This window comes from Cheilinus undulatus, linkage group 18 (assembly GCF_018320785.1).
Source record: "Cheilinus undulatus linkage group 18, ASM1832078v1, whole genome shotgun sequence".
In the NCBI taxonomy this organism is placed as follows: domain Eukaryota; kingdom Metazoa; phylum Chordata; class Actinopteri; order Labriformes; family Labridae; genus Cheilinus; species Cheilinus undulatus.
Genome location: NC_054882.1, coordinates 6,510,119 through 7,557,082, shown reverse-complemented (window position 1 = coordinate 7,557,082; position 1,046,964 = coordinate 6,510,119). Strand labels below are relative to the sequence as shown.

Here is a 1,046,964-nt window from a genome sequence, read left to right as displayed (position 1 = left end):
ACATCCTAGTTTTATTTTTGACGCTAACATTATTTTACTTTGCACACAGAAAGAGACTTACTTCACAAAAACCAAAAGCTACCAGTGTCAAAATGATTACACCCCTATAGCAGTGGTTCTTAACCTGGGGGTCAAGACCCCCTTTGGGGTCACGAGACATTGAGAGGGGTCACCAGTCCCCAGTCCCCAGTCTCTGTCACCTTTATTTCTATAGGTCATGGGCTGAAAAGTTTGAGAACCCATGTCCTATAGAACTATTAATAACTATTAATATTAACCTATAGAACCCCAACGGGATAAGCAGTATAGAAAATGGATGGATGGACATACTCTGTAATAAAATAGCTTCTGATTCATTTTTTTAACATTGTTTTGTAAACTGCAAACTTTTTGAATGGATACCTGTAATTTAAGCAATCATATTTCCGCTCCTATTCGGTAAAATTCTGGGTATTGTAGACAAACAAGTTTTAAAAGTACTAAAATAAAACGGTATAATAGTACCTCAAAGAACTTTATGAATCAATATGTCCTAAAGATAATTCACAAAGTTAAAACATGAAAAAACAACTTCAAATCTAGAACGAACGGCTTACAGAAATCAGATTCAAACTTTAATCAGAGTCTTGTGCACACTGTTAAAAACACATGACTCTTACTGGTGACGTCTGGAACTAAAGTGCATGCTACAGCTGGGCACTTCAAACATCATTATTTATGGCTTGCAAGAATGTTTGCATGAAATTTAATTATTTTGATAATATAACCCCAAAGTCACTTGACTATTTCGGCTGCTAACATTTCCAAAATTTTGTTAAATATAACATTTAACTTGTTTTTATCAGTAAGGATAAGCAAGGAAAACGTAGTTATGACGGTCTATGTGCATTTAGAGCGACTCAGAGTGCTTTACAGTGACAGGAGGACCATTAAAAAGAAAGGAAATGAAATTAAGATTTAAAAGTCTCCAAAGAAATTACAAAAAAAGGAAAAAAGGTAGAAGAAAGAAGGAATTACAATAATACAACAAAACATTTAGACACGAAATAGAACCGGTCACTTTAAAGGTGAATAAGTGTGTTAAATGAATAGTTAAGCAGCAGTAGAGGAAAATGTTTTAACACCTTAAATAGTTTAAAGACTTTTTAATCTAAGTTTCTGAAACACTAATGCCTCCATGAGGATGAACCTTTTACATGTTAGTGGTTTTATCTCCTCTATTCTGGTGCCATCTTCAGGTAAAACCGGCAGATTATGTCACACTGCCATCAAGCCTGCAGCAGCTCATATTCAAATGGTGCAGAAGAAAGGAGACAGGTGATTGATTTGTGTTTATTCTGTCATACTGAGACACACAAGCCGGGTTTGATGGCACTCTGTAGGTTCTTTACAACTTGACTGTTGTTTAGAGGAGATTTACACCTGAAGTTCTCATTAATGATCCATAATCAGGGGGGATTTTTTTAAATCTGGAGATCCCAGGCAGAGACTCGTCACTATGTACACTAAATGGACAAAAGTATTTGGCCACACCTGTTAATTATGGAATTCAGGTGTGTCAATCAGACCTGTAGCCACAGGTGTATAAAATCAAACACCTATCCATGCAATATTAATTTGCAAACATTTGTGATAAAAAAAAAATGTGTCTTTCTGAAGAGCTCAGTGACTGCAAGTGTGGTTCTGTGATAGATGCCACCTCTGCAATTAGATGGTAGGGCTAATAAAAAAAAAATGATGATGCAAATTTCAAATCACAGAAAGTGCAGTGTTTCTTTAACCAGAAATTTGTGTCAAAATACCAGTTTACAACTTTTTTGCAGTGGCAGAGATGATGTGCATTTTTTTGAAATAGTCTACAAAAATCCTTCTTTCTTCATTTATGCACATTTCTTATTAAATATGAGAATGACAAAAATTGTCACTTCCTTCAGTGCAACAGTTCCCCTTCGATTTGTAATACAAATCAACATCAATACAATTAGACATATTTCAAAATTGTTCAGCCCCTGTTTAATCTATCTTGTGTTGTTTTTAATTTAGAATGATTTATTGCTTCTGTTTGTTTGGAAAATAAATAGGATTATAAACACAAGAAATACTCAAATCACAATATCGGAGAAAAAAAATGAAATTAGACTATTTTAGCAAATTGTTCAGCCCTATAAGATGGTCAGTGATATTAGAAAGTGGAAGCGTTTAGGAACAACAGCAACTCAGCCACGAAGCGGAAGACCACGTAAAATCACAGAGTGGGGTCAACAACTGCTAAGGATCATGGGGTGTAAAAGTCACAAACACTCTGCTGATTCTATAAAACTGTGCAGAGCGAGCTTAATGGAAAGGGTGTCCATGGCCAAGCCGCTGCATGCAAGCCTCACATCACCAAGTATAAGAAAATAAATGATTTTTGCTGACTGTGGTGTGGAGAAGTATGATATTTTTTAAACAAGACTTTAAATCTGGATCCCACAAATGTCCAAGAAACTCCTCCACAGCTGTCAAACACCAACTGAATTCTATTAGCCATTATCAAGGCATCCTTCACTCTAAGGTCTTTTTTATTGCTTTGTGTTTCAAAACTCATTTGATGTAACGGTCAGCTGCAGCGTCCAATCAATAGCTGATAACCTCTGAAGGGGGCTTGCCAGAAAGTAAGACTTCCTTGACTGCAGCGCTCCTGTACCCTCCCCCACGTTCTTTGATGGGTGCTTCTCAATACTATATTGTGTCTCCTTGATCCTCTCACTTGTGTCTATTCATCGAGTCTTTGCTCCTCCCAGTGAGGATTTAGGAGAGCTGCAGGAAAAGAAATGCTTGCTTTCACAACTCCAGTCAAAACATGATGACATTGAGGAATGAAAATCTCTTCAGCTTTCTTCATAATATTCAAATCAGTGTCATCTTGTGTAACAAAGCCTTTAAATGCACGCTATTGGCTAATCACACTCATGCCGCCATATTTAAACTGCTCTAACCTGGCTGTGCTTTGCTGCTCCCTCTGAGCCACTTTTTGTAACCCTCCTCCACCCCAGCTCCTTCTTCCTAGATCAGCCGCATAAAAAAAACAGCAACAGGTGCTGTTATTTAGGTAAAATAGGTTATTTTTGTCTAAGATTATAACTTGTTTGACGATCTAAAGCATTTAAGTCTGACACAAATAGGCAAAACATACTAGTAATCAGCACTGTATTTGTGCCCGGACGAAAGGATAAGCACTCTGTAAAGAGACCACTATATGCTATAGCCTACAATAGCGATGCGTTACATAACGTACCACTGGGTCCTTAGCTGCCCACCACAACAAAAACAGCATCGCCATTTTTAATGACCCCAAGTCTCTGGACATGAACGCTCCAGGTAGTGACAATGCTAATGCCACCCTTCAATGAAGCTCCAACCCACCCAACTATGTCATCTTTTTGGTCAGCAGTGGTTTTGGCTGTGGAACCCACTTTTGCCCAGTCTCTTTCTCATTGTTGAATCATGAACACTGATCTTAACTGAGTCAAATGAGGCCAGCAGGTCATTAGACATTGTTCTGGGTTCTTCCGTGACCTCCTAGATGAGTCATTTATGCACTCTTGGTGAATTTTGGTAGGCTGGGGACTCCTGAGAAGGTTCACCACTGTTTGAAGTTTTCCCTTTTGTGGTTAATGGCTCTCAAACATGGTTTGCTGGAGTCCTAAAGTATTAAAAATTGATTTATAACCCTTTACACACTGATAGTCAGTGACTTTGTTTCTCATCTGTTCTTGAAAATGGTATTTTGTATTTACCTGGGTTATCTTTGTCTGATATTAAAATTTAATTGGTGACTTGAAACATTTAATTTTAACAAATATGCAAAAAAGAGAAATTAATTGATTTTTTCCACATAACTGTGCTTTATAGCAGTGGTTTTCAACCTTTTAAAAATAGGTGCCAGAGACCCAGGACCCCAGAGGTTGCCCATAAGGAGGGATAAGAGGATAGGTTAACGGGACCCTGCAAAACCATGGAGGTCAGCAAAATCATGGTCCATTGTGAAGTTAAGCTGTGAAAACCGCATTTTATGTTTGACCTAAATAACAACCACTCTTATCAATGATTGATTTGTGTGGTAAATAGCCTTCTTAAAATGAAAATAACTTGTTAAAAAAATATTTAAAATTGGTGAGAAATTGCTTAAATTGGTTAATAATTGCACAAAAAGGTGGGAAATGTGTTGAAATTGGATTTTTAAAGAACATCAATGGGTTTAAGTGGCAAAAAATAACCAAAAATGGATTAAATTGGCAAAAAAATGGGTGGACTGGGATGAAACAGTGATATAAACTGGGAAAAAAGGGGATAACTGTGGTTAACATGGGCAAAAAGGGGTGCAAAAAGTGGTTAATAGGGCAATAATGAGGCAACAAGAGGCAGAAAGTGGTTCAGAAGTGGCAAAAACGGGCAGAAAAAACTGGCGGAAAGGGTATAAAATTCTCACAAATAGGTTTTGAGTGACAAAAATGTGCTAAAACTGGCAAAATTGGTTGTTAAAAAGTGATGAAAATGTGCTTAAAATTGGTGTAAAGTGGCAACAGTGTAATTTAAAAAAATATTCTTAGTTTTTTTGAAGGCATCTGGTGACCCCTTCTTAGTGTCTCGCGACCCCAAGGTTGAGAACCACTGCTTTATAGAGTGTGCCATGACAGCATTTCCTGATGATAGCTCTGTAAAAATCAGCTCTAATGCCACTTCTTTTGGTAAACATTGGTAAATGTCTATGTCTCTAAAATGTTGCTCCATCAGAAGATTCCCCTGACTTCTGGAGGAATATTTAAGGCTAAGTCAGCTCCTCTTTGACACCTTATTTGGCCTGTGTTTCAGAGAACCAGGTTAACTGTTAACCCCAGTCTGTGTCCACAGTGTCCCACTCTCACTATCACAGCTGGACATCTCCCTCATGTTTCAGAGAGGGTTAACTTCTATACCTAACAATCCTCTCTGCTTTGGGACGTCCTTCAAGATGGCGGACTCGCAGCAATTTCCGTGTGAAGGGAGGATCGATGGTCGAGGAAACGTCAAATAAGCGAGCGGAGATGTACCCCTGGAGGCTGGCGGCATCTCTGTGCAGCAGCAAACACGTGTGGATTTTCAGTCGCTCCTTTAACATGGCAGAGGAGGCGAAGAAGCTGGCCGCTTACGCTGCTGTGGACAACCACGTCCAGGTACAGGATTATCCACACTGTTGGCTAACATGGCTGTGTGTCTACACACTGTTTAAATTTGTTATTACAGTGAAGTTAAAACAATGTCAAAGGTCTTTTTTTTAGCCATTTCCACAGATGCTGCATGCTAACAGAGTTAGCTTCTTTACTCAGATATAGACAGTGCAAGCTAGCTTTAACGGCCATTAACGGCTATGGGGAGAGTTTACTCGGTGTTAGACATGCTTGTCCCGGAATAGTTAGCCAACTTTGTTGGGCATTAAGAGCTAAAAGTGCTAACCGTATGTTCTAAATGTGTTAGCTGTTAGCATAACTGTCTGAGAGGAGTTTGAGCTGATAGGGGTTGGTAGGTCGGCTAGCTCGATTTAAACGAGCTTACTCCTATTAGAAACCGGATTACAGAGCTACATAATGCTGCTGTAAGGGATGGTATTAGTATTAAAGACGGTTTTATTTTGTTCCTTACAATCCAGACACGATGGAGCAGGAGGTTAAATTACATTTTCTGATACTTGACTTCAGATATCAACTATAGTCAGCTATAGTCACAGTTTTACAGTATGCACTTTTTAGTGGGGCTGCCAGAGTTAATGCATTAATCATAATTAATTAAGGCCTGTCATATTTCTTTATGAATCATAATTAAGGACCGTTATAAGTGCATTAATTTATTAACTGCAGTAAATATCCTAATATAATAACTCTGTTAGGGTTGTTGTAATACCAAAATTTAAACTTGGATGGAAAACTAGTAAAACTCCTTGTGACCCATTATTGTTTACCTAAATTGAACACAAATATTCCTAGAATTTTGGAGTTTGCTTGCACTTTCTGGCAGTCATTCCTAGAGCTGGGCAATTAATAAAAGTGCAATATTTTTTTAACCTTAAATTTGTGTCAAAATATGACTTTAAAACTTTTTTTTTTTTGCAGCAGAGATGTCTTGCCTTACATATCATGCAATCATTCACCTAACATTTTTTTTTCTACAAAAAATAAACATTTTATTTCTTTTTAACACCTGGTATCTGGAGTTTAGCCTAATCCAAACCTTGATACCCAAGCACCATTTGTAATTTACATTTTCTTTGTATTTGTTCATAATATGCTGCTTTAATTCAGTTTCCTCTCTGTCTCTCAGAACAACCAGGTGGTTGGTGTGGGCAGTGGCTCAACTATTGTCTATGCTGTGGACAGATTAGGTAAGTTAATAGATCTCAGTTTTTGGTTTTATGCACATGGCAGCTGATGAATCAGAAACTACATAGTTCCAGCTGATTCTTTTAATGTCCAGGACCATGTTATGTGAAAGTGAAATTAAGATCAGCTGCTTGTTTTGTTTAAATTTGGTTCAAGAGATTCCTCCTCTCAGATGGCGAGAAAGTACATGACTGTTATGCTAAAGTAAAAGTACCGTTACTCATGTTAAAGTTTACTTAGGTAAAAGTATTAGTTTATAAATCTATTCAAGTAAAAGTAAAAAGTATTCCATTCAAAATGTACTTTAAGTACTGAGTAACTACTGAGGAGTTGTACAGTAAAATATGATCTTTCCTTGTTGACATAAAAAACAAGAGAAAAGATTTCCAACCAGGTTGTTCAGCTAAAGTCACACCTCAAAATGAAGTAAAAAAAAAAAACGTGTTGATTTAAAAGTGATTTAAAAGAGCTGCAGTAACTCTTGAAAATCTGTGGTAAGGCTGGTCTCCTCTGAAAGAACAAAGCAGAGAGTCAACCTCATTGTAAGACGATGCATACTGATGCACTATGTACCGTTTAGGGACACCTTAAGTCATAGGCAGGAACTCTAGCCCAGTGCATAACTTCACCCATGGTGCAAATGTGGCTAACAGCAGAAAACGACAACAGTCCACCAGAACCATGACCAAAAAAACCCCAGCAGGGCTAATGTACAACAGGCAACATCCAAACACAGCTAAACACATCTATACACTCTTGGCCAAGGGTATAATGGGGAACGCTGCACGCTCATCTCCTCAGATTTGAAATCTCAGTGGGCGGAGCCTAAATCAAGTGACTCCACAGAGTTGAACTAACATAGGTGGATTAACACTGTCGAATACCTCCCAAAAGTGAAGACCATTTCACTTGGAATGGAGTTAAAATTACACTTTGGGGGTTAAAATCCGGACCCTGAGATGTCAACACTCTAGTTTTTGCTGTGTGCAACAGCAAAGCAGTATAGTACAGTTAAAAGTACAGTTACACTGGTTAAACCTTACCTAAGTAGAAGTAAAAATACAGATTTTTTATTTTCCTCAAAAAAGTACAAGTACATAAAAAACTCCACAATTGCAGTAATTTGAGTAAATGTAATCAGTTACTTCTCATCCCTGGCTCCGGTTTACATTAAACCAGCTATGCATAAGTCCAGGTGTAGCCTAGTTTGGTCATAAGGTCTTACTTCGGAGGTTGTTCATGCTCTATTGTCATTTTAGGTGTTACACCAGGTGAGATAGTGAAAACGTAGGCTTAAGTTATAATTCACATATTATACCAGCCTCCTTGATGAAATGGATTGATTGTCTTGGTAATAGTTTTAAAAGGTGGGATAGCTAGTAGGATAACAGGGAGCTGCGAATTTTACTGGCTGTTTGGTGACTGTCTGCAGTGCATTATTATTTGTTATCAATCAAAATGGCTTGACATATTGTGCTTATACTTTGATTGCTGTGTAAGGATTTAGCAGAATTTATTTAGCTCTTGGTTTATTCACATACAATCTAGCATGAGGAGCAGCAACCCTGCTTCAAAATATTCTTTTCACTGATTGGACAAATGAAGCAGAAATGTCGCATCTGTGACAATATTTTTGTTCGTTTGGACGCTTTTCTCTGCAAGGTCAACATAAGTCATAATGTAGTGTATAGAGTGGCCCTTATGCCATAACTTGAGATATAACTTGCTGGTGTACAAGGCTGCAGAATAATAAGTGCAAAGGAAAACACATAAATTGGATGTAGTTTAATCCCTAACTGAGAAATAAAGCTCCCAGCAGCTATGTAGAACAAACCGTAAATCTAAGTTGTCAGCAGCAGTGCTGCATGTTTTAAGTTAAATTATTGACATGCACAGCAGAAGCAGCCACATTAGGACGTTGCATACCATTGCTCCACACTTTAAGTCCTTCTTTATCTGTGTTTGTTACAGCCGAGAGAGTTCGTCAAGAGAAACTCAACATTGTGTGTGTGCCAACTTCCTTCCAGGTTGGTTTAAAACATTAAGTTTACTCACAGACCATCAGTGCAGAATTTTTTTATCCTGGTGTCTTACTGCTACAACAGTGTTTGGAAACAGCCTATGCTGCAACTCTGTGGCTTTAGATGCAATATATTACCACACATCATGTTTTTGTTTTTCTAAACGCATAAGTGACACATTCATTCAATGTGGATTGCAGAAGAAGATGCACAAGTCCTAATTTTCTAGCATTAAAATGACAGTGTTCATGTATTACACATCTACAGCCCCTCTCCTCAGAATTGCATTGAAATTCTAAAATGCTAATCCATCACTGCTTCTCCCGCTGATTTTATAATGGTCACATTATCTCCCGTCTCTGGGCTCGTCCTCCCACAGGCTCGTCAGCTGATTCTGCAGCACGGCCTCACGCTGTCAGATCTGGACAGACACCCTGAGGTAAGATGAGCTCTTTACAAATGAATCTGAAAGCCACAGATGAGAGCGCCGCGGAGATATGCCAGAGCTCAAACCCTGTCGGCTTGATTGCGAATGCTGTAAATATGAAGCCGCTGCATCTGCAAAGGAAACCCTGAGTGGAGAGTGCTGCAGTCTTAAAAAATGCTCACATCTTTTTCTTGAGCTGTTTGTCCTTACTTTCTTGCACACAGCTGGATGTAGCGATTGATGGGGCGGATGAAGTGGATGCAGATCTCACGCTGATCAAAGGTGGAGGGTGAGTATTGAACTATTTCTAAACTGCAGAAGTGAAACGGGGAGTCTGATGAGTTCTTGTCTCAAACTTGTTTTCTTTGTCTCACAGAGGCTGTCTGACTCAGGAGAAGATCATAGCCGGCTGTGCTAAACATTTTGTTGTCATTGCAGACTACAGGTTTGTACTTTACTGGAGGAAGGTAGAGAATTTTAAGTTTCATTTTCTTGTGTGGATGAGAAAGATCTTTTTTTCCTGCTTCAAAGAAGGTTCAAATATCCAAATTTCATCAGACTTAAGAAGTCTTTTGTTTATTGTGCAATTTACCCTGTAAAAATAGCAGTTACAAGCTGTTGAAACTGTAAGGAGCAAAGGTTTGTGCATATGATTAGCTTGTTGACACTGCAAACAAGGACTCTCAGGGTATTACTGAGCACAGCAGGAAACTAGTTTGTCTTTAAAGGAGCTGTTTATTATTGTAACCCTGCTTTCACACAGCTAGGGGCCACATGGAAATAATTACATTTCTCTTTACTTCTGTGAATGTTACATTTGAGACATTTGGAAGGTCATGAATCATTGTAATATTTTCAGTAGCTTGTTTACTTTACAGTTGGGCACAACCAACGAAATCAAGCAGAACAGATCCCTTCAGATTGTATTTGTCAGAGTAAATTGTGGAGTTTAATCTGCATTAAAATGTGTATCCAGATTTGGCTCATTCTCCGTTTTCTCCTCCAGGAAGGACTCAAAGGCTCTGGGCCAGCAGTGGAAGAAGGGAGTTCCCATTGAAGTAATCCCCATGGCGTATGTTCCCGTGTCCCGGATGATCGCCAAACGCTTCGGTGGGGAAGCCAACTTACGGATGGCCGTCAGTAAGGCAGTAAGTTGAAGCTTGACTTTATTTTATTTGGCTGTCTTCGGTACAGCTCTTTGTTTGTCAGTGCTGCATTTCTAATATTTATCTTTTCACTTGCCACTCTGCTTCGTGTTGCTTCAAGGCATTATTCTGATTTTTTGTTTGTACACATTTCAGGTAGATTCCTAAGGTAATTTTTCCTCAGGCTTGTGCCAGTTTTCAGATCCATGTTGCAATCAATAGGCAATAACTTTCATGTTAACACAATCACATTACAGCGTTTTGAGCTAGGATCAGAGCAGCTAAACCAGCACAGGCACATTGCACATATACAGGCACAGCACTGTGCCTGTCAATGTTACTTCTCCTTCACTGGCCAATCAAAATATAGGAGGGGCAGGACTTCTGATAATGCTGGAAGGGAAGCTGATCTGACTCGTCTTATCAAGGGTAAAGTTAGAGTTAGGGTTAAATTTTCCAGGTTTAGAGCTGCTGCTAACGCCAGGACAGCGTTTATCAACACTGTTTGCATTTTCATTGGTGATTTCCTTAAATAACGAAAGCACACACCTATTTAAAACTAACCTAACGGTCACTACAGAGGAAAAGCAGAAGTCAAATTTAAAACTGGGAAGAAAAAACATCAAAGAGAAGCGCTATAATAGGGTTGCTGGTGCTGCCAGCTCTAAGAGGAGTTAGCAGACACAGACCCTACAGACAAAAACATTTAATGATGTCTCCTGGAACAAAATATGTAAAGCACCTTTATAAGGCCTTTGGCTGCTAACTCTGAAAGTAAACTTAACTTTTGCTGGTTCATAAGAAAGCTTCACAGGGCTCCTTAAAGGAAATAGTAGCTGAAGTGTATTGTTAAACAAGAATATCCAGTCAGTGACAGAAGAGTGTTTCTTTTCCATCTCTGTTTACATTGTCCTTTTTGACAGTTAAGCCTGGAAACTGTTTGTCTGCTAATAAGTGGACCAGTAAGTCTTCTTTGAAGGTCTAATCGTCACAGTCACGTGTGTTCAGTTCACATAAATCAGGCTAATTACAGATTGGCCCTTTAACTCTAAAAACCTTTGGCAAGACATTAGGAAAGAAGGAAATTAGTATCTAAGAGACTAAAACTTCTCTCCATTTCAGTTTGAAATAAAACAATTCTTCTGTTGTAATTATGGAGAGATTTGTTTTCCCACTCTTAATCGGTTGCAGTAGAAAACAAAGCAACTAAAAGAAGAATTTTTATACCTTAAATGATTTGTCTTTCACTTCACACCTTCATGGTCAAGCTATTAGATCGTTACCACATCAGTTTTAAACTTTGATACCAGTGATAGTATAGGGAATACGATTCTGTATACTTATTTAGGTATTAAGGATTAAAGACTAGGATTTCAAGCCTTTGTTTATGAAAAATATATAGGTAATTGGTTGGACTCATAAATCTCACGCCAGCTAATTTGATAAACAAATTTAGCTGTTTATGAACAAAAAAACTTTTAAACTGCGTAAATAACACTGGAAATGCTTTGGTAATTTCTGCCATTTAGCCTTGTTAGGACTTTTCCTGCAGTGTTTTTTTTTACTTTTGGATGCAGTTAATCATTAAAATGACAGCAGTTGTTTTACACACAACAGATCAACATTGGTCATTGATATCTGTGCTAGCCACATTACTTGGCTGATGGATGATGTTTGTAAACATAACTGATACTGATGTTAAACTGATGCATCACTTATTCAGATGCTGACTCTCTTTATTTTCAGGCAAAAGGAAATTAGTTTTGCAGGAAAAGCACAGACAACATAAAAAAGGACAACAAGAGTAAAATAAGACTCAATTAAAAAGGCTAAAGGAGAGACATAATGAAAACAATAAACACAAAACCAACAATAAAATCAGTAGAGGTCACACATAAATGTAAATTAGGACCATGTCATGCAAAGTTCAATGTGTAAGATTTCAAATGAGCAATAATAGTCCAGAAAAAGTAACCTGTGGGTTGATTGCTGTTGTTTAAATTAAATGCACTGGGGATAAATGAAACCCTTACTTTTTAATCACAGGAGCCCTAAAACCACCACCTGAAGGTCAAAGTTCAAACTCACTGTGAAGCAGATGACTTTGACAAGAAGTGACCCCTTAAAAATACTGATCTGTTTTCAACATGAGAGGAAAATGCCAACATTTTGGGTGCTGTACACCAAAAGAAGCAATGAAAAAGCACCAGCATTAGCATCGTAAATTGGCTAAAATATAATCCCAGACATCAGAATTGGTATTGGCCCTGGTTTTCACAATAATTGCATTTGTAGAAATTGTATCATACCTTGGCATACGACCACAATTAAAACTCAAAGGTGATTTAATACTGAAGATCCAGAGATCTAAGTTGTGTCTTTTGTTATTCAGGGTCCTGTGGTCACTGACAACAGCAACTTTATACTAGACTGGAAGTTTGAGCATGCTCAGAACTGGAGGGAAGTCAACACGGCAATCAAGATGATCCCAGGTGAGAAACCAACAGGTTATAACGTCAGAAGAGAGTAGTTAGAGATGGTGGTGCATATACTCATCGCCTCAATCAATCTAAGAAGACTTTAGAAACTGTCGACTGTGCTTTAGCTCTTAAAATTTTTAAACTTTTAAATGACAGCAAAATCATCATCCCTAAAGCTAGATTTTCCCTTTCGGGTCCATGAAATGGTGCCTGTGTCTGTGTTTGTCCTTAGGTGTGGTGGAGACAGGCCTCTTTGTTGGCATGGCTGAGCGAGCGTACTTCGGGATGGAAGATGGAAGCGTGAAGTTTCGGGATCCTCCTGTGAACTGAGGAATCTTCTTCATCCTCCATCATCTCTCCTCTGGAGCGACCTCACTTTTTCCGCAAGTGCCGTCTTTATGATTTGCACCCGATCTCAGACTGTGTTTGGACGGAGCTGCACCTCCTGCAGAACTGGACAGAAGTGTAGCAGGGAAGTTTTTACACATCTCAAATCCAGATTCAACAGACGGCTGCTCGGTTTCTCTCATCCTGCAGGTGGTGCTTCTGATTTAGTGAGTTTTTAAAGTGCCTGATGAGAGAAATCAAGTGTGTCCAGTATATAACTTTTTTTTAATTACTTTGAATTGTTGCTCAGTTTGGCTGCCTGGTCTCACTGGGAGTGTTGGCTCGTCCTGTAATTAGAGGACTAGACTGAATGTGGTTCTCTATCACTGCGGTGCTGCTGAATGAAACTAAGGTGTGCCTTGAGATTTTATTTTCTATCTTACTAAACAAAATAATGCCATTAAAGTCACGTTTAGAAAGCTCATAACCATCCATCACAGTATTTTCATCTGAAGTCCACTCATGGAGTGAGGGCTGAAAGCGTGAGCTGATATGCCTTCAAGTCTTTTTGTTTAATTAGACCACAGAAGGGGGAGTAGTACGAGGAGTATACAGAACTTTTTCAGGAAATTAATTTCTCTAATTAATATGCTAATTTAAACAGCAAGAAGCCCAAAAAATTAATGAGATCCTTGACAATGTAGGGAAACCCTGTGGTGCAGGTGTGGAGCGTCTATAATTTGGTTTTGTGTGAAGAGGACACGGACCCTGATAATGCTGCTCTACAAGCAGCTATAGTTTAAATTCCTCTAGGGTGGCACAATACTACAGTTACAACCAAGATGTGTACTTCAAACAATATCAATACCTGTTTTGATGCCAAGACAAAAAATTACAATTTCATAAGAATTATCCGTCCAGGTACAAGTTGCTGGCTCGCTCCTTTCTGGGTGAAAATCTTCCATCAAAATGAATGGCGGTAAATAGGAACGATGAGGTCTTTAGTGATTTATAAGCGTAAAAAAGATCAGATTTGCTCTACTGCAGTAAACTTTAGCTAAAGTTACTGTACATTTACTTGAGTACAATGGTCTTGTACTTTTAAACATCTGTCCTTTACACTCTTTTGTCATTTAATGAGGAAAAAAATCTCACATTCTGACTTCTAAAATGTTTAAAGCACAAATGCAACAGAACAGTGTCTAATTGTGTTGCCAACACTGTTTTCTTATCTGCCGTCATTCAGTCTCAGGGCTTGTTTTCACCCAAAAGGGGGCGTGGCCACTTTGGAGAGCATGACTTGATGTTGAACTGCTCTAATCTGTGTTGGGTCTGTTCTTTTTTAAATCCAAAAATTGCAGCTAAACTCCTGCACACTACAAGCACCTAGATGTTCCCTGTATGTTTGTGCTTTCTCTTTAGCTTATGGCAGCTTCTGATTACAAGTATGACTGAAGATTCATAGTTTTCAAAACTTCAGTACTGTTTAACACTATTGATCATAAAATAACAAAGATTGTGTTGCTTTAAACCACACTGTATCAACAATTTGAACTACCTTAAGCGGGGCGTACACAGTGATTTCAAGCCGATAAACAGTGTGGTGAAATTTCAGCCCACAACAACTCTCAGGATGCATGTATTGAAAGTTGCACTGACTTCAAAACCAGGTCAGATTTGCCTTCAAATCTCAGTGTAGGCCCAGGTTTGGTGTCTTATGGCATCAGTAAAAGACATATCAATACATGGCAGGAAAAATCAAACATGGAAAAATAAGCACCTTCTTGAATCCAATTCAAACATGCACAAAACTCATGAAAACTTCCTGAACTTTCTGGGCAAGCTGCATTTGTAAACACAGACTTTCTTTTTACCTTGGCTTTTTCCTACCAGAATTGGGTTGAGCTGATGAATGAATGCTGCAGGAAATGTTTTGGAAAATTCACTGCAGTCTTGTGCATGTGTGAAAACACCATCAGTGACATAATAAAATCACTTTTTTTCTTTACAAAGATCTGCTCTTGTGAAGTGTTCTGACATTGGTACGGGTCAAATAGATGTTAAATATTGTGCTCATTTCTGAGTTTTAATCTGATAGATATCCTGTCAACTAGAGCTGTCTGATAATCTTGTGACTGCAGCTTTAAATGTGTCCATGTAATTGTCATGTTATTGAGTTTCTACTGCAGTTATCTTTGGCTGTTTCATTTTAGCTTATAATATCCACTGTTGCTCTGTACTGCACCTATAATCTCAAACTGTATAAAAGAGTGCTTCATGGGCTAAATATTGAGTATGCTTGGGGTGCTACATGGGATTCATGTAGTCGGTGAATTATCAGGACAAAAAATTCCAAGGCACTCTCTACAAAAAGTTAGAAACAGTCCCCAGATTAGACTTTCTGATGGGAGCTCGAGGTTAAAATGTGTCAGGCATTTAAATTATTTTGAAAGAATGCTTTGGAGTCTTTCTTGGTAATTCAGCTCCTGTATTTGTCTGAGTGAAGACTGAGGTTTATTGAAGTTACACTAATCAATTCATAGAGTTAAGGTCCAAAGCTGCTTACTGTTTGGAAAAAAAAAAGGTCTGAATGTGTGCACTTTGCATGTACCTCCTTCCAATGTGTTGCTTCATTTTGTGCCTGCATGTTACATGCATGACAGTCTGTTCTTTCTTACATAAGCCGTCTGCTCAAACAGAGCTGTGTGCCATTTAAGATGCTGCACCTCTGCCGTCAAAGGCCACAACAAATAAAAAACTGATGTAGCTCAAATCTGAGTTAAAAGTCCGACAAGTACATTTATGTGCCTTTTAATTCCAGAGCAATAAAGAAAGACATTTCAAATCCTAGTGTAGCAAAATTAATGTAAATTTAGCTCAATATCTCTTCTACGTGTTGCTAAAAGCTGTAGCTTTCAAATTCAGAAAGAACTTAACAACATAGATGTAGAAAAATCTGTAATTTTAGACAAAAGATCAATCTCAAATGTGTTGTTTTTTCATTCTAGTGTAGCTTTAAACAAATTAAATAGTGCCACCAGAGTATTTCTTTCTCAAAAAGTAACTGGAGCTTATCATTTATTATCGTAGAGATTCTAATAATCCTGTTGTCTGTTTACTCAAAGTTCAAGTTACTTTAATTTCCAGATCTACTGCACTATCATTTTTAAATTACTGTTAGCCTTTCATATTCATATACCTTTTTAAATTAAGCTATTTGCTTTGACTTTACTCACAAAGCCTTAAAGATGGTTTTATTTTTGCATCTTTTATGATTTTTATCTATGTATACCTGAACGACTCTTTAAAGTACATCCAGGCAGGAAAATAACTGCAATCAAGCTGTCAGATTAGTCCTTGTTCTGCTGTTATTTGGTACAGATTATAGTTTAATGCAGTTCTACTCTCAGAAATAGAGTGTAATCAACCTCAGTGGTGTAAAAACAAAGTTTACTGAACTGTGAATGTGTTTGGCTCTATGACAATTCATACGTCACGTTGGTTATTTTTTGCACCAGCGTTTCTTTATTTCCCCGCTCTTTCTTTTACCAAATGACTGTGATAAAGATTTTGCTGTGAAGGTACTATTTTCTTTGTGAACCAATAAAGGACCAAAATGATAAAAGCATGACTCCTAGTTTTTTTCTGATGATTCGGTGAAACTTCATTCTCGTCATTTTGTCAAGAATTTGTGGATCTCACCTCAGAGCTTGAGCTTTCAGTTGACGAGGAAATGGAAAAAAAAAGTGTTTGCATAGCTAATTTCAAGTGGCTAGGTGTTTGAAAAAGCATTGCTAAAGCTGATGGGGATTCAGTTTAATACTTTAATGCTCAGTTACATGCATGGAAACTCTGAAATTTTGACTTTGTCTTTTTTTTAACACAATATTTGAGCCCTAAAGAAAGGATAAGCACTCAACAGAGAAATCCGTAACCCCAGTTAAATCCTTACTATTTGCCTCCACAAGTCAACTGTGCAGTCCAATAGGCAGCAAAAAGCCAACTGGTGTTTTGTTTAGTTAGTCCCACGACACCTCCAAAAACTGAACAGTGATCTCCAGCGTCCCAGAGCCACCACCGTCCATGCTAGCTCACACCACGCCAACATGGAGACATCATTATCTTACCTCCCTTACCAGATGGTCTTAACAGCCCAACAGCAATTCCACCTTCAACAGACCCAGGCTAGGTACATGTAAACTCCAGGTAGTGACAATGCTGATACTACCTTCCCTAACACCACTCATAATTGCAACTACAAGACAACGGTTTTGACACATGAAATGGCAAAAGTGGGCAAGAGAAAATGAGAAAAGCTGTGAAAAAGGAACAGTTTAGTAATAGGGTTGAGAGGCAGGGGCCCTGACAGGGACCAGCGCTTAGCCCCACCTGATGTAGCTTAAGGCTCTACCTCCCACTTCTCCCCCATTTTCATGAGGGACAAGAAAAAAGACAAGTATAGAAAAGGAGAGAACAGAGTAGTTAGGGGTTTTCCTCAAGCTGGCATTATTCCTCTTGATGCAAATCCACTGACTGTCCTGAAGTGCTCCATCTGACATCTCTTTAGTTGTCTTTCACAAAGTCTCTCTCTCTCTGCACTCCCGGCTTTCTGAAACAGCTAACCTTGCAAAAACCCACTACATCCAACTTCTACTGAATGAACCCTAGCTTTCCATCCTCACTGTTGGGCTTTTGCTCCTAAATCTGCATATCTAAGCTTTTCCTTTCGAAAGCTTCCTCCACAGAATCCTCCCAGGGAACTGTCAGTTCTTTAAGATACAGATGCATCTGAGAAAATTAGAATATATTTTTTATTTCAACAAGTCAAATTTCCATACAGAGCCATCTCATACAAAGTGAAATATATGAAGACTTTGTTTTAATGTTGATAATTACAGCCTATAGGTCACAAAAATAAAAAAAATCAACTTTCTCATATTAGAATTTCACAGAACATCAGTCCAAAAAGGATTTAAAATACAGAAATGCTCACCTAAAATATAAAAATTAAAAAAAAATAATTATTAAAAATATATATAATAAATAAACATAAATATAAAAAATATGCACGTAGTAATTGGTTGGAGCTCCTTTTGCACAAATTACTGCATCACTGTGATGTGGCATGGAGCCATTCAGCCTGGGACACCTATAGGGTGTTATGAATCCCAGGTTGCTCTCATAGCAGCCTTCAGCTCATCTGTATTGTTGAGTCTGGTTCTCTCATCTTTCCTCGACATTTCTTCAGAGATTCTCCATGGGGTTCAGATCAGACCAGTTGGCTAGCCAATCAAACACAGCAATACCATTGTGAGCAAACCACTTTCTGGTGCCCCTGTGGGCAGGTACCAAGTCCTGTTGGAAAAGGAAATCAGTATCTCCATAAAGCTTGTCATCAGATGGAAGCATGAGGGGCTCTAAAATCTCCTGGTAGACGGCTGACAGGGTTGACTCTGGACTTGATAAAGCCCAGTGGACCAGCAGCAGCAGATGACATGGGGCCCTAAACCATCACTGACTATGAAAACTGAAAACAGTGAACTTCAAGCACCTTGGATCCTGAGCCAATCCAAGACCTTGATTTGCAAATGAAATCGGAAATTTAGTTTCATCAGAAAAGAACCACTGAGCAAAGGTTCAGTTCTCTTCTCCTTGGCCCATGAAGCACATGACACTGTCTGTGGTTTAGGACTGGCTCAAAACTAGAAACACGATAACATTCTGTGGCTCACCCTCCTTGAGAAGGGGATCAATGATTGTCTTCTGGACAGGAGTCAAGTCAGCAGTCTTCCCCATGATTGCAGTTGTGAGTTCTGAACCAGAGTGAGAAAAAAGAAGGCTGAGGAAAGTTGCAAACTGGACTTTGCCCATGTTTTGAGATATGGCACTTTGGATTTTAATGAGCTGTGAGAAAAACCTTGGAATATTTCACTTTGCATGACATGAATCTAGAATACATGGAAATGTAACTGTATGAACTAAATCACAGGGGAAAAATGAACTTTTACTTGATGTTCAAATTTTCTGAGATGTACTACACTGACAGATCATAGCACCATGTCAGGCCTCAAACTCGTCGTAACTATCACCTGTGGCACAACCAGTTTCCCTCCCACAGCTACTTGCATCTCCCACTGACTGACACAAGCTTATCTAATGAGAGATCTAGTTGATCTGGTTTCTTTCAAAACTATCTGTAGCCTTAAATGAGGTTACTCCTACAGCTGAAATTAAACCGTCTGCTTGTCTATGCTGGGGTAATATGTACCTGCTAAGCATGACTAAAAATGGTCAGATATTTACAGAAATGCCATAAAAAAAACAAAACGATTCACTAAAGCACTGTGGCTGAGGTTTACTGTGCAGTTCTTATTTGAGGTCACTTGGTGGCGCCAGAATTACAAGCAGCTTGGTTCTACTGCAGAAGGCATTCCCGTTAAAGCAAACTGTAGGCTTCATATTAACGTATATATTACTTTTAATCTATGTAAATATACCCTACACGTATTGAACAGCTGCATGCATTACTACAAATGTAATCTATGTTTTTAAATGGCTGTCATGCTATTTGTATTCATAAAAACACAAGTAGGCTACTTTGAAGTTTCCTGATAGTTTTACATGTATTTCCTACTTTAAAAGTAATTTCTTTAAGTTTAAATATTCTTTTACAAGCATATTGTGTCATTGTGTTATGTCATAATCCTCTGTTTGTTTATCTGAAACTCAGAAAACTCGTGATCAGGAACAGGAAACGTACCTTTCATTACAGTGAAGCCACGTTGGTGCTTTCACATCGACTGTCTTGACAACCGCTTATGAATGACAGCTGACACGTCGAATCTGGTGCTTATTTTGAGTCAGCGGAGGCAAATCTGACCAATGGCGTTGCTGCTCATCAGTTTTGTCTCTCTGATTGGGCAGACGACGACACATCCCACCAATCATATATCAGTCACAGGATTCGCCATCGGGGACTTTTTTGCGTCACCTTTTGCTCTCGCTTTCTGCCAGCCATCAGTGCGCTTGCGTCGTCATGACAGGCAGCCGATCAGCCAATGAAGTGCACTGTTTGGGGGGTTGGAACGCTCTGCGCCCGCCTCTTTGAGTGACTGATATCTGATGCAATCATATTCTGTTTAGTATGCGAGTAGACATGATTGACAACTGATAGGCCAATAGGATTTAGATACATCAATTTTTAACGAGTGTAGGGATTTCACTGCCCAATCCTAGTGTAGAAACAAGGCGGGACTTAGCGTTACCAAGGCAAGTCTTGAGTGAAGTATAAAGGGAATAACATGGTGTCCCAGTGGCTGTTTATGTTTACTTAAAGAACGGTTTTGAAAGGGCGTATTACAAGATACAACAGACTTTTCTTTACAGCTTGAGTTTTTTTGCACTTTAAGTTTTTTTATGTTAAGATTTACAAGGCCATTGGCATGTAAATCTCATATTTCACTAATGTGCCAGTCTTACAAATGGAAAGGGGGCTTCACTTTGGAAACGTGAGCATTTCCCTGGTGCTCCTGCTATTGCTGAAAGCCCTCATCGGATTCGGGACCTCGCAAACTCTGGGCTCCACCGTCGGGAGGGAGCCGCTGTCCGCCGCCGCCACCCGGGGTTCAGGTTCGACCTCGGGGGAAGATGGTGCAGGAGTCATGGAGCGGGGCTTGGAGAACCTAGGCGCCCCGGTCATATACGCAGACGTTACCGTGGAAGACGACGAGAATGGGTCGGCGGGAGAAACTGACGAATCGTACGGTGAAAGTAACGGAAACGTCCAACCGAAGAGGTAAGGATTATCCAAGTATATTTGGCAGCTAACCGTTAGACACCCCTTTTGAGACGCCGAAAGTGTGACACGTAGCTACTTTGACATGTTCGACTTCAAAAATGTTCAAATGAAGGTATTTTATGCATGCATTGGATTTAATGTATTGTAGCTTGCTAGCTTCATATCTAGTTTTAAGCCAGTTAACGTCCAGTCTCGTGCACTTCAAAGCATGCTAAGTATCCCTCCGCCTTAGCGCTGCACTCAAACTTGTTGTGGTTTCAGTTGCACGAGTTCGCCCAGACTTATAGACCGTGTGAAAAGACATTATTAAAAGACAGTGTTTGTATTTCTACTGTACTTATTTCCAAAAAAAATACCAAATTGACCAAGTTAAAGCAATGCCAGCTCGCTGTAAGAGCCATAATCATGATAAACACCGACAGCGTCAAAGAGCAAGTAGGTCGATACTTGGTGCAGTTTCAACAAGTTTGACGTGTGGTATACAAGAAATAGCCGCATTCTTCTTTCTCATATGCGCTCTTTTCACAGATATATATTACTTTTTTGTTTTAAGTTGTAGTCTATGGCATGTCAGGGCGAACACCCTCCTGCTCAGAGAGCATAAAGTTCCAGGGATGTGGCGAGTCCTCGTGCGCAGGCTGTGAGAGGTTGTTTCCAAAGTTTGCACAGTGAAGATGGGGCGTGCACTGAAGCGGCATGCTTTGGGTTTTGTATGGGTTTTGTTGGAAATATGATTTTCATAAACGCAGTGGAAATCCAGATTCATTTCCTGTCACTTAAACGTGTAATCCCTGCGGACATTGGTCCAGATTAGTCCCCAGATATGCGTAATTATAATGCATTTGATTCCCTTCTTGATCAATGCACATGTTTATGTTAAAAAGAGGCAAGGCCAGCAACCAGTCTGATTTAATACTGATCTGTGTGTGTGTGTGTGTTTTAATCAGATCTTAAGTATTAAGCCCTAACTGTTCAGTTAACTTTCTTTCCATTTTCTAAAATCACATTAAAGGAGTCATTCATAATCACTCCATAGCAGAGATACCATCTTCATGGCTTATCTCTTGTCAGCAGCTCGGCCACTTATAAGCAAGGAAAAGTGAAGTTAATATAAAAGTGGAAGTCTGTTTAATTAATTAACCACAGTTAAGTTTGCAGAAAAGAGGAGTGATAATGTTTATGATAGTTAAGCTGTGGCTGAGTTGCCCTGCAGCTCAAGAATACAAGTGTAAGGCTTCATATTTTACAGTGCTGATATCCGTCAGCGCATAACAAAATAGAAGTTTGTCAAGTTGGTTAGTTTTGGTAAGATTAATATATTAGTTAGGGAATTAGCCTTGGACTTAAGTGAAAAAGTTGTTATAAACCAAAAGTAAACATATAATGTGTGCTCTTGTCCTTTACCAAGATTACTAATCAAACATAACAAGTGCATGTTTTGTCTTATGACGGACTCGCATGCTAAAGGGCATGTCACTCAGCTGAGAAAATCCCCAGGATCCTGCCGGTCAAAAGTTTACAACTTCCCACAGTCCACAGGTTTAGCGAACAGTGTTGTACCTGGCTGCTGCTGCTGCTTTAACTGGGTTGCAGTTCTTGGTGCAGTGGGTAGGGCATTGATTTTGTCTTCCTTGGTAAACAGTGGCTCTGACGCCCACCTTAGATGTTTGGCGCAGCGTGTTTTTATGATGCTACCTCTCCCTGCAATGCTATTCTTTTTTTTACACAGAACTTTGCACATACTTTTAGCCATGAAGCAGCCTCTTGAAACATTTTGAATTCAGTGCCTTTTCTTTGTCGACACATAACATGTCTTTCACTCAATTATTCTCTGTGTAGTTTCATAAATGTGCAGTCTGCTTTTCAGGAGAAAGTCAGATCAAAGTCAGTCAAGAAATTGGAAACACTGTTCGAGTTGAGCCTTTTGAAGGAGTTTGGTGCAGTTTTTTATCCAAATAGTGAAACTTGCCACAGCTGTACCAAATCCTGTGGCTGCATTGCCAGTATAAATGCAGTGTTTTGCATCATGAGGCTCTTTTAACATGCTGACAACCATAAAAAGGATCATATATTAAGTTATGTTATTAGGATATCACAGAAACCCTCTTAAGTAAACCTAACTGTAATTAATTCTCCTTACAAGAGAAGAATCTGTGTGCACACCTCTGCACAAACAGGCGAGAAGAGTGTTGCTGTTTGCTCTCTGTGCACCACCAAGGACACAAACTTATCAGGATACAAATGATGATGAAATGACTCATGGTGAAGGTCTTCAAGAAGTATAAGGCTTCTTCTTCTTGTCATCTGCTGCACAGTAGTGAAAGGAAATTGAAAGTAATTGGCAGAGCAGTTTGCTCTGGCAGAAAAGGTCTATTCCCTTGCCTGGCATCTCTGCTGCTGCAGGAAAACTCCTGAGTGACATCCTGCTGCTGGTCACACCCTGTCGCTGCTCCTTTTTTTTCCTTCATGCATCTTCCTTACAGTACCTGTCTGAGGCACCCTCCTTTAGTTTAATTTCCTTTTCTAACTTTATCACTGTCGGTATCTTTCTTTTCTCTTCTCTCATGATCTCTCATACTTGCCACCACTTATTGGCTTTGAGTCCTCTTTTGACGACCTTTCTCTGGGTAATATGATGACAATACTCTCCTTTAGCATTACAAGTAGCATATTATTTCTTTTCTTCTGTGGCACATAAAAAGTAAATTTTGTGTAATTGTGTAATACATTAATGTTAGTTTGTCTTTTTCCAGTGTTGTCAATGCTGCATAATAACAAGCCTTTAAACTGACATCAGTGTCAGTAATGAAAGAGAATTAACTAAGTAGCCTGTGAGGCATCAACAGCAAGAATGAGCAAGTGAATCATTGATTAAAAAGCCTGTCTGTAAAACAAGGAACATATGTACAACATGACAGATGATATAAGAAAATAATGAACTTGAGAAAAGTGTTTTCAGATGTCAAAACACAGCAAGACCTGCGTTGACACCCTGTCTGCACGTCTTTGTTAAGGTCTGTCTCTCCCTTGGAATTATTCTCTTTGTCTTTCAGTCTCTTTTCTCTCATTTGCTTCTCCCCTAATGCCCTCCCTTACCTTCACACATGCATGCTACTTTTAATGTCACCCCTGGAGTATAAACTCTACTCCATGCTCTGTTTCCATCCATCTGTCGAGAGAATTGACGCTGAACTTTGAAAATGTCACAAGAGATGAGGCATGATATAGGTGTTTCCTAACAGACAGGTCTATCTTATTTCCCACACCATCAGCAGAAGAGAAAGTGTATTTATGATGTCAGATACTGGGGGGGACAATGCATCACATTGTTTTTAGTGGAAATCGAATTATACTGATAGCTTTTTTTTTTATATATATATATATATATATATATTTTGGGGCGGGGGGGGCTTTTCATGCCTTTATTAGAGAGAGGAGGATAGACTTGGGAACAGGGAAGAGAGTGGGTAGAGACATGTGGTAAAGGGCCACAGGCCGGATTCAAACCCAGGCCGCCCGTGTAAATGGTGGGCGCCTTAAACCACTCGACCATCTGCGCGCCCAATAGCTCTTTGATACTGTGATCATAAAGATGTAAGTCCTACACACTGTATGTCTGATGATATATTGTTTCTGATTATCAACATCCTAGCTCCTGCACACTATCTCAATTGTACTAATCTGTTGGAAAACTTGTGGGAAAGTGAGTGGACCAGGCTAGGAGTGAGAGGTTTTCTATTTTTCAAAAGTTCCATCCACTTTTAAAAAAAATGTTTCCTTCATATTTGTGCAATTATAATTATATTGGTGCAATAATGATTTATTTAGCATTAGGGATGCATGATATCGGATTTTTACTGATATTCCAATTTCTGCGTAGCCAGTAACAATGCCAGTTTACAGTTATATGAATGTATTTCTTTTTTTTCTTTTTCTTTTTTTTTCAAGATTTATTTTTGGCATTTTTGCCTTTATTTGATAGGACAGTGGATAGAGTTGGAAACAGGGAAGAGAGCGGGGAGAGACATGCAGGAAATAGTGCCATTTGAACCCAGGTCGCCTGCGTATATGGCGCGCCATATGAATGTATTTCTGACCTAAAACTTAAGCCGTATAAACACACTTTAAAGTTTAAGGAATGAGGATAAACAAACAAAAAAACTTTAGCTGATGTAGGTGTGTTGGTTCCGCCTTAAATTCAACAAACTTATTTGTACATTTGCTGGTATTTACTGCCAATTTATTGGTTGGTTGTGAATTTTCATGTCTGCCAATTTGAACATCTGTCAATTCCAACAACATGTTGATAATATTGCGCACTATTTTGCATTTATTTTATTTAAGAAACATTTTTACGATTGGAAAAAAATCAAGCAATATTGATACATTCCACTGCAATGAACATAGAAGCCCTTGACATCCAGTACAAGGTAATTTATCAAACACTGCAGGCAAACTCATACACACTCTCTAAATTGCACAATACACTACATTTAAAAAGGGGATGGAACTGGTGGAGAATAAGTATTTCCCTATTTCTTGCCAGACCCTAAATTTGTCCAAATTTTGCTGACATATTTTGAAGCAGTTGAACATCAAAATAATACAGATTTTATTATTTTTAAATGCATAATATGTAAGAGTAAAGACAGTTTGATCAGCCTCAATGTACCGAGATGTTGCCACGGTTCTTTTTAGTGGATGGGAGTTTTATTGGACTTAGAAATTAAAAACAAAAAATAGACATATATTGGTTGTCTTGAGTCTCTGTTGTTGCTTCCATGCTATCAAACTGGCATCAATATTAGTATGTATTTTTACTAGTATTGTATCAAAATTTTGTTGCTGGTATTTTGATAGCTGTTTGTTATGCCTTTACAGAGAAAAATTACTCACAAATACATATTGTGTATCACCATTCAGCTAAAAAAAATATCAAGGTAGGATTCTGGCCCACGTTGCCTTTCCCTATTAGAAACAAATGGCCGTGAACTTTGACTTCAAATGGGATAAACTGATACAAAACCCAGCTATGCCTATTGTTAAAACTGTGAACACTTTGTAGGAAGTAGCTGCCTCTACTTCTAACATTAAAACGCCAGCTTTTTGAAGCATGCCATCTCTGTCCTTTCAGTACTTCAGCTGCTGTTGCTGTTGTCCAACTCAAACCGACCAGGTCCTGTGATAAGAAGTGCTACCCTGTGATGATAATAACCCACCCATTTGCCAGAGAAACAACTTCACAGACATGTTAAAATAGGTATTATTAAAAGAAGAAGAATCAAACAAATAAAGCACTTATCTCACTTCTGATAGATCCTTATAATCTCTTTGTAATTTCAGTTTGTTGACAATATCCTAACTCTCACAGTCTGCATCTCTTTGTGTTTTAAAGAGAATGGACTGCCAGTAAAATACCTTTATTTTCTTCCAAATTAGATTTTGGAGTGAACACTTCAAACAAACACTCTTGAAAACATTTCATGCGGACAGCTTGAAAAACAGTCTATGCTCAGATGTCAACATTTTTAACTTTCTGTCAGTCGCTGTTGTTTTTTCCCCGCTCTTCTCTCTCCTCCGCCCCCTTCATTCTGTCATCTATAAATATTCTAGATGTTCTCTTTGATCGTGAATCAGATTGAGACAGGAGCCGCTCTCATGTTGGCTGACGGCTGTCACCTCACCTTTATACTGCCATCTATATGTTAGGAACTCCACTCTGGAGACTTGATGTTTACATCTGTCTCCGCGCATGTGAAGGTGCTGCCAAGTTTGATGCCTTCGCCAGTGAGCGCTCCACCGGGGCCTCCAGCACCTTTGGGAGCACTTGGAGGTGAGAGGAGAGAGGACAGCAGCTTTGTTTGAACTTGCTACCCCCGCCACCACCCTACCCCCTACCCTGTGAACTCCCGCTCCCCCTCTACGCTCCATACACCCCCCTCAGGGCTCAGTAGCGGCAACAGCTCTTCTGGGCCGCCGTGCTCGCCGGCTGGCTCCCACCAGCCTACTGCTTAGCAACAGCCAATCGGCCAGGCTGGGTGACTTGCTGGCCAATTGCGTCGTAGAGAAGGGCTAGTGCTCAGAATTTGAGTCCGCCGCATGGGTCTGGCTATAGTAAGTTGGAAGAGGAGGAGATCTTTTTTTTCCTTTTTTTAATGAAGGGGAGAGTTCATTTCCTGGTTGGGTTTTTTTTTCTTTACTTTGTTTCAGTAGTCTACTCTCTGTAACCAGGGAGATGTTGTGGGTTTTATTAATAGAACCTGTCCCCAAAATAACAGGTCAAGATGAAGAGGATTGAACTCCCACTGGGAAGTTGAAATTCAGCTCTTCAAACTCTGTTCTTGAAACTCAGCTCAAATGCAGCAGTAGTTTTACAGTGGAGAGGTCTTGAAAAGGAGCTGCAAAGCTCAGTGGCCCTTCAAACAAGTTTATATAATCCATTTTCATCTGTTTTAGTGCATTTTCTTCTCATTATATAATCAAGTTTTCATTAGTCTCTGGTTATAGTTGGCTCATAATTTCTTCTGTTGTAGCTCTCTGTAAAAAGGCCATTTTGAACTTTAGATGTACAACAAAAGTTGCTTGAAGACTCTGCAGCAGTTAATGTTTTGGGGATATCCTGACTTTTACTGTCTTTCAGCGTTGTGCATTATATTGAGTTTTAAAGGTAAATATTTTTAATAGATTAAAAAGAGACTCACAGTACTGCACATGTTGATTGAAAGACAGTCTTCTTGAAAAGTTTAGTACAAATTTTATTTAAGAAGAATGTATATTATTAGCAGGGCTGCCAGCATTAAGGCATCAATCACAATCACAACAAGGCCCATAATTAGTTGCATGCTTTATTGTTCCTTGCAGCACACTTTGGTTTAACTACTGCAGCATCTCTGTGCAGCCACTGTGATGTAAAATAAGTCAACCACTGCTCCTTAATGTCTTATTTCAGTTTTAAAAAACTCAGTGAACAAGACAAACTTTATCTGCAGCATGTGTTTTCACCACTTTCACTTCCTTTCCTGTGGCTAAGATCATGCTGTCATCCTCAATATACCCAGTGGTCTTTAAAAATAAAAGCACAACTGTATCCAGACAGGTCAGTTTCCCTTAAGCCAGCCCTGCACTGAAACAGTTTTTTAATGTGAGAAACTCCATGGGGACGTATAATTACAGACATAACTGTTTTTTTCTTATTGTTGATGGTGTGCAACGAGATGATAAACATAGCACACCACACACAAACAGATTCTGTTCACCAAACATTAGAGCCATGCCTCTTAAAGCTCTAAATCTCATGCTGTCAATTAATCAGCAAGTTGTTCCTACCTATCTGAACTTTATGCTCCACTTTAACTGTCATTGTCTTGGCTGTGTTTGTTGTGCTTCCTTCTTTGGTCAGTTTGCTTTCTGATTGGTTATTCAATTCAACAAGCTTTATTGGCATGGAAGCTTTTGTTTGTATTGACAAAGCATTCCTCCTTTCCACAAAACAATCCTTCTCATCCTGGCTGTCCTTGGTGTTCCCCCTGCACAGCAGAGTTTCTGATCATAAACACTGACTGAACATGTCTTATTTTTACTCTTGAATTGGAGCTGTTCAGGTCATCTTCAGAGCAGATAAGGGGGTAAAAACCCCTCTCACACTACGGGAATATCTGACAAGATGACCTTTAGAACCTTCAAATAATCAGGCCTTTGTTGACCGTAGTTGGAAAGGTGGAATCAAGCAAACAGTGGGCACAGTTATCTTGTAGTATATACCTAGCTTTAGTTTTAAGACAGCAGAAAAATCCAAAATAAAACAAACAGCTTTAAATGCAAATAGTGGAATTTTAAAATACAACACAAAGGAGGTGCAATTACTACAAAAATTGTGTGATTTATTACAATTAAAGAATAATCCCTTGGCAGCCCCAATTATTATTAAAATTCAAATTATTTTAATACGTGTTTTGATACCACAGATCATTAGAACAAATAAGACTTTATCATTTTAAATCTCATAGTATTGAATTGCTTGGAAAGTGTTGAAAATTTTAACACACAGAAATGTTGCCAATGTTTTTGTACAAATCAGACACTGTGAGTTTTTCTGCAATTTTTGAAAATTAAAAACAACAAAATGTCCTACATTTGGTGTTTACGACTTGTTTTGTTGCTGTTGTATCAAATGGGTACTAAAAATTATATATATTTTTTTACCAGTCATATCAGAGATGATACTTTAGGTATTGTGACAAACATTTATTATTTCATGACAGAAGAAAGTTTTGAAATGTGATATTTTAGATCATATCACCCAACCCAAGTGTCACTTAAACCAGCTTTTTGACTTTCCTTGCACTTGATCAACACTGTGACTCATAAAGAGCCCATCCGTCTCATTCAATGAAGTGTTTGTTTCATAACCACATGTAGTGACAGAAATAGTAACCAGTTCTTCACTAATGTGATGCTAAACAACACTGGTTCTGAATATTATTACCAAGAGGAGTGAATTTTTTAGGTCAGTGGCTATTTTGGTAAGCCGGCAGGACCCATCCTGCAGCACTGCAGTATGGGTGGGGCAGAGGCAAAAAGGTGGGATGCTCAGAGGGAGGGAGGGAGGGAGGGAGAGAAGGATGAAAACAAGGAGTTAGCTTCTAGTTAGTAGGACCATGCTGTCTTGTTTTCACTCTCGATGGCTGTTCACTGCTTAGCAACAACGAATCAGATCCCTAGATCAGAACTGCAGGACAGCCAATCAGCAGGCAGGAGCGTGGCGCCATAGAGTTTGGATTTTACCACGTGTGAGAAGATAAGAGTTGAGAGGGGAGCGCAGTTATGCAGGAGGAGAGAGAGAGCGATGGCTTTTAAATAGTGTGTCTGTGTTTTTATGCCCGCACTAGAAGTTTTTTCTACAACCACACCCTTTGCTCTCTGCTGCAGTGACCCCACTGGATGATTTTTAAAGCAGACTGCAATGTTTGCACGTCTGTCACTTATTAAGCACACTTCAGCTGTGGTGCCAGAGCAATAAAAATGATAATTTGTTTTTCTCACAGATAAGGAGGGCAGTTATATAAACCTTCAGCTCCAATTAAGCTTCTGTTATGTCATCTGTGATTATTAATGTCCCTTTAGGATTAGTGTCATTTCACAGCCATGCTAGTTGATTCTCTTTTTTTTTTAACTTAGGCATTTAATCTAGTCTTATTATAAGTGTGTATTCATATGTGACATGTTAGTCAGGTCTGGTTTCATGCTATGCTTCTGCCTGCAGGTACTTAAGTCTTTAAATATCCTGCAGTGAATCATGGGATTAGCGAAATTGGAGACTGAAAAGACTCAAGTATTTACAAGTGCATCTTTTCCTTTAGGGTGTCTTTTATTTTTCACTGGAGCCCGTTTGTTGCTGGTGTTTTTTTCTCTTTTTACATTTCCTCAGTTTTGCTCTAATTTTGATTAAATAAAATCACATCTTTAAAAGACTGGCCTCCTTAGCTCCCCATAAGAATGTGCCCAGTTTTAGGGAATGCACTTGACTCTGGTGCAGCTGGTGGAGCTGGGTGCGGCCGGCTCAGAGCTGCAACCATAACTTTCTCTCCACGTGCTCCCCATGCTCTCGTATTTTTGTTCTGCCTCTCGGTGGCTGTGCAGCAGGCTGACTGGCAGCTGCGCGGCAGCAGAACTCCACACTCCAGCGTGCATCCAGGCTGCTCGCTGTTGCATGGTTACAGGCACTTCCACCCTGCCATTGGCTCTGAGTGTGCAGAGCTGCCTGTGCATTGGCTGAGCAAGGAGAAAAACACAGCTTTCATTGGCCTCTGAGATGTTGGAGCTTGTTGTAATTGGTGCAGCTCTACGGCTCCCGCTCCTTGGAGACTCTGGCTGTGTAAACATCCTGGTTGTTTCTTTCAATGGAGTGTGTTTACCAGCTCAGTTTTTGCCGGTGTGTGCAGACTGAGGCTGAGTGTCTCTGAGGAGAAGGGAGTCTGGTGAGAGGGAGGATAATTGGCTCTCTGCTCCACCATACGCTTTGTGATTGAAGAAGCACCCTGCACCATTATGACACTTTGACAGCATTACAGGCGAGGACACTAACAACCCTCAGTCTTTTGGCAGCATTACCACTCTTCTTCTTTCTCCCTCTTCATTCTCCACTCCGACGTCTTCTTCAGCGTCTCTGCCGCCTGCATCTGTCACATCAGCAGAAGCAGCAGCCCCACAGGCTATGTGTTATCCCTTCGGTGACAAGCGGAGGAGCCGCGTCTCGGGCTCAGACATGGAAAATAAATTGCCCAGAGTTCTAAATGATACAGTAGGGCTGTTTGTTTTGTTTGAGTTGTTTTTATTGTTCAGTTTAGCACTATTTTTGTAGCCTCCCCCTCCTCTTCTCATTCTCTCCATTACCATCACGCTACCTTAGTTGTAGAGTTAAGTGCCCCCCTCCCATCAAAACCCCCTCCCAACTCCTTCTATTCTTTATCTGGAGTACAAAGAGTCACAAAAGCTTTTGATCTTCCTTTCAGAATAAGATTCTTCTATCTCTTCTATCTCACCCTCGTCTCATCTCTGAAGTTGAACTCGATGCTCTCACTGACTTCGTCCTCACTTCTACATTCACAGCATGACTTGGAGGGGGGGGCGGGGCTGGCCCTGCAAAGGCCGCCAAAGCTTCCACCCTCTCAGAGAGCCTACTGCTTAGCAACAACCAATCAGCCTAATATTTTTGGCAGGGTCTCACAGCCAATCGAGGGGGTGAGAGAAAGGTTTTAGCGCTCTGTTTTTATTGGTGGCTGTGTGAAAAACAATGTTTTTCTTAGTACTCTACTCTTTAAGGCTATAGTGGCAATGCTGATAAAGCCAAGAACAGATTTAGGGAGATAATCTGGGCTTTGATGGAGCTGAAAGACGCATGGCTCATTACTGTTAAGTGATCTTATTTGCATTTTTATGCAATCTTGCCACTTTAGCTGAGCTGAAACAACTCGCAAGGTCCTGCACAGGACTTGTAACTGTGGAAGCCCAGTTAGGCAACTGAAAAAATTAGTCAGGTTATTATTTTAAAAACACTAAACATTGAGACAAAATTAGGATGTAGTAAGTCTAAATGATGATGTGGTAAGTCATGTTCATGAGATAAAAACCAAAAGATATGAAAAGTGAAAATTATGACATGGAAAGTGAAAATCAGTGGAAAAAGTCCAAATTTTGAGTCATAAATTTGAGTCAAGGAGTCAAAATTATGAGATGGAAGGTTAACGTTATGAGAAAGGATTGGAATTTTAACATGTTGTAGTCAGAGCTGAGAAAAAATGGCAAAACTATGAGATGAAATTTTGAAATAATGAGAAGAGTTAGAATTGTGAGATGTAATAGTCATAATTATGAGTTAACTGCAAGATTAAAAGTTATAATTTTGATTTTTTTATCTCATAATATTGAGTTTTTTATCTTATGCTTTTGACTTTGATCTCTTATTTTGAACTTTTTATTTCATAACTAAGATTTTTAATCCAATTATTTGGATCTTTTTCTACAGTGAGCATCCATATGTAACTCCCTGTGAATGTGTGAAACATCAGTAAAACCTTCCTAAAATTGATCTGCACCCCCGAAACAATCCATTTCCTAGTTGTCCTAAAGCTTTTACATCCTCAAACATGCTCTCTCCCCTCTTGAGTGAAGAGTTCGATAGGTGAGATCAATAAGGGATTATAGCTAGTCAGTAGCAATTTACCTGCTCCATGTAAGTGATGGATAGTGCAGAGCTACCAAGAATCACTCAGCTTAGTTGACAACTGTCACATTTCACTTAAATGAAGATGGAAGATGACAAGCTCTCATTCCAGACTGAGATGGGAAAGTGAAGTATCACACTATCTCTTTTTCCCTTTACAACTGCTGTCTAGTTACCCTCTAGGGAGGCAGTTAAAACCTCACATGGCCCAGTGGACAACAGAGGGAAGCTCTTTTGGTCCCAGCTGTGTGGATGTGAAGCAGTGGGCGTTCGGAGATAGCGTATGTGCTCAGCCGACCCTCACCGGTTAAATAAAGCTAAAAGCCCCGTTGACAGCATCTCCCCTAGACAGATACAAATCAATAGTCAGAGGGTAACCACTGCTAGGACTTAGCTCATGACTGACAGGCAATGCGGCAGAAACCCTCAAGAGTTAACTAAGGGTGGGGCTTGAATGTCTCCATTAATTCAAGTCAGTTGGACTTTTTAAGCCTGGAGTAACTACACGAATGGAAGAACAGTTAACCAATCTATCTGTGTGTGAAACAAGGAAAGAATAAAACTCAGATGAAGGATTTGCACTTTACTACTAATGGAGAAAAAAACCTTCATCACCCCCATCCATCACTGCAGTAGTTTGAGAAATCTTTTCTCAGGGGTAAAGCTCGTAGGTGCTGTGAGAAAACCTAAGCCCATTCATCATCTAAGGGAAAACATTGTCACCACCTGCATCTTATTTTACCCCCTGTATCTTATTTTTAGCTCCTCACTGAGTCTCTGCTAACTATACATCTCAATGAAATATGTTGAAATACATCCTTAATAATTTACTATGACACTTTTCAAAGTGTTCAAATTATTTTGTGCATTTCTTTGGTATCCAAACATAAATATTTGAGGCACCATAGTAGTGATGAGCAATTTGGCCCCCCCCCCCAAAAAAAATCAGACTTCTTTATTTCTGTTTATTACTATCAGTATTTACTCTGTCAGGGTAAGGCGGGAGTCTTTGCCCCAAGTAAGGTAGTATCATGATAATGGACCATGAGATTAAGAGACAGATTGGTGGTGTCAGCAATGTTACAGATATAATAAACTGTTGTGGCAGAGAAGGAGCTTTTTTTGGAAGGTGAAGCTTTCAATTTCCCATTTGTCCCTATCTATGGTCAGGAGCAGTTGAACTGAATTTCCTCAGGATGGACAGCCTTACCCCCAAATTCCATAAGTTCCCATTTTTTTTGCAATTTTTGCATTTCCACTGCACATGCTCAGGTCCTTCTCCAACTTCTCCAGCTTCTCCAGCGTGTCCCTGAAGCACTGCTCCACTCTGCTCTGCTACATATACACGCCAGGTCTGTTTTCAGTGCTGGCCATGGCCAATCCATGTCAGTCCACAAAGAGCAGATCAATCCAAAAAACAGGAAAAACAAAACTGTGAATCATCAGATCCGCTTCAAAATACGACAAATGCACGGACTCCTGTTGGTAAATCATAAAATGTCTCATCTTGTTATGTCTCATCCTGTGACAAGTCACCAGTCAGTTGGTTGGTCACAGAGCTACTGCAGCGCCATTGACAAAGAAAAGTTAACTTTCAAGGTGAAAAAAAAAAACAGAATTTAACACCACAAATCCTTTGTAAAACATAAACCTTTAACCTCCTAATGTACCAACCCATGGCTGAAGCAAGAACAATCATGGAAAATGATCAAAACGAATGGGAAATCAACAACCAAAAAAGGGTGAAATTATCTGTCCTTTTCATACTCTTCCAACGTGAACCCATAGTTCTCCCATGATCTTGTGATCTCAAGTTTTCAGTTGCTCAGGGCTACGCTCCAGGCACGCTTCTAGTAGGCGATGGCCAACTGGAAGTTGTGGGCACTGTCGTTGGAGCAAAGTGCTGTGCACCTGGGATGCAGCCCAGACGGAGTATGTGGAATTTGGGGGTTAAAGATGGTTTGAGGAGCTTGGACATCTGAACTGAGCTGACAGTAGAGCTGCTACTTTTTTGCACCAAAAAGAGCCAGTTTAGGTGGTTTGGGCATCTGATCAATATGCTTCCTTGTCACCTCCGTATGAAGGTCTACCAGGAAAATCCAAATGGGAGGAGACCAACAGGTAGACCCAGAACTTGTTGGAGGAATTGTATATATTATAGATCCTCCCCCAGGAGGAGTTAGAAAGGTCACTGGTGAGAGGGATGTTCATTGAAACTCTCATTTATATTCTATAACGATCCAAGTTCACTTTGATAATGCTTTCACTACTATATTATTAAGAAATGGTTTAAATGGTTTAAATGGATGTAGATATGGTTATGGACTGATTTTTTTTTTCAGATGTATTTTTTACTTCTGCAGTGTAGGTTTGTCCTGATTAAGTCAAAATCTTCAAAGTTTATCACTATTAGGATAATTGGCTTTATCACTTTCCAGTGATAATAATGATGTATCCCCCTTCCCTACATCAAAGTCCTTATTACTAGTGATTACAAAATGTCTTTTATTTTATCCAACAGGTTTAATAAGAGGATTTAATTAGTGTTTTGCTTAAATTGCAAAAACCTGTTAAAGTCTCCAAAGGATTTGGTTGTTTTCTTTACAAAGCTGATATGCTCTTTCTGTGAGCTGTCGTCGTGGGCAGTGGAGCCAGTATTTGTGAATAATCTGCCAATATTTGAGCGCCTAGAAGACAGCCAAGACTAATCTGAAATGTCACTGGACAAACCCATCAACTCTAAATAAAAGATGTTCTTTGTGTCCATATAAAACATGGTTTTACATGTAAATGGGCTTAATTTCATGGCAGTGATAACAGTTTTAAGAATGAGAAAAGTAACAGTTGTGTTTTTTTAAATACTTGAAGGAGATCAGTCCTTTCTGACTGCCACTTTTATTTTTTTTATTTTGATTAAGAGTCTGGTCTTAAGTTGAGTCCAGAGCGGTTCAAATGTGCGCCTTTGTGAGGCCATATCAATTTTAAACTCTACTAGAAATTATTTGCATCTGTTGATGTTACACATTTTTACCTATTACTTGCTGTTTATGCAGAGTATACAGTTGTATCCCAAGTGTTTTCATCCAGCATATCAGCCTCATTTGCAGCATAATTTACCCCCTTCCTGATGTATTCCTGTTTTCGTTCACTAACAACAGATAATCAAGGGCCTCACACATGTTCATACAACATTTTTAATAGGAATAAAAAAGTGGGGTGTCTGGTTTGGTTTCAACAATCTCCAGGCCTGGTCCCATCTTTAATCAACATGCCAACCCAGACTGGCTGACAGGATGGGGTTTGTCGTGGCGCAGGTGTGCGGTTGGCTGCAGTAGAAGGTCACCTTCATTATTAAACAAGGGTGAGGACATGGGAGAGAAAGAAAACATCTGCACACCACTGTGCAATTCTTCACCCTTAATGTCTTGTCAGTGATCGAGCTGAACTTAAATCCCTACTGGGAAAGAAAGCTTTGAAGGACAATGCTGGTGTAATGTGTTTCATGTAAAAATTAACTTGCAGAGACTCACTTCTGCCTTGACAAGTGAAAAACACCCTTGTCAACCTTAGAGGACGTAAAGCTGCATTTAATATCCACAAATCATCATTGTATTGAGTGCTGAAGTGTCTGTATTCTGTCCTCAGGTCTCTTGTGATCATCAGCACCCTGGATGGGAGGATCTCTGCTCTGGATCCTCACAATCAGGGCAGGAAGCAGTGGGACCTCGATGTTGGCTCAGGGTGCCTGGTGTCCTCTAGCCTCAGCAAACCTGAGGTACAAATACGCATATTTCTCCTGGTTTATATATTTCTAAAAGGAGGGGGAAACAAATTCCTGGTTATTTACTTCTGCACTTGTATATATAAGAACAGTAATAGGTACAGAGACTTTTTCAGGTTGTTTTACAAGACGATGGTAGCAGCTAATTCAGACAAATTTGATGACCTCAGTATCACCAAACAAAGACATTACTGAACATTAATTTCAAAAGATAGCTATATTTATACACTAAAGTTTTATTAAACATTGGTCTATAATAGATTTCAGATACTTACCAGGCCAGCAGATAGTGTAAAAGAATGTTTTGAATCAATATCAGTAAGCCCTTAGTTTATACAGTTCTGACATACAGGTTTTTTACAAATTGAAGATACATTATATAGTAGAAATTTTAGAGTGGAATGTCTGTATTAGTTCAAAAAGTGACTATTTCTTTGTATATGTTTTTATTTGAGGCCTTACAATATTTCAAATATTTCCTAAAGTCTTCAAAGACAGAGAAATTCTTCATTTCTAGAATTGTAACGGGACATGTCTTGCTATTGAAGTTGCCATCAGTTGTGAGTTCCATCAGCCAAATTCACCTCCCTAACATGAAAACTCCCCACACTCAGCATGTCCAGCGAGCTGACACCAGCACTGCCCACTTCCACGGCAAATCTGTGCAATCCCAGAATGCACATGTGCTCTGGGATCTAAAGACGTGATTGTGTTGACAAAATGCCAGTTTTGTAAATACGCCATTTTATTTGCTGTTTTTGTTTAACAGTCTTCCATCAGAACAAGTTAACAGTGGACAGCACTGGTCTGTACTCGTCATATTGTTTTGATTGGGAGCCCCCTGGTCACAGAATTTTATTTAGTGTGCGTTCGACTTGAGAAAATCTTTTGAAATCCACATTATATTTAGAGAATCAGATGTTCATGTGGTAAAAAATCTAGATGTTTTGTTCCTTTTTCTGTTTTTCTCTTTTCTGTTTTCAGCCTATCACTTCACAAAATTCTTCAGCAGTACTTTTATTAAGTCATCTAAGCAACAGTGCTCTAAAAGCTTTACTCTCTGCATAACATAAAACATGAAACTATCCCGGTTAAGTGACCAGCACATCTTTTCATCTGTCTGGAGCATACTTTTCTCTTCCAAAATAAAAGCAAATTTTTTTAGAACAGGGAATATCGTAATTGTAAGATGTACAAAAGACTAAACAAGAGCAGAGAAATACGAGAGGGCTGTAAAAATGTCTGTTTACCTTCACTTGGTAACTGAAAAAACCTGTAATTTAAGCAACAATATTGATTACCATTGAGTAAAATGCATAGATGAGGACTAATACTGAACATTTGATGTTTTTCTGTGACTTGGTCCCTTTTTTAACCAAAAAAAAAAAATACAAATGCTAGTCTGTGGAGCTCAAAAGTTTAAACAGCCCGGATTGGCAGGTTTAGAATATAAGAAAGCCCTTTCAGTTGTCTTCAAATACACAAAAAGGTCATCCACAGCCACTTAAAGAGTTCAAACTGACTTTTTCAGCTGATTAAAATCTATTCATTGATGAAAAAGTGAATTTCCTTCGGTCCTGACATGTCAGTGTAAGGTTAAGGATGCAGGCTCGCCTGAGTCTTTGCCTCAGAAAAAAACCCTTTCCCTCTTGGCTTTCCATCTATAGACTGTAAGCCCAGCAATTGAACTCTGTGCACTTTGAACAGCCAGCCAGGGGTTGCTGTTGCTTACATTTATTTCATACACACAATACACAGCAGACATACTGCACTCCCCCACAGAAATCTGTGAGTAGCTATATCGCCTGGAGGATTAGCCTCTTTGTCGACTGTATTGGTTTACACATACAAACACAGTAAGACCCCCGTCTGTACGTGTATACAGAAGCTTTAACCGCCCACACCGACATGCTGAAAGTGAAGTGTAGCCCACAGCGAGACCGGAGTCTCGCTCTCTGAGATGCAGACTAGAGAATATCTCATGGTTCACTTTGATGTGGACTCGCTCTGTGGTTGTGAGAGTTTAGCCTCAGGGAAAAAGCCTCTGATATTAACAAGGGTCTGGGTGGCTGCTGAGATCAGATTAATGTTCATCTGCGGCTGTGGGGAAGGCAAGTTCGAGGGTAATGAACTCTCTGCTTTAGAAGTCAAGTGCTAGAATAAAAAAGCATCAACCAGAACTAGTTCATGGAGTTTAATACCTTCTGACAGGTGTTTTTCCCCTCAAAAGGGGCTTGTTATGTAGTTTTTGGTTCCCACAGAGGAATATGATGCACTCAATCCAGCAGTGGGTAACAGATGAAAAAGCCAATCCCAGTTGGCTGTATTAACACTCACCACTTGAAGGAAAGCACAAATTAGATGAAAAATTCAATTCTTCTAGAGTCCACATATTGTAACCATGATGTTACTTGCATCCTTTTAGCATTAAAACCTCCCATAAAAGTGGGTGAAGTGTTACCCTAGTGTGTGCTAATTAGCATGAAAAATCTGAAGCCTGGAAGTTCCCTGATTAGCAATCCGACAATTAAGAGGAGGGAAGTAATCAATGAAATCAGCTGCTCTAGTGTGGGTTTGAAATGAAATACCAAAAATCTTGTTCTTTGTGATTGCACATGGGTGCTTCTGTTTCTGTGTTCAGGAATTTGAACATTCAGCAATTCATCATTCATTCTTTTCTCTTCTTTTTCTCTTGTCCTCAGAGATTATTATGTGGGAAACCCCTAAAGGTACCTCACAGCACTTAAAGCTTGAGATTGTGTGAAGAGAGATGGGCTTTTCCCTGGCTGCACAGGAATATAGATTTGACCTTGAATATAAAGTGGCACAAGTTATAGCTTTGGTGATTTCCATGCCTTCAGTTGAAGGATTAGATGATTCTCTATGGTAAGATCAAAGTCTTCTATCCACTGAATAAAAATAAAGTTTTCCCAAGCAGTAAATGCGCCTTCCTCCTTTTATGTCTTTTGTTTTTTCTCTGTTACAAACGCAGCATACAAGGAGATATTCACATTCATAAGCTTGCCTTATAATAAGTGGAAGTGTAAGAACTTGCACAAATTAAAAAAATAAGGAAGGGTGAGATGCTTCTTTAGGCATTGAGCTAATTTGAATTACTTACCCAATACAAACCACTATCATCACTTACAAAGATGCTAATTGTGAAGATTTATTTGTCATTGCTTTCTTTGGTGTAAGACCACCATCACATTTGTCAACATTTTCTGTCACATGTGAACATGAAATCAGAGATTTTGTCCAACAGGCAATTAACTACCTTTGTTAATAAAAAAAGAAAACTCTACTTTGAATCAGTATCTAGATATATGCAATGCAAGCATAGCATTACATTGATAAAACACAACAGATACACATCAGCCACTGACATCTGTTCATCCCACATTACTTGCAGATGTCAACCTGTCAACAGGGCTGATATCAGCCACTATCAATATTGACCTAATACACAGTTCATCCCTAATTACTTTCATAAAATGTAATTATAATTGCTATAATATTGCTGTCTCAGTGTGCAGTTTTACTGTGTTCAATCTGTTTTTGAGGATAGGGATGCACAGCATTATTGGCATGGTGTCTATATCAGTAGATATAAGGATAGTGGTAGATATCAGAATTTCTGCCAGTATTTACAACCAATATAACACTCAGCAGTGGTCGCCCCCACATGACACTCGGTCACCCCAGATGATTTTTTTCAAGTTCTGTCAAATATTACAGGCTAACGGTTAGCAACAGAAACCAAGCTAGCTACTTCTTATGACATGTCACTATCAAATTTATCATCAAAATAAAGATTTGCAGATAAAACTTATTATTCACAGTTTTGGGGAGGTCGCCCCACATGATATCCAAAAGTGGCAAGTACATTACAGCAGTTAAAAAACAGATTTATTTGCAAATATGAGAGAGACTTCCTAACCTCCCAGATGTTTTGCTGGGTCCCTCAGATTTGTCTGGCTGATGCAATATCCTGTGCTTGAGGTGGTTTTTAAAATAAAAGTCCCAAAATTGTGTTTTCTTGATGGTCGCCCCGGATGATATTTCATAAAATGAACATATTCGGACAACATTCGCTTGTATATTATGATGGAAATGTATGTGCAAATGCTTCATAATTTTGTCAATGAATGCAAATTATCGTAGAAATTATGCCAAGTAGGGCAAGGGATATATTTGAATTGATTTAAAGTGATTTTAAACTGGTTGTCCAAATAGAAGTCAAGGCTGGATGGTCGCCCCACATGATGTTTTGACACTTTAGATAGCAGAAAAATGAACAATAACTAAAATGTTTGGAGAAGTTAGAGAGGGTCTATATATGGAGAAGGTATAAGACATACATGTTATCTTTTTATGTCTTTTGAATTTTTTTTTCAACGGAAAAAATTCAGTTGGACAAAAAAAATAAAGTAGGCGTCACATCATTGACCCCTAATAAGCTCAGATGTTGTTCCTTGAACTGGCAATATGAAACGACAACTCCAGCTGGAGCTGTAGGAGTTAAACTTGCGGCCAGTTCGGAAAACACTAATTTAGCTGGATTTGACTGGACAGCATCATTGCAACCAATCATCAAACATTGGGAATGACAAAGGCTCTTGTAGTTTGACATAATCAGCGATGTGTCCCGGGCCCTTTATGACCTCGATTTGACAAGACTTGCATGTCAGAATTTTTCTTCCATCTTCTATGTAGTTGACACCCTGGCCTAACATCAACAATGTGCACCATGATGCCTGCCAGTAGGGTAGTATTTGCTCCCCGTCTTTGTATCATCATTTACCAGAGTGACATTATTTAGATCTCCCCACTAAGTTGTTTTCTTCTCTCTCTCCCTGGGGATCTTCTGTTAAGAGTCAGGCTGGCATTGCTAACTAACTGAACTAAATTGCATTTTATCATTACATGCCTGGAGTTCTATTTAAAGGATCATAAGAGCACCTCTGTTGAAGCTATGATCAATACTTCCTGACCTGCCCCCCTGACAACTTCAAACTCTTGCACTGTCGCAAAGACAGTCATGATGACAGCATAACTTGACTGGTCAAGATTGCTCTTATAGTGTTGCCAGTCTGTTAGCCAAACAGGAAAAAAAAAACTGTTGCATAGTTCGACGTAGTGTCATCATAAAAGACAAAAAATGTTTTGTCCTATCTGGCAATTGATTAAGCCTGCAATTAAAAGAAAATTAAATGTATTTAGTTTAGAGACTTTAACTGTGTTTAACAGATATTATTTACAAATTTCAACCTTACATTTTTAATAAGGAAATTAAATAAGTTCTCCATACATGTTTTCAAGTGCCTAGGTGTAACTTTTTATTCAGAATAAAAACAGCAGAGCAGCACCACAATGCAGTTTTTCTGTGTTTCTATTTTCACTTCTTCAAAGTCTCTCTGAGGACAGGTGTGTGAGACTTCACAGGAAGTGTCTAGAAATCCACAGACAAACACACATGTAACATCGTCCTGTCATCCTGCCGTGTGCTCATGTTGTGACAGCCGATGCTGACTGTGATTGTGTGTTTTGGACTCCTATCTGTGTGTTTTCACCTGTTGGCTTTCATTTGGCTGACAGAGCGGAAAGAGGAGAGATGCCTGTCAGCGCTGAACCCACTGACTGGCTGTGACGTCACGCGTGATAATCCCCAGAGACTGCATGTGTTTATGCATTCATGTGTCTTGTGTGTTTTTATTGTGCTCATGTATTTGATGTGATTTTAAATGTAGATGCCCTGTCTGCCCTCTAACCTGGGATGACTGTCTACCCTGTGTTATTTTGTCTGTGTTGGTGGTGGGGGTGCTGCCACTGGCTACTACCACCACCACCACCACCAAAACAACCCACTCCTACACCCCACCCCACCCCACCCCGATGCCTCCTTAGTGCTTAGCAACAGTTTCATTGGTGCTTGCCGGGTCCCTGAGACACGAGTCTGCTCGGTGATTAGAGGCTGGGGGGTTCTGCCGTCATGTCATTGGCTGGCCTTGACATGCTGAGGAGGAAGCAACCAGTCACCTGCTGCTTCCTGGGGAGGGTGCATGCATGTTTTCTTTTTTTTATTAGTGAAATGAAGGACAGCAGAGCTACAAACAGCATTGTCTGCAGAAAAAGAAGCCATCACTTCAAAAAGCCAAGAGTGGCTGTGGGATGTCAGAGGGGGGTGAAGGGTGGGGGTTAGAAAGAGGAAGTCAAGCCAACGTGGCGTGAGTCATGCTGGGGGGCTGAAGCAATGAAGGGCGGGTTGGCGATCAGGGGTGGTGAGGTAATGCCTCAGACCAGAGATGATGTCATCACAGAAGAGACAATACACACATGCACACACCTCTGCTGGCATGCAGCATGTATGAATGAGAGAATTTGATAGATCACTACACAATGACTAACGATTGATCGCCTCGCTGTGACTAATGTGACAAGCAATAACTCTTCCAGCGCAGCGGAGGAAATGAAAAAAGCCAGATGGGCGATATTTTTGGCAGAAAGTCGATCTTTCGCCCTGTCTGCTCGGATACTGTTGTGATTTGTTATGGTTTTTTTCCCCTCTCTGTTTATGTTTTGTTTTGCTCAAACCACCGGTCTCATGCTGTCTGCCGCCTTTAAGTGGAGCATCAGCCTTGTGGGCAAACAGTGGCACATTAGGGGTGGGTGGGAGCTGACACTGTTTGACAGGATTGCTGGAGCGTCAGCAGCCGCGCACACAAACACAGGCACATATTTCTAGAACTGTCCAACCCCCACCTCCACCCCACTCCCTCTGAACCTACACCCCCTCCATCTACACATTACCCCAAAGTGGAATACAATGACATGATTACTAATCACATAATCATCAATTGCCACAGCTCATTTGGATGAATGCCTCCATTTGAAAGATGTAATGTGCCATAACAAGTCTAATAAATACGCTCTGACATTTATAACAGGGTAATGCAGATTTAGTGATGATATTTTTAAGTGCAACAACAGTTATGTGCAACCAAAATGTGAACTTTCACAGTGAAGACATTGACTGAATGCTCCCTGCAGTCAACAGATGAATATCTCAGAATTACTGAATGACTCCCCTCCCAGAGAGAGAGAAACACATCCTCACATTCAAAAGAAGAGAGGGTAAGACATGAATGAGTCCTCTGTAAAATTAATCGGCAAAGGGAATTCATCGTAGGAAAGAAAAACGCTGGGAGAGGGGAAATGTTTTTGCTGAGAGGACAGTTTTTAAACCCCCTTAAATATTTTTTAGGATGGGGTCTTCTTTGAATATTTTATGCTATTTTCCCTAAAATTAAGAAATGTGAAGTCTAATCCTTTTGATGCTTTGTTATTTATTTTTGCCCTTATTTTTTAAATGTAACAGTAAAAGAACCTCACAAATGACCTCATTAATGTAATGCAAAGACCATTTTTATACCAAAGGCATAAAGGGGGAAGGGAGATTGTTTATAATTTTATACAAACCTCCTTAAAGGATACTTTTAATTGGCTTTAATGAGGGTTTATTTTTAACATAATTAAGACAGGGCACTGATATCTTCACCTTAGTTCATAAAAAACACTTTTTTCTCCAACCTTGTTTGTTTCTAAAAGCTGTGCAGCAAATAATTTGAATATTCCAATTGGCAGAAAAACAGATTTACATTTTAACTGAGTGTTTTTTGGAACAATAGCTTGAAGGATTTCTGTAAGCTTTGTGGCACAGATACTCTCAGATATAAATTTTGTAAATCACCCAGCTTGCATAAATCAGAGTCTCATTGGAAACTAATATATTCCTGGAAACATTCTGCAGGTCTGATGCCAAAAAACATAAAAATAGTGACACTATGGGGTAAGGATTATTGGAACTGTCTCTCATTTAACCCTACGTACAACTCCAGTATATCTGACAGTGTAATTGGATAAATGTAGAATCAAGTGGAGAAGGAACAGCATTTCTTCAAAAATCAACCAATGAATTCTCTCACATTTACAGTATTTCAAGATACCCTTGCTTATATCAGTGTTTCCCCACACATAGATGATACCACTGTGAATCTAAAGGTATATACACACAACCACAAAAGGACAACTTCTTTTCTATCTATCCAAGGGATATGGCAGATATTAGCTGAAAAGTTAAATATTTGTATTAGTAGATAGGACCATTTCCGATGTCTCATGTTAAAACTGAAACTTCTGCCTTCATTTTAATAATTCCCTGCAGCCCCTTTCTGCCGAAGCTGACCTGCAATTGTAGGTTAGGATGATCGTTGTGATGAACATCATCATCAAAAAGCTTCCACACATGCAAATCACCTGATGTGATAACAAGTTAGTCATCCCACAGAAAAAAAGATGCTTTAAAGTAATTGAAACTAAGGTGTGATGACAGTTTGAAGGCCCTGTAATTAAGTTCAAATGGGTAATCATTAACCAGCCATCTGTTCCAGTTTTAGGGAGCAGAGTTGATGCAATGATCATGGTTAAAACTGGACACCACTCTGTTTTTCATAAGTCTACTTTAATTTTTAACCTCTTTGGTCAGAATTGACTTCATTAATATCATTCTCAATTCCTGGATATAGTCTGTTTTAATAAACTATTAATACAATTTTACAGCTTGTCCAAAATACAGTTTTATTTCATGTAACACCCTCATGAAACTGCCCTCTGGCAGTGAGAAATGATTTCCTCCTGCTGCACACTTGTAGAAGTTGACAGTCTCAGTTGCTACCTATGTGTTGTAGTCAGTTGTATTCTTTTATCTTTTAATGTATGAAAGTTGTTGGTTTATTGGATGTGCTAAACAATTAGGAGACAGGCCAGGGTTATACATCTATAGGATGCCTTTAGAGAAAACAAAACCTAGAGCAAATAGTGGATTAAAGCTATCCAGATTTTTTTTTAGACTTTTATCTTAGTAGCAGTGTAAGGAGACGTATGCTCCTCAGTTTTTTACCCATCAGTAAAACTTATCTGACTGACTTATCTGTGTTTAGTGATTTAAATTGATGTCCCAGGCTTTTATAAAGTTCCATTTTGACAAAAACTGTAGAGATCAGTAACCACTGCCATGGTTCTATGCCTTTTTTAGCCCTCAGTCCTGGAATGAAAGCTTTGAACTGAACATAGAAAGCTATCTAGGAAGTGACATGGATTGATTTCTCTTTAAACACCAAAAATTAAGCTGCATAAATAATGCAAACTTAAAATGATTTTTGGCCACTTTTTTGGTTTACTTTATAATAATTGAGATCTTTGCAGGCAGGGAAATTCAGTAAGATCACCAAGGGCAGAAATCAGATGAATAAAACACGGTGTATATGTACTGTATGTTTGTTGTCAGGTTGAACAGCTGATAGAGGAAGTCGGGTGACAAAGCCCTGAGCTGGATCAGTCTCAGATTAAGGCATCAGGAGCTCGATGACTCATCCACAGCTCTGAGAAGTTCCCTTCTGCTGTAAACCTCTTTGAACCCCCTTAGCCATTCCACCATGGTGTGATGTGATGGTCAGATTGTTAACCCCTCCTCCTTTCACTTGCTAAATTTATCCTCATCTTGTCTTTAAACCTAACCCCTCCTCCCCCCAAAAAAGATGACATCACCTCTGCTCTTGGCTCTGCTTTCGAGTAAATCACCCTGTCACACGTTTCTGCCTCCTGGCATTTTTAATCCACCACTAAGCTATTACACTGACTTCTTTTATAGTCCGACAGAGGGCCCAAACCAAAGTGATTTATAGGATACAGGTTCAATACTACCAGGATCTAATGTCTCCATCCCTTTGTATCTGTCATAAGAACAGGATTTTAAACCAGCCTTTGCTTAATATCTTTTTTAGAAAGAATGAGTCACAACTTGGACCACAAATAAACTCTTTCTTTTCATGACAGCCTTTGTAAATTAAGGACTAAAGTGCCAGAAGAAAACAGTCACAACCCCTGATGAGCTAAAGCTATGGAGGCTAAATCAGGATTAGTCTGAGATTTTAACAATGATGTCATTCTTGCTGCACCCCCCTGCAGTGAGCACCCAATAACACGCACGCACATCTACAGTTCCACACATATCTACAGATCCAGGTTAATTACTTAGGCTCTTAGTTGTGTAATGGTCCCAAGCCTGTGGATTCAGTCCAAGTGTGCGGGGGCTGAAGCTGCTGCTGCTGTGTGGGCCGATGTGTGTCGGCCAGTGTTGTCTGTGTGGGCTGATGTCTTTGTGCTTGAACCCTTGTCTGTCTGAGCTGAAAATCACTTTTACAAACTGTAACAGAAAATACAGTAGGTTTGGTAAGTGTTTGAGGTTATTGCATCAGGCAGGAGTAATGCAGGTAGGAAATAACACTATTTTATTTATTGACACCAGAGCAGAGTGCTATGATATAATTTCACTTTTTGCAGGTGTTGCAGTATTACCTCACTGTGTTATCAGGGCTTGTTAACTTTAGGAGGAGGAGTTAAGAGCACACAACAAAACAAAAAGGTTTATCTGAAAAGAGGTGGATTCAAAGTATATCACCCATATTATCAATAATTCAGTGACATTATCCTCCAGTCAACATCCTCTTTGGCCAGTTACCAAAATTTTGGTGTATAAAGTATATTTCAGACTGGATGCATGGCAGTCCCATCTTGGGAGCCTCATAGTTTGGTTTTTGCTTTGGCTTTCAGACTGCCTGCTGCTTGAGTGCTGCATCTCATATGCCTTATAAGCATATGATGAATGCCTATTTTTTCTTGAGACATGCATGTCTCTCAACCTAAGTAGACAGGGAGATGATAGAGAGTAATATTTAACTTGTTTTTCCAAATATGTATGTCCATGTTGGTAGATTATGTTTGCAATGTGTTTCTTGATGAGCCAGATGAAGGTCTCCAACTTTTGGGAGTGTTTTCTTTTTCCACACGGGTCGAATATATCACGAGGAAGATAAACATAGTACTAGTACACTTAAGGTTTAACATATCTTTGGAGAAACTCATCTCATTTGTACAGAATGCTTTTATTCTGAATTCTCCTGTCTGAATGGATCAAGTCACTAGTAGGGAGATTTATTGAGGTGAAATTTTAGAAGAAAGAAAAAGCTCTGACAGCAAGGGGATGCAGCCAACAGCAGCACACACATCAGGTATGAAAGCCACAATGGTGCAAGCCAGAGTGGACATACTCCCAGTCTGATATTAGTCTAAGACATGGATGCTTTTAAATACCTGTTTTTCCATCCGAAAAAGGGGGCTTGGTCCCATTTACCGCGTGCAGCTGCCACTGTCACATATTGCACAAGACCTAATGCGATTGAAAATTCTCCCCATTTACATTGTATTGCAAGCCACTTCTGCACTCAGAAGGTGTTGAAATGCATTACAACGCAGACCAAACCAGTGGGGGGTTCGTGCCACTTTTAAACTGCCTTCTCCCTTGTTAGTTCATAATCCTGGATTTAAAGAAAACAGAGAGTGAGACTGTCAGAATTTTAAATACTTTTCAGCACCACATGTTCAAATAGTTTACAATCTCAGTTATTTCAGTGTTTGATAGTGTCAAAAGATAATTAAGGTTTAGGAAAACTTCAGGTCATCAGTTATGTTTTTAACCAAAAGCTGCCTTGAGCAATAACAGTGTAATACAAATACACTGTCAAATAACATCTTGGCAGTGTGCTTTCCCTTTTTTTCTGTAATTAAAGAGAAGAAATCAAAGGCCACCAGATGCCTAGTGGTAAGGTCACACCCAGTGTTCATGCTTGAAGCAGACAGCCTGGGTTCCAGTTGGACTTGCAGCTTCTTCCTGGCATGATTTCTCACAGTCTTTCCTTGATAAAAGTCCAAAAATAAACCTAATATAAAAAAAAAGAGCAAAAGGGGAAAGATCAATACTGGGTGCCAAGGACTTGTATTTTTGTTGGCATGGTATTAAAACTGTTAACAGCTACAACAGATTTAAATAAGTAAAACCAAAGTTTGAAATAGATAATATTTTCCGCACTGTTAATCAGCTAAAATCTCTTCAGTTGAATGAGAGGAAACACTCATTTTGCAAAACATTCATACTGTTGAAGGTAAACGTACAGTTCAACCTTAAAGCTAATCTTTGTAGATCAAATGTGCCTAATTATCAGCAAATTTTTTCTTGGCCCTTTTTTTTCCAAAAGAAGTTTACATAAGTACACCTCAGGCTCTGAGTGATCAAAATAAACTTGTTTAGCAACCAGGTGACAGGATATTTTCTTATGAGGATAAGATAACAGCAAATCAAGACAAGATATCAGGATAAAAGTGTCTGCGTAACAAAGCAAAGTTCCTGGCAACCCTTTCTGGTGGAGATGTTATAATAGGTAAATTTAAAATCTAGATTCGTTGCACATGTAAAAAAAACATTGTAAATATAAAACATACTTAAGTAGAGCTTGTTACCTCTGTTTTAAGTGAGAATATCCCACTCTTTCCTCTTTGTTAAGCTTGAAGTATTAAAAAAAACAAATAAAAATTTCAAAAACGAACTAACATTAGTTTTTTTCCTGTAGGTGTTTGGTGATAAGATGGTCATTCCTTCACTGGACGGTGCCTTGTTCCAGTGGAACCGGGACAGGGAGAGTATGGAGGCAGTGCCTTTCAGTGTGGAGTCCCTGCTGGAGTCGTCCTACCGGATCGGGGAGGATACAGTTCTGGTTGGGGGCAAATCCCTCACTACATATGGCCTTGGGGCGTACAGTGGCAAGGTCAGTGAAAACCCTGAGATTAAAGCTGAGGAGTGTTACAGAGTTAATGAACTGAATGTCTTGTTTCCCTCTTTTAAAGTTACAGTTATCATACCAAGTAATTCAAAAGTGGTCAACATGATACCAACTTGTTCTCACTCCTTTATGCAGGTATAATAAGTTTCTTTGTAATTTCCTGCTGTTTTTTTTTTTTTTTTCCAGCTTCGGTACATCTGCTCTGCAGTGGGCTGCAGTCGCTGGGGGGATGACGAGACGGAGGCAGAAGACGTGCTCCTGCTGCAGAGGAGTCAAAAGACCGTGCGAGCCATCAGGCCACGATCAGGAACAGAGAAGTGAGTTTTATTCAATCAATCAGTCAAGTCTGTCATTGACATTCAGTCGACCAGTCAGTCAGTGTGAGTCAAGGAGCAGCTGCTTGTTTTGTATTTCAGAGAGCATTAAAGCTGCTCAAATGGCTTTGCTTTCCATTAACTTTCAAGCCACAAGCAGTTTACATTAGCATACTTTCTTTTATCACACTGACTAGACAGATAATTTTAATTGAATTTTTTATCAGGGCGCTGGATAGCCTTCTGGTTGTGTCGCAGGCCATGTGTACAGAGGCTAGAGTCCTTAAAGTGGGATGCACGGCTACAGTTCCAACCCTCTGCGGTTTACTGAGGACCATTCCACACTCACCTAGTCCTGTTTATAACTTGTGCCGTTTACCTTAAGTTTCTACAACATTTAAAGCAACTATTAAGATACAAGAAGAAATTATAATTTATTTATTAAGATAATATTTACAAAGCATTGTTGTTAACACATCTTTAGGTTTTCCCTCATCTCTGATTCTAAATTAGTAAACATTTTAGGTAGCATTTTTCTGCCAAAATATTCTTTTCAGTTGAAAAGGATTTTTTTTTTATTACCTTTTGAACAGGTGCAACACAGTAGAGGTACAAAGGAATTTGTTTTGCCCTAGAGTTACTTTATAAAATATAAAAGATGAAAGTGGAAAGAAATATATTCAAACTATACCAGATATAAGGAGACACTTTATGGGTAGTCTTGTACTGTGTATTTTTCACATTACACACACCTGGAAGATTATTCACATTCTATTATTGCTCTGTCTCTACTTTTACTCTTGCTCTTGGTGCTAGGTGGAACTTCAGTGTCGGAAACTTTGAGCTGAAGCTCGTTCCTGAGACACAGTCAGGAATCAACTTTCTGGAGGGAGAAGTTGTAAAAGGCGAAGGCTGGAGGGATGGTCAGAGAGTCATCACAGAGGAACCAAAGGACACTGACAGCTCAGAGAACCGGCAGAACCAGAACACTAACCTGGACCTCATCATCAAAGTCTCTGTTCCTGATTGGAAAGTCATGGCCTTCAGCAGCGAGCCTGATGGACAGCTGGTCTGGGAGCGTCAGGTAAAGCACTGAGAATGTTTTTGGATTGTTTTAACTTTGATTCTAGTGGAGAGACTCATTCTGTCCCCCCTGTGCTGTGTAGTTCTGCACCCCAATTGCTTCGGCTTGGCTTGTGGGTGGAGGTAAAGTCACACCAATCACGCTGTTTGACGACAACGCCTACAGCAAGTCAGACAATGAAGAGGAGGATGTTGACGATGAAGATCCAAAGAGGGCCAGAGGAACTGACGAGTCCAGTGTTTACCTTGGTAAACTACAGCTGCATAAATTTATTTCTAGTTATTAGTTATATGTGACTGTAATCATTGTACCACAGAATCTAAAGCATTGACTTCATCTGTCAATCAGGGATGTTCCAGGGACAGCTCTACCTCCAATCCTCTGTGAGGATCACTGAAAAGTTCCCCTCCCAAGCTATCGCATCAGAAAAGGACATCATTCCACTACCCACTGTCAAATGGAAGCCTTTAATCCGTAAGTCCTCACCTCCTTTAGTCATTCAGTTTTGAGACCGATTACCTAGTTTGCGAGGGCAATCTTAAGGGTGAGGAGTGATCAAAGACTTGCTTCTTTATTATTGCTTTGAACACAAGGGGAAACTGTTTCTTGTTTTCTAGAAGTGATTGTTAATTAGTGGCCTGTTGGGCTTGTTCCGCGTAGCTCAGGGCTTCCTCGTCTTTCCCTTTAATGTGTGACTATGCTGTGATTGTTATTCCTCCTCTATTGATCTCCACTGAGATCAAAGCACTTATTCATCTTGTCCTTGACACAGATTCTCCATCTCGGACACCAGCGCTGGTTGGCTCTGATGAATTTGACAAGTGTTTGAATAATGACAAATTCTCCCATGATGAATACAGCAACGGGGCCTTGTCAATCCTCCAGTATCCATACGGTAGGAAACTGTCCATAGCCTGTTGAAGAACACATTTAATTCTGAAATGCATGAACAAGGGACAGTTAACTGAGCCTAAGGGATGAATTTCTGTGTGTCCTGTCTGTAGACAACGGCTACTACTTCCCATACAGCAAGCATTACCGGGAGAAACGTGAAAGTGCCGTAAGCCTGTTAAATGGAAACGGGGCAGGAGGTGAGAGTCGAAGAAAAAAGGACCCCGTGCTGCTTCTGCCCTGGTGGAAGGAGATTGTGGGCACAATCTTCTTTTGCATCGCTGCCACCACCTACATCGTCCGCAAGTTCTTCCACCCCCCTGCCCCTGTGACATATGTGAGGGTAAGAGCACAGACGCAGCCTGCAGCTAGAGTAACAAAACACTGACACTGACTGCTGGTGGCCTCTCTTGTCATATGATGTTAACATTACAGCTGTTATCTCTGCTTAACTCTGCTTTTCTTTAACATGAGTAGACCCCATATGTAGTCACAGTCATCGCTCACCCTGCAGGTTCTAATGAAGAGTCAGGGAAATCTGCTTTCTCTTACCATAACCCTGAAATTTTTACCAGATTTGCTCCATTTTTAAAGTTTTAGTCTCCAAGTATCTCTTTTCTTTGCTTTAAGAGGGCCAGTCTCTGCTTTTTTTGTGTTTATTGATTATCAAACGTGCTTAATTTTTTGTTTTATCTTTCTTTTTGTGCTTGATAAATATTTGTATTTTATTGCTTCTCCTAGCCTCCCTTCCCGCCTTTCTTTTAGTTGGAAACAGTTGTTGTTTGTTTTTATACCTCTCAGGACAGTTTGTTTTGTGCTGCCTAAACTCATAAGGCATTAATAAATAGCAACTTTCAGACAAGAATAAATCATATCTAATGGCCTTTGCACATCAGACATTTATTTTTTTGTGAGATTAATTCACACTTTGTAAGTTTTTGTTTATTAACCCTTTAGCCAGTAAATACAAGCTTTCACAACAGCAATGTACTTTTAAACTTTTAAATTTATGGCTTTTGCTTATTTTCTGGGCACACAGGTTTTTTAACCAATCAAAATGCTTGTTGTTGCCAATGGTGAAAGAGTTGGAGTAGACGTAATAGAGGTGCATAAACTTCTTCCTCTCAATGACTCCTTATGATGTTTTCTTCCTTTTTCATGTAACTATATGTCTCTAGCCATTGCTGTTATTTCTGTTTTTATATGATTTTTTAAAGGCTAGTGAAGCTAGCAGGCAGTCTAGCACATGTTCAATAATATCAATGAGTCAAATGCACTCTGCTGGAGCTGTTTCCAAACTAATAACAGAGTCCCCTCTTATCCCAGACGTGTGGCAAAACACTGCTGTAGGTCAGTCAGCTTCCTGATATTGCTCCTCTGCCCAGTCTTGTAATACAAACATGTGAGCCCCCCCACTTGCAGCAAGCCTGGAGTGGGCCCCTAGTATTATTATTATCATCATTTAATTTGTGGATTAAATGAAAATGACCCTCTATTCTTCAGTCAGCCTGGCTAAAGAGAGGGAGCCAAGTAATTGTGACAGAAAAATAACTGATCAAGAGAAAAAATAAAACCTGCAGACTTTTGTTGTGAGATTTTTTTCAACTTTTTCCTACTTCTGTGTCCTGTCATGAACATAATTTAGAATTCATTGGAAAAAGTCAATGAATTTGTTAAAGCAAGATTGTTTTGATAGGTGAGACAATATCTTTTTACTGACATAGACACCAATAGAAGGGCAACCCTGTTCAGTTTTTTTGTAAATATTCAGCATGCCATCAAAGTTAATCTTACCCTCATTTAATCCTCATCTATGTAACATTTTAAGCTCTTCATTGTGTTTACCCTGTCCTCCTTCTGTCCCCAAAGCAACGGAAGGAGTCTGAAACACAGTGCCAGACAGACTCCAAGTTTGACCTTGAGGTTGTGGAATCCAAAGAGCCAGTTGCTATGGAGACCCGTTCCAGCGAATATGTGTCCAGGTAGGACTTTAACACACTGTGAAGGTCTGAGTAAATGATTTAGAGTCATGACTCAGGAGAACTCCACGTAACACTCAGTACTGTGCAGAGAAGTGCCATCCTCACTCCTGAAAGTCACATGCCAGTCTCACTCATTCAAGGTGTAGCTGCAGACTCGGCACTGTTACCATGGTGACCACTGGTCTTCCAGCTTTCCTGCCTGGATAGGACCAGGCAGAGATGGGAGATAGGAGCTGTACGAGTGTATGATTGGATAACTCAGCTGTTTGCCATCAAATGAAAATGACCTTGGCCCCCGCAGACCCCACCCTACTCAGCAGCATCTGCCACAGGGTCGCAGTGTCATTTTACATCACTGTCAGCACATTGTCAGAAAGTTTTTTGTTATGTTAGACATCCCCAAATCTGATCAGTGGACATAATTTATGAGCTGCCACTGACCTCCTGCAGTCTGATCGATGGAGTTTGCATGTTAACGTTTGTTGGATGAAAATTATGCCCTTTCCCCACCCAAAACATGAGCAGGAATGTGATTAAACTGTTTTTTTTCCCCTCTGTTGTCATCGCTCGCATGTTCTTTTCTTTTGATCCACCCTAAAATGACAAACATCCACCCGCCCCTCTCCGATAAAGCTGCAGCTGCGATCCATACAAATTACTTTTGCCGAAAAAGTTTCCAAAAATAAACTGTTGGCTGTTGCAGCAGCTGAAGCAGATATGAGCTAACTCAGAAGTGTCAGGAGTGAAATGCAGATCAGGTTACAAGGCTTAAATAACATGTACACACAACTCTTGATGAGACAGATTCCAGAGACTGAGAGGTTATGAAACCCCTTTTCAAGGTCATTGTTTTGTTTGAATGAACAATGCTGTGGAAAAGAATCTTTTCCCTCCTGATTTCTCAATTTCTTTTTTTTGCATATTTTTCACACTTAGATTTAATTAAAAGGAATTTTAATATTAGACAAAGATAAACTGAGTAAAACAAAAATATGATTTCATTTATTAAAGGAAAAGCCAACCAAACCTACCTAGCACTGTATGTTAAATCATGGATTAACTGTGATTAACCACTTTTTGGAAAGCTAAGTTCAGTTTCACTTTCCACACTCTGGCTTGATTACTACTAGACCTGCTAAATCCAGAAATCCTTTAAGTAGAACCTGTCTCACAAAGTGAAGTAGGCTAAAAGATCTCAAAAACCAACACACCATGCCATGATCTTAAGAAATTCTACAAGAGATAAGAAACCAAATCACTGACATCTATCAGTCTGGAAAGAGTTACAAAGCCACTTCTAACACTTTGGGACTCCAGCGAATCATAGTGAGAGCCATTATCTACAAATGGAGAAAACTTGGAACTGTGATGAACCATCTCAGGAGTGGCCAGCCAACCACAGTGACTCAAATAGCACATCAAAGACTCATACAGGAGGTCACAAAAGAACCCCAGACAACATCTAAAGACCTGCAAGCCTCACTTAACTCAGTCAAGGTCAGTGTTCATAATTTAACCATAACTGGACAAAATGGCATAACTGAGAGAACTCCAAGGCCAAGACCACTGCTGACAAAAAAAGAACACAAAGGCTCATCTCACATTTGCCAAGAAACGTCTTGCTGATCCCCAAGACTTTTGGAGAAATATTCTGTGGACTGATGAGACAGCAGTTGAACTTTTTGTATGGTGTGCAGCCCGTTACATCTGGAGTAAAACTAACACCGCATTTCATAAAAAGAACATCATGCCAACAGTCAAATATGGTGGTGGTAGCGTGATGGTCTGGGGCTGGTTTTCTGCTTCAGGACCTTAATGACTTTCTGTAATTGATGGTACCATGATTTCTACTCTCTACTAGAAAATCCTGAAGGAGAATGTCCGGCCATCAGTTTGTGACCTTAAGCTCAAGCACACTTGGGTTGTTCAGCAAGACAACGTGCTGAATACTAAATATGCTTTAGTGGCTGAATTAAAACGAATCTTCAAAGAAGAGTGGGCCAATATTCCTCCCCAGGGATGTGTAAGACTCGCTGCTTGATATTACAAACACTTGCTTGCAGATGTTGTCATGAAGGGTGGCACAACCAGTTATTAGGTTTACTTTTTCACACAGGTCTGGATGTCTTTTTTCCCTTAATTAATGAAATGATAACTAATATTAAGATTCTTTCAATGATTTAAAACATTTAAGTGTGACAAATATGCAAAAAGAATTAAGAAATCAGGAAGGGGACATACTGTCAACAAACGGCAAAAGAGAGGGTCACAGCATTTTAAATTCACATGAGCATTGTGGGATGTCTGGCATTCTGTGTCGCTGACGTGGTTTCTTGTCTTGTTCTCCGTTATAAAGCCAAGTCACACATATATAATGTCAGGGCCACACAATATGACAGCCAACGCTGTAACTATTGGACAGTGATTGATATCTCTCCCCCACAGACAGTGAGAGCTTATCATTAAGCTTTGAGTCATGTAGTGTCGAGTCAGATTTGTTTGGGTTTTTTGGACAGCTCAGATTTAGTTATCTCTGACTTTGATAAGGACTGAATTGTACCGGCATTTCTCTGAGCTCTGTTGAAAGTGTCAGATCTTTATCGATTCCTCTGACAGTCAGAGTCTATAGCTGCTTTGCTCCTTGAAAGCAGGAAAATGTATTGGGTTTTTGGAGCAAACATCTAAATTTTAAAGAGATGTTGATATGTATTAGGACTGTGCAAATCAAAACATGCCTTTTTTCTGTTCAGCATGGGACTTCTAAGTAGAGTCTGTCTTAGCCAAGCAATTTTCTGACAGCATGAGATTAGTTTGAATTCATGAGACTGTTGAGCTGCGTGTTGGTTACCTGCCAGCTCAGCCCCAGCCAGCTCTGACAGGGATTTGGCTTCTTATTACCCTTTAACCACTTAATAAGGCTCCCTGACCAAAATGAACAGTGTGAATCCTGCTCTTTGAAATCATCAGGGATGTTTGAGACAGAAAAAAATGTCTGTACTACCTCTGAGAGCTCTTTATTTCTGCATTATCACAACCAAAGCATTTTCTCCCCAGGTACCTGACCGACTTTGAGCCAGTGCAGTGCCTCGGCCGCGGGGGGTTCGGTGTTGTGTTTGAAGCCCGCAACAAAGTGGACGACTGCAACTACGCCATCAAACGAATTCGTCTGCCCAACAGGTAGCTCAGTTCACCGCTCACACCACAGACTTCCTTGCTTGAGGCTATTAGCTCTTCCTTTTCCTCTGTTTCATATGGAGATGTTAAACTGAGTTATGTAAGAGGAAATCTGCTCAGCTAAATACAGAAAACAACACAGATAGAGCTGACATTTTAGTATAAATATCAGCTATGCATTTCTGTTTATTTTGACAGGCATGGAAATTTAATGTTGAGCTACAGCAGATCTGCATACATTTATATTTCAGCAGGTTGGTGCATAATAAAGTAGCCTGTAATTCATTTTTCATAGCCAGTGTTTTATCGAAGCACTTAATGATGTATTATCATTGGACATGTTCTGAGCAGTGTGTGGCACTTGCACATTGTGTTTTATACCCTTTATACTGGGGTTTAAGCTGCAGCCATCTTTGTGAATGAAACAGTACATATTAAAAGTGATGCATTATGGTATACAAAAGTGGGTAAATAATAATTCTGTTTGTTTCCCTCTGTGAAACAAAAGTTTGGACAGCCCTGATGTTAAGAGGAAAAATCACTTTAATAACTTCTAACGGTGGAAACGCTTTATTTAAAACTTCTGGAATCTAGCAGGGTGCAAATTTAGGTGCTGAATTCTTAGTCAACATCTTTGTCTAATGTTTTGAATTGTCCAGGGAGTTGGCACGGGAAAAGGTGATGCGAGAGGTGAAGGCTCTTGCCAAGCTGGAGCACCCAGGGATTATCCGCTACTTCAACGCCTGGCAGGAGAGCCCACCTGAAGGCTGGCAGGAGGAGATGGACCAGAGGTGGCTTAAAGATGCAAGGTTAGCTTCAAAACTCTCTCATCCTTTACAGCTGAGTAAGTTGAGATTCAAACTACTACTACCAGGAATCAGTTGTTTTTAGAGACTGCATTCATGCAGAAATGTAAGACGTCTGCTTTGGGGGAAATTAGTACATTTCTGACCTTTATTACGGCACTCATTTAATGTGACTCAGTTCACTTCACTGGTTGATTGAAACAGATGTCCAAATGTCTACAGAGGGAAAGTGCATGTCTGCAAATGCATGTTTTTAGACGGTGACTGAAAGAAGGTCTGGTACTGTAACTATTTTTTTGTTTCATCTGGTAAATCCGAGCAAAAATATGTAAGACAAAAATAGCAGAGAATTAAATAAATCTCATGCTTGTCTTGTTTGAAGGCAAACATGCATCCAGTCTGAGCAGTCTTTACTCATATGCTCGTGCAAAAGACACGCCTGTACCTGGGATTTCTTGAGTTGCATTCAGTAGTTGTTAAAAATCAATTGATTTCAAGAATGCTTGACAATCAGTTTATCCATCTGATCATTTTACCTGCTGAAAAAATGATAGTGATAAAACTAACAAGTTCAGGGCAATATTCAAGATTTAGGAGTGTTTTTTACATGTTTTTTAATTTCCTCAACTAAGCAATTCCTTGAGTAAAAAACCTGCAGATTATCAGTTACAAAATAATCTCAAATAAGCTGCAACTCTGATTGTAGCACTCTGATGTGGGCAAGTCTTGTTAACTTTGATGGCATACCTTGACTCTTTTCTAAGTTATTGGCATTATACTTTATTTCACTGTTTCAAAGTTGCTGTAAGTTTGTTATCAACAGCCTTTTTGTCATTCTTTCAGTACCACTGACTGGCCAATGAGCTTCCTTGACCACATGGAGGCACTGTCAGTCAAAGTTCCAGTGTCCAGCTCAGTGTTGCCTGTAGCTGGGCCTGCAGGAGACGCTCTGGAAGTTTCTGTAGACACTCAGGCTCTTCTCTCCAGCAGTACCGGGGGTGCTGCAGGTTTTGGTATTGACATCAGAGACCTGTCCTTCCAGCCGATGCCGGGCCACGACAGCCTGATGTCTGAGAGGGACAGCCAGGCTGACCCCGACGCCTCGGACACCCCCCACTCCTTCGAGCTGTGCCCACCGCGTGGCCCCAGCGACTGCACTTCTTCTTCCTTTGACATCGTGTTCGAGGACTCAGGCTGTGACCGAGATGCTGATGCAGACACAGATTCAGCTTCCGGTGCAGCCAACCCAAACTCTACGACAGAGAAGAACAGCTCATCTTCTTCGCACACCAAACGACTGGAATCCATCCAGCCCTCTTCTTCCTCTCCTCCTCGGCCAACCTCACTCGCTCTGTCTCTCCCTACAACTCCACCTACTCAGCGGGTGCAGCCGTCGCCCAAGGTCAGGCAGTAATTTACTCAGCCAGATGTAATTAACTGGTGTGACTGACTTTTTCACCTTGCTCCAGTTGATTTTAAGTTATGGATGATACTTAATTTTTAATGATAATTATTCTTACAGTAGAACTTACAGCCTTGTCCTAATGATACAGGCTTAACATGGATGGGTTTACTTATTTTTTCAAATCAAATGTTGTTATAACTAGCCAGTGTTAATTTTTCAGCTTAAATACAGTTAGTCTTAGTCTTCACATTAAATTGTTATATAGTTTTATTCACATTTTAGTCATTTTCAACCTTCATAATTCTAGAGAAGTTTTAGTTGATGAAAACTTTAAAACATTTTAGTCAAGTTTCAGTCAGTGAAAGTCTTTATATTTAAGTTATTGCTTTTAGTCGTTATATTTATTTTCTTTGACTAATTAAATCAGCCAAATGGTTAAAAATAGTATAAATATAGATCACTTATACCAATGCGCTATCAATACTTTAACTGATTAAAAATACACTGGAGAAAATACTGATGTATCTTATTTGCACAGGAGAAAAATATCATGGTTTTTACATTTTTCAACACTCCAGCACTTACACTGTATTTTCATTTTAGTCCCATTGACAAAAACTAAACCTCTACAACAAAACTGAGAATTTAACTCCATTATTTTTAACTCTTTGAAAGTGTCTATATCAGTCCACGCTACAAATAGTTATAACTACAGGTTGACCAGTGTTAGATTTTCAGGGCCTATATCGATTGTTAGTAGTTCATGAGGCTAATTACCAATATTTGGGACTGGTATGCATTTATAGTGACGTACAAAATGTACTTAACATGGCAAAAGTAAAATTGCATGACTAAAAAAACAAAAGAAAAGAAATATCTCTATTAGCAGGAGAAATGGCACAAAGCAACACAGTCAAAGCAGGAAAACAGGAAGTGATGCCATATGCTCCCAGTGTTGTTGGTACCCAGGTTTAAGTGTTGATTGGTTAAGACTCATCTGGCATCTAGCCAAGTCATACGTAGCTCAGGTTTTGATTAATTAACTTGATTAATAATCCATCAAATAAATTGCTGATACTGATAATTGACCAAATGCCAGATATCAGTAAAAATCAAACCAATAATCTCTCTAGTTAAAACTACCCAACTTCACTCATGAGGCAAAAGGTTCTCACATCAAAAACATTAACGGTCCACCAGACACATGAGCAAAGGAATCCCAGCAGGCATCACTATACAGCAGGCAACATCCAAATATATCTAAAATACAGTTTAGCATTATGCCCAAGGGCATGATTGGGAAAGCTTGGATATTAACGAGTTGACTGGAAATTTTGACATTAAACCTCCAGGATTAAGAGTACATTTTTTTATGGAATAACTCTCTTGGTGTTAAATTTAGTCTTTAGTCTGTCAACTCTTACACTGAAAATCTAACACATTTGATTTTGCTGTATACTTTTATTTAACGTTTTTATCACTAAAGATGGGAAAAAGTAGTCATCTCTCATTTTTAGTCTTCGTTTTAGTCCACAAAATCGGTGCTGTAAAGTTAAATTGTGTTCCTACTGTTGTGGCCTCTATTGAAAAATAAGGATTCTCTGAAATAATGAAAATATTCATTATTAAAGGGGGTTATGTATTTTTAATTCCTGCCTTTTGGCTCACAATGACACTTTCGTCATTTAGCAAAATTGTAATTGTGTTGTTAATTAAATGTAATTTAATTTTCAATGTGTGTACTAAAAACTGCTCCCATTTGTCTGCAGGTGTACCTGTACATCCAGATGCAGCTGTGTAGAAAAGAGAACTTGAAGGACTGGATGGCTCAGCGCTGCCTTCCTGAACAGAGAGAGCACAACCAGTGTCTGGACATTTTCCTCCAGATTGCTGAGGCCGTCGATTTTCTGCACAGCAAAGGTCTAATGCACAGGGATCTCAAGGTGAGTGTCCGCTCTTGGGTGAAAATGTGTGTTTGATTGGTAAATCTAGAGTGAAAAATTAGCTGATAGTGTCAACAGATTTATGACTTTCTGTTGCTCTCAGTCATTAGTGCCATTAGAAAACAGTGTTGATTTACTGTGTCAGTCCAAAGGCAAAACTGGCTTTAACAATACGAGTGAACATGTTACAGTGCCTATCAACAACATGAATTTGTAGCATAGCAGAAGTTCTACCAAAAGTAAAGCGCCTGAGTATGTTTGGGGTTTACAGAGCTGTAAAACATGTTTTTAATTGTTCAGTACACAACCTGTTAGCTGCATGCTTACTTAGCTTACTTCTGTCATCAGATTCTTACCTGGTGCTTGTAAACTGGGAAAGGACAGTAGTCCAGTTAAACTACCTAATAAAGTTAAACATGCATCGAAGAGTTCTAATTGTCAGCTGGATGTTTGCTAAATAAAACTGTCACCATCTCATCCCTGTAGCCCTCCAACATCTTCTTCACGATGGATGACGTGGTAAAGGTCGGAGACTTCGGCCTGGTGACGGCCATGGATCAGGAGGAAGACGAGGATGAGCCCAGCGCCCTGACTCCCGCCCCCCTCCTGACCCGACACACGGGCCAGGTTGGCACTAAGCTCTACATGAGCCCAGAGCAGGTGAGCACCCAATGCCCAGTGATAAAAACACATCTATAACAGAAAAAATAAAGAGTGCAGTTTAATAAAGGCATTTTATTTAATCAGGTATTTTGATTTTATCCCATCAAACTATAAAAACACTGAAATATAATTCCTCAAGTGTTTGAAGTGTGCTGCTTCCTTTCCTTGGGATAAATAATAAAAATACCCTTATCTTAATGGGCTGTTGTGATTTGATGCTTTTAAGACGGTGTTGAATGACTTGAAGGCAGGCACATCCCTCTGTAGATGTTTGAACAAAGATATCTATGGTTGTGGGTGATCTTAACACGTAGTTGCTGTTTGAATTTGCTTTTTTCGATGTTTTATTATTTTGAATTTTGTATTATGTTTGTATGCATGGCTGCCCATTTGTCAGAAACGTTCTAACTTACATTTCTTGGTTGAATAAATACAAAATAAAATACTGTTTTCCTGTCTCGGCAGCTCTCTGGGAACTCGTATTCCCACAAAGTGGACATTTACTCCCTGGGTCTGATCCTGTTTGAGCTTCTGTATCCTTTCAGGACACAGATGGAGAGAGTGAGGGTAAGTCAGGATACTCTTCAACTGATAATCCTGTCTTATTTTTGCTCCATTTTCTCTCTCCTTTTATTTAATTGTCATAGTAAATAAGGCTTTACCCTCAATGGTTTTGAGTCTGAATACAGACATAAATACAGTGTATAACTCTCAACAGAGCAGTCAACAAACCCTGTTAGTTTATTTAAAAAAGCAGGCCAGAACCTGACTCTAGTGGACAGCTTAGACCAGGGGTGCTCAACTGGTGGAATGGGCCCAAAAGGAGGTTAAAGAAGAAAATTTGGGTGTTTTGCAAAGGTGTGCCTTTAAAAACTGGTATTAAGTGTATGGTAAATTGAAGGTCTCAGCAGACTTGCATCCATAAATTTTTTATGTTGTTTTTCCATCATCACAAATATGTTTTGGGTTTTTTTAGTTTCAGGGAAACAAAACTGGTTTAATGTGTCATTCCTCAAAATATTTAAGAAACAACCAAAATGTATGCCTTTTCACGGGTAACAGAATAAAATGCAGTCATACACTCATGCATGTCAGTTTAGGGTTTGCACCATGCATGTCAATTTTTTTGTAAACAAGTTTAAGTTGATTTAAGTTTTTAGAAATATGGGTCACAATAGGCTCTTTGCAGTCACATGATTCTGATGATATGTCCGGGGTGAAGAGAAGTAGGACCGTCATAAGGAATAAATGGGAACAAAGGAAAAAAATACTTTGTGTGCTATCAGCAGTAAGTAAAAGACCATGGAGAGAAAGTAGTTAAAGGTAGAACCAGTTCCCGTTTAAAAATGCATTAAAATTTCACATAAGATTTTCATCATGGAAGAGTTATGATCTCCGACAAATGCAAAAAAAGGCAAGTTTTATCTATATTTATTTGCTCTTATATAATTTTCCTGCATGTGTGACATCAGGATATTCACAAGAAGCAGAAGTGTCACAATAACAGTGATTTGAAATAAATTATGGACAAAGACACAATCCTTCCTAATTCCAAGTAGGAACAGACAGGAAAACTGTAGATAAATAACTCTGTAGATCCAAGACATTCCCTGGTGTTGTAAATGTTCAAGGCAATGCATACTGAACAGTTGTCTTTTTCAAATAACAGAAAATCTTTTTTAAAAAGTGAGATGGGGTATGATAAAAGCCAAGGTAAGCAAAGAAAAAAAACATGAAAGGAAGGCTGGAGGTGAAAAGAATTCACCAAAGAAAAGCATCTTTTGAGAATAAATGTGTTGTAAACAACTTTCACCCAGCATGAACTATAAAAACTGAGAGGTGATTTAGAATTTCAGAGCATTTCCAACTTACTGAACACAGTCACTACTTATAATTAGGATGATTAAAATGAAATAGTTGTTCAAAAATCTAGCTTTTGTTATAATTCCTGCTGCTGCTCTTTGTTAAAGCTTTCAAAGAAATACTTTCTAATTAAGCTGTAAATCTGTTCTTTTATTCTTTTGATGTTCCGTTTTGTCTGACAACTGTTGGGGAAACTGTAGTTTGAAGTCAGATCACTTCTATTATTCAAATGTTAAATATTCTCGGTTCAAACAGTCGATTGTCTTTGCCCTGTTGTGTCTGTGAACCATCAGGACTTCTTTGTCTCGGGAACAAAGGGCTCTGATTAACCATTAACACGGCTCCGCTCACAGGTGTTTACATATTCTTTTGCAGACGCTGACAGAGGTGAGAGCGCTGCGTTTCCCAGAGGTGTTCTCCAAAAACAACGTTCAGGAGGTGAGTGGCCGACTGCTGCCATCTAGTGGCTGTGAGCCCAAACTACACCTTAACCAGGAAAATAAAAAAAAGGTGTAGTTAATCCTGAGAACAAGCTGCAGGAAAAGAACAGAACTGGAAAATAAAGAAAAATCAGCTGAAAGATATATAAACCTCAAAATAGAAACACCATTATTATCTGAGACAGCTGAGACATTTGATTTGTGCACTTAATCCTGTTCGAATTAAATTACTCTAAGTGTTTTGTGTGTTATAATGTTAAAAGTCTCATCAATATCTGCTCCATATTACACCAGTCAAGTGTTTGTGTTGGGTTGGTTACATTACCTTGTCTATCTGTTGACTTTGTAATGAGATTAACATAATCTCGTAGCATAATCTGTAATTCTCCAGCACTGGAAATACCCGCTGACTGTCATCCTCCTCGCCACCCACTTTACTGGTTGTTTACAGCTCTCAATATTGTTCTTTGAATTGGGCTGAGTGTTTATGTAATTTAATTACATAAATTATCTTTATTTGTAGAGCAAAGAGGCAACTTAACAAAAAGCAAAACATAGACAACCAAAGAACAAAGACAGTACGATCAGTTTAAACATCTTATACAGTTTCTACATACAAATGTAGAATTCATACAGAGAGGTTTTGATTTTCCCTACATAAAGTGTTGTGTTTTGTATTTGTGGTACATTTGATGAAGCAGGATTTGGTGCTGACAGCAATAAGCAGGCAGAACTTTTGTCTGTGCTAAGAAAGCGGCTCCAATTAATGCTATTCTTATGATTTATCTGTCTGTCTAAACAGATATCTGCATGTAAACTTGAGCTACAAATCTGCTGTGTGTACGGCCAGTCGTCAGTTAAATTCCCTAACTAGCTGAAACACGTTAGAAGAAGCGAAACAAACTCCGTACAACAAACAAACACCAGAACATTTAAAAGTTGGTTTCTCCTTCAAGTGTAGAAATCACATGAGAATTCTTCTTCAGGCTTAGACCTCTGAAGTAAGCATGAGTAAAGCTGCAGTATTTGACATACTCACCTATTTACAATGTTTTACACATTTATTTCAGCATGGATTCAATGCACACATTGGGTCTGTGATGTCAGGTGGTGATGTCTTCAGTGTCAAGATGGGATGTATGTCCAGTTCAACCTGGGAAGTCTTATATAAGGCTGTACCTTTGTTGAATTTATGAAGTTATGATACCAATCCCTGTTCAGAAAAGTCATTATTTTTATGTTTAACTCAGTGGCTGTTGATATAGGCTGCTTATAGCTGTTGGGCCTGGGCGATACGCCATATATCTTCCATCCATCCATTTTCTATACCGCTTATCGATAACCGTTTGGGGCCGCGGGGGGCTGGAGCCTATCCCAGCTTTCATTGGGTGAGACTGGTCACCAGTCAATCATAGGGCTGATATTTAGAGACAGACAACTGGGCACACTCGCATTCACACCTATTCTCCAGTTAACCCAATGAGCATGTTTTTGGTGGTGGGAGGAAACCACCAGAAGTACCTGGAGAGAACCCACACATGCACCGGGAGAACATGCAAACTCCACACAGAAAGGCCCTGACCAGGAAGCAAACCAGGGACCCTCTTGCTGTGAGGCAACAGCGCTAACCCCTGTGCCACTGTGCAGCCCCCTAAATATCTTACCACAGTATTTTTTTCCCTCTTAAGGGATACATAACTGTATTATATCACATTGTTAAAAAATTTAAAGACATTATGCATTTAAATGCATATTCAGGGGTTACAACCAGGGCTGAACGAGTTGTGAAAATTATCTAATTGTAATTTCTTTCCCCAAATATTGCAACAACAGTTTAATATGCAATCATTTTTTAAGTTCCTTGTTTTATGCATTTCTCAACACACAAGTGAAAAACCATTCTAGATTTTAACAAATACAATATCTGATCGATCAAACTAAGTCTGAACATTTTTTTTAAATGTTGAAATGAAATAATTTTGACTCATTGCAAATTCTTTATGAAGTGCATCAAAGGGAATGAAGATTTTTGTCTCTCAATTTTAAGGAAAAACATACAAATCAAGGAAAATTTGATTTTTTTTTTGCAAACTATTCGAAAAATAGACACTTGAATGTTTGCATGATTTATAGAGCATATACCTCTCTGCATCAAAAATGTATTAATCTGGTATTTTGACACACCTTTCAGGTCAAAGAATTATTATCCTCTGCGATTTGAAAATTGCAGTAGAAAATACTGCAGTATAATCTGATTTTTGATTAATTGCCCAGCCCTACTTTCAATTCCCTTTCCCCCCCTAAAAACAAACATCTGATGGCATACTTAAGTAATATCTGAGCATAAATCACAGAAAATTGATCTCTCTATGTTCACTCCTTCAGAACTGAATCAGTAGTTTAAGTTTTACTCCATGTTTAGTGAGTAGTAGTAGCAGTGTGAGCGAGTTTATACTACTGCAGAGTCTGCAGCTTCTTCTCTGACCTTGTTTGTCACACCAGCCCACTTCTTTGCATTATCATTTTTTGCTGCTGTAAATTTTGGAAGCTCCTTTGTAGGGCTAATAAAGGAATGTCTTATCTAATCATGGACTTAAAACAAGCAAACCATCATTTTAAACATGCCTTTAAACAGTTACTTAAGACGTTACAATGGTTGCTGCAGCACTCTGCTTAAGGCAAACCATCTTAAGCTCAGCTCATATTGAAGCTGACAGAGATGCTATACAAAGCCAACACTTGCATCATGTTACTGTTATTACAAAAATCAAGCTTTAAGAGGATGAACACACCTTTACCTTATTACTGAGCAGAGGTGGAGAAAGTACCACACTATTGTACTCAAATAAAAGTACATTTGCTCTGGTTAAAATTCAATTGAGTACAAGTAAAAGTACTGGTCTATAACTTTTCTCAACTAAAAAGTATGTAATTTAAAATTTACTCTGTACTCAGTAGATACTTTGATAGCCAAAGAGCTTTCACAATGAAATATGGCCTGTCAATGGCCTGTGACAGGCCATGGCCTGTGTGATTTAAAGCTTTTAAATTGCTAAAAATCCTGTCTTTCTCATTTAACAACATTCATATTGATGGAGTGGTTTCAACCAGAGAGGCAGAAGGATTATAAATAACAGAAGGTTAGGTGTTTGATCATGGTTTCCTCACTTTGCATACTAAAAACATCTGGAATTATTCTTAGATTGAGATCTGTGGTATGCTTAGTCAGTTTACGGGTTTCTTATAGGGGGAAAAAGAGGTTTATGAATATAGACAGACATTATTATACAGTCTAAATAAACTACTTTACAAATATTCATTTCTTGTTATTCACTCAGCTGTAGCACTGAGCTACAAAACAAAATATTTTGTCCTTTGTGTTGGTACTGAAAAGTAGGCGACCCTACCGCTGATATAGGAGTTAACTGTATAGAGTTTGAGCTCCAATTAGCGCTGGCTCTGCTGTGTTACATGACTGTTATGTAAAGCAAATGAATTGAACCGAATGATGTGATTTATAGCATTAGAATTATTGTAGCATGACAGTGCTCTGAAAGACTTCCCATTTCTGTGTGTTTTCTCTCTGTTCAGCTGAGCATGGTGCGCAGCATGCTGTCCTGGAGCCCCAGCGAGCGTCCTGAGGCGGTCGATATCACAGGGACTCCCCTCTTCCAGGAGCTGGAGCTGCCCTTCCGAATGGCTGTGAGGCAGCGCTCCCGCACCTACAGCGCCTCGTCTATGGGCCGCCCTTCACGCCAGACATCCTCAACCTGACGCAATACCTTACCCCCATATCCCCTTTCCCCCCCATCTTTGGTCTGCAGTTAAAGAGAAACACCTCAGCCCCACGGCATCTCTCACTGCCTCAGACAGAATCACTTTAAGCACCAAGTTGAAGAAATGTGCAGGGATTTATCTCGAAACTCTGCACAGTTACTCTTCTTGGCAAACGCCCATGCCGTTACATATTCACACATCATTATGCTGCCCACGCTCCCAATTTAAATCACAAGAATATTTTATAAGCGACAGGCGTTCTGTAATGTCCAGGACCAGACTTGGCTCAAGTGCTTCTTTCATATAATCATCAGTCTCTGAGAACCAGATGGGTAGTGTTTACTGAACATAATAACTAATTAAATCTGAAGTGTTTACCTGTGATTTTCTAAAACAACAAACTGCATTATCTGGTACCCTGAGATGCACACTAAGAGCTTTTTTGGCTATGATTTGATCCCAGTCTGGTCTCCGCACGCCTTCATTCAGCCAGTGTTCACTCACCCACGCTACACCTCAGGTATCAAAACCAAGAGGACACTCCAAAGGGGCCTTTGATGCTTGATCATCCTATCTACTAGTGACTATTTCTGATCACTGGTACGAGCACTATCTGGTGTTTTGACACCCAATATGCCTGATTTGGGAGACCAAAAAAAGACCATCTTTTTTTCCTATGTGTTTTTTAATGAGAGATGGTGATGTATTGAGTAGAAAGAGTTTATGAATCCAGTTAATCAGACGTGATTTGCCTTTAGAAATGGGCCTTTAGGTCCCCTCTGAATGAATGCTGAGCCTCCGTCTTTTTGCATGTACCTGATAGGAAAGTGAAGGGATGAGTGTGAGTTTGATATCTTAAAGCCAGTACTTGGAAGCAGTTTTTTCTGTGTGTAAATCCACACAGTGACTCCGAGGTGCTCAATCACTCTCAAACACCTCCTCTTTGTACATAACTGAGGGGAAAATCTGTTTATATCTTTGCTCTTTTAAGTAAATTTGATCAAACCTTGTACATAGTGTAAGGCGCCATTGCTTGTAAAAGGCTTTTTCATGAGGCGACTGTAAGATAGTGTCATATACTGTGGGCGAGGGAACAAAGAGGAGACGATCTCTGCCATTAACGGATAGCTGAATGTTACAGTGTGACCTCCAGAGACATAATGATGGTGGTCACCTCTTCTAGCTGTTTGAAATCATTCTCAGTGTTTGTTTTTACACGTTTTGGGTTACCAGGTAGAAGAGGTGTGCCCTGCTTTAAGCACCAGACAACCCACAGGACCAGAGTGCCATTTGAAAGTCAGCTAAGTGTACTTTTCTGTAACTAATAACTCACCTCACACCTCTTTGGAATCGTGCTACTGTGCTCCAACCCCGTCCAGATGATGTTTCTAATAAAGCAACAGTAATCCTGAGGTCTGCCGCTCTCCCGCGACGCAGGAGAAATAGCATTTAGTCAAGAAGACAACACTGTTTTGTCCCCTCGACAGTGGGGACCTGGACCTGATGTTGGCATTGTTTTCTGTACATAGGAAGTGCTAGGAGAGTCCCACGACCTCTTTGTAACTACCCACTCAAACTGCTAATTGTAACGTGCTTTAAATGATTGTACTTTTCTAAGGATCTTTTCTCTTTTTTGATAAGCGCAGTTTTTTGATTATTCTGCAGGGTTTTTTGATTACTGTTAAGTCTGAACTGTGTCTGATATAGGAAGTCTAACTGATGTTTGTCCATCCATCTGCTCCACCTGCAGAGAAAGAGCCATTCTTGTTGTAAAATGTTTCATTTCTTTCTTTAGAGACTGTGTTTACACCGTGTTAATCTGGCAAATTGGAAGGTTTCCTTCCATAATGACATATCCTGAAGTTTATTGGAATTTAATGCAACAAAATTGAACAAAAGTTATTTGCATAAGTCACTGAAATGTAAGGATTAGGGCTGTCCCTGTTAGAGGGAATCAAGCAATATCAATACTTTTTTGATACCACAGTGACCAAAATAGTCAACCTAAAGGCATCAATTTCTTGTTTTTGGCAAACTTCGGCACGTTTTTTAAATTGCACAGCCGACATTGAGTTCTGCAAGTTTTGATGGAGCCATTCCTCTCTGATGCTTCTGTCTCATGATGTAGATGTTTTCTTTAAAAGTTTTGGTTCTTTAAGATGCTTCATTCATTAAAAAAGCAAATATTGAAGGATTTAACATGTGATATAAAAGAAGCATTGATTTATCAGAAATTTTGACAACCGTAGTAAATGTTTTTTTTATTGCAAATTCCAGTTATAGGTTCCTTAAATGTAAGGATTAGGGTTGTTATGATACAAGAATATTATACAAATATACTAGAAGGAATCAACCAATGTCGACGCTGTCTTTGATACCACAATAGTTATCCTAAAGGCACAAAAAATGTATAGATTCTCGTTTTTTATCATTTTGAATTGCATGTAGACTCCTGCTCATTTTCTGAATTGCATGTCTTAAATAGAGTAAGGTTTCTGCTATTTTTGATGATCCATGCCTCTCCGATGCTATAAAATAGACGTGACTTTTCGAGTCTTGATATTTTTAGATGCTAACGATCAGTTAAATTGCAGAGATTTCACAATTTGAATGTATTATCAACAACAGTAGAAGATGTCAACCAGATGTTTGACTCAGAAAATAAGGGCTGATTTCCTTAGTGGTATATCCTCATACTTTGGGGAAAAATTCATGCCACAAAATAAGAAAAAGTTGTTTTTAGAATTTATAAATCTAGTCACAGGATGCTGAAATGTAAGAATTAATGTCACAATACCAGTCTTAAACTCAGTACAGTGGTAGTAAAATTTTTGATAATTGATCTTGTTGCAATTTCTTTTCCTAGCATTGCGTCTGCAATTTAATATGCAATTATTTAGAAATTCCTAATCTTAAGTAATTTTCAACCAACACATTAATAAGCAATTACATATTATGACAAACACAAATTTGTTAGGTTAAACTGGGCCGAATGATTTTGAAAGAAATTTTAATTGTGATTATTTTGAGTCATTGAAAATTCAATATGAATTGTTGTCTTGAAGGGAATGACCATTTTTGTAGTTCTCATTCTAAGAAAAACATCTACAAAGATGAGGACATTTCTATTTTTGTTGATTATTTTAAAAAGACGGCCGAATTATTGCATGATATGTTGGAAAGTGGATGCTTTAAGGAATAACTACAGATCCCTGGCCACAACATGATCAAAATGAGCAAGCAAGAGAGACTCAAAATCCCCTTTTTGGTTGCAAAAAGGGATTTTTAAGCACATTAAATCCAACTTTTGCATGTTGCAGACAGACAGGAAGAAGGTGAAAGATGCTCTAAATTGAACAAATACATCCACATTGTGTCGGTACTGGATCATTTTGTGCAATTTAAGCACTGTGCATGAGTTTGCCTGCAGTTTTTATTAGGTCAGTTCCTCTGCAATTCATCTGTCTTATGAAACAGAAGCAGCATCTTACAGTGCTGGTGCTTTTTTGTACCTTTAATCAAAATATAAAGGGTTGAATCATAAAAAAACATGATGGTATCATAAAAAGTATCAAAGCATCAAAAATGTTGACAACCCTTGTAAGAATTAAGAACCTTTTTGTCCAATATTTGAAAAATGAACAAAAAATATAACAAAAAGTCTTGTTTTTGTTTTAAACAGAAGGGAGATTTGACATCTTAAATCTGCAGAAGCTATTGCCAGCTTTGTATAAGATGAAGATCATATGTTTATTATTTAAGGTTCCGTTCACTCTAACCAAGAAGATGTGATTACGCTGTTGATTTTTTCATGCTTTGTATCGCTGTGTTCCACTCCTGCTCTGGTAGCTCTTCCTGACGATCGTTCTTTAAAATCACACCCTCTTCTCGTTCTCCGATGCCTCAGTCCGGACTTGTAGTCGTTCTCGTGCACAGATCCCCATCCTCTGTCCATGTTGAATTGTAAATATGTTTATTTGCTTTATTTATGTTCTGACGATGTGATCAATCCTTTTTGGGTTGGTGTTATTATGAATGCGCTTCATGCGACTGGAGCGCGTTGGAATATGATGACTTCTTACAAGTCTAAATTTAATAAACCCTTCTATACCCTTTGTACAGTTTGGTGTCCTCTGTGTGAAGTCTGTGGGCTGGTGTTGGGTGGTTAGATTATTCAGATAGTATTATAAAGAAGAAGAAAACATATTTTATTTAACACCCAGGGGAAATTCACATATTTTCACTCTTTTATTGAACATGTTACTCACACACAGGCCACAGCACACATACAGCAGGGGATCCTTTGGACACGCACCAATTAAGAGAGTCAGAGTGAGCGTGTAAGAGCACCCAGAGCAGTTCAGGGTTTGCTGCTTTGCTCAAGGGACACCAGGGAAGGAAGTGGCCCCTCTCAGGGCTCTCTACAGACACCAGCTGTCAGCCAAACGGCCAACTACTCACTAAATTACAGCCTGCTGCTTTTTTTTTCTCTAGTTGACCCACTAAGATGGTTTGACAAGGTACAACTCCCTTTACTATTTATTTTAGATATATTTCAATAGTTTAAGATAAAGTATTTTACAACCCCAATATTAAAAAAGTTGGGACGCTCTCACAAACCCATATTTTGTTCAAAACAGAACAGCATATCAGATGTCGAAACTGAGACGTTTCGATAACTTGTGAGAAATATTAGCTCATTTTGAATTTGATGGCGGCAACACATATCAAAAAAGTAGGGACGGGGCAACAAAAGGCCAAAAAAGTAAGTGGTACTAATGAAAAACAGCTAGGGTAGCATTTTGCAACTAACCAGGTTAATTGGCAACAGGTCAGTCATATGACTGGGTACAAAATTAGCATTTTAGGGAGACAGGGTTGCTCAGAAGTAAAGATGGGCAGAGGTTCACCAATTTTTTAATCAGCATCTAAAACTGTCCAACAGTTTAGAAATGTTGATTTTGAGTATGATTATGTGATGATTATGTTTTTGTTTTTTTGCTACTTATTTTTTATCTTCACAAATTCCCAACCCACTCGAAACAGCTTTGAGAACCATTTTTGGGTCCTGACCCACCAGTTGAGAACCACCAATCTAGTCAAACAATTCAGAGAGTATGAAGAAATCCCGCTGCAAAAGGGACAAGACCACAGGTCAACATTAGATGCTGGTTATCCTCGAGTCCTAAGGCGTTCGATTCTGTTCTGGAAATCACTGCATGGGCTTAGGAACACTTCCAGAAATTACTGTCATTGTCTATCCAGAAATGACGGTTAAAACTGTATAATCCAAAGAAGAAGCCATTTGTAAACCTGATCCCAAAACACCATCATCTTCTCTGGGCCAAAGCTCATTTGAAATGGACTGAGGCAAAATGGAAAACTGTTCTGTGGTCACATTAATCAAAATTGAATGTTCTTTTTGGAAACTGTGGACGCCATGTCCTGTAGACTAGGGTGGAGAGGAACCATGCAGCTTGTTATCAGTTCACAGTTTAAGACCCTCATCTCTGACGGTATGGGGTTGCATTAGTGCCTACGGCATGGGCAGCTTTCACATCTGGAAAGCTGAAAAGTAGATAGAGGTCAGACAGTGAAGAGACACGTTTGTATTCCCTGCACTACACCTCTACCCAACCCAAACTGTTGCTTCAATATTCCTCTCATTGTGGGGATGAACTGTTGGATACTCCTGGGCGAGCACCACCTCTTATTATTCCTGCCTCATTTTGTTTTATAACATTCTTAATATTTCTATCAAAAGTCGTGCCTCTGCTTCAACCAGTCCCAGATCCCTGTGTTAAACAAGCAACCCTCTGGTTTCTAAACTGACAGAGTGATCTCCTGCAGCCTCAAAAGTCACAGCATTACCAGATTATTATCAAACAGCCAGAGAGTCTAAACATTAGTGACTAAGGATATATTTCTTATTTGAAAGTCTGTTGTAATGAATAATTTACTCTGGTTTTGTGCTTCTTACTGCAGTATGTTTTATTCATATTCTGTATTTAAATACACTCTTTAATTAGATGAACTACTTTTTAAGAGAGGCCTGTGTAAAAGGAACTTAGCACATACTCTTTCATACAGACATTTATAATACCCTCTCACTTTAAGGAAACATGCATGTGTAACTGTGAGCACATATAAATACAGTCTTCACTGTTTAAGAAATCCAAGTGTCACATGTGTTGTACAGTCTGTTAAAACATTTTTTATTTTGATTAATCTGAAAATATCTGGAGTAAATCTCAATCTCCTGTTTTGTCTCATGTTAAAGTTGCTAATTAGTCACCCACGAGGTTGGACCAAACTTTTCCAGACTTTGGCTGCACTACCGGAAAGGGAGTGAACATTAATTTTCAGAACTGCAGCAGATTTTCTGAGTTAAAGAGCTGGAAATTCATTCTAATCTTTTTCTCTTTCTTCAAATTTTGCCTTTAATATATATATTTTTAATAAAGATGAGTGAGGAGGACATTCCAGTTACAATGCAGTCATAGGCACGCAAAGCAACGGAGGACCAGATAACTGTCATGGATGATTTACTGAACAAAGGGGAGCCCCAAATCTGTGATTTACTCCTCGGTTTGGAGCTACGATGTCACCTGTTTTGTTGCTCTGATTGGCCGATAAAGATGTGACAGACAGAACGTTCATCCAATCGCCCTCTGAGTTTTTTTTTCCAAAGGCTCTTCCCTTTCCCAAACATTGTCTATGGGAGGTTTACCAGGTGGATGTTTGAAACAAATCCTTCCGGCATGTCAGGTTAGTAAAACTGTGACATGAAAAAAAGTGAGGCAGAACAAAAGGGCAGATGAGAGCTGCTCGCCTAATAACCAAGTAAAACAGAATATTTCTAAACAAGTGATTTAAAAGCATACAGTGAAGAAGAAATGAAAATAAATCCTAACCCCTCTAACTGAACCTAACAACAAAAGAGCAGCGCCCCTAAATTTTTACTTGACCTTGTAAACTCAGTCAAGTGCCTCAGTACAGAGAAACACACAAAAAATTTCACAAACCATGACAAAGAAATCTAGAGCCACAGAGGCGAGCTGAACACCAACGAAGCTGAGCTCCAGATGTTGGCATTCCAGACTTTTAAATGTGTCGCTGTCCACTGATTGGCTGATTGTTTGACTGCAGCTGCACATCAGTCAGCTTCACCTGCAGCTGCTGCACAGGTGGAGGAAGAATCACACACTCAAACACACACACACACACACTCCTAAAGAGAGGTCAGTGACCTACAGGAGAGGGGGTGCATCCATATCAACTTCATTGATAACATCAGTGCTCCTAACTGTGACTTCTTGTCAGTGAAATTGCTTCTTTTGTTCACTTTTGTAAACCACTATCATTCATGCATGGGCAGGTCTGTCATTAGGAAGGGGAAGTTAATAGCCCCGGGGCCTCCTGCTTCATGAGGCCTCCAAATATAGTCATTACATTTAATATTTTCATTTTCTCAGTTTATTTTCTTATGATGTGCAGTGTTGCATATCATTATGCAACACTAAAAACCATGCAGTGTTACATATATAAACTGCTGTAATTATCTAAAATAACAGGCAAACTCATTCTTAATGTCTAACTGTAGAAATAGGAAAACTCCACAGTGTGTCATAATGATCCATTTTTTTCCAAATATTGCCAAGAGAGTACAGTATCTTTGGTTGAAAATATGAATGAAGATCATTAGAGTACTTTTTAATACCACTGATCCTTTGACTAATGTAGATTCATCATTTAGAAACATTTCAGAGAGTAGAAATTTCAACATTTCCAAAGCTTATGTAGATATTAGACTGTGCAGCAGTTTATCTAAGTTTGCCAAACAGGATTCAAAGTGCTTTGACTTTTACTAATCATCATGGGCGTAGTACGGGGGGAAAGGGTGCTGATTACCTGGGCCCACAGTAGAGAGGGGCCCTTGGGAAGCCTGCAATGAAAAGTGTGTTTTTTTTCTTCATAATTAGTGTCATTATTGAATCAAAAGTACCTAAATAATTGGTCAACAGACTGAATTTTTTAAAATTACAGTGAAATAAAATACTGGGGGGGCCCTTAAAAATGTCCAAATGGTGTAGTCCAGCGATGCAAATTAATGCAAGTAAATTTAATTTAACTATAGTAGAAATATTGCTAATACATCGGGAAATTATGGTTCAGAAATAAATTCAAATGCAAAGATATTTGTAAAAATGATACAACATTTGTTGGTTGGTAAAGGGGGGTCCTGTGCATTATTCTTTCTGGGGGCCAAAACCCCTAGCTACGCCCCTGCTATCATATCGAAGTTTAACATTAATTGTGACTGTCATTTGCATTTTTTACAGGGGAAAAAATCCATTTATTTATCATACATCAACATCAAAGTAAGAAACAAAATCAATCTTTATTTCTGGTCCAAGTCTTCAAGCCCTAGACTTTATCTTGTGGTTTTCTGTTATTTCTTTTTTTAACTGAACATAAATATTTAAAAAATATTTTTAATAGCTCTGACTGCTTGTAGTCTTCTCTGTCTTTGTCTGAGAACTCCAAATGACTAAAACCACCCCTGAATGTAGGATGTGGCTGAAGAAAAGACTGGTGAGTTTCCTTCCCTTTCTCACCTGCCTTGCTCTCATTCCCTCATCTCTGATTGGATGTTGTTCTCCCTCCTCATTAACCTGATTGAGCTCACCTGTGGAGTTTTTATATCAAGACTCCTCTCCCTTTGTCTCACTTTTCCTTCTCTGTACTCAGTGGATGTTCAATGATGGTAAGTGGAGAGAGTCTTACTTTACGTCTTACTCAGTTTTGCTTTACATAAGGACTTTATCACAGTTTCTTTAGGCTAGAAAGGGGATTTTGGTCTGACTTATCAAAGTGTTGCTACTCTGTTTGTGATCTTGTCAGAGGTGAAATGTCTCATATATAATATTGTCCATTCTCTATTTTAAGGACTTCCTGAATTTGGAATATAAAGTATAAATCATAGTCAGAATGCATTTAGTTGGCTGCATAGTTAAGAAAAGTATAATCAAACAGCTGGCATCTAACACACTAAACAAGGTCGACTTGGACAAAGATAGCAAAGACAAAAAAAGTATGAAGTTCCCTTCTAGACTTTGTGCATTCTGACCTGCAGCCTGTGCACAATAACCAATCCTTGAATCTGCATCTCCATGCTAAAGATGAACATCATAGTTAGGAGTTAGCCTAAATGCTTGAGTAATTTATTTAAGCTGGCTCAGTGAATGTAAACCCTTTATATATAAAGTTCAGCACCGTATGTGTACTTTATATCCTGTCATAAAAATTAAATTGAGGATTTAACTGACCTATTTTTAAAGTTATATTTTTGTCTTTTCTTGCAGATATGGAACAGCCCAGGCGTTTCCCCCTCTAACTAAAATTCTCAGTATGGAAAATTAAACCATATTTAAATGATCTGAAGTTTTGCTGCTGTTTTTAAAGCATGCTCACCTCAATTCCTGCAATAATCATTAATCCTAATCTACATTAATTCAGCTACTATATTAAAAGTAAAAAAATATATATTTTGTTTGCAATTTGATTATTCATCCCTGCATCAACGTAAAGCCTTTAAGGGCTGATATCAAGGCCTCGTGAAGTTGTTTAAAGCTCCTTTGAGGAATTTGGGTTTGAATTTTGGCGCCCCCTGTGGACAAAATAGTGTATCTCTGTGCTGATAGTCTGGTGCACACATAAGCTTTGCCCTCTGACTGAAAATAAGAATCTTGCTGCAGCTTTGTCATCACGGGCCTATCACTGTTACCTGCTGTGGGAAAAATAGCCATTCCAGCAGTGTGCTTTACTGTAAATGGTCTTGTCCTGCACATTCCCCATAGCAACGTTACAGGTATAAAACTGATGGTCAAGTGTGGCACAACTGAGTCATGAATATCACTTTAAGTCTCTTCAAAACGTTTAAAAATGAGCTTAGTGGCTTTACTAGTAAATGCTTGAAAATGTACATGTCGACTACCTTTGTATGTCTGGTTATTTTAAGAATATGAAGAAATCCTGTCCAATTCTATGGCGGCCCCAAGCAGGAGATGAATGGATACATCAAACCTTATTCCATTCTGTCATTTTATTTTATTCCATTTGATAAAATGTTCACTTTGAGGTTCTGGGAAAACAACTGAAATTCCCTCATTAGGGTGGAAAATGTAAATAAAATATGAGGAGGATGTCCTTAGTACAGAAAGGCGTTACATTCACATGTTAACTTATGATTTCCTTTTTTAACTGAGTAAGCGATGTCACCATCTTGAAACTGAATTTATTTTTTAATGAGTTGCTTACTAACATAAACCCCATGTAATTTTGAGGGATTCCACTAATTCAAATAGATAATTGTAACTCACAAAACCCGGATAAAAAACCTCAGGAAAAACTATTTTCTCATGAGAATGCAAAATGCATCAGCATTTAAGGGCTTCTGTACACTAAACAGAAAACTGATGAATAATATAAAAATTGAAAATTTTAACTCAGAAACTGGGAAAAAAATCCTTCTTAAATATTTTTTTGTCAATATAACATACAAACATAATATAAAATTATAAATATAGAAAACTAACTCAGAAAATTTTAACAAAAATGAACAAGGGAAAAAGTGATCATACAAATGCTTCTGTTACTCAAATGGATAAAAGACAAAAATTGTAAAAACAAAAAATTAAAAGTTGGAAAGCTGGAAAAAAATTATAAGAAAATATTTTCTAATCTGAATGCAATACACTTCTGCATCTGAAGGCTACCATACAAATAATCAGAAAACCAGTGAGACTTAAATTGCCAAAATAAAAATCACTAAAAATCTGAATAAAACCCCAGTAAAAACAGAACTTTTTTTTAATTAGAATACACTCCTGCATCTTGGGACTACTGTACAACAAAATTTAGGTAAAGCAGAATTATTTTGTACACCATTGTGATATGCTTCTGAATCCATTTTCTTCTGTGCATATTTACAGCACACTAAGACAAAAAAAAAGAATTAAAACAGATAAAATCCGAAAAAAACCCCCCTGAAATAAAGCTTATTTTTTATGTTAATGCAGGATGCTTCTGCATCTTAGGGCTACTGTACTTTTTAACAAAATAGATAAATGTAACAGATAACTAATGAATGACTAAAATTGCAAAATAAAAAATTGTCACTCTTAAATCTGGGGGGCAAAAACCCTCTGGAAAAAAAAAATTCTGTCACCTGAATGCAATACACCTTTGCATCTTCGGGCTACCACACATATCTCAAGAGAGCAGATTAACAAAAATGGAAAAAGTAAAAAAATTTAAATTTTGGGAAAAGCTATATTCTCATGAGAAATAATATGCTTCTGCATCAGAGGACCACTGTACAAATCACCAAAAAAGCGATTAAAAAAGACTGCTAAAACTGTGAGTCAGATAATCTGAAAAAACCTCAGGCAAAGCAGAATTCTTTTTATAACACTGCAATACGCTCCTGAATTAGTAGCAACTTTACGCATTAACGGAACACTAAGACTAATAAAAAAAATTTTAAATCCAGAAAATCTGGAAAAAAAAAAACAGGAAAAGCATCTTTCTTTATCAATGCAATAGCGTCTGCATCTTCGGGCTGCCGTCCTTTTTGACAGAAAACCAGTGAAAGACTAATTCAGACAAATGTTAAACAAACGGCTTTACGGGGAAGGGTTTCGGTGTTTTTCAAAATAAAAGTTTAAAGACTTGCGCGCTTCGCCTCCCCCGGTTGCGCATTTCCGTTGCCATGACGTCACTTCTGGATGTCAATATGCGGCTTGGTGCGGCGCTGGGAAACGGAACCACTGGAAAGATGTAAACCAAGTCACCAGCGAAGACCAGCCTACGAGAAGACACCAAACGTTCCTCCAGGGACAGCGTACCTTTGGGCCGGGTAACGGAACCACACTAACGGCTAGCTCTCTGGGTCTCTGTCCCCGAAGCAGCGGAGCTACTGCCTCCAGCAGCCATCTTTTGTGAGAGAATGTACGGGGCGACACGGCGGGCCTGCTCGGGCTCTGGCCGGGGCCGGAGCCTCTTGATGCTGACAACCGCGCTGCTGCTCTCGGTTATCGGGCTGCTGTCCGGGCTGCCCGGCTTCACCGAGGCGAAGGAGTGCGACAAACCGTGTATGAACGGGCAATGCAACCCCGCTACTGGCAACTGTGTGTGCTTTCCCGGCTGGGTTGGGGACCAATGCCAGCACTGCGGAGGGCGATTCAGGTACAGTGAACACAGGGGCAGAATAAAGCTGCTTTTATCGCTCACAGAGGCTCTGCTGGAGCTCTACGTCTGCCCTGCTTTGTGGCAAATGTTTGCTGATTCACAGCCAGTTTATTACACACTGTAGTAACGTTACACACCTGAGGTGTTTGGGTACTGGTGTGTTATTGTTACCTCTACTACTACTGCTACTAACATTACCATAAGGGCACAGTTCAATGCTTCAGATGGTGCCAATGTTTGTGTACATACTGCAGAGTGCAAACGTGTAATCTGGAATATGATACCAAGGTTTATGTGGTTAAGGAGCTATAGCTCATATCTACAAGTGTCAGCATGCTGTCATTCATACATCAGCATATAAACACACTATTTAAAATAAATAATTGACTTAGCTAAGGTATGTTTGACCATGCTGAGGCTGTAGTAAGGACTGTCATGCTACCAGAATTTAAAAGTTCAGCATAATGTTAGCAGAAATCAAGCAATAGTTACCACAGCAACAAGCACTGAAATCCAAGGGGATCACTTTTGTTTTAAATGAGCAATAAAGGCAGGAAAACTCATGCACATGGTCTAGATTGCACAAATACAGCGTCTACTTTGGAGAATTGTCAACTTGCAAGAGTTTGCTTGCAGCTTAAAGAGGTGCCATTTGAGACCAGATGCAGTGTCACGAACAATTTGGAGAATATTTAAGATAAGAAATGAACCTTTATTGACCCCCTGTTAGGGGGAAGTTGGTTATTACAACAGGAGAGGGAAATGTAATTGGTGATATATAAAAATAAGAGAGAAAAATGAGTTCAATACAAGATGACACAAATTAGCAATAATAATGGCAGTATTTGAATATTTACATGTGCAAACCTTTGCTTCGTGGAAGGGCCAAGCCCAGATTATTAGTGAAACCACACACCATGTGCATGGTATGGACGTGACTGATATATCTATTCTACCCTTGGTCTGAGCTGGGCTTGAGGATGATGTGCAGCTGATGGAGGAGACTGGAGTTTGAAGTTTCTGTATGAAAACTTTAAAAAGGTCAGTGTAGGCCTTATCATTTCTAAGAAGCAGTTAAATTTGAAACTTTTTCCAGCTGCTTTTGTGAGCAGTGCGTGCTGTGCTTTATGAGATAATCCATGAGAAACTCAAGGCTATCCTGAGAGGATACCTTTGTTATAACAGGACTGTACAGCAAAGCATGCTTGTGTTTATATCTGCCATGAAGTTTCACTGCCACTCTATGATGGTGATGACAAGTGGTCATCATGATGTTTGAAGAAAATAGATGTAATCATTTAAAGAATTAACGGCATGATTTTATAACAAGAGTGGCACGTATCACCTTTCAAAATGAGGTTTATATTCCTCTTTATCACATTTATAAAACATTTCTAAACCAGCAGTCGGCAACTTGACAGCATGGTGCTGGCGACTACATCACACGGCTTGATTCAAGCTGCAACAGCTCGGCTTAAATCTTTGGTTTGGTCTGGATAGATGTGAAAGAGAGATGTCTATCTTATATGAGGGATGGTTTATTTAACTGGCTTATTGACTATAGACACCTCCTGTTTGCACCGATATGTTTGAGGTTTAGGCAGGATCAACAGACCTACACCAGCTGATTTTTTTTTTCTTTTTCCATCCTCAGATTTTAGGTCTGAACTACATTCATGCATCAGTATCTGCTAAAATAAAATTGCAAATATCAACATCTTGAAAATATTTACAGAACTCCAACATTGTGCTTCCCTGGAATATTTAAAGTAGCATGAAAATGGGTGTTTTACACTTGAATCGTGCCAGAGAAAACTCCTGTCCACTGTCTAACTTGCAATAGATGAATGCAAAAAAAGGTCTAGTATTGAAATGTTGCAAATAAAATCCCTTTCTATTGCAGGTTGGACAGTGTGCAGGAGGTTTTGTTTTGTTTGTTTTCCACGGAAGTACCAGTCTTAAGAAATGATGTGCAAAGCAATTTTTTTTGATTGTGCAACAAAAACTTAACTAGAGTTGCTATGAAATGATATCTTGCTCTACACCTTGAAATCAAAGCAAATGTGGACAATTTGACAAACATTTATGCAGTACTCTCAATTTTTTACCAGTGTTTTAAATGTAGTGACTCTACAAACTCAAATTTCATAATTATTACTCTTGTTTTGAAAGGGAAGGGGAGATTTTAAATTTGAAATAAAAATCTTTCAATCAGCAGTATTAAAAGAACATCATGTAGCCGTTATTGTCATACAAATCTTCTTCTGTGTTGTCTGCATTGTTACGTCCGTAAGACCTCTATCTTAAAAGATAACTTAATTGAAGAGTGTCTGACATTATTTCTCAGTTTCAGACGGTTCTAGCAGCATCTACTCGATGCATAGTTGTGATCATCCCCTTCACATCGTGCAGACAGCACTGCCATTGATGTAAACAAAGGAGGTCAAGCTTGCCGTCTCGGACACTTTAAGCAGTTTCAACATCAATATTGTTTTCTGCATGTTCTCTAAAAACCAGTTACAGCAGATCACATGTATGCAAATGCTGATAAATAGGTGTTAAATATAGAAATAGAAAGGGCAGTCAGGATTAATGCAATACCTTCCTGTTGTCAAGCCAACCACAGGAAATGGTAACCACAGCAACTGCTGTGTTTACAACTTTTTTTCTATCATAATGGTATTCCCTCATAATTTGCAGTTTAGTGTTTGTATTAAACGCTAAATAGATTATTAAAAATGTAAGTGAAGAGTGAGATCTCTGGACATCTGCTGGTTCATCTGTGCTGCAAAGTTTCAGTCTATTTTTATAAGATGAGACGGTTGCTGTGGCTGCAAGAAGTGTAACGTTGCCCTTTTTGTAACATCTCAACCCAAATGGAAGTGGTGAATCAGAAATGTTTGACAATGCAATGTGCAGAATCTGTGCTTGAAAAGTCCATTTAATAAGTTGTTAGAAATCTGGCTGCAGGGTCAACGTAGCCGCCGTCTCAGCACCAAGTCGTGGAGCAGCAACGGGGATGGATCATGCCAGTGTCAGAATGACTTCAGTGAAGAAGCCTTTGTGCAAATTCCTGAATACATAAGAAAGATTGAAGTTATGAATGTGTTTTAGCAGCTAAAGGCTCATGAAATTTTACATTTACTGAGAATCACAGATAGTTTAGTGATCATGATTGTCCAAAAGCACCATAATTTCATAAAGACAGATGCGTGGGAGAGGACTGAGACCATCAACAGCTGCAAGAAAATTCCTGCATAATCTTTAAATTTTCCTGACACTTCAGCAACATTTCACTACCAAAACAAAGCCAATGCTTTCATGCACTTAGTATTGTGTGTTTAGGACTTTTAGGTTTGTTGATGTGGTATTGAATAGGGCTGGGAAATTAATCTCAAATTAGATTAAATCGCAATTTTACCTGATGCAATTTTCAAATTGCAGAAGTTGCAATTTTTCTTTAACTTAGAATTTGTGTCAAAATACCATTTTAAAACCTTCATTGCAGCAGAGATGTTGTGCATAACATATCCTGCAATCATTCGAGTGCCATTCTTTTAGTATAGTCGACAAAAAAAATCCTACTCTCTTCAATACAATAATTCATATCCAACTTGCAATACAAGTAAAAATAATCACAAGTTATTTTTTCAAAATATTTCAGCCTTACTTTAATCACATATTGTGTTGGTTGTAATATAGAATGATTTATTGCTTGTATTTGTTGGAAAATACATAAAATGAGGAACTTAAGAAATAAATGGATATCAAATTGCTATCACAATACTGGGGGAAAATTTGCAATAAGATTATTTTCCCAAATTGTCCTAGTATTTATAACTGTTGTAAATCCTGGATGGCAAAAAGAGCTTGGGACCAAAGCAACTGCTGTGGAACACTATGTGTAGCTACAGCACTGAGCATCTTTCACAACCTGCATCACCTGACAACAGCAAATAAAATGGACATATTAATTGTAGATGCAATTTTCATCCAGCACCTGGACAACTATTTAAATCACTGAAACCAGAAAAAGTCCAAGGCATTGTGCTTTGGGGATGTGTACATACCTTTATATCTGTGGTGAAATATCTTTTTGTCCTTATTTAGGGAGGACAGTGGATAGAGTCCCGATACATGGGGCACAACCAAAATGCTAGACCATCTCTGCCCTGGAGAATCCCTCTCTTTTCACAGCTGTCCACAAAAACATAGAGAGTATTTTATTTATGATGTGTTGGGTCAATAATGCTGCAAAACGTGATTATATTTTTGGTTAGTGTTCGGCTTAGGCCTGCCACTCACTGGACGATTTTTTTTAATCTGAAATGATTTTAAAACCATGAGAGACCACAGACTTAAGAACGATTTCCAAAGTTTGCTCCTTAAACCTCTGAATGCACACACTAGACGACTCAGTCAGACTGTTAGATCACTGGAGACCACACACCTGCCGACCTGCCTATGACCTCGCGTGATCACATGACTTCAGAAAAAGAAAAAAAACACAGATGTCTGTCGATACCGTCTTGCTGTCACAGGTGAAGCAAAAATCATAAAACAAGGGAAAGACTGGGGATGAAATCATGGCTGAAATTAAGGTACAGATGTGTTTATGGTTGTGAGCGGTGAAAGTAGTATGATCCGGCTGTGACGCTACCCCGTCTGCTCACTTTCATTGGTTGTTGAGGGAACTCTGCCAGAGGCACTACGACCTAGAATCGTAAATGTCAGATGTGCATGATATTTGCGGTTCGGGATCTTGGAGGCTATGACGCGATTTGGAGCAGTAAAACAATCGTGTTGACACCACACACGTGAGGATTATTCAGACAAATAGTCATTTGTGATGAGGCTCCTCTTGGGATACGCCCCCATGATCGCTGGGGGAGGCAAATCTTGCCCTGAATTGGGCTTAAAATACTGTACTGGCCGGCCTTAATCAGATAGGAACTTTAACGGTTTTTAACATCATCATTCATCATAATAATAATAATAACTTTATTTGTATAGCACCTTTTAAAAAGAGAGGTTTACAAAGTGCTTTGAAAATAGAATTACAATTAAGACAAGGCATCAAAACACAAGGGAAGAATATAATAGGAAGGACAAAACCCCAACAACAGAAGATCCCATGAAAACCTAACCCCAGTATCATAATCATCCTGGTTGACAAATTACAAAGCCCAGGAACATGTCAAACAAAAAGACACCATAACACCTAGGTATGCATGTTCCAAAAATCATGAAAATAAAACATCCTAAAAATATACAGGGGCATCTGTGGCTGTCAACCTCTCTATGTAGAAAGGGTGGTTCCATTTATTTGTGATGACACGTACAACGGTTTTAGTTTCATTTTTACCAGTATCAAATAAACATATAATATCTGGTGTCAAGCTCAAGGCACAAAGCAATTTCTAGTTTGAGTGTAACACAAAGCTCATTCCTAAAGCAATAAAATCAAGAAATGATAAGCATACTGTGCCATAGTCCTGCCACAAATGAATGCATGGGAAATCCCTTTACTGCATTAGCCCTAATTATAGCCCTGATAATATTGGTCATGCACCCACAAGGTGATCCCTCTGGCTGGATTAGTATGGCTGATTTGTTGGCATTGTTGGCAAGTTTCTGTGAATTCAGCCCAGAGTTGTTGTTTGTTATCCAGCTCTACAGGACTGTGAGTGGGGAAGTGTTCGACTATCTCTGGAGGGGTTTGGCCCTCTGTTCAGATAACTGGATAACTTTTTGTACAGCTGAGCAACAAGGTGAGGCTATAGGTGAAGCTCGTGGCAACACTGCAGCGGTAAAGGGAAGGTAGTCACCCAGAAAAACCAACAACAAACTCGCCCTCATTCGACCCCTTTCTGCACACAGCTCTCTGTGCAGCAGCCAATTTAAACAAAGAATAGTGTCAGCACACGCTGTGTGATTGCAAACACAGTATGCATTATAAGGTGTCAAACATCAATATTTTCTCATTTTCAGATCTCATTTATGCTCATTAAAAAAGTCTTAACTTCACTGCAGTTTTTATAAGGTTCCCTTTGTTCCTCTTGGTCATGTCCCGCAGCACTCATGAAACCATAAATTGGAATTTATCAGGAACAATCACATAGTTTGTCAGGTTAATGTTCTCTCTACAAATCACACTATAATGGCAGAAACAAACAGTTCATTAGAAAAAATCTTTTTGTCCAACTTAGTTTTCCCTGTTTGGGCCAAATTTGAGCTCAAACAGTAATGTGATGCATCTGCTTGTCTCCTTTTCTGTGTGTTTTGCAGGTTGTTCCAACATTGTGATGAGCTAGCAAATCTGTTCAGCTGTAGCTGTGTCTTATAGCCAGGTACTAGCTGAGTATGTTTAAGAAGAAACAGAGCAGTTTTACCCTTTAACTTTTAATATACCCTATTATGCTTAAATAAGCTACAGTTAAGGCAGCAACACTGTGAAAGGATGAGGGTTGTAGTCATAGGTGAAGTGATCAAGGAATAGGTGGGCTGGATGGAGGGTTGGACAATAAAGGGATAATGGTGAGGGTAAAGGGAGGGATGTGGGGAAGGGTCATAGAATGGAGGAATGAAGGGCTGATTGGATGAAAGCAAGGGTTAAAGGACTAATTGATAAATGAAGTGGGGAAGAGCAGTAGGATGGAGGGGTGAAGAGATAATGGTTAGGGTTTATGGGATGACAAATTAAGAGTTAGGGCTCTTGGCAAAAGTGATGAAAAGGTGAGGGTTTTGCTCTGTGGGAGGGTGGATGGAGAGATGAAGGTTAGGGCTGTGGAATAGAGGGATGGAGAGATGAGGGTTGGGGTTCTTGAGATGGATGAAGAGATGAGGGTTAGGGTTCTTGGGATAAGGGGATGAATAAATGAGGGTTAGGTTTCTTGGGATAGAAGGATAAAGAGATGAGGGTTAGGGTTCTTGGGATAGAGGGATGAAGAGATGAGGGTTAGGGTTCTTGGGATAGAGGGATGAAGAGATCAGGGTTAGGGCTGTGGAATAGAGGGATAAAGAGATGAGGGTTAGGGTTCTTGGGATAGAGGGATGAAGAGATCAGGGTTAGGGCTGTGGGACAAAGAAATGAATAAAGAAATGACTGAAGAAGCACAAGATAGCAGGATGTAGAGATTGGGGAAATGGTAACAGGATAGTGGGATGTAGAGGATAGGGTAATGGTTGTGGGATAGTGTGATGTAGAGATTAGGGTAATGATAGTGGGATGTAGAGATAAGGTTGATGATAGTGGGATGTAGAGATTAGGGCAATGACAGTGGGATGTAGAGATAAGGTTGATGATAGTGGGATGTAGAGATTAGGGCAATGACAGTGGGATGTAGAGATGAATAAATGAAATTAAGTGTCAAGTGATGTCTGATGATGAGATCAGGGTACAGACCAAGGGATGAATGGATTTAAGTAAGGATACTGAATGTGATTGAGGGATGGTCTGTATTCCTGAACCAAAGTTAAAATATTTCAGTGATTGATGGTATCATGAAGTAATGGCACTTTAAAAACTATATCCATTTATCATGACAGGTGCGTAGGAGGAAATGAATCCAACAAAAGCTGCTGGCGAACTCCTGCTCAGTTTTTAAAAATGCTTCTGCACTGTACAGAAGTTTGCTTATAAATGCTCTTCATCAATAAAAAGTAGTTAGCCAGTATTAGGTGCCAAGGATTTCTGACTTTGTCAATATAGTATTGGAAGAGGTATCATACTGGTCAGTTCTTTCTAAAGGTACCACATTGAAGTTTAAAATCCTGGTATTGTGAGAATCCTTGTGCCAAAAGCTAAAAGGGCTGCAGCTCTCTGCATCCTCAGACAGTGGTCCAGGTCAAAGAAAGGGAAGCATGCCATGATGAACACATTAGCACGGCTGATTTTAGAGCACATCTGAACGGGTGAAATGGAGGCTGAAAGGAGGCTGAGCTTCTTGAGTTTCACAACAGCAGGGCTGAGTGCTCTCTGGATAAAATAGCTCGTCTGGGTTGTGGTTTAAATCCGGGGGGCCGTTGCACTCAAATATTAATTGAAACAGTCCATCACTGGCCAGGAGCTCCTGGCTAAAGATTCTTAGCTTGGAAGTCTGGGGTTCAGGTGGAGCAAAGAAGACACTAAGAGCTGCTTTCAATTATTATTTTTGTTTATGATTGACCCATGATGAATAAATAAACTAGTATGCTAGTGTCAAATGAGTGGAATCTTTGGTAAAATAGTATTTCAGTCAAAAAATGAGAAGAAGCTTATGCCAAGAAAAGCTGCAAAGCTGCACATTTAATCAGATTGAAAACAGACAAATCAGTGCTGATTGACTGTAGATTAGGTCGGCAGAGTTCAGTGAAGAATCATTTAGGGTTTTAACAACACCAGAATGTTAACATATGATGTGATACAAGGTAAAATTAAACTATATCAATACCCGTTTCAATGCCATAGCGACTAAAATAGAAGTCATGTAGAATTCAGACAGCGTGCATGAGTTTACAGGCAGTTTTTCATAGCATCATTCCTCTCCTTTGCACCTTTTTTATTAAATAGATGTAATATTTTGAAGAGCGTTGCTAATTTTTCAGTATAATCAACCACTAAGAAAAAGATTTGACCATTTTCAAGTGTGTGGTTTTGAGAAAGTATCAAAGAATTGACAATATTGGCAACCACAGTTTGTAGATTAATTGTAAGGCTGAAGGTAGGGGTGTAAGAAATTGTCAGCTCTTCTTCCTCACTCTCTCCTCAGATATAAAAATTTCTGCCGATATTTACATCTGATATTTTGGCTGTGTATTTAAGCATATATAAACTGTAAATTTTTTCCATATATGCTAATAACTTAGTGGATTTTTAGGCTGAATCAACAGACCTATGTCAGTTGAGGTCTTTTTCTTTATTTAGCTCCATTCTTTAAACTTTAAATTCTTTAAAAATCCTTAAACCCTAAAGTGTGTTCAAAAGATATGTATATATATATATTTCTTTTAAAGATGCAGTGGATAGATTAAGAAACAAGGATGAGAATGGGGGGGACACAGGTGGCAAAGGACAACAGGCTACATAGTGCGCGCCATTAACCACTCGACCATCTATGTGCCCCCTGAAAAGCACACTTTAATTTCGATATTGATATTGGCTAAAATGTAGTTGTAAATATCGGCAAAATTCCAATCCTGCAGCCCTACTCCGGAACCATAAGATGGATCTCTGTGGAGTAAATTGTGACCTGAAGCTTACCCTTTTGCTGATTTTCAGATTTCAGACTTGGTGTTTATATCGCTTTCAAAACATTTTTAATCAAGGCACAAAGTGCTCTGTTTATTCTGAGCCTTGATACTGCAAATCCACTGTGCTAATCCATGATAATTTGACTATTTATTGCTTTTTTTCAGGTTGAAAAACTGAGTAGTGTTGCTATCAGTCCTTGATTTGTCAAGTGACGTAACAGATGTCAACTTCCTGTAAGCCTGGTGGCCAATCACAATGCTCCATTTTCTTCTTCTGTTGTTTTCTTGGTGGTAGCGACCAATTAAGGCCAGCCAAAGATAGGATAGTTATCTACCAGTTTGGAAAGGAAAGAAAAAATAGTCCTCTATGGTCCAAATAATGAAAAGTTGAAGTTTGAACTTCTTAAATGGGATTATGTGCATTTCATGCACTGGAATACCATGTGTGCAAAATGTGAATTGATTTTACAGTTATAAATGACTGTGATAGTTTCTGTTGGAAGCAGTGTTGTAGTCAAGTCATCAAACCTCAAGTCCGAGTCGAGTCCAGAGTCCCTAGTGTTCTTTCACTTGGTCGTTGTGGTCACATAACTTCAGATGCATCCATCTTGCAGTACACATGTTCTGAAGGTCTTGGCTGTCGTAATAAAATTGCTGTCCATGAATTGGTTTTGCATTGTTGCATAAAATATACAGGCAGACTAAAAAATAGTAAAAGATGGCTTGGGCTTCCAATGGTTTTAAAAGGGATAAAATAATGGTCAGCAAATATACCTGGGAGTCTGTAAAAGTGCCTTGTTGGTAGAGCTGCACGATCAATATAATCACAAATGCAATGTCAGATAGTGCAATTACATAACGCCATAAAAGACCGTTTCTAATTTATTAATGTCTTTTTTAACACTAAATTTGCATCTCTGCCTCTACAGGTGTCTGACAGCTGTCCTGAGTTTCATCTCACTACATGAATTTGATGTAATTGTGTTTTTAATGTGCACATTTCTTCATCGTATTTGTTATAAGTTCAGGCACAACCTATTAACAAAATATTTCCTGTTGATGAAAGATACAGAAATATATTGATAATTTGTTTACATTATGATATTTTCCTTCATAATGTACAAGGAAAGTAAGGCATTTGTCAGAGGGCTTCCTTGTTGGGTTAAGGCTACACAGGGGTCTTTCTCCTGGGCAGTGTTTTAGCACCCTTATGGGCTGAATGCAGAGGGTGAACGTCCCTGTGGGGTTTATTAAATTTGAACTTTCCCTGCTTGGCTTGTCCTCTATCCCAGCTACTTTTATAAAGCACACTAGGATGTAGTTTTCTGCAGTCTTAACTTTCTTATGGGAAAATGGAGTGTGGTCTGCGGTGCTGTTTGTCTGCAGGAGTGATGGCCTGTCCCTGAACTTGACCAATAACCCAGCAGGACGCTGACTTTCCAGTATTTTCTCTCAAACTTGTGCTGCAGAGTGCAGCATTATCAGTGATGCTGTAGCTACATCACCGGGACAGTCTCATTATCATTACTTTGATAAACTTTCTGCTCTCAGATCTGCACAGATCCAGGCCTGTGTTGTTTTGTTAGCACGGTCAAAGGGCTGATGGTTTTTTTCAGGGGGAGCCTGAGGTCTGCGGCCGTGTTTAGCATACAGACAATGCTACCATACAAGGCTGCCTGAAGGCTGGTAAAAAGCAGCTTTTTGTGGCAGGGCAGTGCCAACATGGAGACTCGGCTTACCATGAAGGCCAAAATCAACAGAAAAAAGGAGGGTGAAGAAAAAAAGTAGTGTGTTTGTTGTTGTTTTATGACCTTTAGAGGAGATTTAGTGTTTCATCTGAAGAATTTGAGCTTGAGGAGATTTTGCAGTGGCTGGGCACGGTGGTTTGAATTTGCTACAACAAAACAGTATCACAAATATGCAAAAAGGAAACTTTCTACTTGTATTCACATCACATGAAATTGACACAGTTTCTTTCTCTAATGATATGAAGAAACACAGCTGTTGGTTGCTGTTTGTTAAGGTTTTATCCATCCATCCCTGAAATATCTGCCTCCATCTCTGCCTCCATCTCTGCAAGTTTGAATGGAGTTCAGTTGGTGGCATTCATTATTAAACTACAAATTCACAACCTCTTACGAGTTGTTTCTGTCTCTCTTAAAGCTGCCAAATTACCCAAACTTTCAATATTAAAAGTTTTGAAATGATTTGAACTATCTTTTTTGGATCAATGGTATTGATAGCCATGGCAAAGTGCAGAGAAATTACAGATCTTCAGCGACATTTTAACCCAAAAGTAGCTGTAAACAAGCGAGAGGACATGAGGTTATTCAAACTCGCAGGTCTGTCGTGTGAATTCAGAGGATTTTTGTGTCCTTTTGGTGTTGAATGTCTCTTGCAAACAGATAAAATGCTTAGGTGGTGACACTGCTTGAAATGGACTAAATTAAAGAAACGCTTAGGTTGATTGCACTGAGTCGGTGCAGTTGAGACTGTGTAGCGGTTTGCTAGCAATTTTAGTAAACTATAATCCTGCATGGGACTCTTTTCTTAATCTCACTCTCGCTGGATTTCTGACCATCCCTACCCACTCTGGACTGCACTTGCAACAGGTGTGTAATATCTTGCCCGCATCCCGCACCAAATCTGAAAATCCATGTCAAATATTCAGAATAACAGACGATGCATTCAATTAAAGGAAATATTGATATGAAACCTTAAGAAAGCAACCACAGCCTCGTCAATGCATAACAGTGCCATGCATGGATAGATAAAACAGCTGAGGGGCTCAGACTGAGGTCCTGGATCTGAGTACACTTGAGACCAAAGTCTGGTTTGATTTGGTCAGTGTGAATGCAAACGACGGCTCTTATACTTTGCACAAAGTTGAAAAAAGTAAGCTTTATGTGACTGCATGCATATTCAGGCAAAAATCAATACAACTGTTCCTCTTCTATGCACATATTCCTAAAATATTTCTTGCAGCAAAATCACTGCTTGCTGTCTGAACCTTTTAAAAACATAGGCAGCGATCTGTTTGAAACTCGCTAATGTTTTTGTTTTTGTTGAGTTTACCTGCAGTTTTTGGTTATTAAAAACAAATTATCTACTGTAAGGTACCTAGGACTTCTGTTCATGTATGAAGCATCAAAGTTTAAAGCAAAAGTTGTTGATTTTAAATGTCATGGGAGTGAGAGAAGGGAAAGCACAGGCATCAAAGACCTTGATCTTAACTGGGCATATATTCAGCGTGTACCGAGCATAATTGACCATAGAACATTGATTAAATGTCCATTGACCTCTTTTGAACTGAGGCTGAGGCTGAATAAATCTCAGAGATGGATTTCTACAAGCCTGGGCACCAAGTCAACAAAAGTTTGTAAGTTCTGATGCCACTTAATGTAAAAAAAAAATACACCAATCTATGCTTTATGTCATAACTTTATACCTTTTTGATGACAGTTGATGGGAGGTCTTTGTAGAAAATCTTTACAGAGTTAGACTTGAACTGTACAGCTTCAGAGGCGTGCTGTTTACTCATGTAAGGCCTAAAACTGTAAAATAACACTCAGAAGTTTTTTTGCCCATGTTCATTTTTCGTTTAACTTTGTCACACTGTTCCTTGTAACGTTGATGATTTCAGCCTCAGGGCTGTGCTGTATCTAATGCTGAGGCTCTGATTAAATTATAACCACATAATACAAAAGCCTGCTCTCTGCTTGTTGGCATCGAGTGTCCAAAAGACACGCGACTGGAGTTTTTTATGCGTATGAGAGGAAGCTTTCATGAAAACAAATTGTTTTTGAGCAGGATCTTAATTCCGAGCCAGATTTTTTTTGTGCTGGAGTCAGAGTGGTGAATACATTTTTTGTCCATTTCACTCTGTGCCTCCATAGTCATGGGCTTTCTTGTCCCAGTATCTTTGAAAGATAGGCACTTGGCTAGAATAAAACTTTATTTGTTATGTTTCATGCCAACAACCTTCCAGAGTTCACTTCACTGACTAACGCTGTGACTAAATGTTAGTCAACTATGAGGAAGGCTGGGTTAAGAGTAGCTAAAAACTGTTCCTTGGTGATAAAAGTCTGAAAAAAGTAAGTTTAGTTTTTGTCAAGGAGGCTTAAACAAGACTAGAATGTTAGTGCTTGGCATTTAAAATCCATGACATCTCTTTACTGTTCATATGATGTATGTCAGAATTTTCTTCAGTGCATTTCATGTACTAAGGGTGCATTTATATGAGTGGTTTGTTTTGAAATTCACAGTTAGGCTGATTAAATCACTTTGAACAGAATAAACTCTGTCACTAAAAACAATGATGACTATGTGAGGACTTCTTATCAACTAAAACTGGACTAAAATGTTTTTGAGTCTCTGTCAACTAAAGCTAAAGGTTAAAAATGACCAAAATCTGAGTAAAACTAAAGAGCAGCTTAATCTTAAGACTAAGGCTGATTATAATATAGCTGCCAAATGAATGCTGATACCTTCTGAGTGAAGCTGACAGCTGAGTCAAATTCAACCACCTAAATTATCAATATTAGGGCTGACACCTTTCACTCAGGTTGATCCGTTGGTTTTCTCAACCAGCCAAGATCCTGCTTGCCCCTATGTCACGTGCATGTGAGAATGAAAACGGTGGTCAAACTGATTGAGAGTTGTGCAGCAGGAGACAGAGAGGAGCAATGCAGTGCTGGGAAATCCAAGTAGAGAGCCACATGAAGTGACAGAACATGTTCTGATTCTACACTACGTTATATTAACAACATATCTTGAACTCCTCACCAAGATGCAGGATGTAAATATTGGCAGTGCCTTCCGCATTCTGTTTAATTCAACGGTCAGAAAATACAAGTACTAAGTCCCTTTATCATCTCATTAAGATGTACACATGAGCGTTAGTGTCTGTTCTAGAGAGCAGAGGAGAGGAAGGATGATTTCTCCTGGTCATTCAGTCTTGACCAGCTGACTTTTTTCACTTCTGTAAATAAATGCTCCATTCTGTCTGATATTTACTCATAAATGACACAGCTCAGACTGGAACAAGTGATCCTGTTAATAGTTTTAGTTATGAATTAATGCAAACAATAATCTGGGGATGTTTTCAAGACTTACAGCCCTACAAAATATTTATCAAAAAACTTCAAAACTGCACTTTAAAGTGGTTGTGTATTGTTTTATCTGAAAAATCCATAAAATACACTTTATTGAATTTACCAAACGTCAGATTGTTCGGGTAGTTGGCCAAACTCTTCAGAAATTTGCGTGCATGGCAGCCAGGCTTGATTTTAATTTAGTCATCCATGCTAACAAGTTAGGACTTTCAATTTGCCTTAGTGAGCGACACTGCTCAAACTGTGAGAATAAAAGCGTTGCACAACACTACATTCTAACTTAACACAATCACCCGCCACTTGCAAGTCGGTTACAAGGGCGACAATGCTCCCCACTTTGATAAAAACAAACTGCATTAGCACTGTTGCAGGAGTGGCGTGTTTTAGCACTATTCTGATGTAAAAAACACGTGAATGGAGTTATTCAGAGGCTGTGTCAGGTTATACTCACATATAACTGAAGCAATGACGGACCATGTTAGGAACAGGAATGGGGTTGTGAACCTACTGAAAGGCCGTGGCGCTGTTAACTTTAGCCTCATTCTGCAAACCAATGTTGCATGTTATGGTGTGGCGTTTTACCACTGCAGTGTTTAGTAAGTATACAGAGCATATTCATTTAATGTCTAGTGACTAAACACAGTTATATTTTGCATTAAATCAGATGGGAAATTATACACCCAGGAGCAAAAATAGACTGGAAAATGAAGACTGTGAAGTCATATTCACCTTGTTTTACCAGATATGTAGTTTCACATCAGTAAAGATTTGATAAACACAGATTAATTGAGGTAAAACTTACAATCAAAGTCAGGGTTGTGACTGCAGGGAGACGCAGCCAACACGCAGGAAACATACACCTAGTATGAAAGTTGTGATGCAACGAGCCGAAGCGGATACATCACAACTGTCATGCAGCAAACAAGCACCCAGTCTGAAAGAAACTTGATTCAAGGAAACTTCTCCAGCATTTCATGCAACCAATAAGTAACTTTGCTCCAATTAGTGACCAGTTTGTGGCTGATTTTCCAGCCTACATTGCCTTTTTTTTTAGAGTCCCTCTAATAAAAAAAAAGGGTTTTGAAAATATTTGGCTAACATTGACCTTTTACGGATAATATTGGTTTTACTTTTCTGACATGCTTTTAATAATAGCTGCTTTGAAGCAACCATTTAAACCAGACAACAAGCACTGACTTCAGAAAGTGGCGTCACTGATAATAATTCAAAATCTAACAGAATTACTAGCTCCTGCTAGGCAGAAAGCAGCTTTCCCAGAAGTCCACCAAGTCATATGAACAGTTTGCATAAGCGAAGTCTTTTTGATTCCAGTTCGGAATAAAAACATTGTGTTGCAAATAGACTCTTTGCATTTTCCCACTCTGAAATAGGTATCAGATTAAAAAATCCCAGTTCAGTTGGGGTCACGTTTGCACCTTTTTAGCCATTAGTACCCCCACATTATCACACCAGAATGGAATAACTTTGACTCAATATTTCATGCATATGAAGTGTTACTGGTACATGAGATCACAGCAAACAGGAACTCAATTTTCAAAGTAATCTCTGCACAGAAATTGGCAGTTTCATCATTACTGCAATTGGACCATTCAGAGTCAATAAGAAACATTGTTCTGTATAAACAAGCCATGCTTTCTCATTGAGGACCTGAATATTCTTTTTAATTTAATTAAGCTTTGTTTTTTGCACAATATCCAATTTTGTGCAGCATTTAGATGCAGTCAAATGAAACTACATTATCTACCAGCTACTCTTAGCTTATTTGGTGCCAATTTAGAGAGGAAACTAGAGTTTTTTTATTTATTTTAAATGTAGGAGAAATATTTTTACTTTGCAAAGCTGATGGATCGTCAAGCTCAGATGTAGGATGTGGGCATCATATCTTTATTCAAAGAAGAGAAAATAATTGCTCTGAAAGATGGTTTTACTCTTCTAGCGGGGCTCAGCATGAGTTTATATCACACATTGGATATTTTTCTCCCATTATGAAGGCCATAGCACCACAGTCTTTATATACAGTTGATGGTTTTGTACTTTGGGAGCCAGATCTTTGGATAAAATCCTGTCCAGGGTGTAGGATCTGCTTTGGTATTAATTGCTTTCATATATTTCAGACAGTAAAATCCACGTAGACTTATGATACATGTAGTGAGACTATATCTGCTCATTGGTATTTTCAGTCTCACAATTCTCCATCTTGCTGGTTCTGTAGTGCCTTTCTTTTGTGTATATATTCTTGTGTTATATTCCATATTCATCCTCAGGCTCTCTGGAACCTGTTTGAAGGCCGACCTCACTTTTCTGAAGGCCCCGCTGAGCGAGCAGCCTGCCTGCCCTCTGCAGAGACTAATGGTCCCAACTGCTGCTGTTCCACCAAGCTATTTCATTCTTTCTACTGCTTACTGATGCACAGACAAATTTGTCTAAGTCCTTCTCCAATATGTGTAGCTGCACTTTAACTGTTAGGGGCTACCGCCTGGATTTAAGACTTAAATTCGCCCAAAAAATGTCAGTCATAGAGAAAGCATGGCTTTAAAAATGCTCTTAGCATGTTTCTGAGGCTTGTTTTCAGAGGACTGTGCTTCCTTTCTGCAGATGAGGAGAAACTAAAGGCCCTCAGGGGAGATGAGGTGCATTTTGACACTGATTTGTGCATTAAAAATGGTCTTACTGAAGTGCAGCTGCAACTTGAGTGAAACACAGAGTTGTGAAATCACAGCTACTTTGGAAACAAGCCAGCGATAATAATTTATGAAATATTTATAACACAATATAACAGACTTATTGCTTCATCTGAGCAAATGGCGTTTGCAGATTTATTGATAGCAGTGTTTATTTCAGGGTGGATGAGAAGCTCAGAGTAGAGATGCTGCTCCTTCACATCAATAGGAGCTGGTTTAGGTGGTTAAGACTCCTGATAAGAATGACTCCAGGGTGCCTCCCTGGGCACGTCCCACTGGAATGAGACTCCAGGGTGGACCCGGAACTTGCTGGAGGGATTATATTTTGCCTCTGGCTTTTGAATCCAAGGGAATAGCTGGAAAATGTCACTGGGGAGTCGTGATGTGTGTGATCAGCTGTATAATTCAACACCTGCAGCCTGTTGCACCAGCTATGGAATAATTCTCCCTGAAGTTATGGCCTAATGTCCACACCAAACCCTACGTTCAAACAAGTTGAGTTGACACTTAAGTTGTGCCATTGTAAGAAATGTAAGGTTGATCTTACCTAGTAGAGCTGTACATCCAAATTACAACAAACTGCTGGTAAAATCATCAGCTCCTTGTCATCCTTAGAAAGTAGGTACTCAATTTAAGTAGGGGTTACAGTGTAGGCTTAAATTCTACCAGCTGGTGCAACACCTTAAATGTTAGTTCAGCGTAAACTCTGTTGTAAAGAAGAACTTGCGGTCAAACTAGGCTTTGTTTTGATTTATCCACAGCTGGTGCAACCCAAGGTAGTCAGTACCAGAATACTGGTGAGTTATCCATCCATCATCCATCCATCTTCTTCTGCTTATCTGGGGTCGGGTTGTGGTGGCAACAGGTGAAGCAAGTCGACCAATATGTCCCTCTCCCCAGCAACTTTTTCCAGCTCCTCCTGAGGGATTCCGAGGCGCTCCCAGGCCAGATGGGATATATAATCCCTCCATCGAGTTCTGGGTCTGGTTAGGGGTCTCCTCCTGGACATGCCCGGAAGACCTCCACAGGGAGGCAGCCAAGAGGCATCCTGATCAGATGCCCAAACCATTTCAACTGGTTCCTTTTGATGTGAAGGAGCAGCGGCTCTACTTCGAGATCCTCCTCCTCTCTCTAAGGCTGAGCCCAGACATCCTCCTGAGGAATCTCATTTGGACTGCTTGCACCTGCGATCTCATTCCTTTGGTTATTACCCAGAGTTCATGACCATAGGTGAGGGTTGGAATAAAGATCGTCCTGTAAATCAAAAAGCGAATTTCTGTCTACTTATGTGCAACGTCACATGAAACGATCAAATTATGACCACCACTCTGAGCTGTTCTGTTTTACAACATAACAATGACTGTTCTATATTCTATAATTGATTTAAATCCCCTTCAGCAGCTTGTAGAAGTCCTCTCAGTCCATCTGAGGGAAGAAGCTTGTCTCTGAAGCATTTACTCTGTCTGAGCACGCTCTCTCTCTCTCTCCTCTCCTCTCTGGGCGTCTCTCTGTTGTCGCCTTTGAATGAGAAATCGTGTTTGCTCTGCTCTCATGTGGCACCACTTTGCCATTTACAGACCACTTGGCTGGGATGCAGAGACTCTGTTTGCATGAGAGGAGGCCGTTGTTAAACAACGCTGTGTATGAGATATGCCTCCAGTAAGGGGAAGTGGAGACCCCTGCTGTATTACTCTTTATCTCAGGAGATGCTGACGTCAACTGATAATATTAAAACTTAACATTTTAGTAGTAATAGGAAACTTTCACAGGTTTGCCTGCAGATCCTGCTGTCAAAAACATTTACTAGACTGTGACCCTGTGAAGCTGAAGTTTATGGCTTCAGACTTGCACCAGTTGAACTTTGGATCTGGAGTTTCAGTGTCATATAACTATTTTTATAGCTATGATGATTCTCGAGCATGCCTCTGCCTATGATTCACCAAACAATGGCACCATTGTTTTTGGCAAGAACATAAAGGAAGCCAGGGGTCAGGTTGGGTCACTTTGGTCAGAAATACAATGAAGGGCATCTTGACATAAGCAACCAAATGTTATTAATGTTTAGATTGTTAAGAATAAAAATATCTCAACCATTGAACTATAAAGTAAAAAAAAAAAAAAAGCTCATGGTGACCCTTGAAGATAAAGTCAGTCTCATATTGGGGTTCAAGAAATAATTCAGAGGCCAAATGCACTTAATAGTGTTTCCTAAATCACATTAAACAATAAAATTTGCTCTTTCTAATAGTTGTTGATTAAGTCATGGTTGTTAAAGAGTAGCTCTATACAAAACAAAACATGCACGTGTGAATGAAGCCTGTGCAGAAGCGCAAACAGCTGTAGTTTTCCTAGAAACTTTTTTTCTGAGTTTGGCTGCTCTGGGAGTCAAATTCACACTGATTCATAAAATCTGTATTCTAGAAAAGGGGTGTCAAACTCAAGGCCCGGGGGCCAAATCCGGCTCGTGGTACAGTTGCCCCTGGCCCGCAAGATCATATCATATTTTTAGTATAACTTAAAAATGTAAACCTAACACAGCTCTTTCCTTCAACACGGCGGTGTATTTACATATGATGTACTTCTCACTAATCCCTGCTTGCATTAATGCTGATACTCCACACTGCTGCTGGCAACCTCCTCCACCCCAGCCTCCTCCTTTATAGCACAAAGCTTATTGCATCCTCATATTCAGATTCATGCTACTATGAATGAATTGCTTTGAACAAATTTAATAGTTCTCAGTACACATTGTCATTAATGTGTCCATCCATATTGAGGTTTCTAAACACTCCCTTGAAAGTCAAAGCATGCTGCTTGACTAACCCAGGGAACATCTTTTGAGCAGAGCCTTCTCCGCCAATAAAAACTGTATATCCATTTTGTAACAAAATGGTACAATGTATGACGAGAATGTTCCTGACTGAAATAAGAAAGCATCCTTTATCCTTAAACCTACTCCTAAGCTCCGCTGTATATAAAACAGGAACTCTAGGTTGATGAATTATTTTTGGCTCATGTCTCTGTCTGTCTTAGAGGTTTTATTTGTACCACTGTAGTAGTAGTTGTCATGCACCATCATGGAGCTGGCAGACTTCTGTGTTTGGAGCGGAGGTGTGTTGGGTTTAACAGAGTCGGGACTCGGAAGCTTCAGGTCTTCAGAGGGAGCTCTGCTTCTCTGTGAGCTCAGAGTCCCAGCAGACTGGGCTGTATTAGCACTGAGACATCTGTAATTACGGTGCTAGTGTACTTGTTAGCTAACCGCTGAGACCTGCCATGAGAAAAGGGATGAGTAAAACCGCTCTGAACACACCTACAGGGCAAACATTTAGCCTAACATTAAACAGTCTCTTCTGTGGTAATAAGTGGTCAACATGGACAAATATCACATGCAAACAATCAGTTCGCTCCAAATTTTCTATCTTTTTTGTGGCATATGTATCATTTCCTAAATCACTGACTCATAGACAAGTCAGCTGATCCACAGTCCATGCATACAGAGATAGCAGCAGAGCATTGTTGCAGAGTAGAGTCATATGTTTGGTCTGTAAAAGTTCTCTTAACAACACCCTTGGCCTTGGACGTTGAGCCGCCCTGCCCACACAGCTGGGACTGCTGATCTGTTTTCTGCAGCTATGGCAGCAGGCTGAAACTCTCAGAAGAGGGAAGTTTTTGCATGTCTGTTGCTTAGATGCACATAAAAATGTTATTGTGAAATACACAAGTTCTGCTCTGAGGTGCTGTTAAACACTGGAAGTGGACTGATTGAAGCATAAAACTACATTTGGTTAAATTTTAATCCACATGGAGTTAAGAAGAATTTCCCAGAATCAACAAGGCAAACCATGAAGAAAAAGCATAGGTGGAGAATTTCTAGATATTTTATTTAAAAAAAGGAAAACTTTTGACTTCAAATGTCTGAAAAATATTTTTATTCATGCAAATTAGGGATGTAGGAAACACTCAATATGTGATACAATACAAATCACGATACTGAGGTAATAATACATTTTTTTTTGTACAACCCTGTACCATCAGAGATGCAGAGTTTTGAAATGTGTGCTGATAACAGGCTGGATGGTCTCTCTCCTCTTTAGTTGCAGAACACAGTGTCTGTGGTTTCTGAGAGAAATTTCAAATTTTGATTCATCTGACCACAGAACAGTTTTCCATTTTGCCTCAGTCCATTTTAAAAGGGCTTTGACCAGAGGAACACTTCAGCTTTTGAGGATCGTGTTCACATATGGCTTCATCTTTGCATTAAAACAGCTTTCACTTGAATTTATGAATGGAACAGCCAATTGTGTTGACAGACAGTGATTTCAATAAACCTTCTGGGGCCTTGAGTCATGCAGGTGCCCATGGATATTAGCAAAGACATGGTGAATCCTACATTTAAGCAATCATTATCTTTTATTTAGAGCCTAAAAAAACCCAACAAACAGCAAAAAAAAATGTACATTTTATGTATTCAGCCTGTTTAAAACTTTTCTTTTTATTTATTTATTTAATCTTTATTTAGACCCAAAAATCATTTAGGGCGAGTGCTCATTAATAATGACGTTGAGCAATAAAAAAATAGAATGCATGATAAACTAGAAATATTTACAATACGTCAAACATGCCTCAAAATATAAAAGAACAGTAATATGTCAAAGACATAAAACCAAACAGAAATGAAAGCACAAAGTCATTTAAACAAGTGCAATCAGAGGCTAGGAAGCTAACAGTTAGGGAAGCGTCCCAATAAGAGCTTTTTAAATAAACATGCAGTGCTTAACATATTTATTAGACCACCTGTCATATTTGTCTCTAAGACCATCCAGCATCATGAAGCGCTTTAATGCGGACTCTTTCATTTTCAGTGAGCTCTCCACATTTTATCATTTTGAACAGGAATGAGGGATTTCAAACTGAATTACCCAAATTTGAGCCAGCTCACTGGGCTTCTCTGGGAAGTCAGAAATTAATCAAGCATAACATTCAATCACTAAAACTGATTTTTCTGTTCAAGAATGCAAGTAAAAACCTAATTTGACATATTAATCAAGAAATAATAATGTGCTTTACTATTTTTCATTTTTTTTATAAATCAGTAAATCTGAAAATTCATGGATAACAATAATAATTATATTTTAGCATTAAAAATATCATTTTGGTTAAAGAGCTTCTACATATTGGTGTATTAACCATTGCAGAAACATAAAAAATGATTTTGATAATTACCAGTTTTGTTAATTTAGGGCAGCTGTGGTATAAACCTTACACTGGTTAGGGTTAGGGTGGTCTAATAAATTTGTTAAGCACTGTATATGTATGCAAATACTTGAAATAGTTTGAGCCTTTTATTTTGTAATAATACCCCATTTCTACCATTAATATGTTTATTTGGGAGTTTTGCACAGAAACTGCTGAAACAGTTACATCAGTATCTTAACATCTTCATATACCTGTATAAGAATATATATATATATATATATATTAAAAAAAATCTCTGTAAAAGGTCAAATAACATCTTATCCACAATGTAAACATCCAAGTCTATACAATTTCTTACTGCACCGAATTGTACTCCCATTAATAGTTTTTAATTTTTTTGCAAAGAACACACACACACCCACACCCACACACACACAAATTAAACTACTATATAAAACTGAATAGAAAAGAGGAAAGTTAGAGGGGGAAGCAGCAGAGAAGTAGGAAAAAGAAAGAATGAAGTGAAGGAACGTAAGGAGTGAATGAGTGAATGAGTGGGGGGGACTTTATGGGATTAACAGGGATTTAAAGAATTAAAATAGGCCATGAAAGAGTCCCATTTCTTGTGAAAATTATTCACATTACCTCTGACAGAGTATCTGTTTCTTTCCAATTTCAAAAGACATCCCTCCTCCGAGCCACTGAACACTGGAGGGAGATATAGTAGATTTCCATTGTAAAAGAAGGTGGCGTCTTGCTACCAAGGAAGTAAAAGCCAAAACTTCTAGTTGTCTGTGACTGAATTGAGTATAGTTTTCCGGGACCCCAAAAATAGTGGTATGGGGAGAAATATTTACATAGATCGAGAGTATTTTTGACATTGAATCAAAATAATTTTTCCAGAAGTTAATCAAACAGGGACAAGAAAAAAACGTGGGTTAAATTACAGGGAGAGTGGTGGCATTTATCACAGCTATCTGTGACGTCAGGATATATTTGAGACAATCTCGCTTTAGAGTAGTGAATTCTTGACAGCACTTTGAACTGTATGAGTGTGAGACGTGCACATATCGAGCTTGTGTGAAGGGTATCGAGGGCAGCATCCCACCAATCATCCTCAAATGTCAGACCAAGTTCATCTTCCCAAGCCCCTCTTACCCTAGTAGTAGTAGTAGTAGAGTATCATCAGAAATTAATAAATGTCTGTAAATCCTAGAAATTTGTGATTTTTTTAAAGGGATTAAGTTGTAAAAGTTCTTCCCACATTTGAGTTGGAGGCATTTGTGGAAACATTGGGAATAGGGAGTTTACACAGTTCCGAATTTGAAAATACCTGAAAAGGTGGGAGGATGGGAGATGAAATCCAGCCAGCAACTCAGCAGAACTATAGAAAACATTATTTTTGTATAAATCTTTAAAAGATTCCAGCCCTTTATTGTGCCAGGTAGAGAAGGATGAGTCTGAAAGTGAAAGTTTGAATAAGTGATTTCTTGATACAGGAGTTAAGATAGACGTAAGATTTAGACATTTCTAAAAAGGCTGACCACAGAACAGTTATCCATTTCACACCTATGGCATCTCCTTTTCATCTCCTGGAAAGCCATCAAATTCATGAAAATATGGGTTTGCAAAATTTGCAAATTGTCATACTCTGTTTTTATTCACATTTGACAAAGCGGCCCAACTTTTTGGAATAGGGGATTGTATCTTAACAGCTTTATCTGATATTCCTTGCTAAAACAGTTTCTCTCCTCCAGGTTTTTTTTCTCCTGGCTGTTCAGGGAACTTTAAACCTCCTCCTGTTTCAGCAGAGCAGTAAATCTCTGCAGTTCTTTTTAACAGTCTGTCAGTGAGACTGAGAGGCTGTTTTGAAACAGTGACTGGGCGTGTTAGCAGCAGAGTCATTGCACCTTGAGACCTACATCAGTAATGATACAATCTGACTGCAGCTAAGTGTCCCCTGTGTAACTCAGCTCCTCTCTTCTGCTGTGTCATCACGCTAGAATTGATCAGGCCGGGCGTCACCGCACCGTGCTATTAGAGTGTTAACGGCTGCCCGTCGTGTTGTCAGCCTAGGATAATAATTTGTTGTGAGGTTTAATCATTCTCTGCTGTTCTGTTTGCTGCTCAGTCGACTCCAGGACCGAGAGGAGCTGCAGGAGAGCTCCACAGTGAAGTGTCAGGAGTTAGTGTTTACCTGTTCTCGCTCTGCTGACTCATCCTTTACTAAATGGCTTGTGTGTAATCATTGATTCTGTCACTACAGAACAATATAACCACAACCTGGATATTTCAACCAGTATTTTCACAGATCCATGCCTTAAAGGGGAGCACATGCAAGTATTAAAAATGCAGTGCAAATCCCTAGTTTAGGAGGCATTGCCCCATGTACATTGGCTGCCTGGGTTCAAGTCCAGCCTGTGGCTTCTTTCCTGCATGTACACGCTGAACATATCTGAGCTAAAAATTTCCCTCTGGTTTGTTTGAAAATGTATAATCTGGTGACTTTCCTCTTTGTTGTGGTCTGGTTTTTGTTCTGCTGCTGTCTCAGCCAAGACTCTCTTGCTATGAGATTTTATCTCTTTATGGGAATACTCCTGAAAAAATAAAGGCTGAATAAATAAAATATATAAAATAATCACTGCCATGATCGCAGGGGGATTCAGTGGTGCCATCAGGTCTTTGTTATTAGTAGCCTCTACATCACATCACATCACATCACATCACATCACATCACATCACATCACACAGACAGATAAGAAGTTCAGATCACTGTTTCCAGGAATACAGCTCGTTCAGTAAAAAATTGCAACATTAAATCATTGTTCTCTTCCTTTCTTCCAGGTTGACGGGGCCCTCTGGTTTTCTGACTGATGGTCCAGGAAACTACAAGTACAAGACAAAGTGCACCTGGCTGATCGAGGGACAGTAAGTAGAGAGCAGATCCGACATCAGGAGAGAAATAGTACGACAGGACGTCTAGTTTCGCATTTACATCTTTGTCCACATGAATATGTATAAGAGCATGCCATGTCAACAGAAGTCTTTGCAGGTGAAGCCTCTCACTCACAGACACCAATGATATCTGTCACGTGCAAAAATTCTCCCCTCAGTCCTCTGCAGTGGCCACAAGCGGTCCCATCAACCTAATCTGGGTCTCATTTGTGCCTTCAGAGTGATGTGTAAAGCAACAGTGACCTCTGTAGGCTGTTGTGTCTCTTTATTACCATCAAGGGAGAGCAGCTGTGTTTATGTGAAAAGCCCTGTTTAGACCAAAGATTCGACGAGGTGATTTTAGAATATCACCTGCAGCAGTCTGCCGTTAGACATTGTCGCTAGAATCACCACATCTGGTGATGTTGCCTGCATTTCAGTTCGTCACATCGCAGACCGCTGGTTGCAGCACGTTAAAAGCAGATAAATGTGAAATGGAAAACAGAAGTCTTGTTTTGAATACATTTTGAGTAAATAATTGTTTAACCTCCTGAGACCTGAGCTTTTGTTTGGAATGCATTTTTATTTTCTCCCACTTAATTGGAATAATTTGGACCTCATAAGTTTAAAAGCTCAGCCTTTGTAAATTTTCCCATAAAAACACCCCTCAATTTCTTTAAATAATCCTCTAATTTTTCAATGAAACTTCATCATAAAGCTTACATTTTAATGTTTACATCCCTGAAAAAATTCTCAAAGCAAATTCCCCAAAACGTACTATGATATTCCTCAAGATTCCATGAAATATTATGGAAAATTCCCAAGATTAAAAAATAAATGTCCCAAGTTTCCATGAGCATACCTAAATATCTCCAAGAGAAGTTTCCCTGAATAAGTTGAATGAAACAGCCCAAAAAATTCCCCAAAATTACAAGTACATTATATATAATCAAACAAAATGAATGGAAATAAATATAGCGATCCCAAACATCCAAAAACAAATAAAACATTTTCACGCAAATACTCAAAAATTTCAACACAAAACACTTCCAATGAAGCTCTCAAAAATATACATTTTTCCATGAAAATTCTGGAAAATTTCCAAGATATATTCCAAATTTATCAATGAAAATTCCTGACAATTTGATAGCATATTCTCCCAGTATTTTAAATAAATAACTTAAACTTCAATGGACAGTACAGACAGTTTTCTCAAAATTCTAAAGGTAGAAATTACTACAATGTTGTCGGAAAGCCAGAATGTTATGTCCTCATATGTGCATGCAGGGTCTCAGGAGGTTAAGAGGAATATTTATATTCATGCTATGAATATTAGAAAAGATTTAATGTTTAAAGGCACTTTATGGGCTGATACAGTGCCTAAAAATGTATTCACCCCCTTGGATGTTTTACCCTTTTGTTGATTCATAAGTTAATCATAGTCAATATAATTTGGCTTTTTTACAAAAAAAAAAAAAATTCAACAGCCTCTTTAATGTCAAAGTGAAAACAAATTTCTACAAAGTAATGTTAATTAAATAAAAATATGTTATGTTAAAAAAGTGATCGTGAAATAGGGATCCCTGGAGTGCATTGAGTGTGTCTCAGTTATTGTAGTATAAACACCTGTGTCTGGAAGTTCCAGTCACTGGTTAATCCGTATTCCTGGATACCATTACACCATGAAGACAAAAGAACGCTCCAAGCAATTTGGGGAAATTGTTTTTGAGAAGTATTAGTCAGGGGATGGATTTCCAAGGCACTGAACATCCCCCAGAGTTCAGTTAAATCCATCATCAAGAAGTGGAATAGTGAAAGAGGCCATGAGGACACCTATGACTACTCTGAAGCAGTTACAAGCTTCAGCAGCTGAGATGGAGGGACCCTGCTTACAACTGTTGCCCAGGTTCTTCACCAGTCAAAGCTTTATAGAAGAATGGCAAAGAAAACAACACTGTTGAAGAAAACTCAGATTAAATCTGTACTAGCCAAAGGGCATGTGGGAGACTCCATGGTCAAGTGAAAGAAAGTTCTTTGGTCAAAATGGTACTTTACGGCCATCAGACAAGAGCCATCCCCACTGTGAAGTGCCGTGGTGGTAGCATCATGCTGTGGGGATGCTTCTCAGTAGCCGGCCCTGAAAGGCTTGCAAAGGTAGGGGGGTACAATGAATACAGCAAATAAAGGAAAATCCTGGAGGATATTTATTTTCCAGCATCTACTAAACACTGACTTGAAGATAAGATAAAGATAGGATATTCCTTTATTAGTCCTACAAGGGTAAATTCCAAGTTGAAGGGGTTGTATATTAATGCAGTCACTTATTTAACATCACACATTTTTTATTTAATCTAGAGATTTTTTTGTAGAAATCTGTTTGTACTTTGACACCAAGGAGGTTTTATGTATTTTTGGGGAGTCAAAAAAGCCAAATTATGTTGACCATGATTTATTTATGAAATCACTTAAAGGGTAAAACATCTGAAGGGGTGAATACTTTTTCTAGGCATTACACATGAGAAAATCAAGGCCAATATGTGTTGTATGTGGACAATAAATTAATCTAACGGCTGTCATCATTATAACAAGACTGAGCTAGTGAAGCTTTTTTGTTCTTAAATGTGCCTTGAAAGGTGCTGCAACACAACGATGGTGATGACAAGGAAGGTTTCGTGATTAATCTCTCTTTCGTGCACTAGTTTATAATATAAATGTTAAATCATGATGGTCAAAACACAGAGAAATCTCTGCATTCAAAAATACCCACCAATGTGTAGACAAGGCCTCAGACAACCCTCTCTCATCGACTCTCACTGATTCAGTCAGCTTCAGCATGAAGAAAAAGGCCATGCAAGGACTTCTAGACCCTGAGACAGATGATGGATGGATTATAAAAACAGAGGTTGCAGCTCAATATTCAAAGCATGCACATAATGATGGTCATATCTGCTTCGCTGAGATCCAGAGGAATTTACAGTATCTAGAAGATGATGGATGAAGATGAATGTCTAAGTAACTGCTAGAAATCCAATACTCCTCCTCTGTTGTTTTAGTCAGCATAACCAGGCCACGGAGGATCGATTCACAGCCGTGATTCCTCGTTTCTGAGGCCGTCAGCTCATCCCAACCATGACCTCTTTGATTACATTTGCATTTCAGGCATTTAGCCAACACTCTCATTCAGGGGGATTAACCACAAGCGACTTGGTCGGGGCTCAGGAGGTCAGACTCGTGTTTCTCTTTGACAGGAAGTGCCGATGATACAGGGTTTTGACCTTCTGACTTTCCTTTTTCCTGAACGGCTACAGTAATCACCGGGATAACCATTCATCTACTACTTTCATTACATGTTAATGGCACTTTTATGCGCTGTCTTGAGACCTCGATGTGTTCTTAGCTAGAGGTTAATACAGTGATACGTACAGTGTGTGCATCAAAGTGACAAGAAGACTTAAAGGAGGATTCATAGGCTTGGGCGTATATTCATTTTGAATCCTTCTGCAGAGGCCAAACCTTCTGACGGGCGGGAAATGATTTTAAAAAAATTGGCTGCCGTGCCCATAGGGATGGTGGCTGCTGGTTCAGAGGAGGACATTTATTTGTAACGTCCATGTAGATTTGACTCCTGGTTCTCTAGTCACAAGCCTTCTTTTATAATTGAACCTTGGGGCTGTCGCTGCTCACTTTATTAGTCTGCTAATAGAGAAAAAAAGTTGGCACTTCACTCTAATAAATGAAAACATTAAGAAAATGTGACTTTTGTAGATCATTTCCTGCAAATCTTGTGGTTTAGTTGTAGAACCGATAAAAGGCCTTTCTGTTCCCCCTCCATCCCCTTCAAATAACTTCATTTTGGGATGATAACAAAGTTAAGACAAGACGAAGCCTGAAGACTCATGAATTTCATCATAGAAAAATGACTACCAGTAAATAAGTTTGTTTCCTTCTGCTCTCTGTCTGCTGTAAGAACAAGAAGCTTTAGACATTTATTTATTACATTTTGAATTCTGTTTAAAACAAAACAGTTTCCCAGCAAAATATGGTTTTATTTCTGAACTCTAATGCAATTTAAAAGACACGTTTGCCACCAGAAATGCTATTAAATCTACTTTAAGGTGGGGAATGTTTTCTGTTGTTTAGAGTTGATACTGACGTCCATCCAGGATGATCTGATCACAAGAAGGGTTGTCACAGTGCCAGATTTTTAAACTTCTGTCACACTTTGATAGCATGGCAATGAAAATGTAAGTCCCAGGAACCCATTATTTAGTAATTCCTCATTTTAAATTATGAAAGCATGTAAAAAAAAAATCCAATCGCCCTGTCCAAATTGCACAAAAATATTGGAAACTTTCTGATATCTAGGTATTTTGTTGTGTAATTAAAAGAAGTCAACAGAAAATAAACGATAAAGTCAGCTGACTGATTAAATATTGTCTTGAAGGGAGCTGCTTTCCAATTTTCTATCTTGGATAAGTCTAACCTTGAAAAGCAGATGAATTGTCCAGATTCCATGCCTGTCATCAGGTGGATCTACCTTTGAGAGCTTCAAGCTGATACGGTTGTTCTTGATCCAGAAATGACAAAACCAATCATTTTAAGTCGATATGTTACAGACACATCATGTGATTCCTCTGCGGAAGACCTCAGAAATCCAGCAGTCGAAACATGTCGAAGCACCTAAAACTCTGTCAGTCAATATAAATTAACACATTTTGTGAGGACAGTACAAACATATTTAGATTAATTCTGGTTCTATATGCTCTGTATTTTTGAGGAACAGGGACCCATAATGGAACATTTATGCCTGCAAACACTTGGAAAATTGTAAAACCTTTAATAACAGCAAAACATTCAGAGTAACATGCAAAACATGTGAGCTTGTTAATAGGGGTGGGACGAGACACTTATCTCAGGAGACGAGACGAAACGAGGAGATTTAGGTCCACGAGACGAGATGAGATTTTACACTTTTTTTGAATTTGGAAAAAAAAAAACATGGGTGGAAAATATGTCCTTTAAACAACTGAAAGTCATAATTGCAATGCATTCAGGTCTATTCAAAAAGGTTTGAACTAAGTACTGAGTAGGCTATCAACGCTTCCAAACAGTATGTCTTGTCTACCTTTGATTCAAACTGTACATTTTCATGCCCTTCAAATCAAACCTTTCATTTTAACAGCCTACAGAATCATTAATTTACTACACTATGCTCTCGTCACTACAATTACAGTAACTATTTTTATATAATATTTAATTATATATAATAAAAGCTTTTAGATTATTTTGAAAGTATTTTAAGCACTATTTTCAACAGGCCTAAATCTAAAGAGCTGCATCAGTAAAATCAAACTATTTCTCATCCTCTTTAAGGACATCCATATTTAAAACAATCAAAAGAAATATTTCTGTCAATAACACATTTGCTGTTATTAAAGAAATAGACTATTTTATAGTTTTGTGGTCTTTTTTCTCATATGAGCTGTAACAGTGTTGGACACCACACACATAGATGAGCATGTGTTAATGTGTGTGCATTGGTGAGTAAGTGTGTGTGTGTCTCTGCTCTGTCCGACAGCAAGCATGGCGCGTTTAACTGGGGCTAAAACTTCATTTTTTTTGGAGCTAACAGTGGACTCTATGGCGCTCAAACAGAGTTTTTTTTGCTAAGTTTACCGCTGCAGTCACGCTATAAGCTTCTGACTGATTATACGCACAGCCAACAGCTGGTGGATGTGTGACTGACAGACGGTGAGACGAGAAGGAGACATGAGGAAGCAGCGACTGTTTCAAAGTTACAAAGTCACAAATAGTGACACTAAAAGTGAGTCTGCGCGCATACACGAGCTAGATATACACTGCACAGGTTACAAGCAGCAGAATCTCATCAACTCGGACTGTAATGATCATCCACGTAGCGCACGCGGAGGGGGTGGGGGTTGGAGCGGGGATCTTAATGGGTCATGGATCAGCTCCGTTTCTTCATTAGCTCAATCACGAACAGTTTTAAAGTCTCCATGGCATCTTTGTGATCTTTTATAATTTCCAGTTTGGTATTTTTTTCTGTAAGGAGAGCTGCTGCTCCTTCTGTCCGCACAATATTGATCTTGCGAGATTGATTTTTCCGCAGCGAGAAATTTCGTGGCATTTTGATCTCGCGAGATCTCGTCACACCCCTACTTGTTAATGTTTGGTGTTAGATGTGGTCAAGGCAGCTCATAAAGGGGGAAAGGGTTAGCTTACTAGGGCGTTGAGTCATGCATGGGCCCATGTAGAGTCAATTGAAGCAATTATTGCCTTTTATTTAACCCTCTAAGACTCATGTTGTGATATACAACAAGAAGAGGCAGGGTCCATTAAAAGTTATATAACTTTTGAACCATAAGTCATAGTCACTCTTTTACCCCCTGTACGCCCTCTGTTTCACCATTCTAATGACGCTATCCACGCCTTTGTAGCCCTTATGGTAGCTTTTCTAGCAAGCGTGGAACTTGGTTGGCTTTTCAGTGTCTTTAAAGAATAAATCCATACCAGTAACTTAGTAACTTGCTTAAAAATTCATTTTCAATTGTTTCTTCTGCTAGCTTGGCATTAGCCACCATGCTGCATCCCCAAAACAGATGTCACATGGGCTGTGACAACCGATGGCAGGCTGTTCCGTCGTCACGTCATGGTTTGCCAAACAGTACACTTTAAAACTGAAGAAGAGGACCTGAGTGGCTCATAATAGAGAGGAAAAAGAAACAGAAAGCCTGTGATGTGTCCCTTTGTGTCACTGCAGACAGGAACTGCTTTGAATAATGGCTCATAATCAACCATTATAAAACAGGGCATGGTCTGTTTTTTGCAAATATGTAAATATTTTGAAGACTTTTTTGTCACAGAATGATTATTTTTTAACTTGTTAGCCCCCCAAAAACAGGGGAACAAGTCTGTGCAAAAAATAAAAAAAGTCTTAGTCATTATTGTTTACTTGCTTACTGTGTCATTCATACAAATCTTTGAGTTTTAATTTGCGTTTAGTTTTTCTTTTGCCTTGATAGTCCCATAACTTTTTTTTAAAATTCCAATTTATTACTTCATTACTGCAGCCCACATATTCTTAAAGCCAAGATTGTCCCCAAAAAAAGGACATGTAGAGCTTGACTGTGCACCACAAGGCTGATGTTTTACAAGTTTTTTTTAAGACAAAAGGTCAAGGAGAGACAAAATGGTTGAAAAATAGCTTTGGGCTCAGAGGGTTAAAACCTAAATATCCATTACTATTTATTGAAGCAACATAAAGTATTGTGTTTTCCTGCCTGTTTTCAAAATGAAACTCTTGTACTTGAAAGTTTAAGCCTTTATTTTAATAATATGACCCCAATTCCGACCACAGAACAGTTTTCCATTCTGCCTCAGTTCATTTAAATGAGCTTTGGTCCAAGGAAGACAGTGGTGTTTCTGGATTTTGCTCACATATGGCGTCTTCTTTGCATGATACAGCTCTAACTGGCGTTTGTGGATTGCACAGTGAACTGTGTTGACGGACAATGGTTTCTGGAAGTGTTCATGAGCCCATACAGTCATTTTCAGTACGGCATCATGCCTGTTTTTAATGAGGGGCCTCCTAAGGGCCAAAAGGTCATGAACATACTGTATTGAGCTTCAGCCTTGTCAGTTGTGCACAGAGGTTTCATCAGATTCTCTGATATTATTGACTGTAGATTGTAGGATATTCAGAGTCTTCACAATTTTATACTGAGGAACAATTTTCTGAACTTGTTTCTCAAAGTGTTGGCTGCAGTTTTCTGCAGATTGGTAAACCTCTGCCCATCCTTACTTCTGAGAGACTCAGCCTCTCTAAAATGCTCTTTTTATACCCAGTCATGCTACCATCACATTCAGTTAGGTGCAAAATGATCCTCCAGCTGTTTCAATTACCGCCACTTACTTTTCCAGCCTTTTCTTGCCTTGTCACTATTTTTTTAGATGTTTTGCTGCCATAAAATTCAAAATTCATGAAATGTCTCAGTTTGAACATCAGATATGTTGTTTATGTTCTATTGTGAATAAAGAATAGGTTTATGCTATTTGCAGATGGTTGCATTATGTTTCTATTTACATTTTACACAGTGCCCCAACTTTTTTGGTATTGAGGTTGTAATCGTCTATCAACATTTTAAAAATCACGCCAGTTCTGCTGAAGAATGTGGTCACATATGTCTCGAACTACCTCTTAATATGGTCAAAGACATCAAACCTCCATGTGTCTGAAACCACACCAGTGTTTCAGGGCTGTTGATTTAGATGTAAACAAACCGCTGTTAATCATTCAGCTTTTACGCTCTTAAAATCCCATTTATTCCTCTCTTGCAGGGTGTTGCATTTTCCTCTCAGCCCCTTCAGCTTAAACAATAACTTTTCAAACCTTTGTCCTTGTCTGGTGAGAGTTAAAGGAAAAAAAACGACCTTAAAATAAGAGCAATGCTATTTTTGGAAAAATTAATTGGCATTAAAGTGAGAAGCCATCTTTGAGTTTGACTTTTAATCTGCAGGGTGAAACAGCCGTCTCATTTGTTAAACTTCAAACAACAATGCACAACTGTTTGAATTCTTCTTAATCTTTGTGTAAGACCGTTTTAAGCTGCTCTCTCTGGAGGGAAGTTAATGTTGCTTTATGTTTTTTCACAAAATCAGTTGTTGCAAAGGGAGCATCAGTTTGAGTTGAGCATAGAAATATGCAGCATGTGTTCTCTGGGCTCGTTTGTTTCTGTCTAAATGATGGACTGCTGTTTAAAAAGTACTGCAATGCTTGACTGGAACAGTTAGATAATAACTTTGGATGCTTGAAGCTGTTAAACATAAACAAGAGAGCTAAATCAATGATGTTGTCTGAGTTTAAAAACACATAGTTCCTAATATTAGCACACCATGTAATCTGCAGTCTCATATAGATAAAATAATAACACATGTTGACTTAGATATTGTTGTGAAAGGATGTGAATTGTGAGTTTTAAAGTATAATATTGGTTCTTGTGTGTTTTTCCAGGCCAAACACAATACTCCGATTACGGTTCAACCACTTTGCCACTGAGTGCAGCTGGGACCATCTTTATGTGTACGACGGAGACTCCATCTACGCCCCGCTGCTTGCTGCTTTTAGGCAAGTCTACACTTCCAGAAGGATTTTATGCCTCACTCTTCCAAAGCTTAATCAAAATCATGACGAATATTCCTCTTAAAGCCTCAGATCTGAAGCATGATCTAAAATTTGATTTTGTGGGCATAGAAACTGATAAGATGATTTAATAGCTGTCGTAAAATCTCACTTAAGATTTACAAACCATTACGACATCCTTTTGCATCCAAGGACAGCTTCAGAAATGTGCTAGAGAAGATGTAAAAATACAACACTGGAATAAGATTTTGTTCTTGTTGCAGTGGTTTGATTGTTCCAGAGCGCTATGGGAATGAGACGGTTCCTGAGGTGGTGTCTCAGTCCGGCTACGCCCTGCTGCACTTTTTCAGTGATGCTGCATACAACCTGACTGGTTTCAACATCTCCTACAGGTGAACGAAGTATTCTTTTTTCACAGTTACTTGCATTTTTGTCTTGGGGTTTAAAAAGTTACCTCAATAAAGGGGATTTCATTTTTAAAATTTTCTGTGTTTGTTTAATTTTAATGCTGCATGATTTGGTAAAAACCTGGGATTGCGATTATACTAAGCTATCAGTTTTGCAGTTGCCATAACAATATAATACGTAAACTGTATCACAAGTCAATGGTCTTGGTTATCAATGAAAATGCAGAGAAAAATCAAAGTTTTTTTTTTTTCTTAACTCAAAACATACAAATATTGAGTGTATAAAAATACAAAACTGCAAGTTTTTCCAGTACTGTTTTCAACATAACTCAATATTTCCAAAAAATAAAAGCTTTTCTTAAAATTCTAAAAGTGAAGTAGTGGTAGACACAAAGTCCTTCCTGCAGGCAGTTTTGTACCCTTTAAGTACTGCTTAGTACAAAAACAACTGCAGTCTTTATGCCATGTAATTCTGCAGCCTGACACTGCATTTGCAATTGAGATTGCAAATAGAGTAATAGTGCAGCAATACTTAGTTACATTGTCATATTATATACTATAAAACGTTGTAAAAACTGGACTCTAAATCAGAAATAAGAAGTTGCTGGTTTGAAACTGACAGAAACTCCAATGTTTGAGCTCTACTTTTAATACCTGTTTTTTTTTTACCCGAAAGTTGGATGTGTCTTTCATAAACCATTTAGGAAAGTATTCTAATTGCAATTTTTTTCCCCCAGTATTGCAATTGCAATTTGATATGTGATTATTTCTTACGTCCCATATATTACGTTTTTTTAACCATCAAACACAAGCTATAAATTATAACCAGTACAATATTAGATAAAACTAGGGCTAAACGATTTTGAAAAATGTCTAATTGTGATTATTGTGACTAGTATTGCAAATTGGATAGGAACTGATGTATTGAAGAGAGTTATAATTTTTATGTCATTCTTAAATTTAGTAAGAGAAACATACAAAAAAGTAGGATTTTTGTGGACTATTTAAAAAAAAGTCTGTGGATGACTGCATATCTGATTCATAACCTCTGCTGCAAAAAGAGATTAAGCGGTATTTTGACACAAATTTCTGGTTAAAGAATTATAGCAGATTCTGCGATTTGCAAATCGCAGCAGGCCATATTGCGATTTAATCTAATTTGTGACTAATTTCCCAGCCCTAGTCCTTTTTACCATTACATCCAATTTCCCTGTGTAAACCTCAAATTCCACATACTACTTCAAGTCCTGCACAATTAATCTTATTGCTATTGCAATTGCAATTGCATAAAGGCTGCAGGTTTTTTGTATTAAATAGTAGTTAAAGGTTTACAAGAAATGCATGCAAGAGGGCCTCTAAGTTTACAATAGTACCATTGCACTTACAGTTTGTAAAAGTACCTTAGTTTAAATTTTTTTTAAACATCACATTATTTTGAAAGCAGCTCTGGAATAACTTTAAGTGTTGTAGACTCAAGACTGTAAATCACACTACTGTATAAACATTACGTCCCATCCTGTGGCACAACTCTCAGAAGTTAATTTTTGTGGGGGAACACCACAGGATTTTATTGGATGCTGCACTTCCTTTCTAGAAATCCTAAATGTTTGGACTTCCTATTGTACTCAATCATGGTAGAAGCAAAAAACAGAGATGGACTAGTGGGTGAGCATTCACGCCATTGGTTGGAACAAAACCCACAAAAACAATGTGGACATGGAGTATGTGGAATTTAGAGGTAAAATATGGAAAAACATGTTGTCGTTGCTACAACTTCAACCTCCACTATTACTTACTGCAAGCAACCTTGTACTGTCTAAAAAATATTGCTGTTATGTTTTGTGTTTGCAAGCCCCTGTTTCACTGCCACCAATGAGCCTGAATTAGGGCTGCTCGATAATGCCAAAGATCACAATCCAAGTTATTTTGATTCATATTGGGATCAAGATTATTAAAAACCATTGCTCATTGATTGTAAAGCTTCTGAATTTCATGCAATTATTAAACTTAAACTATCTTAGAACTTAGAAAACGAGCTATTAATTAGTATGAAAACATTGATATTCAAAGTAGGGATATATAATAACTAGGAAACAATTTAAAAGAATAGTTTAAAGCACAGCAAACACTGAAACATTCACCACACAGCTACACAGGAACTGATCAATTTGGACTTTACAGAACATAATTGAAACTGTGAACTAGAAAGACAATTTAAACATTCTCCCCTCTGGGAGATCCCAAAACTAACTGCAGCTTATATTCCAGTTAGATTCATTTTCCAGATTTTATAACTTGATTTTGAAGCCTGACAGCTCCTTCACATCAGCTATCTCCTCATCTTCTCCACCTGAGTGTGTACTGCTGCCATGCCTCAGGGTTTGCATCCCTCGGGGTCCCCACATGCATTCATGATGGTGTCACTCGCTTCATAAAAAGTATCTTCTGCTCATGCTTTGATGCTGAGCCTGGAGCTGAACACCTCCAGCACAGACTCATCATTTCTGTTTTACCAGCTCTTCACATTTATTTCGGTGAAGGACCCACTTCACACCTTTCCTTGGGACATGATGACGCATACAAAGCTATCACTTTCTGCATGATTCAGCCTGTGTGCCGCGCTGGCTCGGCTGCTTGACAGCGGCATTTAGAGGATCATGTTGGGCTTCGTTTGCTGCAGTATGTCGGTGTTGCATCATTACACCATCATTTACCAGGGGGGCACTTTGGCTGCTGATATTAAAAAATGTACTTTTTTTAGGGGATGCTGACATGAACACTTTTTAGAAGCAAAGGAAGATCCCATGGAAGATCTGTAATATGGTTAGTCTGATTTTCTGCTGCTGAGAACAACTTATTAATGTGTTGTCCGTCACATCAGGTTTATCCCCATGTCTCTTAAGTTGCATCAATGCTCCCCTAACCCATGTCTTTAACTTCCAATTCAATCCCTCTGGATAAGGATGCATGGAGAGGTACAAAGGAAACCAGACAAGGAAAGTGAAAGAATCAAGGACATGAGATGAAACTTAGAAGATCACCACTGTCAAGCAAAACTCCATGGCTATATTTCATGTTGTTTTTAGTGTTGGCAGTGGGCCAACAATGGGCCTTGGTACAAAATGTACCAAGGCTCCCTGGCTGTAGCTTGGATACCTCTGGGTTAGACTACAACAGTAATGTTAATATTAGAAAAAGACATATCGAGTGAAGACAAAATGCAGTTTTCAAATGAGTTTGTTTACTGAAGGGAGAAGCCATCCAAACCTAACTGGCCCTGTGTGAAAAAGCAATCCCCCTTATGTTAAATCGTGAATTAAATGTGATAAATATCATTTTTTGGAAGGCTGTTTCTCCTGCCACACTCTAGTGAACTACCGTGAGAACCATTATTCACAAATGGGGAAAACTTGGAACAGTGGTGAACCTTCCCAGGAGTGGCTGGCCTACCAAAACAAAAGCGCATTGACGACTCATCCAGGAGGTCACAAAAGAACCTAGAACAAAACCAAAGACCTTAATAAGTCTTGGGTCTCTAGCTAACCACAGTGAGAACTATTATCCACAAAGTAGGAAAACTTGAAACAGTGGTGAACCTTCCCAGGAGTTGCCGGCCCACCAAAATGACTCCAAGAGCACATTGACAACTCATCCAGGAGGTTACAAAAAGAACCCAGAACAACAATTTAAGACTTTTCCAAGCCTTTGGGACTCTTGAAAACTACAGTGAGAACCATAATCTACAAAGTAGGAAAACTTGGAACAGTGGTGAACCTTTACATGAGTGGCCATCCTGCCAAAATGACTCCAAGAGCGTATTGACTACTCATCCAGAAGGTCACGAAAGAACCACAAACAACATCTAAAGACTTATCTAAGGCTTTGGGGCTCTTGCAAACTACCATGAAAACCATTATCCACAAATGGGGAAAACTTGGAACAGTGGTGAACCTTCCCAGGAGTGGCTGGCCTACCAAAACAAAAGCGCATCAACGACTCATCCAGGAGGTCACAAAAGAACTGTGAACAAAACCAAAGACCCTAATAAGTCTTTTGGAATCCAGCAAACCACAGTGAGAACCATTATCCACAAAGTAGGAAAACTTGGAACAGTGGTGAACCTTTACAGGAGTGGCCAGCCCACCAAAATGACTCTAAGAGTGCATTGGTGACTCATCCAGGAGGTCACGAAAGAACCCAGAACAACTCCTAAAGCCCTTTCTTAGTCTTTGGGACTCCAACAAACCACAGCGAGAACCATTATCCACAAGTGGGGAAAACTTGGAACAGTGGTGAATCATCCCAGCAGTTGCTGGCCTACCAAAATTACTCCAAGAGTGCATTGACTACTCATCCAGGAGGTCACAAAAGAACCGTGAACAACAACTATAGACCTGCTGGCCTTACTTGACTCCTTTAAGGTCAGCATTCGTGATTCGGCAAAAAAATGGCATCCATAGGAGAGTTCCAAGACCAAAACCACTGCTGCACAGGGTGGATCAATCAGTTTTTAGGTTACTTTTTTACATAGGGCCAGGAAGGTTTGGATGGCTCTTTTCTATGATGGATGAAATCATCATTTAAAAAACAGCGTTTTCTATTTACTCAGGTTATCTTTGTGTAATGTTAAAATTTGGTGGATGATCTGAAACATTTAAGTGTGACAAATATGAAAAAAAGAAATCAGGAAGGGGACAAATACTTTTCACGGCTCTATTTTTCTCCATCTCATCAGTTCTGGGTCGAGTGTTTGGATATCCCTTGTGCACTTTACTGTACGTGCTTAGGATTTTTATGAGGGTGATCTCAGGCTACTGTAGTATTGGCAGTCTTAAAAACACATGAATTATAAATTGCTTACAACATGCTACAGGGCTGAGTCAAAACTTAAGTGTCTTACAGAAAATGTAAGCAACGTTGGGCTCAAAAATGAACTCTGTGTGCTTTCTAAAGTTACACGAAGCTGCAGTTTAATGAAAAATCAAACAGCCATGCATTTTTAGTTTTTATCTCCTGGTTTTGACCACCCTTTCCTTCTTTCTCAGCTTCACTTTAGACATGTTGTACATTTCCTGTGAGCTGAAAATGTCATTAGTTTTATCTGACATCAACTTTACAGAGAGCAGTTTTATTATTAGAAGCTACAGCAAACCTTTATTTCATGATTTAAATGCAAAACAGGTATTAATTCGTATGTTTATACAACAAAAACAGCTCTGTCACAGAAAAATGTTGTCAACTAATTCCTAAAAAACTCCTCACAAGTCACAAAGAGCCAAAATGCTTCTTATTTTCAAGGAAAAATATTCAAAAAGCCCCAAAGAAGAGCCTGTCCCCTCCAAACATCTGCAAAGGACACAGTGGACCCCTTCCTTTTCTCTTGCTTATTGGCACTGTCGCCATAGCGATGGGATTGAAGTTGAACTGCGAGAGTAAGAGCCGGATGAAAGCGAGGTGCCCCCGGGCCCCCGAGTCTTTGGTGTCTGGAAGAGGTGGAGGAGCCGAAACATCAAACCATCAGTCTGGTGAAGGAACATGAAAGAAAAGATGAGGGCCCTTTGTGTCGTCTGTCTGTTCCGAGAGATCAGGAGGAAAAAAGTACTCCTCACTGTCTTAAGTCTTCCCTGAACAAACTGAAAAACTTCTGACATGGACTTATTTACTCCCAACCAACAACATGTCTAATACTCACAGTTTTCAGTCCTCCATGTATAACTGGTGATGCTGCAGCATTTTACCAGTCCAGGGCCGTAAACTAATTCTTTAAAAAGTACAAAATTAGCAACAGATTAATCTGCTTAGCAGTTTTACATGAATATTTGTATCTTAAGAGTTGAAAAATGCACTCAAATATATAAAAATATAAAAATGTGAACTTATCCTTGATGATTTCAGATATCCTTGTTAAGTCACGAAATCTGGAAAAGTAAGGAGTAAAAATGTTAAGATAAGTCAGGAATGTGGGAAAAGAATTTAGTTTGTGTTTTAATTTTGAATTTTCAATGTAGCATCTCACAATTATGACTCAAACTTTTGACTTTTTAATTTCATACTTTGAGCATTTCAACTCATAATTTTGACTTCTCATATATTTTGAGCTTTAAGATTCAAAATTCTAATTTTGAAGTGATATTATGACCTTTTTAACCATTTTTTTGTATTTTACCTCATATTTTTAACTTTGAATCATATTTTGACTTTTAATTTCATGATTGCAAATCTTATTTCATATTTTGACCTTTTAAACTCATGATTTTAGCTTTCTGATTTATTTGCCTTTAAAAAACATTGTTTTTCAATTTGAATTTCATGTTTTGACCCTTTTTGAACTAATAAATTACTTTTCTTAGATTGTGAGCCTTTAAAATTATCTTTTTAACTTTTTCAATGTCAAAATAGTTTATCATCAGTGCTGATTTTTTTTTTCATTTTTTATTACTGGTGAAGCAAGGTTGACAGTTAATGATAAAAAAGGTGACCCTGTTAGGCCGTCAGATTAGTCCTGAATCCAGAATCCAGCCCCTGCTGTGATTGAGTTTGACACCCCTGGTCTAACAGCAGTTACAAGTTGCAATATTGTCCATTAGAATTGCAATCAGCCGTTATTACCAAATCGTGCAGCACTTTCAAGTTCAAGCATAAATAAAGAAACAAATTTCAGTATTTAGAAAACACTTAAAATGTAAGGAATGGGGACGAAAAATAAGATAAAAAAAACTTTAGCTAACGTAGCTCTGTTGTTCTAAAACCACACAAGCGCATTCAACATTTGGCTGATACAGTTTGACATGTGAATCTGATAAATTGGTAGTAGCTCTGGGCATAATTATTCCAATAATGTGCATCCTTCACGTCAGGATCAGCTTGTTTAGCCTGCTCTGCCATGTCTCTGCATGGATGATTGGAAGAAAATGGATGCATAAGTAATTATTCTGCTGAGCCTGGTTATAAGGGCCAGTGTTGGCTCATGAAATGTACAATGTCAGTTTTAATGAGGAAAACACGTTTAAAATGGTCATTTGGACTTCATTCCACTGTGATTTTCAGTTCTGTGTAGTTGTTGAAACCTTTTAGCACTTTCAGTGACGTAAACAGAGTAAAAACACCACCAGAGCATTTTTTTCTCATGGTAATGTTTTCATCATGCGTCACCATAGGTCCAGATGTTGTGTCTTATTTCCTCTTTGCAAACTGTATGAACAATACTGTTTTCTGCATCTAGTATTGAACAAAAATCAATGTGCTTTTCCCTTTTGACTTTGTAAAGCTGCTGATGGTTAAACATTAAATGAGCTATCCAACAGTCGGTTACGCGGTTGTTTTTCAAGACCTCCAAATGAGAAAGAGCAGCTGTTTCTAATGTAAATTCTTATCCAAAATATCTATTTTAACTCTGGTTTTCCTGCTGTTTTTTTAATATTGTGTTATTTATTTTTACCCTCTTAAAAGGGGCCTCCAAGCAAAAGCTTTTCATGTTTCTACCTGTATGATCGGAGTTACAAATGTCTCAAATCTCTTGACTCTTTTGCATTTATGCCTCCATCTGACCAAGCCCTGACCCTGAGAAAAGGAGGTTTTATTGCTGCCAAAAAGAATGTCACTTTGTTGCTCAGAGAAAAGCTAATTGTGGGACCTAAAGGACCTGTTTAGAGACATTTGGAGCGTCAGTATTGCTGTTTTATTGCAGATTGGGTGTTTACCATCTGCTCCTCTGTGCCTGTGGTGACTTTATGTCCACCGTTACCTCAGCCTGCAGCTCAGTGCTGCGTCAGTGCAGGTGGTCCTTTGAGATGACGGACATGTGGCAGGGCAGCCGCTTGACCGAGGGAGGACGACGGCATTAACTACTCTTTTCTGCTGTCTGGAGTAAAAATGAAGCATATTTTATCTCAAAGCTGGCAGACAGCTGTGGCTCTGCTCGCACAAAAGCAGATGTAGCTTTATCATTGAAAATTGTTCTGATGTTTTATTCAGAGTGTTTGTCCCATTTCAGCTGCACCTAAATCCTCATTTTCTCCTTCTATGTGTTCCCTCCCTCCCAGAGTGAATACATGTCCCAACAACTGCTCCGGCCGTGGCGAGTGTCGTGTGAGGAACACCACCGGTGCCGTGTACTGCGAGTGTGAAGCCAACTGGAAAGGGGAAGCCTGCGATGTCCCCTCCTGCCTGGGTAACTGCGGCTTCCCTGAAAGAGGTCGCTGTCAGGGCAAGACCTGCGTCTGCAAGACTGGATGGCAAGGTGGGCTGATTCTGGCAGAGACGTGACCTCATTATCTCACACACGCTCAAACACAATGTCATCGGCGCAGGTTTAGCTTGCTCCAACATGCCAGCCCTTACCTCAGTGACTTCAGAGAGATTTCACTACGTTCTCTGTGCAGGAGAGAGACTGGCTCTTGTCCCAGTGTAGGGTGGATTAATCATAAAATTAGCTACTGAGGTTCACTTCTAACTCTCAAAATTATTAAAGTAGGTCATTCCCAGGAATACCGTGTGCCTCCTTTCTTATTTTAGAACTTTTTTTATGGAGCAAGAAACCAACAACTCCTTTTATGCCTTTGCAAAGCTGCTGCAAAGCTGTTTGATGATGAAATTTAGTATTAAGTGAGATTAGATCTTAAACAAAGAAAGAATATAAGACCAAAGCCTGTTCCCTGGCCCTGCATTATTGCATATATCTGTTTCCTGTCTGTAATGTACTTACAATCAAAATAGTGAAACTAATTGGCATGTCATGATGATGTACAGGAAATACATTGCTGAGATAAGCCTGATACTTCTGGGTCTAATCTATTCTGTAGCATTTAATATACGTTTTCAGAGCCCCGCACTTTTGCAGGAGCCTGATTTGCACCTAGGTATGAGTACCAAAATCCAGTACCAATGTGGCATTGGCACCAACAAATCCAAAACATACCAAAATGAATCAAAACACTGATTTTAGTGCTTCAATTCTGTACCTGGCCACCCCAACAAGACCCCCTACCAGTCAGAATAAGACATGGAATTAACGTCATTTATACCATGGTCTTGGTGAATACTCAATCCTGGTTGGCTCTGAGAGTGCCGTTGGTGTCCATTAACTTCTGATATGTGGACTCCTATCGAACTTCTCAAGTAGTTCCGGTCAAAAAAATCTTTACACTGCTCCAAATTAATTCACAGCATCGTCGGAGTACAGAGTACAGTGTCGCCAGCCTAAGGAGCCTAAAGACATCAACCGTCACTTTACTGACAAAAATATAATAACAGACTGCTGCGTTTCGGACAGTTCAGGTCTCCACATCGTCCATTACTTCCTGATTATTAGACACCTCATCAGGCATTAACCCTTACTTATGTACCAGTCTAGTTTTAATTCTAGCAGAGCATAAGTGTCTTTTATTTTGCTGTCCAGAGCGATGCCTTTGCCCTACTCGCGTGCTTCCCATGCATTATCAGCATCTTTTTGAGATTATTTAAGTCAACAATACCGAGACGGCTTTTATTCATTTGATGCACCCCTAGGGGGGCACAGCGCCCTGTCTGTTCTGATGTGTCAAAATGTGAAATGCACGTTTTCTAAAAGTCATGATTAGAAACATAATGACGTGTTTTAGGGCCACCCTAGAAGACTTAAAATAAGGGGGTAGCATTCAGTTTTGAGAAGAAAAGTCCTATTGAAAAAAAAAAATAAAAAAAATAATGTACAATATTATAAATGTGTGTATTTACTAGAAAAAAACTCTGAATTTCAGAGTTAAAAAAGTTTATTCATAAGAAAAAGTGAAAATTTCTTAATTTAAAAAGTCAAAGATTTTGACATTGAAACTCATAAATTTAAAGTTTTTAGCATCATAAATTTACAACAGTGTAAAGTAAAAAAATACAAGAAACCACGCTGAAACAGTTGTTTTACTCTCAACTTTTCAACTTAATATTTTAAAGAATTTAACATTTTGGTTCACGTACATTTACAACATTTAAAGTAAAAAAAGAAATCTATTATTTCTCATGAATTAATTACTTCAAACTAGTGAATTTAATGTTTTTCTTTCCCCCTGAAAATCACTAGATCTAACTTGTCATGCTAGATCGACTGTTTCAAATATCCATTGCATATATATATTTCACATTCAAGTGGTAAAGCTCCCATAGAAAGCTTATGGGAAGGGCAGAACTTTTCCAAAAATTCTCAGAAGGTGATTTAAGGAATGTTCTGTCTGTCACATTGATGGTGGGCCAATCAGAGTTAGAAGACAAAATGACGTATGCATGTACAGCTCCTGAGCTCTACAGGCTACCACTACGATATTGTGAATAGCGGACCTCCTCTGTGAATAACATTTGTGCCAAGGCCAGTTGGAAGACGTGGAAAACATATCAGCCAAGATAAGCTTTCAATGTGATTCTTAGTACTTGTTTTAGAAGAAAATATGGTCCAGTCCCGATTAAATTGCCACCTTCCTACAGCTACATGATCACAAACCCATGTTGAAGCAGATCAGGAAAAAAGGGTGAATCATATTTTCCAACAGGGAAAGCTTTCAGTGTTGCTCTCTGCCCTTGTTTTGATAAAGGAATGTGGTCTAGTTCTGACAAAACCGCCGCCGTGGCTAAGTCTGAGCTAATCACTTCACTAGCAGCCGCTCACACAACAACTAACTACTGGAAAACAAACAAAACCAAAGTTTCAGTTACAAACAAGTAGTTAAAATGTGAAATAAAATGTGCAAGTTTTGGTAGGACTGACACATGTATAAGAATATAAAAAAGTTTATATCATTTGATTGAATATGTTCAGTGGTTTTTATTTTAAGATTACATTGTTGCTCATCTTGATGTCAAAGTTGCCTTTTCTAAAAGTATTTTTATTGTCGTTGGCCATTATAATATTTTTTCTTTTTTCACCTTGAAGTATTGAATCAGGTAGACTGATGAAAAACTGAAGATACAGATGAATTAGTCAAATTCAGTTGCTGACATCTGAAAATGTCAGAGCTGCATTTCCTTACACATCCCAGTGCCTTGTCTGATTCAGTGGACATACCTCTCATCTCCGCTCTGATGTCTCTTTTTTTTTTGCCTAAATTGCTGTACGGATATGCTGCTCATTTTTTATTAACTACAACTCAAATATAATATGTTTGCTTATAGTCACCATGATTTCTTGCATGCCAGCCATGCCTAAACATAGCATCCAGTTTTTATTGAGTCACCAATTGGCAGAGAAAGATACTAAAAAATAAAAGACCAAATTAATTTTCAGTTTCAAAATAGAATCAGTGTTCTTTTTGCGCCACGTGCTGTATGAGGAGCTGTCACTCTCACTCCCTCTCCCCTCCCTTGTCTTCATGTGATCCTCACTGACACCTGACTGCACCCTCTGGCCATGTCTGCACGCTAGGGAGGGAGCAAGCAGTATCTGACTCTGATTGACACTTTATATTTATTGTCCATGATGTGAAAAAAATAGAGTTCTTAGGATACCATATAGATGAGAACAAGCTGTAGTCAAAGGCAACGCCAACATCTCCTGCCTGTTGAAAAACCATTATATCCTCTCAGCATAGGTTATTTTATCCTTTGGGCTGCACGGTAGATGTGGGAGTAGAAAAAGTGTTGCTGTTGGTGTCTCAAATACGATTAAAAACAACCCTCCATAGCAGCAGGGTGGACTCCGTTGCCTTCATGTGAGATAAACAGTCATCCCTCAGTTTATGACACGAGTGGCTACTGGGATGAGCACCAGAATTTGGAACCAGTGTGGCACCAATGCCAACACATCTGATTCCTACCAAACCAAATCAACATGACCCCCTGCAACTCCAAATGAAAGGCCCCAAACACCATCTAGAATCAATGTAATATGAAGGCGTATACTGTATTTTTTTTATTGTTTTTAGATTACTTTTGGGCTTTTTATGCCTTTATTGACAGATGAGGACAGTGGACAGAATCAGAAACAGGGATGAGAGAGCTGGGGAGAGACATGCTGGAAAGTACCACAGGTTGGATTTGAACCCAGGCTGGTTGTGTTCATGGGATATGCCAGAAACCACTAGGCCACCTGTGCCCTGCCTATACTCTTTTTATTTCAGCAGAGCATGAGTGTCCTTTATACATTTTGCTTCCAATTTATGTCTCCACTCTGCTTATCTCTGCTTGTCTAGTGGGAATAGCACATTTATAATTTATAAGTCAGTAAAAAATAAGTCATTAGAAAAGGTAGTTAAGATTATAGGGTAGATTTGTTTCTAAGACATAAAATTTGTTGGAGGCAAACTAAATAAAGATAAACTACACTCCTGAAAGTCTTAATTATTTTCCAATATGACAGAGCTGCTGTAACTCTTGAAAATCTGTGGAGAGGTGGGTCTCCTCTTGCAAAAACAGCCTCAAAGCAAGGCAATGCAAACTAATGAAGAACGTTCTCTATTAGGCCTGGCAGGGCTCCATGCTGGTTCCGGTTCCTGAACTTGATTTTGAACCAGCCTGCACGCTCAAAACCGAAAAAAACATCGGTTCTGAACCTGAAAAGATGGTTCTTTCTTGGGAACCGTAACATCATCAGTGGTCTTAATAAGAGCAGAAAATGGAGAAAAAGAGGTCTGCTGGTGAGACAAAATGTTTGGTAGTGACCTGGGCATCGGCAGAATTCCAGGGGAAGCTGGAGAGTAGTGCAAGAAAGAGCAAGTTATATGCTAGCTTGCAGAGGAGATAGCAAAGGCTGGGTTCACCTGAACACCAGATCAAATAATTAATTAACTCAAGAAACTGAAGAAGGAATACCGGGACGTCAAGAAAGACTTGGTGATACATGTCCATCATGTCCTCCCACTTTGGTTCCACTTAAACTTAAGCTGGTTCACCAGAAAGCACCAAGGTTCTGTGACTCCAGAATAGGGCCAGAGCCAGAACCAAAACCGTGTCCGTCTGAAAACATCCTACCCAACTTGGGGTCCATGACCCCCCAGGGGAGGCACCAAAGATCTTAGGGGGTGGTACAAGGCTTTGTCTGCTCTGAGGCTGCCAAAATTAAATTGCAAATAGTGACTAAAACCATGATAAAGCAGTTCTTAAGTAGTTTATAGAAGGTCTTTTGATAGAAAATGCATAGGCCTTTTTTTAGGGTTTTATCAGTGAAACAGTTAAAATCTATGTTGATTTTTGATGGCAGTGTGTCACTTTTTCTTCTCTCTTGGGTCTTGGGGGGCTACGCTTTTCTTCAGTACATGTAGGGGGGGCTCCAAGGAAAAATGGTTGGGAAACACTGCTTTAGGATCACCTAAAGTCATCAGGGGGGGAATTCTAACTCAGTGGGTAACTTTGTCCAGGGTGCAAATATGTCTCACATTAAAAACAACAACAATCCACTGGAAACGTGTCTAGAAGAATCCCAGCAGGAAGTTTTTGCTGTCTTGGGATGTGATGTGGAATCATTCTCTCACTGTGTGCTACTCTGTAATCAACAGATGTGGAAAAAGTACAAGAGTAGTGTACTTAAGTAAACATGCAGTGATTGTGGTTAAAACTTAAGTAGAAGTAAACTTACTGATTTCAAAATCTACTCAAAAATAATACAAGCATTCAAATAAATCAGTTACAGTAATCAGTTACTTTCCACCTCTGCTGTTAAAGATCTGCTTTTTAAAGAATTGATCTAGCACCATTATCTTCAAAAACCCAAACAATGCCCAACCCTAGCTTCCAAGTTTGGTCTTCTTCTTTCTTCCTCTTGGCAGTTTTGCAAACAGGGGGTATTCTTTATAATATAAAATAGATGTACCAGTTCTGTCTCTTTTATTTGTGTCCTAGTTTGGCTTCAAAAATCAACATTGCCTTTGAAAATGGTCATATATAATGGGAAGGTCCATTAGCAAACAGGTAGTGTCACTCATCTTGTATCCAGCCTGTAGAAAGTAAAAGAATTCCAATATGACCTCCTCAGAGTGGCTGAAAGTGCTTCAGGATGCAGCTCATATAATTAACTAAAAACACATAATTAAAAGGCAGAAAAAACTATGTTTAGCTTTTAATGAATGAGGCAGAGATACTTGACTTGGCCTCCTGCTTTCTCATGACATAACCTCACTGTGTAGCAGCAAAGGATGTTTTCCATACATGAGGCAATGCTAATACTAGTCTCAAACACAAACTTTTATGGAGGTATGTGTGAGAAGATTCTAATTTTAGGTGAGGGTTAAACCATCTCTTGGTGTACAAACCACTAAGAAAACTTCCCACACCAAAACATGATGTCAGAGTTGTCTCATGTCAGATCATGTGATAAAAATGAGTCAGAGATCAAATGATGGAAAAGATGAAGAAGAGGTTGTTTAATGTACCTTTTCTGAGGGGATTTTTTAAAACCCTGCACAGACAGAAAGCGTTCTCAGGTATTTGCAGTGCAGATTTTAACTGAGCAGCTGAAACGCAGCATTCGGAGGGTTAGTTAAGAGAGAGTTGCTGACTTTAGCCATCCAGATTTTATATGTTTATCTAGTGATTCAACCCAGTGCCTCTTCAGCCTCCACCACTATCACTGCCTCTGCCCCCACATCATCCATCTGCTCTAACCTGATGGACTTCAAACAAAGATTCTGCAGGCTCAGCTTCCTCATCTTTTTTGGTTGACTCATGACTATGGAGCCTTTTTTATATTTGCTGATGACCTGACACTACTGTATCCATTTGAATCAGACCATATGGGCGTTTTAGCCGCTCTATTAGCTCTTAAACGGCTCCTCTGTGCCATGCTTCATGAGCAGAGACAACGGCTTAATTTAACTGCACTTTTATCAGCAGCTCAGTGTGTTCACCATCTAATTACCAAAGCTGAGGGAGCTGAGAAACAGACCGATGTTTTTTTAGCCTTTATTACCTTGTCATGGTGTGTTAGCTAAGGAATAGCACACTTAGTGTACCCAGCGCTGCCAGCCTCCAAATGAACCCATTTTCTCCACCAAGCGGGGCAGAGACAGATGTCTGTTTAGTCAAGCCAGCCTTGCATTTAATCGTCCTTTCAAGGATGCGTAGCCTTCCACAAATTACAACTTTAAGGAAGGTTAAGGCAGCATTTGTTTTTATTTATGGAGATGCAACCAAGAGGAGGGATCATTTTTTTCAAAGGGGTGAAGTTGAAGTAAATCACCCCTCTGGGATTTCCTTTAGCTGCTGAATAAAACAAACAGAGGAATGGGTTAAATGGCCTTGACTATTGTGCTGAATCACAGCATTTCCTTCCCTGTTCAGTAGCAGCTCCGATAATGATCAATCAGAAAGTCCCCATGCAGTTAACATCCTCTCACTGCTATCAGTTAAAGAGATAGCACTAATTGGTTGTTAAATGTTTGATTCCTGCTGTCTTCTATCAGGTAGGATTGTTGATTATGATCAGCAAACTGCATCACAACCTGTGTGATTCAGAAGACTGACAGGACATGGCTGCAATTTCTATTTCTGACTCAGCTGCTGTTGCCAAAATCCACTCGTAAATCTTTTCCCTTCTTTGAGTAGTGTTTCCGCTTCAAGCTGCCATTATTGTTCATGTTCGGTAACAAGGGAAGGCAGCTCGGGCTGGTGCCAACTGTCTTTAAAGAGCCATTACACTCGTCCCCAAAAATTTTCCGAAAGAGAGAGGGAATTTCCAGTTTTTATGTCTCTGTCTCTGTTGATAGTCAGGGTCGGGGGCTTTTATTTATGTGTCTTTCTGTCTTTCTGAGCCGTTTTTTTCACTGTGACATCTCAAGAACTAGGGGTTAACCGACTGGTTTTCAGTGCAGGGCAAGACAAATATAATTTTACCATTGTGATATACTGCAATGTCAGTGACTTGAAGCCCATCCCACCATTATTGATTTCTCTGACTTAAACATGACTAAAAATGTTACTTGACTAACTTTTTCCATGAGAAAGATAAGACTAAGACTAGCTAAAAGTAGATCTTTGATAATAGAAACTCACATAATCAGATAGGGTGGGATATTGTTTTTTTTCTGATACGATGCTAGATCAATACATTTTATATGGTGCTGGTGCCCTAAACGCTGCCTGAAGCAATACTTCTGAGAGAAAATAATATGTGCTAAAAGTCAAGTGTATCATAAATGATTTGCAGAAATATCTTAATGCCAGTCAAACATGGGAAAAAAAGAAGAGGAAACAAGTGTAACTTAACACATAAATCATGCAAATTCCATGATGTATTTCTTGCCTTTCAATGGATGCAGGGGTTGTGTTAGAGTACAGGGTATCGAAACAAAGTATCCATATCTGTGTTGTAATTCTGTCTGGTAGGTATTGGATGTGTTGGTACTGGTGCCATTTCAGTACCGGATTTCGATACTCATCCCTTCAATCTAATTAAGTTTAGTAAGTTTAGTTAGCAATCCAAGAGCATGTAAACAGTAGCTGAAGTTTTAACAGAGCAAAGAGAGGCTAATGCCACTGCTACTGATAGATACCTCAGATGAACCATCCTCAAAAATACTTAAATGTCCCTTTAAACTCAAGATAAAGATACAGGCTGTTCGTGTTGAAGTGACACTGCTGCCTTTGTCAAAGTGTCAACTCCCTCAGCATGTTTAATTTAGCGGTCAGCAAGTTGAAGTATTAAGTCCCTTTATCATCTCATTAACATGTACAAGTCAGCGTTAGTGTCTGTTATGTAAAGACAGAGAGCAGAAGAGAGAAAAGACAATATCTTCTGGTCATTGAGTCTTGATGAAGGGACTTTTCACCTCACCTTCATAAATAAATGCTGCACGCTGTCTGATATATGGTCATAAATGGCACGGCGTAGGCTGGAACATGTGAGTCCTGTTGCTAGTTATTATTATACAAACAATTGTCTGAGTATATTTGGTAGGCTACATGATACTTAAGAGTTATTGTGCTGTGATCACGGAAATGATATGGCTAAAGGCAGGTGCATAATGATTGTCATTTATTTTAATACAACATAAGATAAGAAGATAAGATGAGAATAACTGATAATGCCTCATAAAGATTGTTATGCTAATTTTTAAGATAAGATAAGATAAGGTTTTCCCCTCTCTCTCTCCCTCTCCTTGGTTGACTACAGGTGTGATTAAAATCATCTCTGTGTGATGCAGACTACAGGGATACAGCTGCTGTCACAAATACACTGTCATGACTCTCGAGGCAGACACTCGGTTACATGAGGCTAATGTTTGGTGAATGATGCCCCACTATGGGCATCTTTTCGAAGTACTTGTTAATGTAACTTTGAACAACATTGTAAATGGTCAAAGACTTTAATAGAACACATTTGCGAGCAATTAAATGGTTAAACGTACAATGAAACATTGCTACACTGAGAGAGAGAATACGCATCTTTGGTCTCTCCACCTTTTCTTTCAAAATAAGGATCCAAATAGATAAAAAACCTGTTTGATTCAAAACTTCAGTGATATACATAATAATGTAAAGCAAAATGCCCTTTATGTGACAACAGAAAAAATAATGAAAAGTAAAATAAGAATTTTATGTTGTAAAGTACCACAGTCTCTCTTAATCCCCCCAAATTAAGCACAACTCCATTAAGTCATCAGCTTTTCTCTCAACACTGATAACCTTACTTTTAAAAAACTGACTCTAAATGACTCCACACCTGCAGAATAACTTGGCTATCTTAAGGCTTTTAAATGTCTTAACCTCTCTGCCCTTTCCTTAACCTCGCTTTTATAATTCAGGAGATAAAATCAATAAGGATCATGTTTTTTTTTCACATCCACAGTTGGCCTATTGAAAGAAAATGGTTCCAGTATATGAGACACTTTGTCTGGCTTCAGGACATTAAAGTGAATTAATGAAGCCTTCCCACAGGAACTTTCAGATAAGCAGTGAACTTTTGCAGATTTATGAGGAGTTCTCTCTCTCTTAGGGCACTCTGTTTTTATATTTGCCTGAAAGTTTGAGGCTTGTTTATCGTGTTTATCAAATAAGTGCAGTAAATTAATCACTGAGCCTCCTGTGGATCTGTGACTCTGTGGTTTCCTTCCCCCTCCTCAGGTCCAGACTGCTCTGTCTCAGTGCCTGCCAATTCCTCCTTCTGGACACGGGAGGAGTACACGGAGGCCGGGCTGGCCAGGGCTTCCCACAAGGCCGTGGTGGACCAGGGCATCATGTGGGTCATCGGAGGCTACGTCTTCAACTCCTCCGACTATCACATGGTCAAAGCGTAAGTCCTATCTCTATCTCTCTCTCTCTCCCCTGTGAGCTTCTCCTCTGTGATTTCAGGCATTTGGCTGCTTCAGTCATCCAAAAGAGCTGCAAGACTGGAGTCTTGCTGTTGCTATGCGACTGCAGAGACTATATCTTTGAAAATAGTCTTGTGTTTTTTCCCCAAAAATTCAACATTGTTAAGTTACATGCCTGTTTAACAAAGTGCTAAATAAGACACATAAAGTTTGAATAATCTGATGACAACACCATGCTGACGGGAGGTTGCACCCTTTGTACAGAGTCGTTCGTCCAAGTCCGACCCCCAGCTCCTTTCCCCCACTCTCTACCCCACTCTGTCCCCCTGATTTCTTAAGACCAAAACACATCAGTGCTGAACTGTTGGGTTGAGTCATTTGAAGTGTTTCAATGGATGAAACCCATCCCAGCACTTGGCCCAAATGCTACCAGCCCCACCCCTTTCTGGGGAAAACATTCCATAATAATTAACAACAGTGAATCGAAAAGATTGGGTCAATAGGGATTTAAAAGTTAAAAAACGAAATAGTTAAACAGTTATTATGAGCCAAATTCCAATGGCTAGTGAGGTAAGCTTGTGTAGGACTTTTATGTCATAATCTAGCCTCACATAATTATTTGTGTTGGATTTTATCATTTAAATGTGGTTATTAAGTTAGTGAATGTGTGAAAAAGCTGTTAACAAGCAGACAGCTCCTGCTGTCACTGAGTGAGCCTAGCTTAAAGTCATTAACAACACAGCACCGGTCCAAAATTTGCTATATGTCAGATTTAGATGGACCGCTGTGTTGAGAGAAACAGCTGTGATTGACATACTGTATCCTGCCTGAACTAATGCTAAGCTTAATTGGATCGGCATTGGATGGCACCAATATCTTGGGCTTTACTCCGTCCACTGTCCTTTTAAAATCAAGGCAAAAGCCTGGAAATAAATCTTTTAAAGGACTATATAAGATGAAATAACAAAGATACATCCTAAAGGAAATTCTTGGCAGGTTTACACCAACATTACAGTGCTAAAAGAGTATTACAAATCATCAAAGCGTATAAAAAAACTAACTGCACACCCAAAGAGTATTGTAAGAATGTTTAAAAGATGCTTAAATGGACTCCTTATCAAAGACAACTCCAATGAAGTAACTAGAGCCCTGCAGATTTGAGTCATATATTTAACCAAATGCTGCTTTGAACAAAAGGGAGGGAGAGCACTGTCAAAGATGCACAAATATGTTGGCATATTTGTGCATTTTAGACAATGTGCAAGAGACTGCATGCAGTTTTTCTTCAACAAATAGTAACAATATTGTTTAATTTGTGCTGGTATAATGTCTAGGTTTAATGTAGTGGTGTTGTGACAGCTGTGTAGCCAAAGTCAGAGCTGGTTGTCAGTGCTGTGAGGAGGAAGCGAGAGGACTCCCTGTCTATTAAAACGTCAACATGAAGAGAACATCACTTTGCACAGACAGCTCTGTGTCATGCAGAAAGTGAAGGATATATTTAAACCATAAAACTGAAATTGAAATTACAGGATAGGATGGAACTCATCACCCTGAACTCCACCCAGGAAGGTTACACTTTTTCCTTTAGCTCATATTTTGTTTTTATAGGTTTCGAGCAGGCCGATGACCTTTTATTCCTGTGAACAGGCTTTGATATCACACTTCCTCACTGCGTGTCACCTTGCCAGAGTTGAGCTCCATGCAAATGTAATTCTGACCCCTTAAATGTAGTTAACTTGTTGTAGCCTGTTCCTGATACGAGAGCAGTGTTAGCAGGCATTTCAGAGCTATGATGTGTTGCCAACAATTTGTTCCATTATTATGTGGAAACTTTGGTTTATAGATTTGGGTGTGGAGACTTTAGAATAATCAGAGCCAAACAGCTCAGAGTTTAGATTAGCCAAACTTAGAAAAAACAAAGCTGCAGCACTCAAAGACTTGCAGCTCAAAAAGCCAGGTCAGATTACACAATATTCTTGCAATCACAGAGCCGGAGATTCTTGCAATGGCTTCACCGACAGGCATGTCAGATTACATAGCTGGATGGGACTTAACATAATGACAGGAAAGAACTGGGGGTGGGCTAGACCCGTGGTTCCCAGCCTGGGCTCCAGGCACCTTTAGTGGGGTGCAGGTCTGTCTGCTCTAATGAGTAAAAAATTAAAGATATGCATATATTAAAAAAACAAAAACAAAACATGATTAGAAACATAATGGTGGTGTATTAGAGCAACCAGGATATTACAAAACAGCTTAACTTTTTATAAAAAAGAAGAAATGGAAATATATGTTATATATTTGCATAAAAAAGGACACAGAATTTCAGTTTAAAAAGTTATAAATTTAAGGAAAAAATCCTCAAAATTTTACGAATAAAACTTTAGGATTTGTTTGTCCATCCAACATTATGATGAGTGATAAGCTAGCTTGATGCTAATGCTAATGGCAGTTACTCACTTGGTTGTTGTAGTGCATCTGCTATTTCTTTCTCTTGCATGCGGAGCTCTCTGTTCTCTTATTGGTCAACTTTATTTATGGCAGAGGCAGGACAAAAATCAAACATGTTAGACTTCACCCTGGAGATCGTGAAGTTTCTCAGATGTGTCTTCGAACATTGTTTACTGTGACACCACACGAGATGAAACTACAGATTTTCAGGTTCCACAGGCCCTCAAAACCTATAACTGTCAGGTCTGGTTGTTATCGATACTGTGTTGTCTGACCCAGCTTTAGGTGTGATGTGGGGCGTAAAGAGCACTTTAAGTAGTCAAGACAACTAAACTTTTTAACCTTAGTTGTGTTACTTGGAACTACTAAAATGTGAAAATGATGTCACAGTAATCTTGGCCATTGGATGTCAGTGAGTCATTTTGTACGTGCACTCCTGCATATTTCATAATCCCCTGAGGACGGTGTTGTCATATACAACAAGAAAAGACCTGTGTTATTAAGTTATTTAACCTTTAAACTATAAATCATTGACACTTACTTGTTGTTCCCTCTAAAAAGACCTCCTTTGTGTCATTCTAATGACGCTATCCAGGCCTTTGTAGCTCTTAAAGAACATTTTCTAGTGATCCTGGAACTTGGCTGACTTTCCAGAGTTTTTAAAGATAAAATAAACACCAGTAACTCCTATATTGAACTTCTTTTTATCCATTTATAATCCTATTTCAATCGTCACATCAGCTAGCTTGGTTAGCCTGCTGCCATATTGTCTGTTTGTATCCCAGAATGCATTGTGAGGAGTTGTAACAACCAAGGTTATTATAGTTAACTAAAACTAACTATATAACTGAAACTACAATGTGAAAATCATTTTAGTTAGCTGAAACAAAATTAAAAACTAATCTTTACCAAAAAAAGGAAACTAACTTAAACTGTATAGTGTGCTCAAAAAACTAACTAAAATAAAATAAAAATAGAGACAAAATGTCCTTAGTTTTAGTCTTTGACAACGCCATTCTGACTGGCATTGGCACCCACTTCTGGGTAGTGCAAATGTCCTGGTTTGATTGGTTAAGACTTCATACAGTGGTAGATTTATGTCTGGAGTTGTATTCAAACATCATCTTTAAATAAATAAAGTGATAAGTAAAAAGTAGCCTGTTCAAAAATGGTTTTAAAAATATATGATGTTGACTCAGCCCAAAAAAAACGAAAGCACTAAAAATAATAAAAACTAAACTAACACAAAGCATTTTTGTAAAATAAAAACTAAACTAAACCAACAAACCACTAGTAAAAACTAATTAAACTGTACTTAAATTAAGCATAGAAAGTGAAAACAAAATAAAATTGAAAACTAATAAAAAAAATCCAAAACTATTACAACCTTGGTGACAACCAATGGTAGACTGTTCTGCCGTCGTGTCATGAGCTGCTGCACAGCATAGATTTAGAAACTGATGAAGACGGCAAAAGCGCATGGACTTCTTTTTGTAAAAGTGTGAAAATTTTAAAGACTATATGTCACAGAATTATTATTGTTTTTATTTTTTAATTCTTTAGTCCCAAAGAGATGAGAGAACATGCATATTCTTTTTTTGCACCTTTAGTCGTAATGTTTACTGTATTTAATACAGAAAAATTGTTGAGTTTTACTTATTGATTAGTTTTTTCTTCCGTCTTTATAGTCCCATGAATTTTTTTAAAATTCAAGTGACCTTGCTGCAACAGACATTCTTAAGGCCCAGGTTGCCCTGAGGAAAAGGATGTTTGGAGCTTGAAGGTGCACCACAGGGTTGATGTTTAACAAGCATTTTAAGGCCAAAAGTCCAGTCGAGACACAATGGTAAAAAAACAGCTGAGAGCTCTATGGGTTAATTGTGTTACTTGCATAAAGAATGCAATTAACCTGAAACTACAGAAAACTGTAAATGCTGACACATTAATTGAGATCATGAGATGTCAGTGAGTCATTTTGTACATGCTGTGATGATTTAGTTTTGACTATTGTTGAATATGAACCCAGGAGCAGAACCGGAGACAGATGAGGCAGTTTTAAAGGTTTTATTGGAGGGAAACACAGGAGTAGGGAGGGGGGAATCCGAGGTCCAAGGGTGTAAGGGGAACCCAGGTAGACGAGAGGGCTGCAGGTGTGAGGGTAGACGATGGAGGCTGTGAGAGAGTCTGGTGAGAGAGTGTGGCAGCGTGGCAGAGATTGGGCAGAGCACTGAGGGCACGTGGAGGCACTGGAAAAAGCTAGGCGAGAGCAGGGTTAGACACAGGTCACAGGGGAGCATCAAAATCTCAAAATTCTTCAAATAGAATTTATAAAAAAAAGTCACTAGAGAGCCAAGATGCCACGTCGGAGCCGGAATACTCTGGCGCCGCAGTGACCTCTGAGCAGAGCTTAAGAGTGTGTGGTGATTGCATGTGATTAGGTGCAGGTGTGGAAGTGCCAGGGAAGCCAGTGCCGGTGAACGCCCAACCTCTGTGAAGAGAACAGAAACACACTCCAAACAGGAAACAGTCCACAGGAAATTTACCAAAATAAATCCAGCAAAGTGCAATCACCCCACATGCGCTCCTACACATTTGTTAATGTATAACAACATCATAAACTTTTCCTTTTTACTTCATTTGATTCACAGATCAAAACAGACAATATTTACTTGCCATTGTAATTATGAACAGGAGTTTGTTTGATAATATTTCATGTCCATCACATATCCAAACATGTTTTCTTTCATGCTCTCCTGAAAATGTTCAGATCTCTGCCCTGAAAGTTTCACTGAGTTGGTCTTGTGTTCCTCACAGAAGGAAGTGCCCCTTTCAGACAGGAGTGGCATGGGATAAAGAATTAACAAGGGTGCTGGCAAGAGACATGTTTGTATAAAGTCTGGGTCCAAAATTTGGGAGTTTCCCCAGACACATTTACAAAATTTTTAGGAATGTTTTGTATTTCATCAAAATGGCTCAAGATATGAGGCTGTAATCAGGAGCTGCTAAGCAAGAAAATTTCTAAAATGATGGTATTTTGTTTTAACTAGTTTAAGTAAGTCACTTATCTTAACACACATCAGTCATAATCTCTTTTTGCTTAGCAGTGTGATATCTCAGTGAATTATCAGAGAAAAGAGGGAAGTTACACCGTCTGTGAATCTTACTCACTGCCGTTTTAGAGGCTGTTTGTTTTTTCCATTTTAGGTTTTAATTTTAACTTCCTCCCTGTAGTCTAAACTGTAAATCTGCACCTCATGACCTTTCCTAGCCACAAAGCCTCCCTAGCATTATGTAATGTTAAGAGTTGAGAGGGCAGAAATGAGAAAAATCCAGCAACATTGATGCCTATGAAGTTCTGAGCTGAGGTTTCCTCTCCTACCGTTTTTCCCTGCAGGCTCTGTTTTGTTCAATGAAGTGGGTTTACCTTGTCTTGTCAAATTTAACTGATGAAGGGAATCTTGATGGAAGAGTCTTTTCGTATTTTGACTTGTGAAAATGGTCAGAGAAGAGGAAGTACTTTAAAATATTCTGCTAGTAAGCAAAAACCCTTTGGAAAGATCTTCCTGTTTAGGCCTAACACCTTTTGTTTTTTCTTCTCTCCAGGTATAACCTCAGCAGGAAAAGCTGGCTGACCTTGGACCCTTCTGTCAACACAGTCACACCACGATACGGCCACTCGCTTGCACTACATGAGGTATGTGCAGGGAGAAATTAAACTTGACCCAAGCATGAAGACAAGGGCTCAATCCCTGTCTTACGGCTATGTTACCCTTCAAATGGAAATTTCCTATCGGAATACTTCAAACCAGAGTTATGAAAAAATGCCTGAAGGCCTTGTGAATCAATGACAAGATCACAAAAATCTGATATCATAATCTGAAGTTGTTTCAATGCATTATGATCCTCTTGATTTCTTAACAAGAATTTTTAAACTTCTTTGGTATTGCTGTTGCGTTATGCAATGCTGTCAACAAGAACTGATGATTTATCAGGAGTGTATTAAGCTGGGTGTACTCGGTGCAGATTTCATCTGATGGGGACACAATTTTTTAAAAGATATGATTTTGGCCTCTTTATTGATAGAGGAGGACAGTGGATAGAATTCAAAACAGGGATGAGAGAGTAGTGGAGAGACATGTGGGAAAGGTGCAAAAGGCCAGATGTGAACCCGGGCTGCCTGCGTACATGGGGTGCAACGTAACCATTTTGCCATCTGTACCAGATGCCATCTACACCGCTTATCCTGTTCAAGGTCGTGGGGGGCTTGAACCTCCTTGGACTGGTCGCCAGTCAATCGCAGGGCTGACATATAGAGACAAACAACCAGGCATGCTCCCACTCACACCTACGGCCAATTTAGAGTCACTAGTTGACCTAACAAGCATGTCTTTGGTGGTGGGAGGAAGCTGAAGTACCTGGAGAGAACCCATGCATGCACAGGGAGAACATGCAAACACCACAGAGAAGCAAACCAGGAACCTTCTTGCTGCGAGGCAACAGTACTAACCCCTACGCCGCCATGTAACCCGCCATCTGTACCTCAGACATGAATTTTGAGTTGCAAAACTCATTCAGAAGTCACGCCAACTTTCAGCTGGATTGTGCGTCATTTGTTGTGCAGTGCACTAGGGATAGGAATTGAGAACCAGTTCCATTTGGTTCAATTGATTGACATCACTGGACAGCCACAGAAACAGGCTAAAGCAGTTGAAAGTGTGGCTTCATTTCTAAAAGGAAGATGCAAGCAGTGCAACATCTGTCAAAAAGTGATTTCATGCAAGGCATGCATCTTTGTGCACAAGAGCTGTTCACTGTTTTTATATACCTATAGAGGGATCCAGAGACTAGTTTTATACAGGGATGCGCAATATTGGATTATTTATTTATTTTTAATTGCAAGACAAAACAATGCAGACAATGACCAAGACATATAACGGTACAGAATAGACATTTACAATTTTTGGGTGAGAAAAGAAAAACGAAGGAAAAAAAACAGATCTAAAGCTGTACTCTGTGTGTGTTCGGGTTTGTGAGTGTGTACATGCAGGGTTTCCTTTATAAAAAAGATCATAAAGTTTGTCAAGGTAGTTACAGGTGAAAAGGAAAGAAGGTGAAGAGATAAAGGGAGATTAGGAGCAGAGAGGTTGCAGCTATGATGATTTTTCAGATGATGGAAATAGTGATCAGGGGGAGTGCAGCCCCACCTTTCTCAGCAGCCGAGCCAGACTGAAGCACCATCAGAGTTTATCAGATTGAAATTACAAAATCATATATAAGAATATTGTATTTTTGCTGATATCGAAACTCGTACTTAAATATGTTTTTCAGACCTAAAACTTCTGTCCTTTTAACACACTTTAAGGTTTGAGGATGAACAAAGAAACAGAATTTAGTCCTTAAAACACACTTTTAACTTTAATAAAATGAGAATAATAAAGATAAATATCTCAACTGACATGGGTCTGTTGGTCAGGACTAAAACTAATTTATTATTATTATTATTTATTAGTACATGGCTAAGATTTGCAGTCCATAACTGCTGATTTTCACAGCCAAAATATCAGAGGGAAATATTGGCAGAAATGTTGAGATGCTGGTATTTGCCTCCATAAGCTAATACCTGCCAACACTGATATTAGGCCAGTAATAACGTGCATCCCTAGTTTTATATTTATTTTAAGGTTTTATTTTTTAAAGAAAATGAGCAGTAGTATTGTATTTCTAATTCAGGTTCAGAGATTGAAGATTCAGAGATGTTTAAACTGAGGCATTTCCAACCAAAAAGATAATTTTGTATATTTTAGCATGATCCCCTCCCCAACACTTAATGTTGAACATTTTTAGTCATTAAAGCTGGTAATTATAGCCAATATTGAAATGGTCATGTCATTGACTTTCAGTGAAGGTGGCATACAAGGTGTTCACTGTTCAGAGAGAAAGAGGCTCAATAACATTTGAGTTAACAGTGAAAATAGTCTACTTTTTTCCAAAAAGAAAATTCACAGTAAGGAATTGATGATGGCATCAATATCAATAAAATTTAATCAATTCCCATCACAACAGCTGACCTCGGTCCAACCCACTCCTGACTCATCGGATGGATTTCTGGCATATCAACATCTTCTTATGTTGTACGACTGCGCACACTCCCACTGTGAGAGAAAAGCCATGGGCAAAACCCTAATTTTTTGGGCATTGTTTCCTTTATAAACTTGCATCTTAAATCACACTGAAAACAGCAGGCATGCCTTTTAAATGTGCCTCTCCGACTGTAATAAAGGAAATAAACAAGCAGGAAAAAGGCCTAGTTTTAGACCTCCAGCTGACACGGATGGTGATAATGGTTGTGTGTGAGAAAGAGAGATGACAAGATAGAGACACACACAAGATATGACTAGATACACCTTCAACCTCAGTATGTGAGACTTTTGCAAAGGAAGCTCCACAGATTTTTGTCACAGTCTGCAACAACTTCACTGATACAGTGTGAGCACATGGGTCATGCATGATGGCCATGCATCGTGAATGATTCAGTCGCACAGTATGAGCTCATAGTTCACCATGACTGCTGAGGGACAACTTGAAATCACAGTTTATGCCAGGCTTTAGGGGAAGAATTCCCCACTGCCCCTTTGGAGTTTTTCCACTATGACATTTGGCCACTGAGCAAAATTAAGCCGAGCTGATTTCCATCACCAGTTTGGCTGTGCCAAAAAACACCGGGAATGATCAGACCCTGGAGCAAGGCCCAAGCGAGCAAGCCCTGCCTCCAAGCAAGCCATGTTGACCTACAAGCGATTCACAGGGTGCAATTTGCTTCTGATAACCCCCCTCTGATGGTTAAGTTTCACCCCTGGTGGGATCAGTCTTGGTGACAAAGTCATTATACTATATGCATGATCCAAATTCATTAAGAGAAACAAGATAACAACTTTAAACAGCAAATATTTGCCCAAATCAAGTGCATTTGTGAGTTAATCAGACACAGCATCTGTGTCTGCCTTCAAGTCATTTAACTTCCTCTTGTCCAAAGAGAGCAGATCATTAAGCTTCTGGTCTTTATGCAGTTCCTTTAGCAGCAAATTTAAAAGCCTTTTTCCACAGTTTAGTTATGAGTTTCTGGATCAGACAGCAGGACAAGATTCTGGGACTGAATCCTGTCAATTCAAGTCCAGTAAGCATTGACTGAACCACATTTAATGTGCTGTGTGCAAACAGCTCTGCTGTAGCCCTGAATCCTCTACTAATGTTGCTTTCTATTTCAGAGTTGGCGTTCATATTGTTCTTTACATGCTTCAATTAGAGCAGTGACAGCTGTTTTGATTGCTGCTGAAATGTGCGGCTCTTTGCAATGTGCATTCCTCTGCAGGCCAGATTGTTTGAGTAAAGCGTATGTTAGCAGCTCAGCACCAGCAGACTTCAGTACAGGTTAACATCCACATGCCAGTGCTGCATGCACTGTCCCAGTTGATTTGCACATTTAAGCTGACACAGTCTGCATAGAACTTTACCTTAACTGTCTAGATCAAAAAGCCCCAAAATGCTGCTCTGATGAGATGCAGTCTGTCCATGGTGCTGGTTTGTATTTAAGCTGTAGAGCTCCATTAACTGAAGCTACAGCCCAATTTTATCAGCATGTTGATCCTCTATTAATGAAAATATTCATAATTAGATTAACCAAGGAGTATTTCTGCCAGGTGATGCACAGCCTTAATGAAGAGTCCACATCATGACTTTCTATCACAATCAAAGTCCACTTTAAATGCATCTGTGTCTTCTGTCAGCACTACAGGATTTGCACAGGGCCTCTAAAGTGGACAAGAAACAGATGACAACTAAATTAAATGGAGGCAAAGCAGGAATATTATCAATCTTTTGCCCTTTATTTATGTTTTCAACAGTGTCTGTTTTTTTTCCTGCAGCTAATATATATAAAATCTCTGGCTTTTTGATTTGCTGCAGGGAAATAGTTAAGCAGTTTCTCCTCAGCCAGAAAGACCGTTAGGATCCGCTGATGGAATAATAAATTAGAGTGAGGAGGATTCAGAGGAAGACGCAGTGTGTCCGCTCTGTGGTTTGAGAGTGCAGAAGGAGCCGCAGAGTGTTTGTGATGCACAAATTGCATCAGAGTGTCTGAATGCGCCCCTGAAGTCAGCACAGGCTGGCAAGACAAATCTGAAATCAGATCGGTGTCAATGCACGACAGATAGAGCTGATGGAGGTCTTTCAGCAGCAGTTAATGCGCCGTTTGAAGCACACACAGCCTCAGTGGTTTATAATTCCAGAGCTGATATATTCATATCAGTCCTTCCTTGAAATGAACTCCCATGCATTTTGTCCATTAGAGACACTTTCTGCAAGTTTCTTAGGTCTAGCCATTCCAAATGCACTGAATGCTAAATTAAGGGGTCTGATTATGGCATGCGTGTACATGCATTGAACATATAATCAGAAGAAAAGGCTGTTCCATCATCTGAAGCTCAAAAAAGGGAAAAAACTGCCTACTTTATCAAAACTCTCTGTTGCTTTGCTGCTATGGTGTAATGTGCAGGAGTAAAGTTTATCCAATCTTTACTTTGGTGTGCTATCATAGAAATAGAGAGGCAATAATATCAGGAGACTTTATTCAGTCTGACCTCCAGACAGACTCCTCTTCAGGTTGTTCAGTGGGGAAATCTTTTCACTGGAATGAAAAAGGTCCGGGGAGTAAAATTAACTGCTGTTATTATTCAAAACTGAAAGGCAGATGAAGGTTAATGATGTGTCAGGTGTTTTTCTTAGATTTTTAAAAACTGTAATCCTGTTTCTTTTCGATCTTCTCTTAACACGATGGCCCAAGATCACCTAAGTAAAATGGTGGCAGACTTGCTCAGTCTTACCAGGGAATAAAATGTCAAACAGTTCTGAATTACCCTCTCATATGCTATTTACCTATCTTTATCTGGATTTATTACTCAAAGTTGAATCGTATTTTTGCATTGAAATTTTTCTGACTCCACAGTGCAGTCAATGATTATATTAACCCTGCTCTCAACCTTTTTTAAAGGTGAGATAACGGTTGGCATGATCTTATTTCAGGGGAAGATTTACATGTACGGAGGAAAGATTGACTCCACAGGGAACGTGTCCAGCCAGCTTTGGGTTTTCCACATCCAGAACCAGACGTGGGTCCTCCTGAGCCCCCGATCCAAGGACCAGTATGCCGTGGTGGGTCATTCAGCCCACATTGTTCCTCCCCTCCAGGAGGGGGACAGTCCCGTCATGTTGGTCCTGTTTGGACACTGTCCTCTGTATGGCTACATCAGCCTGGTGCAGGAGTACAACATTGGTGAGTTTATGGAGCTATTTTTGATGAGCCAGAAGCTGGAGGTCCATGTGGTGTTGCAGAGCGACAAGTTTAGTCTTCATATTCGCCATGTGTCTAATAATCCTGTAGCTGTTCCCTTGCTCTGCATAATAACTTCGCCTGGGTGTTGGAGCCTAAATATATCAGTTTATAACAACAGAAAATTAACACCGGCCACCAAGATGAAGCTAACGAGTTTTGGACTCCATGGTGTGTTCATTAAATCCACCCACCTCGTTGGCGGGGAGCCAGACTTAATTTGGAGGCCTTATTGTCTTCTAAAAGCCAATCTGTGTGAGGAAATGGGATGAATTAACCTGCAGCTGCAGCCAATGGACAAGAGTGTAACTCCTGTTTGCTCACAATTAAGAATGATTTTGGTTATTTCATTTTCTGATGATCTCAAATAAAATTTGATGATACTTTTAGGAGCAATAATGTGAAGATCTCTCACCTATAAAATGCAGTGTAAACTCAGACCAGATGTAATTACTGCCAACATCCCTACAGGGGCCAAACCCTCCATTAAAACACCCTGAGACTGTAGTTTCCTTTACCTTCTTATTGTCTTTTCAGTTTAATCAGAACGTATCAGCTAGCTTTTTTCTGTTACTGACTAGTATTTCTGTGACCCTGCAGTTAAAAACTCATGGAGCCTGGTGAGCACGGAGGGTGCACTAGTCCAGGGCGGCTACGGCCACAGTAGCGTGTTCGACCCCGGCACCAGAGCCATCTACATCCACGGAGGCTACAAGGCCTTCAGCGCCAACAAGTATGGCCTGGCTGGAGACCTGTACAAGTTCGACGTGGACAAGAGGAAATGGTAATGTTGTTTCCCAAACTCACACAGAGACTAATAAATCAAGATACAACACAACAGGATTTATTTACAGAAATTAAATTTCTCTACATCAACAAAGGAATTAATCAGTAAGAAGCCTTGGGGTAAATTAAGACCAACATTAATAACAATCCTGACTGTGATAATTGAACCTTAGGAAGAAAAATAAACACAATACAGTCTATCAAAAATAGGAGACAATTATGTAATACAAAGCTACAGATTCTACCTCTTCTATACATTGGTGTTATGGATGTTTAGAAACAGGCATGGAAATAATTACATATTCTTGTGCTGCTGTCAGGGATGTAGCTAGGGATTTTGGGCCCATAGAAGGAATTTACACAGGGCCCCCTTTAACAAGCTTGAGACAAGCAACATATGTTGAGTCTTTTTTTACAAATATCTATGCATTTTAATGTATTTTTGAAACACAATTTCCCCATTTGTGAGCAACATTTTTACTATGGTTAAATTAAATTTACTTGCAATATTTTTCAGCACTGTACTATACCATCTGGACATTTCTAAGGGAAAAGCAGTATTGTATTTTACTCTATTTTATGCGGATTTCAGTCTGTTGACTGATTCGCTTAGTCCAGTGTTACTCAACCCTGCTTAACCAAAGAGCCAAATTGTTGAAAAATGCATTTGCAAGAGCCACAATGTAATACCTCTGTCCCACTGGCCTAAAAACCCGTTTAAACACGCAAACAATCTGCTCCTGTCGGCAGTGGGAAAGGCTCTAATCGGCATTCAGACCGACGTCGACTGACCCTGCAATGGACACGGGTTTTTATCGGCATGCCTCTGATCGGCTCCAGTGGGTACGTCACACCCAGGTGAACGTGGGATGACTTTGGCGTAACGTGCCTACATCATAATATCGCTCCCGTAACTTGGGACGACAAAAAGACGCCGGCAGCTGAGGGACGAGCACTGTTGTTTTTTGGACTTTGAAATTCCATCCGCCTTCCTGTCATCAGCGCTCGAATGTCGTTCAGTCTGCTCTGAGTTTGTATATTTTGAAAGAGGGACAAAAGTACAAAGTACGTCCATGGCTTCCATGCTCCTTTCCATTGTTGACCTTGCGGTGTTTCGGCGTGCTGATGATGATGTCATCACTGTTATGACCTCTGCCATGACCATCTGCTGGCGATCAGACCCAGGTCTGCTGGCAATGGGAAAGGAATCACTTACCATTTGTTAGCGGGTTTACTCACATTTAAAAACCCGCTTTTACATGCTAATTTTAGAGGGAAAGCGGTATTAGTGGTGAAAAGTGGCAATCAAGATAGGTTAAAGGTAGAAAAATGATCAAATAGTGACAAACACCGAGAGAAAACGTGGCAAAAATGGGAAGAAAAAGTGGCATAAATGGACAGAAAGTGGCAAAAATTGGAGCGAAGTGACCAAAAAATGAGATAACAATGGCAAAAATGGTCCCAAAGTGGCAAAAACGTGGCAAAGATGAGTGAAAAGTGACTACACTGGGCAAAAATCAGAAAAAAAGGTGGAAAAAAGGGCATGAAGTGGCATTTAATTGCAAAAGGCAGCTTAAATAGGCAAGAACTGATAAAAAAAAAAAGGCAAAAACAGGCAAAAAAGCAGGATAAAAGTGTCAAAAATGGGCTTAGCCACTCTTTGTTAGGTAGGATGTGGCAGATAAAGGAGTGTAGCCAGGGCTAACCTATTAAGAAGTGGGTACTTCTTTTCCACTCCATTCCTGCTAGCAGTGTGTGCATTATTTACCACAGATGATGGCTACTGATGGTTACTGCTAGCCAAGGAAAGTATCACTGCAAACATGAGTAAATCCTGTACGACAGATCAGGTACAGGTGTTGTCTTTAAGGTCGTGATCAACAGCTGCAGTCTCTGATCACAACCTGAACCTTTGTGTGTAATTCCTGTATAAACTACAGGTATTTCCACAGGCTGCAATTCATACAGTGATCTGTAACAGTACAACATATGTGTAGTGGAGGGGATGGGTGGAGTGTGATGGGTTGGTCATTGGGGGGCCTCCAAGCCTTATAGTCCAGGAGCCTCCCAATGACCAAATCCAGGCCTGCCGGGATATGTATTATACTATGCTACATTTAAAATAGCATCTGCTACTGATTAAAACAGATCAAGAAGACCTAATCGCAAAGAGAGGAGGTCCAAGCTCTCCCTAAACCACATGAAACTGGTCATCTGTTTGCCTACACTACCACATGATGATCAGCAGCACTAGTCTAGAGATTGATTCTCCATAATAACCTCGTATTGCTGTTGCATTGCCCTTAATTATAACTGAATTACATAACTCCTTTTGATCTGCAGAGTCCCTTTCTTTCTTTAAGAGAAATGATTATTTAAATTTATTTAACCAGGAAAACCTCATTGAGATTAAGAATCTTATTTACAAGTGTCTCCTGGCTGAGACAGACAGCAGCACAATTAACAGAGTTGCAGACACGAAACATTAAACATAAAAAGACACTACAAACACAGAACAGAAGAACGTCAATCAAAACATCTTAGTGTGGATGTGTTATGGGCTTTACACCATAAGAAGTAATGAAAGTAAACATAAGCAGTTGGCTAAAATGTTACCTTAAACAGCTATATCTGTATCTGTCAAAGCCCGGATTTTCACAATCTGTGATTTTATCAAAATTTACCACTCAGTAAATAAAGTGATTATTTTTTCCTTTGACCTAAAGATTTTTGTACTAGTAGTTTAACTTTTGTTTAAGTAAATAACAATCAAAGCAACAGTACTTGAGTGGAATATTCTTGTACTGGGAGATGGGGTTTCCCTTTGCAGCAATGCCATCTTGGGGTTGATGTAGAGGCGACTACTTAGACCAGAGATGCTCAACGTGTGGCTCTTGAGCCACATGTGGCTCTTTTATGATGATTGGTGTCTCTGAATATGAAAACCATAAAAAAGGGAAACTTTGACCTCAGAAATTAATCATCGCAAGTCATATAAATTAGTTCGTTTCCCACAGTCATACATTTGGCTTTAATTGTCAACCAGTAGTTTTTGTCTGTGTATTTCCATTGCCCTTATTTGCAATTTTTGCCTCTTTTTTCCATTTTTGCCACTTCTAATCCATTTGTACTGCTCCAAGCCCATTTTTGCCATTTTTTGCCCATTTTTGACCTTTTTCACCAGTTTTTTCCTCTTTTATCCTGCTTTTTGCATTTTTTCCCCTTTCATTGCTATTTTTTGCCACTTTTCATCCATTTAAGCTGCCTTTTGCCTTTAAATGCCGTATTTCCCACACATTTTTTTCGCTTCTTTTTATGACTTTTATCCCATTTTTCACCAGCTTTTACCCCTTTTTATCCTGCGTTTTGCATTTTTTTTCTTTTTTTGCTACTTTTTACGCGTTTAAGCTGCCTTTTGCTTTTAAATACCAACTTTTTCCCCTATTTTTGCCTATTTTCCCTCTTTTGTGCTGCTTTTTGCCTGTTTTAGGCACTTTTCAGTCATATTAGCCATGGTTTGGCAGTTTTTTTAATCAATTTTTGCCACCTTTAACTCTTTTTGGGTCACTTCTCACCCATTTTTGCCACTTTCGGCCCTTTTTTGCCACTGTATAACTACTTTGCCCCTTTTCCCCCATTTTTCCCACCTTTAACTTATTTTTATTGCCACTTTTACCCATTTTTACCTCCTTTCACCACTTAGATTGTGGCTCTTGCAAAGCTATTTTTCAACAACTTGGCTCTTTGGTTGAGTAGGGTTGAGTTACACTGACTTAGACTTTTACCTGCTGATACTAGAAATCAATCCACCGATTACCTACAGGGACTTACGTACACTGATTCATGTAGATGAGGAAAAAAAATGCATGCACACAGATGATAAAACAATATAAAAGATAACTTTTTTAACAAACCCATCAACAGTGTCCCCAAGTCATAATAAACTGCAGCAAAAATAAAGTTAGTATTTCATGCAAGAGCTCAACAGTTAAAACAGCCTTTGAAAGTGCTGTTTTGTTTATAAGATTTACTTAATTTACTGTAAATTTAGACCTATTTTAGTAGAATAAGGGGTTGCAAACACAAATGATGAGTCATTTTTTCTCCTACAACGCTCAAAGTAAAAGTCAAATCATCACTTTTTGTCTCTGCAGGACCATTTTAAGAGACAGCGGCTTCTTCCGGTACCTCCACACCGCGGAGATCGTGAGCGGGATGATGCTGGTGTTCGGGGGAAACACGCACAACGACACATCCATGAGCCACGGCGCCAAATGCTTCTCCTCCGACTTCCTGGCCTACAGTCTAGGTCAGTAACACAGAAACACTCACACATGGCCACAGAACAACAACAGCAGCTCTGGCAGTCTGCTTTCCCAGACTCAGTCTGTGTTTGTCTGCTAAGCATGCATCAGATTTCATTTTTTTTGTCCGCACCAAGCTGCTCTGCATTCAGACAATAACTCAGACTCACACCTGGGAGCTGCTCAGTACAACTGCAGAGTGTTGTTGTCGGACACAGAGAGACTCTGCAGGAGCAACAGAAGGCCAAATGTCACAGTTCCACTTCTCCTTTTGATACCTAAAACTATGAATAATGTGCTCTCTGCAGCGTAGTGGTTCTGCATGTTAATATTTTCATATGTGACTTATTTATCTCTGTGAAAAATGAAGCTGAGAATCTTGGACTTTCTGTGTTGCCTCTGCAGGTTGAAGGATTTTCTTTAAACCATGTAGAATTGTCCGCTCTGACTCCAGGATGAGCTGACTAAATTTTTGAGGTCACAGACAAGGTCACTGAGCCTCGTGGTCACCTCTTGCTTGTGAATGCGTTATCTTTGCAATGCAAACTTTTCCCAGATATCCAGTAGACATTGCAATGAGTTTCAACAGTTGAAAGTTTCTTTTATCACCAGAAACGCTGTTAGCCTGTGTGTTCAGTTATCTCTCTGATTTCCAGAGCGTTAAAGCATCTTGACTGCTCCCCAGGGGCCTCGTTGCTCCATACTCCCGAATACTAAAACAAACAGAAAAACAATCCCAAAACGAGCATCCCCTGGAGCAGCAGTTCACACCCCACTCCTGGAGGATTTCTAGGCGACGGTAAACACAGAGTGATCAAAGTTTAATATTGTAAGCACTAAACTGATCAGCAGGATTCACACAGGCGCCTTTGGGGACGTTTGATCTAAAGCCTCTAATGTTTATTGTCTTTGCAGTCTCCTTAAACTAGGAAGGAAACTTTAATCAAGACACTTGACCCTAAATTTGTTTGGCATAACTAGAAAGGCAGCTTCTTCATGAGTGTCTTTACTGAAGATTGTAGGAATGAAGTGTATATCCCACAGAGATGCTACCATTTGGCTGTGCGGTGTTGTTTTAAAGCACTGAGTTTGGAATTTCTGGTAGCCATCTGTTTTTTTTTGGAGCCATGAGTAAAAACATTTGGATGATGGATTAAAACTTTAGAAGACTAAGAGGCTGAAAACACTACCTGACTCAGATTATCAAGATGCATTTTTGTATCGCTCAGTAATTTTGATAGAAAATGAGTATATGGGATGGAAAATAGGGTAAATATTCAGCCCCTTTAAAATGACTGACCTAATTCAACAGATTGGTGCTAGTAGTCTCACAGTTAGTGAAATGGGGATCACCTGAGTGCAGTGAATGTGCCTCAAGGAATAATAGTCCAAAGCACCGTTACTCGACCTTGCTCAACATAAAGAGCCAAATTGTTGAAAAATGCCTTTGCAAGAGTCACAACGTAAGTGGTGAAAAGTGGCAAAAATGCGTAAAAGTGGAAATAAAATTAAGTTAAAGGTGGCAAAAAGGTCAAAAAGAAGCAAAAATAGGCAAAAAGGGGCAAAGTGGGCATAAAATGGCAAAAACTGGGTGAAAATTATAAAATGGGCAGAAAAAAGTGCTGGTGGCAAAAATAGCTGAGAAGTTACCAAAAAATAAGTAACAGGTAGCAAAACAGTCAAAAAACAGCAAAAACATAGCAAAAATTAGTGTGAAAGTGACTTAAACAGGCAAGAAGATAGTAAAAATGGGCAAAAGCAGTAAAGAATAGCAAAAATGCTGAAAAGAGTGGCATTTAATGGCAAAATTCATCTTAAATGGATGAAAAGTTGCAAGAAAATGGTTAAAAGGGAAAAAAATTGCAAATAGCAAAAAGCGGGATAGAAGTGGTAAAAATAGGCAAAAAGTGGCAAAAAGATGTGGCAAAAGTGGGCTTAAAGCAGCGAAAGGGGATTTAAAGTGGCAAAAAAAATGAAGAATTGGAAAAAAAATGCAAATAAGGGCAATGGAAATATACAGACAACAAAAATAAAAGTTGACAATTAAAGCCAATTGTAGAAGTGTGGGAAACAAACTGATTAATGTGACTTGCAATGGGTGGTTTCTGAAGTCAAAGTTTATCGTTTTTAGGTTTTCTGAGGGAAAAATATTTTAAATTAAGACATAAAAGAGCCACAAATCCTCACACAAGAGCTCAAGAGCCACATGCACTGGTCTAAAGACACCTGTACCTGGAAGGTCCAGTCACTGGTTTATCATTATTCCTGGCAACCATTACACCATGAAGACAAAAGAACACTCCAAGCAACTCAGAGAAAGGGTAATTGAATAGAATAAGTCGGGGGATGGCTAAAGCAACTGAACATCCCCCAGAGTTCAGTTAAATGCATCATCAAGAAATGGAAAGACTACGGCACGTGTGTAAATCTGCCTAGATCAGGACATCCTCACAAACTGAGTGAGCATGCAAGAAGAAGACAGGTGAGAGAGGCCACTAACACACCTATGACTACTCTGAAGGAGTTCAGCAGCTGAGATAAGAGAGCCTCTGCAGACAACAACTGTTAGCTGGATTCTTCATCAGTCAAAAGTAAAAGTAAAGGGTAAAATGAATGCTGCAAAGTACAGAAAAACCCTGGAGGACAATCTTAACCTGTCTGCAAGAGAACTACTTGAAAAGTTTTGTTTATGCTTGATTCCCGTGCAGCCTGACAGAGCTGGAGCAGTTTTAGAAAAGAGGAGTTGCAGGGTCCAGATGTGCAAATCCTTTTCACACAGACTCAGTGCTGTGAAAGGTGCATCTGCTAAATACTTACTTGAAGGGTGTGAATACTTATGCAATTGCTTGTTTTACATGACGTTTTTATTTAATTGGCATTACTTTGTAGATTTTCGTTTTCAATTTGACAATAAAGAGATTTTTTTGGTCAAAAATGCCAAATTATGTTGAACATGATTGATTTATAAAATCAATTTAAGGGTTAAACATTCAGGAGGATGGATACTTTTTAAAGACACTGTATTTATTGGTTGAATATAGATGCCTTTAGTGCTCTGTTTTTTTTTTTTTTTTTTTGCTATTATCCCATTTAAATTTCTCTGATATGTCCTTAAAAGGGTTCACATAGCTTTGTCAGACAATAAACTGGCATCCTCATTATGTAAACCACCTTCAAACATCATTGTAAACTGAGCCGGCCTCCTTCTGCAGCGCTGTCATAAACCGCTCATTAATGGGAGGTTTCAGTGTTCGTGGATTGGAGGGAGAAATCCCAGCTGGCCGTGAATTCGCTCCAGGACATTCTGTTTTTCTGTGTCATTAGAAAGAAGATCGACAGGCAGAGAAATAACAATTACAGGGGCATGAGCATCCCCTCTTCTCCTCCTTTTTATGCAACTGGACTGGTTTTTGTTCTTGAATATTGCATGTTGGGTTTGACATGTCTTGAGCAAAGCTCATTGTTTCCAGGTCATGGGAGCGGTGGGTGCAGCAGGACATGCAGAAGCATCACTTTAATTAATTCTCAGCGTAGCATCCCGTTCATACATTAAAAGTACCACATGGCCTCTCTCGATTGGCATAATGAAACTAAACTCATCTGGTCACAGCGGGCAGCATATTGTTTTCATAATTTCCCTGGAGAGTTTGTTTTTGAGCCAAACTTTGGAAATTAAAAACTTCATATTCAGTCGTTTTTTTCCTCCCTTAGCTGTGACCTCTCTCTCCTTTCTGCCACTCATCCTCCTCTGTTTGGGTTTGTAACTGGACAAAAAAAGGGCTACTAGACTATTTTTCAACCCCCCACCACCAGCAGCAGCAGCAGCCAGCTGCAGGGTCGCTGTCAGCAGCAGCAGCTCTGTAATTGTTAGGTAATTACAGCAGAGATGAGTTCTACGTCATGGACTAATCGCCCCCTCCTTAATAAGCTGAACTCAATTAGAGAGCTGAATTTAAAGGCCGTCCGCTGTCCTGACATTGGTAGACAGTGTCATCATAAATCCCCACTTTGAGGAGCAGTGCACCACACTACATGCATTGCCAGCTATCCCCACTAGATGGCGGTGTCGACCTATAAATGTACCGCTCTTTCTCATATGTCACCCTCTCCTCTGGGAGAGCATGATGACTTGCACTGCATTGTGCTGAGTGAAGGTGATGTACTGCAGTCACTGTGCTGTGCTCCAGCAGCTTTGACTTTCAGGCTCACACGGCAGCTCTTTCTGTTGCTGTTTGTTTCTTTCTTTGTTTGTGCAGACTCGTGACGGGTGTACTCTGTCAAACGCTGCTGCTGCTGCATTTAATAAACAAGCCTGGACAAATCCATCACCCCAGTCCTTCATCCTTTTACCTAGAAGGATTTCATGACGATTTAGAGGTCAAGACATCCAGACAGCTCGGGTAAAACAGGACAAAATTTTGTCAAAATGAGGGCATCATGACATCGGGGTTGATTTCATCACAGTTGGGTTTGAAAGTGGTTAAGTAACCCAAGCCAGTGCTTCTGAACGCATGGGTACAGACCACCTAAATGGGCTAGTGTTAATTTGAATATTCACAAATAAGGTTGGGCGATAAGAACTATCTCACTGTAGAAGTTGACTCAACATAACAGCAGCCACAGTCTGCAGTTTTGGCACATTTTTACTCAGTCATTTCCTGGATGAATGCTTGCATTCAGCAGACATCTGGGTGTATGAGATGTTAGTACCATCTTGGCTCACAACTAGGGCTGGGCAATTAATTGAAAATTAGATTAAATCGCAATATGGCCTGCTGCAATTTTCAAATCACAGAAGGTGCAATATTTCTTTGACCTGAAATTTCTGTTAAATAGTAGTTTAAAACCTTTTTTTTTGCAGCAGAGATGTTTTGCATTACATATCATGCAATCATCGGGCAATATTTTTTAGAATAGTCTGCAAAAATCCCACTTTTCTGTTTATTTTTCTTATTAAATATGAGATTTACATAAAAATTATAGCTCCCTTCAATCCATCAATTCATATCACATTTGCAATACAAGTCAAAATCAACACAATTAGATATTTTTTGCAGTTGTTCAGCTCTAGTTTTAGCTAATATTGTGTTGGTTATAGTACAGAATGATAATTGCTTGTGTTTGTTAGAATAAAACATAATATAAGGAACTAAAGAAATAATTGCATATCAAATTGCAGTTGCAATACTGGGGGAAAATATCACAATTAGATTGTTGTCCCAAATTGTTCAGCCCTACTCACAACCCCTGAACCTGCAATTTCCAAGGGATCCACCTTTGCAGCTCTCCATTCCTGATTTAAACTTCAGAGCTGAGACTTCCCTCTCTAATCAGTGCTCATGCTTCTACAATATGCATTTTGATCCATGCCAGGCATGTGCAAGAAGCACCAATCCTCTTACATCCACCCTCGATACTGTCGGTGTTCGTCAATGGGAAGCAGCTAAGCAAGGAATCAACCTCAGACAGGAAGTCTGTAAAGTGAAATCTGTCTGTGAAGTCTGTCTGTTGTTTTCCTTATACTCATCTTAACTGACGTAGTTGTGATCCAGCTTCTTCCTGCTGCGCTGCTCTCTGCTTCAGAAACAGACCGAGTTGGCAAGGGTGGTTGCTGCCAGACGGTGCAAAACCATGGCACTGATGGATCACGACACACATGCATGGTGTAGATCGATCATGGCAGATCCCGATCCTGTGAATTTAGGGAACAATGCAGATGGATCACAGTGCAGGAAGATCACGGCATACATGGATCCTGCAGATTTAAGGGGATGGAGTTAGTTAATTTGCGGTAAACACTGATCCTGGGGAATTTAGGGGACAGTGCAGATGGATCACAGCACACAAGGATCATAGTGCACAGGGATCCTGGGGGTTTTAGGACGCCATGCAGATTGATCTCAACAGTGTTCCTGGCAGACACGGGCCTGGAGGTTTAAGGGCCCAGTGCAGATGGATCATGGGCCAAGATGATCCTTAAAGTTTTAGGGCACAGTGCACATTTTCATGGTGCACACGGATCCTGGGGGTTTAGGGGCACAGAACTGATGGATCATGGAAGACACAGATCACAGCACACAAGGATTTCAGTACACAGGGATCCTGGGGGCTTTGAGGGCAGATGGATCGTGACTAGGGCTGAACAATTACTATGGCGATTTGAAATGCGATTATTCCTTAAGTTCCTCATCTTATGTATTTTCCAACAAATACAAGCAATTAAAACATTCTATTCTACAACCAACACAATATTGGACTAAACAAGGGCTGAACAATTTTCAGAAAACACCTAATTGTGATGATTTTGACTTGTATTGCTAACTGGATATGAATTGTTGTATTGTCATTATCATATTTGATAAGAAAAAAGCATAAAAATGAATAAAGTAGGATTTCCTTCGGCTATTCGAAAAAAAGGCACTTGAATGATTGCAGAATTTTTTTAATGTTTAACACCTCTGCTGCTCCTGCAAAAAATGTTTAAACTGGTATTTTAACATAAATTTCAGGTTGAAGAAATATTGCACCTTCTGTGATTTGAAAATTACAGCAGGCCATATTGCGATTTAATATAATTTTTGATTACTTGCCCAGCCCTAAACATGACACAGATCCTGGCAGAAACAGAGCCTGGGGGTTCAAAAGCACAGTGCAGACAGATAATGGCACAAATGGATCACAGCACACACGGATCCTATGGGTTTTAGTGCATGGTGCAGGTAGATTATGGGGCACACAGGTCATATGGTGAAGATGGAAAACCACAGACATTAAAACCACACACACATGATTCCTGGAGGTTTTAGGGCACAGTGCAGTTAAATCATGGCACACACGGATCATAGTACAGCTGGATCTGGGACGTTTAAGGGCATGGTGCAGTTGGATCACTGCACATGTGAATCCTTGAGTTTTTGGGGCATACTGTAGTTGAATCACAGCACCCATGAATTGAGTGGGTTTTAAGGTTGAAGTGCCACAAAAGAGAGTGCCAAAACCAAAACTTTCAAACTGATTTCTTTACTCTTTTGTTGCATAATCATCAAAAGGCTGTCCAGGATAGTGTCCCAACAAAGGGCAATGAATAACAACAAGCGTATTTCTCCCAACCATTTAAACTGAAAAGCTATATAACTGATTACATTTTGGTTTTTTTTAGCAGACATAAAGGATCTTTTTAGTTCTAAATCAAAATTTTGAATGTAACTCATTCTGCATTTAAAAACTCTTCTGCTAAGACCAATAGTTACAACTCCTTTCAGATGACAGAAATACAGAATAGATACAGATTCACTTTACTATTTTACAGTCTTGTTTAGTAGAATAGTCCTCAAACTTGCAGCATTGTAGCTCATGTTGAAACCAATAAAAATAGATGAAACATTCATTATTTTAAAGATTTTGCAACATTTGCACAGCCTTCTTCTTGAGATGCTGTTATGTGAGGCAAACACTCCTTTTGTTTTATGCATCACTGCTCACTTTTTAGGTTTATATCAATATTTAACATTTCTTGATCAATACTGAGCCATACTTAGAGATGAAGAGCAATTATACTCAAAGTGAATATTAGCTTTAATTCACATTTTAGTTCCCCTCTTCCTGCTGTTTTGCATGTTTTACAAACACCTACGTCTGCAATGTGCACCTCTTGAATCCAAAATAAATCCCAAAAGCATTTTCACCGCTAAATTGGCACAAATTAATCAGAGGGTGGCTGAAAGAAGGCTTTAGCTTCATCTAATTGTATCATAATGTTGTGAAAGCATGGCCATTACACCCAGGCACCCATCCAAGGGGTAAAATGTGTGCAAGCTAACGGAGGAAGCATTGCTTGTTTATGTAAAATAGTTCTCCCTTTTATTAGAATATGCAGACGTATGTTTGCTGTTCATATTGCAATAAAATGATATTGGACAGCTGTATTGCTCATCCTGATTTTCTTTCACTCTAGTCTTGGGAAACACATGCTACCATTATTGAAGTTTTTCCCTAAATGCACTGAATCTAGTAAAAAGAGGATAAAAAACCCTTCATACAAAGTCCTTATTATTAACAGTACGTCCAGTAAAGACCCTGTTCATTTATAGGAAATGACAGCCCTGTCTGAATCTTTTTAGATTTCACAGAAAAAAAAACAAAACTTTGATTGTGGTCGATACAAACTTCTGGATGTATCATCTCGTCTCCATTGCGGCTCAAGGCCCTCAGAGTCACGGTCAAGGTCACTCCAGCGGCTGACTCGCTGATTGACATGAGGTTATGAGCTGTCAAAGGTCTCGCTAACCACCCGTGGCATGTCGGCTGAATTTGCTGAAGACATGTATGATTTAATGTGTGGGGTCAGCAGAGTGACCTTATGGTGTCTTCTTTCTTTTACAGCGTGTGATGAGTGGACCGTGCTGCCTCGACCGGACCTCTACCATGACGTCAATCGCTTCGGGCACTCGACGGTCTTCAGTGACAGGTGATCATTCATACAGCAATCCACTGAACGGCTTAATGAATACTGTAATAAGACGGGTAAAATACTGAACATCTCAAATGAACCATTTTGACGCAATCGCAAACATCTGATTGGACATATTCATTGCATTTTTTATTCACTTATTCAAGATTTTGAAGTAGGGTGAGGCACATGAATCAGTCTTTTAGGAGGACATATCAAATATGTTATGCCTGAATCAGCACAGAAGCTAAGTTCACTCTTAGTCATTTATGGCAAAAAGATTTAACTCACTTGTGCCTAATTTTTAGTCAATCATGGGAATTATTCAGGACTTATTTTGTACCAATTTTAGAGCAGGTTTAGTGCAACTTTAAGAAACTAGCATTGATAAACTAGATCTTAAGATAATTCAGTCACTAAATAATGTGTCACACCCCTAAACCATGCAAATATGCAGGATGAGCCCACAAAAGAGCATTGTTTGCATGACTGTGCCAAGCTTGGTAGCTTTAGCTTGTGGAAAACAACTTTGCAATAAGTGCAGAAGAACATTGCAAGCAGAGAGGCAAGTAAAAGGACAGGTTAGTATTGCTCTCATTTAACTTATCTACACTACCGCTCAAAAGTTTGGGATCACTTGGAGTTTTTCTGTTTTCCATGGAAAAACTTATTAAATTATTCAGAATAGGAAATACAGCAAATAACTGGACATGCTGAAAAAAAAACACCTTCTGCAGACCTGAGGCATTCTAACTGTCAGTTTTTTAAGATAATCTTATGAGATTTCACCCCATGCTTCCTGGAGAATCTCCCACATGATGGATTGGCTGGATGGCTGGATGTCTTCCTTCATACCATACAGTGAATCCGCTCCCACAACAGCTCAGTAGGGTTGAGATCTGAAGACTGACTCCACAGTCAGAATTCTGGCCAACTGCTTAGTCTTTAAAGACCCCGTAAATTAAAAATAAATCTGTATTTAGGTTTGTGGTATGATAGATCACTGTGTGTCAAATTTCAGTCAAATAAAGCATCTCCAAGTTTATTAAAATAAGCTTCAAATCATGAAAAATGAGGCAGTAAAATCTGCTCCAGGATGGTGTGGGCATGTCTGTTGAATGAGCTGAAGCCACGCCCACTCAGGAGGAATATGATCCTCTCAGGTTTTAAAAATATTACAGTCTGAATGGAGGAAAGCACTCATGCCATTAGCCTGTCTCTTGACCTTTTGTTGACCTTAAAAAAGAGACAAAGTCTGTTCAAATCTCTGCTATGATGCTTTAAATGATCCATGGACCACTGTGGCTCCACTGAAATGAACTGCTCAGTGATTTTAGATTGTGGCAATCTGTGATGAGGAGAAGCCCAAAGATAAGTTTAATGAGTTTAATAAGCCCTCACACAGTAGGTATGAGCAGCTATCCTTTATTTAGAGCCACAGATAAAGACATACAGGCGGGGTAGTCTGCAGCATTAACCCCCTCACTCATGGTGTCATACTTGGAAAAATATTTTCCCCTAAAAACATGAACCAATAAACAAAACACGCATAACCATAACTTTGCAGTGAAACATGAACATTATAGAACGGTGCAAGAGTGAATTCCTTTGCACAAAATGAACCCAGAAGTCCCTGCTCCAGGTGACTGCTTCCTTCCACAATATTGTAGTGTTAGAGGGGTGGGGTCCTTCCCTACTGTGGGCTCATGACATCGTGAGCCCACATATTGGCCCCGCCCACATGACACCAAGCCAGGAAAGAGGTGAAATGGCCTAAATCCAGAATTCAGTCACATGTAGATCTCAGAGTTTTCACATCTTTACAGCAACCATATTCCAACATATCTAGAGCGTTAAGACAAAAACTTTGGATTTCACTTTACATGGTCTTTAAATATTTTGTAGCCATTTTGGAGGTGTGTTTGGGGTCATTATCCTGTTGTAGGATAAAATTGGCTCCAAGCAAGTGCTGTCCACAGGGTATGGCATGGCATTGCAAAATCTTGTGATAGCTTGCCTCCCCCAAGGTCCTTTCCACTCTTTAAAAATCTCCTATTCTACCTCCAAAGCCCCCCAGACCATCACACTGTCCCCACCTCTCTGACTGATGGTTTTAAGCTCTGTTTAAGCATCTTTTCATTTGTTCTGCATCTCACAAATGTTCTTCTGTTTGATCAAAATACCTCAAACTTGGACTCATCAATGAACAACACCTTCTTCCGGTCTTCCAGTGTCCAGTCTTTTTGCTCCCGTATTAGTAAAATGTTTTTTAGCTGTGAAACATGATGGATTAGCAGCCATACTAGGAGATCGATGCAGAGGACTAACAGTTGCTGATAACTGTAAACTGCATGAAAATGTTTTTCTTTGGAAAACAATTGAATTTGCCATCCCAAACTTTTGAGCAGAAGTGTATGTCCCTTGTGGGGAAGCAGGGAGCTGCTGATCCCGGCTATCATTGGGCGAGTAGGAGGATACATCCCGATTAGGATTATTTGTCTCAGTTCAGTAATTAGATCCAGCCTTGTAGCTCCTAAGCAGCTCTTTATTTGCTACCTTTTTGCCTTATTTTATAACTTAAAAAAAGGAAACCATCTTTTAAACAGGAGCTGACTTGCACCGCTCAAAAGGAGCCAGCTCTTAAAACCAGCTCGTCTGTGAATGACACATAAGGACACCTTTGTAAGATTTCACCAGTATCCCACAAGATTTATTTGCTAGACAGTGTACTGACATATCCTGCTTGGTTATGACGGAGAAAAGTTGTCAAAGATGCACTGGTAACCGCTTAGCTTGTGGCTAATTTGCCCCTATTCATCTACACTGATACTGCACACAGCATGTAGGGTTAACAGGCCATAGAAAGAGATCAGTGTTGTTGCGGAAGAGAAGGGAAAGAGCATCCACTACAATCCAGGCACTTCCTCTCTGGATGCCCAAAACGGATTGTGCATGTATTAACAACCTGAAACAGTCACTGATTCTGTTTCTTCCTCTTTTAGTTTTATGAAGTTGACTTACCCAGTGCTTTGGGATGACAATAATAGTTGAACAAAGTTTTTCCAACCTGTAAACAACCTTTTTCAGGTAGCTGGAGCACAATAAGCAAATTTTGTGCCCAAATATGACAAAAGCTACGTGTACATGAAATGCTAGGGCATTAGCAGCATGCTACCTTGCAGCTAAACATCTGCCGTCCAAAAAATTAGTCACACAGCTGCAGATCCGTAAACTCCAAAGATTCATTCCAAATCATTCAAAAATAAAGAAGTTTCACGCTTTAATGCAGGGATTTTTGTAAAATGTTGGTACGCCTAAGGACAGACTGTGAACTCTGTCAAGAATCAAACCAGAAGCACATAAAGAAAGAAAACAAAGATCAGTCCTCATAAAAATGGGTGACAAATCCTAGGAAAAATCTGAATAGCAGCTAGAACAAGTGCAGATGCTTCCAGACGGGGCACAACGGGTCGCTGAATAGTGTGATGAGTTTGAAGATTATATGAATCATACGCTGTGGCCTTCACAGTCACCGAGTCTGAACCGCAGTGAGCACAGGGAGAATGACAGATATGAGTACTCTTCACCATCACTGCCATCAATATGTTGAATGAGGGAGTATCCTTCAGAATAATGACATTGTATACCTTCTATTGGGTTCAGAGTGCCTCTATAGATATGGTATACCTTCTTACTTTTTATTCAGCATCCATCTAAGGTGAAAAAGAAAGATGCCAATCTTAGATGGGATGACTGCAGAGCACTGAAACATCATCTGAGACTCCCTGTTTTAGCCTGATTTCTCTGGGTAACCTCTTTTCTTTAATGCATGTAAACCACAGTGACAGGTTTTATCTCCACCAGGGCCCACACATGTTTAATTATGCTCTCATGGTATTTAAAGGCATGTCAAAATAGAATATCTTATGCAAGCAAACATGCTCTATATGCATCTTCAACTGTCAGAAATACACGCAGGGACAACCTTTTTCATATGCATTACACAAAGTTTTACATTATGGGATTTTTAGATTTTCTGTTGGGAAATTACCTTTCATGGTTCTTTTATTCATGATCACATCTCTGCTATTTGAACATGCTGGAGTAAGAACAATCTGCAAACTGCACACATTCAGGAGAGACTGTTTGAAGGAAGAAGTAAAAATATGTTAAACTATAGATATCCACTGCTTTGGTAGGCAAAATGAAAGGCTCATTATGGTTGTCTGAAGTGGGGAATTTAAGCCTTTTGCTTGCAGAAGAACCACAAAGATGAGAACAGAACTGCTTTTTTTTCAAGTGCCGACTGAAGTTTCACACGGCAAGACTTTCAAAGATATTCAAATACAAATGTTCTTTGCATCAAAAACTTCAGATCTGAATCATTTGTTTGAAGTGAAGCAAACAAAACACATCAGTGCTAGAATAACACCTTAGAATAGAACAGAACAAATATCATTTGTGCATGGAAACTGAAGACGACAAAATAGATGGTTCAGGGAGGAGACAGCAAACAGATGACAGAGTATACACAACAAGATTCGAATCATTTTGATTTTGTGCCTGAATCAGTCAGCAAAGGCGCAATTATCAGATGATTCTAATGATGATCTTTTCAGATTTTCTCCAATCTGCTCTGAAGATGATCAGATACTTGAAATCGTAAATATTCAAGATGTTCAGCGTCTACAGAATCCTGTGGTGTGTGGGGGCGACTCTGACGACAGTCGAACAGGCCCTCTGTGGATTGTCTCATAAAACAGAACAGCCAATCAGGAAGCAAGCTGTCTGAAGGAGGAAGCACAACAAACACCGCCACTGCAACAATAGTAAACCCGAAGCATAAAGTTAGATAGTTGTCAGAAATAGAGGAGCAACTTGTTGACAAGAAGAGGAGTTGGACTGGAATTGCTATTGCAATGGACGTAGCAGGTAGCTAACAGCTAGCCACATTAGTTTGTTTAAGCTAAAGTCACTATTGGTGCACAAGTTTAGCTCAGTTGGTGTAGGAAGTGCTCATGCACTGAGGATAAAATCCTCCAATCGTGGGATTTATTCACTTTCTTAACGCATGTTTGGCGCATATCTTTCCCTATTCCCTCTCCCCTTATGTCCTGCCTCTCTTCAGCTGTAGCAAATAAATAACCCGACATCCCAGATCAACTGTTTCAAATATCCATTGCAGATATATTTACATTCATCAAGAAGAGCAGAAAAGTGTTTGGGAAAGGCAGGGCTTTTCAGAAGAATCTCGGAATCCAATCCAATCCACTTTATTTATATGGCACATTTTATAAACTGAATGTTTCCAAATTGCTGCACAAAACATCATTTAAAAACAAAACAATTGGTATACCAGTGCTCAAGATAAAACCAATAAAACCAAGAAAATATTTAAAACAATAGATGGTAGCTAAAGACAATAAATATAAATACAATGTATAAAAAAAGATAAAAACAATAGAAATAAATAAAATGATAAAAGACACAGGGGAGCACACAACTCACGTGGTGTTAAAAGCTAAAGAATAAAAATGGGTCTTAAGACGAGACTTAAAACACTCCACTGTGGGGGCTGTTCGGACGTTGGGGGGGCAGAGCGTTCCATAGTTTAGGGCCGGCCACAGAAAATGCCCGGTCCCCCCTGGTTTTAAGTCTTGTCTTAGGCACCACAAGCTGGAGCTGGCCCTCGGGCCTCAAAGCACGTGCTGGTGTATAAATTTGGATGAGGTCCGAGATGTACTGTGGGGCCTGTCCATTCAAAGCTTTAAAAATAAACAATAAAATCTTAAAATCAATTCTAAAATTAACAGGAAGCCAGTGCAAAGACGCAAGAATTGGGGTGATATGTGATTGGAGGAATGTTCTGTCCATCACTTTCATGATAGGCCAATCAGAGCGACAAGACTAAATGAGCTGACAGGTTACCGCTGCCCTAGATTATTAGTGGCGGAGCTTCTTGGGGAATAACTGTGTTTATGATTGTGAGCGCCAAAGTTCGTAACATCTAGCCCAATCTGCTGGATCTCATTGGTTGTTGTGGATGTGCTGTTGGAGGCACACTGAGGATTTCAGACGGATATATGTTTGCTACAAGCCTCCACTTGGGGTACACCCCCATGGTCGTCAGGGGGTCCAATCTGGCCTTGAATGGGGGATAAAATCATGTTGCATGTGGCCAGTCTTAGGCTGTAAATTGTCTGTTACTGGGTCTATGCTTTTTGAATGGTAGAATTGAAGAGTGCAGTTTATGACTTGATAATTGGCCCTAGTTACCAAAATCTATTTGCATGGGCTCAATTTTGAAGAAAACAACTTTTAAATGTCATGTATTTTTTAAAGTAGAGATTAGTTTCTTCTGAAAATAATCCTTGTTGTGTTCATATGTGACATTTTATTATTGTAATTCAACTTGAATAGATTATAGAGAAGGTGCTGCAATCAGAGGCGATGACTCACCTTTAAGTATTCTCTGCACCACCAGCAGAGCAAGACTCTCAGATCCATATTAAATTATACATCCTGTTGTAGCGATCGCATCAAATATTAACATGAATCACCAGCCCTGTTTGAGTCAATTCTCACTGATGACTCCTGCTCCTCTGAAGCAATTAGGAGTTTGTTCATGCATTCATTATTTCATTGATCAAATACAAATTTAACACGATTGCTGACTGCAGGACAGAATCCAAGGCAGTGGCATTTAAGAAAGAAAAGCACTTCACATGCTAAAAAGCAGAATGAGGAAATGTACAATGGTGAGGAAAAAGTGAAGTCCTGAGGCTTTAAATAAGTAAACGTATAATGTAATAGACACCCCCTGCTGTAACCCCAGTTTAGAATTGATTTTTGTAGGTTTTACTCCTCACTTTCAAGGTACTCCAAGGTCTGGCTGCAGCATGGATCTGTGAGAGTTATTTCTGCCCAAAGTGCATCTACACTCCACCTCAGATCCTGCTACAAAACCCCGCTAGCAGTCCCCCAGTCTAGACTTCAAACTGAAGCCAAGAGTGCTCTACATTTACTGCCAAGGCCTCCCAAAGTCTGGAACAGTCTTCTTTTTCAAATTCCTCCTGCTTCCTTGCTTTAAAAATGTCTTTTTAAAACTCCTTTTCGGCTTCTTTGGGTTGCTCTTGTTTCAGGATATTTGGGTTTTGAGGTATGAAGATATCCAACTCAACATATTGTAACAAATTAAACAAAAAAGATCATTGTGGACACCAGTTCCAAAACCCTAACCCCAAATCTGAAAAAAGTTATTTCTCAACAATGCTAATTTCTGTTTAAATCTAATATTAAGGTGGGATTGAAACAATAACAAAGACTGAATATAGGATAAAACCAAAAAGACTATTTGAATTATTTAAAAACCAAAATAAACGTAGATATCAGACACACATTTAAAATTAAGAAGGTTAAGGAGGTAGCCACATGCAGCATGTTTTATTGGCTCCTAAGTATAAAGTCAAGCAAGACCAAGGTCATGTCTCATGTAATAACAAGCAAGTCTCATATCAAGTACTAAGTTAAGGCAGGTAAGTCCTGTGACAACTCCTGAGTCAAGTCACAAGTAAGAACAAGCAAGTCCTCAGGCAAGTCCAGGGTCAGGTCCCAAGACAGGCAGGTTTGAGTTAAGTCCCAGATGAAGACAGGCAAGACCCAAGTGAAGTCCCAAGTTGACAGTTAAATCTTGTCAAGTCAAAAGTAAAGACAGGCAAGTCCCAAGTATAAAGACAAGCAAATTCCAAGTCAAGTCCCAATTATAGATAGGCAAGTCCTGAGTCAACTTCCAGGTAAAAATAGGGGTTCTAAGTTCCAAGTAAAGCCAGGCAGGTTTGAGTCAAGTCTCAAGGATAAAAGTAGTCAAATTTCAAATCTCAAGTTCCAAGTAAATATTGGCAGGTCCTGTATTGAGTCTCTGTAAAGACAGGAAAGACCCTTGTGAAGACAGTTGAGTCTGAAGTTAAGTCAAAGGTAAAGACAGACGAGATCCAAACTTCTACACTTTGAATTCAGAGCTCTGAACTAGTCATCATCACTGGTCATCAAATTAAGTTACTCTACCTGTTTCCCTTAGCTTCAGCAAAGTTAACTTTAGCACCATAGATTCCAGCATCAGAAATGTAGCATTAGTAAAGCTAGCATTATCTAAAACATTACCCTGCAATTGATACAACCTTGATTCACTGTACTCTCTGCAGCTTCAAACGTGGAACAAATTGATTAATTTGAACTATTTGTGACATTTTGTTAGGAAGATAGTTTTAAACCTCAAGTAATTTTAAGTCATAACTAAGGCTCAAATCCAAGTGAAGTCACGAGTCTTTGGTGTTAAAGTCTAAATCTGTTCTAAAATTGTCAATTAAAGTCCAAAGCCATTAAAGTTTTGACATGAGTCACATAACTTGGACTCAGCTAAGACTCAGAAAAATGTTGCTTGTTTAACAGGAAGATATTCTTTTTTTTTGAACGTATCTAAATTAGCAGACCTTAGCTTTTTGTATCCTAAAAAATTGTGGATTGAGATACCTTTTAATAGGAAGTTTGAATTTTTGCAGTGTATCTGTACTTAGCTTAACAGAAATGCTAATAAAACTTAATTACCTTGCATAACTTTAATCTCTTAGAACAACTATTCTCTCATAAATTTAGCAGGTTTATTGCATTTACACATCTTAAAGCACCAATTTGGTCCCACTTGGTTGAATTTGGACGTTACACTGAAGAAATAGCCTCCTTTAAGCATGCTTTTTAAAGAGTAATGAGGCCATTATTTCTGCACAAAGGGATTTGCCGTAGAGTCTATTAAAGTTTTGCTTTAATGCATGAAATAGAATAGAATTTCTTTTATCACTTTTGTACCAGAGTGAAGGCAATAATCTCAAAGATACGTCTGTGAAAGACTGGATTAATGAAAGAAAAGTGAGAAAATGTACTTCTCTCTCAGTTATGTAAATCAACATTTTTTAAGTACACATCCTTTGCTCAAACAACGTAATGTGCATCCCATACTCAATCCCTCAGTCTTCTCCTCCTGATCTTATTGAAAAGGGAAAAGTGTGCCCTCTTTGGTCTCAAGGGACTTCTGATCAGACTTCTGCACATTACCCATCCACCCCGCACTGACTCTGCTACAAATGCTCACATATATACACCCACACACTAATCCCAGCTGCTGAACAGAGGCCAGAGCAGAAAGATGTTCAGAAATGCCCTAAACTGTCAGCCAAACCCACACACACAGCAGGGGGTCTGTCAGGTCCATCCGCTCAGGAAGAGAGGGCTTGTCTGGGATTTAGCAGACTTGTGAGAGGGGGGGCTGAAACCAAGAGAAGAAGAAGAACACTTGGACTAAGCTTCTCTGGCTCTTATTGTGCACAAAAGGTCAAAACTGGGGAGGATTTTGGGGCAGAAATCATCCCCTCTTACCTCCTGAATCCCTTCCCTTTTTCCTCCTTGATACCCCTCTTACATCTTCTTTCCTCTCCTCCTGCAGTGTGATGTACGTGTTTGGCGGCTTCAACAGCATGCTGCTCAGTGACGTCCTCATGTATAACTCGCCCAGCTGCTCGGCCTTCTCCAGCCCGGCATCCTGCAGCCAGGCCTGGCCGGGGATCCACTGCGTCTGGAACAGCACCCAGGGGTCCTGCCTGCCCTGGGAGAGCAACGCAAACGGGACTGAACAGCAGATACCGGCGTCCTGTAACACACGATCATGTAGGTGGCAACACAAGCACACCAAAAGCATCCAATACTGCACATCTTGCCATGTAAAATTCATCCAACAACACAGTTTTAGAGTAGTTTTGTCTTGAGTGCTGCATGTCTTCTCTACATTGAAAACATGGATGTCCAACCATGCAGTCTAGTATATCAGAGAGAAAGACAAAACAATGCCAAAGGAGGATTTTATGTGCGAAGGAAGTTCTAAAAGTAGAAAATTTGGCATCATGTAGCTTTAGAAACTTCCCAGATAATAGTTATGTCCACTTAAATTTCTTCTAAGCTACCAAATATTGGTATATCATTATTCTCTGCCTTTTCCTTGATAATCAAGCAAGTGGACTCATGAGAAGTATGCCTGACCATTACACCAACAGGCTGTGATGACACTATATTCAAATACTTGTACTTTATTATGGAGTTCGCTCCCTTTTGCAGCTCCACACTTCTTGGAAGGCTTTCCACAAGATTTTGGAGTCTCTGGGAATTTGTCTAGCTTGCAATCTCCATTCCAGTTCATCCCAAAGGTGCTTGATGGGGTTGAGGTCAGGGCTCTCTGTGGGCCAGTCAAGTTCTTCCACACTGAACTCATCAAACCATGACTTTATAGTCCTTATAATCATGTTGGAATAGAAAAGGGCCTTCCCCAAATTGTTGACACAAATTTGGAAGCTTAGCATTGTCAAAGAATGTCTTGGTGTGCTGAGGCATTAAGATTGGCCTTCACCAGAGATAAGGGGCCAAGCCCTGAAGCCCCACACAGCCCCATATCATTATCCCTCCTCCACCAAACTTCCCAAAAGTCAGGCAGGTGATGTTTTCCCAGCATCCACCAAACCCGGTGACTTTTCAAGGTCTTCAAAGATAAAATCCACACCAGTTACTCTGATATTAACATCTTTTTATGAAATTTTTAATCCACTTTCTATTGCTTTTGCCGTTAGCTTTGAACGCTAACCACCATATTTTGTCCCAGAATGCTTTGTGACGGGCTGTTGATCAATGGCAGGCTCTTCTGTCGTTGAATCCTGCTGTGTTGAATAGCACAGATCTTGGTGTTGCTGGCCTGAATAGCTCATAATGTAGAGAAAGAGATGTTGAGAAACTGTGATGTGGCCCTCTGTGCCACTGCAGACAGGAACAACTGATTAAAAACAGCCAATACAAAGAAGTGCAAGGACTTTTTTTGTAAATGTGTGCATATTTCAAAGAATTTTTGTGACAGAGTGATTATTTTTTCACTTTTTGGTCCCCAAGAGATGAGAGAACAAGTTTGGGCAAAAAGAACAGTCTTAATCATTATTGTTCACTGTGTGTCTTCATAGTCCCATGACCTTTATAAAATTCAAGTGGCTTTACTGCACACATATTCTTAAAGCCCAGGTTCTCCTGAGGGAAAAAGGATTTTTTGAGCTTGATTATGCACCACAGGGTTGATGTTTTACAATCTTTTAAGACAGTGAGTCCAGGAGAGACAAAATGGTAAAAATAGCAAAAAATCTGGCAAACATATTTTGATCATATTTTGTGGCTGAGTAGAAGCGGTCAGGATGAGGGTCAGCACCTCCAAGTTTGAAGCCACGGTTCTCTTACAGAAAACGGTTGATTTCTGCCTCCAGGTGGGGAGAGTGTCTTTGCCCCAAGTGAAGGAGTTCAAGTACCTCAGGATCTTGTTCATGAGTGAGGGTAGAAGGGACCGCAGACGTTGTGCCGCACTGCTGTGGTGAAGAGGGAGCTGAGCCAGAAGGCTCTTGATTTACCGGTCAATCCCAACCCTCACCTATGGTCATGAACTCTGAGTAATGACCAAATAAGATGGCGATTCCTCAGGAGGGTGGCTGGGCTTAGCCTTAGAGATAGGGTGAGGTGCTCAGACATCCGGAAGGATCTCAAAGTAGAGCTGCTGCTCCTTCCCATTTTCCAGGCATGTCCAACTGGAAGTAGACCCCGGGGTAGACCCAGAACTCACTGGAGGGATTATATATCTTATCTGGCCTGGGAATGCCTCAGAATCCTCCAGGAGGAGCTGGAAAATGTTGCTGGGGAGAGAGTTTTCTGGGTTGCTTAGCCTGCTGCCACAGTGACCCGACCCTGGATGAGCAGACAAAAATGAATGGATATTTTGAAGGCAGCAGTGTCTGCTTTAAGTTTCAATCTCTCTGTAAACGGTGGCTTATGTGGGCTCCTCCAGTTGCACAGAATATGTCTGGCTGCTACCATTCAACCCTTTATTATTAGAGCTGACTCTGCTTTCCTTAATAGTCAACTTTGAAGAAAAATCTTTCCTTTTTTCTTTCAACAGGCAAACATATCGCTCACCTTAGGTCTTAGAAAAATGTAAAATTTCCTGCTTCTTGCTCTTAATGGCCTCCTTTGACGCCTACCCTGCAGCAGCGTTTATATGCCTTGAAATAACACTGCAGAAACCATCTATCTTATAAGTTATGGCCATGTTTGCTTTTGTTGGTTACATAGAGGCATCAGTATTAATTTCAGTCAGGTTCATGACCAGCTAAAACTCCTTTAAGGGATTTAGGATGATGAAACATGCAGGAGATCAGTGATAAAAATAGATTTACGACATTGATTAATCCAAACTCTTTTTAAAGCAGTCTTTGTATGATAGTGGAGAGTGTACTGGTGTGTTAGTGAGCATGTGTGTGCTCCTTAAGTGTTGCTGTGTCCTACAAACACACCTTAAAATGAGTGCGTCCCAGTTCTTAAGTTTTACTGCCCTCTATATGAGCGTTAGTCTTTGTGTTTCAGCTAGGACAGAATAAAATAATCATCAGGGACAGGTCATCAGGTCTCTCCACCTCCAGCTGTGATTTCTGTTCTGTTTACCTTTTGTGATTTGTTAAAAAAAAAAAAATCTGCTTTTCCCCAACCAGCTCGCTCTCATTTTCTAGTGTCAGCGTCTGCACAAACGTTAGCAGATAGAATATCATTCGGGCACATTTAATACCAGCGAGGCCTCTTTTCTCTGCTGCTGTCTGGCAGTTTCTCTGCCCCAGATTTCCCCAGAAGATACTGAATGTCCAGGAAGTGGTAACTGATCTCTGGTTCACAGAAAAGTTAGAAATACTGGAATTGCAGTCTGAGTACAGAGAGAAAAATATGAAAGAGCCTCGTATTCACCAGACGCTCCAATTATTTTCTAACTGCTGTTCGTGTTGTCACAAAATGCTCTTTGTTTCTGGTACAGGAGTATTCATGTTCTTCCAAATGTTGCAGATGCCGATAACGAGAGGTGCGACCAGTACACAGACTGCTATAGCTGCACAGCGAACACCAACGGCTGCCAGTGGTGCACGGGCCAGTGTGTCTCTCTGGGAAGCAACTGCACGTCTGCCACGGTGAGAAAAACGGACCCCACTGCTGACGGTGCTAACCCTGCTAACTCCAACCCTGCAGAAACATCACAGCTGTGTCCACAACTATCAGTTAAAGCTCAGCTGGCTGCTGTTTACAGATTATTAGTCATGAATACAACAAGTGCCACCCTCTGAAACTGTGAAAAAGCAAAACTTAGGAGGAAAAAGGGGGATTTTGCCCAGAAAATCTACATTTATTTACATTATCTGGTGCATTACTATTCAAGTTCTAATTTTCTTTGACAAACCACACAAGTATGTAACTTCTCTCACTATGTAAACAGGAGTTTTATCTAATGTCTATTATCAGGGATTAATAATCCGTTTTGGGCATTTTGAAGTGACTGCATTTTAGCATGCAGGTCTTCATGATGCATTAACAGCACATCTTCAGCTATGACCTAATATCAGAACTCACTTGCGCACTTCTTATTCAAATAACAGCCTATACATAATTTCTGTGGCTCTCTTATTGTGGCTTGGTATCTCTACATGGTGATCTAAGAGGCTAGTGGTGCATCTTTAACAGCTTTTCTCCCTTGCTTTGTTGTCAAAATCCTTTCAAATAACATGTGAAGTTGCTATTTAGCAAATAAACCTTATCAGGTAGATTGAAATGAAAACTCAGTTCAGGATGACAAGTAACACGGGAGTCTTCATGTGCCATTCTCAGACCAGCTTTTTATGTGCAGCAGTTACATTTATATCTATTTTAGTCATTATTTTAAAGATATAAAAAGGCCAGTTGATAGCAAATAAGGGGCTATTTGGGGGCCAAAAGACTGGTGCTGGTGACTAAAAGTCTGGATCTCTTAAAAAAAAGCTGCAACTCCCATTATTGCAAGCAAGACTTGATGGGCATAAATGATAAGATAAGATAAACTTTATTGTCACACAGAGTGAGAAATTTGTCTTGGGCTTTTCACCTGTGCTGCAGCCATAGACAGCCATCAGCATCATACAGATTACACATGAAAATCACTTTGATGTAAGACAGTGAGTATCAATAAAAATCTAATGTAGGTTAAAATATGCTCAGTGATTGGGTGTGCTTAAAGGGCTTGGTTATGGCTCATTAGTGCTGCTATTTGCTGCTGTTATCCATTAGGGTGTTATAAATCATGATATCTTTATTTTGGTTGCCAATGTTTACTATTTATAGTTTTGTCCAATTTAATCCTTTAAAAAACAGCATAAAAACTTGTCTGTTTACAGTGTGAATATGGTAGCACTGCCTTGTGCTGGAACTGAGAAAAATAATACAGTCTAGCACAAGCTTCATTCTCTGTTGAGGGCCATAGTTCACTGAATTTAAATAATTTTTCGGGAGCCGGTTAAAAATGGGCTGCAGGCCACATTTGGCCCCTGGGCCATAGTTTGGACAGCCTTGGTGTAGAGCAGGGGTGTCAAACTCAAGGCCCGGGGGCCAAATCCGGCCTGTAGCACAGTTGCACCCAGCCCACAAGATCATATTTTTATTAAAACTGGTCGAGTGGTGTAAGGTCTGAAGATTTCCTCCAGTATAAAAACGTAAACTTAACCCTGATTACTCAAAATATCCTTAAGTCATAAAAGTTTTTAAGTGTAAAGAGCACAAATAATTAGAAAAAGCCAAATGTGGCAAAAGAAATTAATTTTAGTTTTCATGTCATATTTTCAATTTTACATCTCACAGTTATGACTTAAGCTCACGTTTGTGACTTTTATTAAATATTTTGACCTTTAAGATTCACAATTTTAAAATTAAGGTAATCTTTTGACCTTTTTAAACACATTATTTCAAATTGTATGTCATATTGGTATGTCATATTTATTTTGGCAGCCCCCCAGGGAGGGGGCACCAAAGATTTTAGGGTGGACGTGAGGATCTGTTTGCTGTGAGGCTGCCAAAATAAAATTTGCGAATACTGACTAAAACCATGATAATAACTAGTTATTAAGTAGTTTATACAAAGGTCTTTTGGTAAGAAAGCATGCATATGCCTTTTTAGGGTTTTATCATTGAAACAATTAAATTCTATGTTGATTTTTGGTGGGAGTGTGTCACTTTTTCTTCTCTCGTGGGTCATGGGGGCTCTGCTTTTCTTAGGTACATGTAATTAATTTTTTCATTCATAGTTTTTTCAAACTATAGTTGTAAATTGTTCTTTCCCCTTTTACCAACAACCAATCCAACATTAAATATCACAGTTTTAGAAACAACCAATCCAACATTAAATATCACAGTTTTAGAAACCTCTACACCCCCTTTATGTTCTGCTGCCTTTTACTCATAATAACATTTTGTTCCACTTGATCAGATGTCTTTCATGGATAGAAAAAAATAATAATTGGCTTCTCTTAATGTATTATTTTCTGGTTTCTTTTCCCAGGGAGCCATAGGGGAGTATGAGGCATGCCCCAAGGACAACCCATCATACGTGTGCAACAAGAAAACCAGCTGCAAGAGCTGCGCGGTGGACCAGAACTGTCAGTGGGAACCCAGAAACCAGGAGTGCATCTCACTGCCAGGTAGCTGGGGAAAAAGCACCTTTATATTACTAAAACGGGCATCACATTCACAAGCTTCATAAAAAACTAACACTGTGCAGGAAAAAAGGTCAGTTTGAATGTTTTTGACAGCCTTGGTTGGGGTTGTAAAGATGGTAGTTGCCTTTTACACCAGCATTGTGTAAGTTTTAGTGCTAGTTCTGGTATAAAGTACCCGACATTGGAGTAAAGTATGTAAGCTGGTCATGACCCCCCTCGCTCTATTTGAACATTTTAAAAAAAGGCAAATTCAAACAAAAGAAAGAAGGGTATGTTCAATGATTTCTCAAGAATAAATAAAGCTTAAATGGATGATTGTTTTTGTTTTCACTTAAATATCAGTCTTTTCCATCCTCTCTTTGCTCCAGAAAACGTGTGCGGTGAAAGCTGGCATCTGGTCGGTAACTCCTGCCTGAAGTTCATCACAGCAAAAGACTCATATGACAACGCCAAGCTGGCCTGCAGGAGCCACAACGCCGTCCTGGCCTCACTGACCACGCAGAAGAAGGTCGACTTTGTCCTGAAGGAGCTGCAGATTATGAGCGTCGTGGTGAGTATTAGAGAGGGGTTATCACCTCGAAGCAGAGCTGCATGCTTACAGATGAGAAAAGGAAAATTAGAATAAAGCATCCAAGACGTGGTCAAGAAAGAGAACGACAAAAATCATTATTTACTCTCTTATTTATGCTCTAAAACTTAACTGTTTTAAGATTTTGCACTTGTCTTAATGTCCTCTGGCTCCATCCTATGTGTGTGTGATTTTTGCACCACTGAGCGTGAAGCAAATCTTCCACTAACAGAATCTTTCCTGAGAGCTCAGACCCCTCTTACTCGCTCCATTAGAGCACACACACGGAAATCTATCCCAACAATCGACTAGCCATCACAAGCTGCTGTTTATATCATCAGATGCAGGTCACATATCTGCAGATGGATGTGAAGATAGAGAGGGGATGTACAGTGTTGGCTTTAATCATCGCGTCAAGTTAAGACATGGAAAATACCCGTGCTGAATATAGAAATCAAAGCTCAGATCTGCAAACGCTGCCTTTACATAAAGAGAACGTCTAAACAGGCTTTGATCTCAAATGCTGTATTTGTGGTTGTAATATTGACGTGTAAGCTCGTATTTAACTGTACGCTGACCTGCAAATGTCCTGTTTCATAAACAGTCTAAATTTAGCCTCCAGTAAATCCGTGGTCCGACTCTGGACTTGGCTCTTAATCACAGCGAGTTCACTTTGGAGGCTGACAAAAAAATCATCCGTTTTTTTAAGCTTTAGTTTTATTTCTCATTTTGCAGAACCTGTGAGAATAGGCAGCTACTGCCAGTGTCACTTACCTGATTTTTATATTAAGGAGATTTTATGTAGAGAACAACGGTGTTTTTAAATTTTAATTGGATTTTTTGTGATTCACACTTGTGTAGATACTGTATTTCATTGCAGAAATCCTACATATTGTATCTTTAAGCTAATAATGCTGCTTCTGATCTCATGCCAATAATATCATACATCCCTACCCAGAATGTTCAGTTCTCTCTAAATTTAGATCCTGGTTTCTGTGCTTGGAAAGCAGAGAGTTCCTTAAAGGTTCCTAGTTTCTGAGGAAGGCTCCTGTTGTTGAAAAGCACCTGTATCATCACTTTTAGTAACCCACTGCATTTATTTGGATTCACTTTCGGCATTATTTTATAATACAGTATATTTTGGGAAAAGGACAACACAAAGCAAAGTCACTTTCAATATTGTTTTGGCTTTACATGATTACCATTCACTAAAATCTTTAAGGCAACTGAGATTAAACTGGTGGCAAAATTTGGAACAAGCTGTTTGTTTATTCTATGTTTTTGGTCTATATGTTCTGTCGAAGTTCTGTACTTTTCAACTTTTTTTCTCTCCCTGCTCTTTTGCAGAAGCAAAAATTTACATTCAAACAACAACTCTGTATCTACAGGTTATATTGCTTTGACAAAATGGTCTTTGTTGTCCTCATTTTGTGCAGTATTTTCCCATTTTTGATGCCTTTTAACCCATTTTTGCACTTTAATCCCATTCATAAAAACTTTTTCAACACCTTTTCTGCCCATTTTTTTAACCCATTTTAAAAACACTATCCAAATTTTGATGCCAACTATGACCCCTTTTCATAACACTCGGGTTTTCACCATTTTTAACCTATTTTTGCAACATTCTTACACTCTTCAAGATTTTTTCTTTACATTTTTGCAACTTTTTGCCGTTTTTTGACGTCCCTTAACCCATATTTGCCACTTTTTAATCCCGTCTCACAAAATTTTCAGCCCATTTTTGCCACTTTTATCTGCCATTATTATGAATATGTGCACCTTTTTCCCATTTTTGATGCCTTTTAACCAATTTTTGCACTTTAATCACAATTTTAGAAAACAAAACATTTTTAAACATCTTTTTTGCCCATATTCCTACTTTTGATTGATACTTTTGATTTTATTACACCCATTTTTTCCACTTTTCTAACTGTCATTGACACTTTGACCCATTTTTGCTATTTTCTGCCTGTTTTTTAGCCTCTGTTAACCATTTTTTTGCCACTTTAAGTCATTTTTTTTTTTTTTTAAATTTTTTTTTAATTTGATTATTTATTTGATTAGGAAAGTGCACATAAATCAACATTTTCGCAAAACACGATAATGTAAATATGCAGGAATTAGCACAATAGCTAAATTTCATCCGTTGTCCTAAGGCAGGTAAGTACAGAAAGAGCAAAAAACAGATTAAAATAGCATGATTCACAAGACAGTACACAGATATCACACAGTTTTAACAAACAAGACGGACGCAATTTGTACACAACAAATAACTCACAAAAAGAAAGCTATCTAAAAGCAAGAGGCATAAAAGCCCTCAGCAGCAAGCAGTGGAAGAGGAGATATACATTATGAATGATTACACGATTGGTTTGTTTTCAGCCAATGTTTAATGTTTAAAAAAAGGGGTTTACATTTTTAAGATGACTATGGCATAAATAAGTCAATATTTATTGCTTTAATAAGTTGTTATTATTCAGGTAAAAAGTGAAATATGGTTCTCAGAGATTGCTGAGCTCCATGGGCCCCACATTTGGCTGGCCTCAGAAAGCCCCCCCAAACACTGATAAGTTTATCTTAAATCTGTTGCAGTTGTCAAGTCTTTTCTCAAAATGTCCACATCAGCCTCCACAAAGTGTAGCATTTTTCTGTACTTCAATAAAGTTCACATCCTCAAACTCTGTGAATTAAAATGCTCTTTACAGAGAAGTCCTCATTCCTCCGACTGATGAGGAAAGAGGGTTCAAGGAGCCCTTATATCAGCCCAATCAAAGCAAGATCTGTCTAAATATTTTACAATGCATCTACACTTGAGTTCACTGGAGAGCGTTATGTAATCCTGAATGTATCTGAAGCACTTTGAGTGTTCAGGTCTGACGACCCGGTCTACACTTAAACAGGGTGTCATCTCCAGCTGCAGCCCTGCTTTACTTTCTCTACAGATTATCCAGCATGCACAAACGCTGCCTTCCCTTTCCAAAGCCATCCATGCATAAATGTAAGCCACTTAGGATACTACAAAGTGCTCTAGGGCCACTGCATAGCATATGAAATGTTAAAGTTAAAAAGACTAAAACATTGAGTCTAAATCACAAAGCTGGGCTGGAATTGAGAAGCGGTTTCCATCCATACTAATGAAGTTGTTTAGATTTCCCTTGCTGGTTTAAATCCAATTCTGCTCCAGCCTCATGTAATCTTTGTGCTTAAAGGTAAAAAAGAAATAAAACCAAACTCCTCTGGAGTAACATTGGTATTCAATCTGTCCAGTTCAATGATAAAAATCCTGTACAGGCGCTGAGACTCTGAAACATGCTTCACAAGTCTTCCCTGCCGTGTTTTATCGACACTGTTTGTGCTGTTAAGGAGTTCCATTTCCAGACAGGTTCAATCAATCCTAAAAAATGCAATTAAATCTCGATGGAACAGTCATTCGACCCATGTCTGCGGGAGATCGAGCTCTCTTTGTTTACTACTACTGCAACAGCGTGGCCATTGATTAGAGATGGGGTGGATAACAGAGCCTCCCAAGAGGAGTGAAGTAAAGCTGCTTTTATAGCTGCTCAGCCAGTCTGAGGGAGTTTATGTCACTACAGATGAAATATTGAACCCTAGATTGTTCTTTTCGTTACTTACAACCCACATAGTTTTTCTTTTATTACAAGAAAATAGCCATCCTAACATGTTTCTGCAACCCCTGAAGGCCAAAAGATGATCACCAATATTTAATGGTTTTGTTTTCATCATTAGGGATGCTGATTTACAGAGTAGAGAAGAAAGAGGCAGAAACAAAAGTCTTTTGACTTTGAGAAACTGTTGTTTATTTGCAGTACAAGGCCACAGTGACACCCTGGGTTGGACTTAGGAAGATCAACGTGTCGTACTGGTGCTGGGAGGACATGTCGCCCTTCACCAACACCACCCTGCAGTGGCTGCCTGGCGAGCCAAGCGACGCCGGATTCTGCGGATACCTGGCCGAGCCTGCGTCCAGCGGACTGAAAGCACAAACCTGCATCAACCCAGTGAACGGCAGCCTCTGTGAACGACCAGGTGGGTTCACTTTAGTCAACAATTAATGATGGATAGGTAGAGAGAATGATGACAAATACAACCACATATAAGCTGGTAGCAATCCACTCACAGTAGCGTACAAGTGTGTTTGGAAAAGTTGTATTTTGTACCAGTTCTGTACTCTGGTGTTGTATGCTGAACTGATTTGATAAATTAATAGAAATGACTAACATACATTCTTAAAAGGGATACACAGATGCATCAGATTACCAGCAGTATCAGTTAATTTTGGCCCTTTTTGGCAAATAATGTGAACTTAAACTGATATTAGTAGCAGATGTTTATCCATCATTTTAATACTGGCATCTGTTTCCCTAATGGCTGATTAGAGGTGGGTAGACCTGTAAAAACCATTGAAAGGGTGGGTTAACTGGTTTTAAAAACAACATAGTGGACAGTAAACCAGTACAAATATCATCCAATTGGGAGGTAAAGCAGTATAATTATCATCCAAGTGGATGGAAAACCAGTATAAATACCATCTGAATTGATTGTGCACTTATATTAACACCATCCTAGTGGATGGTAAACTGGTATATATACCATCCTTGTGGAAGGTAAACTGGTATTGATACCATCCTAGTGAACGGTAAACTGGTATTGATACCATCCTAGTGGACGGTAAACTGGTGTTGATACCATCCTAGTGGATGGTAAACTGGTATATATACCATCCTTGTGGAAGGTAACCAGTGTAAATACCATCCAAATAGAAGGTAAACTGTATTTATACCATTGAGGTGGACAGTACCCAGTATAAATACCATTCAAGCAGATTGTAAACTGATATTGAAACCACCCTAGTGGATGATAAACTTTGTAAATACCATTAAGGTGGACAATAACCAGTTTAAATACCATCCAAGCGTACAGTTAAGCTTTATAGGTACCGCTCTTACGGATGGTAAACAGGTAAAGATACCATTGAAGCTGACAGTAACCATTATAAATACCATCTTTATGGATGGTAAACATCCAAATGAACAGTAATCTATATTAATACCATCCAAAGGAAAGTGAACACCCAAATGGATGGAAAACCAGTATAAATACCATTTAAATGGAATTTAAACTGGTATTAATGTCATCCTTTTGGATGATGAACTGGTATTAATACCATCGTAGAAGAATGGTAAGCAGATGAAAATACCATTGAAGTGGACAGTAAACCAGTATACCATCAAACTGGGCAATCAACCAGTATGAAAACCGCTGTGCGCTGCTATGGTTTGACTTGTCTTAAGGCCCAGCTCTTCAGTAATTCCTGTTATAGTTGCTTAAACATGTTTGAAGTTGTGTTTTAACTCATGAATAACTTGTTTTTTAAGTTTATGATAATTCAAAGTAGAGAAAGTTGAGTTAAGCAAAGTTGGAGAAGCAGCTAAAAACTCTATAACTCTGTACAGTTTTTCAGCTAAAGCTCAGTTAAACCAATAAAAAAACACACTAGTTTTTTATAGTGAGTGTCTCACAAAAATGTCTGTACTTGTTTGTGACTGCTTTTATTGTGAATGTCCACATCAGGAAATGTGGTGGGGACTTATAGAACAATTTTTCTGTGATTTTATGCTCAGATATAAGTTGAGTATGCTATCACAGACTGTTTTAGAGGTGGAGGGGGTGTTATAACACCTGAATTTGCATTAGAAAAAGTATTTCTGGGGAGCAGGTGGCCTAGTTGTTAAAGGCGCTCCCGGGTTCAAATCAGGCCTGAGGCCCTCTACTGCATGTCTCTCCCCCACTCTTGACCCTGTTTCTGACTCTGTCCACCGTCCTCCTCTGTCTAATAAAGGCACAAAAAATGTCCAAAAATAAATCCAAAAAAGAAAAGAAAAATGGTTTTTTTTTTTTTTTTTGCTGTATTGTGATGAAATGCTGTCACTGTAAAGAGTAAAATAAATACTGTTATATAAGGTTTGTGATATAGATATTCATTCCGAAAACTTGTATCTGTTTTTGTGGTCAAAGGTGAAAGAAAATGTGGGCAAAATAAGTGATGAAAAAGACCCTAGGCAATAGTATCAGCCGTCAGCTAATTTATCATTTCAAACAGCAGCATTGGCCCTTATTTTCACAATTCTGAAGTTTAAAATAAGCTTGAGGTCCATTATTTCAGCTGCATCATCTCCGAGTTTTATCAGAATGTTCAGGATGAACTTTACAACCTTTTTGTATCACTTATCAAAACAGAAAAGATTTTTAGAACATTTTATCGATCATAGTTTGTGAAAAGTCAAACCACCAGAGGAGGTTTGACTCCCACAGAAGCATCCATGCTGTTAATTGAATGCCTTTTAACCCCAATCCCATGGGCTTTAAACTAACTTGCTTATTATTTCTCCTCAGCCAACCACAGCGCCAAGCAGTGCCGGACGCCGTGCGCCATGAGAGCCACTTGCAGCGAGTGCACCAGCAGCAGCTCCGAGTGCATGTGGTGCAGCAACATGAAGCAGTGCGTCGACTCCAACGCCTACGTGGCGTCCTTCCCCTTCGGACAGTGTATGGAGTGGTACACCATGAACATTTGTCCACGTAAGACAACTTAAACTCATCCCTTTTATTACTAATTTACGAGAGGTCACAATGAATATTCAGCCTGAAAATAATTTCCTGTTATTTCATCACTAAATGTAATTCAGAAATGTAATTTATGCCCATCAGTCTCTTTCCTAACAGTGTGTGGAGTGAAATTAGAAAACACAAATTTGAACCCAGGAGTGAAGTCAAAAGAAGTGATTTATAACAGCCTGAAGCCAGACACCGGATGCAGACATGACCCTGTCCTTCCATTATTACTTTCCTGCCATTGAGTGCATCATTACATTAGGGGGTTAAGGTGTTCCCTTTCAAACCATTTAATTACTTATCAGGTCATAAAGTTAGAAATGTTTTTAAATTGAGACAGAGTTACAAATTAACTTTTTAAATATTTAATGACGTTGGATGATTTCTGGAGTTGCTGCCCTAGGCCCTCTAAATAAGCTTTTAAACAGCTAGAACTTCACTTTGTGGGATCTTATTGTAACAGCACATGAATGCATCTATGCCATTTAATATCCTAAAGAGTTGATATTTTATTATGCAAGGGTCAACGACATATAGGGCTTAATTCACTGTGGTTGCACCACCTGAAATTTGCAGTTTATTTCAAATTAAACAGGCAAAGACATTGACACATGTTTTACTTTTATTACAGTTAAAACTGGATTTTTTTAAAATAAAGAATTTATGCCAAATTAAATTTTGCAGTTTTAACTTGGTTATACCACCTGACATGGAGCGTGTGCCTGCTCATCTAAGCAAAACTGACATTAATAAAAAAAATTTAGAAAATATATGATACCTCATTTACCCACTAAGAAGTAAAATCAACATTTTAAGAGCTTTAAATATTATTATTTATTGTATATTGTGACACTTTTTTGCATTTTCACCACCTGAAACACCGGTTGCCCCACCTGACATTTGAAATTAACTTCAGATTAAATAGGCAAATACTTTGCCACATGTTGTTGCTTTATTCTTGTTGTATTGTGGACACAAATATTTAAGAAATAAAATCAAGAGTGTAATGGTACAATACAATTTTGGCAGTTTTACATTGGCTGTACCACCTGACAATGAAGGTGTACCTGCTCACCTATGCTGAAATAAATATTTTATTTTTGCCTAAAAAGAATCTACAAAACATTTCACTATGCTGCACATGTCTGCTGGAGGAAAATAAATTATGCAAAAGTCTGTTTCACCTCATTTTAAAGATAAAATACCCAAGATTACAGTTGTGCACCCGATCGTTTAAGAACCTGCAAATTCCAGAACAAACATTTTTTGATGATCTTACTAGCTTTATATTGATACATTTTAACAACATTGGTGTATTTCAAAGATTTCAATCATCTAATCATGTTACAGTGATCTAATTTGAATTTCACATAACCAAGATTAATTTTTTCCTTTTTTTTTTTTTCCAAAAGGTTTATTTTGGGCATTCTTGTGCCTTTATTCGATAAAGGAGGATAGTGGATAGTGGACAGTGGTAAAGGGCCTCAGGCTGGATTCAAACCATCCGCGTACTTAACCACTCGGCCACCTGCGCCCTGAGATTAAGTTTTTTACATATATAAACCTATAAATCATTACGCGTTATGCCACTACTTGCCTTTGGTTCATAAGTAAGAACCGCACCAGGGTTTGTTTGGAAGCGAACCCTGTTTTTAAGCATACCAGTGTCTGCTTATTTGGTTCCCACCAGAGTTTGTGTGAGCTTTACACCACTCCAAATGAACTGGACATCTGGAAAAACAGACCAGAGTTTGTTTAAAGCGGACCAAACAGCTCTGGTGTGAATGTGCTCTTAAAGCCATTGGTTTTTAAACTTCCAAGGTTTTTTTTTTAAATTGTATGTCTGTCTGCTACAAAAGCTGAGAAATGAATATTTTAGTAAATGCTGTTCTGTTTTTCAGAAAACCCTCAGGTTTTGGAGGTTGTTTTCAAACAATACTGTTTTTTTTCTTATTAGGCAGCTTTAGGTCTGAGCGGGTCGTTTTTCTACTTTTCCAATAAGGAAGAAAATTACATGAAGTTCTCTGCTCGAGAATATTGGTGCGAAACAAAGTTAAAAAGATATTGTTGAATGAAGCCATTTGTCCCTTTTCATCCTTCAGTGCTAGCTGGAACTCAAGGATTGGGAAATGTGGCATTACCTTATTTTCTCTGTTGAGCTGACAAGACACTGTTTTAAACTCTTCTTTCTCAGTCGTGTCTTTTCATCAGATGGCTTATCGAAATTATCTCGCCTCGGTGTCAGAACCTTTCTGCTCAGTTTGCATCTGAAAACCTTGGAGCAGCTTCTCTAGAGTTGAAACTCATTGATTATACATAAATGTCAACTTTTAAGCTTGCTAAAATCTCCATGCACATCTCCACCAAGTTCTTTCTGGATGTATTGCAAGAAAAATTCTGTTTTTGATGTAGAAAATGCTCAGTCCAACACAGGCAGCGCCCTATTTTCTCTGATGAAACTGCAGCGACATCATGTGTGACTGCTACACCCTGTCTAGAGGCTGGACTGTCAATGAAAGGAGGCACACTCAAAGCAAAAACACATCATTCTCCACAGTTAATATCCTCCGCCGCTTGGGCATATAGTCCCCTTCATCACACTTAAAAACGCGCTAAAAGGCCACATTTTTAACGAAGTGTGGCTCTGTGGAGCAGGACTTCCTAAACGTTTGTTTTCTTAACCTTCATTAAGTGGAGCACATTAAACAGGGGCCCCTCCACTAGATGAGATGGGGATTAATAATCTGGTTTAGTTTGATAACTTAGTCTCCAGCTGCTGCTCTGTTTTTGTACGGCACAGCAGAGAACAATTTTCATTTATTTAACCTGGCAGGTCAATTAGGTACAAGTTGTTGCTTACAGCCATATGTAGAGAAAAAACCCCTCGAGGGTGAGAGTTAGGAATTAAAATAAAGGCAAATATCTATGGAGAGCAGGTGGAAGGAACCAGCAGAGAAGAAATTAACTAAATGAACTGTTGAGCCTTGAAGAGACGCTGTGGGGGTTATTGATGTAAACAATAGAAGAGGCTACACCTTATTTATCAACACCCAATTACACTTACTGTTTCCATCACTCATTTAATCATTGTGCTGTGTTTACATTTCTACCCATACTATATGTATGTGAAACAGAAATGCTAAGTTACAGGGAAAACATTTTGATTTCTGCAGAAACACCTTTACAAAAAGGCTCATGATAGTGGGTATGTTACAGGAAATCTTTATGCACTTTATTCACAGAGCTAAATGAAGGATTGCACTGGGTCTCCAACAGAATTATCACACTTCACAGTAATAATAATACAGAACAGAAATACCCTTCATTAATCCTAAACTTTTTTCTGTGTCTCTGTTTTTGCTGCAGCGGAGAACTGCTCCGGTTACAGAACATGCGGCACGTGTCTGGACCAGCCGGGCTGCGGCTGGTGCACTGACCCCAGCAACACGGGCAAAGGTCAGTGCATCGAGGGCTCGTATCGGGGGCCCTTCCAGACCTCGGTCCCGGCCCCGTCCACCCTCCCTGGCCTGCCAGCGAGCCCCCAGCCTGCCCTCAACGCCAGCATGTGCCCCGGAGAGGCCAAATATAACTGGTCATTTATCCACTGTCCAGGTACAGATGACTTCTAATTAAGGAGTCTAAATACTTTTTTAAAAATGTGGATATATTGTACAAAGTCTGAATGTACAGAAAAACTGATATAATCTCACTTTTATTGGGAGTACAGAGTTTAAATCTGTTATTAAGAAACCCTGCTTCTTTTCTGTTTTCTAGCATTTGGAGGATTAAAAGATGAAAGCTTGAATTTTCTGTAATCATGCTATGATCTTATGCTTCAAATAGGCAGAATTTCATGTGTGGAGGGGATGCCAGGAATGAAACTGATTCATATAGTTTGTATCACATGTTAAGACCATATAAAAGGCAAGATCAATATTAAAGATATTATTTAAAATGTCCCTAAATCAAACCAGTTAATTGTTTAATCTCCAGACCATCTTTGGTGTTCAAAACTAACAGGAAGACTCAATCTTAATCAGAAACTCACAGACAATTTCCATGCAATGGCGGGCATTGTCGTGACTAAATAAAAATGGAAAGACATAAGAACTACAGTATATGTGGGAACATAAACAGAAACACACAAGGAACACTGGAAAAACAGGGAAGTTAAACTAGGCATGAGACACGAGAACTACAAAATAAAACAGGAAACACAGAAAACTCAACAAGAGAATGATTAAAAAGAAATAGAAGACCAGGGAAAAAATGGCAAAATTACTCATTTTATACTGGAGACTAAAGATTAGGAAAGACTCCAGAGAAACACAAGGGAAATGGAAACACAAAGGTGTTAAATGATAACAACAACAGAATAATTCAAAGGAAACACAAGGGCACATGCAGGGAAAGATGACAAAACACATTAAAATCTGGAGACCAAAGCATAGGAAATACTCAAGAAGCACAAGGAGAATGGGAACACAAGGTTAAATGAAAAACACTAGAATTTAATGTGGGAATGTAATACAGAAACACAAGGAACGGGAATGAGACATGAGAAATAAAGCCTACAAAATAAAACAGGAAACGCAGGAACCTCAACAAGAGAATAACACAAAAACACAAGGAAGGAAAGATGGCAAAATAATGCAGTAAAAACTGGAGACTAAAACTTAGGAATAAATCCAAAGAAACACATGGAAAATGGAAGCACACTGGGGTTAAATAACAAAATAAAAACAGAACACACTATACTAAATATGGGAATATAATAGAGAAACACAAGGAAGACAAGGAGGACAAATCAACAGGAAGACACTTAAGAGAAAACAACTCAAACTCAGAGACACTTTTGTTTGATTGATCCATATAGTGAAATCTGACAGAAATATCTACCACACATGGGGAGAATCACAGTAAAAATATTTGTCACCTAAGGACAAAATTTGTAGCACAGACAGACAATTCAGCTCCCAAACAGATCCTAGACCGCACATCACTCCTTACTAACAGATTAAACACAATTTCACTCCTGTTATTTCCTGAGGCTGTCTTATAAAGAAGATATTTCACCAGAGTGTGATGCTCATACTGGATGTGCTTTGTTTCCTCCCTGGCAGCGTGTCAGTGTAACGGTCACAGCCAGTGTGTCAACGAGAGCGTATGTGAGAAGTGCGAGGACCTGACGACGGGCCGGCACTGCGAGAGCTGCATCTCTGGCTTCTACGGAGATCCGACCAACGGGGGCAGCTGCCAGCGTGAGTATCGCCACGGGGCAGAATCCAGGCCAGCTGCGCCAGGCTTCATTTAACTTGTCACTGTTTTACTGTTCGGTTTTATGTGGGCCGTTTTCTTGATTCCTGGCTGCACGGTAAAACGACCTCTTGGGATATTAAAGATTTACTCCCCTCAGCGGCTAATGCTGACAGTCAGTCAATCAGACAACAAATCAGTCATCTGTTCCTTCTGTAGCTTATTTAGCTCAACGATATATTTACACGCTGTCGTCTTTGAAAAAATCCTCCCTATTTTAGAGCTCTTATTGCAAACACTCCAATGGAATATATATTAGTCTTTGCTATGTCAGTGACAGTCAATCAATAAACAAACTTCCCTGCTCGTCTTCACCCTAACAGAATAATGCATTCACAGTTTATGCTTCTATTTTTCCTGCTTTTACAGCAAAGTGCTCCTCAGGCTCATTCAGACATGTTTAACTGCACAGACAGATCATAGAATAAAATGCACAATCAATACTTCAAACAGGAGATGATAAAATAACTTCAAATCAGGATTGTGTGGCTTGTTTGTTCCACAGCTTTCTTTATGTTTCACAGCTCAGTGATCTTTATACTCAATTAACTGATTCTTTGCAACAGGTAGGAGACATTCATGCAGGTGTTGTAAATCTGGTCTACAATAATGAACAAACTGAAGAGGCATTTGGCATCTGTTATTGGCTGCAGAAGTGGCCTCATGGGATTTCGGAAGTCACCTCCAGAGGGGACAAAGCCAGAGCTCATTTGGGAGATGCAGCTTTCAATTTAGGTTCATGTTTTTGCTCTGGAGTGGCTCTGCAGCACACCAAGTCTTTATGTTTTCTTTTTTTAACTTAAACATCGTTTCCTATATTTAACAACAAATTAATTTAACAGGAGTTGGGTCCTCTGACTTTATTTGACTTGCTTTAATTTATATAATTGATGTGATTCTTTGAAAAGCCTAGGCTTAGTCAAAGAATAAAGACAAAGCTACAATAGGATGTACAGAGATAACTCCAAAGTCTTTTAGAATATGCCTCACGTCTGAGGTTAGTTATTTTACAGTAGTTGTTGCTGCTTAATGTTAATGCACTTATAACGCTGAGGCCCTGTGGAAGATCTTTAGAATATTTCAGGCAAGTCAAGGGAGGCAGCTGGCAACCGAGGAAGGGTAACTAATGAGAGTTTGTGGTTGATTTCCTCATTTTGCATAAAAGGGATATTTCAGTATTTTTGAAGGCACCTAGCTGTAGAAGTGGCATTTGCCTCCAGTGATTTCAGTGAGCATTGCTCCTATAAGAAGGACTTGCTGGCTAGGAAGCTAGGCTATACAGTGATAGATACAGTTTCTCTGCAGGATTTGATGAGTTTCGGATCAAAGAATTGCCCCGAAACAATGCTGGCTCAAATGTACACACTATTGAAAACTTTTGAAGCATTTTATTTTTTACTCTCTCTATTTTGCAATGCAGGCTTTGGCTACAGTATGTGCTCTTTCATTATAAAATAGTGAAAAAAGACAGGCTCTCTGGGTATAAAATAAAACACTTTAAAAATGTGTGATAGTGTGTACGTTTGGGCCAACATTGTTTTATGGCCCATTTTTACCCAAAATTCACACAATTCTGCAGAGAAGCTGTTCCCATCTGTTACGCCGTATTGCCTGGCTTCCTGGTCACTACAACCAGTGAGTCCTACTTAAAGGAGCAATGGTCACTGAGATCACTGAGGCTAATGCCACTGCGACTGCTAGGCACCTCATATGACCCAACTTCAAAAATGCTGAAATATCCCTTTAAAAAGAAATACACACTGTCGCTATTCTTGGAGAAAAAAGCTTAGCTTCTCCCTTCAATAAAATGCACAAAAGTCATATTTACAAGGACAACAACTTCTGCAATAATGACTGTAGTAAAAAGCATCTAATTGAGTAAATAAAACCCTTATGAGAAGGTTGTTGTAATAAAAAAAAATGAGTCAACTCCAGTGATTAAATGCACTTTTCTGCACCCTGAAGAAGGAAAACCTTATTATTTATGAGGTAGGTGATGAATCATAGCACCCGTCTTCATGCTAAATAAATCTGGGGTTTGAAGCTCTCTTTTAGGAGTTTAGTGAAGGCAGGATGTTCTGACCCTTTTGTGACTTTCATGTTTTGTGTGTTCCCTTCAGCCTGCAAGTGTAACGGCCACGCAAGCATGTGCAACCCCAACAACGGAAAGTGTTTCTGCACCACCAAGGGCATCAAAGGAGATCGCTGCCACCTGTGAGTGTTTCATCCTTTTGCTATCATCTCAACAGCTCCATATTTTCTCTGTGCGCCTACTTCCTCACCTCCAACTTTTTCTATTAACCTTAATTTATCCAGGCTTTTATAGGTGTCCAAAGATGGTCCTTTGTCTTCTGAGAGGCGTTACTAACTTTACAGGGAACCTTCTGTAATATTTAGACTTTTGTTGTGTTTTAATAGGGTTGTAATGATATATGAAAATTTAAAGTTTTAGTTTAGCTTGAAGGCGTAGTCCCATGTATAACTCATGTGTGTATGATATGTGAATGCAACTGTGCCTGAGTACAGGGAACTCTAAACCAAATAGAGCTGTAACAGAAACATCTTCCATCGAGGCAACTGTACCTGGGCATGATATGAAACAAACATACCTAATGTTAAAGAAACAGATATTTTATCATGTTAAAACTTGTATTTTGCCAGGGGGATATGGCCTAAAATTGCTATCACATTTTTTTTTCCCTTTAGGGTAATGGCATTATGTTGCAGTATTACACTAATAAAGAGATAGTGTATTCAAATCCACATTCTGGTGCTAGAACCCCTCTTTTCCTTCTAAAAAAGCCAGTTATAGCACATTGAAGTCATCTCTGAGTTTCATTTCTCTCCTGCTGAGGTGTGTCAAGCTGCTACTGACTGTACCATACCTTCCAAAGTGGGCTGTCACAATAAAAGCATGCACAACTACAGACTTTCATTGTGAAGAACTGGACAGAAAGCTAATTAAGCTTAACTTTACCAGTTGCACCAGTGAGTTTCCGCAGCTTCAGAGTTTCCTGCTGCCTCTCTGACCTTATTTAACAACACAGCCCCTTTCTTTGAATCATCATTGACTTAAAACAAGCAAGTCATAAGTTAAAACACACCTTTTTAAGGTTTTTATAAGCTCTTATGACATGAATCATCGAAGCGCTAGGCTAAAAACAAACCAAGACGGGATAACGTAGCACGTATTGTGTGTTAAAGCCTGAGACAGACCAACAGAGACGCTGTGCAAAACGAATACACTCACTGTATGTTGCTGTTATTACAGACATCAAACTTGGAGAGGGCAGCACATAGACATTGAATCTGCTACTGTGGTACATGCTGATGACGTTCAGTTTGTTTGCAGGCTGATTGTGACCATAGAGGGAAACCTGCTGGAGGGCAAAGGACGCTGGTTCAGAATCCTTTGGACAACACAGATTAACTGTTGTTGCTAACTGCTAATACGCCTGGTGTCATGCGTCGATGAAGATTGGCGTTTCATGCCCAACTCCTGACTTTCTGCTGCTTGAATAAACATGAAATAATCCAGTATGTTTGCTTTTAGCCTGCTGGTTATGGAGAAACACTTTAATCCATGTTTCCGGTCTGAGTACCAGCTTGTTTTGGTCTGAGGAGAGACATGTGCTGGTGCTGTGTTGTCCAGCTCTCCAACTGCTGCCATCTGCTGGCTTTTTTGTCATCTGGGGGATGTATGCTTTAAAACCACTGCATTACAGCCATATTGATTCTGTAAAATCCGTATCGATTGGTGTATCAACAATACAATAGGCCTAATCCATGACCCCACTGAGATGCTTATGCCAATGCAGTACGCGATATTAACAATACCGTTACATCTCTAGCAGTAAAGTATGCTGTCTTCTACTGAAAGGTCTGAGTTTGAACCACATGTTGATGTGCTCTGCTGTGCCAGTGGGGTTTGTTTGTGAATTAAAGGGATGTATTAATACTAAGTGAGACTTCACATGGCAGCCTTTGCCATTAGTATGATACGACCTGTGGTGTTAAAAGCACTTTGACTAGTCAGATGATAAGAAAAGTGCTCCTCAAGCTTGATTCTGTTTACCATGCAAGGGCTGGCATCAACACAGGATTTATATTTTTATTATTTGATGATTTTTCAGAAAAGGCACACGCTTCTGTGTTCATTTTCAGTCTCAGTTACAAAAGGGCAAGGTAACTTCATTTACTGAAAACTGAATAATATCAGCAGATCATTGCTGTTTTATTTTAATGCTTGAAATTTGATCTCAGTCTCTGTGTGTGCTCTTTTTATTTCAGAAGTCAAAAATATGCACAAGTGTGCCGCCATGTAAAATTCAAGGCTCTTTTTTTGTAATTAACATCATTTAACAAGTCGTGCAAGGCCACATGTAAATGTGTCGAGACTAGGAAAAGACTCAGTACCCTCTACGTCCTCTTTTTTGGCTCACTGTGGAAAGCAGCTGTTCATTAGTGCCGGCAGCACTTATCTTAACCCTGGCCTTCATTACCGCAGGGCTTCCCAAAGCCCATTAAGAAACTTGAGATACAGTTTTAGAAAAGAGTGGTCATCAGTATGAAAATGAGGCTCTTTTTCTCTCTTTGTGACGTCTTTTAGCTTCTTGAGGCCATCTTGGATTCGTCGTTTAATTCTGATGTTATTTCTGAAACTAGAGACGACTGTCATGAACGTTTGAGTCACAGATTTCCTCCTGCTTCATCAGCCATAAAATCATCCTAACTCCCCCTTCCTCTCCTCTCTCCCTTCCCGTAATATTTCGCTTCATTTCCGTTCATATAGCCTTCATTTCTCTCTTTCAGGTGCGAAGTGGAGAACCGCTACCAAGGCAACCCCCTCAAAGGAACATGCTACTGTAAGTGGAATTCCAATTACCAACTTCAGTGAAACGGTGTGTGTGGGATCACATTAAGAAACCAGTGTGAGGCCTCACTCTTCTCACTTGTTCGGGTCAATGCCAAGACAGTAACATGGCTTTTAAATCAAAGTAGGTCTCAAGTAGTTTGATGTTTAAAGAAATAACAGCCAGAGGAGAGAGTGTTTTTCAAACAGGTGGGAAAAAAAATCGAAAGTGAGACGAAGATGAAAGTGAATACAGGAGGATGTTGGCGGAGCTTTTGAGGAACTGTCTTTATCTTTCTTCTCCCTGCCGCCGTGACAGTCTTTCTGCCAGGAACAAATAGCAGTACAGAGGTCTGTACTGCAGATTGGAAACTGATTAATTTTCTAGTCAAGCTTTTACCTTTTCATCAAGTAGGAAGAAAATGTGCAGCTCCAAGGAAAAGTACAAATCAATGTCCCCCATTTTACATGAAATTGACCCTTCAATCATTCAAGAGTTTGATCAAATTGATACATTTGTTTTATCCAAGGGAGACCAGGCCAAGACAGCACACAGTAACAATTAGAAGAAGGTAACAAAGATGACAAACATGAGAGACATAGAAAGATTAAAACCAGCTGAATGCCGGAGTCAAATTTTTCAGTTAAATGGACTACTAGCATGACTTTAAAGTGATCCATTGGGTCTGGATTTTCAAATGTAGGGTACTCTGCAAATGATTCAAAGACAATGGAGCAAGAAAAGCAAAGACTTTTAATCTGCTCAGAGCAAACCCTTCTGGAATTCATGATCATTCTGGAAAATCATCTTATTTTGAATTTTTCCCCAGTATTCTAATTTATCATGCAATAATTTTTAAGTTCCTCATCCTAGAAACAGAAGAACACCCCTAGAAATAAATGATTCTGAATTATTATCAGCACAATGTCAGATAGATTAAATGTAAACTGTTCTTTTCTGTAGAGCAGGCCTATATAATAGGATGAAAATAGATGATGAATGAATCAGTGTGAATTACATACTTTTATTTCTATACTTCTGTCATAGTGGTAAATTTATGGATTTGTTTAAAGGGATATTTCAGTGTTTTTATTTGTTTTTTCTTTCTTGTTGATCTTAAGGTTAAGTGTAGTTTGTGTTGTATTTCTCTGTAAATACCTGTTTAAATTCCCAAAATATCACCTTTTGGTTGTTTGAACATGTATGAATGGGGTAAAATATTTATTTTTATAAACCTATCTGTGATTATTTTCATTACAGATTAATAAACAGTTCTATTTTTGTACTAAGAAGCTAATATAAGAGGTTATATCTTGAATCAGAAAGATTTTTGGCACCACTTAAAGGTTGTTGCTCTAAGTAGCTTATCTATTGTGTAGACGGATATTAGTGTTGAAATCAAATTGAACTGTTATAATGTATTAAGAAGGGGTGGGACTAAATAGGTTTGCACTTCTTCCCACTCCTTTTTGAACATGTAATTTTGATAATTTAGTGTTCTTGTAATTGTTTTGTTTCATCTCTCTCTTCAAAATTTGCATTTGTCTTCTGAAGGTGCGTGACCATTTTTCATTGTTATGCTTTTTACATGTTCGAAACAAACTTCACTAACTAACTAACTAGCCTGCAGTGATTTCAGTGAGCATTAAAGGAGCAATGCTCACTGAAATCACTGGAGGCTAATGCCCCTACTACTGCAAGGTTCCTCAAAAATTCTGAAATATCCCTTTAACTCAAAGGGTTTAAAGCAATCATCAGAATCAAACAAAGCTCTGCTAAACAAGTGTGGTTTAACCTTCAATATGAAGGTCAGTAGCAAATCACACAACTAAAGTGCAGATTGCAGAAATAATAAAGAACCAGTCTGTAGCTCAAGGTTATAATAGTTTTGGATTTTTCATTAGTTTTAATTTTCAGTTTAGTTTTAATACGTTTTTACTGCTGTTTTTTCATTTTAGTTTTTATTTTGCAAAAATGGTTCAGTTTACTTGAGTTTTTATTAGTTTTAGTGTGTTTTTAAAATTTTATCACTTTGAAAATGCGTCCCAATTATGGCTGAAAGATTTTGATGAAATATTTAATTGTGATTATTTTTAACCAAAGCAGATGGATATGCCAGACTCCATGTCTGTCATAAGCCAAATCCATCTGTGCACCAGTTTACATCGTTTGTGCTGAACCGAAAACAGGTCTGGCTAATCAGCTTTGTTTGAGGAGAATGAGGCGGTAGCTAAATGTGGAGTTTGTTGTTCTGTAAGCCGAAAGCAATGGCCAACGGGGCACCACCCTAGAAAAGGGAAAAACAGCCAAAATTAAGCAAAAATCAGTCCCACAGTTGGGTTTAATAAAGTTTATCATTATTGTTTAATAAATATTGGTATTTAAATGAATTGAAGGTTGGAGAATGAGCCAATTATTGCACTAAAACTTAAGCTGAAGCTGGAAAACAGAGCAACAGTGGATGGCAGCTGATCTGCTGCTTGGATGGCAGTGGGATGGCCCCTAAAACAAGTCACAGTGTGTTTTATTACCTGTGGATCCCCCACAGAGCCTCCTTAGGTCTCCTCCTATCAGAGCAAGAGTGTGCCCTGCTGCAAAGGACCCTGGGATAATGAGTCTCAGTTTTTGTATGAAGTTTTCCTCCAAAACTACAAAAACAAGCCTCTGCAGTGCTAACTGGGCCTTTCTCAAATGTGATTCCCACCATGTCTTTGGCAAAAATTAAACCTACTTTTTGACAGAGTTTTATCACCCAGGATCTGTTTTTAGCTAGCTTTGGTCCAGTCTTCCTCATTGTAAAAAGAGGTTTCCAACAGCAGTAATTCAGCTTTATGCTCAGTAGATCCCCATAATAAAGAGCTGTTACTAACCCAGAGGTTAAAATGCTTCTCTTCGGTAGGTATTATTTCCCCACGCTGGTTGGACCAGCCAGCGTGAAATGCTGGAATATGGTAGAATTATGACCAGTAAGCATGAAAGAATAAGCTCCCCTGTGCAAATCAATTAATCCTTAAAGAGAATAAAAAATGTATGCCAGGACACTTTAAAGTGCTTTAATATTCCATGTTGCATTCACTCATGCATGCACTGATGAGAGGATGGTGTGGTTGGGGGTTGGGATCAAATCTCAAACCTCCAACCTCCTTATTGAGAGGTGATTAGTTTCACCACTGAGCTGCCTCACTTTATAGACAGTGCTGTGCAACTGTAGCTTAGTGCGGGCTTTAACTCACCCATTTCATCACAGAGAACTCGCTGAAGTCTGTACATCCGTCCCTCAAAGTCAATCGAATTTTTAAATAGAAGAAAAATGAGGAACTGAGTAATTTCCTGCCCTGAGCGCTGTGTGAAAACACACCCTGGTTTGACTTTCAAACTACTCTAATCGAGCTATTCTTCTTCTTCTTCTTTTTTTGTAATCCCCACCATGCTCCCTCACTGCTGGCTCCATCACCACAAACAGACACGCTCCTCATCGACTACCAGTTCACCTTCAGTCTGTCGCAGGAGGACGACCGCTACTACACCGCCATCAACTTCGTGGCCACACCTGAGGAGGTATGTCTCTGACAGTGAACGCCCCATTGTCACAGCAGCTGTCACTTTTATTAGGATTAGAGATTGTACAGTCAGCAGCAGATGATGAAGTTTATTGGATAAGAAGTTACTTAAAAAGACATTTTAGAAGTTTGAAGAGATTTTCAGGCTCCCTCTGTGTTCTGTAGATATCGGTCAAATGCAGATGTATTGATAGAACATATTTTAAAACTGAAGTGCCATTTCAAGAGCACAGACAAAAAGTATAATCAAGGAAAAGCAAATATCAATCTGAGCCTAAAGCCAGGGAATGGAGCAGCATTTATTAGAAAACAGACAATATAAAGATTGGCTTATTATGCAAGTTTATAATCTTTAAGGCTATTCAAGCTCTAATGCTCATCCTCAACTTCTGTTAGATGAGTCAACACATTTCTATATACAGCAAGTAAATAAGTATGTTATCTGCATAACAACGTAGAGCAAAGCAAATTTTAAAACTGAAATGCCATCAAAGAACACCTTTAAAGAGAAAAAGCATAATGAAAAGAAACAACTACCAAACCCGGCCTAAAACCAGGGAATAAAAGTGTTTTAAGACTAGATTAGCAAACAAATGTAGAGGTGAGCATGATATACCAGAATTTAGAAAATGTAATGCCATCCAAGCTCAAATGACCATGAAACGGGTCAAACTGAGTCAATAATTTTTGTTCAAAGTAGGTAATTTAGTATGTCATCTTCGTAACAACTGAACTAGATGCAGTATTTCCAAAGAATGGAGCATATAAAGCACATTTTAAAACTGAAATACCATGAAAAGAGCACAATAAAACAATAAAACCACTTTCAAAGACAAAACACATTATGAAGGGAAACGACTACCAAACTGAGCTCAACATGATAAGCTGAACTAGATGCAGTATTTTTAGAAAATGGAGTCTTAAGAGGCATGTAAAGCACATTTTAAAACTGAAATACCATGAAAAGAGCACAATAAAACAATAAAACCATTTTCAAAGGTGAAACTTTATGAATGGAAAACAACTACCAAACTGAGCTTAACGCCAAGGAATAAGAGTGTTTTAAATTTAAGGCCATCCAAGCTCAAATGCCCATGAGATACCTAAACTTAGTCAACATATTTCTGTTGAAAGCAGGTAAATTAGTATGTCATCTTTGTAAAAACTGAACAAGATGCTGTTTTTTCAATGAGTTGAGCCTTAAGGGGCATATGAAGCACATTTTAAAATTGATGTGCCATAAAAAGTGCACGATAAAACAATGAGACCACTTTCAAAATCAGAAACATTAAGAAAGCAAGGTGACTACCAAACCCAGCCTAAAACCAAGGAATAAGAGTGTTTTAAGACTGGATTAGCAGACAATGTACAAAATGTACAAAATACAAGTAATAAATAAAGTAAGACTGGTATTGATTCAGTTTAGATTTTGTGAACTTTAACAGACAAACCTCAAAGTCAGAGCAAAGGTGGCCTTGTTATTGGGTCATGTCCTATGTAAGGAGGCCGTAGTCCTACAAGTGGGCTCAACCTGGTTTCCTACAGTGTCCACTGTCCGGTGGAGTGAGGGCATAAAGCTCCAAAAATAAATCTTAGGGGGAAAACGCTCGAAGCCAATCTGCCACTGATGAGCTCAAACTGATATCAACGATCCAACACTGACGTTTAATCTGAAGCACAATGCAGGTAGCATACAAACAGCACACAGTTGGTCACACAGATGTTCTCCAGCCGTGCAAAGCTTGTCCAGTTATGTTTACCTGGCTGCAGCATCTGGAGCCCAAACAAGGATCTGATTTAAATGATCCAGATGGCGTCCCTTCCCCCTGACAAAGATTTTTCCAAATGGAAGAAAACGTAGAAGTTGATCTCTCTGGAAGCCGGAGAGGTCTGTAAAAAATAAATGAGTTATAAATTCACTGGGAAGGACATTTGGCTATGTCTCTTTATTGTGCTGAAACTCAGCTTGTTAGGGTAAATGATTACAAAATAAAAACTGTAGTTTCTGGTTAAAAAAGTCATATTATCAAGGAAGTTGCAAGAATAAATCCAGGAAAAAGGCAGAGGACAAGGGAAAATGTGAAATGTAAATGTGAGCAATAATTTTGTTTTTCTATTTATTTAGTGCTCAGTGACCAATTATCCTTTTACTCACTATGTAATGACTTTTTATTTATTTATCTTATGTGCAACAACTATTTTCTTTCAGATTTGGTGCAATAACTGCCTCCAAATCTGGCATTTAGCCATTTTGCTGCTTCATTTTACCAAATATGCCTTCTAAAAATGCGTTTCTGTTTATTGAAACTTAGCTAACATAACTTTATTTCAGGTTTGCTGCTAGCTTAGTGGTTATGTCTGCATGATGCACCTTTGAAATAAGACGGTTTTGGAAATGTATCCCTGTTGGAAATTTCACTGTCAACTGTAAGAGATGCTATTAGAAAGTGGAAGCGTTTAGGAACAACAGCAGCTCAGCCTCAAAGCAGAAGATAATGTAAAATCACAGAGCGAGGTCACGTCTGCATTAAAAGTCGCCAATGCTCTGCAGATCTCACAGCTGAAGAGTTCTGAATTTCCACTGGCTTTAATGTAAGCTAAAAAACTGTGTGGCAGGAGCTTAATGAATGGGTTTCCATGGCTGAGCATCATTATGCAAGCCTCACATCATTAAGTCCAATGGAGTGATATGAAGCACACTGGACTTTGGAGTAGTGGAAGTGTATTCTATGATGAATCACACTACTCTGATTTGCAGTCTTAGTTTGATGGATGCTGGGAGAACATTACCTGCCTGACTGCATTGTGCCAACTGTGGAGTTTGGTGAAGAAGTGATAATGGTATGGGGCTGTTTTTCAGGGTTTGGTTTAGGCCCTTTATATCCAGTGAAGGCCAATCTTTATGCTTCAGCATAGCAAGACATTTGGACAATGGACAACTTTGTGGCAATAGTTTGGAAAGGCCCTTTTCTATTCCAACATGACTGCCCCAGTGCACAAAGGAAGGACTGTAAAGACATGGTTTGATGTGTTTGGAGTGGAAGAACTTGACTGTCCTGCACAGAGCCCTGACCTTAGCCCCATCAAGCACCTTTAGGATGATCTGGAATGGAGAATGTGAGCCAGGCCTTCTGGTCCAAATCAGTGCCTGACCTCATAAATGCTCTACAGAATGAAAGTGCACAAATCTACAGAAACATTTCAAAATCTTAAAGCCTCCCAAGAACAGTGGAGGCTGTTACCGCTGCTAAAGGAGCCAGCTCCATATAAGAGTACATGTATTTGGCCTAATACTTTTGTCTGTATAGTTTAACTAAATTTTATTTAGTTATTATGATGATATATTTAGGTTTTTTTTTATACTTTTGCTCTTATTTTTTAAGTTTACTGAATGTTGACCTGCTATCAGTGTTTGTCTTTGATAAATGCATGTGAAGCAGATGTTTGAAAACCAGTGAGTTATCATATTTTATAATCATCTCAGTATTAATCACAATAATCATGAAAATGATTCTTGCCATAATCATGCACCCCTATCCTTTCTTCCAGTTAGTCACAACAAGTTAAAAGTTACTCGCTCCTATGTGTAGAAATGAAAACTTTTAAATGTAACAACAAAAATACAAAGAAGTTAATGCATTGGACATATTTGATATGCCAACATATTGAGTATTTTCACAATTGTGCACCTTAACCAACGCCGATGAGTGCCTTTGAGTCAGTGTATCATCACTAATAAGGTCTTGATGTATGCCTACTTGACTCTATCAAAGCTAATAAGACTTAATAACTGTGCTTACAGCATTTTTATAAATATCATTTTCCTCATTGACTCTTGTTGATTTTGCTAATTCAGCTTCCATTAGCCGTGCAAATTTGCTTTAGTCTCCAGCGCAGTAACTGTTTGTACAGCTGCGAGTTGATGATTGGAGGCTCAGCATTTACAGCAAGGCAGAGAGGCCCTGCTGCTTCTTCTTTTTAAAAATCTAATTCATCATCTCCAACTGCTATTTTGTAAGCTTTCTGATAAAAGCGATTAATTTCATTTCTGTTTCCTCTTCAGCCAAACCGGGATCTAGACATGTTCATAAATGCCTCGAAGAACTTCAACCTGAACATAACCTGGGCTACGAGCTTCACAGGTAGGTCTCAACAAATGCCGAAGCAGCGCCAGCCCCAATACATGATATGATAATGTATAAGTATGTAAAAATAACCAAGACTCAGGTAGCCAAAAGCTACTCTAGATGCAGTTTTTTGAATTGGAAAACTTTGACATTGACACTTGAGCATTTAGTTCTGCTTCATAGATGAAGAGAAGAGTGGCAGCAGGTGCAACACTTAAAAGTAAACTTCCTGTTATCGCTACTCCAGGTGTGCAGGTTGGATCCAGCAAGGTTATCAGGAAGTTTGAGAAATGTTTGACATCTTAAAGTGTAGTAATCCTACACAGAAAGGGCTGTCATGTTGCATTTGTTGCATCTTTCATGAATGAATAAGATGTGACTGGTGAAAACAGTTCTTTTTACATCAAAAATATAAAGCATACACCCATTTAATGCCAATCTTCCTCCCTCCTGTTTCTCTTTGTTTCCCTCTCCATCAACCTCCTCCTTTGTATTCTCGTCTCTTTTTCCCACTCTTCATTTCTGCCCCTCTTCTCTTTTCTCCTCTCCATCACTCAGCGGGCACACAGACCGGGGAGGAGATTCCCATCGTCTCTCGGAGCAACATCAAGGAGTTCAAAGACAGCTTCTCCAACGAGAACTTTGACTTCCGCAACAGCCCGAACATCACATTCTTCGTCTACGTCAGCAACTTCACATGGCCCATAAAGATTCAAGTAAGCCTTTTTTACAGCACAGCAGTCCATGTTAGAATACAAACAACACACAAGTTAACCATTAGGCATTAGAGTCAAGCTGCACTTGATGTAACTGTGCATTTAGCTGCTTTTTTTCCAATATTTGCCTGTTCCTCACTAAAAAATGCACCTATTTATAGGAAAAAGAAGATGACATTTGTCATTGATGTCAAAGAAAGGCCTTTCACAGTGGAGTCACTAGATAAGAGGATTGAAATCATTAAAAGGAACACTGCATGATCAGACAAGTTCATCTCGTTGGATAGATATTTGTATCGCTCATATGCATATTGAACTAAAAAACTCAGTAGATATCTGCATTTTGAGTAATTTGAGTTTATAAATTCACCAGGAGTCCGCCATGTTTTGGTCCACACTGGTAGTGTGGCGTCACAGTGCCACAGTGCTCCTTGCCGTTCCTATGCAGTAACGCTGTTTCAGGCTGGCAGCCAGTGTTAGGGCTGCATCTCAGAGACACTGTACATCTCATGCATGGATAATTTTAAGATTTGAGGTCTCTTCTTGTTTTTTTTCTTGCACCACGAGCAGTTATCGTTCAAACTAGATAGGAAAATGATAAATACAGAGCCATATTTACCTTGTTTTAGCAAATATTTCTTTTCGTAATCAGATTCTTGATGAATTGGATGAAGGCCAAAAGATAAAGCGCGTCTGTTTAATAAAGTTGTTCCCAAACTTCTACTCTTTATGAAGCTTTCTGTTTCGTTTGTGCATAATACTTTTATTTTGAAAAGCTACCGGCACGCTTCCACACTGAATCCAGTCACTTGTCGGGAGGTTCATAGATGTAAAACTTAGGAGGAATGACAGAGCTTTACAGCAAGGAGACAAAGCCAACACACAGCAACCTCGTGCCTGGTATGGAAGCTGTTATGGCTGCAAGCAGGGAAACATACTGCCAGTCTGGAAAACTGATTACTGCATGGGAACAACGAGGAGCGCTCAGACTGACGTCACACACTACCAGAGGGGACCAAAACATGGCAGCTTCCTGGTAAGTTTATAAGCTCAAATTTACCCAAAATGCAGATATCTAGTGAGTTTTTTTTAGTTCAATATACATATGAGAGATACAAATATCTATTCAACAAGTTGGACTTGTCTGATCATGCAGGGTTCCTTGTAAAGGAGAGGAACTGATAGTGATGCCTGGAAACTTGTGAATGAAATATGACAGACAGGGATTCCTAAAATAACTCATCATTAGATGGAGGGAAATCTGATAGAAATTTCTACCGTAGTACTCCAACAAAACTTCCACCTCACTGTGTTTATGGTTTCTTGGCTGGAAGTTTAGCGTGCAGCTTTAAAGCCAAGTGATGTTGCTTCTTTAAGGCAAACACATGAACATTTCAAGAGCAGCATGACTTAATCAGAGCATAAAATGTGATAAAAGCATGATTTACTCGAGTAGAACATCTAAATATTTACCGACTGTGGCAGCGCTCCTTATGCCGAGAGTGTAAAAGCGTCTACAAAATGGCACATCTCGTCCTGCAATGTTCCCTTCTGTGTGTGCAAATAAATAAACACTGACACATGCACTTATAGCTTCACATGCTTCAGATCAAAGTGCAGCTCATTTTCACTGTGACTGCTTAGCTTGTCCGTTTAAAAAGCCACTTGTCTTCTCTATAAACCATAATGTTCGCTGGTAAAACGTCAAAATGTAAATGTTGGCAGTCGCCAGAGAAATGTGGTCAGTTAGAGGGAGAAAAAGTTTCCTGCATTTGGTGAGCAGGAGCTTTTCACCAGTGTTGATGTGGCTCTTTGGCAGCAGCAGTGAATAGAGGTCTGTATTTTCTGCCTGGTAGGCAGCACTGTGTGTTTATGCAGCCGAGCTGAGATGCACTTGTTGAACTGCTGTCGTGTGGATGGCTGGTGGAAAAAGAACTGTCCTTCAGAGCTTCTCAGGCTGTAAGTCAGAGGTAGAACCATGCCAGCGCTATGTTGGTGTTAAATGTGGGTAATTACTCTGTATGGATAAGGATTATCTGATTTTTTAGAATGCCTTTTCACCTGTAGGAATTGGGCATGTGGCAATTACTCTGTTTCGTCGACCACAAACTGAATTTACATTATGAACTAAAGTGTGCATCAAGTGCAAGTGTCCAACACATCTATGCAACTGCACAAGTTTTAGTAACACTAACCACAAAAAATGGCAAATGTAACACTGTAAATTTAGTTTGGCAACAAACCTGATATAAATGAGCTAAACCAGTGCTTTTATTGATAAGGCCCACATAAGGAATTTTGTTGTTCTCAGTAGCAGCTTGACACACTTCAGCAGAAGAGAAATGAAACTTAGGACTACAGGTTCAGTTCTAAGGAAGTGAACACAGAGAGACTTTACAGTTTTCTTATGCTCAGACATGACCTTAATATGCCATCACTGGGTTGTTTTGGGGGAGAAGGCGATTGTAACCCATGAATATGCATTTTAGACATATTATCTCTTTAAATTCTGTAATACTGTGATATAGTACTTGCACTGTAAAGGGCAAAAAAATATGGTGAAAGGAAATTTAGGCCACATCTCGCAGATCTTGCTCAGTCTTAGAGATAGGGTGAGAAGCTTGGACATCCAAGTGGATCAGAATAGAGCAACTGCTCCTTCACAGGGAGCAGCTTAGCAACATCTCTGCAGAGGTCTTATGGGTTTGTCCAGCTGGAAAATGTTGCTGTGGAGAGTTATGACTGAGTTAGTCTGCTGCCACTGTGACCAGCCGCTGGATAAGCAGAAAACTAATGGATGGATGGTTGGATGGATGGACGGATGTTGGATGGATGATTGGATGAATGGATGGATGGCTGGATTGATGGATGGAAGGATGGATGGATAAACGGATGGATGGATGGTTGGATAGATGAATGGATGAATAAATAGAGGGATGGATGGATGGATGAATGATGGATGAATGGATGGATAATTGCATGGATGGGTGGATGAATTATGCCAAAAATCATAAACAGAATTATTTTATTGGTATTAGAATTAAACACGATGACTCATTGATTATACAACATCTGAATAAAATACATCTATTTACTTAAACACTGTTTACACTTTGAAATCCAGCAGTAAATGAATATTAATTGAAGAAGCACAAGAAGCACAAAAAGAAGAACACATTATGAAATTCAAATGTAAGATAGCTATGAATAAACAAAACTACTGTCAAGGCCAAATTACCACATGACGAAACCTGTGGAAAAAATCGGCATAACAGCTTTTTTTTAATCACAATTATTTTTTTTTTATGAACTTTAAAAAGAGTCTTGACTGAAACTGACACCTGGTTAGCTGCCCGGCACTAGTACTGTCTGGTTTTGCAGAGCTTTGTCAGAGCTTCTTCACAGCACTGTTGTAGATTCTCTGCATGAAAGGTCAGTAAACATCCACATAGCTTGTTCTTTTAATTCTTACACATGTGCAATGGTGAATCCAAGCAGGTTTCAGAGTTTAGACCAACATGAACATGCATGTGTATTTAGTCATTAACAGTTTTTGCACCATAACAGAGTGTGGAGTAAACTGGGCGTCCATGCAAGCTTTGATGCAGTAAATGAATGCACTGACAGGACTGGCTGCTCTGGTTTAGGAGCATGAGGTGCTACAGGCCCGTCTGTCTCTGCCTTTGTGCCTCCCTGATCACTTTCTGGAAGTGATTTGACTGGTTGCCCTGTGCTGCCTCCTTCCCCCCTGCCCTCCTCCTGAAGGAGAGGAAAATCCTGCCTACATCTTCCTTGTCCTGCCTTGAGAGCTTTTAGCCTCTCAGCTCCAGAGCTCCAGCTGCTGCCTGTCAGGCTCTGGAGCCCCCCCTTTCAGCTTCCTTTAGCCCACCTCACCTTCTGCATGGGTGGGTGGGATCACATAGAAGATCAGCCCTGTTCTTGAACCTAAAGCACGCAGGTCTGCTAGCGGGTCATTTTTCTTCCTCGTGCTCATGGAGCTTTACCTTCAGCAGCGAGGTAAAATCTTCCACTTGTTTCTCTTTTTCCTGCCACTGCTCCTCGTCTCAGAATCATTTTTTAACATTCTCTCTTAGAAGCAGGTTTCTTTTTTGCCTTTTTCTCACTCTCTTTGCCTTCAGTGGTCTGCTGCAGTGTGGCATTGGGATGTTGATGTGTGTACGTGGAATCGTAGGCGGTTGGTCCTCCAGTGTTGGCAGGCAGGGATCGGAGTTGTTGGAAAACGGTTCATAAACAGCAGCCGAGAAAGAGCAAGGGCAAAGTGGAATGTTAAGTTGAAACACATGCTGCATTCAGAGTGGGCTGTGTGAGCAAGCTAAGCCCTCTCTCTCTCAGCTTTAGTGGAGCTATACAGAGCTCTCTTACTTTCTCTCTCGCTCAGTCACCTGAAGGTTGCTTCTGTTTGCCTTCATGTGGTTGTAAGTAGTGTTCAGAACGGCGTGCATACAGGTTTGAGTTTGTCCATATGTGTAGACTCCACTTGTTGCATTAAATATCCCCTTAGAATTAACAGTACATGACAGATGGGCTGCCCTTTTACAATATTTTTCTACTCCTAACCATTCAAAGTGTTAAATGCTGCATTTTACAGTCAATCCCTGGATAGCTCAGGCTTTCATGCAAAGTGCCTGACTTCCCATCTGATATTAATTTAATTGCATTCATGCAGGAGAAATCAGGGGTTCATTGTTTGCCCAAGGACGTTTCAACATGTGAGCAACAGCCTTCCTTGCAGAAGTGTTGTGCTACTCCTAGGGATGGGAATCAAAACACAGTTCACGGTTTTTCAAGGTCCAAAAATGAATGTTTTCGCTTACTGACACTGCAATGGAGTCTCCTGGGTTCTGTGACACATCATTTTATCATAGCATTGGTGCAAACCATGCACCAGTTCTTACAAATGACAACACAAGCTCAAGCACATCAGCATCATATTAAAGAAAGACCCAGAAACCAAAAAATATCCAGCTGCATCATGGGGTAGCATGGACTCATCACACTGGCTGTATCTACTGTAGGACATTTATCCTCCTCATTTGCCAAGATTGACTGTGAAAAGCACTCCCAAGCTTTGTAGCACATCCCATTAGTGGAAAATATCAATTCAGCACATCAGATTTTTTGTGAAAGGTTTGAACGTTTATGTTATCGTATCACCCAAAAAAAGGCACCTGAAAGTACCTGACTCAGAGTGCAAAGACCATTACTAAACACTCTTGCCAACATATGCATTTAAAAATCATGGAATGAAACCTCCATATTACCCATAATGAGCATAAAGGGCTACTAATCAATAAGTTACTGCAAATGTTAGGGTTATGTAATTCAGAGAAGTCACAACTTGGTCTGTACCTGTTTCATCCTGTGTTATTTAGACCTACTTGTGATAGTTGGCACAGCCTCCACTGGTGGATTAAATATTGAAAAAAAAGGGGCAAACATAAAATAACATGCAAAATACAAAGCAACATGAAATGACCTGCCTAACATCTCTTGATTTGAAATAAAAGAAATACAATGTCAAAATGCATGCACATGCCTCAAATTTCTGAGTTATGAAGCCTGCGTGATACCATCAGTTAATTGCCAGTGCAGTGATTACTCGCAGATTACCAGGGCTGCCGCTGGCCAAAGTGAGGCCCTAAGCAGACTCTGATATGAGGGCCCCCAACACTGCCCTACTCTGCTCCACTTACATGCCTGGCATTATACTATACTCCGTGTTTATGGAAAACTTTATTAAAATGAAAAAGAAATAGATTGTTTTCGTCTTGGTGGATTATGGAAGACCTTAAGGGACTACGGAGTAGCTCATGTGAACACATAATAGGATGTTGTAAAGGAGCCTGAGCAGAACACTTAATGTATTAGCATTGGTAATATCTGCTTTCTGCTTTTTTAAAAAACAGCACAGAGAAGTTAAAGAGAGGGATAAGAATCGAGAGGTCTCTTAGCTCTGCTGCTTTTGCTGCTGAATGTAACTTTTCTTCTTTGTGTGTTTTGTTGTGCCTGCTTTTTCTTCTTCTACTTTAGTTGTTTGATTTGGGTTAGCAAATAATGTGAATGTTTCTGCCACCTTGATTGGCAGGTAAATACCTTAATACTGTTACAGCCCCAGCAAAATATTACTGGCTAGTGTTGCATTGTTGCACATTGATGCTGCTAGTGTTGGGGGTTATACTTTAGTTTAGAGTTCAGTATGGTTATGGCAATGGCTTTGGGATAAACCTGTTCATAAATGTTGAGTTTCATAGATAGAGAGCTGAGCAGGTGCATGTATATTTTCAGCTATCTTGTCTTGGATCCACAAGGAGTTTCAATATGGAGATCAATATCTATGAAGAATTCATGAACCCTGTCCCTAAATACTCCATACTGGTCTTTGTTCTGAGTTCACTTTTCAGGGTTTTTGAGTTGAGTTGAATGGGGTCAAACAGTTCAGCATCATCTCAGCTCTTTGAATGCAGATCAGTTTGAATCCTATATGTGTATCTGATAAAACAAGCAGCGATTTTAGAAAGCACAGATTGCAGATAAAAACACTCTGATAAAATCATTTTGACCCACCAGAAATGAGATCTTGTACCTTGGTCAAAGTGAATTCTGTGACGACTTCATCAGCTCCCATCATCAAAGTGAAATCAATTTCAGTGAGATAAGTCAGCGTGGAGTTCTCCACCTCCTCTTTTTTCCTCTTTTTTATCATTCCTGATGAAGAATAGATCAGAATTTAATGATGTTTGTAATGAAACGCAAATCCCAGACTAATTACATTAAAGAGCTGTGATCTCCTGTTCCCTGCCTTAGTGAACATGTCATGATATGGTAGAGATTAGAACAGCCTCCGATTTAATACCCTGCCGTGAAGTAGCAGCAGCTGTAGCTATCAGCCGGCTGGGCTGTGTGGACTCATGTAGTGTTTATCTGGGCCATGCATGGCTGCCTGATGGCTGCGTCGTGATACTGATTACAGAGAGGTTCAGAGAACAGAAAGTCAGCCTGTTTTCAGCTCGCAGCAGTGACAGGTACAACCTGCAGCCGCATACTTCATATTCAGACGACAAAGCCAATTTTTAGAGACACAACAAAGATGCATCAGTTAATTTAGTGGATTTATTTATCATCACACAGTCTATACATGTATTTATATGTTTATCAATTTACCCATACATCTCTTAATCCATTAATAAGTCATGTAATCATTCAAACTCTGTTTCCTTATATCAAGATATCAATCAGTCTTTATTTGTAAAGCACTAATTCATAACCAAAATTATCTCAAGACACTTAACAAAGAGGGCAGCTCTAAAACCGTACTGTTTGATTTATCCAACACTCATCAACATAAGCTCAGTACTAGCAGTAATCTCGAGCAGAACATCCATCCATCCATCCATCCATCCATATAACCATGCATCAATCCATTCATCCATTTATCCATCCATCCATCCATCCATATAACCATGCATCCATCCATATAACCATGCATCTATCCTTATAGCATGCATGCATGCATGCATGCATCCATCCATCCACCCACCCACCCATCCATCCATCCATCCATCCATTCAGAAATAAGTCCGTTTACTATACATTCATTTGTCGATTAACATATCCATCCAGACAGCCATTTTTTATTATTATTATGTCTGTATATTCTCATTTTCATTTATCCCACTGTTTATGGATTTGGGCTGCATGGTGATGCAGGGATTAGTGCTGTTGCCTCACAGCAGTAAGGTCCCTGGTTTGCTTCCCGGTCAGGGCCTTTCTGTGCAGCGTTTGCATGTTCTCCCTGCTGGGATTCCTCCCACCACTAAAAACATGCTGGTTACGTAAATTAGTGACTCTAAATTGGCTGTAGGTGTGAGTGTGAATGTGCCTGGTTGTCTGTCTCTATATGTCAGCCCTGTGATTGAGTGGCAAACTCTCGCCAAATGATAGCTAGGATAGGCCCCCCACGACCCCCAACAGGATAAGCGGTATAGAAAATGGATGGATGGATCTGTATATCCATTTATGCATCTAAAAATCCAACCATTTGTCCATTAAACCATCCATGAGAATATAACATTTGATAGATAAAAACATTTATGTATTAAAACACGATTAAATGAACACAAATATATATTCAATAATGCATGCAAATACCCAAAAAACTAAATAAAGGTTTTGGAGGGTAGTACGGACTTAAATCTGATTGAGATGCTGTGGCATGACCTTAAACTCTACACTGTGGCTGAATTAAAACAGTCCTGCAAAGAGAGTGGGCCAAAATTTGTGAAAGACTCATTGACAGTCATTACAGACGCTTGCAGTTGTTGCCACCAAGCGTGCCACAACCAGTTGTTATGTTTTCTTTTTCCACATAGGGCCAGATGGGCTTGGATCGCTTTTTCCCCTGAATAAATGAAATTTTCTATTTACACAGGGTAACTTTGTCGAAGATCATAATTTGTTTGATGATCTGAAACATTTAACTGTGACAAATATGCAAAAAATAGGACAGAAATATATGGCCAAAAAAATCTCAATTGCCCCATTGTGGTTGGCTCCCATTAGCTGCTTGGGACTGATCTCACTGTTAAAGGCTAAAAATGTGGTATATTTTGAATAAAATAACAAATTTTCAACAGTAAAATGTTAAAGAGAGCAAATTGTTTATTAATTTTCATTTATTTGAAAGTCTGGACCCAGAGCGTCTGTCTTGAAAAAGCTGGCCCTTGCACAAATGTAGTTGATGACCCTTTTTCTAGATCTGTCTGGCTGCCATCATGGCAGAGGAAAAGTCAATTCTGGGGCCAACATTAGTGGAATAAATCATCTTGGAACAATGAAAGATTCCATAAAAATATGTGCATTGCTCCTGAGGTTGCTGAGGAGATATAGTCTGTTCTTATTACCAGTGTACTGTTTTTAAAGAATGACTAAAAGCATTCAAAATAGATGCTTAAAAATTCATAACAATGCTAATTTTTACATTTTCAGGGTAAAAACGTTCCAGTTTTACCTGTTGTTCTAGTTAATTTGTGACTTTCCTTTCTCTGGATCATGATAAACCTGAAAGGAGCACATCCCCCCTCATGCATACCAATTTTTCATATTCATATTCCAGCCTGAGCGTGCTTAACATTCAGTTTCTCTCTGTCCTTTCCTTTTTGTCAAACCTGTTGAGCCCACTCCTTTTGCTGATAACGACGCTTTCCTTCAAAACTCCAACATAGTTCAAGCGGCTGTCAGAAGCCATTAAAGGCGGAATATCTCCAGTCTTAATGCCCGCCGGCAGCCTGACAGGCCCTGCTGCGAGATACTTTGTGGCCCCTTAAGAGTCACCCTCTGCTGGGCACGTAACGAGAGCGTCACCCGAGCCCCCCGCCTCCGCCATCAGCCTGCCTCTCGGTGACAAAACACAGCGCACGGCTGACACGAGAGATTAGCCGCTACAATAACTGTTATCACACATCTTCTCAGTGAGACGGCCTGCTTGTGCTTTAAAATGGAGTTGTGCGGCGATGACATGAAACCGACACTCCTATCTGAGCTGGTTCTTGTGTTGACAAAGTGAGCTTCGTCACTGATGGGGGATCTTATTTGATTAGAAAGGAACATTTAGTACCTTTAATCACTTGAAGACGGCTTTGTCAGGCAGAGCAATGCCAGCTTTAAGTGCATCAGCTGACGAGGCATCTTTGATAAATCTAAGCTTTGCTTTTCAATTGCTGCCACTCATAGTTTCAGACATTATCATATAGTTTTTCTTAAAGCCTTTTTTCTACCTCTCATTTAAATTCTTGAGCACAGGGAGTGGAATATATCCAACAAAAGAGTTTCTCTTAACTGTAAGACCGACTGATTTCTAGGAACCTCACAATAAAGTCTATTTCTCTGTATTGCTTTGGGAAGATTAAGAGAGGACTTTTTATACTTTAATCCTCCTTGTCTTGAAGAAGCACCAAAAGATGCTGAATATTTAAAAAGTTCAGCACCTTCTTTTGAAGATTCTGCACCTGCAATAATAAAAAGTCTGAAAAAAAATTAAGAAAGAAGGAATATTTGTGTTGAGATTTTATCTTTACATTGCTACTGCTACATTTTCTATGCCCTGCAGTTGACAAAAACACCAAAGTGATGAGTAGATAAATTATGTTATTACATAATCTTGGAATCATTTAATGCAATACTGTGCAAACATGCAGAAATTGCTGCGTCAAGCCACATAAAAATTTTTTAAGACATAATCTTGGTCTCTGGGTACATTTTAAATTTTCATTTCATGATAAAATCTTAATGTAATTTTTTTTCAATTGCTAAAAATGGGGAAAAAAATTGCAGAAGACAAATGACCATGCAAATCAGGCAAAGAAAGCTGGTAAGAAACTGTGTTTTAAGGAGACTCTGATAAAAGAAATTAATATCACCCTCAAAAAGTGTTTCATTTCTACAAACATAAGAAAATACCTCATTATTAAGGCGGTCAAAATCCATTACATTACTCTTTATCAATTAAGGTTCACAATTAGTGCACTAGATTTTTGAAAATTGCTATTAATCCCATGCTTTATTGTCCCTTTGAATAAACTTTGCAAAAGCAATTTCAGTGTAATCTCATAATCTCAACTTTTTTCTTATAATTTAGCATTTTTTCCTCGTATTTCTGATTTCCATCTCATTGTTTTGATTTTTATCTCATAAGTTCAACTGTAATCTCATAATTTTGACCTTTCATCTCATAGTTTTGACTTTTATCTAATTTTGACTTTTTCTCATAGTTTTAAGTCTTATCTAATAATTTTGACTTTTTTCATAATCTTGACTGTTTTCTCATATTTCTGACTTCTATCTCATAATTATGACTTTTATCTCATAATTTGGACTTTTTATCTTATAATTTTGACTTGATTATGACTTTTTGTTTTTCTTTTTTTCTTTTTTTTTTTTTTTTTTTTAAATTGCTTCACTTTCACATTTTCTTTCTTAAGTGGCGGTAATGGGCTTCCATAAGACTGTGCACCACAGGGTTGATGTGTTACAAGCTTTTTAAGACAATAAAGTCACGGTGAGACAAAATGGTTAAAAAATAGGTGAAGGTGGGAGCGCAGATAGTCAAGTGGTTTAAGGCGCTACCCATATCCGCAGGCGACCTGGGTTCGAATTCGGCCTGTGGCCCTTTACCGCATGTCTCTCCCCACTCTCTTCCCTGTTTCCGAATCTATCCACTGTCCTTCCTCTATCAAATAAAGGCATTAAAAAGCCCAAAAATAAATCTTAAAAAAAAAACAAATGGGTGAAGGCTTGAGGGGTTAACCGGTTTTTACATATATATATATATATATATATATATATATACACACACCACCCAAAATAAGGTTTATGCCACAGCTGGTCTAAATTAACAGCACTGGAAAAAATTGGTAAAACCAACATCATTTTTAATGTTTCTGCAGTGGTTAAAACACCAAAATGTATAAGCTCTTTAAATGAAATGATATTTTTAATGCTAAAATATCATTATTATTGTTATACATGAATTTTCAAATTGACTGATTTACAAAAAAACTGAGAAAATAGTAAAGCACATTATTTTTTCTTGATTAATATGTCAAATTATAGTTATTTACTTGCATTCCTGAACAGAAAAATTAGTTTTAGTGGTTGAATGTTATGCTTGATTATTTTCTGACTTCTCAGAAAAGCCCAGTGAGCCGGCTCAAATTTGGGTATAAAAAGGTGAATTCAGTTTGAAATTCCTCATTCCTGTTCAAAATGGTAAAACGTGGAGAGCTGACTGAAAATAAAGAGTCCGCATTAAAGCACTTCATAACTCTGGATGGTCTCTGAGACTGGTGGTCTAATAAATTTGTTAAGCACTGTATATATATATAAGGTTTTACAGTTTATAGCTCTGTCTTAAAACTTTTGATGGATTTTAGTTGTGTTTTTCCAAAACTGTTGGATGCTTCATTTGCATTCCTCTCTTGCATTCCCCCCTACGTTTAAAGGGGGAGCTTTGGAGGCTTCAAAAATACAGCTGCTCTTTGTGTTTTTAGCCACTAAATCACAGGTTCTTTTACTTCCAAAAAGATGAGTTCAGTCAAGTAAAACCTCATTAAATGAACACTGTAGGGTAATTCTGTGACTCACTCTTGTATTTACAGTCGGCCTAACTATTCCTGCATCGCTCGTTGGTCAAGGCCACAGATGTAAAACAAACCTGCAGAAAAACACAAGTAAAGAGGTTCAACTGACAAACTGTTTTTTTGACTCGGGGTCATTTTCTGCTCATGTTCGTCAACTTTAGGGGGCAGCATAAGCTGTTTACTCACTGAAATCTACACTGCCAACATGTTTTGCAAAGTTTTCTCCAGGCCTGTTGGCACCCTGAACTTCTCTTCAATGTTCAACAGTCTGGAGGAAAATTATCACATGGAGGATTCGGCGCTCAACAGTAATCAACAGCAACACATTAGCAAGCCAGATGGTGCTGACTACACAAGTAAATTAGACCTCAGGCCTTCCACAAAGCACACATAGACATGCACGCTCACCGCTGCCATCTCCACACAGAGACCCGTGTCTTTGGCCTTGTGTTGCTCCAGCCCAAAGTCACTGTGGATTAATAAACACTCTGACCCATCAAGTTTCTCCACGCTTGTATTGTAATTCTTGATCAGTATTCATGGACTAATCTGACACGCACACAGCTGGGTTTTCCATCTTTTGTCTTTTTTCCCTGCTCTCCTTTTTTTCCACTGGAATTGTATGCAAATCCCCGCTTTGCTGAGGAATAATAATCAGGAGTGGTGATAAGTTCTGGTCCAAGGTGTCACCTCAGAGGGGAGTGTGGGCTTATTCCTGCTGCAGGCTTGGGCGCAGTACTGCCATGTTACCAGAGAGAGGCAGTGTTGTGCTGCTGCCAGTGTGTATTTGCATTAGGAGGCACTGTAAGGAGAGACTGTAGGCATAAAGGTAGAAAAAAAGGAGGTAAAAGAGGAGGTGGGGGATTGGTGCGACAATGCCAATGTTACCCCTGGCAACCTTGATTAAGACAGCATGTCGTTAGTACAATTGCTCTTGTGATGATTACACGGTGAATTTTTCTGCCCACATGTCCAGGAATGAGGTTTTTTCTTCTTGTGCAGGCTGTGGGCAGCTGAGAGGACCGGCTGCTGGCTTGCTGTTGCTCTGACAGCGAGCAGTCTGGAGCTTGGGAGAGTAGACAGACTGGGAACCTCCCAGTACTTGTGAGTGAAGAGTTAGGATACCACAAGGAGTAGAAATCCCTTGGAAATCCTTAATCTTTGAGGCTGGACATAACTGAATCTGCACAAAATATGCATTAGAAACAGAGATCTGAGGAATATCCTCAAAAGTTGTAAAAGACAGAGAAATACTTCATTTTTTGGAACTTGTCTTATCCACAATGATAGACACAACATCAATTATCAATCAATAAATCTTTTTTTCCCTTGTTTCTACTTCAGACTCAGTGTTATCCCAAGATACTCTACAAAGAGGGCAGGTCTAGACCTTTGTCTTATTGTAAATAAGAACAGCCCAACATTAATCTACCATGAGCACAGCACTTTGCAACATTTAGGAAAGTTACAGTGGCAAAGAACGGCTTCCTTTAACAGGCAAACCCCACAGCAGATCAAGACTCGTGTTAAACAGCCCTCTGAGGAAGCTGTGCTGGGATTGTAAAGGGAGAGAGAGATGCAAAACAAGAGGGAGATACAGAGAGAAACAAAAGCAGGAAGAGAGAGGAGGGAGCTGCAGAAATGAGAAGAGGAAGATGCAGAAGATAGAAGAAGAGGGCAAGAAGAGGGAGATGCAGAAGAGAGAGGAGAGGGCAATGCAGAAGAGAGAATGGGGTGACGCAGAAGACGGAAAAGGGAGACGCAGAAGACAGAGAAGAGGGAGATGCAGAAAAGGGAGATGCAAAAGACAGAGAAGAGGGAGATGCAGAAAAGGGAGACGCAGAAGACGGAGAAGAGGGAGACGCAGAAGATAGAGAAGAGGGAGACGCAGAAGATAGAGATGAGGGAGATGCAGAACGGGGAGACGCAGAAGATAGAGATGAGGGAGATGCAGAACGAGGAGACGCAGAAGATAGATATGAGGGAGATGCAGAAGACAGTGAAGAGGGAGATACAGAAGAGAAAAGAGGGGGCAACATAAGAGAGAATCAAGAGATGCAGAAATGAGAGAAGAGGAAGATGCAGAGAGAGAAGAGGGGTATGCAGAAGACAGAAGAGGGAGAAACATAAGAGAGAATAGAAAGATGCCAAAAAGAGAGAAGAGGGGGATGCGGAAGAGAGTTAAGATGTGGATGTGTAAGAGAGAAGAAGGAGATGGGGAAGAGAGGAGAGGGCAATCCAGAAAAAGAAGAGAGATGCAGGAAGTGAGAAGAGGGCAATTTGATGAGAGGGGAGGGAGATGCTGAATGGAGAAGATGGAGATGCAGAAAGAGAGAAGAGGCATGTGCAGAAATATAAAAGGAGATACAGAATGAGAGAAAACAAGTAGAACAACAGCAGTGATTAAGATTTGTCCATGCCTATCCTTGAATCCATAATTTTCTTATTTTTTTTTTTTTAATCTGGTATAATGCATGGTAACAATATGTCATTTTCATCAGGGGTCGGGGGTTGAAGTGAAGTGAATCACTTCTATGATTCCCCAATACTGCTGTCATCATCTTTTGTTTTTATTTAGTTTCCTGGTTGGAAAATTCAATTTGTGCTTTAAACAAAAGAAGTGTCTTAAATATAAACATACTTTCTGCAGAACACATGCATTGTGTGCGTTTTGCACCTTTGTAAGCAGAGGCAGCTTTATTCTCCTGCTCATTTGTGTGCCCTTCAAGGTCGACTCTGCTGTAAAGCTTGCATGTTTATGAGTGTGTAATTATACTGACCTGGTCTTTAGAAATCTTACATAATGGCATATCCTACCTCTGATTGTCATCCTTTCTCTCTTCCAGATTGCCTTCTCGCAGCACAGTAACTTCATGGATCTGGTGCAGTTCTTCGTCACGTTCTTCAGGTGAGCCTCCCCTCCCTCCTCCTCCTCCTCCTTCTCCACCACCTCCTCCCTTCTGTCACTTCGCTTACTCCAAACCACACATGTGTTAGTGTTAAAGCAGCAGCAGTCACGTTCAATATCCCTGTGTGAGCCTACGTGTGAGTGTGATGCAGTGTGAACTGCAGTGATGGATCATCGAGGCGGCTCCGTTGTGCCTGTGCACCAGTCATTACTATGAAGAAGCGCTGCAGCTCAATGGTTTATCGGAGCTGGTTAGCGGTCAGCACACACACAAAATGACTCCCAGTGTCTTGTTTATTTACTCACATCGTGCACACACAATCACAGACCCTGACTTCATGGCATCTCTGCCAACCCACAAGAAAACAAAGAAAACAGAGATGTATAAACCATGCAACAGCTCGGGAAACATGCATATAAACTAACTTAGCTCAGATGAGCATAACAATAGATATTATAAAAATGAAAACAATCCTTATATATACCGCTGTCAGATAGATTTTATGCTGATTTGTCTGCTAGAGCATTCTGTTGTCTCTGATTAACTGGTTGCTGCTTTAGTAACAGACACTTGATACGCACATAAATTAGGGCTGTCAGCATTGCTACATTAATGCTGACTTTGTGAACAGAGAGCCGGCTTGTCCTGGATGACCTGAGTGGTCTGGATGGTTCATGGTGTATCAGAAAAAAACTATTTTTCACCAAAAAATTGGCATGGAATGGATTTTTTCAGCACCATTATGATTGGTCAAAGCTCCTGCTTTGTGTTGCACATACCAATACCCATAACCGATGCCTCTTTTTGCATAGAAGAGTGATATGTGACAGACAACAGCATGGTTTGAGTCAGCAATGAGGTAAAACATTTGTCCAGTTCTCTCCAGGTTTAATGTGTGTAATAACAGCAACATGCAGCAAGCGTGCTCACTTTGCACAGCGTCCTGCCAGGGGCTTTAACACAAGCTGTGTGGTGAGTCATATAACAGCTTAAACAACTGGTAACAGGTGTGATGTAGCTGCTTGTTTTAAGCCTGTGATGTGTCAAAGAAGCAGGCTGTGGTGTTAAACAAGGTTTAAGAAGCAGCTGTAAATGCAGTAGCTCCGTACACTAATGGAAATAAGAACACACCTCCCACTAAATACAGGAAGTTTTGAGCAGTGTCAGGTGAATTTGCTCAATCTTCTGGCCACTGGGTCAGGTAAAAAGAAGCAACATAACAGTGTGATTTGGGGCAGAAGTTCCTGAATCTGCTTGCTCCTACCGACTTTATAAGCAGAGCGGATCGGAGCACTCTCACTCACCAAAGAGCCCCTCCTCCTCCTCGTTGTGTCAGAGCTAGTATCAAATGTGTATAGTCTGTAGCATGCTGGGTTGACTTGACTCAAGAGTGTATTGCTGCAGCCTATAGACCTAACCTCTCAGACCGCATAGCTCCATAGCTCAGTGTTTTACATTGCAAACTTTGTTGCAGGGGATTCAGGGTTTGACTCCTGGTCAGGGCTCAATGAGTATCCAACGTGGGCAAGGTTCTTAACACCAGGAACAACTGTCCCAGATGTATGTCGCAACCTGTTCCCAACCTGGACCCCCTTTTGGGGGTGTCGCCAGAGATTTTAGGGGGACGGAGGCTCTGTCTGCCTTGAGGCTGCTAAATTTGAAAACCTTTGTGTGGGGCTGTTTTATATAGATTTGAACAAAATTTGATGTTAATTTTAACATCCATGTATGACCTTTTGTTTGTGTTGGTCCTCAGCTCCTCTATGATACAAGTAAGAGGGGCTCATAGGAATATAGGTTTGGGAACCACTGCTCTAGCCTGATACCCTGAAAGCAATGAAGCAGCAATCCCAACAGCTTTGTGATTTTCAAAACAAAAGCTTGCTTTAGATCCTTGGATTTCGACACTCAATCCATTTTTTTGTTGCAAAGGTTAAAAAAACTGTCTTTATATATTTATTATGTATCTGATATTTCACATTAAACTGAGAGAATTAGCACATATTGTACTGTGGTTGTAATTATTCTATTTTGTTTGTTTTATAGACTTAAATTGATTTAAGATTGCTTACAGACTGACACTTAAAGGTCTGGTTGCAGTTAAATCTGTATTTTGATGACCTGGCTGAAATTTAGACACTCACTGGCCTCATAATTGTAAGAATAGTATTTTATTCTCTTTGTGAGCAAGAAGGCGAGCATGCTGGAACTTCTTTCAATGTTTAAAAGAATAATAGAAGTCTTGGATATTAAACTATGCCACATTAAATTCTGGCTGGTAGATTTTCTAACCCACCAACCACAGGGGCAGCAAGGTTAAAAAGTTAGTTTCCCATCCCCCTCCACCTTTCAGAAAATGTGTGCTGAAACAAGCCACTTTCTCAGATATTCCCCTCATGATGTCATGTGGGGAGTTAGCCCTTCCCACAGTTTCAGTTGGCCCTCCCTGCTTGGAAGTAAGTTCCACCCTCCTGTCCTGATCTTTCTCTCAGCCCAGAGCCACATCCATCTCCTGAGAGGGGCGTGGTCAGGGGTGGAGTCAGACAGCTCAGTAACATTTAAAGCTACAGGCATTGACGCAAGTCGTTCAGAGCAGGGCTGAAACAGAGGGGTTTTTAAGAGATGCAAAAATCCAATACCAGAGTGTTTTTTCCAAAACAGACCTCACAGGCATGTTTTGGGGACCTCTGAGACCAATATACACATGTTTCAAGGGGTGAAATATGTCCCCTTTAAATCCATGGTAAATGCTGTTTCCAACAAGTTTTTCACAATAAAAGTCTGTAGTTGTTATTGTAGTTATTTTATTTTTTCTCCTTCCTCTCTCTTATCCCATCTCTCTCGGGATCTTTTTGTAAACAACTACATCAGGAAATGTGTCGTAGCTTGACACATCTCAGCAGGAGATAAATGAAACTTGTGGTCACAGAAATGATCACAGAGAGACTTATAGAATAATTTTTTCTGATCTGAGCCACAGACGTGAGTTCAGCATGCCATCACAGGCTTGTTTTAGAGAATGCATTCAAATGCTGGCTCTTTTAATGTTGTAACACTGTGATTTGATACTGTTAACGTAAAGGGCAAAGGCATTGCTGTGATGTGAATTCTATTTTGTTTTCTATTTCTGCTGATTCAACATGGAGTCAAATCTTCCATTTAATCTAAAGGAGATAGAAGTGGATTTCTCTTCTATCACATGCATTTCAGCATGATTCATCCTGACATACAGCTCTTGGTGTCTTTTAAAAACATAAAAATCCTGAGTAGAATTTAAAAGCACGCTCTTAAAGGCTTGTTGGCAGAGCTGCTTTTGCTAACCTGGCAGAGCTGCTCACACGTGCACATGAGCCGAGCTGTGATGAATCCTCGGGCCTGCATGCTTCTTCTTCAGGATCTGCTGTAATGTGTTATCGATTCAAAAATAAGTGGGGACGAAAGTTTGGTTGACACGTGTGTTTCATATACCTGACTACATGTGTGCTTTTTTTATCCTCTTGTGTACATGTGTTTGTGCCTACAACCCAGGAGAGAATTAAATACTTTTTCATGTTTCTGAGGATGAAATGGCTACTCTCCTTCATGTTGCTTTATTGATCCAGCAGACATGCACAGGTTTGAAAGGTATTTTCTTTTCTTACCCACCTTTCGCCAACACAGTCATGTTCAGTAACTGTATGTCTCCGCATCGACTGAACAAATCACCCGACACTGAGGTTTATTTTGGAAGGTATTCAGCATCAAAGCTGCAGGACTACAAGTGGAGCTACACGGCTCACTCTTTGCATACAAATGCCGACCCTGCAGTTAGCCGCTCGTCATGCTCTATGTTTATATACACGCGTCAGCATTTGTGTGTTTATGTGTCAGCATTCAACCCATGCAGCCTGAGCCTGCTGTGTGCAGGAATCACAGAAATCTATACACAAGACAACCTCTCTCTCACCTTACTGTGTCATTCACTCCATCCATGTACCTCTCCATAATCCTCCCTCTTTCCTTCTTTCTTTTTCCTTCCTTTTTATCTTTAGCTGTCTTCTTTTGATGTCTGTTCCTCTTAAGTTTTTCTTTTCATTTTCTCTCCTTGCTCCATTCGTTTTGACCCACAGCTTTCTTTTTCTCGTTCTATGCACCACATCCCTCACTTCACCTTCATACTCCCTATTCTTTCTTTCTTTCTTTGTTTCTTTCTTTCTTTCTAAGTCAAATACGCATGTGGAGGTTTCTGTGTGACTTTGTACCATTCATTTTGTAGAGCCTTTATGAGGTCAGGCACTGATGTTGGACAACACGGCCTAGTTCGCAATCTCTGTTCCCTATCATCCCAAATTGCTTGTTGGGGTTAAGGACAGGCCTCTGTGCAGGACAGTCAAGTTCTTCCACTCCAAACTCATCAGACCATGTCTTTATAGTCCTGGCTTTGTGCTCTGGGGCACAGTCATGTTGGAATAAAAAAGAGCCTTCCCCAAACTTTTGCCACACAGTTGGAAGCATAGCACTGTCCAAAATGTCTTGGTATGATGAAGCATAAAGAAGACAAAAGGCCTAACCCAAACCCTGAAAAACAGCCCCATACAATTATCCCTCCTCCACCAAACTTCTTCTTTTGCAGCTGCAGCCTCCACTCTTCTTGGAAGGCTTTCCACAAGATTGTTTCTGTGGGAATGTATGCCCATTTCTTTGGTAGAACATTAATGAGGTCAGGCGCTGAAGTTTGACCAGAAGGCCTGGCTCGCAGTTTCCATTCCAGTTCATCCCAAAGGTGCTTGATGGGGTTGAGGTCAGGGCTCTGTGCAGGCAAGTCAAGTTATTCCATGCCAAACTCATCAAATCATGTCTATATAGTCCTTGTTGCCACAAAGTTGGAATAAAGCATAGCATTGTCCAAAACATCTTGGATCTTACTGCCAAACAGAGAAGCGTGATTCTTCACTCCACAGAACATTTTCACTCCTCCACAGTCCAGTGTCAGTGTGCTTTACACCTCTTCAACCAACGCTTGGGATTGGACTTGGTGATTTGAGGCTTGCATGCAGCTGCTCAGCCATAGAAACCTATTTAATGAAGCTCCCGCTGCACAGTTATTGTTTACATTAATGCCAGTTGGAAGTTCAGAACTCTTCAGCTATGGAATCAGCAGAGAGTTGCTGACTTTCCTGCACCATGCACTTTAGCAGTTGTTGACCCCACTCTGTGATTTTACGTGGTCTTCCACTTCATAGCTGAGTTGCTCTTATTCCTAAATGCTTCCACTTTCTGATGATATCATTTAGAGTTGACAGTGAAATATCCAGCAATGACTGTATTATTGCAAAGGTGGCATCCATCACAGTACCACGCTTGAAGTCACTGAGGTCTTCAGAACAACCCATTTAGGATCACAAATGTTTGCAAATGGAGACTGCATGGTTTGAGGCTTATTTTTTAAACCTGTGGTAACAGGTCTGATTGAAACACCTGGATTCAATAATTAACAGGTGTGGCCAAATACTTTTGTCCATATAGTCTATTACATATACCACTGCTAGTGCTAAAAATATATTTAAATTGTCTTTCATTATGTCATTTAGAGCAGCACTATCACATTTTAACTATCCACATTATAACTATCAAAATACCTCAAAGTTCACTCCTCTGTGCCTTCTGTGTTTGCACGCTGCCCTGCAGTCTCATGCCCTTATATAGGCAAAAAAGGGGTCTTTCTCTATGCTAACTAGGAGAAATATGCACATGCTTTCAGGTTAAGAGCACCTGGAATTTGTTAGCATAAGAGCAAAAGTATGAAGAGCTCATTAGTCATGAATCCAGGGAGCCACTTGGTATTTTTTTACAATAAAATAATTTGTGTTTCTATTATCTTTTAGGGGTTAAAATGAGTTTGGAAATATTTGAAAAAATCCAATATCGTGCAACCTCAGGGGTGTAACTAGGAATTTTGGGCCCACAGAAAGAATATTGCACAGAGCCCCCTTTAACCGGCCAGCCAAGCAACAAATGTTGCGCCATCTTTCTACATATCTACGCATTTCACTGTTTTCTGAACCGTAATCTCTGATATATTAGCTGTATTTTTACTATGGCTAAATTAAATTTACTTGCATTATTTTGCAGCACTGGACTACACCATTTGGACATTTTTAAGGAAAGAGTAGGAGCCCCCCAGTATTTTATTTCACTCTTTTTGATACAAATTTCAGTCTGTTGACAAATTTATTTAGTTGCTTTTGATTCAATAATGACACTAATCAGTACCCTTTCCCCCTGTTCTGTGCCCATGTGCAACCCTAATTTCTTTTTTTAAACATCATTTTCTGTCCCTAATTTGCTCTTTCCTCCTCTCTCTTTTCATCTCTTGGTCTCAGGCTCCCCTTTCTCTTTCTTGCCCCCTTGATTCCTTTACTCTTTCTGTTTCCATCTCCTCATTTCCTCCCTCCTAGCTCAGTTTTTCTTCCTCCCACCATCCCCTCTGTCTTGCTCTGAATCCCACTGCTCATTTTTTTTTTTTTTTTATTTGCCTGCCACTGATTCAGCACAGACCCCAAAGTTAGCGAGCTCGCAGCCTCATCCCTGTTTGCTTCTGCGTCTTTGGGCGCTGCATTGTTTGTGTTGCGGGGGAGGAGAAGGATGCTAATTAACGTGGAAATTGTTTGCTCTTCTCCACTCTGACTTTCTCTCTATCATAATCTCACTCTTTATTCGCTCTTTACCTTGTGGGGACAGATGACGGTGGTGCCATCCCGTTATCTGCAGCTCCAGCAAAGATCCCCTCAAGCCCCCTTGAGATGCACTAAACATCAGCACTAACAACAATAAGATGCATTCATATATTCATGTCCATCTGTCCAGCAGCTCCTCACCTTACATATTATATTGAATCATTGCTTTTAAGTGTGAATTTCCACCCTTGTTTAAATTCAAGTGCAGTCCTGAAATGACAGCAAATATTTATGGAAAACATTTCATGATTTACAAATTGAATGTCATGTCTACTTGTGCAAATTTAATGTTGTCTTCCAAGGCCTGGAAAAAGCCCTGGAGAAGGTGAAATTTCCCAAACATTTTTGGAAATGCAATGAAAATGTATTCTTGAGTTGTTTTTTCTTTCACTGAAGCTGTCATGTTTTTAATTTAAAAGTTGGCTGCTGCCAAAGCAAGCACCCTTTGAAGTAAAAATGACCTGAATGACAAATTTTCTTGGCTACATAAGTCCAAACTGCTGGATGCAGAGAGCTGAAAGAGCCATCATAAAATGCAACTATTTAACATAGCACGCTGGGACGTATTTGTCATGGAAATATTAATGCAGTTGTGGCTATTTTTGAAGTTGGACTTCATACTTCATATGGCTTAATTCACTCTCTCAGCTGAAGAGCTATGAGGAAGAAAAAGTTTGTTCTGGAAGTTTATCTTGTTTATGTTCAGTGTGGGCTCAGCAAAGGTGCAAATAAAAAGTGACTCATCTTATAGAGGTCACATCTTTGTCCATCTTATAGAATAGGAAATGTTGAAATAGACACATAAAGGACTAGGGATGGCTCAATCATGTTTTCTGCTGTGACTTATGTTGATAATCTCTGAGTTAAATCGGCTGATACCAGCATGGATCATACCTCCAGTTTTGATATAGCAGCTGGTCAGTCTACTTAGCTTTGTAGTGCACTGGACCTCCTACAGGTGGCAGTGTAACCTTGCAGAAGGAGTCATCCTTATTCAGTCAATAACATAATTTTACTTCTTCACCCAACAGAGCAGTCCAAACACCTCCCAAAGAGCAATACAACACGCATCCTAGCCAGCATGTCCATGTGGGCCCCATATGTGGGCTGCAACATGGGTCCCATTTGGGTTTGTCCATGGTGGCCCACCTGTGATCGCCCACATGAACTGCAAGCGTGGATCAGCCCACGTGAGATCCATATAGGCCCCCTCTAGAGAGCCCTGCGATTGCCCCTCTTTATTACAAGTAGGATCTATCTTGGATCTCTTGAGATCTATCAAATCACTCAACAATTAGACACTGATGGTTGCTATGGAGAATTTGGCCATCAGTGTTAGATAACCCCATTCATATGCATTAACACACCACTGCCAGTGGGATCAAACCCACAACCTTCTGATTGCGAGATGACCAACTTTACCTACTTAGCCACAGTTGCCTCTCAAATACATGTCACTATATATCAATTTTGATAGTTAAATCAATTTTATCCCGTTGCTTTTGAAATGGTTTGGAATTTTTGGCATACTATTTTCATGGTGATTTTACCATGACTGCCTTGAGTGAATTAGGATTACTGAGTTGCTGCAGCAGAGTTGACAGATGTTGATTAAGTTTACAGTTGAAGGAGCTGCATTTCAGTTTAATTTGATTAACAGTGCAATGCAATAGACTTGGTAACTTGAGCTTGTAGCATTTTTCAAGTCGTCTGACTTCTCGAAGCTCATTTTAGTCTTACCCTTTTGCACCCATTCACTCCATATTCACACACTTCAAAGGCTGCCATCGGAATTAACTAATCTCATTCATACGAGGTCTTTTCCACATAACCGTTATGGCCATCAATGCTTCGAGGTCACTTTAACGTATGCATTTACCAGGGGGCAGTTAACAAAAAACCAGCAGATGCCAGTGGTTGGAAAACTGCATGATGGACCGCGCACTTTACTCAACCAAAACAAGGTAGAGGGGAAACTCATGCAGGGTAACATGGACTATAGTTTCACCAACTGTAGGATTAAGTAAATCAAGATCCTGAATTACGCTGGGTTTCATCAAAGCCCCCAAACTCAGGAGTTTGGCATGAGGCTTGCAAGCTGTGCAGTAAACAAGGTAAAACACAGCAGCAACACTGCACACAACACCAGACTAATTAGCAGTTTGCGACAGCAGCTAGGCTTACCAGGCTAGTCTGTGCTGTCCCCGATCAGCAGTAAAAACACTATTAAGTCCGAATCTCCCTCAACTTCTAAACAAGATCAGGAGGTTTTAAGCAGCATCTCGATTCATTACAGAAACAGAGGTGCAATCTTATGCAGATGTAAAGCAAAAAAATAAAAAATATTCTTATAAATACAAGTGGGCTTATAATAAAGTGAAACTGGAATATAATCATGAACAGTATGAAAAACAGCAGCAAAATGGACAACAGAGTGGGACATTTTAAGTCTAAAATGTTAATTGTTTTAAAGTTGAAGAGCCTTAAAACCATATCTTTTCTGTTATCCTCTACAATACAGAACAGCAGCTGTGGTGAATTCAGTGCAATTCGTGTTTCTTACGTCTTGCCTATCATCCCAAATCTACAAGTTTGTTGATGTGTATCATATCATGAGGCTATGAAAAATACCCATTCCTAACTCATCTGCATCTGTGCATATTTGCATGCAGCTGCAACTGACACAGCAGTGCAACCTTCCAGTTGAGAGATGACCAACTGCCTACTGATCCACAACTGCCCTGATGGTTGGAATAACTACACTACAATGCTGAAACAATGCTTTTCCCATTCCACCGGAGTGTTAACCACTAGAGAGACTGGGTTTGATGATCATTAAGAAGCATTGACTTCTATCTACCAGTCACATATCTTTAATAAAAACTGTCTCATAATGATCGGTTGCTGGTCTGTCGGGGCATCTCTTTAATCGACTTTAACGTCCTAGTCAGCCAAGTGTTGATACTTGAGTGAAATAGCTCTTTCTGCAGAATTAACCACTTTACAGCAGTGTGGGCAAAACAAGAAAGACGTGTTCTGCTGTAACTATAATCCTGTAAAGGCAAGGTCAAGAGTGGATGATGAAACTGTCAAGTTTTCAGACACCATTTGACTTCTCTGACCTGCGGAGGGATTCTGCCTCTTTGTTGTGGGCACCGAGTTTATTTCTAGGTTTTATTTTTGATGGATACGTCAAAGTAACGGAGGAAAAACAGTTTCTGAAGCACTCTTCTAGAACACTGACCACGCTTTGGGCCGCTTGGCTGTTTACTTCTTTAAAAAGTTGACTTAACCTTCTAATAGTCGGCCCGGTGCTGAAGCCTGATGTCCCAGAAAATTCTGCTTCCCCTGAGATTGTACCTCACAGGCACATCTGTGCTGCTCTACTGCTAATATTAAAATAACTCCTGCTTTCTGATGGGCACTTTCATCCAGCACGAATCCTTACATATATTTTTAGTGTGCTGGTGGTCCCACCGGGAGGTGTACCCCTGAGGCAGTCAGAGTTTTGCACCAAAACGTCTGACTAGTCAAAGATGCTGGAGTCTGTTTCTTCACACTGTTAAAAAATAAGTTGGATTCATGTCTGTTTTGTTACAATAATTCCTTCAAACCGACCCTGAAGTGATATCTTTGTTGAACAACTGCATTGTAAGACGCTGCGCTGTTCTGCTTCTATGCAGCGATGTTTTCTCAAAGTTCACCTGGAGGCTTCAGCTCACTCTTCCACTCCTAAAATAGACCTAATATTATTTTTGAAAAACACCTTATCAGGACTTAACACTGCAGGCTTGAGCTCAAACATTTTAGTGCGCATTTACACATAAGCTGAGGGTTGCATTTGCTTTGTTTCTCACCACATTACTCTTATTTAGAAATAGAAGGGAAGTAGCCTGCTACAGATGTCACAGTGGGTGAAACCAACAGGCCCACACTCAAACTTTTGAAGTATTTGTGGGTTTAGAAGTGATTGAAAGCCAAGTCTTTGCAATATCAAAGCTCTCTAAAGATCAGCATGGGTTGTGGTGTCTTCACAAAGTTATAGAGCTATGTTAACCTATACACAAAGTTATTAGCGCTCATATTTGCTGCACAACCTCAGAGCTTTAGAAATCCTGATTTTTTTAGGTACTTTTAGGACATTCAGACCTCAAAATTAACTTGAATTTCCTCTCATGCATGCACCTCGTAAAACAAGAAATGCCCCATTTGACTTTGGTAAAGGGGAGCAGTGCATCAAAGCAGTGGAGTGGTAGAAAACATGAGAGTATAAAGTGGCTCCAACTTAGGTCGGCTGTGTTATGGAGTTGGCCCCTCTTTTGCAGCTGTAACAGCTTCCACTCTTCTTGGAAGGCTTTCCAAAAGATTTTATAGTGTTTCTGTGAGAATTTAAGCCTGTTCATTCAGTAGAGCATTTAGGAGGCACTGATGTTGGACAGGGAGGTCTGGCTCACAGTTCGAGTTCATCCCAAAGGTGCTCGATGGGGTTAAGGTTAGGGCTTTGTGCGAGCCCGTCAAGTTTTTCCATACAGAACTAATGAAACCATGTCTTAATAGTCCTTATAGTCATGTTGGGATAGAAAAAAAGCTTCCTCAAACTGTTGCCACAAAGTTGGAAGCACAGCATTGTCAAAAATGTCTTGGAGCTGACTGCTAAACAGAGAAGTGTGATTCTTCACTCCACAGAAGATGTTTCCACTGCCCCACAACCCGGAGTCAGTGTGCTCTACACCACTCCATACAACACTTGGCATTGGACTTGGTGATATGAGGCTGCTCAGCCATGGAAACCCACTTAAGGAAGCTCCTGTTGCAGTTTTAGTGCTTACATAAATGCCAGTGCAAGTTCAGAACTCTTCAGCTATGCAACACACCATGCACCTTAGCAGTCATTGATCCTGTGATTTTACTTGATCTTGTGCTTTGTGGCTGAGTAGCTGTTGTTCCTAAACTCTTCCGCTTTCCAATAATATCACTTACAGTCGACTGTGGGATATCAAGCAGGGATATTTACATCAGTGATTCTCAAATGGTGTGGCGAGGCACACTGGTGTGCCTTGAGGCAAGTCGAGGTGTGCCTTGGGAATTTGTACAACCGTGCATGATTACAATGACTCTGCAAGTATCAAAAAACCAGACAACCTCAGAGCAGAGCAGAGCAGAGCAACCTCAACATTTTCTGTAGTAGTTAAGGTACTTTCTTACTGAATGAAAAAAATTGATTTAAAAATAACTTTTAACAAGCAAAAATTTTTGGATTTGATGTAGTAGACTGCTTTACACAAGAACAGTGAATAAGGCTGATATGGCTGAAAAGTATGCTGCATAAATACATTTTAGCAGGTATTTTTTTGTGATTCACTTGTTCCTAAATGGTGTTGTGTTGGAGATTTTAACAGCTATGCGTTCTTGCTACAACTATCATCAACTAAAGATACTGTAAGAAAATTTAAGAGGTGATTTTGCATGGATATAAAGATGGTGTGCCTTGATATTTTGGTGCGAATCTCAGGTGTGCCTCGGGCCAAAAACATTTGAAAATCCCTGATTTACATGATATTTGGAAGAGGAAATTCTAATGATCCAGCACCATGACAATATCTTTTTTCAATAATAACTTCTTCTTACACATGCAAGAGCAAAATTGTAGTAACAGAAATGTTGTGCCACCTTGCCTTTTTACATCTGCAACAGAGATGATTTTGGTTCTGACCAAACAGGCTGCAGAAAAGCAAGTAGTTTTATTATTTGATAGTCAAGAGCCAAAATAATGTCATAGCGTGGGTGTGGAGTTGGTTTGGGGTGCGTGTTTTAAGTACAACTTTTGTTTTAAATGGCCTAACCTGTGCTTAAAGTATTATGTAGGGCAGTTAACTGCCTTTAACTCAGACTGTGTTTTGATTTTAGAGTGTCAAATGAGCTTTTCTGCTTTCCTGATTTTTTCCCTTTGGAGATGAAGGAAGAAAATTAGGAAAGAAAACACTCCCCATTTTTCTAGGCTTCTCCTCTGCCCACCTCCCGTTTTGTAATTTCTCCCTGGAAACTCCTGTAATTGTCTTTATAAATCTGCTAATTCTGTATGTTTTTCTGAGGATATCATAACCACAGCCACATGAAATCTAAACCCCTTTGTCCTCATGACCTGGCAACCCACAAAATGATTCAAGAGATAAGCTGAACTCTGCACGAGTGGACAGGGAGATGAACGCTGCAGGAAGGGAGAACTTAGGAAGCTGCAACCAGCTTCTAGATTGTTTTATTCAGCTTGCTAAGTAATGGACTTGTTCTTCCATGCACCCTTTTCAACTTCACTCTTCTAAGGTCTTTGCACAAGCCTGCAAAAAATGATATATGAATAAACTTTTACTACATACATTAGCTCACCTTGAATTTAGCACTCTTTATACGATAGTGCTGACTGGAAACAGTCAGCATAAACTTAGTTTGAACAGATTTGGCTGTTTGCGGTCAACATGAGGAACATTTCAGAAGCAGTGCATGTGTAATAAAGGCTTCTGATGGCTTAAAAATCACCCTCGGTGGCTGTTTGGTTGTGGATCTGAGGTATTGCTTTCACACAGGAATGAAATGCATGGCCAAATAATGAGAAGTCTTTCCTGACTGTGTGAGAAATGTGAGATTAACTTGATCACCCTGACACACCGGGCTAACAGGCGGTCATTGGTCATCTTCCAACAGTTGGTGAGCATCTGTGGCTCTAGTTTTTGCTGTGTGTCCCGTACATTTGGCAGCAGTAAGCCCTTGTTTGCAGCTTTTCAGCCAATTGAGCATGTTGAAGCAGCAGCAGAGCCCATCAGCGGGAGAAATCACTCTGATTGGTTGTTCAGCCAAGCGAATCAGTGCATGAGAAGAGAAACGGAAGTGGGGAAAGCAAGCAAATAACTAGTCATTTCTTCATCCATAACTTACACGCCCAAGGGTGATACTGCGAGTGTTTGCATCCTTTTATCAGTCGTATTGCTCTGAAATGAAGCTGCATAACAGAGCTGTCTGAACAGAGAGCAGGAGTGGTGAGAAAAGGTTGGAAATTTTGCTTTATTTTAACAAAGGTTTGATTATCTACAGTTCAAGGTTTTCAGGTGTGCTTTTTACATCGCAGGCACACTTTGTACTTCAATTTCTTCTCACTCAGATTCAAAAATTACATATAAAACTGACAGAACTTTCCTAGTCTTGAGTGCTGTTATACACGATATACTAGCTGCGTGCCCATCAACAATAATTGCTCCCATTCATCCATTTCTATGCAACTTGCTATTTTAATGGGAGCAATTAAGTTGACTCTAAGACACTTTAAAATGTGGGCTGCAGGAGCTGGGATTGAACCGTCAGCGTTAGGACTGAAAGGCAGCCAACTCTATCACAGCCTCTCCATGCATCATGACAGTGGCCCATCGTTTGAGTCTTTGATGAGAGCCTTTATGCAGATTTTTCTGCTGCAGATGTAAGAGACATAATGGGACAAAAACAGATGTTCTCCTTCACTAATATCCCTTTGTTTCAACATTTTAAGGCTGAAACTCCACAGTAACCTCAATGCATGTTAAAGGACTTATTTATACAGTCAGCATATCCCATTATAAATCTAAAATCAGATACTGATTGATCCTTTTACTAAATAATCACTGTGCATGCAAAAAGAATAACTGCACACCATATCTCTGTCTGGACAAACCAATATCCAGTTGCTCAAACTGCCTATAGAAGTGGTTTGGGATGCCTTCATCCAGATTGGATTGGTTGTATAGATGCAACAACTAATGGCAGGCATTAAAATCCACCTGTTGACTGATGTGATCTGCTGTATCCTGATAGTACCACTGCATTACCAAAAAAGTTTGGGCACTGTCCATCCAGGTATTTTGTACAATGCTTATCCCATTTGGGGTCGTGAAGGAGCTTGGGCTTATCCTGGCTGTCACTGGGCAAGAGGCGGGGCACACCCTGGACTGGTCGACAGTCAATCTCAGGCCAATTTAGAGTCAGCAATTCTTTTAATGAGCATGTCTTTGGTCTGTGGGAGTAAGGCGGAAACTTCCAGCAGTGCTAACCGACAGTGTTAACCACCGTGTAGCCCAGTGTGGGCCCTGTGCAAAATGTAAATAAGAGAAGAATGCATTAATTGGCAAATCTTATTAACCCTTATTTTAACCCCAAACTAACAAGATGTAAATTCAGCCATAATTTATTTACGATAACCCAGCATAAATGGCAACAATTTAAACAAGGCTGGATGCAAACTAAAGAGGGGACTAAAGCGCCCCAAAATAAGAACAATGCAAAAACACAAAAATGATCAATATTTACAGTGTTTCAATAACCAATTATCCAAAATGCCAGTAAAAAAATTCTCTGGATAGCTAACGTTTTGGAGGTCGGGAACAGACAAAGTGCTGCTGTCCGAGACGCTGCTGATCGACTGAAGGCCACCGTATTCAAAAAAGCCAAGGAACCAATCAGGATCTTGCAAGCCACTGCCACCACCCCCACTCCAACAGCCAATCACCTACTACCACTAGGAAATAAAGATCCCGACAGACAGCACACTCACTCACAAACACACAGTATAAACAGAGCTGTACACACAGACAGAGGACTCACTCTCACAAAAAAACAGAAAACAAACAAAGATCAACACTCGAACAGATCACTCACTACAAGGAAAACACGAAGAACAGCAGCAATACAAATACCATCCAGTACGAGACATTCCACCATTTCATGAAAAATATGAGCTTGTTTTGAATTTGATGGCAGCAACACATCTCAAAACAGTAGGGACAGGGCAACAGAAGGCTGGAAGAGTAATAGGTAGTCTGGTACGACTAATTAGGTTAATTGGCAACAGGTCAGCCACATGACTTGATATAAAAAGAGTGTTTCAGAGAGACAGAGTCCCTGAGAAGTAAAGATGGGCAGAGGTTCATCAGTCTGCAAAAGAAAAAGCATCTGAAGGAATTTGTAGAAAAAATTTCCTTATTGTCAAATTGCAAAGGCTTTGAATATTGAACCACCTAAAGTACATAACATCAAAAGATTCAGGGAATCTGGAGAAATCTCTGCACACAAGGGGCAAGGCTGAAGATCAGTATTAGCGGCTGTGATCTTTTGGCTCTCAGGCAGCACTGCATTAAAAAACGGTCATGATTCTATACTTGAAATCACTGCACTGGCTCAGGGGCACTTGCTGAAATTGATAGCTGCCAACTAGGTCTGCAGTGCAAACCACAAATGCAAGTTAATCTGTAGCATGCAAAGAAGAAGCCATAAGTGAACACAATCTTTACAAGCTGCCATCTTCCTTGGGCCAAAGCTCATTTAGAATGGACTGAGGGCAAAATGGAAAACTGTTCTGTGGTCAGATTAATGAAAATTTGAAATTCTTTTGGAAACCAGGGACTCAGTGTCTTGAGGACTAAAGGACAGAGGGACAATGCAGCTTATCAGTGCACAGTTCTAAAGCCTGAATCTCTGATGATATGGGGTTGCATTAGTGCCTATGGCGTGGGCAGCTTACCTGGAAAGGCTTTATCAATGCTGAAAAGTGGATAGAGATATCAGAGCAATATATGCTCCTATCCAGACAAAGCCTCTTTCCAGGGCGGCCTTTTCTTCTCATTCAAGGAGAATGAGGAGGAACAGTTACAACAAAAGTTATGTTTTGTGTTAAATTTGGTTAGCAGTAAAGAGTTGGTTCTTTTTTCCAGTAAGAAATGACTTTGTATTTTTAATATACAGTACACATAAATTAAAAGCCTGTTTATGCAATAGAAGATTTCAAAAGTTCAAAAACATTTCCCTGACAGCTGGATGAAATCACACCTATGGCTTTATGTGTTTATGCTGCACAATCCTCCCCCACTCTGTCCCGCTGTCAATCACCCATCAGCCGTCCTGTCACTGCAGCCGGTGACGCTGATGCAGGCCGGCGTTTGTGTATCAACACAAAAGTGTGTGCGAGGAAGCGGAGTGCTCAATACCACCTATCACAGTTAGGGTCACTGTCACTTTCATTTCAAAAGTGATGGATCGCTTTCCGAACGGGAAGACAGAAAAGCTCTCGGCTCGATGGAGGAGCCGCTGAGAACAAATATCACAGGGAAATAATGGGGAATGATCTGTCGTTAGTAAACTGGCTGCAATTTAAATTGGCATTTGGAATTGATTGTATTGAGCTGAAACAAAAGCAGCCACTCATGCAGGCTGTGGTTTAAAGCTTCAAAGATACAGTAGAGAGAAAGATGAGCCAATGTACTTTCTGAATCTGATATGAAGGACAATCGCCGAGCTCCAGCTGAGTGGCCAGCTGCCTCCTATGTTTGAGTGTTGCAGAGTGTATGCATGTTCAATGTGTGAGAGAGTTTCAGTGCCAGTGTCTGAACCTGCAGATGTGTTGAAGAGGCAGAGTAGTGAGATGATGATAACAACAAAATTATTTATGAACTGTTTCAGGCCACTTCCAGCTGCCAAAACATGCACGAGTGGCCACTACGCTCCCAGTAGTGTCTCTGTGTGTGCATGTGCGGATGGTAGTGGACCAAAACAGCAGCGTGAGCGGCCAAACTTTCTTCTTTTCCTCATTATATACATGATAATAAATAAACAGTGTAAATATGTGTAAATGGATGCTGCTGAATCCTCACAGGGCAAAAAACAGAATCAAGAGAAGTGCTGCTCTCCAATCAACATGGCCAGATGCAAAAATTACAACTGCAGGGACGCTGAGGAAAGCTGACTCCGTCTGCCAAGAACATCCGAACGAGATTAATATTTAACTGGAGTGCTGTCCTGATTTTGACTCAAGACCAGTCCTTTTAGGACGTACCTGCTTTACCGTGCTGCAGGGTCAATTCCACTGCTTTTATAGAGTGTGAGTTTAAAGGGACAGTACAACATGTATGAGAATTTGCGTTCAATAGAAGTCGTGTTCAGTAGCATCTATCGTCACAGTCTGGTCTTTACATCACATAGTTATTGTAAGATTTTTAAAAGGAGACAATACACAATTAGAAGGGCCACATGCTAAAATACTAATATTAGGTATTTGTTTTTTAGAATAAAGTGCAGCAGGGTTAAGGGTACAGGAAGACTAACTGCTAGCACTGACTACTGCAATTCTAAAAAGAACTCAGATGAGTTTTTTTAAAGATTAAGTAAACTCTTAGAGCACACTCACACTAAGGCTGGTTGCCATGTATCATGGTAACGCCAGGGATGGAAATAAGCTGATTACATTTACCCAGATAACTGTGATTTGTTTTTGTTTTTTTGTACTTGTACTTTTTTGAGTACATTTTTAAAATCAGTACTTTTACTTCTACTAAAAGGTTGCATATTACACAAAATCACTTTTTCAGGCTTTTCTAACAAAAATATGTGCCCTTGGCCTGTCCACAGTCCCCCCAAGAATCAGAACCCCCTTCTCCACCTTTCAAAAAATGTGTGCTGAAACAAAGCAACTCAGATTTTCCCCTCATGATGTCATGTGGGGAGTTAGCCCCGCCCCCAGGTTCCGTTAGCCCTTCTTGTTTGGAATATGGTTGCGCCCTCCTCTCCTGATCCTTCTCTTGGGAGAGCCACACCCATTAAGCCACATCCATTTCCTGAGAGGGGTGGAGTCAGACAGCTCATTAACATTTAAAGCTACAGACACAGAAATAGCTTGTTCTGAGCAGGTCTGAAACAGAGGGGTTTTTAAGACGTGCAAAAATCCAACACTGGAGTGTTTTTCAGCAACAGACTTCACAGGCATGTTTTGGGGACCTCTGAGGCCAGTATAAACTTGTTTATACACGGATCCCTGCTGGGGCTCTTGTTTCTGGTGAAATGATGTTTCAAATTCAGATATATATGCACCTTGAGTGAAGTTATCCACTGAGGTAGAGTTCCCCCCTTTGACTGCTCTTACAGCAGTGGTTCTCACTATTTTTAATTAAAAGTGGAAAAGTTTAGACATGAAATGAAAAAAAAATGTTACAGAACGAAGAGATGAAGGCATTTCTTTCAAAATAAAATACTTTTTGACACAGTTTTTGTTTCCAGGCACACATCTGCAACCCACTGTAAATGGCTTCATGACCCACTTTTGGGTCCTGACCCACCAGTTGGGAACCAAGGTCCTACAGGACACATAGAGCATGTTCTTCATTGGTATGGATTTTCTTGATATGAGGTTAACACTGAGTTACTGCAGCTCTGTCATATTGTAAAGTATAGAACACTTGAGTTTAACAAGACTTTATTTTACAAATCTTTAAGGAAAGACAAATGTGCAGTGTCTTTGGTGATTAAGCTTAATTGTGATGACTTTATGTCCTTTCAGAGTAGTGAGGCAAACAGCTTGAATAGAATACCCCCCTATGGAATCTAGACACTGCTGATGTTGATGACTGATGCAAGATCAGATGAGGAGTAGACTTCTGAAAAGCTGGACAGGGAAACCAATAAGGTAGCTTGGAGGAGGAGATGGAGGTATGCAGAATGTTGAACAGAAGACCTAAGAGGATCTGGACTAGCTGCTGATGAACTGAATGGAGATGGCTGGGGTGGAGGAATACAATACAGTACAATACAATACAAGAACTTTATTTATCCCCAAAGGGAAATTCAGTTGTCTGGGAGTCTCATCTGTTTACTTTAGAATTATACAGTCTAATTGCTGATGGTATGAAAGATTTTCTAAATCTTTCTGTCCTGCAGCGCAGGGATAGGAAGGTTGCAGCATTGACACTGAAATGACAGGAAAAGGGACGGCAGATTTAAAATGTGACCATTGCATGATGATTGGTGAAACAAAGCTGTGGCAGAATCGAATTAGCTTGGTGCTTAAGAGAGTGAACGTTCATAACCAGCTGATCACTAGAGCAGGAGCTCATCTGCATATACAGACACACCTGAGAAAGGCTGTTCAGAGCTGGTTTATAACTTCCTCTGCTGCTTGATCCTTAAAATATTTTGACCAAAGCAGCACAGATGTTTCATTTAGACCACAGGGACTGTGTTAAAAGGTGGAAAAGGGGGTGGTATGTCACCTTTAATCATCAGATGTTTATACGCTGATCATTTTTTAAGAAAACTTCCCTTCCAGAGCTATCAGTGCAGGCCTAGTTTAAGATACATTTTTCCGACATTTAGGAAAACAGGATTTAAAGGAAGCTACTGGGAGGATGAGAGTTGATACAGAGAGTAATGTGACAGTTGGAGGTGGAGGCAGAAGGGAGCGACATTAAGAGTTTGCATGCTGACACAAAAGACCCAGGAGTGACTGCACTAATCACCTCTCTGCTTTAACAAGGTGAACAGTTCAGAACAAGGTCACTAAGAGGAATAACACCTCTGTCGGCTCTCTGCTGCTGCATGCTGATGGTGGCTGCTCTCATGGTGGTACTCTGGATCTGATAGCCATCATTAACCATTGTACTACTCAATCTGACTGGCTAATGATGCTACTCTGACACTTGAAATCAAAACCAAACACATAAAAGATGAAATTATAAATAAATCAGAGAAGACTTTGTCTCCTGTTGACTCCAGAAGGCTTCAAATGTCGACTGAAAACTTTGATGTTCGTCTGAGTTGAACTTGTCTGTCTCTTGGATGTGAATTTTTAAGTCCCTGTGATGGCAGCGGGGTGATTCATTCATATCATCAAATCCCAGCTGCCAACACACCCACCCAGACTTGGCCCAGGGCGGGCAGCCTGCTGGTGCCCCTCCTCCTAATGCCTCCGCCCCAGCCAAATGATGTCTCCCCTCTGTTCCAGCAGCCGGCAAAGCAATATAAACCGCTAATCATTTTAAGTACACAAGCGTGATAACACGCCGCAAAGCGAGCTGAATTATGATTTCTAAATGTGTTTCAAATGTTAATAATTCATCTCAAAGCAGATGACGTTTCTGAAAAGTGAAGAGGCTGACTCATATGAGCTCTGTGTGAGGCTATGGTCATTAATGTTACATACTTGAACAAAAATGTTTATGACAACTTGTTTTTAATGGATACGCTTTACTCATCCACATTTAAATATAAAAAAACTTCATAAAAAGACCAAAACCAAGGCTGTTTTTATCTGCCAGTCAAGGCAAACCTTCTGACATCTCTTTTCCAAAATTTACAAATGCATCAGTAAGGCACTGCTGTTTATACAACCCCAATTCCAAAAAAGTTGGGGCACTGAGCAAAACATAAATAAAAACAGAATGCAATGATATAACATAGAACATAAACAGCCTATCAGATGTTGAGACTGAACACTTGTTAGCTCATTTTGAATTTGACCGCAGCAACACATCTGAAAAAAGTAGGGACCTTTTACCATTATGTAGCATCCTCTCTTCTTTTAACAAAAGTCTGGGAAATGAGGAGACCAGTTGCTTCACTTTTAGGAGAGGAATGTTGTCCCATTCTTGTCTGAGGTAGGATTCCACCTGCTCAACAGTCTTGGGTCTTGTTTTTTTGTTTTTATGCGGAACCAGATGTTTCCTATAGTGCCCAACAGCATGGTTCCAGAAATAAAAATCCCATTCATTTCTCCATAGTGGTTATGATTATTAGCCAGATTATTGGAAGTAATCAATCCAGACTGGCAAGAGCTTCCTGAATGTGAAACGATGGTATAAGCTCTTGTAGAAGGCAAAAGTTCACAAGATATCGACCTTGTTTTAAGAAAAACAGTTTATTTACAATCTCAGCCAAAAGCACAAAAATACCCACAATCCCTGAGTGTCAAAGTGATGTCTCTGATTGGGGGGGTTGCCGGTTATCATGGAAATGTCTACCAAGCCCATGAATGAAGGCTTTTCGCTGTTGATGTCAACAACAAATGTTTCTGTATGAAGCGATGAATACTCAAAAAACAATATATTACAACATTATAATTTCAAATGTAAACACTACAATAAAGGTAGGGGTAGATTTAAGTTGATGATAGGGTTTGAATGCTTAAAAGCTATAAATAACTTAAAATAAAGGAATCACAATGGATTGTGGGATAAGTAATTCCTTTCTCCTTGTAAGGAATTATGTACACACAGTCTTTGCCTTTTTCTGAGTTCTCAAATGTCGCTTTAGAATCATTTGATTATATTATGGACTGTAGATGGTGGGATATTCCAAATTTTCGCACTTAATATTGAGGAACATTTTTCTGAAATTGCTCCACAATTTCTATACAGTTTTTGGCAGATTGATGAACCTCTGCCCATGTTTACTCTAAAATGCTCCTTTTAAACCCAGTCATGTAACTGACATGTCACCAATTAGCCCAATTAGAAAATTGTATTGACAATTCTGTTGCATTAAAACGTTGTTGTAGTACTCGCTGTGCTAAAATACTTAATAAAGTACTACCCTAAACACTGACAGGAGATGTTTATCCGTCATTTTCCCGTTTTTTTGGAAAACAGCCTTTGTACCTCTGCAGTGCAAATTGAGAAGATTGAAATATCAAAGCAGCAGAAGTCTGAACAGTTTTGTTCCTTCCAAACAAAGAAAGTTTTTTTCAGCTTCACAAATGTTAATTTTTCTCATAATCTTCCCAATTTTTTTTGTCTATTTTGATTCTGTAAAAAATTAAAATTTAAAATTTAAAATTAAAATTTGTGGGATTTGGATTTAATTTGGAAGACCGAGCGTGAAACCTTGATGCTTTTCAAATATGAATCAGAAAAATTAAATTAGAGAAACTTTTTCTCTCCCTACTTCAGCTTGAGAAGCTCTTGGACTTGTTTCAAGGTAGTTTAACAAAAGATCTTTTTCACAGCTTTGTGCTCAAAAGACTGCAGCTAGGACAACTCTTTCTAGTTATATTATTCAAATGTAAAAGTAAAGACTCTAAATGGAAACCCAGCTGCTTTCTCACGTGTATGTACATACAGGTAGCACATGATTTCTCTCAGCACTCTGTTATGTTTGCCCTCAGCTCGCTGCATGTGGTGTTGACTGACAGCAGAGGCTCTATCTCCCCCCCCGTATTTACCTGAGACACCTGAGAGAGAGAGAGAGAGAGAGAGAGAGAGAGACAGAGAGAGAGAGAGAGAGAGAGAGAGAGACAGAGAGAGCGAGAGAGAGAGCAGATTGAAACTCAGACCTGGGATGTGTCCCTAAGGGGGCTCCACAGGCACTCAGCAGGGGCTGCCAACAGTGATGAGTGTGAATCCCCGCTCTTTCCTCTTCCCTGGGCTCTATGGTTCCTCCCCTCACTCCCATCCCCTCTGTGTGTCTCTCTCAATTCAGTTCAATTCAGTTCTAATTCAAACAGCCCTATCAGTGTTTCCCTTGATAAGTTACTAAAATCCAAAACTCAATCTACTAATATTAAAAAAAATCAAATTAGAAATTAAAAATAAAATTCTAAACAGAGCTTTGCAGGATCAAAGCTTTATAATTGTGTATTTCTAGAGCTGTCAGCATTAAAACATTAATCACCATGGTGTTTTGGACCTGAATTAACATTTTCTTTTGGAAACCACATCACCACACCATACTGCCTTTGATTTTTTTTTCTTTTCAAAAAACTGGCAGCTCAGGGGACAAATAATTTTTTAATCCAAACAGGAATGGGAGTTCTCAAAGCTTAAGCCAAAAGAAATTGCAAAGCAAAAACATAACAATGAAAAGCTTCTTTAGACTAGCTTTATCGTTGACCTTAACCGGGTTATTTATACTAAGAAAGTATCTATGGTATAAGGACCAACAACACCAGTGTCATCTGATGCCTGTCCAAATGATTTCATTATTTTCTATGACCAAACCCACAGTGGCAGCAGCCTGGATGCGATACGCTGCAGTATTTCATTGTTCTATTCCCAGAATGGCCTGCTGCAACTGGTGGAGTGTTTCCTGAGAAAACAGCTGATTTTCACATCTCGGCTGCAGAGTAGCAGTTCTGTTTGAGAGCACAGAAGAAGAGATTTAGTGCCATCTTCCATTCAAGGTGTAGAATAAGAGTGAGGCCTCGGCCTCTGGTGAAGTACCACTGCTCTTGAGATGGGGAGGCGAGCCCCGGACACTGGCCCAGCAGTGGCTGGAGGAGAGTTGGCTGGTAATGCATTACTGCAGGTGTGTGCTAAACGGAGCGCTTAAGGCACATCAAATGACACAATGCACAGGCCTACATGCTGTCACAGTAGTCCGGATCACTGAATATCAGTGGGTCATTTTGTGCATGCACTCCTGCATAATGTTTAGCAGTGTTTACCTGTATTTGGCAGAATGAGCACTTTGAAACTGTCTCCTAAAAGCCATAGTTTCAGACCACACTGTTGTTGCAGTGCATAAAAAAAAACTACAAGCCAGCATCATAAAATGCATCTCTTTAAATTAACTTGATTCACAAGTAAATATAATGGTAAGAATGGCTTTGTATTAGCAGTATGGAGTTTAAACATAAACCAAATAGAGTCAGGAACACTTTTATCATACATATAACCATTTTATTGTAAACTGGATATACAGTTTTACTTTATGGAGAAGGCTCTGCTAAAAAAGATGCTGGGTTAGTTGAGCAGCATGCTTTGACTTTCCAGGGAGCGCATGGCTAGAAACCCCAATATGGAGGGATACATTATTGGCAATGTGTACTGAATACAATGAAATTAGTTCAAAAGCAATAAATCTGTAGTAGCATGAATCCTAATATGAGGGTGCAACAGGCTTTTTGCTATAAAGGAGGAGGCTAGGGTGGAGAAGGTTAAGTTTTGCAAGCAGCAGCATGGTGCAAGCAGGTGTTAGAAGTACACCATATTTAAATACATTGCCGTGTTTGAGATCAGCTGGCTGTGAGCTGATCATGGAGCGTACGATTACCATGTCCTGCATGAACTAATGCTGATCTTCATAAATGTGCAGTACACAATCAACAGATCAGCAATTCCATCAATTTCTTTTTGAGTTTTTGCAGCTTTCATATTTTCATGTCAACATGGAGATTAGGAAAGTGTCTGTGCATGGTGAGTGATGAATGCTAGCATGGATGGAGGTGGCTCTGGGATGCTGGAGATCACTGTTCAGCCTGTTGAAGGTGTTGTGGGACAAACTGAGTGAAACGTTTGGGGAAGTGCCGTGTTTTTGCTGTCTATCGATCTGCATGGTTGATCTGTCGTTGCTAACGTCAAAGGCATAACTGATGATTGCTTCATCCTTTCAGTAGAGCACAAGTTTCTTGAGTTTTCTTCACTTTTTTAGGGACATTCCTTTAACATCCCCTCCCCTTCATCGTCTCCTCTTTCTCTCACCCGGTCTCCTCTACTTTCCTACTCCATTTTTCCCTCCGCCTCTGTTGCATTCTTAAACACCCCCTCTTTGCATCTGACCTAGCTGTCAGGTCACCAGTGAGGAGCCGCAGATAGGAGCACGAGGAAGATGGAGCAGATCGACAGAGTGCAAGAAGAGCCTCGCGGCTAAAACCTTTCCCCATGATAGGTCCACCAGGAGCTGAGAGCTGCTCTGCACCCGATTAATAAGTAATGACTCAGATCAGTCGGTTTGACTCAGAGCCTCCACTCTCTGCTCCTCCTCTTCCTCACCTGTAACAAGTAGGGAGGAGAACATCGTGAACAGAGCCATAAGGCACTCCAGGGGAGTCCCAGGAGGGAGGCGAAGTCTTTTCTTCCCATCCCATCAACTTCATGTCCATACAGCCTTGAAGTGTACATGTATTTAAAGGCTAATACTCTCTCAGGTTTGTATAAGCTTTAAAGAGAGGCCCCCTTTCTGATTCCTGATGTTTTTGCATATTTATCACACTTTAAATGTTTCAGATCATCAAACTTATTTTTATATTTCACAGAGACAACCTAAGTAAATAGAAAATGCAGTGTCTGAATGATTATTTAATTTAAGGGGGAGAAAAATCCAAACCTGTCTAGCCCTGTGTGAAAAAGAAATTGTCCTCTGAACCTAATAACTGGTTGTGCCACCCTTGGCAGCAATAACTGAAATCAAGCATTTGTGATAACTGCTGATGAGCCTTTCTCATCGCTGTGGAGGAATTTTGGCCCACTCTTCTTTGCGGAATTGTTTTAACTCACCATATTGGAGGGTTTTCCTGAATGAACTGCCTGTTTAGGGTCACATCACAGCATCTCAGTTGGATTTAAGTCCGGACTCTGGCCACTCCTTAATTTTGTTTATTTTGAGCCATTCAGGGGTGGACTTGCTGCTTTGCTTTGAGTCATTGTCCTGCTGCATAATCCAAGAGCGCTTTGGCTTGAGGGTATGAACTGATGGCCGGACGTTGGCCTTCAGGATGTTCTGGTAGACAGCAGAATTCATTGTTCCATCAATCACTTCAAGTGGTCCAGGTCCTGAAGCAGCAAAGCAGCCCCAGACCATCACACTGCCACCACCATGTTTGACTGTTGGCATGATGATCTTTTTATCAAATGCAGTGTTATGTTTACTCCAGAATTAATGGGCCAAACCTTCCAGACGGTTCAACTTTGGTCTCGTCAGTCCACAGAATATTTCTCCAAAAGTCTTGGGGATCATCAAGATGTTTCTTGGCAAATGTGAGACGAGCCTTTGTGGTCTTTTTTTGTCAGCAGTGGTTTTGGCCTTGGACTCTCCCATAGGTGCCATTTTTGCCCAGTGTCTTTCTTATGGTTGGGTCATGAACTCTGACCTTAACTGAAGCCAGTGAGGCCTGCAGTTCTTTGGATGTGGTTCTGGGTTCTTTTGTGACCTCCTGGATGAGTCGTCATTGCGGCCGACCACTCCTGGGAAGGTTCACCACTGGTCCCAGTTTTCTCCATTTGTGGATAATGGCTCTGGCTATGGTTTGCTGGAGTTCCAAAGCCTTGGAAATGGCCTAACCTTTTCTGGACTGATAGGTTTCAATCACTTTGTTTCTCATGTGTTCTTGAATGTCTTTGGATCGTGGCATGATGCGTTTCTTTCTGAGATCTTGTAGCCTACTTCACTTTGTCTGACAGATTCTGTTTAAGTGATTTCTTCATTCACAAATCTGGTGGTGATCAGGCCTGGGGGTGGCCAGTGATATTGAACTCAGCTTTCCAAAAACTGTGGTTTATTACAGTTAACTCATGATTTAACAAGGGGGTACTTTGAATATGTGGTCCTGATTAAAATACAAATTCTGTCACACTCCTGCTAATAATCAAGTCCAGTCATAAGAATAGGACTTAAGGAGAACTAACAGACTTTTCAACCAAATAAAACAGAATTCCTTTGGTCTAAAATTCAAATAAGTAACAACAGAATCAACTTTGAGAAACATATTGACACTTGAAATCGCAGAATATTTCAATATCTGCTGCTCTCTGTCTCACAGAAACCAGCAAAACAAAAGAGGAGGGGTCGTAGAAATGTCAAGAAAGAAGGGAGAGGCGTTGTCTCTGCAGTGAGCCGATTTTTAGTTCTGTAAATTGCTCTTAAAGTCACACAGTAAGCCTTGAAAATTACTTTAATGATTTCACATTTTTGAATAAAGGCCAATGTGCAACCCAGAGAGAGTTGCACTTTTAATTAGCCACAGGTTTTCATCTTTACAAGTATTAAGGGTGGAAATGATAACCATCAGGGTCAAATTTAATTACTAGTCTGGTATTAACATCCGTTAATTTGAAATGAGGGATGTGAGAAGGGCTTTGTTAAACTGTTCACAAGTCCGGCTGGACAACTCTCAACACACTGAGAGAAAACCTGTTAGAAAAACCTGCTACCTGTTAGAACAATTTCTGTCTGCAGAATAAAAAGGACTCACATTTCCCACCATGCTGGCAGAGAGAAAACAAGCAAAAAGCTGAAGAGATTATACAGGAATTTGTATTCTGCTTTGAGCTAAAGCCTGCTTCTATTTCAGATGGGTTACTCTTCTTGGCACCTACCACCCGTAGTGATTCAGGGCTATCTGGACAAGTGCAGAGCAGAGCCGGACTTCTAAGGCAACTAACTGCTGGTTAGAGTGTGGTTCAGTAGACAAACTTATCAAACCCGCCGAAAATAGAATGACGTTTGGCCGCTACACAGGTTTAATTTTCCAACCTTGGAGTGAAAGCCCGCAGCCGGGCGAGGAAGAGAGGCAGGCTGCTGGATTAGTATTCAGCTGGCTGCAGACAACAGAGCCGCTCTGTTGGTGTTTGCCCTGTGGCTGTTGTCTTGCTGTCAGGTTAGCCAATGACACGTCAGAGCTCACCTCTCTGGCCTCAGCTGCAGCTCGTGGCTATACAGTAATACACTCTCTCTGCGGTCCGCTCTCCAGCCTGCCACAGAAGCAGACAGCCAGCATCACTCTTTCACTGGATTTAGTCACGAAAGCTTTGTTTGACAGTCAGAGCTTTATTCCCAACATTTCTCCATAAAGGTGGGAATTTAAGTGAACTGAGTACTGATAGACCAAGTTAGTTAAACGTCAAGCTGAGTACAGCCTTCCTTTATTGGACTCTGCCTCTTAATGAACTAGGCTTTTTCATCTACTTTATCAGACATCATCAAACAATTCAAGTCTGGGTGATGTTTGCTCAGCTGTGATGCTCTGTATGTGCTGTAGACAAGGCCGACAGTAACATAAACTTTGTATAGTGATGCAGCCTGTGAGAAAAAATATCTGATGAAACATTTAAACCACTCCAAGCATTGTTTTCTCCACTATGGCTAATGGACCTCACTCATATAGCCCCTTTCAGTTCTTGTGACTTGTAGACATACTGCACACATGCATTTACTGACTTAATACCATGCACAGCTACTGTTTAGCTAATTCAATATTCACACAAATCTATACTCTGCAGAGATGTAAGGGCTTCTATATCCTGAATGGTTAAAAGGAGCTAAGAATCGAACTCCAGACCTCACAGTTGGAGGGCAACCCACTCCACGGTTGGAGGTATGCCTGCTGTTTCACCTGCATTCACCAGGTTGTGTCATGAGTGTTTCTATAAACATGCATGCACATAGCATGTGCTACTGAAGGATATTACAAAAAGGAAAACAGGAAAGGTCAAGGCTTATGCAATCACATGTTGTGTGGGATGTAAACTACAGCCATAGTAACATTCAAGGAGGTGATTATGGGCATCATTCATCATTACCACTCTTCTCAAAGCAACAAAAAAATATTTTATTTATTCATACTGTAATATAAATATAGCCTTTTAAAATATGCAAACCCCTTTTCTCAAAACAGATTTAGCTTTTCATTGGTGAGGTTAACAATGTGGAAGGGCGCAGTGATACAAACGTTAAGGAAAGTAATGTTAGACTACAGAGCTAAGCCACGATGTGGCTTTAATGGCATGTTGGTTTTAATGGCATGTAAGGGGAAAAAGGCAAAACAATGGGTTTAAAGAGGCAACAAGAAGGGGGGAAATAAAGGCAAGGGCAACAAAAATTGGAAAAAAGTAGCAAAAAGAACTGGAAAAATGGGTTAAAAGCAGCAATATTTGATTTAGAGTGTCAAATAAGGGCAAAAAAAGTAACAATTCAATCAAAGTGGCAAAAAGAAACAGAAAAATGGGTAGAAAGCAGCATGATTGTGTTAAAATTGGCGAAAAACCCTAGGAGAAATGGGTGAAAAGCAGCAACAATTGGTTTAAAGTGGCAAATAAGGGCAAAAAGCAGCATCAAATGGTTAAAAGTGACAAAAAACAGATAAATAGCAGCAACTGTTGGTTTAAATCAGCAAAACAATGGGTTCAACATTGCAAACAGAAGGGGTAAATAAAGGCAAAGGCAGCAACAATTGGAAACAAGTAGCTAAAAAAAAGCAAGGGGTAAAAAGCAGCAGCAGTTGGTTTAAAAAGGCAAATAAGGACAAAAGCAGCAACAATTTGTTATAAATGGCAAAATGGATTAAAGCAGCAAAATCAGCAGGTATAATTGTGTTTAACTGATCATAACTAAGTGACTTGTTTTAGTATAAATATACATTTTGCATCCTTTGCTTCCTTTTCTTATTTCAGCATGACGAATGGCATTTCTGATGATATCACCATCTGATCAGTGATTCATCCATTTATGATGTTTGTAGCATGTATTTGATAGACAACCGCTGCTTAAATTATAATAAATCTTACTGTTTTGATCCCATTTGCAGCAGCACTACATCCACTTTAGAACTACTGAAGTATTTTAAAGTGTTGTGCCCTTTGTGTTTGCACACTGCCCTGCAGTCTCATGCCCTTATTTGGGCATAAGGGAGGCATTTCGTCTTGTTACTTCTGAGATCAGACCTCACTTTATATTAACACCACCACTGCATTCGCTGATGATGTCGTAACAGCAGCTGATGAAAACAGTGTCTAGTTTAAATGTTTTTTATTGACATAATCAGATTTTCAGTCATGTGCATTAGTTTCAGGCGTGTAAGGCCCTAAGGATCCATCATGGAGTCTGATGTGCCACAAGCTGGAGCTGGAGAGGGGGGAGGCAGCCAAGCCCGACGGTATCTATTTTGTCTGGGCCTTTTCATCCTGGTACACCAGGAGACTGCAGGCGCTCAGCTGAAAGTCACAAGATCACATGGTCACACCAACCGGTGTGACAGGCATGTTTATCTCTGTGGATAATTATGTACTGGGTTTGAGTTTTTCTTTAAAACTACTTGCTGATTTTATCCGTGTTGTTGCACACCTCTTCTGCCTCTACCAGCTGGGTCGATAAGGACTGACGAGTTTTACAAATGCCAGGAGTTTACAGCTATGATGTTCTAGATCAATCATATATAAATGGATGCTGTGAACATTTTCACATGTAGGAAGATCCATGCTGTTTGTGTTCTTCATCAGTATTATGAGATTAAAACAGGGTTGAGATCTATTCGTTAATTGAGAAAAATAAATGCTGTCAAAATAAGTGTTAAAAAATGCCTGTTTGCAAACATAATTTTGGCCACAGATATCAGATTCTGAGCTGCATGTTTTTAAGACTTAATGTTCACTAATGAGCTGTCAGAGTGAAAATAATTTCTGCTTATTATTCTGTGTCTGGCTTTATTTTTTAGGAATAAATTAAAACACAAGCAATCAGCATAAAAATAAACAAACTTCACATAGTCAAATCCAAACACAGCTTGTGTTGTGCGTCTACCGACACGTGCACGGCGCCATGATGCAGATAACATGACATTATTTCAGACTGCAGCAGGAGTAACAGTTGGTGGCAGAAGTGAGATAATGAAACAAGCAGAAGTAACGACCAGCAGCCAAAGTAAACACAGCAGCTTGCAAAAATTCAATAAAAAGATTCACAAATGCTTTATGAGGGAGGAAATGCATCCAGTGTGTTTGTTAGGGCTTGAGGAAGTCGGCAATAATCTCAAATGTAGAAAACAACCACAGCCCCACTGACACTTAAAAAATCTCAGCATCACATCAAATCTAAATGGTTGTAAAAAGTGGGTCAGCGCTGATTTTTAAGTGTCCCTGGAAGAAAAAGTTGTAGCAAAAAGTCCATGATGTATGGAAGCCCGAAGTGCACATGCATGTATTTAATTTTACTTCCTCTTTATCATCTGGCTGTTTTTGCCTGGGATAACAAAGCTGTTTTCTTCATAAAAGTGGGGACATCTATTGACAAATTACTAACATTTCAACTCTACCCCAGGAAACTGAGTAAAAGAAAATACAGGATTGAGGACAGAGGACTGAGATTTGAGGACAGATGAGCAAAGACAGCAGGCTTCCTGGAACTCTACCATTGCCTTGCAATTTTAACTTAAAAAGAGCGCTGTATAATAAGCCAAAGTGGCCCAATTAGAATTACATTTGTATTAATATATGTTTGCTGTACTAAGAGACACTGGATTTTTTTTACAAGCATCCATTTTACTTGACATTACCAAGTCAAAATGGTTTCATTTATTTTTTCCATACAAATATTAAATGAAAGAGATAATTTCTTAAGTGAAGTTAGTTTAGTTTATTTGTGTCATCACTGTTTTCTTTGCCTTTTCTGACAGCTTTCTGATAAGCCACAGCCACCTTCCTGTGTTAGTACCACATAAAACCAGGTGCTGGAAAAATATAGTTCTACATTAAGGTAATGGTCAAATTAAATCTTTGATTTAGAAAAACTGACAATATTCTTAAAACATCACCGTCCCTTGGTCTACCTGTGAAGGTGAGCGTAAAGTGTGGCATTCAGGGGAGTTCCAGGAAAATACTTCATTTTATTTTGGAAAATATATTTTTAAAAGAGCAACATCATGCATTCCCATAGTAAAGTGAGTATTGCATGATGTGTATGAGTGAAGTTAAACCTAATCCAACATAACTCTACAGAAAAGTAGTGTACCTGTGTGGAGGCCAGCTGAGACAGAGAGCATGTGAGTGAGTTCAGGAGCTTAAATAACCTCTGCGCACTGGGCCCAGGTGGGAGACATTACTCTGATTAGTGAGCTGCACTGACAGCCACAAGTAGCAGACACCTCCAAGCTGACATGATGCCATGAACATTACAGGTTACTACTTCAGATCCACTATTTCACAGCAGAATGCCTTTTAAACAAACTAACACTTGATATGAAAGACTCTGTGAGGAGTTTAGATTTGTTTAAATGACTTTTAATGACATAAAAATACAAATAAATCTTGCAGCAATACAATTTGCAAAGTCTGTAATACAGTTTCATGCCTGCAACCACAGGGAAGGTGTCAGATGAAAGATTAGGGCAATTATGAAACAATCTGAGTTTCATGAAGCATCAAAACCTGCACCGGTATTATGAATTTTGCACATCAAATGATTTCCTGCATAAAAAAGAGCATGCTCAAATGTGATTGGTCAATAGTCAGTCAGCTCTACACAAGCCAGAATTCATTCAGCACAGAGATATTTACATATTCTTATGAAAAAAAATTCTTCATATCTTGCACTAATCTGCAGAATTACTATATGGACAAAAGTATTTGGACGTCTGACCATTACACCAGTAGAGACTGTAATGACGTTGCATTTAAATACATGTACTTTAATGTGGAATTGGTCCTCTTTTTGCACCTATAACATCCTCATCTCTTCTTGGAAGGCTTTCCACAAGATTGGAAGTGTTTTTGTGGGAATTTGAACCCATTCTTTCTTGTTCTCAACCTGAGGGTCAGGACCCCCTTGGGTTGCAAGACTCTTAGAGGGGGTCACCATATGCCTTCCAAAAACAAAGAATATTTTAAATTATTTCTGGCATATTGTACCTATTTTTTTATAAGAATCATGCATACAATTAGTTAAATTTATTTGAGGAAATTTACACTCTAATCAAAGTAATATAACAAAAAACTTCTTGAAACGTAAGTCTGCACATGACTGCTCTTGAATGTGCATGGCTGCGTTCAACTATGCTGCAACCACCAGTCTCTGGCACCTTTATTTTGGGGGTCAGGGGCTGAAAAGTTAGAGAACCCCTGCTGTAAAGCATTTATGGCCTGACTTGCAATCATCTTTGGGGTGAACTGAAATAGCTCTTGGCTCCTGGGGTAAAGGTCAGGGCTCTGTGCAGGCCAGGCGAGTTCTTCCAGACCAAACTCATCAAACCACAGCTTTATAGTGCTGACTTTGTGCACTGGGGCACGGTCATGTTAGAATACAAATGGGCCTTCTTCAAACTGTTGCCACACAGTTGGGAGCATAGCATTGTCCAAAATGTCCTGGTTTGCCCTTCAGATAAGGGGCCTAGTCCAAACCCTGAAAAACACTCCCATACCGTTAGCCCTCCTCCAGAAAACTCTGATCTAAGCCGTCAAACCCAGACTCGCCCATCTGACTGCCAACAGACAAGTGTGACTGGTCACTCTACAGAGCTCATTTCCACTGCTCCACAGTCCAGTGTCGGTGTTCTGTACACCACTCCATCAGAGGCTTGTCATCGGAAGTTTAGAGCTCTTCAGCTATGGAATCAGAAGAGCGTTGGTGACTTTAACGCACCATACGCCATAGCGGTCGTTGACCCGCTCTGTGATTTTACATGATCTTCTGTTTTTTGGCTGAGTTGCTGTTGTTCCTAAACACTTCCACCTTCTAAAAATATCACTTTAAGTTCACTGTGGAATATCCAGCACAAACTGTCTTATTGCAAAGGTGGCATCCATCACGGTACCACACCTGAAGTCACTGAGCTCTTCAGGACAACCCATATAGCATCACAAATATTTGCAGTTAACATGTAATACAGTTTTGTGTCAATAAAGACAAAAATCAGCTATCAGGAAGCTCAGTAGTTGTTGCTCTTTCCCCTTGAGTGCAGTCTATCATTGTTTTATATTGAGATAAAACTGATTTTGTAAGTCTTTATTACCACTGAGTTCCCTGTGCTTGTGGGATTTTATTCAGTCACATTTCATGGCAAGTTTCAGATATCAGAGCTGACAAAAACAGATATCATACTTTGTCTCTGCGTTTTTTTACAAAGTTGATTTCAGCTTTTATGTGTCTCCCCTCAGGCATTTTTTTTTTTTTGCAGTAAATGCAGCCTGACTTGTACAAGCCATCAGAGGACTAGCAACGGCTGGTTGAAGCAGCATCAAAAGACACAATGTGATCAATAAAAAGGTAGATTTTAATGGAGGCTGATCTCTACGCAGCAAGTGTTTGGTGCTGTTGCCCTCCAGGCTACCTGCAGATACACGAACACCGACGTCAACTAAGTGCCAGGAGTTTTAACGGGAGGCCTTAAGTCAAAAATATTGCTAAGATGAATCAGAAGTGCATTGGAACTGAGACTGATTCAGTTCCCCACCAAGTGCATTCAGTTTTGGGGTAGTAAAGGTGCTGTAATGTTTCATAGGTTCATGCTGTATGTGCTGATGGGATGCCGATCGACTATGTTGTTTCCGTCCCACTCTAGAGGGGTTGAAAATGTCCCTTTAAACAGGAAGGTAAGGTGTGGTTGTTGCTATTCAGTGAGGCTTTTTCAGGTTTTTTTGAGGAGTTAGAGGTGTGACCAGGTTTCTCCATGTTCCTCATTCAGCCTTTTGTGTTCTGGTCTCTGTCTTTAGAGACATTTTCGTCTGCAAATCCTCCTCATGAGAGCACAAATGCACAAATTAGTAAGAGTAGAATCAGATCAGCGCACAATAATGACAGAATCAGGAGCTAAACACATGATTTGAGCATCAGGAGGAATGGAGTAACTACATTAGAGACAGCGTTATGGATTCTCATGGATGTATTAATCAAAGCTGCTCACACTCACTTCTGATAATGTGACCTCCCTGGAGCATCGACTCAGACTGCCGGCAGAGGCTCATCTGTTCACTTTGTCCTCAAAGTGCGGGGTCGTCTCTTCAAAACACTTGTTTTTCTTTCAAAATAAAAGCTTTCCGTGTTTTGAATACACATTTTTCTCCCTTATATCTTGAAAACAGAGCTTGTTTGGATTTGATGGCATACATTTGTTTACCAGTGGTCTTACTTTTCTGCCATTATTAGAATAATACTCATTTAAAAATGCTTACTTTGAGCATGTGACCTTTTGAAGGCCACTCTTCTATCTCCAATGAGATCTTGAAATCAGATATAAAGTTTTCATTTGTCACTATTACCTGTCTAAGACCAAGAGCCAGGTGACCTGACAAGGTTTTCAAACCCATGATCTACTAAAACACGGTCATCGTTCTAAATCACTGAACCGTTGAGCTCAGTTCAGTAAACGGCCAGCAATTATCACCTTCAAGCTCCCACAGCCAATCACAGCTCTTTCTCTCAACATGGTGTATTTAAATATGATCTACTTCTCACTACTCCCTGCTTGCATTAATGCTGATGCACCACGCTGCTGCTGCTGGCAAAGCTTAACCTCCTCCACCCCAGCCTCCTCCTTTATAGCATAAAGCTTGTTGCACCCTCACATTTAGGTTCACTACACTCTAAACCTGAATTAGTTGACATTGTATGGATTAATAACTTTTGAACAAAGTTTATTGTTTTCAGTGCACATTGTCATAAATGTATCTGTCTATTTGGGGGTTTATAGCCATGCACTTCTTGGAAAGTCAAAGAATGCTGCTTGACTAACCCAGGGAACATCTTTAGAGCAGAGCCTTCTCTGCCACATAAAACTGTACATCTATTTTTTAATAAAATGATAAAAAAGTATGACAAGAGTGTTCCCAACTGAATAGTGATTATAGTCATTTAGGATGTAGTTAAATTATTTTACATCAGTTTGAGAGAAGGTAGCTTAGCTATGGTTCTCTGCTCTATCCACTGTCCTAATTCTCTCTGGTAAAGGCAGAAAAGCCTCAAAACAAATATTAGAATAATAGAGCTTTAATTTTGAACCTCAATCACATCATGATTAATACCGTAACGCTGACAGCCATAAAGATGAAAAATACTTTTATTAATGTTAGCCGACAATGCTGTGTGTATGTTGTGTCTAAGCTGTAATGCAGCCAATCACCACTAAGTGGGGCTGTAGCCCTGGTTAATGGAGCTTTTCTCTTTGCTCTGCTGCATTGGTGTAAACCAGCATAGTGCATGGATGGATGAGTGCTTTGGCAGTATATAAGTCCAGAAAATGGAAATAAGGTTATAAGTTACCATTTAATTATTATAGTAGCATCATTCAGCACAGGCATAAGCTTGTTTATAACCAGATAATATGAACCTTCTAAATCTGAATTTGGGAATTTAATTGTAAAGTGGGAAGCAGGGTATCCATTGAAATTTCTAGAATTTAATGGAATTTTCAGGGAATTTGTTGGCATATTTTGGGGAATTTTCCATCATTTTTCATTGAATCTTGGGGGATATATTTGCAAATTTTTGGGAATTTGCTTTGACAATTTTTCAGGAATGTAAACAGGGAAAACATTACAATAATATGTTATTCAGAACTTTTCACAGTCAAAGGCCAAGCTTTTAAATTTATGAGCTGTTATGTATTGCAGGTCTTTTGTTGATAGTTTGAGTGTTTGAATGGTACATGTTCACTTTTACTTGGTGATGTGTGTTCGTGCTGTGTCAGAGAAAGCCCATACTGAGCAGGCAGGTAGCCGAACTTCACATAGCAGTGTAATAGACTGTATGCAATATGGTTCAAGACAATCTTCAGAATGGTAGTTTTCTCAGCGTTTTTCTCCTTCACTTATCTGAATTTATATTTATGTTTAGGCATCGGGGAAATTAGGTTGAGGCACGTCTCTAGTGATGACTTTATGCACCATGGCTTTGCCCACAAAGATTTTCAGAACTTGCATGCTGCAAATTGTCAAAATGAATAACCAGCAGGTGGTGAGACAGTCTGCTTGAAAGCCAAAATTCAAAGTAGCTACAGCTCAGACTGAGAGCTTCCAGTTATTTAAATTAATAGGAAAAATGGCGGTAAAATATATTCATTATATGCTGCTCCAGCTTTTTTTCTGCACATGGCCCTGAGTTTTGACGTAAGCATGACTCTGAAGTGTGATGAGTGAGCTGTTCGGATCGCTAGCGTTTAAAATCTTCAAAAATAACTGAGGCCAATTGAGAGAAATTACTCTCTGTGCTTGTTCTTGCCATAATTTTTGTTGCAAATCTGATGTTTTCTGTCTTTATTTCTTGACTTTTCCACAGTTCTATCTTTAGCTGATCTCCTCTCTGCCTTTTACTCTTCGTCCTTCACCATTACTGTCTCCTTCCCTCATTCCTGTTGTTCCTCCTCTTCTCGTCTTTTGTCTCTCTTCTCTTCCCTCCCACCCCGCTGAGCTGTGAGGCCTTTGATGCGGTGCTGATATCTATTCACGCGGGTCGTTCATCAGCACCGTGTCGCTCTTTAAGCAGCGAGCAGGAAGCCAGATCAATAAGATGGCTGAACGGATGGCTCGCTTAAAGAGTCCTCTTCAGCCCGGAGAGATAAGGGAAATTTTTTGAATGGATTGCACTTTAAAGAGCCACACAAGGGCGGGCGGGGGCGGGTAGTATATGGGCGATGAATAAAGATCTGAACGCGTCACAGTCAGTATTAAAATGGGCGAAGGCATGCAGAATGAAAATGAAAAGGTGGTAAAACTTTTGAGAGAAATCAGTGAGAGGTCTGGCTTGGAGACCTATAAGTCTGCAGGATTTATGTCTTAAATTGAAGTTCTGATTAAATCCATGTTCAACCCCTAAAGAGGAACAATGGTTACATATCTCTGTGATACTACAGCAGAAAAACTCAGCTTGAATTCAGTGTGTTTTATAATTCAAAGCCAACAGTTTTCAGCTTCAGTGTGGTTACATGTTCACAAAAATCAATCAGACAGATGCTTGTTACACAACGGGTCAATCCAGGTAATCTTCCATTGAATGCTCCTGTAACAAGAAAAAGCAACAAATACTGAGGTGAACTCCAGCAAGCTTTGTTTGACTTGAGCCTACAAGAACATTACCATCGACTACACAGCAAAAAGTCCATGTTGAGTGTAATACTTTTCAGATTGTTATAGCTCCACATATGTTAAAGCAGGGGTGTCCAATCTATGGCCTGGGGGCTAAATATGGCACACTGTCCAATTCTATAAATAGAATAAGATATGGCCAACATTTGAAGCTTTTGCTTGACTGTACTGTACTTCATAGTTTCATCATAAGATAGTGCTACCATGCTTATTATGTAAACAAACATCTTGACAAGAAGAATTTATTGATGTGTACATGGTAAACTCCCTTTAAAGGTTATGGCAGCGTATAGCAGTACCTATGATATTCTGGGGGCAGAGCCAGTGGTTGCTAGGGCCAAAAGCGTCCCCTGAAATCTGATTGGTATCCCCAAAAACCTGGGGAGTTTTGTCTATTTGCCTTGTCAGCCATTAAATTGAGCATTTATCATTAGTTAGGTCAAGCTCTGCTTCAATCAACTGATCCAATGCAAGCCCTCATCGGCTGACTGCCAGCTGATTTGCTCCAAGCACGCTATTGGCCAATCCCTCCTTTATTCTACCTCTGACTTAAATGTCATATACCTCACGTCCTTCAACCACGGGCTGATAAGGACCATCAATTCTGCAGCAAGCCAGAATAAATGTTCAACAGTTTCACTGTCTACTCAGTCTTTTTCTGTGGGCATTTAGCATCTTTTGAACATTTTTTGTTGTTTTATCTATTTATTTGATTGCACATTTGTTATTTTTCTGAAAGACCATGGTACAGCTGTCACAGGGAAAGACTAAAAATATAGGATTGTGCATGTGAGGTTGGAAACCAGTGGAAGGCTTAAACCTCATCATATCTAGCCTTACAACAAAGAATGCAATCGAAAACATGATGAAAGTAGTTCTTCTGGACAGCTTGCCATGCTAGATCCTTGTGGACATTGGTTGATATCTTACTGTTAATCAGGGGTGGAAAGTAACTAATTACATTTACTCAAAAGTCCATCCTGCCACCATGTATGTTGTAGAATCCCTTTTTAAGATGCCAGCAATGATGCAGCTCAGTGGATTAAATGGACTGGTGCTGCACAGATAAGAGACTTTTATTGCCTTTGCCTCTCATCTCACTGAGTCTTACTTAGGTTCTTCTGTAAGGTGAGCCATAACAGACCGTTTGTTGACTTGATTTTGATTATTTCCAACTTTTATTTAGGAAAAATGTGAACAAACTGCCCCACCATGGAAAGAAGTTTGGATTTTACAACATCATATGACATCATAAAGCTGATACGACACTGTCCCGTATCCGAGCACTGTTGCATTCACATCTCATCCGAACCGTGCCAGAGTCCGCTTGAATCGCAGCCGAGACCACCTCCCCAAGTGGGCCAGGCTTGGTGCCAGGGTGCGGTTTGTTTGCATTCAAACTGACCAAAACGAACTGGACTTTGGGCTTAAGTGCACTTGGATCCAGGACTGTGCCCCTTGTGTGAAAGCCACCTAAGAACTCTGCCCAAATGCATGATGGGGGCACCATACATAACACCACTCTCACCAATTGCAAATTAAAGAAATACAGTTAACAGATACGGTTAATGTAATGTATAAGTTGATGAATTTTATCCTTTAGTTTATTTCTATTTATCTTAGACTGTGAGACATTAAGAAATTCCGATCTCTCCTTGGCTTGGTGTAAAACTTTGTCTATTTTTCCTTATTTGACATTTTAGTTGAGCGTCCCACAGCTTAGTCTCTGAGTTTTTGGAAAGAGTTGTATTTTTGTGTTACCTGTCAAAACGGAGCCATCCTAGAAATCACAAACCTCCAATGTGCAAATTTCTATTTTTACATTGGCTTTTTTTTTTCCTTGAGGAAAATCGGAGATGATGTTTGGATCACTGGGGTTTAGGCGTCTTTCCATCATTCGGCTGATAGTTTGCTCATCATCAGCCAGCTGCCAACACTGATGTGAGCTGAAATGTGGGGAAGTTTGGGCCAGAGAGCCGCAAGAGCGCTGTCAGGAAACCAGGGGAAGGCACGACAGGCAGGAAATGAAGTTCAGATATCGTGTGGGATGTATTCGCCATACGCATAGAAACGCACATGCTGGCTCTGTCTTAGTCTTTATTTCTCTGGTTTTCTTCCCGGTCTCCTTCACAGAATCCTAAGTGCAAGTGTGAAAGCAGCCAGAGGGAGTGAAGGGAGCCAGGAAACGCACACAAATACACACACGGTGACACTGCTAACAAACCACCTCGCCAAGACATGTCACTCCTACCTTCATCACCTAGAGGCAATTTTATGTAGAGTGCAAAGAACACTCAGAGATTTTTCCCTCACTCTGTATATTTTATTTGCACAAATGTGGGAAATGCTGAAAATGGAGGAGGAGAAAACATTAAGTACTCAAGTGATAAATAAAATCCCACATTTCTTGACCAGAGAATGCAGAGGAAGGCACAGAAAACATCAAACTGACCGGAGAAGAAGAATAAAGACAGTAATAAATGTTCAAAAGCCACAACAGAAGTCTAAACTAAGTTGGATGCATGTAATTATGTTCACACAGGAAACACTTCTTTGTCTGATTCACAGCTCTTTAAAGCAATTTTGCATGAAGTGTGAAGTTTGCCCCCTTTTTCCTGCATAATTCCACTTCTCTGTTTCACACTTGCACCTTTTATCTTGTGACCTGGCAACATCCTCGACACTTTAACGTGCTGTAACTCTGAAAATATTTGGATACATTTGCTCCCATTTTCTATCCAAGCAGGATGAGGTTTCTAATCTTTGCCTGAAGTGCACAAAAAAAGGATTGCATTGAGGTAGCACCTGTGGCTCAGAGGTAGTCCTGCAGTTCTACACTGAAGTCAGAATTAGTCCTCTTACTTCAACTAGACTCCCACTCCTGCAATAGGTCTGTCCAGTCCTGACTTTATCCCGCATGGATTTTGACATTTTTTGTTAAATGTTCAGAGACGTTGCATTAAATTAAAGAACGTTAATATTGATATGTTCACTTAAGCACCACCCTGATCCAGCTTCCTCTCTGAATGAAGGAAATGCTAAGGCATGGATCATCAAGTCCATTTGCACAAGGGCCAGCTTTAGTCTTGAGACTGAGATCTATCCCTATCATCTATCATGCAGCAGGCCACAAGGAGATCGGCCTGCCACCAGAACTGGCTGGGCCCCTGAAAACCCAGAGAATGGGCCCTCCTCAGATGTTATTTAGCACCAATATTAACTCTTTTTGACCATTTTTAACCCCTTTTTCATTGCTTCATTTGGCCATTTCTGCAACAATTTTGCCACTTTTAACCCGTTTTTGTAACTTTCCCACCAATTATTACCACTGTGCTCTACTTTTAAACCCCTTTTCACTACTTTGCAAGGCTATTTTTGCTTTATTTTTACCACTTTTAACCAATTTTTGATCATTTTTGTCCTTTTTTGCTTCTGTAAGACACTTTTTCCATTCTTTTACCCCTTCTAACCTCTTTTCCTGCATGTTTTATACACTTTGTGCCACTCTTTTATCCATTTTTGCCACTTTTTAATCCACTTTTGATACTTTTTGTCCCTCTTTTACCAATTTTTGTAACATATTAACCTGTTTTCATTACCCTCTTTGCACCATTTTTGCCACCCTTAATCCATTTTTGATACCCTTTGCCTCTCTTTTACCACATTTTGCCACATAACCTATTTTCACCACTGTTCTTGCCAATTTGTGTCCCTGTGTGGCACTCCACAACCCATTTTGACACTTAGCACCCATTTTTGCCACTCTCTTACCCCCTCTCACCACGTAATCTGGCCATTTCTGCAACATTTTGCCATTTTTTAAAATATTTGCTGATAATGGCTGACAAGTTAATTTCCTTAGAAACAGAACATCTAAAACTATTTCTGTATTCATTTTTTTTTTTTTGGGTGGATTTATCAGCTGCTGACATTTAAAGCCAAAAGATACTCTTAGAACCACATCATCTTTTCATCATAATGGTCTTCTTGGGGGCCGTACAGGAAGCTTTGGGATCCTGATGTGGCCCTCGGGCCACCAGTTGATGATTAGTGCTCGAAGGAAACAATCACATCCTTGTCAAGTGAAAAGGTGCCACACATGCATTAAAACAGCAGCTGGGAGTATCAGAATGATTTATGTCTTGGCCGGTTAATAGCAATGCCAAAGTTATATTTTTAGAAATTATTTAAATGTCATTTGTTTTAAAGTCTTATAGAGGTTGAATTGTTTCCTGATCTCTGGAAAGTTTGTGGGTCATAAAAACTGCAGCACACTTCCATGAGCTCTCACAGACAGTAGGCTAATCTTTACTCTATTAATGCCAAGCTGTTACCGCCATCATCATTAGATGCTTTAGGCAATAAGACCAGTTTGCATGGAGAGGGGTGTTTTTTCCCCTGGTAACTGCACATGAGCTTAGGGTCCAGGCGCACTGGTGCGTATGTGCGGTGATAAGCCAACAATATAACAATGGGAGCATTAAAGCTGCACCTTTTAAGTTTCAGTGCACACACTTTTTTGTGTTTCAACAAATTCCAGCTGTTTTCCAGCTCTGTCTCTTACTCTTATGAGCTCGAAGCAAATGAAATGCATTCACCTCAGGTGTGACGTCAATCCCAGCTCTGACGTCAGGTAGATGGAACTCAGCAGAAGTGACAACATTTTGGGATTTTATAGAAAATCTGTACATATGTATGATTCCTCTACAGATCATACTTCAACATTCAAATGTCTTAATATATACCCATTCAGATATCACTTATAAACATTAGAAGACAGAGGGGTTCAAGTCATGGCTGCAGAGCACTCGATGCGTCACCTGACCTCATCATCTCTATTTATTGGAGCAGTTTATAAAACTTTGACTCTTGTGGAGTTCTGACTGGTTTGTCAGGGTCGAAATAAAGGTTCAGACCTTTAGCTCATTAAATAATAATACACATAGATGATAGCTGGAATCACCTCTCCTGTCAGGTGCTATCAAACCTAAACGTACATAATTATGCATGATTCAAGGACGTAAAATCAGTGCTAATGGGGATTTATTTATGCATGACAGAAAGTGATGCACATAGTCATGAATGTCCTGGGTACAAATATGACCTGAGATGTTCCCAGGAGGCTCCGTTTCTGTCATATCCGCTCCTCTATTATTAGTCCCGTACTTTTGACTCATCTGTTCCTCTCCCTGTCTGTCCACAGCTGCTTCCTGTCTCTGCTCCTGGTGGCCGCCGTGGTTTGGAAGATCAAACAGAGCTGCTGGGCGTCACGGCGACGAGAGGTAAGTCTTATGCATCAGTATTTCAGATGCAGCTGGTTCTTCTGGTTAGAGACGTGCACAGCAAAGGTTCCTGGTTTGAATCCCTGCTGGACAAGGCACCTGGTTTGCTTGTTTTCCCTGTGGATGTACTCTTTCTTCTCCTCTGCAGTCCAAAGATGATCTCATCATGAGAGTGTGAGAGTGTTTGTTTGTTCGTCTCTGTACGTGAGCGCTGTGATTGACTGGTGATGAGTCCAGGGTGTAACCTGCCTCTCATCAAATGATGGCTGAGATCAGCTCCAGCCCCCTTTTGAGCCCACATGGGATTGGTGCTGTAGATGAAAGATGGAAGGATACCTGTGTATACACACCATGCACATGAACATACTGCACATCCATGCATGCATGCATATATGAAATACATGCATAAATAAGGAGAAAAGAGGCCACAATGTGGATAACTAAAGAACAATGAAGAAACATTCACCTTTAGATATTTATCTAAACCTTTAAACATAGACAGCTGAGCTTTTTTCTTCTGTTTTAAATGTTTATTCTAAGCTTATCTGAGCCACTACTGTCTGTAGTCTTATCTAGGACAACCTTATCTTTGTTTAGCTAATATCTGTGCAGGCATTATGTAGGTCTTTAACAGGTGATGCATCTGTCCTATTAATAATTACTGCACTTTAGTGTAGGAAGGGTAGCCTAAAAGTGCAGCAAGAACAAAGGAAGATGGATGGGAAAACACTTAAATACTGGAGTTAAGAAAAAAAAAATCAAGCTTAGATTTGTTCAGTGTTGTCCTGTTAGCACTAGTTAAGGAGCAGACATTTTTTCTGACAGAGTACCACCATTTAGATGTTTTAAGGGTTTAAGGCACCAAATATGTTACATTATGTATGTTTTTTTTCATTTTAAGATTCATTTTAGGGCTTTTATGCCTTTATAAAGAGTCAAGAAACACATTTAAATCCTTATCTGGTTCAACTATTCTGATTTATATTCAACTAATGTAACACACTGACATTAATTGTTCTATTTATGATGTTAGTAAACTAATAGTTGATCAGCACAAAATATACATGTGTTGATTTCACACAAACTGTCCAAATTAAGTCAGCTTTGAAATACTTCTAAAGTCCTCTAGGTGGCAGTAGTTAAACAACAGCTGCAGGGAAACAAAAAGAAGAAGACTAAGAAACCAAACAGTGTACAAAATGTGTCAAACAATGAATAAAATATTGTAGCATGTTGGTGGATATGTGGGTTTCCTCATCAGGCTCTTGAGTAGTGTTTGGATGTGTTTATATGGATGTTGCCTGATGTACAGTAGTGTTGGTTTTGCACCATGTGTGAAATTGTCCACTCAGTCAGGGACTGCCTGCCTGTGGAAACAAAGAATGCTGGGTTATCCCGTTTGAGGTGAACCAGTCGAAGTTTATTTATTTTGGTATCCAAATTGCTGTAATAATCACGTTTAGCGTCTCGTTTCTGTGCAAAGTCCCATTTAGCTAGAACGGACTGGAAGTTGCTCCCATATTTCACGCAAAGAATCATGGGGGCTAGGAATAAGGTGCATATTAAAACTCTTATTCCCCCTTATATTACAGCCTCACTTTCTTCCAAAGAACATTTCTGAATATTGACTGGCAGCAGATTATTTTTTGCTTTGAAAAAGTTTAATTCTACAAGGTCGATTTTTTTGGTACAGAAATGTTGCCGATGTATTCTGTAATTCACACAGTGCTCTCTGTCTTTTTCTAAGAGAATTATGTGAATGAAATATGACCAAAAATCTGTAATTTTTTGTTTTAAAGCTTTTTAATGGAGATTCTACTGGATTAAAGCACGGTATCAAAAACACCAAAGTATCAGAATTTGCTGATTTGCTGAAATTTATGCACATATAAATCATACTCAAATGAGCATATATTCATAAAATGTCTTTTCTTGTGAGAATCAGTTTTTATAGAAGCACACTGACAGAAGAGATGATACAGCTCCTGTTTTTCACCCATAACCATGTGTAATTTTGATAGATCTTTCTCTATGTATTTGGATTTTCAAATAATTCATTACTGCTAAAGATAGTGAGGTAATAATCAAAATAGTGGCCATTATAAATCCACAGATGAAGTGCATTCAAGTATAAACCTGTCAGGTTGTTGGTACACATCAGAGCAGCCACAGGGTCTCTGATGCTCGACATTTCCACATTTCATTTGGGAAAACACAATTTCATTTTCAGCTGTCAGCCACTGAAAATGGATAACCGAGGTGCTGTGACCATAATGAATTGTTCTTATAGCACAGCGCCGAGTCAACTCCGAAAAAAAGAGAAAAACTAAAAGTCAATAATGTTTTTGAAAGGACTGAGCAGAGGATGCCAAAGTAATCTGCCAAACTCAGAGAAGCTCTGCAGGATCCACTGCGGTTTAAAATGACAGAGAATTTTGAGGATTCTGAAGAACTGTGGAAAAGAAAAATAAAGTACAAACAGGACTTTAATTCTGGTTTTGTTGGAGGTAAAATCTCGTGGTTCAAGTTGACTTGAGTTATTTCTGTGACTCCGGGAGGAACTATGAAAATATGGTGATGCACTGCAGATATTTTCAGCTCCAGTGACGTTAAAGTGACTTTTTTATAAAAGGGACATTGAAAGTGGTGGAGGGTGGAAAGCAGGCATCCCCACAAAGCTCCTCTGTGAGTGTTAGGTGCCTTTCTCAAATGTCAACAGTGTGAGTGGAGTAAAATTTTACTCTTCATAAGGATTAGATGATTTTAAAATATCTGAATTGGCAATTAATAACAAAGTCAAAGCATTCACATGGCCTTTATGAATCTGAAACCGTGTTTTTATCCTGCCTGTAATATGGCACAACTGCCAGATGTCAGCTCCAATGCATCTGAAACTGTTTGCACACTCCTGTTGAATTAAAAAAAGAAGAAAGCAGTCTGCCAGTGATATAAGTGAGTTTCTAAGAGACTGACTTCACTTCTCTTAACTTAGGGACTCCCAAAGTGGAGCCCACGGTCCTTAGAGGAGGCCTGCAGCGCTGACAGAAGGGGCTCAGAATGGCTGAATAAGAACAGTCTGCACCGTTTTGCACCACTAACAAAGCATGGCAAATTTTGTGAGATGACTTCCAGGTAAATAGATGTGGGCTTAAAAAATCTTGCCATCTGCCAAAGGAGACCTGGGACAGAAAGTTTAGGAACCTCTGTCGTAACCCCAAAAAACAATCTCTTTTACTAAACATAACTGAGTAAATTGTCTGTTAAACATTCTGTTGAAGTTTATTCACCAAGCATACAAGTGTGGGTAAGGAGTTTTTATGGACTATATTCAAGGACATTTCAGGGGCTTCAGATTTACAATTTTGCTTGAAATGATACATTTATGTCGGTGGTAGACCCCTGGTTGTCTGACTGAAGGTGACAAAATTGTTTATAGCAGTGGTTCTCACCTGGTCTTGTGTCAGAGTCTATCACCAACTCCTTAGCCACAAATCACAACTCTAACTTCTCTACTTTTTCAATCATAGCCACATGTTTTGAGACACTTTGGACTTGAGACTTATAGAGAAACTTGTTGACTGATACCTGGCTGTTCATTTATGGCTGATTGGTGGACAAGTGGACTTAAGATGGACAAAGAAAAAAACCTCCTTACAATGAAGACAGAATATTTAGAGCTCCCCCTGCTGTCTGGCTGCAGTATAGGCCATAAACAGCCATCCCTCCATCTTCTTCCATTTATCCAGGGGTGGGTAATGGTGGCAACAGGCTGAGCAAGTCAACCCAGACATCCCTCTCCTCAGCGACACTTCCAACTCCTTCTGAGGGATCCAGAGGCGTTCGGAGAACAGACAGGATATGTAGCTGCTACTGAGCTGGTCTTTATTATCATAGGCCAGAACAGAGAGTGTGATTTAGACCTGCCCTCTTTGTAAACTGTCTGGAGATAACTAAGGTTATGATTTGGTGCTGTACAAAGACAGGTTGATTGAGTCCGATGATTGATAGTCCCTCCAGCGCATTCCGGGTCATCCCTGATGTCCCCCCCACCCAGCTGGATGTGCCTGGAAGACCTCCATAGGGATGCACCCAGGAGGCCTACTGATGCCCAGACAACCTCAAAAGGCTCCTTTCAATACTCCAAGTTCCCTTAGGATGTCTGAACTTTCTCCATATATCTAAGGCTGAGCCCAGTCAACTTCCAGAGAAACTCATTTCAGCTGATTGTATCCGCGATGTCAATCTTTCAGTCATTACCCAGAGTTCATCACCAGTAAGGGTTGAAACGAAGATCGACTGGTGAATCAAAAGCTTTGTTTTCCAGTTCAGCTCTGACACCACATCGGCCCGGCAAAACTGATGATGTTACAACAATCTTACTTGTCATAAACCCAGCATCCTCCATATAAACAGATGGTAAATGGACCACAGGCAACATCATTCATATCATTATGAGCTAATCACTTCCATACCCATTTACATGCCACTGATGCAGCAGTGGGAGCAATTGGGGTTCAGTGTCTTGCCCAGGGACACATTGATATGTGACTGCTGGAGCCAGGCATTGAACCCACAACCTTTCAATTGAGAGTCAACCAGCTCTACCTACTGAGCCACAGTCACCCCAGATGGGGCATAAGTCCAGCCTTGGGTACAATTAGTCCCAGAAGTATCTGGACAGCAACACAGATCTTATTGTGGAAATAGAAGCAAAAGTTTTGATATGGCTGCTCTGCCATTATTATTTTTGCTATATCTGATTAATTTTTCGGCCTAATTATGGCCTCATTCACTATTATCGATACTCTTGCATTTCATACTGATAGCCAGTCAGCTGCAAGACTTGAACTCAGCTCCAGATCTTTAATCTGCTTCATCTGTCTTTGGGCTATCTTGGCTTTTAAAGGAAGCAGACAGAGTAGCACTGTCCATTTTTATATACAGATTGTTTTGGGCTAATCATGGCAGGACTCCTACGTTTGCATACTGAATGCTGACTTCAGAGAAGAAGATAACGAAATGTTTTTTCATATTCTGTGTCTGAACCAGCGTTTGAAGGAGTAGCTGACAGACTGTGCCCATTCTGGTGTATTTCTCTCTGTGCTTCTCTGGGAAATTCAAACTAATGTGATTAATGTGAACATGAGCTTTCAGCTTTCAGTTTGTGCTTTTCCCTCTCGCTGTGCCAGCTGAAGTGCCTTTCGGCTGTAACCTCGCCCATGAGGGCTGTCATCACCCTCACCTTTGGATCCCTCTTAACTCCCCCCTCTCCTCCCCCGTCCTCCCCTCTCACCTGCTCCCACTCCGCCCTCTCTCCATCACACAGCCACTGCTGTCCAGCTGGACCCTCTCCAGGCTAACCTTTAAACAAAATTAACACTGGACCTTTTTTAAGAGGATTTTGGGCTACAGGAAGCGGTTGGAGCCAATATTAAATCCTCCAACACCTGGGAAGCTTTTGGAGACCAACAGGGTTTACTATAATGCCTTTAGTGGAATCAGCTTAGTCTCCCTGTGAGTGAATGGGAAAAATTTCCCTTCTCTGTGTGAAAATAGATATTAAAGACATCAAATAACACACTTTCTTTATTCTCAAATTTCTCATGTGAATTTATGGGGAATTTGGGATTTTTTTGGTGGAAATTGATATGCTTTCATGATTTAGAGCTGGCATATTTCTCATCACACTTTCAGAGCATCCACAGTAAAAATACAGCCCTAAAGGTCATCTCTGCTGGAGCTTATTACAACCATTATAAAGATTTATTTTCAGGCTGTAGCATGCATGTACAGAGGAAAGGGTGAAACTCAGGTTAGGTAGATCTAAGAACATCTTTTTTGACATTGCATGACCCCAAAGTTCAATGGAGAACTGTTGAGTAATGTCACATGTCACTTTGGTGGTTTCACCTGTCATGCCATTAAAATCATAAAATTGTTGGATACAATTTAACTAATAAATCTTATGGGTTCTTGTTGGCCTGGCGGTTATATTGAACCACATGTTCGGGGAATATACTCCTCTCTGTTTAAAGAACTTTATTAAACCTCTTGGTGCAATAGTATGTGACAGTATTTGCGGTTCGGAGTAAAAAATACCTGCTCATGCTTCATGTGAGAGTTTGTCAAAGTCATTCAACTTGTCTGGGAGCCATTCCTCATCACTGTTCACCACAGTATGAAACTAGAAAAGCACCCAGAAAATGCAGACTTCCACCATTGGCCCTATCTCCCAATAGTGAAGAGTCCTTTAAAAACATTCCTGAATCCAGACAGTGATCTGGATCAGCTGATTACTCCCTCCCTGGTGGGGTGGAGACACGGTGAGGCAAAGCATTGGCTTTTCCACGTGAGAAAGTCATAATGGAAGCGTTGTCTGCCGGTGCCAACAGATGCACTGACAGTCTCACCCATGGTTTTTTGAAAATTCTGAAATAGCCCCTCCCCTTAAAGAACTAAACATACTAAGTTATCTCAGCTTAACATGATCATTGCATTGAATAGTGCAAATGACTAATTTGATTTAGTAATGTCAACGTTTTTTGATGAAACATAAAAGAATAAGGAATGACTGCTAAAAAGTTTAAGTAGAAACAAAATCCGGGTTTACAGTGTAGTCTACTAAGTCTTGAGCACTAAGAACTTCCTTACCTAAGCACTCTACACAAAGGAATTTTAGTTAATTGAACTGAAGTGCAATTGTTCTTTACCTAAAAAGCCTTTTTAAGTACAACGTAAAAATCTCTATTTTACTCAACTTTTTTAAGTGAGGTTAACTAATTGGATTTTACAGTGTACTAGTAGTAAACATGGGCAAGCCCAGGGGCCAACATGGAACCCATGGACAAACCCACATGGACATGCTGGCTGGGCTTGTATGGCATGAAATGATGGAAAAGACATTTAAGACTGTGGCAGAACAAGTACAGTACAATGAATTGATAAGAGTATTACAGATACATCTGCATTAAAAATGCTATTTGAAACATGGCTAAACATTTGAATATTTGAGGGTGAGGATCTTCTAATACCCATGTTTTCAACAGCCCTCGAAGAACTCCTTACAAAAAGGGTTCTCTGTATTGAAACAGTTCTTACAGGAACCCTTAGTCTTACAAAGAACCGTTGAAGAACACTTTTTTCAAAAAAAGTTTTTTCAGACGCAAATGGTTCTGGTTAGAACTTCTGCCCTACAAGAAGAACCCTTTTGGAACTCTTATTTCTAAAAGTGTACTATCAAGCACAGCTGTCTATCTATCAGAGTTCATTACTTTGGATAAAGGCTAATAAAAGTGTTGTAGTACTTGAGACTGGTCTCGAGATCATATTTTATTTTTAAAGATTTGTTTTTGGGCCTTTATTGGATAGAGGAGGGCAGTGGATAGACTCAGAAACAGGGACAGGAGTGGGGAAGAGATATGGGGCAAAGGGCCTCAGGCTGGATTTGAACCTGGGCTGCCCGCATACATGATGTGTGCTTTAACCACTCAACTACCAGCGCACCCTTGCAATCACATTTTTAATGTCTCAGACTCAAGAGCATTTTTACTTGGTCTTGTCTCGGTCTCAGACTGGCCGGACCCCATCAAGACTGGTCGAGACCAGCACTGATCTGCTATTCTTCGACTTCAATAATGTGATAATAAGGAGAAGCACTTGCTAAAACAACAAACACCTACACCTGCAAAAACTTGGACATTAGTCCATCTTATTTCTAGTCAGAAATACCTCTGAACACTTACTTCAGGCTTCATTCACTTGACAAGTCTAGATAAACGTGTCATTTTTGGATAATTAGAATAATTCCAGACTTGTCAGTGGTTTTTGAATACATACAAGGATTTATTTTTTTCAAGAAGTTCTTTGAACAGATTTGTTAAGATTTGAGATTTTTGCATGTTTTGCTTTGAAAGAGTTGTGGACACCTTGTTTTTATCTGTCAAATTTATTAAAAAGATAACTAAAGTTAAAGAAAGAACGCTCTTTAACTGTTCAACCTTGTTATGGATTTTTTTTTTTCTAAGATTTATTTTTGGTTTTATTTGATAGGAGAGTGGATAGAGTTGGAAACAGGGAAAGACATACAGGAAATAGTGCCACGGGCCGGATTCGAACCTGGGTTGCCTGCGTACATAGTGCACACCTTAACCACTCGACTACTGGCGTGCCCAAGAATTTTTAAAATTGATTTTTATGGTCTTGGTCTTGTCTCGGTCTCAGCTCGTCTTGGTCTCAGTCTTGATTCAGTCTTGACCCCCAAACGTCTTGGTCTTGTTTTGATCTCGGATGGTGAGGTCTCGAGTACAACACTACTAAATAACAATGTATTATTGCACCATCCAGTCACTTACTTGAATTTAAAAAGGTAAACAACAATATTTAAATGTCAAACACTCCTCCTTCATCTTCAGCTCCCTTCCCCTCTTCTGCTTCCACACCTCCTCCTCCTGTTTCACTCTCAGGTTTCTGTGAGTCAGTGAAAACAGCGGACATGTGCTGATAGACATCTAAAAGACTCTGCGATTAAATTTCAAGTGAAGATATGCATCTCAAAGTGAATTCAGTTTTCTGTTCTTAGACTAAAATACCTTTTTTGTTTGGATAGTATGTTGGTTCTTCTTCAGCTGCATCCTTGTGACAAAACTCTGCCATTATGCTTCAAGACATAACATTCCTCAGTGGGCAGAGCTAATGGTTGGAGAAGGAAGGATTCAAATGTTTGAAAATCTGAGTGAAACATTAACAGGTGAAACATCATGTTATAAATGTAAACTTGGAGCTGAAAACAACAAACCCGGAGAGTTTGTCTTCTATCTGTATTCTGTATATATGGGACTGCTCCTCATAAGGGTTGAAAGGCCAGATGTGCAGAGTTTAAATTCACAACAGATTAAAGAACATTCTCAAACTCTCCTGTAGAAGTCGATTTGTAACACTCAAGAACACCAGCTAAGTCTGAGCGGATGTAGGTAAATTGATGTCTAAACAACTCTACGTCCACATGTAAAAAGAACTAAAGCAAAGACTCTCGACTGAGTTGTTGCATCACATTTCCAAATTGCCGTAAGACAGTCACGATGATGCACTGACTCATGCATCTTTTGAAAACGTCGGGTACTTTCTGTAAAGAATCATAAGAGCAAGACACGCCAGTTAGAGATGGATAGAGTCGTTTCTGTCAATCACAAACGCAGATGCTGCTGTTACTGCGGCTTCAGGCTGTACGTTCACCTCTGAATATGCTGTGGATCTCTTTAGTATGCAGTCTGAATGCCAACCAATCGTCTGAAACACTGAGGTGAAGATTAAATAAACACAAAAAGGTGTGTCTGCGTGGTGTGTTTTTTTAGTGAAAACAGATTGATCATAGATGTGTTTGTATGGAGAGTTCTAGCTGTCATTTAAACAGCAGGAGGTAATCATAATGACCCTCTGTTTTCAGAAGAATTAGACTAAAATGAAGTCTGAGAACAATGTGGAAAAGATTCTTTGTTTGGCATTTTTGTCGTTCTTTAAGATGGGTGCAATTTTTTTTCCCATTTAGACCTGGAAGCCAACTCCGGCCTGAGATATACACTCACCGGCCACTTTATTAGGTACACCTTGCTAGTACCGGTTCAGACTCCCTTGTTTGTGCCTTTAGAACCGCCTTAATTCTTTGTAGCATAGATTCAACAAGTTTTTGGGGATATTCCCCAGAAATATGTCCACATACGGACATGATAGCATCACCGATTGCTGCAGATTTGTAACCTGTACATCCATAATGAGAATATCCCGTTCCACCACATCCCAAAGCTGCTCTACTGGATTGCGATACGGTGACTGTGGAGGCTATTAGGTATATGTAACATAAATCGATACTCAGTTTAAGCACAGGGCTTCTTTAAGGGATGGGAGAATACTAATACATTGTTAGTCCAGTTGTAAGCACCTGTTAGTGCTCATATAGTTAAAGTAGGGCGGTGGCTCCTAAAGAAATATTCAGCAGTAGATTTTGGCATCTTAAGTTTCTTTTTCTACACTGATAAGTGAAATCGTGTCACTACAGAAAGAGACCTTTATAATGTTGAGTATTTCCAGTATTGTTGTTTGGAAAAAGAAGCCTATAAATGTGCCTTTTTAAAGGAAACAGCAGAAACACAACACCAACCAAACAATACCACACATCAAAAACTGGTTTGTGTTTTGCTGCCAAACCTGTGTAGATAACCCATTTCTATTTTCACTTTCGCCATAATTACCTTGTCTTACTCATGCAGAAATGCACACAGCTTCTCAGAGCAGACCTGACTTGGAACACACACACTTTGTAAACACACAGTGACACATAATTTCCAGAAAACAGAGAGCTAATCATGTTTGTCCATGAGGTCGGTTCTTCTCGTTACAACCGTCTGCTTCCTCGACACCGCGACCGCTCTGTTCTTTTCAGCGCTGTCCCTCCGGGCTTCGTTCCCACATTCATCCCCTATTCCTCTGTGTTACGCGGCGCTTGCATCAGCTGCACCACGACACACATTTGCAACTTATTATGCCCATGTTCACCTCACTTAAGCCTGTTGTTGGGAGAAGTGGTGGCCATTGCATTTTATGTGGTCATTGCAGAGTCGGAGGACTAAGGGCTGTGGCCTTGAGCGTTGTACCTGCTTGACATCTGACTGAAAGGAGTTGAAGCTTTTTGTGTTGTCACAGTCAGTTTAAGGATAAAAGTGTTTGCTTAAGCTGTAAAATGGTAGTTTCACTTTGTGCTTTTGTGAGAAATAGAGAAGAAATAAGGCTCATAATGTGTTTTATTTTGCAGATTCAGCTTGCATAGTTACATCAGCAAGCACTGTGCAGGTTTACATGTTGTCCAATATACACCTATATGGTAACAAAGGTTGTCTGGTGCAGTGCTCAGACTTTTTTTTTAGCACTTAATCTCTTTTCTTTAGTTTCAGGGAGAACAGCGTGAATACAATTTGAAAAATGTGTGCCATAAAGGCATTCAAAGTGCACTGGAAAATTAAGAAATCCAGTTCTTGTCACTACACTTTTGCACCTAACCCCAGGTTTTCATAAATTACAGATTTAAAATGTCTTAAACCCTGCTCAGAATAAAGATTTGCGATGCAGCAAGACCGTTTTAGAATGTCAGGCAGCTGTGTCAACTTGCATCAGGTTGGCTGGTAGTGTTTCCTGCGATTCAGATCATCACATCACCTAAAGCTGGCTTTTGGATGTTGCAGGCAGAAGAATGTGAGTTGGGAAATGGAAATCTTGTTATGGCAGGATATAAACGGCAACAAATATTTGCTCAAAGTGGAATATTTTCTTACTTAAAACCAAGCTGTAAGTGTTGTTAATTATCACATCTTTCCTTTTCTTAAATAAAATCCCAGAATACCTTTAACTATTGTGCTTTCGGACTAAAAGTCAAAGGAAACAGTGAATAAACATGTTCTGATGCTTCCTATTATGCAATACCATGTTAATATTATTTAACACATGTTCCTGCCTGGTATTTGTGTTGCTTTTGTTGATTTGACAATCAACAGAATGCCTTTGGGCATTAGACACTTGCACCATAGGTGAAGTTGCTCGCTCATTTAGTCCTGCCTATAGTGAACAAATTCCAAGCTACATGTATGAATTGGCTAACAACAAGACTGAACATTTGAATGTTGTTAAAAATGTAGTTGTGATAACTGAGAAACCCATAATGGCTGTTTAGCTACATTTTTCTGAAGTGATAGAACATATTTATAGTTTTATGTGAGCAGTAATCAATCACTTTAAAGACCCTGTAAAGTAAAAATAAATCTGTATTTAGGTTTGTTGTATGATAGATTACTGTGTTATGAACCCCAGGTCAAATTTCAGTCAAATAAAGCATCTCCAAGTTTGTTAAAATAAGCTTCAAATCATGGAAAATGAGGCAGTAAAATCTGCTCCAGGATGGTGTGGGCGTGTCTGTTGAATGAGCTGAAACCACGCTCACTCAGGAAGAACATGATCCTCTCAGGTTTTAAAAATGTTACAATCTGAATGGAGGAAAGCACTAACGCCATTAGCCTGTCTCTTGACCTTTTGTTGACCTTTAAGACCCTGTAAAGTGAAATCCAAAGTTTTTGTCTTAACAATCTAGAAATGTTGGAATATGGTTTCTGTAAACATGTGAAAATACTGAGATCTACATGAGACTGAATTCTGGATTTAGGCCATTTCATCTCTTTCCTGGCTTGGTTTCATGTGGGCGGGGCCGATATGTGGGCTCACGATGTCATGAGCCCACAGTAGAGAATGACCCCGCCCCTCTAACACTACAATATTGTGGAAGGAAGCAGTCACCTGGAGCAGGGACTTCTGGGTTAATTTTGTGCAAAGGAATTCAGTCTTGTACTCTTGTACCGTTCAATAATGTTCATGTTTCATTGCAAAGTTATAGTTATTCATGTTTTTTTTTTTTATTGGTTCATGATTTTAGGGGAAAATATTTTTCCAAGTATGACACCATGAGTGAGGGAGTTAATGCTGCAGACTACCCGTGTCCTGAGTGGGCGTGGCTTCAGCTCATTCAACAGACATGCCCACACCATCCTGGAGCAGATTTTACTGCCTCATTTTCTATGATTTGAAGCTTAATTTTATAAACTTGGAGATGCTTTATGTGACTGAAATCTGACCTGGGGGTTCATAACACAGTGATATATCTACTCGCGGTGTCATACTTTGAAAAATACTTTCCCCTAAAAACATGAACCAATAAACAAAACATGCAGAACTATAACTTTGCAATGAAACATGAACATTATAGAATGGTACAAGAGTGAATTCCTTTGCACAAAATGAGCCCAGAAGTCTCTGCTCCAGGTGACTGCTTCCTTCCACAATATTGTAGTGTTGGGGGGGGGTCATTCCCTACTGTGGGCTCATCACATCCTGAGCCCAGATATTGGCCCCGCCTACATGAAACCAAGACAGGAAAGAGATGAAATGGCCTTAATCCAGAATTCAGTCACATGTAGATCTCAGAGTTTTCACATATTTACAGCAACCATTTTCCAACAAATCTAGAGTGTTAAGACAAAAACTTTGGATTTCATTTTACAGGATCTTTAAATACAGATTCCTTTGACATTAGACCAAAAGTACAATGCCCAAGGGCATGCTGGGAGAACTTTGCCCATCCCTCACCCATCTGTGTTACTGCAGGCAGGTCAGTCGGCACTGTGGAGAAAGAAAGCTGAGAAAAATCCTGTATGTCAGGGCAAAAGTCACTTTAAAGAAGTTTTTTTATTTGGTCTCAAAAATGTAAAAATAAAAATTGAGAAGTATTCACTATGTGTTTCTCATTCATGCGTGTCTCCAGTGTGTTACTTCTCTAAAGATCTGGTTAGAGCAGGTTCTCAGGGGATCCTGATGCCATGCAGATTAAGAGATGATTGTCAGATAATTGAAATACAGTTATGAAAATACTTTGAATTTAAAGTTACTACAACTAAATTTTTCTTAAACAAGCTTTTACAATGAGCTTGCCACTTATGATGTTTGAGATAAACGCCATGGCACAGATGTTTAGGTGCATTTGAGGGCCTATATTCCCACTTGTCTCCCCACTATGGCATAGGAAGTTGTATATGAGTCTGTGAGGTGTTGTTTTTGCACACTATAGAGATTTACCTTACCAGCATCACTGGCTATAGATCTGCCCCACCGAGGCTCCTTTAACTGTAAAAGAAGACCAGGACATGCTGGGACTTGTGGCGTTTTTGGAACAATAACTAGCCAGCCTGTTAAGCGCTGCACCCAGAGTGTTTGGTCCAAGTTTCTGCTCTGCATCTGTTTACAATGATGTGCGCATGTTTTTGTATGTGTCTGTACTGTCTAATCAAAGGCTTCCTTTGAGACCTGACAGTTCCTTTGAAGGTGCTGGAGCTGCCAGATGGCATTAGACAGGCCCAACACCAGCAGACATTTTGTGTCAGAGAACGCAGCAGCCTTTTAGTCAGAAAAAGGCCCTCTGCGATTTCAGCAACCTGCGTTCGATGTCGGTTGATTATTCCTGCGGGGACATTTGATGTCTGTGGTGGCTGCTGCTCTGACTGGAGGGTATTCTATTTTGTTTATTTACCTCCATGTAGCTATAGCCTTCTTTTATCAGCAGCTAAAACCTTCACGTTCAGGTCTATCTTAGATTGACGCCTGCAAAACGCTTACCTAAAGCTCGCTTTCTTGAATAGAGATGAGCATGCCAGGTAATTAGAGCAGAGATCCATCCAAAGCTTCCAGTGACTGGGGCAATATTCCATGATGCAAAATACTGTAATAATGGTCCCACTTAAACATTCCCTTTCTCTGCTTCAGGACAGAAACGCTTGTTTCTCTCAGTTGTAGCACCAGACAGGATTTCAGGGCAGTGTGCAACTCCTGAAAGTCTGATTTTCTGCACCTGGACACGAAAGAGTTGAGTCATGTGCATTGACTCATAAAAGGGTGGTAAATCTCACTTCCCCTTTGAAAGCTTCTCCAGTGCACAATACTCTAATTCTTTCATGTTTCGCTTACAAATTGCTCCTTTTTTTCTTCTTCTTCTTCGATGATGCACTGTCTTTACAGTGCATCCACACAACAAAGTCAAGTGTGAGATTTTCAGTGTAAGAGTTGAAGATTTCAATGTCAAATTCTCAAATTACCTCTATAGTGTTGATTTCACGCCATAACCAGTGCTAATACCATGCTGTAAAGTCTTTTGTTTTAACTGCCGATGACTCCAGCAAAAAACTGAAGCGCCACCTACTGCCATTTCAAACCTGGGGTGAAATTTGGGCATCATCATGCCCTTGGGCAGAGTGTTTAGATGTGTTTGGATGTTGCCCGATATACAGTGATCACTGCTGGGATTCCTTGTTGTATTTGAGGTGAAATACTTTTGCATCATGGGTGAAGTTGTTCACCGAGTCAGGGTGTTCCACCCCACAGGGGTTGAAGATGGGGTAGCAACTTCCCTCAGATATGATTTAATAAATTACAGTGAAAGGAAATAGCCAGGTATATTAGGATTGCTTGCAATCATTGAACATCAAGAATTAATACACTAATTCTTCAAGGAGGATCAATCTCATGCTTTGTTCCCTTCAACACTTTGGTGAAGCCACTGCAGTGTTAATCTGCAGCTACAGTGATGGAAAGTAAGTCCACCACTACTCCCTAATGTCTCATGTAGTAATGTTTCTAGACGAGTAATTTTCCATTTGATTAAACAGAGAAAATATTTACGCCTCACTGACCAGTCTAAACTCTAATAAATAAGCTCTATCAACCAACTTCACACTGCAGCGATAAAACATTGTGACACTTTAAGGAGTGAGCAGGAAGCCAAGCATAGGTTTGATAACAATCACCTCAACACTTTTGCGTGCAGATCTCTTCAACCCACATGTGGGAACCCATTAATTTAGTGGATAACTTCACACATGGTACAGAATTGTCCAACATCAAAAATGACAAAAATCCTCCAGAAACATGAGCAAAAATCCCAGCAGTGATCACTGTACAACAGGCAACATGTAAACACATAAACACACAGTAGAAAAATCCAAAACTAAATAATACCTTTTAAATGCAATGAAGGATGTGATTTCTCATGATTAACTAACCCTTATTTAAATAAAAAAATCCTTTTACAGCCTGTTGCTTTGTAAAAAGCACTCTTTAATGTGTAAAACATAATGCTGTAGGGTTTGAAACTTAATGTTAATTGTCTGTGTTCATGTGTCTAACTCTTCAACTCATTGGTCACAGGATTGACTCCTAATCTTGGCACATGTCTTCCACAGCTCTTTCTCACTGCATTTCCTGTCTTTCTTTAGCTGTCCTATCAAATATAGGCAGAGTGCACCAAAAAAAAAAAAAATGCTGGATCACATAAATCATTGCTCTCCTCCTCCCCAGAGAGTAGGCTGTGAGAGGGTTAATTACTGTAAAGTAGATATTTTAATTGACATCATGTTTTAAAATATAAAAATGTGTTGACATTTTTAGATTTACACCCCAAAACAGAAAAAAAGAATCCAGAAGATATGACTTACATGTCCCCTTTTTGTCATTTATCTTGTCTGATGTGAAACACCGGTGTCATGGTTCAACTGGTAAGAGAATTTTAGTAAAGACAACATAGCGGACTTTGCAGATTCCTAATCAAAACAATACAAATTGTTAATTGTACTTCGTGGACCCTCCAATGCTTAGTAATGTTCATGTCTCTGAAAATTTAGATTTACTTTGAATCTCCTTGTATGATATAAAAATATGCAGGTCAATTTCAGATTGGACCTCAGCGTACTAAAGATGTGGAAAGGCTGGTGTAAACACTAGTGCTGAGAAAATCAAATCAAACACTGATCAGTGTTTGCCAAAAATAAATTTTAACCATCAAAAAAGTCACTGCAGCTCTGTTATGGTGTAAGATGTTCAACACTCTCTAAAGCAGTGATCATCCCAGATCAGCCCAGGGCCATATCAGGCCCCCTAAAGCTCTTCATCCGGCCCCTAAAACATGATTACTTTCAGAACATGTGAGGACCAAAATGTATTTCTTGGTTTTTAGGGTGTCTTTGAAATACAGCTATTAAATCAGCCCCAAAATGATCAAGATTGCAACGGTTTTATCAGTAATGACATTATGTTTGATCCGTTTTTTTAAATTGTCTTAATGCCTAAAAATTGCATTTTGAAAGAAAGTAAATATCCTAGCAAAAGTATATGTTTATATACATTTATTTAATTTGAAAGTCTGGCCCCAAAGTGTCTGTCAAGACAAAATCAGGCCCCTGTACAAATATAGTTCATGATCCCTGCTCTAAAGTGTAGTTCTAACTCTATTGGAGTTAATACTGTTAACTTAGCTGTGAAAAATGTTGCTCCTTCCTTACTGTACATCCACTAAAATATCATGATGACAGCATGTGTGTCTACAGACATCCTCTGTGTATAAATCAAACTTAACTTGACATATATTATGGACATGTTGCACCCTAAGGTTTTGACAGAAATGCAGGGTGCGATAATACCACTGATCGTTGCTGCATCTCACATGATAAACTGCCAAAGATTCTTTATTTTCGCCAGAGGCAGGCCGCCACGAGGAGTAAGCAGCATAAACGTCTCCAGATACCCTCACATATTTATTACCCCATTAAGCGGCCTCCCCCTTCTCTCAACAGACACCCCACCACGGCCTATTCTTGGCTGTTATAAATATGAATGTCAACCAAGGTGTCAAAGCTCAGCCCTGTGTTAGAAATACCCACCGTTATGTCATAAAATGAGTGAAAAGCTGCTCAGCGGCCTGTGGTGTGCAAACAGAGCATTCCTCACTGATCAAATGTGAGACAGCTCAGGTTTTTAGGGATGTTAATGATGGGCAGAGGTACTGCTCTCTAAAAAATTCGTCTCTCTCAACACTGCTTCTGGGGAAAAGAGCTGCCACCGCTTCACTTCTTCCCTTTGATGATTCTGTGAGGGGAAAGTATACAGTCCACACATGAAAGTTTCTAAAGAGTCTGAGCAGATCAGAGGAAGATCTGAGGCCTGAACCAGACAGGATGCTGTGAAACAGCTTCGCTCCCTAAAGTAAGACCCTTCACTGACTTTACTTAAGTGTATCAACCTCTGAGCCCCCTCCGTCTTTGGAGAAGCACCCAGTGTAGTGTTGTCATCCTGATAGTAGACATTTAAAGAGAAACTAGAAAATATGACAACAGTGTCTGTGCAGCCTGTACGATGTCTGGCTTTGTGTCTGGGATAGGAGAGCAGTGCAGTTATATTTGGGCCTTAGGCTTTAGGTAATTACGCTCTTTTACATTTATGCATGTGTGCATTTCATTATTCCAGTGAACTACCTACATGACCTCTCTGTAGATTAATATCCAATTATCTTCACTGGAATTAAGCTCTTTGAGTATGACAATGCTTGGAGCTTCTTTATGGGTTCTTTCTCTGATACACTTAATGTTCAAATATCTTCCTCTGGTTACATATTTATAAACTCCAAGATGTCAAAATGACGTAACACTTCATGCATAGATGGTTCGGGCCTTAGTGCTTTGCTGCAAAAGGTTCCTAGTTCAAGCCCTGGTTTCTTTGTGGAGTTTGCATGTTCACTCTGTCTGCTCTGGCGTAATATCAATGTTCCTCTGACTGCAAACCAGTCCAAGAAGCGCCCCACACAGCTTGGGTTGGCTGCCCTGTGGTCCGGGATAATGGGACAATTGGTGTAGATAATTAATGAAGTTTAGTGTTTGTATGATTCCAGTGTTGGTTTTTGAGGTCTATGGGGGGCTAGAAGTACTCGGAAGGAACATCAGGTTCCTCTAAGGTTGTCATAATGTCAGGATTTTGAGTTTATATAGTTAAATTCAACCAATACGGATACCTGTTTTAATACCTCAGCAACAAAAATGATCTGCTGAACACCCAAAAATGCTTACTTGCACATAAGGAAAGCACGTACCAAAATTTGGTGAAACAGGAAATAATCATAGGTTAACCCTTTACCTACTGAGTCTAAAAATGGCGAATTGGACATATTTTGTTATTTTGGCTGTAAATAGTCAGGAAATGCCCAAAGTCTGGGAGCTTTGGTCCCTTTTCCAATGAGTACTTGAACTTGACTTTTCAACATCTGGTTAAAGATTATTGCACATTATATGGAATATGGTGTTTTGCTATGAATGCCTACGTCATATGGTTGCGAGTACTGTAAAGAACCACATATGTGCGCATGCCCACAATTCTCAGCTTTCCAACACCGTTGGAATTTTTCTGATTGGACAAACTTTTACAGAGTTACTGTGATAATACTCCGGACATATAAAACACAGCGCCAGCGCCGGCTCAGTAGGTAAAGGGTTAATAATCATTATTCTGTTATCAATGGAAACCAGCAATCAATCTAATTTGATTTCCCATCATGCACACTGGCTCTCTACTCACTGTGTCTTTAGTTCTGAAATCTTTGAATTTTCAGTAATATCAAAGGTGAGAAAAAAATATGGATATGGCGTTGTTTCAGTCAGGAACACTCTTTTCATGCATCTTATTGTAAAATGGACAGACAGTTTTACTCGGTGGAGAAGGCTCTGCTCCAAAGATTCTCCCCGGGTTAGTCAAGCATCATGCTTTGATTTTCCACCCTCCATAGGGATAGATACATTTATGACAATTCATACTGAGTACAGTAAAATTTGTTCAAAATCAATTAATCCATAGTGGCATGAATCTGAATATGAGGGTGCAACGAGCTTTATGCTATAAAGGAGGAGGCTGGGGTGGAGGAGGTTAAGATTTGCTGACAGCAGTAGAAGCATTAATGCAGTCAGTGACTATTAAGAGGTATGTCATATTTAAATACACCGCCGTGTTGAGAGATGGAGCTGTGATTGGCTATGGGAGCTGGGAGGCGATAACTAGCATCAGCCTGCTGTCAGCTGATCACAGCTGGGCATATTAATACCGCGTCCTGCTTGAACTAATACTAGGCCACATTTGAAGCACATGCTATTCAAAATGTAGCAAACTATCAAACAAGCTTACTCCAAGGACATTATTAAGTGCAACGTATACAATACAAGAAAAAAGTTCCAACAGTATACCACATTGAAGACACGGGTTACAAAAAGTTAAAAAACTGGAGCCATAAGTTTTGACACATTACTGTTTTCTCTTGCAGCCCTCCATTGAGAACTAATGAGGCCATCCACGCCCCTCTATGGGTGTTTTTTTAAGCAATCGTGGTCCTTTGTTGACTTGTTTCTTTAAAGATTACATTGAACATCTTTTTACAATTTTTCAATTGTTTCCACTGCAATCAGTGAATGTATTGTTCATTTTGAATTCTATAATGCATTATGATTGGCCATGACAACAGATGGCAGGCTGTTCCATCATTAAGTCATGCTTTATCAAACTGTGCGTGTCTTTTCACCGAGATCCTGGTGGAGGCTGCCTGAATAACTCATAATGTAGAGAAAAAGAGAAAGAGATGTTGTGATGTGGCCCTCTGTGTCACTGCAGACAGGAACTGCTTAGAATAATGGCATAAGTAGAGTCAATACAAGAAGTGCAAGACCTTTTTTTTAAATATGTGAAGATTTTGGGGCAGGCTTTTTGTCACAGAATGATTCTTTTTTCACTTTGGGGTCCCGAAGAGATGGGAGAACAAGTTTGTGCCAAGTAAGTCTTAGTTGTCACACATAAAAATCTTTAAGTTTAGTTTTTCTTTTGTCTTAATAGTCCCATTATGAGGCATTAATCCAATGTTAAAATCAGTGTTGATATTTGCAGAATAAAAGTATGTTTGCTCACTTATCTAGCTGACATATGGTTATATCATGAGGTGCCCTAGTTGTAACATCAAGTAAAGAATAATGACATTTTTGGACAGGAAACATGAATATATGCAGCTGATGATGAGCTTTTTTCAGCAGTGACAGATGGAATCATACTACAACTCAGCTTAAACTATTTAGTGAAAAGTTTCATCTTGTTTTGTCCACATAACAGCAAAAAAGTATCGATAGGGGTTTTGACAAATAGGGATATCAGTGTCAATGAAAAATAACAATCCCCATCCCTAATAGTGGCCACATTTTAAGAAAAAGTCATAAAAGAGGAGTTCTGATATTATGTGTTTGATACTAAATGCACTCTTGGCTCACAAATAGACTAGTAAACATGTCCAATTGTCCATTTGTGGCCAAATTAAAACATCGCTCCTCCAGCACCTCCTCTTGTCATCTGATGCAGAGAGTGATGATGAATCAGAACTGGTAATAAAGTTGCTTAAATGGCTCCACGGCTGTGTCCTTGTGTCTGTGCCCTCAGCCACTACAAACTGCTGACCCTCAGAGTTTTTGGGCAGTCGGCTGTGTCACCTACGCTCCTCGTCTCCATGCATCCTCTCCTCTCCTGTCCGCCCCCATCCATTCCCACCTCCGTCGATGAGAGAGAACTCTGTCACCTTTGACCCGTGCCGTCACCTGCCCTGTCCACTGCTTTCAGCCGTCCCGAGTGCTCCTGCTGCTCTGCAGCACATGTTCATAGCCACGTGCACACTCCTTTTACCTACTCCTTACAAATGCACGCTCAAACACACTTTTACCTGGACTAAAATCCCTGCATTTAACCAAGAAAGTCCCTCAGAACAAATATGTTTACATTTTCTGCACAGAAAACATTGGCTGTGGATGGATTTAGCATGTACTAGAGCTGATCCAATGGCAGATTTGTGGCAAATGTCTGAGATATTGAGAAATGGAGATAGTTTAAAATGAGAAAGTTAGGATAATTGCTTAAATGGAGATTGTTTTTATTACACTAAAAAAATACTGTACAGGCACAGATGGCCTAGCAGTTGTGCCCCATGTACACGGGCAGCCCAGGTTCAAGTCTGGCCAGCGGCAACTGTCCTACCTGTCAGCCCCCTCTATCTCACCCCTGTTTCTGACTGTAACCACTGTTCTCCTCTCAGAATAAAGGTGTCAGAAGCCCAAAATAAATCTTTAACCTCAATATTTTATTTGGCATGCAATTTTCATATCTCGTAGTTATTTAAGATTTGTATGACCTTATAATCGGAAAAACTAAACTTTGCATTTCAACAAGTTTTTTTGAAATTATCTCCTCATATATGGACAAAGGGTTTAGTTTACCTTGTAGACACACTTGTTTCACCTAATATGGGCCATTCCACCATATTTCCCCAGATGGAAATAAGGAATATGGTTATTTAACCAGATTAATAATATTCAAACTGAAACCTGTCTCTCAGTCATTAGACAATAACAAAAAAGAGCAGCAGAGTCTGGTGTGATGAGGCATCAAGGAAAGCATGTAAGGGAGATCATATTCAGTCGCAGCCATTCTCAAACACATTCCCAACAACTCATAAACAAACAGTCAGACTATCCAGCGCTCTCAAACCCACATTATACATTCACCAACTTCACTCACACTCATTGACTCTCCCCTGCAGGTCTGCAGCAGATGGTTTCAGTGTGAAAGTGCAGTAGAGTGGGAGAGATTGGCACTGGTATCTCTGAATAAGCAGAGTCGTGGAAAACAATGAAGATATCACAGAGCACGTAGAGCTCCACATCAAATTAGTTTGCAGAATCATCCATAATGATAAGGAGGATCCTCTCACCGGCTTGTCGGCTCTCGTCTCCTGTACTCCCCAGCCCCAAAAGCAGATGGCTGAGTGTTAATGCAGTTCACACATGAGCAGGGAAGAAAAGAAAAAACAATCTTTTCACCTTTACTTTGCAGCTGTTATCCCCTTACGATGCACTTCTCGATGATGCTATGTAATACATTAGAATTTTAGAATGAACTGTGGCTCTGCTCTCTGCTTCTGTCTGCCAAGGGCGATATGCTACACAATCTAGAAAGGGAATGTCTGGATGAATCCTATTATAGGGCTTTAATACTCTGGTCATAAACTGGATAGGCCAGATGTTTGCTTTCTGCATTCAAAATTAACCAAAGGACAAACAAGATAACCAAGCAGAACTCGGCAGAGTGGGAAAACCAATTTACAGCTTCAAATTACAAGTTAAACAAGAGAGAATTTCAGTACGGTACAATATCTCTGAGCAGCTAAAAAAAAACTCAGCAAACATCAGTAGTAGTGAATATAAATCCAATTTCTCATCTAAAACATCAATTTTTGCAACCATTTAAAACATCAGAGGTGTTCAGCTCAGTGGAGTTCAGTTCCAGAAGTAGTTCACTACTGGAATAAATTTCTAGAGTAACAACTAGGACCTATGACTGTGGGAGAGGTGAGTGGTACAGACTTGCATGAAACATACATATAATAACTATCACAACTTCTATGGTTGTTTATATATAAGTGTAATAAATAGCCTGGCTCCCAGAAGTTGATCCAGCCTGCCAGATTGGTTGAAGATTCTGTGGAAAGCTGAGCCTAGCACCACGCCTTCTCCTGAATTTCCCAGACTCAACACTGGAAAGTGGGGGTCGTTCAAAGGTGTGGATGTCAACAATGGGAAGGATAAGAACTTTCCCATTCTACCCCACAGGATTTGCCCTAAAGGTTTTCAGCCCGAGTGGCCTGCACCACAACAAAGGGGTCACATATCCAGCAGGCCATTAAAAAGGCAGTTGTTCACATCTTTGGCATTTTGGGGGGCCTTAACATGCTCCAAGACTCACCAAATTTGGTGGCTTGTTGGATCCTGGTGAAAAATGTTGTTTTTTGGTGGTTCCATTCATCTTGCTGGTTTTCCTGGTGTTCAGGAGCCCTGCCCACAGGTTTGAGCGACATTCATGAAACTTGGTACACATATGTATAATGACTAGATGAACAAAAAATCCTCTTGGGACCATCCTCTAAAATGCACAGGAAAAGTCATAAAGGAAGAGTGTCAAAATTTGGCAGTTTTTCAGGCAATTTACACTCCTCGCATTTGAACAAACTCGTCCGTTGGGACTTATCCAATTTACTCCAGACTGGTACTTCCTGAAACTAGACAAAATGGAGATTTTAGCTTGTGCTCTGCAGGAGTTTTCACCAGGGGACTGGGCTGTAATAAGGGCCAAAACTTTGACGACCACTTTTTTCACCATTTTTCTCAAAAAACATGGTGTAAAAACAACAATTATTGTCCATAACTTTTCAGTGCTTACACCAATCATCCCCAAACTTCTCACAGAAGATCAGACATGGAGCCTCTATCAAATCATGCACCAACATCAGAAATCAATAACTCCGCCCCCTTCTGACAAAACAAATTGATTTTTCCACTTTTTCCACTTTTCTCACTTTTAAAATTCAGCCCCTGAACACCGTTGAACTTAGGCAGATGATTTTCAGGCAGGGTATGCACCATGACCACACCTACAAAAAAGCCTCTTGGGCCTATGCCAAAATCCCAACAGGAAGTCCACCAGCTCCGCCCCAATTTCAAAATAGCATCTCTTTTTAGACATTTATTCACTGAAAACTGATGTAATTTTGCAGGACATCATTCTGTGGAGTCAATATCTTATAGCAACACATCAGTATCAGACTGAACACACCCACATGAAAACAGCTCATCATGGTGCCCTCCTCTGCCAGCAGGAAGTGATGCAAATGGGTCATTTCTGCATTTGTCTGTTGAACCTATCATGCTCTGACTTTGACCTGAACTCCTCAATATCTTTCCCAACTTTGACATGTTTCATTAACAGATGCCCCATTGGCCATGTCGGCCATTTTGATCCTTCGCCATTGGACAGGAAGTGGGTCATTTCTGTATTATTCTTACTGTGTTGAACCTATCATGCTCTGGTTTTGACTTCTATTCCTCAATATCTTTCCTAGCATTGGCAACTCTCATTTCCGGTTGCCCGGTGGCCATGGAGGTCATTTTGATTCTTCACCATGAGACAGGAAGTGGGTGTAGCTCTGAAATGAAACATCCGATTACCTTCAAAATTTACATGTATGATCAGGGTCTGCCTCTCTGCAGATTTCAATGTTAATTTCATGCTTTTGCTGTAGCAACACCTGTAGCACATCAAAAATTGAATCTCCATGTTTTTGTTTATGACAGGTAGTCCTTCCCTGATCCTTTTGACATATCAGTCCCCACCTTTGTCACTCTGCCACCTAATGTTGAAAGGCAGTATTACCTCATGTACAAAATGCACCATACTAATTTTTTTTAAATGATGACACTCAAAGGACGATCTCCATGGTAATGGGTAAATGGTAAATAGGATGACTGGTGTAGAAGAAAAATGTATGGACTCAGACATCCCTTGCAACTGACCATCAAAATTGTTTGCCAGGACGTTGCAGTAGGATGGGCTTGATACACCCAGTCTGTGCATTACTTATCAGCAGTGATACCCTTCACCAGAGAGTCCTTTGTAATGTAATTTCTCGGGGCTATGTGAGTTGTGGATATTTGTGGGTGCTGGTTGGCTCCTGTAGTTATTTCCTGATCCTCAGCAAGATTCCTTAGGGAATCCGAAAAATTCTGCACCTCATCCAAGAGCTTATTGTGAATGTCACAGACTTACAATTTGGGATTGCAGGTCGTTTAAACGTGTGAATATGAACCATGGAAAGGATGAGGTCTTTCCTTTGACCCCACACACTTTTGATGTTACTGGGTGTGGCATATCAGTGTTTTCAGCCCAGGTGGCCTGCACCACGACTTAGGGGTCATGCATCCATTAGGCCATTGAAAATGCGGTAGGTCAGGGCTGGGTAGTGTGCTAGCTTCAGCAGCACATATGATAAATTGGATTCGATACAGAGAAGATTAGCATGGCCCCTGCGCAAGGATGACACGCAAACTCGTGAAGCGGATCCTCTTTTCCATTTGCAGTTGCACCATCAAGCCATTGCGGTGACCCAGAGGGGCACCTGCATGTAGTAACTGCGTATGAAAACACTGGCATTCCTTGCTGCAACTGACAGTCGATATCATTTGCCAGCACCTAGCTGCCAGAAGTGTGTGAAACCCCCAGACTGTGCAATACGCACAACCTTGGACAATGCCGTGCTGGAAAGTCTCTTTTCCAGTTGTAGGTGTAATGTTTGATGTATCGTGTCAGAAGATTAGCATTGGCCCCTGCACAAGGATGACAAGCAAACTCGTGAAGCAAATCCTCTTTTCCAGTTGTAGGTGTTGCATCAATCCATCATGGTGAACCTGAGGGGCGGGCCATGGCTTGTATGTAGTAATTGTGCATGGAATTTCTGACATGCCCTGTGCTGGCAAAGGGGATAAGTGGTATAGACGAAAATGTTTGGACTTTTGACTTCCCTTGCTGCAAATGACAATGGAAATCATTTGCCAGCACCTAGCGTTAGGATTGGCTTGATACACCCAGTCTGTGCATCACACATCAGCAGTGATACCCTTCACAAGAAATCCCTTGCAATGTAATGTTTCAGGACTATGTGAGTTGTGGATTGTTGTGGGTGCTGGTTGGCTCCTGTAGTTTTTTTCTGATCCTCAGCAAGATTCTTTGTGAATCAGTAAAATTCTGAACTTAAGGACAAAAGCTTCTTGTGAATTTCACAGTCTTGGAATTGCAGGTCGTTCAAAGGCGTGAATGTCAGCAATGGAAAGGATGAGGTCTTTCTTGGTCTTTCCTTTGACCCCACACACTTTTGATGTTACTGGGTGTGGCATATCAGTGTTTTCAGCCCAGGTGGCCTGCACCACGACTTAGGGGTCATGCATCCATCAGGCCATTGAAAATGCGGTAGGTCAGGGCTGGGTAGTGTGCTAGCTTCGGCAGCACATATGATAAATTGGATTCGATACAGAGAAGATTAGCATGGCCCCTGCGCAAGGATGACACGCAAACTCGTGAAGCAGATCCTATTTTCCGTTTGCAGTTGCACCATCAAGCCATTGCGGTGACCCAGAGGGGCACCTGCATGTAGTAACTGCGTATGAAAACACTGGCATTCCTTGCTGCAACTGACAATCGATATCATTTGCCAGCACCTAGCTGCCAGAAGTGTGTGAAACCCCCAGACTGTGCAATACACACAACCTTGGACATGCCGTGCTGGAAAGTGTCTTGCTGTGTAATGTTTGATGTATCGTGTCAGAAGATTAGCATAGCCCCAGCACAAGGATGACAAGCAAACTCGTGAAGCAAATCCTCTTTTCCAGTTGTAGGTGTTGCATCAATCCATCGTGGTGAACCTGAGGGGCGGGCCATGGCTTGTATGTAGTAATTGTGCATGGAATTTCTGACATGCCCTGTGCTGGCAAAGGGGATAAGTGGTATAGACGAAAATGTTTGGACTTTTGACTTCCCTTGCTGCAAATGACAATGGAAATCATTTGCCAGCACCTAGCGTTAGGATTGGCTTGATACACCCAGTCTGTGCATCACACATCAGCAGTGATACCCTTCACAAGAAATCCCTTGCAATGTAATGTTTCAGAACTATGTGAGTTGTGGATTGTTGTGGGTGCTGGTTGGCTCCTGTAGTTTTTTTCTGATCCTCAGCAAGATTCTTTGTGAATCAGTAAAATTCTGAACTTAAGGACAAAAGCTTCTTGTGAATTTCACAGTCTTGGAATTGCAGGTCGTTCAAAGGCGTGAATGTCAGCAATGGAAAGGATGAGGTCTTTCTTGGTCTTTCCTTTGACCCCACACACTTTTGATGTTACTGGGTGTGGCATATCAGTGTTTTCAGCCCAGGTGGCCTGCACCACGACTTAGGGGTCATGCATCCATCAGGCCATTGAAAATGCGGTAGGTCAGGGCTGGGTAGTGTGCTAGCTTCGGCAGCACATATGATAAATTGGATTCGATACAGAGAAGATTAGCATGGCCCCTGCGCAAGGATGACACGCAAACTCGTGAAGCGGATCCTCTTTTCCATTTGCAGTTGCACCATCAAGCCATTGCAGTGACCCAGAGGGGCACCTGCATGTAGTAACTGCGTATGAAAACACTGGCATTCCTTGCTGCAACTGACAATCGATATCATTTGCCAGCACCTAGCTGCCAGAAGTGTGTGAAACCCCCAGACTGTGCAATACACACAACCTTGGACATGCCGTGCTGGAAAGTGTCTTGCTGTGTAATGTTTGATGTATCGTGTCAGAAGATTAGCATAGCCCCAGCACAAGGATGACAAGCAAACTCGTGAAGCAAATCCTCTTTTCCAGTTGTAGGTGTTGCATCAATCCATCGTGGTGAACCTGAGGGGCGGGCCATGGCTTGTATGTAGTAATTGTGCATGGAATTTCTGACATGCCCTGTGCTGGCAAAGGGGATAAGTGGTATAGACGAAAATGTTTGGACTTTTGACTTCCCTTGCTGCAAATGACAATGGAAATCATTTGCCAGCACCTAGCGTTAGGATTGGCTTGATGCACCCAGTCTGTGCATCACACATCAGCAGTGATACCCTTCACAAGAAATCCCTTGCAATGTAATGTTTCAGGACTATGTGAGTTGTGGATTGTTGTGGGTGCTGGTTGGCTCCTGTAGTTTTTTTCTGATCCTCAGCAAGATTCTTTGTGAATCAGTAAAATTCTGAACTTAAGGACAAAAGCTTCTTGTGAATTTCACAGTCTTGGAATTGCAGGTCGTTCAAAGGCGTGAATGTCAGCAATGGAAAGGATGAGGTCTTTCTTGGTCTTTCCTTTGACCCCACACACTTTTGATGTTACTGGGTGTGGCATATCAGTGTTTTCAGCCCAGGTGGCCTGCACCACGACTTAGGGGTCATGCATCCATCAGGCCATTGAAAATGCGGTAGGTCAGGGCTGGGTAGTGTGCTAGCTTCGGCAGCACATATGATAAATTGGATTCGATACAGAGAAGATTAGCATGGCCCCTGCGCAAGGATGACACGCAAACTCGTGAAGCGGATCCTCTTTTCCATTTGCAGTTGCACCATCAAGCCATTGCAGTGACCCAGAGGGGCACCTGCATGTAGTAACTGCGTATGAAAACACTGGCATTCCTTGCTGCAACTGACAATCGATATCATTTGCCAGCACCTAGCTGCCAGAAGTGTGTGAAACCCCCAGACTGTGCAATACACACAACCTTGGACATGCCGTGCTGGAAAGTGTCTTGCTGTGTAATGTTTGATGTATCGTGTCAGAAGATTAGCATAGCCCCAGCACAAGGATGACAAGCAAACTCGTGAAGCAAATCCTCTTTTCCAGTTGTAGGTGTTGCATCAATCCATCGTGGTGAACCTGAGGGGCGGGCCATGGCTTGTATGTAGTAATTGTGCATGGAATTTCTGACATGCCCTGTGCTGGCAAAGGGGATAAGTGGTATAGACGAAAATGTTTGGACTTTTGACTTCCCTTGCTGCAAATGACAATGGAAATCATTTGCCAGCACCTAGCGTTAGGATTGGCTTGATGCACCCAGTCTGTGCATCACACATCAGCAGTGATACCCTTCACAAGAAATCCCTTGCAATGTAATGTTTCAGGACTATGTGAGTTGTGGATTGTTGTGGGTGCTGGTTGGCTCCTGTAGTTTTTTTCTGATCCTCAGCAAGATTCTTTGTGAATCAGTAAAATTCTGAACTTAAGGACAAAAGCTTCTTGTGAATTTCACAGTCTTGGAATTGCAGGTCGTTCAAAGGCGTGAATGTCAGCAATGGAAAGGATGAGGTCTTTCTTGGTCTTTCCTTTGACCCCACACACTTTTGATGTTACTGGGTGTGGCATATCAGTGTTTTCAGCCCAGGTGGCCTGCACCACGACTTAGGGGTCATGCATCCATCAGGCCATTGAAAATGCGGTAGGTCAGGGCTGGGTAGTGTGCTAGCTTCGGCAGCACATATGATAAATTGGATTCGATACAGAGAAGATTAGCATGGCCCCTGCGCAAGGATGACACGCAAACTCGTGAAGCGGATCCTCTTTTCCATTTGCAGTTGCACCATCAAGCCATTGCGGTGACCCAGAGGGGCACCTGCATGTAGTAACTTCGTATGAAAACACTGGCATTCCTTGCTGCAACTGACAATCGATATCATTTGCCAGCACCTAGCTGCCAGAAGTGTGTGAAACCCCCAGACTGTGCAATACACACAACCTTGGACATGCCGTGCTGGAAAGTGTCTTGCTGTGTAATGTTTGATGTATCGTGTCAGAAGATTAGCATAGCCCCAGCACAAGGATGACAAGCAAACTCGTGAAGCAAATCCTCTTTTCCAGTTGTAGGTGTTGCATCAATCCATCGTGGTGAACCTGAGGGGCGGGCCATGGCTTGTATGTAGTAATTGTGCATGGAATTTCTGACATGCCCTGTGCTGGCAAAGGGGATAAGTGGTATAGACAAAAATGTTTGGACTTTTGACTTCCCTTGCTGCAAATGACAATGGAAATCATTTGCCAGCACCTAGCGTTAGGATTGGCTTGATACACCCAGTCTGTGCATCACACATCAGCAGTGATACCCTTCACAAGAAATCCCTTGCAATGTAATGTTTCAGGACTATGTGAGTTGTGGATTGTTGTGGGTGCTGGTTGGCTCCTGTAGTTTTTTTCTGATCCTCAGCAAGATTCTTTGTGAATCAGTAAAATTCTGAACTTAAGGACAAAAGCTTCTTGTGAATTTCACAGTCTTGGAATTGCAGGTCGTTCAAAGGCGTGAATGTCAGCAATGGAAAGGATGAGGTCTTTCTTGGTCTTTCCTTTGACCCCACACACTTTTGATGTTACTGGGTGTGGCATATCAGTGTTTTCAGCCCAGGTGGCCTGCACCACGACTTAGGGTCATGCATCCATCAGGCCATTGAAAATGCGGTAGGTCAGGGCTGGGTAGTGTGCTAGCCGCAGCACATATGATAAATGGGATTCGATACAGAGAAGATTAGCATGGCCCCTGCGCAAGGATGACACGCAAACTCGTGAAGCGGATCCTCTTTTCCATTTGCAGTTGCACCATCAAGCCATTGCAGTGACCCAGAGGGGCACCTGCATGTAGTAACTGCGTATGAAAACACTGGCATTCCTTGCTGCAACTGACAATCGATATCATTTGCCAGCACCTAGCTGCCAGAAGTGTGTGAAACCCCCAGACTGTGCAATACACACAACCTTGGACATGCCGTGCTGGAAAGTGTCTTGCTGTGTAATGTTTGATGTATCGTGTCAGAAGATTAGCATAGCCCCAGCACAAGGATGACAAGCAAACTCGTGAAGCAAATCCTCTTTTCCAGTTGTAGGTGTTGCATCAATCCATCGTGGTGAACCTGAGGCGGGCCATGGCTTGTATGTAGTAATTGTGCATGGAATTTCTGACATGCCCTGTGCTGGCAAAGGGATAAGTGGTATAGACGAAAATGTTTGGACTTTTGACTTCCCTTGCTGCAAATGACAATGGAAATCATTTGCCAGCACCTAGCGTTAGGATTGGCTTGATACACCCAGTCTGTGCATCACACATCAGCAGTGATACCCTTCACAAGAAATCCCTTGCAATGTAATGTTTCAGAACTATGTGAGTTGTGGATTGTTGTGGGTGCTGGTTGGCTCCTGTAGTTTTTTTCTGATCCTCAGCAAGATTCTTTGTGAATCAGTAAAATTCTGAACTTAAGGACAAAAGCTTCTTGTGAATTTCACAGTCTTGGAATTGCAGGTCGTTCAAAGGCGTGAATGTCAGCAATGGAAAGGATGAGGTCTTTCTTGGTCTTTCCTTTGACCCCACACACTTTTGATGTTACTGGGTGTGGCATATCAGTGTTTTCAGCCCAGGTGGCCTGCACCACGACTTAGGGGTCATGCATCCATCAGGCCATTGAAAATGCGGTAGGTCAGGGCTGGGTAGTGTGCTAGCTTCGGCAGCACATATGATAAATTGGATTCGATACAGAGAAGATTAGCATGGCCCCTGCGCAAGGATGACACGCAAACTCGTGAAGCGGATCCTCTTTTCCATTTGCAGTTGCACCATCAAGCCATTGCAGTGACCCAGAGGGGCACCTGCATGTAGTAACTGCGTATGAAAACACTGGCATTCCTTGCTGCAACTGACAATCGATATCATTTGCCAGCACCTAGCTGCCAGAAGTCTGTGAAACCCCCAGACTGTGCAATACACACAACCTTGGACATGCCGTGCTGGAAAGTGTCTTGCTGTGTAATGTTTGATGTATCGTGTCAGAAGATTAGCATAGCCCCAGCACAAGGATGACAAGCAAACTCGTGAAGCAAATCCTCTTTTCCAGTTGTAGGTGTTGCATCAATCCATCGTGGTGAACCTGAGGGGCGGGCCATGGCTTGTATGTAGTAATTGTGCATGGAATTTCTGACATGCCCTGTGCTGGCAAAGGGGATAAGTGGTATAGACGAAAATGTTTGGACTTTTGACTTCCCTTGCTGCAAATGACAATGGAAATCATTTGCCAGCACCTAGCGTTAGGATTGGCTTGATGCACCCAGTCTGTGCATCACACATCAGCAGTGATACCCTTCACAAGAAATCCCTTGCAATGTAATGTTTCAGGACTATGTGAGTTGTGGATTGTTGTGGGTGCTGGTTGGCTCCTGTAGTTTTTTTCTGATCCTCAGCAAGATTCTTTGTGAATCAGTAAAATTCTGAACTTAAGGACAAAAGCTTCTTGTGAATTTCACAGTCTTGGAATTGCAGGTCGTTCAAAGGCGTGAATGTCAGCAATGGAAAGGATGAGGTCTTTCTTGGTCTTTCCTTTGACCCCACACACTTTTGATGTTACTGGGTGTGGCATATCAGTGTTTTCAGCCCAGGTGGCCTGCACCACGACTTAGGGGTCATGCATCCATCAGGCCATTGAAAATGCGGTAGGTCAGGGCTGGGTAGTGTGCTAGCTTCGGCAGCACATATGATAAATTGGATTACAGAGAAGATTAGCATGGCCCCTGCGCAAGGATGACACGCAAACTCGTGAAGCGGATCCTCTTTTCCATTTGCAGTTGCACCATCAAGCCATTGCGGTGACCCAGAGGGGCACCTGCATGTAGTAACTTCGTATGAAAACACTGGCATTCCTTGCTGCAACTGACAATCGATATCATTTGCCAGCACCTAGCTGCCAGAAGTGTGTGAAACCCCCAGACTGTGCAATACACACAACCTTGGACATGCCGTGCTGGAAAGTGTCTTGCTGTGTAATGTTTGATGTATCATGTCAGAAGATTAGCATAGCCCCAGCACAAGGATGACAAGCAAACTCGTGAAGCAAATCCTCTTTTCCAGTTGTAGGTGTTGCATCAATCCATCGTGGTGAACCTGAGGGGCGGGCCATGGCTTGTATGTAGTAATTGTGCATGGAATTTCTGACATGCCCTGTGCTGGCAAAGGGGATAAGTGGTATAGACGAAAATGTTTGGACTTTTGACTTCCCTTGCTGCAAATGACAATGGAAATCATTTGCCAGCACCTAGCGTTAGGATTGGCTTGATACACCCAGTCTGTGCATCACACATCAGCAGTGATACCCTTCACAAGAAATCCCTTGCAATGTAATGTTTCAGGACTATGTGAGTTGTGGATTGTTGTGGGTGCTGGTTGGCTCCTGTAGTTTTTTTCTGATCCTCAGCAAGATTCTTTGTGAATCAGTAAAATTCTGAACTTAAGGACAAAAGCTTCTTGTGAATTTCACAGTCTTGGAATTGCAGGTCGTTCAAAGGCGTGAATGTCAGCAATGGAAAGGATGAGGTCTTTCTTGGTCTTTCCTTTGACCCCACACACTTTTGATGTTACTGGGTGTGGCATATCAGTGTTTTCAGCCCAGGTGGCCTGCACCACGACTTAGGGGTCCTGCATCCATCAGGCCATTGAACATGCGGTAGGTCAGGGCTGGGTAGTGTGCTAGCTTCGGCAGCACATATGATAAATTGGATTCGATACAGAGAAGATTAGCATGGCCACTGTGCAAGGATGACACGCAAACTCGTGAAGCAGATCCTCTTTTCCGTTTGCAGTTGCACCATCAAGCCATTGCGGTGACCCAGAGGGGCACCTGCATGTAGTAACTGCGTATGAAAACACTGGCATTCCTTGCTGCAACTGACAATCGATATCATTTGCCAGCACCTAGCTGCCAGAAGTGTGTGAAACCCCCAGACTGTGCAATACACACAACCTTGGACATGCCGTGCTGGAAAGTGTCTTGCTGTGTAATGTTTGATGTATCATGTCAGAAGATTAGCATAGCCCCAGCACAAGGATGACAAGCAAACTCGTGAAGCAAATCCTCTTTTCCAGTTGTAGGTGTTGCATCAATCCATCGTGGTGAACCTGAGGGGCGGGCCATGGCTTGTATGTAGTAATTGTGCATGGAATTTCTGACATGCCCTGTGCTGGCAAAGGGGATAAGTGGTATAGACAAAAATGTTTGGACTTTTGACTTCCCTTGCTGCAAATGACAATGGAAATCATTTGCCAGCACCTAGCGTTAGGATTGGCTTGATACACCCAGTCTGTGCATCACACATCAGCAGTGATACCCTTCACAAGAAATCCCTTGCAATGTAATGTTTCAGGACTATGTGAGTTGTGGATTGTTGTGGGTGCTGGTTGGCTCCTGTAGTTTTTTTCTGATCCTCAGCAAGATTCTTTGTGAATCAGTAAAATTCTGAACTTAAGGACAAAAGCTTCTTGTGAATTTCACAGTCTTGGAATTGCAGGTCGTTCAAAGGCGTGAATGTCAGCAATGGAAAGGATGAGGTCTTTCTTGGTCTTTCCTTTGACCCCACACACTTTTGATGTTACTGGGTGTGGCATATCAGTGTTTTCAGCCCAGGTGGCCTGCACCACGACTTAGGGGTCATGCATCCATCAGGCCATTGAAAATGCGGTAGGTCAGGGCTGGGTAGTGTGCTAGCTTCGGCAGCACATATGATAAATTGGATTCAATACAGAGAAGATTAGCATGGCCCCTGCGCAAGGATGACACGCAAACTCGTGAAGCAGATCCTCTTTTCCATTTGCAGTTGCACCATCAAGCCATTGCGGTGACCCAGAGGGGCACCTGCATGTAGTAACTGCGTATGAAAACACTGGCATTCCTTGCTGCAACTGACAATCGATATCATTTGCCAGCACCTAGCTGCCAGAAGTGTGTGAAACCCCCAGACTGTGCAATACACACAACCTTGGACATGCCATGCTGGAAAGTGTCTTGCTGTGTAATGTTTGATGTATCGTGTCAGAAGATTAGCATAGCCCCAGCACAAGGATGACAAGCAAACTCGTGAAGCAAATCCTCTTTTCCAGTTGTAGGTGTTGCATCAATCCATCGTGGTGAACCTGAGGGGCGGGCCATGGCTTGTATGTAGTAATTGTGCATGGAATTTCTGACATGCCCTGTGCTGGCAAAGGGGATAAGTGGTATAGACGAAAATGTTTGGACTTTTGACTTCCCTTGCTGCAAATGACAATGGAAATCATTTGCCAGCACCTAGCGTTAGGATTGGCTTGATACACCCAGTCTGTGCATCACACATCAGCAGTGATACCCTTCACAAGAAATCCCTTGCAATGTAATGTTTCAGGACTATGTGAGTTGTGGATTGTTGTGGGTGCTGGTTGGCTCCTATAGTTTTTTTCTGATCCTCAGCAAGATTCTTTGTGAATCAGTAAAATTCTGAACTTAAGGACAAAAGCTTCTTGTGAAATTCACAGTCTTGGAATTGCAGGTCGTTCAAAGGCGTGAATGTCAGCAATGGAAAGGATGAGGTCTTTCTTGGTCTTTCCTTTGATCCAACACGCTTTTAATGTTGATGGGTGTGGCATATCAGTGTTTTTAGCCCAAGTGGCCTGCACCACGACTTAGGGGTCTTGTATCCATCAGGCCATTGAAAATGCGGTAGGTCAGGGCTGGGTAGTGTGCTAGCTTCGGCAGCACATATAATAAATTGGATTCGATACAGAGAAGATTAGCATGGCCCCTGCGCAAGGATGACACACAAACTCGTGAAGCAGATCCCCTTTTCCATTTGCAGTTGCACCATCAAGCCATTGCGGTGACCCAGAGGGGCACCTGCATGTAGTAACTGCGTATGAAAACACTGGCATTCCTTGCTGCAATTGACAATTGATATCATTTGCCAGCACCTAGCTGCCAGAAGTGTGTGAGAGACAATAACACTGCAGAAAGACAATGGAGATCCTCCTTTGACAGCCCTTACGTTAAAAAAAAAATCACACATACATAGATCATACATTCATCACTACTTTTGTATCTACTGTTAAAGGGTTCCTATACTTAGGTATTCACTTATTTTTATTTATTTTTCTTTTTCAACCTTTAACACAGATGGTGCAGTTAACCAAAATTAATTACATTTAACTATAGGCTCTCTGATGAATATATTGTAATTTATTCCATTTATAATCTAAGAATCACTCTGCAGACAGATCTCTTGCATTTCTTACTTTTTAGAATAGCTGTTTATAGGATATACGTAGATAGTTAAACATGGTGGAAGTCCAGTTTTTTCATCTTGCTTCTCATTAAGATTTCCTTATTTCCCTTTTTGTTGTGCTGTGGTAAACTTTTTGAAAATGATGAATTTGCTGAAAGCACAAATAATTGTCATTACTATTATTTTTTTCTTCTTCTTTCAAATTCTATTTTCTTCTCTATTAACCTGGGAGGACATAGCTAATACTCCCTGTGTACGCTCTTGTAGGATGTTCTCTGTTGTAATGTCTTCAATCATCTCCTTTTCCTACCCCCTCATGCAACATTTATGTTAATGACCCAGCAATGTGCACTCTGTACATGAGGTAGTACTGCCACTTAACAGTAGGTGGCACTATGTCAGAGGTGGATGTTGATATGGAGAGGTGATGAGGGAAAGACTATTTATCATGTAAAATTGAAAAAAGATTGGATTTGTTATTTTTGAGAGGGAGTTGCATCTTACAATAGGGGGCACTACAGCAAAGCCATGAAATTAACATTAAATTTGTAAAGAGTCAGATCCTGATCATGCATGTAAAACTTGAAGGCAATCAGTTGTTTTATTTGAGAGTTACACCCACTTCCTGTGTCATGGCGAAGGATCAAAATGGCCGCCATGGCCTCTGGGGCATCTCTTAATGAGTTATGTCAATGTTAGGAGAGATATTGATGAGTTGGTTCAACATGATAGGTTCAAAACAGTAAGAGTGATACAGAAATGACCCATTTCCTGTCTGAGGTGAAGGATCAAAATGGCCACCATGGCCACTGGGTCATTCGGGGATGAAACATGTCTATGTTGGGAAAGATATTGAGGATTTCAGGTCAGAATCAGAGCATTATAGGTTGAACACAGTAAGAATAACACAGAAATGACCCACTTCCTGTTCAATGGCGAAGGATCAAAATGGCTGCAATGGCCACTGGGGTGTCTCTTAATGAAACATGTTAATGTAGGAACGGATATTGAAGACTCAAGGTCAAAATTTAGAGCATGATAGGTTCAACACAGTAAGAGGAATGCAGAAATGACTCATTTGCATCACTTCCTGTTGGCAGTAGAGGGCGCCATGATGAGCTGTTTTCATGTGGGCGTGTTCAGTGTGACATGCTGTGTTGCCATAACATGTTGAAGACCACAGAATGATGTCCCCAAAAATTATATCAGTTTTCAGTGAATAATTGTCCAAAAAGAGGCCTCATTTTGAAATTGGGGTGGAGCTGGTGGACTTCCTGTTGGGATTTTGGCATGGGTCCAAGAGGCTTTTTTGTAGCTCTGATAATGATCCATACGCAGACGTAAAATCATAGGCCTGGGATGAATGGTGTGTGGGGCCTGAATTTTTTTGTGGTAACCCATAAAACACGCATGAAAAATCAATGGCGTAAATGATGGACTGGCAGAAGGGGGTGCTGTATCAAAGTGCTGATATTGATGTATGGATATATTCAGGACCAATGTGTGATTATCCTTGTGAAGTTTGGTGATGATGTCTCCACCCCTTAGGCTTCTGTCGAGAAAAAAACATAGTAGATGACCTCTGCTGTACACAGGCACTGTAACATCAACTGTGTTTTTTCTTTCAAGTGCTGTAAGGCCCCTGTAGATCATCTAGAACGATGCTTTACCATTCTATGAGAGATGCCTTCCATTTTCTCCCCCCTTCTGAGGTCAACATGCTGCACCACTGCACAGAACAAAAGGCCTACTTCAGAGGTGATCAATCTGAAGTGAGAGGTATGGAACAGGGAGTATGGAATGATGAGTGAGAAAGAAAAGTGTTGAGCTGCAGGCAGCATCGAAGGTCACTCAGAGAGCTGCAGATCTTCTGTTAAACATGCCTCTTACATAGAGGGAAGGCCTTGTTAGTGGTTTCCTCTGCATAGTAACACCAACAGCATTCTCTTCGGACTTAACAGGATGCGGATTCATCAAAACACGTTGAAAAGGAATTTGTGGTCTCTGCAGCACGAGCAGCTCTGTTACTTCTGCAAGACAAGCTGAAAACTCCCAGTTGCACCAGTTCCACAGAACATATTTGCTTTGGATATCAAAGAAGGAAATAACCAGCTTGCAAATAACAGACCTCTAATGTTAGGGTGTACATGTACATACAAGCAGGTGTTTGTGCATCTTGATTCAGGAGTATTTTCCATGTTTGTGAGCAAATGAGTTTGATTTTGCAGCACTGCAGTGCACATAAATGAATAGTTGTGATTCTCTCTTCAGTTTCTATTCCCTCACATAATTGCACATATGTGCATTTCTGTGTGAACACGTGGCTTTTTTTGTCTCTCAGAATTCCCAAGACACCCTTAAACCCCACTAATCTTAAAACCACAGAGATGGTGCGCATAATTAGAGTCTGGATCAGCGCCCATATTGTATTGTTCACTATACTCAGGCTGGTGGATGGCTTCCAGCCTCGCAGCACTCCAGGTGACCCTCATTTGGCCTGGTAACATCTAACCCTTCTCACCCACACCCATCCATCATGGCTCTGGTACGGGGCTTATCATAAGCCCAGAACCGCTGTCAAACCCCTGCTTCTGTACTTTTTGATTCCGTTTCATCTCATCTCAGGCGCTGCTCACTTTCTTTACTTTTATTCATTTCTCACTCTGCAGCGATCGGTAACTCTTCCATCAGTGCTTTAACCTCCCAACCACCTCAGTTCACTTCCTGTCACTCTGTAATCAAACAGCTCCTATACCTCTTACTTAAGCTCACTTGTAGATTTGTTCCACTTCCACCCCTGAAAGCACAAATTCTCTTTCTTTTCATTTACACAAGTTTAAATTCCTGTTTTTCCCCTTTTTATTCACCCCACAATCCTTACATAACCCACAGAGCTTTACCTCTTCATTTCTGCTCTAACTGTTCCGAAGAACTGGGTCCTTAAAGGGCCGCATACATCATCAGCTCATTATTTGTGTCAGAACACTGGGGCTCATTTCCATGTCCAAACTAGTATCATTTCCCTATTTCTGAACACCTGCGTGTTTAACATCTATTTTGAATGGATATGATAGTGGAGTTTCCATCCACCGGCTTTTATGCATATTTTAAATTCACACATGAAAAAACATCTCTGGATTAATACGCTTAAGTAAGCACCCAGGGCTGTTCGAACTCGTCCAAGAGCACATATATTGAGGAGAAGTTGTCCAAAAACTCCCCATTCCTAAGGACAAAGTCCTCTTTTATTTCTCTCTTCCTCAACTTCCAAGATGTGGTTTTCCACTTAAGTCATTACTTTCTGCATCCTTGTGTCCTCTCTCCTCTGCTGACCGCGCCCGAAATTGTTTTCTCCTCCACGGTTGTGAAGGATCTTTATTTAAAGACTCCTCCGATTTCTGAAGTGCACCAGAGAAGGCGGGAAATAAGAAGAGAGGAAGCTCCTGGAGGAGCTCAGAGTGAGAAAACTTTTGACTAAAGATGCAAATGCCACACTTCCACAGCGTTCAGTTTTCACAGTTTCACACAGAACTGATGGGCTTAAAATATAACAGTTTAACATTTTTGATGCTGAAAGTACAACAAAAAACACTTGAGAAGGCCCACAGTCATTGGAAACTATTGCAACACAACATTTAGCATTTTTCTTCTGCAGTGTTTTTTTAATGTTGTCACGAGTTGAACAACCTACTGCTAAACCCGTAATATTCACCCCAGTGGTAACCTGACATGCCAGATGGATGTGTTTCACACATCCATCTGGCATCTGGTTCTCAACCTTTTCACCCCCAAGATGAAGGTGTCAGAGACCGGGCACCCCCACTGTACCTGAAGGTGGCTGAACACAGTCATGCACAATTCATTTTTTCAGCGAGTAGCCCTCTTCAAAATGTTAATCCTTTTGTTCAAAACAGAATTAAAATACATTAAGCAACAACTAAAATGGGTTAAAAATGGCAAAGAATGCTGGGAAAGGTGGTGAAATTTGAGTTTTAAAGTAGCAGAATTGGGTTAGAAGTGCCAAAAATTGGATAAAAGTGGCAAAAAATTGGCAAAATTGGGTTAAAGTGGCAAAATGGGCATATTAAGTGGTAAAAGGGGATTAAAAAAGTGGCTGAAATGGCGTTAAGGTAGCAAAAATAGGTGGAAATTTAGTGAAATGGGATGAAAAATGACATTAACTGGCAAAAATGAATTAAAAAGATGTTTGTTTCTTTGATAAATGTGGTTATGATTCAGGTTAAATATAAAATACCAAAGCTTAACTTTACAACGGACCATGATTTTGCTGGTGCCCAACTCGGCTAGGATATTTTTTTCCCCCTAATGGGTGGCCTTGTCTCCACATGACTATTCTTGAATGTGCATAACTGTTCAGCCACCTTCAGGTACAGTGGGGTTCCTGGTCTCTGACACCTTTGTTTTGGGGTCGTGGACTGAAAAGGTTGAGAGCCAGTGAACTATATGACTGTGATAAAGATTTGTCGTGAAAACCAGTCTGTTAAATCTGTCAAGTCAGGAGGTTAAACACAAAAGTGAAATAAAAATAGAGTTAAACATCTAATTCATAATACAAGCCAACATGTGTGCCAATTAAAATCCCTTCCAGATACATAGAGAGTGTAAGTCAAGGGTCAAAACATTGCTGCTGAATCAAACTATGTAGAAAAATGTTGTGGAAATGTTCTGGAGCGATTCAGGAGTGTGTTATGAGACATAAAAATAGTCATGATTATGCAAACTGTGTAGTCCGCCGCATCGATTCTGCTGTTTGCATAATAGATCTGACCAGAGGATAACAGCGACTAATTGGAGCAGTTCCAGGTGTAATTCAGCTGTTAGTGACAGGAATATCAGAGACTGACAGCCTGCCAAAAATGTCATTTATTTGTTTAATCAGCACCACTTAATTTCCCAGGCTGTTCTCATTCACCCGTCATACTCAAACCAACACTCAGTAATTTGTATACAACTCATGTAATCGCTCGCCGTTTTGGACCCCTCTGCAGGAATATTAAACACTCAGAGCAACAGCCGCGATCGCCCAGTGTGTGGGGAGGCGAGTAAGGTGGAAAGAGCCGGCTGGGGATGGATGTGGACGGGTCAGACTGACAGGACAGGTAGAGACAGGTGTGACAGTCCTGTTTGGAATAACAGCACATTAAGCAACAGCATGATTTGTTTGATAGACTTAGCTAAGGAGTTTCTGTGTCTGAGCCTTACCAAGTCAACAGTTTTATCACCAATATGGGCGGAATTAAGAAAGAATACTGTGAACACATGCTGCAGTGGAATGAAAAAAGCATTTGTTGAACTGTTTAATTCTTTGATTCCATCTCTTTCAGTGGATGGTACTGCTTGGATTTTATTGCATCCTTTTTCTTTCCATTATAACATTTTGTGTATAAGCCTCACTATTAGTGTTTTTTTGGTTCCAAACATATTCAAATCTTCCTGAAATTTTCAGATTAAACTAAATATTTGAATGTAAGCAGCCATTTTTTCCACCCCAGCCGTACCCAGGGTTTTTAGCAGCCCTCTTATAAAATTTCTATATATATATATATATATATATACTGTATATTAAAAAAACCTAACTCACCTACCTTGGCGGTATTGTGTCTCCTTAAAGCTGTGGTCCCTAACCAGAGGCCATCCACCCAGCTTGGAGGTTGCAGCCCCCAGTGCCCCGATCACTACTGGCACCACTGTTGCCTCACACTCTACATCTTCTCTTTCATCCTCCAGCACTTGGTATTTCTCCAGCTTCTAGTGTTTCTGATGTTGTTATCGCTCGGCATTGCTTCATCTATCACTACCCCCGTCTTCTGATGCTTAAGGACAAGCACTACGTCAGGCTGATTAGCCATCACCATCCTGTCAGTCTGGATCTGGAAGTCCCACAGGATCTTTGCTCGCTTGTTCTCAACCAGCTTAGGAGGCGTCTTCCATCTTGACCCTGGGACCTCCAGTCCATATTCAACACAGATTTACTTGTACAGAGTGTCCGGGTTCCCTAACACCTGACGCAGACCTTGTTGACCCAGGCGACATCCGAGCCGTTTCTATCATGAGCCCACTCATTTTGGCCACTATGGTACCTGATAGGGCTGCACGGCAGTGCAGAGGTTAGCACTGTTGCTTCACAGCAAGAAGGTTCCTGGTTTGCTTCCTTGTCAGGGCTTTTCTGTGCAAGTTTTCATGTTCTCACTATGCATGTGTGGGTTCTCTCTGGGTTCTCTGGCTTCCGCCCATGACTAAATACATGCTTGTTAGGTTAATTGGTGACTCTAAATTGTCTGTAGGCGTGAATGTGAGTGTGCCTGGTTGTCTGTTTCTATATGTCAGCCCTGTGATTGACTGGTGACCAGCCTCTCACCCAGTGACAGGTGGGATAGGACCCCCTGCATGTGGCTCTTTTTTTGTCTAAATCTGAAATATTATTCAACCAGAAAACCATGACAAAGGGAAACTCTGACTTGAGAAATTATCCACTGCAAGTCACATAAATCAGTTTGTTTCCCACAATTATACAGTTGGCTTTAATCGTCAAACAATAATTTTTGTCTGTATATTTCCATTGCTCTTATTTGTCATTTTTGCCCTTCTTATCCATTCTTTTGCCACTGTTAATCCATTTTTACTGCTTAAAGCCCACTTTGGCCATTTCTTTTTGCAACTTTTATCCCATTTTTACCCTTCTTCGCCAGTTTTTGTCTCTTTAGTCCTGCTTTTTGCAATTTTCCCCCCTTTTCTGCAAACTTTTTTGCCACTTTCCCCACATTTTTACCTCTCTCTGCTGCTTTTTGCCAATTGTTCCCACCTTTTCTTGCTCCTTTTTGCCTGTTTCTGTCACTTTTCACTTGTTTATGCCATGTTTTTCCCGATTTTTGACCATTTTGCCACCTTTAACTCATTTTTTTGTCACTACGCTCCCATATTTGCCACTTACTGCCTTTTTTGCCACTTCATGCCTACTTATGCCTCTTTTCCCTTAATTTTACCACTTGTTGGCCACTTTTACCCATTTTTGCCACTTTTCACCTCTTAGATTGTGGCTCTTGCAAAGGTATTTTTCAACAACTTGGCTCTTTGGTTGAACAGGGTTGAGTAACATTGTTCTAAAAAGTAAAATGAAATATGACTCATATTAGGACATGGCACTTGTGCTTTACTATATTGGTCTTATACTATTGCCTGTATCTTCTCTTTATCAAACCACTCTGATCCTTCAACATTTCTGTGGATAACCGTTTTTAATTCTAGAGACATTCATTTTGACAATATTCTATTATCACCACAAAATAAAGTTAAAGGTCTCCAATTCTTCAGTGTAACTGTATCTTTATATTGACTGTTTCCCTCTTGTTTTAAGAGAAGAGAGATCAGACCATCTTGCTGAGTTCCAGATACTCTGCCAATCTCAAATGCATAAGTAAAACATTTTATATGAAATCATATTTGAATACCATCTAGTCCTGGTGGTTTGCCTAATCTAAAACTATTTATTGCTAAAAAACTTCTCAGTACTTTAAATTAAAATAATAGATGTCTGTCGTTTTTTTGGTATGTTTATAGAGCAGTGATTTTACTGAAGTAAATTCTAACCAGCGTAACTGAACTTTTACCTGGGTGTAACATTCACATATTATTTCCAGCCCTGCAAATCTGTAAACTCACAAACGCCTGCTTTCATTCACACTGCTCACAGAAGCTGTCTGAAGGAATTGTGTTTGAGCGTTCTCAAAGAGAGCAGCAAACAAGATGGAGTACGTCAGCCGAGAGTCGAGAGAGAGGGAGGGATGGCGAGATGCGGGAGAGAAACAGAAGGGAAATGAGACGAAACAGCAACAAGAGAAGATGCTGGAGAGGGACAAGTGATGGTGAACACGGCGAAGAACAAAAAAAAACAGACTGGGAGAGAGAAAGAGGAACAGGAGCAGAGAGAAAGACAAAGGCGTTCAAAGAGTTTGCCCCTGGGAGGGAGGGAGGTAGTGCCAGATCGCCTGGACGCAGAGAACACACAGAAAGATCAACACTCATCCTGCGTGTTCTGTCGTTACCCCGCACACGTGGAAGGGCTACATCAAGCCGTTTATTTATTGATGCATCTGTTTAAAAATGCTGAGCTCTCAATCATCCCTGGGCATCACTGAAGGAAAACTGCAGCAGGAACGGAGGGAGGGAAAAGAGAGAGAGGGAATCTTTGTCTGAAGCGACGTAAGCTGCCTCTCTCTTGCTCTCTTCATCTTTCCATCTCTCGGTCTCGGTCTCGCGGTGAGGTGTAGAGGACGCACGCTGTGAATACTGACAAGGGAGAAGGCTTTGATCCCTCCCTCTCTCTTTCTCTCTGTCACTCTCTCCAAATCTTTTTGTCTCTCTTTTTTCCTCCCTCTTTCTCCCTGCCGGCCCTCCTGCAGTCTGCCTCTCCAAATTTCTCACCCTCCCTCTTCTCCTAAATGTGTGAATCTCCCTCCTGTACCAGCTGTATACTTTTACTAACACGCCGCTTCTGCAATGCTAATCAATACTACATCAAAGAGGAGAGGATGATTAAAAAAGCAAAAGGGAAGGAGAAACAGGACAATGAGGGGTAAAGAAACTTCAGCCAGTGTGTGATGAGATGAAATGGAAAAATTAAGTGAAGTGTAGGAGACAATGGAAGTGCTCAAATGAAGCAATTACAGAGGAGATACACTGAGAGAGCTTTGAGCCAATGAGAAGATGAGCTGTTGCCAAGGAGCTCCTTTAACTCTTTGTTTGAGGCGTTTTTGAAAGAGATCATCTCAATGAAGCAGAGTGAGTGAAGTGTGGCAGAAATTTTGAGAACCAGAGCACCAAAAGTAAAATAAGGACAGAATTTGGCAACAGTGACCAGAAAACATGACAAAACCTCCACATTAAGTTTACACAGCCACATGAGAAATGCTACGTTTCTTCTAAGCATGCCCCGAGCTAAATCGTTTTTTCATCAGTTAAGTAAGAATTTTAAATTTATACTAAGAAATTATGTTTAAACATCAGAAAATACAGAGGAAACTACCAAAATTCAGCACAATGTTTCAATTTTCATCAGAAAAAAAATTTCAGATTTAGTTTGTAGAGTGTGGCTAAAGTTAGCAGTGCTAGCACAGCTGGAATGGACGTACTATCCGTCACGTCTTTACGGGCCAATCAGAACAACAACACATGACGTGTGCACACTATTCCGAGGTGCGCGTGTGCCGCTACCGAGGAATAACGCAAACCATGGCGACTATAGACATGTCAGTACACGACTTTTGACGTTTTTGCAAAGAAAACAACTCACTGCTGTTCTTTGTTCTTTTAAAGAAGAAATGTCGTTAAGTTCTGATAAAACTGGCGCTTTAGCAGCATCCACGCTAACCTCTTCTTCCATAATTGCACCAGCCTCTTGTAGCTGCTTGTTTACGTCACATCTTGGTTGCGCCCGAAAGTGCTGCCCCTCGTCGCTGATTGGTCCTGTCACTTTCTAACCGGGCCCAAACGATTCAGATGGGAGCTTTGCAAGATAGACTTGCCAGTGAGAAACACGGAAATGGGCCAATCCATCTGCTTTGCAAGGTTAAAGTAAAAAGACAAGTCCAGAAATCTACTAAATTTAAGGTAAAATGAAATTTATTTAAAGTTTACTCCAAGTAAAGTAGCCTTGGTACCCAAGGGGCTTTAATAGTGAAATACGATCTTTCTTTAATTTGTAATTACTGCAAGAGAATATGGATGGAGATTAATATGGATCTCCAACCAGGTTTTTAAAAACTTTTAACTGGTCCTGTACCCAAGGTTGGGAACCAAGGCTCTAAACTATTAGACCAAACAGTTGATGGTTGTTAAAAAAAAAAAAAAAAAAAAAAAAAACTTGAGCTGTGTTAACTAAAAAATCCAAAGGAGCAATTTCAGGTCTATTTTTCTGAATTGTTTGAACACTTTATCAGTTTAAAGTAAACATTACTCAATCATTCTAAGTATTTAGTTGTCATTGTGTTCACATTATTTGACATTCCTCCCTTAATCTGTAGTTTTCCCAGAGTGCCTTTGGGCATTAGACTCTTTTGCACCATGTGTGAAGTTACTGACTCGGTTGGAGAAAGTAGGGAGCAGCTATGAGTTGCAACAAACAGTATGCTGGACATGGTGGATGAATAGAATGTAGATTTGTGTGAAATACTTGAAGTTTTTGTCTTTTGCAGTTGAACTTAAAACAAAATTCTAAGTGTAGAAAAGTCTCAGAGTTGTTGAACTTGTAAGAGTCAAGTTAATTCAACATGTAGGTAAGAGTTATGATCACTCAAATCTATTTTAAAACTTTAATGTGAGAAATTTCCTTAACCCGTATGGCCAGTATGTGTTTTTCCTTTCCAACCACATGAACTTGTTGTTTAACAATCTCATCCTGTTTAGTTTTACAGTGCAAGACCTAAATGCGTGTTTCAGTAAGAAAGAGCACTTCCAGAGTGCTCAGTGCATCTTTTTTAACTTCCGGTGGGGACTGCTCTAAATGAGTCAGTAACTTCACTCATGGTGCAAAAGTGCTTCATGCCAAAGGGCATTCTGGGAAAACTCTGCAGCTTAAGCAAACATCCATGCAACCCTTTCAGACACTTATGCATAAAAAACTGCTATCCCGGCATCTCACAGCGCCCTCTTGACTCACTGTTCCAATTGTGAGGATTTTGTGGTGGCCAATCAGATGTCAGGGAGGTCCTGGTTGGCTCTGGCTACCACTGGCCGTGGGGAGAACGACACAAAACATGAAGAAACCCATTAAAGCTGCAAAATTTAATAATAAGATTTCTGGTGCTTTAAGATGATTCGCGTGATATCCCTTGAGATGGAGCAAATGAGCGCTGAGGTTTTGCTTTATCAGGATGTTATGAGTCACATAATTGTTTTTACTTTGGTTGTCAATACCAATGATACCATTAATCTTGCCTAAATATAATCGTTGAAAATTTTACTTGCAAAATGACTGCAGAATTGCTTTTAGTACAAGATTTACATATTCAACACAGTTAAAACAGACAAACTTGGAGAGTTGACAGCTGAATTTGCCCCTTCTCTGCGTTCATCCATAGAAAAAAGCTGTGAAATTTCAGTGAAATAAGTTCTGGCAGACTCAACACCAAACATCTGGTTATATTGGTAATTATAGTGTTGCACTTAACTCTTGAGAGCCAGATGTGTCACTTTTTCACACCAGAACAGAGCTGAATAGAGACTTTTGTGTAGCAAGTGAAGACACATCAATATAAATGAACTCTGGTGTTGCTCCATGTCCTTCAGGCCTGTCAGTAAGCTCCTTTTTTCTTTCTTTTTTTTTTTTTTTTACTAATTTGGTTGATTATATTCTAGTTTTTTAGTTTAGCCTTGTTGCATTTTTGTATTTTGCTCATCTACTCTTGAACACTTGCTGACAGGTAGAGGTGACTGCATAGGTGTGTGGTCCTTTTTCGTCAACACATACAAGGATTTGCATTACTATTCCTGATAATAGATGTTTAAGCAGTCATCCATGTGAATTTATATGAGTTTTTAATGCAACCCTTTAAATTGGAGATTTCTGCAGGCAATGGTAACTGCAAATTTCTCCCTTTGATACATAATAGGTATACATGAAGGTGAATTGAGTAATGATATTGTTTTAATGTGTTTTCTGATGAGCTACCGAGGCATTAATGAAACTCTGCATCATGTTTTCCTCCTCATTCTGATGCGTTTCACATGATTGTTTATGTAATTATATCTCTACATATGTGCATTTAATTCAAACCTTACCTGCAGGCACATTTTGCTCATGATCCCTTTTGTAATTTCACTCTGCAAGCGTTAGAGGAAATTAATTTGCATCTTTGGAAATATGCACACCCATACTTGACTGCTCATGTGCAGGTGCCTCAGAACTACCTGGCTGTATGCATGTGTGTCCGGCTCTCCGCACACATCTCATAATTAGGTTTATATATGCAACGTTTGCTCTGCCACAGCCTGATATTTGCTCCTCTTCTTACTCACACTGACTACCCTGCAGAAAACTATGAGCCAATTTAAGAAGTAGGCGAATTTCACTGTAACTGCTCTGGCTTCTGGTTATCTTTGGAGCTTTGAGTGTTTGCTGTATAGCAGCTGCCTACTCGCTGTACGCCGTAATGAGATTTGTGAAAATTGTATCTTCTGTAGGACTCGGTCCAGGACGGTTGGGCTTTGAATTCTCACACGTTCTCAGCCTGATGTTTGCAGTCCAGACGTTTCAGAGGAGGGCTGCAGATTAAAGGACTAGTTATGTAAATATAAAGCTAAATTTAATTTTAACTCAGGCACCTAAATTGACCTGAGAACTGAGCTTCATGATGAGGTACTTAAACTGCCTACACACCAGACAAAGTTGAGCTCAGTTTGCTTCTCTTATGAACAATCTGGGTCTTGAATCAGGAGTGTGACTCAATTCAAGGCTTTTCCAAACTGATTATTGGCTCAAATAATCCTCAAGTGTGCGGTTTCAGTGAGATTATCTAACTTAGAGGTGTCAAAATCTTTTCAGGCGTCCTGAGGATCCTTGAAAAGTCTTGAAGATTGAACTTAAGAAATCTTATTTTAACTTGTAAGAGATCTTCCGTTATAGAATGCACTTTGACAAATTTTTTATTTAAATAAGTTTTCTATACCATTTATCCTGTTGGGGGTTGCAGGAGGGCTGGAGCCTATCCAAGCTGTCATTGGGCAAGAGGCAGGGTACACCCTGGACTGGTCGCCAGTCAATCACAGGGCTGACTTATAGAGATAGACCACCAGGCATGCTCACAACCACACCTACGGGCAATTTAGAGATACCAGTTAACCTAATGACCATGTTTTTGGTGGTGGGAGGACGCCGCAAGAACCCATAGAGAACCCACGCATGCACAGGGAGGACATACAAACTCCGCCCTGACTGGGAAGCACACCAGGAACCTTCCTGCTGTGAGGCAACAGCGCTAACCCCTCCAGCCTACCAAGTTGCACTCTAAAATATGTCTTATTTTGACAGGTCCTCCCTGACTAAAAGTGCAATTCTCCTTTTAAATAATGAAACTGTTAAATAAATGTTATGATGAATATCATCACATCATCATAATATGGTATATCAATAGAATAGAGGCATTAAATGTGCCAGAAATAATCACATTTGGGTGTTTATGACCTAAAACTTTCTTTGCTCTATATCTTTTGACATTTCATAAAACTGTACATAAAAACAAATAATAGAATCTGAACTCATCTAAATGAGTAACCACATTTAGCACGATAATAGTCTGCAAACAGGAACAAAAGTAGGTGGAGCTATCTGCTAACTTTAACCTCAATCTACTCAGCACACCAGCCTCACATCATATACACACAGACTCCAGAACTCTGAGATGAATCTGACTGTTTGTAAGCATGTTCTCCATCCTTGTTGAGTCAGTTACACGTGATTTAAATGTGCAGGATACAAAAATAGCCTCCTTGGAACATCACTGTAAACCTGCAGTGATAGTGTAGCAGGCAAACATCTTCACTTTTTAACAGATTTTCTTCCTCATACTATCAGAAACAAACAGTACCATGCAGAACTTTAAGGCATGTTTGGGCCAAAAACTGAGGCTGAAGTTAGGCGTAGATGTGGCGAGTCAGCCGCCTGAGGGCACCTTTGGGTGGGAAGGATTGACATAATCCCAGTTGTGCTCTGGATGTCCTTGCACATTACCAAGGACATGGGAAAATAATCTGGTGGCAAAGTCCACACCTTTAGGGCACAGTAAGAGGTGGATGTGGTGAGAAAAAAATGCCGTTTTATCACTGCTGCTATCGCTCTTCTAAACTCCTGTAGGAAGAGGTAGCTTTTTGCACTTTGCTTTTCCCACACATTTAGGACTATTCTTGGTCTAATGATAGCCTAGTGTTATCTATTAATAAATTCTTTGTTACAATCTCATGTATTATTTAATTTGTTTTATCTATTTTGTGCTCATGTGCTCCAATAAATACTTTTTTTTCTCTTCATGTTTTTAATAATAATAATATAATACATTTCATTTATAAAGCTCTTTTCATGAAAACTCAAAGACACTGCAACACTGGGCAATGGCTCTGCATCATGCAAAGTTGTCCAGAAGCAGAATAAAATAAAAAATGAAAATAATAAAAACTATCAAAATGTTTATTTTGCACCCATGTCTCACAGGATATTTTTGACCTCCCGCCAGCCTGACCCGGCCCTGGTCTGGTCTCTGCCTCAGTCTGAGGATCCAACCTCTGGTGTGATTGCACATGTGCAGCTTTTAACTGAGCACTTTCTTTCAGAGCTCCACCTTTCTCTGTTTGATCCGCTCTTCAGCATGCTTTTGCACATTTTTCTGACAACATAAAGAGAAAGTCTTTTGTTGTCTTGTGAAGGCTTTCGTTGATTTTAGAGCCAACAAAATTGTCATCCATCCAGGTTGGTAAAGAGCAGAGCACAACTTTGCCCTTGAGCAACAAACGTTTTTCTCTGCCCTGGCTCTGACATTCTTACAGAAATACTCAGCTGGAGCAGCTTATTGTTCAGTAGCATAAGATATTGATTGTAGATCTCTCACAGTCACATTTTAGAGAATATGTATCTGAATATCTGACATGAAAGAGCACGAGTTCAGCCAAATGTTGTTGTTTAAACAGAGGTTACCTGCATGTTAGACAAGAGAGCAGGCTGTTTGCAGAGAGGTGGACTGAATCTATAAAGTTTGTTTACCTCGATATTCAGATGCTCCTCCATCTGCTTTTTATCCAGTAAATCAATTCTGCTCCTTTGTGCTGTTCAAGGAGCTCCGCTTATGAAAAAGGATGTCGTCTGCATGCAGATTCTGCGGCGCTGTTTACCACACAGATCCAGACTGTGATGTTGCCGGCAGCTTGGGCCCGTTGCATCACTATGAATGAAAGTTGACTGTGCCAGAAGGCAAACTTTGCTAAGTTCATTATGAATTTAAGTTTATTATCTTTCCTCAAAGTGAACACTAGCAGCAGTGTAGAGGTCTGACTTTGCCTGGCTGGCCATTAATTCCCCAGATTCGATTAGCACTTAACAAGCATTGGTGTTAATAAATTGATATTTCAGTGAGAGACTACGGTGTGAGATGGCAGCGCCTTCAGAGTGCTGTGTTGCTGGAAATCCCAGCATTCATCACTCTCTCAAAGGCCACATATTTTGGCTCTGAGATGCTCTCACGCAGCAGGATGTCTAATCATGACAAATGAGGAGTCAGCGCGATGACTTGCTCATTTGTGTCTCCATTTGTTTCTGCGTGTTGACGGCGGTGGTGGCAGCCAGCGTCTTAGACCAGGCACGTCTGATGTTTCAGTCTGATCTTATTTGTGTTCATGCTAATGAGGCAACTCTTTGCCGTTGTGTTTGGATTCATTCATTCTTTATGGCTCTTCTTCTTCTACTATTATGCGCTTTCTATTTCCAGCGTCTGCTTGTAGTTCTGCTTGTCGTCGCTGATCCCAGTTCTGTCTGCTTGATGGGAGACCTTTTCATGAACCCTCTCCTCCACAGTAATATCATGATTCTCTTCTATCGCTCTTATGTTTTATTAACCTGTAAATTAGCTAAGCAACTTCTTTTTGCAGACAAAGAAAAGTTGATGCCAAATGTACGCACTGCCAGCTCTGAGGAGCTTTGTGAGAAAAGTGAATAAGAAATAAAAGTGAATGATGAAGGGTTTGCTGAGGCGGCGTCCCTGTCTTTAGGATATTCTCTGAAATGACAAGAAACTAGAAAAATGTTGCTTCAAATTGCTCTTGTTCTCACCAGCGTTGGTGTAGGTAAATACAGCTTCTTTTAGGTCACACAGAGTTTACCTTCAGATTTAAAGGATTTGTGCAGGCAGTAAGTGGTTGAACAACAAAAAAACAGGTTTGCAACTTAATAATTTACAAATGTGGAGGGTGGGATGATTGAACCAACCAAAATGTTATGTTTGAATGAGGAAGAATATTTCTTATATTGCTGATTTTTTGCTTGTAGATTGATACAATTGCTTGTCATGCAGAAAACAACAACAAAAAAAAAGCCTTACCTGTGGGGCTTAGAAGACACTGACATGCATCAGCAGCTTCCAACTATTCGGTTCATTATAGAGATGGGGAGAAATTTTTGAATATCCAGTATGTCATGTATTTGTTAAAAATCAAAGGTTTCATGCAGGGCTGCAGTAATCAGACCTTTTTGCAATCGAGGACTCTAGCGATTCTTCTGTTGATGAACTGAGTGCTCTAATAGGAAATACAGCATTTTTTAAAAAGCAGTCAATGTTGCCTAGTGAGAAAATATAATTTCCAAAGTGCAGTAAGGTTAGATGGCAGTTTACATTTATTAATGTTAAATGAAAAGGAAGTAAAATAATTACGCTTAATAGACACATTGATAAATTGAGACATCGACCATCTATGCTCTTGCATTTATTATCCCTTGCTAACATCTACTGCAAATCAAAATAACAATAATAACAAAAACTACAGTATCATACTAGTGTCACAAGAAAAAAATAAACAAACAGACAAAAATGCTGCTGGTTGGGTATTGATGAGTATGAATTTGCATTCTCATATGCTCAGTGCAAAATTGCACATTCTTTTTACAGCTCAGTCTTAAACGTTGTATTCTGCCTTTCCTCAGGCTTTCCATATAAATATTCTACAAAAATGTTTATAAAGTAAAGCTAAAGTTTTTCATGATCATTTGAACAGAGAAACATTTGAAGAACTGCTTCTAGATAACACTGTTCAGTTCTACTAAAGCGGCTGCATGCTCCCAGCAGGAGCCTTCCTGGTTTGGACTCTGTTTGGACCAGGCCTTTCTGTATGCAGTTTGCATGTTATTCCTGTGCGTGTGTGGGTTGTTTCCGGGCTCTCCGGCTCCCTCTTACATGCCAAAAACATGCTTGTTAGGTTAACTGGTCCTTCTAAATTGCCTGTCAGCTCTGCGTTTGGCCGGCACACAGTCCAGGATGAACCCTGCCTCTTGCCCAGTGACAACTGGGATAGTCTCCAGCCCTGTGCAACACCAAAGGGGCTGAATGATCTGCAACAGTACTAGTAGGTCTGATTCACTGGGGCTGTTTACCTCGCCTGGCGAGTGTAGGCAGTAAGACATTAGCATCACAGTTTTATAACTTGATAAAGATTAACAGGAGTTTAAGGAAAAATGCTTCCTACCAGGTGCTAACCCTTCTTTATTTTAGGGCTCTCTTGTTTATTTTGTCTACCAACAGAGGATAGAAACCAAGTAGCCACAGGTCTAGGGCTTACTTTCATCCCTGGATTTCAACGGCTCAGGCTGCTCTACATGAATGCAAAGACTCTATTTATCTTTGAAAAGTAACCTAAAATTATGAGGCATATACTAACAATCAAAAATATTTAAAAAAAATCCAGTTTAAGTGGAGATAAATTTACCAATATTTAAAAGAATTTTTAAGATAGCAGCCAATTGATCCACTCAGTGTTAATCTAACTCTGTAGACAGTCTATAGATCTAAGCTCCTCCCACTGCCATATTAAATGGGGAGTTTTCCCATAATGCCCCTGGGAAGGTGTGTTTCGGTGCTGCCCATTGTACGGTGGTCACTGCTGGGATTCCTTTCTTCATGTCTCTGGTGAATTATCGTTTTTTTTAATGTTCTTCACCCTGAGTGAAGTTATCCACTAAGTTAGTCACTTACTTTAGATCACAGAGTGTTTCTGGAGCTATATCGTTGTGGATTTGGTGTTTTCATTGTAGTGCAAGCTGACCCTCGTCACCCTAAAACCAGCCCAGCTTACTGGGAATCTCCCGGTTCTTCTGGTAAGCCACTCCGTGTCAAACCTGCTTCAAAACCACGTCTGTAAATGGGGCATGCAACACAACAACTAGGCTGCCCTTGAGTTATTTTTTAAAATTGTTCATAAAAAGACAGGTCTGCAGGTTGTAGCTGTATTTATTACTAAGCAGCAATTGAAATAAGCATTTTCTCAATGTAGGAAATCCTTTTTCCCCTTCTCCACCTACTACCAACATAGCTGCTTTGACAGAGCCGAGCATAGGCAGATTTGGAAACAGGCACACATCCACAGACACTTGCAGGATTTTAATGAGTTGTTTTGCTCCACTTAAGAAATCCAGGACATTAAATTCAGACATTTTTCCGGCTCTACTGTAAAGAGAGACTCTCCTTCTAGCTATTTTTGTAACCTCCTGCTAAAGATCTGATTACACTGCTTGGCATTTAAAGAGGAGGTGCTAACATGTCAATAAGCACCATTGACAGCCTCACAGAGGGAGGAAACGCTCAGCAGATTAATTGGGAGCTGTAGACAGCTGACAGGGAGGCCGTCGACCTCTTATGTGCGCCTTGACCCCATCTGCCACTCCTGATTTCGACCATGTGTGCTTTCAAGTTGGATTGCAGGGCTGCCCTTTACATGCACCTGATCTCCCCGATAACTCACTGTAATGAGACAGAGGCCAATGGATCATGTCTGCCTTATTTAGATTTTTATGTCTGCACACAGATACAAATTTCCTCACGCTCCATTGTTGCCGTTTTGCTGTGATTGTTCCTGTCAGAGTTTTTCTGGTTCGAGCGAGCGGTTGCAGGTGTTGTTTTGATTTGCGGCTGGTATTCAGGTCTTGGTGTCTTGACAGTTGACGCCGTTTGTTTCTCTATTCACAGCACTTTTGGCTGCTTTGACAGCCAACGACACAGGTGCATCGCCTTGTTTACTGTGGTCTCTGCCTCCCCTCCTCCTCCCCCCTCTTGTTTTCCTCCATCACTGTCTCCTCTGCTCTCTTTCTCTAGCTCTGCGCTTTTCAAATCACAGACTCTCCTCATATAACTCTTTCCTCCCGTTCTTCCTTGAATTCTCCTCATTTTCTCTCGCCTCTGTCCCCCTCGTGTTCCCTCATAACTGCCCTCCTCCTACTCCTCATCTGGCCAAGGTCCACGTTATAAATCAGACCACAATGAGACTGTGTCTCAGCCTTGCAGAGCTGCAAAGTTACACTGAATTACACTTTCTCTACAACAGTAGAAAGGTTACTTGAGGTCACTTTTTTCTACTTTAGGGTTATTTATGATTAATTACTACAAAGTAGAAGGAGGAAACCCTCTGTAGGGGTCATTTTCATGGACGTATTAGAATGTCATGTAGGTAGTAGAGTCCATTCTGCCTTCTTCTGCAGCTTGTCCACAAATAATTGATAATAATTGATCTGCTGACTTCATTAATTTGTTTCCATGCAAAGATTACATTTTCTTACGGCAACAGCCAAACTGAATCTACAAAATAACTGAAATTACAGTCACCTATCTGTGCGTCCTGCCCTCTTTTGTTACAGAACTCCCTCACAACCAAAAGTATTTGTCCAAATAAATCATTTAATTAACATGATAAAAGCTGGAAGTTTCTTCTTTTAAATTCAACGTTTCTCATAATTAAGTTCTTACATCTAATGATCTCACTACTAAATTTCACCAACATTTATTTTGAACAGAAACTTTACATGAAATGAAACACAAAAATGGCGTCTTTGCCCTTTACCTGATCATATTTACTTAAAAACAAAAGACTTAACATGCAAAGTAAAACCATGCTCTCATAAAACAGAACTTCCTATGTAGATAACAGTAATAAAATTCAAACTTCTCCCTCTGAGGAGATGCATATCGCATATTATGACCACTCTAAATAAATGCAGAGGATCTATTTATCTTTAGAAATAACCTAAAATTATGAGGCAGAAGTTAACAATAAAGATATCAATATATCATATGGAGGTAAATTTACCAAAATTTAGAAGAATTTTTAAGATAAAGTTAAAATAGTCTGTTGCGTGGCCTTCAGAATTGGAGTTATTTGACTGTGTTGATCCATTCAGTGTTGATCTAACTCTGTAGACCGTCTATTGATCTAAGCTCCTCCCACTGCCATACCAAATCTCTGAGCCACATTTTCCCATCATGCCTTTGTGCAGTACTTTGATGTGTTTAGATATTGCCTGTTGTCGAGTGGTCACTGCTGGGATTGCTTTGTTCATGTTTCTGGTGAATTATTGCTGTTTTTCTCTGTTAAACACTTCTGACCCTGAGTGAAGTTATCCACTAAGTTGGAAACTTAACTGCCTATGGTCCAAAATAAAGGGTGGAGATCTGCTTCTCACCTCAGAGGGGATTTTAGCTCCTAATCCATCTCTTTGCTCCGTCCTTGCCAATGCAAACCTGACTTTACAACATTTATTCATACTTAATCTTTAGTCAGCATTTTATTTAAATTTATTCAACCATGAAAACCGTATTGAGATCAAGAATCTGATTTACAGGAGTGTCCTGGCCAAGACGGGCAACAGCACAATTAACAGAGAAACTATTACAAACACTAATCAAACAAACCATGCCACAGAGCAACAAGTCATCAGTCAAAACATCTACAGCCAGATGTATCATCCTCCAACTCTTTTAATTTGCTTTTAAAAACATTTAAAGAGACCAGCTCCCCCAGACATAAAGTCTTCTGTAGCAGAATTCAGGCTGCAGGAGCAGCATACCTGAAACTCCTTTTACTCATCTCAAGACAGACTTTGGGAACAGATAGCAAAAACACATTTTGTGGAGTCATAGTATGAAAAAGTGCTTTGCACTGTACATTTAATAAATAGGAAATACCACAAGTAGACAGCCAAAGTGAAAGTAAATAACTTAATTTGATTTTGAAGTACACTTTGATGTGTAAAAGGTGTGTGTTAAAATTTAACATTACAAGAGAGTTAAAATATTAACACTTTCCAAGGTGTCTGAAGAGATTCAGTGCTTAACAAATTTATTAGACCACCTGTCATATTTGTCTCAGAGACCATCCAGCATCATGAAGTGCTTTAATGTGGACTCTTTCATTTTCAGTGAGCTCTCCACTTTTTACCATTTTGAACAGGAATGAGGAATTTCAAACTGAATTCACCTTTTTATACCCAAATTTGAGCCGGCTCACTGGGCTTCTCTGAGAAGTCAGAAATGAATCAGGCATAACATTCAACCACTAAAACTCATTTTTCTGTTCAGGAATGCAGGTAAATAACTCTAATTTGACATATTAATCAAGAAATATTCATGTGCTTTAGTATTTTTTCAGTTTGTAAATCAGTCAATTTGAAAATTCATGGATAACAATTATAATTATATTTTCACATTTAGAATATCATTTGGGTTAAAGAGCTTCTACATATTGGTGTATTAACCATTGCAGAAACATAAAAATGATTTTGGTAATTACCAATGCTGTTAATTTAGGGCAGCTGTGGCATAAACTTTACTTTGGGTGGTGGTCTAATAAATTGGACTAAGCTCTGCCTTTTTGAACTTAAATATTTCAATTTTTTCCACATAAATGTTCGACTTTTTAAACAACAAAAAAAAAAAAAGATTTTTGTTAAAATTTTGCTTTGAATTTTTAAGAATTTTAAGCTCTTCCTTGCAAATTTTGAGTTTTTTTATTTTTTATTTTCATTGACTCAAATAATCAGTGATACATTAACAAGGCCAGTGGTATTACAGCAGCATGCCCTCACTCCCTGCAATGCAGCCATCTGCAAATAATCAGCCTGATTACATTAATTCCTCTTGTAGTATTCTGGCAGCCTGCGAGCGATACAGTACAACATAGCACAGCTTTTTTTTTTTTTGCCAGGTTCCAATTTTCCTCTTTGTCGCTCAAGAAGCAGGGAAAGAGGGAGATGACAAGCCTCCAGGAGTGTTGGACAGGAATATTGCTTTAATTTTCTTTCTCTTTCCTCACCCAACAGAGTTATAAGCTTGTTTTACAAAGTCGGGCTTACTTTCATCTAAGACTCTTTAACACAAGGTGCCAAACTTCAGTTACATTTTTAGCAGATGCAGTGAGGACAGTTGGCAGTGCAATGCTGCATGATGCAATGTGACATGTGATGCTTACATAACCTAAAAAAAAGTAAAGCTTACATTCTGAACATTCAGCTATTGTTTAGGTCACTTCATATTTTTTTGCTGTCAATGGTGTGGCTTGTGCCCTTTATTTGCTGTTATTTAGGGCGTCATTGAGTTTCCAGGTTGAGTCAATCAGGAGTGACTTAAAAACAAAGTGGAATCCCAAAGGTGGAAATTTTTCATTTCAGATTTTAGAGCTGTAACCAGTGTAAAAACTGTGCCTGTTACAGAGCCAAACCTCATTTTTAGTGTTTTTAAGCTCTTATTTCTGTCTAGTCTAAGGGTTGTCATCAAATTTATGCAGCAACAACTTTCTACAGCCAAAAACAATCTTATAAACTCTCTCAGCACTTTCTGACCTGAACCAAATCACAGCTAGTGACTAGCTGTGGAACATAGTAGGAGCTCATCTGTCAAATCTCTCTCTTAAAAGGAGGAAAAAAGGAGCCAAAGAAGGCTGAATGCATCACTTAAAAACATTAAGTGTGCACAAAGTGCCAAGTAACTGCTGAAACGAAGCTCTGTGTCTGTAGAACGTCCTAATTGCCATGGATTCACGTCACATAAACTCTTTAAATTGATAATATGCCAAGGCGGCATTGGTAAATGTTTGTGAACTTTCACACATAAAATTCTCAATGCAGAGCTTGCACTTCCATCACATATTTTTATTTATTTATACATGCCTTTATTTTATAATATTGCTGTTTTTTAATGAATATCTGTCTGAATTTTTCTTCCATCCTCGCCTTTTTAATTGTAAATGAAGTGTGAATGATTCCTTTCAAAACAACTTCTGTTCACCGACTCCTGCTGACACGTCGGCATCATGCTGCGCTGTTGATTTGAGAATGGACAATAGACAGTCTGTGTTTATCGGTCTCTGACCTTCGCACTTTGCCTTCCTCTTCCTCCTTTTCCATAGCAACTACTGAGGGAGATGCAGCAGATGGCAAGCCGGCCTTTCGCCACCATCAACGTCGCCTTGGAGACGGATGAAGAGCCACCTGACCTGATCGGCGGAAACGTCAAGGTGAGCACAACCTTTTTTTTTTCTTTTAGCGATTACTGAAACCCCCGGAGATCCGCCTTGTGTCCGCACTGACAGGCCTGCAAACGCAGTAAAGCTCTATCCATCATCAGGGTTGTCCCTCTTCCTTTCTCTGGTGGGAGTTCAGTCTTGAGCCTGTCTGCTGTGGTTTGTGATTACAGTCACGCTGCAGTGATGGATATTTCTCATACCATCTGTGATTCTCTTCATTTTTTTTCAGTATGGACTTTATAAGACGACTCTGTCAGTTTAAAGGCCCAATCCCAATCTTTACTCTGAAGCTGAGGCACTGAACCCTCTCAGGTTTTTATGACGTCACACATGAGTCCATGAGGATTTGAGGTGGTATAAAAATGAGGAATGGGACACACTATCTTGGTATCACAGGCTGCCTGGAAACAAGACCATTAAATACGATAAATGCAGTTTTTTATTATGTAGTGTGCAGCGTTTCCCACTGAATGACACCATACCTGGGTGGTAGGGTTGTAGACACCAGCTGAGTATTTGAATTCCTTCTGTCAGTTGAGATAATTTAATCCATGCATATGTAACAGAGAGGAAATCTTCTCTATTCAACACTTCCAGTGAATTAGTCTCCAAAACCAATCCACTTCTCTTACCCCGACTAACTAATGGAAACGAGGATGGATGCCACTTTCAGCTGAAAATGTGTTTGTCTCTGTAATCTTTATCTTCATATACGTAATGAAACTAGAGAAAATGTTTTATCTTAAACCAAACAACAGAGAGCCAAAAGTTATGACTGCTAAACATGACAAAGTATGCCTGTATCCACATTCCCAGCACAACAATGGTTTGGTTTTATACACTTTTGTGTTTCTTACTCTGGCACTTCAATTTTGAAACAGCAATCTCCATCCAAACATTGACTGATCAAACTTTATATGACTGTAAACTTGGATAACTTCATATTTGCATTTCATTTTCATGGCTGGCCTGCCAAAAAAGCAATGAATGCTAAGATTGCCAAACTTCTCATACTTACTTTTTGGATTCCATATGTTTCAGTATATTACAGTATGTATTTATGATGACTGAAAAAGAACCAAGGCTTCCTTTACCCCAGATGTGCTCAACCAGGGGGTCTAGGACATTGAGAGGAGGTCACCAGATGACTTAAAATAACCAGATGACTTAAAATAACTAAGAATATTTTAAAATGATTTTAAACAGTATATTTTACCCATTTTATGGGAATATATGCATTAAATTAGTTAAATGTGAAATAAAAACATGGTAAAAGAAACCAAAGTAATGTTTAAAATATCCCTAAAAAAATAAGTCTACACACAGGTATGCCCACAGAATTGGCTGGACCCCTAACTGACCCAGAGAATGGGCCCCTGTCTAACCCAGAGAATGGACCCCTGACTGACCCAGACAATGGGCCTTCCACAGTTATGAGTTATTGATAATGTCAGTGTATTTGTGTTTTATCAGTAGCATTGGTGCTAGCGTCTTGGCTAACAGTTTTCTCATTTTGGAGCTAAAGAAGTGTGTCAAAATATTATTAGGTTCTAATGTTGAAAGGATTTAATCATGCCACTTTTTAACCACCCCTATCCCAAGTTTTTGCAACTATTATTTGCCCACTTTTGCCTTTTTAAAAATTTTACCACGATTTCTTCTGTTTTCATCTCTTTTCCCACCAATCTTTGCCATTTTCAATCCAATTTTATTACTTTTATTTCCATTTCACCATTTTTCTGACCATTTTTTCACTTTTAAACCAATTCTTGCCACTTTCTGCCTATTATTGCCTTTGTTGACCCCCTTATTGCCACTGCTACCCCTTTTCACCCACATTTTAACCCCGTTTCACTTTGTTGACGCCCATTTTTGCCAGTTTAACCAGTTTTTTGTCACTTTATATTCCCATTTTAGTTTTTAACAAATATTCTCACCAATTTTTGCCACTTTAAACCAATTTCTGTTAGTTTTTTGTCCTATTTCATCAACCTACCCGTCCATTTATTCCACTTTTAGGTCTCTTTTGTCACTTTTAAACCTTTTCCACCACTCACCAGATTTTCTGCCAATATCTATCACTGTTAACACAATACTGCCACTGCTAACCCCTTTTACCACTTTTGATGTCATTTTTTCCACCTTAACCCATTTTGGCTTCTTTCTGCCTTTTTTTGCCACTTTTATCTAATTTTTGTCACTTTTAAGCGAGACTTTTAAAATCCACCACCTTTTTCACTAAATTTACCATTTTCAACCCATTTTAATTCTGTTTTTAAAACAGGGGTGTTAAACTCAACCACAGAGGTGGCCGAAATCTGAATTAGGCCTAACCTGAGGGCCCAACAGCGCAAACATTTAACCATAAACTGTAAACCTTATTTTCACAGGTTGTTCATTAAAGAGGAGGAAAAACTGATGATACATGATTTTAAGATTTAAAAAAAAGTCAAATGATAAGTTTAAAGGCTCAAAATCTGAGATAAAAGTCAAATTTTATTTAAAAAGATCAGAACACAAAGCAAAAGTCAAAATAATGTTTTCAAAAGGCAAATATATTAGAAAATAAAAATCATGAGTTAAAAGGTTCAGATATGAGATAAAAAACAAAGTTTTGAGTTTAAAAGGTCGAGATATAACTTAAATTAAAGATTGTGAATCTAAATGGTCAAAATATGAGATGAAATTCTACTTTTTGAGTTTAAAAATTCAAAATATGGGATTGAAAGTCAAAGTTAGGACTTTAAAAGGGCAAAATATGAGATTAAATTTGAAATCATAAAGTTCACAATATGAGATACAAAGTCAAAATGTTAAGTTTAAATCAGAATTTTCCGATGCAAATTGAAAATATTAAACGAAAACACAAATTAATTTTCTCTCCATCATTCCTTACTTTCTATCTCATTATTTTTACTCTTTACTTTTTCAACGACTTAACAAAGGATATTTAAAATCTTTCAGGTTAAATTCTCATTTCTATACTGGAGGAAATCTGCAGACCTTAGACCTGCAGGCCGGTTCTAATTAAAATATAATGTGATCCTGCGGGCCGGGTAAAACTGCACTACAGGCCGGGTTTGGCCCCCAGGCCTCGAGTTTGACACCCCTGTTTTAAGAAAAGGGATTTGCATTTTTAAGATGGCTACAAACTACAGCACAAGTGAATAAGAAAAATACTTGATTCTTTGATAAGAGTGGTTATTATTCAGGTAAAAAAATAAAATGCGCTCATCACAGCCTAACTTTGTAGTGGACCATGATTTTCTAGACCTCCATGACCCCCAGTTTGTCTGGGTCCCTTATGTCTGCACATGACTCTTCTTGAATATGCATGGCTGTGTTCAACCACCTTCAGGTTCAGTGGGGTTGCCCGGTTTCTGGCACCTCTATTTTGGGTGCCGCGGGCGGAGATGGTTGAGAACCCCTGCTGTACTCAGGGGGTATATACATATTTGGCATATTCAGCCAAACTTAAACAAAGCAGGAGACACAGTGATAGTATTTTTGCAGTTGCTGCTTATTAAAAACAATGAATTAACCATTAATTGGTGCCTAGGACTTCTATTTTTGTTGCCGTGCTTCAACAGGTAGAGTCTCTGGGGGTTTCAGGGGTCCAGCTAGTTCTGTGGGCAGGCCTTTGGGGATTAAACCCCACCTGTTTGGGGTAAGAGTCCTTCCACTCCTTCCTAGTCCTACTTTAAAATCCTGTACCTGATCCTGTGGCATGGTTTGATAAACCATAGTAACAAATATGCCATTATTCGCTCTGAATTTGGAGGCAGAGTTGAGACTGATTGCCTTAAGCTCCTAGATTTAAATGGCTTTGTTCCAGAAAGCTGTATATGCCCACATGGACAGGACTTGCTTTCCTTAAATTTACCGTCAATATTTCACAAACACAGATGGTTCCATGCACCAAAACAAGGCTGTTTTGTAAAACCAAGCATGACTTAAGTAGTGTTTCCCAATGTGGCTTCTTTTCATGCCAGAAAACAATCCCTTGTAGTGGGCGTTAATTTATTTATTTCCTCCACATGAGAATATCTGAACGCTGGAGAGAAACTCTTATCTGATTTATGAGTAGTCTTAATCTACAGTACCTAACTCCCATCTGCATGTGTTTGACTCCAGGGTTAACTGGATTCATCCTCGTTAGAATTCACAGCCGTCCCACAATTACTGGCTGTAACTGGTTTATTATGCTCATCAGGGGGCAATTTTCATCATTATGCGGCCTTTACAGTGTCACAGCAAATGTACACTATATTGACCCTCATTACGTGGACTCAACCTGCTCTGTACTTCAGATCCTTCTCCCTGAGTGAGCTCACTTTGGCTCCATGGCACCGATGGACCAATTTTCACCTGTTCTCACCACTTTTCCTTCCAAATTTTGTCACTTTAAACCCATTTCACCACCTTTTCTGCCCATTTTTCCCTCACCTTTAAGCCTTTTTTGTCACTTTTAAATCAATTTTTGCCATTGTCTGACTATTATTGTAACTATTTATCCCTTTTCAGCTTCCTTTTAACCACTTTTCACTTTGCTATGCCCATTTTTGCCACTTCTGCCACTTTCTGCCTAATTTTCGGCCTCAGTTAACCTATTTTAGCCAGTTTAAACCATTTTTTCCCACTGTTTAATCCCATTTTAGTTTTCAAAACATTTCCCGCCAATTTTCCCCACTTGAAATCCATTTCTGTTTTTTTTATTCAATTTCAACACCTTTTCTGATAATTTTATTTATTTTTAAGCCTTTTTTGTCACTTTTAAACCAATTCTTGCCACTCTCTGCCTATAATTGCCACTGTTTAGCCCTTTTCAGCTTCATTTTTTCCACATTTTACTTTGTTGTGCCCATTTTTTCCAGCTTAACCCATTTCTACTACTTTCTTCCCATTTTTTTCCTGCATCAGCTAACCCATTTTGGCCAGTGTAAACCATTTTCTCACTTTTGAATCCCATTTTATCTTTCAACACTGTTTACCACAAATTTTTGCCACTTTAAACCCATTTTTGTTTAATTTTTGATTCCATTCCACCACCTTTTCTGACCATTTCTTCCACTTTTAAGCCTTTTTTGTCACTTTAAAACCCTGTCCACCACTTTATCTGCCTGTTTTTGCCACTTCTAAACCAATTGTTGCCACCTTCTGCCTATTGGGGCTTATGTTGACTCATTATTACCACTACTTAACTCTTTTCACCTTGATTAATATAACCACATTTGACTTTGTTTTGCCCATTTTTGGCTGTTTAACCCTTTTCTGCTTCCATTTCTTCCAGTTTAAAACTTTTTTCTCACTTTTTAACCCCGTTTAGGTTTTCAAGACTTTTTCCCACCAATTTTTGCCATTTTAACACACTTTTGCCACTTGAAACCAAATTCTGTTACTTTTCAATCCAATTTCACCACCTTTTCTGCCCATTTTTTCTACCTTAAGTCTTTTTTGTCACCTTTAAACCATTTCTTTTCACTTTCTGCCTATTATTGCCTCTGTGGACCCATTATTGCCACTATTTACCCATTTTCAGCTTAAGTTATCCATATTTCACTTTCTTTTGCTCATTTATGCCATTTAAACCCATTTCTGCCACTTTCTGCCTCAGCTAACCCTTTTTTGCCATTCTAAAACTTTTTTCTCACGTTTTAACCCCATTTTAGTTTTCAACACTTTTTCCACCATTTTGTGCCATTTTTAACATACTGCTGCTGCTTTAGACCCAATTCTGTTACTCTTTAATCCTATTTCACCTCCTTTTCTGCCATTTTTTTCCAATTTTAAACCTTGTTTGTCACTATTAAACCCTCTCCACCTCTTTTTTGTTAATTTATTTCACTTCTAACCCAGTATTGTCACCCTTTTACCACTGTTTTTAGTCATTTTTAACCCACTTTAATTTTTTTTGTAAGAAAAGGGGTTTACATTTTTAAGATAGCTACTTACTGCAGCACAAATACAGAAAGAAAGATACTTGATGCTTTGTTAAGAGTAGTTATTATTCAGTTAAAAAAATAAAATCTGCTTATCACAGCCTAACTTTGCAGTGGACCAGGATTTTGCTGGCTCCTCAGTTTGCCTGAGTTCCAGACAGCTCTCCCCTTTATCCCCCGTTATGCACTGTCGGACATGACTATTCTTGAACATGCATGGCTGTGTTCAACCACCTTCAGGTACAGTGGGGGTCCCTGGGGGTGTGGCACCTCTAGGTGGTCGGGGCTGAAAAGGTTGAGAGTCCCTGGACTGCAGTATTAAACCAGGCACTGGTTAAAATAATAGGGAAGTACTTTGATTCTGAATGGAGAATTTAAATATTCAAAAAGCATGACCTTTCCATTGTAGTTCTCCATATATTCAGCATAACTGTCTCCCCTTTATTTGCTGATCTCAGTGCCAGGCTAAGGTGAGCAGTTCAGTCTCCTGTGATATATTAAGACACAGAGAAGAGTCAGTATAGCATGAAGTAAATTGAGTTGGACTAAGTTGAGTTCAAAGGAGCCTGAAAAGGTTGTGAAGACTTTATTACTGAGTGGAGTTAGACGTAGCGCAGAGTTAAAGGAGGTTAGAACAGATTTAAATGCAGATATTGAAGATGGAGGCGGCCGTATGGAGACCATTTAAAACGGAGAAATTGTGCAGAGTTATAGAAATTGCAGCTGAGTATTCGGCGGGCACAGAGCCGCAGGCGGCCGTACCTGTGACTCTGCACTCTGTGATGAATGACCTCTGAATGCAGATGTGGAGCAGAATTATAGGGCTGCTTCAGCAGGGTGGCTCCGGGGGCCCGCCGCTCTGACAGGGGCCATGCATCTCGAGGGGGCTTGACTCCGTAGTGCAAGGTTACTCCCAGCAAAGACTGCGGGGGCCGGGAGAGAAGATCAGCAGCTAATCAAACCCCTGCTAGAACAGAAACCATCCCACCTATTCACTGCTTTTGTCCTGAGCTATCCTCTCCTTCTCTTCTCTACCTCTCCTCTCTACTTCTATCATTTTTAACTCTTCCCTTTTCCTCTCTCTTCTACTTTCAGTTCTCTTCTTGCTGTCCATGTTACTCTCCATCTCTTTATGTCCTTTTCTTTTATCTTCATCTCACGTCTTTCGTTTTCTCTTTCTTCTTTCAATCACTTCAGATTTTCCTCTTACCTCTTTGATCCCTTTTCTCGATCTTCCTACTTCATCCTTACCCTTTGCTGAGTCTCATTTTGTTCCTTTTTGTCTTTTCACTCATCATGTCCTCCTGTTTCCTTTCTCTTCTCCACAGATCACACTTCGTCTTTTCTTTTATGCTTTTATCTTCTCTTTCATTTTTCTAGCTTTCTTTTCATGCCATTCTTACTGTTTTACGATCTGTTCTTTTAATTTTAAATTTATCTTCTCTTTCTTCTATTTTTACTTGTTTCTTATGATTATGTTCCTTTATTTGGACCCTTGTGTTGCTGTTGTGTGCTCACATGTTGGGTGAAGAATCAGGCGTAAACTTTTGCTTTGTGTACCATGTGAGTGAACCAGCTCTGGATAGATGCTGCTTAATAATATCAGTAGTTGCAGCCTTGTTAGGAGTCACCTGTTCAGCTTGGCTCTAATCTGCTTTTTGTTAAAGGAGACATATTTTACCCTTTTAAGTCAAGTTTATATTGTCCTCAGGGGTCCCCAAGACATGCCTGTGAAGTTTGTTGCTGAAAAAACACTCTAGTATTAGATTTTAGCATGTCTAAACACTCCTCTGTTTCAGCCCTGCTCAAAACAAGCTGTTTCTGTGACTTTAAATGTTACTGAGCTGTCTGACTCCGCCCCTGACCACACCCCTCTCAGGAAATGGATGTAGCACTTGATGTTACTGACACTTTTATCCTAATAAAGGACCTGAGTGGGATTTGAACCATCAAGCTCCCAGACCAAAGGCAGCAGGGTAACCCACGGAGCTGGACAGTAAAAATAAGTCTGCACACCAGAAGCTGCTCCAAAGGTTTATTTAATGAAGATTATCACCACATGTGATGTTTTGGGCCCTAGCCCTTCATCAGACATAAGCAGACATGGGGTACACCTCCATATATGTGTGGAATCACCTGACAAGTCATGTGACTTTATTATGTCAGTGTAAAGATCAGGCATACCAAGAATTATACGCACCTGCATATGTGCACTGCAAGTCACATGTTAAGGAAAATATACATTATTGAAATCACAACATATGATCAAAATTTCAAATGAGTCAGAAATACATCAATAAAATGGCTGAGAACCGTCATCATAGTGACATGCAATGATCTGCAAAAAACACAAGACAAGATATATAGAAACAAGGAAGTTACCCTTGTCTGTTAAAAACAAGTGACAATCTGTAATCACAATAACTGTATAGAAATATTCATACTACAGGTTGTACAGCCTGTTTTTTCCACTCATTACTAATGATTATTAGTTAGAGGGGTAGAGGTCTCATATTGGTCTTATTTGTGTTGGAAATGCATTTATTGACGTGACTCACAAGGAATCCTTACTGATGACTGTGTTTGCCTTCATAAAGTTTTTTTGGCCTTTAAAGAGCAGCAACTGGTCCTAAAAAACCACGGGTTGAGTATCACTGAGTTAGTGCATCATAATAAAGGCATGTTGGTTCCTCATATCAGTTATCAGTCTTAGAAACTACCAATAATCGGTATCAGCCCTGAAAAAAAATATCGTCGACTCCTAATATCATGCAAACAAGTGCATATTATGGCGAATGATGGTGAATAGAATCATCAGCAGTGCTACACCTGAAACTTTTTTCTGATGAATTCTACTTATTTGTTTCTCCTTTGTCCTTGTTTATCCTTCCTCTGGGTTTCTTATCTTTTCTCTGCTCTAGCTCTTTATCATATTTTTTTCCTTTCTTTCACCTTAATTCCCCTAACTACCCTTTTATGCTTCTTGTTTGTATCTTTTCTTCTCCTCCTGTCAACCATCCTTACTTTACTTTAGGTTCCTCCTCTAATTTTCTAGACCTTTGCTGATCCTATCAGCTGTCTGGGCTTTTCTCCGGCCTTATCTGCAGCTCTTGTTTGTGTCTATGTTTGTGCTCTTGCATGCGTGTGTGGGTGTTGCTCTGTGTTGCGCTGCCGTGTAAAAGAGAAAAAGCAGCAGCTTGCTGCGAATATCAGGCACCCTCCACCCCCTCCTCGGTCTCTGCTTTCCCTTTTCTTCTCCCACCTCTGCTCTTCTTTTCTTCCATTCTTCCCTGCGTGCTCTCCTCCTCTCCATCAGGGCAGGAGCAGCCCAGGAGCAGAGATCCAATTTAGATCTTCCTCCTCAGCTTTCTCTGCCTTCACCGGCTCAAGCTGCGAGTGCACACTATCCTATCTCCTCCTGGCTCAGATTGAGCGACTCGGAGCGGGCTCTTCCCCTTGTTTCCATGCTGTTTTATCAGGACGCCACAGTGGTGTATTAAGACCGGGGATCGGAGTATACGGGGGGCCGGGAGCCTCACAGTGGGCTGAAGATCATTAAAGTTGTTTATAGCCTCGGTGGGAAGTCCAAACTTGCTTCACAGATGAGATATATTCACTCAGCTTCTGCCAAATGGAGCTTGCGGCCTCGGCATCACGGGAAGATGATTACCTTTGTGACTCCACCAGCTCGGCTTTTATTTATAGATACCATGGGACCTGAGAGAAGTCATGAAATGTTACGCATAAAAGGGGAAATTGAAAAGAAACAGCCCTGCTTTATCTAACATGGTTAGTTTATGTGTTATCTGCTCCTCTCTTCATTATTTATTATATGACATTGGTGGTATTTTCTCTTATTTGTACAGCAGCTGTGTATGTGCAACAATTTAAAATCTCAGCAGTGTTAGAAAACACGAGGTCACAGGTCAAACCGCCTAAAGAACACTCAGTTATGACAGAAAATTCTGGTGGATCATCTGATTCCTGTCAAATGTGAGGAAAGGAGGAAACTCACGCTGATTTTTGGATATTTCTAGTAAAGTTTGAAATAAAAAAACATTTATTAGAGTGTTTATTTTAAAATCTCTATTCATATAAACACATTTGAAGTGGCCATCCTGGCTCTCCCAGCATGCCTTCTGCCTTCTGAGTGGCTCTCACATGAAAATCAAAACAAGCCCTCAGATTAATGGCAGAAGTTTACAATACCGTTAAAATCCGTTTTGTTGTGTTTGGTGCCTTAAACCGTTAAAAAGCCATAATGTAAGAAGGTAAGTTAAGTTTTTTGTGTTGCAACAGTTGCATTTAAACAGGTAATATAGATTGAATGTTCCCATGATAAGAAGCTGTCATGCTTACTTACTCTCAGAAAATCAACCCAGCTGTTTGCTACATTTATAAGATGGTGTCATGTAGTTTCTACGTAATTAATTCTGTTTTAAAGACTCTGTAAAGTGAAATCCAAAGTTTTTGTCTTAACACTCCAGATATGTTGGAAAATGGTTGCTGTAAACATGTGAAAACTCTGAGATCTACATGAGACTGAATTTTGGATTTAGGCCATTTCATCTCTTTCCTGGCTTGGTTTCATGTAGGCGGGGCCATTATGTGGACTCACAATGTCATGAGCCCACAGTAGAGAATGACCCCGCCCCTCTAACACTACAATACTGTGGAAGGAAACAGTCACCTGGAGCAGGGACTTCTGGGATTATTTTGTGCAAAGGAATTCACTCTTGCACCGTTCTATAATGTTCATGTTTCATTGCAAAGTTACAGTTTTGCATGTTTTGTTTATTGGTTCATGTTTTTAGGGGAGAGTATTTTTCCAAGTGTGACACCATGAGTGAGGGAGTTAATGCTGCAGACTACCCTGCCTGTATGTGTTGTTATCTGTGGTTCTAAATAAAAGTTAGCTGCTCATGCTTACTGTGTGAGGGCTTGTTAAACTCATTCAACTTATCTATGAGCCTCTCCTGATCGCAGTTTACTGCAATCTAAAATCACAGAGCAGTTCATCTCAGGACAGTCTGCTGTCACAATGGTCTATGGATCATTTAAAGCATCATTGAACAGACTTTGTCTCTTCTTCTAGGGTCAACAAAAGGTCAAGAGACAGGCTAATGGCATGAGTGCTTTCTTCCATTCAGATTGTAACATTTTTAAAACCTGAGAGGATCAAATTCCTCCTGAGTGGGCGTGGCTTCAGCTCATTTAGGAGATACGCCCGCACCATCCTGGAGCAGATTTTACTGCCACATTTTTATGATTTGAAGCTTAATTTTATAAACTATAAACTATAAACTGAAATTTGACCTGGGGGTTCATAACACAGTGATCTATCATACGAAAAACCTAAATACAGATTTATTTTTACCAGCATGGTTTTGTTTTCAATGTGGTTTCTTTGAGTATAGTTTAAGTCAGGGGTGTCAAACTCAATCACAGCAGGGGCCGAAATCTAAATTTAGGTCTAACCTGAGGGCCTCACAGGGTCAAGATTTAACCAAAAACTATACACCGTGTTTTCACAGGTAATGAATTATAGAGGAAATTTAACTGTGATGGTAAAGGATTTTAAGATTTCCAAAAAAAGTCAAAATGATTAAATATCACAGCATCAATGTTTCTGTGTCCATGTCAAATAAATGCTAAATAAATAAATAAATGAGTTTAAATGCTCAAAATCTGAGATTAAAAAGTCAACTTTATAAGTCCTAGAGGTCAAAATACTAAATTACAAGTGAAAATAAAGTTTTAAAAGGCAAATATATAAGACAGAGACTTAAAATCATGAGGTTAAAGGTCAAGGTGTGACATAAAATACAAAATCAAGAGTTTAAAAGGTCAAAATAGAAGATAAAATTCAAAATTATGACTAAAAGGTCAAAATATGAGACAAAATTCTCGATGAAGAGTTTAAAAAATAAAAATATGGGATTAAAAGTCAAAGTTTGAAGTTTTTAAAGGTCAAAATATGATTTAAAATAAAAAAATGTAAATCTAAAAGGTCAAAATATAAATTTAAAATGTCAAAATATGAAATAAAAAGTCAAAATCCTAAGTTTCAGTCATTACCTTGGAATGCAAAATGAAAATATAAAATGTAAACACAAATTGATTTCTTTCCCTTATTCCAGACTTTTTGTCTAATTATTTCTACTCTCAAATTTTTCAGATTTTGATAACTTAGCAAGGATTTTTGTTTTTTTTTTAATCTTCAACGTTAAATTTACATTTCTATACTGGAGGAAATCTGCAGACCTCATTCCAGTGAGCCAGTTATAATTAAGATATGATATGATCTTGCGGGCCTTGAGTTTGACACCTGTGGTTTAAGTTGATTAGATATTATTTATTACCCACATGAATCATTTTTTACAGTGTGGGGCAGAAGAGGCACGTTTTTAGCACACTTCCCCAAACACCCGTCTCTCCTGTTCCATCGACTTTAAGCTGCTTCTGTTCTCCTGTTGAGGACTGTTTGGTTTGACCAACTGCTGAATTTCATTGAAGAGGCTGGCGCTGATTTTCAATATTTTGTATCACATTATAAAGTGGTTCCAGTGCAGGAAAGGAGCTGCATGCAATGTGATCCGTCCCACGCCAGATTGCCTTGTGTTGTTTCAGATTGACAAGTGAAATTCTAATTTAGTGAGATAAAAGTTTGCTCAAACTTCCCTTGTTTGTCCTCACTCTCCTGCAGTGTTTGATTTAAATACTTTGCAATATGGCGTTATTATTACAGTCTGGCAAAACATTTTCTTTGTAAACAGAAGACGACGAAGTAAAAAAAAACACTCTGAGTTGGCTCAGTGGACGTGTCTGTACCTGGTGAGTCATAGAAGCAGGGAGTTTGTCTCGCTCTCGTCGCTTGCTGGGGGTAAACCCATCCCCAGCTGCTGCTAGAGCAGAGATGAATGCAGCGGATGAAAGCGGAGCAGCGTGCAGCCGCAGCGCACGCCCACGTTTGCATGTGTGTGGGCTCCAACAATCCTACGTGCTGGGCTAATTACTGGAGGTAATTTGACAAAACCTTTCGCCGCTCTGCCTGGACGGTCTAGATAACTCTCCGGAGTGGTGACGGTGGGGGTCTTCAGCGTCATAAAACAAAGGCATCCACTGGGTAATGTTATTAACACGCAGCCTCTGAAGAAGACCACGGGTAAAAACACTACCTTTGGGGGAAAAAAAACATGTAAAGAGTTAAAAGGAGACATAATTGAATTTTCAAGGTGTTTTGTTTTTGTTTTCCCCTTTAATTTCTGCAGGAAAAATAAAGTAGAGAGTGTGTTGAAGGAGATAAATCATGTTTCTTGTTTTCTGAGCATGCACTGTTTTTGTTTTGTCAGAAAATGGAAGTAAAGCAGCGAGCTTGTACCGCCAGATTGAAATTGAGGTCTCACAATGGACAAAATATTCATCCTAATGGACACCATCGATTGAAAAATGAGGACTGTTGAAATCAAAATGATCCCGCTGTCACATCCAACATCACTCTGACAGCAAGACTCAACATACTCCACGTTTATTTCCCAACAGCTATTCCCTCTCCACTTCAAGTGTGAGCCGCCGCTGTCGGAAAATGAGAAACAAGCACGTAAACAAGCCAGAACCGAGGAGCAGCTCGCACCTGCTGCAGTGGAAATTGGACTTGGCAGCCGAATCTTACGCCGGCCCTTAGCGGAAGAATTAAAGCCTGCCAGTCTTCTTTTATTTCATTATTTACACGCCGAGTACAGATGTGCTCACGTTATCTCGGCATGTCCTCATTTTTCCAATTGTAAACACTCAGGATGAGAAATACATTTCGCCCGAGGCAAAAACAGACATGTGGACCGGAGCAAACCGAGCCCGCTTGGATTGCTTCTGGCAAGGCCAAAATAATTGTTTCATCTTGTCTCGTACCCAGGGACTGAGGAGCAGAATTAGCCATGTGTGAGATTGCACCACCTAATGCTGGTGTGCAAGAGTTGTCAGTTTTTTCTTCCAATTCCTCAGCAAACCTAAAGCTTCATGTAATGATGCTCTAGCAGCATGGATTCACAGAAATCACCTTGATTCTGACGCCTTGGTTTTCTTGTTACAGACTCATCACTCATTTATCTCTAAAGCTGTAAGTGATATTAACATTTCATAGCCCTGAGGGGACACTGTTGGCTTTTACTGCAATCACATGAAGACAAAATTGCAGTTTGCTCCCTCTAAGTATTTAATTAGGAGACTTTTATCTGGTTCACTCCCACCTCTCTCATGAGTCTGGGAAGCGTCTTTAAAGTGTTTCCAGAGAGGGATGGAGGAACCTTTCTGTCCAAGTCCCACACGGTCCTCCAGTGGATTTCTACAAGTTTGAGTTTTAGTTCTGTGAAGTTGAACAAAATATGTAAGAAATGAAGAAAACACTGAACTTTTCTAATTAGTTTTTTCTCTCTTCTTAAAGTGGTGTTATGTAACTGTGAGTTTCAGCCAAGTTTAAAGGCCTAGGCTTCATGTAGGTGGGTATCAGTGGTAATTTTGGCAGCTATTCTTTAGTTTTAGTCCCATTTTAGTCGTTCTTAACCTGTATAGTCATAGTCTAACCTTGCAAAGCAGATGGATTCACCTGTTTCCATGCTTCTCACTGGTTAATCAATCATGCAAAGTTCCCATCTGAAGCGTGTGGGCCTGGTTAGAAGTGACAGAACCAATCAGCGTCGAGGGGCAGTACTTTAGGGCACGGCAGAGTTGTGACATAAGCGAGCAGCAGCAAGAGGCCGATGCAATAATGTCAGAAGAGATTAGCGTGGATGCCAGTTTTACCAGAACTTGATGACATTTCTTCGTTAAAAGAAGAACAAAGAACAGCAGTGAGTTGTTTTCTTTTCAAAAACGACAAAAGTCATGTACTGACATTTCTACAGTCGGCCATGGTTTGCGTTATGCAATTCTTCATGGAGTTTACTCCTCTGTAGCGGCTATGTCACATGTTTTGTGGCTCTGATTGGTAGGCAAAGATGTGACAGAACGTTTATACAAACACCCTCCGAGTTTTGTTTTTCCCATACACCGTCTATGAGCGGTTTACCAGATGGATGTGTTTTATGTCAGGTTAGTCGTAGACTAGACTAAGGTGAAAGTCATTAAATTTTAGGGTGCTTTCACATTAGGCCCAGCTGTTTTGAACCGCACCGCTGTGTGATTCCTCCCCTTCCCCCTCCCCCCGGTTGGCCTGCTATCACACTAGCAACATCAATCCGTGCTCAGATGTAAAAATTAACATTTTTAAGAAGGCTATATACTATAGCACAAATTAATTAACAGAGACTTGATGCTTTGATAAGAGTGGTTAATATTCAGGTAAAAAGATCAAATACAGATATCACAGCTAAACTTAGCAGTAGACCCTTAATTTGGGGACTCCATTGGCCTCAAGTTTGGCTGGGCTCCAGAAAGCCATCCCATTTATCCCCCCCTTTGGACGGCCTTGTCTGAACATGACTCTTCTTGAATATGCATGGCTGTGTTCAACCACCTTCAGGTACAGTGGGGGTCCCTTGGGGTCTGGTATCTTTATTTTGGGGGTCGAGGGCTGAAAAGGTTGAGAAGCCCTGCTCTGTATTAGTTAGTAAAATAAAATCTAATGACATTTTATTAACATTTCTTGATATATTAATGCTGATATTGGTGCTGAAATGCTGCACAGGCCTCTAAAAGGCTCAGATAGCAGTAATACAGAGAACAGTTTTCGTCTGATTGGGGGGAGTAGGGAAAAGTGTCATCCAGCTGCTGTGATTCCTTTGAGATTAACTTGTTTTAATGTTGATCTTTTTAAATAAGCTCGCCTCGACAAGAAGAAGAAACATTAACCAGATGGGAGTTTAAGATGGTGGCAATGAAAAGCAAAGCTTTGACCCTTTTCTCCTGCCGTAGACTTGTTTGTTCACATGAATCACGATCATTTCTCAAAGTCAGAGCGGCATATTGATGATTTATTGTTAAAACAGGCGTGTGTCAGAGGTGAGAGGCTGTACAAAGCTCTGCTATCCAAACATGTGTCTGAGTATTTGTTATTTGTCTGCTGCTGCTGCCGCTCTGACTGCAGCGTTTCCAGCAGGACGATCCGTCCCACTACGAGCTCATTTGTCTGCATCTGAACTCTCCCCCCGTCACTTCTTTTGCGAGGGGGGGGTTCTCTGTGTGCGCGTAGAATCAACAGCTGAAAATTGCTGCAAGCGTAGAGGCGTGCAAGCAGGGCACACATGCAAACGCAACCTCCTAATGACCTTCTCTGTTCAAAGATGCATGAACGTAGCAAGTTCTTAGCTGCACAGGATAATGAGATTCTACTGCTGTCATACTGCAGAAACGCCAATATTATACAGCCAATCATCTCTTTAAAGTAATGGGTAATTGGCTTTCAAATAAACATATTCAGCACGTAAACGTCCCTTATAGCTCTTGTTAAAATGACAGCTTAATACAGACAGAGCTGAACGGCTGCTCTACAAGTCTGATCATCCCTGTAGATTCTGTAATAAATTCATCAATTTAAGCAGAGAGAATAAAAACTCTGCTTCATAGCTTATCTTAAAATCATGAAGACATCATAATAAGACTCATTTTTTATTTTCATATTTCAGTGTCTAATGGTAGATTGAATGTTATAAATGTCTAAAATCACACTCATTTGCCACCCCCTGTTCCCTAAAGTGAGCTGAATATAGTGGACTACATCCTCTTGAGACCTATTTTAGAAGCATTTTTAGTTTTTCCTTCATATTTTTGATAAGTGGGGCTTGATAAGTTTGAAATGATTAAATCTTGATCTTAGAAGGATCTCACCACAGTGACGTTGACTTGCCAACTGGCCTTGTCTCGTTAATTGATTTAATTGAAATGTATTGAATCTTGGTGGAGCGACAGTCTGTAGAAGCAGCACAAGACATAAGAAGAGCGATGCAGCAACAGCGTCCATTATGCAATGCTATAATGAGAATATCTGTTATTATGTGAATGCATTGTTTGCTGTTGTTTGAAACAATCACAGTATCAACAAAAGAGAAGAACAAGCCGATGAATGGAAAACATAATGAAGCAGAATTATTCAAGGCCGCCTGTAAGGAGGATAAAAGGGAGAAATTTCAGGAGTCCAACCAAACTGGAGGTCAGCTAAACCACGGTCCATTGTTAAATAAAGCCGTGATAACTAAATTTTAATCTGAATTATAACCATTCTTCTCAAAGTGACCAACAATTTTTTTTTTTCATACTGTTTTATAATTTTAAATTTTTCAAATGAAAAGTGGTTTTGTTAAAACAGAATGACATTTTCTGTAATGTTGACAGTGTGGATGGGCACATTTTACTAAACCCATTGGAAAGTGATGTGAGACTTAAAAGCTAGGCCATAATGTACACAGACGTCAGGAAAAAACTTAGAAAGCTTTAAGATAAATAATCAAATAAGAATGTAAAGGAGTGAAAAAATGTCAATAAGTGGCAAAAAATGGGTTAAAGGGGCATAAAAGTGGCAAAAACACGTCAAAAAAGTGACAAAAATGGGCGAAAAGGGGCATAAAATTAGTGCAAAGTGGCAAAAAGAAGTGGCATAAAGTGTCAATAATGAGTTGAAAATGGCAGAAAAGTGGCAAAATGGGCAAAAATGAAAAAAAAATGTATCAGTTTGCAAAAAAGAAGTTGCAAAAATAGGAAAAAAGTGGCAGAAAACTGAAAAAAAGGTGTAAAAATTGGTAAAAAGAAAGATTGAAAGGCAGGAAAGTAGTAAAAATATATTTAAAGTTGCAAAAAGAAGTTGCAAAAATGGGTCAAAGGTAGCAAAATGGTCAAAAGATGGCAAAACTGGAAAATTGGTAAAAGAAGCAAGAATAAGTCCCAAAAGTGGCAGAAAAGTGGCAGGCACAAAGCAATTATAAAAATGGGCAACAATGGATATAAAATTTGGGAAAAATGGCCAGAATTGGCATCCAGTTTCCAAAAGGGGTTGAAAATGGCAGAAAAGTGGCTGACTGAGCAAAAGCAAGAGAGTTGGGTTATAGTTGCTCAAAGGAAGTCAAAAAAATAGTTAAAGAGTGGCAGAAAGTGGCATTAAAGATTGAAAATTGGCAAAAATGGGTTGAAAGTGGGCCAAAGCAGAGATACAAGCTTTGAAATTTGATAGAAGTAGCAAAACATTGATAGAAATATGTAAAAAGTGGTGATATAGCCAAAAGGTGTCAAAAAACGAGAATAAAGGGTATTAAAGTTGGGGCAACTGGCAGGACAAAGTGTCAAAAATGGCAGAAAAGTGGACAAAGGGGTAAGAATGATTCAACTGGGTTATAGTTAGCCAAAAGAAATGGCAAAAAGTATGAAAAGCAGAAAAATTGGGTTAAATGTGGCAGAAAACTGGCATTAAAAGGTGAAAATGGGCAAAAATGGGTTGAAAGTGGGCCTTATAAGGAAGGAAAGTGGCAAAATTGGTCAAAAGTGGTAAGAAGAAGTGGCAAAACATGGGTCAAAAGTGGCAAAATGGACAAAAATTGGCAACAAGGGTCATAAAATTGGTGCAAAACGGCAAAAATTGGCATAAAGTTTCAGTTACAGTTGGCCAAATGAAGTCACAAAGATAGGTCAAAAGTGGACAAAAAGTGGAGAAAAATGATTAGAAGTGGCAGAAAACTGACATTTAAGGGTGAAAATTTTCCAAAATTGGTTGAAGGGGGGCCAAAAAAGGGATAAAAGCTACAAAATTGGTTAAAAGTTGCAAGAAAAAGTGGCAAAAATGGCTTACAGTTGGCAAAAAGAGACTGCTTAAAGTTACTCAAATGGTCAAAAAGCAGAAAAAGTGTTAAAATTTGCATGAAAAAAAGTTGTTTGACACCTTTAAGCCCCAATATGAGCTAACAGTTAGCCAGGATGCTAGCACTATAGCTACTGACTGAACACACATCCACTGATATCATCAATAAATCAAAACAGGGGAGGGCCCATTCTCTGGGTTTTTGATGGGCCTTGTCAATTCTGTGTCCAGGCCTGTTATCATAACCTAAACAGAGACACCAACCTTTCACTGGACAGTCTAATACTCTTGTGCCAGTTGAATAAAATAAATATCATCAGCCCTGCTTGCCTCCGTGAATTTTCCTGCATTTCCTGGACTTTAAGCTGAAAGTATGCTGGGGCCCATAAGGAAGAATTTTGGTTGAAAATATTGTCAGTTTTTTTTTTTTAGCGTACAGGTATGTGAATGCAAAATTTAAAAATATATGTTCATATTTACCTGATCTGTCTTCTAACGCTAAGATTGAGTAAAAGCTCACATTTTCTTTGGGTGATTCTGTTGGTTAAATGGATTTGCTATAGCCAGCTTTTCTAGACACCCAGTTGTTCGATTTTTGGAGGTGTATGTGCTGCCCCCTCTGTGACCTACAATTACCCATAACACCCTTCACTGTGTAGACCCATGGAGACATGAATTAGCCCTCTGAGAACTCTAATTCTAACGTTTGACAGCACAGCCGTGCTATAGGTGTTACAGAAAAGCTGAAATGTCCAACCTTGTAAGATTACAGTCCTGGCTTTTACATAAAACAGATTTTTAGGGCGTATTCATACATCAAACCTGCATGGGAAATAGTCTGCACATTTACTGAAGGAAAGAACACGTCTGAAATGGTTTATTATCAACACATTTACAGTGCAAACGGGGAATAAAACGCCCTTTTCTGTCAGATCTGCAGATACACGAGCTATAAACACACAGACACACATCCTGAGGGGCATAAACAAATAAAGCATACCCCACTGCCGCCATATCGCACATGCACACATGCACAGGCATTCAGGTCTTTGTGCGACTTCCCTCAGCTACCTGTGTGACAGCGTGTGTATCCTGCTGGTTTGAAAGGTAAGCCTCAGAGAGATGGAGCACAGAATGATTGTGTAAAATGGGTCAGAGCCTGAATATCATTACTGCCCCGCTCCCCATGTGTGCGCTTATACCGACTGTGTGTGAGAGACAAGCTGAGAGGAGTTTGTGTGCAAAAAAGGGCAAAAAGTGTGAGAGCATAGTTTGAAAACTCTCAGTGCTACCCTCGAGTTGGGCTGAAATATAGAGAGTTTTTAAGATATATTGATATATTTTCAAATGAGATATAGGATATGACAATATCATTCATGTCCAAATGATTTATGTAAATGTTGATATTAAAAAGTGGATTCTCGGCCTAGTTACCACAGCGTTAGTTCATGCAAGACACGGTAGTGTGCCCTGCCATGATCAGCTGACGGCCAGCTGATCCTAATTATCGTCTTCCAGCTCCCACAACCAATCACAGCTCCTCCTCTCAACACCGCGTTCTATTTCTCACTAATCCCTGATGCATTAATGCTGATGCACCACACTGCTGCTGCTGGCAAAGCTTTCCCTCCTCCACCCCAGCTACCTCCTTTATAGTATAAAACTTGTTGCACCTTCACATTCAGATTCATGCCGCTATGAATGAAAGATTTTTCACAGTAAGAGTCGGCAACAGCATGGATGCTTGTGAAGCTCAAAATAATCTTTATATAATATTTAGTCCAGCTGGAGGGTTAACTTTGTGTTTTACTTGAACATAGAGTAGATATTTTCTTTCACCAGGGGGCTGAAATATCATATTGACATAGGTATTTGTAACAACACTTGAAATTTAGCTCAGTTTCCTCCCATTTCTCTAGATCTTTGCTGAGATGTCCCTACACCTTGACTGGAGTCCACTTGTGGTAAATTAAGTTGATTGGACGTGATTTGGAAAGGCACACACCTCTTTTTAGAAAGTCTCACAGCTGACAATGCGTATCATTCTGGCACAACCAGGACTCTTCTAAGAGCTGGTCACCTTGCCAAACTGAGGAATCAGGGGAGATGGGACAGAGTTCTAGAAAGACGACCATCAATGCAGCCCTCCACTGATCAGCCTCTTCTCAGTGCGAAACACACAAAAGCCTGCTTGGCAAAAAAGCACCTGAACGACTCTCAGACCAGGAAAAACAAGATTCTCTGGCATGATGAAACCAACATTGAACTGTTTGGCCTCAATTCTAACCATTATGCCTGGAGGAAACCTGGCAATACAATCTAATCAGTGAGGCGTGGTGGTGGCAGCATCATGCTGTGGGGATGTTTCTCCGCAGCAGGGACTTGGAGAGTGGTCAGGGTTGAGGGAGAGCACAGAGATCTCCTCAATGAAAACCTGCTCCTCAGCACTCAGCACCTCAGACCTAGATGTAGGTTCACCTTCCAACATGACAGTGACCCTAAACACACAGCAAAGACAACACCAGAGTGGCTTAGGCACAAATCTGTGAATGTCCTAGAGTAGCCAAGCCAGAGTCCTGACTTGAACGTTATTGAAGTCTGTCCTCCAATACAGTAGTTCTCAACCTTGGGGTCGGGACCCCATTGGGGGTCACGAGGCATCTGGGGTCACCAGATGCCTGAGAAAAAAAAGAATATTGTTAAAATTACACGGTTGCCACTTTACACCAATTTTACCAAAAGTCAACCATTTGTCCTCACTCTGTAACACCAATTTTGCCAATTTGAGAACATTTTTGCCACTTAAACCCATTTTTTTCATTTTAGACCCTTTCCATCACTTTTTTCTGCCTGTTTTTGCCACTTCCAAACCAATTCTTGCCACTCTCTGCCTTTTGTTGCCTATGTTGACCCATTATTGCCTCTATCGATCGCTTTTTACAACCCTCTTTTTGCCCGTGACCACAGTTAACCCATTTTTGCCAGTTTATATCAGATTTTCATCCCATTTTACCTAATTTCCACCAATTATTTGCACTTAAAAGCTATTTCAGCTATGTTTTAATCCCCTCATAGCACTTTTTGTGGCAGTTTTTGCCATTTTAACCCAAATACGTTCTTAAGAAATCTAATTTCACCATCTTTTCCAATTTTTTTTTGCCATTATTAACCAATTTTAGCAATTTTTTACCCATTTTGATTATGTTTTTAACAAAAGTTGTTTTCTATTTAAAGAGGGCTGATCAATACACAAATGAATAATAATGATGTTTTGTTTCTTTGATATGAGTGGTTATTATTCAGGTCAAATATAAAATCTGGTTTTCAGGGCTTTACTTCACAATAGACCACGGTTTTTCTGACCTCCATGAGCCCCCAGTTCGGCTGGATCCCAGAGACCTCCCCCTTTATCCCCCCTTATGGACAGCCTTGTCTGCACTATTCTTGAATGTGCATGGCTGTGTTCAACCACCTCAAGGTACAGTGGGGGTCACCAAGGTGTTTTGGGGGTCGCGGGCTGAAAAGGTTGAGAGGCACTGCCCTAATGGTCCCCATCCAACCTGACTGAGCTTGAGAAGAATGGTTACTACTTCTAATTACTACTTTTTATTTTTTAACAGAAAGAAACATCAAGATATGCATCATTTATCATCATTCAGCTAGAAGAATTCAGAGATTTGACTTTTGGTCCGTATGGCCCAGCCCTATCCTGAAGCAGCTCTGCCTCCTGGAGTATTAAGCTTGACTCTCTAGAGTATAAAGACCAGTGTGGGAGTGGATTGAATTTGTGTGTCATGATGTGTGTGCGAGCAAATTGAGAGGTAGTGTCAGGAGTGTGTGAAACCATGCCATGGCCCAGTTTCCTGCACGGCTCAGGAATTCCAAACACAGAGCGAGCTAGGTGTTGAAGAAGGGATGTGAGGGAGTCATCTGTATGCGGATGATGTGGCGGTGTTCTCCATATCCATATCCCGCGTCGAGGTAAACCCATGAATATTGTAGGAGGTGAGCTGCTGCAGCAGATCCGGCCAGTGTTTACAGGCGGTGAAACTCATCCCCACATATGGATGAGATGCTGATAAACAGGAGATATTGGCATTACAGAGTCAGGTGTGTCAGGCAGCCCACCGAGACAGGAGAGCACCACCGGCACCGCCGACACAAATCTCCACTCGCACAGACGCTGGCACTTGATATCCAGCCACGGCCCCGTGCTACACACAGGCGGCATTGTCATGAAATTGAGCACAGTGGGGGGATTTTTGGGTGGGGGGGACATCCAATTTACGCCTGCAGATCAGTGTGTGTGTATCTCAACAGGGGATGAAACAGTTGTTTTTTTTTCCTCTGGATGCTGACACAAACAAGAACAGTAACAGAAGAGCCTCTGTTATCCACAACTTTGAAAGTGGCGTGTGTTCACCAGGATTTTAAAGGCTTCTGTGATTTGTAAAACTCTTTTTGTCTTTTCTGTTTCTGTTCTATCCACAGTCTGTCCCAAAGCCCATCGCCCTCGAGCCCTGCTTTGGCAACAAAGCGGCCGTACTCTCCATCTTTGTGCGGCTACCCAGGGGCACCGGCGGCATCCCTCCTCCAGGACAGTCTGGTAAGATGCAGCAGCTGAAGCCTTTGCTTGTTTTTACCTCATCTGTCTTTATTTGACTGTTGGCGTCTGTTCGCACCTCCTTTCTTTAAAACACTTCTCTTGGTCTCGTGAAACTAGTTTAAAACATGTTTACACCTCCCTCTTACTCACAACACTGCCCTGTCATCTTTTCCTTTTACATTAATGGAGTCTAAGTTTACACCATGCCCACATTTAAGTGAATAAAACAAAAATCAGTTTAGATTTGCTGTTTGCATTTGTGGTTTCAGAACATTTCAGAAAGATTAAACCCTAAAATTCCATGAAAATGTACTTCAGTTGTCAAGCAAGTTATCTTCTACAGCGATAATATCATCAATGATCTGATAGTGGCTTATGAATACTCCCCTGTTACCATGTTTTTGTTCTGTTTTCCTGCAGCGGTGCATTAATCATAACTATTTTATGTTTGATAAGGGGTCTGATAAGGGGTCTAGTTAGAAGTCTGTAGCCAGGGAGGGTTTGCAGTATTTCACAGAGCTCCGTCTCACTACCAAAGATCCAGAATTAGAGTCAGTGTTTCTTTTTAAATGAATAAATGTGCCATCTTGCCGTGTCAGAGAGCATTACTTTTAAATCTTACTTGTTAGATTTCTGCGTTACCTATTGGGAAAACTGAATCTAAAAATAATTCTGAGGTATCGAATACCGACACTCAACTATTCTGATCTTTCCGTGTACAAAATGTGCACTACATACTCGTAGGCTGGGCTGGACAGAACAACTGTGCGACATTAGATGTCAAAGGTCTATAAGCTTTTGTGTGTAATTGAAAAATTAATGAAGCCAAAAGAGTGGTGGTTCTCTTTGGTCCATGTAACAGATCTTTAGCAGATTAGGTGTTCTTTCCACCTTCATCAAGCCCCAGGCTGAGTATCAAAGAGTGATGTTTGACTCTGCATTTACATTTGAAAGCAAAGTGTATCAGCGTCTCTCAGCTTAGATAAATCTATTGTAATCTAATCTAATTCATTATATTCAGGAATCAGCCAGGGATCCCTTTTCAGATTATAAATGAGGTTTTGGGTATCATTTGGATTTTTCTGATACCAGTGCTTTTGATACAGTGCCAGTGCCTGAACTGATACTCCCGATAGGAAAAAAATGTGTTGAAAGTCAGCAGAAGAATAAAAGCTGTATAGGTATCAAAAATGATTTGCAGAAATATTTGTTTACGGTGCCAGTCAAACATGGGATAGAAAAGAAAACTGGCGTATCTTAACCTCTAAACGCCTGTTGTCGCATATTTGATACATACTTTTATGATACATCTAATCAATATGCTCAGTAAATCACTCAAACAAGCTTCTGAATACAAACTGATAATTGATAAAAATGCCCTCAAGTGGATTATCAGTTACCAAAAACATCTAATGAATGAAATGAGATACTAAAAATATATTTGTTAATTTTTTTGGAAATTTGGATATTTTTAAATTTCAGAAAAAAGTTAACTGAACATTTCAGTTCCAAAAAATTAGAATTTTCTGGCTACTATTTGTGCTTTCAGGCTTTAAGGGGTTAACATTTAAATCACACAAATTCCATGACGTATTTCTTCCCTTCATTGGATGGCATGGTATCAAAATGAAGTGTCGATGCCTGTGTTGTAATTCAGTGTGGTTGATATCTGATGTGTTGGTTCTGTAGACTGTAGAAAAAAATGGACAAAGTCTGTGTGATGTCAGCTGTTTCAGTACAATAGGCGGATTCAAACAGCTTTGAAGCCAGTCTGTGGCAGCCTCCATATTGAAATCGCTGTCTCAACTGAACCTTTGATCAACCTAACGGCAGACAAGAGCCCGCCCACTGAGCTCGTCTTCCTGTCAGCTAAGCTAGCACTTAAACTGGCCTTCTGGAGGAAGCTTCTGCCTGTCAAGCTATCTGCTAATCAGATGAGATGCACCATTCAGAGCACGGTCAAGTTTTTCCTGAATATTATCTAAACGATTGTGGTACAAACGAGCGTACAGTGGGTGGACATTAGCTAATAAGACATATTTCATTTTATGAACCAGGCTGTGAAAAAGTTTATACCTTGTGTAAAAATCAGCTTTTTAACATGTGTTGTATATGGAACTTCTGGTGTACCTGCAGCCAACCTCAAGTGGACACTCACTGTATTGCAATTTTTTTGCACTTCTGCATTGGCTTCATTTTTCAGGACCGGGTGTTGCCGCTTGGTTGGTACCCGTATGCTAGCCCTGGTTTCCGATACTCATCCAAGAAACGCAGGTTGCTTTGTTTGTGTTCAAAGCCGTAAATGGCCTTTCACCACCTTGCATGTCTGACCTTCTCAGCCCTACTACTACCTCCAGGCCCCTCAGATCCTCAGGCATGAGCCAGGTGGCTGTCCCTCGTTCTTATCATGAACTTTAAGGTGACTGAGATTTTGCAGTAAAGGCCCCTCAATGAGGGAACCCCCCCACAGCCCACTTTTGTTGAAGATATATCTGCAGAGTTTCTCTTTTTTTCCAGAACGTTGGTTCTTTTTGATAACAGTGATCACTAAATACCTTACTGAAATTGAAAGTGCATTGCCCCACTCTAAGTCAAAACCCTCAACTTTTGTGTGGCACAGATGAAAACTCTTGATAGATGAACTTTGTGCATAATTTTCCCAGTGAGGCAAGTTTTCACTGTTTTGCATCTGCAAGATGTGACAGTCTACCTGAGCAATTATTCAACAAGTGCTTTTCAGTCATATAGACCCAAAAATGTAAAAAAAAAAACAAAAAAAAACATATAGGGCAGGTGTAAAATTGTTGGGCTTATCCATTAAAGAGAAGTATAATACTGCATGGTTCCTACGTTAAAGAGGTGTCCAGGTCATACAGGGGCTGCTGTTACCTAATTGGCACCTAACTCGCTGATCCAGCTGTGCACATGGTGATGATTTTCTCTTAGAAGTGTGATATTCAAAAGGATTTATGTGAGCATCAGACAAATCAAGCTCTTCCAGAGCACACGGAGCTGAAACTGCACTTTTCCTTTATATCCTGTTGCATAAACCGAGAGGAACAAACACCTTGGACTGAGGATCCTCAGCAACAGTAAAGCACAATCAGACATGATGGGATATGTGATCTATAATAATGCACCTACTGTAGAGGAGAGGCTGCAGATCTTCCTGACTGTGTTCTCATTTGTTTGCAGTAATTATTTCATGGCTGCACCATTAAAGTGACAAGGATGTATTGATTTTTAAAGATGCTGCAGATACTGTAGCAGGCTGCTCCCTGCTTTGCCTCGTATATTTCCTCTGTTCATTGCTTCTCTGCTCTCCTTCCTGTCTTTGTAGATGCATTCACAGCTCCTCCTGATCTTGTGTATTTCTCTCCTTCATTTTTCTCTCCTTTCTTCGTCTCAGTGCGGTCCTGGTTTGAAGAGCAGTCAAGTGTCTCTTCTTGTTTCGCCTCGCTCTTTCTCTTCTTCACTCTGTCCTCGGACAGTCTGATAGCAGTGAGAATGGAGCCCATTTCTTCCTTTCATCCTCCGCTCTGTCACTTGCTTTCTCCTTATTCCCATCCGTCCTTCATCTGTTTCCTCTCTCTTTCTTCCCGAGACAGCTTGATAGGAGTCAGGACTAAACACTTCACTTGGCTTTTCTCAAAGTTTTCTGCTTTTTTCCTGTGAGTCCTTGAGGAAGAGAGAACACAACTTGATTCCTCTCTGTTTCACAGCGTCTTTGCCTCCCACAGTTCCAGTCCCCAGACCTGCACTGAGCCCCGGGCCCTTTATTAATTACCACTTAGTCCTTTTGTCATTACAAAACTGCCTCTGCTCTCTGCAGCTCTTTCCCTGGAGCAGCTTTTTTGTTGAGACCATGTTAGCTGTGTGCCTAACGTCTCTTCATGCCCGCAGGCTCTCGTGTTAAAAAGCCTTTAACTCTCACGTTTGAATCAGCTGCTGCTGTCACAGCATCACATCTGTTTACAGTTACAGCTCGCTCCAAAATGAACGATCTGGTCAGAGCTGAGAGGAGGTCAGGGCTGAGGATTCTTATCTGGCTCCTGTTCCCACTTTTAGATCAAGAACCGAGCTGATAGTTGCAGCCTGAAGACTCTCAGACTGTATGATCCCAGCTGCAGCATCTCCCTTTGGAGTTGACGGATCGCCGTCGGCTATGTGCTCTTGAAGGGGGTTAATGCATCCATCACTGGAGATAAATGGAGTTTATGGGAATTTCATGGCTCAGAAAGTATTAATAAATGTTAATGAGGTGAGCTGTAAGTTAATGATTGCCTGCACTGCCAATCTACAACCTCACAGCCGATGGTATGAGCGCCGTTTTGAGGGGGATTCTCTGTGCGTGTGGGTGTGTGATCCAATTTTACACTGCGCACTAATTCTAATAGGGCTTCAATCTGCTGTGAGCTTATAGTGACAGAGTTGATTGACAATGCTAACCCACAATGCCTTGCAGAGAAAGGAGCTGCTTTCTGAAAGGTAAAGAAATGCATTGAAACGCAATTACACACAAAAAATCAATAAAAGTCCATCAAAAGGGATAAAGGAATAAAATAAGAAAGAAATACAGTTAGAGAACTGAAATGCCTTTAATTTACACCACGCATAGGAGAAAAACATCCTGAGACCCCGCTCCAGTGTCTGAAAATGTCTGGAAACAAAATCATGTGTGTTAAATATCCTTGCTAGGAGTGTCACACTCAGAGCTCAGTTGGATTAACTCCAAACACATAATCCATAATGACTGGTTTTAAAGTTGTTTGTGAGGCTTGGGACCTGGAAGTTAGGCAGTAAGACAGATGTGATAATAGCCTAGCATGCATGTTGAGCCTGGCTGTGTTTAATGCAGGGCTGTCCAATTTGGGGCCCGCGGGCCAACTTTGGCCCATGAGCGATTATTTTTGGCCTGCTGCCCATGTTCACATTTTGATATATATGTTTTTTAATTATTATTTTCCCAGCAGTGTAAATATTTCTTTCCATATTTATTTATTGTTACACTTCCACTCCTGACCACAAATTAACATTGTGTTACATTGGGGTTAGGGTGGCGCTGTTGAGCTCCCGTCAGCTCAGATCTGGAAGCCCATGACCAGAGAGTGAGTCAGTGAGAAGATACTGGGGTCAAGCAGGGGTCATGGCAGAGATGAAGCGTGTGAGGCAGTGGCACACTGATAAGAGAAAATTTAAAAATAGTTGGGAACATGAGTGCTTTTTTACTAAAATTAATTTCAAGGCAGTATGCCCAATTAGTATTTGTGCCATATGGATGTTCAGTAATTTCATGCTGTGAAACACAATAAAGAATAGTGTTATTCATTTTCAAAATTACTTTGTATGAGATTTTATTTTGCACAATTATGCTAAAGGCATATTTAATTTCATGCACTGCAACATGAATGTTTAGTTTTGGCCCACAACCCTCCACCCCGATTTATTTTTGGCCCTTCACTGAAAAGAATTTGGGCACCCCTAGTTTAATGAAAGATACATTCTGATGATCCTGAAACAGTTTAAGTTGGACTTAGCTTTTTTGCAAACATAATTAAATTCTTTTTTTTTTTTTTTTTTTTTCAAATTACAGGTGTGAGTCTAGAATGATTTCTAAGTACTTAACATCATCAACCACATTGATGGGCTCATTACTGATCTGAATGATTTCAGAGCGTGCTGCGGGCCAATTGAAATCGTTTTGACACCCCTGATTTAAAACAAAAAAAGTTCTATCAGCTCAAAAAAATAGAGCTGGTAAAGCTGTTCTAGATTATTAAGTTAACACACTTCAGTTTCTTTAACAACCCTCTACTGTTTGCCCTGCCGGCCTTTCAGACCGGCAGGGCTCCATGCTGGTTTTGGTTCCTGAGCCTAATTTTGAATAGGCCGGTGTGTTCAAACTGAAAACAAAAAAAACATGGTTCTGAACATGAAAAGTTGGTTCTCAGCTGGAGCCAAAAATAGTTGGTTCTTTCTTGGGAGCTGTGACATCATCAGTGGGTGTATCACTTTCTAGTTTTTGAAGAGGAGCAGAAAAAAAAAAAGAAAAAGAGGTCAAAATGTTTGGTTGTGAGCATCGACAGAATTCCAGATGAAGCTGGAGAGTAGTAAAAGGAGGGACAAGTTATATGCCGAACCTGGTGAAGAGTTGGTGAAGGCCGGGTTCGCCTGGACACCAGACCAAATAAGTCATAAACTCAAGAAGCTGAAGAAGGAATACCGGGACAGTAAAAAAGACTTGGACAAAAGTGGAGCTGGACATGGTGATACATGTCCATCATGTCCTCCCACTTTGGTTCCGCTTTACCCGGTGTAAACACAGGCTGTCACGCCAGAAAGCACCAAGGTTCTAAGACTAAAGAGCAAGAACCAGATCTGTGTCTGTCTGAAAGCACTAACAGTCTGCTAACTTGGTGCAAGCCCAAATGGGTTTTTAAAATTTCATTTGTCAAAATCACGATTAGAATATAATTGTACACTGACATATTATGGCCTTCCCAAAATATGAAAAAATGAAAAGGATCGGTTCATCTTTAACCAAAAAGATGACATTTTTGAGAAAAAAACAACATATTTAGAATTTATAAAGTCATTTATTTACAAGAAACCAAACTTTTTCAAAGTTTTGACATTACAGACTCAACGATTTTGAGTTTTTGAGGTCATCATTCTACAACTCAAAACTGTGATTGGATATCCATAGTTTGCAGAAATGTCTCCTCTAAGTCAAGATGATAATGTGATGAATCTAATATCAAAAGTACTTCCTTATTAATCATTCCCGGTAAGAAGTATCGTTTAATTAAGCTCTCGTATGCTCCACTTAAACAGCTTCATCTGGAATGATTCTTCCAAGTTATAGGATATATTTTGGACTTCATAATCTTAGAAATTCAAACTTTTGGTTTGTGTAAAGATACCATTTTCCATCGCTTTTTTACCTTTAAATTTTTCATATTAAAAACATGTCCTCTTTATGTTTTTTATTCTTCAGAGGGATCCTAATGCACCGTCATAATAATGGATAGTTTGTCAATGAATATTTAGTTTGATTTCTCTGAGTGGGTCCTGGGGGGCTAATCTTTTCTTATAAGGGTTCTGGAGATCCTGAGGAAAATGTTTAGGAACTAGAGAGTCTTTAGGTATTACCCCCCCTAACTGTAACGTTTGTCTGTGTTTGCAGGTCTGGCGGTGGCCAGCGCGCTGGTGGACGTCTCTCAGCAGATGTGCGTGGGCTACAAAGAGAAGTCCGGAGGTCTGAGGAACCGCAAACAGCAGCCCACCGCACAGCCATCCACCTGTATCTGACCACATCCGCTCAATGTCCTCCTCTACCATCAACACCCAACGCTCTCCCATCAGCCCCCCGCCTTGGCCCCCTCCCTCAGAGACTTCCGCCAGCTCCGCTCTGGCAGGGGGGGAGGTGCATGCTGGGACGAGAACATTTCAGAGAGGGGCCGAGTCGTTCTGCAGACTGGAGCCTTGGGGGAGCTTCCCCTCCCTCTCCTCCTATGGGAAGCTGTGGGTCCCTAAGAAACTGATGGACAGATACTGGACAAAAAGAGGGGGAGCAGAGGAGGGAGGGAGGGAGGGACAGAGCGGGTGCTGACTTCACCCTTCCCCCTCGAAAGAAAACATTTTACATTTGTCGACACCGCCTCGTTAGAGTCGAGGCGGCCACGGCTTGCTGCTAGAAGAGATCCTTGTCTCGTAGTTTTTGAGAAATCCTGAGACTTTGCAACCCCGATATATTCTCATTTCACTTAAGTTATTGTTCTTTGTTTTTTATTGTTTTATTTTGAAGGCAAGAACAAACTGGACATGTTCAGCTGCAAATTTACACACAAAACACTCACATAACACTTCCAAAAACTCAACTTTCCAGGCTCTTGTACCTATTTGTCGCCCGTTGTCACCTGCTGTCATGTTCACAGCTCTGCACTGAGGGCGGGTGTCAGAGGAGTCCTGTACAGTTTGGCCTCCGAGCAAGCTAACAGCATGTTCAGTCTTCCTTTAATGAGGATCCACTGTAGGAGGCCGGCCAGGCAGCCAGCGCCCATCCTAAGAGTCTGTGACATTTCTAATCGTGTCTTGTGCCGCTGTCTTCTCCGTGGCCCGTCTCAAGCTTTGTCTCTCTCTCTCTCTTTCTGTGGCTGCCAAGCTAGCTAGGCTGCGTGTTTGAGTACAAAACAAGACCACAGGAAAAGATCCTACTTGGCTGGCTGTGGCATAAGCCAGCGATGATTGAATCTTTTCCAGATAATTACTCCTCCCATAGCTCTGCACTTACAGGTGCTCACTCATCAATGGGCTTCTCACACATGTTGGAAAACCCTCTGGTGTATGATCGTCCCTTTGGCAGCTCTGCTCCCATTCCGTCATGTGAAACAGGCTCCCTAGAGATCGTCTGGCTCTGATTGGCTGATGTGATCAGACTGATCTGTGTAGGGGGCAACAGTTTAGATTGTTGTCTGAAGAATCTATAGCATCTAATTGTAGCTCCCTGCTCCTGAATGCATCGCCTCTGCTACCCTTTTCAGCGGCAGGAGCCCTCTTGCTCTCCTCCTGCTGTTCGATTGGCTGTCGTTCCACGCCCCTGAGTTATCTACGGCAGCCTAGTCAGTCCATAAAACAGTGTAGTTTGTGATCATATTGATGCAGCTGCTTGAAATAACATCTCACTTTTACCAGACTAAATAAGCACAGACTTACCTAACCAGAGCGAGCAGCAATAATGCATGAGAATATTCTTATTTGAATTATTTAAATGGGCTTTTTTTATTTGGCAGCATATTCAAATTCTTGGGTTAAAGCAAGAAAATAACCACTCTGTCATCTAAAAATGCCTCTTTACGTCTAGAGATATCTGTCTTTGCTTTTCCTGCTTTTTCTATGGTATTTATCATTATTGTTCAGCTGTTTTAAAGGAAAAATGCTTCTTTTAAAAATAAGGAAAAATCCACAAGTCTTTTGAATCATCTTGTAAACATCTAAGGTTCTTTCTGAGAGCTCTAAAGTGCAAAAGACTTTAATTTTGAATCACTGCATCTCTTTATTAACCAGGAAAATCAGAGGAAATAGGCAGAAAACGGCAGGTTTCAGAATTTCAGCAGCACCAGGCTAATATACATTTGAAAGGTGTGCAGTTTCGGTGCACTAACATTCTTACAAGTGTGTCTTTTAATTGAATTGGCACAAAAAAGTTGGTTAAAACAGGAACATTCATCCCTTTTTCTCCTTTCCTCTTTGGCATGCTACATTTCACTCTCATTTCACATTTCACTCTCTTTGCATAAGGCAGCTCTCAGAGGATCCCTTCCCATTTCTGCTTTTCTTCTTCCTCTGCAGCCTCTACCTAAAATTTCTGGTCTGTTCTAAAGAAAAAAATAACTTTATTTTATTAACCTGGGGTTACAAGATACCAAAAATGACAAGAACAGGCTAGAAAACAGAAGGAATGTAAGCAGCAACAGTGCACAAATGTGAGGTAAATGTCCTGTAATGCATATTGTACAATTCTTTTTAAAAAAAATCAAAAGGATCTGTCTGCAGACCTTTATGGTGGGGCGTTTTAGGCTCATAAGTAGCAGACCTCTACAATGGGGTGACCTTGACCGTGGTGCAGGAAATGACATACGACATGACAATGACATATATTTTCAGGGGTTAGTGCTGTTGCCTCACAGCAGGAAGGTCCCTGGTTGGCTTCCTGCTTAGGGCCTTTCTGTGTTTGCATGTTCTCCCTGTGCATGCCTGGTTCTCTCCCCAGTCTTCCTCCCACCACCAAAAATATGCTCATTAGGTTAATTGGTGTTTCTAAATTGCCTGTTGGTGTGAGTGTGAGCATGCCCGGTTGTTTGCCCTGTAATGGACTGGTGACCAGTCCAGGGTGTACCCCACCTCTTGCCCAATGACAGCAGTGATTGGCTCCAGCCTCTGTGACCCCTAACGATATAAGTGGTATAGAAGATGTATGGATGGATTTACAGAGGGGGATAAATTTTACTTTAACACACCACAAACTAGGAAAAACCCAAAGAGGGTTAGGGTTAGGCACCTGAATCCTAAAGGTTAGGGTAAGGGGGAGGGGGTTGGAATTAAAAATAACATCACAAACTAAGGAAAAACCCAACAAACGTTAGTATGTCACTTCCTGCCCCATAGTTGAGGTAGCCGCATTGTAGAGGTCTGCAACAGATGTGTCTCAAAATAGAACTTTCAAATAGTCAATAGGATGTTTGAATTGGTCACTTTATTAGAAAATCTTTAATTTTATTCAGAAATGCCTGTTTTGCATGCTACATGTCTTTATTCCTGTGTAATGGCACCTCTAATGGACCCTTGGTTATAATTTTCTTCATTTCCCCCACCTGTTTTTCCATAATTTTCCAAGAGTACCTGGATGCAGAAGGACCTCCACTTCACACCGGAAGTCAGAAAATTGCCGCCACATCTTGTCTTCTAATACCGTTAGTCACTTGAACTGAACATCTTCTTCGTTCTTTTCTCTGTGTGTCACCGCCATATTAATAGAGGCAAGTCCGCCACGTAAGGAAATACAAGTAAACGAAAAATATGCGAGTGTTAAGACTAACAAGCACAGCAATTAAATAAGATTAATTTTAATGAATCAATTTATGATCCAAATTCACGTATCACTTAGCACAGGCATAATATGCGACGGGAGATTGGCTGGCTGGCCGGCAGTCGGCGTAGCTGCCATGTTGCCAGAGGCAAGTCGCTACGTCATTCAACACAACAGACAAGGATTGTGCAAGTTTTCAGAATAAAAAGCTCAAACGATGAGATTACATGGATTAATGAATCATTTTTAACAAATGATCCATGTCAAAATAACTGACAGTGAAACATAAAAGGAGAATCCGCTTTCTTGTATTTTCTCAGTTAAATAAAAGATGTACTCCATGATTTAAAATAAAATGATTCCTGTATATATATATATATATATATATATATATATATATATATATACACTTTCATTTATGTAAAGATGTTTTTTATTTTGAATTTATGTATGTGTGTGTATATATATATATATATATATATATATATATATATATATATATATATCATATTGATCTGATAAGCTTTTTATTCTGAAAACTTGCACAATCCTTGTCTACTGTATTGAATGACGTAGCAGACTTGCCTCTGGCAACAAGGCGGTCACATCAGCCTCCGGCCAGCCAGCCAATCTCCTGTCGCATATTATGTCTGTGCAAATTGATACTTGAATTTTGATCATATATCGATTTATTAAAATTAATCTTATGTAACCGCTGTGCTAGTTAGTCTGAAAAGTCACATATTTTTTGTCTGCTAGTATTTCCCCACGTAGCGGACGCTTATATTAATCTGGCGGCAATGGAGGAAAAAAACAACGGAGAAGACATTCAGTTTTACGTGACTACCTGTATTAGAAGACAAGATATGGCTGCCCTTGTCCGACTTCCGGTATGAGCCGGAGATCCTTGGCTGCATCCAGGTCCCTTTCTAATTTTCACCTTTTAACAGGTCCATTTTTAAGGATCAGTTCATGTTTTGATAAAGACAACAAAAAGCTTTAACTGAGGTGAAAAAGGAACAAAACTCTGGTTCTCTATATGGTGTCTGTGCATGCTGTGAGCAGTGAGGCCATTAGAATAAACGGGGGTGAATTAGCCATGAGCTGAGAGGCTAACAGGCCTCTTTACCAGCTTTTCTCCCTCTTTTTGCACAAAGAGCTGGCTCTGTTTGTGAACAACGGGAGCTCAAGACAAAGTAAAGGCAAAATGGTACCAACTGAAGATCCTTTTGGGAGCAGAAATAGTGTCTGTTATCACTGAGCTGAGCCAAATAATCCAGATCTCCAAAAACAGCAATTCCAATTTTTTTTTTTTTTTTTTGCATGGGCATAAATAAAGCCATACTAGCAGAATACAACAGATCATGTTAGTTAACTTGAATGCATGCGAGTGCTCGTTGCACCCCAGACCACCTCTGTGTGCAGACAGAGCTAAAGCATTAAAGGTTACCACTTGGTATCTGAATGCACAAAACAGATGTAAATTACTGTTAATGCATCATCCAAAAGGGACTGATTGATACTATTTAGCAGAGTGAGCAGCTACAATGTGCACATGTTTGCATGCATTCCCTTATTTATGCCTTTTTTAAAAGGGACTTTTGCTTTGGCAGCATTTCACAGAAAACCCTGAAAAAAACCTTAACAAGCATTCTAATTTTTGCAGAGAGAGAGAGAGAGAGCAGCTGCAGTGATTGTGTCAGCTTTTTTCCTTATTTGCAGTCTTTTTTTCTCTTAAATGAAACTTTTTGGTTGGGCACCTCTTGTTAAAAAACATTTATCACTTTTTCTTTAAATTGCCTCTTGTTCATGCTCTATTTTGTGTTCTATTTTTTACTCACATTCAGAGTTGCTCGTCTTCCTTTCCTCCTATCTGTTTTTCCTTTAAACATTACTTCTCTTTGTCGTTTGGGGGAAATGAGGGAAAGCACAGAACAAAAAAAAAATACAGAGAAGTAAAACAGAAATACTCAGGCTGCTTCTTTGAAACAGAGCTGTTGCTTTGAAATGTCACAGGTAATTTTCTGTTTTCTGAGGGCATCGCGGTGTCAGATCTGTGTTTCCTGCCTTTTTTTGTCTTTCCTCCTCCAGCGCTGAATATCAAAGCAGGCATATTTGCAGAGGATAAGCTGCAAACTACAACACCTGCAGGTCTGTGACTGAAGGCAGAGGCATAAAACCGATATAAAAAGTATACCACCTCCTGCCTCACAGAGTTATTAACTCCCCGCCCTCTGAGAAGTACAGTAATAGAACAATTTAATAACTCACATCTAGCCGTAAAGAATGCGTCGTATTTAGCTCCAGCCTCTCACACATGTTCAGAGTGGTAGAACTGCTCGGCGCCTGGTTAAAGGGCACACTTTTAGCACCAGGAAAAGGTCAGAGCAGAAAGCATGAACAAAGTTGACATTCTGTAATTATAGAGAGCTGGAAGTGCTCACAACTCTACTCAGTGACCTCCGGTGAGCATCGCAGCATTATTGAGTCAGCTCTGCTCGCACTTGCACTTCATTTTTATACTTTATCATTGCTGGTCTTTTGCTCTCTCTGCCACTAGAGTGACCTTTTTCTTGGCTGCTTTAAGTTTTGATGTATCCTCTGTCACTTCTGTGGAGACCGAGGGCCTGATTCACTGAGAACGGATTGCCTCTAAAAGCCTCAAAAATTGTGCGTCATTAGCTCACGGTATCTGCTTCGTCTTAAGGTCTGAGTCACAAAGCATGCAGTGCTAATGATATACAGGTGTAATCACTCTCAATAAGCTGTCCCACTCTGTGCAATTTGCCCCTATTTTGCATCTTAATGTGGAGAAAGCTATCTGCACCATTGTTCTTAGTGCAGCTGTGCTTTTATCCTGACACTAGAGCCAGTTGGCCTGTACCAACCTAAAGCACAATTATGCCCCCTTCCCTTCTGGCCTGCACTCCTGTTGCCCCAGGCCTACCTGGGTCTGAGCACACATAAGTCATCATGTCATCATATAACATATAAAGTTTCAAGATGCATGGTCTCACAGGAAAGAGTATAACAAAGATAACATGATAGCTATGGCTCTCTAACACTCAGCTGTTGTCTAAATTGATTGTTAGTTGAATCAGATATACTTTATGTTGCATGTTGTCCACCCATGCTTGTGCATGCGCTGATCCCAGCTCTTTCATAGGTGCCAGAACCAAGTCCCATGTCAGTGTCCTGTGCCTGAGCATGGTATAGAGCACTCACGTTAGTCTAACAAACGAGATATTTCAGCCGAGGCAGATTTGGTTACCTTACATAGGCCACTTGATTATGAGCTAGAAGGTAATACAATACTATTCCAACTTTATTGTGAGAAGGCTCCAAAAGGAATATTAGTTTCACCATTAAAGAAAAAGTTTCCTCCCAGTCTGGAGTAAACAAGAATAACACCAAGCCACACACGTGCATCCTTGCCATATGTGACAATTCCAGACTGTGAAAAATGTGAAGTGTACAGCCACTCATAGCCCCAAACTTATTAAACCCATGTTTTTATTGATAACAGTTATATTAAAGTCAGAGTTTGAAGATTTTATGTACAAACAATGTACTTAAAATCCATGCAGAGACCGAATTCAACAGTTCTCCTGATCACCGGAAAGTCTGCACATGACATATCTCACGAAACATGTGGTGCAGTTACCGCCGACTCACCTCAGACTGTAGTTTAGGTCATCTTAACTGCATGTAGCTGTTAGCACTAGTGTTTGTGAAACAGAACTTTTTAACACTGAGGGACAATTTGCATAAAAAGAGAGCAGTTTTTCCCAAGATATGGTCAAATAGCATCAGCACAAAGAAATACTGTTTGCCCTTTGAGTAAAACAGTCTTTTCGACTCATGTGCACGGGTATAGTGGGAGCAAAAGCCACACAATTCTTACCTGAATCTGGCCCTTGATGTATGAAGGTCACTGCCAATCAGCTGGACTTGATCAAATTTGATTGGCTGGTCTTATGTAGGTACAGCTACCCAATTGTTAACAGCAAGAAAACATAACAAACTTTGTATGACAAGCCATGCAAACAATCCCATTTTACAGTAATGACTTCATTTCACAAAGACACCTCCCTGTTAACTGGAAAGTTTGCACATGACATATCTTCCAAATGCAGTTACCACCAACTCTCCACAAATGGTGATTTTGTCACTCTAACCATACATGTCAGTTAGTGGTGGTATTTTTAAATAAGTACCTTTTTCCAATTTGGCCAATTTGCATAAAAAGAGGTCCGTATTTTTCCCCAAATATGCTGAAATAGCAGCAGCACCCCCAGATGTTGTTTGCTCTGCAGCACAGTTAGGGGTACATTTGAACCATTGTATGGCTCGTTAATTAGGCAGCATCTTTTTTGATTTGCACAGGTTTAGCAGGGGGAAAGCTGCAAAGTCTTTCCCTGAATGTGGCTCAATGTTTTTTGGTTGTTTGTAGGTATGGCTACCCATCTGCAAATTGCATCAAAAAATCTTCCTCTGAAACTCCTCATGAGTCATATTAGCTATGCAGTTAGTCCTACTGTTAAAATTCACTCAAAACAAGATATCAATTCACAAAGATACTCCTTCCTGATTACTGGAACTTTTCCATGACATATACTCTAAATACCATAGAGCAGTTACCGCCAACTCTCCACAGATGGTAGTATTGTCGCTCTTACCATGCATTGTTGTAAGTGTTAGAGTTTTTTAAGTAGAGACTTTTTGCAGCGAGGATTATTTGCGTTAAAAAGAAAGCAAGTTTGCCCAAATATGTGCAAATAGGAGCAGTGCACAGAGAAGTTGTTTGCTTTGCAGCCCAGTTAGGGGTGCATTTAACCTTTTGCGTGTCTTGTAAATTAGACAGCATCTTTTGACTCATTTGCACAGGTTTGGCAGGGCCAAAAGCTGCTCAATCCTCACATGAATCAGGCCAATAATGTAAGGAGGTTGCTGTGAATCAGCTGTACATGATAGAATCCGGTTGTTACTACTTACCTGCAAATTTCTCTGAAACTTCTCATTAGCCACATTAGCCATGCAGTGAATCCTTTAGAGTCACATAAAGCAAAGATCTAATTTCACTAAGACAGTCTTACTAGAGTCTTGCTGGAATATTTGCATATGACATATCTTCCAAATACTGTGGCGCAGTTACTGCCAACTCGCCATGGATGGTACTTTTGTCACTTTAACCAGCTCTGGTTTTATTTAATTTGTGAGGCCAATTTTCATTAAAAATAGGGGTAATTTGTCCCCAATTATGCTCAAATAACAGCAGCTCACTGAGTCATAGGGTGCATGTAACCCTTTGTCTTTAGAATTAGTGTTTTTTGACCTACTTGCACAGGTTTAGTGTGAGCAAAAGATGCACCGTCCCTTTGTGAATCAGACCCTTGGTGGAAGAAAGTTAACGTGAATCGGGTGAACATGATCAGATTTGATTGGTTTTCATAGGAATGGCTATCAGATTGAAAATTGGAAGGTAAATCTTCCTCAAATAAGTCCTTATAAGTTGCACAAGACATGCAATCAATCACATTTTTCTGCATACTTAAAGCTTCCTTTTTTCTTTTTTCAGCTTGCCTTTCCATTTCTCTTTTTGTTGGCTTGCTCTACTTTTTTTTGTATGCAATCAACCATGATTTTAAGGTGCTATTCAATTCCAAAATGTTGTAAATTGCTGACTTTAAAGTGAAACATTAGATTTATATACCGTAGCTCTGTGGCTACGTGGCTAATGTCATGTCAAACTTTTTTACCCCTTGTGTTTTGTTCTGCATGGCGAATTTGCAGGGCTTAACTCCTCTGGACACCCATATTTATAGAAAATGCTCATCTTGTGCTTCAAGCTAAAAATTGTTTGCAGGAAAAAAATAGTCCCCCACCCCCTCTGAGTGGATGGAGACCAAAGAGAGGCGAGCGAACAAAGTCACACTGACCCACTATCAAATGTGTGATGTGTTGCTGACACTGTAACGCCTGGAGCGTGCATGTTGTACATTTTTGTGCTCTGCAGCATCAGCAACACTCACGCTTTAACAGGAGCAGCTCTGAGATCAGCAGACTAGTCATAAATTAGATTTTCTGCAGGTGAGATGTTCAATTTTACGGTGTTCTCCATTTAAACCTGTTCCTCACTTTCTTGCATTCTCTGCTAACAGTCAAAATGAATAACTATGTGTTTCCTGGTTGCATATTTTGATTTAGATTCATGCAAAGCAAAGATCTCATTTCACAAATAAGAATCTGATTCAAATGTACTGTAGTAATAACTCAAAGAATGAAGATTGTGGTTTTGTTGCTGTTTTTGCTTTTCTTTTGTAAATGAATGTAAAATGAAAAAAAAAAAAAAAAAAAAACGCCTGTGCAGCCACGGTGTATCAGTAAACTGGAGCCCGCTGGGGATGGTTTGTAAATCCCAGCGGTTTCTTTTTGTTGCTCTGTGTGACAGAGCAGATCAGTGGTTAACAAAGACATCACAGAAACTGAAAGAAGTCAGGGGTCAGACTGTGTAAGCGCTGCTTTTCCTTGTTGAAGATGAACTTTTGAAGAGAAATGTGAGGCCTGCACAGAGCCTCAAAAACAGTCTTTTTCTTGCTCAGAGGAGATCCTGGGTCTGATAGTGTCTACAGATACATCCTTAAAGTTTTTCACCTCTGCAGTGTGATTCACTTACAACTTCTTAAACTATTTATTCTGTTTGTCGTCCTTCGTGGCCAGTCTCGCTCATTTTAAATTTCATTACAGCAGAGTGATGAAAAACAAACTCTGTTATCTGTAAATACTATTTGACCCAAATCTGCTGTCAGCAGCCTCACACTGGGTTCCTACACAGGTCTGCAAAGTCTCAAAGCATCCTAAAGTGATTAGAAAAATCAGAAAAAGTCCTTAATTTAAAGCATTTCCCTTGGATCACCCACACAGGAGTTTTCATTTACTTTTAGCTGATAAGACGGTTTTTTAGGTGCTTTGGAGTCTGAAAAAGTGCTTGATTGACATCCTAATTACTGTACTTTAAGGGTACAAAGAAGACATGCCTCTACCTGCTCCAGTTGTACAAAAGTGAAGCCAAACGCACCCATAATAGGCACTGATGTATTCACATTTGGAGCCATGCAATAGGGTTATTTAAGTCCCACTTCCATTTAACTCACCATGAACTCAAATATCCATCTGGTTGACAGCAGAACAGATTTTTGTATCCCGTCATGGAGAGTTCATTTACTCTCATGTTACTGTTCATGGCATTCCACCTCATTGTTCCCCCTCTAGTCTGTTGATTTAATGGACAAAACCAGCTTTTAAAAAAAATCTCAAATAGCTAATTACAACCAAATTTTTCAGAAAAGTAAACAATCAGCACAATAACAACCAAGGCTAGGTACTCACTAGACCAGTGGTTCTCAGCTGGTCTAGCATTAAGACCCAGCACCAACTCTTAAACAACTGATTGTGACCCAAGTTACTTTTCAATGATAACTGAATGTTTTAATTAGGAATGGCAAAGTCTAGATTTGTGGGTTGCACGGCACCGCAAGGTTTAGTGCTGTTCCTGGTTCACTTCCTGGTCAGGGCCTTTCTGTGTGGAGTTTGCATGTTCTCCCAGTACATGCTTGGGTTCTCGCCGGGCACTCCAGCTTTCTCCCACCACTCATTGGCTACCACTAAATTGGCTGTAGGTGTGAGTGTGCTTGGTTGCCTGTCTCTATATGTCAGCCCTGATTGACTGGTGACCAGTCAAGCATCCTCGCGACCCCCAACGGGATAAGCGGTATAAAATATGGATGAATGGAAAGTTTAGACTTGAGATGGAACTGAAGAAGCGTCAGAACGATGGAAAGCCCTTTTAGCATATATTTGATATCTGCAATTTAATCTTGTAGCTCTACTAGTACTTAAGTACTACTACTCAATTCTTGCTGACTAGAATGCAACTAGGCCTTACTAGTTAAGCAACAAGTGTTACTTGTCGTACTAGTAAGGTCAGAAATGTCTAATAATACTACTAGTGGACTTAAAGAATTTCACTAGTAAAGTTTCATTGTACTAGTAAAGTGTAGGCATCCACCACTAGGCAGTTTTACTTTACTTGTATGGTTTAGTTGTCGACTAGGGATGCATGATATTGGATTTTTTGCCACTGTCCAATATGCTGATATTTACAGATTATCTTAATCAAATACCAGTATCGATACGGATATTCAAATATGTATATCAGACCTAAAACTTCAGTCTTATAAGGATGAACAAAAAAACAAAATTGAGTACTTAAAGCAGTTTGAAGTTAAAAGATTGAGAATGAACAACGAAAAAAGACCTTAAGTGGTCTGTTGGACCAGCATAAAACTACAGACTTGTTAGCACACAAGGTAACAATTTATGGTCGAAAACTGCTTATCCCGTTGGGTGCAGGGGGGTAAAGCCTATCCCAGCTGTCAGTGGGTGAGAGGCGGGGTACACTTTGGACTGGTCGCCAGTCAATCATGCTCACTGTTATACCTACGGGCAATTTAGAGTCACCAATTAACCCAACAAGCATGTCTTTGTTCATGGGAGAAAGCTGGAGAACCCACGCATGCACGGGGAGAACATGCCAACTCCACACAGAAAGGACCTGGCCAGGAAGCGGACAAGGGACCTTCTTGCTGTGAGGCAACAGTGCTAACCCCTGCGCTGCCATGCAGCCCATGCCAAGACATCTGTTTTGAATATCGACAGAAACTTGTATATCTGCTGATACAAATAAGTTCAGTTTTAAGCAAGTTTTGCTCTACTAGTAAGGCTTTGTCAGGTTCTAGAAGGCTGAAGTTGAGTACTAGTAATTAAAAGTTGTAGTAGTAGAGCTACACAACGTTCATATTAGCGATATCAAATGCTCAAATGTATTTCCATGCAGACATTTGGGTTGCTATTGGTCAAGAAGAAGGTGGTGGTGGGTCCAGACTCTAGGCTGGTTAAGAACCATTGGACTTCATGACAGACATGAGATTGCAGGGGATAAATGTGACATCCTGGCTGAGAATACAGTATAGATGTATTAATGTTACACGCCATGTTTGTGAGCTGTAAAGGCCTACAGGAACGTTCAGCTGGTAATGCCCGGTGGTCTGCTTGCTCTCACTGGGATGTGAAGGTAATCCATCAGAGATAGCCCAGTCTGAAATTTCAAAACTCAAACAAGGTGGAAAGAAGCAACTTCAGATCAAGAAGGCTTTGACTCAGTTCGTAACAGTGAATTAAACTGGATGCAACAATACTTGTCCTACTTAGATGAAAAATGGCTGCAACAAGCCTTAAATCGGGCCACTTTAACCTCAACACGTGTATGAAAATGCATTGTAATTTTTAAGTTTGTCCCATCTGTTAACATGGAGGAGGCGGAGCCCATCACCTGTTCTGCAAGGCAGAGCTCTAGATAGCTTGGCTTCACTTTTAGCGAGCAGTCATGCTGTCCATCTTATACAGTCTACAGGAATAGCTTAATTAATCCCATGTAAACCCTGATTTTAAGTCTTTTTAACTGCAGTAGACCAGGTCTTATATGTGGAACTATTTGACGCAAATGTTTGTTTACCTATTATTCAAACTTTGGGTCATTATGAATTTTCATTGTCCATTTTTTGGATGATTTTTGTGCCCATCCGATACTGATCTGTTACCATCCTCCCCTTCCCTGTAAAGACCTCAAATCAGCTGCATCATTTTAGGTTTCTTCAGAGGCCTGGTTTCTGTCTGCCATGCTGTGAACCCGTGTGTTTTTACTGCAGCCTCACAGCAGGGGTCCGCTGGTCCTGCTTGATAGGACCACAGCCAGCCTGTGACCGTCTCCTCCCTCTTTTCTTTGTGCTCAATCAAGGGCTCAGCTTGGGTTGTTGTGTTAGATAGAAATCACACTGTGGCTGCCTCTTAATGCGTTTCTGGCTTCTAACTGAATCTCTGTGGTTTGAAGGTTAGTTTTTGGCTTTAGTATGCACTTTCAGGTATCAGCTTTATTTTACTCTTGTTTGGATCACTTTGAGCTGTCAGTGGAGTTTGTGCATTGAACAGATCATTGAGGGGGAAGATGATTCATACCACATGTTTGTCATCATGAAGCATTTGCTAGAATGACATTGTTGTTTATTGAAATAACCTTTGCAAGTAACCTTGCAAAGCCGACAGACTGGCCAGGTTCCATATCTGTCATGCAAAGCTCAAATCCAAAAAGATTGTGCATGTCTGAGAACCTCACAAAATGGCATTATGTCTCCTGACTGGCTTTGGCATGAGTTTGCAATTGTTTTTGGCAGTTTTGTTTGCAGTATAAGCCGATATACAACACTCACTGTATTTGGGAAGGGCAAACGGTGAGGTGCATCCCTGGCAATGGATATGTGAGATAGTCTGTCTAGTGTGTCAGGTTATTGCTGGTGTATTGCTGTTTCTTTCACCTTTATATCACTGGACTTATTGGAAAGAATGTGCATCGACCCAGAACTCTGGACCGCAGAGTTTTTAACAATGAAGAAATTAAACTAGCAGAAAGAGAAGCCAGGGTGATAAATTTGATTGAGTTTGCATATGCAGAGTTTTGGGCAGCTATAGTCATAGAACAGATCTAAGTGGTTAGCAACACTAGCTCAGTTTGGAGCATGGCCAAGTTCTTCTTAAATCTTCTTCCACTTACCCGGGGTCAGGTCCCGGAGATGTCCCTCTTCCCAGCAGAGTTTTCCAGTTCCTCCTGAGGGATGCAGAGACATTCCCAGGCCAGATGGGATATATAATCCCCCCCAATAAGTTCTTGGTCTGCCTTAGGAGCTCATCCCAGTTGGACTTGCCTGGAAGACCTCCACAGGAGGCATCCTGATCAGATGCCTGAACCACATTAACTGGCTCCTTTTGATATGAAGGAGCAGCCGCTCTGCTTCGAGATCCTTCTGGATGTCCAAGCTTCTCACCCTATCTCTAAGGCTGAGCCCAGACACCCTCCTGAGGAATGTCAATTCAGCCACTTGAACCCGCGATCTTATTCTTTCGGTCTTTACCCAGAGTTCATGGCCAGAGGTGAGGGTTGGGATATAGATCAACTGGTAAATTGAAAGCTTTGCCTCTTCACCTGCAAAACTGCTCATACTGCCTGTAAATCTACCCTCACTCGTGAACAAGACCCCGAGATACTTGAACTCCTTCACTTGGGGCAAAGACTCACTCCCCACCTGGAGGGAGAAATCCACTGTTTTCTGACAGAGAACCAGAAAACAGTGGATTTTGGCCACACCACCCTTAGCACAGCTGATCTTGTCTGATCTCAGAAGATTTTTAAAACAGTGTCAGCGAAAAGTCCTGTGTGGGTGATAAAGAAAATATTTTGCAGATAAAAACCATTAACTGTAGAAAGCACAGATGAAGTCTGAGTGTTGTCAGCCATTTGATTACTGAAGCCATCATTTGATGCATGGTACATGGTGGTCACTGTAATGAAAACACTCTGTCAAACTAATACTTGGTCAACCTAAAAACCATATATGAAGTCATATCAGCCATTCCCCTTATAATAGGGATTATTAGGTCCAATAAGGACCTGTGTCTACAGCCAGCCTTTTTAGCACTTACAGTGCATCTGTGCATCTACAGTGTATCTACATGACCAAAAGATGACTTTTTCACACTATCTGTAACATTGCTTCAAAATAGCTGTGTGCTTCATACTCCTGTATTTGAAGGAAATAATACTCTTCAGACATAAACAGAAAAGACAGACAGGAGCTACTGCTCCGTGTTTTCTTGTGCGGTCCCTGTCACCACCAGCAGATTGCACACCATGAACTGGGTTGCTGGTGTTTCCAGTGTACTGTCCAACAAGCTCTACGGATGAGCCATCGGCTGGTGTTCCACCATGCCCCAAACCCAGACTGAGTTGACCATAGATGAGGATGGTCAACACAGTGGAAAGGAATCCTGTCCTGACTAGGCAGCTGCAGACCTGAAAACTTACCCTTAGTAGGACAAGTTGGATTTGTTTCCCCTCTGACATTGTCAGAATTCCCACTCTGTCTTGATTTTGATTGGACACTGAGGAGTGCAGCGTTGTCCCAAAAGTTGAACAGTTTTTAATGCTTAATGCATGGTGACAAAAACAAGGTGTATTTTCCACACAGGGCGTTGGACGCTGGGATACTTTGGTCTTGAACTGAAAATAAGTGCTGACAGTAGGACCCTAATGCTGATTTTTCCAAACTCATTTTGACTAATACCAATACATAGAGACAGAGCAATGCTAAAAATGTCACCATTTCATTGTACATTCATGCATTTTGTTGGAAAGTGCTGCAAAAATGTTGGCTGTAGTTATCAGCAGAAATATAATGCCACTGATATTGTGCATCCCTTAAAATTACACATACCTCTTATCCATCTTGAAATTATAAAAACCATAAAGACTATTCCAACCAAAACCCCGTTTTGAAGCAGGCTGTGAACTTCCAGTGCTAAAAACACCCCTTTTTTTCTTGAATCCCAACCCCTCTTAACCTGGACCCCCCTAGAAGTGACAAATGAAAACTCAAGAGCACAAAACAACCCTTCACTCTGTCCACAGAAAGCCGGACTCACTCCGATTAAAATCTCCCTTCCCGCATGAGAGCCCAGCCCTGCTGGTAAACATGAACTTTACTGTGTGCATGCTGCTGATGCTGCATTGCAGGATTCCTGGAGTCCTAAAGTTCAGATTTTCCGGATGATTACTGCTCTGTTTTCATTCGGAGCCGCCTGGATGTGTAGTGGCCCCTGAGCTCTCGGAATTATTCGAGACATGTGGGAGTTTGCAAAGGGAAATGTGTAGGAACCCTGTGCCTCTGTACCCCGGAGAAAATGTCCTTTTTGTTTTGATTTATCGAAACGAGCAGCTCCCTCTATATCGCCTGCTTTCCAAGCCTCAAACTTTATCGGGTAACTTTACACTGGCCTTATTCCTGCTCATTAATCTCTGATAGTAAAAGTGCAACAAATGCATATTTATTAACTGGAAACCGCCCTTATATTCAGAGTACAAGCAGAGTTTTTCTCCAACACTGGCAGCGTTAATATGAGGATTAAAGCAGAATGAGGCCGGTGTAAATCAGGCATTACCCTCTTTCTTTCTGTATCTCTTTGTATAGCGGCATTATATATACTGAGAAGTAGTTTGTTAATATGTATAATTTAGCAGTTGCTGTTTTCTTTGTAAATAATGAGAAAGTATTGTGAATGACATTTGTTGAATGGTTTTAAATAATCATTTACGGCGAACCTCTCCAAGCTTTTATAAATGTGACTGCAGTACATAGCATATTTTGTATGTCAGAGCGCAGTGTAAAGATGAACAAGCATTACTAGAAGCTGATGAAACTATGTGTAAAACTTGAGGTTAATAGCTAACTGAACTTGTAATTACTGATGTACATAAAAGAATGACAGAACATTTTTGTCTATTATTAAATGTCAAAATCCAACTCAGCTCTGTTTGTCTTCATCTGTCTGCGTTTAGCCCAAATTTAACCTCCTTCTCTACAGCCTGCTTGCATCTTCCTGCAGAGCCAGAGGGGCAGTGCATGCTAATATGAAATCTTTCTGGTAAGATGTCTTTCAAGTAAGTGTGCTGAAGTTTTTTAGGATTTCTTTGATGGTGCGACTACAAATGCAAACGCCACCGGCGGCCCCCAGAGGCACCAACGTTCACCTTACGATGCACAATGTTGGAAGAAGTTCAGGGAGTTATTTTAAAATGAGACATCATCTGAGGAGCGTAAATATGCTCATAAACACGGCAATCTGCTCCGTGGAAAAGTTTTCCCAAGTCAGGTGGCAGAGGAGAGTTTAGGAGGTGTCCAAATTGGGATGGTTTTTGGGCAATAGCCAAATTACCAGAGAAGTAACGTGATCAAAATAAAAGCTTCAGACATGCATTGACTTCTTTATAGACTCCTGTCAAACTTTCGGTCACATATGATGACACAAAGGCGAAGTAGGGTCACTCTTAAAAATTAAAATGGATCTGTTAATATTCAAGATAAAACACATAGTTTTTGAGTTAATGAAGTTATGAATTTATGAGAAACCAAAGTCATTTTTTTTGTTTTAAAGGGATATTTCAGTATTTATGAAGTTGTGTTGGACAAGGTACTTGGTGATATAACAGCATTAACCGCCAATGATTTCAGTGAGTGTTACCCAGGGTTGTCCAAACTTTTTCAATGAGGGCCACATACAGAAGTATATAAGAATGGTGGGGCCACTTTCATATTCCTCGCCTTGAGGGTATTTAAGTACAGAAGACCAATCTAGTGAAAGTTATTACATGCTCAGAGGTTGAATACACCTAAATGGCTTGTTAATTGCTGACAAGGCAGTCATTTTCAGGATCTGGGGTAGCCAATCAGATTACAGGGTGCCCCGTTTGGCCCTGGCTACCACTGGCTCCGCCACTGAAATGCCATTGGTGCTGCTATTTGCTGCAGTAATCTATCAGGACTTTATTAATCAAGATAACTTCATGTCAAAATGTTTGTTTACAGAATCAATGTGGGAGTACTACTGCTGAAACTAAAAAGTACGTTACAGTTGAGCACAAGCTTCGTCATCTCATGCGGGTCATTTTTCATTTTATCAAAAATGGATTGCAGGGGGTGCACAGATTTGGTCGAGTGGTTTAAGGTGCGCCCCATGTATGCGGGTGGCCCAGGTTCAAATCCAGCCTGTGGCCCTTTGCCACATGTCTCTCCCCACTCTCGTCCCTGTTTCTGAGTCTATCCACTGTCCTCCTCTATCAAAGAAAGGCACAAAATGCCCCCCAAAAAATCTTTAAAAAATGGACTGTGGGTCGCATTTGGCCCCCAGGCCATAGTTTGGACATCTCTGGTGTTGCCTCTTCAAACTGGATGCATATTACCATAAGTATTTGGACTTTGAAGAGGCATTCCTGTAAACTGGGGATATCTAAAGAGAGAACAATACACAGCCTCCAGGAGACAACTCTGATCCAAACAATGTTTTGACTTTTGCTTCCATAAATTTACAGCGATATAAACTGGAAGTTCACAGTTTTGAAGACATATAATATGGACTTTTTAAACTTGAAAATGTATACATTTTTTCCCTTCATAATTAACTTTAAAAGGATATTTTGGTTTTTTTTAAGTTGGGTTGTATACGTGCATATCAGTAAATTAGAATATCATCAAAAAGTTGATTTTTTTTTTCAGTCATTTAATTTGATTCATTAAACACAGACTGACATATTTCAGATGCTTAGTTTTTGATTTTGATGATAATGGCTTACATCTAATAACACCCCCAAATTTAGTATCTCAGAAAATTTGAACAATAATAAAAAAAAAAAAAAACACACAATAACAAAAGGATTTTTAACTGTTGGACTACTGAAGAGTGTGAACATGTACAGCACTCAGTACTTGGACGGGGCTCCTTTTGAATGATTTACTGCAGCAATACAGTGTGGCATAGAGGCGATCAGCCTGTGGCACTGCTGGGGAGTTATGAAGCCCAGGTTGCCCTGATAGTGGCCTTCAGCTTCCTCTTCACAAAACCCCATAGAGAATCTATGGGGTTTAGGTCAGGCCAGTCAAGCACAGGGACACCATGGTCCAGGTATTGGTACTTTGGGCAGTGTGGGCTGGTGCCAAGTCCTGCTGGAAAATGAAATCAACATCTCCATGAAGCTGGTCAGCAGAAGAAGTTTGAAGTTCTCTAAAGCTTCCTGGTAGATGACATTCCTGTGCTGACCTTTGACCTGATAAAACACAGTGGACCAACACCAGCAGATGACATGGCTCCCCAAACCATCACTGACTGCAAGCGCCTTGGACTCAGTGCCTCTCCCCTCCTTGGTTTCCAAATGAAATGAAACATTTACTTTCATCTGAAAAGAGGACTTTAGACCACTGAGCAACAGTCTAGTCCTTTTTGTTCTTAGCCCAGGTAAGACGCCTCTGACGATGTCTCTGGTTCAAGAGTGATTGACACAAGGAATGCCACTGTTGTAGTCCATGTCCTGGATCCGTTTGTGCATGGTGGCTCTTGAAGCAATGACTCCAGGTGCAGTCCACTCCTTGTGAAGGTCCCCTAAATTCTGGAATGGGCTTCGTTTGATGACCCTCTCATGGTTGCAGTTCTCCCTGTTGCTTATGCACCTTCTGTTTCACCACATTTTCTCCTTAAATTCAGCGTTCCATGAATCTGCTTGGATACAGCACTCTGTGAACAGTCAGCTTCTTTAGCAGTGACCTTTTGTGTCTTACCCTCCTTGCGCAGATTCTCATGAATTTACAACTTTTTCTCAAACACATGTTGAGGGAGCATAAATGAGCCTTGAATCCTGAATCCTGTAAAAACTTAACAAGGGCCTTGGATGGTCTAGTAGTTAGGCTGTGCGCCATGTACTCTTGCAGCCCAGGTTCAAGTCCAACTTATGACTCCTTTCCTGCACCCCTCTCAGCTCCCCTCTCTGACTCTGTCCACCAACCTCCTCTATCAAAAAAGGCATTAAAAGCCTAACAATAAATATTGAATAAAAGGAATCAACTTTCTGTATAGAATTGGAAATTTTGTTGTGACCAATGCAAAGACAAGGATCACTAAAATCATGTTATATAAGGATAGGGATGTTTGTGACAGGAATTCTGACAGATTTGTTCCGTCAGAGTAAAAGGTCAGGAGATCAATGAAAATCTATCAGGCTCCAAGGTTATAAACATCCTGAGCAATGCTGTGGTCAAAGGTCAAAAACATTATGTCCTATATATCTCTTTCTTAACACTCACTTTACATCGATGGAAAAAATTCTTGAGGTGAAGAGAAGTTCATGACATGGTGAGAAAACAAGTCCAGGAGGAATCAAACCTGGCCTTTGTTTGGTTTATTCTCTCTTGTACAAGAGCCCTGGGAGGGTCATTGGTAAATCAGTATTCATGGATACCATTACACCATGAAGACTAAAAGCAACTCAGAGAAAAGGTTATTGTAAAGTATAAGTCAGAGCTTTATGGGAGAGTGGCAAAGAGAAAGCAAAGAATTTACTAAAAGACATGTGGGAGACTCCATGGTCAAGTGGGAGAAAGCTCTTTGGTCTGATGAGCCCAGAGTGCAGCTTTTTGGCCATCAGACCAGACGCCAAACACAGCGCATCACCACAAACACACCATCCTCACTGTGAAGCATGGTGGTGGCAGCATCATGCTGCGGGGATGCTTCTCAGCAGCCAGCCCTGGAAGGCTGTCAGCACAAGTACAACCATGAGGCAAAAACACAAGGATAAAATCCTCAGTATAATGAAAATGTCTGTATCATCCTAACTCTCCAGTATTTCTGGATGATTTTTCCTCAGACACAGTGACACTTCTGGACCCCAGCCCACTATCAGTCTGTCTGCTGTATGTGTCACGATGTCTCACTCTGGATTAAAAGTTCAGGACAAAAAGTTTTTCCCCACGGTGGTTTGTCAGAAAATGACACATCGTGCTGTCTGCTGCTCCAAGTAGGCTACAAAAAAAAGAGAACAAATGTTGGGAATTATTATTTGTAAATACACTTTTCCCCAGGCTTGTTTTCAAATAATCGCTGCTATTTTTAAGCCGGTGTTGATGTTTGCAGCCCTGAAGCTAAAAGCAGCAGGAGAGGCTGAGTGTCTGAGAGCTGCTCACTTCTTACCAACAATTATTCTGCTTTTACTCTCATTTATGCTCTCTTTCTTTCTTTCTTTCTTTCTTTCTTTCTTTCTTGCTGTCTGTCCCGTTTCTCTTCCTGTCGTTTTCTTCCTACACTGAGTTCTTTCTTTGCCCCTTCCTTCTATCCTAACTTCCTTCTTTTGTTCCTTATGCCCTCTATCCTCTATTCCTACCTTCTTTACTTGAATTATTTTGTGTTCCTTCCTTCTTTTATTTGTTTGTTCATTCTTTCCATCCTTGCTTAATCTTTCTACCTTCCTCCCATCCTAGTTTCCTTTTTCTTCAGTTTGTTCATTCCTTCAGTCAATCCATCATTCAATCCTTCCTTCCTTCCTCCCTCACTTCCTTACTTTATTCCCTTCCTTCCTTCCTTCCTTCCTTCTGATCTAACTTCCTTTATCCAGGAATTTTCATTCACTCATTTCTTTTTGTTAGTTCATTAGTTCCTTCCTTAATTTCTTTCTTCCTACATTCCTTTTTTCTTCCTTCCCTTTTCCATCCTAGCTCCCTTCCTTCCTCACCTTTTCCTATTTTATCTTTCTTCCTTCTTTCTTCAATCATGTCCTTCTTTATCTTTCTTTCTTTCTTTCTTTCTTCCTTCTTTCGTCCCATCCTTTCTTCCTTTATCTTCCTTCCTTCTTTCCTCCCTTCCTGCCTTCCATCCTTCAAAGCTTCCTTCCTTCCTTCCCTTCTTCCTTCTATCCTTTCTTTATTCATCTTCCTTCCTTACATCCTTCATTCCTCCCATGCTAGCTTCCTTCCTCCCTGCCTTCCATCCTAGCTTCCTCCCTTCCATTCTGCCTTCCATCCTTGCTTCCATCCTGCCTTCCATCCTAGCATCCTCCCTTCTGTCCTTACTTCCATCCTGCCTTCCATCCTTGCTTCCTTCCTGCCTTCCATCCCAGCTTCCCCCCTTTCTTCCTTCATGCCTTTTATCCGTGCTTCCTTCCTCCCTGCTTTCCCTCCTTGCTTTTGTCCTTCCCTCCTTCCATCTTATCCTCCTTTCTTCCTGGCTTCCATTCCAGCTTTCTTGCTTCCTTCTTTCATGCTTTTCATCCTCGCTTCCTTCCATCCTGCCTTCCCTCCTTGCTTTCTTCCATCCTTCTTTCCTCTCTGCCTTCCATCCTTGCTTCCTTCCTGCCTTCCATCCTAGCTTCCTCCCTCCCTTCCTTCCTTCATGTCTTTCATCCTCGCTTCCTTCCTTCCCGCCTTACCTCCTTGCTTCTTTCCTTCCTTCCTGCTTGCCATTCTAACTTCCTCACTTCCTTCCTTCCTGCCTTCCATCCTATCTTCCTTGCTTCCTTCTTTTCATCTTCCATCCTGCCTTCCATCCTCTCCCCCTTCCTCGCTTCCTTCCATCCTGCCTTCCCTCCTACCTTCCTTCCTTCCTTCTTTCTATCCTTTCTTTCTTTATCTTTCTTCTTTCCTTCTTTCCTCCTATCCTTCCTTCCTTCCTCTGTTTTCATTGTCTCATTCTCAGTCATCCTCTCCCTCTCTTTCTCCTCATGTTTCTCTTCCATCTGTTATTTTCTGTCTCTCTTGTTTTCATTAAGCTGTTCCTCCTCACCTGCTGCTCCCTCTTTTATCCCCTCCCTGCATCTCTTTTGTTTTTCACCGTCCTGTCTCCTACTTCTCTAATCTCCCACCTCCTCTTTCACTGTTTTTCCTCGTCATTTTCATCAGTTACCTTCATCACTTTTTACTGTTTTGTAGCTTTGTACTTTTTCTTCCCTTTTTCTCATCCTCCATCCTTTAAAAATCCTCTTTCCTTGTTTTTTTTTTATACTTTTTGTCTCTGACCAGTACATTGCCTTACATAAAAATGTCATCTTTAAGGACACTCTTATAGGGGACACTGTGACACAGCCAAGAGTTTGGTGTAGCGTTAGTAACTAGTTAGATTTGGGGAGTTGCATTTACAAACCTTGCCAGGTTAAATCCCCTCACTCTCCCTATCCCAGTGCTGCTGTTTATTTTTGTCTGCTTAGTTGCAGTCTTCCTGGTCAGGTGACCTGCTGCAGCCAGGCTGACTCAGGTGTGAAGTGGGGGAGGGGCTAAAGGAGAACAAAGGGTGAAGGTGAAATGTTTGGAGGGATTTTGGTCCTGCTGAAAGAGAATAGCACAATTCTACAAGGACGCTGTCTATAGAAGACAGAAGATTGCTCTGTTGTTATGGTGATGCCTCCTTCATGCAAGAACACTGAGAGAAGGAGGGCCATCAATATTGGAGCTCAGCACAGAAGAACCTCCAAGAGTTGAACTTAGAGGAATGCTCAGGTGAGTCATTTGCCATTGGAATATGTTTTTGTATTTTCAATGCATTGCTTTTGATTTTGTTTTGGCCTGTAGAATTAGAGGGGACTATTGAAAGTAAAAGATATTTTCTTTGATTAATTGATTTTCGGTCATTAAATTGACATTAAAGCATGCATCTGAGTTTTTGTGTGGGAATTTTTCCAGATTTATTTGACACTTGTGTGTTCAGGAATTCTTTCCCGCTCATCCTCCTTAAAAAAATTAAATGATAATTTAAAGCAGTTTGAAACTCGTAAGTATAAATAAGCTTTAGAAATTAAGCTGTCTGTAATAACACTAACTAAGTAAATAGAAAATAGTTGTTTATTGACATAAGATTCAAAACGTTGTGACATCCAAAAATGCCGATCAACTGAAAGTTATCAGCTACTTTGTAAAGTTTTGTGTGGCAGTTTTTCATACAGGTGTTAGCTAAGGGTTGTCTAGCAGTACGAAAATAGTATAGTATAACATGATGTCAGAAATGTCATAGTGTAACATGATGCCATAAACATCATACTATAACATGATGTCAGAAAAACCATAGAAGACCATGATCTCCAACACTTCATAGTTACATGATGTCAAAAAGGTCACAGTACAACATGATGTCAGGAAAATCACAGAATAACATGATGTCAGAAACATCATAGTATATCATGATGTCAGAAAGGTCATAGTATAACATGATGTCAGATAGGTCATAGTATAACATGATGTCAGAAATGTCATAGTATAACATGATGCCAGAAACGTCATAGTATAACATGATGTCAGAAAGGTCATAGTATAACATGATGTCAGATAGGTCATAGTATAACATGATGTCAGAAATGTCATAGTGTAACATGATGTCAGAAACATCATAGTATAACATGATGTCAGAAAGGTAATAGTGTAACATGATGTCAGAAATGTCATAGTATAACATGATGTCAGATAGGTTATAGTATAACATGATGTCAAAAAAAGTTCATAGTATGACATGATGCCAGAAAGGTCATAGTATAACATGATGTCAGAAAGGTCATAGTGTAACATGATGTCAGAAAGGTCATAGTATAACATGATGTCAGAAAGGTCATGGTATAACATGATGTCAGAAAGGTCATAGTATAACATGATGTCAGAAAGGTCATAGTGTAACATGATGTCAGAAACATCATAGTATAACATGATGTCAGAAAGGTCATAGTGTAACATGATGTCAGAAAGGTCATAGTATAACATGATGTCAGAAAGGTCATAGTGTAACATGATGTCAGAAATGTCATAGTGTAACATGATGTCAGAAAGGTCATAGTATAACATGATGTCAGAAAGGTCATAGTATACCATGATGTCAGGAAGGTCATAGTATAACATGATGTCAGAAAGGTCATAGTGTAACATGATGTCAGAAACATCATAGTATAACATGATGTCAGAAAGGTCATAGTGTAACATGATGTCAGAAAGGTCATAGTATAACATGATGTCAGAAAGGTCATAGTGTAACATGATGTCAGAAACATCATAGTATAACATGATGTCAGAAAGGTCATAGTGTAACATGATGTCAGAAAGGTCATAGTATAACATGATGTCAGAAAGGTCATAGTGTAACATGATGTCAGAAATGTCATAGTGTAACATGATGTCAGAAAGGTCATAGTATAACATGATGTCAGAAAGGTCATAGTATACCATGATGTCAGGAAGGTCATAGTATAACATGATGCCAGAAACGTCCTGGTATAACATGATGTCAGAAAGGTCATAGTATAACATGATGTCAGAAAGGTAATAGGGTAACATGATGTCAGAAATGTCATAGTATAACATGATGTCAGAAAGGTCATAGTATAACATGATGTCAGAAAGGTCATGGTATAACATGATGTCAGAAAGGTCATAGTATAACATGATGTCAGGAAGGTCATAGTACATCATGATGCCAGAAAGGTCCTAGTATAACATGATGTCAAAAAAAGTTCATAGTATGACATGATGCCAGAAAGGTCATAGTATAACATGATGTCAGAAAGGTCATAGTGTAACATGATGTCAGAAAGGTCATAGTATAACATGATGTCAGAAAGGTCATGGTATAACATGATGTCAGAAAGGTCATAGTATAACATGATGTCAGAAAGGTCATAGTGTAACATGATGTCAGAAACATCATAGTATAACATGATGTCAGAAAGGTCATAGTGTAACATGATGTCAGAAATGTCATAGTGTAACATGATGTCAGAAAGGTCATAGTATAACATGATGTCAGAAAGGTAATAGGGTAACATGATGTCAGAAATGTCATAGTATAACATGATGTCAGAAAGGTCATAGTATAACATGATGTCAGAAAGGTCATGGTATAACATGATGTCAGAAAGGTCATAGTATAACATGATGTCAGGAAGGTCATAGTACATCATGATGCCAGAAAGGTCCTAGTATAACATGATGTCAGAAACATCATAGTATATCATGATGTCAGAAAGGTCATAGTATAACATGATGTCAGAAATGTCATAGTGTAACATGATGTCAGAAACGTCATAGTATAACATGATGTCAGAAAGGTCATAGTATAACATGATGTAAAAAAAAGTTCATAGTATGACATGATGTCAGAAACGTCATAGTATGACATGATGCCAGAAAGGTCTGAGTATAACATGATGTCAGAAAGGTCATAGTATAACATGATGTCAGAAATATCATAGTAGAACATGATGTCAGAAACATCATAGTATAACATGATGTCAGAAAGGTCATAGTATAACATGATATCAGAAACATCATAGTAGAACATGATGTCAGAAACGTCATAGTATAACATGATGTCAGAAACATCATAGGATAACATGATGTCAGAAAGGTCATAGTATAACATGATGTCAGAAACATCATAGGATAACATGATGTCAGAAAGGTCGTAGTATAACATGATGTCAGAAACATCATAGGATAACATGATGTCAGAAAGGTCGTAGTATAACATGATGTCAGAAACATTAGAGTACAACATGATGTCAGAAACGTCATAGTGTAACATGATGCCATAAACATCATACTATAACATGATGTCAGAAAAACCATAAAAGAACATTATCTCCAACACTTCATAGTATAAAATGATTTCAAAAAGGTCACAGTATAACATGATGTCAGAAAGGTCATAGTATAACATGATGTCAAAAAAAGTTCATAGTATAACATGATGTCAGAAAGGTCATAGTGTAACATGATGTCAGAAATGTCATAGTATAACATGATGTCAGATAGGTCATAGTATAACATGATGTCAAAAAAAGTTCATAATATGACATGATGTCAGAAAGGTCATAGTATAACATGATGTCAGAAACATCATAGTAGAACATGATGTCAGAAACATCATAGGATAACATGATGTCAGAAACGTCATAGTATAACATGATGTCAGAAACGTCATAGTTTAACATGATGTCAGAAAGGTCATACAATAACACTATGTCAGAAAAACCCTAGAAGAACATGATCTCCGACACTTCATAGTATAACATGTTGTCAGGAAAATCATAGAAGACAAGATGTCAAAAAAGTCACATTATTTTATGATGTCAGAAAGGTCAGAGTGTAACATGCCAGAAACGTCATAGTATAACATGATGTCAGAAAGGTCATAGAAAAACATGTCAGAAACGTCATAGTATGACATGATGTCAGAAAGGTCATAGTATAACATGATGTAAAAAAAAGTTCATAGTATATCATGATGTCAGAAAGGTCATAGTATAACATGATGTCAGAAAGGTCATAGTGTAACATGATGTCAAAAACATCATACTATAACATGATGTCAGAAAAACATAGAAGATCATGATCTCCAACACTTCATAGTATAACATTGAAAGGTCACAGTATAACATGATGTCAGGAAAGTCACAGAATAACATGATGTCAGAAAGGTCATAGTATAACATGATGTCAGAAATGTCATAGTATAACATGATGTCAGAAACATCATAGTTTAACATGATGTCAGAAAGGTCATAGAAAAACATGTCAGAAAGGTCATAGTATGACATGATGTCAGAAAGGTCATAGTATAACATGATGTCATAAACATCATAGTATATCATGATGCCAGAAAGGTCATAGTATGACATGATATCAGAAACATCATAGTAGAACATGATGTCAGAAACATCATAGTAGAACATGATGTCAGAAACGTCATAGTGTAACATGATGTCAGAAACATCATAGGATAACATGATGTCAGACAGGTCATAGTATAACATGATGTCAGAAACGTTAGAGTACAACATGATGTCAGAAAGGTCATAGTATAACATGATTTCAAAAAGGTCACAGTATAACATGATGTCAGGAAAATCACAGAATAACATGATGTCAAAAAGGTCACATTATGTTATGATGTCAGAAAGGTCATAGTATAACATGATGTCAGAAACGTCACATTAGAACATGATGTCAGAAAGGTCATAGTATAACATGATGTCAGAAATGTCATAGTATAACATGATGTCAGAAACGTCATAGTATAACATGATGTCAGAAACGTCATAGTATAACATGATGTCAGAAACGTCATAGTATAACGTGATATCAGAAAGGTCATAGTATAACATGATGTCAGAAATGTCATAGTATAATGTGATATCAGAAAGTTCATAGTATAACATGATGTCAGAAACGTCATAGTATAACATGATGTCAGAAACGTCATTGTATAATGTGATATCAGAAAGGTCATAGTATAACATGATGTCAGAAACGTCATAGTATAAAATGATGTCAGAAAGGTCATAGTATAACATGATGTCAGAAACGTCATAGTATAACATGATGTCAGAAAGGTCATACAATAACACTATGTCAGAAAAACTATAGAAGAACATGATCTCCGACACTTCATAGTATAACATGATTTCAAAAAGCTCACAGTATAACATGTTGTAAGGAAAATCATAGAAAAACATGATGTCAAAAAGGTCACATTATGTTATGATGTCAGAAAGGTCAAAGTATAAAAGGATGTCAGAAATGCCATAGTATAACATGATGTCAGAAACATCAGAGTAGAACATGATGTCAGAAACGTTAGAGTATAACATGATGTCAGAAACATCATAGTAGAACATGATGTCAGAAACGTTAGAGTATAACATGATGTCAGAAAAGTCATAGTATAACATGATGTCAGAAACATCATAGTGTAACACGATGTCAGAAAAGTAATAGTATAACATGATGTCAGGAAAATCATAGTAGAACATGATGTCAGAAACGTTAGAGTATAACATGATGTCAGAGAAGTCATAGTATAACATGATGTCAGAAACATCATAGTGTAACACGATGTCAGAAAAGTCATAGTATAACATGATGTCAGAAACATCATAGTAGAACATGATGTCAGAAACGTTAGAGTATAACATGATGTCAGAAAAGTCATAGTATAACATGATGTCAGAAACGTTAGAGTGTAACATGATGTCAGAAAAGTAATAGTATAACATGACGTCAGAAACGTCATAGTAAAACATGATGTCAAAAAGGTCACATTATGTTATGATGTCAGAAAGGTCATAGTATAACATAATGTCAGAAATGCCATAGTATAACATGATGTCAGAAACATCATAGTAGAACATGATGTCAGAAACGTCATAGTATAACATGATATCAGAAAGGTCATTGTATAACATGATGTCAGAAACATCATAGTGTAACACGATGTCAGAAAGGTCACAGTATAACATGATGTCAGAACTATCATAGTAGAACATAATGTCAGAAACGTCATACTATAGCATGAGGTCAGAAAAACCATAGAAGAACATTATCTCCGACACTTCATAGTATAACATGATGTCAAAAAGGTCACATTATGTTATGATGTCAGAAAGGTCAGAGTGTAACATGCCAGAAAGGTCATAGTATAACGTGATATCAGAAAGGTCATAGTATAACATGATGTCAGAAACGTCATAGTATAACATGATGTCAGAAACGTCATAGTATAACATGATGTCAGAAAGATCATACAATAACACTATGTCAGAAAAACCCTAGAAGAACATGATCTCCAACACTTCATAGTATAACATGATGTCTGGAAAATCACCGAATAACATGATGTCAAAAAGGTCACATTATGTTATGATGTCAGAAAGGTCATAGTATAACATGATGTCAGAAACGTCATAGTATAACGTGATATCAGAAAGGTCATAGTATAACATGATGTCAGAAACGTCATAGTATAAAATGATGTCAGAAAGGTCATAGTATAACATGATGTCAGAAACGTCAGAGTATAACATGATATCAGAAAGGTCATAGTATAACATGATGTCAGAAACGTCATAGTATAACATGATGTCAGAAACGTCATAGCATAACATGATGTCAGAAACGTCATACAATAACACTATGTCAGAAAAACCATAGAAGAACATGATCTCCGACACTTCATAGTATAGCATGATGTCAGGAAAATCACCGAATAACATGATGTCAAAAAGGTCATATTATGTTATGATGTCAGAAAGGTCATAGTATATCATGATGTCAGAAAGGTCATAGTATAACGTGATATCAGAAAGGTCATAGTATAACATGATGTCAGAAACATCATAGTAGAACATGATGTCAGAAAGGTCATAGTATAACATGATGTCAGAAACATCATAGTAGAACATGATGTCAGAAACGTCATAGTATAACATGATGTCAGAAAGGTCATAGTATAACATGATGTCAGAAAGGTCATAGTATAACATGATGTCAGAAACGTCATACTATAACATGACGTCAGAAAAACCATAGAAGAAAATTATCTCCGACACTTCATAGTATAACATGATGTCAAAAAGGTCACATTATGTTATGATGCCAGAAAGGTCATAGTATAACATGATGTCAGAAACGTCATAGTATAACATGATGTCAGAAACGTCATAGTATAACATGATGTCAGAAACATCATAGTATAACATTATGTCAGGAAAATCACCGGATAACATGATGTCAAAAAGGTCACATTATGTTATGATGTCAGAAAGGTCATAGTAAATCATGATGTCAGAAAGGTCATAGTATAAAATGATGTCAGAAACGTCATAGTATAACATGATGTCAGGAAAATCACAGAATAACATGATGTCAAAAAGGTCACATTATGTTATGATGTCAGAAAGGTCATAGTACAACATGATGTCAGAAATGCCATAGTATAATTTGATGTCAGAAACGTCATAGTATAACTGGATATCAGAAAGGTCATAGTATAACATGATGTCAGAAACGTCATAGTATAACATGATGTCAGAAAAACCATAAAAGAACATTATCTCCAACACTTCAAAGTATAAAATGATTTCAAAAAGGTCACAGTATAACATGATGTAAGAAAGGTCATAGTATAACATGATGTCAGAAAGGTCATAGTATAACATGATGTCAAAAAAAGTTCATAGTATAACATGATGTCAGAAAGGTCATAGTGTAACATGATGTCAGAAATGTCATAGTATAACATGATGTCAGATAGGTCATAGTATAACATGATGTCAAAAAAAGTTCATAATATGACATGATGTCAGAAAGGTCATAGTATAACATGATGTCAGAAACATCATAGTAGAACATGATGTCAGAAACATCATAGGATAACATGATGTCAGAAACGTCATAGTATAACATGATGTCAGAAACGTCATAGTTTAACATGATGTCAGAAAGGTCATACAATAACACTATGTCAGAAAAACCCTAGAAGAACATGATCTCCGACACTTCATAGTATAACATGTTGTCAGGAAAATCATAGAAGACAAGATGTCAAAAAAGTCACATTATTTTATGATGTCAGAAAGGTCAGAGTGTAACATGCCAGAAACGTCATAGTATAACATGATGTCAGAAAGGTCATAGAAAAACATGTCAGAAACGTCATAGTATGACATGATGTCAGAAAGGTCATAGTATAACATGATGTAAAAAAAAGTTCATAGTATATCATGATGTCAGAAAGGTCATAGTATAACATGATGTCAGAAAGGTCATAGTGTAACATGATGTCAAAAACATCATACTATAACATGATGTCAGAAAAACATAGAAGATCATGATCTCCAACACTTCATAGTATAACATTGAAAGGTCACAGAATAACATGATGTCAGAAAGGTCATAGTATAACATGATGTCAGAAATGTCATAGTATAACATGATGTCAGAAACATCATAGTTTAACATGATGTCAGAAAGGTCATAGAAAAACATGTCAGAAAGGTCATAGTATGACATGATGTCAGAAAGGTCATAGTATAACATGATGTCATAAACATCATAGTATATCATGATGCCAGAAAGGTCATAGTATGACATGATATCAGAAACATCATAGTAGAACATGATGTCAGAAACGTCATAGTGTAACATGATGTCAGAAACATCATAGTAGAACATGATGTCAGAAACGTCATAGTGTAACATGATGTCAGAAACATCATAGGATAACATGATGTCAGACAGGTCATAGTATAACATGATGTCAGAAACGTTAGAGTACAACATGATGTCAGAAAGGTCATAGTATAACATGATTTCAAAAAGGTCACAGTATAACATGATGTCAGGAAAATCACAGAATAACATGATGTCAAAAAGGTCACATTATGTTATGATGTCAGAAAGGTCATAGTATAACATGATGTCAGAAACGTCATAGTATAACGTGATATCAGAAAGGTCATAGTATAACATGATGTCAGAAATGTCATAGTATAATGTGATATCAGAAAGTTCATAGTATAACATGATGTCAGAAACGTCATAGTATAATGTGATATCAGAAAGGTCATAGTATAACATGATGTCAGAAACGTCATAGTATAAAATGATGTCAGAAAGGTCATAGTATAACATGATGTCAGAAACGTCATAGTATAACATGATGTCAGAAAGGTCATACAATACCACTATGTCAGAAAAACTATAGAAGAACATGATCTCCGACACTTCATAGTATAACATGATTTCAAAAAGCTCACAGTATAACATGTTGTAAGGAAAATCATAGAAAAACATGATGTCAAAAAGGTCACATTATGTTATGATGTCAGAAAGGTCATAGTATAACAGGATGTCAGAAATGCCATAGTATAACATGATGTCAGAAACATCATAGTAGAACATGATGTCAGAAACGTTAGAGTATAACATGATGTCAGAAACATCATAGTAGAACATGATGTCAGAAACGTTAGAGTATAACATGATGTCAGAAAAGTCATAGTATAACTTGATGTCAGAAACATCATAGTGTAACACGATGTCAGAAAAGTAATAGTATAACATGACGTCAGAAACGTCATAGTAAAACATGATGTCAAAAAGGTCACATTATGTTATGATGTCAGAAAGGTCATAGTATAACATAATGTCAGAAATGCCATAGTATAACATGATATCAGAAAGGTCATTGTATAACATGATGTCAGAAACGTCAGAGTATAACATGATATCAGAAAGGTCATAGTATAACATGATGTCAGAAACGTCATAGTATAACATGATGTCAGAAAGGTCACAGTATAACATGATGTCAGAACTATCATAGTAGAACATAATGTCAGAAACGTCATAGTATAACATGATGTCAGAAACATCATAGTATAACATGATGTCAGAAACGTCATACTATAGCATGGGGTCAGAAAAACCATAGAAGAACATTATCTCCGACACTTCATAGTATAACATGATGTCAAAAAGGTCACATTATGTTATGATGTCAGAAAGGTCAGAGTGTAACATGCCAGAAAGGTCATAGTATAACGTGATATCAGAAAGGTCATAGTATAACATGATGTCAGAAACGTCATAGTATAACATGATGTCAGGAAAATCACCGAATAACATGATGTCAAAAAGGTCACATTATGTTATGATGTCAGAAAGGTCATAGTAAATCATGATGTCAGAAAGGTCATAGTATAACATGATGTCAGAAACGTCATAGTATAACGTGATATCAGAAAGGTCATAGTATAACATGATGTCAGAAACGTCATAGTATAAAATGATGTCAGAAAGGTCATAGTATAACATGATGTCAGAAACGTCAGAGTATAACATGATATCAGAAAGGTCATAGTATAACATGATGTCAGAAACGTCATAGTATAACATGATATCAGAAAGGTCATAGTATAACATGATGTCAGAAACGTCATAGTATAACATGATGTCAGAAACGTCATAGCATAACATGATGTCAGAAACGTCATACAATAACACTATGTCAGAAAAACCATAGAAGAACATGATCTCCGACACTTCATAGTATAGCATGATGTCAGGAAAATCACCGAATAACATGATGTCAAAAAGGTCATATTATGTTATGATGTCAGAAAGGTCATAGTATATCATGATGTCAGAAAAGTCATAGTATAACGTGATATCAGAAAGGTCATAGTATAACATGATGTCAGAAACGTCATAGTATAACATGTCAGAAAAAACCATAGTGTAACATGATCTCCAACACTTCATAGTAAAACATGATGTCAAAAAGGTCACAGTATAACATGATGTCAGAAACGTCATAGTATAACATGATGTCAGAAACGTCATAGTATAACATGATGTCAGAAACATCATAGTGTAACATGATGTCAGAAAAGTAATAGTGTAACATGATGTCAGAAAAACCATAGTGTAACATGATCTCCGACACTTCATAGTAAAACATGATTTCAAAAAGGTCACAGTATAACATGATGTCAGGAAAATCACAGAATAACATGATGTCAAAAAGGTCACATTATGTTATGATGTCAGAAAGGTCATAGTATAACATAATGTCAGAAATGCCATAGTATAACATGATGTCAGAAACGTCATACTATAACATGATATCAGAAAAACCATAAAAGAAAATTATCTCCGACACTTCATAGTATAACATGATGTCAAAAAGGTCACATTATGTTATGATGCCAGAAAGGTCATAGTATAACGTGATATCAGAAAGGTCATAGTATAACATGATGTCAGAAAGGTCATAGTATAAAATGATGTCAGAAACGTCATAGTATAACATGATGTCAGGAAAATCACAGAATAACATGATGTCAAAAAGGTCACATTATGTTATGATGTCAGAAAGGTCATAGTATAACATGATGTCAGAAATGCCATAGTATAATTTGATGTCAGAAACGTCATAGTATAACTGGATATCAGAAAGGTCATAGTATAACATGATGTCAGAAACGTCATAGTATAACATGATATCAGAAAGGTCATAGTATAACATGATGTCAGAAACGTCATAGTATAACATGATATCAGAAAGGTCATGGTATAACATGATGTCAGAAACCTCATAGTATAACATGATGTCAGAAACGTCATAGCATAACATGATGTCAGAAACGTCATAGTATAACATGATGTCAGAAAGGTCATACAATAACACTATGTCAGAAAAACCATAGAAGAACATGATCTCCGACACTTCATAGTATAACATGATTTCAAAAAGCTCACAGTATAACATGTTGTAAGGAAAATCATAGTAAAACATGATGTCAAAAAGGTCACATTATGTTATGATGTCAGAAAGGTCATAGTATAACAGGATGTCAGAAATGCCATAGTATAACATGATGTCAGAAACATCATAGTAGAAAATGATGTCAGAAACGTCATAGTGTAACATGATGTCAGAAAAGTCATAGTATAACATGATGTCAGAAACGTCATAGAGTAACATGTCAGAAAAACCATAGTGTAACATGATCTCCAACACTTCATAGTAAAACATGATGTCAAAAAGGTCACAGTATAACATGATGTCAGAAACGTCACAGTATAACATGATGTCAGAAACGTCATAGTATAACATGATGTCAGAAACATCATAGTGTAACATGATGTCAGAAACATCATAGTGTAACATGATGTCAGAAAAACCATAGTGTAACATGATCTCCGACACTTCATAGTAAAACATGATGTCAAAAAGGTCACACTATAACATGATGTCAGGAAAATCACAGAATAACATGATATCAAAAAGGTCACATTATGTTATGATGTCAGAAAGGTCATAGTATAACATAATGTCAGAAATGCCATAGTATAACATGATGTCAGAAACATCATAGTAGAACATGATGTCAGAAACGTCATAGTATAACATGATGTCAGAAAGGTCATAGTATAACATGATGTCAGAAAAGTCATAGTATGACATCATGTCAGAAACGTCATAGTATAACATGATGTCAGAAACGTCATAGGATAACATGATGTCAAAAAGGTCACATTATGTTATGATGTCAGAAAGGTCAGAGTGTAACATGGCAGAAATGTCATAGTATAACATGATGTCAGAAAGGTCATAGTATGACATCATGTCAGAAACGTCATAGTGTAACATGATGTCAGAAAAACCATAGTGTAACATGATCTCCAACACTTCATAGTAAAACATGATGTCAAAAAGGTCACAGTATAACATGATGTCAGAAACATCATAGGATAACATGATGTCAAAAAGGTCACATTATGTTATGATGTCAGAAAGGTCAGAGTGTAACATGGCAGAAATGTCATAGTATAACATGATGTCAGAAAGGTCATAGTATAACATGATGTAAGAAACGTCATAGAAAAACATGTCAGAAAGGTCATAGTATAACATGATGTCAGAAATGCCATACTATAACATGATATCAGAAAGGTCATTGTATAACATGATGTCAGAAACATCATAGTATAACATGATGTCAGAAATGCCATAGTATAACATGATGTCAGAAAGGTCATAGTATAACATGATGTCAGAAACGTCATACTATAACATGATGTCAGAAAAACCATAGAAGAAAATTATCTCCGACACTTCATAGTATAACATGATGTCAAAAAGGTCACATTATGTTATGATGTCAGAAAGGTCATAGTATAACAGGATGTCAGAAATGCCATAGTATAACATGATGTCAGAAACATCATAGTAGAACATGATGTCAGAAACGTCATAGTGTAACATGATGTCAGAAAAGTCATAGTATAACATGATGTCAGAAACGTCATAGTGTAACATGTCAGAAAAACCATAGTGTAACATGATCTCCAACACTTCATAGTAAAACATGATGTCAAAAAGGTCACAGTATAACATGATGTCAGAAACGTCATAGTATAACATGATGTCAGAAACATCATAGTGTAACATGATGTCAGAAAAGTAATAGTGTAACATGATGTCAGAAACGTCATAGTGTAACATGATGTCAGAAAAACCATAGTGTAACATGATCTCTGACACTTCATAGTAAAACATGATTTCAAAAAGGTCACACTATAACATGATGTCAGGAAAATCACAGAATAACATGATGTCAAAAAGGTCACATTATGTTATGATGTCAGAAAGGTCATAGTATAACATAATGTCAGAAATGCCATAGTATAACATGATGTCAGAAACATCATAGTAGAACATGATGTCAGAAACGTCATAGTATAACATGATGTCAGAAAGGTCATAGTATAACATGATGTCAGAAAAGTCATAGTATGACATCATGTCAGAAACGTCATAGTGTAACATGATGTCAGAAAAACCATAGTGTAACATGATCTCCAACACTTCATAGTAAAACATGATGTCAAAAAGGTCACAGTATAACATGATGTCAGAAACATCATAGGATAACATGATGTCAAAAAGGTCACATTATGTTATGATGTCAGAAAGGTCAGAGTGTAACATGGCAGAAATGTCATAGTATAACATGATGTCAGAAAGGTCATAGTATAACATGATGTAAGAAACGTCATAGAAAAACATGTCAGAAAGGTCATAGTATAACATGATGTCAGAAATGCCATAGTATAACATGATATCAGAAAGGTCATTGTATAACATGATGTCAGAAACATCATAGTATAACATGATGTCAGAAATGCCATAGTATAACATGATATCAGAAAGGTCATTGTATAACATGATGTCAGAAACCTCATACTATAACATGATGACAGAAAAACCATAGAAGACCATGATCTCCGACAATTCATAGTATAACATGATTTTAGGAAAATCACAGAATAACATGATGTCAGAAAGGTCACATTATGTTATGATGTCAGAAAGGTCAGAGTGTAACATGCCAGAAACGTCATAGTATAACATGATGTCAGAAAATTCATAGTATAACATGATGTCAGAAACGTCATAGAAAAACATGTCAGAAAGGTCATAGTATAACATGATGTCAGAAATGCCATAGTACAACATGATGTCAGAAAGTTCATAGTATAACATGATGTCAGAAAGGTCATAGTATAACATGATGTCAGCAATGCCATAGTACAACATGATGTCAGAAAGTTCATAGTATAAAATGATGTCAGAAACGTCATAGTATAACATGATGTCAGAAACATTATAGTATAATATGATGTCAGAAAGGTCATAGTATAAAATGATGTCAGAAACGTCATAGTATAACATGATGTCAGAAACATTATAGTATAACATGATGTCAGAAACATCATAGTGTAACATGATGTCAGAAACGTCATAGTATAAAATGATGTCAGAAACGTCATAGTATAACATGATGTCAGAAACATTATAGTATAACATGATGTCAGAAAGGTCATAGTATAAAATGATGTCAGAAACGTCATAGTATAACATGATGTCAGAAACATTATAGTATAACATGATGTCAGAAACATCATAGTATATCATGATGTCAGAAAATTCACATTATGTTATGATGTCAGAAACGTTAGAGTATAACATGATGTCAGAAACATTATAGTATAACATGATGTCAGAAAGGTCATAGTATAAAATGATGTCAGAAACGTCATAGTATAACATGATGTCAGAAACATTATAGTATAACATGATGTCAGAAACATCATAGTGTAACATGATGTCAGAAAGTTCATAGTATAACATGATGTCAGAAACATCAAAGTGTAACATGATGTCAGAAACACCATAGTGTAACATGTCAGAAACATCATAGTATATCATGATGTCAGATACGTTACAGTATAACATGATGTCAGAAATGCCATAGTATAACATGATGTCAGAAATGCCATAGTATAACATGATGTCAGAAAGTTCATAGTATAACATGATGTCAGAAATGCCATAGTATAACATGATGTCAGAAAGTTCATAGTATAACATGATGTCAGAAACGTCATAGTGTAACATGATGTCAGAAAAACCATAGTGTAACATGATCTCCAACACTTCATAGTAAAACATGATGTCAAAAAGGTCACAGTATAACATGATGTCAGAAACATCATAGGATAACATGATGTCAAAAAGGTCACATTATGTTATGATGTCAGAAAGGTCAGAGTGTAACATGGCAGAAATGTCATAGTATAACATGATGTCAGAAAGGTCATAGTATAACATGATGTAAGAAACGTCATAGAAAAACATGTCAGAAAGGTCATAGTATAACATGATGTCAGAAATGCCATAGTATAACATGATATCAGAAAGGTCATTGTATAACATGATGTCAGAAACATCATAGTATAACATGATGTCAGAAACGTCATAGTATAACATGATATCAGAAAGGTCATTGTATAACATGATGTCAGAAACCTCATACTATAACATGATGACAGAAAAACCATAGAAGACCATGATCTCCGACAATTCATAGTATAACATGATTTTAGGAAAATCACAGAATAACATGATGTCAGAAAGGTCACATTATGTTATGATGTCAGAAAGATCAGAGTGTAACATGCCAGAAACGTCATAGTATAACATGATGTCAGAAAATTCATAGTATAACATGATGTCAGAAATGCCATAGTACAACATGATGTCAGAAAGTTCATAGTATAAAATGATGTCAGAAACGTCATAGTATAACATGATGTCAGAAACATTATAGTATAATATGATGTCAGAAAGGTCATAGTATAAAATGATGTCAGAAACGTCATAGTATAACATGATGTCAGAAACATTATAGTATAACATGATGTCAGAAACATCATAGTGTAACATGATGTCAGAAACGTCATAGTATAAAATGATGTCAGAAACGTCATAGTATAACATGATGTCAGAAACATCATAGTATATCATGATGTCAGAAAATTCACATTATGTTATGATGTTAGAAACGTTAGAGTATAACATGATGTCAGAAACATTATAGTATAACATGATGTCAGAAAGGTCATAGTGTAACATGATGTCAGAAAGTTCATAGTATAACATGATGTCAGAAACATCAAAGTGTAACATGATGTCAGAAACATTATAGTATAACATGATGTCAGAAACATCATAGTGTAACATGATGTCAGAAAGTTCATAGTATAACATGATGTCAGAAACATCAAAGTGTAACATGATGTCAGAAACACCATAGTGTAACATGATGTCAGAAACGTCATAGTATAATGTGATTTCAGAAACGTCATAGTATAACATGATGTCAGAAAGGTCATAGTATCAAATGATGTCAGAAAGGTCATAGTATAACATGATGTCAGAAATGTCATAGTATGACATGATGTCAGAAACGTCATAGTGTAACGTGATGTCAGAAATGTCATAGTGTAACATGATGTCAGAAACGTCATAGTATAATGTGATTTCAGAAACATCATAGTTTAACATGATGTCAGAAAGGTCATAGTATCAAATGATGTCAGAAAGGTCATAGTATAACATGATGTCAGAATCGTCAGAGTATAATATGATGTCAGAAAGGTCATAGAATCACATGATGTCAGAAACATCACAGTGTAACATGATGTAGGAAACATCATAGTATAACATGATGCCAACAGCGTCATAGTATATCATGATGTCAGATACGTTACAGTATAACATGATGTCAGAAACGTCACAGTATAACATGATGTCAGAAACATTATAGTATAACATGATGTCAGAAACATTATAGTATAACATGACGTCAGAAACATTATAGTATAACATGACGTCAGAAACGTCACAGTATAACATGATGTCAGAAACATCACAGTATAACATGAGGTCAGAAACGTCACAGTATAACATGATGTCAGAAACGTCACAGTATAACATGACGTCAGAAACGTCACAGTATAACATGATGTCAGAAACGTCACAGTATAACATGATGTCAGAAACGTCACAGTATAACATGACGTCAGAAACGTCACAGTATAACATGACGTCAGAAACGTCACAGTATAACATGACGTCAGAAACGTCACATTAGAACATGACGTCAGAAACGTCACAGTATAACATGACGTCAGAAACGTCACATTAGAACATGATGTCAGAAACGTCACAGTATAACATGACGTCAGAAATGTCACATTAGAACATGATGTCAGAAACGTCACAATATAACATGACGTCAGAAACGTCACAGTATAACATGATGTCAGAAACGTCACAATATAACATGACGTCAGAAACGTCACAGTATAACATGATGTCAGAAACGTCACAGTATAACATGACGTCAGAAACGTCACAGTGTAACATGACATCAGAAACGTCACATTAGAACATGATGTCAGAAACGTCACAGTGTAACATGACGTCAGAAACGTCACAGTATAACATGATGTCAGAAACGTCACAGTATAACATGATGTCAGAAACGTCACAGTATAACATGACGTCAGAAACGTCACAGTATAACATGACGTCAGAAACGTCACAGTATAACATGATGTCAGAAACGTCACAGTATAACATGATGTCAGAAACGTCACAGTATAACATGATGTCAGAAACATTATAGTATAACATGATGTCAGAAACATTATAGTATAACATGACGTCAGAAACATTATAGTATAACATGATGTCAGAAACATTATAGTATAACATGATGTCAGAAACATTATAGTATAACATGATGTCAGAAACGTCACAGTATAACATGATGTCAGAAACATTATAGTATAACATGACGTCAGAAACGTCACAGTATAACATGACGTCAGAAACGTCACAGTATAACATGATGTCAGAAACGTCACAGTATAACATGATGTCAGAAACGTCACAGTGTAACATGACATCAGAAACGTCACAGTATAACATGATGTCAGGAACGTCACAGTGTAACATGACGTCAGAAACGTCACAGTATAACATGACATCAGAAATGTCACATTAGAACATGACGTCAGAAACGTCACAGTATAACATGACGTCAGAAACGTCACAGTATAACATGACGTCAGAAACGTCACAGTATAACATGATGTCAGGAACGTCACAGTGTAACATGACGTCAGAAACATTATAGTATAACATGATGTCAGAAACGTCACAGTATAACATGATGCCAGAAACATTATAGTATAACATGATGTCAGAAACGTCACAGTATAAGATGTCGTCAGTGTCCTGGTTATCTTACTATCAGTTACTCATTTGGTTTTCTGCTTGATCAGTGGTTGTTTTTTTCACCCTTAAATATTTTCCTTGTCATCTAGCTGTTATAATTATTCATTCATTACTTAGTTTTTATGTCAGCTTATGTTCCCTCTGTGTTACCCATTAGTTACCCTTTTCACATAATTCTCTATTCTTTTCTTGATCTTCTTGTCCTTTTTTCTATGTCTTTTTTTCCCCTGTCTCTATCTCTTCACCTACTCTTACAAACCCTTGTCGCTCCTTTGTTGTGGCTTCAGTTGTTTTTTTCTCATAGTGTTTCAGCCTCCACTCATTCTCCTAGCCCTGTTTTTGACAATATTTCTTTTCCTTCCTCTAACAACTCCTTCTTTTTCTTGCTGGCTTTTCTCTTTATTTCCCCTTTCTGTTTTTTCTTTTTGCTGTGTCCTTTCTCTTTCTTTCCTCTTCCTTTCCTTTTTCCCCTCTCTCGCCTACTCTTACTTGTCGTTTCGGATCCATCTCCTCTCTTTCTTTTGCTCTTCTCTACTCCAGTTTTCCTCATATACCTCCCTAACTTTGTCTTTCTGTCTCTCCGCCATCCATCTCCCTTCTCCATCCTTCTCTCTCCATTGTCTCCATCCCCCTGCCTCCCCCACATTCCTCTCTGCCTCTCCTCTTTTTTGTTTCCCTCTCTCCCTCTCCCCGGCATCGTGTGCGACCCTGTTTTCCCTCCCTCTCCGCCTCAGGAGCTGCCGTTCGCTGTAAACACATGATTAGGTGCTGCCCTTTGATTCCAAGTCTTTGACTAAATCCATCCTGATCATCCTGACAGCCTGCTCTCTGTAGCAGTTGGCTGATAATGAGCCTCTTATTTTCTCCTCTTTTTTTCCCTTCTTCACATTATGCTGTTTATGAAACCATCCACCCTCCTCCTCCCTCATCCTCTGAGTCTAATTCCCCTGTAAGCAGCCAGTGTTTGCAGACTTTACATGCGTCTGCCCATTTTCAGGTCATACAGTCTTCATAGTGTTCACCCAAACAGTCTAATGAAATTACCTCCCTCCAGTTTTGATTCAGTCTTTTTTTCCTGCAGAGCTGTCAGTGGCAATAACATCTGAAGTCCCTTGTCGTATTGAAATTTGCTGAACAAAGGTTACACGATGAGATGTAATTCTCAGAAATGCTGCATTTGTGTTTTCTGGTAGCAGACGTTTTCTTTCCTCTCGTCTCGCTGACAGCATTAGACACATTATCACAATTAGTAAACATTTCTCCGAGGAGCTGCTCCCATCTACCCACCCACGCTTCATCCTGTCACACCCAGACTTTTTGTGCTGTTTTTCCTCCTCAGTACTTGTAATGTTTCAATCAAAAATATCTGCAGTAAACAAAAACCTGCTTGTTGATGCTCAGTAGGTACCTCAAAACAGAAACATGTCATCAAAAATTACAGCTATCGCCTGGATGTGTCAGACACCATAGCTCCAGTCTGACAACTACTCTGGCAATAATTAGAACCAAAGAGCAGACACAGCTCCTTTTGTGAACAGGACAACATAATCACATCACAGATTTTTGATTATATGACTCTATGCTTATTTCCTCCTGAGCTCTTCACAGCTAAAAACCCTGAAAATTAAACCTTAAAATATGATGCACCGTATAAGATCATAGATCTGGAAGATTTGATGACGCAATATGGAATTTTAATGATAACAATGACTGTGCAATATGATGAGATATGATATGACACATAATACAGTTTGATATGATTGCATGAAATGAAAAAATACAATGTTTGACATAAGGTACAATGATAACAGTATGAACTGCTGATGATAATAATCTAAAATGTAATGAACTGTATGAAAAATACAACAGAATACAATACACAGTCTGATGTATGTCATGGCATGGGATTCGCATGTCATGCCATGACATGTTATGACATCACATAACATGACAAAGCATGTCATGGTATAATGTAATGTGTCATGAATACATGACGCGAATGAATGTATGAATGTACATGATTATGTAACATGACATGACAAAAGCATGATGTATGATTATTATACTACGAGATCGATGACAGGTTACGACATGTTACAACAGGACACACCATGACAAAACATGCGATGACATGTTATAATGAGAAATGAAATGCTACTATATGGCATGACATTCCATGACATCGTGGGATATGACATGCCATGACATAACATGCCATAACATGCCATGGCATGTTACAATATGATATAGCCTGACATGATATGACATGCAATGTTAGGAAATAAAACATCATGTTGTGCTGAAAGGAAAGAGTTTGGCATAAGAATTTGTTGTATAAAAACCAATAGGCAATCAAAATGTAAACATTACCAAGATCATGTTATGATAATGTTAAGATATGTTAAGACCATGAAATAGAACATGACATTTTATAACATACCCTTTTATAACAAGTCATGCCATGACATGACATGCCACGACATGTGATGATGAGACATGACATGACATGACATGCTATGACATGCTACTTTATGACATGACATGCCATGGCATGCTACGAACCATGAAATGACATGCTAAGACATGCTATTTTATGACATAACATGCCATGACATGTTATGATGAACCATGAGATGACACGATATGACATGACATAACATGCAATTACATGTCATGATGAGACATGAAAAGATATATTACATATGACATGTTATGCCATGTTGTGAGGAAACATGAAATAATATGACATATGACATATGACATGTTAGGACATGTTATAATGAGAAATGAAATGATATGACATATGACATGACATGTTATGACATGCTATGATGAGACATTAATGGCATATGACTTGTTATAACATGCCATGGCATGCTATGATGAAACATAAAATTATATGATATGACATTTGACATGACTCACCATGACCTGTTGATATATGACATGACATGAAATGTTAATATATGACATGACATGACCTGTTGATATATGACATGACATGAAATGTTGATATATGACATGACATGACCTGCTGATATATGACATGACATTAAATGTTAATGACATGACATGACCTGTTGATATATGACATGAAATGAAATGTTAATATATGACATGAAATGACATGACCTGTTGACATATGACATGATGTCATGTTATGAAATGTGCAAAGAATAAAGAGTGTTGCACAAGTAAATATTGTAAAGGTATATGTTCTAAAAAACACCTTTAATCAATCAACATATTAACACTAATAAGGTCAAGCTCATGTGACAGTGTTGAGGTCAGAAAATCTTCCAGTCAGTCTGTTTTCTTTCGTAAACATCTTCATTATGCGGCTGCTGATCTGATGTAATGGGCAAGTCTGTTTTAGTTGCCCTAGGTTCTTATTTTGACCACTGCCATTTTTAACAGACATGAGAGAGTTTAGAGAAGAAGGAGTAGCTGTCATTCATTGGCACTACTGACTGTCAACCTTTGAGGCCTTAATGTTATAAATTTACAGCCTAAAATGTGAGCAACAAAGCCCAATTTACCACCACTAATGTAGTTTTGAACCAATTTTAATATCCCAGCGCTGAAAAACAGCAATCCTCTGCTGCATTCTGAAGGTATTATGTAAGACCAGAGAAATTGTTTTTGTAACCCTGCTCAACACTTGAGATTAGAGCCATGTTTTGGTTCAATGTTGGCCTTTAATTAAAAATCTTCACCTAATCATGGCTGGATTATAGCAGAGTGAAAAAAATCCCCCAAGACCTCAGTTCTAAGGGGATATATTTTTTTAATCATTTGGTAATTATTGTGCAATATTAATAAACAGTTTGAGCTCCACCATGGCCAACAGGAAATATAGTGAACTTAAAGGGACAGTTTACCAATTTAAGACATTATCAGTAGTTCAACGTCTGCTGAGCCTAAACTACATCGGGAATCTAGAGACAGTCTCACCTTTTATTTCAACAAAAGGAGGGGAAATTTGGAGAACAAATACTTTCAGAAGCCAGGAGAAGTCCAGAAACTTCATATGTTTGAAACTTCACAACAACATCATAAGTTAGCTCAGGGATACTCTGGAGTCTGCTTCCTGATGGTTGGATTTTTTAGCCTTTTATCAGCAGCTCCAGCTATGTGGGACAGCAGGAGGTCTGTCCCACATAGCTGCTGACCCAAAACACAGACACTGGGTCCAATTACAGCCTCCGTATGTAAAGCACAGGTGGCAGACGTACAGATGGAGTCTCACATTATGAAAATATGACGGCCCGAGTCTCATCTAAACAAGCCAGATGATGACTCAGTGTTTATCAAGTAACGCTTTTCTGATATTTTTCAGAACCACGTGCATTATTATTTCAACGTAAAGCCATATTTTTCAGTGCAGCTGCCACACAAACATGCCCCCTGTACTTTAGCCTAAAGGTACACAGCAGGTTATAAGACAGTTAAAGTTGGACCAGCTTTGTTTACACTGGGGGTCTCATTTAATAAAGTTTGTGATGCTAAAGTTGGAAAGTTTTGATGACTGTGTTGGCCTCTCAGCTGTTTTCTCTGTTTGACTTTTGGAAAGGAAAACTTAGGATGAAGTTTTTTTTAAACAGTGAACCAATACAGACATAATTTAATAGTTTATAAGGTACCATGACCGTTTTATGAATCAGAAAGGGTGAGAGCTCCCTGTAAAAATGAGGTTTTGGTGCCACTTTAAAGCGACAGTTTAGTGTTTTTAAAGTGAGAGTCTGTGATGTACACTTGGCCAACAATGTGGAAAAATAGGGGGTCCATGGAGGTCCACAAAATCGTGGTCCACTGTAAACTTAAGAGGTGAAATCCATGTTGTATTTTTAGGCAACAAAAATGAATATCATTTATTTGTTCTGTAGTTAAATATAGCCTTTAGAACACGCAAACCCCTTTTCTTCCAGTGGAATTACCTTTTTATTGCTAATGCTGGCAACATGGATGGAAACATTAACTAAACCATTTGGACAGCTTAGTCACAATGTTGCACTAAAATGAAGAGAATTAAATAATTATGAAAAAGGAAAAAATTGAGAAAGTGTCAAAAGGAGTGGCTAAGGTAGGTCACAAGTAACTAAAAAGTGGAGAAAAATTGGTAAAAAGTGGCAGAAAAGGATTACAAACAACAAGAGCATCAAAATGGGTTACAAATCACAAAATATAGCAAAAGGGGGTTACAGTTTTGCAAAAACTGGCAAATAAGTGTACATGGTGACAAACACAAGCAGCAAAAATATTGACAAGTGGCAATGAAACTGATAGAAAATTGGTTACAAGTGGAAAAACATGGCAAACCTGGTGTAAAAGAGGCATGAAAATAGTAAACAAAATGGGGTACAACTGGCAAAAAAGGCAAGTATTGGGTACAAGTGGGAGAAAAATGGCAAAAAATGGGTGACAAGTTGCAAAAAGTGTCAAAATATGACAAATAAAGTGGCAAATAGGAAGTGGTAAAATGGGTTACAAGTGGTTAATATTGGTCAAGAGAGGTTCACAATTGGCAAAAAGTAAAAAATGCCATACAATTGGGAAAAAATTGCAAAAATGGGTTACAAGAGGTAAAAAGTGGCAATAATGGATTACGTGTGACAAAATAGGGCATAAAAAGTAACAGAAATAGGGGATAAGTGGAAATAGAAGTGGTGAATATTGGTCAAAAGTGGTAAAAACTAGTTAAAAGTGTCAAAAAGAAGCAGCAAAATGATTTACAGGTTGCAAAAATGTTAAATTAGGGTACAAGTGGCAAATATTGGACAAGTGGCTAAAAGTGTCAAAATATGGCCAAAAAAGTGACAAAAATGAGCTAGAAGTGGCGAATATTGGTCAAAAGTGGTTCCCAGTTGGCAAGTAGAGTCAAACAAGCAGTACAATTGGCAAAATGGCAAAATGGGTTACAAAAGACAAAAAGTGGCAATAATGGGTTATGCCTGGTAAAACAGGGAAGTAAAAGTGACCAAAATGGGGGATAAGTGGAAATAGAAGTAGGGGATATTGGTCAAAAGTGGCAAATACAGGTTAAAAGTAGCAAAAAGAAGTGGCAAAAATGGATGGCAAAAAGGCAAATAAGGGTACAAGTGTTAGTTTCAAGAGGCCAAAAGTGGTAAAATATGACAAAAAGTGATGAAACTATGGCAAATCTTGGTCAAAACTGGTAAAGGGAAGTGGCGAAATGGGTTTCAAGTGGCAAATATTGGTCAAAAGAGGTTCACAATTGGAAAAAAGAATCAAAAATGTCATACAAATGGCAAAAAGGGTTACACATAACAAAATAAGCCAAAAAGTGACAAAAATAGGGAATAAGTGGAAATAGAAGTAGCAAAAAATTGGTTTAATGTGGCAAAATAGGGCAAAAAAAGAGACAAACATTGAATAAAGGTAGAGAAGCAGGTGAACAAATGAATATTTTCACCATCAGGACCCCTGTCAGCCAGGATGCTAGCAGCAAAGCTACTAATCCAACACACATGCTCTGACATCTTAACTAAATCCCAACTTGGGAGGAAGGTACATTCTCTGGGTTTATCAGGGGTCTGTTATATACGTAATACATAATAGACTTTGTATTGCATCTAAACATCCTTTACTATGACTCTGAGGGTCATGTTAGGTGATGAAAAGACTCCAAACAGGTGAAACAGTCCCTTCCCTTGTAGGAGAAAAACTACTCAGACGTCTCCTTTACTTACAGTGTTGTTGTTCGTGCAGGAAGTGACACGTGTCACTTCTGGGATTGTGTCGGTGCAGACAAGCAGGGAGCAGGTTGGTCAGTCACCTCACGGCACCGAAGCTCGCAGCAGGACACCTGTGGACTGATAAATCACAAATCACAGTGCAGAGACAGAGCTCGGCTGGTGTTGCATCATGGTAAGAGACAGAGGCTTTGTCAGACACTCTGGCACTTACTCAGGATCAGTAAAAGTTGTTTCCTCACACATCTAGTGCAGATTTTCCAGACTTTATATTCCTATTGGCTGGAGATGTCTGACTGTTGAACTGTGGCTAACCTGGCAGGCCCATGAATTCATCTAACTCATCATGAGAAAGAAAAGGTATGTCTTAGTGTATGGGTAAAAGAAAGAAGACAAGAGAAGAAAGAAGAGTGTGAAATTGAGTGTCTGCTACATTTGACCTGATTTCTGTCTCCCAGATCAACGTGCATCAGCGATAAACATCAGCCAGGACTCAACGCTGAACAGGAAGAGAGATCAGTCAGTGAGTATTTAGTCCTTGATGTGACATCTTCCTCTTAGATCAGCTGCTACTCATGTCATGGTGCTATCTTTTTATTCTTGACATACCAGAGACACTTTTAGTGATAAGAGGAGAAGATCTTTAGCTTTCTTTTCAAACACCTGGTGGATTATCTCACTATCTTGGCATGTCATAACTCATTATCTGAATTAATGATCCCGTGATTGCAGAAGAAGGTTTCATTTCTCTGCTTCAGTTAAAAGACTACATTTATGATAAAAGACACTTTTTTCAATAGGAGTTGTCAACGATGTGCAGCAATCTGAGCTCAGATGATAAAATATAAAATGTAAAAATATGTCAGTGAATAATACGCCGTTATTCCCAAGTCAGCAAAAGAGTAAAAATGCACAGTTTAAATGGGCAGAAAAAACATTATTTAGCACAAATGCAATGATAAAAAGCATAAAAAGTCAAAATTCATGGTGTTAGTTCTCCTATGTATAATGTAGAGAAAAGGTTAGGCTATTATAAATAAACTGTAAGAGAAAAGGCACACATTAATGCCTCATTTCAACAACTGAAACATAAAAAACTAGGAAGTTCAAAAGAAACTGCAGTTCCTTGAGTGTCCACTTGAGGCTGACTTATTGATAATAGTGGCATAGACCGGTGGTTCTTAAATGGTGTGGCAAGGCACCCTGGTGTGAGGAACGGAAACTGGCACTTAAACTGGAGCTAGCTACCACAGCTAAAATAAAAGAACTGGGCAAAATGGGTGAAAAAAAGGAAAAGCTGGGATAAAAGTGGCCAAAAAGTCCCATAAATGTGCAAAAAAGCAGCAAAAATGAGTTAAAAGTAGAAAAAATGGCCGAAACGGTAAAAGGGGCAGCCCTCCGCATTACTATTATTTTAATATTTAGCAGTAAAACTCAATAATCAGTTGCAAAACAACTTTAGGGTCACAGAGATGCCGTGCATTATGATTCTATTTGTTTTATCCATGCTCCGAGTCAAATATAGATCTGAAATAATTTGCTAGTCTGCACAGTCAGTCCAGAAATTTCACACTGGTATCGGATTGGAGATAGTAGCGGAGAGAAGTAGCAAAAATGTGTAAAAAGTGGTGATCAGATGTGGCAATAATGGATGGACAAAAAGTGGTAAAATGGGTTAGAATGTACCACAAATAGAAAATTTAATCCGGCCTAATAACAGATGACAGCTTTCCAAATCCAAACTGAAGGAACTGTTAGCCAGGGTGCTAGCACCAATACTACTGATCCAACACATGCTCTATGGGCGGCCCTGTTCTGCTGTAAAAGTCGGTTTGTACATTACACCTGGTGCTGTAGTCGGCCTCAAGTGGACACTTGAGGAACTGCAGTTTTTTTGCACTTCCTCATTAGCTTCATTCTTCAACCACCGAGGTTGCTGCTTTGATAATTCCATAGAAATAAACCTCTCGCTCCGGTTGACTCATTTCTGCATAAAAACCTAGATGGAAAAAAGCATGAAGTTTAAAGGGGGGGGGGTTAAACCAAATGTAGACTAAATGTCATGTTAATGAGGATGAAGGATAAAATCACAAGAGGCTCTGAAGAAAAACTTGAATAATCTTTATTGTATTTGGATGGCAGCAGAGAATGATACCTTAAAACCTGGGCAAATGAAACCAAACATATCTGCATGACTGTGATTTGAGTGTACTGCCCCTTTAAGACAGTCCTTCCAACCCTGTTTTCTCCTCTTTCTCGTAGAGCTTGGCAGGTAAAATCCATCATCTCGTGTGCTGTTTCGACAACATTATGAGCCTTTAGGTCCAACTTGATTCAGAATGTGTCATTTTCATTCACACATTTCCATTTTAGTGTTAAAATCAGCGTTTAGTAATGAAACAGTGAAACAAATGAGCATTTCTTCACATAACTAATACTGATGGCAGTATTGAAGATGACACATTCCTTTATAAGACAGTGTGCTGAAACTAACCTCAGTCCAAACACTCCAAAAATCAGAGCTGTGCTTTTTTCCACCACATATTCCTCCGGTGTCCCGTGCCGAGTGAAGAGTCCCGGCAGGTAGCAGGCCATCACGGGTCGCCACCTTCATTTCAGGAGTCCCTGAAAGACGGAAGCATCCGTTCACGCATCAGAACCCGCGCCGCCTGTTTCCCCATCAGTCCTCAAAGCACGATCGCTCACAAACTTGTCGATATAGATCTGTCTCCTCTCTGGCAAAGTCCATCTACGTTTAAAAAATATAAACCCGTCTGCATGTCCTGTTGCTTCACCAAAAACCACATGATTTTTATACATTTCTTAAGAGGAACGATGGCGATGTCTGTCAGGCCCGAACACTTAAAGCTGAATGAATGAATATATGAAGAGTCCCCTTCCAAAGTGCTCGTACAAAACAATTTAAAGCACTAAAATAAAACAAATCTCATCATTTCAAAGGCGACTAAGTAATTTAGGTCCAAAATGAAACCATTTTACAGACTTATTAAGACTAATTCAAGCATAAATTTCAACAAATACCGATTTTTAAGACTGAATTTGGAAATGAACTCTTCATCCAACCACTGAAAGACGACAGCAAACAGTCAAAGAATTTCATAGTCATTCGACTCGATTATAACGTGTGCTTTTATCTAATTTCTGCGTAACAAAAGAGGCTAGTCAAAAGTAAAAATGTGGCATCAAATGAAGAGCAAAGCTGATGAGCAGCATGTGGACAAACACGCACAAATCCACCTTAAATCTTGTGTAACACTTCATCACAGTTCATCTTAGAGAAAAGTCTTAACATTTAATATTTTCTTTTACACCAAGGAATGTTCAGGGACAAAAAAAAAACATTTTTTGTTTCATTTTTATGTTTTTATATAGTTTCCTTCACTGCAGCTTCAGTGTCTCTCTGCTGTACACCTTCAGCCACGTCCTTCTCTGCTCTGACGCTGTTTTTCCGATGAGTAAAGTCTGCGTGTTTCATGTGGAACAGTTTGTGTTTGGGCAGACGTGAAGCTAGAAATGAGGCGTGTATTTCCTGTTCTTATTTCCTCTCTGGACGCAAGGGCGTGAGCTGCACGACACATCTGCTCGGAGTCATGATTCACAAAAAGAGATAAAGTGTGATTTCTGTGTGGGGAGGGAGCGGGACGGGACCGAGTCGCCCCCCCCCCTCTTCCTCCCCTGGTTTTTTTGACACGTAGAAATGGCTCTTTCTTTCTTTTTTCGCCCTCTCGCACCGACCCTCCCCACCCTCCCCAGGTCTGGAGTTTTGTCCGTGGAGGCCAGGTGAGCGAGGCCTCTTATTGGTCGGAGAGGATCAGGCCAAACAGCCAACCCAGGCCCAGCAGCAGCGGCAGAGAGAGGCAGACGGGCTCGGCTCCGCGGTCCGACAGGCCCGGAGAGGGAAGGGTGGAGTCATCCTCGTCGCCCCACAATCTGTCGTTCTCGTTTACCTGAGACACAGCAGACAAACGTCAAGATTAGCAGGACAAAAAAACAGTGTCACATTTTACCTCTCAAAGCCATACTCTGATTAAAAAGAATCTTACTGTTAAGTAAGAGCTTCCAAGGACGTCACCACTGTTGAGTAACACAAAGTCTTTCAGCCTCACGCTGCAAAAGCACTTCAAACATTTCTCTTTCTGCCATCCTTCACATTCTTCCGCCCATCAGATGTTGGTATCATTCTTTTCCATTTCTATCAGGATTCTTTCCCTCTAACCGCCTCCGACCATGAAAAAAAATCCTCCACACTGAGATTCACCTACATCACCTGTAATTGATTTGACTCAGTCCTTCATCAGGAAACTTGAAGTAGAAAACTCACATATTTCTTTTCAACTTCCTGTAATGAGGTGTTTAGGAAGGGCAGCACTTTTCAAAAATTTTTCAGATGGTGATTAGATGTAATATCTGTCAGTCACATTCATTATGGGCCAATCAGAGCATCAAGACAAAATGAGGTAGTAGACATGTAACCCCGCAGTAATCTGAGCTTGGATAAAGGAGCTTGTTGGTGGATCAAATGCATGCTGAGGCCGGTCGACATAAAAAGCTTACAGTGTGGATTTTCGCTCTTGTTTAAAAATAGTGATGGGAATTGTGGCTCTTTTCAGTGATCTGGATCATTTGGCTCAGCTCAGTTAAAAGAGCCAGCTCTTTCATCTACCAAACGACTCCTCATTCGGGTTAGCTTCATTTGACCTGCCAATTTTAGCAGTGTAACATATGATTGATATTTGGACAGGTATTTTACTACTCTAAATAGGCTTTTATTTTTTAAATTTATTAAAAAAAACTAGAAAAGCACTCGGAGAGCGCAGACCTCCGCCATAAGCCCTATCTCCCAATAGTGAAGAATCCTTTAAAAAATTCCTGGATCCATCTCCATGTGCCCCTCACCACGGCATTCGCCGATTACTCCCTCCCCGGTGGAGTGGAAACACGGTGAGGCAAAGCATTGGCTTTGCTATGGGTGCCAACAGAAGCACCCATGGTCTCACTGGATGACTGGAAGTCATGGCAGAGGGTGAATATTCCTCTGTTCCTTCCAGTATTGAGAATATTCTTGCTACAATTCGCTGTCTTTCTCTCTGTTACGCTCCGACTCATCTCCTCGACCGGGCGTGAGTCTTTCAAACCCTATAAACTCCAAAACTTTGAATGGAAACACACCCAAAAACTGCTACTGGGATTGAAGTTACTCATGTCCGCCATCTTCTAGTGTTAAGTGTTAAATATGACGTACTTCTCACTTATCCCTGCTTAGATAAATGCTGATGCACCATGCTCCTGCTGCTGTCTTAGCCTAACCTCCTCCACCCCAGCCTCCTCATTTATAGCATAAAGCTTGTTGCACCCTTAAATTCAGGTTCAGGCTACTATGGATTAGTTGCTTCTGAACTAATTTTATTGTATCTAATATGCACTGTCATATACTTGTGGGGATTTCTAATCATGCGCTCCCGGAAAGTCAAAGCATGCTGTTTGACTAACACAGGGAGCATCTTTTGAGCAGAGTCTTCGCTGTCAAGTGAAACTGTATATCCATTTTGCAGTAAAATAGTTAAATGCATGATGAGAGCATTCCTAACTAGAGATGTGCAATACCAATTTTTAAAAATTTGATATGATACCGATAATTTTTGATGTAATTTTATCGATACTGACACTTTTGAAGAAATAATAAATTATTGAACTCGCAAACTTTCAAAAGTTACACATTTCAGGCATTTAAAAAAGTCCTTCAGAAATTCATTTAGGGAGAAACTTCAATTAAATTAAGATGTTTAACCAGGTAAAAAATAAATTAAATTAAATATAATCACAGCACAAACTTGTATATAGAATTAAAATATCCACAACATAACCAATTTCTTTCTCTTTTATTTTTTTTAAATTCAGATAGAAGGGGTATATTGGCCACCTATACCCACTAATTTGAAACAAAAATGTAAGAAATACAAGTCTTCAAAGATTTTCATAGAAATATTTATCTTGTTATGTTTCTACAACTTGGTCTTCATACATTTTATGGTATTGGCATGTGGTCTAAGTATATTTTCATGTTTTTCAAATTTACATTTACATGTTTGATTGGTCTCCAAGTTCAAGCGACACGGACGAGCAGTAAAGCCAAAACAGTCTGGAAGAGAGAGAGGCAGGGAGGCACTTAGCGGGGAAGCAGTGGTGAGACGTATTTTATAGTACTCATTTGGTATCAATACTTTGCTCGAGGTCGATAACAAAAGAGTACATGGTAAATATCGATATAGCAATACTGTAGTAGCGATACTCCCCCCACCATTCCTAACTGAATGAGGTTCAGTTCTGATAGAACACTATACTACAGCCACATGCATGCAAATTGCCACACTGGCAGCTTCCATTGCAATCGGCTTCCAGTACAACCAGACCCCGCCCATAGCTACTAGATTGTTCTCCTTAAATCACACTGATTGGTCAGGATTGATCAGTTTCAAACCTGGCGCAACTGTTTCACACTGCAGCTATGCAAGAATGGTCCTGTCTAAAGACAGATATGGGATCTGGCCATCTGCTTTGCAAGATTGTAACTGTTTAAACATAAAAGTAGTCTCAGTTTCTAAGTCCATTGGTTTCTGAAGAAGAGCTATGAGCACTGATGTTACAAGCAAAGAAGCTGATATGTAAGAGTGTCCATCATATTGGTAGAGGCAGGTCTGCACTGTAAGCAAATACAAGCAGACAAGAAAACTGCCATTGTAGTAATAGTTGGAGTTCTGAGTGATTTTTGGCACTGTAAATCTATCAGAAATTATCTGTGTGTTTTAAAGGACAAAGAATAAAAGGATTAGCCTTGGATAAACCCGGCAACCTCCTTATTTTACATTCATTTCAAAAAGGGTTGACAAAGAGGTCAGAGCATTCAGACCTGGATGGTAGCCAACAAGAAGAAAAAAAAAACATTGTGCATTAACCAGGAAAGTGAATTTCAGTGCCTTGTTTATATGACCTAAAATTTATAATAAAGAAGCCAACCCTGACTATTCATGATGAAAGCTCAGTCATTTTCAGACTGTTTAATGAATTTACTGAAACAAACTTGGTCACGATCAGTTTACTGTCCATCAGACCCACCCAGAGTGAGTTATTTTGTCAGACTGGATAAAAATCTTTCTGAACAGGAGTTATGAACGGTCACATTTGCCTGAGCCAATAAAAGTGAGCTGCCTGATTCCTCTGGTTCCAGTCTAGGTGAAAATTGGATTGAAAATGATCTATGATAAAAAACCAGGGTGCAAATTGGATTTGAAATGCCTTAACACCATTTTATATCTGTTATCTTTAACCCTTAGGGACTCTTACTTCTTACAGGAGAAAATCTCTGCCAGGACTATTTCAAATTGGAATAGTGTTGATGAAGGGAATGCAAATAAAAAGACAGAAAAAACTCAGAACGAGATTAAAATTATAAATATATAAAAAATGATCTGAAAGAAAATTGGAAAACATGAGTGCTTGGTTTGAGTTTCTTTTGATTATCAACAGTTAAATTGGTTTTTAGTAAATGCAGAATTTGTGGTGAGTTGTGTTTCCTTGCTGCAGATAAAACAGAATTTCAAGGTGAAATTTATCCCCCCAGCCATAAGGGGAATAAAGGGAAGAAGCTTTGTAGGGCCTGGCCATACTGGGGGGCCCATGGAGGTCAGCAAAACCAGGTCCTAAGTAAAGTTATGCTATGAAAAACATATTTTATGTTAAACCTGAATAATAACCATCTTTATCAAAGAAAAACATTGAAAATGAATTTTATTTGTCTATGCTGTAGCAAAAAAAACTGCCTTTTTCAAAATATACCCCTTTTCTTGCAACCGAATTTCCCTTTTATTGATAATGTTAACAATATAGATGGGCACACTGATATATAGGAATGTCAATGTTCATTTCTAAGCCACAACGTGAAAAAAAACATCAGGATGCCAGAAAATAAAGTAGAATAACAAGACAATATCAATAGAAATGAATAACAATGGCAAAAAGCCCCCCAAAAAAGCTTAACAATGGCAAAAAAACTGTTACAGTGGTAAGAAAGAGCAAAAAAGGGTCAAAGCTAGCTGACGAAAGTAGAAAAAATAGGTTAATAGTTGCCAAAATGGTTAAAATTGGCAATAAGGGATTAAGAATGGCAAGAATGGATTAAGATTGGTAAATATTGATTGAAATGGCAAAAAAAAACAAAAAAAAAAAGAAAGAAAATAGGTAATTAAGGGTTAAAACCTGGCAAAAGAAGTGGCCCAAATGGGTTAAAAGTGGTAAAAAGAATTTGCAAACATGGGTCAGTGGCAAAATGGTTTAAAAGTGGCCAAGAAAGTATTGAAAATAGGTTAAGAGTGGCAAAAAGAAGTGTCAGAAAAGGGTCAAAAGTAGCCAAAAAAAGTCGCAAAATGGCTTAAATTTGTGAAAAATTGATTTAAGTGGGCAATTAAGGTTAAAATAATGGCAAATTGTGTAAAAAAATGGCAAAAAGTAGTGAAACAAATGGGCTAGACGTGGCAAAAATGGGTCAGAGTAGTCAAAGAAAGTAGCAAAAATAGGTTAATAGTGGCAAAAATTGTTAAGATTGGCCATTAAGGGTTAAAAACTGGCAAAAATGGGTTAAAAGTGGCAAATAGAATTTGCAAATTTGGGTCACTGGCATAAAAAAGGTTTGAAAGTGGCCAAGAAAGTAGTGAAAATAGGTTAAAAGTGGCAAAAAGAAGTGGCAGAAAAGGGTCAAAAGTAGCCAAAAAAAGTTGCAAAATGGGTTAAATTTGTGAAAAATTGATTCAAATTGGCAATTAAGGGTAAAAAATGGGTTAAACGGCATAAAGAAAGTAGCAAAATTGGTTTAAAGTGGCAGAAATGGGCAGAAGTGACAAAAAGTAATGGAAAACATAGGTAAAAAACAGCCAAAATGGTTCAAAGTGGCAAAAAAGCAAACAATAAAAGGGCAAAAATGGCTATCTTTGGAAAAAAGTGGCAACAATGCTTTCCAGCCCCAAAATGAGGGAACTGTTAGCCAGGATGCTAGCATCAATGCTACTGATCCAACACACTTGGTATTAATCAACTGATATCAATAAATCACAGCTGGGGAGCGCCCATTCTCTGGGTTTGCAGGGTTCCATACATATTTAAAAATCATTTATCATCATTTATTTTAAATCATACAGAGATGAAATTTCCTGATCTCTGGAAAGTTTAAGCGTCATGAAAAATGCAGTGCTGTTGCACCAGCTCTCACAGACAGTAGTCTAATCGTAACTTATGCCGTACTATTACTGTCCTTGTCATTAGATGCTTAATGCAATAAGGCCAGTTTGCATGGAAAGGGGTCTTTATTCCCTCAATAGCTGCATAATGGCTCAGCATCTGTGGTGATTGGTATACAACATAACAAAGGGAGCATTAATGCTGTGCTTTTTGACTTATTTATGACGTTTTAGAGTGTGCGCTTTTTTTTGGAGCTTTAACGAAGCATTGATGCATGGAGACGGACACATATTCAAACATATTTACACAGCACCACCAACTACAACTACCAAATACCAGCAAATTAACCATGATTTCTATCTCCAACGTGTGACACATCTCCTGTTATCTTGTCTAATATGAGCACAGAGTGCTGTGTGCAAGCATTAAAAATGTAACCCATTAAACTAATGAATACAAGCCAACATGAAGGTAATAGCAGAGAGGGAAGGAGTGCAAAATGTGCTGATAAAAACATGATAACATTGCAATATCACTCATACTTTTTTACTGTATTTAAATCAAAATGGAGTGAATTGATTCAAGAAAGATGGGGGGATGGAGCCAAACAAGTAAACAAAAATACAAAAATCACAAGACAGGGAATATGTCAGCTCATTATCTGGTTTAATTAACTTTGGTGTCGACTCTGACACTTTATCTGATCCTCACAGCACTACAGACAAAGAAGTGTCCATGTTGAACAGAATGCCACCTCCCTGTTTACTTTATCTCTGCTCCAGAATATAACTGCAGTCAGGATGATAAAGACCGCAGAAACAATCGTGCGTGGGTCGAGACTTTCAGGGACCCGAGGCGAGAATATGTAATTTGGGCTTTTGGCCCTTTTCTTCAGCTTTCCCTGTGGAAATCACTAAGTGGCCTAGTTATATGGTTAGCCTGTGAAGTTTATTCCATCTGTTGGCAGAATGTCAATAATGTTATCTGCAGCATTTTTTCCTTATGGTTCCTATTAGGAGAAGATACACTGGGCACATGGTGTTTGCCTGGAGTGAAGTGAGCTATATTATTTATAAATTTGTCCTCATTATTAATATGTGTGTATGTTCAGCACAAACAGCCAGTCCACATTATAATTTATGACCAACATGGGTAATTGTGTTTGCTTTACTTGTTCCTTGTATGGGCCTAATTAATGATGTTTACAGAACCTGCTTAAACTGCTGACTTAGCTTTAAATATGAGACCGTTCATGTATAAAACATGGATGTAGTCTCAGTGGCATCGCCATTAAGTGTCCTGAAGAGGCAAAGCCACGATAAAAACACTGACACTGTTGGTCATAGTAGTAACCACCAGTGTCCTCACAATATCAGAGTCTGAGCTTTAGTACTGATGCTGGGTTAAATGCCACAAATAATACACAATACCTAATGGATCAGAAGCAGAAAGTCCAAAAAGCAGGTCAAATTTACAGCTTATTTACAACTGTATAAGTCATTTTTTCTTATTTATCTTTATTTCATAATTATCAGGGCATTGTTAATGCTTCACAGCCACCATAATTTAGTGACTTGTAATAAAAGCTGATGCAGTTTAGCTAACCAACTGTTTTAAAAGCACACTAAGGAGATCCTTAAAAACTTAAGTATGAAACATAAGATATGGCAGAGTGCCACAATAAAAATGTGATAAAGTGCCACCCTTTCAGGGGAGAAAACATAAAGTTCCCTCTAGAATGTCCTTCTAGTGGAAAAAATTTGATAAAGTGCCCTCCAGGGAGTGCTTCCAGTGGACAAAAGGCAATAAAGTGCTCCCTTGGTGCACCTCCAATGGACCAAATGTGATAAAGTGCTTTCCAGGGAATCCTTCAAACGGGCAAAACATGATGAAGTGCTGTCTGGGGTGCACTTCCAGTGGACAGCATGTGATAATATAGCCTCCAGGATATCCATCCATTGGGCAAAATGTGATAAAGTGCTTTCCAGGATATCCATCCATTGGGCAAAATGTGATAAAGTGCTCCTAGGGTGTCCTTCCAGTGTACAACATGTGATAAGGTGTCTTCCAGGGAATCCTTCAAATGGGAAAAACATGATAAAGTGCCCTCTAGGGTACATTTCCAGTGGAAAACTAGTGATAAAGTGCCCTCCAGGGTGTCTTTCCAGTCGGAAAAATGTGACAAGGTGCCCTTCAAGATGTCCTTCAAAGTGCGACAGAGTGTCCTCCTTGGGCCTTTCCAGTTGAACAAACATGATGAAGTACCCTTGGTGTCTCTTTGTGGATAATACGTGGCTAAAGTCTTTCTAGAGTGTCCTTCCACTGGTAAAATGTGATCAGTGCCCTCCAGGGAATCCTTTTCAGTGGTTTTAGACTCTCCAGGGTGCACTTTCAGTTCACAAAACGTAATTAAGAGCCCTCCAAGGTGTCCTTCAAATGGACAAATGTCATAAAGTTCACTCCAGGTCACACTTCCAGCAGAAAAAGACATGATAAAGTTGGAACCAGGATGCCATTTAATAACAACGAAGGACCTAGAGTGTCCTCCAACTGGAAAAAGAGACAAAGTGACCCCGAGGATGCCCTTTCAGTGAAGTAAACATAATAACGTGCCTTCAAGGGTGTCCTACAGCGGACAAATTTGGTGAAGTGCAATCCATGTTGTTCTTCCAGAGGACATGACATGATAGGGTGCCCTCTCAATTGAAAAAAATGTGGCAAGGTGCCCTCCAGGATGTCCTTCCACTGGGGATAAGTGACTAAGTGCCCTTGAGGGTATCCTCCAAAACATGGAAAGGACCTTAAGGTTGTCCTTCTTGTTGACAAAACATGAATAAGAGCCCTCCATGCTGTACTTCTAGTGAACACCACCCTTCCACTGGACAAAGCACTTCCAGCTGGCAAAATGGACAAAGTGCCTGAGCTTGCTAGTGTGCCCTCTAGAAGATAAGCAGCCTATGCAGCCGTGGGAAACCAGGAGATAAAGTGTCCTTGATGCACTGAAAGGGTACTTTGGATGTTTTTTTTTTTGGAGCCAGCCTCAAGTAACACTCGAGGAACTGCTCTTGTTGCATTTTCTTCCTTTTTTTTTAACTCTGATGTTTGCTGCTTGGTTAAAACTAACACATTTAGAGCAGAGTAAAAACAACTTCATCACCCAGATACCTGACATAACTGCAACAATAATGTTTCTACACTGGCAGCTGTAGGTTCCAAGACTCAGTAATATTCACAGATGGTTTTACTTACTTTGCTTTTATGGCATATTTATGCTGAGATTTATATAAAGAATATTGAATATTTCAGCCAAGAAGCCCATGTTTACGTTCCCAATCACAGAGAAGATAACGTTTAAATGGAACTGTGTCATCCATTATTCTTTTCATCTGCACTCACTCTATATTCCCCCTCCAGTAAAGCGGGGCTAATATTCAAACGATCAATAGCATGAGCTTATATAACACGAGTTTGTTTACATTCACTCTGGCTGCTTGTTTTTAATCGTCTAAACTCTGTTATTCTCATTATGCAGTTTGTTTTATGCTCCACTTTCTGTCCTGAATCCTCTCACTGCTGCACACATCTAATGAACCCTCTGGGATCAATAAACTTACATCCAATCTTAAAGCTTCAAAGCCTCCTTCATTCACTGGCTGCTATTCTCGACATGATAAACACTCAATAGGTTAGTCTACAGAGCATGGCAGTGCTTGAACAATGATCTTCATCGGTTGGTCCTGCTTTTAGTGCAGTTTGGCCCATACATAAACAACTTAGCTATTCTGACCAACAGTATTTCTGTTTAAATCTTGTTTTAATTTCATATCAGAGAAGTGTGATGCTACACGTTTCCTTATTGCATATTTGAACTCAACTTTAAAGCCTGAGGCATACATTTGCAGTGTCGCAGTGTGCAGTAGAACTGCAAGGATGGACAATAGCAGGAGCAATTTGCTCCAAAATGTGCTTCAGGTGTGGATCGTGGGCATACGGAGTATGTGGAATTTGAGGGTAAGAGCAGCTGAGAGCTTCATACACTTTTCTTAATGCCATTTACATCAGTGGTTCTCAACTGGTGGGACCCAAAAGTGGACCGCTGTTTCCAGTGGGTCTCGAATATGCACCAGGGACATAAATGTCCATAAAATTTCAATGAAAATTGCTGAAATTTCAGAGGACAACCTCTACAACCAAATTCCAAATACAATTCCCCAAATGAACAAATAAATTCCCACAAAGGTGACAAAAAATCAAAGCAATCTCCCTAAATCTTCCAATGAAACCCAAAGTATACAAATATATCCTTCAATATTTCCATGAAAATTCTTAATAATTTACAAGCCAATTCCCCCTAAATATCCAAACAGCAAATTCTCCCAACATATTAAGCAAATTATTTAAACTTCAATGGCTATTCTGGACAATTATCTCAAAAACTGTGATACCGGAAATTATTGCAATGTTGTAGAGAAGCCAAAATGTAATGTCCTTATATGTGCTTGCAGGGTCTTAGGAGGTTAGGGACGGGATCGCTGATAAGAAGATGGTATGATATATGTCTACTTTTGCACAACACAGCTTGCACTTTAATCAATCACTGTATTGAAATGTTTGTGTTTTGAAAAACTGTGTGCATGTAGCTACAGATATTAAACCAGAGCTTTTGGGCACTTGCTCCTGATGCTTTTTCCCTGATCATCTGTGGCTTAGATTGTCGCTCTGCCCTAGATCATCTGCCAAGAAATCTGACACTTCAAAGTCGGTTGATCTACTTTAAAGTCATATATCATAATGTAAACATTTAAATAAGCTCTGATCTTCACGTCTTCATTTTGATTATGTGTGACTGAATTTACACCTCACGCCATCTTAAATACGCAGATAATGTTAATCCCACCCGGCTGCTGCGCCCTGCAGAATAAAACAAACACCCCAAGTTATATGCGACAGCGCGACCCACTTCTGAGAGTCTCCTTTAGGTCTCCTCTGGGTTTGGAAAGGCGTACGTCACGTTTTCAGCTCGTCTCACCTGAGTAGGTATCTGTGCTCTCAGAATGTTCTGCTCTGTTTCCATGGAGATGCCCGGGGCGGTGGTTGCGGAGTGTGGGATCTGGTTGTCCGAGGCTGGACTGGGCATCCCGGGCTGGCCCGTTTTCACGTCCGATCCGTTCCCGAAGGCCTGGATGGCATTTTCTAGAACACAAAGTACCAGAGTTAAAATACGTGAGTGATAGGTTAAAAGATCTACTTTCAAGCTTGTCGTCTGAGGGTAAAATGGAATAACTTTTCTCTTCAGCCGTCACCTCGACTTTCTTCCTGCTTTTGTGTCCCCACACGGCCTTTTATAATGTGATTGGTCACTTTATAATTGTGCTCCAGGGGGGCTGTAATTACAATGTGGTCATGGTATGTGAGGACAAGTCGACCTCTCAGGGTGAGTCATCATGCGGCTGAGTGCGTGACTGTGCCCTCACTTTGGACTGAAGTTTAAATCTGCATTTAGTGAGAGTTTGAGGAAGAGTACACCATGTTGTTAACCAAAAAAAACTTAATGAGTTCAGAACACAATGATACTATTATATCTGCATGGACTATTCCAGTGAAAGGACTGGGTTTCCATAGTTATTTTGAACTTTGTTTAAAAGTCAGACATACACACGCTTTAAGTACATGTTAGGCTACATTTATAGAAAAAGATAAAAGTTAATGTAGCTCAGCGTTAGCTCATGGAGGACACGGTTGTCATACACCTAGCCATGATCAGCTGGCGGCCAGCTGATCCCAATTATCACCTCCCAGCTACCACAGCCAATCACAGCTCTTTTTCTCAACACAGCGGTGCACAAATATGACGTACTTCTCACTTAACCCTGCTTGCATTAATGCTGCTGGTAAAGCTTCACCTCCTCCACCCCAGCCTCCTCCTTTATAGCTTAAAGCCTCTTGCACCCTCATATTTAGGTTCATGCTACTATGGATTTATTGCTTTTGCACTAATTTTATTGTATACAGTATGCAAATGCATTTAGCCATATGTGGGTTTTAAGCTATCCACTTACTAGAAAGTCAAAACATGCTGCTTGAGTAACCCAGAGAGCTTCTTTTGAGTAGAGCCTTCTCTGCCAAGTAAAACTTTATATCCATATTGCAATAAAATTGTTAAATGTATGATGAGAGTGTTAATGACTGAAATATTTTATCTGCAAATAATCTAGCAATTTGATATAAGTCTACAACAGGAGTTGATTTAATAGTCTGCGCAAAAATAAAACTCAAAGCTAGTTTCTTTGATAGTTGTCCAAATAAGTTGTGAAGTGCCGAGTTGTCTTCATCCTGTTGCGCCGACCCCGATAGGGCTCATTACTGCCCCAAGTTGCCGCAGGGCAAAAAGCAACAACTGTAACTACAATGAGAGGTGATGTAGATGGTGTTTATCCTCCCGGTCCCTGATATAAAAGCACAATTGACTTTTCACGCTGACACTGTTTTTGACTCACAGTTGGAGGACTTCAAACTGTGACGTTTCTACTTCTACTTCTACTTTGGCAGCCATGAGTCAGTCACTGCTTTACTGTATTGTTAAAACTCATCTGTGTGATGCAACATGTGTGCTTCCTTTCAGAGAATCTTTTAAAATCAGTATGTTTTCTGAATTCAACCATCTTTGTCCGTCATTCCTGGTGATTGATTGGTTTCCACTTTCAGCGCTCTCATAGCTCTGGAGGACGTCGAGCAGACGTCGGTGTTTGTTAGACTCTCCTGCTCCTGACCCTGTGTGCCGCCGCTCATTCTGAACTAATGGAAGAATCCTGCCAGGCCTGAGAGGGATCGTCCTCGGTTTTTCACTAAGTAAATGAAATAAAGCATAATTCATACCATTTGACCTCACTTTAAATCAATCGCCCTGCATAAAATCAAACATTGTGTGAATAACCTTCATCCTGATTAAAAAGTGTATGAAGTGTAGAATTTAACAAAGCATGAAAGACTGAATAAACGATGGGGTTCAGGTGTTTGAGAATTAAACCCAGAAGGACTCCACTTAGCTAAATATTCTGTGAACTGAGGCCTTTAGATGAGACTGACAGCAGAGAACAAACCACCGAAAAAGCTTGAGTTTTTGAGATACCTCTACCTTTCATGACCTCCACTCTACACAACCGTGCATTTTTATGACTTTAACTTTTCTACTTTGTATGTTTGGTTGTATAAAAATACTTTCCTGTACTATAACTTTGTTGGGTTGTGCTTTGGATATTAACAAAAACTGAAGATAGAGAACATTGAGCCTCCTCTTAAAGGGACAGCTTCTGCTTTTGCCCATGTTTGGTGCCATAAAATGGGCTGCAGGCTGCATTTGGCCCTCAGGCCATAGTTTGGACACCCTTGCTATAAGATGAATTAGTCTTGGTAGCCATGTTTGATAGAGGAGTGCTCAGCCTCCTAGACACAAAAGCACTGTTTGTGCAATCAGTTAACCACCAGGCTTTTTTTAAATTCACTGACATGACTGGTTTGGTTAAAAATACATGACCCAAAAGAGTAAAACCATCATGAATTAGGCCAAACTTACCAGAAATTGCATTAAAAATCCCTCCACATGTGAGATTTTTGCTCTATTGTGATTTCTAAACAGTTAAATTTGGCATCTTTCTCTCTGAGATAATTAGAAAGGAACCGTTTGGCAAAATTCTTTCCGGACGTCTCATTGTGTTCATAAGAATGGTGGAAATGTGAGGTCAACCTGACCACCAGAATCCAATCAGCTCATCCCTGAATCTTGAAAAGTTTAAGCCAAATTTGTGGATTTTCTCGTCTTTCATTCCTGATGTTCACAAAAATCTGAATAATTTCAGCTAAAACATAACAGTGAGGTTTACCTATTGTAACTTATTGTCACAGCTTTTACATTTTATTCTTTTTATAGTATATTTTTTCATGATAAAAGTTTCAATTCTGGAGTTGCAGCCAAAAAGATAAAGAAAGTGATGGATGATTTTGCTGCATGTAATATGATTCCCTCCAGGTGACTATGAAATATCATGTATATGAAAATGTCACATTTTCCCTCTTTTTTTAAACAACAAAATCAATTCAAGTAAAGTCCAATAGACATTCAAGCTACATATAATTTAGTCCCTCCAGGTGTTTCCAACACATGATAACCACCTGTATGGATGCCAGCCTGATGATTATGAAATGTAATAACCAAACAAATAATGCTGTTGGCGACACCTGCTCTCACAGAGTCTAAAAAGGCCCTGCTCTCTCTTATTGTCAGGATGATAAATGAAATGTAATTCTCAGTGCCACTCTAGGAACAGTAGAACCTGCAGAAAATGTTAAGAAATGACAGAACAAAAACCCTCTGATGGCTAGAACAGCCCAACAGCTGAGTCACAACATCTCATCACCAAACAATGGTAACGTTAAATAGGTTTTGATTTTCCACCCGGCAACAACAGCGAACAATTACGTTCAACAAAAGCCACAAAATTAAAGTTGTGTCATCTCCCGCTGCTGCCACCTGCAACATTTAGTAAAAAACACGACCTTTTTTTTTTAGCCGTCAGCTGGAATCACTTCACGGAGCTGATTTAATTTAGACTCCAACTGTTCCATCACATCAGAGTCTCAAACTTTCAGAGCGTGTTTGAGGAACGGGGATGTGATGTGGGAGGTAAAGCTCAGAGGGAATGCAAATGCTCCAGTTCAGTGGGTGGGATCCTCCGTGCACCTTTCTTTACTTCTGCCTGTACTGTATATGACTCAGAATTTCACTGTTTATGAAGGTGCCTTTGCTGCTTTCTCTCCTGCAGCCGTAGGCCATTCTTTTGGTCATTTCTGGTAACAGAGGACTTCAGAGTCCAGTTTAGGTGACTGCCATATTAAAAACGCTGTCTCAGACGAGCTTAGAATGAACCTAGAAACAGCTGACAAAGCTTGAGCTAAGGCGGTCATTGATGTTTTTCCATCAAATTTCTTTATTGACAAAATTATTACTGTTTGTGAGCCTCTGAAAACAGATCTAGGACCCACTTTAAGAAACACTGGCTAACCCTGACCCCAAGCCAAAGTTTGTACACTTAGAGAGCACTTAAGGGGCAGTTAATTCAATTTTGTCCCTTAAGACAGCATCAGAGAGGACAGTTGTCAAATTTTGTCCACTTCGAGGGCATCAATGTGGAAATTTATCAAATTTTGTCCACTTAAATGGCATCAACTGGGACAATTTGTCAAATTTTGTCTACCAAGAGGGCATCAATGGGGAAAATTTGTCAGTTTGTCCATTGAGAAGGCACCAATGACTGCAATTTGTCTAATTTTGTCCACTAAAAGGGCAATAATGTGGAAAATTTGACAAATTGTCCACTTAGAGTGCATCAATGTGGGCAATTTTTTAAATTTTGTCTACTAAGAGGGCATCAACTGGGACAAATTGTCAAATCTTATCCACTAAGAGGGCACCAAAGAGGGAAATTTGTCAAATTTTGTCCAATTAGAAGGCATCAATGGGGATAATTTTGTCCACTTAGAGGGCACCAACGGCGAAATTTGTCAAATTCTGTCCACTTAGAGGTCATCAACTGGAACAATTTGTCAAATTTTGTCCACTGAGAGGGCATCAACGGGGAAAATTTGTCAAAATTTATTCACTTAGAGGGCACCAACGGGGAGAATTTCTATCCCTTCAGAGGGCACCAATGACTGCAATTTGGAAAGTTTTGATAGAGGGCATCAGTGTGGCAAATTTGTCACATTTTGTCCACTTAGAGGGCATCAATGTGGACAATTTGTAAAATTTTGTCTTCTAAGAGGGACCAAATAAGGGCCATTTCTCAAACTTTATCCACTAAGAGGGTACCAAAGAGGGCCATTTGTCAAAGTTTGTCCTCCTAGAAAGCACCAAAGAGGGCACATTATTGTGTTTATCCACCTCAGTGGCATGCAGGAGGGCACCAATGAGGGCAATTTTTCAAACATCAGGGCAACAAGGGTTGATTTAAATGAATATATTTGCTGTAAATGTCCCTCATGATAAACCCAGTCACAAACAACGCTTTAATGTTTCCTAATTAACTAAAAACATCTCTGTGGATGAGCTTCGACCACATTATTATTCATCTCAGGGAAGGGCGTGTTAGTTAATAATTTTACCAATGCTCATGAATATAATCCTGCCATAACCGCTGTGGTGCTGCTGTGCAGAAAAGAAACAAAGCCTGGTTTGGGGTAATCATGCTGAGACCGAGGGAGTGGGTGGACTAGAGCAGGGGTTCACAGTCTTTTCAGTCTGTGACCCACAAAATAAGGACCCCCACTGTCCCTAATGACAGTGGAATGTAGCTGTGCACATTCAGGAATGAAGACTGACATTTTAGAAACTGACATGGTACTCTTACATGGTACTCTTACATGGTTAAAACAAGATCAATTTATCATAGACAGATGTGAGGTGGGCTGCACATGACAAAATTTGAGCAGCTGATGGGTGATGCTTTGCTCAAGGGTGCTGCAGCGTTGACCACTGACCTAGCTATTAGTCTTCAATCCACAAAGCTGGTCCACTCTCAGACCTTTAATAAAGACCCTCTAATACCCAACTCATGTCCCAACAGCCTGAGCTACTAAAGCATTAATATACTGTATAAATGAAAACATATAACTCACTGTTCAAATGATCCAACAGTAAATTAATAACACACTTAGTTCCACTACAACATGCTATGATGTAAAAATTCTGTTTTAAATAAATCAGTAATAATTAAAATATTGTTACATTTATAAATACTTTAAAAAGGCCATACTTCTAGCTAATGGGTTTAGATTAAGGCTGCACTAATCACTGTTCTTATATTAATTATTAATTAGCTAACAGAGTTTAATATTTTCAGGGCTGCTTAAGGTGAATCAGCCCATGAATCCACATTTTTCCTAAACTTTACAAGAAACAGCTAAGCTGTGGGGGAATCTGATCAGGATGCCTCCAAGGTGTCTCCCTTTGGAGGTCTTCTGGGCACGTCCAACTGGGAGGAGACCTCGGGGAAGACCCAGAATACACTGGAGGGGTAATATATATTAAACCTGGCCTGGGAATGCCTCTGGATGGCCCAGGAAGAGTAAGGTGTTTCTAGGGAGAGGGAGGTCTGGGTTGACTTGCTTAGCCTGCTGCCATGGCGACCCAAGCCCAGATAAGCAGAAGATGAACGGATGGATGGATGTAACCTGACACGCCAGGTAGACTGTTTCATATTTCCAACACATGGATGTATTTCATATTTATCTGGCAAAGTTCTAATAGAAGCATTCGGGAAAGGCAAACATTTTAAGAAAACTCTCAAAAGATAATTGGAAGAATGTTCTATCAGTCACATTCACTTTGACCAATCAGAGCATCAAGACAAACTGAGGTAGTAGACGTGCACAGCTCAGATATAAACTAGCTTCCAGTAAGACTAAACCTCGCCCATAATACCGCCTTGTTCTCCACAAATGATGCTGATTGGTCAGAACCGTTTTCAGTTCAGCACAGAGGTTGTGGATTGGAGCTTTACGAGATGGATCTCAAGACATCACAAGACTTTTTTTTTATTTTTTCCACTTTTATATATATATTGTACATTACTGTAGTGAAAATCAAGGTCAAAGAAGTGACCATATATGGGCTCTTGCCTGTTTATGGAAGAAAAAAAGTTTCCATAGAGAGTATTAGGGCTGGGCAATAAATCACAAATTAACTTTTATTTGTCAAAATACCTGCTGAATACAGTCTTTTTTTTTTTTTTTTTTTTTGCAGCAGTGGAAGTTTTGTGTATATTGTGCAAACATTGATATGGCAGGTTTTTTTGTTTTTTTTTTAGAATCCTTTCCAAAAATCCTCCTCTTTTATAAATAAATATATATAAGGATATATTTTTTTACAGGAGTAAAAAAAATGCAATTAGAGATTTGAAAAAAAGTTCTGCCATAGTTCATTCTATCAACTATTGATGATTTCATATTCAAATATGACGTACTTCTCACTAATCCCTGCTTGTATTAATGCTGATGCACTGTGCTGCTGCAGCTTCTAACAAAGCTTAACCTCCTCCACCCCAGCCTCCTCCTTTATGGCATTAAGCTTGTTGCACCCTCATTTTCAGATTCATGCTACTATGGATTTATTGCTTCTGAAATAATTTCAAAATTTCCAATACACATGGTTATAAATGTATCTATCCATGTGGGGGTTTCTAGCCATGCACTCCTGGACTAACTGAGGGAGCCTTTTTATAGCAGAGCCTTCTCTACCAAGTAACACTGTATGTCCATTTATGTCCATTTTGCAATAAAATGGACAAGAGTGTTCCTGACTGAATGGTATATATAATATACTGGGGGGGGGGTGATTTGCTTGGGATCAAAAGTGGCAAAAAAACTGCATTTTTTGAGTTCAGGAGGTTTCAGACGCTGTGTGCCACTGCTGATTGGTTGGATGCTGTGATGTCACTTTCTGTGACTTTCTCCACTGTTTGGCTGAGAAAAATCATTCTGGTTCTACTGTAGGACTATGAGTTGGGGGGAGGCCACAGAGGAAATCTACTGAAGTTACCATATATGGTTCCTTGTCCCATATGCAAGATGGTCCTGCAAGTCCTTGTTTATAAAAAAGAACAGTTATCCTTAGATAGGCTATTTAAAAATGTGGGGGAAAAATTAAGGGCCAGTTGTTTTGAACCGCGGTGCAGCGTGATTCCTCCCCCTCCCCCTTCGCCCCGCTGGTTTGCTTTCACACTAGCAACATCGATCCGTGCCCAGGCCCACTTGCATATTTACTCAGTCTGATACAGCAGGTGGCGGTAAGCACGTAGGTGGTTTACAACCAAGAGGAGAGAGAAGAGTCTATCCTGCAGCCATGGAGGATTTAAAATCACTTTTTAAGATGCCAGCAACTTCGCTCTTTGTATCTGCACATTTACGTGCAGCTCAGAGGATTAAATGGGCTCGCGCTGCGCAGATACAGCGGTTTTTGAGGTGACAGGAGACTTTCATTGCCTTTGCACCTCCTCTCACTGACTCCAACTTGTGTTCATCTGTAAGGCGAGTCACAACAGACCGTTTATTGACTGGATTCTGATGATTTCCACCTTTTGTCGAGGAAAAATGTGTACAGACTGCCGTGTTGTGGAGAGGATTTTAGTTTTTACGAAGACTTCATAAAGCTGATATGATGCTCTGTCTTGTATCCGGGCGTGGTTACATTAACATCTCATCCGAACCAAGCCAGAGTCCACTTGAATTGCATTCACACTGACCAAAACGAACCGGACTTAGGGCTCAAGTGCACTCGGATCCGGGACCCTAGTGTGAAAGCCTGAGAGTATGCCCACTTTACCAGGCACCACAACACTACTGCTTATATTGCATTACCAGAATAGATGAACCCTTATGGAGCCAGGTTTTGTCCCATTCTTCCCCATTAATAACATTTTTTACTTTCTGTCATGAATTTGATTTGTTCTTTAGCGTCTGTGTGTACAAAGAAAATAAATACAACAACAATTTTTCTAAATTAGCTGCACACAAACCAGTTTCATTGCTCAAACAGAGTCATATTTCAAACACTGACTGCAGTAATGTGACTCTTTAGAGATCTGTCTCCATCATTCACAGGTGTGAGAGAACAGGTGTTCAGGTTTGGATGTAACTCTTTGTCAGAAACAGATGTTTTTCTGTCTCTCGGGTTTGAAACTGAAAATGTTTTTCTTGGCTGTCAGCTCTGAAAACAAAGAGAATTACACAGATTTGGGGAGTGGGAAATGCACGTTAACAACTTTCTATCTCTGGATTGCCAGAGAATTCTTTTTAAATTCTTTTTCCAAGTTCTGCTTTTGCAGCAAAGAAAAGTAGCATTAGCGTTAAAGTGGCTCCAGATCATCAGTCAGCCTGCGTCTCATTTTTCTCTTGTCGTAATGGTGTGATATAACAATGATGGTGAATAATTAAATGTTCCACTTACAGAAAGTAGGCTGTGGCAGGGAGAAGTAGTATTATATGTTCATTCTGTACCATATATAATTCACAGTCTGGGGGGATTTATATGGCTCCGTACGCCCCGAAGAACCCACATTACATCAAGTTCTTGGATTTTCCCCCGCCAGACTGAATCATAATCATATGATGAATTAAAATTCTATAAGCATTCATTTTCATTCGTCTAATGGGCTACTCGGCAGCAATTACGTTAGCATGAAAGTCACTTCAATTAAAATATGCTCAAATGAAGACATGAATGAGAGATTCATCAATTAATATCCCCAGCTTATACTGTAAGATGGATGTGGGTGCTTAGGAATGAAAATCACACCATTATTCCATCTGTTCCCCACAAAAAAAAAAGGCCTCCCGTTTTGAAGCGACTCAGTGGTTATAGTGATGGGATTTCAAAGTCTTCAGTGGAGTATCGGGGTGTGACACACAAACATTGATTTCTCACAGGATCATAACAAATTGATTCGTCCTCCAGAGGCGCTTTGCAAATAAAATTCTGCAGCAATCGATGCGGAGAGCCTTGACTCAACTCCCTCCACTGGTGCAACGAGGAGCAACGGATACTAGAGGAGGGCAACCTGGACGCTCTTTCCCAGCTTTGCAGCTATTTTTAGAGTTGGAAAGTTGTAGCTTAAAGTAAATCAAGGCAATTAATCTTAGATTTCTGCAGTTAATCACAATTAATTGCATTCTCTTTTGTAGACTTCCATTGATTTGCATTTAATAATGTTTTAGAATCCTTTTGAGTTTTTCTACTGTCCTAAACCTAGAAAATTTGACCTCCTGTTTGGATGTGGACCTTTTCTTAAAGGTACAACCCAAATTACCAAAAAAATTGGGGCGCTGTGTCAAATGTAGATGAAAAAAATGATTTGCAAATCTCATAAACCCATATCTAATTCACAACAGAAGATTGAAAAAAATCATTATACCATTTTATAAAACATGTTAGCTCATCAAACATCTCAAAAAAGTTGGGACAGGGTCATGTTTACCATCCTATAGACATCTGGAAAGAGAGAAGACCTGTTGCTGTAGTTTTGGGAGAGGAATGTTGTCCCAGACCAGGATTCTAGCTGCTCAACAGTCCTGGATCATCCTGAAATTTTTCATTTCATGATGCGCCATGTGTTTCCTATTGGTGAAAGGTCTGGACTGGAGGCAGGCCAGTTCAGGACCTGGACTCTTCTATTGTGAAGCCATGCTGTTGTGATGAATGTGGTATGTGGTTAAGCATCATATTGTTGAAATATGCAACTTTCTCCCTGAAAGAGACCTTTTCTTCCTAAAAGATTTTCATATTTTGATTAATGCGACCACAGAACAGTTTTCCATTTTTCCTCAATCCATCTTAAATGACCTTTGACCCAGAAAAGATGGTCTTCTTTGCATGATACAGCTTTAACTGTCATTTGTGGATGGAACAGTCAACTGTTTTGAAAGACATGAATTTCTGGAAGTGTTTCTGAGCCTGTGCAGTGATTTCCAGCACAGAATCATGCCTGTTTTTAATGCAGTTCTGCCTAATGGTCCAAGGATCATGAGCATCCAGTACTGACCTTCAGCCTTTTCCCTTGTGCACAGAGATTTCTCCAGATTCTCAGAATCTTTTGATGATATTATGTGCCAAAGATGTTAGCATATTCAAAGTATTTTCATTCTAAGTCTGAGGAACATTTTTCTGAAACTGTTCCACTATCCATTGATGCAGTTTTTCACAGATTGGTGAACCTCTTCCCATCTTTACTTCTGAGAGATTCTGTCTCCCTAAAAAGCTCATTTTATACCCATTCATGTTACTGATGTGTTGACAATTCATGTAGTCAGTTGTAAAAGGCTCCTCTAGCTGTTTTTCATAGTACCATGTACTTTTCCAGCCCTTTAAATGCCCTGTCCCTACTTTTTTGAGATGTGTTGCAGCCATCCCATTCAAAATGAGTTAGTATTTTTCAGGAAATTGTAAAATGTCTCAGTTTTGACATCTGATATGTTGTTTATGTTCTATTATGAATGAAATATGTTTTTATGAGATTTGCATATCATGTGATATTGTTTTTATTTAGGTTTTACACAGTATCCCAACTTTTTTGGAACTGGGGTTGTAGATAAAAGACTATAACATGAATTTCACTATGGAAAAAAGAAATTCTTATGCACTGAAAAGGAAATAATGAGAGAGTAAAGGGGCTCAGATGAGTTCTTACTCGTCCACTGAGCCGTCTGTGAGATTTTACAGTGAAATGAGACATGAAGGAGCAGAGGTGGATTTATCTTAGAGGGAGACGCTGACGTGGCTGAACAGTGTGTTGACAGAGATAATAATCATGAATAATGTGATTAATTTTGAAGCAGAGACTTCCAGAACTGAGCAATTATAAAATGCATTTATGATGAAAACTGCAGTTCCTCCAGTGACCACTTGAGGCTAAATCCTACAGTGAGTTGATCCCCATTAGGCTCTGTAGTTAAGTAAATGACTTCACAGCAGCCTGGTTTAAAGTAACACTCTTTACTGCTTTTTTGTCTTTTATTCAGAACTTTCTGAGGTTGGATTTTTTAAATTTATACTTTACACAGCAAATTTCTCTTTAATTCATCATTATCCAGGGATGAATTCTTATTTCCCTCACTTGTATGTTTTTTTAATGAGGCTTAAGTGCCTCTGAAAATGACAAATGGATGCAACTGTCTGCCTGCAAAGAGTCAGTACAGCCAAGTCAGAGTTGATCCTCTATGCAAAGGCTATTCATTTGGTGGTCTGTGGGGAAAATCCAGCTAGGAGGTGACCTCAGAGTGGCCCCAACCCGACAAGCATACATAAATCCAGTATATTAAAAATTCAACAGCATGTACAGTGGGTTTGAAAGTAGCCTGAGAGTGAGTCATCTTACTTCAATCCTATCTTTGTCACACGATGCAGATGTGCTCTATCAATCAGAATGGTTCCTGGAAATAGTTCTGTTCAAAACATTCAGACCATGCCTAGTGGCCTAGCTGCTTAGTTGTCCAAGTTAAAACAAGAATAGCAGCTAATACAGACAATTTAACCCTTGCCTGAATTACCAAGTACTTAACAGTGCAGACTCCACATGCAAAACCAGTGCACTTCATTTACAAAAAAAGGGATTTTCAGGAACTAAATGCACTCTGTATAAATTCTGCCACTGGGTTGCTCTCAATCAAAACAACAACTACTTCACTGTTTTGAGGATAATTTCATGGCGTAAAGCACTACACCATGTTCCAAATTATTATGCAAATTGGATTTTAGTGTCTTAAACATTCAGTGTTTTGTTTCTCAATAAAACTCATGGATGGTATTGTGTGTCAGGGCTCTTTGGATCACTTAAATCAATCTCAGACCCCTGTGATCATTAGTTTGCCAAGTGAGCCCAAAACTACTTAAGAAGGACGTTCATCATTATTAAGCAGGCTACAGGTTACAGCAATATGGGAAAGAAAAAGGATCGGTCTGCTGCCGAGAATCCTCAAGTAGTGCAATGCCTTGGACAACACTAGATATTTGATGAAAACTTAATTGTGGTCATCGTACTGTGAAGAAATTTGTGGCTGATTCAGAGCACAGACGGGTTTGTGCAGATAAAGGCATAATGAGGAAGGTTTCTGCCAGACAAATTCATCAGATTAAGAGAGCAGATGCTAAAATGCCATTAAAAAACAAGAAAACAGGATTTTGAAGCTGCTGGTGCCTCTGGAGTCCCACCAACCTCAAGGTGTAGGATCCTCCAGAGGCTTGCAGTCGTGTATAAACCTACTATTCAGCCATCCCTAACCAATGCTCACAAGCAGAAATGGTTGCAGTGGGCCCAGACATACATGAAGACTCATTTTCAGTTTTGTTGACTGATGAGTGCTGTGCAACCCTGGATGGTCCAGATTGAGGAGTAGTGGATGGTTGGTGGATGGCCACCATGTCCCAACAAGGCTGCGACGTCAGCAAGGAGGGGGCGGAGTCATGTTTTGGGCCGGAATCACGCAAGAGAGCTGGTAGGCCCCTTTAGGGTCCCTGAAGGTGTGAAAATGATCTCGGCAAAGTATATAGAGTTTCTGACTGACCACTTTCTTCCATGGTACAAAAAGAAGAACCGTGCCTTCTGTAGCAAAATTATCTTCCAGCATGACAATGCACCATCTCATGCTGCAAAGACCATTTTCAGTTCTTTACAGCCTTGAAATTTTTTGAAACTCTGTTATGCATAATAATTTGGAACAGTGCATTTTGATTTTTTTTTATTTTTGAAAAAAAAAGTAATCATATGGAGGTTAGTTCAGTTGAATTAGAATTATTCTTTAATGGCTGATGACTTGAAAATCATACTGATTTAATTGCATCTAAAATTTAGGAAAATCAGAGAAAATATCATTTGCATAATAATTTGAAATGCGCTGTAGTTGTTGATCTTTGTGAATTGTGATTAATGCAGTTTATCTTGACCAAAACATTAAAATCCTGTAAGCTTACTACAGATCATATTTCAGACATCCCTTACATTTGAAGAAGAGGGCTCCAGAGGTGCTCCAGTGCATGGGTTTTTGGCATCATTAGTGCACCGCTGTATTACAAACCCTGGGCTCAAAGCTTCAGAAAGGCAGTTATACAACAAATGGATGACATAGGAATAGCTGCGTCATTATTTATAAGGCCTATAGTGGATAGTGAGGGGAACAGATTGGGCCTGTCTAACGGTGTGTATACATCAGCACCTTGCAAAAAAAACTTGTGGACCAGTTAATGGTGCTGTGGGCCATTAGCGCTGCTGGGACAGGTGGGAAAATGTGCTGTAGCGTTCAGAGTGTGTAGTTAGCACTCTGCAGAGTGCAGTCAACCCCTGGCAGGATGAGAGGAGCAAGAGGTGCAAATCCAGCTGCTCGCCATCGCGCCTCGCCACCCGCCGTCACGCGGAGATGAAGTGCCAATTGATATCTTCAGTGGTAAGCTGTTGTGACAGTCCCTTTGTAAATGTTTGGACACGGCTGTTTAAGCAGTGCTATCTCGCATCTCTTTGACTTTTAAGTTTCTCCCCGAGGACTCCTTTCTTTTTCTTTCCCTGGCTTCAGAGGTTGCCTGGAGTCGCGCTGAAGAGCACATCCTGTGCGGCGACATCCTGTCCCCAACCTTCCTGACATAATACCCTCTCTTCTTTTCGGTTACACTACCAATTCAACTTCCAGAAAAATTATAATAATTGCAAAAATAAATGAGCTTCACCTCCATCTGTCCCCTCATTTTTATCCGAACACATTCAGCTTTCAGGGAGCGGAGAAGTTCGCGGCTGCTGTTCTGCATAGTGAGTGGTTATTATGGCTGTGATGAGTAGGTAAGGTGGGGTGACAGATGTTTTTAAAACCTGAGCGCGCTCACTCCACAGAGCCTTTTTTTCTGCAGTTTTACCCCTCCTTTATGTGAAAGCCACTGTATTCTTCCCTGCCACTATTTTCTCTGTCCACCTCATTAGCTCAGAGGCAGGAAACCAAATTACCTTCAATTACAAAGTCATCAAAGGCCATCTGAAGTCCTGTCTCAGCAAGCAGGCCCCTGCAAAACAGCACAGGGGGGGCCCTGCATGCAAAGTAACATTGAATTTATTCTCAAAATAAATGTAAGCACCAAAAAAGACCAGGAGGATTTATTTAATTGGCCATTTTTCTTCCCGCTTGTGAAATAGAACCATCAAAGAATAAGTAAAGAGTTTTTCAGCTTGACTCAGAATGAATAAAACTTCATTCCTTGTATGTTAAATTGCATGAGAAACATGGAGGAAAGAAAAAAAACATTCAGGAGCTCTCGGAGGGTGAATTCATTTTCCCAATTACTGGCTCGAATCCAAATTATTCTTGCCAAATCACTGCACACACTCCCCCCCCAAAATAGAAGCACAAACCAATTGAGATGAGAGCGCGACGTGCACCGCTGGTCCATGAATCGCCTCTCCCATTAGAACCGTGTTCATCCTTATTATCACATAGTGAATGCTCTGCTTGGCTCCAACCGTTTTATCAGGCACAAGTAGAGGGGCGCTTTTCTGACTGTTTTTTTTTTTTTTTTTGCTCAGACGGAGGGAAATGAGGCCAGTCAGTCTGAGGTTTGTTTTTCTGGGTCTCTAAGGAGCTTACAGTAAACAGCACACAGGAGCCGCTCTGGCAAGTGTGGGTCCAGGCTGGAGGATGCACACGAGGAGTTTATCGAAAAACAAGACATCCATCAAGCTGCTGGGACATATGTGACTACACTGGGAGGCTGAACTCCATTTATGGGATGATATACATTTAATATCTGATCAGCGTTCTTCCAGGGAGGAAACAGGGACATTTAAGAGTAACCAGACCATTTTTTATCCACATACCTCTGCCTTCTTGGGCTAATTTTTAAAAAACATGGTGTTTCATATTTCACATCACCTCTCTTACATTACACCCCCCACAGTTAGCCAAAACCAAATTTACATGGCCTTCTACACAAAAGCAAAAACCTTACTAAATTAGAAATTATACCTAAAAATATATTATAACCAAGTTAAAAAGTAAAATTAAAAACAGAAAAATTAAGAGCTTTGCAGAAGAACACAAACCAGTGGTTCTCAACCTTGGGGTTGAAACCCCTTTGGGGGTCGCGAGACACTGATAGGGGTGCCTTAAAAAAAACAAAGAAAATTTTTTACATAAGACTGTTACCACTTGACACCAATTTTACCAAATTTTAACCCCTTTTCATCACTTTTTAACACCAATTTTGCCAATATTAGCACATTTTTTTTCACTTAAAACACATTTTTGTCTGTTTTAAACCCTTTCTATCACTTTTTCTGCCTGTTTTTGCCACTTCTAAACCATTTCTTGCCACTTTTTGCCTGTTGTTGCCTCTGTTGACCCATTATTGCCTCTATCAACCCCTTTTTACAACCCTCTTCGCCCCTTTTAACCACAATTAACCCATTTTTGCCAGTTTCTATCAATTTTTCATCCCATTCCAACTCATTTCCACCAGTTTTTGCACTTTTAAGCTGTTTGATCCACAATTTAATCCCCTTTAACCACTTTTTGGTCGTGTGGGTGCATTTGTTTCTGTCTCCAACTAAACCAATCAGATGCGATAAAACAAAAGCAGGAGGGGAGGGGGGATGGCGTCGCTCAGGGCTCATCTCCACAAATACACAGAGGGAGACAGAGACAGAGAGAGGACAACATGTAGCTATATACATACGAGTAACCACTTCAAAAATAATAATAATGACAAAATCACTTTGTCAGTCAGGCATTTCAACAGGCATCCCAGACAGTTGTGGTCAGCCATATACTAGGTTGTAACCTAGTCTTTAGTATATATGAATCCATGTGCATTCATAGTATAGTTGCAAGATGTGCAAAAGGTGCAAGAATGCTAACGAGACATTATCATAAAATATCCAAGAATGTGGGCAGATTTACATGAGGCAGATAAGATAATATAAGATAGCTGACTAGTGCAAGTGTGCATATGAAGTGAGGCTTTTACCAAAGTGAGGTTCTAAAAGTATTTGAGGTTCAGTAAAGTAGTAAGAGACACCTTAATGTGCTTATTTTGCAAAAACTCTATACTATACTATGTTTCTATACTGCTTATCCCGTTTGGGATACGGATAAGCAGGATAAGGCGAGGTACACCCTGGACTGAGTGACAATTGCAGGGCTGACATGCAGAGACAAACAACCAGGCATGCTCACACTCACACCTAAGGGCAATTTAGAGTCGATTAACCCACACCCCCGATAACCCACACAGAGGTGTCCTGACCGGAAGGTGAACCAGGAGCCTTCTTGCTGTGAGGCAACAGCTCTAATCCCTGCTAAAAAAATCCTGATTTTTGTCATGTAAAAATACAGATAAACAAAATACTTTTCATATACTACATGCAAATTGGATCCCAGTCTTGGCACATTAGGTATCCAGTCTGGACCTGTGTCATTTCTTTTAACTCCTTGGTTTGATCTGATCCCCTGCTGTTCTTCTTTGGGAGTTGAATTCATCTGTATGCATCTTCCAGGCCATATTAATGTATCTATGTATCCATGTTTTCATAGTATTTCCATTGACTTCTTCAGGGCAGATTTCCCCCAAAGGAATGGTTTAGTATGCTTGAAGTGAACCAGATTGCATGATGGGTTGTCTGACTCCGTCTCCTCTCAGTGGGGTTTAAAGCAGTTTCAAATGGCCACACTTAAAGGCGGGGTGAAAAGCCTGCTGTCATATAGCCTCCTTAAGGCTCCATCAAACTGCCTCTCCGATCTCTATCCAAGGATCGTATGGCTTCTATACATCTCTTTGGTCTCGAATCATTGAATTTTACAAATGAGGATAACGGCGGGTACTTTCAGCTTCTCTTCAGAAGCGCTCCTGGTGTTACATGAAGAAAAATGACAGAGGAGAAAGCTCGTACCTTCAAATGCATTCATGGCCTTTTGTATCTCATACACAATCACATTTTCTGCTATTAAAAGATGAAACAAGTTTTGAAAACGGCTCTTTTTCTGACACTGGATTGTTTTTATTAGACTTAGAAAGATAAACAAATAATAACTTAAACTGAATTGTAAATATCGATACAGAAATATCCATCCTGACTCTGGTAATACAGTCATCTAATCCTGGCGCTGCTGGTTTATAATTACAACTTATCAGATCTGATCTTAACAGATTCCACTGCCAGTTTGACTCATTCTGTCACTTCATCAGAACTCCTCAGCGTGGTGTTTGTGATATAAATAAAGAAAAACAGTGGGATGTCAGACAGTGTTGATGAGTAAAGGATAATGAATGGTGTGGAAATGACACCAAATTGCAGTGAAGAATTCACATTTGTTCTGTATTTTTGGTTTCTCTTCATATCATTCCATATCAAATTAAAGCTTTTGTATTGTGTCTTATTGTATCACACTGTTTTGTATCATATCCCATTATGTATTGTTGTCTATGTATTTTGCTACTATATATATAATCATATATAACAGTACTGTATTAAATCATGTAATATTGTCTCCAGTTGCAGTGAATCAGGTCATACTGAATCTTAAGGCATCATATTATATCATATCTTATCATTTCAAATAATAGTATATGATATCATATAACTGTGTAAAAATCTAGTTGAATATTATAACTTATTGTATTTTATTATACCATAATGTGTCGTATCATATATCACATCATATCCTGTCGTGTATCGTATTATATTATGTATTGTCATAATCTTTCATATCATATATTTTATCCTTTTGTGTTGTATAATAATCCCACATATCATATTTATCATATCTTGCCCTTTACTGCTGTATCCTATTGTATTCCATTTTTTCCTATCCTATCCTATCCTATCTTATTCTGTTCTGCCCTATCTTACTGTAGCTTGTTACACTTATAAAACAGTTTTTATTGTATTGTTTCATATCTTATCCTATCCTTTCCTTTCTTATCTCATCATATCCTTTCCTGTTGTATCCTGACCTGTCATGTCGTCCTCCGTCTCTTCTGATCTTACCTTTTTCTTGTATAATTTTGTTTCGTATCATTTTGTATCATATCTTGTTTTGTAATATTTTGTACCGTAATCTTATCGTATGTATTGTACTTTGTATGGTTCTGTATTGTATCATGTCATTTCGATTAATATTGTATAGTATTGTTTTATTTGAACTATATCATTTCATTTTGTATTGAATTGTACTGTATCATATAATTTTGTATCACAGTCTCATTGTAACACATCAATCATGTATTGTATCGTAGGGTTCAGTATTGTTTTGTATTGGATCATATGGATCATAAATATCGTTTCATTTTGTTCTGTTACGTATTGAATCGTATCGTATCCTGTCATTTTGTGTCCTATCATATTGTTTCATATAGTATCGTATTGTTTTGTTTCACTTCGTATAATATTGTATCATATCCTTCCGTGTCAAATCTTGTTGTTTTGTTTCCTTTCTAATCCTAATATTATCATATCATATCGTATCTGATGGTAATGTAAAGTATCCTATCCTGTCCTGTCTTATCGTATCATGTCATTTTGGAATTTCACCTATTTTATTGTACAGAGATGTCAAAAGTATTCACATTCATTACTCAGGTATAAGTATAGATACTAGGGTTTAAAAAGACTTCTGTAGAAGTTCAAGTATCAGCTTAAACTTTTTACTCAAGTTAAAGTGTAAAAGTACTGGTTTCAAAACTACTTAAAGTATAAAAGTGAAAGTAATGTAAGGGGGAAAAATGCCATTAAGGACAAAAGCTTAGGCCACCTAACAGGGGCCTATAGTGCACTACCCCACCTCCCCAAAAACATTTTTCTAAAGGCCATAATGACTATAATGTTATATTAAAATGTTAATGTTGAAAAATGTGGGATGCACCTGTTTCAGCTGCATTTATGCCCATTGAAAATGAACGCATTTTAGTACAATGCAAATACATTCAAGAACCATATATGTGTACTACTGAGCATTAACGTGTTTCATGGAGCGGACGATATGATGATTAGCTGCCTGTAAGTATTGGTCTTCCTGGCTACCAACCTCCTCACTGGTGCTTGGTTGGGACATTTGTCTTGAGTTCTCTTGAGCCTCTTCTACAGACATCTTCGCTACATACGTCTGCTATTTCCTAGCTGGAGTGTGACGTGATTTGTGTCATGTGTGTAGGTGCGATGGATCGCATACAAACCAACAAGGTGTCGGAGTGGTATTATCTTATACTTCTCATCCAACCACAATCAAATTCACTCAATCCAGATGGCGCAATCTTTCTGATTAGGTTTTTTGTTTGTTTGTTTGTTTATTTTTTGTTTTTTTGAACGATGACAAGCCGGAATAAAAACAAGCTGAAATGAAATAGGAGTAACGAGGCTATTTTTAAAATGTAAGGAGTAGAAAGAACAGATAATTGGGTGAAAATGAAAGGAGTAGAAGTAAAAAGTCGGCTGAAAATAATTACTCCAGTAAAGTATAGATACCCAAAATTGCTACTTGACACCTCTGATATCGTATCGTGTCATTTTGTATCATATCTTGTTGTTTTGTTTCTTTTTGTATCTTAATCTTATCGTATCATACTGTAACATAATGTAAAGTATCCTATCCTGTACTGTCTTATTGTATAGTATCATATAATATCCTCTAGCTCCATGTCCTGTCACAAATTTTTGTGTTGTTTTATTTATCATAGTCAATATATTTTGTTTTAATCCTATTTTTCCAAACTGTACTGTATGTTACTTGTTGTATGTTATCATTGTTTTCAGCTACACTGTGTCATATCCTTTTCTATTGTACTATAATGTATTGATCCTCACTGTATCATAGCACACAGCACTGTATCATATATGGTGTTTTATCATATAATATGCAGTTGATATTCCTTCAGTCATCTTACTGGTCTCAACTGAAGCTATACAAAATAACTGCAACGTACACATCCCTTTGAAATGCTGATAAAAAAAGAAAGTCCATAAATCTAAGGTAGACATAATGGGACTCTCTAAGCAGATGTCCTGTAGATGTAACACTTTGGCATCTTTCCCATGGACCAAAACAAAGCTTATCTCTTCCACCTCCTCTCCCTCTGTGTTCTCTCCAAGCTTTGTCATTTGAAGGCCTGATCTCCATTCAGATATACAGCTCAAGATTGATTTCGTTCTTTGAAGCATTTAAGACTCATCAAAGTCTTTTATGTGGTTAGGAAAATGGTTGTCTGCTGCAAATGCACACTTGTAAGAAAACTCAGCATTGTGTCCTTACATACAACGTCTGTGAGAAGGCAGGACCTGTCATTTAAAGGGGCTATCGCTTAACCATAAATTTAGCTGAGATGTTTAATTTCTGCCTTTTTATGCTGAACACTTTTCCTGTTTAGCTTAAGCTTTCAGATAAACCACATAAACACATAGAGAGCCCGTTTGTTTGATTGTGTTGATAAAGTGCGTCCTTGTATTTGTTTTGATCAAATGATGATAATTTGAGAAAGTTGGTGATCGGTGAAACATTTTGGCTGAACCCTAAATTATTCTGCCATCCTAATGAGCATAAACTGGAGAGCCTGTTTACTTTTGAAGTGTTTAATTTGCCAAATTTTCACAAAAGCTTGGAAAGACAGCGAAATACACTTCCTAATTAGGATTGATTCTCATCTGCTGGTGCTGTGTTGGTGGGATTTTGCCAGCGGTTTTGGTATTTCTGTTCTATTCAGTGTTTTTTGGGGGATTTCACTGCCAGAAATGCTTGTTTTTTTCCTGCTGTTTCTTCTTTAGTTGTTTTGATTGTGTTTGCTCTGTCCCTGCAGTCTTTGAATTTCAATGATTGTGGTGTCTGGGCAATTGTGAACGCACCACACTCTAATGGAGAAAAACCCAAACTTTGATACCATCATTTTTCTGTGCTTTTCAAAACCATTTCAGATACTGGGCAAAAGATAAAAAAGTTTGTCCTTTAGGTCCCTGCCAAACTGTTTATTCTATTTAATGCTTGAGGGAACATTTTTTTGTACAAATCGTTTCAAAACTAGGTTATATGTCATGTTTTTTTCATTTAAAGACACCATGATTAGAATTTCCAACGTGGAATGTCTCCAGTAAATTTTATGGATCTTCCACAGGCCTCTGCTCCTTATATACAGACCACGCACAGCGCGTGGCGCCTCACCATGGTGTAGAGCACTGATCATCAACTGGCGGCCCGGGGGCCATATCAGGCCCCCCAGAGCTTCCTGTCCGGCCCCCGAAAAACCATTATATTCAGAAAAGGAGGAAAAAAGGATGCTGTGGTTTTAAGAGTATCCTTTGGCTTTAAATGTCTGCATCTGATAATCCCACAAACAATGAATATTGAAATAGTTTGAGAATGACTTAACATTTGATCTATTTTACAGAAATTTCCTGTCATAATTAGTAGATATCTAAAAATAGGGTTAAGATTAGCAGAAGTGCTGCAAAAATGACCAGATAAAGTGGTGAGAAGAGGGGAAAATGTGGCAAAAATTGGTTAAGGAGGAAAAAGGGGCCTCAAACTGTCACAAATTGGTTACAAATCACAAAAATAGTTCAAAAAGTAATGAAAATGGGTTAAAAAGTGGCAAAAATAGGGAAAAAGTGGCAAAATTGATAAAGAGTGGAATAAAGGGGATAAAACATGTGGGAAAAGTGGTTTAAATGGATTAAAGAATGGCAACAATTGGGTTAAGGGAGCAATTCTGGAGAAATCTCTGAGTGCAAGAGACAAGGCTGAAGATAGAAATTGGATACTTAGGTTGTTTAGGCCGTCAGGCAACACTGCATTAAAAACAGACAGGATTCTGTACTTGAAATCACTGCATGGGCTCAGGAACACTTCCAGAAATCACTGCCTGTCTACACAGTTCACCGTGCCTTCCACAAGTGCACCTTGTAGCTGTATTAGGTAACGGAGAAGCCATATGTGAACACAATCCACAAATGCAAACGTCTTCCCAAGGCTGAAGCTCCTTTAAGGCAGAATGGAAAACTGTTCTGTGGTCACTTGATTTGAAATTTTAAATTCTTTTTGGAAACCATGGCAACCCTGCACTATGGACTAAAGAAGAGAGGGGCCGCCCAGCTTTTTCTCAGCTTACAGTTCGAAAGCCTGCATCTCTGATGGTATGGGGTTGCATTAGTGTCCATGGCGTGGGCAGCTTACACATCTGGAAAGGCACTATCAGTGCTGAAAAGTAGATAGAGGCGTGAAAGCGTTATATGCTCCAATCCAGACAACGTCTCTTTCAGGGACAGCATTGCATAATCCAGCAAGACAACGCTAAACCACATACCACATCTGTCACAACAGCATGGCTTCACAGTCAAAGAGTCTGGGTGCTGAACTGGATAAAAAAAAATGGGACAACATTCCTCTCCAAAAACTCCAGCAACTGGTGTCCTCACTTCAAAGACATTTACAGACTGTTGTTGCACGAACATGGGATGCTTCACACTGTCAACATGGCCCTGTTCCTTCTTTTTTGAGATATCTCGCCGCCATCAAATTCAAAATGAGCTCATATTTTTAATGAAATAGTAAAATGTCTTAGTTTCAACATCTGATAGGTTGTTTATGGTCTATTGTGCATAAAATATGGGTTTATGAGGTTTGAAAACACTGCTTTCAGTTTTTCTTTACACTTCAACAGCGTCCCATATTTTTGGGAATTGGGGTTGCAAATATATGTGCATGGAGGAAGAGAATATTAAACATGTTCCAGGTAAAAGCAGTAGAAAGAGGCGCTTTATGAAGAATCAGATGAAACGCTTTAACTTTGTTCTTTCTGTCATTACTGAAGTACGACGCAGCCTTGAAGAAACTTCCCAAACCGACATCCTGACAGCAGCTGCACTTCACTTTGTACTGTCACTGGTGTCAGTGGTCTGTCACTGGTGTTTCCATTCATGCCGACAGCTTATATAAAGGCGTCTTCTTCTATTGTTATAATAAATAATAACCCAGAATAAAGTGCGGCGTGTGCTCTGACACCGGCAGCTACAGTTTGTGTTACTTTGTCACTGGTGTCATTCTAATGTCAGCGCTGCTATCACTCATTCAGAGGGATGATCTCCTATCATCACCGGTTTTGTTGTTACCGGATGAATAAAAGCTACAACAAAAGGTGAAAGTCTCCCAGGATTGAGGGATAATCCTTCTGCAACATCAGCCATACTTTATCAGCCCCTGATGTCTCTGTTTGATTGTTGCGGCTGTCTCTATTATCGTTTTTCTGCAGCGATACACTTCCCACAATCATTAAAACAATAAGATATTAATCCATTTATTTGTGCAACCAGCTGTAGTGTTTCATTAATGTCACTGGTCTGTCTCTGTTGCCGTCGCTGAGAGGGATGTTCGTCTGCGACTTGTATTTGTGCAAAGATATAAATTAATATTGGCTGAAGTAAACAGATGGAGAGGGGGCGACTGCAGGGTATTTATCGTGTCACTTTTGACTTCCCAAAGGAAATTGAAAATGAAACTAAGTGGGGGTTGAGAGAGGACTTGTCAGTTGGACAACTCAGGGCACTTTTAGCTGTTAATTTCATTCACAAAACATTCCTGGGAAGAAATGTGTCCTTAAAACTCACTTATGAAGTTTTTAGGCCTCATTAACCATCATAGTTTTTTAGTTTTCTTACATTTATACTTAAGGAAGTTCCAAGGAGAAACCTACATCAGATTCATGAAATGCTCTTAAAGGAATACTTCAACATTTTAAAGGAATAATCCATCAACTCCAAAACGCTCTCGTGGACAAGTTGTGACCTGCACATTCACCATGCTCTCAATGGCATCTCGAGATTAAATAAAGGTCGAATGAATGAATGTATATGCAGATGACACTGTCATTTATTGCTCCGCTCCTACACAGCATCAGGCTCTCCGTCATTTACAAGAAGCCTCTGATATTGTACAGGACACTCTTTGTGGGTTAAAAGTGGTTCTAAATCTTGACAAAACCAAAGTCATGTTGTTATTAAACTCAGAAAAAGAAGCTGAACCTTCCTTCAGTCACCACGTCTCAGGGTGATGTAATTGAATCGTCTTGAATCACTTGTCTCATATATGTGAAAAGCTACAGTCGTTGCTGACTCAGTGACAAAATTAGCTTTTGCCAAAATCTGTCTTGAAATGGGTAAAAGGAGTTTCAGGTACGCTGCTCCTGCAGCCTGGAATCTTATTCTGGAGACCTGATTTCTTGATGAGCTGGTCTCTTTACATCTTTTTTATTTAAGATTTGTTTGTGGGCCTTTTCATGCCTTTATCAGATAGACGAATGGCAGTGGATAGACTTGGGAACAGGGAAGAAAGTGGGGAGAGACATGCGGTAAAGGGCTACAGGCTGGATTCGAACCCAGGCCGCCCGTGTACATGGGTAGCACTTAAACCACTCAACCATCTGCAGACCCTCTTCAAATCACTTTAAGAGTAGGCACTGGAGGATGATGTATCAGGTTGTAGATGTTTTCACTGATGACTTTCTGCTCTGTGACTCTGGATTTGGTTTCTCTGTGATTGTCACTGCTTTGTTTTTTACGTCTATGTCTTTGTCGACTGTGCTGCTGCCTGTCTTGGCCTGGACGCTCTTGTAAATGAGATTCTTAATCTCAGTGAGTTTTTTTTTCATGGTTAAATAAATGTAAATAAACAATAACAAATCTCAGAGGTCCCCAAAACATGCCTGTGAAGTCTGTTGCTGGAAAAAAAAAAACACTTCAGTATTGTTTTTGCATGTCTAAAAACCATAGACTGTAGAAAGAATTGGGCAAAGCCTGTGTGACGTCAGTCGTCTGTTTACAATAGGCGGACTCAAACGGCTCTTGAAGCCAATCCGTGGAGGTTTCCATATTGAAATCGCAGTCTTAACGGAACATTGGATCAATCTAATGCCCGCCCACTAAGCGTGACTTCCCGTCAGCCTGCTAACTAGCATTCTGGTTAACAGAAACGGGGCCTCTGCCTGCTGAGCTATCTGTCAATCAAATAAGACGGGCCAATCAGCTTTTATCCTAAATATAATCCAAACGATCGTGGTACAAAAAAATTCACCCCCTCGTTCAGTGGGAGTACAATAAGACATTAGCTAATGAGACACGTTTGGTGTTTTGAACCAGGCTGTAAACCAGTTAATTTCTAGTGTAAATACCGGCTGTTTAACATGTGTCCAGGACTTCCCGTGTTCCTGCAGCCAGCCTCAAGTGGACACTCGCAGTATTGCAATTTTTTGCACTTCCGCATTGGCTTCATTTTTCAGGACGGGAGGTTGCCGCTTGCTTAAAACCCCTCTGTTTCAGGCCTGCGAACAAGCTGTTTCCATGTCTGTAACTTTAAATGTTACTTAGCCGTCTGACTCCGCCCCTGACTCCACCCCTCTCCGGAAATAGATGTGACTTAATGGATGTGGTTCTCCTGATCTTCCTATCAGCTGGCAGATGAGAGGATGATCAGGAGAGCAAGACAGAGCTTTCTTCCGAACAGGGAGGGCTAACTGAACCTGTGGGCGGGGCTAACTCCCCACATGACATCATGGGGGGAAAACCTGAGAACTACTTGATTTAGCACACATTTTCTGAAAAGTGGAAAAAGAGAGGGGAAGAGGGAATGTATTTTTTTGATTCTTGGGGGATTGTGGACAGGCCAGGGGAATGTATTTTTGTTGCAAAAGCCTGAAAAAGTGTTTTTTTTTTTTTTGCATAATATGTCCCCTTTAAAGCTATTGTTTACATTTTTTTGCAAAACCTCTAAGAATGCACATGTTTGAATCAATACATATTAAGGGGAGCATGCCTCTGAACCCTGCTACCAGGCCTGGTTTTTGTTCCTCTGTATTTCTAAATCCCTGTGCATGTTTTTGGTTTCAAGAACTGTAATTGACATTACATGCCTACTATAATATACTAACTGTGGAAGTTAAACCTGGAATTTTTTGCCAAAGACATTTTGATAAAGAAATGTACTAAGATGCATTAAATCTGATCACAATAGCGATGTGTGCTGGTATATTGCCTATGATTCTGTCCTGAATGACAGCCAAAGCCATGTTTATAAAGTTTGAGTATCCATAAGTTCCTATTTAGTTTTACATCTGTTGAAAAAAGACCTAAAGTGAAGCTCTGCAGCTGTAAAGGTACTCCCAACTCTCATTCCCACATGTGTCCTAGTTCTTTGTGGGCTTATTGTTATTGTCTGTGTCTCTCTGCAGCTGTTACTCACTCAGGCAGATATTGTCGTGGAAAAAAACGAGGAAGTCGTTGCAATGCTCCCTGTGGTTGCCGCTTGCCGCACATGAGCACCAGGGTCCCACGTTGGATGTGGAGTTGTCAAGGTAGTTGGGAGTTATTGTGCTTCCTGTTGGGGAGTGGAGAGAGAAAACAGAACAGTGTATTAATATATTTCTACATGCAGACTGCAGATCTTAAACCTCCAGCGTTGCAAGGCGTAACAGAACCTGTTTTGAAGTAAAGATTTCGCTGTTGTCTGGTTTTAAATTAATTCATGTTTGCCACTTTGGGCATTTTGAAGCATGCCTCTATGCTAACAGACCGTTAAAAAGTGCTTTTAACTTCTGCAGCTGAAGCTTGGAGTTTAATGCACTCACAGATAAAATGTTGGCACTGATTTAATCTTGTTATGCTTAGCCTGATTATGACCTTACCATGATTATGCTAATCAAATAAAGGTGTTTACATAGTAGTTGCTATCATCACAGCATCGCCCTAATCAGTTTATGATGGAGCTATTACCATGCATCTAAATGGATTCAGTGGCATGAATTTAATAAGAAGAATAGATGAAAGTGGAGTGAATAGAGATGCGGACCGGCAGGTTAGTTAGGCAGCATGGTGATCAAACTGGTCCAATCCAAATTTCTGACAGGGCTTGACATGAAAGAGCCGAAATAAGAGAATATTTTCAAAGTAATGGGTATAAGAAGGCTGCAAACATTTGCTAAAAATACTCTGATTGCGCTTGACAGGCAATTATTTTGATATGTGAGCCCCTGTGTGGATGTATTTATTATATTCCTGCATGAAAAAGAGACACTTGCAAACACAGTACCCTTCCCTTGATCACTCAGCGTGCCTTATTTGATGCCAAAGCAGATCAAACCACAAGCACAGTAGCAGTTGTTCTGAGAACATGTTGAGCCACTCCGGCTGGCAGTTTGGTGAAGTGCTGCAGCCTGCAGGGCAGAGTTCAGACGCCATAACAGAGGTCTATCAGGTGGTTGCTTTTTATTCCTTTGCAGCTTTTCCAGCACCAAATGATTGGGAAGTCACTTTCTAGGAAGGGCATTATAGCCTTGTAGCTTGTATTTTTTTTAGAAAAGGAGGTGGGAAATAGAATTGCTGCACTTTGAAGCACTGGGCAAAAAAGTTCTGATTCACCTCGATCGATTTTTCAGGTCCCAGACTTCCAAACAACACCTCAGTGGCTCACTTCTACTTGAGTTGTCTAGAACGGACAATCACTGCTGCACAGCTTTCTGTCCCTGTCTTCCTTAATCTGTCTTCTTCAGTCCTCCACAAACTCAGCAGCCTTTTTCTTCTTTGTCATGGCATTGTTGCCCCGCGAATGGAACATTCAAACCGAGTGGGTTTTAAGGACCTTTCCTGCTTTATGTGATCTTTTGTAAAGTTTTTATCAGAAGTACCACAAGCCAACAAGCTACGCCTCCACAGGTTCCCACTCATCGCCACGTCAAGGATAATTCTCTCAAAACTGCGGTCAATAGTTGTAATTGCACTACTTATAATGCCAATGACTAGGCTGGCCGGCCGGCGCCACAGCCACATTAATCAGAGCTCCATCGATTGTTGAACCACGCTTCTCATCACAATCCTTGATTCATTCTTTTGAGTCCTGTTCAGAGCACTTGTCTGCTCTCCGCCTTCCTCCCTCTGAAACCTATTTGTTCCCCATCCATCACAGAAGGTGGGTGAGCGGGAGCTGGCAGAGAAAGATAGAGGTCCTTAAAGCCCTACAGCCCCCCGAAACCAAAGGAACTGACTTCAGGTGGCCTGGAAACTGGTTCACTTTGGGTCCAAAACCTTTACCGCTCTTTCTCTGTTCGATTCAATCCATAAGTTAGGCACAGCGCTGTGAAAAAGTGTGTGCTCCTTCCTGATTTCATATTTTTTGGCATATTTGTCACACTTAAATGTTTCAGATCATCAAACACATTTAAATATCAAAGATAACCTGAGAAAATGCAAAATACACTTTTTAAATAATGATTTCATTTGTTAAGAGAAAAAGCATCCAAACCCACCTTGCCCTATGTGAAAGAGTAATGGCCCCCTAAACCTATCAACTGAGGAACTGGAGGAATTTTGGCCCACTCTTCTTAGCAGAATTGTTTTAATTCACCCACACTGGAGGGTTGTCCAGCTTAAATGGCCTGTTTAACCCTTAAGAGATTCTAGGAATGTTTTGTATCATTCAGTTTTTCTATTTCCAAGCCATTTTGGATGTGATGGATGAATAAAGCTCAAATTTGCCAGAAGAGATTCATTATTGATTTTTTCAAGAACTGTCACCACAGTTCCTTAAATTAGCCTTAAATGACAAAGCTATAGACAAAAAAAACAACAACACATTTGTTCCTCAGGACAAAAAATGTCCTATTGAAAACCATTGGAAATACCATTTTTGATACACAAACATAAACTAATACATTCTTTTATGTTCAGATTTCATTTTTGCCTACTAGCTTCCAATTTTCATTTTTTAGATTTGACCACCAAATGGTGAAGTTATGTAATCATACTGGCCTTTATAGGGTTAAAAAAGACAAAATATGATTTATATTTTGATATGTATATTTTAGGCTGAAGTACTTCTTAAAAGACTGACTTACTTAAACCTGAAAAAATGTAATAAATATTGTTTTTACCGTAGTCCTGGGGAATTTGCCTTTTTTTGTCCTTAAGGATAAATGTGTTATGATATTAAAGGAACTCTTAAGGCTTAAGATCATGCCACAGCATCTTTATTGGACTCTGACTAGACCTCACCAAAACCTTTATGTTGTTTTTTTTTAAGCCATTCAGAGGTGGACTTGCTGGATCATCTTCCTGCTACATAACCCAAGTGTACTTGAGCTTTAGGTCATAAATGATGGCCGGACATTTCAGGTAGAGAGAAGAATTCATGGCTCCTTCAATTACAGCAAGTCATCCAAGTCCTGAAGCAGCAAGGCAGCCCCAGACCATCACACTACCACCCCCATGTTCAACTGCTGGTCTGATGGTCTTTTGATAAAATGCTGCCTTAAGCTGGGTATACACTGTGCAATTTCAAGCCGCCCATACGACAGTCATGGCAGAATATCATCTCACACTGTGCGGCTGAATCACGATGCACGACCATCGCACGAGATGTGTGTGAACACTGTATGATCTGATGGTCGTGTATGAGCTGAGTGCTCACAATGTACGAGTGAAATCGGGATGGACTGTGGAAGAAACCTGCAGTTTCCTTCTAAAAAAAATCTCACACACTGAGGGTGAAATGTTTTCAGTCATATCCCCTCTCTCTCTGTCCCACACACACAAACCGCATCACCATCCATGTCAGCTGCAGGTCTGAGGGTAGGAATATTTCCAGCTTGTTCATTTCCTTTATCATAGCAGGAGTGCATCAGAAAGTCATTCCAGCTGTTGTCATGGTAATTTAGGTTATGTTTTCTGACAGTTTACAAAGGAAAACAATCCCCCAAAGTTGTCTATTCCGCTCGCGTTTCTGCTCTCACTGTGAAGTGTCTGGAGTCGTCCAACCAAACATCAAACATGCCATAAATCCATCCGACTAGTCGGGAGCAGGTCATCAGGTCGTGGTCGGTCCGTGGTTGGCCGTTGACCCTCCTGTATACAGATGTGTTGTTTTTTTTTTCTTTAGATCTTTTAGCCTACATCACTTCGTCAGACAGGTTCTAGATAAAGGATTGCTGGATTCAGCAGGTCTGGCAAGAATCAGGTCTGGGTGTGGCTCGTGAAATTGCTCTCAGCCTTCCAAAAAATGTGGGTAAGTAACACAGAAGTTACAAAATAAACATAAAACAATCAAAGAACAAACAGCAAAAAGATATATGCTATTTTAGCCCTGGACAAAAATCTGCATAACTTATTATACAGTTACGAAATACAAAAAAAGAACAAATTTAGACAACACATGGACTTGCTGCAACATTGCATCCAGCTGCCTGCTAAAACATGCATGCATTTGTTGATTTAGGAGTCGGTGGAGTCTGCAGACCTTTTTACGACTAAACAACTCCCTGGTTTAGTTGCAATGCTTTTTAAAGCTCAACCAACATATGTCTAATGACATCTGCAAATACAGCAGGGTTAGCATGTTTGACCGAAAAGAATGAAATTAAGCCACATGTTTTGGAGCCTGGCTGTGCAGTGCTGCATCCGTAAACTTGAGAAATTCATCAATGATCATACATGCAATAGTTTTAGCACAGCTGTAAAGTCGGGATGTCTGTAATATCTCAGGCAAAATGGGTTTACTCTAAGCATTTAAATAAATGAGGATGATCAATCAAATGTTGGACCAAATCCCTCAGCTCCATAGAGGTTTTATCAGCCATTTTGTTCCTGTGAAGAGATGGAGATAAAGAATTATTCCTTACCTATCAGGCCGGTGTATGCGAGTAGACATGCTCCATAGTTCTCCTGCTTGCAGCCACTGGCGCTGTCCTCTGAAGGTTGGCAATCATACTGGAACTGTGCCCAGCGAGACCTGTGGGAGCAATAACATGCCATCCATCATTTACTTGGCTGCAGCGCGCATCGTGACACAGAGGATTGGCCAGAAAGGATGTGCAAACCCAAAACGCTCGTCTACCTACCTACACTCCTACATCAACTCCCTCCAACCTTCAAGATCTGGCGCTATGCAGCACTTCACTCCACACTCCAGTCACCCTAAGTGACATTCATCCCTCTTTTTCTTTCCTCTCTTTCCTCACTTTCCTAAGAAAGTTGGCTCATGGAAGACTGCCAGGCTGTAAAGAGTCAATGAGGGGCACAGAGAGGCCTTGGCTCCACACTCTTAATACCGTGGGCTCTGTCTGGCAGGCCAGGCAGCCAGGAGATTAGACAAATATGGATCTTCCATATAAATACATCCTCCCACCACTCCTCTGCTTCTCCTCCTTCACCTTTCCTGCCAGCAAACCCCATCATCATCATCATCATCATGCAAGGCTATCGCGCCCATCATATCGCATCATCATCCCTTGTTGACTGGCATTTGTAACGGGATCCCCTCAGGGCTGCGCTACTCCTCTCTCCCTCCCCTCGTTTGTCATGTCATTATAATGATGTACGTAAAACTCATAGGCCGCGCGCTGAGCGAAGGCATCCTCTGCAGGCAGCCAGTTAATGCCAGCTGACTGGTGCAGGATTGGCAGGCTGCGCCGGGGCCTTGAGATACTCCATCCATTGGGGCGGCGGCGGCGGGGAATAATGCCTGATCGATCGGCGTGACAGATGAAGCCCTTTGTCTTTCTGACATTTGAAGAGGAACTCGATTAAACGCTAGCGACCATTTGCTGTCAGGAGGAGAAGAGGCTGACAGGATTGGTATGAGAAGTTCATGTTTTCGGTCTCCAGTGACGGGCAGAAACACAGCCTCTGAATTTTAATGCCTTTATTAGACATTGTTAGTTTTCTGATTGGACATTTACAATCCATCAAAATGTGAATAAATTTCTCTATTCATCAGAGATTACATGCAGAATAAATATAATAACTTTAAACAATCTATCTTCTCCTACAGGGTCAGTGCTCTGCAAACTACTCACTAATAAATATTCTCAAACACTTTGGCAGGAGAGTCATGTGTGAATCCCCGATGATAACGGGGCGCTCTAATAATGACTATTTCACAGAGCTGCTAGTTGCCTGGCTGCTTCCCTCAGAAAACCAATGCAGATTTTAATTGAACTAATTAAACACAGTTAATGAGAATAACAATTGAATTAATTAAACACAGCTGACTAATTGAATCTAAATGAACATATCATAGCAGCCAGACCTATCTGCCATGAAACACGATGCCATTTAATGTCCTGAGGGACAGTCAGTGTGCCCGGCCAGCACATTAACAAAGCAATTATTACAGAGCACAACAGCCCTGATAGTAAATGAAAACAACTTGTTTGAAAAGATTTTTAAAAACTTTTTAAAGTTGAAAGTTTCAGGTATGGCAGAGTTGACAAACATGGATGGTGGATGTACTGTAATCTTGCAAAATTGATGGATTAGCCCGTTTCTGTGCTTCTTACTGGCAAATCCATCTTGCAAAGCTCCTGTCTGAACCGTTTGGGCCCAGTTAGAAAGTGACAGGACCAACCAGCGAGAAGAGGCCGATGCAGTAATGGTGTAAGACATTGGCGTGAATGTTGCTAAAGCGTAAGTTTTTGTCAGAACTTGATGACATTTCTTCGTTAAAAGAAGAAAGAAGAACAACATTGAGTTGTTTTCTTTTCAAAACTAGACAAGTCGTGTACTGACATGTCTAAAGTCCCCATGTTTTGCGTTATGCAGCTCTCTAGTTCAGTTCTTGGTAGCAGCGCATGTCGGTTTGGGACTACGATGTCATGTGTTTTGTTGCTCTGGCCCGTAAAGATGTGACGGACAGAACGTTCATCCAATCACCCTCCGAGTTATTTTTTCAAAGGCTTTGCCCTTTCCCAAACTCTGCCTATGGAAGGTTTGTGTGAAACACATCCCTCTGGCATGTTAGGTTATGGTGGATGGCCACCATGTCCCAACAAGGCTGCAACGTCAGGGTGGAGTCATGTTTTGGTCCGGAATCATGGGGAGAGAGCTAGTAGGCCCCTTTAGGGTCCCTGAAGGTGTGAAAAAGACCTCGGCAAAGTATATAGAGTTTCCGACTTACCACTTTCTTCCATGATAAAAAAAGAAGAACCGTGCCTCCCATAGAAAAATTATCTTCATGCATGACAATGCACCATGTCATTGCTGCAAAGATTACCTCTGTGTCATTGGCTGCTATGGGTGTAAAAGGAGAGAAACTCATGGTGTGGCCCCCATCCTCTCCTGACCTCAACCCTATTGAGAACCTTTGGAGCATCCTCGAGCTAAAGATCTATGAGGCCGGGAGGTAGTGTAGCGCCACATTGTGTAATAACGCCGCATTATGTAATAATGTAATACATTTTCAATTCATTATGTAATAATGCCGCATTTTATAAGCCACTAAGCGGTTAGGGTTAGGGCAAAGTAGTAGGGTATACCCTGGAGCCCACCTTAAGTCCTAGGGTTAAGGTTAGGTGTTTAGTCTAGAGCCCTGAAGGAGGGTTAGGTTTAGGCATAAGTCACTAAGCAGTTAGAGTTAGGACAAGGTAGTTGGGTAGGGCATACCTTGGAGCCCACACTCAGTCCTAAGGTTAGGGTTATTACATCATATTACAAACTACAGGCAGTTCACATCAAAACAGCAGCTCTGGGAGGGTATTTTAAAATCTTGCAGAGAAATTCAAGCAGAAACTCTCCAAAAACTCACAAGTTCAATGGATGCAAGAATTGTGAAGGTGATATCAAAGAAGGGGGTCACTGTTAACATGGAACTTGGCCTGTCTGTTTTTGATTGAAATAGCTTTGATTTCAGTAAATAAGACCTCCTAATGCTGCAAATTCAACAAATTACCATTTTCAGTTCTATAGAACCTATAAAATGTTCTGAAATAATAATGTGGAACAGTGCATTTTGAGTTTTTTATTTAAAAAAAGTTATCTTTGGGAGGTTATTAAAGTTGCATGCAATTCTAGATAGAGAACCGTGGTCAGAGTTACATTGTGCTGAAAGCAGGTGGCTGTGTCACTCTGTGGAAATGGGCTAGATGCCATTCTACCAGATGAAAGTCACTTTAAGATCAACTTTGAAAACCAAACATATATCACACTGCAACAGATCTGATGTCTTTGCTCTAGCTTCTTCCTTTCAGAGATGGTAGATGAGTTGCTGACTCTACATTAATGTTTCAAACAGTCTATGATAACAGCTCTAGAGATCAGCTGATATTTCTCTGTTTGGTTCATGTTAGAACACCTCTGTGGTCCTTTGACAGCTTTCACTGCTGCCACAGAAGTTCAAATCAATGAGTGAAATGATGCAACCTCTGGAAAATTCAAAGTAAAGCCTTCCTGACAACAAACGACAACATTTGTAATTCCTACCTGCACACGTAGTCTGCTTTGCATATCCTCAGCTGAGCCAGACAGTTGGGCTTCTCCTTGTCCTCGTAGGAGCAGGAGGGCACGATGGTTTGCCTGCGGCGCTCCGCACAGGCCGTGTCGGTGCAAGGGCAGAACAGCAGCTCGTGGGTGTAGTCGGGGGGAACCCGGTCAAAGAATTTCCTCAGCGCCTTGTTGCACTTCGGCCGGTTACAGGGCCCCGAGCGGACTGACGGCTGGATGCAGGAGGAGACATACTCGGTACGAAGCTTCTGACACGTCTCATCGATGTTACACGCCTTGGCGGCATCCAGGCAGCGGTTCACTGTCGTAACTTCTGACTCTGAAAAGGAGGAGAAAAACAGAAATGAGTATGTCATCCCGCAGCGTGGCTGGAGAAAATCAAATCCCAAGCAATGTTTACCAATGCTTTCAAGGCTTAATTGGAGTCAGTATTGACTCGCCACTCTCACCTCTACTCTCAGAAGCAGTGCTGCATTTACAGATAAAAAAGAAAGTGTGTCTTGACACACACAAAACCAAAAAGATGATTATATGTAATAGGCCCTCTTGTAATGAATAGAACATGAATGGTGTTTAAATGTTGTATGAGCTCAGGCACTGGATGTGTTTCGGTGGAGGCCTAATGGCTGAATATTTCATTCTGCTGGGTTAATGCAGAGTGGCAGTGCTGAAAAAGCCAGTCCTCCATCTCTCCAAGCGTACAACAGGCTCTGTAATTACTGCTCCTTCCTCTTCATCCATCCATCCATCTTTCAAACACCGCCTCCCTGCTGCTTCTGGGTCCATCTCTCACCCACCTGTGAGGGTATAGTAGTACGGGAATTTTTGGTTGCAATTTTGAGGTTTTGTTTTAGTTTAGTTTTTATTCTATTCAAAGAGGCTGCTGTTCAGTTTTCATTTTATTTATTCAAATGTGATCTAAATACAAATTAGGATCTAAAGCAGCCATAGTGGGAAGTCTTGACCAAGACAAATAGGTCATTTTACACTCCCTAGGCTTCGAAGAAAGGGTTGGATACATACAACTTTAATATCAGAGGTTTTAGCCACTTTGTCAAGAAACATACAAGCCTGTATGGAAGATTATCTAGCAGGAACAGCACACATTCCTGTGCCTACAAGAAGAGCCTGTGGCAGGGAAAGAAGCAGCAAAGAAACAGAGCAGAGCAGGCATCAGTGACAACAGAAGGGCACTGAGTAAGTCAGATGCAGTATAAAGGAGGAGCTGGGGTGGAGGAGGGTTGCAAACACGACTTTCAAAGGGAGCAGACAAGCTTAGCCAGGCTAGAAAATGGCAGCATGAGTGCAATTAGCCTATTGCATGCTCAGGACTAACATGAGATCAGCTGATTTCAATTAAAGGGCAGTGCTTGAACGAATGCTTGATTTAAAGTTAGGGGTGTGTGTGATTAGCTGGCTAAATGGTTAAATCTGGATCCCTCTGTAGTCAGCACCATTGATATGAGTTGCTTTACTATTTATTAGCATTTTCAAAAACGAGTCAAGCCGGTCAAAACGCTCCATCAAAACTGTAACATGGTCACCAGCTACTAGTAGTCGCCATAGTTTTTCTACCTCTACAACCTTGCTACCACAATGCACTTTAATCTGATATACACCACTGCTAACTGCTTTAGCAATGAAAGCATCTCATTGGAAGAGCAGAGTTTAACAGTTTTTGATCTAAAACATGGGAATAAAGACATCCAGAAGCTGTGCCACATACTCACTCATTTGTGACGTATTCAGCTCTTGAATGTGGACGTTAACCTGAAAAGAAGACTGAAGGCTGGTGGTGCTAGCACTGCTAATGCTAGCCACATTCCGCTAACCTTCTAACCCAACTTCCAACCATGACAATGTGACGTTGTTTACTGTGGGATTATTGAGTCGGTTTACAGAACGTGTTTGTTTGACATTAGACTAACCCCCGTCCCAAAAAAGTTGGCACACTGTGTACAATGTAAATAAAAACATAATGCAAATCTCATAAACTCATATTTCATTCAGAACAGAAAATGAACAACACATCAGATGTTGAAACTGAGACACTTTACCATTTCATGAAAAATATTAGCTCACTTAAAATTTGATGGCAGCAACACATCTCAAAAAAAGTAGGGACAAGCCAACAAAAGGCTTCAGAAGTAGGCGGTGCTAATGAAAAGGATTTTGCACATAATTAGGCTAATTGGCAACAGATCAGTAACATGACTGGGTACAAACAGAGCATTTTAGAGTCTCGCAGAAGTAAAGATGGGCAGAAGTTCACCAATCTGTGAAAAAACCGAATCCAAGAATGTTGGAACAATTCCAGAAAAATATTCCTCAAAGATTGGAAATTCTTCTTTCAAACCATGGACCCCATGTCCTATAAACCAGGGGCTCTCAACCTTTTCAGCCCGCGACCACCAAAATAAAGGTGCCAGAGACCGGGGATCCCCACCCTGAAGGTGGTTGAACACAGCCATGAACATTCAAGAACAGTCATGTGCAAACAAGGCCGCCCAATAGAGGGGAAAATGGGAGAGCATTCTGGGGCCCGGCCAAAACGGGGGGCAAGTACAATCATGTTCCATTTTAAAGTTAAGCTGTGGTATTTTATATTTAACCTGAATAATGACCACTTCAATCAAAGATACACATTTTAATTTGGAATTTCCACTTGTGGGACAAATTAAGGAATATTTAATCTTATCTTAATTTGTTTGTGTAGTAAGTAGCGTAAATTCTTTAGTTAAAACCAGAATCAAAATACGTGAAAAATAGCTAAGATGGGTTATTAATGGCAAAAAATACTGGGAAAGGTGGTGAAATTGGATTTTAGAAGTAGAAGAAATGAGTTAGAAATACTAAAATTTAGATAAAAGTGGCAAAAAATAACCAAGATATGGCAAAAATGGGTTTAAGTGGCAAAAATGGGCATATTAAGTGGTAAAAGGAGATTCAAAAGTGGCTGAAATGGCATTGAAGAAAAGGTGGATATTTGGTGAAATGGGATGAAAATTGATATAAACTGGCAAAAAAAGGTTAGATGAGGCAGAAATAGTCAGAAACTGGCAATATTGGCTTATCAAATTGTGAAAAGTGGCTTAAAAAGTGGTAAATGGGGTTAATAGTGGCAATAATGTGTCAAACGGGCAAAACTGTTGAAATTGGTATAACTGGTGGGAAAAAAGTGATGAAAACAGGTTGAAATTAGGCAAAATTGATGTAAAGTGGCAACAGTGTAATTCAAAAATGTTCATAGTTTTTAAAGGCATCTGGAGGCCTCCTCTCAGTGTCTCGTGACCCCCAATGGGGTCCTGACACCAACGTTGAGAACCCCTGCTATAGACTAAAGAGGAGAGAGAGACCATCCAGCTTGTTATCAGTTGAAAAGCCTGCATCTCTGATAGTAAGGGGTTGCATTAGTGCCTATGGGTTGGGCAGCTTACACACCCTTAAAGCCACTATCAATACTGAAAAAATTATAAAGGTTTTAGAGCACATATACTTCTAAACGACCAACATCTCTTTCAAGGAAAGCCTTGCATATTTCATCAGGACAACGCTAAACCACATCATAACATCATCCATCACAACAGCATGTTTTCAGGGTAGAAGAGTCCTTCACAAGTAGAAAGCATCATAAGGAAAACCTGGCAAAGAAGACCCAGGACTGTTGAGCAGCTGGAGTTCTACATCAGACAAGAATGGGACAACATTCCTCTCCAAAAACTCCAGCAACTGGTCTCCTCACTTCCCAGATGCGTACAGACTGTTAGCACAAGAAGAGGGCATGTGTCATAATGTTAACATGGCCCTGTCCTAACTTTTCTGAGATCTGGTGCTGCTATGAAATTCAAAATAAGCTGATGTTTTCATGAAATGGTAAAATGTCTCAGTTTCAGCATCTGATTTGTTGTTTATGTTCTATTGTGAGTGAGATACGGGCTTATGGGATTTGCAAATGATTGCATTCTGTTTCTATTTACATTGAAGACAGCGTCCCACCTTTTTTTGAAACAGGTGTTATAGCTAACTATAACCTTGCTCACCTGACTCCCTCCTGCCCTCGCCATCTTCCTCCCACGCCGTGTTTTGCCACTCTTAGAGCTGCCACCGCCCCCCCACTCCATCTGTCTCCTCCTCTTCGTTCGGCATCTCTCCTTCCTGAACTTTGCCTCCCTCGGTGCCCATGCTCCCTCTGACTTCTGCGGTAATGAGCCACCTCTGTGGTGGCCTCCTTTCAAAACCATCTTCTGTTTTGGCCACATTATTTCTCAATTCATCACGGTGTGTGTGCGTGTTTTTTCCCCAAGCGATCTCCCAGTCAATACAGGCATGATGACGTTCAGCTCCTCTGGCAGATAGAGCCGCTCATTAGTTTGTAAACTGCCTGTAGTTGTGTCTCCTGGTGAGTCCGGCTCTCACCAAGCTGTCATATAAAATATGAATAGCCTCGGAGAGCAAGCTAACAACTCATCACAAGGCACAGGTTATTCCCAACTTAACTGCTAAGAAGCCGAGAGAGTAGGTGGATGTGGAGGATGTGGGGGGCGTTGAGGAGCAGCAGGGTGGGATGACAAATTGCATCCAGTGGGCACATGCGGGGGGATTATGCACATACGTTTTTAAGTTTTCATTGTGTTTCTTTAAGCCATTATTTATTCAGGGAGGACTTGCTGAGTATGCATGCTCTTATCCAGGAACATCCCACTACACATTCATGCCTCACATACATTTAAACCTCAGGCTGCCCAGTACAACTGAGCTGCATCTTACTGGGACCACTGAGGGCCGAATGTGCTGGATCTGCTGCTTATTTTCCAGTCACGGTCCTGGCTCTGTAATATTCATCAGCATATATCTGAAATTTAAATCAACAGGGCAGCCTGGTAGGATCTGGACAGGGACACATTCTGTTCATTTGGCTTGAACACTACAGCAGCAAACTGGAACATTTCAGTGTGTGAAAGTCTACCCCAAGGTTGTTATAGTTAACTAAAACTAACTAAAACTAAAATTCCAAAATAATTTTAGTTTACGGAGCCCCAGACATGTGGCCACAATATAGCTATAATGTGCACACAAAATACTAATTCATGGCCACAAAATACTAATTAGTGGCCACAACGTAAGTATAACGTGTGCACAAAATACTAATTAATAATGTTAACATCATTCCTGGACAGCTGGATAAGCAAATCGAGCGCACCTTTCCTTAAGCTCTAAGGTAGAGACAGTAGAAGGGCTAAAGCTACACAGTTAACAGGGATAGTATGACTGAATTTTATTTTAGGCTGGGAATGAGCTACAAAGACATTCTGAAAAGCTTGGCATTGCAAGGAACCATTATTACCGAGAGGCATTTAAACAGAATACTCAGAGCCAGGTTGCTTTACTGGCGGAGGTACGACTTGGACGTTGGGATAGGAAGGTGCGCTCGATTTGCTTACCCAGCTGTCCAGTAATGATATTAATATTATTAATTAGTATTTAGTGTGCACATTATACCTACTTCATGGCCACAAATTATTATATTGTGGCCACAGTTTAGTGTTTCATGGCCATGAATTAGTATTTTGTGTCCAACAACTCCTAAAACACTCTCGTGTAGAAGTTGTGACCTGCACACTCACCACCCTATGAAATAATAACGTATAATTATGTAATATTACGACACGTGAAGTAAATACTCAGAACTATTTCTTGAGGCGGAGTGACACAGTGCAGCAGCCATGTCTGGAGTGTAGTTCCGGCTTTTCATTTAACTTTTAAACAACTCCGTCTCGTAATGTTCCATGATTATTTCATAGCGTGGTGAATGTGCAGGTCACATCTTGTCCACGAGAGCATTTTGGAGTTGTTGGATTGTGTATTTGATGAGTTTGATGAGGGAAAGCTGGAACACCGTAGGACTCCATAGAATAGGCAGCTGTAATCTCAGGCCCACCGATCTAAAAACAGCTTGCACCGACAACTAAAGGTAATGAACCTATTACTAAGACTATAGGAGTTATGGCAACAGGGGAGTTTGCTAAAATGTTGAAGTATCTCTTTAAACTCATGTATGGTATTATGTGTCAGGACTCTTTGGGTCACTGAAATCGATCTTAGACACCTGTAATAATTAGGGCCGGAATCATGGAGAGAGAGCTGGTGGGCCCCTTTAGGGTCACGAAGGTGTAAAATGACATTGGCAAAGTAAATACAGTTTCTGACTTACCACTTTCTTCCATGGTACAAAAAGAAGAACCGTGCCTTCCATAGCAATATTTACTTCATGCCTGACAATGCACCATCTCATGCTGCAAAGAATAGATCTGTGTCATTGGATGCTATGGCCATAAAAGGAAAGAAACTCATGGTGTGGATGAGGGCCAAAGATAAACATCATTAAGCCTCAAGGTCAGTCCTCACTTTGAAACCACCTCAGCCCTTCTTCTTTACCCATCACTGTACTTTCACTGTCCGGCAACTGGAAACTGTACAGAAGCATTTCTCAGCAAGGCAATAGTTCTGGTCAAGTTTGTGTTCATGTTACTACATGCCCATCTTATTTAGGAATAACTGGGCCTGACACAGGTTGGAGCTAGAGAGAAAGTTTCACAAGACATGTGTATAGCTGGATACATAGCAAAGCAATCCTTTTCACCTGTCTCAAGACTTTTACATTATAAAAACAGCTTATCTCATATCAATTTCTTGAAAAGAAAGCGACTGTAGCTCTAAAAAGCAAAATAAAACAAAACTGTTGGTATTTTCTAAAGCCAAAATGCATGAAGTAGAAAATAGGAAAACTATTTGCACCACTTTTAGAGCCAATGATGCATTAAAGCATCTTTGCCGGTGCAGGAAATCTACTGTTTTTTCCAGAGAAGCACTTTTCTTAATACCACTGATTTCACTTTAGTTAACAGATTAATTAGTAAAAGTTGACTTCCCCTGTTGTTTAAATACTCCAAAGATTATGATGAGCTGTGGCTCCAGCTTGGCTCTCTGAAAAGGGTCATTACTCTGTTTGAGGGAGAGATGCTATAAGGGCTGGAAAACATCCATTAATCACGTCTTTGTTGTTTTGGCAGTCAGCGTTTTGAGATGCATGGCATGGATGTCAACTTTGACCTCCTGTGGAGCTGCTGGAGAGAAATTTACGAGGAGGCTGTACAGTGCAGGTCTGCAGCAGCTGTAATTCAAAGCTGCTTAAATCAAACGGCGGCGTTTTAACAAGCAGCTTATGTATGAGGTCACAACAACATATGAACAAGCTGCTCAATGGGACAGCCATTAAATCTGAATACTTTAGTTTTCTCTTCACTTTTGCATGCATTTAAAACTCATATGTATGTAAATTCAACAGCTACTAGATTAAAGTTTTTTTTCTTGGGACAGCGATAGCATCTGTCCATCCATCTCTCTGTTGTTGTTGCTTTTCTTTTTCTAAAATATTTTTGGGGCATTTTTATGTCTTCAGTTTAGAGAGGAGGACAGTGGATGGAGTTGGAAACAGGGATGAGGATTTGGGGGGTGAGGCATACAGGAAAGAGGCAGCAGGCGGCACATGTATATGGGGCATGACCTTACCACTAGGCCTTCTGTGCCCATGTAAAGGTTGCCCATTGGGGATAATTATACAAACATGTGCATTGGCTGTTGATGTCAATTATCTCCTTGGCAAAGATCTTAGTAAAAATACACAGAGAAAGCCACCTGAATCTTCATTGTCTTCTTCTCATATGAGCGTTTAATTGATTTTTTAAAGAAACTGGCGTTGTCGGCAGGAATTGCGAAACAACAAAGACTGCTTATAGGGGTACATTGGAACCACTTTAGCTGATGAAACCTTCATTCATCAAGGTCATGGTTATCCAAGGCATGGCCTAAAGTTGCAACTGGACTTTGTAAAGGAGAGGTGAAACATGTCTAAGAACCTTGATCAAGTCCAGTTGCCCCTTTGGAGCAGTGTAGGTAGTGTATAAATTCTACTTCAATTAAAAATCATCCCTCTCCCTTGCAAGGTAGAGAAGGTTTAAGATCATGTCTCTTGGAGGGTCATGTGGGGGGTATTGCCAGAATTTGGGGTTCTGTCAGGCTACTGCAAGTTGGACACACTCCCAGTGTTCGTTGGCCTCTGCCAGGTCTGCCCCTTGTGTCTGATCCTGTTTGTGATTTGCATGGACAAGATCTTGAAGTGCTGTTGGGGGAGGGTGTTCTGGTTCAAGAATCTCAGAATTTCACCTCTGCTGTTTGCAGATGATGCGGTTCTGCTGGCTTCCTTGGTTGGGGACCTCCAGCAGGTGTGGGGTGGTTTGTGGATGGTACGGGAATAAGCATAAGTCTGAGGCCATGGTCCTCTGCCAGAAAACAGTGGATTTGCCCTGAGTGAATGAGTTCAAGTATCTCAGGGTCTTGTTCATGAGTGTGGGTAGAATGGACCGTGAGATTGACAGGCAGCATCAGCAGTGTAGCAGGCCAGATTATCGTGAAGTGGGAGCTGAGCTGGAAGACAAAGCCTTCGATTTACTGGTCAATCCTTGTTCCAGCCCTCACCTATGCTCATGAACTCTGAGTAATGACTGAGAGAATGCGATGACAGGTTCGAGCAGTTGAAATGAGATTCCTCAGGAGGGTGTCTGGGCTCAGCCTTAGAGATAGGGCGAGGAGATCGGACATCAGAAGGGATCTCGAAAGTGGAGCTACTGCTCCAGGTGGTTTGGGCTTCTGGTGCCTTCTGGTCGCTTTCTAGTGGAGGTCGTCTGGGCATGTCAAATTTGGAGGAGACCCCGGGGAAAACCCAGAACTTGCTGGAGGGACTGTATATCTCAACTGTCCTGGGAACGCCTTGGGATCCCTCAGGAGGAAGTGGGAACATTGCTGGAGAGAGGGACGTCTGCTTTAACCATGTCGGATAAGCGAAAGAAATCAAATAGGTGAATGGACTGGCTGGTTCTTTCTCTGCAACTTCCATGAGAATGCTATATTTCTAATCAATAAGAATGATAACCATAGATTTCAGAGGAATTACTGAAGCAGGAAAATTATTGATCTGTTTTTGTGTCATATAATTTATAGATCTCCTGCTTTGACATCCTTAGGATTGCTCTACCACAAATACTTGTTTTACATCCGCAACATAACCTGACAACCTCAAAGCCATCACAAAAAAATCTCCTTAACTTGCCTCCTCTATGCCTTCATCTCATCCCTGCAGTATAATGAAAGTAGCAGCAGTTTGCTGATGTCATCCTCCATTACGTTATAGTCTGTATTTGACAATAACGTCTCTTCATCATTAGCACTTGCAAACATACAGAACTACCTATTGTAACTTTAATAGCATTAGGACACCTGTAATCCCTTGATGAATAAAATAAACATCACAGCTTATGCTGTTTTTATAAAGTGTGTCAAAGTAAGATCTAACTCATTTTCTCCTGAGTAACGGCAGCTCCACATCAAACTTCAAAATAACCAGGCTGTTCTCATTCACCGCTCATACCCATAACAGACGTCAGTAATGCACTGTAATTTGAAAATAAACCACCAAGTCATGGCTGAATTTTAGAGCCGCCTGTGACTCTCCCAGACGCTCGGAGCAACAGCTCAGCATGTGGAAAGAAGCTGAAGTAAAAGGACATTTGTAGTCGGTGATGTTTCGGTGAATAATGGGTCAAAAAAACAACACTTTCACCAGGGGGTTTGAGTCCACTCTGAAATAATTTCTTTTAGCATTCTGACCCACACCATGATGTCTCTCTAAACTTAACCAAAAAGCTTCTTTTGTCTAAATCTGGAAAAAAAAGCACACTCCAAACAACAAAAAACTTCTCTGAAATGTTTTTCTGCTGTCTTCAATTTAGATAGTGGCAGTGTACGGACCACAAAAAAACAATTCAAAGCATAAAATATGCACAAAAATAGAAGTCAATCTTTGCATAGCTTAAATGTACAGTACTGTGCAGAACCTTTAGGCATTACTGGGCCCAAAGTTGAGGCTGACATAAGAAGAGTTATGGTGAGTAAGCCTGCCTGAGAGCAACACAGGGCAGGGAGGAGGACTGACACAAGCCCTGTTGTGCTCTGGATGTCCTTGCACATTATCAGAGCAATGGGAAAATAATCTGTGGAAAAATAACAAAGCATGGCCTAGGGTATTGTCTAGGGTTGTCACGAGTCCCTGGCTGTGCTGGGGATGTTGCAAGGGTCTGAAAACCACCAGCATTCTCTAGGTAATCACCCAGGGTGGAAAGACCCGGACTAAAGAGATGCTATCAAGCTTGACTTTGGTGGCCCCCCAGGCCCTGGGTTACCTACCCTACATGCTTTAAACTTTTGCATGACTGTACATGCTGCTGGTTGCATCGATGTTGCATAAGGCCAACAATCACCAAAATAAAGGTGCCAGGGACCAGGGAACCGCATTGTGCCTGCAGGTGGTTGACACATATTTCAATCTATCAATCAATGTTTGTAAAGTGCCAATTCATAACGATGCATGATAATGCATGGCAGAGTAGACACATGCAACAGGTGCAACAGCAAAACACACCGTAAGTCTAAACATTGGTTATTGTGGCCAAGGAGCGCTCTGGCCAAATAGCATCATGCTACCATGCTCATACTCCTGGTGAGTTTATAAGCTCAAACTGACTCAAATGCAGATGTGCAGTGAGTTTTTTTGTTCAACATTCATATGAGAGATACAAATATCTATCCAAATAGGTGAATTTGTCTGATCATGGGGCTGCATGGTGGTGCAGTGGTTAGCCCTGCTGCCTCACAGCAAGAAGGCTCCTGGTTTGCTGAAAGGTCAGGGTCTTCTGGCACGCCAGATGGATTTGTTTCACACATCCATTTGGAAAACCTTCCATAGACAGCATCTGGGAAAGGGCAGAACTTTTGGGAAAAAAAAAAAAAAACTTGCAGGGTGGTTGGATGAACGTTCTGTCTGTCACATCTTTATGGGCCAATCAGAGCATCAACACATGTGACGTCGTAGCCCCTACAGAGGAGTAAACTCCATAGAGAGTTGCATAATGCGAACCATGGTGACTTTAGACATGTCAGTGCATGACTTTTGTTGTATTTGCAAAGAAAACAACTCACTGCTGTTCTTTGTTCTTTTAATGAAGAAATGTCGTCAAGTTCTGATCAAACTCACGCTTTAGCAGCATCCACCCTAATCTCTTCCACCATAATTGCATCGCCCTCTTCACGCTGCTTTCTTACGTCATGACTCTGCTGCGCCCCTCAATGCTGATTGGTCTTGTCACTTTCTAATCGGGCCCAAACAGTTCAGACGGGAGCTTTGCAAGATGCATTCACCAGTGAGAAACACAGAAACAGACCAATCCATCTGCTTTGCTAGGGTTACCCCGCCTCTTGACCAATGACAGCTTGGATAGGCTCTAGCACCCTCATGACCCCCAATGAGATAAGCAGTGCAAAAAATGGAAAGATGGATATCTGATCATGTCTTTTAAGGAATATGTGGTAAATGGGAAAATAAGGTAAAATTGAAAATTTTCATAAAATTGTTCCACAATTTTTGATGCAGTGTTTTGCGCAGATTGGTCAACATCTGCCCATCTTTACTTCTGAGGGACTCTTCCTCTCTAATATGCTCCTTTTATACCCAGTCATGTCACTGACCTGTTGCCAAATAGTTGTAAAATGGTACTCCAGCTTTTTTCATTATTACCACTTACTTTTCCAGCCTTTTGTTGCCCTGTCTCAACTTTTTTGAGATGCGTTGCAGCCATAAAACTCAACTGAGCTTCCACTTTTCATGAAATGGTAAAATGACTCAATTTCGACATTTGATTTGTTGTTTCTGTTCTATTGTTAGTAAAATGTGGGTTTGTGAGATTTGAAATTCTGGTTTTACAGCGCTCCAACTTTTTTGGAACTGTGGCTGTATTTGTGAAACTCATTGATTAAGTTGAGCTGCCTTCTCTTTTTCCTGAGCCAGTCTGAGTCAGCTGCTTTGTATTTCGCTCAGATGTCTAAATGAGGCGCTATCCTCCCGTTAAGCTGTCATTATCCACTAATTTAAACTTTTCGTGTCTGAGTTGGAGACATTTATCATTATGCTGTATGGAATGCATGAATGCCTTCCATACTAATCACTTCATTTAAGTCATCATTTAAGTTTCACGGTCTCTCCATCTCTGCTTCACTCATCCTTGGCATAATTGCTGTCGCAGAAAACAAAACACTTGACTCCCTGTCCTCTCCAGTGGAAGAAAAGAAAAAAAAGTACGGCTCATTTGTGTGCAGCCTCTCTTTCCCAAACCTCCAAAAAGAATTCAGTGTTGTTTGAGTAAACAAACCAGCGCCGTCTGTCTTCCATTTTTGCCTCTTCTCATCCCGTTGCAACGCCTCTTTCCTCTCAGTTTTTTCTGTTCTTCAGAATCTTTGCTTGGTTTTGTGGCTTCCAGCTGCATTAGAGTAAATAGGTAATTAATCTGTGCCTCGGGGCTAACAGCAGCACATACCAGCCCTGCGGCTTGCCCACGGGCTCAGAGGCAAGACAGAAGCAAAGTGTGGGTTGTTGCACATCAAACACACCTGCATACCCGTCGTCTCTGTCACAATAATGTCTCGATTTGCTTTCTTTGGCTCCCATTTAGTTTTTTTCTGCTTTTTATTATGTAAATATTTCCCTTCCCTCCCCGCTCTGTGAGAAAAAGTGCAGAGAAACACTTGTAGCAGTGGCAGCTCGCCCACTCACCAGCGGCGATGGAGGCCAGACGAACGTAGTCGGAGCCCCTCTCTTCTGGTTCGTACGGGTAGCTTTCCACCAGGCTGAGTCCTGCCAACACAAAGGAGAGGGATTAGTCCTGTTGTCATGGTTACGGAAAATAAAAGTTGCTCTTTTATTGCAGAATTTGTCTTTTCAATGTCCTGAAATACCAACATGAGCTATAAAGCTAAAAGGGAGGATACAGATGCTTCATACAAGGATGGATGAGTCTGTTTAGTGGAAATTCTCCCTGGTAACAAGCTCTTCACTGTCAAAAATAAAGGCCTGAACCAAAATGTACCTGCTACATTTGGTCCTGGATCCAACCAGAATTGGATCAATCTAGTTAAGTATTCCATTTGACATGCTCCCTCAGTAACTTTACAGCCACAATGAGGGATTTTGGGGGGGATTGAGGCCCCAGGGAAATTTCCCTCTTAGTTATCAACCTCAACTACAACGCAAAAAAGAAGTAAAATCACACACAGCAACAGGAGAAAGTCACATGAGGCTGGAAACCAATTAGCTACCCTTTTAGTTAAAAAACAGAGCAGGAATCACAGCTTTAATTTGCATGAACTCACAACATGAGGTGACCAAAGGAGCTGTGAAGAGAATATGTAGAGCTGGCCCCAAATGTTGCATGTATGACTGGATAAAATGTTATAATGTACTAAAGGCACAGCTCTTTCAAGGCACTAAATGACTCTATTTTGATATGCATGTTAAAAATGCGTGCACCAACTTTAATAACACTGCATTCAAATACATGTACTTTAACATGGAGTTGCCCCCCTTTGCAGCTGCAGCCTCCACTCTTCTTGGAAGGCTTTGACAAGCCTGTGGAGTGTTTCTGTGGATGTCTGCACCCATTCATTCTGCAGAGCATATATGAGGTCAGGCACTGAGGCTTGCATGCAGCTGCGCGGCTTTAAAACCCATTCCCTGAAGCTCCTGCTGCACAGTTTCAGTGCTTACACTAATGCCAGTGGAAACTCAAAACTCTTCAGCTATGGAATCAGCAGAGCATTGGGGACTTTTCCACACCATGCACCTTAGCAGTCATTGCCTTCCATTTTGTGGCTGAGTTGCTTTTGTTCCTAAACGCTTCCACTTTCTAATAATGTCACTTACAGCTAACTGGGGAATATCAAGCTGGGTTGAAATTTAAATGAACTGCTTATTGCAAAGGTGGCATCCATCATTGAGACTGATGTTGGGGCACATCACAAATATGTGGGCTGTGTTCTCAAACTTTTCATCCTGCGACCCCCAAAATCAAGGTGCCAGAGACCAGGGACCCCCACTGTACCTGAGGGTGGTTGAAGTATAGTTGAACACAGCCATGTACATTTCCTTCCTATGGTCATGGCAGACAAGGCCACCCATAAGGGGGAAAAGGCCAAACTGGGGGACCATGGAGGTCAGCAAAATCAGGGTCCATTTTAAAGTTAATCTGTGATAATCATAATTCATATTCAACATAACAGTCACTCTTATCAAGCAACAAATACACATACTTTATTCATTGTGCCATAGTATATAGCAATTCTAAATATGTTAATTTCTTTTCTTATAAAAAAAATTAAAATGTGTTAAAAATGGCTAAAATTGGTTAAAAAGGCAAAGATTGGTGGAAAAGGTGGTGAGATTGGATTTTAAATGTAGCAGAAATGGGACAGAAATGGAAAAAAATGAGGCATATTATAGCAAAAACAAACCAAAAGTTGCAAAAATGGGTTAAAGTGGCAAAAACAGGCATAAGAAGTGGTTAGAGGGGATTAAAAAATAGGCAGAAATGTGTTAAAAAACAAGGCTAAAATTGGAGAAAAATTGGTGGAAAAGCAGCGTAAATAGGTCAGAAATGGCAAAAAGGAGAAAATAGACCAAAAAAATGGCAAAAATTGGTAAGAGTGGCAAAACAAGGAATAAAAGTTGTAAAAGGAGATTAAAAAGTGGCAGAAATTGGTTTAAAATGGTTAAAATGGATTGAAAAGGTGGTGAAATGGGATTAAAAGTGGAAAAGAGTGGTTTAAATGCACAAAAATTGGTTCAACTGGCAAAAATAGGCATAAAAAATAGTGAAATTTGGTTAAAATGGGCATAAATTGGTGTTAAAAAGTGGTACAAAGGGGTTAATAGTGGCAACAATGGGTCAACAGAGGCAACAATAGGTGGAAAGTGGCAAGAATTAGTTTAGAAGTTGTAAAAAAACAGGCAGACAAAGTGGTGAAAAGGGTTTAAATGGCAGTAAAGTGGCAACACTGTGTGAAAATTGGCAAAAACTGGTGGGGAAGGTGGTGAGATTGGATTTTAAATATAGCAGAAATTGGTCAGAAATGGCAAAAATGAGCAAAAGTGGCAAAAAATAAACAGAAAAATTGCAAAATTTGGTTAAAAAACGGCAAAAACAGGCATAAAAAGCAGTTAAAGGGGATTTCAAAGGTGGCATAATGGTTTATTTAAAGTGGAAAAAAGTGGTTCAACTGGCAAAAGGGGCATAAACGTGTAAAAAAAAATGGGGGTTAATAGTGGCAATAATGGGTAAACAGAGGCAACAATAGGTGGAAAGTGGCAAGAATTAGTTAAAAAGTGGTAAAAATGGCAGATATAATGGTAGAAATGCTTTTAGATGGACAAAATTGGTATTAAGTGTCAAAAATGTGTTAAAACTGGCAACATTCTGGTGGGAAAAAGTGATGAAAACAGGTCAAAATGCGACAAAACAGGTGCCAAGTGGTAAAGGTGGGTAAAATGCAAAAACAGTTCCAAATTGAGCACAAACTGTTGGCAAGTGGCAAATCATAGCAGATAATTTGGTGGGAAAAGTGGTTAAAAAGTGGCACAAATAAATACTTTAAACATAGAAATGAAAGTTTGACGCAATTTTCAATTCCAAAATATGATAACTGTTATTCAGGACGCTAGCATCAATACTAATGATAAAACACACATGCACTGACATCATCAATAAATCACAGGTGGGGAGGGACCAGTCTCTGGGCCCAGATCATTCTGAGTATGGAATTACTTTTTACAGCTTTTTACCATGTTCTTATTTTACAATTAACTAGTTTCATGCATATATTTTCATAAAAGTTGGTAAAAAATACAGTTTAAAATCACTTAAACTCAGTGTCTCTGGGCCCCTACGTTGAGAACCACTGCTCTATGGCACTGGCCCACAGGCTGGACACTGTGTGCCATCATTTTGCACACCAGACAGCCCGCCAGAGCTGCATCAGGTCAGATGATGACATAACTGCCCTGGTAAGAGAGGCTGAGATGGTACAAGCAGTGGTGAGATCTCCTGATCCAGGCAGTCCCACAGAGAGGAGGAGGAGGAGGAGGAGGAGAGAGACATGCAGCCTGTGCCCTCTTTCTTTGTGCCCACTGTATGTCTCCTACTCAACACCAGCAGCCATCTGGATTAGCACCCAAGCACCCAGCTAACCAATCAAACATCAGTATACGAGTATATGGGCATTACCCTCTACTGCCCATAGTATGGCAGATGATAATAGAAGTGATGAGCATGTGAAATACATGCTAAAACACAATAAGTGTGGGCATAACAAAGGGAATTAAAGCCTCAGTTTGATCTATTTTTACATGATAATCTCTTTTCTTTTAAGCTGGGTCTTTACTGTTAAGCTGTGCAGAGGTGGGAGAATAATTCACATGTAATGGGCGGCATACTCCTGATAATCCCAGGACTGTACTGTACCTCCGTTCCCTCCTCCTCCCAGGAAAAGAGCCATCATGTCGGGTCTTACCGTGCAGCACAGACTGATGCAGACTCCAGTAGATGCTCAGGCAGTTCTTCTCCTTCTTCATGCCTCGTTTACATTGGCAGCCATGCAGAGGGGTGGACAGCAGTGCCGTCATGGCATTCTCACACTGGTTTCGCGCCCCGGGCCCCAGCTTCACACTGCCGTCCCCCGCCACACACTGCCTGAGGGTGCGCAGTCGTGGACTGCAGGTGTCATCGCTGGAGCAGGTGTCTCCGGCTTTCAGGCAGTCCCTCCCGCCTGCAGAGAGAGCCAAACGTGGGACTCCTGCAAGACAAGGCAGACAGAGAGGTTGGTTAGTGTCGTGTTGTGGTTTCCTGTGACGACTTCTTAGCAGGCCTCTGGAGGATGTTTGTTTTTGTAGAGCTGCTCAAGGAAACCTTCAAGAAGCTGTCTCAACCAGCTTTTGATTATAATACCAATCCACTAAACCATTAAAGACACAAAAAGAAAACAAATAAGAAAATCTGTTAGACTGGAAACGAGAAAGCAATCTGAGTAAGACAAAGGAAAGAGACAAAAAGCTTTCATTTATGGACCTGGGATAATATTTGATACAGACTGATGGAAGCTTAGAGGGAATAACTTTCACATTCATCCTTGTAAATCATTTCTTGATTGTGCTTTTTGTTTCAATTTTAGCTCACCGGGGATTCAGCTGACTGAAAACAGGAATTAAATCCTTCAAAAAGAACTCGGATTTCTGTAAAAGTATCATAGGATGCAAATGTTATTTGCTCCCAGTAATTCTGACTATATTTACCATTATTACCATGAATTATAATGATGGTGTTGTTAATAAGGATGAAGAAAAAATGTATGCATATGCATTTAACGGACCAGAAAATTATAATTAACCTGTCCAAAGCAACCCTGTGATAAGACAATAAACAGGTTGACCTTAATAACCCCATTCCAAAAATGCTGGGGCGCTGTTTATAATGTTAAAAAAAAGACAGAATGCAATTAGTTGAAATCCCCAAAACCCATATTTTATGCACAATAGAATATAAACAACATATGAGAGGTTGAAACCGAGAAATTTTACCATTGCATGGTAAATATAATTGCTCATTTTGAATATGATGTCAGCAGCATATCTTAAACTAGAAAAGCACTCAGAGAGCGCAGATCTCCGCCATTAGCCCCATCTCCCAATAGTGAAGAATCCTTTAAAAATTTCCTGGATCTGTCCCCATCTGCCCCCAACCATGGCATTCGCCGATTACTCCCTTCCTGGTGGGGCGGAAACATGATGAGGCAAAGCATTGGTTTTGACCCTCATGGTGGAAGCATTACCTGTTGGTGCCAACAGATGCACTGACAGTCTCACCCATGGCCTCACTGGATGACTGGAAGTCATGGCAGAGGGTGAATATTCCTCTATTCCTCCCAGCATTGTGAGTATTCTCGCTACAATTCGCTGTCTTTCTCTCTGTTATGCTCCGACTCGTCTCCTCGTCCGAGCATGCATCTTTCAAACTCTATAAACTCCAAAACTTTGAGAAGAGTCTGGATGCTGAATTGTCCAGTAGACATTTGGAGCATCCTAACGGCAAAATCAGGCAAAGAAGACCCAAGACTTTTGAGTAGCTAGAATCCTACATCTGTCAAGAATGGGACAACATTCCCCTCCGAAAACTCTAACAGCAGCTCCCCCCACTTCCCAGATTTTCACTGGCTGTTAAAAAAAAGATAGGATAATACACAGCTGTAAACATGGCCCTGTCCCAACTTTTTAAGAACTGCAATGCACTGTGGGATGTGCAGTTCCTTTCAATGAGCAACACAGTCTTAATACAGTGACATTTTCCTCTTTTTTTCCCCCTGCTTTTGCATTGAATCAAATGTTTTTATCGTCACCAGTCTTAGTTTGGTACCTCCCATAATGCAGCTCACTTGCATTATTTTTTCCTACCTTGTTGCCAAGTCAGAGTCGACATTTTTGAAAATCCATACTGTAGTCAACACTTTAAATATGTGGTCACCAGGGTAAAGCTGAGATAGCGCATCTGAAATCTAACCACATGAATGGAGTTGTTTTGTCAGGTTTACCAAAGACCTTCCAGAGGTGTGACTCCTCTGTAGGACAAACTGAATTTTAATGTGCAAAAAATGTCAGACTGCTCCTTTAACCATGTCAAAACAAACTAGTGAGCTGATGTGAGATGTCATGATCCACTGAATCATTGCTAAAATAATGTAAAATGAATTGAATTTAATAATTGAACTGCACCCAAACACCCTCCGTCAGAAGCTATCAAACTTGGCCAACGATGCATTACTCCACCCGTACTCCAGCGGTTTTAAATGATATTCATAAACCCAGAGGGGGGTGCTGTATTATTCATGAATTCATACAGTTGTCACACAGAATACATCTGACAACACTGACTGGAGTTTGATGAAACTTGGGGGGATGATGAATCTCTCCAATACATCCTGACATGTTCAGAATTACACAGAGAGTCTTTGAGCGCCAGTCAAAACAAAGTGTCATATTTGTTGCGGATTGGTCCAGAGAGAGGCTGCAGCCTTTGTGTTTGCTGCCTGCATGTTTTGTGTGGCATTAATAACATGCAGGCTTTATTCCCTGGAGAACAGTGAGAGCTTGTTTATTCCCAGATGGCTGAGAGCTCCGAGACCGGCTAAGAAATGATGTAATGCTTGTTAATCCATTAACTTGACTTGTTTGGATATACATAAACATGAACTGACTTAAAAATACAGTTAAAGGAGCATTATCACTCAGTGACACATGACTAAGTCCAGTTTAGTATCAGTCAAAACTACAAATTCACTCTGAGAGTCTTCAGCCATGCTGGCAGCTCCATGTGGCTCAATGCACAGATAAAAAGCAATGCTATAGAATAATTAGATAACTTGTGCTGTTTTAGACCCATCTGCAGTAGTAAAAGACATGCAAATACAACAGTCTAAAGTGACTAACTTAGTGGATAACTTCACTCATGGTGCAGACGTGTTGAACATCAAAAACATCAATTATCTACCAGAAACATGAGCAAAGGAGTCCCAGCAGTGATGTAAACTCAACTAAACATATCTTAACAAACACGTCCAAAGCCCAAGGGCATTATGGGAAAATTCAATCCCCTACAGTTGAAATGGCATTGCCTGGCTCAATAACCTCTCTGCAGAGTTGGGCCAACACTGATGGATTAGAAATGTTGAATAACTCAAACAGTGAAGGCCATTTAAGTAAGAATGCACCTAAAATTACTTTTTGGGAGTTACAGCTACCTCTAAAATATTTAACAGGATATTTTAACTCTAAAGACACTTGCAATGCACGCTGTATGATACAGTAGATGGTGGTATGCATCCAGTCTGTTTGCAAATCGGCCAAAAAAAACAACCAAAGTGACCACTTGGCTCACTATTTGGAGTCTGTCCTGCTACTACTATGGATGATTTTAATATTCTTGGGACCCCAACAATAACCCTGTTCCTACTTCTGCATCTACCATGCAGCTCAGAGGATAAAATGGGTCCATGGTGTATATAACAGTTTTCAAGAATCACCTTTTACAGCTCTTCTCACAGACAAGTAACCTGTAATCAGGCCCGTATCTCCCATGTTGCCTGAGTCCACATGATTAATACTTGAGTCCACCTCAAGCAGACTCCGGCACAGTGCTCAAACGTAGTTGGTTTATATAAATGCTGATCAAATGGACCACACTTTTTGGTCACGTGTGCTCGGATTCTGGAAGAGCTTAGTGTTGGTTCATACAGGACACAGAAGTCATGTGATCAGCTGATAGCAATCCATATAAATATACCACCTTACTCACTAATCCCTGCTTGCATTAATACTGATACACCACGCTGCTGCAAGCTAAGCTTAACCTCCTCCTTAGTCTCCTCTTTTGTAGCATAAAGCTTGCTGCACACTCATATTCAGATTGATGCTACTATAGATTTATTATATTTGAACTAAATCATTGTATTCAATATGCATTGTCACACATGTATTTATCTCCATTGGGTTTCTAGCTATGCGCTCCAACCCAGTGAGCATCTTTTGTGCAGAGCCTTCCCGCCAAGTAAAACTGTACATCCATTTTAAAGTAAAATGGTAAAATGTAAGACAAGAGTGTTCTCTGCTGGAAAATGGTGGGTTGCTCCCTCCAAGAGGGGAGAGTGTCTTTGCCCCAAGTGAAGGAGTTCAAGTACCTCGGGGTCTTGTTCACAAGTGAGGGTAGAAGGGACCAAAAGATTGACAAGAATTGCAGACCCTGTACTGCGCTGTTGCAGTGAAGAAGGAGCTGAGTCGAAATGCAAAACTCTCAATTTACCGGTTGATCTTCGCCCAAACCCTCACCTATGGTCATGAACTCTGGGTAATGACCAAATGAATAAGATCGTGGTTTCAAGTGATTGAAATGAGATTCCTCAGGAGGGTGGCTGGGCTCAGCCTTAGAGATATGGTGAGGCGCTCAGACACATGCAGGGTTTGGGGATCTGGTTAGGATGCCACCTGGTTGCCTACCTGGAGGTTTTCTGGGCACGTCCAACTGGAAGGAAACCCCAGGGTAGACCCAGAACTCACTGGAGGGCTTTGGTATCTTCCAGGAGGCGCTGGAAAACGTTGCTGGGGAGAGGGAAGTCTGGGTTGACTTCCTTAGCCTGTTGCCACCGCAACCTGACCCCGAATAAGCGAAGGAAGATGGATAGATGGATGGAAGAGTGTTCCTTAATGTGAAACCATCCTGAGTGCTTACGCTACCTATAGCAAGGCCATCAATATCATTTTACTATTTTAGTCTGTTAGCGGGTGAATATCTTGAATGAAAGTACAGCTTTATATGAACACAATTTACTTGAAAGTGTCCTTAATGTATTCCCGAAATTACATGGTAATTCATTCAATAGTTGTTGAGTTATTTGACTGAAAACAGCAACGTTTAACCCGCTGATGGCTTTAAAGAAAGATGATGGGTTCACAAAAGGACCCGCACTAAAAGGAACCAATTAAATGGTCATCCATCCAAAGGCTGTTAAGATATTTGAAGCTGGCCATCATGGGTCATAGGTCAACTTATCAGCAAGGCCACCCTCGAGTCGTGCTGTTAGTTTCACTTAGAATCTCTCAAACAAAGTAGTCTTTCAACCAGCACAAATTCAAAATGTGAAGCCAAACATTTTTACTTAAGCCAGTGATATTATTTCCTACTCTAATGGAAATCCTAAAGTTCTTCAGTATCAAATATGCGCAGCTCAATCTTAGTGAAATGTAAGACGACATTTCTGTTTAAGAGAATAGTGCAGTCATAAAATATTAAGTCCTCAGTTTGAATTTTTTTTCCCAGTGCAAACATTGAATGGCTTTGATACAGAGCTGAATAGGCAGAGAATGAATTTATATGAAACAGAGAGAGAGGATTTAAATATTTTTAGGAAGCTACTTGAAGGAAAAATGGGGGAAATGAATGTCAAGGGCTTAATTACATATCTGTTTTATTACTGCTGCTATAAAATGAGCACCAACCTCCAATATAAATGATAGTGATTACACAAGGGGAAAATATTGGCTACTCAGACAGATTCCCAGAAAGCATTTCTGTATCAGTGACTACTTTCTGAGACTTCTCTTGCAGCGACTTGGTTCATCAGTTAAAAATCATAATCAAGTTTGATTTCATCATGGCTCAATCAAAGATAAAGAGGGAAAATGATCACCAATTAAAGGCAGAAGGATGCTAATGATCCACCTGGAGATTCACAAAACTATCAGAGTTTTTGCATCAATGTTTGGCTCAAACTCAGTAGCTCTTCTCAGGTTATGTGCCAAAAAAAGATGATCAGATAAACATAAAAAGGTACAAGATATCAGAGTCACAGCGCTGTGATAGAGTATTGGCCCCCTTCCTGGTTTATTTTTGCATATCTGTCACATTTAAATGTTTCAAACCAATTCTGATGGTAGAAAAAGATAACCTGAGTAAATGCAAAATGCAGTTTTTAAATGATAAAGTCATTTATTAAGGGAAAAAAGCCACCCAAACCTACTTGGCTCTATTTGAAAAACCATGAGTTAAACCATGAGTTGACTGTGATCAACCATATCTTTAATAAGTTGAGTTCAATTCCACTAACTACACCTAGGCTAACGGATCCCAAAAAGCAACACATCATGGCGCCAAACAAAGAAATTCAGGACCAGATGAGAAAAAAAGTCATTGACATTTATCAGTCTGGAAAAGGTTACGAAGCCATTCCTAAGGCTCCACAAATGGAGAAAACTTTGAACCTTCCCAGGAGTGGCTGACCTACCAAAGTGACTCTGAGAGTGCATGGACGACTCATCCAAGAGATCAGAGAAGAAGAACCCAGAACATCATCTAAAGACCTGCAGGCCTCACTCGACTCAGTTCAAGTCAGTGCTCATGATTCAATAATAAGAAAGAGACTGGGAAAAATGGCAGCATGGGAGAGTTCCAAGGCCAAAACCACTGCTGACCTAAAAGGACCTAAATGCTCATCTCACATTTGACAAAAAGTCTCCTGATGATTCCAAAGACTTTTGAGAAAATATTCTGTGGACTGATGGGACAAAAGTTAAACTTTTTGGAAGGTGTGTGTCCCATTCCATCTGGTGTAAAACTAACACAGCATCGTACCAATAGTCAAACATGGTGGTGAAAGTTTGGTATATCCATTGCATGGGACGTATTTCAGAATCAGCTAGGACAACTCCTATACAAAGCTTCTGGAAAGGGTAGTACTTTACAGAAAATTTCAGGAAGGTGATTGGATGAACCATTTCTGGCCAATATCAAAATGGGCCAATCAGAGAGCAAGATGAAATGAGGTGGAAGGGATGTGCTTCTATTATAAGTAAGAAGTAAGAAGCAAGAGCTCGGCAGGCCAGCTATTTGAACAGCGAATCTCGTAGGTGGATAAAACTCATGACGAGGCTTGTTGGAAGAAGTGCCATAACATATTATCTGCCAGTAAAGGCTTTTAATGTGGTTTTTCTTTCCTCTTTCAATAAAGAAAGGCTGTCTCGATCTGGTATAAACTGCCACTGTAGCTACATCCAAGCTAATCACTATCACTGACAGTGAGGCTGAGACCAACAACAGACTTTGACCTTGGTCCTCCTGGTCATACTATACTCTTGAGAGTCTTGGACTTTGGCTGATGCCAGAAGGGCCAACTGGACTCCACTGTGACAACTTCTCTTCAGCACATCTTTAGCTATCATTTGGTAAGACTGTGTGTCTAATTCTGATTTGCTCAGGTGAGTGGCAATGGGAAAGGTCAGCTGCCTGATACAGAAATGGCAGGTGTTTTTGTTTTTTATTTTTTTTAATGTTTATTTTGGGCCTTTTCATGCCTTTATGAGATAGAGCAAGGACAGTGGATAGACTTGGAAACAGGGAAGAGAGTGGGAAGAGACATGGGGTAAAGGGCTACAGGCTGGATTCGAACCCGGCCTGCCCGTGTGCATGGGTAGCGCCTTAAATCACTCAACCATCTGCGCCCCTTGCAGGTGTGTTTTAACGGCACTGGGAGCATTTTTCTGGCCCTCATCCAAGTCACCGCATACTGGATGCCCAGGACCTGGTGGGCTGCTCTAGATGCTGGGAGCGACAGCGTGCCACGCCCCATCCTGGGCGGATATCTGTGGCATCAGCCTGGCACATGCTTGGAGGATGGCCATCAGGAGGCCAGAGCAGGACCAGATCACTGACCTAACCTGGATGAGTCATTGATGCAATCTTGGAGTCATTTTGGTTGGCATACCACTTCTGGGAAGGTTTGCCACTGTTCCAGGTTTTCTCCGTTTGTGGGTAATGGCTCTCACAATGGTTCTGCAGGGTTCTAAAGCCTCACAAATGTTTATGTACCACTTTCCAGACTGGTATATGTCAGCGACTTTGTTTCCTATCTGTCTTTAAATTTCTTTGGATGGAGCCATGATGTGTTGCTTGTTGACACCTTTGAGCCTGCTTCACTTTGTCAGACAGGTTCTATTTAAGGGATTTGTTGATCCAGGTCTGGCAGTAATCAGGCCTGGGTGTGGCTAGTGACATTGACCTCATATGTAATTATTCCCAGTTGATTCTTGGTTTAACAAGGGGGGCAATGACTTTTTTTACATAGGGCCAGGTAGATTTGGATGGCTTATTTCCCCATAATAAATATAATCATCATTTAAAATTTTGATTGGGCTATTTTTGTCTTATTTAAACTGGTTTGATGATCTGAAACATTTAAGTGTGACAAATATATTTTAAAAAAGAAATCAGGAGTGGTATAACACTATTTCTACTGTATATCTGTGTATAAGGCGAGCTGTACCTGCTTTCTGCAGACTCCCTAACCTTTCCAAAGTCGGCTAATCTAGTGGCAAGCTGTCAATAAAAATCTCTGTAGACAGTAAGGCTAGAAAAGCTTGTTGCTGTGGGTTTGGGATGTTTGTGGATGGTATTTAGAGAAAGCAACTGCCACTCAGGTGAAGAGCTCATCTTCTCCAGAGTCCTGACAGGCGGCCCTTTATGCGGCTATAAAATATCCCTCTCAACAAGTCTATTACTCCACTAAAATCAGATTTAGCTCATGTATAGCAAGAGAAGTGGCAGAGAAACTTGCAGGGTGAGATAATGCCATTCGTTCTTGATGCAAATCAGCTCCACTTGTTGAGTTTTTCTTGGATCAAGTGACGCTACCTTGAAAAAAAAAAAGCAGGGGAATCAGCGTAATGTCAAGACACTTCACTCGCTCGGAGAAAACTCTTAAAATGCAAATTTGCATCGGAGATACATGATATTTCTCGAAGCCTGTGGTTGTTATCTTCGCTAAACAATATTCAAACATATTCAGAGTGATTTCTTCTGCCGCTCTTATGCAACGAAGTGGGAGTGCAGGTGGGAACAGATCCGTGGGAGGTACATGTGGGTGTTCTGATCTGAAAGGTGGAGTGCAGAGGAACCTCAAGCAAGGTTTGGCTTCCCTTCGGCTGCAGGCAAAAGGAGAAAAAAAGCCCCCTGGTGTGCAGAAACAAATCATATTAAATTGCAACTAATCCAGTGAGGAGAGAGGTTTGATTTTTGTCGGAGAGATTAAGCAGCGCCGAAGATTGGGTAAGATATCTTTTTGCCTGGAAACAGAGCCGCAGTACACCGGCAGTTCAAAGAGAGAGAGTCAAAACCAATTAGGAGAAATCAGTTGGCTTGTCATTCAAATTCGTTCCATCCTAAATGCCTCCCTGTTTATCCCACTGAGGTAAATAATCTGCTTCCCCCTCTCTATATCTTCTATTTTTCTTTACTCTTTGTTTCTTCTCTGCTCTCATCTTCCTCTTCACTTGTCTCAACCACCTCCTCCTCTTCTTCTCTTATTCTCTCATCCCTCACAAGCACGCACCTGGTTATGTTCAAGGAGCAGATACTGAAATTACAGAGATATTTTCAAGGAAACTGGTTGCCTGAAAGCAAAACTGAATCCACTTTTCATTCTCTGGATCTCTGGCAAGAGCTGGCTTCATTTTTACAGCCAAAAACATCCAGAAACATAAGCCATATTTTTGTGCAAATGAGCAACAAGCACAGCAATCAAATGCAACTAGGATCCTACTAGCATATGATTGAAAATGAATGAGGTTTAAGATCCCGGAAGTCTGCAATAGACTATGCAGTGGTTTAATCTATAACATGACGCGTGGAAGGATTTCTGCATGGATATTTTATATAGTAGGAGCAAGATGGTGGCGTAGGACGCTGGAAGTGACCAAGACAATCTGGCTGCCGCCCGTACATCTCTGATGGCCACTCATCTGAGACACCATCTATTTCAGAATGGAGGTTCTGTTATTTGCCAGAATAGAATGTTACTATGTTGCAATATCATTTAGCTGCCACTTTTATCCAAAGCGATGTAAATCTGGGTTCATGGCGTTAAGAACGTTACCACAGGGACCACACTGGATGCTGATCATGCCCTGACTGGGATATGAAACCCCTGTACCAAAGTCGACGACCACTGAGCTATCCATGCGCTGGATAGACTTCAATAACGATGAAGTAATGCAGGATGGCACAGAGGAGCTCGACCACGACACCAGTGAGTTATAATGGAGGTGGCTGGGGTGGAGGAGTGTTGCAGCAGTCGCCCTGAAACAACAGACTGACTGACTTCAGACTGTGCTTCATTACAGCATACTTTATAACGTAGGATATAGAACCTATTACATTTTTAAAATTCAACTCTATCTGTACTGTCTGACATTCATAAAATAACAACATTAGAAACATTACAGACTGAGAAACATTAAATAAAAAAGAGAAAAGATCCGGGATTGAAATGTGTATAGCCCCGTTTTAGAGGAAGTTACATGAACAGTGATTTGCTTTAGCTTCATTTACCTTAGCTAACACTAAAAAAGCTATGCTACGTAATTAATGCTACTATGCAAGTCAATGTAGCTAAATTAGTTTTAGCAACATGAACTTGAGCAAACATATCTAAAGTTAACATAGCTATTCTAGCTATGTAATTGATTTTACCACTTAAGTCAGTGTAGCTAAGTTAGTTTTAGCAAAGTGCGTTTTGGCAAACACATCTAAAAACAAAGCTATGCTAGCTACACAATTGATTTTTCTACACAAGTCAATGTAGCTAAGTTAGTCTAAGCAATATGAGCCTAAGCAAACTTATCTATAGCTAAAAGCTATGCTAGCTACGTAAATGGTGTTAACTACATTAGTCAATGTAGCTAAGTTAGTTTAAGCAACATGAGCGTCAGCAAACATTGCTAAAACTAATGTAGATATGCTACCTATGCAATTAATGTTACTACAGAAGTTAATGTAGCTAAGTAAGTTTTAGCAACATAAGCTTAGGAAAAAAATCTAGAGCTAATATAGCTATGCTAGCTAGGTAATAAATGTTACTACATTAGTCAATGTAACAAAGAAAGTTTAAGCAACATGAGCTTTAACAAACATGGCTAAAGCTAATGTAGCTATGCTAGCTATGTAATTAATATTACTACATAAGTCAATGTAGCTAGCAATATAAGCTTTTGCAAGCATGGCTAAAGCTAATGTAGATATGCTACTTATGCAATTAATGTTACTACACAAGTCAATGTAGCTAAGTAAGTTTTAGCAACATAAGCTTTAGCAAACATGTCTAAAGCTAATGTAGCTATGCTAGCTAGGTAATTAATGTTACTAGATTAATCAATGTAACAAAGAAAGTTTAAGCAACATGAGCTTTAACAAACATGGCTAAAGCTAATGTAGCTATGCTAGCTACATGATTACTATTCAATGTAGCTAAGTTACTTTAAGCAACATGAGCTTTAGCAAACATAGCTAAAGCTAAAGTAGCTATGTAGACAAATTACAAAGACACTTTGTAAGCTAACCTTTGGCTCTGTTATCTACATTAGCTACGTTAGCTTCATCATAAGCCACGTTTTCTGCATTATTTTCATGGTGGATGAGCTTCTATCCTGAAAGCAGACTGATTAGTCAGCTCTATTAAACATTTTGTTATCACTTTAGCAGGTTGGGTTTTTAACTTTTAACTTTTGCTATTCAACTGTTAACGCTTCGTCATCTAAAACATCAGCCTGTCTTTTAGACCGAATCTCAGCCGGTCTGGTTAAATCTGTTTTTCCTCTGGTCAGCACTTCTATTCTGGACATGATAATTATATCATTATTGACAAGATATGTGCCACAGTCCTTTGAAGCAGCTGTAATTAAAGTTCTACTTAAAAAGTCAACACTTGATTCAGGCACCTTAGATAATTGTAGACCCATATCTAATCTTCATTTTTTATTTCTAAGATCTTTGAGAAAGTAGTGGCCAATCAACTAACAGTCTTTCTCCAAAACAACAATCTATCAGAAGACTTTCAGTCAGGATTTAGAGCCTACCATAAAACATCATTGGTTCAAGTGACTAATGATCTACTGTAAGCCTTTGACAGAGGTTTTCTCTGTCCTTGTTTTATTAGATCTCAGTGCAGCATTTAATACAATTGATCATTATATCCTGTTACAGTGATGAGTGATAACTTGGAATTACAGGAGTAGCCTTAAGATGGAATAAATCCAGTCTCTCAGACTGATCTCGCTTTGTAGATGTTTATGAAAAGTCTTCTATTTACACCAAAGTAATCTATGGTGTTCCTCAGGGTTCTGTGCTTGGACCGCTCCTTTTCCTCTTTAGCTTGCTCTAGGTGACATTATGAGGAACCATGGACTTCCACTGCTATGCTGATGATACCCGACTGTTTGTATCCATGAAGCCTGATAAAGAAACTAAGTTATTTGAACTAGAAGCATCCCATTAAGAGCTGGATAACCAGAAATTTCCTGCTTCTTAACTCAGACAAGACTGAGGTTACCGCGCTTGGCCCCAAACACCTCCAAGAGGCTTTTTCTAATAATGCAACTGCCTTAGATGGCATTAGCCTGACATCCAGCACCACTGTGAGTAATTTAGAAGTTCTTACTATTATACACTGAAACCAATAACTCATTTGGTCTAAATAGTAAGGTATAGGTGGAACTGAAGGTTGACATTAATACTAATTCAACTCAGTTTTCAAGCGGCAAAAAACACTAACCTCTATCCTCCTTCCCCTGTCTGAGCTTGGATATCTACTTAAAGAAAACAGGTGTAGAACTGGGGAAAGAACTAAGGAGAGCTCGTCTCATCAGGCGGCTCCTCACGTCCCCCTGCCTCCCACCTAAACCCCCGGCTCCCCCACAGCCACCGGGCATCAGTCACTGCCATCAGCTGGCAGCTATCAGCCAACCAGAGAAAGTTTCCTTTAAAATCTATAAGCTCTTTCTTCTCCATGAAAGAAGTGAATTCCCGCTACGTCACATAAAGAAAAGTCAATAAGATTTAATCCTGGATGGCTGATGTTCATCACTGTAGAGAGTCTATAGCGTGAATGATGATGATAAAAGAAGAACGGAGACATCGATGGCAATGATAAAATGAATTATGTGACTCAGCTTTTGTTGTTAGTCGATATCTCAGCTACAACTTTTCTGCTCAGTCATCTTTAAAGTTTACTTCAATAAGAGGAAATTAGACTGGAAGTCTGATTGTAAGATAAATACTTGTTTTTAGAACTGCTTTATATGAATGTTGTTTGCTACTGGGATGTCATTAAAAATGTCAGAAATGTAAGCAAAAAAAAAAATGATTTGAGTCATTTAGGGGGGAAAAAGTGTGGCTAACTATCAAAATCATGGTGCAGATTTTCAGAGGGTCAAAGGTCAAGCTTTTTCCAAACTTTTAAATTGAATGCATTTCGTAGTCAGGGTGAATTCCTCCTGTTTATCCACCCTAGGCTGAATGAATAGCACATGTCAGGTGTTTTTCAACTTTTTAAGAAAAGGCTTCAAGAACTGACCATTTTAAATCAAGTTAAAACCAAGGGTTATTTCCCAGTTTATACTATAAAAGCCCCAGAGAGGGATTGAGCTGCCACTTGAGAAGGCACCATGCCAAAACCAAAAGAAATCAGTTTAGACTTGAGAAAAAGAATTGTTGATGCTCACAAAGCAGGAAAAGGATCTACAAAGTTACCACAGCGTTTCCAAGAGTGAAGAACTGGAGTGAGAGGTAAAATAAGAAAATTTAATGAGAGAAACACAGTCCAGAACAAGCCTGGCAGAGGTAGAAAGACAAAGATTTCAAAGATAGAAAACTAGTAAGAGATGTGTCTAAAGAGCCCAGAACAACTGCCAAGACTCTAGTGAAGGACTTAGACAAGTCAGGAACTGTAGTTTCAAAGAAGATCATCGCTAGATCCCTGCACAGGAATGGACTGCGAGGTAAAGACCAAGAAAAACTCCCCTTTAGCAGAAGAGACACCTTCAAGCCAGACTGAAGTATGCAAAGGACAACCTGAAGAAAGTGTTTCCTTTGGTCAGATGAAACTAAACCAGAGCTCTTTGGCCATAGAGACGGTGATGTTTGGAGAAAGAAGGTAGAAGCGTGTCACCCAAAGAACACTGTCCCCACAGTGAAACATGGTGGTGGGAGGATTATGCTGCAGGGATGTTTCAGTGCATCTGGAACGGGAAGCCTTGTCCCAGTGGAAGGAACCATGAAGAAAGAAGGAGATGTGGAGATTTTGAAAGAAAAGAAGCAGAGGGGCATGGTCAGGGACGGAGTCAGACAGCTCAGTCACATTTAAAGCCACAGACACAGGGGGTTTCAAGTGACTTTCACACTAGGGGCCCAGTCCCGGATCCGAGTGCACTTGAGGCCAAAGTCCGTTTTGTTTTGGCAGTGTGAATGCAAACGAAACCGCGCCCGGGCACCGGGCCTGAGCCCATTTGGGGAAGTGGTCTCGGGCGTAATTCAAGTGGACTCTGGCACGGTTCGGATGAGATGTGAATGCAACCGCGCTCGGATACAGGACAGAGCGTTGTATCAGCTTTATGACATCATCGTAGAAGCTAAACTTCTTTAAACAGCGCAGCAGTTCGTTCACATTTTTCCTCAATAAAGGGCCAAAATCATCAGAATCCAGTTAATAAATGGTCTGCTGTGACTCACCTTACAGATAAACACAGGTTGGAGTCAGTGAGAGGAGATGCAAAGGCAGTAAAAAGTCTCCTGTCACCTTAAAAACCGCTGTATTTTTGCAGCGCAAGCCCATTTTGTCTTCTGAGCTGCACATAGATGTGCAGATACGAAGAGCGAAGTTGCTGGCATCTTAAAAGTGATTTTTAATCATCCATAGATGCAGGACGGACTTTTTGCCGGGTCAAAACAAAAACAATCTTCTTCTTCTTTCTCCTCCTTTGCGGGGTTGTAAATCAGCTACGTGCATACCGCCACCTGCTGTTTCAGACCGAGTAAATACGCAAGTGCACCCGGGCACAGTTTGATATTGCTAGTGTGAAAGCAAGCCAGAGGGGGAAAGGGGGAAGGGGGCATCACGCTGCAGCGCGGTTCGAAACAACAGGGCCTGGTGTGAAAGTGCCCTTAGACATGCAAAAGTCCAATACTAGAAAGTTTTTCAGCAACAAACTTCACAGGCATGTTTTGGGACCTCTGAGACGAATATAAACTTGTCTTTAAAAGATAAAATACATCCCCTTTATTATAATGAAGTTTTCATAGGGGGGCGAATATTTTGTCTTCATGTGTGCATTTTACACAGCGCCCCAACTTTTTTGGCATTGGGGTTGTGTATAAATTTGCACTTCCACATCAGGAGTAGTGCTTTGTATTGATGAGCCTCTGATGGCAGTGAGCCGGACGGTTTCCCATGTTTACAGGAGTCATCGTCTCAATCATAGATGTGGATATTATGAATGAACATCCACTCTGCAAATCGAGTTAACAAGCTCTCCTGAGTGAGGAAAGTGAAAGAAAATCAAGAAGAATTACAGTCCATGTCTGCCAAGTGGCATAAATGAACACAGAGACAGGGGAGTGGGGGTGGAACCAGTGTTTCTCTCCAAATATTAGATTTTTTTTTTCTCCATCTCTGCCCCTGTACTTTGTGTTAAGCTTCAACCATAGTGGTTAGCCTGCAAACTAGATTGAGACATTCAGGCTTTCCTTACAAACAAACTTGACTTCAAATTGCTCTTGCACAACTTGTGCAACAGCAATCTTACTTTGACTGTTCCCTCAATGACCAAAATCCTTTCAGTGCCATCAAACCATCAATGCCACTGCAGCAGCTTTAATACTTTCGCTTCCAAATTGCACCCTAGCATCACAGCTGGACCGACCCAGCAAAGATGTGAGCTTAAGAATCATGAATGAAGTTCTGGCTTTAAACTAATCCCCTGTGCATGCTTTGGTTTGTGAAGGCTTTTTCATGTTTGTGATTTGTTGACTAGATCTCACAAGAAAAGCCATCTTTGTCATCATCCTCTGTAGCACGGCTGAGTGACTTTCTACAGACGGAGAGATGAATCCTATTACAGATAACAGGGCTCTGGCATTGTTTGCTAAATCTCTGACAGAACTACCAGGGGACACTTGTGTTGTTACTGTATATTGTAGTCCCCTTATTAGCTAACTGTGCCTCCCTGAACACTTTTTAACCGGGACGGCTCTCTGCGTCTGCTGGGGTTTCTTTTGTTGTCTCTGCTTTTACAGCTGCTAATAATGCTCCCCTCCTCACTGGCTGCTTCTGAGTCAAAAAAGCAATTTATTTTCCTATAAATGCAAACAATCAGAGATTGTAAAAGAACAAACATGCATGTGTAAATCCGCTCAGAAACACAGCGACACATAAGTAGAATGACTGTAGTGTAGATTTACTCTGCAGCAGACTCATTTGGATATAATTGGTGAATTCTGATTGGGTCCTTTTGCTCTGATTTAGCAAAACATGAAGAAACATATAAGAGCCAAGATAGGACTCTGGATGTGATGCAGAATACTAATTTACCCCTCCAGATTCCTCGGCAGCTAATCCATGGAGAAGAAAGTCGATATTTCTCCTCAGTTCTTCCAGAACAAACATGCAACTCGGCTTCAGACGTTTTTCTTTGTCTTCTTAGAATTAAAGGGATGATTTGGCACCGTTACGGGAAGCTCTGAAAGCTTGAAAGAGGAAGAAAAACCATTTCAAAGAGCCATTTTGTAAAAATGAATCTACTCTTGGTGACTTTTTGACACCTTAAAGCTGTGCAGGATAATAGGAAGAAAAAGATCTTGAACCAGGCTCCTTGGTGGTGTGAATGATATGAACAGGAGGTAAAATTATTAGACTAGAGTTATAATAGTACTACAGAATTTAATAAAAGAAATAGAGCCAAGTCTTCCATCAGAGGGTCTAAAATGTCCAAATTGGATGTTATGAGTATGAAGACTGCTGTGTGAGTGTAGAAAGGGAATATAAATGTGCTGCAATAGACAGTAATATTTATGACCAATGCTGCATTATAGAACGATTCTGAAGCACTGACACTTTCATTTCAACATTTTCCTTTTAAGAACTCTCCTTCTCCATTAGAAGTCATAGGTTGGTTGCGGCTAACGGCACATCCTAGCACAGAAATGACTTATGCAGAGAGAAGCGCTACCAAAATGCCAACGTTTTGGGCGGTTTTCAACTGTGCCATCAACTCAAATTGGGAAAAAAAACAATCTAGAGCTATTTTCAACTCCCAAAAATAGTGACACATTTAGGTTAAAAAAAAAAAAAATCATAGTCAGCAGACATGCATTAAATGCCTCCATCTAAAAACTAGAGGAGCTGAGTCAGATGATGGCCCATTTCTACCAAACAGTCTGATTTAAGATCGGTCTCTTGTTAGAGACGTACTGAATGACAATTATGACCGTTCCTAGGACAACTCAAATTTGCAGGACAGTCTGGCTGCAGACCACAGACCTACGATGCCCCTCACAAACTAAGACAGTGAGAAGCTACCTCTGCAAGAATAGACGCTAAAACTTTCAAGATAGAGTTTGATTGAACTTCATCTCTGATGCTGCTACATAACCAAGGCAAAAGCTAAAAAAGCAACTGTAGCTACATTGTGTAACATGGATATGTCACCAAATGTAAAACTAATGAAACTAAGTTAGCTATGTAAGCTATGTACAACACATGGCTACATAACCGACGTAGCTAAAGCTAATGCAAACAAAGCTATGATAGCTACATTAGCTAATGCTACATTTGCTTAAGTAAGAAACTGATGCAGTATCATTCAAAATAGACGCTAAATCTTTCAAGATAAAATTGGATTGAACTTCATCTCTAATGTAGCTATCATAGCCAAGGCTAAACCTAACAAAGCAACATTAGCTACATTGTGTAACTTGGCTATGTAGCAAAATCCAAAGCTACTGAATCTTCACTAGCTATGTAAGCTATATAGAAAACATGGCTACACAACCAACGTAGCTAAAGCTAATGCAAACAAAGCTATAATAGCTACATTAGTTTATGCTACATTTGCTTAAGCAAGATAATAATGTAGTATCATTCGAAATGGATGCTAAATCTTTCAAGATAGAATTGGATTGAACTTCATAAAAAGGTTCTTATGCAGCCAACGTAGCCAAGGCTAAAGCTAACAAAGCAACATAAGCTACATAGTATGTAGCTGAATCTAAAGCTAATGAAACTATACAAGCTATGTAGAAAGCTACATAACCAAAGTGGCTAAAGCTAATGCAAAAAAACTATGATAGCTACATTAGCTTATGCTACATTTGCTTAAGCTAGAGCCTAATGTGGTATTATTCGAATCGTGGTTCATTTTGGCTTCATTTACTTGAGCTAAAAGTAACCCTTACATTGACTTATGTAGTAATGTTAGCTATGTTAGCTTTAGTTAAAGCTAATGAAGCTAAAGCAAGCCACTGTCCCTCTAACTACGTCTAAAACGTGTCTGTACATCATTTAATTCTGGATTAGACCTCAGACCTTTTTTCTGTTGCTCAGTCTGTATTCTTGCTAAAGGGTTTTTTCATGAATGGAACAGCCAGACTTTGTTTATGAACAAAGCTGAACGGAAAAAAAATCTACAGCAATAAACCAGCATCTACGACCCTTCAGTTCTGCTGGTGCTGTGTCTCACAGAAGTGGTTTTCCTACTTTTGTCTGCAGCCAGACCCCTCTCTACATCTGACCTGTGACGACTCAGTTCACACTGCTGCAACTTTCCTCAGGGATGTTTAAAAAATGGTCTTGTTGCATAGAAACTCTTTTGTCTTCACTGGGTTCTAAGAACCAAAAAGCTGATGTTTTCTTAATAATATTAAAGGGAACATAATATGCAAAATAAAACTTTTCAGGCTTTTCTAACAAAGCTATGCGCCCCTGGCTTGACCACAATCCCCCCAAGAATCAGAAAAATCCACTCTCTTCCCCCCTCTTTTTCTCCACCTTTCAGAAAATGTGTGCTAAAACAAGCCGCTCTGAGATTTTCCCCTACGTGATGTCATGTGGGGAGTTAGCCCCGCCCCCAGGGAAAAAGCTCCACCCTACTCTCCTGATGCTCCTGTCAGCTGCCAGCTGACAGGAGGATCAGGAAAGCCACATCCATTTCCTCAGAGGGGTGGAGTCAGACGGCTCATTAACATTTAAAGCAACAGACACAGAAACAGCTCGCTCTGAGCAGGGCTGAAACAGAGGGGTTTTTCAGATATGAAAAAATCCAATACTGGAGTGTTTTTAGCAACTAAATTCACAGGCATATTTTGGGGACCTCTGAGACCAATATAAACTTGTTTTAAAGTGGTAAAATACGTCCCCTTTAAATATTTATAACAGGTGATTTTTCATGGTTTTAACTAATCAACTCTCATGGCTCATTTGGAAGCAACAGTAATTTTACTAAGTTTTACAATCAAATAAAAACTCCAAAAAGGAAGTTTTTAAAAGAATTAAAGGCCAACTGTGCAGAAACGTTGAGAAGAGAGCCTTTCAAAGTCTTTTTCTGTGCCTCTTATGCCTCTTGCTCTGTGCAGCTTAGCTATAAGGGGTCTATTCTCCTAAAGAGTGCAGCAATTAAGTGCACAGCTTTCTGTCTGAGAATCCCTGAAGGTTCACTTTTATTATAACCAGTTGTTGCTTAGTGCAAAACATTAACAGTGCCGACAAAGAGACCAAAGAGGACGGACAGTACAGTTCTGGTCTGTGGGGGGAATCATGTCACAACGATATGCCCTGTTATTCCTTACTGTAGCTTTAATTAAGAGTGTTGTAGAACTGTATGGCAACCGCTCTGTGTCAAGTTGACAATCCTTTCAATCTTTCTGTTTGCATGTTTCTATGTGTCTTGGGTCATTTTGACTTTATGTGAAGGAGACAGGAAAGGAAAGGAGAGAGATATAGGAGGGATAAAGGCAACAAGGAAGGAAACAAACCCAAACTAGCCCAAAAATCCGAGTGTCCCTTTTGTTATTCATCGCTCTAATTTTTTGTTTTCTTGTTTTTTCTGCAGCACATTGATGTAAATGACTAATTATCACTTTATAATTTCTGAGTATTTTAAACTGAAAAGTCCTTTCCTCTTAGCTGCAGTGAAAATCTGAACTCAGGGCTTGAATATATGGAATATGGCATGGATTATACCCCCACAGTGCTACTTTTACACCTTTAATAAAGGTTTGTGATGGCTTTTTATGCCTCTGTCCCTCCTCCTTATGACTGTGCATTTATATGAAATGTGGTGACTCTTCAAAACAAAACTTCCCTTTATAAGCCCTCCTCTCTCCTCTCCTCTCTTCGTCTGGCATTGAGGCTGTCAAACAGCTTGTGGAAATAAAAACGATGATACGGTGCGGCATTAAACGGGATGTGAGAGGCTTCTAAAATAAAGAGAACAGTTAGTAGTAAAGGTGTTTTACTGCTACCTGTCACAGCTTTTATTTTGAAGGGCCAAACATAACTAAAGGTGAATCTAAAGAGAAAGGAGAGGCAAACCCAAAGGCAGGATTTCTGGGGAAAAGGACATCAGATTTTTGGGGGGTGTTTCTTTGAATTGCACTATCAACCTGCACCTTTTATTTTATTTATGCTGCCTGTAGCTTAGAGATGTAGGAAACCCGAAGGAAGTACTGTGAAGCCAGCTTTGTGTATGTTTACAACTGGATGGTCGATTTTGAGATGCTTTCCACCCTGAAAGATCACAACAAGAATAACAAAAAAAATCTGCAACAATTATGGGATTTAGTGAGCGCAAAGAAACACAGATCAGATCAGCTTAAAAGCATGACTATTCAAAGCCAATGATACAGACTGACTAACAAAATAGAACCATGAAATTCAGTTTATAAGACCTGTATACTTTCTATAAAGTGAGTAGTATCCCACATAAAACTAGGCTTGAATTACAAAGACTAGGATGTGACTTAATATATAGAGCCTAGAAAAGCTTCACTCCCCATGGATGCTTTATCCTTTTATTGATTTTATAAATCAATTATGGTCGATATAATTGCAATCACTAAGTCTGGATAGGCCTCAATCGGGCTTGCACATCTGAAATTTAATTCATAGTTTTTTTTTTTTGCAAAATTGCTCAAGCTCTGTCCAGTTGCATGGGTGTCAGTTGTGAACAGCCCTTTTCAAGTGCAGCCACAAATCCTCTATTGGATCAGGGTCTGGGCTTTGACTCGGCCACTCCAGAACATTCACCTTGTTGTGTTTAACCTCCTGAGCTTTTGCTTGGAATGCAGTTTTAGTTTCTCTCACTTATTTGGGACAAGTAGGACCTGATCAATTCAAACATCAGACTTGTCTTGGACAGGACATTTTCAAAATCCACACCCTCGCTAAAATTTATTTAAAACTACTTGAACATATTTTTAGTCCCATTTAAAAAAAAAACAACAAAATTTCTACAAATATTTCCTAATTGTTTCAGTAAAACGTTAAAATAAATGCAAAACATTCCAATAAAAAGTTACATGAAAATTCCATGTAAAATCCTGGAAAATTTCCCAAATTTCAAAGCAAATTCCCTCCCAAAATTTTCTATGAAATTCCCCAAAATTTACCAAAATATTCCCCAGAATTCCAAGAAAATGTCAGAAATATCTTAACAAATTTCCTGAAATGTACTCTAACTTCCTGGGACCTGAGCTTTTCTTTGGAATGCATTTTTAGTTTCCTCCACTTGCTCGGTAAAATTAAGACCTGATAGGTTTGAAAAGCTCAGCCATGTCTTTAATAGGAATTAATTGTTTTAAATTGAAAAAAAAATATATATATATATATATATATACAAATATATCAATATCAACAAAAATTTCCCCAAATTCCAAAGAAACTACCAAAAAGACCTTAATCATATTTTTAGATATTTCCCATTAAAATAACCCCTCATTTTTTCAAGTATTCTGCAAATGTTTCAACCAAACTGTATTATATAAAGCCAAAGTTTTAATGAAAAAATAAATTTAAATGATGTGGCAGCCTTTTCTGAGTAATGTCGATGTTTTGAGCTCTGATAACTTTGTGGATAAATAACCTTTGGTGTCCATGTATGTAATAAGAAGCTCTGAAACAAACAACTGTAAAGATCCCTGAAGTATTCCTCTAGTCCATATGTCATTGCTCCTTTCTCTGGTGTTTTTAAATGCTGTTTCTGCCCTGGAGAGTGAGATGTGCTGCTTTGGACCCCCAAGCACTTGTACTACACATATTTTACTTTATCTGTGTCCTTTTTTGTGTTCTTACTCACTTATGTACTTTATTTTATCTTGTCTTTTTTTATTATTTATTTAAGATAACTCGTTCTGTATCTTTTAACATTAAGTTATATTCTTTCTGGATGCTATCAGGGTTGAGGGGTGGGGAATTTTCTCACTTAACATTACTGTGACACCATCGTACACTGTTGGAAATGTATTGAAAAAATTCATACATAAACTTTGTTAGAAAAAAAAATTTAAATTCCTAAAAATTCCAAAAATCCCCCGAATCCCAAAGCAAATTCCACAAAACAAATATATTCCCAAGGTTTCATTAAAAAGCAACTGAAAATTCTCCCTTACACGCCAAAAATTCTTCTGAAAATGTCATTACATTCAAGAAATATCAAAGCATATCCCCCCTCCCAATTCCCAATTAAATTCCCAAAATTAAAAAAGTAATTTCTCAAGTTTCCATGAGCATACCTTAAAATTGCGAGGCAAAAGATTTTTAATGAAATTCTCCAAAAAATGTATGATTATTTAGAAAAATAATGCCAAAATTGTCCATGGAAATCCCTAAAAATTTTTTGTGCTTGTTCTCCCAGTATTCAAGTGAACTACTAAAACGTCGATGGACAGTCCAGACAGTTTTCTAATTCTAATAGTATAAAGTAATACTATGGTATATTGTGGTAAAGCCAAAAAGTAAAGCTTATTTAAGTTCCCCCAAAATTACAAATACATTCCCAATATTTCTTAAGTTCCAATGAAAATGACAAAATAATGAAGGCAAATGTCCCCAAACTTTCCAAACACATCCCCAAAATATCCCAACAGCAATTTCACTCAACATTTCAAGCAATAACTGAAACTTCACCGAACATTCTGGACATTTATCTCAAAAACTTATAAGAGAACAGTTGCGATGGTGTAGGAAAGCCTTTCTCTGTATGCTTCGGCTCATTGTCTTGCTGGAAGAAAATATTCTCCCAAACCGTAGGTCTCTTGCGGACTGAATAAGAATGTTCTTCAGGATTTTTCTATATTTTTCAGTATTCATTTCCCCCTCTACCTTCACAAGCCTTCCAGGGCTGGCTGCTGAGAAGCATCCCCACAACATGACGCTGCCACCATGCTTCACAGTGGGGATGGTGTGTTTGTGGTCCGTTTCATGTCTGCCAAACAAAGCGTCTAATCCAATTAGAACAGCATCAGTTTTGGTCTCATTTTGGCGAGCTCTAATCCAGATTGAATCTGAGTTTTCTCCAACAGTGGCTTCCTCTTTGAATCCCTCCCATAAAGCTCTGACTGGTGAAGAACCCGGCCAACAGTTGTCTGCAGAGTATCTCCAATCTCAGCTGCTGAAGCTTGGAGCTCCCTCAGAGTAGTCAAAGGTGTCTTGGTGGCCTCTCTCACTAGTCTCCTTATGCATGATCACTCAGTTGGTGAGGACGGCAAACTCACAAATGTGCCATATTCCTTTCCTTTCCTTTTCTCTGAGTTGTTTGGAGTGTTCTTTTGTCTTCATGGTGTAATGGTAGCCAGGGACTGGGCCATCCAGACACACGACTTTCCTTTTAAGGGGGTGATTATTCATGCAGTTGCTTATTTTACTTTACATATTTTTATTTAATTGATATTACTTTGTAGAAATCTGTTCTCACTTTGACCAAAAACATTTTTTTGTCTTTTTTTTTTTTGGTCAAAAATCCAAATTATGCTGACCATGATTGAATTATAAAATTAATAAAAGACATCCAAGAGGTTCAATAATTCATATAGACACTGTATGTAAAAGTACGGCGTTGGTTTAAAAACATCAGAATGTCCCTTTAACTCAGAGCACTGCTGCCTCACAGCCACTCTTTTTCTTGCATTGTAATATTTTTGAAAGTCATTTTCTTACACAACAACATGTTGAACACAGGAGCAGATCAAATGGCCTCTGTCCTCATTGTATCAAACATTATGTTCCTGTGCACTCACAGAGCTTTTCATCTTTGGGCTAAAATTGCTGCTTATCTCACCTCATCATCCTCTGTGGAGCTACTTTGTACATTACATGTTCACTTATGTTTGGATGTGACTGGAATAAGAGGCCCAGAGGAGTAGCGCACAAAAGAGGGCTTAAATAACATCCTCTGTGATGTTCGGAGTCCGTCATCATGGCAGTCACCAGGGAGGACTCACGATGGGTTTATTCAGCTAACTCTGAAGAAGAAGAAGTCTTCTCTTCAGGAGTAGACCTCAGGGTGGTTTGGAGCAGAACTTCAGTGCCTTTAGGACTCAATTTTAAAGCCTAACAAAAAGATGTGACCCTCACTGGGCAGCTGAAAATCTCTGAATGACTGTGCAGAAAAGAGGGACAGAAGTTCTGTGCTGCCCTCGAAGGACCTTGGTCTGCCTCCAGGTGGATTCATTGTTGGATCCTGTCACAGAGGCTCAGTTCTCCCTCCCCCAGACTCTCCGCCACAGGCGAGCATTTATGAGCCGGGCCTGTCCTGGGTGACCTCTATGTCCTCTCGTTACATCTTCCCCCTTTCTATTCAGTCGCTGACAGATACTTTTAAACATAGCTTGTACTTGGCTAAATATTATTGATCAGATCCAGCCAGGATGACCTCTCTACACTCCACAAAGAGAGCAAGAGGAACAGTCGGTTATTCCTCAGCTGATGGATGTCAGAGAGCTGTTAGTGAGTGCCAGGGTTCAGCTTTGACAGCTAACTAAATTTAGCCTCAGTCTTTAGACTAAAATGCCTTTTAATGTGAGGTCTATGTGTCTACTATGTTTCTAGTTTGGAATAAAATAATGTTTCAAAATAGAATATCCTTCTGATTTTCACAAAGTCTCGAGACCCCTTCCCAAAATCAAACAAAGCCAAAACCAAGAGGACTGCAGAGAGCTGAGTGACTTACACTGAAGCAGCAGCTGGAGCCAGGATTGGCCTGCCCTATTAGAAAGCTGCAGTGGACTTTCTGCGTTTACAGCTCAAAGCAGCCATCAGCAAGAAGACAGCGATGAACTCAACAGAGTGGTCACCTTTCTCTGTCTTCAGTTACTCCAAAGAACCTACAATAGTTGGATTTTATGGACTTAAGTGAAGAGTGGTTACAGTTGAGATCATCAGCTGCTAGCTAACCAACAGACTGTTGGTTAACTTAGTGGTGTTTTCTGTAGTGGATGCTTTTTGGATGTTGTAAGCTGCTGAGTTATGGTAGTAGCTAATGTGCTAACGAGCTAACTAAGAGCTAACGTAAAGCTAAGTGCTGTTGTTCATGAAGTAAATTCTGTGTATACTGTCTCGGTGTTAGGAAAAACTGATCATACTTTTCATTAAGTTAGTTTAACCTCTGAAGACCCGAAATGTACATATGACAACGTTACATTTTTTTTTCTTTTTAAACCCTTAAACTATCGAGTTTAAAATGGCAATTTGGACATACTTTGTTATTATGGCTGTAAGTCTGAAAACTTTGGTCCCTTTTCCCAGCAGTACTTGAACTTGACTTTTCAACATCTGGTTATTGATTATTGCTCATTATATAGAATTGTCAGCAGTTTAAAAGAAGAACAATACAAAACTGGTGTTTTGCTATGAAGGCCCACGTCATATGGTTGCAAGTACCATAATGAGCCAAATATGTGCACATGCCCACAATTCTCAGCTTTCCAACACCGTTGGAATTTTTCTGATCCGACAAACTTTGAAAGAGTTACGGTAATAAAACTACGGACATATTAAACACTATGTTAACCCTTTACCTATTTCCGGCGCTCCGGAAGTAGGTAAAGGGTTAACATAGTAATAATTTCTGCTATCAAATTTTTGAGATATTTGTACAGAATATCCATTGAAGTTTGAGAAAGTTGGTCGAAATGTTGGCAGAATTGCTGTTTGTTTTTTTTTTAAGGGAATTTGCTGGGAAATTTTCAAATATTTTTTACAGAAGTTAAGGGGATATGTTTGTATATTTTGGAGTTACATTAGAAGTGTTTTTGGGCATATTTTAGGGAGTTTGGCAGAGTTGTTTGAACATTTGGATACATTTTTTAATTTTCAGGCCTTCCATAGAAATGTGCTAAATTCATTTCTGCATTTGTTGGAGGATTTGTTTTGAATTTCTGGGAGTTTGTTTGTAATTTTCAGGAATTTACATGGAGTTGTAATTTTTATTTGAATGTTAAGACTATGATAAAGTTTCACTCAAACATTTCGGGTACTAAAGATTTTTTGTGATACTTTAAAAAGGTATTTACGAGGTGTTTGAGAGACTTTGTATAGATTTTGGAAAGGAAAATTTCCAAGAAATTCTTGTTTTAAGTGTGACTAACTAAAAATGCATTCAAGCAAAAGCTCAGGTCTCAGGAAGTGAAAGAACTGAGGAACAAATTGAGGACTTTTATCAGTTATTTTCAAGGTCAACTCCTGTAGTCGGTGTAAACAAGCTGGCTCTATGAACACTTTGGTTCTGGTGCTTAGCTTCTACTGACTCAGACTCGGGTCAGGTTTGGACAGAAACATGTGGCCCCAGCCCTGCTGATAGCAACCATGATGCTGTTTGTGTTTTTGTTTGTTTTATGCACAGTAAGTGCAGGTTATTAGTCGTATATATTAATGGATATCAGAAGCACATGTCCATTCATTGTTTGATATAAATCCTGAAGGCCTGCAACCACATTGTCTAGTGACAAAAAAATGTGGCATCAACTCCACTTGTGGTGCAAAATGAAAATATCAATGATGATGAAAATAAAAATACAAGTGAAAAAAGACAGAGATGGTGCTGGCATTCGCTGGTATCCAGTCTGTACAGTATTACACAACAGTGTATTGGGGATTATAGGGACTTGGTCACATGTTGAGATCCACCTGGCCTTGACCAAACGTTGTGTCCTGAAGCGTGGTCACAGAGCCCATTAAACGGCCCAGCTGACAGCACGCTGAACCACCCCCACCCTGCCAGCTGCACCCGTCCCGCTCCACGCCAAGAAGCAGGAGGAGGATGTTGTACAAGATGACAATGTTCCCGACCACGGAACAACTGGTTGTCAACAAGACATCTTATTATCCCCTGCTCTCGTTATGCGAGGCCCATCTTTAGCTGTATTAATGTGCTGCTCAAACAGAGCAGGTGTTTACTGCTCTGGTTTGTCAATGTTTGGATAGACGAGGGGCTTCTAACTCCAGGTTTTGGCAGAGAGATTCATCATAAATGTCACTGGTGTATGAGTGAAACTGGCGGCTTCTGTGGAGAGGATGCTCTCTAGATCTGTTTTTGTTTTTTTTGTGCTAGTAAATCCGGAGTCTTGATAAGAAAGCCCCGTGTCAGTCAAGATGTAATTGTTGCCAATTCTCTCAGTCAGACACCAATCTGAGGAAACAAGGCGATTTGTTGTCTGTGTGCTGTCATTCTGACCTTTAAAATCCCTGCTCTTAGTCTGAGCACAGTGGCTTTGACACAGTCTTTACTGATGATTGCTGCTAATGCAGTGGGATGCTGACACCTAACCTTATTCCCACGGCAAGCCTGAAGATAAGAACGCTGGTTCAAAAGTTAAATACAGGAAATATGGAGGGACTGAAGGAGAAAGTGACAGGATGGCATTCACTTTGATGTCTTTGTTGCTGCTATTATTATGTTTAACACATCCAAAACAGTTTAAAATACAGCCTAAAGCTGCAAAGACTTTCAGGAGTCTGTATTGTATCATGCAGGATTTGAAAAACCCAAGAGTAAAGGTGATTTTTCAAGGGTGCAAACATCCAGGCAAAATGTATTACATTACCAGCGGCAGCATAATTGTGTAGATTGCAATGTTGCCTTTTGTGGGAATATAGTTAATTACTGGGAGCTGAGCACTGTGTGGACATTTTCTGCAGTTAAAGGTAATTTCTGGAGCCAAAATTAAATGAATGGCTGGTTGAAGACTTTCCTGCAGACTCTGTGAAGTTGAGGAAAGCTTTTTCACAACTTTAAAACACTGAACTGATAGAAAAGTTTATCAGTTAAAGGAACAAAAGGAAGAATTTTCATTCTGAAATATATGCATGAATCAAAAAGATATCTAGTCCTTAATTTCTGCAGTTATTCCAGGACATGTCTTATCATGGCGGCCCCTGTGTGCACATGGAACTGCTGCATTCACAATGTGCATAATCTGTTGCCTTCAATCAAACATAAGTGAGCACAGATTGTGTGACAAGCATAGCAGACTCGGCTGGAGCACTTTTCCTCTCCAAGAGAGGAAATAGAATAGCTACTCACATTCAAACTCATGCATTTGGTAACATAAAGAAAACACTCCACCTTAGGCTGCAGAAGGTGTCAGATAATCTACCACAGACTGTAGAGGCTGAGGGGGTTTTTCCCAGCATAACTGAGCAGTAAAGATAAAAGTGCAGAAAAGCATCCTACTTTTGTTTGGACCAGCTATAAAGGTGAAAGTCCACAATAATGTGTAACTGTCATTTTAGACCGGGAGCGTGGTAACCACGCAACGTCTGCGTCATGTCTTCATGTCTTCATGCCTGTGAAGTCAGGGCTTAAAAATGCAGTTATGTCTACTTTTACAGCAAGCTGTGCATGTCTCTTTACCACAATAGCACAAAAGACAGGAAATGATAACTAGAGAGCCTTATTAACCTTATTTTGGCAGAAAAGCACGATCACATTGGTAGAATAAGTCACAGGGAAGATAAACACAGTACTGTGACATTGCTGGTTTGTACTTTCTAGAGTAAAAGCTGGTTTTACATTTAAGTGTAGAAACTTGTGTCATTCATACTGGATAATTTGATAAAAAGAATGTTAAATACATAACCTTTTGAGAAGTTTTTGGCACTGGTAGACATGAAAATCTCTGCTGATATTTACAGCTGATAGTTTGTCTGTTAATATTGGCTGTATGTATTCATAAGCTTGTGGAGTTGCAGAATCTCCAGTCCTACATTAGTTGGAGTATTTTTCTTTGTCATTCCTTTAAATTTAAAGGGTGTTTTAAGGACTGAAGTGTCATGTCTTAACTACGTTTATTACTCTGTAGAAATATGTGCTGCTAGATATATAAGTATGGCTGGTCTCAACAAAAGTCCTATTTCCTGTATTCTTAGTAAAACTTGTGATGACAAAACTGTGACAGCAGGCAGTGGACTCAGAGGGAGGCAGAAGGGCAAGTGTCCCACTGGTGGCATTATCTTTGAAATGTATTGCAAAATGCTCTTGTGGATATCTTTATGGTAGATAAACATGATGAGTGCCCTTGAGAGTGCCCTCTAAGTGGACAAAAATGGACAAAATGTCCTCTTTGGTGACCTTCAAGTTTGCAAAATCTGGAAAACTGCTGACTTTGATGCCCTTAAGGTGGGCAAAAATGGACAAAATGCCATCTTGCGTCCCCTCAGAGTGGGTCAAATGTAAAAAATGCCACTTTTTGTGCCCTTCAGGTGGACAAACTAACAAATGCCCACTATGGTGCACTACATGTTGACAAACTTTGACAAAATGGCATCTTTGGTGCCCCGTATGTTGACAATATCTGACAAATGCCCTCTTCCATCCCCTTATATGTTAACAAAACGCCATCTTCTGTCACCTTTAAGTGAGTTAAATGTAAAAAGTGTTAACTTTTGTGCCCTTTAGGTGGACAAAAATGGACAAAATGTCATCTTGCATCCCCTCATAGTAGGTCAAATGTACAAAGTGCCAACTTTTGTGCCCTTTAAGTGAACAAACTTTGAAAAAATGCCATCTCTGGTGCCCTGTGGTTGAAAATATCTGACTAAATGCCATCTTCCGTCCACATATAGTGGCTCAAATGTAAAAAGTGCCAACTTTTGTGCCCTTTAGCTGGACAAACTTCAACAAATGCCCACAATGGTGCACTATATGTCAACAAACTTTGACAAAAAGGCATCTTTGGTGCCCTGTATGTTGACAATATCTGACAAATGCCCTCTTCCATCCCCTTATATGTTAACAAAATGCCATTTTCTGTCCCCTTAAAGTGAGTTAAATGTATTGAGTGTTAACTTTTGTGCCCTTTAGGTGGACAAAAATGGACAAAATGCCATCTCGCGTCCTCTCATAGTAGGTCAAATGTACAAAGTGCCAACTTTTGTGCCCTTTAGTTGGACAAACTTTGACAAAATGCCATCTTTGGTGCCCTGTGGTTGACTATACCTGACAAAATGCCATCTTCCATCCCCTTAAACTGGTTTAAATGTAAAAAGTGCCAACTTTGGTGCCCTTTAGAATAACAAAATTGACAAAATGCCCTCTATGGTGCCCTTAAGGAGGACAAACTTTTAAAAATGCCATTGATGTTCCCCTTTATATTGACAATATCTGACAAAATGCCATCTTCCTGCCCCTTTACAGGGTCATATGTACAAAAGTGCCCACTTTGGTGCCCTTTAGCTGGACAAAGTTTGACAAATTCTCACAAGAGTGTCCTCTTAGGTGACAAAGCATGTTAAAGTACCCAGTAGGGTGAACTCCCAGTGGACAAAACCTGATAAAGTGCTCTCTATGCACAGTGAAGGATGCAATGAAGTCTCTTGGTATTAAGGTTTTTTTTTACTGACATCCTCCTGTTTGTATGTTTTGTAAGATAAACAGCTGTATCTGTCCTTATTTGTTTTCATCACAGAGGTGTGATCAGTATAAGCACACTGAATCTTAACCAGGTTTTTCACTATAACTGGATTACAGCTTTGCCCCATCACATACAGTAGGTGACCTTTCTACATAAAGAGCAGCTAATTTACATACTGTGGGTTTAAGCTTAAGGGTAATAATGATATGAATCAATAATAAGAATAATGGTGGTTACAGCCATCTATCCAACATGTTTCAGTTTATGATGGTGGGTTAACATCTTCTTTTCCAACACATGCTCACATTCATGACACCCTAACTTGTCCCTGAGCTCACTGACAGATGCAATCATCCCACTGATCCCTGTTCTGTTAAGGAAAGAGGCCCAGGTTAGATCCTTTCTAAGTGTTAAAATCAACTCAACAGGCTTCTCTGAATGTGATAACACAGGTGGTGGATATCCAGCTCCTCCTGAATGAGCTTAACTCCTTGCTTAACCACATAAACAAACACAGGCCACCTTGCAGAAAGACGATCTTGTTGTGATCCATCTTTTATGACTTCAGAGCCTCTAACATGCCGAGTGTCGACACAGAGATTGACCGGGAAATTAGGAGCTTTGCTTCTTCAGCACATCCTGATAGAAAGGCAGCAACACTGCAGTCTGTGTACTGACTGCTAGGCTCTCTCTTGGCTGAAAATCACGCTTCAGTGTGCCCTGTTGCACAACTTTGTCTGGTATGTTTTCAGAAGTTTAAAACACACTAGATTACTGATCCAAAGTAAGTCCAATGTGTTATCTGTGAAACCCAAGAACCACCCGCCCCCAATTACATCAGTGTTTGTGTTAAGGTACCCTTTAACAGCACTTTAGGGCTTTAAGCTTCTTCCCTTTCTCAAATAAAGATCAGTTTTAAGATATTTTTACATCGATAGACAGCTTATGTCATGGCTCCCATCAAGCTTTTGTAAGGTACCTTTAACAGTCAGTTTTCTTCCTTTGTAACATTTGGAAAGTTCTGTTTTAAGGTACCCTCAGGCTGCCTTTTTAAAGTAACTTTTTTTGACTGCTTAAAATCCTGTTTTCTGTATTTCAAACATCTTGGCTGGCTTATTTTACACTTCTCTTCTGCATTAATTAAATGTATGTTTTGAGGTACCCTATTAATACAGGCTTAATGTAACCTTTATCTGCCATTATACAATATTCTCCCTTTCTAGGATTTAAATAGGTGACTTTTAAGACACTATTTTCTTCTAATGAGCTCCTGCCTCAAAGGACCATCTTTTATAACTCTAAACAGATCTGTTTCAAGGCACCCTTTCGCTGCTCAAGGTGAGATTCAGTGTCTGTTTTCTACCATTAAAATGTTAGGATAGGTTAGTGTCAACATATTTCCCCACTATTGAAGAACTGTATCAGGGTACCCTGCTTTTATGTGATTTACCCCATTCTATCTGATTAGCATTTACATTTTAAGGTACTTTTTAGTCTACATTTTGTCCTTTTGTAACTCTTAATCGGTCTGTCTACATTGTATCTGTTAAGTGTCTGTTTTAAGGTACCCTTTGGTGGCACTTTTCAGGTAAGATTCGGTGACTGTTTAAAGGCCTGATTTCTTCCTATCAAAATGTAAGAACAAGTTAGTGTCAAGATCTTTTGCCCAGTATTGAGGAACTGTATCAAGGTACCCTATAGCTGCAGGCTCAAAAAGCAACCTTTTTCTGATTAGTTTACCCTTTGTAATATACAGAAATGCCAGTTTTAAGAACCCTTTCCATTCAGTTAGCATGTCTTTAAAACCCCTAAAGAAACATTTTGAGGTACCTTTAAATGTTTGTTTTCTTCCTTTGTAACTTCAGAGAGAGTTATTGACACACTCTTGGCATCTGTTAATTCTCCGTATTAAGGAAATATTTAGCTACAGTTTCAAGGGAGTTTTCAGTATCATTTTAAGGTTGCTTTCTTCATATCTCATGTTTTGTTGGTTTCTGTGAAGATAATCTTTTCCCACTATTGAGAAACTGTTTCAAGGTACCCCACTGGGATAGGTTAGTTTAAAGTAAACCCTTTCCATCTGATTAGCATTTGTATAAAGCGCTCAAAGATACATTTTAAGGTACCTTGTTGTGTATATTTTGTTCCTTTGAAACTTTTGATTGGTCTGTCTACATATTACCTCTTTGCCTCAAGTGTGTCTGTTTCAATGAACCCTTCAGCTGCACTTTTGAGGTAAGACCTCATTTATACAACAACGTTTTGCTTCATTTTCTGTTTTCGTTTCAAAAAAGTTCCACGTTTAGATGGCAGCGTTTTCAAAACAATCTCTGCTCACACACTGTGGGAAACACCAAAAACGGTGTAGTACACATGCCAGGCCAGTAGATGGCGGTGGGATTTGACCCATATGCCCTTCGATGGCGTACTGGTTGAGTCAGAATCTGGTGCAGGCACGAAATACGTCTCTGCTAATCCAAGTGATGGTGACGTAAAGAAAACACTTTATTGGGGAAGTACAGTTAAATTCAAAATAGTGAGGAGCACAAACAGTACTCTGGTGTCTGCCATCTTTGCTTTGGGTTTCCCATATGCGCATGCATTATAAGCCTACTCACCCACGGATATTTACTGCAGCCGCAGTGTGCATGTCCGGTTTCAGAAAGTGTCGGTTTCCCTGGTTACACGGAGACGGAGACGGGGGCGTTTTGAAAACTTCCACTCTGGAGTCCGTTTTCCGGCACCAAAACACCATTGCCATGTAAACGGACAGCCAAAACGCTACAAAACTTTTGCGTTTTCACTTGAAAACGTTGTCGCGTAAACAGGACATAAGATTCAGCGTAAGGTCTGTTTTCAAGGAACCCTTTAGATGCAGTCTTAGTGTCACTTTCATTCAGATTTTTAAGGTTTATTTTCTTCCCCAGCAGTGTTTAGATGGGCCAGTTTTAAGATGCTCCGACAAATACTGAGTAATTGTTTGTAGGTGCCCTAACCTACAGCTTCTGGGTACCTTTCAGCATCTCTTTACTGGATTTGTAACGCAGGGTTGGCTCTGTCATAACCTGCCCCTGCTTACATCTGTTTCAGGACACTCTGGACTTTGCTTCAGAGCAGGCTTCAGTCTTTTTCCCTCCTTCATGACACGATTCAGGCTGTTTTAGGGTACCCTGTTAAACATGTTTCACTGACATCACATATCTCGTCTTTCGTTTATGGCATGATCAGGGTAAACCGTGAGCATTATTGTATTTTTATGGTCAGCATGAGTCGTATACCTTGCTGAACATGAAGTTAAACTTTTCCAGATCCATGACAAACCCACCACTGGACTAAACAATTCCACAGAAACTGAGACACTCAGAAAGCCTACTGTCCAGGCTGTGCATCAAAATGTAGTTCCTATCAAATCCACCATGCTGTACTGATCCAGGACTGTACTGATCCAGGACTTTGGCCTCGATTTTCCAAGACATACATGGTAGTATAAATCTTTGAGACCTGGCACAATCTCCCCTTTCACATCTTTTGATACAGGCTGCTGCATAAATATACCAATTCATGTTTTTTCTTCTCAAAATCCATGACACGTTAACCCTCCCACTCTTCCTTTTCTTATGACTTTTTACAAGAAGTGTCAAAAACACTGAGAGCCCCTCGACCTCTCAGCATTTCAGTCTGTTTTCAGGTCAAGTATCTTTTGTCCAAGGGCCAGGCCTCTTGAGTCACACAGAAGCTTTACAAATATCTTTGATTTCATCTCAATAGATGGCTTTACTTCAACAACACCTCCCTCTAAATACTACATCTGCTCAGACATGAGCCTCCTCCCCTGCCTGTCTAAAGACTTTTATTCTGTATTTGGAGAACTTTCCCCGGCAGCCTGACTGCCTCCACACTAGGTTGGTTTCCACTTCTGCTGGCTTCACACCCAACAACTTTTCAGGCGATTATAAAGTTGCAGTCAAATTTCCAAAGTTGGAATAAAATCATAAGAGTTTTAGCAGAGTTGGGCTGATCTCAGTCATTCAGTGTGAGACGGTTTAGGGCCTTTACTTGTCCTGCCTTTGTTTGAAAGCCGGCCCCTCTCTCATCTTCACAATAAAAATCAAAGGTCAAACCTTTGCAATTTATGTGAGCAACATTTTTCTGAAATTTCCACAATTTTCAGACCCAGTTAGTCACAGATTGGTGAACCTCTGTCCATCTTTCCTTCTGAGAGACTCTGCCTCTCTAAAATGCTCCTTTTATACCCAGTCATGTTACTGACCTGTTGCCATTTAACCCAGTAAGTTTCACAGTGCTCCCCAAGCTGGTTTTCATTCGGTTTTCATTCACTTTTCCAGCATTTTGATGTCCCCAAGGCTTATTAGAAGTCATTCAGAGCATTTTAGAAAACATTTGGGACTTTTTTTAACATCTGGGCCTTGTTTGAACGCATCTGGGACTTTTAAGAACACATTTGGGCATTACTAGTAAACATTTGGGACTTTTTAGAACACAACTGGGAATTTTTAGAGCTGAATTGGGACTTTTAAGGACAGATTTGGAACTTTTTAGGAGACATTTTGGACTTACTAGAACAGAAGTCAGACATCTTAGAACATATTTGGGACTTTTTGGAACACCTTCAAGATGTTTGGAAAATATTTGGGGCTTTTTGGAACACATTTTGGACATTTAAGAAGACTTTTTGGACTTGTTAGAAGACAAATGGGACTTTTTGGAACACCCTCAAGGCTCATTAGAAAACATTTGGGGCTTCTGAGAACACATATTTGACTTTTGAGATAAGAATTGGGACTTTTAAGAACTTCAGGCTTTTTGGACACTTTTTGGACTTACCAGATCAGAACAGAACATTTGGGCATTTTTAGAACTAATCTGGGGATTTAAAGAAAACATCTGGGACTTTTAAGAACACATTTGGGCATTTTTAGAACTAATCTGGGGATTTAAAGAAAACATTTGGGACTTTTAAGAACACAACTGGGACTTTTTAGAGCTGAACTGGACTTTTAAGGACAGATTTGGGACTTTTTAGAAAACATCTGGGACTTTTTGGAAGACTTTTTAGACCTTTTTGAACACATCTGAGATTTTTTGGAACACCCTAGGGGCTTTTAAGAAAACATCTGGGATGTTTTAGAACACAGCTAGGACTTTTTGGAACACCTTAGGGCATTCTAGAAGACTTTTTGGACTTACTAGAACAGAATTCTGAATTTTTAGAACACATCTGGGACATTTTTCAACACTTTTTGGACTTTTGAGAACACAATTGGGGCTTTTTGGAACAGATCTGGGGCTTTTAAGAACACATTTTGCACCTTCGAGAACACATCTTTGTTTTGAACACAACTGGGACTTTTTAAGACACATTTGGAGCTTTTAAGAATCCATTGAGGACTTTTTAGAACTCGTTGGAGCTTTTTGGATCTGATTTGGGGCTTTTTAGAAAACTTTCCAGGCTTCAGCCCAGTTAGCTGCCACCAGGCTCCACCAATAGTGTAACACAGTGTAATAGTGTAAAATTGTCCAGGGTGGGAGAAATCACACATTTTATCTTTTTAAAAGTAATTGTAATGTTTTTTAAAGTCTTTAGTCCCTGGAGGGTGTATGACTAAAAGCTCCTAACACTGTCGGTGCAGGGAAACATTCATATCATGACTTCCAGCACAGCTTCACCTGCATCCACAGATCATGAAGGTGGAATCAGTCCAAATCTGCACAGAGCAGAAGCAGAAGTACACCCCACTGGGATTGTTTTACTGCGTTACTCCCCTCTTCCTCTTGTTTCTCTTGTGTAACTCAGGCATTTGGCTTATTTTACAAGTACATATTGTTGTTTTTCAGGCTTTGAGTTTTGCAATATTACTCTAATGTGTAATGAGATTGGGTTGCAACATTCTTCCCTCACTGTCCTCTGAAGACAAAGAGCTCTGAAATGCGTTAGGAGCACAGTTGGAGGCTCTTTCAGAAAAAAATAGTGGATTTAAGCTCCTTATTTTTCAGTGTGTCTTTCTAAATACAAAATATCTTCACTCTCCGGCTTTCTCCTGCATCCTCTCCTATCTCCACGTCCTCCTCTTGAGGTATGAATGCACACAAACAGAACACAGCTACAGCTTCTTGCAGGTTGCAAACGGGATTTGCATATAAACATCAAGCACCGCACACACATGTACAGCGTTGTTTATCTCACACGAGCACACATTCTTGTTCTCAAATGACTTTTTACCTCTGCTGCAAAAGTGTGAATATCAACAGAAAGATACAGAAATACGCCTCGGTATCTCTGGCTCTGTGGTGAAGCCTCACCTCTTCCCTTCACCTCCCCAGGGTTACTCTTTAAAGCTGTTAGTGAGCGTGTTGCTCCGAGGGATGCAGCAGTGAGTAAGTTGAGCTTCTACCTGCCTGTGTTTACTTGTTCTGCCTGAGAATTACATTCTTTAACTGAACTGTAAATGTGTGTTGTCTTCCAGTCGGCATCCTCCTCCTGTTTGACTATTTACAGCACAAACATTTGTGTACGCACATTTTTCTGAGGGCGAGAAAATAATCTCATTGTTTGAGTTAATCCTACGTAGGCAGAGCGAGAAACAAAGCTCCTCTCAACAATGCAAACAGAAAAAAAAACGAGGCAACTTCATAAGATTCTATCTTATAAATCATACATGTAAGTGGTGTTATCTTGCCGGTTAGTTCACACAGCTTAGAAATATACCGGATTTTCCTGCCATGAAATTTTAATAAGAGCGAGAAGATCACATTAATAATTTCTGACCTGTACATCCACAAAAAAGAACACAAAAAAAATTCTGACTAAGAAATGAATCAAACTTTAAACACTGGGAAGATTTATCAGGATGCACTGCACAATTTCAGTGGTGCTATGGCCCCAGTAGGCCATAGCACCACATTTTGACCTCACCTTTTTCAACTTTCATGCCACTACAGCATTAATAGGACCCATCCCTACCTATTACTTCAAGTTCATTAGGACATCACGATGGAGTCCATTCGACAAAGACATGACACGATTTCAAACATTTCCAAACTCAAAAATAAATCCTTGTGAAGCTTGTATAAAGTCTCTCCATTTTGAATTGTTACTCCCTGCTACAGTGAGTTTGATCTCAGACTAAGCGTTAAAGTAACCTCCTAAATTTCTAACTAAAAAACATGTTTCTCATTTATATAAAAGACTCATAGCTAATATCACTCAAAATACCTTGAACATCAGGAAAAATGGGCCCAATTGTTGAAAAACGCGCGCTAAAGTGCCCTCTTGGGAGCCAAAATGCGTGTTAAAGTGCCCTCTTTGGAGCCAAAACATGAGCTAAAGTGTCCTCTTTGGTGCCAAAACGCATGCTAAAGTGTCCTCTTGGGAGGCAAAACATGAGCTAAAGAGCCCTCGAGAGCCAAAACGTGAGCTAAAGTGCCCTCGAGAGTCAAAACACATGCTCAAGTGCCCTCAAGAGCCAAAACACGTGCTAAAGTGCTCTCAAGAGCCAAAATGATTGCCAAAATACCCTCTTGGGGGCCAAAACACATGCTAAAGTGCCCTCTTTGGGGCCAAAACACATGCTGAAGTGCCCGCCTGGCTGGCAAAACACACTAAACTGCCCTTATGGGTGGTTAAAACATGATAAACTGCCCACTTGGGTGGTAAAAAGGCATATTTAAGCACCCTCCTCATTGGCAAAACACTCTAAACTGCCCTCTTGGATGAAGAAAACACACTAAACTCCAGAAGACCAAGAAATACTATGACACATTACCGTTGCAATGACTTTTATGTTGGGTTCTACCTGGTGCTAATATGGTGTTAAAATGCACTAGAATACAGGAAATGGCATCTACTTAATTGAAAATGTTCTGGGGAAGACCCCCAGACCCCTGAGGGATGTATTTATTTACTTCTGTGTTCTTCAAAGTCCAACGTTGAATCTACACAGTTCTTGTGGATGCTGATATTAACTACAAACTAACTTGAGTAGTCTGTCTAGTTAGTCTGTTTTAAGGCTATATGATGTGCCATTTGTATAACATATAAGCATGTCTAAAGTGCCCTCAAAAACATGTGAAATTTAGTGCCCTCTTCAGTGGCGAGAACACGCTCTATGTGCCCTTTTTTTCTTTTCGCCCCTGCCCTTAAAAAAGTCTCTACACACCACTGGGAGACTGTGTGGGAAGAACTGTGTATCAGCAACCATAAGGGAATTAATAGAAGGACATTTTAGTGCAAAGGTGGAACTGTGTTAAAACACATTTTACTGTGTGAAGAACATGGGCTGTTGTGAATGAGTTCAGTAGATAACTACCAAAGAAAGCACTATTGTATTATAAACTAAGCTCTGCTGGAAATGCCTGTCACCATGCAAATGTTACAATATTTTTATTTTATTTTCATTCATCAGCTACTTTTCTTCTGTTTATCTTCTCTTTGTATTTTGTGGGGAACAAAGTCCTATGTCACAAATGTAAAGTTGTGTTTTGTTAAAGGTTTGTAAAATGAAAAATAAAAAGTTAAAAAAAAAAGTAACCTAAAGAGTCACCATGTTTGCTGTTTACATCCTCCACAACAGGAAGTTACTGCATATAAGCTCTCATAGGTGGAAACAACAAGCTCATCTCCGGCCTTAATCCCTCTTGACACTCATTATTTGGTAGAAATCAGTATTTTTTTTTCTGGGCCGACAAAGACATGACCTGCCTTACTCTGCCTCTGATTGGCTAGTTCTTATTTTGCCTTTCTTGGTTGGTTTGGCGAGGATATTATTTACATAGTCATATTAAAAACTGCACCAGCTTAGATCCATTCATGAACCATTTTTGTTGGACCAGTTAAACACAGTTACATCTTAATCATCCTCAGACATAATTGTCTGTTTCCCTTTTCATCTGCTATTTTTTGTTTTCCTGTCATCATACTTTTCACAATTCCTTCTTCTAACACCATTTTAATTGTGTTATTTGTTTAGCTGTGTAGGATGAATTTGTGCCTTTTAATTATTTCTCAGTGTTAATTTTTCTCATTAGGAGTGAAACTCAATATGGGAGTCTTTGGTTTCTCCTGGTGTTTACTTCTACATTATTATGCACCGCTTAGTTTGTATTTCTTGTTCTGTTTATTTCACTTTTTCTTCTTCTTTCTCTTTGTTCATATTTGCAATGAAATTTCAAAAAGACATACGTACGGGATCACAGCTGTTGGAGACAGAGGGCAGGCCAGTCAGCTTGCTTCCATCATAACCTCATTATGATCTTAGTCAGACAGCTTTAGTCGAGTGTTAATGTGAAAATACAAAAAGTGAACTAAATGTGTTAGTGGTCTAACAAAGGCCATTTTTCCTTCAATATATGGGTTGCTAAAAAATGTAGAGCAAACATTAAGAGTATTCCCATTTCCTAGTCTCGGCGCCACATTTCCTGCTTGTTTGTGCACATGAAACCATGGCAGTTGAAACCAAGTGGAAATGGAGTTGATAAAAATTGTGCATAAGTAGATTTTACAGCAGAGACATTAAGAGCTGCTGAATCCACTTAGGAAGAGGAAGAGGGACTTTTTGCACTCGTTCAGTCACTTTGAGAACTGGTTTCCAACCTGGAGTGTGGCTTTCCTAAAGATCCGGGGGAGGGGTGCACAGGGCCCTGAGGTTGCCACAGTTGGTACATTAGCCTAGAGATGCACCAGTTATAATAGTCAGGGCCGATGCAGATGTTGCCAGCATTTTCTCTCACCTTTGACCATAAAACAGATCAGAATTACTCTAACAGGCCACATCCTCTGCCCAGTACTGAATCTCTCCTCTCCATCAGCAGTTAGGTGTGCTAAATCCCAGCATTAAATTGTTTGGACACAACAGATAAACATCTGCGACTGGTATCTGTTCACGCCCTCATTATTTGTCGAAGGGTGATGTTTGCCAGCAGGGCCAAAACTGCCTGAAACGGATGCTTGACTGATGCAACTTTACGAGATACTTGTAACACACTTACTGGATGGACAAGTGTTATTAGGCCTTTTCTGCTGGGATGGTAGCAACTAAATTTCAAATTGATAGCAGCTTTTGACAGCAATGCTGCAGTTACTCTAGTGGGTCCTGGGAATGGGGGGCTCAGTTTTTGGCAGATAAAAGTAAGAGGGGCTCTAAGGAAAAGGGTTGGAACCTCTGACCTAGAGACATGGATAAGGAAATGCACGTCTGACATTTTTAGATGCCAGCAAATAGATTTCAGCTGTTCTTATCACATGACCCACCACCAACTCCTAATAGGGAATTTTAACCCTAACTCATTGTTAGGGTATACATTTTCTTCTATTCCTTTCCCATGATAAAATATAAATGTTGGTTGTTTTATGGAGCTCTTGAGGCATGAGCACACTATTATGGGTAAACTGGATATATAATCCAAAGATAAGGTGTAAAATAAATCAAGATAGCAATAAAACAATCAGGATTTAGTCATGATCGTGGCAAACAGAGTGAAATAATGCATGTATGTCTACATAGAGCTTCAATACATCGCAGACCTTTTACATCACTTTTTTTTCCAGAAATACTATTTTGATCAACTGAAAACAGCTCCATAACCCATGTTTGGGTCCCAACCCAGCAGTTGAGAACCATAGCTCTAGAGATCCTACAGTATGGCTGTAGACAGTAATCAGTCGCTAGTAGTTGCAGTTCCCAGCAGACCAATCACAGGACTTGTGTTCTGTAATTTTGATTCGTAGTTGTATTTTTGAAGAGGTGTATGTCGGGCTATGTGTTCTAACCCTCTGCATTGGTTTACCTGGGACATATGTTTCAGGGTAGATTTGATGCAGAAGTACAACCCAAATTCCAAAAAAGTTGGGTTGCTGTGTAAAAGGTAAATAAAAACAGAACGCAATGATTTGCAAATCTCATAAACCCTTATTTTTAACAACCGAGCATAAACAACAAATGAACTGTTGAAACGACAAGAAACTAGAGATTTTAGAGCAATGTATAGTCTCATCCAGACATCATTTTCAGGGGAGGTCTTGACTTTTTCAGCAAGACAAACAGCATGGCCTAACAGTAGAAGAGTACTGAAGAACTGATCTGCCTGCAGTTCAGATATTTCACAAATAGAAAACATTTGGAGATAACCTTACAAAGCAGATGGATTCACCCGTTTCCGTGTTTCTCATTGGTGAATCCATCTTGCAAAGTTCTTGTCTGAACAGTTTGGGCCCGGTTAGAAAGTGACAGGACCAATCAGTGTTGAGTGGCAGTGCATTCGGGCGCGGCAGAGTCGTGACGTAGGCGAGCAGCAACAAGAGGCTGGTGTAGTTATGGCGGAAGATACATCCATGGATGCTGTTAAAGCGCCAGTTTTGTCAGAACTTGACGACATTTCTTCGTTAAAAGAAAAAAAAAAGAACAGCAGTGAGTTGTTTTCTTTTCAAAAACACCAAAAGTTGTGCACTGACATGTCTACAGTCCCCATGGTTTGCGAGATGCAGCTCTATATGGAGTTTACTCCTCAGTAGTGGCGACGACGTCACGTGTTTTGTTGCTCTGATTGGCCCGTAAAGATGTGACAGACAGGACGTTCAATCCAATCACTCTCCAAGTTTTCTGTCAAAGGCTCTGCCCTTTCGCAAACGCCGTCTATGGAAGGTTAACCAGAACAATGAGCAACAACATTCCTCTCCTAAAACTCAAGAAAATATTCTCCACACTTGAGAATATTGTTGAAAGAACAGGGGATGCTACACAATGATAATTATGGCCTTGTCCATACTTTTTTGAGTTGTAACAAAAACAAAATGAGCACATAATTTTCATGAAGTAATAAAATGTCTCAGTTTCAACATCTGATATGTTGTTTTTGTTCTGTTGTGAATAAAATATGGGTTTGAGATTTGACAGTCAGTGTTTTTATTTATGTTTTACGGTGTCCCAACTTTTTTTGGAAGTGGGGTCGTATAAATCAGCTTTTAGACCAAACAACAGCTAAATTAAAACAATATTTAAAACATGGAAACCACCTTTAACAGGCTTCAAAAGTCTCCTTTAGCCACCTATGGGTGAGGTCACTGAGATTCTGTCCATGTTATTTATAATCTGCTTCAATAGTTTTAGTTTTATGCTTACTGCCAGCTTTTTCTACTTCTTTGTCAACAAAGAAACTAATATTGAATCAGCTGGCAGGTTAAGAAAACAGGATGTCTTCTCAGAGAGTAGCTTGCATAGCTACCTTTGAAAATCCAGCTTTAGATAAAGTCCAAAATAATTATTCAATCATTTATCTCCCTTCTCATTCCCAGCTATTTTTCATTTCCTGAATATCTAATGGAGGAAAAAAGGTAGATAAACTAGCAATCAAGCTCCATTTACATAAATCGTGACATGAAAATTGCAGCAGCTGTTGATAAAATCATAAAAAGTACTAAGTGTTTCAAGTCAACAAAAAATAGTACCCTTAGATGTCTCTCCTCAGTATCAGCCCTAATATTAAAGTCAACAAAAATGCTGTTTAGTCTGATTTCTCTCCTCGTTTATGCTTTCAGTTTCAAAATAAAAAAAGGACCTTGGATGAAAATGAATATATGAGTAGGCAACAATGGAGTGTCCTTTTAGTTTGAGCTGAAATTATATCATGTCAGTGTTTGGAGCACTTTTTTCAAATGTCAGAGGCACAATTTGATGCCCTTCAGGAAATGCTACTCCCACAGCTCCGGAGGCAGCGTAGTAAATATCATGACCCAATAAACCCTGAGCTACACTTGGCAGTGTGCTTAAGGTGGATATTTTCATCTAATGTGTTACTTGAGTGCACTGTAACACCGGCGATGTAGGCTGAAGGCTTACGCTGCATATCTCTGCTGATTTATGGATGAGTGAAAGCTGAGCAGTAAAAACAGTGATGTTAGAGGGGAAGCAATGTAAAGGATGCAGCAAAACAGTTGAATAGCTGCTTGTATCACTGGGATCTGGTTCCTAATGAAAGTGGAGTCATAGCAAACCTCCCTCTCAGCACTCTTTACTTCAGGAACTGTCCGTGGTGCTGAACCTGGACCTCCCAACGTCTACATAAGGCTGGCAGCACACTGGTGGATTTTAAGGCAGATTTTTCGACCACTTTGACCCCTGAATGATTATAGGGGCATGTCCCGATTTGCAACTGACCATTTGTCTAAATAATCCCCAAGTTTCTGGTGTCATTATCAATAGTTACTGCTTCCTATCAAGTTTGAGCCTCCCTGATTGGGCTGCCTGATGGGAAAAAATTGAAAGTAAAATATAGCTGTAATTGTTTCTTTCTTAATTCAGCATATCTGAGTGCTGAGAAGTGCCTCTCAACCAATCACAGCTCATTTTCTATATTAAGTGGGCCATTTCAGTTTGCCTTTCTTCTCAGTGATTTCTGAAACACCGACGCTGATTACTCCCTGCCTTTTTCACAAATTTTACCTATATAAGCTTCCTACAAATGGCTGAGTCATTGTGTAATTGCAGAATAAAAGCATCTTGCAGTAATGATGGATAAAAAGATATTCAACATCGCATTTACTGGTGTGGATTTAATCTTTAAAGACCCCAGAAAGTCACCCAGACTTACTAGAAAAGCCTCCAGAAGGGATACAGAGGCATGAATAGCATTACTAGAGTGTGGAAATAATTTATTTTTTACAACCTGTGACTCTTCTTGTCGTATAGGATGTCTGTCTCACAGGGTTAACAACTGTTTCATACTGGGTGCATGACTACTGAGTAATGGCTGCATCATGGCTCTATACCTAAAGCCATGAACAGACCAGAAGATGTTTAACAAAGAGCCATGTTTTAGTGTATTTCCATATAAGTTAAGGACAAGAGAAACAGTATGATTGCACTTTTGGTTCAGCAAAGTAAAAGCTCCATCTGGTATGTGTAGAAAGTCATCTCATTATTACAGAACATTTAAATTCTATAGCCAAATTTACTTTGTTTGAGCAGAGGAATACGCAGCCAACATGTAGCACGCATGCAGCTCATAGGAAAGTTGTGATGTTGCAAGCAGAAGCTTGGATGTGCTGCAACTGTCATGCAGCAAACACACACCCAGTCTGAAATTGGTAGCAATGGCTGTGCATGGTGTCCAAATATCCCATGCATCATTGCACAATGTTTACATTGGCATGCATGCCAATATGTAAGGGCTTTCACACTGGTAATCCTGGGTCACAAGTGTTGAGAATTTAGAGAATAGAAGACTTAACAATTATATCTAAAAACATGTGGATGTCTTGACCAAAACAGACAAGAAAATGATGGCTACAGAGAAATATTTACCTTGTTTTAGCAGAGGGATATGCAGCCAACATGCAGCTTGTATGAAATTTATAATGTTGCACGCTAAAACTTGAACGTGCCGCAACTGTCATGCAGAAAACACCCAGTCTGAAATTGGTAGTTATGTCTGTGCATGGTGTCCAACCAATGCATCATTGCCCAATGTTTACATTGGCATGCATGTCAATAAGTAAAGGCTTTCACACTGCTAGTCCTGGGTCTCAAATGTTGAGAATTTAGAGACAAGAAAATTTAGCAATTTTACCCCAAAAATGGATGGAAGTCTTGGCCATAATAGACAACAGAATGATGGATAAGGAGCTAAATTTATCGTGTCACACATGGCTTATATGACAGCTGTGACATTGCAAGCTGAAGCTTGGATTTGTCACAGCTCTCATGCAGGGAACATGCACCCAGTCTGAAATTGGTAGTAATGCCTGTGCATGGTGTCCCTGGTGAATCGTTGCACAATGATTACAATGGCATGCATGTCAACAATTAAGGGCTTCTACACTGCTAGTGCTCGGTCTCAAGTATTGAGAATCAAGACACTAGAAGACGTAATAATTTAACCCCAAAACATGTGGGTCTCTTAGACAATGTAGACGACAGAATGATGGCTAGAGAGCCATATTTACCTTGATTTAGCAGAGGAAAATGCAGCCAACATGCAGCACACATGGCTGGTATGAAAGTTGTTATGTTACAAGCTGAAGCTTGGACGTGCTGCAGCTGTTACACAGCAAACACGCACCCAGTCTTGAAGAGTAAAAGCCTAGGGAGCTACTTTAAGTAGAGCCTGCAACACCAAGCATAACAGTACATCTGTTTTGCAATAAATGTTTAAATCTATGATGAGTGTTTCTTGACAGAAACTTCTATAGAGTTTTGGATTTTCCTGCCTGGTTTGAATTATCACACATAAATGTATCCGTCTGACTTTAAATCACCATGACATCTATAGAGTATGCCCATGTTTGGCTCTGTTTTGTAAAATGAGAGTCTACCTCTGCTCCCTCATGTTCTCAGGGTCAGATTGGGTGACAGGACGAGGACACGCTGATTGCAAGCCTGGGCAGTGAACGCATCACTGACCCCCCCAATTATAACTTTTACAAAGAGCTTCTCCAAATGTATGTTTTAACCTAGAGGGCGGAGTTCAGCCGACAATTAGAGAGTGGTGAAAAAAAAAACTCTCAACGAGAGTGAAAAACTAACCTTGAAAGAGACAAATGAAACTCTTTGTTCAGTGAGAGCGTTTCAAGCCTTTGTGACAGCGCCGTCATTCCCCAGCTATGTTATCGGTTTTGTTCTCCGTGGTAGATGCCCTCACTAGCCGAGAATCTACTCTGCATTAATTACTGATTGTAGATGCATGCTAATTAACAGAGACGTTCCAAAAGATAAAAATAGCCGGGGCTTTAATGCTAGCAAAGCTCTGTGGTCACACACTCCCTGGGAGATGACCCATGGTGAACGAGGAGGTGAGCTGATGTTCCATTATGTAAGGCGGAGGATTAGAAGATGCACCACTGCTTCCCTGCGTCCTCTTACCCACGTTAGGAAAGCATAATGCTTCAGATGAGATCAGGAGGAAATGATAATGCATATTGACAGATTCGCTCCTGTCTTCCATCTCGCCGTGTTCCTGCCTTACGCTCGGTCACACTCTCACTGAGATATCATTCTGCCTGAGCAAATTATCGTTTCTGAATCTTTTGGCTACATCTAATGGAATAACTTTGTGCTTGGTTTGACGTTGCCGTGCAAGAGTGACTTTGAAATTGAATTTCGGACCGTTTCTACTTTATTCTTCCGCCGCCGCTGCTGGTGCTGTTTGTGTCAGTATTCCCCTGCTAATATATCCTAGCGAGCAGAGGGCAGCTCAGTATTAATACGCTCCTTGTCACTTGGAGGGAGGCTCTCTCACTAAAGCTCTCCGCTCATGAGTTTCGAGCCCGAGGCATCTTTTTAATGAGGGAGAGGGACACCGTGACAGAGTCGAGCTGACCTGGACTGAGCCAGTGCTCCGCCACAGTCGTCTGTATGAGCATACTTCATGACACAGAGACAGTGGAACCAGCATACAGGAATGAAAACGTGAGGCCCTGCAGGGACAGATCAGGTCAGGTCAGACACACATGACTAGTCGGGCTCTTTGTGTGTCAGAAACAATTTGAAGAACAAGCTATAGACTGCCAGGTCTGGAGCTCAGAGTGAGGTTTCTCCAGTGCTCAGTCATACGAACATGCCGAGAGGCTCCGTATGCACCAGTTTTACTAGCAAAGCGTTTGATGCGGTGGTGCAAAAGACCTTCAAATGCCCTTTGAGACAAATATATGTGGAAAAATAGAAATCTGACAACAAACATTAACTGTAGCAATGTTAATGATTCCCACTGATAATAACTTTATTTGTATAGCACTTTCAGACATAAGGGTTGACAAATAGTCTTTGTCTTGTGCACTGGGGCAGTAATGTTGAAATATAAAAGGGCCTTCCCCAAACTGTTGCATTAACTGTTCCTCCACCAAACTTCACAGTTGGCACAATGCAGTCAGGCAGGAAACATTCTCCCAGCATACAACAAACCCAGACTCATCCAAGAGATAAGCATGATTTATCACTCCACAGAACACACTTCCACTGCTCCACAGTCCAACATCAGTGTGCTTTACACTGCTCCATCCAACACTTGGCATTGGACATGGTAATACCAGGCTTGCATGCACCTGCTCGGTCATTGAAATCCATTCCATGAAGCTCCTACCGCGCATTTTTAAGTTGGGTGTACGCTGTGCGATTTTCCTCCGATTCAGCCACAAATTTTGAGGCGCACGACTCACTTTGAAGTCGGGCAAACCTTCAGTTTGATCAAGCGTCGTCTGTCATGCTGCGTGCAGTGGGGGGACCGACTGGTCGGAAGGATTTCTGGCAAGTTTGATATTTTGGTCATACGGCTCCAGACACAGTGAGAGCAGAAACGCGAGCAGAATAAACAACTTTGGGGGATTGCTTTCCTTTGTAAACTGTCAGACAACATCCTAAATTACCATGACAACAGTTGGAATGACTTTCTGATGCACTCCTGCTTTGATAAAGGAAAGAAACAAGCAGGAAATACTCCTATATGACTGGAAACACTTCACCCTCAGTGTGTGAGACTTTTCAAAAAGGAGACTCTGCTGGTTTCTGCCACAGTCCGTTCTGACTTCTGACTTCACTCGCACAGTGTGAGCACTCAGGTCATGCACGACTGTCAGATTGTACAGTGTGAGCACACAACTCATGCGCAATGCTTGAGCGTCGAAAACGATTCAGTGGCACAGTATGAGATGACATTCTGCCACGAATGTCGTATGGTCGGCTTGAGATTGCACAGTATACCTGGCTTTAGTCTTTACATTAATACCAGTGGAAGTTCAGAACTCTTCAGCTATGGAATCAGTAGAGTGCTGGTGACTTATTCACACCGTGAGAATTAAGAGAGAGGATCTGGCTGCAGACCTTTGTGGTGGGGCATTTTGAGCTCATCTGTTGCAGACCTCTACAACGGTGCAACCTTAACCATGGGGCAGGAAGTAGCGTACATCGTCCAAGCTGGAACCAGAATGATATATATTTTCAGCTCACAGTCAGAGGTCATGGTAAGTGGCTATTTATCACAACGGCTGAATTTTATATATAAAAATCAATAATTTACATATATAAAAAAGTGGTGTGTTAAGTTTAAAGTTACCACACACCACAAACCAAGGCAAACCCAAAGAGCACTGATCATCAACTGGCAGACCGGGGGCCAATTCTGGCCCCCTAAAGCTTCCTGTCCGGCCCCCAGAAGATCATTAAATTCAGAAAAGCAGGAAAAGAAAATGTTTTGGTTTTAAGACTATCTTTTGGCTTTAAATGTCTGCAGCTGTTAAATCCATCCCACAATCGATGAATTTTGAAATAGTTTTAGAATGACTTCACATTTGATCTGTTTTTACTGAAATTTCATAATTAATAGATATTTAAAAAAGGTTTAAGGTTGACAGAAGTGCTGCAAAATGACCATATAAAGTGGAGAAAAGAGGTTAGTGGCAAAAATGGGTTGTAAAGTTGTACAAATGGACAAAAAATGGCAGACCAAGTGGTGAAAAGAGGTTAAAAAGTGGGAAAAAAAATGGTGAGAGGGAAAAAAGGGGCAAAAAGTATCAAAAGTCTGTTACAAATGACAAAAAAAATAGTGCAAAAAAAAGTCATAAAAAGGGGTTTAAAAAGTGGCAAAAATAAATAAGAATGGCACAAAGGGAATAAAACATGCAGGAAAAGTGGTTTAAAGGGGTTAAAGAATGGCAAAAATTGGGTTAGAGCGGTATCAAGTATCAAAAATTTGTTACAAATGACAAAAAATAGTGCAAAAAAAGTCATGCAAAGGGTTAAAAAGTGGCAAAGATAGAAGAAAATTGATGAAAGAGTGACACGGGGAATAAAACATGCAGGAAAAGTGTTTTAAAGGGGTTAAAGAATGGCAAAAATTGGGTTAAAGCCGCAAAACGGAAAGTTGCAAAAATTGGTTTAAAGTTGCAAAAATTGAGCCAAAAAGTGACAAAAACTGAAGAAAAATGGCAAAAATGGATAAAAGAGTGACACAAAAGAGGGTTAAACATGCAGGAAAAGTGGTTTAAAAGGGGTCAAAATCTTGCAAGAATTGAGTTAAACAGGCAAAAAGTATCAAAAAGGGGTTAAAAGTGTCAAAAATGAGTTAATACTGGTGCTAAATCACAACTGTGGAGGGCCCATTCTCTCTGATTTTCATGGGCCCAGCCAGTTCTGTTGCCATGCCTGTCTCTGCTTGTGGTCTACAGCATTATAGATCGGGATAGATGTCACTGGTAATGCCTAAAAATGTCCAGCATTTGGAAAAAAAATACAAATACTAATAAAATAACATGTTAATCAGAACAAAATATTGATTTAATCTTTCTTTATTTGGAAGTCTGGCCCCCAGAGACTCTGTGAAGACTACATCTGGCCCTTTTGCAAATGTACTTGGACAGTACAGTACCATACATGGTCACTAAGCTCTTCAGAATGACCCTTTTATTATTACAAATGTTTGCAAATGGAGACTCCATGGCTAGGTGCTTGAGTTTGTAGACCTGTGGCAACAGGTTCTGATTAAAACACCTGAATTCAGTAATTAACAGGTGTGGCCAAATACTTTTCTCTGTCATATGCTTGTGCTTTTCTAGATAGATTTGTTTCACTCATCCATCTAGAAAACCTCCCATAGACGGTGGTTGGGAAAGGGCAGAGCCTTTGAAAAAAACTTGGAGGGTGATTGGATGAAGGCTATGTCTGTCACATCTTTACGGGCCAATTAGAGCAACAAAACATGTGACGTCGTAGGTGCATAACGTGAACTATGATGACTGTAGACATGTCAGGACATGACTTTGTCATCAAGTTCTTCATAGACTACACTCTGTTTATGGGGCCTGGCCTAACAGCATGGTTACAAAAAGTGTTCCCATTTTCCTGTTTACATCGCTTTAATTATCACCAAAGGGAGCTGCCAAAGAAAGTCTTCAGTCCAGCAGGAATAACCCCCTGTCTGAAACTAATCAATAACAGTTCTTTTGACTGATGATTTTCATCTCTTGAAGGCATAATTTGCTGTTTTGAAGTGAAAATTTTGTGCTTTATACATGACAAAAATACAAGAAACATGTAGATTCTTTTGTATTAATAAGTATTTAGTTGAATATATCCATTCTTTTCTCCTCCTTTTACCTTTATAAATGCACTAGTGCTCTCTTTTCTTCTGCAGTCAGCTGCTGTGTAGCGGTTTTTGGTTCAGCAGAACTTTCCTGTTGCATTGAGAGGTTTTTCTTATATTAGTCCACTCACAGTGAGTAAATAAGGGAGACAGAATATTTAGAACACCTCTAAATATATGACACTTTCCAAAGTATGTTGCATAAGTACAACATTAAAGCACTTCACCTTACTTTTCTTACCACTGCACACCTTTGCTCCACTACATTTCTATCTAAAATAAAGTTATTTTTACCTTTCAGTGTCTATAGGACGGCTGCAGTTAGAAGTCACTTGACATATAAAACACAAGGACATTATAAAAATGTTGCCTTTTTATAGATACCAATGCTTTTTTATAATCAGAGAGAATGAAAGTTCAAACTGACTGTAAAATGTTGCTGACACATGTATGCATCAGAAAAAAAAGATGTAGCCTATCTGTATACATACGTCATTTTAACATTCACACAGCCCTAATTAAGCATTTCATCATTTTACTAAAATAACAGAAAAAAAAAATGTTTTGCATGTGACTGCACATGACTGCATCTCTTTGCTTACTGTGCTTATGTCAAACTCTGAGAAACTTACACATCATGTTAACATGGGACATGCGTGTCATTAAAATGCCACTCTAAATCATCCCCAACTACTTTAAACAGCTTGACAAAAATCTGAAAACATCTTTAACTGGTTTCCTGCACACCACAATGACTTACCAGGACTAACATGGCTGTTTAAGTCTTATTGAGGAGTACTGGATGTGGATGGACAGGATTCATATCATGGATGTGCCGACTAATCTGCAGTAAGTACATGATGTTATCATATTCATATCGACCAAAATCTCAGAATATTTCCAGAACCTTGTTGAATCTACGCCGTGGAGAATTAAGACATCCCTCAAGGCAAATGAATGCGTGCTAAAGTGCCCTCTTGGGAGGCAAAATGTGTGTCAAAGTGCCCTCTTGGGAGGCAAAATGCACTCTAAAGTGCCCTCGAGAGCCAAAACACAAGCTGAAGTGCCCTCTTGGGAGCCACAACACGTGCTAAAGTGCCCAAGAGAGCCAAAACGCGAGCTAAAGTGCCCTCTTAGGAGTCATAATGCGTGTTAAAGTGCCCTCTTGGGAGTCATAATGCGTGTTAAAGTGCCCTCTTGGGAGTCATAATGCGTGTTAAAGTGCCCTCTTGGGAGGCAAAACACACTCTAAAGTGCCCTCGAGAGCTGAAACGCGAGCTAAAGCACCTTCTTGGAAGGCAAAACGTGTGTTAAAGTGCCCTCTTGGGAGCCAAAACGCAAGCTTAATTGCCCTCTTGGAAGCATAATGCATGTTAAATTGCCCTCTTGGGAGTCAGAACACACGTTAAAGTGCCCTCTTGGGAGGCAAAACACACTCTAAAGTGCCCTCGAGAGCCAAAACGTGAGCTAAAGTGCCCTCTTGGAAGGCAAAATGCACGTTAAAGTGTCCTCTTGGGAGCCAAAATACGAGCTAAAGTGCTTTCGAGAGCCTAAACGCGAGCTTAATTGCCCTCTTGGGAGCCATAATGCATGTTAAAGTGCCCTCTTGGGAGGCAAAGCGCACTCTAAAGTGCCCTTCAGAGCCACTTGAGAGCATTTCTAGAATTGTATTTCCTTGAAAATTTCCCTATTTATGTGGGAACTCCATATTCAATATGGCAGGCAAACAAGCTTGATCAGCATAGCAACAGTAACTAAGGGGGGTGGGGCTTAGCAAAGGGAAATTCTGTTCTGTCCTTTAATGACATCACAAGAGAGACATGAAAGCACAGTTCTAGAGCATAAGGCTGCTCAGACTATGAGTTCATTACACACTTGTCTGTACGCTGAGTACGATTTTTGAAGACATCTGACCTGATATCAATTTTCTGTTATTCAGAAACAGTCAGAAGATTTTTTTCACCACTAAATACATAAACCAGGAAAAATGAGAGTAAAGACAACTGGAAGAGTGGCGCCAGCCACAAACCAACAACTTGGGAAGGCGCCGGTGGTGAGAAGGACCAACGGTCCACATAGAGGGAGTGATTTGAACGAAGTGATGAGGCTGCGACAGACCCTCAACCGAGAGAGGGGGCAAAGAATACAGGAAAAGAAGGCGCTAATCAAAGAGTTGGAGGAGACCAAAAAGAAGGTGACTCTATTGGAAAAAGACAAGAAATACTATAAGAGTCGATGCACTCAGCTGGAGAAACAGCAGAATGGCAATGTCTCCATGCAAGGACAGAATGGAAAGAGGACCCGCAACGAAGACGACATGCAGGTGGACAGCCCCAACTCCATGTGCACGAGTACAGCTGACTTACAAAGAGAATGGGAAAGAAAACGTCTCAATCCTGTGCAACAAGAGCTGAAGAAAGCCAAAAATGATCTCAAAGCGCTTGACTTGAAATATCAGAGGGACATGCAGAGTGCCATGATGCAGTTCAACACCATGAAAAGTGACCTGCAGAAACAAGCGCAGGCCTACATTGACCGAATGTGTCAGGAACAGGCTTCCAAACAGGACGCTATGCAGAAAAAGCTGGCAGAAGAGAGTCAGCGACACAAGGCCGAGATCCAGAATGCTGAACGGCAGTTGGACGCCTTTAAAAGTGACCTGCAGAAACGAGCGCAGGCTTACGCTGATGGAGTGTGTCAGAACCAGGCCGCTGAACGGGACGCTCTGCAAAAAAAGCTAGCAGAAGAGAGTGAGCGACACAAGGCCGATATCCAGAATGCTGAGCGGCAGTTGGACGCCTTTAAAAGTGACCTGCAGAAAGCAGCGCAGGACTACATTGATAAAATGCGTCAGGACCAGGCCGCTGAACGGGACACTCTGTACAAAAAGCTGGCAGAAGAGAGTGAGCGCCACAAGGCCCAGATCCAGGACGCCAGACAGAAGTTGGAGAGCCTTCAGTGTGAGCTGCAACAGCAAAAGCAGGCTCACATTGACAAGGACTCTCACTTCCAGTCATATGTAACATCCTTAATGAATGAAAACACCGCCCGCTGTCAGCACATGGCTTTTCTGGAGGAAAAGCTGCAGAGAATGGAAGCTGCTCATAATGAACTGATTCAGAAGTATCAGTCTGATGTTCTCTCTCAAAAACATCAGGCTGATCAGCAGAAAACATCAGAGAGCCAGGTCATCAAGCAGGACGCCCCGCATCAGACGTCAGCTCAAGATGTTGCCATCCTGCAGCAGAAATTTGAGGAGAAGGAGAAGCAGCATGCAAAGCAGCTGGAGGAGCTGAGGTCCCAGCTCACTCTCCAGCTCCAAGAAACCGCAAAGCTCTCCAAAGAACTCCAGGATTTTCAAGAGCTTTTCACGCCTCCAAAAAGGAAACGTCAGCGACTAGAGGAGCAGTGAGAGGCAGTTGAGACGAGAAATTCAGAAATGGTGAAGAAATCATCTACAGTGCTTAACAAATTTATTAGACCACCACCCAAAGTAAGGTTTATGTTTCTGCAATGGTTAATACACCAATATGTAGAAGCTCTTCAACCCAAATGATATTTTTAATGCTAAAATATCATTATTATTGTTAACCATGAATTTTCAAATTTACTGATTTACAAAAAAAGTTGAAAAAATACTAAAGCACATCAATATGTCTTGATTAATATGTCAAATTATAGTTATTTACTTTCATTTCTGAACAGAAAAATTACTTTCAGTGGTTGAATGTTGATTTCTGACTTCCCAGAGAAGCCCAGTGAGCCAGCTCAAATTTGGGTATAAAAAGGTGAACTCAGTTTGAAATTCCTCATTCCTGTTTAAAATGGTAAAACGTGGAGAGCTGACTGAAAATGAAAGAGTCAGCATTAAAGCACTTCATGATGCTGGATGGTCTTTGGGACAAATATGACAGGTGGTCTAATAGATTTGTTAAGCACTGTATCTGAATGGCTCTCACCTCCACCTCTCCACCTCAGTACACAGTTTCCAAAGGGAGCATGGTGGTGCAGTGTTAAACACTGTACAAATGAAATAAAGAAAACAATAAAAGACTTTCAACGTTACATTCCTGCATATTAAGTTTTATTCTTAAGCTACAAGTTGTTTTATAATAAAATGATCGAGATCCCAAACTCCAATATTTATTAGGGCCCGAGCACCGAGTGGTGCGAGGACCTAATTATAATTGTTCGGATTATTTTTATTATTATTTGCCGTCATTGCATGGACTTTTGAGGCTAAACATTCCTGAATTTGCAGAAACTTTGCACGTACACCCGGTCTTGCGAAAATTTTGAGATTTTTTGGGTCTCCAACATGAAAATTCAGAATTGCAAAAATAGCGCCCCCTAACAGTTTTCAAAGTTAAAGCCCCCTCCTTTGACTTTGTCGTAAAATTCATAAAATTTTGTGTGCAGGTGCGTTGTGTCTTGGGCCTACACTCTATCTCCAACAGGAAATCCGCCATTTTGAATAAATGCAAAAAAGGGTCCGTTTTTGGCCTTTTCCAGGGGTCATATCTGGATTAACTCATCCGATCAACTTGTACTTTGGCACAGAGGTAGATGAGACATCGCTGATGAAAAGTTATCCGGGGTTTTCTCATTAGTTGAAAGGTGTGGCCATTGCGAGCCATCAAATTTGCATATGTCTCTGGTAAACAGGAAGTAGTTTATAACTCAGCCATGCATTGTCCGATTGGACTAACATTGCTCAGGTATATTGACAGTCATGGCCTGCACCCATTCGTATGGTCCGATTTTTTACAGATCAAAGAGCCACCTAGTGGTAACAGGAACAGCTTTAATTTGATCTTATTATTTGTGTCATTTTTGAATCAAAAGTGACTAACAGACTGAACAGACTGATTTTTTTTTTTTTTTAAATCAAATAGAGTAAAATACAATACTGGGGGCCCCTGCTCCTCACTTGAAAATATCCAAATGTTGTAGCCCAAAGCTGCAAAATAATGCAAGTCAATTTTATTTAACCATTATAAAAATATAGCTCATAAATGGGGAAATGATGGTTAAAAAAAACACATTAAATGCATAGATATTTGTAAAAACATTTATTGCTTAAGGGGGGCCTTGTGTGATATTTTTTCTGGGGGCCCAAAATCCTTAGCAACGCCCCTGGGTAGAAGTACAGAAGAATGTATTCTTAATGCAGTTTGAGTAAGAGAAAATAAACTGAAAAATTCTTTGTGAAATTAAAGCAAACTTTCAATGCAAATCATGATTTTCAACCTGGGTTTTAATGAACATTTCTGCCCAGTTGTCATTTTAAATTTATAATAATTTGTTTGTTTTATTTTTATCATATCCTATAAAATTCTGAGGTACTCTATCATGTCATATTCAAACCTAACACATCCTAACATACAGTTCTGTATTATACAGTTCATATTGTATTGTGTTGTGTTGAATTGTGTCATGTCTTGTCATATTGAATCATATGAAATAATGCCAATGCAGCTGCATGCCTTCAGAATTGATTTTAAACTTTTAATGTTTGTTTTTAAAGCTCCGTCCTATTTATCAGAGATTTTAATTGTTCGGGAACATAGCAGGGCTTTGGGGTCATCCAACCAATTTTTGTTAGAAGTGCCTAGGTCAAAATGTAAACACTGAGGTGACCGAGCCTTTTCAGTTGCTGCACCCAGGCTCTGGAATAATCTCCTCCCTGATATGTGTGTTATCTCTGAATTGAGCCTCTTCAAATCAAAACTTAAGAATTATTTATTCAGGATGGTTTTAATACCTAGTAGTGCAGTGAGTGTTTTATCCTTTTAGTCTGTATTTATAAATGCTATCATTTTTATCTTATGGATTTGTCTTGTGCTGTGTTTTTAATGCTATTTGATTTTTGTAACGCACTTTGGTCACCTATGGAGCGTTGTACAGGGCTATATTGATAAAGTACATTTACATTTACATATCCTTATAGATTGTATCATCTCCTAACATATCATAACATACAAACTGGTATTCGTATCACATCTTACTGCATTGTAACTTCATGTATTGTATAATGTCTCGGCATATCACATCATATCTTATCCTATCCCACTACATCGCACCGCTTCCAGTGTACCACAATGCAATGTACTAAATCGTACTTTACTTTACTGCAATGCAGCACACTGCAATTGACTGTACTGTGATGCTCTGTACTGTAGGGGTTCTAAACGCTTGGGTTGGGACCCCACTGGGGGTCACGCGATGCTCAGATAGGGTCTCCAGATGCCTTAAAAACTATGAATTTTTTTTAAATTACACTGTTGCCCTTTTTACACCAAGTTTGCCAAATTTTAACACATTTTTGCCACTTAAACCCATTTCCTCCAATTTCTGCCTCAGCTTACCCATTTTTGCCAGTTTGCATTAATTTTTCATCCCATTTCACCAAATTTCCACCTATTTTTTGGCACTTTAACGCCATTACAGCCACCTTTTAATCCCCTTTTACCACTTAATATGCTTGTTTTTGCAGCTTTCACCCATTTTTGCCATTTTTTTTCTTTTGATTATTTTTGCCATGCTTATGTATTTTTGGCCATTCTTACCCCTTTGTGCTACTTTTAAAATCAAATTTCACCACCTTTTCCACAATTCATTTTGCCATTATTAACCCATCTTAGCTGTTTTTAACAAAAGGATTTACAGTTTTAAAGGGATACTTCAACATTTTGGCAAATTCGCCCATTGCCATAATTCCTATAGTCTAGTAACAGGTTCGTTCCGTTAGTTGTCGGTGCAAGCTGTTTCTAGGTCTGGGGGGACCGATATACCAGCTGAACGGCTAACGCTATGTAAGCAGATGGTATTTTCTGCTATCCCTCATTAAACTCATCAAATACACAATCCAACAACTCCAAAATGCTCCCGTGGACAAGTTGTGACCTGCGTATCCATCTGCTTTGCAAGGTTATCAAAAATATAATAATGTTAAAAGTTTTTAAAGATTAGACAAAAATGTTTGAAATTGTATTTTATTTTATTTTTTTTAATGTCAGTCCTTTTTGTGGGTGGGGGTCCACCAAATGAATAATTTCTTCTTAGGGGAGGTTCACTCTTTACACACTTTGAAAACTTCTGCACTACATCGTACTGTACCTCACCTCACTGCACTCCAGAGCAATGTACTACACTGGACTGTACCGCACTGCAATGTACTGCATCATACTCTATCACAGTGTAATGCAGAACACTGCAATCCACACACCGGACTGCAATTTATTGCATGGCACTGTCTCTTATCGTATCCAAATGTACTGTTATATAGGGCTGGGCAACTAATCGCAAATTAGATTAAATCACAATACGGCATGCTGCAATTTTCAAATCGCAGACAGTGCAATATTTCTTTAACCTGAAAAGTGTCAAAATACCAGTTTGATACAATCTTTTTAATGCTTTATACCAGTGTTACTTAACCAAAGCGCTAAATAGTTGAAAAATGCCTTAGCAAGAGCCACAATCTAAGTGGTGAAAAGTGGCAAAAACAGCTTGAAGTAGCAATAAAAATAAGTTAAAGGTGGTAAAAATGGTCAAAAAGCAACAAAAATGGGTGAAAAGGGTGAAAATGAGGAGAAAAAGTGAAAAAAGGGTCAGAAAGAGCAAAAATTGGTGAGAAGTGACAAAAAATGAGTGACAGTTGGCATAAAATGGTACAAAAGTGGCAAAACCATGAGTGGAAAGTGACTAAAATGGGCAAAGACTAGGAAAAAAAATGGTAATTAATGACAATAAGTAGCTTAAATGGGTGAAAATGCAGAGAAAAGGGGTGAAAAGGGGCAAAAAATGGAATAAAAGTGACAAGAAATGGGTAAAAGTATCAACAAAGTGTCAAAATGGGCAAAAAGTAGAGAAAAAGTGGTATTCAATGGCAAAAGGCAGCTTAAATGGGTAAAAAGTGAAAAAATGGGTGAAAAGGTGCAAAAAAATTCCCTCTTTAAAACTTTTCTGGGGAATAATATTTAGAATTAAGACATAAATGAGCCATGCATTGATTATCACTGCTTTCTACGTTATTCAAACCTTCAAGTATGTTTTTTATTTTATTTCATTTTTTAAAAAAAATCTTACTTTTCTTGCTCATGCATTTATTTTTCTTCATCAAAATGAGAACAATATGAGAAATGATCATCCCCTTCAATAGAGCAATTGATATCAAATTTGCTATGTGAGCCAAAATGTCAGCAAGATATTTTTTCTAAATTTAGCCCTAGTTTAACTTATCTAATATTGGTCTTGTTATAATACAGAATGATTTCTTGCTGTTTGTTGAACAACAGAAAAAAACTGAGGAACATAAGTAATCGCATTTCAAATCGCAATTGCAATATTGCAGGAAAAAATTGCAATAAGATTATTTTTGTAAATCGTTCAGCCCTGCTATTATATTTTTATTCTCTCACCGCATACTTTCATATCATATTGCTTTGAATCACATCACATCCTTAGATTTGTTATCATGTGAAGGAATTTACTCTTAGCACCGTGTAGAAAATGAGACAAGCTCACAGGGGTTCATGAGTAACAACAATAAGCAGTTGAGAATAACAGTCGCGTTTCTAAATTGTGAAACATGATGAACATCACTTATATTTTGACACCTCTGCCTGCTGCGTATCAACCTTCAAGTCTGCGGGGTTACATGATGTCTTCATTGCCCAATTAGCAAACTAATTACGACTCCAAATACCTAGCAACAAAGTCACGTTCCCCGCTTTGTGAGCAAAACTGTTGTTTCTGAAGAATTCCACCTGCAGGTGTGATGACACCTGTGAAGGTGTTACCATCACAAACCCTCGGAAGCAGCTGTGAACCTACACGACACTGAAACTTCCATCCGAGGAAAGTGCGACTCATATTCACAGGAGAAGTATTTGTTGTGGCTCATGTGAGGAAAAAACTCTCCTATGGATCAAATATTGATGAAACTGTCAGGCTAAGTGACAGCTTCTCTGGACTGAGAGCTTCGCTTCTAAATATTCTCTAGAAGGAGAAAAACTGATCCACACATATCCTCGGCTCTCAGCCCAGCAGAGGATTTAAAAGTGTGTTCTCTCCGGGTTTGGATGTGAGTGTGTAGGTGGTGTGGAGTTAAAGCCATGCAGGGCAGAGCACACAGTGTCACCTCACTGCTGCTGCTACTCAGAGAGTGTGAGGAGTTTAGTTTCTGAATGTTTTCTCTTAGAGGAAAAAACAAGAGCAAAAGTTATGGTGTTTAATATTTATACCCTGCTGTAAACAAACCAGCAGGAATTTCAGCTGAAGACTATCATTTCCTGTGGCGTCATACCTGCCTTACACAGAGAGAAGTATTTAAATTTTATAACACGTCAGTCTATTGCAACAAAATACAATATCATTCAAAGTGATTCCTCAGTTTGTGGCCACATCATACTTATTTTGGGGGTCTTGTGTTTAATTTCCAAAACAGCTTGAAGTTTTATTTCAACACTTGGCACAGAAAACATGGAAAAACTTCCTCAAAAAGCCTCCAGAAAAACATCCATTGGTGGAGAGCCATCTCCTAAGGCAACATAATACCTTAAAAAATGTGTTTTTATTCTGCTGGTTGCTGCAGTAAGTTGCTACAGCCAGGCTGAAGTTACATTTGAATACTCGGCAACAGTGACAAAGAGAAAACTTCCATTTAAAAGTCTAAAGCCTGGAGCAGAAAGCCATCTCAGAAGACCAGATGGTATCCTAAAACATATGCTACCTTTTTGTCTTGTTGGCATTTTAAATTGTAACACAAAGTGGAGTTGGATTCAAATAATTTGAAGCAGGGATAAGAAAAACTTTCTGTTAAGACGAAGACGCCAAGAGGAGAACCAAACTCATCAGGTAGACCGCCATCTACCCAAACCAGATGGTATTTTTGAAGAATCTGCTGCTATTTTGTGGTTGGTACCGTACGGTTTTTACACAAGAGCTGAAGTTTCATCTACTCAGCAAAAACGGCAAAGATAAACTTCCTTTTTCTAGACAGAAGTCTGGAGAAGAACCAGACACACCAGTAGACTTAAAACTGAGGCTACACTTTGTTTTACTGACCCAGAAAATTCATGATGAAGTGGGTTCTAACATTTTAAGATAGTTGCAAAGAAAAACTACCATTTTACAGCAGAACTTCCAGAAGAACCACAACCATAGGTAGACAGCCATCTACCTGAGGGTATCTTTGGACATGTTAGCTCACTGTCTGGGTTGCAGAGTAAACTGATTTTGTATTTAATAAAAAACTCTGAACACTGTTATGAAGAACTTCAATTTTAGCAGGCAGACACCTTAGGTAGAACCAGACACAGGTGTGGAAGGCCATTAACCCAAACTAAAGGCTATGCTTTCTGGTTGGCAAAGCAAACTTCTGATAGCACTGAACACTCTGCTCTCGTGACAGGAAAACGAGCAAACCCCGATACACCACAGCCATGTGACCAGACCAAAAGGTATCTATATGGATTTATATATACACAGCAACAACGACAAGGAAAATCTTCAATAAACAGGCAACAGCCTTGAAAAAGTCATTGGTAGAAATGAGTCTACAGAGACCAGACAATACCTTGAAAAGAAATGCTAACTTGTCCGGTTGGCACACTAAACTGTTACCACAAGGTAAAGGCTGGGTCCAAAGACTTATCAACGGTGACGAAGAAAAACATCCTTAAAGGGACTTAAGATCTCATTGGCTAAAGGCTGTTTACTCAGACCTGGATGGCACACTTACTCTTAAATGGTAGGCAGAAGTTGAAATTGAATACTCAGCAACTGTGACGGTGAAACTCTCAAACCAAACCTGATTGAGTGGCCAAAACATTCCACCAAAACCAGATGGTTTTGTAAAACATTTGCCATTTTTAACCTACTTGGTACGCTAAAGGGTTGCAGAACGGAGATAGAATTCAAAATTCAGCAACATTGACAAGCAACTTCTTTTTACTAAGAAGCACCGAGAAGATTGAGACTCATTGTTGGGCAGCTATGAACTTAAGATCTCTAAAAATATGCAAATATTGTTGGTTGGCAGGGTTACTGTTCACCAAAAGGTTCAAGTTGGCTTCAAATATTCAGCAACAGTGCCAGGGAAATTAATTTCACCAAATAGAGGCTCTAATTTTCAAGTGTTGTATGTTGGTTCTTCTGACCAATGGGCTTTTACTCATTCTATAATTTTCAGGGATATTTATTGTTAGCCTGATAGATGCAAGTTTTACTACTGGCTGCAAAACAAATGACCCTTTTCAGGGACAATCAAGACCTTGACTCTCAAGAGGAACCAGACTGACAGGGGAAAAGCCATCTACCCAGACCTCACAGTAGCTCAAGGCTGATGCCACCATTATGGCCTAATATGCATGCTGAATAGTTACGCATTTTTTAAACTTTGAAACAGAGTGGTGTATGAGAATATATTCTACTTAAAGAGCCAAAAACATACCCCAAAACATGGGGCAAGAAGTCTGACTAGACACTCAATTCTACCCTTTAAAAGACAGCATTAACATCTTAAAACACATAATTTGGTGTATGAGGTGTTGTTGAAATAACTTTCTGCTCTTTTTCTGCACTGGTGCTCAAGTGTAGTTTATAAGAGTCCCCCCATAAAAACATGTTCGATATCCAGCACAGATCGGGAGCAATTGAACAAATGATAACAGAAAAACACCTATGATTTGTTGACTGCAGGTTGCAGGAAATATCCGAGATAAAAAAGCCAATTTGGTCAAGGTTCACGGCGGTGCACAAGATCTGATTTGAGCTGCAGGTCGGCGGCAGTGATGGACAAGTACAGAAGGATAAACCACATGGAATCTATCCTCTTTAATCTCCAACCTAAATCTGACCTAGAGCTCTGTGTAGTAAAAAGCCTCATAGATTCAGATATCCTCCTGTTTAAACAGCAAAGATAGCCTTCTGTTTGCCACACAGATAAAACTTTGATTATCTTCTCCATTGTGGATGCAGCTTTGGTTTATGTATGCAGATGCCTCGTGGACCAATTTATGAGCTCAGAATTATGAGGTCCCATCTGCATGCGGAGTAGGTTTGCCATTATCAAGAGCAGAAAAACTAGTTTGCATGTGCATGTTTTAATTATAACTAGATATTTTCAACATGCGCTTCTTCGACGCCAGCAGATACAGAAGGCCAAAAGTCAGTCCAAAAATGAAATATACTCTGCTTTTCAAATCATTATTCCACTTGGTGAAGGCATAAATATGGAAAATTAGCTCAATACAGTTAATAGAAACCAAAAAATTACCGAAATGATTTAAAATTCCATATTTGGGGTGGTTTTAGAGACACGTGGAATAATCAGTTTTTACCAAAAGGTCAGCTGCAGCCTTATGATACCAAAGAGCCTCAGGGGATCAGATTAAGTCAAGCAAGGGCGGTGAAATGAGGCAAGAAAACTAAAGCCCTGGTCAGCCTTTCTTCCTCTGACTCTACTGCTCTGTGTGTCAGCAGAGAAAGAAAATCAGAGGTGATGAAGCTGCAGAGAGGTTTAATGCTGGATGTGCTGGGTTGTTTTTCCATTGCTTTGCATGCTCTCATGGGTCTTAAACATTGAGGCCTTTCTACTTTTCTCAGTTCAGACAAAAATTAATACATTGGAAAAGCCATGCAACGCCATGGACACCTGTGTACAATTTGCAGCAGAAGTTGACATATTCAAAACAGTTTCAAGTTTGGAGACTGCTACCTTTGTTTTATAGTGAGCTATGAGCATATGAGTGGATAGATACTACTCTACTTGCTTATTTCCTGAACACAAAGGAGTCATGTACTAATAAACGCCAAGCTTTTCGGTCTGCCTTGCTCAAATATCGCAACAATCTACAAAATTAATGCCATGCTGTTTTGAACAAGACTTGAATCTAGCTTTTGAGAAGTGCACATAAGATATTTTGCCCTTATCCCAGGTGAGTCAAAGGCCGTTTTCGAATTCTGCAGTATGCAGTATGCGAACAAATATGAAAGTTGCAGTATGCCAAAAAAACCCGGATGATGTACTGATCCGGAAAAATTTCACAGTATGCATCGGACCAGTCTGCTTCGCCTACTGTTACCCACAATGCAAAGCACCGGGTCAGAGTTCGTAATGGCGTAGAGCAGCGAAACTTTCACCAGAGTGGCTGACGGTTACAAAAAGTGCCATTACCTTTTATCTTTACCTTTTCAACATGTACTAAAGCGAAATAAGTTGTAATAAGGTCACTGTTGTTTTTGTTTTGCCGTTACAGCTCATAACGGCCGGAAAGGTGCCATCAAGTGTGTCCTTTCACTGCACTATACATGCTAAGCTAAAAACAGCAGCTATAAAAATTAAGAAAAACAATATAAAAACACTTCCCTGATTTTTTTCTGTACATAAATGGATGGAGAACTCTGTAGCATTGTTTGCTATTGACCAGGGTATGACGTACTTCTGTATACCTGAAACCAGCTAAACTGGGCCAAGCATTTTATACAATAACGTCCAACTGGCAGTCATACTGCATACTACTGTCGAACGCAGCACGTATGTAGTATGCGACTATGCAGTAGGCCAATTCGAAAACGGCCTAAGTCTTTGCCCCCACAAGTCAACTGTGCAAACAGTTGGGCAGCAAAAAGCCAGCACTTTACCCGGGTTTTCACACTGGAACCCGCCTTCGCCAGTGTTTTATTCAGTTAGTCCTACAACCTACCGGACCACATGGCCATCACAGGCCAAACAGCATCTCCACCGTCATTAGACCCAGCCTCTGTACATGCAGACTCAGGTAGTGAAAACAACCAACCCTGGCTCATAACCGCCACGACAAAAAGGCCCAAGACAGTCTGTCTGCAGACGCTTCTCCACTGTCAGGCCCCCTGGAAAACATATGCCGTAACAGTTTATGTCAGTAATGGGCCAAACCTTTGTTGTTCGCCTGACAACATTTAATGTTGACTAAAAATATTCTTCATTAGGGCTCAGGTTAGGGTTAGAGGGTAAAGGCAAGGGTTAGGGTTAGGTGAGAGACTCACTCTCAGTGACCTCCCCATCTGGGCCAAAACCTCTACGGCTGAAATGTAGGAACAAGGAAATGCCTGAACCCTGACATGTCACTCTTACTCCACACACCACTATGCGTCAAACTTAATCACAGCAGGAGCCGAATTCTGAATTTGGACTGAAAAGGGTGCACATTTAACCAGAAACTGTCAACCTCATTTTCACCAGCAATGAATTATGGGGGGGGGGGCCTTAGCATTGATGATGATGATGATTGATTCCAAGTTTAAAGGCTCAAAATCTGAGATAAAAATTCAACCTTATTAGCTTAAAAGTTTAAAACATGGCATTAATAGTCAAAATAATGTTTTTGAAAGAAAAATATATATTAGAAAGTTGAAATCATGATTTTCAAAAGTCAAAATATTACTTAACATTTAAAATTACGGATCTAAAAGGTCAAATTCTCAGATTAAAGTCAAAGTAAGCGGTCAAAAAGATAAAAAGGTGAGGAAAAAACACAAAATCATGAGTTTACAAGGTTAAAGTATTACTTAAAAATTTAAAATTGAGGATCTAAAAGGTCAAAAAATAAGATAAAAGTCAAAATTGTGAATTAAAAAGGTCAAAATAAAAAGTCAAAACCATAAATTTGCATCATAAATATGAGATGCAAAATTAAGAATATGAAATGAAAACAGAAATGTATTTTCCCACATTCTTGACTTTTTATCTAATTGTTTGAATTTTTGACCTTTTCTGATGTTTATGGTTTAACAAGGATATTTTAAGTCATCATGGTTAGGTTAACATTTTTAAACTGGAGGAAATCTGCAGACCTCAAATCAGAAGGCCAGTTATAATGAAAATATGATATAATCTAGTGGGCCGGGTGTAAGTGTGCCACGGGCCGGATTTGGCCCCCGGGCCTTGAGTTTGACACCCCTGCTCTTGAGTCTGCAAAGCAGGTCCATCTCACACAGTCAAAAGCAGTTTATAGGAGCGACAGAAGTGTGAATCAGGTAACACTGTGGCATTTAATGTAGAGTGGTGCTTCTAATTATAATTAGTGGAGGGCCTACGTAGGTTCAAACTCAGCAAAGAAGAAAGAGTCAGGGTTAGGGTCAGGTTTAGGGTTGGGTTACTTTTAAGTGAACAAGCAATGAACTAAGAGAACATGAGATAAAAGGGTATGAGAGGAGAAGGTGTGATAGAAGAGCGTATGAGTCATGACACAAGAGGTCTTAACTTTTTGTAACCTGTGTCTCTTCTTCTCGTTGTTGTTGGTTAATGCTATTAATTCTGTAAAAACAATGATCTCATGTCATATTTAATGTTTTTCTAATTTTCTTTAGCAAATAATTCCAAATCTGTCAAAATGCTATTCAGGAAAATTGAAAATCAAGTTTTGTTTATTCAGGACAAGACCCCATTAGCAGTAGCTAAAGCATGAGGTTGGTTTGTAGCTAACACTAACGTTGCAAGGAATGCCAGCTGTCGTCCTTTTTGCGGGTTAACCCTTTGGGTGCCACAGTTTTTTCAAGAAAATATTCAATTTTAATATCAAGATTTCAGAAGGCAGGAGCTTAAAGGGGGTTAGAGATAAAGGCATACTGTAAATGAGAAAAATCTTCAGTATGACCCAAAGTTTGTGATGGGAATAAATTCACTCATCTAATTTGCAAATTCTGACGTCACCAGGCGGCCTTCACCGCCACGCCTTCTACCACATCTGCCCCTACCTCCACTGTGTTTTTTATTCCCGCTACTTCCGTCAATATTCGTGTTTTGACCACCCCTGCAACCGCCACCATGTCCCCACCCTGGACACGGTGAGGAAAAGCATCGGCTTCGGTATGTGCTGCTTGTGGACTCTCATGGCACACAGACTCACGGTGGCTGCTCACAGACGCACAGCAGTTTCGGTGTCACCGGACGACCGGACGTCGTGTATTGACCACCCCTGAAACACCCACCATGTCCCCTCATCGGCATTCGCCGATTACTCCCACCCCGGCCACGGTGAGGAAAAGCATTGGCTTCAGTATGTGCTGCTTGTGGACTCTCATGGCGCATGGAGTCGCTGTGGCTCAGACACACCGGCAGCCTCGGTCTCACCAGACGACTGAACGTCATCATCAGAGGGGTAAATAATTCTCTGTTCCTCCCGGCATTGTGAGTATTCTCGCTACAATTCGCTCTCTTTCTCTCTTTTACGTACCGACTACAACCACTTCTAACACATCCTCGTTTCCTCGACTGGCGGTGCGTCTTCAAACTCTCTCTCTACAAAACATTGAACAGAAACACGCCCACAAATGCTGCTGGGATTGAAGTCACTCATGTCTGCCATCTCCTGGTGTAAAGTAGTAACAACATATTTGCAGCTACAGCCTGTTTAATTCAGCAATGTTGCTTGTCGCATTTTGCACTTAAAGAGTTAACGTTCATGTTCTTGTGCTAAATGTTGTTGATGGGTGCTATTGCCTTATTTGAATTTAACCTGACAGAGCTTATGTACAATTTTATCCTTTTCTTCCAGATGAAAATAGAGCTAAACTGCACTGTTCCTACAAGATGCTATCGCTGCTACCAGTTAAATGTTGTTTACATTCAGTAGCATAGAAGTAGCCATTAACTGGAGCTACAGTTTTGGGACGCTGCAACTAATTTGGACAGTTTAACTGGGATTGCAAACCTGAACTAATAGAAGATATAAAGAATTAGTTTAACTGATGTTTATTCTGGTGCTAACTACAGAGAAACTGTTTAGCTGACCAATTACAGGAAGCCCTAATCATATTATATTTCAAGCAGAATCTTTGACATTTATTTTTAAAGTTTCTCATGAACTTCACCAAAGCTTACCCTTTAAGAAGTTTTGTGAAATGGAAAGGAAAGTAAGACTTCACTTTGTTGGAGTGTTCCCTGTGACAAATGTTCTCCATTTATTTCAGAGAGAATATAAAGAGCAGAGGTTCTTCATACGACTTTATCTTTGAGGCTGCCAAAACATTTCTGCGATAAAAGAGGCACGCTTTGTGAACAAAAGGAGGCAAATGGCTGTGCAGTTGCACATAATATTTTCTTTCTGCTAAGTATATTAGAACCTCTGCACCTTAAACTCCAAAAGAAAATAACTCATTTAATGCACTCAATTTTAGAGAGTAAGTAGCAAAGTCTGATAAAGTGTTCCCGAAAGACTTTACAGGAATAAGCCCATAAATTTGCTCCATGCTTTTATTTATTTATTTCCTGCCAGCCTAAAAAAAGATGTTGTCTGCGTGCTGTTGACCCGGATAAAGCTGAAAGTTAATATTTTCACTATGAGGCCTTGCCATGGGCTTACTTACAGGAGTCTCATGGGTGAGTAAAGGGTTTATATAATTCAGGGATATGTAACTTTGATGTAAGTGGGCAGGATAAAAGTTTGTGGTCAGACAGCGCTGAGAGGAAAAGTCTGCCTGCACGTGTGCTCTTAAAGTGACATACGGCTCATATGGAGCTACATGTGATGTAATGAGGGTGTAAGACAGCTAGGATAATTACTGTATAAATCAGCCGCTGAAATATTGACGAGGTTGGGGACTTTCAGTGAGGTTTGTGCCCCGGTGTCGCTGTCATTTCAGATGATCGGCCTTTCGTTCTCTCTGCCGCTGGGGACTCTCTGTCAGGACAGTTCTGTGCGGCTGAGACTGGCCCTGCAATTCACGATACAGAGAGGCTTTTTATTAAATTAACTTTGTGCTTTTACTTTGAGGGCTGAAGTAGAACAGGATGTTCTGGTTTCTTGCCTTATTCCTTTAAATTAAAGTCAAGACTTTCAAAACACCTAAAGTAATGTTCAGTGTTCTGGGACAAGCAATTAGGGACAGTTAGACAAAGATTTGATGTGTATTTTCATGCATTTTTCTCCCATTTTGAGTGTTTTGGTCTTTGTGGGACTGATGATAATGCTGAAAGCACAACATGAGCCCTGTCTCTGAAGATGTTTAAGGCTTGCATGTAGGCAAAAGTGACCAGTCAACACTTCGAGAAGACAATGAGCAACTCTTCCATATCTGGTTAAAATTTACAGTATGATGAACTAAAATTTCCATTCTTCTTAGACAGTGAATAACTAACTGCTTTTCCAAAACAATAATAATAACAAGAACTTTCTTCAGAAAGCATCTTTCAAACCTGGAGAAACAAGGCGACTCACAGGCAGACAGTCAGCACAGAGATGTGGACAATAAGATTTTCAAATCCACAATAGATTAAATGAATCAAAGTTAAAATGAGAATAATAATGTACAGTAACTACAAGTAACACATTGGCTTAGAGGAGGCCCTAACAGCTAATCTGAGATCCACTGACAGGGAGTTCCCAACCTTGGGGCCCAAACAGCGTTAAGGCTTTAAATACTAGTAATTAGATTTTAAGTTTAACCTCAAAGAAACTGCTAACCTGCGAAGGTCAGCAAGAATGTGCAAATATTCTGGAATTGCTCAAATGCCATACAGCAGCACCTGAACCAAGAAATAAATGTGCTGTTTACTACTAGTTAATCAACAACACATTAGCAAATTTACTAGCTAAGAAACAAGTAGCTAGACCAGAACCAGATTGGTCTTATAACTAAGAAAGTAAAGAGTTACTAAATGATAGCTAACTATGATCACACTGGCATAAGCACTGACTAATAAATGAGTAACTACTGCTAGTAAACCAACACCAAACTGGAATTATCATTAGCAAAGAAATAAATAACTAGCAGCTAACTAAGCAACAATAATGTGGCATGTTTTTATGGTTACAAATGGGTATGAAGCTACTACTTATCCACAACAAATTAACAGAAATACAGGCAAAAAAATGAGTAGCTAACTGCTAGGTAACAGACACTCCATGGCTTAATTACTACCTAACATTTGATTAGCTAACTGCTGGTAAACCATTGTCACACTGGCATAACTAGTAGCCAACAATGTGGTTGCTAACTTCTAGTTAATCAATGCCAAAACGGCATAATTATGTGCTAAATATTGAGCAGTTAACTGCTAGATAACCAGACCACACTCTGCCATAGTTACTATCTAACAACTTAGTAGCTAGCTGCTAGTAAGCTAACACTACTTGGCATAACTTCTAGTTGGAAATTGAGTTGCTAACCCCTGGTAAACAAACATTACTCTGTCACAACTCACAGGTAACAACTGAGTAAGAAAATGCTAGTTAACCAACACCACATTTGCACAAATACTAGCCAACAAAGGAGTAGCAACTGCAGGCAAACAAACACCACATTGGCATAATTGCTAGGTTACAACTGACAAGGTTAGCTGCTAATCAACCAACACCATATTGGCATAATTACTAGCTAACAATTAAGTAGCTAACTATTGATTAACTTAGACTCCATTGTCCTAATTCTTGGCTAACAATTGAGAAGCTAGCTGCTTATCAACCAACACCACAGTGGCATTATTACTAGGTACCAATTGTCTAGTTAGCTGCTAATTAACCACCAGTACACTGGTATAATTTGTAGCTTATAAATTAGTAGTTAGCTGCTAATTAACCTACACCACACTGGAATAATTTCTAGCTAACAATTAAGTAGCTAACTTCCAAGTAACCAGCGATATATTGGCATGTTTACTGAGTACTGAATAGGTTTTTAACTATAAGTAACTAACATCATTATCACGGCAATATTATAGGGCAACAAAAGAGTAGGCTAACTAATTGCAATTTAACTTGCCTAAATTCTAGCTAACAAATGAGGAGTGATAGCTGAGTTGATTAACTGTTACTCAACTAAAATCCCATTGGCACATTTGCCTGTTAACAAATGAGCGCCTATCTGTTATTAAAGGGACACCAAACTTGCATAACTTGTAGATAACAAATAAGTAAATAACACCAAATTGGCAAATAATTGCTGGTTAACCAACATCAATATGACCTTTTTTTTTTTATAAGGTAAAAAATGAGTAACAAAGGGCAATTTAACCAAGGAGTGAATCTCAACATAAGTCAGTTTTTCACCCCCCTATGAAAATATCGGCTTGGTAACATACAGCTTGTCCCATGCCCCCATCTTAGATGATACCAGCTAAACTGTAAGCAGCAGCTACACACACATTTGGAGTCATGCCTGGTAGCTTTTACCAAACAATCCAGTACTCGATCTTTTTATGGATCTGTTGTGGTCTTAGCCAACTTTTTGATAGAAATATGTAGCACCTCACTCGACAGACTTCCCCACCAATCCTCACAGGAATCTGTGTCCCTTAAGTGATTAAACGTCCTTGTATGTAAAACAACCAGTGGCTAACTTTCAGTGCTGGGTTTATTGAGACTCTCCTTATAAACAACTTCTTACTTCTGTAGCTTGTAACTAGGTTAATGAGAGTGCTGAGATTGGCCCAAAATAGTAAGCAAGGGGCTGTAAGACAGACAGTACAAGCTGGAGAATGCTGAACAGCTCTGCAGATCTGAGGGGACACTTTTTAGGATGGGTCCGACTCCATCGTAAGCTGAAAATCTTTTGGATGGTTAGGTCAAAAACCCCTCCAGACCCTCTTCTTGATCCTTTTCACTTTCACTGTCCAGCAGTTCTATACCTCATGAACAGCACATCCATCCAAACCAAAAGAACAGAAATGAACACGAATAAATAGATAAACATGTAAAAAGTGATTAATATGAGGACAATTATGGAGGAATGTTCTATTACAGGGATGGCCACAGTGCTGTCGTCATAGTGAGAGTCATTTTGGGTCATTTTTGGGTCTTTTCATCTGTGTTATTGGTTTTCAACAACTTGGAAATGGGATGAGATTTGACTCCCACATGTTTAAAGTTTCCATCAACCGGCTGAAAGCAGCCTTGACAAAACGCCTGTAAGCTCAGAGCGATCATATGCAGAGAAAAGGTGAAATGAAATCAAAATAGCTATGGATTTATATTTCAAGGTAAGAACAAACACGCCTTGGACAAATACATTTTCAGCCTGCTTGAGTTTCATGATGAATTCAAAATACCTCAGCTTAGAAATCATTCTTCAAATTTCAGAGGGGGGAAATTTGTCCCTTGAATTTGTATGGGCACGGCACGGTTAGCGAAACTCGGTGAACTGAGTGCAAAAAATGTGATCAGTTTCACCCCTGTGGGTTTTTAAGGCCTGCTTGAAATAAATGTGATACAGGGAGAATCCATTGACCACAGCCTGCAGCGAAAAAGGCTTTTACAACGTGCAAGAAGTCTGCTGGCACCACTTTCCGTCCCTGAAATAGCTGGAATAAAATCAGCCCATTTAGAATGCACAGATGCTCAATATCAACAATCATTCTGCCGTTTAAAATCCTTTCCCAATATGGCCTCGTAAATACCGTCATCTACCCCTCCTTCCTTCATGCTATTCTTTCCTTGACACAAAACAATATCGACCGTGTGCTATCGACGCCGCCTGGTCCCAAATCTGAGCAGGAGACAGACTTGTGCTGCTGCCAAAGCAATTAAAACTCCAGTGAGACCTTGGACGGTTTGTCTTTACAGAGAGGGGGTATCAATACAAACAGCAGGAGCAGAAAAAGTTCATAAAAAAGAGTAAGACAGTGAGAGTAAAGGGGCGTAATCGCGCACTGACGTGCCTCTAAAGAGCTATCTTTTCTTGAGAGCATGCCAAGCTTGTGCCGTGGGGCACTTGGGTTTAAAGGCTGGCACTGAGGCTCTGCTCATATCTAACAACTCCCAGCATATGTCTGCCGTCTCCAGAGGTACAGGATCTCATTGCTGAACTCTTTTAAAGGTGCTTACAATACACCTGGGTCGATGTAATGATGCACAGAGCTATTGTTTGAACGTTTCAATCACATAATGTCGCAAGCGAAGCCGAGGCGAGCTGCAGAGCGAGCGTTCATTCTTTATTGATCTGAGTTGTCCCTGCAAAGAGGCACTCATGGGAGCCTGGGGCTCATTAATCAAGCTGACAGTCAGAGTGACACACGAGGCTGAGGCAGCACTGGGACGCAGCTATGAACACCTTTTCTTCTTCTGTCCCTGTCGTCATTCTCACAGGTACAAGACATGACGAGGCTCAGTGTGATGACAGTTTACAGAGCACCTATTTCTCTCTCTGTCTCTCTTTTTCCTTTCTTTTACCTGAAATCAGTCCTGAAATCCCCGTATGGATTCATTATCCTTCCTAACAGAAATTCATCAAGTCTGGTCTGCAGAATCTAGAGTTTGGTAAGGACTGACAAGACTCAGAAAACTTGACAACAAAAGTAAATATACTCTCTAATCTGTCTATGTCTTTAACATGATTCCACACTTAGTTATTAGGCTGAGGTGCCCTTTCTTGGAGGTGTTTAAGCTGCTACGGAGATCTGATGCACTCCAGAAAAGTGGACTGATTCCACCTTGAAGGAAACTTTTAAAAGAGAGCAATCCACTGAAAACAATCTTTTTTTTGTCTCCACAAGGGATCTAAATTTAGACAACACATTTTGTAACACCCATGCTCACTGATGCACAAAAAACCCCAAATCCTGTCGCACACATGCCAGTGGTTGGTGATGAGACTTTGCACATGTGCAAATGCTCTTCCATTCACTGAGCGGGGCGGTGCAAATATACAAAAGTGTTTGTGTTGACAGACGGTGAGGTGGGGTTTCTACTACAAAGCGAGTAAATTTGACAAAAATATTGACAGGGATTGATCAGCACAAACAGAACACAAGACTCCACCAAGGACTGGTTTAGGGCCCAGAATGAGGCCCTCTCTCTTTTACTGACAGCAATCATAGTGAGGGAACAAAATATTCTGAAACATCTTTCTAATAAAGTGAGAGAACACGAGGACAGACCCAAATATGAAATATAGATATTCCATCCATTCTCTACACCGCTCATCCCGGGGTGTGGGACCTATGCAAGCTGTCATTGAGTGAGATGCAGGGTACACATTGGACTGGTTACCAGTCAATCACAGGGTTGACATACAGAGACAACCCGGCATGCTCGCACTCACACCTACGGGCAATCTAGAGCCAGTTAACCTAACAAGCATATTTTTGGCAGCAGGAGGAGCCATAGCACCTAGAGAACATGCAAACTCTACATAGAAAGGACCTGACTGAGAAGCGAACCAGGAACCTTCTTGCTATGAGACACCAGTGCTATCTCCTGCGCTGTCGTGCAGCCTGAATCTGTTTTAATAAGGAGTGAAAGATCCACAATGAAGTACTGGCATTTCCTCATGTTTATTACAAATATAAGACCATAGTCTTTTGCAGGGGTTCCCAAACTTTTTCAGCCCATGATCCCCAAAATTAACCTGATATGCCAGATGGATGTATTTCACACATCCATCTGGTGAACCTCTCATAGACAGCGTTTGGGAAAGGGCAGAGCCTTTGAAAAAAACTTGGAGGGTGATTGGATTAACGTTCTGTCTGTCAGATCTTTACAGGCCAATCAGAGCAACAAAACACGTGACATAGCTTCTACCGAGGAGTAAACTCATGACGTGAACCATGGCGACTGTAGACATGTCAGTACACGACTTTTGTCCTTTTTAAGAAGAAAACAATTCAATGCTGTTCTTCTTTTAACGAAGAAATGTCGTGAAGTTCTGATAAAACCGACGCCTTAGCAGCATCCACGCTAATCTCTTCCACCATAATTGCACCGGCCTCTTGTTGCTGCTTGCTTACGTTACGACTCCGCTGCGCCTGAAAGTACTGCCCCTCGTCGCTGATTGGTCCTGTCACTTTCTAACCGGGCCCAGATGGTTCAGATGGGAGCTTTGCAAGATGGATTCTCCAGTGAGAAACATGCAAATCCATCTGCTTTGCAGGGTTACCCCAAAATAACATCACCAGAAACCAGAGAACTCCAACGTCCCAGCATGTGGCGAACACATATGATGTTGCAAAAGGCAACAATCATTTAAAGGATATCCAGGCACAAATCTGACTTTATAACTTCTGTTTTAATTTAAATTCAAGTAATTTAAGTCTGTTTTTACAAAAATTGATAAATTCTAACACTTCAAATTATTTAAAATTTCTCTTTGCTTTTTGGAAAGCATCCCACAATCCCTTTGGAGTTGGAAGCATAGCATTGTCCAAATTGTCTTGGTGTGCTGAAGCATTAACACTGGCCTTTATTGGAAATAAGGGGCCTAAACCAAACCCTGAAAAACAGCCCCATACCATTATCCCTCCACCAAACTTCACAGTTAACACAATGCAGTCAGGCAGGTGACACTCTCCTGGAATCCACCAAACCCAGACGTGTGTTTTTTCAGTCCAGAGCACATTTCCATCACTCCATTATGATGCTTGGCATCGGACTTGGTGATGTGAGGCTTGCATACAGCTGCTCGGCCATGCAAACCCATTCATAAAGCTTCCGGCACACAGTTTCTGTGCTTACATCAGGGCCAATGGAAGTTCAGAACTCTTCAGCTATGGAATCAGCAGAACGTTGGTGACTTTTGGGGACCATAGCAGTCTATGAACCCGCTCCATGATTAAACATGGTCTTCTGCTTTGTGGCTGAGTTGCTGTTACTCCTAAATGCTTCAACTTTCTAACTTTTCTTTTCCTACAGCTGGCTGTGTGATATCCAGCAGGGATGACATTTCCTGAGCCGTCTTGAAGTCACTGAGCTCCTCAGAACCACCCCTTTAGAATCTCAAATGTTTGAACATGGAGACTACATGGCTAGGTGCTTGATTTCTGACTGCAACACCTGAATTCAATCATTTCCAGGTGTGGCCAAATACTTTTGTCCATATAGTTTAAGTTGGGACTTATTTCTCTCATTGAATTTGCTTTAAAAAGAATGTGAACACCTTCTTATCAGTGTCTTTTTCTTAATTTGCCAACCACTGGGGCGGCTGGTGAGGGTGAAGAGGCTTAGTACAAACTCTCCTCCTAAAGGAGACAGAAGTGGCTGCTGGGAAATTGGTGACACAAACAAACTGCCTCAGTTCATCATGCTAACCTTCTTCCTGTCATTTTAATACGTTAAAGTGCCACTGATCCACAAACAAAAAGACACACAAACAAACAAAGACTGTCCTTAGCTGATGTCACCATGTGCCACCCTCCCCTTGTTCCCTTTCTTGTCATTTTTATGCTCCGTCACTTTTTCCCCTTTCCTCTTAGATGCACTTTGTGACAAACCTGCTTGTTAAAAGCACTTTATAAATAGCTCTGACTCGACTCGACTCGGTGAGGAAGTCGCCAACATGCAGGGACATTGCTGGCTGTCACCGCAGCTGCGGAGAGAAAGTTTGGAAACCAGCCACGCACTTTTCTGCTGCTATCTAAAGCCTCGAGAGGCTGCAATAAAAACAATGTCAAGAGCACGGCTACAGAAATCCCTGCAGCATCCAGGGTCGGCGCTCTGAGGGGGAAATATAAGTGAAGATTCAGGGATGAAGAGTTCAGCACTTGTGGTAAACTTTGATGCACATGCTTATAAATAAAGAACGAGAATGAAAGGCCTTCTAGTCTATTTTTGAGGACATATTTGCTCAAGGGTGGATAGAAAGTGTAACTAAAGACTGGTTAAGTTAAATAGGAGGATATTTACAGCACATGCATGTCTCTATATTAAAGGATGAGCCAGCTAACTGTTGAACCATACCAGGATAATTAGTGACGGAGAATTCCCCAGAAAAAGCATGCCGTTTCATGCTGAGCTAATTATGTTTATCTTGCTGGTATAATTACTTTTAATTCCTCTTGGTCTTAAAAAATAAATGCACAAGCATATCCAATTCCCCGGCAGAAACGCTTTTCTTAACATGGCGGCACAGTGGAGAATCTCGTTCATAGTCTCCAGAGAGAGAAGTCATTATAACCGAGCGTCGTCCTGCTTGTTTATTTCTAACCATCCATGGCACAATGGAGCCCCTGCAATGCAGAAACACTAGAATCCAGGACTAAAATAGGTGGTTTTGTGGCGGTATTGATGCCTTGTCATGTTTCATTCCCTTTTCCCATCTGTTTACAATATGACAATAAGGAGATTGTGTTCTGTCATGGTATCCGCCGCATCATGTTCCTCTGAGTCACAATCTGGAAGAATAAGACAAAAAAAAGAAGGATCCCAAATCTTAGCCTCCAGAAATGTACAGATTGAAAACCAGGGCACAGACTTTATGTCTCATTCAGGCTGGGATATTTGTGGAGCGGGGATGCTGCACGCCGCAGCAGCAGAAACAGACACTGGAGCTGCACAGGTGTGCACAGGTGATGCTCACAGTATCAATAAAGTGATGATGATTTACAGCAGCTGTCAGTCTGTTGGCAGTTCAGACAACACAGAGCCAATTAGGAGGGAGTCAACAGTGCCAAAGTGATGTGGTGTGAGGGAACAGTTGTATGTCTGACTTGTTTGCAACATTTATTGTTTGTTCCTTCACATGAACCTCAGTGTTTATTGATCTGCTTCAACATGTTAGCAGAGTGGAAGTTTGAACCAAGGAAGAAGTTTGCTTTGTTAGAAAGTTGGACTCTGCTCTAAAAATGCCCTGATTGATCTGGGACTGATCATCACAGGCCGATCGTTGCTCAACGTTTGTGATAAGAGATGAACCGTTTGGTGTACTGTACTTGTCAAGTTTAACTGAAGGCTCTCATAAAGTATGAAGCAGTTCAATCAGCTTGAGCTAAAATACAACAGCCAAAGCTGCCAGCCTGAACGCAGCTCTGTCATTCATTCTTTAAAAGATCACTTCAAGTGGTAACACTTTTTTGTTAGATCAACTCAAATATTTACTTGAGTTACTCGAGTTACTCAATTTACTCAAACATTCATGCCAACAGAGGTAGGAAAGGTGCACGCAGAACCAGGAAGTCTTCTTCCATCATGTTTAAGATGTCATCTGTTGTGTATTCTGGTTGCACCCCACAGGTGGGACTTCTCTAACTGAGTCAATAACTTCGCTCAAGGTGCAAAAGTGTCTAATGCCCACAGGCATTCTGGGAAAACTCTGCAAATCACCGGAAGAGTATCAAATAATCACAATACCTACAGATACTCAACAAATACTCACTCAAAGTATGTTATCCCTTGTGTATTGTGGTTGCTGGCCACAGTTGGGACTTCTCTAACTTAGTCAGTGACTTCACTCATGGTGCAAAAGTGTCGAATGCCCACAGGCATTCTGGGAAAACTCTGCAGATTACAGGATGATTGTCAAATAAGTACAATAACAAAAAATACCCAACTAATACTCAAAAGAGTGTCATCCATTGTGTATTGTGGTTGCTCCCCATAGGTGGGACTTCTCCAACTGAGTCAATAACTTCGCTCAGGGTGCAACAGTGTCTAATGCCCACAGGCATCATGGGAAAACTCTGCAGATTATGGGATGATTCTCAAATAAGCACAATACCAAAAAATACTCAAAAACAGTCAAAAGTCCGTCATCTGTTGTGTATTATGGTTGCTCCCCACTGTTGGGGCTTTTTAACTGAGTCAGTAACTTCACCCAGGGTGCAAAAGTGTCGAATGCCAACAAGCATTCTGGGAAATCGTTGCAGATTTAGCAAATACCTAGGCAAACCTGGTGTGCTTTACCTGAGCTCATAGTTCTACATTAAAGGAACAACTCACAATTTAAAGTTAAAATAGCCCAGAAAAGTTAACTACCACCAGTAAAGTACAAAACCGGATTTGATTCATGCAAACAATCACACCACTTCAACAAACACTCAAATACACTTTTAAGAGTCAGCAGAAACAGCAGCACACCGCCTGAAGCAGCCATGTTGAAATCTCCCAAACCTTGTTGTAAGCCTTTATATTGAAAATAATAATCCAATGTTGAAATAAAAGGTAAAAGGTAAAAGCATGTTGTTGACTAATTAAGCATGGTTTCTGTGCTCCTTTTATCGGGGTATGCTGCCACCTGTTGGAAGTCCCTATATACTACAATGCTAAGTAGACTGACCAAATGCTAAACCAGCTGCTGTATCCAAACAAAACGTAGCCAACGTCTGCCAATTCAGGCAGAAAAACTGCTTGATCTGGACATCCCTATTCTCAAAGCATCAAAGCATTATAAGAGGTCCTCAGGTGGGCTGACTTATAGGTATGAGGTATTTAGACCTTTAACAATGCCTCTCTGATCTTTCCGTCCATCAATAAAGTTCACCATTTTAGACAGGAGCATCCAAAAGGGTTTTTGAAGAGACAGCACTTTATTTTTTTAGTAATTGCAAGCAAAAAAGTTTCTCCACACAGGAAACTCCTCAGGAAGTCTTTCCCATGGGCTCCAAAAATAAAAAATCACTGGGGCTTCCCACAGCAAGTTAGCACAGCCCTGATGAATAATGCAAATTTATAAAGCCTATGCGTCACCCCAGCACCCAAACTTCTTAGAATACTAAACATCCTGACAGCCAGATATTAGCTCCCTGCGTACCTAATGTGAACTCTTATCTTAACCAAAGCACGCAAACATGAATGAGCTGTTTGTGTGAATTTCACATCACCCGTAGCACTCTGAAAAACGCCATTCTCAGGGGCCCCCCAATGCCAACTTGCCAAGGCGCCTGGGGTCCCTGATGCCTTCCATAACGTTTCAGGACAAACCCTTATCAGTCCAGCACAAACAGTTCTGCTGGGTAAACATGTTTACAAAGTGATGATCTCTGATGAAATATGCTCTCCTGATTCCTCTACGCTGGTAAACATGTTTTCTCACCTAAGACGCTTCATATTTCCTCTCAGTTTTCTTCCACACGTAAACAAGTCGGCTTCATTTTTTTTCTCAAATCGGAGATTTGAACACCGTAGACCTGATGCCACCCGATTCTCGCCTGGCAGCGTAGCCACGGTGATGTATCAACAGATGTCAGACAATATAGGCGTCATAGTTACGGCAGGAGAAAAGCACACTCTGCTCCCATCAAAACTGAGAGTGCAGCACTTGACCTTGTCCAATCCAATCACAGAGGCCCTGTAGCCTCCATCATGCGGTGTGTCTATTGTCATTGGCTTGATAAGCCCGTGATGTGCACAGAGGAAACCTGCAGCCACACTGCAGGGAGAGAGGAGAGTATGGGATACATACAGTCCAGCACGCAGCTCCCTCTGCCATCAGCCTCTAAAAAGGGAGAAAATTCCCTAAAAATACCAAAAAAGTTTTGGAATCTCCTAAAATTTCATAGATGAACACTAGGGCTACCAAGACATTTATGTAGGAAATCAGTGTGGTGTGTTTTAGCGCCCAACAAAGATCTCTGAGTGCAACTGCAATGACTTTAACATGTATAGTGATGTTACCTCAATCCCCTAGACAATGTGCTTTTGCTGATATGTTTGCAAACAGTTTGCATTAAATTCAAATTCATTCAATCTGAAATAGGTTTCCAAGGTTTCAAACTTTTATGGATTTATTTAGTGTTTAGATGTCTAACCATTTGTCTACCTGGACTATGCTTCAAAGGCTCTCTAGGTTCTTCTGGATCTTTGTTTTGGATGGTCTGCTGTCGTGGACCTGCCGACTCAACTACTCCAACTATTAATATGCCCTACATCTCTGTCTTCTGTCTTCCCAGATCTCTCCCCTTTTTCTGCATCTCCCTCTTCTCCTTTTGTGCATCTTCCCTTTTTCTTTTTCTTCAACTCCCTCTCTTTCAGAAACTACTTTTTTTCTACATCTCTTGCTTCTCTCTTTTCACATTTCCCTTCACTCTTTCTGCATCTCCCTCTTCAATCTTTTATCTTTCTGCATCTCCCTCTTTTATCTTTCTGCATCTCTCTCTTCACTCTTTCTGCATCTCCCTCTTCAATCTTTTATCTTTCTGCATCTCCCTCTTTTATCTTTCTGCACCTACCTCTCCACTCTTTCTGCATCTACCTCTCCACTCTTTCTACATCTTCCTCTTCTCTCTTTCTGCATCTACCTCTCCACTCTTTCTGCATCTTCCTCTTTTATTGTTCTGCGTCTCCCTCTTCACTCTTATCTTTTGGCATCTACCTCTTCATTCTTTCTGCATCTCCCTCTTCTCTCCTTCTGCATGTCACTCTTTATCTTTCTGCATCTCCCTCTTTTGTCTTTCTGTATCTCGCTCTTTTATCTTTCTGCATCTACCTCTTCACTCTTTTATCTTTTGGCATCTACCTCTTCTCTCTTTTTGTGTCTTCATCTTCACTCTTTTATCTTTCTGCATCTACAACTTCTCTCTTTTTGCATCTACCTCTTGAATCTTTTATCTTTCTGCTTCTACCTCTTCTTTTTTTCTGCATCTACCTCTTCACTCTTATCTTTCTGCACCTCCCTCTTTTATCTTTCTGTATCTCCCTCTTCACTCTTTCTGCATCTACCTCTTCACTCGTCCCTCCTTCTGCATCTCCCTCTTCATTTTTCTGCATCTACCTCTTCACTCTTTTATCTTTCTGCATCTGCCTCCTCTCTTTCTGCACCTACTTCTCCACTCTTTTTGCATCTACCCCTTTTATTGTTCTGCATCTACCTCTCCACTCTTTCTACATCTTCCTTTTTTATTTTTCTGCATCTCCCTCTTCTCTCCTTCTGCATGTCACTCTTTATCTTTCTGCATCTCCCTCTTTTATCTTTCTGCATCTACATCTTCACTCTTTTATCTTTTGGCATCTACCTCTTTTTCCTTTCTGCATTTACCTCTTTGTTCTTTCTGCACTTACATTTTCTCTCCCTCTTTCTGTATCTACCTCTTCATTCTCTCTGCATCTACCCCTTTTTTCTTTCGGCATCTACTTCTTCAGTCTTTCTGCATCAACCTCTCTTTGCTTCCTACATCTACATCTTCTCCCTTTTTGCTTCTACCTCTTCCCTTTTTCTGCATCTACCTCTTCCCTCTTCCTGCACCTCCCTCCTCAGTCTTTCTGCATCTACATCCTCTTTCTCTCTGTAGGATATGAGTCTCTTTGAGGCCATTAAAGAACGTTTTCCTTGCTCTCATGATTTTGCAAAGTGCTGCTCAGTGCTGAACTCATGGTTTTATTTACAGTCTTTACATGTAATCTAAGACAGAATGCAGTCTAGACCTGGCCTCTTTGTAAAGTATCCTGAGATAACCTTTCCTATGAATTGGTGCTGTACAAATAAAGATTTGATTCCAACCTGACGGCCTACTTGCTCTGAATCAAGCTTGTGTTTGCAGCTTCTGAATTAGTTGTACATCATATTGTCCTGTAGGAGATAAAGTTTTGTCCTAAAATGTATTATTCTACATTTTGAGCTTTGCTATCACCCATCCCAACATTTTACCTCATTTATTCTTATGTGCTGATTATGAAAATCAAATGCAAATAAATGCAGTCAGAATGACCACAGGCTATTTTAGCTGTTATAGAGATCCAGCAGTCAAAGTGTGAAGGTAACAAAATGTGCCAGCTGGAGAAAATCTCTTTGAGGTCCATCACACTCTCTGTGTCACTATCGCTGCAGAAATCAGGAGGTGTATGAGGCCAGAGGAAATGACAGTAATGACGGACAGAGCTGCGAGCGTGGAGCACACTGCACAATGTCCAGGTTAATAGCCTTTTTATGGTTTAAGGGGCTCTGTTCCCATGGGGACATTTTATCTGAGAGCCCACAGTTTTCAGCAACACCTCTGTTCAATCTGATTAACAGCACACAAACAGCAGGGACACAAACAGAGAGACACAGTATACTGCAGTCAGTCACACGCTGCTGGCTTTATTAATGCTAATGACGGAGGAGGAATCACTTACTGACTGAACAAAACAGACCTGTTAACATTCTGATTAGAGATTATGCACGATTGGAAATACCTTGTGTAACATCATGCAGTGACAACATCTATCCTAGATTGCTACTTGTCGATAAAGTTGGCCACATCCTCTTTTATTGTCTTTTACCTTCTTTGAGGCAAAAAAACAAAAAACAAACAAAAAAAAAAACACAGGCTTTAGTACAGTAGACTAGCTACCGAGACTCTCTGATAAAATATCATCTATGCATTTTCTACTCCACAGGCTGGCAGAAGGGTACAACAGCTATGCTCACACTCACACCTATGGGCAATTTAGAGCCAACAGTTAACCTAACGAGCATGTCTTTGGACTGTGGGAGGTCGCCATTGTACCGGGAGAAAACCCATGCATGCACAGGGACAACACGGAAACTCAACACCTATTACGAGGTGTGATATCAGATTTGCTTTGACCTGTCCACTGAGCTGTCTGCAGGTTTTAAAGTGAAACTAGAAGTCAAAGGTGCAGCAGAAGCCTTAATTTCCATCACTGTGGGAGCAGGGAGATGCTATGGTGAGTCGTATCTAGAACAGCTACTGCTCTGCTAACGTAGCTTATAATGTTCCTAAATGGACAAAATAGCACACAATCCATGGAATGAATAAGATTTAATAGCCATTTAGGACAGTTTCAGTCATGCCTGCATCCCTCTGAACTTGCAACAAAATTTGTGGAACTAATTTAGCAGAAAAAAGACAGATGCTGAAGATTTCAAAAACATCTATGGAAGACCATTTCTGCTACATTTAAAAAGGAAAATGTGAAAGTTAGAAATTCTAAAAATAAATAAATAAATAAAAAGGATAAGTCACTATTATGAAATAGTCATAATTATGTGCCAAAAAGTCAAACAGAAAGTCATATTAATGAGATAAAAGTCAAAATTTTGCAATAAAAAGTCCATAATTGTAAGATCTAAAGTCAAAATCATGTGATAAGTCATAATTATGAGGCAAAATATCATAATGATAGGATAAAAAGTCAAAATAATGAGATAAAAGTCATAATTATGGGATTAAAAGTCAAAATAATGAGCTAAAAATCTAAATTATGGGATTAAAAGTCATAATAAGAGGATAAAAGTCAAAATAATGGATAAAAAGTCATAATTATAGGATAAAAAGAAAAAATGAGATAAAAAGTCGTAATTATAGGATAAAAAGTCAAAATGATGGGATAAAAAAGTCATAATTATGGGATAAAAAGTCAAAATAATGGGATAAAACTTCAAAATAAGGAGATAAAATTCAAAATTATTGGATTAAAAAGTCAAAATAATGAGATAAAAATTCATAATTTTGAGATACAAAGTCCAAATTATGATAATATTCGAAAATGTGAGAAAAAGTAATGATTATGAGCTTTAAATTTGAAATTATAAGATAAAAAGTCATGATTATAGGATAAAATCAAAATTTTGCAATTAAAAAGTAAAAATAATGAAATAAAAAGTAAGAATAATGAGATTAAAAGTCAAAATTAAGAGCTTAAAAGTCAGAATTATGAAATAAGCAGTCAACATTATGAGATGACATCATCTCTGTTATCTCAAAATTATGACCTTTTTCACATTTATGACTTTTTATCTAATAATTTTGACTTTTTGTCTCATAATCATGATTTTGTATTATCTTATAATTTGACTTTACCTCAAAATTCTGACCTTTTATCTATTAATTTCAACTTTTCATTTCATAAGTATATGTTTTCATCTGATATTCTTAAAATGCTGTAAAATTGTTTAATGGCAGAAGTGAGTAAAAAGGGGCAGAATGAGTGCAAATGGGGCAAAATGAATGAAAAAAGGCTAATAATAGTAGCAAAATTTTGGGGAAAAGTGGTTAAAAAGCTATAACAATAGATACTTTCAACATGAGAAACCATTAATAGTTTGACACATTTTTTCAGCTCCAAAATGAGGGAAGTGTTAGGCAGGATGCTAGCACCAGTGCTACTGATCGGACACACATGCACTGATATCATCGATAAATCACAGCTGAGGAGGTTCATTCTCTGGGCTTAGGGGCCGAGATCATTCTGTGTGCACATTTACTTTTACAGATTTTTAGTGACTTTGATTTCAGCTTAAATTTCAACTAATGACCATGTTTTCATTTTAAATTTAACTAATTGTATGCATATATTTTCATTAAAATGTGTCAAATATATAATTTGAAACATTCTAAAAAATGTTCCCCATGTTTTTAAGGCGCCTGGCGACCCCTCTGTCTGAGTGTCACATTGAGAAGCACTGCTCTAATCACATCACACAGTGTTCATCATCTTTAAAAACATTCCTACTTTTCCGACAAACTCTGCAGTTCAATTAAATCTGTGCAGTTCAGTGGACAAATGCATCTAATGAATAAGGCCTGAGCGAACACAAAAGCAACATTTAATAGCCTCTCTCATAATTAACTGCAGAAAGGATCAGAAACCTCTCTGACACCTTCTTTATCTCCGAGTCCCAGCGGGGAGGCGATATAATCGATAGTGCTTCTGGTCTAGGACTCCCAGAAGCATCACGAGATCATTTTAATCCTGTTAAAAACCCAAGTCTGAGCAAATATTTTTTAACCTTTATTCATTCTGGGACAGTTTGCTTTGCAGACATACTATTTTCCATTAACAACCTACTTTATATTCATACAGTTTCTGGCCATAAATTCATAACAGGGAGCTGCAAAAGGCTTTTACTCTGGGCCTCGGAGCATCGCCGGCTCTGAGACAGCGCTGCCGACAGAGAGGAAAGCGTTAATTATTCAACCTGGGTCAGATTTTTGTATCTTTAAAAATACTTCCAAGCATGAAACTCAGGTATTTTAAAATATTTAACACAGCTCTGACAACACTAAAATACTGAAGATCTGTGAGGAAACACTTGTATTTTATCGCTCGTTCTTAGTTTTCAGATAAGAGATGAGTGTATTTGGCTGTAAGATGAGAAACATGTGGATGTCAGAGTTGAATCTGTTATCAGCAGGACGAGTAAATCTGCAGCCATGCACCGGCCTCATCAAAGCGCCCGCCGCCTGTTGTCAAGACGTTAGATAAAGGACAGGAATGAGTCGACTTGGACTGACATAAAGGAGAGGAATCATGGATAAACCAACATCTCTCACAAAAGTCTGGACAGCTTGGTCGGATTTATAGCCGCACGTCAAACATATCACCCCTATCGAGAGTACTGGGAGATCTTTGCATGAGCGTATGACGACTTCTGCTCAAGTCTGATGCAGCTCTGTGGCACTATCTGATGTGATTTATTGTAATACATCTCTGGCTGCTTCATCTTCCATGCTGCAATGCCATTACTCAGTGCCACATGTATCTGAAGAGCAGGGGGATATAAAACACAATTACAGTGGATTTTCAACGCCTCCATCGGACTGAGGCCCTCGAATTCCTGTAGATCGCCGCATTAGCCGTACAATTACATGCCTATACTGTGCTGTGAGGATTGAAAAACCATACGGCAAATTTCCAGCTAATGCCTGTGCTTAGTCTAAAGGGGGAGAAAGAACACGGTAAAAGAATCCAAAGAGGCACACATTATGGAGTGCAATGACAACAGCAACAAAAGATGGGCACATGCCACCGTCTGTCACTTTTTTGCCCTCTTTGTGCCGTCGTAATTATGGGAAAAAGTGAAAATAAGATAAAAAGTCATACTTATGGGAAAAAGTCAAAATAATAGGATAAAAAAATCATAATCATGCGAAGTCAAAATAATGAGATAAAAAGGGATAATTATGGGATTAAAAGTCAAAATAATGAGTAAAAAGTCATAATTATGGGAAAAAGTCAAAATAATAGGATAAAAAGGCATAATTATGCAGAGAAGTCAAAATAATGAGATAAAAAGGCATAATTATAGGATTAAAACTCAAAATAATGAGATAAAATTCAAAATGATTAGGTAATATTCAAAAAGTGAGAAAACTGTCATATAATGAGCTTAAAAGTTGAAATTATAAGATGAAAAGTCATGATTGTGAGATCAAAGTCAAAATTTTGTGATAAAGAGTGAAGATAATTCGATAAAAGTCAAAATTTTGCAATTAAAAGACAAAATTAAACAATAAAAAGTCAAAAGTAACAGATACAAATCCAAATTATGAGCTAAAATTCAAAATCATGACATCCTAATTCATAATCATATGATATAAGTCATAATTATGAGATAAAAGGTCATTATTATGGGATCAAAAAGCAAAATAATGAGCTAAAAACTCATACTTTTGAGATAAAAAGTCAAAATTATTAGAAAATATTTATAAATGTGAGAAAATTGTCTTTATTATGAGCTTGAAAGTTGAAATTATAAGATGAAAAGTCATGATTGTGAAATAACAGTCAAAATTTTGCAATTAAAAGTCGAAATTATGAGATAAAAAGTCAAAAGTAACAGATACAAAGTCCAAATAGTGATATAAAAAGTCTCAATTATGAAATCTTAAGTCATAATCATGTGACATAAGTCATAATCATGTGATGTAAGTCATAATTATGAGATCAAAGGTCAGAATTATGGGGGAAAAGGGCAAAATAATGAGCTAAAAATTCATAATTTTGAGATAAAAAGTAATATTTAAGAGCTTAAAAGTCAGAATTTGAAATAAGAAGTCAACATTATGAGATGACATAATTTCTGTTATCTCATAATTATGACTTTTTCCACACTTATGACTTTTTATTTTAAAATTTGGACTTTTTATCTCATAATTTTAACTTTTTATCTCATAAATATGTGTTTTCATCCCATAATTTTTAAATTTCCAGCTAATGCCTGAGCTTAGTCTAAAGGGGGAGGAAGAGCACGGTAAAAAGAATCCAAAGAGGCACACATTATGGAGTGCAAAGACAGCAGCAACAAAAGCTGGGCAGATGCCACCAACCGTCGCTTTTTTCTGCCTCTTAAAGAGGGAAGGAACAACTTTTTAAGAGGTTTTCAACTGTTCCACTGCAACTCTTTGTTAAACTTCCTCCTCTACCTCGTCAGACGGAAATCGAGCGCTGCGAGGGGCTCAGGCTCTGCAGCCTCTCAGCTGCCTTCGACGGGTAGACACATTTTTCAATTATGCACACGAGGGAAGGGAATTAGAGACCTAATCCCGGCCTAATCCCCAAACAAACAGATCTATGGCCTCCATTTCCAGCGAAGCCAGCCCCGGCAGCCCCCCTCTACCTCCACCTCCGTCTCCCTCTGGTAAATCTCTGCCCCTCCACTAACCCGGTCAGGGATGGAAGTCCTTTCAGCTCTGATAGTTCCTTAAATTGAGCTTTGCAAGCATTATCCGTGTTTGAATGGTACTCAGACTCAGTTCAAACCTCCACTTGTGACTGGGCTTAGTTTTTCCACTTGCTGTCGATAGTTAAAAAGCGAAGAAAGTACTTGTTGTGCAACTTAACCAATTACAGGTAGTTTATTCAATGTCCAGGGAGGTGGAACCCTGAATTACTTTTCTCTCTGCAGCAAATGAGGACACTTTACAATGAGGAACACAAAAAATGGCATACGACTAACCGCTGGTTAATCTCAAACCTGCTCACCTAGGCCCCCTTAAGGTCCAGAAGTCAGGCCAAGGCTAATTATCACCTCCTCAGCCTTATGGTGCTGTCCCGCTAAATGCATCCATACCATGGAGCTCTGTTCCCACCTGTTCTCACTAGTTTTTTCTTAATTTGAAGTGATTTTTCAGCAAATACTGAAACCATTTAGATGTGTTAACAAAACAGTAAAACAATGTGTCTGTGTCGTGGAGGAATTTTACATAATAAAGGAAAACAAATGCTAGAAAGTGGCTTGCTTCCTGGCCTTTCTGTGGACAGAAAAGCACACAGAAGCTCACAAAATGGACTCAGAGGAGAGGCAAAAGGGCAATCACGCCCTGGTACCCTGAAGGTAACATGATAGAGTGCCTTCTAGGATGTCCTCTGCATGGACAAAATTTGATAAAACGCCTTTTTATTGGGGAAAATTGCACAAAGAACACTCTTTGGGCCTGCTTAGAAGGAAAAAGTTGACAAAGTGCCCTCCTTGGGACTTTATAGTGGCCAAATTTGGCAAAGGTCTCTCTTTGGTCTCCTTTTAGAGGAGACAATTTGGTAAAGTGCCCTCTGCAGTGCTCTTAATATGGAGAAAGTTTCATAAAATTTATTTTTAGCAGGATAAAGTTAATAAAATACATTCCTTGTGCAAATTTGTTCTCATTAGAGCCATCAATAAGGACACATTTCAATAAAATGACTTTTGAGTGGGGAAAATTGGATAAAGGCCATCTTTGGAGCCACTTCAGAGGGTTACATTTGACCAGCTTGCTCTCTTTGGGCCTTCTTAGAAGGCAAAAGTTAACAAAGTGCCCTCTTTGGGACTTCATAGCGCTTAAAATTGGGAAAAGTCCCTCTTTAGAGCCCTTTTGAAGGGGAAAGTTTGGCAAAGTGCCTTCTGTGGTGCCCTTAGTACAGAGAAAATTTCATAACATTTCTTTTTAGCAGGCAAAAGTTAACAAAGCTTCTGCCTTGATGCCTCCTTAGTTATAAAGTTTGAAGTGCCCTCTCTATCGCCTTCTTTGGGGAAGATTTGGTAAAGTACCCTCTTTTTGCCTTTATGAGGAGGGGGCAGGACAGTGGATAGTGTAGGAAATCAGAGAGAGAGAGGCAGGAGTGGTATGGAGGAAAGAAGTCATGGGTTGGATTGCTGCCTGCTTGGAAGAGTAGATGTGATGCAAACCGGTAGCACAAACCCTGCAGAGGCATCATTTAGACAAACGTAACAACAAGAGTCTCTTTGGGAAAGCTGAAAATAGCCTGCAGTTTGGGTAGAAATCTTGATAATTAAACTTGTTAGAAAGGTGAAAAGATGAATTGCTTGGAATCACATGTAGCCAATGACTACTGACTGGTGTTAAAGTAAAATGAGACATTTAAAGGTGCAGTGTTTGTTGTTTTCCATCACTGTGAGAGCAGGAAGACACTAGAGTGAGCAGAACCCAGCTGCAGCCCTGATTAACTGGCTTTACCATGGTGCTTTAAAATGGACAAGATAGCATGCAATTAAAAACATGCATCGGTTAATTTAAGATCTTAGCTGCATGACGGACATGAAAAGGCACGCAACCCCACTGGTTTTTGATCTGCATTCAGCTGAGGGAGGTCATCATTATAGTTAAAGAAAATGAAAAGGCAGAATGTCAGCAACAATCTGTCTTTAAACTCCTCTTTGGCCAAGCGCCTCCTTCCTATTAGGATGTTTTGGTTGTTTAGAATTTAATATGACTTAAAATAGAAAAGCCCCGAGTTATTTTCACGTGTAAGAAATCAAAAAACAAAGAACCAAACTCAATAAACACCAAAAAGATCTCTCCAATCATCCCCATCACACAAACTCCTGATCCAGCATCGATCCATCACACAAACACACTTCGGCCGCCGGCGCTCTACCTTGTTATGATTCTGTCTGTGAGTGATTCCAGCCAATCCAAGGGTGGTCAGATCTCTCTCATTTCCCTCGACTTGTACAAGCAATCGATTCCACTCAGAGACGAAGGCCGCGGCTCATTCCCCCTGCCAGCCCGCTCCTCACTTGGCTCGCCGTATCTCTTTATCACCCTCTGAATGCAGATGGGTTCAGGGGGGTTTGCGAGGAGTGAAGAGAGGGAGACGAAATGCTTTATCTGTGATACACATCAGTGTGAGAGCCCCTGAGAAGATTTGTCTTCAATTAACCAACATGGTGCAGACGATGTTAGCGTTGAGTGGTTTGTTTGTTTGTCTCTATGACTTCTGAATCATGCTGGAGAGTAAAAGCACCATAAACCTATTGAAGTCCACACAGTTTCATGCACATGTGAGCCATTATACATGATACATATCATACATTAAGGCTGACTGAGTGGGACTGGACTTCTCTGACTGTGTGGAAATACAAATGTTAGCTTGAGTTGCTTTGGGAACTTCTCTCGCTGGTGTGTTTGTGGACAAAAGGACATTTGATGCTTTTCGACCGTGCAACAAAAAACAACCAAAGTCACGTCCTTCTTAAACAAAATCCATTTATCTTATAGATTTAGCCAAAGGACAAAGTCTTACAAACATCATTTCTACTGGCATCTTACAATCAATATTCAGATGTAAGAACGTTACTGACCAAGGACAATCCATTAAACAGCATCAAGAACTTCTGCCTGTGTCAGAAATATGAATGTATAGGACCTTTATGCAACACAGCAAGGAATCAACCTCAACCTGACTGTAGAAACCAAGACTGAGACAAAGCTCTAGGCCCCACAGGAAAACTGGAGTGTTGAAACCTCAGTATTAAACATTTCAGAGCAGATTTTTACCTCCATAGTGAATAAAGGTGCCAGTGACTGGGGACCCCCACTGTACCTGAAGGTGGCTGAACACAGCCATGTACATTCAAGAATAGTCATGTGGAGACAAGGGGGGGGAATGGGAGAGCTTTCTGGAGCCCAGCCAAACTGGGGGCCAGCAAAATCATGGTCCACTGTAAAGTTAAGCTGTGGTATTTTATATCTGACCTGAATCATAACCACTCTTATCAAAGAAACAATTTCAATTCATTTATGTAGTAAGTAGCCCTCTTAAAAATGAAAATCCTTTAGTTAAAAACATCTAAAATATGATAAAAAAATATCTAAAATGGGTTAATAATGGCAGAAAATGTGGGAAAGGTGTGGAAATTGGAGTTTAAAAACAGCAGAAATGGGTTAGAAAAGCCAAAAATTAGATAAAATTGGCAAAATAACCAAAAAAAGGCAAAGATGGGCATATTAAATGTTAAAAGAGGATGCAAAAGTGGCTGAAATGGCGTTAAAGTGGCAAAAATAAGTGCAAATTTGATGAAATTGGTCGAAAATTGATATAAACTGGCAAAAAAAGGGTTAGCTGAGGCTGGAAAAGTCGCAGACTGACAAAAATGGGCCTATCAAATTGTGAATTGTGGCTTAAAAAGTGGGAAAAGGGGTTAATAGTGGAAATAATGTGTCAGCAGAGCCAACAATAGGCAGAGAGTTGCAAGATTTGGTTTACAAGTGGCAAAAACACGCCGAAAAAGTCGTGGAAAGGGTTTAAAATTGACAAAAAATGGGTTTTTAGTTGCAAAAATGTGTTAAAATTGGTCAAATTGGTTGGAAAAAGTCATAAAAATGGTTTGAAATTTGGCAAAATTGGTGTAAAGTAGCAACAGCGTAATTCAAACATATTCATAGTTTTTTTTTAAGGCATCTGGAGACCCCTTGCGACCCCCAATGGGGTCCCGACCCCAATGGTTAGAACCACTGCTGTAGAGAGTCCATTGATCTAAACTCTGCCCACTGCCAATTCAAACTGAAGAGGAGTTTTCCCATCATGCCCTTAGACGGAGTGTTTTAGATGGCATTGAGATGTCTGCTGTACACTGATCACTGTATTACTGTTGTTTTTAATGTTAGACACTTCTGCACCATGAGTGAGGTTATCCACTGAGTTAGTCACTTCCCACCAATTATCTGAACTCTGCCACTGCCAATTCAAATCAGAGAGAAGTTTTCCCATCATACCCTTGGGCAGTCTTTAAGATGGGTATAAGTTGCCTATATGCTACAAATAGTAGCACAAGAGTTATGAAGGCATAAGTAGGATCATTACAGTTAAAGAAAGGCAACCTCCAAGGGTGATAAAAGTAAATGGCTATGATTAATGGTTCAAAAGTTATAAACTTTTTACAACCTGTGTCTCTTCTTGTCATTTAGAGATGACTTCTTAGAGGGTTAAAACGTAAGTCACTGGTTTTAACTCAATCTAAAGCTGGTTAAAATGTTAACAAAGAAAAGGGTATTCATAAGTTCAAATCTTTGACATAAACAGGTTAAGTGACATTGACTCTGATGATACCATACTCATCAAAACTTGATCCTTTGAGACTTAATAAACAGCACGAAGTGACTTCTTTGGATTTTACCTGTGAGTGGGAGGTCATTAAATCATCTTTAAAACCACTTCTACCACCTCAACCTTGTCTGACTTGTTTTCTCTTGGGCCAACAAGTAATACAAGGACATGCTGGCTGATTTTAGTAGAGGGAAAGAATGTTGGGAGGGGATTTGGTATAAACAAAAAAGCCTACGTGATTGCAGAGGCTGGAAACCTGTAATTAATAAACTCTGACTTTGAAGAAATCAAACTGAAAATGTGCAAAATTATGACTTTGAGCTGGGGTTTGTCCTCTCAGCGAGTGGTTGCCATGTTTAAAGCTCATTTAAAAAATCTGTGTCATTAAGATTGCCTTGTTTTTCTTTTCATGGGCTCTTCACCAGATCTGTGCATATGGTTTTAAAATGAGACACGTATGGATGCCTTTGGAAGTTAGAGCCACATATTTACAAAGCTGTAAGAAATGCCTTTATTTTTTACAAGATAAATTGATTATAATAGTGAAAAGTTTCAGTTCTGATGCTCCAAATGTTTTCTGTTAGTGAAAGTTCTGGACTAGAGGGAGGCCAGTTAGGCACCTGGACGCTTTAACTATGAAGCCATGCTGTTGTGATGGATGCAGTATGTGGCTTAGCGTTGTCTTTCTGAAATATGCAAAGAGATGTCTGGATGGGGGCATATTGCTCTAAAACCTCTGTCTACTTTTCAGCATTGATGGTGCCTTTCCAGGCATGTGTAAGCTGCCCACACCATTGGAACTAATGCAACCCCATACCATCAGTGGGGAGGAGGATCGAAACCTGTAACTGTACCGCTATCGAGTCTCACAGGCCCTGTGACGTAGTGTCATATTATGGTATCACTAGTGTAAAAGCATACGTTGGTTCTTGCAAAGGAACATAAGGTAAATGTGTATGAGCATTGTGCATCAAGTTAAACCAAACTGGGGTACTTTCAGCTGTTGGCTTGAAAAAGAAAATAACTCCAGACTCCAGAGTAACATGCACTCATAACACTTCATGTTTCAGCTGCTCCAGGACAGTTTTCTTCCTCATCTGCTCAGATAAATGCTGAAAAGTCACCCAGACTTTGTAACAAGTCCCATTAGGCAATAATCTTAATCCAGCACAGAAATCCATGATAGAACTGATAGTATTGAAGTTAATTGAGCGGACTTAACGAGCTGTAAGGCTATATATGATGCGTTCAAGGAACCTCAGTAAATCAGACTGTATCTAGTATGTCATGATGTCAAATATTCATGTTTTGATGGAAAACTTCCATAAATACAATTGTGAATATGAGGTATGTGTTTTTATTTGAAGGATAGAAAATAGATGCAACAGACTGAATCAGAACTTTTTCATTTAAACTCTGCTCAGTCATCATTTTGTCTTTCCACCAAACAACAGAAAAATGAAATATAGAGAGGCATCTATAAGGACTCGGACCAATAAGGATTATCGATAAGGTTATCAACATTAATTAATATTAACCATCTACATCCTTAGCCATCAGAGATGCAGGCTTTTGAACTGTGTGCTGAAAAAAAGGTCTTTTTCCTCCTTACTCCACAGGACAACGTGTTTGTGATTTCCAATTAAGAATTTCAGATTTGGATATCTCTGACCACAGAGCAGTTTTCCATTTTGCATCAGTCTACTTTAAACGTGCTTTTGCCAAGAGAAGATGGTGACATTTCTGTATCCTCTTCACATATGGCCTCTTCTTCGCATGACACAGCTTTAGTTTGCATTTGTGGATTGCACAGCAACTGTGCTGACAGACAGTGATTTCTGGAAGTGCAGAATCTGTAATGCAGTGCCACCTGAGAGCCCAAAGATCACAAGCATCCAGTACGGACCTTCAGCCTTGTCCTTTGCGATTTCTCCAGATTCTCTGAATGTTTTGATGATATTATGCGCTCTAGATGCACTCTGCCTCTCTAAAATGCTCCTTTTATACTCAGTCATGCTACTGACCTGTTGCCAATTAACCCAATTAGTTGCAAAATTCTCCTCTAGCTGTTTTTCATGAGTATCACTTACCCTGTTCCAACTTTTTTGGTGCGTATTGCTTCCATCAAACTCAAAATGAGCTAACATTTTCATGAAATGGTAAAAAGACTAGGCATCAGCATCTGATATGGTGTTTTTGTTCTACTGTGAAATAATGTTGGGTTTAGGAGATTTGCAAATCATTGCATTGATTTTTCACATTTTACATAGTGTCCCAACTTTTTGGGGTTTGGGGTTGTAGCTCTGCAGTAGATAGAAAAATGAGTAATGGTAAAATTATGCACAATGTTCGAGCTATAAATGATTAAAATTCAGCCCTGTTTTAGAGCTTTGCTTTGTTACGAGGGCGGTGATGTGATTCAGAGGGATTAGGTACGCTGGTTTCAAAGCCATGGAAGTGATATCTCTATACAAGGATGTGGAGCTTTTTAGGGAACAAGAACCAACATAAATTCTAGATACTCACTGTTAAATGTGATTTTTTTTCTCCTCCAATTGATAGATCTATTTGGAAATAAATTCCCCTTCTAAGATGAGGGAGATCTCTTCGGCACTGAACATGAGTCTCAGGATATTTTTGCATCTAACCGTACATTTTACAGCTTTCACACAGATAAAACTTAGGAGACAGATCTATCAAAGGAGCTTAAGTTACATGAATTTTTCATCAGGTTGGATAACATTTGGGGCCTGTAAGTTCTCACTGGGCTCAGATCTCAGTGGGTAGTAATGCAGCTAAGAAACAAATCAGCTGCTGCGAAGCTCAACAAGTATTTCTTCACTGGTTTCACGCTGATGATAAAGCTTTTATTACTTCTTAATCTGCAACCAGTTCCAACAAAACCACTCTCATCTCAGTGTGCAGTGTGTGAGTTTAAAGAAAGATGGAAGATGGAGATGACTCCTGACTTTGCTGATAAAGCCAACATTCCCCATAAAGCTTCAGCGCTTGGCTGGATTTACGGCCACATATCACGCAAATTACTTCCAGTCAGTAGTTGGGGAGACCTTTTCATGCCTTTGAATTTGGGAGAAGGGTAAATGAAGATGGGGGCTATTTGGGTCGGAGATCAGCGGGTGGTATATGTCATCACTGTCTAGCATTAACCTTGACTCTCAGTAATGTCAGCTTTTCAAAAGAAGACCTTCCTTTTCAGGTTTACTACGGTTCAGATCTAACTTTACCCAGCCTCTTTTGAAAATGCAGAGCCCAAATGTGTGGTTCAAAGGTAAAAACCCGGCCCAAGTTCACATGTTACAAGAACTACACTACCCACAATCCAATCCCACAGCATCATGCCTAAATGTCTTTTGAATGCTGGCCGACAGCTGACAGTGAAACTGATATAAATTTAAGTAACAGGAACAAGCTAGTGTTAGCGAATCAGCACTCACTTATTGACACTTTGTCAACAAACATATGATAGCAGATATAAATATTTTTCTCTTTCTTAGCATTTAATAGTTTGCGATATGTGGTCACCCCCCTCGTGGCCCAATTGTTGAAAAACGTGCGCTAAAGTGCCCTCTTGGGAGGCAAAACGTGCTAAAGTGCTCTCCTGGTTGGCAAAATACACTAAACTGCCCTCTTGGGTGGAAAAACACACTAAACTCCAGAAGACCATTAGGACCAAGAAGTACTATGAAGCATTACTGTTGCAATGACTTTTAGGTTGGGCCCTTTTTTGATCTATATTGAGCCAGAACTATATCTCACAGAACCAGTTTGGATTATCTGGTGCTAATATGGTGTTAAAATGCACTAGAATACAGGAAATGGCATCTACTTAATTGAAAATGTTCTGGGGGAAGACCCCCACACCCCCTAGGGATGTATTCATTTACTTCTGTGTTCTTCACAGTCCAAGGTTGAATCTACACAGTTCTTGTGGATGCTGATCCTAGCTACAAACTAACTTGAGTAGTCTGTCTAGTTAGTCTGTTTTAAGGCTATATAATCAGCCGTTTGTATAACATATAAACATGTCTAAAGTGCCCTTGAAAACACGCGAAAACTTAGTGCCCTCTTTAGTGGCCAGAACGCGCTGTATGTGCCCTTTTTTTTCTTGTCGCCCCTGCCCTTGAAAAAGTCTGTGCATGCCACTGTGCTGTGTTGTGTTGTGCTGCATCCCATCATATATCATATCGTATAATTTCGTATTGTATCGTATCATGTTGTGTCATATTGTATTGTATCGTATCGTAACATATCATGTTGGATTGTGATGTTTTGTATTGTTTTATAGTGTATCTTTTATATTGTTTCATTGTTTGTATAGTGTGTTATTGTGTTGTATAGTGTTGTGTCATATTGTATCACATCGTTTTGTATCTTGTCTTATTGTATCATATCGTATCGTATCATGTTGTGTTGTACTGTTTTGTATCACTTTGTATCGTGTCATATCGTTTCGTATTGTATAGTATTAAATAGTATCGTATCATCATATTGTGTTGTGTTGTGTCGAGTCGTATGTTATCATATCGTATCATTTTGTATTGTATCATGAGGCATCATATCTTGCTGCACTTTAAAGTATTGTGTTGTTCTGTCTCATTCGTATTATATCTTATTGTGCTATATTGGACCCTTCTGTAAGAACTGTATTTTACTATATCATCTCATGACTTATCCTTTCATCTATTCTACCCTGTAGTAATGTCATACCGTAGACTTTCCTCTTGTTCCTACTCTTGGTGTTCATACAAAATTAAATTATGTCATGTTAGCTTTTCTTTAAAGACAGCCAGGAACAGAACGAGAAAGCATTTAGCGCCCATGATGCTGTTTCCTTACAATGTAAATCACATGCAGTTATCACTTGAACCCAAAGCAAATGATTTCATGACAAAACTTCACAGCATGACAAGTTCCATTCAAAGGCTACACATAAATGCTGACATTTTCTAAAAGTATGATGTCCTAAAATGTACATGAAAGATTTACACTTACTAGAACCAGAAAAGCAGAAGGGTGGTCACTATTTGGATGTTATCCTTCAAATACATCCTGTTTAATCAAAAAATGGATCGTCAAGGAGCTCTTATGAAAGCTAGGTAAGAATGGTAAGACTGCAGAAGATCTCTGTAAAAACCTCCATTGTTTCTGCCAGTGCAACCTAGGAACCACTTCAATCCTTCAAAACACTGACAATGCATAAAGCCCTTCAATACCCAGGCTGTTAAAAGAGACTTCCTTGATACCTGTAAATCTCAGCGACGTAGGCAGGTTTCTTTTAATTTGTTTCACAGGGACTAATAAGAGATGAGCCTGAAATGAGCTCTGGCTTCAGCGAGGACTTCTTCCACACTTTAGAAGTGCACTGCATAAGATAATATGGTGCTATGTCCTCCGGGCAGCGTTGCACCAGTGTACAGTGCACTCTAGGAAAAAAAAAAGAAGTTGTTTCATGCCTTAGCTTTATGTGAACCATAATTACTGCCTGAGGATCTCCTCGCCTCGCCACTGCTGACACAGGGTTTTTCATGTGGGAACGACCAAGATGAAAGAGTCTGAGCTGTCAATAAAAGATGGATACTTGTGTAAGGAGTTGTGTTGTAAATGTTTAATATTTGCTTCATATACTGTCAAGATAGTGAGGTTGGAGTTGAACAACCTCTAGTTGGCTGTATATAAGGATAAATATGTTATAACGGAGGTATGCATGAGCATTTTGGATTGCTCCATATCCTAGTTTGAGAAGACGTGACTTCAAAAATCTAGATTGGTAATCCTTGAATTCTTGTGGACACTGATGGAAAGTTGGAAGAAAGTAGCTCAAAGCATTCTTACTGAAGTATGAGCAAGTTATACTCACTTATCAAATCTTAAATGAAAACAATGTAACACATCATTGTATTGTATTGTATCACTGTATTATATTTTATCATTTCATATCATAACGTATTGTATTATATATCTTATTGCACCATTTTGTATCGTCTTGTATTGCATCATATCGTATTATATCTTATTGTATTGTATGGTATTGTATTGTATTGTATCAGTGTTTATTTTTGACAACTATTTTGATTTTTGTCTTTTTCTTTTGAATACATGCCTTTTAGTTGTAGTTGCCGAAAACTCCAAAACATTTTAGTCCAGTTTTAGTCCATAAACCGTCCTCACATTTTAGTCTTTACTTTTAGTCCAAGCATTTATTTGCTTGCCTAAATCTGGTACCAAATCATGATAGTGCGTTCTATGCAACCGTCCAAGCCTGGGGTCCCTGCTTTCTACAGCTGAGAAGCAGAATAGCTACAGATGCATTGTTTTTTTTACAGATTTACCCACAGTTGAGAAATATCATTAATTTTGAATGTCAGACGACGACAAAATTTCATTTTAGTCTCGTTTTAGTCATTTTGACAAAAATTAAACTGACTTTTTGTCAGTTTTAGCCATCGAAGATCTATTTTTTTAAGTCTTAGTCTAATTTTTGTCATGAAAAAAGGTTGTCAGTGAACTTTAGACATAGTTTTAGTCGACGAAGTTAACACTGTATTGTATCTTATCATATCCTGATGTATAGTATTGTCAAGCATGTTTCATATCGCAGCATCTTGTATCGTTTCTACTCATTTTGTCTTCTGTTGTATCATACAGTTTTGTACTTTATCATATTGTTTCAAATCATACTGTATCATATCTTATAGTATTGTATCGTATCTTATCATATCTCATTGTACCATATTGTTTCGTATCACATGGTGCTGTACTGTACCTTATCCTATTGTATCATTTTGTATTGCATCAATCAGATTGTATCTTATTGTATTGTATAGTCTTGTATTGTCTAGTATATTATTATGTCATATAGTCTTGTATTGTCTTGAATTGTATCGTAAATCGTATTGTTTCGTCTTATAATGCATCATCTTGTATTGTATAGTATTTTATTGTATCATATCATATTGTATCATCTTACATTGTATTGTACTGAATTGCATCGTATTGTATAGCTGTTAGTGTATAGTATTGTATGGTATAGTGGTATAGTATTTTATACTATCATATTAATCATATTGTAATGTATCGTATCATGTCGTATCGCACCGCCATTTTCATATTTTATCATATACCATTCTGTTCTCTACCATATAATATCATGAATCATTACTTAAGTTATCATCCTTCTTTTAATGGTGATGTTGATGGCATGATATTTCCTTCTACATCATATCATATTGTACTCTATGGTTCTGTACCGAACCATATCTGATATCTCCATACTGGATCATACAGCATCATACGGCATCATATCGCACGTATCGTATTATATCATATTATATTGGATCTAAGTGTATTTTATCGTTTCTTATCATACTGGACTGTATCTTACTGGATCATAGCAGATTGTACTGTATCATATTTGATTGTATTGATTGGATCATATCATATTTAACTGTAGTGTATTGCAATGCCAAATAATCCAGTTTCCTAAAAAGAGCTGCAAATCCCATCACTCCAAGTAAGGCTAGGATGACATAAAAAAGCCATGCTTTTGTTTACTAGCAGAATACCGCAGACCACATCAGTTGATGTGGTGGTCTTTATTGTGTGTCAGTATGCTTTGTATCTACTCAACCAATCCAATGCATATAAAGGAATCCAAGAGCACCACTGTGTGCAGTCTAAGGAATTAGATATCAAATTGTTTAAGGTTCATTCACACAAAGCACTATGGACTACCTCTGTATCCAAAAGCCATCAATGGGTAGTTGAACCTTTTTCAACCTTGATGTTATGGCTCATTAAACTTTTTCTTAGGACTTGTTGGCCTCAACACACAGTATCATAACGTATTGTACTACAACCCATTATATTATATCATACCCTGTTTTGTACTTCTGCATAATTTCCCTGATACAAGAACATAGTAGAGCTCTTTGATGAGCTATGAACTCAGGTAGTGTGTAAGGTAGTGTATGTTTTATGCACTCTGGAAACCATTTTTACATTCAATAATCTTCTAAATCATTGACATAACTTTAGATGAATACCTGACACTAAAATAAACATCTGCCTTTGCCTTGAGGCCTCTTGGTTCAGTAGACCATTTGCGATTGCCAACCTTTGCCTCATGGTAGAGCTGTCTATGGGGAACAGCGCTGATGGAGACCTGGGTGAGTTCAAAGCATAGGCTGCTTTAAAATTTAGAATAAAGTTATTTTTATTCTGAACAAATCCTACAGAGTGCTTGGATTGAAAGAGAGATGCAGTTTGAATTTATGATTGAACTGTTTCCACTCCTTCATGTAATTACCTCAGCGTCTCACCTCTGTTTGAACTATTCTACCATTTATTGGTTATCACTCCAAAAGTGGGTAACCACTTACAGAATTGCCACTCCATTTAACATTAACATGATTAAGCCTTAATTTCATACAGAAACAGGCACTATGTCTGAGACTCTGACTTCATTGCAGCTCTCCTCCATATGGGATAAAATGTTAAAACTATATCTTGCTAATAAAAATGTGCCAGTGGAAATGAGCAGCACCCATGTTCTAATTACATTCCTGTGAACGCGCTCTGCTGTGTGTGCGTGGAATAAGAAACCATTCCTGGCGTTCCATTTCAGCTATTACCTCCATGTTAGCTCTTCTTAATATCCCCAAGGTCATAACATTTGATGGATCATAATGTCAGGGGCTGGTCATAAACCTCCAGCGCGCTCTCCTCCCTTCCCTCCCTCCTCTCCGTCAGCTTCAGTCTGCTCACATAACGCCTTAATTGACGGGGAGAGAGGCAGACGGCACGCCCGGGCCGAGCCAATCGATTGTGACAAACAAATTAGAGACGAGTTTGAATGATTAAGTTATGTATCGATTTTGATTTAAACATTAACGGCTCATGTACTCGGCAGGATTAGATGGAGAGATGAAATGTAATCAATGCTTCCTTGTACATATCAATGGGATTTAGGAAGTGAAGAGTCAGGTCAGTGGGTTAATAAGAGACTAAATAGGCTGCTTTTGTGTAGCGGTTATTGGCTGATGGATTTAACACACTGAGGGATTACATGGAATATGATCACAAACTCTTAGATGGGTTAAAGTGGGTTACCTTTATCACTAATAGTTCAATAGAATAGGTAGCCTTTCTAGTTTAATTTCATCCAACATGTGAGGAGTTTTTATCATGGCTGCCCTCAGAGGGAATGCCATCATAAAGAGCAAATCAAAGACGGTTTAACTCGCTCTTACTTGGACTACAAAATGACTACAATATGTCTGCCAGCAGCTGATAGGGCTATTGATCAAAACTAAAGACTCACTTACTGGTCGCTCTGGGGTGTTGGGATATTTTGAAGCTCACTTCCTGGCTGGTTTTCAGCTTTGGAGCAACACATAAGCACAGACATACATTTTTTTCTCTGGACCAGCACTGGAAGCGTAGAGTTGGCATGTACAGTACCAGTCAAAAGTTTGTATGTATATGTTTATATAGGGGGGCATATTATGCAACAATTTTTTCAGGCTTTTCTAACAAAAATATGTTCCTCTGGCCTGTCCACAATCCCCTCAAGTACCAGAAAAATCCCCCTTTCTCCACCTTTCAGAAAATGTGTGTTAAAACAAGCTGTTCTAAGATTTTCCCCTCATGATGTCATGTGGGGAGTTAGCCCCGCCCCCAAGTTCAGTTGGCCCTCCCCACTTGGAAGAAAGTTCCGCCCTCCTGATCTTCTCCTGATCTTCTCTCAGCTGCCAGCTAAGGAGAGCCACATCCATTTCCTGAAAGGGGCGGAGTCAGACAGCTCAGAAACATTTAAAGCCACAGACACAGAAAAAGCTTGTTCTGAAACTGAGGGGCTCTTAGACATACAAAAATCCTGTACTACAGAGTTGTTTCAGCAACAGAATTCCCAGGGATGTTTTGGGAACTCTGAGACCAATTTAAACTTGTCTTAAAGGTCTAAAATAAGTCCCCTTTAAGATTCTTCAAAGTAGCCACCTTTTGCTCTGACGACAGCTTGGCACTCTCTCAATCAGACTCATGAGCCAGTCACCTGGAATGGTTTTCCAACAGTCTTGAAGGAGTTCCCAGAGGTGCTGAGCACAAGTTTGCTGCTTTGCCTTCACTCTGAGGTCCAACTCATCCTAAACCATCTCAACCGGGTTAAGGTCAGGTGATCATGGAGGCCAGGTCATCTAATGCAGCACCCAATCACTCTCTGTCTCCATCAAATAGCCCTTACACAGTTTGGAGGTGTTTTTGGGGGTCATTGTACTGTTGATGGTCCCACTAAGTGGAAAACCAGATGGGCTGGCATGTCCCTGCAGAATGCTGTGGTAGCCATGCTGGTTAAGAGGGCCTTGAATTTAGAATAAATCACCAACCACACATGTAGAAACGATCCGCTCATCTTTTCTGCATCTCACAAAGACAAACTTCTACATAAATACATGGCACAACATAGGAGGACCACCTCCTCTGGACAGGACTCAGCTCTTCACCTCCATCGTAAGGACTCAGGACATTCTTTTGATGACAAAAATGTCTCCATCCTATCTAAAGAAGACTGTTGGTTCAAGAGAAGTGTCAAGGAAGCCATTTTTGTCAGGATGGAGAAACCATCCCTGAACAGAGGAGGGGGACTAAGACACTTCCTATCACCTATGTACAATGCAGTGTTGGATTTCTTCCATAACCAATCCAACCCTGGATATTAAAGTGGCCCCAACATCCTTATATATTTCTGTATGTGGCCCTCAGTTTGGACATCCCTGCCCTACTTGTTCTTTAGTTGTGATGTCTTCAGTATTCATCTACAATGTAGAAAATCATAAAAATTTATTGATGATATCAATGCATGTGTGTCAGATCAGTAGCAATGGTGCTAGCATCCTGGCTATCTTTTCCCTCATTTTTGAGCTAAAAGCTGAAATGTTGAGAATTCTTGACTCTCATTGGCTGGAATATGAGATGTAATTATGAGGTGATGCTGATTAGCTTTTTGTAGTGTAATTTCTCAGACTTTTTGCGAGGCTAAACAGTGTCCAACATTCTTTCCTGTTGATGTTACAGTCAAGTCTAACAGCCACTTTTCAAATCGGCCATGGCGAAGTTTAACTCTAACTTTGCCTGAGGGCTTGGAGGAAATTTTGAAGATCAAAGCTGTCAACACATATCCAGATGTCTCTCCACTAAAGTAGATTTTTTTTAGCATCATAGTATCTGACCACTTCTTTCATAGTTTTTGATTTACTTTCAGTAACAATACTGAAGCAAACCCCAGTGTCCAACCTTCATAATATGAACTTCCTGCAGTGATATACACCTGCACATTTAGGGTGCTTTCACATTAGGGGCCTGGTCCTGGATCGGAGTATACTTGAGCCAAAAGTCCAGTTCGCTCTGGTGTAAGCACCGTATCAGCTTTGAGACGTCATCATAACAGCTAAACTTCTTTCCAGCAGTTTGTTTTCCTCAATAAAGGGCGAGAATCATCAGAATCCAGCCAATAAACGGACTGCTGTGACTCACCTTACAGATGAACACAAGTTGGATTTTATTGAATCCAATGATTTTATTGAATTTTATTTCAAATTTGGACTGTTTTAACTCATAATTTTTAATTTTTTTGCCATACTTTGAGCTTAAAGAGTCTCAATTTTAAATTTTAAGTCCTATTTTGACCTTTAAAACCTTACTTTCACTTTTAATCCTATATTTACCTATTAGACTCATGATTTAAAATTTTATCTTACATTTTTAAACTCATGATTTCAAATTTAATCTAATATTATGACCATTATAAACCTTGATTTTTTTGTTTTTTTTTTAACCTTTGAAAATCATGGTTTTATGGGATTAGGTGTGGATCGACAGTAAATGTATACCTGACAGTCACAGTTGATAAAAATCAAAGGTCCTTGGGGTTAACCTTTGAAATTCCATAGGAAATGCTTGGGGTCATTTTTGACCCTACGTATGGAAAAGTGTGGTACTGATACAAAAAATGCAATTACTAAAAAAATATAACAATTAGATAGAAATCCAAATGGCCTCATGTCAAGGACAACCTATGTGAGGAATACATGGAAGATTAAACGATAAAAAATTGGCAAACCCAGTGGTTGCCATGGTAGCTCCTTGTTCTTTCTCCTCCTTGGCGGGGTTGTAAAGCAGCTATGTGCATACTGCCACCTGCTGTTGCAGACTGCATAAATACACAAGAGGGCCTGGGCATGGTTCGATGTTGCTAGTGTGAAAGCAAGCCGGGGGGGGGGGGGGGGGGGGATTGCGCCCCGGCACGGTTCAAAACAACTGGGCCTAATGTGAAAGCGCCCTTAGAAAGGTCTAAATTATCACAGTTCTGTAACACAAACACTCACACAGAGGGGTGGTTTACAGTTTCCTGTGCAGGTGTCATCAATGTCTGTGGAGAGAAGAAGGAATTCTGAACACAAAGAGAAGAAAACACAATGACTTGGTAGGTACCTGCAAACTACATACAACAAGACTGTGACTGGGATGAAATATGGCACGATTAGGTTCCCTATAGCTGATTTTCTATGAGACTGTGAGCTCTGATTTAATGGCTGAAGTTGTACTTTGTTGAGACAAATCTCCAGTGGTTTGGATTTGTTTGTTAGGTCTAATTATTCTGCAGCTATCTTACAGGAAATTTGTCAAACTGTGGAGGAAAAACTCAAATTGAAGTCAGAAAGAAATGTTAACAAGCTGTGAATCATTTTTCCTACTTTAGTTCATCATTCCTCTTTGTTTGACTTCATTTCCCAACTTAGGAAAAAATGTCAAACCGTTTGGAATCTTATTTCCTCTGGAGATAAGAAATACATAGCAGATGGTTTATAATCAATTACGTTTCCCTACTCTTTGAAACGATGATAAAGGAATCCTTCTGCTGAGATCCGCATACAGCAGCTGGTACTCAGAGCTACACCCTCACATTAGTTTAGAATAAAGCCACTGTCCCAACTAAAAATAGATGCTCCATCAATTCCCAGTCAAATTGACTCCACCAAAATGTGTGTTTGTGTGTGTGAGCGCTCCACAGAGGATCCCTGACCTGGTTTTCATTAAACATCTGAGCATTGACGCCATCTTAGCACGTCAGCTCACAGTGAAATAAACATGGTTTGCACGGAGGCTCGTTTGAAAAAGTGGACTTAGGAGGGCTGAAGAAGCACAAATTAAAAGTAATGACACAGAAGTGAAGCATTAAAACCAAATTAGCTGTGTGCAGTGTTGGTGCTAATTAGAGTAAAAATTCTCATGCAAAAAAAAAAAACTTCCTCCTGGCATTAAAAACTATCTTTAGACCAAGTATAGTCAGCCGTACACAATGAAAAACAGAAATAGTGATGATCATATTCATGCTGCTTTCTCATGAGGGGGCTGAATGGGCTTATAAAGCCTGCTCATTGACCCAAGAGGTCAATAGTCAATGCATGACTACATGTGTAATACTGGCCACAAGAGATGGCTTGAAGCCTAATTTTAGGCTTGATCCCCCCAGACTGGGTCACACCAACAACTAGATGCTGCATACATTTATGTGGATGCACAAATGTGCTACAATAAGGCATATAAAGTTCTTTATTTTATTTTCCTGTCTGTCTGGTTGAGAACCTTGCATGGTGGAAAAAAAATTGGCGAGCCCTCTATTCTCTAGACTCTCATGTGACAAGGTGCTCATGCAGGCACTCTATCAGGATGCTAAAACTCTTAAAATAAAATCAGATTAAAGTTACAGTTTAAATTTAAGGTTAATGTAAGGGTTATGATGACAAAAGTTTAAAACCTGACCTGCAAAACCTGACTATAAAATGTTTAATAAAACCTAGTTAACAGTCTGCTTTGAGGGCAAAAAAGCTTTTCCTCCATTAAAACACTAACGCAGCTAATGCTAAAATTAACAAAACTACATTAGCTGTGTAGGTTATGTAGCTAAAGTAGCTAAAGGTAAGCCTCATAGATATCTACTGGTCAAACTAACAAAGCTATGCTACCTTTGTTAGCTTATGCTACATTTGCCAAAGCTATACCTGCTTTAGAAGTAGTTATGTAAATGGTGGCTCACTTTAGCTTTGTTAGCTAATGTAGCTAAAGCAACCAAGTGCTTTGAGAAGAAGTTACACGAACGGTGGCTTGCTCTTTGCTTCGTTAGCTAAAGCAGCTAAAGCTAGCCATTTATTGCATAACTACTGTACTTCTCCAACAGGTCGATACACATAGACATAAGAAAGAGTAGACGCCGCATTGGCTGCTGGGACTCAAGAAATACAGCTGCCATCTTGGTCTGGTCACCCTACCTGTAAATATAAACTGAAGCAGCAGAGAATTCAAGATGCCAGAGCAGTGTGCGGTGTATTCCTGTGCAAATCGGTGGACTATTGAGAACAGGGCTCTGGGGATTATTTTTCACAGGAAAGACTGAACATTATTATTGGTTGTATTTTGTGAATAGTATATTATTGTACTGTATTTATGTCCACCAGCGAAATCGTAGCCAGCTAACGTTAGCTAGTCTATGTTTACAACCAGTGTTCACCTGGCTATTAGGCCAACTGAGACTTTTTTTTAAATAGAAAGTAAATCTATTAATTTAAATAAATTCAATAAATATATTAATTCCAATTATTATTATTTCTTTTTGGAATTTTCATTTTTTTCTGATATGTATAGATTTTCCTTCTCTGATATATAACTTGTATCTATTGTGTTACATTTTATACATAGATATATAATGTATTTATATATTGTTTCTTCATTTTTCATCTTATTAAAATAGCTGGGTAGTACACAGCCTGCTTCTTCTTCTCTATCATATAATAGTGTTTATATATGTGTGTATATATGTGTGTGTGTTTTGCAAAATACCTATCATACATCACATATATCACATATCAGAATATTCTATTACTGTTAAGTCCACTATGAATATTAAAATATGCCGAACCACATGTCTTGTATCATACCTACATGTATGACGTTTGCAGAAAAAAAATTTGAAAATCAGTTTAGTATTCAGCGAGTTATGATTGATTAAACACGCTGACACTTCATTGCGCCTGCCAAACAGATTACACTGAGTGGAGCGGGTGACTGGGCCAAGATGGCGGTCCCATGGCTCGTCAGCGCCAACAGGTAGCAGCAGTCGATGCAGGGTCTACTCTATATTATGTGTATGTCGATACATACAGTAATCCTGGGTTACCCATCTCACATTTACTTCTGTTGTATTTGTCAAATGTTGCTTAGTTTGTAGTGTTTGCAATGTGCTTATTTCATGAATGTAATTGCCAGACTCTAAAAAAGATCTCTAAAACATTGTACCAGAAAATTACACCTCTTTAGTTCAGACAAATGTGGCTGTAAGATGGGGGCGTCAGAGATCTGCAGTCTGCAGCCAGACGCCTCTCCACATACAGAGGCCAGAGTCCTCAGCACAGGATCCTGATGTTGTTTGGTGCATGTCTTCCCCCACTGTCTAAACCCCTGCTTCCTGTCTGTAGTCACCATATGAGCGTAAAGTCTCTTCAGGGGTCACTAAACATTTAACACTTTGACTTCATACAGTTCCTTTTCGCTATTTATGTTCTCTCTGTAATATATAAGCCAAGCTAAGCTTGTTTTTCTGTAGTTAAATTGCTGCCCCAACTTTCAATTAAGTTCCTTTTTCCTCTTTCAAAATAAAAGTCAGTTTAGAGTTAATATGTTCCTCCTACTGTCAATTATAGATGCCAGTGTTGGGTATTTGTGCTGTACCATAGTGCATGCTGGTCCCGCTGCAGCCAAACAGTGAGATGCTTCGTAACAGCTAAGAGCCTGATTCACAATAGGACTGCTCCCATTTAAGCTGTGTAAATAAATGAGAAAAAAGCACTGTCTAAATAATAAAACATAAGCAGAAGCTTTCATGCTATCCTTATTTTGTTGTTGTCATGCTGATATTGCATGATTACTTGCATAAAGCATCTAATCTATAGCCACAAAAAGAACATAAAAACAGCTTGAATGGTCAGAATGTGTGTCTGCACAGGCAAGATTGGACATGCATGTTTCAGGTGCAAGTGAGAGAGTATGACATGCACTACAGAAGTGGGTGGAGATGTTCAAAAATCCAGTGAGGGTGGAGAAAACAGTCTGATGCCCAGCTTTAACTTTAAATAGAAGGCCTAATGAACACGCTGTCTCGATTCTGTGACTCATTTTGACGCCACCACATCTGCACAAAAATGTCAGTGATGTTCTGCTAGCTTTTTGGCATTGGAGAGTACTGCTAGCGAGGAATTATTTAAAGTATACAGGTGCTGATTGTACACCTGTTTGTCCACACAGAAGCCTGATTAAGCTGCAGGGCAAATGCGTAAACCATGATAATCTTGGGTGTGAATGCGTAACACAGAAGAAATTAGGAGGTGTTGATTGTTCTTCATTACAGTCTGGTAGATTCACAACGCTATTCTGATGCTGAGTGAGATCTGATGACTTCCAGTGGGCACAAATGTGTCAGAGTTGCTGCTTTTATTAGCTATCAAAGTCATTTTGTGGGTTAACATCATGTGACAGGAACTTACTGCTGATTCAGAGGTCAGGAGATAAAGGCCCGCAGCGTCGTCCAGGCCCGTGAGGAGGTTTAGCACACCGATGAAAGGGATTCCAGTGGAGTAATTAAAAGCTGGTTGCTCTCCAACAAGAGACTAAAGGTCAGACTAACCAGGAGATCTAAGATAAGCAGAGGGAAAAGGAGATGTGTGGAGCTGTCGGTCCAGAGGAGGTGATGAGGAGTGACATGACACGCTGGCAGCAGCCCGTGAGACGACTCAGTGCTGATGCAGGATTTACATTCATCACACACAGAGAAGTGGCTCTGTCAGGGACCACGATGATGACTACGACACCGCCTGAGGGTCTGACAACTGCGGCTGTGAAGAGGGAGAGTGTGTGATGCAAGTGTGTACAGTCGCTAATGAGAGTGTGCAGGAGTAAAATGTCCGTGGGAGGAAGTGAAGATGTTGAATTTGATGTTTTTGGGGGTTTTTTTTGTCAGGTGGATGCAAAGAGACTAAGCATAGTGAAGTGTTTGAATACATGACTCAGGTGGGTTTTTTGTCGTCTGCTATCATTAAGTTTTTTAGCTTAATATTCAGGCTCTATTGTGACGCGATTAAAGTCAACAATGAATGGATACAAACGTTCTAATCAAAGTTAATGCATGCCTTCAGGATTGCTGTAAGCTACTGCAGCAGGGCTACAGCTGGATGCTAAATATCAGAGCATGTTCCTGCTCTCACAGTGATGGTAAAGCTAGTGGTGTCTCAGAAAAATGGTCTGTAAGAGTGGCCATCAGAGACGGTCTACAGCCAGACCTCTCTCCTAGAGGCATAAGTGATGCCACCACTAGCATAGCAGAGTGATATGTGACAGACAGCAGCTCAGTCTGAGTCCTGCCATTAGCATGTTTCATACTAGCAGAAAGAGCAGCCAGGCTCATGCTGTTGTTATTAATATGCAGCAGAATAAACAGGTAAAAGGTATGTTCTTTCCTCCTGAGGATGTCTGTAATAACAGTAACATGTAGCGAGTGTGCTCACTTTGCAAAGTGTCTCTGTTGGCCGACATTAGACTGACTGCTTTTGGCTCAGTGCTGAAATAGTCTAGCCTTGCAAAGCAGATGGATTTCTCAGTTTCCGTGTTTTTCACTGGTGAATCCATCTTGCAAAGCTCCCACCTGAACAGTTTGGGCCTGGTTAGAAAGTGACAAAACTAATTTCATGAACTTGACAATATTTCCTCGTTAAAAGAAGAACAAAGAACAGCAGTGAGTTGTTTTCTTTTCAGAAATGACAAATGTGGCTAGGTCACATGTTTTGTTGCTCTGATTGGTAAAGATGTGACACATAGAACGTTCATCCAGTCACCCTCTGAGTTTCTTTTTTTCAAAGGCTCTGCCCTTTCCTAAACACTGTCTATGATGGGTTTACAGGATGGATTTGTGAAACAAATCCATCTGGCATGTCAGGTTATCAGTAGACTTAAAATAACAGCTTAAACAGCTGTTTAAAGTTTTGTTTAACTCGTGACTTGCTTTGAAGCTTTCAAAGTAGCTTTGTGCTCTCGCTGGTACCACTGCTAAAGCTAATTTTAACAATAATAAACCCATTACTTCCACTTTTCAGGCTTTTCTAACAAACATATGTTCCCCTAAAGAATCAGAAAAATCCATTCCTCCTCCCCTCTCTTTCACCACCTTTCTGAAAATGTGTACCAAAACAAGCCGTTCTCAGATTTTCTCCTTATGATGTCACAGGGGGAGTTAGTCCCGCCCCCAGGCTCGTTCTGAGCAGGGCTGAAACAGAGGGGTGTTTTTAGACACAGAAAAATCCAAAATACAAATACAAAAATCCAATACTGGAGTGTTTTTTCAGCAACAGAGTTCACAGGCATGTTTTGGGGACCTCTGAGACCAATATTAACTTGTCTTCAAGGGGTAAAATATGTGACCTTTAAATCTACAGGTTTAGTTAAAGAAATGAACACGAGGCCTTTTTTCTGTGATCTTATGCTCAACATGAGTTGAGTGTCCCATCATGTTTAGGGGGAAGAGGGGGTTTGTAACACCTGAATATGCATTTAAATGTATTATTTATTTTAAGTTTGTGATTCTGTCTGTGTAGGGGTAAATACCCTAACACAAGGGTGTCACTGGATTCTAGATTCAGGTCTAACCTGAGGGCCTAACAGGGTCACCTTTTTAACCATAAACTGCCAACCTCATTTCACCTGTTATAAAATATGAAAACTAAATAAATTAAAAAATAAAACTGATGATTAATGATTTAGAAATGTTAAAAATTTAAAAGATAATTCAAAGGCTCATAATCTGAGAAAAGTTAATTTATTAGTTCAAGAAGGTGAAAAAAGAAACTGACATTGAGAAATAATGTTTTTAAGGCAAATATATCAGAAAGAAAGTGAAAATCATGAGTTTCAAAAGTCTAAATATGACATAAAATTTGTATTTATGAAATTAAAAGTCAAAATATGATTCACATTTTTAAATTGTTAGTCTAAATGGTCAAATTATGGGATTATGAAGTCAAGTAAGGGGGGTTGAAAATATGAGATAAAATACAAAATAATTAAAAGGTAAAATCAAAATTATGAATCTAAAAGCTCAAAATATTACATTAGAAGTTGAAATCATGATTTAAAATGCTCAAAGCACAAAATAAAAAGTCAAAATCCTGCGTTTGAGTCCTAGTTGTTAGATGCAAAATTGAAAATATGAAATTAAAACACAAATTAATTTCTTTTCCCACACTCTTGACTTTTTATCTAACTAATAAGTTTACATTTTTATACTCTATTTTGATACTTTATCATACAGAAATATGATAGAAACTTGGGGGCTGGGTTTAACTCTTCCACAGGCCGGATTTGGCCCCTGGGCCTTGAGTTTGCCCTAACATATTGAAGCCATATCACCCAGGCTTAGTTAAAACCCAAAAGCAGAAGGATCAGAAAGATTTGCTGAAGTGTCTTTTTTCTTCCTCTCATCAGTCTGTAGGAGAAATACTGCAAAGGTAAAGAACATCCAGTGATTCCCACACAGACTTTACCTGGGCATCACTCCCAGGTAGGCTAGGAACGGTCAATTTATGTATTTATTTCTGGAGAGTTAACATGATCCAGGATTGATTAAGAATCCCACACTTTCTGCTCACTGTGACAGACACAGAGACGGTCCTGTGGAAGATGCTTGTTACTTAACTCTTGTTTAAACAGACTGGTTGGTTTTAGCATCTTTGCTGGTTGTAATCAATATAATCTGGTAATCTGGCTCGTTTTGATATGAAACTGCAGAGTATTTTTTTCTGCACATCACACATTTTGGCCTGCTTGCAAGTTATTATGCAGATTATGCAACAATAAAACAAACTGCTCTGTGATTCAGACTTGATAAACAGACCCAGAGGTGTGAAAACGCCCAAGTTTCTCTTGTCTGCAACACCCAGAACTTTAACTCCAATGAGAGATTTCAGCAAACAGGATCAGCTATTTCTGCTCCATCACTGTGGAGGCTTATTCAGACCTTGATTTCATCTCCTACTTCTATAACATTCCTTTCTCTAACCAAGCATGCCTTCTCTTGATCGTCTGCTCGGCTACGTCACACCAGGTCAAACAGGCAGTCTTAAATTACCCCTGTTCCATATAGATCCGGTTTCAAAATCTCACCCTTCCTCATTGAGCATGGTGCTGCCAGACTCCTGCCCTCATCAACCCGCCTCCTCAGGTCAGACATGCTAAATGTGCTGTCTGTCCCACGCTCATGCCTTGAGACCTGCAGTGATCGAGCTTCAGAGGCCACGTAACCTTAACTATTGAATGCTCTTCCTACGCCCTCACAGACTGCTGACTCTGTGGATTCATTCAAAAATCAGTTAGAAATGTAGCGTTTAGTCCAGCCTATATGGAAGCTGTTTGCAGAGAGGCTTCATTTTAGGAGAGTATAGAGCACTGATCATCAACTGGTGGTCCGGGGGCCATATCAGGCCCCCCAAAGCTTCCTGTTTGGCCCCCAGAAGATCATTAGATTCAGAAAAGGAGTAAAAGAAGATGTTGTAGTTTTAAAGTATCCTTTGGCTTTAAATGTCTGCAGCTGCTAAATCAATCCCACAAACAATTAATATTGAAATAGTATGAGAATGACTTAACATTTGATATGTTTTTTGCAGAAATTTACTGTCATATTTACTAGATATTTTAAAATACAGTTAAGGTTGGCAGAAGTGCTACAAAAATGACCAGATAAAATGGTGAAAAAGGGTTAGAGAGTAGCAAAAATAGGTGATAAGTGGCGAAATGGGTTTTAAAGTGGCAAAAAGGGGCAAAAGTTGGCAGAAAAAGTTGTGAAAAGAGGTTAAAATATGGCAAGAATTGGTAAAAGAGGAAAAAGGGCCAAAGAACATAAAAAACTGGTTACAAATGACAAAAAGGGATTCAAAAGTGGCAACAATAGAAGAAAAGTGGCAAAAATGGATAAAATTGGCACAAAGGGGAAAAAACATGCAAGAAAATTGGTTTTAAAAGGGGTTAAAATCTTGCAAAAATGTGGTTAAAGAGGCAAAAAGGGGTTAGAAGTGTCAAAAATGAGTTAATACTAGTACTAAATCACAGCTGTGGAGGGCCCATTCTCTGGGATTTTCAGGGGTCGGGCCAATTCTGTTGTCAGGCTCCTTGTGTCCTGCTGCGTTATAGATAATAGGGATAGATCTCACTGGTAATTCCAAAAATGTCCTGCATTTTGAAAGAAAATACAAATATTACTAAAATAATATTTCAATCAAACCCAAAATATTGATTTAATTTTTGCGTATTTGAAAGTCCGGCCCCCAGAGTTTCTGTCGGGACTTAATATGAAATTCTGGAGGTTAAAAAAGCAAAAACCAAACATGCTTTGTGTATATTTATGGGGAAGTAGTGGATTTTGAAAGAATGAGTGAAGTCAAACTTCGTCAGGATTTGTTGTTTTCAGCTCTGTGTTCACTCTGATGAAACAGTGCTTCCTTAAACTCGTTTATGTTTCACTTAGAGGTTCAAAAATGTATCATACATGTTTTTTTTTCTGTTTTTCTCCTTCCTCTCTAACTAAACTTTGCACAAAAATGAGAAAATTTGTGTTTGGTACATTATTTCTTTGTTGTCACAATGTTATAATAACAATGCAAAAAATCTTATACCGTTGGAAAGCCTGTTTATTAACCTTTTAAATGGTGCCACATTTGTAAGGATCATGCATTTGTGGGATGAGCAGCAGAGCTGAGTATGTGGGTTGAGTCCATGTAAAATGTGCCAAATCTTCTCTGCCAATGCCAAACAGTTGATTTTGCTGTTGCTATTGACTCTTGTTTTGAGCTTCTGGTAGCCCCAGGTGCCGCCAATCAGGTGCCTGATTGGCGGCACCTGTGTTACGACATTGTTTGGAGTGAACCCTAGTACCATCTCCAAACTGAAGGCCAAGCTCCATATAACGGGGAATGTCGGAGACAGGCCGTGAAGTGGGAGTCCCAAGAAGACGACACCCCAAGAAGACCGTTTTCTCACCCTGTCAGCAAGAACTCTATCCTCCAAGATGGCAACACTCGCCCCCACAGAGCGGGGTTTATCAGAGACCACCTCCAGAGTTTGGGAGTGGAGAGGATAGAGTGGCCTGCCAGCAGTCCTGACCTTAACCCCATTGAACACTTGTGGGATCAACTTGGGCGTGCTGTTTGTACCAGAGTGACCAACACTACCATGTTGGCTGACTTGCTACAAATGCTAATTTGAAGAATGGGATGCCATCCCACAGCAGTGTGTGACCAGGCCGGTGACCAGCATGAGGAGGAGGAGCCAGACTGTTGTGGCTGTGTATGGTTCTTCCACACGCTACTGAGGCTCCTGTTTGTTAAACGAATAAATTGTGAAATTGCCAATATGTCTTGTTTCTTCAAACTTCAAACATCCGATCCACCAAACACCAAAGAGTCAATGGCAGAATCAGCTGTTTGGCATTGGCAGAGAAGATGTGGCACATTTTTCATGGGTGCAACCCACATACTCTGCTCATCCCACTAATGCAAGATCCTTACAAACGTGGCATCATTTAAAAGGTTAATAAACAGGCTTTCAAATAGTATAAGACATATGGCCAAGAAGCATTGTTACAACAAAGAAATAATGGACCAAACACAAATTTCCTTACTTTTTGTGCTAAATTTATTTCCCTGTATGAGTAAGGAGAGACTGTCCTGCCCCTCAAGAGCGCAGAATAGGATGGTATCACGAGGGTCTTATTGACAAACAGATAACAACTGAATCAACTTTGAGTTGCATATTGTGAGTAGAAATTTATCTCAGTGCCTTGTTTTCAGTCTTTAATCAGCAATATCCTGGCACTCTTCACCTCAAAGATAATTGGAGGTGGAACATGAAGGGAGTGTTGAAGTGATGAGACAGAAAAGGGGAGAGCTGTCATCAGTCAATGTCCAGGCCTTACAAGAGTGTAGTAGAGCCGGAAAGACCGAGAACTGAAAGACTTTAGTTGGCCTGCTCAGATACGAGGAAAGCTACACTGTCTTGCTCAGCAAGCCCATCGCCCAAGACTGTGGTTAATCTCAGCCTCACAGTCAGCGGATCCATGGATTACACTGCTAAGGTAGGAGAACTCTACAATTTCCATGCTCTCACTATTCACAGACACTGATTCGATGGCTGACTATAAGGCATTCAAAAATGCCTGGAACTTTCTTTTGGTCCAGGAGACATGTATTCTGTTCTGCCTCCTCATTCAGCAAGTTAAGAGGCCCCACAAGAACATCTACAGTCTGTGCAAGGATCACAGCATCATCAGCAGGCTGCAGACCAATTAAAAATGGACCACAGGCTGCAGCTGGGCCCCCAGGCCTTAGCTTGGACACCCCTAATTGAATCGCCACAGTTAAATCTTACTTGCGCTGATGTCTGTGCTTTTGCACTCTCACCAAAACTGACTCCATCTTTAACTTCTGCTTGAGTGTGCTTTAATGTGTAGGAGTGTCAGTTTATGGGAGCATTTCTTTCACCGTGATCCTGTTTGCATCTTTAAGTGCCTGCAGTGAATCTTGCATGTGGGTGTTGAGGTTGCTGCAAAGCTGCATGTGTACATTTTCTGTAGATATAACTCACTTGTGACCGAGCACAAGCAGCTCCTTCCTCATGCTGTCGTTTGTATTCATATTAAACTGGATGTAGATGAATTCACAGAGTTGGCTTTCAGCCGCTCATAACTTAAAGCAGCTTTCTACGACTTCAACAAGCCAATACCTCATAAGTGATGGCTTGTGAGGCCGGTGTAATGATGAGGAATAAGAAATCCCCACAGGCATGTATCACCATAAACATCAAGCAGCCTGAGTGGCTGTGATGAATTATCCGGCAGGTCAGGACCAACTTATCAGATCTTGATTTGGGGGGAGGACGTGTCGTGTAAACAATGATAAATCGGCATAATGTGCCTTCATATATTATCCTGGGTTTCTGTCTCAAACTGGCTGAACCGTTGAGTTTTCTGAAAATATTCCCTCCTTTACATTTTCCTGAGCTGCTCGTTTGCAGCGAGCGCCTGCTTCGTATTCACAAAGCTGCACACATGTAGCCTCTGGGCTGAGTACAATGACTACAAACACTACTCACAGTTCAATTCTTTGCTCAAAGGCACGTTGATGGGAGTTTTGCAGGGAGGACTGAGGAGTTCTTATTCATTTCCCACAAGCAGATTTTTCTGAGCATGTCTGGGCTTTAAAGGCTGCTCATAATCTAACCGCATTACTCAGTTAACCTGGCTGATAGAGGGCTCAAAGATCCCAATGAAGCCCCTTTTACACATGCACTACACTCTTGGAAATTTCCTCTAACTGTCCATGTGGCCTGCATGTTTGAATGCAAATGGATGAGTCTGTTAACCCCTGTCTGTTTTTTGGGTTAAGTTTCAGACAGACAGCAGGAAGAAGTCTGTGCCTTGTTGGCGTGAGCCAGCAGAAGAAGAGAAGAAGGTCTGGAACTTCTACATAAAGCGAGGTTCCGGGGCAATTGACCTTTTGCAGAGCCCCTTCTTAAAACGGCCACTGTCCGGTCCTACATTAACAACCATAACCAGAAGCCTGCCAAGCTCTCAGCAGAAGCTCATGTACTGAAGCAGTGTGCTTACAGGAGTTTTATTCATCTATATCATACCTGCACAACCAAAGAGCCAAATTGTTGAAAAATACCTTTGCAAAAGCCACAATCTAAGTGGTGAATAGTGGCAATAATCACTAGTTAAATGTGGCAAAAAAAGAAATGGGTGAAAAAGGGTGAAAATTGGGAGAAAAAGTGAAAAAAATGGTTAGAAAGTAGCAAAAATTGGAAACAAGTGACAAAAAAATGAACTACAGGTGGAAAAAAATGGTCTCAAAGTGGCAAAATGTGGCAAAAAATGAGTGAAAAGTGACTAAACTGGGCAAAAAGCAGTCAAGAGTGGTAAAAATGGGCAAAAATAGGGAAAAAAATGGGTATTTAATGGCAAAAGGTAGCTTAAATGGGCAAAATGTGGCAAAAAAAAGAGTGAAAAGTGACTTAAATAGGCAAAAAGCAGTCAAGAGTGGCAAAAATGGGCAAAAAAAATGTAAACAAGTGGTATGTAATGGCAAAAGGTAGCTTAAATGGGCAAAAATTGGCAAAAAGTGGTAAAAAGTGGTGAAAAGGGACAAAAATGGGCAAAAAAGTTCGCCAAAAAAAGAGGCAAAAATTTGGGAAAAAGGAAACAAGTGGTATGTAACGGCAAAAGGTACCTTATTTGGACAAAAAAAAAGGTAAAAAAAGAGAAAAAATGGGAAAAAAGTGGCAAAAATTGGAAAAAAGTGTCAAAAGAAGCTGCAAAAATGGGAAAAAATAGGATGAAAAGGGGTATTTAATGGCAAAAGATGGCTTAAATGGGCAAAAAGTGGCAAAAAAATGGTCAGAAAGTATCAAAAATGGGATAAAAGTGGCAAAAATGGGGAATAAGTGGCAAAAAGAAGTCGCCAAATGGCCAAAAAATAAGAAATAAGGAATGTTCAATGGCAAAAGATAGCTTAAATGGATGAGAAGTAGGATTGCATCAGTGCCTATGGCGCAGGCAGCTTACACATCTGAAAAGGCACCATCAATACTAAATAGTGAAGAGAGGTTTTAGAGCAGCGTATGCTGCCATCCAGACAACGTCTCATCCAGGGAAGGCCTTGACAATTTCAGAAAGACTATACTGAACCACATACCTCAGCCATCACAACAGCATGGCTTCACAGAAGTCCAGAGCACAGTTCTAAAGCCTGCATCTCTGATGGTATGGGGGATGCTATCAAGGAGGCCACTGAGATCCAGAAACAGGCCCGTAGGACTATAAATGAGAGGGCTAACATGTTGCTCCACAACTATAATGCTGTCCTGGGACAGAGTCATTGCAAGTAGCTCAGTATTGTCTGTTCTGTGACGGCCCTAGTGCTAGAGACCCGGCCCTGCATCCTCGCTTTTGCCTCCACTCCCCGAGACATCTGCGCTACCTTTCCGCTCAAAAACAATCCTCTGAGCCCCTGTTGGGTCTCGCTATGTTTTCGCAGATGTTGTTAGCCCACTGGAAGTCAGAGGTAACAGTCTGACTGTACTGTAATCCACAGTTTATAAGCTCCTGGCAGCTGTATACATACTCAGCTTGGCAGCAAAAAAACACACGACAGCAAATACGGGAAAAACTCTGAACTGAAGAGCCAAGAGCAGCTGAACTCCTGCATGCCTTCATGTTGTTGACAACTAAATGTGTGGGATATTTTGTCAATACACTGTCTGTGTGTAAACGGGACAGTAGAGAGGTGGTCGCTGATTAGCATTAAGGTGCATCTGTCTGTTCTTTTCAAGCATAGTGAATAAATACTTTCTGATCAACAGCTGACTAAACTTTGAGTCTAGTTTGTCAGTGGATCTCTGCACTCTTAATGTGCACAAGGCAACAGCATGCAGACTTCAGGAACTTAATCCCTTTTGTTTTTTAGAAGCGAGTAATCAGAAGCATGCAGGCCTCGATCTCTTCCAATTCATCAATAACAGCCACTTCCTTCAAATCAATACTTCCTCAGAGTCCTGCCTCTGAAATGTTGGGGTACATTACACTTCACTTCTCAGGACCAAGAACCGAGCCCACAGCCCAGCGTGACGGTCCAGTAACAGACATTAATGGGCCTCCATGTTGAAAAGGTTGCAGAAAGTCACAGACTGTGCGCAGAGCGGAGGATTTGAATTGCAAAGAGGATGTAATTACAAATCCAAATGTTTTAGCATTCGAGCCAGTCCCAGTCACTGACACTGTCACTTCTTATTTATAATTCCTGCTTCTTTGCAATTCAAATCCCTCAGCACACATGATATCCAACACTCAGTATTCTTTGGTTGAAGAGATCACATTTTGTTGTGAAGAGGGAGGGAGAGAGGATGCTCCGCAGTTAAACACACGCCATCTGGAAACATGCACTACATTAGCACTGTTGTTTGCATACAATTAGGATTAAAAGAGCTTAGATATATCACTCAGATGGATCGCTCTTACTATTAGCTGTATATGCATGACTCATAATCCACATAAAGCCACGTTCAGTTCATACAAAGTACAAGATTAGCTAATTTGATCACTATGTCATGAATTACTGTAAAATCCAGAATGAGATGCTCTCTTCAGATCTGGTTTCTCATCTTAAAAGTGGGATGCTTCCAGTGTCAGGTTAGGGTAGTCAAGGCCACTCGGCCTTTCTTTTTGTGGGGCTAAACTTACTCATTGTACTCCAATAAGAAAAGGCAACCGTGCAGAAAATCATGCTAGATATCTTGCACATCTAGGATGCACTAGCATTCACTGCAGCAGCCTTTAGTATAAACAGCAATGCTGCAGGAAAAGGTGGCTTCAAAAGCAAGCTGGTGACAGCTTTTAACGGTCATGACAAGGCAATATTTTTGGATTTTTCACAATTTTTCCCCCCTAGAATTCATCTACTTTTATGCAGTCTGGCAAATCCAATGAATACAAATAAATGAGGGAGGCAGGAGCTTTATTCCAGCTGTCACTGGGTCACAGGCAGGGATACACCCTAGACCAGTCACCAGTCAATCACAGGGCTGAAGCAGCAATGCTCACACTCACATCTACGGGCAATTAAGAATCACCAGTTCACCTAATGAGCATGTTTTTTGTCTATGGAAGGAAGTTGGAGTATCCAGAGAGAACCCACGAATCCACAGGGAGAACATGCAAACTCCACATCATAAAAGGCTTTATTTTGGACCAGGATTTGAACCAAGAACCTTCTTGCTGAGAGGCAACATTTCTTATCCCGGCAGCATGCAGCCCATGCTGCAAACAAAAGAAAACCTCAAAAAACTAGAAAAGCAGACCTCCGCCATTAGCCCTATCTCCCAATAATTAAGAATCCTTTGAAAAATCCTCAGTATGACCCAAACTTTGTGATGGGAGTAAAATCAGTCATCTAATTTGCATATTCTGACATCACCAGGCAGCCTCCACCACCATTGGCTGTGCTTTTTCTCCCATGGCTTCTACCACGTGTCTACCTCCATGGTGTTTGTCATTCCTGAACTCCGTCACTATTCGCTGACTTTGAATAGAAACACACCCAAAATTGCTGCTGGGATTGAAGTAACTCATGTCCACCCTCTCCTGGTGTTAAGTGGTAACAGCGCAGACCTCCACCATTAGCCCTATCTCCCAATAGGAAAGAATCCTTTCAAAAATTCCTGGATCCAGACGGTGATCTAGATCACTCCCAAAATCTAATCAGTTCTTCTTTATGCCATTTCTGACATTTCCTGAAAATGTCATCAAAATCTGTCCCTAAGTTTTTGAGTTATGTTGCTAACAAACAAACAGAACATACAGTCCTTTTATAGTGGAAGCACCAGGAAGACATGCATCCATACATTTAATCTGACTCTTTCTACTTTGTTAAATTTACCCTTAACAAATGCTTTTTAGCTGTTTTTTCAGGACTTAACTTACTGATGTTGTCACTGAGATAACAACACTGGCCTTCCAATGGTTACTGGTTAATATCTTAAGAAACCTACAGAAATGAAGTGTAGTGTAATCATAGCAAGATGACAAAATAAATACATTAAATTCTTGAGAAAACAACCTAAATTTTCATGTTATCACACTAAAATGTATGCATGTATAAAGTATAGGGCAGATACCTGCATTACATTCATATCCAGTAAAAGAGTGCTGATTTTCAAACCAGAAATTAGATTAAGGGTGCTATTTTAAGCACATAATTATGCAAAATAAAAGTTTTTCTGCTTTATGTATATTGGTAAAGCTTCTGTAATTAGTAAGAGGCACAAACTCTTCATTTAAACTCAGACATTAGTTTACAGTGTGGTAGAAAAGACTCCTACAGGCAGAGTGACCTGCCCTCACTTCAGTCTTAAATGCTAGAGAAAACTGTGGGATACATTTCTGCATTCAGATGAAGAATTCATTTAAAAGCAGCTTAATTGAACAATTAATCACTGGATAAAATGAACAGGAACTGGGAGTGTTTTTAATCAAATTTTGTTGGATGACATCTCTGGCGTTGCTCCAACATCTGCTCAGCAGCAGATTATTTGTCAAATCAGAGGATGTAATGCTATGTGACAGCATGTATTAGCACTTCAGAGTGGATGTACGTCTATATATAGGTAGATCTGTAGTGAGCAGACTAGTGTCTGTGAGTCCCTCTGAAGTGTCTGGATTTGACTCTCTAGAAAATGTGCCACGTTTTCAAACACTTGGGTTCAATGTAAAAGCACATCAGTCACAGCTGCTGCTTTATTGACTAAAGCTCATTCTCTGTGTTCATTCAGGACTGTAACTGCTGCTGCCCTCTCCTCTCAGAGAGCTGCGCTGCAGCGGGAGACGGTGGCCCACGGCGAGAGCCTGGAGGCCTCGCTGCTGGGAGGAAACGCTTATTAAGATGCTCTGCATATCTGTGCAGTTTGATCGCTCTCTTACTCACCGACTTACTTCATCACCTCCTCACCAAATTCACTCTTAGTCGGCTTATTCACTACCTGACTGGCTCAGTGTAGTCAGAGACAGACCCGATCACAGAGATATGAGCAGAGAGAAGCACAGAGCAGGCTTCAAATCCAGCATCAGCTGATGTAAACATGCACAAACTGAAGTACCCTGAGTGACCCAGAGGCTTACCCTCTTACCCTCTTACCCTCTTGCACCCTGTGGGCAGTCGCATAGACACGGTTCGACACGTGAGTACAGCAAGTTATTCATGCAAATAAGAATATAAAGCAAGTAAAATCCCTGTATTTACTCGTTCAGATACATGTGAATTGGTGTGAACACAACATAACGTAGCAAATGTAACATATGTAGCTCTGTTAGCTGCATAAGCTACATAGATAAAAGAGCAATGTAGCTTAAGCTAAAGCTCACAAACCTCATGGATATCTAAACTTACAGAGCTAACATTAGCTAGTCTATGTAGCTTCTGTAGCTAAGTCAGCTTTAGCTATATTTACTAAAGCTAATACTGCTAAAGCTAACTTAGCTACATTGGCATACATAGTAACATTAGCCAACATTGGCTACAAAAGCTACATAGCTATATTGTCTACATAGTTGTTGTAGCTAAGTTAGCTTTAGCAACATTTACTAAAGCTAACATTGCTACCGCAGACTTAGCTTATTTGGCATACATAGTAACATTAGCCAACATAAGCTACTGACAACATTGTCTTTGTAGCTTTTGTAGCGAGGTTAACTTAAGTTATGTTTACTAAAGCAAACATTGCTGAAGCTATTTTAACTACATTGGCATACATAGTAACACAAGCCAACATTAGTTACGTAAGCTACTGACAATATTGTCTATGTAGCTATTCTTCTAACTTAACTTTAGTTACATTTACTTAAGCTAACATTGCTTAAGTTAACTTGGCCTATTGGCATACATAGTAACATTAGCATACATAAGCTAAAAAAGCTACATAGCAATATTGTCTACATAGTTTTTATAGCTAAACTAGCTTTAGCTACATTTACTAAAGCTAACATTGCTACCACTAACTTAGCCTATCTGGCATACATAGTAACATTAGCCAACATTAGTTAACATGTAACATGTAAGCTACTGACAATATTGTCTATGTAGCTTCTGTAGCTAAGTTAGCTTTTCTTCATTGACTAATGCTAGCATTGTTAAAGCTAATTTAGCTACATTGGCTTACATAGTAGTATTAACTACATAGCCTATGTAAATATGTTTGCATTTGGCTAAAGCTAACAAAGCTAAAGTGAGCCACCATTCCCATATCTACTTCTAAAACATGTCTACACTATTTCACCCCCTGATAAGACCTCATTTTATTTATGAAATGTTTTTTAGTCTGTATATTTCATGACTGTATCAGCCTGACTTTATGAATAATGTTGAATTCTTTAAAAATCTAAAAGAGGAAATGTGTTGTATCTGCCAATTAGGACTCTTCTATTCTGACAGATCTGACAGCAACAGTCTGATAGAGGGGCTGTCTGAGATCTACAGCCAGCAGCCAGTCTAAAGCTAAAGGGACTCAAAAGTAGCTTAAGATAATTTTTCACTGTCTGAACGGTTGGCAGAGCTGTAAACAGCAAACAAACCTCTGTATTTTGAATGTACCTGTAGTAACGACTGGTAAGGCTAAAGTGATATGTCTCCAGTAAAATGTTCTAGACTAAAGGAGGCTGATCTGAGCCATAAAACCCCAGGGCTGATTCAGTCTCACTCCAGCCCTGAATACATATGATTGATAAAGTTAGCTGTAGACTTCACTGTTTTCTTTGTGGCTGACCTAAACATACTATAGTCCCTACAAGATGTGCCCTTTATCTGTCAGGATCATTTAAATTCTGCTCAATATCAAACATATTTACTCTGATTCCACATGAAGTCTGCATGCACAGCCCTAAAGCTTCAACAAATCTAGGTCTAAAACATCTGCCCTGCTCAGAAAAGCTTTAAAATTCAGACTACAATTCATCTAAACTCTCATGAATCTTGATTTAGAGAACCATTACAGCTTTAATTTGTGTTGTGCTCTTTAATAACTTTCTTCTTATTAAAAATACCCACTCAGAGATTCATTGAGCACATCATTTATTTTGTAGTTGTTTTTCCCGTGCAGGCTTCCTCTTTCCTTTCCTATTATTTTTGTTATTAAAACGCCATCACAGCCTCTGAATACCTGTTCAGCCTCCTGCAAACACAACAAGACGATTATTAATATTCAGAGCCGACTGTTTGCCTTTATGTTTGCTCGTGTTGCAGCACAGAAAATAAATGCTTTAAAGTCTGTGGCAGGAGTGTAACAGGAAAAGTTGTTTTGCTGGCAGACTATCTGCCTGTTTTATCTCCGGTTTAGTCCTTCACAAGGGGAAACTCCTGCACGTCAAGGGCACTCGACACATTTCAGGATCTGCTCATGCTCGTCTTTATCAGGTCTGCACTCTGCACAGATCTATCCGGATATTTCCAAAGCAAACTCTCCTCATTGCTAATCTGAGCAGCCTGGAGCGATCCACGGGGACGTGACGGGTTGCTCTGTATGCACCCCGACGATGATGCAGAGATTTATAGGGGCACAAAGATGTGGAAACAGCATGAACAGAAGGCCAGGTCAAGTGTGAGTGTTCTCCGCTGGGTTTTGCTTCTCTCACAGGGGTACGGTTTCACTCACGACGGTGAATAATGCAGTCTGGCTCCCTTGTTCTGCCAAAGGTCCATCAGTGGGGGCGAACCTTGAGAGAGGGTCTGCAGGTATTTACATTCAAAGCAGCGCCCTGGTTTGTGAGCGTGAGCAGACGTGCTGGACCGGGATGAGAATGACAAAGACATGAGGACTGCAAATGTCCCCGTGGCCTCTAAGCGTTGATATGTTTCCGCTGCAACGTTTTTATCTCACATGTTACCATCTGCTGCAAAAACACACAAATTGGCTTTTCAATTTAAAGGACAAAATGCCTTTGAAGCTGTGAAACGGATTGAAGTTATTTCCATCTGTGAGATCTCTGCAGGAACAAGTAACAGAATTAAAGCCTCTGCTTCTCTTTGTTGTGAAGTCATCTTAATTACTGAATTCTAGGTCACTGCTATAAATACCCCGCTTAAATCTTCACATTTAGTCGTGTCTGTGCAAGCATAGAATTAGCATTAGCGGGTATACAGAGAGATAAAATACAGCGCATACTGTTGCAGTGATACGGCTTGATTCTTCAACAATTCAGCATTGTAGAGACAAAATGTTAGGGCTGGGTGATATAGTACTGAGAACACAATGCAACAAAAGGTTTGAGCATGACGAATCTTGCCCACTGTTTATAACAAAGTGCAGTATAAACTCAGTGCTGCAACCAATGTTCCCTCTAATTTTTAAGACTCCTGAGCAGACGTTCAACTCCCCTGAGCACCTACTTCAGCAACCGAGGGCGACGTCTGACGCGTAGTCCACATGGCAGTGTCATGTCATCACCTCTTCATCCCAAATATCATTACAAGTGATGGTAACTATAATGATTAGTAATCATTATTCAAGTCATGAATTTCACCAATCATTCATTCATTCATTCATTCATAAGCCACTCACAGTTTTAGCTAGCATCAATTTTGATGCCTGGAAATCCCATTTAATATAATTCAGGTTGACTATAGCATGCAAAAATGCACTTGAACTTGATTTACAATCCTTTAAAAATGTAAAGGAAAACTTTGATTTCAACACCTGAACTGTTTGGTCTGCTTTAAACAAACCCTGGTCCGTTTTCCCGGATAGTCCGGTTAGTTTGGAGTGGTGTGAAAGCTCACACGAACTCTGGTGCAGACCAAACAAGCGGGATCTGGTCCGCTTAAAAACAGGGGGTCTCAGTTTGCTTCCAAACCCTGGTGTGGTTCGTTGAGGTGTGAAAGCAAAGTGGACCAACCTGTGAACCAAAGGCAGGAAATGGCATAAAGTGTAATGATTTTATGTATATATATATATATATATATATATATATGTGATTTAATACACTAAAATACATGTCAGTACCTAGCTTGGCGTCTGTGCAGCCATAGCAACACATCGTAGTCTCTCACTCACATGTTAGCTCAGCCGTGCCGATTCATTTGTCTCATGTGAAGAACCACATGCTGGACAGCTAGCTTCCTGCTCCTAATGCTCCAATGCAAAAGCAGAAACCCCAAGACAGAGTTAATTCTGTGTTTTTTTATTGTTTATGTGGAAGAAATCTCAGAAGGAGATTGATTTTCCAGTTCCGTGTCCTTCTACGTCTCCTTTTCCTCTTCACCAATCTTTGTTTGGGATGACAGCACCACAAACGTACGGTTTGGTTCGTTTAACCAAGGGCAATGTTAATGCGAACCAAACCATAGGAAGTGCAACAGTGTTGCAATTTGAGTTCCAAACCGAGTCCTGAAGACTATCAGATGTGAAAACACCCTTAAACACATTTGTCCTCTGATGAAAACAGAAATTGAAAAAAGATGAAAATCTAGAGCATCTGGGATGAGACAAAACACATGCTCTGTTCTCATGAATTATCTACCTAAACACAGTAAGGTCTCCTAAAGAACTTCTACCTGCACAAATTAAACAGCACATCACAGAGAAATGTGTCATACTTTACTGTTATAAACATCAGGGTTCAATTATTCTTGTTATCAGTCCATTATACAAGATCCAACTCTTTCCTGCTCTGAATTACAGATCATTTTTGTCCAGTTTGATTCTTTAGGGCACCATATTTAAATTAAAATAGAACCCATTCAATGTTAAAAATTGTGAATATTTGTAACAAACTAATAGATAATGTGAACGTGTTAATATGTGTGATAGATGTAATAAGCTGCTTTAACTCTCATTACTGTAATAAATAAAATGATAAAAATAGAGAATATTTTGATTTACTCTCTTCAGCTGAGGTCATTTTAACGACTGCAGAAGTTTTCTATTCCTGACTCCTGTCTGCCTCTGTTTCTCACTGACCTGATGATTAGTTATTAGGATTTAAGACATGTCATTGTGTTTTTTATCAGTTAATTATCACTATAGAGTTGCGAAGCCCACCCCTGGATACGCCCGTGCCCCAGAGGCTGAATGTGCTGCCATGTAGGAAATATTTCTGATTGCTGTCAGACTTGTGTAAAGTAACATTATGACCTACATCTCCTTGTACATCATGTCTGGTCTTCTTTAACTTCCCCTAAGTTTACATGTCACAAGAAATATCAATTATAATGATAAATAAGACAATGGCAGTGTTAAGATCTTATATAATCCTCTTAATCACATCCTTCATAATAATGAACACATGTAAAGCGATTATAGCAGGATCAGTCCTTTGACATCTCCATCATCAGCAGCATTCACAGCTCCGTCTCACTGAGTAGAGATGTGACGATATCAGCCTCTAATAATGAGATTATGACAGGAGTTACTGAACGTGTTGTGTAAGAACATCTCATCTCCAAAGCTTTAAAAGAACAGAGAAAAATGACAGTTACACTATGTCACTGGTGTGGTAATTAGTTTTTTGAAGTTGTTTTCCCTGTATTACTCATGCTTTTTCTACTGTCTGATGCTGTCAGGTCTGACCCTGTGACTTCTGTTCCCTCCAGCTCCGACCTGAAGGAAAATCCCTGCGCAGACTTTATTGTACCTTGCCTATAAGTTGATTCTGATCTGAGCAGAAGCTTGATCCCGTATCATGTGATCCCTATCTAATCTTCAAAATCTAATCGAATTGGCAAGTGTAACCAAGGTCTGCCTCTCGGTGACAGCGAGGAACAGTCAGGTAAGGAATGGCACGCTGGCCAGCCTGCGGTGAAGCAGGCAGGGGGAGCGTTTTATCTGAGAAGATTACTGAAGGCAGCCGTGCCCTCTCTCCCCGGCTGCCAGGGCGTCCCGGCTTTGATCCTAACTCCCTGTGAATGGTAATCACCTGGGAAAAGGTCCCAATTATCTCCCTGAAAGTCTCAGAGGTACAGTGTCCCTGTCGCTCTCTCCCCCAGCCTCTGATTAGACACAGACACGCAGATACAGACACCTACATACCTCCTGTATGCTAACACGCATGCTTTGATCCGTCCACCTCTCTCTGTGCCCAACCAGTCACCAAAACCTTAAAGAAACGCTCTGACATTTAAGGACACTCTTGTTTGCTGTCCCACTGTTAGGGTAGAAGACTGAAATATTATCTGTGTGTGTTCAGGAGGCAGATTGGTCCAGGGCGGGTTTGCTCTGGTTTTACACAAACACTGGAAGCAGAGGCATACGGCTACAGTCCAACAACGTGGAATAAAATAAGCTTTAATTTAGCCTTGCACAGCCACACTGGGCGTATCAGTCACACACAACATTTATGTGGTTTGAAATTTCTTATCATCTTTCTCATATTAAGGGAAGGTGTTCCTCATGGGTCAGTTTTAGGTCTGTCATTGTTTTCCATTTTTTAAATTAAATGTGCAAGTTTGAAAAAAAATTTGAACTTTCCAATTTATTTAAACAATCTAGTCTGACTGAAACTGGTGCTCCTAGTGCATGAAGGTGACAGCTTAGCAAACCACGGCGTCCACCCTACTTAAACTTTTAAACTTTGTATGAATACAAGAAAAATCATGAGCATACAGATTAAGAAAATGCCACTAAGCAAAGTGGCACAAGTGACCAGGACACAATGGATGTGAGATGGAATCAGCTAGCAGAAGTTCATACATCTCCATTATTGTCTAGCATTAGCTCTCCCACCTGCTGTCTTTTATGCAACGATGGTCTTCTTAGGCTTGCTAAGATGCCGTCCAGCTATCAATTGGATGTTCAAGCAGCCTATATTTTTACTATAAATGAAGCACGAGACATCAGACTTCAATCAGTCTATAAAAGGAAACAGCTGACTTTTCCCTCTCTGCTTAGCTGTAGAGCCTGAATCAGACACCACTAGAACTACTGCAGCCACAAATAGATAAGGGACGGTAAGTTTCTATCTCTAAACAACCGTTCGGCATTTGTATATGAATGAAAAGATATGAAAACGTGTTTGGTAAAAAAGTTGGGAGGCCTGACCCGGTGTAGTCTGTGTCTGATAATCTTAGCTACTTAGCAACTAGCCTGTTTAGCTTGTTCAGAATACAAAGCTGGGCATAAATTGTCAACACACTTGCAGGGGCAATTTCAAAATAAAAGCAGAGCTTTAAGGTGATGGTGTCGACTGATGTTTTAACTTTCTATCAATCTGACTGAACAACTGATCAACCAATCGATGCATGGATATATGTGGGCCCACTTTCAAATGCTTTTGAAAGCTTATCTGAGGTGTCTTTTTCATTCATCTCTGATATAATAATGTCATTGTTTCTGTTTCCATTTCTAATTCTTTTAATTTTCTTATTTATGAAACCAAAATAAACAAAATTGAAAATGAAAAATCAATCAAGTCAGATTTCTTGTTGCATGCGCTACTGGTGATTAGCTTGATGTCTTTATAATAAAACATCTACAGTAAGGGTACAAAATAGACCTGCCCTCTTTGCGAGTGTCTTTACTTAACTTTGGTTATACACTGGTAAAAAACAAATAAAGATATTTAGAAAGACTGATCGATTGATTGATTTCTAGAAGCTGTACATGCAAACCTTGATAATGTGGCTAAGGATTGTTTGACTTTGGCATGTCACCTCAGTTAAACCCCCCCAGGACCAGATTTCTTAGTTTCCATGCCTGGCTTTAACCAGGGAGTCTTTGAGCACAAAATACACTACATGGACATAAGTATTTGGACATCTGACCATAAGACCAACTTTAAAGATGTCCTAAAATACATGTACTTAAATACAGTGTTAATTTCGTCAACTAAAACTATGACTAAAAATGCTCGATGACAGCCTTTTTTTCCATGACAAAAATTAGACTAAGCCTAATAAAAATAGATCTGTGATGACTAAAACTGACAAAAAGTAAGTTTATTTTTTTCCAAGATGACTAAAACTAGACGAAAAATGTAATCTAAATTTCGTCAGACATTCAAAATCCATGATATTTCTCCACTGTGGGTAAATCTGTCAAAAAACAATGCACCCTTATCTATTCTTCCACTCAGCTGTAGAAAGCAGGGACCCCAGGTCTGGCAGAATGCAGAGAACACACTACCATGACTTGGTACCAGATTTAGACAAGAAAATAAATGCTTGAACTAAAAGTGAAGACTAAAATGTGAGGACGTTTTATGGACTAAAACTAGACCAAAACGTTTTGAGTTTTTGTCGACTAAAACTAGACTTAAAATAAAAAAGATAGAAACGACTAAAATGTGACTAAAACTAAAATGCATTTCATTTAAAGACTAAAACTAAGACTGAAATCAAAAATAGCTGCCAGAATTAACACTGCTTAAATATTAAGTTTGCAGCCTCCAATCTTCTTGGAAGGCTTCCTCTAAAGATTGTGGAGTGTTTTGTGGGAATTTGTGCCTTTTAATCCTGTAGGGTGTTTTTGAGGTCAGGCGCTGATGTTGGACGAGAGAAGACCCGGCTTACAATCTCCATTCCTGTTCATCCCAGAGGTTCTCAATGAGGTTGAGGTCAGGGTTCTGCGTGGACAATGAACTCATCAAACCATGTCTTTACAGGTATTTCTTTGTACACCGGGGCACAGTCATGTTGGAATAGAGACGGGCTGTCCCCCAAACTGTTGCCAAAAAATTGTAAGCATAGCATTGTCGAAATGTCTTGGTATGCTGAAGCTTTAAGTTTGGCCTACACTGGAGACAAGGTGCCTAAGTCAAACCCTGAAAAGCAGCCCCTTCCTGAAAACTTCACAGTTGGCACAACACAGTCAGGCAGTAAGTTCTCCCACACTTGCTATTGGAATTGGTGATGTGAGGCTTGCATGCAGCTGCTTGGCCATGGAAACCCATTCATGAAGCTCCCACTGCCGAGTTTTTGTGCTTACAGTTACGACTCATATCCACCATGCACCTTAGCAATATGTGATTTTAAGTGGTTTTCCGCTTCATGTCTTAGTTGCTGTTGTTCCTAAATGCTTCCACTTTGTAATAATATCACTTACAGTTGGCTGTAGAATATCCAGCTGGGATGAAATATTACAAACCACCTCATTGCAAAGGTAGCATCCAACACAGTACCACACTTTAAGTCATTGATCTCTTCAGAAGGACAGATTCAGGATCACAAATGTTTGAAAATGGAGTGTGCATGGCTAAGTGCTTGATTTTATACACCTGATGCAATCAGTCTGATAAAAACACCTGAAATCAACAATTACTATGGTTAATGTTGTCCATGTAGTGTATGTAGCATAGCAGAGGTTGCATTGTAGCTTGTTCTCATGGTTTTAGATTAGCCAGTACTGGCTAAAAGGTGGATTTCTGTACCTTAATAGAGCAGAATTGATGCATTAATGCTGAAAGTCTTAGTTGTAATACATACAGCCTTCATGGATGGTGTTTGACTGGTAACAGACGTTGAAATCCTTCATGTTGGATGTGTCATGTGTCCTCATGTTAAAAGTCTATTCCTACTGACAGACAGGACATGTTGAGTGAGGAGGGGGAGGCACACGTGTCCCCCAGCTCCCCATCCCTGATCTAAATCCTTTTCCCCAACCAAAGCTGTAATTACCAGAACCAAGCTTTCATTTTGCAAACATACCCTCACTCTGAAAGCTGTAAACACACCAAATCTCTGAGGAACTGTGAAAAAAACAACACTCTGATTAATCAAACACCCAGAAAACTTGTTCAATGACCTGACCCCCGACAGCAAACATCTCAGTATGTAAGACTCGCAGCAAGAACTCCACACAGGCTCCTAATTTACACGTGAACTGTGTCCTCTCACTTTAGAGTGTCTTGAACTGGACCGTCGAGGCGTGCTGTGATTACCTTGAAAGCTCAAAGACATAATGCATAAAGACTCACTTAGCAGGCTGCAGTGGAGCATCTTCCCGTCTTAACTATAACGGAAATTACCGTCTGTTTTCACATACAGGTATCCTACCTCATCAAAGCGGTTGAAAGCGAAGGTTGACGGGTTGGCGCGCTGTTGCGTCAGCAGGGGGTAAAAATATACAGGATCTAATTTAACGCTGGAGATCCAGAGATGGTATCAGTGATGGTAAAGTGGAGAGAATGGTTGATTGAGATAAAAGACTCTGGCTTGCCTTTGAGGGCTGCCTGATTATGACTGGGCAGCAGATCATAGGAGCGAGGGAGTAAAATGGATGGGTTGATAGATGGGTAGATAAACGGGCACGGCTGGGTAGGTGTGCGGACACTAGATGGATGATATTCCAGTGGTTGCACTTTACATAACACAGGCTTTTCACTGCAGGATCTCGGCAAGGAGATAAAAACACAATTCCAGCGGGCAGGGAGATGTGTGATCGTCCGCCTGTTTCACCGACGATAAACTATTTTTCCCGACAAAACATTACAAATCTCCATGTAGCTGAAGGCATCAGAAATATTCACCGGCGTCCTCAGGATCATCGCATGGTACATCAGGGACGCGACTTTTCCCTGAGTCACTTCTTATAATGTGATTTTCGCCCTTGAAAATGTAATCACACCCTTAAAATAAGGCTCGCAGTGCTCTAATCCCCTCCAGTGTGCCGAAGTGCTGCGGTGAGATAAAAAAAACAGAAGCACTGAATCACTCATCCCGCTGCTATGACCGCATTAATTGTCCTTGCTTTTTTCAACAGTATCATGATAATCCCAAATAAGCCTGAATGCATCATCATAATCACCAAAAACATAAGAAATGGCTCAGAAAAATGGACTTCCCCTAAACCTCTGCTAAGTCCACCAGTGGACAAAGCAAACAGAGGCCAACATCTGATAATTAAATCTTTAAATACGGCTGTTGTGTTATCTTTGGACGCTGAAGGCTGAAGTCATTAATTCTAGCTAATTAAAATTTGAGACAATTTAACATCTATGGCCAGAACTCTAACTTCACTCTTGGGAAGTTGAATAGAAAGTGAGTAAAAAACATTTTCAACATATATTCAGTGCTATTGCTCCCCTTGGTGTCCTAATGTTTGAAAAATCACACTAAAAGTCCTCTTTGATGCCCCTATGAGTAGATGAGCCTAATAAAGAGCCCTCTATGCAGACAAAATTGGACATATTGTCCTGCTAAGTGACCACTGGAGGACAAATTATGCCAAAGTGTCTCTGGAATGCACTCTTAAGTGTCAAAAAAATGACAGAATGACTCCACAGTGCCTTCTCAGTGGAAAAAAATTGACAAAGTGTCCTCTTAATTTCCCTCTGAGTGGACAAAATTGGACAAAGTGTTTCTTAAATGCCCTCTGAGTGGACAAAACTGGACAAAGTGTCTGTTAAGTGCCCTGTAAGTGAACAAAACTAGACCAAATTGGACAAAATGCCCCTTAAGTGCCCTCTGAGTGGACAAAATTAAACAGAGTGTCTCTTAAATGCCATCTGAGTGGACAAAACTGGACAAAGTGTCCTCTTAAATGCCCCCTGAGTGGACAAAATTGGAAAAAGTGCCTCCTAAGGTCCCTCTGAGTGGAAAAAACTGTAGAAAATTAGACAAAGTGTCCTCTTAAGTGCCCTCTGAGTGGACAAAATTTTCCCAGAGTGTCTCTGAAGTGCAGTATGAGTGGACAAAATTGATTACAAAGTACCTCCAAAGTGATTCCACATAAGTAAGTTATAAGTGATTACTATAAATGAGTATAAAAGCAGTACTCCTAAAAGGCTCAGTCATTTATGGCCAATGGTGGTAAAGGTTGTCTGCATGCTCATATAGTCCAACAGTTTATTTATACTTCCTGTAAACTTGGATTCACAAGAAGTGAGAGATTTTACCATCTACAGTCCCTAATATTATCAAAAGATTTAGTCAATCTGTAAAAATTTCTGGATGCAGGGGCAAGACTAGAGACTGGCATTGAATGCCTATGACCTCTGACCCTCAAGAGGTGCTGCATTAAAATCCAAAGTCATTCTGTGATGGCTATTATAACACAGCACACTTAGGAACGTTTCAGAAAACTACTGTCAATTAACACAGAACGTCACTGCATCTACAAATGTAAGTTGAGACTATAGCCAGAAACACTGCCTTATCTGGGCCTGAGCTCATCTGAGATGGACTGACAAAAATTGGAAAAGCTTGCTGTGGTCTGACGAGTCCACATCTAAAACTGATTCTGGAAATAAGGGCAGTGGAGTCCTCTGGGCTGAGGAGGAACGGGACTGTCCAGATTGCTAGCAGTGCAAAGTTCAAAAGCCAGCATCTGCGATAGTGCGAGGGTGTTTCAGTACCCATTGCATGAGTAGCCTCCACATCTGTGAAGGAACTGTTGATACTGAAAGGTACACACAGGTTTGGAGCAACACATCCATGCAGACGATGTATTTTTCAGGGATGCCCTTGTTTATGTCAGTAAAACAATGCCACATCACATCCTGCACAAGTTACAACAGCGTAACTTCACAGTAAAAGAAGGCCAGACAAAGACTGGCCTATGTGCAGTCCAAAACTGTCACCCACTCTGTGTTACATAATGAAACACAAAATACAACAAAGTAAGATTAACATACACACCAAGCAAGAATGGGAAAGAATTCCATCTTCAACGGTGTCCCCAGTCCTCAGACGCCTGCTGAGTGTTGGAAGAAAAAGGTGATGAAACACAGTATGCACATGCTCCTGTCCCAACCTTTTTGGAACATGTTGCTGGCTTTAAATTCAGAATCTGTCTTTCTTCAAATTTATGAAGTTATCAGTTTGAGCATTTAATGCATTGTCTTTGTGTTGTATTCAATTGAATAAAGGTTGAAAATGATTTGCAAATCACTGTAATTGGTTTTTATTCACATTTCCAACATGTACCAGCTTTTTTGTTTTTCTATATTACTGTACCATATTTTTCTACAGCAAGACTTGTTACAAATCAGCAAACTTGAGATCAAAACATGAAAATACCATTTTTTTTCTATTATATATGATGCAACCGTAGACCAAGCAGCCTGCACTCATGGAAAGTGTGTCACAAACTTCCATTTTAATTCAGCATATTTAATCCTGCACTGTTGCATCAGAACTGGTTTCCCAGCAGGACTAAGAGCCTACAGCCATGCCAGAGGCACACTGAGCTAGGACTTGGGCAAGGTGGTAACTGTCTCCAAATGTAATACGGCCTATATGGTAAACAGAGCTCACTATGCAGAGCAAATCTGAGGTTTGTTCAGTAATGGTGCAAGGTAAAACCGTCACTTTAGAAGTGAATGCACTGTATGGAAGGGTAGCATGAATGTTTGCAGCACATTTCATACAAATCAAGTCAGGAATTAAGACACTCAAAGTAAATGTAAACACTTTCAACACATCAGAAAAGTAAGAGGATTATCAAAACGCCATAGTTACATTCTCCAAAAACTGAAATTAGCATAACCAGTCCAATTACTCAAGTAAATCTGGAGATACAGAAGCCTCAGGCCATTCCTTGCTCTGTGTTTTTAATGAATGTTCCTCATGCCTTTCCTTCTAGAAAGCGCCTGATTGGAATAGATAGTTTTTATGTCAGCATGACAACAATCCCAAGTACACCACTGCAGCTGTTAAATCCTGTTTGTCGAGGAAAACAGCTGATAAAACAACAGTCATGAGTCCAGGCCTGAATATTACAGAGGCAGTATGGGATCAGAGGAAGAAATAAAAGGTAGGCTAAATCTGAAGAAGAGCTGAAAGAAGACTGGAATAATAAACCAGGAGATTACTAATGAAAACGTTCACATCGTCTCCCCTAAAGAGTTTAAGATGTGCAAAGGCAGATCACTATAGACAGCAGCTTCAGCCTGCAGAAGACATGACGGGATAACTTTCTCAGCTCTTCTTCACAACAGTGTATAAGTGACAATCTAAAAACTGGAAATAATAAAGATTAGGGATGATTGATTATGGTGAAGTGTGATTATTTTGATTGATATTGCCTGCATGTCTAGGTGCTTGATTTTACACACCTGTGGCCATGGAAGTGATTGGAACACCTGATTTCAATTATTTGGAAGGGTGAGTGAATACTTTTGGCAAGGTAATGTATCACTTCGTATTTTGTCATATTTGACGTGTTATACCATACAGTACCATGCTGTATTGTGTCTTAATGCATTGTATCATATCATATATTATAGCAGGGGTTCTCAACCTTTTCAGCCTGTGACCCCCAAAATAAAGGTGCCAGAGACCGGGGACCCCCACTGTACCTGAAGGTGGCTGAACACAGCCATGCACAATTAAGAATAGTCATGTGCAGACAAGGCCACCCATGAGGGGGATAAAGGGGAGAGCTTTCTGGGGCCCAGCCAAACTGGGACCAGTAAACTCATGGTCCATTGTAAAGTAAAGCTGTGGTATTTTATATTTAACCTGAAAAATAACCACTCTTATCAAAGAAACACATTTAAGTTCATTTGTGTAGTAATTAAAAATGTAAGTTCTTTTGTTGAAAACAGAGTTAAAATATGTTAAAATAGCTAAAATTGGTTAATAGCGGTAAAAAATGGTGGGAAAGGTGGTGAAATTGGATTTTAAAAGTAGCAGGAATGTGTTAGAAATGCAAAAAATAAGATGAAAGTGGCAAAAAATAAAAAAAATGGGCATATTAAGTGGTAAAAGTTGCTAAAATGGTGTTAAAGTAGCAAAAATAGGTGGGAATTTGGTGAAATTGGATGAAAATTGATATAAACTGTCAAAAAGTGTTAGCTGAGGAAGAAAAAGTCAGAAACTGCCAAAAATGGGCATATCAGATTGTTAAATGTGGCTTAAAAAGTGGTAAAAGGGGTTAATAGTAGCAAAACTATTTCAACAGAGCCAACAACAGGCAGAGAGTGGCAAGATTTGGTTTAAAGGTGGCAAAAACAGGCAGAATAAAGTGGTGGAAAGGGTTTAAAACTGACAAAAAATGGAGTTTAAAATGGAAAATGTGTTGAAATTGGCAAAATTGGTGGGAAAAAAAATGCCAAAAATGGGTTAAATTAGGTAAAATTGGTGTAAAGTGGCAACAGTGTCATTCAAAAATGTTCTTTTTTTAAAGGCATCTGGAGACCCCCTCTCAGTGTCTTGCGACCCCAAATGGGGTCCCGACCCCAACATTGAGAACCCCTGTATTATAGTATAGTGTCATAACTCAAACAAAAAGAGCTGCAGCCTCACACATATAAACCCATTAAAATCCTTTGCTTTTCTTCCTTTCTTCCAAAGTAGCCCTTGTTCTGTTTGCATCACCAGATGTTGGTTTGCATTTGCTTTAACCTGCATGATTGCTGCTGCTGCTACCTCTAATTGCAGCAGCATATGGTCTTTTTAAAGAAAGTCTATTTTCGCTGTGACAACTTGAGTGTGGTTTTATTTTCTCCCAGCATATCAAACAAAGCTGTCTGCACAAGACTAATGGGACTTTGTTTGCTGTACCCGGGAGCCTCTGAAATGCAGTTTGAAATACACGTCTGCTCACAGAAATACCTTAAAAGCACGGCAAGGTCCTATTTCTCATTGCTTCTTCTGTCAAAAACACAAAAGGCAGAGCTGAGAATGAGAAAATATCCAAAATATTAAGCTTCAGGATACAAGCAAGGCTTTGCCATGTTTCTAAAAATAAACCTGGATGAGAATCTTATTTAGGATTCGTCATTAGACCATGAATTTCTCTGCAATATTTTATGGAAATCAAGCACATGGTTGTTGCGATTTAGAGCCAAATGGACTGCCAGAAAAACAAGTATTGCCTTGGCAATAAAAGGTAAAGTTCATTATTCTTTGAAATCTGATTAAAAAAAGCTTATAATCATATATTTTTAGTGCAAAGTCTACAGAATGACCTTTTACAGCTGAAACACTCTTTAATCTCATACTTAGACCTCACTTCCTGCAAGTAAACTGCTCTGTTTGCATGCAAAGCTCCTGTATTTTCAGAGAAAATCTTTCAACTCTGGACATGACACTTGTTTATACAGAGCATAAATCAGTTCATATAGCTGTGATGCAATCAGAGGACACAGTAAGCCTCTGTAGTCGGCTTTGCGTAGAATCCTTAACTACACCAGTGCCACAGAGAGTCCAGGTGTGAGCTACAGATGTCTGTCATTGATGTAATGGACTCTTCGTGCTTCCCTGCGGGGGGAGCGTGATGCTGCGCTCTCTCTGCTCAGGCCTTGTTAGCGCTACCTGATGCCTCAGCTCCTCTATTGTAGCATCCCTCCCATGAGATTAGCTCATTTCAGCTGGGATTACTCAGAGGGCAAATAAAGATCCTTGGACTTCTACTGTGCTCGCACGTTCATAAACGCACATGAAATATTCATGAAAAAGCACGTGAACATGGCTGTGGCTGCTCATGTATGTAGAGGGCCTTATATGCTGCAGGTTTATGCATGCTTACATACACAAAGCATGAACGCACAGAAACAAGCACACCATCAAACATGAACTCAAAGCTATTGTACTCTCCGCCCATTACTTTCATCCTGTGTTGAAGGCGGCCGCCGCATGCTCTTTGTTTCGATTACAGTATTGATTTTAAAGTGTTGGAAAGCTGTGGGGAGTCACACTAACAGGTCCCTGTGTTCTTTACTCTTCATCAAACACACAAACACATATTAGGAGGAGGTGGAAGCTAAATAAACACATCCAGGCTATCCTATGGCTTCCCTGCTTCACTAAATCTAACACAACTAACGGTGCTAAGTGCTCACACAGCGCTGGTTATCGAGACATTCAGTCCACTCAACGGTGCAAATATGCATGGACACCCATAAGGGGAGAGCTTTCAGGGGCCCAGCCAAACTGGGAGACCAGCAAAATCACAGTCCAGTGTAAAGTGAAGCCATGATAATGATTTTCTTTTTTTTTTTACCTAAATCATAACAACTCCAATCAGAGCAACTAAACATGATTTTTATTAATTTATGCTGTGGTAAAATGTAGATATTTTCAAATGTAAATTCCTTTTCTTAAAACAAAATTGGTGATGTGAACAGTGTGGGTGGGCACACTGAACTAAACCATTTGAAAAGTTCTGTTAGACTTCAAAGCTACGTCATTATGTGTACAAACATCAGGAGCAAGAAAATAAAAAGGAAAAAATCAAGACAACCCCAATGGAAATAATTCCATATTTGTGAAAACAGGCAAAAAATGGACAAAAGGCAGCAAAATGGGCAAAAACTGGCAAATAGAGGAAACAAAGATGAGTGAAAAGAAAGTTAAATGGGATATGAGTGGCAAAATTATAATACACACTGGAAAAAAATAGTGTAAAGTGCCAAAATGTTGGTAATAAAGGGCAAAAAAATGGGTTGGGAAAGGCAAAACAGGGGAAAGAGTGGTGTAAAGTAGTAAACAAGTGGCAATGTTTGGTGATAAACAGCAAAAAAAAAAAAAAAAAAATGGATTCGAGGGGGCAAAAGAGTAGCAAAATTAGCATACAGTTACCAAAGTGGGCTTTGGGTAGAAAAAAGGGTGAGAAATGGCAAAAAGAAATGGCAAAATGGGCATAAAGAGGCAAAACAGAAGAAATAATTTTATCAAGTGGCAAAAGAGTGGCAATGTAGGAGGGAAAAAAGGCAAAAATGGACTAAAGCAGTGGCAAAAATTGGGGTACTGTGGCAAAAGTGGGCCAAAGGTAGCAAAAAAGGGTGAGAACAGAGAAAATGGGTGAGAAATGCCAATTGTGTAGCAAAGACATTCCAATAATGGGTGACAAAAGAGCAAAAATGGGTTAAAAATAGCAAAAAACTGGCAATAATTAGGGTATAATGGCAAAAATGGGTGAAAACAGCCACTATGGGTTAGAAATGCCAAAAACAAGGGATGAAAATGGACAAAAAGTGGCAAAAGAGTTGCAATAAAGGGAGAAAAATCAGCAAAAATGGGTAAACACAGAAAAACAGTGGCAGTAATTGGTGTATGGTAGCAAATATGGGTAAGGAAAGGCAGAAAATGGACAAAACAGGCATAATGGGTTAGAAATTACAAAAAAGCGGTGGGAAAAACTTAAGAAAAAGCAACAAAAATTTGTAACAGGGATATTAAGTGGAAAGAGACTGATATCAAAGGGTGGGAAAAAAAAGCAAAAATGGGTTAAAGGGGGCAAAACAGTGGCAAATACTGGTGTACAGTGGCAAAAGTGGGCAAAAGATAGGAAGAAAAGGTGAGAACAACAAAATAAGTTTAAAATGGCAAAAGCTAAAATAAAGTGGAAAAGAGCAAAAATGGGTTAAAAACAGCAGAAAATAGGAAATAATTAGGGTACAATGGCAAAAGTGGGTTAAAAGTGGCAAACTGGGTGAAAACAGCCACAATGGGTTAGAAATGCCAAAAACTGGGATACAGTGGCAAGAGTGGGCCAAAGGTAGCAAAAAAGGGTGAGAACAGCAAAAATGAACTAGAAATGGCAAAAAAAGTGGCAAAAATGGGCAAAGAAGTGTTGAAAAGGAGTTATAAAGTAGCACGAACAAGTAATTCCATCAGAACCCAGTAACTGTTTGACACTATTCAGGTCGAAAATCAGCTAACTGTTAGCCAGATGCTAGCCCCACTTCTACACATCCATCACACACGCATGATATCAAATAACTAAAGCTGAGGAGGGTCCACTCTCTGGTTTTATCAGGGGCCAGCTGGGCCTGTTTGTTTAGGGAGGAGTATTTACAGATATAGAAGACATGGACGAGTCTACAGGTGCTGAGAAGCTGAGTGTTTTACAGAACAAAGTCAAATATTAAATGGAGATAAAGAAGTTAAACACTTAATCCATGCTGTAAAAAATGTAGATGTAGCTGCCAAATGTAGCTAAGAGCAAAACAGCAACAACAACTGTGAGAGTGTGTAAATGAAGGCATAAACACTTATCAGTAATGCAGCAGCAGACCTGACTGTTAGACATCCAGTCATGCCATCAGGATAACAGTATATAGTAAGAAGGATGATGGTGCCACATTGAAAAACAGTATGTGGACAAAAGTATTCGGTCGCCTGACCACTGCAACAACAGGGACTTTAATGATGTTTAAATCTACGTACTTTAAAATGGAGTGCAGCTAAAACAGCCTCCACTCTGCTTGGAAGGCTTTCCACAACATTTTGGAGTGTTTCTGAGGGATTTTTTTTCCATTTATTCTGCAGAGCATTTATGAGGCCAGGCACTGACGTGAGACCAGAGGGCCTGACTCATAATCTCCATTCCAGTTCATCCCTAAGATGTAGGTTCTCTGTAGACGCTGCTTCCTTTAATTCTCCCTCTGCATCTCCAGTTCATGACGTGTTGCAGAAAAAGAGACAAAAAAGGTGTTTATTTCAAACAGTAAACACGTCCCCCCTCCTGTTCACTGACGGAGAGGGTAAAAAAACGTCCTAATTGAAAATAAGAAATATCTGATGTTTACTTGCTTGCTTGTAGTCGCTCTTAGTTCATACTTGGTGTTATTGTTTCAGGCAAAGTCCCAAGTGGATTCACACGGCCTACTGGAGCATATACAAATAAAAACATGCATCAGCATGAAGGCTCACTTTCACATTTTAGAAACACTAAGAGGACGATGCTTCAGTCAGTCTTTGTTGTAGAGTTATCAGTTACAACCCTAAAGGTTATCTTTACAGTGAGAATACAGCTGTTTGTTTAATTTTATGACAACAGTGAAAAAGAACATAGTCTGTCTGCACAAATAAAGAAATGTGGACACAGACTAAAAGAAAGCATTACAAGAAGAGACCGGCAGCAGTTTTTGGGCCCTGGAGACATCCACAACACAACCATGGAAACCCTACTACCAGCCTGGATGATACCCTAGGCAGTTCTTACCTGTCACATCCACCTCTTACTCCACCCTAAAGGTGTGGCCTTTAGTTTTGTACAGTACTGTAGATGTACCAGTATAATAGGACTCTAGTCAGGTCAGGTATGGGAGCATATGCTGGTTTAGCTCTTGGCCTCGTCAATCTTGGCTTCCTGATGGCCATCCTCCAGGCCGTGTCTCTCCAGTTATTCTCCATGCTGACCCCTCCATGATGCATGTGAGGCCTAGTCCAGCCAACCAGGTCTTGGGTGCCAGGGATCAGGCCTGGGAAAGTGCTCCAGGTGTGCCAGGCTCCTGTATCCCATGCTGTCCTGAGCACGTCAGCATTACACACATGGTCTTGCCAATGAAACCCAAAAATGTGACACAAGGAAGTTGCCATCAGTCAATGTCAAGGCCTCACAAGAGTATTGTAAGACTGGGAGGACCAAGGACTGAAAGACTTTGACTTTCATCCACATGCTCAGAATCTGTAACTGCCTTGCCCAGTGAACCCATCGCTCTGAATGCAAGGCCAAGTCTAGTCTGCAGCTGATCTCAGCCTTGCAGTCACTGGATCGATTGATTTCGCTGCTCTACCACTTCCACACTCTCACCATCTGCAGACACTGATTCAAAGGCATCCAAGGCAACCCCAAATACCTGATTTTTTTTTTTTTTTTTTTTTCAAAAAAGATCTACTTTAAAAACTTTTAAGAAAGGCTGTCATTATTCTTTGCCTGGAGAAACTCACTTCAGGGGTACACAGAAAAAATGACAAGTATTCACCCCCGTATTTTACCTTTTATTGATATCATAAATCAATCAGCGTCTATATATATATATATATATATATATATATATATATATATATATATATATATATATGTAAATTTTCAAGATGAAATTTCCAAAATTAGTATTTAATATCAAAATGTAAACAGATTCTACAAAGTGATGTTAATTAAACAAAAACATGTAAAGTAAGTGACTGCATAAAAATTCACCCCCTTTAAAGTGACTGACCAAATTCAACAGAGGTCCAGCTAATTGGTGCTAGTCATCTCACAATTAGTGAAATAGGGGATCAGCTGAGTGCAGTGAATGTGTTTCAAGTGATTCTAATATAAAGACAGCCGTGTCCGTAAGGTCCAGTCACTGGTTAATGAGTATTCCTGGCTACTGTTACACCAGGAGGACAAAAGAACACTCCATCCTAAGAACACAGCAACTCAGAGAAATCGTTATGTAAAAGTATAAGTCAGGGGATGGATACGAAAAAAATTCCAAGGTACTGAACATCTCCTGGAGTCCAGTTAAACCCATCATGAAGACATGGAAGAAATATGGCACATGAGTAAATCTGCCTAGATCAGGACGTCCTCACAAACTGAGTGAGCGTGCAAGAAGGAGACTAGTGGGAGAGACCACCAAGACACCACCAAGATACTGTTAATCTACTAAATGTTGACTTGAAGAGCGTAAATATTGATGCAGTCACTTATTTTATTCTGAATATTTTTAGTAAATTGGCATTACTTTGTAGAAATCTGTTTTAACGCTGACATTAAAGAGTTTTTTGTTAATATTTTTTTGCCAAATTATATCCACCATGACTGATTTATAAAATTAATTAAAGAGTCAAACATCCAAGGCGGTGAAAACTTTTTATGGGCACTGTAAGCCCTGGAAATAAACTAATATCAGTGTGATTTACTCACAATTATGCATTATGAAATTAAAGAAAATAACATTATGATTTTAATGTTAACAATTTTAAATGTCATGTTTTTTGAATGGTTTAATCTATTGTTGATTGGCAGCAGATATATAGGAATCATAATGGATCGTTAGCAGCGCTTTAATGCACATATCTACCTTTATGATGTTGTCAGCAAAGAAATTTTACATCAAACCCTGCTGATACGTGATTGGTTGGTACAGCTCAGTCTACTGCAAACAGAACCAGGACTCTCAGCAGAGTAAAGATCATGACCGCTGTGTCCAGATTCTCCATCTCCATGTAGAATCTGTGAATAGAGATGGTGTTGTGTTTCTATTTGGCTGTCGGAGAGCTGGGCATCCTGCCAGAGCATCCTGCACTCTAAACCCCCTGGCTGGTCAGCAAAGCCAGCCCCAGTCCCCTTCCCACAATGCATCATTAGTAAACCAACTGACCTTTACATCAAAACAAAAACAACGACTTATTCAGGTCAAGGCTCCGTAAAGACGTCGGCTCGGCGCTGAATTAAAAACAGTGACAGGATGATGGATAATCCTCTGGATCCTAACTAGTGCTCCTCTACTCCAGGTACAGGTAGACCTCAGGCACGGTGATGCCCTATTTCTGCAGGATAGAAGGGGAAACATGAGACGCCCTGGATGTGATCACCTTGATACCAGTGTGGGCTGAGAACAGGGGGGATATTAATGTAAAGAGGAGAACAGTAGGCTCCTGGTTTAACAGAGATTTACCACCCCAGTAGAGCACCTGAGCCCTTCCAAGAGCCCCAAATGAGGCTCTCTAATTGGACTGATTTGGCTGACCAGAACAGCCTCTGCCAGCCTGCAGCCCTGGAGGAATGAGAACAGAGGAAGTAAGGGAGGAAAAAAAAGAGACCGAGGAGGAGGAGGAGGAGGAGATGCTGTCTGGCTGCAGATGAGCTCTGGTTACAAGAGCCGTTAGCCTTTCTGTTAAACTGCTTTTCTTATCTTAACACCAGGAAATGGATCACTAAACTTCGTTGTTTAAATCGGATTGTGCAGGAAGAAACTGTTACAAGAGAAATGTGTCTGCAGCTTTATTCTTAAGCCCTAATGTGGTGTGGAATTTATCTTTGTTTTCGAGCTTTCAGGAGGCATTGAAGCCTAAAAAGAGAACAATCTGATTTGCAACGCCGCTGCACGGCCTTCTAAACATTTGTTTCCTTGTTTAGCAAGAAGCTGAAGGATCATGCTTGGGTGACATGTGCATTCTTTTACTCACCGAAAAAACTTGAGATGTTGTAGCTTTCAAAACTTTTTTGTTACGTGTCTGCGAGCACGAGTCTGCAATGTCAGACAAAAGTCACTAAACAGCACAGAGACATTGCAGGGCGTTTTTATTCCAGAGCAGCTAGTTAGAATATTCCGCTTCTTCCTCGTGTCAAACCTGAGCGTATTTTGTGTTTTTATTAGTCAGTCGTGATGCTAGCCGTGTGGAGTTTTATGTATTAAGCTGTCTGTGCTGCCAACAGAGTGTAAAAAAGATAAGAAACTAATAACAGTAAAGCTGACAGGCTTCAACAGACACTGCTGGGATTGTTATTCAGAGAACCAGAGAGTATCTGGATGAGTCTTATGTGTCTTAAGATTTACAGCTTTTCCTGAAACTGACACCAGAGAGCCTGTTAAATACAAAGATCTGCTCTGGTAAAAACTTTAAGACTATGGTGAGAGGGACAGAATAAAGAATGTAGACCACTTAGCTTTACTGACCACAGAGCAAACAACCTGCTAAACTCATGTCAAGTGCTGTTTCTATGTCACTTCTTCCTTATTTTATACCCTATAAATATAAATAAGCATGTTTTCAGCTTTTAAAATGATTTCACTCATAATGGCAGCCATTACGATGTCCCACCACCTCATAGTTAACTTGAAACTCTGAATTTCTAAGTCAGAAACTTTGCAACTCTTGGTTTTGAGAGAGGTGGAGCGGTGGTTAGCACTGCCACCCAAGAGCAAGAAGGTTTTGGTCTGGATCTGTATGTCTAATGCTTTGATACCCGTCTGGATCCAGGAATTTTTCAAAGGATTCTTTGGGTGACAGGGCTAATGGTGGAGGTCTGCGCTGTTACCACTTTACCACCAGGAGATGGCAGACATGAGTAACTTCAATCCCAGCAGCGTGTTTTTGGTGTGTTTCTGTTCAAAGTTTTGGAGTTTATAGCGTTTGACAGACGCACGCCCGGTCGAGGAGACGAGTCGGAGCGTAACCGAGAGAAAGACAGCGAATTGTAGCGAGAACACTCACAATGCTGGGAGGAACAGAGGAATATTAACCCTCTGCCATGACTTTCAGTCATCCGGTGAGACCATGGGTGCTTCCGCCATGACAGTCCACACGTAGTGAGGTCAACGCTTTGCCTCACTGTGTCTCCACCCCACGGGGGAGGGAGTAATCGGCAAATTAGATTTTGGGAGTAATCCGGATCACCGTCTGGATCCAGGAATGTTTTTAAAGGATTCTTTACTATTGGGAGATAGGGCTAATGGCGGAGGTCTGCGGTCTCTGAGTGCTTTTCTAGTTATTAAAATTGTACTATGAGAGTTGAATTGACAGAGAATTTTGCTTTGTAGTTGTGGCTCACCTCATCACGAATCTTTGGTCTGAACTGGGCTTTACCAAAGTCACCAGGTCACTAATGAAATATGACACCAGTCATATTTGCTTTAGTATGACCAGTTTAAACACTGACCTCTTAAACAAACCTGGTAGTGTGACAGGTTATTTGTCTCTTTGCAGTGTCATTAACATATCAGTCAGAAGAAGATAATTACAGACTTGGTTCACCAGGTTGTCTTTCAGATCTATCCAGAGTTACCCCTGCTGCTGCATTCATTCAGTCATATCCTGTCTCTCTCTAAGCTCGTCCTCTTCCACCTGCATATTGCATCTCATTTCAGTGTTGCATATGCAGGATGCACATGCATATGCATAGTTGACTGCGGAATCTCTCCAGCTTTAACTTGATGTGAGCATAAATTGATGTGTGTCCAGGGTGTCCCTCCTCTCTTTCAGTGAAAACTTTGAGTTCATGCCTTTTATTCTGCTAATACACACTTCTAATGTAGTCTTTCTACTTTTGGATGCATTTAAATGTGTTCCTTTGCTTTATATCATCTCTCTTAATGCATTTCCTGTTCCTAATGATCTATTTTTAACTCTGTAAAGCATTTTAGATTGCTCTTTGCATAAATTAGGCTTTATAATTAAAGTTTCCTTGTCTTACTAATAGTCTTTATTTACATAGGTTGCCATTACTGATGCATGATGTCAGCTCCAGGGGAAAGATATCTCCTCCCATTAAAACAAAATCTAAAATCCCCAGTTTTAAAGTGAAAAAAGATGAATGTTCCAGCATTATTTCCCTGCACTAATGCTGTTTATTCATAACTGGGCTAGCTCGGCTTAAAAACAGTGGAGATGCACAGTGAGAAGAAGCATTGTGATGAATGAGCTGAGAACAGAAAGACTGCACAAATATTCACTAGAATTCTTCATATTTTCATGCAGATGAAAAGCTTACAAGAGGAATGTTTTCTGAAGCTTGTGCTGCAGACATTCTGTAAAAGCAGGACATTACAGGAAATATATGACTGAGTTTCTGAGGGTTAACGATTCAACAATCCTTCATCTTTCATGCTGAAATCAAAGCTTGAAGTTCTCACAGTGGAACGCTGGTTTCCAACAATCTGGGACATACATTAAGTTCATAACATACAGAAGGAAGAGGATTAGAGTGATTAAAGGGTTGAAACTTAGTGCAGGAGGAAAAAATGTATAAAACAGAGAACAGCGCATGTGATGAATGTGTCTGTGAGTCATTATAAAGAGCCACATTGGTTATAGAACCAGGCTTATCTGTTCTGAGAGACAGAAGACTAACAATACTGCCGACAACAATGTCAGCGTGGGCTGGCCTTGAGGTTATAAAACTTCCATCTGACTTCAATCTATCAGGCTGCACAATGAGACGGTTTGAACAGATCATAATGGGAAAGTTTTTATAATGTTCATCTTCCTCAACAGCCTGCCTTCTTTTGTTTGTCTAATCCGCTTTGAACCGGTCTAAAATTAAAACTGTAATAGCGGGTGACTTCATCCCTTCAGCAGTGAAAAGCTAACGCTTCTATCATTTGTGTCATCGTGGAGTTCAGTTGTTGATGACTTCCATATGCTGCAGTTTCTGTGGAGTAAAAAATGGTGCTGGTGGGAGATAGTTCAGTATAGCTATGGGGAACAGTGCTTCAATAACTCTTCTTATCATTTTGCATTTTAAAATGAACGTAAATATCTGTGTTGACACTGTGAAGCAATTCTTACCAGTGCCTTGCTTTGTGAATCAAATGGTCAAATAAATTCCAGATTTATTTTTTAAATAAGTGCTTCACTGCTACACCTGTGTGGTCTGAAATCAAACTAATGAGCTCAGCGACAGCTGCTTATTATGTCAAAAACAGTATTAAATACTGGTGCGGAAGTACAGGAGCGTAAGTACAAAATGACCCCCAATTAGAGTGACCGATCAGTGTGACCAGAATTTTTGGTTGATTTAATCAAAACAAAGCAATGCACTAATTATGGACCTTAAACACTAACAGTCCTAATGTCAGACCTTCACTCAGGGTCAGGTCTGCCTACAGATTTTACTGGGCCTCCAAAAATCCCAGTATGTGCGTTGACTCAGTTGCATTGGTGCTACTCTTGGTGCCAATTTTTTAATCAGTTTTGTGCACTTTATCTTCCTCTTTTTGCACCTTTAGACCCATTTTTGCCAGTTCAAACACATTTTGCCTGTATTAAGCCTTTTCTGCCACTTTTAAAAAAAATTAACTACCTGTAATGCCCACTTTTGCCACTTCAAATTGATTTTTGTCATTTAAAACTCATTTTCAACACTTTTTCTCAGTTTTGAAATTTTAACCCATTGTTTCCACCTTTTCCCTGTCATTGCCTCTGTTAACCCACTAATAATCCATTTTCACACCTTTTAATGCCCATTTTTACAAAAATTACCTATTTTCATACCCTTTAATTAAACTTTAAATTGATTTTTTTACATTTGTCTTTTTTGGTCTTTTTCCTAATTTTTTCCCCTTCTTTTTATAATTTTTTAATAAAATTTTTTGCATCAATTTTTCCAAATTTTTATGTTTCTGTCATTTTGATAGTTTTTCAAAAATTTTCTTCATTTTTTATTAATTAGTTTTTTATGATTTTTTTGGTCTTTTTGTCAATTTTTTGTCAATTTTTTGATTAATGTTTTTACAATTTTTTTAAAATTATTTTTTATATTTTATTTCTTTATTTTTATACCTTTTTTCCATCCTTTTTTTAGCCTTTTTGTCACTTCACTAGACCAATTCTTGCCACTTTCTGCCTATTCTGCCTCTTTTGCTCGCTTTTAAAAATCCTATTTCACCACTTTTTTGCCCACTCTCAACATTTTTGCCACTTTCTGCCTATTTTGCCTCTTAAGAACAACTTTTGCCACTCTTTCATCTTATTTCACTACCCTTTTAACATTCTCTGCCTATTTCTTTTATTTTGCCACTCTTATCCATTTTTAACTTTATCAAAGTTCAATTTCACCACCTTTCCTGTAGAAAATAAATAAAAATATATTTGCTGCTTTGATAAGAATGATTGTTACTCAGATAAATTAAATAAATGGTTATTACGGCTTAACTTTACAATGAACCATGATTATCCTGACCCCATGGTCCCCCAGGTTGGCTGGGCCCCAGGAAGTTGTCCCCTTTTTCCCGCCTTATGGGCGGCCTTGCTCAGGCACAATGGTGGAGTATATTTGCAAGAGAAAAACTTAAGGAGAACCTACAAACTTTCAAAACCAACTAGAAGACTTTGTTTGGCCTTAAATACTAAGCAATATGAACCAAATAAACTATGGCCTGTTAATGGAGGTCAGTCCTGCTACTTGCTGGTCTGAGGGAGGGGTGGAGTAGGAGGGAAGGTGATGCACTGAGGGACAGAGGAGAAAGAAAAGAAAAGTTTAATTTGGACTGAGAGACTGGTGTTAAAGGGCAACATCAACTGGAAATCGACCATAAGACTTGCAGTTTAAACCTTTAATAGATTTTCACAGCAAAGTTTGTTTTTATGAAGCACCAACCAGAGACAGAGTTTGTATAACAGATGACATCCACTTAGAAAAAAGTTCCAGTGTTGTCGTAGCTTTAGCTGCTGTGTTTGTTTACTTTAGTGGGTCATTTTTTTTGTTTTGTTTTGATATCAGACATGCCGACGCTGACGCTGTTTTCTGCCTCGGCTGTCACCAGACTTCAGAGCGAAATCCTAAAACTATCTGACAGGCAGCAAAGAGAGACTCTAAGCAATGCCCACAGGTTCCTGGATGGGCTGTGTGCATCTACAAAAAACCCTCCCAGCACCACGCCTGTGACTTGTACCCAGCAGCCAGTAAACCACTAAGCGCTGTCTTGTACTCATTAGAGGGCCGTTTTGTGTCGTCTCCGGCTGGCGGGTGGGCTGGGCTGCAAGCCTGCCGAGTGACAGGTTGGTGACAAGGCCTTCATCGCCATCATGGGCACAGGAAGCCGTTCTAGTCGCGGCAACGTCCCAATCCGCTCGCTGTATGTGTGTTGTGCAGCCCAGATCTGTCCCCGCCGTCTCACTGCCTCTCAGCTGTGACTGGGTAGCGATTCTGGAGCCAGACGTGATAAATATTCCATCTGCTGAGAGGCCGTTTCCCTCCCCTGATCCCCTGCAGAATGAGCCATGAAAAGACCAGCTTGTCTGCTTTCTGTCTCTATGTGTGGCAGTGTGAGTGTGTTTTCCTCACAGCCTCGTCACTCTCTGTCTTTAACTCTGCCTGTCTCATCTGTCTGCTCTCCTGGACGCTGTCTTCACGTCCCGCTCCTCTCCTATCTGTTTGCTCATCTATAATCCTACCTTGCTGTTTTTTTCTCTCCAGGGTTTATACACCTGTGTAGGTGCCTGTTTGAACTAGGGCTTTGGATTTCAAGGAAAAGACTCTTAGAAAGTCAGCATATCCATCTAATAGTATACCGGATTTAGCTTGATGCTAACACACAATGGAAAATGCCATAAACATGCTAACAGATTTACAACCTCAATTCCTAGAAAGTTGGGTCGCTAAAATGTTAATAAAAGTAGAAAATAAACAACATATCAGACATTGAAAAAGTCATTTTACCATTCCATGAAAATATTAGCTCATGTTGAATTTGACTACATCTCAAAAAAGTTGGGACGGGGCAACAAAAGGCCAGAAAAGTAAGTGATAACAGCTGGAGGAGCTTTTTGCAACTACTTAGGTTAATTTTGTAACATGACTGGGTATAAAAGGAGCATTTTAGAGAGGCAGAGTCTCTCAGAAGTAAAGATGGGCAGAGAATGATCCATTGGTGGAAAACTGTGTCTAAAAATTGTGGAACAGTTTTCTAAAAAATGTTCCTGAGTGAAAATGCAAAGATTTTAAAATTCGCAGCATCTACAGTCGATTACATCATCAATCTCTCTGCACAAGGGACAAGGCCAAAGGTCAATATTGGATGCTCATGATCTCTGGGCCCTCAGGCAGCACTGCAGCACAACAGACTGAAGCAAAATGGAAAACTGTTCTGTGGTTTAATGAATCAAAATTTTTAATTATTTTTTGAAAAGACACCATGTCCTGTGGCTAATAGAGGAGAGGGACTAGCTTGATATCGGCGCACAGTTCAATAGTCTATATCTCTGATGGTATGAGGTGGCATTAGTGCCTATTTTTTTAGTTGTTAGTAACAGCGCCATGTCAGACTACGTAACACAAACTTGTCCCGTCTTGATCAACAGCCTAGCATCACTGCAAGTGTGATCCCAACTGTTCACCGTAGCTGACATCGCCACTGTCTCCGGGACTCCTTAAAATGAGTCAATTGGAGGACAATACGCTCATAATTGGACCCAAGGTTTGGCACTGAGCTGTGACACTGCAGTTGGCAAAAATCTGACTGAGGAGTGCAGATGGGCGGGTGGTTTAAGGCACACCCCGTGTATGTGGTCAGCCCAGGTTTCTGTGGCTCCTTTCCCGCATGTTTCTCCCCTACTCTCTCATCCCTGTTTCCGACTCTATCCACTGTTGTCCTCTATAAATGAAGGCATGAAAAGACCAAAAAATGTTTGAAAAAATCTAGCTGTAGCTGTAGAGTTTACACAGCTGGAAAGGAACTATCAATGCTGAATAGTATACAGAGGTTTTAGAGCAACATGTGCTCCTATCCAGACGTCTCTTTCAGGGTATTCCTTGCATATTCCTCAGCTGATGTAGCCAGTCTCGATCGTTGCGACAGGCAACCCCTCTCTTTTTAGAGATCTAGATCATTTGGCTCAGCTCCAAGGATGGCTGGTTGTTTGGCTCCCATTTGGCTCGTCTCTTTTTTTTGGCAGTTTGTCTTTTTAAGTGCAGATTAAATAAAAAAGAAACTGGCACTCAAACAGGGGCTAGCCAAAATGGCTCACAATAAAGAGCTGTTTCATAGAACAGGCTTATCTGTGAACTGCACATCATTACTTGGTCACTCAACCTACGAGGTTTATTTGGTTGATCAACTTTCAACTTTCCAATAAAAATCATTTTTGTGACATTTATTTTTCATGTATAATAGAGGCTCAGCTTGCCTCTTAGCTCACAACAAGACTCCTTAAAACTCTCGTCTCTATCTTGCTAGATGACACCTGATGCTAGGAGGTCTGCAGGACTGAGTAACTTGCTATCTCCTCCACACCAGGTAAATTGGTTAAACTGTAGAACAAAACACTTTTTTATAAAGTTAAGGGAATGATTTTAACATATGTAGACATTCTCTGATGATAATTGCAGCATAGAGGGCCATTTGGAGCTGTAAAGTACTAACTTTCCTCTGTTCCCATTCATTCCTAATGGCTGTCCCCCACTTCCTGTCCCCCAGTGGACACTCTAGATCACATGATTGCAAACAACCTATTCCCTGTTGGTTTAAATTTGGTTTAAAGTCAAATGTAAGTAGGTTTATGTTTCAAAATAGGCAATGATTGACTTTTGCTAGCGTTAGCCACTCAGTGTTTTGCAGGCATCTAACACTGACATTTCAACCCTTCTAAACCTTCCGTGTAGCAAATGTGCACTACACAGATCAATGCAGGGAATTTGTGAACCAGAGTATTTATCTAGCTGCACTTTCGAGTCACATGCCCCATTAGCTGTCCAGACAAGGGCAAGGCAAGGTGGAACAGTGTGTATGACTTCAGATGCAAAATGTCCAAGAACAATATACATTTAATTGAAAATTTCTGTGAAATTTAAAAAAAGGGGATAGTTTTGGAAGTTAAGAGATGGTAAATAAGCTCCATGGCTCTACAGCTATCTTCTTGCAGCAGAACTACATTCCAACCAGGCGATGGAAAAGACTTTCCCCCACCCCTAGTTTGAACACACTGTAATACACTAGTTTCTAATATTTGTAATGTGTCATGATGTCAGATTTTCATATTTCATCTGAATGTTTGCCTTTGTTTTGTCATAAAGAATAAAGAAGTCCATTTGTCTTCAAACTTTCATTTTCTTTCCCCCCGGTAGAAAAATGCAGCATGTTTGCAGGAATATTTATTACATCTCTATTCCACGCACTGCTGCTCTGACCCTCGAGGTCCTTATTTTGATGGCTTGTCATGTTGTTGATCGAGGAATTTATGGGTAGAAAACCTCACTGCGGATAAGACTGTCAGCTAAAACGTGTCTGACGTGTCCTCTGTATGACTTATTTCCCCGCTAGTTTACCTTCTAGCTTGCCTAGGCTTATTCCTCTGCTTCTTACCTTTCATTGCCAGCCTAATCTCTCTTTAAAATGTCCAATATGCTTCACAGTTGTCCCATTACCTGCACGATATGCCATGCAAAAAAAGCTGAGGTACCAGGAGGTGAAATGTGCACGTTTCCCTGTGAGAATGCAGCTCAGCCTCATGCACATCTTGTCATTAAGAAGCAGGAAGACAAAGGAAGATATGCAGCAGCCCAGGGACGGCGTATTCCTCCGAGCGGGTGCCTCTGGGTGGTGACCTTCAGTGCTCCGACTGTAAATCCTTACATTCATCTGCTGCTTGCTCATTCTGAATGTAACAGAGAGCCCAGCTTTGATAGCGACTTCTATTCAAAGTTTAATGATTTTCAGGGCTCACACTAAGTCCTCAGATGGAGCCGGGGCCCTAACCTGTCTTCCCAATCCCGCTTTTGATGTACTGCGGGGCTCAAGAAGGAAATGTACCACAAAAGTGGCACCGTGGGGGGGATATGTGACTCAGTGAGCTGTGGGGGTGACAACAGTTGATCCATGTAGCCCAGGCTCATCAGATTAGGTGTTTCAACAATCCCTGGGGTTAACTGGGTTTCACTCTGCTAGTTTTACTGCAAAGTGAGATCACTGCTATTATGTGACACTGAGTCTTTAACGGAGCAATAGGTCGCACTTTTATGTCTCACAGACCAAAATGTCTGTATAAAATCAGCAGGGGGTTAATAAGGTTGAAGCTGCAGGGTGCTGAGTCAGTTTAAAGACAAGTCTAGAGGACTTTTATCAAACTAATTCTTTCTGATATCATAAAAAAATATGAAACCATGAAACAAATTACTGGTGAATATCTAATTTAAGTGCATGTCTGGATTTGATGGAGGAAAAAAAATCCCGAAAGCTTAAGCATGAACAGTGCTGACTAGGAGTCAATCCAAAACATCACTGGACCATGAGAGATTCAGAAATTTCACTTAAAGAAATCGTACTTTTTCTACCAAAATTAGAAGAATGTTTCAGATTGTCCTTCTTATGATTTGTGTCTTGGTTGAGAATTTGACTGGAAGCTTTAAAAGCAGGCATTTTAATGTGAAAATACTATTAGATCTCAGTAAAGCCCAGGTGCGGCAGCATGCTGTGGGGATGCTTCTAAGAAGCTAGCCCTAAAAGGCTAGTAAAGGTAGAGGGAAAAATGGATGCAGCAACATATAGTGACAGCTATTTAGCATCCAGCTAACTAGCTCTCTGTCTAGCTAAATAGATAGCCAGCTAGCTATCTAGCTAGAAAGCTAACTTGCCAACTTGTTAAATAGGTCGCTATCTAGCTAACTATCTAAATAGATAGCCATCTAGCTAAGTAGCTAGGTATTTAGCCAACTAGCTATATAGTTGGCCACCTAGCCAACAAGCTAAATATATAGCCATCTAGCTAGCTATCTAGCTATGCAGAGAGCTATTAAATCATCCAGCTAACTAACTCTCTGCCTGGCTAAATAGATGGCCATCTAGCTAACTAGCAAGAGAGCTATCCAACTAGCTAAATAGATAGCCAACTAGCTTGCTAGATAGCTAGCCAGCCAACTAGTTAAATAGGTAGCCATTTAGCTAGCTAACTAACTAACCAACAAGCTAATAAAATAGCCATCTAGTTAACTATCTGAATAGATAGCTATCTAGCTAGCCAACTAGTGATATATTTAGCTTAATAGCTATCTACTTAGCTCTCTGGATGGAAGGGCAGATGTGAAATTCACTATGAAAAGCAAAATGGATCACCAACACATTTAAGTCCACTCACATTAGGAACGTTAGCTAAAATAACTACTGTTAGCATGCTTTAATTAGAGCAGTTAGCCTGAAGTAAAACAGCAATTTTATTCTAGATTTTTAAACCTCTACTGGGATTGGATTATAATCCAATATTTGACTGAGGTCATTTAAAACAAGTAGGAACATTTTTTCTTAGCCTTGTTTGCAAAATCTCAAGCTAGCTTGACACATAGCTCAGATAGCTAAGATAAAGAAGGCTGTGCTACTTTAACAACACAAATATTACCTATTCTCTCTTTTGCTCTGCTTTAAAACATCTTTTCATCGGTAAGGTTTGAATGATAAGCACATAACGCAGTATTTTATCAAAGACTTCTCTGACTGAACTAGCTAGCTTAGCCTAGGAAGCCCTGGAGGCTTTTGCAAGGAAAACAACACAAATCTGTCGTTCTGTCTGCTTTTACATCGAAGGTTGGAGTGATAAAAACATGATGACTGTTTAATGAAATGGCAGCGTCAGTCCCAACCAAGCAGAAAGCATCCTCTTTGGGAATAATAGACTTTAGAAACATTTTCATGTAAATTTCAGAGATGAGTAGCCAGGAACAATAGAAACCATGTGTTGTTTGAACAAACATGCTAATTTGACCTCAGGTAAGTGTTTTTTTGCTTTCCTCCACATCCATTTCCTCATAAAGACATCACCACGCCTGAGCAACTTGCTCAATTTCAGCGTTGGGAGAGCGCTTTCTTAATGCACTCGGTGCCGCTGGGAGGTCTGCTGGCTCAGACTGCTTCAGAGTCAGTTACAAGACAACAAAAGGTTTTTCTAACAAGAGCTTGTCTTTAATTATTCAAAAATGACAAATAAGGACTCTTTGGTGGCTGCCATCCTCGCATCCTCCGCAGAAGACATCAGAGAGATGTCATTAAACTTTAAATTCACAGTGACGTTCCCCACCGTGCTGCGCTGAGTGCTAAAAAACCTTTCATTATATCAGTGTCTCTGTTTCTGTCCAAGTGTCTGTTAGCGTCCATTAAACAGGGAAACCAGGGATCCTGCTGGCTGTTCGAGAAGGAGGAGAGGGAAATGTGCTTTTAATTCTCAGTGTTTTTCTCTGCGTAAGCTGTGTAACAGAAGAGGAAATGAAAGAGACGCTTTAAAGTCATCACAGGATGCTTTTATGGCCGAGCATCGGCGCTGTCCCTCTTGAGACGGTCATATTTGGAGTCATATCTAAGACTGTTTGTCACTCTGCTTTTAAAGAAACACATTTCCATTACATTTCCCATAATGTACTTCTATTCCAGTAAGCATATATTTTCAAAGTTGCCATATTTTGCTTGTATAAGTGAAAATATGCCGGAAAAGTTTGCAGCTTTGAGGCAAAAATAGCATTTAAGTCCCAAGCCTGGCTGAAAGTCTAGTTTGAGGACAGATTTCTCCTCCTACGAGTGTTTTCACTGCTGTTGGAATACATTTGCAGCTATAACTGTCATTTCTCTCAATTATAATAAGTTTTCCCACTAGTTTAATTGCTGTTATCAGTTGGATAGCTGGAGCGAAATCCAACAGAGAGAGGGACACAAGCTGTTAGACAAAAATCCCCAGTCAAACAATGTTAAATTAAGCACCTTTTCAAGGGAATAAAGCACGCTGGAAATGTTTAATCATTCATCACAGAGAAAATTCTGCAAAACGGAGCAAGAGAGAGGACTGTAGGTCAAACTAAAACCATGACTAGAGCTGGTGCCTGGAGTTTGTTTGCCCCCGTGAGGCACTGGACTGCTGCAGTCAGGGGCGGTTTTAGTCGTTTGGAGGCCGTGTGTGGCCCGTCTCTATTCTGCTTACAGCAGTCATTTAGAAAACAAAGCTACAGACGTCCAGATGAGCACAAACACACATGCAGTGAGCTCTATTGATTTATCACTTCTTCTATGATTTAAAATACGAGTTAAAGACACAGCTCAATAGTTTTACACGTCTCAAGGCAAGGTGTAACTTAGAGAAATAAACAATATAGTTTATATGGACATCCTGTGCAAAATCAGTGCAGTTCTGCCACAAATCAAAACTTTAAAGGCATTTTACCGCACATAAATCTGGTTTTGTAGATTTGATCAGGGGTTCTCAACCTTTTCAGCCCGTGACCCCCAAAGGTGCCAGAGACCGGGGACCCCCACTGTACCTGAAGGTGGTTGAACACAGCCATGAACATTCAAGAACAGTCATGTAGACAAGGCCGTACATGAGGGGGGTAAAGGGGAGAGCTTCCTGGGGCCCAGCCAGACTGGGGGCCATTTGAGGTCAGGAATCATGGTCCAATGTAAAATTAAGCTGTGATATCCATACTTTATATTTAACCTGAATAATAACAACTATAACCACAACAAATATATTAATTTGTTTATTCATTCATGCCATTGTAAATAGCCTTCTTAACAATTTAAATCACTTTTCTTAAAAACAGAAATAAAATAGGTTAAAAATGGCTAAAATGGGTTAAAAATAGCAAACATTAGTGGAAAAGATAGTGAAATTGTACTTTTAAATTAGCAGAAATTGTTTAAAGTGGCAAAAATGGGCATATACAGTGGTAAAAGAGGATTAAAAAGGGGCAGAAACTGTTCAAAGTGGCAAAAATTGGTGGAACATTTTGTCAAAAAGGATTTAAAAGTAGACAAAATTGTTTTAAACTGGTAAAAAATTGGTTAACTAAGGTAGAAAAATCACCCCAAATGTGCATTAAAATGGGTTAAATTGGGAAAAATTTGGTGTTTAAAGTCATAAAAAGGGGTTATTAGTGGCAATAATTGGGCAACAGAGGCAACAACAGGTGGAAAGAGGCACGAATTGGTGTAGAAGTGGCAAACACAGGAAGAAAAATGTGGTAGAAAGAGTTTAAATTGACATAATGGGTTCAAAATAGCAAAAACATGTGGGGGAAAAAATGGCGGTAGAACGTGATGAAAAAGTTGGTTAAAAGGGGCAAAATTGGTCCAAATTGTGCAAAAATTGATGAAAAGTGGCAAATAATAGTGGCAAAATTGGGTGGGAAAAGCTGTTAAAAAGTGGCACAAATACATATATTCAACAGTAGAAACCATTAACAGTATGACACACTTTCAGCTCATAAATGAGGGACAGAGACTCAGGACGCTAGCACCATTGCTACTGATAAAACACACATGCACTGACATCATCAATAAATCACAGCTGGGGAGGGACTAGTCTCTTTATCAGGGGACAATTCTGAGTGCAGACTTACACTTTAGAACTTTATGGTTACTTTGATTTCATCTTAAATCTCACCAAATGGCTGTTTTCATTTTACATTTAACTGACTTTAAGCATATATGTTCATAGAAATGGGTAAAAGGGTAAAACATATGATTTGGTGTCTCTCGACCCCAAAGGGGGTCCGTCCTCCATGTTGAGAACCACTGGATTTGACACCCTTTTATAGAGTTACCTTGTTATACTTTTACATGAGAGTGCGGGGCTTTCTTGGGGGTCCATAGGTCTGTCCTATGGATTTTTTTGGACTTCTTAATACTTATAATTGTCATTAAAATAATACTTGTTGTACAGCTCACATTTGATGCGCACCATTGTCCGAGCCATGAGGCCCCAGGCACCTTTACCTCATGATAAATCCACCTTTCTGGACAGTGACAGTACAGGTGGGCAGGGCTGTGTAAAACTGTGTAAACAACTCTGCTTCAAAAACACCAGAATATTCCTTTAAAATATGGTTCATCATGAGCAGAAAAGATTTATTTTCCATTAAGAGCGTGGGTAAGCAGGAAGATTAAACATCTTCAGGGACTTCTACAGGGCAATTCCTTAAAGAGCTGAGCACTCCAAAGGGTCTCTTCCTAAAATCTCCCTTGTGGGGAGAGCCCCAATAACCAGGTCTTTCAGGGGCCACCACATTTCTGTGGGCAGGCCTGGTAGTGGGTCAAAAAGAAGGACTTTGGTGGGTCTTATAGTAGCATGGTTTGCAGAAATCTTACAAGCAAGGGATGGCCTTGTTTCAAATTCTGATCTGTGTCTCCTGGAGCCACATTTATGCAGTTAAAGTTAAAGAAAATCACTCAGATCATTCTCGAGATGTTTATAAGCAAGGGATGGACATCAGGCTGAATGACCTTGAACATAAAAAATGTATCAGTTCATGCTGTAGTCAGAGAGGATATTTATGGAAGGTTTGAAGAAAAATCCCTCAAAGCGCTGTTGAGTTTTCTTGTTCACCCAGACGGACAGACAGCCTGACAACATCACGCCTCCGGCCTCATGGACACTGGTGCAGAGGCATAAAAAAGCTTAAAACCAGCAGTTTTTAGAGTCTGACCCTGCTGGGAACCCTTAATTCTCCGTTTGTGGCACAGGTAGGAGTCATTGATCGATCAGCATTTATTCAAAACTCGCCCACTGATGCTGAGGTAAACTCCTTAAGCCGTTCCAAGTAAACCCAGCTTGAAGTGTTGTTCATCACATTTTTGACGTCTGGGTTTCGCACCTCTAGTTTCCAGCTGTGACGCTTTTAGCATCCAAACCATCCATTAATTTTGCTATTTTAAGCTCCTTAATTGCCTTCACAAGCTGTGAGTCAGAGCCACGACTGCTGCTGTAGCTGCTGATGTATCTATCCTTAAGTGGGCCAAACAACTAAATTCCTGTTTATTTCTCAACGCCTGCGTGCACTTGTCTCTCTCACCTCTCGCTGTTTATTTAAATCAACTCTTCTTTTCCGCAACCGCCCCCTGAACTTTCTCCTCCCGGACTTTGTTGTAGTTTGAAAACTCTGCTTTTAAAAATGTGATGAATGGTTACTACACGCAGCTTGTGTAACAGTTCGATGTTCAGCTAAATAAGTCATATGAACCTGTGGGTGTGCTCTAAATCTCAGCTGGTTTACAGATATCAGATCATGAATAATAGAAGAACGGAGGACAAAGAAGAACTTCAACAGGGGATACAGATTCATTTCAAATCTTCAATTCATATGCAAGATGTGGCATTTTGCCCAATTTTTAATATGCATATATTTCCAAATTCATTTTAACCCACAAAGAAATATAAAACTAAAACTTTAGTTCTTAGTGAACACTTTAAGGTTTAAAATGAGGATAAAGGAAGAAAGAGCCTTCAGCTGGCACAGGTCTGTTGGTCCAGCCTAAAATTCCACAAACGTATTCATACATATCATGTTTTTTTTGTTTTTTTTTTTACTGCTGACATACAACCTACGTATATACTGGCTTTTATTATTAATATCATTCTGATAGTATTATGCAAGCCTATTACATTCACATTCAGTACAATTCTGTGTGAAATGGTACCTCTGCAGCAAGACCTAGATTAAAAAACACTCAAAAAAGACTAAACAAGCTAAAGTATGAAAATATTATATCAAAAATATATAAAAATGTTCTGGTACCAAGCTAAAAGATAATCACATCATACAATGAAACAAAAGGGAATTAACCCTTTGGACGCCACAGTTTTTTCAAGAAAATATTCAATTTTGATATCAAGATTTCAAAAGGCAGAAGCTTGAAACCCACTTGAAACACACTATCTAGCCTGGCACGACACAAAACCTTCAATACGAAGCAATTGGGAAAGGGCAGAGGTTTTGAAAAAAAAAAAACTTGGAGTGTGATTGGATGAACGCTCCATCTGTCACATCTGTATGGGCCAATCAGAGCAACAAAACATGTGACATTGAAGCTGCTACCGAGGAGTAAACTCCATAGAGAACTGCATAACGCCAACCATGGCGACTGTATACTTTTGTCGGTTTTGAAAAGACAACAACTCACTGCTGTTCTTTGTTCTTCTTGTAACAAAGAAATGTCATCATGTTCTGACAAAACTGATGCTTTAGCAGCATCAACACTAATGTCTTCCACCATAATTGCACCGGCAACTTGTTGCAGCTAACTTACGTCTCGACTCCGCCCCGCCTGAAAGTACCGCCCCTCCTCGCTGATTGGTCCTGTCGCTTTCTAACCGAGTCAAAACAGTTCAGACAGGAGCTTTGCAAGATGGATTCACAGTGAGAAACACGGAAACGGGCGTATCCATCTGCTTTGCAAGGTTAAGGCTTCCAGACGTCTGTTTGCTTGACTTCCTGATGAAGGCTTGATGTTTAAATGCATCAAAGTGTGTTTTAAAGGTCTACATGTAACCGTGCTGTCAAAATAAAGACATTTTAATGCTTGAAGAGAGAGCCATGGAGTTTTATCATGTTAATTAAAAGTATAAGTCAGGTCATGTATCCAAAAAATTCTGACGGCAATGAAGGCAAATTCTGAAGGCAGAGTTCAGTTAAATCCATAATCAAGAAATGGAAGGAATGTGGCACAAGAAGAGAGGCCACCAAGACAGTTACGACTGCTCTGGAAAGTTACAAGCTTCAGCTGCTGAGAAAGAAGCAGCCACTGTTGAAGGAAACTAAATCTGGACTAGAGTTCACCAAAAGGCATGTGGGAGACTCCATGGTCGAGTGGAAGAAACTTCTTTGGTTGAGTGAGACCAAAACGGTTCTTTTTGGCCATCAGACAAGATGCCAAACACTGCACATCGCCACAACAACACCATCCCGACTGTGAAACACAGTGGTGGCAGCATCATGCTGTGGGGATGCTTCTCAGCAGCCGGCCCTAAAAGTGGCTAAAGTGTAATGATATACAGATTTATATGTGATTTAATACACTCAAATACATGTCGGTACCTCGCTCGGCGTCTTGTAACCATGGCAACACATCGTAGTCCATGATTCGTCTCATGTTAAGAATGACATGTTGGACAGCTCACTGTCTCGCTGGCTGCTCGTAATGGCTCATTTCAAGAGCAGAAACTTCAAGACGGAGTAAATTCTGTGTTTTTATTCATTGTTTATGTGGAAAAAAGACCAGTGGCAGGAGTTTCGTCTTCTTCTACGCTCTCTTTCCTTCTTGGTCGCTGTTTGTTCGTGGCGACAGCGCCCCTAGCAGGCAGAGGTTGTAGATGTTCAGATGGTTTGGTCCGCTTGACCAAGAGAGCAGTATGAATGTGAACCAAACCAAAGGAAAGTGCAACAATGTTCAAAAACGGACCGAGTCCCCCGGACGATCAGGTGTGAAATGACCTCAATGAGGTTAAAGACAAAAAGAGGAATGTTCTGGAGTCAAAGCCCAGATCTCAGTCCAACAGAGACTTTTTAGGTGGACTTGAAAATGGTTGTTCCTCGTGCAACCTGACAGAGCTTGAGCAGTTTTGCAAAGAGAAAGGAGCAAAATTGCAGCATCCAGATGTGCACGCCTGATTGAGACCTATCCATCCAGACTGAGTGCTGGTGGCTTTACTAAATACTGAATTGAAGGTGGTCATTATACTTTTATTTTATTGACATTTCTTTGTAGAAATCTGTTTTCCCTTTGAAATTGAACATTTTTGTGAATTTTTTGTCAAAAAGCCAAACTAAATTAGCCATGATTGATTTATAAAATCAACAAACTGTTCAAACATCCAAGAGCGGTGAATATGTATATGTGTAAATAGCCATCCTTGAATTCATCTTTTAGCCTCAGGATATTATCAGACATTTATAGTTGCTTCTGCCGTATCCACTGGTGAAGGAAAGTCTCCTTTGCTCAGAATTTAAGTAGCCTTCCATAAAAAAAAGGGACTGGCATCCACTTTTACCAAATTACAGTCAACAAACAACAAAAATAAGTGTTTTTCCCCCTCACACCTGAAAATAACAGTCTTAGAAACACTCTCCAAAAGCATATCTGGCACTTTTGAAAATAAACTATAAATATTGTGCATCATAGGTGAGCAGGCAGCTGAGTTGCGTCTGTGTTTTCAGACTGAAGAATAAGCAGGAAGAGGCTGGAAGACTTCAAAGCGGCGTTTTCATGCCACCAGAGTATTCCATGGATAATAGACTTAAGGGGAAGATTTATCAAAAAGCACACTGGAGGACTCTAACGTGAGATATGAGTGAGCCCAGAGTTTGAGTGTGCATCTACATTTAATAAGAGCTCTTGATCATAGCAGCGTGTTTGTGTCGACAGGCATGTGCAGCAGAGAGTGTGCACTTTCTAGGTGTGATTAAGACCGAAGGCAGGTTCACGGGTGTCATCTCTGGTTCTAAATTTGTGAAGTGAATATGCTAATGAGCGCCCTGGCGGCCCACGCAGAGCCGTCCACCTACAAACACTCGGAGTAGGCACTGGAGGCTGCAGGGGAACGGCTTATTTATGCAAACCTCTCCTGTTGATCTCTGCCAACTTTGATACATGTTAAATAATTCCTATCAACACGCAGTAATCACCCAATGCAAGGCCCGATCAGTCACAGTTAACCATACTGAAAAGAGAGGCGTGCACTCTCATGCACCATCAATGAGCTGCAGACGTAAATATTTGAACTGACTTGATGATAAAGCACGGCCGACTCGTGCTCTGTAGAATAATGGCCTAACACTTATCAATATTAGGCAGGGGGTCTTTCCTATTACAGGCTCACAGCGGAGTCATTAATTGTGCAGTGTTCAGGAAATATATGCAAATATGCCGATGACATTCTGATATGTAAATCATGTCACTTTTTAATAATGACGAGTGGAGATACTGCACTTGCTTTTAGATGGAGCTGCATAAAAGCTCTGCAAAGAGGAAATACCATTTCCAGAATTATTTTGGTTCATGTTATAATGATAAATTACTCAGACTTTTATTCCTTTAAAATGTCGTTAAAATGACTGAGAAAAGAGCCAGAGTGTTTCACGCCATAGAACGAGTCACTTTAACGCGTTCATACATCATTTCATCTGCATCTATCTGTAATAAAACCTGCACTAGCTAGAGACTTCTTTCTTTTTGAAGGTAAAAGCTGAGAACTGTGTCTTTCATATCATTAAGTTGCACATTTGTTGATGATCATATATAAATGTTGGAATACCCAGAGAACTAACAGAATATTTTTGGCTGTAGAAAAATATCCAAAATGCAGAAGAATACAATATATTCTTATAATACTACAATCCTAATTCCAAAAATGTTGGGACACTGAGAAAATTAAATACAAACCGAATGCCATAATTCGGAAATCTCATAAACCCATATGTTATTTGCAACAAAGCATAAACAGCATATCAGATGTTAAAACTAAGACATTTTACCATTTCATTGAAAATAGCACCTTACACTGAATTTGACTGCATCTCAAAAAAACTGGGTCAGGGCAGCAGATGGCCAGATAAGTATGTGGTACTAATAAAAAACAGCTGGAGGACCATTTTGCAACTTAACCCTTAGGGCTTGTCCTTTGTAAATTGCTTGATAACTTTTGAACCGTAAGTAGTAAACACTAACTTGTTATTTCCTGTGAAAGCTCTGTGTTGTGCCTATTGAAATATGTTTTTCATGCATTCATAGCTCTTACAGAACATTTTCTAGTGAGCTCGGAGCTTGGCTGATTTTCCGGGGTCTCTCAAGACAGGGTTGTCGTCTACAACAATTAGTGACACAGTTTATAACAACGTTAATAACTTTTGAACCATAAGTCATAGACACTCTTTTTTCCTCTGAAAGCTGACTATTTTGCCGTTCATTTGCTACCCTTGATGTCTCCGTAGTACTTAAGGACACCGTTTTAGTGAGCCCAGAACTTCTGTGAATTTTCGGGGTCTGTAAAGATTAAATCCACGGTGTTTGATCAGATGATAAGCGTATTTTTGTCCATTTATAATCAATTTTTAATCATTTACTTTGGCTTTCTTCTGTGGGTAGTGCCATATTTGTTGAGGGCAATGTTTACATGCAATGCATTGTGGGAGGGGCTGCCCTCCAATAGCAAGATGTTGCGGCTCGACTGCTTAAAGGAATGGCACAAATGAATCTAACTGCAAAAAAAAGCACATGGACTTTTTGTATGTATGCAGATATTTTGAATACCTTTAGTCACAGAATTTTAATTTTTTCACTGTTTTGTCCCCAAGATATGGGAGAACAAATCTGTGCAAAGAAAATGCTTAGTCACTATTGCTTACTGTGTGTTGTCAATAAAAATCTCAAAGTTTCAAACAGATTAGTTTTTTTCTTTTGTGTTTAGAGTCCTATAACTTTTTTCAGAAATGTAGTGACAGTACTGTAGTAGATATATTCTTAAAGCCCAGGTTGTCCTAAAAAAAAAAGATGTTTAGAGCTTGACTGTGCACCACAGGGTTGATGTTTGACAAGCTTTTTAAGAAAAAAAGTCCAGACGAGACATGCTGGTGAAAAAAATAGCTATGAGATCTGAGGGTTAATTGGTAACTGATTACTAACATGACAGTGTTAGTGTTGTGCTGCACAATGGCGAACATGGCCATGTCTCTTTACACAGTGCCCAAACTTTTTTGGAACTGGAGTTATAACCTACAACAGAAGAACGCTGTATAAAGGGATTTGCAATATTTTAAAATATGCAAATGAGTTACAAATGCAAATACAAATAAAAAAGCCAATGTACAATATGCATTTGAGGACTCATTCTCACTCCAGAGTCTAAGGAACTAATCTTCCTGTTTACTGTTGAGCAGAATATTTCACCGCGTCACAGCAGTCTGATTCTTTCACACCAGCTTTGGTCAGCTGTACTGCCAGACAACACCTCACTGATGCCTAAACACACACAGACAAACACCGGTGTGTTAAACTCGCCACTGATCACAACATGAACACAAACAGTGACAAACGGTGCAGGCTGCGTGCGAGCATTGATTGAAGGTGTTGAAGCTCGCAGGTGAGCGATGGTGACAGGTGAGGTCACAGGGACCTTGCTTTAGTCGTGTGATGAGAGCGCCTGCTGAGGCAGAGAGAGAGAGAGAGAGAGCTGATGCAACTTCAGGGAGACACAGAGGGACATGAACCAGACGGCACTGGCATGAATCATATGAAAACTGTTTTAGATGTTTGAATTTTTTCATCGCACATCGGCGACTGTGAAGCAACAAGGCAAGGTGAGGAAGGTGGAACACTCAGGAGTAAAAATAACTATAGTTACAGCTGGTTCTGTGCCTCCACCAAACAATTATGTTACGGTTTAAATGCCTCAAAGCTGGTGGGAGCTGAAGGTGGAGCCTATGTCTTTAGGTTGTCTGTCTGTACATCTATGTAACTCTCTGGCCATTCCTGCCATTCTTGTGAATGCAGTATTTTATGTACACTTTGAGGCATCCTCTTCAAAGTTTGCACAAATGTCAGCTTTGAATCAAGGGTTACCTGGTTAGATAATAAAGGGAAATAGTCAAAAGCCAAGGTCAACGTGGCATGTTCATCCTTTAGTTGAAAAAGTGTCATTTTAAGAATATCTTAATAGATTTCTTTGCATTTGATTAAATGTCATCTTTCAACCAAGGCTGATTTGATAGACTTTGGTTGTGAATGGCCAAGATCATTGGGCCTAATGCTCATCCCTAGCTTTTGAATGTATTATCTCAAGAATGCTTTTAAGGAATGTCTTCAAACTTTGTACAAATGTTCACTAAGGCTCAAGGATAAAACTGATTCCATTTTAACCCTACAGAACCCAACGTAGTGCCAGCGCTATGATCAGCATATCCATTTTTGTTTGGCAGTAGATTTGAAACCGGATAAGATAGATTGATCATTCTTTTTGCATATAGAACCTGGGAAGTTACACTAACATTTCACACATTTACCATGTTTCAGAGCGCTTTTTCATTGCAGTGATTCCATTTTAACCCTACAGAACCCAACGTAGTGCCAGCGCTATGATCAGCATATCCATTTTTGTTTGGCAGTAGATTTGAAACCGGATAAGATAGATTGATCATTCTTTTTGCATATAGAACCTGGGAAGTTACACTAACATTTCACACATTTACCATGTTTCAGAGCGCTTTTTCATTGCAGTGATGGGTTTGTAAAAATACACAATAAAATGCACATAACAAAAATCTTTATAAACGAGACCATGGGTATTTGCAGCACTTCCTACATTGAAATAAACGTCATCACGTTGTGGGCATGACCTGTCACATGATTTTAAGTGTCCCTACCCCATAGGCTCCCCACCCCAAAACAGGAAGTGGCGTATTTTCCCGGGAGTTGTATTTTTTTTCCGCAGAATACATTGAAGAACCTCGCCTGCACACATACTCGCCCTCGCTCTCATTTCACCCCTACTTTTTTACAAAAACACTCAGACACACAACCCACGCACACCAGACATCCATCACACACACCTTCGACACACTTCCACTCATATGTAGTTATGGATTCACAAAACCCCGGTCAGGCCAAACAGTTTTAGAGCTGGCGTAAAGCATTCAAACTAATTACAGCGTTGGATGAAGAGTCCAACTACTCATCTGGCTTGGCTTTTTTACAGGTTACAAAATTGACTATATCTCAAAAAGCAAGTTATGTACAGACTCCAAATAAATTTCCTGTGGTTCCAAAGGATATTGTGCAACTTTTTTACATTTACAAATTTGAGGGATACAGCTGTGCAGCTTCTGTATTTAAAATAAATGTGAAAAAACAAAAACAATTTTCATTTTTTAGGTTTATTGCACTTTTAAGCAATTTATTGTAGTAGTTAAGACATAAGTCAATACATATTATTAAAACTTGGGATACAATATATCATACATTGCTTACAAGATTTCTGCAAATAACTACTGTCTTCTAGCAGCCTTATTGGTGGTTTCACCAATGGGCAAAGGTTGGAAATTTCCTGGGTCCTTTGTCACCAAAAGATCTCAAAGCATAGGCAAATATGTGCATCAAATGTCATATTTACATTTAAATTATCCATCCATTAATCCATCCATCTTCTTCCGCTTATCTGAAGTCAGGAAGCATTAGTGGCAAGCAAGGTAAGCCAACCCAGCAAAATTTTTCACTTCTTCCTGAGGGATCCTGAGGTACTCCCAGGCCAGCTGGGATACATAATTCCTCCAGTGAGTCCTGGGTCTAACCCATGCCTGGAAGACCTCCACACCTCCATTAAAAACCCTGATAAGATGCTAGAATCACCTCAACTGGCTCCTTTTAATGCGAAGAAGCAACGGCTCTACTTTGAGACCCCTCTGGATGTCCGAGCTCCTCATTTTGAGCATTTTTGCAGGAATTCTCCAAAACCTGCTGGAGATAATTTGAAAAAAGGCTGCCAGCCTTGTGTGACAGTCATCATTAGAGGATGAAATTTACTAAATGATTTGTTCAGTGAGCAACTTAAAGTCTGTGACAAGTGTTTGAAAGCCTGTTTCTGAGTGAAAGAAGCAAAGAAAATAAGCTTTTCAGTGGCTTTAAAAACTCTGTGTGGGGATTTTCTTGCTTGAATCAGTGAACTCAATAAAAGAGAAACGTATACTCACACCAGGCGTGGCTGCTCTGCATGTATTTTCTAATGCACAGAGATTTTTGTGATAAATTTAGTTTTCAGTGCCAGTTTGGAGGGTATAAGGAAGTGTTTAAAGCCATCCCAGTTCTGTTAAAGACAATGCTTAGACAGATTCCAATGACACAAATGTAAGGTGAAAGAGCAAATATATCTCTGACCTAAAAGTTTAGGCGTTGCACTGGATTAGGACAGCAGTGAGACTGGCAATCATGCCCAAATCAGAGGATACATTTGATGTGACATTGTGAGAACGACACGTCAAGTATGAAAGCTCAACTTGTCTTCTTGAACCAGCTCACAGATGTCAGTACATTGGTTAAAACTGAAAAGCCTTCATTCAATCATGTGAAGCAAAGGCTGAAAGGAAGACTTCATGCAAGAAGACATGCAAGAGACGAGTGAAGCTCAGAATTTAATCAAACTTGGAAGGTCAGTGGGTCTCTATGTGGAGCTGAGGTGTTCTATTTAAAGCTAAGGCTGCAGAATCTGGTTGAAATCCACTTTGAATCCAGTCTTATAGTTTAATGTCATCCCTTATCCTTCCTGTGTTTCCCCAGGCTCTCTCCCACGGTATGATATTCAGTCAAGGTAAAAATATTTCATACATTCATGTTTAAATCACACTAAAACTGAACATTTTGGCTGTGCAGATAGATCCTGAATAAAGACATTCACTCACAGATGAAAGATGTTTTTATGGATTTGCTGGATTATGGCTCCACCAGGTTTTCTGTTGTGCTGTCACTGGTGTACATTGTTTATGCAACTGATGTAGGCGAGGTTTAGCATTTGTTTTACACGTTTGCTGCTCATTATGTTTTATGTTCCAGTCTCTGTGGGTGGTCTATAGTTTACCTGACTGTGGGACAAATCGCCCCGTAGAGACTATAAAAGTTCATAACATGATTTAGAGTTTTTTTAAAATACATTTTTAATGATGTAAGATTTTAAACCCCAGGAGTGTAAATATTCAACACTTGTGTTTTTGATGTCCCCATCATTTCAAGCTCAGCAGGACCATTCTGCGTTATTACCGCAGTCCCTTTTCTTACTATGTATGTTGCTGGTGTCTCAAGATCCTGTTTTTAGACTTTCTCATTCTTTAATCTATTTGTTTTGCTTTGTGATCTTGTCATTTTTTGGTTGCAACACATGCAGAAAGTAGAAGGAAACTAAAAGAGTGCACAGCTCTGCAAAGGTCAAAAACAGAGCCCTTCACAATGAGAAAATCTTTAAGTGCATTTTATTGATAACAATAACTTTATCTAGACTCCTTAATGGTGTAAGTCTCTATTAATACCAGTATTGATGCTTTTATTATTTGGAAGATAATCAGTACAAGAACACAATATGAGATGGTTTGATCCAGTACAGCAAAGAAAGGTACAATACAATACCATACAGTACCTCATGATAAGATACCATATGATAAAATATGTTACAGTACAATACAACACAATACTATACTCTTCGAGATACGCTATATTGCCAGAAGTATTCGCTCACCTGCCTTGACTCACATATGATCTTAAGTAACATCCCATTCTTAATCCATAGGTTTAATATGACGTCGGTCCACCCTTTGCTGCTATAACAGCTTCAACTCTTCTGGGAAGGCTTTCCACAAGGTTTAGGAGTGTGTTTATGGAAATCTTTGACCATTCTTCCAGAAGCGCATTTGTGAGGTCACACACTGATGTTGGATGAGAAGGCCTGGCTCTCAGTCTCCACTCTAATTCATCCTAAAGGTGTTCTATCGGGTTGAGTGCAGGCCAGTCAAGTTCATCCACACCAAACTCTCTCATCCATGTCTTTATAGACCTTGCTTTGTGCACTGGTGCACAGTCATGTTGGAACAGGAAGGGGCCATCCCCAAACTGTTCCCACAAAGTTGGGAGCATAGAATTGTCCAAAATCTCTTGGTATGCTGAAGCATTCAGAGTTCCTTTCACTGGAACTAAGGGGCCAAGCCCAGCTCCTGAAAAACAACCCCACACTATAATCCCCCCTCCACTAAACTTTACACTTGGGACAATGCAGTCAGACAAGTACCATTCTCCTGGCAACCGCCAAACCCAGACTCATCCATCAGATTGCCAGATGGAGAGGTGTGACTAGTCACTCCAGAGAACATGTCTCCACTGCTCTGGAGTCCAGTGGCAGTGTGCTTTAACACCACTGCATCCGATGCTTTGCATTGCACTTGGTGATGTTTGGCTTGGATGCAGCTGCTCGGCCATGGAAACCCATTCCATGAAGCTCTCTACGCACTGTTCTTGAGCTAATCTGAAGGCCACATGAAGTTTGGAGGTCTGTAGCGATTGACTCTGCAGAAAGTTGGCGACCTCTGCACACTATGCGCCTAACCATCCGCTGACCCCACTCCGTCATTTTACGTGGCCTACCACCTGGTGGCTGAGTTGCTGTTGTTCCCAACTGCTTCCACTTTGTTATAATACCACTGACAGTTGTCTGTGGAATATTTAGGAGCCAGGAAATGTCACCACTGGACTTGTTGCACAGGTGGCATCCTATCACGGTACCATGCTGGAATTCACTGAGCTCCTGAGAGCAAACTATTCTTTCACAAATGTTTGTAGAAACAGTCTGCATGCCTAGGTGCTTGATTTTATACACCTGTGACCATGGAAGTGATTGGAACACCTGACTTCAATTATTTGGATGGGTAAGTGAATACTTTTGGCAATATAGTGTACCATACGCTGAAAATATTTTAACCTTCCAAAGGGGGGCCCGACAGAGAAAGTTTGGGAACCACTGCCATATAATATGATATGATACGGTATAATACAGTACAGTGTGGTATGGTATGATACCATATGATACAATTCAATACAGTACTGTACGGTATGGCCAGAAAAGATACGGTACTGTATGATATGGTACCGTATGATAAGGTATGATGAGATACAGTATGGTAAAGTATAGCACAAAACAATATTATACAATACAGTACTGCACAATAAGATATGATATGATATGATAAAATGTGATACAATATGCTACAGTACAGTTCCAAACTTAGAGTAAACTATTCAATATGATGCCATATGGTACGGTAGGATAGGATAAATTATGGGATGATATGAGATGATGATACAGTATTCTTTATTGTATTTCCCTTTAAACATCCACCCATCCATTATCTACAATGCTCATCCCATTAAGGGTTCCACTGATCCCAGCTGTCGCTGTGCAAGAGACGGTTTACATCCAGGACTGGTCACCAGTCAATCAAAGGGCTGACAAGCAGATACAAACAACCAGCCAAGCTCACATCTACGGGCAATTTAGACATACAAATTAGCCTAATAAGCATGTTTTTGGACTCTAGGAGGAAGTTAGAGTACCTAGAGAGAATTTACGCATGCAAACTCCACGCAGGAATGCTCTTTCTTGCACCACCATACAGCCCAATCAGGAAGTTCAACATGTCGGTGTGAAAATCTGAGTAAGATTTACTGAAAGTATCAGGATGTTTAGTGAACAGACTGTGACCATTTTGGCTTTTTGTCTCACTCTGAACCAGAGCGACCAAACACTGGATTATGTTTTTCCTACTGTGTCAGTCATTAAAAATTAAACAGCGTGTCTTTTCTTTTAAATATTTTAGAGAGGTTTTCTTCTCAAACTAAAAGAACATCATTAAAATTAAATGCACTCTTTCTTGGCCCAATTTCACCCAAAATATCCACAAAGTTTCATGAAAATCAGGATGTCATTTTTACAAAATCCTGCAAAAACATTTACCGTGTCTGGAGTTTGTAATAACACAGATGTGTTTCAGTTTGTGTGCTTCATTGTGGTCAGTGTCAGACACAGCATAGCACTATGAATCCAAACAAATGTACTCTTCTGAAAACACACAGCAGGTAGTCAAAGTAATGATGATATTGGATAGGCTCTCCAGCTGGTGACCAGCACCTCAATATCATCTGAGCAAACAGGACGAGTCTGCAGAAAGGACGAGCCTCGCTGCAGCAACGAGTCTGTGATTTAACCAGATAAATCCCACAAATCTAATATTTGTACATAAATACAAATTTAAGAAGGATTCAGTGGGAAGAAAAGAGGGGAGAAGAAGGGATTTGACAGGTAATAAATGTGATAAGGACAAATTGGAGTGAAAGGTCAAAGGGAGAGAAAGTTGGAGAGGGCAGAACAAAGACGTATGAGGTGGAGGAGAGTAAAGGTGAGAGGAGGAATGATAGCGACAAGTCTTAATTACAGGTCCGTCCCCTGTTCTCCAGGTCAGACTGTGATTCACAACCCATGGACCAGGACTGTGCGAGTGTCTGTGTATATGAGAGAGTGGGCAAGCAGCCACCGGCCACACAGAAAGTCCATAACCTTATCACTGCCGGGAGGGTCAGAGATATGGACTCAAACTTCTGTAAATAATATGTTCATTGTGAGGGGACAGAGGGAGAGAAGAAAGGAGGAGGAGAGAAAATAGATGGATAGAGGGGTCAGCTAACAGAAAGGGTGAGAAAAGTTACAGGTGAGGAGTAAATACAACTTTGTGTCTGGAAAAGTTGAGGAGAAAATGAAGGCATTTCAGAGGGTATGAGACTTCAACTCGCAAGATCTGTTGATCCTGACAAAAACCACAGAAAATCATTCAATGGCTGATATTTACAGCTGATATCAGTCAAAAGCCACTGTTGATATAGGCCCAAAGTTAAAGCCTTAAAGCCCAGATGAACAGCCTATATAGAAAGATATTTATACAACATGGGCTGATAGCTAAAGATGACACTGGCTAACAATTACAGCTGACAAAGGCCAATTATTACATCCACCATAGCAGACATAGCAGACAGCCAAAGGTTTGAGCCTTCTAGGCCCATATTTTCAGCTGATATGTTGATGATTACGACCTACACAGGTGGATAGTTAAATCCAACAAAGGCTGATATTTGTAGCCAAAACAGTCATAATTACAGCCAACATAGGCCAATTGTGAAGGCTGATCAAGGCCAAAATTTACAGCCAACATAGGCCAATAATTAAGGCTGACATAAACAGATATTAAGAGCCAACATAGGCCAATAATGAAGGCTGACATAAACAGATATTAAGAGCCAACATAGGCCAATAATGAAGGCTGACATAAACAGATATTTAGAGTCAACATAGGCCAACAGTGAAGGCTTACATACACAGACATTCAGAGTCAACATAGGCCAGTGGGTAAGGCCAACAAATGACTATATTTACAGCCAACATAGGAGGCTGACATAGACCAATATTTACAGCTAACATAGGCCAATAGCTAAGGCCAACAAACGCCAAAATTTACAGCTGACATAGGCCAATAGTAAAGGCTGACATAGACTGATATTAACAAGCAACATAAGCCAACAGAGAACATAGGTTGATATCCATAGCTTGATCCATAGCATGAACATGAGGCAATTTTTACACCTGGTTCAAACTTACAACCAATCTATGTCAAAGCTGGTATAGGCTAGAAGTAAAATAAATAGTCACAGCTGATATGGGCCAAAGGTTTAAGCCCTATAGCCCCATATTTGCAGCTGATATATATCGATATTTACAGCTTACCCAGGTGAATATTAAAACCCAACTGATCTGATAATTGCAGCAGACAAAGACAAATAGTTAGTGGCAAAATAGGCCAACAGGGAATGCTGACCTAGGCCGATATTTACAGCCGAAACAGGCTAATAGCAAAGGCTGACCTGGGCCAGTATTTACAGTCAACATAAGCTTAAAGTGAAAGCTAAGAGCACAGATACTAAGAGCCAACATAGGCCAATAGGTAAGGCCAAGAAATGCCAATATTAAAAGCCAACATAGGCCATTAGTGAAGGCTGACATAGACCAATATTTACAGTTAAAATAGGCCATTAGTGAAGGCTGACATAGACCAATATTTACAGCTAACATAGGCCATTAGTGAAGGCTGACATAGACCAATATTTACAGCTAAAATAGGCCATTAGTGAAGGCTGACATAGACCAATAGTTACAGCTAACATAGGCCATTAGTGAAGGCTGACATAGACCAATATTTACAGCTAACATAGGCCATTAGTGAAGGCTGACATAGACTAACATTAACAACCAACATAGGCCAATAGTGAAGGCAGATATTGACCAATATTTACAGCCAACGTAGGCCCATAGTTAATGCCTACAAACACCAGTATTTAAAGCCAAAATAGGCAGATAGTTAAGGCCAACAAAGGCTGGTATTTATAGCGGACATAGGCAAATAGTAAAGGCAGACATAGGCTGATATTAACAGTCAACAGTTAAGGCTGACATATGCCAATTTTTACAGCCGACAAAGGTCAGTATTTACAATGGGCATAAGCTAAACTTATGGCAGGTATAGGCTGATATTTTTACATCTTTTATGGGCCAATAATTACAGCCAATTTAAGCTGATGTTTGTTTCAAATGTGGGGTGATATTTACAGTCTATGTTGGCTGATATTTACTGGGGAAGAGGCTGGGAGACACTTGGAATCAAGCTGTAGGTGCAAAAGTTAGAAATGGGAATAAGCCTATAGCTAATTATCAAATCTGCCATGGAGAAAATGACTGATATTTTAACCTCAGGAACCACACCGTTTTTCAGTTGTTTTTTTGTTTGTATTTCAGTGTAATATATAAGTCTGAAAAATGCCTGCATGTATACACAAAATTACAGTAGCAGGATATCCCAAAATATGCAAATGCATTCTCATATTGCATGTATAACCTGTTTTTTTTTCTAAGTAATCTAGTGAAGCACAGAAACTTAATTTTCTAATTTAGTCTGCTTTCAGAAAGCCAAAAATGGGGCTGTAATTTCTGCATCAACATCTTCTGTGCTTGTGTCAAGCTTCCCACAACGTTTCTGCATGGTGTATATTGTGAAGAGTTTAACGGCCAATTCTGTGTCCTAGTTTATTTAAAATTAGTTTATGATTAGATCTACACAAGCATTGATGCTGTAAGCTTCAGAGCCACATGCCACAGATGCTTTTCTTTCTTTCTGGTGAGCTCCATCTTGAAATGTGGCGAAGGTGAGCAACAGTTTTTACAGCGCCATATGGAAAATTACACCTCATCCACATCAAACCCCCTGATCCCTTTAATCTGCTTCACATCCAACCTTTTCCACTCCACTACTCCTTCCTCCCCTCTCCCTAAAAACCCTTGAAAAAGTGATTTTCTGCACATTTACACCTCTAACAGTCGGGTATGAGAGAATGGTAGTTTCACGAAGCTGCATGTCAACACTGCTGCACACCAAGAGAGAAAAACACTGAAGGGAAAAGAGTGTTGACAGAAAAAAAAAAGGCCTAACAAGCAATGGTACCCTTTGCATTGGTGGGAGGGAGAATTTCTGCATTTAAAATGAGAGAAAGAGATAAAAAGTGTCAGAATGTGAGACAGGGAGGGGAGAGGAGCAAGAGAATATAACCTGAGGGAGAAAGAGGGAGAGATGGAGGGACAGTATTGTACCATAGCAGAGGAAGAAAAGAGAGAGTGCTTCTTATACAACCTCAGGGACACAGATAGGAGGAGGAGTGCTCTCTATACAGACATGCTGCAGGCTCTGATAGAAGACTGAAGAGATACAGAGTGTGAATTAAACTTTAACACCAGCCTGGACTGAATATGAGAACACTCTGTACAGCACAGTTATACATCTATTGCTGTTGTTGTGGCTTTGAATTGAAAATATGCAGTTTATGCCACCAAAGTGATGCATGATGGTCAAGAAAAGGTGATAAAACCACACAATGTGGGCTGTGGCTGTGATATAACCCTTGCATAGCAGACAGACTGGCCTGATTTCATGTCTGCTGATGTGCTTGTTCCCAGTCAGAGACTGAGCAGACTAATCAGGGTCATTTAAGAAGAAAGAGATGGTAGTTACAGGTGTGGTCTAGTAGAAGTGACTGCAAGTCTGTAAACAATGGCGGCCAGTAAAAAGAATAGCATGGATGCAGCTATAGAGGCACTTAAATCACAACCAGACAATATTTTTCTATTAAAGGAGAGTAAAGAACCACACTGACAGACTTTCTTAGGGGAGAAGATCATTTCTTTTTCTTTCCTGACTAGCTTTGGCGTAAAGAGTTTAATAAACTAACTGGCTCCACAGGTAGTTTAAAAAGATAACAGATGCCTGCTGAGTTTAAATTATGTAGTTCAAACCAACAACATCATCTGTGTTGATGCTGATTGGCCCGTAATGAATATGATGGACAGAGTGTGTTTCGACTGCTGACTATCTACAGTCTTCCATTGAGGGTCACATACTGTTGCTGTGACGTGTCTTTTTAGCTGGTCTCATGCAGTTTTGTCTTGATTGACAGGGAGACCACACCCCCTGCTGTCTGACAGCATCTTCAGGACAGCATCCCAGGTGTAAGGCAACATAGAAGTCCCTTTGTCCTAATTCAAAGTCTCATGAGTTTGTTTCAAGATCTCAACAGCTGACATAGACAGCCAACAAACCAACACATTTACAACCGACATAGGCCAATACTTAAGGCCAACAAGGCTGATATTTACAGCCAAAATTGACCAATACTTAAGGCCAACAAGGCTGATATTTACAGCCAACATAGGCCAATACTTAAGGCCAACAAGGCTGATGTTTACAGCCAACATAGGCCAATACTTAAGGCCAACAAGGCTGATATTTACAGCCAAACATAGGCCAATGATTAAGGGCAACAAGGCTGATATTCACAGCCAAAATTGGCCAATACTTAAGGCCAACAAGGCTGATATTTACAGCCAACATAGGCCAATACTTAAGGCCAACAAGGCTGATGTTTACAGCCAACATAGGCCAATACTTAAGGCCAACAAGGCTGATATTTACAGCCAACATTGGCCAATAGTTAAGGGCAACAAAGGCAAATAGTTAAGGCCAACATAGGCTGATATTCACAGCCAACATCGGCCAATAGTTAAGGTCAATATCGGCCAATAGTTAAGGGCAACAAAGGCCGACATTTACAGCCAACATAGGTCTATAGTTAAGGCCAACATAGGCCAATAGTTAAGGCCAGCAAAGGCCAATATTCACAGCCAACATAGGCCTATAGTTAAGGCCAACATAGGTTGATATTCACAGCTGACATAGGGCCGATGTTAAGGTGATCAAATGCTTATATTTACAGCTGACATAGGCCAATACTTAAGGCTTACAAAGACTGATATTTACAGCCAACACAGGCCAATAGTTAAGGCTGGCAAATGCTGATATTTTCATGACATTAGCTTATATTTATGGCAGGCACAGGCTGATATTTAAAATTGTTACGGGCCAATAATTTCTGCCAATATAAGGTGATGTTAATTCCAAATGTGGGGTGATATTTACAGTCAGTGTGGGCTGATGATACAGACTGATATTTATTTCCCATAAAAAGATTAGACCACTTTGGAACTCAGATTCAAGGGGCAATAGCAAAATAGCTTCCCTGATCCATTGGTGGTACTTTATGCTTTCTTAAGCCCTGGCTTTCCTAGTCTATGATATGGTTCTCCCTTTAACAGTGGTCTGAGGAGGCTGTTTCAAAGTTTTCCTGATCTGCCTTTTCTTTGATGGACTGTGTGCACGTCTTTTCCACATTCTTTCCCAAGGCTGAGTGGGGCAGAGTCAAGTTTGTTACATATCAACACACACCTACTGCTTGGTAGCCAAAGTAAAGCTCAACGGCATCTGATTCTGTCCAAACCCTTTCACCCCTGGTAATACCCCTGGAGACCGCCAGAGGTTATCAGGAGCATGGGACATCCAAAGTACAACCAGTGGCTCATAGTAACCCTACTACCTCGCCAGACAGTACCCTAGTCCCAATGGGACTCTCAGGCAGGCTGACTCGCCACATCTATGCCTTGCTTTAGCGTCAATTCTTGGCCCAAACATGCCTAAAAGTTCTGCAAAGTGCTGTATTTTTTGTAACATGACACGCTGGATATCCTATCTATTAGTATGTTCTGTGCTGAATAAGCTTTGTTATTGGACACCACACCACCACCCCCATCATAATCTGTTATATTTGTCGCCATGTTTGGGACTTCAGTGTGAGGCTTCTGAGAGTGAAATAAAGGGAAATAGAGCAAAAAGTGGAGAAAAAGCCACATAAAGGGCTTTATTTCTCCCACAGAAGTGCTGATCATGTACACACCTAGTTTGAAGGGTTAATCCTGATCATAAAACACGCTGCAGGAAATAATTCCTCTTTGGAGTTTCTAAACTGCCAGGAAACCTCCATCCTCCCTTCATCATTTGTCCTTTGGATGACTTGAAGAAGCACGTTTAAAAGCCTGGCTGTGTCGTGAAAGAATGAGTTCAGCATGTGAGAGCTTTGTTGTTTTGTTTGTGCTGACACTAGCATCGCTTTATGGGTGGGAAATTTTGTTTTTACTTGATGCGAAAACTGAAGACAGACAGGGATTATAATGAAGAGAAAAGCACAACACACAGTAAATTTGGTGAGGTTTGAACCAGGGTTACTGCAATGAAGACTCAGTCTGAGCACAACAGTGCAATTATAAGGAGATTAATGCAGGTATTTAGAAACAGTCACTGATCTTAATGATATGTTTACATGTTCACTGCTCATTCAGGTCTAATTAGCATCATGGAGTCATAACCTCTTGCCCCTTGTGACTCAGAAAAAAAGACATGAGCAGGGACATAAACAGCTATGATCAATGTTTTTGAGCATTTTTGCACATCTACCTCCAACATAAACATATGGTAAGTGGCCCAGTGTTTAAAGATTTAAGTTGAAATTTTACATTTATTTTTGATCAACTTTATTTGACACCTTAGTGTTAAGATAAATCAATGCATGTATATATCTAAAATTTGAATCCTCCATAATTTTAAGTGTTAATCTATGATGTAATTATTCTTCTGCTGCTTTACTTGCTTGACAACTGAATGCTGCAGCACTGTAAGTCCCAAGTTTGGGACTGATTGATCTCATCTATCCAGTCTTATATCCATCCATCCATGCATCCAACCATGCATCCATCCATTTATCCATGCATCCATCTATCCATTCATGCATCAATCCATGCGTCCAACCATGCATCTATCCAACCATGCATCCATTTCTCCATCCATACATGCATCCATTCATCCATCTATCTATCCATCCTTCCTTCCATCCATCCATCATCCATGCATCCAACCATGCAGCGATTCATCCATCCATCCATCTATCCATGCATCCAACCATGCATCTATCCATCCATGCATCCATTTCTCCATCCATCCATGCATCCATGCATGCATCCATCCATTTTTGCATCCATCCATCCATTTTTGCATCCATCCAGACATGCATCTATCTATCCATCCATCCATACATCCAATTCTTTTAAGGGCTGTCAAATGATGATTTATCAAATTTGGCATTAACTGCTGAAAGTCAACATTTACTAAAGCTGATGATGTTTTTAATCACCTGTTTAAAATTCAGTTCTTCTCTTTTCAAATCTTTTTTCAAGTCCATGTTTTAAATAAAAATTAGAAAAAATATCAGTATTAATTTGGTAATGTTGTTTTCAAGAACTGTGCAAATAAAACTTACTAAAAGGGAAATCAAATTCCAAAAGACGTATTTTTTTTTACCTTGAAATGATTAAAGTAAGTGCTAAATTGCTACACCACTGTGATCTGAAACCATGACTTTGAGGAGACAGCATCAAAGTGCTTTTTATCCAAATACAGTATTTAACATGGTATTTATGAAGATGTATAGAGGAGTGCATATACGTAATGACTCACTGATGTTGACTGATTCTCTGGTCATGCACCTATGAGGGGTTAAAAATGATCTGGAAACACACCCTATAGGGTCTACAGAATCTATTACAACAAGAAAAGTAATCTGAGTACTTAAAACCAGTGGTGAAGTGCAGGTATATGCTGGTATACAGGGTAAACCCACTTATTTTTAGTATATACCCACTTCTGCATAAAGGGTATTTAAATTATGAGGATATCCACTTCTGCACTCACCACTACACTGACTGTAACAGACAGGTTCGTTAAGCGTTAGCCCTCAATAGTGGTGAGATGATTAACCATCAAACATGCTCTTTATGACTTAGCAAATGCTTTTATGGCTCAGCATCCCCTCGGATGCGATCTATAGGCAGTGATTTGACAATAATAAGCCAGATTCAGTTCAAATGCACGGTACCAAGAGAGAATCTGAGCAATTTAACTTCATTGCAGCATTAGAGGTTCCCTACCTGCCAAATGAGCTGGATAGCTGTGCTGTCCTGCATGTTTTGTGCAGTGGTGTCCTCTTTACTATAATGCATGCTGAGTTCCACATAAAGACAAAAGGTGTACATACACCTCGTTTCATTAAATTTGAATCAATAATAAAGCCATCCAGAGTCCAATCATCTAACTTTGTCAGATGTTTTCTTTTCTATGACAATGTGGACAGCTGGCACTGCCTTGGGAAATCATTTTCAGATCTGAAATTCAATCATTAAAGTTCATCATTCAATTAATCATCTCTCTCTGACTGTCTGTTAAATGTCAGGCTATTTAAACAAACACAATCGAGTAATTTAACAACTCATCATCAGGGAGAAAAATCACTCTTGCACCGTCTGATGGCCCTCGTTCAGCAGCATGCTTGTTAATTTATGGCACTATTCAGAGTCCGTATGTTTGTGCTGATTATTAAATTAGACTTGCAAAATAATGAAAGGAAGGTACAAATCAGCCAACACAAGGAGCCAATCTGTTTCATGTGAGCAAAATTAATCCAAATGAGGATGCATGTAAGAGTGAGAGCATCGTGCAGTAAGTGTTTCCTCAAATAAAAACCTGAGTAAACGGAGTTTGGATGGCTTTACCCCCCTGCTGTCCCTGCTCACAGCTGCAGCCAAATACAGCAGGTGCACTCTTCCTCTCATTAAAAGAGTTTTCCAGGGGAACAGAGATGCTTGTTTCCATTCTGACAGCGGTGTATGTGAGAAATTTTCACCACAGTATTGAAAGGATTTCACAGCTAGGACATTCTTTCTTCCTCAGATACAGCGGCCTGTAAACATGCAGAATATAAAGGCATGATAATTATGACTGTCACAGCTGTCCAACAGGCCTGGAATTTATGTAATGGAGGGAAATATGGTGGTAAAACATGCTGTAAAGCATCATCTGTGCAGCCACATAAATCAAATATTAAATGCTCTTATACATAAGACTGTGAGCGATTAGCCAGCACAGTCTGTACCCTTCATTTTCAGCACCAGATTTACTGGCTGGTAAAGCCAATTATTTATATTTTTCATCAGTTCAAACCTACAAATCCAGCCAAATGCTGAGTCCAATTTCTAAAGACAGCCGCCCACCACAAGTAGCAACTGTAGCTCTGGTTAGTAGCTACTGCCATGCTGCCATAATGCTCTTCTACCCAGATGTAGATAACAGTAGATCGACAGAGTTGGCAGCACTCCATAGGAGTGAAAGTTAGTATCAATAAAGAAATTGGAGACTAAAGCTAGCTAGCGTATCTATGTTAGCCTTAACTCAAGCTAATGAAGCTAAATTATGCCACCATTCATGCAACTACTTCTAAAACCGGTCTACATTATTTTATTCCAGGTTAGACCTCAGATCTTTTTCGCAGTTTTATTTCTGAAATACTGCTCAGTCTGTAATGCTTGTAATGTGGTTATTTCATGACTGAAACTGCCAGACTTTGTTTATTAAAAATTAGACTTTTTAATCTACTGTAAAGACATGGTACCGGCAAATTACAGCTCTTATGATCTGAAAGAGACAGCGTCTCAGATGAACGGTCCATGAGAGTGTCTGTTAGTCTGCAGCCAGACTGTCTTTTCTTTGTATGCAAATCAGCTCCACTGGCTCATAGACATCCATGCCTTCGACCTCGGAACTCCATATCTGAAAAATTCATTACTGAGTCAGAGTGGGCAGATTTCTCCTAAGTCTTCTTGAGGTAATGAGTTCACAAAGAATGTATGACCACAAGGCTTAAAGACCCTGTAAAGTGAAATCTTAAGTTTTTGTTTAACACTCTAGATATGTTGGAATATGGTTGCTGTGAAAACATGTGAAAACACTGAGATCTACATGAGACTGAATTCTGGATTTAGACTGTTGGAAAGTTTTTCACCTCTTTCCTGGCTTAGTTTCATGTGGGCGGGACAAATATGTGGGATCATGATGTCACAAGCCTACAGTGGGGAATGACTCCACCCCTCTAACGCTACAATATAAAATCACAGAGCAGTTCATCTCAGTACAATCTGTTGTTGGTTGATGTCGCTGTCTTTATTGAATCTGAGAGGATGGTATTTCTCCTGAGTGGGCGTGGCTTCAGCTCATTCAACAGACACGCCCACGAAATCCTGGAGCAGATACTGCCTCATTTTTCATAATTTTGAGGTTTAGTTTTATAAACTTAGAGATGTTTTATTTAACTGAAATTTGATAAGGAGTTCATAACACAGTGACCTGTCATACAACAAACCTAAATACAGATTCATTTTCACTTTACAGGGTCTTTAATGATGCTGACATTTGACCTCCAAAATCTAATGAGTTCAGAGAATATCGTGGTATCGTGTTCACTAGAATGACCTGGGACTGATGGACACATGAATGTGTTGATGCCCGGACTAAACACAAAAAAAGCCTCTGGCCTGGCAACTACCTACTACAAGTGTAAAAGTATCCTGCTGTGGCGAATTGGCGGTAACTGCATGCAGTTTTAATTTCTATTTAATGATCAGGAGAACAATTAGACCCATGTATGACTTGAAAAATAATAGCTCTTTAACTTAAGTCCATAAATACTACTTTAACATAACAAGTGGTTCCTTAATCTATTAAGAGAACTTCAAGTTTTTATGCGAGACAAGGATGCTCATGTTTGTTTTTTCATCAAGTTGTCCTTGGTTTCTCCATTAAAAGATGGTAAGCTGTAGTAATAATTGTAAACTCCTATCAGCCTTTCAACTTAAAATAAACCTGAAAATGTTTCCCCCTCCTAGCTCATCGTATTTTTGTGAACAGAACTGAGCTACGTCAGCATGAGATTCAGCGCTCCACAGAGTTAAGGTGCAAATGACTTCTTTCCACATAAAGATAAGAAACAAGAGCAAACTCATCTTTTGGGCAAAACATCTAAATATCATTAGTGCCATATGCTTTATGAGTTAGACCTTGAGTGGGAGAAAAGTGGGAGGAAATGAGGTGTAATATTTGAGTTCTTATTGGCTGCAGTCCATACTTGTGATTAAGGCTGCTCAGTGTAAACTTAGCCACCAGAAAAACTTGCAGCTTTAGCCCAATTGGAAGAGGAAATTGTGCACACTGGCAGATGCCATGTTTGTCTTGGAGATGAATCCAGCATTAGCAACGCTGCAGCAGGGTGTAAATAAAAACCCATTTAGTTGCCAGTATAAAACCATTACTCCTTTTGGCAGGTATTGATTTTTAGGACATGTTCTCTGTATGCTGCTCATGCTTGTTGAGTCTGTGCAGCGTAACTCTGAATCTGTGTGTTTATGTTCCTGGCGGGGTTGTCTCTGTATGTCCACACACGTTTGCTTGCTGGAATGAACTTTACACCCTCCTGATGGTGTTCAAACATGATCATGTGTGACCAAACATGAGTAGCATGAAATAAGCAATAAAAGCAGCCATTTGAGACTGGGCACACAGCGTGTATGTATTGTTGCAAATGTCACAGCTGTAAGGGGGAAGAAACCTGTTTTCCATTTAAATTACAGGTACCTGTATCAGCCAGAGCCTCTGTGAGTGTACACATCGTGGTTTTAAACGGCACACTCTTCACTGTGGCTTTATTGTTTTCATGAGGATCAGGTGAAAGGTGATCACAACCTGCAAGGTGCCAAAAAAGAGGAAAACATGCACGATGCTGCCGTTTTAGAACCATAAAAACTGAAAAGAAAAGTCACATAAGCAGATTTTCCTCTGTTCAAGTGTAATTTAATACATTTTTAGCTTTCCTGCAGTACTCAGCTGTTCTACCCTTAAAAATAGTCTTTGCTCTGATGTAATACACTTCAACAAACTTGACTTGTGTCCTTTTTTACTTGGTTTTGTTCCATTTTTAGCAAAAACTCCAACTAAATTTAGGAATCTTGACACCACTCTGAAATGTTTCCAACAGTTTTAAAGGTGATCACTCAGAGATTCTTCATCAAGGAGCTATTTATAGCTGACAAGTTAAGAGTGGTCAAAAACAGCTCAGCTCTTTAAGGACCTTTAGAGGATCTGTGGAAGGATGGCGAGGATTCTGCAGGAGAAAGCACTCTTAAATAAGAAGAAAACTGAACTCTGTAAGATTGAGACTTTAAAGCAAACCACAGAGGCAGGTTATGATGGTGCAGTTTAAACGCAGTGGCTCATAAAGCGTCACTATTTCACCTGCATATATATATATGTAATAAGATGTAGCTGGCCAATGGGAAGCCAAACAGCTGGAATAAGAGCCAGTGACTACAAGGCATGCATTTACATATAAATGGGCTGGTGTTTACTCTGGTTACAAGATGGATTCATATAAGGACAGCCAGGGGCAGCACCAGGGACTCCATTAACATAGAACACTGGACCCCTCCACTGCCTAAACTAACCCAGAGTTTCTATAACCACACCTTCCTGACAAAAATGATTAAAATAACTAAATTATTGTGTTCAAATTTAAGATGAATAATAAGGGAATAAGGTGTGATAGTTCTGCATAAACATCTAATTCTGCAGTCATATTTATTTCCACAAATGCCTGACATTTTATACTTTATAACCTTAGACTGGTGGACTCAGTGAGAAGATGGAGGGGAAATTGCCTCCCCAGGTGACCCATTGTTCGAAAAGAAGCAAAAGAGACCTGTAGGATGCCCCTTTGATAGATAAAACAAGCTGAAGTTCCTATAAGGTGCTCCAATTGTACAATACCTGGCATAGTGGCATTCAAAGTGCCCTTCCAGTGGACAAAACATGACAAAATGTCCTCAAGGGTGCACTGTAAGTCAGTAGAAGTGACAAAGTGCCATCCGAGTGCCTTTTAGGTGCACAAAATGCAACAAAGTGCCTGTTAGTGGGCTCTTCTAGTGCACAAGATGTGAGAAAGTAACCTCTAGCAGCCTTTCTAGTCAACAAAATGCAACATAGTGCTCTCTAGCCCAGTGGTGTGCAAGGGGGGGCGGGGGGCAGTTGGCCCCCCTTGTGGCCCAATTGTTGAAAAACACACACTAAAGTGCCCTCTTGGGAGCCAAAATGCTCGCTAAAGTGCCCTCTTGGGGGGCAAAACGTGCTAAAGTGCCCTCCAGAGCCAAAATGCATGCTAAAGTGCCCTCTTTGGAGCCAAAATGTGCGCCAAACTGCCTTCTTGGGAGCCAAATGCATGTTAAAGTGCCCTCTTGGAAGAAAAATGTATGCTAAACTGCCCTCTTTGGAGCCAAAACATATGCTAAAGTGCCCTCCTGGTTGGCAAAAGACACTTAACTGCCCTCTTGGGTGGGAAAAAAATGATAAACTGCCTACTTGGGTGGCAAAAAGGTGTATTTAAGCACCCTCCTCATTGGCAAAACACACTAAACTTCCCACTTGGGTTAGAAAACACACTAAACTCCAGAAGACCATTAAGACCAAGAAATACTATGAAACATTACTGTTGCAATGATTTTTATGTTGGGCCCTTTTTTGATCTATATTGAGCCTGAACTATATCTCACAGAACCAGTTTGGATTATCTGGTGCTAATATGGTGTTAAAATGCACTAGAATACAGGAAATGGCATCTACTTAATTGAAAATGTTCTGGGGGAAGACCCCCAGACCCCCTAGGGAGTTATTTATTTATTTCTGTGTGTTCTTCACAGTCCAACGTTGAATCTACACAGTTCTTGTGGATACTGATCCTAGCTACAAACTAACTTGAGTAGTCTGTCTAGTTAGTCTGTTTTAAAGCTATATAAGGTGTCATTTGTATAACATATAAACATGTCTAAAGTGCTCTTGAAAACACACGAAACTTAGTGCCCTCTTCAGGGGCGAGAACGCGCTGTATGTGCCCTTTTTTTTTCTTTTCACCCCTGCCCTTAAAAAAGTCTGTGCATGCCACTGCCCTAGCCCTTCTAACAAGATATGATAAAGTTCCCTCCAGAAAAGTCTTCTAGTGGACAAAATTTGTAAAGTTGCTCTCCAGGGTTTGCTTTCTACAAACAAAATTCAAGAAGGTGCCCTCTAAGGGCCCCTCCAGAGCATTAAATGTGATAAAGAGCCCTCCAGAATGCCCTTTTAGTCAACACAGTGTGATAAAGTGCCCTCTAGGTCCTTGGTTCCCAACCTGGTGTCTGGGACTGGCAGAGATTTTAAAGGGGAGTAAGGGTCTTTCTGCTCTGAGGTTGTTGAAATTAGGGTCATTCATCTAAAATCATGATAAAACACATAAATGGTTCATACAAAAAGCTTTTAGCAATAACACGTTGGTTTATGCTATTTTGTTTGGCTTTCAGTGATGAAAACAATTCAAATTGATGTGTATTTTTGACAGCAGTAAATCACTTTTTTCTTTCGTGTGGATCGTGGGGTCACAGCTCTTCTTCATATCTGAAGGGGGGAAAGGTTGGGAACCACTGCTCTAGGATACCCTCTGAGTCAGCTCTTTTAATTCCAATAAGGCAAGGTGCTTTCTAGTGAGCCATCCAGTCAACAAATTGTTACAAGTGCCCTAAAGGATTGCCTCCAGTGAACAAAATGAAAGCAAGTGATCTCTAGCAGGCCTTTTAGTGGACAAAATGTAACCAAGTGCCCTCTAAGTGACCTTCCAGTGCACATAATGTAACTATTGCTCTCTAGTTGGCCCTACCAGTCAAGAAAATGTGATAGAATGACCTCTGGGTGGCCTACCAGTGCACAGAATGCAACGAAGTGCTCTAAAGCGTGCCCTTTCAGTCAACAAAATGTGTGGGGAAGTCATGTGTTCAGTCAATAAGATAAGATAAAGTGCCCTCTTGGTACACTTCTAGTTTTAAAAATGCAACAAAGTACTCTCCAGCAGGCCTTCTACTCAGCTAAATATGATAAATGCCCTCTGGCTACCCTTCCAGTGGACAAAATGTGACAAAGTGCCCCTAAGGATAACATTTTAATGCACAAATGCAACAAAGTGCTCTCTAGAAAAGGCCTTCAAGTCAACAAAATATGATAAAGTGCCTTCAAAGATAAGATTCCAGTGCACAAAATGCAACAAATTGCTCTCTAGGGTGCTCTTCCAGTCAACAAAACAGGATAAAATGCCCTCTGACAACCAAAATGTGCCTTCAGGATGGCCTTCTGGTGCACAAATGCAACAGCTGCTCTCTAGCATGCCCTGACAATCAACAAAATGGGGACAGGCCCAAGCAGAGCACCCACTCTGGAGTATGGGCATTAATTAGCACTAGTAACTAAGATGCAAATAAAGCTGAGAGGATTGATCCTGGTAATTAAAGTTGTTGAAGTTAAGCAGCTCTTGAATTCACCTCTTAACATACTGGACTTAACATTCCACTTGTGGCTACACGTGCAGACAACATCTGGAAGCAACAGGTCCAGACGAGACTTGGCAAAGTCGTTCATCACTCACCGAAGCGTCTGCAGATACGTCAGCATGAGAGAAAGTCGATGCACAAAAGGAAAAGCAAATCATAACAATCCATCAGAAGTATGATTCAAGAGTTTCCCTGAAAATCACAGATAATTTGTGACTGTGGAAGAGCATCTGGGGGGTAATTTTGCCGCGAGTGCTCTGATTAAGGGCACCTTGACAGCCATTAAGCAGAGGTGGAGAGCTCCTAATTTATGCTCCACCTGCACAGAGTCGATCCTGCAGACTTGGCCTGATTTTTTGGCTGAATTTCTTTTTTTGAAGCATTTTCCCTCTCCTCTTGCAGGCCTATAGAGGATGCATAATAGGGAGGGGAGGGGGGGAACACTTCAGAATGACACAGAGCTCCAATTAAGGTCTTTACATTCAGTTAAATGGAACTGAGGGGAAAATCAATTATGTGAAATTAGCACTTATTGCTAACTGCCCTGCTCTCTATTAGGAATGCATGTGAGAGTTAAACAGTGGGGAGATGCCTTCATATGCATTAAAAGCCTTTGTCAACGTGGGATCAGGCCTGGCATGGTTTGAACTAAGCGGCTGTAAGCGAAGGGGGGGGTGGGGAATAAAGAGAGATGTGGAAAGATCAAATGGCGCTGCGGTAAATATCAGAGAAGGTGAAGATTAACACCCAGAGGCATCGTTGCTGTTGTGTTTGATGATGCTGACAGATATAATGGAGATCTACAAATGTTTAAAAAGCCTCAGCGGGGCCACGACTGCTCCGAGCAAAACCATAAAGGCGAGGGGTGGGAGAGGGAAAGAAATAATCGCTCACCAAAATATTCCGCAGGGAGCTTTATGTTGAAAAAAGTGCAGTGGGAAAGCATTAGAGCGTTAGCACAGTCCACCAGGGAAAGAAAACACACGACCTAATCTGAGACTTCCTGCTGCATCAGCGTCATTCTCCTCTCTGAGAGCCTTCTGCAAGCCTGAGCGCCCAAAGACGGGCAGAAAAAGAGGAGCTGAAGTAAGGAGGTGAAAAGGTGAGGACAAGGCCCCTCCATGCCTCAGAACCGAGACCTCACCTTGAAAAGACACCGGCACCTCTTGATCAATCTTTCAACACCGTCTCCTGGCAGACGGCCTCTCACCTCGCTCAAACCTCCCCCCCTTCATCTCCCCTTTCACCTCCTCCTACTCCTCCTTCTCACCGGCTGTATCGCGCTCTAACATTATAGGCCTGGAGAAATGCCTGCTGCTCTGAATCACTCAGTTTACAGACTCACCCGCCATTTTCACTATCTGCTGCTCCCTTTAACAGCATGGCAACAGATATCTGAGTGATGCTGGAACAATCACAGAAGGCGCTAAAGCACACAATGAAATGACCTCTCTAAAAAGTGAAGAGAAATAGTAAGTAAAAGGACTGAACAAAGCCTGTGTGACGTCAGTTGTTTGATTACAATAGGCGGACTCAAACAGCTTTTGAAGCCAATCTGTGGCGGCCTCCATATTCAAATCGCTGTCTCAACCAAACATTGGATCAACCTAACCGCAGACAAGAGCCCGCCCACTGAGCCTGACTTCCTGTCAAGCTATCAGCTAATCAAATGAGACCCGCCAATCAGTGCGCAGTGAGGTTTTTCCTAAATATAATCACATCCATTGTAGTACAATTATCTTTATGTGTGTACCCCGCTTAAGTTGAGGGGCGAGTTTGAGGGCAATATCTCCCTCAATTTTGAGATGTTCCTGGAGCTTCCTTGGTATTGAGGGTTATCACTCAAAGAATATTGGCAGCGAATGTGGGGAAGAAATTGAGCTGCAAATGTAAATTTCTTTGTTAACAGAGTTCTAAAAATTACGAAAACTACTCCAAAATCTTAGTTCAGTGTTATTTTATGGATTATTTGCCTTTTTGTAGCGTAACATTTACTTTTAATTTTATGATAGTAACCATGCTGTCGCAGGTTGGGTTAGGGACTGAGGGACTGAGGGTTGAGGGTTGAGCTTAAGGGTAAGATTGAGGGTTAAGGGGAGGATTGGGATTCAGCCTTTAATTAGACTAACACATTTTTGAGTTTTTCCGACTAAAACTATGAACCTACCCTTTATAGTTTTAGTCTATGAAAACTCAAAAACATTTTCAGACCTTGCACAAACGTTCCAGATTGAGGCTTTGCAAGATGGATTTACCGGATGACAGGCATCGAACCTGGATATTTCATCTGCTTTGCAAGGTTAGCCACAATAAAAAGGTGAAACATGTCTCATTTGGATAAAATTGTCCATAAATATAGCATAGTAAAAGTTTTTTGGGATTTGGGCTACTGGGGCTTTTAATCAAATCAAAACAGATTTACTTGGAAAAAAATCCAAGACTGTACTGTCAAATCTGAGCAATGTAAGAACAAAATATATAAATAAGGTATTCAGTCTCTGTTACTGTGATTTAGCGGTGGTTTAATGGCGCTGACAGTCACTTTAATAGGATCTGTTGTTGGAAATAAGTTAATTAATCTTGTCTACTTTCTCTCAACTCCCTTCTTCCTCCTCTCATAGCTGCTTCACCCTTTAATCCCTCTCACGGTCAGCTTTCTCATTTCATCCCGTCTCCTCTGATGCTTGAACTCTCCCTCCGAGCGTCCCCTCTCTTCTATTTCTGTCCCATGTGACTGCTTCCAGACAAGAGCGTTGAGAATGAGGGGCCAGCAGGGAGATTTCTCAGGAGGGGACCTGGGACGAGCAACACAACACAGAGCTTATAAATCATCACAATCTTTATTCTCTCTTTTCTGCATTCTTCTCGCTTTCCTGCTGCATACAGTTTTAAACAATCCTCCTCCTCGCGCTGCTGAGCTCGACTTTTGACAGGATTTTTTTTAAAACAACCTATTTTCAGACCAGGTGTCAACTACATGTGTGCTTTCTGTTTGTGAGAGAATCAGGAGACGGGGGAATAAACAAAGGAAGCTGTCACCATGTTCTCAAACAGTGCGTGCTGTTGATGAAAGTCACAAAGCAAAGAGACAGTTACAGGTTAGATCCAGGTGAGCAGAGGGCAGAGGGAACTAAATCACACTGAAGCCCTGCATGGTTTATTACAGAGCAAGAATTTTAAACAGTTCAAAAAGAGAAGCTTATATATAAATAAAGGCGTCATGAATCTTTCTGAGGAATAATCATGCTCTAAGGCTCATTAAATCTAAGGCCACATGTGAAGGCGTACTGGCCTTACACTCATACAAATGGGAATCCTTCATTGCTAATTAATGTTGTTGATCTGGTAAACATCTCCCAGTGGGTCGTACACGTCTCCATCTCCTCGGGTGGATTGTTTTTTTTTTTACATTTTATCTGGTAAACATCAAAACAAAACTCACTCCAGGATAATTACAGAAGCCCGTTGGAAACTGATTTAACCGATTGAAGGGAGCAGGATATTAAAGGCAGCAGACCTGGATGTAATAAAGCAGCAGAGAGGACACTGGGAGATTATAGGGCTGGGAATGGAACCACTTCATTGCTTTTACTGCAAAATGTAGACATAGATCATTACTCTGGTGTCATTACACAGGATGGTTTAAATACAATCCAATATGGTAAATTAAAGAGGCTGAACGTCTGTCTGCATGTGGAGGTCGGCTTTTAACCCTTAAAGAGACATAGTGGCATTATTTATTTTTCTGATAGCCTTATTTATTTAGTTTTTATGGCCGGTTTAAGTAATATACATCATGCCCAAAACTAACCTTAACCTCCTAACAAAGCAGATGGATTGTCTGGATTCAATGCCTGTCATCAGGAGGATCCATCTTGCCGATCTTCAAACTGAAAAGCTTTATCCTGTTTAGAGAATTACCAGACCAATCAGAGTCACCTGAGGGGAAAGAGACGGTGGCGACGGGCGTACTTTAGCAGAAGCGACAGCAAGCTAGTTACAATGTTAGCTAAGATGTTGGTGTACGCAGCTGTAGTGCAGTGTTAATTTGTCATCTGTAAGTGTGACAAAAATCTTATCTTATGTTATCTTAACTAAACCTGACTCAAACTAACCTTACCTGAACTAATTTAGCTTATCTTACCCCTAACCTACCCTCTTCTAGTTTAACATAACTAAAAATAACCTGGCCTAACTTTAATTAACTTAACTAACACCTAACCCTAACTTAATTAAACTTAACTGAATTTGTCCTTATCTAATCTAACTTAACTCATCTCAAAGTAACTTATCCTATCCTAGACTACTATCCTAGACTAATATAACCTAACTGTATCTAAACTAAACTAAACTAAACTAAACTAAACTTAACTTAACTACTTTCAACATAACCTAACCTCTCCTTATCTTATCCAGCTTAACTCAGCTCAATTCAACTCAACAAAAGAAAAGTTAACTAAACAAAACTTATCTTAACCTAACGTAAACCTAACCTGACTGATTCTTTTCTAATCTTAGCTAACTCAATTCAGCACATCAACACAACTTAACTTAGCCCAACCTTCTCTTATCTAGACTAGACTAAACTAAACTAAACCAGAGTAACCTTAACTAAACTTAACCTGAATCTATCCTTGTCTAATGTAACTTAGCTTAACTTAATTTAAGTTAAATTAAATTAACTTATCTTATCTTATCTAACCTAACCTAAACTACCCTTATCTAATCTAACTTATTTCAACCCATCTCAACTCTATTCAGTTCAAGTTGGCTTACCCAAACTTAACCTAACCCAGCCCGCCCTTATCTAATCAAACTAATCCAACTAAACGAAATGAAACAAAACTTTATCAAATCTTGCTTAACTCAATCCAACTCAAATAAACTAAACCAAACCAAAGTAAACTAAAACAAATCAAAATAAAGGGAACCTAAGCTTTCTTTATCTAAACTAACTTAACTCAACCCATCTCAACCTAATCTAACTAAACTAAACTAAACTAAACTAAACTAAGCTAAACTTTATCAAATCTTACTTAACTTAACCCAACTTAAATAAACTAAACCAAACAAAAATAAATTTAACTTAAGCTTTCTTTATCTAAACTAACTTAACTCAGCTCATTTTTACCTAACCTACCCTTATCTAATCCAACTCAACTTAACTAAACTCATCTCATCTCAACTTAACCCAGTCAGATGGCTGTAGAACACATTCCATGCCATGCTTAATTAAGACAGTGACCCTGTTTATACCTTTTATTTGAACTGTTATTTGCATCTAAGTTTGGCAGCTGGATGGATGGTGGTAATCCTCAAAGGTAGGTGTGGATGCACCTCAGCGCGTACTGAAGGTTGATAACTGTTTACACTGACTGCATATGGAGATGGTCTGGGATGCCTTCAATCAAACTGGATTGGTTGTACTGACAACACAAAACACAATAAAGACAACCCCATCAACTGACATGCTCTGCCATAAACCACTAGAGAACTCAAAGTGTAGATTATTTACATCCACCCAGCCTTGCTCAGACTGATGGGAACTTTAGGTCTTTTAGAAGATCTTATTTGGTTCCCAACAGCTCTTCATTAGGTACCACTTTGGCTTTTTCATATCTATCAGTCAATAACAAAAATAGACAAGCTGTTTTTTTATCTATTTTAGTTTGCTGACTTTTTACCAGCACCATCAGTAATAAACATATCCATGATTTGAAAGGAGATGTTGGGCTTTGAGCCGCGGGTCAGACAGCTGTGTAAAGCCCTGCTTCGTTAATACCTCCCCACCTTTGCACAGGTTTATGGCCATGGATCAGTGGGCTCGGTAACAAGGCTGACAGAGGCTTCTAACAAGTGAAGAGACAGGCAAACAGATGAACCTGGCAGCTCCTGTCTGCACGCAGAGCAGCGAGGGAGGGCTAAGGATAAATGGGAATCATCCAGTCAAGCGTGGCTGAACATGCTAGCTGGTCTCAATGGGCGTTAATGGCCGGGCCGGGGATCAGGGTGACATGACACTGTGTGGAGGATTAGGCAGGTAGGGAAGGAGAATTTCAGCAGCCTTTTTCAGGATGCATGGCAGGAGGGCAGAGAAGGAGTGCAGAGGATCACTGGGTTGACCCCTTTAGAAACTAAAATCAGACAAGAGAGGAAAATTATTCATGCTTCCACATCCACATGATACAGAAACTAAAACAGAGAAAGAATAAAAAATTTAAGAAGAGGCAAAACTGTTATCAGAGTCTGTTGAAACAAATTTGGGGATCACTGCAGGATGTTAAGTTCTTTCAGAGTTGATGAAATGATTCAATTTACACATCCGGTGTCAGGCAGCTGTTTCCAACCGTCTGACAGGATCCATTTATTCTGAAAAATGAGTTTCCCCTGGCCACAATAAAGCAAAACCTGGCTTTAATTACAGGCCAAAAGAGAGCAGCATTTCTGCATGTGTGGACTGTTTGATCACAAAACTTTTCACACAAGAAGCAACTGAAAGAGCAACTCTAGAGCCACAGTATACAAAAATCTTAAGTTTTAATCCTTGCAGGGACATTTACTTTATGATGAACTTTCAGGGACCAGATGGCATTGCTGTCTCTGCTCTGCTCTCTATAAAGTTAATGTGTGCACCTTTATGAGAAGAGACTTAATAAAACGTGGGCTATTTGTTGATCAGTTAATGAAACTGTATGCAGTTAGAGGGACGAGCTACAGGCAGACTCTTTGTATGGGAGGTTTCCCAGATGAATGTGAAATACACTAAATGGCCACTTAATGCCTTCAGACCTGCCTTAATTCTTCATGGCATGGTTTCAATAATTTTGGTCCATACTGACATAACTTCACATAGTAGCCGCAGATTTGTCGGCTGCACATCCATGATGCAACCATGATTTGAGCTTCTTGACATGGTGCATTATCCTGCAGGAAGTAGCCATCAGAAGATGGGTACACTGGTCATAAAGCGGTGAATAACAATATTCATTAGGCCGTGGTAATTGAACGCTGCTTAATTGGTGCTAAGGGGCCCAAAATATGCTAAGTAAACACTCCCCACACCATTACACCACCAGAAGCACGAACCGTTAATGAAAGGCAGGATGGATCCACGCTTTCAGGTCGTTTATGCCAAATTCTGACCCTACAATCTGAATGTCACAGCTAAAATCGAGACTCATCAGACCATGCAACGTTTTCCCAATCTTCTATTGTTCAGTGTTGGTGAGCCAACATGTCTTGTCTTCCAGACAAGAGTGGCACCCGGTGTGGTCTTCTGCTGCTGTAGCCCATCTGCTCCAAGGTCTGATGTGTACCTTGGTTTTAACGAGTGATTATTTGAGTTACTGTTGCCTTTCTATCATCTCTAACCGGTCTGCCCATTCTCCTCTGACATCAACAAGGCATTTTCGTCCACACACCTGCGCTCACTGGATATTTTTCAGACCATTCTCCGTCAAACCTAGAGATGGTTGTGGGTGGAAAATCCCAGTAGATCAGCAGGTTCTGAAATACTCAGACTGACAACTAAGTCACTTTAATCCCCTTCCTTTCCCATTCTGATGCTCAGTTTGAATTTCAGCAAGTCGTCTTGACCACATCTACATGCCTGACTGCACTGAGTCACTGCCATGTGATTGGCTGACTAGATATTAGTGTTAACATGCAACTGAACAGGTGTACCTCCTTCCCACCACTCAGCCAGCGAAGATGATGAGAAGTCTCACATTGATTATGGGTTGTTTCATTGTTGATGTCTATTAACAAAAAAATACACCATGTGCATTTCCTTTTACCACTGCATGGCAGCACCTGCATCCAGATGGACTTGAAGCACTCTGTTGAACTTACTGCTGATGTTTCTTTCTGTCTAGATCTTTACTTTTGTTGTACTAACTCTCAATTCCACGTTGCTTTGGATAAAAGCTTCTGCTAAATGACACTGTACCTAATAAAGTGGTCGGTGAGTATAAATATATAAAGGAAAATGGAATCAAAAGATATCTAAGTATCTGAAACTTTTAGCAACCTCACTAAGCTGAGGTAAAACTTTAACAAACAGATACTTTGTATATTTTGGTTTTATGCATCCATGAATTTACGCTACTAAATTTTGGCAGAAAATGTAGAACTAATCTCTGTTACAGCTTAAAAATGTTTGCAGCCCATTGATATCAATGCATCATTGATTAAATGACCTTAGCATCAAATATTTCTACAAAAACCATCAAATGAATTGATAAACTACAAAGAGAATTACTATATTATAAGAATCTGCCACTTCATTGGCGCTGATTCACTCTCTCACCACTAAGTTTAGTGGTTTTCAGGTCAAAGCAGGCTGCTGCTTTCTTGAAAAACCTCCAAAAGAACTCAAAACACTGTAATCCACCTGCTCCACATCTTACTCCAGGACAGACACTGTAAACAAGTACCTACTGAATCATTTAGGAACTTAAGATCTAGGTACCTCCCTCAGGAGTTATGCAAAAACTGAGCTAAAGGGAAAACTGGACTCATATTTGCCAGATGGACAAAACCAAGGCTTCACATGAAAACTAAAGTGGCTGGTTAATGCAGTAGTTGTGTTAATCTTGCGTTTAGAGCAGGGGTGTCAAACTCAAGGCTTGGGGGCTAGATCCGACCCATGGAATGGTTGTACTCAGCCCGCAAGATCATATCATTTTCCTATTATAACTGGCCCACCAGTATAAGATCTGCAGATTTACTCCAGTATGAAAATGTAAACTTAACCTTGATTATTTAAAATATCCTTAAGCAATAAAAATCCAAGGAAGTAAAGACTAAGCAAAAATTAGATAACAAGTCAGAATTTTGCATCTCAAGATTATTACTCGAACTTATGGTTTTTGGTTTTATTTCAAATTTTGACCTTTTCAACTTATAATTTGGACTTTATATGTCATATTTTAATCTTCGGGATTCACAGTTTTAAATTTCAAGTCATATTTTTACCTTTTCAACTCATTATTTTGGCTTTTTAATTTGGAATTTGTCCTTTTAAACTCATGATTTCAATTTTTTCTCATATTTTGACATTTTAAATCCAGAATTTTGACTTTTCATATCATATTTTGACCTTTTAGATTCAGAATTTTAAATTTAAGTCATATTTTTAACTTTTAAAGTCATTATTTTGAATTTTAGCTCATATTTTGACATTTTCAACCCCTAACTTTGCCTTTTTAATCCCATATTTTGACCTATCAGCCTCACAATTTAAAATCTTAAGTCATATTTAGGGCCCAAGCACTGACCAGTGCAGTGCAAGAGCCCTATTGTATCTGTAGGTTTTTTTTTTTTTGTCATAACTTTTGCATTTTTTGAGGCCTTAACATACTCCAAAACTTACAAAATTTGGTGGCTTGTTAGATTCTGGTAAGAAATTTCGTATTCTGGTGGTTCCATTCATCCCACTCAAAAAATATCCCCTCAGGGGCCCCAAAACCTGGTTTTCACTGGTAATCAGGAGCCCCGCCTACAGGTTTGGGCGACATGCACGAAACTTGGTACACATATGTATCATGACTACATGAACAACAAATCCTCTTGGGACCATCTTCTAAAATGCACAGGAAGTGACATCATACAGGAAAACTGTCCAAATTTGGCAGTTTTTTTAGTCAATTTACAGTCCTCGCATTTGAACAAACTAGTCTAAGGGACTTATCCGATTGAATCAGAGTGGTATTTCCTGAAACTAGACAAAATGGAGCTCTCAGCTTGTGCTCTGCTGGGGTTTTATAAGGCCCCAAACTTTGACGACCACTTTTTCACCATTTTTCTCAAAAAACTTGGTGTGAAAACAACAATTATTGTCCATAACTTTTCAGTGCTTACACCAGTCATCACCAAACTTCTCACAGATGATCTCACATGGAGCCTCTATCAATTCATGCACCAACATCAGAAATTGTTAACTCCGCCCCCTTCTGACAAAATAAAATTGATTTTGCTACTTTTTACACTTTTCTCACTTTAAAAATTCAGCCCCCAAACATCTTAGGCAGATGATCTTTGGGCAGGACATGCACCATGACCACACCTACAAAAAAGCCTGTTGGACCCATGCCAAAATCCCAACAGGAAGTCCACCAGCGCAGCCCAAATTCCAAAATTGCCTCTTCTTGGCAATTTCAAATTCTATCTCATATTTTGACCTTCTAAACTTGTGATTTCAACTTTCTACTCATATGTTTGCTCTTTAAAAGCATTGTTTTTCTATTTTTAATATTGTCTTCCGACCTTTAGAACTAATAAGCTGGATAATAATAAGCTTTTAATCTCAGATTTTGAGCTGTTAAACTTATTATTTTTACTTTTTTGAATTTCTAAATGATTTGTCATTTGTGTTGTTTTTCATTTATATTTTATTACTGGTGAAAATGAAGTCGACAGCTTATGGTTAGTGTTGACCCTAGTAGGCTCTCAGGTTAGACCTAAATCCAGAATCTGGCCCCTGCTATGATTGAGTTTGACACCAATGGTTTAGAGCTTTCAATCACCACTCAAGGTTAATAAAACTATTTAAAAAAATGTAATCTAAATCTTTTTGCAGCACAGAGACAGTGAAGAAATTATTGCTATGGTTTGACATAATATCATATAAGCTCTTCAAGGGTTACACACTGGGATTTAGTACTAAAAACAGTGTAATCACCTTGTTTAGAGACCCTGTCTCCATTAAATACCATCATCTCTTCAGTAAATAACATTCACCTTCATGATATCTGGTTGGGAAGTGACGCTTTTACCACAACAATGAGATAACACAAACTGCACCCTAAGTTATATCTTGGAGAGGGGGAAAGCTGATTAAAGCATTAAGCTACTGGGCAAATATATCCATGTCTGCACACTTATCTTCACATAACACATGGGCAGGATGAACATAAACTCCATAATCCAGTTAGGTATTATGTTGTAGACAAAGTGGCCACACTATAATGACATATTTTTCAGCTATAAAGTAATCAAATGGAGCAGACAGTTACATTAGAATGAGACCCCTGCCAACATATTGTGGTTTATATCACCATGATTGCAGCAAACCCATCATTCCTGCATGCAAATCTCCTCAAACTGTGAGTAGCAGGTGGATGGATTTATCATTTAGCTAATCAAGAGTCAAGATGTATGATCACATATGCCTCCTTTTATTGGAGAGAGCAGGAGTAAGTCAGGAAGCCAAGGAAGGTTGTAAATATCCTCAGAATAGTCGAGTTGATAAGCCACCATCCATTTCCCCTACTCCAAGTGTTGCATAATTCACAGTTTAACAGCCAAGTTTGCAAATTGATAGTGGAAGAATATTGAACCAACATTATTGCTGAACGTGAATAAGTAATAATAAAATAGGACTGGAGGGTGACTGAGCCCACAGATGCCAAGGATCTCATTCATCCTGGTTGTCACGACAAGCCACGCTCCAGCCTCAATAAAACCTTCGACATGCCTCATCATCTATCACGGCCCTGGCTCTGGCACTTTCTTGGCTCGCTGTCTGGGGCCAGCCTCTTGGTCTTAAAATGCCTCATGGGCTCTTAACCCCCCTTCCTCAGCTCTGAGCGTACTACAACACAGCTCCCTGAATGCTGGAGCGCGGGTACACAGTGTAAGTCCTTAAGCAATATTGATGGGGGCTGAAACCTCATGAACCCCGTGAAGGCTGGGGTACACCGAGGAGAATTCTTCTCTGGCTCAATGGCTTTCATCCAATCTAGCAGTTATCAAGATCCAGCGGCGTCTTGTTCCAAGGTGTGATCCTGTAACCTTTAGTTTGTTCGGGTTGCTGATCAGAGAAAGGGTCGTGGCAGCTGACAGGGAAGGAAGAGATCTGGCTTTATCTGCTGCCTTAAAGGCAGATGGAAGATGGAACTTTCTCTTCTGCTGTGATCACAAGCCTACTGTACTTTCTCTCATCTTTTAGAGATAGTGTTCATCCCTGTACTTAGACAGGATTTATGCTGAGTCTAGCCTACATGTTCAGAGCATATTAACAGCCTAGATGTGGCTATAAGGGTTTCAACACCTATCTGTTCCATAAGCAATGCCTTTATCTTGTATAGAGTGTCAGATGTCAAATCTGTACAATGCATAAACTCGGATTTATATCCAATTTGAGCATTTTGACACCAGGACCTAACCACAATGAGATAGGCCATTATCCGATAACTCAGACTGCACATAGAGGAGATTTGTGGTGCCTTCATCAGGTGTGGATGGGCTGTGTAGACAGAAAGCATACCAGCAAGACCACCTCTTCAACTGTGGTATTCTGCCAGGAAACAAAAGTGTGGCTTCATTAATATCAATCTAGCCTTGCTCTGATATCAGGATCATTTCTTTCAGCTCAGTAATGAGAGCCGGTCTTTTGGCTCCCAAACCGCAGCATCGGTACTGTTTTTGCCTTTTATATATCTTTTAAAATGCCAACAAAAGTGGAGAAAACAGGAAACTATCTCTCAAATGGGTTTCACAACTCATTGCTCACCGAAAGGTGAGCAAGGTTGTTCAAAGCAGGTCCTGTCTGCAGAGACACAGAGGGTCACGTCACAGCCTCTCTGTGTCTCCTTCTCTCCCTTATGAGCTTCTCAGGGCATCTCCTGCGTTATCTAAGAATAAATACATGAAGTTTGGCAAAGCATGAAGCAACAACAGAATGGCCAGCCATTGGTTGTTCACAGCCCATGTGACAAAACCATATGGCGGATAGCATAAGCAGCTAGTGGCAGAAACAATCGGAAAATGGATAAAGATGTTGAACATCAGAGTAACTGCTGTGAATTCAATCAAAGTGGAAAGTCACCAAGTTCCAGGCTAAGCAGAAGGGCCTCTGTAAGGGCTACAAAGGTGTGGATTACATCATTAAAGGTCACAATGGAGGGCTTCTGAAGGACATAAAAGTAAATAGCTACAATTTATGGTTCAAAAGTTATTTAAGTAAGGGGTTAATGCCCAACGAGGTGTCCAATTATCAGGGATTAATGGATGGTGTGGAGGCCTGAACCATCTGACGCGCAGCAGAGGACAGTTGCCTCCATGAAGTTCATTAATGCCATTCTGAATTAGCCATGAAGATGAGGGGGACAGAGAGTTATCTGTGATCAGACTATAAACCTATACGTTAACATGGACAGTCATCTGATAGAAAGCTTAGTTTTAGCAGACCAGCTGTTTGAATAAACAGAATAATTTCCCTTTCTGCTCTACGAGGTAACAGAGGTAAAACCGAGCTGTCCACGCCCTGCAGGTGCTGATTCTCCGTCAGACACCTCAATATCTATCAGATACGATCATGACAGTTTTTTAGAAGCATTTCCTTTGGCTCTACAAAGAAACAAATGCTTCTTTTCTTTTGCTTTATGTTATTCAAATCTCCTTGATGATGGTTTATAGCAGTTAGAACAGGAGGGAAGTACGTTTTTTTGCGACACTCACCTCTCAGAGTGAAGGTGAGCCTGGAAACAAGATGTCTGTTGGATATAGGAGATAAGACGAAGAAGATGTTGTGTTACTGGTCTTGAACCTGGAGTCTGCCATTTTATTTATGTCAGTTAAGTGATGGTTGATGCTGGTCTGTTGGCTGGCAGCGCTGTACTCCCTTCTCAGAAAATATGAGTGTGTCAGGTTGCTATGGTTACTCACATCGTCTAACGGCTGGTGCGCATTAATTTGGAAAAGTGTAATGGTGTTTTTTTGACCGGAACTACTTGTGAAGTTCGAATGGTGTCTGTATATCAGAAGTTAATGGACACCAATGGAATTTCCAGAGCCAATCAGAATGGAGTATTCACCAAGACCATGGTATAACTATTTTTAACCTGTTTTTCTTCTTGCATATGACAAACTCATTGTCAGAGAGCCAACCTCTGATTGCAACAGACATAGAGACTGTGTAGTCTTACCTTTGCATTATTGTATTAGGTTAAAAAATTAAGTTTTAAATACATGGTATTTTTTATAAAACTCAAGTTGGACTAACACGCTTAATGCAGCTAATGCCATTGAGTGTGAATCTCTTGCAGGATGTGTCTCATTTGTACCAAAATTAAACCATGAAAATGTACAAAGCTGTAAGGTTGGCCATGTTTTCACTGATCGACATACAACTAGTTTGCAGCTTGTTAAAATCTAGTTGTGATGCAACAGGCCAACTAGAAGAAGATCCAATGGCAACTACATGAAAGGAAGCGTGTTGCAACCTGCTGTAGTGAAGATGTACATATTTTTGTCAATACATCCACTGTATACTGGGACAGGGACAGCGGACTATTGAATGGCCTACTCAAGCTGTAACTATTGCTTTACGTAAGTATGCACCTAAACATATACAGTAGTGTTTGGAGGGGGTCAAGTGGTTCTGGCCTCGGAGCCTTTCAACTCATCAACCTTCATCTCAACACAGTTGACAAGCTGCAAAAGTCTCAGAGAAGAGCCAAAGATGAAGTCAACTGAAGCCAAGAAACCACTATAGAGATATTGATGGGGTCTGAAATCCCCCAACCTTATAAAAGGCTGGGGCTACACTGTGAGGGATTCTTTTGGTTGGATGGCTCTTATCCAATCTAGACGTAATTATGGTCACACGGCCTGCTCAGGTTGCTGATCAGAAATGAGGTTTGGCTTTATCTGCTGTCTTGTAGAATGGGACTCGCCGGCAGTGCCTTACCAGCTCTGCTTTAATCCCCCTCTTGTCTTGATGGGGTCCATGTCGATTACCTTACTTAGATACTGTTAAGCATCAGAGAAGGTCAAGCCGCTCTGGCTTTAAAGGGTACCTGCTTATGATTCTTCATCTCAACAAGAGCTGTGCATTATAGGTGAGAAAGTCACACAGTGCCAGACAGAGCAATGATTGTGTTTGAAGGCAGGAAGCATCTTCTTTCAACATCTCAGTTTCTAATCTGACCAGACTGTAGTTTACATTCACCCTGTCACTACAGGAGGCCTCACTGAGATTAGCTGTGTAAAGGTCAAGTGGCTCTGGCTTTTGTCACAACCCACTCATAATATTTATCTCCACAATATAAGAGTCACTAAGGAGGAAACATCAGAAAAGTGCCACAGCTTCAAAGTGTTTGAAGCTAAGAAAAGCCCTTAAGCAATATTGATTGGGGTTAAAACCCTTTAAAACTCTGAATTCTGGGCTAGATAGATAAAAGAATTCTTTTTGATTACATGGCTTTCATCCAGACCTCAGATGTGTCTTTGTTGCTGCTGCACAGAACGAGACAATTTTATCAAAACATGGCAGTGCCATTGAAAAGCTGCTTTGCTTTCTGTCCTGTCTTGAAGAAGGGCTTGGGAACGTGCAGCATGTGTTTCTTGTGCTCCTTTTCAATATGCACTTCTCTGTTTAAATGTTGATTGTTATAGTCTTCAAATGAATACACTGTATTCTTTATTTTAGTAGACACAGCCATGCGGATGCAGCACTGAACCCAAGACATTTACCCAAGGAAAAAGCAAAGTATTGTATCATCATACTATATTGCACAACAATATGTGTTGTATAAATTCATCTCTTATTATATGTTTCAAGTTTATCAACTGGAATATATCATATTTGTCTAATCATTCTTATTGTATCACACCCTGTAGTATGGTATTTCAGCATTTCATATCATATAGTACCCTATCTCAAAATACCAAATATCTCATCTTTGAGTAAAATTATGTATGTTATTGCCTCCCATCCTTTGTTATGTTGTATTATACAACATAGTATTATATGTTTGTTGTCGTATTGTATTATACAATATAATCTCTCAAATGTGCACTCTGTAGAATAATATTTTATCCTATTAAATATAAAAAAAATCAAATCAAATCACATCTTTTAGTGTAATTCTGTATCACTTCATACTGTGACGTAGCATGATATCTCATGCTGTATCACAGTGCACTCTATAAAACTACTTATCATATTGTATCATAGCGTATCATATGGGGTGGTATGGTATTGTCTCATCATACAGTAACGTCCTTTTATATATATATATATATATAATTTTATTGGCAACAAAGAAGCAGAAAAGACATGGTACACATTACTCACACACAAAAAAAGCAAGGCCACTACCCCCCCTCTAAACCGTCCCAGTTGTAGACCCCCACCCACCCAATCAGTCACTCAGCAAATAACTTATACAGTATATCAGTTGGCATGTTTGTTTACATATCTTAAAGACACAAAAATAATAGGTACAAATTGTCAAATCAAATAAATTGGAAATAACATAGTAGTACTGTTCAGTATAATAGCACTGTATCCCATCATGCCCTATCATACTGTAGTGTTTTGTGTCATTTTGTATCACATGGATTCATTTTGTTTTGTCTTGTATAATTATTGTACTGTATCATATCATATTGTGTTATATCATATCGTATCATGCTGTAGCTTATGATATCGTTCCAATACATTTTTTTTTTTTTTAAAGATTTATTTTTGGCCTTTTTTGCCTTTATTAGATAGGACAGTGGATAGAGTCGGAGACAGGGAGGAGAGCGGGGAGAGACATGCAGGAAATAGTGCCACGGGCCGGATTCGAACCCGGGTCGCCTGCGTATATGGCGTGCGCCTTAACCACTCGACTACCGGCGCACCAACGTTCCAATACATTTAATTTAGTTTTTTTAGTTTAGTGTACTGCATTGCTTTTGTCCTTACCATATTGTATTATATCGGATGGTATTTAATAGAATCATATCATATTGCTTTGTACCATATCATTTCATTCCGCTTCATATCGTTCCGTATCGTATTGGAACGTATCATTTTGTTCTGCTTCGTATCATTTCATTTAGTTTCAAATTGTATCGTATCACATTGTATCATGTCATATTGTATCCTATTGCTTTGTTTCTTATTGATTTGTACCTTATTGTATCGCATCACAATGCTTTAAAACCTTTCCATTTCATTCTGTATTGTATTGTATAGTATGGTATCATTTGGTGTTGCATGCTATCATATTATGCTGTATTGTATTGTTTTGAATTTATCATATTGTATCTTATTTCATGGCACTGAATAATACCGTATCATATAGCTTTGTACCCTATCGTATCATTCCGTATTGTATTGTTTCGTTTCTTACTGTATCGTATCACACCGTATTGTTTCAAACTGTATTGCAACATATGTTGTTGTATCATATCTCTTTGAATTGGATCATTTCTTACAGTATTGTATTGTTTTGTTTCATATCATAACGTTTGAAGGTGTGGATAGCGTCATTAGAATGGCACAATACAGGGCTTCCAGGGGGCAAAAAAGTAAGTGGGTACGATTTATGTTTCATAAGTTATTGAACTTGTTATAACCTGTCTCTTCTAGTTGTATACGGCAATGTCACTCTCAGAAGGTTATGTTCTTCAAAAGCATGTATATCATAAGGGAGAAAAGCTGTTAAAGATGCACCACTAGCCTCTCAGTTTGTGGCTAATCTCATTTATTAATACGTCCTGTGGTCTTGCTGCACGCTACATGCAGCAGTAATAAGCCACGGTCAGAGAGCTACAGAACTGATGCATGGGCTGGTGTTAGCATTAGATTTATGGTTTAAAAGTTGTTTAAATTGCCTGTGTCTCATTTTGTCCATTACAACAACATCGGTCTTAGAGGGTTTTCTTATCTTAACATATCATACCATGTAGTATCGTATTGAACCCTATCCTATCTCATACCATTTTATTTTGACATATAGGGTTCTGTATCACATATTAGTTTGTGTTATGTCATGAAGCTGGCAGTTCTGGATGTTTTTCATCAATGATTCCATCCATTTCAGTGCCTACTTTTTTAATTTACAATAATGATTTGCTTCTTTCTGAACCAGTAATGTGATTGTGGGTTAATTCAAGTCAGTATTAAATATTTTTGTTTAGAAATCAGAGAAATACATTGGTTAAGATTGAAAACATTACAGCGATGACCGTTACCTGAGTTCTCTCAAACATGAAGCAGCTCTGATTCAGAGGCTTTCTGCTCCTAATCCTTCATCTTGACTCCAACTGCACTATCGTGGAGCTGCAAAAAAGTCTGAAAGAAAGTGCCGGAGCTTTGATAGTACTACAGCAGCACTATTAAGGAGCTTTGAAAAGGGCTAAGAAATGTGCCAACCTGATACTGTTTGTAGCAGAGAAAGTGATTGGGAGGGGGCTTACACCTTGTGAATCCCATGACAGCACTGAGGATCATGCTGTTGTGGTGTAATGCCTTTCATCCAATCGAGCAGTTATCAAGATCAGATGTTTTTTTATGTGACACTGGCTTTGTTAGGCCTGTTGATCAGACAAAAAGTCATAGAAGAAGGAGCTTTTACTTTATCTGCTGCCTGGTACAACGAGACATGATAGCAAAAATTGCTGCAGTGCTGTCCAAGCTCCGCTTTACTGCCTCTCCTGCCTTTGAGGGAGACCATGTCCATTACCTTACTCAGATACCATCAAACAGTATCTAAGAAGGTCAAGTGGCTCTGACCTCAGAGGCTATCTTCTCATAATCCTTCATCTCCATGACAGCAGCTATTAAAGAGGCAAGAAAAAGTCTCAGATAAGTGCCAGAGCTTTGAAAGAGTCAGCCAAGAAAATCCCAAAGCTGTGTTTTACGTAGCCTCTTAGACACTGGTGAAAAATTAAGTACCTGACCATCTGGGGGATAGATGATGCAGTGGATTATCAAATAATTGAAATCTGTAAAAGGTCACTAGCATGATGAGAGGTGACCTTCAATCAGTGGTTCTGGGTTAGGTCACACTTCAGTAGAAAGGCCCACGAAGCCAAAAAGGATCCACATGCAAAGCAGAGAAGGGTGATGGACGAAGTTAAAAGCAGCAAATTAAAAGTAAAGATGAGACGTGAGGCGACCTAGGGGACGAAGACGAGACAGCAGTCATCTGGAAAAGACTTCCAATATTTTCCCTCACTTCTTTCTCTTCTATCTCTCATTGCCTTCCCTCCCTCGCGCTGCCGTTTGATCTTGCCATGGCCCAAAGTCAGACGGGTTTTTCTATCTTATATTCACTGTTCCACATGAGGGAGCGTGTCTTAAAAAAAAGTCTTCTCAAAAATAAATGAGGCTCTCTGAAGGCAAACTTAGACGATGACGGGGGGCGCGTCGAGTCCGGCCATCGCAACAGGCATCAGTAATTTGATTTGAAGGAGTGTGTATGCGAGCGTGGATGTGGTTGGAGGCAGCGGTGTTGTGCAGCCTCGGTCTTTTCAAAAAGCCCAATCGGATTAAGACAGGTGTAGGTGTTAACTGTCCTCCTCCGCACCGCTATCTGCTTTGTTGCTTCTCCCTTTTCTCACGTCCCAGTGCTTACAAGTGTTACTGAAAGAGAATGAGATGGGTTGGCAGACTGATACCACAACAATCTGTTACGGATAACACCAGGGGAAAATATTTTTCAATTTTCAAAAGAGATGAGAATCACTTTAGTGGTTGATGCCAGCGTTAACTGGCTGGAGAAGCTGCTACAGTCAAAGGCCTGTGTGAGTGTTATCAATATTTTTAAGGAACCCTGCGAGCGCTGTGTGGCTGCAAGTGGCCGGTTTCTAAATGAACCAGGAGTCCCACTCAATGAGCATATAAAGGAAAATCAATAGCTCTGTTAACTGTCTATTGTTCCAAATAAGAGGCCCAGAATGGGCTGTAGTCTATATATTGCCCCTGTCATCATCTCTAAAGCAAAGGCTGGGACTGTGATTGACTGGCACACCGGCGTACACCCACCACCTAATTGGAATTTACACAGAGGAAGACAAAGGCAGGCAGCTCTCTTTGTCACTGACAGGATGCCATAAGGCCTGGGGAAATTGAATTCACATCGAGGGGGATTTAATTAGACCACTTTGTACCTTTCATTGCCGCTGAATCCTATTTACATTCATTCTCGTGTTACTGAGCTCCCTTACCTTAGTTTTATTGGCTCCACTAATCTTCAGGACTCAGTCGACAGGTCCACAAGCCTGTAAAATATATTTAAGTCATATTAAAGCGGAAGTAGTGAGCAGGCTGACCACTAGATTAACACTCGAAGGGTCAGACATCCATACGTTGGGCTGGAGAACTACAAAAGTACCTGAAACTGGACGGTTTTAAGAGTTTTAAGGCCATGGAGGTCAGCGAAATCATGGTCCATTGTGAAGTTAAGCTGTGATAACCATATTTTATATGTAACCTGAATAATAACCATTCTTATCAAAGCAACAAATACTCTTTTTTTTATTATTCATTTGTGCTTTAATATATAGCCATTTTAAAATGTTTAAAACCCCTTTCCTTAAAAACAGAACTAAAATGGGTTAAAATGGCAAAAAAAAAAAAAAAGGTGTGGAAAAAGTGGTGAAATGGGTTTTTAAAAGTAGCTGAAATGGGTAAGAAATGGCAAGAATTAGATAAAAGTGGCAAAGAAAGCAAATAATGGCACAAAAATTGGGTTAAAGTGTCAAAATCGGGCATAAGAAGTGGTAAAAGAGGATTTAAAAGTGGCATAAATGGTGGGAAATTTGCTGAAATGGGATTTAGAAGTGGGAAAATAGGTTTGAACTGGCAAATATTGGCTAACTGAGGCAGAAAGATAGGCAGAAATGGGTTATGCTGGCAAAAATGAGTGTAGAAAGTGGTAAAAAGGGTTAATAGTGTCAATAATGGGTCAACAGAGGCAACAACAGAAGTGGCAAAAACAGGTAGAGACAAAGCAGTGGGTTTAAAATGGACAAAAATGGGTTTAAAGTGGCAAGTGTATTAAAATTGGCAATAATTGGTGGGAAAAGTGATGAAAATGAGTTCAAATGTGGCAGAAATGTACTCAAAAAATGAAACATTGAATAGTTCATTTTTAAGTATTTACATCTATTTGATTTTTATTTAAATAATTAAATTTTTAGAATTTATTTGTTCAAATTCCTTAAAATCAGCATAAATCTGTTAATTGTGAAAACAATTCAATTTAATCCATTTAAACTTATGAATATAGTTTAAATATGATGAGCTGTGGATCAACCAAGATTCATTTAGTTAAAATTTATGAGACTGGATTACATAAAGATTTCAGTACATCCATGCTCATCCATTCAAAACATATTGGGTTTATTGGTATTATTGCATAAATCTCATTCTTAATTGTTTAATTTACATTTGAGTGACAAATACGCAGCACATCAAGTTTATTGGCCTGTTTATGTTAAATCTAAGTAATTCAAATGGATGGAAATTTTATATGCATTAGGCCTAAATATTTCTGTGAGTGTGGGTAAAAGAGAGCCAAAAATTGATCCATATTTAGAAGAAATTGCTTTAAAAAACACCTCAAATAATACTAACAAAATCTGGTTGGGGAAAAAAAATCATTTAAAAAATATTTGTAATTTTTTTAAGCCACCTGGTGACCCTCTCTAGGTGTCTCGTGACCCCAAAGGGGGATCCGGACCCCAAGGTTGAGAACCAGTGCCCTAGGCCATATTTACTTGCCACATCCATGCCTTACTGTGCTCAAAAGGTATGAACTTCATTGTTATCCCTTTGCCCTCATAAAATGCAAGGACATCTAGAGCATGTCCTGGGTTGTGTCAATCCTCCGTCCTGCCTGATGGCGCCCTCAGGTGGGTTTACTGGGCATTACAGGCCTTACATCAGCCTCAGTTTTTAGCTCAAACATGCCTAAAAGTTCTGCACAGTATTGTAACTCAGAACAAGAAAAAACTGGCTATATCTGATTTGATTATAAAATGTATCTATTGATCTTTTTGTCAGTTTCTGCACCAAAGCTGCACCTAGAGGAAATGTTGTGTGTGGGGGAGGCAGCATATAGGCTGATTTAGGGTCACAGTTTGTACCATCTGTGTTTGGCACTGAAATGGGCATCCCTTAAAACCCTCCAGGTTTAAATCCACCGATTCACCAAATATTTCAACCCAAATCATGACGAAGGCGCCTCAAATTTGATGAAACTGTTCAATAAAAAGCAAAAATGAATAAATCAGACTTTAAGTTTGCCTCCATTCTAGCTAAGATTGATAAAAGAAAACATTTCTAGCTTGTTTTTTTAAGCAATCATAAAAATATCCAGTAAGCACAAACATATCAGTGGCTAATTAGATTAAAGTCCATGAACCAATGCAGGGAGTCATTAACTCAACATGCATGACATCTAATACTTCCATTTCTATGTCCATTTGGAAGGCGATGAAACAAAATCAGAGATCCCACAGAAAAGCACCCATGCACCAGATGAAACAGGAAAGACTAAGGACCAATTCCTCATTTCATTGTGTGCAGCATGTCAATCATCATGCTCTGAAATCCCCTTTGAAATAAATGTGAAAAAAAGAGAGCTATTTAGATGTGCCGGAAAAAAGGGACCTTGAAGGCAGGATTTATCAGCTCAGCTGAAGGGAGATGATCCACCGAGCGCTGATAGGAAGGGGTTGCCCCGTTTTATTCTCGGCTTAACTGGAGACCAGCAAAACGCTTTGAATGGTACTCACATGGAATCCAACCCAAGCACTGCTGGACTGAAATGTGTCGATGGTTTAATAACCCTTGTTTAACTTGATGGAAAATCAATGCTACACATGCTCCCACCAATCATCCTCACTGCTAATGTCTATGTCAGGGTTCTCTTTTAGTATTCTCCACATTTAAAGACAGATTATAATTTTTTAATGCTCAAGGCTGGAAGTTTCATGGTAGGCCCGCCCTGCTGAAACTAATCTGATGAACTTTTTTGTCACAGCGCCTGTCAATCCAACTAATGAGCCAAGTGATAACTTCAAGGTCTGGGTTTGAAAAGGCACAAAATCAGCTGAAGGAAAAGATCTTTTACATCGTTTTTAACTATATCAGTCCATCGCTTTTCATCAGCACTGATACGGAAAAACACAACCCCAGTGTGGTGAGACCCTCTACTCAAAAACATCAACATTTGGCCCTGACAAAGGCCAAGAACATCCAAAGAATGGGCTACAATTCAAAAGATATCATAGCCAATTTTCTGCCTACAGTTGTTAAGTGCAATAACTTTTAACGGGGATAATGGTGCCTGCCCCATTACCACAGAGCTCTCTGGTTGCTTTCAGTACTATGTAGGGGACAAAGGATTTATCAGAAGGCCCAGGGCTGGAGAGGCTGGCAGGCAGGGCAGAGTCAATTGATGGCATCTGGTGAGAACACTAGTGGTTTTTGAGCAACTGGGACATCCAAAGCACGACCAAGGAGTGGCAACCCTACCCAGCCTAGGCCATGCTTACTCCCTCCATCCATCCCTTACTCCACCCTGAAGGCGAGGAATTCATCGTTCTACAGATTATTTTTCAATGCCCCTGGTGACATGCAAGGACATCCAGAGCACGACCTGGATTGTGCCTGATAGTGCCCTAGGCAGGATTACTCGCCACTTCACGCCTTATTTCAACCTCAATTTTCCATGTAAGTTCTGCACAGTACTGTAACTTTGGCAGCAGGTCACCAATCTCCTGCAAGAAGTAGCACAATTTCATAGCACTAGTTCACACACTGGCCTTCAGCTAAAAAGGAGCGAGTTAGCCCGTCTCTGTACTGTTTGATAGAACTGCTAAGGCTGGATAGACGAGAATTGTGATGAATGGAGCTCGGAAGAAAGCGAGGCCGCAAACAGGCAAGAAAAGTGCACGTCTCTGCAGATATTATCTATCAGAAAGTCCTCCAACCCTCCAAAGCCACCCACAAGTTTTGCAAACAAACTAATTAATGAAGAAATCATATTAAGCCAAAGAGTTGAAGAGCAGTTGAACACTTAACATCCAAACAGTTCGCAAGAAACAGGCTGTAGACACTAGCAGAGTCCTATTTGTGCAAAATCTAGTATTATTATCTTGTCAGTTGGCATGGTTCTTTGGCTTCCCACAATGCCATAGCCAGATTCACCACCCTCTGCTTGTTCAAAAATGCAAGTTTAATCTTGTTACCAGTCTGCAAGTCTTCATGATTATTTTTTAATGCAGTGTGAAGCTTTCTTGACGACCCCAAGAAATACAAGACATCTTACAAAAAAATTTTGATCTTGCTTTCCCTTTCCACCTTAAAGGGATACTTTAACATTTTGGCAAATTCGCCCATTGCCATAATTCCTATAGTCTTAGTAAAAGGTTCGTTACCTTTAGGCATGTATTGGGGATCTCTGAGACCAATATCTTGTCCTAAAAGGGTAACATGTGACCTTCAAGTAAGAAGTGCATAGCACCGTTCACACCATGAAAACCAAACATGCAGCTGTCAATCACATCCACCTTTCAATGTCACGACTCTCTCTCCATTATTCATCAATGCAACTAGACTTCTAGCTGTGTAGGAAGATTGCATGAGTGCTCTTAATCACGCTATTAGTCAACCATTTCTCCATTCTGGATAATCTACCAATTAGTCAAAGGGCGTACCAAATCACTGAGCAAATCTCAGATGGAGGTGGTGATTCAGAGATGTGGAACAATGCTCACATAGATGATTGCTTTTGGCATATCAGACTGTGTTTGGTAATCGTCCCAAGATTATTGAAGTTGGTTGGACCAAAGATTTTAAAAGGACTGTATCAAACTGAAATTCAGCATTTTAACTGTGTCCATCACAAACACCCACCAACGGCTCAAGAAATCATACTTTATGGTAGTAAGAAGTTAATTGTACCATTGAGGTTAACTGTGTAAACTGTATAGTCAAAAGGCAGAAGAATGAATCTGACCTTTGACTCACCCAAGAGAACTTTAAACTTCACATGTTGATAATGGAAACAAGAGTGAAACACGATTTTTTTGTTTGTTTGTTTGTTTTAATATTTGTTTTCGTGCCTTTACTAGATAGAGGAGGACAGTGGATAGACTCAGAAACAGGGACGAGAGTGGGGGAGAGACATGCAGCAAAGGGCCTCAAGCCTGATTTGAACCCGGGCTGCCTGCGTACGTGGTGCGTGTCTTTACCACTTGATTGTTTAGGCTGATTCCAGCCATCATATACCTTCAATCCAAACCATCTGAAAAACACCTTACAGAGGTATCAAAAGTAGCTGATGTCGTTTCTTAACCTGTCAACAATAAACCACTGAAAAAGGACTCTGAAAATGAGGTTGCTGATGCTGCCAGCACTAACAGGGCTGTCTGTGGACATGCAGACTGCCCATCTATGTCTACATGCTTCTCGGCCAAGTTTAAATTCTAAAAACAAAAAATATGCTTTAAATTGGTCCAGAAATCCTTTTTTTTCTGCCACAAGTCATACTTTTTTATTATTGCTGGCTATTTTACCACACAGTTTTCTAAAGCATTGGCCAGAGGGTTTGCTGGGCAGGGTTGTATGGTGGTATGGCGCTCGTGGTATCTGAGCATGTGGACTAAAGTCAGAGTCTTTTGGTCCGTGGTCCTCCGTGTCTTACTGTACACTTGTAGGGCCTGGAAGTTGACTGATGGCCAGAGGCGTTGGTTGAACTTCTTTGCGACAACTTATCTTTTGACAAAGACTGACAAGAGCGTTTGGCTAACCTGCAATTTCCACATAAGACAGCTCCACCGTGCACCAAAGCGCTGCGGGTTTGGTCCGGCTGAAGGTGAGCAACCTTGCCCACTGGAAGCGAGTCTAGAGCACTACGCCATGGCGTGCAGCCCTGATCAGCAGGCAGAGATCACGGGAGAACTGCGAGTTCACACAGGAATAGTATGTCAACAGTGGACTATTTTACCTTTAGGGGTTAATTTATCATCTTTTCCAGTCTAAGTCAATGATATTATTGCTTCTGCCATTGGGTGAGTACATTAGGAAGTTAAAAGGTTAATGTTTGCTTAAAGGATCTGTGGTTTTATGTAAAATTCTTTGGCTAAATATCCTCAAAAGTTAACTTTTCCTCATCAATGGCGCCGTTGTAGCTATGTGACCTGCTGACCTCTTGGTGACATCCTGCTCTCACTGCAGGATGAGACGTAATGTTGACATAGTGATGATTTACAATTGGGAGTCCGTGCTTTGTGTTGTATTTTGAAAGAACCGGATATTCTACGCTTGTTACTTCCTCTTTTGGAGCTTTCTGATGAACGGGTATTGACACGGTTTGGCAGCAGCCGGTGCTGAAAAGCGCTGGCTGTGGAAATGCTCTGATAGACTAGAGAGGGAGCGATATGCTACGATTCACCGGCGGATTGCAGCGGTCGCTGTACGTGGAAATTGGAGGTAATACTGATGTGCTCAGGAGAGCAGGGATGGGAAGGGTCAGCTGCTGGCACCTGGAGCAATTTCCAAGGCCTGACCAATCTCAACACATGGGTGCCTAAGACCCAGTGTGGCTGTGTGCATCACTGGTGAGATAGGAATGGGCATGGCGTAGGACTGGACGATGGTCATCAGGAGGCCAAAGAAGAGGCTGAACAGGCATATGCTTCCATACCTGACCAGACAACTACACCCATTTATTGATTTAATATGTCAATAGGTATCTACAGCATGGTGTGTAAGTTTTAGGCATGTTTGAGCCAAAAACTGAGGTTGCAGTAAGGCATAGATTTGTCGAGAAATGCACACCGGGGAAACATGCAAGTTCACCGAACAATACAAGCTGATATTGCCATACATATACATGTTAAATATTCATTTAAAGGCAAAGACTTCACATATGGTAGCATGGCAGATAAAGTGGACTTTTTGTTTTGTCTTCATTCCATGAATCTATCACACCAACTGTCAGCCCAGCCAAAACATTGCTTTAATGAAATCATGGACATCTTCCAGTTTTTCAAGTCTTTTCTTCATCAAACTGGGTGATGACGTGGATGTGTATGACAAAAACATTACCAGCTGTGCCAGTCCAGTCTAAACAGCCTGAGTGTAAACCATGTAAGAGTGTGGAGCCACAAACTCTTTCATTAGCCTTCATAAATGTTATCTGGCTCATATCTGAGACAGGCTGCTTGGATAGCCTGCTGCGATTTGGCCCATTCTCCACCTCCCTATCCTCCTCCACCTCCCGTTGGCTAAGTCGGTTGACAGCCTGGCACTGCACCCGATTCCTGAGTCCTGATTTCACACTCTCCCTCTATTCCTATCTTAACAGGCTGAGCAGACATCGCAGCTCTGATTAGAAACCAATTAGCTCCCCAGATCCCGGGGCCCCTGTTGAAGAGGCTGCAGGATGTCATCTCGATTCGCCTCCTGCTCTGGACGGGGAGATCTCTGCTCCCCCCTCTGCCACCCGCTGGCCTGCTCTAATTTGCTGGAAGTTCTCGTGGTAAAGTGGAGGAGCGATTCCTTTAACATGACCTAACCTAAATGAGAAATGTGGCTGGCAGAGATGGATAACAGTTGGCTCCAGTCCATGCCTCTGGTGTCATTATCTTTTTTTTCTATCTCTGGAAGCAGCACCTTTAAGTCAATCAATAAAGATAGTCTGTGCATTAAAATCAACAAAAGCAGGCTCTTTGTGGATCTTAATGCTCCCTGCATACAATCAGAACAGCTCTGTTGATGGGCATAGAATTATCAAAGGCGCTGTGCTCAGAAAGGGGGTTGTTTTGGTTATCCACATGGGAAAAATGGGAACTAGTCCTTTAAAAATGCCATCATAAACGGGACGAATTGGGAATCCATTTTGCAACATTTTGGACTAATCTTGAAGATTTCTCTTTCTCATGTTGCCATTATGTATGGCAGATGTCATCAACGCTGTGGGGGCCAGACTTTCAGATTAACTAAATTAACATATCACATACAACAACATTGAGATCAGCCCATCCTGCCTACACTGCAGCCAGCCACAAGGAAACCATTGTGATATTTAGCTTTATATTTCTGGGGTTCTCATGCTGTCCATCACCGGGGTTGGCTCTACTCCACTGTGTCCTCATTAAAGAGAAACACATGCAGAAGCCAAGTCTTTTCTTCTAAATCTCAGGAAAATTGTTGTCTCCAAGGGCCTGGAGTGGAAAGTTTACACAAAAAACTACACATTTAAGTCATTCCTGAAAATTGGTTTCATTATTGATTTTTGGGGGGGTTGATTTAATAACTATAGGGAGATAAAGACCAAATTTACCCCAAAAACACGTTTTCTGAATTAAATAGCCTTCTTGGGGCCGGAGGAGAAGGCCCGCAAAATTTAATTGCACAAGAAGCCTCAGTGTGTTTAAGACATGTATTTTCTAAGTTCTAACATCACAGTGTTCAAGAAAGTAAGGGGAAGAGAATGAAAAAGAGTCTGAAAGGTTTATAAAAAAGTTGTAAAGGGCCCTCATGGACCCCCCATAAAGCATGAAGAAGTGCCCTGGTTGCTATTTCATGGGACAGAACATCATTGAGCGCCCTCTAAGATGCTCTCCCAGTACATAGATGATCAAGTGTCCTTCAGGGTCCCCTTAAAGTTGACATAACGTGGTTGGGTGCCCTACATGGTTCTCTTAACCTTGCAAAGCAGACGGATACACCCGTTTCTGTGTTTCTCACTGGTGAATCCATCTTGCAAAGCTCCTGTCTCTTTGGGCCCAGTTAGAAAGTGACAGGACCAATCAGCGATGATGGGCAGTACTTTCAGGCGAAGTGGAGTCATGACGTAAGCAAGCAGCAACAAGAGGCCGGTGCAGTTATGGTGGAAGACATTTGCATGGATGCTGCTGAAGGACCTGTTTTATCAGAACTTGATGACAATTCTTTGCTAAAAGAAGAACAAAGAACAGCAGTGAGTTGTTTTCTTTGTCAAAACGACAAAAGTTGTGTACTGACATGTCTACAGTCACCATGGTTCATGTTATGCAGTTCTCCCAAGTGCCTCTAGGGCAGCGGTTCACAACTGGTCTAGCGTCAGGACCAACTACCATATCCTAAACGGCAAATCAAGACTAAAAGTTCCTATGTTTTGGGGTCATAACTAAGTGTTTTAAATGGAAAATTGTGCATTATAGATTAAAAATGGAACAACAGAGGTATGAAACTAATTGGCTGAGACATATCCTTCAAAATAAAAGCACTTTATGCTTTTTCGTCTCTTAATTTTTTTTCCAGGTACTCTTTGGCGACTCAATGAAAATGGCTTCAAGACCAACTTTTGGGTCCCGACCCACCAGTTGAGAATCAGTGCTCTAGGGTGCTCTTGAAGTTGGCGTTATGTGGTTGGGTGCCTCCATGGTTCTCTTCCATTGGACAAAATGTGCCAAAGTGCCCTCTAGGGCACTGGTTCTCAACTGGTCTAGCATCAGGACCCACTACTATACCCCTAAACGGCAAATCAAGACCCCAAGTTCCTAAGTTTTGGGTTCATAACGAAGCGTTTTCAATAAAAAATAGTGCATTATGGATTAAAAATGGAACAAAAGAGGTATGAAACTAATTGGCTGAGACATATCCTTTAAAATAAAAGTATATTATAGCTTTTCAGTCTCTTAATTTTTTTTCCAGGCACTCTTTCGCAAACCACTGGAAATGGTTTCAAGACCCACTTTTGTGTCTTTTGGCATAATATGGTTGGGTGCCCTCTAAGGTGCCTTTCCACTGGAAAAAAAATCAAACAATGCCCTCTAGGATTCCCTCATTCAACAAAAGTGCCTGCTAAGGTGACCTACCAGTACCTAAATGATAGAGTGCCCTCTAGGACCCTCTTTCTGTTGACAAACCATGGCAAAGTGCTCTCTAAGATGTCCTTCTTGGTTGAGGGCCCTTTTAGGTGCCCGACTAGTGGAAAAAACATACATAGTTCCCTCTAGGTCAATCTTTCATTGGACCAAAGTGCCCGCTAAGGTGCCCTACCAGTGGAAAAATGATAAAGTTCTCTGTAGTGTATCTTTCCAGTGGACAAAACATGGTCAAGTAAAAGGTCTTGACCACAGGCCACACCTACCCATTCAGACCCATTCTCTCACACATTCACTCACTGATGGCAGCGGTTGCTATGGAGAATTGGCCATCAGTATTATCTTATCCCATTTGTCTCCCATATTCATTCACACACCACTAGCACAGCAGTGGGAGAAAACTGGGGTTAAGGGTCTTACCCAAGGACACATCAAACATGTGACTTCAGGAGTTGGGGATCGAACCCACAACCTTCCCGTTACGAGACGACAGACTCTACATACTGAGCCACTGTCGCCCTGCGTGCTCTGAAAAGTACCCTTAAATAGACAATTTACCCTCTAGGTTTCCTTTATTTGGACAAAAGATGATAAAGTACCCTCTAAGGCAGGGGTGTCAAACTCAATCACAACAGGGGCCGGATTCTGGATTCATGGGTCCAATTTGAACGGTCCTATCTATGATCATCTCTCTGCATCATTAAAATGTGTCAATGTAAATAATAAAGATAATTTTTTGACCATAAATCTGAGAGAAAAATCCTTTTCACTTCCATCCATGATCCTCAGACATCTCTGCCGCTGCATTAACAATCCGTGTGGCGTTCAATGACATGTTCTGTACCTGTCTTATGAGGCGATCCTGAGCCTAAACTGGCACATAGTGGTTTAAGCAGCCTGGTGTTTTGACAACTTTCAGCTTTGGACTCCACTAATCAGCTTTCTTTGATTTGTCCTTCAGTCGCCTCCTCTCTGTCAAACACTGAGAAAAGTGTGTCTTTCACAAGCTGGCAAGCATTTCCAGTTTCCTTTTTGTTTTTTCTTTTCTTGATAGCTACATCATACTCCATGACAGCATTTCCCCGGTAAATGACAGCTTATTTCTTCCTCTCTGTATCCACAATAGAGATCTGAGGAGGAGCGATCCATGTTCATTTACAACACGCCTGCAAGGCAAGAAGAACGAGCCAGGAGGAAGCTCTTTTTGGTTGAACTGGGATTACTGGGAATTTGAAGGGGGACAGGCTTTAGCGGACACTCTGCTGACAGACTGGATTTGAAGAAAAACTTGCTAGCTGGAAAATTAATCCGATTTTAAAACATTTTCTTCTGTCCCAGTTTTCCCATAGCAGCCAATTTAAAGAGTTTTCAACCTTCACCTCCCACTTTTTTAGCTGTAAACCAATGTAATGTGTATTTAGTAGGGTTGTTGCAATAATGCATTCATTTCAATTGATAACACAAAAAATAACCTGCCAAAACTAACACAAACATCTAGTATAATGACTCCTGATACTGCTGTTGATCACGTTGGGTCCAAATCTTGACATATGAGTACACAGTATTCAGGCCTATCAGCTATGAAGATACGTCCGGAGACCACCGGGGGATTTCAGGTCGTTGGAACATCCACAGCACAACCCCACCACTCACCACATCCACCCCTTACTGTGCCCTAAAGGTATGGACTTTGTAATTTTTTCAACAGATTATTTTTCCATGCCCCCTGGTGATATGCAAGGACATTCAGAGCACGACCAGGGTTGTATCAATCCTTCATCCTGCCCTGCCAGGCTGCCTTACTTCAGCCCAAACATGCCTACAAGTTCTGTACAGTACTGTATCTTTTATAGGCTAAGAAATTTGCACTCCCTCTTCCCTCAGAAGTTACTGTACATGGCTCTGTGTGCCTGACATTTGCTTTATTGCAAGATGAGTATTTGACTATTAGCGTGAAGACATGGAAAGAATGTAAATTTGATAACAGAAGTCTCACTCTTATTCTGATTGGTTGGAGAGAGAGAGAGAAGGGATATAAATGAGGATGCTGGTTTTCCAAAAGATGAAATGTGTTTGTGCCAAGAGGGAAGCCATGGGCTACCTTCAGGCACTCTTGCTGTGAGTCAAACACAGTCCGCTGTCCTGAATCCTCCAGGCTCTGATAAAGACCTTGTTTGGTCAAATCTGGTTTGCACTTGTCCTGATCCATAACCCTAAAAGAGTAAATAACCAAAACTTAAAAGAACTCCTGATATTTCACTGTGGCGTCAGTGTTAATGACGTTAACCAATGCAGCTCACAGAGTAAACGAAGAAGAGGCTAACAGCTGCAAAAAAGACCCAAACTCATAACAGGCGAGAGAAAATTCCTTATGTTGCGGTCTTCTGGCACTGATTTATGTCACTGCGAGTACATTTTCCTTTTAATTATGATGTGTAACACAGATGGCAGCTGCAAAAACAGATCTTCAACATCATTCAAATGCATTATGTTATTGGGACACAGATGTCAATTCAAGACATGTTACTAAAGATGAACTTTAGTGCAGGGGTTCAGCTGACAGAGACCCAGGACCCCCACTGTACCTGAGGTTGGTTGAACACAGCTATGAACAAATAAAACTAGTCATGTGGAGACAAGGTTGTCCATGAGGGAGGATAAAGGGGAGAGCTTTTTAGGGCCCAGAAAAACTGGCGGCCCATTGAGATCAGGAAATCATGGTCCACTCTAAAGTTAAGCTGTGATATCCATACTTTATATTTAGCCCTAATAACAACTATTATCAAAGCAATAATTATCTTTTTTTATATATTCATGCCGTGATAAATTAACCTTGCAAAGCAGATGGATACACCCGTTTCTGTGTTTCTCACTGGTGAACCCATCTTGCAAAGCTCCTGTCTGAAACGTTTTGGCCCGGTTAGAAAGTGACAGGACCAATCAGCGTTGAGGGGCAGTACTTTTGGGCGTGGCGGAGTCATGACGTATTCACACTAGAATATGCAACTGAAGTTGCAAGCAGCAACAAGAGGCCGGTGCAGTTATGGAGGAAGAGATTAGCGAGGATGCTGCTAAAGCGCCAGTTTTATCAGAACTTGACATTTCTTCATTAAAAGAAGAACAAAGAACAACAGTGGGTTGTTGCTCTGATTGGCCCGTAAAGACGTGACAGACAGAACATCCATCCAATCACCCTCCAAGTGTTTTTTTAATGTCTCTGCCCTTTCCTAAACTCTGTCTATGAAAGGTTTACCAGATAGATGTGTGAAACAAATCCATCTGGCATGTCAGGTTAGTAATAAATAGCCTTTTTATATGTATAAATCCTGGTCCATAAAAACAAAATTAAAATAGGGTTACACTTGGTAACATTGGTTAAAAATGGCAAATTGGTGTAAAAGGTGATGAAAATTGTATTTTAAAAGTAGCAGAAATTGGTTAAAAGAGGCAAACATTGATAAAAGTGCCAAAAATGAGAAAAAAGTGGTAAAACTGGTTAAAGTAGCAAAAATGGTCATATACCGCCATAAAAGGGGATAAAAAAGTGGCAGAAATGGGTTAACCAAGGCAGAAATAGGCCGAAATGGTGAAATGTGGTTAAAATTGGCATTAAAAGTGGTAAAAAGGGGCTTTTAGTGGCAATAATGGGTCAATGGAGGCAACAACAGGTGAAAAGAGGAAAGATTTGATTATGAAATGGCAAAAGCAGGAAAAAAAGGGGGTGGAAAGGGCTTTGAAACTGACAAAATTGGTTTAAAGTAGCAAGAATGTGTTAAAAATGGTCAAAATGCATGGGAAGAAGTGATGAAAATGGGTTAAAATTAGGCAAAATTGGCAAAAAGTGAGAAAAGTGAGAGAAGTCCTGGCCCCACGTTGAGAACCACTGCTTTAGTGTACAATTCTGGGGTAAAGCATTCCTCCGTGGCTCACATGAATGAACCTTAAATGTGTTAGTGTGACAAAGCCACATGATGGTGTAAAAAAGCAGCTTCATTTTTATGTGTCCATCTTTGTGCAGAGAGAATACGATTGTCACCCTCAGTACTTCTTTTGATAAATGGAGGAGTAATAAGAGGCTTTATTGTATGTGCTTGGATAATAGTTTCCAATAGTTGCAACGAGGCTCTAAAAGTTACTTATACTTGAAAAAGCACTGATAGACACACTTAAAGGCATTAAGTACCGTGAACACTTGATGAAGGGCCTTGAAGCGGTTCTCACTTGTTTCATTACCACTTGTCATTCTCTGTGCAGAACCAACTCAATGCCACCCCCCACCACCACCACCCCGCCCCCACCCCCACCCCCACTCACCAAACTTTTTCTTCTGATTAATTGCAGCCTTTTCTCACAATCAGCCTGGACCATTTTGCAGCCTTTTCATGACAAAGTTAAACGCCGAGCTGTGGAATACAGTGGCAGTAAAATGCCATATCCTTTCAACACTGCAAGGGCAGGGTAATTGTCTCTGTGGCATAATCGCCCCTCAACAAAAGCCAGTGGAAATGACAGGGTTTTAACATAATAAGGAGCACTGTCACTTTGGTTTTCACCCCGCACAATCCTCCCTACCAGCTCAAATGCGGCAGTTTGATTTCCCTCCACTCCAGGGTGTGTTTATCTCCATCTTAGGGCCTCCATTTTGCTCTTTTCTTGGCCTGTAATTGCCTCCATCTGCTCTTTATACATACAGTATTACTTGTCCTGGCAGAGATAACACAAAGCCGTGAAAGGATCAGTAAAACAGCAGAGAACAATCGCCTGTAAATGTCAGCTAGTCACCAACCAAACACGCCCGCTGCTTTCTAACTCTCCATTTCAGCTCTTTTGTTGAGTCATTGTGACAGTTGGGGAAGCAGTGTGACTGTTTGACAAAGCTTAATCTCACTGAGGGGACAGTTGACAAAATGAATCAATGAGTCAATCAGATGGGATGGATTGGATGTCAAAACTGATATCTGCAAGTTTGAGAGTCCAAACTAGAGCTGTCAATCACTTTTAATCGTGATTAATAGCTCCATTTCAACAATTAAACACAATGAATCCGTCTTTTGTATGTTTAAACTAGGGATGTGAAATTCAAGGAAAGTTAGTCTTTCAAGACAATGCCATTGTTCAAATAAAATCAGGGGTTGTACTTTCAAATCCTTCAGCTTGACGGCAACAAATAATGAAAAGTGTCTTTGACAGTCTAACAGATTTAAAATTTCCACAATTTAAAGAGGCAGTTTTTCACAGATTGGTATATATCTGCCCATCTTTACATCTCTAAAATCTCATCATGCTACTGACATGATGCCATTTAATTGTTGCAGTGTTCCTCCAGCTGCCTATCAATAGTACCACTTACTTTTCCAGCCTTTTGTTGCCCCGTCCCAACTAATTTGAGACGTATTGCTGTCCTCAAATTTAAAATGAGCTAATACTTCCAAAAAAATGGTAAAATCCCTCACTCTCCACTTCTCATATGTTGTTTATGTTCTGTTCTGAATAAAATATGCATTTATGAGATCTGCAAATGATTGCATTCTGTTTTTATTTACATGCACAGCGCCCAACCTTTTTTGGAATTGGGGTTGTACATGCTCCTTAGATAACAATTGAGTCTAAATGACAATATTGAGTGAAATGAATAACATAAGTGATCATTCACATGATAATGTTAAGTAATAAATAAGGTGTCTTTAGCTCAAAATGGCTTAGTTAGTAGAAAAAAAATTTACATTAATATTTCTTTTATATTGACATAATGGTGGCATTGACTTTCTATCAATTAATGATCTAGTATCTGTAATGTCATTTTGCTTCCATTAGGAATTTGAGGGCATGGATAGCATTACTGGAATGGCACACTGGTTCACTTTAAGAGGGGAAAAAAGCAAAAGGCTTCAATTTATGGTTCAAAAGTTATTTAACTTTATATAACCTGTGTCTCTTCTTGGCATACATGAAAATGTCAGTCTCAGAGGGTAAGGCTTCATTTTTCCCAGATTTTTTTTTTTTTTTTTTTTTAATGCTTTTACCTTATAATTTAACATACTTTCAGCTAAGGGTATTTTATATCCACTTTGTATGAAAATCTTTTAATTTGGAGGAAAACAAAACATTCTGGTGGACTAAAGTAACTACAATAGCTTTACATTGGAAAAAAGAACTTGCCATGGATAGAAAAGCTAAAGAAAATAGCTCAAGGGTCAACAGAAATGTAAATTTTATTTTTGAAATGTCCCCATTATTATTATTATTATTATTATGTTTATTTTAATTATTGTTGCTTTGTTACATTATTATTAATATTATTAGTAGTACCTATTATTAAGATTATTATTAACATTATCATTATCATTATCATTATTATTATTATCATTATTACATAGGTTTTCACAGCCCTTCACAAAGCATTCCAGTATACAAAGTTACATTTAGCATTAGCTGCTCGAACCAGAAATGATCAAAACAGATTGAAAAATGGATAAAGAGACATTTGATGTCAGATTTTCTGGTGTGGATTTTATCTTAAAAAACCCAGAATAGTCACCAAAGTTTCAGGCTTGGTAGAAAAACTTTCATAAGGAATTTGAAGGCATGGATAACTTCACTGGAATGGCACAATGGCTAGCTTCAACAGGGCAAAAATGTAGGAGGCTTTGATTTACAGTTCAAAAGTTGTTTGATTTTGTACAACCTGTGTGGCTTCTTGTGTAGGACAATGCCAGTCTCAAAGGGTTAAAGTTGTATGTTGTAAGTTGAATGTCCTCTTGTCTTGTGGCACCCCTAAATTCCAGTAATCCCTGGTTAAAAGATTGCATTTGCACTTTTCAGGTGTGTCAGTCTAGTTGTTTTTCTGTGTAATAAACCAAGCTAGGATAACATCTAAGCTACAACATTTCTTCAGGGACTGTTTGAATTAATTTTGACAGTCTTAAGAAAAGAGGTTCAGATAAAAACTTGCTGATTTCTTAAATAAGGAAAAAACAATTTTGATAGATTTTAAGTGCTGCCGCTTCACAATAGAAAAAAAAAATATTGCTTCGAACAGAAAAACAGAAGAAAATAGCCAAATGAGACATTTAAAGGTGAAGTGGTGTCTTAATTTTCCATCACTGTCAGAGCAGGAGGATGCTACAGTGAGTAGCATCCCTCTGCTGCTCCATACAGTAGCTTTACTAGAATACATCTGAAAGAACAACACAATAAATGATATTAAAAACACTGATGTGTCAATGCTGGAGCTCACTCTCGTTGGAATTAACACATTACCGCTGACAGTCCTAGTTTCAACTGTTTTGCTGAGTCATCACAACAGATGGGAGAGCAGTGTGAGCATTATCTCAGAGGGGACACTTGACAAATTGAACCAATGAATCAATCAGACAAGATGGATTGGGTGTCAAAAATGATATCTGCAAACTTGAAGAACATGCATGCTGATTGGTCCAGGCACTATCTCAAATCTCTGCCTTGGATGCATGGCTTCATGTGCTGTGAATAAAGAACAATCAGGGAAGTGTTAGTAGATCTAAGGAAGCAGGAGAGTTGATTTTAGGTTACAAACTGCACCAAAGAACCGGGGATCATAAGTGCAACCCTGCTCCGGTAAGACGCTCTACAGAGGATACATATCTTGTCTCTGTTAGATGCCCAGCGACAGCCACAGCCTCATGGAAAAATAAATCCCCTCTCTCGCTGTCACACACGGCTTATTCACATTCACATTCATATCCTCCTCTCCCTGCAATGTTTGCTCCTGTAATTCTCCGACACTATTCTCTCGCTTCTTTCTGTCAGAGGAACTTGAAGGCGCGGAAAAGTATCAGCTATAAGAGAAATCAAGAAACTTTGCAACCCTGCACAGGCTACGTGGACGCGGTGAGAGAGGAGGCTGGATATGAATTATACATGTGTCAGGAGGAGGTGGTGAGGGGGTGGGCTTTAAGATTTGTTGGAATAAATGCATAAAGCGCATACTTGCAAAAAGCCATAATATTATCTGTCACAATTCAAGGTTACCAAACATGCAAGAAGCAAATTATTCATTGCCACACAAAGCATAGTGATGAGGCAGAGAAAGTGCTGAGAAGGAGTTTGGTTTGGATACACAGGAGAGTCAGGAGGCTGTTCAATGAGAGAGTCTGTGTTTGGGGTTCTTAATTAGGAGGTAGACTCAAATATCATCTCATGATCTATAGATTGTCTGTCATTGTCTCTGCACTGTAAAATCTATCCTATGAAAATAAATTTATATCTGACACACCAAATAATCCAAATGAGTAGGAACACATTCATAATATTCTAAAATTGAATCAAGGGACAACCACGGCTTATTATGATAAATGCACTTTGAAATAGTTGGAACTTTCTCCATTGGTAAGCAGAAAAAGTAGGGAAATTTGTGTTTGGCAGATCATTTCACCAGCCTGGTAAAACACTGCTGTGGAATGGCATCCCGTTCTTCAACCAGCATTTGTCATAAGTCAGCCAATATGATTGTGTTGGTCACTCTGGCATGGACAGTGTGTCCAAGTTCCTGGCAGACCATCCCATCCTCTCCCAATATCATCTAGACTAGACTAGGGAGACCCTCAATTATGGTTTTGAATATTGTTTCATGAAGATGTAGCTGGATTGTGCAATAATGTCATGTTGTTATCTTTTTTTATCTTATCTTGCTGTATTTCATTCTGTCACTGTTTTTTATTGCCAGCATGTTTCTTTTTAACTATTTCTATGAGAGTCTTGTGCAATATGTGTGGGTTATGTGATTTCATCTTTGTTCTAGTGTATTACTTCTGTTTTATTAACTGGCAGCTTCATCTGTGCAGCTCTTGGAGTCCAAGACAAATTTCCCTAAGGGGACAATAAAGTGTATCATATCGTATTGTATCGTATCAATATGGGATCGCCATAGCTTACAGAATCTCATCTCGGTTTCTGTCTGCATTGAGATTGCCAAGACGCCAATGACTTATCAGTAGAAATTTAGGCCATTTGGTCAACTACAGGGGAAAAAAGAACTTTCCATCAAAAAAATAAATAAATAAAAATAAAATAATGCTTAAAAAAAGAAGGTTTGATATCAAAAGGTGCAGACTGCATTTAATTTTTAGAAAAGTGATACGCCCATTTCTGTGTTTATCACTGGTGAATCCATCTTGCAGCTCCCATCTGAACCATTTGGGCCCAGTTAGAAAGTGACAGGACCAACCAGAGACGAGGGGCATTACTTTCGGGTGCAGCAGTCATGACGTAAACAAGCAGCGACAGGAAGCCGGTGTAGTTATGGTGGAAGACATTAGCGTGGATGCTGCTAAAGCGCCAGTTTTATCAAAACTTGACAATATTTCTTTGTTAAACGTAGAACAATGAACAGCAGTGAGTTGTTTTCTTTTCAAAGACAACAATAGTCGTGTACTGACATGTCTACAGTCGCCATGGCTCGCGTTATGCAGTTCTCTATGGAGTTTATTCCACGTGTTTTGTTGCTCTGATTGGCCCATAAAGATGTGACAGACAAAACGTTCAATCACCAGTTGTTGTTTTTTTTTCAAAGGCTCTGCCCTTTCCCAAACGCTCACTATGGAAGATTTTCCAGATGGATGTGTTTCACACATCCATCTGGCGTGTCAGGTTAAGACATTGAAGGATGTGTGGTGTCTGAATTGCCCATCCCTGTGAGAGCAGGAAGACACTGAGGAGAGCAACATTGCCACACCATTGTACACCTTGGACTGGTCACCAGTCAATCGCAGGACTAACATATACAGACGAACAACCAGGCACACTCACATTCACAGCTATGGCCAATTTTGACTCACCAATTAACCTAACGAGTATGTTTTTGGTGATGGGAGGAAGCCGGAGAACCCATAGAGAATCCATGCATGCACAGGGAGAACATGCAAACTCCGCCCTGACCAGTAAGCAAACCAGGGACCTTTTTGCTGTGAAACAACAGTGCTAACCTCTGCCGGGCCGTGCAGCCTGTCTTATAATGATAGACATAACATAAATACTGCAAAACTATGCAGATGTTAGCACTGGAAAGATAATTAAATGATTCTCATGTTGCTTTTCCATAGCACATTGCAGAGTAAATTGTTAAAAGAATCCAAAAAGAACTGACAAATGTGCATTAATAAAGCAAGTGATGAAGTAATGCAGAGTTTGAAACTGGACTGAACTGTGATCAAAAGAACGGTAATCATTAGTCAGCTGTAGTCTCAATATTGTAACTGCTAATGGATGACTTTGTTTTAGAGTCCTAAATACGCAGTCAAAATGTCTCTTCAGTTCCACTCGGTGATTTGAAACAGACATGATCAACAGCCAAACCCTGATTAGCAGAGGAATAAAATGGCTAATTTTGTCGTAATTATTCAGCTGTTTTCAAGATCAGTCACTTCTCTGTGCTCAGAAGAACAGTCTCTAGATATTTGTATCACTTTTGGACTCGAGCTTGAAGTTCTGACTTGTTTGTTTCACTTTTATCATCAGTTACAACTCTGATTGTGGGAAGAATAATCACATCCAATAATTTCGTAATCAAAGTTAAGTGTTTCCTCTCTGGGCATTTAAAAATGTTTAATCACTTAATTTTAGCATCTGCAGTCTCTTCATCATGGCCTCCATTCTCAGTGAATGTAAGTGATGACAGCTACTAATTTGAAACACATCGTCAGCTCTTTGGAAATAAAGATGGAGAATAAATCAGCATGTTGGTACACTTTTATGTCTATTAGGCTTCTCTCTGAGATAAAATGGCTCTCCACTTTCATGAAGCAAATCAACAGTTACACCATTTTGCCTGTGCAAGTGCACTCTGCAGTTTCAAGTAATAATATCCAACTTTTCCACCTTTTCTTGGAATATAAAAGTCAATTTAATAGTACAGTGCCACTCAACAGGGAAAATGGCATCCATTCATTTCCACAGAGAGCCCCCCTGCTTTCAGCATCATGTAACTTTGGCCACAGTTCTCTCACAAGAAGAGCAAATGGCCTTACAGGATCAGTTCACACACCAGCCTTCCCCCCTGGGGGGTCCCGGACCCCAGGTTAGGAACCAATGGTCTAGAGGAGTGGTTCTCAACTTTTTTCATCAGGGCCCCCCTATTGATATCTAAAAAAAGAAAAGGGTTCCAATGAACCACTTGGAACAAAAAAAACCCCATAAATTTCAATCATTTTTATTGGAGCTATACCAACATAATAGGCTTTCATATGCTTGTTCTTGCTAAAAGATCTGTGTGTACACTATCTATTATTATGCTGGCATATTAGATCCTCTTTGAAAAATAAAAATAATAAAGAGGATCTGCTATTTACAACAAAAACTCTAACTTCTCAAGTTTAGAAAGTGCTAAATTTACAAAAATAAATAAATAAATAAATAAATAAATTGGTGTTTGAAATAAAAAAACAACCAAAACTCAGAGTTTCTGAGATTATAAAGCCAAAGATTGAACCATGGGTTTCGGTTCAGTTTCTTGTAAATTTTGACTTTACGCTGTCATAAATTTATCCAATTTAAAACTTCCTATTGTTAAAATTTACTACTTTTTTCAGCGAGGGAATTCCAAGTCTTCTCTCACAACTTTACAACTTTTTAACACCAAAATTCTGAGATTGTTCCTCGTTAATGTGAGATTTAATGATTCCAAAAATGTCAACATTTTTCCTTAAAAATTAACAGGTCCTCTTATTTTCTTATTTTTTCAGGTCAAATATATGCACATTTAATTTTGAAAAGATCAGAGCAGACAGGGCTCCACGCCCCCCCGAGGTCTTTGGTGCCCCAGGCTGGGAACTGCTGGTCTAGGGCATAGTTCTCCACTGGTGGGTCGGGACTCAAAAGTAGGTCATGAACATGCTTGTTTTTTTCCCCATCTCCTTAATTTATCCCAAATTTAGGTCTCCATTTCTCATTGTGGAGTTTATGTTGGGCCCTTAGGCCAGACCAGTTGAGAACCACTGGTATAGGGAACTTTCCGTGAGGGTAGCAGGGTTGGCACAAGCCCCTGGTCACGCTGTGGATGTCCCAAGGGCCTAAAAACACATCGAGGATCTGCATGCGTATAACCAGGTTTGAAAAGGCCAAAACAGTAGAGATACCATCGAGCTTGACCTTGGCTGCCAAGGTCAAGTGTGCGTCAATATGTGTCAAGCTTGACTCTGGTTGCCTTCTCCCACTCTACAGCTCCGGGATGTGGCAAATCTGGCCCCACGATGAATCCTTGGCAGCCTACATGCCTAAAACATATGCACAGGAGCGGGCAAGACCTGCACATGTAAACAGTTTGCAATCGACTGAAGATGCTAGCACAGCAATAAATGCACAGAACGTCAATTCCACCAACAGAGGGCTCTCATTTAAATGATGATGTTTAGTGTAGCGGGAAATCATTGCAGTAATTCTCTTCTACTGTCTCCACCTCAGATTCTCATGCAAAACAAACTTCAAATGGACTACAGCCAAGACAAAAGGGGGAGCTTGGGGGACAAAATGCTAACTTCTGATGTCAGAATAGTCATGGTCCATCACAGGTAAGTGGCACAAAACTGGCTGATATATAGCATAGCATGGCAGCTTCAGCAGTCTGACATACTGTCCAGTGTTTTATGGCAACAATGAACATGTAATGTCTGTAACGGCAGACAAGACAAACCCAGTTACAACTATACAAATCTGTTGGAAATATTTCAGGAAATGGAAGTGCTTAAAAGAAATTACATTAGGTTAAATCATCTTTTAAAATAATTTGGAGATTCCAGTATAAATATAGACATACTGTCCCTTTAAGTCTGGTGATATTACTGTACCATGTCAGTCCATGTGGTTCTTCTCATGTCTTGTGACTGTTTTTGTGATGGTGCAGTTGCACACAGACACCGGCAGTGGGCACCAAAGTGCACCAAACCAAGTTCCTATATAATGTTGCTTTAATGCATGCTCAAATCATTTCCCATGAATGACCAATCAACAGCCATTATTAGTAGAAAATTATGCAATACATACCACCTAGATGTTGATAAATATAAGTACCTTCCAACCAATTACTGCTGTATATAACACAGCTCACATCATGCAGAACAGTACAAAGCCTCAGTCATGTCCCAAATGAGGAAGTAGGCTGTATTAATTTAGAGAAAGAACAACATGCAGATGAACCTGGTCACATAATTAGAGTAATGATTGCAAAATGTTCAGAGCGGTGCGGGCAGATAATCACTGAAGCATCACAGGACTAAGCAGTAAATATGCTCATTTGAATGTGGAGCAAACAGAGGCTTATTTTCTCTCTGTCTTTTTATAATGCAGGAGTTCACCCCTGCAAGTTAACAACACACACAAAAACAAGCACACGCTAATCTCGCATACATCCACCGTTTCATCAGAGAGACACATTCGATCAGACAGTTATTACCTCAGCCCCATACACCACTGGCGTTTATAAAGCCCTTGTTTGCCATGGCAAGTCGTGGAGGCGCGTGTTTTTATTTGCACCTGCATGCAAACACCAATAACAGCCTGTACGTCCTTGTAAGTCAAACGGTCCTCGTACGGAGAGTGGGCTGTCAAGTGTTCGTCCTTAAAAGTGTAGCTGAGCTGTGTGTGTATAAACCTGGGTCTAAATGCTGTCGGTAATGCATGCTCAAGGCCACTTACGCAGAAGTTGCAGGAAGAATTGATGCTGCCTTCATAAGCTCCGTGCAAGCTCCAATTTCAGAGTTGTTATTATGATTTTTCACACACTGGAGCACTCTTGGTCAGACATAATAACAAATGTAACCCTATTATTTATCAAAGTGTTTTCATGGTCTTTGATGTTGTGCTTCAGATTCATGTAGTGCAGGGCTACTTTGCGTGACAAATACAACAACACAAGACATGTATTATCTAAAATTAAAGCAATATAAAGTCAGAAATAATTACAAACAAAAATGCTCTTAAAGCAAAGACAAAGGTGGGGGTGGGGGGCTTCTCAGTGAAGCTCAAGTGGAAGAACTATAAAACAAAGTTGGACACTCCTGGAGAACATTGGAAAAAAAAAAGAAAACCAGGCTCTAAAAACATGACAATTCTAATACATTTTTATTGTTTTAAGTGACTGGTTCCCTCTTTTTGTAATGCACTTAAAGTTACTGAGGAAGCTGCATTTAAAATGAAAAAAGTCAGATTTTTTATATTTCTCTTTTTTCTTTCAAAAATATGTTATTGCACTCATTTCAGGTTAAACCACCTTACAAGATCAGATGAACATCGTTCTTCAAGAAAAAAAAAATGTCATTTGAATTTGCATTAAAAAAGTTAACAAATGGGGCAAGAAAATGTACTCGTTGAGTATCCTGAAATCACTCCAATCCAAATTGCATACGTCTGCATTAAAGACAGCATTCTTTAAGTGCAGAAGTGTGTAAAAGGCATTCACATGGAGCAGGCCTGCTCACAGATTTAGATTGGCCCCTGAAAAACCAGGAGAATGGGCCTTCTCCAGTTATGATGCATTCATGATTTTAATGCATGTGTTGGATCAGCAGCATTGGTGCTAGCATCGTGGCTAACAGTTACTTCATTTTAGAGCTGAAAAGTGCATCAAACTGTTATCAGGCTCTGATGTTCAGATGATTTATTTACTTTCTAACCCATTTTAAATGCTGTTTCTGCATATTTCTAGAACATTTTAATTTTTAACTCATTTGTGCAACTTTTTAACCGCTTTTCAAAATTTCCCAATTATTTTTGCCTCTTTTTGCATTTGCATGTCCTTTTGTTGCCAGTTTTATCCATTTGTGTCTATTTAACTTCTTTTCACAACTTTGTTTTGCCAATTTTTAACCGCTTTTCAAAAATTGCAACCATTTTTGCTTCTTTTTGCATCTTTGTAAGCAATTTTTTCAATTTTTATCCAATTTTTGCTACTTTTTAACCCCTTTTCACCACATACCTTAGCCATTTGAGCACATTTTTCCCATTTTTTGCCATTTTTAACCCATTTATGCCATTTTTTGCAATGAGCTAATATTTTCCCCTTAAAGCTGCCTCAGTTACTTTTGCTATATTCTATGGCATCCTGACAATTGTGCACATCATAGTTTAGCTTTGAAGTCTAACACTACTTTCCAAATGGTTTGGTTTAGAGTGTCCACCCACATTGTTGACCTTACCAACAAAAAATAATTCTGTTTTAAGGAAAGGGGCTTTACATTTTTAAAAAAAATCTATATTTTACTACAAAAATAAATAAAATTATTTCTTGTTGCTTTGATAAGAGTGTTTTTATCCTAGTTAAAATAAAATCATAGTTATCACAGCTTAACTTTACAATGGACCATGATTTTGCTGACCTCTGGGGGCCCCCAGTTTGACTGGACCCCAGGAAGCTTTCCCTTTAATCCCGCCCTCATGGGCAGCCTTGCACTCAGAAGAATACACAAAAGCAGTGTATCACTGGCACAATCAAGAATTGAGTTTGGAATGATGAACACTTTGCATCCTCAATGAATGCCATAATGGTGCCGTATTGTTCTATTAGCCTGCTAGCGTGCCAGCCACCATAAGCAAATGCTAGCCAACGAGTTGGCAGCATATTCGAATTAAGAAAAAGGCATTTAAGAGCATGTTTTTGATCTGTAGGAGGAAGCTGGAGTAAGGCTCTGACTGGGATTTAAACCAGGAACTATCTTTAAAGAGAATAATGTTGACATTAAATGAAAGTTGCAGGAACTTGATATGAGTGGAAATAGCCTTTGATTTCAGTTGCTTAATACTGATTTGTCAAAAGAGAAGTAGAAGAAAAATCAGAGGTGGTTAAACCGTTGTAACTTCCGGTTGGGCCTGGTTTTTTGGTAATATTAAGCCACTGTGATTATGTGTTCTGTACTGTATTTAAGGGTTTTTGGGACATGCTGTAAATCAAACATTTACACTTAAGACCAACAAAAGTTGACTTTCATAATCCAACATAAAACAATTAATCAATATAGTAAAACAAAAAGACCATTGTAAAAACAACAGGGCATAAAAAGAACCGAGTATTAAAAGCAACAAGCAAGAGAGAGGGATGAGAGCCAACGCTGAAGCAGAGCCAAGAGTCAAGAAATAAAAGTGCTTTTTAACATTGAAATAAGATTTACAGTCCAAATATGTTCATACATCGCACTTCAAGACTCAACGAGTAAATCGAGTATGCTCTTTTGACCGAAAGCAATGCTGCCTCTATCATTGACATTTTTACCCTAAAATAAAAAGATGTTTATCAGGACTTGAAGTGAATTATTTCACTTTCTAAGATTTTTGCAGTAAGTAGTGAGTCTTATCTCACTGATTTTGTGCTGCTCCTGTAGAAAGAGTTCTCTGTTGATTAATCTCATCCTGCTTGTTTTTATAAGCCAAAAATATCAATAAATGCTCAGCTTTGCTGTAGAAAATGTAAACAAAGGCTGCTTTGGCTGCATGCCGTGACTCACTTTGTTTGTGGCGGTGGTTACAGGCATTAAAAATAACTTAATGGGTGAAGTGAATGTTGCTGCTGATGGTCTTGTTTGCTATTATAGCTCCTACAAAGGCACCAGTTGTAATTCCAGGCTGTCTCATAGCAAAGAACCATGGAAGCTGCTGGTGGATATGCAGCTATACATAAGCAGGGCTTTCCACAGACATATGGAGCAGTCAGCCTGTGGGAAAAAGAGACTGGCTAAGGGGGTCCAAAAGCTCGCCCCCCGCTACTTCATTAAACATGAGGAGTAAGATGACATCTGGACGTCCTCCCCCAGGACAGTTTGAGCATCTGACACTTAATTACCAACAATCTATGGAATATTTAAGCAACACTGATGGGAATTCAATTATTAAAAGAGAAGACAGAGAGAAAATTACTGAGAGAAATACAGCTACTTCATGCATAAATCTCACATTATCGCAAATTTAATATTCTTTTTATGTTAATTTTAAAATTGAGTGGTTTAATAAAACAAGAAAATGTTATGATTGTTGTGTTTACCACTTTAAACAATAAAAGAAGACTTTCAGAGTTTCAAAGTCACAAAAATGACATAAAAGGTTAAACTGGTGATACACATGCTATTTTTGACAGGTCCTTTACAATAAAAGTCCACAGTTGTTCTTCAGTTTGAGCACTTTTATTGTGAAAACCCACATCAGAAGACGAGCACACCTCAGCAGGAGAGAAACGAAACTTAAAACTGCAGGCTCGGTTAGAAGGAAGTGAAGATAGAGAACTAATAAATAATCTTCTGTGATATAATGCTCAGACATGAGTTTACGAGTTATCACAGGCTTGTTCTAGGGGGAGTATTGGGGCTGTAGCACCTGAAAATGCATTTAAAGACATTATGTCTTAACTTTGTATTACTATTTTATAAGACTGTTACCTCAAATAGCAAAAAAAAATACTGTAATATGGATTTTAGGCCACACTGCTCAGCCTGAATAGTTTAGTTTGGGCTTTTTGTCTTATTTTGAAAGGATAGCTGAAGCAGGACCGTAAACATGAGGACAGAGGGTTGGGGAAGACTTGCACAGAATCGACCCCATGGCCAGTGCATTAAGGACTCTAGCCTCTATATATGGGCATCAACTCTACCACCTGAGATTTACCAGTGCTCAAGTTGATGAATTGTTGAAACAAATCTTGAATGTACAGCAGCAGTGCCCAAAATTTTCCCACTGAGGGCCACATACAGGATAGTGTGGCCACTTTTAAATACCTCAGGTCAGGTATGGTAGGTAGGTTTGGCACTTAACTGCATCAGCTTGGTCATCCTCCAGGCCTGAACTAGGCCCATGACCCATCCCATCATCTCAGCTGACCCTTCCATGACACACATGGTCGCCCAGCCTAGCCTACTGGGTTTCGGACACCCAGGACAGATCAGCGCCATCAGTTTCTCATAAAAGCACAGGCATCCCCGTCTCCCTGAGCAGATCTATAGACTGTGGCTCAGTAGGTAGAATTGGTCATCTTTCAATCAGAAGGTTGTGGGCTTGATCCCCGGCTTCTGCAATCACATGTCAATGTCAAGACACTTAACCCCCAATTTGCTCCCACTGCTCCATTGTGGTTTGAATGGGAAAGGCCAGTGGTTCTCAAATGGTGTGCCGTGGTACACTGGTGTGCCTTGAGACAAGTCTAGGTGTGCCTTGAAAATTCGTCTGACTTTACATAAGTACTACAACTATGCAACAACTAAAGAGACTATAACCAATGTCCTTACTGCATGCAAGCGTTACACATTGCATTGCGTCATATAGCATTACATGCTCAATGTCCATCTGTTAGCTGTTAAATATGCAAATGTAAATTTACATGTAAAAATATGACATCTCATGCTTTTACTTAGAAAATCGGAGGTATGGTGCCTCTAACAGCTGTGAGCCACATAGGTTTGTCTCCATGTTAGCACAAGTCAGACCATAAAAATTCATAAATGGGTATGGAGAATATCCATGCAACACACTCCTCTTTGTGGGACACTCCTGGTGTCTTGTCATCCTTTGTGCAACCTCTTCCCTCGTTACCTGTCCATCTTAATAGGAGCGACAGAGAGAAAATTGGAACAGGGTGACTGGAGATAAACCTGGGGAGCTGAATGGAGATAGGTTTGACCTGCAGTATAAAAGCACTTTGAGTAGTTGAACAAGCCACCAGTCACTGTTAAACACATGGACTTACCAATGATACCCAAATATACACCAAAGAGAAGTTGTCACAAGGAAGTACAGTCAGTTCAGACAAAGTCCAAGCCTAATAAGAGTATAGTGAGACCAGAAGGACCAAGGACCAAAAGACTCTGACTCGTTCGCATGCTCAGATACCACAGGAATACCACACTGTATTGCTCAGTGAGCCCATCGCCCCATTAGCAAGTCCGAGTCTGAGCTTGATTTCAGCCTTCTAGTCAGTGGATCAATGGATCGTGGTAGGTGAACTACTCTACAACCTATACACAATCTTACCATTCACAGACACAGATCCAATGGCAGCATCCCCAGATGCCTGGATCCGAACACTTCAGCCTCCTCACTCAGCAAGTTAAGAGCTCCCACAAGGACATCTCCAGTCTCTGCAAGCATCAAGAATCATCAGCAAAGTCCAGATTAGGGATCTGGACATCGCCAAATGATACCCTACAGTGTGCTGTCCCTGTTAGCTGCCCCATTATCCATACAGGTACTGAAGAGCCTCAGGGCAAAGACACATCCATGCCTCACCCAAGAATCAACTGGGAAGAAGTCAGAGGTAGAGCCATCAAACTTCATAGCCCTCTCTGGACCAGAATATAGGGCAGATATCAGCTGGACGACCAAAAGTGGGATCCACAGAGCTCCTGAATCCTTATATACAAGGTTATCAAAGTTAGTAAAACCAATCTAAAGTAGGTTGCGATATGCTTAGTGACTGGGTGTTCTTAAATGGCTGGTTAATGGCTGACAAGGAATATCATTTTAAGGCCTTTAGGAAAGTCAATCAGATTTCAGGAGGCCATGGTTGGCACTGGCTACTACTAGCTCCGTCCCTGGGTATTATAAATCAAGATACTTTTATATTGGTTGACAATATGTTTACCATTTACAGTGTTGTCTTAATTCAGTCACAGAAAAACAAAATCTTCTTGTCAAAATGTTTCTCTACAGAGTTTGCATGGCAGCACTAGAAAGTACAAATAAGAACTACAATACAGTCAAGCACAAGTATTATGTTCAAATGTTGGCCCTATTTGATTTTAGAATTTGCTGTGGGCCAATCAAAATCGGACCAGGGGCCACCTTTGGCCATGAGGCCACAGTGTGGACACCCCTGAAAGTGAGTTGCAGCTTGTTTTTGATTATGTTAGCAATTGAACAAGAAGTAGTCGGCTGTAATTAAGTGAGCAGTCTGCTGTTTGGCTGACAGCTAGTGCTTATGGAAAGCCCTGCATAAGTCGAAAAGATCTCATTATAGAGGGAAAAGTAACATTGTAGTAAACAAGACAGGATAAATGAGACAATATCTCAAGAAAATAACCAAAATTTAATTATAATCATGGAAAAGTGGAGTAAAATAAATGTACAGATGCATGGCCTGTTAGTGCCTACATAATTAACACCTTACAGAAGCTTTAAACAGATTGCATGACTCTTCCTATTTGTTTTCACCTTTATTTCTGAGAAACTGCACGCTCACTGAACTGCTCGTGTCCCTGACGGCTCCTAAAGACTGATTGGCTCCTCCCACTTTGATTCCCCCCTGTGGATTTAAAGCAACCACCTTCCTCCGTCTCTCTCTACCCTTCAGGCTAAAGCTGCTTGGGTTCCTTTGATCCCCCTCCTCCTCCTCCTCTCTGCCTCTGCCTCCCTGTGTGGCTGATGGACGGGATCATGAGACCCCGGTAAGAGACTCTCCGGCGTTTTGACACATCTATTTGACAAGGTGAGAATATCTGCAGAGTGAAGACTAGGCCTGACTGCCCCGACTACTCACATCCCGCTTTCACTTACACACATGGCTCATGTCTGGAGTGACAGCCCAGCATGGTGACACGGCTTTTACATATGATGGGAAAAGTGCGGGAAGAGGGTGCTTAATAGCATTAGCGTCTTTGGGGGGAGCTGTGGCGAACAGGAGCAGCATGTGTGGGTGCTCTGGGTTCAAGGTGGAAGAACATGTTGTCTAGGAGCCCTGTGATTTCCTGCCCCCCCCCCCAGTATGTCAGCCTGCTCTCAGCGTGCCTCGTGAGTGACTGAAATCACAGCTGCAGCAAAGGGAAATGGAGTCTGAGATGTAGAGCTGTCATCATCGAGGCAATAAATCTCACAAATACAAATCCCTCCATCCGTACGTCCTGTTTCCAGACCGCATTTGCTCTGCAGGAAGGTTTTTTCTCTGCGGTGGGGGGAATTTTAGCAGAACAGAGTGCAGCAGAATCCAAAAAAGTCAAGAGTTTGTACCACAGATGAATTTAAATTAGACCAGCAAGAAAACAGTACAGACATTAGAAATGACTTGCACCAGCTGGCTCCATGAAAAGTGTGCAGGTTACATGATTAATAGATTTGGATGGAGAACAGACTGTGAGAGTGTGAGTGTGAGTATTTGTGTGTGTGGTAGGGCTGGGCCATGGACTTAATAATGTAGCTGAGAGTTGAAAAATGATGTATATCTCAATGTAATTCTTATGTAGAAAAACAAATGATTGTCACAATACCAAAAACATAAACCTTTATATGATTATAGTAAGCCAGTTGACTCCACAGTGATAAAAAAGAAGTCCTAGACACCCAATATCAATCATTTATTTCACTTGAAAATTCTCAAAATTGCACTAAATGCTGTCTTAATTGTAATAAAAATTCTGTGATATTTCTATGTATCAGGGTTTTTAACATTTCTATACTTTTAATACGTTTATTCTAAAATTGGTGGCATCAAAAGGGAAACACAGTCATTGATATTCAGTCATATTTCCACTGAAAGAAAGAGGGCACGGTCTAAACTGTGCAAATGCACTGGCAACACAACTGGAGCGAGGCTGAAAACTTCCCTGCCCTTCAGCTCTTTTTATGTACTTTTAGATCCATAGCAAGTTCTTTATAATGTTTAAGCTTACCTCATTACCCACCAGAATTTCCTTGTCTTTGTTTTCAAAATAAAAAGCAAGATTTCATCCAAACAAAGGGGGAAACTACTGCCACCTTAGGACAGCATAAATCACAAAGTAAAGGCCTAACAAACATCAGTTCCTTGAGAAAATCCCTTGGCCTAATCGCTAACTTTAACTGGATTACTTTCACAGAAAAAACTAAACTGAAACTACTGAAAGGTGCAAATGTTGTAGTTTTAACCCTGAAAACTACACTACCCTACCACTTGAGCAGTGGTCAAGCTATTTTAATAACTTTCAATCTAACGTTCTCTATTTTCTTTCAAAACAGAAGTGATCAACCAAACAGGAAGTAAAGTACCGTCAGATTAAGTGGTTACAAATTAGGATGTAAAAGCATAAAAATGAACAAACATTAAATTGGGACTTCTGAGTACAAATACTCTTCCAGTAGCAAGCCAGGGAGCAACTGATGTCAGTGAGTCATTTTGTGCATGCACTCCTGTATGCTTTAAAATTTAAACCATTTTAACCAGTGTATTTGGCAGAATAAGCCATTTGAAGCCGTCTTCTGCCTCAAAGTCATGGTTTCAGGCTATACTAATGCAGCAGTGCAGCACTCATAAAATAATTCATATAAAACTCAAAATAAATTTGTCTTCGAATTTGATTTCCAAGAATTGCATCGCATTGTCGGAATAGACTTAGAATTTGTTTTAAATACATCACTCTAAAGTAGGCCAATGTTATCATTAATTTAGTAACATTTGTTAAATATATGTTTCTCTTAAATCAGATTACATAAAGGAAACTATCCCTGATATCAAATATATTTTACTGCTCACCTCAGCTGTTACTTTCTTTTCCATTCCTCCTTTTTTCATAAATCAAGCCAATGTCAGAATTTTCAATCCACCTTAGATTCTTTAATTTTTTCAAAACAAAAGCAATTAAACAAGCAGGAAGTAAAGTAAGTGAGAACTAGTGGATATATAAAATAGAAAAACGATGAAGAAATCCTTACTTGCAACTGCTGGAGTCTATAACCTTGTAGCAGCAGGGACTCATTGGATGTCGGCGAGTCATTTTGTACATGCACTCTTGCATACGTTTTCATATATCATAGTAGTTAACTGTGCACTTGACAGAATAAATACATTTCTAGGTCATGGTTTCAGACCACACTGGTGTAGCAGAGAAGCACTTAGTTAATAATGTACATAAATTTGACTTTTAGTTTGCTTTCTAATTCTGTAACTGTTAATATTTTGATCACATTGCCAGAGTAGACCTAAAACTTGCAAATAACTGAATTTTAAACATGCAGTTTAGACTGCAATTATTCATGATTAACTATTCTAAAAAGGGATTCATTGCAAGTAAAAATATAATTTCATGTAAGCCTCATTAGTCGTACAACTACTCCTAAATTAAACCACATTAATAAAAAAAATATCCTTGATATTAAACTTTTACCTCTTCTGTTTCCTTTAGCTCTGGGGTGTCAAACTCAATCACAGCAGGGACCGGATTCTGGATTCAGGTCTAACCTGAGGGCCTAACAGGGTCACCCTTTAACCATAAACTGTCAACCTCATTTCACCAGTTAATAAAATAGGAAAAAATTGGCACTTATGGAAAATGATTTTGAAATTTTAAAAAGTTAAAAAAATAAGTTAAAAGGCACACAATCTGAGAAAAGTAAATTTATTAGTTCAATAAGGTCAAAACACTAAATTGAAACTGAAAAATAATGTTTTTTAAAATGCAAATATATAAGAAAGAAAGTCAAAATGACTTTAAAAGGTCAAAAATGAAGTTACTTTTTCAATGATGAAATTAAAAGTCAAAATATGATTCAAATTTTCTAATTGTGAGTCTAAAAGGTCAAACTATGAGATTATGAAGTCAAAGCTAGGAGTTGAAAATGAGAAAATACAAAATAATTAGTTGAAAAGGTCAAAATATGACTTTTAATGTAAAACTATGAATCTAAAAGCTCAAAATGTTAAATAAGAAGTCAAAATTATGAGTTGAATGCTAAGTGTGAGTCCTAAATATATTCTAAATTGAAAAATATGAAATTAAAACACAAATTAATTTCTTTTCCCACATTCCTGACTTCTTATCTATTTTTTTTTTTTTTTTGCTACTTACTTTTTCAGATTTTATGACTTAACAAGGAGATCATTAATCATCAAGGATAAGTTCACATTTTTTTACTTGAGGAAATCTGCAGGCCTCATACTGATGGGCCAGTTAGAACAGAAATATCAGATCATCTTGCGGGCCAGATTTAACTGTTCCACGGGCCGATTTGGCCCCCAGGCCTTGAGTTTGATACCCCAGCTTTAGCTGTTATTTACATGGTAAGCTCTTTTTTTCTGTGATCAAGCTAATGTCATAGCGTTCAATCTGCCTGAAGTTCTTTATTTTTCTTAAAATAAAAGGAGGTTTCCAACCAATCAGGAAATAAAGCACTCTTAGATTAAATGTGTGAAAAATACAAAGTAAAAGCATAATGATGAACAAACGCTAAAATGAAACTCCTGGGTACAAAACTCTTACTCTAACGGGGCCTCATTGGATGTGAGTGAGTCATTTTGTACATGCACTCCTGCTTCTGAATGTATAACAGTTCTAAACCGTGTATATGGCAGAAAAAGCAGTTTAAAACGGTCTCCTACTGCACTGTTAGTCAAAATTAGTTGAGCTTACTTAAAAAAATGGAAACCCATTGCCTCAAAAATAACAAGAAAACTACACTTGACTGTTGTGAGTTAAAAAATCTTATTTATTTTTAGTGTGTAGTATTTGTTCTACATGAACTATTGAAGTATTCACTACTAGTTTAAAATCATTTATTTTAAGCACTAAAACCTGAGATTCAAATGTTAATTTAAGTTTGCAGGACTGAGGCTAAATCATCTTCTTTGAATGAGCAATACTTCATAATATTAATGCACTGTAAACACCGATAAGTTCATAACACTCAAAATATCATAGTCAACTGATTACCTTACAACGTCAGATCGTACTCTCTAGGGCTGTAGTCACCAAAGAAACACTTGGTCGACTAAAATCACAGCAGATCATCAATTAATTGATTGGTCGTGGGACGGACCAAAAAAAAAGAAAATTAAAAAAACCCCTTCATATTATTATAATTCAAAATGAACCCAAAATGAAGTAAATTAGTAAATTCTATTTGAATAGTTATATTCATAGTTATTATTTTTTTATAAATTATATTTTGTAACACTTGATAACTGAAAAAATAAAAACACACATCTCCCTTCTCACCCCTGCAAAAAATGGATTCTACCAATTAAAGTAGCACATGCGATTGTTCGACCAATTGGATTTTGGTCAAACATGAGGTCATCGACCAATTAATCGACCAAATGACTTAAGCTGTCAGCCCTAGTACGCTCTGTAAAAGGTTTTATCATCATTTGACCTAAGTGGACTAACTTGTGTTTTTCAAGAGTGTCCTGGCCAAGACAGCAGCAGCAAACAGGGTGCATGAAGGTTTAGTGCCAAAAGGCATTCTGGGAAAACTGCAGATTTGTCAGAACTCAGATAATTTGAGTAATAACAAAAAATACTTAAACTATTAAAACTAACATGAGTTCTATCAGCTCATAAAATAGAGTTGAAATCACTGTTTTGGATTTTCAAGTTAACACAATTTAACCCCATTTTTACTTAATTTATTTAAACCAAGTAAACTAAAGTGAACTGAGCCTTTTAGCTGTTATAGCCAAGAAGCACAAGTAACTAGATTATAATAAGTATTTAGAACAGGTTACAAAAACTGGAGTTGCATTTTACAGTGTATTAGGCCATGCTATCAGACCTTTATTTTGAAAATAAATGTGGAAGTCAGCATCATTAAATTCATTACTGTGATTTTATTTCATTCACTGATCAATAAACAGTAGATTTTCAGTCCTGACTCAAAATTTTGTTTCAAATGCAAAATTGCTGAATTGTGAACATGCAATTAAAACATCAGCTTTTAAAATTGGGGAATTCATCTGAATTTAAAATTATGACTGTTTGAAAGCCCTGCTGGCTCCTGAGTTCAACAAAATAAATAAAATATTACATTACAGTTAAAACAGTCAGTGCTCCCTGAACTCACCATCTGGCCTGGCAGTGATTTTTTTGTATTCTACATTTCTCTCCCTTTACCTCCTTGGAATATAAACCTCTAAATCTTTCAAACTCCACAGCTGCCCAGCCCTAGTGTGTGTGATCTGTGTGTTTATGCAGTGCTGGTGGTCTTTCTCATTATTAGTGCTGATATGATCCTGCACACTACATCCTTGATGCAGTTCATGCTTTTTACACACAATCACAAATGCGCGCTCCTCTCTCTCTCTCTCTTTCTCAAACACACACCGCCTGCTGCTCCGCCCACAGCACGCGCGCGCACACACACACACACGGAGCAAAAATTCACCTGCAAAGGCAGGTGCACAAATGCGCACGCATGTGCAAGCGCGCACAAACACACAAACACTCTGGCACCAGAGCGCTTTGACACACACTTGTCTGCATTGGCATTTTTTTTTTTTTTTTTTTTTTGCAGTCAAAGTGGAGATGAGCAGCAGAGGAGACGGCAGCTTTGGTGGCCAAAAATGAGCCAAATCTCCCCTCGTGAGCGGTTCAGGTAGTCATGTTAACATTGAAGAGGAACACAGAGGGATCTGGTCTGCACTAAACTGCCCTGTGAGGCTGAAAAAGACGCGCAAGCATCTCTGGATCTTGGCGCTTCGTTCCTGTCAGTCTCCCATCTGATAACATTAGCGCTCCCTCTGTGTGGTCCTGCAGCCCTTCTCTCTTTACGGGACTCTCAAATGCATCGCCACAGCCAGCAGATCTCACAGGAAAAGAGGGACCACATCGTGCAACTTTGCAGAATGCAACACAGACTCCTTAAAGAAACTAATGAGCAGCAGGCTCGCGCTGGAAGCTGCAGCGCTCATCCGCAAACCAAACAGCTTCATTTCCACAACTTCAGGCTGAATTACAATCCAAGTGTGTTTAAACTTACCAATCAGAGCCAGCTGCAAGAAGTAGAGTCCGAGGAAGTCCATTATGGAGAGTAATTCAAATGGATGCAATTCCCGGAGCGAGAGATGATGATGCGCGAGAATAAAAAGCCCTCTGTTTGTTGGAATTGGCACCGAAAATTAACAATCGCAGCTATTTCTCAAGTGATGACTGGCCGCTCGCGCTGACGCTGGACTCCACAGCATTGCATGAAAAAAGAGGAGCGGAGCAGAGCATCATTTTTTAACAGTCAAACTTTTGACATGCAGGAAAAAAAAATGGGTACCAGCTGCGCAAAATCAAGCCAATAAACGCGCGAAAAAAAGGGGAGAAAAGCAGCTCGTTCCTGAAATGTTTAGGCGTGTTCAAACATCCCCAGCCGTTTCATCCGTCCGTCCTCTGAGCGGCTGCTTCCTCTCCTCTTCTCCTCCACCTGCGCACCGTCTGGAAACTGCGGATGAATCAGAGGGGCGCGTTGCTTTGCGCACTCCGACCTGCGAGTCACTCAGCCCGTGTGATCCTCTGCTCCCGGCCGGAGAAAGCCCAGCCCAGCTCGTTTGAGAAAAAAAAAAAAAAAAAAAAAAATCCAATCTTGGCCAAAGTTGAAATAGGACAAGTGAAATCGATAGTCTATTTCATAGTGCCATAAAATGGAAACAATAAACCCTGCGTAAAATGGTGCATAGAGTCTGCACGGGTGGGTAGACCATAGCCACAGTTCCCTCTCTGTGAAAGTAGGTTATTCTCCACGACAGAGAAAAAGTAGCATTGAGTTGGAGGGAGTTGAGGAAATATTTTAGGGGCCCTTCAGCAGCAGAGAGCGAGCAGACTGTAAAAAGAGAGCCAGGCTGACTCACAGTGTCTGTGCCTCCTTAATGGTTCAAATGAAGAGACCATCTTGCAGCCAGCATGGGCTGTTTGAGGCTACCTGCTGTCTTCTCTGCTCCTGCTGCTCTCTTTTCACAACAGAACAAAGAATCGTCTATTTTGATCTGGGTTTTGAGGACAGCCTGCGTGATTGACACTTAATGCAATCTGGATTACTCTGAGGTTACCTAGTTTACAGCAACATCCGCTAAGATCTGCCTGGGCAGCAGTTGTTGTCTACTCTCTCTCTGTTTGAGCTGAAAGGTGGACATTCTGGAGCTCCTGGAGATTAGCTTTAGTCTTAAAATGACATCAGGCCAATTCACCAAGAAGAAATCTGTTCCTATGATCCTGTCATGTCGAAGGTTCTGGCATTCACCAAAGTTTTCTGATCTGTATTTGGTCCTAAGAATGCTCTACAGCAGTGATACTCAACCCTGCTTAGCCAAAGAGCCAAACTGTAGAGAAATACATTTGCAAGAGCCTCAATCTAAGGGGTGAAAACGGCTTGAAGTAGCAATAAAAATAAGTTAAATGTGGCAAAAATGGTCCAAAAGTGGCAAAATGTGGCAAAAAAATTGGAGAAAAGTGACTAAAATGGGCAAAAAATAGGAAACAAGTGGTATTTAACAGGAAACGGTAGCTTAAATGAGCACAATGTGGCAAAAAAAAAAAAAAAAAAAAAAAAAAAATTGGGAAAAGGGGGCAAAAAGTGGTCCAAAAGTGACAAAAACATGGTCAAAAAAAGAGAGAGAGAAAAGTGACTAAAATGGGCAAAAAGCAGTGAAGAGTGGCAAAAATGGGCAAAAAATGGGAAACAAGTGGTATTCAATGGCAAAAGGTAGCTTAAATGAGCAAAAAGTGGCAAAAAAAGTGAAAAGGGGGCAAAAATTTTCCTAAAATGACAAATATGCGGCAAAAAATAAGAGAAAAATGGCTAAATGGGCAAAAAGCAGTCAAGAGTAGCAAAATAGGGCAAAAAAAAGAGGAAACAGGTGATGATTTCTGGCAAAAGGATGTTTAAATGGGTGAAAAGTGGTGAAAAAATAAGTTAAAGGTGGCTAAAATGAGTCCAAAAAAATAAAAAATAAAAAATTAGAGAAAAGTGACTAAAATGGGCAAAAAGCAGTCAAGAGTGGCAAAAATGGGCAAAAAAATAGGAAACAAGTGGTATTTAATGGCAAAGGTAGCTAAAATGAGCAAAGAGTGGCAAAAAAATGTAAAAAGGGAGCAAAAATTGTCCAAAATTGACAAAAATGCAGGAAAAAATTTTGAGAAAAATGGCTAAATGGGCAAAAAGCAGTCCAGAGTAGCAAAATAGGGCAAAAAAGAGGAAACACGTGGTAACACGTGGCAACAGGATGTTTAAATGGCTGAAAAGTGTGGGAAAATGGTGAAAAGTGTCAAAAATGGGAAAAAGCGTAAAAAAAAAAAGGTGGAAAAGATGGGCAAACAAAATAGGAAAAAAGGGGCACTAAATGGCAAAAGGCAGCTTAAATGGGCAAAAAGTGGCAAAAAAAGGTGAAAAGGGCAAAAATGGGATTAAAGTGGCAAAAACTGAGAAAAAGTATCAAAAGGAAGTGTCAAAAATGAAAAAGATGGGATAAATATGTTAAGTTTGACAATTTAAGCTTTCCGTATAAGTCTGGGTAACAAACTGATTAATGTGAATAATTTCTGAGGTCAAAGTTTCCCTTTTCTAAGGTTTTCTGGAGGAATAATATTACATGAGGTGAGGCATTTTACTCCAGTGATTTAAGTCAGGGTTAATACATTTATTAGTGTAAACATGCATATGAGGTGAGGTATTTTATCGCATTGATTTAAGGCACAGCTAATAGATTACTTAGTGTAAATGTACATATGAGGGGAGTCACTTTACCGTATTGATTTAAGTTATGGTGAATAGATTTATTAGTGCAAATTTGCAAATGAGGTGAGGCACTTCACTGTAGTGATTTAATTGTTGTTATTAGATTAACAAGTGCAAATGAATATGAGGTGAGGCATTTTACTGTAGTGACTAGAGTTACAGTGAATAGATTACTTAGTGTGAATGTGCATATTAAGAGAGGCGTTTTACCACAGAGAGGCTTCTTACAGCATTTGAGTTACAGTAAATAGATTTAATTAGTAGTAAGAACAGTCAAAAGATAAACAAGTACAAATGTGCATATAAGGTGAGGATTTACCACAGTGAGCTTATTTTAGATACAGTAAAACAGTAGGAAAGCACATGATATGTTTCATTAAGCAGGCTAAGGTACGTGTTTGATGAAAGTTCTAACACTAAACAATGTTTTTACCCATTAGTAAACTCTGTTTTCTTCAAAGTTAGGATTATGATCTAATGAGGGAGAAAAAATATTAAAAGGTCTGGTCTGTGCAGCACAGTCTGAGTTTTATAGCAACCGCTTAAAATACACAATGTGATGAATTTTCAATCATGTTCAGCATACGATCCTAGCAGCTGCATGAACTTTAAGTAAAGAGGGCACATGTCTCAGCAGTTTAGACTGGTATTTTGGCTGCATCAGCATAAAGGAAACAGCCAACTTTGGAGGTAATAAAACAGGTATTAAAGTTGCAGCTCATACATCGGGTAAGTGTTTGACATTGGTCTAGAACAATCTCATAAAGATATAACATGGATGAATCAGGCAAACAAACTTAAAGTAATTCATTAGAGCTTAATAAAATCCTGTTAACAGCAGAGTGCAGACTGACCACTGTCTACAGGCTGAACCACTGATGTCTGCAGGGGCTCCAGCAGAGGGCGTCATGTTATAAGCTGCCCCTACCTCAGTGGAAACTAATTAAAACACAAAATAATCCAAATTTACACATCAGAATGATGTCAAATGATGTCAGTTAGAATCCTTAACACTGCTACACCTGCAGCCTGAATAAGTGGATTAAAACTACAAACTCATGACTCCTTCACTCTGACAGCTGTTAGTGTTTATATTATCATTATTTTTCATATTTTTGTTAAAGCTTGGACTTTTTTTCAAGCTGTTAAACTCTAGCTGAGAAATTAATTTTTGAGCACTGTCTCTGCTGGGAGTTGTTTTGCCTCCTCGAGCTTATTTTTGGAGTTTTTTTACAGCATCTCGGGGACACTTTCATCCCAAACAGTGTTTGTGCACGATGTAAAAAAAGAAAAAAAAAAGGCTGACACTCAGGGAAACGTGGGAAGGATGTGTTTCCGAAGAATAAGCTGCACAACCTTAGACACTTACAAACTTGTGTTCAGCATTTTTTGTTTTCTGTGCAGAGGAGAGTGGGCAGTGTGTGCTCCTCTCAGGATTTGCTTATACAGACACAGTTGGAAGGTTTAGAGGGAAGATTCAGCGGGCGGTAAGATGTTTCGAGGATTTGTTCTCCAAGGCCAGCAGCATGTGTAGCTCAAAGGCCTCTGCAGCTTCTTGATGATCTCTCCTCTCTGCTTTAAGTCTTTTTAAACTTTTATTATATCTGCTTTGCATCTGTAGTTTGACTCCCACCATTAATTACAACAGAGTCAAAGTCACGGCCATGGCTTCTTAATAATTTATATTGGATATTAAGTGCAACTGTAAAGACATATGTACTGTATACCACATATTTTCTACTAGTATACAGAGTTTATTATACAGAGAATCAATCCTGAAGTTTTTCTATAGGCAGCACTTATTAAAGCCTCTGGAACTTTGATAGAAAGTATTCATAACTGATAGCTGAAAGCCTCATCAGGCATTCTCTACAGTGAGAAAGAAAATCTAAGAAACCTTGAGCAAAAGTAGCTCATTGTGCTGATTAAACAAACTGACCACAGCTTTGGGTCAACCTCCCGGTAAAGATCTTTTATTATGATGCTTTACAAGCCAGTTCAGTTCAGTTCAACCCTAGATAGGAGCATATGTGGCTCTCAAACCTCTTTATACTCTCCACCATTGATAGCTATTCCAGATGTGTAAGCTGCCCATGCCATAGGCACTAAGGCAACTCAATAGCATCAGAGATGCAAGCTGTTGGACACTGGATGGTCGCTCTTCTCTTAAAAGGAACCCTGCATGATCAGACAGGTTCATCTTGTTGGATAGATATCTGTATCTCTCATATGTATATTGAAATAAAAAACTCACCACATATCTGCATTTTGAGTAAATTTGAGTTTGTAAACTCACCAGGAGGCCGCCATGTTTTGGTCTGCGCTGGTCGTGTGACATCACAGTGCCGCACCGCTCCTCACTTTGCTATGCAGTAACTGGGTTTTCATACTGGCAGCATGTTTTGCTGCTTGCAGCTGCTGCTGCCATAAAGGCCTTCATACCAGACACGAGTTTGCTGCAAGTTAGCTTTGTCTCCCTACTGTCAAAGCTCTGTCATTTTTCCTATGTTTTACCTCAGTAAACCTCCCTACAAGGGACTGGATTCAGTGTATTGTGGAAGTGTGCCGGTAGTTTTTTCAAAATAAAAGCATTATGTAAATACGAAGGGAGTTTCTCACATAGACAAATGTATGTCTACGGTTTCTCCAAAGACATGCTAAAGTGGGCTTTTATTTTGAAAAGTGCAAACCGGAAGTGCTTTCGCACTGTTTACCATTATCTCAACCGGAAACAGAAAGCTTCATGAAGAGAAGTGTAGGGAACAACTTTATTAAACAGACACATTTTAGCTCGTGGCCTTTATCTGGTTCATCAAGAAAAACATTTCAAACATTCTACTGATGTGGACTTAAATATTTGCTACAACATGGTAAATATGGCTCTGTATTTATCATTTTCCTGTCTAGTTTAGCTAATAACTGCTCGTGGTAAAAGAAAAAAAGAAAAAAAGACCTCAACTCTTAAAATTCTCTGTGCGTGAGATGTGCAACGTCTCTGAGATGCAGCCCTAACAGCGGTTAAATGCAAATATGCATATGAGGTGAGGCATTTTACCATAGTGATTAAAGTCATGGTTAATAGATTTATAATAATAATAATAATAATAATAATAATACATTTTATTTATAAAGTGCTTTTCAAAGACAGTGTACAAAAGTTAAAAGACATTACATGCCAAAGATATCAAAAGACACTATAACAGATAAACAGACAACATGCAAACAACAAGCAGATAATCAGGCAGCAAAAGACAAGACAAAAGAATCCAACATTAAAAGCCAGTTTAAAAAGGTGGGTTTTGAGCAGGGATTTGAATGTGGAAGAGTCCGTACAGTCTTGGACAATTTATCAGTGCAAATGTGCATATGAAGCAAAGCATTTGACTGTAATGATTTAAATCACAGTTGATAGATTAATTGGTCCAAATGTGCATACGAGGTGAGGCACTTTACTGTAGTGATTTAAATTATGAGTTAAAGGTGCAGTGTGTAGAAATTGGAATTTTAGCGACATCTAGCGTTCAGATTTTAGAATGAGCCGATCTGTTACCAAAACATAACACCACTAAGTGACGAGAGCCTGTGAAGACCAAAAAGGATCGTGAGCCGGACATCATTTACAGCAGTGACGAGGTGAGGGTTTATTCATTCATTTTTGTAACCATTATTTTTATAGATTATAGGTCAGTCTTCTTCTCCGCCTGCCTTCCAGGTAGATTTCAGGACCGGCAGGCAGGTTCATATTTAAAAATCGCATTTCGCTTTTTCTGTCCCCAAAACGTTGCCGTAGACAACATGGCGGTTCGTTATGTCAGCCTCCATGAGCGCAATCCGCGGTAATGTAAATTTAAAAAAGCTTTTTTCTAATTTTGTAAAAAGAAAACGAAAGTTTTAAGGGGGTGATTGTACACTTATTTTAACATACTTAACATAAATATATAAACATTATATCCCATTTACAGCGTTTCTGTTTTACTGGAGTGATTTAAGTTACAGTTAATAGATTAATTTGTGCAAATATGCATATGAGGTGAGGCACTTCACTGTAGTGATTTAAATTGTGGTTATTAAAATAACGAGTGCAAATGAATATGAGGTGAGGCATTTTACTGTAGTGACTAAAGTTACAGTGAATAGATTACTTAGTGCAAATGTGCATATTCAGAGGCATTTTACCACAGAGAGCTTTCTTGCAGCATTTGAGTTACATTAAATTGATTTAATTAGTAGTAAGAACAGTCAAAAGACAGAGTGTCCCAACTTTTTTGGAATTAGGGTTGTAACTCCTAAGTACCTAAGAAGAGAAAGTAAGAAGCTGTCTAGTATGGCCAGACTGCTTCCCAGTCTGTGTTGTACTGCAGCAGTCTGGCTGACAGTTTCTGGATCTTTATTCATCGCCTCCTCTGAGCAGAAATGTGACGGTACCATCAGCAGATTTACATCTGGGCAGCCAGAATCAAAGTCATTTCTCTGGTTTTGGAAGTTTTTCCCCATTTTGTAAAAGAAAAATGTAGGTGTAGTTTTCCTGCCAAGCACAAATCTACAAAAAAAGAAAGAACAAAATAATGTTTTTACTTCAGTGGAACCTGAAGGAGTCAAATCGGAGGTTTTGGATTCATATCTTTGCTGTGGTACAGCAGCAGCCTTTAGTTTACTGCCTTGCTTAAGGGCAAACTGGATGCAGATGCTGTTTGGAGGCAGAATGAGCCTCATTCAAGTCTCTAAAATAGGTTAAGGAAATAAAATGTAGCCCTGCCCCTCTCCACATTCCTCTGAATTACTCTCTGGGACAAAAAGAGATGGCACATTGATCCCCTTCTTTATTTTATCAATCGAACCTACCCCTGCCTGCTTCGGATCGAATCTTTTCCACTGATTCCCCCCCCCCCCCCCCCCTCCTCCTCCTCCTCCTCTCTGCGGCTCAAAAAAAGTAACTGTGTCCTTAAAATATTTGTGATGCTGATGTCATGCGCTGGAGAAGAACTGGGACAAGCTCCTGCTGAGTCGGTTGAGAAAAAAAATCCTACCATAGGCTGATTAAAAGGTGTTAATTCATTCAAATTAATGCCGGCTCCAGAGTTGTTGTTTTCAGCGTGTCTGTGCGCTAGGCTTGCCGGGACACGTGATGAGAGAAATTAGAGGAAGAGACGGAGCTGAAAAGAAAGGCAGAGGAAGGAGCTGAATCAGAGGATGGAACAGCTTTCAAGGCCTCAGCGCATACAGAGGAGCAGGCGATGAAGATACAGTTTCGTGATAATGACACAAGGCCAGCAGCAGCTCAGCACTCTGTCTCACACCCACTGTCACTCACTTGTCTGCGTGGTTTTAAAACAGTACTACCATTTTTAAAGTCTAAAAAAGAAAAAATACTCAGAATGATATTCAAGCAACAATTTGTTACTTTTCCACCTTAACATTCAACGGGGAAAATGGCATCCATCCCTTTTCCACTAAGTGTCTCAGTTTCCTGCTTACTGCAAGATGTAACTCTGGCAGTTGCATACATGGCTTTAAAACACTATTTTTAAAGGTGCACTCACACCAGGCTATACATACCTCTCCCCCACAAAGTCTAGTATGTTTACTGTGAGTGCTATGTACTGTGGTCAAGTATGCTACACTTCTTTGGCCCTGGTACAGACAGAACAGGTGTGCTTTAGCATGGTGCAATGACTGGTGCATGAGTACAAGCACAGGTACAAAATGAGCATCTCACTAAATCGATGCCCCTTCTTGCATAACAGAGAAATCCAGAAGTTTTAGAGAGCCATGTCTGACCAAAAGGACACAAATATGCCACTAAGTTGCAGTCGTGTTTTCAAAAATGTTCTATACTGTGCTTCTCTTAAGCAAAGCCATGCATAAGTTGTGCTTCAAATAGATGATGTATGATCAAGGGGTAACAATGCTCGGGCATGTCAAGGCCTGGAGCAATCGGGGAGCAGGCTAGCCAAATTCGGCCCGTGGAACAGTTAAATCTGGCCTGCAAGATTCTCATATTTCTGTTATATATGGCCCATCAGTATGAGGTTTGCAGATTTCCTCAAGTATAAAAATGTGAACTTATCCTTGATGAATTAAGATATCCTTGTTAAGTAACGAAATCAGAAAAAGTAAGGAGTAAAAATATTTAGATAAGAAGTCAGGAATGTGGGAAAAAAAATAATTTGTATTCTAACTTTACATTTTCAATTTGCATCTCACAATTAGGACTCAAACTTATGATTTTGACTTTTAATTTCATACTTTGAGCATTTCAACTCATAATTTTGACTTCTCATATAATATTTTGAGCTTTAAGATTCATAATTCTAATTTTTTAAGTGATATTTTGACCTTTTAAACCAATTATTTCGTATTTTACCTCATATTTTCAGCTCCAAACTTTGAATTTATAAGCCCGTAGTTTGACCTTTTAGATTCACAATTTAAAATTTTAAATCATATTTTTGACTTTTAATTTCAGGATTACAAATTTTATTTCATATTTTGACATTTTAAACTCATAATTTTGACTTATTTCTAATATATTTGCCTTAAAAAAAACATTATTTTGAAATTTCAATTCCACATTTTGACCTTTCTGAACTAACACATTTTCTTTTCTCTGACAGCCTTAAAACATATCTTTTTAACTTTTTAAATGTCAAAATCATTTATTATCAGTGCTAAGTTTTTGTTTTTCATATTTTATGACTGGTGAAGCAAGGTTGACACTTGATGGTTAAAAAGGAGATCCTGTTAGGCTCTCAGGTTAGACCTGAATCCAGAATCCGGCCCCTGCTGTGATTGACAAAAATTACTGTTTTTCACAAAGTGCTGTTTAAATTTACTGTTTTCTGGCACAGTTCTCTCTATTATGATACTTTAATGACTCGTAGGTCACTGTGGCTGACAGGCTTGGGATATTTACCTCACAATTGACAAAAACACAGCATGTAGCCAGCTTTTAACTTTCAACGAAGGCAGTAACATCACCTAACATGAGACGTCACTAAGAGGAACTGTTCTGTGATTTCATATCATTGAAGAGTTAAGGGGACGGGGTAATTCCCAATAGCATACAGTAATGTGATGGGCTCCTGTATTTTCCCAGATCAAACTAAACCAGGAACAGTGGCAGGAAATGGTAAAGAGGTAAAAAACTTTTTAACGGTCTTCATCCAAAATTCATGGATGGTGAGTTGTCTTGCATGCATAAAAGTGACTTACTCCAGGAGGCACGGTTCTTCTTTTTATACCATGGAAAGGAAATGGTAAAGAGGTGAACAACTTTCTAACGGTCTAAATCTAATTTCAGTCTCACACTCATTGGTTTTACACGCTTACAGCAACCTTATGCCAACATATCTAGTGTGTTAGAACACACTTTACAGAGACTTTAAGTGAGCACATGAGCATTTCAGACCTCTTTAAATGAAACACCAGTGTAAGATTGGGACAATCTATGTATAAAACATTTTCAACAGACTACTCACTTGCGCATACTTTAAACTAAAGGGGTGAAGAAAATAAGTAAATAGTTAAACCTAATGTACCTCTCGTGTTTAAGATAACTTGAAATGTCTCATTGATCTACCATTAGATCGAGATCTACAGGTTGGTGATGCCTGGCCTAGGCAGTAGCTTTGAGGTCCATCTGTTTCATAGCTTATAACAGAGATCTAGACTGCTTCTCTATGTTTCTCTCCACAGAGGCAAAGCTAAGTCCCCTCATGGTGATAAAGGATTCATTCATTTATTCATAAGAGCTGACTGTCCCTGGACGTGTTGCATTTTAACAAAGGTAGCACTGCACTAGCTGCTCCCACTAGTAAACATTTTTATATGTTTGGTTACTGCTCCTTAATAGCTCATTGTTCCTGTGTTCAGTCCATAAAACTCAGGACGCCTGTGGTTAAAGAACTGAAGGTCTGGACTGATGGCACTTTCCTGGCCGTCACACTGATTTTGTCCCATTTGCAAATGCAGTCCCTGCTGTGAGTAATATTACCAAGCCTTCTTGCTTCAAAACATGTGCCGTTTATTACGGCTTTTAAAGGCTGAGGAAGCATCGCTCATGAGCGCTGATATGAGATCTGAGTGGAATGAAGCTCAGCATGTCTCATTTGATATCTGAGCTCAGGCTTTAGAGCGGCGACAGTCTCAGCTCACGGAAAACTCTGCTAATCATCAACGGGAATATGTACTGGAGGAGTTCCCTGACTCTTTATAAATCACTACTGCATTTTAGATTTGTTGCATTGTTAGAAAATCTGCATACAGAGATGGAAAATAAAGCTCTACATTTTTCTAGGCTTGTGTTAAATATGGAAGAATTTCAACGATTCCAATTTAAACTTTCGCTAAAATGTCTCACCTCCACATTCGTCTTATTATTCTAAAATCTGTCCTTAAGTTATTGAATTCTTCTGTTTTTCTGTCTGTGTATAAACACAGCAGGTTTTTTCTGCCACTTCTCTTCTTCAGGGTGTTTTTGTTCTACTGGTGAAGGTTTTGGTTTATTTTTTCATGATTTATTTATATACTTATTCAAATTTAAAACCAAAGAAAAGAAGCTGTTTCAGCCTGATTTTGGTAGACATAAAATGACATTTGCACCCATTATGACAACATTACAGGGCACTTTGTGAAGAAATATTCAAATTTAAATGACTCACTGGAAAAATAAATGAAATCTGGCATAAAAACACAGTAAATTGAAAACATTTTTCTTACCAAATTGGGGAAAAAATGTTTAACAGACCACAGAAAATTGTGAAAAATGAAAAACTAAGACAATCACCAATGGAGTTCTCTCCAGTTTTAATAATTTATATATGAATGTTAGCTCAAATTCCACTTCAAATGTGCAGCTATCTGCTTCTGAGGTTAAATCCTGCTCTCAGAGGTAATGTCATGGACAGGAGAGGTCAATTAGTGACGTACAAAATTCAATATGACACCACATGTCCTTTCTAGAAAAGTTTAAACTTTTTGGATGTTTGGGAGATAAAAACATTAATGGCTGAGAAATACGTCAATTGCCACAAAAAGTGAATAGAGAGTTGCATGTTAAAAATTGAGTCCCTGTTCAATGTTGGGGTTGTTTATCTACATGGGCAGCATAATTTCGGTGATGAATATTCATGTAATCAACGTGGATAACGTTAAAAAAAAAAAAAAAAGGCCTGTCTCCAGGGGGACTTTAGATGAGGACAAGCCTGTGCCAAGCAGAGAGTTGAAGTGGACTTTGATGAGTGGGTAAATCTATTGTCAGATAAAGTGGAAGCACAGGATCATGTCATGCAGAAACGTGTAGATCGTCAGGGTCGTTGGTGAGAGCACAGTCTAACTTCCCAGGGTCTTCATGCACGGGGCGTCCTGGCTAATCAGCAGGAGTGTAGGAACAGCCATCAGTAAGAGGAGGTTTGGACTGATCTAACCACAGTGGATGCCTTTGTTTTTCTTCTTGGACTACTCCAAATAAGCCACAATGCTAATATTTTGCTGTTTTAGCGGAGGTTACAGTTGAGATCATCAGACACCATTCTCAGAGTTTAAACAGAGTTTCTGGTTAATAGTGCACTAGTTAGTTATTTGTTTGGATGATTTGCTGGTGTTTTCAATGGAGTATGGTACTTGGCTGTTGTGATATTTGGCTGCTAATATGCTAACCGCATAATCTAGAGCTACAGAGCTAATGTGAAGCTACCATAAAACACTAAATAATAGCCCGGGCGTTTATTTGTCTCAATCACTGAGCAGACCAAGCATTTATTTGGGACCTGGCGGCTATTTGGAACAGGCGTTTAATTCTTTTCTCACAAAAATTTTGCTTAGCAAAAATTGGAAAAATATGGTAAATTTAATCAAACTATTTATCTACACCAGTATGAATATCACTTTTACATTTTTAAGATAAGATTACAGTACTATAGTTATACTTTTTTCTTCTTCTGTCAGCTCAACACTCTAAACACTTTAAATACTGGTAAGGAACTAAACAAACACAAAGTTGACGACAAACAGTTTAAAGTCAATGTCGTACTTTTTATTTTTTCGCTGCACCGAGGCATGATGCTGCTATCTCACTTGAGAAAACGAGCAAGGGACAGGGGGTGCCCCAGCCAATGAGGAAGCTAGTACTCGCAGCCAATCAGGCTCAGGTCAGAGGGAGCGTTCCTATTGGCTGCTGTAGCTTCCGTATCTCAGCTCAGTGAGAAGTTGATTCAATGGTGGAGTTACGGCGGTGTTCGGTCCTGTGTAGAATTTGTTCATGATGAGATGAAGTGTTTTCTTGCCTGTGATTCGGCCGTTGATTTCAGAGGAAAAGCAGAGCAAAATCACTCCACGAGTACTTTGCCAACGTGAGTATTCAATTCAGCAGACATTCTCAACTGCGAGGAGGCATGTAAAGAGAGGGGCGGAGCTATGGAGCTCAGACAGTCAAACACAGAGAAGAACAGGAAGGGAGGGGGAGTTGGGAATTGATTCTATACGGTTCTCATCTCATCTCAGTCACATATCGGAGCTGTAAATAAATTACACCCGGCATTTATTTGGAACAGGTGTTTATTTGTCTAAATGTACTGCCACACCTGGTGGTTAACTGATCAGTAGATGGTCACACGTGGCCATCTAAGATTTGTTTTTTGTGTGTGTGTAGGTGTTTGTGTGTGGGCACTATTGACAGAGAAGGACAGTGGACAGAATCTGTAACAGATATGAGAGAGATGTGGGAAAGCACCACAGGCTGGATTCGAACCTCGGCGGATCACGCACATGGGGCGCGCCTTAAACCACAAGGACACCTGTGCCTCAAACAAACATGGCTATCTAAAGCAAATGTTAGTTGTTCTAAATCAGGTGTAACCAATCTATGACCCGGGGGCCAAATGCGGCCAATTTTGATTGGCCCAAAGCAAATTCTAGAAATGAAACGAAATATGGCCAACATCTGAACATGGAGCTTTTACTTGACTGTACTGTACTTTTTAGTTTCAGCACAAGATAGAGCTGTTGTGAAAATTCTGTAAACAAACATCTTGACTAAAGGAACTGAGTGATGTGATTTTTGTGACAAAATTGAGACAACTCTGTACATGGTAAACATATTGGCAAACAAAATAATTACAATATCTTGTTTTCTAACTTCCTGATAGGTTACGGCAGCAAATAACAGTACCAATGATACTCCAGGGGCGGAGCCAGTGGTTGCTAGGGCCAAACAGGGTCCCCTGAAATCTGATTGGTATCCCCAACAACCTGGAAATTATTGTCTAATTGCCTTGTCAGCCATGAAATTGAGCATTTAGCATAGTTAAGACAGACCACAGAGTCAAAGTGCCTTGATCAGCTGCTAATGTAACTAGGGATGCACACAGTTAATCGGTAAACCAGTTAAAATCGTTAATCAAATTAGCCAGCATGGGATTTTCATTTTTTATGAACACAGGCTTGAAATCCCTGTATATATTGCTCTTTTAAATTGTAATGAATCTCCCACCACTAGAGGCCGCAGTAGCTTCAGTTAATAGCCGCTGCTTTCCTCTCTGGCACTTCAACGAATGTAAATATTAAAAGCTCAGCAGTGGCAAGCAGTTAGCGTGTAGTAGGAAGACCGCGGTATGGCAGTTTTCTAAAGTAGTAAATGGAAATAAAGTGGTATGTAGGCTGTTGAGGGTTGAACTCCTGTATTACTGCTCACCAGATGTGAAAAGAGGCCAAATACCAAAGCACGATATTAATCTGCAAAGAGGAACGAAGGCATGCGGCGCTAGCTTTCAATGCTAGCCAGGCTGTAGAGAGTATATCAGGCTAACATCAAACCCGCTGACACATTGACCCTGTGAGGAATTTGAATGCTCTCTCGGGGTTTTCTCCTCTTTAGACAAGTCGGTTAAACAAAATGTAAATTAGCGTTTAGCCGACTAGGGAAAAAGACGCTTAGGAACATCCCTAAATGCAACCCTCCTCCACCCCAGCTTATCCTTTATTCTTAATCAATGTCATATACATAGACTTGCATTTATTAAAGTGGCACCAACATCCTTGTATAATTACGCCAAGGAGGTTATGTGATTGGGTGGGTTTGTTCGTTTGATAGCAACATAACTCAAAAAGTCATGGATGGCTTTGCATGAAATTTTCTGGAAATGTCAGAAATGGCATAAGGAAGAATTGATTAGATTTTGGGACTGATCCAGATCACGGTCTGGATCCAGGATTTTTTTTAAAGGATTTTTTACCATTGGTAGATAGGGCTAATGGCAGAGGTCTGCGCTGTTACCACTTTACACCAGGAGATGGCGGACATGAGTAACTTTAATCCCAGCAGCATTTTTTGGTGTGTTTCTATTCAAAGTTTTGGAGTTTATAGAGTTGGAAAGGCGCACGCCCGGTCGAGGAGATGAGTCAGAGTGTAACAGAGAAAAAGACAGCGAATTGTAGCGAGAATACTCACAATGCTGGGAGGAATAGAGGAATATTCACCCTCTGTCATGACTTTCAGTCATCTGGTAAGACCATGAGTGAGACTGTCAGTGCATCTGTTGGCACCGGCAGGCAATGCTTCCGCCATGACAGTCCACACGTAGTGAAGCCAATGCTTTGCCTCACCGTGTCTCCACCCCACTGCGGAGGGTGTAATTGGCGAATTAGATTTTGGGAGTGATCCAGATCACCGACTGGATCCAAGAATGTTTTAAAAGGATTCTTCACTATTGGGAGGTAGAGCTAATAGCGGAGGTCTGCGCTCTCTGAGTGCTTTTCTAGTTCTTTATGTGGCCATCCATCCATTTACATCCGCTTATCCAGGGCTGGGTCGCGGTGGTAGCAAGTTAAGCAAGTCAACCCATACATCCCTCTCCCCAGCGACACTTTCTAACTCCTCCTAGGGGATCCCTAGGCGTTCCCAGGCTAGGCAGGATATATAATCCCTCCAGTGCATTCTGGGTTTTCACCGAGGTCTCCTCCCAGCTGGACATGCCCGGAAAACCCCCAAAGGGAGGCGTCCAGGAGGCATCCTGGTCAGATGCTAAAACCACCTCAGCTGGCTCCTTTTGATGCGAAGGAGAAGTGGCTCTACTCCTATTTCGCTCCTCTTTATGTGGCCCCAGTGAAAAAAACTTGGACAGCCCTTTTCTAAATGGTCAAAATCGCCGGTCATTCCAGCCGGACACAGAAAAAAAAATGTCCAGTGGAAATACTGGTGAAATGGATCACTTTTTTCAACTCTAAAAGGGAAGGACTGGTTGGGGCGTTTTTAGTTTAAGTGATTATAGTAGGAGTCCAAAGTGACATAAACTTTCAGTTAGAATAATTACCTGCATTTTCTGCCATTGTCAAATGATGTAAACATGGAAATTTTAAAGAGATGGAGAATGGTAGCCACTACTGTCCTTTTGGACCTCCAGGCTGTGTTTACACACATAAAAAACACATACTGGCATTGATATACATGGTAAAAATGCTGATGAAAGGTTTGACAGATTGATGTACTGTAATCATATGCAGTCATAAATATACTCAGACCAGCTGTCCACTACCGTAAGTAAAACTTTTTTCTGTGCACTCAGCTTCAGTAAGAGTTAGGAAGAGGTACAACCTGCAAATCTTGCAAAATACACATTCAAACAAATGTTTAGTCCATTTTTCCACAACGAAACTTTCACTTTTTAAACTTTTATCACATTTTGTCACTGCATTTTTACTCATGTACCTTCTGAAAACACGACTTGTGCCTGTGAAGCACTATTTTAAATGTTATTTCTTTCCGCTACGGCTTTTATCTCACTTTAGAAACTGTTTATCCTTAAATTGGGTTTTTGTGTAAGCTCCCGACCGCTGACTTCAGCAATGATTAGAGATCACAACAGGCTACACATTTCTGCTTCCCCCCATGCAGCACGGGGGCAAGTCATCAAATTGCCGCTTTGTCACTAGCCTTTCCAGCAAACGATGGAAAAGCTTTGAAAATGAAGCTGAATATGAGACGTCTCCCCAGCAGTGGTACCGACATACTGCAGCATCACTTTCTGCTCTCATTGCAGGCTCGAGCTGTAACCAGAAACTGTCAGGAAAAAAAAAAAACAAAAAAAACAAAGAGCAGGAGCGCGGCTGCCAAACGAGCCTATAGCTTGTTCGTAGCAGGCCTGTGGTGTAATTCTAATCATATCTGGCCATCGCAGTGGGCAGGTGATGAGATGAATGAGTCCAGACAGAAGCTGAAAAAGAGCCGTTTGCCCTCGGTGATTCTGGGGCTGTTTTGATGATGTGTTTGCAGCGGCATATTTCAGATGCATGGCAAGGATGCGTGGAAATGGATAAATCAATGAGGCCATCTGGGGAGAGGAAGTCAAGATGAGGAATGGTATAATGCTGACGATGGTTCGACAGTCGCCTCACAGACCTAATTATTCCATTCATTACCGCCATGTGAAAAAAAAAGCACAGCCTTGTTATTTTTTTGAAACGGATCATATGATTTTGCTTTTTAATTTGCCTGTAAGGAACTTATACGTCATGCAATAGCTCTGGAAGCTAGATTTTTCAAAACCCTTAGGTGCATTTAACCCTTTATTGATACATCTGTTTACACAGCAAAGCAGCATTTATCAAGCAGGGGAGGTTAATCACAGGATAAATCTGCCTCACGTCTAAAACTTCATTTCAAAAGCCTGAAAGCAAACATCCTTGTACTTCCTAACGGCAGCATGTCTATATTAAGAGCCCAGTTGCCATGAGTATTACTGAACATCATCATTGTCATTGTCTGCCCTCTCCAGCTGAGTCAGTCTGTAGTCACACACACACACACACACACTCACTCATAATGACCTCTCTCGCACATTCAGACACAGTGATAAAGAAGCTGGCTGCAGTCGCTACAGAAACTATTACACAACAAGAGCCCATAAAAATGAAACACAAATATATAAGTGGAAAATGAAGCAGCATAAAAATCACAGGGAGATAAAAATGATGTTGAAAATTCTTATGAGGTTATTCATTTTTTATAGAGCCTAATACATGCCACAGCTTTTTCCTCCTGCATCCATTAATGCTGGGTTTTTTTGCACTGGATAAAAAACCCAATGCAGGTCTTCTTTTCTGCACTCAGTGTCCTAAAGCGAGCTATGCATTATGGGTGGTTTGCAGCCACGTGATACCAATGGCAGACCAATGCCAGATGGGGGGTAGGAAGTGAAAAACAGCCATTAGGAATGAATGGGAATGAGGAAAGTTAGAACTTTAAGGCTCTACATGGAGCTGTACACTGCAGTTATCATCAGAGCGTTTCTATCAACAATGAGTATGAGCCTTACACTTTACAAAAAAGTTAACGGATTTACCTGGCGTGGAGGTGATCAAATCACAAACTAGCCTAGCAACAGTAAATGTCAACGAGAAGCACTCTGAAATTGAGTCAGCACATTAAGGGTGCTTTCACACTAGGGTCCTGGATCCGAGTGCACTTGAGCCCAAAGTCAAGTCCGGTTTGTTTTGGTAGTGTGAATGCATACGGGGGGGGGGGGACTGCGCCATGGTGCAGTTCGAAACAACTGGGCCTAATGTGAAAGCAACCTAAAAGTGGTTAAAATACAAAGACTTTTTGTCATTGTCTTTACCTGTTTCATTCAGTTTAGCAGTGAGGTGTGTGAACAACACTGCAGACTGTAGTCTGTTATCTAAAACATAAATCTGGCCCTACCACTTTTTTGGTGCCATATTAAACAGCACACCTTCGGGGAGCCTTCAGGACATTAGGCAGGTGTTGGGGGGGGGGGGGGGGGGGGTTGAAGAAGCTGGTCCATTGTAAAGTAAATTCGTGACAATAATATTTTTGGGCAAAAATAAAATGGGCAAAAAGTGGCAACAAAATGCAAATATGGACAAAAAGGGGCAAAAAAATGGCAGAACTGGGTTGAAAAGGGGCCAAAACAGGATAAATCTGGAAAATAAAAGTTTCCAAAAAATAGTGCAAAATAGGCAAAAAGTGAAAAAATTGCTTACAATCAGCAAAAAGGTGGCAAAATGTGACAAAAAGTGGCTAAAGTACGCAAAAAGTGTCAAAAAGATTTGGCAGTAATGTTTGGAAAAAAAAGGTTTAAAAGTACTGCAAATAAATAATTTCAGCATCAGAACCCAATTATAGCCGACACTTTTCAGCTGACTTTTCAATATGGCATTACTGTTAGCCAGGATGCTAACACCAATGCTACTGATCCAACACTCCTGCATTGATATCATCTCATTACAGTTTGGGGGGGCCGCTCTCTCAGTTTTTCGGGGGTCTAGCTAAATCTGTGGCGGGCCTGGCCGTTCATGATGCTGTGGCTGATCTTTGTTTCTGTGTTGGTGAATTGTTGCTTACCTCTAAGCACATGTTGAGTCGCTGTTTTTCTTGTAGGTTTTAATTACTTCTTGTCACATCCTGATGGGTGTTTTGCATTGACAGGCTTTTGTTTTCATGCAAACAGAGTCGACTGTATAATATGTCAGGGATCATACAGCGCAGGCATGTTGGATTAAATGAAGAATTATCACAGCCAGCAAAAACCCACTGGCTTTAATTCCTCTCAAATGCATTTCTTTCTAAACCAACAGCATAATATGAGGGTGACAAATTCAAATTTATGCAAAACAAATACAATCTCTGCTAGCACTAATCTTTCCCATATTATTTATCTGGGGAAAGTTGATTGAGCATGCACGCTCTGTTCCAGCAGCTCGCTCTGTCACATGCACACAATTACATTCACAGCTGGGAGCTCACCAGTACAACCACAGAGGCGTACTGGTGAACACGGAGCAGCAGCAGTGGAGCGGTGTGTGCTTTAAGGATGGAGACGCTCCTTGTTAAATAACTCATTAACTTCCCTGCTGGTTGAGCGGTTTCTAACCATCAATTCTCCGCTCACGATGCCGTTTTCTGACCTCAAATGTCACTCTTCATTTGTTAATTCCCACATGATTTCTCAGTGCTGTTCACCTCAGTATCAATAAGACATAAAAATGAATTAAATTATCTGCCTAAATGACCAAATGTCAGTTAGCATAGCTGTGTTCCCTTTCAGTGTGAAGACAAAAATGCTGTAGGAGGTTAAAGAAACCTAGCTCTGCCTGCATGCTCAGTGAAAGCATGTGAGTGCGGCGTTACGCAAGTTTGAAGGATTACAGTGGCTGAGTGGATTGTGATGCTTCAGACAAAAAATGTCTCACAAAAAAATGTTTCAAGGGTCTTTCCAAGGTTGTGGAAATATTTCTCCACTGAAAATTTGCCCTGAGATGAATAACAATCATTGGTTTGTAGACAAAACATCTCATATCAGAAGGATTCAAAGGATACTATTTGTTCAAGATCTCTAAAATACACCAGCCATTTCTTTTTTTCTCTAGTCCTTTAGTATCAAATTAAGGATGACATTTCAGGTGGTAAAGGGTACGTTTGCCATGCAGATGTAACAGAGGTCATGGCCATAGCAGCCAAGTGGAAGGAGAAGTTCTTTTAGAAAGAAAAATGGACCTTTAAGCAGTTTCTACCCTATTTTTTTATTTGTGCAATGAGGAAAATAAATCTAACAGGAGCAGGTGGTTTCACCAAAGCTGTGGAGGAAAAAAAAATCACTGCCAGTCCCATAAAGTCCCAGATAGCTTGTGCTTACATGTATAGTGCCGTGAAAAAGTATTTGCCCCCTTTCAGATTCCTGACTTTTCTGCATATTTATCACATTTAAATGTTTTGGATCCTCACACCATTTTTTTTTATTTCAAAAAGACAACCCAAATAAATAGAAAATGCAGTTTCTAAAAGATGATTTTATTTATTAAAGATAAAAAAAATCAAACCTATCCAACCCTGTGTGAAAAAGTAATACCCCCCCTTGTTAAATCATTTTTTAATTTAACTTCATGTACAGCCAGTTTTTGCATCAGTATTTCACTGTTACTTCATCTATGCACATTTTGCAGCTTTTGACACTGCATTAGCTGTCATATTTCCTGAGATGAAAGTGAAAAAGTTGAAATTCCAGAACAGACGTAGGTGTTTGCATCCATAAGGTAAGCAGTTGCTGTTTTTTCCTACTTATTCCCAAAGGTTTATGAGACTGCAGCCAAACAATGTTCTTTGATATACACAGGCAGCAGTTAAGGAGTTATTTTACTTTAAAATGAAGCATTCAAATACATTCTCTGAAAAGCTTCACTGCTGTTTAACTTGAGTTTGTTTGCCGTTTCCCTGCGGGTGATAAATAGTAACATTTTAATGTCAGTCATGTACCAACACAAACAACGGGGGGTATTACATTTATTCATTCAGTGCAATCAAGCAACTCAATGGTTGAAATTGGTCAGCAGAAGGAAATGAAGAAAAGTTGAACCATGGCACAGCATGTCATCATCCTCTGGGTTTAAAGTCGGTCACATGAACAGATCAAACTTTTTTACTGAAGACCAGCGTGAGTACAAACCTCCTGAAGTGATGGTAGCAACCGTGTCAGCCGTGTAATGATTGATGGCAGGACAGTAGTAGTGCAAGTGGCAGGTGTTGGTGGGGTGGGGGATGTGGATTTCCTCCACCCCACCATAATTCCAGCACATTTCTGAGAGGCTGATTGAAATAAAGCGCATTCCTTAAGAAGATTCTAAGAAAAGTCTTTAATTCACGAGGCTGTTTGTTGACTGATGTGATGTTGATATGTGTTCCTGCACTGATTGATGATTTAATAAAAAGCTGACTGAATCTGGATAATTATTATACACATAACGGACAAAAGTATCTGGCTGCCTAACCATTACACCAGCAGGGACTGTAATGTACCGCTGAGTCTGTGTGAATAGGTCTCAATCAAGCTTAAACATACAATTTCCACCATTCTTCTTTGCTAAACTGCTCAATCTGTCAGGTTGCACGGGGATAAGGCATGAATGGCCCTTTAAAAGTCCAGCCACAGATTCTCTATTAGATTGAGGTCTGGGCTTTGACTCGGAAACTCCAGAACGTTCACCATGTTATCTTTAAACCATTTCTGTGTAGCCTTCTCTGTATGCTTCAGGTCATTGTCTTACTGGAAAAAAACTCTTCTCCTAAAGGCCGGCTCAGACTACAGGAATTCAGCCAGATTTTAGCCTGACTGCAACGTCGCAACTCGGACCCAATTTAGAGTGTCGGGAATGACAAATGGTCTTGTAGTGTGACATAATTAACGATGCGCTCAAGACGCCCCACGACCACAGTTTACCAAGACTAGCATGTCAGAACTTTTCTTACATCATCGTCTAGTTCGACACCCTGACCCGATGTCAGCAACGTGAATCCTAATGTCTAATAACAGGAAAACATCTGCTCCTTATCTTTGCATCATTATTTACAAGATTAACTACTTTGTATCCCCTTTAATTCCCTAAGACTAATATGTAAATTCTATTTCATTTTATTTACAGTATCACACGCATACCTTAAGTCCTATCTGAAGGAGAGCCAGTCCATACTGTCCTTCTCTTGATACATCTAATCTAATTATTCATATTTTTTTCTTCTTTCCCTTTGTTACGAGCAAAAGACTACTACAATCACATAAAGTGCTTCTGTTGTAGAGTGAAAGACACTCTTTGCCCCCCCCCCGTCGACCTGTGAACTCGGACTCAGTTGGGGAGATAGTAGTGACGTCAGCATACGGCAAGCGGTCAGGATCACTCTTGTAGTGGGGCCAGGTTGTCGGCCAAGACGGGCAAGATTTTTGTTCTATCGTAAACGACAAAAAAAAACAAAAAAAAAAAAAACGTGTAGTCTGAGCCGGCCTTTAACCGTGGTTCTCTTGCAGACTGAATAAGACTGTCCTACAGGACTTTCCTGTGTTTTGCCACATTCATTTTACCCTCTAGCTTCACAAGCCTACAGGACTGGCTGCTGAGAAGCATCCCCACAACATGATGCTGCCACCACAGTGCTTTAAAGTGTGGATGGTCTGCATTCTGATGGCCAAAAAGCAACATTTTCGTCTCATCAGACCAAAGAATTTTCCTCCACTTGGCCATGGAGTCTCCCACATGCCTGCTGGTGAACTCTAGCCCAGATTTAATCTGAGTTTTCTCTTTGCCACTCTCCCTTAAAGCTTTGACTGGTGAAGAAACCGACCATCAGTTGTTGTCTGCAGAGTCTCTCCCATCTCAGCTGCTGAAGCTTGGAACTCCTTCAGAGTAGTCATAGGTGTCCTTTTTTTGTATCCATCCGCAGACTTATACTTTTCAATAAGCTTTTCTCTGAGTTGCCTGGGGTGTTCTTTTGTCTTCATGGCACAATGGTAGCCAGGAATACTGATTAACAAGTGACTGGACCTTCCAGACACAGGTGTCTTTTTACTACAATATCTTGAGACACATTCACTTCACTCAGGTGATCCCCATTTTACTAATTGTGAGACTACTAGCACCAACTGGCTGGACTTCTGTTCAATCAGGTCAGTCACAATTAAACTGACCAAAACTGATTTATAAAAATCAATAAAAGGGTAAAACATCCAAGGGGATAAACATTTTTATAGGCACGGTACATTAAAGATCCAACATGAATTAGCTGATGTACCTGCTTTAAAGTTAGAAGATGGTTCATTGGGGCTCTGTCCCAAGTGTGGTCTCTTTAAAGGGACACAGCTGTGGAAACTGAGACATGACACGACTCAAACTACCAAGTTTCAAAACAGAGTTTCATGTCAACTTTACACCACAGTTTAACACATATTTTACACACAGCTGGTGCAACAGGGCACGGATCTTTCTGGATAAAAATTCACAAATAGCCGTGTGAATGAAGGGGAAGAAATGAAAGAAGTCACAAGAAAGTGAAGCCCGCTCCACCTCTTCTGTCTTAGTTTCTGCAACAGAGCCTACATGAGGAAAGCATGCGCTAAATATGTTCCATCAGTTCCTCCTTACATGTATAACGACAGCATTTAATGAGCATGTGTTCTGCTAGGATGCTATGCTGATTATGATGATGGAAATGTCACACCATCAAAACCCTTAAAAGGTTGAATATTTCACACTAATCAAAGATATTTTTAGTCTCAATTCAGTGGGTGCAGCAGTCAGGAGGCCTTGTGGAGAGCTGGTTTGCTTAGAAAAGTAATCAAATAGTAAAAAAAAAACTAAGATCAGGCTTTTAAAGCCAAGTGATGATCTTGTGCTTTTCATTGGAGAATATATAATATATATTCCAATGATAACACAAAGCAGGATTTCTTAAATAAAAAAACAACATATATCATCTGTCTCCAGAAATGAAAACCCTCGCTCTCTAAGCTAAATAAATCATATGGGTGTGAGGGAGCCACATTAAGTGGAGTAGGCCACAGTGGTTCAGACTTTGGTGTGGAGTGTGCACGGGAATGTAGTGCAAACAAAGTAAGTAGGCAAAAAAGGAAGAATACGGAAAAAAAGTCACTAAATAATAAATATGTAGTATAGCCGAGTGGTGCAGCTTTCAGCAGCACACTAATGAGCCCATCGGGGGAGAAGAAGTGCGGAAGAGAAATGGTTTAGTGCTGACGTTCATCCGACAGCCGCCTCACTGAGCTGATTATTCCATTCATTACAGCGACGAGGAGAAGAACCTTGCTATCTGTGTCGCCACGCTGATCTCACCTATTTGTTTTTCTAATGAACTTTTGACCATAATCGTACTGAATTACATCCAGAGGCGGCCTCGTGAAACCGAAACCTTATGATTATTTGTCACAGATCGCAGGGTGGAATTAGAATGGGTTTATTTTCATTAGGTGTGCTGCTGTGTGGGTCAACAGCATGAAGGTATGAAGGCTGTGATTTGCACACAAAACAGCAGCCGACAGTTTAATGCTGAAGCCGGCAGTGTGGGCTGAAGAGACAGGAAGTCAGGGAGGGGACCAATGATGGCGTCCAAGAATTAGTTCACTGACTTGACCCATGTGTTTTAGTTGCCTGTTCTGCAACCACAACTTCAAAAAAAGTTGGGAAACTTACATTTAAATAAAAACAAAAGACACAAAGACACATTCTACTATTCATGAAAATATGAAATCATTTTAAAGTTGATAGCATCATATCCGTCACAACAGCATGGCCTAACCACAGAAGAGTTCAGGTGCTGAACTGGCCTGCCTGCAGCCCACACCTTTCACCAGCAGAAAGCATTTGAGCATCAAAAACTCAAGTGTTGCCATATAGTCAAGATCAGCTGATCTGCCAGTTAATTTGCTCTAAGCAAACTACTGGATATTTGCACTTACGCCACCACTGCTCGAGTCTTGCTATGTTTTGCTGCTCCTTCTGCAAGCTGCTTTTTGCAACCCTCCTCCACCCCAGCTCCTCCTTTACTATATCTAAATGTTATTCTGTTGTCAATGATGCCTGCTCTTCTCTGGGGATTTTGCTGCTTCTCTCCTTGCTTCAGGCTTTCCTTGTAGACACAGGAAAGGCAGGAGCATGTGCTGTTCCTGCTTTAGGCTTGTGGAAAGGCATGAGGATTCAAGAACAGCCACAGTATAGTGTTAATTGCGTCGACTAAAACTATGACTAAAACTATTCGTTGACAGCCTTTTTTCCATGACAAAAACTAGATTAAGACTAACAAAAAATAGATCTGTGATGACTAAAACTGACAAAAACTTAGTTTAGTTTTCACCAAGATGACTAAAACTAGACTAACATGTAATGTAGTTTTCGTTGGACATTCAAAATCCATGATATTTCTCCACTGTGGGTAAATCTGTTAAAATGCAATAGTCTGTATCTATTCTGTCTCTCAGCTGCAGAAGCAGGGACCCCAGGTTTGGCAGAGTGCAGAGAACACACTATCATGATTTAGTACCAGATTTAGGCAAGAAAATAAATGCTTGGATTAAAAGTAAAGACTAAAATGTGAGGACGTTTTTACGGACTAAAACTAGACTAAAATGTTTTGAGTTTTCATTGACTAAATCTAGATTAAAATTAAAAAGGACAGAAATAGCTCAAATGTGACTCAAACTAAAATCTATTTCATTTAAAGACTTAAAAAAAACCTTAAAATTAAAAATAGCTGCCAAAATTAACACTGACTTGGTGGAGAAGGCTTGACTCAAAAGATGCTCCCTGGGTTAGTCATGCAGCATGCTGTGATTTTCCAGGGAGCACATGGCTAGAAACCCCCATATGGATGGATACATTCATGACAACTCACATTAAATACAATAAAACTAGTTCAAAGGCAATGAATCCATAGTAGTATGAATCTTAATGAGCCTTTTCTGCTATAAAGGAGGAGGCTGGGGAGGAGGAAGTTAAGCTTTGCCAGCAGAAGCCTGGTGCACCAGCATTAATGCAAGCAGGGATTATTGAGAAGAACGTCATATCTAAATACACTGCTGTGTTGAGAGAAAGAGCTGTGATTGGCTGTGGGAGCTGGGGGCTGATAAACGGGATCAGCTGGCTGTCAGCTGATTGCAGCTGGGTGTATGACCATAGTGTCCTGCATGAACTAACGCTGAGCTTCATTTTGCACAGCGCCCCAACTTTTTTGGAATTAGGGTTGCAGATGATAGTAGCTCCTCTCAAGTTTTTGAGGTTTTAAACACAAACATGTTAGTTCATTTGGAAAATAGTGTATTACTTTGATTGAACAACTCTCTAAATCATTTTTAGAGTTTACTTTTCAGTCTGTCAATCTCGGAAAGAGTTTTCTAGAATTCCTTAAATCCATATGAATCCTGAGCCTCTCCTTAAAGCTGTTAGAGTTGGACCAGGCTGGGTTTTTGTTGCCATGCTTCACCGATACAGAGTTTTGTTAAAATTCAAGTAGATATCCTCAGCTGTTAAGGAATACAAATATTTCAGGCTGAACTCCTGGAACATTATGCATAGAACATGAAAAATATTTCAATGTTTTAAAGCTGGCTAAAAAACTCGGTATCTTAGATCTGAATACATATCTCACTGCATTTTATAGTTTAGATTCTATTGAGGGTTAAATACTCTGTCAGACACGCTGCTGCTTTGCAATTTTCTTCTCAGCATATTAAAGGTTTAAAGGTTGGAGTTGGTTGAACTTCTTTCAACGTGTCTTTTCACGACAAGCTTACTAATATAAAGACATCTTTATGTGTTCTTTTAACTGGTGCACTTTTGCACTGTTTCAATCGATGATTTTGACCTAGTCTGTGTCAACAATACATTTAAATGGAGGGAAAATAAAGGAAAAAATACAAGAATTTAAATGGTCCATGCTGTCTGGGCTTGGGCAATGGATCAACTTTTCTCTGGATGAAAGCATCGACCAAAATAGCAATTTAACAGCATTTGGTCATACCCAGACTGTTGGAAAATCCTCCTGTTACACTCTGACCATTCGTGGTTCAAGTGTCACTGCAGCATATAATTGAGTATGACCACTTAGAGAACCATGAAGGCTTTTCTGACAATGTCAGAGAACGTCTCAAGGCGAGCGAGTGACAGCGTCTATAATATCAGATCCACTCTGTTAATATGACACTCCCCTCTCCTCCGCCCGGCGTGCACACACCATTTCATTTGTAATGAAGCCCAGGCCTCCCACACCTAGAAGGGATTATGGGCTCGTGAACCGTGAACAGCACAAGGAGTGAAAGGTGGCGGGATGGTCGGGCGCTTACAAAGACGTCGCTGTTATTAAAGGCTCACAGGTTGGATCTCCAGGAGAGGCGTGAAACCTCGAGTGTCCTTGAGAAACACTCTGAACCGCTAACTGTTTAATCACTCAAAGTCACTCTGATTAAGAGGCTCGGCTAAATGCCTCAAATGCAGGACATGCAGACACTCCCTGCTGAAGGCTTTGCATCCAGAATACCACATTTATTTATTCTTAAGGCAAGGATGCACCACATCAGGACTATGTTCCTTTCTTTCTTATAGACTTTGTATATCTTACTTACAGTTTAAAAGAGAAAAGACTCAAAGTTCTTTCTGCAAGATTTACTTAACATATACATTCAGTGGAAAAGGCTAGGATTCTGATGATCTAAGATAATCGGTGAGGTTGCTTCTCCAAGTGAACCTAAACTATAAAGGTGGTATATTTTGAGGAAATGTTGACTGGAAGTGAACAGCACAAACAGAACTCAGGAGTCTGATAACTAACGGCCTGGAATCAGAAAGCACCGGTGTGTGAAGTCTCCTTTTACCCTCTACTTTCATATTGGCAGTTTATCTAATGACAGAGCCTGGGCAGTTTTCATAAGTAAGCATTTTAAGGCACTGAAAACCCTGCTGCCGTGTAAATAAACAGCCAAAAAACAACTAAAGTAGTGCTGGTCCTGTACAGGTATAATTACCCATCTGATTTACAAACCTCTGGCCTTCAATCTCTTAAGCAGGTTAACATCCAGATACCTGTGCTGGAGATCGCCCGGCTGTGCTTCAGTTACTGCTTCTTTGTGAAAAATGTCATGCAGCAGCATTGGCATCTACTATGACAAGCATTCAAAGTGCAAAAATACGAACGTTCCTAATTCTTACGCTACTTTTGTGTCCTTAAAGTAGTAGATATCAAGCAAAAAATTTAAAAAGTAAAGAAAGAACCTTGCCGTGAAGCTTGCAAGCAATTCCTGCAGCATGCAGGATGCAGGAATTTAAAAAAATCTTAACGACTGCTGCATGTTGCATGAAAGAGGCCAATGCGCTGCTGATTCTATAGCTGAGGAGTTCTGATCTATCCACTGGCATTTATGTAAACACTAAAACTGTGCAGCTGGAGCTTCATCAATGGGTTTCAATGGCCGAACAGATTTACGCAAGCCTCGTATCACAAAGTCCAACGCCAAGCATCTGATGGTGTGGTGTAAAATTCACTGAAACTGGACTGAGGAGCAGTCTGGGTTTGGTGGGTGCTTTGCATCATTTTTGACCAAAAAGTGTCTCAAACTATTAATGGGTTCTGGTATTAAAATCCTTTATTTGTTCCATTTCTAATCCACTTTTTCTGCCCATTTTTGCCACTATTATTTGCCATTTTCATCCATTTTGAACAGTTTTCACCATTTATATCAATTTCTGGCCAATTTCAAAACCATTTCACCACAGTTTCCACACATTTTTGCCAACTTGAAATATTAAGCCACTTTTTAACCAAATTTCTGCCACTGTTTAACCTTTTCAACTACTTTTTCTGCCCAATTTTGCCACTCCCCAGCTAAAGTAGCCTCTGTTGACCTCTGTTTCACCACTCGTTTTTTCCAATTATAGCTTATTTCCACCAAATTTAACAACTTTTTTGCCCATTTTTGCCACTAATATTTGCCATTTTCATCAACATTTCACCACAGTTTCCACCTATTTTTGCCAACTTGAACCATATAGCCACTTTATAACCCAGTTTCTGCCACTGCTAAACCCTTTCCACCCCTTTTTCTGCCTATTTTTCCCACTTTGCAGCTAAAGTAACCTCTGTTGACCTCAGATCCACCACTCTTTTGTCAATTGTTGCTAATTTTCACCACATTTAACAATTTGTTATGCCCATTTTTGCCACTTCCATGCCATTTTTGCTACTTTTAAACTTCTACACAACTTTTTTCCTGCCCATTTTACAACTTTCCAGGTATAGTAGCTCCTACTGACCAATTTTTACTACTATTAACCCCTTTTGGCACTCTTTCATCAATTTTTGGCACATTTTAACCCCATTTCACTATTATGGCCATTTTTGCCCGTTTTGATCCATCTTTACCACTTTTTCTTTCTGTTTTAAGAAAAAAGATTTCCATTTTTAAAAAGACTATATACTACAGCAAAAAAAAACAAAAAAACATGCACATATTTATTGCTTTGATAAGAGTAGTTATTCAGATTTTTTTTTTTTTTTTAGAACATAATATGGATATCACAGCATAACTTTACAATGGACCATTATTCTGGTGACCCCCATTGAGCTGGGCCCCAGAATGCTCTCTCCTTTATCTCTTTCTTATGGGCAGCCTTGCTGTGGAGCAGTGGAAACGTGTTCTGAGGAGTGATGAATCAGGCTGCTCTGTTTGGCAGTCAGATGGGAGAGTCTGGGTTCAGCAGATGCCTGCCTGACTGCCTTATGCCAACTGTGAAGTTTGGTGGAGGAGGGATAATGGCATGGGGCTGGTTTTCAGGGTTTGGGCTAGACCCCTTATCTCCGGTGAAGGCCAATCTGAATGCTTCAACAAACAAAGACATTCTGAACAATGTTCAATGCTTCCAACTTCATGGCAACGGTTATGGGAAGGCCCTTTTCTATTCAGACATGACTGTGCCCCAGTGCACAAAGCAAGGACTATAAAGACATGGTTAGATGAGTTTGGTGTGGGAGATCTTGGCTGGCTCACTAAGAGCCCTGACCTCAACCCCAATGAGCACCTTTAAGATGGACTGGAACAGAGATTGTGAGCCAGACCTTCTCGTTTAACATCGCGCCTGATCCCATGAATGCTCAGCAGAAAGAATGGGCACACATTCCCACAGTACTACTCCAAATCTTGTCAAAAGCCTTCCAAGAAGAAGGGGGGCTGACAGCCAACTCCATGTTAAAGTACATCTTAATTAAAGTTATTTACATGTAAAAGCCTACCTCATACTTGATAAACATGACTTTGGTTTGAGGCCCCTTGGAGCTCAATGCTCCAGGTGATTGCCTTCCATTGCCTAAAGTAAAACCATTCATGCCAGAGACCACCTACTGAACCAAGACCACCTTCAGAGGTGGACTTGGGTATGAGTCTAGTGCGCTTGTGTTCAGGGGATCAGTTAAGGATCTGAGCCCCAGTCCCTAATGTGCAACGATGATAAGATTCGCTTATTTAAACAGCTGTTTAAGCGTATGTTGAGTATTTGTGTTCTTCTGTGCATTTCTTATGTTTATTTTACTTTCTTCTAATTTAAAGTTTTCAACTTTTGAAGAACTCTGGGATCTTCCTCAGTAAAAAGAGCCTTTTCCAAATAACCCTTGCCTACTTTCTGACTTTAACAATTCAGACAGTCAGTTACCTGGCCATGCAGCTCTGCAGAGTTCATCTGAACCGTATATTCACTCTGAGCCATCTCTGTTTGCACAGACGTCGGTGAACACCAGTGTGTCCTCATTAGTAAAATATACTCCCCCAACCTTACCACCTCTGCCCACCCTACCTGAGCCGCTCCCCCCTCCTCTCACAGACCCTCCCTCCCACAGACACCCTTGAGAAGACGAGGCGGTCAGTTTCCTGTTTCATTTGCCTCCGGTCATGCGTGGCTATACGTGTGTCTCCGGCCGTCTCCTCGCTCTAAATCAAAGACGGAGAGACGGGAGGAGCGCCCAGCCGTGGCGGTGACTCTTTTTATGATTTTCTATAGGATGGCCATCCATGGAGGAGTGAAATGTATGGCCTGCTAACACTTACACATCCTCACGGGGGTCAGCAGAGCGGTCTAGAGTTCACCAGTGCCAGTCTCTACATCTCACTGAATACTGTCATCGAAAAGCTCATTAAGCAGTCGCATTAGAAGGCTTCATGTTTATTCTGCTCAGGCTCCTCCAGGTTTGTTATCAAGCTGTGACAGTTTCCATTTGCAGGTGTTAGATACTGTTTCTGCTCCCTCTCTCTCTCTCCTCCTGTGAACATGACAGAGTGACACCAGTCGCTGATTTGCAATTTCGTGCAACCCCTGCAAACGCCTGATGTTAAAAAGAGCAAGTTAGCATGGCGGTTTGGACTTTAATGCAGAAAAATCATTTACAGAAGTGTGCAAAATCACAAAACAGACAGTAATGTGAGGGCTTCAGCATTTGCATGAGAGCCATTTAAGATTGCCTTAACGACATCTGACAGATTCAGTCTGAGGCTCTGTCGGGTTAGATGGTGGTCAGGTGAAACTTAATGTGCAGAGCGTGACACAAACTCTTTCAACAGGAGAACTAAATATTCTGTGCAGCTCAGCAGGCAGCTGGAGAATGATGCAAACATGGCTGACACTGCAATAACACAATCAACAAGTCCATAAAGGAAGATTCATTGAAGGAGACGAAAATATCTGTATCAGGAAAACTTCTGCGCTAGCTTAGTTTGAATGTAGCCTAGTTTAAACCACAGAATGTAGAAAACGTTGTAAAAAGCTTAAGTGACTCAGCCCTTTGGTTACTGAAGGAGGCTTTTGAGTCCATTCTGTCAAAGCCACCGTATTGACAACACTCTCCAAAACTAACCTGGACTTTCACTGGATCTGTCTCCGGTCAATCATGGCTTTTCTACAGTTTGACTGCATGCCCCGATATCTGTCATCACCTACTGACTATGTTTATAGTGCACAGCATGGAGCAGCACCACAGCAAGACCGAGGAGTTCACGCAGTAATTACAGAATCATGTGCAAGAAAGTCACTAGTGCCATAAACCATTACAAATATCCATGAAGCTATTTTTCCAAACAGCAGGAGTAGGAGACAGGTAGATTTGCTTGGATTTGCACCTCCTTTCATGTGCTTATCTTAAGGAACACTCATCTTACATTTTACCATTTTATAGCAAAATGGATGTACAGTTATAACTGACGGAGAAGGCTCTGCTCAAAAGATGCTCCCTGAGTTAGTCAAGCAGCATGCTTTGACTTTCCAACCCCTATATGGATGGATACATTTATGAAAATGTGTACTGAATACAATAAAAATAGTCCAAAAGCAATAAATCCATTAGCAGCATGAATCTCAATGAGGCTGCAACAAGCTTTATGCTATAAAGGAGGAGGCTTGGGTGGAGGAGGTTAAGCTTTGCCAGAAGCAGCAGTGTGGTGCATCAGAATAAATGCAAGAAGTTGAGAGAAAGAGCTGTGATTGGCTGGGATGAGCTGGCCGTCGGCTGATCATGGCTAGGCGTATGACTACTGTGTTCTGCATGAACAAATGCTGAGCTTCATTTCCTCTCATCCTTCTGACCTGTTGACTCCAGGCTTTGCTACACCCTATCATAACTGCTTCTTCAGCTAACCGCTTTGTAAAACAGTATTTGCTCCCTTTCTGATTTCTTCTATTTTTGCACATTTGTTACACTTAAATACTTTTAACTGGAGTTTAATGCCTGAGATTTAGTATTTTTAGTTTTTTGCCTTCTTACTGTTGCCTCTCAGTAAGACGGCTCCTGGTTAATCCCAGTCAGACAGGACTTTTCGGGTTCCTCCATAGTCCAAAGAGATGTTCATGAGGCTAACTGGCAAGTCTTTTGTCCATGGGTGTGAGTGGGAGTGCGATTAGTTGTTTGTCTCTACATGTCAGCCCTGTGATTGGTCAGCGACCATTCCAGGGTGAACGCTTCCTCTCGGCCAGTGACGGGTGGCATCAGCTCAGAGCCCTGTGACTTCTGTTGCCAGGCAACCAGAGCAGTTGGCAGCAAGAAAGATGCCCTCTTGAGTTCTATCTTGGAATTGTAGTGTTATTTCAGAACATTAAGTTGGCAACATATGTTGAAACTAATGACAACAGAGAAGATGGATAGTCCAGGACACCTTTGAGAGAAAGAACGGGAAATTTCCACCAAGACTAACACAAAAAAGACGAAAAAAAAAAGACCTCAGTCTCAACTATAACTCCTGGCTAGCTTAAAAGCTAACAACAACTGCCAGTAACTGCAACAGATTACTCCCTGATCAACAGGAGACTACTGAATGCTACCTACTGAGGTAGCATGGCGGAGGCGCGTACTGACTCCATTATTAGCAGCTAAACAAAGCCCTACACTTGTACCAGAGTTGATATTCGCTTGGAGACTGAAAGGAAGAGGACGCAGAGCAGCATGGCACCTACAGCTGGGTGGGGAGGAGGCAGCGACAGCGTTGTGGGAGAAGGCGGAAGCGGGGCAAACCTGCCGTACCAAGCATCTTTCTCACACATGCCTGCTCCCTCGCCAACAAGATGGACAACATAAGGCTGTGGATGTCTAACCACCACTTGGATGACTGTGTCTTGATAATAACAGAGACCTGACTGCACGAGAACATTGCGTACCCAGCCATGGAGTTAGTAGGCCGCACCATCTACAGAGCAGACTGGACACCCGGCTCGAATCTGAATGAGGTTGCAACAAGCTTTACGCTATAAAGGAGGAGGCTGGGGTGGAGGAGGTCAAGATTTGGCAGCAGTAGTGGTGTGGTGCATCAGAATTAATGCAAGCACACCTTACTCTAGTAAGACTAAAGGGGGTTGTTGGCTCTCCCCTCCCTCCGCTTTAAGACATGTATTAGAGTCATCCCCACAAGTGGGCCCCCAGGATCCTGATAGACCCGTCGCACCCAGGACACTGATTGTTCAGCATCCCCAACACGAATCTGCCGTACCGAGCATCTTTCTCACTGGTGTTTGCTTCCTCGCCAGCGGGATGGACGACGTGGGGGGTATGGAATTCTAACCACTGCTTGGACGACTGTGTTTGCTGCTACAGAGGAGACTGGCAAATGCTATTTTGTTGTATTTTTACTATGCAATGACAATAATCTATCTATCTATATGCAATACATGGTGTTGATCAGGCCTATTCAGCTGGCAACCTGTGGGCCACATGCGGCCCAGAACCAACCCCTGAGTGGCCCAGCCTGTGGTGACCGTGAATGCAACACTACATGTAGCCTAGCAACAACCTACAATGCACAGTGTTGTTTTGAAGCATGGCTAGCGATGCTGACAGAGGTAGTTCCAAGATACAGAGTATAAAACACGTCCTTTTCAACTGTAGCTGCAACTGTGCAAATTTAGTTTTTTGCACTGTAAGATATACCTGGGTAAGATGAGAACAAAATTATTATTTACAGAAATTCATTTTATTTTTTTCATTCTACTTTTATTCAAGTGAAAAAAAACATTTCTACTACCTTAGGGTATGTTAAACAACTCTGTTGTTGTGTTTTTATCCACTTTTTGATGTGCTTTTGTCATGTTGCAAAATTTTAAAGGGAGACTTTGAATAAAAAGTGCATATTTTTCATCAAATTAATCTGTATTGGTTCTAAATTTGACATCACCAGCTGCTTACTTGGCGCAGAACATGTCTGGCCCAGCTGCATTTCTTGATTTTAAAATTTGGCCCAGTTGAGTTTGTAATTGAATAGCCCTTGAGCAGATAATGAATGCTTGCATTCTAACTGTATTTGTACAACTTTTAGAGTTCATGCTTCAGTATTTAATTACAGGCTTGCCATTCAGTCACAGCAGATCTCTGTAGAGACAAAAGAAGATTTGGAGGATCTTAGAGAATAGAAATAAAAGGTTTTTGTCATTTGTTGTTCTTTGATGTGAGTTTGGTGTCTGTGGTCAAATATTTATTGCACATTTGTCATTTTAGATGTTGGCTAATTAGCTGTTTGTGCTGGTTGCTGTTTGAATGCTAATCAAAGCAGAAAGAAGAAACACAAAATACACCACATGTGTAATCAAAACCTTGCTTCCTCGTCTGCTTTTTCAGTGATGACTCTTCAGAACCTGTCTGATGTTTCTTGTGCTACGAGATGTTTAACCAGTAAAAAAGTCTTTAAAGTCATGTTAGAGGAAAGAGCTTTGGTTAAAGTGTAATAGGAGGATTTAACCACAAACATTATACCCTCAGACACACCTGTAGTGTAATGGGATGTTGTGGTTTGTGGTGTTTCATAAATATTCATTTAACATCCATCAGACGGTGGGGATTAATCCCAGTGGATAAAATACAGAACACAGAGCCACATGAGTGCCATGTTAAGTCCATTACATACTGTAGAGCAGCAGTATTGCCCACAGGAGACTAATGGCTTTTTATCAAGGATCCCCGGAGGCTGCAGCCCTCCACCTCCAACAGCACAGCTTCCATTAACGCAAGGCAGGTTTAGTTCAAGAGCACATTTTCCAAAATGCACCTGCTTTAAAAGTAAAATGAGTGACATTAGTGAGACAAACAACCCACGCTTTTTGCTCTTTTATTTTCACAGAGAGCCACCTTTAAGACTCGGCTCCCGGTTACAATAAAAGGCTTCTCTCTGCTCTCTTTCTAATTGACACAGTTGACACGATCGCTTTTTGTGTCTTGATAAAAAAAGTCGTTAAATGTCACGCAGCAGCATGAATTAGATTTTTTCCGAAGGATTTGAAAAATATTAGAAATGTTTTAGATGTAAAACAGGTCGTGCTGAAAGGGAGAAAAGATGTCCAACATCATCCCGACTCTAATGGCCTCTATAAAGGTCACTTTGGTGAGCGTCCTTGTTAAATCAGAAGTACAAACAGAGTCATCATTAAACAGCTGCTAAAGTCACTCACAGCCACATTTCAGCAGTTCATTATGGCCTCACTCACTCTGTTATCCACGTCATATGTTAACGGGAAGACATCAGCTGGACGAAACACAAAATAAGGAAATAAGAGAGAGGAGCTGTGCGTTTACACCTGGGCCTTCAGGGCTGTCCTACTATAATTCAACCTCCCTATGATAGCCTCACCGGGACAGCTTTAGCTGTTTTTTTCCAATGATTCCCTCTATTCACAGTGATGCTAAAACCTTGAAGCTCAACATATGCGAGCTAAAAACTACAGTGCAGTTATTGAAACCATCCAACCCAACAAGACATAGGATATACTTCATATCCATCTAAGTAGTACCCCATCCACTGTGTTTGGGAAAGGCAGAACCTTTCAAAACACTACTGGAGGGTGACTGGATGAAAGTTCTGCCTGTCTCATTAATTATGGGCCTATCAGAGTGACAAAATGTATGATGAAGTGGGCTTGAGCCGCCCTAGAGACTAAACTATGTAACACAAGCTTGACAGGCCGCTTTTATCATTGTTCACTATCAGTGGAGCCCGTTTGTAAACTCCAACAAAAACATGTTTTCACCAGCCACAGCTTTGAGTGCATTCATTGCTGTGTTTTTGATAGGTTGTTTGAAGTCATGTGATCCTTGAGGGGGTCTGGAACTGGAGGACAGCTGTTAGGAATGAATGGAACACAGGAAAGTACTTATAACTCTAAATAGATCAATGATCGTCAGAAAATTCCCACATACATTGAGTAAGATCCCTTCACTACAAAAAGCGATTTTTATCACAGTTACACTGATTTACCTGAAGGCCATTAATATCAAAAATTACTCACTCCTGCTGACCTTCAAGTGTCGTCTTGTCAGATCAAGGGAGACAACTCTGGAGGAGTCTTGTACTGGGCTAAGAGTCTACCTCAGCCTTTTCAGCATATAAAACATCCTAATTTTTTCACAAACTTGCTTTTAAAGGAAACCGTGATGAACTATCAACCTTATAAATCTTATTGGGTGAGTGACCGAGTGATGATACGTCATTTAAGAACAAGCCTGTGCTACAAAATGGCTCTTCAACGGTAGCTAGATCCCATTTGAGTGCCAGTTTCCTTTCCTCCTTCGTCATTATTTAATCCACAATTAAAAAGGCCAAACTGGTACCAAATGAAGACTCATTTAGAAGCCAAACAACAGAGCTGAGCCAAAACATCTGGATCTCTAAAGAGAGACGGATTTTCCGTCACAACAAGCGGGAATGGATGGATATGGGTTAAGATCAGCATTTAATGTGTTAAAACATGGCAAAACTTCACTAAAACAAACTGAACCCCATTTTAGAAACAGACCATGCATGAGTGGAGTGCAACATCCCCCGTAACTTTATATGAAAGCTATTTTAATTCCTGTCTGCTAGTGTTTCTATGAGAAGTTTTTTTATTGCTTTTTATTTTTGCCACGACTTTTGGGAAACAAAAGTAGCTTAAGAATTCAGAATGTTATTATTTTAACAGCCCCAAACGTGGCCTTTTAGTAGCGTTTCTCTATGCGGAAATAAATTCTTGCCCTCCATTAGGAGTTGTCCACTGCTGCGCAAAATCATCTGCCAACAACCTTTAGTAAATCCAAGCAGCAACCTCTGATCCTGAAAAATGAAGCCAATGCAAAAGTGCAAAAAATTGCAGTACAGCAAGTGTCCACTTGAGGCTGGCTGCAGGAACACTGGAAGTCCTGTCTGAATACATGTTAAAAAGACAGTTTTTACACTAGAAATAAACTGGTTTACAGCCTGGTTCAAAAAACAGCCAGGTGAAATTTTTTGTACCACAGTCGTTAAGATTGTATCTAGGAAAAATTTCACTGCGCACTGATTGGCGCGTCTCATTTGATTGAAAGATAGCTTGGCAGGCAGAAGCTACGTTTCTATCAACTAGAATGCTAGCTAGCTAGCTGACAGGAAGTTGAGCTTAGTGGGGTTAGTGGAAGTTGCTGCGGATTGTCTTCAAAAGCAGTTCGAGTCCGCCTATTGTAATCAGACGGCTGATGTCATACAGGGTTTGTCCAATTCTTTCTACAGTCTATGAGTGAATCGAGCTAATTGCTTCACCAGTCGCCATTGTTTGCAGGCTTGCAGTGCAATGAAGCCAGACCTGTAGATACTGCTTCTTCTCCTCAAGTGATGCTGATTGGTTCATTAATTCTCAGATTAGGCACAAGCGTTCCAGATTTACACTTCATAAGGTGGCTCTACCTGCTAGTAGATATGGAGTCTGGCCAATCTGGTGGATTTGCAAGGAAAGAAACCGTCAAGATGGTGAGCCAATTACTTTACACTAAGGGTTTGTGAGGGAATGTAAAATGCATTCAACCTTAGCGAAGCTGCTCTTCATTTACACACGATAATTCCACTGAGCCTGTTGTGTTCACCTGTGCAACTGTTTACTGAGTTATAGATCCACTCAGCTTCCCCAAACATTTCCAAAGCAGCAGAGTTTACCGGAACACCAGGGGCAACTGTGGCTGAGTAGGCAGAGTCGGTTGTGGAGGCACATTTGTGCAAGACACTTAACCCCAAGTTGCCCACTTTTGTGTCCGACCCCTCCTCTCTCTCTCTACCGCCTAATTTTAAACACTGTAATTTGCCTGTTTAGTATGTAGATATCAACCATGGAAATATAACAGACAGGGGCAGATAAGACCTAAAAAAACACATCTGAAAATAACAGACCCGTGGTGCAAAGATTTTTAGTTTCCAGGCTCTGATGAAAACTCAAAGTGATCCAGCTGTCTTTGCAGCAGCAACAATAAACCCACTTTGAAAAGTTAAAAACTTTTCTGTTTCTACTTCTAAACAGCAGTAACAGGAGGAGAAGTCGACCAAACGAGCATTCATCCCTCTCTTCACAAACACTACTTTGTCCCCAGCCGCCATTACAGCCAGGGACCTCGATTTTGTTCCCAGCGGTGTGAGCAGGCCCCAGCAGTGTCCAATCTGTCCTCCACTTTACCTCCCACCTCCATCAGCACCCTCTCCGCCTTTATGGAGCCGGCTGTAAACTCACAATTAAGCTCCAATTGAACAACAACCCCTCCCTTAAAAACAGAGGTGGCCGAGGATGGAGAAAGCTGCTGACTTGTGTTGAATCGACAGTTTAAGTTTAACGTCCTGCAGTGTGATGACTGTGATCACTGCTGTTTACATTTTTATAGTAGATCTTATTTTTGTAAGCTCAGGATTCAAATAAACTAAAATGTAAACAATGTCACAGGATTTAAAGAAGCAAGTGTCATTTTAAAAGAAACTCTTTCTTTCAGCTTCATCTTTTTAAAAGTCACTTTTAACAAAATCATTTCCTTTCTGTTACAAATAAAATTGGAGTATTTCTGAAGAAGTTGTATTTCTGAGTGCCTACGTGCATTAAAGCATGAACTTAAAGTCACCAGAAGCCCATTATTTAACACCTAAAAAGAAAAGTTATTCTCTTTCTTAGAAAAAGCATTTTCCAGCCAGTCATCATTTACCAGCCATCTCTGAAAATGTGCTGTAATTTTCTACAATCAGTCATTTTGTGACAAAATATGTCACTTACAAAAAGTAGCATCTTTTTTAGGAAGGATACTTTAAAAATCTACCAAATCTTCACGACAGAGGAGGTAAAATATCAGAGGTTTACAACCTTAGCAGGCAGGGTGGCGACAGGAGGAGGAGGACTGATACGGTCCTCTAACGTCTGCCCTCAGAAGATTTCACCAAGATGTTAAAGACCGTCTTCATTCTGCTTACAGGTGAGTAAAGGGTGTGAGGAGACACTCAGCTCATGAGACAAGATATTAGCGTTTGTTTTAAACTTTAATGAGAAATAATGTGACAAAAAAGTGTTTCGTTTTATTTAAAGTCACAAATTTAAAAAAATGCTTGTCCATTTAGAAAAACAAGTGATCATCTTCTAAATGGATACCAATGAAAAAAACACTACCTCATTTAAACTCCCTGTAAAGCGACAAAAAAATCAGTATTTTAGGTTTGTTGTATGACAGGCCACTGTGTTATGAACCACCAGGCCAAATTTAAGTCAGTTTGGCATTTCACCACGTCAGCCTTGGTCCTGTACTGGTCTGGCCTCCTGATGGCCATTCCATCATTTCCAAAGTCAAGGAGGTATTGAGGAGCTTTCTTCTCGCTGACCAGAGCCATATGGACCAACACATGCCTCATAGCCCACCCAGTCAGGGCCAGTGGTGGCATTAAAGTCACCAAGAATCTACCAACAAGTTGAGTATGGTGTAGACCAGTGGTTCTCAACTGGTCCAGCCTGAGGACCCACTATTCTGTCTTACCAGAGATCGCAACCCAAGTTTCCAAAAAAATTTCATCAACGCATGTTTACTTAAATGAATATGCTGCATTTTGAAGCATGATTGGACCAAAACACCTGATATGAAAAAGAGAAAATGGAAAAAACTGGAAAATTTTACACCCTCTATCCCAGTGGTTCTCAACTGGTGGGCCGAGACCCAAAAGTCATTGACAGTCAGCTTGGGTAACTCATGCAAACAGCAAGCAAACCACAACGAACCTGCCATCAAACATTGTTTTCTTCTGTGTTCAGTCTCCCAACTGGAAGTTTGGGAGCTGCCTAATGTTAAATCCGGAAGGAATGTGCGCATAGATTCCATCATGGTACCTGTTACCAATTTCCTGGCTGTTTTTTTTTTTTTTTGGCATTCTGCATATTTCCCACTCTTTTCTTGCCCCTGTCCCAACTTTTTTGGAATGTGCTGCAGGCATGAAATTCAGAATGTGTGTACATTTCCAACCAAACTATAAAGCCTATCAGTTTGACCATTTACTATCTTGTCTTTGTGCTGTATTCAGCTGAATAAAGTTTGAGAAGAATTCACTCGCTGCATTCTGTTTTATTCACATGTAACACCACGTCCCAGCTTTTTTGGCGCTGGGGTTTGTGGTATCTCTGCTGCTGACCTGAAATACTCTTCTGGCTCATCCATCATTTATCCCCTAAACTCCATTATACCTCGAGCACAGTTTGTCATCTTAAACTTTCTCTTACATCCTCTTTTTTAAGGACATTTTTATGGAAGCAGAGCCGTTTCTGAGTCTCGTGTCATGTCTGTATCTATTTTAACATCTCTGAGGCTCCAGTCATACCACTTTTTCTTCTTTTGTCACTCTCTTCGCTGATTTATCCAACATTAAAATCCTTATAAAAGATGAATTCTTCCAAAACAAATGTTTTCCTCTTGGAGCCGATGTCTGCCTTAGTAGGTCAGCGTCAAAATACCTCGAATTCACTGCACCATAAACTGCAGCCTCTCATGCATGGATTAATTGAGACATCCATCAAAAGTGTAACTATTCCCCACATCAGAGCTTCAGTCAAAGTGTCTATTTGTGATCCTGCCTCTGTTTCTTCTCATCACCTCTCTGGAGATGATTGAGGGATTTTTTTTTTAGATGCGTTTGGGGTCTATTTTTTCCTTATTCGTGCATCTGCAATCAAATCAAGTGTAAAGGTGTCCCTGAAGGATGTCATCTGAGTGTAATTATTTTTCCACACTAATTAGCAAAGCATCAGAATTAGCGCTAATTGAATAAACCTCTGTGTTAGCAAAGTGACAGGAACTGCTTTGAGTGAATTACAGCTGCGTCGCTAACAACAGGCTTTAATTGACAGCAATCATAAACACAGGCGTCTGGTGTTGGGTATTACCATCTCGTTTGGAGTTTCTGATCTTCTCTGATGAGTCTGTCTCTGTGAAACATCTTCAGACACCTAACATGAACTGAAAAACACCATGAAAAGGGTTTTTATCTAAATAATTTCATCACAGCCGAAAGAAAGGAAAGTTTCTAAAGGATAAACCTTTCATGAAGTCGAGTCAACCTTCACTTCTGAGTCTCTACTGAATGATCTGACAATTAAAAGAGGTTCAGATTGAGCTCATTTCTCTGATGCCATCTAATTATGTAGTTATCACTTTTCAGTTTGAACATTCATCATTGAAATGCTGTTGAGGAATTAACCTTGGCATGCAGACTAGTCTTAAATTATTGGCTTACATGATTCTACGTTTTATCATTTTAGGGTTTCTTAGTGCATTTCTGTGAGAGACGCTCTGCTCTCATTACACCTCCAGACACTCCCATTGATGCCCAAACACTATATGGACAAAAGTATTCAGCCACACCTGTTAGTTATTGAATTCAGTTGTTTCAATCAGACCTGATGCCACAGGCCTGCTGGATATTCAACAGTCAACTGGAAGTTACATCCTTAGAAAGTGGAAGCGTTTAGGAACAACAGCAACTCAGCCATGAAGCAGAACACCACGTGAAATCACAGAGTGGGGTCAACGACCGCTACGAAACATGGTGCGTAAATGTCGCCAACACTTTGCTGATTTCATAGGTGGAGAGTTCTGAACTTCCAGTGGCATTAATGTAAGCTTAAAAACTGTGACAGGAGCTTCATGAACAGGTTTCCATGAACAAGTAGCTGCATGCAGGCCTCGCATCACCAAGTCCCATGCCAAGCATCAGATGGAGTGGTGTCAAGCACCGACACTGGACTGTGGAGCAGGCCTACCCACAGAATTCGCTGAAATTTTAACAATTTTTACCAACTTCTGCCTAATTCAAATACTATATTGCTACAGTTTCAAACAGTTTTTTGCCAACTTGAACCAAATTTCCCTTTCACACCCTTTACGAAACATTTTCTGCCAGTTTTTGCCACCGTTTGCCATTTTTCATAATTTTTGCACAATTTTTGCCACATTTAAATTCCCACATTTCCGCCTATTTTTCCAACTTGAACAAATTTTTACCACTTTTTAACCCCTTCCCCCTGCATTTTCTGCCCGTTTAGCAACTTTCCAGATGCATTTGCCTCTGTCCACACATTTTTAACACTAAACACCCTTTTTGCCAGCTCATTCATCTATTTTTGCCACTATCCAGCTATAGTTGTCTCTGTTGACCTATTTTTTCCACTATTCACCCTATTCAGCACTCTCATCCATTTCTGCCCAGTTTAACCACATTTCACCATTCCCTATGCCCACTTTTGCTGCTTTGAACTCATTTTTGCCACTTTCTAATCCAATTTTGCCACCTTTTCTACTCATTTCTGCCACTTCCAAGGCCCTTTAACTACTGTTAAACCCTTTCACCCCTTTTCCTACCCATTTTGGCTACTATTAGTCATTTTTAATCAATTTTGCGCATTTTTTGCCAATTACTATGACATTGTAATCCCATTTCAACACATTTTCCACCAATTTTTTACAATTTTTAACACAGCGTAACCACTTTTCCACCCTTTCCACCACTTATTCGGCCTGTTTTTTGCCACTATCCAGCTATAGTTGTCTCTGTTGACCTATTTTTTTCCACTATTCACCACTTTTCACCACTCTTTCATCCATTTCTGCCCAGTTTAACCACATTTCACCATTCCCTATGCCCATTTTTGCTGCTTTGAACTCATTTTTGCCACTTTTCTTATCCCTTTAATTCACCTTTTCCACCCATTTCTGCCACTTTCAAACCATTTTCCCCACTTTTAGGTAGCCAATACAGCAAACTTGAAATAATACAACACCAGTCCATAGATCTTTATGGATGTAATCCTGTTTTTGTGCCAAATGTCTGACTGGATTTAGACCGTGTGGACTGGTTTTGATTGAATGTTATGATCAGGAGAGTGCAGCAGAGCTTTAAATGGTGAGCTGTGTAACTTTATTATTTTATGTTTGTAGTTTGACACATGTATTGCTTGTGGCTGTTGTGGTGGTTTTATCTTTATGGGCAGTCTTGCTGTGGAGCAGTGGAAACGTGTTCTGTGGAGTGACCAGTCACACTTCTTTAGATGGGAAGTCTGGGTTTGGCAGATACCTGCTTGATTGCATTGTTCCAACTGTGAAGATTGGTAGAGGAGGGATAAAGGTATAGGGCTGCTTTCAGGGTTTAGGATAGGCCCCTTCTCTCTTAATGCTTTAGTACACCAAGACATTTTGGACAATACTGTGCTTCCAACTGTGTGGCAACAGTTTGGGGAAGGCCCTTCTCTGTTCCAACATGACTGTGCCCCAGTGCACAAAGCAAGGACTATAAAGACATGGTTTGATGAGTTTGGTTTGGAAAAACTTGACTGGTTTGCACACAGTCCTGACCTCAACCCCACTGAGGACCTTTGGGATGAAACTGAACGGAGACTGTGAGCAGGACCATGATTGATTTATAAAATCACTAAAAGGTAAATCATCCGAAGGGGGGAATATTTTTGGAGGCACTGTTTACCCTGCAGAAAACCACTGATAAAAGCAATAAGGAGTTAAGACGTCACATTTTTAGACCAAATGGTGGAATGAAAAACCAACAGACCAGTGCTGCCACCTTAAGAGCAAGCAGACAACGGCGACTATTATGAGACTCAGAGCTTTTCTTTACTGTGACCCAGTATTCTTAATGTAAAAAAAACAACCTCTGCTGAGAGCTGAAGCTTCCTCCTTAGATTAGAAGGTGAATAATGATAGTAGCACGTACTTTAATGAATAACCTTTATATGATATCTCTAGAAACTTTAATAGCTATCGACAAAATCCTAGGTGAGCTCATCGCCTGCTCGGCCCACAATTACCAAACAAATGAGAGCGTGCGACTGTGAGCAGCCCAGATGTTTGTCCTATTAAAAGCACAGATGACTCTTATCGGGAAAATGTCTCTGGAATTGAGGGAAAGCCTCATTATCAGCTTATTTGTTTTCAGCTTGCTCTCATTATGTGAAACAGCATTTTAGATGAGCCGAGGACTCGGCTGTGGACCCCGCCGTGGACGGAGCGGCGTCCTTGGTGTTATGGTAAGCGGTATATACGGCCTTCATGCTCTATGGAACTCCCTCCTCGACCTCACCTGCATGAAACTTTCCTCCGCCAGCTCGCTAATGAGGTCGAGGCGGGAGTCAATCAGCTGTGAGGGGCTGAAATGTGCCTCTGAGGGGCTGCAGGCGAACCTGTGCAGCCTGCCAATTCAACACTCTCACCTCTTCTGCTGCGACTCCAGTCTCGGAAATTTCATCCCAAACTTTTCAACTTTTCCTTCCATCTCAGTCCCTCCTGTTAGTATGAACAAGGTCACGACCTCTTCTAGTTTGACAAAATTAAAGCCAAAATGCCCCCACAGTTGGAGCGGACTTATTGTTCTGGTAAATGTCATTTGGAGCGTCATTCCAAAACCGGGAATGACGCCACACCTGCCACTGCATTCTTTCACATTGGTTCAGTGCACACAACCACAACCATGGGGAAGACTGCTGACATGACTACTGTCCAGATGACAAGCATCAATCCCCTCCACGAGGAGGGTTGGTGTTGGTCCACTGGTCTTTATCAAGTCCAGAGTTGACGCTGTCAGCTGTCTACCAGGAGATCTTAGCATCCTTCATGCTTCCATCTGCTGAGAAGCTTTATGGAGACACTGATTTCCTAGTGTATTTTTAAAGCCATAATCATCACTGCACACATCACTGTTGCCAGGCAACCAGAGCAGTTGGCAGCAAAAAAAGATGCACTCTTGAGTTATACCTTGGAATTGTTGTGTTATTTCACAATAAAGTTGACAACATTTGTTAAAACCTATGACAACAAAGAAGATGGATAGTTCAGGACACCTTTGAGAGAAAGAAGAGGAAATTTTCATCAAGAAAAACACAAAAACATGAAAAAGAAGACCTCAGTAGCAAATATAACTCCTGGCTAGCTTAAAAGCTTACAATAACTGCCAGTAACTGCAACAGAACACTACCATATCAACAGGAGACTACTGAATAGTACTTATTTAGATAGCGTGGTGGTGGTGCGTACTGATGCAGTGGCCTGGCGCTCCATCACTAGCAGAAAAACAAAGCCCCCCTACCAGAACTGACATTCTGCTTCTTTGACTACTGCAAAGGAAGCACGGCCGCAGAGCTCGCATCTTTGCCAACAGAGATTATCCGGAGAACGGAGTGCTCTGAGACCGAGAGGAGGAGGAGGCAGCACGACACCTACGGCCGAGTGGGGTAGGAGGCAGAGACGGCACTGTGTGAGAAGGCGGAAGCAGGACAATCGAAGCTACAGGCTAAGCTAAGAGCGACCTCACACAAACTTGCCATACCTAGCATCTTTCTCGCACATGCCCGCTCCCTCGCCAACAAGATGCACGACATAAGGCTGCGGATATCTAACGACTCTGTCTTAATAATAACAGAGACCTGAATGCACGAAAACATTCCAGACCTAGCCGTGGAGCTAGTAGGCCGCACCATATTCAGAGTGGACCGGACACCTGACTCCGGTAAGAATAGAGGGGGTTGTTGGCTCTCCCATCATTCCCCTTAAGGATATCTACCAGACTCATCTCCACAGCAAGCCTACAGGACCCTGATGGACCCCTCGCACCCTGAACACTGACTGTTCAGCACCACCCACACAAACGTGACGTACCGGGCATCTTTCTCACTGGTGCCCCCTCCCTCGCCAGTGGGATGGACGACATAAGGCTGCAGATTGCTAACCACTGGTTGGACAACTGTGTCTGCTGCTACAGAAGAGACTGCCAAACGAAATTTTATTGTATTATTACTATGCAGTGACTATCTATCAATGGATCAATCCATTTATCTATCAAGATTAAAATAAAAAAGGCTGGAAAAAATTTACTTTCTGTGTGATGAAGGTAGAAGCTGTGGATTTTTTATATTTTGAATTAAATAACAGGAAATACTGAACTTTTTTCTTTTAGATCAGGGGTGTCAAACTCAAGGCCCGGGGGCCAAATCCAGACCGTGGTACACTTACACCCGGCCCACCAGATCATATCATATTTTTATTAGAGCTTGCCCACTGGTCTGAGGTCTGCAGATTTCCTCTAGTTTAAAAATGTAAACTTAACCTTAAAGATTTAAAATATCCTTGTTAGGCTGTAAAAATGAGAAAAAGTAAAATGTTAATATAATTTTAAAAAAAAGTCAGGAATGTGGAAAAATAAATTTCTGTTTTCATTTCATATTCTTAATTTTACATCTCACATTTATGACGCAAAGTTTAGGTTTTGATTTTTATTTTGTATGTTGATCTTTTTGATTCACAATTTCAACTTTTATCTTGTTATTTATCCTTTAGATCCTCAATTTTAAATTTTTAAGTAATATTTTGACCTTTTGAACTTGTGGTTTTAATTTTTTCTCACATTTTGACCTTTTTGGCTCCATAATTTGACTTTTATCCCGTAATTTGACTGTTTAGATCCTCAATTTTAAATTTTAAAAAAATATTTTCACCTTTAAGACTCAATTTTTTTCTCACAAAGTTTAAACCAATGATATTTTTAAATTTAATCTCATATTTTGCTTTTTAAAAAATCATGATTTCAAATTTTTATATCATATATTTGCATTTTAAAAACTTTTTTTTTACTTTAAATGCCATGTTTTGAAATTTTGAGCTAATAAGTCTGAATTTTATCTCAGATTTTGACTTTTTTTTCAATCTCAAACTCCTTTAACATCAGTGCTAAGGTGTTTTCTTCCCATAATTCATTGCTGGTGAAAATGAGGTTCACAGTTTATGGTTAAATGTTGATCCTGTTTGGCCTTCAGGTTGGACCCAAATTCAAAATTCGGCCACTGCTGTGATTGAGTTTGACACCCCTGTTTTAAATGCATCAGTACATCAGCATGGCTGCAAGAAAAGAAAACAGAAGTTTTAGTCATTAAAAGTCTACCATTAGTTTGCTTTGTTTATGGAATTTTTTTTCCAAATAAAGCAGCATTATTACAGTGAAACAGCGTAAAAGAATCAGAAAGATGGACAGCTGTTAATGACTGTGACTGACTTGGAAATGTTGTGGTAAAGGTTGTAATGTTGGTGAGAGAGAGGTGGAGGAATTATTCATGTTCAGCAAAATAGAAAAGAAATAATAACTATCTTTGACATCTGCCTGTGGTTGTGATTATTGTCGAGACTTCCAGCGGTGCCACTTCCACTGAGAGAAGTCATGTCTCACTCAGAACACATCCCCGAGAGTCAGAAGAATACCAGCGTTTGATTGATATTCAGGGCGTGGTGGTGCTTATTGCCAAAATTGCGAGTCTAAACAAAAATGTACTCCATTAAAATTCTGATTCAGGCTTGCCCTAGTTTTCCCTCATATACATTTATATTGTTTGGGGTGGGGGCTGTGAATGGGAGACTTATCGTAAAAGATATTATCTTATAAACAAGTGTGAGCCAGCCAAGTACCTTTCTCTGCTCTTTGCTGCTATGATATCTGGGGATGCTAAGAGAGACAGGCAATCTAGATACTAACTCCGCCCTATAATCAGCTTTTTTTTTTTTTGGTTTGCAGTGCTGACAAGAGCATCGCCAATGAAGAAGTCACCCCACATGGAAAAAAGGAAGTGATATTATTGCCTGCAACCTGCGATTGGAAAAAAATCTGTGTGATCATGCAGAGAAAATGACACTGTAGGTAATTCTCAGCGCTGGATTCATTTTGTGGGGGAAATTGTGGTGTTATCATGAAGGAAGAGGAGGCCTGCTCGACGCTGCGTCACTTATTTAACCGCATATCTGCTCACATTTAATTCTACTGATGTGATTTCACAAAAGATGCTGACATTAATTGGAGAGCGCGGCGTGTGGCGGCGCATAACAGGCTTACGAGTTCATGTCTTGAGATTGAATTTGAGTCATGAAGAGAACTGAAGACATTATGGAGATGGAAACTTCTTTCATTCAGTCCTCACACAGAGGCCTACTACCTACCTGTACTGGGAGATTTATTAAAATTCTCAACAGGAAATTTATTCTAAACAAGTCAAAGACTTGGCATCAAATGTGTGCTAAATCACCTGTTTTTGGACCGGCATTAAAGCCTCTCATCAGCACCGCACTCTCCTGAAGGCAGCAATACACTTGATATGAAATTGAGCTTGCACAAAATTAAACTGCTGTTGAACTGGTTTCAAACACAGCGCTGCGGGCAAATATGTGTATACTCACAGCAACTTGACGTCTGTTCATTTAGTGACACTCCGCGACTCGGCGCCAGATGGGGGGCTGCTCGCAATCTGCAACAGTGAGATAGTCAGGGAGAGACGAAGGTTAGAGCTAGACAAACAAAAGGAGAGATCAGAAAAGGATAGGTTTGGGCATTGATTTATAGGGATAATTATAAAAATGGAGAGTTAGGATGAAATTGCTTGTACAGGTTAGAAGAAATTACTAACTTCCACTTGGCAGCTATAAACCTCTGAAATCCACCAGTACCCAGGCAGCTTTGACCTTGAACTTCCAAAATGTATGCGGTTCATTAAAAGACAACTAGAAAATTTCTAAAATATTCTTCAGAAATTCTGTTTACAAACAAGTGCCTATAAAAGTATTAATCCATGTGGATGTTTGACCTTTTATTGATTCTATAACGTTATCATGGTCAATATTATTTGGCTTTTTTGATTAAAAAATATAAAAAATCATCCTTAATGTCTAAGTGAAAAGAGATTTTTACAAAGTAATGCCAATTAAATAAAAATATGGAATGTAAAATAAGGTCACACATAAAAGTTCATCCACTTAAAAGTCACTGACCTAATTCATGGGGATCACCTGAGTGCAGTGAATGTGCGTTTAGTGATTGTAGTATAAAGACACCTGTGTCTGGAAGGTCCAGTCACTGGTTAATCAATATTCCTGGCTACCATTACACCATGAAGACAAAAGAACACTCCAAGCAACTCAGAAAAAGTTTATGAAAAGTATAAGTCAGGGGATGGATACAAATACATCCCTAATGCTCTGTACATTTACCAGAGTTCAGTTAGATCCATCATCAAGAACTGGAAGGAATATGTCACATGTGTTAATCTGCCTAGATCAGGCCGTCCTCACAGACTGAGTGGGCGTGCAAGAAGGAGACTAATGAGAGAGGCTACAAAGACACCTATGACTACTCTGATAGGCCTATCAGACTGGCAGGGCTCTGTGTTGGCTGCAGTTCCTGCACCAAATTTTGAGCCAGTCGGCACAGTCAAACGAAAAAAAAAAAAAAGTTCAGAACCTGAAAAGCTGGTTCTCACCTGGAACCAAAAAGCAGCCGGCTCTTTGCGAACTGTGACATCATCATTGGGCATGTCATATTCTAAGTTATGAAACAAGTGGAAAATGGAGGAAAAGTGGGTGAGGAGACAGAATGTTTGGTTGTGATCTGGGTATTGACAGAATTCCAGGTGAGGCTGGAGAGTAGGACAAAGAAGGTGATGAACTTGCAGAAGAGATGGCGAAGGTTGGGTTCACCCGAACGTCGGACCAAATAAATAAACTAAAATAAAAACGCCTGATTCACGTGGAGTAATATACTTCCACTTTGGTTCCACTTAAACTGGTGTGAACGTGGGCTGGTTCACCAGAAAGCAACAAGGTTCTGACACTCCAGAACAGAGCCAGATCCAGAGCCATGTCTGCTTGAAGCACTATGAAGGAGTTCCAAGCTTCAGCAGCTGAGATGGGAGAGACTCTGCAGACAACTGTTGGCCGGGTTCTTCACCAGGCAAAGCTTTATGGGAGAGTGGCAAAGAGAAAGCTACTGTGGAAGAAAACTCAGATTAACTGGACTAGAGTTCACCAAAAGGCATGTGGGGGACTCCATGGTCATGGTGGAAGAAAGTTCTTTGGTCTGATGAGACCAAAATGGAGCTTTTTGGCCATCAGGCAAACACTGCACATCGCAAACACACCATCCCCACTGTGAAGCACGGTGGAGACAGCATCATTTTGTGGGGATGCTTCTCAGCAGCCAGTCCTGTAGGCTTCTAAAGGCAGAGGGTAAAATAGGAAAATTCTGCAGGACAATCTTGTTTTATCTGTAGAGAAGAAGAACAATGCAACCAGATAATATCACTACTGAGTGCACTGCACAAACATGCAGCCTATAAATGAATTTGCCTTTTAATTGCCTTTTAAATGTAGAAATCTAGTGTTTCTTTTTGCACTATGTACGAATGAAGACACTAATGCCAACTGAATAAACACCACGTCTTTAAATGCAGGTTCCTTTGACAGAGATAAATTAAACAAAAGTTGTCTGTTTTCAGCACTAAGCTGTTAAACACACTCTGATGAACGACAGTGTCCTGGTTGCACTTTGTTATACATGATTAATGAAGCGATCTGAGCTGAATTATTCTGTTGTAGTACAACTGTGCATTTCTTAAACCAATATGCAAGAATTACAGTGTTTCTTCTGGAGAGCATGTTGTTAGAGATGTTAATTATTAACAAGAATGAAAAATTGAGGCTCCATAAAAATTCCCTCTTTGATGTTTTGGCCTCATTTCTAATTCACACAAAGGCTGTCTGACTCATAAAGGTGTTTTTATGGCGTGGAGCATGTTCGCGCTGCATGTGTTCTCCATCACTCTTCATGTGTGCAGTACATCGACCTCCTTGTGGAAAAATGACTCTGAAAATGGTATCGATGAATAACCTCATCAAACCCCCGCTGATGCACTGTGGGTATTTGTGTTACAGGCGTTAAGTGAACGTGAAAGGAACAAATTATATTTGATACAGGTGCCATTAAGGTCATAAAAACAGCTTAGGCTCCAGACGTTTATCCTTCACTTTTTATGACTTTCTTTAAGAGCAATCACAGATGGAGCGGAGGTGGCACAGGGATACTTGATGAAAATATTCACTCCACCTTTTATACTTCCTTTTATTCAAGCATGGATAACACAAGTACACCGCTTTCTTTTCATGTTAGAGTCCAGCTGATTGTTCTTTCAAGGATTTGTCGAAAAAAAAGGTCCAATGTCCAGCCCTTCTTATAGAAAAGGTGCATCTGAAAGGGACTGCAGGAAGTATTGATCTTTGTGGAATGGCATTCTGAGAAGCAGCAGCGTAGGAGGGATCCTGCAAGGCTGCAAAAAGGAAAGAATATCAACACTAGAGAGGAGAAAAGTCAGCGCCTGCAGGTGGTGTTTGCAACACCTCTGCCTTAAAACACAAACTGCCTCTTCCTCGTGCATGGAATCAAATCTTAAACCAGTCTCCTTTAAAGAAGCGCTTCTCTTTAAGTTGGCTGAATAGCCTTTCAAGGACTGGATCCCTACAAGGTGTTCCTGCAGATATTTTCAGCTAAAACTCCATATTTATAGTGAAGCATGCTTTTAGACGTTGACACCAAAGGGCTGACAACAGCAGCCTAATTGCAGCTAATTGATTTAACACAACGACTTTGCGTGCAAATGTAAGCTTCAAAGCTGAGGATGTCTGCCCGCAGGGGTTCTACCTATCGTAGGCACCAAAGATCAAATAATACAAACACTGAGTGGGAGTTGAAACACGGCTCTATCAGGGTGAAAGGTCGCTTCCCCGCTCTGTTTGACTCTTACTCTGGTTTAAAGTTCACGCTGAAGATAAAGTCTTTTATAATGATATCAGCAGCTCTCTTCAGCTCCACTCAGCTCTCGTTTCAGTTCCAGGTCATTGTTCAGCCGTCAAGCACACATCATGGCTGTTTTAGTTCATTTATAGCATTATTCTTAAATGTTGCCTTCTTAAAAGAATAATGCACAAATAAGGGATTAAGACGAACAAATCTGCACTCCTGTCAGGTACTAATTGGAAAGTTTTTAAAAATTTACAGGTGAGAAAAGGTGTGCGTACAGGTTTAAGAGGTGTGATTCACAGGAGTCTGGAAAAATCCCAAAATAGGACCAGAGGTGAAAATTTAAGGGAAATTATCATCACCCTTAACTGATTAAAATGTCTCTCCATGACATCATCTCTTCATAAGCAAGTGTCAGCTTGTTTTATCAACTTTATGGCCGTGAAGTCACTTTTTTGCAGCTGATTCAATTTACAAAAGAGTGCAAAAAGAAACAGATCATGGAGCAGATCCATTAAAAGGATAGTGCAGCTTTTTTGGACTTTTTTTTTTTTGCTCCAAAAATGGCACCAGATGCACACGCAAAGGGGAAATCCACGCTAACTACACGCAAACTGCTTCAATGTGCAAACAGCCCATGGGCCTATGAACATGTATGTAAATGAGGAGGAGTGGGAGGAATATTGAAAATTCAGAGCAAAATCGCTCCTCTGACATGCAAATCAGCCTCGTTACAATCAGCACCTAATCCACAAAGACCAGCGCTGACTGCAACAGGCACTGAAAGTGGTGCAGTTACACCGAATCAAAGTTGGAGGTAAAATCAGCGCTGTTTCTCCTCTTCCCATCTCAGTCAGTCGCTACTGTCTACCCCAAAATAAACTTCTATTAACAACCACGTGCTGACAGGTGTGCCTTTTGCTGCATGACTCTGAAGGAACAAGTTCTCCGTCTGAAAATTTTATTTTTTCTTTCTTGTTTGTTTTTTTTCTGTCTGACTCTGTCATTTAGGCGTTGGTGATCTAAGTGCACAGCCACCAAAGAGCCACCTGTGGTAAAACAAGCGATAAATACGCTGGGATAGTAAAACTGTGTGCTTTGAAAACAAACTCGGATTGTGATTAGATGAACGTTCTGTCTGTCACATCTCTACGGGCCAATCAGAGCAACAAAGCACGTGACGTAGCCGCTATTGAGCTGCGCGTGTGCAGCTACTGAGGAATGATGCGAAACATGGCAACTGTAGACATGTCAGTCCTCGACTTTGGTCATTTTTGAAAAGAAAACAACTCACTGCTGTTCCTTGTTCTTCTTTTAACAAAGAAATGTCATCGAGTGATAAAACTGGCACTTTAGCAGCATCCACGCTAACCTCTTCCTCCATAACTGCACCAGCTCTTGTTGCTGCTCATTTACATCACGACTTCGCTGCACCAGAAAGTACTGCTGATTGCTGATTGGTCCTGTCTCTTTCTAACTGGGCCCAAACAGTTCAGACTGGAGCTTTGCAAGATGGATTCGCCAGTGAAAAACAAGGAAACGGGCGTATCCATCTGCTTTGCAAGGTTAGGATCTGCCCCCATGTGTTTTTTCTGTGGTCAGCTCCGTGGGTTCTCCAGCTTCCTCCCCCCACCAACATGCTCATATTTCAGTTATAACTGGCCCACCAGTACAAGGTCTGCAGATGATTCCATTAAAGAAGTCAAGAATATGGGAAGAGAAATCAATTTGTGTTTTTATTTCATATTTTCAGTTTTGCTTTTCACAACTTTAACATGTGACTTTGGCTTTTTTAATCATATTTTCACCTTCTAGTTTCACAGTTTTAAATTCTTAATCATCTTTTGACCTTGTAAACTAAGATTTTTAATTTGATCTCTTATTTTGACCTTTTCTACTTATAGTCTTGACTTTTTATCCCACTCTTTTACTGCTTAGACCCACAATTTTAAGTCAGAACTTGACCTTTTCAACTCGTAATTTTGATTATTTATCCTATAATTTGACCTTTAAGATTCACATTTTAAATTCAATGCATATTTTGACCTTTTAAACTCATTATTTTGAATTTATCTAACATTTTGACCTTTTTACTCCAACTTTGGCTTTTCAACCCCATATTCTAACATTTAAGATTCACAATTTAAAATTTTAATGTGTATTCTGACCTTTTTAACACATGATTTGTAGGTTTATCTCATATTTTGGCCATTTATACTTAATTTTTTTAAAATTTCATCCCTTTTTTTTTTAACTATTAGATTCACAATATTTAATTCTGAGGCATATTTTGACCTCTAAACTTCATTATTTTTAATTTTGTCTCATATTTTGTCCTCTTCAACTTTCTGTCCCATACTTTACATCTTAGATTCATCATTTAGATTTTTGACATGTATTACCACCTGTTTAAAACACGATTTGTAATTTTAATTAATTCAAAACTCATTATTTTGGATTTTATCTCATATTTTGTCCTCTTTAACTCATTGTTTTGACTTTTTGTCCCATATTTTACATCTCAGATATAACATTTAGATTTTTAACATGTTTTTAAACCTGTTAAACCCATGCTTTGTAATTTTATCTAATATTTAGACCTTTAATACTCATTATTTTGGATTTTGTCTCATATTTTGCCCTTTTAGATTCACATTTTTAAATGGCCTTTAAAACTTGTGATTTCAAATTTTTACTAATAAACTGACCTTTTAAACTAATGATTTTGACCTTCTTTCTAATATATTTGCCTTTTAAAAACATTTTACAATTTCAATTTTTGTGTTTTGGCCTTTCCAACAAGCAATTCTGACCTCTTATCTCAGATTTTGAGCCTTTTAACTTACCATTCTTATCTTTTTTAAATCATTTAGCACCAGTGCTAAGGTTTTTCCCTCCATAATTCATTAATGATGTAAATAAGATTGGCAGTTTATGGTTAAATGTTGACCCTGTTAGACTCTCAGGTTAGACCTAAATCCAGAATCTGGCCCCTGCTGTGACTGAGTTGACACCCCTGATCTTGTCAGTACAGCAGAAAACATGTCCAGAGACAACGGCAGGATCACATTTCACAGTAAAACATAAACTACTCCGTGCATGCTGGGTGCCTTGATCTCTGAGGCTCCCCATGCTGCATGTGAACTTTAACAGTGACGGAGGGAGCAAGATAGACAGAAAAACAACCCTTAGACATCATTTGACCATTTTTAGATTGTAACTGTAAAGGTTTCTATAAAAACAGGAAAAGTAGAACAAGCCAACATCCTACACCTAATGTCTTATTCAGAAGAAATCATCATTAGAGTGTAGAAAGCAGTAAAAACTGTAATAAATGAGTCATTTTAATAAATCACTGCATCCTCCTCTGACTCCTGAGCTCATGTCACTATGCTCAGCGCTGATCCCTCAGAGCTATAACCTAGATGTTTCAGGGACATCAGTGAAGAGGGAATTCAAATACTCACCACTGGCATAGTATTAAAATATCCTGCTTGTTCTCTGCCTCTATGAATGAATGTTTCAAAGTAAAAATAACTCATAAAAGTGTGATAATACAAGGATAAGTGAGGAATAAAAGTTTAGGTGTAGTTGATGATGAAACTGAACCATCCATCGATCTCTTCAGTCAGATCTCTGCCTCACGCTGCTTGTAACCACATCACACTCGACTGTCCGGAGGCAACTCTGAGACAGATGATAGCTTACTCTGCTGCTGTGATTGGCAGGACAACTAGAAATACCTCTATATGACTGGAGGCTGAGGGAGCTAACAGTAGATGGATGATGAAGGTTTCTGAAAAATTCAACATGTTGGCTTTGTTAGACTGCAGGCCCCCCAGATCTCATAAACAAGCAGCCCACACTGTTAGAAAGAGATCTGATCACAACTGTGCATCCAGGAACCACCAGACTATCTGTATAGGCTTGCAGTGATAATGTGGTCAGCCACTGGCTGTATTAATATGGACAGGCGACTTGGTCTGCTTACATTGTACAGATCTGAAGCCGAATACCCCTGCAATAGGGGCTGACATCTTGGGTTGGTGATGTAATTTGGAGCTTGCTGTGTGAACCCATAGAGATGACACCAGGCTCCTTCTTCTGCAAGGTTCTGGATTTAGTCCTTGCCAAGCTGATATCAGAACCCTTGTTTTCGTCTTCTACATATTTCAGTTGTAGTGACTGAAAGAACGAGATCGCGGATACAGGCAGCGGAGTTTCCTCCACAGGGTGTCTGGGCACTCCCTTAGAGATAGGGTGAGAAGCTCAGCCATCCGGGAGAGACTCGGAGTAGAGCCGCTCATCTGGCTCCTCCACGTTGAGAAGAGCCAGATGAGGTGGCTCGGGCATCTGGTCCGGATGCCTCCTGGACGCCTCCCTGGTGAGGTGTTCCGGGCGAGTCCCACTGGGAGGAGGAATGTGGAATGAATAAATCCTCCATTGAGGGCTGGATTTATCCCAAGGTCTCCTCCCAGTTGGACAAGCCTGGAAGACCTCCAGACCTCCACAAGGAATTGGCTGGGAGACAACCTGATCAGATGCCTGAACCGCCTTAATTGGCTCCTTTCGAAGGGAAGGAGCAGCAGCTCTAAATCCCTCTTCAGCATAGTCCAGAGTGCTGATGCTGCACCAGTCTTACAGTCGTTGCGGTCCCTTCCACCCACAAGGTTGGAAGATCTTGAGTCCTTTGTCTTCCATTTGATTGCCAGCTATAATTTTCCAAATAAGGGGAAAAAATGGGTATAAAAAGCCCCCAACACTCCTCTTTAAGCCAGACTACTCTAGTTGAGGTCTTTTCCTGAAGAATTATAATCAACTTCAAATACAACCAGTGCAATTCAAATGCTTTACAAGTAATGAACCATAGATTTGATTAAAATAGAAGAGAATTTTAAAATACTGTACATATATAATCTAGTATATCATAGATGAAAAGAGTAAGACTTGCACTATAATGATGATTGTATATGGATGATTAAACGCTGTGTAAGAGTCAGCCTAAATAGATCATCTCTGTGTTCAAAGATCAATAATTCATCTCCCCTCTGATCCTCTGAAAGCAGAAAGTCTGTGAATGAAGATCATCTCTGTCTATTGAAATACGCTTTAAAGTAGGTTAAAAAAGCATGGATTTAATTTGTTATTAATAAAGATACTCTAATTCTATCCAGCAGTGTCATGTTTATCCATGGATTTGTCTCGATTGCTGCTGTTTATCCAACATGGCTTTAACTTAATACAGTTAAGTTTGAAAGGATTTTCTAAGAGTTTAAGATTTACTGGATAAAATATTACAGTGATGTGTACTCAGAGCCCTGAAAGTCTTTTTATGCCTTAGCAGCAGTGATGGCCAGGGCAGGAGCCTTTAGGTTTCAGGCCGTCACTTTAAACTGTTCTGATAAACACAGAATCTTATAAACACATTCAGAGATGTTTCTGTAGTACTGCCTGAATGTCCACACTGATTGAGAGATACATTGACTAAATTTGGAGGTCAAAGGCCAAAATCATTAGCGCTCATTACATCCTTCACATGTGACCATTATACTGTATCTCTAGGATGCTTTTAGGGATTTCCACTGCACTTTGCACAAATCTGATTTATGGATAGATTTTGGAGGACATAAGGTCATAAGATATAAGTCCAAGGTCCTAAGAACTCATGTTCATCCCTTTCTTGTGAACACAATATCTAAAGAACACTTTTAAGGGTTTTCCTAAATGTCCACACAGATTTTGTTGGTTAACCCTTAGAGCTCCCCATTATGTCTCATCTAGACTTTTTATCTTTAAAAGCTTGTAAAACATTCACCCTGTGGTGCACAGTCAAGGTCTATACATGCTTTTTTCAGGGCAACCTGGGCTTTAAGAATGCATCTACTGCAGTAATGTCACATGAATTTTAAAAAAGGGAAAAAAAAAATCAGAATTTGAAACTCAAATACTTTAATTGATAACACACAGTACACAATAGTGCCTAAGCCATTTGTGCCATTCCTCAAAGTGGTAGAGACTCAACCGCTTGCCTATGGTTGGCAGCCCCTCCCACAATGCATTGCGGTTAAACAATATGGTGATGCCCATGGCAGAAAGGAAATGATTGAAAATGGATCAAAAATGGATAAAAAGATTTTGATTATCAGATCTAATGACATGGGTTTAATCTTTAAAGACCACGAAGAGTCACTGAAGTTCTTGGCTTGCTAGAACAGCCTCTTTTAGGACTACGGAGACATCAAAATAGTCAGCTTTCAGAGGAAAAAAAGAGTAAGTGTCTGTAACTTATGGTTCAAAAGTTTTTAACATTTTTATAAACTGTGTCACGTTTTGTTGTATATGACAACGCTGTCCTCAGAGACCCCGGAAAGTCAGCCAAGTTCTGGGCTCACTAGAAAAATGTTCTGTAAGAGCTACAAATGCATGGAGAAATGAGTAGAAAACTTCCATACAAAGAGTTTGGGAAGGGCAGGACTTTTAAAAAAATTCTCAGAAGGTGACTGGACGAATGGTCTGTCACATGCATTACAGGCCAGTCAGAGCAACAGGCAAAATGAGGTAGTAATCTGAGCTTGACAGACAGGAGCTTGTTTGTGGATAAAACTTATGCCGAGGCTGGTCGAGAGATGTTGCCCGGTTTTGATAAAACTGCCGCTATATCTACACTGGTGGCAGCTGTTGATACTGGCTTACAACTAAAACTCCACCTGTGGGTACCACCTCAGTCTCCTCAAATCACACTGATTGGTCCTGTCTGTTCTCAAACCAGACCAATCATCTTGCAAGATTGGTCGTCCTGATGACAGACAACTCCAGCCTCTCTTATTGACCCTCCATTGCACAGCAATTGTAAAGCCCATGGAGGCATAAAACCAACAGATGGTAGCTCCGGTTTCACACCAAAACACACTTCTATAAATGACTTATCCCTAAGATGTTGATTCATCTTTTTCTTGTAGCTTTAGAAACAACTCAGAGGTTATAAAACAAAAGTTAAACACTTAAAAACTTGTTTACTCAGCCTACTGATGTTTCAGTCGGGTGCTATGGTTGCACAGGTTGCTTAGCAGCTTTCAGCCATGCATATCAGTTTATTACAGTGATTAACTAGAAAATCCACAACAAGTTTAGTAAATTATTTTCTCTGAACACCATGGCAACAATCAGGACGAAACAACTGCTGCATAAAAACTGTGTTAGAAATGTGGTTGGCAGCCTTGAGGAAAAATAAAATGTCATGACTTTAACAATTAGCAGAAGTCAAAGCCTTCCAGTTACAAGTGTTAATTAACATTACAGATTGAACTGTCTGACCAGGCAGACTCAAATTATTCTCCATGCTCATATAGAGGAGAGTTTTATGGACACCTCCCACCTAGAGGAAACAGAGGATTCATCCAGAGCCTGATGCAACAGAAAATGAATTATTTAGTCGAGAGTCTGGGTCGGTAAGAGACCGCCTGCGCTGGCCATCTGCCAGGTTTCATTGAGAGCAGAGCAGGATTTTACAAAACTTCACTGCCTTTAAAAGAAACACCTGACCTCGAGGACTCGAACATTGTTGGATGTGTGATGTTCAGCTCCCCGTGGGAGGCTCTGATTTTTTGATGAAGCGTTGTAGTCAAGTCTTGCGGTGTACCCACTGTCCTTCAACCTGCCTCGCCTGCTTTGGTCTGAACCCCTCAAGAGAACCGGCGTGAACTTGTTTCACTCTGCTGTGGGCTGTGTCGGAGGCGAAGAAAGGCATCGAAAAAAAACAAGAACAATTGAAGATTTTCTGGCATTACTCTGGCTGTTGCATCATAGTTTAACGGCTTTATTGGGAGCTGAATTGGTCTCTCTGCTGCCTCAACAATGGATTTCTGCAGGTGTAATAATTTAATATCTTCAACACTGTGCTTCTTAAAAGAAGCAGTGGGGGTTTATTTCTTAAGGCCTACTCACAAAGGATAGTGACACAGCAAAATCCAGCCATGCATATTCATAAAACAGAAAATTCTGCTGCCAACAACAAGAGCTGGAGAGTTTAACCCGGAGAGTGGGCCCTCCCCAGTTGGGATTTTTTGATGATATCAGTGCATGTGTGTTGGATGAGGAGCACTGGCGCTAGCATCCTGGCTAACAGTTACTTCATTATGGAGCTGAAAGTGTGTCAGTATTATTGGGTTCTGATGTTGGAATTATCTATTCAAGCTACTTTTTAACCACTTTTCAAAACCTTTTCTGCACATTTTTGCTTCTTCTTTTCAACACTTTTAACCTTTTCTGCTGTTCGTTGCCCTTTTTGACACAGCTAAAAATCTAGGATAGACTTTTAGAAGCAGATTGCTTCTGCTCATGCCTTTCCAGTCATTGCTCAGCAATTACAAAACCAGTTATTGCTACTTTATGCCCATTTTTGCTGCTGTTGTTGCCACTTCAAGCCCTTTGTGCTACCTCTTCTTGGCACTTTTATCCCATTTTTGCTGCTCTACACCAAATTTTGCCACATTTTCTTGGCTACTTTTGATCCTTTGTTGCTATTGTGAACGCTTTTTGCTACTGTTCTTCCTTATTGCCGCTTTTTTATTTTGTACTTTTGACCCATTTTAGTCGCTTTTCACCCATTTTTGCCACATTTTCTTGCTTCTATTCACCTACTTCAGCCACTTTTTTCTGGCTAGTTTTCACTCATTTTGCTACTTCTTGCCCATTTTTGAAGCATTTTTTTCTACTTCAACCAATTTTAATTGCGCTCATCCATTTTTGCCACTTTTTTTACTTTTGACCCATTTTTGCTGCTTTCAACTCATTTTGCCCATTTCAGCCATTTTTTTTGCCTCTTTTCATCCAGTTTTACCACATTTTTGCTTCTTTTTGCCCATTCTTGCCACTTTTAGCCAACTTTTCCCCCATTTTTCCTCTATGCTTTGCTCCTTTTCACCTATTGTTGTTGCTTATTTCCATTTTTTTGCCAAATTTGTGCCACTTCTAACCCATTTTTGCTAATTTTCACCCATTTTTGCTACTATTTCTGCCACCTATTGGCCTTGCATACTACTTCTTTTTGCCACTTTTAGCCCATTTTTCCAGTTTCCTTCCATTTTTGCCACTTTAACTCATTTTGCTGCTTTTCTCCCATTTTTGCCACTTTTTTGCAATCTAATTTTCATGCTAACTACCTTTGTTGCCACTTTTAACAGATTTTTTGCTACCTTTTGGCCATTTTTGCCACTTTTCTGACAGTTTCATAACATTTTTGTACCTTTCACCTATTTTTTTGCCTCTTTTTGCAATGATGTACTTTTTTCACTAAATTTGCCTCAGTTTCTTCTACTTTATGTTCTGTTATCCTGGTGTTTGTGCATATTCTGGCTTATTTTTATAATACTTATAAGTCTAAAGTTACTTTCCATATGGTTTAGTTCAATGTTCCCATCCACATTGTTTACATCACCAATGAAAAGGTAATTCTATTATAAGAAAAGGGTTTTTTAGTCCTGAAAGGAGCTTTATTTGTACTACAGCAATAAGGCATTTGCTGCTTTAATAGGAGTGGTTATTATTTAGGAAAAAAAAAAAAATACCTCTAAGCTTAACTTTACACTCGACCATTATTTTCCTGACTGTCATGCCCTCCCACCCATAACGTTGTGGAGTGCTGGTTTGATAAAAAAGACTCCTTAACTCTAACAGACAGAGAATAAATAGTGAGGATGCAGCTACAGGGGTGGGATTATCAGAACCAGACAACATTTGTTTTCAAAGAAGAGCAGAGAACTGGACTGAGGGCTGAAAAGATGTTTCTGCTCTTCCTCTGACTGACCTCAGCAGGAGTTTGGTTTTCTAACTCATTCCACTGACAGTGAAGAATCGTGTTTTGACATGGCATCAGTTGAGGTTAAGGTTCACTTTATTATCCCTGTGAAGGACATTTTGTTTTGTAGTCAGCAGTCAAAGAAACATCTACACCAATCATAATGCAGCATTAAGACTCAATAAAAAGAAGCTGAGAGAGGGCAGTAGAATAAAATACAGCCGTAAAAATACAGAGGAAGAACTAACACGGGTGAACAGTTAGTCATATGAAAGTCACTTTAGCATGCTGGAAGGCTGAATCTGCAGCTGCACAGTAGCAAGTTAAACTAAGAAAACATGGGACCGCTGGGATCAGCCAGTATGGACTGAGCCTTCTTAAATGAGTTAGGCCGTTGACGGACAGTTTTCCCACACACTCTGACAGCGGCATCTCAGATGATCTGTTGTAGAATTCTCTAGAAAGGTTGTGTTTGTGAAAATAAGCATGCATGTCTGTTTGGGGCAACATAGTAGACCCTTAAAAATGTATTTTTCACCAGGATCAGGCACAAACTAGCTGAAAAAGGCTCCAAAAGGTGTACGGACTACAAAGAACAGATTGAAAAATGTTCCGTACATATTATACTGAACATGACAGACTTTTATCAGCAGAGGCCACCACTCTGAAATAAGTACCCAAAGTGCCTGTTTTTCCTCTGTTCTTCTCCTGTTTCATCTCTGAACACAATCCTATGAAGCAGACACGCTGCAGACGCAGTGTTAAAAACAAAAAGAGCAGTATTCCCTGGGTCTCTCTTCAAGGGCTGAGTGAAACGTCACCCAAATGAAGAATGGCACCGATATCCAGCCAGAGGACAGCTTCCTCACTCTCCCTGTTTTCTGAGCCAGATAAATCAGCTCAAGGTTCCTCAGTGATCCTCTGTGTGGCAGTGCAGGGGGATTTATCATTCTCAGATAAAGGCTCGCTCCTCGTCAACGTTCGCTTTCACCCTCTGAGCTGAATTTATGAGAACTGGTGGCATTGTGTGTGCAGCCTTCCTGGTTACACAACGCAGCGCAAAAGGGGGCTGCACAACAAGACAATCCATTGTGTTCACGCTATTAATTTCTACCCACAGGATGCATTTAGACATTTGACAAATTGTGTTTTACACAGCCATTTGTAGTGGAAAAGGAACTGCAGCAAAGCAACAACTGGTTTCCCTGAAGTTCACATCAATAAATGATATTTTTCAGCTGTGGAATCCAGAGTGACATATTTTAATGAGCAGCAGAGTCAGTATCAACAATAGGATGAAACAAAAGTAGAAAATATGACTAGCCATGCATGGTAACAGGCACTCGAGTACACTCAAAACCCCGCCAGGTAGTTTCACATATGCATAACATTCACATCATTGCATTGGCTGTCCTCCAGGCCTGCACCAGTCCCATGCCCCATCTCTCCAGGTATCCCCCCACGATGTTGTCCCCGGCGTCTGCCAGCCAACCTAGTCCTGGACACTCGGTATGCAGTGAGCAGGATCAGGCCCTGGAAAGTGCACCAAGTGCCCATGAAAGCGCAGCTACCATTCCCATATCAGGCAGATGAACCTTCCCATCCTCGCTCTCCTGAGTACATCGTCGTTGGACACATGGTCTTGCCAATAATGCCGAAAGGTGGGCCAGAGAGAAGTTGTCCCAAAGGAGTCCAGGTAGGGCCTCTGGCCATCGGTCAAAGTGCATGCATCACAAGAGTATGGTGAAACCGGGAGGACCAAGGAGCGAAAGGTTCTGACTTTTGTCTGCATGCTCAGATACTATGGAGGACCAAACCTGCCAAAGTTAGAAATAAATAAATAAAAGTAAAAATTAAAAACAAAAATCAAAAAAAGAAAATTAAAAAGTAATACAAAAAAATTAATATAAATGGAAATAAATACAAAAATAAATAAATATATACATAAATATATAATTAAAAGTAAAAATATATACAAAAATAAAAAAATGATTCAAAATTAGATATAAATAAATAAAAGTGGAAATAGATACAAAAATAAATACAGTATATAAATAGAATTAAATATCAATCAATAAATAAAATTGCTCTGCTCTCACATTTATTTATTTCCTGCTGCAGCCACTGTCAGTATGAAATCAGCATGAAATGTAATGCAAATGAGGGGGCGGGTCTAAGTGGGTCTTGGGCTGAACTGTTCACCTATTGGTTGATCGACATTAATTTTGGCAGGTTTGGCCCTCCATAAGATACCAGGAACGCCACACCATCTTGCTCAACAAACCCAACACCCCATGCATGGGTCATGTCTGCAGGTGATCTCAATCACTCAGTCAGCAGATCAATGCCAAAAGTAGGTGAACTGCTCTACAACTACCATTAACAGACACAGATTCAATGGCAGCATCCAAGACATCCTCAGATGGTTTGATCTTTGTTTTGGCCCAGGAGATGTGCATCCCAATCGCTTCAGCCTCCTCACTCAGCAAGTTAAGGGCCTCACAAGGACATTTACAGTCTCCACAAGGGTCCCAGCATCATCAGATAAGTCCAGATTATTGGTCTGGACATCAGCAAATGACACTCCACAGTTCACTGCTCCTGTTACCCCTTCCCATTACCCAGTCCATACAGGTACTGAAAAGCGTTAGGGCTAAGATGCATCCCTGCCTCTTCCCAGAATCGTCCAGCTGCTGAGAAGCATCCCCACAGCATGATGCTGCCACCACCGTGCTTCACAGTGGGGATGGTGTGTTTGTGGTGATGTTCAGTGTCTTGTCTGATGGAACTTTCTTCCACTTGACCATGGAGTCTCCCACATGCCTTCTGGTGAACTCTAGTCCAGATTTATTCTGAGTTTTCTTCAGCAGTGGCTTCCACTCTCCCATAAAAATTTGACTGGTGAAGAACCTCTGAAAAAGTTGTTGTATGAGGAGTCTCTCCCATCTCAGCTGTTGAAGCTTGGAACTTCATGTAGTCAGTCTTGGTGGCCCCTCTCACTAGTCTCTTTCTTGCACCCTCACTCATTTTGGGATGACAGCCTGTTCCAGGCAGATTTACACATGTGCCATATTCTTCCCATTACTTCATGATGGATGTAACTGAACTCTGGGGATGTTGGATTTTTTTTTTTTAATCTGTGTCCCCTGACTGAAAATTTTCAGTAAGCTTTTCTCCAGGTTGGTTGAAGTATTCCTTTTTCTTCATGGTGTAATGGTAGCCAGGAATACTGATTAACCAGTGACTGGACCTTCCAGACACAGGTGTCTTTATACTACAATGACTTAAGACACACTCACTGCACTCAGGTGATCCCCAGTTCACTATTGTGGGACTACTAACACCAACTGCACACAGTCACCTATCTTAGATCACATAATTTTGTTAAATTTACTTTATTTTGTAGAAATTTGTTTCCACTTTGACATTTAAGAGGTTTTTTGTGACTATTTGGATAGATTCTCAGTGCTTCTAAACTTTCCTCACCTTCATTAGTTCAAAAGTGGTTTACAAAGACAAAGAGTCAAATTAAAAGAGGCTTTGTCATTTCCAAGACCGTCCTGGCTCTGGAGTTTTAATCAACTATGACTCAAACTGAACTAAATTGCTTATTTATTTGCGAATTTTTTTCAGTCTGAAACACATCAAGTCCTTTGTTAGTATTTAGGGCAGCAGGGTGGTGAGGGTAGGTCTGAATGAGAATAATCAACAGTGCCCTTGTTTATTGTAATGAAGGAACATGTCAGCGGTGCAGCAACGGGGCCTGTTTGATGTGCTTTTAATAGTTTTTGAACAACAATAAAGCTCTGCAGAAGAGCAAAACAGCCCGGCTCTCAGCACACAGACAGGGATTGTTAGTGGGATAAATTCACCATTGGCTTTGGCCTTTCTATGGAATCAGAAAATAGGGGAGATTAGGGATTATTATTTCACAGTAGATCACCTGCAGCTGTTGCTCCCTTTTGCAGTAAAATACCACATTTCTCTGTACCTTTATGTTTTTTAACAGATATAAACCCTTCCAAAGTGATTTAATCAGGATTTGTTACACCCTTGTCACAATGAAAATCAATAACTTCCCACAAAACACACATCTGAAGACAACTCTGACTTTTAAATAAAATCAAATATAATGAGTTCAAAGCTGCTGCCTTCAGTAATCCTGGTAGTCTTCTTTAGATGAGCCTTCAGTGTCTGTTATTATTATTCATATTAACTTTATCAATACATTTCACCAATGCCCCACAAGTGTCAAAGTCTCATTTCAGGTCAAGCTTCATAAACACTACCATAGTCAGCCACAGGTTTAGTCTGGGGGTTATTGTAAAGAGTGAATGGATCCTGGAGTTTCAGCTGAGGTCTATCCTTGTCTCCATCAGCAACAACATAATAGTCTTTTGCTGCCCTCGCATAAAGGGCAACCTAAGAAAGACAGCAGCTGGCACCCTGGAAGGCACTTTTGCAAAGTTTGACCACCAGTAGAGCACCCTAGAGGACACTTCTCTATACTTTATCAACTGGCGGGGCACGTAACAGGGCCCTTTAACCAGCAAGAGCCTGGCCATGTTTTGTTCACTGAAAGGGCACCTTGGAGGGCACTTTATCATGTTTTGTACCCTGGAAGGCACCCTAAAAGACACTTATTTATATTAAGTTGGATGAAAGGGCACCTAGGGCAGCACTTTTGCAGATTTTGCCCACTGGTAGAGCACCCTAGGGGGATTTTCCACACTTTATCAACTGGTAGGGCACATTAAAAGGCCCTATATCCACTGGAAGCGTGGCCATGTTTTCATCCACTGAAAGGGAACCATGGGGAACCCGCGTTTTCTCCTCTGAAAGGGTATTTTGGAGGGAATTTTGTCATGTTTTGTCCACAGAAAGGGCATCCTGGAGGGCACTTTGGCAGCGTTTGACCACCAGTAGAGCACCCTAGAGGGCTTTTTTCACACTTTATCAACTGGTGGGGCCCTTTACCGGCTAAGAGGCTGGCCACAATTTGTCCACTGAAAGGACACCTATGAGAGCAGTTTATCATGTTTTGTACCCTGGGAGGCCGACTTAGAGAGCACTTTATCATGTTTCGTCCACTGGCAGGCACCCCAAAAGGCACTTTATCATGTTTAGCTGGATGAAAGGGCACCCAGGAGGACACTTTTCCACACTTTATCAACTGGCAGGGCATGTAACAGGGCACTTTATCCACTAAAAAGCTGGGCAAGGTTCGTCCACTGAAAGGAAACCTCTGAGGTCACTTTATAAGTTTTTGTACCCTGGAAGACCAAATTAAAGAGCACTTTATCATGTGTTGTCCACTGGTAGGCAACCTAAAAAACATTCTATCACATTTAGCTGGATGAAAGGGCACCCAGGAGGGCACTTTGCAGATTTTGACCACTGGTAGAGCACCCTAGAGATCCCCTTATCACATTTTGTCTACAGAAAGGCTTTAGATGGCACTTTATCAAGTTTTTTTCAGATAACAGGGCACCCAGGAAGGTACTTTACCTCATTTCATCCAATGGAAAAACAGCCTAGAGGGCACTTTCCCACATTTTGTGAGCCAGAAGGGCACTTAAAAGGGCACCATATCAAGATTTGTCCACTGGAAAGGCCCCTTACTGGAGACTTCCCATGTTTTTATTGAGTGGCACCCTAAAAGCAACTAGATTATGTCTTGTCCAATAAGGGCACTTTACCAAGGTGTCATGATTGGGAGAGCACTCGAGAGGGAACTCCACCATATTTCTGGACTGCAATGGCAGGCTTGAAGGCACTTTGCTATGTTTTGTTCACCTAAAGGGCTCACTAGATGTAACATTATCACGTTTGTCCACTGGACACCCTGGAGGGCACGTAGTTGAAGGCTAATTTTGAAAAGGGTGCAAAGGATTGGCAGGTGAAATCATAAACACTGTTGAATATCAGAAATACAGACCTAGCATGCTTACCCAACTATTTCATAATACTGTACATAAGAGTCCTCTGTCATCGACCCATAGGTTGACCCACGGGACTTTTCAAACTCACTCAGCAGCAGATAATAAGTTCAGGGCATTTTTCTGATGACTATCTCTGAGATAAAGAGCATTTGCCTGCATTGCAGCATTATCACAAGAAGCTAAACTTTTTCTTTATTCTACTTTTCATCCCTGTTATCAAGGAGGAGGGCATTATTCATACAGAAGAATCAATTCTAGGAATTGTAAATCAGTGCAGAACCATAGCAGACAGCCTTGATTCTTGCAGAAGTGTTTTACATGCATCCTTCAAACCAATCTTCTTTATTCTTCTTAACAAGCCAAACACAAGTTTCATATTTCTTTCTGCCATCAGCTCTCTATGTTTGTAATGCTGTAGGAGTTTGTGTCTCTCTCTATGTAATTCACTCTTTGTGTATTCCAGTGAATGGTCTAATAGCATCAGCAGAGGTTAGGTTTGTCAGTGTTGGAGCTGTAATTCTGCAATTACTCCAGCACAGTCAAACAGACATTTATTTAGCTACAAGTCACTGGCAGGCAAGGTGAAGCTTGAATGATGAGGTTAAACTTTATTACTTTGCTAATGATGTATGTGTTTACTGCTGTTACGTAGATTTAAATGTGATGGAGGGTTTGTTATGGAGGGTGAGTGATTCAAAGAGAAAATATTAGAGAAACAGTGAAGCGTCTGCTTTTCCACATTAATACCTCTGATATCAAGGCTGTCCCATCGATATCAGAGGTAAGATCTGTCAATGAGCATTTGCTGGATGCCAGACTGACCCGCTCCGTTTCGTTGTTACCGTCTACACTCATTCACAGATGTGAGTTAACTCTGCAAAGCCTTCTACAGCAGACTCAACTCACTGGTAGATTCAATCCCCAGAGGTGACGTCTTTATCATTCTTGGTGACTTCAGTGTAACCACTGGTACGGACAGGCAGGGCTATGATGCATGCGTTGGTCCACATGGCTCTGGACAGTGACATGAAAGCTCCTCAATGCTCTTTGACTTAGCCAGCAGTCGGAGCTTGAAGACTGCTGGATGGTGGCTCCAGAGACCTGATTGGCCATGCTAGACTTCATATTCCAATGAAGGAGTCACAATGATTGGCCATGTACTTGATTGCCCTTGACTGGAGCATCCACCTATGACCCTGGAGGCTGCCCAGGGACTGCAGGGTTTTCAGGAGTTCCCAGTTCTTCAGTAGTGACCGTCAGCTTCTGGTCGCAACCCTGAAATTGCGGCAGAGCTGCCTCAGGATGGTGGACTCTGGTCAAATCAGACTAGATGTTGGTCGCCTTGGGGAACCAGACGTTGCCCAGGTGTATGCGGTTTGAAGCCACTCTTGGAACACCAGATAACTCTAGAGATCCTGAGTCCCTTGGGTGGACTTCAAGTCCTGTACACTGGCTGCTGCCAATGAATGCATAACAAGTCACAGGGCAAGACTTGATGGCAAAACCATACTAGGCATGAGACTGAGGCATGAGGCTGCAAGGGCGATGCAGGGCCATACAGAGCCTCAAGGCAGCTGCAATCTCTCCAATGATAATCCAGGCATTTGGGGATGACTTGGATGCTGCCATCATAGGCACCTGATGGCCTCCTGACAGAGGAGTCAGATATCAAGGAATAAGGATCTGGCTACTTTGAGGAGTTATGTCAGGAAGATCTTTCCAGCCATAAGCTACAAATGGATGCTGCAGATCAGTGTTAATTTTGGCAGCTATTTTTCATTTAGTCTTTATACAAAATGTCTTTTAGTTTTAGTCACATTTTTGTCATTTCTACCATTTTTCAGTTTTGGTCTAGTTTATGTCGACAAAAACTCTAAACATTTTAGTCTAGTTTTAGTCCATAAAAAGTCCTCACCTTTTAGTCTTTACTTTTAGTCCAAGCATTTATTCTCTTGCCTAAATCTGGTACCAAATCATGGTGGTGTGCTCTATGCAGTCTGCCAAACCTGGGGTCCCTGCTTTCTACAGCTGAGAGACAGAAGAGATACAGCTGCATTGCTTTGTTGACAGATTTACCACCAGTAGAGAAATATCACAGATTTTGAATGTCCAACGAAAACTACATTACATTTCAGTCTAGTTTTAGTCATCTTGACGAAAACTAAATTTACTTTTTTCAGTTTTAGTCATCACAGATCTATTTTTGTTAGTCTTAATCTAGTTTTTGTCATGGGAAAAAGGCTGTCGATGAATAGTTTTAGTCATAGTTTTAGTCAACGAAATTAGCACTGCTGCAGATGCAGTGAGTCTGGACCCACCAGTAAGCTGTGATCCACCAACTGTCGTGGAGACTCAACAGGCGGTGAACAAGCTGAAGGCCGGGAAAGCACCAGATGTGTGCAGGAACCAGGCTGAGATGCACAAGGCGGGTGGCCGTACCTCGCTCCTGTGATGCATGCTCACATCTGCTCTGTATGGAGAAACGGCATCATCCCTATGGACTGGAAGAGGGGCACTGTCGTTTCTGTTTGGAAGGGAAAGGATGAGTGTAAGATGTAACAACTAGCGATATTACACTTTTCTCAGTGCTGGGCTAGTCCAGATGCCAGGCGGGCACTGCATGCATCGTGGAGGGGTCAGCTGGGAGGATACCTTGGCCTGGCACACGCCTGGATGATGGCCGTCAGGAGGCCAGAGCAGTGCAGGACCGAGGTTGATGGGCTGAAGTGCTGAGCTGGCATATACTCCCATACCTGACCTGATGTCAATACCAATGGCTGCCTGTGTGTTTACCTCAGATGGAGCTGATGTATAGAGGCAGCTTAATAAGAATTGGACTGGATTTCAAAGAGCCACACAAGAGCCAAATTTTAGCCACCTACACGCTTCGCTTTTTATAAACAATGGCAGCGCTTGCCTGTGTAGCTCAGGTTGCACATGTCTACTACCTCATTTTATCTTGTTATTCTGATTGGCCCATATTGAATGTGACAGACAGAACATTCATCCAGTTACCTTCTGAGAAGGTTTCCCGGATGAATATGAAATATTTCCATGTAATGCATATAAGAACACGTGTCAGGTCAGGTAAATATGGCCCAATCTCAGGGAGATATTGAAGAATGAGGCCAGTCCTTGCTTTTCTGTCTTGAGAGGAAATCACTAAATATGTGGACTCAGTTGGTACTCTGCTTGATTGTTCATGGGAAAGATTTTAATTCCATCAAAATGAGAAAACCTTTCTCCACCTGCAGTGTGTAGCTGATAAAAATCCCTGCTGGCGTATTAGCGAAGCACATTTGGCATTCGCCAAACTTTTGATGGAGTACTTTGTGCTTTTAGGAGGTATTGATTGATGAATTTCAGAAAAGCGAGCATTTACAAAATATATCCCAGACTTTTGGCATGAAACCCCTCATTTGCAAAATGATCAGATTTCCATTTGTGCTGTTTTTTCTCTTCTGATAATGAACCATCATTTGCCACAGACCATCAAACTGCACGCTCCTACGGCCGGGTTCGTCATATCATGAGCTCTTGAAAGACATTCCCTGCTCATTAGCTGATATCCTGAGGCACAGCTGTGTCTACATTCTGCTTGTGAAGCTTTTGTTGTTGACCTCCGGGTTACTCTGGCCACCCCTCTCTCCTTTTTTATTCCCCTCCTCTCTATCTCACATGTTCCGTTCATCACTCGATTCACCGCGGTCGCCTCTGGGCAGAGCGTGGATCTTTCTCTATCCCTCATAAATGTCTTTTTAAGGCGCCGGGTATCGAACGTTTGAAGCTGCATCCTTATTAGGCAACAGTAACGATGGGAGAGCATGCACTGGCTGTGCGAACATTGTTTCCAGGCTGCAGCTACATTAGCCTCCCATGTTTGATGTCTTCTGCCAACATGTGACAAAGCTGTAATGTTTGAAACCCCACCAAAGGGGGGATAAAGTGAGTCTCCTCGGTGTGTTTCACTCTGGATGTGTGATCATCGCTGTCACCGCTGCCTCTCCTCCAGTCTGGTCAGCTGAAACGCTTCATTTTCCATCTCGCCTCTTATTGTTATGACAGCGGGGGTTTTAGTTTTCCAGCTGACTCAGGTTACTCTCTGCCTCATTGAGTCATAACTGCTGAGTCACTGTAGCGCCGCAGGACCTCGCGCCGTGTCTCCTGATCAAAGGGGCTTGACCATCAGCAGAAAAAAGCAACTTTGGTCGTCTCCGGGCGGGCTGACAGAGGCGGATACATCCGTTTAAACTCATACTGACACTTCAGTGGGTGAAGATACAGTAGGTGAGCTCTGGGCGTACAATCAGACCAGCTTATTCTGATTTCAGGCGAGGATTTTTGAAGATCTGCGTCAGAGCCTCTGCCCTCTGAGGTTTGCTTTGTGAGCTTTCTTTCTCTTAATTAACTCCAGTTTTAATACGACGTGACAGATCAGTCAAATCCCTGAATTCTCAACGAGGAAATAAATGAGCACGGCAGATTTAAACCCTCTGAAAGCAGGCTCTACATATACAGTATGGAGATTTGTGCTATGACATTAACCCCTCGCCCACATTCATGCAACTAACATTAACCTACAGGCATAAACATCACTGACGCCTAGCATATGATAATATATACTGCACCATGCTGATATCTGATTGGCTGTAGAGGCTCTGTTTTATAAGAAGAGCATTTACATTAAAAGCCTGATGTTTAAATTATACAAGACAGTACAAAAGGACAAAAGTTTAGTTTTCCTACTTCCGTAGGAGGAAGTATGCCTGCTACTAGAGTTTGGCCTGATCGCTGATTTTCCCACATTCTCCTCAGGTAGGGATTTAAGGTATAAAAAAACACATGCAGCTTTTACTAGACATAGCATATGGCCAGGAGTGCTGCATTATGTAAGCTGTAATCCAAGGAATTTAATGCACAATGCAGACACAGACAGCCAGCTCAGGCAACACGGAGATACGTCTTAAAATAGGAGATAGCAGCTCTTGTGCTTGTTTAGTATTTCAGCTTAGGACGGGTTTAAATCAGGATCAGATTACTGTTTTCCTGGGAAAAGCTTGCGAAATCATGCAGAAGTTAAATGCCTGTTGTACTGGACATTGCAAGTGTAATAATGCATAAACGCAAGAAACATGCATATTTCATGTGCACATTATTCAGGTATTGATAAAATATTAAAGTAGTAACCTTGCAAAGCAGATGTCTTCCATCTTGTTAAGCTCCCATCTGAACCATTCGGGCCCGGTTAGAAAATGACAGGACCAATCAGCATCAAGGGCTGTACTTTGAGGCGCGGCAGAGTCGTGACATAAACAAGCAGCAACAAGAGGCCGGTGCAATTATGTCAGAAGACATACAGCTGCCATGGTTCGTGTTATGCAGCTCTAATGGAGTTTACTCCTTCGGTGGGGGCGCAGGCACAGCTCGTTGGTGACTATGTTACGTGTTTTGTTGCTCTGATTGGCCCGTTAAGATGTGACAGACAGGACGTTCATCCAATCCCCCTCCGAGTGTTTTTTCAAAGGCTCTGCCCTTTCCCCAATGCTGTGTTTCACACATCCATCTAGGGCGCCAGGTTATAAAAGTACAGGAATATGTAAGAAATTGATGTAGACTTGACTTCTGAATCCCCTTTATGCAATGCATTAACAAGGATTTATATCGTATTCAGGCATTCATAAACCTAGTGGTAATAAGTGGTATGGATGCACCTTTAAAGCATACTGATACCAGTTTGATATCTGATAGCTCAAACTGCATATGGAGCTGGCCCAAAAGTACTGCCCCTCAACACTGATTGGTCCTGTCACTTTCTAACAAGGCCCAAACGGTTCAGATAGAAGCTTTGCAAGATGGAGTTAACAATGAGAAAAACGGAAACGGGCAAATCCATCTGCTTTGCAAGTTTGTGATTATGACCGAGCAAGAAAGAAAAGCGGTTAAAAAGTGGCACCAAAACCACCCAGCCGGTCTGTGTCATTAGGTATTCTAGTATGTTCTGTGCACTAAGGTGGTCGTTTGCAATACATAGAGAATTTTCTTCATTTAACCATGTTAGGTCTTCTGCAGTGTGCTGTGGTGGAAACTGGCAGTTCTGAAGTTGCATGTCTTAGCAGTGAGTATATTAGGTGCCCTTAAATAGAAGTTACAGCCAACTTTTTAGTTGAAAAAAATCAGTATTGAAAGTGCAGGTAAAAAAAGTTGCAAGCTACACTTAATCTGAAAATCAACACAGAAACATGAGGAAAATGCATGCACAGCTTCCTCTGCTGTTTTAATGTATGAGGGTATTCTCTCTGTTTTTCACTGTCCTGGGGTTTGAACCAGCAACCTTCCAGCAAACCAGCTCTGCTTTCCCTCCTCCAGGTTCCTGCTGCCCTCATTTAATGACCCAGTGCTATTTGTAGCTCTGCTCATTCCCTCTGTCAGCATCAGTAAATGGGAATATATTGGCCTGGGGACGATGAGGGCAAATAAACGGGGTAGTGAGGACACAGAAGGGCTGGGAGGGGGCAGACCTGACTCAGCTGAATGAACCACCAGCCACACTTCCTCCTGGATGTGGGTCAACAAAACACACCTCCACCCTGAACCATGTAGACAGTCTGAGCCCATTAATTCACAGCTCTAAATGAGCAGCGTGCCACATGACTGGTAAATTATCATATTATGTAGATTGAAATCATGTAATTATGGAAGGCTGTGGAGGTGCAGCGCTTTTAAGACAGTTTTGCGTAGAGTATTGACAGGAGCTCAGAGCGGTGTGCCCCCCAGCACATGATAAAAATGATGAGAAATAATTCCCCCCACGGTGGAGCCCGGAATACTCCACCTCCAGCTATTCTAAAACAGGTAACATACTCAGCTGTTAATCCTTTAAATGTGAGGAAGAGATGCTAATACATATTCATGCAAATTAATGCACTGCTGCTACTCGACCTGACAGGGGAGCTTATTAAATTCTGGTTCTTAAAACCACCGTGACATTCAGGAGTCAAAATCCTGTCCTAACCTTGTTAACTGCTGTAAAAAACATCCATGAGGGGGAATTGGAGCAGCGCTGCTCCAGATGTAAGGAGACAAATTAAGATCTGTTCGGACGTTTTTTACTTCAGACAATGAGTCAAAACAACCAGTTGTGCTTACGTGCCTTAAAATCACACACAAAACACAGTCATACGAACACTTCTGTTTCTGGGAGCGTAAATAACATAACATGGTTTGTAACATCAATATGGTAACAGTGATAATTAGGGGTGCACCTATCAATCAGCGCCGATTTCCTTAATTCTGGCCGATCTGCGACTGGCCCATACTTACATATGAAACCGATCTTATCTACCTCTATCTACTAAAATGTGAAAAATTAAAGACTAAAGGAACTGATATAATTTAGTAGCTTGGACAGCAATGCTCTAAACTTTTCATTTATATTTGAGAGAACTGTGCAGTTAAAACAAGTTTATATTGTTTCACGGGTATTGTTCAATGTTTTTCAATAAAATAAGATTGGAACATTGAAGGTGTATGCTGTTAGTTATAAAAAAAATTAGTATCGGCCAAAATCAGCAGGTCAGGCTTTTTAAAGATCAGTGATCGATGATTGGCCAGAAAATTGCAATCGGTGCACCCCTAGTAATAATAATCATTCTTAAGACAACGCAGTCCTGTGACCAGTGGTGGCAGCTGGTCAAAAGGAGGGCACCAGAGCACCAACCCACCACTCTCCACAAGGAGAATGACTGACCTTTAGGTCATGGAATAAGATTTTCAATACGATTGAATCCTGTATATTAGACATGCTTTTAATACCATCCATCCTTCCATCTTCATCTGCTTATCTAGGGCCGGGTCGCGGGGATAAAAGGCTAAGCAAGCCCACCCAAACGTCCCACTTCTCAACTCCTGCTGGGGGATCCTGAGGCGTTCCTAGGCCAGACAGGATACGTTATCCCTCCAGCGCATTCTGGGTTTTTCCGGAGGTCTCCTCCCAGCCGGACCTGCCTGGAATTCCTCCACGGAGAAGGGACCAGGAGGCCTGATGAGATACCCGAACCACCACAACTAGCTCCTTTCAATACGAAGGAGCAGCGGCTCTACTCCTAGCTCCCTCGGGATGTCGGAACTCCTCACCTTATGTCTAAGGCCGAAGCCGACCACCCTCCGAAGAAAACTAATTTCAAACGCGTTTATCCGCAATCTCATTCTTTCAGTCATCACCCAGAGTTCCTGACCATAGGTGAGGGTCAGAAGGTAGATCGACCGGTAAATTGAGAGCTTTGCCTCTCGACCTAGCTCTCTCTTCACTCCAATGGTCCGGCACAATGCCTGCAGTACTGCCGATGTGGTGCCAATCCGCCTGTCAACCTCACGCTCCCTTTTACCCTCACTCGTGAACAAGACCCTGAGATACGTGAACTCCTTCACTTGGGGCAAAGACTCCCTCCCCACCCAGAGGGAGCAATCGACCTTTTTCCAGCAGAGAGCAATTGCCTCAGATTTCTTTGATCTAAAAGTATGCTAGTGTGTTCCATCTATGAATATGCAAGTGCTTGTCAAAAAATTAGAATATCCGGTAAAAGCCAGGGTTTACTTCAAGGCTTGCCTTGCTGCCTCCCGGGTTAGTGAAAAAATTATAGGAGCAGTGGGTATTTTTCACTAGCAGCCAAGGCCTTCCAGTTATTCAGCACCTCGAACTAAAGATGACGCTAAATAGCTTTTTCTGTGCCCTCAACCAGAGCTTCTACTATGGCAGCCGAGATGGACAAAACAGCTGTTCTCTAAGGGAAACACTGCCAGCTGTGGCTGATGGTGTCAAGAATAAATCAGTGGCGCAAAGTGCCATAGCGCAGTGTGGGTTCATTCGTAGAAAATAATGGCTGTAAATATTTTGAGAATCATAATAGCATAGGACTGTAGCTGCTACAATTAACCACTGGGCATACTGATTCTTCATCTTCTCAGAGTAGTGTGTGTTTACATCACCTTACAACTGCACAAAAATGGAGATATTAATTTGAATAGTAGATAAACCCTGAAACCACTTTTTTACCCCTATTATATATGGAAAGATGGTGGTATTGCTAATTAGTTAGGGTCCAAATCTTTCAGCTTTAATACAAAGTATTTAAATTCTACATTTTGAGTTAAGAAATGTCCTTGTGACTGTCCTCTACCAATTAAAACCTGTCTATTGCAAAAAAAAAAAAAAAACCTCTTCAATCCCTCATAGTCCATCTGCACAGGGATCTGCATGGACAGAGCACTCTGGAGCAATTTGCTTCCTTTATTTGTCAATCTTTGCAATTCCTCAACAGCACTCAAGTCCATCTCTGGTGTGAGCCACTTTACAAGGCTCCACTCAAGATACGCTTTAAGTCTATTTTTGTCCGAGGCCGCTGACGAAACACATCAATCCATGGAGAGCAGATCCAACCAAAAAGTACCAAACAGGAACGGCAGTGCAAAAAGCATCCGGTCAACCTCAAAATACAACACAAAGCATCAAACTCCTGACCGTAAATCTCTCTATATCAGTATTTCCTTTCATCCTGTAGCTCTAGTTACAGGCCATGGGTCAGTCAGAGGGTCACAGATGTACATTGAGGCTATGGGTGATGAAAAGGTCATTGCTGTATAAAGTATTACATATCCTGACAAAGAAAACATCTTTTTAATTTCCTAGTGTACAGTATAAGTGAAAAGGAACATTGAACCCATTTTTATGTGGTTTAGCAGTTCCTGGACAACTTCTTGAGCACTGGGCAGTCAAAGCTGCAGCTCGTTAGGCGTCACAGCCGCTGTCTCAACTAAACTTTGGATCAACCTAACGGCCTAACCGTTAACTAACCGCGACTTCCTGTCAGCTAGCTAGCTCGCATTCTGGTTGACAGAAACGTAACGTCTGCCTGTCGAGCTATCTGTCAATCAAATGAGATGCGCCAATCAGTCTACAAAAAAAAATCACCCCCTGTACAGTGAGAGGACATGACGACATTAGCTAATAAGACATGTTTGTTTTTTTGAACCGGGCTGTAAACCAGTTTATTTCTAGTGTAAAAATCAGCTGTTACCAGGTGTCCAAACAGGACTTCCGGTGTTCCTGCAGCCAGCCTCAAGTGGACACTCGCGGTGTTACAATATGTTGCACTTCTGCACTGGCTTCGTTTTTCAGGACTGGAGGTTGCCGCTTGGTTGAGCCTTCAAATGCCAGAGTATTGTTTCAGCTTCCTGAGTGGTAACCAGATAACTCACCTTTGTTTGCTTCATTTTCCCTGTAAACAAACACCTTCACCCACTACCTTGGCTCATGCTTGTGTTTTTTTTTTCATTGGAAACACTGGTGCTTCCCAGTGTTGGAACACTGGTGAGTGAATGACGTTGAGGTCGTCAATCTACCCAAGGAAATCAGTGCATGTGTGGATGTATAAATGGTTGACTGTTGTGTGGATATATTTTACTGCTAGACGCCTCAGAGCACAGATCTCACGGTCCCTCTTGGGTTTCTGTCTCTCTATTTTTCAGAGACATGATAGTTTCACGGTGGACTTCATCAGACTTCACAGAGTGTCCTCTCTGTCCTGAGGCAGAGGTGACGGACTTTCCTCTGCGATCGAAGTTTCAAGGGCCTGTGTGAGTCACTGATGCTCAAAGTGAAAGGAAAATTATTCCCATCGGTGTGTTTCATGTACACCATGTTATCAGGCGGCGCTCACAAAGGCTCCATTCTGAACCTAATAAAGTATAATACCACGGCTTGTAATAAGAGGGAAACTTCCTGAGGGCACTTCATAAATTATGCAAATCTGCAGGCAAATAAAATGCCGAAGCTTCATGGAGAGGGTGGAGGAGGTCGAGAGCGACCAGGGAACATCGTGGTCCTCTTTTCCACTTTCATAGCCCGGATACCAGCATCTTTAAAGCAAATAATGAAAAGGAAACCAGAGCTAAACTTGTGCTCTCATTATTATTTCACGTCTGACTCGCTGCTGTGCTGTGTGCGTTCCCTCGCTAATTTATGGTGTGAAGTTCAGTCAGCAAGGTTGAGAAAGAGCAAAGAAAAAGGATGGCACATGCTGAGGTGAGTCAAAAGAAGAAGAGGCTCTTTTACACAAATAAATCTCAGTATGGCGGGCAGGAGTGAGCGCTCGCAGCTAAATAATGAACACATTCGCCAAGACTTCTGCCTCATTCTTCTGCTCCACAAGGTCAAAAGGCTTTCAGAGCCTGCAGGGGATCTTTAGATGCAATTGTACGCTTTGAAATCTCAACGTTCATCAGGGGCCGAGAATCCAAACAGAGGTGATGAGCACTTCAGGGTCTCACGAGCAGAAGTGCAAGCAAACGTTTATTGTGCTCTGCACTTTGCAGACTGTCTTTGAGGATTCAAGAGAAATCAGAATTATTAAAAAGAAAACTATCTAACAGAGTAAGCTACCAGATCAAGAAGAGAGGATGAGGGTTAAAGGGTGTTAAAGATTCAAATAAAAAGATCTGTCTGTTGGACTTCCTAATGACCTGTTAGCCAGGATGATCTGAAATATGAAAACCAGACCTCTACCAGCTATTGAAGATTTTTACTTAGTTCTGTCTTTTCATGGGATTTCTACAAAGTTGCAATGACTTGAAAAATTCAGACTTGGTCACAAATGAAAAGCATAAAGTCAGCTTTGAAAACTATGCCAAAATAAACAAGAAAGTTTTTCAAGTTATGTTTTTCCCAAGTCCCATGAAAAAATGTCATTATGCAGTTTTTAATCTTGGACCCTCTATGGCTCCCCAAGTTTGGAATATATTATTAAACTTTAAAATAAAAAGTTTAATTGGCTTAATTGGGCTGGGAATCAGTGATGATCCTAGGCTAATAACTTCACACCTGATTAGATGAGAATTATAATTGTGTTTAGTTGACAAGTCTAGGTTAAGAAAATATTCAGGAAACAGTCAAAATAAAGCAAATTTAATCAGGACAGAATTGCAGCTGCAGTGATAAAGGATGGAAAGCAGGTTTCTAGGATGCAGCTCCTCATTCGTCAATGCAGGCTGCAACCCATGTTTCCGTGTTGACTGTTCAATCAATGCTTTGTACAGTAAAAGTATAACCTGGCACAGCCTCCATAAAAACAGCTGTTTACATCAGGTTGGTTATCTCAGTGGTTTACATTGCCGACCTTGGTATGGGAGATTGGGGGTTCATGTTGGAGCAGTCCAGCAAGGTCGTTGACCTCAGAAACACCTGTCCCAGATGTAAGTAGCTTTGGATACATCGTAAATTGTAAAGGGCACTATTGCTGCACGACAGCAGCCATTAACTTGAGCTAGTTTGGATGTAGTAATTAACCAGGGTTGCACGCTTAGGCTGGCCACACACCACAGAATTTTAAACCTGATTTTATGCAAGCTTTGCCTCCCCCTACGATCGTAGGGGTGTATCCTGAGTGGAGCCTCGTCACAAACGATAATTAGTCTGAATAATCCTCTTGAGTCTGGTGTCAACTTGAGAGTTTTATCGTGTCGTAGCCTCCGAGACCTCGAACTGTAAATATCAGTGTTTGACATTTACAATTCTAGGTTGTAGTGCACCTGACGAAGCACCCACAACAACCAATGAGAGCGTGCATACGATGTACCGTCACCAGCAAGATCATACTTTCACCGGTCACAACCATAAACCAATCCAGCCAGGATTTTCATCCTGAATCTTTCCCTTGCTTTAGGATTTTTGCTGCAACTATATCGCATGCCAAGGCAGCCTGTTGTGGAGGGACAGACATCCATGTTTGTTTTTTTTCTGAAGTCACGTGATCCCATGAGGGCGCTGGCAGGTCGGCAGGTGTGTGGTCTGCAATGGTCTGACAGTCTGGCTGAGTCGTCTAGTGTGAGCGTTCAGAGGATTCAAAATGAAAATCGTTTGAAACTGTCCTCATGTCTGAGGTCTCCCACATCTTTTAAAAGGTTTCAGATTTAAAAATGGTGAGACCTATCCACACAGACTGAGTGCTGTGATTGCAGCCAAAGCATCTACTCAAGACTGACTTGAAGAAGGTGAATATTTATGCAGTTACTTATTTTAACTTACATGTTTTTATTTAATTGACAGTACTTTGTAGAAACATGTTTCACTTTGACATAAAAATATGTTTTTTGTTATTTTTTTGGTCAAAAAAGCCAAATTACATTGACCATGACTGATTCAAAAAAACAATAAAAGGGTAAAACGTCCAAGGGGTGAATACTGTATGACCATTCAGCCAGCTAATCCCACCCATCACTATTAGAATCATTAGAAATTTATGGTAAGATAGGACAGAATAGTATACCATACCATATAAAATGGAACAAAATCATTAAAACCAAATGGCAGTTAAAGGTAAATTATGTATGAAGCAAAAATATAAATAAAACCAAACAAAATGAATGAAATATTTGGTTATGATTGAACATTTTCAGAAATAACGGGTGGTGATTTGTCATTAAGGTCGTGGTGGTGGTGGTTCACTGTTCCTTCCCTGTTCAAAAAGGATCCAGCTTCTTCACTGTTTACCAAAGCCCCTAAAATCCCTCAGAGGTGTGGTAATCTCTGCAGACATGTTTCTTTAAGGATAATTTCTCTGTGCTCTCTGACTGAACTTCTATGAATCTCTTACATAACAAAAATTCCCCCTCCTTTAATTTCTCTTGTGGACTTTTCTTCGTCATTCTGGATTTGTATTAAAACGCTCCTCTCTGTCTCAGATGTAGACGTATGTGAAATGAAGATATCTATAAATGAGATGTGATAATTATCCCACTAGCTGGAGAGCCATCACAGTATAACGGTACATAATTCACACCCTATAATTGCATTTAGCAGGGCGCCTTTTCTTTCATTACTCCTGCTGAAACCACATTGGACATGCCTGTGGAACAGAAAGGGATTAATACAACTTCACAATGAAAAGGATATTAACTATCCACTGGATTTGATGGCTATTAAGTTGTAATGAGTCCGATTTTAGACGGCAAATTGACTGAAGAAGTGTAACATCTGTCCCAGTTAGCTGTAATTCACACTGGTGCTCCTCTGGACTTGATAATTTATTCCTGAATAGAATTATTAGACCTTGTTGAGCATTGAATATGCTGCTCACAATGATTCTGTCAATAAATATCACTGTTCTGTTTAGATATTCTGTTGTTTTACCACATTTTGGCTGCAAGGAAGAATCAGTAGGGTATTTATTGAGGCAGTAAACAAATAAACAGTAAAAGATATGTTGCCTTGCACACAAAAACAAGCGCTCCCACCTTCAGGGCCCATTTGAAGTCAGCCTAATAGCGGTTTACATCAAAGCTAATCTCGGAAACAGCCCGTCTCTGACAGCCAACCATGAGCAGCGACCTCTCAGCAAAAAATTCATGCTGCTGAGTGTGAAAAACGCTGACTTACAGTTCATTTAACTGTTATTTAGCACGGAAAGTTGACTAAGACAACAGTCTAATTTGCTGCATTATGGCCTGGGGGAGAAACACACATTCAAACACGCTCACAGCTGAGAGTGGAGCAGTGTTACACAAGGACTGTGCTGTTTGCCACCCTGCAGTACTGGCAGAAGAACGGGGTTTATGTGCTTCCTTTAGCAGATTTTGCAGGTTGATCTTCAAAGAAAGAGAACTGGAAGGTGAACAAGATTTTCTCTTCAGTTTCTGTGAGCCAGAGAAATCTTTGATTACTGAATATAGGAGTTAAAGTGTTTATGAATAGCCTATTGTGATGTTTAAACTTGGTCCTGTCTTAATTCCCTAAGGAGTGACCCATTCAGAAGCAGACAGAGAGCTTAGCTGGTTGTTTTAGCTGACATTAAATGCTTAAAATACAGGGGTTTGGGGGGTATGGGTTGAAAGTGTGCTAGGATCAGTGATGGATGATTTTCTTCAGTGGTGGTGACTCATTTTTAAACCTAAGAAGTGCATGCGCAGAGATTTAAGCAGATAACCACACTTCAGAGTGTTCTTAAATGTTAGTACTGGACTGTTGGACCTTCAAAACTCACGATATTTCTCCAGCCTGCATTCAAGATATGTCTTAATTTCCAATCTAAGTATTGATAGTGTATTATTCTGGGTGTTCTGAATTCAAAGCTAGTTTGACTGTTTAGCTCTTGAGCTTTAACTGCATATGTTTGTCTGTAATGGCTAGCCCCACCCACAGATTTGGCTGGGCCCCTAAAAACAGAGAGAACAGCCCTCCCCAGCTGTAATGTGTTGATGACATCAGTGCATGAGTGTTAGAGCTGTAGCACTGGTGCTAGCATCCTGGCTAATGTTAGCTCCATTTTAAAAAGTGAGCTAAAAGTGTGTCGACTATTATTGGGGTTCTGATGTTGAAATTATTTTACTTTTCACCTGTGCTGCACTATATTTTTGGGAAAATTTCACTTTTCAGTGTTATCCCCGTTTTTGCTAACCTTGCAAAGCAGATGGATACGCCTGTTTCCTTGTTTTTCGCTGGCGAATCCATCTTGTTAAGCTCCAATCTGAACCGTTTGGGCCCAGTAAGAAAGTGACAGGACCAATCAGCAACGAGGGGCAGTATTTTCAGGCACAGCAGAGTTGTGACGTAAACAAGCAGCAACAAGAGGCCAGTGCAATTATGGAGAAAGAGATTAGCATGGATGCTGCTAATGCAGAACTTGACAACATTTCTTCGTTAAAAGAAGAACAAAGAACTGCAGTGAGTTGTTTTCTTTTCAAAAACGACAAAAGTCGAGTACTTCCATGTCTATAGTCCCCATGTTTCCCGTTATTCCCTGGTAGCTGCGCAAGCACAGCTCGATAGCTGCTAGTCTCATGTTTTGTTGGCCCATAAAGATGTGAATGACAGAATGTTCATCCAATCACACTCTGAGTTTTTTTCAAAGCGTCTGCCTTTTCTCAAATGTTTCCTATTGAAGCTTTCCCAGGTTACATTTTTGCCCTTTTTCACCCACTTCTGACACTTTTATATTTTACTGCTTTTTGCCACTTCTTGCCCTTTTTAAAAAATGTTCTGCCCCTTGCTGCCCATTTCTACAACATCTTTTTGCAACTTTTGCCTACTAGGGGTGTCTTTTACCATTTTTTTGCCCATCTGTGATGCTTTTAACTCGGGATGTTCTGAAACCAATATTTCCGTCCCGTGTGATTTCCATTCCAAGGTGCTGGGTATCCGGCGATACAGAGTACTGATCCTATACCAGGAGAACTTTCTGGACTAACTTAGCAGAGTAGAAAATTATTTTAGATCTATATTTGACTAAACAAATAGAATCACAATGTACAGCTAAAGTTGGTTTTCTGCTGATTTTTGAGTTTTAGTGGGCTCTTTATCTCCTTTATGCTCTATTCAGGCAGCATGATGTGATTACGGAACAGCCTGCCATTGGCTGACTGATCCTCACAAAGAGTACACAATATGGCCGTATGGACGTATTTCCGATTCTGGTCTAGCAATCGGAACAACCCCACTTTAAACCCATTTTTACCACTCTTTGCCCATTTATTGCCCTTTTTTGCAACTTTTTGCCTTTTTCTGCCACTTTGTACCCATTTTGGCCCATTCATGCCACCTTTTTTTGCCCATTTATTTTTGCCACCATTACCCCATTTTACCCCATTTTTGCCACTTTGTCCATTTCTGCAATGTCTTTTAAACTTTTTTTGTCTCGTTTTGCCACTTTTAACTCATTTATGCCATTTTTCTTACCATTTTAAATCATTCCTGCCACTTTATATCCATTTTTTTTCTCTTTAAACAATTCTTCTGTTCTTTCAGGAAAAAAGTCTCAGTTTCTTCTACTTTAATTTCTGCCATCCTGACATTTATTCACATTATTGCTCAGCTTTTAAGTCTGCCATTACTCTCCTAATCATTTAGTTCAATTTTCCCACCAACACTGTTAACATCACTAATGAAAAGGTAATGTGTTTTATGAAAATGTGTTTACATTTTGAAATAGGCTATACTTTGCTACAACATAGATTAAAAGAATCATCTGTACTGCTTTGAAAAGAGGGTTTTTTACAGATTAAAAATAATATTATTGTTTTATTATTACTACTTTACAATGGACCATGGTTTTTCCTCCATAGGCCCCACAAAGCTCTCCCCTTTATCCCCCTTTGGTGGCGGCCTTGGTAATGGCTTTTATGAGTAGGATGGTTTTAGCAGTGAGGATGACTTTATAAAAAGGACTCATTTTCCCCCTGCATAGCACTGCATCTATAACACTAGAACACAGAGACACAGTTAAAGGAGCATTTCACCAAACTAAATGGTGTTTCTTGGCCATTCCTGAATCAGACCAGGAGTATTTCAAGTTGTAAAAGTGCAACTGATACGCTTGATCTCCCACTGTAGAGCAATTTCAGAAAATATCAGAGCCTGAATGTCCTTAAATTGACTACAAAATGTCTGGAAGTCATGTGTGAAAAAGGCTTATAGACGAGGATTACTGATCTAACATTGACAGCATGTCTGCTCAGTATAAGCCCAACATCATGGTTCTTAAAACCCTGGTAAAAACCAGTCCATGTCTATGGCCATCCATCATTTTTAACTTACAGTGACATTAGATTCAGGCAGATACACTGGTCTCTAGTGAGTGGTTAGAGGAAATGGAATCTCTCTCGCTGACGTAAATCACTTAGAGAGGAGTCAATGTCAGACTGAAGATGGAAGTGAGAGTAAAGACTTTCTGATGGAAGGTGAAGATGGCTTCTGAGTGAACGAAATTCAAGAATAAAATACTTAATAACTGGACTTATCAGTGTGTGGTAGAAGGTGGCTGATAGGGATCAAATCTGCCATCATGGTCTTTATGTTTTCCTTTCAGTAGTTCCACTATTTTCTCAGTTCTCACAACGAAAAACTGAACTAACAGGCCCTTTTATCTAGGCAATAAACTTACAATAACACTCAAAGACGTCTGAGTAACTTTAATCTATAGTCTTGATAGTTTTGTGTGTGCTGTCTGCTATCTACAGTATATGGCTTATGAGAAAGTGCATCTGTGAAAAGCTGACAGAATGGTAAAATCAGGAAACAATACATATTTGCAGTTTTTTCAAACATATATAAATACTTAAGATGTCAGATGTTCAGGCTTCTATTTAAAGTCTGCAGTCCAAGCTGAATAATCTAATAATGGACAGCAAAAACAACAGTTATCTGGACTTTGACATGCTGGCTTCCTTTGGCAGCATTCTTATGATGAGTTATTGACCTCTGCAGACAAATATCTGCACAGAAATATGGCAGACAATCTATAATAGATCAAATATTTCAAATTCAGCGACAATCTTAGACACTGTGTTGGCAAAAGTCAGCCCTTAAAATTGTTATTTATCTATTTTCACCTATTTCTGCTCCCTTTTTTAACCACTTTTGCCTATATGCATTATTTTTTGCCTTTTTTTGCTACTTTTTGACCATTTCTGCAACATTTTTTCTACTTTTTACCTACTTCAGACACCTTTTGCCATATTTTGCTTGGGATTTTTTTGTGGCAACTTTTTGCCACTTTTACCTTTTTTTGCCCTTTTAACCCATTTCTGTCACGTCTCTCACCACTGTTTGCCAGTGTATTGCAATTTTTTGTTTGCCAATTTCTTGCTACTATTTGCCCATTTCTGCAACATCTTTCTGCAACTTTCAACCCAGCTCTGCCACTTTTTCAACCACTTTTTTTGCCCATATGCTGTTTTTTGCTTTTTCTTGCCATTTTGCTACTTTTTGCCAATTTCTGCAATGCTTTTACAACTTTTTTTGCCTACTTTTTGGTGCCTTTCACATATTTTGCCCCCTTTTTTTTGCAACTGTTGTTTATTTTTGCTATCTACAGTATACACAGCTTATGAGAAACTGCATTTGTGACAATTTGACAGAATGGTAAATTCAGCTTATATTTAAGCTTCTATTTAAAGTGTGCAGTCCAAGATGAAGAATCTAACTAGAAAAGCACTCAGGGAGCGCAGACCTCTGCCATTAGCCCTATCTCCCAATAGTACAGAATCCTTTAGAAAAATTCCTGGATCAAGACGGTGATCAGGATCACTCCTAAATCTAATCAGTTCTTCCTTATGCCATTTCTGACATTTCCTGAAAATTTCATCAAAATCTGTCCATAACTTTTTGAGTTATGTTCCTAACAAACAAACTAACAAACCCTGCTGATCACATAACCTCCTTGGGGGAGGTAATAATGGACAGCAAAAACAAGGTGTTTCCCTATTCCCTATGGTGCTGGAAAGTATCTTAAAAAGTTGTGTTTTTGTTCAAACATTCCCCAGAAAGTCGCCTCAGTTACTTCTTTTTTGCAGATCATGGTGGGGTTGAGTTATGCCGCCAAATGGTTTAGTTCAGTGGCCTGCCCATATTGTCAACACTTCCTGAAAAAGGGCTCATACCATCTTAAGAAAAGGTCGGTCCATTGTGGCTACACTACTGTACATACACACTGAAGCAATATAAAGTGTTGATTTTCATTGCATACTGTTATTACAGCTTAAGTTGTGGCAGTTATATGAGATTCCACGTCCAAATAATATCCCAAAATTCATGCAGAGCTTTGCAGTTTCCTGTTAAGGATCAGAAGTCCATTCTACCTGTAAGCTAAGAAAAGAGACAGAAGAGGAGGTTCAAGTTGACAGACAGACGATCAGATGGACGGATGGGGCTGAGCCACATGGTACTAAAACTACAGTCCTGATAACCAATGCTGGGATTTAATCTCTGAGGATCATAAACATCTATGACATTTTTAGATAGGGCCTGTTGAGTTATTTTCCCACTGTGACAGACCAACCAGTGGAACAACATTGACATTCAAAGCGCCACACTCTCAGTACTGCTGAAAGTCTGTCATCAGTCTCATTGTGGCATACAAAGTGTCCATAAAAGTGGATGTTAAAAGTTTTTCTGTACCGCTGATGATAAGTAAGCTGTGGCCAACCATGCAGATCCCTGCAGAGCATCCAGGCCCTCTAATGAAAAAAGAGCTCTCACTGGGACTCCAGGCTGAGACGCTGTTCATCCATATATTTCCTCCCTTTGTGCTTCTGCGGATAAATTGTGGAGCAAAGTGATGGAGAGTCTTTTAGAATATAGTCCTGGGGGGACGGTTACCTGCTGTACGAGGAGAATAAAAGAATACGGTCATATATTTTACAAGAAGATGTTCATATTCTACATTTTTGCTCCGACTTTCTGTCATCAATTTGTATGGTGGAGGTCTTTTTTGTGAATCCACAGAGGGTGTAAAAGAGTTTGATTCAGGAAATAAAGGAGGAAAGACGTGTGCTTTGTTTTGCTGTTAAAAATCAATATCTTTACTAAAACAGAAAAGACTGCTTTGAAATACACTTCAGATATTTAAGGTGACCTGAAGATGAAGTCTTGGTCTCTGCTGTCATCACGCCTTGAGACGTTCTCATTGATACCAAAACATCAGGTCTGCCAGTACATATTGCATCATGGGTTTGTGTGTGAGAACATTAACACACAGTCAAACACGGAAGCACACAGCTCTAAGCTCCCTGACTGGCTCTGCTGATTCAGTTTCACCTCTGTGCAGCCTCTGATACTTCCTCAGAGGCCAGCTTTAAGGCTGGTCCATCCCACCGTCATATGATTAATTTGTGGTTCTTTTCAACCACTTTCACAACTCTTTTCCATCCATTAGTAACACATCTTTTTGCTACTTTAAACCAATTTTGGCCCTATTTTACCTATTTTTAACCACTTATACCTGTATGCATCTTTATGCCTTTATCTGCTACTTTTTTCCCATTCATGCAAAATTTTTCAACTTTTTTAATCTATTTTGAAACTTTTTGACACTTTTATCCCATTTTTGCCCTTTTAACCCATTTCTGTCACTTTTTTGTCCACTGTTAAAATAATATATGCAATTTATGCAATACATGCATTTTTTGTTTGCCTTTTTTTCTGCTACTTTTTGCCCATTTCTGCAACATTGTTTTGCAACTTTCAACCCATTTCTGCCGCTTTTTTAACCTGTATTTGCCCAAATGCCTTTTATTTTTGCCTTTTCTTGCCATTTTTGGCAGCACTTTTGCAAATTCTTTTTGCCTACTCTGGGCGCCTGTTGCTATATTTTGCCCTTTCTTAGCAACTTCTTGCCCATTTTTGCCACTTTTTCAGCGTGTTGCCACTTTTATCCCATTTTTGCCATTTTAACCTTGTCACCTTTTTTGACCACCTTTTGCCCATCTATGCAATTTTTTGGGGCAATTTTTTCTTTGCCATTTTTTTCTGCAACATTTTTCTGTAGCTTTCAACTAATTTCTGCCACTTTTTTTAACTACTTTTTGCCCATTTGCATTTCTTTTACCTTTTCTTGCCATCTTTGCTACTTTTTGCCAATTTCTACAACATTTTGGCTTTTTTTTTTTTTTTTGCCTCTTTTAGATGCTTTTCGCCATATTTTGCCCGTTTTGCAACTTTTGGGCTTTTTTTTTTTTTTTTGTTTTCCATTTTTTGCTACTTTTTTGCCAACTGTTGCAACATCTTTTTGCAACCTTCTACCAATTTTGCTGCTTTTTGCCCATATTTGCAACATTTTTCCCTTTTTTTTCTTCTTTTTGTTCATTTCTGCAAACATCGTTTTACAACTTTTTTCCTACCCTTTTGCAGTATTTTTGCCCGTTTTGTGACCTTTTGTCTATTTTTCTAACTTTATGCCAATTTTTGCCACTTCTATCCCGCTTTTACCCCCCGTTAACCCATTTCTGTTACTTTTTTACCCACTTTTTGCAGATTTCTGCAACATCTGTTTGGTAATATTTTTCCTACTTCAGCTTATTTTGCCTCTTTTGTCCTTTTTCACCAGTTTTTGCTGCATTTAAACCATTTTAGTTACATTCAACCCTTTTTCGCCCCTTTCCACCGATTCATGACACTTCTTTTTGCTGCTTTACCCCATTTTCACCACTTTTTTGCCACGTTTGACCCTTTTAACATAATAAAGACCGACACTAAGAAAGCTACATCAGCTTTGTAAACAATGTAGGTAGCATAGCTCACATAGCCAATGTGGCTAATTTAGCTAATGTAGCAAAATTTTAATACAAATGTCAGTGACTCTTTCACATGAGCTGAGTCACCTCCAGGGTACTCACAAAGAGAGAAACGTGTAAAGACTAGCCTGAGAGAAGCATTTACCCAGCATTGGCGACTAGCTTAATACTGACATTTGCTAGAATTATCTTAAGCCCATTCAATACTCTGGTTGGAATGAGGTCGCGCTGTTGAAAAGGCTTTTTTTCTGCATCATGAATGATACATAGAGGTCTCTTGTCTCTGTATATAGGGGTCGGCTCTAGTTCTGATATTTAAAGCTTTCTTAACTTTCCCTGTACAAAATGTGCACTACACAGATTACCTTGGGGACTTTCTGGACAGCAGTATTTGTTTACCATAGCATCCAATGAGTAACACGCCCCCTTTCCATCTAGGAAGGGAAAAGACCAGGTTTGACAGGCCATGTGATGTCACATGAAAAATGCCTTTACCCTGTAAAACTTTTACAAGCCTCTGTTAAAAGGGTAAATGAAATCTAGAAAGGTTTGTGCTTATTTCATGGTGAATCTGACCATAAGGTGTGAATGTTTAATAAGGTGTGAAAATGTTTTGAAACCAGTTTTCTTCCTGTATACTTTGTGAATGACACTCTGACATGTAGTCCATCCACTCTCAGAAGCTAAACTGGGTGAGAAACATCTTCCTGGTCTATTTGTGCATCAGAGACAAAGATTCATAAGAAGTGTTGTGCTCGCTAACTACAAAGCCCGACTGTTCTCGGATACATTAGACACCTCATTAGGCACAAACAGCTGTGGGTCGCCTCAGACTCACAATGCTGCTGAGCCAAATTCATACATTTATAACAGTAAACAAGGAGCTTTCAGTGCAGCTATTGTTCGAGGAAAACACCGTTATTGAATAAGACTTGTTGGTGCTTTATCACAGCGGCAACCAGGCAAGAAGTGAGCACGTTCCCCTGGTTTATACTGAATATTTTAGCAGCACAATATTAAATATTCCAAATGAGGGCTTAACACTTTGAATAAAACTGGATTAATGTGGTAAAACTGGTCAATCAGAGAAGTTAAAGGGTTGGTTAAGGATTTTACACATCACTTCTTAGAAGAAACGAAAAGTACTCAGTAATCACTTTGAATGGGATTTGGCATTCCTGTTGATCTTGAATGGCAATCACAGGCCTCCCAACAGGGCAGAGGGATGGACTCGTAGAGGTCAAACCACTACAGACCCAAATAAGCTGCAAAACCACACAGTTCATTTTCAGCCTGAAGGCACAGAGCAAGAAAAGTCACCATTCTGAACAAAGATGCAGTTAAACCTACAGAACGGGCTGATAAACCCAGAGAATGGACCCTTTCCTGTTGTGATTTATCAGTGATATCAGCGTATGTATGTTGGATCAGTAGCATTGGTGCTAGCGTTCTGGCTAACAGCTACTTCACGTTGGTGCTGAAATGAGTGCTGGGCTATTGCTGGGTTTTAATTTTGAAATCATTCATTTGTGCCACTTTTTAACCCCAATCACTACTTTTTCTACCCATTTCTTGCCACTTTTTACCAATTTTTGCCATTTTGAAAAATCCCATTTCACCACCTTTTCTCCACATTGTGCCACTTTTTAACCCCTTTTCTCCGTTTTTGCCCCTATTAAAATCCTATGTAACCCATTTCTGCACATTTTTGCTGCTTTTTGACCCCTTTTCACCAATTCTATACCACTTTTACCACGATTTTGCCACTTTCCACCTCTTTTTTGTCTCTGCTGACTCTTTCTTGCCACATTTAACCTCTTTTTAGCACTTTTTATGCCCACTTTGCCATGTTTAACTGCTTTTAACTAGTGGATACCCTCCATTTGTGCCACTTGTAACCCCTCTTTACTACTTTTCAAGCCCATTTTTGCCACTTTTGTTCCTCCTTTACTTCTTTAACCCATTTTTTGCCACTTTTGGCCCATTTGCCATTTTGAAAATCCAATTTCACCACCTTTTCTGCACCTTTAAACTCCTTTTCACCACTTTTATGGAGTTAACACTTTTGACCCAATTTTGCCACTTTCCAGCAAATCAGCCTGCCTTCGCTGACTGATTTTTTCCACATTTAACCCTTTTTCACCACTTTTAATTCCCACTTTGAAACACTTAACTGCTTTTTATTAGCTGATATGCCCATTTGTGCCACTTCTTGTCCTCTTTTGCTGTTTTAAATAATTTTTGCCACTTTTGTTGCGGATTTTCAACATTTTTTTGTTGCAATCATTTAATATTTTTCCCATAAACTTTTCTCAGATTCTTCTTTATTTTCTGGCTGACTTCTGTGTCCATCATGGCCTGGCAATGAAATCTGACTTGACTTTCCAAATGGTGTAGTTTAAATTGTCCATCCACATTAACATCACCAAAGATAGGTTATTCTGTATTAAGAAAAGGGGTTGTAGCGCCGCATTATGTAATAATGTAATACATTTTCCATCCATCATGTAATAACACCGCATTTTCTAAGCCACTAAGCGGTTAGGGTTTGGGTAAGGTAGTAGGGTAGGTGTTTAGTCCAGAGCCCTGAATGGGGGTTAGGTTTAGGCATAAGTCACTAAGCGGTTAGAGTTAGGGCAAGGTAGCAGGGTAGGTGTTTAGTCTAGAGCCCTGAGGGGGGGTTAGGTTTAGGCATAAGTCACTAAGCGGTTAGAGTTAGGGCAAGGTAGTTGGGTAGGGCATACCTTGGAGCCCACACTAAGTCCTATGGTTAGGGTTATTTTATATGGTTAGGGTTATTATATTATATATCATATAAGCGGAGTTATTACATAATGTGGCTTTACAGGGGTTAACATTTTAAAGACGGTTATATAATACAGGGGGATAAACATGACTATATTTGTTGCTTTGATAAGAGTGGTTACTATTAGGTTAAAAAATGAAATATAGTTATCACAGCTTGATTTTAAAATGGACCATGATTTTGCTAACCTCCATGGGCCCCCATTTTGGCTGTGTCCCAGAATGCTCCCCCCTTTATCCCCCCTTATGGGCGGTCTTGGTTATGACCTATGCTGTCACACCAAAGTTCTCGCTACAACGGCGTCCTTTAGGGCTACGGAGACATCGACGGAAGCAAACAAATGCATTACTCATTTACCCGTATGCATTTTTATGCCTTTTGTTGCTACTTTTTGCCCATTTCTGCATCATTTTTTTCAACTTCTTTAACCGACTTTCACTGCCTTTTGCTGTACTTTTGGCCATATATGCAACTGTGCCGATTTTTGACACTTTTTGCCACTTTTATCCCCTTTTAACCCATTTCTGTCACTTTTTGTCCACTGTTTATATAATTTATGCAATAAATGCATTCCCTGTTTGCTATTTTTTGCTCATTTCTGCATCTTTTTGCAACTTTCAACCCATTTCTGACAATTTAAAACCTGTATTTACCCATATGCCTTTAATTTAGTCTTTTCTTGCCTTTTTTGCAACACCTTTGCAAATTCTTTTTGCCTAGTTTAGGCGCCTTTTGCCATATTTTGCCCTTTTTGCAACTTTTGCCCATTTTGCCACTTTTATCCCGTGTTTGCCCTTTTAACCCATTTCTGTCACTTTTTTTGCCCATCTATGCATTTTTTTGGCATTTTTCTGTTTGCCATTTTTTGCTACTTTTTCCCCAATCCTGCACCATTTTGGCATGCTTACTTTAGATACTTTTTGCCATATTCTGCCCGTTTTGCAACTTTTTGGCACTTTTTGTTTTCCTTTTTTTTTTATACTTTTTTGCCAACTGTTGCAACATCTTTTTGCAACCTTCTGCTTATGTTCGCAATATGTTGCCCCTTTTTCTTATTTGTATCCTTCTACAGACTTTTAGATACCAATCCTCAATACTTTTTGTGGACAAACCTCCATGCGTGCTGAAATGATTTGCTAACTGGTCTTCATCTGGACTGGACTGGTTCTTAGACACAACAAGTACTGGCATGCATTAAAGACAGCCAAACTTACGTGACTTTTGGTATTCTGTTGTATGCAAAGGCATAGCTTTGTTTTAGCAGTCCAGCATTTTCCAGAGTGATGCATTCTGCACCCTTTCCCAAAGATCCGGACTATCAGTACTAAGAGCCAGTTTCCAGCTCCAAAACAGCTCTTTATTTGGTAATATTTTGACTTTGTTTTGCCTCACAAACATGGGGAAAAAAGGAGCAAGGCTTGTCTGCAAATGGCATGCCGTGCTTGCTTTTAACTTGTTCTTTTAAACTGAACTGTAATTACTCCAGTTTATTTACCAAATAGTATATCACTGCATCTTTAATAGCATGTTTATCACAACATAAGGGAGAAAAGCTGTTAAAGCTGCACTGCTACCTTGTGGGGGATTTGAGCTGATATATTTATACTGCTACTGCACACAGCATACAGGGATACAAAGCCATGAAAAGAGAGCAGTGGAAGTTTATATGGGCTGTTGTTTCCATTAGTGGTTGGTAAGTGAGTTAACATATCATGTTGTCACTGAAGACCTGCTGTTAATGTGTAGTATGGATGCACGTTCTTCACTGAAGTCACATGGTATCAAAAATGCCCAAACCAGATGGTTACTCTGTGATCCTGCATTATCTGAACAAACCCTCAGTGTCTATGATTGGCAGCTTTTGGGACTGGAGTGGGAGTGGGAGATTATGTATAATCTACAGCCCCAGGAGAGAGGATACTGTGAATTCCAGCCTTCTGGGTGACACAGGGCCTGAGAACTGGTCCTGTAAAATCTTGGCTCTGTCCCTCTTCTGCACATTCTAAAATAAGGGTCAGATTCTGGGTTTCTGTGCCAGCTAGAGCCACCAACATTTACACACAAAATCAGAACCTCTGGGAGAAATGACACAAAATATTTCAGTGTTCCAGGCTCCAAGAGAGCCAAGCATTGGATGGTAAAGCTGCCAACTTACTCAGCCGTCTGAGTAAACATCCAAACAAATGAGTCACAAACTGTCAGTGAAATTGCTGCATCATGATGTTTACAGAACTGCAACACTGTAGGATGTAAACTTTGAAAACCACAGCTATGTTTGAGCCATCAGGTTTACCTGTTAAAATGAAGGTAAATAGCAGTAGAGGTAAATATCTTACTACGCTTACTGTGAGCCAAGCCCGGACAAACATCACTGTTAAAGCTATAAGAGGGAAATAATACGTGTGGATTTCTTTGAAAAGGGAAAAAATTTACCTGCAAGGTGTCTTAAAAAGACACAAGAGACATCTTTATTGCCTTATTGCAAGCAGTAAAGGCTTTTTTCATTGAATGTCTTGCAATAAGAAAATAAGATGGATATTTGGACTTTTTAGACGTTAATAATAAATGAAATTAAATATCTATGATAGAAAGTAGACAAATGCAGACGCTAAGCCCTGAGTTTTTTCGTGTAGCTCCTTTTGAGGTCAGCTTTCCAACACTGATCATCATTCAGAAGGAATTTCATCAGGAGTTTAAATTTCGTCGAAGGTCCTCTCTCCAAAACAAAGAGACTCGCTGATGAATACCTGGTGAAACAACACAAAGAAAAAAAGAACAGCAGAAAGAAGCTGCTTTATGTGGTCCGTCTGTTGTCTTCAATTGGGCATGAGGGTAGAGCCAAGCTGCTCTAAAACTCAGCTAACTAGCTGGGTGAATTGTTCACCAAGCTCACAGGTGTCAAACTTAAGGCCCGGGGACCAAATGCGGCCTGTGGTGCAGTTGTATCCGGCCCCCAAGATCAAACGATCTTTCTATTATAACTGGTCCCCCAGTGTGAGGTCTGCAGGTCCCCTCCAGCAAACGTGTAAAGGAGGCTGCTGAACATGAAGCAGACTGAGAGAAGAGCACCAATGATACATGATTTTGAGATTTAAAAAAGTAAAATTGTAAGTTTAAAGGCTCAAAATCTGAGATAAAAAATTCAAACTTATTAGCTCAAAAGGCATTTAAAGTCAAAATCATGTTTTAAAAGGCAAATACTGAAAAAGAAAGTTTAAATCATGATTTTTAAGGGTCAAAAAATAAGATAAAAATTTGAAATCACAAGTTTTGAAAATCAAAATATAAGATAAATTTCAAAATCAATGTCAAAGCCTGGGAAAAAAATACATTTTGAGTTTCACAGTTCAAAATATTACTTAAACTTTAAAATTGAGGATGAAAAAGTCCAAACTATTAGATAAAAGTCAAGGTAAGGAGCCAAAAAGGTCAAAACATGAGGAAAAAAATAAAACCATGAGTTAAAAGGTCAAAATACCACTTAAAACTTTAAAATTGAGGATAAAAAAGATAGAAAATAAGATATAAAGTCAAAAAAGTGAACTGAAAAGGTCAAAATATTAAATAAAAAAATCAAAACCATAACTTTGCCTGATAACTGAGATGCAAAATCAAGAATATGAAATGAAACAGATTTTCCAACATTCCTGAATTTTTATCTAATTATTTTAACTTTTTCTTTTTTTATAAAACAGAACAAGGATATTTGAAACCATCAGGGTTATGTTTACATGTTTAAACTGGAGGAACTCTGCAGATCAGTGGGCTAGTTATAATAAAAATATGATATGATGTGGCGGGCCAGGAATAACTGTATCACGGGCCGGATTTGGCCCCCCAGCCTTGAGTTTGACAACCCCTGGTTCAAAGCATGTGGTTCTCAAATTTTTCTCTTTCTAGTTTCAGCCGTTGTATCGAAGATGGAATAACTGGCTTCGTTTTAGCTGAAGGCTGGTGTGTGGCCCAGTGCTGTAAACATCTCACAAGAGAATCAAGGCCTGCTTCTAAAGTTACACAGTGCTGAACACAGGCAACGAGGGCACTCTGTGGAAATGAGGTTCAAGCTATTCTCTCAAATCAGTCATTGTGCTGTTAAATCAGCATTTGAACTGATATTTTAAGGAGGCAAAGTTGCATATTGCAGCTTTAAATGATGAAACTACATTTACATTGAAATATGACATGAGCTGGCTTTAGGCTGAGATTCATGGAGGCTGATGTCAGAGAACTGGCATTACAGTTGAATGAAGATATCAGTCAAAGCTTAACGCGCCGTCTTGAACAGCCAAGTAGGATTTAACGTACTTCCTAGTAAAATGCAATCTGTGACCTTTGAGGTTTTCAGCCCATCTTTCTTAAGCTCTGAGCATTTTCACTCTGCTTTTGTCTCCTGTGTGAACAAAGCTGTGATTGTCCTGGTGGGGTAAAATCCCACAAAGTACTCAACTCTTACGGTACGTAGGACTAGTACTCTAAAAAAGCGAGTAAACCCTGCTGCTGCTTTGAATCGTCCTCTTTTGTTGTGTGTAGAGAAAGGTGATCGTGCAGATTTAGAGCCTCACGGTCTGCAGGCCGATGGAGGATGATGAAAACAGACGAAGCACTCCTCTGAGACGTGCACCGATCTTTGCTTCTTTGAAAAGGTGACTGAATTTGAATCTGACATTTTTGTGAATAAGGGACAGGTCATGACACTTTCCTACCCGATCATCTTCAGTGAAAATACAAGAGGAAGATTCCCTAAAACTTTAGAGCTTTATCCTTAAAATTTCCAGCATGTTTCTCTTTAAAAAGCAGCGTAATGTTTGCCATGTTGAGGCCCACACCTCTTTTAGGATCAGTGCAGCGGTGTTGGTAGTCGATGGGTAAGGTAGAGCCAATGAAGATGAATAAATCAGTCCAGTGTCACAAACATCAGGGGGACGCCCACAGAAGCATCCAGCAGCAGTCAGCTTTGTTTCCACACCGTCTGAGCTTCACACGTCGGTAAAAACAAGGATGAGGCTCATGAATCCTCTCTGTAGACAACAAACACTTTTAAAGCACTCTGATGCATGTGTATGATATACAAAGATCTTTTCTTACCATTCACTAAACACTAAACAACATGTCTTTAGAACATAAATATACAGCTCTTAATGTCTAGATATGAATTTATGTGATAGTGAGCCAGTCTCTATTACCAGACCAATAACACTGCAGCTCTCCATCTAGTTATTATGACTAGTTAAAGCATTAAAGGAATAACACAATTAACAACAAACAAAACCAGCAGGACGAAGCTGATTGTTTCTAAAATGTCAAAATAAAGTCCTAAGACTGTTATTGTGAGGCCAAAACTGACACTAATGGAAAATTATCACAGGAGTATTAACCTGGAATTAAGGCCACATACAAAGGCCTAATACACACTTGAGGACAAAATTATTAGGCCCACTTTGAAAATGTCAGTTTTCTCAAGTCTCAATGCTGTTAAAGAGAGTGGAGAGCTTTTAACACAGCTTTTCCAAACATCCTAGTTTTATTTTGGATGCTTACATTATTTTACTTTGCACATAGAAACAAAATTATTTAACTAAAACCACAAACTACAAGGGTCAACATTATTAGCCCCCTTTAGAACTGACCTTTTAGTCGAGCCAAAGCAAAAACCACAGCTAGTCAATGATGTGCACTAACTTTGCAATGCTCTAAGCTTGTAAAATCAAGTTAAAACCAAGGGTTATTTCCCAGTTTACACCGTCTAAAAGCCTCAGAAAGGGTTTGAGCTGCCACTTGAGAAGGCACCATGCCAAAACCAAAGAAATCAGTTTAGACTTGAGAAAAGAAATGTTGATGCTCACAAAGCAGGAGAAGGATCTACAAAGTTACCACAGCATTTGAATGAGCAGCTAGAAATTTAAATTAGTCAAGAATGGGACAACAATCCTCTCCCAGCAACGGATCTACACACTTCCCAGATGTTTACAGACTGACACAATGGTAATCATGGTCCTGTCCCTACTTTTTTAAAATTTTGAGATAAAGAAAAAAAGGTCAGTTTAAAATTCATGACATTTTACTTGAGATATCCTTTAAATTGTAAAAACTTTTACTATCAATATGAGCAGAAGTTTCTATCAGCTGAGGAGGATTTGACTGGAGGGTGAAAGCTCCAAAAGGCCTTTAAATGAACGTTTGTTGTTTAGCTTGTGGGTCACTATGAGTGCATGCTTTCAGCAGAACTTTGACTGATCTTTGTGTTGTCAAGAACTTGAAATATTAAAAAGATTTCAGGATGTCTCTGCATTATAAAAGTTTCTAAACAGATGTAGAATGTGCAGGGTCCTTCATGCTGATGTCATTTTATCTGTATTCCAGCAGATCATGTCCTTAAAAGACTCCCTGTAATCTGCTCAGCTTCTTTGTGAAATATTCTTTTTTAGTTGCAAGCAGCGAGAGGTGAGCGGTGAACAAAACACTGAGGCAGTCGTGCAATTTGCATCCTCTTTTTTAAACATTTTGTGCTGAAAACAACGTGATGGCACCTTTAAAGATGTGTGTTTTTATGCTACAATTCAAAAGACTTTCCCTCTCCCCCTGTGTAGCCGTGAGTGAACACTGCATCATTACCCAGCCGTGTCTGTGTCTGTGCTTGCTTTGCATCCGCTCAGATATTCGACATCAAACGATCACCTTCAGCGGGAAAACCGAGGGAGCGGGCTGTGATCCGGTTTACTCCGGGCTCCTCAAGGACCAGCCATCATTTAGTAGAAGTGCTGTGACCTCGGGAAGCCGCTGATTTGGGCTCTTTTCAGGCCGTAAATCCACATAATGATGTTTTCCAGTCTTCACAGAGCCGCTCTGTTTACATAGAGAGCATCATGCATCTTTAATACGCTGCTCTGTTTGGGCATATGGAGGAAAAAAAACCCACAGAAGCCACTCTCTGTCTGTGCTGGCTGTGTTTACAATGAAGAGGTGAAAGGTTAAGTGAGTGAGAGTGGTAGTGATCTGTGAGGAGAACTGCAGGGTCCCAAATTGCCATCATCATCTCCTTCAAAGAAGAACAAATTGCCCAAATGTTGCAGAGCAGCAACTCTGACGCTACTGGGCAACAATTACAGGAAGAGTTTAAACTCAACATTTTTATATGATGAGGCAGCGTAAGAGGCTGGCCACATTCATTACAGGCCAATAAGAGCAACACAACATGCACTACGTGGACAAAAGTTTTTCGGATGCCTGCCCATCACACCAACAGGGACTGTAATGATGCTCTAATATATATTACTCAATATGGAACTGACCCCCCCTTTTGCAGCGATAACAGCCTCCACTCTTCTTGGAAGGTTTTCCGCAAGATAACTGAGTCTTTCTGTGCGGATTTGTACCACTCATTCTGTCGAGCATTTATGAGACAAGTCACTGATGTTGGACAAGAAGGCCTGGCCTGCAATCTCTGTTCTAGATCATCCCAAAGGTGCTGGATGGGGTTGAGGTCGTGGCTCTGTTTGTGCCATTCAGGTTCTTCCACACCAAACTCATCAAACCATGTCTTTATAGTCCTTGCTTTGTGCACTGGGGCAGTCATGTTGGAATAGAAAAGGGCCTTCCCCAAACTGTTGCCACAAGCGTAGCATTGTCCAAAATGTCTTGGTATGCTGAAGCATTAAGAGTGACCTTCAAATTAGGGGCCTAGCCCTAACCTTGACAAACAGCCCAATACCAATATCCCTCCTCAAACAAACTTTACAGCTGGCATGATGCAGTCAGGCAGGTAACATTCTCCCAGCATCCGCCAACCCTAAACCCACCCATCTGACTGCAAAGCAGAAAAACTTTTACGCACCATGCACCTTAGTAGTCACTGACCCTGCTCTGTGATTTGGTCTTCCACTTCAAGCAGGGATGCACCAACACCACTTTTCACGCAAGTACTAGGGATGCATGATACTGGATTTTTACCAGTATCTGATAAGCCACAAATGTATTGTAACCAGTGTTAATATTGATGTGTAAATGTAGTTCAAACCTAAAACTTTGGTCCCTACATAGAAGAAGAACACAGAAACAAACCTCAGTCCTTAAAAAAACTGTGCCAACAGTTCCAGTTGGGGGCTTTTTCTGCCTAACTGTGCAGTGGCCTTGCCACACATAGCCAGTGGCAGTTTAGGTTACTGTTTAGGTAACGCACCTATTTTAAAACTCTGTCGAACATTTGAGAAACTCAGTTTACAGAGGTTACATGTTGACGGGGAAACTGAGATTTTGGTTGGCAAGGTCACACTGTGTGCCCTGGCCTAAAATAAATAATGACAAAAACGGAATAAAGGGAACTCAGGCTCTGACAGGTGCCAGCTCCTGTTGTTCACATGAAAGCTTGTTTGTAGATCAGACTCAGACTTAAACAGCCAGCATTACTCAGTCACTTTCATTACAACGTTTATGTCATTAATCAGCGTTTATATTGAAAGCATGTCTACAAAAAAAGGCGAAAAGCTGTGAAAAGGGTGCAGCTAGCCTTTTAGCTCAGGACAGGACTCCTTAAGACTTTTCTGTCCCTTCACCTGACTAGATGTCCAGTAGGAGGTCTGCAGGACTGACATCCATCGATTTCAAGCCAGGCAGGTTAGGTTTAGGAATCCTAATGTTCTGATGATAACTGCAGCATGCAGGTCCATACAGAGCTTTAATGTGCTAACAACTCTGTTCACACTGATTCCTAACCACTGTTCTTCACTTCCTGCCCTCTCATCTTACATTTGTTCATCAGGATCATGTGACTCCAAAAACCCTATGTTATGGACCAAATCGTTGGGCCCCACCATGATGCTTTGCCCACTGAAAGCCCCCCTCCCTTACAGGCAGCCTTGCAGGAAAGTACAAATCGTCCCAAACGCTGTGTTCCTTCCTCTGCAGTTTGCCGTCCTCTGCTTTGGATCAGAGTGTTTGATAGACGTGCATGTGAACTGACAAGCCAGCTCCATCAGTGTCACTAAAATATCTACTGGAGGCGCTGCAAAAGAGCAAGCACACTGATGGATACATGTTATATTTTCCAAGTTGTCCTTGCTTCTGGTGTCAGCAAAGATCCTGCAGAGTTTGCTCACTTGTATTTTATTTGCAGACGGATATTCACAAGTGGCACCCTCAGCGCAGAAACTTCTAACATGGTGAGCTAAAAGAGATGTAAACCGACTCAACCCCACTGACGGTAAGTCTGCCTCTTCTTGGTGGAGCCGGGAAACATGAGCATTGAGGTCAGCGATGAATATTTGATTCTTAATGTCTGCTTACAGTCTGGGATCAGGAGCTTCACCTGCTGAACCCACACAGGGAAGTTAACTTGGACCAAGTTTCCTTCTCAGCGTCTGACTGATGTTTCCTGATTTGTCTCGACGCAGCGAACCGTGCCCGCCTGGGACCAACGGTCGTGGAAATGTTCAAAATTATTTACCACAACCTCGGCTTCACGCTCAAATGTACTTCTCTGAATCTGTTTTTTTCTTTCAGCTCCAATAAACTCCGAGACGCAGACCCCTGCTGGGTCACTATCTCTCAGAATTTGTGAAAAGATAGACCTTGATCGGAAAACAGCTTCTTCAAAATCAACAAGCTCCTAAAAATAGCTTTGATTTCCAGCAAACATTTACTCACCATATGTGTGAATAATCTGTGCGACTGCTCGGGGTGATAGTTGGAGATATAGAGGCAATTACACAGTAATAGATTCAATCTCAGGCCAAGGGAAACATAATCGGAGAGGGAGCTCTCGCCTACAGGCCAGAATATTGTATATTGTCGCTGTGATTATAGACACTTGGCTCAGCGTGGTGCTGTTAGCGATTTAAAATCAGCACATGAATAGCTCACATTAAATAGAGCGCTTTAGATCATGACTTCGATTGCGCCGTAATGTTTGTCTGTGTCAATTTCAAAACAGCTGATTTGTTTTCTTGCTTGGCCGGTTGACTGTGATCAGAGGGAAATAGCTATCCTTAGCGCCGAGTGTTTTGTGTGAACTAAATGCAAATGTGGAAGACGGACTGGAAACCAAAAAGGAAGATGAGGTTCAAAGGAAACACTGAGAGCTTTAGTACAATTTAAATTAGCATTTTGATGTCCAGTGGCCCCTAAGAAAGGATCCTGTTGTAAAATCAGTGATAAAAAAGAACAAGCAGTGGAGGAAAAGACTCAATGAGAAGATAAGAGAGGTTGGCGTAGCTCTCTGGAGAGATTTGCTACAAGAAAAAGTGAGCAGCTCGGAGCGAAAGGAGCAGGATTGTGTGGTGAAAGAGAGAAAGAGAGGACAGGAAGTGTAGCGAGTAACACCACAGAGCAGGAGGGCAGGTCAGGAGGTGAAGAGGTCAGGGCATAGTGGAGTAATGAGCATGGAGCTGGAGGGGAGGGGAGGGGGACTAAAGTGCTGCAGTCGTAGGCTCCGTGTCAGGATGCTTACTGATGTTATTTTCTCTCGCTGAGGATCTTCACATGGAAAGAAGGCCACGTCTGACAAGACACTGTGGTCATCTCTCATCATATTTAGTGGCAGATGTTTCAAATCACTCTCTCTGGGACATCTCTAGACCTTCTTACTGATCTCACACAGCCAATGGAGTCTTGTATTTATATTTGTACGGTTAATAAATGAAATTGCATCATTGCATAGTGAGAGTATCATTCATTGCTGGAAAATCCCTCATCAACACTACAGGATTTTAATCCCGATTCGGGGCAAGATTTGCCTGCCCTGACGATCGTGGGGGCATATCCTGAGAGGAGCCTCGTTGCAAATGACTATTTGTCTGAATAATCCGCGTGTATGGTGTCAACACGATTGTTTCATTGCTCCAAATCGCGTCATAGCCTCCAAAATCCCAAATCTTAAATATCAACACGTTTGATATCTACAATTCTAGGTCGTAGTGCTGCTGGCGGAGTACCCACAACAACCAATGAGAGTGAGCAGACGGGATAGCGTCACCAGATGAATCATACGTACTTTCACCGCTCACAACCATAAACACAACTGTACCTTAAATTTCAGCCATGATTTCATCCCGAGTCTTTCCCTTGTTTTATGATTTTTGCTCCACCTGTAACGCATGCCAGGACATCCTGTTGTGGAGAGACAGCAAGATGGTATCGACAGACATCCGTGTTTTTTCTTTTTTCTCAAGTCATGTGATCATGCGAGGTCGTAGGCAGGCCGGCAGGTGTGTGCGTTCAGAGGATTAAAGATGAAAAATCTTTGGAAACTGTCCTGAAGTCTGTGGTCTCCCACGGTTTAAAAATCTCATTCCAGATTAAAAAAATCGTCTAGTGTGTGGCCGGCCTAGGCCAGTTTAATCTTTAAAGGGTTTGACCCCTTTTCTGCCCATGTAACCTTTTGAAAACATTTTTGCCACTGTCCAATCCTTTCACCACCCTTTCTGTCAATTTTTGCCACTTTTAACCCAGTTTTTGCCTTTTCCCCCACATTTTTTCCTCCAACACCTCATTTTCCCACTTTTAACCCATTTCGCCAATTTAAACACATTTGACACTACACACCCATTAATCAACCTGGTAAACCTTCCATAGACGGGGTTTGGGAAATGGCAGAACCTTTGAAAAAAAAAAACTCAGAGGGTGATTGGATGAGCTGTCACATCTTTGCAGGCCAATCAGAGCAACAAAACACATGACGTAGCCGCTGCCGAGCTGCGCCTCTACTGAAGGAGTAACTCCATAGAGAGCTGCATAACGTGAACCATGGCGACTGTAGACTTTTTTGTTTTTGAAAAGAATAAAACTCACTGCTGTTCCTTGTTCTTTTTTTAACAAAGAAATGTTGTCGTTCTGATAAAACTTACGCTTCAGCAGCATCCACGCTAATCTCTTCCGCCATAACTGCACCGGCATCTTGTTGCTGCTTGCTAACATCACGACTCCGCCGCACCCGAAAGTACAGCCCCTCAACGCTGATTGGTCCTGTCACTTTCAAACCGGGCCCAAACTGTTCAGATGGGAGCTTTGCAAGATGGATTCACCAGTGATAAACACAGAAACGGGCGTATCCATCTGCTATGTACGGTTACCCATTAATGCCTCAGTTAAATCCTATTTAACCAGCTTTTATGACAATTTTTGGATTTTTTAAAATCCTATTCCATATTGTTTTTACCAACTTTTCACCCATTGAAGCTATTGTTGTGACCTTTAAACCCTTATTGCCATTTTTCCTGCCCATATATGCCACTTTAACCCATTTTTTGCAACTTTTGGACTAGTTTCTGCCTCTGTTTATCCATCTTTCCCACATTTTCTTGATTTTTGACTCTTTTAGGTCCTATTTCAATCCTCTGATCTGCCCATTTAGCCTCTTTAAACCCATTTTAGCATCTTAAACCAATTATTGCCACTTTCCAATCCTCTTTCACCTCATTTCCTACTTCCTTTTAACCCTTTATTGCTCCTTTATTTTCTCAGAGTATTGCAAACATACATAGATAAATATATACAGATGTCTGTATTCGTTGCTGATCACACTGATTAGAGAACACAGTCTTAACCAGATTGAAACATTTTTAAAGCAACAAAACTTCAATATTCCTCTTTTTGTCTTTCTTTGAACAGGGATGTAGGAAACCAAAATAGGAAGAAACAATAAATGAAAAAATAAAGTAGATAATGTCTTTAAAAATGATACATTTATTGCCACCCCCCCCCCACCCCCCCCATTTTAATTCCTCTGAAAATTTATTTTCCACTTAACCCATTTCGACGCTTGAAATTTGATGTTACCTCTCTTACCCCATTTTTGCTTCTATAAACTCATTATTGTTACTTTGCGCCTGTTTATTTTTGCCTCACTTGTACCTCTTTAAACACATTTTTACCCATGTTTGTCACTTTCAACCCTTGCATTTTGAAGAAGAAACATTTTAAGAAATGCTAAAACAATCATTTGATAAAAGTGGTTCTTACTCAGTTAAAAAATAAATAAATATGGTTATCATATCTGAACAGTGGATCATGATTTTGCTGATCTCCATGGGTCAAACAGGCTGGTGGCAGTGTGATGGTCAGGGGCTGCTTTGCTGCTTCAGGTCCTGGACCACTGGCTGTAACTGATGGAACCATGATTCTGCTCTCTACCAGAAAAAACAAGTGCAGGAGAATGTCCCCCCATCAGTTTGATGAAAGACAATAATTGCTGAAGGGTGGTTGGTAAAAACAACATAGGAAGAGAGGATTCCTCTAAAGATGAGTTTTATTGCCTAGCAAACAGCAGAGATCCAGCACCCATGTTTGAAAGAAACACTCCAGAAAGAGTGCTTCCATGTATTTACAGCAGCTGTTTGTCAGCTCAAGTTGTGTTGTGTGTTCTGTCTCTGTTTAAATGATCGGTTTGTTTGTTTTCAAGCCGAGCTTCTGTCAGAAAGGATCTGGCCTTAGGCTCATATTTGTATAGCTGAATCTATAACTTTCAATTACCAGGTGTGTGTATAATAATAGACTACAAACCCACCTGCGAGAAGGAAAACAAAGGTTTCATCCTCTCTCAAACGCACGCTGAGATAACAAGGAGCATCACAGCACAAGTTACACTCCATCTATTCTCCTCGTACAAAGAAACCAAGTAAGCCTCACACTTTCATGCTCTGATTTCTCGGCAGTGAAAAGAGCCGGCGGGCCGCCACACAGTGTGCAACATCAGGCTATTGTGAGAGAGTAGCAGTGTGACAATCAGGGAGGCAGCGCTGCCACAGGACCCGTACATACACAGCTGCAGGACACTTGTTTCCCAGAGTTCACGGCGACAAGCGAGCAGAGGGGACAGGCATGACAGACTGCAGAGCGGGAGAAAGAGAACAGATGGATGTGAAACGTCCTTGTGTTTGAACTCGTCTTTGCTCATGGCCATGCAGATTTTCAATACATGAAGAGAACACTGAACATACACCAGCACACGTATAGAAGGCAAGGGCACTCACGGGCATCATTAACCTAAATCAGGATGTTTGGAGAGCTTTAGAGTGATTGGCCAGCAGCAGGACAGCTGGTAAATTCAGAATGACCTGCTGAGAATCACAATGGAACTCTGATACTAAACATATGTTAAAGTGACTGTTAGCTTAATGCATGCTTTACTGCAGAACTGTGTTAAAAGGGAACTGCACATAAGCAGCAGCAAAGCACACATAAAAAAAAAAAAAAATTCTTATTCTAGAGTATCGTTTTCTTTGTAATTTAATTTCCATGTTCACCCTCCTTCAGCTATGGAATCAGCAGAGTGTCAGCCACTTTTACGCATCATGCAGCCTTAGCAGCTGTTGACCAAGCTATGTGATTTTACGTGGTTGTCCACTTTGTGGCTGAGTTGCTGTTATTCCTAAACACTTCCACTTTCTAAAAACATCACTAAAAGCTGGCTGTGGAATTTCACAAACTGTCTTATTGCAAAGGTGGCCTCCATCACAGCGCCACACCTGAAGACACTGAGCTCTTTAGAATGACCCCTTTAGATCATTAATGTTTGTAAATGGAGACTGCATGGCTAGGTGATGATTTACACACCTGTGGTTACAGGTCTGATTGAAATAACTGAATTCAATCATTAGCAGGTGTGGCCAAATACTATTGTCCATATAGAGTATGTCACATTTTTCACTTAAAAAACAGACCACTCGTGTTTTAATAAATTGAAATACTGAGACCGCAGTATTATGAGAGTTTTACATTTACATTGATTTTAACCCATTTTGCCTTTTTCTGCCAATCTTTTTCCCTCTGATAATCCATATGCACATTTTGGTGCTACCTCCTCATTAATGCCTCATTAATCATATTTCACCACCTTTTACTGCCAAATTTTGCATCTTTTAGTCAATTTTTGCCACCTTTAGTCCTATTCCAACATTTTTTGCCATTTGTCCTTATAATCCACTTTTGGCACTTTAAGTTAGATGAAAGAAAACAAACGCCCTGATTAAAAAACTGGACTAAAAGAACAAAGGCTAAAAATGACTAAAACATGACTGAAACTAAATAAAACTTTAATCTAAAGACTTAAACTAAATATGAAATAGCTGTCAAAATATGTAAACTCTAGTATTGTAACAACCAAAGAGTGTGTGTTGTTTGAATATGTGTGTATCTGGGCTGCAGATGACAGGTGCATGAGTAGTTTATGCCATTTCCAAGATTAATGGTTTCAGCATCCAGAGGAGTGAAGGAACAACATTTGCATTGATGTATAATAATATTCACTTCTGAGAAAATTACAGCTTCATGCCAGCCTGTCATCAGTAAATATTATTCATAAAGTTTATGTGATATAAGGTGTTTTATTTGTCTCGACAAGTCTTGATTTTAGGGGTGTAACACTTTGTAGACAGTTTGGGGGTCACGGATCGGTTCATGACAAACACATCTGAATGGAGAAAGAGGCAATCGCACATGACAGTATGTCAAGATTTGGATCCTAAATCAACAGTAAATATTAATATACAGAGGTCTTCATCTGACAGAAAGTGATCTAAGGGAGTAGTTTCTCTTTAAGTGTTCAAACCTCCTAAAAACCACAGTCTTAATAAAACCATTTGTTCCTAGAAAAGCTTTATAAAGCTTTATGAATGGTGGTTGCCATATTGGAAATGCCATCCTAACCTAAATCGGGATCAATCTAGTAACACAAAGAGGCAGAACTGATGTAGACATTAAACATGCTGCAACAGCTACAAGCCACGCCCCCAACTATGCAAATTTAGACATTTACCTATAATCCAAACAGAAAGCAGGTCCCATAAAATGCAAAAAAAGATATGCAATTTAACATGTCTTTTGGAGCAAATAAAACCTTTACAGTGTCTTTTGTTTTGTCTGAAACCCTCCATGACTTAAACAGGAGGATCTGAGCATGCTCTAATGAGACTTAGCCTGCTCTCCCGCTGTCAGAATAATCCTAAAATGAGAGTTTGCAATGTGAGACTACTTTGAATTGGTCTAATATCTAGAAAAGTAAAAAACACATTCAGAAAACTTGATGTCATGTTGTCGCTAGCTGCATATCTGACACAGCCACTGTAACAGTGCTGTAACACTGTTTCTGACTCATGTTAAGCGTTTTGGATGTTAAGGAGCGACGTTCTGAGCAGCTTTAAAATGTCAGACTTACGTAATGTGTGCTTGTGTTGAATTCATTAACTGGCAATTCAGAAAGGCATTTCAGTCCTTGGCAAAATGGTTAATGACTCGCTTTTGGAGCCAGCCTCAAGTGGCCACAAGAGATAGTGCAGTTTTCTGCATCTCTGCACTTAATTTTACAGCCCTTAAGTTTGCAGCCTGTAGCAAATTTATGAATGAGAGCCAGCATAAGGCTGCAATTTCCTCGAGAGGGAATGTCATTTCACACCACGATACTCTGGCTCTCTGAACTCAGAAAAAAAGGCAAAAACTGCACATTCACCCTTCTTCATCAGCTAACACACTTAAAGACTGTCAGGTGGTTTATTATCAGGATGTTATAGGTGACATAATACCTCTTTACCACCTTTGAACAAAGTCTCATGTGGTTCAAATGAATTGTCTGTGCTGTGCTTTGGTCAAGATCTGGTATGGATTGAACACCAGAAGTGTTTGACCCCGTCTAAACCAGCTCTAAACAACCTTTCTCACTACAGTCAGTTTTGATGTATGCCTCTTTTTTCATGCAAGGAACAATTTTTTGTCCTCTCCTTTCTTTAAAGGGGTGTGCTGACACAGTTACTCGCCCATTGCTGGATGTGGAGCATTTTTCCCCCCATCAACACATGCTAACATCGCGAGCCCTGCTGCATGAATAAAACAAGTTTGCATGCAGACCATCTGCTAATGCTGCTAGCACTGTTAAAACGTATTTAACATCCAAACTTGCATTTTAGTTTGGTGGCCAGTTCTGCATTCTACTCCTGCAGGTTGATAAAAAAAAAAAAAGTCAGGCTTGAAATGGTCGGCAAACACAAATCTGTTTACTAAATATGATTATAACTGTGTCACCTTGTCTTCAGATATACAACCACATGCATCATGAGCTTTCTCGTGAATATACTTGCCTATAAACAACACATACTACAGCAGGATACTACTAGATGGAAAGGGCACAGTGACCTTGGAGGTCTCACATGAATGCAGTCGTCTTTCACTTGTTTGCATTGATGTTGCAGCTACTTGGAATTTGGTCTTGGATGTTTGCATTTGTGTTTCCTGTAATGCAAAGCGTTTTCAATATGCATTCGTGCAAGACCACTCAACAACCATAAGAAAAATGAAGCTCAGGCTGTTAAAGTTCCTGATGTGTGGGATGTAAACTATAAATATGATAACACTTGAGTGAGTTACTTCAATGTTAATTCTGATATCAGGCCTAACATGATATAAACATGAGGAATCAGTAGAAACATCAGATCTGCTCAGACTGATGACTGGTGGTCAGAACACCCTGCCTACACACAAAAATTTTCATCTGTGCTTGAAAGAGATGAAAACAGAAAAAGTCCCTGCAAATGTTTCATTGTTTGGTTTTTCATTAAAATGACATAATATATAGTGGGACAGTGGGGCAGGGGTTAGCACTTTTGCTATGCAGCAAGAAGGTTCCTGGTTCTACTCTGGTTTCCTTCCACAGGACAAAAACATGCTTGATTTGACTAAATTGCCCATAGGTGTGAGTGTGACTGGTTGTTTGTCTCTGTATGTCAGCCCTTGGACCTGTGACCAGTCCAGGTACACTCCTCTTTTGACCAATGGTAGCCAGGAAAGTCCCCATCCCTTAGAAATGGTTTAAATAATGGATGGATGTCAAAATGTATCAATCAGAAGACAGCCACAGAACGAGTCACTTTTGGAAATGAAACAATGATCTTATTGTCAGTACTTTTATAGCTTTAAATGAAACGGTTCTTCTATGATGAAATGACCAGGTTGAAGTAACTCCAGTGGCACCTACACTAGCTAGAAAATGATGACAGACCTTAAAATTTAGGCTGTAAAGTTGTCTTATTTCAGACTTTGTGGGCTCATAGATACCCTAGATACCCAGACACAGCACTGAGCAGAACTTTTAGACATTTTTGGGCCAAAATTAAAGCTGACGTACGGCCTGTTATGGCGAGTTAGCCCACCTGAGGGCACCACTGGGTGGGAGGGGGTATTAACACAACTCAGGTCAGGCTCTGGATGTCCTTGCATATTGCCAGGGGCATTGGACAGTATTCTGTAGAAAAAAAAACAAAGTCCATACCTTTAGGGCAGAATGAAGGGTGTGTGTGGTGAGTGAGCATGGCCTAGTGCACTGACCGAGTGGTTGGAACAACCCCCTGGTCATGCTGTGGATGTCCCAAGGGCCTGCACACACTATGTGTTAACATGAGTCAAGCTTGACTCCCCCCTCCCCTTAAGCCAACGGTTGGGGCACAGTGGGCCTGATGATAAATCCTTAGCACCCTACATGCATAAAACATATGCACAAAAACACTGAGAAAGTTGATTATGTCCCTTTAAATCTCACACATTAACTTTTAAAACTTGCAGGATCAACTTCTTACTTGAGGAAAGCAGAGACTCTAAGGAGCACTATTCAGGGTTACATAACTTTTTACCTAACCAGAATGAAACTGTCTTTATTTCATTTAGAGCGTTCTGGAAAGTGTTCTTGCTTTGCAAACAAGTTAAATGCTATTTCCTCAATTTGCATTGTTAACAATTTCCACATTTTGCTCGGACTAGAAGAGACAATACGTCTGGATGGCATATTAAACAGCCTTTTAAAGATGAACACGTCTACGGTGAAGCTATTTCCACACAGGATGCTGCCCGGAGGGGTCGTCTGTCTGTCTAGATGGAGATAAATGCCCAGTGTTGCACAGAGAGAGGCGGGCTGCTGACTGATAAAGGCTGTGTTTGGGATGAAGCTCAGCTGTTAGTGTTTACTTTAATTGTCCTGTAATCACCAGGTTTCCGGGGAAAGGGGACGTCTCCCGCAGAGCTGCACCTGGACCCTGTTCCAGACCGATTATACCGGTGGTGGAGGAGATTCCCAACCCCAACTTATTCTGGTCAAAACACTCCAGGAGCTCAGTGGGGGGAGAGGGAGACAAACAGAGGGGGAAAGTGTCTTAAAACAATTTATCTTAGTGGATTATTTTAAATATGTAGAGGGTACAGTGGGTGTTTGAGAGAGAGAGAGCTCTAGACTAGACTTCAGCAGTGAAAGAAAATATATAAATGTGTTTATGTATGCAGCAGAACACCAGCAGAGAGGAGATGCCATGAAATATAAATCGACTGCATAATTGGAGTTCTGACATGCAGCAATTTAGCATCAATAAATCATTACAAGAATAATTAGAGGTGTCATTATAATTACATAAGTTAAACAGGTCTATCATTATGGAGAATTACAGGCATGTAACTGCCTTGGTTTTTCCTTCAGTGTATCGAGGTTGAGCTGGAGGATGTTGTCAACAGGAACATTAATTTTTAATCACTTTTGGTCACAATGAATCATCTTAGTGGATCCAGCATGGAAGATATGGAAATGAACGTTTTTTACTTGGATAGACCAAGATATGTTTTCAGTGTTAGGAAACAAAACAAAAAGCATTACCTAACATTTATTTTACAAGTACTGAATCAGGTTAAAAGTCATTTGGCCTAGCAGCTACTTATCTGGTTATGCCAATACCATATAAGTAGGGATGCGCATGGTTAAATGGTTAAATTCGTTTATCAAATTAGCCGGCGCAGGATTTACAAGTCATTTAAACGTATCACCCATCATATTTATAAACACAGGCTTGAAATTCTAGTCTGTAATGCTGAAAACTGTGAAGAACCTCCCGCCACTAGAGGCCGCTGTAGCTTCAGTCAATGGTTGCTGCCTTCCTGTCTGACACTTCACAGATGTAAACATGAGAAGCTCAGCATTGGCTTAGCAATTAGCTATAAATTATCCATTCCTAGTTACAATAAATCACAACATGGCCTGATGCAATTTACGAATAGCAAAAGTTGCAATATTTCTTTAACTTGAAATGTGTCAAAAAAACAGTTTCATATTTTTTTGCAGCAGATTTTATGCACATAATGCAAACATTTGTGGTGTTATGGAATAAAATTTCCTGCTTTACTAATGTATGTTTTTCTTGTTTAAAATGAGATTGACATAAATATGATCATCCCCTTCAACATAGCAATTTATATTAAATTTGTAATATGAGCCAAAATAATCTCAATTAGATATTCATTTTGACTTATTTTTCCCTAGTAAATAATACCTAATTATTATGTACATTATAATTTAGAAAGAATTTATTTATTGTATTTGTTGAAAAATATACATAAACTGAGGAACCTAAAAATAACTGCATATTAAATCGTAATTGCAATGTTGGGGGGGGGGGCAATTCGATTAGCCCTAGTAGGAACAGCACAGTATGACTTTTTTTTTAATGTAGTAAATGAAAAAGTGGTATGTAGGCTGTCAAGGGTTGAACTCATGTGTAACTAGTCACCTGAAGTGAAAGGAGGCCACATATAAAAGCATGATATTATTCTGCAAGAGGAACAAAGGCTGGCTTGCTGGCTTGTAATGTTAGCCATGCTGTAGAGAGTATGTCAGGCTAACGCCACACCCGCTGACACTATGACCCTGTGAGGAATTTGTCTGTTTTCTAAGGATTTTCTCCTTTAGCCAGTTAAACCAAATTTAAACGAGCAGTTAGCCGAATACAGAAATAGATGCTAAGGCACATCCTTGCATATAAGAAGACTTTCACCCATTTGAACCCAGGTTCATTTGTGGTCTGAGCATTTCCACCTCTTCTCACGTGTAAAAAATGTTCTCTGAAGATATTTAAACTTAATTACAGTTTGCATCATAAACAAAGGATGATTTTAGTGTGAAAAGAACAGTAACCGAATAACAAAATTTTGTTAGTATTCACCATTTGAGCAACATAAATGTGGACAAAACTGTTGGTACCCTTCCATTAAAGAAAGAAAAATCCACGATGGTCACTAAAATAACTTGAAACCAATAAAAGTAATACATAAAAATGGACTGAACATTAACTTATGAAAATCAGACATTGCTTTTGAATTGTGGTTCAACAGAATAATAAAAAAAAAAAAACTAAACTGTCCTGGACTAAAATTATGGTGACCTTAACTTAATATTTTGTTGCGCAATCTTTTGAAGCAACTCTCAATGAGACTTCTGCACCCGTCCCATGTATTTTGGCCCACTCCAGACTGCAGGATTCAGCTCCTTCCACAGATGTTCAACAGGATTTAGATCAGGGCTCAAAGAAGACCACTTCAGAATAGTCCAGTGTTTTATGAGGCTGTTTTTAGCTCTGTGTTTTGGGTCATTATCCTGTTGGAGGACCCATGACCGGCGACTGAGAGCAAGCTTTCTGACATTGGGCAGCACATAATGGTCAAGAATACCTTGATAGTCTTGAGATTTCATTGTAGCCAGCACAGATTCTGTGCCAGATGCAGCAAAGCCGCCCCAGAACATAACCGAGCCTCTTAATGTTTCACATTCAGTGTTCTTTGAAGCTTTGTGACTTATCAATGTGCATTTTGGCAAATTCCAGTCTTCCCCTTTTTATGACTTGCTTTCAACAGCGGAGTCTTCCTTGTCATCTTCATTAAGTCTACTTTAGCTCCAACAGAGATGGATGATGCGCTCCGACACTGATGTACCTTGACCTTGGAGTTGACCTCTAATCTCTTTGGAAGTTGTTCTGGGCTCTTTGGTTACCATCCATGTTATCCATCTCTTTAATTTGTCATCATTTTCCTCTTGCGGCCATGTCCAGGGAGGCTGGCTACAGTCTTGTGGACCTTAAACTTCTGAATAATAAGGTCAGCTGTGGTCACAGGAACTTCAAGCTGCTTGGAGATGGTTTTATAGTCTTTACCTTTAATATGCTTGTCTATTATTTTCTTTCTAATCTTCTTGTACAACCGTCTGCTTAGCTTTCTGTGCTCCATGTTCAGTGTGGTCCACACCATGACACCAAACAGCACAGTGACTACTTTTCACTCTTTAAAAAAGAAGACGGACTGATTTTTGTTTGAAGATACCTGCAATGCTAATTACAGGACACACCTTAGTTAAACATGTCCTTATGGTTGAAATATTTTACATCCTTTCTAGGGATACCATCCATTTAATCCAGGTCACTTTCATGAGTTATCGTGCCTACATGGAAGGGATGGACAGAAAACTCACTGATGAGTCAGTCATAGACGTTTGTGCCCAGTCTGCAAACAATCTTTTAAAGCTGTCATGAGATAAAGTATGGGAAGAGAAGTATGCATGGACATACAGACAGATGGACAACCCAAAAACACAAAAACTTCATTGTAAAGCATAACTATTGTTGTGATTTTAATTTTGTCCCAGACAGACAGCCTGTTAAACAGAGCTGTAGTTACATGGTACTATCCTTCTTGACAGCAGTGTGGCTAAAATGCCAATATAGACCAGTTAATTCATTTGTTGCTAAGGATGAAGTGCTCTGTTAATTCAGGGAGGGAAAAGGACATTTGTGTGAAAATGTCACAGATTATTAGTAGAACAAATTAATTGGGAGAGCCGGTATAGTCTGGTTATGAAGAGGCAGAGAAGAGGAGGGAGTGCTGTGTTATGGAGCACATAATAAAGGAGGACAGGGAGGACAGAGAATATTGAAAAACCAACAGAGAGCAGGTGTTTAGTGAGGAAAGATGAAGTGCAGTGGAAGGGATGGGCAGTGCAAATAGACTGAGTATACGAGCATGTATGTGAGAAGACGACACAAGGAGAGGTGGAGCAGGGAACATGAGAGAAGGACAAAAAAATGAAGTTAAACCAGGAAAGCAAGTGTTTATAGTGAATGTAGGGAGGGTTTTTTCACCAAAATATATCCAATTGTCTAGTCAGCAATGACATGAAGCAAAAAGCACACCATCTATGCTCTTATATCATTAGTCTTATCACCAGACTTCCTTTCCTTAGGGCAGTTCAAGGACAATTTCCTTCAAAGTAAGTGAAATAACAGCATTTTTCACTGATCTTTGGCTTTGTATTATATGAACTAGAAGATTTAACAGTACTCTGAAATGACAAACCCATCTGAGCTACAGAGGGTTTATAGATGGAAGCAGTAAAGATGATGCTGAGAGCATTTCTGCACTAACAATTGTGAGTGCTGAAGATGCCGGACTATATCAGCAGACACAGGCCCTAATGGTACAGTAGTGACACTCTTCAGACTCAGATACAGTGCATATAAAAAGTGTTCATCCCCTTGGATGTTTAACCCTTTTATAATTTTGTAATAATGGTCAGTATAACTGACTTTTTTTTGAAGAAGGACAAAAAAAACTTTTTGTCAAATTGAACACACATTTCTACAAAGTAATACCAGCTAAATAAAAAAATGTAATGTAAAGTAAGTGACTGCATAAATATTGACGCCCTTCAACTCTGTATTTTAAGTAGATGCATCTTTTGGATTGAGTTCTGGGCTTTGATTTGTCCACTCCAAGACATTCACCTCGTTGTCTTTAAATTTCTGTGTAGCTTTTGCTGTACCCATCAGGTCATTGTCTTAAAATAAATCTACTTCCAAACCGTAATTCTCTTGCAGACTCAATAAGATTCCCTTCCAGGATTTTCATATATTTTGCAGCATTTATTTTCCCTCTACCTTTACAAGCCTTTTTACTTGCCTGAGCCAGAAAAACATACACCATCTGCAGTTGGTTCAGAACTCAGCAGCCAGGCTTTTAACTAGAACTAGAAGATCCAAGCACATCTCTCCAATTTTATCTTCTTTACACTGGCTCCCAGTATGTTTTAGAATTGATTTTAAGATTTTACTGATAACTTTTAAAGCTCTTAATGGCTTGGCTCCTACCTACATCTTAGATCTTTTAACCCCTCATGAGCCAGCATGTACCCTGAGATCCTCAGGCAGGGGTCTTCTACTTGTAACTTTGTTTTGAAAAGTGCTCTATAAATAAAAATTATTATTATTATTATTATAATCCTTCCAAGGCTGGCTGCCGAGAAGCGTCCCCACAGCATGATGCTGCCACCACCATGCTTCACAGTGGGGATGGTGTATTTGTGGTGATGAGTAGTGTTTGGTGAACTTTCTCCCACTTTACCATGGAGTCTCCCTCATGCCTTTTGGTGAACTCTAGTCCAGATTGAGTTTTCTCCATCAGTATCTTTCTCTTTGCTTCTCTTCCATAAAGCTTTGACTGGTGAAGAACCCAGCCAACAGTTGTTGTCTGCAGAGTCTCTCCCATCTCAGCTGCTGAAGCTTGGAGCTCCTTCAGAGTAGTCATAGGTGTCTTGGTGGCCTCTGTCACAATCCTCCTTCTTGCATGCTCACTCAGTTTGTGAGGACGGTCTGATCTAGGCTACACGTGCCATATTCCTTCCATTTCTTGATGATAGATTTCACTGAACTTCAGAGATGTTCAGTGCCTTTTATTTTTCGTATCCATCCCCTGACTTATACCTTTCAATAAACTTTTCTCCGAGTTGTTTGGAGTGTTCCTTTGTCTTCATGGTGTAATGGTAGCCAGGAATACTGAATAACAGGTGTCTTTATAGTACAATCACTTGAGACACATGACACTCAAATGATCCTTATTTCACTAACTGCTACTCATACCAGTTGGCTGGACCTCTGATGAACTAGGTCAGTAAAATCAATAAAATGGTAAAACATCCATCTACAGTATAGGCACTGTAACCTACTATGTTGTGAAAGCAAGGATTCCCTCTACTGTATGGGATGTTTGACACCAAACATTCCCCAACTGTTTTCCAGTTGGTCTGTTTTAAAATGAGAGCAGGTGGGATGAAAACAATGCTGTTTGTGTTCCTGATTTATACATAAAGTGCTACAGTGAAAGGTTGTTACCGAAGCAGCAGAATGACATCAGATGTGATGGATGAGGTTGTCAATAGAAAACTTTATGGCTGGAAATATAAGTGTCAGGGAAGTGTGTGTGTAGTGTGGGAGTGGCCGTTTATCCACAACACTTCATCTCTGACAGGGTACATTTTTCCCCTCAGTCCTCCGCTTTCATCGCCACTTTCACAATCACACGATTCTGCTGCTTCTGTTACAACACACCCTGGAGGAAAAAACACGGAAATCTGAAGCTAATTACCTCTGATGGCTCCACTCTGACAGCACCTGTCCTCCCAAAACTGAATAAGCAGTGTGATCTATGACATCCTCTAAGCCTGAGGAAAGTTCACGTAATTGTGCTCCGACTCGGCGCCGCTCCCAGGAGACGCTCTTCACAGGCTCCTCTGGAGGGGGCCAAGAGGCACTGCAGGAGAGAAGTAGGGCTGCTCTGGAGGCGCTAAAGAAGGAATCGTGGTATTGATGATAAGGAGTGAGGGCTTTAGAAAAGAGCCAGCATAGCAGGTAATTGCTGCAGTCTGGAAAAAGAGAAAAAAGATGTGAAAAAAAGGAGAGGAGAATCAAAGAGAAACTGTTGAGAGAGCACTGACCAATAAAAATTTCATTTCAGGGATATGTTTATTATAAGGGACTGCAGCGGCTCTCTGCACAGTGTGTGGGCTCCTGCTGCATTTGTTAATGTCACTCGCTATATCTAATTGGGTCCTACTCAATATTTTGAGCATGTGAACTGAATGGCTGATGGTATGGAGAGAAGTGGAGGAGCGCAGCAGGAGGACCCGTAGAGATTTAGAAGAAAGGTTGTTTATATGAGAAAGAATGAAGGTAAGAAGCAGGGATGTTCCAAGAGACTGATCTCCTGGTTGGCATTAAGATTAGAAAGCTGATCTAAAGGTAAAAATCCCACAGAAAATAGACAGATTCCTACAAAGTAAAGTCAATTAAACAAAAATATGTAATGTTAAATAAGTGACAGCATAAATATCCACCAAGTGATTAACCTAATTCAACAGAGGTCCAGACAGTTGGTGCTAGTAGCCTCACAGTGAATAAGCCTCACGTGAATGTAATAAAGAAAACTGTCTGAATGGTCCAGTCACTGGTTCTTCAGAATTCATGACTACCATTACACCATGAAGACAAAAGAACACTCCAAGCTACTCAGGGAAAAGGTAATAGAAAAGTATAAGTCAGGGGATGGATACAGAAACATTTCAAGGTACAGGACATCCCCGGAGTTTAGTAAAATCCATCATCAAGAAACAGAAGGAATCTGGCACATGTGTGAATCTGCCTAGATCTGAGTCAGCATGCAAGAAGGAGACTAGTGAGAGAGGCCACCAAGACACCTTTGACTACTCTGAAGGAGCTCCAAGCTTCAGCAGCTGAGATGGGAGAGACTCTGCAGACAACAGCTGTTGGCTGGGTTCCTCACCGGTCAAAGATTTACAGAGAGTGGTAAAGAGGAAGACACTGATGGAGGAAACTCAGATAAATTTTCCAATAGAGTTCACAAAATAGTGAGACTCCACGGTCAAGTAGAAGAAGGTTCTGTGGTCTCCTGAGACCAAAATGGAGCATTTTGGCCATCAGACCAGTCGCCAAACACTGCACATCACCACAAACACAGTATCCCTACTGTGTAGCACAGTGGTGGCAGCATCATGCCGTGGGGATGCTTCTTGGCAGCCAGCCCTGGAAGGCTTGTAACGGTAGAGGGTAAAATGAATGTGGAAAAATATAGGGAAATCCTGGAGGACAATCTTATTCAATCTACAAGAGAACGACAGCTTGGCAGGAGATTTAATTTCCAGCAAGACAACAACCCGAAGCACACAGAGAAAGCTACACAGACTGAATTTTCTGGAGTGGCTGAGTCAAAGCCAAGAGCTCAAACCAATGGAGAATTTGTGGCCGGACTTTGAAAGGGATGTTCACACCTGATCCCCATGCAATCTGACAGAGGTTGAGCAGTTTTGCAAAGAAGAATAGATCTATGAAATACTGACTAGAAGAGGTTGAATATTTATGCAATCAATTATTTTACATTACCAGTTTTTATTAAATAGACATTACTTTGTTGAAATCTGTTTTCAATTTGACCTCAAAGAGTTGGGGTTTTCTTGTCATCACAAAAGCCAAATTGTTTTGGCCATGATTGATTTTTAAAATCAATAAGAGGGGGTGAATGCTTTATACATTTTGGCTCTATCTGAAGTACTATGTCAAGAAAAATTTAAGTTCAAGTTAGGGTAGGATAGGTTTAAATTATGCGGGCAACAATAACAGCCCCAACTCCTCAAGACTCAAACCAGGTTCTCATGCCTGCTGATGCACCAAAACCACCGGGTTTATTCATTCTGGACAGAAAATGTCGAAATAAATGTATATTTGTCCTCAGGTTATTTTTATTGGACTCTAGTCAATATATTTGTAGCGTGACCTGAAAACATGGACTCTGAAGTCCTTTGGAAAGGGGTCAGAGGCATGAAGATGAAAAAAGTCGATCATGAGGGTCTATTTATAGTGAGGGGATCTTCATCAGCAGTGTGAGAAATAAAAGATATATGAGAGAAAGTCTCCAGACATCCTGGAACATAAATATCACACGAGTGCAGTGACTCCATATTGACACCCTGGTAACATTAAACAGAGGTCTAGCGTTCTTCTTCGCTCTGAATCTGAGGTCAAACTGCATTTGTTGACAGCACCACTGTCATCTAATTGTGCCCTCTGACTCCTGCAGCGGTGCACCCATGAGACCGACCCCTCAGGGTGCTTCTGAGGAAACCAGAAGGTTCTAAACGAGGCGGAGAGTGGAACTGTTATGGAGGAGGGAAAGGAAAAAAGAAAGGGAGGGCTAGGAGGCTTTCTGCTGGGGAGGAGAGAGCTTTACAGAGCGCTGCAAAGCATATAATTGCCACAGCCAGATAGAGAGATGAAGAAGAAAAGGAGAGCGAGGTCATCTGGTACATTTGACACATGAAACAGAGTGGTATGTAGTTTATATGTTTTTCCATGTCCCTTTGCTCTGCATGTGAGGCCCATTCGCATTTGCTGACGTCACACGCTTCATCTAATTACGCTCAAGCCGGTCGATCCTGCATGTGACCAAGTCTGCCGGGTCCTTTGGAGGTGGCCATGTGGGATAAAAAAAGGAGGAGGGGGATTCTTGATTCTAAAAGAAAGGCTTTTACTCAGAAGCCAGGAAGCATATAATTGCCTTGATCAGATGGAGAGAAGGCGAGAAAAGACAGAAAATGGACAAAATTGAGAGTTAAGGCTGGAGAGAGGAGGGATGACGAGATAAAAACAAGAGGAGTTAACACAGAAACTGGCAAATAAAGAGATCCAGTCATGTTCTCTGTTTTTTATTTAAAAAAAAAGGAGCTTAGAAAGAACAAAACATAGAACTGAACAAAAAGACAGGACTAAATAAACATGTAAATCAATACCGTAGCTCTGTCTGTTCTTGAACCAGCTTTTTAATGCAAATGAATGATTTAAGTGCATTATTAAACACCTGGAAGTATAACTGCACAGGGCTTAAATACATCATTGCCTTTTTGCCACAATTTTTGGTTTTCCAACAAATTCTTGACTCACTTTGGACCTCACAACTTGAGAATCACTGGAGCCAGATAATATGGCCTAAAATAATCACAGGATATATTACAATATTTTGAAATCTCCACTAAATAACTCCATAATGTTTAATTCAGCCCCTTGATGCATAAAATGACACCAGTATGGTGATAAAAGTAGACCTTTCTATTGGATTTTCTTTTTAAATTGTAGGTAGAACGGACCAATTAAAATTAAGCTGAATTAATCACACTTTTATTATGAAAAAGACTTATTTCTTTTATAAATAAATGCAGCCTAGTTCATACAGGACACAGTAGTCAGCTGACAGTCAGCTGATCCCAATTATCACCTTCCAGCTCCCACAGCCAATCACAGCTCTTCCTCTCAATACAGGGGTGTATTCAAATGTGACGTACTTCTCACTAATCCCTGCTGGTATCAGTGCCGATGCACCACACTGCTGCTGATTGCAAAGCTTAACCTCCTCCACCCCAGCCTCCTTCTTTATAGCATAAAGCCTGTTGCACCCTCACATTCAGATTCATGCTACTATTGATTCATTGCTTTAGAACTAATTTAATCATATTTAATTCACATTGTCATTAACGTATCCATCCATATGAGGGTTTTTAGCCATGCACTCCCTGGAAAGTCAAAGCATTCTCGACTAACCCAGGGAGCATCTTATGAGCAGGGCCTTCTCCACGAAGTAAAACTGTATTTCAATTCTGCAATAAAATGGTAAAATGTATGACGAGAATGTTTTTGGCTGAAACAATTTCATTGCATGGCACATTTCAGCATGTGGTCTCCATCAGGGTCATCAAGAAACCGACTTCAAAATTATTCAACATATGCTGACATGCATATCCGCTAAAACACGACTAATATGGCTCTAGATTTAACATTTTCATGTCTATTTTGGCATGAAAAGCTGATGCACCATGCTGCTGTTGCTGCTGGCAAAGCTTAACCTCCTCCAACCCAGCCTCCTCCTTTATAGCATAAAGCTTGTTGCACCCACAGATTCAGAATCATGCTACTATGGATTAATCGCTTTAGAACTAATTTATTGTAGTCAGTACACATTATCATAAATGTATCTATCTATATGGGGGTTTCTAGCCCCCTGGAAAGTTTAGGCATGCTGCTTGACTAACCCAGGGAGCATCTTTTGAGCAGAGTCTTCTCCGTCAAGTAAAATTGTACATCCATTTTGCAGTTAAATATATGATGAGAGCGTTCCTGACTGGATACATTTTGCACAGATTGTCCAAACAACTGTTCCTTGCACCCTGATGGTTTAGAAAAACCCAAAGCAGTTCCATACAGGCCTGTTTTTTCAGACCAAAATGGTAAGTTTCAGTTTCACTTTTAGCCATAAATCCTCACTCCACTGAAGCAGAAGGGAAGAGAGTGAGTGAGTGTAGATCAAGTCAAACAGAATGGGATTCTCCCGATTTCTCAGCTTGGGTAGGTCACTGATACATCTTTATTTCTTCATGATCTAAGATCTTTTTTTCTCCTAGTGTCAATACAGATGTTCAACACTTTTTTAAGCTAGGTATGTCATTTAAGATAATGACATTAATACAACTAGAAAAGCACTCAGAAAGCGCAGACCTCTGTCATCAGCCCTATCTCCAAATAGTGAAGAATCCTTAAAAAAAATTCTGGATCCATCCCCATGTGCCCCCCACCACAGCATTCACCGATTACTCCCTCCCCGGTAGGGTGGAAACACAGTGAGGCAAAGTATTGGCTTCACTACAGGTGGACTGTCATGGCAGAAGCATTGCCTGCCGGTGCCAACAGATGCACTGACAATGTTACCCATGGTCTCACCAGACAACTGGAAGTCATGGCAGAGGGTGAATATTCCTCTATTCCTCCCAGCATTGTGAGGATTCTCACTACAATTTGCTGTCTTTCTCTCTGTTACGCTCCAACTTGTCCCCTAGACCAGGCGTGCGTCTTTCAAACTCTATAAACTCCAAAACTTTGAATAGAACCACACACAAAATGCTGCTGGGATTGAAGTTACTGATGATGTCATCTCCTGGTGTAAAGTGGTAACAGCGCAGACCTCTGCCATTAGCCCTATTTCCCAATAGTAAAGAATCCTTTCAAAAATTCCTGGATCCAGACGGTGATCGCATCACTCCCAAAATTTAATCAGTTCTTCCTTATGCCATTTCTGACATTTCCTGAAAATTTCATCAAAATATGTCCATAACTTTTTGAGTTATGTAGCTAACAAACAAACTAACAAACCCACCCGATCACATAACCTCCTTGGCGGAGGTAGTAACATAAAACATATAACTGTGATCCCTGCAAAACAGAGAGAAAAGGATTATATGGAAGTATCTGCTGATGGCTGCTGTATATTGTTGACTTTTTGCCGCATTTTTTGGTATTCAAGCATTTTCATGAATCACTGACAACAGCTCAGATCCACATTTAGGTCCCACATGTTAACAATCATTGGTTTTAACCATCTTCAATGCTCAAATATGTTTACAGCAAATTTAATTTGTATCATTTACACAGTGAAGAGGAATCTGGCTGCAAGTTTAACTATAAATGGCAAGAATTTAGTCATTGGTGGGTGACTTTTTGCCTTATTGTTGCAATTAACAGTATAAAAGTGCTGAAAGTTTTATAAAAGTACAGATCTTCAGATTCAGAATCAGAAAACTTTGTTGTTCCAAAAGGGGAAATTAGTTTTGCAGAAGGAGCACACAGAAAACAACAACAGTAAAAAAAAAAAAAAAACCTATTAAAAAGGTAGAAGTCAGACGGAATAAAAATAACACAATATAAAGAATAAACACAGAATCAACAATACAATCAGTCCAGAGCTCATACTGAGACGGAAATTACAACCAATTTATGCAATATGGAGGTGTGTAAATGAGCAATTATAGTGCAACAAGACTAACCAAAGGGCTGCCTGCTATTTAAAAGAATTGTACTGGAGATAATTGAAGCCTGGAGTCCTTTAGTCCTCCTTACAGGAGCCCTAAAACAACAACCTGAGGGCAGAAGGTCAAACTCACGCCGAAGTGGATGATGTGGACAGTCCAAACAGCATTAGCCTTCATCTGGAGCTGCCTGTTATAAATGGCCATTAACCCAGCCGCCCAACTTCCTGAGATGCTGCAGTCAGTTTTTAAAAGACTCCCAAGAGGATTCTTTTTTGGCTAAGTTTGGGTGTCCAAACTGTAACAATGGCCATCCTGATTTTAACAACAGCTGCAGTGAGAAAAAGAGAGAGCACTGTTGAAATTATGACTTTCACTGTCCCTGCTTGTGCCGTTTAGACAGTTTATTTTAGTCTGTCTGCGATTCTTTTGTCATTAAAACCACAAAGAATCAGTCTGTCAAACATTCTTTTAAAAAGCTGCCATTAATCACAGGATTTTGACAGCTTGTTGTGGCTTTTCTGACTTTAAAATCATGTTTTTTTATTGCATTTTTATCACAAGTTTAAAATTTAATTATTTTGTATTTTAACACAAATTTTTGAGTCAAAATTGAAAACATTAAATTCTTGTTATTGTCCTGATTTGAGAGTCAAATCAATGTAGCAAGCTGCATTGGGTTTTTTAGATTAATTATCTCAATAACAGCTGGGCTGCATGGTTAGCAATGTTGCCTCACAGCAAGAAAGTTCCTGGTTCTAATCCTTGTCAGGGTCTTTCTATGCAGAGTTTGCACGTTCTCCCCATGTGTCAGTTCTCTTCAGGTACTTCGGATACTCATTAGGTTGATTGGCGACTCTAAACTGGCCCTAGGTATGTGGGTGCCTAGTTGTTTGTCTCTGTATGTCAGCCCTGCATTTGACTGGTGACCAGTCTAGAGTGTATCTTGCTCAATGACAGCTGGGACAGGCCCCAGCCCCCTGAACAGGATAAGTAGTTTAGAAAATGGATGGATGAATGGAAATAAATGAGAACTGCATTAACAGTGCAGTCTGAAACCATTAATTAGAGGAAGCAGACAGCTGCAAAGTGCTTATTCTGTATATAACTCTGTTGTACATTAAAAAGTGCAAGAGTGCATGTACAAAATGACTCAGTGGTGATCAATGATCCCAGATCATTAAGACAGCATTAGTGTTTTTAAGTAGTTCAATATAAGCAGTTTTTTGCGCATGAACCCCAGTTAAAGTTAACAAATAAGCTACAGTACTTATTGAAGCAACAATTCTTTTGAATGCTTTTATTTTGGAATTTATACTATCTTAGGCTGCGGGTACTTTATCTCGAGTTTGGATAAAAAGAAAGCTGTTTAAACAAAAAAACTTCTTCCTGGTTTTAAAAAGTCAATGAAAATAGATGAAGGGAATACGTGATGTTTGATGACCCAAGGTGCTGATAAGTCATTCATTCTGACCAGTAAGCTGTCTGAGCCTTTTAGAGTGCATTATTTTACATCACTCTGAAAGCAGGGTGACACAAGGTGAGTGCCATCCAGCTCCTACTCAACAATAGTAGCTTAACTGCAGGGTCCCTAAAACAACAATAGTACCTGATTAATGTAGTCCAGAACATAAATGCGTTAGTTTCAGCCTTATTCTCACCCTGATTACTGCATTAACACTGACAGTTTTTTTTACACTGCATTCCAAATTATATTTTTTCTCTTATTTTCCTAAATAGTCAGTCAAATGATAGTATAATTTTCAAGCCACCAACCATTACAGTATAATTCAAATTTGACTGAACAAGCCTCTCAGTGATAACTATTGTTTTTTCAAAACATAAAAAAAACTCAAAATGCACTGTTCCAAATCCTCTCCTTTTATGCCCATAGCAGCCGATGACAGAGGTAGTCTTTGCAGCATGCATTATCATGCATAAAGATATTTTTGCTACGGAAGGCACTGTCCTTTTTTTTGTACCATGGAAGAAAGTGGTCGGTCAGAAACTCTATATACTTTACTGAGGTCATTTCCACACCTTCAGGGACCCTAAAGAGGCCTACCAGCCTTTACGACACTGAAATCCATTTGCATAATAATTTGGAAGGCAGTGTATAGTCAAAAGTACTGAAAGGTACCAAAGTTTACAATAAAACTTTGTTCATTTTTAAACACCTGCTAAGGCAAGCCAAAGAAACAGGGGCATATCTAAGTAAAATAAATGCTTCAGCACCATATTACGATTAAATGTTGCCAAAGAATTTCAGCATTTTGAATTCTGTGCAGTTTGTTTGGGGTTTTAGGTCATTAAAACAAGTTTTACCCCTTATTGGATGCCTATTTTGCTTATTTGTTTATGATTAATAGCATTAAGGAATAGACTGAAAGCTTAAAACACTGCAGATCCTCAATCATATTTGAACAGGAAGAGAAAAAATCACTGTTAATGCAAGCTTTAAAAAAATACTCTATACTGAGTGCCTATTTGCTGTTTTTAAATGAAAAACACTATCAAATAGAGCTCTAAAGAAAAACTCCAGATCAACAGCCATATTTTTAATGAAAGCTGCAGCAATGCTGCCTAAATCTGTTGGCAGTATATTTGTGCAATTGAGATTCTTTGCAGGAAGATTCCTGATTTTTAGTGATTCAAAAGGAGAATACTGGATGCCCAGAACTCCTTTCTTTTTTGCAGAGAAATAAAACAGATCAATTTTATGTAGTTTTATATCTATGTTTAAAAGTCTGCTACTGTGATGCTGCTACAGCAGAGGATGCAGAAAGGTAGACGGAAAAAGAAGGCAAAAAGAAATCACAAAAACAGGTAGAGACAATCGGAGCCAGCGAAAGCCAGCCAGCTCCTTCCATTACCAGCTCGCCTGTGACGGGAGGGGTGGCCGGGCTGGAACAAATGGACTGTAATTGCACCCAATCTGTCTTCAGAGCTCAATCACTTTGCCTTGCGGGGACCATTGGTGAAACACTTCTCTCACACTAATCTAATAACCTTCTCCGTCACCTTCCTCCCCACGGAGACGTTACCTTTCACCTTCAGCGCGGACATATCCCCAACGGAGAGCTGAAGCATTAATGCGAACACTGGTCGTCATTAAGCGGCCACATAATGGACCTCTCATATATTTGCATTTCATATCAATCACAGCAGGCTGTAGCTGCAAAGGTGGAGCTGTTTGCTGACTCGGAGTTCACTTTTTTATGCCTCTAGCTGCACAGCCAGAGGCCAGAGGAATTATGTTTTCAGGTGGCCTGTCTGTCCTTCTGTACACCTGTCCATTCTAGTTAACATGATATCCATAGAACACTTTAAGGGTTTTCTTCAGGCTTTGCACAAATGTCCACTGTGACTCAAGGATGATCTGGTTAGACTTTAGAGGTCAGAGTCAAAGGTAAAGGTCAGTGGGTCTCATGTTCATCCCATGCTTTTGTATGCTGTATGTCAAGAACTTCCAGGTTTTCTTCAAGTTTTGCACAGATCTCTGACTTCAGGTTTAACTCAATAGATTTTGGAAGTTGTAGGTCAGAGGTCAAGGTAACTGGGCCTCATCTTCATCCTGTGCTTGTGAGTGCACCATATCAAGAAATCTTGAGGGATTTTCTTCAATTTTTTAAAGAAAAAAAAAAAAATCTTAGTTAAAAGGAAGAGATATGCTTTTGGACAATATATAAAGCAAAAAGGTAATCGGGCCTTAAGTTCATCCCTTGCTTGTGAACGTAATATCTCATGATCACACTGAAGAATTTTCTTCTACTATTGCACAAATGTCCAGTCTAACTTAAGGATGCAGTGATTAGACTTAGAGGTCAGAAGACCAAGAGCAATTTCTTTGGGTGCCATGCTCTCAAGAACTCTTAAAGGGTTTGACTTCGACCTTTTACAAATGTCCACTTTGACCCCCGAATGAACTGATTGGGTTTAGGAGGTTGTTAGTCAAAGGTCAGTGTAATTGAGCCTTATGTTCATCTCTTGCTTGTGAGTGAGCCATGTCAAGAAATCTTGAGGGATTTTTTTCCAATTTTGCAAAAATGTCTACTCCTTATCGAGGAAGAGATCAGCTTTAGGACAACCAAAAAGATAATTGGGCCTCATGTTCATCCTGTTCTTATGAGCTCAGTATCTCAATATCACACTGAAGGACTTTCTTCAACTATTGCACAAATGCCAAGTCTAATCTAAGGATACAGTGATGAGGCTTCGGAGATCAGAGGCCGGAGATCATGTTTATTGGGCCTCATGTTCATCCCTTGCTTGTCAATGTTGTATCTCAAGAACTCTTTTAAGGATTTTCTTCAAGCTTATTTCCACTCTGATTCCAGGATTAACTCGATTGATTTAGGAGGTTGGGGGTCAAAGGTCAATGTAAATGGGCCTCTTTATCTCACAAACACTTTAGTAAACTGTCTCTTTACTTTACACAAACGTCCACTATGACTTTCAGTGACTAGAGGTCAATGGTCAAAGTAGTTGAGCATAAAACTCCCCCCTTGTTTGTAAATGTAGTGCCTTAAGAAAACTTCAAACTATTTTTTTGTAATTACACATTAATGTCCACTCTTGCTCAAGGCCGCACACAGGGGTGCTAAAAAGGAGTAAAGCTAATGTGGGATTTCCATATTTTATATAACCTGAATAAAAAACACTCTTACCAATTAAATAAAGCCCGTCTCTGAAAAGCAAATTATTGTTTTTTGTAAATGTTAACAATGTGGATGTGCGAAATAACTAACAAATACGGAAAGTAATATCAGACTTCGTAGCTAGACCATGATTTGCACAAATGTTAGGATGCCAGAGAATAAAGTAGAAGGAACTGAAATAACTTTGACACATTGCAAAAGAAGTAAAGGCGAAAACTGGCAGAAATGGGATAAAAGTTGCAAAAAATAGAAGGAAAATAGTGGTAAAAAAGGGTACAGAGGCAAGAATTGGTTATAAAAAAGAGGCACAAAGGCAGCTGGGTTTTAATTTAAGGATCAAATCCTGCCTGTCTTTTGAATCAAAAAAGAAACTTGTTAGTGCCACTTTTATGTCAGTGTTGGACTATGGTGATGCCTCAGAGTTTACATGCTCTAGACACCATTTATAATGGAGCTCTGAGCTTCATAACTAACCTTAAATCCCTTACCCTTCACTGTTTGTTGTATGATCGTGTGGGATGGTTTTCATTGTCCATACGTAGACTAAAACACTGGCACATTCTTGTCTACAAGGCTATTCTTGGCCTTCTACCCTCCTACCTTCAGACCTTCATCAGTCAGAAGAGTACAGGATCTTATAATCTTCATTCCCAGGATCTTTACTTGCTGCCCGTCTCAAAGGTCAGAACTGAACTGGGAAAAAAAGGCATTTAAATTTGCTGCTCCCTCAGCCTGGAATGATTTACAAAAAGATTTGAAACTCAATGAACTGATCTCATTGGACACTTTTAAGAGAAGGCTGAAAGACTTGGAAGCAGACACATCTGGATGCAGAAGCTTTGACTAATGCTGGCTGTTTCTGGTAAATAGCTGCTGCCTAAATTCTGGTGGTTTTTTTTTTTTTTTTTGCATATGGACTACATATCTTGTATTATGTTGTATGACTGTTTTTATGTATGTCTGAAACTCTGTTCACTGCTGTTGTCTTGGCCAGGACACTCTTGAAAAGGAGATTTTTAACCTCAATGAGGTTTTCTCCTGGTTAAATAAAGGTTAAATAAAATAAATAAATAAAACAATGGGATGAAGGTGGCAAAATCTTAATAAATGCAAAAAAAAGAGACAAAGGGTGCGGAAATATGGTGAAAAGTCGTTAATAAGTGGCACAAATATGGAATTACAATATCAGAATCCAGTCACTGTTTGACATACTGTTCCAAAATGCGGCAACTGTTAGCCAGGATGTTAGCACCAATGCTACTGATCCAACACATGAAATGAAATCATGAATAAATCAGAACTGGGGAGGCCCCTTTCTCTGAGGGTTTCAGGGGCCCAGCTAAATCTGTGTCCAGGCTCACTCTTGCTTAAGAATAATGTGATACGCTTTTGGACAACAGAATTAAAAGAAGAAGGTCATACGGGCCTCATGTTCATCCCTTGCTTGTGAGCGTACTTTTAAGAAAGCTTTGGAGGATTTTCTTCAGATTTTGAAATATCTACCCTTACTCCAAGGATTTATTCTTGGAGATAAAATTTCAAGGTGAAAACCACCCAGCTTCCCCTCTTTGCCCACCCTCAGCACCGTCACTGTCTGGTAAAAGAACACCGAGTAGAGGCATAACTGTGGGGCAGCACTGCAGATCCAGACAGCATTGTGAAGAAGCCAGTTTAAATAATATATTTAGGGTATTTATTTGTTTTGTTTTATCATTAGCTCACTGAATAATGTTTTAGCATATTTTTACATGAATTTATCAATCAAACCCACCTTTAATTTCACAGGGGAGTTGTTTTCCAAGGCTGAAAATTACCTCTTATTGCACATTTTCCCACACAGACATTCATCCAATCTCTATTTTTGCTGTATTGTTTGCTTGCTTTTCCATTATACTTCTTATTACTTTTTTCATTTATTAATATTTTATTGTCTGCGAGGCACTTTATGACTCTTTAAGTTTAACGTCACTTTCATTATTATTATTATTACTGTCTAGCTGCAGATAAAGAAAAAATATTCCTGGGGAATGAGATAACACCTTGTTCTGAGATAATGGCACTTCTACGGCAATTGCTTATGTGAAATGGAAACTCATTATGGAAAAAAACAATTCCGAGTTACATTGTTTTCTAGTATTTTTCTCCTCAAATGATGCCATCTAAGGGCAGAAACATATTCAAATCCTATGGGCTGATGTGTTTGAAGCAAATAGAATGAACATGTGGCACTATTGCAGTGTCTTACTTGAATTTAAAACAATAATTTAGTAATAAATGTAAAATATCTACCTTTATTTCATCATTTACACATTAAAAGAAGTTTTCTTACTCAAAAGTGGAAGCAGGAGCTGTATTTAGCAAATGAATTCAGAGTGTCTCATTTTGGAAAACTTCTTTATAAATTCATGAAGGTTTGAAGTTCACTTTCTTTAAAATCTTTCTGAAGAGTTTATTCTGTGTATGACTCATGAAACGTCTGACTGCAGTCTGTTTTAAAGGTTTCTTTATACCTGAAGTTTCACTTCATTATAAATAAACAAAAATCCATCTGTACTGAATAAAGGTTAGAACAAAAGGAGGACATGACTACTGCTGTACCTGACTGCACTGAAGGAATCATACACTCATACTTTCATTTGGCTAGTGTGATTAAAAAAAAAAAAAATGACTGCATAAATATTCACCCCCTTTAAAGTGACTCAACAGAGGCCCAGCCATTGGTGCTAGTCGTCCCAGAGTTAGTGAAATGGGGATCACCTGTATGCAGTGAATGTGTTTCAAGTAATTGTAGTACAAAGACACCTGTGTCTGGAAGGTCCAGTCACTGGTTAATTGGTATTCATGTCTACCATTACACCATGAAGACAAAAGAACACTCCAAGCAACTCAGAGAAAAGGTCTTACCCTCAAGCTCAACCCTCAGTCTTAACTCGCTCCTCAGAACCAAGTGTAAGGGCCATCTCCTGACTTAGAAATGGGACACCCCTTAATAGCAGTTACAATTTCAGACTGTAGAGGGCAGTAATTTGCCAAAACTGCGTAGTCTGTTGATTCAGAGGAAGAAGAAGAACGAGAATGTGTTAATATTCAACCAAATAACATATATAAACACCACAACCACAGACATATTCAGCAAAAAGTCACCGTATAACACGGCCATTAACTAACACCAAACACCAGTTGTAACTAGGGTGGCCATTTCCACATCACCAAAAAGGAGGACACTTTGCAGCACTTAGTGAAGTAAGATTAATCACAACAAAAAGGATTCTAGTGTTTTCCCCACTACAGTACAATTTTGTCCATGATACTGATGGTATCACAATACAGTGATTCTGAGATATTCTACTCATTGAAGGACAGTTTGATCGAGGACCGCCCCTGGTCAAAGTGAGGCCTTAAGCAGACTCTGATATGAAGCTCCCCACTATTACCCAAACATACTTAACAATACTCAAAAGCATCTTAAAATAACTAAAGGATATATTACTATATTACTACAATAACTAGAAAAGCACTCAGAGAGCGCAGACCTCCGCCATTAGCCCTATCTCCCAATAGTAAACAATCCTTCAAAAAATTCCTGGATCCAGATGGTGATCCGGATCACTCCCAAAATCTAACCAGTTCTTCCTTATGCCATTTCTGACATTTCCTGAAAATTTCATCAAAATCTGTCCATAACTTTTAGAATTATGTTGCTAACTAACAAAAAATCGAACAAACTAACTAACGAACCCTGCCGATCACATAACCTCCTTGGCAGGGGTAATAAGAAATACCTAGATACCAAAAGAGGTCCAGGAACATCTCAAAATTGAGGGAGTTAAAGCCCTAAAACTCGCCCCTCAACTCAACTCTCGGGAGAATTGGCACAGCCCTCGCACTTGGTGGGAACGCGCATTTTGAGGCTGAGGCTTAAGATTGAGGGTTAAGGGGAGTATTGAGATTCAGCCTTTAAGTCACAGGATGGATACAAAAAAAAATCCATGGCACTAAACATCCCCTAAACCCATCATCAAGAAGTGGAAGGAATCTGGCAGACGTGTAAATCTGCCTAGATCAGACTGTCCTCACAAACTGAGTGAGCGTGCAAGAAGGAGACTAGTGAGAGAGGCCACCAATACCTATGACTACTGTGAAGGAGCTCCAAGCTTCAGGAGCTGAGATGGGAGAGACTCTGCAGACAACAACTGTTGGCTGGGTTCTTCACCAGTCAAAGCTTTATGGGAGAGTGGCGAAGAGAATGACACTGTTGGAGAAAACTCATATTCAATCTGGACTATCACTAAAAGGCATGAGGGAGACTCCATGATCAATTGGAACAAAGGTCTGTGGCCTGATGAGACCAAAATGGTGCTTGGACACCAAACACATCATACCCACTGTGAAGCACAGTAGTGGCAGCAACAAACTGCGGGGGTGCTTATCAGAGCTGGAAGGCTTGTAAAAGGTAGAGGGTAAAATGAATGTGGAAAAATACAGGAAAATCCTAGATGACAATGGTTTGATTGATGATTTACAGTCTGCGAGAGAATGATGGCTTTGGACATTTTTTTCAAGCAAGACAATGAGCCGAAGCATACAGAGAAGGATACACAGAGATGGTCTGAAGACAACAAGGAGAATGTTCTGGAGAGGCCGAGTCAAAGCCCAGACCTCAGTCTGAAAGAGAATTTGTGGCTGGACTTGAAAAGGAATGTTCACGCCTGCCCGATCCCCATGCAACCTGACGGAGCTTGAGCAGTTTTGCAAAGAAGAGTTGAGTAAAATGACAGTGTCCAGATGGGCAAGCCTGATAGAGACCTATCCACACAGACTCAGTGCTGATTGCAGCCAGAAGTGCTGCTGCTAAATACTGACTTGAAGTGGGGGTGAATATTAACAGGGTCACTTATTTTACCTCACCTATTTTCATGTAATTGACATTACCTTGTAGAAATCTGTTTTCGGGTTGTTGTTTTTTTTTGTCAGAAAAGCCAAATTACAGTGACCATGATTGATTTATAAAATCAGTAAACTGGTAAAACATCCAGTTGGGGGGAATCATTTCCACAGGCGCTGCAACTCAAAGAAACAGTGATGCCGTTTAATGCAGAACCAATCATTTGCATGAATTTGATCCTGTCTTTTCATGTCACCCATACTGAAGAGCAGTGGAATTCAATGGCAAGATTACAAGGCCAGGCAAAAACAACATTAAAGAATGAACCCTAATAACCTCAGAAATATGGATAAATCTGAAAATAGAAGAACGTAAACATGTCAAGTGAAGATGTGGAGCCTGGCCTCCTGCTGTGCATCATGCTCTGTCTGCTGTATGAGGGCTGAGTCGTGTGTCCTTTCCTGACTGTCTGTGAGCACGGATGCGAACATGATTTGCATTTGCCTGTCTGAGCCTCTCTCCCATGTGTGTGCACGTGTGTGTCTTAAGGTTGGTGTTGGTATGACGCATGAGTGTGAGGCAGGCTCATTCGCATTGCCTTCTATCTCTCCATCCATCTGTCTGTCTGTCGCCTGGTTTCTCATTCCTTTCATTTCTCCTCGTCTATCAGGGAAAGGTCTAGGGAGCGTCTCTATGTGCCGAGTCCAGGTAGTGGGGATATTAGGAGCAGTGAACCAGCGAGGGCCACTCATGCGTGCTGACTACAGAGACAAACATACATCGCGCTCCAATAACAATGTTAGTTCCTCCAATCCAGTCAAAGTCCCTTGATGTTGTTTTTCTTTGAGATGCTGAGCGGAGCTGTCTCTTTGGTTAAAGACCAAACCGCTCCATCTCTGTGTCAAATATGCAGAGTGTCAGGAGTTTTTGCTTGAGCTGGGAGATTGTGCTGTTATATTTGGTGCAGAAAATACCGGGACAGTGAGTTTTTACTTTGTTGTGTACTCTAGAGCACTGGATTTGAAATGACACTGTTACTTTGAGAGAGAAGGGCTGACTCGTGGATTTATTTTCTATGTTCACTGGAGGTACCTAAGATTTTTATCTCTCAGGGAGTCCTTTGGGGGTTCTGTCTTTGTTGGTTATGCTATAATACCTGCCAACACTCCAGTTTTTCCAGAGTTTCTCTGGTGCATCAACGTGCTCTCCTGCCATTCTCCTGCTGTTATTTGTCCTGGGAACCCTGAAGACTTTCATGGCCCCACAACCTTATTAAAACTCATCAATAACATAGATCCATGTGTTTTGTTTGTTTGTCTGAAGGTACCAACGTTGTCCAGATTGTCTAGGAATCATGATGACACAACTGTGACATAAAACTTCAGGACACATGTGAGGATAGGACTAGGAATGGAGTTTTACAGTCGTGTTATCCACAAGTTTTTGCCAATCCACATTACTATTAAAGAACAAATACGTCCAACACAAACTTTCCGGTGACCTACTATGTTTTCTGTGTGTGCTGCTCATCAGTTCTTCAACGTAAAGACATTACCAAAACATTGCCAACAAATCAAGGCAATTTAGACAATGGTTAATGATTTATTTTTGGGCTTTTCTCCCTGTATTGCATAGAGTCAGAAACCGGGAAGCTAGAGTGAAGAATGACATGTAAGAAAGAAGCCAAAGGCTGAACCTGAACCCGGACAACAGCCTCTATATGCAGGGGGCGTGAAGCCATAACCACTGGGCTACTGATGCCCTGATTATGCCTTCTTGTTAAGTAGCTTAATTTTGAAAACATTTTGAAGATATTACATTTTATAGCCTTGTAGATTAATACAGTATCTATCTATCGGCAGTAACTCCTGAAAATCTGTGGTAAGGTGGGTCTCCTCTGGCAAGTAGTAAGCTATCTCATTGCAACCCAGTGCTAATCTAGGAGCACCTAGAGTCACAGGTAGGATATCTAACTCAGTGGATAACTTCACTCATGGTGTAGTGTTCTTGTCCAGTGTGTTAAACTTAACACCAAGCTAAAGCTTTGCAATGAAGATGAACTCGTGGTAAGGTTTCTTTCTTCTACTTAACTTTGTCCACATTAACAAATGGTGAAAACTGCAAATAAAGATATAAAAACATTAAATTTTTACTGAAATAAAACCACAAATTACACAACATAGTCCAACAATATCCTATAAAATATGATGTCTAATATCTCTATAATAACATAAAACACTCACAGCATTGCCTGTCTTATGCCTCTAAGTGAATGGAAATGGATTGTCCTCAGATGTCTGGCAACTGTCAACCAACTCCCCAACAACACAAAGCCCATTCACGAAAGTTTTGTAAAACAACCTGCGAAAGCCAAGAAAGTCAACCCCTGAAGTGGCAAACGCCACTTGGTAACACACGGTGCAAATGTGTCCCTCAACAAAAACAAGAATCCAACTGAAAAACTAGAAAAGCTCTCAGAGAGCGCAGACCTCTGCCATTAGCCCTATGTCCCTATAGGGAAGAATCCTTTAAAAACATTCCTGGATTTAGACGGTGATCCGGATCACTCCCAAAATCTACTTCGCCAATTACTTCCTCCCCAGTGGGGTGGAGACATGGTGAGGCAAAGCATTGGCTTCGCTTCGTGTGGACTGTCATGGCGGAAACACCTAGGGTCTCACCGGACAACTTACAGTCATGGCAGAGGGTGAATATTCCTCTATTCCTCCCAGCATTGTGAGGATTCTCGCTACAATTTGCTGTCTTTCTCTCTGTCACGCTCCGACTCGTCTCCTCGACCAGGCGTCCGTCCTTCAAACTCCATAAACTCTAAAACATTGAATAGAAACACACCAAAAATATGCTGCTGGGATTAAAGTTACTCACATCTGCCATCTCCTGGTGTAAAGTGGTAACAGCGCAGACCTCTGCCATTAGCTCTATCACCCAATAGTAAACAATCCTTTAAAAAATTCCTGGATCCAGACGGTGATCCAGATCACTCCCAAAATCTAATCAGTTCTTCCTTATGCCATTTCTGAAATTTCCTGAAAATTTCATCAAAATCTGTCCATGACTTTTTCAGTTATGTTGCCAACAAACGAACAAACGAACAAACCCACCTGATCACATAACCTCCTTGGCGGAGGTAATGACCTAAAGAACCCCAGCAGGGATCACTGCAGAACAGACAATATCTTAACACATTATAAAACACATCAAAACACTCTGCCCAAGGGCATGATGGGAAACTCTTCCAACACATCCCCCCAGATTTGAAATAAGTGTAGTCAACAAAGGTGGGGAAAAAGCACAAGAGAATGGTACTCAAGTAAAAGTGCAGTTACGTACTTATGAGTAAAAGTACTGATCTCAAAATGTACTCAAAAAAGTACAAACACACGAAAAAAAAACTACTCAATTACAGTAATCAGAGTTAAAGGAATTACTTACTTTCCACCCCTGGATATTATGAACTGAATGTTCCACGCCTTCCTGTCTAGGTTGTAGCATGTCAGTGAATAGTTCAAAAGCTCTACCCTACAAAGTTTTGGTGAGGTATAGGTTCTTCACAGAAGACGTCACGCAGCAGCAGAGAACTCCCCTTGAGGGGCAAGAAGGGATTTCTGCATAGCAAAAAGGTCATTTTGAACTGTTACGACTTTGCCAAGTGTTCAAAGTGTACAGATATAAAAATTCTTAATTCACAAGATACTTTTGTGTCTAGAAAGCAGTGAAATATTGAGGCAAAAAACCCCCCAAAAAAGTAGAAAAAAAAATATGAAGAAGATGTCGTACAATGCTTGTTTATGGTCTATACTACAAAGTTTGCTGTCCACTGATGTCTATCCAGTCTCACTCATTGTGACTGGAAATCTGTCTCTTTTAAGAGATCTGGATCATTTGGCTCAGCACAGTACAGCTGGTTCTTTGGCTCCCAAAAAGCTCTTCCTTTAGTTCCAGTTCAGCTTTCTAAATAGGATTAAATCTAGAAAATGGATGGGGGAAAGGAAACTGGAACTCAAACGGGAGCTAGCTACAGAGGCTCACAGTAAAGAGCCGTTTCGTAGTACCATCTGGTTGTTTACTCGGTCACTCACCTCAAAATGTTCATTCTATTTAAAGTATATCACTGTTTCACTTAAAAGCATGTTTGTGTCAAATGAGGAAAATGAGGATTTTTTTTATACATTAAAGGGGCTCAGCTAGCCTCTAAGCTCAGTACAAGACCTCTGAGTAAATTGTGATATTGATCACCACCACACCAGGTAAATCTGTTAAACTGTTAAACTTTTTTGAAAAATTGTAGGGATCGTATTCGCTGTATGTAGAAATTTTCTGATAACTGCAGCATAGAGGTCCATTTAGAGTACTAACTTTCCTCTGTTTCCATTCATTCATTATGGCTGTCCCCCACTTCCTGGGACATTTGGGACCACATGATTGCAAACAATGTAGAAGTGTTGTACAAGAGCACATTCTAATCATTAACAGATGAGGAAAAACAACAAAGAAACTTGTTATTGCCAAAAATCAAAATCCCTTGGACAACTGTAAAAATGCACAATATTGAACAGTCTTGTACCTATTCCAAAGAGAAATGCAGGATCATGGAGTATACCCCTTCAATGCATCATTCCAGAACCACACCCTCCATAACCCGAGTAAAAATGTTGTTTTTCATACCCAAAATTGAAGCAATCAAAGCAAGCGGCTAATGCACAGCTTGTGGTTTACTGAGTGACCAAAAAAACATGATTTCTGGGCATTCAACAAGCAAGTAAAGCAAACACAGCCAGTATAGTGCTAGAAGAGAAAACAAGAACGCCAGCAGTCTGAGCAAATTTTACACCTCATGATCTTACCTGACACAGAGATGTGCAGAGTGTACAAGGCTTCTGCTGCCAGAGATGACAGAGTTCTCACAACGCCGCCCTTGGGGAAGAGACCTGCAAGACAAAGAGGAAAAGAGGTGAGTGAACTACAATTTACACTATAAAGAAGAGTTATCTTTCAAATGGTTGTTCTCTTTTGGTTAAGACTGACTGTTGAGACATGAAACATTATAAAGCTGTCATTCTTTTCCAGGTGTTTACATCTGGATTTGACACACAACTTAGAAGATAGCACCTTCTGTTTGAAGCCACCTATTTCTCATGTGAGCAAAAGTATTGGGACATGAGACTGACAGGAGTGTTTTGTTGCCCAGGAGTGTCCTATTACATTGGTTATTCAAACAAATAATGCTGAATGTCTACACTCAGATTCAGATTTGGGTTTTACCTGTGACGACTGTATCGATAGAGGTGTAACCAACTAGAAAACCACAGCAGCAGCTGACAACAAAAACATTGTGAGAGCTGTAAAGAAAGACCCTAAAACAACTGTTAATGACATCAGCAACAACCTCCAGAGGACAGGAGTGAAGGTATCACCATCTACTGTTCACAGAAGACTTCATGAAGAAAGGTACAGAGGCTACATCAGAAGATGCTAACCACTCAGCAAGAAGAACAGGAAGGTTAGGCTGGAATTTGCCAAAAAGTACAGAGATGAACCTCAAACGTTCTGGGACAAAGTTTTATTGACCGATGAGACAAAGATAAACCTTTACTACTGGAAAGGCTCACGTATTGAGAATGAAAAGATCTGCTCATGATCTCAAATCAGGCCCCCCAAAGCTTCCTGTCTGGCCTCCAGAAGACCATTAAATTCAGAAAAGCAGGAAAAGAAGAAGTTGTGGTTTTAAGAGTATCTTTTGGCTTTAGATATCTGCAGCTGTTGAATCCACCCCAAAAGCAATTAATATTAAAATAGTTTTTGAATGACTTTACATTTGATCTGTTTTTACAGAAATTCCCTTGTCAGCCATTATTAGTAAATATTTTTAAAAAATGTGTTAAAACTGGCAAAAATGGCCAGACAAAGTGGTGAAAAGGGGTTAGAGAGTGGCAAAAATGGGCGATGAGATCCAAATGGGTTGTGGCGTGGCACAAAGGGACAAAAACTTGCAGGAAAAGTGGTGAGAACAGGTTAAAATGTGGCAAACCATTACTATTAAAGGAAAAAAGGAGCAAAAAGTACAAAAGGAGGGTCAAAAATGGGTGAAAAGTGGCAAAAATAGACAAAAAGGGGGGAAAATGAAAAAAGGAGGGGCAAGATATGCAAGGAAAGTGGTTTAAAGGAGTTAAAGAATGGCAAAAAGTTGAGTAAAAGTGGCAAAATGGTGCAATATAGCTAATGGCAAAGTAGTGAAAAGGCAGGAAAGTGGGTTAAAGAGTGATAAAATAGTGATACAAGTGTCAAAAATTAGTTAAAAGTGTCAAAAAGGTGAAAAAATAGCCAAAGTCAAAGTAGTGAAACTGCAGGAAAGTGGGTTCAAGAGTGATTAAATAGCAAAAATGGGTTAAATGTGGCACAAAATGTTGCAGAAATAGCAGAATGAAACAGTGAAGTAGTGAAAAGTGTTAAAAATGAGTTCATACTGGTGCTAAATCATAACTGTTGAGGGCCAATGCTCTGGGATTTTCAGGATCCCAGCCAACTCTGTGGGCATGCCTGTATCCTAGTGGTCTACGGCATTACATATTGGGGTATATCTCACTGGTAATGCCTAAAAATGTCCTGTGATTTGAAATAAAATAAATATAAATACCGTAAAATACCAAATAATCGCCGGGTCCCAATTAACCGCCAGGTGTGGCAGTACATTTTGACAAATAAACGCCTGTTCCACATAAATGCTGGGTGTAATTTATTTACAGCTCCGATATGTGACTGAGATGAAATGAGAACCATATAGAATCAACTCCCACCTCCCCGTCCCTTCCTGTTCTTCTCCCTGTTTGAGCTCCGTAGCTCCGCCCCTCTCTTTACGTGCCTCCTTGCAGATGAGAATGTCTGCTGAATTGAATACTCTGGGTGGCAAGGCGCGCGTGGAGTGATTTTGCTCTGCTTTTCCTCTGAAATCAACGGCCGAATCAGGCAAGAAAACACTTCATCTCATCATGGACAAATTCTACACAGGACCGAACACCGCCGTAACTCCACCATTGAATCAACTTCTCACTGAGCTGAGACACAGAAGCTACAGCGGCCAATAGGAACACTCCCTCTGACCTGAGCCTGATTGGCTGCGAGTACTAGCCTCGTTGGCTGGGGCACCCCCGTCCCTTGCTGACTTTCTCAAGTGAGAGAGCAGCACCATGCCCCGGTGCAGCCAAAAAATAAAAAGTACGACATTAACTTTAAACACTTTGTCATCAACTTTGTGTTTGTTTAGTTCCTTACCAGTATTTAAAGTGTTTAGAGTGTTGAGTTGACAGAAGAAGACAAAAGTATAACTATGGTACTGTAATCTTGTCTTAAAAATGTAAGAGATATTCATACTGGTGTAAATAAATAGTTTGATTAAATTTACCATATTTTTCCAATTTTTGCTTAGCAAGATTTTTGTGAGAAAGGAATTAAACGCCTGTTCCAAATAGCCGCCTGGTCCCAAATAAACGTCTCATCTGCTCAGGGTTTGAGACAAATAAACGCCCAGGCTATTATTTGGTATTTTACGGTACTAATAAAATAATATGTTAATCAGAACAACATATGGATTTAATTTTTCTTTATTTGGAAGTCTGGACCTCAGAGACTCTGTCAAGAACAAATCTGGCCCTTGTGCAAATGTACTTGATGACCCCTGCTATAGAGCATGCGTGTAAGCTGCTAAAGAGACTGAGGTAACCCAGACTCAGAGTCTGTGTTAGTAACCCCCACCCCACCCCAACAACAACTGAAAGAAAATGCAGTGAAAGTCTGGAAAAGCATCACAAAAGAACGCAAAAGTTTGGTGATGTCAGTGGGTCACAGACTTGAAGTAAAGAAATTGGCCTCACTTTCCCAATAGGGAAGGGGAGTGTAGGACAGGTGTCCTGACTCAGCATGTGCCGACCCATGCATTGCCTTTCAATTTCCAAAGCCAGGGAAAAATGTGCACAAAAAGTCAAAGTGGTACCAAATAAAGAGCCACCTGGGAGCCACAAGACTAGCTCAATAGCACAACTTGAACTGTTTTGATAGTGCTTCTTTATTATGCAGAAATCCTTTCCTGTCCCCTACCTGGAGTTCTTTACTGTGATGTATTGTCAAGTTTAACATTAACTACACAGTCAACACTCTGTGTTTGTCTCAGAAGCAATAAAAAGAGTAAAATTAGACTGTTTATAATAAGTAAACATCTTAGAGGCCTATCTGGGGTTTTTTTGTCACGTATCCTCTCTGGGTTGCGTGTAATGTGTTGCCGCTCCACTTTCATCGTTTTCATCATGTTAAAGCGTGCTGCAGAAGAGCCTCATAACACTGTATGTAAATTTTCTGAGTTCTTATTAATGTTTTACTGTTTACCACTGTGCTATAGATTCCTTTGCAGCAATATTCATGAAGATAAACCCCCACCCAACCACAGCACAAACACCCACACAACATCCACAAAACAATTGTGACTGTTGTGAATCTGCTCTCATTATTGCAGGAGATGATTTCTTTCCCGTCCCCAAGTATTTTCGCAGTGATTTGAGAATTTCAATTCTCTTTTTCTACTCCCCAAAGGTGGGTGTGGGGATGAATCACGGCCGCAGCACACGTCTCAGATTGAATGCTGATTAGGAACACTAATCTGCAATAAGGAATATTCATGCCTGTGTGTAAGTGATCGCAGGAGCGGAGCAGAGCTGCTGTTGTAGGTACAAATGAACAGCCAGGCAGCCATTGTTTCTGCGGTTACTGGTAGAAAATGTTCTCATTAGGATTCAGAGAGTCACCGAGTACAGATGCCTGGGCACGCTGTGTGGAGATTGAAGACTCCTGACTGTCAAATTAAGTCCTGCTAAATACTGCTGGGTTATTGCTTTGTAGGAGTAACAAGAAATTTGGAAAAGTCGTGTTTTACTTCAGCTTCTCCTTTAGATACACGCTAAGTGGGTAGAACGAAGTCAGTGTTAGCCAAGCTCAGTGAGATTTAATTTATGCTGTTGAGGAGGACAGTTTTGTATGTAAATGCAGTGAATTTAAAGCATTCCTGTGCTACATGAGAGAATTATGTGACAACTTCTGTAGGTTTTTGGTAGGAGACGTGTTTTTTAAAACCCAAATATTTTTAACTACTCATATATAAGTGCAATCAAAATTCCCATACATGGACCAAAATGACCTTGAGTGCAGCTGCCAACATGAACATGACCTAATGTGAATAGAAATTCACCCTTGTTCACTGTGAACAGGCTGGTAGCACCAGACCCTGAATACACAGTTGCAAGAAAAAGTATGTGAACCCTTTGGGATTTCTTGGGTTTCTGCATAAATAGGTCATAAATGTTCTGATCTTCATCTAAGTCACAATATTATCCAGATGTCTGGTGTGCATCGCTCTCTTGAGGTCATGCCACAGCATCTCAATCAGGTTGAGGTCAGGACTCTGACTGGGCCACTCCAGAAGGTGTATTTTCTTCTGTTGAAGAAAATACTGTTGTTGATTTACTTCTATGCTTTGGGTCGTTGTCCTGTTGCATCACCCATCCTCTGTTGAGCTTAAGTTGGCAGACAGATGGTCTTAAGTTTTCCTGCAAAATGTATTGATAAAATTGGGAATTCATTTATCCATCAATGACAGCAATCTGTCCAGGCCCTGAGGCAGCAACGCAGCCCCAAACCATGATGGCCCCTCCACCATATCTCACAGAGGATGAGGTTTTGATGTTGGTGTGCTGTACCTTTTTTTCTCCACACATAGCGTTGTGTGTTCCTTCCCAACAACTCAATTTTGGTTTCATCTGTCCACAGAATATTTTGCCAGTAGTGCTGTGGAACATCCAGGTGCTCTTTTGCAAACTTCAAACGTGCAGCAATGGGTTTTTTTTGGACAGCAGTGGCTTCCTCTGTGGTGTCCTCCCATGAACTCCATTCTTGTTTAATGTTTTACTTATTGTAGATCTGTCAACACAAATGTTAGCATGTGCCAGAGATTCCTGTAAGTCTTTAGCTGACACTCTAGGAGTCTTCTTCACCTCACTGAGCATTCTGCGCTGTGCTCTTGCAGTCATCTTTACAGGACGACCACGCCTAGGGAGAGTAGCAACAGTGCTGAACCTTCTCCATTTGTAGACAGTCTGTCTTACCATGGAGACATGAACATCAAGGCTTTTAGAGATACTTTTGTAACCCTTTCCAGCTTCATGCAAGTCAACAATTTTTGATCGTAGGTCTTCTGAGAGCTCTTTTGTGCCAGGCATGGTTCACATCAGGCAATGCCTCTTGAGAACAGCAAACTCAAAACTGGTGTGTGTTTTTTTATAGGGCAGGGCAGCTTTAACTAACACATCAGAAGAAGTCATCAGAAGTCAATAGCCTAGGGGTTCACATACTTTTCCACCCTGCACTGTGAATGTTTACATGGTTTGTTCAATAAAACATGAAAACATATCATTTTTGTGCAGTATTAGTTTAAGCAGACTGTGTTTGTCTATTGTTGTGACTTAGATGACGATCAGAACACATTTATGACCAATTTATGCAGAAATCAAAGAAATCTCAGAGGGTTCATATACTTTCTCTTGCAACTGTACATATCAGAGCATAACATTCTGGCTTTCCTACAACAAAGCTATCATTTCTGCAAGTAGAATTTATTAGCTAATTTCCTGGAAAGTCCATTAAAGTTTAAGCAATTCACTTGAAATACTGAGAGAATTTTCCATGAATTTTTCAGTTACTTTTAAGGATATTTTTGGGAAAATATCTCAGATATTTTGAGTATTTTTCATGGAATGTTTGGCATATTTCTGCGAGGTTCATCAAAAGTTTTTGGCAGTGACATTTTTTAGTATTGTTATGATGTTCAGGGGAGTTTGGAAGTTCGTATTTTAGTGTGAAGTGTGAATTATTGTAGTTATTGGATTTTATTTAAAATTTCTAAGCAGAATTTCCTTCAAAATTATTTTTTTTAATTTGGGAATTTGGTTGGGAATTGGCAGGGGTGTACTTTCAAATTTGTACCATTTTCCATGGAAATGTAGGAGGATTTGTTAGGATGTTTGGGGGGGGGTTTCTCGTATTTTCCTGGAATCTTGGGGACTATACTTTCACAATTTGGAGAATAAACCTCAAGAGTTCCGGCATTTTTTTTTTCTAAATTGAGGAATTTAATGGAATTTTTATGGAAATTTGTATTTCAATTTTGGCTAAATTCTAAGGTTTCACTGAATCATTTAAGGAATATTTAAACACATTTTGGGGCGCTTTTATTGGAAATTTTAAACATATACTTAAGGATTATTCATAGAAACTACTTAGTTTCTTAGAAATTTTAAGGAAATTTGTGTTAATATTGGACATCACTTTGGTCAAAAATAATTCCTGCTCAAACACAAGGATGATCGTTTCATTTTATCAGGTCCTAATTATAATGAATAAGTAGAATCCTGTGCATGGGCACAGTTCTATAAATCTATATTATTTTTGGCATACGCCATTTTTGAGGTCTGGATGCAGGTACACTTTTAGTCTGGATTCTACATGCGGTTTTATAAATGTGATCCCGGGTCTTTGTGGAGCTGGGTTTTGATCTAGATCCTTTCCTGGGGGGGGGGCTCTTAACTTGCCTAAAGGTCACTGTGGTTTGTAGCTGAGTAAACTACAGGTAACAAAGCTAATCAACTAGAAAGAAAAAAAAAAACAGATGTGACTTAAAAATAAGAGAAAAACAAAATAAAGAAGTCAAAAAGATGGAGATGAAGAGGAAAAGGGCAGATGATGTTGCCCTCAGGCAGTCAGAGTCTCAAAGTTCCCTCAGCCTCCTGCTCCCATCCCTCCCATCTCCGCTCCTCTCATGTTGGGTCTGCAGCTTTCTACCCGTCATGTAGCGCACACAGGCTGAGGGAGCTTAACAAACCTTTTCCATTACTGTAATGACCTTCATGACCGAACACCTCAGGAGCACGAGATGGTACAGGACTGCTTCCACAGCAGCGCCATTAACTCGCTCCCCATGGGTCGGCTAAGATCACCTCGCTGAGAGGAAGCTACAGCAGTGAGGAAGTCTGCCATCGATCATGGAACCAGTGTGATAATAGAAAATATAATTCAAAGTTCGGTTCAACCACAATTAGAGGTTCAAAGAACAGCAAAGCTACAGCAACAATCATCAGTTTCTTTAACTTTTCATATCAAGTTTATTCAACAGTTTGAGTCATGTCTTTGGCTCATCTCCACTATGACAGAGTAGAGGGCCTTTAGAAAGATGAAAATCATTCTGGTTACAAGCCTGAACTGGAACAAGTAATCAAAATGTTAAAATGTCTGCCATGAAAAATGTAACAACCATATTTGCAGAAATGATACTTAAATATAATAAGGCAGCAGTGGAAAGAGAGAACGAAGACTCAGCTTGACTTTTCTCTTGACTTCTATCAAAAAGGAGCTACCTCAGGGATTGTAGTGATCCCATATTTTACACCGATCACTTTTAGAGCTCATTTACATCCACAAAACTGCTGTTGGCTTAAGGTTTTAGGAAAGGCAAGACAAATCATAAATCTGAAGTGTGTTTCATACCAGATCCAGAAGACTGTGACACATTTTTATTCAAGTTTTGTCATCCAGGAAAGGTTTGCTGAGAAAGCATTCTCCTTTCAGAAACACCCTACTTCAAATTGATAAGTTGCACTAGTTTCATGCTCGGTAGCTGCCAGCAAAACTCAAATCTGCTGCTTTTTCTCCAGTTAACAAGAACCACCCCAGAGCTTGAGTGAACATGTCAGAGATTAAAGTAAGGCCAACAAGTCGGTTTGAGCATATCAATCATGACTAAAAACATATAAAACTTGTGCTAAGTATGTGAGTTTTCATTGTGTTAACACTTCAACATCAATGACTGATTTTCAGAATCAGGAAGAGCTGAAAGAAAACAAGCGCTTTTAGATTTCAACAAGTTTGGGCTATTAATCCACAAAAATATTAAAAATAGGGTGTTTTCACCTTCTATTGATCTTACAAAATTGGACTTTTTGATCAAAAAACATTCTTTCATGTCAAAGTCAGTATTCCTGGCTGCCATTACACCATGAAGACAAAGGAACACTACAAGCTACTCAAAGAAAAGGCTATTGAAAAGTATAAGTCAGAGAATAAATTAAAAAAAAAACAGGTCCCCTCACAAACTGGGTGAGCATACATGAAGGAGACTAGTAAGAGAGACCACCAAGACACCTAGGACTACTCTGAAGGAGTTAAGAGCTTCAGCAGCTGAGATGAGAGAGACTGAATACAACAACTCTCTACAACTGTTGGCCATGTGGCAAAGAGAAAACAAAAACTCAGATTAAATCTGGATTAGAGGTCACTAAAAGGCAGGTGGGAGACTCCATGGTCAAGCAGAAGAAAGTTCTTTGGTCTGATGAGACCAAAATGGAGCTTTTTTGGCCAACAGACAAGACGCCAAACCCTGCACATCACCACAAACACACCATCCCCACTTTGAAGCACGGTGGTGGCAGCATCATGACAAGGGGATGCTTCTTAGCAGCAGGTTTGTAAAGGTAGAGGGTAAAATTAATGCCCAAAAATAGAGGAAAATCCTGGGTGACAGTCTGCAAGAGTACTACAGCTTGGGAGAAGATTTATTTTCCATCAAGACAATGACCCGGAGCATACAGAGAAAGCTGCACAGAAATGGTTTATTCATTTCTTGATGATGGATTCAACTGTACTCCAGTGAATGTTCAGCACCTTAGAAATGGTTTTGTATCTATCCCTTGATTTTCAATTACCTTTTCTCTGAGTTGCTTGGAGTGTACTTTTGTCTTCATGGTGTAGTGGTAACCAGTGACTCGACCTCATAGATAAAGCTACACAGAAATGGTTAAATAGGGTAAAACATCCAAGGGGTTGAATACTTTTAATGGCACTGTAAATACATTTTCTCCCTTTCAGAATGATCCAAATGGATCCAATAAGAGCTTACTCAGGTCTGATCATTCACTGCCTTCTGTCTAAGTCACTTATGGACTTCTGGCTGCTGCTGATGTAAAACAATCTATCAAACTATCATGCTGCAATAAAACAAATAAGTCTGGTAGGCTGGGCTAAAACACGTCCTTTGTTAATCAACTATGTTAAGACATTTTGTTTGTATTATGCTATAAGTCATATAAATGGGATGTCAGGACAACATAACCTGCCAATAGCCCAACAGCATGTCCTATAAAGCACTGTGCAGCATTTGACGTTGGCTCTTCACATTTCATCTGCTAAATATTTACCTCTCCGCTCTTTAAATTTCATTTTCCATTTGAAAACCTTAAGGGGAAAAATATCCTTACACATTCAACACCACAGAGTAGACTTTTCCACTGAAATATCCTCACTTAGTCCACTCTCAGCAAGTTGATTCTTGGAGTTTAAGCATTAAAAAAACAGACCAAGTGAGACAATGAAGTTGAGAAGTTTCTCTTCTGCTTTAGCACTCATAATGTTGGAGAAAATGGAAATATAATAACTTTAGACCTAAGTCATCCACTCTTCTGGTTTCTTGTTCGTGAAACTGAGGAGTTCCATTTGAAGGCAATGCTAAATCTATAATTCTTATCCCCTTAAATAAATGAATTTTTAAGTTTTCTATAACTATTGTGTGGTTTCAGCAGTTCTTCTCCATCTCTCAGACTCTCCTTTGCCTCACTGTGTGTCATGTGTTGCAAATAGATGCACAAAGTCCACTGGGAAACAGAAAGACAGCCGAGCCAGGCAATGTGTTGCATTAGACTGGCAAGGCAGCAGTTAATAATAGATGAAATAAAGTAAAAACTTCCAAAGAGGAGCTTCTTCAAATCCCTGATGATTCGGGGAAGGCCAAAGCATGGTGGAAACCCAATGACGATGATGATGGCGAGGATAAAAATCTCCCACCGTCCTCTAGAAGTCAGAGTCATAAAGAGAATGATGGTTAGATCTGCCTACAAGTCATTTAATTTCTCTTACAAGTGGACTAAAAGTTAGAATTTGTTTTAATCAATTTGAAATTTTTCATCAAGGGAAATCATTAGGTTATATCATATTGTATGTTATTGAATTAAACCAGCTTGTATTGATCTTACTCTACTGTACATTGGATCAAACTGTACTGCATTGTGTCATACTGAACTGTACCATGCCACAAAATATCATATCTTAACATATTGTACTGTACTACTGTATTAGGGCTGGGCAATTAATCGCAAAATAGATTAAATCGCAATATGGCATGCTGCAATATTCAAACCACAGACAGTGTAATATTTCTTTAACCTGAAAAGAGTCAAAATACCAGTTTGATACAATCTTTTTTTATGCTTTATACCAGTGTTATTCAACCCTGCTCAACCAAAGAGCCAAGTAGTTGAAAAATACTTTTGCAAGAGCCACAATCTAAGTGGTGAAAAGTGGCAAAAACAGCTTAAGTAGCAATAACAATAAGTTAAAGGTGGCAAAAATGGTCAAAAGCAACAAAAATGGGTGAAAAGGGGCAAAAATGGGGAGGAAATTTGGAAAAAGGGTCAGAAAGTAGCAAAAATGGGTGAGAAGTGACAAAAAATGAGTTACAGTTGGCATAAAATGGTACAAAAATGGCAAAACCATGGAAAAAAAACGAGTGAAAAGTGACCTAAATGGGCAAAAAGCAGTCAAGATTGACTAAAATGGGCAAAAACTAGGGAAAAAAGTGGCATTTAATGACAACAAGTAGTTTAAATGGGTGAAAATGCAGAGAAAATAGGATAAAAAGGGGCAAAAATGGATAAAAGTGACAAAAAATGAGTAAAAGTTGAAAAAAAAAGTGTCAAAATGCATTTTTATATCTTTCTAAATTTAGCCCTAGTTTAACTTATCTAATATTGTACTTGTTATAATATAGAATGATTTCTTGCTGATGCTTGCTGAACAACAGAAAAATGAGGAACCTAAATAATCGCATTTCAAATCAATTGCAATATTGCAGGAAAAAATTGCAATTAGATTATTTTTGCATAGCATTCAGCTTTATACTGTATCAGATCAAACCTTTCAGTTTTATATCACATCATATTGTATCGTGTCATATACTGTAATCTATGGAATCGTACTGTATCATATTATATACAAGACAAGAAGGGTGCTGTAATAAGAATTGGAAAGCTAAAAGGTAACTCAGGAAAATATGCTTAAATAAGAGAGTAAAACGCTTAAGGAGAACCTGGTGAAATATGATCAAATAAAGGGATAAAATGCTAAGAGATAATTCTGAAGATAAAACAGGATAAGATAAACCTAAATCACTACGACATACTAAAAAGAGGACATTAAATTCAGGATAAAAGCCAGACTAAAAAGGTAGGTTTTGGATTTATTTAGAAAATGTGTTTTGTTTTCATCAGATGTTTTTCATCTCTACTCTTTACAATGTGTTAGTGTATCGTTTTCATTCTCCTCTACTTTCTTCATCTTCATTATGTTAAAATATCAACAAACTGCAGACATGGCTCCAAGTTTGACTACATACACACTAGGGTTGTTCAGATACCGATACCAGTATCGGAAATACGTCTGATACTGCTTAATCGCAGGTATCGGAATCGGCGAGTTCACAAGTTTACGCATATCCGACACCGTTTGGTTTAACTTTATAGTTTGCTTCGTTTAGCCATGCTAACTGTTAGCGCTATAAACCGGAAATAGTTTCTTCTTCGCTGCCGGGCTTCCATTTTTAGCGCAGCAGCAGCGAAGAACAACCAAGGGACCCACTGCAGCTGCAAAGAATGGAAGCTGTGTGACAGTTTTTCTCTAAATGTGATTATTAAAACGCCTTTCAGACTAGCGCTGTCATACAAGACAAGAAGTGACACTGTTCATAAAAAGTTAAATAACTTTTGAACCATAAATAGTTGTCTCTTCTTTTCCTCTTGAAGCTAGCTGTTGTGTTTTCCCATTGACACTACTGATGCCTTTGGCAGCGTTTTCAGCGAGCCTGGAACTCACCTGTAACCTGTACACTTGTAAACTCGATATTGAACGTCTTTTTATCCATTTTAATCGAATTACGATCATTTATTACTGCTAGCTCAAATGCTAACTGCCATATTGTTTCTCTCTGTAAGCGTCTGTCAGCCAATAGCAGGCTGTTCCGTAATCATGTGATGCTGCACAAAATCACAGAAAGGAGAGAGAGAGTTCAACGCACTTGATGATTTATACAACTGTATATATTTAGTACATATCTGTAGTGAACAATTGTTAACATGCGAGTTGTAAGTTTTATATTGTATTTGGAAAAGTGCGCTAAAGTTTGTATTTTAAAAAAAGAGAGATAGAGAGAGCCTGTGATGCAGCCCCCTGTTTTATTATTTTAATATTTAGCAGCAAAACTCAATAATCAACAGGAAAACACAGAGACGCTCCACATTTACAATTCTAATAGTTGCACCATGTTCTGAGTCAAATATAGGTCTAAAATAATTTGTTAGTCTGAACAGTCATTTCAGATAGTTCAGACTGCTATCGGATCAGTATCGGTATCAGCCAATGCCCAACACTTTGGTATCGGAATCGTTTCGGAACATCCCTAATACATACATAATAAAAGGGTTGACATCCTGCTTTAAAATGAGGCCAAGTACAGTATCTGCAGTGTTTTATGAGTACAAGTAGATAGGCTTTGTTTTTGGCACAAAACTTCATAATGGTACTGTATTTTTTTTAGATTTCAGCCTCTCACACAACACTTTGGAATTCATTTACAGTGAAGTTTTTCCTGTGAAGTGATCACTTTACTGCAGGTGTAGAGAGAAAAGTTGGTTCTTCTTGCCAGTAAGCAGGGCTTGCATCCAATACAGGCCTAAATAATTGAAAGCTGATTGACATGTTAATAAGAGCACACTGAAACATGAAGTTCACCAGAGCATGTATGAATCAGAACATTTTGTTTGTCTCACACGTGTTAGGTAACAGCAGGTAACCCACCATAGAGCACAGTAATTATTTGATGAGCTGCTGTTATCCAACAGCAAATGTCCCACTTTATAATCACCAGGGTGACCTGAATTTGTGCATTACCCAACAATCCCGGCATTTTTTCACCGCTCAGATGCTCATGATTCATGCCCAGCTTTATGGATCCCTTGCCAAATGTCAGTGCACCCCAGTGGAAAGCTTCTTGTAATTTGCACCTTTTCTGGGAACTTGGACAAGCAAAAGCCGAGCCTTACATAAAACTCTAGTGTTGGAGAGAGCAGCCTCGGTCTCCTGAGCTTCTCTGAGCCACAGCCTGCTAGCCAAATACAACTGTTAGGTTGTGTTCGGAATCAAATGTTGGTCTTTGTGGAGGGCATCTCCAGCCAAGAAGCTTTCCTCAGAGGTCCCCTGCGGAGCCTGATGTGCTGTTGGTCTGAGCCGACACCGAGATGCTCTCTCAGAGATGTTTTCTCTGTTGCTTTCTCACAGAGCATTTCTCTCGACCCCTGCTCTGCCTCTCTCTCCTTCATCTCCATCTCGTTCCCCTCCGCTCTTCTTGATCTTTCCCCCCTCTCTCTGCCTCTTTGGTGCTCTCCATCACTCTCACCCTCTTGTCTTTCTGACTGCCCCCCCTCTCCTCTCTTTCTTCTTGCCTCCCCCTCATTCCTCCAACTCCACAGAACACTTACATTGCAATACACTCACCGTCTCAGACACTCCGAGGGGAGGTGTTCAACTGGTACATTATGTCTCTTGAGTATTTCTCAGACTAATGGAAAACACTCAAAATGCCCGAGCATTCCATCATTCCTCGGGTAGAAGAGAAACTCTCCGTCCACATATTGCCTCCGTAAGGGAAAGTTTCCACCAACAAGCTGCAGCAGCCGCTAGTTTTTCAATCTGACTGTGAGCACTTTTCAAGTTGATTCTCTTTCAGCCTCTTGTTCTTCCACATGCTGTGTTCAGCAGATTAGCATGAGAAGTCATTTTCACTTTGCTTTAAAGCATTTGTATATTCACTGTAAACAACTTAGGGGATGCATTTTTGGAATACTTGATGGCACGCCTGGGAATGTTGGCACCACATGAAGGTGTAAGAACACTGAATGCTGAATCAATTAAATTCTAGAACTTGAGCGATTAAAAACATGTTTGCAGTTTGAATTTATAATCACAAACTGACAGTTTAATGACGAACAACAAACAGGAGCTGTCTCTGTCTTAGCAGTATAAACTCCAACTGTGTGATGTCTGTTTTGCATTCAAAACATTCTCTGACACATTTCCTGCCCGTCCTTCTTTATTCGTTTTACAACTCCAGTTCAAAAAACCTGGGGCACTGTGTGAAATGTAAATAAAAAACAGAATGCAATGATTTCTGAATCTCATAAACCCATGTTTTATTCACAATATGACAAAAACCAACATCCATCCATTTTCTTCCGCTTGTCCCGTGTTGGGTTTTTGGCCCAGATTTCCCTCTCCACTGCAACATTTCCCGGCTCTCCCTAGTTGATTCTGCGGCATTACCCAGCCTGATGAGATATACAACCCCTCCAGTGAATCCTTGGCCTACCCCGGGGTCTCCTTCCTGTTGGGCTGGCCTAGAAGACCTCCACAGGGAGGCAACCAGGAGGCATCATTATCAGATGAATGAACCACCTCAACTGGCTCCTTCTGAGAAGAAGGAGCAGCAGTCTACTTGAGTTCCCTCAGGATTCCCAAGCTTCTCACCTTATCTCTAAAACTGAGCCCAGACACCCTTCTGAGAAATCTCATTCGACCGCTTGAAACTGCAATCTCATTCTTTTGTCATTACCCAGAATTCATGACCATTGACCAGGTGATTTTTGGAACAAAGACTGACCGGTGAATTGAAAACTTTGCCTTCTTCACCAAAACGGCCTGGCAAGTCTGCACCAATCCCCCAGCAGATATCACCATCCAATATACAGTCACTTGTGAGCAAGATCTCGAGATACTTGAACTCCTTCACTTGGGGCAAAGGCACGCTCCCAGCAGGAGACAGCAATCCACAGTTTTCCAGCAAAGAACCATCGACCTGGACTTGGAGGTGCTGGCCCTACAGCTAACCCTACCCAGTGCCTGACTGGGATCACTGGCTGAAGAGACCAACAGAACTACATCGTCTTCATAAAGCTGAGATGAAATTCTAAGGTCACCCAACTGGAAACTCTCCACCCCCCTGACTGCTTGGGATACAAACACAGCTCTAACTTTAGTCATACAGGGACCTGATGGCTCGCCACAGTGGCCCCGGAAATCCCCTATTCCCACGGTATGGGACAGCTGTAAGCCCTCTCCAGGTCCACGAAACACATGTAGACTGGATGAGTAAACCTCAATGCTAAACAAAGTATCAGATGTTGACACAGATATTTGACCATTTCTTAAAAAATATGAGCTCATTTTGAATGGATGGCAGGAAACAGTGACCAAGGTTTCCAAAGAATTTCAAGTTTTGACTCATCTGACCACAGAACAGTTTTCCATTATGCCTTAGCTCATTTTAAATGAGCTTTAGCCCAATCTCTGCTATTCATATATGCTTTATCTTTGCATGATCCAGCTTTAACTGTCATTTGTGGTTGACACAGCCAAGTATGTTGACAGACAGTGATTTCTGGAAGTATTCCTGAGCCCATGCAGTGATTTCCAGTACAGAATCCTGCCTGGTTTTAATGCAGTGCTGCCTGAGGGCCTGAAGATCAGCAGCATCAGACACTGACTTTTGGCCTTGCCCCTTCGACGCAGAGATTCTCTGAATCTTTTGCTGGCATTATGTACTGTACATCAGATAGATATCCAAAGTCTGACATTTTATATTGAGGCACCTTTTTCTGAAAATGTTCCACAATTTTTATGAAACAGTTTTGGTGATTGTGAACCTCTACCTACCCTTTCTTCTTAGAGACTCTGCCTCTCTAAAATGCCCCTTTAATACACAGTCATGTTACTGACCTGTTGTAATTGTAATGGGTCTTTTAAGACTGGATCCACATAGTTAGATCCCATAATAAGCATTTTTTTCTTCCATTTTTAATCCATTTTCACAAAGTCTACACGAGACATGATGGTGGAAAAAACAGCTGTGAGTTCTAAGGGTTAATGGTGCTCTTATGAAGGCTTTTCAAGCGAGTCTTGAGCTTGGGTGACTCTCCAGGGCATTTAAAGATAAAATCAACACCAATAGCTCCAATATCGAACATCTTTTAATCCATTTTCAGTCGATTTGCCACATGGGCTGTCTTTATAGTCCCATAACTTTTAAAAGTTAAAGTGGCATATTGAATACTTAGAGCTTAACTGTGGGTTGATGTTTCACAAGCTTTGTAAGACAATAAGTCCAGGCGGGACAAAATGTAAAAAAACAGCTCCAGGCTCAGGGGGTTAACCTTTTGCAAAACGCTCCTCTTGCTTTTTCTTTAGTAACACTTACTTCTGATCTTTTGTTGCCCCGTCCCTACTGTCATGAGGCATGTTGCTGCCATCAGATGTTCTACTGTGAATATAATATAGGTTCTGAGATTTGCATTCTGTTTTTCTTGACATTTAAAGGGGACATATTATGCAAAAATCACTATTTTAGGCTTCTCTAACACAAATATGTGCCCCTGGCCTGTCCACATTTCCCCCAAGTACCAGAAAAATCCATCCCCTTTCCCTCTCCCTTTCTCCACCTTTCAGAAAATGTGCGCTGAAACAAGCCGTTCTCAGATTTCCCCCTCATGATGTCATGTGGGGAGTTAGCCCCGCCCCCAAGTTCAGTCGGCCCTTCCTGCTTGGAAGAAAGTTCCGCTCTCATCTGTTGATCTTCCTCTCAGCTGCCAGCTGAGATGCTGGATAGCTCAGTGGGTTAACCTGCTGACTTTGGTCTGGGAGATTGATGGTTGAAATCCTAGTCAGGTCCTTAACTTTGGATAAAAGTATCTGTTACACTGTAACATCAGGAGTGTCATATCTATTTCCTGAGAGGGGTGTGGTCAGGGGCGGAGTCAGACAGATCAGTAACATTTAAAGCCACAGGCACAGAAACAGCTCGTTCTGAGTGGGGCTGAAACAGAGAGGTTTTTAGACGTGCAAAAATCAAATACTGGAGTGTTTTTTCAGCAACAGACTTCACAGGTATGTTTTCTGAGACCAATATAAACTTGTCTTAAAAGGGTAAAATATGTCCCCTTTAACAAAGCGCCCCAACTTTGTTAGAATTGGGGTTGTAAAACTAATAAACATTTTAGTCTAAAAACTAAAATGCCATCTAAAATAGCTCTAAAATGAGCACCGCCTACTATTAACAATCTAATAACAAGAAGGCCCTCACTAGTTGGAACAGTCTATTGATTTCTTTCTATGTGTTATGATGTTTACACCACTCTGCAGTAACTGTTGCTGCCTCCACATGGCAGCTTGTCATGTTGTTAGTGACGTGATGTATACATGCTTTTCACATCACTGTATGTAGACTCTGGGGACGGCAGCAGTGCCATTTACACGGCTCACTGAGGACCCTCAGAGTCATACAAGTCAGTGCTGGATGATGTAAGTGCCCTATTAACCCACCGCCATGCTGCATCCCCTGTGCTATAATTCCTCACAGTAATTATACTGTAATGCAACACCACAGCTAGTGTATATAGGCCACCATTCAGAGCTTCCCTATGGGGATCATTAGAGGTAATGTATACATGCAGCCTGACTTTAAATATGCCAGATATTCAAATATGACACAAGTGGCAGGATAAAGATTAATTTCTTTGGATCAAGCATGGAAGAAAAATGAGGTGAGAAACTACAACAGATACTTTTCCACCCTTTCTGAATGTACCATTTTTTTGGGGGGGAGTGATTTTATTTTTAATCAAATGATCTGCAGTAGAGAGATAAAAACAGCCTCTTCTGACAAACACTGAGGTGGATGACATGCGACAAAGGTCCTGTTCCAGATTCAGACAAAGACGTGGTGGATACTCGGCTGGTGTCTGAGCCTGGAGGTCGCCTCAGTGCATCCCTTTGAAGATTACATTTGGCTGGGAGACCATTTCTGCAGGGGAAACGGAGACTGTTTATCAGCCAGATAAAAGCCATGCAGTGGCTGAGACTTTCTTTGATAAGTGAAATATGAACGTCAAAGTGTTGGGAAGATTAGGCGTGATCACAGAGGAGATTTTTGTATTTATGTAGGTGATGAGACAGAAAATGACTTTCTGTTTGTGCTTGGATAAACGAAAAGGTGAGGCTGTCTTTCTTCTCTCAGCTGCATTCACATATCTGTGGAGTCTTATATTTCTGTTATTTTCATTGCCTTCAAATTGACATTTTACAGTGACAGATTACATTCAATAATCATTTTTGTATAATGTGTTCAAGATTCGATTATTCACAAAGACATCAAACTAAAGGGCCAGCCTGGATAAACGGTGATTTTCAGGGTTTGGCAGGTTTTGCTGTTAAATAAAGCTCTCCATCACCATCGTTAAAACACCAAATGAGACCGTTTATCTGAGAACAACGGCGTCCGTCCCTCCTGAAGACACCAAAGACATAAAAATGGTGCCAAGACTCACTGAGGCTTTCTTGGCAAACGTTTTAAAAACCCTTTGTGTTTACTTAGAATGGTCTCCTGTCCACAGTTTGGGGACGCAACGACTCCAGCCAACTGCTTAGGTAAGATTTTTATTTTTACTACACCAGCATATTAAGACTTCAGAATAAAAACTTTAAATAAATCTGCAATTTCAGCTAAAAAAGTGAAACGGTTGTTATAAATGCATCATAAACATTACTCTATTCAATTTCATGTTTGATTTTCTCCATTTCAAGAAGCATTAACACAACACCTTCTTACTATACCACATTCCAAATTATTATACAAAAGATTTTTTCTCTGATTTTCCTAAATTGTCGATGTAAATGACAGTCAGTATAATTTTCAAGTAATCAACCATTAGCGTCTAATCCAAAAATAAAGGTTTGTTGCTCTGCTACTCTCATGTTTTAATAATAATAATAACAACTTTATTTATAGAGCACTTTTAAAAACAAAGGTTTACAAAGTGCTTTGACATGGTTAACCTCTTAAGCCCTAGCGGGACCAAATTTGGTCCTGTGCACTCTATTTTTGCACAAGAATATTTGTTACACATCAAATTAAACAGAAGAAGCTCATCTACAAGCCAAAATAAACCATTTTTACCTAAACCACACCCAACTCAAAAAGGACTCAAATCAATGACCACATATGAAAGTGGCTGTCGTGCTACGTAGCCAGACACTTCCGCCCCCTATTGGATGGTGCCTGGTACTACAGACACAAACATGGTCTCAATTGAAAGCCCAGCCTTTACTGAAAATTCTAGCCATGTTGGTCCAGTTTCCATTTGTTTCAACAGTTTCTTTTAGTTTTCTGCACTTTATTTTGTGTTGTCTTTGTGCCATTGAAAATAAATCTGCTTGTCTTAGTGTCAAACTTCAGTTCCTTTGTAAGACTTCCTTTGAAAGGGAACTACATGGAGGTCTGGGTGATTTGGGGGGGGGGGGATTTCCATGATGCAGTGATCACCTATAATGGCATTTGAGTAAAAAAAAAAAAAAGTTTGATACCTGTGATTTTTTAAATGGCAGAGATTGTGCCAAATTGTGCCCAAATGGCCCATAAGGGGATTTCATCTGGATATTTTTAACTAAAATCTCTCTTATTTTGTTCTGATAACCCTCTGGTGGCATGCAATTTGAAAGAGGTAATGTCAAAATGTGGTGCTTTGGCCTCCTGGAGAGTTTTGGACTTCAACTGCATTATTTCTATGAGATATATGCTAAAATTGCAAAAAAAAAAAAAAAAGGTGAAAATGAAATCTTTCATTTGCCAATTTGATTCTCTCTGATCCAGTAACATATATACACATATTTACACTTCTAAACAAATTTCACAAGTGCCTCTTCATAATGGTACCTTGATCATTCAAATAGACCTTTATACTCATTTAAAGATGGGCTGGAAATTACGAGCATTAGCCTAATAAAAGAGGCTTGGGCTTAACAGGTTAAGAGCAAAGCAACTAAGAAAAGACAGAGACAACAGTCTGTTCTGTGTCCGTTTTAAACCGTTTTAAGTGTCTGATCTGAAATTGTTACATCCTGTAACTTTTTTAAAAGAGTTTCTTCTGAAACGGAGATTATTTACCTTTAATTCTCATTGTTTTTTGTGAACTTGACCTGGAGTTATCAGCACTCCCAAACAATCACGTACACATGCAAGGCTCTCATGGGATTACGATGGAGCTACCTGGCTGGGAATGATCCAACACACTCTTGGTTGGACAAAAAGCCAGGATTTATCTTTTGGACCTCGAGAGAACTTTGGGAAGCTGCGATGTAGGAGTTGAAAAAGGAAAGGCAGCGTATACCAGTGTATCAGGAAGCTTCAAAGAGAGAACCGTATTCCTCTGCCCTCTATGATCACTACAAATGTCCATCCATCCATTTTCTATACTAGGGCTGGGCAATAATTGAAATTTGATTAAATTGCAATATGACCGTTGCAATTTTCAAATTGCAGAAGGTGCAATATTTTTTTGACCTGAAATTTGTTTGACAATAGTAGTCTTAAACTTTTTTTTTCTTTTGCAGTGGAAATGCTATGCATGACATGTGCAATCATTCAAGTGCCAATTTTTTAGAATAGTCACTGAAAAAAAAATCCTCCCTTCATTTTTGTACTATTTTCTAATTAAATATGAGCATGACAAAAACCTTTCAATGCAACAAAATTATATCCAATTTGCAATACCAGTCAAAATCACCAGAAATAGATATTTGTAAAGAATTGTTCAGTCCTTTGTTTGGGAATAAAAGAGAGTTAAGGAATAATCGCATGTCAAATTGCAATGGCAATACTGGAGAGAAAAATTGCAATTTGATTATTTTACCAAAATCGTACAGCCCTATTCTATACCGCTTATCCCGTTGGGGGTCACGGGGGTGCTGGAGCCTATCCCAGCTGTCACTGGGTGAGAGGCGGGTACACCCTGGACTGGTTGCCAGTCAATCGCAGGGCTGACATACAGAGACAGACAACCAGGCACGCTCACATTCACACCTACGGCCACTTTAGAGACCAACTAACCTAACAAGCATGTTTTTGGTGATGGGAGGAAGCCGGAGTACCGGGAGAGATGGTAAATGTCCAGTCTCTGAGACGTAAGACTGACGAACAACAAGGTAATGTTCTTCACTTACGGGAATACAGGGATGCATGTATCTTGGCGTTTCTTGAGACATGGCTGTCTGATTTGGACTGTGACTCTCTGAAAATCAGCAGCTTTGGTGTTCCTGTGCGTCTGGATCAGGACAGTGAAGTGACGTGTGAAACACAGGGAGGAGGAGCATGCTTGTACATAAACCGCAGGTGGTGCAGTAATGTTTTTATTAGTTTTAATTTTATTTTTATTTCGTTTCCCCTTTCTGTGTTCCATTTCACTTTAGTTTTTAGTAGTTTTGACTGCTGGTTTGTTCATTCAGTTTAGTTTTTATTTTGCAAAAATGCTTCATTTTAGTTTCGTTTTTATTAGTTTTATTGTTAGTTTTAGTTTTTTACATATATGTTGGGGATGAGTGAGCGTCATACACTTTTAAAAACATATTAAAACAAGCTACTCTTCACTTATCATTTTATGTATTCAGTGATGATGTTTGAATACAACTCCAGACATAAAACTGCCACTGTGTGAAGTCTTAACCAATCAGATCAGGTACTTTTACTCTCCCCAGACTTGTGTGTAGGTGCCAGTCAATATGGTTGTGTCAAAGACTAAAACTACAGATATTTTGTCTCCATTTTTATTTTAGTGTTGTAAGTGCACTATACACTTTTAGTTAGTTTTCGTTTTGTTGGTAAAGCTTAGTTTTCATTTAGTTTCAGTTAACTAAAATGATTTTTGAATTTTAGTTTTAGTTATTTAGTTTTAGTTAACTATAATAACCTTGGTGAGAAGTTGTGCTGACCTGATATTGAGCTTTTATCTGTATCAGTGAGGCCGTTATACCTCCCGATGGAATTTCCTCAAATATTCGTCACAGTTGTTTACATCCACCCCAAAGCTTCTTTAAAGTGACGCACGACTTGCAGTTCATTTCTCCCGATGCTCCTATGTTTACACAGACGCTTTGCAACATGACCACTCTAACTGTATGTTGTTGTTATTACAGAAATTATATGTGGAGAGAAGACACATTTTACCTGATTAAGGTGCTGCTCATTAGTTGCACTGACCCAAACATTTGACGTTTGGTTACTTACCAGGCAATTTCCCCCCCAGGGGGTTCAATAAAGGATTGATTGATTGATTGATTACCGAGCTGCTCCTAAGTTTTGAGGAAAAACATGCTGATGACAGGGCTAAAACTGAGCTGTTGCCTGTTACATATCATTTTTGTTCTGCTTCTATTAACCCATCTAGTAGTTTTATCTATGCATTGTGTTGGATTCTGCTTTATGTGTTCACTACAACAAATTAAATGCATTTACAGTGTTGCAAAAATCCATTTAGTGGCAGAAAGTACACCACAGATAGTATCAATACAGGTTAACTGCCCACCACTGGAGCAGATTAATAGAAAAATTAGAGAGAGTAGCCTTAAATTCAAGTAAATCTTCCAAAAGTCAAATGTCTGAAGCATTCTTCTGGTACTGCTTTCACAAGAAGGATATAAACACCGGGTCCAATTACCTTGACCTTTAACCTCCAATGTCCATTCAGTAAATCCAATCCTTGAGTCAGAGTGGGCGTTAAAAAGTCCACATGAGCAGCTGAAACTGTACTACAGTATATTACATAAGAGCTGTGAGGACACTTTCACATCAAATGAAAAGATGTGTGTTTAAAGGCACTGCTGTCATAATAGTGTCTGGCAGAGCTTGGTTCAAAACATTAAAAATCTACTTTTAATGTCTCCTCTTTGGTCTAAAATATTTGCATGCATATTTGCCTCTTCCTCATCCTGATAATAAGGGCCCAGTACACAACAGCACATGGATGCTGTGATGGAGATTGTGCTTACATAAGCTCTCACTTTCACCAGGTGACTCGTCCAAAATATTAATACATCTAAAGAAGCCGAGGACGGCGGAGAATCAGGCCACTGCACATTACTGCTAATGGTCTCCCAGCAAAAACACACATTCACAGGCAAACGCATGTAGGAAAGACCACATCTGCACGCATGCACATAGGGCTGATTAAAACGCCGCTGTATTCCAGTATCGCCATCAGAGCATTAACGTTTCCCTCTGTAGCAGGAAGCAGCAGCAGTGTGGAGTCAGTCTTTTCTCTGGGTGTTAATGAGGGAGGGACCAGGTCCATGATTCAAACCCAACAGAGCTGGCTCATCACGGCCCACTTTAATAAAGAGAAAGCTCGACTGTGGCCGAGCTCATTTATAACGTCGGCCTGTCACTGAATGTTTTCACAGCAGAGGAGCCACAATGAGAGAGGAGGGGATGAGAGAGGAAATATTCAAAGTAGGGTCAGACACAACATTTACAAGGAGGCAACAACATGTCTCATTCTGGACTCACTGGACCATTAAAGCGATGTTTATGGTCAACAAGATGCTTATTTTAACTATTATCTGCAATAAAGATTACTGTCACACAATGCAGAACCAATATAAGCTATAAAAGAATTTCCCTAATATCTTTATAAAAAATGCAACCTAATAGTTCACATCACAACATTTTCAGTCCACCCTTTAGCAGAATAGAAAGGACATTCTGTTGAATCCAGAGATGTATTTTATATTTTAATCTTGAGGTTATTATCTAAACTACTGCTGCATTGATTTGAAGGTAGGGGACAGCTTCTAAGCACATACTCTTAATGTTATATATTAAGAAATATGCAAGAGAGCATGTACAAAATGACTTACTGAATTAAAATGTTATGCAAAATACACTTTTTCAGGCAAAAAGATCTGCCTGTGACATGTGCAAAATCCCCCAAAGAATCAGAACCCCCCACACTTTCTCCAAGTTACAGAAAATGTGTGCTGAAACAAACCAAGTCAGATTTTCCCCTCATGATGTCATGTGGGGGGTTAGCACCACCCCCAGGTTCAGTTGGCCCTACCCGCTTGGAAGAAAGCTCCACCCTCTTCTCCTAATCCTCCTCTGAGCTGCCAGCTGAGCCACATCCATTAAGCCACATTCATTTCCTGAGAGGGGCGGAGTCAGGGGCAGAATCAGACAGCTCATTAACATTTAAAGCCACAGACACAGAAACAGCTCATCATGAGCAGGGCTGAAACAGACTTTTTTTTAAACATGCAACAATCCGATACCAGAGTGTTTTTCAGCAAAAAACTTCACAGGCATGTTTTAAGGACCTCTGAGACTAATATAAACTTGTCTTAAAAGGGTAAATATGTGACTTTAAATGATCTTCTTACACCTCATGGTGTTTTTTTAATTAAACAGACTTCTCGATTCACGACAAGTAAAAGTGGAAGTTGGTAGAGCGAAGCAGTCCATCTCTACTTGTCAACTCTTGTCATTATTTTGATTGAGAGCCGACAAACTATGCATTACATCAGCTAACTAGACTCTTCCCTGCTGATTCTAACAGATTTTAGAAGCTGTTCTGGGTAGCATAGGAGGACTGACTCAATATAGCAGCAACAACTGATTTTTTTTTTTTTATTTCAAGCTATAAGTGCTACCTTTCAGTTTGATTTTATATACAATGTAGATGTTCTTATGTTCATTCACTGGTAGTTTGATTAAATTTCGAAAGGTTGGCCTATTAGACAATTATTTGTGCACCAAACATATTTTCATACTTCCTTACACATACTACAACACTTCTTCTGGACATTTCTGATTGAGGATAGCAGCTCACATACACCTGCAGCCTGCATCACTCCCCATCTAGAGTTCCCTGTCCTACTGATTTCTGGTGTTTTACAGACTTTCTTCAACTTCCTGAAGATAGACTGGAAAAAACAACAAAGTGACCAAGTAAGTTGATGTCTGTTGCTTCCTTCTTCTAATGGCTGATTTAAAAAAAGAAGAAGAAAAAGCTACAGTCAGTTAAGGCGGGCCATTATGGCAAAAATTGAAATCAGGATTAATCGAACTTTTTACCTCGATTACAATTAATGAACGATTATTCCAGCCCCAACCTCCTACTCTGTTTGTTCTGTAAATATTAGTATAATTTTAAAACAAATAACTGAAAGGAGCATGCACGAATGAACAATTTATAGTTATTTATTGAAACAAGTTAAAAAAGCCCACATCAGCTGAACTTAAAATGTGTTCTGGAAAAAGTCAAATTTTCCAAGAAAAGTAGAAAATAAACAAGTTTTACGACTTGCTAAAGATTGAATTATTTGTACACTGTTGTATAAAAAGTAGAAAATAATTTTGCTGCTCATGTTGCACAGTCGGCTATGTGTTTGAGTTTTAGCGCACTGGATGGGATGGTGTCACATAAATAAAACTTTTTTTCTTGGGTTACCAGCAGGCTGCGTGCCTTGTGACACCCGGCTGCCTATTACTTGACTACACAGCCAGCAATCTTTTTAGGAGGTGGTACATTAGTAGAGAGAGAATTACAAGGGGAAGAATTGAAATAATTGACAAGGCAGGTTTATGTAGGTTAGAGGCTCAAATGTCGGTTTCAATTATTTTCGATAAACTTCCCAAAGCAGGTGGATTCACCTGTTTCTGTGTTTCTCGCTTTGGACTCCATATTGCAAAGCTCCCATCTGAACAGTTTGGGCCCGGTTAGAAAGGGACAGGACCCATCAGCATCTGCTATGCTGTGTTACAGATGGGTATAATTTCCTGTGTGTCCTTTTTGAAGGGGCAACACTCACTGTTATCACTGGAGGCTAATGGTACCTCATACAACCCAACTACAAAAATTATGAAAATGTCCCTTTAACAAGCGCTATATTAAAATAATTATTTTTACCACAGTTTTTAAAAAGGCACCAATTCTTGAAGAAAAAAGCTCTAAAAATGCCACTGGCATGTCTTTCAGAGCTTATATTTGTGGTGTCATTTCTGGTTATCATGATGCATTCTCTTTTGTGGTTTCCTCCCAAATGAGCTAAAATGCTTCAAATTCCTGCCTGAGCAAGATAGTTGATCAGCAGCAATAAGTTCCAGACAGTGATTTTTTTTTAAAAAACCGTACCACAACAAAGAAAAGAGAAATCAAACTCATAAGAACCGCTGAAGAAACTTAGAGGCAGTCATTAGGAGCTGTCTGTCATCCTCATGGGAAATGAGTGAAATTTTCTTTAACAGTCACACCACTCTCTGTTTTACCCCCACCTTTGTGTGGCACTTTATATGGATCCTGTAAGACAAGAAAGCCAAAAAAGTGCCTTTCTCTACGATTATTTAGGAATTACAAACTGTGGATGTGATCGAACCTTAAATAGCGACAATCAATATCTGGCAATAAGACAAGATGCGGCTCTAATTAAAGCAGACTGTTGGCAGCAGAAGAACAAAGCTGGAGCAGTTAATAAAAAGGCAACGGAGGAAAAGTTGGCAATCAGTGTGAGCACTTACAGGCTGTCATGAGACGACAGCAGTGATCAACAAACAAATGAGCTGGATAGACGTCTGCATTAAAACAAAGGCTGCAATCAGGTCTATCAGCCTGTAATGATGAAGCAACCATGGAGAAGATTTACAGAGGGAGGAATCAGACTAAAAGCAGAGGATTATTTTGAAAGTATCAGCTATCTTCTTCTAAGACAAGCAGAGATATTTATAAAGTTGTGCCTTTTTCTAACAAGATCCTATCCATATTAATAAAGCAGCTCTGTTTCATGGAGACTAACTTTATCCTTTCCCTGAGCACCTCTAAGTCTGGTGAAGTTTCTAGAAAACCCAACTGCATTTAAAGTACTAGGGATCGTTTTAAACAGGAAACTTTTGGCTAAGCTTAATCTTTAATGAGAGGAAGTGTATCTTTTTACCTCTATTGCTTCTAATTAGTAAAACTTCAGCTCAGTAACAGAACATCTGCTTGACACACAGGTATTAATAGTCTTTTGTAAACATCCCTCTCAATTAACAGGTGTATGTCACTTTTAGATATTCTTTATTGAATAAATGCATATTTATCAGCAACAAGTTCACATTAGGGTATGGGGGTGATGCATTCCTTCAACAATATTAAGAAATGCACAACTTTTACAAAACACTGAAAAATAAAGTCAGAAATCTAGGGTAGAATATAGTTTTGCCGTCATGTCTGACGGGGCATCTTTGACTCCCCTCAAGCCTGACCTTGTCTGGGCCCAAGAGTAGGGGTTGGGATCCTGGCCCAACCTAGTACTGGGTCACAGGCCACATTGGGCTGGTCTTAGGCTAAGACAGAGAATCAAATCTCTGACCTGTAATGTAATGTTGATAAAGTGATGAGAATTACAATTGTGCATTGTGTTGTGTTATGAAACTGTCTGTATGGTTTGTGCATTATTGGTCCTGTTTGGGTCAGTCTGCTCAACGTGGCAGCAGCTGCTAATAAAAATGATCAACATGATCAACATCAACATCAACACAATGATCATCAATGAACAAGAAAGCAAACCTCAGATACAGGAACAATGCAGATTCCGTCCTGGTTATGGGACAGTGGACCAGCTCTTTGCTCTTGCAGGACTTCTTGAGGGGGCATGGGAGTTTGCTCATCCAGTCTACATGTGTTTTGTGGGCTGACGATCGTGTCCCTCAGGGGTTCATGTGGGGAGTACTGAGGGAATATAGGGGCCCGGAACCATTATGGCAAACCATCAGGTTCTTGTACAACCAAAGTAAGAGTTGTATTCACATTCTCTGCACAAAGTTGGACGCATTCCATTTCTGATTTTCTTGAACAGGATCTTGAGGCACAGAATTCCCCTCAGAATTCCATCTCTGCTTTTTGCATATGATGTGGTTCTGTTGGCCACCTCAGTCGGGGACCTCCATCAGGCTCTAGGATGCTTTGTAGCCAAGTGTGAAGCAGTTGGGTTGAGAGCCAGCAAGTCCAAGGCCATGGTTCTCTGCTGGAAAATGGTAGATTGCTTCCTCTGTGAGGGAAGTGAGTCTGTGCCCAAAGTGAAGGAGTTCAGGTATCTTGGGGTCTTGTTCATGAGTAAAAGGCCGGTCAATCTCAACTGCCTGAGATGGCCAGGCATATTGGTGCAGCGTTAGCAGTACTGCAGAGCCTTAGTGCTGGACCGTTGTGGTCAAAAGGGAGCTCAGCCGGAAGGCAAAGCTTGGTTGATCTACCTCCCAACTCTTACTGAGGGTCATGAAGTCTGGGTAATGAATGAAAGAATGAGAATGAGATGAGAGGATGGCTGGGCTGAGCCTGAGCGATAGGGTGAGGAGCTCCGACATCCAGAGGGAAGTAAAGGTAGAGCCCTCGCAGTGACTCCCCATCGAAAAGAGCCAGCTGAGGTGGTTTGGGCATCTGATCAGGATGCCTCCTGGGTGCCTTCCTTTCGAGGTCTTCCAGGCATGTATGGCTGGGAGTAGACCTCAGAGAAAAGCTAGAAGGCAATGGAGTGATTTTATATCCCGTCTTTCCTGGAAATGCCTCAGGATCCTCCAGAAAGAGTTGGATAGTGTCTCATGGATGGATGGATGGATGGATGGATGGATAGATGGATGGATGAACGGATGGATGAATGGATGTGCTTCTCTTGCAGACTGCTGTGCAGACAGAGTATGTGGAATTTGAGGGTAAGTGGGCTCATTTGAAAAGTAGAGACTATCTTCTGATTAACATTAAAAGCAATTTAACAAACTTATTTCCTGTTATATAAAACAGAACTCATAGCTCTAAATTTCAACCATTCCCCAGTTTTTAATCAAAGTGCCTTAGTTTGTCCTCTATTTGCATTTTTCGATGTCTGTAACTAATCTACCTTATATCTGCGTTCTGTTTTTGTTTGTAATTTTTTTATTAATCGGTGTGAAAGCTGTTCATTTCTTCTTCAGGATTAATTACCAAATTCCTCTGGTTCCAAAAACTGTGATTTGGATTGTTGCTGTTCGGTAATATGGGATCACCTGTTATTTGGATATCATGGGAGTCTTCAACAACAGGCAGAGATTGAGGAGAAAAATGTGCAGAAAATCAAGGTGAGATAAGCAGAATTAAACATAATTTCACTAGTTCAATTAAAACCACATTTTTATTTGTTTTATTAAATTTAAACATAATATACAGCTTTGACAGTGTTCCATTATCACTGTACGTATGTTGAAGGATGTCTACCTCCACTTACGTCCTCCCACCCACACAGGTAAAGACTGTGCACTCTAAACTGAATACATTTGTGATCCTGAGGCCAGGTCAGAGCGCTGCGCCATCACCATTACAAAGGCCGGGTCAATATGTACAGTACTCTGAAGCTCTTTTCCTGCTCACACTAACTCACTCTCCAGCTCGCCCCTCTTATCCTCGCCGGCCTGGGGCGTCCTGCCTCCACTGCCCTGCTCAGACACCTCAGCAGCCGTGCGCCATTAGGGAAGGAACTACAGCAGCTCTACTCATAAATATTGACTCGGTTTCAACATGTCCCTCAGGAAGTGTTCCAAACGGCAGGTACTGCATTAGCACACCAACAGCAAACACAGCCCAACGGTCAATACCCACAATCCTCGGTGGCTAAGGTAACGCTCTTAGGCTTGGCTGCAGAAGGAGCACGAGGATCTGCAGCGGGGCCTGCGGGATTCAAGGTGTTGTTACGGAAAGTATTTAATTAGCAGCTGCGATAAAAGTCTCCCAGCTGAACTACCACAGTCAATAGTTAAGCATCTTGCAGCGCTGCTGGATTTCTTCAGAGGTGCAGTCTTTTTCGTCTTGTCACACAAATGAATAGCTGTGACACCTGGAGAAATAAGGCAGACAAAAAGAAGCCTGCGTCTCCTGTGCTGCTGTAATGCTATCAAATAAAACACAAGTGTTCATCACTAGCACCTGAACTCTCCGAGGATTGTCTCCTCTTCCCCCTATAGGTACGCTTAATTAAAAGTGTTTCCTCACAGGCAGCGCAGAGATTATATGTGGCCCTCTTTTAATCTGTCAGGGAAGTCTCAGGGTTTGGGCTTGTTAATCAATCTTATTTGGTGCTAACTAATTACATTCTCCCATTCCAGAGATCAGGAACAGTGAATTATTCGAGGCGAGGCAGATTTCCTGAAGGTTGGAGGAGCACTCAGGTGGAAGAATTAAGTCATTTTCTAATGAGAGAAAATGTGATTTGTTACTTCCACCGTGGTTCATCAGCCCCGGCTGAGCGGTGGAGAAGGAGGAGGAGGAGGGTCAACCTGGAGGAGTCGCTGACTGGACTGCAAAGTGGGAAGAAGAAGTCGCCGCTGACTGTGGACAGAACAATGGGTTTGAATCTAAGAGTGGGTAATGATTCATCCATCAGTGCTAACAACTTAGCAAAACCAAGCCATTAGAAGGAAAGAGGGGGGATAGTTCATTTCTTTTACTTTACAAAGGTAAATTACCAACAATTAAACTCTTTCATGGAAGAAAGCCAAGTTATATCCTCCTATTTCAACTTGTAGTTGGGTTATCATGATACCAAAACTTAAATATATGATAGGATCGGCGCGCCGGTAGTTGAGTGGTTGGGGCGCGCGCCATGTGCGCGGGCGACCCGGGTTTGAATCCGGCCCGTGGCACTGTCTCCTGCATGTCTCTCCCCGCTCTCCTCCCTGTTTCCGACTCTATCCGCTGTCCTATCTAATAAAGGCAAAAAAGGCCAAAAATTGATCTTGGAAAAAAAAAAAATATATATATGATAGGATAAGGCTGAGTGGCTGAGTGATATAGCAGGGTTTTGTTTTTTGGGGGTTTCTTGTGAACATTTGTGAGCATTGCTGTGTGTTTACCCTTGTGTTTGAACCAGTTTTTGCATTTCCATTACTGAGTTTTTGCCTGCTGATTTTATACTTTTGCCAGGTTTTTCAGACTGGCCCCCTGTGACTGATTATTAGACTGATTTTAACTTTTTTTGCCTGTGCCTCTGTACGTTTGCTTTTGGGTCCTTCACTCTGTGACATCTGCGGCTTACTTCTTGTTCTGAACTGACAGCTCTGTTCAATAAAACATCAGTCCATCAGGAATATCTACTAAACAGCAGACCGACGTTTTGGTTTCACTGACAAATTTCTGATAACGAGGGAGAAAAGCTGTTAAAAGTGGCCTTCAGGGGTTGCACTTTGTGAAAAGCTTGCAGCGCAAACCAGGAAGGGCACTTGTAACAACTTTTCCCCCTCACTACATGAAATTCATCAATAAAATCAGAACGTTGGTTAACTGTTTTGTAAATACACTGTAATGTGTGTTTTTTAATGAACAAAGTCCTCAATTCAGAACAAGAAGTAAGCTGTGGAGATGAGCAGTGAGGGTCTCTACTCATCATTTGTTATTGTTTTGACCGAGAGCCCCATGGTGCCACAGTTTCCTGACATTACATAACCAACATTCTTCTTAAAATGCTTTTTTTTAACTAAAAGAACCATTATGTGTTTAAACAACACTAATTTTATTTAAAACTATGGTTGAGGCAAAGCTCTCAATTTACCGATTCATCTACCTCCCAACCCTCACCTATGGTCATGAACTCTGGGTAATGACCGAAAGAATGAGATACAAGTGGTTGAAATGAGTTTTCTACGGAGGGTGTCTGGGCTCAGCCTTAGAGATAGGGTAAGGAGCTCAGACATTCGGAGGGAGCTATGAGTGCCCGAAACACCATGGAGGTGTTTCGGGCACGTCCAGCAACCTCAGGGATAACCCAGAACTCACTGGAGGGATTGCATGTCCTGTCTGGTCTGGGAACGCCTCTGGAACCCCTTAAAGGAGTTGGAAAGTGTCGCGGGGGAAAGGGACGTCTGGGTGGACTTGCTTGGCCTGTTACCCTGCGACCCGGGTCAGGATAAGCAGATAAAGATGGATGGATGGATGGATGGATGGACTATGGTTGTAGTACCTTTAAAGTCTGATTAAGAAAGAAGCTACTTGCATTTGTATACTTCTCTCATTTGAGCGGCCATCTATCTAACAGTTTGCAGGACATTCTGCCATAACACTTGCTGTGGAGTGTGCCTTTGGATTATCTTGACTTAGAGTGCCACATAGCCTTTGCACTTCACCCTGTCCCTCCATTCCACCGAGAATCAGGACACCCTACCCATGTATGTGAAAGCCTGAAACATAGAGGCACGACTAAAAGGTCCACCAGGGGGTGTACTGGGACGTAGCGCAAACCTGTCCACACTGTAACCCCCTCAGGCACCAAAGGTAGGAGCTCACTAAAACAAGAACACCCTCCCTCTCTTCTAACACTTCATGCCTCTCCTGTCCCCACCTGAACCAGCCATGTCCTCATCATCCTCCCAGAAAGTTAGGTTCTGATCCTGGCAATTATTCCCACCACTGTACACATATGTCAGAGCAAACATGGTGAAAAACATCCTTTTAAACGAATCTCTAGAAATGCTTTTATGTTTAGTCACAAACCAGAATGTTGTTGCTGATAATTCCTCCTTTTCAGATCAAACTTGAAAGCCTTTTTACATGATGAGACCTTCACTGTGCCCTTCACCTGTCCATCACTACAACACACTGCTCAGTATTTGCATAAAGAAGAATTCAGCTCAACTTTCAAGTGTTGCCAAGTCCCTGATCTCGCTCCAGCAGCTGCCACTTCACACTCTGTCACTGCTTGTGTCTCTGCACTTGTATGAATTGAACAAGTGCCTGTCGCTTTGTCTCATGATGTCAGTGCTAGTGGAGGAATACACTTAGAAACTCTGAAGTAGAGCTGCAGATATCAGACTGATCAATTCATGAACCTTTATTTTCATTTTGACCTTATTTTTCTTCCTAGGTTATTACTTTCTGTGGTTGAATTAGTAGGCTGGGTGAAATACTTGATTTTAGCCGTGTTTAAAGATGGAGAATGGACACAAAAATGTTTCCAACATGCCAATTAGTTTAGATCGGTTCAGTAGGGTATGAAATTATTTATGTTTCCAAAGCAGAAGTTGGGAAAGGTACCAAAATAACGGATGAGTACCATCCCACTGTTTTGGTGCCTCTCTGTTAGGATGCCAAGTGCACCTATCTGTTAAATGGTGTCATTTCCCACATGACAGGAGTAATTTTGGAAAAAGACAAAATGCACCCTGTTTTGTACTGAGCTAGCTGCATCTCAGCTTATTTTGTCTTTAGGAAATAAATTGTGAAGGATACTGGCTTGATTGAGTTGATATTTCAGTGCAAGACAAGTTGCAATGCATACAGATGTGTTATTTGCCAAGAACCCTTTTTAAAAAGCAGCTTCCAGCGAATGACAGGTTCTCCTTTCATCCAGTTATGTTGACAGAGCCAAAATGGTACCAAATGAAGGGCTATTTAGGGGCAAAAACAATGACTCTCGTTACTGAGCAAAGCTAAATAATCCCAATTTCTAAAAGAGCAAGTTCTAACTTCAGTTGTGTCGTTGTTCAGTTGCACCACAGAGACGTAAGGTTGATCTTAACTAGTAGAGATTTACATCCAAACTAACCAAAATATTGTCAGAGATTACTTTAGCCAATCACTGAAAAGCATTTTTTAACCCCCTGTTTGCTACACATGCTAACGGCTAAAAATAACGTTTGCTAACTGCCGTTAATCATCAAACAGCATTCAGCATGGATGAAAAATATGACGAGGTATTTTGCCTACAGTCTAAACCTAGAGCCAGTATAAAATAACAACACTGATATCAAGTGGTGAAATCGCTAATAACACAAGATTAGAGTGGACGGCAGAAATAATCCTCATGGAAAACAACAGTGTTAGTGATCATGGAGATCGTAGTGCTGACACTAAATTGCCGGTAAAATCCTCAACTCCTCACAACTCTCTGGGTCAAACCATCTCTTTTAGAGATTTACGGAGGACTTTACACCTAGTAGGAGGAAGGTGTAAGATTTAAGTTAGAACTGAAGCCTACCTTGAAAACCATCTCAGCTGGTGCAACACCTTAAATGTTAGGAGAGCATAAACTCCGTCGTAAGTAAAAACTTGCGTTCAAACTAGGCTATATTGGAAGTTACGCATAGCTGGCGCAACCCATAGCTGGGCGTTGATCCTGCTCCCCACAGCATGATGATTCTGATCCCCACAGCATGATGCTGCCACCACCAGTGGGGATGGATGACAAGATGTCCAAAAAGCTCCATTCTGGTCTCATCAGACCAAAGAACTTTCTTCCATGTGACCATGGAGTATCCCATATGCTATTTGGTGAACTAGTCCAGATTTATTGTGATTTTTTTTTTTTTTTTTTTGGTGATTTTTCGTCAACAGTGTCTTTCTCTTTGCCGCTCTCCCATAAAGCTTTGACTGCTGAAGAACCCAGCAAACAGTTGCTGTCTGCAGAGTCTCTCCCATCTCATCTGGTGAAGCTTGGAGCTCCTTCAGAGTAGTCATAGGTGTCTTGGTGGCCTCTCTCACTAGTGTCCTTCTTGCTCGCCCACTCAGTTTGTGAGGACGGCCTGATCTTGGCAGATTTACACATGTGCCATATTCCTTCCATTTCTTCATGATGGATTTAACTGAACTCTGGGGGATGATCAGTTCGTTGAAAAGTTTTTGTATCCATCCCCTGACTTATACTTTTCAGTAACCTTTTCTCTGAGTTGCTCGGAGTGTTCTTTTGTCTTCATGGTGTAATGGTAGCCAGGAATACCAATTAACCAGTGACTGGACCTTCAGGATACAGATGTCTATGTACTACAATCAATTGAATCCCATTCACTCAGGTGATCATCATTTCACTAATTTTGAGACTACTAGCACCAATTGGATACAGTTTTTGGTGTTTTTGTCAAAAAAGCCAAATCATATTGACCATAATTGATTTATAAAATCAATTAAAGGGCAAAACATCCACATTTTTAATCAGATATGGTATTATTTCTCTAAGAACATCTCTGAAAGCCTTTTAGTTCCTGGTTCAGGCTGTAATTGTGGTAAAGATGTGTATTTTGGCCTCTATATTAGTATAGCATGATCCAGATAGGGTTACTGAAGGTTGGCTCACTCTCCTGCAGCTCAGCTTCAAAGTATCTGTCCTCTACATTATCTATTAGCACATTATCTATTATCTATGACGCACTTTAAATGGCTGGTTTTGATCAGTACTTGACCAAAATATTTTATCTTTATCATTAAATGTCAAAAAAGTTTAAACAGATAAAAATAAATAAAGGCTGGTGATGCAATAAAGGAGATGAAAAACACTGAATTAAAATGCCATCTTTATTTGCCTGAATGCTAAAGGGATCCGTGTTTTGACAAGTTAATTAAATCCTTGTTATTGACCACTGGAGAAAGTCTCACACATCCAGGAACACTCTAAATATTGGAGTCTCTCCTTAACATATTATGACAGCAGCTACAAAAACAGAAATGTTTTAGCAAAGCTGCCAAAAGTAATGGCATCAAACTGACAGCTGGACTATTAGAGTTCGTTTCACTGAGACGATTCGGGTGATACGCGGCGTGCTGGGTATTTCTTGCCACTGCGAGTCACATCATGAGGGTTTCGTGCGCTTGACGGATCACGAAAACATTTTAAAAACTTCATATTTTGACAGGGCACAACTCACTTGAAAAGGAACTCATCACGGGAGGATGTATCGCCCTTTAAAGATTTAGCTAAAGTACATTTTTAATGATATTTCTGCGTGTGTGGGAGCGCATGTGTCCTTGGACTTGCTAGATTCTCGACGGCTGGAATCCAAAATGGCAGACGGGGGCAACACACCATGTAGGAATGAATTGAAATAACAAGGATCATGGTTTATTGATTGGATTTTATTTTATTTATTATTCAGGATTAATCTGACTTGTTATGGGTCATGCATCCACAGCAGGTCCAGCGTATTTTGTACATTTTCTCATTAAAAAGACATGTGAGCGTTGTCTATTTAACTCTCACCTCATCTCTGCAGAAATTCAGCGCACATACCGCACACGCAGGTCTTCAAGGATTCCTGCTTTTTCCGAAAACTGTAAATAAAACATTGCATTGGATTTAAGGTCTTAGTGTGGCACATTGCAGAGGGAAACATCATATTTCAAATATATGTGATGCAACAAGGAGCAGCAGGGCCACAGAGGGGTAAAATAAACGCTAAAAAATGGTATCAGTTAAGTTAAAGTTGTCATCTCCAGCAGAGAGATAACTGCGCCGTCCTCTTGAGCCTAATACATGATGTTCCTCGGTTTCCTCTGCTGAGCTCTTCCAGCTGCTGCATAATTGAATGTGAAAGCAGTGTGTTATTCTGTCTGCAGGGGCAGAAGAGGAAATATCACAAAGCTTGGAGATGCAGCAACACTTTAGGTCTGGTTTTGTTTGTTGTTTTTGTCCAGCCAACCAGAGATCCAGAGTTCTGTCAGCTGAAGCATGGCGGCTTTCTCCGCTGTCTCTCCCATCCCGACATCCATCCTGATTCATCGTCATCCTCTGGATATGGGGATCCAAAGCCTGGGATACACTTTTCACCCTCAGAGTGGGAGGTGAAGGGGAGGCGACGGGATTGTTTGTGTCTCAGCAAGAAAAATTCACTCGCCTCGGCATGGAAGTTCTGTCATTTTGATTTTAGAGGATGGGGTTGTGGGAAAAGGCGACGGCGAAGGAGAGGTTGGGACTGGTGAGTTAAACCCTAAATTTAGTGAATATATCAAGTATTTTGACCAAAGAGGGAGCGCTGGTTGTCCAGACTGCAGAGCTGACTTTACCATGCTTGGATTGACAATTATCCATGATGCTGGGATCGTATGAACTTTTCTAAAATCCTTGCATTTTTATGGACTATATTGAGTTTATAATACCATTTTGGTTGACTTCCTCCGTGGCCCTCCCCCAGCTCTCTTTGATACACCTGAACTAGAATGATTTTTCTCAGCCAATCAATGGAGGTTAGTCAATGTCAGAGAAAGTGACATGATGGCATCTGACCAACCAGCAGTGGTCAAAACTTCCTGTTCACTCCAGAACTTGCAAAATGTAACTTTACATCTCTTTTGGTCTTAAACAAATGGCCCTACAATTATACCTAACCATGATAAGTTGATAAAACTCACACATTATAAAGGTGGATAGTAGTGCTAAATATCATGAGAGGTTTTGTTTGCATAAGATTTCTGGCAATTACTGAAATTTTAGTCTGAAAAATAGATGAATCAAATTCAAACATACACTCCAATTAGGGGTGTAAAATGTTGTCTATGTTAAAACATGGCCAGTTCATCTAGCACAGTGATTCCCAAAGTGGGGGTCAGGACCCCCTGGGGGGTCGCCAGACACTGAGTGGGGGGTCACAAGATGCCTACTAAGAAACAGAGAGCATTTTTAAATGATTTTGAATTGTATATTTTGCACATTTGCAAAACTATGTGTCTACTACTGGTTCAGTTAAAAATAAAAAACATGGTAATTTCCTAAATTTAAGCTGAAATCAAAGCAATGCTTAAAAAGTCCTGCACATGACGATTCTTGAATGTGCATGACTGTGTTTAACTATGCCACAACCAATCTTAGGAATAGTGGGGGTCCCTGGTCTTGTCACCTTTATTTTGGGGGTCACAGGCTGAAAAGTTTGGGAACCCCTGATCTAGCAAACCACACTAAGGGGATTTTCTATTAAAAATAACTAATTATCTATTGGATGGTAGTACTCTATAGTGTGGCTAGATGTTGTCACGGTCGTATAAAAGCATTGAGTTATCCAGTGAAAATTTCACTAGTTTAAAGACATTTTCAAGGAAAAAAATATTAAAATAGGAGAGATTTATGGTCATTTTTATAACATTACAACAGTTTAACTATACCCATGTAGTAAATAAGGTTGAAAATCAAAAGAAAGAAGAGACATCAGGGCAACCACAGGAAAACATTTGTTTCTGCATGCATATAATGGAGTCCATCCTGATACGATGGATGTGTTTGATATTTTTAAGATGCTAACAATGAGCTTCGTCATGCTCAGAGGAGAGTTTTAAAAGCTCAGCTGTTTTTGCTTCATTTGGGATTTTTTTTACTGACTTTAACTAAGAATAGCTTACTTCCTGTTTGGATACAGATCTGCTTTTATTGTGAAATAAAATTGGGAAAATTTGGGGTAGAGAGAAGATTATGGCATAAACTCAAGCACAGAAAAAGGAACTTGTTATGAACATTAAAGGAACTATGGTAACAGTAAGAAGGTAAATGAGTGATAGCACATGGTGCAGATGACTTTTGACTTGTCCACTGAGTTGTCTGAGTTTAAAGTAAGAGTTTAAGTAAAACGGCGCATTAAGGAGCAGTGGTGGACTTATCTTACATCGCTGTGGCTGCAGAGAGATGCTGGCCTGTCATATAGCATGTGCTTAATGCAGTTTTAAAAAAATAATGAACTTATTATTATGGATATGAATTAATCATGATAAAGCATCTTTTTCATTTTCTATAAGATAATTGATTTCTAATTACATTTTAGGGAGAGCTTGCCCCAACCAGGCCTGAGCACAAAAACATCATCATTTATGAGGCTTTTTTTCAATCTAGAGCAGAGCTGGGTTGTAATGTTGTACTACCACATGTAGCACAGCTACACTCTATTTAATTATATCCTGAATAACAGAAGAAGAAGAAAGCATTAGCGTCAAGTGACACGACTTTCATACAGTAGAGATGCTAAGTAGCTGGGTGAAGTACAGTGTATTCAGTGCATATTTCCTGAATATTTTTTTATTGTGAGTGTAGATTATGAGAATAAAATTTTGTTCTCCAACTGCAAAATCAGGCTGCAAGATACATTTTTAAAAAGTGAAGGGGGTCTGAATATTTTCTGAATGCACTGTAGATTTAATCTGATACACCAGATGGATTTTTTTCACTCATCCATCTGGAAAACCTCCCATACAGAGGGCGAATGGATGAACGTTCTGTCTGTCACATCTTTACAGGCCAATCAGAGCAACAGTACACGTGACGTCATAGCCACTACCGAGGAGTAAACTCCATAATGGACTGCATAACGCGAACCACGACTTTTGTCATTTTTGAAAAGAAAAGGACTCAGTGCTGTTCTTTGTTTTTTAAATGAAGATATATTGTCATGTTCTGATAAAACAGATGCTTTAGCACTCTAATCTTTTCTGCCATAATTGCACTGGCCTTTTGTTGCTGCATGCATACATCACAACTTCGCCACGCCCGAAAGTACTGCCCCTCGATGCTGATTGGTCAGCACTGATTGGTCCTGTTACTTTCTAACCAGGCCCAGACTGTTCAGATGGGAGCTTTGCAAGATGGATTCAGAATAACAGAAATGGGCGTATCTATCTGCTTAGCAAGGTACCCATTCAACTGCAACGTATCCATTCACTGGTGCTTTATATCAATGTTGTGTGTTAATGATACTGATGTCCTCCCACTGTTATCCCATTTTTATTCAAAGGATTTGTCAGTGGCTTTAGAATTGTAACTTTGCTTGAGATGCCCATTCTGCAAACAACTTTCCATGCACACACAAGAATTTTTAAAAGCAGGAAAAAAATCTCATGCATCTGGGAGAGTTTCCAAATAATTTTCTATTTTATGCAAATCTCTTCTGGTTGTAATTTTCCTACCCTGTCTCCTTTGGGAAATGGTATGATATGATTTATTATAATACAAAAAGATGCACAATAATACACTGCTGATCACCCTCACAATAGTCCTGCAAAAAAGAAGTCCTGAGCACCTAATATTGGAAATTTTCACTTTTTTTAATGAACAGAAATTGTAAGCAAACTTCAGCACACTGTCTTTATTTCATAAATATTTATTTGCCGAAAAAGGTTCCCAATGAATTTATGCAATCAGAGTCATGTCATCCCCTCTGTTCTCCACTTTAAGACACAGCCATGACCTTTGGTCTTTATGAGACACCAAAAGGACTTGTAACATGTTGATTTTGTTTTTGTTCAAAACAAGAATGAAGAGCCTTAAATTTCAGAAAAAGGAACCTCTGACCTAACAAAAGAATCTCTAAAGTTTTTGCATATTATGTAAAGGACTTTGCTCAGGCAGGAAGTCCAAAACAGCTTCTGCAAATATCATAACCCACCATTCCAGATGTGTGAGTCTGCATGTTGCCATTTGAATACATTTATTGCTAAACTATCGGCATTAAATAGTTCTGAGACCAACTTTAGTTCTATTTCCTGTCACTTCTTTCAATATTTTCATCTTAAACATGACCTGTTTTCTCTAGAAGACTCCTGGACATCCATCGCTGCAGAGGACTGCAGAGGTCCTCCTCTCTGACTGCAACAGTAGTGATTAAAAATTTCTAAGCCAGATGGTCATGAATTTTTTAAGTCTTCTCCTGGCAGAGATTAGTTTTTGACTTTATTTATTAGCATGGGACAACACACATTCAGTGTTTAGACACAACAGCAAGGAGCCAAAGACATTGGGAAAACAAGCCCGTCTATTATATGAACTTTTATCAGTGTAGGCTAAAGGTTACAGACAGAAGAGATGAAGAGAGATTCACACTGTGAAAGAAAGAAAATCTAGTCTAGTAGTTTTAAAAACATCCTCCATCCATGTTCTTGTCAGAGCTTTTTGGAGGTTAAATCTTTCATTGAGAGTTCAGCGTTGTTTGTTTTGTTAAGATGAACAATACGGCCTACTTCAAGGAGACAAAAGTAAGGAAAGGGAGAAATAATCTTTCCTTTCTGATATCACATCTAGTAAAAACAGTATCACAGAGTTAGCTACTTAGTTATCTGACAGGACAAAAGGGAAAACTGGAAAGAAAAGCTCTGACTCTAACAGTGGTATAACTATGGTCTAAAAGGGCAAACCAGCTTTTGTTGCCCCGTCCCAACTTTTTTTTAGATGAGCTGCTGCCATCAAGTTCAAAATGAGCTAATATTTAATAATCAGGTAAAATATCTCAGTTTGAATGTTTGTTTATGTTCTATTGTGAATTCAATCAAGCAGAGTGTTAGTTTAGGCAGACTCAAACTCATGCACTGCCATGTGACTGAGATCAGCTGATCTCAAGCCAGCTGATTTGCTTTTAAGCACGCTATTGGCTAATTGCACTCAGGCCAGTTTGTTAAAACTGGCTCTTTTTGCTGCTCTCTCTGCTGGCCACTTTTAAATCCCTGCCCCACCCCAGCTGCTCCTTCATTCTGTTGTCACTGACGCCTGCTCTTCTCTGGGTGTTTCGTTGCTTTTCTTCCTGCCTCAGGCTTTCCTTGATGGCACAGGGAAGGCAGTTGGGAGATACTTTTAGGAAATAAAAATTCATAGGGAGGCTAACAATCAGTGTTAAAGATGTGTTAGAGAGAACTTTACACCGTGAAAGTAAGAAAAACTAGACAGTTTTACAAAACATTTCTGTTTTTGACAGAGCTTCTTGGTGCACTTTAATTATTTTAATTAAAGTTCAATGTCATTAGATTTTATTATGATAAACAACACAGACCTACTTCAAGGAGGAGAATTAGTCTTTCCTTTCTGATATCACATCTAGCAAAAAGGAAACTGAAAAGAAAAGCTCTTACACTAACACTGGTATATGGTCTAAAAGGGCAAACCTGCTTTTGTTGCCCCGTCCCGACTTTTTTGCAATGTGCTGCTGACATCAAATTCAACATTGGCTAATATTCTTCATGAAATGGTTCTCAGTTTGAACATATAAGTTGTTTATGTTCTATCGTGAACAAAAACGAGCCTTTAGCGTTAGTCCAGCTAGGCCATGGAGTAGAGCACTGCCAAATAACTGAGATCAGCTGATCTCATGCAATCCCTCATCAGCTGATGGCCAGCTGATTCGCCTCTTAGCACGCTATTGGCTAATCACACTAGGGCCAGCTTATCTAAACTGCTCTAGCCTGACTCTCTTTGCTATTTCCTCTGCTGGCCACTTTTGCACCCCTCCTCCACCCCAGCTCCTTCTTCATTCTGTTGTCAATTATGCCTGCTCTGCTCTGGGTGTTTCGCTGCTTCTCTCCCTGTCTCAGGCTTTCCTTGTAGGCAAAGGAAAGGCACTTGGGAAATCCATCCATCCATCCATCTTCTTTCACTTATCCAAGGTCGGGTCGCGGGGGAAGCAGCCTAAGCAGGGAAGCCCAGGCTTCTCTCTCCCCGGTCACTTCGTCTAGCATTTCCCGGGGGATCCTGAGGCATTCCCAGGCCACCCAAGCAACATAGTCTGTCCAGCGTGTCCTGGGTCTTCCCCGGGGCCTCCTACCAGTGGGACCTGCACTGGACCAATTGCAGAGCCACCTCATCTGGCTCTGTAGTGCCACATTATGTAATAACACCGCATTATGTAATAATGTAATAAATTTTCAATTCATTATGTAATAACGCCACATTTTGTAAGCCACTAAGTGGTTAGGGTTAGGGCAAGGTAGCAGGGTATACCCTGGAGCCCACCTTAAGTCCTAGGGTTAAGGTTAGATGTTTAGTCTAGAGCCCTGAAGGGGGGTTAGGTTTAGGCATAAGTCACTAAGCGGTTAGTGTTACGGCAAGGTAGTTGGGTGGGGCATACCTTGGAGCCCACACAAAGTCCCATGGTTAGGGTTATTACATAATGTGGCACTACAGGCTCCTCTCAACGTGGAGGAGCAGCAGCTCTACTCCGAGTCTCTCCCGGATGGCCGAGCTTCTCACCCTATCTCTAAGAAAATACTTTTACTAATACTTTTAGAAAATAAAAATCCATAGGGAGACTAAAAATTTGTTTCCATCTAAAGCCTTATGGAGCGTGCATTCAAACGCTGTTGCAGTTGAACTTTCATACATCTAGTGCAACATGTTGCTGACTTCATTACAGTCACAAGAAAACAGTGAATGTTGATACCAGCTAAAAGTGCACAAGTGCAAATGTGTGTCTGAGTAACCTTGTTTCTGCATCTGTAATGTTGCATACAGGCACCTTTATGTGTGTTAATGAGTGGGATGAGCTCAGGTAAGTTTTGCTGGGCAGCAGGGAGGGATTCAAGGGTGTTCAGGATGGCCAGGGCCCCAACCGGAAATCTTCCTGGTCTCCACAGGTAGAACCCCTGGTTTCTTAAACCTGTTATCTGGGCTGTCTTCCAGTACTTTAAATATGCCCGCACAGTTTTCTTCAGTAATCATCAGTTAGAATGTAATTTTAAATACTGATCACCATGAATGTGCTGTGTAAATGGCTCCCAGTATCATAATGGTCACTTGCTGGGTTAATCGGTACTTGTGGCAAACACTGTCTGAAGTCCCACATGGAGCAGAATCCCACTTCTCTGCTGCATCTGTGTGTTCAAACAGCATGAAGACACACATGATCCAAAGTGTTTCACTGAGCCAACAATAATTTGATTGCTTGAATTAAAGCTGCAGGCAAAAATCTTAATGAAAACACAGATTATCCGTGGGTCTGTAATTGGATCTGGGTACCTTTTTAAAGGAATCAGGGGAGGGGTTGAAGCTCTGCTCCAGAGGGCCAATGAGCTAATCTAACTGTGCTTAATGTGAGCTTATATGTCAGACCATTGTTCACAATAAAAGTGGAGCAACCCACCAATTAACACATTAACTGTGAGTCACTAGTTATTATAAACAGCCCAAAGAAAAACGCTCTTTAATCACAGTTAATGTGTTAGATACATAAACATTTGAACATTTCCATCAAATGGAGCAAAAAGAGTTCACAACTTATCAACTGACTTTTATTCAGCAGGCTGTTACATTTTGTAACCTTTCATTAAATTTAAAGAGTTAGATTCATTAATTAATCCTTAATATTAATCATACAGTGGCTCTAAACATTCCCAATTTCTGTGATGGAAAAAATAATTATAAGATGTATTAGAATTTTTCCACCTTTAATGAGACCTATGACAGTCTACTATTACCTTTAGTGTACTGCAAGGTTTGGTTTTAGGTCAAATTTTATTTTCTTTCAGTACTACACAGATGACACACCGATAAACAGTTCATTCAGAAAGTATTCACTACAGGTGCAAAGATGATCCGATATGGATCGGTTAACCGATCTTGACGTCAGTGATCTGAGAGCATCGGAGCCCTGGATAGGTGACAATGCGGGTCTGAATACTTCCTGAATGCACTGTATCATGATACACAAATAGTGGTGCTACTTTTTCATGAATAATTAAAGCTATACTGTGGCCACTTCTACTGTAATACTGGCCAACTTTACCAAGAATTACAAGGATGAGAAGCCACGAAAAATCCCTCCAGCCTCGGCTCTGTCCTGCACAGATGCATAAGAAGAAAAACATCAGAATCAATCTGTTCCCTTTAATGATGGACAGTTTTTCCATCTTGCTGTCATACACGGTTTGATTCTCTATGCATGACTCAAACGCTGACGTATTTCTGGTTGAAGAAGCACCCAGCAGTGTAAAACCAGCACAGTTTGAAGTCATTTAGCTTTACTGCCTGTGCGCTTTGTGCACTGTCTCCGTGACTGATCCAGTCTAAAGGCGGTAAATATATACATCAGCCTCCCATGGCGCTGAGAGAGACTGTGTGGTGAGGATAGCTGCAGTGTGCATCTTTTCGTGTATGTTTTATGCATGTGTGTGTCCTCCCGTGACTGGGTTGTGTAAATGCGTGTTCAGCTTCAAAGTGACACACTGGTGGAGTAACACGTTGGGGGATCTCACTGAGAAGTAACCACCCGGCTGTGGTAATAAGTGTCGTCCTTTTTGGAATACTGCTTAAGACTAAAAATGACTGGAATGATTCAGGCTTGCCAGCATGGTCCGCCGGGCTCCCACTCACCACAGCATGAAAATATGGGCCGCAGCAGCACAGCTAGAAATGTAATGGGCTCCCTCTATTGTGACTTTGTGTGTGTGGAGTGTTAGCAATGAGAAAGGCCTCACACAGAGCCTGGTTAGTAGACTCACCCCTGGAGAAATTAGCACATAATGTTCTCAAATTATAATTCATAATGTTCTTTTAAAGGCTTGTTAGCGCCGTGGCTGGCTGATTCAAGAAAAAAACAGCTCCATGGAGAGAGGAGTTTACATGGAGGCAGTTTGGTAAATTTGAACCTTAGAAAATTATCACTGACATGCATGATTTTCTTCGCAGTTACAAATGCTTTTTCAAAAACTGCCAAAGAAATGTACCAAAAAGTGTGCACAACTCAAGCCTTATTAGATCACTCCTGTTAGTGTAAATAAACCAAACTGAGGTTTATATTTCTGTCATTTCAGTATTCTTTGTAACACATCTAAAAAGCTGCCCCCATAAATGACTCATAGATTCTGTGAATGGACAAAAACATTGAGAGAAGTATGCAGCAGATAAAGCTCACTCCCACTGCCTTTATGTCCCGCTACATTACTGTATTTCTACAGAACTCTCATATTTCAATTATAATATATAATGTGTTTTAAATAAGGACTTGAATAATGAATGGGATCTGTCCGTCAGAGTTCTGCTGTAGCTTTTGATTCACCTTTAAAACTTTTGAAAATCACATAAACATTTTCATACATAGCGTTTATACAGAATGTAATCAGGTTACCATTAATAAAGCTTTAAAACTCTTTAGTGACGGTTTACAGAGGTCATGGGTCAGTTTTTACTTTAGCTTTGCAGCAGTGCTTTAAGTTGAAAAAATAAGCGCTCGTACTCCCCTTTGTTACTAGTTAACAGTTGTTAGTGTGTCACAGAAGCAAGGCCCAGTCATTGGTTAATCAGTATTCATGGCTACCATTACACCATGACAACAAAAGAACACCCCAAGCAACTCAGATAAAAACGTTATTGAGAAGTATAAGCCAGGGGATGGATACAAAAATATTTCCAAGGCACTGAAAATCCCCTAGAGTTCAGTAAAATCCATCAAGAGGGGTGCAGATGGCCTAGCGTGGGGGTGTCAAACTCAAGGCCCATGGGCCAAATACTTCAACTTGATTATGAAAAATATCCTTGTTAAGCCATAAAAATCTGAAAAAGTAAAGACTGAGAAACATTTCATAAAAATTCAAGAATGTGTGGAAAGAAATTAATTTGTTTTCATTTCCTATTTTCAATTTTGCATCTCAAGATTATGACTCAAACTTATGATTTTGACTTTTCTTTTTATACTTTGACCTTTTCAACTCATAATTTGGACTTTATATGTCACATTTTTATCTTCTAGATTCCCAATTTTAAATTTTAAGTCATACTTTGACCCTTTCAACTCCTTACTCTGGCTTCTTAATCCTATATTTTGACTTTTAAACTCATGATTTAAAATTTTCTTCTCATATTCTGACATCTTAAAGTAATAATTTTTACTTTTTACTTTTTATGTTTTGACCTTTTAGACTCCCAATTTTAAATTTAAGTCAGATTTTTGACATTTCAAGTCATCATTTTAAATTCTATCTCATATTTTGACATTTTCAACTCCTAATTTTGTCTTTTTAATCCCAGATTTTGACCTATCAGACTCACAATTTAAAAATTTTAAGTCATACTTCGACTTTTAAACTCATGATTTCAAATTTGATTTCATATTTTGACCTTCCAAGCTTATGATTTCAACTTTCTCCTCATATATTTGCTCTTTAAAAACATTATTTTTCTATTTTTAATATTGTTTTCTTATCTTTTGAACTAATAAATTGTTTTGTTTTTTTTATCTCAGATTTGAGCCTTTAACCTTATCATTTTTGCTTTGTTGAATTTCCAAATGATTTTTCATCAGTGCTGTTTTTTCAAATTTTATTACTGATGAAATGAGGTTGACAGTTATGGTTAAATGTGGACCTTGTTAGGCCCTCAGGGTAGACCTAAATCCAGAACCTGGCCCCTCCTGTGATTGAGTTTGACACCCCTGGCCTAGTGGTTTAAGGCGCGCCCCATGTATGCAGACGGCCCAGGTTTGAATCCGGCCTGAGGCCCTTTACTGCAGGTCTCTCCCCCGCTCTCGTCCCTGTTTCCGACTCTATCCACTGTTCACAAAAATGCCAAAAAAATAAGTCTTTGGAAAAAAAAATCCATTATCAAGAAATAGAAGGAAGATGGTACATGTGTAAATCTGCCTAGAAACTGAATGAGCGTGCAAGAAGGAGACTAGTGAGAGGCCATCAAGACACCTATAACTACTCTGAAGGGGTTACAACTGTTGCCCAGGTTCTCCGACAGTCAAAGCTTTATAGAGAGTGGCAAAGAGAACGCCCCTGTTGAAGAAAACTCAGATTAAACCTTGACTAGACTTCACCGAAAGGCATGTGGGAGACTCCATGATCAAGTGGAAGAAAGTTCTTTGGTCTGGTGAGACCAAAATGGTGCTTTCTGGCTATCAGATAAGATGCTCAACACTAACATCACCACAAACACACCATCCCTACTGTGAAGTACAGTGGTTGCAGCACCATCCTGTGGGGATGCTTCTCAGCAGCCAGCCTTGTACAGCTTGTAAAGGTAGAGGGTAAAATGAACGCAGCAAATTTAAATCCTGGAGGACAATCTTATTCAGTCTGCAAAAGGACTAAAGCTTGGGAGAAGATTTATTTTCCAGTAAGTAGCACACAGAGAAAGCTACACAGAAATGTTTAAAGACAACAAGGTGGATGTTCTGGAGAGGCCGAGTCAAAGCCCAGACCTCAATCCCATAGAGAATTTTGTGGCTGGGCTTGAAAAGGGCTGTTCATGCCTGATCCCTGTGCAACCTGAAAGAGCTTTAGCAAAGAAGAAAGGAGTAAAATTGCAGTGTCCAGATGTTTAAGCCTGATTGAGACCTATCCACACAGACTCTGGGCTGTGATTGCAGCCAAAGGTGACTCTGCTTAGTGCTGGAACAAACTGCAACAGGCACTACTGCCAGTTCAAAGGAATTATTACCTATGCATCCAGGACTGAACCTTATCCCCAAAACCCAGCCCCATGAACTACTACTCTCTTTGTATTCACCATTATAAATCTTCCTTTTCCAAATATGTTGCTTTAAATTCTCAGATTTTCAATTAAACTCATCAAATTCTGTCTTTTTACCCTTAGATGTCCTCTGTAGAAAACAGACAACACAGATAAGAGCTGCACTGGTACGAAGTGCTTCTAGATGTTGTCATGGCAAATCAGAGAAAACCAGTTCCCTTTGCTAACAGTTCACCTGACACTCAATACAACCTTCTGACGGCTTAAATGATACTAATCTCAGTACAAAGAACTCACAGATCATGAGAACATGCTACTGTACCCTGAGAGTGGATTGCTTTCAAGTGGGAAAAATCTCCTTAAAGACTGAGCTGTAGGTGGAAACTGTCGCCTCAAAAACTCCCCTTTAATCCACACATTCACAAAGAAATGAGCGAGGGGTTGAGGTACATGTGACGTGAGAAAAAAGGCCTTTTTTTGTTAAATTGCATGTCTTATTCGGTACAGGTAATGGTGGCTTTTGTGATACTTTTCAGCATGCACTGAATCACAGGCCCTGGTAATTCATGACGGCCATGAATGGGAACTACAGTGCAAGAAAACTACAGGAGTCTGAAGAGGTAAAACCTTAATAGCAGCACAAGTTTGGAGAAGTTTGAAATCTATAGTTGAGGGCATATCTAACTTTTTTTTTTTTCCTTTGTGATTAAAGAAACTTGTTAAGCTTTTTCCAGAATAAATGCTAAACTGTAGAACTGTTGGCACTGATTTATGAGTAGTCATTCAAAAGAGCTAAAAAATACAGACCAGCCAAAATATTACTGTCCTTTTCAAGCAAAACACAATAATAAAATTATGAAATAATACTGAAGTCATGCATATATGTATCATCTTAATGTAATACTGTAAACTTAAACTTCACGACAGACTGTTACAGTCTAATCTATGAAACTGAAGAAAATGTTAGTGCAGGTCATACTGACTGATAGCACCAAAAGTTTAAGTTCAGAAACTTTAAGTCTGCATTTGTTTCAGTGACACTTGTAAACAAAATAATTTGACTTGTGTGGCATTTATAAAGTGTACATGTACAAATATAGATCTCAAACACAGTCAGAAGCAACCTTACCACCCTGCTGACTTCAATCAATCATATCACTAACTCTGAATCTTGTCTGTGTAAATTATTATCCAAGGCATTTTTAGAAGTCAATTTTCATCCAACACTGATCCAGTGGCAGAGATGACATAACCAAAACTGTTTCACATGTCCATTGCATGGATATATTTCACATTCATCTGGGAAATCTCCTACATAAAGTGTTTTGGAAGGGCAGGACTTTTCCAAAAAAATCTCTGAAGGTGACTGGAGGAGCATCCTGTCTGTCACATTCACTACAGGCCAATCAGGTTGACAAGACAAATGAGGTAGTCAAACATGTGCAGCTCTGGTTGTAACCTGAGCTCAAAAGGCAAAAGGCTATATAGTTTGTGAACAGTGGAGTGTGTTGGTGGATGAAACTCAAGCAGAGGCCAGTTTGGAAAGTGCGCAAACATCTCTGCCAAGAGAAGCTATCAGTGTTGCTTTTTGCTATAAAGAGATGTGACCCAGTTCTGCTTTAACTGCCACTATACTGAAGCTATATCCAAGCTCATTTCTACAAGAGTGGCATATACCTAACCTTGCAAAGCAGATGGATACGCCCGTTTCCATGTTTGTCACTGGCGAAACTGTCTTGCAAAGCTCTGGTCTGAACCATTTGGGCCCGGTTAGAAAGTGACAGGACCAATCAGCGATGATGGGCAATACATTCAGGCGCAACAGAGTCATGTCGTAAGCAAGCAGCAACAAGAGGCCAGTGCAATTTTGGTGGAAGAGCTTAGCTTGAATGCTGCTAAGGCACCAGTTTTATCAGAATTTGAAGAAATTTCTTCGTTGAAAGAAGAACAAAGAACAGCACTGAGTTGTTTTCTTTTCAAAAATTACAAATGTCGTGTACTGACATGTCTATAGTCGCCATGGTTCACATTATACCTCGGTAGCTGTGCACGCGCACCTCGGTCACGGCTACGTCATATGTTTTGTTGCTCTGATTGGCCCGTAAAGATGTGACAGACAGAACGTTCAGGTTAGCATAAACCAGCTTCAACTAAAACCCACCTGTAACTATCACACACTCACGCCAAAGCAGGTAGAGAGAAAAGCAAATACAACTCCTCTGTCATGAAAAGCTTTCATTTCTGTCCTTCTCTTTTTTAATAAAAGATATGGTCCAGTTGCAATAAAACTGCTATTACACCATAGCTCAGTGTTTCTGTAATGGTGTGGTGAGGCACAATGGTGGCTTGTGGCTAGTCTAGGTGTTCCATGGGAATTTGTATAACCATATGATATTACTACAACTAAAGCTACTGAAACAAGTAGGGCTGTAACAAAATCTCACGGTATGGTATTTACCTAAGTGACAAGTCCACGGTACGGTATTTATTGCAGTATTAAAAAAGAAAAAACTCAGAACAACAGAAGAAGACTTGGAATAAAAATGACATCGGCATTTATTAAACAACAATTACACTTTAAATATAAAAATATGTGCAATAAACTGTTGTACAGTATGTGTTTAGAGTCAAGTTAAAAGTCATTGGAGCCTCCACAGTCTTAAAAACTTCGTCACTCGTCTCTCCCTCGCTATTTCATGCATCCATCATTTTCACGCTTCACAATCAAGCAAGCAAGTGGAGCACAAGGCATGGTGAATATGGGATGGGAACTGATATACCGATGGGAATTGTAGTTCAAATGTCTATTAGCTCTGCTCCACTAAAAAACTATACTTTGTGCCCTGAAGACATACCGTTTGAAACAGTCACATGTATGGGAAGACATACATACAGTCAAATTGTAAGACATTTCACACTTGTGTAGTTTATGTAGTGTGGACCAATATAGACACTTTCAAAGTGTTAACTCTATATGAGTTTAATTAACACTTTCAATTTGCTGTGTATATAACTTTATAATAAAGGTGTGACTTTACCTGAACACCCTGGCTGGATATCTATTCTTGTTGTTACTGTAAATAAGGAAAGATCAGATTTTACTGTACAACACAATATAGCTACTGTTTCAATAAGCTACACTTCTCAAATAATGATTTATCTTATAAATGAATTTCCCTCAAAGTTTGAAAATCCCTCCTTTGTGAAGAATTCAGGGGTTGAATTCACTGCCTCCCCTATTAAAATGGATTAAAGGCCCAGTGAACTGAGTAGTTATGTCCTTAATCTCTCATTTGCATGTCATTAGAAGTGTTTGGACACATGTAAGAGCTGCAAATGAAAAAACTGAACCAAAACGTGCGATTTCACGCTGTATCACTTCAGAAAGGTTTTCTAGCAGAGCCTGTGCTCCTGTCATCACAATCTGCTGTAAATATCCAAAACGCCCACACCATGAACCAATCATACGTGTCAGATCTTCTGTTATCTCACTCTTCATCATTACATTACAGGATGAGCTCAAATGACAGTCTTTGGGCTGCATGTCAGTCATCTTTGATTCTTTTTCTATCACAAAGTGAAACTGAAAACAAAGTTTTCTTTTCTGAAGCAGAGGTCTTCTTATAAAGATTTTATTCCACATTTCCTCTTTTGTGAGGGAGGAGAATTCATGAAAGCCAGACTGAAATCCTTCTGTCTGAAGGGACCCATGTGAAAGCTGTTACACAATATTTACTCATAAAAGGAAGAGCAAAAATCAGCTCCCCAGGCCTCCTTTCTTTAGCTCTTTAAGATAATATTTGACTATGATAACCAATATGTTTGCAATAACAGCGATCTGTTCCAATGCTAACGTCTCCACCCTGCTGTTCCTGCTGAGAGCCCTGATTCAAATGCAACTGATCTGAGAAGTCGATGCTAGCTGCTGCCGTCTTTAAATCCTGTCAAAGTTTGTCTTTTTTTGTTCCAGGAAACAAAGAAAGTTTTGTGTGAGTTAGAGGAGCTGCACAGTTTGCAGCGACATAATGCAGGCTAATGCACACGGCTTTGGATTGATGATTGTCGGTCTGTCAGCGGGCCGTCTGATCCTGATTCAAACTGAATCCTGTGAACGGTACAGAGATATGCAAGTTCTAAAACATACATCCCATAATGTGCTTTAGGAGCCACCATCTATTCATCTTCATGCCTTTGATTTGCTGTAGAGTCGACTCGGGGCCATATCCTGCTTTATTCATCACTGGTCACAGTTAATCTTTCTTTAACACTCAGACTTGACACGATCTTCTCATGTTTCCAGGTGTTAATTAATCTTAAAAGCAACATAACAGTCTACACATTAATTTGTATAACAATAGAATTACAGCCAGATAAACTGGATATTTAGTTAAAAAATAGGATCCTTGAGGTAAAAGATAAAAAGAAAAACACTTCTTGTTAACACCTGCAGAAATGATGGCCGTGCAATGTGTGAGTATGCGATGATGAAAATGTCAGAGCATTCACTTGTACACTTAGAGGTTTAAAATGTGTGGGTTTTACTGTAAAAACGGCTGTGAGAAAATCAAAGACAACAGTCTGCTTCAAAACAAGTAGGAATGAATGAATATTGTCCCAGTAACTGTTCAGGGACGGGCATGTGCAGTATGTCCAACTGAGGCTGGCCGGAAAAGATTCTAGCTAGCCTGTCCCCTGAATGATGCAGACAGTGAATTGAAATACCCTTTCACAGAAACAGCGAGGAAGTGCAATTCCTAGCTGATTCTGACACAAATTCTGCGTCCTGACTGGCTTTTGCAGTTGGACTGAACTTTAGCCTCATCGGGCATCATTTGCTGTGCATTGCACACTTGGACACAACGCCCAAACAGATGGATTTCTGGCATGTTTTGATATTTTGGTTGTACATGTGCACATGCAGAGTTCAGACAGTTTCAAATCAGTCTGGAGAGCATTCCATGCAGAGGGGAGAGCAAAACTGATCACTCTTTTCCCCTGTTCAGTCCTAAGATGAGGAACAAGCAGGTGGAAAATATCACAGGAACACAAGGCGTAGTGGCTTTTAGTTCTCTGAAGAATAGCACATAAATAAGTAAGAACCAAGCCAAGAAGAGCCTTGTAGATCCAGCCAGTGAGTTGATTGTGTTATTTTAGACCTATATTTGACTCAATAAATACAATCATAATGTACAACATCTCTGTGACCCTATAGTTGTTTTCATACTGATTATTGAGATTTACTGCAAAATATTAAAATAATAATAGAGGCTGCATCACAGGCTCTCTCTATCTCTATATTGTGCTCTATCCAGGCAACAAGAGCCTGCAACTGGCTGACAGACCCTCACAAAGAGCACACAATATGGCGGTTAGCATTCGCGTTACCATTCAAGCTAGCAGTAATAAACTATCGTAATTCAATTAAATTACTAAAACAGACATTCAATGCACACAAGTTCCAGGCTTGCTGAAAATGCTGCCGCAAAGGATTCAAAGGCATCAATGGCGTCAATGAGAAGGCACAACGGCGAGCTTCAAGAGGAAAAACAAGCAAGAGGCAACGATTTACAGTTCAAAAGTTATTTAACTTTTGATAAACTGTGCCACATCTTGTCATTTACAAAAGTGCTGGTCTGGAATGCATTTTAACGATCACATTAAGAGAAAAAATGGCATGCAGCTACCATTCCTTGATGCTGCAGTTGGGTCCTTCGCTTCTTCTTCACTGCTCTAAAATGGTAGCTTGTGCATTACGTGTTTTCCAGCAGCAAAGAAGAATTGATTTTCGATTTATAGCGATAACAGCTAACATGGCTAAAAGAAGCAAAATATAAGGCTAAACCAAACAGTAACAGATTGGTGCATAAACTTGTGTACTCACCAATACCAATACCTGCATTTTAAGCAGTGTCAGACAGATTTCAGACACTGGTATCGGAATCGGAAAAACCCTAAAAATTTGCAGCAGAAGAAGGAATGTTTCCTCTGCACCGCTGTTGTGAACAAACCGCTGTCACTTAACACTGTCAGACTGCTCATTTCATTCAACTCCTCCTCCTCAGCCTAAGAGATGTGAGGAGTTCAGACATCCAGAGGGAACCGACCAGCCATTTCCACATACAGCTGCTGCGCTTCATTCAGTCAGTAAATCGCACAGCTTAGCAGATCGCTCCCTCTCTCTTGCTCCAGTCCGGCGCGTCTCTGATGTGCCCCTCCGCTGCGCTTTGTCAGGGATATGCTGCAGGTCTATTTTCTGCTGCCGAACCGCTTTAAATCCCTTCCATCAGAGAGCTCCAAACAGGAAGTCAAAAGCATAGAGTATCCGGTACTTTCAAAATACAACACAATGCACAGGCTACTTATCATAAATCATCACTATAACAACATTACGTCTCATTCTGCAGCGAGAGCAAAGGGTCACTGGGAGGTCAGTGGGTCACAGAGCTACAATCACACCATGGACGAGGAGAGTTAACTTTTGAGGAAATTTAGAAAAGGGTTGTACAAAAACACACATCCGTAAGTCAACATTAACCTTTCAGCTTTCTAAGGTACTCACATCCGTGGCGTAATCAATGACATCATGGACTCATGCTAGAATGGATGATAAATCAACCCCAAAAAGGTAAAACAGTCTGCTGTTGACATGCTATTCCTGCGTGAAATCGCATCCCCCCATGATCTTTCCCCTCTTATCAAGGCTGCGCACCGCAGCTCAGCACTCTAGACACGCTTCCAGTTGACGAGGTCACACACTTTTGTTCCGAGCAAAATTGTGGCGCTGTGGAGTGTGGTGTAGCTGTTGTATGAGGAAATTGTGGATAAGAGTAGAGCTGCTGCTCTTTTGCATGGAAAGGAGACCATTATGGTGGTTCAGTCATCTGATCAGGATGCCTCCTGGAGGTCTTCCAGCATGTCCAGCTGAGAGGACCTCAAAGAAAACCAAGAATGCGCTGGAGAGATTATATATCTTGTCTGGTTTGGGAACGCCTCAGGATCCCCCAGAAGGAGTTGTAAAGTGTTGCTGGAGAGTAGGAGGTCTGGGTTGGCTTGTTCAGCCTGCTACCACAGCAACCCGGCCCTGGATAAGAGGAAGAAGATGGATGGATGGACAGCCACTCATCAAACCTACCACCAAGAATAAGCCAACAAAGTTTCAAAGCCCACTTCTCTTGTTAAATAATTTTCACATTAAGGCCTTTTTACTCCTCAACAATGCTGGAGGTTTCCCCTCAAACAGATCCACTAAAGTCTGAGTCAAGGATTAGGCCATAATCCCGAGCTCTTTGCAACTTCTGTGCTATCATTTCCAGCCGCACAGGAGCAGGTTTTATTTTGTTGGTGGTGGGCCAAATCCACTGCGTTTCCATTTTTCACCCTCTCCTGCTGCCCTTATCCAATTCAGGGCTTATGATTGTAATACTAAAACAGAGCGAGTTGTCAAAGCAGAAACGGCGATGATGAATGCCCCGCTGCTCGCTGCGCTTGTTTGTTTTGGGCTGAGGAAGAGGAGGGGGAGGCAGATTGAATTTATGCTTACTTGTTGAGGTGCATTTTCTTGACCGCAGCTGCTCTGCTGTACTCAGGCAGGCTACATTGATTAAATGGAATAGTTCTGTTATCTGGATAAAAAGGGGAGAAACATGAGGACGATAGTGGGCAAGGGAGAAATAATGAGTTCTTTCATCTGGGCTGTGAGGGCGTCTGCGTCTTTTAGACTTCCCAGGGAGACGTACACAGCTTAAGGAAACGTTTAATTAGAAAATGTCAACCATGTGTCTGTGTGCTGTGTGTGCGGAATAATAACGTTTATGATGTGTGTATGACAGCACATTTCCTTTTGGCGGCTTTCAGGCGAACTCAAAGACGAGCAATCAATTGATTCTGAAGAGGGAGAGAAAATAATTAGCCGCCTACGTCGCTGCTGCCGCTCTGAAGAAGACAAGGAGCGAAGACGGCGCTGGATTTTTAACGTATTTCATAGCATATCAGAAGAGGTGATACGCTGGTCCAAAATTACCCACAATCATATGCGTGTGGGGGGGGGGTGACACAGCTACCTAGTGGGAAAGTAAGGAAATAAACATAACCGGTCAAAAGCATTAGTCATTATGATTCATTTAATCTAAATCAGCGTATGCTTCAAAAAAATTTCATTACCTGACATTCAGCCTCCCACATGTTAAATATAAAGACTCCAGCCTTGAGAAAAATCAATCTCAGCTACCTTTAAATAATCAAAACTCCTTCAGAAACTTTCCTTTGATTCAAACTGTAAGAAAAATAAATAATAAGGGCAGAATAAATAGTTTATCAGGCCTCCTGCCCTGCAGCGCTCCCCCTCATTAAGACACAAATGGTTCAGTCCGTACCTGCGCTGCGGTTTGATCAGAACCAAACGTGGCTAATCGTGCTGACTGCTGGCAAGCCGCATGCTTTTTTTCCCCTCAACATCAAAGCTAAATCTGGATCCCCAAAAAAGCCAAAATGAAAGGAGAGAAATAAAAACGAGGGAAAACAACTCCTGACATATTTGTGTCAGGAGAAAAGAGGGTTTGATAATGTTTAAAGACTGCAGCACACCAAACAGATGCTGGTGCTTCAGCCGCAGATATGCATGTTTAGGAGGGACCTAGCCTGCAGAAATGTAAGGCTCTGGAAACATAATCCCCTCTGTTTGGACAGAGGAGTGATTAATTCTATAAACACAGCAGAAATGGACAGATTTATATAAGGTGATACAAGAGATGATGATCAGTTTAACAGAGTTAATAATGCTGTGGCTGAAAGACTAGAACAGCTGCAGGGAGGGAGGCAGCAGGTGATACATCCCATCTGAGTAATGTGAAAAAACAAGGTGAGATGTACAGCATGACAGCAAACAGGAACTCCAATTAAAGATTTAAATGAAAACGTGAATACAATGTTCTGTTTTATTTGATAAATTCTGCACTTTGGCGACCACTAAAGGTCTCTGAGTGCAAATGCACCGTCATAAAGTGATGTTAACCCTTTGGAAATGTGCATTTGTAGACAAACAAAGAGTTTTGAAGTCGACAAAGATGTGAGAAGTCAAAGACCCACAGTGGAAGTTGAAAGACAGCAGTGGGCGATCCAGCATATAAGGAGGTAGACAAACAAAGCAAGGTGGGTGGGTGTGTAATCAGCACTGTAAAGGCCACGATTAAAAGGTGGCCCACTGTCACAGTTACATAGTGCTGAAAGCAGGTGACCAGGGCACTCTGGAAATGGGGACTAATGTCATCTCTCCATTGCAAGTTGACGTACAGTTGGATAGATTGTATTTAATACAATAGGAAACTTTTTTGCTTCTAATATCAAAGGGGACATATGCAAAAATCACTTTTTCAGGCTTTTCTAACAAAAATATGTGCTCTTCAAGTACCAGACCCTGAAAGAGGTGTGTTCATTCAGACAGCTCATTAACATTTAAAGCCACAGACACAGAAACAGCTCATTCTGAGCAGGGCTGAAACAGAAGGGTTTTTGGACATGCAAAAATCCAATACAGGAGTGTTTTTCAGCAACAAGCTTCACAGGCATGTTTTGGGGACCTCTGAGACCAATATAAACTTGTCTTAAAGGGGGTAACTATGTCCCTTTTAACCAACAGACAGTACAGCTGTTTAACGTTTTCCAAATGTGAGCTTCATGCACCGAATGTAAGTCATCTATTATTTAAACAGATAATTTAATCCATTTTAGAGTTTTATTTCACACATTTAAAGACATTCACACCATAAAGTTTAAAAGAAAATAGAGGAGAAAAGAGGAGGAGTTTGACATTCTCAGGTGGAGATTTGTTAGAGCCAAAATTAGGCTGCATTCACACTGCAGTCAAAAGTGACCTGAATCTGATTTTTTTGCTCAAATGTGACTCGTATCTGATTTTTTTCTGACAGTGTGAACAGCACAAGTCACATTGAATCTGACCTTTTCGAATCAGATTCAGGCCACTTTTGTATGTGGTTCTACATCAGAAATGTCCCTGATCTTTTCAAAGTTGACTGCAGTGTGAACAGGCAAAGAAAAAAATCAGATCCAAGAAAAGATCAGAATTAAGCATTAAGGCCTGCAGTGTGAACGGAGCCTTAGAGATGTTGTTGTAATCTCCTGTATTTTAATCCTAATAACCAGTCAGTATTTTAGTAGCATAAACTTAATACCCATTTAAGAAAAAGATCTATGAGTCACTGACTCTTAGATGACACATGTCTCTGTGCTTTATAAAGAGGATAGTGATCATATTGATGAGGGAAAATAGAGCATGTGTGTCATGTCATACTATATTTACCGAATTTGGCACATGGCACATAGTTCCCAAACACCAAAATTGTGGCTAGTGGAAATACCAAGTGGCTAGTAAGCAAAACCACTAGCCACCGTGGCTGGTGAGCAAAAAGTTAATGTCCACCCTGTTTAAGAGTAACATATTTCGGCATTAAAAGCTCAAACTCATGTATAGCTAATCTTTTCTGTCATCTTGGATCTTATTTAAACTTGTCCATTTGTGAAAAACAGTCCTATGAACACAGAAATAAAGTCTCTGCTCCCTGAATGTTGATAGGCAGGATATGGGGCAGACGTTTATTCAAATAAACTACCCTGAAACCTCTTTTGTCATTATAGTCATTACCAGGCTGATTTACATCCAGGTGTTCAGTATTCTGAGGAGTTTAGTTTTAGTTATTTGATGTGAAAATAAGCGGCTCTAATATTGGATTATAGACATTTTATCAGCTAATGAATGCATGCTTTAGCCTGTAAACAGGTGTCACTTCTGTGGATTTACCAACCTGCTCCCCTGTGGCTCCAAACGCTGTCACTGGAGCAAAATGTCAGCACCTGCAGGAGACAGATGATCCAAGCTTCCACAGTCTTTATGGTTTGTCTAAAAAGCAGAAGAGAGTTGGTTTTAAACCATAAATGTGCTATTTATTATGGGAAATACTGACCTGAATATTTTTGGATGCTTAATCAGAGTGATTTTTTTTTTTTTTTTATAGATGCATTTCTACTATTTAGAACCAAACTTTAACACGCTTAAACAGAATATTGAGAGAGACAGAACAGAGTTCAGTCAAAGTTCCTTGAGCATACTCTAAATTTTGCACTGGAAAGGTTTTTCTCTTCCCCTCTCTGGCTGTCTGGTTGTCCTCCTCCAGTGTGGTAGCTGTATTTGCTTTTCAAATCCAAGAGAGCTTTAAAATGGCCACACAGGTAAGGGCTGCTTCCTACATCTGCCCCTCTAATCCCTCCTAAAACACACATAGATCACAATTAATGGGAGTCTCCTCTGATCTCTGTGAATCTCTTTCATCCACTTATGTGTGGGGACTGAACCAGAACACGCCTCTACCTCTTTAAGTTTGTTTTAGCTCGGCTTAATCTCGTCTCTTAAAAGTGAAAGGCCTTCCAGGAACCTTTAGGGGTTCTTTAGAGGGCAACCACTCGAGAATTTCACAAAGTTCCTCAAAGAGTTCCTTCATTAATGATTCATGAAGTCTGAACAGACTCCTACAAACCTCAGATTTCAACACTCGAAAACATATTTCTGAAATCTCATTAGAAAATGTGTTCTTCTACCCAGAATCTGATAAAAAATGGTGGTACGGAAGAAAATCAAACCTACCAATGAATTTAAGGTGATTATTAACTGATTGAGGTGAATTATGGTGCACACAATTAAAAAAACACCATCTGGATTAAACAGCAGAGAAGAGCTGCTACCCAACTTAGAAACAGAGTGGGTGGTTGCCCTTTTGAACATTTCTGATCAAGTTTTAATTCTAACAATCACACCACAACCACACATTCAAATCTCAACTGTACACTGGGTTTATCTGAGAAGTGGAGCTTTTAAGGAGGGAAAGCAACAAAGTTAGAAAAGCTAAAGTACGCATCTCACTGTTTCTATGATTATACCTTTGGGACCGGCAGCAATTCTCACAGTAGGTCAAGAATACGAATCTAAGATGAAAATAACAGCTGATATTTTCTCTGATAACTACTACTTAGACGGAAGGAATGTGGACCATGAATGAACAAAAAATATCAATGCATTTAAGCTCCAAATGGCTTTACTAGCATGGAAAAGAGGGGTATATAATGTCATAGCAAATAATAAATACAGCAAACTTATCTGCTGATGGATAGATCAGTATCCATCTGCAAATCAGACAAATGTACAGTCAATCAAGTTGTAAAACATCACTAGCAGACACAGGGCATCGCATAGACCTGAAATGCGAGTACGCGTGGTATTTTTACCATGTTGCTTTGGTGTCTCTTATAAGAAAGGGAAACTATGAGGCACAGATGCCCTTACAGATAGGGGGCACCCATATATGCAGGAGGCCGAGGTTCAAGTAGCTCCTTCTTGGCAAATGACTGACTCTACCTTCCACCTTCACAATTCTTGCATCCATTGAACTTGTGAGTTTTTAGAGAGTTTCTGCTTGAATTTCTTTGCAAAATGTCAGAATAGCCTCCCAGAGCTGCTGTTGTGTTGTGAACTGCCTCCAAACCTCACAGATCTTTTCTCTTTCTTTCTCAGCAGGGTTGAGGTCAGGGGAGCATGGGTCCACACCATGAGTTTCTCTCCTTTTATGTCCATAGCAGCCAATGACACAGAGGTATTCTTTGCAGCATAAGATGGTGCATTGTCAAGCATGGAAGGCACGGTTCTTTTTTTTGTACCATAGAAGAAAGTGGTCTGTCAGAAGTCTACATACCTGATGAGGTCATTTTCACACCTTCCAGGACCCTGAAGGGGCCTACTAGCTCTCTCCCCATGATTCCGGCCAAAACATGACTCCATCACTGAATAGTAGGTTTACACACGACTGCAAGCCTCTGGAGGATCCTACATCTTGAGGTTTGTGGGACTTCAGAGGCACCAGCAGCTTCAAATACCTGTTTGCTGCTTTGTAAAGGCATTTTAGCATCTGCTCTCTTAATCTCATGAATTTGTCGGGCAGAAACCTTATGTCTTTTCTGTCACCTGCTCATTCATAAATGGTTGAATCTATCTTTTGCCAACTAGTTGACACTCTGGAAGGCCCTCCCTATCACAGTCTTTGCAGGAGAGGGAAGGCGAGAGACCTGAGCGAAAGAAGAGAATTAGACCCGTTGATTGCCGATGATGACAAAATGTATATCTATTCATATATTCCACCATTTTTGTGAAGCTAAGACTTTAGTAAACCTATTTCAAGCACTAATACAATTTGTCCACATGTGCGAAGGCTTGTTTTCACAAGAGATTCAGAAATTTTCAAAAGCTGGATTTCAAAATTCAGCATTTGGGCTACTCTCTCTCCTCTAGGACAAGCGTGGGCCTCGGTATCCATAAAACGGAGATTGAATGATTTAAAACACTTGGTTATTGTGTTATTTGCAAGTACCTTAAAAAGGTGAATTAAAAAAATATATCAAGAAAATATCCTTTGACCTCAGAGAGTTAAAATCACATCACAAAGATCTGTCTTGCATCGAGTGTCTGCCTCCAGCGTCATGACGGTGTATCTGTGATGACACCAGCATCATTGGTAGCCTTTAATGACAGAGAGACAATGACACTGCACTCAAAATACTCAGCTCTCTGACAAGTGATGGCAATATCAGACAGATTTTTGCTTAACCCTCTGAGACCGACATTGTCGACAAAATGAGACAGGTTACAAAAAATGTTTAGGAACTTCTGAACCATAAGTTGTAGCCACTGTTTTTCCTCTTGAAGGCTGTGCTGTTCCAATGATACTATCCATGCCGTCGTACCCCTTTCTGAGGCTTTTCTAGTGAGCCTGGAATTTGGGTGACTTTCCAGGGTCTTTAAAGATTAAATCCACACCAGTAACTCCAATGCTGAACATCTTTTTTATCCATTTTTGATCATTACTGCTGCTAGCTTAGCATTAGCCACTATATTGTTTTGGGTTGTGAGAACCAATAACAGGCATTTCTGTCATCATGTCATGCTTTGCCAAATTGTGCACATCTGACTTGGCAGTTCGTGCAGGAAACACCTGAATAGCTCATAATGGAGAGAAAGAGAGCCTGTGATATGATGCGCCCCTCCATGTCTTGATAAAGGTATTAAAACACTGGATATTTCACACGACTGAAGAGATCATCCTACTGTAAAAAGATTTGTGTGATCAAGAGTGCAGACTGGTTTGTTCAGATGAAGGTCCATCAAAGAAAGTTTCATCGTACTAAGAAACAGCTGTGAAAAATCTACTGATGAGTAGCAAACAGGTATTTGGAGCTGGAGTCCCAAGAACCTCTGGATGCAGGATACTTATGCTCACATCTACGGGCAATTTAGAGTCACTAGTTATGCTAACCAGCATGTTGTTGGGCTGTGGGGGAAATCAGTGTACCTGATGAGAACCCATGCATGCACCGGGAGAACAGGCCCTGTCTGACTGGGATTTAAACCATGAACCTTCTTGCTGTGTGGCGACAGAACTAACTCCTGCACCTTTGTGCATCCCCAAATTCTTTTTTACTTATTTCATTTTTGGCGTGCTTGGTTTGCGGTTTTCCCTTTGCAATATTTTAGCTAAAGTAAACACAGTCCAGACTTCTGCTTGGCCTGGAGGCCCTGAAAGTTTTTAATCAATCTTCTTGTCCAACTTTGTGGTATGGTATGCTTATGGTATCAAGAAGAGCATTTCTCTAAATCTGAAAGTGCTCTGCTTGGGTGTTGATGAACACTTTTTAGAATCCTTTTTGACCCCCTAATGAACCCTGGTTTTGTAAAGTGTAATGATGCCGCACGCAGCTGGCTCCTCCTGGCCTCTAAAACCAAGTTAAACATGGAGACGCTGTGAGGTTATTTATTGGCTCCATAAAAGCCGGAGAGAGCGAGGGAGAAGATGGAGGACGGGCAGAGAGATGGAGCAGCTGCGGGCTGGGCTTCCTGAGAGGCTGCAGTTTGTTATCGGAGCAGAAAGGAGCATCGCACAAATCAAAGAGAGGAGCTACGTAAGAGGGTTAAATCCACCGACACTCACACATGCAGCATAAAGCACGCGCTGAAACATATGAGAAGAGGGAGAGTTTGTCGCCTAAAAGGGTTTTACTTGCAGATAAGCACGCATAATCACGCAGACGCACACCTCCACACAAACATGGAGCAGACTCGCATCCGCAGTCAGGTTTATGATTCATACTGTACGAACGATTTCACACTCCTTCATTATGGCTCAGCGAAAGCTCGCACAGACACAAATAGGCATCCATACATTTTATCAAACAAGCACAGATAACAACACACACACTAACACAATCTTAACTTCCCCTTTCCTACAAACAATTTCTCACTTTCACACCCTGCCTCAGACAATTCTGGAGCAAAAAACACGCACACAAGTCCCTGTTGAGGAGCTGATAGTGAGAGCATCAAGGCTTCCAACAGCCCGAAGAGGAGAAAGTTCAGCTGAGGTTATTGGATTAGTGCTTCTTCTCTTTGTAGTGTGCTGTCCTTAACTTGTAGGGCGCAGAGCTACACGGGAACCAAAGAGGCTGTCAAGGTTAGCTTAGGAGTACAGTTTAGCTTGTTTTATCCTAAATGCTGCTCCAGGTCCATGTTGTTTTTGTCACTTCAGCATGAGCAAGAAGGAGATTAATAAAACTTGTTGGGTGCTTAATGAGGCACCATTCTAAACGGCATTTTCACTCTGAATTAAAAGAGCAGGCTGTGCTTTTTGATAGTGAGACCAATATGTTTGCACAGCAGGAGACAGCAACCAAGAGGCCTGCAGCCAAACAAATGCAGGGTCGTCCTGCAGGAAGCTACCCGACACATTTCAGTACAGCTTTGACACTGCAGAACTCTAGTCTGCAAAGCACAGGTCATCAACTACATTTAAACACAGGCCGGCTTTTTCTGGACAGTTATATTACAATAAAATAAATATTTAATTAAAATTATCTGTCAATGTTTCAGAATGTTTATTATCCTCCAAAATGGAGGTAAATTTTAGCGGTCAATTTGCTTTATTGGCATGAACAGATCAGTTACTGGCAAAGCAGTGCTAAAAATAAAAATGCATTAAATATGCTGTGTTGTATTACATGTGCTCATATGTTATATGTTATATAATATAATCAGTCCCTCTCACCTATGCAACAATTGGCCACAAGGTGGCAACTAAGATATTTTAGCTACTAATTTCTAGGGCCATCATTTTGACCTTCACTAAGCAGCTGGGGTGACCCGGAATAGTCGGCGATTTGACGATTCAATTTGGAGGAGTCTGAAAGTTTGACCAGAGCTTTCTCGTAAAGCAGAATTTTAATCTACGTGAAGTCTTCCTGGTTAACCAAAGGCTTATGTTCTCAATGGCTGGAATTCTTGAGGACTGTAGGTCATTTTGACCAGGGACAAAAAAGTCTAGCGGAAGCGCTGTTCGACTATTAGTCGACTAAGGAAAAATCTGACGAATCAGATTCGACTATGAAAATCCTTAGTCGAAGACACCTCCACTAAGCAGTATTAGCAATAAAATGACTCCTAATTTGGGGGGTAAAAAGAAGATCATATACGGACTAAGACTAATGCAAAAAAGAAAAAATTGTCAACAAATATTCTTGGGCGGGTGCAAAAATACAGAGCATTCAGACTGATTTTAGTTTTTCTTATGTTGCAGCCTGATGCTACAGTTGCAAATTTTCACTTTTATTCTCAATAATAAAAAACAAAGTAAAGTAAAAACAGAATTTTAGAAATTTTAGCAAATTAATTAAAAAAGAAATTAAAAAACAGGAAAATCATTTTGATATAAGTATTAAGACCATTTGCCAAATCACTGCTCAGGTTCCTCCAATTTCACTGGAACTCTGCTGAGATGTTTCTAAACTTTTATTTTAGTCCAACTGCGATAAAATAAATTGGGCATGATTTGGAAAGGCTCCGACCTCTCTATGGAAGGCCTCACAGCTGACAATGCACATCAGAACAACAACCAAGCCATGAGGTCAAATGAGCTGCCTGCAGCTCAGAGACAGGTCGTGTCAAGGCTCAGATCTGCTACAAAAAATTCTGCTACACAGATGGTTCTCTGGAAGCAGTGTGGCTTGTAGAATTCTTGAATGGAAGAAGTTTGGCACAACTAAGACTCTTCCAAGGCCAAACTGAGCAATCAGGGGAGGAGGGATTAAGTAAGAGCGGTGACCAAGAAACCTGATGGTGACTGAGCTCCAGAGATCCTGTGTGAAGATGGGACAAACCATCACAGCAGCCCTCCACTGACCATGGCAGCAGAGAGGCTAAACAACAGCCTCTCCTCAGTGCAAAGCACATGAAAGCTAGCTTGGCTTTTTTGTGGATTTTTTAGCAAACTCCAAGCAAAGTCTCAGCAACAATTTAGAGAACTGGGAGACACCTTAAGCAAAAAGTGTTTTTGCAAAGGGCCTCAATATTACAGGAATACATTTCAGTTTTTTGTTTTTTAAGAATTTGCAAAAATGTTTAAATATTGTTTCCACTTTGTCATGATGCAGTACTTAGTGTAGATTAATGAGAATAAGATTCTTCAACGGCATCATCAGGCTGCAACATGAAGTCTGAATACTTTCTGAATTCACTGTACATCCAAATCCACAAAAGAATGGCTTCACCAGAGGAAGATTAAAGTTTTGGATTGGCCCATCCAGCTCCCAGACCTGAATCCTGCTGATAATCTGAAAGGTGACCTAAAGAGCATTGTGGACAGGAAATACACTTCTAATCTGGCTGATTTTAAAAAGGAAGAGTTGACAAATTTTGCATTGTTGAAAGAGGTTGGACTGTGAATATTTACATGACACTTCTTCTATGTTTAATTATTTTCTTTAGCGGCCATAGAGAGAGAGGTGACCAAGCAGTCTTGCTCTGAGGAGAGCTGTCCGTCTAGCCACTCTGCCATAAAGCTCAGATCAATGGAGGGCTGCAGTGGTGGTTGTCCTTCTAGGATTCTGACCCATCTCCACACAGGATCTCTGGAGCTCAGACAGAATGACCATCAGGTTCTTGGTCACCTCTCTTACTAAAGCCTATCTCCCCTGATTGCTCAGTTTGCCTGGGCGATCAGCTCTTGGAAGAGTCCTGGTTGTGCCAAACTTCTTCCTTTTGAAAATTCTGGATGCCGCCATGCTCTTGGGAACCTTCAGTGCAGCAGATTTTTTCCTTTGACCTCATGGCTTGGTTTTGCTCTATTATGCATTGGCAGCTGTGAGGCCTTCTGTAGAGAGGTGTGCCTTTATCACGTACAATTTAACTGATTACAGGTGGACTATAGCTGATGTCTCGAAACATCTCAGCAAAGATCCAGAGAAATTTCAATTGTAATAAATTTGCTCAAATTTCTCTGGCAGGTCCCCTGTAGCATTCAGCAGTAGGAAGCCTTTTCCTGCAAACATGGGACAGCTCTGAGCATATGACATCACATGAAATCTCAGAATATAATTTAGTTGTTGTCAGGCTCAGACTTTGCTGCAAAAAGCCTCTTAAGTAGGCTGTTACTCTTAAGTATGTATGTCCTTGAAAATCTGAACAGCTGTTCAAGTGTAAGGACAGATTAGAAAATAGTCCAGTCGTTAAAATCAGCATATAAAGTTTTATAAGATAAATGTAGGAGTTCTTCTAGAGTGTTTAAAGATACAGTGAAGTTTCCTACCTCCTATAGTCCACACCTACACACCGGCTGACTTTTAACTTGTAGATTTGTCACAGCTCTGAACATTTTCAGTCTGCTGCAAACATTTAAAATCCAGTAAGAACTCAGAAATGCTGCAGTGATTGCACTGATAATGATGTGTCTTTGTTTACCACTCCAACAAACACACACATGTGAAAAACTTCCCACACACACCCTTTGATACCTGAACACAGCCCTGGTTCGTTTCTAATGCAGGAGTTTAATACTGAGGCTAGGTTAATATCACTTTGTTGTTTTTGACAGCGAACATGAAACATGTTTAACCCTCTCTATTTAAAGTTCAGCTGAAGAGAGGAGCCTGACACGTTGTTAAACATATATTTTCCCTCTGGTATCGTCTGTGTTTACTCATAGAGTTCTTTTCTCTATAATGAGCAATAAAGTTTTAACTTATCATCATTTAACAGCATCCCTGACAGCTGTAGTACTCTCCTAACAGTGCTCTGTCATCTATACGATCTGTTTCATCGAATTTAGGGAATATTAACAGTGTCATAAAATAAAAAAGGCAACATGAGGGCTGTTAAGAGTGAACTCAAGTCAAACTACAGTTATAGTTTGTTCTCTAATCATTTAAAGTTTAAAGGCCTTTCACAGACACATGACAGCTGTCACTACAGTGGATGGTGGAAGTGTCATTAGTGGCATTGATGGCAGCTACAAACAGAGAAACACGCAAACTGTACACAGGCAGTGACCTTAAAGCATAGAAACTCCTTGAGGTAAAACTGTCTGCATGTGGATACTGTTTGTATTTAAATGTCAAATTATGCTCATCAGACATGCATTTATTAAAAAATGCACAAGCAGGCATTCATTTGTACTCTCTGTTTCAACATCTCAGCCTGTTAAAGTCACAAGTAATATTTTAAACTGTAACACCAGTTATGTAGCCTGTTCTGTTGATATAAGCCATCCCTATGGATAATGGGGCAGGTAACAGGGGCAGTGATGTCCAAACCAGGCTGCAACGTCAGCAAGGAGGGGGGCGGAGTCATGTTTTCATCTGGAATCATGAGGAGAGAGCTGGTAGGCCCCTTTAGGGTCCCTGAAGGTGTGAAAAAAATCATCTCAGCAAAGTATATCAAGTTTCCGACTGACCACTTTCTTCCATGGTACAAAAGAAGAACTGTGCCTTCTGTCACATGATTACCTTCATGACAATGCACCATCTCAACAGCAGCTCTGGGAGGCTGTTCTGACATCTTGCAAAGAAATTCAAGCAGAAACTCTCCAAAAACTCACAAGTTAAATGGATGCAAGAACTGTGAAGGCGATATCAAAGAAGGGATCCTATGTTAACATGGAACTTGGCCTGTAAGATGTTTTTGATTGAAATAGCTTTGATTTCAGTAAATATGACCTCGTAATGCTGCAAATTCAACAAATGGCCATTTTCAGATCTTAATAACCTATAAATGTTTTGAAACTCTGTTATGCATAATAATTTGGAACAGTGCATTTTGAGTTTTTTATTTTTGAAAAAAATTATACTGTCATTTGCATTGACTAATTAGGAAAATCAGAGAAAAATATCATTCGCATAGACATACACGTAGTGTATAAACATAGACGTAATTGCTTCCAAAAAAAAATACAGCTACTGGCTTATTGACAAACTGAATCACAGGTAGCATCACTGGACAGTCTCATATGAACTACATTTGCTACATTTAGACAGCTACAACAGTCCTCAGCAACATTCTATAAATGGCCAAGCTGCATGGCAAATTTTTGGTCTGTTAGGCTTTACATGAAGGGGACTAGGGCTGTAGTTAACCAAAAAAAAAAAAAAAAAATTGGTTGGCTATAATTACACCCGTGCACCGACCAACCAATTGGTCTTAGGACATAGAATCTCTTTCTATCCACCCATCTGTCTATACAGGCACTATCCCCTCCAGGAATCGCCGCCTTATCATGGTGGAGGGGTTTGTGAGTCCCTTTGATCCAGGAGCTGTGTTTCAGGTGGTACCAGCTCCTGGTTTTATCCCCTAAGGCAAATTGGTCCCTGAAGAGGGTCCAGACTTACAGGGATTTAAAAAAGCCTTTATGAATCGGCAGAATGGGAAAAGAGTCACCATCCTGTAGTGAGAAACTGGAGCACCCCCCTGGAGCCAGACCTGACCCGAGTATTGATCAGGAAAAGATCGAGAAATTGTGCCATTTTGAGAACAGTAATGCAGCCTCTGCCTGCCAAAAGTTAAGTGATTATTTAGCAGTCTTTCCAAAGGATTGTATTGCCTTGCAGTGAAGTTGTAGAACATGAAGAATAGTTATCAGCTGATTTTATTTGAATATAAATGAATATTTTTAAAGTCACGGACCCCGGAGCTGCAGACATCCCCTCTCTCCTCAGGCCGGTTCTCATTAGCATGGCAGACGCCACCTCTCTGATACAGAGAGCGACCCGGCTTAAACCTCCTCACACAGAGCCAATCTCTGGCCCCTGCCTTGCCACAGTCGCACGTCACCTGCTGCCAAGAGCCCTTTCAAGGGGATTTTTCCTGCTCCAGTGACGCGTGGAGCAAGAACTTCCCCGTGGGTTTGCCTGCCCACTTTTCATGGTGGAGGAAGTCAGACTAAAGAAAATGTTTCTTTTGTTGGTCAAAAGAAAGACTTGAAATAAGCGAGTTCATGTCATAAAGCAGTATGGTGTGAAGAATGGGAGTATTTGTGATTTTGAACAACCTGAGTCAGTTTTGAAAATCATTTTCACGGTATGATATTGGCGTCTTTTGTTGAGTTTTGAGAGAAATAATTGAACCATTTTTTCAGATTCTGACAAGGACAAAGAGAATCTGCAGTTGTTTCTCTTCAGTTGAACGATTTAGTCCTTGTTGTTATAGCAGGCCTCTCTCTTTGGTGACAACAGTATGGGTGGAAAAAAGCCATGTCGCATACTGGAACACAGAGAAATAAACAGTATTTACTGAGAAAATCACTGCACCAACATAGTTTTACTAAAAGCTTTAAGGTAAATGAATGTCCAGATTTTTTTCAGTCTCAGCAGAAATATGACATGGAGTGCATGAGGAGTTTAACCACAGTATTCAGACATCTAACTCTTTCATGAGTAGGAAATATTTCCAGCTGTAAAAACAAACCAAAAAAAAACTACAGCCCCATTCACCCACCATCTCATATATTCAAATAATTCCCTAGTGGAAAAGATCTACTTAAACAACAATCACAGAATGATCTAAATCAAAAATTCTGTCACACAAAGATCTCTCATGTTTACAGCAACATTATTCCAACATATCTAGAGTTTAAAACACAGATTATGAATTTCACTCTACAGACTAGGGCTGGACAATTAATTGAAAATTAGATTAAATCTCAATATGGCCTGCTGCAATTTTCAAATAGCAGAATGTGCGATATTTTTTTAAACCTGAAAATTATGTCAAAATGCCAGTTTAGTGCTCCTAAACTTAATTCAGTGTAGAAATCCATGGTGGAATCTGCAGAATTGAAGTTAATTAGCGAAGTTCACGAGCTGAAAGATACAGACTATGATGTGTTCAGGTAACCTCAGTAAATTAGACGACTGTATTTTATATGTTATATATTTAAATGTCACGTAAAAATTTTAAAAATTTTAAAATTTTGTTTTTTTGATGTGAAACTTCAAAAAAATACAATTGTGAGTTTGAAGAATGTGTTTATATTTGAAGGATTTAACAAAGATGTGACAGACTGAATCTTTTAAACTCAAGCACTACACAGCTAACAACACTTTTAGTGTAAATATTTGTCATTTTGTCTTTTACACCAAACAACATAAAAGTATTGATCTTAAATCATGGGAAATTCATAACTGGCAGGTGAGACTTTGTTGTTCCTCCTTGTCACAGTGGCGTTCTTGTTTGAGTGGAGCCTTTTCAAATGCTTTGATTGGTCCGCTGGACGATGTGCTGTCACTGACACTGCTGCTGACTAATGTCAACGCTACTGTTGTTGTCTTTGTCCACTGTTGTATTTTACTGGGAAAAAAAGTGTTCCTAAACAGGACACTTTTATCTGGGAATATTCAGGCTGTTGCTGTCGTCTGCTGTGGTTGTGTGGCTGCCAGGACAGTGTGACAGTGAGTTGTTCTCTGGTTTACCGTCCTCAGCTGCCGGCGTCCTTTTGTCGCCCCAAGTTACGGGCGCAATGTATGATGTAGGCATGTTATGCCAGAGTCATCCCGCGTTCACCTGGGTGTGACGTTCCCACTGGAGCCGATCAGAGGCGAGCCAATAAAAACCTGTGTCCATTGCAGAGTCAGTCGACACGGTTCTGTATGCCGATTAGAGCCTCTCCCATTGCCGACAGGAGCAGATTGTTAGCGTGTTTAAACTGGTTTTTCGGCCACTGGGAAAGGGGTAGTAGACATTAATTGAGGGCTGCAATATAGGCTGTTTTGGTTTTAGTACATTCATGTACTAAGCATGTATTTTGGTTACATGTTTGTTTTAGAGCTGTAACAAACATTTAAATGTTGTGCTACAGGTTTTTGTTTTGTGCTACAAGATTGACAACCTCTGTAGCACCAGTGCTACAGGCAATAAAAATTAACGTACAGCCCTGACTATACGTTTTGTCAGAACTGAAAGAAAAAATTAAAGAAACTCAAACAAAGGATCAGGCAGCACAAATGCAAAAGTAAGTTGTTGAATCTTTCAGACACAAAGCTCATTCTATAGAAAAGCCTCCATAAGGGGTAAAGAGCTGGATAGTGTCATTAGTGACAAAACGGCAGGCTGCAAGAGGAGAAAAGGTAAGCGTGTATTTAAGGTTCAAAAGTTACTGAACTTTAAATAACCTGTCTCTTCTTGTCGGTCTCAGTGGGTTAAAGGATTGAATAAACTAATGTTAAAAAGAACTCCATGAATGATTTTTACTTGTGTTAGGGTAAGGTTGCATGATGATTTGTGGATTAATCGACTAATTGCTGAATAAATTAATAAATGAATGAGTAGCAGTGATCTTGGGCTTAAAAAGAAAGTGACTCCTCCTCTAAACTTGATTCAGATTAAGCTCTCTGAGTCGCAAATCTCAGCTTTGGGGACTTCATGGTAGATGCTTGTTCATATGTGATTATGTAAAAAAGCAGGCAGGATCTTGTACACTGTATACCACTGAGACCTGGATGACACAAATCTGGAGCTATTTTGCCGGCTCAACTAAGAATAAATTACAGCAGCCATCTTTTCTACCGAGCACAATCCCCGTACACATATAGAAGCCTGTTTTGTTGTCAGTGTTGCAGATCTTTAGAGTTCAGGGTGTGATATGAACACAAAACAACACACAGGTGTTTGAGGAGGGATTAAGGGATTTGAAAAACATTTTTCACAGCAGGGAGCGTATACATCCCTGCCCACACGGATTCAGATGGACAGGTGTGGAGACACATGTAAGGAGGCAGAGCAGTGAAGCAAAGACACATCAGTGCGGAGATTTAAGCCTCCTATGTGTGTATTTGGCGTGCAGGATCTGTGTGGGCCGTGCGTCAGTGCATGTTCACGTCTGACTCATTCCAAAGCCGAATTTGATCAAAGGCGGGACGGAGTGAGACGGACAGACAGCCGAGGACACGGCGAGCCAGGGATGGAAGCAGTCCAGTCCTCACATTAGACGCCTGTCTGTCAGGCGGACAAATTATCGCTCTGACACCCGAAGAGACGCACCCGGCAGTGGGGTCGAGGTGCTTTTGAACGCGCTGACGTCTTTGAGCAGCACAGAAACCCACCTGCTCTGCCATATTTGAAAACAGAAGGCATGTGTTGGCCCTCGTTCGCCCTGCTTTGGATACCACACATCTGGGCTGGTGAGTGTGCGCTGTGTGCAGGCATGTGCTGTTGTGTAATGTGGCCAGCAGGTTGCCAAGAGGTAGAGAGGAGGAATAATAACCAAAACATGTTTATTTCATTCTGAGGACCAGCTGGAGGTTTATGCAAGCCGGTGAGTGTTACACCTGTCTGTGAGCAGGTTTGCTGAACCGGGCCTGTGCCGGGGCCTGCAGCTGCTTTAGACACAGACAGAGAAAAACAGCCAAACACAAGGACATCAGAGAGAGATCCTGCTGAGAAACTCCTGCCCCAGAGGGTGGATTCTACTGCTCTGTTCAAGTTAATACACTTAACAAGGTTGCTAAGATTTCTGCAGCTCACAGGAACGAGATACCAGCTGAATCACAGCACTGGAGTATGATGATGAGGCCGATTTGGATGCCAAAAGAAGGAACAAATACTGAATATTTACTCTTGTATGGGAATAAGACGCTAGGGCTGCTCTGTTATGGAAAAGTATCTTAATCACACTTGTGATTATCCATACATCCCTTTTCTTCCTCTCTGGGACCAGGTCCTGGTGGCATCAGGCAATCCAAGTCAACCAAGACTTCTCTCTCCCCGCCAGGGACATTTTCCAGCTCTTCCTGGGGGATTCTAAGGCGTACCCAGGCCAGAGACATATAAAACCTTCAGCAATTCCAGGGTCTACCCCAGGGTCTCCTCCCAGTTGAACATGCCTGGAAGACCTCCAACGGTTGGCATCCAGTAGGCATCCTGACCAGATGCCTGAACCACCTCAGCTGGCTCCTTTTGACGCAAAAGAGCAGCATCTCTACTTTTAGGTATTTCAGATCGGCTGGGCTCCATGTCGGTCCCGGTTCCTGAATCTAATTTTGAACCGGTTGGCATAGTTGCTTCTTCCTTGTGAACAGGACCAGAAATCTAACCTGCAACCATTGGACGGCTGCAAGAAAAGCCTCATCCAACAACTGAGGCAAGCCAGCACCCCTATCTTTAAAACATTATCAAGGGAATCATATGCAAATGTGGTATTTACAGCTCATTCTGCTGCCTTGAAGTAGTCAAAAGACCTTAAATGAGCACTTCTTTAAAGATATTTTGAAGCTTCAATCACTTGAAACAGTCCTTTTCTAAAAAAGTGAATTTTTAAATGTCGCCCTTTTCTTGTAAGTGAGGGTTTGAACATAAAAAGATAATTAAGTTATCAGAGTTTGGGGAGTCAAATCCTTCTGCCTCTCTCTGATGCTATCTGATATCCATAGTCTACCTGCCACAATGTGAATAAAGGAAACTTCATTTTTATAGTCCATGTCTTTCCATCTGCTTAAGTTTATCTTATGTAATAAAGTCAATGAGAGTGAAAGTTGAAAGAGGCTTGTGTTCTGTTCAGCAATTAAAATGTTATATTTCTGCCCCTGGGATGGAGTGGCACACTGCCCAGGGTGTACCCCACCTTTGGCTCAATGACTGCTGGGATTGGGTCCCACCTCCTGTGAAATGGAACAGGACAACTGGCACAGATGAAAGATGGATGGCATGAAAGATATAACACATTAGCAAAGCCTCCAGTCTTGACCATAACAAGCACATAAATATAGACAAAACGTCTTAAAGGTTGGATGTTTCATGGATGTTCAGAAGCATCTGATTGGTCCTTTTAAGCAGACACTCAGAGAGTAGAGCAGTTAGCCTAACTCAATGATCCATGTCATGAAATGACTGATAAGCTCAGTAGTTACACCTCATATGAAGTGTTAGAGACAGCTTCAAATCTGACTAGAGCTGTAAAAGGGGAGCAGATTTCTGGTTTAAAATTGTCAAGAGGAAATAAATACTGCACTGTGCTAATGCAATGCATGCATACATATAGAGCACTGATGCACTGCACTGCAGCTGCTAAATCCCTCCCACAAAAAATAACATTGAAATAGTTTTAGAATGACTTAACATTTGATCCGTTTTTATTTAATATTTACTGTTATAATTAGTAAGTATTTTAAAAAGGGTTAAGGTTGGCAGAAGTGCTGCAAAAATGACCAGATAAAGTGGTGAAAAGAGGTTAAATGTGGCAAGAAATGGTAAAGAGGAAAAAAGGCAGAAAAGGTATCAAAAATTGGTTACAAATGACAAAAAAATTAGTGCAAGAAAGTAATTTAAAAAAAGGGGTTAAAAAGTGGAAAAATTGATAAAAAAAAAAAGTGGCACAAAGGGGATGAAACATGCAGGAAAGTGGTTTAAAGGGGGTGAAATCCTTCAAAAACTGTGTTAAAGAGGCAACAATGGGTAAAAAGTATCAACAATGGGTTAAAAGTGGGAAGAATTGGTTTAAATGTTACAAAAAATGTTTTAAAAAAGTGAAATGAAAAGGGGTTAAAAAGTGACAAAAAAAGAAAAGTGGCAAAACTTGGATAAAAGATTGTCACAAAAGGGATAAAACATGCATGAAAAGTGTTTTAAATTGGGTTAAAATCTTTCAAAAATTGGGTTAAAGAGGCAAAAAGTATCAAAAAAGGGTTAAAAGTGGGAAAAATTGGTGTTAAAGTTGCAAAAATTGTTGAAAAAATGTAATGAAAAGGGGTTTAAAAGTGGCAAAAATAGAAGAAAAGTGGCAAAAATTGATAAGAGTGTCACAAAGGGGATAAAACATGCATGAAAAGTGGTTTAAATGGGGTTAAAATCTTTTAAAAATTGTGTTAAAGAGGCAAAAGGGGACAAAAAGTATTTTAAAAAAGGGTTAAAAGTAATATAAAACATTTCTTTAATTTTTGTGTATTTGAAAGTCCAGCCCCCAGAGTTTCTGTTGGGACTAAATCCGGCCCTTGTCCAGATGTACTTGATGACCCCTGATATAGAGTATATGAGTGATAGTGTGCATTGGACAGATGAACTCCCCCACAGCTGAGCCTCTGCAGTGTCCTGACCCTCACACCTCTGTGCTCTTCATCTTCTCCACAGTAGCTGACAGTGAGACCACAGTGCCCAGCAGGGGGCGCTGCACCGCTCTGCACTTACGATGTGCAACTTCCATCTGCTTTCCAGTGTTTCCTGACTTACTTAAACATCTATTAGCATATACAAATGCTTCCATATGGTCATGAGTGCTGCAGTGATGTGTGTGGATCGGTGGCTTGTTTCAGAATTGTTTACATAAAGTTTGAATATTTATTTGACGTGTTTTACATATATATGCTTGAATTATTCATGGTGTCTGACTATGATATTCTCTCAGCGTGAACTATGAGGAGATTGACGTGACCGTTTGACACAGGGATGTAGCTTTTTCATTCACTGAAGAAGCCTCTGAATAAACGTGGGTGCACATGTGTATGAGAGGGAAAGAGCGGACAAAAACGAGCTGCTGGCGCTGATAGGATCATGAGTAGGAGCATTAAAGTTACATAAACATGCATCTACTAGTGTAATTTCCTCAGTCTAAATATAGGTGTACACTCCACCGCCATAAGAAAAATGTTCAACGTTTTCCTTTAGTGCAGCGATAAATGATGTCGACTTTATCCCAATAAGTACTGAATTTACTAGATGACTGTGCATGTGAAGTCTGTGCACAAATTTCACAGCTCCTGGTGCTACTGTTAGCTTCACACGCTCCCTTTCATGTGACATCCAACATCCGCTCCTACAGCAGATGGACTGTATCTATGCATGTAGCAGGTCTACTGAACATGAGATGCACAGAAGGAGACAGCTGTCATGGTGGCTGCTTGGTTCTGTCACAGAAATACAGCGCATGGAGTTAAGCCTCTGGGAACCATGCTATATAAAGGATTGCACAGAATTGTTTTGAATATTCATCAAAACACAGTTAATGTTTCACTTACATTATAAAAATACAAGAGTCCCATTATGCAGACTTTGAATGGTCTGTTGTTGTTTTAAAGATTTAAAAAACTGTGCTGATCCCCACCTAACTGCTTCCATCTGTCATTATGTGGGTTCATATTTCACAGGATGATATTTGGGATTTACTTTTATGGACAGGTAACCTGACATGCCAGACAGACTGTTTCAAATATCCATGGGATGGAGTAAACAGCCTCAATTCCAAATAAGTTGGGGCATTATTTGGAATTTGACTGCTGCTCTCAAAAAGGTTGGGACAGGGAAACAAAAGCCTGGAAAAGTAATTGGAACTCATAAAAACATCTGAAGGATTGCAACTAACCTGCAATTTCCACACAGGACGACTGCGCCGCGCACTGAAGCGCCGTGGGTTTGGTCCGACCGAAGGCAAGCGACCTCGCCCACTGGAAGTGAGTCTAGAGCGCTGCGGCACAGCACGCAGCCCTGATCAGCAGGAAGAGATCACGGGGAGAAATGAAACGAAGCCTGTGAGTTAGCTCTGCCAGCACAATCATTCACACCTGACATGCATCTTAATCAAATCACATGACTCACATCCTCCTAAACCAGTGGGCTATTTAAGTTGCAAGAGTTCCGGTCTCTTCCTCTGCTACATTGCTACGCCTGGATCAATGCTGTGCTCTCGCCTTCAACCCACCTCCACCCCAGCATCCACCTGTTGGCTCCAACTGGGGGTTAAAGTTGTTTAACTATCACTCCTCAAGTTCTGTATGAAAAATCTGTGAGGAGTGATTCAGTCGGAGCCTGACGCCAAACATATTATGTTGCATAATAAATGGTTAAACATGCTTTAACGTGAGATTATTGGCTGAACTGCGAGTTCATGCAGGAATAGTATGTCAACAGCAAACTATTTTACCTTTAGGGGTTGATTTATCATCCTTTCCGGTCTAAGTCCATGATATTATTGCTTCTGCCATTGGGTGAGTACATTAGGAAGTTAAAAGGTTAATGTTTGCTTAAAGGATCTGTGTTTTATGTAAAATTCTTTGGCTAAATGTACTCAGTTGTACAAAGTTAACTTTTCCTCATCAATTGCGCTGTTGTGGCTCTGTGACCCAATGACCTCTCAGCGATCCTTTGCTCTTGCTGCAGGATGATACGTAATGTTGATACAGTGATGATTTACAATCGGGAGTCCGTGCATTGTGTTGTATTTTGAAAGAACTGGATATTCTACGCCTGTGACTTCCTCTTCTGGAGCTTTCTGATCAACGGGTATTGACGCGGTTTTGCAACGGCCAGTGCTGAAAATAGACCTTCAGCCTATCTCCAAGGACGCGGCTGCTGCCGGTCTGGAGAGCCGGCTGTGGAAATGCTCTAATAGACTAGAGAGGGAGCGATGTGCTCTGCAGTACAATTCGCCGGCGGTTCGTGGTGCGTTCGCTGTATGTGGAAATTGGAGGTAATACAATTAATTGTCAGCAACTTAGTGACACGTCTGGGTATAAAGGGGACCTTTTAGGAGTCTCTCAGAAATAAAGATGAGTTCAGGTTCACCAATCTGCAAAAACAGCATCTACAAATTGAGTAACATTTTCCATAGAATGTTCTTAGATGTCAAATTGTAAAGACTTTGAATATTCCATCATCTACAGTTCATAATATCATCAAAAGACTGAGAGAATTTGGAGAAATCTCTCTGACCCTCAGGCAGCACTGCATTAAAAACAGGCATGATTCTGGTTTGGAAATCACTGCATGGGCGCAGGAACTCTTCCAGAAATCACTGTCAACAGAGTTGGCTGTGTCAACCACAAATAGGGCCAAAGCTCATTTAATAAAAAACTGTTCTGTGGTCAAATTAATCATTTTTTTTCTGGAAACCATGGACACCATGCCCTGAGGACTAAAGAGGAGAGGAACCATGCAGCTTGTCATCAGCTGGATGGTAACATCAGTTCTAAAGCCTGCATCTCTGATGGTATGGGGTTGCATTAGTACCTATGGCTTGGGCGGCTTACACATCTGCAAAGGAACTATCAATGCTGAAAAGTAGATCCAGGTTTCAGAGCAACATATGCTCCAATCCAGACAGCATCTCTTTCAGGGAAGTCCTTGCATATTTCAGCAAGATGATGCTAAACCACATAGAGCATCCATCACAACAGCATGGCTTCACAGTCTGAGTGCTCATCAATAGAAAACATTTGGCAAATTTTTTTTACAGCCTCCTTACTTTTTTTTTTTTTAATTTGTGTTATATTTCACATCCATCAGGGCAAAAGACCCATGGATTTCATTTGGGAAGGGCAGACCCTTTCAAACAAAAATTTCAAGGGCGATTGGATGAACATCGTGTCTTTCATTCATTAGAGCCAATCAGAGAGGACAATACTTCAACAGCACGTCTCTAAGAGGTTTTGGGCAGATTTCAGTTGGCTTTCATTTTACCTAAGGTGAGTTTTGCATGCTTGATTCAGTTTGTAAGTTTTCTGCAGGTCCTTCTTGCTACCTTCTTGCTACCTTCTATAGAGGACTCAAACCGATCATTTCTCTGAGGTGTTTGATCCACAACAGCTGCAGGCAGTTGTTTATGTATTCACAAAGTTTGAGTCATAAAAGATTTATTTCTTTCTCTATAGTTTCTCAATGAATATTTAAAGTCTTTTTGCACATGTTCTACCTTCTCAGTGTCAGTGCTCTGTAAATCAGCTCTAAAAATGTGTCTGGAAAGAATGTGTTGCAGCCAAATGCACTTACTGCTTCCCACGTGCCATTTCTGTCACATAGTCACACACTCAGTGTAACGCCAATATCACAAGTTATGAGGCGTGAGACCTGGCCTGATGGAAACCTGCTGAAAGGCAAAACATGAGAATCCACGCTGCCAGAGACAATATGAACAGCATCAACAGCCAAAAAGTTAGAATAAAGTTGAACTTTTTTTTTGAACAGCTGTCAGAAGTTTTGGAGACGGGTATGGCTGCAGCTCAGAGACCTCTCAGATACAGACCTCTCCCATACAGACCTCTTGCAACCGACTTACTTGCATCATGCCATCTCAGCACACACGTGGGCATTCACGATGGCAAGTCTACTCGTTTAGTGATCTGGGATGATTTTTTGGGTATGTGGGGAGGGGAGGGAAGCTGACCATCAATGAAATACAGAAGAAAAAAGAAAACAGTTGACTGTTAATAAAACTAAAGAAAAGAAGAAAAAAAGCGCTTGTTTTTTTTTAAATAGAGTCAGAGATCAGTAACACATCAGTAGCTATAAATAACATCATATTTTTCGTAATCATTAAATAAATAATCCATGTAGTTTGTTGTCTGATGCCATCTTTTTCTTTGAAAGTATTTCCTCTTAATCTAAACCAAAATAAAAACCAAAAAATAAATGATAAAACTAATCATACAATGCGACTAGGCATGACATTTTACTTTGAAAGTTAGAAGTATCTCCTCCTGATTTAATATGAAATATAAACAAAATAGACATGACGTAATCTTTTATTTTTAAAATTAGAAGAATTTCCTCTTCATTTAACATGAAAAATCAATTAGAAGTACTTAGAAAAGTAGAAGCATTTCCTCTTCATTTATTATTGAATATAAATCTAAACAAAACAGATCTTTTATTTTGAAAATTATAAATATTTCCTCCTCATTTACTTTGAAAAATATATATGAACAAAAACAAAATAAGCATACAGTGTGACCAGATGTGATCTTTTATTTTGAAAATTAGAGCACAGGGGCGGGGCATCCTTGTCGCCTCCTGGAAGTCTGTACGGGAGAGGTCTGTATCCGAGAGGTCTCCAAACTGCAGCTATACACTCTTGAAGTTTTGGGACAATTTTGGCACACGCTTTTGTCATGTTCAAATTTTCACGTAAAATTTGACAAACTGTCCCTTTATTAATGTCCCTTTATCAATCTGATTTTCATGCAAAATTTGCCAAACTGCCCCTTTATCAATGGACCATTTCTGCCATCATTCTTACGCTGAATCGTCGATCATTTCCAACCAATTTATTTTATTTGTTGAATGTTTTTAAAAGTTTTGGATGTGCATTCCCAGATGGTTCATAGTCTACAACACACTTACATGTGGCATGCAGTGTTCCCCGTACACCTGTTGCTGCAGTTTTGTTCAGTTTCACCCAAAGTTTCAATCCTTGCTCCACTTTTAAGCTTATCATTTTCCAACGCCTTAGCAAAAACACCAGACTTCTATCAGTAGCTAGCAGTGGACTAAAGACATCAGTTATTGGAAACTTAGAGCAGTTGTGCATGAATACCAGAGTCACTCAGTGTGACTCTGAACCATGTGGTTTTACACTCATAAGCACTGCCTCATTATTTAATAGCCACACCTCTAATGTTGCTTGGTACAGCTTAGGGATGTAATGGCAGTGGTAGGGTAATGAACAACGCAACATGTCAATCTATGAGCCAATCTCAGTGGCAGTAACACATATAACCGCTATTAAACAGCTAACAGAGAAGAGGAGTAGATTCCTTTAACATGTCATGTCCCTAAATGACCGTCCCACTAACTCTGTCTGCACAACTTTGCATCATTGAATGCAAATGCACTTTTCATATCGGCTTTCCATTGATTGTAACTCTGTGAGTTGTTGTTTGTCTTAGCAGAAGTCCAATTATTTGTCAGAGACACTAAAGGCTTTAACTTCAACTCCACTGCAGAGAAAGTCTGCTAATCTGTGTGCTTATCTGCTTCCAAACACCTACTAATCTGCTTAAAAACACCTCAGCGTTGGACGGTGCAGTAAACCTCCACATTGTGCTCTTTGGGGTGATGGGGTTTTTTTTTCGCAGCCTTAAAACACGACAGGCGCTCTCATTATCTGCCCCTCACTTTCTCTGAAGCGCTCGGTGAGAGAATTTGTGTACGCGTTTGTGTGTCTGGTCCTATCTTCCTGTTGTTGGCGCCGCTGAACGGTAATCTGAATGAATAATTAATTCGCCTGTGAACCAGTTCTAAATGAGAGGTTTGGTTTTCCTTTTGCTGAACTACAAATGCGCTTTGATGTTTTTGCACCAAGGCTGACGGAGAGCAAAAGGAATAAAAATAGAAGAGAGCTCCGTCACAGCAGGTTCAATGACTGCGCTCCCTTCTGAGGATTTTAGAGAGGGAGAGGATTTGAAGCTAATCCCAGCAGCACAGTACAGTATCAATGAGGGCAGCGCAGTGATCCCCCTGCATCTCAAAAAACTTGCTCAATGACACCGCTGTCAGGAGCTCTTAACTGATCACACTGACAAACTGCTATTTAAGGATACAGGCATTTATAGGGGGTGTAAGCCCACTGCAGATTGATAGAAACAAGCCTGCCTCACAATGGACAGTGATTTCTGCAAATCTCTTACAGACGAAGCACATCCTGTCTATTCACAATGGGAGACAATGCCTTTGAATGCTGCCTTTGTCGGCTGGAATCCATAGAACTCTATAATTCTCTTTAGATGTGAAAAGGATGTTTATCGCTCTCTCTCTGTAAGGTGAAAAACACATCTGATTTCAGTTAAAACATACAGTTTTAGATTAACAGCCTTTAACTTCACTTTCGATAGATAACAAGGTTTTCAGATGCAGGAAAACCTTGAAAATGTATGGAGAATGGAAAAGTCTTAAAAAGTCAAAGCCACCTTCTTCCTATCAAACTTTTAAATATGGCAGCATGGTCAGGGGCCTGACACATTACTAGGGCAGTGGTTTTCAAATTTTTTTTGCCCAAGGCATATCTAAAGTTAAGCCAAAATTTCAAGTCTCTGCCAACTGGGGGATCATGGAGATGGCAAAATTGGGCAAAAAGTGGCAAAACTAAGTCAATTATGGGCGAAAATTGGTTAAAAGTGGCCAAACTATGGGTTAAAATCGTCAAGAACTTGTTGAAAGTGTCAAAATAGTGGCAAAAATGGGTTACAAGTGTCAAAAACGGGGCATAAATGGGTTGAAAGTGTCAAAGAGGTGGCATAATAGATCACAAGTGGCAGAAAAGCAGCAAAAAAGGGTTAAAGTTGCAATAAAGTGGTAAAAAGGGGTTGAAAGTGATTAAGAAGGAGTAAAATGGCCAAACAACAGCAAAATTGGCCGGAAAGTGGCAAAAAAGGTTGCAAAAATGGGTTAAATGTGGCAAAATGTTCCAAAAAAAGTGGCAAAAATTGGTCAAAAGTGGTAAAAAGAAGTGGTAAAAATGCAAAAAAAGCAGCACAATGGTTTAAGCTGTCAAACGAACCAATCCAATCAACCCAAAATTAACTTGCTATGCTTTTCAGCTCTAAATGAGATAACTGTCAGCCAGGATGCTAGCACTAAGGCTGCTGATCCAACTCACATACACTGATATCATCAATAAATCACAACTGGGGAGGGCCCATTCTCTGGGGTTTCTCCAGCCAGATCAGTGGGCAGGCCTGGTTACAGTAGGCTACTGGCCATAAAGTCATAGTAATAACGTATGGTTGTACAAGTTCCCAAGGCACACCTAGACCTGCCTCTAGGCACACTAGTGTGCCCTGCCACACCATCTGAGAACCACTGAAGTAGGGATGTACAATGAAATGAGTGTTATCACAATATGAGCACTAGTTTAACACATTCACTGCATTAAAGAAATGATTCACTGTTACATGTAATGCCTGCTCACTCAGTATAGATTTAACCTGCTGAATGGAGGCTCTAGTATTACTGCCATGCTCTTTGTCCATTTCAATACAGTCAGATTAAACTCTAGCTAGTTATCAATCACACTTGGATTAATGGGTGTCAATTCAACATCATTTCAGTTTTTCCAGGAGAGACAAGCTGCAAGAAGCTACAGCTAAAGCTAGGTCTTAATTATTAGCATGATTATTACACTTTATATCCTCATCACTAAGCTAGCAAAGCCAATCGACCGTCCAGATTCTATGTCTGTCATCAGGCAGATCCATCTTGTAAAGCAGGTAAACACCTCAGCTAAAACTCAAGGGTTTAGCTTCTCTTTAGACTCTCTGCTTTACACAGCAGTGTTTACATTGATCTAAGTTCCCTGCTGATTTATCCATCTACTAACTTCAACTGCCATCCCAACCACACAGATTTTTCATTAGTGGGAAAATGTTAAATCAACATGTAATTGCAATACACATTTACACAATGTTAAGAAATAAACATGTCCATATTTTTGCTAAAACATGGTAAAAACCTGGGATTCTGGTTGTTTAAACCCCTTTGTGGAGTTTCTATCACACATGGACTCCATTACTTGTCCAGTGTAGGAATTATTTGGACCAGTTGAAAGACAAACTGAAACAGAATGAAGGTAATGACTCGGTCTGTTATTACTGACCTCTCCTGTTTATTTCAATGATGCTGAACTTTTCACTGGAGCCCGTCTGAGGACGAGGTTCTAAATAAAATAAGCGCTGATTAGTTTACTCTCTGGATGTCATACATGTCAGCAGACCACTTGTTGAACGTTCTCTGTTTGACGTTTCAGACGTTGATCAAACAAACACTCATTTTTGTTTATCATACAGTAGAGGACTGGGGTATTGGACTTGATGGGTGATTGTGTTTGGTTTTTGACTTATTTTAGTAATAAAATGTCTCATGATATTCACATTCTGATTAAAATATGATGGCAGAGAACCAGCACACAAAATGAATCAATGTTAAGGACAAAAAGCATTTGGCAGAAAACCCATATCACACTCGAGCTCCATGATTCTTGATAGGAGATCACAATTCTGTCAAATGATTGTTGCCATTAAAAATGCTGGGGCTGTCTGGGGCTTTCAACACATCAAACCTACACTACAGTGCTAGACTAACATCTTATAAATACATCCTCTCTTTTCCTTTTCTTATAGGTTTTTTAGCAGATTTTTGCAAAAAAGGAAAATTCTTTTTTCTATACTTGGCTTTGCTGAAGGGGACATTTAATTATTATTCTTAAGACACATTATACTGCAAGTAGTACAATTATAAACCATTTAAGTAGGCGGTCCAGTTTACAGAGTACTACATCAATCAAGAACTTGTCAAATTGTCCTTCAGAAAGACCCTAAACTTCCTGCATTAGGTCGGTCTGGACGATGGTCTAATTATAGCGGACACAGAGGAGTATTAAAAATGACACCCTCTCTATAACAGCGAAAGGAGTCCTCTGCTAAGCGATGTCCGATCACTCAGAAAGCGGCCATAATGAGCCTCAGACAGACTCGGCCATGATGAGGTTACCATTATAGCTCTGATCCCAGCGCTGCCTCAGACCTCCACACCCATCACCTTGAGCTGCTATCAAAGTCTGACACTGATGATACGTTCCCTGGGCAGGGGATCCTGGGAATAGACCTTATCCATCATCCTGCTCTCCTTCAATAAAATCCTTTGCCGGAAAACACAACAACATGGGGCACTGGAGAGAAGAGATTTAACACTGAAGATTCAAGGATAAGTAGCTCTCAGTAATCACAAATAGAGCCGGGGGCGTTTGGGAGGAATCAGAGGTCAAAAATCTGACAGGAAGAGGAAACAAAAAGAAAAAGACAAACTATTTAGAGTCAGCGTGAACCCAAAATCACTCATATTGCATCAACACTGATCTCTGAGGGCAGTTTGTGGGGAGGAAAGACAAAATTTTCAGCAACAGAACATTTAATTTGTTTCATTCCTCCTTATGACAACTGCTTTTAGGAAACATGGAGGGTTTTAACTACGGAACTACCACTGCAGTTTGATGAATGAAGAAGAGGAACTTCTGCATCTTTGGAAAACTTAAGAGACCTTGTGAGGAGCCACTTGAGAAGCTATGGTAATTTTTGAGAGGAGGTTGAGATGTTAGTTTTGTTTGGGAATACATTTGCTCTGCTGCTCAGGGTTAGAACAAAACTTAACGTCTAAAGTTCCTCTAGCAGCCTCAGGGGGCTAATTATACCATCACACCCTGAAACCCAAGAGTATAAGATGCATTAAAAACACACTGATGATTCCTCTACTTCCACAGTGTTTTCAGTAATGATGCAGAAATGTAAATCTGGCTATCAAGCTCACAGGTCAGAAGTGTTAACCCTGAGTAGAGCATGACTGTGCCCAAGGAAATTCACAACTTGTCAAATATTAACAGAAAATTCATGTAAGTCTCTCCTCAGAACACATGTTGCAGCTCCTCCTGCAGGATGCACACACTGCCTGTCCAGATGGGATATACAATCTTTTCAGCATCTTCTGAGTCCCTACTACTGCTGCCCCACCTCACAAAATAAACAATCATTTTATCTAGAGAATGCATTTAAATGTGTTTGACATTGGCTGATATCAGCCCTGATACAAGCCAGATTATGACCTGACAAGGAAAAAGAGAGGGTTAAAAGTGGTGCCAACTGCCACCAATCTTGTCTTTGCAATAGGGGTGTGACACAAGCGACAACCTCCAGTCCTGAAAAATGGAGCCAATATGGAAGTGCAAAAAACTGCAAGTGTCCATTTGAGGCTGCCTGCAGGAACACTAGAAGTCCCATACACAGCACATGTTAAAAAGGCCGTTTTTATATGAGAAACAAGCAAAAACGTCTTCTGTTGTTCCTCCATTTACAGCTGGAAAGGCAGCAGGATTATCTATTTAGAATAAAATCTAGCTTTATATAAAGAGGAACAGGCAGATTTTTATAGACAAAATACTGGTTGTGAAAATCAGCAGAAATTGTCATATATGCTGATAGGACAATTCATTTTTTAAGCCGTCATCGTCAGCCAATCATCTTTCTCCTGCCTTTTTTCCTCCATGCTGCTGTTACATGTAACATCCACCTCCTTGTCATGCTCAGTCTTCATAATCCATCAATTAGTCATCCATATGGTCTCATCCAGTCCTCAGCCACCACCACCAGTGTCCAGACCCTGCTGTCGCTCAAAGCTGTCATCTGTTGATTGAAAAACACCTCCACATAGTCCAAGTGCCAAAGCTATATAATAATAAGTGTCTGTTACATAAATGTTCTTTTGTTATTCAACTGTCTCCTGATTGAGCTGGTTTCACATGAAGGAGGACAAGTGCACACTAAGTTCATTCCACATGTCGGCTGCATGAACCAGTCATATACAGTCCAAAATTTGAGGAATGTGAGGAAACTAAAGATAAACATAAAAAAAGTGCAGACTATGTATGCTGGTACCCAACATGGTGTCAACACAACCGCAACCTTACAAGTTGTTTAAGTAGTTTTGGGCCTCTAGAGGTCAAAGGCTCTGGAGACTGAACAGATCTGACTGATTAGTAGTACCTTAACCTTGCAAAGCACATGGATTCACCCGTTTCCGTGTTTGTCACTGGTGAATCCATCTTACAAAGCTCCCGTCTGAACCGTTTGGGCCCGGTTAGAAAGTGACAGGACCAATCTAAGGGGAAGTACTTTTGGGTGCAGTGGAGTTGTGACGTAAGCATGCAGCAACAAGAAACCAGTGCAGTTATGGTGGAAGACATCAGTGTGGATGCTGCTAAAGCGTCAGCTTTATCAGAACTTGGCATTTCTTCATCAAAAGAAGAACAAAGAACAGCACTGAGTTGTTTTCTATTCAAAAACAACAAAAGTCATGTACTGACATGTCTATAGTAGCCATGGTTCGCTTAATGCTGTTCTCTATGGTGTTTATTCCTCAGTAGTGGCGCATGCGCAACTTGGTAGCAGCGAGGACGTCACGTTTTGATGTAACAGACAGAACGTTCATCCAATCACCAAGGTTTTATTTCAGACTCTGCCCTTTCCCAAACGCTGTCTATCAGTGGTTTTCCAGATGGATGTGTGAAAAAAATCCATCTGGCGTGTCAGATTAGTAGCACCTGTATTACTCAATACGCTGATGATGCTGTTTTGTATATGGCATTGATCCTGCTATCTTAAACATGCTTATATGTCATATCTTCCTGCCTTTGTCTCACAGTGACCTGCTTATATCTAATACTGACATGCTTTCATCATCTTTCGCCATCATCTTTATGAAGTCCACAATCTACATCCAGATTTTGGTCTCTAGCTTATGTTAGCTTGAGTGCTGTCGGTGTTTTGCCAATCTCAGACATATAATTAAAGGCTGCTGGTAGGAATAAGAGTTGTAGGGTTTCTAGCTCCAAATTAATTTGGCAGCTTCGCCCCCTCAGGGCCTCACTTCCATCAGGGTAAAATGAACAGTTTGTGGCAGAGATTCTCTGTGAAAGGTACCCACACTGTTTTTAAGTCTTTTTAAAACTTTGGCCCACAGCTCGGTCTACACTCTTTTCATGACTCTAATGAATCCTTTCTCTCTGAGCAGAAAGTTACTGGGGCATAATGGAGCTTCTCGAGCACAAATGGACAAACTCAGAAAACACAATCTGCCATGTTGGACTCGCTTTAGAAACTTAATGAAATTAGTGTGTGTTGTTGCACAATGAGGGCCTTCTAGGTTTGAAAGAAAATGGGATACCTTCATAACAACTGATTGAAAGGACTGCTGCAATGCATTAGGGGTAGTCTCTCTTGCACTGGAAAGCACAAAGGATGTTTAAAATAATCTTTTAATAATGATAACTGTGCATAATTGAGAAGGCTGAGAGCTAATGGCTGAATTGTTAACACCGTTATCACAGGTGTATTTAAATGATGAACATGGAATAAGTATTAAAACCCTCCAAGGCTAGAGCACTGAACAGGCAGGCAATTTAATGTTGTTAATTCTTCATAAAGACATTTTCATACACTTTAAACCAGAGAGAGTGAGCTGTGACATAGCTTTGCTTTTCTGTGTGTGTGTGAAACAACAGTAGTGCGAAAAAGGTTTGTCAAAGATGTTTCTTATTCTAGTTTTAAAATCAATGAATGTATTTCAAAGAAACATCAACTACAGCCATACAAAAGCTATCACAAAGAGAAAAAATATAAGGAGAGACAACAAAACAACAAAGAGTAATAATAATAGAACTTCACTGACAAAAGGAACATTTATCGATGAATGATGAACATTAACAGAAGGGATAAAGCAACCATAAAAAGTGACCACGGAAACACCATAAAACTTCAACAAGACACAGAACAATCAGTCAGGAACACTCTTGTCATATATATGACCATTTCATTGAAAATGAATAAGTTTTACTTGACAGAGAAGGCTCTGCTCAAAAGATGCCTCCTGGGTCAGTCAAGCAGCATGCTTTGACTTTCCAGAGAGCATGGAGAGATACACTGATGACAATACATACTAAATACAATAAAACTAGTTAAAAGCAATCAATCTATAACATCATAATTCTCAATATGAGGGTGCAACAGGCTTTATGCTATAAAGGAGGAGGCTGGGGTGGAGGAGGTTTAGCTTTGCCAGAAGCAACAGCATGGTACATCAGAATTAATGCAAGCAGGGATTTTTGAGAAGTACGTCGTATTCAAATACGCCTTGGTGTTGAGAGAAAGAGCCGTGATTGGCTGTGGGAGCTGGAAGCAAAAAATAAAATAAACCTAACTTTTTTCCAATATTAAAAAAAAAAAAAATCCAACGCTGTATTGACTTAGTTTTTCAGCTTTTTCCATTCACTTTAAATTTTCTTTAAATTTTTTGTTTTTATCAACTTAAATCTGTGCCGTGCTGTGCGTCTATGACCCAGCACATAATGGAGCTTTTCTGCCTTGAAACAAATGTCAGGATGCGCTCATGTCACGAGTGACAACTGCAGGAGTTTTGTCCTCATCACGAGTAGAGTTTTTAATATCTGCAGTCTGCAGAGCCAGGCCTTCTTGTCCAACATCAGTGTGTGACCTCACAAATGCGCTTCTGGAAGAATGGTCAAAATTCCCATAAACACACTCCTAAACCTGTGGAAAGCCTTCCCAGAAGAGTTGAAGCTGTTATATTAAACTCTATGGATTAAGAATGGGATGTCATTTAAGATCATATGTGAGTCAAGGCAGGTAAGCAAATACTTTTGGAAATATAGTGTATCAGTGGATGGCCACATATCGTTGCTCATTCAGTTATGTTGCTAGGCAAAGCCTTAGTTGTCTGCAATGTCACCTGCCTCAGCTCCATCTCTGTTTCTACTGATCTTAAGTTAGTCTGAGGCATTTTCTATATGGCAGCTGCCATCACCAGGACTCAAAATCCCCCTTTCAAACCAAAAGGCTGACATCGATCAGGTTTTGTCCATAACTTTCTGCAGTTTATGGTTTCTAAAACTCACATGACCACAGTAGTCACCCCAGCCCCTCTTTTTAAACCAACATTGTGCTTTCAGTTTCCTTCACTTGCATATATAAGACATGTAGCCTTCAGGCAGTAGTTCTAGTCTATTATGGCTTTTGTTTTACCAGAAGGCCAGCGTTTCCTAATACATCTATGAGCAGAATTTTAAACAGTGGAGACGGCTGTTTAATTTACAGTTTTTGGCGTTTAGTCTGGTGAGCAGCAAAGCTTTAGCACACCTGAGCACACAGTGACAGGTGTGCAGAAGGCTGCAGAGAGAGAAAATCCTGCTTCTTACTGTCTGCAGTACTCGACATTTACAGACTTATTATTCAGAACAATGTTTCACTTCAAAGACCTTCATCAGGTTGGTTATCTTTTAATGTTCCGGGCAACATTTCAGAGTCTATAGTTCATCAGCTTCAGTAAAATCGGCCCTGGAGATACCAAGGACGGAGCTTCTATAACTACAATGAGCAATAAAAAAGCTTGATATTTACTGGAGTTATGAAAAAAGTAGCTGCTGGGACATCTGTATAAATTTATTTTCACCTGGCAGGAATTTTCTTTCACATAAGTGAACAGAAGGGTTCTCTAGGGCAGAGAAAAACTAGGAATAAAGAGTAAGCATGCTTTCAAATTGTTCTTCTAAAAACCATTTAACCTGAATATCTGCTCTGTTTTCTGATTCTTTTCAGCCAACTTTTGTCTATTTCTTATGACTTCAAATAGTTACAAAATATGTGAAAAATAAACTGGTAATAAAACTCAGGACAGAGAAAAACCTGAGTTACATATTAAAAGCACTACAAGATGTAGATTAATATTTGAATTTAAATGGAAAGAAAGTGGTTCTGAAATGAAATTTCCTTTAAAGAGTTGAGAGAAATAGCATCTTGCAGTAAAGAGGTTATGATTTCATGACAGCATGCATAAATTGTACAGCATGTTCTTAATCCTGGGGCTCGACTGGAGTCAAATGGCATGCTATCAGAATAAAGAGCGTGTACTTCTGTAGCAGCCTGTGATTTGATTTGAGCTAAGTGGCACATTATCAACAAACATTCAGCTTCTAGGGACTATTAAAACCACATGATATATGTTCTGCTTGGGTTTGTAAAAGTATTTTCATCTGTTAACCCTGTAGACTTGGGAACCTGTTTCAAAGGATCTTACATATTTAGGACGCTCATTTCCAAAGACTGGTTGTTGTGCTGCCAGTGAACAAATGTTAATGATTCAAAGATGGATGAGGTTTGGGGGTGATGAAAACTGAATAAATTAGCTCTCTTGGAGTAAGTTTCTGATGCTCCTGGGAAAGTTTACCTCTGTTCCAAATCATCTCCGTTTGTGTATAATGGCTCTCACTGTAGTTAAAATTAGATATTACAAAATTAGAAAGTGATAATGCTTTTCAATTCAAATTCAAGTGTTATTAACCCCCTTCTCCCCTTAAAACAAGCCTTTGGTGGCATACTCAATTTATCTATAAGCACAGGAACACAGAAAAAAATGTTTTTGTGTGTGTGTGTTTGCTTTTTTTAAGTCTCTCTAGGTTTACTTCTGTCTAACTGCAAAAGTTTCACATTTCATCTCTGTCCTGATGAGGTGTGTTAATCTACTAATGACTTGAACGCGTTTCCTGGTTAAGGCATTCACAATAAAAGCGTTTCAGAAAAATAACAGCCGCGGACCTTTATTGTGAAGAGCTTGATGGAAGTAGTGTGTTTAGCATTGACTTTTAGCTTAGCTTTGGCTGCCGTACCGGAGAGGTTTTGCAGCTAGTTTACAGCAGCTTTTCTGACCTCATTTAACATCGCAGCCCGGATCTTTGACTCACTGTGGACTTAGCAAAGACAGTCTAAAGTTAAAATAGACATTCAAACAGTTGTTTTAGCCGCTGTAAGATGAAGAGTTGCAGGGGCTCTCAACAAACTGAGACCAGCCAAAGCAGCACTTAACTTGTGTTAAAGCCCCAGGCAGGCTGACAGAGACAGCACACTGACTTTGTTGCGGTACAGCCGCCAAACTTTGAGAGGAAAGAACACATTTTTGCCTGCTAACCATGCTTATTTTCAACGGCAAGTGTGGGTGACATTCAGTTAGTGACCTGGTTACAAGTACTACTAGAGCTAAATGTGCTATTGACTAGACTCAGCCTGAGCTGTCCATCAAAAATCACTCGCTCTGCCAGCTGTGCCTCGCGCGTGCATCACAGCACAACGTAGGTATTTAAACCAGTGATGATGTTGTTGCAGTAATCCATTCCATGGCAAAAATTTTACCGGTGACGGTATTGATACCGGTTTACTGCCCACCTCTAGATGGTGCCAGAATGTGTTGCTTTGTGAGGTATTTTAGCCTACTTCACTTTGTCACACAGGTTCTATGCAAGGGATTTCTGGATTCAACAGACCTGGCAGTAATCAGGCCTGGGTGTGGCTAGTGAAATCAAACTCAGCTTTCCAAAAATGTGGGTTAATTTATGATCTAACAGGAGGGACTAATGACCTTTCTCTTAAGGCTTGGTAGGTTTGGATGCCTTTTTTCATTGGATAAATGAAACCATTAATTTAAAACTGCATTTTGTATTTACTCGAGATATCTTCCTCTAATCTCAAATCTGTTTGATGATCTGAAACATTTAGGTGTGACAAATATGCAGAAAATGAGATATCAGGAATGTGGCAAATACTTTTCACAGCACTGTAAATATTGCTTGCAACCTTTGCTAACACTGTTGCCTTAACTTAGAACAAATGTGGACATTCTTGTTGATCTTATATGTGGTAAGATGACTCTGTGATGACTCTGCCACACATTAGATTTTAGGAATGGATACAGTGCATTCAGAAAGTATTCAGACCTCCTTCACTATATCGCGTTGACTTCAGTTTCAGATCCTTTACTCCATACTTAGTTGAGGCACCTTTGGCAGCAGTTACAGGCTTTTGGATATGCCACGAGCTTTGCTCCCCTGGATTGAGGGATTTTCTGCCATTCCTCTTTGCAAATCCTCTCAAGCTCAGTCTGGTTGGATGGGGACCGTCAGTGGACAGCAATTTTTCAGGTCTCTACAGAGATGCTCTAAAGCAGTGGTTCTCAACTGGTGGGTCAGGGCCCAAAAGTGGCTCGCGGAGCAGTTTTCAGTAAGTCATGAATGTGTCTGGAGAAAAATGGTGGCAAAAGTCTATGAAGAGCATGCAACCATACCCTGGATTTTAGTCTGTTTTATTGTGATAATGGGTACCTTTAAATGTTTTATATTTTTTTAACTCATTTATCCCCTTTGTTGCAATAAAAAAGCAGCTTTTACCATGCTGATGAAGTAATTTCTCAAGAACTCTGGAAAAATGGCTAAAATTTACACGTTATCATGGGAAAAGGGGGTTGTAAAACATGTCAATATTATCCTGTCTCTTGATCCTGTCATAAATTCTGTTTCTTTCAAGATCTTAATTGCAATATTTTTATTTACTAAATGTGCACTGGTGAAAGTATGTGTAAATTTGGGTCTCTATTTGTCAGCAAAGATGTTGATGGGCCCTAAAGCTGGACCAGTTGAGAACCACTGTTTCACTCTAAAGCCCCGTCCACGCAGAGACAAATTCAGGAGTATACGCAAAAGTTTTTTGTCATATTGGTGTTTCATCCACATGGAAATGGCATTTTAGGTGACTGTAAACGATACTTTTTGAAAACGGGTCCCAGAGTGCATGAATCTGTAAACGACTACCGTTTCATCACCATGTGGACGGCCAACCGCATCTTTCTTGAAACGATTATGTCACACATAGCGCAGCTCTCTTAAGACGCCTGCGTGCGTCTGGCCAACATAACAATGGCAGTTTACAGGGTTGTGTTAATGCTGCAGAAGCTACTGAGCTGGTTATGGTTTTTACAGCAAAACCTGATGCTCTTTTACCACCACTGCGAAACGCATACACCATATGTTCTTAAATCCACATGGAGCACCACTAGAAGGGCAACTAGACGAAAGTTTGTGTCAGTTTTCTGTGATCTTCTTCTCTCTTTTGGTGCATTTCCGTACAGGCTTGGCATATTCACTACAGTGTTTTCAGTGGTTCCGTGCTTACGTGGCTATTTCCTGAAACAATCCTGTCTTTACGCAAAACTTTTTCAAAATGAAACATCAATATAACGTTTACGCGTCCTTGTGGATGGGGCGTAAGACTTTCACAGAGTTGTCCCTAAGCCACTCCTGGTTTGGGTCACTGTCATGTTGGTAGGTGATACTTTGGCTCAGTCTGAGGTCCTGAGCATTGCAAAACAGGTTTTTCATTGAGGATATCTCTGTACTAAGCTCCAATCAGTTTTCCTTCAACCCTGAGCAGTCTCCCAGTTCCTGCTACTGAAAAACACCCCCACAGCATGATGCTGCCACCACCATGCTTCACTGTTGGGATGGTGTTCAACAGGTGACGAGTAGTTCCTAGTTTTCTCCAGTGATAACAGTTAAAGCTGAGGCCAAACAGTTCAATCCTGGTTTCTCACAGTCTGAGAGTCCTCCAGGGGCTTTTTTGTAAACTCCAAGTGGGTTTTCACGTGCTTTGCAGTGAAGAGAAGCTTCCATGTTGCAACTCTGCCATAAAGCCCAGAGGAGTGGAGGGCTGCAGTAACGGTTGTGCTTCTGAAACTTTGTCCCATCTCCACACAGGAACTCTGGGGCTCAGTCAGAGTGACCATCAGGTTCTTGGTCACCTCTCTTACTATGGCCTTTCTTTGTCCAGTTTGTATTAAAAAAACAATGAAACCACATGAAAATAGAAATTTTTGATGTTTCAGCTAAATCCTGGTGTCTGATTGAATTGTGGGGCTTCAAGAAATATGATTGGGTTATGATGTTGTGGGGCAACATTTGGGCACATTTCAAGATGTGCCCAACTAGTATCTTGGAAATTCTGACTCTTGAGATCCAATGAACTCTTCTTACATGCGGTTACAGGGTTAATGATTTATGAGAGGAGGGTTAACATGAGAAAAAAGCATGTGTGAAACATGTTTGAGCCTCTAGGTTGAACATAAACAAGCTGAAGAGTTGTTCCATCAGCGTGGAGTAAAGAGCTGAGAACAACAAACCCAAAGGAGCATCATTACACCTTCTTTCAGAAAGTCTTGCTTTAATTGCATTAGTCTGACATATTCTATCTTAAAGAATAAGATAAAAATGAAAAAATACTCTTAAAAACTACACAAGCCATGTCTGCAACAAGTGCACCATCATCCTGCAGCAAACTGATGTGACAAAAGAAGAATTGGCAGCAAGAAAAGATTTGTTTTAGTTTGTTCCCTTCGTTCAAACTGCTCAAACTGGAACAATCCCTTCAGGAACCAAAAAAGCCCTCTTTAGTAATAAAAGAGAAGAGAAGAATGACTCTTGTGAATTTACAGTACAAACACAGAGGGAGTGAAAGGAGCAGAGGACTAAATATGTATGAAGTGACGATACAGAGCAAAGAGGGAATGTATGTGTGCAGTATGAAAACAACAAGCAGGACTGATGATAACAGCTTATTGTTCCCATAGGGAGAAAGTCCTTTATCACCAAAGAAACCCAGTTTGTAGAGCAGAGGGAGCAAAGAGCGGTGAAGGCGCCGCTCATCAGAATACACAGCGTAAATACCCGCCGCTGCCTGTGAGGCCTGCGAGCCAAAGTGAAAGGATGGATCAGGATCAAAAGCCTCAGTGTGCCCATGTTTCATGTTTTCAGACAGGAGGGCGTTTCATTTCAGACGGATTCACGGCGGTAAGCTGGAGGTTATGGGAAAAGCCTTCGGTGTAATGTGTTCTGACTCTGCTGCAGTTCACTCATGATGGCATCTGCTGCGTTCATTCTGGAGGGCTTTACTGCAAACTGGATATTGATTATCAATAAGCTGCTGGACACTGAATTAAACAGCAGCTAAATTGATCATGTATTAGTCATTGAAAGCTGAGAAACAGGTGATACTGTCAATATTGGCTGCAGAGACATAGGAAATTAAATACCTGTGACCATTTGACTTTTTGTCCCTGCTAACAAGAAACTTCATTAAGAATATTTCTTCAAGATTTACCACCAATATTTTTTCTACTGAAGGTTACTGACTTCCATTTTCATTCCTTCTCCAGTTTTGCACTTGAGAGGAATTTTTATTCCCTGTTATTTCAAAGATTGAGGAGAATCACCCTGCAAACCTGTTAGGGGAATTACTTCTGATTGAAAGTGAAAGCTCTTTTAAAATCAGTCCATGTTTTATTTTATTTTCTGCTTTTTTCTTTATTTTCTGGCTTGCACAAGCCTTATGTTTTACTCTGATATAAAAAATGATCAGAAGATATTTGGTAGGTTATATGATGCTGAAGACTTTTCATGCTGTGATCAAAGAAGTTATATGGTTAAGGGCAGGTGCACGCTGATCATCTCTGAATCAGTTTTTATTTCAGTACAACATTATAGAGTTAAAAATTAATAACAATGCTTCATAAAGCTTGATATGTTCATTTTTAAGATCCAGAAGGGTGCAATGAGGAACATGGCACAGTTTGAGCTGATACTGAGATAAAGAGAAGGTTTTCCTCACTCTATCTTTTCTTCTTCTTTCTTCTTTTACCTGAATGACCAATGGATTGGTTTTTCTTTGACGGACTACAGGCCTAGTACAAAAGCAAGTGTGCTCAAGCACAGAACGATGTTAGTGATGTAAAAGCAGGCCAGCTGAGGGTTGAGCAACGCACAAAGGCGCAGTTCAAAACAACTGTGCCTCATGTAGGGCTGAGTGATATAACAAGGTTATAGTTTAAGACATTATCTACCATATCAGTACTTTCTTTTATTTATTTAATTTAACTTTTATTTCATTTAACCTTTATTTAACCAGAAGAAAACCTAATTGGGATTAAAAATCTCTTTTTCAAAAGTGTTCTGGCCAAGACAGCAGCAGTGAACAGAGTTTCAGACATGCATAAAAACAGCCATACAACATAATACAAGATATGTAGTCCATATGCAAAAAAACACAAGAATTTAAGCAGCAGCTGTTTACCAGAATCAATCAAAGCATTTGCAACAAGATGTGTCTGCTTCCAAGTACAGTTATAATAACACCATGTTTCTTCTGTGTAGTTGCTGACTCATCTTCTTCTCTTATCACTGCCTTTCCCCTGTCACCCTGCCCCTCATCTCTTGCTCTGAACAAAACTGAAACTTAAAAACACACCCCTCCCCCTGGAAATTAACAACACCTGTATGCAATTAGCACGACACCATGAATGCAGAGAAAACGGGAGATGTACCTGTATATATATGTATACACATGTATCCATGCATATACAGGTACAGTTTTAAAAAATTGGGATATTATAAAAAAAGTTCAAGATTTTTTGTCACTCATTTCAGAAAGTGAAACCCATATATTACATAGACTCATTACACATGCAGTGAAATATTTCAAGCCTTTATTTCTTGAAATGTTGATGATTATGGCTTACAGATAATGAAAGCCAAAATTCAGTGTCTCAGAAAATGAGAATATTGTGAATAAGTTCAATATTGAAAAGTCATGGTGTCACACCCTAATCAGCTAGTTAACTCAAAACACCTGCAAAGGTTTCCTGAGCCTTTAAATGGTCTCTCAGTCTGAGTCAGTAGGCTACACAATCATGGGGAAGACTGCAGACTTGACAGATGTCCAGAAGACAGTCATTGACACCCTCCACAAGGAGGGTAGGCCACAAAAGGTCATTGCTAAAGAAGCTGGTTGTTCACAGTGTGCTGTATCCAAGCATATTCACAGAAAGTTGAGTGGAAGGAAAAAATGTGGTAGGAAAAGGGGCACCAGCATAAGGGAGAACCGCAGCCTAGAGAGGATTGTCAAGCAAAATCCATTCAAGAATTGGGGGGGAGCTTCACAAGGAGTGGACTGCCACTACGCACAGACCAATCCTAGACATGGGCTACAAATGTGGCATTCCTCGTGTCAAGCCATTCCTGAACCAGAGACAACGTCAGAAGCGTCTTACCTTGGCCGTGGAGAAAAAGAATTGGACTTTTGCTCAGTGGTCCAAAGTCCTCTTTCCACATGAAAGTACATTTTGCATATCATTTGGAAATCAAGGAGTCTGGAGGAAGAGTGGAGAGGCACGGAATCCACGTTGCCTGAAGTCCACTGTGAAGTTTCCACAGTCAGTGATGATTTGGGCCGCCATGGCATCTGCTGGTGTTGGTCAACTGTGTTTTCTGAAGTTTACAGTCAACGCAGCCATCTACCAGGACATTTTAGAGACCTTCACGCTTCCTTCTGCTCACAAGCTTTATGGAGATGCTGATTTCATTTGGACTTGGCACCTGCCCACATTGCCAAGGGCACCAAAGGCAGGTTCAATGACCATGGTGTTACTGTGCTTGATTGGCCAGAAAACTGGCCTGACCTGAACCCCATAGAGAATCTATGGGGTATTGTAAAGAGGGAGATGAGAGACAACAGACCCAATGATGACCTGAACCTGGGCTTCCATTACACCCAAGCAGTGCCACAGGCTGATCACCTCCATGCCACGCCGAATTGATGCAGTAATTCATGCAAAAGGAGGCCCAACCATGTATTGAGTGCATAGAAATTAACATACTTTTCAGAAGCCTGACATTTCTGTTGAAAATATCCTTTTTTTATTGATTTTATGTAATATTCTAATTTTCAGAGACACTGAATTTTGGGTTTTCATCATCTGTAAGCCATAATCATCAATATATATAGAACATACACACTAAATCCAGGGGGTTGTGGCAACCCTCCTACCCGCCTTAACAGTACCCTAGGCTATGTTTAGACACAACATGTACCCATAACTCTGCCCTAAAGCTGTGGTTTTTGTTTTTGTTTACATCTTATTATTGTCCCATGCCCTTGGTAATGTACAAAGATATTCAGAGCATGACCTGGGTTGTGTCAATCCTCCTTCCCACCCGATGGGGCCCTCAGGTGGGCATACTCGCCATTACACGCCTTTCTTCAGCCTCAAATTTCAGCCCAAACATGCCCAAAACTTATGCACAGTACTGTATATCAAGATCTCCTTTCATCTTAAAATGATCAAGATATGATTTTTGATTCACATCGCCCAATCCGAGAGCGTATATTAGGGGTGTAACGGTACAGAAAAATTTCGGTTCGGTACGTACCTTGGAATTGAAGTCACGGTTCAGTACGTTTTCAGTACAGTAATTGAAGCAAATAAATAAAATGTAATTTTAATTTTTAAAATCAATTATATTAAAATATATAGGCTGAATAAATTACATTTATATTATTAATAATGCTGTAACCTCCTTTCAAAAGTTCTTCAATGATTGAAAATATTACTAAATAAATACATTTTGAGTTACTAGGTTATTTTCAGTGAAATATTGACATATTTACACCCATCCTTTAAAAACCAAAATTTCCCAGCCAACTTGAACACATCATCATACTACCATGCATTAGCTTAAGTATGCTAATTAGCATCTTTCCTGCCGATTTCAACACAGACTTTAGCACTGGATTACTTATTTAATCAATGGGACCTACTACAAAGTTTGGGAGAACTTTTCACAGCCCATCTTGGCAGATAAAAATGGTTAGAGCTGTGTGAAATCTGAGGATAACTTTACCTAGGACGCAGCTGCAGAGTCCGTCTCTCCCTCCTCCATGGCTGACATATGAAGGTAAAATCAATTTGCTTCACAGAGCCAGAGCACCACTGTTTTAAAAAAAGGATCTTAAAGAATAAGAAATTTATAACCGGCTGGTAAGACTTTGCTGTTCCTCCTCTTTATTGTAACGTTCTTGTTTGAGTGGAGCTTTTTCAAATGCTTTGATTGGTCCGCTGGGCGACGTGCTTTTAGCGACACAGCTGAGTATAGTGTCAGAGGTATTGTTGTTGTCTTTGTCCACTGTTGTATTTTACTGAAAAACAAAGTTTTCCTAAACAGGACACTTTTATCTGGGAATATTCAGGCTGTTGCTGTCATTTGCTGTGGTTGTGTTGTTGCCAGGACAGTGTGTTGTTCTCTGGTTTTCCATCTGTATGTGAGCTTGGCTCCACATGTATTCGTTTGGTAAACATTTGTACCGTACCGAGAGGCCCGAACTGAATCGGTTTGGTACGAATACGCGTACCTTTGCACCCCTAGCGTATATATTTGGATAGGCTTAAATGAGTAGGAAAGGATCTGCAAAATTCCAACATCCCCATATGCATGTCTGCTGTAAGCAGCAGCAAGGAAAGTAAAAGTTCAAAAACAACATTTGTAAACGTATGAAATATGTGAACTTCTATTTTCTAGTGTGTTGCTTGGTGGCAACAGCAGAAAGAATTTTGACTCAACCAGAAAGGTAAAGACCTTTGCTTTTACGCAAAAAAGCAAAAGGTTTTCACCAACAGTTTTGATTCTTTCCTTTCATAAATATGTCAAAATTTCATTTCAGCAAAAGTGTGAATGGGCTCTCAAACACTTAAGAGAATTTCCAGCTACATACACCACTCTCCATCTTTGTGCTTTTCAAAGAACGGTGTGTGGTGTCAGCAGAGCAGTGTAGTTGACGATCACTTGTGTGCATGATGCCAGTAAGCACTGAAAGAGACAGAAATTCTGGTCCTTCACAGCATTTTAACAGTACTAACAAAAGCATGCCACCTCCACAGAATGCTTTTAGGAGTGTGTTACTTTTCAAAATTTTGCATTTTAGTAAAAGCTCCTTTTTCAAATGTTGTTTCATTGTGTGTCCTTGAATGTGTGTTAGAAAGTGAAAACAGAAAGGAGAGGTAACACATGCACAGTATATAAGGTTTCTCATTTCCAACCTGATGGATTTTCTGAATGAATTCTGTCCACATGCACCTGTGTCTTTGTCAGCTGTCATGGCAAAACAGAGAAGGATTACATGTAATGTCATCTTCCTGTCTGCTGTCTGAGGATGCAGCTGCATTCAAAATGGAAATGCTCCAGTTATGCATTTTAGACCTGTGCATAAGAAGCATCCTCTGTAGGTTTGAGATACAGCACCTAAAAAAAAACGCAGAAGAAAAATATGTCTAGAGACTGAGCTGCCCTCTGATGTTGCCGAAAGCATCACACACACACACAAATCATCCACCTTCCTCACTAACTGCCTGCCAGTGAAGAAAATCCAACACCTTCTTCCCACTGTCACACAGAGAACAGATTTAGGCAAACTGTCACTTCACAGCATGTAATTTTCACAGAGCCCATTGGGCGTCACCTTGTTTCTGAAATTAAAAAGCAACAACAGGAGGTTCTGGGTGTGCTCTGTGAGGTCCTCCTGTGAGAGCAAGCTGTCTGAGGAGAAGAGAGCGGAACACATCTCGACAGAAGCCTCCTCTTCCTCTTCGTCGCTGACGTTTGTTTCAGGTAAATGATGGAAAGGTGTGATCTCAGCGTGGGACCTTACCTGCAGGCAATCAGGTTAAAAAAAAAAAAAAAAGAGGCACTGCCGCCACAACACCGGCTTTATGAAATTCCTATTCATATCCCTGACGTCATGCTCACATCTGCTCACATACTCACTCAAAAGCTCAAGTTTGTTTGCTCTACACACCCAGTTCACAAGAATCTTTCCAAACTTATTTCAATTGTCAAAAGTCTGGACTGCAGGCCACCAGACTCATCTACTGTGAAGCCATGCTGTTGTGATGGATGCAGCATGTGGTTTAGTGTTGTCTTGCTGAAATATGGAAGGCATTCCCTGATAGACATTGTCTGGATGGGAGTATATGTTGTATGTACACTTTTAAGCATTGATGCTGCCTTTCCAGATGTGTAAGCTGCCCATGCCATAGGCACTAATGCAACACCATACCATCAGAGATGCAGGTTTTTCATGATAACAAACTGGATGGTCCCTCTCCTCTTAAGTCCCCAGAACATGGTGTCAGTAGTTTCCAAAAAAAATAAAAGTTTGATTCATCTGACCACAGAACAGTTTTCCATTTTGCCTCAGTGCATTTTAAATAAGCTTTGGCCCAGATTAGTGTTTCTGGATCACATTCACATCAGACTTCTTCTTTCCATCACACATCTTTAACTGTCATTTGTGGATGGCAGAGCTAACTGTGGTTTCTGGAAGTGTACCTGAGCCCATGCAGAGATTTCCAGAACACAATCATGACTGTTTCTAATGCAGTGCTGTCTTTGGGCCCCAAGATCACAAGCACCCAATATGGACCTTCATCCTTGTCCCTTGCTTACAGAGATCTCTCCAGACAGTCTGGATGCAGAGTGTTCATTTCTGACAACCACTCTCACAGATGATTCATCTGAGTCACCGTATTTCTCTGAACAAAAACACACCCTAAAACTTTTGAACAAAAATCAGATTCAACTTCTGTTTAGGATAAGGGTAAGGTTTAGGGAAATGGTCAGGTATGGTGAATCTGACCTGCAAAACCTGATTAGAAAAGGTTTAATAAAGCAGAGTAGACCGTTTACAGGAAAATAGCTTGTCCTCATGAAAACATTCTAACGCAGCCAGAGTAGCTAACAGAGCTCCGTTAGTAGCTATGTACCTAATGTAGCTACATAGCTAACAGAGCTACGTAGCTAATGGAGCTACATAGCTAACAGAGATATGGTGGGATATTCAAAGTCTTCATGATTCTACACTGTGGAACATTTTTCCCAGTCATGTCACTTGCCTGTTGCCAATTGACCTAACTAGTAGGGGTGGGAATCACTAGTGGCCCCATAATACGATATTTTATTAACAAGACATTTATGCCACGATTTGATATTATTGCAATTTTGAACATTTTGCAGTACACAGAGTATTGGGATACCACATATCGCAATATATTATCCATACCATTTTTCAACTGCTTAGCTGATTTAGCATTAGTCTTGCCTTTGTTTTTATCATATTACCGCAGTATTTCATTTTCATACAGCACTCCTTGCAAACCCCATGTGTCATGTCCATGTTGCTCAGTCCCTGCTTGCATTCCTAATGTCCTTTCTCTGGTGCTGCCATATTGATTGTACTAACTTTCTCCTGCTGTATGACCGTCATCTCTGCCATCCTCACTGAACGAAGGGCGCAACAGCACCATCAAGAGGGCAGAAAAGCAACTGATACTATTTGTCCAGAATCATAGACTTCTGGGCATATTAGCAATTAATTTGAAAAAAATCGATACTTGGCAAAAGACATGGTATGATTTATTGGTGCACAAAATATAGCAATATTATGCTGTATCGATTTCTTTCCCTCAGCCCTAGGGCTGGGCGATTATGGCAAAAATCAAAATCACGATTAATTGTACTTTTCATCCATATTATGATTAACGAACGATTATTCCACCCCCAACCTCCAACTCGGTTTCTTCTGTAAATAGTTGTACAATTTTAAAACAAACAACTGAAAGGAACATGCATGGATTAGTACTTTATGGTTATTTATTGAAACATTTGAAATCAAAACAGACATCAGCTGAAATGAAAATGTTTTTTGCAAAATGTAAAGTTTTTACAAGAAAAGTGGAAAAATTGAAATAACTGACACGGCAGGTTTATGTCAGTTAGAGGCTTTAAATGTCGGTTTTGATTATTTTTCGATTAATTGCCCCGCTCTACTTTCCCCTACCAGTTAGTTGCAAAATGCTGTTTATCATTAGCACCTCTTACTCCTCCAGCCTTTTGTTGCCTCGTCCCGCCTTTTTTGTGATGTGTTGCTGCCATCAAATTCAAAACTAGCTAATATTTGCCATGAAATGTTAAAATGTCTCAGTTTCAACATCTGATATGTTGTTTATGTCCTACTGTGAATAAGATGTGATTTTTTGGGGGATTTGCAATTTATTACATTCTGTTTTTATTTACATTTTACACAGCACCACAACTTTTCGGGGAAATAAGGTTGTAGATAAAGTTAGGATATAATCAAGTTTATTGTGTAAAAAAGTCCAAGTTCACTTTAAGAGTGAAGTTAAAGTTTCAAATAGACGCTCAAGGTTTATTTATCATTAATTTACTGAGGTTTATATTATAGATATATGAGTGTGAGGCTCAACAATAGATGACGTTCTACATCTAAAGGCGAGTGCTGCTCAGGGTCAAAAAAAATTTAAAAAATGTGAAAGAACCAGATGCTCTCAAGGATAAGGGACAGAGGCTGAACTGAATAAAAAAGATGACTGTCCAGCTTATTTGCAAACAAAGCACATTGTGAAAAAAGTCTACCTTGAAATCCAGGTCACTTTGATGTACTATAAAATTCCTTTATTGATACAGGGATGTGTCTATGTGCTTTAACCCAAGCCTAATGTCCTGATGACCTGTTGCTACACCAGTGTGGTCTGAAAGTGTCATCTAGAGGAAGGAGACAGCTTCAAAGTGTTTTTTCTGATTATGTGTGAAACTCTGTTCTATATTAAGAAACATGCAGGAGTGCATGTACAAAAATGACAGTTAGTTGTCCAGATAATTCAACACAGCTTGCACTTTTGCAGGGCTGTGTGTTAGTTGCTAATGTTACTTTACTCTCTGTTCAAATAAAAAAAAACTGCTTTTATTTTGAAGAAAAAAAGAACTTCAAATAGACTGAAAGTATGATATTATCTTAACAACAGGAAAACAGAGCTTGTTATGGATAAAAAAGTAAGTGAAAATTTGTGATGTTTCTAGGCACTGATCTAATTAAATGAAGTGCTAGCACTGCAAGCCTTTGATCCTTTTTCATATTCTTGATCTGAATATCGTCACTGTTTTAGTTATATGTGAGTATAACTTGTCACAGCCTCTAAACAACTTTATTCTCAGTTTCTAGTCTAAAACAGTGCTGAACTGTGCTGCTCTTAAGAATTGCTATCATTGTTGTAGCAGTTAGTGGTTGTTCAAACCAGATTAAAGGCATTGGGGCACTAACACAAAAGTCATTCAGAACAACTGCAGTGACTACTAGTGGCAGCTGACCACATTACAGCTTCAAAAGGAGGTTTGACTTGGATTGTGGGCCTGGACTGATAAAAAAATATATATCAATGAGTAGTTTAAATGAATTCTGGTGGCAACAACAACAGGATATGGATTTAACAAATGTAATAACTAATCATAGCTATCCCTACAGCAGATAGCTAGAGCAAACATTAAAGAAAGGAACATATTTGATAACACAAGGTGCAGATTACCTCTGACCTGTCCACTGAGCTGTGAGATTTTAAAGTGAAATGAGACATTAAGTAATACTACATTGAATGAGCACATTAAATAAATAGGAAATTGTAAGCAGTTTGTCAGTATTTCGATCAAAAAAAAAAAAAAAGAAATATAATTATATAGGCTGTACAACACAAACTAGCACCTCAACTGAAGCAATGTAGAACCGTACTTAGCACAAGCAGAATTGTGCCAATTCTGATACCTGTATCAGAAAAAGTCTGATACTGGCTAAAACACGGGTTCTGTGCACCAATCTGATACTGTTTGGTAGAACTATAGTTTGTTTTGCCAAGCCCACGGATGTTCCTAAGCATGTATTTCCATATTCAGCTAGACGCTCATTTAAAATTCCTTCAACCGACTAGTCTAAAGAGGACAAAATCCTTAGAAAACAGTTAGATTCCTCACAGGGTCACAGTGTCAGTGGGTATGACATTAGCCTGATATACTCTCTACAGCAAGGCGAACGTTACAAGCTAGAGCTGCCAGCCTTCGCTCCTCTTTGCAGATAAATATTGTGCTTTGGGTGGCCTCTTTTCACTTCGAGTGGAAGTTATACACGAGTTCAACCCTCGACAGCCTACGTACCACTTTATTTCCATTTACTACTTTAAAAACTGTCAGACCGCGCTGTTTCTACTACATGCTAACTGCTAAGCCACCGCTGAGCTGCTCATGTTTAAATCCATGAAGTGCCAGACAGGAGGGCAGCGACCATTAACTGAAGCTACAGCGGCCTCAAGTGGCGGGAGGTTCATTACAGTTTAAAAGAGCATTAAAGAATGGGATTTCAAGCCTGTGTTGATAAATATGATGGGCAATTTGTTTAACCGGCTTGTAAAATTCCGCGCCTGCTAATTTGATAAACAAATTTAACCATTTTATTGATTAACCAGGCGCATCCCAGTCAAGCCATGCTAAATGTTAGCTTCATAAACTGGAAATCAATTCTCCTTCACTGCTCGTAAACACTGCATGCACAAGCTACCATTTATGGAGCAGCGAAGAAGAACCTAACAAAGAAGGGGACTTCAAAGATTAAATCCACAACTGAAAATCGGTTATTAAACTTGTTTTTATCCATTTTTAATCAATTTTCAATCACTTATTGCAACTAGCTTGAATGCTAATGAATGCCAACAGCTATATTGTTGCTTGTTAGGGGTCGTCAACCAATGGCAGGCTGTTTTAGCATCACATCATGCTGTGTCAAACTGTGCATGCTCAAACACATAGATCATTATGGAGATAGCCTGAAAAGTGTATAATGGCTGATAACCAAAGCTCTGGTATCAAGGTGGATGTATGACTGATGGTGCTAGCCCTGCTAACCTTAACCACATTCATCAAACAGATATGACATCCTTCATCCTGCTCAGTCTTAAAAGATAACAAAGCTCATCAGGACAACAGGTTCACAAGGCTCGAGGCCCTTCAATAAATCAGTTATAACTGAGAGTTTTCTCGCCTTTAGACTTGTGGACTAGTCATCATTCATTTTTGTGTTTAATTATTAGGGAAATCAGAGACTTGAAACACCCAAACTAATTCTCCATCAAACTCAATGCTTTGTCATTTGTCTCGTCTTTCTCATGCCAAATAAGATGTTTTTCTCCCATGACTACAAACCCTGCCAGTTACTCAGTCGCAGGACTAACAGGCGAGCTCATGGTTAGCCTTTTTGTTTTTCCTGTCACTCGCCCTGCTGTTCTTCTGGAGTTTAAATTCATCTGATTTTCCCCCAACATGGCAAAAACCTAATCTCTGCCAATTTAGTCATTTATGCAAATAGTAACACTGTGTTTGTGATGTGTTTTCAAAATACTGAGTTCTTCTTTATTTTCTGTTGTGTGTAAATAGTGACAGCTGAGCAGTCTTACGTGCACACTTACGCTTGCAGAGACAGTAACAGGCAGACCAACAAGCTGATATGATGAATTAGATCAGTTTTACTCTTAATTTAAAAAGGACTGAGGGGTGAAATCACCTACTGATTGGAAATCTATAAGGCTGTAAGATAACTGGCACAGTGTTGTGGAAAAGTATTGGCACCCTTGCTGTCTTCTTATTATTTTTGCATATTTGTCCCATTTAAATGTTTCAGATCATCAAACAAATCTTAATCTTAGACAAAAACAACCAAAGTCAATTCAAATTGCAAATGATGATTTGATTCAAAAAAGCCACCAAAACCTACGGGGCAGAGGAGGCTGCATTGGAGTGGAGCAGTACAAAAAGTCTGGCACCAAATCCAGGTTTTGATTCGGATCAGCAGGTATCAGACATGTTGGACAGGACCACATTGGTACCAGATTTTGGTACTCATACCTATCAAACATAGAACCAGGTAAGTTTGGACAACTTTATTCCCTTAATAAATGAAATCATCATTTAAAAACTGCTTTTTGAATTTACTCGGATTATGTTTATCTAATACTAAAATTTTTTTGATGGTCTAAAATACTTCAGTGTGACAAATATGCAAAAAAAAAAAAAAGAAAGAAATCAGGAGGTCGCCACCACTTTAGGAGTGCCATGTTTGCATGTATGAGGAGGGAACAGCATAAACTAAGGAACCTTTATGAACCCTGTTCTTCTCCATCTCTTCTAGTTAGCTCAAGAAGAAAAAAAGAGAGAAGAAACTGATGAAAAATGAAACCACCAGCTGTGATGATGAAATGTGCAGTGATCAGCGATAAATTTTATATAAACACGTCTCTTCAAAGATATTCTGCCTCTCCTCTCTGAGACGTGGGGAGTTTCTTTATCGATTTATAGCTGATCTTTGCCGACTTTACAGCGCGTGAACTTAAATTGTACAGAAATTCATTATGGAGCTCAGTGAGTCAGATTCTTTTGGGATAATGTGAAAGTCACAGTTGTTACTGGGATTTTACCTCACAGCGTTCATCTCACTGGACTCTGAAACACCAGTCTTGTGATGTAACACTGAGAGATACCTGGGTAACATACTGGAAAAGAGGGTGATAAAATGCAGCCGGTTTGCTGTTAAATTGACTCAGACTGGATTAGAAGGATGGGATTTCTATCACAGCATATACCTGCACAAATCATACAAATCTCCCCTGACATAACTCCCATTTTAAATGAAGGCTCTGGGCTGAGAAAAGGGAGGGTCCATCTTATCTTGACAGTCAAAGGCAGGGAGGGGATTGGAAAGCAAAATCAGAGGTGCATTCAGTGTGAAAATGTTGTGCTGCAGATGAAAATATATCTTTTCCTAGCTTCCACCTTTGCTATCAATATTTCTGCTCCTATTAAGGATATATAACTAGGTGGAAATCGACAATATTCATTGAAAACCTGCATCTGAGGAGTTTGCACTGAGTATTCTAAGTCAGCAGTGCAATATCAATTTATTTCTGCAGCGCCAAAACTCAGAGAAAAAGATGAAAATTGCACGCTGTTTCAGGATAAATAAACACATTTTATGAAGTTTCATCAACCGATTATGTGCATACTGGCTGTTTCTTTGGTAATGGTCCTAATTTACAGCAAACAAGATTGGCTGACCAGGGTGATCTTGGTCGGACAAAAGTTTTTCGACCAAGCACTCGACCAATCGAATGGTAGCCATCAGCCCAAGTGAACTCAGAACATGGCTGAACAAATAAAATCAAAACATACAGCCTTTCTGTTACACTTTAAGTTGTTCCTACTAACTCATGTAGATTTTTACCAAATGTTAAAATTTCAAAGCTGTGAAGTTGATTTTCCCTAACATCAGCCTTACAGGCAAATTCTCTCTTCAATGTACTGCTAAATATAAAACAGAGGATGAGAAACAAGAACATCCAGTAATATCAGCATTTTCTGGAACTATTCTAAATGTTGTACAAATGTTGAACAAACTCATTGAAACCCTGCGAAGTGATGATGGCATGTAGATGTAAACTGTTGCTTTCGATCAAACATGAGCAAATACAGACTGCATCACAAGCTAACACAGCAAGCAATTCTCTACACTTTACTTATGAGCTGTGTGTAAGCACATCTCTCAGACTGGATGTGCCTGTTTTACACTGCATGTAAGAAAGAAATGTTCAGAGATCCATCAGATTCATAACGACAACCAAAATAGAAAAACATTCAACTTAAAACTAAGTTTTTTCTCAGCATACCATTGTGCTTGCTTTACTTTGAACAGGTATCTGCTCAGTCACTTTTTTTCTTTCCAAATCTCTCTCTCTTTAAAGGGATACTTCAACATTTTGGCAAATTTGCCCATTGCCATAATCCCTACACAGCAAAAACTGGAGTGTTGAATTCTCAGTGTTAAACATTTCAGTGTTGATTTTAACACTCAACGTGTTATTTTAACACTCAAAAGAGTGGACACATATACACACTTTTCTAGTGTTAGATTTAACACTCTAAGTGTTAATCTAACACTGGCAATTTTGCTGTGTATAGTCTTAGTAATAGGTTTATTTCCTTTAGTTGTCAGTGCAAGCTGTTTTTAGATCTGGGGGGCTGATATGCCAGCTGCTCAGTTAACGCTTTAGAGACCCCCGGTATTTCCGGCTTTCCCTCATCAAACTCATCAAATACACAATCCAACAACTCCAAAACGCTCTCGTGGACAAGTTGTGACCTGTACATTCACATAACGTATAATTATGTAACATTACAACACATGAAGCAAATACTTGGAACTACTTTCTTGAATAAACCACTGGGCGGAGTGACACAGTGCGCACCTCAGGCAGTGCCGTAGTTACTTACTGGTTTCACCTGGAGTATCATTGGCTGAACGTAGCAGAAACGGCTTCTTCTCAAGTTTTGTTGACGGAAGTACCTGCACTAAATGTGCGCTTTTGAAATCACTCCGCCCAGCAGCCATGCCTGGAGTGTAGTTCCGGCTTTGCATTTTACTCTAAAACAACTTTGTATCGTAATGTTCCGTGATTATTTTACAACTAAAGGAAACAAACCTATTACTAAGACTATAGGGATTATGGCAATGGGCAAATTTTCCAAAATGTTAAAGTATCCCTTTAAACTCTTCTTGTGACATTAACGTCTCTAGAGGCAAGACATTCTTATCATAGGGAAGCGAGGGGCATAATTACAAGAATAATGTTATTTGGAAGGTCAATAAGAGTCCTTAAAAGCCACAGCCCCAAGTAGTAATCAATAATCAATAATCAATAATCAAAACCGACATTAAGAGCCTTTAACCAACATAACCCTGCCATGTCAATTAGTACAATATTTTTTTTCCTTTCAATTCTCTCTTTATTAACGCACCATCCCCTTACTGGCAGTGGAGCTACATGATAGGCAGCCAGGTGTCACAAGGCATGTAGACTGCTGGAAACCCAAAAGAAGAAGAAGTAGTCATGTGATACTGTCCCATCCAGTCTGCTAAAACTTAAGCCAACTGTGCAAAGCCAACCGCAAAGGTATTTTCTACATTTTATACAATAGTATGAAAAGATTTTTTTTTTTTTTTTTTGGCAAGAAATAAGCATAATTTATTTCTACTTTTCTAGGAAATTTTGAGGTATTTTAAAAAAAAAAAAAATCATTTCAGCTAATATGTGTTTGAATTTCAAATTTTGAAAAAAGTAACAATGAATTGCTAATAAATCACATGTTCCTTTCAATTATTTGTTTTAAAAACATACAAATATTTATAGCACAAACAGAGTAGGGGGGTGGGATAATCGTTCATCAGTCGTAACTGAGGTTAATTTTGATGTTTTGATGTTTATGAGCGCCTGCTGTACCAACCGGTTTCTTGAACATGACAATGACTTCACTTTACTCTAATGGCCTCCACAGTCACCAGATCTCAACCCAATAGAGCACCTCTGGGATGTGGAATGTTCATCATGAATGTGCAGCCGACAAATCTGCAGCAACTGCATGATGCTATCATGTCAATACAGACTAAAATCTCAGAGGAATGTTCCCAATACCTTGTTAAAACTATGCCAAGAAGAATTAAGACAGTTCTGAATGCAATAGGGGTCCAATCAAGTACCAGCAAGGTGTACCTATTAAAGTGGCAGCTGCAGCACTAATTATCTGTACCATCATGACTGCTTATATTTCCAGTTCAGTGTGTCTTTAATGAACAAAATGCTGACACATTTTCAGATCACAGCAATCAACTTAAAAGAATCACCCAGGCTGTGGAAACACAAATTATCTTTTTAGCACAAAACCTAAACACACACACACACGTGACACAAGATGATTGAAAACGTCAGCTGGGAAATAACTCCGTCTTTTATTTGACTGGATTGAAAATAAATGAAATGCCACCAACACTTGAGCTTAACTCAAAGTGATGCAGTGAGCTACGGGTTCCCACAGTTTGATGTTGAGACGGCACATGTGCAGTCAATTTTTTACATGGAGTGAACTGTTGAACTCACACTTGTATAGTTTGTTGGTTGAGGCTGAAAAACATCCATCAGCTGGAATTCATCAGTAAACTGTCAGCATGCAGAGAGAGCTGCTGCATACAGAGCAGATGGAGGTATTTTTAGCATCTTTACAGTTACAGTAGATGGGATGATGCTGTGTAGGAACTTTCATACATACTAATGCTAACAAAACTGGAGTATTATGCTCTTCAGTTGTGATAGAACCTGGCACTCGGGCGCATTAGAATACATTAGAGATAATGAATTCCCCTCTCCTGTTTTTCCCCGTCGAGCAGAGCCGGCTGTGACACGGCGGAGTGAGAAGGTTTGTGGTTCTCTGGATATATATCTTTTTTTCTTTTCATGTGGGAGAGCGACGCCGTCACGCTTCTGCCTCTCTGACGAATGAAAAATATAAGGTTGATGACGACCTTTTTGATTTGTTTCTACACACTTCCTCTCGAGATTCTGAGACGTATGTCGCAGAGCAAGTTGTTGGGTACCTGCTCATTATCACTGCCTCCCATGCATTCAGAAAATTAGAGGTTTCTCATGCAAACAAGACGATGACACAATACAGACGAACAGACTGAAGGATTGTAAAGGTAACGGGTCAGCAAAGAACAAAACAACCTCCAGAGCTCAGCCACATGCAGACTGAAACATAGTGCTGAGTTTAACGTCTAATTTGTGCCTTTTCTCGCGCTCACACACTCACAGTCAGTCACAGCAGGCGAGCAGCACCGGTGTGCCTCTGTCCCTGCTTCACCTCTGCAAAAACTAAATCAAATTCTGAATCACCTAGACTAGAGGAGGCCAGAGAGATAGTAAAACTCTCTGCTGCTGTTCATAGGTAGAGTTTTCTTGATTTATTTCTAAGAACTTTTACCACCCACATTCCATTGAAAATGTCTCTACTTCCACTCCTTATATTTTACAAATGGGCCTGTTTTCTACCCTCTAATGCATTCTTGGGAAATTTAATATTTTCATTCTGCAGTATGGTAGGATGCCTTACCAACATCAGTAATGATTTCAATTACATAAATGAGACAATAAGATATAGGAAAGATGATTTCTCTGTGTGCATCAGTGCACAGCAGACATGAAGTGACAAAAAAATGAAATCAAGATGAAAAACAGAGGAGTAGTTTTAATGCACCATCTTTGACTGCAAGGAGAACTCAGAGCAAGCGAACCGAGTGCAATCAGCTGTTTAGTTCCACCATCCTAGTCAAATGCTGTCTAAACTAAATGAACTCACATCTCTTTTCCCGCTCTGTTTCCTCTTCTGCTAATCTGCTGGTATGGGTGTCTACATACTTGAATTCTACTATCTACCACTATCCATCCTGCTGCTGTCATATTTTAAAATCTATTCTCCTCTCCTCCACAGTCAGTGTTGTTTCAGTGTGACCGCTGCAACCCTCCTCCACCCCAGCCACCTCCATGACATCTTAATGGTGTTCAGGTCAGGCTCGTTTGTACCACCCTGCATCCCTTCATCACCACCACCACCGAGCCATCTCATCAAGGGTCAAGCTCCTCAGAAGTCTCTTACTCATCATATACTACTCTTTCCATCACCACCACTAGTGTCTAGACTCCATTGGTATCCTATCCTGTTGTCGACCTCCTTCATCATTAAATCGTTGATAAACCCATATTAAAGGGGACATATTTTACCCTTTTAAGACAAGTTCATATTGGTCTCAGAGGTCTCCAAAACCTGCCTTTTTTTGGATTTGGTCTAAAAACCCCTCAGTATCAGCCCTGCTCATAACAAGCTGTTTCTGTGTCTGTGGCTTTGAATCTTACTGAGCTGTCTGACTCCACCCCTCTCAGGAAAAGGATGTGGCTTCATTGATGTGTGAGGAGGGCGGAACTTTCATTCAAGCAAGGAGGGCCAACAAAACCTGGGGGCGGTGCTAACTCCCCACATGACATCATTAGGGGAAAATCTGAATGGTTTGTTTCAGCACACATTTTCTGCAAGTGGGGGGGGGGGTCTTATTTTTGGGGGGATTGTGGACAGGACAGGGACACATATTTTTACTAGAAAAGCCTGAAAAAGTGCGTTTTGGATTATCAGCAATTTCAAATGATAAGGCCAAGATAAAACATTGCAGCCTTGAACACAAAGTGTTAACATTTCTTTGGTTGAAGAGATGTGGCCTGGAGGAAATGATCATTAACAGGGGTGTAACGGTAATGGTTCAGTGTACATAGTCTCACAAAAAATATGTCCAAGCCATTAAAAAAGTCTCTGCGTTGTTTTTAATAACCTCTGGATGGAAAAAGCAGAGCTGGCAAATTAATAAAAAATTTGATTAAATTGCAAAATGGCCAGCTGAAATTTTCAAATCACAGTAAGTGCAATATTACTTTGACCTGAAATTTGTGTCAAATTAGAACTTATGACTTTTTTTTTTGCAGCAGATATGTTATGCATGACATATCATGCAATCATTCAAGTGCCATTTGTTTTTAGAGTAATCTACAAAAAAATCCTGTCTTCATTTTTGTACTCTTTTTTTATTAAATAATAGAATGACACCAACTCTTCAATGTAGCAATTCAGATCCAATTTGCAATGTGAGTCAAAATGATCAGAATCAGACATTTTTAAAGAATTGTTCAGCCCTTGTTTGGAAATTAAAGAAAGTTAAGAAATAATCACATATTAAATCACAATCGCAATAACGGGAAAAAAAAAATCACAATTAGATTTTTTTCCAGAATCGTTCAGCCCTGGAGGATATTACAGCAACTAATACATTCTAAAAACTACACACTGACCTGTAGAAGAAGAGAACACCAACTACAAGCATGCATTAGGCGCTCTACTCAGACTCTGTTGCAACTTCCCATTCTGTGATCACATATAAGAGTCAGGATTTTGCACAAGTGATCACTGACTTGCTTTCTTTGTTAACAACACTGTCACTGCACACTTCATAAATCATACATATGATACATTGCTACAAAATACATTTTAATTTCCATTTTAAATTGCATCTATTTTGAATTTTTCCAAACTGGAGATATTAGGGTGTTTTCCATGTGGCTTTTTGTTTTGCTTTTCTTTTTTATTTCTTTTGTCTCTTGTTTGATGTAACAAGCTGTTGCTACTATCACTGATAGTTCTAAGTAACGTTAAATAAAACTGAGTATAAGCTGCACTAATGTTAGTTATTAATTTAGAGTTATATATCTGGGACTTTCTGTTTCTTTTTAATGAATGAAATCAACCTGTACTGAACAAAGGAACTAAAACAAAGGTACAAACAAAACTGTAACCTCTATGAACCATTACACCCCTACTGATAAGTTTCATCCAGAGGACGATGCTGATGCTCCTTTCAACATCTTGTCCTAGGCAACAACAGGCAGAATTAAAAATATTAAAGTCACAAATGCACTTAGTGATTTACCTCTCTGGTATCAAACTATTGTGCAAAGGCCTTAAAGCAGTGAAAACAGCAGCATTATCAAAATGATCATTCTTCCTTATCTGTTTATACACAAGAACATCTGTCCTTTAACGCCACCTGTCTGCAGCCTTGTGCACCTCCAAAAACCGAAGAAAAGCCCAAACTCATTTTGCCTAGAGTCATTTCTCAAATAAGCTTCCCCATGTGTGAATATTTGTTTTCTACTCCCATGCTGCCAGGCTTTTGTAGTGTTGGTGTGCAAGTGGGTTTTGTGTGTGCATGCATGGTTGTATCTGAGACAAGGCCATACATCTCAGATGGTCCCATCTGCTTGCAACAACCTTGTTTACTTATCCCTGGACCAGCAGCAGTCTGTCCACAGGTAAGTGAGCAGGAGGTGGGAGGAATAGGAGGAGAGGGAGGTCTCCATCCAGGTGGAAAAATCATTCTTTATGTTGCTTAACTTCCACACCTTTCTTCCTGCTTAGGTCATCTACTCATCGCTCCATACTCATTCTTTTCTCCTCTTATTTTACCACAGCTTCCTCAAACTTCTCATCCTCCCTTCTCCTTTCCGCACCATTTTTCCTCAGTCTTCCCACACCTTTTCCCTAATCTTCCACTGTCTAGTCATCTTTCCAAAGCAATCCTTTCCCCTCCTTCAGTCTCTCTCTTTACTCATGTCCTTCCTCCTGAGTTGTCGTTCTCATCTGGTCGAAGCATCTTTCAAGCTGAGCTCTTTACTTCTCTCAATCTGCTCCAGTCCCCGTATGGCCACGACTCTCATAGCACATCATCGTCACATTTTCTCGGCCACGTTCCTCTTCCTCTCCATCTCTTTCGGAGGGCAGCGAACAGCCGGCGACGAGCTGATGAGGTGAAATAGCACCCTGTGATGAATATTCATGCTGTCCCGCCAGCCGCTGTCCCCGGCTGCCCTGTCGCCAAGGCCTCCAGCCTGCAGATGCCATCGTCTATTTGTCACAGGGAGAGTCGGGACCCCCAGGAAGGTCTTTAGTGCCAAGGCTGAGGAGGGAACAACTGAATGAGTGAGCCCCCCCATTCTTGTTATAGTCTGGTCCATCTGAGCCACATCAAACAAGTGTTGGACTCTGAGGGAGTGACGATTCTGTCCTCGTCTGTTTTCTCTGCTGCCCATCACAGATATGAGAGCGGCTCAAGGACCAGACAGAGAATTGGAAAAACAGAGCTGGGTTTAGAGGATTTTCTTTCAATAAACTGCCTCATGTGTTCATTGTTTTGGCCATCACTCTGATCTGTTGTGATGTTATCATACCAAGCTCTGTCCTCAGATCTTAAGGAGGAACATGAGCAGGGTGATTTCATCTTATGCACAGATTAGCCTCTAAAGCCTGGCACACAATTTGAGAGATTTCACACATGCTGACAAAAATAAATCAGATCAGTTTCTTCTTACGTGTTTGGTGAGCAACCAGATGACCAACATAGCACTATACATTCTGACAGATTCCTTCACCAACAACCTCCACTCTCCACTCTAAGAATTCAAAATCTCACATAAGCTTCAAAGCCAATGGATTGTTTAGAATCAGCTAATACTTTTTGACTTACAGTCATGTGCAGAAGTTTTAGGCATGTAGGGTGCTAACTATTCGTTATTTGTGCCATAACTCAGGGCTGGAGGGGGGAGCGGAGCCAAGCCTTGCACATGCCCACATGTGTGTAAGTCCAGGTGTAAGTATGATGTTAAGAAAAGTCTCGTCTCCTCTTCTGTCCACACGTACCGCGCCATGTTGTCTCAGAGTGAACTGCTCACATGACACCGTACGTTCTGTCCTCTGACTTGTAAATGTGGAAAAAGTGTTTCCATTGCACTTTTGTGATATACTTTTATATCGAAAAGTCTGAAAAACCTCCTCATGAGAGCGTGAAAAATTTTTTGTGATATTTGAGAGGTTTTTCAAAATTCAGGTGTTTCCATTACCAGTGTTTTATTGGGCTGTTTAGATTTTGTACATTTCTAAGGGTAATGGAAATGCAGCTATTGTTAGTTTAAAATTCAACAGTTAAACTCACAATAATTAGTAGAAAAAATAACTTAATCACAAGAGGCTTTACTTTACCATTCTATTTGTTGAGCCATGTTCTGAGTTACCTGTAGGGCTCAAATAATGTGCCAAGGCTCAGTTTCAGGAAGGAAAAAAATGGTATTGGAATTCTGCTATCACTATACAAGTTAACAATACTCTCCTTATGAGCATGTTACAGTTTTAAGCAAACAGAAAATGGTTTATCGGATTAGTGCATTTTCATACAGGAAATATATAAGAGGCAAGTACCAATCTCATGTTTGACCCATAGCCCTTTTGGTCATTGAGTGGTCATGTATGCTGCATTTAGTCAGCAGGGGGAGCTCTAAACATTCAGGCTTCACTCCCAGAGGGCTTTTCTCTCCTCTATCTTGATATGTAGTCTATCCTTCTGCCTTTGTAGACATAAAAGACCACTTAATTATCCTTCTACAGAGGTAAAAACTGTAAACACTTTGACAACTTCAACTCTGCAGATAATTTTCTCTGAAGACACCGTGCACAGAAAAACTGTTAATGGATAAAAGGAGAGCCGGGTCAGATGGGGAGGGGGGAGTATGTCGACATGATTGAGGTTCCTGCCCAATTAACTGGAGATCACTTAAACGGTTGGCGAGCTGAAGAGGTCATTATCCTGAAGAGCTCTGAAGAAGCCCATTAGAGCTTTCCAAAGCTGAGCCCACGACTCCTCCACTTAAACTCTCTGCTCCTCCGATAAAAAGACACACGGCGGATCCTGCTGCCATTTTTGTTCACCGTTCAGACTCTGAGGAACACGAGCAGCCGTCCATGTGTGTCGATCAGTGAGCTCATCACGCATTCACTACATTCTGAGCCGCACATAAGCCATGGAGAAACTTTTTTATCCCCAAACACAGAGCTAAGCCCAAAGAAAAATACCAAATAACAAATCAATGTTTTCCACAAACTGAGCACTGCACACAAAACAAACCCCTGAAATATCGACGTCAGCGTTAGCCCTGGAAAAGAGACAGTAAAGTAAAGAATGTAGAAATGTTTCCCTGAGCAGCCACAGAAACATGAAGAACTACATCAATACGCTGCTGTAAAGAGACTGTGGAGTATACAGACTCTTTCAGCTGGATGTGTGGGAATCATTCATTCATGCACTGCAGCTCTACATAATCACGCCTCTCTGACCATGACCATCACAGCAAAAACTCTGATATTAGTCACGCTGACGCACAACCAGCACGTTTAACATGAAGCAGCGTGTCCCAGCCTCACCTCAAAATCAATCCATCAACATTACAGGGAAATCTGAAATTATATACAAGGGATTTTTACAAATACTGCCATTTCAGAGGAGAAAATATGATAGCTGTGCATCAAACTGTTTAAGCATGAGACCTTGGTATGACTGCGTGTCTGAGTGAATCATGTGCTACTGTTTGATGATCCACTCATGGAGTATTGCTACAATTTTTAGTGGAAGGAAAAAACAGAGAGTAGAGTCTGTGTGGTCAATGAGAAGTACATTTTCATCAGAGTTTGTCTGATACAAAGAGCCAGTCCTGATTTAAAGCATACATATTTCAAGGTATTAGTGAAAGGGTGCTTTCATATTTGATATCATTGCTCTCACCTGGCCTCATCATTCTGTGTCCAAGCACTCTAATGTGCAAACTCTGTCCACAACAGTAGGTTACAGCAGTGGTTCTCAACCTTCGGGATCCCATTGAGGGTCGCGAGACACTGACAGGGGGTCACCAGATGCCTTAAAAAAACTACGAATATTTTTTAAAATTACACTGTTGCCACTTTACAACAAATTTACAAAATTTTTACCCCTTTTCATCACTTTTTAACATCAATTTTGCTAATATTAGCACATTTTAGCTACTTAAAACCCATTTGTGTCAATTTTATACCCTTTCCACCACTGTTTTTGTCAGTTGTGAATCAATTCTTGCCACTTTCTTCCTATTGTTGCCTCATTATTGCCACTATTAACCACATGTTCCACCCCTTTTTGCCCATTTTAACCAGTTATCCCATTTTTGCCAGTTTATATCAATTTTTCATCCCAGTCCACCTCATTTCCCCCAATTTATTGCACTTTAAATCCATTTGAGCCACTTTTTAATCCCCTTTAACCACTTTATATGCCTGTTTTTGTCAATTTAATCCATTTCTGGTTAATTTTTTCCACTTTCAACCCATTTATGTTCTTGAAAAATACAATTAACACCTTTTTCACCTTTTTTTCCATTATTAACTTATTTAAGCAATGTTTCACCCATTTTAAACTTGTTTTTAACAAAAGTTATTGTCATTTTAGAAGGCTATTTACTACACAAATGAATAGATAGAGATATTTGTTTCCTGGTTAGAGGGGTTATTATTCAGGTCAAATATGAAATATGGTTTTCACAGATTAACTTTACAATGGACCATGGTTTTTCTAAACTCCATGGGCCCCCAGTTTGGCTGGGTCCCAGAAACCTTTCTCTTTATCCCTCCTTATGGGTGACCTTGTCTGCACATGACTAGTCTTGAATGTTCATGGCTGTGTTCAAACACCTTCAGGTACAGAGGGGGTCTCTGGTCTCTGGCATCTTTATTTTGGGGGTCACAGGCTGAAAAGGTTGAGAAGCACTGGGTTACAGTATGTACAGGTACAAGAGGAGACAACCACTTGCACTGACAAATGTTTCCATCCTGCAGGCTAGTGTGGATGTTTTGATTATGTCACCAACAGCAGAATTCTTTCTACTTTAACATTAACTACACTGCTCTGGTATGAATGCACCCTTAAAGCTGTATTATGCAAAAAAAGAGACAAGAACAACCTGGAAATGCCGCCGTCTTCTCAGGGCCTAAGCTCATTCAAAATGGACTGGAGCAAAATGGAAAACTGTTCTGTGGTCATATGAATCAAAATTTGAAAATGGTTTTAGAAACCATTCTTTTGTGCCCTGCAGACCAAAGAGTAGAGGGACGGCCCAGCTTGTTATTGGTGCACAGTTCTTAAGCCTGCATCTGTGATGGTATGGGGTTGCATTAGTGCTTATGGTGTGGGTGGCTTACACACCTGGAAAGGCACTATCAATAGTGAAAAGTAGATTTTAGAGCAACAGACAACAACTCTTTCATGAAAGGCCTTGCATATTTCAGCAAGACAATGCTAAACCACATACTACATCCATAACAACAGCATGGCTTCACAATTCATAAATTCAAGTGCTTAACTGGTCTGCCTGCAGTCCAGAGTCCAGATCTTTCACCAGCAGAAAACATTTTGCACATCATCAAAGGAAAAATCCACTAAAGAAGACCCAGGATTGTGGAGCAGCTAGAAACCTACATCAGAAAAAAATGGTCTTGTCATTTGCCAAACATTTACAGACTGTTGTTAAAAGAAGAAAGGATGCTACACAATGGTTAACATGGCCCTGTCCCTACTTTTTGAGATGTGTTGCTGCCATTAAATTCAAAATGAGTCAATATTTTCATGAAAAAGTAAAATGTCAGAGTTTCAACATTTGATATGTTGTTTATGTTCTACTGTGAAGAAAGTATGAGTTTATGAGATTTGCATTCTGTATGTATTTACACTTTACACAGCACTCCAACTTTTTTGGAATTGGGGTTGTACAAGTGCAAGTACAAACATGTAGGCCACCGTGGCTGCAGTGACAGAAAAAGTATGAATTAGGCTAAAGCAGCATAGGTAACTTCTGTTTTTGTCCAATATAATAGTAAAGAATAAAACTATTGTTACTAATAAAATATTCCAGGCCAGAGAAACAAACGTATATTTACCCAGTGTGATGGAAATAGCAAACACAAAAGAATGCTCAAAATAAATGTAAGTTCTCCAAAAACAAAGATGTAAATGTTTGCGTGGTAAATGACTCTTTATATTTGCTCTATAAGAGGGTCTCATTTATGAGTCTGGTAGCTTTTGTTCTCCTTAATTCCCTTGGTCATCTCATTCTATGTGGGTTAGTATTCACTTCATTGGTGATAACAAAAGGGGCCTTTCTAAAAATGATTTCTTATTATTACTAATGAACTAATCATTTGAAATGAGCCAACATAATGGTGATGAGCAACACGACTTCATAGTTTGCCCACCTTTTATTCCGGACCACACTCCCTGCTCAGCCCGGCTAGAGACATCACCATATGACCTAATTATCTCTCATTAGTGGCCTCAGTAATTACAGGCCCTTTTACAGCTCCATCTCCTCTGTCTCACATTAGGAGGGGATTTCAATTAAGGCCTGCCTCCCAGCTCTGCCTGCCTCGCTTTCACAGCTACGCCTCGCTGTCACCTGTGTAGCCGAGCATAGCCAAGCGGTGGAGCGATCAGCCCGGCGCTCATGGAAACGCTCCCACAAAAGGATCTACGTGTATCTGTGGCTGGGTTTTATTCACTCCATATCATGCCCATATCAATGAGACATGACAAGAAGACAGCTAGGAGAGTTTTCTTCTTCTAGGGAGGAGAAAAATAACCTTTCGTGGCATCTTCTGCAAGTGGCACATCATGAAAAATACATAAGAAACAAACTATCACCATGCATCTTCCTGTCATAGATAAACAGCATGTTGTGTGGAGAGTCTGCAGCATGTGAGTGACAGCGAATGTCTCCATCAAGCCTTATTCATCTAACATAAATAGGAGGGTAGAAAGGAGCTTGCCCTTTCATTAACCAGTGAAAAGAAAGCATGGATTCTTAGGAGGAAGAATCAGAGCAGTTCAGACAGAGAAGAAGTAACAGAAGGAGGACTCAAATTGTTGAGCAGCGGCGAGGAATTACCCCCAGTCCTCTCTACTCCTGCTTATCATTTATCTCTCACTCCAACCCGAGTGCCAAATCAGTCACCCTAATTAACAGGCCAGCGAGAAACACCAATCGATACTGCAGGGGAATAATTAACCCCTTGTGTTCTCAATCGTCCTTACAAAGGTGAAATTGAAATTGATTGAGATTAACTTTTGTTGGCTAATTGCTGCCCTCAGCCACATGAAGGAGGGTCGACTGATGGCATGTGTGGAGTTGCCATGAATCGCTGTGAGTGATGGAAGATTGAGAGCTGCTGCAATGAGGTGCTATCAGCTACATCAATGTGCTTTTTAAACTGCTGTGCACAGTGACTGCTCAAGATAGCAACATGGTATAGAAATAGGGTTGAATATTGCAATTTTACTCCTAGATACAATAATAATGAAGGTTGAACAAACATGTTTGATGCCACATCAACAACTAGAAAAGCACTCGGAGAGGGCAGACCCCCGCCATTAGCCCCATCTCTCAATAGTGAAGAATCCTTTGAAATCCTTCCCCATGTGCCCCCCACCATGGCATTTGCCGATTACTCCCTCCCCGGTGGGGTGGAAACATGATGAGGCAAAGCATTGGCTTCACCATGGGTGGACTGTCATGGCGGAATCATTGCCTGCAGTCTCACCCATGGTCTCACCAGACGACTGGAAGTCATGGCAGATGGTGAATATTCCTCTATTCCTCCCAGCATTATGAGTATTCTCGCTACAGTTTGCTGTCTTTCTCTGTGTTACGCTCCGACTCGTCTCCTCGACCGGGTGTGCGTCTTTCAAACTCTATAAACTCCAAAACTTTGAATAGAAACACACCCAAAAATGCTGCTTGGATTGAAGTTACTCATGTTCGCCATCTCCTGGTGTAAAGTGGTAACAGCGCAGACCTCCACCATTAGCCCTATCTCCCAACAGTACAGAATCCTTTCAAAAATTCCTTGATCCAGATGGTGATCCAGATCACTCCCAAAATCTAATCAATTCTTCCTTATGCCATTTCTGACATTTCCTGAAAATTTCATCAAAATCTGTCCACAACTTTTTGAGTTATGTTGCTAACAAATGAACAAACCCACCCGATCACATAACCTCCTTGCTGGAGGTAAAAATTACAGTGCATGTACAAGCCACCATTCTAATTCCCAACAAATGCAAGCACACTCCTGCATTCAGTCTGAAACTACAACAACAAATATAGATGTACAGTGCTGTAATGAAGAATTTGACCCCTTCCTAATTTCTTCTTTCTTTTTTTTTGCATAACTGTCATACTCAAATGTTTCAGATTATCAAAAAAAAACTAATCTGACAAAGATAACCTGAATAAATTCAAAATGCCATGTTTAAATAATGATTTCATTTATTAAGGAGAAAAAGTCACCAAACCTACCTGGCCCTATGTAAAACAATAATTGCCCCCTAAACATAATAACTGGTTGTTCCACCTTTAGCAGCAACAACTGCATGCAAGTATTTGCAATAACTGACAATGATTCTCTCACATTGCTGTGGAGAATTTCTGGCCCACTCTTCTTTGCAGAATTGTATTATTTTAGCTATATTGGAAGGTTTTCCAGCATGGACAGCCTGTTGAAGGTTATCCTGCAGCATCTCAATTGGGTAAAAGTTGACTAGGTCACTCCAAAACTTTAATTTTGTGGGCTAGACTTGCTGGTGTGTTTTTTGGAACATTGTCCTGCTGCATAACCAAAGTGTGCTTGAGCTTAAGGTCACAAACTGATGGAGAGACATTCTTATTCAGTATTTTCTGGTAGACAGCAGAAATCATGGTTCTAACAATTACCGGGAGTAGTCCAGGTCCTGAAGCATAACAGCAGCCCCAGACCATCACCCTGCCACCACCATGTTTGACTGTTGGTATGATGTTCTTATTAAGAAATGTGTTAGTTTTACATCAGACGTAACAGGACGCACACATTCTAATGAGTTCAACTTTTGTCTCATCAGTCCAAAGAATATTTCACAAAGGTTTTGGGGATCATAAAGATATTTTGTGTCAAATGTGAGATGAGTGTTAGTGTGCCTTTTTGGTCAGCAATGGTTTGGGCCTTGGAACCCACCCGTGGATGCAATTTTTTGCCCAGTCTCTTTATTATTGCTGAATCATAAACACTAACCTTAACTGAGTCGAATGAGGCCTGCAGGTCTTGTTGTTCTGGGTTCTTTTTGGAGATGACTTCTGGTCGTGCCAAGCCAAACCAAGCCATGCTGATTTATTTTTCCATCACCAGTTTGGCCATGCCAGGCCACGCCAAGAGTGGTCCTGCTCTAGAGCAGGGTTGTTTATTGATCCCACATGGAGAGAGAGAGAAGGAGAATGGGAAAAGAGTAGCGTAAGGCGCTGTCAGTCTGCAGTTTGATTTTTGCTTAAATAGGTGTAAAGTCAATCAGATCAGACACCGTAGAGATCAGACTGTTGATGAGATAGAGGAGGTTCCATCAGTTAGACACGCCCTAGAACAGGTAGTTCAGTTGTGGTGTAAAAGCAAATCCTCTGCCACACTGGGTTGCCATGCCCTGTCAAACCAAGTTGAGCGGAGCAGCCGTGAAATGGAAAAGCCCCATTTGTGACCACCTGGATGAGTTGTGGATACTGGCCACTCCTGGGAAAGTCCACCACTGTTCCAAGTTTTCTTCATTTGTGGATAATGACCCTCATCGGGGTTCACTGGAGTCCCAAAACCTTAGAAAGGTCTTTGTAACCCTTTCCAAACTGATAGATGTGAGTGACTTTGTTTCTCATCTATTCTTTAATTTCTATAAATGGCGCCATGATGCGTTGCTTATTGAGACCTTTCAGTCTACTTCACTTTGTCAGACAGGTTCTACTCTGGATTCAACAGGTCTGGGTGTGGCTAGTGAAAATAACCTCAGCTTTCCAAATAATGTGATAAGTGACAGTTACTTCATGATCTAACAAGGGGGAGGTCAGTTACTTTTTCACACAGGGCCAGGATGGTTTGGATGGCTTTTTCCCTTACTAAATGAAATTATCATTTAAAAATGACATTTTGTATTTACTTAGGTTGTCTTTATCTTATAGTAAAATCTTTTTGGTGATCTGAAAAACATAAGAAATCAGGAACAAAAAAATCATAATGTATCAAGTGACTTTCATGAAAGTGGGAAGCCAAAATTAGAATACTACAACCATACTTTTAGTACATTCACCAACGATGATGCCTACATTTCTGCTCTCAGCTTTCTCTCAAAACCAGCACTAGTATGCCTTCAGGTACTGAAACAAGAGGTCTTCAGGTTTGTAAAGCCCCCAGAGAAAAGACTAAGAAGTGTAGAGCCCCCTCAAAACACTTCAGACTGCTGGTGTGCAGCCAACACAGGAGAAACCCACTCATTGGACGCAAAAGCTGAATTGAAAATGTTGCTTCAGGTGCTGCTGATGGAGTGGCAACTACTTCAAGGTCCTGACTAACACCTGAAAAGCTATTCAGTCATGCTCTAATTAACATGGCTTCTTATTTTGTCAAATAGAAACTAAACTGTTGATTCCAATTTTACCTGTCTGGGTAATTTAATCTATCTTATAACACAGGACACATATTTTTCACCTTTAAAATGGAAATCAGGCTTCTTGTTGTTACATGTTTAGTTTAGTTCCCTGTGTCACAGTCATCTATAAATGAGTGGCACAATCATATCCTTTTTCATCTCTGTCCCCTTTTAAATTGACCACTTTGTCTGCTGGAGCACATGTATGTGGAGTATATTAACTCATTAAATACAGACACAGGTTTTAATATTCTTAATTCAATTATATTTGAAGGTACTGACTGAATAAACAGTCCACTTAGCCCGGTCCCCAGCCGTGGACACGCCATGGATAAGTTAGCTTCATTTACATAAATTAGCAAGCATTACCTCTGTAAGCTAGCAGGTGTCAGAAACCACTCACCTTATGGCTCCTGATGTGATTAATCCTACTGGTTGTGAGAAGATATATTCCTCAAATATCCAGGGAAGGTAGACACATCCACGGAAGTCATTAAATCCAGAATATCTGCGTGGCTTCACCCTGCATCCATCAGCAACTTCTGATTAACAATACAAGGACTCCAACGCCGTTAGCCTCCATTGTTCTCACCGCGTCGTCCTTTACATCCCGGATATTTGTCTATAAAGAGGCCTATTAAATATGGTATCCATTTCCTTAAACCACACTTCCGGAAAGGACGTTTTACTCCAACTTTACGTTGCTTCGTCAAACTTTTGGCCCACCTGTAGAGGAAGAAGCCATGACCGACAACTACCGTTAAACGGAGTTAGTGACGTCATCACACCCCAGCCGTTACTGCGCAGCTGTCAATCAAACGCAGATCAAAGTCTTTACTCCTTTTGCTTGTTTTTTTATTTCCTTTCTTAAAGCTGATTTTTTAAACTTAATTTAAAGTTGATAAAAAATTACATTCAAATACAGAAGTATTATTTGTTACACCAATAACATATACAATCACAAGAGACAAATGTAGGCCCAATCCACCTGTTAGAGAAGTATTGACTATTTACAGCAAGTCATAAACATATGAAGTTCACAATAAAGTGCATTGGCATGTATTATATATTGTAAATAACAATTTAAATAAGAGAAGAGAAGTAAAGAAGTTTAAATGAGCCTATATCACACTTTAAATAATTTTAAGGTAGTTTCTATGCCATTTAAACGTTTTATACAATTCTTCCTCTCCATGAGTTTAACCCTTTGAGGCCTTTTATATCATATTTGCTGCACAGTTTTATGATACCTCTGTGTAATCAACATGATCAATAATTTCCTTAAAAATCTTTTTTATACAGTCTATTAAACAATAAAATTATCAATTTTTTGGATTATCTATTACCAGAAATGTCTAATGCATTAAAAAATGTGAAATCTTATGGCCATTTTTATTAGACCTTAAATTTCAGCAGGTCAACCATACAGTCAAGAAATTTCCAAGATGATGTGGCATCTAACATCCGTGGATTATGTTTCATACCTGTACAGTCGTGTGATGTCTGATTAACACGACTGGTTTTAAAGGGAAAGACCCAAAAAAAAAACAGTCTAGTCCATAGATACTTATCACAGATTTAATAAGATAGCTTTCAATGCGATTTCTGTTTAATCAAATACTGAAGTTATTTCCATTAACTATTCATGAAGTGAAAATGTGTGATGCAGTGACAGTTTTCATCCATTTTCTACACCGCTTGTCCCGTTTGGAATTGTGGGAGGCTGGAGCCTACCCCAACTGTCACTGGGCAATAGGTGGGACACACCGTGGCTTGGTCGCCAGTCAATCGCAGGGCAATTTAAAGCCACCAATTAACCTAATGAGCATGTTTTTGGTGGTGGGAAGAAGCCAGAGTAAATGGAGAGAACCCACACATGCATGGAGGGATGCAACCACCTACCAACCTTTGACTGACGTGCTGAACCAACGTTACTTTATTTCCATCCCGTACGAAGAGTGCAAAAAGAGGAGGTGCTCCTGGAAGTTCCACCCAGTCTGTATGACTGCCACGTCTGGTCCATGTATCTGAAACACAAAAGCATCAACATGTAAACTCCGTACAGAAAGGCCCAGACCAGGAAGCAAACCAGGAACCTTCTTGCAGTGAGGTAACACCTGAGCCGCCGTGTACACGTACCATGTGAATTCCATCCATCCGTTTTCTATACTGCTTATCCCATTCGGGGTCACAGAGGGGCTGGAGCCTATCCCAGCTGTCATTGGGCAAGAGGCGGGGTACACCCTGGACTGGCCGCCAGTCAATTGCAGGGCACCATGTGAATTGTCACGTTAAAATTGAATGGTTAAACTGGTGTTAAAATCAAACTGAAAAGCCAGGGTACACTGATCTTGTTTTCGAATACACCCTGAATTTTCCCAAACATACTCAACAACCGAAGGATCTTTTTACAGATTCGTTTCAGTAAAAAGAAGAAAATTCATCACCGAAATACAGAAAAACAACTGATCTAAAGGTTAGTATTGACAAAAATTCAACATTAATCCAGTTTCACATCTATCACTGATGAACCAGGCTGATATAAATGCAAGAAAACTCGATTTAAGCCCCATATCAATGTCAATGGTCCACTGCTTCTTTAAGAAACGGTATGGATCTCTGTAAGCCCCAAGAGCCCTAATTTAAGCCGATAAAAGTCTTGAAATACTGCTCTTATTTGAATATTTAGATCAGTCAAAAATAACATGATTGTCTTTCTTCACTGAGCTGCAGATGTCATTTTATGTAGCTAAACACAGAAGACCAAGCTGTCACTTTCTTATTCCCTCCATCTAACCCTAATAAACAGAGACTTTTCCCTCCTTTCGCTACGGCTGATTTTTTTCTTTCACATCCAATCCCACAGCCTCTTTTTCTCTGTTTTAATTTTGTTTCAAATGAAAGATGTGCTTTCAGTCTTACTTATTGGATTCGCTGCAGAGTTTGCTTTTAATCTACTTTTTTGTCATTTTGATCTACTGTTCCGTTGCATTGACGGCCATGAAAACTGCATTCATTTCTAACTTTATAATTCGATTACAATATTTCAAAAAGAGCTCCCTGTCTGCGTTTCAAGAATTGTGTACAAGACCACCAAGGCTGCACTCGAGTCTGAGTATAATAGACCTGGTTTTCTTTAGCCAGTGCAGAGTGAATGAAATAGCTGTCATTTCATCTGAATATGACTCTGTGTACGCAGCTTTCTTTGGAGCAGAAAAGAAAAACTTATTTTGTCATTATCAGTGATTTTAGACCAGATCAATAGTTTGATAGGTGCACGGTGTGTCTTTTCTCTTATTTCGCCCCAAATAACTGCAGCGGGAGAAAAGCACAGTGTGAAACATGTCTGACTTTCCTGGCTGTAGCACAAAGTCTGAGGGGTGGTTTTGGAGCCAAGGTAGAAAAGAATTGACATTTATTTTACTGAAAGGTACACTGGAGCTACCTTTCTGACTCCTGTCACACATGCAAAGCAAAGACTAGATCTGACGCCCAGTGGACACATGCCTCTGCTAGGTGCATAGTTTAAAAGCCAGTGAAAGCCACAAGTAGAAGTGGGTGGTTTGATTTTGACCTCCAAAGATCAATATTCTGTTTCCTGTGTGTCAGAGAGGACATGTGTGCAAGGTTTCAAAGAAAACCCCGTGTTTTATTGAGATAATACATAAACAAGACTAGGGTGAACATTCGGATCAATGACCTTCAGAGTGTTCAGTTGCCACATTTACAAGCAACGTTTGAATATGAGGCTAAATCACCTTAAGCCGTTACCTGTAACTTTCCAAAATTCTGCTGTATTTTTATTTTGTCAGAGTGGACACTGTGCAAAGTTTGGAAAAAAAAAACCCTCAAAGAATTACTGAGGTATTGCTTTTACAAGCAAGGGAAGAACATGAGGCTCAAGGATCTGAACCTCTCACCTATGTCCTCCAACTTGTCAACAGTTTGTTCCGGAGTCAGAGTGGATGTTTATGCAAAGTTTGAGAAAAAGCCAGTTGGCTTTAATGAGGGGATGCATTATCAAGCAAGGGATGAACATAAGGCTCAATGACCTTGATCTTTGACCTCTTGAATCTACTTTTCTCAACCATGAGTCAAAGTCGACATTAGTGCAAAATTTGAAGAAAATCCCTTAAAGTGGGTCATAAGTAACCACATCTACAAGCAAAGGATGAACATGAGGCTCAATGATCTTAACCGCTTTCCTTTTATCTCCAATATTCTGTTGTATTCAGTTTACTATTGAGTCAGAGTGAATATTTTTGCAAGGTTTGTAGACAACTCCATCATTGAGATATTGCGTGTATGAGCTTGGGATGAAAATGAGGCTCAAGACCTAAACCTCTTACCTCTGAACTCCAACTTGGCCCAAGTTTGTTCTTGAGTCAGAGTGGACATTTGTGCAAACTTCTTTAGAAATCCTTCAAAGCGTTCTTGAGTTATCACATTCACAATTAAGGGATGTAGCATGAGGCTCAATGGTCTTGACCTTTGACCTACCTTGAAAACAGGATGGGTTCATACTGGAGTCAGAGCGGACATCTCTGCAAAGTTTGAAGAAAAAACCCTCATAGCATCACTGAGTTGTCACGATTAAAAGCAATGGATGAACATGAGGCTTAGTTAAATGGTCTACAACCTTTGGTCTCTTAAATCTTCTCAGCTAAAACATGTCTCAGAGTGGATAGTAAAATTCCTTAAAGGATTCATTAGCTATCACATTTAGAAGAAAGGATGAACATCAGGCTCTGTTGTCCTCACCTTTTTCCTTTAAATATCCTGTTGTATTCAGTTTAGGCTTGAGTTAGACTGGACATTTGTACAATGTTTAAAGAAAAACCCTCACAGTGTTATTTAGATATTAGCTTTACAAGAAAGCAATGAACATGAGGCTCAATAACCTTGATCGCTGACCTGTTGAATTAGCTCAGCTCAACCATGCCACTCTAGAAAAAACAAAACAAAACTGTAAAGTTTATCTGTTAATATCCAAGAAAAAAAAATCGCAATTCTCAAGTTTAAAAAGTCACAAATTTACAAGAAAGAAAGTCACAATTTTTTACTCTAAGAGTTTTAAATAACGTTAGGACCCCATGTTGGGAACCACTGTTTTTAAAGACAGCTTTCCTTGATCAGGGATTGTGGAGCAGCTGTATTATCTCATTCAAATACATTTCTTTGTGGGTGAGTTTCAACAAAATCCTGCTGCTTTCTGACCCTGTCACCTACTCTTAGTCTCACCTACATCAGACTTCTGAGGTCAATGGAATACACCAGAAGTTCTTACATGATGACTTGGAGCAACATTTTGGGATTTTATAGAACATGTGTGCATATTTATGATTTTTTTTTTCATGGCACCAGTTTCATACCAGTCCATCCAAGAATTTTTACGAACTGATAATGTTTGGAAAAATTGGAGCAATTATGAGGGGTGCAAATCAACACAGAAACACAGACACACTGCCAATTTTAGTAGTAAGACATTGCAGGGACAGACATGAGGCTCAAGAACCTATGTGACTTCCAACTTGTCACCTGTTTATTCTTAAGTTGACATCAGTGCAAAGTTCTACAAAACCGTTGAGCCTTAAGTGTTTTTGAGTTGTAGCATAAGGCTCAACGGTTTTGACCTCAGACTTACCTTGTAAAGCCAATCAGTTCATCCTGGAGTCAGAGTGGACATCAGTGCAAGGTCTGATGGAAAATCTTCAATGCATTCTCTAGTTAAAACATTCACAAGCAACTGATGAACATGAGGCTCATTTACTTTGATGTTTGGTCCATTACCAGGGTTGGATATCCCCGCCTCTGCTCGGAGCACATTCAACTCTTTAACAGTGGTGGTCAGGTCAGATAATCTTGAAAGGGCACATTGTAGGCCTGACCGTGGAAGTTTTGGGACAGTTCATAGATCTGAAAAGGAGAAAAAGAAGCGAACAAAGCAGAGAGGAACTCTCTTCTCATGGTGCTGCAAGTTGGTAGTGATTCTTTACTGGTTTACATTTCAATAGTCCTGTTGGCTTACATGTACAATTTTAGAGTCTTTTCCATTTCTATATTGTACCTTGTTCAAAAATAATCAAAGGCCTGTCTTGTATTGATCCCTCTCACAAACAAAGACGGGGTAATTTCACAGACCAAAGACAGTAAAAGCCTGCGTAACTTATAGAAGTTTGCAGTGTTTTAGGTTCTCTCAAAGACTTAATCATTCAGTTTAGGAGAAATTAGAGATCTTTTGAAGCTTGGAGACATTGACATTACTGTTCACAAACCACCTCCTCATATCTGCATCCATTCATCCTCATGTAAAGACCACATGGGCACAAAATAGCCTTTACTTATTTGATCTTCTGTGTGGATCTCTGCACAAGAAAAGACCAATATTATTAATATTTTCTTTGACCTTTTAACCCCTAACAAAATCCACCAGTAGAGGTCTCTGAGTCCTTCCTCGTCAAAGCTTAAAGCCACAGAGGACTTTGGAGTCCTGCTTAGAGATCTGAAGACCCGCTGGCCCTTCTTTAATCTCTCATATAAAAACATTATTTAAGAGTTGTACTCCCTCGCAGTGCTTGTTTTTTTAACTGTAATTATGTGGATTTTTTACAGCATTATTTTTAATCTTATTTAATTATTTCATTCCACTTTAATCTGTTTTTTTCCTCCTTGTTTTTGTTTCTTTTTAAGCACTTGCTTAATACCAGAGGCACTCAAGAGATGAGAGGTATTTATGTCTTGTGTAATTATATGGGATTTCTTCCAGGATGTTGAAGTATGAAAGAATGATTCCAGTTTTTAATATGAGCCACTACTGTACACTCAGAGTCTGATGCATCTTAATACGGACGGTGAGATTAAATTCATCGCTGTTGCCCATCCTGCTGATTAAATCTGATTGGATCGGTGAGTTTCAGGTGGTTTTACATAAAGATTTTAATACCTGTAGTCCCTGTGCTAATCAGAGCACTTACCCCTATGCCTAACACAGCAGATATATGCCGCTCTAAAGAAAATTAGAGTTTATCAAGCAGATATATGATTATGCTCATGTCAGTGTGGCTGCTGGCAAGAGAAAATATGAAATGTTACCCTTACTCTCACAATTTTCACTGATGGCAGCATTATGTAAAAGTCAGACTACTTTTCATATATTACACAAAACAAGAAATCTCGTATATGGCTGACAGCAACTATCTGGGACGCCTGTTGTATTGCAGGACAGAGGAGAGAAGTAGCTCCGCCTACTCTCCAAACAAAGTATCCACAGCGCTATAGACAGAGCATTAACCTGTTCGTGATGGCCAATCAGAGCGACAAGACAAAATGACGTTCTGCGCATGCTCTACTCTTGAGCCGCTGCCTTAGATTCTTAATGACGGAGCTTCTCAGAGAATAAAAATGATGCCAGTTGGGAGACAGCAAAAGCTTTCAGTGTGGCTCTATGCTCTTACTTTAAAAAGAAATGTTCTGATTAAACTGCTGTTTTCCTACAGCTACATCTGAGCTAACAGCTACCATGGCAGCAGCCATTGGATACACCGGCAAACCCCACCATAACAAGGCCAAATTTATGCCAAAGCAGACCGGGTAAGAATGAAAACATATTTCACGAAGCTTTCAGTGCTGCTCTCTGCCGCCGTGGCTAAGTCCGAGCTAATCACTCCACCAGCAGGCCTTGTATACAACCACTCGCAACAGCTAACCCTTTTCCCGTAACTCTCACAAACCCAAGCCAAATTAGGTCAGCAGAAGAGTGAAAACATCTTTAATACCATGAAAAGCTTTTATCGTTGTTTTTATTTTCTTTATTTCATACAAAACCATGGTCCAGTTCTAGTAAAACTGACGCTATGCTAAAGCTACATCCAGGCTAATCACCTCACTGGGCACGGTCATTACAAACAGTTTTAAATACATCTAAACCACCCTGTTCTCCTCAAACCGTGTTAATTTCGTTAACTAAAACTATGACTAAAAATGTTAATCGACAGCTTTTTTCCATGATAAAACTAGACTAAGATTAACAAAAGTAGATCTGTGATAGCTAAAACTGACTTAAAGTAAGTTTAGTTTTTGTCAAGATGACTAAAACTAGACTAAAAGGTAATGTGGTTTTTGTCGGACATTCAAAATCTGTGATATTTTTCCACTGTGGGTAAATCTGTCAAAAAAATGCATATAGCTCTGCTGCCGCTCAGCTGTAGGAAGCAGGGACCCCAGGTTTGACAGAGTGCATAGAGCACACTACCATGATTTGGTACCAGATTTAGGCAAGAAAATAAATGCTTGAACTAAAAGTAAAGACTAAAATGTGAGGACTTTTTATGGACTAAAACTAGACTAAAATGTTTTGAGTTTACGTCGACTAAAACTAAACTAAAACTAAAAAGGGTAGAAACGACTAAAGTGTGACTAAAACTAAAAGACTTTTCATTTAAAGACTAAGACTAAATTAAAAATAGCTGCCAAAATTAACACTGTCCTCCTGATGCTGTTTGTTTCGGGCAGTGTTCAGTTTGGCACTAACGTTGTGGATTGGAGCTCTTCAAGATAGATTTGTCTGATGACAGACATGGAGTCTGGCAAATCCATCCACTTGCAAGGTTAACAGAGCACCGCATCAGCAGAGGTCCACTATGTTCCATGGACCACTATTAGATGGCGCTACTCCTCCACTGACACAACTCTATGGCTCTGAAACAATCGTTAGTCACTCAGTCAGGCTGCCAAAATAGCAAAAACTACAAGTATAAATGAAGAGGTTCTAACACTCTGCTAATTACATTAACCTGGCCGGTAGATCTGTTTTGACTACATGTGACCATCATTGAAAGAGAACGATTCCACAATGCATTCCACAACAGCTGTGGCATTGAACTTTCTCACAGGTGTGACTTCACCTGAACAACCAGGTTGGGGATAACCTTGCAAGGCAGATGGATTCACCCGTTTCTGTGTTTCTCACTGGCGAATCCATCTTGCAAAGCTCCTGTATGAACTGTTTGGGCCCAGTTAGAAAGTGACGGGACCAGTCAGTGACGAGGGGCAGTACTTTCAGGCGCAGCAGAGTCGTGACATAAGCGAACAGCAACAAGAGACTGGTGTAATTATGGCAGAAGACCTTAGCATGGATGCTGCTTAAGAGCCAGTTTTATCAGAAATTGACAAAATTTCTTTGTTAAAAGAAGAACAAAGAACAGAAGTGAGCTGTTTTCTTTTCAAAAAGTTTACAGTCGCCATGGTTCAGGTTATGAACGTCTCTGTGGTTAACACCTCGGTAGCAGCGACGTCACATGTTTTGTTGCTCTGATTGGCCCATAAAGATGTGACAGACGGAACGTTCATCCAATCACCCTCTGAGTTTTTTTTTCAAATCCTCTGCCCTTTCCAAAATGCTTAGTATTGAAGGTTTTCCAGATGAATATGTGAAACAAATCCATCTGACATGTCAGGTTGGGTTGGGGATTCATATTTTTACACTGTAATAGCAAATAGGGAAATTTTGATCTTTTCTTTGATCTGTTTTTTGTTTGCTTTTTCACACTGCAGTCAACTTCCAATACATCAGTTACGAATCTGATTTAGAAACACATTGAAAAGTTCAGATTCGATGTGACTTGTGCTGTTCACACTGTCACAAAAAATTCAGATTCAGGCCCCTTTAACTGCAGTGTGAATGTAGCCTTAGGCTACATTCACACTGCAGTTAAAAGTGACCCGAATCTGAATTTGTTGCTCACATGTGACCTGTATCTGACTTTTATTTCTGACAGTGTGAACAGTTCAAGTCACATTGAATCTGACCTTTTCAAATCAGAGTCAGGCCACTTTCGTATGTGGTTCTGAATCAGATACGTATCTGATCTTTTGGAAGTTGACTGCAGTGTGAACAGGCAAACAAAAAGATTAGATCTGAGAAAAGATCAGAATTGAGCATTAAGGCCTGCAGTGTGAACGTAGCCTAAACGTAGCCAAAGTGGCCTGAATCTGATTCGAAACAGTCAGATTCAATGTGACTTGGCAATGTGAAAATGGCAGAGTTAATAGGTAATAAATGAGTTACTTCCTGCTAGTTAAGCCACACTGTAATTCTAACTAGTCAGTGTGATGCTCTACCTGGCAATACAGGACACAAAGACAATCATTCAAATATAACGATCAACCTACAAATGCATTACTTTATGAATTTTGTTGAGTTTTTCTTCCCATTAACTGATAGTTAACCAGCATTCATGTCCTGATTAAGTTCCCGTTAGTTTCTCATGTATTCCCATGTTAACTAGCAGTCATTAGTTATGTATAAAAATTTTAATTTTTGAACCATGTTTTAGGTTGTTTTTTTACTCAATGTGGGTCAGAAGAGGAAAATGAGTGAGCAAAGTCTTTAGAAAACTGTAAACTGCCACAAACATATTACAAAAATAGACATCTGCCTGTTTCTGTAAATGATAGGAGCCTCTGAATAAAAACCTTTCATTTCCTCTGATTTGAAACAGAAGGAATCTGTCAGGAAATTATATTCATTGTGGCAATCACCTGACTGCGTTTCTTTGTGAGAGTGAGTCAGCAAACAGAAAACTCCGGCTGGAAAAGACATCAAACTTGAAGCAGGTGCAGCTTTGAAAGCAGCTATAATGAGCTGGAACAGTCGGAAATCTGTGGACGGAAATGTTTCTCATTAGGACTGAGAGTACAGAGCAATGAGCTGTTAAATATCACCGGCTACAGCAGCCAGGAAGAGCTAATTTTAGGGCTGATGGATGCTGCTTTCTTTGTTATCACAGTTTATAAATATATCTGGACACTTAAGAAAACTGAACCACCCTGAGGAAACATGGACACGCTGACAAGAGTGTAATTCATTAAATGACATGAAAACTGAGCAGTCATGTGACTTATTCCTGCTGTTACAGCAGAGGGAGTGATGAAGGATGACTATGACACAAACTTATAAAAAACTGTTTTACATCTAGGCTTTTACATTAAGCTCCCATTATTAAATAAGAAAGAGGTTCAAGTCTGACAGAAAGAAGCAGAGCTACTCCAATGGACTGTATAAAAGATGGACAATATGACAGCTCCGCTAAAGTGAAACCAAAACATGTGGCTCCTCCCACTGACTGGCAGCAGTATAGGACATAAACTCTCCATTCTGCTTCTCCTCATTCAAAATAAAAGCACTAGAAGTCTGATTTTTACAAGGAGAAGTGTTCATTTTGGCACCTTAATTCAATTTAGTCTTAGTTTTAGTGTTTTGATCAAACTGCCTTTTAGTTTTAGCCACATTGCATTCAGTTTCACTCTCTTAAGCTTTGGTCTAGTCTTAATCGACTGCTACTCAAAATTTTAGTCCAGTTTTAGTCAATAAAAAGTCAGTCTATTTGAGTCTTAGTTTTAGCGACAACATTTATTCTTGTTATTCTAAATCACAATGTCAAACATATTTTACTTATGAACACATAAGCTATAATACTTTAAATAATTTAAAATACACCGAGGAAAATACTTGGATGCCTTTTATGCAAAGTGGAGAAATATCATGGATTTTTTTTTTTTTTTTTTTTTTTTGGGCCTTTTTGGGCCTTTATTAGATAAAAGAGGACAGTGGATAGACTCAGAAACAGGAAAGAGAGCGAGGGGGAAATGGTGCCAAAGGCCAGATTCGAACAGGGCTGCCCGCATACATAGTGCACGCCTTAACCACTCGGCTACCGGTGCACCCCAATATCATGGATTTTGAACATGTTAGTCTTGCTTTAGTATTCTTGATAAAAGATAAACTTACTTCTTGTAAGAGTCAGATCTATTTTTGCTAGTCCTGTTTCATCTTTCTTGTGGCAAAAACATTGAAGACTAACATTTTTAGTCATAGTTGAAGTCAGAAACACTGACAAGAAGAAACTGAAGAGCAGAGAATTCAGTCAGAAGTGTCAAGATAGATCACTCCAAACAGGAAGTCGGTTACAGTTAAAGTCTCAAAACAACAAAATGATACCAACAAAAAGTTTGAAATATAAAAAGGCCAAAACATTGCCTTTCATCTGTGTGACCATATCCCAGCATGCCTCTTGCCGCTCTGTTACAGTTTTGAAGCGCACAAACCATTGTAGAGCAACTTTGTAGAGCTGTGTGAGTGTGAGGATTGTCTTCTTCAGCACACTTTCATCCTTTAGCAACATGTTCTGATTGGCAAGGATTGGGTCAAGATTGGGTCCAGGACCCCCTTGGGGGGGGGGGGAGTGAGGCTCTGTCTGCCCTGAGGTTGTTAAAATTTGATTTGCACACATTAACAAAAATAATTCATACAATGGGTGTTGGATAAAATAATTTGTGTTTAGGGCTACTTTTGTTAGATTTACATGAAAAAGATGATTAAAAAATATGTTAATTTTGCACATAAAATTAACATATGGGGGGGTCAAGTTTTCTTAGATTCAAGTAGCGGGGGCTCAAAGGAAAAAAGGTTCGTAAGCAATGCCTTAAACCACTAGGCCATCTGCGCTCCACAACTACAAACTTTAATCATGTGACAGCTCTGTATTAAATATTTGACAGATAAGTGAGAGTGTGATGCTGCAGGATATGATTCTTGCATGCTGTAAGGACACAGTTTGATGCGCTGTTGCGGAGGGAGAGTTAAAAACAGTTTTGTTACTTTAACTCACTTTAATCAGTGCCAGTCATGGAGAGTTGGAGAGGGGAGAAAGAGAGTCTGTGAAAGACACTATTACTTCTGTCCACTATGTGGTGCCAGTGTGCCACTGATTAATGCTGCAGGAGCTGTTGAAACAGTGCCACAATGGTGATATATCAATATCAATGAACATCCATCCATCTGTCTGTATGCTACACCGCTTACGCCATTGGGGGTTGCAGGGGGGCTGGATCCTATCCCAGCTGGGTACACCCTGGAATGGTCGCCAGTCAGTCGCAGGGCTGACATAGAGAGACAGACAACCAGACACACTCAAACTTAATTTAGAAGCCGATTTATTCATCAGTTAACCTAATGAGCGTGTCTTTGGTGGTGGCAGTACCCAGAGAGAACCCATGCATGCACAGGGAGAACATGCAGACTCTGCACAGAAACGCTAACCCCTGCATCACTGCGCAGCCCTTTATTATAACAGTTTATAGAGTGCAATCAAAGTTAACCTCTTTGCTAATAGAATATCAGTTATCAAAGTTCGATTTATATTAACTTTGCTCACCTCTGAAACTGCAGTGTCAATACAGACATCCCTTATAATGCATTAGCTCCAATGCCAGGGTGATTTTGGCTTCACTTTCGTACAATGGGGAGAGTAGGTCTTACCATGCCCATCTTTATAGACAGTCAATGGTCATGCCTGAATCATTTCAGATGAGATAAAATACAGAGATTGGGGATTATTGCACCAAAGTTGCTCTTTCCTCCCACAGACCAAAACTGGCAGAAGACCTGAAACAGAACCAGTACAAGGAATCAGCTTAGGATACAGACAACAGCAGCAAAACCTGGATAGATCAAGAATAGACAAATACAAAGCATCTGGAAGGAGAACAACCCTTTTAACACATAAAAGCAGGACCTTGTTATTTCTGAAACTGGATCAGAAAAAAAGAGGGGTGGGGAAATGTTTAATGGACATCCAGGAGGATGAAAACCTTTCATCCCAAGAGATCACCTCTGAGCTCTTAATGTTATTTATAATGTGAAAATCTAAATATTTTCAGTGGGACTAGAACTGGAACAAACAGGAGTACATTTTGGCAGGGATGTGGGAACATGGGCCTTCCATACATACAGATTTATGAGCTAATTAGCAAGATCAAACCAGTGCAATTTCCATATGTGCTGCTAAAGCATAGCCAATAATTCCTCTGTAAAAACATGAAGGCATTTGTTGAAGTTTTGGAAGGTAGACAGTAGCATACTGGGCAGAGATGTATCACACTGGTTGAAGAATTGCAGTCTCCAGAGATTCTCCCATGGGCTCCATAACTCCTGGATACAGCCCTGCATCCATTCACGTTGTTGATTTCGAATAAATTGTACACTGAATCATGAAGGCCTGGACTCTGGCCAGCTCCAGCCTGTGCTGAAAAAGCATCAGTCAAAGCCTGTGATGTGTTCAAATACGGCTGTAGCCATTTTCAAAGCAATTATTATCAGACTGCTGACAAAAATGCACCAACCCACACACTCACATAAACACTCAGGTAATTATTAAGCTGCAATTACATGAGCTTCTACTGTTGTCCTCAAATAACCAGACATCACGTTCAGAGGAGAATTAAAAAATGCTTAATACTAAAACCTGCACACCATGAAGTTAGCTGTTTCTAAACGCTGCACCCTGCTTTGATGTGAATTCCTATCACATGCAAAGCTTTGATAGGACTCTAATCTCCGTAAATACGTGCCGTTGTTGGGTGGCATAAAACATGACAGCTGTCAGCCAACAAATCAGAGCCACTTTGAAAGGTAATGCCCAGTGAGTGGAAAAATGGTCAGGCTTGCTTTTAGAGGGGAATCAACCTGACCAAAGTGATGCAACTGACATGGGGCGTGGTGGGGGGGCCACTCATGAGTGACTGTACCTTAGTGAGAGATGACATGACAAGCACACACTGCTCCCTGCTGCACATCCCTGGTGTCATAAGTGACCCAGTTTCCACCTTTCTAATTGCAATTCCCTCTTTAAAACTGTACTACTATTTATAAAGAAGGACTGAATGTGCAACTACAGCATGCACCGGATCACATGCAGTTCAATGGGAACCATTTTTATTGTCAAGGGTTGAAGCACAAGGAGCCTTTACTATCTAAACCTCAACAAAAGGCCTGCATCTTTACAGTACTGTGCTGCACAAAGGCATCCTTTGCTCATATATGTAAGTGTGTATGAATACTGAGTGGTTTACTATTAACATTTCAAACTGACTCCTGATTTCAGGATTGGAAACCTTAATTGTTGTAGGCTACTGCAAGGGTTCTTAGTCAAATAACCTTAAAGAGCATGGAAAATAAAAACAGCTCATCAAAAACTTAAAAGAAAAATATGTTGAAAAATGGAGGGTAAGCACTTAACAAATTCCAAGCCAGCATATTTTTTTTTTTTGAAATAGGATAGGACTGGAAATCAGTAAACTCCTACCTTACAACAAAAACAGAAGCTAGGAAGCAGCAACGAAAGTGAGTAAAGGCCCATTTATTTATTCAATTTACCAGGAGAGGTCATTTTTAATTCAATGAACATTTGGTAAATTATTAGCATAAACATAACTGGGCCAAAAACAGAGCCTTTTGGAACTCCAGCTAACTGATGTGAGATGAATTTTAGCCTCCAATACAGCTAGGAGCTATTAGTATTAGCAATGTAACAACTAGCTAGCAATAGGTAATGTTAGTTTATTACTGTACCTAATGTACTAGTAGCTTGCTAATGGTAGCCTAAGGGTAGTTGACTAATAACAGAAAGCTAGGTAATGTTGATAGCTAGCCAGTAAACTTTGGTAACTTAGGCTAGTTTACAGTAGCCCAGCAATCATTGGTGAGTTGGGAGTTAGCAAGATGATAGCAATGAAAGCCAGCTTAGCTAACAGTGAAGACTGTTGATAGGCCAACAGTAGAGGCAGTGTTAGGACGCTAAGGTTAAATTCGATTTTTAGCTATCTAGTCGAGGTTATTGGTTAACAGTTATGATTGCTGGATGCTAGCTCAGGATTGATGATAATTTACTACCTAGAAGAAAACTGAAAATGTGTTTGACAGTTAACCCATTAAAGCCTGAAAACACAAATTATAGCCAGAAAATTCAATTTTTTTGGAACTGAAATTTTTATTTAACTTTCTACTGAAGTCCCAAAAATCAAAATTTCCATAAAATATACATATATATGTTTTTGTATCTCTTGGTACATTAGGTGTTTTTGGTAACTGATAATCCACTCGAGAGCATTTTTATTTTTTTTGTAATTCATTGATCATATTGATTAGATAGAGGTATCATGAAAGTGCTAAACAAATGTATTAGACCACCACCCAAAGTAAGGTTTATGCCACAGCTGCCCTAAATTAAAGGCATTGGTAATTACCAAAATCATTTTTTATGTTTCTGCAATGGTTAATAAACCAATATGTAGAAGCTCTTCAACCCAAATATTTTTAATGCTAAAATGTTATTATTATTGTTATCCATGATTTTTCAAATTTACTGATTCATAAAAAAACTGAAAAAATAGTAAAGCACATTATTATTTCTTGATTACTACGTCAAATTATAGTTATTTACTTGCATTCCTGAACAGAAAAATCAGTTTTAGTGGTTGAATGTTAATGCTTGATTAATTTCTGACTTCTCAGAGAAGCCCAGTGAGCCGGCTCAAATTTGGGTGAATTCAGTTTGAAATCCCTCATTCCTGTTCAAAATGATAAAACGTGGAGAGCTCACTGAAAATGAAACAGTCCGCATTAAAGCGCTTCATGATGCTGGATGGTCTCTGAGACAAATATGACAGGTGGTCTAATAAATTTGTCAAGCACTGTATGTGGAATATGAATAACCGAGTTACATAAAGTCGTGGTCACATGGTCAATTTTATTTGCAAATAATGTCTACATTTTACAATACAAAATGTGTCCTCGATCAGCACACCAAGGGTTTTGGCTCTTTGACTAAACTCTAAAACATGAAATAATCAAAAAAGCCATAGTGTGATATGTCGTTCACATATACAGGTCAAATGGAAATCAGAAAGAAATCAAAACGTCATCGTTGTGGGGGAAAAGGACAAAAAATGGTATTACTGATGCTAATGAACCTCGTTCATGAGGATAGCAGCTTGAATCACAGAATAAATATCAAAATATCCAAACTACTATCCATGCTTACTGTAAAAAGCTTTATAAGAATATTTACACCATAAACTTCATCAACACTTTTTACCTCATTTAAATTGGTTTTTCCCTTATATCCTTGTGTAAAACGGAAGGTATTGCATGTGTTCAATCAGGTGGCTTGAAGAGCACAATTGCTTCTGTTTCAATTAAACACAGCTTAAAGGGATATTTTGGTATTTTTGAAGTAAGGTTGTATGAGGTACTTGGCAATAGTAATGCCATTATAGCCCCCAGGGATTTCAGTGTGCTATACCCCTTCGGACAGGATGTGCTTGGAGAAGCTCGGCTATACAGTGTAGCAGCTGGGTACAGTTTCTCTGCTGTAAGCCCATGTCCTGGGAGCTACTACTGTCGTGAGTAGGACTTCTCTGATGGGGGATAGCAGCTCACAGCTTGAAGCCTGCATCACACCCCATCTAGAGTTCCCTGCCCTACTGAATGCTGGTGTTTTATGGACCTTCTTCAATTCTTTATTCTTCTAATGACTACAGTCAGTGTAATAGGATTACTTTACTTTGCTGAAATCACTAGCTTTAGATGAGCTACTTCTTGTTTGATGTGTCCTTGGGCAAGACACCTAACCCCAACGTGCTCCCACTGCTCTGCCAGTGGCATGTAAATGGGTATGGATGAGTTTGAATGGGATTAGCTAATACTGATGGCCGATTATCCATAGCAACCTTTGCCATCAGTGTACGAATGTCTAGAAAGCGCTATACAAGCTCAAGTGCATTCACCACACTGCTATCACCAAGGTCATTATACAACCCAACTTCAAAAACTATCGAAGTATCCCTTTAATGTGACATACCATTCAGATTATGAAAATCCTTTGCTGTCTCATTTTTTCTGTGTAATGACTTGCCAATTTAAAGCTTTTAATTTAATTTAGAGGTAAAATAGAAAAGTCTGAATGGTGAAACACTTTCTTTTCTTCAGAAATATTTCAATATTCCAATCAACTGTAGTACCAAATAGAAACAACTGATTAAAAGTCCCAAACTGAGCAGTTAAATAATACCATTTGAGTTATTCCTGTGGGGGGACACTCCTCTTGTTGCTTTCCCTTAAAGTACAGACATCAGTTTTTACGAGGTTGCTTAGGTTTTACATTCTCATACACTGGATGATCGTTCTCATAGATATGTAGGTCTATGGGGTAGAAAAACAAAAACATTTTATTGAACTCAATGAACTAGGCCTAATATGTACTGTGTAGGATATTTACATACAATACTCAGGAAGAAAGATTATTACCTGTCCCATTTGGCTGAGGTTTGCCACCACTAAAAAAACAAAGGAAAAAAGAAAGAAATTATGAATGAATAAATAAATAAATGAATAATTACATACATACAAATACACACACACATAAGTAAACTTATCTTAAAATAAAGTAACATGGGTGTAGCACAGGGGGAAAAGGGTACTGATTCACTGGGCCGATAGTAGGTAGGGGCCTTTGAGAAGCCCGCAGTGAAAAGTGTTACTGCTTTATTTTATTTATAGTAATTGGTGTAATTATTGAATCAAAAGTGACTAAATTAATCAGTCAACAAACTAACATTTGTTTTAAATAAAATAAAATGGGGGGGGGGCAAGTAGATTTAATTTAACTATAGTAAAAAATATTGCTCAAAAATGGGAAAAACATATTAAAAACATAGATATTTGTAAAAATGACAGATTTTTTGGGCTAAGGGGGCCCTGTGTAATATTCATTCTGAGGGCCCACAATCCCTAGCTACACCCCTGTACAGTCACCCCTGTTTTTTTGATTAATGCTTTTCTTTTTCCAAGTTCTATTTCTTCCCAATTTAAAAAGACATAAGATTGAAGTTTATTGATGAACAAACATTGCAATTCTTACACAATAAAGATAAAAATTTACCCTTTATTTCTATAACATTTAAATTATTTAATTTTTAAGGCTGAATAGTTGTTAATTAAACAATTTGGATTGTTTTCTTCATAAAAGCTAACACTGAAAAGTGCTGAAAGAAAATAAGGTAGCACCCTCTGCTGGTAGAAAAACAAGTTGGGATAGCAATATATGCTTTGGAGTAATTTTTTTTTTCTAAATAGACATTTTTGGGCTTTTGTATGCCTTTATTCATAGAAGAGGATAGGGCGGCCTTAACCACTAGGCCATCAGCACCTCAAATGAGCTAATAATTTTAATCTATAGTACTAGTGTACACGTTCAGTTAATACAAAAAGATCTTATCTTTAAATCTTTGACATGTTATTCAGTGAAAGTTATGTTACTCACTTCTTTTTATATAAAATGTATCCTCCAGCAGCTGCAGCAGTAACAACAATCAAACATGCGATTACTATTCCAGCAATTGCACCAGCTGAAAGACCTCCATCTGCTCTCTCTGAGACACGTGAGGAAAAATAAAACAGAAAATTAAAGTTTCAAGACACAGCTGATATAATATCATTGTCAGTGCATGCTTGTTGTTGACATTTTTTAAATAATGTTTCATAATCCTGCTTATAGGCTAAAACAAAGCCCTCCTCCATCTATCACTCATTTGCCCCACACCTGAGCCTCTTACCCATGCCCCCATAGATATACAGTCTACAACCCAATTCCCAAAAAAGTTGGGGCACTGTGTTAAATGTAAATAAACAGAATGCAATGATTTGCAAATCTCATGAACCCATATTTTATTTACATTAGAACATTAACAACACATTGGATGCTGAAACTGCAACATTTTATCATCCATCCAACCATCTTCTTCCGCTTATCTGAGAGCGGGTCGCTGGGGCAGCAGCCTAAGCAGGGAGACCCAGACTTCCCTCTCCCCAGCCACTTCGTCTAGCTCTTCCCAGGGGGATCCCAAGGCGTTCCCAGGCCAGCCGAGCAACATAGTCTCTCCAGCGTGTCTTAGGTCTTCCCCGGGGTCTCCTTCCAGTGGGACTTGCCCGGAACACCTCAACCGGGAGGCGTCCAGGAGGTATCCGGACCAGATGCCCAAGCCAACATTTTATCATGTCATGAAAATATCAGCTCACTTTGACTGTGATGGCAGCAACACATCTCAAAAAAGTATGCACAGGGCCATGTTTACCATTGTGTATCATCCCCTCTTCTGTCAACGACAGTCTGTAAACATCTGGGAAATGAGGAGATCAGCTAGTGGAGTTTAGGTAGAGAAATTTTGTCCCATTCTTGTATGATGTAGGATTCTAGCTGTAGCAACAACCTCCAGAAGGCAGGGGTAAATTTATCACAATCAAAACAACAAAGGAGTTCATTAGAGGAAGGAAGTGCAATGTTCTAGACGGGCCAAGTCAGTCTCCAGGCTTCAACCCTATAGAGTATGAATTTTACCGGCTATTGAGGAGACTGGAGGGAGTAACCCCGAACAAAAAAACAACAGCAGCTGAAAGAGGCTGCAGTGACAGCCTGGAAAAGCATCACAAAAGAAGAATGCAAAAGTTTGGTGATGCCAGTGGATCACAGGCTTGATGCTGTAATTGCAAGCAAAGGATTTACAACTAAATATTTAGTTTAATTCACTTTCATCTGTTTTTAGTCTATCTGTTCCAAAACTTTTATTCAACTAATTTAACTTTAACTAAAAATTTGGTGTTCTGTTACAAGTAATGTCGTCTTCTAAGTTGTGTATCAGATCCACATGTAAATACCTGGATATAAAAGCTGAAATGTTGATCTCTTGTCTCATATTCATTTTTTGATGAGCGCTCAAACTCACCTATCACGGACACAGATGATGGCAGCGATGTCTCAGACTTCAGAGTTTTGGTGTTGAAGGCCCGACAGCTGTACTCTCCACTGTCTCCAGTCTGGATATTTGTCAGGTTGAGCTCTGATCCAGTATCAGGCAGCTTGTTTCCATATTGATACCATTCAAACTGAGCTTCAGGTCTGGAGTCAGCTGAGCAGGACATGGTGATGTCTGCTCCTTCATCATAGTGATCTTTTGAAGGAATGAGCGTCAGTTTGGTATTTTCTGGACCATCTGAATAAAGAGGAGTATGTAACAGAAAAATAACCATTAAATGTTTTTGAAACATGAAAACTAAGGACAGGTCATGCTGCTTGACTCATCCTGTAGTCAGATAAAGTTCTTGGTATGTAGGTAAAAACTCACAGCTGACAGACAGTTTGACTTCATTACTGGCTCCAGTACTTGCAGGATTGGACACATGACACGTGTATGTTCCCTGGTCATAGCGGGTCACGTTGGTTATAGTGAGAGTGGCGCCTTCATCACTGAGCTGAACTCTGTCACCAGCTGTGACCTCAGAGCTGCCGTTCCTCCAGAGGAAAGTAAGGGATGATCCAGAGGAGACAGAGCAGGAGAGACGGACAGAGCTGGACTCCAACAAGTCTGTGTTGTTTGCGTTTGCTGTGACTCCATCGATGCGCTCTGTTGGTTGAAGAAAATTGTTTCATTAGTTCTCACAATATTTCTTATTTTTATTCTATTTTTTATTATTATTTTTTTTAATTTAGTGATGCAAGATGGTACAAAACGTGATGTACTGTGTACATAATGAAATAAAAATAAATAAAATAAAATAAACAAGAATAATGACAATTACAATGTGAGGAGACACAACAGTAATACGCGTAAACACTAAAGACAGGAGCTACAGACCATAGACAAAAACAATAGGAAAGACAGAACATATTGGAAAGTCCAAGTTTGGTGGTTTCAGAGCGTGTATGTGTGTGTGCAAGTCCAGTGTTTTTATGTGTGTGTAGCTATGTATATGAGGGTAATAGATAAGGAAGAGTTTCTAATAGGAATAAACCATTTTTTAAAAAGTGGAGGTGTAGATATGGTAGATTAAAACTATGAGGGGAAGTGTTTCTCTTCATTCCTTTTTAAGATAATAGTTATTATTTATTCATACGCGTACATAACTGATCCTTACTTTTCTTCTCCACAGCTTCCTCTTCCCCTTTTCTTCACTTCCCTCTCTCTTCACTTATTTTAGGTGAGGGATGAGAGAAAAAGAGATGAAAAAAGAATAAATAAATAAAAATTAAAAAGAAAGAGAGAGAAAAAGGATAATTGTCACAATAATAAAGGTAGAGGAGAAACAGCAGGGGCTGAATTGATCCCCATATGTAACAATGTAGATGTCAAAGCTGTAAGCTTGAGATTATCACAGATCCAGCTACAGAGAGAGTAAGATCAGAGCTGGACAACACTTTTAAATTAAAAGAAGAGCAAAGAACCATGAAGAGAGCTCTTCTTAGTGGCACAGATGACTGTTTCCTCTCTCAGCCCGCTTCAGCAAGAGTTTAATTTACCAACTAGCTCCATCAAGAGTGAAGAATCATGGATTGGCATGCAGGGGTGAAAAGAAACTAATTACATTTACTCAAATGACCGTAACTAAATATTTTTAAATGCTTTTGTTCTTGTGCTTTTTCCACTTATGTTGACTGTTCACAGTAGCAAACAGTGAGAGAATGATTCCACGTCACTTCTGAAACAGCTGTTGTACACATCAAAAGCTGAACTGTTGAGATCTTAGCGCTGAATACTTCAAAGTGTAACATTAACTCCATTCTGAGCGAAATCTTCAATGTTGGAGTTGACAGTCTTGATCCATCAGTGTTATTTCAACTCTGTAAAGAATCAGTTAATCTAAGCTCTGCCCACTATGATTTCAGTTCTTGGTAATGTGTGGCTGAAGTTCACCATCATGCCCTTTGGCATTGGGGTGTTTCAGTTTGTTTGGATGTTGCCTGTCATACAGTGATCCCTGCTGGGATTCCTTTGCTCTTGTTTCTGGTTTGTTGTTGTATTTGATGTTAGACACATTTGCACCATGCGTGAAGTTATCCACTGAGTCAACCTTAAGAGTTCGTTTTAAAGGTTCTTCCCTTCCCAGAGGCCAACACTGGGCTCTCTCCTGGATGTTACAATGTTACAATGTCATTTAGCAGACGCTTTTCTCCAAAGCGACGTACATTTGAGAGCAAGAACAACACAAGCAATGATCTAGACAAGAAGAAACAACATCAGTAAGTGCCATCAAGTGCTTCAGGTCCAATTGGACGCAAGTGCTGCCGTGTAGGGTTTAAGGTAGAGTACCTAAAATATACGTTGTTTATGTAGTTTTTTTTTTTGTTTTTTTTTTTTTTGTTTTTTTGTTTTGTTTTGGGTTTTTTGTTTTTTGTTTTTTTTTTGTTATTAGACAGCAACAATGAATCAAGGAAAATGTGGGATCACTAATCGCCATTCATTAGACTTCACAACAACTATTTACCAAGTACCAAGTGCTGGATCATTCCCAAAGAGCTGGGCAAAGAAATCCCAGAAGTAGAGCAGGACAGTGCGAGCTAACTATAGTTTAGAAACTCATTCAACCACTGGGGGCAGCAGTGGAGAATAGTCTGGCTGAGACTCAATCTACTACTGGGGACAACAGTAGAGAATTGCCTAGCTAAGTGCAAAGTGTTCTCTGAAGAGCTGGGTCTTTAGCCTTCTCTTGAAAGTAGACAGGGAGTCTGTAGATCGAATGGAGTTGGGTAATTCATTCCACCATTTAGGGACAACAGAGGAGAAGAGTCGAGCTAGTGACTTAGGAGCATGATGTGCTGGAAGTACCAGGCACCTTTCGCTGGCTGAGCGTAGTGGGCGAGAAGGGGTGTAGACCTGGATGAGGGACTCCAGGTAAACAGGAGCAGTTTTAGTTACTGCTTTGTAAGCAATGATTAGAGTTTTGAATTTAATGTGAGCTGCAACTGGGAGCCAGTGTAGAGAGATTAAAAGAGGCGTGACATGAGCTCTCTTGGGTTGGTTGAAGACCAGATGTGCTGCTGCGTTCTGGATCAACTGCAGAGGTATAACTGTGCATGCAGGTAGGCCTGCCAGTAATGAGTTACAGTAGTCAATATGTGATATTATAAGAGCCTGTACCAGGAGTTGTGTAGCATGCTCTGTCAAGTAGGGTCTGATCCTCTTGATGTTGTAGAGGGCGAAACGGCAGGACCGAGCAATCGAGGCCACATGGAGCTTGAAGGTTAGCTGGTCATCAATCATGACACCCAGATTCCGGGCTGACTTAGTGGGCAAGAGATTATTTGATCCAAGCTGGATACTGATCTGCGGTTCCATAGTGGGACTGGCTGGGATGATAACGAGCTCCGTTTTGGGCAGGTTGAGCTGAAGGTGACGTTCCCTCATCCATTTAGAAATATCAGCAAGGCAGGATGAGATCCGAGCTGAGACAGTTGTGTCATCTGGTGGAAAGGACAGGAATAGCTGTGTGTCGTCTGCATAGCAGTGATAAGAAAAGCCATGGGAGCGGATGATTGCACCAAGTGAGGTGGTGTATATTGAGAAAAGTAGGGGACCAAGCACAGACCCTTGAGGCACCCCTGTTGATAAGCCATGCAGTTTAGACACTCCTCCCTTCCATGATACTCTAAAAGATCTCCCTGTGAGGTAGGACTTAAACCACTGTAGGGCAGATCCTGAGATACCAAGTGAAGAGAGTGTGGAGAGGAGGATTTGGTGGTTTACTGTGTCAAAGGCAGTGGACAGATCCAGCAGTAAGAGAACTGAGGACTGACCAGCTGCTCTGGCCAAGCGAAGTGATTCCGTTACCGACAAAAGTGCAGTTTCAGTAGAGTGGCCCCGCCTAAAGCCAGACTGATTCTGATCAAGTAGATCATTGTTCTGCAAGTGTTCTGAGAGCTGGTTGAAGACTGTGCGCTCCAGTATTTTTGATAGGAATGGGAGAAGTGAGACCGGCCTGTAATTTTCAACCAGGGCTGGGTTGAGAGTGGGTTTTTTGAGCAGTGGTGTAACCCGCGCTTGCTTGAAAGCAGCTGGGAAAACACCTGTGGACAGAGAGGAGTTAATGATACAACTCACAGCAGGGCTGATTGTGGGCTCAATCGCCTGCAAGAGATGTGATGGTATCGGATCGAGGGGACAGGTTGTGGGCTTAGAGTCAAGCAGAAGCCTGGTGACCTCGCTCTCACTTAGTGGAGAGAATGAGCTAAGTGATGCATCACTAGCTGGTGGCAGAAAACTGAGTTGGACAGGCTCAGAGAATTGGTTGCTGATGGTAGAAACCTTGTCAGTGAAGTAGGAGGCGAACATGTCTGGAGTCAACATACTGGAGGGTTGTGGGTTTGAAGGAGAGAGAGCGAGTTAAAAGCAGAGAAGAGTTTGCGTGCATCAGTGGCAGCACAGATCTTTGATTGATAGAACGCCTTCTTAGCAGATTTTAGAGCAGAGGTAAAACAGGACAGTTTTTGCTGATAAGCACTCAAGTCAGTGGTTTGTTTGGATTTACGCCATTTTCTCTCTGCCGCCCTGAGCCCTGCCCTTTGGGTTCTGATGACCTCAGTGAGCCAGGGACAAGGTGGAGTATTTCGAATAGGCTTAGACACCAGAGGGCAGAGTTTGTCCAGAGAGGAGGTCAGTGAGGAGCAGAATGTGTCTGTGGCCTCGTTAACAGTGAGTGTGAAGGACTCGTAACATGAGGCTAGTGCAGCTGAGACCTCGTCAGACAGCTGTGTTGGGTCAAGTGACTGAAGGTTTCTGCGGTATGATCTTAATTGAGTAGTAGATTGTTGAAGTTCAGGTAAGCCAAGTGAGAACTGAATGAAGTAGTGGTCAGAGAGGTGAAGTGGTGTTACACTCAAATTAGCCGTGGAGCAATTGCGAGTTAGAGTCAAAATCAATGGATGGGAAACAATGCCATAACATGAATATGTGAACCAGTCTATCTGGCATGCCATAATAAATATGACCTATATATGTGATTAATATTTCTTTGATATGCACACAGCAATAGCTTAACCTTAAGATTAAACTTAACCACCTGCAAGTGTATATTATTTTTATTACTCCAGTGACAGTGTGACATCAGTTATATCTCAGATTTGATTTAGTTACAGTGAGACTGTGAGATTCAAGCATCAGTACCAATCACAATTCATTTTAAACTTTTCACAATAAAAATATTTGAATGTGAACGATTATCTCTATACTATTGCCAAACAAGTTTTCCAATAGGAAAAGCTATCAAAGCTGACCTTGCTCACTTTATCTGGGGCTGTCATCATATCTCAGATTATTTATCATTAGTAATTAATCTGTGTCTATCTATACTGCTTTTATAACTGCAGCTACATGACAACCACCTGAATGAAAGAGAGTTTCTATTCTTTGCTTTGTTCAATAATTAAACACAGTACCGGTTATAAATCAAATTTCATCCTCTGATGAAGACAAGCACTTGTTGAAAGTTTTGAAAAATGTTTGAGTAAAACATATTTATTATTATTATGTCTTTTTTTAACTTTTTGTTGAAAAAGAGGTTTCCTTGAGCTTTAATAAATCGGTTACATATCTATGAATCCACTTTATGAAAGGGAACTAAAACACAATTTCAAAAATGTATCACATTGAAACTTTTATACAGTTATACAGATTTTAAAACTTGAGGCCTCTCATAACAAGGATAATCAGAATGCTTTAGTTTCATTTGTTGCCTGCCAGGAAATTAAGGGGAAAAACATTCCTCAGTCTTTTATAGCATTGGTGCTACATCAACATTTGGGAACCACGAAGATCTTTAAATGCAATCATTACCCCTTATTTTGTCCTAGTATTATGTACCTAATCTTACATAACCTTGTCACTCTAAATTTTGTTTAAACAACTGTATTTTGAATCTCTATCCCAGACCAATATCAAAACACAGATGCACACAGTCATTTACTTCTTTACTTCATAATAGTAATGTATGACCTCCATTCAGCACCAAAACAGGAGGAACATATGAAATATTTGCTCACCGTAAACTTCCAGTGTTGTTGTCCCAGAAAACACCTCAGATGCTGTTGTAATCGTTACGGAGTATTCTCCACTGTCATTGAGAGATAGATTCCTGAGTTCCAGAGATCCAGTATCAGGGAAGATGGTGATTCTTCCCTCATAATCTGGAGAAGTTGTGTTTGCAAGAAGATTTGAATTGATAATTTGTTTGGTTCCAAATTTCCAGATAATTCCTGTGAATGGCCCTGGTGGTGGAGACACTGTGGTGAACATCACTGTCCCTCCCTCAGTTGCAATCAGAGGACCGTCTGGTAGCACACCAGCTCCCTTAGTCAAACCTGGAAGACACAAAACACATTAGAAAATGACCGTAATAAGATCAGACTTTATGAAATGTTTCATTAAGATCAGTTCTATAGTCTCTGAATGACTTCAGGTCACAATGAGGCAGATACATTCAGTGTATTACTAAGCATTTAATCAAAAATGGACCTTTATTCCAAAAGAAGGAAGTTTACACCAGGGTATAGCCTGCTGTGTTTTATGTAAAGCATACAAGGGAACTTCAATAAATGAATGACTCTACATGTTTTACATAAACTGCAACATGATGATTTTAAAGCTAATGTAATGCCTTATTTAAAAATCCAAAAGTCACTGGGCTTTCTGAGGGAAAATAGTTGGTCAGACACTGATACAACAAAAATGTTTTATGTTTAGATCCTAATTTTATTCCATTATTCTATCTACCAGGAGATAATATTACGTATTTAAAAGTAAAGCTCTCTGGTGCTTTTGACATGCATATTTTTTATCGTTATTTTCATCTCTATGTTTTTCATGTGAATCAAAGTAAACTATAAAATTAAGCTGACTTTAAAGTGAGCACACCAAACCACTGAGAACACTGTAAAAAGAGAATAGTTAGATAAACTCAAACACTGCTTCAAGTGGTAACACACAATTGAATTAAGTTTTCCCAACTCAGACAAGCAAGTTGTTTTAACACAGTTCCTTTGATTTAAGTGTATTTGATTTTAAATTATATAAACTTGGTTTTACTCATACATTTGTGTTGGGTTGAACTGACCTTTTTTAAGTTAAACTAAACTGTGGGAACTTTCTTACACTTAAAATTCCATTTAAATCCTACTCAAAACAACACATTTAAGTGTGTTTTTATACAGCTGCATTTTTAATCACATACTTTATTTATTTTTATTTTATTTATTTATTTGTGACATGGGACAATGCACATTTATGGACATAGACATGTAAATGTGCCAGATTGTAGCCATAGGCTAATTTCCATCTGTAGTCCCCGGCAGGATGATGGTATATATATAAAAAAAAAGTACATTAAAAATCTACATAAGAGTCAGACAACACCAAAACAAGACAACATAGATGATACAATAGAATACAGAGACCTAAATAAAACAATACTTAGCTAAGGACAGACCAGAGATAAATTGACCATTCCAGTTAAATTGCATAAGGCATATGATAAAGTGCTGTAGTGCTAAAGTGCAGGTGTGCTGATATATTGCACATGGTCATGAGTGTGCTTAAAGAAGGAATTGCACATCGCCCTAGGCCTAGTTAGATAAAGTGCTGATATTATTGTTATAAATCTTGAGCATTGATGCCACTCAGTGTTGACCAACTTAAGTGACTATGACAATAGCAGAAAGGTAGTGGTCGGGGAATCACAGGCTCTGAAGCTGGTGTTTTGACTCCTTGTGTTAGAGCTTGTATCAAATGACAACTGTCACGTCATTGATGACAGTTGAAGTTTCGAATGTCACTTCAAAGTGTCAGTGCCTGCATGAAATGCTTCGGTGGTGCTTAACCAGAGCAGTTGGCAGCAAGAAAGATGCACTTTTGTGTTTGTGACTTGTAGTGTTTTCACAATTAAGTTGACAACATATGTTGAAACTTATGAAATCAAAGAAGATGGATAGTCCAGGACACCTTTGAGAGAAAGAACGGGAAACTTCCATCAAGAAAAACCCAAAAAAGGAGAATAAGAAGACCTCAGTCTCAACTACAACTCCTGGCTAGCTTAAAAGCTAACAACTGCCAGTAACTGCCACAGAACACTGCCTGATCAACAGGAGACTACTGAATGCTACCTACTGAGGTAGCATGGGGTGGTGCGTACGAACGCAGCGGCCTGGCGCTCCATCACTAGCAGCAAAACAAAGCCCTACACTAACACCAGAACTGACAGCGTGCCCACGGAGTTTACATCTTTCCCAACAGAGACTTGGAGACTGAAAGGAAAAAGACGCGGAGCAGCACGACAGCTACAGCCAGTGGGGAGGAGGAAGAGACGGCATTGTGCGAGAAGGCGAAAGCGGGGCAAACAAGCCGGGCTGCAGGCTAGGCTAAGAGCTACCCCACACAAACCTGTCGTACTGAGCTTCTTTCTCCCCGGATGCCCGCTCCCTCGCCAGCAGGATGGATGACGTCAGGCTACAGATTTCTAACCACCGCTTGGACGACTGTGTTTGCTGCTACAGAGGAGACTGCCAAACGTAATTTCGTTGTGTTTTTATAATGCAATGACAATGAACGACTATCTATCTTGACAGAGCAATTATAAGAGAAAGGAGATTAATTTTTACATATAGAGAAAACTGCATTCTGTAGTGTTGGACCATTTTAATCTGATTTTACAATTAAGGTCACAGATTTTTTTCTATTGCTGGAGAAATTGTCAGCCAGAAAATGAAAAACAAAGCCCAACACCGTGGTAAAATACTTTTCTAGATAGAAATAAGTAAGGAAACAGAATGTTGCAAAAAAAAAAAAAAAAGAAAGAAAAAAAAAGAAGGAAAGAAAAAAATTAGACACAAAAATGCTCCTTTTGTGTCTAATGTCAGTGTTTCTTTATATTTTCTACTTCAGTGTCAGCTCTTCATCTGTGTTATCTAGATTATTCTTTTCCATCTGATTTTTCTTCTCACCATGCCTAACACCTGATCTACTACAGTGTGACCTTTTCCTTTCTCCTAAGATCAAATCTGTGCTCAAAGGAACAATTCTGAGTCAGTCAGAAGTTAAGAAAAGAACCACAGAGGTTCTGAGACAACTGTCTGAAGAAGAACTACTGTCCTGCTCTGACCAGTGGAAGCCCTGAATGCAGTGGTGTGTTGATGCAGGAGAGTATATTGAAGGAGAAAGACTTGGAAAAATGTTTGTTTTACAGCATTAGTCTCATTTTTTTTAAATTAGGCCATTGTCAAACATTTTTGCTTATTTAGAAACTTCTCAAGTGAAAACTTTGATTAGAAAATAATTGTTATCTTTTTGCCTGTAGAATAACCATTCTTAGTGACTGAAATGTTCCTGTTTGGTGGCCTTTCTAGCACAGATGTTTCTGCTTTCAAGCCCCATAACTAACTCTTAAAACTACTAAAAGATGAGATCATTAAGTTTTAGGACTTTATATTTGTTCCAGTTCTGACCTTTGGAGCAGAACCTAAGAAAAGTTCCTGAGGCTAAAAGATTGTGAGTTTTCGTGCTCCTCCTGCTCTTCTGACTGTTGATGTTTCAACAGTTACTGGTATCTGTCCTTTTTCCAGTCTGACTGATATTTTTCCAGCAGTGAGTCCATGAATGGTTTGATTAATTGAAAGTACAGATCAATTTCATTTCTGAAAATCCATTACCTATGCCAGCTTAAGGGACAAACTCTGAGACGCCCCCTGTAGCACGCTCTTTGTACACACAGATGGTAGAGGGTCTTCATGTATGTGCTGTAGAATCTGGCATTAGCTTACCTGAGATGACTCCCAGGAGGATGACACCTGTCACAGCTTTGTCCATGTCCTCTTTAGTATCATCAAGTCTAGCAGAGAATCTAGTGGTTTCTTTCTCACTTCTTAACAAGCCCTGTGTACAGACCAGTATCAGAATGAGGATATGATATGAAAGCAGTATAAGGAAGTAAAGTCTAACATGTGTAATGTCTATAAACCTTCATCACCATTTCCTTTAGTTAATCATTGATGCAGCATGATTGGAGACATTCAACATAATGACATGGAAGCAGGAAAGGCAACCACTGCAATAAGAAGAAGTATTAAATGAAAACAACACAGAAAACACCTGTCCCTTTAACATGCTGGTTTCAGAGATCACCAAACTGCCTCTAACTAAAAATGAAAATACTAAATGAGGAGGTGGTTTGAGTGAGAAATCAAATCTAGAGTCCCACTCTCAACAGGAAGGTAGTTAAAGAGTGGTTTTCAGACGTTCAGCTATATTGACTGTGGTATTGCCCTGTAGCCAGCTACTTATTCTATTATAAAGAAGAACAGCAGAGCAGGCCTGTTCACAGAAATGACCCCTAGCAAGTTTTAAATGGGCCCTCCTGATGAGTCATTACACTGTAAAAAAAAAAAAAAGGTAACTATATTTGTTTAGCCTTAAACAGAATTTCTGGTTATTATGACTTGAAAATATAAGTTATTGACTTTTAAGATCATAATGTAAGTTAGCCAAGCAAACCAAGCCCCTTGTTTGTTTCAAAGACTTTACTGAGGTTTTAAAACGTACACCTTTCAGGTACAATTAAATACAAGGAGCATCGGTTCTATTAACTCATGTTTCTTTGTTGTGAAATGCAGTAATGCCAACTTTCATAGCTGGAATTTCTCAAACTGAAGTCCCTGTCTGGCAGTGTTTCCTCTGTGGTTCCCCAAGCTTGACCCCACACGAGAAAGTTTTGACCTATTTTTAGTTTTATAGAGTTAAAATTACACTGGAAATTATTCATGATAATGTGTTAATGGATACAGCGTCCTCCACTCTAAAAAGTGTTTTTTTTTTTTCTTGAAATAATATAATATTTAGCATAACTCTAATCCAGTTTTATGTTCTAGTGGTAACCCATTTTTTTTCTGGCCATTTCAACTAGATATTGCAAGTTGTTCCTTTAACGTAGAACTGAGCTCAGGGAAAGCACACCAGGGTTGCTGGGCTGTTTGCCTAAGTGGGTGTTTCCCATAATGCCTTTGGGCATCAGACACTTTTGCACCATAAGTGAAGTTGCTGACTCAGTAAAGACCCACATGTGGGCCCACAGAGCACAAAATAATTGCTCATCAAATGCATTCTTACACCTTACATTTTCCCTTGTAATTCTTAGTAAATTAGGACTGTTTAAACTCAAATTGTGTACCATGGAAATCTTAATAACCAGTAGATTTTCAGTTTTAACAGAACAGATTTAGTTAGAATCAGAATCAGCTTTATTGGTCAAGTATGTGTGCACATACAAGGAATTTGACTCTGGTAACTTTTGCTCTCTTGTACAAAAAACACAGAACTTAAATAAGCGTGAAACAAAGATATGGGTGATCAGCACCCAATCACTTTTATAATTTCTGTAATTTTGCTGAAATGATATAACAGTCTTCTGTTAATCTGCAGAGTTTCCCCAGGATGCCTGCCAGCATTACACATTTTTGCACCATGAGTGAAGATGCTGACTCAGTTATAAAAGTCCTGCACGTAGAGAACATCCACACTACACAAAGAATGATTCACTGAACATGATGTAAGAGGACGTCTTTATTCAGTGTGCAGCATCAGTAATTGTCACAAGTACAAGTCACTTTAGTTGGCCTACCTTGAGTGGCATAAATGTTTGAATTTGAGTATGTGATAGAAATATGGGAAAATCCCAGTGGATGAAAAACTAGTACTTAAATGTGATGTTTTGAGTTGGATGTAAACATAATTTTTAAATGTATTTATGTTAACTCAGCATTAATGCACAAATAATGATTACTCAAATAATGCATAAAAAGTGCATAAAATGTGCATAAAAAGTGCATAAAAAGTACGTGTTGAGGAAGTATCATCAGCACTAGGCCCCTGGCTAACATTTACCTCCCGGTCCTTGGCAAAAGAAAATGTTAGTTTTGTTGTTTTTACAAGTAATAATGAGCTTTATATTAACCCATTAAAGCCTGAAAACACAAATTATAGCCAGAAAATTCTCATTTTTTGGAACTGAAATGTTTATTTCACTTTTTACTGAAATCCAAAAAATCCAAATTTCCATAAAATTTAATATTATTTGTATCTCATTTGATACATCAGGTGTTCTTGGTCACTTATAATCCACTTGAGGGCATTTTTATCATTTATCAGATAGTATTCAGCAGGGTTTTTTTAGTCATTTATGATCATATTGATTAGATAGAGTAATCATAAAAGTATGTATCAAATATGATACAACAGATTTTAAGTGGTTACAATTTGGTTATCTTAATTCACATGTAGGATGGACTGTATCTTTGTTAACCTTCATTTGACCTTAAATGGAAGATGGGACACAGAAAGCTTCCCCCTTTTACCCCCTTTTACCCTCTTATTAGCATCCTTAAAGAGATACTTCAACATTTTGGCAAGTTCGCCCATTGCCATAATTCCTAAAGTCTTAGTAATAGGTTTGTTTCCTTTAGTTGTCGGTGCAAGCTGTTTCTAGATCTGGGGGGACCGTTAAACCAGCTGCACAGCTAACGCTATGTTAGTAGATGGAATTTTTGCTTTCCCTCACCAAACTCATCAAATACACAATCCAACAACTCCAAAACACTCTCGTGGGCAATGGGTGAATTTGCCAAAATGTTGAAGTATCCCTTTAAGAGAGGTATCTTTGATTCACTTTAACATCTACATTTTTCTTGCTAAAGCAGTCATTTATCCAGCAGCTTAAATCTTAGAAAGAAGTGACACAGCTTAAGAAGGAAGACCAAGTAAGTAAAATCTTGTATCTTTATCTATTGCCATTTTCATATTTCTTTTATCTTAAAAGTCCAAAACCATGATTAGTATTCACACTGCAAGAGGAGGTGAGCATAGATTCAAGTAAGAATAATTATAAAATGATGAGGGAAACAAGCTGATAGAAAGCGGTGTCATGAGCTCAGTTCACATCACAGTTCCAGAGAACTACAAACTATGATCCAAGCACTCTACCTCTGATTGGCTTCCCCCAAAAATCTACCAGTCAGCAAAGGTATGTAACAAGTACTAGCCAATCAGAAGCAGAGTAAGGTGGATAATGCTCTCTGAATCCTAGAAAAAAAAAAGCAATGCAGCATACCACTAGGGAATTTAGAGTGGATATACTCTGTGGAGACTAAAAACTGAGTGGCTATTCTCCAAGTACAGCACATTCTGAAAATATTGATCTCCTTCACTTTTTAAAAAAATATTACAGCCTGAAACTGTTAAAAAAGTTTTTATTCCCATTAATCTACAACCGGTACCCCATCATGACAAAGTGAAAACTGAATTTTAGATTTTTTTTCAAATCTAATAAAAATAACAACTAGAAAAGCACTCGGAGAGCGCAGACCTCTGCCATTAGCCCTATCTCCCAATAGTGAAGAATCCTTTAAAAACATTCCTGGATCCAGACGGTGATCCGGATCACTCCTAAAATCTAATTCGCTGATTACTCCCTCCCCGGTGGAGTGGAGTCATGGTGAGGCAAAGCATTGGCTTCGCTACATGTGGACTGTCATGGCGGAAGCACCCATGGTCTCACCGGACGACTGGAAGTCATGGCAGAGGGTGAATATTCCTCTATTCCATGTCATGCATGCATTCCAAAGTCATCCATGCCTTGATATCCTCCAGACTTGACTACTGTAATTCACTCTATTTTGGCATCAATCAGTCTTCTATTCACCGCTTACAACTTGTTCAAAATGCTGCTGCATGACTCCTCTATAGATGTAAAAAACAAGATCATATCACACCCATATTAGCATCCCTACATTGGCTTAGTTCAGTATAGAATCCCATACAAAATTCTCCTGTTTGTGTTTAAAGCCCTCCATGACCTCACTCCGAGCCACATCAAAGAACTCTTAACACACTACAGTACAGCTAGACCCCTCAGATCATCAGATCAAGGACTACTAACCATCCCAGGATCACACCATAAACTTGGTGACAGGGCTTTTCAGTAGCCGCTCCAACACTCTGGAACAACCTACCATCACATAAACGATCAGCTGATTCTGTGGACTGCTTCAAAAACACTTAAAGACTCACTTTTATTCTCTTGCTTTTTTTGATAGTTAATTCCCCCTGGCTTTGTGTCTTTGTTTCCTCCTTGTTTTATGTTCGACCCATTTTGTGAGTGTGTCCATGTGCGTGTGTGTTTTTCTTTCTGAGATCGTTGTTAACCCCCTGACCTATAACATTGTAAATTGGTGTGTACACGGTATGCCCATATGTACTTGCATACTTATGGATATGTCACTATTATGTTGTCTATGTTATGTTTTAAATGCACTTGCAACATCATGGTGTTTTACTCAGTGTTTTAAAATAACTGTTCAAAATCTTCCTGTACGGCACTTTGGTACAAACTTTTTTTGAAAGTGCTCAATAAATAAAGTTGACCTTGACCTTGACCTACTCCTCCCAGCATTGTGACTATTCTCACTACAATTCTTTGTCTTTCTCTCTCTTACGCTCCGACTTGTCTACTCGACTGGGCATGCGTCTTTCAAATTCTATAAACTCCAAAATTTTGAATAGAGACACACCCAAAAATGCTGCTGGGATTGAAGTTACTCATGTCCGCCATTTCCTGGTGTAAAGTGGTAACAGCGCAGACCTCCGCCATTAGCCCTATCTCCCAATAGTAAAGAATCCTTTCAAAAATTCCTGGATCCAGACGGTGATCTGGATCAGTCCCAAAATCGAATCGGTTCTTCCTTATGCCATTTCTGACATTTCCTGAAAATTTCATGAAAATCTGTCCATGACTTTTTGAGTTATGTTGCTAACAAACTAACAAACCCACCCATCACATAACCTCCTTGGCGGAGGTAATAATAAATTAATTTAAAAATATAAACAGATACAAAAAAATGGAAATATCACACTGACAAGTATTCAGACCCTTTACAAAAATGGTTCCTCCCATCTCCCTTGATCTTGCTGAGATGTTCCTACACCTTGATTGGAGTCCATCTGTGATAAATAAATTGACTGGACATGATTTGGAAAGGCACACACCTCTCTATGAAAGGCCTCACAATTGACAATTCATATGAGAGCAAAGGCCAAGCCATGAGGTTAAAGGAACTGTCTGCACAGCAAGGCACAGGTCTGGGGAAGACTGCAAACATTTTCTGCTGTACTGAAGGTCCCCAGGAGCACAGTAGCCTCTATTCTCAAATAGAAAAAGTCTGACAGAACCAGAACTTCTCCAAGAGCTGGTTGCCTTTGCCAAACTGAACAATTTGGGGATGAAGACCTTTGAAAGAACCTGATGGTAACTCCAGAGATCCTGCGTGGACATGGGACAAAGTTGCAGAAGGGCAACCATCACTGCAACCCTCCACAGGTCTGAATTTATGGCAGATTGGCGAGATGGAAATCTCTTCCCAGTGAAAAACACATAAAAGGCCCCTTAGGTTTAACTTGTGCAGTCATAATTTTCATAAAAATATATTTATAGTCAACGCTGTGACATTATATCAATGAAACAATATGTTAAAGGATAATGCATGCATGTTGCTCCCTTTAAATGTGATAAACTGCTACATTAACAACACCTTCAAGCTGCTATCAGGAGCAAATAGTGCTGAATTCCATTACTAACACCCTGCAGTGGCTTTTTTTATTGCACTTGTTAAATTGATATATTTACCGGTGACACTTCTCCACATGCAACCGCACTCTTGGTATGTGGTCTCGTAAAATATGGGCTATATATATCTCAACTTTATCATTTGATTAGGATCTCCTGGATGCTCCATTAAACAAAATAGCTGAGCACAATGGATTGTGGGATGATGGAGGAAGGTATAAGATACAGCATGAAGCAAAGGAAGGTGGTATGCTCTGTAATTTCTCATGGTGTGGCATTTTTAGCTTAAACGTGGTTGAATGCTAAATTTAGCTGTTGTCTAACGTTGGTTTATGGCTATCCAACATGCTTTTTTTGACTTAGATATGGCCTGTCACTCTAGATTTTCAGCAATCAATTTATAGTTCCAGTTGCTGACCATTTCAGGGAATAGTGAAAACAACAACAAAACAACAGACTTATGATGAAAGTGGATGAAGTGATGCTGGTATTGTTATCATACCATCTCTTCCCATGAAAATTCTGACTGTAAACAGGTTTTCTAGGATATTCTGTTGGGACTGCATGGGGAGAAAAACAACAGTGTATGGTCACAGGAAAGATGTTATCACTATGTATAAAAATAATTCATCCAATTTTCAAAAGGCCTCCTGGACATCCTGTAATGCATGTGTGCTAATGCTGCATTGTTTCTCAGGGGTCCACAACTGAGTCTTTCAACTATCTGCTAAATGGTGGAGAGAAAAAAAAACCCACTTCCTGTTTTCCTGCTGGGCCTCACTAACAGCCAAGGGATCCTCTACAAATGAATAAAACATTTTCTCCATTTAATTTGGAAAACATGCATAATGAGGCACTTTTGCACTGTATTTCCCCTCTCTGGGCTCTCACGTGCAGTAAGCAGCAGTGGTGGAATCTGTTGCTTTTAATAGACTTAATAGACAAACCGGCATGAGGGCGAGAGGCTAGAGACACATGATTCAAAATATTCATATCTAAAAGAGGTGCAAATTGACTGATTTATTTACACAAATTAATTCAGCCTGGCAGCCTGAGGATCAGAGGAAGTCATCTTGTGACTTAAAAGTTGCATGCTTGAATCAAAGAAGACAAATCTTAGTGGTTTGAAGCTTTTGATGCACACTCATCAGGGCAGAACAATGCTGGTCTGTTGAATATATTGTTGATTTGAAGCCAGACAGAAGCTGTTAAAAGTCTTATCATTTAGAGGTTTCTGTATATGCTGTAGGATGCTTTTAAAAATGAATTTATCATGTTTTATAAATACTCTGAGATATGGTTAAAAAAGGTTAAGCCACTAAAAATTTTTACTAGTTTAAGCCAGTTTAAATTAATATCTTTTTGGTTTTACAGAACAGTTTTTATCCAGCTTTATACATAAACAAAGTCTGGCAGTTTCAACATTGCACACATTGCAGATTAGGCAATATTTCATAAATAAAACAGAGGAAAAGATATGAGTACTAGTCTTGGATAATATTACGTTTAGACCCGTTTTAGAGGTAGTGACACAAATCATGACTCATTTTAGCTGTGCTAGCTTTAGCTGTAGTTAGCTTTAGCTGTAGTAAGCTTTAGCTGAAGCTAACAAAGCTATACTAGCTACATAATTAACGTTACTACATAAGCCAACACAGCTAAGTTAGCTTTAGCAATGTGAGCTCTAGCAGATGTAAATAATGCTAATGTAGCTCCATAGAGAATATATGCATGTGTTTGTGAGCTTAGCTTTAGCTACGTTAGCTACATAGAGCTATGTTATCTACAGAGCCTATGCAACTAAAGCCTTTTTCACACCGCCGCGTGGCAACTCACAGCCTTCAGTCAATTTAATGAGGGATTGACGGCAGAGGGAAGGCGGTTTTAACCACAGCGGTTGCTGCCCACGTGAATGCGCACAGATTTTGCCCTGCCACTCAGAGTTCAGCGTGTTGAACTTTCTGGCAGCAGCCAGTCACTTCGAAGGAGGGAGAGAACTCAAAAATAGCAGGCTTCGTAGGTCAGAGCAAACAATGGAGGAGCTCATAATGTTGGTGTATCCTGAATATCCTGAGCTCTACAACACGGCTCTACCGTCATACATTTTCCCTCCATTTTATAGTACATTGTACATGTTAATATACAGATATTGTGAGGTACTCTACGTGTTTTTGGGGAGGAGGGGGTTGTGATGGACTTGTGGGCGGGCTCTGCTGTGATGTTCACTGAGGCACCTCTACGTCATTGCCACCTTTTACCGCGGCGGCAGCAGCCGCTCTAAAACACATTCAGCATTTGGGGGGAAAGTGGCTCAGAGATGTAGCCAGACCCATCCCCAACTTCACTGAGCCAATAGGCAGAAAAACAGTCCTTAATTGTAAGTCAGTGTGTCTTTAGAACTGTCTTTCCAACACATCAGTGCTAATAGTAAATGTTAACGTGAGGCTTTGCTCTGATTTTGTCAAAATTAAATAAGCACATCTGACCTCAAACCATAATAAAGCGCTTGCATAGTAACCCAACAGGTCAGATCAACTGTTTCAAATCTCCTTGGCATGGACATATCTCACATTCACCTGGGAAACATCCCATACTAAGAGTTGACAAGGGCAGGACTTTTAACCTCCTCCAGCCCAGCCTCCTCCTTTATAGCATAAAGCTTACTGCACCCTGATATTCAGATTCATGCTACGATGCATTGATTGCTTTTGAACTGATTTTATTGTATTCAGTACACACTGTCATAAATGTATCGATCCATATGGATGTTTCTAGCCATGCAATTCCTGTAAAGTCAAAGCATGCTGCTCCACCAACCCAGGGAGCATCTTTCAGTAGAACCTTCTCCACCAAGTAAAACTGTATATCCCATTTGCTATAAAATTTCACATTTCAGCATGTGACCTCCATTGAGAAACACACTCCAAAATTATATGTTGACATGCATTTCTGCTAAAACAAGGTAAATATGGCTCTTTATTACCTTCACCAAGGAGGTTATGTGATCAGCAGGGTTTGTTAGTTTGTTAGTTGGTTTGTTAGCAACATAACTCAAAAAGTCATGGACGAATTTTCAGGAAATTTTCAGGAAATGTCAGAAATGGCATAAGGAAGAACTGATTAGATTTTAGGAGTGATCCAGATCACCGTCTGGATCCAGGAATTTTTTGAAGGATTGGGAGATAGGGCTAATGGTGGAGGTCTGTCCTCTCTGAGTGCTTTTTTAGTTTAACATTTCCATATCTTTTTTGGCATGAAAATGCACATAGCTTGTGCAAAAACTAGGCAGGCTTTTAACTCTTTAGATCTTTAGTTCTGAACTGGTGGGTTAGGACCAGAAAGCAGGTTGCAAAGCCACTTGCATTGGGTCACAGATTAGTGCCTAGAAAAAAATTGTGGGAACAACTTTATGATGTGCTTTTATTTTGAAGGATGTCTTCTGCTCCATCTCAAGTTAAAACTGCCCCATTTTTCATTAGAAAACCTTTGATTATGCTTGAAAACTTCAAGGGCTCCATGGTAGGGCAGGACTCGAGCAAGAAGGTTCCTGGTTCAAATCGTAGTTAAATTGGTGAGTATATATTTGGTCTTAGGTGTGAGCGTGAACATGCCCAGTTGTTTGTTTTAGATTCTCTGCATGACTTGTCAAAATGCTAGCCAAAATAAAAATCGAAATGTGATGCAGCCAAGACACGGTTGCCTCTCACCCACTCTGAAATGGGCTTGGGCTTGCATTTCACGCACAAAGATTCCACTGATTGCATGCAGAATTTTAGAGGTGGATGGCAGGAAAGTCTGGGAATTTTTCATGAATTTTGTGCATTTTATGAAAAATCTTCGTGTTTGAAGATTGTCTTGCAGCTTATTCCTGAGTTCTCCTGCCCCCTAGTGGCCAAAACCACTCTCAAATCGATCTGAAAAAGACCAGACTTTCTGCAATGTTATCTTTTATCCCTGCAGCTTTTTTATTGATTATTACAGCAGGAATGTATAAATTTGGATTGTTGCATCCAAATACCATATGTTTAGTGCAATAAGGCTGCAATTATCAATTTAAAACATACTTCAAACAGCTTGAATTCTTTACTCTGAGGCCATTACTCAGTTCAAACTCTCCTCTCTCCCATCCTGCACAGTTTTGAAAGCTGCAAAGAGAAGCAGGGAGGAGAAGAGAGGGAGTGTTAGTGTCATAAAGGGGTACGACCCATTAAACCTTCCAGGCCTGAGTAAAACACAGTGACACACAGTCTCACTGTAATTTCACCATAAAGGAGTCAGCCATTCGAGGATGTAAATTTATCGAGGAGGTCGTAACGTTTTACAACCGGTGCTCTGTGCTGGATATGATCACATTTGTTCAAAGCTGTAAAGATTACGATCTCAGATGATGTGTTTCACTGAAAACAAGCCGTAACCTCTGTGCAAATGACTTTAATTACTGTTAAAAATCACATTAATGACCGATGGTATGTGATAAAGAAGCAGAAGGTTTCCATCATGATAAAATGTGAGTGAGGTGTCTACGGCTGGTTTAAATAAAAGAGGAATATTAAGACGGGCTGTGTTTTCCTTATAATCCCCTCTGAGCTGCTATCAGAGCATCGGAAGCATGTGGCCTTTTCAGTCAGGACTGCTTCATCACTTAGCTTATTTACAGATCAACAAATCAATTTGTGGGGAAAACAAAAAGAGAGCAGAAAATCAAAGATATGAGAGTGTTTTCTTGTCTTACTGTGAAGTCGACTGTTTCCCTGCAGAACAGCGCTGCTGCTTTCGGTCATAATGAGCAACAACAGCAAACCTACAGAGGAATCCCACCGCATGGGAGGCTTAATTAGGAAATAATTGACTTATATTTCCAAATAATTGAGTTGTTTGAAGTGCTGAGATTGTCTCACTCTGACAGGCTATACCTTTAGACAGCAGGCGCCTCATGCAGATTGGCTGAAATGTGAAGAGATATTTTTTCAGGGGCTGAAAAGCATGAAGTAAATGGCTTGAAATTGGAAATCTAACGCGATTTGAGATGCTGAGAGAGAACATCTCTCTTCTGATGCTTGATAGAGTGGAGGGGAAAGGCAATTCTCTCTTTGCATGTGTGTATGAGAGAGAGAGCATTTTTGCATTTGGGGTGTTTTTATAAGGAAAAGTTCAATTATTTTCTGCAGGGTTACATGAGGTACCTGTCAATACACATTGAATTACTTATAGTACATGACTGTCAGTGTCAGCACAGTCCTTTAGTGAAGCCAGCCGAGGCAGCAACACAGACACAAAGCTATGAGCAGAAGCAGATGCAGCTCGAAGCAAAATGTCATTTAGCAAGTTAAGGAAGAAGGCAGCTTCAAAATTCAGCATCAAGCTATATTTTTATGTGCTGTCAAACTATTTCAACATTCAATCACAGTTCATTAAAGAACACTCATCACATATTTAACCTTCATGTGTCCCTTTGTACCATTTTCGGACAATTTCATTCTTATCTTGACACAATTCTACGAGTTTTCAAGCCTCAGGCATGAGCTCTGACAATTATTGTATTTTTATGGCATTTCAAAAAAAAAATTGTCTTAACTAATACCTCATGCCTATAATGCACTGTGTACAAAAATCCTGATGTGTGTATCCCTAGTGCCCATTTTGGTCCCATCTACTTCCATTATAATTTCATTATTTTTTTTTAAATCCTGGAGCCATTAGAACATAAAAACATGCATGCTATAAACACTCTGGTTCTTCCTTTAGTATTTTTGCAAAAGTTGTAATTTTTACAATATTCCACCAGATGGAGACATATCCCCTACTGAGGTCTACGGGCCAAGAAAGGGTTTAAATTGTCAAACTTGTGAATTTTTCATTTTTATGACAAGAGATGTTGCTTAAAACAGGTAGCTCAATTTTTTGCCCAAAGGGGCACAAAAGTCAGGGTTTTGTTATATTCTGAATTGCATCAAAAATAGCAATGCATAAAAATCCTGAAATTACTGAAAATCATTGGCATATACCAGACTCTGATATCCAGAAAAAAATCTGACTTTGCATGCAGTATATTAAAAATAACTGTTTTTTTCTTTCTTATCTACAACACCATGACAGAACCTGGCCAATAAGGGGTTAAAATACTTTTTTTTTTTTTAATTCATTTACATTATTTGGGGAGGGGTTGATTAAAAAATTAACAAAAAAGTTTGAAAAAATAATAATGTATGAAATAAGCCATTTTGTTAAAAAGGGCCCCAAAAGGTGTAAAACTAAGGGATGCATGAGTTTACCATTTTGTTGCAAAATGGATATACAGTTTTACTTGGCGGAGAAGGCTCTGCTCAAAAGATTCTCCCTGGGTTCGTCAGGCAGAAAGCTTTGACTTTCCAGGGAGCACATGACTTCCCCACAGCAAAAAAGTAAGCTTATGCCATGTGACTTTTTGGGTGAGAGTGTTCAGCATGCAGAGAAAGTGTGTGGATAAGGGTGCCAATCGCCACAATATGACCACTGAACAGTTTTCCATTATGCCTTAGTTAATCTTAAATGAGCTCTAGCCCAGAGAAGATGGCAGCATTTTTGGATCGTGTCCACATATGGCTTCTTCTTTGCATGATCCAGATTTAACACACATTTGTGGATGGCATGGCCAACTGTGTTGACAGACAATGATTTCTGGAAGTGTTCCTGAGTCCATGTAGTGATTTCCAGTACAGAACCATGCCTGCTTTTAATGCAGTGCAATCTGAGGGCCTAAAAATCATGAGCATCCAATATTGAGAGACTTCTCCTGATTGTCTGAATCATTTGTAGAGTCTGCCTCTCTAAAACACTCCTTTTATATCATGCAACTGATCGGTTGCCAATTAACCTAATTAGTTGCAAAACGCTTCTCAAGCTGTTCTCCATCGGCATCGCTTACTTTTGCAGCCTTGTGTTGCCCTGTCCCTACTTTTTGAGATGTGCTCCTGCCATCAAATTCAGCATAAGGAGTTGGGGTTGTAAATGTGTCCATCTCACTCATCTTTTTTCAAAACTAACCTAATTCTTGCTTCTCGTCGTACTTGTTGGACTGTTATAAGAGGCTACACATCTAAAAGGAAGTCTTAGTCAGAAATCCTTTGTTGCTTACATCTAACGAGCACTAGGAAACCTGGCACAAGCCAAGAAAACCAAGGGAGAAGAGGTTTGTTGTGCCAATAGGTGATATATTATCAGAAGACGATAACTGATGGGTTTCAAGTTTCCTTTTCTTTCAGTTGACAAGGTAAGGAATACAAAACAGCAGGTTTACTTTAAAATGCTTTGCATGGCGAATGAAGAGGGAATGATGAGAAAGATGAGAAAGATGTCAATTTTCAACTAATTCATTCTCGTCCTTCCTGGATTGTCTTATGTTTGCAGGAAAAGAAGGCGCCACAGGCCTTAAGGTGGGCTTTGCAATGCCAGGATAGAAGCTTAACCAGGTGTGTGACTTGTAAAACAATGCTGACTATTCAAAGAAAACCTCAAACAAGATATCAGTCTAAACTGGAGCTGTAAGAACTACAGCCATAATTCATAGATTTGCAGCTCTGAACCTTCACAGAGGAAACGTGATTCTTACATCAGAGCTGCTAACTAAAGCTCAGCGTGTTAACGCCTTCACACCGTACTTCAAACATGAAACCAATCTCCGACATGCTGGGTAGGAATGCAGAGATCTGCAGATCATAAAGATCTGTTGTGACACCTTATATGAACGACATTTAGCTGAGCATTCCTCCAGAAACTCCACTTAGCCTCCTGTGAGAGGAATATTTGAAATCCTGGGCCTGCGCGCATGAAAGGAAAATCGAAATGATGCCCTAATGTATATGAATGGGAGCCGTGGCGTTCAGGTATTTCACGCCGCATGCCCTGACAGAGGCTAAAGTGAATAAGTCGTCAACTTTCATTGAAATTCATACCGAATCCCCCGCTGGAGCCGAGCCCATTTTCTCCACTGTGCTCTCGCCATGAGCCATACAATAGTCAGGGAGACGTCTAATGAGGCAGGAGGAAAAATATTAAGAGGAAAATCCTCAAACTCACGAGTTGGCATATTCAAAGGGCGCTCTCCAAATTCAATGAGAAAATCTTTTTGTTGGAGCTCCAGGATGGTGGGAGGGAAAGAACAAAGGGAGAGAAAGAAGGGTAAGATTGAGCTTGTGAGTGACTGAGATGGGCTCTGACAATGTCAGCTTTGGTCTGGTCAGCAGCACAGACGATGAGAGGATGTGAGAGCGGAGGGAGGAGGGAGAGATGGAGGGGAAGGTTGGAGAACACAGAAACATCAGAAAGGATTTTCATATAGGGAGAGGAGCCACCAAAATAAGACAGAATCACAGGTTTTTAGTAGAGGAGCAATATTGTTTTGTTTAAGATGTTATTTTAGAACTTTTTATTGAGTTTATCGCCCGGTACTTCACTCTCTGATTGGTGGAACCCTGAGCTTTATTTATCATTTGCATCACTTTTTGTTTTTATCATGTTTTAGTAGATTTTAAATAGTTTTTCCTTCTCAAATGTGTTGCTTCATTTTATTTCTGTTTTGCAGTTTGTGAGTCATAATGGATGTTATTATCTCGCTCATTGCACAACAAGTCTACCTGTGGGTACAAAAATAGTCAAAACAACTTGCTCTGTTGCCCTGTATGTCTAAATATGGTGATAAGACACCACAAAGCATTCTGAGAAGGGTTTGACATCTGTTATCAGACTCCACACATAGGTGGATTGGATTTATTTAGGACCACCCTACTGGAGCACAGACAGCCTAGTGGTTAAGTCACGCTAGGGTTCAAGTCTGGCCTATGGTTCTTTCATGCCAATCCCCACTCTCTTACCCTGTTTCCTGCTTTATCTACCATCCTATCTCTGCCTAATAAAGTCAAAAAGCCTCAAAATAAATTTTAAAAAGGCTACTCTGTCCACTGATGTGATCTGGGATTTTCGCCCCTCTTTAGAGATTTGGATTAGTTGCTCAGCTCAGCAATGAATCCGTCTTTCAGCTCCCTAACATCTCTTCATTTGGCCTTTTCATGTCTAAAATATCAACAAAAGAAGAAACCGAATCTCATATGGAAGTGGGCTGTAGATTCTGTAGATTGCTGTGATTCACATTCACAAAAGGAGCCAGCTTTAGAACAAGCTTTATGCTATAAATGAGGAGGCTGGGGTGGAGGAGGTTAAGCTTTTCATGCCAAAAAAAGACATCCATCCATTTTCTATACCACTTATCCCATTGGGGGTCGCGGGGGGCTGGAGCCTATCCCAGCTGGGCGATAGGCAGGGTACACCCTGGACTGGTTGCCAGTCAATCACAGGGCTGACATACAGACAGACAACCAGGCATGCTCAGATTCACACCTACGGCCAGTTTAGTGATCAACTAACCTATGAGCATCTTTTTTTGGTGGAGTACCCAGAGAGAACCCATGTGTTCACAGGGAGAACATGCAAACTTTGCACAAAAAGGCCATGACCCAGAAGCAAACCGTGGGCCGGGGGCAACAGCGCTGACCCCTGCACCACTGTGCAGCCCCCAAAAGAATACAAGAAAATGTTAAATCAAGAGCCATATTAACCTTGTCTGAGCAGATGTGCATGTCAACTTATGTTGAATAATTGTGAAGTGTGTTTCTTGATGACCCTGATGGAGGCCACATGCTGAAGTTCGCCATGTAATAAAGTTGTTTCAATCAGGAACACTCACTATACATTTTACCATTTTACTGCAAAATGGATATACAGTTTTACTTGGTTCTGCTCAAAAGATGCTCCCTGGGTTAGTGGAGCAGCATGCTTTGACTCTGCATGGCTAGGAACCCCCATATAGATGGATATATTAATGACAATGCATACTAAATGCGGTAAATTAGTTGAAAAGCAATTAATCTGTAGTAGCATGAATCTGACTGTGAGGGTGCAACAAGCTTTATGCTATAAAGGAGGAGACTGAGGTGGAGGAAAGTAAGCTTTGCCAGCAGCTGCATGGTGCATCAGCATTAATGCAAGCAGGAATTAGAGAGAAGTACGTCATATTTAACTACACCACTGTGCTGAGAGAAAGAGCTGTGATTGGTTGTGGGAGCTGGGAGGCATGAACTAACAAATCACACAATATTCTGCAAATTTCCTCATCAATTTGGAGTGAAATTAAAACTTTTCTTCTTTGCTGTGTTTTGCTGTTCGGATTTAAACTTCTGGCGACATTGCTCAACACTGCCCCCCATGATTAACAGTGGTATTGCAGTATTTGGTCTGTATCTGTATGCTTAGAGAGAAGGAATGGAATACAGTCAAAAGAAATGCAGAGTATGAAGAGCAAACTATCTGTATCTGTGTGCATTTTGTGTTCAAATGAGCCTTGTGAGGGGTTGGCATCTTAGATACCTCTTTTTGGGGATCTTCTACACACCAAACTAGAACGCGACCTCAGGGTAGACCTAGAACTCTCTGGAGGGACCCATCTGCCCTGGGAACACCTATTTCACAACGCTGAGTAGGGGGATATCTAGGCGAGCTTGATTCACATCACCATAACCTGAGCAGGATAGGAGGAAAAAAAGAGGATGAAACTTTCAGAGAAGAAGTTATGCTGCTTCTTTGACAGCCCACATTTTATTTGCAGTCTTACGTGGGTTCACCACGTCTGTGTATTGATCCAATGTTGCCACACCTGTATCCTGAGGTCTGCTGGATTTCTTGTAGCAAAGGGGTTGGAAAAGACTAAAGGTCTCTCGGTTGCTCCAAGATCTGTAAAATGTGGACAGAAAAGTCTTCAGTCTAGTGAGCACTGCTCTGTGAGGCCTCCTCTTGACTGTATGAGTCAGCAGAGCTCTTCAGCTCATGTCCAAACCTCCAGCTCTGATCTCCTCACACTTCTCCCTGTTCAGTTTGACCCCCACATCCTCAAGAAAAACTCCTCCGACTCTTCATGTGCTTGTTTCCCCCTGCTTTGCACTCGATAAAAACCACTTTACAAAGTTGGTTAATGGTACAAGATTGTTTTTGCTATGAGAATTTTATGTACTTCAGTTAATGGCCTTCAATTTATTCCCTGTGTAAGTGCTATTGAAGCCCGAGAGTGTTCAGGTTTTCATTTGGCGCTCGCATTAAAGCAGTTGATTTCACAGACGAGCCTCTGCCTCCGTCTAATCACGAAGTAATCACCTGCAGTGTTCGTCTGGAGGAAAAACTTCAGAATTACTGCAGAAACACTTCATAACATTTCATCTTTTAACCCCACAGAGGCTCCTTTTACAGTAAAGCATATGCACTCTATCCATTTTCATGCAATTATTCTCTGCCAGCTCCCCCTCCCTCTCTTCCGTGCATTCATGTAGGCATGTCCTCTATAATATCTAGCATGTCTTTTCTGATAATCCTTCCTCACAAAACAGGCTTTCCTGTGATGAATCCGCCTCACAATCGCAGAGGATAAAAGCGAAAACATGCACATGCACATAAAGAAAATCTGCATCAGTTTAATCCCACTTGACACCGCCTCATGCATGTTACCAAGCAGCTGTTTGCAGGCAGAGATCACTTTCCTGTTCATCACTAATTACGAGCCAGTTTGACACACATGAAAACAATCTCGTCTACGCTGTGAGTCTGATTTCTACCAGCTTGGTTTAAATTGTTTCAAAGTGGCTGCAGAAGTCTGATTGTTTTCAGCTTTGGTGTCTGTCTCCAGGAGGCCTGCAGCATGTCTGGAATCACACTGCCCCCTAGTGGAGAAGGCTGTAAACCCTGACGCTGCAAGTTGTTGTGAGGTATTGGGTTTAATGGGGCAGGGTGGCTGATGTGCTGAGTAAAGGCAGGGCAGCTTTACTGAACTAAATGTTGTGTTTCAAGATTATAACAAACAGCTCTTCCCCTGAGTTCATGAGTACTAAATGTGTAATTTGGAGTCTCGACTTTGGAGTCGTTTGTTTGCTTGTGGAGCTCATTGATGCAGAAAGAAGCCGTTCAAAAATGCAAGGATCCCCTCCAGACATGTAGTTAGACAAATAAAAATTCTCCTCTTTGAATAATTAACGATGTCAGGTCTGGGTTTACTTTAATTACTATAAGTGAGGAGAAGCTTTTACCCTGCAGCACGCTGAAATCTAGGCACTTTTTCAATGTGCAGCTCTGCAAAGACGTCATTTAGCACCAAGATTCAGCATCCACAGGAAACAACTTCAAACTATCTAGAATATTATGTGAAGTAACAGCTGTTAGATTTTCAAGTTAAAGAGGCAGATGTTTGAATTCTCTTGTGCTATCACCCCTGGGACAACACTGTATATGGACAAACTCCAATTCCAAAAATGTTAGGACATTATATAGAATGTCAGGAAAGTCTTTTGAACATTGTATAAAATAGAAATGTAGCACCGGTGGGTGAGGCTAGGGGTGTCAAACAGGGCTTAATCCTAATATGTTCTATCTAACCGGTCCATCACACAACATGGATACTTCATTTTGTGTCCAAATTGATGTATATCAACATTTTTGATGTTTTTTCATGTCCTTTAATAGTTATAGCCACTAATAATAACTTTTACACTAAATTTCAGTCCTGTCTATATTGTGTACCTTAAATACAACCTTTTCATATATACATGTAAGGACATGACATTTAGGCTTTATAATTTCTGCTATTTGATTTTCATTTTATTTTTAGATAATTGTCCAGAATGTACTTTAAAGTTTATGTAATTGTCTTGAATTGTAAGGAGAATTTGCTTTGAAATTTTCAGGATTTATCACAGCAATTTCAGGGATTTTTTTTTTTGGGATATACTGAGGAATTTGCATGGAAATTTCCAATTATTTTCATGAAAATTTTGGGAATATTTTTATAAGTTTCAGGGAAATTTTGCTTTCGAATAATCTGGCATTTTCATCAGAATTTGGGGGAAAAAATTTGATATGTTTGGAGGAATATGCTTGGAAATTTTAAGGTATTTCTACAGAAATTAGCTCAATTTTGGTACATTTTTGTGAATTTGAAGGTGGGGGGGTGTCCTTTGAGGTTTTGAAGAATTTGTAGGGAATTTGGTTGTTTGAAAGAATTTCCAGGCATTCCCTTGGAATTTTGAAGATGTAGGAAATAGGAAATTTTAAAATATATTTGCAAAAAAATTTGGGATAATTTGCTTGATTTTGTCCCCCCACAATTCCCCATTAAATGTATGATTCATTCCCAAAATATCTTTAATAAATGTAGCAAATTTACATTTAAATATCAAAATAATCCAAAGCGCCCCCTCATAATTTGTCCATAATTATAAGTACATTTCAATTTTTTTGAGAGAATCCCTGATTTTTGTTGATAATTTCTTCTGAACATGTAAAACAACTTTTAAAAACATTAGAAAAAAACTAGAACAAAATGATCAATCTTCTCCAAATATCAAAACTGCCAACATTCATATGAAAACGCAAAAATAAAAAAAATAAAAAAAATCAAAACAAATTTCCCCCAAAACTTCTGATGAAATTCTCCAAAATATACACACATATCCCCCCAAAAATTCCACAAAAATATTTGAAAATTTCACAGAAAATTCCTTGAAATATCCGAACAAATTTCCAAACATTTCTATGAAAATTCCTGAGAATTTCATAGCAAACTCTCCCAACATTTCAAGCATATTACTCTAACTTTTTTTAGACATTCTGGACGATTATCTCAAAAATTTTAACAGCAGAAATTATTGCTATGTTGTCAGGAAGCCTTTGTGTGCATGCAGGATCTTCGGAGGTTAAGAAGTCATGGACATGAGGATTTCTTCACTAGTATGTTTTTATTGTACATGTACGTTTATTTTTTCTTAGAGCAAAGTGTGTAAATCAGCTGTTTAGAGACGTAAATATGCAATAGTATTGAATAAATCTTCTTAAATTCTATTTAAAAACTGACTTCAGCTGAGTGAGTAGTTTCTCTCCTGACTCTGTCCCTGCAGCAGGAGCAAACATCGCCCTCTGCTGGTGCTACAGACCACCGTCTTATTTACCTGACTCATTCTGGATTATCATTAGGCATGCAAGTTTCATCCAGCTTCCGTTGAATGTGTTATTATTCCCTGTGAGATGCTCACAACCTCTGAATCCTCCTCCTGTGCGTTTTATCATTTTTAATGTGATCTCTCCGATGCCTCGTTTTGGGAAATCGCGCAGTGTGTCCTTGATTGCACAAGTTTCAAAGAATACGCCCTGGGTAATGCTGAAAAAAAAAATGTTTTATTTTCTGATGCAGTGAAGAAGAAGAGAGGATCAAAGGGATTGATGTTGGCATGTAGACAGATCTCTCCTGCCCTCCCCCTGCCTAAAAAAATCTCCACTCTGTTTTCGGTTGCCAGTACACAAACTGGGGGTTTAAACGGCTTTTATGAGGCCGGGAGGAGGAGCCGAGGAGTCTGGCTTCACAGTCAGAGGTTCACAGGCATCAGGAGTACATTTGTTTTCAGATTTCTGTGTTATTTTGTCATCGTTTCCTAATTTCTGTCGTCTGCATGCCAACGTCTCTGCTCATCTGTCATTGTTGCTCTATAATAAGTCATGTCACTTCTGCTTTTGTCCACATTTTTTGACATTTTTGGTTCAAACTGACACTAAACAGGTCTGACTTTCATCTTTGTTTGCTCCATTTTGGCTGTTTGTTGCCATGAGATGATTCATACTTCGTCCTGCACAAAAACCTCAAATCCTGACGTCCTCCTACTCCTCAGAAACTAAAGGTTCATTAAAAGTCACTTTGAGGCACTTTAGGATTCATTTACACTCCTGGAAACCTCAAACAAACCAAAAACAGGTCAGGTCTGGCTCTTCAAGGTCTCTCTGTGACATTTCCAGCACGGTGAATCAGATAAATGACCGTCTTTGGTGCCGGCGAGGAGGTTTTAAACCGTCCTCTTCAGCTCCACTCTCTAATCTGCCACATTCTGCTTTCCACTCTTCAATTTGACAAACAGGATTTGAACTGAAGCCTCCCACGCAGTAAACAGTCACAGAGAGCTGCGAGTGGCTCAGGGAGATATTTTACCACTCTATGTATTCGCCGCCTCATGCAATCTGAAGCAGCAGCTGCCACCAGGTCCATTCTTCAGTGTCTTCTTCTACCGCCGCAGAAAAAAGTGTCACCAAAGGTAAACAACGGCGTGTCTGAGAGGGAGCACTTCACAGTGAGCAGTAATGGAGCTCAAAGTGAGAGCCAGGTCACGATGAGGTGACTCAGGATCACTTTGCCATGTAGGCTGTGACTTCCTTCTCCAGGCTCTGGGCGAAGCGGTGGTTGAGGAAGAGGAGCTGACCATGAGGGAGGAGGCGGCTGAGCAGGGTGTCGACACGGTGACTCCTCAGCAGGACCTGGAAAAGAGTTTTATGTGTTAGTTCAGCTGAAATGAGTCTGGCTAACACACCTAGAAATCTCCAATCTCAGACTGGACAAGTGTGCTGCTGCAGCTGTCACTGCTGTGCCCGTCTGCAGTTTCACTGAGCTGATTTCAGTCTAATGAGGGCTTCTAATATGTGTAGAAACTCGGCTACAGAGGGTTTCAATGGGTGTAACATCATTAAAGCTGCATCAGACAAAAACGGTTTTATCAAGCTTATCCACAAAGCGACAGAAAAACATGTTCCAGTCCAACAAACTTTGTTAAAACAGGATTAAAAAAGTCTATCTGGTGGAGGCTGAGGATTAATACACGTTTGGTGCTGTTATAATTCAGGACAGTTTAAGTAGAAAAGGACAGCAGCGAGTGTTTACAGCAGTCTGTACTAAAGGACAAATCTGGGATTTTTTCACACCACATATGTGAATTTACACAGGTGGATACTAGGGAGAATCCATTTAGCTGTTAACTACCAGCTACATCCACTGTGGTAGTGATTTCACTCCTTTTTAATCTGTCGGATTGTGGATGTTTTGAAGCACTCATTTCCAAAGTTTGGGTCAGGACCCACAGGTGGGTCGTGGGACATTTATCCAGTAGTTATACGGGGCGCTCCACCCTTTATCACTCACCCTCTCCACCATAACAGAACAAAAATCAAGGCTCCACCAGCCACTGGATGGCAAGAGAGGTAAATTCACAGTTATGGAGACTTTTCTAATGCAGTGGTTCTCAACTTTTTCAACCTGCAACCCCCAAAATACCGGGAAAACCAAGACCAAGAGACTGGAGACTCCCACTGTACCTCAACGTAGTTGAACACAGCCATGCATATTCATATTCATGTGCAGACAAGGCCTTACATGAGGGGGATAAAGGGGAGAGCTTTCTGGGGCCCAGCCAACCTTGGGGCCAATGGAGGTCAGGAAAATCATGGTCAATTGTAAAGTAAAGCTGTGATATCCATACTTTATATTTAACCTTAATAATAACCACTATTATTAAAGCAAAAAATAACTTTTTTTATTTTTTTGTGCCGTAGTATAGCCTTCTTAAAAATGTAAATCCTTTTACAGAATTAAAATAGGTTAAAAAGGACTAAAATAGCTTAAAAATAGCAGTGGAAAGTGGAAAAAACTGGCATATACAGTTGTACAAGTGGGTCAAAAGGGGCAGAAATGGGTTAAAAGTGGCAAAAACGGGAAATTTGTTAAAAAAAAAAAAAAGAAAAGGCTGAAATTGGCAAAAATGGGCATAACAGATGGTGAAATGTGGTTAAAACGGGTGTTAAAAGTGGTAAAAAGGGTTATTAGTGGCAATAATGGGACAACAGAGGCAACAACAGGTGGAAAGAGACAAGAATTGGTGTCAAAGTGGCAAAATTTACCTACAAAATGGGTATAAAGTAGAAAAATGTGTTAAAATTGGCAAAAAAATGGCGGAGAAAAGTGATGAAAACAGGTTTAATTTTTTTCAAAATTGGTATAGAGTGGAAAAAGTGGGTAAAAAGAGGCAAATTCGGTCCAAATTGTGCAAAAACTGATAAAAAAAAGTGGCAAACAATAATAGCAAAATTAGGTGGGAAAAGCTGTTCGAAAGTGGAACATATAAATACATTCAACATTAAAAACCATTAACAGTATGACACACTTTTAGCTCATAAATGAGAGAACAGTTACTAAGGATGCTAGCACCAGTGCTACTGATAAAACACACATGCACTAATATCATCAATAGATCACAGCTTGGAGGGACCAGTCTCTGGGTTTATCAGGGCACAATTCTGAGTGCAGACTTACATTTTAGAACTTTTTTCATTACTACTTCTATTTCAGCTTCAATCTCACCAAATGACCATGTTTTTATTTTACATTTAATTGATTTTATGCATATTTTTTCATAGAAATGGGTAAAATAGATCATTTGAAATCTTTTAGAAAATACTCTTTTTAAAGGCATCTAGCGATCCCCTCTCAGTGTCTTGCAACCCCAAAGGGGGTCCCAGCCCCTGCGTTGAGAACCACTGGTCTAATGTAAAAGAAGCTCCTGGTTCCATTGTTGTGGAAGCTGTTTCTCACCTCGCTGCCCTGCCCCAACATGTGCAGGTGCTCCAGGCAGTGCCTGGTCAGGTTCCTCAGGGTCCCCTCAGCCAGCAGCAGGTTCTCGTGAGGCTCGCAGACCAGAGTGAAGCTCAGACTCTGGACCCCGAGCCACAGAGCGCTCATCTCCTCCTTGAACGGGTCTCCAGCTCGCAGACGTACCACGCCGCTGTCTGCCTCCTGCAGAGCCAGGGCCTCCTCGCCGGGTACCGTCTCCACCAGGGGGCGACCTGAAGCCTCCCGGGACAGAGAGACGGAGCCGTGGACATGCCTGAGACAAACGGGAGCAATTTAGAATCAGAATGTTCCTGTCCTATTACAAGATGTAAACAGACTTAATTTTTTATGTTACTGTTTAAAGAACAAAAAGATTTCATCTCTCCTTCTGTCAGTTTGTTTTAAATCTAAGATTAAAGCTCATTTTTAGGAATGACTGAAGCTTTAAAAGATTAGATGTTTGTCTGGTCAACAATTAAAAAAACTGAAATTTCCCACAAGACAAGAAATGGTTTACTTGTTCTGTTCTTTAAACCTTTAAGTAAACAAAAAGTACAAACTGCAATTCCAAAAAAGCTGGGACATACTGTAAACTCTGACTATAAACAGGAAACAATAATTTGCAAATCATTTTCCACCTATATTTAGAAAGAAGAAAGGTATTGTTTAACCTATAAACTTTGTTATTTAAAATATGCAAACATTCTGAATTTGCTGACTGCAATATGTTCCAAAAAGTTGGGACAGAAGCATGCTCACCCCTATGTTTAATCACCTTTTGTAAGTTTCCAAGGACTGAAGACAACAGTTGTTGAAGTATTGAAAGTTAAATTCTCTCCCATTCTTTCCTGATGTACATCTAAGCTGCTGAACAGAGCTGGGTTTCTGCATAATGCTCCAGACATTTTCAATAGGAGACAGTTCTGCACTGCATGTAGCTCAGTCTAGTCTCCGCCTTCTTTCACTGTGAAGCCATGCTGTTGTAACTCGTGCAGGATGTCTCACTGAAATAAGCAGGGACGTTCCTTAAAAAGACGTCAACTGAATGGAAGCAGATGCTCCAAAACCTGCATGTACCTCTCAGTATTAATGCTGCCTTCACAGACGTAAGTAACCCATGCAGTTGACACTACTACACCCCCACACCATCACAGATGCTGGATTTAAAACTGTTCATTGATAACAATCTAGATGGTCCTTTTCCTCTTTAGCCCAGAGGAATCAACAGCCTTTATTTTAAAGATAATTTGTGGACTCGTTAGACCACAGCACACTTTTCAGCTTTAGGACAGTCCATCTCAGATGAGTTTGGGCCCGGATAAGTCTGCAGTGGTTCTGCATGTTGAAGTTAAATGCCTTTCGCTTTGATAGAGTCTTAATTCATATCTGTATATGCAGTGATTTACTGTGTAAGCTGACAATGGTTTTCTGAAGTGCTCCTTAGCCCACGCTGTACTATTCATCACAGAGTGATCACAGTTTTTAATATAGCTGCCTGAGGGGTCAAAGGTCACAGGTATCTGATGCTGGTTTTCACCTTTGCCCCGTATATATATATATAGAGGTTTCTCTAGATTCTCTGAATTTGTTGGTGAAATTATGGACGAGAAATGTTCATACATTGTCCCAACTTTTATGGAATTGGGTCTTTTTATCTGAAACTCCATTTTTAAAAGCTTTAATCTTATAAAACAAGATTTGGTAGAGAGTAATGAAACCATTAAAAACTGACTGGGAAACTCCTGCATGCTGTCTCAACAACAGGGAAAAATGTAAACAGGAAAACAAGGACCTGATCAATATTAGGAGGCAGGATTTTTATTTTTTGATGCTATAGAGCCAAAACAAGTACACAACTTTCTCTTTCCTGGTAATGTTACAGCCTAGTGTTCTTAAAGACTCATTTGGTTTGTCAAAATGTTACTAGGTTACTAACATTACCTAGATATTTATTAAAGTGTTATTATTTCAGATTTAGTTATTTAGGATGGTTATAATCTTGATTATAGTGATGTCCTATGTGAATCTACGAAAGCTTACAGGAGATAAAGCAGGTTAATTTAGGAGAATTTTAAGAATAGTCTTATTTATGTAGCTGAACAACTGAAAACATCTCAGATAATCGTGTAAAAAAATAAAATCATTTGGTCTGCTCTAACTCGTCTCACCTGGCCACCAAAGCCACCTTCTCCTTCTGCAGCAGCCGTCTCTCCTCCGGGTTAAGTTCCCGGGTCTGCTCCGACACCACGGCTTCATCTGGACCGAAAACCCGGGAGTACAAGACCCGACTCTCCCCGGGACCGAGGGCACTGACCGGACAGACGGTGTGGATGAGGAAACAACGAACCATGATGTCAGCTGTGGACGAAAAACACAGAAAACTCGCTTATTTCTAAGGAAAAACCCTGAATACTTCAATGTTTGAGGAAGTCACGCTGCTGCGGGTACTTCACTTCCGGGTTGGTCATGTGACCTCTCCCAGCTCCCGGTGATCTGAGTCGTTTATTCCACCAGATGGCGCTCGTATATTATATTATATTATATTATATTATATTATATTATATTATATTATATTATATTATATTAAAGTCTTGGTAAACTATGATTTGAAAATTGCAGAACACTCCACATGTAATTCCAGTCTCCTCAAATTTCTTCATATCCCTCCATTGTTTTTCAAGTAAAAGTGTTTTTCTACACTTTCTTATCAATATTTTTACTCGTCCTGTTATTGCTGCTTACTCTGTTTCTATTTTATTTTATTTTAAAAATATAACATAAACCCTTTTAAATTATGCTGACCTGCAAAAGGTTTCTAATGGCCTCTGAGATGCAGAAGCCCCAAGGGTACTTGCATCTATATATTTTATTTTGCTTCTTTTTTCCCGTGGAAAATTTGATGTTTTTTAAAAGATTTTAGCTTATCTGTCTCCTTAATTTATCTTTTCAATTTGGGATAACAATCCAGGGTTTCAATGTAAGATAAATAAATTTTGGTTGTTCTCAAGATCTTGGGAATGAATCTTAAAATCAGTTTTGCCATCCAGTACAATGAGATAAATAGGCATGAACTCAAGAAAACAACTGAAATTTACCCATTATCATGGGGAAAGAAGTAAAAAAAAAGTACATATTTCCATTTAAGGCTTCAAAACTTCTGGACAGAACATATCTTGGATCTTACATCTTTGGTGGATAGGATAGGATCTGCAACTGGTTAGTGGAGATTTTGATAAAATACATAAAGATGCTCACTCTCTGTCACAGATATTTGATTAAAAGAGCAGAAACAAAGCAATCTCGGTCATTTTGCTTGAGGAAAACAAGGCTAAACTTTTGATGCAAAGGCAGTTAGGTTTATCTTGTTTGGGTTGGATGGTTCAAAATGCCAAAAGAAACCAAAGACAGTATCTAAGAGCATGAATGAAGTCAGGGTCCAGGGACGGTAGGATTCTCTGCAGAGACGTTTGCTAGAGAGCACAGATCAGTGTGTCGGGGGTCTCAGCAGACAAACAGAGCAGGCAGCTGTTAATCCAACAGCTGCTGCTGGTCACGCTCCTTTACTCAGAGAGGCCCGGTTCACTGTGTGTCAGCGTGAAGAAGAGTTTTACAGAAGAGAAAGAAAACACTGACTCCTCAGCCCTGTTAACCTCCTCGCCCTCTGCCCTGCACAGACTCAGACACACAGTAACAAGACCCCAGGACGGCATCATTGTTGTCTTACACTGCAGAAAATTCTCTTTGTGGCTCTCTGCTCAGCTCGGGTCATTGTTAAAGTTGTAGGAGCTTAGAGGGAGCGGGAGCACACGAGTGAGTTTTAGGAGAAGCAATGTCAGTCAACCTGAAACTATCAAATATCCAGTATGGAAGCCCGGAGTAGGCGTCCATCCTTACATTTCATTCTGCTCCCTCTCTCCATTATAATGAGCAGATTTAGGGGGTTTTCCTGAGAGCTCCACTTGTTTATTTCTTTATCTTGAGAGTAAAAGACTCGTATTTCTGTAAAAAAAAGACCCAATCAATAAAACAATTTCAAAACTATCAAGAAAACAACCGAATTCCAGCTATATCATGGAAAAGTAGAGTTAAATAAGACGCACAGATGCAGATTAAGACTTCTGCTGCAGACCTTTGATGAATTAGGCTTTTTAGTTGTGGGAAGATTCCCGTTCCCTTAAAGATGTTATTGATCCCCCACTTTTTCATCGTAAGCACCATTACTGTGCTGAGAAAGTCTCTCAGAGATGTTCAACGTTTTCAGCACCAACCTGCACAAATGTTTCTTCAGACTATTAATGCTCTTGATTAAATTGATTACAGGGAGCAAATTAAGCTTTCCCATGTCAAACAAAGGCTAAAATCTAACTCCAAAGGATGTATTTTGGGCCTTTTTCTGCCTTTATTTAGAGAGCTGGACAGAGGATGGAATTGGAAACAGGGATGAGAGAGAGCAGGGGAGAGACACGCAGTAAAGGAGCCACAGGCCGGACTTAAACCCAGACGCCTTTGTCACTTTCTTTAAACATTACATACACACTAACACTGTTGATTTTCTGTGAAATGTCCTTGTTTTTCTGCAGGTAATTCAGAGTGAAGATTCATCCAAACACTTAGTATTTAGTCAAGATGTTTCAATCTTGTCATCTCAGTAAAATGTGGAGGAGAAAGAAGTATTCAACCTCACCCTCTCTTGTGTCTAATCATTAGCCCAAAGCTCTTTAGAGGAATCACTCTTCAACAGTGGAGGAGTAAATGAGAGTCAGTACTGTAGGTAATAATTAGCCAATATCAGGGTAAAAACTCAGAATGAAAATGAAGCCAGACTTCACCAGTGGTGGAAAAATATATATAAGAATGGCCAAAAAAATTACAGAAAAAGTGGCTGAAAAAGCTTGAAATTGGCAAAAATGGGTGGAAATCTGGTGAAATGGGAGGAAAAACCAATATAAACTGGCAAAATAGTGCTAACTGAGAAAGAAAAAATAGGCAGATATTGACAGAAATTGGTCAAACTGGCAGAAATGTGGCATATCAGATAGTGAAATGTGGTTAAATGGGAAAAATTGGGCATAAAAAGTGGTAAAATGGGGTTAATAGTGGCAATAATAGGTCAACAGAGGCAACATTTGGCTTATGTGGCAAGAATTGGTTTAGAAAAGGCAAAAACAGGCAGAAAAAGTGGCGGAAAGGGTTTAAAATGGCAAAAATGTGTCAAAATTTGTGGGAAAAAAATGACAAAAACTGGTTAAAATTGGGCAAAATTGCTGTGAAGTGGCAACAGTGGAATTTAAAAAATATTCTCAGTTTTTTTAGGGAATCTGGAGACCCCCTCATAGTGTCTCATGACCCCCAAAGGGGTCCCAACACAAGGTTAAGAGTCACTGCTCTGTGGCACCGAAAATTAGGGAAACCTTGATGTCCTTTTGAAAAAAAAGATAAAGGTCTGAAATGAAATTTATTTTATTTTGCAGCTCCTACAAAGGGGGTGTTAGAAATGAAGCTATTAAGGAAAAGCCAGTCCACCAAATTTGGAGATTCATGGGTTTTGTTGCATGGTAATACAATACAAACCACAGGCTTTAGCATGTGCATTGCAGAGGTTTGTTGTAGAAATATTTGCTTTTGATATGAACAAAAGTAGACAGAAGATTCTGCATAGATATAAGAAAACCTAGATTAAGGAAATTTTGATTTGTTTCCAGCTGCCATGATTGAATAAATCTTGCTAGATTAATCTTTCCTCTGATTTTACATCGGTGCTAAACTCAGTGTTAGATTTCTATAAGGAGCTTCACTTCAGTGTATATCTGTAGGGTTAAGTCGACATTAAAGAGCTGAAATTTTTAGATGCAAAAGCAGGATGTGCAACAGCTCATGTCAGAACACCACAAGAAAAGTCAGAAGAGGTTTCAGTGGTTTTTATGTGACTCACTGTTCCCTCTGATGAAACAAGCAGCTGAATAACAACAACAGGATGTTTCAGTCTGTTATATCGACCAATGACAGCGAGATCTGCAGGTTTGAAATAAAGGAAGTTTAAGTTGTTTGCACACTCAGCAGGGAGAAATGGAAACATCCTAAGCTTGCGCTGAAATCATCCCAGCCTGCAAAGAAACATAACTGAAAGCTCTGCTAACAAGTTCTGCCTCCACCCTCCCCTGAAACCTCTCTGCCTTTGCCGAGTTGTTCCCACCTTGTTTTACAGGCTGCTCCGTCACTTTACCGTCAATGTCAACGGGTCAGAGCAAACAGGAGTTTAAGAGGTGACACCAAGGCTGCAGCTTTGATCAACCCTGCAGCTGCATGCAGGACCCCAGGGTGGGGTATAAACCAGGGCAGGCAGAGCTGGGTTCACAAAGGAGGAGATGATGATAGGAAGGGTGGGGTAGTTTTACAGGTAGCTCTGCAGGAGCCTGCTGAGGAGTCAGCCCAGAGTTGTTACTGTAATTATTCTGAGGTGTTTAGGGTCTTCACAGAGAGAACTCCTTTCTTCTCAGCATCATTAGCAACAGCTGAAGCAATCATGCATTAGACCTTAAATTGTTTTATACAACCCCAATTCCAAAAAAGCTGGGGTGCTAAAAAACAGATTCTCTGAATCTTAAAGTGTAAAAGTCGATGCAATTTTATGTTAAGGACATTTTTCTGAAATTGTTCAACAATTTTTGGATGCATTTTTTCCACATATTGATAAACATGTGCCCTTTTCATGAACAAAGACCACTAAGGCAGGGTTTGATTAATATTTATATACATAATCTTGTAAAAAAAAAAAAAAGATTAATCAACTAGGATGATAGGATGAAGGTTAGGGTCGAGGATGTTGAGAGGAATGTATCCAATTTGATGTAGAATTGCAGGAACCAGGAGACTCGAGGTGAGTTCCTATAGAAAAGAATGGCTCCTGTATGAGGAAAGGAAGGAGAAGTGGAGGAGTTGAATGGGGGAATCAGGAGAGAGGGACCTGAAAAAGGAAGCAAAGGAAGAAGAAACAGATGAGGAGTGGTTATACTGGCAGTGTGGAAGCTGAACTGCATAAGAGGCATGGTCTTAGTCCCTGAACCAAGTTTGTAGAACTTAATTTATATCCAGTTATCTTATTGATCCGCCAATTCACCTAACTGCCCCTCCAGCTGTTTTACATGAGTACCACTTACTTTTCCAGCCTTTTGTTGCCCCGTCCCTACTTTTTTGAGACGTGATGCCTCCATCAAATTCAAAATGAGCTAATATTTTCATAAAATGGTAAAATGTCTCTGTTTCAACATCTGATATGCTGTTTATATTCTCGTGTGAATCTTTTTAATACTGATAACTGCTGCCATTATTAAAGACTGACAGTACTGGGACGGTATAAGGACAGTTTCTGTATTTCAGTTTTAACACTACTGCCTGCTTTTTTATGTGTAAAGAAACATTTAAACAAGAAAGTATGAAGGTAAAAAACGATTAGCCTAGCATGTTCTAGCCTAGCTTAGCTCTGAATAGAAAACAAACTAGCATTAGCTACGCTAGCTTTCGCCAACAAAACTGCCATTTCTCTTCAAAAGTACTTTATTCTTTGTATAGATGTGAAAACAGCTGCTTTGTTTGCTTGAAAATAGATTGATAGTGAGACAAAAGAGCTAGGACACGATGCTAAAAAGGTAAAGTGAAAGTCCATTAACAGAGAGAGCTAAATGCTAAAAGCTACTGAGAGATAAAGAGCCTCTGACATTTTCTATTACCAGCATTTAAACTATATTTTTAATAAAACCTGGCACATTTCAGGGAATTATAACACTGGGCTCTATGTTTTTAAGCTGAAAGGAATAGTCAAGAGGGACAGGGAAGGTAAATATCAAGCCAACTTCTGTTAAGCTTAGCCTAGCTTAGCTTGCCACTATACTAAACAATAGAAGTGTTAGCTAGCTTGGCGTTTTTCTTACAAATAACTCAAAACCACAAATTCACTTCTTCTTTGTATGGACTTGACAAACTCTGCAACATGTCCTACAAAATTTACAGTCATCACAGTGAACAATTCAGTAAGCTAGATGGTGAAACATTGCATTTTTCAGTGTGTACTTTCTTTGAGGAAGTTGTGCTTACAGTAATTGTGATTTTTTTAATTCAAACATTGATAAATGAATTAGAAAATAATAAAAATGGTAAAAGGGCTATGCACAACTTAAATGGGGAAAATAGCATCCCTGCAACACATTTCTAGGCCAACCAGATTTCTATTTTAGCACAATTGATCGTCGTTTATGTTTAGATGAAGGGATTTTAGCTTCAGTGTCTACAGAGGGAAACATGCCTAACAAAATAAAAACAAATTGTTAATCTTCTGGATAACAGTTTAAGTTTTTTTCCTTCAAAACTCCCAGTTTCTTTTCCTCCAGCTCCCAATTAAACAGATGTAAGAGTCTGGCTTGTTTTTCTGTTTCAGGAGGCCAACAAAAGACTCATCTACATCTTAAAACCAACTGCTGAAGTGGAAAATGAAGCTTTTCCTGAAAGCCTCCTGCAAGTGTTTCATTGTGTCTGCCTCATGTAAAGGTGCGAGGCCTCTCAAGCCTCAGAAAGCAGCCAATTACTCGTGCTGCACAGACAAAGGTGGAAGTAGATGTGAATGGATCAAACTCTGTTGCAAATACATGTAAAGATGACTGAAAGAAAAGTGGAGTTTTAATGATTTTCAACACTTTCTGCATCCTGGTTTCTTGGCTGAAAATTTGGGTGGTTTTTTTTTAATTGTGTTGTATTTACTGAGAGGGATTGTGGAGAATTAGGACATTTTCAGTTGGAGCTGCAGACAGCCAACAGACTCTTGTGTCAGCTGAAAGTGTTGGCTGTAAATCAGTCTTAAGGCCTCAGTTGGAGGAATGCAAACAAAGGCTCGCCCTCTCTTTCCCATACCCACATGGCCGCTGGGAAACTGCCTGATTTCAAACTTTGGTGCAGAGCCAGCAGGGAGGGAGTCGTGCTTTTATAACCTCTCTCCATCAGGTCGGTCACGTGTTTACAGCACGCGGTGGCTCTGATTTTTCCCTCCTGCTGCAGGACTGTTGAGCTCCTGTCAGGACACGTCAGGGGATCGGCCGCCTCCACTCAGTCACTGCCTCTGAATGCAGGAATGTGAGAGAGTTTGTGTGTGTGGGGGCACGTGCTGCAGCAGAGAGGCCACTCCCAAGGCCGGCCAGAGAGGGAGAATTTGAAAAACAGGAAGTTCTCTGTGAGAGGAAAAACATGTCCCGGCTACATGCAGGAGAAAAGACCAAACAAAAACTGTAGTTGTGCTTTTTTTAGAGTTCAGCTGAGGAGAGATTAGACTTTCTTGGCTGAACCTCTTCACACTGAGTTTCCTCTTAGCAAGTTTACAGTTAGGATTTACAACTTTTAATCCCAACAAAAGGGGCCCGTAAATGCCAAAAGGACATTAAAAACAGTTCTGGGTTTAAAACGAGGGAACTGATTCTCTTGGTGATTCTTCCATGAAAAAGGAGAATATAAAAGACACAGAGCAGCTTAAAAGAGGCCAAACAGATACTATGGAGGGATACAGAAATCAGCTTTCCCAACCAAGAGTGGTGGTGAGAAGCACTCTGAAAGTGAGGCTGTAGATGCTACTACTGAAAATAGAGCCATGTACAGACACAAGCCCTGAAAACCCTCATACTGTAGAACTTAAAGATGATTCTTTTCCATTTTTGTTGCTTAAAAGATCAATAATGAAAACTAGTTTCAACCAACTTTGTGCACTTATTCTCATAATCTTCACATTGTTTAAAAAAGACATGCATAAGGGCGTTGCCCTCATTCACTCTCGTGCACTTCCCCTTGCAAAATAAACACTTCACAACTAGAACCATTACAGCCATCTCTGACAGCTGGACTGCAGCATTATCTAATTTTAAACACATAGAAAAAGCCTGCAAACCATGCATACATTTAGCTCTAGCTTCAGACAACTGCTCTGTGCATAAGAAGTGGTAATTCATTGCCATGCACCGCCTAGATATGCTGCAAGGTTTTAAAATCATCTAAAAAGTGCTGTTACTTGACACTAATTTAAAGCAGATTCCTTCAAAAGATCTACATTAATCATATATTTGGTGAGATATACCAGCTAACAAGATGGGATCAAATTTTCAACTACTTCCTGCAACAGGCCCTGGTAAAAACCTCTCTTCACACTGTTGCAACTGGATTAGACGATGTGACGGCCAGTGAGATTGGTTGAATAAAAATATTACAAGAGAAAACAGACTGAGTTGTGTTATGTATTTGAAGAGGAGAGTAAGTCCTATTTTCTCATGAAATGATCAGTCGAAATCCTGAAATACTGCAGTGGTCTTCGAAGCAGAAATGTCAGTTTAATTTATGTTTCTGCTAGTACTGTCAAATGATATAATTTTTAATTCTAATTAATCTCCAAATTTTGATAGTTAATCACAATTAATCTCCTTTTTTGTCGCATCTTAAAATACCAATAATTTGCATTCAAAACGTTTTTCTATTTTTGTAATGTAAGGGTAACTGACTTCCTGTTTGGATAATACCTGCTTTTATTTTGATAGAAAATATGGCCCCCAAGGGGGATCATATTATGACATTAACATAACCGCAGTGGTTCTTGACGTGGGACCAGGACCCCCTTGGGGTCACGAGACACTGAGATGAGAGTCCCAAGATGCCTTTCAGAGTACTATATATATATATATATATATATATATATATATATATATATATATATATATATCACCCATTTTTTCAATAAGAATCAAATGTATCCCTTAACAGTTAAATGTAAAATAATTGGTGAGATTTATGCTGAAATCAAAGTAATGCCTAAGAAATCCTTAAAATGTAGTCTGCACATGACTATTCTTGAATATGCATGACTTTTGTCCTACTAGGCATGATCTACCACCTTCACGTACAGTAGGGGTCCCTCGTCCCCATCACCTTTATTTTTTGGGGCCGTGGGCCGAAAAGTCTAGGAACCCCTGGAAAAAGGTAAATGTTAGTTAACACAAGGTTTAGGTGATCTTTTTTTTTACATGTCCACTGAGTGGTTTGTGTTTTTCATTTTCTTTTTATTGATGGACTTATCAAACATCTCTCTGGCTGCAGAGGAATGATGCACTGGCTTAGCTACAGTGTGCAGAAAAGGACAATAAAGCACAGTTAGTATGATATAGGAATAATTAATGCACCAATGATTTATTGTGACTGATACATAAATGCACACAGCTTAGTTTTTAGCAGCCTATTTTGTATTGAAACCACAGAACTAGACAAGAAAGTCTCTTAAATTAGTCTTCAGTTTGCCTTCAATCTTTTTCTATTCAATGGCAATAAACAGACTGTGCTTACTGACCTTTGGTTAAATTCCTGGTGTCATGTAAGCTGGGCATATAATATGTTCAACACAAAGCTGTATAATTTTCATAGCCATGGCTGTGCTTTCATGTCTCCTACTTTTCAAGCTTTTCTTGCAGCTGTGTAAAACTTTTTGTGCACAATACAAACAAGGACAGTCAGAGCGAGTTGCTTTCTGCTGTTGTAATTCAGCTTTCGCCTAAAAAGTAAAACGATAAAAAAAGAAGACGCAAATTTTGGAGTTATGCACGAGCCCGAAGCTTGAAATAATCAATCTATTTTCCATTTCTCCCCACTGTTTCTAGAGCAGTTTCATCGTTGAGAGGAGTAGTTCCCAACAGTGTGCCTTAAGGCAAGTCTGGATGTGCTGAAGGAATATGTACAATACATTATTACTACAACTATAAGTCTTGTTAGAGACGCCGTTTTGCATGGACATGAATATTGTGGACCTCAGGCAAAGTTTGAAAACCTCTGGTTTAGAGGAATTGGTGACGTCCCTAATAAGCAGCGCAAACTCATAATTACAAGGACTGCTGTAACTGGAGGGAGCAGCTGATAGCTACACGGTTGTTGATAACTAAAACAACCTTATGCTGGACTTTATAAAGCCAGCTGTTGCAAACTAAAAATGAATCCCATGCACCATCAGCCAATCCAATTTGAGCTGCGACAGTTCTGTTAAAACAGCTGCAATGTTTTTTATATGGCTGGTCCCAGAATTCCCTAGGCAGTCAAGAATAATCCCGGTCATAGCTCCATCTAAACTGTAGTGAAACAAGCTACCCTGTATAGCCGGCGTAGATAGACTTAATATTGCCTTGCTGCCACGGTGGTCTTTACTACAATATACCCAATGACTTACCAATAGTATCTAGAGCAACTAGCATAATTTGGCACTATTTTGAACTAGAAAATAGGCGTAAAGTTGTCCAAAGGCTGTCAGGTTATTCTCACATACAGCTCAGGTAACATTTTTGATCAGAATGGAGTCAGGTCATTAAATTAAAAAAAGACCCTTTTTACACGACATTTGAACACACATTGGCTCTTTATTTCAACAGCTCCCCCACGAGCCTGAACCGCAATATCCAAACCACCCCGTTCATCATTAATTGACATAAGCTCTGCAGAGGAGAAGGCAGTGTCTCTCAAAAGAAAGGGAATTAAAGCAAAAACAAAGAAATCAAAAACCCTTGCATGCTTGCTGACCTGCAGCATCAGAATCAAAAAAATCTCACTGCAAAGTTAACAGGTAGCTGGTTTGCTTTGGCATCTGGGGACCCAGAGAACTCACCAAGTACTGCAACTGATCAGGAAGGTAGGAATCAAAGAAATGAAAAGCTCTGCATTTATTATAGTTTAAAATTGACAATATCCAATTATGGGACGCCTGGAGAAAGACGTATTCGGAAGGAAATCAGTTGAAAGGAGGGGGATATAATTCATTAAAAAATTATATAAAAGCAGTATCAAAAAAGCACCTCACCACTTTAACTTTAAATTAAGTGCTTAAATAAGGAGGGACATAAAAAAGCAAAATTAAAACCAAAAATCACAAGTGAAGACAGAAATACTTGGCAGTGTGGTTTAGTTTGGCTGGATTATTGCAATGAGGAAGTGATTCGTTCTGCATGATAAAAAAAGATAAAACAGGCAGGAGGTCCGAGTGGTTTTAAAACAATCACGCTGCATCAGAATTCAATCTGCTCACTGCGTCTCATTTCCCTCTTCAAATTTGCATAAATAACTAACATTGCTATAGCTGCATTCAAATTTCTGAGGCTGTAAATCCCAGACTGTTATTTCCTGGTTGGTGAGGCGAGGCCTCAGGCTTTGAGAGGAGTCAGTTCTCCGTCAGGTCAGGGGGGAGGTGGTGTGTTTTTGGAGGCAGTGACAGAAGAACGAGGCGCTCACAGCTTCTTCAGGCGGCTGTACATGTCTCTCTTGCTTCGTTCTCCGGCCCAGGTGCGACTCTTGAGGCGGAACTTCCTCAGGTCCTCCTTGAAGTCCTCGTGGTGCATCGGCCGGTAAGACTGAGGTTCACATTGCATCTGGAAAAGTAAAGGAGACAGAGTCAAGGTTTGTTTAGAACAACAAATGTCATTGTTGCTGCAGTAAATGAAGGCTTAAAACAGCTTCTGAATTGAAAATGGTGGTTTTGACAAACCTGATAGAGAGGGAAGAAGTCTTTGTATCCCCCCTTGAGGATGTAAAGCTCTGGGTAGTGGAGTTTGGGATAGTCGTTGATGGCGCGGTCTCGCTCCCGTACGAAGCGGCACATTCTGGGGCCGCGCTCGGACGAGAACTCGCAGTGGAAGATGATGACGACGCGTTTGTCTGGGCAGGATGGGATGATGGGCGTTTTGAGGAGGAAATCTTCTACCTGATCCTCTTGATGAAGATTCAGAGCTCCCTGAGAAGACAAAAAGTGTAAATAGTTAGGCTCGCTAAAACTGCAAGAAAAAAAAGCATGCTATTTAATGAAAAGAAACATGTCTGGAGATTCTTACCTTGATGTGTCCTCCTTCAAACTCGTAGGGATAGCGGCAGTCAATGACAATGACTCGCTCCACCAGATGATTAAACTGGCCGGACAGAGTTGAAACCATCTGAGAACAGAGAGGAGACCCTTTAATATATTGTTTAGAAAATTGGGAGAACATAGCAGCGCCATTATACAAATTTGCACAGTTGTTTGCAAATTAGACAGGTTACAATTTGACCCTTTCCCCCCCACAACTGTTAGCTTCATTGTCATACCTAAAACAGACACTAGTGCATCAGGAAAACACATACAGGGTGAATTGGTTTGTTTGGAATTAATTTGTATCAGCGAATGTAAATAGAGCACAAAAGAAAATATACTTTGTTGTGGTCATTTTACCATTTAATCTCCCCCTTTGTAAGAGAAACCGACAACGACTGACTGCAGATTTTACAGTACATTGCTGCTCAGTTAAGTCATTGTTATGGCTAGATCAGTATATTTAACTGTCCCAGTATCAAAGCCTCAGAGATGAATCAATTCACTAGCATGGAAACCTCAGTTTCAGCTTCCAGATCCTCTGTGTTTATGGTATTTATGGTGAAGTCAGGTGACTCATGCACCTCAGATTTGTGCTCGCCAACCTTCAGGTCAAAGCTGGCATGAAAACTGAGGAGCATAGACCAGATTCCTAGTTCAGCGTGGGTCTGACTGAGTGTAAACATTTAAAATAAATTCATCTACGACCACACTATCTAGGCGACTTTGACTTTGGGACATGTACTTTAAATGTCCCATTTAAACACAGTGATTCCCAACCTGGGCTCCAGACACCCTGGTGGGCGCTGACCCTTGTATGCTCTGATGTTAAAATTAGATGTACATACTGATTATTCTAAAACCATGGCTGGAAACATAATATATTAGGGCCAACCTAAATAAGAAAGATTTTTGAGATCAAAAAGTCGAAGATTTACAAGAAATCAAACTCATAATTTCAGAGTTTAGAAAGCAGTAAATTTACACGAAAAAAAGCGAACATTTTTAAGTTTAAAAAGTCTCAAATTTTGACACTAGAAACTCAAAAATTTCAAGTTTCTGAAAGTGAAAAACTGTTATCAGTGTTTGGATCTTCGCCTTTTTGACTGTACAGTCTCAAAATGCAACATTTTACCTCATAATTTGCAACTTTTAGAATAAAAAAAGTGACTTATTTGCTTGTAAATTGAACACTTTTTAAACTTGTGTCGTGGGCCAATTATGGAGGACAAGGAGAAAGGTTGGGAACCCCTGGACTAACACAATCCAACTTCTCTAACTGCTTTCACATTGAAGAACATTTGTGACATTAAAACTCAAGGAAAAAACACGAAATTCAGTCACTTACCACATCAGAATTAATGTACTTGAGGTCTTGATGTTTTCCATCGATTGTAGGTAGCGAAAAAGGCTAAAAAGTGAGAAAAAAAATTTGATATTTCATCAGAAGAGTAATCAAACAGATAAGGTTGTAAATGTAGGAATTGTATTTGTTTTCCTTACTTTGGTGAAATCTCCTATTAACTCATTAGAGCCGTCCTCACGGTCTAGCAGCTTCTCGATTTCTGTCTGGCAGAAAGACTTGGACCTCTGCAGCAGCGAGTAGCTCTGGAGGAAGAGGAGGAAAACTTTAGGAGAGCACTCAAGGAAAAGCAAAGTAATATGGTGACATATTACTAAGTTTCTTGTCTTTAAAAGTGTTTTATTTTTATATTTTAATCCTCAAAATCAGAATGTTCCACAGGGGGAGAAAATCCCACTGCTGGTCTAAAAGAAGAAGAACTTTTTCCTTATACAAAAAGTATGGTGATATTTTTTCTCCTAACAGTCACCTGATTAATATCATGTCTCAATGGAAACAGAATAGTGATGCCGACAATCTCATGGAGCACTGGGTAATGAAACCTCACCATTCTGGGGGATTCAGGGTTTTGTTCCAGGGTGGTGACTTGTGTTCCTGCCAGGCTCCGTCTCCGCTTCACCCTGACAGGTGTGTTTTCATCTGCAGGGCAGTCTGGGCGCTTCACAGAGGGACGGGACACCGGGCTGGGCATGGAGGGGGAGCGGAATAGGCTGCGAGGCCGACAGCGAATCACAGGCTAGAGGAGAAAATGTGATAAACACATGAATATTCTGCCTGTTAAGGGTGACATACTGAATTAACACTCTAATCGTTCAAGCAGGGGGTTGTTCTTTTAATCACAGATTTAAGATTATAATATACAATAGTTTTGTTTTCTTTCTTAAATGAGCAAATTTCAAGAGCGAAGTGAAGCATTTGAGCTTCTAAATTCAGACTTACAGAGTCTTCTGCTGTGCTGTCTGACACCAGCGGAGCATGAAGCAAGCTGGCCATTCCCATCGGCATCCCTGAGTTGTTCTATAGGAGACAAAGAGCGTCAGCAAACAAATTCAGTACAGGTAACTGTGAAGTAAATTTAAGATAAGTTTTGATTTCTTCGGTTTTCTGTGCACATAGGTTAATATCTTCCACTTGATGCCTCACCTCCATGTTGTCGTCCAGTACGTCGAGAAAGCCGTCGTCATCGTCGTCGTTTAGAGAGGAAGTGAGGGAGGAGCGTCGCAGGAACATGGGGCTGGAGTCCTGGAAGTCAAGCTGCTGGATGGGAGGAGGTGAAGAAAACTGAAAAGAGAAGATATAAAGTTAGGATCTTTTTAAGAGCTTATGTGCACACTTGTTTATATTCATATGTACACATACCATGAGGGCTGGTGCTGAGCTGGGACGGCGAGCAAATGCGTCCCTCGACTGCCCGCTGTTGAAGGAGCGGATGCGACAACGTGATGCTGGTTTGGTTGGTTTTTTGAATTCAAAGCCCTCCTGGAAAAAAAGAAAGACTGAATCAATCACATCTTTGAAAGAAACCTCTCAAGAAAAATCCAAACTTTTCAGAACTTAATGTAACATTCCTGCACAATATTTCTGCAGACAGAAACAAAAACAGCATTAATGCTTTGGAGCTGATCTCCTTCAAACTTTCACATGAAACCAAACAGTTTCCAAAAGATCAACAAAGAATTAGAAACAAATGATACAATGCATTTTCCATGGTAACTCATGTTCTTTAGTTGTAGATGTTCTTTTAGGTAGGAGTTCAGAGAAAGACACAAAGTAGGAAAATTACCTCTGGCATGTTCTCTTTATTTTCACGCTGAGAGCCAGAAGACGCTGGAAATTGTGAGGGTTGTTGGCCGAATATTCCATATCTGTGTGAATCTGTTTCCTGTCCCTTTAAAGATGGACTGTAGCTCAAGAGCTGGACCTGAGAACAAAGCAGAGGCTCTGTTAGGATAAAGGTGTCCTTCTGAAGTTGGATTAATCATCAATAATGACATTTTTAATAAAGAAAATCTCTCTTGGAAATTTTGATCTGTGGCTTGAAAGTCTTTTTGATTCCTTATCATGATTTTGAGTCACACTGGTAATGTTAATGTACACATTTGTAGGTGCGCTGTAGATATGTTCCAATTATAAAAATCAGGACTGATGGTGATACCAATGTTTGTTCCTCATTCTGTTTTTTTATAACACTCCTAAAAGCCATCATTTTTCTCTTATGTGTGGCCATGAAAACCACAGAATTTTAGCAATAAGTCACAGTTTCGGCGCAATTTCTCTAACTTAGCCGTTAGATAGTCTAAATGCAAGCTTCAAATTCACAACACAACAGATAAAGGTCTGCTACCAACTTAGGTTCATCCCTAGCTCACTTGTCAGTCCTTGTTGCTTTGACAGATGCCAATGCCACCTATCCATCAGACAGCACTGACAATGTTTGACTGTCTTTTATGGAGCGGTGGAGGCTGATGCTCCCACCACTGTCTCCCCAACTCCTGACAGGACTAAATACAGTGATTGTGTTTTAGTGAACATATGGTTTTGACTTTGTTTCAAAGTTTACGTACACTTCCATTTTCCATTGACTTCTTTGCTCATCTATTCTGAACAGGTGGAGGTTAAAAAACGGCTGAAAATTGGGTTACGATATCGCCATTTTGAGTCAGGATGGCATGTCTTCTGGGCAGCTCTAAAAAATCTTTCAAACCCAGATGCTTCCACCCTCTATTCTCCATTCTCCTGAACTTACAAGAACTACTAAAACATTCTGTTGTAAACTTCTGGTCTTAATTAGTCCTTTCTCGCCTGCCTGACAGCCAAAGTAAAGACTACAACAAGCCAAATTTGAACAGCATCAGTCAGCCCTGAATTTTAGCCGAACAGAAGAGTAATTAAAATAAGCAAACTGTAAAAGAAAACACATGAAAGTGTAAAAATATACTCACTGGCAATGAATTGATTCTACGAATTGGCATCTTCCTACAATTGAGAGGAAAGAGGAAAGAAAGGAATCAATAAAAATCCAATCATCAGGTCAGCAGTTACAGTTAGAGAAATAAACGCCTCCTCTGAGAGCAATATGATCTCCAAAGGAGTGCAATCACAACAGAACACCAGTAAATAATGATTTTAGGCGATTGATTAGAAGGAGACTTACTCATTGAAAACCTTGCATGACTGTTGAATGGCTCTTTCGAACCTGTAACAAAGAAACCACACGTTATTAAAACTTGGGGGACAAAGGGTTTGAAACTTACTAATGAGTGATTTCTAAAAGTGACAAACAAGAACAGAAGCTTGGCTGCACCGTGAACCATTATTTTTCTAGACTAAATCTATCCAAAAATAGGTATAAATAAAGATTACTGTTCTTTTTCTTGCATGTTTTCAAGTTTCTTCAAAATCAAAGTTTATTATAAAATTTCACGTCAATTAACACATCTGTTTAATTTTTATCCTTGGTAAAAGTTGGAACCTTTTAATAACCAACACCTTGCAATAAGAGCAGCTGAACAGCCTTCATTTCCACTCAGAGAACACCTTGTACCCATAAACTACAGAGACAAAGACTCTGCAGCTCTATTGAGAGAGCAAGAGGAACGGTTGGACAAGAGGAAGTTGGGTAAATGCACAGAGGCGAGCGGTGGTCTTAGCATTGGAGCAATGCCCACCTGTATGCTAAACAAGGTTGAGAGCCCAGTGTGCAGTTCAAGAGGGGGGGAGGAGGGCAGGAGAAGGGATGCAGAGATCAGCTAATCTACCATATGCCTGCTGGAGCCAACGCCGCCAACCCCTTTTCTGCAAGACCCCTTTGTTTGTTGAGGAGAGAGCGTGTCTCACTCAATGCAGACTAAAGAAGGGGGGGGCAGTTGTTCTCTAAGGATGCCCTCATTTCAATGGGCCCTGACGCAGAAACCTCCAGCCCCCCTTTCCTATTGAAATAACAGTGCATAGGAAGAGTGTGCCAGAGCCCAGAGGGGGTGGGCTATCATTAAACCCAAGCAGAGGGCACGTCCTCCCCCAACTTAGGGAGCTCTTAGCAACCGAGCAGCTGTAAAAGAGGTGAATGAGGGCTTTGGCACCAAATGCTGCTGTAAAGGAACTCGCACATCAGACGGCAGCAGATGTCTGCAGACACTCAGAACTGTGAATTAAGAAAAGGCCCACCCAAGATTAGCCAGCTGAGGATGCGTCGTGAGATAACAAAGCGGCCCTTCGTTCAGGTTTCACAACCAAGGAGTGTAGGATGATCTGAAGTCTTTTCTACCTCATAACTCAAAGAAAGTTAAGCTCACATACCCCTATCATCTAATCTTCTTAGTAAAAATGAGTGAAGCCATTATCTTAAAGCCAACGGTAGAAACTATAATCCACAGAGGAGATTTTGCTCGCCTCAGCTGAGCCCAAGCGCTGGGTGGTGGTGGAGGTGGAGGAGGGGTGGGGGGTCGGATGGAGTAAGCAGAGGGGAACAGCTCACAGGCTGATTGATTAGAACAGGCATGAGAAAGACAGTGCAACTTACGTGTCCTCCATTTCAACAGCATCCAGGGGACTGGGGAGATCCATGCCAAGGCCTGAAGGGAGAGATTATAGTCAGGGATCAATAAAAGCATCCGGTGGTGCAACATATAATGAACTACCAGCTAATACCAGTAGATTAAAACCACAGCTGCTGGATTTTTACACATTAAGCAAGATTTAATGAAAGATAATAGTATATTTAGTAGGGATGCACGACATTATCTGTATGCTATCAAAATGTCTGCCGATGTTTAGGCTGTAACAATCTGCTTATCAGCAGTAAATATTGTCTGTACACAAGAAGTTAGCAAAGTTTTAGTCCAGACCAACAGACTTACATTAGCTGGAGTCTTTTTTTTAATTCATCATCATTCTTTGCACTTTAAAGACTGTTTTAAGGACTAAATTTGACCATCCTTCAACTTTAACTTCAACATGTTTCAACTTCCTTCAACATGTTTTAAGGGCTGAAGTTGAAGCTGAAGATCTGAACTACATATCTAATATCATATCAATAACCGTGTAAATTTAGTTGTGAATACCAGCATCCCTAACATTTAGCTTTCATCTTATACTATGGAGCAGGTTTATCATGATACCAGCAAGGTTAATTTCTACACAATGGTTGAAGAAATGTTTAATTAAAGCCACTTAAATAGCACAAAAAAAGACCAAAGCACCAAATATCAGGCAATTTTTGTGTGAAAGCATCAAAAATCGCAAGACACTAATGTGCTTCCTCAAAAGTTGCTTGCATATATTGGCAACTTTTCTGTATTGGACAGTACCAGTGTATTTTTAGTAATATTTACAGCTTTCTGACCATTTTGCTTAAAACTATAGATGCACGTGGTAGTTTTTTTTAAAGCTACAGTGCATATTGATGCTTTAAACCATTATAACAGGATTCATATTAATTAAAAACGTAACTCCAGACTGGTTCAGTTGGAAGGAGCGATGCATGCATACAGCTGAAAATACAACTAAATAAGGAAAACAAAAACACAATTGTGATTTCTTTTAACCCAATGTGACACTCTGAACTTATTTACAATCCCAAATTACCCACCAAAGCAGACAAAAACTTTGTTAAACCTTTGTAAAACACTACACTTAACTCGTAATTTTAGGTTATCATGACATGATTACTTATCTTTATGTAAAAATGAGAGTGAAGTGAAGAAAAGAAAGGAAAAACACTAACCAACCCCTATATCTCTGTAGTTCAATTAAAAAGCTACTGATTTACAGCAATCATGTTGAATGTTAAGATACTGGTGCTGGAAAAAAGACAAATTTATGGATTATATTTTGGGTTGTTTTTTGTTTTGTTTTTTTTCAATTTTAGGTGTCTATTTTGTATCAATTACCAATTTTAAACTACTTTGCAAGTCAGAAAAGTACAAATCCCTATTGGTAACAACTTAATTTCACTTGAAATACTATCAAAATACTTGCAAATAAATGTTTACATTATCAATTTGTCAAACTATCATTGCAATCCTGACATGTTGAAGCAGTATTCCCATATGCAACTTATATAATATGTAAGACAATGAGCATTAGGTCTGTGGGCATCACTTGGCAGACAATAGGTCCTTATTGGAGTCTCACCAGCATCAGATGAGACATCAGAGGCAAAGGAGGGAACCTTCTCAAGATGTGCATGCTTTCTCCTTTTTGGGGTATCACATTGGCTGTGTGAGGAAAAAGATGAAACCATAAAAATCAAGGAGCTGGAGCAAGAACCAAAACTGGATACTGGGCCAAATCCATGTTAAACTGCCGCACGTTTGAGAAATTCAGCTCGAATAAATGGAAAATAGTGGACAAAATAATACGTTAAAAGAAGCTGTAATACCTTCCAAGTCCAGCCAAGTTGTTCATATCCAGGGCCAGATTAGTGACAGGAGATAGCACCGTCGCGGGTCCGGGGGAGAAGAGATTCTTGCAGTGCGCGTTCTTTGTGCTCATCTCGGGCAGAGAGAGCGAGGAAAACCCGGGGATGGCGTCGGGCCTCCTTTTCAAAACCGAGTTAACAGGACTGGTGTTGCCGAAAACGTTGACTGACTCCATCTTTATCAGTCCAATTTATGCTATTCCAGCAGGCGGTGTTGCTTGAAGGTGGAATAAGTTAAAATTTCGGGCCTGAAAATGAAAATTAGCAAGACGGTCCAAACTTGAAGCTAACCCGGAAGCTAACAAGTAGCCTACTAACAACTCTTTAAGGGTGCATTTCCAAATATACGATCCGAAAGACGGGCTAAAAGTGGTTCTGTGTTTCCATGAGGAGGAAAACTTTGATTCAGTCTTGCTAAATTGCTAAAGTCGCATAGTTATAGTTTCTTGGAGAGCTGCAGCACAGCGTACTCCCTCTGTGACAGCCCCTGGTTTCTGAGGAAAAGATGCAGGAGCCACTCGTATTTATGTTCAAAATAGAAGCTTCGGAGCGGCAATCTCCCAGCCAATCAGCGCCGTTGTTACATCCACGGGGCCAATCAGAGGGCGTTACGAGTCTCCGCTGTTGTCCTGTCACCGGATGAGGGAGAAGAAGGAGGATGTGACACAATCCTTTAAAATGTTCATCTTTCTCCTCAAATATCTTTTGTTCTCAGACTCTGAAAATGGGAGCATTATCTTTGATAATTTTGAGCGTAAACTGTTGAAGACAATGCCCAGTTTGAGTACGTTTTTATTTGACATTTTTGTAAATGTTAAACGTGTATAGTTCTTGATGAAATATTTGGAAAAAAGGAAAAATACAGAGAATATATATTCCAAAATAACAAAATGGCTGCTTAGCAAGTCGGAATTTCCTTTAATTAGAAATATATTGAAGGACCACACATTTAGAGCACAGAGTTCATGTTAAGTCAGAGTAAAATGTTCACAAATGCAAGAATTAAACATTTCTGCATAGACAGATAGGGTTGTATAACCTATTTTAGTGAAGCCATTTTACCAAACTGCAACTAAAGCTGAACCACCTCCCACAAAAAGTGGCTTCTTTTAAATTTGATACAGTGACCACTTCCTTTTTTGCTGTTTCTGTCTCATCAGCAAAACATTTCCTCTTCTGAGATATATCATTCATTTTTATACATTATAGAACCTCGTACCCGACACTAGGCTGTGCATTAAAAAGTTAAATGTAACAATGGCCTCTTAGTTTATGTTTCAATGCCTATTTTTGTATTTTGCACATATTAGTCAGTGTATTTAGCAGGTTTTAAAGAGTTTTAGTGGTATTTTCCATCATTAAATGTCTGTTTCTGTATCTAGAGTGGAAGGAATTGCAGCACACATCTCCAATAAAGGGTTAAAAAATGCAACTACAAGGGTTTTTTTAAATCAAAGAGTAAAAAAATTTAGAGGTTTATTTGAATAAATATGACGTTTAAAGTCTTCTGATGCATGTTGAAATAAAAAAACACATCTATCACAAAGTATTGACATGAACTGATTTCTTTTTCATCACTTTTTCTTGCTTGTTAAATGAGCCTGAAATCTTATCTTACTGCCTTAAACAGAGGGCTATTATTCCT

General features: G+C 39.9%; 7 protein-coding genes, 2 long non-coding RNA genes, 11 other non-coding genes and 10 pseudogenes across 24 annotated transcripts; 25 read left to right on the top strand and 5 right to left on the bottom strand.

Annotated features, from left to right (window-relative positions):
- Positions 1 to 4,970: 4,970 nt before the first annotated feature.
- On the top strand, positions 4,971 to 13,287 carry rpia (ribose 5-phosphate isomerase A (ribose 5-phosphate epimerase)). Its single transcript, XM_041812643.1, has 9 exons — positions 4,971 to 5,195; positions 6,337 to 6,397; positions 8,367 to 8,422; positions 8,796 to 8,855; positions 9,068 to 9,132; positions 9,220 to 9,288; positions 9,850 to 9,991; positions 12,381 to 12,480; positions 12,701 to 13,287. Exons 1-9 carry the CDS (start codon positions 5,034 to 5,036, stop codon positions 12,796 to 12,798), a joined length of 813 nt encoding a protein of 270 aa, XP_041668577.1. The 5' UTR covers positions 4,971 to 5,033; the 3' UTR covers positions 12,799 to 13,287.
- Positions 13,288 to 17,867: 4,580 nt separating this feature from the next.
- Positions 17,868 to 19,642, bottom strand: LOC121526197. The gene is made up of 3 exons (XR_005993292.1): positions 19,556 to 19,642; positions 18,528 to 18,608; positions 17,868 to 18,150 (listed from the first exon to the last, which is right to left on the bottom strand). It is a non-coding gene; the product is annotated as an uncharacterized LOC121526197 (long non-coding RNA).
- Positions 19,643 to 20,076: 434 nt separating this feature from the next.
- eif2ak3 (eukaryotic translation initiation factor 2-alpha kinase 3) lies at positions 20,077 to 71,287 on the top strand. The gene is made up of 18 exons (XM_041812097.1): positions 20,077 to 20,590; positions 35,961 to 36,090; positions 48,621 to 48,815; positions 49,017 to 49,147; positions 49,961 to 50,228; positions 50,311 to 50,476; positions 50,577 to 50,702; positions 51,001 to 51,123; positions 51,233 to 51,462; positions 52,989 to 53,101; positions 56,156 to 56,278; positions 56,935 to 57,084; positions 57,925 to 58,483; positions 60,256 to 60,429; positions 60,916 to 61,089; positions 61,558 to 61,659; positions 63,331 to 63,393; positions 66,987 to 71,287. The coding sequence occupies exons 1-18, from the start codon at positions 20,277 to 20,279 to the stop codon at positions 67,167 to 67,169; spliced, it is 3,324 nt and encodes a 1,107-aa protein (XP_041668031.1). The 5' UTR covers positions 20,077 to 20,276; the 3' UTR covers positions 67,170 to 71,287.
- A 7,698-nt stretch (positions 71,288 to 78,985) lies between these two features.
- atrn (attractin) lies at positions 78,986 to 349,867 on the top strand. Of its 2 annotated transcripts, none has more exons than XM_041812094.1 (29): positions 78,986 to 79,421; positions 104,512 to 104,595; positions 113,633 to 113,746; positions 114,025 to 114,153; positions 122,211 to 122,407; positions 132,184 to 132,352; positions 138,423 to 138,513; positions 143,898 to 144,147; positions 144,805 to 144,988; positions 149,145 to 149,299; positions 157,677 to 157,761; positions 167,240 to 167,460; positions 170,701 to 170,822; positions 173,213 to 173,351; positions 173,738 to 173,919; positions 177,765 to 177,984; positions 180,352 to 180,537; positions 183,937 to 184,182; positions 185,694 to 185,831; positions 188,007 to 188,100; positions 190,699 to 190,751; positions 194,203 to 194,297; positions 198,363 to 198,441; positions 198,985 to 199,142; positions 214,144 to 214,205; positions 257,460 to 257,538; positions 316,398 to 316,505; positions 339,723 to 339,837; positions 347,024 to 349,867. In XM_041812094.1, exons 1-29 carry the CDS (start codon positions 79,183 to 79,185, stop codon positions 347,146 to 347,148), a joined length of 4,119 nt encoding a protein of 1,372 aa, XP_041668028.1. In that variant the 5' UTR covers positions 78,986 to 79,182; the 3' UTR covers positions 347,149 to 349,867. The 2 variants fall into 2 exon arrangements, with proteins under 2 accessions (XP_041668028.1, XP_041668029.1); XM_041812095.1 differs by lacking the exon at positions 347,024 to 349,867 and adding an exon at positions 343,906 to 344,028.
- Positions 282,811 to 282,917, top strand: LOC121526822. Its single transcript, XR_005993351.1, has one exon. It is a non-coding gene; the product is annotated as a U6 spliceosomal RNA (small nuclear RNA).
- LOC121526839 lies at positions 283,153 to 283,217 on the top strand (annotated as a pseudogene).
- LOC121526816 lies at positions 283,833 to 283,939 on the top strand. Its single transcript, XR_005993345.1, has one exon. It is a non-coding gene; the product is annotated as a U6 spliceosomal RNA (small nuclear RNA).
- Positions 284,165 to 284,228, top strand: LOC121526838 (annotated as a pseudogene).
- Positions 284,844 to 284,950, top strand: LOC121526820. Its single transcript, XR_005993349.1, has one exon. It is a non-coding gene; the product is annotated as a U6 spliceosomal RNA (small nuclear RNA).
- Positions 285,176 to 285,239, top strand: LOC121526836 (annotated as a pseudogene).
- Positions 285,855 to 285,961, top strand: LOC121526819. The gene has a single exon (XR_005993348.1). It is a non-coding gene; the product is annotated as a U6 spliceosomal RNA (small nuclear RNA).
- LOC121526835 lies at positions 286,187 to 286,250 on the top strand (annotated as a pseudogene).
- On the top strand, positions 286,866 to 286,972 carry LOC121526818. The gene has a single exon (XR_005993347.1). It is a non-coding gene; the product is annotated as a U6 spliceosomal RNA (small nuclear RNA).
- Positions 287,198 to 287,261, top strand: LOC121526834 (annotated as a pseudogene).
- On the top strand, positions 287,876 to 287,979 carry LOC121526824. The gene has a single exon (XR_005993353.1). It is a non-coding gene; the product is annotated as a U6 spliceosomal RNA (small nuclear RNA).
- On the top strand, positions 288,205 to 288,268 carry LOC121526833 (annotated as a pseudogene).
- LOC121526817 lies at positions 288,881 to 288,987 on the top strand. Its single transcript, XR_005993346.1, has one exon. It is a non-coding gene; the product is annotated as a U6 spliceosomal RNA (small nuclear RNA).
- Positions 289,213 to 289,276, top strand: LOC121526832 (annotated as a pseudogene).
- On the top strand, positions 289,892 to 289,994 carry LOC121526828. Its single transcript, XR_005993355.1, has one exon. It is a non-coding gene; the product is annotated as a U6 spliceosomal RNA (small nuclear RNA).
- Positions 290,220 to 290,283, top strand: LOC121526830 (annotated as a pseudogene).
- LOC121526827 lies at positions 290,899 to 291,005 on the top strand. The gene has a single exon (XR_005993354.1). It is a non-coding gene; the product is annotated as a U6 spliceosomal RNA (small nuclear RNA).
- On the top strand, positions 291,231 to 291,294 carry LOC121526829 (annotated as a pseudogene).
- LOC121526821 lies at positions 291,910 to 292,016 on the top strand. The gene has a single exon (XR_005993350.1). It is a non-coding gene; the product is annotated as a U6 spliceosomal RNA (small nuclear RNA).
- On the top strand, positions 292,242 to 292,305 carry LOC121526831 (annotated as a pseudogene).
- Positions 292,921 to 293,027, top strand: LOC121526823. Its single transcript, XR_005993352.1, has one exon. It is a non-coding gene; the product is annotated as a U6 spliceosomal RNA (small nuclear RNA).
- A 20,348-nt stretch (positions 349,868 to 370,215) lies between the features above and the next one.
- Positions 370,216 to 399,446, top strand: LOC121525914. Of its 2 annotated transcripts, none has more exons than XR_005993276.1 (5): positions 370,216 to 370,401; positions 395,589 to 395,764; positions 395,845 to 395,949; positions 396,048 to 396,112; positions 399,364 to 399,446. It is a non-coding gene; the product is annotated as an uncharacterized LOC121525914 (long non-coding RNA). The 2 variants fall into 2 exon arrangements; XR_005993275.1 differs by having other exon boundaries at positions 395,840 to 395,949.
- gfra4a (GDNF family receptor alpha 4a) lies at positions 399,365 to 970,567 on the bottom strand. Of its 3 annotated transcripts, none has more exons than XM_041812125.1 (11): positions 970,238 to 970,567; positions 903,612 to 903,706; positions 844,668 to 844,751; positions 754,804 to 754,871; positions 461,157 to 461,438; positions 457,369 to 457,449; positions 444,630 to 444,969; positions 441,053 to 441,162; positions 436,627 to 436,761; positions 409,868 to 410,031; positions 399,365 to 399,557 (listed from the first exon to the last, which is right to left on the bottom strand). In XM_041812125.1, exons 5-11 carry the CDS (start codon positions 461,266 to 461,268, stop codon positions 399,405 to 399,407), a joined length of 1,095 nt encoding a protein of 364 aa, XP_041668059.1. In that variant the 5' UTR covers positions 461,269 to 461,438; positions 754,804 to 754,871; positions 844,668 to 844,751; positions 903,612 to 903,706; positions 970,238 to 970,567; the 3' UTR covers positions 399,365 to 399,404. The 3 variants fall into 3 exon arrangements, with proteins under 3 accessions (XP_041668059.1, XP_041668060.1, XP_041668058.1); XM_041812126.1 differs by lacking the exon at positions 970,238 to 970,567 and adding an exon at positions 921,510 to 921,589; XM_041812124.1 differs by lacking the exons at positions 754,804 to 754,871; positions 844,668 to 844,751; positions 903,612 to 903,706; positions 970,238 to 970,567 and adding an exon at positions 705,762 to 706,197.
- A 15,839-nt stretch (positions 970,568 to 986,406) lies between these two features.
- On the bottom strand, positions 986,407 to 1,000,428 carry LOC121526491 (carcinoembryonic antigen-related cell adhesion molecule 5-like). The gene is made up of 7 exons (XM_041813134.1): positions 1,000,308 to 1,000,428; positions 996,540 to 996,857; positions 990,853 to 991,131; positions 990,454 to 990,720; positions 988,995 to 989,103; positions 987,980 to 988,008; positions 986,407 to 987,874 (listed from the first exon to the last, which is right to left on the bottom strand). Exons 1-7 carry the CDS (start codon positions 1,000,351 to 1,000,353, stop codon positions 987,804 to 987,806), a joined length of 1,119 nt encoding a protein of 372 aa, XP_041669068.1. The 5' UTR covers positions 1,000,354 to 1,000,428; the 3' UTR covers positions 986,407 to 987,803.
- Positions 1,000,429 to 1,020,375: 19,947 nt separating this feature from the next.
- ap5s1 (adaptor related protein complex 5 subunit sigma 1) lies at positions 1,020,376 to 1,026,096 on the bottom strand. The gene is made up of 3 exons (XM_041812119.1): positions 1,025,813 to 1,026,096; positions 1,023,627 to 1,023,918; positions 1,020,376 to 1,021,522 (listed from the first exon to the last, which is right to left on the bottom strand). The coding sequence occupies exons 1-3, from the start codon at positions 1,025,992 to 1,025,994 to the stop codon at positions 1,021,394 to 1,021,396; spliced, it is 603 nt and encodes a 200-aa protein (XP_041668053.1). The 5' UTR covers positions 1,025,995 to 1,026,096; the 3' UTR covers positions 1,020,376 to 1,021,393.
- A 9,947-nt stretch (positions 1,026,097 to 1,036,043) lies between these two features.
- On the bottom strand, positions 1,036,044 to 1,045,830 carry cdc25b (cell division cycle 25B). Its single transcript, XM_041813454.1, has 15 exons — positions 1,045,281 to 1,045,830; positions 1,045,034 to 1,045,116; positions 1,043,421 to 1,043,472; positions 1,042,056 to 1,042,097; positions 1,041,844 to 1,041,877; positions 1,040,685 to 1,040,822; positions 1,040,261 to 1,040,380; positions 1,040,045 to 1,040,182; positions 1,039,841 to 1,039,918; positions 1,039,449 to 1,039,637; positions 1,039,042 to 1,039,146; positions 1,038,887 to 1,038,949; positions 1,037,525 to 1,037,623; positions 1,037,182 to 1,037,427; positions 1,036,044 to 1,037,065 (listed from the first exon to the last, which is right to left on the bottom strand). The coding sequence occupies exons 1-15, from the start codon at positions 1,045,493 to 1,045,495 to the stop codon at positions 1,036,925 to 1,036,927; spliced, it is 1,743 nt and encodes a 580-aa protein (XP_041669388.1). The 5' UTR covers positions 1,045,496 to 1,045,830; the 3' UTR covers positions 1,036,044 to 1,036,924.
- Between the last annotated feature and the right edge of the window lie 1,134 nt (positions 1,045,831 to 1,046,964).

Excerpts from the sequence above, each read along its gene's own strand:
- cdc25b (XM_041813454.1), bottom strand. The coding sequence starts at position 1,045,495 with ATGGAGTCAGTCAACGTTTTCGGCAACACCAGTCCTGTTAACTCGGTT. Across the intron at positions 1,040,823-1,041,843 it reads GTAGAATCAATTCATTGCCA|GTCCAGCTCTTGAGCTACAG; the intron begins GTGAGTATATTT and ends CTTTGTTCTCAG. Across the intron at positions 1,039,919-1,040,044 it reads TACTGGACGACAACATGGAG|AACAACTCAGGGATGCCGAT; the intron begins GTGAGGCATCAA and ends TGTCTCCTATAG.
- LOC121526491 (XM_041813134.1), bottom strand. The coding sequence starts at position 1,000,353 with ATGGACAAAGCTGTGACAGGTGTCATCCTCCTGGGAGTCATCTCAG. Across the intron at positions 990,721-990,852 it reads AGTCAAACTGTCTGTCAGCT|ATGGTCCAGAAAATACCAAA; the intron begins GTGAGTTTTTAC and ends CTCTTTATTCAG. Across the intron at positions 988,009-988,994 it reads TACATTTTATATAAAAAGAA|TGGTGGCAAACCTCAGCCAA; the intron begins GTGAGTAACATA and ends TTGTTTTTTTAG.
- gfra4a (XM_041812124.1), bottom strand. The coding sequence starts at position 705,804 with ATGGACTTCCTCGGACTCTACTTCTTGCAGCTGGCTCTGATTG. Across the intron at positions 457,450-461,156 it reads GCATCAGTCTGTGCTGCACG|GACTCAGCCTGGTGGAAAGC; the intron begins GTAAGACCCGAC and ends TTGTGTTGGCAG. Across the intron at positions 410,032-436,626 it reads CCACGACAATATCTGCCTGA|AAAATGCCATCCAGGCCTTC; the intron begins GTGAGTAACAGC and ends TTTGTGTTCTAG.
- eif2ak3 (XM_041812097.1), top strand. The coding sequence starts at position 20,277 with ATGGAAAGGGGGCTTCACTTTGGAAACGTGAGCATTTCCCTGGTGCTC. Across the intron at positions 57,085-57,924 it reads AGGTGGCTTAAAGATGCAAG|TACCACTGACTGGCCAATGA; the intron begins GTTAGCTTCAAA and ends TCATTCTTTCAG. Across the intron at positions 58,484-60,255 it reads GGGTGCAGCCGTCGCCCAAG|GTGTACCTGTACATCCAGAT; the intron begins GTCAGGCAGTAA and ends ATTTGTCTGCAG.
- rpia (XM_041812643.1), top strand. The coding sequence starts at position 5,034 with ATGGTCGAGGAAACGTCAAATAAGCGAGCGGAGATGTACCCCTGGAGG. Across the intron at positions 9,992-12,380 it reads GGATGGCCGTCAGTAAGGCA|GGTCCTGTGGTCACTGACAA; the intron begins GTAAGTTGAAGC and ends TTTGTTATTCAG. Across the intron at positions 12,481-12,700 it reads GGCAATCAAGATGATCCCAG|GTGTGGTGGAGACAGGCCTC; the intron begins GTGAGAAACCAA and ends GTTTGTCCTTAG.
- atrn (XM_041812094.1), top strand. The coding sequence starts at position 79,183 with ATGTACGGGGCGACACGGCGGGCCTGCTCGGGCTCTGGCCGGGGCCGG. Across the intron at positions 177,985-180,351 it reads CAGCCTCTGTGAACGACCAG|CCAACCACAGCGCCAAGCAG; the intron begins GTGGGTTCACTT and ends ATTTCTCCTCAG. Across the intron at positions 198,442-198,984 it reads CTGGGCTACGAGCTTCACAG|CGGGCACACAGACCGGGGAG; the intron begins GTAGGTCTCAAC and ends TCCATCACTCAG.
- ap5s1 (XM_041812119.1), bottom strand. The coding sequence starts at position 1,025,994 with ATGGTTCGTTGTTTCCTCATCCACACCGTCTGTCCGGTCAGTGCCCTC. Across the intron at positions 1,023,919-1,025,812 it reads AAGGTGGCTTTGGTGGCCAG|GCATGTCCACGGCTCCGTCT; the intron begins GTGAGACGAGTT and ends CGTTTGTCTCAG. Across the intron at positions 1,021,523-1,023,626 it reads TGTTGGGGCAGGGCAGCGAG|GTCCTGCTGAGGAGTCACCG; the intron begins GTGAGAAACAGC and ends ACTCTTTTCCAG.